Here is a 1,153,433-nt window from a genome sequence, read left to right as displayed (position 1 = left end):
GCCATGGAACTCAGGTCTTTCATGGATTCCACCATAAATCCTGCAGAATCCTGAATGTTACGCAAAAATAACTCAACATCACTTTTATCCAATGTATTTGAATCTTCAAGTAACGTGCCTGACCACTTTACCATAGCCTTAGAAATCCACGCACAGGCAATAGTAGGACGTAATATCGCCCCCGAAGCCGTGTATATGGATTTGAGCATAGTGTCAATTTTGCGATCAGTCGGTTCTTTTAACAAGGTAGATCCTGCACCTTTTTGGACAGTCTGGAGACAGACGTGTCAACAATGGGTGGATTTTCCCATTTTTTCCTATCCTCCTCAGGAAAAGTAAAAGCAAACAGAACCTTTCTAGGGATCTGACATTTTTTCTCTGGGTTTTCCCAGGATTTCTGAAATATAGCTTTTAATTCCTTAGACGCAGGGAAGGTTAGCGAGGTTTTCTTATTGTCAGTGAAGAAAGCCTCCTCAACCTGCTCAGGTGTTGTTTCTGCAATATTCAACACATCTATAATGGTCTCAATCATCAACTGCACCTCTTTTGCAAGAGATGCCGCCCCCCGCAGCACATCCCCAGCACCATCTGCTGTGTCAGAATCTGTATCCGTGTCATCCTGCATAATCTGGGCAAGAGCACGTTTATGAGTGTTCACTGGGGGTCCCTGAGGGAACAGAACCGGACCACACTGCCATAGAGTTCTGTAAGACCTGAGTTGCAGTTTAATTTTGTGCATCCCTAGTAGAAATCTGAGAAATCATACTTTTGATAGAGGCTAACCACTCAGACTCTCTTGTAGGAACCTGCGCTAAAACAGTGCAATCCTGATTACGTGGAATGGGATCATCCTGAGAGGAATTATCCTCCACAGCATATGACACAGAATCTCTGGACATTGTTTTATAGAGACAACAAACACTCTACACACACACACAGGGAAGGGGCAGACAGAGTTTCCCCCCTAAGAATGCCAAGAGAGACACAGATTGGAGCCAACCCACACACAGCGCTTCATGATATAGGGAAACCCTTATCCAGTGCTTACTGTGCACCTTAATAGGTTACACAGTATAGATATACAGCCTCCCCCCCCTTCTACAACCCCCTGGTACCGTACAAGGCAGCAGGATTTGATCTGGAGGGACAGCTCTCCCTCTCAGCGCTTCTGCAGGCAGGAAAATGGTGCTGAACGTTGCTGGGTCCGCTCTAAGGAGAAGCTCCGCCCCCTTTCATGGCACTGTCTTCCCACTCTCTTGAAGATTATTCTGGCCTGAGGAATTGTGCTGGCAGCGATCCTGGGACCCTGACAGGCTTGCTGGACAGTGTAGGGTGTAGGCGCTGGCTCAGGGCGCCCCTCACAGTGCCACACCATGTACTGCTGAGCCCCGGAGCGCAGTTAGTGCCGCGCTCCTTACCCTGTTGCCGCCATCTTCATACCGGCTCCCCGCTTGCCAGAGGGGCCAGTGACTAACTCGTCACTGATCTTTTGACTCTGTAAGGGGCTGGCGGCATGCTGCTGGGGTGAGCGATATCCTGTGGCGGCGAACGTTCGATCCCCTCAGGAGTTCAGTGTCCTGTCAGCGGAGATAGTGGCTCAGACCCCGCAGGGTGGACACTACTCCCCCTCCTTAGTCCCTCGAAGCAGGGAGGCTGTTGCCAGCAGCCTCCATGTGCCTAAACTCTAACAAAAATAATAAAACTAAATTAACTCTTATGGAGCTCCACTAGCTGTGACCGGCTCCTCCGGGCACATTTTCTAAACTGAGTCTGGTAGGAGGGGCATAGAGGGAGGAGCCAGCCCACACTCTCAAACTCCCCAGCATCCGCTAGGACGTAAGAGAAATGGACAAAAACTCGAGGCTTGATTCATAACTACATGTTTTCCGATGTTCACGTCATTCTCTTCTTAAGGGAGCGGATATGCATGTGTGTGTGAGGGAGGGGAGTGCCCCAAACTTTGTCTTTGGCCTGGGTGATAATTCCCTTCATCTCTGCACTTAGAACAAAGGGCCTGATTCAGACTAGAGATGAGCGCCGGAAATTTTTCGGGTTTTGTGTTTTGGTTTTGGGTTCGGTTCCGCGGCCGTGTTTTGGGTTCGACCGCGTTTTGGCAAAACCTCACCGAATTTTTTTTGTCGGATTCGGGTGTGTTTTGGATTCGGGTGTTTTTTTAAAAAAACCCTAAAAAACAGCTTAAATCATAGAATTTGGGGGTAATTTTGATCCCAAAGTATTATTAACCTCAAAAAACATAATTTACACTCATTTTCAGCCTATTCTGAACACATCACACCTCACAATATTATTTTTAGTCCTAAAATTTGCACCGAGGTCGCTGTGTGAGTAAGATAAGCGACCCTAGTGGCCGACACAAACACCGGGCCCATCTAGGAGTGGCACTGCAGTGTCACGCAGGATGGCCCTTCCAAAAAACCCTCCCCAAACAGCACATGACGCAAAGAAAAAAAGAGGCGCAATGAGGTAGCTGACTGTGTGAGTAAGATTAGCGACCCTAGTGGCCGACACAAACACCGGGCACATCTAGGAGTGGCACTGCAGTGTCACGCAGGATGTCCCTTCCAAAAAACCCTCCCCAAACAGCACATGACGCAAAGAAAAAAAGAGGCGCAATGAGGTAGCTGTGTGAGTAAGATTAGCGACCCTAGTGGCCGACACAAACACCGGGCCCATCTAGGAGTGGCACTGCAGTGTCACGCAGGATGTCCCTTCCAAAAAACCCTCCCCAATCAGCACATGATGCAAAGAAAAAGAAAAGAAAAAAGAGGTGCAAGATGGAATTATCCTTGGGCCCTCCCACCCACCCTTATGTTGTATAAACAAAACAGGACATGCACACTTTAACCAACCCATCATTTCAGTGACAGGGTCTGCCACACGACTGTGACTGATATGACGGGTTGGTTTGGACCCCCCCCAAAAAAGAAGCAATTAATCTCTCCTTGCACAAACTGGCTCTACAGAGGCAAGATGTCCACCTCATCTTCACCCTCCGATATATCACCGTGTACATCCCCCTCCTCACAGATTATCAATTCGTCCCCACTGGAATCCACCATCTCAGCTCCCTGTGTACTTTGTGGAGGCAATTGCTGCTGGTCAATGTCTCCGCGGAGGAATTGATTATAATTCATTTTAATGAACATCATCTTCTCCACATTTTCTGGATGTAACCTCGTACGCCGATTGCTGACAAGGTGAGCGGCGGCACTAAACACTCTTTCGGAGTACACACTTGTGGGAGGGCAACTTAGGTAGAATAAAGCCAGTTTGTGCAAGGGCCTCCAAATTGCCTCTTTTTCCTGCCAGTATAAGTACGGACTGTGTGACGTGCCTACTTGGATGCGGTCACTCATATAATCCTCCACCATTCTATCAATGTTGAGAGAATCATATGCAGTGACAGTAGACGACATGTCCGTAATCGTTGTCAGGTCCTTCAGTCCGGACCAGATGTCAGCATCAGCAGTCGCTCCAGACTGCCCTGCATCACCGCCAGCGGGTGGGCTCGGAATTCTGAGCCTTTTCCTCGCACCCCCAGTTGCGGGAGAATGTGAAGGAGGAGATGTTGACAGGTCGCGTTCCGCTTGACTTGACAATTTTGTCACCAGCAGGTCTTTCAACCCCAGCAGACCTGTGTCTGCCGGAAAGAGAGATCCAAGGTAGGCTTTAAATCTAGGATCGAGCACGGTGGCCAAAATGTAGTGCTCTGATTTCAACAGATTGACCACCCGTGAATCCTTGTTAAGCGAATTAAGGGCTGCATCCACAAGTCCCACATGCCTAGCGGAATCGCTCCGTGTTAGCTCCTTCTTCAATGCCTCCAGCTTCTTCTGCAAAAGCCTGATGAGGGGAATGACCTGACTCAGGCTGGCAGTGTCTGAACTGACTTCACGTGTGGCAAGTTCAAAGGGCATCAGAACCTTGCACAACGTTGAAATCATTCTCCACTGCACTTGAGACAGGTGCATTCCACCTACTATATCGTGCTCAATTGTATAGGCTTGAATGGCCTTTTGCTGCTCCTCCAACCTCTGAAGCATATAGAGGGTTGAATTCCACCTCGTTACCACTTCTTGCTTCAGATGATGGCAGGGCAGGTTCAGTAGTTTTTGGTGGTGCTCCAGTTTTCTGTACGTGGTGCCTGTACGCCGAAAGTGTCCCGCAATTCTTCTGGCCACCGACAGCATCTCTTGCACGCCCCTGTCGTTTTTTAAAAAATTCTGCACCACCAAATTCAAGGTATGTGCAAAACATGGGACGTGCTGGAATTGGCCCAGATTTAATGCACACACAATATTGCTGGCGTTGTCCGATGCCACAAATCCACAGGAGAGTCCAATTGGGGTAAGCCATTCCGCGATGATCTTCCTCAGTTGCCGTAAGAGGTTTTCAGCTGTGTGCGTATTCTGGAAAGCGGTGATACAAAGCGTAGCCTGCCTAGGAAAGAGTTGGCGTTTGCGAGATGCTGCTACTGGTGCCGCCGCTGCTGTTCTTGCGGCGGGAGTCCATACATCTACCCAGTGGGCTGTCACAGTCATATAGTCCTTACCCTGCCCTGCTCCACTTGTCCACATGTCCGTGGTTAAGTGGACATTGGGTACAGCTGCATTTTTTAGGACACTGGTGACTCTTTTTCTGAGGTCTGTGTACATTTTCGGTATCGCCTGCCTAGAGAAATGGAACCTAGATGGTATTTGGTACCGGGGACACAGTACCTCCAACAAGTCTCTAGTTGGCTCTGCAGTAATGATGGATACCGGAACCACGTTTCTCACCACCCAGGATGCCAAGGCCTCAGTTATCCGCTTTGCAGTAGGATGACTGCTGTGATATTTCATCTTCCTCGCAAAGGACTGTTGAACAGTCAATTGCTTACTGGAAGTAGTACAAGTGGGCTTACGACTTCCCCTCTGGGATGACCATCGACTCCCAGCGGCAACAACAGCAGCGCCAGCAGCAGTAGGCGTTACACGCAAGGATGCATCGGAGGAATCCCAGGCAGGAGAGGACTCGTCAGACTTGCCAGTGACATGGCCTGCAGGACTATTGGCATTCCTGGGGAAGGAGGAAATTGACACTGAGGGAGTTGGTGGGGTGGTTTGCGTGAGCTTGGTTACAAGAGGAAGGGATTTACTGGTCAGTGGACTGCTTCCGCTGTCACCCAAAGTTTTTGAACTTGTCACTGACTTATTATGAATGCGCTGCAGGTGACGTATAAGGGAGGATGTTCCGAGGTGGTTAACGTCCTTACCCCTACTTATTACAGCTTGACAAAGGGAACACACGGCTTGACACCTGTTGTCCGCATTTCTGGTGAAATACCTCCACACCGAAGAGCTGATTTTTTTGGTATTTTCACCTGGCATGTCAACGGCCATATTCCTCCCACGGACAACAGGTGTCTCCCCGGGTGCCTGACTTAAACAAACCACCTCACCATCAGAATCCTCCTGGTCAATTTCCTCCCCAGCGCCAGCAACACCCATATCCTCCTCATCCTGGTGTACTTCAACACTGACATCTTCAATCTGACTATCAGGAACTGGACTGCGGGTGCTCCTTCCAGCACTTGCAGGGGGCATGCAAATAGTGGAAGGCGCATGCTCTTCACGTCCAGTGTTGGGAAGGTCAGGCATCGCAAACGACACAATTGGACTCTCCTTGTGGATTTGGGATTTCAAAGAACGCACAGTTCTTTGCGGTGCTTTTGCCAGCTTGAGTCTTTTCAGTTTTCTAGCGAGAGGCTGAGTGCTTCCATCCTCATGTGAAGCTGAACCACTAGCCATGAACATAGGCCAGGGCCTCAGCCGTTCCTTGCCACTCCGTGTGGTAAATGGCATATTGGCAAGTTTACGCTTCTCCTCCGACAATTTTATTTTAGGTTTTGGAGTCCTTTTTTTTCTGATATTTGGTGTTTTGGATTTGACATGCTCTGTACTATGACATTGGGCATCGGCCTTGGCAGACGACGTTGCTGGCATTTCATCGTCTCGGCCATGACTAGTGGCAGCAGCTTCAGCACGAGGTGGAAGTGGATCTTGATCTTTCCCTAATTTTGGAACCTCAACTTTTTTGTTCTCCATATTTTATAGGCAGAACTAAAAGGCACCTCAGGTAAACAATGGAGATGGATGGATTGGATACTAGTATACAATTATGGACGGACTGCCACGGTTAGGTGGTATAAAAAAACCACGGTTAGGTGGTATATATTATAATAATAATACAATTATGGATGGACGGACTGCCTGCCGACTGCCGACACAGAGGTAGCCACAGCCGTGAACTACCGCACTGTACACTGGTTGATAAAGAGATAGTAGTATACTCGTAACAACTAGTATGACACTATGACGACGGTATAAAGAATGAAAAAAAAACCACGGTTAGGTGGTATATATTATAATAATAATACAATTATGGATGGACGGACTGCCTGCCGACTGCCGACACAGAGGTAGCCACAGCCGTGAACTACCGCACTGTACACTGGTTGATAAAGAGATAGTAGTATACTCGTAACAACTAGTATGACACTATGACGACGGTATAAAGAATGAAAAAAAAACCACGGTTAGGTGGTATATATTATAATAATAATACAATTATGGATGGACGGACTGCCTGCCGACTGCCGACACAGAGGTAGCCACAGCCGTGAACTACCGCACTGTACACTGGTTGATAAAGAGATAGTAGTATACTCGTAACAACTAGTATGACACTATGACGACGGTATAAAGAATGAAAAAAAAACCACGGTTAGGTGGTATATATTATAATAATAATACAATTATGGATGGACGGACTGCCTGCCGACTGCCGACACAGAGGTAGCCACAGCCGTGAACTACCGCACTGTACACTGGTTGATAAAGAGATAGTAGTATACTCGTAACAACTAGTATGACACTATGACGACGGTATAAAGAATGAAAAAAAAACCACGGTTAGGTGGTATATATTATAATAATAATACAATTATGGATGGACGGACTGCCTGCCGACTGCCGACACAGAGGTAGCCACAGCCGTGAACTACCGCACTGTACACTGGTTGATAAAGAGATAGTAGTATACTCGTAACAACTAGTATGACACTATGACGACGGTATAAAGAATGAAAAAAAAACCACGGTTAGGTGGTATATATTATAATAATAATACAATTATGGATGGACGGACTGCCTGCCGACTGCCGACACAGAGGTAGCCACAGCCGTGAACTACCGCACTGTACACTGGTTGATAAAGAGATAGTAGTATACTCGTAACAACTAGTATGACACTATGACGACGGTATAAAGAATGAAAAAAAAACCACGGTTAGGTGGTATATATTATAATAATAATACAATTATGGATGGACGGACTGCCTGCCGACTGCCGACACAGAGGTAGCCACAGCCGTGAACTACCGCACTGTACACTGGTTGATAAAGAGATAGTAGTATACTCGTAACAACTAGTATGACACTATGACGACGGTATAAAGAATGAAAAAAAAACCACGGTTAGGTGGTATATATTATAATAATAATACAATTATGGATGGACGGACTGCCTGCCGACTGCCGACACAGAGGTAGCCACAGCCGTGAACTACCGCACTGTACACTGGTTGATAAAGAGATAGTAGTATACTCGTAACAATTAGGATGACACTATGACGGTATAAAGAATGAAAAAAAAACCACGGTTAGGTGGTAGGTATATAATAATAAATAATACAATTCTGGTCGGACGGACTGCCTGCCGTGTGCCGACACAGAGGTAGCCACAGCCGTGAACTACCGCACTGTACACTGGTTGATAAAGAGATAGTAGTATACTCGTAACAATTAGGATGACACTATGACGGTATAAAGAATGAAAAAAAAACCACGGTTAGGTGGTAGGTATATAATAATAAATAATACAATTCTGGTCGGACGGACTGCCTGCCGTGTGCCGACACAGAGGTAGCCACAGCCGTGAACTACCGCACTGTACACTGGTTGATAAAGAGATAGTAGTATACTCGTAACAATTAGGATGACACTATGACGGTATAAAGAATGAAAAAAAAAACACGGTTAGGTGGTAGGTATATAATAATAAATAATACAATTCTGGTCGGACGGACTGCCTGCCGTGTGCCGACACAGAGGTAGCCACAGCCGTGAACTACCGCACTGTACTGTGTCTGCTGCTAATATAGACTGGTTGATATTTAAAGAGATATTAGTAGTATACAACAATACTATACTGGTGGTCAGGCACTGGTCACCACTCCTGCAGCAAAAGTGTGCACTGTTAATTAATATAATTGTACTCCTGGCTCCTGCTAACAACCTGCAGTGCTCCCCAGTCTCCCCCACAATTAATTATAAGCTTTTAATTTATACATTGATGACTGTGCAGCACACTGGGCTGAGCTGAGTGCACACAGACTGAGTCACACTGTGTGACTGACTGTGCTGTGTATCGTTTTTTTTTTCAGGCAGAGAACGGATATAGCAGAGAGAAGTGAACGGATATATTATATTAAATAAAAGTTAACTAGCTGCTGCACTGGTCACTGACTGTGGTAAACTAACTCTGTCTGCGACTCTGCACAATCTCTCTCTATCTAATCTATCTATCTCTATTCTAATGGAGAGGACGCCAGACACGTCCTCTCCCTATCAATCTCAATGCACGAGTGAAAATGGCGGCGACGCGCGGCTCCTTATATAGAATCCGAGTCTCGCGATAGAATCCGAGCCTCGCGAGAATCCGACAGCGTCATGATGACGTTCGGGCGCGCTCGGGTTAACCGAGCAAGGCGGGAAGATCCGAGTCGCTCGGACCCGTGGAAAAAAAAGTGAAGTTCGTGCGGGTTCGGATTCAAAGAAACCGAACCCGCTCATCTCTAATTCAGACCTGATCCTTCCTCTGCAAAATTTGCAGAGGTCTGCGATCAGATAGTCGCCACCCATAGAGAGTGAAAACCGCCCCGTGCAAGTGTGCGAATGCAGGCATATGCCATGCGAAAATTTTGCCAGACAGTGGACATCTGCAAATCTGTACGCAACTCACTCACCATCTAATGATTTTTCCAGTCTGTGCGTAGCCCAAGGCTTACTCCTACAGTGCGACTGAAACAGACTGTTCAGGACCAGAGCTGACGTCACACACCCTCCCAGGAAACGCTTGGGAATGCCTGCATTTTTACTGACACTCCCAGAAACACGGCCAGTCACCACCCACAAATGTCCGCTTCCTGTCAATCTCCTTGCGTACGCCTAGCAATCGAAATGTTCGCACCATTACATTATGTCGCTGTTTGGCCTTGCGTCTGCACATTGTGCTGCATATGCATGCGCAGTCATTCAATAATCGCCCGTTGTGCGCTTTCACACAGGTCTGAATTAGGCCCAAAGCTGTAACCATTCTGAATTTGCCACCTCTGCAGTGAATAAAAGAATAAATTAGTGGGGGTAGTACAGCTTCCTCTGGCACTGCACACAGACCAATACCCACGTAACTGACAAGTTTTTTTCCCACAAAACTGCACATAATTTTTTATTTAATTACTTATTAAAGTTTTAAAAGTATTTTAGATAATAATAATAATAATAATAATAATATTTTGTTTAAAATAAATGAATAAATAAAATTATATATAGGGGGTGTTTTGCACCACCTGTATCCATCAAGGACGTGCGGTGAGCTAAAAGGCTAAGGAGGCACTAGCTACCTGCCTCACCCCACCGCACGTCACTGGTATCCATAGACCCCCATGATAAAATAACTACCCTTTCCCCACTGGAAATAGACTCAGCAGTGGTCTTGAATCCTTATAATAGTAACACCCCCACCCCCTTAGTAGAGAAAAAAAATAAATCCATGTTTTATATGGGTGTAGTAGGGTACGCCGGCGGCCGGGCTCCCGGAGCCGGAGTCCCGACCGCCGGCATACCGACAGTTGGGTGAACGCAAATGAGCCCCTTGCAGGCTCGCTGCGCTCACCATGCTGCGGGCACGGTGGCGTGTTATGCTATCTCCAAGAGGGAGAAAAAGTGTCGGTATGCCGGCTGTCGGGATTCCGGCGCCGGCATACTGTGCACCGGGATCCCGACAGCCGGCAAACTGAAGACCACCCATTTTATATACCACCCCTGTAAAACGCCACTTAAAAACACACAAACACACACATGCCCTGTGACCAATGTATTTTTTAAATTGTTACTTCACTTTATATTCCCTGTCCTCCAACCCCAACGGGTTATCGAACACCCCGGGGGTTACCACTCTCCCCCCCCCCCCCCCATAGGCATATACTCTGCATATTCCCCCACATGTAGAGTGCAACCAAATTGTGCTGGGAGAAGAACAAAGTACCCCTCCCTGCAATGTAATCCTCTCCTGAATACCGACCGCATGGCACTCTAGGGCGCAATTCCTGCAGTGATGTTCGCAATCAGAGATCGCCGCATCACTGTCGGGGGGATCTGGAGAGCCAGAGGAGATCTGTTCTAAACTTGTGCAGAAGTATCTTCCAATATAAAAGACGGTAACACAGTGTGGCAGCTCGACTCATGTGACCTGGCCAGGTAACGTACTCCTGGCTCTGGTTGCATCACAACGACGAAGCCAAGCAAATGGTTTAACTCCTCTACGGAGATCGGTGCCAGGACTAGAAACCAGGTGAGTTTTCCAATCTTAGATGTGCAGTAGTGGTGAGCCTGTACCTACTGTATGGTCAGTTTTGCTGGAGAAATATAAGAGGCTTAGTAGATAGTAAGTGCTGCATTTCAGCCAAGGACCACTTCCTCTGTCAGAAGATGCCCATCTGGAATTAGGATATGAGACTGAAAAACCAGTCACAAATACTTGGGGAAAAATTGCAAAACACAAACATGCCTGTTAGATCCCACCAATACCATTATAGCCAGCCTTGTCAAATAGTTCCCTAGACACATGAATCAACACTGTAAAAGCGTTCCCTAGACAAATTACTAGTGGTGTAATTAAAGGCTGAAAGTCCTCATACCTACTGTCTATAGGGCCTAATTCAGACCTGATCGCAGCTGCAAATTTGTTAGCTAATGGGCAAACCACTGGGGTCATTCAGAGTTGATCGCACGTAGCAACTTTTTGCTGCTCGTGCGATCAAGTAGACGCCGCCTATGGGGAGTGTATTTTTGCATAGCAGGGCAGCGATCACTTGTGCAGCCCTGCTATGCTAAAAATGTTTTGTGTAAAAGAAGACTAGCCCTGCAGTTACTTACCCTGTGCGAATGAATCCAGTGATGAAGGTCCCAGAATTGATGTCAGACATCCACCCTCCAAACACCTCGACATGCCTGCGTTCGGATCTCCACACCCGGAAAACGGTGAGTAGACGCCGCGATCCGCCTCCCGCCTGTCAATCTTCTTGCGATCCGCGCTGCGACCACTTTCTTCGTTCCCGACGTCGTTACCCAGCGACTGCCGTTGCTGAGCTACGGCGTGCCTGCGCAATGCGTCCGCCGAGCATGCGCAGAACTGACCCGTTCCCACTGCTGCAATGAACCGCAGCGTGAGAACGGGTCAGAATGACTCCCTATGTGCAGTGCAGGAGAGGCAGCTATAACATGTGCAGAGAGAGTTAGATTTGGGTGGGGTGTGGTCAAACTGAAATCTAAATTGCAGTGTACAAATAAAGCAGCCAGTATTTACTCTGCACAGAAATAATATAACCCACCCAAATCTAACTCTCTCTGCACATGTTATATCTGCCCCACCTGCAGTGCACATGGTTTTGCCCATTAGCTAACAAATTTGCTGCTGCGATCAGGTCTGAATTAGGCCCATAAAGGACTATTACTGCAAGGATTATACAGTATTAACTTCAGGTACTTATATATGTCTAATAAAAACACCAAATAGAAAGCTAGATCAAATGTTGGCAAATAAAAATATGAATACAGAACATTATGAAAGAAAAAAGTTATAGATTACAAACTTCCAGTTTACCAAATAAGTGTCTCCTGAAGATCTTTTTTGAAGGTCACCCAATAATATCACTGCCCCCTTCATGTTAGGACCTCCCAACTGCTGAAGCAACACCAATCTCACCCCCCCCCCCCACCACCACCACCACAATGTACTGACCATAGCAAACCATCCCTCACCAGTTACAAAATAAAAAAATAAGTTGTAATGACAAAAACAAACAAACAAAAAAAAAGAATCTGGCCATCAGCTTAGCAGGGCACTCATGCAAGTGAGCATGCTGTGTGGCGCCCCCGGCAAGTGTCACCCTTAGGCACATGCAGAGCTGTAACTAGACTTTTTGGTGCCCTGTGACAGAAGGAGAATTGCCCCCCCCTTCATACACACATTTTCCAATAGGGACGTAAGGCGCATGACCCTCATGAGGAAGGGGCATGACAAAATGTGGACACAAATCCTCTTTATACCACATTTATACACTTACACTTGAGAGCTCATTATTCAGTTACAATACCCTTTATTAAATAACACATTTCAATATACTGCCATTCAAACCCATAACCTGTCGCATTCCAGTCAAACAACCTACTAATTGAGCTATTTGATCCTACATTAAAAAAAGATGAGATTTCTAGCTATATGAAGCTACTTGCACTTTGTAAAAAACAAAACAAAAAAAAACAGCATTGCAATTGAGCAGATCTATGTAGTGTGCAGCCACACATCCAGTTCCTTGCAGCCACCCACTACATAGATCTGCTCAGCTGCAATGCAGATCATTTTTTCACAAAGTACAAGGTAAGCTTCAAATAGTTAAAATGATGTAGCTTAGAATACTCTAACTTTCTATGTAAGGGCAGACATCTCAGTAAATAGAGTTTCTGACTGCAATGCCACAGGCAATGGGTTCGAATCCTGGGTATGTCAGCATCTTGAAATGTAATGAAGGACAGTGTGACTGAATAACAAAGAGCTCTCAAGTTAAGTTCATGAATGTTGTATAGGTATAAGCGATGGAAGAAATGGGGGAAGGAGACGGGCATTCAGGAGATGCTGGGCTTTGAAAAGGGGGCAAGCCACTGTACAAGTGAAAGTAATTAAAACAGATAATTGACAAGTGCTGCCAACAGTGCCCCCTAGTGGTGAAACACTCCGCACATACCTAGTTACAGCCCCAGGCACGTGCCTCACGTGCCTAGTGGGAAATCCACTACTGATTAAATAGCAACTTCAAACAGCAGCAGGAAGTTACCAGGTTAAGTAATTTGGAAGTTGTTTTTTTTAGCAGAAAACATGATTTAAGTGAGGAATATCGACCTTATCCAAAGCCTTTTATAATGAATGTATTCTTCTGTGGGGAGCCTTGATTGACTTATTGTGGCAACCACTGATTGGTCCAAAGTAAACCCATCTTGGATTCATATAAAGAAAAGTAACTTGACTGTGCATATGTTCACCAGATATCAAAGTCTTAAATGCTCAATAAATTGCAATTTTTAATTCACAGTTCTGAAGTAGTCACATGAAATTCATAATCTATGATACATAGATAAAAAGTCACTGTAACCACTGGCTGAGTATTCCTGAAATGTTGCCTTTATTAATTGAATAGTAATGTTCAGTAATATTTGATGTTTAGTTGCTTACATACAGTGCTGAAATAGCTGCATACTATTATAATAAATAACCCGCCTCATATCAGAATGAAATAGGAGGGTCCAAAAGCTTGATTTAGAAATCAGTAATATGCTTGAACAATGTTTCTCAAACTCTGTGCAGCGGCACCCTGGTTTGGTGCTCCAGGACAAATTCAAATTATTTATGATCAATGTAGTAGGCAAAACCAGTGCTTGTGGCTTCCAATCAGAAAATATGTGGACAAACAGAAGCATACCTCCCAACATGACCCTCTCCAGGAGGGACAAAATGCTCTGCTTCTGGACTTCTCTCTTAATGTATGGATGCCATCACCTGTGCTGAACAAGGGATTTGGATAAGAAAGGTGTTTCAGCACTGGTGATGGCTGTAGATGTGTAGCAACAAAATCAGGACGACACTTGCAGCATCAGTGTAATACAGGTCTTTACTCAGCATGAGCCAGACACCAAGTGGAAGTAACAGGAGACAAACAGGAAGTGAGTCACCTCGGCATGACATCATCTCCCATGATGCACAACGTGCATTTACTTCCCCCCTTTCAAACTGGAAGGATGCAGAACATAGATGAAACAAATGCAACAATGTGACAATGTTAGGCGTGAACAAAAGAGAAGACATTATACAATAAAGTCTTGGAACTTTGGGTTGGGTTTGGACACACAGCCCGATCTGGTAATGGTACCCTGGGAACCTATAGGCATGTCCGCTGTGACACCAGAGGGCTCTATTACTTCAAAAGTGGTCTCTGAGGAAGGACTGTCCATGCAATGCGAATCATCACTGACATTGGTTGCAGCTGTGGTAGAAACTGATGAGTCAGGCTGTGTAGAGCTTTCTTCAGGTACACTTAACAGATGGTGGTGGTTGCGTTCATAGAGGGCATTATCAGGCTGTACCATGTAGCTATTTGGACAACCTGCAGGATGCTGAACCACTGCCATTCTGTAAAATCCTTGCTCGGTTTGCATGCGGACAGGCTGGCCTGGAGACAGTGGTGGCAAGCGGTATGCTGATCTGTCATAAGAAGCTTTGGCAGGCATTCTGTGGTTGCAGATGTTTTCTCATACATGTGGCTCTACTGTTGGTTGCAGGAGCTGCTTTGCCATTGGGATGCCTGTGCGGGTGCGCCGTGCTAATAGGCACTGTGCTGGGCATGGAAGTCCATCTCAGGGCGTGTTTCTCAAGTTTAACAGTGCCAAGTATATGTCCGATCCATCTCGTGCACACTTCTCCATTAGGTGCTTTGCAGAGCGGACTGCACGCTCTGCCAATCCATTTGACTGTGGGTAGAGTGGACTACTAGTGATGTGCTGGAAGTCCCATGTATTCGCAAAGTCTTTGAACTCTCTACTCTTGATTTGCATGGCATTATCAGTGATCATCTGCTGTGGGGTGCCATGTGCTGCAAAGTGTATCTTCAGCTTTGCAATGACCATGTGACTTGTGGTGCTGGGCAAGTAGTTTATCTTGAACCATCCTGAATAGGAGTCAACTAGTACCAGGTACTCCTTCACACTTCATTCGAATAGATCAGCCGCAAGAATTGACCATGGAAGATCAGGAATGTCATGGAGCAGCATGGGCTCCCGTAGCAGGTGTGGACACAAGGTATTGCAGGGTACACAAAACAAGACAGCACGGTCAATGTCACCGTATATGGAGGGCCAGAACAGAATATCAGCAATGTACATTTCTTTGCCTCGCTTATATATGACATCCAGGTTGTACCGCTGAAGCTTGAGCATCATGCCCTGAATACAGGAAGAAGCAGAGTGGATGGGCTTCTTCAGTATGGTGATGAGAGGCTGATGGTTGGTTTCCACTGTGACAGGATGGCCATAGATGAAGTCATGGAAACGGTTGCAGGTGAACACCAGTGCCAACAGTTGTTTCTCAATTTGTGCATACCTGGTTTCAGTGTCAGTGAGAGCACTGGAAGCAAAAGCCACCGGTCTGCGGTGTTGGAGGCACACGGCCCCTAGACCACTCTGTGAAGCGTCGGCAGAGAGGACTACCGGATCATGCATGTTGAAGTATTGCAGGACCGGTGGATTTGTCAGCATGGTCTTCAATCGATCAACAGCAGCCGTGTGTGCGTCCAGCCAGCACCATTCTGAGTCCTGGTGGAGTAGCTGCCGCAAAGGTGCCGTGGTTTCACTGTATTGCGGAACAAATTTAGACAGGTAGTTGGTCATCCCCAGGAAGCACTGCAGTGCCTATTGGTCAGCCGGAAGCGGCATCTGCTGGATGGCAGTGATTTTATTCAGATCCAGTTTGATGCCTTGACTAGTGAGCATGTGGACCACGTACACCACTTCTGTAACTCTAAACTTGCATTTGTCTGGGTTGAGCTTAAGGTTCAAAGCACGGGCCCGTTCAAGTACCTGGTGCAGTCGCTGGTTGTGTTCTTCCTTGGTGCGTCCCCACACCAGGATGTCATCGATGATTTCACAGGGATAGCCTGCAAACAGTTGCTCCATGCAACGCTGGAAGACCTCACTGCCCGTAGTGATTCCATAGGGCATGCGAAGGAAGACATACTGCCCTATCGGGGTCAAGAAAGCGGTGAGCAGGGACGAAGCTCTGTCCAAAGGGATTTGCCAGAATCCGCACTTTGCATCCAGGGTACTGAAAACTGTGGCACCTGGCATGTTGGCAATCACTTGATCGATGGTACGGAGAGGGTGATATGGACACAGCAGTGCTTTGTTCAAATGTACTGGATCATTACAAAGACGTACAGTCCCATCCTGTTTTAATGCGGCCACCATGGTGGACACCCACTGTGTTGCTTCCTCTGTGGAGTCATTCTGTGGATCTCTTTAATGATTCTGTCTTTCATTGCGATAGGAACCCTCCTGGGGGCACAGACAGTAGGTACAATGGAATCATCCAGCCTCATATGGTACACAACAGGAAGCTTGCCAAGTGTACTGCAATCAAATAAATCCTGAAAGTATTTTATCTCTTGGACGGTCATCTGTATTGCGTGTATCTGAGGCCCCAATTTGAGAAGGCCTAGCTTCATACTGTCAGGGAGGCTTAGCAGTGGTTTAACCTTTTGATCCACAATGTGGAATAGCAAATCAGCACGGGTAAACTTTAGCTTTGTGGTACCCAGTGTGGTGATGATCTGGTCACCATAAGCTATCAAGTTGATCTTGTCTCGTGGGTTTATCTGTGCAGTTGGATCTATTTCATGTAGTTGTTTGTAGGATATGACATTGCACTTCGCATTTTTTGACTATGGCCACCTTGTTCGTATGCTTTGTTCTCAGTTTGATAATATTTTGCCCTTTTCATCCAAGTGGTCTACACTATCACAAACTGTTATGCGAACCGATTTACACCCTGGCTCCGTTTCAACCTGGTCAATCCACCAGGTTATAGCGCGACTCAGACTGTCGCTTTATGGAAGTGTGATCTTTGGAGCGGCAGCACCTTGCAAAATTATTCCATTTGCCACATGCGTTACATCGTTTATCATATTCGGGGCAGCTTTGTTTGTCAGGAGGGTGCTATGCCGCGCAGTTCCCACATGTGGAGGATTGGTGCGGAACGGCCGCCATGACACACACCTCAGCGTCCTTTCTTAGTTCCCTTGTGCCCTTTTCAGACTGCTCATTTAACATACAGATATTTATGGCAGTTTCTAATGTGAGGCCCATCTCCCGCAACAGCTGTGCACATACCTTGTAATAAAAAGAAGAAACGGCTGCGCAATAAGTGGAAGAACAACTATCAATAGCTAGTGGGGAATAATTAATAATAAGAGCTGACGTAGAATAAAGGAAAATTTATTATATTAATAACATTGATTAAGACACTTGAAATCTAAATATAAAATTCAATAAAAACATATAGGAAAATTTAAATGTATCAACACCTTGATCATGAAATGTATGAGCTGCAGATCTCAATCTGCTTGTTGAGAATGGGAACCACAGAGTCTGGAATTGATCTAATTAGAAGTGTCCACAGTTCCAGATATACAGCCGATCAGTGTGTAGTTGATAATGAATGTCTTTAGAGATTTTCACAGGCAGGTGGGCGACTGAATAGATATAAATTGGATTACCTTCTCCTAGGGCTGGTCCGTACCGAGCGCCCTCGGTATAGCGGTCCTGCAATGCCCAGTGTCCGTCTGCGCGGCAAGGAGATGACTGTGTGGTAACCAGGCAACCAGCGGTAAATGGTGCAGTTTCAGCCACGTTCTGAGAGAAGATGTCAGCAGCCGTGTACGGGGCCGATGCGTGGGGCTGGAACGCCAGATAGCTCTACGAGCAATTCACTGCCTGATCCGTGGCAGTCTCCACGATGTACTTAGAAAAGTGGCTGGCGGCCGTATAATGAGCCGAGATGTGTAGCCGGTGTGGAGTCGGGATGTCTGTGGCTCAGTGGGCAGCTTGAGCCAAGATGTGAGGCCGGTATGGAACCGGGATGTCTGTAGCTTAGTGGGCAGCTAAGTAAAATGATCAAGGTGTGCAAAGAGGCGGGGTCCTGACGCATTTCGGCACAGATCATGTGACTTTGTCAAAGGTATGCACATACCTTGTCACTGCGTATGCCACATACGATTCTGTCATGGATGAGCTCCTCTGTGAGGATACCAAAATTGCACTTCTTTGCCAGCAGCATTAGCGTGGAGACATAGGACTGTATAGTGTTATCACCCTTTTGGTTTGTGCTGTTGAAAACATGCCTGTCCATAATGACATTCTTTACTGGCATGCAGATCTCTTCAAACTTTGCAATTAAGATGTCAGGATCCTCTCTGTATTCTCCGTCAGCGTATACAAAAGCATCCGATTTGTCCACAGCATTGGTGTCTGTGAGGTTCAGCAGCGTGTATGCCTGGACTTTTTTTTATTTGTCTGAAAGGCCTGCCATGGAGTATACGTGCCATTTCCTTTTAAACCTCAGCCAGTTGTCAGCCACGTTTTCATCAAATATCAGCGGATCGATACTCCTGAGACCTTGTGCCATGGCATCCCAGTTCTGACACCATGTAGATGTGTAACAACAAAATCAGGACAACACTTGCAGCATCAGTGTAATACAGGTCTTTACTCAGCATGAGCCAGACACCAAGTGGAAGTAACAGGAGACAAACAGGAAGTGAGTCACTTCGGCATGACATCATCTCCCATAATGCACAGCATGCATTTACAATGGCAATCATAAATTAAGAGGGAAGTCCAGGAGCAGAGCATTCTGTCCCTCCTGGAGAGGGTCATGTTGGGAGGTATGCAGAAGTGAATCCTATCCCTCACCACATAACTGAGTCTAGGGATAGCATATGTCCACAATTTACTTACATTAATAATTTTTCTGAATTTCTCAATAAGAAACTTCTGGCCTATGGGTGCTGTAGAAAAAATTCTTATGCTCTAGGGCAGGCATTCCTAACCTCTGTCCTCAAGGCACAGTAACAGTGCAGGTTTTAATGATATTCAGGTTTCAGGACAGATTAAGATACTAATGAAGTCACCTGTGCTCCAGCATGGATATCACTAAAACCTGGACTGTTAGTGTGCCTTGAAGACTGAGGTTGGAAATGACTGCTCTAGGATGTCATGACACAAAAAAGTTTGGGAACCACTGTGCTAGAACTTGATCTTAGATCTTAAAGAAGGGTTGATGTGAGCAGGTAGCTGGTCTTATAATGAGATGCCCAGTAGTGCACAGCGCACACAGGGGGAGGGGGGGAGTCTGAGTACCCAGAAACCCCTCCTGACAGACACCATAGAGGGCACCATGTTATTAACTCCACCTCTTCACTGCAAAATTCTGCAACTGTAGAGGGAGTGGCACCAATGTGACCTGATTTCTTTTGAATCTCATCATTATGGCTCCATCCCCATAGACAGAGCCACGAATCATGACATTTTGCTGTAGAGCATGGGATGTAATGACAGGGCTGCAAGGTAAGTGCGTGTGTTTAATGTATGTGTGACATACTATATACACGTACCTCCCAACTTTTACAATGTCCTAGTCGGGTCACCTCTGGCATTAGTAAAAGGGGGTGTGGCTTCATGCCATGCCTCCCATTTTCATCAGTGGGGGGCATGACCAGCGCTCTGTGAGCTGCTGGCATGCCCCCCAGTCCCTCCGCCTCACCGCTGCTCATGCTCTGCACTAAGCAGAGCAGTGAGTGACAGAGAAGTCCCCCCCACCACCACCACCACGGGACACTGCGGCCCGCTGGGGTGTAGTATGGCTGACCGGCGGTCTCCTGACCGCCGGTCAGCTTACCGACGCCGGGATCCCGGCGGGGAGAGGCGAGTGCAGCAAGCCCCTTGCGGGCTCGCTGCGCTCGCCACGCTGCGGGCTCGGTGGCGACCTACGGTCGCCACGGGTTCTATTCCCACTCTATGGGTGTTGTGGACACCCACGAGTGGAAATAGTCCCTGTTGGTCGGCATGCCGACCATCGGGATAGTGGGTGTCGGGAAGCTGCAGGAGGTCATGTGACCGTCGGTCTCCCGACCGTCGGTCACATGAATACCACCCGCCCGCTGGAGGGACAGTGTGACAGTCCCAAAAAAACTAGACTTTCCCGTGAAAATCGGGACATTTGTGAGATATGTATACGTGTGTATGTGTGTGTGTGACTTTGTATATATCTATATTATTATTGTTATACTTTATTTATATGGCGCCACAAGGGATCCGCAGCGCCCAATTACAGAGTACATAAACAAATAATCAAAACAGGAAAATAGTGACTTACAGTTGAAGACAAAATAGGACAAATACAGGGTAAACATAGCTGCATCAGCAGAAGACACTGACATAAGTATAAGGTTGGCAGAAAACCGTGCCGTCAAAGATGGTTTAAGTAAGAGAAGATTTGGTAAGAGAAGTAAGAGAAGAGTTGGTGCCGTCAAAGATGGTTTAAGTTAGAGAAGGATAAGCACATGGGGCCCTGCTCGTGAGAGCTTACATTCTAAAGGGGAGGGGCAGATGCAGGCCCGGCGTTACTCACTCAGCAAAGGGATGCAGTGCAGGGAGGCGCTGGGACAGAGAGGCGCTGTCCCTGCTCTGCATCCCTTCCCCGCAGTAGCAGATCCAGCAGGGGGTGATAAGGGCGATCGCCCCCTGTCCCGTCCTGTAGGTTAGCCTGTTCGGATCTTGTGAGATGGAGCAGGGCGCTGCAGTGTGTCGGGAGCCTCCCCCCGCCTCCCCTCCTGCGTAGCTTGCGTCCCCGCATGGTGACTGGTGAAAGGATCCGCTCCCCATGCCAGGACCACAAGCTGCCCGAGGAGTTGCAGGCTGGAGCCCGGTGAGGATGCAGTGGCTGGTATCTTCACTGGCTGGGGAGGCAATAAGAAGTGCTGCACTGGCTTCCCCAACTGCCGGCTGATCCGACCTCCCTTTCAGCAGGTCCTGACTAGCGGTCCCTCATATGGAGCCACAGCATCAGCCAGAAGGTCAGTGCCTCGCACCTCATCTGGTTGTCATGTGACCAGGACGAGTAGGTTCTGCGGCAGCTGCCCCTCCCTACTGTCTGAAAGGTGTCAGCTGCCTGTAGAGGAAGCTACTACTACTTGGGGGAATTATGTATAAGGATGCTACTATTACTGGGGGGGGGGGGGGGGGGGCATTACGTATAACAATGCTACTACTACTGGGGGGGCATTACGTATGAGGATGCTACTATTACTGGGGGGGGGCATTACGTATAACAATGCTACTACTACTGGGGGGGCATTACGTATGAGGATGCTACTATTACTGAGGGGGGCATTACGTATAACAATGCTACTACTACTGGGGGGGCATTACGTATGAGGATGCTACTACTAGGGGGGAATTACGTATAAGGATGCTTCTACTGCTGGGGGTGCACTACGTATAAGGACGCTACTACTACTGGGGGGTATTACGTATAAGGACGCGTCTACTACTGGGGGTGCACTACGTATAAGGACGCTACTACTACTGGGGGGTATTACGTATAAGGACGCGTCTACTACTGGGGGTGCACTACGTATAAGGACACTACTACTACTAGGGGGGAATTACGTATAAGGATGCTTCTACTACTGGGGGTGCACTACGTATAAGGACGCTACTACTACTGGGGGGTATTACGTATAAGGACGCGTCTACTACTGGGGGTGCACTACGTATAAGGACGCTACTACTACTGGGGGGTATTACGTATAAGGACGCGTCTACTACTGGGGGTGCACTACGTATAAGGACGCTACTACTAATGGGGGGGCATTATGTATAAGGAAGCTACTACTACGGGTGGGGCATTACATATAAGATGAATAAGATTGTGCTACCTTGTGGCGTAATTTTAAATGGGGGTACTATTGTGTGGCCATGCCCCTTACTTGTGAGACCACACCCCTTTACCCGGCGTGCGCCAAAGGAATATGTAAGTCGCAAATTTATAGTTTGCAGGGGGACGCCGAACACCCTAGCACCGGCCCTGGGCAGACGGACAGTGGTGACACAGATGGGGTAGATAGTATATATATATACATATATGTATGTATGTATGTATGGGTGACATATCCCCCCTTCCCCCCCAGATAATTCCCTGGATGCCTGATAATAGGTACAGTATGTTCTCAACTGGTAAAGCAATCAGTTTCTAGGTCATTAGAATCACAGAAAGTACCTCAGGGAAATTGTAGTGTTCCAGCTCAGAGTCCTTTGAGTACTGGATGGTGTAGTTCATCTGAACACATGACCCTGCTGATGGTGTGGAGATTCTGGGTTAAGGGAGCTGCTGTAATGACTGGAGATAGATGGCAGTATCTGCCGGTGGAGATGGGTGCGCCGTGCCACACAATCTAGCTGCTCTGTATAGCAAAGCAGCATGTAAATAAATGACGTGAGTATGTAAACAGTGCAGAAGATAGCCTGAGGGCAGTACAGCAGCTCGGAGAGCACTGAGCACACCACAAGAGTGACAGAAGCTAATGGGCTCAACAAACACTGGCCGATTTTACTGAAAGATATGGACGATCTTGTTCATTAATGAACAAGATATCGTTCATATCTTTCAGTGTGTATGCACCAACGATGAACGCTGTGCGGCCTGCACTCATTCATCGTTGGTGCCAGCTCGCTTATGCCTGCAAGCCAAGATGGACAATATTGTCCATATTAGCATGCAAGGCTATGGGGCCGGGTGCCAGGGGAGTGAAGAAACTTCACTTCCCCAGTCACCCCCCCCCTTCCCTCCCCCCGGCAGCTAATCGGCCAATGTGTAGGGCCCTTACAGCATAACATAAGGTCGGCCCCCTTGACGTGAGGCCACAACCCTTTTGCCGCTTATGCCACAGGATGCCTTTGCAGCCATGACCTCATATTTTTATACAACATAGTCTTTGAGTCTTGGGGGTATATTCAATTAGCAGCGATAACGGAATTTTCGCGTGAAAAGTCCGGTTTTCGCGCGAAACGCAATTACAGCCTATTCAATTTTCCTGGAAAATTTATCGGTGATCATTTTTTCACTAATTTCACTTCACCTACTCTGAAGCAGGTGAAAAGTTAGGAAAAGTCACTATTTTAAGGTAAAAATGGGACACCCCCCTTAATGACTAATTAGGTACGTTGAGGTTTTTAATTATTTTTAATTGCCCAATAATGACATGTCATTTTTGGGGTGAAAAAGTACAAAGTGATGGAAATTGGGGTTCAAGGTATGGGACAGGTATATTGGGGTGCTTTATGAGTGGGACAGGTGTTTTTAGGCTTGCAGATGGGAGTAATCGGTCTGTTTCCACTTTTTTTTTAAAGTATCCTAAAATGACCCAAATATATACTTATACCCATTTTCATGTACCCCAAATTTAATGAGAGCATTTATTTTGCTCAAAAAAACTTGCTTTCTATAATTTTTTTGCATTTTTAAAAAAAATGCATATAACAGCCATTTCACACAATTTAAGTCCCCAAAAACTCTCTAATGTGATCTCTAATACACTTCTCTTCTGTTTTCCTATGTTAGTTTAGCATTTTTTGGGGTACAGGCTGATTTCCCCATTTTCACCTGCACTTTTCACTGCAAGAATTTTCAGGTGAAACCCGTTTGGAATTAAATAGGTCGAAAAACGGAGCGTTTTCGCGGCAATTTTCGCCCGATTGCCGCGAAAAAATTTCGGGTGAAAAATTACCGCGCATTTGCGGATAATTGAATACCCTAGTTTGAGTGAAATTACATTTCTGTAATCTCTGACTTCATGCCTCATAAAAAAATATTAAAATTGTAATCAGAAAATTTTGGGCCACTGCCATCTCCTTTAAGAAGAAATCATCTCTTCAGACTAGGATACTAGTAATGATTTTCAGTAACCTCTCCTGCCCTGCAGTGTGCAGCTGAAATTGGAGCCCTGATCAGAAGATAAGATAAGCAGTAGCATTTGGAAAGGTATTTGACCTGCTTCTTCTACAATAAGAATACATAACATTATGGAGGTTAATGCTCTGCTATGAGTATGTATAACATTTTTCATACCTTGTCACTCACCGTCCCTCTGTGTGCTGGAATCACTCAGATAAGCTCAGTCTGAAAATTGTTTCCCATTATTATGTTGTAATTACAGATACGTAGAATTTTCAAAACTGTTTTGAAAATTATTCACCTTGTAGAGTACATAAGAGAAGCTGCAATTGTGTGCATGCACAAAAGCTGCAACTATTGCTAGATGTGGGCAGGTTGGCATTGCTAGCATTTGCACCAGGTTTTTGTTAGACATATACACTAAAGGACCCCATACACTAGAACGATAATGCCTGATTTCATCCAATTTCGGGCATTTGGGACGATATATCAGGTGAAATCGGACATTTTGGATGTGTTTCCAATCCGATCCGATGCGCGTTCCCGTGAGGGTCAGATCGGCTCCCCTAGATCATTAGTGCTGCACTCGTGATATGTCGGTTCCCGCAGATATGGCTGGGATCGCATACGACATATCGCATGCAAAATGTACCAAATCGTATGGAATCGTATGGAACCACTCCCGGGAAGCTCCCGGTAGAGTTCAAGGGAAATCGCCTCGACTTCAGCCTCAGACATATCGTTGTAGTGTATGGGGCCCTTTACAGTTACACCCATTGTTGTAACTATTTATTTTGCTTGTAAAATACCCGTTGACTATTAGGCTTAAATAAAACGTAATCAGTTAACTAGCGTGGTCATAGAGATGTGCACCGGAAATTTTTCGGGTTTTGTGTTTTGGTTTTGGGTTCGGTTCCGTGGCCGTGTTTTGGGTTCGAACGCGTTTTGGCAAAACCTCACCGAATTTTTTTTGTCGGATTCGGGTGTGTTTTGGATTCGGGTGTTTTTTTCAAAAAACCCTAAAAAACAGCTTAAATCATAGAATTTGGGGGTCATTTTGATCCCAAAGTATTATTAACCTCAATAACCATAATGTCCACTCATTTTCAGTCTATTCTGAACACCTCACACCTCACAATATTATTTTTAGTCCTAAAATTTGCACCGAGGTCGCTGGATGACTAAGCTCAGCGACCCAAGTGGCCGACACAAACACCTGACCCATCTAGGAGTGGCACTGCAGTGTCACGCAGGATGGCCCTTCCAAAAAACACTCCCCAAACAGCACATGACGCAAAGAAAAAAAGAGGCGCAATGAGGTACAGATGTAGCCACCTTTATCTTGACTGTTTCTCCGCCGAGACGGGCGTTTAGTCACGCTAATGCGATAGCTGAGTTTAATCACAGGCAGGCGCGTTGAGGCGATCTAGATACTCATCATGCATTACACATCTCCACCACTGTGTGGCTAATGCTCCACTAATCCAGTACTTTCGATCGTACAGTATAGCGGCGGATTGATCTACAGCTCTGGCAATACTGTAGGCGTAACGGGAGGCGGTGGAAAAAGTATGGAGTACTGTACTGTATGTGTATGGAGACGCAACTACAGTAATTGTGTAAAAGGAAGAATGTACAGTACAATGTATAAACACCGTGCTTTTAAAATATATGAGCGTCTGAGTTCGCTAATGCATAATGGGAATGGAGGACTAGCAGGAGGCGGAGGAAAACACCGTGCTTTACAAATGCGAGCGTCCGAGTCCTCTAAGGCATAAACCAACAGCAATGGGGCGGGGGCCGGCCGCTGTTTGCAGTACTTTCACACATGAAATTGGAAATCTCTCATGAGGCGTCGTGGGCTAGGGGTGAAGGCTCCCACCTCCCTCGCTGGGGGTCCAGGGTTCGAGACCTGATGTGCTTTCTTTCTTTTTTTTTTTTTTTTCTGTAATAATGCACTGTATTATTTTATTTACATTGTAAGACAGTCAATGGAAGGATGCACACAGGTTTCACATAAATCAAAGTACATCTGCAGGAGCGATTCTTTACGCTAAATGCACCTAAACAGCGGGAATGAAATGAGTGTATTCTGACGCTACCAACTGAGCAAAACAGTACTGTAGATCTTCAGCGTTTGTGTATTGCACAGGACCTGAATTTCCTCCCTGTGCAGGCCCCCAGGGGGGAAGGGCGATGGGGGTAGGGGGGAGACGATGGAAAATACTGTGCCTTTGAAATGCAATTACATGAGCGTCCGAGTACACTACGGCATACTGTAAACCAACACCAATGGGAAGGAAGTGCCAACCTTATTTTTAATGTGTTCCCATGACATTCACTGTAACATTTTTTTTTCTCTCCAATACAGTACATCCAATGGAAGGATGCACACAGGTTTCACATAAATCAAAGTACATCTGCAGGAGCGATTCTTTACGCTAAATGCAACCTACAGTACAGTACTGTAAGTGAGCAAAACAGTACTACAGTGGGCGTTTGTGTATTGCACATGACCTGCATTTGCATTCCCTCCCTGTCTACTGCATGATCTGTGCAGGCTCCCATGGGGGAAGGGCAACAGGCTAGCAGGAGGCGGAGGAAAACACCGTGCTTTACAAATGCGAGCGTCCGAGTCCTCTAAGGCATAAACCAACAGCAATGGGGCGGGGGCCGGCCGCTGTTTGCAGTACTTTCACACATGAAATTGGAAATCTCTCATGAGGCGTCGTGGGCTAGGGGTGAAGGCTCCCACCTCCCTCGCTGGGGGTCCAGGGTTCGAGACCTGATGTGCTTTCTTTCTTTCTTTCTTTTTTTTTTTTTTCTGTAATAATGCACTGTATTATTTTATTTACATTGTAAGACAGTCAATGGAAGGATGCACACAGGTTTCACATAAATCAAAGTACATCTGCAGGAGCGATTCTTTACGCTAAATGCACCTAAACAGCGGGAATGAAATGAGTGTATTCTGACGCTACCAACTGAGCAAAACAGTACTGTAGATCTTCAGCGTTTGTGTATTGCACAGGACCTGAATTTCCTCCCTGTGCAGGCCCCCAGGGGGGAAGGGCGATGGGGGTAGGGGGGAGACGATGGAAAATACTGTGCCTTTGAAATGCAATTACATGAGCGTCCGAGTACACTACGGCATACTGTAAACCAACACCAATGGGAAGGAAGTGCCAACCTTATTTTTAATGTGTTCCCGTGACATTCACTGTAACATTTTTTTTTTCTCTCCAATACAGTACATCCAATGGAAGGATGCACACAGGTTTCACATAAATCAAAGTACATCTGCAGGAGCGATTCTTTACGCTAAATGCAACCTACAGTACAGTACTGTAAGTGAGCAAAACAGTACTACAGTGGGCGTTTGTGTATTGCACATGACCTGCATTTGCATTCCCTCCCTGTCTACTGCATGATCTGTGCAGGCTCCCATGGGGGAAGGGCAACAGGCTAGCAGGAGGCGGAGGAAAACACCGTGCTTTACAAATGCGAGCGTCCGAGTCCTCTAAGGCATAAACCAACAGCAATGGGGCGGGGGCCGGCCGCTGTTTGCAGTACTTTCACACATGAAATTGGAAATCTCTCATGAGGCGTCGTGGGCTAGGGGTGAAGGCTCCCACCTCCCTCGCTGGGGGTCCGGGGTTCGAGACCAGATGTGCTATCTTTCTTTCTTTTTTTTTTTTTTTTTCTGTAATAATGCACTGTATTATTTTATTTACATTGTAAGACAGTCAATGGAAGGATGCACACAGGTTTCACATAAATCAAAGTACATCTGCAGGAGCGATTCTTTACGCTAAATGCACCTAAACAGCGGGAATGAAATAAGTGTATTCTGACGCTACCAACTGAGCAAAACAGTACTGTAGATCTTCAGCGTTTGTGTATTGCACAGGACCTGAATTTCCTCCCTGTGCAGGCCCCCAGGGGGGAAGGGCGATGGGGTTAGGGGGGAGACGATGGAAAATACTGTGCCTTTGAAATGCAATTACATGAGCGTCCGAGTACACTACGGCATACTGTAAACCAACACCAATGGGAAGGAAGTGCCAACCTTATTTTTAATGTGTTCCCGTGACATTCACTGTAACATTTTTTTTTTTCTCTCCAATACAGTACATCCAATGGAAGGATGCACACAGGTTTCACATAAATCAAAGTACATCTGCAGGAGCGATTCTTTACGCTAAATGCAACCTACAGTACAGTACTGTAAGTGAGCAAAACAGTACTACAGTGGGCGTTTGTGTATTGCACATGACCTGCATTTGCATTCCCTCCCTGTCTACTGCATGATCTGTGCAGGCTCCCATGGGGGAAGGGCAACAGGCTAGCAGGAGGCGGAGGAAAACACCGTGCTTTACAAATGCGAGCGTCCGAGTCCTCTAAGGCATAAACCAACAGCAATGGGGCGGGGGCCGGCCGCTGTTTGCAGTACTTTCACACATGAAATTGGAAATCTCTCATGAGGCGTCGTGGGCTAGGGGTGAAGGCTCCCACCTCCCTCGCTGGGGGTCCAGGGTTCGAGACCTGATGTGCTTTCTTTCTTTCTTTTTTTTTTTTTTTTTCTGTAATAATGCACTGTATTATTTTATTTACATTGTAAGACAGTCAATGGAAGGATGCACACAGGTTTCACATAAATCAAAGTACATCTGCAGGAGCGATTCTTTACGCTAAATGCACCTAAACAGCGGGAATGAAATGAGTGTATTCTGACGCTACCAACTGAGCAAAACAGTACTGTAGATCTTCAGCGTTTGTGTATTGCACAGGACCTGAATTTCCTCCCTGTGCAGGCCCCCAGGGGGGAAGGGCGATGGGGGTAGGGGGGAGACGATGGAAAATACTGTGCCTTTGAAATGCAATTACATGAGCGTCCGAGTACACTACGGCATACTGTAAACCAACACCAATGGGAAGGAAGTGCCAACCTTATTTTTAATGTGTTCCCGTGACATTCACTGTAACATTTTTTTTTTCTCTCCAATACAGTACATCCAATGGAAGGATGCACACAGGTTTCACATAAATCAAAGTACATCTGCAGGAGCGATTCTTTACGCTAAATGCAACCTACAGTACAGTACTGTAAGTGAGCAAAACAGTACTACAGTGGGCGTTTGTGTATTGCACATGACCTGCATTTGCATTCCCTCCCTGTCTACTGCATGATCTGTGCAGGCTCCCATGGGGGAAGGGCAACAGGCTAGCAGGAGGCGGAGGAAAACACCGTGCTTTACAAATGCGAGCGTCCGAGTCCTCTAAGGCATAAACCAACAGCAATGGGGCGGGGGCCGGCCGCTGTTTGCAGTACTTTCACACATGAAATTGGAAATCTCTCATGAGGCGTCGTGGGCTAGGGGTGAAGGCTCCCACCTCCCTCGCTGGGGGTCCAGGGTTCGAGACCTGATGTGCTTTCTTTCTTTCTTTTTTTTTTTTTTTTTTCTGTAATAATGCACTGTATTATTTTATTTACATTGTAAGACAGTCAATGGAAGGATGCACACAGGTTTCACATAAATCAAAGTACATCTGCAGGAGCGATTCTTTACGCTAAATGCACCTAAACAGCGGGAATGAAATGAGTGTATTCTGACGCTACCAACTGAGCAAAACAGTACTGTAGATCTTCAGCGTTTGTGTATTGCACAGGACCTGAATTTCCTCCCTGTGCAGGCCCCCAGGGGGGAAGGGCGATGGGGGTAGGGGGGAGACGATGGAAAATACTGTGCCTTTGAAATGCAATTACATGAGCGTCCGAGTACACTACGGCATACTGTAAACCAACACCAATGGGAAGGAAGTGCCAACCTTATTTTTAATGTGTTCCCGTGACATTCACTGTAACATTTTTTTTTTCTCTCCAATACAGTACATCCAATGGAAGGATGCACACAGGTTTCACATAAATCAAAGTACATCTGCAGGAGCGATTCTTTACGCTAAATGCAACCTACAGTACAGTACTGTAAGTGAGCAAAACAGTACTACAGTGGGCGTTTGTGTATTGCACATGACCTGCATTTGCATTCCCTCCCTGTCTACTGCATGATCTGTGCAGGCTCCCATAGGGGAAGGGCAACAGGCTAGCAGGAGGCGGAGGAAAACACCGTGCTTTACAAATGCGAGCGTCCGAGTCCTCTAAGGCATAAACCAACAGCAATGGGGCGGGGGCCGGCCGCTGTTTGCAGTACTTTCACACATGAAATTGGAAATCTCTCATGAGGCGTCGTGGGCTAGGGGTGAAGGCTCCCACCTCCCTCGCTGGGGGTCCGGGGTTCGAGACCAGATGTGCTATCTTTCTTTCTTTTTTTTTTTTTTTTTCTGTAATAATGCACTGTATTATTTTATTTACATTGTAAGACAGTCAATGGAAGGATGCACACAGGTTTCACATAAATCAAAGTACATCTGCAGGAGCGATTCTTTACGCTAAATGCACCTAAACAGCGGGAATGAAATAAGTGTATTCTGACGCTACCAACTGAGCAAAACAGTACTGTAGATCTTCAGCGTTTGTGTATTGCACAGGACCTGAATTTCCTCCCTGTGCAGACCCCCAGGGGGGAAGGGCGATGGGGGTAGGGGGGAGACGATGGAAAATACTGTGCCTTTGAAATGCAATTACATGAGCGTCCGAGTACACTACGGCATACTGTAAACCAACACCAATGGGAAGGAAGTGCCAACCTTATTTTTAATGTGTTCCCGTGACATTCACTGTAACATTTTTTTTTTTCTCTCCAATACAGTACATCCAATGGAAGGATGCACACAGGTTTCACATAAATCAAAGTACATCTGCAGGAGCGATTCTTTACGCTAAATGCAACCTACAGTACAGTACTGTAAGTGAGCAAAACAGTACTACAGTGGGCGTTTGTGTATTGCACATGACCTGCATTTGCATTCCCTCCCTGTCTACTGCATGATCTGTGCAGGCTCCCATGGGGGAAGGGCAACAGGCTAGCAGGAGGCGGAGGAAAACACCGTGCTTTACAAATGCGAGCGTCCGAGTCCTCTAAGGCATAAACCAACAGCAATGGGGCGGGGGCCGGCCGCTGTTTGCAGTACTTTCACACATGAAATTGGAAATCTCTCATGAGGCGTCGTGGGCTAGGGGTGAAGGCTCCCACCTCCCTCGCTGGGGGTCCAGGGTTCGAGACCTGATGTGCTTTCTTTCTTTCTTTTTTTTTTTTTTTTTCTGTAATAATGCACTGTATTATTTTATTTACATTGTAAGACAGTCAATGGAAGGATGCACACAGGTTTCACATAAATCAAAGTACATCTGCAGGAGCGATTCTTTACGCTAAATGCACCTAAACAGCGGGAATGAAATGAGTGTATTCTGACGCTACCAACTGAGCAAAACAGTACTGTAGATCTTCAGCGTTTGTGTATTGCACAGGACCTGAATTTCCTCCCTGTGCAGGCCCCCAGGGGGGAAGGGCGATGGGGGTAGGGGGGAGACGATGGAAAATACTGTGCCTTTGAAATGCAATTACATGAGCGTCCGAGTACACTACGGCATACTGTAAACCAACACCAATGGGAAGGAAGTGCCAACCTTATTTTTAATGTGTTCCCGTGACATTCACTGTAACATTTTTTTTTTCTCTCCAATACAGTACATCCAATGGAAGGATGCACACAGGTTTCACATAAATCAAAGTACATCTGCAGGAGCGATTCTTTACGCTAAATGCAACCTACAGTACAGTACTGTAAGTGAGCAAAACAGTACTACAGTGGGCGTTTGTGTATTGCACATGACCTGCATTTGCATTCCCTCCCTGTCTACTGCATGATCTGTGCAGGCTCCCATGGGGGAAGGGCAACAGGCTAGCAGGAGGCGGAGGAAAACACCGTGCTTTACAAATGCGAGCGTCCGAGTCCTCTAAGGCATAAACCAACAGCAATGGGGCGGGGGCCGGCCGCTGTTTGCAGTACTTTCACACATGAAATTGGAAATCTCTCATGAGGCGTCGTGGGCTAGGGGTGAAGGCTCCCACCTCCCTCGCTGGGGGTCCAGGGTTCGAGACCTGATGTGCTTTCTTTCTTTCTTTTTTTTTTTTTTTTTTCTGTAATAATGCACTGTATTATTTTATTTACATTGTAAGACAGTCAATGGAAGGATGCACACAGGTTTCACATAAATCAAAGTACATCTGCAGGAGCGATTCTTTACGCTAAATGCACCTAAACAGCGGGAATGAAATGAGTGTATTCTGACGCTACCAACTGAGCAAAACAGTACTGTAGATCTTCAGCGTTTGTGTATTGCACAGGACCTGAATTTCCTCCCTGTGCAGGCCCCCAGGGGGGAAGGGCGATGGGGGTAGGGGGGAGACGATGGAAAATACTGTGCCTTTGAAATGCAATTACATGAGCGTCCGAGTACACTACGGCATACTGTAAACCAACACCAATGGGAAGGAAGTGCCAACCTTATTTTTAATGTGTTCCCGTGACATTCACTGTAACATTTTTTTTTTCTCTCCAATACAGTACATCCAATGGAAGGATGCACACAGGTTTCACATAAATCAAAGTACATCTGCAGGAGCGATTCTTTACGCTAAATGCAACCTACAGTACAGTACTGTAAGTGAGCAAAACAGTACTACAGTGGGCGTTTGTGTATTGCACATGACCTGCATTTGCATTCCCTCCCTGTCTACTGCATGATCTGTGCAGGCTCCCATGGGGGAAGGGCAACAGGCTAGCAGGAGGCGGAGGAAAACACCGTGCTTTACAAATGCGAGCGTCCGAGTCCTCTAAGGCATAAACCAACAGCAATGGGGCGGGGGCCGGCCGCTGTTTGCAGTACTTTCACACATGAAATTGGAAATCTCTCATGAGGCGTCGTGGGCTAGGGGTGAAGGCTCCCACCTCCCTCGCTGGGGGTCCGGGGTTCGAGACCAGATGTGCTATCTTTCTTTCTTTTTTTTTTTTTTTTCCTGTAATAATGCACTGTATTATTTTATTTACATTGTAAGACAGTCAATGGAAGGATGCACACAGGTTTCACATAAATCAAAGTACATCTGCAGGAGCGATTCTTTACGCTAAATGCACCTAAACAGCGGGAATGAAATGAGTGTATTCTGACGCTACCAACTGAGCAAAACAGTACTGTAGATCTTCAGCGTTTGTGTATTGCACAGGACCTGAATTTCCTCCCTGTGCAGGCCCCCAGGGGGGAAGGGCGATGGGGGTAGGGGGGAGACGATGGAAAATACTGTGCCTTTGAAATGCAATTACATGAGCGTCCGAGTACACTACGGCATACTGTAAACCAACACCAATGGGAAGGAAGTGCCAACCTTATTTTTAATGTGTTCCCGTGACATTCACTGTAACATTTTTTTTTTCTCTCCAATACAGTACATCCAATGGAAGGATGCACACAGGTTTCACATAAATCAAAGTACATCTGCAGGAGCGATTCTTTACGCTAAATGCAACCTACAGTACAGTACTGTAAGTGAGCAAAACAGTACTACAGTGGGCGTTTGTGTATTGCACATGACCTGCATTTGCATTCCCTCCCTGTCTACTGCATGATCTGTGCAGGCTCCCATGGGGGAAGGGCAACAGGCTAGCAGGAGGCGGAGGAAAACACCGTGCTTTACAAATGCGAGCGTCCGAGTCCTCTAAGGCATAAACCAACAGCAATGGGGCGGGGGCCGGCCGCTGTTTGCAGTACTTTCACACATGAAATTGGAAATCTCTCATGAGGCGTCGTGGGCTAGGGGTGAAGGCTCCCACCTCCCTCGCTGGGGGTCCAGGGTTCGAGACCTGATGTGCTTTCTTTCTTTCTTTTTTTTTTTTTTTCTGTAATAATGCACTGTATTATTTTATTTACATTGTAAGACAGTCAATGGAAGGATGCACACAGGTTTCACATAAATCAAAGTACATCTGCAGGAGCGATTCTTTACGCTAAATGCACCTAAACAGCGGGAATGAAATGAGTGTATTCTGACGCTACCAACTGAGCAAAACAGTACTGTAGATCTTCAGCGTTTGTGTATTGCACAGGACCTGAATTTCCTCCCTGTGCAGGCCCCCAGGGGGGAAGGGCGATGGGGGTAGGGGGGAGACGATGGAAAATACTGTGCCTTTGAAATGCAATTACATGAGCGTCCGAGTACACTACGGCATACTGTAAACCAACACCAATGGGAAGGAAGTGCCAACCTTATTTTTAATGTGTTCCCGTGACATTCACTGTAACATTTTTTTTTTCTCTCCAATACAGTACATCCAATGGAAGGATGCACACAGGTTTCACATAAATCAAAGTACATCTGCAGGAGCGATTCTTTACGCTAAATGCAACCTACAGTACAGTACTGTAAGTGAGCAAAACAGTACTACAGTGGGCGTTTGTGTATTGCACATGACCTGCATTTGCATTCCCTCCCTGTCTACTGCATGATCTGTGCAGGCTCCCATGGGGGAAGGGCAACAGGCTAGCAGGAGGCGGAGGAAAACACCGTGCTTTACAAATGCGAGCGTCCGAGTCCTCTAAGGCATAAACCAACAGCAATGGGGCGGGGGCCGGCCGCTGTTTGCAGTACTTTCACACATGAAATTGGAAATCTCTCATGAGGCGTCGTGGGCTAGGGGTGAAGGCTCCCACCTCCCTCGCTGGGGGTCCAGGGTTCGAGACCTGATGTGCTTTCTTTCTTTCTTTTTTTTTTTTTTTTTTCTGTAATAATGCACTGTATTATTTTATTTACATTGTAAGACAGTCAATGGAAGGATGCACACAGGTTTCACATAAATCAAAGTACATCTGCAGGAGCGATTCTTTACGCTAAATGCACCTAAACAGCGGGAATGAAATGAGTGTATTCTGACGCTACCAACTGAGCAAAACAGTACTGTAGATCTTCAGCGTTTGTGTATTGCACAGGACCTGAATTTCCTCCCTGTGCAGGCCCCCAGGGGGGAAGGGCGATGGGGGAAGGGGGAGACGATGGAAAATACTGTGCCTTTGAAATGCAATTACATGAGCGTCCGAGTACACTACGGCATACTGTAAACCAACACCAATGGGAAGGAAGTGCCAACCTTATTTTTAATGTGTTCCCGTGACATTCACTGTAACATTTTTTTTTTCTCTCCAATACAGTACATCCAATGGAAGGATGCACACAGGTTTCACATAAATCAAAGTACATCTGCAGGAGCGATTCTTTACGCTAAATGCAACCTACAGTACAGTACTGTAAGTGAGCAAAACAGTACTACAGTGGGCGTTTGTGTATTGCACATGACCTGCATTTGCATTCCCTCCCTGTCTACTGCATGATCTGTGCAGGCTCCCATGGGGGAAGGGCAACAGGCTAGCAGGAGGCGGAGGAAAACACCGTGCTTTACAAATGCGAGCGTCCGAGTCCTCTAAGGCATAAACCAACAGCAATGGGGCGGGGGCCGGCCGCTGTTTGCAGTACTTTCACACATGAAATTGGAAATCTCTCATGAGGCGTCGTGGGCTAGGGGTGAAGGCTCCCACCTCCCTCGCTGGGGGTCCAGGGTTCGAGACCTGATGTGCTTTCTTTCTTTCTTTTTTTTTTTTTTTTTTTCTGTAATAATGCACTGTATTATTTTATTTACATTGTAAGACAGTCAATGGAAGGATGCACACAGGTTTCACATAAATCAAAGTACATCTGCAGGAGCGATTCTTTACGCTAAATGCACCTAAACAGCGGGAATGAAATGAGTGTATTCTGACGCTACCAACTGAGCAAAACAGTACTGTAGATCTTCAGCGTTTGTGTATTGCACAGGACCTGAATTTCCTCCCTGTGCAGGCCCCCAGGGGGGAAGGGCGATGGGGGTAGGGGGGAGACGATGGAAAATACTGTGCCTTTGAAATGCAATTACATGAGCGTCCGAGTACACTACGGCATACTGTAAACCAACACCAATGGGAAGGAAGTGCCAACCTTATTTTTAATGTGTTCCCGTGACATTCACTGTAACATTTTTTTTTTCTCTCCAATACAGTACATCCAATGGAAGGATGCACACAGGTTTCACATAAATCAAAGTACATCTGCAGGAGCGATTCTTTACGCTAAATGCAACCTACAGTACAGTACTGTAAGTGAGCAAAACAGTACTACAGTGGGCGTTTGTGTATTGCACATGACCTGCATTTGCATTCCCTCCCTGTCTACTGCATGATCTGTGCAGGCTCCCATGGGGGAAGGGCAACAGGCTAGCAGGAGGCGGAGGAAAACACCGTGCTTTACAAATGCGAGCGTCCGAGTCCTCTAAGGCATAAACCAACAGCAATGGGGCGGGGGCCGGCCGCTGTTTGCAGTACTTTCACACATGAAATTGGAAATCTCTCATGAGGCGTCGTGGGCTAGGGGTGAAGGCTCCCACCTCCCTCGCTGGGGGTCCAGGGTTTGAGACCTGATGTGCTTTCTTTCTTTCTTTTTTTTTTTTTTTTTCTGTAATAATGCACTGTATTATTTTATTTACATTGTAAGACAGTCAATGGAAGGATGCACACAGGTTTCACATAAATCAAAGTACATCTGCAGGAGCGATTCTTTACGCTAAATGCACCTAAACAGCGGGAATGAAATGAGTGTATTCTGACGCTACCAACTGAGCAAAACAGTACTGTAGATCTTCAGCGTTTGTGTATTGCACAGGACCTGAATTTCCTCCCTGTGCAGGCCCCCAGGGGGGAAGGGCGATGGGGGTAGGGGGGAGACGATGGAAAATACTGTGCCTTTGAAATGCAATTACATGAGCGTCCGAGTACACTACGGCATACTGTAAACCAACACCAATGGGAAGGAAGTGCCAACCTTATTTTTAATGTGTTCCCGTGACATTCACTGTAACATTTTTTTTTTCTCTCCAATACAGTACATCCAATGGAAGGATGCACACAGGTTTCACATAAATCAAAGTACATCTGCAGGAGCGATTCTTTACGCTAAATGCAACCTACAGTACAGTACTGTAAGTGAGCAAAACAGTACTACAGTGGGCGTTTGTGTATTGCACATGACCTGCATTTGCATTCCCTCCCTGTCTACTGCATGATCTGTGCAGGCTCCCATGGGGGAAGGGCAACAGGCTAGCAGGAGGCGGAGGAAAACACCGTGCTTTACAAATGCGAGCGTCCGAGTCCTCTAAGGCATAAACCAACAGCAATGGGGCGGGGGCCGGCCGCTGTTTGCAGTACTTTCACACATGAAATTGGAAATCTCTCATGAGGCGTCGTGGGCTAGGGGTGAAGGCTCCCACCTCCCTCGCTGGGGGTCCGGGGTTCGAGACCAGATGTGCTATCTTTCTTTCTTTTTTTTTTTTTTTTCTGTAATAATGCACTGTATTATTTTATTTACATTGTAAGACAGTCAATGGAAGGATGCACACAGGTTTCACATAAATCAAAGTACATCTGCAGGAGCGATTCTTTACGCTAAATGCACCTAAACAGCGGGAATGAAATGAGTGTATTCTGACGCTACCAACTGAGCAAAACAGTACTGTAGATCTTCAGCGTTTGTGTATTGCACAGGACCTGAATTTCCTCCCTGTGCAGGCCCCCAGGGGGGAAGGGCGATGGGGGTAGGGGGGAGACGATGGAAAATACTGTGCCTTTGAAATGCAATTACATGAGCGTCCGAGTACACTACGGCATACTGTAAACCAACACCAATGGGAAGGAAGTGCCAACCTTATTTCTAATGTGTTCCCGTGACATTCACTGTAACATTTTTTTTTTCTCTCCAATACAGTACATCCAATGGAAGGATGCACACAGGTTTCACATAAATCAAAGTACATCTGCAGGAGCGATTCTTTACGCTAAATGCAACCTACAGTACAGTACTGTAAGTGAGCAAAACAGTACTACAGTGGGCGTTTGTGTATTGCACATGACCTGCATTTGCATTCCCTCCCTGTCTACTGCATGATCTGTGCAGGCTCCCATGGGGGAAGGGCAACAGGCTAGCAGGAGGCGGAGGAAAACACCGTGCTTTACAAATGCGAGCGTCCGAGTCCTCTAAGGCATAAACCAACAGCAATGGGGCGGGGGCCGGCCGCTGTTTGCAGTACTTTCACACATGAAATTGGAAATCTCTCATGAGGCGTCGTGGGCTAGGGGTGAAGGCTCCCACCTCCCTCGCTGGGGGTCCGGGGTTCGAGACCAGATGTGCTATCTTTCTTTCTTTTTTTTTTTTTTTTTCTGTAATAATGCACTGTATTATTTTATTTACATTGTAAGACAGTCAATGGAAGGATGCACACAGGTTTCACATAAATCAAAGTACATCTGCAGGAGCGATTCTTTACGCTAAATGCACCTAAACAGCGGGAATGAAATGAGTGTATTCTGACGCTACCAACTGAGCAAAACAGTACTGTAGATCTTCAGCGTTTGTGTATTGCACAGGACCTGAATTTCCTCCCTGTGCAGGCCCCCAGGGGGGAAGGGCGATGGGGGTAGGGGGGAGACGATGGAAAATACTGTGCCTTTGAAATGCAATTACATGAGCGTCCGAGTACACTACGGCATACTGTAAACCAACACCAATGGGAAGGAAGTGCCAACCTTATTTCTAATGTGTTCCCGTGACATTCACTGTAACATTTTTTTTTTTCTCTCCAATACAGTACATCCAATGGAAGGATGCACACAGGTTTCACATAAATCAAAGTACATCTGCAGGAGCGATTCTTTACGCTAAATGCAACCTACAGTACAGTACTGTAAGTGAGCAAAACAGTACTACAGTGGGCGTTTGTGTATTGCACATGACCTGCATTTGCATTCCCTCCCTGTCTACTGCATGATCTGTGCAGGCTCCCATGGGGGAAGGGCAACAGGCTAGCAGGAGGCGGAGGAAAACACCGTGCTTTACAAATGCGAGCGTCCGAGTCCTCTAAGGCATAAACCAACAGCAATGGGGCGGGGGCCGGCCGCTGTTTGCAGTACTTTCACACATGAAATTGGAAATCTCTCATGAGGCGTCGTGGGCTAGGGGTGAAGGCTCCCACCTCCCTCGCTGGGGGTCCAGGGTTCGAGACCTGATGTGCTTTCTTTCTTTCTTTTTTTCTTTTTTTTTTTCTGTAATAATGCACTGTATTATTTTATTTACATTGTAAGACAGTCAATGGAAGGATGCACACAGGTTTCACATAAATCAAAGTACATCTGCAGGAGCGATTCTTTACGCTAAATGCACCTAAACAGCGGGAATGAAATGAGTGTATTCTGACGCTACCAACTGAGCAAAACAGTACTGTAGATCTTCAGCGTTTGTGTATTGCACAGGACCTGAATTTCCTCCCTGTGCAGGCCCCCAGGGGGGAAGGGCGATGGGGGTAGGGGGGAGACGATGGAAAATACTGTGCCTTTGAAATGCAATTACATGAGCGTCCGAGTACACTACGGCATACTGTAAACCAACACCAATGGGAAGGAAGTGCCAACCTTATTTTTAATGTGTTCCCGTGACATTCACTGTAACATTTTTTTTTTCTCTCCAATACAGTACATCCAATGGAAGGATGCACACAGGTTTCACATAAATCAAAGTACATCTGCAGGAGCGATTCTTTACGCTAAATGCAACCTACAGTACAGTACTGTAAGTGAGCAAAACAGTACTACAGTGGGCGTTTGTGTATTGCACATGACCTGCATTTGCATTCCCTCCCTGTCTACTGCATGATCTGTGCAGGCTCCCATGGGGGAAGGGCAACAGGCTAGCAGGAGGCGGAGGAAAACACCGTGCTTTACAAATGCGAGCGTCCGAGTCCTCTAAGGCATAAACCAACAGCAATGGGGCGGGGGCCGGCCGCTGTTTGCAGTACTTTCACACATGAAATTGGAAATCTCTCATGAGGCGTCGTGGGCTAGGGGTGAAGGCTCCCACCTCCCTCGCTGGGGGTCCAGGGTTCGAGACCTGATGTGCTTTCTTTCTTTCTTTTTTTTTTTTTTCTGTAATAATGCACTGTATTATTTTATTTACATTGTAAGACAGTCAATGGAAGGATGCACACAGGTTTCACATAAATCAAAGTACATCTGCAGGAGCGATTCTTTACGCTAAATGCACCTAAACAGCGGGAATGAAATGAGTGTATTCTGACGCTACCAACTGAGCAAAACAGTACTGTAGATCTTCAGCGTTTGTGTATTGCACAGGACCTGAATTTCCTCCCTGTGCAGGCCCCCAGGGGGGAAGGGCGATGGGGGTAGGGGGGAGACGATGGAAAATACTGTGCCTTTGAAATGCAATTACATGAGCGTCCGAGTACACTACGGCATACTGTAAACCAACACCAATGGGAAGGAAGTGCCAACCTTATTTTTAATGTGTTCCCGTGACATTCACTGTAACATTTTTTTTTTCTCTCCAATACAGTACATCCAATGGAAGGATGCACACAGGTTTCACATAAATCAAAGTACATCTGCAGGAGCGATTCTTTACGCTAAATGCAACCTACAGTACAGTACTGTAAGTGAGCAAAACAGTACTACAGTGGGCGTTTGTGTATTGCACATGACCTGCATTTGCATTCCCTCCCTGTCTACTGCATGATCTGTGCAGGCTCCCATGGGGGAAGGGCAACAGGCTAGCAGGAGGCGGAGGAAAACACCGTGCTTTACAAATGCGAGCGTCCGAGTCCTCTAAGGCATAAACCAACAGCAATGGGGCGGGGGCCGGCCGCTGTTTGCAGTACTTTCACACATGAAATTGGAAATCTCTCATGAGGCGTCGTGGGCTAGGGGTGAAGGCTCCCACCTCCCTCGCTGGGGGTCCAGGGTTCGAGACCTGATGTGCTTTCTTTCTTTCTTTTTTTTTTTTTTTTTTTTCTGTAATAATGCACTGTATTATTTTATTTACATTGTAAGACAGTCAATGGAAGGATGCACACAGGTTTCACATAAATCAAAGTACATCTGCAGGAGCGATTCTTTACGCTAAATGCACCTAAACAGCGGGAATGAAATGAGTGTATTCTGACGCTACCAACTGAGCAAAACAGTACTGTAGATCTTCAGCGTTTGTGTATTGCACAGGACCTGAATTTCCTCCCTGTGCAGGCCCCCAGGGGGGAAGGGCGATGGGGGTAGGGGGGAGACGATGGAAAATACTGTGCCTTTGAAATGCAATTACATGAGCGTCCGAGTACACTACGGCATACTGTAAACCAACACCAATGGGAAGGAAGTGCCAACCTTATTTTTAATGTGTTCCCGTGACATTCACTGTAACATTTTTTTTTTCTCTCCAATACAGTACATCCAATGGAAGGATGCACACAGGTTTCACATAAATCAAAGTACATCTGCAGGAGCGATTCTTTACGCTAAATGCAACCTACAGTACAGTACTGTAAGTGAGCAAAACAGTACTACAGTGGGCGTTTGTGTATTGCACATGACCTGCATTTGCATTCCCTCCCTGTCTACTGCATGATCTGTGCAGGCTCCCATGGGGGAAGGGCAACAGGCTAGCAGGAGGCGGAGGAAAACACCGTGCTTTACAAATGCGAGCGTCCGAGTCCTCTAAGGCATAAACCAACAGCAATGGGGCGGGGGCCGGCCGCTGTTTGCAGTACTTTCACACATGAAATTGGAAATCTCTCATGAGGCGTCGTGGGCTAGGGGTGAAGGCTCCCACCTCCCTCGCTGGGGGTCCAGGGTTTGAGACCTGATGTGCTTTCTTTCTTTCTTTTTTTTTTTTTTTTTTCTGTAATAATGCACTGTATTATTTTATTTACATTGTAAGACAGTCAATGGAAGGATGCACACAGGTTTCACATAAATCAAAGTACATCTGCAGGAGCGATTCTTTACGCTAAATGCACCTAAACAGCGGGAATGAAATGAGTGTATTCTGACGCTACCAACTGAGCAAAACAGTACTGTAGATCTTCAGCGTTTGTGTATTGCACAGGACCTGAATTTCCTCCCTGTGCAGGCCCCCAGGGGGGAAGGGCGATGGGGGTAGGGGGGAGACGATGGAAAATACTGTGCCTTTGAAATGCAATTACATGAGCGTCCGAGTACACTACGGCATACTGTAAACCAACACCAATGGGAAGGAAGTGCCAACCTTATTTTTAATGTGTTCCCGTGACATTCACTGTAACATTTTTTTTTTTCTCTCCAATACAGTACATCCAATGGAAGGATGCACACAGGTTTCACATAAATCAAAGTACATCTGCAGGAGCGATTCTTTACGCTAAATGCAACCTACAGTACAGTACTGTAAGTGAGCAAAACAGTACTACAGTGGGCGTTTGTGTATTGCACATGACCTGCATTTGCATTCCCTCCCTGTCTACTGCATGATCTGTGCAGGCTCCCATGGGGGAAGGGCAACAGGCTAGCAGGAGGCGGAGGAAAACACCGTGCTTTACAAATGCGAGCGTCCGAGTCCTCTAAGGCATAAACCAACAGCAATGGGGCGGGGGCCGGCCGCTGTTTGCAGTACTTTCACACATGAAATTGGAAATCTCTCATGAGGCGTCGTGGGCTAGGGGTGAAGGCTCCCACCTCCCTCGCTGGGGGTCCAGGGTTCGAGACCTGATGTGCTTTCTTTCTTTTTTTTTTTTTTTTTTTTCTGTAATAATGCACTGTATTATTTTATTTACATTGTAAGACAGTCAATGGAAGGATGCACACACGTTTCACATAAATCAAAGTACATCTGCAGGAGCGATTCTTTACGCTAAATGCACCTAAACAGCGGGAATGAAATGAGTGTATTCTGACGCTACCAACTGAGCAAAACAGTACTGTAGATCTTCAGCGTTTGTGTATTGCACAGGACCTGAATTTCCTCCCTGTGCAGGCCCCCAGGGGGGAAGGGCGATGGGGGTAGGGGGGAGACGATGGAAAATACTGTGCCTTTGAAATGCAATTACATGAGCGTCCGAGTACACTACGGCATACTGTAAACCAACACCAATGGGAAGGAAGTGCCAACCTTATTTTTAATGTGTTCCCGTGACATTCACTGTAACATTTTTTTTTCTCTCCAATACAGTACATCCAATGGAAGGATGCACACAGGTTTCACATAAATCAAAGTACATCTGCAGGAGCGATTCTTTACGCTAAATGCAACCTACAGTACAGTACTGTAAGTGAGCAAAACAGTACTACAGTGGGCGTTTGTGTATTGCACATGACCTGCATTTGCATTCCCTCCCTGTCTACTGCATGATCTGTGCAGGCTCCCATGGGGGAAGGGCAACAGGCTAGCAGGAGGCGGAGGAAAACACCGTGCTTTACAAATGCGAGCGTCCGAGTCCTCTAAGGCATAAACCAACAGCAATGGGGCGGGGGCCGGCCGCTGTTTGCAGTACTTTCACACATGAAATTGGAAATCTCTCATGAGGCGTCGTGGGCTAGGGGTGAAGGCTCCCACCTCCCTCGCTGGGGGTCCAGGGTTCGAGACCTGATGTGCTTTCTTTCTTTCTTTTTTTTTTTTTTTTTTCTGTAATAATGCACTGTATTATTTTATTTACATTGTAAGACAGTCAATGGAAGGATGCACACAGGTTTCACATAAATCAAAGTACATCTGCAGGAGCGATTCTTTACGCTAAATGCACCTAAACAGCGGGAATGAAATGAGTGTATTCTGACGCTACCAACTGAGCAAAACAGTACTGTAGATCTTCAGCGTTTGTGTATTGCACAGGACCTGAATTTCCTCCCTGTGCAGGCCCCCAGGGGGGAAGGGCGATGGGGGTAGGGGGGAGACGATGGAAAATACTGTGCCTTTGAAATGCAATTACATGAGCGTCCGAGTACACTACGGCATACTGTAAACCAACACCAATGGGAAGGAAGTGCCAACCTTATTTTTAATGTGTTCCCGTGACATTCACTGTAACATTTTTTTTTCTCTCCAATACAGTACATCCAATGGAAGGATGCACACAGGTTTCACATAAATCAAAGTACATCTGCAGGAGCGATTCTTTACGCTAAATGCAACCTACAGTACAGTACTGTAAGTGAGCAAAACAGTACTACAGTGGGCGTTTGTGTATTGCACATGACCTGCATTTGCATTCCCTCCCTGTCTACTGCATGATCTGTGCAGGCTCCCATGGGGGAAGGGCAACAGGCTAGCAGGAGGCGGAGGAAAACACCGTGCTTTACAAATGCGAGCGTCCGAGTCCTCTAAGGCATAAACCAACAGCAATGGGGCGGGGGCCGGCCGCTGTTTGCAGTACTTTCACACATGAAATTGGAAATCTCTCATGAGGCGTCGTGGGCTAGGGGTGAAGGCTCCCACCTCCCTCGCTGGGGGTCCAGGGTTCGAGACCTGATGTGCTTTCTTTCTTTCTTTTTTTTTTTTTTTTTCTGTAATAATGCACTGTATTATTTTATTTACATTGTAAGACAGTCAATGGAAGGATGCACACAGGTTTCACATAAATCAAAGTACATCTGCAGGAGCGATTCTTTACGCTAAATGCACCTAAACAGCGGGAATGAAATTAGTGTATTCTGACGCTACCAACTGAGCAAAACAGTACTGTAGATCTTCAGCGTTTGTGTATTGCACAGGACCTGAATTTCCTCCCTGTGCAGGCCCCCAGGGGGGAAGGGCGATGGGGGTAGGGGGGAGACGATGGAAAATACTGTGCCTTTGAAATGCAATTACATGAGCGTCCGAGTACACTACGGCATACTGTAAACCAACACCAATGGGAAGGAAGTGCCAACCTTATTTTTAATGTGTTCCCGTGACATTCACTGTAACATTTTTTTTTTCTCTCCAATACAGTACATCCAATGGAAGGATGCACACAGGTTTCACATAAATCAAAGTACATCTGCAGGAGCGATTCTTTACGCTAAATGCAACCTACAGTACAGTACTGTAAGTGAGCAAAACAGTACTACAGTGGGCGTTTGTGTATTGCACATGACCTGCATTTGCATTCCCTCCCTGTCTACTGCATGATCTGTGCAGGCTCCCATGGGGGAAGGGCAACAGGCTAGCAGGAGGCGGAGGAAAACACCGTGCTTTACAAATGCGAGCGTCCGAGTCCTCTAAGGCATAAACCAACAGCAATGGGGCGGGGGCCGGCCGCTGTTTGCAGTACTTTCACACATGAAATTGGAAATCTCTCATGAGGCGTCGTGGGCTAGGGGTGAAGGCTCCCACCTCCCTCGCTGGGGGTCCAGGGTTCGAGACCTGATGTGCTTTCTTTCTTTCTTTTTTTTTTTTTTCTGTAATAATGCACTGTATTATTTTATTTACATTGTAAGACAGTCAATGGAAGGATGCACACAGGTTTCACATAAATCAAAGTACATCTGCAGGAGCGATTCTTTACGCTAAATGCACCTAAACAGCGGGAATGAAATGAGTGTATTCTGACGCTACCAACTGAGCAAAACAGTACTGTAGATCTTCAGCGTTTGTGTATTGCACAGGACCTGAATTTCCTCCCTGTGCAGGCCCCCAGGGGGGAAGGGCGATGGGGGTAGGGGGGAGACGATGGAAAATACTGTGCCTTTGAAATGCAATTACATGAGCGTCCGAGTACACTACGGCATACTGTAAACCAACACCAATGGGAAGGAAGTGCCAACCTTATTTTTAATGTGTTCCCAGCTCATTGACACAGTTTCGTCATACAGTATTTGACCGGTAATTCTTTCATTTACGGTTTACAATTATTTATATACGTAAATGATGAATGTCCCTGTGCATTGCTCCATGGCCTGTACAACTTATCCCAGTGTATTTTAAAATGCATACCATCTCTCACTCCATATTTGAGCGCTGCCACGTGCTGGGAGTTCACGGTCGGCGGCCATTTTGTCAGGTTGCTAAGCGATCCAGCTCGGTATACCGTAATGTGCATAGACCTCGCTTATCCCAGTGTAATTGAGCTAGGGGATTGTGACGCTCCTTCAGCATTGCCCCCTGGACTGTGAAATGTATGCCATACTGTATCTCACTACATATCCGAGCGCTGCCACGTGCTGGGAGTTCACGGTCGGCGGCCATTTTGTCAGGTTGCTAAGCGATCCAGCTTGGTATACCGTAATGTGCATAGACCTCGCTTATCCCAATGTAATTGAGCTAGGGGATTGTGACGCTCCTTCAGCATTGCCCCCTGGACTGTGAAATGTATGCCATACTGTATCTCACTACATAGCCGAGCGCTGCCACGTGCTGGGGGTTCACGGTCGGTGGCCATTTTTAGTGTGCATAGAACTCGCTTATCCACATAGGCCCCTGTGTTTTTAACTACTACATAGAGATGCACATTTCTAGGCCTACAGTATTTAATATACAGTAAGCAGCATTGTTGTTAGGCAATAATTGAAGAATTTACATACAGTACTGACATGTACTGTATGTAATGCTTGTACATCATGTCAGTCGACCCTTATGCTGTACACTACTGTAAGTCTCACAGGGCCCATGCACTTCCAAGGAGGGTTATTTACTGTACTGTATCTGTTTCATACAGGAAACTAATTGCAGTCCATAACACTGAAGTGGTATTTTCAGTACTGTACAGTATACAATACTTAAATTTGAACATCAGGTACTGGATAGTAAACATGTACAGTATTAACTTCTATCATAAAACTCTTATGCATTTTCAGATGTGTAAATTTTAGACTACAGTATTCACAAATGTTTTCTCTCCATACAGGAATTATAGTTGGACAACATGCCAGTAACTATCAACAAAACGATGAGCAAGATAATCGCCAACATGAAAAAAGAAAATAAAACCATCAAAGAGATCCATGCATGGCTCAAGGAAAGTGGCATTATAGTCACTTTAGAAACGGTGCGCTATCATGCATTCGAGAGAACAACGCCCAGATTTGTATTTCCTACAAAATGCACATGGTACGTACTGTACACTACTGTAATGTTTAAATGACTTGCTTTATACCATAAACAATTTTTTTGAAATAAAATAAAAACTTCATCAATTGTAACTGTGATTGTGCTGTTCATGAATTCATATTTTTCATACTGTATTGTACTGTAGGAGAGTGCAACAAATTGTGGAGGAACTAACTCGTGAGGATGATGAGCGTACTGCTCTGCAAATAAAACAAATTCTCCATTCCAAGTATGACCTGGACATATCGGCCACCAGCATCAGAAGGATGCGACGGAAAATGGGATGGACCTTTGGCGCAACAAGGTAAAATACTGAAAGCAGTATAAACCATACAGTAAATGCACTGTTAATAATCCCTTGATACGTGATATAATAATGCCATAAATCATTATACAGAGTGTGTACTTTATACTATATACAGTATGTGTGTGTGTATATACTGTATATATTCTATCCCAAAAGAGATACCTACTGTATAGGCACTCAGAGACAGCAATGAAGCATTGCCGGCTTATTGTGATGATTACATACTGTATACTGTGTGTGTGTGTTTGTGTGTATGTACAGTATGTATATATATATATTACTCTGTATGTACCTTAATGTACTGTATGTACAGTTTAATGTATACAGTAGGTATATAATACAGTATACTGCACATACAGTCTACTGTATATACAGTAATCTGTAAATCTGTAATTTCATAACTGTATCTGATTTCATTATTTTTGGCTCTTCACAGGATATCTCCAATGATAAGAGATGTGAATAAAGAAAAGAGAGTGGAACAGGCACGGCGATGGATTGAGAGTGGTGAAACATTTGATGATGTCATTTTCACAGATGAATCGTCTGTTGCCCTTGAGCGGTTCTCCAGAATGTCATTCAGGAAACGTAACCATATCTCTTTAAAACCACGCCCAAAGCATCCATTGAAAGTCCATGTATGGGGAGGCATATCACGATTAGGAGCTGGTCCCCTATTATTTTTCGAAGGTACAGTACTATACTTTATTCTGTGCCTGTGTTCTGTAAAAATACATGCTGTACTGTAGAGTACGTGTAACTGCACAATAAAAGGAGTTGCTTATTAATTAACAACATTTTTTGATTTCTGTAGGAATCATGGATAAGAAATTTTTCCAAGAAACAATAGTAGAGGAATGTATGGTACCATTTGTGAATAAATATTACCCAACTCACCATAGGATATTCCAAGACAATGATCCTAAACACTCCGCCTCAGCCAAATTTATGGAAGAGAAAGGTATGAATTGGGAACGCACACCACCAGAGTGAGTATTCTTTCAACAGTGTACAAGTAAAATTTTGGATAGCACTCTAGTACTGTAAAAAAAATTTTTGTTTAATAAACAGTACAATATTGTATGTTTAATTTTCTCTATTTACTGTAATGTAATTAATTTTTTCTATACGCTTTTTTTTATTTTTATATAGATCACCAGACATGAACCCAATCGAATTAGTGTGGGCTCAATTGAAGAGGTACGTTAGGAGTGTTGCAAAGCCAACAACAAAACAGCAACTGGTGGATGGGATAAAGAAATTTTGGCTAGAAGTACTCACACCTGAACATTGTAATAATTATATAAATCACCTGTATAAAGTATTACCTGTTGTAGTCGAAAGAAATGGTCAAGCCACAAATATGTAGTTCTGTACTGTATTTTCTGTTTAAAATTTCAAATTGGTGCATTATTAAAAAAAATTATAAAATTGCCTTTGTCTGATTATTGCATAAACTAATGTAGAATATTATACAGTAGTAATGTTATTGATGTGTATGAACAGTTATTTTCAGTTTTATAAGTCCTGAATAAGAGTACTGTACATTTTGATCAGTGCAGTACATGGAATCGGATGTTGTAATACTTTTTTTTACATTAATATTGATGTTTTTCCAATAAATATTCAATTTTACAGTATGGTACGGTACAGTACATGAGGGTACCTGTACAGTATGATACGTCATTATGGGGGAGAAATACTGTATCCACTAAATGTACAGTAAAATGTTTTTTTCTTATTACAAACACACAAATGCATCTCAGATGGAAATATGCTATACACAGCAGACAGCTTATGGTGACAGAACTTCCTTACTGTATCCCCACCCATAGTCGTGGTATATTTTAGATTGCCTAATGAGACACTCCTGCAGCATTGCCAATGATTCATGTAAAACCTGTGTGCAAACAGTATCTGTATTGAATGCAAAGTACAGTAAGAGTACAGTATACAGTATTATCAGAGCCAAACCTGACCAACATGATGCCCTAGGCTAGATTTTGGCTGATGCCCTCTTGCACAGATGCTACGTAGTTCCGCCTCTAACCCTGCACCCCTTTCCCAGCACCATCACCCATTTTGGCGCTCCTACCCCCTATAATCTAAATAAGAACAATGTGCACATTTAGTGCCAGCCCAAAACAGTGTACAGTATGTTCTTGCTGGGAAGGGGCATGGTAACACAATAATACCCGAAGATGAAATGACACAACACAGTACTGCAACTTTATTCACATTATATCATGCAGTGGTGTCTCTTATTCTCATGACATCATATCATAGTACCACATTACTCCTAACAGTAATGCCCCTTATTCACATTACACCCCACCACATTCATCTTTATTTACATTAGACCACAGGTTCTCAAACTCAGTCCTCAGGACCCCACACAGTGCAGGTTTTGCAGGTCTCACAGAATCACAAGTGAAAAAATTAGCTCCACCTACTGTATGGACCTTCTAAAATGTGTCAGTTAGTAATGAATACATCTGTGCACTTGCTGGTTTACCTGCAAAACATGCACTGTGTGGGGTCCTGAGGACCAAGTTTGAGAACCACTGCATTAGACCATGCAGTAGTGCCCTTTCCTTATGTTACACCAGAAAATATTGTAGTACACCTTATACACATACAGTACAGTAATGCCACACATTAGTAATGCATTTCATATTTAAATTTTCTGATTTAATTTCATAGAGCCGCAGTCACTCACAGAATATAGGCATGTACTGTAGCATCTCATTTTATTCTGCAGAAGCTGATTATTCCCGTTTGGCTAGTTTGCCGCCTCTGTACAGTATATTACAATAGAAAAAAGTTATAGTGTCAGTGAAAAAAGCACCTCATGACAGATACTGTACACAAGCTCATGTCTAAATACTGTATACTGTAAGCAGTGACATTAAGGGGTACAGTACTGTATATGCAATTGCAGTCGAATTCCGGCAGGAATACGGAAAAAATGGACACGGGATCCCCCATCTTTTTAGAACCAGCACCGGGCTCTGCGCCTGGTCCTGGTGCAAAAAATAAGGGGGACAAAAAAGCGTAGGGGTTCCCCATATTTTTTGAATCAGCACTGGGCTCCACTAGCTGGACAGATAATGCACAGCCGGGGGAGACTTTTATACCGGTCCCTGCGGCCATGGAATTAAATACCCAACTAGTCACACCTGGCCGGAGTACCCTGGAGGAGTGGGGGCCCCTTAAATCAAGGGGACCCCCCCTCCAGCCACTCGATTATCTCTATCACCCCTGTGTATTGTAGCTAGGGGATTGTGACGCTCCTTCAGCATTGCCCCGTAGCCTGCAAAATCTGTGCTGTTATTTGCTCCATAGCTGAGTGCCTCCTAGGAGCTAGGAGTCACAGGCGGTAGCCATTTCAATTGAGTCTGCCCTGCTATAGAATTGTATGTGCACATTACCGTACGGTGCATAGAACCTTTACAGTAGAAACTCTCCTGCAGCTTTGGCCTGCTTTACTGTATGTACTGTAAAACTTGTGTTTTGTCAGTTTGCTATGCGACCGAGCCCGGTGTAACGTACTGTAATGTGCATAGACCTCGCTTACAGTATCTCTGTGTATTTTGGCTAGGGGATTGTGACGCTCCTTCAGCATCGCCCCGTAGCCTGCACAGCTTATGCCATTTCTCATTCCATACCCAACTGCTGCCTGCCACGAGGTGGGGGTTCAGGAGGTGGGGGTTCATGGGTAGTGGTCGTTTTGACAGTGTGCTATGCGATTGAGTCCGGTGTACCGTAATACTGTATGCAATCCTACAGTAGCTTATCCCTATCTCCCCTGTGTATTTTGGTTAGGGGATTGTGACGCTCCTTCAGCATTGCCCCATAACCTGCACAAGGGTTCAGGGGCGGCGGCCATTTTGCCAGTGTGCTACAGTATGTGATCGAGTCCGGTGTACCATAATGTGCATACTGTGTATTTTAGCTAGGGGATTGTGACGCTCCTTCAGCATTGCCCCATAGTCTGTACAATCTGGACTATTACTTGCTCCGTAGCCTAGGGCCTCTGTGGGGCAAGGAGTCATAGGTGGTAGCCATTTCTATTCAGTCTGCCCAGCTACAGAATTGTATGTGTACTGTACGGAGCATAGAACCTTAACCTGCATAGAACCTGCACATTATGGTACACCGGACTCGATCGCATAGAACCGCTCATGCAGCTATGCCCTGGTTTACAGTATGTGAATAAAAAAAATAATAAAGTGTCTGAAAAAAACTAACATGCATTCGTACTTAAGGAATCGAACCCTGGACTCTGAGTATAGGAAGCGAAACACTTCACCACTTCGCCGCAGACAAATGTATAAATCCGTTGGTTTTGATTATGCTGTAATGGCTACGGGATTAGGACGATAACATACTGTACAAAATTCCTAATCTTGAGAGGCAATAGTGAACTTGTAACACACATCCATTTGCGACAGTGTACACTACTGGTTTTACAGTACTGTATGTTTTGTCTGCGGGACTTGGACGCTCACATACAGTATTCATAAAGTATTGTAGATGGATCATATACTGTATGCTGTACTATTTGCGTCGGTGTCGTATATACAGTACTGTATTAAATAATGCAGCGTAATGAGTACAGTATTTACTGTATGCAGCGTAATGAGACGCCTTAGTAAAGTAGTCCTTATTATGTATTTCAGTATTGTATTTTACGGGAGACCACACGCACGCACAGTGGTGATTGTAAAAAGCGACATCTGGTGGCTGATCGCAGGTATTACACGTAAAGGTAACGCCAAACGTCAAATGTCTGTCTCCGTGCGATTAGATAGCGTCTCTGTGACTAGGCGCGCCTCGCTACGCCCCAGTACGCTGCGTATGGTCGAACGGGACAAACGCCGCAGCCACTCAAGATAAAGGTGGCTACATCTGTAGCTGTGTGAGTAAGCTAAGCGACCCTAGTGGCCGACACAAACACCTGGCCCATCTAGGAGTGGCACTGCAGTGTCAGGCCGGATCGCCCTTCCAAAAAATACTCCCCAAACAGCACATGACGCAAAGAAGAAAAAAAAGAGGCGCAATGAGGTAGCTGTGTGACTAAGATAAGTGACCCTAGTGGCCGACACAAACACCTGGCCCATCTAGGAGTGGCACTGCAGTGTCACGCAGGATGGCCCTTCCAAAAAACACTCCCCAAACAGCACATGACGCAAAGAAAAAAGAGGCGCAATGAGGTAGCTGTGTGAGTAAGCTAAGCGACCCTAGTGGCCGACACAAACACCTGGCCCATCTAGGAGTGGCACTGCAGTGTCAGGCCGGATGGCCCTTCCAAAAAATACTCCCCAAACAGCACATGACGCAAAGAAGAAAAAAAAGAGGCGCAATGAGGTAGCTGTGTGACTAAGATAAGTGACCCTAGTGGCCGACACAAACACCTGGCCCATCTAGGAGTGGCACTGCAGTGTCACGCAGGATGGCCCTTCCAAAAAACACTCCCCAAACAGCACATGACGCAAAGAAAAAAAGAGGCGCAATGAGGTAGCTGTGTGAGTAAGCTAAGCGACCCTAGTGGCCGACACAAACACCTGGCCCATCTAGGAGTGGCACTGCAGTGTCACGCAGGATGGCCCTTCCAAAAAACACTCCCCAAACAGCACATGACGCAAAGAAAAATGAAAGAAAAAAGAGGTGCAAGATGGAATTGTCCTTGGGCCCTCCCACCCACCCTTATGTTGTATAAACAGGACATGCACACTTTAACCAACCCATCATTTCAGTGACAGGGTCTGCCACACGACTGTGACTGAAATGACGGGTTGGTTTGGACCCCCACCAAAAAAGAAGCAATTAATCTCTCCTTGCACAAACTGGCTCTACAGAGGCAAGATGTCCACCTCATCATAATCCTCTGATTCATCACCGTGTACATCCCCCTCCTCACAGATTATCAATTCGTCCCCACTGGAATCCACCATCACAGCTCCCTGTGTACTTTGTGGAGGCAATTGCTGCTGGTGAATGTCTCTATGGAGGAATTGATTATAATTCATTTTAATGAACATCATCTTCTCCACATTTTCTGGAAGTAACCTCGTACGCCGATTGCTGACAAGGTGAGCGGCGGCACTAAATACTCTTTCGGAGTACACACTTGTGGGAGGGCAACTTAGGTAGAATAAAGCCAGTTTGTGCAAGGGCCTCCAAATTGCCTCTTTTTCCTGCCAGTATACGTACGGACTGTCTGACGTGCCTACTTGGATGCGGTCACTCATATAATCCTCCACCATTCTTTCAATGGTGAGAGAATCATATGCAGTGACAGTAGACGACATGTCCGTAATCGTTGGCAGGTCCTTCAGTCCGGACCAGATGTCAGCATCAGCAGTCGCTCCAGACTGCCCTGCATCACCGCCAGCGGGTGGGCTCGGAATTCTGAGCCTTTTCCTCGCACCCCCAGTTGCGGGAGAATGTGAAGGAGAAGATGTTGACAGGTCGCGTTCCGCTTGACTTGACAATTTTCTCACCAGCAGTTCTTTGAACCCCTGCAGACTTGTGTCTGCCGGAAAGAGAGATCCAAGGAAGGTTTTAAATCTAGGATCGAGCACGGTGGCCAAAATGTAGTGCTCTGATTTCAACAGATTGACCACCCGTGAATCCTTGTTAAGCGAATTAAGGGCTCCATCCACAAGTCCCACATGCCTAGCGGAATCGCTCAGTGTTAGCTCCTCCTTCAATGTCTCCAGCTTCTTCTGCAAAAGCCTGATGAGGGGAATGACCTGACTCAGGCTGGCAGTGTCTGAACTGACTTCACGTGTGGCAAGTTCAAAAGGTTGCAGAACCTTGCACAACGTTGAAATCATTCTCCACTGCGCTTGAGACAGGTGCATTCCACCTCCTATATCGTGGTCAGTTGTATAGGCTTGAATGGCCTTTTGCTGCTCCTCCAACCTCTGAAGCATATGGAGGGTTGAATTCCACCTCGTTACCACTTCTTGCTTCAGATGATGGCAGGGCAGGTTCAGGCGTTTTTGGTGTTGCTCCAGTCTTCTGTACGTGGTGCCTGTACGCCGAAAGTGTCCCGCAATTCTTCTGGCCACCGACAGCATCTCTTGCACGCCCATGTCGTTTTTTAAATAATTCTGCACCACCAAATTCAAGGTATGTGCAAAACATGGGACGTGCTGGAATTTGCCCATATTTAATGCACACACAATATTGCTGGCGTTGTCCGATGCCACAAATCCACAGGAGAGTCCAATTGGGGTAAGCCATTCTGCGATGATCTTCCTCAGTTGCCGTAAGAGGTTTTCAGCTGTGTGCGTATTCTGGAAAGCGGTGATACAAAGCGTAGCCTGCCTAGGAAAGAGTTGGCGTTTGCGAGATGCTGCTACTGGTGCCGCCGCTGCTGTTCTTGCGGCGGGAGTCAATACATCTACCCAGTGGGCTGTCACAGTCATATAGTCCTGAGTCTGCCCTGCTCCACTTGTCCACATGTCCGTGGTTAAGTGGACATTGGGTACAACTGCATTTTTTAGGACACTGGTGAGTCTTTTTCTGAGGTCTGTGTACATTTTCGGTATCGCCTGCCTAGAGAAATGGAACCTAGATGGTATTTGGTACCGGGGACACAGTACCTCAATCAAGTCTATAGTTGGCTCTGCAGTAATGATGGATACCGGAACCACGTTTCTCACCGCCCAGGATGCCAAGGCCTCAGTTATCCGCTTTGCAGCAGGATGACTGCTGTGATATTTCATCTTCCTCGCAAAGGACTGTTGGACAGTCAATTGCTTGGTGGAAGTAGTAAAAGTCGTCTTACGACTTCCCCTCTGGGATGACCATCGACTCCCAGCAGCAACAACAGCAGCGCCAGCAGCAGTAGGCGTTACACGCAAGGATGCATCGGTGGAATCCCAGGCAGGAGAGGACTCGTCAGAATTGCCAGTGACATGGCCTGCAGGACTATTGGCATTCCTGGGGAAGGAGGAAATTGACACTGAGGGAGTTGGTGGGGTGGTTTGCGTGAGCTTGGTTACAAGAGGAAGGGATTTACTGGTCAGTGGACTGCTTCCGCTGTTGCCCAAAGTTTTTGAACTTGTCACTGACTTATGATGAATGCGCTGCAGGTGACGTATAAGGGAGGATGTTCCGAGGTGGTTAACGTCCTTACCCCTACTTATTACAGCTTGACAAAGGCAACACACGGCTTGACAAATGTTGTCCGCATTTCTGTTGAAATACTTCCACACCGAAGAGCTGATTTTTTTGGTATTTTCACCAGGCATGTCAATGGCCATATTCCTCCCACGGACAACAGGTGTCTCCCCGGGTGCCTGACTTAAACAAACCACCTCACCATCAGAATCCTCCTGGTCAATTTCCTCCCCAGCGCCAGCAACACCCATATCCTCCTCATCCTGGTGTACTTCAACACTGACATCTTCAATCTGACTATCAGGAACTGGACTGCGGGTGCTCCTTCCAGCACTTGCAGGGGGCGTGCAAATGGTGGAAGGCGCATGCTCTTCACGTCCAGTGTTGGGAAGGTCAGGCATCGCAACCGACACAATTGGACTCTCCTTGTGGATTTGTGATTTCGAAGAACGCACAGTTCTTTGCTGTGCTTTTGCCAGCTTAAGTCTTTTCATTTTTCTAGCGAGAGGCTGAGTGCTTCCATCCTCATGTGAAGCTGAACCACTAGCCATGAACATAGGCCAGGGCCTCAGCCGTTCCTTGCCACTCCGTGTGGTAAATGGCATATTGGCAAGTTTACGCTTCTCCTCCGACGATTTTATTTTAGATTTTTGAGTCCTTTTTTTACTGATATTTTGTGTTTTGGATTTTACATGCTCTGTACTATGACATTGGGCATCGGCCTTGGCAGACGACGTTGATGGAATTTCATCGTCTCGGCCATGACTAGTGGCAGCAGCTTCAGCACGAGGTGGAAGTGGATCTTGATCTTTCCCTATTTTTGGAACCTCAACATTTTTGTTCTCCATATTTTAATAGGCACAACTAAAAGGCACCTCAGGTAAACAATGGAGATGGATGGATACTAGTATACTTATGGATGACGAGTGACTGACGACACAGAGGTAGCTACAGCCGTGGACTACTGTACTGCGTCTGCTAGTATAGAGATGATAATGATATAAAAAATATATATATATCACTACTGCAGGTATATATAATATAATGACGGACCTGCTGGACACTGTCAGCAGACTCCTAAACTACTAGTATGAAGAAGATAGAAAAAAAAACCCCACCACAGGTAGGTATACAATTATGGACGAGCACTGACGACACAGAGGTAGCTACAGCCGTGGACTACCGTACTGCGTCTGCTAGTATAGAGATGATAATGATATAAAAAATATATATATATCACTACTGCAGGTATATATAATATAATTCAGCTGTGTGAGCAGTGAGCACAGCACAGTCAGATATACATAGATGATATTATCATGCAGCACACTGAGGCTGAGCACAGATATGGTATGTGACTGTGTATCGTTTTTTTTCAGGCAGAGAACGGATTATAAATAAAACTGGTGGTCACTGGTCACTATCAGCAAAACTCTGCACTGTACTGAGTACTCCTAATGCTCCCCAAGTAGTAAATCAAGTGTCTCTCTAATCTATTCTACACGGAGAGGACGCCAGCCAAGTCCTCTCCCTATCAATCTCAATGCACGTGTGAAAATGGCGGCGACGCGCGGCTCCTTATATAGAATCCGAGTCTCGCGATAGAATCCGAGCCTCGCGAGAATCCGACAGCGGGATGATGACGTTCGGGCGCGCTCGGGTTAACCGAGCAAGGCGGGAAGATCCGAGTCTGCCTCGGACCCGTGTAAAAAGGCTGAAGTTCGGGGGGGTTCGGATTCCGAGGAACCGAACCCGCTCATCTCTAGGGGATGCAACCGCAGGCAGCTGAGTTTTTTTTCACAGTTCATTCTGAAAACCATTCTGCACAATTTCCTCCTTTTCCTCTGGCCCCAGATCAGTGAGGTCTGTGGCTGCCAACATGACTGGCGATTTTCTACATCAGTATGCTGTGCAAACAACATTTTGGATTCAATGCACCAGTACAAGAGTGCAAGGAGGGAAACTTCACTTCTATCAGTCACTGGGGGTAATTCAGACCTGATCGCTTGCTAGCTGTTTTTTGCAGTCCTGCGTTCACATAGTCGCCGCCCACCAGGGAGTGTATTTTAGCTGTGCAAGTGTTGATCGCATGTGCAGCCGGGATCCGGTCAAGATGCCGCCGGACGGAATCCCGGCGGTCGAAATACCGACGCCGGAATCCCGACCGCCACAATCCCGACATATTCTCCCTCCGTGGGTGTCCACGACACCCATAGAGGGAGAATATAATAGTGTGCCGAGCGTAGCGAGGCACCGTGCCCGCAGCGTGGCGAGCGAAGCGAGCCCGCAAGGGGCTGCATTCCGCTCGCCACCCCTGTCGGCATTGTGTGGTCGGGATTCCGGCGTCGGTATTTCGACCGCCGGGATTCCGACCAGCGGCATTTAGTACTGATCCCGTGCAGCCGAGCGGTACAAAAAGATTTTGTGCAGTTTCTGAGTAGCCCAGGACTTACTCAGCCGCTGCGATCACTTCAGCCTGTCTGGGACTGGAATTGACGTCAGACACCCGCCCTGCAAACGCCTGGGAACGCCTGCGTTTTTTTCCAACCACCCCCAGAAAACGGTCAGTTGACACCATAAACGCCTTCTTCCTGTCAATCACCTTGCGATCGTCCGTGCGAATGGATTCTTTGCACAAACCCATCGCAGAGCAATGAACCTATGCGACGCGCCTGCGCATTGCGCTGCATACGCATGCGCAGTTCTGACCTGATCGCAGCGCTGCAAAAAATGCTAGCGAGCGATCAGGTCTGAATTACCCCCACTGTTAGGCTGTTTTCTATGTTTGCACAGAACAGCTGCAGCATGAGGGACTGAGCATTTGTCTGCTTTCTGCATGTGGGGGAAGGGGGAGATAGGTGCTACTGGGTGATGGTTACTGACATGAGGGGGTATAAAATGTCACTTTGGGGTTGTAAGGGGGTGGGTAGGGTAATGTCACATAAAGCTAGTGTTTAAAGTGGTCCTACAGTAGCGGTGGAACTCAAACTATTGCAGTATTTTTTTATTTTTATGTTACAGGAAGGCCCATACATTGCTCTACCAAATGCCAAATAACTCAGAAACGGTTTCCAAAAGAAGTGCCAAATATGATAGTATCAGTGTAGTATGAGGTGCTGGCACAATAAATCTGTACAGGCTGACTCAGTTGATATATAACAGTGGGTAGTCCGGCACTCCACCATATAAACAGCTGCCCCAGGTGCCTTCTGAAGCATAATAAGCGTAATATCCCAGTGTGAAATCCCCTGGACAGACAAATCACTGCACGGCACGTCAGGATTTTTAAATGCAGACTTTACTTTCTCAGTGTTTCATTGTCAACTGTGACCCATCGTCAGGATAAATATACAAACCATAATACCTTTGTATATTTATTAGAGATGAGCGGGTTCGGTTCCTCGGGATCTGAACCCCCCCGAACTTCACCCATTTTACACGGTTCCGAGGCAGCCTCGGATCTTCCCGCCTTGCTCGGTTAACCAGAATGCGCCCGAACATCATCATCCCGCTGTCGGATTCTTTGCGAGATTCGTATTCTATATAAGGAGCCGCGCGTCGCCGCCATTTTCACTTGTGCTTTGGAGATTGAACGGAGAGGACGTGGCAGCGTTCTCTCCCTGAAAAGCTCCGTAATCAGTGCTCAGTGTTCTGAAAATATCTGTGCTCAGTGTGCTGCAAATAATCTTTGCTCATTGTGCTGAAATTATCTACGTTCTCTGCCTGAAAACGCTCCATATCTGTGCTCAGTGTGCTACAAATATCTGATCAGTGTGCTGCATTGTGGGGACTGGGGACCACCAGTATATAATATATACTTTTCTATAGCTTCTATACTGCTTGTCAGGACACACATGTGTCACAGTTACACCGCTCTGTACTGATATACAATAATATATATACTTTTCTATAGCCTTTATACTGCTTGTCAGGACACATGGTCACAGTTACACTGCTCTGTACTGATGTATACAGTAATATATATACTTTTCTATAGCTTCTATACTGCTTGTCAGGACACACATGTGTCACAGTTACACTGCTCTGTACTAATACTGATATACAGTAATATATATATACTTTTCTATAGCTTCTATACTGCTTGTCAGGACACACATGTGTCACAGTTACACCGATCTGTACTGATATATACAATAATTTAAAATCATTTTCTATAGCTTCTATACTGCTTGTCAGGACACACATGTGTCACAGTTACACCGCTCTGTACTGATATATACAGTAATATATATATTTTTCTATAGCTTCTATACTGCTTGTCAGGACACACATGTGTCACAGTTATACCGCTCTGTACTGATATATACAATCATTTTAAATCATTTTCTATAGCTTCTATACTGCTTGTCAGGACAGATGGTCACAGTTACACTGCTCTGTACTGATATACAGTAATATATATACTTTTCTATAGCTTCTTTACTGCTTGTCAGGACACACATGTGTCACAGTTACACCACTCTGTACTACTACTGATATACAGTAATACATATACTTTTCTATAGCTTCTATACTGCTGGTCAGGACACAGGGGTCACACTTACACCGCTCTGTCTGTACTGATATATACAATAATATATATACTTTTATATAGCTTCTAGTATTACAGTGCAGCATTTTGGTGACTAACAGTATATAGTTGTACAGTAGGCCATTGCTGTATCTTGCAGCTCTGTGTCACTGCAAGTATCCATCCATTCCATTTTCTTCCAGTGATTTGGACCAATAATACCATTGATTAGAACGAATAATTCCAGTGATTTTGTCATTTTCTTCCAGTGATTTGGACCAATAATACCATTGATTAGAACGAATAATTCCAGTGACTTTATCATTTTCTTCCAGTGATTTGGACGAATAATACCATTGATTAGAAGTTAGAACGAATAATTCCAGTGATTTTGTCATTTTCTTCCAGTGATTTGGACCAATAATACCATTGATTAGAAGTTACAACAAATAATTCCAGTGATTTTGTCATTTTCTTTCAGTGATTTGGACCAATAATACTATTGATTAGAACGAATAATTCCAGTGATTTTGTCATTTTCTTCCAGTGATTTGGATCAATAATACCATTGATTAGAACGAATAATTCCTGTGATATTGAGGTGTTTGTGTCACTTATAAACAGAGCCGAGGACCGCGCTTCTTGTTTCACTTGATATGGTAAGCTGCTAGTGGAGGGGTAAGAGGATTCCACTTTCCTCTCAGTATAGATAGACAAAAGACAAAGATACCTCCCAGCGCTAGTAATCAAGTGTAATGTCAACTCACACCTCCAAATTTTAGATAATTTTTACCAATAATTATACAAATACAGACCGGAAAAGGTAAAGTATATTGTTTATTTATAAAATTATGAATAAAAGATGATCATCTATTCAATAAACCTAATAAAAATAAAAAAATAAAATAAAAAGTGATTCCTAATACCGGTATACTATAACATGGACATAACATACATACATACATACATACATACATATAACATAAATAGGCTGGTGATAGGCCTTTTGGCGATTAACTCACTTTCCTGGCCTTTTGAGTTCTACTCCAAAAGGTGTACAAGTACTATTTCAGCACTATATCCAATAGCTGGAAATTTATATTTAAGAGTCTCCTTAACATGTGAAAAAGTACTTTCATATAAAACTAAAAAGTCCATCCTCCTAATGGGCCACTTGAAATGCAGTCAAAAAGATGGTCTCTATAGACTACAACTTTGTATCCAAAGAGAGACTTACTGTGCTTTTCTTGTAGCTGGAAGCATAAAACATCAGGTGTCTGCCGGCAGACGTTTTTTGCTGGCGCCTCTGCGATCTACTAGTTTCGCCTGTCTAAGCAGGCTTCATCAGGATGCCTGAGCGCACCTCCTGACTCGTTTTTATGCTCCACTAATTAATCGTAGTCATGGTTACCCTGTCTGTATAGGTAACGTAATTTCCGCCCATCTCTTACATCGGCTTTTCTCGTATATTATTCCTTTGTCTCCCTGGTAACGGCCGCGTCATTTCCGCCCTTAGCACTTGGGCTTCTTACGTACTCTGTGCCCGGTTACCCAGGGAGCGGCCGCGTCACTTCCGCCCCTCTTGTAGGTCCTGCTGCTGCTCCCGCTTGGCGTCACTTCCGCCCTCTTCTCCAGCATAGTTGATGTAGTTTCCATAGTGACGTGACGTGACTTCCGTTTTCTCGTCGGACTGCTCTCTTCATATTATCCCTGTATTTGTTCTTAATCATCACACTGTCCCCAGTTAATAATTAAATATGGATATAAGTGATCAACCTTTAATCTCCGTTATGCCCTTCATTCAGACGGTCAATAATCGTCATGTTACCATAGCCATTAGGCTCATCGTCAGGCAGTCGATTACTAGCGCTGGGAGGTATCTTTGTCTTTTGTCTATCTATACTGAGAGGAAAGTGGAATCCTCTTACCCCTCCACTAGCAGCTTACCATATCAAGTGAAGCAAGAAGCGCGGTCCTTGGCTCTGTTTATTTGTAGAATTTTTTTCCACAAACGAGGACAGCAGCTAGTTGCATTATGACACTCAGTAGGGAGGAACGTATGAGTGTCCTAAATGATCTTGTACCAATACCAGCAAGAACCCCACAAGCAAACCTAGAAGTAACAGAAAGTACATTCTGTGAATTGTATATGAGGTTAGAGAAATTGGAAATACAAGAAATAAAACAATGGTGGGAAAGCACCACTCTTGCGAAATATATTGAAAAGCAAATGATCCCAAGAGGATTGAGATTTAATAAAATTCCCTCGTTTACATCAAGAAACGGGGAATTTTTGAAGAAATGGAACGAGACCCTGGACATTTGCTCGTTTACTTTGATGAAATTAATCATTGCAGATAGAGAGGAAACAATAAAAAATACAGAGGAGGAATTAAAAAATATAAGGAAGAGATTTAAGCCAATGGAACAACTAACTGATTTTAAGAATTTGGAAAATCTCACCAATAACAAACTACAAAAGATTGAACAAGAAGTTATTGAACAAAAGAAGAAAAAGTTTGGCAGAGACTATGAGGATTATAAAGGGGACTATAAAAGTTGGAGAATGGAAAGTGGAGCGCAGAATGTGATAGAAGAGAGGAAGAAAACCCCTTTTGGATATCAGAATAATCATCAAGTTACCCAGAGATGGGAAAGAAATCAATACCTCCCCAAACGAGATGATCAGTTTAGAGGAAGGTTTAAACACCCACACACAATAGTGAATAGAGATTTTGATGACTATAGAAATAAGTCAAGGAATAGATATGAAGATTATCGAAGGTACCCGGAGAAGGAAAAAATGCCACCACAAAGAAGAAGATCGGTGAGAGAGGAGGAATATGAACCAAGTATGGTGAGCAATAGATACCATCAGATGGGGAGACAAACAACAAAGAAAGATCTAGAAAAGAAAAACAAGAAATATGAATATCCTACCACAGAAACTCTTATTAGAAGCTATAATAATGGAAGGGAGGACTACCAAGAAACCCTAGATGTATCCGCCAGAACTCTTATGGAACGTCTGAACAACAGGGGTAAAAAAGAAGAGAGGATGGGAGATAAGCATAAATTAATGGAAGATGAAGAAGTAGAGGATACAGAAGCCTTTCAGGATGCTTTTTTAGAACTAGCACAGAGGAACAACTCCGCACAGAATCTTGGAGCAATCCCGAAGAAAACCCCAGAATCGGAAATAAGAAAAAGAAGTAGACGAAAAAGAAGCTCGGTATCCACAAACGAGGGAAGCGGGGAGGGGTTAAGAACCGTCCCAAAGAAAAGATCAAAGAAAACCAGAAAAAAACGCAGGGGATATTCAACATAAGTAGCTATGTACTTGATACTTTTAAAGCTGAAGTTCTGAAAAAGGGACTGAAGTTTGCCCCGACGAATCAGCTCAATAAATTCAACACCATTATCGACCTTCAAAAGTTTATCAGGAAGATCACTCTGAAAAAATTCTTTAAACATAAGGAACAAGATATTCCAAAAGAAAAGGGTAGGAGTCCTGATCCTTTTGAACATACGGACCTGAAGGAAAAATCTACATTCTACCCCACACATCTAAAAGGACATCTCCTCAACACATTCCAAAAGATGGTAGAAGAAGATATAAAAAGAATTCCTGAAAACATAGAACCCAGAGCTAAATACAATCTCACCAAGAGAGAGAAAGAAGTGTTGGAGAGATTGAAACAAAATAAAGAGATTGTTATTAAGCAAGCGGATAAGGGGGGAGGCATCGTCATAATGGACTGAGTGAAATATGATGAAGAATGTTTTAGACTTTTGAGTGATACTAAAACATATCAAGAACTACACAATAACCCGGTGGAGAGATATAAGAAGTACCTGGAAAAAATCCTTAAAAAGGCATGGGAAAAGGGGATTCTGACGAAGGATGAGTACAAGTTCTTATATCCAGAACATCCGAAGATGGCAGTGTTTTACTGTCTGCCAAAGATCCATAAGGATGCAAACTCTCCCCCAGGTAGACCCATAGTGGCGGGGATTCAATCTCTAACAGCACATCTTTCATGCTACATTGACACCTTTCTTAAGAAAATGGTAATTACACAGCGTAGTTACATTAAAGACACCACACAAATTCTGAATATTCTGAGTGGTATCACATGGAAAAAAGAGTTTCTATTGGCAACATGTGACGTAAAGTCACTCTATACCTCAATTCAACATGAACAAGGAGTGGAAAATATTCGAAAAATCATGACAAATGAATCAAAAATGAAAAAAGAACAAATAGACTTCATCCTTGAAGGCATTGAGTTCACGTTGAACCATAATTTCTTCTGGTACGGTGATAAATTTTATATACAGACCCAGGGAACGGCAATGGGCACAAACTTTGCCCCCTCGTATGCAAATTTGTTTCTTGCTCAGTGGGAAAATGAATTTATATGGACTAATAATGAATATTTGTCAAATCTTGTATTATGGGCAAGATATATTGACGATGTGATCATTATATGGAATGGAACGAGAGAAGATTTCGAGCAGTTTATTATAAGGATTAATAATAATAAATTCAATCTGAAATTTACGAAGGAAGTTAGCAACACCAGCATAAACTTCCTGGATTTAACAATTTTTATTGAGAACAATAAGATTGAGACAAAGACCTACAATAAGGAAGTAGACTGCAACAGTTATTTGGACTCTTGGAGTAATCACCATCCGAAATGGCTGTCGAATATTCCTAAAGGGCAGATGAAAAGAATTAGAAGAAACTGTTCGAAGAAAGAAGATTATGAAATACAAACATCAGGCCTGATAAAACAATTTGAAGAAAGAAATTATAATAGGAATACTCTCAAGGACAATAAAGAAGAGGTTGACAAAGTGGATAGAAGAGACCTCCTCCAATATAAAGATAAGAACAAGAATGATAGAGAGGATGTGCTTTTTTTGACTAACTATTCCAGTCAGCGCACATTATTGGAACAAAGTATATATAAACATTGGCATATCCTGACTACAGATGAAGAGCTGAGAGACATCCTACCCCAGAAACCTAAAATAATTTATAGAAGGGCACCCACAATTAAGAGCAATATAGTACGAAGCTACCAGGAAAAGGATAATAAGGAGAAGACGACCTGGTTGAAGGAATTGGAGCCGGGTTTCTACAGATGCAATAATTGTATAGTCTGTAGAAAAACAAAGTTACTAACCACGAAACCTACTCAGAAATATAAGTCCAATACCACTGGCAAGGAATACAAGATAAAGGATAAAATCACATGCAATTCCAAAGGAGTAATTTATTTGCTGACATGTCCATGTGGACTCCAGTATGTGGGGAAGACCTACCGTTGTCTACAAACTAGAATTAATGAACATCTCAATAATATTAGGACAAATAAAGAAAACCACAGTATCCCGGAACACTTCACTAAAATCCACAATAGTGATCCCTCATCTCTGAATTTTATTGGGATCAAATTAATAAAAAAAGCATGGAGAGGAGGAGGCTGGGACAGTGAGTTATTAAAGGAAGAAGCAAGAACCATCTTTGAACTTGGGAAGCTTATACCTAAAGGCCTCAATATAGATTGGGACCTTCATCCCTTCTTGAAAGAAGGATAAGGAAACAAATAGGACCACCATTTTTCCTCCATAAAAGACTTACCACCACCTACTAAATTATAATTAATATCTGGATAAATAATTTACTAGGATAAAAAGTCACACTATTAAGAAATATGAATACAGGCAGATAGCAATACAACTAATTGATTTTAACCTTATTTATTTATTTTTTATTATTTTTATTTTATTATTTTTATGTATATTTTTATTTTATTTTTTTATTTTTGTTTCGTTTAATTTTATATGTATATGTATCACTTTGTTTTATGTGTGTTAAATGTGTATTCAATGAAAACCCAATCAAATAAAGGGTACAACAAGTATGAAAATATAGCAGCGAAACTCCGATCACCTTCATCTATAATGAATGATAATCTGGAGTGATAACCAAGAAGACTGCCTGACGATGAGCCTAATGGCTATGGTAACATGACGATTATTGACAGTCTGAATGAAGGGCATAACGGAGATTAAAGGTTGATCACTTATATCCATATTTAATTATTAACTGGGGACAGTGTGATGATTAAGAACAAATACAGGGATAATATGAAGAGAGCAGTCCGACGAGAAAACGGAAGTCACGTCACTATGGAAACTACATCAACTATGCTGGAGAAGAGGGCGGAAGTGACGCCAAGCGGGAGCAGCAGCAGGACCTACAAGAGGGGCGGAAGTGACGCGGCCGCTTCCTGGGTAACCGGGCACAGAGTACGTAAGAAGCCCAAGTGCTAAGGGCGGAAATGACGCGGCCGTTACCAGGGAGACAAAGGAATAATATACGAGAAAAGCCGATGTAAGAGATGGGCGGAAATGACGTTACCTATACAGACAGGGTAACCATGACTACGATTAATTAGTGGAGCATAAAAACGAGTCAGGAGGTGCGCTCAGGCATCCTGATGAAGCCTGCTTAGACAGGCGAAACTAGTAGATCGCAGAGGCACCAGCAAAACGTATGCCGGCAGACACCTGATGTTTTATGCTTCCAGCTACAAGAAAAGCACAGTAAGTCTCTCTTTGGATACAAAGTTGTAGTCTATAGAGACCATCTTTTTGACTGCATTTCAAGTGGCCCATTAGGAGGATGGACTTTTTAGTTTTATATGAAAGTACTTTTTCACATGTTAAGGAGACTCTTAAATATAAATTTCCAGCTATTGGATATAGTGCTGAAATAGTACTTGTACACCTTTTGGAGTAGAACTCAAAAGGCCAGGAAAGTGAGTTAATCGCCAAAAGGCTTATCACCAGCCTATTTATGTTATATGTATGTATGTATGTATGTTATGTCCATGTTATAGTATACCGGTATTAGGAATCACTTTTTTTTTTTTATTAGGTTTATTGAATAGATGATCATCTTTTATTCATAATTTTATAAATAAACAATATACTTTACTTTTTCCGGTCTGTATTTGTATAATTATTGGTAAAAATTATCTAAAATTTGGAGGTGTGAGTTGACATTACACTTGATTACTAGCGCTGGGAGGTATCTTTGTCTTTTGTTTGTGTCACTTAGCTTAGCCGTCCAGCGACCACAGTGCACCTTTTTTTCTCTTTTCTTTGCATCATGTGCTGTTTGGGGCCAATTTTTTTAAGTGCCATCCTGTCTGACACTTCCGTATATGTCCAGTGGTACTGCCATTTGATATAATTCCCAACATTACTGCCATTTAATTCCAGTGATTTTGTAATTTTCTTCCAGTGATTTGGACCAATAATGCCATTGATTAGAATGAATAATTCCAGTGATTTTGTCATTTTCTTCCAGTGATTTGGACCAATAATACCATTGATTAGAACAAATAATTCCTGTGATATTGAGGTGTTTGTGTCGCTTAGCTTAGCCGTCCAGCGACCACAGTGCACCTCTTTTTTTATTTTCTTTGTATCATGTGCTGTTTGGGGCCAATTTTTTGAAGTGCCATCCTGTCTGACACTGCAATGCCACTCCTAGATGGGCCAGGTGTTTGTGCCACCCTCTTGGGTCGCTTTGCTTAGTCATCCAGCGACCTCAGTGCAAATTTTAGGACTAAAAATAGTATTGTGAGGTGTGAGGTGTTCAGAATAGACTGGAAATGAGTGGAAATTGTGGTTATTGAGGTTAATAATACTATAGGATCAAAATTACCCCCAAATGCTATGATTTAAGCTGTTTTTGAGGGTTTTTTGAAAAAAAACACCAGAATCCGACAAAAAAATTTCAGGGAGGTTTTGCCAAAACGCGTCCGAATCCAAAACACGGCCATGGAACCTAATCCAAAACCAAATATTGATAAAAGATTTCGTATTCCCAAAAGGATTCACATAGCTTACCCTTTCCCGGCTGAGGACAGGACAAAGTGGGAGTCACCCCCTGTGTTAGACAGTGCACTTTCCAGGTTGACAAAGAAGGTAATTCTCCCTGCTCCTGGCACGGCTTCTCTTAAAGAGCCGGCCGACCGCAAAATGGAAACGACATTGAAATCCATTTATGTTACCAATGGTACACTGATTAGGCCCACTATTGCCTGCGCATGGGTGAGTCGCGCTATTGAAAAATGGTCAGAAAGCGTGTCATCAGAAATTGACACGATTGATAAAGTTGAGATACTCCTTAAGTTAGGGAATATCAAGGACGCTGCCGCCTACATGCTGGAAGCAATGAAGGATATTGGACTCTTGAGTTCACAGGCCGCTACCATGGCAGTATCGGCTAGGCGGGCGTTGTGGATTCGCCAGTGGAACGCGGATGCAGATTCCAAAAGAAACATGGAGGCTCTCCCATATAAAGGTGAGGCCTTATTTGGCGATGGCCTGGATGCGTTAGTCTCGGCGGATACCACAGGTAAGTCAACATTTTTGCCCTCTGCGCCTGCACCGGCAAAAAAGACCTATCACCCACAAATGCAGTCCTTTCGGCCCAATAAATACTTTGCAGGTAGGGGTTGGGGTAGGGAAAAGAAGCCCACAGCGGCTCCAGGTCCCCAAGAGCAGAAGTCTACCCCTACTTCTGCCAAATCACCAGCATGACGCTGGAGCTCCCTTGCGGGAGGCCGCTCGTGTGGGGGCACGTCTCAGACTCTTCAGCCAGGATTGGATTCTGTCTGGCCTGGATCCCTGGGTGTTGCAAATAGTATCCCAGGGGTACAAGCTGGAGTTTCAAGACGTTCCCCCATGCCGATTTTTCAAATCGACCTTGCCAGTTTTTCCGTCAGAAAGAGAAGCAGTAACAGCGGCAATCCAAAAATTATGTCAAGACCAGGTCATAGTCCTGGTACCATTGTCACAACAAGGGAGGGGTTTTTATTCAAGCCTCTTACTGGTTCCGAAGCCGGACGGCTCGGTCAGACCGATCCTAAATCTAAAGGATCTGAATTGTTACCTAAAAAGGTTCAAGTTCAAGATGGAATCACTTCGGGCAGTGATTGCCAGTCTGGAGGAGGGGGACTACTTGGTGTCGGTGGACATAAAGGATGCTTACCTGCATGTTCCCATTTATCCTCCTCACCAGATTTATCTGAGAGTCGCGGTTCAGGATTGCCATTACCAATTTCAGACGTTACCTTTCGGTCTCTCCACGGCGCCGAGGGTATTCACCAAGGTGATGGCGGAGATGATGGTTCTCCTTCATCAGAAAGGAGTCAATATAATTCCTTATCTGGACGACCTCCTGATAATGGCGAGATCCAGGGAGCAGTTGTTACAAAACATATCACTCTCTCTGTCAATACTCCAACAACACGGGTGGATCATAAATTACCCAAAGTCACAGTTGGAACCGAGAACAAGGTTGTCTTTCCTCAAGATGATTCTGGACACAGAAGTTCAGAGAGTATTTCTTCCGCTGGAAAAGGCTTTGGAAATCCAGAAAATGGTAAAACAAATATTGAAACCATCAAGTGTGTCGATCCATCATTGCATTCGATTGTTGGGGAAGATGGTGGCGGCCTACGAGGCCATACAGTTTGGCAGATTCCATGCCAGAGTATTCCAGTGGGACCTGTTGGACAAGTGATCGGGGTCACACCTACACATGCACAGAAAGATAATCCTGTCGTCACAAAACAGGATTTCGCTCCTGTGGTGGTTACACAGTTCTCACCTACTAGAGGGATGCAGGTTCGGGATTCAGGACTGGGTCCTGGTAACCACGAACGCAAGTCTCCGAGGCTGGGGAGCAGTCTCTCAGGGAGAAAACTTCTAGGGACATTGGTCACAACAGGAAGCCTGCCTTCACATAAACGTTCTGGAGCTAAGAGCCATTTACAACAGCCTTCACAAGCGGTACATCTTCTTCAAGACCGTCCCGTGCAGATCCAGGCGGACAATGTAACAGCAGTCGCATACATAAACAGGCAGGGTGGAACGAAAAGCAGAGTGGCAATGGCAGAGGCGACAAAAATCCTCCGCTGGGCAGAAAAACATCTACAAGCTCTGTCGGCAATATTCATTCTGGGAGTAGACAACTGGGAAGCAGACTTCCTCAGCAGACACGATCTCCATCCAGGAGAGTGGGGCCTCCACCAAGAAGTCTTCGCAGAGGTGACAAGTCTTTGGGGAGTTCCTCAAATAGACATGATGGCGTGTCGTCTCAACAAGAAGCTTCAGAGATACTGTTCCAGGTCGAGAGACCCTCAAGCAGTAGCAGTGGATGCACTGGTGACCCAGTGGGTGTTTCCGTCAATGTATGTCTTTCCTCCACTTCCGCTGATCCCAAAAGTACTCAGGATCATAAGAAAAACAAGGGTTCGAGCAATCTTCATTGCCCCAGGCTGGCCAAGGAGGGCTTGGTACCCAGATCTTCAGCAGTTACTCATAGGAGATCCTCAGCCTCTTCCTCCTCGGGAGGACCTGCTGCAGCAGGGGCTGTGTGTGTACCAAGACTTACCGCGGCTACGTTTGACGGCATGGCTGTTGAGCGCCGTATCCTAGCCTGGAAGGGTATTCCCGAGGAGGTCATCCCCACCCTTATTCAGGCAAGAAAGGGAGTAACGTCGAAACATTACCACCGTATTTTGAGAAAATATGTATCTTGGTGTGAATCTAAGATAGCTCCTACGGAAGAGTATAATTTAGGACGTTTTTTCCATTTTTTGCAGGATGGTGTGGAGGCGGGCCTCCGATTGGCATCAATCAAGGTCCAGATTTCGGCCTTGTCAGTGTTCTTCCAGAAACAACTGGCCTCTCTTCCAGAGGTTCAGACCATTGTGAAAGGGGTTCTGCACATCCAGCCTCCATTCGTGCCTCCAGTGGCACCATGGGACCTTAACGTGGTATTGCAGTTCCTTCAATCGGATTGGTTTGAGCCTCTACAAAAGATAGAGTTGAATTTTCTCACTTGGAAAGTGGTGGTGCTTTTGGCTTTGGCATCCGCAAGGCGGGTGTCTGAATTGGGGGCCTTGTCTCACAAGAGCCTTTACCTGATCTTCCATGAAGATAGGGTAGAGTTGAGGACTCGTCAACATTTTCTTCCGAAGGTGGTTTCATCTTTCCACATAAACCAACCTATTGTTGTGCCAGTAATTACTGACACATTCACTGATTCAAAATCTTTAGATGTGGTTAGAGCTTTGAAAATTTATGTTGCTAGAACGGCTCGTATACGGAAAACAGAGACTCTATTTGTCCTGTATGATCACAACAAGATTGGCTGTCCTGCTTCCAGGAAGACTATTGCACGTTGGATTAGAAATACGATTCAGCAAGCTCATACTATGGCTGGATTGCCGTTACCGAAATCAGTAAAGGCCCACTCTACTAGGAAAGTGGGCTCATCCTGGGCGGCTGCCCGGGGGGTCTCGGCATTACAACTTTGCCGAGCAGCTACTTGATCAGGGTCAAACACATTTGCTAAGTTCTACAAGTTTGACACCTTGGCCGATGAGGACCTCAAGTTTGGTCAATCGGTGCTGCAGGGTCATCTGCACTCTCCCGCCCATACTGGAGCTTTGGTATAGACCCCATGGTCTTGATGTCGTCCCCAGCATCCTCTAGGACGTATGAGAAAATAGGATTTTGATAACCTACCGGTAAATCCTTTTCTCCTAGTCCGTAGAGGATGCTTGGCGCCCGTCCCAGTGCGTACTTTACCTGCAGTTTAGTTATTAGAGTTACACAAGTTGTGTTTTCTTGATTTCAGCATGTTGCTGCAATTGGTTCATGCCTGTTGGCGTGTGTTATGTTGAATGCCATGTGTGCGGCATGGTTGAGGGTGTGAGTTGGTAGATATTTCACCACTAGTTAAGTAATTCCTTTCCTCGAAATGTCAGTCTCCCTGGGCACAGTTCCTACAATTGGGGTCTGGAGGAGGGGCATTGAGGGAGGAGCCAGTTCACACCCAATAAAAAGTCTTTAGAGTGCCCATTTCTCTTGCGGATTCCGTCTATACCCCATGGTCTTGATGTCGTCCCCAGCATCCTCTATGGACTAGGAGAAAAGGATTTACTGGTAGGTTATCAAAATCCTAATATATATATATATATATATATATATATACATCATACATACATGCATGCAGAGCCGGCGCTACCCGCTTAGCGAAGTCTGCAAAGCAGGGAGGCGCCGAACACAAGAGGCGCTCTCCCCGCTCTGCTACTACAGCTTGGTGATGTGCACTTTCAAGTGTTGCTGCCTGCTACCGCAGCCTATGCCTGTCACTCTGTATGACAGCCAGCAGCATAAGAAGCTCTTCAATTCAGTCTGACTCGTTTCAGCCCAGGGTCCTCCCCTTTTCCCTTTCCTCCTGGCTCCTCCCAGCTAATCCCCACAGGATGACAGACACACTGCAGCGTTGCCCGGCTCCAACCCCTTCCCTTATCACTAAAGACACAGCAATCTTCATCACCCGCCAGATGCCCCATCCCCCATCCCATCAGGGGCGCATTTACATAGGAGCTCTCTGGCATTTTCGGAACCCATTTTCATCTGCAGCCACGTGATACACTGTGCTCATAGCAGATGCAGGGCAGCCAGTCCCCATGCTCTGCTGTCTGCTGAGCCTATAGTACTTCCTGATTAGAAGCAAGAACAGGAAGTCACATGATTGTGCACATGTGACTGCACAGTGCACTGGACTGGAGGAGCCTCAGACAAGAACATGAACAGCCCAGCAGGTACAGGAGCCGGTAATACCATTACCATACAGAGGAGCAGACACTCATGTACAGTGATGTGCTGACACACTAGGGAAAGTGGCATATTAATGTGTGCGTGGGGGTTATAATGTGTGCTGGTGGGGGGGGGGTATATTAATGTGTGCTTGGTGGGGGAGGGGGGTATATTAATGTATGCTGGGGGTAGTATAAATGTGTGCTGAGGGGTATTTTAATGTGTGCCTGGGTGGGAGGGGGGTATATTAATGTATGCTGGGGGTAGTATAAATGTGTGCGGGGGGGGGGGGGTATATTAATGTATTCTGGGGGTAGTATAAATGTATGCTGGGGAGGGGGTATATTAATGTGCACTGGGAAGGGGGTGGTATATTAATGTGCGCTGGGAAGGGGGATAGTATAAATGTATGCTGGGGAGGGGATAGTATATTAATGTGTGCTGGGGAGGGGGTATATTAATGTGCGCTGGGAAGGGGGATAGTATAAATGTATGCTGGGGAGGGGATAGTATATTAATGTGTGCTGGGGAGGGGGTATATTAATGTGCGCTGGGAAGGGGGTGGTATATTAATGTGCGCTGGGAAGGGGGATAGTATAAATGTATGCTGGGGAGGGGATAGTATATTAATGTATGCTGGGGAGGGGGTATATTAATGTGCGCTGGGAAGCGGGTGGTATAGTAATGTGCGCTGGGAAGGGGGTGGTATAGTAATGTGCGCTGGGAAGGGGGTGGTATAGTAATGTGCGCTGGGAAGGGGGTGGTATATTAATGTGCGCTGGGAAGGGGGATAGTATAAATGTATGCTGGGGAGGGGATAGTATATTAATGTGTGCTGGGGAGGGGGTATATTAATGTGCGCTGGGAAGCGGGTGGTATAGTAATGTGCGCTGGGAAGGGGGATAGTATAAATGTATGCTGGGGAGGGGATAGTATATTGTGTGCTGGGGAGGGGGTATATTAATGTGCGCTGGGAAGCGGGTGGTATAGTAATGTGCGCTGGGAAGCGGGTGGTATATTAATGTGCGCTGGGAAGGGGGTGGTATATTAATGTGCGCTGGGAAGGGGGTACTATAAATGTGTGCTGGGGAGGGGGTGTATATTAATGTGTGTGTGTTGGAGGGAGTAGCATATTAATGTGTTGTTTTTTTGTTTTTGTTTTTTAATTGATGCAGTTTCCCACTACCTGTCAGCCCCTGCCTCTCCCTGGCCGTCACCTTTCTCTTATCACCCACTAACTTTTACTGTCTCCCCGTCATCTCTCCCTGTCACTCACTGTCACTCACCCTCTCCCCATAACCTCTTTTTCCTTACACCATCTCCCTGTCACCAACTAACTCTCACCATCTCCCTGTCACTCACTGACACCTTCTCCCCATAACCTCTTTCTCCTGTCACCCACTAACTCTCACCCTCTTCCTGTCACCTCTCTCTCTCTCCTGTCACCCACTGGCTCTCATCCTCTCCCCATCACCTCTCTCCTGTTACACTCTCCCTGTCCCCAACTGATTCTCACCCTTTCCCTGTCACCTCTCTCTCCTGTCACCCAATGACTCACCCTCTCTGTGTCACCCTCTGTTTTCACCCTCTACCTCTCATTTTCATGCACTGGCCAATGCCTCTAATTGTGGCAAAGGAAACTAGTTTACCACAAAAAGTGTGCCCGTGGGTGTGCATGCACCCGCGATCCATAGGATCGCATGGTGTGTGCGCTACTGTGAACGGGATGCAGCTAGCCATGGCTAGTCAAAAGCGTGATGTTGTTGCTTGTGAGTAGGATGAGAGTGGCCACATCTGTATTTGTAGGAGGGCGGAAAATGTATAGTTTGCAGGAGGGCGCCGAACACCCTAGGACCTGCCCTGCATGCATGGAATCCCCCCCCCCCCCCCCACATGAAAAACCTGCATTTGCCACTGCCTATATTTTCCAGCATACAGGAGGACAGTGCCCCTGCACCCTGTACAACACAGTGACAGCCAGGACAGCAACACCCATGTTCAGCTGCAACACATGAAACACCAGTGACAGCCAGTGACAGCCAGCATAGCACCCCTAACACAGCACAGATACACCACAGTGACTGCAGCAGCATCCCTACAGAGCACACACTAATCCCACCCGACGCCACCACCCACAGACAGAGACAGAGGTCTGTCTCCCTCACTCTCCAAGTCCGGAGTGAAAATGGTGGCGACGCGTGTCTGTTTATATGGCATCCAAAACCCACAAGATTCAGACAGCGGGATGATGACGTTTTGCCTCGTTCTGGTTTCCGAGTCTGGCTGGCAGGAAGTCCCGAGTCAGACTCGGATCCGGGCTCGGAGCACGAAGTTCGGGGGGGTTTGGTTCTCAGGGAACCAAACCCGCTCATCTCTACAACCTACTATTACATTTGTCCCTATTATTTATTAAAATGTTTTTCTCACATTATAATCTGCATTTTACCCATAGCCAGATCTATAAAATCCCTTTCTGAAAAATGAAGTAAAAGGGCAGCATTTATGAAACACTTGTCACTAAAAAAAAATTGTTATGGAACACAAAAGTTGGGACTGTTTGATCTGTCGGAGAGTGCTAACCTTTATGCACAAAAAATAATACATCAAGGATAAAAATTAAGTGTGTCTTCGTCATAGCCACTGTACACAAATAAATAATACTACAAACAAAATTCTTTGCATGGAAGCGAGGATTAGAAGGAAATTTCACTGCTGGCAGCATATGGAAAAAGTATTGCACTTCAGGAAAGTATCCCCTTTCAAAATACAGTAGTGAGAGGCTAAATAATGTCTGTGGGGGTTTGCTGACGGTTTCTAATGTTTCATTATAGCGTAAGTGCTGCTTTGATATGGAGAAAAGCATATAAGCATTTCGACATTGTGTAACCATCCCTGTCTACTTAAATGTAAATTATTGAGAACACCAGCATTAGTATAATACTGTAGTGGGTGTAGACTTTATAGATGCCTAGAAAAGTTAGTAATGTAGTACTTTGTACATTGCAATTGCAAAATATAAAAATGATAGCATACAATACAACATACACAAATTAAGAGTTAATCCATAAAACACAATGAGATATTTATGAAAGCATTGTTGTAAGCTGCAGTATAGCAAGGTGCATCATTCTCTCTACACTTACTTTTCTTCTCATCCTCTTAAGTGTATGTTATCTTTCTCATTTTTCTTCTCTCTCTTTTATGAATGCGATTTCTTACACACTTTTCTTCTCTTCCTCTTCAGTCCAGTTGTTATTTTTACTCTCTGTTCTGGCGCACTGTCATTTCAGCTCCTAACTGTCATTTTTCAAAAAACACAGCCTGTGGCATGGCAGTTAGGAGCTGATTGCCTGGTACTTTATCTCCAGCGACTTTATCTCCAGCCAAGGCTTAGTAAATAGACCCCTAAGTGTAGAAAGGACTGGCTTTCTATTGCTGTTTTTTTGCAGTGTTATTTATTTATTTATTAACAGTTTCTTATATAGCGCAGCATATTCCATTGCGCTTTATGAGTAGAACAACAGTAATAGAACAAAACTGGGTAAAACCAGACAGACATAGAGGTAGGAAGGCCCTGCTCACAAGCTTACAATCTATAGAGTGTTATGACCATAAAGGGGGTACACACGGATAGATCCGTGCTTAAATTCTAAGCAAACTGACTAGATTGCTTAGAAGTTAAGCACGGATCTCTCCGTGTGTATGCCCCCCAGCGATAGTGATGCGCGGCCCCGCGCGTTGCTATCACCAGTGCTAGATTGGCACAATCTAGCACATCGCTCATTTTACCCACTCGGTGAAATGAGCTCCCCCCCCCCCCCCTTCCCCGTCCGCCACCTCGCTCAGCACACATTGTACTGTGCTGAGCTGGGGGGAGAGATGTGTGCTGAGCGGTCTGTGATAGATCGCTCAGCACACATCTCTGCCCGTGTGTACTGGCCTTTAGGGTCCTATGTAGCCCCAACTTATTGTGACATAGGTTGGGAGTTACCCAGAGGGTGTGGAGAGAGCAAACTGGGTACCTCATGAAAAAAGGGTCAGTGGCATGGGCAGTTATATTTCCATAGGTAGTTCTCCATCCAATGACATGGGTGACTCTGTCATTGGTGAAGGAATGGGCCAGTGGCATGGACTGCCAGCTCCAGGGATATGAGTCCAACATGAAAACCTGAGTCTAGAGAGAGACAGCTATTTTAGCTGGTGCAGGAGGTCCAGGATATCCTTGTTGCTAAGGGGAGCAGGTGCATTACCCCTGTCACAAAGGTACCGTATTTCTTTAGAGGGGAGTCATCGTATGAGCAAAGGGTCCCTGTGAGAAGTCCCAGGTATAGAGTCGGTCTGGGCATTAAGCAGCACTTGTGAGAAGAGGGTCACCCAAGGCTACAGGTGGAATGAGGGATCGTGCATCACAGAAACCAAGCAGAGGTCAATAGCATAAACTCTGCCATTGTTGAAGGTCAATGGGCTGTGGGTGTCCTCCTGTGGGGATGAAAAGAGAGTCCAGTGGAGAGGCTACCTTCTACTGCCACTATCTACTGCATATAATAATATCCAACATGCACAGTAGGAGCTGGGGCATGCAGCGGAATTTCATTTATTTACTAAAAGTACAAAATAGTGATACCCAGCTGAATGGCAACACTGACTGGCAGCAATAAGAGAACTCTTACCACCTCACCAGCCAGCCTAAAGGCATCTGCATTAAACTCTAAATCAGGCCTTGATTGTCTATGTCTAACTGGTAATTTTCTATACAGTTGCTTAGACATTTTGGGCCTGATTCAGAATTGGTACAAATATTGCATATTTGTGCACATATACAGAGCATTACACATCTTGTCATGTATCTATATCTGCAAGGAGAACATGTGAGCATAGTTTGTGACAAATCATCATCATAGAAAATAAAGAATTTGACGGCAGATAAGAACCACTTGGCCCATCTCAAATATTAATAGTAGTGAGGGCAACATAAGGACCCCATATTGATTTCCTTTGTGGTGGCAGTGAAATTGTGTATTTATCCTGAGTGACTTAAGTGCGCAAACATCACAACCCAGCTGTCTTAGACTGCGGTATCTGAGGGCAGGCTGGAATTGTGACAAATTGATATAGCAGGTGCACGCTATGGCAGGTGCAAAATATACAGTCTCCTGACAGGCATCTATGCCCAGAACTTCTGGCCTGAATATGGTGCAATGGTGGGAATTTTGCCTACATGAGAGTGCCCCTATCCACCTTGTTTTGTCTCTGGTTATAAGGCTCATTGTGTCCCTAATGCTACTTATCTGCTGTCTCGTCTCCACTATCAGCGTGAAACATCCATGTACATATTGCACTGCAAGTGATCTAGTACCTGACACAACATATGTTCTTTTTGTTCACTACTTAGCTGCTCTATGACACAATTGTCTTCGTACCATGGCTTTTGGGGTCTATTCATAAAGAAAACAAAAAATTAATTGATACTTATCACTATACATCGCATCGGTTTGATGTTATAAGGAGCAATTAATGTATACTCACCCTTCGGGCAAAGTGCTGCGGTGTCCAGGACTCCAGCAATGCTCTCTTCTCCAGCGGTCCCCCTACGGGGTCTTGAAGTCAGCTGGTGAGTCCTTCTGTGCATGTGTCACAGGCTGACCTCCTGGAAGACCACAGTGCCTGATGGGAGGTCAGGAGGGCGGAGAGAGCAGGGAAGCAGAACTTTCCGCTCCTTCATGAATCGCACTCACCATACTACAGCATGGTGATGCGATTGAGCCATGGAGCTGGGGTGCCACTGGAGAAGTAAGGGACTTCTCCACGGTAACCTGCTCCATGAATAGCATGAAGCAGAGAAAAGCCTGTTTCCGCAAAACAGGGCTTTTCTTTGCTTTATGAATAGACCACTTTGTCTTCTCCCAAGTTAAGCAGTAATCAGTCTGTGTCCCTGGGGTATTGCTGGGTTAACCCGGGTCGCGGCTCAGTGTGAAAGGGTCCCCTGAAAAATAACCCGTGTCCAGTGACCCGGAAACCAACAGCATTCGGAGAGTCCACAGGCATTAGGATTCCGGGCACATGGAGATGATGTCATCTCCAAACACCGACGGAAGAGTTCCACTGCACCCATGTGTAATGTCAATGGTGCCGACTCGGGAATAACCTGGGTCGGTGTTGCGGTGTGAAAGGGGTCTGTCCCGGTTATGACCCAGGTTAGACTCGGGACGTTTGTGTGAAAGGGATATTAGTGTTGCAGTGTCTGGACCTTGTTAGTATGTCAGTGTATGGATCATAATACACTTTCATTATAATCAAGACACTTCTTTTGTTTTTTTTTCTGTCAAAATATTAGAAAGACCATCCGTGTGGCACAAATGTTTGTGCGCAATGCTCATGATTTAAGAGTGAAATCTGATATGAACATCATTATTTACAGGCTTATAACTTTTGTCCAGTTCTGTAGGAATGCCAGATATCCAATACTTGCAACGTGGAGTTAAATATGAAGTCTATTGTTCTTTAGCCAGTTGATATTGTCTGCAGAATTTCTTGAACACCCTGGGGAAAACATTCAGGCTCCTGTTATTTTCCAGGGCAGGAAACTGCTGCAAGTGAGATTTGAACCTTCCCGTGAACCTCAGCAGCCTGTAGGCATATTCGTCTCTCCCTAAGTTTCTTTCCTGCAGCTCTCTCTCTCCTAGTGCCACTGAATTGCAGAATAAATTATGCAGGTTACCCTTTACGGGTCAAATATATTATTTTAAAATAATACTTTTAATAAAGGAAGCAGATACCACATGCTTAGAATAGATGTCACATGCAGAACACCCTGTAAATTTCCCAACAGATTCATCCACAATGGGGGTCATTCCGAGTTGATCGCTAGCTGCCATTGTTCGCAGCACAGCGATCAGGCTAAAAATCAGCATTTCTGCGCATGTGTATGGGCCACAATGCGCACGCGCATCATACGGGTACAAAGCCCGTTGTGTTTGTGCACAGGCAGAGCCGCAACTAGGGGGGGCTAAGGGGTCACGTGCCCCGGGCGCGGGAGTCGAGGGGGCGCGGCCGGGGAACTCTGCCTGGCTCCCTGACAGCTGCTCCCTCACCCCCCGCGATTGTCACCCGCAGCCGCGAATGGCGCCGTCATGGACCCACCGCGGTTGCGTCTCCAGTGTCCCTCTGCCCGACCACCGAGTGCGCCTCCTGCAAGCCAAGCCCCCGCCCGCATCTTTACCGCCTGGCGGCCGCTGTTTCCGGTGGACGGAGACGCGGCTGTGCGCGCACCGTCACATGCCGCCCCTCTGACCTCCGGCACCTGCTGCAAGCTCCAGACACTGGCCTCACTCACTGCACCGCGGCTAATGATTGATCTACAGCGGTGAGTGGAGAGATTTTATATATATATATATATATATATATATATATATATTGTAGTGATTTATTCTTTTTATATATATATATATATATATATATGTGTCTATGTGTGTGTGTATATGTATATATATATATATATATATACTGTAGTGATTTATTCTTTATATATATATATATATATATATATATATGTAACGAGAGAAGAGTGGAGGGTGCAGGTATAAATAAAAGGGTTTACAATTCCATTTATTAAGAACAAATGCTCACATACATCTCAGTTTAAAATAGTGAACTCAATCCTCCATACGACAGTCAAGCCTCGGAACCGCTCTCTCCCATACTCGATCGTCCGTCTAGTTTCAGGGATCACGGGTACCGCTCGTTCTTTCACCGGGACCAAGACAAAGTTCAGACAGTCTGTCTTTTGCTCCACCCGTGATCCCTGAAACTAGACGGACGATCGAGTATGGGAGAGAGCGGTTCCGAGGCTTGACTGTCGTATGACACTATTTTAAACTGAGATGTATGTGAGCATTTGTTCTTAATAAATGGAATTGTAAACCCTTTTATTTATACCTGCGCCCTCCACTCTCCTCTCGTTACATGTACATTGGAATTAGTGGCTCTAATTCCTAACGGAGGAAGCGGCATCTTACATCATAAGGAACGGGACACAGGACACTAATAATGGACTAATACGTCAAAAGGAAAGTGTGTCTAATGCGCAGCTTTTTATTAACACACATATATATATATATATATATATATATATGCATCTACTCTTCTAGGATGCGGTACTCCTGGCGATTTTAAATAATCATGCATGTTTGAAGTTTCTTATTCGAAGCCGCCCGGAGTGCCGCATCCCAGGAGAGTATGTGTTTACGTTTATGGAGGTACCCGGCTGCATTACTGGGAGAGCCGGGCATTTTGGTCGGTTTTATATAGATATATATATATATATATATATATCTTCAAATAAGTCCAGCACTCTCCTCTTAGCAGTCAACCTCTTGAGTGTCAGTGCAGCTGTGAATATACTCCAGAGGTTCTCAATGATAGAAAACATGCACTACACTGCAGATCTGTTTAGAAAGGAATATTTTACTGCATGCTAATTACGATGTTTCTGGGATTGCACAAATGTATGCTTCCTGAAGACTGGGTGTGCAATCCTAAAACTTCGTAATTATCGTGAAGTAAAATATTCATTTCCAAACAACTCTGCAGTGCATGTTTTTTATCATTGAGAACCTCCATATATAATGTGAATGGAGAGCCGACACTCACTGTTGTAAACTTGAAGTGTGCCCAGTTGCCATCAAGTATAGTGCATATAGGCCCTCATTCCGAGTCGTTCGCTCTGTATTTTTCATCGCATCGCAGTGAAATTCCGCTTAGTACGCATGCGCAATATTCGCACTGCGACTGCGCCAAGTAATTTTACAATGGAGATAGTATTTTTACTCACAGCTTTTTCATCGCTCCGGCGATCGTAGTGTGATTGACAGGAAATGGGTGTTACTGGGCGGAAACAGGCCGTTTTATGGGCGTGCGGGAAAAAACGCTACCGTTTCCGGAAAAAACGCAGGAGTGGCCGGGGAAACGGGGGAGTGTCTGGGCGAACGCTGGGTGTGTTTGTGACGTCAAACCAGGAACGACAAGCACTGAACTGATCGCAGATGCCGAGTAAGTGTGGAGCTACTCTGAAACTGCTAAGTAGTTTGTAATCGCAATATTGCGAATACATCGTTCGCAATTTTAAGATGCTAAGATACACTCCCAGTAGGCGGCGGCTTAGCGTGAGCAACTCTGCTAAAATCGCCTTGCGAGCGATCAACTCGGAATGAGGGCCATAGTCCATCATACAAGGTGCAGCACTTACGGGTTCTAATGCAAGCAGAATACAACAGGTTTTCCTGGCTTGTTAACAGTTCATCTACTCACATAAATTTAGTCAGGATACAACGACATTTATATGAATAAATGAAACGTTGACAAGCCAGGAAAACCTGCTGCATTCTTAAAACCCGTGAGTGCTGCACCTCGTATGATGGACTAGATAGATAGCTAGATAGCTAGATAGATATGTTAATGTGGGATACTATTGTGCAGTGTAAAGTGATTAAGGGTCCACTACCGTTTGGCGTAGTCTGTATTTTTAGTTATTTATTTTATCATAATTTTTATAAATTTTATTTGTTTTTAATCTATCTTTTTTTATTTTATGAGTGGGTGAGGGGGTTGGGGGGGGGGGGCGCGCGCTCGCTAAACTACTGCCTTGCCCCGGGTGCTGAAAATCCTAGTTTGGGCCCTGGCACAGGTTGCAGCAAAGTTTTCAGTCGCACAGTCGCACTGACGGCCTCAAGAAGATTGAAAGGAAGGGGGCGTTTCAGGGTGTCAACTGACTGTTTTCAGGGAGTGTTTGTGTAAGAGGGCGGCGGTGCGTGTGGTGGTGCCTACTGCCGTGCAGGTGTAGTTTCGGTACTCACCAGGCGCCGCTCTCTCTCACCTTCAGGTACCGGAACCTTCAACGGACCTGGCAATCTTCAGTCGGATCCGGACACGGCGATTCCCTCTCGGAGCTGACCGACGACTGAGCTGAGGAGAAAATAGTCTACCTTTAGGGGGATATCAACCCTTCTTCCACCAGAAAAGGGGATACCCCAGGGGTGACGGCGACCTTCACCGGTTGGGTGAAAGGTCATCACTGGCACAAAGCCTCAGCCACCCAGATTTCACACACTCGCATTCTCGCGCATAGTGTGATGAAGGGGATTCTCACGTCCGTGAGCAATCCCTATTCCGGCGCTCGGGGACAGACAAGGGACAAACGTACACAGATGCTACTCACCGTTACAAGTCTTGCACTCCGATCTTCTCCACTTACAGGTCCCTGTAAGGAGGTAAAGAGAAAACAGCCGTGCAGGGCCAAGAACTACCCTAGTGTGCGTCCGCTACACTAGCTACATAAACAGAGCCCTCAAACTAGCTCGTGTGGGTGGTGCAACACAACTATGCACAAACTTAAAACAAACAGACACTTTGCCCTGCACGGTAACAACATACATCACAATATCGGATTACAAGATCCCACGGTGCTGTCCCTTTGAATCCCTACCTACCGCTGGAAGGGGGTGGGCGCCACACAGCCTGCCCACCTAAACACCTCAGGGTGGCCCGGGCCTAGTGCCCAGTGCCACCTTTATTCACCTCGGGGGAACCGCTTATCACCTGGGCCTATTGCCCCCTATTTGCACACAGGCCGTAGGCCTGACTTCACCCACGGGCCTAGCGCCCGCCTAACTCGTCACTCGTTGGGTGACCTGGGCCTAGCACCCAGCGTCACCTTATATCCACCTAATTGGCCAAAATACACTAGGGCCTAATGCCCTCTAATGCCCCACAGGCCTATTGCCTGATATGCCCCTCGGGCCTAATGCCTGCCTAACCGGTGCCACAGGCCGGTGGCCTGACTATCCTTACGGGCCTAGTGCCCGCTATGTGCCCTCGGGCCTAATGCCCGCCTTCTGCGCTGTTGAGGTGGCTTGGGCCTAATGCCCAAACCACCCAACCCCCCAAATTCCTATCTGCGCCACAGGCCTAGTGCCTGAACTGTGCCCCCAGGCATAATGCCCGTCCCTGATGGTCTAGGGAGGAAAAGGGGAGGGGGTGAGAGTAGCCTCACTGAGGCCTCACCTGATCCGGGGGTCTCCGGCACCCTCTTCTGCCGCTGACCCGTCCTGGCCAGCGGCGCCGCTGTCTCTTCTCCGCGTCCAGCCGCCGCTGGACATCTTCTTCCCGGAGCCTGGAGTCTTCTGGCCTCTTCCGCGGCCACCGGAGCTCTTCAGCGCTCTTCCGCACGCCCTCTGTCTTCGGCTCCTGCCCGGCGCCTTCTTTCGCGCTCCTCCGCGCGCCCGACCTCTTCGGCTCCCGCCCGGCGTCTGACCTCAGACGCCGGGGGTGGGACCTGTGACGCGGCGAGCGCCGATTGGCTCGCCGCGCCCGCCTCTGATTGGCCGCCGCTCCGGGAGCCGCGATTGGCTACCGGAGGGCGCCAACATTTGAATGACTCCGCAGCCTCCGGTCCGGTGCAGGGAAAAGGGTAATCCCTGCACCGGACACCCGCCGCTCCTGCACACTGACAGGCGCTAGGGACAGACAAGCTGTCCCAGCGCTGTCAGAGACGCCCTCCCGCAGGGGACACAGATCCCTTGCGTACTGTAGCTGGGATGTGTCCTGGGGAACAGGACACATCTCCACATCCCCCCCCCCTTTTTCCTTTGTAGTCCCTACAAAGGTCTCCACGACGTCCATCGTCCGCGGGTCAGGGAATTCCGAGGCCCCTCCGGCGAGGTTGTGTTCGAGGGCCCAGCCCGGACAGACCGTGACCCCACATCCTTCTTCCTCCAGCTCCGGGTTCCTCTTCTTACCTCCTGACCTCCATCGGCGGATCCTCTGGGGGAGTGGCACCTCCTCACGGTCGCTCGACGTTGGCCACCAAGGGGAATCTTCCTCCACGGGGACAACAGTCACCCACTCTTGACCTCCCATATCGTCTGTGGCATCGTCCCTGTCTTCAGGGTGTGGTACTGACCACCACCCAACAGCGGAATCCTCCGGGGTATCCGTTTCCTCCCGGGCAACAACCACCATCTGTCGCATCTCCTCGTGGGGCATCTCCAAAGGTCCCATTTCTTCCTCTGGAACGGTTCCTCCCACGGCGTTACGATCCTCTCCCCGTATGTCCGTCCATTTCGGCAGGTCTTCTTGCTCCAGGACTATCTCCTCCTCTTCACGGAGGGCATTCAACTGGGAGCACGACTCCACCCGATCCTGCCAGTCACTCTCGTCAGCGCTTCCGATGCCAGAGTCGTCTTCCATCTGTTCTTGGAGGGATTCGTCGGCGGACAGCTCACCGTAGTCAGAGTCCTCCTCCACCGATACCTGGACTAGGGGATTATTTTCCTCCTCAGCGTACTTGGTCCCTTCCGCTGGCATCTTTACTTCCTCAGCGTACTTCTTCACTTCCTCAGCGTACTTCTCTTCCGCTGGCATCTCTAAGTATCCAGGACACACCTGTTCCGCACGTCCTGGTCGTGGACGGTCCCAACGCAGGGAGATTCCGGACATCCTCGTCACTGGGTCTTCACAACGTGGTTTCTTTTCCTCCCAGTCGTCCACCTCCGCCTGATGCGGGAAAGGATCCTTCGTTACTGGGGTCGCTTTCTTGGGACAGAGTAGGTCCGCGGCATCTTCCCAGGGGCACTCACTGGCCGCATGTCCTGGTCGCCGACACTTCCAACAAGGGAGGGCCACTACCACCTTCTCTAAGACGGGTTCCTTGGCCACCTCCTTCCCTGGGGAATCTTCACCCGTTGGTTCCGGCTCAGAGGAAATGGGCACCTGTGAACTAACTTCAAGCAGGGTCTTCCGCTCCATTTCCTTGGTTTCCTCCTCCCATCTCTGGGCATGACCATCCGCAATCATCCGGTCTTCATTCCATGGACAATCGGGAAGCGCATGTCCTCTCGCCTCGCAGAGCGCGCACACACGGGCTCTGCAGCCACCCGGTTCCGAAGTTGCTGACGAGACTCCGTCAGCTGCTTCACTGTGGTCTTGTAGTCCATCCTGTCTTCAGTCCATGGACACTCCGGGAGTCTATGTCGGGGATCTCCACAGCTTTCACACTGGAAATCAACCTCGTCTTGGCTCCACTCTTCATCCCAGGGACAACGGTTATGCTCATGCCCGTAGTTTGCGCAGAGCAAACACCAGGACTCCTTCTTCGCTCGGCCCTTCTGACGTCTTCGGTCCGCTTCCTGGACCACCTTCTTTGGGGACGTCTCTCGCCAAGTACACTCGTCGGCAAAGTGTCCCGTTTGCCGACATTTCTTGCAGGGCGTCACAGCGGCCTTCTTGCGCCCCTTCTCCCGGCACTCTTCCTTTTCACGCTGGACCGACCGCTGCACCATCTTCAGGAGGTCTGCCCCAGACACCGTCACCCAGTCGCTCTGGTCCGCACACGTCTGGGGGTGAGTCTGTTCCGGAGCCGTCCGCAGGGAGGTCTTCTGGGTGGCGTTCCACATCGTGTCCGTGATCGTGTATCCTTGATCCTGCCGACTACGCCAAAATGTAAGAGGGCGGCGGTGCGTGTGGTGGTGCCTACTGCCGTGCAAGTGTAGTTTCGGTACTCACCAGGCGCCGCTCTCTCTCACCTTCAGGTACCGGAACCTTCAACGGACCTGGCAATCTTCAGTCGGATCCGGACACGGCGATTCCCTCTCGGAGCTGACCGACGACCGAGCTGAGGAGAAAATAGTCTACCTTAAGGGGGATATCAACCCTTCCTCCACCGGAAAAGGGGATACCCCAGGGGTGACGGCGACCTTCACCGGTTGGGTGAAAGGTCATCACTGGCACAAAGCCTCAGCCACCCAGATTTCACACACTCGCACTCTCGCGCGTAGTGTGATGAAGGGGATTCTCACGTCCATGAGCAATCCCTATTCCGACGCTCGGGGACAGACAAGGGACAAACGTACACAGATGCTACTCACCGTTACAAGTCTTGCACTCCGATCTTCTCCACTTACAGGTCCCTGTAAGGAGGTAAAGAGAAAACAGCCGTGCAGGGCCAAGAACTACCCTAGTGTGCGCCCGCTACACTAGCTACATAAACGGAGCCCTCAAACTAGCTCGTGTGGGTGGTGCAACACAACTATGCACAAACTTAAAACAAACAGACACTTTGCCCTGCACGTTAACAACATACATCACAATATCGGATTACAAGATCCCACGGTGCTGTCCCTTTGAATCCCTACCTACCGCTGGAAGGGGGTGGACGCCACACAGCCTGCCCACCTAAACACCTCAGGGTGGCCCGGGCCTAGTGCCCAGTGCCACCTTTATTCACCTCGGGGGAACCGCTTATCACCTGGGCCTATTGCCCCCTATTTGCACATAGGCTGTAGGCCTGACTTCACCCACGGGCCTAGCGCCCACCTAACTCGTCACTCGTTGGGTGACCTGGGCCTAGTACCCAGCGTCACCTTATATCCACCTAATTGACCAAAATACACTAGGGCCTAATGCCCTCTAATGCCCCACAGGGCTATTGCCTGATATGCCCCTCTGGCCTAATGCCCGCCTAACCGGTGCCACAGGCCGGTGGCCTGACTATCCTTACGGGCCTAGTGCCCGCTATGTGCCCTCGGGCCTAATGCCCGCCTTCTGCGTCGTTGAGGTGGCTTGGGCCTAATGCCCAAACCACCAAATCTAATGGTGACCCCCCCAAATTCCTATCTGCGCCACAGGCCTAGTGCCTGAACTGTGCCCCCGGGCCTAATGCCCGTCCCTGATGGTCTAGGGAGGACAAGGGGAGGGGGTGAGAGTAGCCTCACTGAGGCCTCACCTGATCCGGGGGTCTCCGGTACCCTCTTCTGCCGCTGACCCGTCCTGGCCAGCGGCGCCGCCGTCTCTTTTCCGCATCCAGCCGCCGCTGGACATCTTCTTCCTGGAGCCTGGAGTCTTCTGGCCTCTTCCGCGGCCACCAGAGCTCTTCAGTGCTCTTCCGCGCGCCCTCCGTCTTCGGCTCCCGCCCGGCGTCTTCTTTCGCGCTCCTCCGCGCGCCCGACCTCTTCGGCTCCCGCCTGGCGTCTGACGTCAGATGCCGGGGGCGGGGCCTGTGACGCGGCGAGCGTTGATTGGCTCGCCGCGTCCGCCTCTGATTGGCCGCCGCTCCGGGAGCCGCGATTGGCTCCCGGAGGGCGCCAACATTTGAACGACTCCGCAGCCTCCGGTCCGGTGCAGGGAAAAGGGTAATCCCTGCACCGGACACCCGCCGCTACTGCACACTGACAGGCGCTAGGGACAGACAAGCTGTCCCAGCGCTGTCAGAGACGCCCTCCCGCAGATGACACAGATCCCCTGCGTACTGTAGCTGGGATGTGTCCTGAGTTACAGGACACATCTCCACATTTGCAGAAACGTAGGCGTGTCTGAAAAAACGCAGGTGTGGCTGGGCGTTGGCTGGGCGGGTTTATGATGTCAAATCCGGACACGAATAGGCTGAAGTGATCGCAAGCGCTGAGTAGGCTCAGAGCTGCTCTGAAACTGCACAAACATTTTTTGCAGAGCTGGGCTACAAATGCGTTTGCACTTCTGCTAAGCACTCCCCAGTGGGTGGTGGCATAGCGTTTGCACAGCTGCTAAAAACTGCTAGTGAGCGATCAACTCGGAATGACCCCCAATGTTTCTCAGAATCCTTCTCTTAGCAAGTGGCTCACATTATGACAACAATAGCAATGGTATATAATATGACTACTAGAGCTGCCGCCACATCATGCAGTTTAATGGGCAGAGCAGTGCTGCTGCACATGCCCAGTGGCAGTGGTAGCAGCTTCTTCTACTAAGTGTGTGGAGCTGAGGACCTCACTCAGTAAGGATTGCAAATTCTGCTTTTTAGCAGAATTTGCAATCCTTGTACTTGCATGCTGGGGGCCGCTCATAGCAGGGCAAGGCCATCCAGCATGTTGTCCGCCATCCACCGACTGCAATCACGCTGAAATTGTGGCGTAATCACAATTTCAGCATGAGAGCAGAAATTATGGAAGCCTCCTGCCGGCGCAGCCTGGCTGTGACAGCAGGAGGCCTGTCGGCATTTTTAAGCCCCCGTTTCCCGCAGCCGCCCCAGCAACGCTCTGTCTCTGCCCTCCTTCCCACCCTGCAAACACCTCTTCCTGTCAATCAGACAGAGGCATCTGTATTTACTGCGGGTCACCCCCAGTAAATGTGAGTGCATGAACAGGGTGGGACCTGCGCATGCGCCTGCAGGGTGAATGCAAAAATTACGGTTGGAATGCAAATTGAGATCCAACCTGAATTAGCCCCTGAGTCCTCAATCAGTGCACTGGACCAGAGAGTAGCTACTAGGAAGAAGAGTCAGGAGCCTTACCACGAGGTGGGAGAATGTGTGCTTAGAAAGTGCAGCACTGGTTCTATTATGTTTGTGTATTTATTTATTTATTTATTATGGTATGTTTAACCTTTTTCTGACCACTTATTTATATTATTTAAATGTTTGATACAGCCTATACCTGAGACCATCTATAGTTAGAGACCATCTATAGTATTAATATTAATACTGTATTACATACAGTATCCAGTGTATAAAAAGATCAATGTTTACATTAATGTCCAGGGTCTCTACTAGGTCCTTCTACCACTCCACCAGATTCCCGCACTTGCGCTAATGACTAGGAGATTGTGGACTTCATTTGGAAACCCCCCTCTAGAAATCCTGATAAGCTCAATATAGCACAAAGCAGGGAGGTGTTAGGGCAGTGGTTCCGAAACTTTTTTGAAACACGGCACCCTAGAGTATCAAAAAAAATATTCACGACACCCTTAGACCTAAAGTTTCTTATTGATTAATTTTTAATTTATTTTTAATTAAGTAAATGATGTTTATATGGTTCAATTGTGTGGTGAGGGACAGGATTTGCTTCTGTTTGTCCACATATTTTATGATTGGCAGCCACCAGCACTGGTTTTGCCTATTACATTGACAATAAATAGTTTGAATTAATCCTGGACCACCAACCTGAGGCACCCCTACAAGTGTCCAGCGGCACCTCAGGGTGCCACGGCACACAGTTTGAGAACCACTGTGTTAGGGGATAAATGCTTGTTGTCCAGTTAAGAGATTTTTGGAGTCTATAGAGTTTTAAAGGAAAACCCTATCAAGATACATTTACTGGTAAGAAAAATGTGTCAGTATCCAATGACCTGTGCTTTATTTTTGAGAATTTGGCAGGGCTGTTTTTAAAATGTATGACTGTCCACTGCTTGCTCCCAACCTATAATAGCTCCTGTGATCAACAACCTGCTCTTCTAATACGAACAGACAAGATATGTTGTCAAAGTCATTCTTCAGAATGTTTACCAGCTTGCTCACATTGTTAGAGATGTGCGGCGGGCACTTTTTGTGTTTTGCGTTTTGGTTTTGGTTCTGGTTCCATGCTCGTGTTTTGGATCTGGATTGGTTTTGCCAAAACCACCCTTTCGTGTTTTGGTTTTGGATCTGGATGATTTTTTTTTTAAAACATAAAAACAGCTAAAATCACAGAATTTGGGGGGTAATTTTGATCCTACGGTATTATTAACCTCAATAACATTAATTTCCACTCATTTTCAGTCTATTCTGAACACCTCACAATATTGTTTTTAGGCCAAAAGGATGCACCGAGGTGGCTGTATGACTAAGCTAAGCGACACAAGTGTGTGGCACAAACACCTGGCCAATCTAGGAGTGGCACTGCAGTGTCAGACAGGATGGCAGATTTAAAAAATAGGCCCCAAACAGCACATCATGCAAAGAAGTAAAAGAGGTGCAATGAGGTAGCTGTATGACTAAGGTAAGCAGCACAAACACCCGGCCCATCTAGGAGTGGCGTTGCAGTTGCAGACAGGATGGCACTTAAAAAAACTAGGCCCCAAACAGCCCATCATGCAAAGAAGTAAAAGAGGTGCAATGAGGTAGCTGTATGACTAAGCTAAGCGACACAAGTGTGCGGCACAAACATCTGGCCCATTTAGGAGTGGCACTGCAGTTGCAAACAGGATGGCACTTAAAAAATAGGCCCCAAACAGCACATCATGAAAAGAAGAAAAAGAGGTGCAATGAGGTAGCTGTATGTCAAAGCTAAGCGACACAAGTATGCGGCACAAACAACATGGGATGTGCTGGAATTTGACTAGATGTAATAAATGCAAAATATTGGTGGCACAGGAGAGCGTACCCCTAAACCATACACACGGCAAAGCCTGTAACATTTATTTGGATAATAATAACCCTTTTATTTGGAGATATTATAATAATATGCAGCACAGGCGAGCGTACCCCTACACCACACAGGGCAAACTGTAAAAATTATTTGGATAATAATATAAGTAATGTATATAACCCTTTTATTTGGAGTAAATAATATACAGCACAGGACACCACCACTGGACTAATGCAGCATAAGACAGCACCACTGAACTGGACTTATACGGCAGTACCCCTGGACTTATACGGCAGTACACCTGGAGTTGTACGGCACTGTCAGACAGTATGGCACTTTAAAAAACTAGTCCCCAAACAGCACTTGATGCAAAGAAGAAAAAGAGGTGCAAGATGGAATTGTCCTTGGGCCCTCCCAAGACATGCACACTTTAACAAACCAATGATTTCAGCAACAGGGTCTGCCACACGACTGTGGCTGAAATTACTGGTTTGTTTGGACCTCCACAAAAAAAGAAGCAATCAATCTCTACTTGCACAAACTGGCTCTACAGAGAAAAGATGTCGACCTCATCCTCATCCTCCGATTCCTCATCCCTTTCAGTGTGTACATCCTCCTCCTCACTGAGTATTAATTCGTCCCCACTGGAATCCACCATCACAGGTCCCTGTGTACTTTCCAGAGGCAATTGCTGGTAAAGGTCTTCCTGGAGGAATTTATAATTCATTTTTGGATTTGTGGAGAAATAATTCCACACCGAAGAGGTGGCTTTTTTGGTATTTTGCCCAGGCATCACAATGGGATATTCATCCCACGGACAACAGTTGTCTCCCCCAGTGCCTGACTTAAACAAACCACATCACCATCAGAATACTCATCGTCAACTTCCTCCTCAGTGCCAGCAACACCCATATCCTCATCCTGGTGTACTTCAACAGTGACATCTTCAATTTGAATATCAGAAACTGGACTGTGGGTGCTACTTCCAGCACTTGCAAAGGGCGTGCAAATGGTGGATAAGCCACCATTTGCAGGTATCACAAATCCTATTTGGACTCTCCTTGGGGTTTTGTGATACCATCTTAGAACTCTTTGCTGTGCTTTTGCCAGCTTAACTCTTATCATTTTTCTAGCGGGAGGATGAGTGCTTCCATCGTCATGTGAAGCTGAACCACTAGTCATGAACATAGGCCAGGGCCTTAGCCATTCCTTGCCACTCTGTGTCGTAAATGGCATATTGGCAAGTTTACGTTTCTCCTCAAACCATTTAAATTTCTTTTTTTTGTGTGTCTTTTTAATGAACTTTGGCTTTTTGGATTTTACATGCCCCTTGCTATCACATTGGGCATCGACCTTGGCAGACGACGTGGATGGTATTTCATCATCTATGTCATGACTAGTGGGAGCAGCTTCAGCACTAGGAGGAAGTGGTTCTTGATATTTCCCTATTTTACCCTCCACATTTTTGTTCTCCATTTTTTAATGTGTGGAATAATATGCCAGTAATATATCAATATCAATGGCCTACTGTACAGTACTATATATGTATACAGTTGGTCACAAAAATGCAGCACAGATATGGAATGGATACTTGCAGTGACACGGAGCTGCAAGATACAGCATGGGCCTACTGTACTGTACAACTATATACTGTTGGGTCACCAAAATGCTGCACTGTAATACTATATATACTGCTCACAAAAATGCTGCACAGATATGGAATGGATACTTGCAGTGACACAGAGCTGCAAGATACAGCAATGGCCTACTGTACACAACTATATAGTGTTGGGTCACCAAAATGCTGCACTGTGATACTATATATACTGCTCACAAAAATATTTCCCTATATTATTCTCCAAATTTTTGTTCTCCATTATTTTTCTGGAGTTATATAACAATATGCGGTACAGGAGAGTGTACCTCTACCCCACACAGGGCAAACCCTGTGAAAATGATTTGGATTAAATATTAATAACCCCTTTATTTGGAGTAAATAATATACAGCATAGGACAGTACCACTGAACTTATATGGCAGCACCACTGGACTGGAGTTATACGGCAATATCACTGGAATTATACGGCAGTACCACTGGACTTATACGGAAGTACCACTGGACTGGATTTATACGGCAGTATCCCTGGATTTATACGCCAATACCACTGGAATTATACGGCAGTATCACTGGAATTATACGGCCGTACCATTGGACTGGATTTATATGGCAGTATCACTGGATTTATACGCCAGTACCACTGGAATTATACAGCAGTATCACTGGAATTATATGGCAGTACCACTGGACTGGATTTATACGGCAGGATCACTGGATTTATATGCCAGTACCAATGGAATTATACGGCAGTATCACTGGAATTATACGACAGTACCACTGGACTTATACGGCAGTACCAATGGACTGGATTTATACAGCAGTATCACTGGAATTATACGCCAGTACCACTGGAATTATATGGCAGTATCACTGGAATTATACGGCAGTATCACTGGACTTATACAGCAGTACCACTGGATTTATACGGCAGTACCACTGGACTTATACGGCAGTACTGCTGGACTGGATTTATATGGCAGTATCACTGGATTTATACGCCAGGACCACTGGAATTATACAGCAGTACCACTGGAATTATACAGCAGGATCACTGTAATTATACGGCAGTACCACTGGACTTATACGGCAGTACTGCTGGACTGGATTCTATGGCAGTATCACTGGATTTATACGCCAGTACCACTGGAATTATATGGCAGTATCACTAGAATTATACGGCAGTATCACTGGAATTATACGGCAGTACCAATGGACTTATATGGCAGTACCATTGGACCGTTTTTTTATACGGCAGTATCACTGGACTTATACGCAAGTACCACTGGAATTTTACGGCAGTATCACTGGAATTATACGGCAGTACCACTGCATTTATACACCAGTACCACTGGATTTATACGGCAGTACTACTGGACATATACGGCAGTATTACTGGAATTATATGGCAGTATCACTGGACATATATGGCAGCATCACTGGAGTTATATGGCAGTACCACTGGACATATACGGCAGTATCACTGGAATTATACGGCAGTACCGCTGGACATATACTGCAGCACAGGGACAACACCACTGGACTGATGCAGGACAATACAGCACCACTGCAATGGACTGGACTTATACAGCAGCACTGGACATATGGCAGCAGAGGACACCACCACTGTGACTGGACTGATGCAGCAAAAGACAGTACCACTGTACTGATGCAGGACAACACAGCACCACTGCAATGGACTGAACTAATACAACAACACTGGACATATGGCAGCAGAGTAAACCACCACCACTGTGACTGGACTGATGCAGCACAATATACCATCTCTGAACTGATGCAGCACAGCACAGCACCACTGGACTGGACTTATACAGCAGCACTGGACATATGGCAGCAGAGGACACCACCACTGTGACTGGACTGATGCAGCACAAGACACTACAACTGATGCAGGACACTGAAGTACACTGAGGATGGAGACACGTCCTCTCGCTACACTCTCTAATGCCTGATTGAAAATGGCGGCGACGCACGGCTTCTTATATGGAAGCCAAACCTCGCGAGAATCCGACAGCGGGATGATGACGTTTTGCCTCGTTCTGGTTTCCGAGTCAGGCGGGAAAACATGAGCCTGACTCAGATCCGGGCTCGGGTAGTGAAGTTCGTCAGGGTTCGGTTCTCAGGGAACTCTAATTGTTATATACATACTGTATATGAATTCCTAATAACCTCCTTAAGCAGAGTGTGTTGAGCTAAGAAAGCTGTAAGTAAATATTCAGCTTTCAGATACAGGGGCTTTTGTATTAATAATCACTGTACAGTAGTGTCACGATTATTATAGATTAGATTTTAGAGCTTCTATTAAAACACAGCCTCTCTACAGTTTGGGAACATCTAACAAGCTGAAATTGATCTGTATTGCTGTATATTGAATCTATGTTTTACTAATAAAGTAACAAAACATAGTTTTACTTAATGCCTTGATGTCCATAGTTGGCTCCTTCCCTGTATGCTTTGTTGGCTGCTGAATGGTCGTATTCTGTAAATGTAATTATCTACTTGCAGTTGGAGGTGATCCTGTATCTATATTAATGGTGTATTATGTTAATGCTGTCAAATGCTATCAAAGGAAGAAAGCCAAGTATAACAACATTGATCGCTTTAAAATAAAACTTTCAATGTTAAGGTTGACCATGTCAACCTTTTCCAGTGTCGACCTTTCATAGGTCGAACTTTTGTCAATGTCAACTTTGTCAGTGTCGACCTAATGCAAATCAACCATATGGGGTCGACCTAATCACTGTCAACCTAGACCAGTGATTTTCAACCTTTTACAATTCGCGGCACACCGCACAAGATCTGAAAATTGCCAAGGCACACCATCTGTACCCCACGGAAAAACAACACACACACGGGGAAATAAAACAAACATTTATTGGTCCCCAAGGGGGAAAAAACACACACATTGTCCCCAACAGTAATTAAAATAATGCACTGGCCCCCACAGTAATTGAACACACTGTGCCACAGTAATCCCACACATTGCCACCCATAATAATGCCACCACACACACACTGTCCGCCTGTAGTAATAATGCCACCACACACACTATCCCCCTGTAGTAATAATGCCACCACACACACAATGTCCCCCTGTAATAATGCCACCACACACACACTGTCCCCCTGTAGTAATAATGCCACCACACACACACTGTCCACCTGTAGTAATAATGCCACAGACACACACACACACACACACACACACACACACACACACACACACACAATGTCCCACTGTAATAATGCTACCACACACAATGTCCCCCTGTAATAATGTCACCACATACACACTGTCCCCCTGTAGTAGTAATAATGCCACCACACACACACTGTCCCCCTGTAATAATGCCACCACACACACACTGTCCCCCATAGTAAAAAAGCACACACACTGTCCCCCATAGTAAAAAAGCACTGGCTCTATAGTAAAAAGAAAAGCATTGGCCCAAACCTTTTAAATTCCTTTTCACCCTCAGCGGTAAGAGAGGGAGGAGCGGAGCAGCACGGGCGGGATGGCGACGTGGTGTTTGTGACCTATGAGTCACACCACGTCATAAGGGTCACAGGCCGGGCCGCAGAAGAGCTGCCTCTGCAACCCGATAGTGATACTATAAGTGTATTGTATCACTATTATGCAGCTCAGGCAGCTCTTCCACAGTCACGTCATGCAGTGAAGACGGCAGCAGCCAGGACCGGAGCAGCAGGTCTCTCTGACTGCGGCGGCACATATGACAACCGCTGGCGGCACACCAGTGTGCCGCGGCACAGCGGTTGAAAAACACTGACCTAGACACTGTAGATCTTCTATACCATGTGACTATCTTCTTGTGGCTATCACCCATCTATGCCGATTATCTGTATGTCTTCATGTGACTATCTATCCATCTATGCCAATTATCTGACTGTCTTCATGTGACTCCCCATCCATCTATGCCGATTATCCCTCTGTCTTCATGTGACTATCTGTCCATCTATGCTGATTATCTGACTTTCTTCATGTGACTATCCATTTAACTATGGATATTATCCATCTGTCTTCATGTGACAATCCACCCATCTATGTTGATTATCCATCTATCTCCATGTGACTATCCACCCATCTATGCTGATTATCCATCTATCTCCATATGTCTATCTGTCCATCTATGCTGATTATTCATCTATCTCCATGTGACAATCCTCCCATCTATGCTGATTATTCATCTATCTCCATGTGACTATACACCCATCTATGCTGATTATCCATCTATCTCCATGTGACTATACACCCATCTATGCTGATTATCCATCTATCTCCATGTGACTATCCACTCATCTATGATGATTATCCATCTATCTCCATGTGACTATCCATCCATCTATGATGATTATCCATCTATCTCCATGTGACTATCTGTCCATCTATGCTGATTATCCATCTATCTCCATGTGACTATACACCCATCTATGCTGATTATCCATCTATCTCCATGTGACTATCCACTCATCTATGATGATTATCCATCTATCTCCATGTGACTATCCATCCATCTATGATGATTATCCATCTATCTCCATGTGACTATCTGTCCATCTATGCTGATTATTCATCTATCTCCATGTGACAATCCTCCCATCTATGCTGATTATTCATCTATCTCCATGTGACTATACACCCATCTATGCTGATTATCCATCTATCTCCATGTGACTATACACCCATCTATGCTGATTATCCATCTATCTCCATGTGACTATCCACTCATCTATGATGATTATCCATCTATCTCCATGTGACTATCCATCCATCTATGATGATTATCCATCTATATCCATGTGTCTATCTGTCCATCTATGCTGATTATTCATCTATCTCCATGTGACAATCCTCCCATCTATGCTGATTATCCATCTATCTCCATGTGACTATCCATCCATCTAAGATGATTATCCATCTATCTCCATGTGACTATCTGTCCATATATGCTGATTATCCATCTGTCTTCATGTGCCTATCTGCCTGTCTATGCCGATTATCTGTCTTTATGCAGAATGCTCCACTATTTTTCCTATCATAGTTGCTGCAGTCATCATTTGTACACACCATTCCCATCTATCTGCACTTTCCAAATGAGCATAGAATTTGGGCTACACACCCATGACACTCCCATGACATTCGCACGTGATGGATCAGGTCTGTGCATCCACATAGTAACCCGCCAGTTGTGCCCAGAAATGGCCATTTTATGCAGAGAGATCCAGCAGTCACCTTCCATGTGTGTATGCAAGGTATAGTGCATGCATAGTCTGTGACTGCTCTCCGTGGCACGTGGCCAGTTTGCAGATATCCATGATATCCATTAACATTTGGATTTATGTCTGTTGAAGTCAAAAATATTACATACACACCACATGCAAACTCCAAACAGATGGGTCTCTGTGCGTGCGCATACATGCAGCGTGCACAGCGATATATTGTAGCATATGCATTCACACAGACAAGCCACAAAGATATATTCGACACATATTTCATACAACACATAAATTACACATAGACAAAAACATGTCAAGCACTAGACATTATGTATATAAGAGAGTTATAACATTATATATATATATATATATATATATATATATGTATTATTGGAATCAGTCTAGCAATAAGGCAGCATTTGACAGACATCCCTTGAGTGATTACCACACACTAATGGGTAAGGTCTTAAACCAAACGGAATGTTGGATGTGCTCACAGGTACCTCTAAGACAAAATAATGCAGGACTAGTGCCATATTCTTTAGAGTTAGCTGAGGTACTTGAATTACACGGAGGGGGAGGATCAGTGGACAAGGAATATAATATAACTAGACCCCCTAGTCTTAAGATCCACCAGTACCATAGATAAATACCTGGTATGTTTAAATCTCACCAATTTCAGGAAATCAGGAAATTGGGAGGTAATCAGGAACAATCAGACAATGGCTCATTCACACATAGCAGATAAAAAGCTCATTAATATATGTGAAAGAAAAGTTTATGAATGGCTCTCCCCAAACTCCGAAGGTTTATGTTATCTAGGAAGGACACTACCTGAAATAATAACACTTGTCCAATGATGAAACAGACCTAGCATATGATCCAGAAATGGAAACAATGTTCAGGGAGTGATAGGAATGTATACCATGAAAATATTATATGTCTCTTTCACGATTTGTTTGTGTTTTCTCCCTCTACCCAGCAAAACCTCTATCGAATGCGAACATCAGTGTACAAAGACGTAGGTGCATGTATGTGTGCAACGTTCATTCAAATCAGACATCATAGGCCATAGCACTGTCCCAGCATACTCTATAGGTTGAATGTCGTCCCACACCCAACCAGTGGTCCCGTGACCACCGAGTGCATATAGAGGATGTCTCGACCTCCTCCCTGTCTTCCCCAAATATAGTCAATGTCTGATATGTTAAATGAATACATACGTGTGTCTAGGTCACCGATTATGTGTTTGAAGTATATTTTTGTAATTATGTTTAGTGTGTCAGTTATGACAGTTATTGTCTACTGACAGGGTGGACTGTCGAAGTAAAAAAATATTACATACACACCACATACAAACTCCAAACAGATGGGTCTCTGTGTGTGCGCATACATGCAGCTTGCACAGCGATATATAGTAGCATACGCATTCACACAGACAAGCCACAAAGATATTTTCAACACATATTTCATACAACATATAAATTACACATAGACAAAACATGTCAAGCACTAGACATTATAATGTATTTATATAAGAGAGTTATAAGATCATATATATATATATATATATATATATATATATGTATTATTGGAATGGAACAAGTTAAACATCATGCTTAATGTCAACATGATCAAGAGAATGTGTGTTAATTTGATAGCTATGAGTAGATTGAAGCACATTGCAACGATTAGTTATGACCAAATGTATGAAAACAAAGGACTTTCTGAGACTTGAAACTGGCCTCACAGCATGACCCGGGGGCAGACACATGTGTTTGCATCATAGGACAAAAGCCCTTGCACTGACCTATGAACCGTCAAGTTCTTGAGAGGTCAGGACCCTTGACCAATGGGAGAAGATGAAACCCACTGTTGTATAAACCCATTATTTTACTGTATAAAGGGACTCAGACTCCAGGCAGCTCTCTCTCTGATACATTCTCACACACACACTTACACACACACACACACACACACACACACACACACACACACACACCATTATCAGAATCTCCTACCCAGTGACGTGCGGTGAGGTCATTGACTGGGGAGGCACTAAGATATATAGTAACCCCATCAGCACCTCCTGTGTATCACTGAAGTAAGCCAGCACCTCCGGTGCATCACTGACCCATATATAACCACGCCAGCACCCCCTGTGCATCTCAGACATCTACATAACAACGCCAGCGTCCTCTGTGCATCACTGCCAGTGGTGTAAGTAGAAAAATGTCTTACAGGTACAAAAACTGGGTGTGTCCAAATGCCACATGGGGCGCGGCCAAGGAAAATAAGGGCATGATACACATATGGGCAAGGGGTAGATACACATATGACCCCAATAGTGCCAGATACACGTTGCCCCACAGTGCCAGATATACATTGCCCCACAGTGCCAGATGTACATTGCCCCACAGTGCTAGATGTACATTGCCCCACAGTGCCAGATACATAAATGCCCCCACTGTGTCAGATATACATTGCCCCACAGTGCCAAATACATAAATGCCCCCCCGTGCCAGATATGCCCCCAGTGACAGATACACATGCCCCCCAGTGCCAGATATGCCCCTAGTGCCAGATATGCCCCTAGTGCCAGATACACATGTCCCTGCAGTGCCAGGTATACATGTCCCCAGTGCCAGGTATACATGCCCCCCCAGTGCCAGATATGCCTCCAGTGCCAGATAGGCTCCCAGTGCCAGGTATACATGCCCCCCTCAGTGCCAGATATGCCCCCATGTGCCAGGTATACATACCCCCCAGTGCCAGATATGCCTCCAGTGCCAGATATGCTCCCAGTGCCAGGTATACATGCCCCCCCAGTGCCAGATATGCCCCCATGTGCCAGGTATACATGCCCCCCCAGTGGCAGATATGCCTCCAGTGCCAGATATGCTCCCAATGCCAGGTATACATGCCCCCCCAGTGCCAGGTATGCTCCCAGTGCCGGGTATACATGCCCCCCAGTGCCAGGTATACATGCCCCCCAGTGCCAGATATGCCCCCAGTGCCAAGTATACATGCCCCCCCCCCGAGTGCCAGATATGCTCCCAGTGCCAGGTATATATGCCCCCAGTGCCAGGTATACATGCCCCCCAGTGCCGGATATGCCCCCAGTGCCAGGTATACTGTACATGTCCCCCCAGTGCCAGGTATTCATGAAGCCGCCACAATGCTAATCCAGGGTGACTGACCTGCAAGTCCGGCCCAGGCCAGTTGAGGCGAAAGGGAATGTCATCACTGAGAGCAGGCAAGGCTCTCCTGCCGTAGCACACCCCGTACGTACAGAACAGCGAGGACCGGGAGGGAAGCGCGCACAGCCGCCAGCTCTCCCCTGTGCATCCCAACTGCCGGGTCCCGCTGGCTCCGAGGCTGAAGCTGCTGTAGTGACAGCTCTACAGTAGCTGGTCCCGGGACCTGCCTCCGCTTCACCGCGCCGCGTGATTGGACCAGCGGATCCAGCACTGGATCCGCTGTCCAATCACATCTGCCTCACTGACAGGGGCGGGTTTCCCCTGTCAACGAGGCACTTGCAGAAGTGCCGCTTTCCCCTTTGGTTTTAATGGGCTTTTTCAGCCCAGCGCTTTGCCCCGGCCCCCACACTTTAACCTGTCCCTATTGTAAATGGGAGGCACTGCTATCAGTGCCTCCCAAACTACTTTTAATCAATGAAATAGATAGGATGATATAAAGAAATTACTTATGACACAGAATATGTGTCATAAGTATTTTCTTTATATTATTTTAATCAGTAAAGACAGGGGAGGCACTGCCTCCCCTGCCTCCCCTGACTGCACGTCCCTGCTCCTACCTTATGACTGGCTGCCTGGGACCAGTGAAACTAAGAGTATGTATATTTGGCTGTAACTGATTCTTTTGTAACTACAACTGCTTCTTGTGTAATTGTAACTCTGTAACCATATTTATATATATTATAACTGAATGATATACTGTACATATGTTATATTGTATGCATACCCTTTTATTATCAAATATATATATCTCTGAGCGTTGGACCTCAGCCTATGTGTGCGACTGCTTGCTTTCTCTTAAGGGATGCGTACAGCGCACTTTTATCGTATATGGTAATAAGATGTGCTTAGAATGTTTATTTAGAAATAATTAGAACTTTACAGTTGGGGGCTCGCAGCCGCGATATCACGTACTTAATGATGCGCAGTACAGACGCTGCTGTGGTCTACCAGCTAAGGATGGATGCAACTAGATGCTGCTGAACCGCATGCCTTTTTTTGTGTTATCAGTAAGGCGCTGATATGACTCAAGGGACAATATATTTCTTTGTTGCGTGAGTGTGACAAAAATGCACACTATTAGAAATGCTACAGCATGTTTTTATTGTTGGTAAATGAGGTTCAATAAGTCATATTGTGTTTGATTCAGATTGGATTTTTTATCTTTTAAGTATATTTAAAGAGCATTTAATAGTTGGTGCATAGGTATGATATAGCTGTGTTAGCATGCTGAGGCCTATTCCCATACTGCTAATGCAGGCCTGAAGTAACAAACTTCCGGTGCTTGTATAAATTGGGATTTATTTGTGACAAAGGATAGTGTTTGTGTTCTGACTGCATGGTGTGATCACCATTTTGTCCATGCACATGGCTTGGGAAGGGAGAGGAGCAGTGGCCATTTTATGTACGTAAGGTCACTCTCTATCCACCTAGCTAACAGCTGACTTTCAGTTTGTTAAATAAACTGTTTCTTTTGTCACAAATAAACAATATATATGTACAACTCCAACACCATTTAAAAAGCTACCAATGAATTTAATTAACCCATGCCATAGTCAATTATAAATAGTGATTCAATTGGGCCTAGTGAGAGTAATAGTAATAGTGAGATAAATACTTGGCTTAATGTGAGAATTACACACAGATATAAAGTTTTTTTTCCAGGATTTGTTAACCCTCTGCTTGCTACAAGATAGGCAATTGAAATGTTAATGAACCTGTTCAACCACTCTGGAACAACAAGCATGTGAACATCTGTTGATATGCAAATTAGGGGCTCTGTAGAAACTACATTCATTCAGTATAATCCTCAGCAGGAAGAGTGGCTTCTTCTAGTCAGCAGTGACTCACTCAGCAGTCAGCAGGAAAAGTGGCTTCTCCTAGTCAGCAGTGACTCACTGCTGACTAGGAGAAGCCACTCTTCCTGCTGAGGATTATCCACGGAAACGAAATTGTGGCTTATACCGAACTCAGCATTATTGTATTATTGTTTGCCTTACTGAGTTGGCATATTCAACACATACCTAGCTGTGGAATCAGTGCACTCTTTTTGACATCTATTATTGCAAAGCCTGTTTTATTGATGTGGGATTAATACGATCATTAATTGGTCATCCATTCCTTTATGTTCTTCTGACTTGTTTTTGATATTGAGCCCCTGATGAAGTCCAGTTGGACGAAACGCATTGGATTTCTGGTTCGTATATAAGAACATCGGATATGTACTAATTAAGAAAACCACATTGGACCAACTAATTATCCACAATATACGGTGTCCATATCTGATGCCTGCATTTTTGATTATGTCAGCCATTTGTTATTCACTGTGATTGTTGAATACTTTTAAATAAATATATAAAAAAATTCTTTTTAAAGTGAATTGTGGTCAAATCCTGGAAGATATCATTGGGTTTAGTTCCCTTAGACACCACACCTTTCTCTGCATTTGTACCTTTGTACTCCATCTAACAGGGAGTATGTCTTGAGGTTGAGCTCTTCATTTAGCGCTATTGTTAGGTCTACCCCATTCTCCATACATACATATATATATATATATATATGTATGTATATATGTTTTATTATTATTGTTATTATATGGGTATTTATATCAGTGTATGTTCCGCAAGATAGCTATCCAAACTGAATCATAGCATTTAAATTATAGTCAATAGCCGTATTATATTGAAGTGTTTTAAAATTGATTGTTACAGTGTTAATGTTAACGAAAATTCACAAAATATTTGCATTTCATAAGTGAAGCTCCGTTCCTGCCTAAAAGTTTAGGTAGCACGTAGCGGAAGCTTTCCGGCAGGGTACTTCCGGTGCTCAAAGGGAACGTGGCAGCATTTATCTAACTAATACAATACAATACAAATAGTGTTTATTTTTTATTTTATTGTATTACTAGAGTTGGGTAACAGAGTGTGGCAAGCTGTGTGCAAAGGTACGCAGCGATACACACTTGCGTACACAAGTATACACGTGTCATAGTACAATAGCACGTGGACGCTTATATAGCGACACACAGGTACACACGTGAACGCACAGAAGGCGGGAAACGTGAGTGCGTATTTACGCAAGCGGAAGTTAGCCGCATAATAGAAATTGATTGTTAAAGTGGGATAAAACACATTTTAACAGGTAACTATCTGATTTTAAAGGCCATTACTATAATACTTTGTTTAAAGTGTAATACCTTTAAGGGGATGTTATCAATCACTGGTAAATGACTTTTTTTTCTGTACAGAAAATCTAAAAGTGTGGGTTGTTGAAAAGAAAGTGTGAGTGCATTGAACCCCAGGACAAATTCGGAAATCCCGTCGAGGAAACACTGAGTAAGCAGAGGCTTGGTGGCGTGAAGGCTAGTGACCTCACATATTGGTGTATAGGCACGTAGTGTGTGTGTTTTGTAAAACGTGTGGAGGAGCGTGATTTGATGTTATGCTCTGGCTGTGGAGCGCAGCTTGTGAATTCGACTCCCGTGATCATAGGGCGTATAGATAACAAGTATCTATAAGCCGTGCGATTGGACCGCACGTGTGTGTGTGATACGCAGCGCGCAAAATGATACCATTTGCGTAATTTTGCACAATTTTGTCTTCATACGCGCTGTGTTAGCATGCGCAGATGTGATTTGTGTAAAGAGAAGGAATTTTCGCTGACTCTCAGGAAATATTCCTAGGTGGACAGTCATTGGATAGGGTGATCGATAAGTTGTTTCTCACCCAAGAATATTCCAGTGGATAGAAATCAAAAAAAGAGCAGGCCTGTAACCTCCACTGAAAAAGGTGGCGTATTGATTTATTGCTGTTAATACGTCATACTTCCAGTGCTGAGGGGTTTGGTAGGGATCCTCACTGGGTACGCGGCAGTCACTACAGAAGTGGACCGTGGTATTTCCAGCGGAGAAGGAGTTGGTGAAAGAACTCTGAGAACTTTCATTGTTTATTTGCATTGTCCATTTAGTGTTGTGAAAAAAAGCCCACAATGGGAGCCAAATACGCAACCGAGAGGCGTTCAGGAGCCAGGGTTCAGGCTGAAGAGCAGATTCCAAGAGGGTCCGCTCGGTATAATATGTGTGGGAAATATGGTCCACACACAGAGGCTTTTTGTAATGATTGAGTACGTATGAATGGTGTAATATCATTTCCAGTGATTGGTGGTTTTGATCCTGAGGTATTGCAGGTAGTATGTTTAACCAAAGTCATAGAAGACAAGAACGAAAACATAATAACTGTTTGAACTCGTAGCAACAATAAATAAGTAAAAAGGGAAAGCAAGTACACCGCCATATGTGGATATGGAAGCAGTTACAGCCAGTATACAAACTATAGAAAATAAAAAAAAATAAAAATGTGAATGTAACCTATATATGTACTAATGAATGCCAAAGTTTTATTTAGGAGGAGAAGGTGACCTGACTGGTTTCAGCCATTTCTCATGCATTTAGAGGAGTTGTATCCAACTGGTAAAAGAGGAGCTGTAGCCTGCAGGGGAAGTGGCTGAGACCAGTGGAACTGGTAAGTATGGAGCCATTCAAGTACATATATATTAAAACCCAAAAAAATTAAATAAAAAAAATCAAGAAAGTAATGTAATAAATGGAGAATATCCTGTCCGTACATTAGTATTTCCCAGTAGGAATGCGGACAGAGATAGGGTAACCCACAGGGTATTTCTTTTTAATTACCACATAAGAAATATTCATTTCTAGGAATTCCCTTGTCTAGATAAGCTCGGAAATGTATGTTGGACCATGTACAGACCCTTAATACGGGATGAGAAGGATTGAATGAATACTTTGCATGACCTAGAAGCTTGTTTTTTTTTTTTGCAGTACTAAAAAATTCTCCATCAGGATAAGATCACTGGTAAACACTAATTCGTCAAATGAGAGGAACGAGAGAAGTGCAACATTACCCTTTGACAAAACCTGCTGAAGTAACGATTGGGCCTCTATGATGCTAAACTCTTTTTCTTTTTCTCCTAGCAGCAGTGGCCCCTGACTAACTTAACTCCTGACACACACACGCACACACACACACACACACACACACACACACACACACACACACACACACACACACACACACACACACATCATTATCAGAAATCTCCTACCTTATGACTGGATACCTGGGACCAGAGAAACTAAGAGTATGTATATTTGGCTGTAACTGATTATTTTTTAACTACAACTGCTTCTTGTGTAATTGTAACTCTGTAACCATATTTACATATATTATAACTGAATGATATACTGTACATATGTTATATTGTATGCATACCCTTTTAATATCAAATATATATATCTCTGAGCGTTGGACCTCAGCCTATGTGTGCGACTGCTTGCTTTCTCTTAAGGGATATAGTGTTTGCGACGTACAGCGCACTTTTATTGTATATGGCAATAATATGCGCCTTGCGTCCGCAGCATATGTTAATGCTGGCATTTAGAATGTTTATTTAGAAATAATTAGAACTTTACATGTCCAAATTACTATATAATCAGGCCGTGAATGACCAGTTTAGACTACATAGATGGGACACATTCACAGATACGATTTTTGGACACTTTGGTGGTCTGAGGACTTTCAAAGAATATTCCACTAAATAAAATTTTTTTAACACAAAAACAATAACTTTGTTGTGGGAGATTCTGGGCTTGTATCATGATGTAACACTCATCAATAGGATTCAATGGTCTAAGGGGATGTGGTTAATATACTGGCTGTCGGGATCCTGGCGTTCAGGATACCGATGCCAGAATCCTGTTAGCTGGGCAAATACTGGAGGTCGGAATCCCGACTGAAGCCCAGTATTCTCACCTCCCTCGTGTCCACACCACTACCTGAGGGAGAATATAACCTGTGGCAAGTGAAGTTCGCCACTGGGCCCGAAGCGTGGCGACCACAGCGAGCTCGCAAGGGGACTCACTGCTTTGCTGCTGGGATTCCGGCTGATGGGATAATCAGAACTGTCCCTAGGCATATGCAAACTAGGCAAATGCCTAAGGCATTTGGAATGCCTAGGGGCACAAGCAGATTCTGCTGATTAAAATGATATGCGGGATGCCTATATTCTGTGTGTGACTGCGGCTGTATCTGCCTATGAAATGCTACGTTGCAGTGTATTCCTGGAAATCACTGTAACATAGCATTTCAAAATGCAGATACAGCCACAGTTGCACACAGAATATAGGCATTGTAATTATCATTTTAATCAGCAGAAGCTGCTTAGGCATCCTAGCCACATAGCAATGAAAATAAAATGCATTTTCTGCAAATAAAGGCGACCAACATTAGCATAGCTAGAAGGAAGCTGCATGGCATATTGAGGCACATCTGTTTCCAGTTCTCAGTGTTGGCTGTGTGAGTGCTGTGTGCGGGTAGATTCGCTGTGCAATAGTGTTCGTCATATGTGTAAGGGCATTAGGTGTGTCTTTTGTATAAATGCATTAATAATGTGCAACATATATGTAAGGGGCATTGGGGGTCATTCCGAGTTGATTGCTCGCTAGCTAGTTTTAGCAGCCATGCAAACGCTATGCCGCCGCCCACTGGGGAGTGTATTTTAGCTTAGCAGAAGTGCGAACGCATGTGCAGCCGAGCTCTGCAAAAACAGTTTGTGCAGTTTCAGAGTAGCTCTGAACCTACACAGCGCTTGCAATCACTTCAGCCTATTCATGTCCGGATTTGACGTCATACACCCACCCAGCCTGTTCATGTCCGGATTTGACGTCATACACCCACCCAGCCTGCGTTTTTTCAGACATGCCTGCGTTTTTGCAAACACTCCCTGAAAACGGTCAGTTGTCACCCAGTAACGCCCCCTTCCTGTCAATCTTCTTGCCACCCCCAGTGCGAAGGAAAACTTCGCTAGAACCTGACCACAACCACAAAGAGCTTTGTACCCGTACGTCGCACATGCGCATTGCAGGGCATACACATGCTCAGAAATGCAGTTTTTTCACTGATCGCTGCGCTGAGAAAATCGGCAGCGAGCAATCAACCCCCCTTATGTGTGTCATTATGTATATAAGGGCATTAATAAATTTTGGCATAATGTGTAAGGTGCATTATGTTTATAAGGACATTAATAATTTGGTCATATGTGTAAGGTGCATTACTGTTTGGAATTATGTGTATAAAGGCATCACTAATGTGTGGCATTATGTGTATAAGGTGCTCTACTGTGTGGCGTAATGTATAGAAAAGGCACTACTGTGTGGTCTAATGTGAATAAAGAGCAATATGGTGTGGTGTAATGTTAATAAGGATCAATTCAATGTGATGTAATGTGAATAAGGAGCACTACTGTGATTAGTAATGTATATAAGTAAAAGTTGTACTACTGTGTGATGTAACGTGAAGAAGGGACACTATTGCATGATGTGAATAAAGTTGCAGTACTGTGTGGCGTAATTTGAATTGGGGGTACTATTGTATGGCCATGCCCCTTCCCAAAAGAACATGGCCCTTATTGGTCTGTGCGCCGAATGTGCGCACTGTTCCTATTTAAAATATAGGAGGTAGGAGCACCAAAATGAGGACTGCTATGACTGAAGGGTGAATGTGATGGGAAAGGTGTGCAGGGTCGGAACTAGCAGCGGTGCTAGGGGGCACCAGCCAAAATCTTGCCTAGGGCATCATATTGATTAGTGCCGGCTCTGGGGATACCGCTGTCGGTATACTGACAGCTAGCATCCCGTGAGCCGGGATTTCATATATATTCCCTAAGTGGTTATCAGGTAAACTGTAACAGGTATTCTTTCTCCTTATTCTTTGGCAGAGAGGTGAAGGGCTTCCAACCCCAGACACAATAATCACATAAAGTAACCCTTTATTATTACATTTATAACAACCCCCTGTACTAAGTGTAGTCACTGTATAACAGAAGTAATTTCTTTAAAGTGCAGCAAAATGCAGGAAAAAAATAAGGAAGATCTAAACTGAGAAACTAAAACTGTTAGGTTTTATGAAACAACTTACACCCCTTTCACACATGCAGCTAAATCTCTGTTTTTTGCACGTGAATGCGCATCAATCCAGGATCTCCGCATGTGTGAATGCTCTTTACCAGGATCGGGCTAAATTCTAGGAATTCGCTGTCTTTTAGACCCAACAAAATTCCCAACAGCATGTCTGAAAGAGACTTCACTCTGCTATTCAGTGCACATAAGGGTATATTCTTATATCAGATCTGATACCTTGGATAACCTAGACAATAAGAAGCTTAAGCAAATAACACATATAGGGGTACATTTACTAAGCAGTGATAAGAGCGGAGAAGTGAGCCAGTGGAGATATTTCCCCATCAACCAATCAGCAGCTCTGTATCATTTTATAGTATGGAAATTATAGATGTTACTTCAGTGCTTATTGGTTGATGGGGCAACTTCTCCACTGGCTCACTTCTCTGCTCTTATCACTGCTTAGTAAATGGACCCCATAAAGCTTAGAAATTAGAGTTGATCAGATTCCCCACTATAAGCTTACCTCCCAATTGTCCCGATTTTCGTGGGACAGTCCCACTGTCCCTTCCGCAGGCTGCAGTGTCCCGCAGTGGGAGGGGGGAAGCAGTTGGGAGGCTCCTTTTACTCGCTGCTCTGCTTAGTGCAGAACAGAGCATCGATGAATAGACGCTGTGCGCATGTGCACAATGTTTATTCCTGGGAGAGGCAGAGGGACTGGACGCATGGGCAGCAGCTCAGAGAGTGCTGGCCATGTCCCCACTGTGACTAAAATGGAAGGTGTGGCCCATGATCGCGGCATCCCTGTGAAGCCACGCCCCCTTTCCCACAGGTCACACCCCCTTTTTGGTGCCTTGTGACTTCACCGTACAGAGGGTCCCAATTTGCCTCCCATGGATGTTGGGAGGTATGCTATAAGTGCTCTCACACACAGCTACTACTAGTTAGGAATATATACAGTTTGTGCAAACACATAACATCAAGCGCTGAGAGAATAAAATAGATTGAAAATCAAACCTTCCCTTATGTGTAGGGATGTTCTTATGGAAGATGGTTCTTCCTATATTCCAACCATTTAATCCTTCTCCCACTCACATTTAGAGCGGTACATGAAAAAATGAAACAACAATACAATGGTGTAGTATATCAAACACAGTTTTACACTTCACCCAAGTGATTTGGGGTTTATAGTATATTAGGGTAGGATTCGTGATGGACCTCCACCGTCTCCTTAGTAAGATAGTAGGTGTAAACAGTGAGTCTGTTATAAAGTGGGGCCCTGCTGTTTCCTCCCTCCTATTAAGCTGGGAATCACAATGTATTCAATTCCGAAATGCAGTACAATGAGCGTACCCCAACTCACAATGACTATGGGTGTTCAGTATGTATAAAGGTTTCTTTGAGAAGTTTCTAGGAATAACAGCGTACCCCAACTCACAGTTCAGAAGGTGTTCTTAATCACATAAAGGAATCTTTCTTTATCCACAAGACCAAACGATATGTAAACTTAGACAGTTTATTCCATATCTAAGTTTACATATTGTTTACTATAACCCCAAATCACTTGGGTGAAGTGTAAAACTGTAAATATAAAATGAATCGTAGCGCTAGGGTTTTAAGAAAAGAAACAATATACTGCGGTTTGAGAAAATAAAAATATATTGATACAATCAATACCATATTAAAAATTCATGCATGTAAAATAGAATAAAGTGCTTTTGAGGAATATATAAGCTCTAAATGGCAATTTATAAAAGATGGAATGCTGACTCCTGACTCTAGAACAATATAGAATATAGAGTCTTGCAATATAGGGAGATCACAGTTAGTATATGATGTATCCGGTAGATTACCCAGTTTAGGATGAGAGGTTTATATTATCCAATCCGCGTTTGTAGTCCTTCTTATCCTCTTATAGAGGAGCTGTTATATGAACGGACAAGTGATGGGCACTGAAGAGTAAAACTGTGTTTGATATACTACACCATTGTATTGTTGTTTCATTTTTTCATGTACCGCCCTAAATGTGAGTGGGAGAAGGATTAAATGGTTGGAATATAGGAAGAACCATCTTCCATAAGAACATCCCTACACATAAGGCAAGGTTTGATTTTCAATCTATTTTATTTTCTCAGTGCTTGATGTTATGTGTTTGCTCTAACTGTATATATTCCTAGATTGTTAGAGAGTGGTGTTCTCTTTGGAGCTACACATTTTTCTACAGCCGGGAGTGCCCAAAATAGATCCACCCCTATCTTTTTCATTTATCAGCTACTACTACTTATATTCTACTCTTTACTAAAGTTAAAGCACAAATTATAACACTACTCAACAATTTTTTACAACCTCTCTGCATCTGGCATGTGTATATGTATTTCCACCTAACTTAGGGATGCTGAATTCAATGGACAAATTAGATTTTCTTTATCGCATGACATTTATTAGATACACATACCATATCAAAAGTGGTAATAGCTTATCTAAAAAAGTAAGATAAGTGAAAATTTCAATTAATCTCTAAAGAATTGAAATTTTCTCATCATATGAATTTATAGAATACTTATAAAACTACAGAAACACATAAAAACTTCAGAAACTAAATTTCAGAAGCTCTTAACAAACCAAATTACATAAAATGTAAAGTACTTTCCGTGTATAGTGTCATCTTCGTCTCTCTAAAAAGGAACTAGCAGTAGCCCCCCAATCATTGCAGGGTCCCAGTGTCCTTGGTACCGATGCTCCATTGTCAGAATGTCTTGGTGAATACGTTCCTCCTGTGCCTCACTTACACTACGGAGGCTGTCAGGGAAAAAAAATAGATGAGATTGAATAAAGTAAATTTTAAGTGACATTCTACAACCTATATTCTCGTAGTTATCCAATAGTTCATTCATGATGGACATGTACAGCAGTTGGTCTCTTTTCTGTTCCCTAAGAATCCACGCACAGTAGCCTTGAAGGAGAGCCAAGCAGCAGACTCTATTTCCATCAATTTAGCATTAAATATTTAATTTGTAAGCAGTTTCCTCATTTGGGGGCCAACAAATATGTCTTCTTTCAGCTTTGCTTCGCTTTGGAAACTTTCTACAGATGACTGAGAGCGTGGCGTTCTTTATCCAGAGATTTCAGAGAATTCTTCATTAGGCCCAACTTGAGGTGAAACAGGGGTAAAATCATTTTATGTGGCTCAACCAATGGACTTTGTGTGGCATTTTTATCTCCAGCAATTTAGGATTCTCTCTCTGGACACATTTTGTGATATAGTGAGTTTAAGTGTCTCTGCTATCCCATAACTGTCCCATAAACACAGATAAAAGGAGGGTTCTACCCCAGGATCAGCACATGGAGCAGAATCAGGTAGATGAGGTGAGGTATTCTTATGACATAGAGGATGAGGGGTCTGGGCAGGATGCGTACCCAATAATGCAGACAGAAGAGAGTCTTGCTGAGCACTTAGTCACTGTGAATATTTTAATTTTCTAATTTACATGTTTCATATAATCTTAAAAAAACTTTTATATCACTATTATATCATATTTCTGATGGTATATTTGCATTCGACGCACACAATTATATGAAATTTGATATAAATATCATGTCAGATGCAAAAAGGCTATTGAGTAATGTAGTCTACCCCCTAGCCATGGCCATTCTTTAGGTGGTACACGTACTTTGTAGGTCAGGGCCCAAGTTTATTAAGGTGATTTTTATGTAATAGACTAGTTAGCTGAGGTTAGGCATGTATAGTCCTTAGTATAGTATACTGTAGTTAGTATAGTACAGTACACAACTGGTAACAGGCATGTGAAACTGAAATCTCTCTACATAAAAGTATTAGTTTCTAGCTCTGAGCAGCTGCAGGTATTTACTTAGCAGAGAACTGCTGCTTAAACATAAATATTAGCAGTCTGCTAGGTTCAAATAGGTTCCGTAATTTCTAAAGTCATTAAAGCTAAGGAGCAGTGATGGTGTCCCTTATACTCCTTAACTATGGATTAACGCTATGCTCTGCTGGTCATACAGTGCATTTTTGTTGTCTCTAAGGCCTATGTAACTCTGCAGCTGATCCTTGCTATGCTGTAAGTGTGTGGTGAAAGTGGGTCGGGGTAATGTGTGGTGAAAGTGGGTCGGGGTGATGTGCTGCGTTTTAGGAAAAGACCAGTCTCTCCAACTGTCAGAAACCTCCTCTTGTTTCACCTTGCACATGATTATTAAGTGCTCACATCCATGGTATAGTAAGTTCAGCACCTCAGATAGCAGCTGCCCAACAGGGGACTGAAGCAGCTGTTGGTTGCACTTTCTCTATCTGACTCATGTCAGCCAATGCCTTTGTCGCTCTATTTCTGCAGGTAACCAGATCCTGTGAGGTAATCTGTGCTGCCAGAGGTGCAGGTACGCGCTCTCTGGCTGCTACCTCAGACTAAGGCCGGATAAACTCTACAATGACGAGGATCATAGCTGAAGAGATGACCGATGTAAAAATACATTCCTGCAGCATGCCGTTGTCAGCGGGATCATCACATCTGATGTGCAGAATTCTGACGACCAGCGGGAGCGTGACTACACGATGTGGGCGATATGTCGCTCCAATCCTCAGGATCGGACAACATGTCACCTAGTGTGTACCCACCCTAACTGCTGCTCGTCACCTGGCTCTCCTCCAACTGCTCAAGCGTTCAGCTCACCTATCACAGGGCCCCTCTCTGCTTGTGCATGCTGCGCTGTCTTAACAGCATTGTAGGCCATGGGCAACAATACACTGGGGCCCCTATCCACCAATTCATGGGAATAAATGAAAAAATATATATAACTTGCCCCTACTGTGGTCCTGTGCTGTTTCTCTGCATGCTTCCATACAGTGGATAGCTGTCAGTTCTCTGGTGGACAGTTTCAGCCATCAACCTATCAGCATGCTGACAGCCATTTACTGCCTGGCTGCAGGTAGAGGAGAATGCTGCCTGACTACTCCCACCCCTGCGGAAAGGTCCCTGCAATCATGGGGCTCTAGGCAGATGCCCAGTGTGCCTAGTAGCGGATCTTGCTATGGGCAAGTAGGATTTTTGCCCGGGGCACCGCCTTCCGGAGGACGCCGCCACCATGGCAAGATCTGCTACTAATGCCGCCCGGTGCTGTGTAGATGCGGTGCTGTGCGGTGCGCTATGAAGTCATCACGCACCGCACTGCATTGTGGGAGTGGCACATAGATGCTAGAGGTCATAATTGACCTCTAGTGTCTATTCGGTGCTATGGGAGAAACGTCATGCCGTCTCTCCCATAGATCCGTGGAACGGCTCCCGCAGCCGGTGCAACTAGAAGGCACAACTCTACAGGGGACACAGTACTAGGGGCACAACTCTACAGGGGGCACAACTCTGCAGGGGGCACAGTACTTGGGGCAATACTACTGTGGGCACATCTACAAGGGGCACAGTACTGGGGACACAATTACTGAGGGCACAGCTACAGGGGGCATAACTGACCACGCCCCTATTTTTTCACCCTGGGCGCCACAAGGTCTGGATCCGGCCATGAATGTACCTATATGTAAAGATGGCCCTGTGTGCATGTGTAGGAAAGCACAATGTAGTATGGCAGTCGTAATACCTCAAATATTGGAGTACTACAATGACATCTGTCTTTTCTTGCTGTAGGAATTAATTTACTGTAGTTTTGAACATGTTATATGCTGGGTCTGTACCCACCCTGCTATACTTACCCTGTGCTGGAGCTAAAGGGTTCTCTTCTCTTGTCTGTCCTGTTGTACACACTGTGGTGGAAGCCATTAGGAACGCAGGTAAACGAATTCGCTTCAACTGTGCACGAAGGAGACAGAACAGGTCATCCTCAATTATTATATAGATCTTGGCCAAAATTATGCAAAGAACTTTATGTTAAATTGCAAAATGTACTGCAATTATTCTGATTAACAATGTTTGGAGAGTCCACCTGCAATCTTTTTGCACTACAAGTCTCAGCATGGTAGCACTTCTCATTATGCTTAGCTATTGTATGCAGTCCAGCTCCTCCTCCCCATAGATGCAGTCCAGCCCCAACTGTGCAGAGCATCTGTCATTGGAAACAATTCTAGCTCCCATATTTCCTGTGTTTTCCACGAAGCTCCAATTTGCTTTTTTTTCTGGCTGTCTATCTGTAATATTGAGTTATATTTCTAGAAATATGACTCGTGATGCCTGTGAGAAGTCAATAGAAATAGATTTCCATCTGTGGGCCTCATTCAGACCTGATCGTAGCCGTGCAAAATTTTGCATGGCTACGATCATTTACTCAGACATGCGGGGGAATGCCCTGCATGTCTGGCCCTACCCCTCGCACAAGTACAAGAGTGTGGCACGGCGGCAATGCTTTTGTACTTGATGAGTAGCTCCCTACCAGCGCAGCTCCTGCTCGCTGGCAGGGTGCTACCCGTCGCTGTCCGGGTCACAGCGGCTGCGTGAAATCACGCAGCCGCCGCGGCCCACCCACCGCACGGTCCGGGCACGCCTGCATTGCCCGGACCATGCCCTCAAAACGGCGGCCAAACACCACCAACCCGCCCCTCCCGCCCAGCGACCGCCTCTGCCTGTCAATCAGGCAGAGGCGATCGCTGGGCTGAGATGGCCATCATCTGTCTGGTATACGCCGGCCCACTGCGGCGCCGGCGCATGCACAGTTCAGACCTGACCGGCTGCTGAGCGAAAATGCACAGCAGCGATCTGGTCTGAATTAGGCCCTGAGTTTGTAGTATTTGGCGACTAGAAGTCAGCAAAGGTAGTCCTTTATCATGTATTTTAATGTTGTCACATGGGGCTCCAAGTTTTCTACGGATTATGGATACCTGGACATGGAGATAGTGCAGTTTTAATAAAACAAGGCTAACAAGTGGGTTGGAAAACTTATGCTACAGAGCATTCTCCATATGGATGGTTCCTCCATGCAGCCATTTTTTGCAGGGCTTGCCATTTGTTTCACAGTCCTGGGTGTAAGCTAGTGGCTATGTGAAGCTGTGGGGTGTTAGGAGCCACTGCAGAGGCTCACAGGCCGGTGAGTCTGGGTCATTGCCTCACGCCAGCCGCAATGGCCGTTGGTCCAGACGATTGCTAGGCAACTGGTACTCTCTGTGGCCACATGGCCTGTTGGTCCTGGCTGTTACGAAGCACCCGGGGTGCTCTTTTGTACCTGCAGCTACTCAATTGCAGTGTAGGAGCCTGTCTCCGTATATGTTGAGCTACTCAGCTGCAGTGTTATGAATTGCTAGGGGCCTGTATGTGTTCTGGGGCTATTATTGGCTCCCTGAATAGTTAAAGCACAGTCAGGGCTTTTGTGCATTGCTGGTAATACAGTAGCTTCTTCCGGTCAGAAGCCACCTGCCCTGCTGTAGTTGTCTGGTGGATACTCTGTCCGTTCTTGCTAGCCTTCTGCCCAGCTACTTGTTATTTGGAATTCTGCTTATTTTCAGCCCTTGCCTGGACCTGTGCTTGTCTTGTTTGCCTTAGTCAGTACTGCTTATTAATTTGTCTTATGACTTACCTACCAGCCTTTGCCTCCTCTGTTTGTTTCCATAAGTCTGCATCTAGTTTATTTCCCGCTTTCCACTTCGGCACGTTCCTGAACTCACCTAGTTGCACACTCCATGTACCTGTTTTATGTCATGGTGGCATCTTAGTACAGGTTGAGTATCCCATATCCAAATATTCTGAAATACGGTCTTTTTTGAGTGAGAGTGAGATAGTGAAACCTTTGTTTTTTGATGGCTCAATGTACACAAACTTGTTTAATACACACAGTTATAAAAAATATTGTATTAAATGACCTTCAGGCTGTGTATATAAAACATAAATGAATTGTGTAAATGTAGACACACTTTGTTTAATGCACAAAGTTATAAAAATATTGGCTAAAATTACCTTCAGGCTGTGTGTATAAGGTGTATATGAAACATAAATGCATCCTGTGCTTAGCTTTAGGTCCCATCACCATGATATCTCATTGTGGTATGCAATTATTCCAAAATACGGAAAAATCCGATATCCAAAATACCTCTGGTCCCAAGCATTTTGGATAAGGGAGACTCAACCTGTACTGGGTGAACTTACATTGCCCAGGAAAAGCGTCTGTTATAGTGAAGTCCACACTAGTTAATGCAGGCGTAGCATGGTTACTAGGTGGGCGTAACTTGGGGATGGGTTAGCAATGCAGACCAATAAAGGGCCCATTTATCACAATATTAGCACACAGGATCGAATTGCAGAATGCGCTCACATTGGGAATGTATTATCTTGCACCTGCAGGGACAAGGGCTCAGAAAGGAGTGCATCCCTGCAATGTGCTGTAAGGGCTGCCGGAGCGTCTGCGCATGCATCCCCCTTACCGCACATGCACAGCTGCGAATTTCAGGGGAACCCTCCAGAACTACGCCGTGATCTATAGCCCATAGGCTACAACGTTCTACCGCCATCTGCAGATGGCTATAGCTGTGGAGGCCAACCTTAGAATGCTATTGGGGATGTGGCTGCCAGCAGGAATGAAGGTACCTCTGTCATGCATTTAAGGGGTCCCCTTAGTCAGAGTGACAGAAATTACATTTTGTATTTGGACGTCTCACACAAATGGCAACTCTCTTACTGACATTGGAAGTACTACTAGTATAGGGCCTGGAGGTGAGCAATCTTGGAAATGTCTGAGCATGTAGTGGGGTGAGCATGCATTGCGGAGCTCCATATGGAGTTTCATTGCGAATGTGCCAGAACCCGTACATCCCCAGAAGAGTTCGGCCCAAAGCATTCACAGTGAAGTGTACAGTTCATAATAGTAGTGTTGAAGTATAACAACAGCTGCCGGGTGAGTATTGCTTGAGAGGCTGTACTGAAGGATAAGTAGTTGGCACAGCACCTTGGTTTTCCTTTTTGTTTTTCCTTTTTGTTATGTTATGAAGCTTTGCATTTGCATGCACTGGCCGCAATAAAGTTTGTCTCACAGTCTTTACTTGTTTTTTTGATGCTTGAACATAGACACAACTCGTTTTGTGCTCAGTGGTGTATCTATAATGAAATACAGAAACATAGAATTTGACGGCAAATAAGAACCTCTTGGCCCATCTAGTCTGCCCCCTTTTTCATCCTTTAGGTAATCTCAACCCTTTTTGATCCTTAGTTCTTTGTAAAGATATTCATATGCCTATCTCAAGCATTTTTAAATTGCTCTACTGTCTTAGCTTCTACCACCTCTGACGGGAGGCTATTCCACTTATCCACTACCCTTTCGGGGAAGTAATTTTTCCTTAAATTTCCCCTAAACCTGCCTCCCTCCATTATAGAAATGAATATAAGCTGTGTTTTGCACACAGGCCCCTGGGAAAATTAGGTTAACGTGTCGCACACCCTGCCTCCATAGCACTGGCGTTTCTATAATGGGTGCAGTGTGTGCGATGCACAGGGATCCCTGAGTCCAGAGGTGGCTCCCACCGCACACACTGCACCCATTTGTAAAATACTTAGCCCTCCGAAGTCCAGCGCCGGCATCCGCAGCGCCGCTAGAACACAGTGAAAATGGCCCAGCGGCCATTTTCACGGTGTTCTGCGCATGCGCAGTAGAGAGATCTCAGGGAAAATGGCCACCGTGCCATTTTCACGGAGATCTGCGCATGCGCAGTAGAGTCTGAGCCCTCTAGTGCTCAGACTCTACGGCGCTCTGGGCAGAGAGGAGGGGGCCCGATGGAGGAGGCTGAACACGGGCCTCCTCCTCTCTTTAAACGCCCCTGCTCCATAGATCTCATTGAATGCTAGCAGTCATCTTTCGGGTGATACTATATATTTAGAAAGATGGCACTGACACAGTAGAGAGCCTTTGTGTTCTTCGGTGCTTGTGCCATCATTATAAAAACATCACAAGGAAGATGGCCACAAACAGACGTTTTTGGGAGGATACCTGTGGCACAGATGGGCCTCCTAAGTGTGAATTCGTCCTTGTCTGTACTCCAGTGATGATGTCTTCTGCCTATCACTCTTCTGTCCAGCCATTCAATTGGTTAGCAATAAAATTTGATAGTGCAACAGTGTTTCTTTATCCTTTACAAAGTGCTACAGTACTTGTGATGCCAATTGGGGTTATAAAACAACAGTAATCTCATCCCCTGCAATTGACTGCAGTTTTATAGGCTGAATAGTATTTATTAAAAAACAGGTTTGGGTGTCTCATCAGCCAATAGTATTTTTGCTTTTGATTTCTAAACTGTTCTAGAAAATTGTCAGAATATGATTGGTTGTAATAATTAATGCAATGTTTTGCAAATTTGCAGATGTCCTTAAAATCTGTATATATAAGATATATTGCCATCCAAGGTTATTGTTCAACATTTTGAAACTAATAATAAAATGCTATTGTTTAATTCTGACAAATGACAAGACTGTCCTACTCCTCAATGCTGACCCGAAACTAATATTAGCATTATGACAGTGACTCTGGACTTTGAAATAGAAATGTTCCCACATGTTTGTACCTGCAGTACTGGCTGATCTCTGAACAATGCAGATATGTCTGCATCAGGTATCTGGCATGTAATAACAAAGCACTGCTGATTTTGGCTGCTGTCAGACACTTGTATCTGAAATTGAAGCCGGAATCAGTACGTAATAAAAAAACCTTTCTGTGACATTTACATTTCAGAAGGAGGTGAATAGAGCACTAAAATGTAAGTGTATTGGAAAATGAAGATCTCACTTCAGGGTTGATGAATGGCTTGCTAAGAACCAACTGACGAATGTGAAAAGCCACAACAATTTGATTATAGGGAGATACACACATTGTCACCTGTGACTGAACATGAATTGTAGACTCATAGCTGTAAATAAGCTACTGCCTACTGCCTATACAATAAAATAGGATTTTAATACCTACCGGTAAATCCTTTTCTCTTAGTCCGTAGAGGATGCTGGGGATGCTTCAAGAACCATGGGGTATAGACGGGATCCGCAGGAGACATGGGTACTTCAAGACTTTAAAAGGGGTGTGAACTGGCTCCTCCCTCTATGCCTCTCCTCCAGACTCCAGTTATAGGAACTGTGCCCAGGGAGACGGACATTTTGAGGAAAAGGATTTATTTAATTTTTTTTTAAACTAAGGTGAGATTCATACCAGCTCACACTTTCAACACGCCGTACAACATGGCATTCAACAACAACGCATGCAACGGCATGACTAACATCAGCCCCAGACTCACTGAACTCAACACAACATGTGTGTAACCATAACCAATAACTGCAGATACAGCCCGCACTGGGACGGGCGCCCAGCATCCTCTACGGACTAAGAGAAAAGGATTTACCGGTAGGTATTAAAATCCTATTTTCTCATACGTCCTAGAGGATGCTTCAAGAACCATGGGGTTTATACCAAAGCTCTAGAATGGGCGGGAGAGTGTGGATGACTCTGCAGCACCGATTGACCAAACAAGAGGTCCTCCTCAGCCAGGGTATCAAACTTGTAAAACTTTGCAAAGGTGTTTGATCCCGACCAAGTAGCAGCTTGTCAAAGCTGTAATGCCGAGACCCCTTGGGCAGCCGCCCAGGATGAGCCCACCTTTCTGGTAGAATGGGCCTTCACCGATTTCGGTAACGGCAAACCTGCCGTAGAATGAGCCTGCTGAATTGTATTACAGATCCAGCGTGCAATAGTCTGCTTGGAAGCAGGAGCCCCAATCTTGTTGGGAGCCCACAGGACAAACAGGGCCTCTGTTTTCCTAATCTGAGCCGTTCTGGCGACATAGATTTTCAAAGCTCTGACCACATCGAGAGACTTCGATTCTGCCAAGGCGTCAGTAGCCAATGGCACCACAATAGGCTGGTTTACGTGAAACGATGAAACCACTTTTGGCAGAAATTGCTGACGAGTTCTCAACTCCGCGCTATCTGCATGGAAGATTAAATAGGGGCTATTGTGAGACAAAGCCGCCAATTCAGACACCCGCCTTGCGGATGCCAAGGCCAACAGCATGAACACTTTCCAAGTAAGGAATTTCAACTCAACCTTACGCAAAGGTTCAAACCAATGAGATCGCAGGAACTGCAACACAACATTAAGATCCCATGGTGCCACTGGAGGCACAAAGGAAGGTTGGATGTGCAGCACGCCCTTCACGAAGGTCTGAACTTCTGGAAGGGAGGCCAATTCTTTCTGAAAGAAAATAGATAAAGCCGAAATTTGTACTTTAATGGAGCCTAACTTTAGGCCCGCATCCACACCTGCTTGCAAAAAATGGAGTAAAAGCCCCAGCTGAAATTCTTCTGTAGGAGCCTTCTTGGATTCACACCAAGACACATATTTTCTCCAAATACGGTGGTAATGCTTCGCCGTTACTTCTTTTCTAGCCTGAAGTAGTGTGGGAATGACTTCACTGGGAATACCCTTTCGGGCTAGGATTTGGCGTTCAACCACCATGCCGTCAAACGCAGCCGCGGTAAGTCTTGATACACGCATGGTCCTTGCTGTAACAGGTCCTCTCGTAGAGGAAGAGGCCAGGGATCTTCTATGAGTAATTCTTGAAGATCTGGATACCAAGCCCTCCTTGGCCAGTCCGCAACAATGAGGATCACCTGAACCTTTGTTCTTCTTATGATCTTTATCACCTTTGGAATGAGTGGAAGCAGAGGGAACACATAGATCAACTGAAACACCCACGGTGTCACCAGGGTGTCCACCGCTATTGCTTGAGGGTCCCTCGACCTTGAACAATATCTCTGAAGTTTCTTGTTGAAACGAGACGCCATCATGTCTATTTGAGGAATTCCCCAACAACTTGTCACTTCTGCAAAGACCTCTTGATGAAGACCCCACTCTCCTGGATGGAGATCATGTCTGCTGAGGAAGTCTGTTTCCCAGTTGTCCACTCCTGGAATGAAGAGTGCTGACAGAGCGCTTGCATGTTTCTCCGCCCAGCGAAGAACTTTTGTGGCCTCCACCATCGCCGCTCTTTGTTCCGCCCTGGCGGTTTATGTACGCCACTGCTGTTACGTTGTCTAACTGAATCAAGACAGGCAGACCGCGAAGAAGATGTTCCGCTTGCCGAAGGCCGTTGTAAATGGCCCTTAATTCCAAAATGTTTATGTGCAGACAAGCTTCCTGGGTTGACCATTTTCCCTGGAAATTTTCCCCCTGTGTGACTGCTCCCTAGCCTCGGAGACTTGCATCCGTGGTCACCAGGATCCAATCCTGGATCTCGAACCTGCGTCCCTCTAGGAGGTGAGAACTGTGCTGCCACCACAGGAGAGAGATTCTGATCCTGGAAGATAGGATTATTTTCCGGTGCATGTGGAGGTGAGACCCGGACCACTTGTCCAACACTGAAACACCCTGGCATGGAACCTGCCAAACTGAATGGCCTCGTAGGCCGCCACCATCTTCCCCAGCAACCGAGTGCATTGATGAATCGACACTCTTGCTGGTTTCAGAATCTGTTTTACCATGTTCTGTATTTCCAGAGCCTTTTCCACTGGAAGAAAAACTCTCTGTAATTCTGTATCCAGAATCATACCCAAGAACGACAGCCGTGTTGTTGGAACCAACTGTGATTTTGGCAAGTTTAGGAGCCAACCATGTTGTTGCAGAATTGTCAGGGAGAGCGTAACGTTGTTCAGTAATTGCTCCTTGGATCTCACCTTTATCAGGAGATCGTCCAAGTACGGGATAATTGTGATTCCCTGCTTGCGCAGGAGAACCATCATTTCTGCCATAACCTTGGTGAAAATCCTCGGAGCCGTGGACAGACCAAACGGCAACATCTGAAATTGGTAATGACAATCCTGGCCAGCAAACCTCAGATAAGCCTGATGTGGAGGATATATGGGGACGTGCAAGTAGGCATCCTTTATGTCGACCGACACCATAAAATCCCCCTCCTCTAGACTAGAGATCACTGCTCAGAGAGGTTCCATCTTGAATTTGAATTTTTTTAGATAGAAGTTGACGGATTTTAGGTTCAGAATCAGTCTGACTGAGCCATCCGGGTTCGGGACCACGAACAGGCTTGAATAAAAGCCTTCCCCTTGTTGTGACGGGGGTACCGTGACAATGACTTGATTTTGACACAGCTTTAGTATTGCAGTGCATACTACCTCCCTTTCTGGAAGAGAAGCTGGCAAGGCCGAATTGAAAAATCGGTGAGTGGGCACGTCTTGAAACTCCAATTTGTACCCTTGGGCTACTATTTCTAATACCCAAGGATCCAGGGTCGAGCGAACCCAGACCTGACTGAAGAGTTGTAGACGTGCCCCCACCGGTGTGGACTCCCACAGAGGAGCCCCAGCGTCATGCAGTGGATTTGGTAGAAGCCGGGGAGGACTTCTGCTCTTGGGAACTTGCCACAGCCTGTGACCTTTTTCCCCTTCCTCTTCCTCTTGTAGCAAGGAAGGAAGACCCTCATCCTTTTTTGTATTTATTGGGCCGAAAGGACTGCATCTGATAGTGGGGCGTTTTCTTTTGTTGTGCAGGAACATAAGGTAGGAATGATGACTTACCTGGGGTATCCGTAGATACTAGGTCAGTGAGGCCGTCACCAAACAAGACACTACCGTTAAACGGCAGAGACTCCATAGTCTTCTTAGAGTCAGCATCAGCATTCCATTGATGAATCCACAATGCCCTCCTAGCCGAGACTGCCATGGCATTGGCCCTTGATCTCAAAAGGCCAATATCCCTCGCAGCTTCCTTTAGATAGGCTGCAGCGTCCCTGATATGGCCCAGTGTCAAAAGCACGCTATCCCTGTCCTGGGAATCCATATCAGATGACAAGTTATCTGCCCACTTTTCAATGGCGCTACTCACCCATGCCGATGCAACGGCAGGCCTGAGCAGCGTACCTGTAGTGACATAAATGGATTTTAGTGTATTTTCCTGCTTACGATCCGCAGGATCCTTTAGGGCTGCCGTGTCAGGAGACGGAAGCGCCACCTTTTTGGACAGCCGTGATAGAGCTTTGTCCACCGTGGGGGTTGACTCCCACCTTTCCCTGTCCCCAGAGGGGAACGGATATGCCACCGGAATTCTCTTGGGAACCTGTGACTTCTTGTCAGGATTTTCCCAAGCTTTTTCAAAAAGAGCGTTCAGTTCATGAGAGGGAGGAAACGTCACCTCAGGTTTCTTTCCCTAAAGCATGCAGACTCTAGTATCAGGAACAGCAGGGTCTTCCGAGATATGTAATATGTCTTTTATCGCCACAATCATGTACTGAATGCTCTTAGCCAGTTTAGGATTCAATCTGGCATCACTATAGTCGACACTGGAATCAGAGTCCGTGTCGGTATCTGTATCCGCTATCTGGGTAAATGAACGCTTCTGTGACCCCAAGGGGGTCTGAACTTGCGACAATGCATCCTCCATGGATTTTCTCCATGTCTGGTTTTGAGACTCAGATTTATTTAATCTCTTATTCAACCGAGCCACATTTGCATTCAAAACACTCAACATATTTACCCAATCAGCCGTCTGCAGTGCCGATACGGTCACTCCCACAGTCTTTTCTGTCCCCACTCCAGCCTCCTCCTGGGAAGAGCACTCAGCTTCAGACATGTCGACACACGCGTACCGACACCCACAACCACACTGGGGCTATAGGGGACAGACCCACAACAAAGCCTGTTAGAGAAACACAGAGGGAGTTTTGCCAGCTCACAACCCAGCGCCTATCCTGGTACTGAAATGATTAAAATAATGCCTCAGCCCTGTTAGCGCTTTTTATATTAATAAACAGCACCAAAATACTGTGCCCCCCTAAAAGACGTGGGGCCCATAGGCCGGTGCCTACTCTGCCTATTTTGTAATCCAGCAGTGCTTGTCAGAGGCGTAACTAAGGGGGGCCGAGCAGGGCACGTGCCCTGGGCGCCTTGGCAGGCCCAGCAGAGGGGGGCGCCGCAGGCGGTCAGGGCATCATGCCCACTCGCCCCCGCTATTGCTCTACACTGAATTTTATATCGCTGCGCACCGCCGCGGGCCGTTACGAACAGGAGGCGGTCCGGCTGGAGGAGCAGGAGGGAGACCACTCCCCTTCCCTCCCCTCCTCCTCTCTGACAGACACGCACCTCCCGGTCAGTAATGCATTTGCTGACCGGGAGGACGTTCCACACGCTGCAGCTCCCAGGCACGTCCCCCCGTATCAACCATTGCAGCATCGCATGACGTCACGTCACCCTCCGCCCTCATCCGCTCGGCCGCCACAGCTCTGAGGCACTGAGGTGGAGCCGTGGACTTGCCTGAATGACGGCCAGCCCACTAGCGAACGCCCGCCAGCCTGCTTAAATATCCACAGCCTGCGTGTCTGACTGCGGTACAGTCTGTTGTGGAAAGTGCCTGAGGCCCTGAGCAGAAAAGTACCGCCCTCTCCCCTTCCCATGCTGTCTGACTACCTGCCAGAGCTATCCTGTCGAACTACAAGTCTCAGTGATGGTGTGCTGAGAGAAGACACAGTGGGGTAGGTGATGGTGTGCTGAGTGACGACGCATGGGAGGTGATGGTGTGCTGAGTGACGACGCAGGGAGAGGTGATGGTGTGCTGAGTGACGACGCAGGCAGAGGTGATGGTGTGCTGAGTGACGACGCAGGGGGAGGTGATGGTGTGCTGAGTGACGACGCATGGGGAGGTGATGGTGTGCTGAGTGACGACGCAGGGGGAGGTAATGGTGTGCTGAGTGAGAGACGACCAGAGGCGTAACTAACTAACTTATTTTCTAATTAGCAGACAGCAGCAGCACATAGGAAGGAGGCCCTGGAGGATTCACGCCTGCACCTGTCACCGGAGCGACCAGAGCCGTCCGCGCTGAGTGGAGAAGATGCCGCAGAAGAGGAGTCCAGCCAGCCGCAGGACCGGGGCAGGACATCCAACCTTCGGTGGACCGGGACACTGCAGCAAGGGAGGAGACTGACCAGCGATGGGAGCACCGGCAGAAGACCATGGCTGGCTTAAAGAAGACGGCACGGAACAGCGGGGAGGACGGCGCAGATCGGGATCCTGCACAGGAGAGAAGATTCCCCTTTGGAGCGCAGCAGACCACACTGAAAAGGGTGCATCCCCGGTGCGGTGCTCTGCATCCCGGGCGTTGCCGAAGACGTGAAGTGTCGGAGGTGGCAGAAGCGCAGCAGCTTGGGGTGAGAAATCGCTGCAACCCTTCTGCTGCTAAACTCTGCAATTAGTCAATTAAGGGGGTAGGCTCCCCTCACCACAGTGCCCCGCAGGCCTTGTTAATTAAGGGGGTAACATCCCCTCACTCTATAATGTGAATTTCGTCTCCTACCGTGTGTTATAATGTGAAAGGGGCACCAGTACTATATAGTATAAGGGGTCCTACTACACTGAAGGCCACGCCCCCTTCTGAGTGGCCACGCCCCCTTTTCCAGAGTGCGTTAATAATTCAAACCTTCACTTTTTCATACCCCCCTTCAAAAATTACACTCCGACCACTGCACCTACATCTATACATACACACCCTGACATCTCTATATACAGTGACACCTATTTGTGCAGGAGATGATGATGGTAAGGTGCATTTGGAATTGAAAAGAATGTTCCCAGTATGACCTGAAACAGCTGGCGTGTCATGTTGGCGTGCGCACATACTTTCCTTTTGTATTTTTTTTTTTAGGGGGGGGGGGGCACCATTATTGATCTTGCCCTGGGCTCCAAAACCCCTAGTTACGCCTCTGCTGCTTGCCTGTAAAGGGGGGTACTCACGGAGCGATATTCTAAGCAATCTGACTAGATTGCTTAGATTATAAGCCTGATCGCTCCGTGTGTACCCCTTACAGCGATAGCGATGTGCAGCCACGCGCATCGCTATCGCTGCAATCTAGCGGGTCGCTCACTTCACCCGCTGGGTGAAGTGAGCGCCCCCCCCCCCCCCCCGTCTCGCCCCGCACGCTCAGCACACATCGCGCTGTGCTGAGCGGCGGGAGAGATGTGTGCTGAGCGGTTCGCTCAGCACACATCTCTCCCCGCATCGGCCCATCTATATGGGCCTTTACACACTATGCCAGCGGTTCACAAATTGTTTTGAATCACAGTGCCCGAGAGTATCACCCCTATGCCAAAAGTATGCTATGGAGAAATTCAGAAAAATATGAACTTGAGTACTTAGAGGTCATCCTTAGGTTCAGTTATGAGGCGTAGGGACAGGATTCACTTCTGTTTGTCCACATATGTTATGCTTGGAAGACACAAGCACTAGTTTTGCCTGTTTCATTGACCATAAATAATAATAATTGGTCCTAAGACCCCCAACCCAGGTCACCCCTGCAAGTGCCCCAAGGCACCCTAGGTTGCCACGCACTGAGTTTGAGAACCACTGCACTATGCCAATCACACAGCAGATCAGAGAAACACTCCAATCCTTGGAGCGATTATCTGATTATCCATACACACTAAGTTTTTTATAGCTCAGATCCTGATTCAGAGATGTACACAAATGCATTTGCAGCTGCAAATTTGTGCACTGCGGCTGTGCAAAAATATGGTAATGTCACAGCATCTTGGAATTGTACAGAGATGCCTACAACCAGTAATCCGCTGTTAGCATACAAAAGGGTGATTCAGTTGTGGTGTGAAATAGCATTGCTGCTGCTACTTACTTAGAAGCAGCAGCGGTACTAACATATGTTAATGCAGCAGGAGCCAGGAGGGGTCTAGTATAAGTATATGCCTCCTGCATGCATGTGTGATCCTCTGCGACCGCTGTCACAAGACCATTGCGGCACATGCGCAGTGCAACTTACATGGATCCTCAGACCACCAATACATGCTCAGCTGCACAAAAATCAGGTTTGCATACATCTCTGAATCAGGTCCTCAGTCTGTACGTTCAACCATTTGTAGAAGCATTTTAAGCCATTTATTGGCTAATGCTCCTGCATACATTCCTATACAATTATCGGGCTAATAAAATGACAGCGGGTGATCTGTCCAATGAATGTATAGGTCAAGCTGATGGGAGGCAGTCAATTTACCGGCTGTCAGGATCCTGGCTGTCAGGATACCGATGCCGGAATCCCAACACCCGGTGACATCCCGGGGGTCGGAATCCCGAACGCCGGCTGGATTCCCAACCGCCGGCTAGAACCCCAAGGGGGAATATAACAACAACAACAACAACTCTGAAACAGGTCCAGATTGGCCTAACTTGTTCAGAATGGAGTGTAGGGATGTTTTAGGGTTTTATATGTCAATAAGGACGTCATTGGTAAGTGCCATCATTTTAATTTCAGTATTACCAATACTAGTATCCCGCAAAGTAGGCCAAGAGCTAATAAATCTAAGCAGAGGGCCCAGAGATAGATTAAACAACAAAGGGGAAAGGGGGCAGAGCTTACAACTTCCGCAAGTCATAATTATAGGATTACTTCTAGTACCATTTATCAAAAGGATAATAGACAGATTTTAGTACAATCCGCCCTCAATATAGTGTTTTTATATACATACCTCCCAACTGTCCTGATTTCAGCAGGACAGTCCCACTAATTGGACACTGTCCCGCTGTCCCTCCCGGGTGTTGCAGTGTCCCGCGGGCGGTGGGGGGGGGGGGGGGGGGGGAGATTGGAGGGGCAGTTATCACCACTGCCACTGCTCTGCTTTGCAAAGCAGCCGGTGATCAGCACAAGGAGGGGAGCTGGGGGCTGTCCAGAAGCTCATGGAGCGCTGGGCACCCCCCCAATATGATGAAAACGGGGGTCGCGGCAATAGGCCACGCACCCTTATCATGAGACCTGCCCCTCTACCTGAAGCTCTGCCCCCTTTTCAGCCTCTGGCGCTGTGTGTCCCTATTCAGAAGGGACAGAAGTTGGGAGGTATGTATACTGTATATAGTAATTGTCTAAAGTTGGAGTGTCTCAATAGTACATTCACTATTTGACCTAACTTATACCCCTTTCACACTGAAAAAAATAACCCGGGATATTGCATGTGAATGCAAAACAACCCGGATGTTTGTGTGTGAAAAGGTTCGGGGGATATAACCCGGGTCAAGCAGCCGGATGTGCGCATGTGCCGGGACCCGGCACTTATCAGCTCGATTGCTCAAATGCCAGTGCATAGGTAGCTGCAGCCCCCTTACCGTAGAAAGGTAGGAGCTGCCACTGCTTTCTGCTGGTGCTATAGTGCATCATCCAAGTTGGTGAGCACACACAACCCTCATTCTGTTACAGGTGGAAGGAGAAGTATAAGATTTTTAAAGAGAAAGGACCAGGAAACTGTATCAAAAGCTTTATAAGCATCTAAACTCAAGATCATATGGGGGACAGCAGGCCTTAGATTCATAGCCACTATAGACGCTACTGCTGTACAAATGACCTTAACTGAGTGTCGTCCACTGACAAATCGTAACTGAGAGAATAGAAAAACAAAGGCTGAAATCTAGTGGCCATGATTATAGAAAGTATTTCAAATCAACATTCAAGAGGGTAATAAGACGTTAAGAGTCCAATAAGGCAGGGTCAGGGACAGGGTTAGGGATCAAAGTTTTAAATGCCTCATTAAAAGTAGGATAAAATGGGCGATATTTATGTATAGTGAAATATAATTCTAATAGAGTTACGGGTAAGATTCGATTGTAAGATTTGAAAATACTCTACAGAGAAACCATCTGGTCCCAGTGTAATTTCCTGTTCCATTATAGTTACGAATCAAGATATTCAATCTGGTCTGGAGTCAAACAAGTTAGTCCAGAATCTCTAATCAAAGTGTCCAGTAAAACTGAGTGCACAGCAGAGTATAAATCACAGTAATATTTGGTAAGGCTGAATAAATGTCTGATGTCCTTGTCAAAGGTAGGTTACCATCATTCGTTTTGATAGATACAATATGATGTTTACAACTATAAGTCTTGGTCAAGGAGGCTAATAAATGGCCAGCACGGATGCCCCACCTACAGTATAGTATCAGTTTTTAGCATAGTCCAGTCATAAATGAGCTTGGGACAGTAGAAAACCATCTAGTAATTGTTTAGCTTGATTGTTAGCAACACATTTTTCTTCAGTAGTATCAGAGACATATGCGGAAAACAAGTTTGCATAGCACTGTGAAGAGATATTGGTTTCTATAAATCTTGCTTCGATTGGCGACATAAGAAATAATGTGGCCACGCATCAGTTTACGAGGCTTCCCAAAAGAGAATAGGATTTCCCCAATGTTTAATATTGTTATCGACATAGACTAACCAATTATGTTTAAGATACTGTCAAAAATTATCAGATTTAAAACAAATGTGAGGGGAATCTAGTATGGAGCAAAGGCCCAATAGCCGGTAATCTAAAAAAAACCTTAACATGTACATGGTCTGAAGTCATTATGTCACCATAGTTAGCTGACCAGACTTGAGTACTGGGGGCATTAACATTAAGTATAGTATACGGAGTGTCGCCAATGCTAACATCAAGTAATACATATCTGCCCTCTGAATCGAAGACTGAATCCAAGCTTGCATAGGAGAGAAGTTTTGCAAAAAGGACTGCGGCCTCCCTTGATTTTGTGACAAAGGGTGCTGAGACACAATCTCCCAGCCATGATGCCCAAAGAGATGAGTCATCCCTAGCTTTCCAATGAGATACCTGCAATAACATTACATCTGGCTTAAATCTTTTGAGATGTGTAATAACCCTTCGGTGCTTGATAGGGAAATTAAGACCCCCTCTATTCCATGAAATAAATTGAATGGAATCAGGAGGGGGGAAATATGGAAGACTACTTGAGCAGCTCACCATGAACCAACACCAGTTCTGGAAACAGATAAACTGTATTAGAAACAAAAACCTCCAGCAAAAAAAGAGAAAAAAAAAAGGACCCCCTATCCCAGCAAGTAGGCAGCAACCCTCTGGACAGATTCAGTAGGAATTACTGGCGGGCGGGATGCTGGCTGTCCATATCTGCAGCGGGGCGAGAGCAATGAGCACTTGCCACAGGTTCTATTCCCACTCTTTGGGTGTCGTGAAGACCCATGAGCGGGAATAGTCCTGGTTTGTCGGGATTCCGGCGTTGGTATCCTGACCGGCGGGATCCCGACAGCCGACAAATTGAATGGATCCCCTCTGGACAAGATTCTGGTTTCACAAATCATTTTAATCAGTACAATAGCAAAACAAGAGAAATCATTTCAGAGTATAACAAGAACTCCAATATTATATAATAACAAAAAATATTGGTGTGTACATGTTTTAACAATTTTCTTTATTAAGACACAAGCTGAAGAGTTATACCTGCTGTAGTAGAAATAAGTTATCAGTATACATTTTTTGCAAACACAACAAATGGTTACAAAATTGTGTATGCGACCTATTATTGACCGCTTGTCTCTTTGATTCATACACCTATACATTAGAGATGAGCGGGTTCGGTTTCTCTGAATCCGAACCCGCCAGAACTTCATGTTTTTTTTCACGGGTCCGAGCGACTCGGATCTTCCCGCCTTGCTCGGTTAACCCGAGCGCGCCCGAACGTCATCATGACGCTGTCGGATTCTCGCGAGGCTCGGATTCTATCGCGAGACTCGGATTCTATATAAGGAGCCGCGCGTCGCCGCCATTTTCACACGTGCATTGAGATTGATAGGGAGAGGACGTGGCTGGCGTCCTCTCCGTTTAGAATTAGAATAGATTAGAGAGACACTTGATTTACTAATTTTGGGGAGCATTAGGAGTACTCAGTAGTGTACAGTGCAGAGTTTTGCTGATAGTGACCAGTGACCACCACTTTTATTTATAATCCGTTCTCTGCCTGAAAAAAGCGATACACAGCACACAGTGACTCAGTCACATACCATATCTGTGTGCACTGCTCAGGCTCAGGCCAGTGTGCTGCATCATCCATATATATTATATATCTGTCTGACTGCTCAGCTCACACAGCTTATAATTGTGGGGGAGACTGGGGAGCACTACTGCAGTGCCAGTTATAGGTTATAGCAGGAGCCAGGAGTACATAATATTATATTAAAATTAAACAGTGCACACTTTTGCTGCAGGAGTGCCACTGCCAGTGTGACTAGTGACCAGTGACCTGACCACCAGTATATAATATTAGTAGTATACTATCTCTTTATCAACCAGTCTATATTAGCAGCAGACACAGTACAGTGCGGTAGTTCACGGCTGTGGCTACCTCTGTGTCGGCACTCGGCAGCCCGTCCATAATTGTATATACCAGTGACCTAACCGTGGTTTTTTTTTCTTTCTTTATACATACATACTAGTTACGAGTATACTATCTCTTTATCAACCAGTCTATATATTAGCAGCAGACACAGTACAGTGCGGTAGTTCACGGCTGTGGCTACCTCTGTGTCGGCACTCGGCAGCCCGTCCATAATTGTATATACCACCTAACCGTGGTTTTTTTTTCTTTCTTTATACATACATACTAGTTACGAGTATACTATCTCTTTATCAACCAGTCTATATATTAGCAGCAGACACAGTACAGTGCGGTAGTTCACGGCTGTGGCTACCTCTGTGTCGGCACTCGGCAGCCCGTCCATAATTGTATATACCACCTAACCGTGGTTTTTTTTTCTTTCTTTATACATACATACTAGTTACGAGTATACTATCTCTTTATCAACCAGTCTATATATTAGCAGCAGACACAGTACAGTGCGGTAGTTCACGGCTGTGGCTACCTCTGTGTCGGCACTCGGCAGCCCGTCCATAATTGTATATACCACCTAACCGTGGTTTTTTTTTCTTTCTTTATACATACATACTAGTTACGAGTATACTATCTCTTTATCAACCAGTCTATATATTAGCAGCAGACACAGTACAGTGCGGTAGTTCACGGCTGTGGCTACCTCTGTGTCGGCACTCGGCAGCCCGTCCATAATTGTATATACCACCTAACCGTGGTTTTTTTTTCTTTCTTTATACATACATACTAGTTACGAGTATACTATCTCTTTATCAACCAGTCTATATATTAGCAGCAGACACAGTACAGTGCGGTAGTTCACGGCTGTGGCTACCTCTGTGTCGGCACTCGGCAGCCCGTCCATAATTGTATATACCACCTAACCGTGGTTTTTTTTTCTTTCTTTATACATACATACTAGTTACGAGTATACTATCTCTTTATCAACCAGTCTATATATTAGCAGCAGACACAGTACAGTGCGGTAGTTCACGGCTGTGGCTACCTCTGTGTCGGCACTCGGCAGCCCGTCCATAATTGTATATACCACCTAACCGTGGTTTTTTTTTCTTTCTTTATACATACATACTAGTTACGAGTATACTATCTCTTTATCAACCAGTCTATATATTAGCAGCAGACACAGTACAGTGCGGTAGTTCACGGCTGTGGCTACCTCTGTGTCGGCACTCGGCAGCCCGTCCATAATTGTATATACCACCTAACCGTGGTTTTTTTTTCTTTCTTTATACATACATACTAGTTACGAGTATACTATCTCTTTATCAACCAGTCTATATATTAGCAGCAGACACAGTACAGTGCGGTAGTTCACGGCTGTGGCTACCTCTGTGTCGGCACTCGGCAGCCCGTCCATAATTGTATATACCACCTAACCGTGGTTTTTTTTTCTTTCTTTATACATACATACTAGTTACGAGTATACTATCTCTTTATCAACCAGTCTATATATTAGCAGCAGACACAGTACAGTGCGGTAGTTCACGGCTGTGGCTACCTCTGTGTCGGCACTCGGCAGCCCGTCCATAATTGTATATACCACCTAACCGTGGTTTTTTTTTCTTTCTTTATACATACATACTAGTTACGAGTATACTATCTCTTTATCAACCAGTCTATATATTAGCAGCAGACACAGTACAGTGCGGTAGTTCACGGCTGTGGCTACCTCTGTGTCGGCACTCGGCAGCCCGTCCATAATTGTATATACCACCTAACCGTGGTTTTTTTTTCTTTCTTTATACATACATACTAGTTACGAGTATACTATCTCTTTATCAACCAGTCTATATATTAGCAGCAGACACAGTACAGTGCGGTAGTTCACGGCTGTGGCTACCTCTGTGTCGGCACTCGGCAGCCCGTCCATAATTGTATATACCACCTAACCGTAGTTTTTTTTTCTTTCTTTATACATACATACTAGTTACGAGTATACTATCTCTTTATCAACCAGTCTATATATTAGCAGCAGACACAGTACAGTGCGGTAGTTCACGGCTGTGGCTACCTCTGTGTCGGCACTCGGCAGCCCGTCCATAATTGTATATACCACCTAACCGTGGTTTTTTTTTCTTTCTTTATACATACATACTAGTTACGAGTATACTATCTCTTTATCAACCAGTCTATATATTAGCAGCAGACACAGTACAGTGCGGTAGTTCACGGCTGTGGCTACCTCTGTGTCGGCACTCGGCAGCCCGTCCATAATTGTATATACCACCTAACCGTGGTTTTTTTTTCTTTCTTTATACATACATACTAGTTACGAGTATACTATCTCTTTATCAACCAGTCTATATATTAGCAGCAGACACAGTACAGTGCGGTAGTTCACGGCTGTGGCTACCTCTGTGTCGGCACTCGGCAGCCCGTCCATAATTGTATATACCACCTAACCGTGGTTTTTTTTTCTTTCTTTATACATACATACTAGTTACGAGTATACTATCTCTTTATCAACCAGTCTATATATTAGCAGCAGACACAGTACAGTGCGGTAGTTCACGGCTGTGGCTACCTCTGTGTCGGCACTCGGCAGCCCGTCCATAATTGTATATACCACCTAACCGTGGTTTTTTTTTCTTTCTTTATACATACATACTAGTTACGAGTATACTATCTCTTTATCAACCAGTCTATATATTAGCAGCAGACACAGTACAGTGCGGTAGTTCACGGCTGTGGCTACCTCTGTGTCGGCACTCGGCAGCCCGTCCATAATTGTATATACCACCTAACCGTGGTTTTTTTTTCTTTCTTTATACATACATACTAGTTACGAGTATACTATCTCTTTATCAACCAGTCTATATATTAGCAGCAGACACAGTACAGTGCGGTAGTTCACGGCTGTGGCTACCTCTGTGTCGGCACTCGGCAGCCCGTCCATAATTGTATATACCACCTAACCGTGGTTTTTTTTTCTTTCTTTATACATACATACTAGTTACGAGTATACTATCTCTTTATCAACCAGTCTATATATTAGCAGCAGACACAGTACAGTGCGGTAGTTCACGGCTGTGGCTACCTCTGTGTCGGCACTCGGCAGCCCGTCCATAATTGTATATACCACCTAACCGTGGTTTTTTTTTCTTTCTTTATACATACATACTAGTTACGAGTATACTATCTCTTTATCAACCAGTCTATATATTAGCAGCAGACACAGTACAGTGCGGTAGTTCACGGCTGTGGCTACCTCTGTGTCGGCACTCGGCAGCCCGTCCATAATTGTATATACCACCTAACCGTGGTTTTTTTTTCTTTCTTTATACATACATACTAGTTACGAGTATACTATCTCTTTATCAACCAGTCTATATATTAGCAGCAGACACAGTACAGTGCGGTAGTTCACGGCTGTGGCTACCTCTGTGTCGGCACTCGGCAGCCCGTCCATAATTGTATATACCACCTAACCGTAGTTTTTTTTTCTTTCTTTATACATACATACTAGTTACGAGTATACTATCTCTTTATCAACCAGTCTATATATTAGCAGCAGACACAGTACAGTGCGGTAGTTCACGGCTGTGGCTACCTCTGTGTCGGCACTCGGCAGCCCGTCCATAATTGTATATACCACCTAACCGTGGTTTTTTTTTCTTTCTTTATACATACATACTAGTTACGAGTATACTATCTCTTTATCAACCAGTCTATATATTAGCAGCAGACACAGTACAGTGCGGTAGTTCACGGCTGTGGCTACCTCTGTGTCGGCACTCGGCAGCCCGTCCATAATTGTATATACCACCTAACCGTGGTTTTTTTTTCTTTCTTTATACATACATACTAGTTACGAGTATACTATCTCTTTATCAACCAGTCTATATATTAGCAGCAGACACAGTACAGTGCGGTAGTTCACGGCTGTGGCTACCTCTGTGTCGGCACTCGGCAGCCCGTCCATAATTGTATACTAGTATCCAATCCATCCATCTCCATTGTTTACCTGAGGTGCCTTTTAGTTGTGCCTATTAAAATATGGAGAACAAAAATGTTGAGGTTCCAAAATTAGGGAAAGATCAAGATCCACTTCCACCTCGTGCTGAAGCTGCTGCCACTAGTCATGGCCGAGACGATGAAATGCCAGCAACGTCGTCTGCCAAGGCCGATGCCCAATGGCATAGTACAGAGCATGTCAAAACCAAAACACCAAATATCAGTAAAAAAAGGACTCCAAAACCTAAAATAAAATTGTCGGAGGAGAAGCGTAAACTTGCCAATATGCCATTTACCACACGGAGTGGCAAGGAACGGCTGAGGCCCTGGCCTATGTTCATGGCTAGTGGTTCAGCTTCACATGAGGATGGAAGCACTCAGCCTCTCGCTAGAAAACTGAAAAGACTCAAGCTGGCAAAAGCACCGCAAAGAACTGTGCGTTCTTTGAAATCCCAAATCCACAAGGAGAGTCCAATTGTGTCGGTTGCGATGCCTGACCTTCCCAACACTGGACGTGAAGAGCATGCGCCTTCCACCATTTGCACGCCCCCTGCAAGTGCTGGAAGGAGCACCCGCAGTCCAGTTCCTGATAGTCAGATTGAAGATGTCAGTGTTGAAGTACACCAGGATGAGGAGGATATGGGTGTTGCTGGCGCTGGGGAGGAAATTGACCAGGAGGATTCTGATGGTGAGGTGGTTTGTTTAAGTCAGGCACCCGGGGAGACACCTGTTGTCCGTGGGAGGAATATGGCCGTTGACATGCCAGGTGAAAATACCAAAAAAATCAGCTCTTCGGTGTGGAGGTATTTCACCAGAAATGCGGACAACAGGTGTCAAGCCGTGTGTTCCCTTTGTCAAGCTGTAATAAGTAGGGGTAAGGACGTTAACCACCTCGGAACATCCTCCCTTATACGTCACCTGCAGCGCATTCATAATAAGTCAGTGACAAGTTCAAAAACTTTGGGTGACAGCGGAAGCAGTCCACTGACCAGTAAATCCCTTCCTCTTGTAACCAAGCTCACGCAAACCACCCCACCAACTCCCTCAGTGTCAATTTCCTCCTTCCCCAGGAATGCCAATAGTCCTGCAGGCCATGTCACTGGCAATTCTGACGAGTCCTCTCCTGCCTGGGATTCCTCCGATGCATCCTTGCGTGTAACGCCTACTGCTGCTGGCGCTGCTGTTGTTGCCGCTGGGAGTCGATGGTCATCCCAGAGGGGAAGTCGTAAGCCCACTTGTACTACTTCCAGTAAGCAATTGACTGTTCAACAGTCCTTTGCGAGGAAGATGAAATATCACAGCAGTCATCCTACTGCAAAGCGGATAACTGAGGCCTTGGCATCCTGGGTGGTGAGAAACGTGGTTCCGGTATCCATCATTACTGCAGAGCCAACTAGGGACTTGTTGGAGGTACTGTGTCCCCGGTACCAAATACCATCTAGGTTCCATTTCTCTAGGCAGGCGATACCGAAAATGTACACAGACCTCAGAAAAAGAGTCACCAGTGTCCTAAAAAATGCAGCTGTACCCAATGTCCACTTAACCACGGACATGTGGACAAGTGGAGCAGGGCAGGGTCAGGACTATATGACTGTGACAGCCCACTGGGTAGATGTATGGACTCCCGCCACAAGAACAGCAGCGGCGGCACCAGTAGCAGCATCTCGCAAACGCCAACTCTTTCCTAGGCAGGCTACGCTTTGTATCACCGCTTTCCAGAATACGCACACAGCTGAAAACCTCTTACGGCAACTGAGGAAGATCATCGCGGAATGGCTTACCCCAATTGGACTCTCCTGTGGATTTGTGGCATCGGACAACGCCAGCAATATTGTGTGTGCATTAAATCTGGGCCAATTCCAGCACGTCCCATGTTTTGCACATACCTTGAATTTGGTGGTGCAGAATTTTTTAAAAAACGACAGGGGCGTGCAAGAGATGCTGTCGGTGGCCAGAAGAATTGCGGGACACTTTCGGCGTACAGGCACCACGTACAGAAAACTGGAGCACCACCAAAAACTACTGAACCTGCCCTGCCATCATCTGAAGCAAGAAGTGGTAACGAGGTGGAATTCAACCCTCTATATGCTTCAGAGGTTGGAGGAGCAGCAAAAGGCCATTCAAGCCTATACAATTGAGCACGATATAGTAGGTGGAATGCACCTGTCTCAAGTGCAGTGGAGAATGATTTCAACGTTGTGCAAGGTTCTGATGCCCTTTGAACTTGCCACACGTGAAGTCAGTTCAGACACTGCCAGCCTGAGTCAGGTCATTCCCCTCATCAGGCTTTTGCAGAAGAAGCTGGAGGCATTGAAGGAGGAGCTAACACGGAGCGATTCCGCTAGGCATGTGGGACTTGTGGATGCAGCCCTTAATTCGCTTAACAAGGATTCACGGGTGGTCAATCTGTTGAAATCAGAGCACTACATTTTGGCCACCGTGCTCGATCCTAGATTTAAAGCCTACCTTGGATCTCTCTTTCCGGCAGACACAGGTCTGCTGGGGTTGAAAGACCTGCTGGTGACAAAATTGTCAAGTCAAGCGGAACGCGACCTGTCAACATCTCCTCCTTCACATTCTCCCGCAACTGGGGGTGCGAGGAAAAGGCTCAGAATTCCGAGCCCACCCGCTGGCGGTGATGCAGGGCAGTCTGGAGCGACTGCTGATGCTGACATCTGGTCCGGACTGAAGGACCTGACAACGATTACGGACATGTCGTCTACTGTCACTGCATATGATTCTCTCAACATTGATAGAATGGTGGAGGATTATATGAGTGACCGCATCCAAGTAGGCACGTCACACAGTCCGTACTTATACTGGCAGGAAAAAGAGGCAATTTGGAGGCCCTTGCACAAACTGGCTTTATTCTACCTAAGTTGCCCTCCCACAAGTGTGTACTCCGAAAGAGTGTTTAGTGCCGCCGCTCACCTTGTCAGCAATCGGCGTACGAGGTTACATCCAGAAAATGTGGAGAAGATGATGTTCATTAAAATGAATTATAATCAATTCCTCCGCGGAGACATTGACCAGCAGCAATTGCCTCCACAAAGTACACAGGGAGCTGAGATGGTGGATTCCAGTGGGGACGAATTGATAATCTGTGAGGAGGGGGATGTACACGGTGATATATCGGAGGGTGAAGATGAGGTGGACATCTTGCCTCTGTAGAGCCAGTTTGTGCAAGGAGAGATTAATTGCTTCTTTTTTGGGGGGGGGTCCAAACCAACCCGTCATATCAGTCACAGTCGTGTGGCAGACCCTGTCACTGAAATGATGGGTTGGTTAAAGTGTGCATGTCCTGTTTTGTTTATACAACATAAGGGTGGGTGGGAGGGCCCAAGGACAATTCCATCTTGCACCTCTTTTTTCTTTTCTTTTTCTTTGCATCATGTGCTGATTGGGGAGGGTTTTTTGGAAGGGACATCCTGCGTGACACTGCAGTGCCACTCCTAGATGGGCCCGGTGTTTGTGTCGGCCACTAGGGTCGCTAATCTTACTCACACAGTCAGCTACCTCATTGCGCCTCTTTTTTTCTTTGCGTCATGTGCTGTTTGGGGAGGGTTTTTTGGAAGGGACATCCTGCGTGACACTGCAGTGCCACTCCTAGATGGGCCCGGTGTTTGTGTCGGCCACTAGGGTCGCTAATCTTACTCACACAGTCAGCTACCTCATTGCGCCTCTTTTTTTCTTTGCGTCATGTGCTGTTTGGGGAGGGTTTTTTGGAAGGGACATCCTGCGTGACACTGCAGTGCCACTCCTAGATGTGCCCGGTGTTTGTGTCGGCCACTTGGGTCGCTAATCTTACTCACACAGCTACCTCATTGCGCCTCTTTTTTTCTTTGCGTCATGTGCTGTTTGGGGAGGGTTTTTTGGAAGGGCCATCCTGCGTGACACTGCAGTGCCACTCCTAGATGGGCCCGGTGTTTGTGTCGGCCACTAGGGTCGCTAATCTTACTCACACAGCTACCTCATTGCGCCTCTTTTTTTCTTTGCGTCATGTGCTGTTTGGGGAGGGTTTTTTGGAAGGGACATCCTGCGTGACACTGCAGTGCCACTCCTAGATGGGCCCGGTGTTTGTGTCGGCCACTAGGGTCGCTAATCTTACTCACACAGTCAGCTACCTCATTGCGCCTCTTTTTTTCTTTGCGTCATGTGCTGTTTGGGGAGGGTTTTTTGGAAGGGCCATCCTGCGTGACACTGCAGTGCCACTCCTAGATGGGCCCGGTGTTTGTGTCGGCCACTAGGGTCGCTAATCTTACTCACACAGCTACCTCATTGCGCCTCTTTTTTTCTTTGCGTCATGTGCTGTTTGGGGAGGGTTTTTTGGAAGGGCCATCCTGCGTGACACTGCAGTGCCACTCCTAGATGGGCCCGGTGTTTGTGTCGGCCACTAGGGTCGCTAATCTTACTCACACAGCTACCTCATTGCGCCTCTTTTTTTCTTTGCGTCATGTGCTGTTTGGGGAGGGTTTTTTGGAAGGGACATCCTGCGTGACACTGCAGTGCCACTCCTAGATGGGCCCGGTGTTTGTGTCGGCCACTAGGGTCGCTTATCTTACTCACACAGCGACCTCGGTGCAAATTTTAGGACTAAAAATAATATTGTGAGGTGTGAGGTATTCAGAATAGACTGAAAATGAGTGTAAATTATGGTTTTTGAGGTTAATAATACTTTGGGATCAAAATGACCCCCAAATTCTATGATTTAAGCTGTTTTTTAGTGTTTTTGGAAAAAAACACCCGAATCCAAAACACACCCGAATCCGACAAAAAAAATTCGGTGAGGTTTTGCCAAAACGCGTTCGAACCCAAAACACGGCCGCGGAACCGAACCCAAAACCAAAACACAAAACCCGAAAAATTTCAGGCGCTCATCTCTACTATACATTAATTCATACTCCTATACATGTAACTTTAATTTCTCTATTTTTAGATATATATTTTTTCCATTTATTTTGCAATGCAAAAAATGACCTGTAATAGTTTTTGTCTTGGCATGTGTCTGAAATCTAGGGAACCTTTTGTAAGAAATTATTCTTTTTGTGAAAAAAGCCCTAATCTCTACTCTTTCTGCCAACAGGCCTGATACTTGGAAGTACCACCCACAGGCTAAACCAAACTAACACACAACCTGTGACTCAGCACAAACAAATGAGACACTATCCCTCATTGTTTAAGTAAAGGTTCAGCAGTTACTCATAGGAAATGCACAAAATACCTCGTCTTGAAGTGAGTCTTTCCAGGAACTACTGTACTCGTGATGCACTACAAATAATATGCTGACAGTGACAATTTATTATGGATGAGTATTGATAATGCTCCTACTATTGGAGGGTTGTTATATCAAAAGTATCAAACAATAACATACATAATAAAATATATAGAAATCAATGGCCAACCAAGCGTACAGACTAAAGGAATTTGCTAACAGAATTCCAATACACTGATCACTATGCATGTGTGTGCACATACTGTACATGGACATCTATGAAACACAAAAGTAAAGGCCAGTACACACGGGCAGAGAGGTTTGCTGAGCGATCTATCACAGACCGCTCAGCACACATCTCTCCCCCCAGCTCAGCACAGTGCAATGTGTACTGAGCAAGGGCGGGGGATCGGGTGGGGGCGCTCACTTCACACAGCAGTAAAATGAGCGATGTGCTAGTTTGTGCCTGCATGCAGGCCAATCTAGTACTGGTGATAGCAACGTACGGGGATGCGCATCGCTATCGCTGTGGGGCATACACACGGAGAGATCCGTGCTTAACTTAACTCTGACTAGATTGCTTAGATTTTAAGCACGGATCTCTCCGTGTGTGTCCCCCCTTAACCACAAAAAAAGAGAGAAAAGATCTTTACTATGACCCCCTGTATCTGTGCCACCATAGTCACGTTCTAGAAATAAAGGGAAATGCAACACTCCATGTAATGCAGAGACCTTTTTAACAGATAATAAGGTTTTATTAGTACAATGCACTTACAAAAAACAGATATGTTTAAAAGCATGAAATGCTTCTCAGTGGCTAAGCAGGAACATACAGATCACCATTCAATGCACCACATAGATGCTGCTCATGGAACAGCTAGATTTCAGTTCAGGATCCGGAGCTGAAATCCTGCTATAAGGGCTAATTCAGGTTGGATCGCAAATCGCAATCCAATCATAATTATTGCGTTCGCCCCGTGGGTGCGGGCGCCCTGCAGAAAATGTGATCGCTCTGCCTGTCAATCAGGCAGAGGAAGTCGCGGGGCGAGATTTGGGATGGCAACGCTTAATTTCCAGGGCAGAGACGGAGCGTTGCAGGGATGGCCAAACGGGGGGCGATGCGGCGTGAACAGGGGCATGTCGGGCTGTGATCGTGGCAGCTGTATGACGTCACATGCAGCCATCGCGATCAAGAACATGTCGGTGGGTTACGCTAAGCTGGAAGCATCCTTAATTTCTGCCAACAAGCAGAATTGCGATGCGTTTGCAATTTTTGCTTGTTGAAGGGGGGGGGGGGAGGCGGTGGTCAGCATGCTGGGCGGTCTTGCCCTGCGATGGGCGGCCCCCAGCATGCTAACAAAATGATTGCAAATTCTGCTAATTAGCAGAATTTGCAATCCTTACTGAATTAGGCCCATAATCTGAGCTGTATAGGCAGCCTGATGCACTTTGGGGGCTGCATTGGGTGGCCCTCTAACCTTCAAAGGGCAGCACTTTATTCATATTGTATTTTCGGGGCTTGATGAATGAAATCTCCAGACTAGTGTATGGGGACGCCGGGCCAGCGCAGGAGAGAAAGGTAAGATATCTGTGACAGCTCCTGCGTTACCTTCATTATGAATGGCCCCAAAACTTAAATTCTACAAAAGTAGGTGAAAATGTTAATTTTCATCTACTGTTATATAATTTAAGTGATGATGAATATGCCCCTAAATCGTAGTTGTCCTGATGTAAAAGCAAATTACTGTTTTACCTTATGAAACACCATAAATGATATCTGAAAATTCACTTCTGTCTCGCAACCCTGAGGTCATCCGCTCAACTCCTGACCAAGGCACTGTGCTTATAGTTTGTACTCTATGTCCTCCCCACGTGTGCATTAGTTTCAGCAGTGTGCTCTGGTTTCCTATCACAATCCAAGAAACACTATAGTAGGATAATTGGCTGCTGATAAAAAAAAATACCCCTATTTTGTGTACAGAGTGTATATGGAAAAGGAAAATAAGATTTTCTCCTAGTCCGTAGAGGATGCTGGGGACTCCGTAAGGACCATGGGGTATAGACGGGCTCCACAGGAGACATGGGCACTATAAAGAACTTTAGATGGGTGTGTACTGGCTCCTCCCTCTATGTCCCTCCTCCAGACCTCAGTTAGAGAAACTGTGCCCAGAGGAGACGGACAGTACGAGGAAAGGATTTTTGTTAATCAAAGATCAAGATTCATACCAGCCCACACCATCCACACAGTATAACCCGGAATATACGCAACCAGTTAACAGCATGAAGAAAACAGTATCAGTCAAAGACTGATCTTAACTGTAACATAACCCTTATGTAAGCAACAACTATATACAAGTCATGCAGAAATATGTCCGCACTGGGACGGGCGCCCAGCATCCTCTACGGACTAGGAGAAAAAGATTTACCGGTAGGTTTAAAATCTTATTTTCTCTTACGTCCTAGAGGATGCTGGGGACTCCGTAAGGACCATGGGGATTATACCAAAGCTCCAAAACGGGCGGGAGAGTGCGGATGACTCTGCAGCACCGATTGAGCAAACATGAGGTCCTCATCAGCCATGGTATCAAACTTGTAGAATTTTGCAAAAGTGTTTGAACCCGACCAAGTAGCCGCTCGGCAAAGCTGTAATGCCGAGACTCCTCGGGCCGCCGCCCAAGAAGAGCCCACCATACTAGTTGAATGGTCCTTTACCGAATTTGGTAATGGCAATCCAGCCGTAGAATGAGCCTGCTGAATCGTGATACAGATCCAGCGAGCAATAGTCTGCTTAGAAGCAGGAGCGCAAACTATGTTGGCTGCATACAGGACAAACAGTGCCTCTGTTTTCCCAATCTGAGCCGTCCTGGCTACGTAAATTTTTAAGGCCCTGATTACATCAAGGGACTTGGAATCCTCCAAGTCTCCCGTAGCCACAGGCACCACAATAGGTTGGTTCATATGAAATGATGAAACCACCTTTGGCAAAAATTGAGGACGAGTCCTCAACTCAGCTCTATCTACATGGAAAATGAGGTAGGGGCTCTTATGAGACAAGGCCCACAATTCGGACACCCGCCTTGCAGATGCCAAGGCCAATAAGATGACCACCTTCCAAGTGAGAAATTTTAATTCAACTGTTTTAAGAGGCTCAAACCAGTGAGATTTTAGGAACTGTAACACCACGTTAAGGTCCCGTGGTGCCACTGGGGGCACAAAAGGAGGCTGGATGTGTAGCACTCCCTTTACAAAAGTCTGGAATTCTGGGAGAGAAGCCAATTCCTTCTGGAAGAATATAGATAGGGCCGAAATCTGTATCTTAATGGAGCCTAACTTCAGGCCCATATCCACTCCTGTCTGTAGAAAGTGGAGAAAATGGCCCAAATGGAAATCTTCCGTAGGAGCATTCTTGGCTTCACACCAAGATACATATTTCCTCCAAATACGGTGATAATGTTTTGCCGTCACCTCCTTCCTAGCCTTTATCAGAGTAGGGATGACTTCCTCCGGAATACCTTTCCCAGTTAGGATTCGGTGTTCAACCGCCATGCCGTCAAACGTAACCGCTGTAAGTCTTGGAACACGCAGGGCCCCTGCTGCAACAGGTCCTCCCTGAAAGGAAGAGGCCATTGATCTTCTGTGAGCATCTCCTGAAGATCTGAGTACCAGGCCCTTCGAGGCCAATCTGGAACAATGAGTATTGTCTGCACTCTTTTTCGTCTTATGATTCTCAATATTTTTGAGATGAGAGGAAGAGGAGGGAACACATAGACCGACTGAAACACCCATGGTGTCACCAGGGCGTCCACCGCTACTGCCTGAGGGTCCCTTGACCTGGCACAATACCTCCGAAGCTTCTTGTTGAGGCGTGACGCCATCATGTCTATTTGAGGAAGTCCCCAAAGACTTGTTATCTCTGCAAAAACTTCTTGATGAAGTCCCCACTCTCCTGGATGGAGATCGTGTCTACTGAGAAAGTCTGCTTCCCAGTTGTCCACTCTCGGAATGAATACCGCTGACAGAGCGCTTACGTGATTTTCTGCCCAGCGCAGAATCCTGGTGGCTTCCGCCATCGCCACTCTGCTCCTTGTCCCGCCTTGGCGGTTTACATGAGCCACAGCCGTGACATTGTCTGATTGAATCAGAACCGGTAGGTCGCGAAGAAGATTTTCCTCTTGTCGAAGGCCGTTGTATATGGCCCTTAATTCCAGTATGTTGATGTGTAGACAAGCCTCTTGGCTTGGCCATAGTCCCTGAAAGTTCCTTCCCTGTGTGACTGCTCCCCATCCTCGGAGGCTCGCGTCCGTGGTCACCAGAACCCAGTCTTGAATGCCGAACCTGCGACCCTCTAGAAGGTGAGCACTCTGCAGCCACCACAGAAGAGACACCCTGGCCGTGGGGGACAGGGTTATTTTCAGATGTATTTGAAGATGGGACCCGGACCACTTGTCCAGAAGGTCCCACTGAAAAGTCCTCGCATGAAACCTGCCGAAGGGGATGGCCTCGTAGGTCGCCACCATTTTCCCCAGTACTCGAGTGCATTGATGTACTGACACTCTTGTCGGTTTTAACAGGTCTCTGACCATGTTCTGGAGTTCCTGGGCTTTTTCCATCGGGAGAAAAACCCTCTTTTGTTCTGTGTCCAGAATCATGCCTAAGAACGACAGTCGAGTCGTAGGAACCAACTGTGACTTTGGTAGATTTAGAATCCAGCTATGTTGTTGCAGCACTCTCAGGGAGAGCGAAACGCTTTTCTGCAACTGTTCCATTGATCTCGCTTTTATCAGGAGATCATCCAAGTACGGGATAATTGTGACTCCTTGCCTGTGCAGGAGCACCATCATTTCCCCCATTACCTTGGTGAAAACCCTCGGGGCCGTGGAAAGCCCAAACGGCAACGTCTGAAACTGGTAATGACAGTCCTGTACAGCGAATCTCAGGTATGCCTGATGAGGAGGATATATGGGGACGTGCAGTATGCATCCTTTATGTCTAGTAACACCATAAAATCCCCCCCTTCCAGGCTTGAGATAACCGCCCTGAGCGATTCCATCTTGAACTTGAACCTTTTTAAGTACAGGTTTAGGGATTTTAAGTTTAGAATGGATCTGATCGAGCCATCCGGTTTCGGGACCACAAACAGGGTTGAATAGGGGAACCTTGACAATCACTTGCTGTTGACACAGCTTTTGAATTGCAGCTAAAACTATCTCCCTCTCTGGGGGAGAAGCTGGTAAAGCCGATTTGAAGAATCGGCGAAGAGGCACGTCTTCGAATTCCAGCTTGTAGCCCTGGGATACAATTTCCATCACCCAAGGATCCACGTCCGACTCAACCCAGACGTGGCTGAAAAGACGAAGACGTGCCCCCACCGGCGTGGACTCCCTCAGTGGAGCCCCAGCGTCATGCGGTGGATTTAGTAGAAGCCGGGGAGAACTTCTGCTCCGGGGAACTGGCCGGCATTCTTTTCCCTTACCTCTGCCAAGGAAGGAAGATCCCCGACCTCTTCTGGACTTATGCGACCGAAAGGACTGCATTTGATACTGTGGTGTTTTCTTTTGCTGTTGGGGAACTTAAGGCAAAAAGGTAGATTTACCTGCGGTAGCTGTGGAAACCAGGTCCGTGAGACCTTCCCCAAATAAAACTTCACCCTTGTAAGGCAAAACTTCCATATGCCTGTTTAAATTGGCATCACCCGTCCATTGGCGGGTCCACAGTGCTCGCCTAGCAGAAATGGCCATGGCGTTGGCTCTCGAACCTAGCAGCCCAACGTCTCTCTGAGCGTCTCTCATATATAAGACTGCGTCTTTAATGTGACCTAAGGTCAATAAAATGGTATCCCTATCTAGGGTATCAATATCAGCTGACAAGGTATCTGTCCAAGCTGCTACAGCGCTACAAACCCAAGCCGATGCTATTGCCGGTCTGAGTAAAGCACCCGTATGTGTATATATTGATTTTAAGGTCGTTTCCTGTCTGCGATCAGCAGGATCCTTGCGGGCTGCCGTGTCTGGAGACGGTAGTGCCACCTTCTTCGATAAGCGTGTTAAAGCCTTGTCCACCCTGAATGAGGACTCCCACCGTACCCTGTCCTGTGCAGGGAAAGGATACGCCATAAGAATTCTTTTGGGAATCTGCAGTTTCTTGTCTGGAGATTCCCAAGCTTTTTCAAATAACGCATTCAGCTCATGAGATGGGGGAAAGGTTACGTCAGGTTTCTTTTCCTTAAACATGTGTACCCTCGTGTCAGGGACCGAGGGGTCATCTGTGATATGCAAAACATCCTTTATTGCAATAATCATATAATGAATGCTTTTGGCCACCCTTGGGTGTAACCTCGTATCATCGTAGTCGACACTGGAGTCAGAATCCGTGTCGGTATCAGTGTCTGCTATCTGGGACAGGGGACGTTTTTGAGATCCTGAAAGGCCCTGTGACACCGTCAAAGCCATTGATTGACTCCCTGTATTATGCCTGGACTCTGCTTTGTCTAATCTCTTATGTAACAAAGTCACATTTGCATTTAAAACATTCCACATGTCCAACCAATCAGGTGTCGGCGTTGCCGATGGAGACACCACAATCATCTGCTCCACCTCCTCCTTAGATGAGCCTTCCGCTTCAGACATGCCGACACACTCGTACCGACACCCCCACATACACAGGGATATTTATCTGGAGATAGTCCCCCAATAAGGCCCTTAGGAGAGACAGAGAGAGAGTATGCCAGCACACACCCAGCGCCAACTGACACTGGAAAACAAATTCCCAGAATATATAGCGCTTTTTTATATAAGTATGTATAATACACTCACTGCGCCTCACAAGTGCCCCCTCTCTTTTTAGCCCTGTGTCACTGTGTTCAGCAGGGGAGAGTCCGGGGAGCCAGCGTCTCTGCAGTGCTTTGTGGAGAAAATGGCGCTGGTTAGTGCTGTGGGACCAAGCTCCGCCCCCTCGAGCGGCGGGCTTCGGTCCCGCTCAATTTTATAATACTGGCGGGGGATTTATATAACTACTGCCTCCGCAGCCTATAATACTCCTATGCCAGCCTTAGAGGTTTACATTACTGCCCAGGACGCCCCCCCCTGCGCCCTGCACCCATCCGTGCCTGCTAGTGTGTGTTGTGTGGGAGCAATGGTGCGCAGCGTTACCGCTGCACGCTTACCTCCTGGAAGATCTGAAGTCTTCTGCCGCCTTGAAGTCTTCTTTTCTTCTTATACTCACCCGGCTTCTATCTTCCGGCTCTGCGAGGAGGACGGCGGCGCGGCTATGGAACGAACAGTGAGGGGAGACCTGCGTTCCGACTCCCTCTGGAGCTAATGGTGTCCAGTAACCTAAGAATCAGAGCCTATCACTTAAGTAGGTCTGCTTCTCTCTCCTCAGTCCCACGATGCAGGGAGCCTTTTGCCAGCAGTGCTCCCTGAAAATAAAAAACCTAACAAAATTATTTTTCAGAGAAACTCAGGAGAGCTCCCCTGTAATGCACCCAGTCTCCTCTGGGCACAGGATCTAACTAAGGTCTGGAGGAGGGGCATAGAGGGAAGGGCCAGTGCACACTAGAGATGAGCGCCTGAAATTTTTCGGGTTTTGTGTTTTGGTTTTGGGTTCGGTTCCGCGGCCGTGTTTTGGGTTCGAACGCGTTTTGGCAAAACCTCACCGAATTATTTTTGTCGGATTCGGGTGTGTTTTGGATTCGGGTGTTTTTTTCCAAAAACACTAAAAAACAGCTTAAATCATAGAATTTGGGGGTCATTTTGATCCCAAAGTATTATTAACCTCAAAAACCATAATTTACACTCATTTTCAGTCTATTCTGAATACCTCACACCTCACAATATTATTTTTAGTCCTAAAATTTGCACCGAGGTCGCTGTGTGAGTAAGATAAGCGACCCTAGTGGCCGACACAAACACCGGGGCCCATCTAGGAGTGGCACTGCAGTGTCACGCAGGATGTCCCTTCCAAAAAACCCTCCCCAAACAGCACATGACGCAAAGAAAAAAAGAGGCGCAATGAGGTAGCTGTGTGAGTAAGATTAGCGACCCTAGTGGCCGACACAAACACCGTGCCCATCTAGGAGTGGCACTGCAGTGTCACGCAGGATGGCCCTTCCAAAAAACCCTCCCCAAACAGCACATGACGCAAAGAAAAAAAGAGGCGCAATGAGGTAGCTGTGTGAGTAAGATTAGCGACCCTAGTGGCCGACACAAACACCGGGCCCATCTAGGAGTGGCACTGCAGTGTCACGCAGGATGGCCCTTCCAAAAAACCCTCCCCAAACAGCACATGACGCAAAGAAAAAAAGAGGCGCAATGAGGTAGCTGACTGTGTGAGTAAGATTAGCGACCCTAGTGGCCGACACAAACACCGGGCCCATCTAGGAGTGGCACTGCAGTGTCACGCAGGATGTCCCTTCCAAAAAACCCTCCCCAATCAGCACATGATGCAAAGAAAAAGAAAAGAAAAAAGAGGTGCAAGATGGAATTATCCTTGGGCCCTCCCACCCACCCTTATGTTGTATAAACAAAACAGGACATGCACACTTTAACCAACCCATCATTTCAGTGACAGGGTCTGCCACACGACTGTGACTGATATGACAGGTTGGTTTGGACCCCCCCCAAAAAAGAAGCAATTAATCTCTCCTTGCACAAACTGGCTCTACAGAGGCAAGATGTCCACCTCATCTTCACCCTCCGATATATCACCGTGTACATCCCCCTCCTCACAGATTATCAATTCGTCCCCACTGGAATCCACCATCTCAGCTCCCTGTGTACTTTGTGGAGGCAATTGCTGCTGGTCAGTGTCTCCGCGGAGGAATTGATTATAATTCATTTTAATGAACATCATCTTCTCCACATTTTCTGGATGTAACCTCGTACGCCGATTGCTGACAAGGTGAGCGGCGGCACTAAACACTCTTTCGGAGTACACACTTGTGGGAGGGCAACTTAGGTAGAATAAAGCCAGTTTGTGCAAGGGCCTCCAAATTGCCTCTTTTTCCTGCCAGTATAAGTACGGACTGTGTGACGTGCCTACTTGGATGCGGTCACTCATATAATCCTCCACCATTCTATCAATGTTGAGAGAATCATATGCAGTGACAGTAGACGACATGTCCGTAATCGTTGGCAGGTCCTTCAGTCCGGACCAGATGTCAGCATCAGCAGTCGCTCCAGACTGCCCTGCATCACCGCCAGCGGGTGGGCTCGGAATTCTGAGCCTTTTCCTCGCACCCCCAGTTGCGGGAGAATGTGAAGGAGGAGATGTTGACAGGTCGCGTTCCGCTTGACTTGACAATTTTGTCACCAGCAGGTCTTTCAACCCCAGCAGACCTGTGTCTGCCGGAAAGAGAGATCCAAGGTAGGCTTTAAATCTAGGATCGAGCACGGTGGCCAAAATGTAGTGCTCTGATTTCAACAGATTGACCACCCGTGAATCCTTGTTAAGCGAATTAAGGGCTGCATCCACAAGTCCCACATGCCTAGCGGAATCGCTCCGTGTTAGCTCCTTCTTCAATGCCTCCAGCTTCTTCTGCAAAAGCCTGATGAGGGGAATGACCTGACTCAGGCTGGCAGTGTCTGAACTGACTTCACGTGTGGCAAGTTCAAAGGGCATCAGAACCTTGCACAACGTTGAAATCATTCTCCACTGCACTTGAGACAGGTGCATTCCATCTCCTATATCGTGCTCAATTGTATAGGCTTGAATGGCCTTTTGCTGCTCCTCCAACCTCTGAAGCATATAGAGGGTTGAATTCCACCTCGTTACCACTTCTTGCTTCAGATGATGGCAGGGCAGGTTCACTAGTTTTTGGTGGTGCTCCAGTCTTCTGTACGTGGTGCCTGTACGCCGAAAGTGTCCCGCAATTTTTCTGGCCACCGACAGCATCTCTTGCACGCCCCTGTCGTTTTTTAAAAAATTCTGCACCACCAAATTCAAGGTATGTGCAAAACATGGGACGTGCTGGAATTTGCCCATATTTAATGCACACACAATATTGCTGGCGTTGTCCGATGCCACAAATCCACAGGAGAGTCCAATTGGGGTAAGCCATTCCGCGATGATCTTCCTCAGTTGCCGTAAGAGGTTTTCAGCTGTGTGCGTATTCTGGAAAGCGGTGATACAAAGCGTAGCCTGCCTAGGAAAGAGTTGGCGTTTGCGAGATGCTGCTACTGGTGCCGCCGCTGCTGTTCTTGCGGCGGGAGTCCATACATCTACCCAGTGGGCTGTCACAGTCATATAGTCCTGACCCTGCCCTGCTCCACTTGTCCACATGTCCGTGGTTAAGTGGACATTGGGTACAACTGCATTTTTTAGGACACTGGTGAGTCTTTTTCTGACGTCCGTGTACATTCTCGGTATCGCCTGCCTAGAGAAGTGGAACCTAGATGGTATTTGGTAACGGGGGCACACTGCCTCAATAAATTGTCTAGTTCCCTGTGAACTAACGGCGGATACCGGACGCACGTCTAACACCAACATAGTTGTCAAGGACTCAGTTATCCGCTTTGCAGTAGGATGACTGCTGTGATATTTCATCTTCCTCGCAAAGGACTGTTGAACAGTCAATTGCTTACTGGAAGTAGTACAAGTGGGCTTACGACTTCCCCTCTGGGATGACCATCGACTCCCAGCGGCAACAACAGCAGCGCCAGCAGCAGTAGGCGTTACACGCAAGGATGCATCGGAGGAATCCCAGGCAGGAGAGGACTCGTCAGACTTGCCAGTGACATGGCCTGCAGGACTATTGGCATTCCTGGGGAAGGAGGAAATTGACACTGAGGGAGTTGGTGGGGTGGTTTGCGTGAGCTTGGTTACAAGAGGAAGGGATTTACTGGTCAGTGGACTGCTTCCGCTGTCACCCAAAGTTTTTGAACTTGTCACTGACTTATTATGAATGCGCTGCAGGTGACGTATAAGGGAGGATGTTCCGAGGTGGTTAACGTCCTTACCCCTACTTATTACAGCTTGACAAAGGGAACACACGGCTTGACACCTGTTGTCCGCATTTCTGGTGAAATACCTCCACACCGAAGAGCTGATTTTTTTGGTATTTTCACCTGGCATGTCAACGGCCATATTCCTCCCACGGACAACAGGTGTCTCCCCGGGTGCCTGACTTAAACAAACCACCTCACCATCAGAATCCTTCTGGTCAATTTCCTCCCCAGCGCCAGCAACACCCATATCCTCCTCATCCTGGTGTACTTCAACACTGACATCTTCAATCTGACTATCAGGAACTGGACTGCGGGTGCTCCTTCCAGCACTTGCAGGGGGCATGCAAATAGTGGAAGGCGCATGCTCTTCACGTCCAGTGTTGGGAAGGTCAGGCATCGCAACCGACACAATTGGACTCTCCTTGTGGATTTGGGATTTCAAAGAACGCACAGTTCTTTGCGGTGCTTTTGCCAGCTTGAGTCTTTTCAGTTTTCTAGCGAGAGGCTGAGTGCTTCCATCCTCATGTGAAGCTGAACCACTAGCCATGAACATAGGCCAGGGCCTCAGCCGTTCCTTGCCACTCCGTGTGGTAAATGGCATATTGGCAAGTTTACGCTTCTCCTCCGACAATTTTATTTTAGGTTTTGGAGTCCTTTTTTTTCTGATATTTGGTGTTTTGGATTTGACATGCTCTGTACTATGACATTGGGCATCGGCCTTGGCAGACGACGTTGCTGGCATTTCATCGTCTCGGCCATGACTAGTGGCAGCAGCTTCAGCACGAGGTGGAAGTGGATCTTGATCTTTCCCTAATTTTGGAACCTCAACTTTTTTGTTCTCCATATTTTATAGGCAGAACTAAAAGGCACCTCAGGTAAACAATGGAGATGGATGGATTGGATACTAGTATACAATTATGGACGGACTGCCACGGTTAGGTGGTATAAAAAAACCACGGTTAGGTGGTATATATTGTAATACAATTATGGATGGACGGACTGCCTGCCGAGTGCCGACACAGAGGTAGCCACAGCCGTGAACTACCGCACTGTACACTGGTTGATAAAGAGATAGTAGTATACTCGTAACAACTAGTATGACTGACTATGACGGTATAAAGAATGAAAAAAAAACCACGGTTAGGTGGTATATATTGTAATACAATTATGGATGGACGGACTGCCTGCCGAGTTCCGACACAGAGGTAGCCACAGCCGTGAACTACCGCACTGTACACTGGTTGATAAAGAGATAGTAGTATACTCGTAACAACTAGTATGACTGACTATGACGGTATAAAGAATGAAAAAAAAACCACGGTTAGGTGGTATATATTATAATACAATTATGGATGGACGGACTGCCTGCCGACTGCCGACACAGAGGTAGCCACAGCCGTGAACTACCGCACTGTACACTGGTTGATAAAGAGATAGTAGTATACTCGTAACAACTAGTATGACACTATGACGGTATAAAGAATGAAAAAAAAACCACGGTTAGGTGGTATATATTATAATAATACAATTATGGATGGACGGACTGCCTGCCGAGTTCCGACACAGAGGTAGCCACAGCCGTGAACTACCGCACTGTACACTGGTTGATAAAGAGATAGTAGTATACTCGCAACAACTAGTATGACTGACTATGACGGTATAAAGAATGAAAAAAAAACCACGGTTAGGTGGTATATATTATAATAATACAATTATGGATGGACGGACTGCCTGCCGAGTTCCGACACAGAGGTAGCCACAGCCGTGAACTACCGCACTGTACACTGGTTGATAAAGAGATAGTAGTATACTCGTAACAACTAGTATGACTGACTATGACGGTATAAAGAATGAAAAAAAAACCACGGTTAGGTGGTATATATTATAATACAATTATGGATGGACGGACTGCCTGCCGACTGCCGACACAGAGGTAGCCACAGCCGTGAACTACCGCACTGTACACTGGTTGATAAAGAGATAGTAGTATACTCGTAACAACTAGTATGACACTATGACGGTATAAAGCATGAAAAAAAAACCACGGTTAGGTGGTATATATTATAATAATACAATTATGGATGGACGGACTGCCTGCCGAGTTCCGACACAGAGGTAGCCACAGCCGTGAACTACCGCACTGTACACTGGTTGATAAAGAGATAGTAGTATACTCGTAACAACTAGTATGACTGACTATGACGGTATAAAGAATGAAAAAAAAACCACGGTTAGGTGGTATATATTGTAATACAATTATGGATGGACGGACTGCCTGCCGAGTTCCGACACAGAGGTAGCCACAGCCGTGAACTACCGCACTGTACACTGGTTGATAAAGAGATAGTAGTATACTCGTAACAACTAGTATGACTGACTATGACGGTATAAAGAATGAAAAAAAAACCACGGTTAGGTGGTATATATTGTAATACAATTATGGATGGACGGACTGCCTGCCGAGTTCCGACACAGAGGTAGCCACAGCCGTGAACTACCGCACTGTACACTGGTTGATAAAGAGATAGTAGTATACTCGTAACAACTAGTATGACTGACTATGACGGTATAAAGAATGAAAAAAAAACCACGGTTAGGTGGTATATATTATAATACAATTATGGATGGACGGACTGCCTGCCGACTGCCGACACAGAGGTAGCCACAGCCGTGAACTACCGCACTGTACACTGGTTGATAAAGAGATAGTAGTATACTCGTAACAACTAGTATGACACTATGACGGTATAAAGAATGAAAAAAAAACCACGGTTAGGTGGTATATATTATAATACAATTATGGATGGACGGACTGCCTGCCGACTGCCGACACAGAGGTAGCCACAGCCGTGAACTACCGCACTGTACACTGGTTGATAAAGAGATAGTAGTATACTCGTAACAACTAGTATGACACTATGACGGTATAAAGAATGAAAAAAAAACCACGGTTAGGTGGTATATATTATAATACAATTATGGATGGACGGACTGCCTGCCGAGTGCCGACACAGAGGTAGCCACAGCCGTGAACTACCGCACTGTACACTGGTTGATAAAGAGATAGTAGTATACTCGTAACAACTAGTATGACTGACTATGACGGTATAAAGAATGAAAAAAAAACCACGGTTAGGTGGTATATATTATAATACAATTATGGATGGACGGACTGCCTGCCGACTGCCGACACAGAGGTAGCCACAGCCGTGAACTACCGCACTGTACACTGGTTGATAAAGAGATAGTAGTATACTCGTAACAACTAGTATGACACTATGACGGTATAAAGAATGAAAAAAAAACCACGGTTAGGTGGTATATATTATAATACAATTATGGATGGACGGACTGCCTGCCGACTGCCGACACAGAGGTAGCCACAGCCGTGAACTACCGCACTGTACACTGGTTGATAAAGAGATAGTAGTATACTCGTAACAACTAGTATGACACTATGACGGTATAAAGAATGAAAAAAAAACCACGGTTAGGTGGTATATATTATAATAATACAATTATGGATGGACGGACTGCCTGCCGACTGCCGACACAGAGGTAGCCACAGCCGTGAACTACCGCACTGTACACTGGTTGATAAAGAGATAGTAGTATACTCGTAACAACTAGTATGACTATGACGACGGTATAAAGAAAGAAAAAAAAATACCACGGTTAGGTGGTATATAATTATACAATTATGGATGGACGGACTGCCTGCCGAGTGCCGACTGCCGACACAGAGGTAGCCACAGCCGTGAACTACCGCACTGTACTGTGTCTGCTGCTAATATAGACTGGTTGATAAAGAGATAGTATACAACAATATACTACTATACTGGTGGTCAGGCACTGGTCACCACTAGTCACACTGGCAGTGGCACTCCTGCAGCAAAAGTGTGCACTGTTTAATTTTAAATTAATATAATATTATGTACTCCTGGCTCCTGCTATAACAACCTGCAGTGCTCCCCAGTCTCCCCCACAATTATTATAAGCTTTTATACATTGATGTGCAGCACACTGGGCTGAGCTGAGTGCACACAGACTGAGTCACACTGTGTGACTGCTGTGTATCGTTTTTTTCAGGCAGAGAACGGATATAGCAGAGAACGGATATATTAAATAAAAGTTAACTTAACAACAACTGCACTGGTCACTGTGGTAAACTCTGTCTGCACAATCTCTCTCTCTCTCTCTCTCTTCTAATCTATTCTAATGGAGAGGACGCCAGCCACGTCCTCTCCCTATCAATCTCAATGCACGTGTGAAAATGGCGGCGACGCGCGGCTCCTTATATAGAATCCGAGTCTCGCGAGAATCCGACAGCGTCATGATGACGTTCGGGCGCGCTCGGGTTAACCGAGCAAGGCGGGAAGATCCGAGTCGCTCGGACCCGTGAAAAAAAAAGTGAAGTTCGTGCGGGTTCGGATTCAAAGAAACCGAACCCGCTCATCTCTAGTGCACACCCATCTAAAGTTCTTTATAGTGCCCATGTCTATACCCCATGGTCCTTACGGAGTCCCCAGCATCCTCTAGGACGTAAGAGAAATAATTGTGACCATTCCCCCCCCCCCCAAATGTCCTACCGCCACCCACAAAACGCCCCTTCACTGCCCCCCGCTGGCACTTAAACTGTGATCGCAATCTAAGACCTCGCACATGCACGCAACATCATGTGCGCATGTGCAGAAGTGTGGAAATCGCCGAATACCCGATTTCCGCCCTTCAGCGATTGATGCCCAATAGCCTGTAACCAAATTTTTCCAGGTTGATCTTTTTTTCATCCAACTATCACATTTCAAATGCATTAAATAGGATTGAGAGTCCTCAAAGGGGATGGCATCCAGGGAAGAGATGTATTGTTTGTTTCTTTAACAGCCTATTTCACTCCCCTTTTTATCATCTAAAAAAGTCCACAAAACAACACTCACTTTTACACTGGGGTGTACCATTATAATTGGTATCTGTTCTCTCATCTGTAAAATTTCTTAGTAGATTGATAATTTTATACAACCGCTTAATGCTTCCCAGAGGAATTATATTCATGAATCAGCACAATTACGTTGGTTGAGAATATAAAATGGATCACCAATTAACTTTTCATGTTCAGGTACTTTACACTAACATCACAAAGGCCGAGAGTCCATGGAATCTCAGGGTATTTTACGTTTCATTTAGTTTATTTTATCTCATAACTATATTCTTTTTTGGTCATGAATACTACTTTTTTTTCTCCAAATGCCATTCACAGATACAACTGTATTACATAATGAACCATTGTTAGAGACTAGACCTAGAAATTATAATAAATTCAATACAGAAAAATCTATGTAATTTATTCCAAGATATAATAATTCCTCTCAGCAAATAAGGAAAAATAATGGCCATAAAAGCAAACTAGATATATTTCTAAAAATGGAATTGAAATTATTAATCTTTTTGCTACCTCTTCAGTTATATTCATGTCTTCAAAACCATTATGCTCATTGCCATTATTGTGGCAAAATGCCTAAAGCTGGGTACAGACCTATGCTGATATCGGCTGATCGGCCTGATAAATGCATAGGTGTGAACAGGGCCAGTGCTAGGGTGTTCAGTGCCAACTGCAAACTTTAAAATTGCACCCTCCATCCCATACTTAATAAAGGGATAGCACATGCCAAAGGCACGTGCTGCAAAAAAGGAGTGTGGTTTCAGAAGGAAGGGACGGGGCTACGCAATAGTATCCCCATATCAAATTAAGCCACACAGTAGCACAAACTTCACATTACACAGCACATAGTGCCGCGGAATCATATTACACCACATAGTAGTGTCCATTATTCACATTACGACACACAGTGGTGCCTTTCATTGATGTTATGTCACACCGTAGTACCCCTTATTCGCATTACCCTACACAGTAAAACTCCTTATACACATTATGCCACACAATGGCGCCCCTTACATTGCCCACAGTAGTGCCCTTTATACACATTGACCACAGTAGTACTCCTTATTCACATATTGTCCACAGTAGTAGTGGCCCTTACACATAATGCCCACAGTAGTAGTGCATACTCTGATGAGTGTGTTTCGCTGGCCCTGGGTGTAAACGCAGGACAACTAGCTGATAAATGTATTAGCTGTAATGGTTGGATCAGGAGAGTGCATCTTTAGCTGATTAGAAGTTGAGATACTCAATCTCTCTATCCCACTGAAGAAAGTACACCCTGAGCTAAATATAACTGTTTGCATGTGGTACATACTGATCAGATAATCGCTCTGAGCATTGGAATGTTTATCTAATCTGCAGGCAGACTGATCTGCAAGAATGTATCCAGCTTTAGGCATCAGTACTTTCAAGAAGAAGTCATATTGTACTGTATACTGTATGTTACTAAAGTGGTTTTCAGTACACTAGGCCACTACCTATATATATATATATATATATATATATAAATGTATGTACATATACAGTATATATATATATATGTGTGTCTATTTTTGGTAGAGATGAGTGGGTTCGGTTCCTCGGAATCCGAACCCGCCCGAACTTCATTTTTTTTTACACGGGGCCGAGCGACTCGGATCTTCCCGCCTTGCTCGGTTAACCCGAGCGCGCCCGAACGTCATCATCCCGCTGTCGGATTCTCGCGAGACTCGGATTCTAAATAAGGAGCCGCGCGTCGCCGCCATTTTCACACGTGCATTGAGATTCATAGGGAGAGGACGTGGCTGGCGTCCTCTCCGTTTATAGAGAAGAGAGTGAGACTAGAGTAGAGAGAGACACAGTAGTAATTTTGGGGAGCATTAGGAGGAGTACTACTACTTGCTGAAGTGATAGATAGATAGTGTGACTGTATAATGTATATCTGACTTGTGGGGGAGACACTGACAGTGGGGAGCAGTTAGAGTCTGAGAGCAGGACTCAGGAGTACATATAACGTACAGTGCACACTTTTGCTGCCAGAGTGCCACACTGCCATTGTGACCACACTGACCACCAGTATAATATATATTGTGATTGTCTGCTTAGGAGTACTACTTGCAAGTTGCTGATAGTGTGACCAGTGACCTGACCACCAGTTTAATAATCACCACCAGTTTAATATATATATATATATATATATATAATTGTATATAATATATATATAATATTGTATACCACCTACCCGTTTTTTTTTTCTTTCTTCTTCTTTATACATACTACTATAGTAGCTTACTGTAGCAGTCTGCGGTGCTGCTGAGCTGACAGTGTCCAGCAGGTCCGTCATCAGTCATTACATAATAAATATATATACCTGTCCGGCTGCAGTACTAGTGATATTATATATATATATATATATTGATTTCATCTCATTATCATTCAGTCTATATTAGCAGCAGACACAGTACTGTAGTCCACGGCTGTAGCTACCTCTGTGTCGGCAGTCGCTCGTCCATCCATAATTGTATACCACCTACCCGTGGTTTTTTTTTTTCTTTCTTCTTTATACATACTACTATAGTAGCTTACTGTAGCAGTCTGCGGTGCTGCTGAGCTGACAGTGTCCAGCAGGTCCGTCATCAGTCATTACATAATAAATATATCTACCTGTCCGGCTGCAGTACTAGTGTGATATTATATATATATATATTGATTTCATCTCATTATCATCCAGTCTATATTAGCAGCAGACACAGTACGGTAGTCCACGGCTGTAGCTACCTCTGTGTCGGCAGTCGCTCGTCCATCCATAATTGTATACCACCTACCCGTGGTTTTTTTTTTTCCTTTCTTCTTTATACATACTACTATAGTAGCTTACTGTAGCAGTCTGCGGTGCTGCTGAGCTGACAGTGTCCAGCAGGTCCGTCATCAGTCATTACATAATAAATATATCTACCTGTCCGGCTGCAGTACTAGTGTGATATTATATATATATATATATATATATATTGATTTCATCTCATTATCATCCAGTCTATATTAGCAGCAGACACAGTACGGTAGTCCACGGCTGTAGCTACCTCTGTGTCGGCAGTCGCTCGTCCATCCATAATTGTATACCACCTACCCGTGGTTTTTTTTTTTTCTTTCTTCTTTATACATACTACTATAGTAGCTTACTGTAGCAGTCTGCGGTGCTGCTGAGCTGACAGTGTCCAGCAGGTCCGTCATCAGTCATTACATAATAAATAAATATACCTGTCCGGCTGCAGTACTAGTGATATTATATATATATATATTGATTTCATCTCATTATCATCCAGTCTATATTAGCAGCAGACACAGTACGGTAGTCCACGGCTGTAGCTACCTCTGTGTCGGCAGTCGCTCGTCCATCCATAAGTATACTAGTATCCATCCATCTCCATTGTTTACCTGAGGTGCCTTTTAGTTGTGCCTATTAAAATATGGAGAACAAAAATGTTGAGGTTCCAAAATTAGGGAAAGATCAAGATCCACTTCCACCTCGTGCTGAAGCTGCTGCCACTAGTCATGGCCGAGACGATGAAATGCCAGCAACGTCGTCTGCCAAGGCCGATGCCCAATGTCATAGTACAGAGCATGTAAAATCCAAAACACCAAATATCAGTAAAAAAAGGACTCCAAAATCTAAAATAAAATTGTCGGAGGAGAAGCGTAAACTTGCCAATATGCCATTTACCACACGGAGTGGCAAGGAACAGCTGAGGCCCTGGCCTATGTTCATGGCTAGTGGTTCAGCTTCACATGAGGATGGAAGCACTCAGCCTCTCGCTAGAAAAATGAAAAGACTCAAGCTGGCAAAAGCACCGCAAAGAACTGTGCGTTCTTCGAAATCCCAAATCCACAAGGAGAGTCCAATTGTGTCGGTTGCGATGCCTGACCTTCCCAACACTGGACGTGAAGAGCATGCGCCTTCCACCATTTGCACGCCCCCTGCAAGTGCTGGAAGGAGCACCCGCAGTCCAGTTCCTGATAGTCAGATTGAAGATGTCAGTGTTGAAGTACACCAGGATGAGGAGGATATGGGTGTTGCTGGTGCTGGGGAGGAAATTGACAAGGAGGATTCTGATGGTGAGGTGGTTTGTTTAAGTCAGGCACCCGGGGAGACACCTGTTGTCCGTGGGAGGAATATGGCCGTTGACATGCCTGGTGAAAATACCAAAAAAATCAGCTCTTCGGTGTGGAAGTATTTCAACAGAAATGCGGACAACATTTGTCAAGCCGTGTGTTGCCTTTGTCAAGCTGTAATAAGTAGGGGTAAGGACGTTAACCACCTCAGAACATCCTCCCTTATACGTCACCTGCAGCGCATTCATAATAAGTCAGTGACAAGTTCAAAAACTTTGGGCGACAGCGGAAGCAGTCCACTGACCAGTAAATCCCTTCCTCTTGTAACCAAGCTCACGCAAACCACCCCACCAACTCCCTCAGTGTCAATTTCCTCCTTCCCCAGGAATGCCAATAGTCCTGCAGGCCATGTCACTGGCAATTCTGACGATTCCTCTCCTGCCTGGGATTCCTCCGATGCATCCTTGCGTGTAACGCCTACTGCTGCTGGCGCTGCTGTTGTTGCTGCTGGGTGTCGATGGTCATCCCAGAGGGGAAATCGTAAGACCACTTTTACTACTTCCACCAAGCAATTGACTGTCCAACAGTCCTTTGCGAGGAAGATGAAATATCACAGCAGTCATCCTGCTGCAAAGCGGATAACTGAGGCCTTGGCATCCTGGGTGGTGAGAAACGTGGTTCCGGTATCCATCATTACTGCAGAGCCAACTAGAGACTTGTTGGAGATACTGTGTCCCCGGTACCAAATACCATCTAGGTTCCATTTCTCTAGGCAGGCGATACCGAAAATGTACACAGACCTCAGAAAAAGAGTCACCAGTGTCCTAAAAAATGCAGCTGTACCCAATGTCCACTTAACCACGGACATGTGGACAAGTGGAGCAGGGCAGGGTCAGGACTATATGACTGTGACAGCCCACTGGGTAGATGTATGGACTCCCGCCGCAAGAACAGCAGCGGCGGCACCAGTAGCAGCATCTCGCAAACGCCAACTCTTTCCTAGGCAGGCTACGCTTTGTATCACCGGTTTCCAGAATACGCACACAGCTGAAAACCTCTTACGGCAACTGAGGAAGATCATCGCGGAATGGCTTACCCCAATTGGACTCTCCTGTGGATTTGTGGCATCGGACAACGCCAGCAATATTGTGTGTGCATTAAATCTGGGCAAATTCCAGCACGTCCCATGTTTTGCACATACCTTGAATTTGGTGGTGCAGAATTTTTTAAAAAACGACAGGGGCGTGCAAGAGATGCTGTCGGTGGCCAGAAGAATTGCGGGACACTTTCGGCGTACAGGCACCACGTACAGAAGACTGGAGCAACACCAAAAACGCCTGAACCTGCCCTGCCATCATGTGAAGCAAGAAGTGGTAACGAGGTGGAATTCAACCCTATATATGCTTCAGAGGTTGGAGGAGCAGCAAAAGGCCATTCAAGCCTATACAATTCAGCACGATATAGGAGGTGGAATGCACCTGTCTCAAGCGCAGTGGAGAATGATTTCAACGTTGTGCAAGGTTCTGCTGCCCTTTGAACTTGCCACACGTGAAGTCAGTTCAGACACTGCCAGCCTGAGTCAGGTCATTCCCCTCATCAGGCTTTTGCAGAAGAAGCTGGAGACATTGAAGGAGGAGCTAACACGGAGCGATTCCGCTAGGCATGTGGGACTTGTGGATGGAGCCCTTAATTCGCTTAACAAGGATTCACGGGTGGTCAATCTGTTGAAATCAGAGCACTACATTTTGGCCACCGTGCTCGATCCTAGATTTAAAACCTACCTTGGATCTCTCTTTCCGGCAGACACAAGTCTGCTGGGGTTCAAAGACCTGCTGGTGAGAAAATTGTCAAGTCAAGCGGAACGCGACCTGTCAACATCTCCTCCTTCACATTCTCCCGCAACTGGGGGTGCGAGGAAAAGGCTCAGAATTCCGAGCCCACCCGCTGGCGGTGATGCAGGGCAGTCTGAAGCGACTGCTGATGCTGACATCTGGTCCGGACTGAAGGACCTGTCAACGATTACGGACATGTCGTCTACTGTCACTGCATATGATTCTCTCCCCATTGAAAGAATGGTGGAGGATTATATGAGTGACCGCATCCAAGTAGGCACGTTACACAGTCCGTACTTATACTGGCAGGAAAAAGAGGCAATTTGGAGGCCCTTGCACAAACTGGCTTTATTCTACCTAAGTTGCCCTCCCACAAGTGTGTACTCCGAAAGAGTGTTTAGTGCCGCCGCTCACCTTGTCAGCAATCGGCGTACGAGGTTACTTCCAGAAAATGTGGAGAAGATGATGTTCATTAAAATGAATTATAATCAATTCCTCCGTGGAGACATTGACCAGCAGCAATTGCCTCCACAAAGTACACAGGGAGCTGAGATGGTGGATTCCAGTGGGGACGAATTGATAATCTGTGAGGAGGGGGATGTACACGGTGATATATCGGAGGATGATGATGAGGTGGACATCTTGCCTCTGTAGAGCCAGTTTGTGCAAGGAGAGATTAATTGCTTCTTTTTCGGTGGGGGTCCAAACCAACCCGTCATTTCAGTCACAGTCGTGTGGCAGACCCTGTCACTGAAATGATGGGTTGGTTAAAGTGTGCATGTCCTGTTTATACAACATAAGGGTGGGTGGGAGGGCCCAAGGACAATTCCATCTTGCACCTCTTTTTTCTTTAATTTTTCTTTGCGTCATGTGCTGTTTGAGGCGTGTTTTTTGGAAGGGCCATCCTGCGTGACACTGCAGTGCCACTCCTAGATGGGCCAGGTGTTTGTGTCGGCCACTAGGGTCGCTTATCTTACTCACACAGCTACCTCATTGCGCCTCTTTTTTTCTTTGCGTCATGTGCTGTTTGGGGAGTGTTTTTTGGAAGGGCCATCCTGCGTGACACTGCAGTGCCACTGCTAGATGGGCCAGGTGTTTGTGTCGGCCACTAGGGTCGCTTAGCTTACTCACACAGCTACCTCATTGCGCCTCTTTTTTTCTTTGCGTCATGTGCTGTTTGGGGAGTGTTTTTTGGAAGGGCCATCCTGCGTGACACTGCAGTGCCACTCCTAGATGGGCCCGGTATTTGTGTCGGCCACTAGGGTTGCTTATCTTACTCACACAGCTACCTCATTGCGCCTCTTTTTTTCTTCTTTGCGTCATGTGCTGTTTGGGGAGTGTTTTTTGGAAGGGCCATCCTGCGTGACACTGCAGTGCCACTCCTAGATGGGCCAGGTGTTTGTGTCGGCCACTAGGGTCGCTTAGCTTACTCACACAGCTACCTCATTGCGCCTCTTTTTTTCTTTGCGTCATGTGCTGTTTGGGGAGTGTTTTTTGGAAGGGCCATCCTGCGTGACACTGCAGTGCCACTCCTAGATGGGCCAGGTGTTTGTGTCGGCCACTAGGGTCGCTTATCTTACTCACACAGCTACCTCATTGCGCCTCTTTTTTTCTTTGCGTCATGTGCTGTTTGGGGAGTGTTTTTTGGAAGGGCCATCCTGCGTGACACTGCAGTGACACTCCTAGATGGGCCCGGTGTTTGTGTCGGCCACTAGGGTCGCTTAGCTTAGTCATCCAGTGACCTCGGTGCAAATTTTAGGACTAAAAATAATATTGTGAGGTGTGAGGTATTCAGAATAGACTGAAAATGAGTGAAAATTATGGTTTTTGAGGTTAATAATACTTTGGGATCAAAATGACCCCCAAATTCTATGATTTAAGCTGTTTTTTAGTGTTTTTTGAAAAAAACACCCGAATCCAAAACACACCCGAATCCGACAAAAAAAATTCGGTGAGGTTTTGCCAAAACGCGGTCGAACCCAAAACACGCCCGCGGAACCGAACCCAAAACCAAAACACAAAACCCGAAAAATTTCAAGTGCACATCTCTAATTTTTGGGCCAGAATGCTCTGGAATGCCGTTCCTGAAGCTCTTTTCTAAAATTACATCACCGGGAATTGGCGTTCCTGAACGTCTGCGGACAAGCCCTGTCTGCCATGCTTCCCCTGTCTGAGCCTGAGGGGAAGAGAGTGCAGTGCGTGTCTCTCCTTCCTCTCTCTGGTGGCTAATTAAAGCTTGCGGATTGGCAAAGGCAGCTCCTGATTGGCTGCCGGCCCGCAAGCCTTGATCGTATCACAAGCCGTTGCCATATTTCAAATGGCCGCCGCCCCGGAGATGGGACACAGCGAGGGGAAGGAGGTAGAAATGCATTCTGGAGCTCATAAAAAGTATTTTAAATTAAAATATTAATGACAGTGTTTCACTTCAGATAAGTCCATAACACTAATCATTCAGATGATAGATCTATAGTTAATCTCTCTGCCCAAAGAGGAGGTGACAGATCCTGTAGGTTATGCATTAGGGAAGCTAACTAGATACATGCCCTTATGAGTTTGCAGCCTTAAGGCTATAATTAAACCATTGAAATTAACTCTGATTATTTTTTTTTTTACATTTATATCTTTATAGTTTTTACTTTCTATTTTAGTTTTTTACTAGAAAATGCAAATTATTAAAACATATACCAGCTCTCATGTGGTTTTAATTAGACACCTTTTAGAAGATGATTGTGTCTACAAAATCTACAGTGCTTTTATTACAATATGGTTTATTTGACTATTTGAGCTACAGTATGTGACACTATTAGATTTACATTCTGACTCTTTAGATAAAGCTTTATAAATCAGACCTTTATTTATGGGAATAGATTTACAGTTTTTTGATTAGCACTTTTTTTTATCTTATTGTTCATTAAATCTATATCTTGCAGAAGGTCTGTCCCGTCTCCTCGATGTGAGGGAGGCAAGACACACCTAGAAAAGGAGGAGGACCTGCTGCAGGGAATAGGGTAGCAATGGGAGTTGGGTCAGTGGGGGGTGGAAAGAACTGCAGGGAAGGATGGCAGTGGAATGGAGCACCTGGGCATCTAGGAGTGGGGGTGGGGTTGTTTGCTGTTCTTTTCCTTAATCCATCCAAGGGTCTTGTTACTATATTTTTTAAGGGGAACTAACTGTACCCATGAATTGTTTCAAAAATATAAAAGGGCAATGGGGGTAATTCAGAGTTGGTCTCAGCAGCAAATTTGTTAGCAGTTGGGCAAAACCATGGGGGTAATTCTGAGTTGATCGCAGCAGGAACTTTGTTAGCAGTTGGGCAAAACCATGTGCACTGAGGGGCGGCAGATATAACATGTGCAGAGAGAGTTAGATTTGGGTGTGGTGTGTTCAATCTGCAATCTAAATTGCAGTGTAAAAACAAAGCAGCCAGTATTTACCTTGCACAGAAACAAAATAACCCACCCAAATTTAACTCTAGTGCACATGTTATATATGCCTCCCCTGCAGTGCACATGGGCCCTCATTCCGAGTTGATCGGTCGCAAGGCGATTTTAGCAGAGTTACACACGCTAAGCCGCCGCCTACTGGGAGTGAATCTTAGCTTCATAAAATTGCGACCGATGTATTCGCAATAATGCGATTACTAACTACTTAGCAGTTTCAGAGTAGCTCCAGACTTACTCTGCCTGTGCGATCATTTCAGTGCTTGTCGTTCCTGGTTGACGTCACAAACACACCCAGCGTTCGCCCAGGCACTCCCACCGTTTCCCCGGCCACTCCTGCGTTTTTTCCGGAAACGGTAGCGTTTTCAGCCACACGCCCCTGAAACGCCGTGTTTCCGCCCAGTAACACCCATTTCCTGTCAATCACATTACGTTCGCCGGAGCGAAGAAAAAGCCGTGAGTAAAAATACTTTCTTCATAGTAAAGTTACTTGGCGCAGTCGCAGTGCGAACATTGCGCATGCGTACTAAGCGGATTTTCACTGCGATGCGATGAAAAATACCGAGCGAACAACTCGGAATGAGGGCCATGGTTTTGCCCAACTGCTAACAAACTTCCTGCTGCGATCAACTCTGAATTACCCCCCATGTGCACTGCAGGTGTGGCAGATATAACATATGCAGAGAGAGTGGGATTTGGGTGGGTTATTTTTTTCTGTGCAGGGTACATGCTGGCTACCCCCCCAAATCTAACTCATTTTGCACATGTTATATCTGCCCCCCTGCAGTGCACATGGTTTTGCCCAACTGCTAACAAATTTGCTGCTGCGATCAACTCTGAATTAGGCCCAATATGCGGAGCTATCAGGTGATTTGTTTATTATGAGACCTCTACAGAAAACGCGCGGACACCCACTAAGGCTTGAGGAGAGGAAATTTTGTACTCAGCGCGGGAAGGGATTCTTCACTGTAAGGGCAATACGAATATGGAATCACTGCCAGAGAAGGTTGTAATGACGGACTCGGTCAATGCGTTTAAAAATGGGTTAGATAAATTTCTACCAGATAAAAATATCCAAGGATATAGCCTTTAAACTGAATAGAATAGGGAGTATAATATATTTCAGGTTGAACTCGATGGACTACCGGTCTTTTTTCAACCTCACCAACTAAGTTACTATGGTTCATAAACGTACTCTTGACAATGTATCGTATCATGTGACTGTTGCTATTTTCTTACTGCACTTCATTTCACTCTTTTACAATTTCCTCTCTGAATTTACCTTGATCTTTAGTTTTTAAAATAGAAGGTATTTCTTATTAACAGTTTACCTTAGGAAATATATCCATTTAGAAAAACCCTAAGGAGCCCATTCTTCAATGAGTTTTATCATACGCAACAAGATTTAAAACTCATTGCTTATTATAAAAGGTGCTCCTTCTACGTGTTAAATGACAATAGGGAGCTGGTTGGCCGGAGCATCATTTATCATATGCAACCCATTTTAAAACTTGTTGCATATGATAATCCATGTTAATAAATGGGCCCCTAAATCCTTTGTGGCTCTTTAAATTATATATATATATATATATATATATATATATATATATATATTTATTTTTTTTTTTTTGCAGTGGCTGAGTATGCTTGGGAGTTATGGTGCCCATACACTTGTGAGATTATCGGTACTAGCCTGCGATTTCGACCACATCTGTCAGAGAAATCGAGGGATTGTATGCACATTTAAGGTACCTTTCGATGCGATGCGCGGGCACACCGGTCGAATCTCGCGTCTTAAGATATTATATGCTGCACTTAATATTTATCGAATCGGGGCGTGATCGCATGCTGTTTTTTACCACTTTCAATTTATCTCATCGTGATGTGTGATATTTGAAGACAAGAGACGACTTCCTGGCCACTCTTCTTCCCCTCACTGCGCACATGACTGGAGAGGAGGCTGGTAGCACGCTGCAGAGCTCCGCACTTATAAACCGCACAAGGTAGGCTATACCACTGGCCACCAATGATTATTCCCCTTTGCCAACACTGGTCACCCTCTATGCTGCTCTACCCACATTTAGATAGGCCCCTGCCCAAAATGCTGCGCCACTGCAAGCCCCAGCCAGCCGCGCCCTAAACACCATTATACTGCACCACTGACCACCAATGACTATTATTGTTATTTAACACCACTGCCCACCGTTTCTGCTGCTCTACCCAGGATTATACAGGCCCCCTGCCCAAAATGATGCACTTCTGCAAACCCCATGTGGCCGCGCCCTAAACGACATTATACTGTACCACTGACCACCAATGCTTATTATTGTTATTTAACACCACTGCCCACCGTTTCTGCTGCTTTACCCAGGATTATACAGGCCCCCTGCCCAAAATGCTGCACTTCTGCAAGCCCCATGTGGCCGTGCCCTAAACGCCATTATACTGCACCACTGCAACCCACATCCCACCGTTATGCTGCTGCACTCTGCACACCAATGTATTCTCACTACATATTTCAGATAACTCACGCCAGTAACTGGAAAACAAACTTTATTTACCAGAATAGTTTACTTTTTTTCATGTTTATTAATTTTCCCTGTTTTGCATTCTGTAGATGTCTTATGAGAACCGTGAGTTCCTCTCTGGCTTCATCAGCCTGTACCGCAAGGAGGAGTGTCTGTGACTGACGTCCTCACCGCACTACAGCAATAAGCAGAAGAGGGAGGTTGCTTACACACGGATGGTGGACTACTCCAAGCCCACCTTCTCTGCTGCCACGGTGGCCTGGGTCCGTAAGAAGATCGCAAATCTACGCACAGTCTTTGTGAAGGAGAATCGCAAAGTGGAGAAGTCCAAGAGATCAGGGGCCGGCGCAGACAACGTGTATGTGCCACAGTTGTGGTACTTTAAGGATCTCAACTTCCTCCTCGAGAAAAGGTCTGCTAAGGAGTCCATGGTGGTGATGGCCGAGTTCGAAGAGGGAAGTCTGGACGAGGCCGAAGGGGTAAGTTGCCTTTTTTTTTCCCTTGCAGTGGCGCGTATAGTTGCATCAGGTGGTCCCAAGGAGGAAATTGACGCTGAAAAAATAATTAGGTAGACTATCCACTAAATATGTTTCTCTTTACCCTACAGACAGGGCCGGTTCAAGGGCGCTCTGCGCCCCGGGCAGGAAATGGGGCGTGGCCTAATACAGGGGGCGTGGTCAATTACGCCCCCTGTACATTAAAAGCGCCGCTTGAATGCTGAGCGGTGCGCGATGACGTCATCGCGCACCGCACAGCAAAAGGTCCTCTCCACGAAGGGAAACTAGACGCTATGAGTCTAGTTCCCTTCGTAGAGAGGACCTTTGCTGTGCGGTGCGCGATGACGTCATCGCGCACCGCTCAGCAAAGTTACTCTCCAGGAAGGGAAACTAGACGCATAGCGTCTAGTTCCCTTCAGGAGGCGGACGGGGACGGGGACGGGGATGGGGACGGGGACGGGGACGGCAGCGGAGGCGGACAGGGACACAGCGGGCAGCAGTGGCGGATCTTGCCACGGTGCGGCGCCCTCCGGATGGCGCCAGCACCCTCCGGAAGGCGGCGCCCCGGGCAAAAGTCCTGCTTGCCCGTGGCAAGATCCGCCACTGCCTACAGACACCTGAAGAAAACCTCAGCCGGACCCCTGCCCTCATCATCTCCCCTGAGGAACCTACCTCTCCGCCGCGACCTACTGGGAAGAGGAAGCCACGTAAAACAAGATTTGTAGAGGACCCTCTCCTAGCGGAGGCACGTTCCCAACTGCTGCGGAAACCTGACGAGTTTGCCGACTTTGCTGCGTATGTCAGCAAAACAATGCGTAAGGTTTCTGCGCAGTAGCAGGTCGAGTGCCAGCGCCTGGTGTCGCAGGTGTTGTACGAAACACTATTAGGGCATCTGACACCGGAGTGGAGAGTCCACTGCCCTGAACCTAAAGCACCTGCTCCTCAATTCCCATTGTCCTTTTGTTCCCCACCACCCACCTACCCTACATCTACTACTCCCCATCCAAGCTATCATTCTGGGTATCCGCAACCACAGGCCCAATCCAACCACCCTTCCTCCACTTTCCATCCTCCTCAAACCCCTCCTCAGCAAATCATCCACCCTTCCCGTTTTCGCCAACCCCCACGCACCCTTCCCACACTTTCCAATCTCCTCCTCAAACCTGCTACCCTTCCCAAGCCAGCCACACACACATCCACCGTCCCCTCCGCAATTATGACCTCCTTGATGTCACAGGGGGACAAGTGGACGAGGAGGAAGAGACAAGTCTCTTTCAAATGTAGGGTGATTCTCAATAACTGGTGCCCTTGTTATACATACCAACAGATGTGGTGCAGTCTATCATACAGCACTTATATATTGCAACAGATGTGCTGCATTTTGATACTACAGCGTTGGGCGGCACTGCAGGCAGGGGCACAATGCACACATGCAACTTGGTGCAGGTTGATGGAACCGGGGACCCATCTTCCTACCCCAAGTTGCATGTGTGCATTGTGCCCCTGCCTGCGGTGCCACTCAACAGTGTAGTATCACAATGGATCACATCTGTTGCTATGGGGGTAATTCTGAGTTGATCGCAGCAGGAAATTTTTTAGCAGTTGGGCAAAACCATCTGCACTGCAGGGGAGGCAGATATAACATGTGCAGAGAGAGTTAGATTTGGGTGGGGTGTGTTCAATCTGCAATCTAATTTGCAGTGTAAAAATAAAGCAGCCAGTATTTACCCTGCACAGAAATAAAATAACCCACCCAAATCTAACTCTCTCTGCACGTGTTACATCTGCCTCCCCTGCAGTGCACATGGTTTTGCCCAACTGCAAAAAAAATTTCCTGCTGCGATCAACTCAGTATTACCCCCTATATATAGCATTTTGTTATCATGTCCGAATGCATAATGCATAATGAAACGTTTATTTTGTTGTTAAAAAGTTCAGCCATGTTGGCTGTATATACAATTATGTCTGGAAATAAAAAGCATATATTTTTCTACGCACACTCAGTTTGCCAAATAAAATATTTTGTTATACGACAAGCAATGTGTGGTGTAATTTTCTTGCAGTTCTTTGATAATAGCCTTGCAGGTTTCAGGCATGATGTGTCCCAAAGCCTGCGCAGAGATATAGGTCCCATAGTTCAGGTCCTCAAAGGTTTATATATTCCCCATATAGGACAGCCCACTATTTAAATTTTCTTAATCTGTCAGATAAATCTGGTGTGCTCTTGGGCAGCATGAGATGCGCTCGAATTCGATCATATGATACCAGTCGATTTCTTGTCGTAAGGGGCATGAGATAAATCTCAGGATTGTACGCGCATCGAATGCAGTAAAAATGCACTTTCAATTAGATTTGTCTCAAGGTGAGCTTCAAGGGAAATCGGGCCCGATCTTGCGTTGAAAGCAATCGCACAAGTGTATGGCCAGCATAACACTAAAGGCTCAAAGCTATTAAAGAAACATTTTTCACCTGCTTCTCTGTGCTGGCTGTCTGAATTAAGTATATAGGCTTTATGTTCTGCTTCTACTAGAAAGCAAACTTCACATATTGTTCAGATTATAAAAAGTCAGACCCAAAAAGAGATTAATGGAATCTAATGTTATGTAGTTGTTTGTTTGACATTTGTGTATCACAGAAACTATTAAGTAAATATATGATATTACATGCTGGCCTACACACTGGAATCTTAATTTATGCTTTCTATCAATTGGATGGCTTGCATTTAAATAGTAAAAGCCTATGAATGGATCTTTCTGAAGAAAGTGCTTATTCATGCGATGCAATGTGTCAACAGTGATTATAAGCTATGAACTTATCTTATAAGTTGTGATTATAAGATGAACTCTGACCACTAATACAAAGTCTGGACCTCTTCTGATGTGAATCAGTTGTCAGTTGCAGCTACACTCATTGAGAACGGAGAGATCTACTGCGTTGGAGAAATACTGAATATGCCTCCATTATTAAGTTTATCTCCCCTCTTAAGAACATGAAAAAAAAAGTGTTAGGATGTGGAAGCAAGGGTGTAACTACCATAGGTGCAGGGAGTGCAGCTGCTATGGGGCCCAGAGTTGAGAGGGGCCACCTGCCCTGGTGCAGTTACATGTGTTATATATGTTTTTCACCACTGGGTGGTACATAGGGACCTTTACAAACTTTTTCCTTGGAGCTTACAATGGCCCTCATTCCGAGTTGTTCGCTCGCAAGCTGCTTTTAGCAGCTTTGCACACGCTAAGCCGCCGCCTACTGGGAGTGAATCTTAGCTTATCAAAATTGCGGAAGAAAGATTCGCAATATTGCGAAAAGACTTCTCTGTGCAGTTTCTGAGTAGCTCGAGACTTACTCTTCCAGTGCGATCAGTTCAGTGCTTGTCGTTCCTGGTTTGACATCACAAACACACCCAGCGTTCGCCCAGAGACACTCCTCCGTTTCTCCAGCCACTCCCGCGTTTTTCCCAGAAACGGTAGCGTTTTTTCACACACTCCCATAAAACGGCCAGTTTCCGCCCAGAAACACCCACTTCCTGTCAATCACATTATGATCACCAGAACGAAGAAAAAACCTTGTAATGCCATGAGTAAAATTCCTAACTGCATAGCAAATTTACTTGGCGCAGTCGCTTTGCAGACATTGCGCATGCGCATTAGCGACTAATCGCTCCGTTGCGAGAAAAAAATAACGAGCGAACAACTCGGAATGACCCCCAATATATCTAGTTATGCCCTTGGAACTGCTCATTGTAATGTGGTATAAAATAAACTGGGGCATTATAATGTTCATACTGTATTATCAACTGGGGCACTATAATGTGGCATAATATGAAGTGGAGGCACCATAGTGTGACATAATATGAACTGGGGGCACTGTAATGTGGCAAAATATTAATTGGGGACACTATGTCATAATGTGAATTGGGGGTACTGTGCTCTAAAATGTGACATAATGTGAACTGGTGCACTACTTCAGTTCATAAAATAAAATAGGGCACTAATATTGTTCAGACAATTAACTATGGCACTATTATGGGTCATACAATTATTAATTGCAGCAGAGAGGTGTCTCTAGAAGCATTGAGATAGTACCCCTTCAAATTGCTGCTATGGGGCCCACAGAGTTCTGGCTATGCCCCTGTGTGAAACCAGGCTGGCCAGCAATGAGTTATACTGATGGAAACTGTGCCCCAGAACATGTGTGCCCTCTTACCCTAGGGAAAATCAGTCCCTTTCTGAATGCAGTGGTAGATGCCAAGTTGATAGAGTATAATGAAAACATTTTTTAAGAACTAAGGATCAGATTTATCAAAGCTTTGAGAAATATAAGGCGGGGAGAGATAAACTTCACCTTTGAATTCTATTTAATAGACCTTGGAGAGAGATAAAGCCGAGCAAGATAAAGTACCAGCCAATCATCTCCTATCTCCGACTATGTTTGATAAATAAAGATTAGGAGCTGGTTGGTACTTTATCTCTCTCCAAGGTTTAGTAAATAGACCCCTTAGTCCAGTATACACATGGATGCCAGTGACTTCCAAGTCATCATGGACTACAAGCACAAGTGTGCCCTATCACAGAGGAGTATATAGTTTCCGGAGAAAGACATAACAGTAAAACAACAGTCGCCACCTGTTTAAAATTTCATGACCATAAATACCACAAATCCATCTTTTGTCAACTTTATCAATAGCTTATATCTTTGGAGAATTATCCTCCTTGTCCTGAAGAAGTCCTCTTAGATTTAAAGTTAAAAAAAAAGACAATGACAAGACTTGTTCTTGCAAATGAATGAATGTAAGTAACCTCAGTACGCGTATAGCAAATCTGTGATTGGTACATTGCTTATTCCCCCCTACATTCATTTGCAAGAAGAAAGTATTTTTTTTTTTGTTTTTGTTTTTTTGTTTTTTTAGTTTAAAAAGCATAAAACTAGAGGGAACTAGGGAGAGTTTCTGAAAGCAGATTGTGCTCTGCTCTTGATGTAGGGGAAAGATTTACCACTATGTCATGATTTAGAGGAAGATCTGTAATTCAGAACTACAACAAAGAATACATCATCCTTTGTCAGGAGGTGGAAGTTCTGTAGTAAAGTGATGTTATGAAAATGTCACTTTTAGCAGTGCTTAATTTTAATGTCAGTATAATAATAGCTGGAGGGAAAGGAATGAATATCTATACCTTCAGCTACTACAAAACACTAACAAGAATTGGAATATGCCAGTTCCCAACTACTGTAGTCGACTACCTGGAGAGGAGAAAAAGCCTTCATTAGATTAACTGGATAGAAGGAAACTCTCAATATATAGCGATTACATTACTCTAACTGCAGAGAAGGAAAATCGCAATCTGCAGATAATGTATACAATAACCGTTGAAAAGGAGTATCTCAATGCTCCTGTACCACAGTAACCAGTGAAAAGGAAGTTCTCAATTCTGATACTATATTCCACTGACGTGTGAGAAGGTAGATTTTAATCTTCAGATGCTGTATTATACTGACTGGGGAGGAGGAAGATCTCAGTTCTCAGGCACTGTATTACCCTAACTGCTGAGAAGGAAGATCTCAGTTCTCAGGCACTGTATTACACTAACCGCTGAGAAGGAAGATCTCAGTTCTCAGGCACTGTATTACCCTAACCGCTGAGAAGGAAGATCTCAGTTCTCAGGCACTGTATTACCCTGACCGCTGAGAAGGAAGATCTCAGTTCTCAGGCACTGTATTACCCTAACCTGTGAGAAGGAATATCTCAGTTCTCAGGCACTGTATTACCCTAACCGCTGAGAAGGAAGATCTCAGTTCTCAGGCACTGTATTACCCTAACCGCTGAGAAGGAAGATCTCAGTTCTCAGGCACTGTATTACCCTAACCTGTGAGAAGGAAGATCTCAGTTCTCAGGCACTGTATTACCCTGACCGCTGAGAAGGAAGATCTCAGTTCTCAGGCACTGTATTACCCTAACCTGTGAGAAGGAATATCTCAGTTCTCAGGCACTGTATTACCCTAACCGCTGAGAAGGAAGATCTCAGTTCTCAGGCACTGTATTACACTAACCGCTGAGAAGGAAGATCTCAGTTCTCAGGCACTGTATTACCCTAACCTGTGAGAAGGAAGATCTCAGTTCTCAGGCACTGTATTACCCCAACCGCTGAGAAGGAAGATCTCAGTTCTCAGGCACTGTATTACACTAACCGCTGAGAAGGAAGATCTCAGTTCTCAGGCACTGTATTACCCTAACCTGTGAGAAGGAATATCTCAGTTCTCAGGCACTGTATTACCCTAACCGCTGAGAAGGAAGATCTCAGTTCTCAGGCACTGTATTACCCTAACCTGTGAGAAGGAATATCTCAGTTCTCAGGCACTGTACTACACTAACCGGTGAGAAGGAAGATCTCAGTTCTCAGGCACTGTACTACACTAACCGGTGAGAAGGAAGATCTCAGTTCTCAGGCACTGTATTACCCTAACTGGTGAGAAGGAAGATCTCAGTGAACGGACGTTGGATTGTAAAGGTGTGTACAGTACACTGTCCCGATACAGGAGGTTCGACCAAAAAACTGCAAACAATGTCCTGCAACGCTAGCATCTCATGTGCTGTTTAAAATTCATCCAACTGGATGGGAGCATATCGGAACAGATGAGTAGTGTGTACACACGTACGATCGATATTATGGCTGTTTTCTCTAACGTCCTTGAGGATGCTGGGACTCCGTAAGGACCATGGGGAATAGACGGGCTCCGCAGGAGATAGGGCACTTTAAGAAAGCTTTGGACTCTGGGTGTGCACTGGCTCCTCCCTCTATGCCCCTCCTCCAGACCTCAGTTTTACACTGTGCCCAGAGCAGGATGGGTGCACTGCAGAGAGCTCTCCTGAGTTCTCTGCCTAAAAGCATTTTTGTTTGGATTTTTTCTCTACTTTTTCTACTTTTTCACAGGGAGCACTGCTGGCAACAGGCTCCCTGCATCGAGGGACTGAGGAGAGAGGAGCAGACCTTTTTGTCTAAGATAGGCTCTGCTTACTCGGCGACTGGACACCATTAGCTCCAGAGGGGGTGAACGCAGGTTCTTACTGGGCGTCCACCCCCGGAGCCGCGCCGCCGTTCTCCTCACAGAGCTAGAAGAACAGAAGACAGAAGTCGTCAGGCGGCAGAAGCCTTCAGCTTCACGGAGGTAACGCACAGCACTGCAGCTGTGCGTCATTGCTCCCATACACCTCACACACTCCGGTCACTGTAAGGGTGCAGGGCGCAGGGGGGCACCCTGGGCAGCAATATAAACACCTCTTATGGCAAAAGACAATATACATGTACAGGTGGGCACTATACATGTATATAAAAGAGCCCCCGACATATTTTTGTAAGTTTGAGCTGGACAGAAGCCCGCCGCTGAGGGGGCGGGGCTTCTCCCTCAGCACTCACCAGCGCCATTTTCTCTCCATAGCACCGCTGATAGGAAGCTCCCCGGACTCTCCCCTTCTTACACACGTTGAAGGGGTGTTTAAAAGAGAGGGGAAGGGGGGGCACATAATTGGCGGATAACATATTATACAGCGCTGCTGGGGGAAAAACATTTTGTGTTGGTCTCCAGGATCATTGCGCTGGGGTGTGTGCTGGCATACTCTCTCTCTGTCTCTCCAAAGGGCCTTGACAGGGATACTGTCTTCAGGAAAGGGGTTCCCTGTGTGTGTGAAGTGTGTCGGTACGCGTGTGTCGACATGTTTGACGAGGAAGGCTCGCTTAAGGTGGAGGGGGAGTGCTTGAATGTCATGTCGCCGTCGGCTACGCCGACACCGGAATGGGTGGATATGCTGAATGTCTTGAATGCAAATGTTAATCTATTGCATAAAAGGTTAGACAAGGCAGTAGCTAGGGATCAGTCAGGTAGCCAGTCCGTGCCTGTCCCTGTGGCGCCAGAAGCGCACCATATCCCAGAACGATGACACAGATACTGACTCTAGTGTCGACTATGAAGATGCAAAATTACAGCCGAAGGTGGCAAAAGGTATTCGGTACATGATTATTGCCATTAAAGAGGTTTTGCATATTACTGAAGAACCCCCGGTCCCTGACACGAGGGTACATATGTATAAGGGGAAAAAGCCTGAAGTCACCTTTCCATCCTCATTTGAACTAAGTGAATTGTGCGAAAAGGCTTGGGAATCTCCGGATAGGAGACCACAAGTTCCCAAAAGGATTCTTATGGCGTATCCTTTTCCACAAACTGATAGGATACGCTGGGAATCTTCGCCTAAAGTAGACAAGGCTTGTCCAAAAGGGTGGCACTGCCTTCTCAGGATACGGCTTCCCTCAAGGAACCTGCTGACCGCAGGCAGGAAATAACCTTGAAGCACATTTGCACTCATTCAGGTACTATTGCTAGACCGGCTATGGCGTCGGCCTGGGTTTGTAGTGCGGTTGTGGCATGGGCAGATTCCTTATCTACGGAGATTGACACCTTAGATAGGGATGCTATTCAAATGACCATAGAGCATATCAGAGATGCTGCCTTGTATATGAGAGATGCTCAGAGAGACATTTGTTTATTAAGCTCCAGAATAAATGCTATGTCTATTTCTGCTAGGCGGCTCTTGTGGACCCGACAGTGGACGGGAGATGCCGATTCAAAGCGGCATATGGAGTCCTTGCCTTACAAAGGGGAGGAGCTGTTTGGAGACGGCCTCTCGGACCTTGTCTCTATGGCTACGGCTGGTAAGTCGAATTTCTTACCTTATGTCCCCCCGCAGCATACAAAAAAGACACCTCATTATCAAATGCAGTCCTTTCGTTCCAATAAAAACAAAAAGGTACGGGGATCGTCCTTTGTTGCCAGAGGGAAAGGTAGGGGAAAGAAGCTGCACACAGCTAGTTCCCAAGAGCAAAAGTCCTCCCCTGCCTCTGCAAAGTCCACCGCATGACGCTGGGGCTTCCCGGGGGGAGGCAGATCTAGTGGGGGCTCGTCTTCGGTTTTTCAGCCATGTCTGGGTTCACTCGCAGGTGGATCCCTGGGCATTAGAGATTGTTTCTCAGGGATACAGGCTGGAATTCGAAGACTTGCCTCCTCGCCGGTTTTTCAAATCGGCTCTGCCGGCTTCCCCATCAGAAAGGGAGCTAGTGTTGGCGGCAATCCAAAATTGTATATTCAACAGGTGATTGTCACAGTTCCTCATCTCCAGCAAGGAGAGGGATATTACTCGACCCTGTTTGTGGTTCCGAAACCGGACGGTTCGGTCAGACCCATTTTAAACCTAAAATCTCTGAACCTGTACTTGAAGAGGTTCAAGTTCAAGATGGAATCACTCAGGGCAGTCATCGCCAGCCTGGAGGGGGGGGATTGGATGGTGTCCCTGGACATAAAGGATGCATACCTTCATGTTCCGATATTCCCCCCTCATCAGGCGTTCCTGAGATTTGCAGTGCAGGACTGTCACTACCAATTTCAGATGTTGCCGTTTGGGCTTTCCACGGCCCTGAGGATTTTCACCAAGGTAATGGCGGAAATGATGGTGCTCCTGCACAGGCAGGGGGTCACAATTATCCCATACTTGGACGATCTCCTCATAAAGGCGAGATCTCGGGAGAAGTTGCTGGACAGTGTGTCTCTGTCCATGAAGACTGTCACGATCCGGGTATCTGGACGCCATTTCTTACCCATCAGATGCCTCCTAAGGCTGGCTCAGCGCTCCAGGACCGGATTCCATCTGTTATCCTGATGTGTACATTCCTGTATCCTCTCCTGTCACTCTGGGACGCTGTCACAGTAAGCGCCATATTACATCTGGCATGGCGTCTCCCGCGGCCTCCGCCGCTGTCCCTGAGCTTCTGCATGCAGAGTGTCAGAGTGGCGATTACGTCAGCCGTGGCCTCCGCTGTGTCCGCGTGGTTGGATGTGCACTTGTCAGCCTGGCGTCTCCTGTCTCCAGTGGCCGGCGCCGCCATTACTGTTTTCATTACCACATGGATTACAAACCAAACTTCCCTCCAAGTGTCTGCATGGGCGCAGCCATCTTGGATTCTGTCAGCTGATCATTTCCTCCAATCTGTTGTCAGTATTGTTAATCTGCATAATTGCCTAGCCAATCCCTTCCTTGCTGCAGGTATAAATACACTGTGCCTGAGCAAGGAAGGCGTCAGTGCTTTGGTTGTCAAACCTAGTTCCTGTTTGTCTCTCTCCTGTGATTGTCTTCCAGGTTCCAGCTCCTGTCTCAAGACTTCCACCATAGAGACCCGCACCAGCATTCCACCTGCGGTGTAGCCTGACTCTCCAATCCATTGTGGATTCATCTGTTTCCAGCTACAACATTACCTGCTCCCAGCTCAGCTTCCAGCAGAGTACAGCTTCCCTTAAAGGGCCGGTGTCCTTTCTACACTTTACCACTCTCCACCGGTATTATTATTTCTCCGCTCTCAAGTTCTACATTTCAGTTCATATTTCATCGCTCCCAAGTTCATTTATTATTTAACTGGTTCCAGCCAGTATCCACTCCGTGCTAACAACAGTCTGGTTCCAGCCAGTATCCACAGCAGCTGTTTTATCTTCAGCAACCCAGCTTTTCCTGGAACACCAGCTGGCACAATCCTGGGTTATCTCCATTGCTACAGTCGGGCCTGGTAAGGACTTTCCATCTAGAAGATCATAAGAACTATCTCACACTACCAGTGCCCTGTGGCTCCTGCCATCCTGTAGTACCCAGGAACTGTATTTATTCTTTGCTGACTTTTACGTTTTCTTTTACTGCTGCTGTGTTGCGGAGTTGTCATAATAAACATCATCGACTTTTATCCAAGTTGTCGTGGTCACGCCTTCGGGCAGTTATTATTCATGTTACTTACATGTCCAGGGGTCTGATACAACCTCCCAGGTTCCGGTACATCTCAGCCCCTACAACTGAGGCTGCCTCCCGTCAGCTCAGGCCCTCAGTTGTGACAGTAAGCACTGACCTAATGAATCCAGCCGGAGACCAGGATCAAGCGGCCAGGCCGATGCAAGAACTGGCAGCCCGACTAGAACATCAGGAGGCTGCACAGGGCCACATCATCCGCTGTCTCCAGGATCTCTCTACTCGGCTGGATGGGATTCAGACAACTCTCCATGGATCAGGCGCGTCTGGTGCGTCAACCACAGTGACTCCAGCTATAACCCCACCCACCTTACCCATTTCTGCTCCACGTCTTCATCTTCCAACGCCAGCAAAATTTGACGGATCTCCAAGATTCTGCAGGGGATTTCTCAACCAGTGTGAGATTCAGTTTGAGCTACAACCTGGCAATTTTCCCAGTGACCGCACAAAAATTGCCTACATTATTTCTCTTCTCAGTGGCTCAGCCCTTGATTGGGCATCACCGTTATGGGAGAGGTCCGACACCCTGCTATCTTCCTACACTGCCTTCGTGTCAACATTCAGGCGCATCTTCGACGAGCCAGGCCGGGTAACCTCAGCTTCATCCGAGATTCTCCGTTTACGCCAGGGGTCACGTACTGTAGGACAATATCTGATACAGTTCCAGATCCTGGCATCCGAACTGGCATGGAACGACGAGGCCCTGTATGCTGCATTCTGGCATGGCTTATCTGAGCGTATTAAAGATGAGTTAGCTACCAGAGACTTACCTTCTAAGTTAGATGAGCTAATCTCACTCTGCACGAAAGTTGATTTACGTTTCAGAGAGAGAGCAACTGAGCGTGGAAGATCATCTGCTCCAAAATCTTCTGCTCCTCCTCCTCGTCAACTGTCACCATCTAAAGATGAGCCCATGCAACTTGGCCGTTCCCGTTTAACTCCTGCTGAGCGCCGAAGACGTCTCTCCGAGTTTCTCTGTCTCTATTGTGCAGCTCCGTCTCACACCATTAATGCCTGTCCCAAACGTCCGGGAAACTCCAAATCCTAGCTCGCTAAGGAGAGGGCCGGCTAGGAGTAATGATCTCCTCTCCATCTCCTCAAGATTGTAATCTCCCAGTCTCGCTTCAAGTTGCTCAACGTTACCGGAACGTCATTGCCCTCCTTGATTCCGGAGCAGCTGGGAACTTTATTACCGAAGCCTATGTTAAACGGTGGTCCCTACCCACCGAGAGACTTCCTTCGTCCATTTCTTTAACTGCCGTGGATGGCAGCAAAATTTTTGATGCAGTTATTTCTTTAAGGACTCTACCAGTTCGTCTGAGAGTGGGAGTTCTTCATTCCGAACTTATTTCTTTTTTAGTGATTCCAAGAGCCACACATCCTGTGGTCCTGGGCCTTCCATGGCTCCGTCTTCACAATCCTACAATTGATTGGACGACTACGCAAATCCTGGCATGGGGTTCCTCCTGTGCTGAGACATGTTTGTTTAAAGTATTGCCTGTCTGTTCTTCCTCCCCCAGGTCGTCTGATGTTCCACCTCCTCCATATCAAGATTTCACGGATGTGTTCAGTAAAGCTTCTGCTGATATCCTTCCTCCTCATAGAGAATGGGACTGTCCGACTGATCTCGTTCCAGGGAAGGTTCCACCTCGAGGCCGAACTTATCCGTTGTCTCTGCCTGAGACGCATTCTATGGAGGAATATATTAAAGAGAACCTAGCAAAGGGGTTCATTCGACCTTCTTCTTCTCCAGCCGGCGCAGGCTTCTTTTTTGTAAAAAAGAAAGATGGTGGTCTGCGGCCGTGCATCGACTACAGAGGTTTGAACGACATTACCATCAAGAACCGTTATCCTTTACCCCTGATTACTGAGCTCTTTGACAGAGTTAGCGGAGCTACCATCTTTACAAAGCTGGACTTGCGAGGTGCATACAATCTCATCCGGATCCGTGAGGGTGACGAGTGGAAGACCGCCTTTAACACCCGTGACGGACATTATGAGTACCTCGTCATGCCCTTCGGATTGAGCAATGCTCCAGCTGTCTTCCAGCATTTTGTCAATGAGATCTTCAGAGACATTCTATACCGTCATGTCGTGGTCTATCTAGACGATATCCTCATTTTTGCCAACGATTTAGAGGAACATCGTTTTTGGGTTAAAGAGGTTCTGTCCCGTCTCCGTGTCAATCATCTCTATTGCAAATTAGAAAAATGCGTCTTTGAAGTCAAGTCCATTCCGTTTCTAGGGTACATTGTGTCCGGTTCCGGACTAGAGATGGATCCTGAGAAACTACAAGCAATCCAAAATTGGCCGGTACCCTTAACCCTCAAAGGGGTCCAGAGGTTCTTAGGGTTCGCCAACTATTACCGAAAGTTTATACGTGACTTTTCCACCATTGTGGCGCCTATTACTGCTTTCACTAAGAAGGGTGCTAACCCGTCCAAGTGGTCTGAAGAAGCCATGCAAGCATTTCATCTTTTAAAACAAAGGTTCATCTCTGCGCCTGTTCTGAAACAGCCTGACATCGACTCTCCTTTCATCTTAGAGGTGGATGCCTCCTCCGTTGGAGTAGGAGCGGTGTTATCTCAGAGGGCTAAAGATGGCCATTTACACCCTTGCAGTTTCTTCTCCCGGAAGTTCTCCCCAGCTGAGCGCAACTATGCCATTGGCGACCAGGAGTTGCTAGCCATCAAGCTCGCTCTAGAAGAGTGGAGGTATCTGTTGGAGGGAGCTTCTCATTCAATCACCATACTTACAGACCACAAGAACCTTTTATACCTGAAGGGCGCACAATGTCTCAACCCTCGTCAGGCCAGATGGGCACTTTTCTTTTCCAGGTTCGACTTTAAACTCCAGTTCTGTCTGGGCTCTCAGAATCGCAAGGCCGATGCCCTTTCCCGCTCATGGGAGCAAGAAAATGAGTCAGAGTCTTCAGACAAGCATCCTATTATAAATCCGTTGGCATTCTCCACGGTAGGGATGGACTCTACGCCCCCATCAGGGAAAAGTTTTGTGAAACCGATGCTAAGGAAGAAGCTCATGCATTGGGCCCATGCTTCCCGTTTTGCCGGACATACAGGTATCCAAAAAACCCTGGAGTTTATCTCTAGGTCCTATTGGTGGCCAACTCTGAAAAAGGACGTCTTGGAGTTTATTGCATCTTGCCCAAAGTGTGCCCAACATAAAGTATCCCGCCAGTCGCCTGCGGGGCAACTGGTTCCACTATCCGTTCCCCGTCGACCATGGACCCACTTGTCGATGGATTTCATTACAGACTTACCCATGTGCAACAAGTTCAATACCATCTGGGTGGTAGTTGACCGGTTCACCAAGATGGCACACTTCATTCCTCTCACCGGTCTTCCGTCAGCTTCCAAGTTGGCTCAAGTATTCATACAAGAGATCTTCCGACTCCACGGTCTTCCTGAAGAAATTATCTCAGATCGAGGAGTTCAATTCACAGCCAAATTCTGGCGAAGTTTATGTCAAGTCCTCCAAGTCAAGCTAAAGTTTTCCACGACTTACCATCCTCAGACCAATGGTCAAACCGAGAGGGTGAATCAGGACTTGGAGGCCTTCCTCCGCATCTATGTGTCCTCCTCTCAAGATGACTGGGTTCAATTACTTCCCTGGGCCGAGTTCTGTCATAACAACCAGTATCATTCTTCATCTGCTTCGACACCATTCTTCACTAACTTTGGATTCCACCCTAAAGTCCCTGAGTTCCAACCGCTTCCAGCAACTTCTGTTCCCGCAGTGGATATCACCTTGCATCAGTTTGCCAATATCTGGAAGAGCGTACGATCAGCTCTGCTCAAGGCATCGTTCAGGTACAAGAAGTTTGCGGATAAGAAGCGTCGAGCAGTTCCTGCTCTCAAGGTGGGTGATCGGGTATGGTTATCCACGAAGAATTTGAGGTTAAGAGTTCCCAGTATGAAGTTTGCACCTCGCTATATCGGTCCTTTCAAGATTGAACAAGTCATCAATCCTGTTGCTTACAGACTCCAGTTGCCTCCCTTCTTAAAAATACCCAGGACATTCCATGTTTCCCTGTTGAAACCGCTGATCTTGAATCGGTTTCATTCCTCACTTCCTCCAACTCCGAAAGTCCAAACTCAACGAGGCGTTGAGTATGAAGTGGCCAAGATCCTGGACTCACGTCACCGTTACGGTCAACTACAATATCTTATTGACTGGAAAGGTTATGGTCCTGAGGAACGTTCGTGGACCAATGCTTCTGATGTCCATGCTCCTGCCTTGGTCCGGAGATTCCATTCCAAGTTTCCTCAAAAGCCAAAGAAGTGTCCTGGGGCCACTCCTAAAGGGGGGGGGTGCTGTCACGATCCGGGTATCTGGACGCCATTTCTTACCCATCAGATGCCTCCTAAGGCTGGCTCAGCGCTCCAGGACCGGATTCCATCTGTTATCCTGATGTGTACATTCCTGTATCCTCTCCTGTCACTCTGGGACGCTGTCACAGTAAGCGCCATATTACATCTGGCATGGCGTCTCCTGCGGCCTCCGCCGCCGTCCCTGAGCTTCTGCATGCAGAGTGTCAGAGTGGCGATTACGTCAGCCGCGGCCTCCGCTGTGTCCGCGTGGTTGGATGTGCACTTGTCAGCCTGGCGTCTCCTGTCTCCAGTGGCCGGCGCCGCCATTACTGTTTTCATTACCACATGGATTACAAACCAAACTTCCCTCCAAGTGTCTGCATGGGCGCAGCCATCTTGGATTCTGTCAGCTGATCATTTCCTCCAATCTGTTGTCAGTATTGTTAATCTGCATAATTGCCTAGCCAATCCCTTCCTTGCTGCAGGTATAAATACACTGTGCCTGAGCAAGGAAGGCGTCAGTGCTTTGGTTGTCAAACCTAGTTCCTGTTTGTCTCTCTCCTGTGATTGTCTTCCAGGTTCCAGCTCCTGTCTCAAGACTTCCACCATAGAGACCCGCACCAGCATTCCACCTGCGGTGTAGCCTGACTCTCCAATCCATTGTGGATTCATCTGTTTCCAGCTACAACATTACCTGCTCCCAGCTCAGCTTCCAGCAGAGTACAGCTTCCCTTAAAGGGCCGGTGTCCTTTCTACACTTTACCACTCTCCACCGGTATTATTATTTCTCCGCTCTCAAGTTCTACATTTCAGTTCATATTTCATCGCTCCCAAGTTCATTTATTATTTAACTGGTTCCAGCCAGTATCCACTCCGTGCTAACAACAGTCTGGTTCCAGCCAGTATCCACAGCAGCTGTTTTATCTTCAGCAACCCAGCTTTTCCTGGAACACCAGCTGGCACAATCCTGGGTTATCTCCATTGCTACAGTCGGGCCTGGTAAGGACTTTCCATCTAGAAGATCATAAGAACTATCTCACACTACCAGTGCCCTGTGGATCCTGCCATCCTGTAGTACCCAGGAACTGTATTTATTCTTTGCTGACTTTTACGTTTTCTTTTACTGCTGCTGTGTTGCGGAGTTGTCATAATAAACATCATTGACTTTTATCCAAGTTGTCGTGGTCACGCCTTCGGGCAGTTATTATTCATGTTACTTACATGTCCAGGGGTCTGATACAACCTCCCAGGTTCCGGTACATCTCAGCCCCTACAACTGAGGCTGCCTCCCGTCAGCTCAGGCCCTCAGTTGTGACAAAGACGTTGCAGATACACGGCTGGATTCTCAATATACCGAAGTCCCAGCTAGTCCCTACAACGCGTCTGACCTTTTTGGGCCTGATTCTAGACACAGACCAGAAAAAGGTTTTTCTACCGATCGAAAAGGTTCAGGAGCTCATAGCCATGGTCAGGAACCTCTTAAAACCAAAAAAGGTTTCAGTGCATCATTGCACGCGGGTCCTGGGGAAGATGGTGGCTTCATACGAGGCCATCCCTTTCGGCAGGTTCCATGCGAGGACCTTTCAATGGGACCGCTTGGACAAGTGGTCCGGGTCCCATTTACGAATGCATCAAAGGATCACCCTGTCTCCCAGGACCAGGGTATTTCTGCTGTGGTGGCTGAACAGTGCTCACCTGCTAGAGGGTCGCAGGTTCGGCATTCAGGACTGGGTCCTGGTGACCATGGACGCAAGCCTCCGAGGCTGGGGAGCAGTAACACTGGGAAGAAATTTCCAAGGTCTCTAGTCAAACCTAGAGACTTGTCTCCACATCAACATCCTGGAGTTGAGGGCCATATACAACGCCCTGTGTCAAGCGGAGGAATTGCTTCGGAGAAAACCGGTTCTGATTCAGTCGGACAACGTCACGGCAGTGGCTCATATAAACCGGCAAGGCGGAACAAGGAGCAGAGTGGCCATGGCAGAAGCGACCAGGATTCTACGCTGGGCGGAAGGCCATGTAAGCGCACTATCAGCAGTGTTCATCCCGGGGGTGGACAACTGGGAGGCGGTTTTCCTCAGCAGGCACGACCTGCATCCGGGAGAGTGGGGACTTCATCAAGAAGTCTTCGCACAGATCACGGATCGATGGGGACTGCCTCAAATCGACATGATGGCATCTCGTCTCAACAAAAAGCTAAAGCAGTATTGCGCCAGGTCAAGGGACCCTCAGGCAGTAGCGGTAGATGCTCTGGTGACACCTTGGGTGTTCAGATCGGTCTATGTGTTTCCTCCTCTTCCTCTCATACCCAAAGTGTTGAGAATAATAAGAATGAGCAGGGTCAGAACAATCCTCATTGTTCCAGATTGGCCACGGAGGACTTGGTATCCGGAGCTGCAAGAGTTGCTCACAGAAGATCTGTGGCCTCTTCCTCTAAGGCAGGACCTGCTGCGGCAGGGGCCCTGTCTGTTCCAAGACTTACCGCGGCTGCGTTTGACGGCATGGCGGTTGAACGTCGGATCCTAGCGGAAAAAGGAATTCCGGAGGAAGTCATTCCTACCCTGATCAAGGCTAGGAAAGACGTGACGTTAAAACATTATCACCGTATATGGCGGAAATATTTTCTTGGTGTGAGGCCAGAGCTGCTCCTACGGAGGAGTTCCATTTGGTCCGTCTGCTTCACTTCCTTCAAACAGGAGTGACTTTGGGCCTAAAATTAGGGTCCATAAAGGTCCAAATTTCGGCCTTATCCATTTTCTTTCAAAGAGAATTAGCCTCTCTTCCTGAAGTACAGACTTTTGTGAAGGGGGTGCTGCATATTCAGCCTCCCTTTGTGCCTCCGGTGGCGCCTTGGGATCTTAACGTGGTGTTACGTTTCCTCAAGTCACCTTGGTTTGAACCACTCAAAACTGTGGAGTTGAAATACCTCACGTGGAAAGTGGTCATGTTGTTGGCATTAGCTTCGGCTAGACGTGTTTCAGAATTGGCGGCTTTATCACATAAGAGCCCATATTTGGTTTTTCACGTGGATAGGGCAGAGTTGAGGACTCGTCCTCAATTTCTGCCAAAGGTGGTCTCATCTTTTCATATGAACCAACCTATTGTCGTGCCCAGTGGTGGAACCAGCGAGCAGTGGGCCCATGTGCGACAAAATGGCTTGGGCCCCCCACCACCCCATCCCATCCAAGTCCACCCCCTCACCCCTGGAGAGGATCTGGTGAGGGGGGACCTGCTCAGGGAAGTGGATACCTAGCAACAGTGCCGTAACTAGACATTTTAGCACTGTGTGCAAGAAACGGCATTGGAGCCCCACCCCTGCATGCAAAACAGGGGCAGTGCGCGCCGTAGGCGCGCGCAAAAATACATAGTGGCGTGGCTTCGTGGGGAAGGGGTGTGGCCACAAAATAATACCAATTCATAAAACGGTGCACAGTAGTCTCCATTATTCAAATTACGCCGCACAGTAGCACCACTACACCAGGTAGAGACCCTTTGACACCTTACGGCGGACAGATTCCTCTTTTTACACATTACAGCAGACAGCGTCCCCTTTTTACACATTACGGCAGACAGCGTCCCCCTTTTTTACACATAACGGCAGACAGCATGCCCTTTTTACACATAACGGCAGACAGCGTGCACTTTTTACACATAACGGCAGACAGCGTCCCCTTTTTACACATAACGGCAGACAGTGTGCCCTTGTTACACATTACGGCAGGCAGATTCCCCCTTTTTACACATTGCGGCAGACAGCGTGTCCTTGTTACACATAGCGGCAGACAGCGTACACTTTTTTCACATAACGGCAGACAGCGTACCCTTGTTACACATTACGGCAGGCAGATTCCCCCTTTTTACACATTGCGGCAGACAGCGTGTCCTTGTTACACATAGCGGCAGGCAGATTCCCCCTTTTTACACATTGCGGCAAGCAGATTCCCCCTTTTTACACATTGCGGCAAGCAGATTCCCCGTTTTTACACATAGCGGCAGGCAGATTCCCCATTTTTACACATTGCGGCAAGCAGATTCCCCCTTTTTACACATTGCGGCAGGCAGATTCCCCGTTTTTACACATAGCGGCAGGCAGATTCCCCATTTTTACACATAGCGGCAGGCAGATTCCCCGTTTTTACACATTGCGGCAGGCAGATTCCCCATTTTTACACATTGCGGAAAGCAGATTCCCCATTTTTACACATAGCGGCAGGCAGATTCACCATTTTTACACATTGCGGCACACAGTCCCCCTTTTTTGTAGGAAAGAAAGAAAAAAAGAAAGAAAAAGAAAGAAAGAAAGAAAGAAAGAAAGAAAGAGAGAAAGACAGAAAGAAAGAAGAATTATACTTACCCTCTCCGCTGGCTCAGGCTCCTCGGTGCAGCTTCTGACGATTCCCGGGCTGGAGAGAATGAGGAGGAGGGAGGTGGAGGAGGGAGCCGCAGCAGCGCTGTGTCATTGGTGGAGGCGCTGCTGCTGCTGCCCCTCTGCTTCACTATAGGCTGTTCTCGGAAGACAGCCTATAGTGAAGCAGAGGGGCAGCAGCAGCAGCGCCTCCACCAGTAACAAAGCGCTGCTGCGGCTCCCTCCTTCACCTCCCTCCTCCTCCTTCCCCCGTCCGTGCCGCTGCTCCTCTCCTCTGTGGGCGGCTGTGCGCTGCGGGCAGCGGTTGCCCGCAGCGCACAGCGGCATGTAATGAGTCAATTTGACTCATTACATGCTTGGGCCCCTGGACAGAGGCGGGCCCCAGTGCAACTCACTGCTTGCACTGGCGGTAGTTCCGCCTCTGGTCGTGCCTGTGGCTACACGGGACTTGGAGGATTCCAAGTCCCTGGATGTGGTCAGGGCTTTGAAGATTTATGTGACCAGAACGGCTAGAATCAGGAAGACTGAAGCTCTGTTTGTTCTGTATGCGGCCAACAAGGTTGGCGCTCCTGCTTCAAAGCAGACTATTGCTCGCTGGATCTGTAACACGATTCAGCAGGCGCATTCTACGGCAGGATTGCTGTTACCGAAATCGGTTAAGGCCCATTCCACTAGGAAAGTGGGCTCTTCTTGGGCGGCTGCCCGAGGGGTCTCTGCATTACAGTTGTGCCGAGCAGCTACTTGGTCGGGGTCTAACACCTTTGCAAAGTTCTATAAGTGTGATACCCTGGCTGAGGAGGACCTCCTGTTTGCTCAATCGGTGCTGCAGAGTCATCCGCACTCTCCCGCCCGTTTGGGAGCTTTGGTATAATCCCCATGGTCCTTACGGAGTCCCAGCATCCTCAAGGACGTTAGAGAAAATAAGATTTTACTTACCGGTAAATCTATTTCTCCTAGTCCGTAGAGGATGCTGGGCGCCCGTCCCAAGTGCGGACTTCTTCTGCAAGACTTGTATATAGTTATTGCTTACATAAGGGTTATGTTATTGTTTATCGGTTGAACCGTGGCTATGATGTTGTTCATACTGTTAACTGGGTAGTTTATCACAAGTTATACGGTGTGATTGGTGTGGCTGGTATGGATCTCGCCCTTAGATTTACAAAAATCCTTCCTCGTACTGTCCATCTCCTCTGGGCACAGTTTCCCTAACTGAGGTCTGGAGGAGGGGCATAGAGGGAGGAGCCAGTGCACACCCAGGGGTATATTTACTAAGGTCCCGATTTTGACCGAGATGCCGTTTTTTCTTCAAAGTGTCATCTCGGTAATTTACTAAACTCAAATCACGGCAGTGATGAGGGCATTCGTATTTTTTGGGTAGTCCATGAAAATAATTACGAATGAATACACCATCGGTCAAAACGCGGCTGTTTAAGTATGAATCTCGGTCATTTACTAAGAAGTGCAAAGCAAAAAATAAAATAAAACACTGCCGTGAAAAATCACAACTCGTAAAAAAGTGCTAAAAAAAAACAGACCTGCTTTTTTAATCCGTGATTGTATAGGCATGCAGGGATCCATGAGATCCGTGTATGTATATCAGTGGGAAGGGGTGGGAAAGTGGTTATTTTCTAAATAAAAATTGCGTGGGGTCCCCCCTCCTAAGCATAACCAGCCTCGGGCTCTTTGAGCCGATCCTGGTTGCAGAAATATGGAGAAAAATTTGACAGGGGTTCCCCCATATTTAAGCAACCAGCATCGGGCTCTGCGCCTGGTCCTGGTTCCAAAAATACGGGGGACAAAAAGAGTAGGGGTCCCCCGTATTTTTAAAACCAGCACCGGGCTCCACTAGCTGGACAGATAATGCCACAGCCGAGGGTCACTTTTATATAGTGCCCTGCGGCCGTGGCATCAAATATCCCGAGGCTGTCCCCCCCATCCAATTGGCTGCGGATGGGGGGCTGATAGCCTTTTGTGAAAATGAAAATATATTGTTTTTAGTAGCAGTACTACAAGGCCCAGCAAGCCTCCCCCGCATGCTGGTACTTGGAGAACCACAAGTACCAGCATGCGGCGGAAAAACGGGCCGCTGGTACCTGTAGTACTACTACTAAAAAAATACCCAAAAAAAGACAAGACACACACACCTTGAAAGTAAAGATTTATTACATACATCCACACAAACATACAAACATACTTACCTATGGCCCCACGCAGGTCGGTCCTCTTCTCCAGTAGAATCCAAGGGGTACCTGTTGATTAAATTATACTCACCAGCTCCAGGGTCCCAGGCTCCTCGTAGCATCCATTTGTAATCCACGTACTTGAATAAAATAAAAAAACGGACACCCGAGCCACGCACTGAAAGGGGACCCATGTTTTCACATGGGACCCCTTTCCCCGACTGCCAGAAACCCACTCTGACTTCTGTCTAAGTGGGTTTCTTCAGCCAATCAGGGAGCGCCACGTTGTAGCACCCTCCTGATCGGCTGTGTGCTCCTGTACTGACTGACAGGCGGCACACGGCAGTGTTACAATGTAGCGCCTATGCGCTCCATTGTAACCAATGGTGGGAACTTTCTGCTCAGCGGTGAGGTCACTTTCGGTCAACCGCAGGGCAGAAAGTTCCCACCATTGGTTACAATGGAGCGCATAGGCGCTACATTGTAACACTGCCGCGTGCTGCCTGTCAGTCAGTACAGGAGCACACAGCCGATCAGGAGGGTGCTACAACGTGGCGCTCCCTGATTGGCTGAAGAAACCCACTTAGACAGAAGTCAGAGTGGGTTTCTGGCAGTCGGGGAAAGGGGACCCATGTGCAAACATGGGTCCCCTTTCAGTGCGTGGCTCGGGTGTCCGTTTTTTTATTTTATTCAAGTACGTGGATTACAAATGGATGCTACGAGGAGCCTGGGACCCTGGAGCTGGTGAGTATAATTTATTCAACAGGTACCCCTTGGATTCTACTGGAGAAGAGGACCGACCTGCGTGTGAACATAAGGTAAGTATGTATGTATGTTTGTGTGGATGGATGTAATAAAACTTTACTTTCAAGGTGTGTGTGTCTTGTCTTTTTTTGGGTATTTTTTTAGTAGTAGTACTACAGGTACCAGCGGGCCCGTTTTTCCGCCGCATGCTGGTACTTGTGGTTCTCCAAGTACCAGCATGCGGGGGAGGCTTGCTGGGCCTTGTAGTACTGCTACTGAAAACAATATCTTTTCATTTTCACAAAAGGCTATCAGCCCCCCATCCGCAGCCAATTGGATGGGGGGGACAGCCTCGGGCTTCACCCCTGGCCCTTGGGTGGCTGGGGGGGGGGACCCCTTGATTGAATGGGTCCCCACTCCCCCAGGGTACCCCGGCCAGGGGTGACTAGTTGGATTTTTGATGCCACGGCCGCAGGGCACTACATAAAAGTGACCCCCGGCTGTGGCATTATCTGTCCAGCTAGTGGAGCCCGGTGCTGGTTTTAAAAATACGGGGGACCCCTACGCTTTTTGTCCCCCGTATTTTTGGAACCAGGACCAGGCGCAGAGCCCGATGCTGGTTGCTTAAATATGGGGGAACCCATGTCATTTTTTTCCCCATATTTCTGCAACCAGGATCGGCTCAAAGAGCCCGAGGCTGGTTATGCTTAGGAGGGGGGACCCCACGCAATTTTTTTTAAAGTTTTACAGTGTTTATTTAAAAAAAAAAAAATGAACCCCAGCACGGATCACACAGATCCGGCCGAGATTAATTTTGAAAAAGTCGGCAGTGTTTTGCTAATCACTTCCGTAAAAAACAGAAAAAAAAAAACGAATGACATCGACATCGGAAAACCCGAAAAGGCAAAATACGGCAGCTTAGTAAATTAGTCGTAATCAATTCAAAAAGTTGCAATTTTACACTGTCGATGTCATTCGTGATTGAACTTTGACCTTTTTCCGAAAATTACGAATGTTAGTAAATATACCCCCCAGAGTCCAAAGCTTTCTTAAAGTGCCCTATCTCCTGCGGAGCCCGTCTATTCCCCATGGTCCTGACAGAGTCCCAGCATCCTCTACGGACTACGAGAAATAGATTTACCGGTAAGTAAAATCTTATTTTTGCAGTTATACTCCTGCAGCGGCACCTCCACTATGGGTGTTTTCTTGCTACGTAGTCTCGTATTCAGCACTACAGTACATGTAAACAATACCTTGTTGTTAAATATTTGCCCTTTTCTTGTTACATACCGACTTTTCGTCCCAAAGTGCTAAATAATTGATTATATGTAATAGTTCCCTCCATATTAACTCTTATAACTTGTATACCTTCATTCCAATAGCATTCCATCAACAAATAAATATAAAGAATATATAGTGAATAATCACTTTGTTCTGGTTTTTATGCTTATGGAATACTAATAATCACATTCTACCTGTTTCTACCATTATGACATATTATTAACCTATTTATTTAAAAAAAAATCATTTCCAAAACTGCTTTATTAAAACAAAATGTTGTCATCCACATACAAACTGTAAAGCAATACAAAATACATTTGAAAATAAAGATTACACTGTAGCATACCCCAATCCACAAAAAAGCCTATATGCACAGTAAAATATGGGATACAGCCTTTTAACATATAGTGGTATATGTCCCTATATATTCCCATGCCAACAATACATCACATGTTAACATCCTGGCCTGTTCCCGTGTAATGTATTACTGGCATGGAACTATGGGCCTAATTTAGACCTGATTGCAGCAGCAAATTTGTTAGCTAATGGGCAAAACAATGGGGGTAATTCCAAGTTGATCGCAGCAGGAATTTTGTTAGCAATTGGGCAAAACCATGGCCCTCATTCCGAGTTGTTCGCTCGTTGCCGAGTTTCGCTATATTGCGATTAGTCGCTTACTGCGCATGCGCAATGTTTGCAGTGCGTCTGCGCCAAGTAAATTTGCTAAAAAGTTAGGTATTTTACTCACGGCATAACGAGGATTTTTCATCGTTCTGGTGATCGGAGTGTGATTGACAGGAAGTGGGTGTTTCTGGGTGGAAACTGGCCGTTTTATGGGTGTGTGCGGAAAAATGCTGCCGTTTCTGGGAAAAACGCGGGAGTGGCTGGAGAAACGGGGGAGTGTCTGAGCGAACGCTGGGTGTGTTTGTGACGTCAAACCAGGAACGAAACTGACTGAACTGATCGCAGTGGCAGAGTAAGTCCCGAGCTACTCAGAAACTGCAAAGAAATTTCTATTCGCAATTATGCGAATCTTTCGTTCGCAATTCTGCAAAGCTAAGATTCACTCCCAGTAGGCTGGGGCTTAGCATGTGCAAAGCTGCTAAAAGCAGCTAGCGAGCGAACAACTCGGAATGAGGGCCCATGTGCACTGCAGGGGAGGCAGATTTAACATGTGCAGAGAGAGTTAGATTTGGGTGTGGTGTGTTCAATCTGCAATCTAATTTGCAGTGTAAAAATAAAGCAGCCAGTATTTACCCTGCACAGAAATAAAATAACCCACCCAAATGTAACTCTCTCTGCAAATGTTATATCTGCCTCCCCTGCAGTGCACATGGTTTTGCCCAACTGCTAAAAAAATTCCTGCTGCGATCAACTTGGAATTACCCCCAATGTGCACTGCAGGGGGCAGATGTAACATGTGCAGAGAGAGTTAGATTTGGATGGGGTGTGTTCAAACTGAAATCTAAATTTCTGTGTAAAAATAAAGCAGCCAGTATTTACCCTGCACAGAAACAATATGACCCACCCAAATCTAACTCTCTCTGCACATGTTATATCTGCCTCACCTGCAGTGCACATGGTTTTGTCCAACTGCTAACAAATTTGCTGCTGCGATCAGGTCTGAATTAGGCCCTATACAGATGGAGCCATGCTAGTCGTGGCTCCGTCTGTGACTAGGTGCGCCCACCTTGGTGCGCCTGACTCTGTGAGCATCACCGTCTGGACGGGCTTGTGTGCCCGGACAGAGAGACGTACCCAATTCAGAGACGCGCCCAGACAGAGATGCTTACAATGGGAAGTGGCTCTGTGCACTCCCAGCGTGACTAGGCGGACAAATCGCCTAGTCACACTGGGAGTGCACGCCTGCGATCAGGCAGGCAAATATAAGGGAGGCTCCATCTGTATGTGAGACATATACCACTATATGTTCACTGCAAAAAGAAAGTGCACAGTAGGGGCGTATTGCCGCGTTGAAAATGTTGATTCTCCCCAAATTACTTTATTTGTTTAGAACTATCCCTTTGATGCTTTCCAAATATCGTTTTACTAAATTCAACTCTATATGTATTAAATATGTCTGGGGGGCAAAAAAACAAGACTCGCGCGTAAAACAATGTCTATGCCTAAAGTGGAGGGAGGCCTTGCCCACCCTGATTTGCACTCCTACCAACCAGCATGTATCCTTGCCCAGACAGGTGCATGGTTTGCTCATGATGATCTGAGATCTTGGGTCCATCTGGAACAAGGTTTAATATCACCTCTTTCCCTTGCCGATGTACTGTGGCTTCCACCTAGTGAGGGGAAAGCGGCCGTCACTAATTCCAGTGTTGTTCTGCATACATGAAAAGCGTGGCTGGAACTAGTGTAAGCGAAGTGATATTTCCCTCCCCTCTGTTGACCTCTCCCTGAAGGGTATGACTATCCTCATCCTAGGTTTGATACCTGGTTGTCCAGAGGGGTTACTTCTCTCAGGGAAGTAACGGTCGCTGGCTCCCTCTTAGCATTTCCCCTCCTCCAATCTCAATTTTCCCTGTCTCATAAGGAATTTTATAAATTCCTTCAATTAAGACACTGGCTGCAGGGATCTACACAGCAGTCCCGCGGAATATCGCCCATTCCTAAATACATACTAGAACTAATCTCTAAATCAATCAGCAGGGGTGGTACAGCAAAATGGTACCACCTCATTGTCGATTCCCAATCCCCTTCAAAATTCATATCCCAAACCAAATGGGAAGTCGATTTGAATTGCACATTCTCGGCAGAGAATTGGAGAGCTGTTTTCCAAACCGGATTTTGCCTCTCTAGATGTATATCCCACACTGAGCTATTCTAGAAACTCCTTTACCGTCTATATATAACCCCGACTTGCTTGCATGTTATGAAATCCACTACGTCTGATTTACTGTATGCTGTCAAAATTGTGGCAATGTGGGGACGCTGCTTCACATTTTCTGGTCCTGTCCTGCTATCTCAGATATCTGGACCTCAGTATCCACACTTATTACAAGGGTCCTCGGTCTCTCTGTGAATCCTCATCTGAAATTAGCCATCCTTCATGTTTATTTTGGCGACCTTTCACAAAATGACCGATATATACTGGGCCACATTCTTATAGCAACCAAAATTCTGATAGCTCGTCAGTGGCGCACCCCGGTGGTTCCCACTATTGCAGATATTGAAAATATGGTTCACTCCCATTTTGTATTTGAAACTGCAGGCACTATTTATTCCTCCTCGACATACTGCCCATGGTTACGTTGGTTTCCCTGGAGCAACTATTGGCTCTTAAAATCCCAAGAGACAACTGTTAGATCTCTCTCTGCTGCCACAAATAAGTAGGGGTTTCACTTTTTTCTTACTATTAATGTCTTTTAATGTTTTGATGTGATCATGTACCTACGGTTCCTCTACCACAAGCCACAGTATCTTGTTGATTTTCTGTATTACATGACTATAATAATTTGTATCGGAACCTTACTCTGGTTTCGTAATCTTTTGTATGACCTTGTATGATATTGAGTGTACTTCCCGATTCTTCTCCTTTTCTTCCATTTCCTTATTTCTGTACCCCCCACCCCCACCCCACCTGTTTGCTAAAATTCAATAACATTCTATATGAGAAAAAAAAAGTGCACAGTAAAATATGGGATACAGCCCAAACATAACAATCTAGACCCACAACAACCCCTTACCATAACAGACTAACAAAACAGGTAAACAGGTTTAATTAAAGTGTTTATGTGCCATGATATTTGTTCATGTAAAAAGTAGGCATGTGTAAAACTATTTTGAATGTTGGTCATTTTTTTTCGCAGTGATTCTTTCACCCAAATCTTTGAGGCAGTGCTTTAAATAAGAGAGTTTTACCTCTACTTTACTCTCCTCACTCGAACTTTCTGGGACTTTGATGTTCCTCTCCCCTTCCACGCTGTCGTTGGTAAGTTCTATTATGTCTATGTGGGAAGAAGACAAAAATATGTTAATTAATACATTTTTTACCCTTGCACCCACACGTGACTAGCCGTATGTGCTCAACATGGACACTGCTGGATATGGATATCACTTGATGTACCTCTGATGTATCCCCAGTGGTGCAAGTGTGTGGGTACGGGTGGGTATGGCGTACCCTTAAGAATTTAGCCATGGGTACGCTGTACCCACACCGACGGGCCGCCGCACCTCGCCGCTCCCTCCCTCCGCTGCTCACCGCCGCTTCCCGACGTTCATCGCCGCTGATGTGAGGGGAGGAGAGCACAGCCTGCGCCTCTCCTGCCCCTCAGTGTCTTCGTTTAATTCAGCGCCGCCCGTGAGCCAATCAGAGCTCGCGGACCGGCAGCCGAGGCTGACGGACCGCAAGCTTTGATTGGCTCACGGATCGGCCCTGAATTGAACAGACACAGCCACACCCGCCGCCCGCCGGACACTGAGGACGCCTCCCCTCACACACAAGACAGCAGCGGTGAGCAGGGGAGCGCATACCTGGCACTGGGGGCATGTATATCTGGCAATGGGGGCATGTATACCTGGCACTGGGGGCATATCTGGCAAAGGGGGGACATGTGTATCTGGTACTGGGGGCATACCTGGCACTGGGGGCATGTATACCTGGCACTGCGGGCATATCTGGCACTGGGGCATATCTGGCAAAGGGGGGACATGTGTATCTGGCACTGGGGGCATATCTGGCACTGGGGGCATATCTGGCAATGGGGGCATGTATACCTGGCACTGAGGGCATATCTGGCACTGGGGGCATATCTGGCAAAGGGGGGACATGTATATCTGGCACTGGGGGGCAAATCTGGCACTGGGGGCATATCTGGCAAAGGGGGGACATGTGTATCTGGCACTGGGGACATGTGGCACTGCGGGGACATATGTATCTGGCACTGGGGGCATATGTGGCACTGCGGAAATATGTGTATCTGGCACTGGGGGGCATGTATATCTAGCACTGGGGGCATATCTGGCAATGGGGGGCATGTATATCTGGCACATTGGGCATATCTGACACTGAGGGCATATCTGGCACTGGGGGGCATATCTGGCAATGGGGGATATCTGGCACTGGGGGCATATCTGGCAATGGGGGGACATGTGTATCTGGCACTGGGGCATATCTGACACTGAGGGCATATCTGGCACTGGGGGGACATGTGTATCTGGCACTGGGGGCATTTCTGTATCTGGCACTGGGGGCATATCTGGCACTGGGGGGACATGTGTATCTGGCACTGGGGGCATTTCTGTATCTGGCACTGGGGGCATATCTGGCACTGGGGGGACATGTGTATCTGGCACTGGGGGCATTTCTGTATCTGGCACTGGGGGCATATCTGGCACTGTGGGTGCATTTCTGTATCTGGCACTGGGGGGCAATGTATATCTGACACAGTGGGGGCATTTTTGTATCTGGCACTGTGGGGCAATGTGTATCTGGCACTGTGAAGCAATGTGTATCTGGCACTCTGGGGGCATTTGTGTATCTGGCACAGTGAAGCAATGTATATCTGGCACTGTGGGGCAATGTATATCTGGAACTGTGGGGCAATGTGTATCTGGCACTGTGAAGCAATGTGTATCTGGCACTCTAGGGGCATTTGTGTATCTGGCACAGTGAAGCAATGTATATCTGGCACTGTGGGGCAATGTATATCTGGCACTGTGTAGCAATGTGTATCTGGCACTGTGGGGCAATGTATATCTGGCAATGTGGGGCAACTTGTATCTGGCACTATTGGGGTCATATGTGTATCTGCCCCTCCCCCCGTATGTGTATCACGCCCCCATTTTCATTGGCCATGCCCCATGTGGCATTTGACAACACCCATTTTTTAACGCGCGCGCCTTCGGCGCGCGCACACAGTACCCATAAGACTTTTTTCTACTTGCACCACTGTGTATCCCTCTTGTGATAAATATCATCTAGAGATGGCAAGATAAGGGGTATATTCACCAAAGGATCCAGGTACAGTATATGAGTGTGTGGTAAAGACTTCTTCATTTTTGTATTTACTTTCTGTGACTTCTTTTATCTTCCCACAGGCACTGACACTGGAATCTTCCACTTGTCTTCTATGACTTTTCATTTCTGCAAAAAATAGGACATTACAGTCAAGTGCATATATCCATCATCAAAGAAAAGTTTATTGACAACAATATCAAAACTTGTTTTACTCACTTTTCTTTATTATTCCGATAATTGTCTTGTGCTGTTCTTTGGGGGTAATTCCAAGTTGATCGCAGCAGGATTTTTGATAGCAATTGGGCAAAACCATGTGCACTGCAGGGGAAGCAGATATAACATGTGCAGAGAGAGTTAGATTTGGGTGGGTTATTTTGTTTCTGTGCAGGGTAAATACTGGCTGCTTTATTTTTACACTGCAAATTAGATTGCAGTTTGAACACACCCCACCCAAATCTAACTCTCTCTGCACATGTTATATCTGCCTCCCCTGCAGTGCTCATGGTTTTGCCCAATTGCTAACTTTCTTGCTGCTGCGATCAACTCAGAATGAGGGCCTTTATGTTTCAAGTCAGACCATCTTTTTTGGAGTTGGTACTTGTTGCGTATTTTACCAAATTTCTCACAAATTTATTTTACTAGGCGAAGCATGACAAGTTCTTTTCTGTAGTTTGATCTTTGATAACTTCTCCATGAACAATCTTAGTCCTGTTGATACATAATTTTGACCATGAGCTCTAACTCAGCAGATGGCTGTGCTTTTTAAATTCTTATCTCTTGTTTTCCTCCATCCCCCATACCGCTATCTGCAACCTTCTTTTGCAATTTATTACAGCTGGTATCCTCCCCCCTTCCATGTTTTCTTGAACCTCTCCCCCCAGCATGGCTTCTCGAGGTCTGTCTTGCTGTTGTGTAGCATCTAGGATGTGCATGGGCCGTTGATTCAATCAGAATGGACCAATCACATTGTTTTGTAGGACATCGTCAATAAAGAATCTTCATTCAGCATTACCAGGATGTTCGTTCCATCCCGTAAAGAATAGATTCATAATATGCATTTTTGCTCTTGGTGAGTATGAGCATACTGTTTTCAACTTTTATAATGATTCCGTCAATGTGCTGACTGATTTATATAGTGTGCTTGACAACATAGATTGCTTTATAACATTGTAGATGGTGTCCATCTAAATATCTATAAATGTTAAAATATATGTGTGTATATTTTGTAAGCAATGAATGCAGAAAACACTTTGTTGCAATTAGAACTGTGTATTGTGTATTCTAAAACATATAGATAAAGCACACTAGTGTATCTAGGTTTTGCTATTAAAAATTGGATCAGTTTGCAGTTTTTAAAAGTCTCCTAAACTGTTTTTGGATATTGGACATATTAGCAACCAATTAAGAATTGTTAAGGACTATACAGCTTTATGTTTTATATAAATTGTTCAGTCATGTGCTTCATGAGTACCTACTGCTTATTTTTAAAGAATACTTTTTACACAGATTTTCATAAAAATGGCAGCGAAAAATGTGAAATGCCTTAGGAATTCAAAATCCAGAGATTAGTCTAATAGACAACAGAGGGCTGTAGTGCTGGAGGAACTGTTGAAGGTCAGCCTGCCATTCTACCCTGTGGCAAATGCTGACTGGGTATGGCAAAAATTGCCAACATGAGGTCAGTGTTCAAGAAGAAGCTAAAAAAAAAGGGAATCATCTATAAAATCAGGGGCAGAAGTTATGGTTCTTTAATCTCCTGGTGTTCACCGTCGACCAGGAGCTGCCTAGGCTGTCCATCGCCAATCTACCTTTGGACTTGGGTGCCTTGGCTTTGGCGTCTACCACCCCTGAACTGGAGGAGTTTACCTTAAGTGATGTAAGTACACAGTAAATAACAAAGGGGGTCATTCCGTGTTGTTCACCCGTTGCTGATTTTCGCTATGCTGCGATTTGTTGCTAAATGCGCATGGTACGCAGCGCGCATGCGCTTAGTTATTTAACTAAAAACTTAGCAGTTTTGCTGTTGTTCGTGTGGCGCTTGTCAGTCGCACTGCTGATCGGTGAGTGATTGACAGGAAAGGGGCATTTCTGGGTAGTAACTAAGCGTTTTCCGGGAGTGTGCTAAAAAACGCAGGTGTGTCAGGGAAAAACGCGGGAGTGGCTGGAGAAACGGGGGAGTGGCTGGCCGAACGCAGGGCGTCAAACCAGGAACTAAACGGACCGAGCTGATCGCAATCTAGGAGTAGGTCTGGAGCTACTCAGAAACTGCAAGAAAATATTTAGTAGCAATTCTGCTACTCTTTCGTTCGCTATTCTGCGAAGCTAAGATACACTCCCAGAGGGTGGCGGCCTAGCATTTGCAATGCTGCTAAAGGCAGCTAGCGAGTGAACAACTCGGAATGAGGAACAAAGAATGCACATTTCAAATGTTTTTTTTTATTTTTATAAAAAACAAACTCAAATATCCCAATATAAATGTAAAGGTAGCACGTGATAAATCCATTAGAGTCTATTATGTCATCCTGCCATGCAACTCTGCCTACACTATTAAAGTACTGCAAGTACTCTTCCCTGGTCATTTTAGCCGGTACACTACAATTTCTAATTAGATTATTCTGCAATGGAGTTAACCCTATTGCCTCCTCAACAGTTTCACAGTTATCCATGGTAGAAACTGTGGGGTGTGCTTTATGTGATTCATGGCATAGATAGTTGTGCAGGACACAACATGCCATAGTCACTTTGTCCATTTTGTCTAATCGCAAATTAATGGCAGTATGAAAAAATGCTAAATTTGTTGCTTAGTATGCCAAAAGCATTCTTTACCACTCTCTAGCTAAGGACAATCTGTAATTGAAAATTCTTTTTTCACTATTATGTGCACTGTGAGGGTTGGGTTTTACGATGTTTTCATGCAATCCAAAAGCATCATCAGCCACAAACACAAAGTTTAGGAGGTGTGTATTCTGTGTACATTTTCGTAAGTTCAGTCCATTGGTTTTCAGTTACTCATGGAACTTGATCTTTTCCAGTGCATCGCCATCAGACATTTTTCCATTTTTTCCAATGTCCACAAAGATAAATTCATATCTAGCATTGGTAATAAAAAAATACTAAAGAAGACTTTATAATTGTAGAAAAAGGAACCACTATTAGCTGGTGGTATAATACGGATGCGTCCACCGTCTATGTCTCCTCCACAATTGGAAAAATTCCATTGTTCCTCAAATTCTTTCACAATAGCCTGCCACACTTCAACACTATTAGGGAACTGAAAGATACAAAGAAAAATGTTGTTACAAAAATTTACATATTTGTTTATTGATCAATAATTTTAGGTTTTTTTTACAGTCTTCTCTGCCCGTAGATGAGGGAAGTTTGCAGACACTAGAGCCATCGCCAGGGCTTCCATCACCTGTCCTCTGATCTACCCCCATCACCAGCACCCAGTAGCCTCACAGCTGCCTGAAGTAGGCCCCAGGAGAGGACGTGAAATGCCACATCAGGGTTGGAATACGTCTAAACCTATGACTCCTCAGTTCCTTGAGTTAGCCAATCGGCTCATGGCAATTGATGAGGATGAATAGGACCATGTGGGGAGCACCGTCACCAAAAAGCTAAGAAGCATGGATACTGCAATGAGGGCAGAAGAAGAGAGGATTATGGGGGATCATTTATACTGGCCAGTGTTGGTACCCTTAACAGACACATCCAGTTAACAAATAACCGCCTATGCCTCACCAGGAAGTCAATCCTATCTGACCTGCACCTATCCCACAACCATGCCATATTATCTTGATCAATATCCCACTATCCCCACTTTGAAATGTGGCCACCATCCCCTTCTGTGCACCCATGCCCCCCACCAATGATAGTAGTGGCTTCTTCATGGGTTTGCTCCCTCCCAACCTGCCCCCTGATAGCATGCACTATCAAAATCTTTAATAGTGCAGTTTTTCTATATAATAATAATAATTATTATAGATGTATATATATATATATATATATATATATGTTTATACTTTAGCTATACAGTATATAGTCTTTTTTAAAGTTATTATGTGAAGTTATATTTAATATTTTAAAACAAGTTGAGATTTATATTACAATTTAATTGAAATTATATATTTGTATATATTTATTTATATTGTAATTCTTGTTTCAAATAATTCATAATTTGTTAAATTAATAAAAGAAAAATAGTTTTAAGTACTGTATAGGTCATTTGTATTTACCTTCATGTATTTGTCCTGCAGAACTTGAGTAATTTCAACTTTAAACTTTTTTAACAGGTAATTTCAACTTTAAACTTGTCATTTATTTTATACTGTCTGGACATGGCTACTAATAACAAATGCACAGACAAAATTCTTAAAGCGATGTGTGCAAATGCTAGGAGCTTAGGAGACAAAAATTCCAGAGCTAACTGCAATAATGACAAGGGATAACCTGGATTTTGTGGCAATTACAGAGTCATGGTGCAATGAGAATCATGACTGGGACATAGCTATACCAGGATACAATTTATTTAGGAAGGATATAATAGGAAGAATAGGAGGAGGGGTAGCAATGTATGTGAAAAAAGCATAAATGCTACTTTAATACAAAATATTGAAGACAAAACTGAGGCCCTTTGGGTCACCATAGAAAGGACATTATTCGCATTGGGGTGATCTATAGACCACCAGGCCAGGGGCAGGATTTGGACAGGAACTTATTGTTGGACATCACTAAAATGGCTTTAAAGGGAGAAGTCATAATCATGGGAGACTTTAATTTACCTGATGTAAATTGGGAGGGGTCTTTTGCAAATTCAGCTACAAGTGGCAAATTTCTATATTCCTTACAGGGAGCATCTCTCAAGCAATTGGTGAGGGAGCCCACTCGCAAAGACTCAATATTAGATTTAATTCTTACAAATGGTGATAAGATATCTGACACATATGTGGGTGAGCACCTGGGATCCAGTGATCATCAAGCAGTATGGTTTAGTATAAAGACAGGATCCAACTCCTGTCACACAAAAACAAAGGTGTTGGATTTTAGAAATGCTGACTTTGCAAAAATGGGGAGATGTTTAAGTGATTCACTGGCGGACTGGAGGAACTTGGAAGGAGTGCAGGAGAGGTGGGAAAAACTGAAAAGTGCAATACTAAGTGCAACAGACCTTTGTATCAAAAGGGTTAGGAAAAGCACCAGGAAAAGGAAACCAGTGTGGTTCACAAAAGAAGTATCAACTAGTGTGAAAGCAAAAAAGATGGTTTTTAGGAAATACAAACAGACTCAAAATAATAACGACAAAGAGGTGTATCTGGACAGACGGAAGGATGCTAAGAAAGTGATAAGACATGCCAAGGCAGATGCTGAGGAGAAAATGGCCCAGTCGGTAGATAAAGCGGGCAAAACTTTTTTTAAGTATATAAGTGAAAGGAGAAAATCAAATGGAGGAATAATAAGACTTAAGACAGAGAGTGTGCATTTGGTGGAGGGAGACAAGGCAATAGCAGATCCCTTAAATAATTATTTTTGCTCAATATTTACTACAGAAGAAGGGATGGGGCCACAGTTAAGTTGCAAGGACATTCATAAAAATATGGTAGCTGAAAGTACATTTACAGAGGAGAAGGTCCTAGCAGAACTTTCAAAACTAAAAGTGGATAAATCAATGGGACCAGATTGGATACACCCAAGGATACTTAAAGAGCTAATAGATGTGCTGGTTACACCTTTAACAGAATTATTTAACCAGTCTCTAAGTACAGGTGCCATTCCAGAGGACTGGAAAAGAGCAAATGTAGTTCCACTGCACAAAAGTGGAAGCAAGGAAGAAGCAAGTAACTACAGACCAGTAAGCCTTACATCAGTAGTAGGGAAAGTAATGGAAAAACTATTAAAAGAAAGAGTTGTGAAATTTCTTAAATAAAACAACTTACATGATCCAAAACAGCATGGATTTACTGATGGGAGATCATGCCAAACAAATCTTATTGACTTTTTTTGACTCTGTGATGAAAATAATAGATCAAGGGGGAGCTGTAGATGTAGCATATCTAGACTTTAGTAAGGCATTTGACACTGTCCCACATTGCAGACTGCTAAATAAACTTGAAAGCATGGGGGTGGATTATAAAACAGTTAAATGGTTAAGTAACTGGTTGCAGGATAGGAAACAGACAGTTGTAGTTAATGGAGTGCAATCTATGGAGGGAAATGTTACCAGTGGAGTACCCCAGGAATCTGTACTTGGTCCAGTTCTCTTTAATATATTTGTTGGTGACATTGCAAATGGTATTGAAGGGAAGGTATGCCTTTTTGCAGATGATACAAAGATATGCAACAGGGTAGACACACCGGGAGGAGTAAAACAAATGATTTATGACCTAGCTAGGCTTGAGAAATGGTCAAGAATGTGGCAACTATAGTTTAATGCTAAAAAATGCAAAATCATGCACTTGGGTCTCAAAAACCCAAAGACTAAATATAGTATCAAGGGTACTATAATGGAAACTACTGAGGAGGAAAGGGATTTAGGAGTCACTATTTTAAGTGACTTGAAGGCAGGAAAGCAATGCAACAAAGCAATGAGAAAGGCAAGTCAGATGCTTGGTTGCATAGGGAGAGAAATGAGTAGCGGGATCAAAGAAGTGATAATGCCACTGTATAGGTCATTGGTATGGCCCCATCTGGAATACTGTGTCCAGTTCTGGAGACCATATCTCCAGAAGGATATAAATACATTAGAGAGTATACAAAGAAGGGCAACTAAAATGGTGCATGGCCTGCATCACAAAACTTACCCGGAAAGGCTAAAAGATCTTAACATGTATGGTTTGGAGGAGAGAAGGGAAAAGGGGGGACATGATAGAAACTTTCAAATATATCAAGGGTCTTAACAAAGTTCAGGAGGGAAACATTCTTCAAAGGAAGAGAAGTATTAGAACTTGAGGACATACACTGAGACTGGAGGGGGGGGGGGGGTTCAGGGGAAATTTAAGGAAAAATTACTTCACAGAAAGGGTAGTGGATAAGTGGAATAGCCTCCCATCAGAGGTGGTAGAGGCTAAGGCTGTAGAGCAATTTAAACATGCTTGGGATAGGCATATGAATATCCTTACAAACAATTAAGGTTCAAAAAGGGTTGAGATTGCCTAAAGGATAAAAAAAGGGGCAGACTAGATGGGCCAAGTGGTTCTTATCTGCCGTCAAATTCTATGTTTCTATGTAATGGCATCACAGGTCTCAGGTATGATCTCTCCCAGGGCTTGTGACGATATAGCCATGCTGTACCTCAGATCTGCCAGTGTCCTCCCAGATAGCATAGTGTAACTACCAGTTTCTGCTCATCTGAAATAGGTTTCCTTAAATAGGCGTCCTCTTTCTCTATGAGTGGGGTGACCTTGTGCAAGGAACTCCTGGAAGGTAGGATCATCCATACGCAGAAAATTCCGAAAGTCCTCAGGGTTGTTCTCTCGGATCCCCTGCACTAATGACATATGTGAGAAGGTGCCTTACCTCAGCAGCCATTCCTTGGTCCAGCAACTATGATTCTTGGTCCTCTTTTTTTTCCTAATAGCTTGTAATGTTGTCACCATAGCACCATAGCACCATAGCATAACTGGTGAGAAGGAAGATCTTAATTGTAAGATACAGTAAGCATGGCCGGTTCTACACCTTGTGTCGCCCAGTGCGAAAGTTTCCACTGGCGCCCCCTCAGTGGTAAAGCAGTTAGTGCGCGCCGAAGGCACACAACAAAAAATAGGGGCGTGGCTTCATAGGGGAGGGGCGTGTCCACAGTTATGCCCCCAGTAGTTGTGTCCCCAGTAGCTGTGCCCCCAGTAGATTTTCCCTAAGTAGTTGTGCCCCCAGTTGATTTGCCCCCAGTAGATTTGCCCCCTGTAGCTGTGCCCCCAGTAGATTTGCCCCCAGTAGATGTGCCCTCTGTAGTTGTGCCTCCTGTCACTGTGCCCCTTAGTAGCCGCTTACCAACACACACACAAAAAAAAACCCAATACTTAGCACTGCCCCGCTCCTCCTTCCCAACCACTGCTGCTCCGTCTGGCCGCCCGCGGCTCCTCTCTATGGGAGAGACGTCATGACGTCTCTCCCATAGCAGCGCCGCTCAGACACTAGAGGTCAATAATGACCTCTAGCGTCTGACAGGTGCGCCAGCTGCAATGAACGTCCACACAGCCTATGGTGTCTGCTTCAGCCGGGGATCGGGGAGCGGTAGGCGGCGGGTGCCTGCGGGGAGACTGCGGCCGTGCCCCCAGGCCACAGCGCCCCAGGCACAGGCACTGCTTGCCCGCACCAAGAACCGCTCCTGGCAGTAAGTACAGATTGAACAACAAATGCAAATGTTCATAATAGAGATGTACGGGTTCAGATTTACCCGTATTTACTCGGATATTAAAATGGCATCTTATTGGCTCTCGGATGTCAGGTGTTTTGGATAGCCAATAAGATAAATCCCGATAAATACGAACTTACGTTAAATTTGGCGTTAAGAACCGAGTAAATCCGAACCCGCACATCTCTAGTTCATAATGGCTATGTGTTCATAGTCAGTGTAATATGTAAAACAAATTAAGCTCTTCTTGACCCCATCAGAAAAGTATGTAAATGGTGACCTTTAAAAAACAGTAGCATGCCATACACTCTTAAAATTTGATGGCCACCATATAGTAGGTCAAGAGAAGAAGTAATGCAACAATAAAAATTAGAAGTAATTATTATACCATTGTTGTACAGTAGATGGCTGACAGACAAAGAAAACCTTTGCCATTCCCATAATGGCCTATCCTGGATGAGAAACATAATGTCACAAAATCATAAACCTCGGAATAATATTCTATTCTTCAAATGTCCGCTCTATGGAATTTTTGACCAAAATTAAACAACAACTAGCTATCAGCCCATCAAAATGATGTAACAACATAAGAATAATCTCAGCGCAGGCGGCTATGCGCGCCTGAACAGAGCAAAACTTGAATTGTTTTGTTGGGCACCAGCTACTGGCCGCCGGTGCGCAAAACAGTTGAATTGCCCCCATAGAGGTGAGGAGCAGTGTTAACCTTTTATAATATAAGAATTATCTCTCCAAAACCTTATATATTAATTTCCATAAGCAAAACTTATTTGTCTGTTAAGGGGGCTCAACTAACTCCATGGGAGAAAATAATTTGCCATTTCCGTGAACAATTGTGGGGTTTAGTAAAACTCATATGCATTTTTGGCATTATGAAAACCAACCTATAAATTATAGTTCTGTTTTTTTTTTTTTTTTTTTTTTTTACTTATTTTGAAATATCTCTTTCATTCTATGTGCAAAATTGTATGAAGAAAAATAACATTATAATTATGAAACAATAACATAAATAAAACAATTATAAATAATTACATAATTGAATGGAAACATATATTGTATGGAACATTTAGAATGACTGCAGTCTGTGATAATTAACTGGTTGAATACATAGCGCAAAAGAAATACTGATTACTGTGTTTATATTGAGTGCTGTGTCCTCGGCTTTAGGCAGATACAGAGATAAACATCACCTTCTGTTTCTGTTAAGTATATAAATAGAATTGATTTCAGAGCTATTGAAATGGTGTACACTTGTATGATCACATTGAATTACATGGTCAGATACTTGTATCACATCCATACAATACGTATTGAAGGATTACTTTGGCTTATACACATGGACGAGCTTATTTTTACAGCTACTTCTATCTAAAGCTCACAGGTCATCAGGTTTCCTACTCATCCAAATGAAATCAGGTTCCTTAAACCTGACACCAGTCTGTACGCCTGGGGAAAACTATCATTTAGTTCAATTTGTATCATGTTGCATAAAGTGAAATATAATTGAACTTATAATTAATACAATGTTTTTGTGTATTTAATATAGACCATATTTTTCTTCTAAGTACTAAAGCAGTTTAGATTAATTGATGTCAATCATATAATAGATTTTTTTAACTTCTATTTATTTTAGTTATTGGTTGTTTACTGGCCCCTGCCATATGGTTCTTGACCCTGCCATAATAAATTATGAAGTGGTTGGGCATCACCTACATGTTCAACATGCCCAACAAGTGTGCTTAGAATTACCAAACCATATAATGCTACAGTTACACATTATTTCCCGTCAAACTTTAATGACTCTCTGACCTGGCACCTCCTCTTAATAGCTACATAGTATTATAGTATTATACAATGTATGTAAAACAGTGTAGGTAGCGGCATTTCTAGAGAGGAGGGGACCCATGTGCAGACTCCGTGTATGGGCCCCTCCTCTCCTGTAGCCGTCACCACCGCTGTTAGTGCTCTCAGCGCTGAGACTCTTGCACAGTGCCAGAGTCTAAAGTGCATGTGCAGGACTCCGAGAAATGGCTGCTGCACCATTTTTTTGAAGTCCTGCACAAGCGCTGTAGATTCTGGCACTGTGCCAGAGTCTCAGCGCTGAGAGCACTAACAGCGGTGGTGACGGCTACAGGAGAGGAGGGGCCCATACACAGTCACCAATGGACGTCAGAAAGGTAAGTATAGAAGAAATGGGTGCAGTGTGTGCGGTGTGGGCCCCCTCTGGACCGCGCACACTGCACCCATTATAGATACGCCAGTGAGTGTAGGCAAGAAAACAAGTAGTAGGGAGGGCACTGCTCAGGAGAGAAGTTTGAAATTAGTGACTCTCATATACAATGACACATACAGTAGGTTGGGGGTACTAAGCAGCAGGGGCTTATGGTCACCTATAGATGGGGGTGATGTACAGGGGCAAATTAAGGGGTCAGGCCACCCCTAGGCACATTACTGGCTGCCGCTCCCCCCCCCCCCCCATCACGTCATAGCTCCCTTCATTTCAGGTGCCAGTTCGGATGCCTCGAGACCACCAAAACAGCTCCAACCTCACCCTACTACCAACTCCTGGACCACAATTTGCTGCCCTTTGTTCCACCCCAGTCATTTGCTAAATAAAATAATGAAAAATAAGTCGTAATGATGAAAAAAAAATTCACATGGCCTTTATTTGCCTGGTGTGCTGCCCCACAGCAAGTGCCGCCCCTAGGCCTCACTTGCCTAAAGGGAAATCCGCCACTGGTGATGTGCCCCTTGAGAGGTGGAAGTTATTGCCACTACAGATCTATTGCTGCTGGGGATCTATAGACACTGGTTAGTGGGAAGTAATTTTAATACAGGGTCCAATATGTTAATAGAGGGTTCTATAAGTAACTCATTTTTTCATTAATACAGTTTTAAATAAAAAAATCTCTACTTATGAACACTATTTTATTCTTTTAATTTACTGAAGCAGGTGTAATAAATCAACTTAAACAGGTGCAGCAGTACATGTAGGCATCAGAGGCACTGAGTAAACTGGATTATATAAAGCAGCTTCACAGCTGCGTAACCCTAGCAAAATTTATATAAAAAGCCACTTTGTTTATCAGATGAAATCTCCCATTGATTTCAGATTTTTCTAATAAGCACAAAGACTGCACCAATTATGTAGCTCAGTGCTATTTATGAAAGAAAACCTCAATTCTCCCATTAAATATATTTCCTTGGTAACTAAAAGTATAAACTGAAAGACATGCCAATAATTCCTGAGTCAAAATATCATCTGCAACCACTATATATATATATATATATATATATATATATATATATATACATATATATACATATTACAAGACCTGCTGCCTGAATTTGTAATAATTAATTTTTTTTTTGTTAGCACACTAAAGAAGGCTCATTATTCTGTCCGTTTATAAAGGATGCTTAGTTATTTTGACATTGATGATATTCCTAAACTATAAAGCTTGAGAGGACAGTTGGGGTTATTTAATAATTGCATACGCTCCTGGGAAATCCCAGAAATCCTGTTATTCCAGGGAATCACCATGGACTCCTGGCACTGCATTCGTTTATCTCACTAGTGGAATGGCTGGGATAATTAGTGAATTACTTCAAAGCCACAAGGACAAAAGCACTAAAGCTGGAAAATTATTAATTGATTCTCCCAGTTCTGGCCACCTGCATCCCCTCTCCAGGATCTCCCTGAGCGCTAGACAAGTAGGTAAGTACTGTAGAGGTTATTTGCTACCAACATTTAAAACATGCAGTACCAGACCCTCCAACATGACCCACCCCACTAGGTACAAAATGCTCTGTTTCTGGACTTCCCTCTTAATTTATGATTTCCATCACCTGTGTTGAACTAGTTAAATGATAAGAAAGCTGTTTCTTCACAAGTGATGGCAATAATAAATTAAGAGGGAAGTCCAGAAACAGAGCATTTTGTACCTAGTGGGGCGGGTCATGTTGGAGGGTATGCAGTACTTATAGCCAGCTCTCAGATTCTGACTTACATGTGTAACTTTCATTTGCACTTGACTGGTATGAGTTACGATGCTAAGGGGCCGATTAAATAACATGTGGAAGCCGTCAAAATGGTTGATTCGTTCCACAGTAATAAAACATATGTCCATTTAATACATTCAATGGGAAGGGGATGGAAGTGTATTGATGTGAATAAAAACTATAATTTTAACTTTACGCAGTATTTCTAGAGAGCTATTTCCAGGCATGCCACCTGAGCAGGCTGGACCACCAAGCAGGTGGTGCAGCTATCACTTTGCTGTTCCTCTGCTGCTGCCTATCCCCTTTAAATACACAGACACTGCTGCTGAGTGTACTATTGTAAGATGCACGGAGCTTTACCTTCATGAGCAGAGCAGTACATACATCCCAATTCATATCTGCCTACTTAGTAGGTCTCCTTTCCAGGAGAAGCCCAGAGAGGAGACTATGCTAACCACTTTGGGAGGCGGGGCTGGGCTGCCACGTCATTATACCCTGCCCCCACCGTGAGTAAAATGCCATGATTTGCAGGTCCGCAATCAGAGGGTGTGGCTTAATTACACAATTTGCATAATAAAGCCCTGCCCCCTCCACCCGGCACAGCAATTACAGTGATTTTCTCAGTCTCCTGTCTGCTTCACTAGGAAGCAGGTGGTGATGCGGGAGAGTCACCTACTCTTCTGGGGGTACAAGGAACTCCCTGAAAAATTGTAAGTCTCTGGCAACCTCCGGGAGGGTAGGCATGTATGTCCCAACTATAGCTGCACTTGGGACAAAGTGTATGTATAGTCAGAAAAATTGGGACTTCCCCACCAGAACTAGAACAGTTGGAAGGCTGTCCTGCACTCTCTTGAAGCGATCAGCACCTCCCACTGCACATATTTTAAAAATAATTGCTGTACGTCTGGCTCCTAGAATGTTGAGGTTCTGTTAGGAAAAAAGGATAGGTACATAAAATCTGGAAAGTCAATCAATGACTGAATCCTGCCATAACCAGCCATTAGTTCTCCTTCCCTGCAATCAAGTTTATAGTATGCACATTTTTTTTCTCCAAATTGTTTTCTTTACTGAATCAAAAATCAAACATTTTGCATCAGTGTCACAATGACCTATATAGATAACAATCAGTGTCATACTGGAAAGTATCACAAAGGGGCTCCTTTGCGCTCGCCACGCTGTCGGTATGCCGGTGGTCGGGCTCCCGGCGCCGGTATGCTGGTCGCCGGAAGCCCGGCCGCCGGCATACCATACTACACCTGTCTAGATCAATTATCAATACATAATTATTATTTTTTTTTTTAAATCACTATTCACTTGATTCCAAGCAAGAGAGGAAGACAGCCATGCAATAGCTCTGCACCAGTACTGAATGCAAACACACACACAAACATAGGCGTGCGCAGGGGGGGTGCCTGGTGCGCACAGGCACCCCCTAATGTCTGGCACCCCGATCTCACATGCCTGATGCAGCGATCGCCGAGCAGGCTGATTACTGTCCCCTCTGCGCTGCACCCTGTCAGGACTGCATTACTGACCGGACGCCTGGGTTAATCAAGGGTGCCACTGCCACCGGCTTTCAAACTCCTGGCTCCACTTCCATGTACTAAAATGGCGTGATGCGACGTGATGACGTCATGCTGCTCGCACGCCCACCTGTGACACCCGCCACACGCCCACCTCTCTCCTTCTATGCTATGCCAACGCCAGCCACTGATGAGGATCAGCATGCAGCCAGCGTTCATTTTAGGAAGACAAATTCAATACTGGCAGGCGGTCGGCAGCACCATTGACACGTCACTTGTTTTTCCAGCAGCGGCAGTACTAGTCTGTGACTGTCAGTGTCAGTGAGTGGCTGACTTGTAAGTAAGCTGCTGCAGCTTGCAAGGGAAAGAGAGGGGGAGCCAGACCAGACTGAGGAGGAGCAGTGTAATTGCAGTGAGTGCCATCAGGGGTGTTTGTTTGGTGCACACCACAACATCTGACAGTGTACCTGCTTTATTAGGATTGGTACAAGGGTGGATATATATATATTGTACAACAGATGGTGCTAGACATACCCAAAAGGCGGCGCTAGACACACCACTCCGACGGTGCACCCCCTAATAAAATGTGCTGCGCACGCCTATGCACACAAAACAATTACAGATGCCAATTGCATTAATTAAAAAAGCTCCAATATGCAAAGTAGCACCTATATTGAGATGTGTGCATTGGCAGCGTTAGCATATGCGCCTGGATTGTATCAGACAAACATTAGTTGCAGTTATGCCTCGCTTACAACCATATTGTAAATCATTTATTGTAAAACAAAAAATTCTTGCTTGAACACCCAAAAAAAAACATAATCTGTGCCCTATCAATGAAGAAACCAACCAGCATCCATAGAGCATTTCTAAACGGCCAATCACAAGTAGTTTGCTTGCATTGTGGACATTCTCATGCACTACCTGCATCAGGCACTGAAATGCATCATTTTGTAACTGCACAAACACTCAGTGAACATAACTCACCCTACACTAGATGCCCCAGTTCTGCCCATCCAAGAGCAGCTATGAACAAAAAGTAGAATCACATCCCCATGCAAATCAACAATCATGCTGTGTGCATACAGTATGTGTGTGGACAGTTTTCTGGGCACGTCCAGAATGATTTCCACAAACGCCAGCTGGTTAAATACTCACTCGACAGCAGCTCGTTTTACGTTTGCAATCTAAAATACTGTCTGTATCTATGTTACATTACAGAAATTATTCTGTAGTATCATCTGTACCATTATACTATGTCATATTTCATTTATTACCAAAATGTTCTAAAGGGAAAGCTTAGCCATGTTATAGAAGCCGACATTTTCATTTAGTTCACAAAAAAAATATTGCTATCAGTAGCAGGAGTTAATTAAAAGTTAACCTGACTTCACTTTCTCTTATTCTCCCGAGTCATGTGTCCCAGACCTATAATCTTTTGTACTCAGTTTCTGGATCAGGCAGAGGCGAAGATTAATACCTTGTGCCTTGGCGCAGAATGTACAAGTGATTCTGGGGGAAATTTACTAAGCAGTGGTTTTATGTTCGCCTGCAAAGTTTCAAAACTTATAGGCATTTGGCAAACCTACCAGAAAACTGGCAGACTTCTTAGGCATGGTTCTGACAAGAAAGAATTGTATTGGCTGTTTCCAATGTTATGTAAATTGTGTACAAACTCCTTCCCTTGTGCAGGGGGAGCTGTTCTGCACCACCTGTTAATTTTCTGTTTTAATCAATCTCCTCTTCTTTAATCCCTGGCATCACCTGTCCGCCTCCATCTTCCTCTTATGTTCCTAAGTACCTTCAGTCTAGCACTCCTTTATTTAGAACACACATTTAAAATTGCTCTCATACTTCCCATACAGGAACAAATAGCTCCATGAGTAAGGTGCCTGACTCTAATATGGAATGTCATAAATTTGATTACCGGGTATGACAGTATTTTGAAATTTGTGCTTTAAATATAGGCGGATGTGACTGAATGTTGTGGGTTTGACTGCTAATAAATGTGTGATTTAAGATAAAGGATAATGCAACAAATGTGTATAAGCGACACTACTATTATGAGCATTATGTGTATACTACTATACTACTGTATACTACTTTACTACTGTGGGCATTATATGTACAAGCTGCACTACTACTAGAGACATTATGTGTATAAGTGAAACTACTACTGTGGGCATTATGTGTATAAGCTGCACTAGTTCGTGCGGTATTATGTTTATAAGTGGCACTACTATGTGCAGTGTAATGTGAATAAGATTGTGCTACTGTGTGGGCATGGTGGTACTATTGTGTGGGCATTCCCCTTCCTTGTAAGACCACATCCTTTTTTTGGGATGTCTCTTTGTAAAGTATGAGAGGGTGCAAATTTATACTTTGCAGGGGGGTGCAAACACCCTAGCACCGGACCTGTGGCTCAGGATAAGGCCCAGTAGTTTGTGGATTGTGTGTGGCTCAGACTCAGGCCGGAGTAGTGTGTGGATTGTATGCGGCTCAGAATCAGGCCCCACAGTGTGTGGATTGCGTGCAGCTCAGACTCAGGCCCACCTGTTAACTGAAATAAGACTGAAATGATAAGAATGCATCTATGAGAAAGGACTGTGAAAACATGACTTCTAAAAAAAAGTTGTCTCCAAGTCAATGGGTAATTTGTGTCTCCTGGGGGTAAATTGTCCAATTTACTTTTTCAAGTTTAAAAATTACCATAATAAAAAAAAAAAAACTCCTTTTCCAAATAATCTTATTTATTTTCTTAAAGGTGACTTTAAACAATATAAAGCCAACCAAATAAAGTGTATTATTCAACAATGAAACAATTTTTTAAACATCAAGTGACCGGGATTTTAACGAACTGTTCAACATTCCACCCATCAACGTTGCAAGGAAATAAGAAGTGTTGCTCCCTCCATATTGTTCCTCCAGCATATTGAGGATAAAATAGCTACTTCAGCAAATCACTTTAGGGCAGAGTTATCAAAACTTGGAGAGAGATAAAGTGGAGAGAGATAACGTAGTAACCAATCAGCTTCTAACTGACATTTGATAGCCTGTGTTTGGAAAATTGCAGAATCAAGTTTTTTTATTTTTTATCTCTTGTCACGTTATCTCTCTCCAAGCTTTGATAAATCTCCCCCTTTGTAGGAAAAGTGGGTTTCTCTTTGCCAGTGATCCCCTGAATTCCTCTGAGAAATCTTGTATTCACTTTGTCAATCCTCGATTTCAAACTAACTCAATTTAACAAATTGGGCTAAAAAAATCTTTATAAACACAAAACAACACCCAACATTTTTTTGTGTGTTGACTTTTTGACCCTGTCGACATTTTGACCCTGTGACTGTTGATATTTTTTACTGTCGACCTAATGACTCTCTATCTTTTTAATGTCTATCTTCTGTATCACACCCGCCCATAGCAACCAATCAGCGTCGAAGTAGCATTTATCAAGTCAATTCTATAAAATTGTACATAGCAACTGACTGGTTGCCATGGGCAACTTCTCCACAAGCTCACTTCTGTACTCTTTTCGCTACTTCATGAAAAGACCTGTAATGCTGATCCGCACCTCTATGGGGGAGAATTCAAGTGTTGCACCGTTCAGGCGCACACAGCCGCTGTTGCTTACATAATTATTGTTATGTTGTTCTGTCATTTTGATGGGCTAGTAAGTAGTATTATGATAAATTACAATAGTGTATGTATTATTCCTAATAATACACAAGCTTTACTGAAGTAATAACATCAGAATTTACTGTAGCAATTGTGAGCAATGACATCAGAGTTCACGGTTTATATAGATTTAACTTATTGGAGTTATACATATATTAATATATCGTATATTATTAAGTCATTAATTATACTCTTCACTGTGAATAGTGAGTGGCATTAATCCATAGCTACCTTTTACCACTTGTTGATCACTAGCTGTACAAAAATATCTTAGCGGACTACAATAAGACAGACTGTTGATGTTAGCAATCATTAGCAATTTGTCACAGCCAACAAATTGCTTGATTATCTTACACATCAGGGAACGTATAAAGCTAAACTTGTTTGGGAGACCAATATACCTGAAAATGAAATGTGCATACATAGTAACCATTTCAGTCAATGCTGTACTTGCTTGGTTTTCATATTATAGCAGGACTTTAGATTTCCCACCTGCAGTCTGACTCTTTCACTCATTGTTAGACCCCAGCTGGGTAGGATATGAGTTTCTGTTCAGTTTGCAAAGTGTATAAACAGGTCTTTGCTGAAACAATGGACAATGGGGGTCATTCCGAGTTGTTCGCTCGCAAGGCGATTTTAGCAGAGTTGCTCACGCTAAGCCGCCGCCTACTGGGAGTGAATCTTAGCATATTAAAATTGCGAACGAAGTAATCGCAATATTGCGATTACACACCTCATAGCAGTTTCTGAGTAGCTTCAGACTTACTCGGCATCTGCGATCAGTTCAGTGCTTGTCGTCCCTGGTTTGACGTCACAAACACACCCAGCGTTCGCCCAGACACTCCTCCGTTTCTCCGGCCACTCCTGCGTTTTTTCCGGAAACGGTAGCGTTTTTTCCCACACGCCCATAAAACGGCCTGTTTCCGCCCAGTAACACCCATTTCCTGTCAATCACATTACGATCGCCAGAGCGATGAAAAAGCCGTGAGTAAAATTACTAAGTGCATAGCAAATTTACTTGGCGCAGTCGCAGTGCGGACATTGCGCATGCGCATTATGCGGAAAATCGCTGCGATGCGAAGATTTTTACCGAGCGAACAACTCGGAATGACCCCCAATGTGAGAAATAATAAAGTCATTCAATTCAGGGGAACAGCCTTTTAAAAACTGAAGTTTGCCTGGCAACTCCAATTGGCCTTTAAAAGAACGACATGCACATGGGATAATAAATAATTCACCTAATGAAAGTTGTAGATAAACAGCTGAAACTCATGGAGTAATGGACAAAGGGATGCTGAGATTATGACCAAAGGGATCCTGAGATTATGCCCAAAAACAATGAGATCCTAAAGCAGTGGTTCTCAAACTCGGTCCTCAGGACCCCACACAGTGCATGTTTTGCAGGTAACCCAGCAGGTGCACAGGTGTATTAATTACTCACTGACACATTTTAAAAGGTTCACAGGTGGAGCTAATTATTTCACTTGAGATTCTGTGAGGAGACCTGCAAAACATGCACTGTGTGGGGTCCTGAGGACCGAGATTGAGAACCTGTGTCCTAAAGTAATCTGGATTCCTGTTGAATGTATTTTCTTTAATGAGTCAAAAACAGTATTAGATTATATTTTATTAATTGTATGTTTGTTTCTTTTACATAGATCACTTATATGTTCAGTGTTCACATTTCCAATTAAAATACAGGTACAAGGAGATCAGTGATTAGTGGTTACATTTATAAATAATCTCTGAAATCTAGTTAAAAATTCAGAATCAGATGATAACAGGGCAATAAGAATGCATTTAAGACGAGCAACACTTATTTTTTCATAACTTATAAAGCATTGTGACAAAGCGGGTACTTTGCCATGTTATGATGCTCAGAATAGCACTCGCTCTCTAGGACAAGGGTCAAGTAGAGTTTAGTATCCTGCTCCTTGATACAGCAAAGGTATTACATACAAATACAGTTGCACTACGTGGGTGTGACTAATTTATTGGGTGAAGGTATAAAGGTTTGTGGGAATCAGTGGGCGGTGTTTCCGATGCCAGATAGTGGCTGGATGACAGAGAGGGTCGGTTTGAGCTTAGCTAGTGATTAGGAAAGCCGTGTTTGCTTAATAAATGTGATGTGACAAAATTTGTGAGGAATAATAAAATTATCTGAGAAAGCAATTTAAGTGAAGAATCGTTCTTGGTGAAGCAAACCTTTTACACCATATTGGTCGCAATATACAGAGGCGTAACTGTGGGAGGCAACGGAGTCGGCTGCCGCCGGGCTTCTGCTCTGTAGAGGGGCACCTCTTCTCCCGTTCCGTAACTTCAGCGACACCATTCAATTAAGGTAATTAATAGCCGCTGCTATCTTTTCCTCCCCGCGCCTTACAAGTCACAGCCACTTTATTATTGATACATGTTTTACAAGTGTCATACCCAGGATTAGTACCCATGGCCTATTACACTGGAAGCAGACACCTTACTGATGAAGCTATTTGCTCCTGTATAGGAAGCATGATAATTCTAACTATATGAAGTTACTTCTTTGACAATTACAAGTAACTTTATATAGTTAAAATTCTAATGCTTCCTATACAGGAGTAAATAGCTCCATCAGTAAGGTGCCTGTTTCCAGTGTAATAGGTAGTGGGTGACACAAAATGTGTCAGAGAAATAATCAGCATTGTGAGTGACTGAGTAGATCTACACACTACATAGATCTGCCTAGTTGCAATGGTTTTGAACTGACAATTCTAAGTAGCTTCTCTGCAGGCTTGCTATGCAGGAGCAAATAGCTCTATTATTCCCCTTTTACACTGCCAGCATATAACATGGGTTGTTGAACATGAACCTGCATAACCCATGTTGCTGGTTGGTGTAAAAGGGTCAAGTTGGCATAATCCAGGTCGAAAGACCCGGTATTCCAACTCGGGTAGTTTGCAGGGTTGAACACGGATTCAACCCGGCAAACTGTGCTGTGCAAACGGGAGCCGGGTCGCATCGACCCGGCTTCCCATTCACAGTTAATGGACAGGCGGCGCTTGGAGATCATGTGATCTCCAAGCGCCACCCCCACTGCGTCACCGGCAACGTCACCAACCTGGCAATATGCCAGGTTGGAGACGGCAGTATGAAAGGGGGCTGAAGTGGGTCGCAGCCGGGTAGCACCCATGTCAGGCTCCCGGCTGCGACCCGCAGTATTTGGTGTAAAAGCAGTACAAGTAAGGTGTCTTCCTTCATTGTAACAGGTCATGGGTTCTAATCCACGGTATGACTGCTAAGAAATGTGTGATTTAAAAGAATGACAATTCTATCTATCTATCTATCTATCTATCTATCTGTCTGTCTGTCTGTCTGTCTGTCTGTCTAGTGTTGTAACTTTTGAACCATAACTGCTATTTCAAATCTGTTTGCAGCAATAAACTTTTTAGCAATTCTAATGTTGTTTGATATTTTACACAACCCCCTTTCCATTTGAAAAAACTGACATAGATTCAAGATGGCTAATTTCAAGTTGGCACCCATGTTCGGTACATAACCTAAACGATAGCCCACCTCACCCATACCTTACTGCAGTATTCAGTTTTCCCATTTCCTGTACAGTTATTGTAACAAAAGGGTGTACTGTGACTTTCGAATCACTGTATATACAGTACTCCCTGTTGGCATCTTTGATGGCTGATCCTGGACAAGAACAGCTTTGATATTTAGGAGTTATGGAAAAATAATAGATAACAATGAATAATGAACAATGATAGAATTTTTTTTTTGTTCTTTAAGTTTTATATTCTGGCCTACCTTGTAGCATAAAATGATAGAGTTACTTAAAACGGCTAGCACTATAATAACAGCAAAATGTTATCTGGTAACATAAATAAGAAAATAAAAGCTGGAACTGAATATTAGGTATAAATACAAAAAAAGCTGATCAAAGTGAAATGTTTGTTCTTAAAGCTGTTTAACGTCAGACCAAGACAATAGATTACTCAATTAAGAGAAAAAAAGATTTCTATTGGGAAATACAAGTGGATAAATAGTAATATTTTACTCAGTAACCCAAGATAACTATCCCCATATGCTGCACTTATGATCCAAAGTGCTGATTTAATACTTCCAATGGTCCAACAAGGAAAATTTTTAGCAAGAGGGGAAATAAGTAGCTTCAGCCCCAAAGGAGATTTAATGTTGAAAACAAAATGTAACAATAGTGTTAATTGCAATTTCATGGTTCACACGTCCCCCTCTAGGGGATACTCTCTATTCTAAATCATTACTTTAGTTGCGGCACAGATATTAAAGCAGACATTTGCAGCCCTCAAACTGTTTCCTGTGGAGCTGCCAGAGATTTCTTTTAATAATCTTGTCTTGATATCTTTAATGGTACACAGAAATAGCCTTGTAGCCCAGTCTTCAGTGGGAAATGAAGGAAAGTGCCAACATAGCTATTTTTTCAGAGGTGTTAATATTTTGCAGGTCTGATCTGCTTGTACAGCTAAAATAAAAGACTATGTAGCTAAGGGCTAGGCAGTATTTTCCTCCTAAGCTCTTTATATTCCAGCAGGAGAATTGGTAGGTCGTGCCCAGGCAGTGAGGCTAAGGCACAGTGCCCCAGGTCATTTGTTTCAATGTAGAGAGGTGTTTTTTTTTTTCAAAACATATTTTTATTGAGGACGGGGCAAGAACAAAACGAGTAGATTTCATTATCAGAAACAGAGAGGTTTTGTTTAACTTATTTTATATATGTAAGTTTTTGTCGCCAAAGCATGTAGAACTATAATAAAGAGAAATGTTCATTTTATTATTGTTACTAGTAACCTGATCTCCTTTTTCACACATACCCCGAGATCCCAATCCCTGCACCTCCCTAGACCAGAAGCCATGGGACAAGACTGAATCTGTCCAGGCGTTTTGATTAGTGCTGAACCAGGATATCCCTAGCAGGAATCAATGACTCTGGACCCCAGGTGATAATGATGAAGGCTTCTTCTGCAAGCAAGTGGATGGGGGCAGTGTGGTCACATAGATGCGTGCCAGTGGCGTAACTACTGCCCCCGCAGCCCTCGCGGTGGCTTGGAGGCGCAGCGCTGCAGGGGGCGCCGCCACTGATTTGGCACAGATTTACATGCGGACGAGCCGTCCGCATGTCAATCTGCTGTCTCCCTCCTTCCCTCCAACCCTCCGCTGGCGCCCGCGGCCCTAGCCGTTGCTGTGAAGGAGGGACACGGAGGGCACAGCGCGCGCCTCTCCTGTGTCCCTCCAGCGTCTCCGGCGGGTCTATTGAATGAAGTGCCTGTTCGTGAGCTCTGATTGGCTCACGAACCAGCACTTCATTTAACACACACGCCGGAGACGCAGGAGGGACACAGGAGAGGCGCGCGCTGTGCCCTCCGTGTCCCTCCTTACAGCAGCAGGGGAGCTGGGGGGGGAGCTGTACCTGGCACTGGGGGAGGGGGAGCATATTTGGCACTTGGGCGGGGCATATGTGGCACTGATGGGGCATATGTGACACCCGGGGGTATATGTGTACCTGGCACTTGAGGGGGAGGGGCATATTTGGCATTGGGGACATGTCTGTACCTGGCACTGTGGGGGAATATCTGGCACTAGGGGCATATGTGGCACTGGGAACACAGCCCTAGCAACAAGCATTGCCCCCTAGCAACGAGCATGACACCCAGTGCATGAAACCCCTGGCAACGAGCAAGACACCCAGTGCATGAAACCCCTGGCAACGAGCAAGACACCCAGTGCTTGAAACCCCTGGCAACGAGCAAGACACCCAGTGCATGAAACCCCTGGCAACGAGCATGACACCCAGTGCATGAAACCCCTGGCAATGAGCATGACACCCTGAGCATGAAAACCCCTGGCACCGTGCATGGAACCAAGAGCATGAAACCCCTAGCAACGAGCAGGTAATTTAAAAGTAATTAGAAGCCTTACTGTAGGACTTAATGTGTAATGGGCATTGCGGTGTGTGTCATAATGTGTCAGGCATTACGGTGTGTGGTATACTATATCACGGGCATTGTGGTATGTGGTATAATGTCTCAGGGTCATTACGGTGTGTGTCATAATGTGTCACAGGAATTGTATGTGCTATAATGTATCAGGGGCATTGCAGTGTGTAGCATAATGTATAACGGATATTGCAATTCCTGTCATAATGTGTCACAGGCATTACGGTGTGTGCATATTGTGTCATGTGCATTATTGTGTGTGGCATAATGTCTAAGGGCCATTGCAGTATGTGGCATAATGTATACTGGGCATTACTATAAGGAGGAAAAATGACAAACAATGTAAGGGGCATGAATCAGGATTATTTTTCTTTCCTGTGGTGGCCAACATCTGGGCGTGCAGGGTGCAAAACTGGGGTATAAGGTAGTCTTTTCCCGCAATGCCACGCCCCTCTTTGCAAAGCCACACCCATTCAACAAAGCCACACCCCTTTACAAAGTGCATCCCTTTACTAGTGCCAATTATGGGGATGGGGGGGGGGGGGGGGGGGCGGGCGCGCCAGAGAATTTTTTGGCTTGGGGGAGAAAAATTTCTAGTTACGCCCCTGATGCGTGCAGTTCAAAATCAGCAGCATTGTGTTTTGTGACAACATTGTAACAATGCAATTCAGTTTTGTGATGTCATGCTAAGTTAACCCTTTAAAACACTCACAATTATTTAGTTCTTTCCTGACCTAAATGACCAAAGCAATATTTATAATTATGTGAAGATTAAAGGAAATAACTTTCTTTTTTCTTTTTTAACTTTATAAAATTACTATTAGTACAGTAAAAATAAATACCTCCCAAATGTCCTGATTTCTGCAGAACAGTACTGATTAAACATTATGGGGTATATGCAATTCACGGCGAATCGCGGCAAATTATCGCCGTTTTTTAATTCGACACAATTCGACAGGTGAATTCCGGCAGGTGGCTGCCGGAATTCACCATATTCAATGAAAAACGGATTCGACAGTCCCGCGGGCGAAAAACGGCCGATTTGCCGGATTTTGCCGCAAATTAAAAAAACGGGGAAAAATGGGAAAAACCCGGAAAAAAATGGCGTGGGGTCCCCCCTCCAAAGCATAACCAGCCTCGGGCTCTTCGAGCTGGTCCTGGTTCTAAAAATGCGGGGTAAAAATTGACAGGGGATCCCCCGTATTTTTAAAACCAGCACCGGGCTCTGCACCTGATGCTGGTGCAAAAAATACGGGGGACAAAAAGAGTAGGGGTCCCCCGTATTTTATACACCAGCATCGGGCTCCACTAGCTGGACAGATAATGCCACAGCCGGGGGTCACTTTTATACAGCGCCCTGCGGCCGTGGCATTAAATATCCAACTAGTCACCCCTGGCTGGGGTACCCTGGGGGAGTGGGGACCCCTTCAATCAAGGGGTCCCCCCCCCCAGCCACCCAAGGGCCAGGGGTGAAGCCCGAGGCTGTCCCCCCCATCCAATGGCTGCGGATGGGAGGCTGATAGCCTTGAGTAAAATGACAAGAATATTGTTTTTTCCAGTAGTACTACAAGTCCCAGCAAGCCTCCCCCGCAAGCTGGTACTTGGAGAACCACAAGTACCAGCATGCGGGAGAAAAACGGGCCCGCTGGTACCTGTAGTACTACTGGGAAAAAAATACCCAAATAAAAACAGGACACACACACCTTGAGAGTAAAACTTTATTACACACTGCCGACACACACATACTTACCTATGTTGACACGCCGACTGCCACAGTCTCCGACGATCCGGGGTACCTGTGAAAAAAATTATACTCACCTCAATCCAGTGTCCGGGAGATAATCCACGTACTTGTTAACAAAAAAAAACGAACACCCGTGCCATGCCGGACTGAAAGGGGTCCCATGCTTACACATCAGACCCCTTTCCCCGAATGCCGGGACACCACGTGACTCCTGTCACTGAGGTCCCTTCAGCCAATCAGGAAGCGCTAGTTCCGTGGCGCTCACCTGATTGGCTGTGCGCTGTCTGAGCTGTCAGACAGCGCATCGCAAAGCCTCTCCATTACTTTCAATGGTGAGAACTTTGCCGTCTGCGGGGGTTACCCGCGGTCAGCCGCTGACCGGCGGGTGACCTCACTGCTAGCCGCTAACTTCCCACCATTGAAAGTAATGGACGGAGCTGTGCGATGCGCTGTCTGAGTTCAGACAGCGCACAGCCAATCAGGTGAGCGCAACGAAGTTGCGCTTCCTGATTGGCTTTAGAGACCTTTCTGTGACAGCTGTCACTCTGAGAGGTCTCTCTGCATTCGGGGATAGGGGTCCCATGTGTAAGCATGGGACCCCTTTCAGTCCGTTGGTCGGGTGTCCGGTTTTTTTTTTTTTTAACAAGTACGTGGATTTATCTCTGGATTATGGCTGAGGTGAGTATATTGATCTTTTCTTTTCAGGTATCCGTGGATTCTACTTGGAGAAGAGGACCGATGTCGGCGTGTGAACATAGGTAAGTATGTGTGTGTCGGCAGTGTGTAATAAAGTTTTACTGTCACGGTGTCTGTGTCCTGTTTTTATTTGGGTATTTTTTTCCCAGTAGAACTACAGGTACCAGCGGGCCCGTTTTTCTCCCGCATGCTGGTACTTGTGGTTCTCCAAGTACCAGCTTGCGGGGGAGGCTTGCTGGGACTTGTAGTTCTTCTGGAAAAAACAATATTCTTGACATTTTACCAAGGCTATCAGCCTCCCATCCGCAGCCCTTGGATGGGGGGACAGCCTCGGGCTTCACCCCTGGCCCTTGGGTGGCTGGGTGGGGGGGACCCCTTGATTGAAGGGGTCCCCACTCCCCCAGGGTACCCCGGCCAGGGGTGACTAGTTGGATATTTAATGCCACGGCCGCAGGGCACTGTATAAAAGTGACCCCCGGCTGTGGCATTATCTGTCCAGCTAGTGGAGCCCGATGCTGGTGTAAAAAATACGGGGGACCCCTACTCGTTTTGTCCCCCGTATTTTTTGCACCAGCACCAGGCGCAGAGCCCGGTGCTGGTTTTAAAAATACGGGGGATCCCCTGTCAATTTTTCCCTCGCATTTTTAGAACCAGGACCAGCTCGAAGAGCCCGAGGCTGATTATGCTTTGGAGGGGGGACCCCACGCCATTTTTTTCAGGGATTTCACCATTCCATCTATAAAAAAAAAAATATATATATATATATTATTTTTAAAAATATACAAATAATACTTGTGCCTCCAAAAAAGACAAACCAAGTACCTAATCCCTTCTAATATAAATAGATCTGATATTCCCACGAAAAAAAAAACACAAAAAAAACATGTTTTAAATTTTTTTTATTGGTTTCACCCTCCAAAGTGTGGCGGATTGAAAATGACGAATTTGCTGTCTAAAAGCACTGCTGTCGAATTTCCAAACTTGAATTGAATATGCTTTTGTCGAATTGCAGCACTTGTATCATTGCAGAAAAGTCGAATTTGCAAAAAGTCGAATTTCAAAAAGTCGAATTTTGAAAGTCCGTTTTTTTGACGGAAAGCACTGAATTGCATTGACGATTTTTTTTTTTGGGCGAAAATGACCCGAAATTCGACAATTTCGGGAATTCGACCGCAATTGCATATACCCCTATGTGATCAGCATTCCTTTTCTTCCTCTGCTTGTGACAATAAAATTTTCTTTTTGCAATAGGGGAGGGGGACCTAGCGCTTCTGAGGGGATAAGCCAGAGGTTCCCAAACTGTGTGCCGTGGCTCCCTGGGGTGCCTCAGGACACTTGCAGGGGTGCCCTGGGTTGGTGGTTCAGGACCAATTCAAATTATTCATGGTCAATATAATAGACAAAACCAGTGCTGGTGGCTGCCAGTCATAAAATATGTGGCCAAACAGAAGCAAATCTTGTCCCTCACCACACAACTGACCATAGGGATGACTTATGAACGCAATCTACTTAATGTAATATTTCTTTCTAAATTTCTAAATTAGAAATTTTTGGCCTAGGGGTGCCGTGAAAAAAATTCTGATATTCTAGGGCGCCGTGATTCAAAAAAGTTTGGAAACCACTGGGATAAGCTTTGACAGGACCACTTTGGACATAACCACACCCACCAGGATGTGGTCACGCCCTAAGGGTGCTGCAGCCACACTACCTGTGTCCCAATTGCACTTCACTAATGTTGAGAGGTGACTCTTTATTGATAGCAATTTTTATTTTAAAGGCATTATATATGGATCATAGTCAATAAATTGTTATTATCATACGGCTAGATAATGATTGCCTGACATTTTATTGCAATTAAATGGATTAGTAATATAGATAATTTTGTTAAAAAAAATATTCAGTAGCCCTTCTTTTTAGAACTTATATAATAAGAATAACCTGGATCTGTGGTGTATAAAACAAGACCTTGAAATTCACAGAGCATTATAGATCAACGAGGGTTGTGGCAGAATTTTATGCAAATGAATGTAGTGGAACAGGATAATTCTGGAGGTGCGATGTTCCAGCAATACAAACTCTGACTTTCCACTGCTTCATTTTGCACTGTATTTGTGAATTTGCATATTTCAAAAGTTATGATCTATGGACCATATTTATCATTAATATTTTTTTACTAACATAATGTGAAAATTGATGTTTTCACACTATTTTCACATTATTTTAGTATCACTTAAATTTATCACAATCCTTTTCGAGGAAACCGTCAAAATCTCCTCAGTGCCCTAAAACTGACATCAGGGGCCGAATGTAATGGCTTGTGAGACGGCCGGAGGTCCGAGACTCCGGTCGAACTAGTACGTTTTTTTTTAAAGCAGCAAACGTTTACTAGGCAAAAATAGGATTTTGGTACCTACCGGTAAATCCTTTTCTCTTAGTCCGTAGAGGATGCTGGGGACTCCAAAAGGACCATGGGGTATAGACGGATCCGGAGGAGCCTGGGCACACTATAAAGACTTAAACTGGGTGTGAACTACCTCCTCCCTTTATGCCCCTCCTCCAGACCTCAGTTAGAAAACTGTGCCCAGGAGAGATGGACATTTCGAGGAAAGAATTTATTGTTATAAACACGGTGAGTGTCCTACCAGATCACACCTCAAACACACCGTAGAACGTGGCATTCAGTAGAATACCAGCCAACGGTATGAACGAAACACAGCCACATGCTGAGAGAATATGCAACACAAACCGTGTGTCCACATAAGCAAAAATAAGACCCCGCATGCCATGGCATGAACAACGGTAGCAACCGCCTGACAGAGAAGACACACCACCAGGCTGTAACCAAAGTAATACTGCAGACACAGTACGCACAGGGACGGGCGCACAGCATCCTCTACGGACTAAGAGAAAAGGATTTACCGGTAGGTACCAAAATCCTATTTTCTCATACGTCCTAGAGGATACTGGGGACTCCAAAAGGACCATGGGGTTTATACCAAAGCTCCAAAATGGGCGGGAGAGTGCGGACGACTCTGCAGCACCGACTGAGCAAACAAAAGGTCCCCAAAAATCAGGGTATCAAACTTGTGGAGCATAGCCAAGCGTTTGATCCTGACCAAGAATCCGCTCGGCAAAGTTGAGCCGCCGAGACTCCTCGGGCATCCGCCCAAGAAAAGCCCATCTTCCCAAAAGAATGGATCTCCACCGACTTCGGTGACGTCAATCCAGCCGTAGAACGAACATGCCAAACCGTATCACAGATTCAGCGTGTAACAGACTGCATAACGCAGTCTCCCAAACCATGCTGGGAACATACCAGACAAACATAGCCTCTGTTTCTCCAAACTGAGCACAAATTGGCGACCTACATACTCAAAACCCTGGCTAGATCGAGGGAATTTGAAACAGCTAATGCCTAAGTAACCACCGGTATCAAACTAGGCCGATTTCTGCGAAACCCAGAAACCACTCTTGGTAGAACCACCAACCTAGTACTCAATTCAAAACCACCACGTCCGACACCCGCCTTGCGGACGTCAAAGCCAATAGCACCACTTTCCAAGAGAAAAATTTTGTAAAGAAACTTATTAGGCTTCCATCCACACCAGCTTGTAAAGTATGGATAGGCACGACCTAGCTGAAAATCTTCCATAGGAGCCTTCCTGGATACACACCGAGACACATAAGTACTCCAACTACGGTGGAACCCTTTGCCGTTAGTCCTTTCCCAGCCTGCAGAATTGAGGAAACGATTTCACTGGGAACACCCATTCAGCTTAGGATATGGCAATCTACCGCTCCGCCGTCAGATGCAGCCGCGGTAAGTCATGATACACGCCCTGATCTTGTTGTAACATTACCTCACTTAGAGGAAGAGGGTAGTAAACTTCTATGAGTAAACCATGAAAAACTGGATAGCCAACCCTCGCCGGCTAGACCGGATTCAAGAGGATCACCAGAACCTTTGATCATCTTACGCTTACCACCGCCAGAAAAGTGTAAATGGAGAGGCCACATAGACCGACTAAAAACACCCATGGTGTCACGAGGATGTCCACTGCTATATCTTGAGTGTCCCTTGACCTGGAACAATCTCCCTGAGGCCTCTAGTTGAGGCGAGACGCCAACCTGTCCAATTACGACACTCCTCAAAGACTTGTCACGTCTGGAAAAGCATCTCGATGATGACTGAATTTTTCCCGGCTGGATATCGCGTCAGCAGAGGAAATCTATTTCTCCATCATTTACCTCCAGAACGAAGACTGCTAATATAGTGTTTACCAGACTTCCCACTGAACTGCAAACTGTGCATCTTCCGCCATTGCCACTTTGCTCCTTGTTCCGCCCTAGCGGCTTACTTACGCCACTGCTGGCAAGTCGTCTGGCAGAACTAACACGGGCAGAACACAAAGAACACGTTCGTCGAAAATAGCTCTTAATTCAAGAAAGCTTATAGCAGACAAGTTTCCCAACTTGACCTTATCCTCTGGAAATACGTCCCTTGCAAAGGACTGCTCCCCAGCTTCAGAGATCTGTATGCACGGACACCAGAATCTAAACCTGGATCCCGAACCTCCATTCCTCTAGAAGGAGAGAACCGAGTAGACACCACAGGAGCGATGTCCTGGCCGTTAGGATTATATTCCGGTGCATACGCAGGTGAGACCCGGACCCCATTTCCAACTGGTCCCTTGAAAACCACTCTGGTATTAGACCTGATCACCGAAAAAGGCCTCTTAGGCCGCACCCATCTGTTTTACTAACGGAACATATTGATGAGGTGTCACAGCAAAGCCGATCCAACTCTGGATCCTCAGACCCCTTTCCACAGGAAACACACCGAACCTTAACCGGTCAGTATCTACTCTGAAACCCACTTTCGACCTCTGCGTCGTTGGGAACAACAGCCAATCCCTATGTCGAAGAACAGTCAGAGAGAAACAACGATTTGCACCTTTATACAGGGACAACCAGACAATGTCCTGAACCTGACGCACCTCTGTATGGCGTCGCGTACTACCTTCCCTTTCCAGAGGGGAACGGCAAGATCTATTAGAAAAAACAGTAAGGGGAAACAACCGTAACTCAGAATGTCCCCCTTTGGATTCTATAAATAAGTCACAGGTCCTAGTCTAATCCTGGACTAACTGAAAATTAGTAGACAAGTGGTCACCGGAGTGGGGACTAGCCAGATAGACTCAGCGACAAGTGGTGGATGAAGTGGAAACAGAAACGACATCCACTTCTGCGAACCTAACAAGGCTGCAGAACACTTACCTTTTCACCTTCCCCTGTCTGCACAGAAAAGGAAACCAGAACGGTATCGAAACAGATAAAACGACTGCATCCCACAAAAGAATGAGTCACCAACCGTTGTGAACGAAGTTAGACTTACCAGTGGTATCCGCCGAGATCGACTGAACAGAGGGCACACCCAACAGGTGTATACCTCCCTCCAGTATCACTCGGAGACATTCTCAGCATTTTTACGGTCACACCTCCTGCCGCCACGTGGTAGCCTGCTGTAATGTTATAAGGTAGAATCAACATCGGCAAGCTTACCCACTGTGGATAGAGTAATTCTATCGGATGCCTACCCGAATACAACCCTCCCTCATGTGCATACAGTGCAAATAAGGTCAAAGTATAGAAATAAAGTTTCACTTAGCTGCCTGTGTATGATCCTTCTCAACCGGGCTCTGCGTCGACCAAGAGTTGACTGTCATAAAGTTCTCTCCGCGTCAGGAGGAGAATAATATTCGGACTCCTTGAGAGGGTCGAAAACCAACTCGTCACGGCCAATCTAGAGCTTAATCAACAGAGCGACCAGCACATGATAAGAATACCACTATTTCAGCATTCATTGATATACATCCTGTAATACACAATAAAACACATATATCCCAACACTGCATATATAAACCTATATCTACATATATAAACATATAGACATAACCTATATGCAAGTGGATTGTCCCAACCTGTTAGGTCCCTAGTGACAGTAATGTGTTGTGAATGTGTATGATCATGTACTGACACGCCCCCGATGTGGATCTACCAGGAACGCTATGGTCGACAGAAACTTAGTAAATGTCGACAGCAAGGAATAATAAGCGGGTAAAAAAATAATAACAATCTTGGAACCCCGAGGGGTCTGAGGGAAGCATACAAATACAATTTTGATAACGCTCTCCCCACATATACCTATAAATATACATATATATACAGGTACAAGGCAATAACCGCCTGATAATTTTTTTACCCAGGAAATACCATTGATGCCGACAGGGCATCCACAAACAACTGTGTTTTCCCTAACGTGTTTACTGTTTTAAGCACACAAACACTAATCTGCTAATACTTAATTTTCCGAATCAAGTATCGCCAAGCGCCAGCGAAGCCGACAGTTATCCCCACAGCAGCTCGTGACAAAGCCCTCACACCTGCCGACATATGTCGACTAACCGATAGTGGGTAAACAAACAGGGAGACAGTGAATTTATGTATTACAACAAGGAATATGCGTCTATGCTCAACATAATGCTATATGACACCCTTATAGCATTAAAACCACTGTGCTCTTGAGGAAAATGGCGCTGACTCCTCTGTGAGGGCTAAGCTCCGCCCCTTCCCGGCGCGCTCCAGCCCCTTATCATAAATATACTATCTGGACCCGTATATAGTGTAGATACACTATATACTATCAAAAAACTGCCGTTCAGGGCGCCCCCCCCTGCGCCCTGCACCCAAGTAAAATGTTGGTGTGTGGGAGCACCGGCGCGGCACGCGACCGCCGTTATGATTGGCGGTATCACACGCGGCGCTGGGAGCTTACTTCAACATATTATATACGCTGCCCAGGGCGCCCCCCCCCTGGCGCCATGCACCCACGGAAGCTGGCGGCGGGGGAGAAAAGGCGCGCAGTGCGCCAACACGCGCTGGCGGGGGACGAGGACACGGAGCCCCGGCAGCGCCCACACAAAACACTTTTGCCCACAAAAATTTAATTTTGTAATTTGCTGCTCAGGGCGCTCCCCCCCCCCAGCGCCCTGCACCCGTGGACGCCGGCGGCGGGGGGTAAATGGCGCATAGCGCGCTCTACCATGCTGGCGGAGGAATGAGACACGGTGCCCAGGCACCGAACACACTTTCAAAGCCAGTCTAAGGAAAACAACAGTAACCTGCCGCCCATGGCGCTCCCCCCCCAGCGCCCTGCACCCTGTGAGTGCTGTTGTGTGGGAGCATGGAGCGCAGCGCGACCGCTGTACCTCCGTTACTGAAGTCTTCTGCCGTCACTGAAGTCTTCGGTTCTTCTCATACTCACCCGGCTTCTGTCTTCTGGCCTCTGTGAGGGGGTTGACGGCGTGGCTCCGGGAACAAGAAGCTAGGCGCACCAAGTGATCGAACCCTCTGGAGTTATGGTGTCCAGTAGCCGAGAAGCAGAGCCCTTGAACTAAGAAGAAGTAGGTCCTGCTTCTCCCCCCTCACTCCCACGCTGCAGGGAGCCTGTAGCCAGCAGGTCTCCCTGAAAATAACAAACCTAACATAAAGTATTTTAGAGAAACTCAGGAGAGCTCCCCTAGTGTGTGACCCATCACTCCTGGGCACAAAGTCTAACTGAGGTCTGGAGGAGGGGCATAGAGGGAGGAGCCAGTTCACACCCAGTTTAAGTCTTTATAGTGTGCCCAGGCTCCTGCGGATCCGTCTATACCCCATGGTCCTTTTGGAGTCCCCAGCATCCTCTAGGACGTATGAGAAACCTGGTTGGTTTTGCCTTGTAAACGTTTGCTGCTTTAAAAAACCGTACATGTTCGACTGGAGTCTCTGAGCTCTGGCTGTCTCGCAAGCCATTACTTCCGGCCCAAGATCTGAAGACTGATTGCATGCCTCTGACGCTAAATGTGATCAGATCATAGTTACCATTTTCCAGTTGTGAGATAAATTCAGACGTAAATTCACTAAACTAACACCTTCTTCAGGTGACGTTAGAAGAAGCTTTCCTCTGTTCTGCAGCTGAAAGATGTACTTTATCTTTGCAGATCCCTCCCCCCTGTTCTCCAACTGTGCTGCTCCAAGCAGGGAGGCTGAGAAAGATCTAAGCACACCTTTCCCTGGTTCTTACGCTCTTCTGTGCCTGGCAGGAATGCTGAGGAGACGGATCTCTTGCAGATTCCTTTCCTTTTCTCCTTCTCTACCAGGCCTCCTTCCAGCACAAGCTGATCCACACTTTCTGTGTTAGTTCCTGGCTCTGTACAGTTGGTGATTAGGAGGTCAGGTCATATTCTTTCATTAACATTGATATACTTAAGTAGGCAACAGGAAAGTTACATAAAAAATTAGCACCTGGTTAACTAAGCAGTAGAGATTAGTGACAATTTAAAAAAAATTCTGTAGGATGTTCACCCCATTCCTTATTTGGGGAGATAATTTAGCATTTTACCTTCATTGTTTTTGTTCTACTCCTAGTGGTTTTCTTCTACCCAAATGCAGCTCACTCATTATATCCCAATCACATGACAGAGGAGAAATAATTTACTCAGTAATAGTTATTTTTTATTCAGACTGTCACAGGAATCACCTTGTATCACACAGTTAATTTATTTTAAAAAAATGTAGTAACATTATAATTTATTGTCACTTACAAATCTCATACCCCCCCCCCCACCACCACCACCACCACCACCACCACCACCACCACCACACACACACCTACACCTATGAGTCTCATGTTTTTCACCAACTATTTATTTCCCACTCAGCCATTTATTTTACAGCTACAGCTAGGTTTCAGGCTTTATGTTTTCCCCTGTGCTGAACGGTATATTTCCTCTTACCAACATCTTGTTCTTTCCAAATCAACTGTTTAGTTAGAAAAAGGAAATGGCTTTGTGTCTGACAGATGTTCCTGAGGGGATAGCAGAGCCTGTGATAACACTGCAGATGCTGATGTAATATAGCACAACAGAAAGGCAGTGTCCGTATATAACCACGTGCACACTGCAGACAGACAACATGTATATAGGGATCGCCGGTATGCTGGGCGACAGGATCCGGATCATCGGTATAACATAGTACATCTGTATATAGGCCCTCATTCCGAGTTGATCGCTCGGTATTTTTCATCGCATCGCAGTGAAATTCCGCTTAGTACGCATGCGCAATATTCGCACTGCGACTGCGCCAAGTAATTTTACAATGGAGATAGTATTTTTACTCACGGCTTTTTCTTCGCTCCGGCGATCGTAATGTGATTGACAGGAAATGGGTGTTACTGGGCGGAAACAGGCCGTTTTATGGGCGTGCGGGAAAAAACGCTACCGTTTCCGGAAAAAACGCAGGAGTGGCCGGGTTAACGGGGGAGTGTCTGGGCGAACGCTGGGTGTGTTTGTGACGTCAAACCAGGAACGACAAGCACTGAACTGATCGCACAGGCAGAGTAAGTCTGAAGCTACTCTGAAACTGCTAAGTAGTTAGTAATCGCAATATTGCGAATACATCGGTCGCAATTTTAAGAAGCTAAGATTCACTCCCAGTAGGCGGCGGCTTAGCGTGTGTAACTCTGCTAAAATCGCCTTGCGAGCGATCAACTCGGAATGAGGGCCATAGATCATACCATAGGCATGCACAAATACTGTATGGTCAGAGACTCCATAATGATGACACTCACCGGATAAATAATTAGTGATGTGCACCGGAAATTTTTCGGGTTATGTGTTTTTGGTTTTGGATTCGGTTCCGCGGCCGTGTTTTGGATTCGGATGCGTTTTAGCAAAACCTCCCTGAAAATTTTTTGTCGGATTCGGGTGTGTTTTGGATTCGGGTGTTTTTTTACAAAAAAACCCTCAAAAACAGCTTAAATCATAGAATTTGGGGGTCATTTTGATCCCATAGTATTATTAACCTCAATAACCATAATTTCCACTAATTTTCAGTCTATTCTGAACACCTCACAATATTATTTTTAGTCTTAAAATTTGCACCGAGGTCGCTGGATGACTAAGCTAAGCTACCCAAGTGGCCGACACAAACACCTGGCCCATCTAGGAGTGGCACTGCAGTGTCAGACAGGATGGCACTTCAAAAAAATAGTCCCCAAACAGTACATGATGCAAAGAAAAAAAGAGGCGCAATGAGGTAGCTGTGTGACTAAGCTAAGCGACCCAAGTGGCCGACACAAACACCTGGCCCATCTAGGAGTGGCACTGCAGTGTCAGACGGGATGGCACTTGAAAAAAAATAGTCCCCAAACAGCACATGATGCAAAGAAAAAAAGAGGCGCAATGAGGTAGCTGTGTGACTAATCTAAGCGACACAAGTGGCCGACACAAACACCTGGCCCATCTAGGAGTGGCACTGCAGAGTCAGACAGGATGGCACTTCCAAAATAGTCCCCAAACAGCACATGATGCAAAGAAAAATGAAAGAAAAAAGAGGTGCAAGATGGAATTGTCCTTGGGCCCTCCCACCCACCCTTATGTTGTATAAACAGGACATGCACACTTTAACAAACCCATCATTTCAGCCACAGGGTCTGCCACACGACTGTGACTGAAATGACTGGTTGGTTTGGGCCCCCACCAAAAATAGAAGCAATCAATCTCTCCTTGCACAAACTGGCTCTACAGAGGCAAGATGTCCACCTCCTCCTCTTCCTCCGATTCCTCACCCCTTTCACTGTGTACATCCCCCTCCTCACAGATTATTAATTATTAATAATTTGTGGTCAGCGGTGAGGTCACTTTCGGTCAACCGCTGACTACAAAGTTCCCACCATTGGTTACAATGGAGCGCATAGGCGCTACATTGTAACACTGCCGTGTGCCGCCTGTCAGACAGTACAGGAGCACACAGCCGATCAGGAGGGTGCTACAACGTGGCGCTCCCTGATTGGCTGAAGAAACCCACTTAGACATCAGTCAGAGTGGGTTTCTGGCATTCGGGGAAAGGGGACCCATGTGAAAACATGGGTCCCCTTTCAGTGCGTGGCTCGGGTCTCCGTTTTTTTTTTTTAATCAAGTACGTGGATTACAAAAGGATTATCCGAGGAGCCTGGTACCCTGGATCTGGTGAGTAGAATTTATTCAACAGGTACCCCATGGATTCTACTGGAGAAGAGGACCGACCCTCGTGTGAACATAAGGTAAGTATGTATGTATGTTTGTGTGGATGCATGTAATAAAACTTTACTTTCAAGGTGTGTGTGTATTGTCTTTTTTGGGGTATTTTTTTAGTAGTAGTACTACAGGTACCAGCGGGCCCGTTTTTCCGCCGCATGCTGGTACTTGTGGTTCTCCAAGTACCAGCATGCGGGGGAGGCTTGCTGGGCCTTGTAGTACTGCTACTAAAAACAATATCTTTTCATTTTCACAAAAGGCTATCAGCCCCCCATCCGCAGCCAATTGGATGGGGGGGACAGCCTCGGGCTTCACCCCTGGCCCTTGGGTGGCTGGGGGGGGGACCCCTTGATTGAAGGGGTCCCCACTCCCCCAGGGTACCCCGGCCAGGGGTGACTAGTTGGATTTTTGATGCCACAGCCGCAGGGCACTATATAAAAGTGACCCCCGGCTGTGGCATTATCTGTCCAGCTAGTGGAGCCCGATGCTGGTTTTAGAAATACGGGGGACCCCTACTCTTTTTGTCCCCCGTATTTTTGGAACCAGGACCAGGCGCAGAGCCCGATGCTGGTTGCTTAAATATGGGGGAACCCCTGTCATTTTTCCCCCCATATTTCTGCAACCAGGGTCGGCTCAAAGAGCCCGAGGCTGGTTATGCTTAGGAGGGGGGACCCCACGCATTTTTTTTCTCTGTTTTACAGTGTTTATTTAAAAAAAAAAAAAATGAACCCCAGCACGGATCACACAGATCCGGCCGAGATTCATTGTGATAAAGTCGGCAGTGTTTTGCTAATCACTGCCGTAAAAAACGGGAAAAAAACACGAATGACATCGACATCGGAACAAATGAAAAATCCGAATACGACAGCTTAGTAAATTAGGCGCAATAAATTCAAAAAGTTGCAGTTTTACACTTTCGATGTCATTCGTGATTGAACTTTGACCTTTTTCCAAAAATTACGAATGTTAGTAAATATTAGAGATGAGCGGGTTCGGTTTCTCTGAAACCGAACCCGCACGAACTTCATGTTTTTTTCACGGGTCCGAGCAGACTCGGATCCTCCCGCCTTGCTCGGTTAACCCGAGCGCGCCCGAACGTCATCATGACGCTGTCGGATTCTCGCGAGACTCGGATTCTATATAAGGAGCCGCGCGTCGCCGCCATTTTCACACGTGCATTGAGATTGATAGGGAGAGGACGTGGCTGGCGTCCTCTCCATTAGAAATTAGATTAGAAGAGAGAGAGAGATTGTGCAGAGTCAGACAGAGTTTACCACAGTGACCAGTGCAGTTGTTGTTAGTTAACTTTTATTTATTTTAATATAATATATCCGTTCTCTGCTATATCCGTTCTCTGCCTGAAAAAAAACGATACACAGCAGCAGCCAGTCACACAGTGTGACTCAGTCTGTGTGCACTCAGCTCAGCCCAGTGTGCTGCACATCAATGTATAAAAGGCAAAGCTTATAATAATTGTGGGGGAGACTGGGGAGCACTGCAGGTTGTTATAGCAGGAGCCCCCAGGAGTACATAATATTATATTAATTTAAAATTAAACAGTGCACACTTTTGCTGCAGGAGTGCCACTGCCAGTGTGACTAGTGGTGACCAGTGCCTGACCACCAGTATAGTAGTATATTGTTGTATGTATTGTATACTATCTCTTTATCAACCAGTCTATATTAGCAGCAGACACAGTACAGTGCGGTAGTTCACGGCTGTGGCTACCTCTGTGTCGGCAGTCGGAACTCGGCAGGCAGTCCGTCCATCCATAATTGTATTACAATATATACCACCTAACCGTGGTATTTTTTTTTCTTTCTTTATACCGTCGTCATAGTGTCATACTAGTTGTTACGAGTATACTACTATCTCTTTATCAACCAGTGTACAGTGCGGTAGTTCACGGCTGTGGCTACCTCTGTGTCGGCAGTCGGCAGGCAGTCCGTCCATCCATAATTGTATTATTATTATAATATATACCACCTAACCGTGGTTTTTTTTTCATTCTTTATACCGTCATAGTGTCATACTAGTTGTTACGAGTATACTACTATCTCTTTATCAACCAGTGTACAGTGCGGTAGTTCACGGCTGTGGCTACCTCTGTGTCGGCAGTCGGCAGGCAGTCCGTCCATCCATAATTGTATTATTATTATAATATATACCACCTAACCGTGTTTTTTTTTTCATTCTTTATACCGTCGTCATAGTGTCATACTAGTTGTTACGAGTATACTACTATCTCTTTATCAACCAGTGTACAGTGCGGTAGTTCACGGCTGTGGCTACCTCTGTGTCGGCAGTCGGCAGGCAGTCCGTCCATCCATAATTGTATTATTATTATAATATATACCACCTAACCGTGGTTTTTTTTTCATTCTTTATACCATCGTCATAGTGTCATACTAGTTGTTACGAGTATACTACTATCTCTTTATCAACCAGTGTACAGTGCGGTAGTTCACGGCTGTGGCTACCTCTGTGTCGGCAGTCGGCAGGCAGTCCGTCCATCCATAATTGTATTATTATTATAATATATACCACCTAACCGTGGTTTTTTTTTCATTCTTTATACCGTCGTCATAGTGTCATACTAGTTGTTACGAGTATACTACTATCTCTTTATCAACCAGTGTACAGTGCGGTAGTTCACGGCTGTGGCTACCTCTGTGTCGGCAGTCGGCAGGCAGTCCGTCCATCCATAATTGTATTATTATTATAATATATACCACCTAACCGTGGTTTTTTTTTCATTCTTTATACCGTCGTCATAGTGTCATACTAGTTGTTACGAGTATACTACTATCTCTTTATCAACCAGTGTACAGTGCGGTAGTTCACGGCTGTGGCTACCTCTGTGTCGGCAGTCGGCAGGCAGTCCGTCCATCCATAATTGTATTATTATTATAATATATACCACCTAACCGTGGTTTTCTTTTCATTCTTTATACCGTCGTCATAGTGTCATACTAGTTGTTACGAGTATACTACTATCTCTTTATCAACCAGTGTACAGTGCGGTAGTTCACGGCTGTGGCTACCTCTGTGTCGGCAGTCGGCAGGCAGTCCGTCCATCCATAATTGTATTATTATTATAATATATACCACCTAACCGTGGTTTTTTTTTCATTCTTTATACCGTCGTCATAGTGTCATACTAGTTGTTACGAGTATACTACTATCTCTTTATCAACCAGTGTACAGTGCGGTAGTTCACGGCTGTGGCTACCTCTGTGTCGGCAGTCGGCAGGCAGTCCGTCCATCCATAATTGTATTATTATTATAATATATACCACCTAACCGTGGTTTTTTTTTCATTCTTTATACCGTCGTCATAGTGTCATACTAGTTGTTACGAGTATACTACTATCTCTTTATCAACCAGTGTACAGTGCGGTAGTTCACGGCTGTGGCTACCTCTGTATCGGCACTCGGCAGCCCGTCCATAATTGTATATACCACCTAACCGTGGTTTTTTTTTCTTTCTTTATACATACATACTAGTTACGAGTATACTATCTCTTTATCAACCAGTCTATATATTAGCAGCAGACACAGTACAGTGCGGTAGTTCACGGCTGTGGCTACCTCTGTGTCGGCACTCGGCAGCCCGTCCATAATTGTATACTAGTATCCAATCCATCCATCTCCATTGTTTACCTGAGGTGCCTTTTAGTTGTGCCTATTAAAATATGGAGAACAAAAATGTTGAGGTTCCAAAATTAGGGAAAGATCAAGATCCACTTCCACCTCGTGCTGAAGCTGCTGCCACTAGTCATGGCCGAGACGATGAAATGCCAGCAACGTCGTCTGCCAAGGCCGATGCCCAATGTCATAGTACAGAGCATGTCAAATCCAAAACACCAAATATCAGTAAAAAGCCTCTTTTTTTCTTTGCGTCATGTGCTGTTTGGGGAGGGTTTTTTGGAAGGGACATCCTGCGTGACACTGCAGTGCCACTCCTAGATGGGCCCGGTGTTTGTGTCGGCCACTAGGGTCGCTAATCTTACTCACACAGCTACCTCATTGCGCCTCTTTTTTTCTTTGCGTCATGTGCTGTTTGGGGAGGGTTTTTTGGAAGGGCCATCCTGCGTGACACTGCAGTGCCACTCCTAGATGGGCCCGGTGTTTGTGTCGGCCACTAGGGTCGCTAATCTTACTCACACAGCTACCTCATTGCGCCTCTTTTTTTCTTTGCGTCATGTGCTGTTTGGGGAGGGTTTTTTGGAAGGGACATCCTGCGTGACACTGCAGTGCCACTCCTAGATGGGCCCGGTGTTTGTGTCGGCCACTAGGGTCGCTAATCTTACTCACACAGCTACCTCATTGCGCCTCTTTTTTTCTTTGCGTCATGTGCTGTTTGGGGAGGGTTTTTTGGAAGGGCCATCCTGCGTGACACTGCAGTGCCACTCCTAGATGGGCCCGGTGTTTGTGTCGGCCACTAGGGTCGCTAATCTTACTCACACAGCTACCTCATTGCGCCTCTTTTTTTCTTTGCGTCATGTGCTGTTTGGGGAGGGTTTTTTGGAAGGGACATCCTGCGTGACACTGCAGTGCCACTCCTAGGTGGGCCCGGTGTTTGTGTCGGCCACTAGGGTCGCTTATCTTACTCACACAGCGACCTCGGTGCAAATTTTAGGACTAAAAATAATATTGTGAGGTGTGAGGTATTCAGAATAGACTGAAAATGAGTGTAAATTATGGTTTTTGAGGTTAATAATACTTTGGGATCAAAATGACCCCCAAATTCTATGATTTAAGCTGTTTTTTAGTGTTTTTGGAAAAAAACACCCGAATCCAAAACACACCCGAATCCGACAAAAAAAATTCGGTGAGGTTTTGCCAAAACGCGTTCGAACCCAAAACACGGCCGCGGAACCGAACCCAAAACCAAAACACAAAACCCGAAAAATTTCAGGCGCTCATCTCTAGTAAATATACCCCTTTTTGTTTTATATTACAGTTACACTGTTTGACTATTTAGGGTCAGATTTAACAACGAGTGATATTCTTGTTATCACTCATTACAAATGATAAATAGTGCTCCAACCAATCAGCTCCAAACGGTCATTTTTGTAAACACATGACAGGAGCTGATTGGCTGGAGCATCATTTATTATTTGTAATGAGTGAGAACAAGAATATCACTCATTGTTAAATCAGCCCCTTACTTTGTTTTGCATTGTTCTCATTGGGTGGAACTCAATTGTTTGAAAAGTCAGTTGGGTGTCTGTTTTTTTCCTATCAACTAAACAGGAAAAGACACCCAACTGACCTTTCAAACATTTGAATTCCCCCCATTGTGTAATCTGCATTTTCATGTCAATTTCTTTAATATATATTTTTCTTATATATTTGTATTTTTTTTAATGACTCTGTCAAGTCTGTGCTATTACATCATCCTATTTACAAATATAATTTTTTTTATTGCTATTCTGATATCTGTACATTGCTACCGTAACATTTTTAAATAAATCTTAGAGAGAAAGAAAATCATCTGTTTAATATTGGGTTCTATATTAAGTAAATATGTCCTTTACCTTTTAGCCTGTTCTGTTTTTGTATGTGATAAAAACTACTCTTTTCTTTTGTTGTAGAGTGCTGTGTAAAAGATTGATACTTTCGATGTACCTTCCAAAAATATTTAAAAACTATCCTCAAAATAATGAATGATCTTGTTTTCATATCGTTCCTGAATTTAAGTAACAATTCTATTTATTATTATTATCCTTTATTTATATGGTGCCACAAGGGTTCCGCAGCGCCCACTTACAGAGTACATAAACAAATAATCAAACAGGAAAACAGCAACTTACAGTTGATGACAGTATAGGACAAGTACAGGGTAAGTAAACATAGCTACATCAGAAGATGACACTGGAATAAGTATCAGGTGGCAGAAGACTGCTGGATTTGGTGCAGTTGAAGATTATTAAAGAAAGGATAAGCACATGAGGGAAGAGGGCCCTGCTTGTGAGAGCTTACATTCTAAAGGGGAGGGGTAGACAGACAGGGGTGACACAGACGGGATACATAGAGAGTGAGGAACAGAGGGTTAGGATGAGATTTGGATGGGTTTGGTGAAGAAGTGGGTCTTGAGAGCCCGTTTGAAGTTTTGTAGAGAGGTGGAGAGTCTGAGGGGGAGAGGTAGGGAATTCCAGAGTAGTGGTGCAGCGCGTGAAAAATCTTGGAGGTAGGAGTGAGAGGAAGTAATCCGTAGGCAGGAGTGTCGGCGTGCATTAGCAGAGCAAAGAGGACAGGTGGGAGTGTAAAGGGAGATAAGGTCAAAGATGTAGATGGGGAGGAGTGTGAGAAGCTTGAAATGGATTCTGAAAGGGGAGCCAGTGAAGGTCTAGTAAGAGAGGAGAGGTGGACGTAGTGCGTTTGGTGAGGAAGATGAGCCGGGCAGCAGCATTGAGGATAGATTGGAGTGGAGAGAGGTATTTGTCAGGAATGCCAGTCAGGAGGAGATTACAGTAGTCCAGTCTGGAGATGACCAGTGAGTGGAGAAGAGTCTTAGTAGCATGCTGGGTCAGAAAGGGTCTTGTCCTGGAAATATTTTTTAGATGAAAACGGCAGGTTTGTGAGAGGTGCTGAATGTGTGGTTTGAAGGAGAGGGAGGAGTCAAGGATTACTCCAAGACAGCGCACTTGGGGGCTTGAGGAGATAGTAGTGCCATCAATAGATAATGAGATTGTAGGAGGTGAGGTTATGCGGGAAGGAGGGAAGATGATCAGCTTGGTCTTAGACATGTTAAGTTTAAGAAAACGCTCGGACATCCAGGAAGAGGTAGCAGAGAGACAGTTGGAGATATGAGTGAGTAGAGCAGGGGAGAGGTCTGGAGAGGAAAGATAGATTTGGGTGTCATCAGCATAGAGATGATATTGGAAACCAAAAGAACTAATGAGCTTACCTAGTGAGGATGTATAGAGAGAGAAGAGAAGAGGACCAAGGACAGAACCTTGGGGTACCCCTACAGTTAGTGGAAGTGAGGGGGAGGTGGAGACAGAGAATGAATGGTCAGAAAGGTAGGAGGACAGCCAAGAGAGTGCAGTGTCACGCAGACCAATGGAGTGAAGGATTTGCAGTAGGAGAGGATGGGACACAGTGTCAAAAGCAGCAGAGAGGTCAAGTAGAATAAGTAGAGAGTAGTGTCCCTTAGATTTAGCAGCATGGAGGTCATTGCATACTTTTGTAAAGGCAGTTTCAGTGGAGTGGAGAGGACGGAAGCCAGACTGGAATGGGTCAAGCAGTGAGTGTGAGGAAAGAAAGGAAGTAAGGTGGTTGTAGACAATACGCTCAAGGAGTTTGGAGGCAAAAGGGAGGAGAGAGATGGGTCGGTAGTTGGAGAGAGTGTTTGGATCAAGGGTAGGTTTTTTAAGAATAGGAGAGATGAGTGCATGCTTGAAGGCAGAGGGGACAGTGCCTGATGAGAGGGAGAGATTGAGAAGGTGGGAAAGATGGGAACAAGCAGAAGGAGAGAGGTAGCGGAGGAGGCTGGAGGACTATAGGGTCAAGTGGAGAGGTGGTGAGGGGACAGGAACGAATGAGGGCCATGACTTCCTCTCCAGATGCATGGGAGAAAGATGTCAGAGTAGGTGCGAGGGATGGGGAGAGTTGGTAAGGGATGGGAGAAGGCTGGTTACTGATGGTCTGGTGTGATGTGATGACCTGACGTATGGAGTCAATTTTGGATGTGAAGTAAGTGGCAAAGTCAAGAGCAGAGAGTGAGGAAGGGAGACGAGGTGGAGGTGGGCAGAGGAGTGAGTTGAGAGTGGCAAAGAGGCGCTGGGGGTTGGAAGACTGGGAGGAGATGAGGTTCTTAAAGTATGACTGTTTAGCAAGAGAAAGGGCAGCACTGAAGGATGAGAGCATAAGTTTGAAATGGAGGAAGTCTGCCTTAGAGCGTGATTTCCTCCAGTGACGCTCAGCAGTACGCAAGCATTTTTGCAGATATCTGGTGCATTTGGTGTGCCAGGGTTGAGGTGTTAATTAGAGATGAGCGGATTCGGTTTTACTCGGTTTTACTCGGTTCTCAAAACCGAATCTTATTGGCTATCCAAAACACGTGACATCCGTGAGCCAATTAGATGCCGTTTTGAGAACCGAGTAAAACCGAGTAAAACCGAACCCGCTCATCTCTAGTGTTAATTTGCAAGGGTGAATAGTGGTTGGTAGAGCAACAGAGTCAAGAGCAGAAGTAAGGGATGCATTGTATGTGGAAGTGGCTTGTTCAGGGCATGAGAGAGAGAGAATAGGAGAGAGAAGTGAGTCAAACAGGGAGGAAAGGAATGTGGTGTCAATAGCTTCAATGTTACGCTTAGTGATGGTAGCCTTAGGAGGTAGAGATGGGGAAGTCGAGAGAGATAGGTTAAAGGTGAGCAGGTGGTGGTCAGAGAGGTGAAATGGGGAATTGGAAAAATCAGAAGTATCACAGCGGTGAGTGAAGACCAGATCCAGTGAGCTCCCATTCACATGGGAGGGTGAGGAGGTCCACTGGGAGAGACCAAGTGAAGAGGTGAAATTAAGGAGTTTAGAGGCAGAGGATTGTGTGGGGATGTCAATAGGGATGTTGAAATCGCCTAGGATAATGGAGGGAATGTCAGAAGAGAGGAAGTGAGGAAGCCAGGAAGCAAAGTTGTCGATGAATTTGGAAGCAGTGCCAGGGGGCGGTAAATGATAGCTACTCTAAGATGGACTGGTTGGAAGAGGCGTATGGCATGGACCTCAAATGCAGAGAATGCAAGGGATGGTTCTGGTGGTATGAGTTGGTAGGAGTAACTAGAAGGTAAAAGGACCCCAACACCACCCCCATGGCGACCCCCAGGTTGGGGTGTGTGTGAATGTGAGGCCCCAAGCAGAGAGAGCAGCAGGAGAAGTAGTGTCAGAGGGTGTAATCCAAGTTTCAGTAATGGCTAGTAGGTGTAGGGAGTTGGAAATGAAAAGGTCATGAGTGGGGACCAGTTTGTTACAAACAGATCTGGCATTCCAGAGGGCACAGGATAGGGGATATGAGTTTGTGGGAGAGATGTGAATGAGATTATCAGGGTTGCTGTAGCGATGAGGTGAGATTAACTTTGAGGGCAGGGATGATGAGAGAGTAGTGATGGTACGGGTGCCTGAGCTAGGAGGGGAAAGTGCAGGAGGTGGGCAGGGAGGGAGGTCAGTGTGATGTGGATGGGGGTGTGGGGAGGTGACAGGGAAGGGAGAGAGGGAGCAGGGCTGAGATGTGGGGTAGCAGGACCATGGGGCAGAGGTGAATGAAAGTGGGGTAAAAGGAAAGGAGGGGGAAGGAAACAGGGGGATGGAGGGGAGACAGAGGAGGAGGTGTAGGAGACTAGGGTGGATGGTTAAAGATACATTATTAGGTAGACAGTGACACTGAGTGATATGGGGAGTATAAGAAAGCCTTGACATAGTGTTAAGTAGGTAAATAGGTTGAGGGAAAGTGGAAGTAGGAGAGGAGACTGTAAGGGAATCAGAGCAGAAGAATTGCAGAAATGCAGGTGAGAAAAGCAGTGTAGGCTCAATGTAAGCTTGCAAGCAGGGCCTTCCTACCTCTATGACTGTTTGTTTATTACCCAGTTTTGTTTTATCATTGTGTCCAATTGTAAAGCGCAAGGGAATTTGCTGCGCTATAAAAGAAACTGTTAATAAATAAATAAATTATGAGCATCAACAAAGACACAAAACGGATCACATCTCTACCATACATGGCTAAGACACAGCTTAAACATTACCAGGCCCTAAGTAAGAGAACACCTGCTTATTAAGTTACTAAATCATGGAAGGTGTCAGCATTTAATGAAGCCACCTGCTGTTTTCCTAAGATTTTCTTCAAAATGCATCTCTTATTATAAACATTCTTCCTGTGCATAGTCTGTCACTACTTAAGCCATAATTATTACTGTATGTGTAAATTGAGATGTGATTCTAAACTGAACAAGTGAATAAACATACATTAGAGGGAAAATCACTTATTGTAAACACATACAATAGCGCTGTGTAACGTCACTAAGGGCAGAGCTAGATTAAGACCTCATGGGGCCCTAGGCAACATACTGATTTGGTGCCCAATCATCCTTCTGATATATTTATGCCACAATGCCTTTCCCATGGCATTCTCAACAGCGTTCCACCATAGTAATCAGTACGTACACGCTGCTAATGTTATTTCCCCTTTTGCTTTATCATATTCATCATTAGGACATATTAACCTATTACACACAGTCATCCAGGCAGCTAGCACTAAGCATGTCATGCACATGAGGCCTAATTCAGGATGCATCGCAGTGTGCGATCCAACCGGAATTATTGAGAAAAATATGCGGGCATCCTGTGCATGCGCCCGCAATTTCTGCGGGGGGGGGGGGGGGGGCTGCAGAAAATGCAATAACTTCTGCATGTCTATCAGGCAGAGACGGTTGCGTGGCGAGCGGGCAGCGCTAAGTTTCCAGGGAGGAGATAAAGCATTGCGGGGGGCGGAGATGGACAATGGGAAGCGGTGCAGCGTGAATGGGGCGTGTTGAGGGTGTGATTGCGGTGGCTGCATGCAGCCGCCATGATCGGGAAGATGACGGCGGGTCTCGTGCGGGCGCAGCTAAGCTGCGCTGGCAGGAGGCTTTCTCTATTTTTGCTAACAGGCAGAAATTGCGATATGATCGCAGTTTCTGCTTGTTGAATAGGGGGAAGCGGCTGGCAGCATGCTGGGCGGCCTTGCCCTGCGATGGGTGGACCACAGCATGCGATCCAAAGTATAGCAAATTCTGCTAATTAGCACAATTTGCTATCCTTACTGAATTAGGCCCATAATCAGAATCCCAGAACTGTGTCCCGCGGTGCCCTTACTGATACCCACAGTTAGTGGAGGAGATTTACTAAATGTCCGTTTATCAAAGTCGCAGATCATTGACGGCTTTGACCGAAGGTTGTAAAGTGGTAAGCTTGGTTTAGCATTAATTCTTATGATCGGAAGGCTTTAATGTACTGACATTTAGTAAATCTATCCCAGTGTCACTAACATAAATGCCATTTTGTACGATTTGAATATTACTATATTCCAAAACAACTCCTTCTCACAAATAGTATGTTTCATTTGACCTGTGCTCACTTTATTATGGGGGGTAATTCCAAGTTGATCGCAGCAGGAATTTTGTCAACAGTTGGGCAAAACCATGTGCACTGCAGAGGAGGCAGATTTAACATGTGCAGAGAGAGTTAGATTTGGGTGTGGTGTGTTCAATCTGCAATCTAATTTGCAGTGTATAAATAAAGCAGCCAGTATTTACCCTGGGGGTCATTCCGAGTTGTTCGCTCGTTATTTTTTTCTCGCAACGGAGCGATTAGTCGCTAATGCGCATGCACAATGTCCGCAGTGCGACTGCGCCAAGTAAATTTGCTATGCAGTTAGGTATTTTACTCACGACATTACGAGGTTTTTTCTTCGTTCTGGTGATCGTAATGTGATTGACAGGAAGTGGGTGTTTCTGGGCGGAAACTGGCCGTTTTATGGGAGTGTGTGAAAAAACGCTACCGTTTCTGGGAAAAACGCGGGAGTGGCTGGAGAAACAGAGGAGTGTCTGGGCGAACGCTGGGTGTGTTTGTGACGTCAAACCAGGAACGACAAGCACTGAACTGATCGCACTGGCAGAGTAAGTCTCGAGCTACTCAGAAACTGCACAGAGAAGTCTTTACGCAATATTGCGAATCTTTCGTTCGCAATTTTGATAAGCTAAGATTCACTCCTAGTAGGCGGCGGCTTAGCGTGTGCAAAGCTGCTAAAAGCAGCTTGCGAGCGAACAACTCGGAATGACCCCCCCTGCACAGAAATAAAATAACCCACCCAAATCTAACTCTTTCTGCACATGTTATATCTGCCTCCCCTGCAGTGCACATGGTTTTGTCCAACTGCTAACAAAATTCCTGCTGCGATCAACTTGGAATTACCCCCATAGTTCCTCCATCCTGCCACTGAAGCCCTTATAATAAGAGTCTAGTGTACAGCAAGCAATAAGTAGGAGGCTAAAGATAAGTGTTTATACCTACATTTTATTGCAGAAGACAGTCATCCCACATGAGCTAGTCTATTCAGTGTGACAATGCTAGATTGCTCCCCTCCAATTGCTTTTAAAAATGTTCTCCCTTAAGGCCAGTACTCACGGCCCGATTTGGGAGAGATGTGTGCTGAGCGAACCGCTCAGCACACATCTCTCCCGGCGCTCAGCACAGCGCGATGTGTGCTGAGCGTGCGGGGGGAGACGGGGGGGGGGGGGCGCTCGTTTCACCCAGCGGGTGAAGTGAGCGACCCGCTAGATTGGCCTGCATGCAGGCCAATCTAGCAGCTGCGATAGCGATGTGCGGGGCCGCGCATCGCTATCGCTGAGGGGGCTACACACGGAGCGATGTTGCTGAAAATCTAAGCAATCTAGTCAGATTGCTTAGATTATCGCTCCGTGTGTACCCCCCTTAACTCTACTCACAGGCAGCTCTCTCTCTTGTTCCTGCAATGGAGTTAATGTTGATCCTGCAGTGGAGTCAAATACCAATGCCAATGCACGCTCAGTGAGGTACTTGTGAGACACTAAGGGGGAGATTCAAATGTTTGAAAAGTTGGTTGGGTGTCTGTTTTTTCCTATCTATTAGACAGGAAAAAAAAGACTCCCAACTGATTTTTCACACATTTGAATCTCCCCCTAAAACTCAGGGGATTATTCATGAAGCGGTGGAAACAGTGGAGAAACAGACCAATGGAGAAGTTGCCCATGACAACCAACCAGCATCTCCCTTACATTTTATAGAATGTACTTGATAAAGGCTTCCTTCAAAGCTGCCATGGGCAACTTCTCTACTGGTCCTTTTATCTACTCTTTTCACTGCTTCATGAATTGACCACTTAGGGGTCTATTTATTAAAACTTGGACGGAGATAAAGTGGATGGAAATAAAGTACCAGCCAATCATCTCCTAACTGCCATTTTTCAAACACAGCCTGTAACATGGCAGTTAGGAGCTGATTGGCTGGTACTTTATCTCCATCCACTTTATCTCCGTCCAAGTCTTAGGAACTAGACACCTTAATCAAAAGGCTCAGAAACAACTGAGTCTCAGTGGCGAGTGTGCTACCCCTGATTTTAGGTCAGCACATAACAACAGAGTTTCCAAGGTGGAGATTCTCATTCATGGTCTGTACAGTATGCAGTGCGTTTGCGTCTTTACTGTTATATGCTAGGTTTTTCTCTTACGTCCCAGAGGATACTGGGGTCAATTTAGTACCATGGGGTATAGACGGGCCCACTAGGGGCCATAGGCACTTTAAGAATTTGATAGTGTGGGCTGGCTCCTCCCTCTATGCCCCTCCTACCAGACTCATTTTAGAAAATGTGCCCGGAGGAACGGATCATGCTTGTGGAAGCTCCTGAAAAGTTTTCTGGATTTATTTTATATGTTTGTTATATTCAGGTAGGGATGGTTGGCACCAGCCTGCCTGCTTCGTGGGACTTGGGGGGGGGGTGGGGGGGGAAGCCCAACCTCTTGAAGGGTTAATGGTCCCATTCCCCGCTGACAGGACACTGAGCTCCTGAGGGAACTTTTCGCAAGCCCCACCACGGTGAGTGTACATTCCCGCAGCACGCCGCCACCCCTAACAGAGCCAGAAAAATGAAGAGTGGTGAGTACTGAGCCGGCGTCCCGGTTAGCGGGGCACCGGCCATTATGGCAGCATGAGGGTACGGAGACGCATGGCTTCTAAACAGGGCGGAATGCGTCTCCAGACACAGTACACAACTGCATTTCATTACACTGTAAACAGTACCCAAACTGGCAAACACAGCCTTAAAATGGTTCTGCTCTATTTTAAGCACAAAAATTACCTCAGCCAGTATAAAAAAAGCGGGAAGACTGCGCGCCATTGAAGGGGCGGGGCTTCACTATGAGAGGATCCAGCAGCTCACCAGTGCCATTTTCCCTCTGCAGTGGACACAGACGCTGACTGGCAGGGACGCGTAGCTCCGCCGGTGTGACTCCAAATTACCTCAGCGGTACCAGGGGGTCATAGCAAGGGGGGAGCGACTATTAGTGTACTAAGTCCCCTATCAGGGTACTTAGTCTGCGACCCGGCTAAGCTTGGCATTAGCGGTAAGGTCGCGGTGGGGGCCGGCTCCAATAACTCTGTGTCTCCCTGAAGGGCTCTTTGTGGGTTACTTGTGCTTAACCTTTTCCTGAGTGTGTGTGTGCGATCACATTTACATTATGTCAGGCAAAGAGTAGAGATGAGCGGGTTCAGTTTCTCGGAAACCGAACCCCCCCGAACTTCAGCCTTTTTACACGGGTCCGAGGCAGACTCGGATCTTCCCGCCTTGCTCGGCTAACCCGAGCGCGCCCGAACGTCATCATCCCGCTGTCGGATTCTCGCGAGGCTCGTATTCTATCGCGAGACTCGGATTCTATATAAGGAGCCGCGCGTCGCCGCCATTTTCACACATGCATTGAGATTGATAGGGAGAGGACGTGGCTGGCGTCCTCTCCGTTTAGAGTAGACTAGAGAGTAGAGAGTAGAGACACTTGATTTACTAATTTTGGGGAGCATATTAGGACGGAGTACTACTTGCTGATAGTGTGACCAGTGACCACCAGTTTAATTAATCTGTTCTCTGCCTGAAAAAAAACGATACACAGTGTGACACAGTCACATACCATATCTGTGCTCAGCCTCAGTGTGCCCTCAGTGTGCTGCATCATCTATGTAATACTGTATATCTGACTGTGCTGAGTGCTCACTGCTCACACAGCTTAATTGTGGGGGAGACTGGGGAGCAGTTACAGCAGGAGTACATATTTTAACAGTGCACACTTTTGCTGCCAGAGTGCCACTGCCAGTGTGACTGACCAGTGACCACACTGACCACCAGTATATTGTGATTGTCTGCCTGAAAAAGTTAAACACTCGTCGTGTGGTGTTTTTATTCTATAAACGCATTCTGCTGACAGTGTCCAGCAGGTCCGTCATTATATAATATATACCTGTCCGGCTGCAGTAGTGATATATATATATATTTTTATATCATTATCATCCAGTCTATATTAGCAGCAGACGCAGTACGGTAGTCCACGGCTGTAGCTACCTCTGTGTCGGCAGTCGCTTGTCCATCCATAATTGTATACCACCTACCCATGGTGTTTTTTTTTTTTTCTATCTTCTTGATACTAGTAGCTTACTTTAGGAGTCTGCAGTGCTGAGCTGACAGTGTCCAGCAGGTCCGTCATTATATAATATATACCTGTCCGGCTGCAGTAGTGATATATATATATATTTTTTATATCATTATCATCCAGTCTATATTAGCCGCAGACGCAGTACGGTAGTCCACGGCTGTAGGTACCTCTGTGTTGGCAGTCGCTAGCCCATCCATAATTGTATACCACCTACCTGTGGTGTTTTTTTTTTCTTTCTATCTTCTTGATACTACTAGTAGCTTACTTTAGGAGTCTGCAGTGCTGAGCTGACAGTGTCCAGCAGGTCCGTCATTATATAATATATACCTGTCCTGCTGCAGTAGTGATATATATATATATTTTTTATATCATTATCATCCAGTCTATATTAGCAGCAGACGCAGTACGGTAGTCCACGGCTGTAGCTACCTCTGTGTCGGCAGTCGCTTGTCCATCCATAATTGTATACCACCTACCTGTGGTGGGTTTTTTTTTTCTATCTTCTTGATACTAGTAGCTTACTTTAGGAGTCTGCAGTGCTGAGCTGACAGTGTCCAGCAGGTCCGTCATTATATAATATATACCTGTCCTGCTGCAGTAGTGATATATATATATATTTTTTATATCATTATCATCCAGTCTATATTAGCAGCAGACGCAGTACGGTAGTCCACGGCTGTAGCTACCTCTGTGTCGGCAGTCGCTAGTCCATCCATAATTGTATACCACCTACCTGTGGTGTTTTTTTTTTTTTCTATCTTCTTGATACTACTAGTAGCTTACTTTAGGAGTCTGCAGTGCTGAGCTGACAGTGTCCAGCAGGTCCGTCATTATATAATATATACCTGTCCGGCTGCAGTAGTGATATATATATATATATATTTTTTATATCATTATCATCCAGTCTATATTAGCAGCAGACGCAGTACAGTAGTCCACGGCTGTAGCTACCTCTGTGTCGGCAGTCGCTCGTCAATCCATAAGTATACTAGTATCCATCCATCTCCATTGTTTACCTGAGGTGCCTTTTAGTTGTGCCTATTAAAATATGGAGAACAAAAATGTTGAGGTTCCAAAAATAGGGAAAGATCAAGATTGACTTCCACCTCGTGCTGAAGCTGCTGCCACTAGTCATGGCCGAGACGATGAAATTCCAGCAACGTCGTCTGCCAAGGCCGATGCCCAATGTCATAGTACAGAGCATGTAAAATCCAAAACACAAAATATCAGTAAAAAAAGGACTCAAAAATCTAAAATAAAATTGTCGGAGGAGAAGCGTAAACTTGCCAATATGCCATTTACCACACGGAGTGGCAAGGAACGGCTGAGGCCCTGGCCTATGTTCATGACTAGTGGTTCAGCTTCACATGAGGATGGAAGCACTCAGCCTCTCGCTAGAAAAATGAAAAGACTCAAGCTGGCAAAAGCACAGCAAAGAACTGTGCGTTCTTCGAAATCACAAATCCACAAGGAGAGTCCAATTGTGTCGTTTGCGATGCCTGACCTTCCCAACACTGGACGTGAAGAGCATGCGCCTTCCACCATTTGCACGCCCCCTGCAAGTGCTGGAAGGAGCACCCGCAGTCCAGTTCCTGATAGTCAGATTGAAGATGTCAGTGTTGAAGTACACCAGGATGAGGAGGATATGGGTGTTGCTAGCGCTGGGGAGGAAATTGACCAGGAGGATTCTGATGGTGAGGTGGTTTGTTTAAGTCAGGCACCCGGGGAGACACCTGTTGTCCGTGGGAGGAATAGGGCCATTGACATGCCTGGCGAAAATACCCAAAAAATCAGCTCTTCGGTGTGGAAGTATTTCAACAGAAATGCGGACAACATTTGTCAAGCCGTGTGTTGCCTTTGTCAAGCTGTAATAAGTAGGGGTAAGGACGTTAACCACCTCGGAACATCCTCCCTTATACGTCACCTGCAGCGCATTCATCATAAGTCAGTGACAAGTTCAAAAACTTTGGGCGACAGCGGAAGCAGTCCACTGACCAGTAAATCCCTTCCTCTTGTAACCAAGCTCACGCAAACCACCCCACCAACTCCCTCAGTGTCAATTTCCTCCTTCCCCAGGAATGCCAATAGTCCTGCAGGCCATGTCACTGGCAATTATGACGAGTCCTCTCCTGCCTGGGATTCCTCCGATGCATCCTTGCGTGTAACGCCTACTGCTGCTGGCGCTGCTGTTGTTGCTGCTGGGAGTCGATGGTCATCCCAGAGGGGAAGTCGTACTCGTAAGACCACTTTTACTACTTCCACCAAGCAATTGACTGTCCAACAGTCCTTTGCGAGGATGATGAAATTTCACAGCAGTCATCCTGCTGCAAAGCGGATAACTGAGGCCTTGGCATCCTGGGCGGTGAGAAACGTGGTTCCGGTATCCATCATTACTGCAGAGGCAACTAGAGACTTGTTGGAGGTACTGTGTCCCCGGTACCAAATACCATCTAGGTTCCATTTCTCTAGGCAGGCGATACCGAAAATGTACACAGACCTCAGAAAAAGACTCACCAGTGTCCTAAAAAATGCAGTTGTACCCAATGTCCACTTAACCACGGACACGTGGACAAGTGGAGCAGGGAAGGCTCAGGACTATATGACTGTGACAGCCCACTGGGTAGATGTATGGACTCCCGCCGCAAGAACAGCAGCGGCGGCACCAGTAGCAGCATCTCGCAAACGCCAACTCTTTCCTAGGCAGGCTACGCTTTGTATCACCGCTTTCCAGAATACGCACACAGCTAAAAACCTCTTACGGCAACTGAGGAAGATCATCGCAGAATGGCTTACCCCAATTGGACTCTCCTGTGGATTTGTGGCATCGGACAACGCCAGCAATATTGTGTGTGCATTAAATATGGGCAAATTCCAGCACGTCCCATGTTTTGCACATACCTTGAATTTGGTGGTGCAGAATTATTTAAAAAACGAGAGGGGCGTGCAAGAGATGCTGTCGGTGGCCAGAAGAATTGCGGGACACTTTCGGCGTACAGGCACCACGTACAGAAGACTGGAGCACCACCAAAAACGCCTGAACCTGCCCTGCCATCATCTGAAGCAAGAAGTGGTAACGAGGTGGAATTCAACCCTCTATATGCTTCAGAGGTTGGAGGAGCAGCAAAAGGCCATTCAAGCCTATACAACTGAGCACGATATAGGAGGTGGAATGCACCTGTCTCAAGCGTAGTGGAGAATGATTTCAACGTTGTGCAAGGTTCTGCAACCTTTTGAACTTGCCACACGTGAAGTCAGTTCAGACACTGCCAGCCTGAGTCAGGTCATTCCCCTCATCAGGCTTTTGCAGAAGAAGCTGGAGACATTGAAGGAGGAGCTAACACAGAGCGATTCCGCTAGGCATGTGGGGCTTGTGGATAGTGATCAGCGGGTTCGGTTCCTCTAAATCCGAAACCCGCCCGAACTTCAGCTTTTTTCCACGGGTCCGAGCAGGCTCGGATCCTCCCGCCTTGCTCGGTTAACCCGAGCACGCCCGAACGTCATCATCCCGCTGTCGGATTCTCGCGAGACTCGGATTCTATATAAGGAGCCGCGCGTCGCCGCCATTTTCACACGTGCATTGAGAGTCATAGGGAGAGGACGTGGCTGGCGTCCTCTCCGTTTAGAGAAGAGAGAGACACAGTATTTTGGGGAGCATTATTAGGAGGAGTACTACTATACTGTATACTACTCTACTACTTGCTGAAGTGATATTTATAGAGTCATAGGGAGAGGACGTGGCTGGCGTCCTCTCCGTTTAGAGAAGAGAGAGACACAGTATTTTGGGGAGCATTATTAGGAGGAGTACTACTATACTGTATACTACTCTACTACTTGCTGAAGTGATATTTATAGAGTCATAGGGAGAGGACGTGGCTGGCGTCCTCTCCGTTTAGAGAAGAGAGAGACACAGTATTTTGGGGAGCATTATTAGGAGGAGTACTACTATACTGTATACTACTCAGACACAGTATTTTGGGGAGCATTATTAGGAGGAGTACTACTATACTGTATACTACTCTACTACTTGCTGAAGTGATATTTATAGAGTCATAGGGAGAGGACGTGGCTGGCGTCCTCTCCGTTTAGAGAAGAGAGAGACACAGTATTTTGGGGAGCATTATTAGGAGGAGTACTACTATACTGTATACTACTCTACTACTTGCTGAAGTGATATTTATAGAGTCATAGGGAGAGGACGTGGCTGGCGTCCTCTCCGTTTAGAGAAGAGAGAGACACAGTATTTTGGGGAGCATTATTAGGAGGAGTACTACTATACTGTATACTACTCTACTACTTGCTGAAGTGATATTTATAGAGTCATAGGGAGAGGACGTGGCTGGCGTCCTCTCCGTTTAGAGAAGAGAGAGACACAGTATTTTGGGGAGCATTATTAGGAGGAGTACTACTATACTGTATACTACTCTACTACTTGCTGAAGTGATATTTATAGAGTCATAGGGAGAGGACGTGGCTGGCGTCCTCTCCGTTTAGAGAAGAGAGAGACACAGTATTTTGGGGAGCATTATTAGGAGGAGTACTACTATACTGTATACTACTCTACTACTTGCTGAAGTGATATTTATAGAGTCATAGGGAGAGGACGTGGCTGGCGTCCTCTCCGTTTAGAGAAGAGAGAGACACAGTATTTTGGGGAGCATTATTAGGAGGAGTACTACTATACTGTATACTACTCTACTACTTGCTGAAGTGATATTTATAGAGTCATAGGGAGAGGACGTGGCTGGCGTCCTCTCCGTTTAGAGAAGAGAGAGACACAGTATTTTGGGGAGCATTATTAGGAGGAGTACTACTATACTGTATACTACTCTACTACTTGCTGAAGTGATATTTATAGAGTCATAGGGAGAGGACGTGGCTGGCGTTCTCTCCGTTTAGAGAAGAGAGAGACACAGTATTTTGGGGAGCATTATTAGGAGGAGTACTACTATACTGTATACTACTCTACTACTTGCTGAAGTGATATTTATAGAGTCATAGGGAGAGGACGTGGCTGGCGTCCTCTCCGTTTAGAGAAGAGAGAGACACAGTATTTTGGGGAGCATTATTAGGAGGAGTACTACTATACTGTATACTACTCAGACACAGTATTTTGGGGAGCATTATTAGGAGGAGTACTACTATACTGTATACTACTCTACTACTTGCTGAAGTGATATTTATAGAGTCATAGGGAGAGGACGTGGCTGGCGTCCTCTCCGTTTAGAGAAGAGAGAGACACAGTATTTTGGGGAGCATTATTAGGAGGAGTACTACTATACTGTATACTACTCTACTACTTGCTGAAGTGATATTTATAGAGTCATAGGGAGAGGACGTGGCTGGCGTCCTCTCCGTTTAGAGAAGAGAGAGACACAGTATTTTGGGGAGCATTATTAGGAGGAGTACTACTATACTGTATACTACTCTACTACTTGCTGAAGTGATATTTATAGAGTCAGAGGGAGAGGACGTGGCTGGCGTCCTCTCCGTTTAGAGAAGAGAGAGACACAGTATTTTGGGGAGCATTATTAGGAGGAGTACTACTATACTGTATACTACTCTACTACTTGCTGAAGTGATATTTATAGAGTCATAGGGAGAGGACGTGGCTGGCGTCCTCTCCGTTTAGAGAAGAGAGAGACACAGTATTTTGGGGAGCATTATTAGGAGGAGTACTACTATACTGTATACTACTCTACTACTTGCTGAAGTGATATTTATAGAGTCATAGGGAGAGGACGTGGCTGGCGTCCTCTCCGTTTAGAGAAGAGAGAGACACAGTATACTATTTTGGGGAGCATTATTAGGAGGAGTACTACTATACTGTATACTACTCTACTACTTGCTGAAGTGATATTTATAGAGTCATAGGGAGAGGACGTGGCTGGCGTCCTCTCCGTTTAGAGAAGAGAGAGACACAGTATTTTGGGGAGCATTATTAGGAGGAGTACTACTATACTGTATACTACTCTACTACTTGCTGAAGTGATATTTATAGAGTCATAGGGAGAGGACGTGGCTGGCGTCCTCTCCGTTTAGAGAAGAGAGAGACACAGTATTTTGGGGAGCATTATTAGGAGGAGTACTACTATACTGTATACTACTCAGACACAGTATTTTGGGGAGCATTATTAGGAGGAGTACTACTATACTGTATACTACTCTACTACTTGCTGAAGTGATATTTATAGAGTCATAGGGAGAGGACGTGGCTGGCGTCCTCTCCGTTTAGAGAAGAGAGAGACACAGTATTTTGGGGAGCATTATTAGGAGGAGTACTACTATACTGTATACTACTCTACTACTTGCTGAAGTGATATTTATAGAGTCATAGGGAGAGGACGTGGCTGGCGTCCTCTCCGTTTAGAGAAGAGAGAGACACAGTATACTATTTTGGGGAGCATTATCAGGAGGAGTACTACTATACTGTATACTACTCTACTACTTGCTGAAGTGATATTTATAGAGTCATAGGGAGAGGACGTGGCTGGCGTCCTCTCCGTTTAGAGAAGAGAGAGACACAGTATTTTGGGGAGCATTATTAGGAGGAGTACTACTATACTGTATACTACTATACTACTTGCTGAAGTGATATTTATAGATTAGATAGTGTGACTGTAAGTGTATTATCTGACTTGTGGGGGAGACACTGACAGTGGGGAGCAGTTAGAGTCTGAGAGCAGGACTCAGGAGTACATATAACGTACAGTGCACACTTTTGCTGCCAGAGTCAGTGCCACACTGCCATTGTTGTGACCACACTGACCACCAGTATAATAATATATTTTGTGATTGTCTGCTTAGGACTCGGAGTACTAGTTGCAAGTTGCAACGTGACCTGACCACCAGTTTAATAATCAATCACCACCAGTTTAATATATATATAATTGTATATAATATATATATATATATATATAATATTGTATACCACCTACCCGTGGTTTTTTTTTTTTCTTTCTTCTTTGTACATACTGCTATAGTATAGTAGCTTACTGTAGCAGTCTGCGGTGCTGCTGACCTGACAGTGTCCAGCAGGTCCGTCATCAGTCATCATTACCAATACCTAATAAATATATTATCTACCTGTCCGGCTGCAGTACTAGTGATATTATATATACATACATATATATATTGATTTCATCTCATTATCAATCATCCAGTCTATATTAGCAGCAGACACAGTACGGTAGTCCACGGCTGTAGCTACCTCTGTGTCGGCACTCGGCAGTCCATCCATAATTGTATACTAGTATCCATCCATCTCCATTGTTTACCTGAGGTGCCTTTTAGTTGTGCCTATTAAAATATGGAGAACAAAAATGTTGAGGTTCCAAAATTAGGGAAAGATCAAGATCCACTTCCACCTCGTGCTGAAGCTGCTGCCACTAGTCATGGCCGAGACGATGAAATGCCAGCAACGTCGTCTGCCAAGGCCGATGCCCAATGGCATAGTACAGAGCATGTCAAATCCAAAACACCAAATATCAGTAAAAAAAGGACTCCAAAACCTAAAATAAAATTGTCGGAGGAGAAGCGTAAACTTGCCAATATGCCATTTACCACACGGAGTGGCAAGGAACGGCTGAGGCCCTGGCCTATGTTCATGGCTAGTGGTTCAGCTTCACAGGAGGATGGAAGCACTCAGCCTCTCGCTAGAAAACTGAAAAGACTCAAGCTGGCAAAAGCACCGCAAAGAACTGTGCGTTCTTCGAAATCCCAAATCCACAAGGAGAGTCCAATTGTGTCGGTTGCGATGCCTGACCTTCCCAACACTGGACGTGAAGAGCATGCGCCTTCCACCATTTGCACGCCCCCAGCAAGTGCTGGAAGGAGCACCCGCAGTCCAGTTCCTGATAGTCAGATTGAAAATGTCAGTGTTGAAGTACACCAGGATGAGGAGGATATGGGTGTTGCTGGCGCTGGGGAGGAAATTGACAAGGAGGATTCTGATGGTGAGGTGGTTTGTTTAAGTCAGGCACCCGGGGAGACACCTGTTGTCCGTGGGAGGAATAGGGCCGTTGACATGCCTGGTGAAAATACCAAAAAAATCAGCTCTTCGGTGTGGAAGTATTTCACCAGAAATGCGGACAACATTTGTCAAGCCGTGTGTTGCCTTTGTCAAGCTGTAATAAGTAGGGGTAAGGACGTTAACCACCTCGGAACATCCTCCCTTATACGTCACCTGCAGCGCATTCATAATAAGTCAGTGACAAGTTCAAAAACTTTGGGTGACAGCGGAAGCAGTCCACTGACCAGTAAATCCCTTCCTCTTGTAACCAAGCTCACGCAAACCACCCCACCACCAACTCCCTCAGTGTCAATTTCCTCCTTCCCCAGGAATGCCAATAGTCCTGCAGGCCATGTCACTGGCAATTCTGACGAGTCCTCTCCTGCCTGGGATTCCTCCGATGCATCCTTGCGTGTAACGCCTACTGCTGCTGGCGCTGCTGTTGTTGCTGCTGGGAGTCGATCGTCATCCCAGAGGGGAGTCGTAAGCCCACTTGTACTACTTCCAGTAAGCAATTGACTGTCCAACAGTCCTTTGCGAGGAAGATGAAATATCACAGCAGTCATCCTGCTGCAAAGCGGATAACTGAGGCCTTGACAACTATGTTGGTGTTAGACGTGCGTCCGGTATCCGCCGTTAGTTCACAGGGAACTAGACAATTTATTGAGGCAGTGTGCCCCCGTTACCAAATACCATCTAGGTTCCATTTCTCTAGGCAGGCGATACCAAGAATGTACACGGACGTCAGAAAAAGACTCACCAGTGTCCTAAAAAATGCAGTTGTACCCAATGTCCACTTAACCACGGACATGTGGACAAGTGGAGCAGGGCAGGGTCAGGACTATATGACTGTGACAGCCCACTGGGTAGATGTATGGACTCCCGCCGCAAGAACAGCAGCGGCGGCACCAGTAGCTGCATCTCGCAAACGCCAACTCTTTCCTAGGCAGGCTACGCTTTGTATCACCGCTTTCCAGAATACGCACACAGCTGAAAACCTCTTACGGCAACTGAGGAAGATCATCGCGGAATGGCTTACCCCAATTGGACTCTCCTGTGGATTTGTGGCATCGGACAACGCCAGCAATATTGTGTGTGCATTAAATATGGGCAAATTCCAGCACGTCCCATGTTTTGCACATACCTTGAATTTGGTGGTGCAGAATTTTTTAAAAAACGACAGGGGCGTGCAAGAGATGCTGTCGGTGGCCAGAAGAATTGCGGGACACTTTCGGCGTACAGGCACCACGTACAGAAGACTGGAGCACCACCAAAAACTACTGAACCTGCCCTGCCATCATCTGAAGCAAGAAGTGGTAACGAGGTGGAATTCAACCCTCTATATGCTTCAGAGGTTGGAGGAGCAGCAAAAGGCCATTCAAGCCTATACAATTGAGCACGATATAGGAGGTGGAATGCACCTGTCTCAAGTGCAGTGGAGAATGATTTCAACGTTGTGCAAGGTTCTGATGCCCTTTGAACTTGCCACACGTGAAGTCAGTTCAGACACTGCCAGCCTGAGTCAGGTCATTCCCCTCATCAGGCTTTTGCAGAAGAAGCTGGAGACATTGAAGGAGGAGCTAACACGGAGCGATTCCGCTAGGCATGTGGGACTTGTGGATGGAGCCCTTAATTCGCTTAACAAGGATTCACGGGTGGTCAATCTGTTGAAATCAGAGCACTACATTTTGGCCACCGTGCTCGATCCTAGATTTAAAGCCTACCTTGGATCTCTCTTTCCGGCAGACACAAGTCTGCTGGGGTTGAAAGACCTGCTGGTGAGAAAATTGTCAAGTCAAGCGGAACGCGACCTGTCAACATCTCCTCCTTCACATTCTCCCGCAACTGGGGGTGCGAGGAAAAGGCTCAGAATTCCGAGCCCACCCGCTGGCGGTGATGCAGGGCAGTCTGGAGCGACTGCTGATGCTGACATCTGGTCCGGACTGAAGGACCTGACAACGATTACGGACATGTCGTCTACTGTCACTGCATATGATTCTCTCAACATTGAAAGAATGGTGGAGGATTATATGAGTGACCGCATCCAAGTAGGCACGTCACACAGTCCGTACTTATACTGGCAGGAAAAAGAGGCAATTTGGAGGCCCTTGCACAAACTGGCTTTATTCTACCTAAGTTGCCCTCCCACAAGTGTGTACTCCGAAAGAGTGTTTAGTGCCGCCGCTCACCTTGTCAGCAATCGGCGTACGAGGTTACATCCAGAAAATGTGGAGAAGATGATGTTCATTAAAATGAATTATAATCAATTCCTCCGTGGAGACATTGACCAGCAGCAATTGCCTCCACAAAGTACACAGGGAGCTGAGATGGTGGATTCCAGTGGGGACGAATTGATAATCTGTGAGGAGGGGGATGTACACGGTGATATATCGGAGGATGATGATGAGGTGGACATCTTGCCTCTGTAGAGCCAGTTTGTGCAAGGAGAGATTGATTGCTTCTTTTTTGGTGGGGGTCCAAACCAACCCGTCATTTCAGTCACAGTCGTGTGGCAGACCCTGTCACTGAAATGATGGGTTGGTTAAAGTGTGCATGTTCTGTTTATACAACATAAGGGTGGGTGGGGGGGCCCAAGGACAATTCCATCTTGCACCTCTTTTTTCTTTAATTTTTCTTTGCGTCATGTGCTGTTTGGGGAGGGTTTTTTGGTAGGGACATCCTGCGTGACACTGCAGTGCCACTCCTAGATGGGCCCGGTGTTTGTGTCGGCCACTAGGGTCGCTTATCTTACTCACACAGCTACCTCATTGCGCCTCTTTTTTTCTTTGCGTCATGTGCTGTTTGGGGAGGGTTTTTTGGAAGGGACATCCTGCGTGACACTGCAGTGCCACTCCTAGATGGGCCCGGTGTTTGTGTCGGCCACTAGGGTCGCTTATCTTACTCACACAGCTACCTCATTGCGCCTCTTTTTTTCTTTGCGTCATGTGCTGTTTGGGGAGGGTTTTTTGGAAGGGACATCCTGCGTGACACTGCAGTGCCACTCCTAGATGGGCCCGGTGTTTGTGTCGGCCACTAGGGTCGCTTATCTTACTCACACAGCTACCTCATTGCGCCTCTTTTTTTCTTTGCGTCATGTGCTGTTTGGGGAGGGTTTTTTGGAAGGGACATCCTGCGTGACACTGCAGTGCCACTCCTAGATGGGCCCGGTGTTTGTGTCGGCCACTAGGGTCGCTTATCTTACTCACACAGCTACCTCATTGCGCCTCTTTTTTTCTTTGCGTCATGTGCTGTTTGGGGAGGGTTTTTTGGAAGGGACATCCTGCGTGACACTGCAGTGACACTCCTAGATGGGCCCGGTGTTTGTGTCGGCCACTAGGGTCGCTTATCTTACTCACACAGCTACCTCATTGCGCCTCTTTTTTCTTTGCGTCATGTGCTGTTTGGGGAGGGTTTTTTGGAAGGGACATCCTGCGTGACACTGCAGTGCCACTCCTAGATGGGCCCGGTGTTTGTGTCGGCCACTAGGGTCGCTTATCTTACTCACACAGCTACCTCATTGCGCCTCTTTTTTTCTTTGCATCATGTGCTGTTTGGGGAGGGTTTTTTGGAAGGGACATCCTGCGTGACACTGCAGTGACACTCCTAGATGGGCCCGGTGTTTGTGTCGGCCACTAGGGTCGCTTATCTTACTCACACAGCTACCTCATTGCGCCTCTTTTTTTCTTTGCGTCATGTGCTGTTTGGGGAGGGTTTTTTGGAAGGGAGATCCTGCGTGACACTGCAGTGACACACCTAGATGGGCCCGGTGTTTGTGTCGGCCACTAGGGTCGCTTATCTTACTCACACAGCTACCTCATTGCGCCTCTTTTTTTCTTTGCGTCATGTGCTGTTTGGGGAGGGTTTTTTGGAAGGGACATCCTGCGTGACACTGCAGTGACACTCCTAAATGGGCCCGGTGTTTGTGTCGGCCACTAGGGTCGCTTATCTTACTCACACAGCTACCTCATTGCGCCTCTTTTTTTCTTTGCGTCATGTGCTGTTTGGGGAGGGTTTTTTGGAAGGGACATCCTGCGTGACACTGCAGTGACACTCCTAGATGGGCCCGGTGTTTGTGTCGGCCACTAGGGTCGCTTATCTTACTCACACATCTACCTCATTGCGCCTCTTTTTTTCTTTGCGTCATGTGCTGTTTGGGGAGTGTTTTTTGGAAGGGCCATCCTGCGTGACACTGCAGTGACACTCCTAGATGGGCCCGGTGTTTGTGTCGGCCACTAGGGTCGCTTAGCTTAGTCATCCAGCGACCTAGGTGCAAATTTTAGGACTAAAAATAATATTGTGAGGTGTGAGGTATTCAGAATAGACTGAAAATGAGTGTAAATTATGGTTTTTGAGGTTAATAATACTTTGGGATCAAAATGACCCCCAAATTCTATGATTTAAGCTGTTTTTTAGTGTTTTTTGAAAAAAACACCCGAATCCAAAACACACCCGAATCCGACAAAAAAAATTCGGTGAGGTTTTGCCAAAACGCGGTCGAACCCAAAACACGGCCGCGGAACCGAACCCAAAACCAAAACACAAAACCCGAAAAATTTCCGGCGCTCATCTCTACTTGTGGATGGAGCCCTTAATTCGCTTAACAAGGATTCACGGGTGGTCAATCTGTTGAAATCAGAGCACTACATTTTGGCCACCGTGCTCGATCCTAGATTTAAAACCTACCTTGGATCTCTCTTTCCGGCAGACACAAGTCTGCTGGGGTTCAAAGAACTGCTGGTGACAAAATTGTCAAGTCAAGCGGAACGCGACCTGTCAACATCTCCTCCTTCACATTCTCCCGCAACTGGGGGTGCGAGGAAAAGGCTCAGAATTCCGAGCCCACCCGCTGGCGGTGATGCAGGGCAGTCTGGAGCGACTGCTGATGCTGACATCTGGTCCGGACTGAAGGACCTGCCAACGATTAAGGACAAGTCGTCTACTGTCACTGCATATGATTCTCTCCCCACTGAAAGAATGGTGGAGGATTATATGAGTGACCGCATCCAAGTAGGCACGTCAGACAGTCCGTACTTATACTGGCAGGAAAAAGAGGCAATTTGGAGGCCCTTGCACAAACTGGCTTTATTCTACCTAAGTTGCCCTCCCACAAGTGTGTACTCCGAAAGAGTGTTTAGTGCCGCCGCTCACCTTGTCAGCAATCGGCGTACGAGGTTACATCCAGAAAATGTGGAGAAGATGATGTTCATTAAAATGAATTATAATCAATTCCTCCGTGGAGACATTGACCAGCAGCAATTGCCTCCACAAAGTACACAGGGAGCTGAGATGGTGGATTCCAGTGGGGACGAATTGATAATCTGTGAGGAGGGGGATGTACACGGTGATATATCGGAGGATGATGATGAGGTGGACATCTTGCCTCTGTAGAGCCAGTTTGTGCAAGGAGAGATTAATTGCTTCTTTTTTGGTGGGGGTCCAAACCAACCCGTCATTTCAGTCACAGTCGTGTGGCAGACCCTGTCACTGAAATGATGGGTTGGTTAAAGTGTGCATGTCCTGTTTATACAACATAAGGGTGGGTCGGAGGGCCCAAGGACAATTCCATCTTGCACCTCTTTTTTCTTTCATTTTTCTTTGCGTCATGTGCTGTTTGGGGGGTGTTTTTTGGAAGGGCCATCCTGCGTGACACTGCAGTGCCACTCCTAGATGGGCCAGGTGTTTGTGTCGGCCACTAGGGTCGCTTAGCTTACTCACACAGCTACCTCATTGCGCCTCTTTTTTTCTTTGCGTCATGTGCTGTTTGGGGAGTGTTTTTTGGAAGGGCCATCCTGCGTGACACTGCAGTGCCACTCCTAGATGGGCCAGGTGTTTGTGTCGGCCACTAGGGTCGCTTAGCTTACTCACACAGCTACCTCATTGTGCCTCTTTTTTTCTTTGCATCATGTGCTGTTTGGGGAGTGTTTTTTGGAAGGGCCATCCTGCGTGACACTGCAGTGCCACTCCTAGATGGGCCAGGTGTTTGTGTCGGCCACTAGGGTCGCTTAGCTTACTCACACAGCTACCTCATTGCACCTCTTTTTTTCTTTGCGTCATGTGCTGTTTGGGGAGTGTTTTTTGGAAGGGCCATCCTGCGTGACACTGCAGTGCCACTCCTAGATGGGCCAGGTGTTTGTGTCGGCCACTAGGGTCGCTTAGCTTACTCACACAGCTACCTCATTGCGCCTCATTTTTTCTTTGCGTCATGTGCTGTTTGGGGAGTGTTTTTTGGAAGGGCCATCCTGCGTGACACTGCAGTGCCACTCCTAGATGGGCCAGGTGTTTGTGTCGGCCACTTGGGTCGCTTAGCTTAGCCATCCAGCGACCTCGGTGCAAATTTTAGGACTAAAAATAATATTGTGAGGTGTGAGGTGTTCAGAATAGACTGAAAATGAGTGGAAATTATGGTTATTGAGGTTAATAATACTTTGGGATCAAAATGACCCCCAAATTCTATGATTTAAGCTGTTTTTTAGGGTTTTTTGAAAAAAAACACCCGAATCCAAAACACACCCGAATCCGACAAAAAAAATTCGGTGAGGTTTTGCCAAAACGCGTTCGAACCCAAAACACGGCCGCGGAACCGAACCCAAAACCAAAACACAAAACCCGAAAAATTTCCGGTGCTCATCACTAGCAAAGAGTGTGTTTCTTGTACAGCGGAGTGTTCCTCTTCACCAGGGGCCTCCCTACTGGGTACTCAGGGTTCACAGTATAGTGGGGCTGAACCGGAGTGGTTAATTCTCTTAAAGGATGATCTCCACTCTTTCTACAAATTGGTCCCGCAATAAGAAAGAGACGCAATACTTAAAACAGACTGTGGATGAGTTTATGAATAAAGACTCAGTCCCCAAACCAATGTCTCCGTCCCCTCCCATTTGTCAGCAAAAGTGATCTCTTGCCCATATCCTGCAGTCTGACTCTGACGCTGACGAGTCAGACATGGAGGAGGGTGAGGTGGTTTTGGAGGGGGGGGGATGCGGCTCTGTCACAGGGAATAGAGGCTCTTATAGAGGCTATCAGAGATGTTCTGCATATTCCTGATAAGGTGTCAGAGGAGTGTGAGGTATCTTATTTTAATGTAAAAACAGAAGTCCTCAGTCACTTTTCCTGCGTCAAAGGAATTGAATACCCTGTTTGAAGAACCATGGGTTAATCTTGATAAGGAATTTCAGCTCCCTAAAAGGTTGCTCTCATATTTTCCTTTTCCTCTGGAGGATAGGAAAAAATGGGAAAATCCACCGATAGTGGACGCATCAGTCTCTAAGCTGTCACGTAAAATTGTATTGCCTGTTCCTGGTGCAGCCTCCCTGAAAGACACGGCTGATCTTAAAATTGAGACTACACTCAAATAATTGTACACAGCTGCTGGGGTGGCCCAAAGACCCACTATTGCAAAATGGTCAGGTAACCTAATTGAGGGGTTATATTCCTTGTCTAGGGGGGGTGTTGTTTTTCTCCTGCAGCATATACAGGACTCTGTGAACTTTATGGTGGAAACCATAAAAGAAATAGGCTTGCTTAATGCACGCTCCACCACTATGGGTGTCGGCAAACAGGGGCTTGTGGCTACGCCAGTGGACTGCTGACGCAGACTGATGACGCGGACTCCAGGAAAGGCGTGGAAGGCCTACCATTCACAGGAGAGGCCTTATTTGGAGATGAACTAGACAAATGGATCTCCACAGCTACTGCGGTTAAGTCTACATATATTCCTTCCGCAGCCCTCCCAACAAAGAAGACTTATTCAGCTCCTGAGTTGCAGTCCTTTCGGATGGCCAAGTTCAAGGGCAAATCCAGAGGTGCTTCTACATCCTCCAGCTGCACAAGAGGTAAACCACGCAAACCAGCAACGGCCAGTGCTCAGGAACAGAACTCAGACTCTGCTTCCTCAACACCTTCAGCATGACGGTGGACCGCAATGCCTGGAAGGCTGTCAGGTGGAAGCCCGACTACAATTCTTCAGTCAGATCTGGTCCAGTTCGTGCTACGTTCCCTGGGTCATAGATCTTATTTCCCAGGGCTACAGTCTGGAGTTCCAAGAGTTTCACAGGAGGCAAGTATAACTTTACAGCATGCCATCCAAAAGCTGGTACAGACTCAAGTCTTTGTTCCAGTTCAACTTCATCTGCAAAACAAGGGGTTTCATTCCAACTTGTTTGTAGTACTGAAACCAGACGGTTCGGTAAGACCAATTTTGAATGTTATTGAACCCGTACTTACGAGTGTTCAAATTCAAGATGGAGTCTCTGAGAGCGGTGATCTCAAGTCTGGAGGAAGGGGAAATCCTAGTGTCTCTGGATATCAAGGATGCGTACCTTCACATTCCGATTTGGCCACCTCATCAGGCTTATCTACGGTTTGCACTGCAAGACTGTCACTACCAGTTCCAGGCCCTGCCAATTCGTCTCTCCATGGCACCGAGGGTGTTCACCAAGGTGATGGCAGAGATGATGTTTCTACTCCGCAAACAGGGAGTGAACATGATTCCGTACCTGGATGATCTCCTGATAAAAGCACCGTCCAGGAAAAGGTTGCTGGACAGCATTGGTCTCTCAACCAAACTCCTCCAGGATCACGGGTGGATTCTGAACCTTTCTGAAATCTCACCTAGAGCCAACACGGAGGCTCCCAGTCCTGGGAATGATACTGGATTGCCTCTTACGAGGCACTTCAATATGGAAGGTTTCACGCAAGACCCTTCCAGCTCAATCTATTGGACAAATGGTCCGGATCGCATCTTCACATGCACCAGAGTATCCGTCTGTCACCAAAAGCCAGGATCTCCCTTCTGTGGTGGCTACAGACTTCTCGCCTCGTCGAGGGTCGGAGATTCGGAATTCAGAACTGGATTCTGTTAACCACAGATGCCTCAGGGGTTTGGGAGCAGTCACTTAGGAGGTGCAGTTTCAAGGAAGATGGTCAAGTCAGGAAGTCATCCTTGAAATCAACATTCTGGAACTCAGGGCTGTATACATTGCCCTTCTGCAGGCCTCACATTTTCTTCAAGATTGGGCCATTCAGGTCCAGTCGGGCAATGTGACGGTGGTAACGTACATAAACCGACAGGGCGGAATGAAAAGCAGAGCAGCAATGTCAGAGGTGTCAAGAATTCTCCTTTGGGCAGAAAGAAGTGCTATGACATTGTCAGTGGTCTTCATTCTGGGAGTAGACAACTGGGAAGCAGACTTCCTCAGCAGACACGACCTTCACCCGGGGGAGTGGGGCCTTCACCTGGAAGTGTTCAGGTGCTTGACATGTTGGTAGGGACATCCACAGATCGACATGATGGCATCTCATCTCAGCAAGAAGCTCAGGCGGTATTGTTCCAGGTTGTTAGACCCACAGGCAGTGGCAGTAGACGCTCTTATGATTCCATGGGTCTATCAGATGGTGTACGTCTTTCCTCCACTTCCTCTGATCCCAAGAATTCTTAAGCAAATCAAGCAATACGCATTGCTCCGAACTGGCCAAGAAGGGCCTGGTACGTGGACCTTCTGGAGATGCTCCTCGAAGTTCCGTGGCCTCTACCTCTTCACAAGGATCTTCTGCAACAGGGCCCGTTCGTCTATCAGGACTTACCGCGGCTACGTTTGATGGCATGGAAGTTGAACGGCTGATTCTAACCAGGAGAGGGCTCCCTTACAAGGTTATCCCGACTATAATCCAAGCCAGGAATGTGGGCCTGCGTCTGGGCTCCATACAAGTCCAGATTTCAACCTTGTCCATTTTCTTTCAGAAACATTTGGCTTCTCTCCTTGAGGTCCAGACGTTCTTGAAAGGAGTTCTGCACATCCAACCTCCCTTTGTGCCTCCAACGGCACCTTGGGATCTCAATTTGGTGCTACAGTTCCTCCAATCGGACTGGTTTGAACCGTTACAGGAGGTGGACACGTGGAAGACCGTCACACTGTTGGCCTTGGCTTCAGCAAGACGTGTGTCATAGCTGGGTGCTTTGTCTCACAAAAGTCCCTATTTCATTTTCCATGAGGACAGAGCTGAACTCAGAACTCGTCAGCAATTTCTTTCTAAAGTGGTGTCTGCGTTTCACATCAACCTATTGTGGTTCCAGTTGTCACTGACACCTCTGCTACTTCAAAGTCTTTGGATGTTGTGAGGGCTTTGAAGGTGTATGTCAAGCGAACAGCGAACAGCTCGTCACAGAATATCGGACTCGCTGTTTGTTCTTTATGATCCCAATAAAATTGGGTGTCCTGCGTCAAAGCAGTCCATTGCACGCTGTATCAGGCTCACTATCAAGCATGCTTTTTCCATGGCAGGTTTGCCATGTTCAATATCTGTACAGGCCCACTCTACTAGGTCGGTGGGTTCTTCCTGGGTGGCTGCCCGGGGTTTCTCGGCTTTACAGCTCTGCCAAGCAGCTACTTGGTCAGGTTCAAACACGTTTGCTAAGTTCTACAAGTTCGATACTTTGGCCTCTGAGGACCTTCAGTTTGGTCAATCAGTCCTGCAGGAACCTCAGCACTCTCCCACCCGGTTTGGGAGCTTTGGTACATCCCCATGGTACTAAATGGACCCCAGTATCCTCTAGGACGTAACAGAAAATAGGATTTTAATTACCTACCGGTAAATCCTTTTCTCGTAGTCCGTAGAGGATACTGAGTGCCCGCCTGGTGCTTCATTCTTCCTGCACTGTTACTTGGTTAAGTAATCTTGGTTCAGCTGTTGCTGTTCCTGTTTCAAGTTTGGTTAGCCTGGCTTTCCTCTTGTGTGTGCTGGTTCGGAATCTCACCACTATCCTTATCTATCCTTCTCTCAAAGTATGTCCGTGTCCTCGGGCACAGTTTCCTAGACTGAGTCTGGTAGGAGGGGCATAGAGGGAGGAGCCAGCCCACACTATCAAATTCTTAAAGTGCCCATGGCTCCTAGTGGACCCGTCTATACCCCATGGTACTAAAATTATCCTCTACGGACTACGAGAAAAGGATTTACCGGTAGGTAATTAAAATCCTATTTTTATGACAAATGTAATAAACATTACATTACATTTTCATTCTTTCAGACCTTACAAAAGCAGCATACTGGATGCCTGTGAACACTATCTTAAAATGTTTTGCAAGCTCTGTCCTTGCATACGATAATTGATACATCCATGCGCTGTAATCCATTATAGCATTGCGGATTGTGCAATTTTATCACATCGCATCCTCAGATGTGGCTGGTGATAACTCTTCTCCTAAATAACAAACACAAATACTAGCTAGTACTCTACAGAATCATGACAGCAATCACAGTGGTAACCCAACAACATAATGACATCAGTACTCACTAGCTTTACATCACCAGGTCCTAAGGACAAAATACTTACACACTGGGTGGAATTCAATTGTTTGAAAAGTCAGTTGGGTGTCTGTTTTTCCTATCTAATAGACAGGGAAAAATAGACACCCAACCGACTTTTCAAACATTTGAATTCCACCCAATGTCTCAACTCTGAAGACACCAGCAAGGAAACTCATGGAAATGAACAGAGCCAGATCATCCATTATTCAGCCAAGGGCCCATTGGTCACTGAGAGGCTCTGATTACTCACATCTGTCTTTAAGACAGAGTAAAAGGGGGCCCAAACCAGTGTCTTTCCTGATGTCCCATGGTGTCTTAATCAGGTTTTGCCTGTGCTGCCCATAAATGGATTATTCATAAGAATCTTTCACACCCCACCAACAGCTGACAGAACAGTAAAGGAAAACCGTCTGCATAAATGAACTAGTGATGAGCGGGTTCGGTTCCTCGGAATCCGAACCCCCCCGAACTTCACCCTTTTTACATGGGTCCGAGGCATACTCGGATTCTCCCGTATGGCTCGGTTAACCCGAGCGCGCCCGAACATCATCATCCCGCTGTCGGATTCTCGCGAGATTCGGATTCTATATAAGGAGCCGCGCGTCGCCGCCATTTTTCACTCGTGCATTGGAAATGATAGTGAGAGGACGTGGCTGGCATCCTCTCACTTTGTTTCAGGGGGCTGCAGTGCAAATATCTTTATTCTGGGGACCAGCAGTATTATAGGAGGAGTACAGTGCAGAGTTTTGCTGACCAGTGACCACCAGTATTATACGTTGTCTGCCTGAAAAACGCTCCATATCTGTGCTCAGTGTGCTGCATATATCTGTGCTCACACTGCTTTATTGTGGGGACTGGGGACCAGCAGTATTATATAGGAGGAGTACAGTGCAGAGTTTTGCTGACCAGTGACCACCAGTATACGTTGTCTGCCTGAAAAACGCTCCATATCTGTGCTCAGTGTGCTGCATATATCTGTGCTCACACTGCTTTATTGTGGGGACTGGGGACCAGCAGTATTTTATAGGAGGAGTACAGTGCAGAGTTTTGCTGACCAGTGACCACCAGTATACGTTGTCTGCCTGAAAAACGCTCCATATCTGTGCTCAGTGTGCTGCATATATCTGTGCTCACACTGCTTTATTGTGGGGACTGGGGACCAGCAGTATTATATAGGAGGAGTACAGTGCAGAGTTTTGCTGACCAGTGACCACCAGTATTATACGTTCTCTGCCTGAAAAATGCTCCATATCTGTGCTCAGTGTGCTGCATATATCTGTGCTCACACTGCTTTATTGTGGGGACTGGGGACCAGCAGTATTATATAGGAGGAGTACAGTGCAGAGTTTTGCTGAGCAGTGACCACCAGTATTATACGTTCTCTGCCTGAAAAACGCTCCATATCTGTGCTGCATTGTAGTATATAGTAGGAGTACAGTGCATAATTTTGCTGACCACCAGTATATAATATATAGGAGTACGGTACAGAAGGCCACTGCTCTACTTACCTCTGTGTCGTCAAGTATACTATCCATCCATACCTGTGGTGCATTTCAGTTTTGCACAGTTTGCTGACCACCAGTATATAATATATAGCAGTACGGTACAGTAGGCCACTGCTCTACCTACCTCTGTGTCATCAAGTATACTATCCATCCATACCTGTGGTGCATTTCAGTTTTGCACAGTTTGCTGACCACCAGTATATAATATATAGCAGTACGGTACAGTAGGCCACTGCTCTACCTACCTCTGTGTCGTCAAGTATACTATCCATCCATACCTGTAATGCATTTTAGTTTTGCACAGTTTGCTGACCACCAGTATATAATATATAGCAGGACGGTACAGTAGGCCACTGCTCTACCTACCACTGTGTCGTCAAGTATACTATCCATCCATACCTGTGGTGCATTTCAGTTTTGCACAGTTTGCTGACCACCAGTATATAATATATAGCAGTACGGTACAGTAGGCCACTGCTCTACCTACCTCTGTGTCGTCAAGTATACTATCCATCCATACCTGTGGTGCATTTCAGTTGTGCGCAGTATATATAGTAGTAGGCCATTGCTATTGATACTGGCATATAATTCCACACATTAAAAAATGGAGAACAAAAATGTGGAGGGTAAAATAGGGAAAGATCAAGATCCACTTCCACCTCGTGCTGAAGCTGCTGCCACTAGTCATGGCCGAGATGATGAAATGCCATCAACGTCGTCTGCCAAGGCCGATGCCCAATGTCATAGTAGAGAGCATGTAAAATCCAAAAAACAAAAGTTCAGTAAAATGACCCAAAAATCAAAATTAAAAGCGTCTGAGGAGAAGCGTAAACTTGCCAATATGCCATTTACGACACGGAGTGGCAAGGAACGGCTGAGGCCCTGGCCTATGTTCATGGCTAGTGGTTTAGCTTCACATGAGGATGGAAGCACTCATCCTCTCGCTAGAAAAATGAAAAGACTTAAGCTGGCAAAAGCCCAGCAAAGAACTGTGCGTTCTTCTAAATCACAAATCCCCAAGGAGAGTCCAATTGTGTCGGCTGCGATGCCTGACCTTCCCAACACTGGACGGGAAGAGGTGGCGCCTTCCACCATTTGCACGCCCCCTGCAAGTGCTGGAAGGAGCACCCGCAGTCCAGTTCCTGATAGTCAAATTGAAGATGTCACTGTTGAAGTACACCAGGATGAGGATATAGGTGTTGCTGGAGCTGAGGAGGAAATTGACAAGGAGGATTCTGATGGTGAGGTGGTTTGTTTAAGTCAGGCACCCGGGGAGACACCTGTTGTCCGTGGGACGAATATCGCCATTGACATGCCTGGTCAAATTACAAAAAAAATCACCTCTTCGGCGTGGAATTATTTTAACACAAATGCGGACAACAGGTGTCAAGCCGTGTGTTGCCTTTGTCAAGCTGTAATAAGTAGGGGTAAGGACGTTAACCACCTCGGAACATTCTCCCTTATACGTCACCTGCAGCGCATTCATCATAAGTCAGTGACAAGTTCAAAAACTTTGGATGACAGCGGAAGCAGTCCACTGACCACTAAATCCTGCAAACCACACCACCAACTCCCTCAGTGTCAATTTCCTCCTTACACAGGAAAGCCAATAGTCCTGCAGGCCATGTCACTGGCAAGTCTGACGAGTCCTCTCCTGCCTGGGATTCCTCTGATGCATCCTTGAGTGTAACGCCTACTGCTGCTGGCGCTGCTGTTGTTGCTGCTGGGAGTCGATCGTCATCCCAGAGGGGAAGTCTGAAGACCACTTGTACTACTTCCAGTAAGCAATTGACTGTCCAACAGTCCTTTGCGAGGAACATGAAATATCACAGCAGTCATCCTCTGCAAAGCGGATAACTCAGGCCTTGGCAGCCTGGACGGTGAGAAACGTGTTTCCGTTATCCACCGTTAATTCACAGGCAACTACAGACTTGATTGAGGTACTGTGTCCCCGGTACCAAATACCATCTAGGTTCCATTTCTCTAGGCAGGCGATACCGAAAATGTACACAGACCTCAAAAAAAGAGTCACCAGTGTCCTAAAAAATGCAGTTGTACCCAATGTCCACTTAACCACGGACATGTGGACAAGTGGAGCAGGGCAGACTCAGGACTATATGACTGTGACAGCCCACTGGGTAGATGTATTGCCTCCCGCAGCAAGAACAGCAGCGGCGGCACCAGTAGCAGCATCTCGCAAACGCCAACCCGTTCCTAGGCAGGCTACGCTTTGTATCACCGCTTTCCATAAGAGGCACACAGCTGACAACCTCTTACGGAAACTGAGGAACATCATCGCAGAATGGCTTACCCCAAATGGACTCTCCTGGGGATTTGTGACATCGGACAATGCCAGCAATATTGTGCGTGCATTACATCTTGGCAAATTCCAGCACGTCCCATGTTTTGCACATACATTGAATTTGGTGGTGCAGAATTATTTAAAAAACGACAGGGGCGTGCAAGAGATGCTGTCGGTGGCCCGAAGAATTGCGGGCCACTTTCGGCATTCAGCCACCTACTGCCGAAGACTGGAGCACCAATAAACAGTCCTGAACCTGCCCTGTCATCATCTGAAGCAAGAGGTGATAACGAGGTGGAATTCAACCCTCTATATACTTCAGAGGATGGAGGAGCAGCAAAAGGCCATTCAAGCCTATACATCTGCCTACGATATAGGCAAAGGAGGGGGAATGCACCTGACTCAAGTGCAGTGGAGAATGATTTCAACGTTGTGCAAGGTTCTGCAATCCTTTGAACTTGCCACACGTGAAGTCAGTTCAGACAGTGCCAGCCTGAGTCAGGTTATTCCCCTCATCAGGCTTTTGCAGAAGAAGCTGGAGACATTGAAGGAGGAGCTAAAACAGAGCGATTCCGCTAGGCATGTGGGACTTGTGGATGGAGCCCTTAATTCGCTTAACCAAGATTCACGGGTGGTCAATCTGTTGAAATCAGAGCACTACATTTTGGCCACCGTGCTCGATCCTAGATTTAAAACCTACGTTGTATCTCTCTTTCCGGCAGACACAAGTCTGCAGAGGTTCAAAGACCTGCTGGTGAGAAAATTGTCAAGTCAAGCGGAACGTGACCCGTCAACAGCTGCTCCTTCACATTCTCCCGCAACTGGGGGTGCGAGGAAAAGGCTAAGAATTTCGAGCCCACCCGCTGGCGGTGATGCAGGGCAGTCTGGAGCGAGTGCTAACATCTGGTCCGGACTGAAGGACCTGCCAAAGATTACTGACATGTCGTCTACTGTCACTGCATATGATTCTCTCACCATTGAAAGAATGTTGGAGGATTATATGAGTGACCGCATCCAAGTAGGCACGTCAGACAGTCCGTACGTATACTGGCAGGAAAAAGAGGCAATTTGGAGGCCCTTGCAGAAACTGGCTTTATTTTACCTAAGTTGCCCCCCCCCCCCTTCCAGTGTATACTCCGAAAGAGTGTTTAGTGCAGCCGCTCACCTTGTCAGCAATCAGCGTATGAGGTTACTTCCAGAAAATGTGGAGAAGATGATGTTCATCAAAATGAATTATAATCAATTCCTCCGTGGAGACATTCACCAGCAATTGCCTCCAGAAAGTACACAGGGACCTGAGATGGTGGATTCCAGTGGGGACGAATTAATAATCTGTGAGGAGGGGGATGTACACAGTGAAAGGGGTGAGGAATCGGACGATGAGGAGGAGGTGGACATCTTGCCTCTGTAGAGCCAGTTTGTGCAAGGAGAGATTGATTGCTTCTTTTTTGGTGGGGGCCCGAACCAAACAGTCATTTCAGTCACAGTTGTGTGGCAGACCCTGTGGCTGAAATGATGGGTTTGTTAAAGTGTGCATGTCCTGTTTATACAACATAAGGGTGGGTGGGAGGGCCCAAGGACAATTCCATCTTGCACCTCTTTTTTCTTTCATTTTTCTTTGCATCATGTGCTGTTTGGGGACTATTTTTTTGAAGTGCCATCCTGCCTGACACTGCGGTGCCACTCCTAGATGGGCCAGGTGTTTGTGTCGGCCACTTGTGTCGCCTAGCTTAGCCATCCAGCGACCACAGTGCACCTCTTTTTTTCTTTGCATCATGTGCTGTTTGGGGCCAATTTTTAAATCGACCATCCTGTCTGACACTGCAGTGCCACTCCTAGATGGGCCAGGTGTTTGTGTCGGCCACTTGGGTCGCTTAGCTTAGTCATCCAACGACCTCGGTGCAAATTTTAGGACTAAAAATAATATTGTGAGGTGTGAGGTGTTCAGAATAGACTGGAAATGAGTGGAAATTATGGTTATTGAGATTAATAATACTATGGGATCAAAATGACCCCCAAATTCTATGATTTAAGCTGTTTTTGAGGGTTTTTTGTAAGAAACACCCGAATCCAAAACACACCCGAATCCGACAAAAAATTTTCAGGGAGGTTTTGCCAAAACGCGTCCGAATCCAAAACACGGCCGCGGAACCGAATCCAAAACCAAAACACAAAACCCGAAAAATGTCCGGTGCACATTACTAAAATGAACTGTCAACAAGTGTGCACAGTGGAAGGGGATTAACAGCTATCTTGTTTCCTCATAGTCCACTGCTGCTGTAATCCCCCCATTTTATTCCAGTATTCTTTCCAGTCAACCCTGTTATTCCATCGTTTCTTCCTGTACTAATAAAAAACTCCATCTAAGCTCCATGCCTTAACACCATCATTCTCCAAGCAGATTCAGCTTTCTTTGCCACTTTGTTCACTAGAAGACAATATACGAGTAAAAGAGTTGGGTATGAAATCCCGGTAATTGGGATTCCGACAGTCAGATGATCGATAGCATGATGCCGATGGGCAGAATCCTTACAGATTGCAGTATTTGTATTCTTCTCCTAATCCTGTATTTTTATTGCAGTATTTTTATTCTCCTCCTAATCCTAGCCCTAACCCTAACCCACCTAACCCTAACATCCCCCTCCAGCAGCCTAACCATAATATCCTCCCTCCAGCACCCCAACCCAGCCCCCCCCCAGAGCATAACCCTACTCCCCCCACCCCCTGCAGCCTAGCCCTCCCCCTCCCCCTAGTGCCTAAACCTAGCCCCCAATCCCTGTACTTCCCTCTGAGACCTGTCAGGAATCTGACATTCTTGGTCCCAACTGCCAGTATTATAACCTCATCCTGCATAAAAACTGACCTGGCCTTTTAACATGTAGTCACTTAATGTGCGTACACACTGGCCGATATATTGGCCATTCTATTGAACGGCCGATAAATCGCAGGTCTGTCTGCCAGTGTGTACTAGTACAGTCATTCACAAGACATATTGCGACATATCGCAACAGCCCTTCAGCACAGCTGACGGTCAATATATCTAACGATATATTGACGCATCGTGCGGTGTGTACGGGCGGTTAGCCGACCGCCCGTACTCTTGCTGCATTGCTGGCGGTGATTGACAGCATAACTGGGTGGGCACATGTAAATGCCCGTCCATTTCATGACATCAGTCCTGATGGCTCAGCCAGTGTGTATGCAGATATATCTACAAATGTGTACCCAGCATTAGTCATTGCTGCAATATATATTGTAAGTGCTTATAGTTGGGGTTATTCTTATTATTGTCACGGCACTAAGGGTTTGTTGATCCATGTCATGCCCCTTAGGCTAGCTGTATGGGCTGGAGTGTGAATATAGCTGGGTGACTTAATAATACTGTTCAACATGCAGATTACGTTTAACAGTAGACAGGAGCAAACACAGGATTTATAATGGTTTGTTTCCAGATACAGTATGTGCTATCTATCTATCTATCTATCTTTCTATCTATCTATCTATCTATCTATACACACACACATACACACACACACGTAGGCATGTATTTCTCACTTACACGGAAGCCTCAACGGGTGATAGTTCCATTAGTGATATGAAACCCTTGTCTAACGCTAATGCCAACAAGCCCCCTTTAGGGACCGTCACACGTGCCAGGGGCGTGCAAGGAAGAGGCACCACAACCAAACGAGATGGGGGAGACCAAGATCTATCCAATTATAACAAGGAACTCTATCGCCAATTGTCTGATCAACAGGTATACCAGAAGTTACCTATGGATCCTACTGATAATTATAAACAAGAGATAGATTAAATCCTTCTAAAGGGTGGTACTGACGAGAGAGATGTGTGCTGAGCGATCTTAAGACGGACGGCTCAGCACACATCTCTCCCCCCGCTCAGCACAGCCGATCACTTCACACAACGGGACCCCAAATATACAGAGACGCCTTGATGCGGCTTTGGTGCTTATTCCCACATTTGCGCAAATATGTGTAACGAAGATCTCTGAATTCTATTATTATGTGGAATTTATATCTGGTTACGGTTATCATTCAGGGTGCTGGGGGAAACAAATGCCTTTTTTTCTTGCTTAGAAATACCCCTCCCTTTCGAGCACCTGAATGATATCACTAAGCTAATTGAGCATCTACCAATATATATGTTTGTTGTGAGAGGCAGAGAGGTTCCTGCATTAGGAGGAGGTGCAGGCCCTGACATGCCACATGGAGCATTATGGGGTTGCTCCAAGGTGGGTAGCTCTTAGCTTAGACATATTGTAGTAAGGAGCCATTATCATGTGGCTCCTTGCTGGTTAATATTAGACCCAGATTGGGGTAATGGAGGTGTGAGGTGTGGTGCCTCTGGACTGGCTGAGCTGGATGGCCTTAGTGTGGCATACCTTTACATTCTACTAACACTTTTCATTTTTTAATTTTTTAACACTATTTCTCTATTTTAATTGCATTTCATTTTTGTATCACTTTCTCTATAGCTTCGGCTTCCTAAATACTAATTTATTAACACTATAGTTTTTTCACTGGTATGCTACGCTGGGCTTTCTGGCTTATGCTGGTGTTCTAGGGTGCCACACCCTGCACCTAGATATAGCGCTAGGGACCCCAAATATACAGAGACGCCTTGATGCGGCTTTGGGGCTTATTCACACATTTGCGCAAATATGTGTAACGAAGATCTCTGAATTCTATTATTATGTGGAATTTATATCTGGTTACGGTTATCATTCAGGGTGCTGGGGGAAACAAATGCCTTTTTTTCTTGCTTAGAAATACCCCTCCCTTTCGAGCACCTGAATGATATCACTAAGCTAATTGAGCATCTACCAATATATACATTTCTGTTTTTGTTTAGCTATCACTATGGTAACCGACGCCACCCCTCCCCACCGCTGGACTGGTGCAGTGTGATGTCATTACGCACTGGAAGGACATGTGCACTCTTTGCCTTGTCTACTGACTTGCTTCCTATTCATAGAGTTACCAGGGTAACTGGCTCCGCCCACTCTGCCATCGCCCGGGAGCTGCGTGATATCACCACGCTCATCTCCAGAAGCATGGGAGGTGTCCGAAGCTTGACTCACTTACCGGTGTTATAAAGGTAAGATTTATTTATCATTTCTGTATCCTGACGAAAGGTGCTAATAAAACGCACCTGACACATTGACACAATGAAGCAGTTGTAGCTGTCGTTTTCTTATTCACAAGTCCGAGGAGTGCCGCCCGTTGAGCATTGTGTGTGTGTATATATATATATATATATATATATATATATATATATATATCCACCAAAGTAAGGGCACTCACCACTTTTTTATTTTTAACACTACAAACATATATAACATCAAACGCGTCAGGGCAGGGGGCGGCGCTGGTTGCAGTGTCAACATGTATACACTAGCACATTCACAAAAGACAGTCGTGGCTGCTATAAAAACAATAAAAAAAGAGAGGAGATACTGTAAGCACTTTTACTACATATTAAAGCATCTCAATGCGGACAGCTTAGTTAATATATGCACCAAAACCACATTATATATATATATATATATATATATATATATATATATATACTGCTCAAAAAAATAAAGGGAACACTAAAATAACACATCCTATATCTGAATGAATGAAATATTCTCATTAAATACTTTGTTCTTTATATAGTTGAATGTGCTGACAACAAAATCGCACAAAAATGGAAATCAAATTTATTAACCCATGGAGTTCTGGATTTGGAGTCACACTCAAAATTAAAGTGGAAAAACACACTACAGGCTGATCCAACTTTGATATAATGTCCTTAAAACAAGTCAAAATGGGGCTAAGTAGTGTGTGTGGCCTCCTCGTGCCTGTATGACCTCCCTACAACCCACACAAGTGGCTCAGGCTGTGCAGCTCATCCAGGATGGCAAATCAATGCGAGCTGTGGCAAGAAGGTTTGCTGTGTCTGTCAGCGTAGTGTCAAGAGCATGGAGGCGCTACCAGGAGACAGGCCAGTACATCAGGAGACGTGGAGGAGGCCGTAGGAGGGCAACAACCCAGCAGCAGGACCTCTACCTCCGCCTTTGTACAAGGAGGAACAGGAGGAGCACTGCCAGAGCCCTGCAAAATGACCTCCAGCAAGCCACAAATGTGCATGTGTCTACTCAAACGATCAGAAACAGACTCCATGAGGGTGGTATGAGGGCCCGACGTCCACAGGTGGGACTCGTGTTTAGAGCCCAACACCATGCAGGACGCATAGTGTGTGTGTATATATATATATATATATATATATATATATAGAAGTCCAATCACAGAACGGCACTCAGAGACAGCAGCAGGTCAAAAAATATATTTCATGTCAAAGCTCCGTCATCAGGACAAGTACAGTAGCAGTATAACTAGTATATATATATATATATATATATATATATATATATACGCCCAATGCATGTGATGCCATCGTGTCTTGGGCCTGCAAGTCAGAGGGACAGCCAGGAGCCAGTACACTGGATGAAATGCTATATACGGAATGTATATTTGTTATCTGTTTTTGTGCGAAAATTGGTAACAAATTAAACATTGGCTATTTTAAAAACCATGTTGGTGTGTTTTCTTAAAATTCGGAGAGGTGGCAACTATCATCTACATTATTGAGATCTATCTATCTATCTATCTATCTATCTATCTATCTATATATATATATATATATATATATATATATACTTAGCACATCATACAAGCAGCGGCACTCGGAGACTCTCAGTAATGAAAAAATGCTGTGAAAATTTATTCCATATCACTATATGTACAGGCCAACGTTTCGGGGCATGTGCGCCCCTTTGTCAAGGTGAACCAAAAGTGCAAATACAAACATAAACAGTACCTTATAGTGCAGAGAAGACCCGCCGGCGGGAAAGTGCGTGACCGGGATTAGACAGTGCTCTTTTCCCGGGCACCGTGTGTGAAGTGATGTCATCAGTGCGCCGCAGAGTCCCCCGTCTCGACGCCGCTGGCCGCCTGCGTTGCACTGGAAACCCGGATGCAGCCGCAGCATATACTTCCGGCATCTGCGTTTCCATGGAGACCCGGCTTCTGCAGGCACCCGGCTCAGAGACTGCCCTCTTACATCGCCGCACTGAAAAACATATGTAAATACCACAAAAACATTATACTGCACTATATCAGACAACTAGTTCTGCTATATAGACCTAGATAAAAAAACACTTACATGTGCCTGAAAAGAGCACATATAATTACATCAAACATTTGAACAAAAATATTGTTGCTAAACCTAGTATTTAGTGCAACTAAAAGCACCCTATATCTGCATAACGTTGTTAACTCATTGTACTATTTTGTATCAATTATATATTATTGTACTCACTGTATTTAGAGACTATAGTCCCCTAAAATACATTCCACTGAATCTTATCGTTTAGACCCTTGGGTCTCATGGTATCCAGCATATACATCCATTTGGTCTCCATACGTAATAGCTGTCCATGACGGTCACCCCCTCTTAGTCTCTTGGGGACATGATCAATGATGGAAAAACATAAATCTTTCAAATCGTGCCCACTTTCGACAAAGTGCTTAGCCACTGGTTGATCTATAGACTTTCCAGAAAGAGCCGCCTTGATCGAAGATTTGTGCATAGCGAAGCGTTCCCTGAAGGTGCGTATAGTCTTGCCCACATACTGCAGTTGGCAAGGGCAGGTAATTACGTATATTACGAACGTGGTCGTACAGGAGAGAATGTGATTAATCTTGAAAGATTTACCTGTGGAACAAGACATAAACGAATTACCCGGACTCATAAACTTACATGTGTCACATCCTAAGCATTTGTAACAACCCGGAGGTTTGGATAAAAACGTGGGCATTATTGCTTTATCAAACCCTGTAATGTCCACGTGTCCCACCATATCTTTGATGTTCCTGCTCCTGGTGTAACAAGCCATGGGTCTTCTTTGCCGGAATGTGGGTAAACTTTTGTCTGTCGAAATTATAGGCCAAAGAGCCTTGAGGGCTCTTGGCACCACAAGACTTGAGACATTATACTTGGTGACGAACGGTAACACCTGAGTGTTCTCCCTGACCCGTTGGTCAAGTAGTTGCTCCCTCGGTATCTTATAGACTGCTTGTTTGCACTCCAATAATTCCTTGCGGTCATTACCTCTGTCTGTGAATCGTGTTGCCACCTTAGATAGAGCTCCCTCTACTTCAAACGGTTCGCTTGTGATCCTGGCTGCCCTGATGAGCTGTGACTTGGGCAGGCCTTTCTTCAGAGCCCTGGGATGATGACTGTTGTGCCTCAACAACGTGTTTTTATCTGTGAGCTTGTAATATACTTCAGTATGAATCTTCTTCTCTTTGATGGATACCAAGACGTCTAAATAGTTCAGGGCCTCATAGCTACTCTGCGCTGTGACCCTGATCGATGAGGATCTGTTGTTAATGAATGCTATCAACTCGTTAAAACGTTCCTGCCCTCCAGCCCATAGGATAAACACATTGTCTATGTACCTACAGTAGTGCAGAATGTACTTGGCAGTCTCCTGATTTTCAAAGAACATGAGTTGTTCTTCCTGCAATATGAACACGTTAGCGAATGATGGCGACACGTTGCTGCCCATGGAGCACCCACTGGTTTGTCGAAAGAACCTTCCATCGAAAAGAAAATAATTTCGCGTGAGTGTTAGCTCCAATAACTTGAGGAATAGGTCCACATCGAACGTATTCATCCTCATCTTAATTAGAAATTCTTCATAGTCGACAAACCCTGGGCTTGAGGTATACACGTGTACAAACTGCAGATGTCAACCGTGCAAATCATAGTACCTTCGGGAACCTCTGTGATTGAATTTAACATGTTTAAAAACATGGTGGTGTCCTTGATAAATCCTCGCTGCTGGACAATTAAAGGCTAGATGATGCTGTCTAAAAACATAGATATAGGTTGGTAAAGTGCTCCTTGTGCGGAAATAATGGGCCTTCCCGGTGGCTTTGACTTGTTTTTATGTATTTTTGGTACTGTAAACAGTACCGGTACTACCGGAAACTCCTGTTTTAAAGCTGCACATAACTTGTTGGTGATGATGTTAGACTGGCACGCCTGATCCAAGATGCCATCTACCTCCTCCTTAAATCTTCCCGTAGGATCCGTAGGTAATTCCTGATAAACTGAAGAATCTGAAAGTTGTCTGTATATTTCAGATTTATAGTCCGTCAGATTCATAATCACGATCCCGCCCCCCTTATCGGCGGGGCGGATCACTATGTCCTTATAGGCGCCCAACTGTTTTAGGGCCCTAAATTCTGCTTTTGACAAGTTGTAATGAATTCCTGTAGTTGCTGCTGTATATTTGGAAACTGACTCATCCATTAACCGGGTAAATGTTTTGATGGAGGAATTATTTGATACAGGGTCGAACTTAGATTTATGCACGGTATTAATGAAGGCTTGATGTGGATCATGGATCGTAGGAGCTTGGTGACCCTGGAAAAATTCTTGTAGTCGAAGCTTGCGAGAAAACTTATGTATCTCCACATGCTAACCAAGGTCGTCAAACTTGTTGGTTGGTATAAATGAGAGGCCATTGTTCAATGCTTTTACTTCAATGTCGCTTAAACGACGATCTGACAAATTATATATCAAATCTTCTTTCTGGGCGGAACACTTCTGGATCCTGGTGTTCTGCCTCCCCCTGCGGGTGGGCGTCCTCTTGTTTTTGCTTTTGCCCCTGCCGACTCCGCAGGAGAGGTCCCTAAAGGGACACTAATACTGTCTGATGGACCCTCTGAATAATTGACCGCAAATTCGCTATCACTGTTAGATGTCACCAACTCCTTACTATGCTCTTCTCTGCGTTTACGCCAACTGTGTTTGGCCCTATAATTGTAGGGCTTGTGGTTGCCAGGTTCACCGCCAGAGACCCATCGATAAACTTTATTGGTCTCATAATCCTCTTTTACTATCAGAAATTTGTTCCGTTTAAATCTGATGAGTTCTTTTTTATGGGTCTCACACTGTTGTTTAATTTTTTGTACCAAGGGCTGATTACTATCCATCTGTAACACTGCTTTGTGTGTTGTCTCCAAATGCTGGATTTTGTCCCTGGTGATCTTAAGCTCGCGAGCTGCTTCCTCCACCACCAGCAGCATTAAATCGAGACTGCTCTTGTTGAGAATACCTATCCATCGATTGCAGAATTCTGCATTGAACCGGCCTATTGTTGGAACATTCCGGACACGGAACCCGCGTGGAATCTTTTTTTCTTTGTGATAGTTGGATAGTGAAATTCCATGCATTAAATAATCACACTCGCGGCGTTTGAGCTTGTTTAATTGATGATAAATATCATTCATAGTGAACTGCTCCTCTGAGTCAGCCAGACCTCCGTGAAGTATAGCCTATCGGCATCTGCCTCTGTAAAGCTATACACATCCGTTGCTGCTGTCACCAAACCTCCAAAACCTGCAGCCACCCTTTTGAGACATACTTGAGTTTACAACTGTTTCTATTGCACAGGTATTTCTACTTAAATGTTCAAAGTGCTGTAAACCTTATATCCTTGTACTTGTTCCAGATAAACGTGAAAATCAAATTAAAGTGTCCAGTGTCATAATAAAGTGCTTGGAGTGAAATAAAGTGCTTGTGCTGTGCAGTGCTACAACCGTGCTTGACTCCTGGGTCTTCTCCTTTCCACAAGGGGACTGCTTGACCACCAATCAATATAAAGATATATTACCATACGATTCGGGGGTGCCTTATCCCAAATGGGTCATACAGGAAAACTCCCAAAAGTCCCGGGCATATACAGTACATAGGACCGGCACTCACCCCTCATTAGGTATTCGCTCCGGTGCCCTCTGGAAACAATCAATACTTAGCACATCATACAAGCAGCGGCACTCGGAGAGTCTCAGTAGTGAAAAAATGCTGTGAAAATTTATTCCATATCACTATATGTACGGGCCAACGTTTCGGGGCATGTGCGCCCCTTTGTCAAGGTGAACCAAAAGTGCAAATACAAACATAAACAGTACCTTATAGTGCAGAGAAGACCCGCCGGCGGGAAAGTGCGTGACCAGGATTAGACAGTGCTCTTTTCCCGGGCACCGTGTGTGAAGTGATGTCATCAGTGCGCCGCAGAGTCCCCCGTCTCGGCGCAGCTGGCCGCCTGCTTTGCCCTGGAAACCCGGCCGCAGCATATACTTCCGGCATCTGCGTTTCCATGGAGACCCGGCTTCTGCAGGCACCCGACTCAGAGACTGCCCTCTTACATCGCCGCACTGAAAAACATATGTAAACACCACAAAAACATTATACTGCACTATATCAGACAACTAGTTCTGCTATATAGACCTAGATAAAAAACACTTACATGTCCCTGAAAAAGCACATATAATTACATCAAACATTTGAACAGAAATATTGTTGCTAAACCTAGTATTTAGTGCAACTAAAAGCACCCTATATCTGCATAACGTTGTTAACTCATTGTACTATTTTGTATCAATTATATATTATTGTACTCGCTGTATTTGTATAAATACAGCGAGTACAATAATATATAATTGATACAAAATAGTACAATGAGTTAACAACGTTATGCAGATATAGGGTGCTTTTAGTTGCACTAAATACTAGGTTTAGCAACAATATTTTTGTTCAAATGTTTGATGTAATTATATGTGCTTTTTCAGGGACATGTAAGTGTTTTTTATCTAGGTCTATATAGCAGAACTAGTTGTCTGATATAGTGCAGTATAATGTTTTTTTGGTGTTTTCATATGTTTTTCAGTGCGACGATGTAAGAGGGCAGTCTCTGAGCCGGGTGCCTGCAGAAGCCGGGTCTCCATGGAAACGCAGATCCCGGAAGTATATGCTGCGGCTGCGTCCGAGTTTCCAGGACAACGCAGGCGGCCGGCGGCGCCGAGACGGGGACTCTGCGGCACACTGATGACATCACTTCACACACGGTGCCCGGGAAAAGAGCACTGTCTAATCCCGGTCACGCACTTTCCCACCGGCGGGTCTTCTCTGCACTATAAGGTACTGTTTATGTTTGTATTTGCACTTTTGGTTCACCTTGACAAAGGGGCGCACATGCCCCGAAACGTTGGCCCGTACATATAGTGATATGGAATAAATTTTCACAGCATTTTTCACTACTGAGACTCTCCGAGTGCCGCTGCTTGTATGATGTGCTAAGTATTGATTGTTTCCAGAGGGCACCGGAGCGAATACCTAATGAGGGGTGAGTGCCGGTTGTATGTACTGTATATGCCCGGGACTTTTGGGAGTTTTCCTGTATGACCCATTTGGGATAAGGCACCACCGGTGCGTATGGTAATATATCTTTATATTGATTGGTGGTCAAGCAGTCCCCTTGTGGAAAGGAGAAGACCCAGGAGTCAAGCACGGTTGTAGCACTGCACAGCACAAGCACTTTATTTCACTCCAAGCACTTTATTATGACACTGGACACTTTAATTTGATTTTCACGTTTATCTGGAACAAGTACAAGGATATAAGGTTTACAGCACTTTGAACATTTAAGTAGAAATACCTGTGCAATAGAAACAGTTGTAAACTCAAGTATGTCTCAAGAGGTGGCTGCGGGTTTTGGAGGTTTGGTGACAGCAGCAATGGATGTGTATAGCTTTACAGAGGCAGATGCCGATAGGCTATACTTCACGGAGAGTCTGGCTGACTCAGAGGAGCAGTTCACTATGAATGATATTTATCATCAACTAAACAAGCTCAAACGCCGCGAGTGTGATTATTTAATGCATGGAATTTCACTATCCAACTATCACAAAGAAAAAAAGATTCCACGCGGGTTCCGTGTCCAGAACGTTCCAACAATAGGCCGGTACAATGCAGAATTCTGCAATAGATGGATAGGCATTCTCAACAAGTGCAGTCTCGATTTAATGTTGCTGATGGTGGAGGAAGCAGCTCGCGAGCTTAAGATCACCAGGGACAAAATCCAGCATTTGGAGACAACACACAAAGCAGTGTTACAGATGGATAGTAATCAGCCCTTGGTACAAAAAAATTAAACAACAGTGTGAGGCCTATAAAAAAGAACTCATCAGATTTAAACGGAACAAATTTCTGATAGTAAAAGAGGATTATGAGACCAATAAAGTTTATCGATGGGTCTCTGGCGGTGAACCTGGCAACCACAAGCCCTACAATTATAGGGCCAAACACAGTTAGCGTAAACGCAGAGAAGAGCATAGTAAGGAGTTGGTGACATCTAACAGTGATAGCGAATTTGCGGTCAATTATTCAGAGGGTCCATCAGACAGTATTAGTGTCCCTTTAGGGACCTCTCCTGCGGAGTCGGCAGGGGCAAAAGCAAAAACAAGAGGACGCCCACCCGCAGGGGGAGGCAGAACACCAGGATCCAGAAGTGTTCCGCCCAGAAAGAAGATTTGATATATAATTTGTCAGATCGTCGTTTAAGCGACATTGAAGTAAAAGCATTGAACAATGGCCTCTCATTTATACCAACCAACAAGTTTGACGACCTTGGTTGGCATGTGGAGCTACATAAGTTTTCTCACAAGCTTCGACTACAAGAATTTTTCCAGGGTCACCAAGCTCCTACGATCCATGATCCACATCAAGCCTTCATTAATACCGTGCATAAATCTATGTTCCACCCTGTATCAAATAATTCCTCCATCAGAACATTTACCCGGTTAATGGATGAGTCAGTTTCCAAATATACAGCAGCAACCACAGGAATTCATTACAACTTGTCAAAAGCAGAATTTAGGGCCCTGAAACAGTTGGGCGCCTATAAGGACATAGTGATCCGCCCCGCCGATAAGGGGGGCGGGATCGTGATTATGAATCTGACGGACTATAAATCTGAAATATACAGACAACTTTCAGATTCTTCAGTTTATCAGGAATTACCTACGGATCCTACGGGAAGATTTAAGGAGGAGGTGGATGGCATCTTGGATCAGGCGTGCCAGTCTAACATCATCACCAACAAGTTATGTGCAGCTTTAAAACAGGAGTTTCCGGTAGTACCGGTACTGTTTACAGTACCAAAAATACATAAAAACAAGTCAAAGCCACCGGGAAGGCCCATTATTTCCACACAAGGAGCACTTTACCAACCTATATCTATGTTTTTAGACAGCATCATCCAGCCTTTAATTGTCCAGCAGCGAGGATTTATCAAGGACACCACCATGTTTTTAAACATGTTAAATTCAATCACAGAGGTTCCCGAAGGTACTATGATTTGCACGGTTGACATCTGCAGTTTGTACACGTGTATACCTCAAGCCCAGGGTTTGTCGACTATGAAAGAATTTCTAATTAAGATGAGGATGAATATGTTCGATGTGGACCTATTCCTCAAGTTATTGGAGCTAACACTCACGCGAAATTATTTTCTTTTCGATGGAAGGTTCTTTCGATAAACCAGTTGGTGCGCCATGGGCAGCAACGTGTCGCCATCGTTCGCTAACGTGTTCATGTTGCAGGAAGAACAACTCATGTTCTTTGAAAATCAGGAGACTGCCAAGTACATTCTGCACTACTGTAGGTACATAGACAATGTATTTATCCTATGGGCTGGAGGGCAGGAACGCTTTAACGAGTTGATAGCATTCATTAACAACAGATCCTCATCGATCAGGGTCACAGCGCAGAGTAGCTATGAGGCCCTGAACTATTTAGACGTCTTGGTATCCATCAAAGAGAAGAAGATTCATACTGAAGTATATTACAAGCTCACAGATAAAAACACGTTGTTGAGGCACAACAGTCATCATCCCAGGGCTCTGAAGAAAGGCCTGCCCAAGTCACAGCTCATCAGGGCAGCCAGGATCACAAGCGAACCGTTTGAAGTAGAGGGAGCTCTATCTAAGGTGGCAACACGATTCACAGACAGAGGTTATGACCGCAAGGAATTATTGGAGTGCAAACAAGCAGTCTCTAAGATACCGAGGGAGCAACTACTTGACCAACGGGTCAGGGAGAACACTCAGGTGTTACTGTTCGTCACCAAGTATAATGTCTCAAGTCCTGTGGTGCCAAGAGCCCTCAAGGCTCTTTGGCCTATAATTTCGACAGACAAAAGTTTACCCACATTCCGGCAAAGAAGACCCATGGCTTGTTACACCAGGAGCAGGAACATCAAAGATATGGTGGGACACGTGGACATTACAGGGTTTGATAAAGCAATAACGCCCACGTTTTTATCCAAACCTCCGGGTTGTTACAAATGCTTAGGATGTGACACATGTAAGTTTATGAGTCTGGGTAATTCGTTTATGTCTTGTTCCACAGGTAAATCTTTCAAGATTAATCACATTCTCTCCTGTACGACCACGTTCGTAATATACGTAATTACCTGCCCTTGCCAACTGCAGTATGTGGGCAAGACTATACGCACCTTCAGGGAACGCTTCGCTATGCACAAATCTTCGATCAAGGCGGCTCTTTCTGGAAAGTCTATAGATCAACCAGTGGCTAAGCACTTTGTCGAAAGTGGGCACGATTTGAAAGATTTACGTTTTTCCATCATTGATCATGTCCCCAAGAGACTAAGAGGGGGTGACCGTCATGGACAGCTATTACGTATGGAGACCAAATGGATGTATATGCTGGATACCATGAGACCCAAGGGTCTAAACGATAAGATTCAGTGGAATGTATTTTAGGGGACTATAGTCTCTAAATACAGCAAGTACAATAATATATAATTGATACAAAATAGTACAATGAGTTAACAACGTTATGCAGATATAGGGTGCTTTTAGTTGCACTAAATACTAGGTTTAGCAACAATATTTTTGTTCAAATGTTTGATGTAATTATATGTGCTTTTTTCAGGGACATGTAAATGTTTTTTATCTAGGTCTATATAGCAGAACTAGTTGTCTGATATAGTGCAGTATAATGTTTTAGTGGTGTTTACATATGTTTTTCAGTGCGGCGATGTAAGAGGGCAGTCTCTGAGTCGGGTGCCTGCAGAAGCCGGGTCTCCATGGAAATGCAGATGCCGGAAGTATATGCTGCGGCTGCGGCCGGGTTTCCAGGGCAAAGCAGGCGGCCAGCGGCGCCGAGACGGGGGACTCTGCGGCGCACTGATGACATCACTTCACACACGGTGCCCGGGAAAAGAGCACTGTCTAATCCCGGTCTCGCACTTTCCCGCCGGCGGGTCTTCTCTGCACTATAAGGTACTGTTTATGTTTGTATTTGCACTTTTGGTTCACCTTGACAAAGGGGCGCACATGCCCCGAAACGTTAGCCTGTACATATAGTGATATGGAATAAAGTTTCACAGCATTTTTTCACTACTGAGAGTCTCCGAGTGCTGCTGCTTGTATGATGTGCTAAGTATTGATTGTTTCCAGAGGGCACCGGAGCGAATACCTAATGAGGGGTGAGTGCCGGTCCTATGTACTGTATATATATATATATATATATATATACAGTGGCAAATGCAGGATTTGCATGGGGGGGTTTCCAGAACTGGGCGGAGCCAATCACGGGGGTGGGGACTGAGGTGACCCAGTATATGCTGGGTCCGTAAAACTAGTGTGTGTGTGTGTGTGTGTGTGTATATATATATATATATACACATATATCTACACACATATATATATATTGTGACAAGAACACTGGGATAGTGTTTGAGGGCAGGTATATTTGTCCCAGGTTCTTGTCTTACATGTTTTAGAAAATGTTAACTTCTAGGAAAAATGCTTTTTGTTTTGTCTGAACCTTTTCAGTTTGCTGTAAAAGCTGGGTAAAGGCTCTGAGAGAGAGATAAGGCGAGTTCTAGACATTGGGCCCAGTTCGGGTCTTTGGCCTCACAGAGGGCTAATCAGGGTTTCAGCTGTGTAAGAGTGATATAGTGCTTCTAACCTGATTAGTATGGGCAGACTGCCTGGGAAGGCTGCAGGATCTGTGTGTGAGAGACATGCTTTCTGATGCAAGTGAGCTGTACAGTATGTACTGAAGAACTCTGTGTTTTGTTTAGTGACAGTTAGGAATATCTTATGTTTAGTTAGTGCCGGACAGGCAAGGTATTTTTATTTTGGGGTTTGTTTTATTTTCTGTTTCATTAAAACTGGCCGGGGTCAGCTGTACCAGAAACTGGACTTGTGTTGTTCCTCAGCTGCTGCATGCTGCCATATTCCCCAGGAAAAGGCGCCTTGCACCCCTACAGTGTTACAACTTGGTGGAGAATGCGAGCACACCGTTCTGCGCATAAGTGAAAGCAGCAGCTTGGTGAGGCCTGCAGAAAACGGTGGTTTATGCAGATACAGCCCAGTGTGAAGTTACTGAGACTCACCCCTGAAGGTTTGATATATGTCCTGGGTGAAAGCAGCTACAAAGCCGCCTGAAAAATCTGTCGACATGGAGGATCTGCTTAAAGCCTTGCTGCAAGCTACAGCGGCTCAGCAGGAGGCCAACCGACAGCAGCAGGTGGCAATGGAGGAAAATAAGAGACAACAGCAGGCAGTTGTTGATGAACTTTACAGGCAACAGCGTCAGGATAGAGAGGCCTTAGCAGAAGTGGTGCAGAGACTTGCAGCTCGGGTTGGAGATGTGGCCGTCAGTGCTCCAACCAGCTCTAGTTCTATACGGGCCAGTCACTTCCTGCAGAAAATGACAGAGGCTGATGATGTGGAGGCCTATCTGACCACGTTTGAAAGGACTGCCGAGCGTGAGAACTGGCCGAAAGCACAGTGGGCCAGTCTGCTGGCACCTTTCCTGTCAGGTGAGCCCCAAAAAGCTTACTTTGATTTAAGCCCTGCTGAGGCTCGGGACTATGATAAACTAAAGACTGAGATCCTGACCCGCCTGGGAGTCACGCTGTCAGTACGAGCACAACGGGTGCACCGTTGGCTGTACGCCATGGAGAAGCCTCCGCGCTCCCAGATGCACGACCTTATTCAGCTAACAAAAAAATGGCTACAGCCAGAGACATTAACTGGTCCCCAGATGGTGGAAAGAGTCGTCATGGACCGCTACTTGAGATCTTTGCCCATGGTCCTGCGCAAGTGGGTGAGCCATGGAAACCCGGGTACTGCTGACCAATTAGTGGACATGGTAGAGAGGTATTTGGCAGCAGAGGAACTACTGATGACCACCCAGCAACCCATAGATCCTCGACAGCGCCCTTCAGTAAAGACTGGTAAGACTGTTCCGTGGGAAAACGTTGCTGGGCGGTTAAGAGAACGCAAGGCTGGAGAGACTGTAAACACTGGCCCTGGAAACAGGCCAATGGGGCTAGAACGGTCTATGCTGCCCAAATGGGTTGATAATCGTGTGGTTAAATGTTTTAGGTGTGGTATGCCAGGTCATGTTATTGCCAATTGCCCAGTCACGCAAGAACCCATGCAATGTGATGCTGCCTTTGAATGTCGCAGAATGTCTTTCTTTGCTAGGTTAGCCTGTACTGTGGTACCTTCACCTGAGCTGGAAAAACAAATGTGCGATGTGTTCTTAGAGGGTAACCGGGTAGAGGCCTTGCTAGATTCAGGAAGTTTAGTTACCCTCGTGAAAGCTGGGTTAGTGAACCCCTTAAAGGTCCAGCAAATACCTATTGGGGTAACTTGCGTACATGGGGATACCCAACATTATGCCACTGCTGAGGTGAATATAGAAACTTGTTGTGGGTCAGCAATGGTTAAAGTGGGACTGGTCCCTACCTTGGTGCATGAGGCCATAATAGGGAGGGATTTTCCTCATTTTTGGAAACTGTGGGAATCACGGTTATCAACAGATGTGAGAAGTAAAAAGCCAGTTGATAATACCGGTGATTTTATGGATGTACGTGGGTCTTCGGAACTTTCTGTCCCTTTGCCTTTTGCTAGTTTGGCTGGGGAAGTGACAGATGGGGAGTCCAGTGAGGACCCTCTTGCCGGGAACAGAGACATAGTAGTTAGAACTGAAAGCGTGCCTGACCTGGAGGTAAAGAAGGATCTGTTTGCGTCTGAACAGTTAAAGGATCCTACCTTAATAAAGGCTAGAGAGAATGTTAAGATTGTTAATGGGGAACCTGTGGTACCAGGTGACAGGGTTACGTATCCCCACATGGCCATCTGTAATGAGCTCTTGTACCACATTGTCAAAAGGGGTGAGGATGTGGTGGAACAGCTGGTAGTTCCCCAGCCTTATCGGAGAACGGTACTAGATTTAGCTCATAGTCACGTTACCGCAGGACATTTAGGGCCAGAAAAAACCACTGAAAGAGTTTTACAAAGGTTCTTTTGGCCAGGGGTTTATAAAGAAGTGTCTGAATATTGTTCTTCCTGTCCTGAATGCCAGTATCATGCCCCTAGACCCCATTTCAGGAGCCCACTAGTTCCCATGCCTATTATAGAGGTCCCGTTTGACAGAATAGCCATGGATCTCGTGGGGCCCTTGTTAAAGTCTGCTCGGGGCCATCAGTATATCCTGGTAATTATGGACTATGCCACTCGATATCCTGAGGCTGTCCCTTTACGCACTATCACAACCAAGGCGATAGCTAGGGAGCTGGTGCAGGTATTTAGTAGAGTGGGAATACCAAAAGAAATTTTGACTGACCAAGGTACTCCATTTATGTCAAGGATCATGAAAGAATTGTGCAAGTTATTTAAGGTCACTCACCTCAGGACGTCCATCTACCATCCCCAAACTGACGGGTTGGTGGAAAGGTTTAATAAAACATTAAAAAGTATGTTAAAAAAGGTTGTTGAGAGAGATGGGAAAAACTGGGATTGTTTGTTGCCCTACTTGTTAATGGCCATCAGAGAAGTCCCTCAGTCCTCTACGGGGTTTTCTCCATTTGATTTGTTGTATGGTAGACACCCCAGAGGGCTGTTGGATATTGCCAAAGAGACGTGGGAAGGACAGCCCACTCCTTATAGAAGCGTTATTGAGCATGTAACACAAATGCAGGATAGGATTGCAGCCGTGGTACCTGTTGTCAGAGAGCACATGGAACAGGCCCAAAGTGCTCAACAGAGGGTCTATAACCGGAGTGCCAAGATACGGGAATTTGCTCCTGGAGATAGAGTTCTTGTTTTGGTACCCACTGTGGAAAGCAAATTCCTAGCTAAATGGCAGGGTCCATTTGAGATTAGGGAAAAAGTGAATGAGGTTAATTACAAAGTATACCAGCCGGGAAAGAGAAAACCCGAACAGATCTACCATGTTAACTTAATCAAACCCTGGAAAGATAGGTTGTCTCTGTCAGCGGAGCCTTGCCCTTCGGTGTCTTCACCCCGGTTGCTTCCCGCAGTGAAGGTGTCAGAGACATTATCAGCTGATCAGAACAATCAGGTTAAAGAATTTCTCATCCAAAATAGGGAGGTATTTTCAGAGCTGCCTGGCCGAACGACCATAATAAAACATGACATTGTCACAGAACCAGGGGTCAGGGTTCATTTAAAGCCATATAGGATTCCTGAAGCTCAGCGAGAAGCTATTTCTAAGGAAGTTAAAACCATGTTAGAACTTGGAGTCATAGAGGAGTCTAACAGTGAGTGGTCCAGTCCCATAGTGCTCATCCCGAAGCCCGACGGTAGCATACGCTTCTGTAATGACTTTCGTAAGTTAAATGAGGTGTCCAAGTTTGACGCATACCCCATGCCCCGTGTGGATGAGCTTGTAGAAAGGCTGGGAACAGCCAGGTTTCTCACTACATTGGACCTGACCAAAGGTTACTGGCAAATACCTTTATCTGATAGCGCCAAAGAAAAAACAGCCTTTTCGGTTCCGGAGGGGCTGTACCAGTATAAGATGTTACCCTTTGGGTTGCATGGGGCTCCAGCAACCTTTCAACGGGCGATGGATAAAATTTTGAGGCCCCATAGAAAATATGCAGCTGCCTATTTGGATGATGTGGTAATTCACAGTACAGACTGGGGGTCCCATTTGGTTAAAGTACAAGCAGTACTGGACTCAATCAGAGAGGCAGGGTTAACTGCTAACCCAAAGAAGTGCTGCCTCGCAATGGAGGAGGTCAAATACTTGGGCTTCACCATAGGCAGAGGTCTGATTAGGCCCCAATTGAATAAAGTTGATGCTATTCAAAACTGGCCTCGTCCAGTGAATAAAAAACAGGTAAGGGCTTTTTTGGGAATTACTGGGTACTATAGACCGTTTATTCCTAATTTTGCGACCACAGCGGTGCCGTTGTCAGACCTTACCAAAGGGAAGCAGTCAAATGTGGTGAAATGGAACCCTGATGCAGAAAAGGCGTTCCAAGCGTTAAAAGTGGCTTTGTGTTCACAACCGGTGTTGATAACACCAGATTTTTCAAAAGAATTTGTGGTACAGACAGATGCCTCAGAGGTAGGGATAGGTGCTGTGCTGTCCCAAACCAGAGATGGGGACGAACACCCTATCATTTATTTGAGTAGGAAACTCAATGAGCATGAAAAAAGGTATGCCATTGTGGAAAAGGAGGCTTTGGCCATTAAGTGGGCACTAGATACCTTGAGATATTACCTCTTGGGTAGACAATTCAGACTAGTGACAGACCATGCCCCTTTAAAATGGATGTATGTAAATAGAGGCAAGAATGCTCATGTAACTAGATGGTTTCTAGCGTTGCAGGACTTTAAGTTTACTGTCGAACATAGACCGGGAACACAATTGGCCAACGCAGATGCATTGTCTCGCATCTTCTGTTTGGGGGCTACAAGTGTTCCGGCCCCTAGGTCGAAACAGGGGAGGGGGATATGTGACAAGAACACTGGGATAGTGTTTGAGGGCAGGTATATTTGTCCCAGGTTCTTGTCTTACATGTTTTAGAAAATGTTAACTTCTAGGAAAAATGCTTTTTGTTTTGTCTGAACCTTTTCAGTTTGCTGTAAAAGCTGGGTAAAGGCTCTGAGAGAGAGATAAGGCGAGTTCTAGACATTGGGCCCAGTTCGGGTCTTTGGCCTCACAGAGGACTAATCAGGGTTTCAGCTGTGTAAGAGTGATATAGTGCTTCTAACCAGATTAGTATGGGCAGACTGCCTGGGAAGGCTGCAGGATCTGTGTGTGAGAGACATGCTTTCTGATGCAAGTGAGCTGTACAGTATGTACTGAAGAACTCTGTGTTTTGTTTAGTGACAGTTAGGAATATCTTATGTTTAGTTAGTGCCGGACAGGCAAGGTATTTTTATTTTGGGGTTTGTTTTATTTTCTGTTTCATTAAAACTGGCCGGGGTCAGCTGTACCAGAAACTGGACTTGTGTTGTTCCTCAGCTGCTGCATGCTGCCATATTCCCCAGGAAAAGGCGCCTTGCACCCCTACAGTGTTACAATATATATACACATACACACACATACATATACACATATACATAGCATATTAAACATGCAGACATATATATATATATATGTACACACACATACAGTACACATATATATATATATACACATGTATATATGTATATATATATATATATATATATATATATATCATGTGTGTGTGTGCGTGCGTGTGTGCGTGTGTGTGTGTGTGTGTGTGTGTGTGTGTGTTTATATGTATGTATGTATGTATGTATATACATGTGTATATATTTATGCACTTGGATATATATGTACTATAATTAAAATAAAGTAAACTTTTATTGCACTTACAAGTGCCACCAGGAAGACAGCAGGCTGCAGAGGACGCTAGACAGCCATTAATAATACTCATGCAGCTAAAAATAAAATAAAATAAAAAATATATAAATATTTTTTTTTTAGTGGAGGGGGGTTTCTGGGTGCTCGGAAACCCCCCTGGGTGCGCCACTGATATATATATATATATATATATATATATATATATATATACATAAATAGATCAGGGACGTGTAGGCAGGGGAGGCAGAGCCTCCCATGTCATACTCCCTGTCAAACGTCTGCGATTTTATATACAATGGTTAGAAAAATACTGTACAAAGATAATATTTATAACATAAACATTTTTTGTTTATTGTAAATCTTTTTATAGCTAACATTCACCAGCTTTGTGGAGATCCCTGGAGCGGCAGGGAGATGAGAGATAAGTCAGCAACAGCTCTGCCTCTGTTCTACAGTCAGACACTGCTTTGCAGAGCTGTGGGTGGGGCAACACCATGGGCAATAACACTGCACAGAAAGCAAGCTAATAGAGGCATTCCTCTGAGTGTGGGGTTGTGCCTTGTGCACTGATGGACACTTCGATTTATCATATGACCAGGAAGTGCACTGTAGGCGATGCTCAGTTAGCAGCAGCAAAAGAAGACAAAGGGATGCAGGTAGGAGACTCAATGGACACTGTAGCTTAGTGTAGTGAGGGGAGAGTATATGGTATTCACTGTGCTCACATGTATAAAAATACATGCCTCTGCCGAGGTCCAGCAGCTTTCTCCACTGACAGTGCCTGCCTCACCCTCCACTGCCGCTGTCCTGTAGCTCCCAACGCTGCCGGTGCCAGCCGCCCCCACCGTTGCCTCCACTGCCAAGATCCTGCAGCTGCCTTTTTTAACAACAATACAAAATATTCTAGCTTTTTAGTTTAACTGTATGAGATACTGACTGCATTGTGCACATGAACACAGGAGACTTTGTTTTTATTTGTGCTGCCCAAAGAACAGATGACAAAATCTGAGCTATCAATCTGCACATTGTAAAAGGTATGTATGGACTGCAATGTGTACAGTGCTAGGGAGACAATACATGTTTCCTTACAAAACATAGGTGTAACTATGCAAATAGTGGCACAGTCAATAGAGGCTTATTAATAGCATCAAAATACATCAGATTGACTACTTCTGTGAACATTAATATTTTGTCAATGCTCTTCTCATATTTAAGGTAATAACCTGTATATATTCAAATTAATTTAGCACCAATGATTCACCGGATTATAGAACCTGGATTTATTCATGAGGATTGGTGGGGCTGTGTAAAATAAACTTGTACTGTATGACAGGGACAATCATTTAGGGGCATATTTACCAGAAACCTCATACAGTATGTGGATGTGGTAAGAAAATTTTGCCTCAACTGTCAATGCCATCATGAAAATTACTACTTCCATATAACAAAATTCGGGCGCTGGGATAGATCTTCTAAAAAGCTGTGTCCTTGTGAATGCCTAGAAACAAAGTGACAGTTTCCGCTATAATTTTCCTTCAGATTTGGCATTGACAATCATACTGCTCAAGGCTGGCACATATGTCAGTGGGGCCGCCAGAGTGGGATCTGGAAGATCCCTATCTGATAAATTTGGTGAAAAAATACTACAACTAATACTACTAACTTTGTGGCAGCTGTTTGGGAAGTCCTTTTCCTGTGTCAGTATAACAAAGTGGGGTCTATCATACATCTTTGGGATGAATTGGAATGTGGACTGTCAGCCAGGCATTGGTGGCAGATCTCTATGTTGTTCTTGTAGCTGAATGACTGTGAATCCCTGCAGCCATGTTTCAAACTCTACTGCAAAACTTTCCCAGAAGGTAGAGGCTGTTATAGAAGCATACTATAGATGTGACCAACAACATGGTTTCGGAATGAGATGTTCACATGACACATATTGGTGTGATATTAGGGAGTCCACATACACTTGGCCACCATGCAGTCTAAATGTATGCGTGCTATACAAAAGAGTGGGCACCCCTCCCGCATTCTGCCCACTTCCTAGTGAATTCAGCAGAACGCGGGGATAAATACAGGTAATCTTACGTTCCGGCAGAGGGGCGGAGCCTAATGACATGATTATATGCTAATTGTGTCATTTTAGCCCCACCCTATGCAAAAAGTGTCCAATGACGGGACGTTTCTAGTGAGGGGGCAGGGCCTAATGATATGATTAGCCCCATCCCACCTCCGTAGCCATCCTCCTGCTTCTTATCTCCGGGCATCTCCCGGAGAGGAAAAATTAAAAGTTGGTAAGTATGCATTATATATATGTTACCTTATACTGCACAGGACAATGGTGTATTTTCTGCAGAGTATTGCCATTATTAGTCTGGTACATTATCATGCTTGCTCTATCAGTATTTACTATATATATATATATATATATATATATATTTATCAAGGGGCTCAGACCGTTCACTTTCTAATGGTTAGCCAAACCTCTGCGGCATCTGACCACACCCCTAAACAAGGCCCCCTACCAGTGCATTCCCCGATGGGAGCCCTTCATGCCCTAATTTGACACTGACTACAGTAGATGCATCTTTTTGGGGGGTATATTTTAAGTAGTGATGAGCGGGTTCGGATCCTCGGGATCCGAACCCGCCCGAACTTCACCTTTTTTTTCACGGGTCCGAGCGACTCGGATCCTCCCGCCTTGCTCAGTTAACCCGAGCGCACCCGAACGTCATCATCCCGCTGTCGGATTCTCGCGAGATTCGGATTCTATATAAGGAGCCGCGCGTCGCCGCCATTTTTAACTCGTGCATTGGAAATGATAGTGAGAGGACGTGGCTGGCGTCCTCTCACTTTGTTTCAGGGGGCTGCAAATATCTTTATTCTGGGGACCAGCAGTATTATAGGAGGAGTACAGTGCAGAGTTTTGCTGACCAGTGACCACCAGTATTATACGTTCTCTGCCTGAAAAACGCTCCATATCTGTGCTCAGTGTGCTGCATATATCTGTGCTCACACTGCTTTATTGTGGGGACTGGGGACCACCAGTATATTATATAGGAGGAGTACAGTGCAGAGTTTTGCTGACCAGTGACCACCAGTATTATACGTTCTCTGCCTGAAAAACGCTCCATATCTGTGCTCAATATTGTGCATATATCTGTGCTCACACTGCTTTATTGTGGGGACTGGGGACCACCAGTATATTATATAGGAGGAGTACAGTGCAGAGTTTTGCTGACCAGTGACCACCAGTATTATACGTTGATCTATTACTGGCATATAATTCCACACATTAAAAAATGGAGAACAAAAATGTGGAGGGTAAAATAGGGAATATCAAGATCCACTTCCCCCTCGTGCTGAAGCTGCTGCCACTAGTCATGGCCAAGACGATGAAATGCCATCAACGTTGTCTGCCAAGGCCGATGCACAATGTCATAGTAGAGAGCATGTAAAATCCAAAAAAATAAAGCTCAGTAAAATGACCCAAAAATCGAAATCAAAATCGTCTGAGGAGAAGCGTAAACTTGCCAATGTGCCATTTACGACACGGAGTGGCAAGGAACGGCTGAGGCCCTGGCCTATGTTCAAGGCTAGTGGTTCAGCTTCACCTGAGGATGGAAGCAGTCATCCTCCTGCTATAAAACTTAAAAGAGTTAAGATGGCAAAAGCACAGCAAAGAACTGTGCGTTCTTCTAAATCACAAATCCCCAAGGAGAGTCCAATTGTGTCGGTTGCGATGCCTGACCTTCCCAACACTGGACTGGAAGAGGTTGCGCCTTCCACCATTTGCACGTCCCCTGCAAGTGCTGGAAGGAGCACCTGCAGTCCAGTTCCTGATAGTCAAATTGAAGATGTCACTGTTAAAGTACACCAGGATGAGGATATGGGTGTTGCTGGCGCTGGGGAGGAAATTGACAAGGAGGATTCTGATGATGAGGTGGTTTGTTTAAGTCAGGCCCCCGGGGAGACACCTGTTGTCTGTGGGACGAATATGGCCATTGACATGCCTGGTCAAAATACAAAAAAAAATCACCTCTTCGGTGTGGAATTATTTCAACAGAAATGCGGACAACTGGTGTCTAGCCGTGTGTTGCCTTTGTCAAGCTGTAATAAGTAGGGGTAAGGATGTTAACCACCTAGGAACATCCTCCCTTATACGTCACCTGGACCGCATTCATCAGAAGTCAGTGACAAGTTCAAAAACTTTGGATGACAGCGGAAGCAGTCCACTGACCACTAAATCCCTTCCTCTTGTAACCAAGCTCCTGCAAACCACACCACCAACTCCCTCAGTGTCAATTTCCTCCTTACACAGGAAAGCCAATAGTCCTGCAGGCCATGTCACTGTCAAGTCTGACGAGGCCTCTCCTGCCTGGGATTCCTCCGATGCATCCTTGAGTGTAACGCCTACTGCTGCTGGCGCTGCTGTTGTTGCTGCTGGGAGTCAATCGTCATCCCAGAGGGGAAGTCGGAAGACCACTTGTACTACTTCCAGTAAGCAATTGACTGTCCAACAGTCCTTTGCGAGGAAGATAAAATATCACAGCAGTCATCCTGCTGCAAAGCGGATAACTCAGGCCTTGGCAGCCTGGGCGGTGAGAAACGTGTGTCCGGTATCCACCGTTAATTCACAGGCAACTAGAGACTTGATTGAGGTACTGTGTCCCCGGTACCAAATACCATCTAGGTTCCATTTCTCTAGGCAGGCGATACCGAAAATGTACACAGACCTCAGAAAAAGAGTCACCAGTGTCCTAAAAAATGCAGTTGTACCCAATGTTCACTTAACCACGGACATGTGGACAAGTGGAGCAGGGCAGACTCAGGACTATATGACTGTGACAGCCCACTGGGTAGATGTATTGCCTTCCGCAGCAAGAACAGCAGCGGCGGCACCAGTAGCAGCATCTCGCAAACGCCAACTCGTTCCTAGGCAGGCTACGCTTTGTATCACCGCTTTCCAGAAGAGGCACACAGCTGACAACCTCTTACGGAAACTGAGGAACATCATTGGACTCTCCTGGGGATTTGTGACATCGGACAACGCCACCAATATTGTGCGTGCATTACATCTTGGCAAATTCCAGCACGTCCCATGTTTTGCACATACATTGAATTTGGTGGTGCAGAATTATTTAAAAATGACAGGGGCGTGCAAGAGATGCTGTCGGTGGCTCGAAGAATTGCGGGCCACTTTCGGCATTCAGCCACCGCGTGCCGAAGACTGGAGCACCAGCAAACAGTCCTGAACCTGCCCTGCCATCATCTGAAGCAAGAAGTGGTAACGAGGTGGAATTCAACCCTCTATATGCTTCAGAGGATGGAGGAGCAGCAAAAGGCCATTCAAGCCTATACATCTGCCTATGATATAGGCAAAGGAGGGGGAATGCACCTGACTCAAGCGCAGTGGAGAATGATTTCAACATTGTGCAAGGTTCTGCAATCCTTTGAACTTGCCACACGTGAAGTCAGTTCAGACACTGCCAGCCTGAGTCAGGTCATTCCCCTCATCAGGCTTTTGCAGAAGAAGCTGGAGACACTGAAGGAGGAGCTAAAACAGAGCGATTCCGCTAGGCATGTGGGACTTGTGGATGGAGCCCTTAATTCGCTTAACCAGGATTCACGGGTGGTCAATCTGTTGAAATCAGAGCACTACATTTTGGCCACCGTGCTCGATCCTAGATTTAAAACTACGTTGTATCTCTCTTTCCGGCAGACACAAGTCTGCAGAGGTGCAAAGACCTGCTGGTGAGAAAATTGTCAAGTCAAGCGGAACGTGACCCGTCAACAGCTCCTCCTTCACATTCTCCCGCAACTGGGGGTGCGAGGAAAAGGCTAAGAATTCCGAGCCCACCCGCTGGCGGTGATGCAGGGCAGTCTGGAGCGAGTGCTGATATCTGGTCCGGACTGAAGAACCTGCCAACGATTACTGACATGTCGTCTACTGTCACTGCATATAATTCTGTCACCATTGAAAGAATGGTGGAGGATTATATGAGTGACCGCATCCAAGTAGGCACGTCAGACAGTCCGTACGTATACTGGCAGGAAAAAGAGGCAATTTGGAGGCCCTTGCAGAAACTGGCTTTATTTTACCTAAGTTGCCCCCCCTCCAGTGTATACTCTGAAAGAGTGTTTAGTGCAGCCGCTCACCTTGTCAGCAATCGGCATATGAGGTTACTTCCAGAAAATGTGGAGAAGATGATGTTCATCAAAATGAATTATAATCAATTCCTGCGTGGAGACATTCACCAGCAATTGCCTCCAGAAAGTACACAGGGACCTGAGATGGTGGATTCCAGTGGGGACGAATTAATAATCTGTGAGGAGGGGGATGTACACAGTGAAAGGGGTGAGGAATCGGACGATGAGGAGGAGGTGGACATCTTGCCTCTGTAGAGCCAGTTTGTGCAAGGAGAGATTGATTGCTTCTTTTTTGGTGGGGGACCAAACCAAACAGTCATTTCAGTCACAGTCGTGTGGCAGACCCTGTGGCTGAAATGATGGGTTTGTTAAAGTGTGCATGTCCTGTTTATACAACATAAGTGTGGGTGGGAGGGCCCAAGGACAATTCCATCTTGCACCTCTTTTTTCTTTAATTTTTCTTTGCATCATGTGCTGTTTGGGGACAATTTTTTTGAAGTGCCATCCTGCCTGACACTGCAGTGCCACTCCTAGATGGGCCAGGTGTTTGTGTCGGCCACTTGTGTCGCTTAGCTTAGTCATCCAGCGACCTCTGTGCAAATTTTAGGACTAAAAATAATATTGTGAGGTGTGAGGTGTTCAGAATAGACTGAAAATGAGTGGAAATTATGGTTATTGAGATTAATAATACTATGGGATCAACATGACCCCCAAATTCTATGATTTAAGCTGTTTTTGAGGGGTTTTTGTAAAAAAAAAACGAATCCAAAACACAACCGAATCCGACGAAAAATTTTCAGGGAGGTTTTGCCAAAACGCGTCCGAATCCAAAACACGGCCGCGGAACCGAATCCAAAACCAAAACGCAAAACCCGAAAAATGTCCGGTGCATATCACTAATTTTAAGTCTACATTTTTGGTGCAAAATGCATCGAACTCTACATGAGCCACAGGGAACCTAGGTAACCCACGGCTGCAGAAAGTGCAGCAAAGAGTGCCAGGGCTCTGTATCGATTGGCAGAAACCACCAGAAAGCTTACTCAGGGCGCTTTGGCAATTTCCATTTATTGTGCATGGTTCTCCACACCTTTTATTTGCAGAAACGTTCAGAATTGCATTGCCTTCATGTTCACACACACTCTTCAGGGACATAAAACTGCAGCACGAAGCAGACACCAGCTGGAAATTCACAGAGCTACGAGTTGTCCGGTATTGGCTGAGACCCATTATACAATCTCTAAGCAAATAGCCAGTGGCTCTCCAAGCTTTCAGCTGTTCCTGGTGATGACTGATTGGGTACTTTCCAAAAAAACTGTATGCACACCATTCAGTAATGTTTGACTTAACTGAGTGCATAGCCTGGCGCGCCTTGCAATTAATATATTTGTGTCAACACTCTTCATACAAGGCTGATTATCACAACCCATAGTTTAAGACAAATACATTCTCTCACAATCACAGTTGATAAGTCCATTTAAGTAGCTGATTTCTGAAACATTCATTACATGCAATCACTGCTAGCAGAGACAATATTAAAAATGCATTATGTGCAGGATGCCAAACAAGCATTGCAAAGCTAGAAATAATACAGTGTATTGCACAAACGCAATGTGTCAGTAGGTTCCAATTGTTTTGGAAGGAGCTATGATTTAAAATATTTCTGTTGACGCAGCGGACTAAATATTCACTGTATATACATTTAGTGTGATTACTTAGAAAGTGATGTCAGGAGTGTTACTCCTCAGTCACACATAGGTCAAGTTCTAGCATTAAGGGGCCGATTTATCAAATCGTCCCAATCTGCCTGTGATAATCGACTATGGGGGTCATTCTGAGTTGATCGCTAGCTGCATTCGTTCGCTCTGCAGCGATGAGGCAAAAAATCGGCACTTCTGTGCATGCGTATGCGGCGCAATGCGCACGCGCGTCGTACTATTGCAATGAACAATTTAGTTTCACACAAGGTCTAGCGAAGCTTTTCAGTCGCACTGATGGGCGCAGAGTGATTGACATGAAGTGGGCGTTTCTGGGTGGCAATTGACCGTTTTCAGGGCGTGTTCGGAAAAACGCAGGCGTGCCAAGAAAAATACAGGCGGTGGCTGGCCGAACGCAGGGCATGTTTATGACGTCAAAACAGGAACTGAACAGTCTGAAGTAATCGCAAGCGCTGAGTAGGTATTGAGCTACTCTAAAACTGCACAGAAAAAGTTTGCCGCCGCTCTGCAATCCTTTCGTTTGCACTTCTGCTAAGCTAAAATACACTCCCAGTGGGAGGCGGCATAGCGTTTGCACGGCTGCCAAAAAACTGCTAGCGACCGAACAACTCGGAATGACCACTCATATACCTTGTTGCAGGAGGAGGGCTGCAGCACCTGTGCTATGTTCAAGTCACAGATACCAGGACCTGGCGCTTGCGCAGTAGCAGCGATGGTACTGCACATGCTCAAAACTGCAGCTTCTATGGAATGCATCGGCTGCAGCCTATAGAAGCCAGCTAGGGCTGACAAAGCAGGGTGCTGGCCTCCTACAATGTTTTAAAGTAGTTATCTTTTGAAAGCTAAAACAAACTTGGTTTTGCCTTTTAAATGAATGCTACTTTAAGACATCTGACAGAGTCACCAGGAACCAGCCAATGCCTGTAGTTTGCCGGCTATTACATTTCCACCAATACATCTTCACACCAGTGGCGGAACTTGTGAGTGGCGGGCTCAGGTGCAAAACTTTAATTTGGGCCCCCATCCACCACCCCAACCCAAGTTCACAATATGCCACATGGCAGTGGGTGACAGGGAGAGGCAGAAGTTGACTGCATACGGCAGGGAGAGGCAGAGGTTTACATAGAAAGGCAGAGAGTGGTAACAGAAGGCAAGGAGAGGCAGAGGATGACAGCAAAATGTAGGGGGAGGCGGAGGGTGACACGGAGAGACAGTGGGTGAAAGGGGTACAAGCACAATGTCCTATGTGGCTGTGATCATGAGCGCTGATAGGTGGCTGTGCTCCTCTTTCAGCCCTGCCTACCTAAGGTAAGGGGCAGATCCCGCAGTCAGTGAGGCCCACCCTCCTCTCTGTACTGGCCTATACATCTGACATAGCTAAAAATGGTCTACAGGGGGGCCTCACTGCTGCTCTGGGCAGCAGTGGGCCCCTTAGTCCTCAGGGGCCCTGGTGCAATGCACCTGCTGCACCAATAGTAGTTCCGCCTCTGCTTCACACAATAAATGATTAATTTGCCATGAGCTTATATGCACCTGCCTATTGCAAAATGACTGGACGATGCACAGTTCAAATCAGTTTTGTTGTTGATGCTCCGGGGCAAAGAGTATGCAACTGCGGACAATAATGATTCATATCAATCGCATCTCCTTTCAGCTGAAGTAACTGGTGCTAAGAGGTGTCCACATAAGTGTTGTGTTTATTAGGAGATAGCACCCTGCACTGTCTATCTGTCTGGGTACTAGGACCCCTGGACTGCATGGCATCTGCTCACAGTACGGGACAGCCCCTGGGGAAGCTCAGCATCTCTGGTAGCACTTGGCTCACCCCCAGAGTGATGAAACAATGGTGTGCCATTAGGACCACACCTTCTTCATCGGAAGCATACGCACAGTCCCGATTCAAAGAAGAAGATAAACAGACCAACTGCATGAGAGCAGAGTGGGTTAAACTACAAGTCTGGGAGCTGTCTTGTGAGGCACCTTGTGATTATTTTGACCATTATATTTAGGGGGGTGTAGTTAGGTGGTATGTGGGGCTTTGCTGGCTGTAACAAAGCCTCTTTCTTCCTGTTGGTTAAGTTGATTAATGTTATGGTTTTTGGTGCGCTCACCTTCGTTGACTTTTTTGGTCGCTGGACCACATTACCGGATACCTTTTGTTGGTAGCTGTTGAGATTTATTGGTTTGTCTGCACCCTTGGTGATATCAGCCGGCATTGCAGGTTGTTCGTGTTTGGTGCACTGTTGGAGTGGGCTGAGTACAGTATAGTCTTCCTCTCTCTGCCACCATACTTTAGTTTTACTAAGCGTATTCAAATATTCTTAATATGTTTATAATAAATAGCAAACACGTTTTATACTGCTAAATCTATGTCTCTGATTCTTTATTTACGTTAATATTATATTTATGAAAGTGTTAATCATATGGTGTATGCACGGGTTACCCCTCAGACGATTGAAGGTTTATAAAGTTGGGAAATATGATATACAGTCACAGGTGTGTGTTTCTGCCTGTCATACACCACCTGTGCTCCCCAAAATGTTCCTGCCTGGATCTGGTATATACATCATATACAGCGTTGTGTACCTGTTATATATACCTGGTACATTAATTATGTGTCATCCTGTAAACCTGTTTTGCCGCTGCCACCTATATCAGCTATAGGGTCTGCTAATAGTGTTGACAGATTTGTGTGCTCTGGAGAGATATGTGCACACAGAGATATGCCGGTTATCACACAGATCTCTTGCCCTAAGGATTGGGTTAGTACAAGTCATGATGATTCTGATACCAAGCTTAGGGATAGGGGCAGTGTAGTCGCATACATGCATAAAACTCTGCATTTATTAAGTTCTGTGCATGTAATATGGGTGTAATTATGGTTGACTTGTGTTCAGTGCAATTGCTGATCACCTGGTGCGGCCACACCTGGAATATTGTGTACAGTTCTGGGCACCTCACTATAAAAAAGATATCTTGGAACTCGAAAAGGTTCAGAGGTGAGCCACTAAACTGGTTATGGGGTTAGAGGCACTGGATTATGAGGAAAGACTTAAAAGGTTAGATTTGTTTACACTGGAAAAGAGGCGACTGAGAGGAGACATTATTAATATTTTTAAATACATTATGGGACAATACAAGGATTTATCAAACGATTTGTTTATCAAAAAACACTACATAGGACACGAGGACATCCCCTGAGGTTAGAAAAAAAAAAATTCCATACACAATGGAGAAAAGGGTTCTTCACAGAAAGAGTAGTAAGGATTTGGAATTCTCTGCCAGAGAAGGTAGTAATGGTGGACTCAATCAATAAGTTTAAAAATGGATTAGATAAATTCCTAGCGGAAAAAAATATCCAAGGATACAGCATTTAATTAATAAAAAAAAATTATAATACAGGTTGAACTCGATGGATATTTGTCTTTTTTCAACCTCAACAACAACAACTATGTAACTATGTAACCTATCTCAGCATGTACTGGTTACCTGCAATTATTCCTGAATTGTCTCTCTTTCTTTTTTTTAATCTCTAAACAGAATAAGACAGTATATGACAGCATATGTACAAGCCAAACTCAGAGTTTCCATATTGCAAGTTTACAAAGGGGACACTTCCGTTGCAAGACTGATATGAACATCCAGGATGTGGTTTTACATCAAAAGCTACCAGGGACTGTAGAGCAGAATCTATGGTGCTTACTGGCAGGAAGTTGGGGGATAAGTGGCAAGCACCATTTCTTGTGACGATTGATCTACCCATAATGAAACATTATGAGAAAACTACAAAATGTGTAAGATCTAAAAAATAAATATATAATGTATCATCCGTGGAGATGAACAAATCAAAACTGTTTCACATAATAGATGTCCCATTCTACATTTGGGAGTTTTGCCAAAAGTGCTCCTGGTACTATCCTCACAGATGAAACTTTTGTTCTGGGAAACTGCATATACAGCTGCAAAATTTGATTCACATGAACTTCGATGGCAACTCTGTGGGGCATATTCTATTGCAGATAGGATTTTGAAAAACACCACGGCGCAGGGTTTTCTCCCGCAGCTGCAAGGAGTTTAATTCAGTTGCCTGCGAGAAAATGAAATGCATAGACAGCCGCACTGACACAAGCGGCTAAGTAGCTAGACTGGGTAGTTAGGCAGCTGTAAATGCGCTAGCAGTGCGGCACCCCAGTTGCCTAGCGATGGATGGATGGGCGCCGCTCTGCTAGCATGTCTCCAGTTGCCTAGCGACGGAGAGTGACCGGCGGCCCTTGCGGCTGGAAGATGCAATGTCCTGATTGCCAGGCAACAACCGGGACTTGCGTCTTGAACAAGCCAGTTGCTGGCTTGTAACAGTGAGTCACATTGCTTCAGCTCACTAGCCTGCTGCTCTGAGCGTGGAGGGTGTGTCACATTGCTTCAGCTAGCCTGCTGCTCTGAGCATGGATGGTGGGTCACATTGCTTCTGTTCCCTAGCCTGCTGCTCTGTGCATCTTAAAGATGCACCAAGTGTCAGAATGGTTCACACACCACTAGGGGAGAAGACAATGATTAGGTCATATTGGGGGAGCAGTGAGCAGAATGTGGGCAGCAGTGGAAGGGTAAGTACGACTATTACCGCCCCAGAGTATCCTGCCCTGTGTGGTGGCACTGGCCGCACATCCCTCCTCATGAGCCTATGCTCGACTACATGATCATTGTCATTGCCTGTGGATTATGTACGACTTAAATTCATGCCCTGTGCGTGTCACAGCCCAAGGATGAATGACCAAGCTACTGAGCAGGGCCATAACTAAGTCTGTGTGGCGTATACACCACACATAGTACTGGAGGGCAGGGGGCGCTGTTGGCAGCACTTGTCAATCATCTGTTGTAATTATTTTCACTTGCAGCTCCCCCCCCCTTTAAAGCCCAGCAACTCCTGACTGCTCCTGTCTCCTACCCCCACCCCTTCTATCACTAACTCCTATACAACATTCATGAACTTAACTTGATAGCTCTTTGTTATTCAGTCACACTGTAATATATTATATTTTCCATACCCAGGATTCAAACTGATTGCTTGTGGTATTGCAGTCAGACCTATCTATTCATTGAGTTATCTGCCCTTACATAGAAAGTAAGATAATTCTAAGCTAGATAATTCTAACTCTTTGAAGCTTACCTTGTACTTTTGAAAAAAATATCAGCATTGCAGCTGAGCAGATCTATGCAGTGTGTGGCTGCACACTACATAGATCTGCTCAACTGCAATGCTGATTATTTCTATACAAAGTACAAGTAGCTTCATATTGTTAGAAATCTCATAAAGTGAAGCTTACTAAGTTCCCGCTTTAATTCAAGTTTGCATTTTCATACGAAAATGCAACTCGGCAATTTACTAAACAACAATCACGGCAGAGTTCTACCAATTAGTATTGAGATTCACTGTCATCCACACAATATGGACCATAAGACCATTGGCCAAACACGGTTGGATTTTCACATGCTGTACACCTAATAGAATACAAGAATTTACTAAGAATTTGTATTCTTAACCACTGCCAGTAACAGCCATACACTGCCAGAAATGGAGGGAATTTGTACACAAATAGAACTTTCAAATAGACCTGCTTCTGGCTGGCGTGTTTGGAGAAGTGAGAGCCGTGCATGCTTTTCTATTTTAAAGTGTAGGTAAAGAGTTAAAAAACAATAAAAAAGTGCGTGGGATCCGCCCTCCAGGACATAACCAGCCTCGGCCTCTTTGAACCAGTCCTGGTTGTTAAAATATCGGGGGGAAATTGTGTAGGGGTTCCCAATATTTTGTAAAAACCTGCACAGGGCTCTTGGGCTATCCCTGCTTCTAAAAACATGGAGGAAAAACGACGTAGGGGTCCCTCGCAGTTTTGAAACCAGCACCGGGCTCCACTAGTCAAGGAGATAATGCCACAGCTTGGGGACACATTTATATAGGTCCCCGTGGAGATGGCATTAAATCCTCAACTAGTCATCCCTGGGGTTCCCTGGTGGGAGATGCACCCCCCCGCCCTCCAGGCAGCCAAGGTCCAGGGATGAAGCCCAGGGCTATGGTCACCACCGCTGGGCTGTGGGTGGCAACTTCATAGCTTTTGTATAAAAAATAGAATTAAATATTGTCTTTTTGCTATGGAACTGCAAGTCCCAGCAAGCCTTCCCACATGCTGGTACTTGGAGTACCACAAGTACCATCATGTTGGGCATTAAAGGACCCACTGATACCAGTAGTTCCACAACAAAAGAAATATTTAAATAAACACACAGACACCGTGATAGTATATTTATTCTTTTTTTCTGCTGCACAATTTACGGCTGTCAGCCTGTCATCCACAGCCCACGGATGGTGGGCACAGCCCTGGAATTCATTATTATAGGGGTCCCCACTCCCCCAGGGAACCCCGGCCAGTGGTGACTAGTTGGGGGGGGGGGTTGTTGCTGTATAAAAATTTCCTCCAGCTGCAGCATTACCTCCCTGGCTAGTGGAGCCCAGTGCTGGTTCTAAAAATTCGGGGGACCCCTACATCTTTTTTCCCCCATATTTTTGGAACCACAACTGGTCCAAGAACCCGGTGCTGGTTGTTAAAATACACATTTTGTTCGCTGTATTTTAGCAACCAGTACTGGTTCAAAGAGCCCCAGGCTGGTTATGCTTGTAGGGGGACCTGCACATCTTTTTATTTTTTTTATTTTAAAACACTTTCTTAACTTTTACAGACAGAAGCATGCATGGTTCTCACTGATCTGTGCATGCGTCTGTCAAACTTGCCATTCCCAAACTGTTCTATTGTTATGGTGATTTTTGGTAATGTTTGGTGTGCGATTTAAACAATCGCACCCTATTATATTTGCGGTTTTGCTTGTTTTCAATGGGAAAACATATGGATACAATTTTGTCCTTGCAATTTTTGGTAGAGGCTGAAAACATGCGATTTTGTGCATTACCACATCCTATTTCATTTGCAAATTGCAAATAGTTTTTCAAAATATTGTTCTATTAAATCTAGCCCCTTGTGTTTTCTGCAGTAGGCTCACTTAATTTGACAGTCACAAAGCAGTAGATACGCTTATAGTGTATGTTGCACTATAGTAATGTCTGTGAGTTTTTATGTACTAGATTCCACTGGACAGTTGCAGGTGTTAATCAATGTTCATAGTATATGCCACACTAAGATCATACCAGAGACAGTGCAAGTTTTAAATAATTAGAGATGAGCGGGTTCGGTTTCTCTGAATCCGAACCCGCCAGAACTTCATGTTTTTTTTCACGGGTCCGAGCGACTCGGATCTTCCCGCCTTGCTCGGTTAACCCGAGCGCGCCCGAACGTCATCATGACGCTGTCGGATTCTCGCGAGGCTCGGATTCTATCGCGAGACTCGGATTCTATATAAGGAGCCGCGCGTCGCCGCCATTTTCACACGTGCATTGAGATTGATAGGGAGAGGACGTGGCTGGCGTCCTCTCCGTTTAGAATAGATTAGAGAGACACTTGATTTACTAATTTTGGGGAGCATTAGGAGTACTCAGTACAGTGCAGAGTTTTGCTGATAGTGACCAGTGACCACCAGTTTTATTTATAATCCGTTCTCTGCCTGAAAAAAGCGATACACAGCACACAGTGACTCAGTCACATACCATATCTGTGTGCACTGCTCAGGCTCAGGCCAGTGTGCTGCATCATCTATTATCTATATATAAATAATATTATATATATCTGTCTGACTGCTCAGCTCACACAGCTTATAATTGTGGGGGAGACTGGGGAGCACTACTGCAGTGCCAGTTATAGGTTATAGCAGGAGCCAGGAGTACATAATATATTATATAGTGAGTGACCACCAGACACACAGTGCAGTTTATTTAATATATCCGTTCTCTGCCTGAAAAAAGCGATACACACAGTGACTCAGTCAGTCACATACCATATCTGTGTGCACTGCTCAGGCTCAGGCCAGTGTGCTGCATCATCTATATATATTATATATCTGTCTGACTGCTCAGCTCACACAGCTTATAATTGTGGGGGAGACTGGGGAGCACTACTGCAGTGCCAGTTATAGGTTATAGCAGGAGCCAGGAGTACATAATATTATATTAAAATTAAACAGTGCACACTTTTGCTGCAGGAGTGCCACTGCCAGTGTGACTAGTGACCAGTGACCTGACCACCAGTATATATAATATTAGTAGTATACTATCTCTTTATCAACCAGTCTATATTAGCAGCAGACACAGTACAGTGCGGTAGTTCACGGCTGTGGCTACCTCTGTGTCGGCACTCGGCAGCCCGTCCATAATTGTATATACCACCTAACCGTGGTTTTTTTTTTCTTTCTTTATACATACATACTAGTTACGAGTATACTATCTCTTTATCAACCAGTCTATATATTAGCAGCAGACACAGTACAGTGCGGTAGTTCACGGCTGTGGCTACCTCTGTGTCGGCACTCGGCAGCCCGTCCATAATTGTATATACCACCTAACCGTGGTTTTTTTTTCTTTCTTTATACATACATACTAGTTACGAGTATACTATCTCTTTATCAACCAGTCTATATATTAGCAGCAGACACAGTACAGTGCGGTAGTTCACGGCTGTGGCTACCTCTGTGTCGGCACTCGGCAGCCCGTCCATAATTGTATATACCACCTAACCGTGGTTTTTTTTTCTTTCTTTATACATACATACTAGTTACGAGTATACTATCTCTTTATCAACCAGTCTATATATTAGCAGCAGACACAGTACAGTGCGGTAGTTCACGGCTGTGGCTACCTCTGTGTCGGCACTCGGCAGCCCGTCCATAATTGTATATACCACCTAACCGTGGTTTTTTTTTCTTTCTTTATACATACATACTAGTTACGAGTATACTATCTCTTTATCAACCAGTCTATATATTAGCAGCAGACACAGTACAGTGCGGTAGTTCACGGCTGTGGCTACCTCTGTGTCGGCACTCGGCAGCCCGTCCATAATTGTATATACCACCTAACCGTGGTTTTTTTTTCTTTCTTTATACATACATACTAGTTACGAGTATACCATCTCTTTATCAACCAGTCTATATATTAGCAGCAGACACAGTACAGTGCGGTAGTTCACGGCTGTGGCTACCTCTGTGTCGGCACTCGGCAGCCCGTCCATAATTGTATATACCACCTAACCGTGGTTTTTTTTTCTTTCTTTATACATACATACTAGTTACGAGTATACTATCTCTTTATCAACCAGTCTATATATTAGCAGCAGACACAGTACAGTGCGGTAGTTCACGGCTGTGGCTACCTCTGTGTCGGCACTCGGCAGCCCGTCCATAATTGTATATACCACCTAACCGTGGTTTTTTTTTCTTTCTTTATACATACATACTAGTTACGAGTATACTATCTCTTTATCAACCAGTCTATATATTAGCAGCAGACACAGTACAGTGCGGTAGTTCACGGCTGTGGCTACCTCTGTGTCGGCACTCGGCAGCCCGTCCATAATTGTATATACCACCTAACCGTGGTTTTTTTTTCTTTCTTTATACATACATACTAGTTACGAGTATACTATCTCTTTATCAACCAGTCTATATATTAGCAGCAGACACAGTACAGTGCGGTAGTTCACGGCTGTGGCTACCTCTGTGTCGGCACTCGGCAGCCCGTCCATAATTGTATATACCACCTAACCGTGGTTTTTTTTTCTTTCTTTATACATACATACTAGTTACGAGTATACTATCTCTTTATCAACCAGTCTATATATTAGCAGCAGACACAGTACAGTGCGGTAGTTCACGGCTGTGGCTACCTCTGTGTCGGCACTCGGCAGCCCGTCCATAATTGTATATACCACCTAACCGTGGTTTTTTTTTCTTTCTTTATACATACATACTAGTTACGAGTATACTATCTCTTTATCAACCAGTCTATATATTAGCAGCAGACACAGTACAGTGCGGTAGTTCACGGCTGTGGCTACCTCTGTGTCGGCACTCGGCAGCCCGTCCATAATTGTATATACCACCTAACCGTGGTTTTTTTTTCTTTCTTTATACATACATACTAGTTACGAGTATACCATCTCTTTATCAACCAGTCTATATATTAGCAGCAGACACAGTACAGTGCGGTAGTTCACGGCTGTGGCTACCTCTGTGTCGGCACTCGGCAGCCCGTCCATAATTGTATATACCACCTAACCGTGGTTTTTTTTTCTTTCTTTATACATACATACTAGTTACGAGTATACTATCTCTTTATCAACCAGTCTATATATTAGCAGCAGACACAGTACAGTGCGGTAGTTCACGGCTGTGGCTACCTCTGTGTCGGCACTCGGCAGCCCGTCCATAATTGTATATACCACCTAACCGTGGTTTTTTTTTCTTTCTTTATACATACATACTAGTTACGAGTATACTATCTCTTTATCAACCAGTCTATATATTAGCAGCAGACACAGTACAGTGCGGTAGTTCACGGCTGTGGCTACCTCTGTGTCGGCACTCGGCAGCCCGTCCATAATTGTATATACCACCTAACCGTGGTTTTTTTTTCTTTCTTTATACATACATACTAGTTACGAGTATACTATCTCTTTATCAACCAGTCTATATATTAGCAGCAGACACAGTACAGTGCGGTAGTTCACGGCTGTGGCTACCTCTGTGTCGGCACTCGGCAGCCCGTCCATAATTGTATATACCACCTAACCGTGGTTTTTTTTTCTTTCTTTATACATACATACTAGTTACGAGTATACTATCTCTTTATCAACCAGTCTATATATTAGCAGCAGACACAGTACAGTGCGGTAGTTCACGGCTGTGGCTACCTCTGTGTCGGCACTCGGCAGCCCGTCCATAATTGTATATACCACCTAACCGTGGTTTTTTTTTCTTTCTTTATACATACATACTAGTTACGAGTATACTATCTCTTTATCAACCAGTCTATATATTAGCAGCAGACACAGTACAGTGCGGTAGTTCACGGCTGTGGCTACCTCTGTGTCGGCACTCGGCAGCCCGTCCATAATTGTATATACCACCTAACCGTGGTTTTTTTTTCTTTCTTTATACATACATACTAGTTACGAGTATACTATCTCTTTATCAACCAGTCTATATATTAGCAGCAGACACAGTACAGTGCGGTAGTTCACGGCTGTGGCTACCTCTGTGTCGGCACTCGGCAGCCCGTCCATAATTGTATACTAGTATCCAATCCATCCATCTCCATTGTTTACCTGAGGTGCCTTTTAGTTGTGCCTATTAAAATATGGAGAACAAAAATGTTGAGGTTCCAAAATTAGGGAAAGATCAAGATCCACTTCCACCTCGTGCTGAAGCTGCTGCCACTAGTCATGGCCGAGACGATGAAATGCCAGCAACGTCGTCTGCCAAGGCCGATGCCCAATGTCATAGTACAGAGCATGTCAAATCCAAAACACCAAATATCAGTAAAAAAAGGACTCCAAAACCTAAAATAAAATTGTCGGAGGAGAAGCGTAAACTTGCCAATATGCCATTTACCACACGGAGTGGCAAGGAACGGCTGAGGCCCTGGCCTATGTTCATGGCTAGTGGTTCAGCTTCACATGAGGATGGAAGCACTCAGCCTCTCGCTAGAAAAATGAAAAGACTCAAGCTGGCAAAAGCAGCACAGCAAAGAACTGTGCATTCTTCGAAATCCCAAATCCACAAGGAGAGTCCAATTGTGTCGGTTGCGATGCCTGACCTTCCCAACACTGGACGTGAAGAGCATGCGCCTTCCACCATTTGCACGCCCCCTGCAAGTGCTGGAAGGAGCACCCGCAGTCCAGTTCCTGATAGTCAGATTGAAGATGTCAGTGTTGAAGTACACCAGGATGAGGAGGATATGGGTGTTGCTGGCGCTGGGGAGGAAATTGACCAGGAGGATTCTGATGGTGAGGTGGTTTGTTTAAGTCAGGCACCCGGGGAGACACCTGTTGTCCGTGGGAGGAATATGGCCGTTGACATGCCAGGTGAAAATACCAAAAAAATCAGCTCTTCGGTGTGGAGGTATTTCACCAGAAATGCGGACAACAGGTGTCAAGCCGTGTGTTCCCTTTGTCAAGCTGTAATAAGTAGGGGTAAGGACGTTAACCACCTCGGAACATCCTCCCTTATACGTCACCTGCAGCGCATTCATAATAAGTCAGTGACAAGTTCAAAAACTTTGGGTGACAGCGGAAGCAGTCCACTGACCAGTAAATCCCTTCCTCTTGTAACCAAGCTCACGCAAACCACCCCACCAACTCCCTCAGTGTCAATTTCCTCCTTCCCCAGGAATGCCAATAGTCCTGCAGGCCATGTCACTGGCAATTCTGACGAGTCCTCTCCTGCCTGGGATTCCTCCGATGCATCCTTGCGTGTAACGCCTACTGCTGCTGGCGCTGCTGTTGTTGCCGCTGGGAGTCGATGGTCATCCCAGAGGGGAAGTCGTAAGCCCACTTGTACTACTTCCAGTAAGCAATTGACTGTTCAACAGTCCTTTGCGAGGAAGATGAAATATCACAGCAGTCATCCTACTGCAAAGCGGATAACTGAGTCCTTGACAACTATGTTGGTGTTAGACGTGCGTCCGGTATCCGCCGTTAGTTCACAGGGAACTAGACAATTTATTGAGGCAGTGTGCCCCCGTTACCAAATACCATCTAGGTTCCACTTCTCTAGGCAGGCGATACCGAGAATGTACACGGACGTCAGAAAAAGACTCACCAGTGTCCTAAAAAATGCAGTTGTACCCAATGTCCACTTAACCACGGACATGTGGACAAGTGGAGCAGGGCAGGGTCAGGACTATATGACTGTGACAGCCCACTGGGTAGATGTATGGACTCCCGCCGCAAGAACAGCAGCGGCGGCACCAGTAGCAGCATCTCGCAAACGCCAACTCTTTCCTAGGCAGGCTACGCTTTGTATCACCGCTTTCCAGAATACGCACACAGCTGAAAACCTCTTACGGCAACTGAGGAAGATCATCGCGGAATGGCTTACCCCAATTGGACTCTCCTGTGGATTTGTGGCATCGGACAACGCCAGCAATATTGTGTGTGCATTAAATATGGGCAAATTCCAGCACGTCCCATGTTTTGCACATACCTTGAATTTGGTGGTGCAGAATTTTTTAAAAAACGACAGGGGCGTGCAAGAGATGCTGTCGGTGGCCAGAAAAATTGCGGGACACTTTCGGCGTACAGGCACCACGTACAGAAGACTGGAGCACCACCAAAAACTACTGAACCTGCCCTGCCATCATCTGAAGCAAGAAGTGGTAACGAGGTGGAATTCAACCCTCTATATGCTTCAGAGGTTGGAGGAGCAGCAAAAGGCCATTCAAGCCTATACAATTGAGCACGATATAGTAGGTGGAATGCACCTGTCTCAAGTGCAGTGGAGAATGATTTCAACGTTGTGCAAGGTTCTGATGCCCTTTGAACTTGCCACACGTGAAGTCAGTTCAGACACTGCCAGCCTGAGTCAGGTCATTCCCCTCATCAGGCTTTTGCAGAAGAAGCTGGAGGCATTGAAGAAGGAGCTAAAAGGGAGCGATTCCGCTAGGCATGTGGGACTTGTGGATGCAGCCCTTAATTCGCTTAACAAGGATTCACGGGTGGTCAATCTGTTGAAATCAGAGCACTACATTTTGGCCACCGTGCTCGATCCTAGATTTAAAGCCTACCTTGGATCTCTCTTTCCGGCAGACACAGGTCTGCTGGGGTTGAAAGACCTGCTGGTGACAAAATTGTCAAGTCAAGCGGAACGCGACCTGTCAACATCTCCTCCTTCACATTCTCCCGCAACTGGGGGTGCGAGGAAAAGGCTCAGAATTCCGAGCCCACCCGCTGGCGGTGATGCAGGGCAGTCTGGAGCGACTGCTGATGCTGACATCTGGTCCGGACTGAAGGACCTGACAACGATTACGGACATGTCGTCTACTGTCACTGCATATGATTCTCTCAACATTGATAGAATGGTGGAGGATTATATGAGTGACCGCATCCAAGTAGGCACGTCACACAGTCCGTACTTATACTGGCAGGAAAAAGAGGCAATTTGGAGGCCCTTGCACAAACTGGCTTTATTCTACCTAAGTTGCCCTCCCACAAGTGTGTACTCCGAAAGAGTGTTTAGTGCTGCCGCTCACCTTGTCAGCAATCGGCGTACGAGGTTACATCCAGAAAATGTGGAGAAGATGATGTTCATTAAAATGAATTATAATCAATTCCTCCGCGGAGACATTGACCAGCAGCAATTGCCTCCACAAAGTACACAGGGAGCTGAGATGGTGGATTCCAGTGGGGACGAATTGATAATCTGTGAGGAGGGGGATGTACACGGTGATATATCGGAGGGTGAAGATGAGGTGGACATCTTGCCTCTGTAGAGCCAGTTTGTGCAAGGAGAGATTAATTGCTTCTTTTTTGGGGGGGGTCCAAACCAACCCGTCATATCAGTCACAGTCGTGTGGCAGACCCTGTCACTGAAATGATGGGTTGGTTAAAGTGTGCATGTCCTGTTTTGTTTATACAACATAAGGGTGGGTGGGAGGGCCCAAGGACAATTCCATCTTGCACCTCTTTTTTCTTTTCTTTTTCTTTGCATCATGTGCTGATTGGGGAGGGTTTTTTGGAAGGGACATCCTGCGTGACACTGCAGTGCCACTCCTAGATGGGCCCGGTGTTTGTGTCGGCCACTAGGGTCGCTAATCTTACTCACACAGTCAGCTACCTCATTGCGCCTCTTTTTTTCTTTGCGTCATGTGCTGTTTGGGGAGGGTTTTTTGGAAGGGACATCCTGCGTGACACTGCAGTGCCACTTCTAGATGGGCCCGGTGTTTGTGTCGGCCACTAGGGTCGCTAATCTTACTCACACAGCTACCTCATTGCGCCTCTTTTTTTCTTTGCGTCATGTGCTGTTTGGGGAGGGTTTTTTGGAAGGGACATCCTGCGTGACACTGCAGTGCCACTCCTAGATGGGCCCGGTGTTTGTGTCGGCCACTAGGGTCGCTAATCTTACTCACACAGCTACCTCATTGCGCCTCTTTTTTTCTTTGCGTCATGTGCTGTTTGGGGAGGGTTTTTTGGAAGGGCCATCCTGCGTGACACTGCAGTGCCACTCCTAGATGGGCCCGGTGTTTGTGTCGGCCACTAGGGTCGCTAATCTTACTCACACAGCTACCTCATTGCGCCTCTTTTTTTCTTTGCATCATGTGCTGTTTGGGGAGGGTTTTTTGGAAGGGACATCCTGCGTGACACTGCAGTGCCACTCCTAGATGGGCCCGGTGTTTGTGTCGGCCACTAGGGTCGCTTATCTTACTCACACAGCGACCTCGGTGCAAATTTTAGGACTAAAAATAATATTGTGAGGTGTGAGGTATTCAGAATAGACTGAAAATGAGTGTAAATTATGGTTTTTGAGGTTAATAATACTTTGGGATCAAAATGACCCCCAAATTCTATGATTTAAGCTGTTTTTTAGTGTTTTTTGAAAAAAACACCCGAATCCAAAACACACCCGAATCCGACAAAAAAAATTCGGTGAGGTTTTTCCAAAACGCGTTCGAACCCAAAACACGGCCGCGGAACCGAACCCAAAACCAAAACACAAAACCCGAAAAATTTCAGGCGCTCATCTCTATAAATAATACGATGCAGGTCCAACAATTCCAGAAAGTGTATCAACTATTTTTAACTTCAGGGTATTTAAAATATAAATCTAGTCTTATTAAATAGTATTTATTATAACACTAGTGAAAATGTGTGAGGTAAAAGGGAAGGGGATATTGGAACTGGGATTTTGGTAATAACATAGTAACATAATTGACGAGGTTGAAAAAGAGTTCAACCTGAATTATATTATATTTCCTATTCTATTCTGGTTAAAGGCTATACAGTATCCTCGTATATCTTTTTCCATTAGAAATATATCTAACCCTAATGCATTGACTGAGTCTGCCATTACAACCTTCTCTGGCAGTGAATTCCATATTCGTATTGCCCTTACAGTGAAGAATCCCTTCCTGTGCGGAGTACAAAATTTCCTCTGCTCAAGTCTTAGCGGGTGTCTGCGCATTCTGTGTAGAGGTCTCTTAATAAACAAATCACCTGATAGCTCTCCCCGTTTATATATTTGTAAATATTAATCATATCTCCACTTAGTCGTCTCATTTCTAGTGTAAACATATCTAACCTAGAAAGCCTTTCCTCATAGTCCAGTGTCTCCAACCCCTTAATCAATTTGGTCGCTCGCCTCTGAACCTTTTCAAGCTCTAATATGTCTCTTTTATAGTGTGATGCCCAGAACTGTACACAACACTCAAGATGTGGCAGTGGCAGGATTATGTTCTTATCCCTTGTCTCAATTCCCCTTTTAATGCAGGCTAACACCTTATTTGCCTTTGTTGCTGCACTTTGACATGGTGTACTGCTGCTAAATCAACTATCAATGAGCATCCCCAAATCCTTTTCTAATACCGTGTCCCCTATATTTTCCCCATTTAGTTGGTAGGTTGCATGTTTATTCTTAGTCCCAAAGTGCATAACTACATTTTTCCACATTAAACCTCATGCTCCATTTTGTTGCCCAAACTTCAAGTTTAATTAAATCACCCCTAAGAGACTCCACATCCACATCTGACTTGATTACCCTACATATTTTAGTATCGTCTGCAAAAATTGACACTGTGCTTTCTAGTCCTTCTTCTAGATTTTTGTTTTCTATTTTAGCTGCTCTGATTTCCTTTTTGCATTTTTTAGTACATTCCTTGTAGTACTGGAATGACTCCGCCTTCCCAATTGATTTAAAAGTTTTGAATGTTTGCCTCTTTTTATCCATTTCTTCCTTTCCCTTTTTGCTTAACCACATTATTTGTACTGCTCATGGGCATGCACTTATGGGTATATTTATCTAGCATCATTTTAAAAACATTCCACTTTTCAGCAGTATTCTTTCCCAGAAACAAGGTTTCCCTATCAATGTCCTTTAGTGTGTATTTCAGCATGTTAAAATTAGCTTTTTTAAAGTTAAGAGTCTTAGTGTACCCTTAGAGTGCTGCTTTTAAAAGCTAATGTCGAATGTGATCATATTATGGTCACTGTTACCCAAGGTCTCGCCTACTGTGATATTCGTTATTATCTCTAATTTGTTAGTACTAGGTCCAGCATAGTCCCTACTCTGGTCGGTTTTTTGACTATTTGTGACAAGTAATTATCTTTTAGCATATTTAAGAATCTTTTACCCCTAGCTCTATCACATTATTCGCTGGCCCAATATATGTCCAGATAATTAAACTCCCCAATGATAAGGACCTCCCCCTGTCCTGTAGCTTTCTCAATTTGCATCAAGAGTTGTGCTTCCTCAGTCACACTAATATCAGTTAATTTATAACATATCTCTATTAAAAGCTTTTTTGTACATTTATTTCCAATAGAAATTTCAACCCATAATGTCTGCACAATATCTCCAGTTCCCTCATAAATAACATCCTTTAAGTATGGTTTTAGAAATGGTTTAACGTAAAGACATATACAGCACCACCCCCTCTTTTAATAGCCCTGTCTTTCCTGAAAAGAGTATAACCCTCCAAGTTAGCTGCCTAATCGGAAGTATAATCTCACCATTCCTCCGTGATACCTATAATGTCATATTGTTCCTTCATTACAAGCATTTCTAATTCCCCCATTTTTGCCTGAAAGGCTTCTTGCATTTGCAGGCATACATTTTAGATTAGTAATGCCCTTATCTATTTGTCTATTTATCGGCATCCTTTCCCTTCTTCATTTAGCATTCCCTGATTTTCAAATTCCAGCTATTCTTCCCCTCCCTCCTTCTCCACCCTGTTATACTTAATACCTCCCCCCTTGCTGCAGTCACTAATGAACCCGTAGCTTCTTTCCAATCCCTCCCCCCAGACCTCAAATCTACTCCAACCTTCTAACCATCCTTCCCACCAGCACTGCTGCATCCTCCTCATTCAGGTGCAATCCATTGCAACAAAAAATATGGGGGCAGATGTATTAACCTGAGAAGGCATGAGGAAGTGATGAACCAGTGATATGTGCAAGGTGATAAACGCACCAGCCAATCGGCTCCGATATGTAAATTAACAGTTAGGAGCCAATTGGCTGGTGCATTTATCACCTTGCACATATCACTGATTTATCACTTCCTTATGCCTTCTCCAGGTTAATACATCTGCCCCATGGTGCCTGACTGAGAAGTTTGCCCAGTGTTCCAGGAACACAAACCCTTCTTTCCTACACCAGTCTCTAAACCACACAATTACTGTACCTCCCTAAACTCCCTTTGCCTCTCTGGGCTAGCGCATGGCACAGGTAATATTTAGGAGTATATTACCTTAGATGTCCTTGCCTTAAGTTTCTGCCTATGTCCCTATAATCTTTTTTAAGGACATCAATTGTGTTATGAACCTCTTAGTGGTATGTGTCTTGTTCTATGACTCTGTACCTTACGATTTCAGAACAAACAATATGCCTTAGAACAACTGATACTTCATTGACAAAAGTAAGGTAAGACACATAAATGAAGAGTAATTATGTGCCAATTAATTAAATCTTGAGATCAAAAACATTATTCTACGGTGGGCGAAATATATACTTATATGGTTCAAAAAATGAAATGAGCCAAATAAAAAGTTAGGAAAGAGTTAGAAATGTTTCTGATATACATATGAAAGTTTTACTTATGTTTACTAACATGCTTTTCTCTTAGATGCAGATAGAGAATAGTATCATATCACCCTCCAACACAATCATGAACAGTGCTATTTCTGGAGGAAGTAGGAAGAACTGCACAGTTGGCACTTGAGAGGCTGGAAAACATCCACAGCATCATGAAAGACCTCCATAGTCCCCCTCCAGGACATGAAGGAGCCGACATGACCAGCTGTATAAGAGGTTGGTGCCACCTTGACAGCCAATCTTAATTGGCTTTTTTCCTGCAGAGTCAGGGCCTTTTCCTACAACTGTCCCATGGACCCTGAGGCAAAATAGGCATCAAGAACCTGCCTCTACTAATACTTGGGACACTTAGAGTCAGTTGCAAATAGACCAATATACCATGAGCCTTGGTGGTAAAAGTCAAATAAACTGATATTTGTTTTCACTGTTAAAAGGATGTTTTTCTTTATTAGAAAACAAAAAAGTGCAAGATATTATATGAGCAGTATGATTTTTAAAAAAAGCATTTGCTAAAAGGGTAACAAAATAAAAGCAATTTTGTTTAAAAACAAACTGGTATTAGAGCATTAATGGTATTTACTGCAGAGATGAAAGGAGTATATATATATATATATATATATATGTATTTTATATATTGGTGTAATTTATATATTAGCTGTTTAATAAAATAATATAAAAAAACTGCAAATATAAACATAAAAACATGATAAGTAGTAAATCAATCAAGTGTAGCCGAATAAAGGAACAATGAAATTGGCTAAGCATTAATGTTTGCATATAATCGCTCATCTTGAAAAACACACACATATGTGTAAAAATGTGTGTAAACAAACAATGGAAAAAAATGTTAGCTTACCGTACCTGTCAGAGAGCTTCCCCAGCTGCTGAAAGTGCCACAAACAAGCATTTACTAAATCATCTAATGTAAGCATGCTCAGTGGAAGCAGTGGTGTCAGCTATCATCCAAGGGCAATGATGGGGACATATTGCCAGTCATCTTGCAGCTGGTGCAAATTGTACACCTACTTTATGCATACGGTATACTGTATCAGCAATGATGCTGGATGACTTGGTAGGTTAATTGGCTTCTAAATAAATTGTCCCCAGCTTATGTTTGTGTGCTTGATGAAGTTAGACTGTAAATTCTACTGGAGCAGGAACTGAAGGTAATGAATATATAGTACATTATCTATACTGCATTTCTTAATGTGTTGGCACAATGTAAGGGGCAGTTTAATTAAGCATTGCTACCCCGTGTGTTAAGCCCCATAGGAAACACTTAACAAGGATTTTTTTCTCTCAGCCTCAGCAACTGCATGAAAAAAAATGCATACAGTGCACCCTCTGGGTCTTAATGTGCGGAGAAGCCCATAGATTCCAAGTACAGAACGTGTAATCAGTAGGTTAACGTGCATTGCCTGTGGGTATTACCGTGCAGGACATTTGACTAATATTTGAATAACTCTGGATGTTAAACATGGAACTTTACCTGCCTGATAAACAGCACGGGTAAGTGATCTGCCCCTGAATAAGTAACAGTAATAAAGCAACATGATGATATTATACATGGAAATAGTTTATCATATAAACAGTAAGTTAGCAATGTGTCTAATTCAGATATGTATATACCCTAAATTTTTATATTTACATATATCTCTAATGGTTGCAAATCTCACTGAACTTGCAACATCGGTCACAGTGCCCCAAAAGCCATAGCTTAATTGACATGCTGATGATGTTTTTGGGTGGTGACGGGTATTTCAGAAAGCTTTTTCATGCAGTTATTTCTGATCCCTCTGCTATTATAATGGTGTGACCCTCAAAACAGTGAACAGTTGTTCTATAGATTTACACATATTTGCAGGTTGTAAACATTACAGACACGGTATTACAGAACACATGGTCTGCCAATGCGCATTTCGCTTAATAAGGAGCTTTTTCAAGGCTTATAGACTATAAGCCAAGAAACACAAGGAATGGACATTAGGCCAGTGGAATTCTGTAGTTTGGTCTGATGAGTCCAAATTTGAGATTTTTGGTTACAACTGCTGTGTTTTTGTGAGACGCAGAGAAGGTGAGCGGATGGTTTCTGCATGTGTGGTTCCCACTGTGAAGCATGGAGGAGGAGGTCTGATGGTGTGGGGGTGCTTTGCTGGTTACACTGTTGGTGATTTATTCAAAATTCAAGGCACACTTAACCAGCATGCCTACCACAGCATTCTGCAGCGCCATGCCATCCCATCTGGTTTGCTCTTACTGGGACCATCATTTGTTTTTCAACAAGACAATGACCCCTAACACACCTTCAGGCTATGTAAGGGCTACTTGATCAAGAAGGAAAGTGATGGAGTGCTGCGTCAGATGACCTGGCCTCCACAATCACCCGACCTAAACCCAATTGAGATGGTTTGGGATGAGTTGGACTGCAGAGTGAAGGAACAGCAGCCAACAAGTGCTCAGCACCTCTGGGAACTCCTTCAAGACTGTTGGAAAACCATTCCAGGAGACTACCTCATGAAGTTGATTGAGAGAATGCCAAGAGTGTGCAAAGCTGTCATCAAAGCAAAAGGGGGCTACTTTGAGGAATCTAAAATATAAAACATATTTAGATTTTTTTTTGTTTACAACATAAGTCCATATGTGTTCTTTCATAGTTTTTATGTCTTCAGTATTAATCTACAATGTCTTCATTATTAATCTGAAGTCCACGGTAGGTACCATCCTCGACCTTCTGCAGTTTGCCTACAGGGCAGAAGATGCGGTGAATCTGGGTCTGCACTTCATTATGCAGCATCTGGATTTTCCAGGTGTCTACACTAGGGTTCTGTTTGTGAACTTCAGCTCTGCAATCAATACTATTATTCCAGGCATTCTATGTCCTAAACTGCACAGCTCAGGGGTACCAGAAACGCTATGTTCCTGGATGGTGAATTTTTTTATCGAACAGGGAGCAATGGTCAAGATGGGGAATTTCACCTCTGGCGTTAGGACGACTAGCACGGTCGCTCCACAGGGATGTGTTCTTTTCCCCTTCCTATTGTCACTGTACACCAACAACTGCATTTCTGAAGACAAATCTGTGAAACTCCTCAAATTCGCGAACGATACCATGCTCATTGGACTCATCAGAGACGGCGAGGAGTCGGCTTATAGGAGGAAGGTTATGCGGTTGGCCACCTGGTGCAAGGCAAACAATCTATAGGTTACATACACTAAAAATAGTTGAAATGTTTGTCGACTTCAGGAAACACCCCCCTCGACTCCCCCCACTCACAATTGCAGACAGTGTGGTAATTGTGGTGGAAACCTTCCGATCCCTGGGCTCCACAATCTCCAATGATCTTAATTGGAAATCTAACATCGAGGGAATTCTGGGGAAAGCCCAGCAGACACTGTACTTCCTACGTCAGCTTAGGAAGTTCAAACTGCCACAAGAATTTCTAATCTGCTTCTACTCAGCAATCATTCAATCCGTCCCCTGCTCCTCGATAATAGTGTGCTCTGCCTCAATCCATGACAAAAATAGGTTACAGCCGGTTGTAAAGTCTGCTGAAAAAATCATAGGGACAAATCTTCCAGCAGTTGAGGATATCTATCGGGCAAGGGTTATGAAGAGGGCGGGGAGGATTATTGACGACCATTCTCACCCTGCTCATGATATGTTCCGACTGCTACCGTCTGACAGACGGTACTGCTCGCAACTAGCGCGAACTGCTAGACACAGTATCAGCTTCTTTCCTCAAGCAATCAAACTGTTCAACTCGACATTCACTTTGCATTACTCTCATATTCAGATCTCTACTTGAGTATTCTAGTCATACGTCACATGTTCTTCCTCCCCTATTTTTTTGTTGTTGTTGTTGTTGCATATTATATGCTGTAGCTATCGGAAACAAATTCCTTGTGTATTTTGTACTGATATACTCGGCAATAAACTGATTCTGATTCTGATGTAGAAATTAATTAAAATAAATAAAAACCACTGAATGAGAAGGTGTGTCCAAACTTTTGACTGGTACTGTAATAGCAGAGGGATCAGAAATAACTGCATGACAAAGCTATCCGAAATAGAGCTCAAATACGTAATTGCTAGTCCTAGGTGGGGACGCCCATCTTTGTTTGTTTAACTAGTAACAATATAAAGACTCAAATAAATCTGATCACTCACTGCATAAACACTTAAATAGATTTAAGGGTGTGACAAACAGAAGAGCTCTGACTGACAAACTATTGTGCTGAGGTATCTGGATGCCGTATTATATATTATTTGAAGATGTAATGGATAAGATTACTGCCTAAACACGAGTCAACCATCATTTAGAAGCATTGGGAATAATAAAATAGAGTGTTTGTTAATCTAAAACCCTAAGCCAAGTGCCTGGGGTATACTATACCTGCATTTAAATGAAAAAGCAAGATAATTATTGCACACTACTATGAAGGATCCAATATAGAAAAGATCATATTTAATAAAAAGGTTTCTGGCTATACATATTTAAGGAATACACTGTGTACCCTAAGAAATTAATGCACACGTACCCTAAGAAATTAATGCACATTATATAACATGAATGGTTAACAGAAATATATTTGTGGCAGATAATGAGTGGTTGAAGCTATCCATTATGTTGTAATAGTGTTGAATATATTCTACACCTGGATACAAACCACTGTACATTACGGGATCCGGTCTGAAGATCGACAGTGTCTAGGTCGACAATGTTTAGGTCGACCACTATAGGTCGACAGTCACTAGGTCGACATGGATGGAAGGTCGACAGGGTTTCTAGGTCGACATGTGCTAGGTCGACAGGTCTAAAGGTCGACATGAGTTTTTCGCATTTATTTTTTTGGGGGATTTTTTCATACTTAACGATCCACGTGGACTACGATTGGAACGGTAAAGTGTGCCGAGCGAAGCGAAGGCACCATGCCCGAAGCATGGTGAGCGAAGCGAGCCATGCGAGGGGACGCGGTGCACTAATTTGGGATCCCGGTCACTTTATGAAGGAAACGACAAAAAAAAAAAAAAAAATCCTCATGTCGACCTTTAGACCTGTCGACCTAGCACATGTCGACCTAGAAACCCTGTCGACCTTCCATCCATGTCGACCTAGTGACTGTCGACCTATAGTGGTCGACCTAAACATTGTCGACCTAGACACTGTCGATAAAACGAACCACACCCGTACATTACATAGCATGAGCAGCCAGTAAAAAAGATACAATTGGCTGACAAGAAATAAATAACTTGTATCCATTATTCTGAAACACTATAACAATAGGAACAGCACTGACAGGCTACTTAGAATCTAGATGGAATTAGAAATCACTGAATATAATTGTCAAAGCTGACAAGCACGATAATAATATTTTATTTGGAGAAAAGTTGTTGGATACATTCTGCATTACCTAGTTGATTAAAAATATACATACGGAAAATATAATGCAGTATTTATATGAAGAAATCAAGACAGGACACATAATAATTTTAACTATTTTATTTTTTTCACAATACACATTTTTTCTTTACATCACGTCACATAATTTTTATTACTACCTTCATATTTCACTCTAGCTAGCCCCATAGTGGGGTAATTGGTAATACAACAATTATATTAGCCTAATGGTGGTCATTCCGAGTTGATCGCTCACTAGCAGTTTGTAGCAGCAAGTGCAAACACTATGCCGCCGCCCACTGGGAGTGTATTTTAGTTTAGCAGAAGTGCGAACGAATGTATCGCAGAGCAGCTACAAATTTTCTTTGTGCAGTTTCAGAGTAGCTCAAAACCTACTCAGCGCTTGCGATCACTTCAGACTGTTCAATTCCTGTTTTGATGTCACAAACCCACCCAGCGTTCGCCCAGCCACGCCTGCATTTTTCCTGGCACGCCTGCGTTTTTCCGAACACTCCCAGAAAACGGTCAGTTGACACCCAGACACGCCCACTTCATGTCAATCACTCTGCAGCCACCAGTGCGACTGAAATGCTTCGATAGACCATGTGCAAAACGACATAGTTCGTTGTGCCCGTACGACGTACGTGCGCATTGCGCCGCATGCGCATGCGTAGAATTGGCTTTTTTTAGCCTGATCGCTGCGCTGCGAACTAATGTAGCTAGCGATCAACCAATAATCAATGATGATGTGAGGTTTGCTGAATAATTTTAAAAATTGTGATATTAAAGGTTATCTTTTAATTGAATTTTGGGAAAATGTGTACCTAATAAGAATCCAATTCTTTCCTCGTTTTCTAAATTTATTTAGTTTGCTTTTAATTGGAGGGTTGCACTTGATCATATCGCTGACATATCAATAACAAGATGTCAATGCAGTGTGTATGATAGATCAATATTTCCCAAAACCTACTATTATCTCGTGTGGAATCTTTTTTATTCTTCTTTGATAATTTAAACGCTGCTTTTTTATTTTGATGTTCAGTTTAAAAATGATTAGCTAATCCCACACAGCATATTATAATACTGTATATTTATTTTCACAGTCTTCTTTCATTTTCATAAGCCTGACTTTTGGACTAAGTTTATTTTTCCTTCATGAACCTTTGAAAAATGACTGATATAACATAACAGTTGTTAGAATAAGCAAAACAAAAATATGCAAGAATGTTGTTACAGCAGTGAATGGAATAAAAACTATTTGTGGCTCCAAAATGTACTTTGTTTATACTTGCATTGTCGTTTCTCCAAGGCTAACATAATGTGCCAATAAAGCTGACGATGCAATAAAAATAGTCCTGGGTGTGTATGAAACAGGAACTTGCACATGTGCTCTCAAAATATACTTGCCTACTATCATAATTAAGTTTTTTTGTTTTTTCCTTGTAATCAAATCACTATAACTTTATTCCTCCTTATGGGCCCGATTTAGAGGTGGATGCAGTAGCAAAAAGTAGCAAAAGTCACAGCTGTTACTGTGTCTGTACAATAATGCCTTTTGGACAGTGATGTGCGGTGAGGTGAGGCAGAGCCTTTCCAGTCATACTAACGGATACGCCAGAGTTTTGACTGCATAAAGTGTATGAAAACTATTTAGAATATATTAGAAATATTTTCTTTGTATTATTCATCATTTTTATAGTTAAAACTCTGGAGTAAAAAGTCTGTGACAGGTGAGGCAGTGCTTATCTTTTCCACACATCTCTGATCAAAACTCAGAAATAAAAAACAGTATATACTGCTGCACCTCTGTATAATGCCCACATGTATATACTGCTGCATCTGTCTATAATGTCCACATGTATATAATGCTGCACCTGTGTATAATGCCCACATGAACTTTTGGGCTCATATATTGTGTGTAAATCTGGCTCTGGTACTAGTCAGTGCCTCCTCATCCATTTACCTCACTGCATGTCCCTGCTTTTGGATGCCCACCATCAGCATCGCAAATCCATCAATGTGAGCATAAAGGCACACCATCGATTTGACAATCACCGTACCATTGTCCAATAGTACATTGCCGCCTGTGCCAGTGGAACTGCACATATTTGACACAGTCCATGATGCCGATGCATCCAACATGCCACCCCCACAGTCACCACCCATGAATGCCCTTTGAAATTGCATGGATCTTCCTGCAATTCTGATCTGAGTTCTGCAGTTGTAGTCATCAGGATGCATGTACAGTGTGACTTGGATGCATGCAAAGAACTAAAACATTGTCCACTTACGCCCAGCAGGTATTAACTGGTGTAAAAGGTCCACAAGAATAGAGACAGCTTCTGTTAGAGAGATAACGCAGCTGACTGAGCAGCCACAGTACAGCTTCACCCCCTTTTTCAGCCACTGCTGAAGGGCTACATGGCGGCACAAGGTAACCACTGGCACAAGTAACAGAGGCAGTCCTTATTCTACTAGTGGGGATTGGGTATGAAATATCAGGCAGTCAGGATCTAAACACTCAGAAGACTGGCAGCAGGATCCTGATGGTCAGAATCCCAAGGATTATGGTAAGTATTTTCACCCTAACTCTACCCCTAATCCTAACCCAACCCCCCTGCAGCCTAATGACATTGCACAGAAATATAAGCTTATTCACCTTTGCACTCAAAGGGTGGAATTCAAATGTTTGAAAAGTCAGTTGGGTGTCTGTGTTTTCCTGTCTATTAGATAGGAAAAAACAGACTCCCAACTGACTTTTCAAACATTTGAATCTCCCCCATACAGTCTATATGAGGGCTATGCTTTTGTAGCAATGGGTAACCCAGCACAATGGAATATTATGCATGAGGAATGATATGAAACTTTATTTCTTCAGAGTGCAACACTCTCACTCTCAATGTAATGGCTGCTGTAGGAGTGATAAGTCCTCCTGAGACAGGACTTTCATCTACAGCAGTAAGGTAAAGAGGTGCGGACACAGTAACAGATGGAATCATTAATTTTTGTACAGTCTTAGAGGTAACACATTTATCTACTGCTCCTGCATCAGTGAGTCTGAATACCTTGATTCACCTAACAGGAAAATTAATATACAATGCACAAATATTGGAAAGCTGCTCAATCAGATGTAATATCAGTCAGGTGCTAAAAATGGGGGAATTCTGTGTAAGAAAAAACTATTTGTGGTCCCTAATGCACACTGAGTGAGTAATAATACTACATAATAATCAGATAATACGGAGATCTTAGTTGCGTATATCTGCAGATATAGGGTTAAGCCCCCAGGCCGATCGACAAGACTTCTCCATCACTGGGGGTCCCTAATACTAGGTATGGGTCCGGGGTGCAGGACCCCATCATGCCGGCACAGGTCGGCTACCCCAGGTCAGCACACAGGTGAAAATTAATAAGGGTTAATAAGAAGCACAGAAGCTATAATTAATATACAATCAAGATGAACATCAACATTCCCAATTACACCTAGACGAGCATCTCCGGATGCAGCTAGGTGCGAGAGTCTTCCAGCTTCTTTGAACAGGATAGAATATCATGCCCTGGATATAGTTTTTCATGAACACGTCTTTGCTGTTCCTCAGATGAAGGCTTGAAGCAATTGAATTGAATAGGCTCATCAGTAGCTGAAGATGATGGTTGGAAGCAGGGGTGGCTCCAGATGTGGGGCTGCAGTACAGTCCAAAATTAAAATAAGGGAACCTCACAAACTGAGAGTGAGTCCCACAAGCGATATTTGGCTGTGTTTGGGGTGGCAGTTGGTGTGGCTCCCTATTTGAATTTTGGACTGCTCTGCAGCCCTATCTTTGGAGCCGCCACTGATTGGAAGTGAGGCATAACACGGTAGTGAGATCTCTAGTGGCTAGTTTATCTAGGTTTTTATCAGAAAGCCCCTGTCCAAATGCAGCAAGCAGGACCTCATTAGTCCACTTTACTTCAGACACTAGGGTAAGGAAATGGCATATTGAACCACGAACCACCATTCCTTGATGAATACACAGCATTTCATTGGAAGCAAAGACCACTCTGCCAGTTATTCAAATACTTTTGTGAAACTTCCATAAGAAAAAGGACAGAATCAGAGTGTTCCCAAAGTGGAGATGCCCATTGTAAGGCTGACCCAGAGAGCACAGATATTATGTAAGCAGCCTTGGTGCAAGCTGACGGGAAATTGTGAGGCTGCAGTGCAAAATTAATCCCACACCGATTAAGGAATCTTCTGCATCACTGTCAAATTTCTCTGGTGTAGGTAGTCTCAACAGTATATGTTACTTGGAGTGTCTGGACAATATACTGGAATGGTTAAGTGTTTGTTGAATAGAATCCATACGAGTAGAAACTTCCTACAGAAACTGCATCACTTGTGTTGATTCATGTTTCTCTAGCCTATTAGCAACACTTTATATTAAATCCCCCAGCTGGGCTTGTTTGCCAGCCGAGTCCGTTTGGCCAGTACAAACTTTCAGGTTCTGAGTTTGTATTGTACCAGGAGCTGGAACCACAGGACTTGCTACGACTAGAATAAATGAAGCAAGGTGGCTGAATGACATGTCTCATAAACAGTAGCGGATCTTGCCACGGGCAAGCAGGACTTTTGCCCGGAGGGCGCTGGCGCCTTCCGGAGGGCACCGCACTGTGGCAAGATCCGCCACTGCTGCCCGCTGTGTCCCCCGTCCGCCTCCGCTGCCGTCCCCGTCCGCCTCCTGTGAAGGGAACTAGACGCTATGCGTCTAGTTTCCCTTCGTGGAGAGTAACTTTGCTGAGCGGTGCGCAATGACGTCATCGCGCACCGCACAGCAAAGGTCCTCTCCACGAATGGAACTAGACGCATAGCGTCTAGTTTCCCTTCGTGGAGAGGACCTTTTGCTGTGCAGTGCGCGATGACGTCATCGCGCACCGCTCAGCATTCAAGCGGCGCTAGCAATGTACAGGGGGCGTAACTGACACGCCCCTTTTCCTGCCCGGGGCGCAGAGCGCCCTTGAACCGGCCCTGCTCATAAAGTAACCAATATGGATTGATGAGAGAAAACAGTAATTCTAGTTTAAAAACAGTATCCTATCTGACAGTGATAGCAATACCTAAAACCTAGTAGTACATATGAGTACTGAGTGAAACAGACTTGTAAACACACTATTTGTATATGTATCTGCAGAAGCAACTGGATAACTTGAACAGTCAGTAGCAGACTCTGGACACTGTTAGTGTGAGTGAGAAGCTTGATAGCAGACAGCACACTGGTGTTAGGATACAGCTTTGATTATAGCAGATGGTGAAGACCAGCTGACAGTGGAGATCACTGATGCAGATTGAACCACAAGGAAGGAGCACTCAAGAACAAATGCAGGCAATGGTGTGTACACACAGTGAGATATTTTGTTACGATTTTGACTATGTAGTCAAAATCATAAGAAAAGTTAGTGCAGATCGCAAGGTGAAAGTCACCTTGCGATGCCGATGCGCAGTCCCACGCGGTCGGCATCACAAGCCTAGATAAACTGTGCAGGCAAGTCAATTTTGACTATCTCGTAAAAAAGATGGTCAAAATTGACACTTAGACAAAATCGCACATAGTCAGTATCGCAAGCACACTCATTATGTCACCTTTAGCTGTGTCAGAGGCTGGAGTTCTGGAACAAAGCAAGGAACTGTATCAGGGTTAGGAGATCAGAGAACTAAAATCACTTCTGTCACAGAGAACCAGGACTGCTAGGAGACTTATTGTACTGGCAAAGTACTTGTGGCCAGGAGCAGTTTATTTAGGCAGCTCTAGCAGTAGAATGGTTGAGTGAATTATATGAGAGCAGGAATGCTGCGAATAGCTGGAATGGCTCCACTCTTGCTGCACTGGAATGCAGCTACAAGTGAATGCTGATATGACACGTGAATTGGCAGCACCATGTAGGCTAAGAAAGTATGAAAAAGGCACCCAAGGCACACAGATCTAAGGCACATAGAGAATATTATTACAGATGCAAGAGCAGCTTAGAGGGACAGTCTTAGCCACATGTAAATGCACAGACAGCTCTAACAGTACAGAGTGAAGAGTGCATAGGGGGACTGATTCAGGTCCCGATGGATATGCGTCTCATGCTGCAAAGTACCTATAATGGGGTTTATTAAACTACTAGGTGCACATAACAATACTTAATGAAAGTTTGCTATGGAAATTCAAGTAAAGTGGGAAAGACTGTAAAAAGTAATATTAGATCCTGGCGACAGCCCTAGCCCAGATGATATAGAGAGCCACGAGCACCATAGGCTTGAGTGTGGAGCAACATGTATACTCCATAATTTATGGGAAAATGCCAGGTCAGGATGGGGATCTCATGAAAGATTGAATTTGAGACATGCAAAGTCACAAGAATGCAGAAGTATAAGTGATAATATAGACAGTGTGATGTCTGTCTTTCAGCAGTTAATGTCTGTTGGTCTGCAAGTAGATGACAAAGAAATAGCAACAGCCATGCTTCACAATCTAACACCAGAGTTTGACTTCTTAGTTGTGGCATTAGAGGCAAATACTGCTATGTTAACAACAGACACAAGCTAAACTGAGTGTGACCATATAACAATCAAAGGAATTTCCGACCAAATGTTGACAGCCACAAAGGAATTAAAGCTCACTAGAGAATAGGATCAAGAACAAAGGTCACAGAAATCCAAATGTATTTTGTGTACTAGAGACGTGAAGAAATCTTATCACCATCAGTGTCCTAGAACAGAGAGGCCACAGAGAAAATTTCATGAAATGAAAGTGCATTGTGAGAAACAGAAGTGGGACAATTATTGCTACAGGCACAAGGAGTTAGCAGTTGTATGTCTTTGATACGGTATCCGTTCAGATGGTCGACCATGTTATGGTCGACAGTCATTAGGTCGACCACCATTGGTCAACATTGACATGGTCGCCATGGACACATGGTCGACACGCGAAAATGGTCGACACATGAAAGGTCGACACATGAAAAGGTCGACATGCGTTTTTTTATATTTTTTTCTTTTGTGGAACTTTTCCATACTTTACGATCCACGTGGACTACGATTGGGAACGGTAATCTGTGCCGAGCGGGGCACCTTGCCCGAAGCATGGCGAGCGAAGCGAGCCATGCGGGGGGACGCGGTGCACTAATTGGGGTTCCCCGTCGCTTTACGCAAAAAATGACACCCAAAAAAGTAAAAAAAAACTCATGTCGACCTTTTCATGTGTCGACCTTTTCATGTGTCGACCATGTGTCCATGTCGACTATGTCAATGTCGACCAATAGTGGTCGACCTAATGACTGTTGACCATAACATGGTCGACCATTCATACCGGAACCCTTTGATGCACAACACAGTTATGCAATGATGACAAGTCACAGTCATTGGAGCTCTGGCATAAAATACTTAGTCATCTTGGATATGACAATGTTCAACAGCTACTGTACATAATGAAATCGTCACAGGAATACCAGTGACTGACATAGATAAGCCTGTATGTGAAAGCTGTATATTTGGGAAAGAAAGTTGTTAGCTATTTCTAAAGTCAACCAAGCAAAGCTACAGCACCGCTTCAGATAGTACACTCATATGTATCTGGCCCAATGAAAGTAAAGTCTGTTAGTGAATACAGATACTTTGTGTCATTTATAGATGACTTCACAAGAATGATGTGTACTTCATAAAAGAAAAATCTGAAGTGAGAAATAAGATTGCAGATTACAAGACAAAATCAGACAGGTTGTAGACTCAAAGTCCTGAGATTTGATAATAGTGGAAAATAACTCAACAGGGAGGTGGAACAAGTCTGTAGAAAATATGTAATATAGCATCAAATGATCATTGCCTATCATCCTAAGTAAAATGGTGTTAGTAAGCGAGCAACCCGTGCATTAGTGAAGAAAGTAAGATGTACTGTATGCTTAAGGATGCAGGTCTGGAGAAACAGTTTTGGGCAGAAGCCATATTCACAGCAGTTTATCTGAAAAAAAAGTTCTCCTACGGTTGCCTTAAAAGACATAACACATATTGAAGCATTGTCAAAGAGAAAACCAAGTATTGCTTATGTCCATAAATAAAAATAAAAAAAGTAGACGCAAGCTGGACTCAATATCAGAGTGTATAATGCTTGGCTATTGCCATGAAAAGTAAAGGCTACATATTGTGGATTCAATTACCAGAAAACTTGTCAAGTCAAGGGATGTTGTATTTAAAGAGACAGCACAAGTTACAAAAAAGCTGGACTTTGACATGCAGAACAAGTATGTATCACTGGATATGCCAGCAGCTGGAGAGACACCTGAACCAGAGACTACCAATGTGGAAGTTCAACCACAGAAAAACTTGTCTGCTAGATCAAATATTAGCAAGCCACCTAAAAGATATGATAGGAGTTTGCAAACACTGCATTTAGTAAACATCAGGATATTTGAGCTATTTAAAAACTGATTGGTGTGAGTGGAAGTCCAAAGTAAGAAATGTAACTACAAGATTTGGGAGTCAAAAGTTCAAAAGAAATCAAGGATCGAGACAGCAACAACAGTCCAAAGACTGTTACCATGACCTTGCTGTTAGTGAGAGAAGTCAAGAATTCCAAACCAAAGTTGCATGATATGTTGATTTTTTTTATATGTTTAACCTCACCTCTTTTACAGTGACATGCAGTGAGGTCAATGGCTGGTGAGGCACTGGCTAGTATCAGAGCCATATTTACATACCACCCCATATACAGTGCATCCCCTCTGCAAGAAGCACAGCAATGGGCAGCAATTACAGCCTTATAGGCAACCAGTCCTGAGATGACATTACATGACTCCTCACAGATCACACTGCCTCCACACAGCCACCCCTCCTCACACATCACTCTACCTCTACAGTGTGCCACAGGGTAATACATTGCACAGGGGGGGATAGAATGAAGGGGGGGGGGGGGGGGGCACAGGGTAACACATGGCACAGTGGGGCACAATGTAACAGATGTAACAGGGGCACGGGGTAACACATGTCACAGGACAATACATCACACAGGGGGACACAAGGTAACAGATGGTACAGGGGACACAGGGTAATGCTTAGCACAGGGTAACACATGGCACAGGGTGCACAGGTTAATACATTGCTCAAGGGGGCACATGGTAACACATTGCACAGGGTAATACATAGTACAGGAGGCACATATGGTAACACATGGCACAGGGGTGTATAGGGTAACACATGGAACAGGGGTCACAAGCTAATAAATAGCACAGGGTAACACATAACAGAGGGAAACACATGACACAGGGTAACACAAGGAAACAGAGCAGCAAAGCACAGGGTAATACATAGCAGAGGGGCACAAGGTAACATATGGCACAGGGTAATGCATAGAACATGGGGGTGCACAAGGTACAGGTGGGCACAGTGTGACAGATGACACAAGGGGCAGAGGGTAATACAGAGTGCAGGGGGGTGCGGGATTACACATGGCTAGGGAGGCCAATCCCAAGCAGTTTTTTCAATCCTGGGATTTGGGATTGAAAAACACTCAATCCCGGGATTCCTGGGATCCCGGGATTACAGTTATGGATAGGGGAGGGGAGGCAGAGTTGGTCACTACCTCTCCCTGGCTTCTCCCTGTCTGCTCTCCCTGCAGAACAGAATATGTGGTGACTCTAATATGGCTCCTCCAGGGTTGCTTTATTCACTAATCAAGATTGCTGCCAGAGTTACTATTGTGCATGCACGTCACCATCTTGTTATTGTGTGGAGTGACATACAGTAGGGGAAGACAGACATCTCCTCCTTAGCTCCAAGAGGCCTCCCTGCATGCAGGGAGTGCAGCTGCTATGGGGCCTAGAGCTGGGAGGGGCCACCTTCCCTGTTACAGCTACATTTGTTATATATAGTTTTCACCATTAGGTGGTCCATAGGGGCCCTTACAAACTTTTGCCTTGGGGTCTGCAATATATCTAGTTATGCACCTGCTCAACGTAATGTGCTATAAAATGAACTGGGTCATTATAATGTTACATAATATGAACTGAGGACACTGTATGTCATCATATGAATAGGGAGTTCTGTGTTGCATAATGTGCGTTAGCAGCCCTACAATAAGACATAATATAAATTAGGGCACTACTATGGGTCATAATTAGGGCACTATTATGGGGCAGAAAATAAAGAACTACTGTGGAGAGGGGTCTCCCTAGAAGCATTGGGACAAGAGTCCCTTCAAAATGTTGCTATGGTGCCCACCAAGTTTTGGCTGCTCCCCTGCCTGTGTTACTGAAGTTCCAGCATCCTGCACCGTTCCTGCATCTAGAGGACAGTCACTGGCTGATGAGCTGTCACAGCCCCGCTCCACTACAAGCTCCGCTTCATGCTTCAACCAGTGTAACCACAGTGAGTACAGTTGTAGCTTTACTTCTCAATAAACCACACTACTGGTTAAGCCACTGGACTTGTGTACCAAGCCACCACATTTTCAACATAGACTACTTGATAGGATTCCCCCAGGCTGCACTAATGGCAACCAGTTTACTTGCACCACCTCTTAGCACAACTCTCCAGCACTGGGCCATATCTCGCACCACTGTTTTGTTATTTGACACTCCATTTTGCATAATTCAAAGAAAGTACAGCGGCTAAGTAATCTTTATACAACATGCACAATCAAGTCAATAATACATGGGATGTGATGTATAAGAAAAATGATCTATCACTAAGTTATACATGTGCAAAATCTAAATTAGATTTGGTGGAGCATCATGATATCAATATAAATAATAAATGTTGTTTTTTTGCCACCCTCAGTTATTCTGCCAAATAGGAAGTTTTTTTCATACTGAAACTGATGTAGGGAGACAAATTTAGGAACGTATGAAAGAATATGATTACACAGTGTTCTAGGTAGGTCACAAAGTGTACCACCCTTTTAATGACTATAATACTTGGAGTTAAGCATTTGACCAGCTATCAATTGTTTTTTCAGCAGTGCAGGCTCCCAAATAAATAGTTACTACTCCATATGCGGCTTTGGCAGTTTCTCTACTCTGGTGCTCAATAGTGTGCACCCACCTCAAACACACAGGTAACAGTATGATGTCTTGAAGAGGAGACTGGGACCTGGAAACTAAGAGCAGTGTGTGTCATAAGGAATAGTTCAGAGGCTCCCATGCCTCAAAGCCTGTGAGACAAATGCAGATGCCAAGAGGGTGCAACACCTCAGCTTAGCACCTAGGGCACAGGAAGAAGAATCTCTAGTAATATTTAATGTTCAGGAATAAGGGAGTCCTCCCTATATGACCCATTGGGGGTATCTGAGGAGCAGAGCTGAGAATTCTATACCATGGTACTGTCCTCATTCGTCTAACACGTACTAAGGTCAAACAACCTGGAAGGCCTGGATGTGACATATATCATTTAATCTATGTGTATATAGGCATTGTGAAGTCATGTGCAGGAATATATATTATATATGAACTAAAATGTGAGTTTTTTCAGAAGACTGATCATATTGCATGGTTAGTGATAAAGCTAGATATTTATCTTATATAAAACCCTTTGTGAGGTCTAAGAACACTGTACGCTATTCACGTATGGAGTACCGTAAGGGTACGCTCGTTGCGTAGCAATCGCTTAGCCGTAGTCGAGACGCTCAAGCGTCACGTTCGCTCACGGCCAAGAGATCACAGGCAGGCACGCTATTGGCTGCCGTCTAACGTAATGATTCGCTATAGCGTAGCGGACGCTCGGGACCACGAGGAGATCACCAGCGGCGCTGACGCTCACAATGTTAAACCTTTATATCTAAACCATAAACAGTATATTATGCAGTAAAACCTTAGTGTAGAAATAGGGTGTAGATGCAACCTAGTGTAACCTTATTAACACAAATGCTGTTCGAGCGTCACCGAAGCTCTGAGAATACTAAACACTATAAGAAATACACAGATACCTGGGCTTAGGGTCCAACGCCTAATAAATATATATTATAAATGATATACTTGCAAAAGAATTAACACAATACAAGTCATACACTACAATATAACATAGACTACCTAACCAGATAACTACACAGGAAATACAATACAATACAATTACGTTTTAAGGGAAAATAAGAGAGAACGAGGAGAAGAGAGAGAGAGAGAGAAATGGCCCACAATAACAGTAAGAACAATATGGTTGCGGAGAAACACTTACGCACAAGGGGAAACGATCGCATGCGCCTCTGGACATCCAGCTCCCGATTTTCAGCAATGATAACCGTTGAAGAGTGAGAGCTGGATGTGATCGGCTTGTCTATTTATGCCCCACACACAATACAATTCAATGGTCCCTACAATCTCATTGTTCATTGGACACAGGAATTCCTCCTCGCATTATAACAAAAGGTCATAGGTTGATTCATACAGGTGGGCCGTGACTATTTCCAACAGCTCAGGTGGGAGGGAAACTGGGTTTCCCGCCGCATGGATAAGTAAGTGCAAATACAGTAAATGTTCATAAACTTCTTATGTCCATAACTATTCGCACGAGCGATTAATCCGCTTCAAACCAACACCGGAATATTGCTAATTAAATACTCTTCCGATGGGTACTAAACACCACTGTATTACTCCTGTCTGTCCCTTCGTATCAAACAAAGAGGGATTTCTCTGCTCATGAACATTCTGTCACAACTGAGGGCCTGAGCTGACGGGAGGCAGCCTCAGTTGTAGGGGCTGAGATGTAACGGAACCTGGGAGGTTGTATCAGACCCCTAGACATGTAAGTAACATGTAGAATAACTGCCCGAAGGCGTGACCACGACAACCAGGATAAAAGTCAATGATGTTTATTATGACAAACTCCGTAACACAGCAGCAGTAAAGGAAACATAAAAGTCAACAGAGGATAAATACAATTCCTGGGTACTACAGGGTGGCAAGGGCCACAGGCACTGGTAGTGTGAGACAGTTCTAATAATCTTCTAGTTGGAAAGTCCTTACCAGGCCTGACTGTAGCAATGGAGAGAACCCAGGATCGTACCAGCTGGTGTTCCAGGAAAGGCTGGGCTGCTGAAGATAAAACGGCTGCTGTGGATACTGGCTGGAACCAGACTGTTGTTGGTACGGAGTGGATACTGTCTGGAACCAGTTAAATAATAAACGAACTTGAGAGCGATGAAATAATAATACCGGTGGAGAGTGGTAAACTGCAGAAAGGACACCGGCCCTTTAAGGGAAGCTGTACACTGCTGGAAGCTGGGCTGGAAGCAGGTGATTGACTTGAGAGCGATGAAATAATAATACCGGTGGAGAGTGGTAAACTGCAGAAAGGACACCGGCCCTTTAAGAGAAGTTGTACACTGCTGGAAGCTCGGCTGGAAGCAGGTGATTGCTGTAGCTGGAAACAGGTGAGTCCAGAATGGATCGGAGAGTCAGGCTACACCGCAGATGGAATGCTGGTGCGGGTCTCTATAGCAGAAGTCTGGAGACAGGAGCTGGAACCTGGAAGACAACCACAGGAGAGAGACAAACTGGAACTAGGTTAGACAACCAAAGCACTGACGCCTTCCTTGTTCAGGCACAGCTTACTTATACCTGCAGCAAGGAAGGGGTTGGCTAGGCAATTATGCAAATCAACAATACAGACAGCAGATTGGTGGAAATGATCAGATGACAAAAACCAAGATGGCTGCGCCCATGCAGACACTTGGAGGGAAGTTTGGTTTGTAATCCATGTGAGAATTGAAACAGTAATGGCGACGCCGGCCACAGGAGACAGGAGACGCCAGACTGACAAGCGCACATTTAACCACGCGGGCACAGCGGAGGCCGCGGCTGATGAACTCACCACTCTGACATTCTGCATGTGGAAACTCAGAAACAGCGGGATCCGGTCCTGGAATGCTGAGCCAGCCTTAGGAGGCATCTGAAGGGTAAGTAATGGCGTCCAGATACCCGGATCGTGACAGCACCCCCCCCTTTAGGAGTGGCCCCAGGACACTTCTTAGGCTTTAAAGGAAACTTTGCGTGGAAATTTCGGACCAAGGCAGGAGCATGGACGTCTGAGGCATTGGTCCAAGAGCGTTCTTCAGGACCATAGCCCTTCCAGTCAATGAGGTATTGTAACTGACCGTAACGGAAACGTGAGTCCAAAATCTTGGCCACCTCGTACTCGACTCCCCGTTGAGTCTGAACTTTGGGAGCTGGAGGAAGTGCGGAATGAAACCGATTCAGGATCAGCGGTTTCAACAAAGAAACATGAAATGTCCTGGGTATTTTCAAGAAGGATGGTAACTGTAACCTGTAGGCAACAGGATTGATGACTTGTTCAATCTTGAAGGGTCCGATGTAGCGAGGTGCAAATTTCATGCTGGGAACTCTCAACCTCAAATTCTTCGTGGACAACCACACACGATCACCCACCTTGAGAGCAGGAACCGCTCTACGCTTCCTATCGGCAAACTTTTTATACCTGAATGAGGCTTTAAGCAGGGCTGCGCGGACGTTCTTCCAGTTATTTGAAAACTGACGCAAGGTGACATCCACTGCTGGAACAGAAGTTGCGGGAAGCGGTTGGAATTCTGGGACTTTAGGGTGGAATCCATAATTAATGAAGAATGGTGTAGAAGAAGATGAGGAATGGTATTGATTGTTGTGGCTGAACTCGGCCCAAGGAAGGAGTTGAACCCAGTCATCTTGAGAGGAAGACACATATATACGGAGGAAGGCCTCCAAGTCCTGATTCACCCTCTCGGTTTGACCATTGGTCTGAGGATGGTAAGCCGTGGAAAACTTTAACTTGACTTGGAGGGCTTGACACAAACTTCGCCAAAATTTGGCTACAAATTGTACTCCACGATCCGAGATGATCTCTTCAGGAAGACCGTGAAGTCGGAAGATCTCTTGTATAAACACTTGAGCCAACTTGGAAGCTGACGGAAGACCGGTGAGAGGGATGAAATGTGCCATCTTGGTGAACCGGTCAACTACCACCCAGATGGTATTAAACTTGTTGCAGATAGGTAGATCGGAAACAAAGTCCATCGACAAATGGGTCCATGGTCGACGGGGAACAGATAATGGAACCAGTTGCCCCGCAGGCGACTGGCGGGAGACTTTGTGTTGGGCACACTTTGGGCAGGAGGCAATAAATTCCATAACGTCCTTCTTCAGAGTTGGCCACCAGTAGGACCTAGAAATAAATTCAAGGGTTTTCTGAATGCCTGTATGTCCAGCAAAACGGGAAGCATGGGCCCAATGCATGAGCTTCTTCCTTAGAACTGGCTTAACAAAACTTTTCCCTGGTGGAGGCGTAGAGTCCATCCCTACCGTGGAGAATGCCAACGGATTAATAATAGGATGCTTGTCTGCAGACTCGGACTCATTTTCTTGCTCCCATGAGCGGGAAAGGGCATCGGCCTTACGATTCTGAGAACCCGGACAGAACTGGAGTTTAAAGTCAAATCTGGAAAAGAAAAGTGCCCATCTGGCCTGACGAGGGTTGAGACATTGTGCGCCTTTGAGATATAAAAGATTTTTGTGGTCGGTAAGTATGGTGATTGAGTGGGAAGCTCCCTCCAACAGGTATCTCCACTCCTCCAGAGCGAGCTTGATGGCTAGCAACTCCTGATCGCCAATGGCATAGTTGCGCTCAGCTGGGGAGAACTTCCGGGAGAAGAAACTGCAAGGATGTAGATGTCCATCTTTGGCCCTCTGGGATAACACTGCTCCTACTCCAACGGAGGAGGCATCTACCTCTAAGATAAAAGGAGAGTCAGTGTCAGGCTGTTTCAGAACTGGTGCAGAGATGAACCGTTGCTTCAGAAGGTGAAAGGCCTGTGTAGCTTCCTCGGACCACTTGGACGGATTAGCACCTTTCTTGGTTAATGCAGTGATAGGCGCCACAATGGTGGAAAAGTCTCGTATAAATTTTCTATAATAATTGGCGAACCCTAAGAACCTCTGGACCCCTTTGAGGCTTAAGGGTATAGGCCAATTCTGGATTGCTTGGAGTTTCTCAGGATCCATCTCTAGTCCGGAACCGGACACAATGTAACCTAGAAACGGAATGGTTTTAACTTCAAACACACACTTCTCCAATTTACAATAGAGGTGATTGACACGGAGACGGGAAAGAACCTCTTTTACCCAGAAACGATGATCTTCGAGATTATTAGCAAAGATGAGGATGTCGTCTAGATAAACCACGACATGGCGGTACAAGATGTCCCTGAAGATCTCATTCACGAAGTGCTGGAAGACTGCTGGAGCGTTGCTCAATCCGAAGGGCATGACGAGGTACTCATAATGTCCGTCACGGGTGTTAAAGGCGGTCTTCCACTCGTCACCCTCACGGATTCGGATGAGATTGTAGGCACCCCTCAAGTCCAGCTTTGTGAAAATGGTTGCACCACTAACTCTATCAAAGAGCTCAGTAATCAGGGGTAAAGGGTATCGGTTCTTGACGGTAATGTCGTTCAGACCCCTGTAGTCGATGCACGGACGCAGACCACCGTCTTTCTTCTTAACGAAGAAGAAGCCTGCGCCGGCTGGAGAAGAAGATGGTCGGATGAAACCCTTCGCCAGGTTCTCTTTGATGTACTCTTCCATGGAGTGTGTCTCGGGCAGAGACAACGGATAAGTTCGGCCTCGCGGTGGAACCTTCCCTGGAATGAGGTCGATTGGGCAGTCCCATTCTCTATGAGGAGGAAGGATATCAGCAGAGGCTTTACTGAACACATCCGTGAAGTCTTGATATGGAGGAGGCGGAACATCAGTTGACCTGGGGAAGGAAGAACAAACAGGAAGAACTTTGGCTAAACAAGTCTCAGCACAGGAGGGACCCCATGCCAGTATTTGTGTAGTCGTCCAGTCAATTGATGGGTTGTGGAGACGGAGCCATGGAAGGCCTAAAACCACTGGATGTGTGGCTCTTGGAATCACTAAAAAAGAAATATACTCAGAATGAAGAACTCCCACTCTCAGACGAACTGGAAGAGTCCTTAAGGAAATGACTGCGTCAAAAATCTTGCTGCCATCCACGGCAGTCAAAGAGATGGACGAGGACAGTCTCTCGGTGGGTAGGGACCACCGTTTAACATAAGCTTCGGTTATGAAATTCCCAGCTGCTCCGGAATCAAGGAGGGCAATGACGTTCCTGTAACGTTGAGCAATTTGGAGCGACACTGGGAGGTTACAGTCATGAGGAGATGGAGAGGAGATCATCACTCCTAGCCGGCCCTCTCCTTGGCGAGCTAGGATCTGGAGTCCCGGACGTTTGGGACAGGCATTGATAGTGTGCGACGGAGCTGCACAGTAGAGACAGAGAGACTCAGAGAGACGTTTTCGGCGCTCAGCAGGAGATAGACGGGAACGACTAATTTGCATAGGCTCATCCTTGGATGGAGATGGTTGACGAGAAGGAGAAGCAGAAGATTTAGGAGTAGATGATCTTCCTCGCTCGGTTGCTCTCTCTCTAAAACGTAGATCAACCTTCGTGCAAAGAGAAATTAGCTCATCCAACTTAGAGGGCAAGTCTCTGGTAGCTAACTCATCCTTGATGCGTTCTGATAAGCCATGCCAGAATGCAGCATACAGGGCCTCGTCGTTCCATGCCAGTTCGGATGCCAGGATTTTAAACTGTATAAGATACTGTCCCACAGTACGTGTTCCCTGGCGTAAACGAAGAATCTCAGATGAAGCAGATGTTATCCGGCCTGGCTCGTCGAAGATGCGCCTGAATGTAGCTACAAAGTCAGTATAGGAGGATAGCAGGGGATCAGACTTCTCCCATAAAGGTGATGCCCAGTCAAGGGCTGAGCCACTGAGAAGGGAGATGATATAGGCAATTTTGGTACGGTCACTGAAGAAATTGCCAGGTAGAAGCTCAAAGTGGATTTCACATTGATTGAGAAATCCCCTGCAGAACCTTGGAGATCCATCAAATTTTGCTGGCGTTGGAAGATGAAGATGTGGACTGGAAATGGGTAAGGTGGGTGGGGTTACAGCTGGTGTCACTGTAGTGGACCCACCGGACGTGCCAGGTCCACGGAGGGTCGTTTGAATCCCATCCAGCCGTGTGGAGAGATCCTGGAGACAGCGGATGATGTGGCCCTGTGCAGCCTCCTGATGTTCAAGTCGGGCTGCCAGTTCTTGCATCGGCCTGGCCGCTTGATCCTGGTCTCCGGCTGGATTCATTAGGTCAGTGCTTACTGTCACAACTGAGGGCCTGAGCTGACGGGAGGCAGCCTCAGTTGTAGGGGCTGAGATGTAACGGAACCTGGGAGGTTGTATCAGACCCCTAGACATGTAAGTAACATGTAGAATAACTGCCCGAAGGCGTGACCACGACAACCAGGATAAAAGTCAATGATGTTTATTATGACAAACTCCGTAACACAGCAGCAGTAAAGGAAACATAAAAGTCAACAGAGGATAAATACAATTCCTGGGTACTACAGGGTGGCAAGGGCCACAGGCACTGGTAGTGTGAGACAGTTCTAATAATCTTCTAGTTGGAAAGTCCTTACCAGGCCTGACTGTAGCAATGGAGAGAACCCAGGATCGTACCAGCTGGTGTTCCAGGAAAGGCTGGGCTGCTGAAGATAAAACGGCTGCTGTGGATACTGGCTGGAACCAGACTGTTGTTGGTACGGAGTGGATACTGTCTGGAACCAGTTAAATAATAAACGAACTTGAGAGCGATGAAATAATAATACCGGTGGAGAGTGGTAAACTGCAGAAAGGACACCGGCCCTTTAAGGGAAGCTGTACACTGCTGGAAGCTGGGCTGGAAGCAGGTGATTGACTTGAGAGCGATGAAATAATAATACCGGTGGAGAGTGGTAAACTGCAGAAAGGACACCGGCCCTTTAAGAGAAGTTGTACACTGCTGGAAGCTCGGCTGGAAGCAGGTGATTGCTGTAGCTGGAAACAGGTGAGTCCAGAATGGATCGGAGAGTCAGGCTACACCGCAGATGGAATGCTGGTGCGGGTCTCTATAGCAGAAGTCTGGAGACAGGAGCTGGAACCTGGAAGACAACCACAGGAGAGAGACAAACTGGAACTAGGTTAGACAACCAAAGCACTGACGCCTTCCTTGTTCAGGCACAGCTTACTTATACCTGCAGCAAGGAAGGGGTTGGCTAGGCAATTATGCAAATCAACAATACAGACAGCAGATTGGTGGAAATGATCAGATGACAAAAACCAAGATGGCTGCGCCCATGCAGACACTTGGAGGGAAGTTTGGTTTGTAATCCATGTGAGAATTGAAACAGTAATGGCGACGCCGGCCACAGGAGACAGGAGACGCCAGACTGACAAGCGCACATTTAACCACGCGGGCACAGCGGAGGCCGCGGCTGATGAACTCACCACTCTGACATTCTGCATGTGGAAACTCAGAAACAGCGGGATCCGGTCCTGGAATGCTGAGCCAGCCTTAGGAGGCATCTGAAGGGTAAGTAATGGCGTCCAGATACCCGGATCGTGACACATTCTACATTAACCAAACTTTCAGAATCTATCAAAGGGACCATGATCTACAAAATACATTATATAGTGAAAATATGTAACGATTGAGTCGCACGCTACGATCACATAAACTCTACCGTAAATACGCATACCATGCGCCTGCGGGTGCCCGCGACTGTGAGTATGCGCACGTACGGGAGAGCGTACGCATGCGCAGCACGGACCTGTGTGAGGTGCAAATATGGTAGTGTGCATAGAGATATTTTTCTGACTTTGACAGTCCACCCTTTGGCAGTCAACAATAACTGCCACCTTCTAAAACATTTCAAAAAGAGAAAAATATATGTCAGGGGTTAATACATTTCCATGGTTGGGTAAGGGAGGAGAGTGGAGAAGGTGTGAAGAGGGTATGACCTAGTGAGATAGTTGAAGCATGTGTGTATGAATCCATGTTTGGGGGGGTCATGTATCATCGTGCCGTACGTGTTGTACATCAAGCTTCGAGGCATTGCGAAGTATACATTTGAATTCCTTCTTATCCCGTGGTACGGGTCTGTGGATGGGCTGTCAAACTTTACCGAGCTCTTTTCGGCTTTGGTTGTAACAAAATGGGGGAGCACATTTTAGTTGATGATACATGAATGGGGGAGATATGTGATTGCTGATATCTGTGCCTGTATTCCCTATCGACTATGTGTGTCATTACCTGAGGGTTGTAGAAATGAAGAAAAGACATAATTACGGTAAATGCGGTGGTATTCTATGTCAGGTAAATGTACATTCGTCGATTGAGGTCTTGTTTGGTGTCTGTTGAATGCAGTCTTCTTTGTGCTTTTGCCCATAAGGTGCGAGCAAAAGCTTTGTCAATGTCCATAGATTTACAAAAGTGTTGGGCTAGCGTAATTTTAAAATTTCTAGGGAAACTGGGGATCTATGGCAAAGTTCATCAAAAATCTGTGTATCAGGTTGTCAAAACTTCTTCTTTAATCCATCTGTTGTCTGTATATCGGCTCATCAAATTCCTCGTCCAAGTGGGTCTTTTTTACCCTGGAGAAAACGGAAAAACAGGTGAAAGAAACGGACCGTAGAAATCGCATTTTCATCACATCATTGTTTCTACATTTGGGTCATAAATCAAATCCATTGGAATTACAGTTTCCTCAGTCCTTAAACTCATCACCCTGGTACTTCGTTTACACTTCGTTAAAGCCTGACCGCATCTAAATATCAAGCCAATCGTTATGATAACACCTAAGATACATAGGAGAAACTTCCCAACATCCATTATGACTCCTTGAGCCCAGTCTCCTAAACCAGAGAACCAATTTCGCGGGTTCAACCATGACACCCAACCAGTCAGCTCATTACCTACAGCAGCGAGAGTGAGATTGTGTCTCCTGCGAAATTCCCACTTCAGTTGGAGAATATCGTCCATCTTTTGGTCTATGACCTCGACCGGATCCTCGGTGCTATTCGTAATATATGTGCAACATTTCACGCCATATTGTGTTGCCAGTGTGACACAATATCCGCCTGTCACTGCTGTGAGGTAATTAAGAACCATTCTATGCTATACCAGTTCTGTTTTATAAGCTTGAAGTTCTCTTCCAGTATACCTAAACGTGTCATCATACATTTCAGTGATATTATCTAACAAATTTGCAAGCGCAGATATGTATTTATAATTCAACACTCCTCTGGTGGTGCGAGTGATGTCTAACGCGATTAGAAACTGAATCCCGGTGGATTCATGGATCATGTCAGAGGCCGGATGCTCTGTTCTTTCTATCAGGTGCCGTTTAACTACGTGCTCGTAATGGGTGTAAGTATAAGGAGTTTGGGCAACACGGTGTATGTCTTTCATTTTGTCATGTGATACAGTCATTACTTCAGGCAGTACTTTTCCAATATAACACAATCCTTCAGAGTTTGGGGCAAGCCACTTATACGCCTTTCTCCCGCATATGAAATATGCATCATCGGGGAGAACATATGGGACGGAGTAGGACATAACCATATTACACACCTTCCATGTGAAATCTCCTAACCCTAATTCTTCCATCTGCTTAGTACACGTATCAGGTTGTACGATATGTGCACAGTATCCTGGTGATACCTCTCCAACTCTCGTAATCCTATTTCCTAAGGTATACCTATACCGGAAAGATTTTCCTCTACTGGCTATGTGGCGTACAAGCTCTGTATCTGTAGGCATTCTATCTGCTTTATGCGAAAAGGTCATGGTTTGATTACTCCATGACACTTCCCAATTTCCCGGCTTTCGGGGATTGGAGATGTTAAAACATAATAGGGACCTATTCACATGGTATTGGTGGAGCTTCAAACTAGGAGGGCTGGAGATATTAAACCTCCTGTCCACCGGTCTCCCACCACTTAACTCAAGTACCTCCCCTAACGTTAAAGGAAATGGTACTAGCCCTGATTTGCTATGACCTTGAGGTACTTGAGAGCATACCCAACAATCTGTTTTATTTAACACACTACCCACTAAGGAGTGATAGTCACTCAATGGATGCCGGTCCATATGGATATTAAAACTGGATTGGCATTTCTTTATGCACCCATCCTCAATGACATTGTTACAGAGCCGACAGATACAGTTTTCTTCAGCTAACAATCCTTCACAATTCCTTCTATGGTCAATGCTATCGGATCGTTTTCTGATACTCGCCTTTACTTGTTGGTTAAGTTGTTCTTGGAAAACTACGCCTCCATCTTTATCATCAGAACCCATTCCAGAACCTCTCTCGACCTCCATGGTACTCTCGCCGGAACAGACGAGAGTACCATGGAGGTCGAGAGAGGTTCTGGAATGTTGACCATGATGTTGACCAGAGCAGGTCAACATCATGGTCAACAGGAAAATCCGGATCACAGTCTCTTGGGGCAAGTCCATCTTGTAGGAGGAAACGGAGAAGAATGAGAAGGGGGAAAAAATAATTTGAGGGAGAGGGGATGGGAAGTTGGAGAAAAACAATAAAAGGGAACAGGGGATCGACAACTGCTTTTGGTCTTGTGATTTTCAATGCTCAGGTGCCGCCTCAATCCTCCTGGAACAGACACTCCAGTGATACAACCTCTACCGTCTGTTCCTTATCACGGGACCTCTCTGGATCAGCAACCTTCTTACAGTGGGACGAATGAACCCAAGTCTCTCTCTCAGCAACCTTCAATGCTGTAGTGCTAGTCAATAAGACTTGGTATGGTCCTTCCCATCTGTCAATAAGGCAACCTGAGCGTAGAAAATTCCGTATCATTACATAATCCCCAGGTTCAATGTCATGGCAATTACTATCTGGTAAATCAGGAATCACTAACTTCAGATTATCATTTTGATTCCTTAACTGTTTACTCATGTTAATCAAGTATTTTACAGTCACTTCATTGTTACACTTCAAATCATCCTGAGGGTTAATCATAACATGCGGTTGTCGACCAAACAAGATTTCAAAGGGAGACAGATTAAGAGGGGACCTGGGAGTGGTTCTGATGCTGTACAGTACAATGGGTAAAGCTTCTGGCCATGTCAATCCTGTCTCTGCCATCACTTTACTCAGTTTATTTTTAATAGTGCTGTTCACTCTTTCCACTTTCGCACTCGCCTGTGGACGGTATGGAGTGTGCAGCTTGCTATTAATTCCCATCAATTTATACATTCCTTGAAAGACATCACCTGTAAAATGGGTACCCCTATCACTTTCGATAATTCTAGGGATACCATATCTACATACAAATTCCTGCACAATTTTCTTAGCAGTAAACATAGCGGTATTTGTGGCCGCCGGAAATGCTTCGACCCAATTTGAGAAAACATCTATACAAACAAGTACATATTTCAAATTTCGACAAGGGGGTAATTGAATAAAGTCAATCTGTATTACCTGGAAAGGGCCGCCGACAGGTGGGATATGAGATGGTTCTGTAGGTATTGCCTTTCCGATGTTCTTTCTCAAACAGGTAAGGCATGACATTGCTCTTTTACTCGCATGAGATGAAAATCCTGGGGCACACCAATATGCTCTTACCAACTTGCACATTCCTTCCTTGCCCAGATGAGTCAGCCCGTGAGCTGCCTCAGCTAAACATGGAAGGTATGCTCTGGGGGCCACTGGTTTACCGTGTCCATCCGTCCAGAGTCCTGAGGACTCCTGGCCATATCCTTTTGCCTTCCAGACTGCCTTTTCCTGTGTGGAACACAAATTTTGCATCTCACACAACTTCTGTGTGTTGATGGTATTAAATACCATCAGTTGTGTGGTGTCTGTCTGTCTGGGGGTAGCAGCTGCTAACTTAGCAGCTTCGTCTGCTCGGCTGTTACCAAGTGATACTGGGTCTTGGCTATATGTGTGTGCTTTACATTTGATAACAGCCACTCTGTCGGGTTCCTGTATCGCTGTTAGAAGCCTTTTTATGTGAGCTGCATGCGCTACCGGTGTACCAGCTGCCGTCATGAAATTTCTGAGGCGCCATAGGGCTCCGAAATCATGGACTACCCCGAATGCGTATCTAGAGTCGGTGTAGATATTGGCTGATTTGCCCTTAGCCAATTCACATGCTCTGGTTAGGGCGATTAGTTCAGCAACCTGGGCTGAGTGAGGTGGGCCTAGCGGTTCCGCTTCTATGGTGCCTTGGTCATCTACGACTGCGTATCCAGTACACAAGTCTCCCGAGTCTGACTGTCTATGACAACTACCGTCCGTGTAGAACGTAAGTTCTACATCTTCCAGTGGGTTGTCACTGATGTCAGGCCTTGCGGTAAAATTTTGGGTCAAATATTCCATACAATCATGTGTGTCTTCCTTTGTATTAAATCCTCCTTCCCCACCACTCTCATCCTCCATCCTTTGTGCCTGTCCAGGCACACCTGGGAGATATGTTGCAGGATTTAATGCACTGCATCTCCTTATGGTGATGTTTACGGGGGCCATTAATGCCAATTCCCATCTTGTAAACCGCGCTGATGAGACGTGCCTGGTTTGGGCAGAATTCAGCAAGGCTGACACTGCATGTGGTGTATGAATTGTGAGGTTGTGACCTAGCACGACATCTTCGCTTTTCGTTACTAGCAATGCTAACGCAGCAACGCTTCGCAAGCATGTGGGGAGGGATCGCGCTACCGTGTCTAGCTGAGCGCTGTAATAGGCTACTGGCCTGCTGGCATCACCGTGCTTTTGGGTTAGTACGCCTGCCGCGCAACCAGCACTTTCTGTTCCGTATAGTTCAAAGGGTTTCCCATAGTCTGGCATACCTAATGCTGGTGCCTGCGTTAGGCACTGTTTAAGTCTCTCAAATGCTGTCTCAGACTCGTCTGTATGCGAAATCCGATCAGGTTTGTTTGAGAAGACCATCTCCTGCAAGGGTAACGCTAGAATGGAAAACCCTGGGATCCAGTTACGGCAATACCCACACATTCCTAAAAACGTTCTGATCTGTTGCTGGGTTTGTGGCAGAGTCATGTCTCTAATTGCTTGAATTCTATCAGCGGTCAGGTGTCTCAGTCCTTGTGTTAGACAGTGTCCCAAATATTTTACCTTAGTTTGGCATAATTGCAACTTGTCTTTGGAAACCTTGTGTCCTGTGTCTGAAAGATGAAACAGGAGCTGTTTCGTATCCTTCAGGGATGCTTCCAATGAATCAGAACACAGTAGTAGATCATCCACGTACTGTATTAATACTGATCCACTCTCTGGTTGGAAAGACTGTAAACAATCATGCAAAGCCTGGGAAAATATACTTGGACTATCTATGAATCCTTGTGGTAATCGAGTCCATGTGTATTGGACTCCTCTGTATGTAAATGCAAACAAATATTGGCTGTCAGGGTGCAGAGGTACCGAAAAGAAAGCGGAGCAGAGGTCAATAACAGTGAAAAATTTCGCAGTGGGAGGGATTTGCATTAGGATGACAGCTGGATTTGGCACTACGGGGAATTGACTCTCAACTATTTTGTTAATCCCCCTTAGATCCTGCACTAGCCGGTAACCCCTCCCCCCACTCTTTTTCACAGGGAAGATGGGACTATTGGCAGTGCTGGACGTTCTTACCAGAATGCCCTGTTGTAGCAAGTGCTCTATTACTGGGTAAACTCCTAACTCCACCTCTGGCTTCAGAGGGTACTGTGGGATTTTTGGAGCTATCCTACCATCTTTTACTTGTACAACTACCGGAGCTACGTTTGCCATTAATCCAGTGTCCTGTCCATCTTTAGTCCAAAGTGACTCTGGTATCTGAGATGTCATTTCTTCTACTTGGGAGGGAGTCCTATTTGTCATAATGGTATGTGACATTAATTTTGATGGGGAGTCTAACATGTCTCGTACTTCCTGAGCGTGATTCTCAGGTATGTCCAAGAATACACCTTCAGGAGTACAATAAATGACGCACCCCATTTTACACAGTAAGTCTCTTCCCAGGAGATTAGTCGGTGCCGATGCAGCCAGCAAAAAGGAATGCTTGGTATGTAAAGGCCCTATTGTAATCTCGGCTGGTTTGCTAACAGGGTAATGCTGGACTACTCCTGTTACTCCCATGGCTGGAATTGTCCTACCAGTGGTTCTCATGCCCACTGTCGAATTTATCACTGATTTGGCCGCCCCCGTATCTACAAGAAAGTTTAATGATTTACCAGCTACATTAATTGCAATTTCGGGTTCACTTCCAAGGCTTGCAATCAATTTTACTGGCTGCAGATTACAGGTATGGCCACACCCCTATTGGGTATGGTGACCTCCCTGAATCCCGCTGGCAGCAACTACTTGTGATGGAGTTAATTGGGAGCTACCAGAGGTTTGCCAGTCTCTGTTCGGGGGATATCTTTTTGTTTCCCCTGCATGTGGCTCATAACTCCGTTTCTGCGGACCCTGATCCCAATGTCGTGTATCGTGTCGTTGTCTAGGGGGTTGATAAGATTTTTGTATATTTCTCGATCTACAGTCTCGTGCAAAGTGTCCCTGTTTGTGACAAAAATAACATGTTACCACATTTGACTTACCCACAGGGTTTGGTGATATTAACACAGGCTGTTTTGTGGTCAAGGCCTGTATACTTACTGCCATTAACTTATCACCTTGTTGTTCCCTGTGTCTGGTGATGTTCCTATCGTGATCAATAGCAGCCTCTCTCAAAGTAGCCACAGACAGACCTCGCCAACATGGTTGTGTGGTCTGTACCCTAGTCTTTAATGACTCTTTTAAACCATCCATCAGTACCGATACTGCTACTTCTCGATGGTTTATGTTTGTTTTAATGTCCTCTATGCCTGTGTATTTTGCCATCTCTAATAATGCTCTGTGAAAATACTCTGTAGCTGTTTCTGACTCCTTTTGTTTAATGGAGAATATCTTGTTCCATTTAACTTCCGCTGGGAAATACTCTTTTAACTGTAAGCTTATTCTTTTTACATTGTCTTTGTTGTACACTTCTGTAAGAGGTACATCCTGATTGGAGGGTAAACATGCTCTCAGCAATATCTGCCAGTCTTTGTTGTTGGGCTCTAACGTGTTACCTAGGTCTCTGATGTATTTTTGGCTGGCAACTAAGTCTTTTCTAGGGTCAGGGAATTCAGACACTATGGTCCTCAATTCCATTCGGGAAAATGGGCTATACATGGCAATGTTCCTAACAGGAGTGACTCCTGAAGTGTCTGTTTTCCCATTTGGAACTACTATTACCTTAACAGGATTAACTCTAACAACCTCATTCTGTGTAGATTCTACAGGCTGTGGTGAAATAGTTTCAGCATAGTGTATGGTGCCGTACTTACCCGTTGATACGACCTCACCTATCCCTCCGCTAGGGGCCTTTGTTACTAATCTCGGGGGTGGAGCTGTGCCTACTGTGGTCTCTGCTATGGTGGCTGCTAGAGAGAGCGCTGAAATTGTTGCCGATTCGTCCTCTTGATCACACTCCTGAGGAAAGTTCAAAACAGGGTACAACTTGCACGGGTTAATACTTGCATTGGTTAATTGGTTAACATTATCTTTAACATTTACACAGTTGCTAAGTGTTTGTTTGTTACACCTTAGTGCGTCATTCTCCGCAACCAATTTCTCTCCTGATATGTATGGTGGCGGTGGGGCCGTGGCTATCAGTTTCCTGATCGAGCCAGATCCCGCCGCCTGAGCCAATCCTCTCTGTATGTCACCCTCCTGTTGCCACAACTGCAAATAATCATAATGCTTGATTCGTCTCTTTGCTGATTTAATGAGACATATCCTTCTCCTTAAATTCGTTAACACTTCTGTGCTGAAGCTACCTACTCTTGGGAATTTCTCCCCGTCATGTACTGTCATTCTCTCCCATTCATCACATAAAGCTTCTGTGTGACTTCCGTACTTTTCACACATTACGTACCTTGCCGACCCGACTGGTCGGTTTATGGAATCAACCCGAACCGAGGTTGATCGCCCCCTTCCTGAACAACTGGCCCCCATAATTTGCAGGTGTTACGGACCCTTACAAAAAACCAAGATATTCACAATAGGTTGACGGTAAGGTTTACCGAGCACCTTACTCACTCTGCCCACGCCGACCAATACGACCTGATCACACCGATATGGTGCTGGCGTACTCGACCCAGGGCACCTATTAACCTTTGTTTACTGGAACATGCGAGGGATATCCGCAGAACACTTACTCTTTCCAGTAAAGGTGAGGTTGTTGGATAATTCCTGAGTGACCAGCGAACTTCCCTTTGTAAAAATAAAAAATTACACAAATCACGTCAGAATGTACAAATAGCGTTTATGACCTTCGTACACAAATAGTACCGGTCAGGTTTACTAATGCACACAATTACGTGCGGTACAATCGTTCAGCACATAAGCAACTAATCTTATGTACGGAGCGACCAGCGGAATCGAAAATTGCGGCTGCGAATTCCTTCAGCAAGAGCTTGTATGGCCTATATGGGTGTTGCACCAACCCTTTTTTGGTGTTGTGCCTGTGGACTGTATAGCGGACTTCCTTGTCTGCTGTACCTAGACCTCCTGGTCTGTTATGACCTCCTGGTCTGCTACAGTATGACCTCCTGGTCTGCTATACTCTAATGCTCAAATTTTATGTTTAACCAAGGATGCCTCCCTAGCCACCGTGCATGTCACTTACACGTATGTACCTCACGAGAACTCGATGATTTCTTTTGGTTCAATCCTCAAAATTGTAAAAACACACTCACTCACCACATATACACTTTTGTTTCTATTTCTATTTCTGCGCAGAAATTTCTCTTTAGACCAGATGTGTTACAAATTAGGAGAAGGATCTGTTAATTTAAATTTCGAATTTAAAATAGATTTGCGCTATTTATCGCCTGTTGCGTTACTTAAAAATCAACACTATCGTGTGACTTGAGTTACGTGGGCGTACCCAGACGCTCCGTTGCGTAATTTACGCTGCGTGCGTCGGCCTTTGCGTACGCGAGTCTCCCTTTGTTAGAGACACGTGTACACCAGTCTTTGTCCACCGTAACACAACTAACACGTTTTATCAATGTAGATGATCCTTGATCATCTACCGCACACCACGCCAATCTCTCCTTTTACCTTTAGGTAGAGCTGTGTGTATTTCTATACCTTAACTGTATTACCTTTACTCTTTAACTATGAAATAGCGGCAAATCTCTCTTAGTACGTTTATCAATTATACAATGGCAAACAGGAGAGTGATATATGAAAATACACGAATGAAAAGAAATGCAGATATGCGTGCGTGTGTACGCAAGACAGAAATAAACAGTTTTAAAAAGACACTATCGTTTTGTTCTTACCTCCGGTCCCGGATTCCTTCAGCACCCTTTACTAAGCGAAGCAGACGCTTATCCAAACAGCACTACGAGGAATATGACCTCCCGCCCTTTGCTGCTGGATAATGTCTGCTGAAATTACCTAGTGCAGATATGTGAAGGACGGGCGAGCCGTCAATTGATAAAGCTAGATATTTATCTTATATAAAACCCTTTGTGAGGTCTAAGAACACTGTACGCTATTCACGTATGGAGTACCGTAAGGGTACGCTCGTTGCGTAGCAATCGCTTAGCCGTAGTCGAGACGCTCAAGCGTCACGTTCGCTCACGGCCAAGAGATCACAGGCAGGCACGCTATTGGCTGCCGTCTAACGTAATGATTCGCTATAGCGTAGCGGACGCTCGGGACCACGAGGAGATCACCAGCGGCGCTGACGCTCACAATGTTAAACCTTTATATCTAAACCATAAACAGTATATTATGCAGTAAAACCTTAGTGTAGAAATAGGGTGTAGATGCAACCTAGTGTAACCTTATTAACACAAATGCTGTTCGAGCGTCACCGACGCTCTGAGAATACTAAACACTATAAGAAATACACAGATACCTGGGCTTAGGGTCCAACGCCTAATAAATATATATTATGAATGATATACTTGCAAAAGAATTAACACAATACAAGTCATACACTACAATATAACATAGACTACCTAACCAGATAACTACACAGGAAATACAATACAATACAATTACGTTTTAAGGGAAAATAAGAGAGAACGAGGAGAAGAGAGAGAGAGAGAGAAATGGCCCACAATAACAGTAAGAACAATATGGTTGCGGAGAAACACTTACGCACAAGGGGAAACGATCGCATGCGCCTCTGGACATCCAGCTCCCGATTTTCAGCAATGATAACCGTTGAAGAGTGAGAGCTGGATGTGATTGGCTTGTCTATTTATGCCCCACACACAATACAATTCAATGGTCCCTACAATCTCATTGTTCATTGGACACAGGAATTCCTCCTCGCATTATAACAAAAGGTCATAGGTTGATTCATACAGGTGGGCCGTGACTATTTCCAACAGCTCAGGTGGGAGGGAAACTGGGTTTCCCGCCGCATGGATAAGTAAGTGCAAATACAGTAAATGTTTATAAACTTCTTATGTCCATAACTATTCGCACGAGCGATTAATCCGCTTCAAACCAACACCGGAATATTGCTAATTAAATACTCTTCCGATGGGTACTAAACACCACTGTATTACTCCTGTCTGTCCCTTCGTATCAAACAAAGAGGGATTTCTCTGCTCATGAACATTCTACATTAACCAAACTTTCAGAATCTATCAAAGGGACCATGATCTACAAAATACATTATATAGTGAAAATATGTAATGATTGAGTCGCACGCTACGATCACATAAACTCTACCGTAAATACGCATACCATGCGCCTGCGGGTGCCCGCGACTGTGAGTATGCGCACGTACGGGAGAGCGTACGCATGCGCAGCACGGACCTGTGTGAGGTGCAAATATGGTAGTGTGCATAGAGATATTTTTCTGACTTTGACATTAGTAATCAATGTGTAACACATGGCTTCACTTAACACACCTGTAACACATAGCAAAGTACATATTTTGCTCTGAGTCTTTTCACCTCTTCCAGCCCAAGGCACCAGGCAAAGCATTATCCCCCTGACAGTGCCTAAGATTAATGACTATTGTTGTAAGTCGTCCTTGATCTTGAGACTCAATCTTCTTAGTAACAATAAGTTGCTCGAGCCCCATGATTAGCTGGTGTCAGTGTTCTCAGTCTAAGGGATTCACCATCCTAATGTCTATACAATGAGAACCCTGCAATGAGCAAACATTATTAAACCATTGCAAATCAAAGGATACTTTATGCTCAGTTGTTCCACTGACAACATATCCCTACACACAGGGAAGTGGCAGAACAGCATGAAGAGGTTGAAAGGTGATGTACATATGGAACAAATTGAAATTCCTGGCTATACCCTAAGGAATTGCTGCTAAGCAACAACACTGGCTTTTGTCACTGTTTAAGTAGCTGATGTATGGATGTTTGGGGTTGATTACATCATTTCCAAAGGACAGAATACCTCACTTGCTGTCAGCAGGGTGTTCTCTTGATGATGCCACAATAAAATACACTAATATTGCACATTAGCTTCTAATAAAATGCAGTCAACATTTATATTGCCTTTATCAACAAAACATACAAATAAAGAATATATGGATTTCTGCTAACACAATACATTTGTACATCAACCTCATTAACCTTAGTGTTTTCTTACCCCTGTGCTAAGCCTACATCTCACCCTTTAAAGATGATCATTATAATGTGGGTGGTAGTTATTAGAGATGAGCGCCTGAAATTTTTCGGGTTTTGTGTTTTGGTTTTGGGTTCGGTTCCGCGGCCGTGTTTTGGGTTCGAACGCGTTTTGGCAAAACCTCACCGAATTATTTTTGTCGGATTCGGGTGTGTTTTGGATTCGGGTGTTTTTTTCAAAAAACCCTAAAAAACAGCTTAAATCATAGAATTTGGGGGTAATTTTGATCCCAAAGTATTATTAACCTCAAAAAACATAATTTACACTCATTTTCAGCCTATTCTGAACACATCACACCTCACAATATTATTTTTAGTCCTAAAATTTGCACCGAGGTCGCTGTGTGAGTAAGATAAGCGACCCTAGTGGCCGACACAAACACCGGGCCCATCTAGGAGTGGCACTGCAGTGTCACGCAGGATGTCCCTTCCAAAAAACCCTCCCCAAACAGCACATGACGCAAAGAAAAAAAGAGGCGCAATGAGGTAGCTGACTGTGTGAGAAAGATAAGCGACCCTAGTGGCCGACACAAACACCGGGCCCATCTAGGAGTGGCACTGCAGTGTCACGCAGGATGTCCCTTCCAAAAAACCCTCCCCAAACAGCACATGACGCAAAGAAAAAAAGAGGCGCAATGAGGTAGCTGTGTGAGAAAGATAAGCGACCCTAGTGGCCGACACAAACACCGGGCCCATCTAGGAGTGGCACTGCAGTGTCACGCAGGATGTCCCTTCCAAAAAACCCTCCCCAAACAGCACATGACGCAAAGAAAAAAAGAGGCGCAATGAGGTAGCTGTGTGAGTAAGATTAGCGACCCTAGTGGCCGACACAAACACCGGGCCCATCTAGGAGTGGCACTGCAGTGTCACGCAGGATGGCCCTTCCAAAAAACCCTCCCCAAACAGCACATGACGCAAAGAAAAAAAGAGGCGCAATGAGGTAGCTGACTGTGTGAGTAAGATTAGCGACCCTAGTGGCCGACACAAACACCGGGCACATCTAGGAGTGGCACTGCAGTGTCACGCAGGATGTCCCTTCCAAAAAACCCTCCCCAAACAGCACATGACGCAAAGAAAAAAAGAGGCGCAATGAGGTAGCTGTGTGAGTAAGATTAGCGACCCTAGTGGCCGACACAAACACCGGGCCCATCTAGGAGTGGCACTGCAGTGTCACGCAGGATGTCCCTTCCAAAAAACCCTCCCCAATCAGCACATGATGCAAAGAAAAAGAAAAGAAAAAAGAGGTGCAAGATGGAATTATCCTTGGGCCCTCCCACCCACCCTTATGTTGTATAAACAAAACAGGACATGCACACTTTAACCAACCCATCATTTCAGTGACAGGGTCTGCCACACGACTGTGACTGATATGACGGGTTGGTTTGGACCCCCCCCAAAAAAGAAGCAATTAATCTCTCCTTGCACAAACTGGCTCTACAGAGGCAAAATGTCCACCTCATCTTCACCCTCCGATATATCACCGTGTACATCCCCCTCCTCACAGATTATCAATTCGTCCCCACTGGAATCCACCATCTCAGCTCCCTGTGTACTTTGTGGAGGCAATTGCTGCTGGTCAATGTCTCCGCGGAGGAATTGATTATAATTCATTTTAATGAACATCATCTTCTCCACATTTTCTGGATGTAACCTCGTACGCCGATTGCTGACAAGGTGAGCGGCGGCACTAAACACTCTTTCGGAGTACACACTTGTGGGAGGGCAACTTAGGTAGAATAAAGCCAGTTTGTGCAAGGGCCTCCAAATTGCCTCTTTTTCCTGCCAGTATAAGTACGGACTGTGTGACGTGCCTACTTGGATGCGGTCACTCATATAATCCTCCACCATTCTATCAATGTTGAGAGAATCATATGCAGTGACAGTAGACGACATGTCCGTAATCGTTGTCAGGTCCTTCAGTCCGGACCAGATGTCAGCATCAGCAGTCGCTCCAGACTGCCCTGCATCACCGCCAGCGGGTGGGCTCGGAATTCTGAGCCTTTTCCTCGCACCCCCAGTTGCGGGAGAATGTGAAGGAGGAGATGTTGACAGGTCGCGTTCCGCTTGACTTGACAATTTTGTCACCAGCAGGTCTTTCAACCCCAGCAGACCTGTGTCTGCCGGAAAGAGAGATCCAAGGTAGGCTTTAAATCTAGGATCGAGCACGGTGGCCAAAATGTAGTGCTCTGATTTCAACAGATTGACCACCCGTGAATCCTTGTTAAGCGAATTAAGGGCTGCATCCACAAGTCCCACATGCCTAGCGGAATCGCTCCGTGTTAGCTCCTTCTTCAATGCCTCCAGCTTCTTCTGCAAAAGCCTGATGAGGGGAATGACCTGACTCAGGCTGGCAGTGTCTGAACTGACTTCACGTGTGGCAAGTTCAAAGGGCATCAGAACCTTGCACAACGTTGAAATCATTCTCCACTGCACTTGAGACAGGTGCATTCCATCTCCTATATCGTGCTCAATTGTATAGGCTTGAATGGCCTTTTGCTGCTCCTCCAACCTCTGAAGCATATAGAGGGTTGAATTCCACCTCGTTACCACTTCTTGCTTCAGATGATGGCAGGGCAGGTTCAGTAGTTTTTGGTGGTGCTCCAGTCTTCTGTACGTGGTGCCTGTACGCCGAAAGTGTCCCGCAATTTTTCTGGCCACCGACAGCATCTCTTGCACGCCCCTGTCGTTTTTTAAAAAATTCTGCACCACCAAATTCAAGGTATGTGCAAAACATGGGACGTGCTGGAATTTGCCCATATTTAATGCACACACAATATTGCTGGCGTTGTCCGATGCCACAAATCCACAGGAGAGTCCAATTGGGGTAAGCCATTCCGCGATGATCTTCCTCAGTTGCCGTAAGAGGTTTTCAGCTGTGTGCGTATTCTGGAAAGCGGTGATACAAAGCGTAGCCTGCCTAGGAAAGAGTTGGCGTTTGCGAGATGCTGCTACTGGTGCCGCCGCTGCTGTTCTTGCGGCGGGAGTCCATACATCTACCCAGTGGGCTGTCACAGTCATATAGTCCTGACCCTGCCCTGCTCCACTTGTCCACATGTCCGTTGTTAAGTGGACATTGGGTACAACTGCATTTTTTAGGACACTGGTGAGTCTTTTTCTGACGTCCGTGTACATTCTCGGTATCGCCTGCCTAGAGAAGTGGAACCTAGATGGTATTTGGTAACGGGGGCACACTGCCTCAATAAATTGTCTAGTTCCCTGTGAACTAACGGCGGATACCGGACGCACGTCTAACACCAACATAGTTGTCAAGGACTCAGTTATCCGCTTTGCAGTAGGATGACTGCTGTGATATTTCATCTTCCTCGCAAAGGACTGTTGAACAGTCAATTGCTTACTGGAAGTAGTACAAGTGGGCTTAAGACTTCCCCTCTGGGATGACCATCGACTCCCAGCGGCAACAACAGCAGCGCCAGCAGCAGTAGGCGTTACACGCAAGGATGCATCGGAGGAATCCCAGGCAGGAGAGGACTCGTCAGACTTGCCAGTGACATGGCCTGCAGGACTATTGGCATTCCTGGGGAAGGAGGAAATTGACACTGAGGGAGTTGGTGGGGTGGTTTGCGTGAGCTTGGTTACAAGAGGAAGGGATTTACTGGTCAGTGGACTGCTTCCGCTGTCACCCAAAGTTTTTGAACTTGTCACTGACTTATTATGAATGCGCTGCAGGTGACGTATAAGGGAGGATGTTCCGAGGTGGTTAACGTCCTTACCCCTACTTATTACAGCTTGACAAAGGGAACACACGGCTTGACACCTGTTGTCCGCATTTCTGGTGAAATACCTCCACACCGAAGAGCTGATTTTTTTGGTATTTTCACCTGGCATGTCAACGGCCATATTCCTCCCACGGACAACAGGTGTCTCCCCGGGTGCCTGACTTAAACAAACCACCTCACCATCAGAATCCTCCTGGTCAATTTCCTCCCCAGCGCCAGCAACACCCATATCCTCCTCATCCTGGTGTACTTCAACACTGACATCTTCAATCTGACTATCAGGAACTGGACTGCGGGTGCTCCTTCCAGCACTTGCAGGGGGCATGCAAATAGTGGAAGGCGCATGCTCTTCACGTCCAGTGTTGGGAAGGTCAGGCATCGCAAACGACACAATTGGACTCTCCTTGTGGATTTGGGATTTCAAAGAACGCACAGTTCTTTGCGGTGCTTTTGCCAGCTTGAGTCTTTTCAGTTTTCTAGCGAGAGGCTGAGTGCTTCCATCCTCATGTGAAGCTGAACCACTAGCCATGAACATAGGCCAGGGCCTCAGCCGTTCCTTGCCACTCCGTGTGGTAAATGGCATATTGGCAAGTTTACGCTTCTCCTCCGACAATTTTATTTTAGGTTTTGGAGTCCTTTTTTTTCTGATATTTGGTGTTTTGGATTTGACATGCTCTGTACTATGACATTGGGCATCGGCCTTGGCAGACGACGTTGCTGGCATTTCATCGTCTCGGCCATGACTAGTGGCAGCAGCTTCAGCACGAGGTGGAAGTGGATCTTGATCTTTCCCTAATTTTGGAACCTCAACTTTTTTGTTCTCCATATTTTATAGGCAGAACTAAAAGGCACCTCAGGTAAACAATGGAGATGGATGGATTGGATACTAGTATACAATTATGGACGGACTGCCACGGTTAGGTGGTATAAAAAAACCACGGTTAGGTGGTATATATTATAATAATAATACAATTATGGATGGACGGACTGCCTGCCGACTGCCGACACAGAGGTAGCCACAGCCGTGAACTACCGCACTGTACACTGGTTGATAAAGAGATAGTAGTATACTCGTAACAACTAGTATGACACTATGACGACGGTATAAAGAATGAAAAAAAAACCACGGTTAGGTGGTATATATTATAATAATAATACAATTATGGATGGACGGACTGCCTGCCGACTGCCGACACAGAGGTAGCCACAGCCGTGAACTACCGCACTGTACACTGGTTGATAAAGAGATAGTAGTATACTCGTAACAACTAGTATGACACTATGACGACGGTATAAAGAATGAAAAAAAAACCACGGTTAGGTGGTATATATTATAATAATAATACAATTATGGATGGACGGACTGCCTGCCGACTGCCGACACAGAGGTAGCCACAGCCGTGAACTACCGCACTGTACACTGGTTGATAAAGAGATAGTAGTATACTCGTAACAACTAGTATGACACTATGACGACGGTATAAAGAATGAAAAAAAAACCACGGTTAGGTGGTATATATTATAATAATAATACAATTATGGATGGACGGACTGCCTGCCGACTGCCGACACAGAGGTAGCCACAGCCATGAACTACCGCACTGTACACTGGTTGATAAAGAGATAGTAGTATACTCGTAACAACTAGTATGACACTATGACGACGGTATAAAGAATGAAAAAAAAACCACGGTTAGGTGGTATATATTATAATAATAATACAATTATGGATGGACGGACTGCCTGCCGACTGCCGACACAGAGGTAGCCACAGCCGTGAACTACCGCACTGTACACTGGTTGATAAAGAGATAGTAGTATACTCGTAACAACTAGTATGACACTATGACGACGGTATAAAGAATGAAAAAAAAACCACGGTTAGGTGGTATATATTATAATAATAATACAATTATGGATGGACGGACTGCCTGCCGACTGCCGACACAGAGGTAGCCACAGCCGTGAACTACCGCACTGTACACTGGTTGATAAAGAGATAGTAGTATACTCGTAACAACTAGTATGACACTATGACGACGGTATAAAGAATGAAAAAAAAACCACGGTTAGGTGGTATATATTATAATAATAATACAATTATGGATGGACGGACTGCCTGCCGACTGCCGACACAGAGGTAGCCACAGCCGTGAACTACCGCACTGTACACTGGTTGATAAAGAGATAGTAGTATACTCGTAACAACTAGTATGACACTATGACGGTATAAAGAATGAAAAAAAAACCACGGTTAGGTGGTATATATTATAATAATAATACAATTATGGATGGACGGACTGCCTGCCGACTGCCGACACAGAGGTAGCCACAGCCGTGAACTACCGCACTGTACACTGGTTGATAAAGAGATAGTAGTATACTCGTAACAACTAGTATGACACTATGACGACGGTATAAAGAAAGAAAAAAAAATACCACGGTTAGGTGGTATATATTGTAATACAATTATGGATGGACGGACTGCCTGCCGAGTTCCGACTGCCGACACAGAGGTAGCCACAGCCGTGAACTACCGCACTGTACTGTGTCTGCTGCTAATATAGACTGGTTGATAAAGAGATAGTATACAATACATACAACAATATACTACTATACTGGTGGTCAGGCACTGGTCACCACTAGTCACACTGGCAGTGGCACTCCTGCAGCAAAAGTGTGCACTGTTTAATTTTAAATTAATATAATATTATGTACTCCTGGGGGCTCCTGCTATAACAACCTGCAGTGCTCCCCAGTCTCCCCCACAATTATTATAAGCTTTGCCTTTTATACATTGATGTGCAGCACACTGGGCTGAGCTGAGTGCACACAGACTGAGTCACACTGTGTGACTGGCTGCTGCTGTGTATCGTTTTTTTTCAGGCAGAGAACGGATATAGCAGAGAACGGATATATTATATTAAAATAAATAAAAGTTAACTAACAACAACTGCACTGGTCACTGTGGTAAACTCTGTCTGACTCTGCACAATCTCTCTCTCTCTTCTAATCTAATTTCTAATGGAGAGGACGCCAGCCACGTCCTCTCCCTATCAATCTCAATGCACGTGTGAAAATGGCGGCGACGCGCGGCTCCTTATATAGAATCCGAGTCTCGCGAGAATCCGACAGCGTCATGATGACGTTCGGGCGCGCTCGGGTTAACCGAGCAAGGCGGGAGGATCCGAGTCTGCTCGGACCCGTGAAAAAAACATGAAGTTCGTGCGGGTTCGGTTTCAGAGAAACCGAACCCGCTCATCTCTAGTAGTTATAATAATAATTATGATCATAAAGTAGTGATATGGGTAGTAGCATATGTAATATTCAGTAAGGTGTCAATTATCAGGGTTGTGAACCCATGAGTAAACATAAACACAGATATGTGCGAAAGATAAGGTAATGAGCAGTTCCAGCTTTGTAGAGCAACTGAAGGTCAGACCTGTAGATAATGCCGGCTGCAGTGCTTATGGGTTAACCCACGTGCAGTGTGTGGCTGGTTACTCCCAGTTTCCCTGCACACTGATCAGTTAGGGAAACCTGGAAAGTTCTTGAAACATTAATGAAAAGTTCTCCAGTGACTGCTGTAAGGTAGCAGTTCCAGCAACAGCAGGCACTTGGAACAAGTCCAATATATTTTTTTAATGGACAGTTATGTTGATATTCATAATGTTGACATGACCATAATATTGATATGTAGAATGTTAATATGCTCATCATGTCGGCACTGATGAGATGGCAATATGATTACAATGTCTACCAAAGCAGTGTGTCCAGGTACATTGCTCACTTAGCCTACCTGGTAGCGGATCTCAGGGGGCTCCAGCAGTGTCTTCTGATCCCGGCAGTCAGCTGATTGTGACTTCGGCTTTCATGGAGTGGTTGCAGCGGTAAGTAACAGTGAGCCCTAACCATAGCCACAACTAGACATTTTGGTGCCTTGTGTCAGCAAGTGCATTGGCGACCCAACCCCCCATATTTGAGATAGGGACAGCCCGCCAAAGGTGTGTGCCCCAAAAAAGGAGTGTGGTCTTAATGGGTAGGGGTGTGACCAAGCAATAGTAGAACCAATTTAAATTACGCCACACAGCAGTGCAACCTTATTCATGTTACATGACACAGTAGTGTGCATTATTCACAATACACCACACAGTAGTGCCCTCTGCAGTGGGGGTACACATTTAGGGGAACAGATAAACATCCATCTATGCTGCAAACTCTGTTATAATCAGGAAGGACACTTGAGCGTGCTGCTATGATTGATTTGAGTGCCAGACAGCTGTATATTATCTTTATTTACATACATACATATCTAAAATTCCATCTTCAATGCATGACTGCACATTTTCCCCTGCTCATGGAACCAATAAGCGGGGATCTGGAAGGGGGGGGGATGGCAAAAGCTCTGCTCTGCAGTGCTCCCCCAGTCCCCCGCCACTCTTCTACTTCCACTTCTATAGAGTAGCATTGCAGCATCTGTTGTGAGGCAGCAACTGGCTGAGCAGCAAGCACACCGGCTGCTTTAATGTGAGTCACATTAAAGTAGCCGGTGTGCTCACTGCTCAGCCAGCCGGTGCCTCACAGATGCTGCAATGCTACTCTGCACTGTGGGGAGCTGTAAGGTGCACCCGCTTCTCCCACCACTCCAACATGTCTGTAAGGCTGCTCCCGCCACTATGTGTGTAGGAGCTGGAAACTGCTTCTCAAAAAACTGACATCCTGACAAGGAGCCAGGCACGCCTCTGATAAAAACATTACAGCGGGTGCCCGGCAGGTGGCCGGTTCCAACACAGGATGACCTGCTCTGTGTGCGGCCCGCATTTGGCCATACTCTAGTTACATGCCTGGCCCTAATAACCTTCCTTACTGTATTTCCTATTACTAAACCTCCCATCCCATAGTACAACCCTTCCATCCCATAGCCTAACCCTAACACTTTTGACATGTTCATGTTGGCAGCTTTCCCTGATATATTGGCAGCTCTTTCCATAAGACTGGCAGTTTTCCCAGTAACGCTGGCAACTGTAACTGACAAAAATTGAGCCTTCTCTGTAAGACAGGGGTCGGGGAACTTTTTTACCCTTTACCCCAAAATATATTTAGATACGCCGACATTACCCCCTTGATTTGAAAGGAAGGAAATTATATATTATTGTGCATATATACTGCTTATCACTGTTTATATGGCATTTCTGATATATATATATATATATATATATATATATATATATATATATTAGAGCTGCACACCGGAAATTTTTCGGGTTTTGGTTTTGGATTCGGTTCCGCGGCCGTGTTTTGGATTCGGACGCGTTTTGGCAAAACCTCCCTGAAAATTTTTTGTCGGATTCGGGTGTGTTTTGGATTCTGGTGTTTTTTTTCAAAAACCCCTCAAAAACAGCTTAAATCATAGACTTTGGGGGTAATTTTGATCCTATAGTATTATTAACCTCAATAACCATAATTTCCACTCATTTTCAGTCTATTCTGAACACCTCACACCTCACAATATTATTTTTAGTCCTAAAATTTGCACAGAGGTCGCTGGATGACTAAGCTAAGTGACCCAAGTGGGTGGCACAAACACCTGGCCCATCTAGGAGTGGCACTGCAGTGTCAGACAGGGTGGCACTTAAAAAAATTGGCCCCAAACAGCACATGATGCAAAGAAAAGAGAAAAAGAGGTGCACTGTGGTCGCTGGATGGCTAAGCTAAGCGACACAAACACCTCAATATCACAGGAATTATTTGTTCTAATCAATGGTATTATTGGTCCAAATCACTGGAAGAAAATGACAAAATCACAGGAATTATTTGTTCTAATCAATGGTATTATTGGTCCAAATCACTGGAAGAAAATGACAAAATCACTGGAATTATTCGTACTAATCAATGGTATTATTGGTCCAAATCACTGGAAGAAAATGACAAAATCACTGGAATTATTTGGCAAAATCACTGTAATTAATAATTATAAAATCACTGATATTAATTGGTAAAATCTCGCTATCGCCTACCTAGTGAAGTGGAATCTAGATGGGATTTTGTAACGGGGACACAATAACTTCATCAATTGTCTAAATCCCAATGCACTAATGGCGGAAAACGGGCGCACGTCTAACAGCACACTGATTATATTGAGAACTGATTATACTGATCGCTGATTATCCTGAGCACTGATTTTACTGAGCACTGATTATACTGAGCACTGATTATACTGAGCACTGATTTTACTGAGCACTGATTTTACTGAGCACTGATTATACTGATCACTAATGTTACTACGGAGAACTGACACTGAGCAGCGAGAACAGCACTGGACTATTGTACTGTAGTATACTGGTCACCACAATGCAGCACTGACACTGAGCACAGATATTAAGCACTGTTCAGGATACTAGAAGTGACACGGTGCAGCAAAATAACGCTATGGCCTACTGTACTGTACAACTATATACTGTTGGTCACCAAAATGCTGCACTATACTACTATATATACTGCTCACAAAAATGCAGCACAGATATGGAATGGATACTTGCAGTGACACGGAGCTGCAAGATACAGCAATGGCCTACTGTACTGTACAACTATATACTGTTGGTCACCAAAATGCTGCTCTGTACTACTATATATACTGCTCACAAAAATGCAGCACAGATATGGAATGGATACTTGCAGTGACACGGAGCTGCAAGATACAGCAATGGCCTACTGTACTGTACAACTATATACTGTTGGTCACCAAAATGCTGCACTGTACTACTATATATACTGCTCACAAAAATGCAGCACAGATATGGAATGGATACTTGCAGTGACACGGAGCTGCAAGATACAGCATGGGCCTACTGTACTGTACAACTATATACTGTTGGTCACCAAAATGCTGCACTGTACTACTATATATACTGCTCACAAAAATGCAGCACAGATATGGAATGGATACTTGCAGTGACATGGAGCTGCAAGATACAGCAATGGCCTACTGTACTGTACAACTATATACTGTTGGTCACCAAAATGCTGCACTGTACTACTATATATACTGCTCACAAAAATGCGGCACAGATATGAAATGGATATTTGCAGTGACACAGAGCTGCAAGATACAGCAATGGCCTACTGTACTGTACAACTATATACTGTTGGTCACCAAAATGCAGCACACTGAGCATAGATATTTGCAGCACACTAAGCACAGATATGGTGCTTTTCAGGCAGAGAACGTAGATATTTGCAGCACACTGAGCACAGATATTTGCAGCACACCGAGCACAGATATGGAGCTTTTCAGGCAGAGAACGTAGATATTTGCAGCACACTGAGCACAGATATTTGCAGCACACTGAGCACAGATATTTGCAGCAGACTGAGCACAGATATGGAGCTTTTCAGGTAGAGAACGTAGCCACGTCCTCTCCATTCAATCTCCAATGCACGAGTGAAAATGGCGGTGACGCGCAGCTCTTTATATAGAATACGAAAATCGCAGGAATCCGACAGCGGGATGATGACGTTCGGCTGCGTTCGGTTTAACCGAGCAAGGCGGGAAGATCCGAGGCTGCCTCGGACCCGTGTAAAATAGGTGAAGTTCGGGGGGTTCGGATCTCAACGAACCGAACCCGCTCATCTCTAATATATATATATATATATATATATATATATATATATATAATTATTTCTTTTTTTTTTCTATCTTTTTTTTCGCCAATTATTTTTTACCAATGAATGGGCTAATTAACACTTTCTCCCCAAGACACCAGAATGAATGTATGAAAGATGGATGAGGGGGGAAGGGGAGGGGGGGGGGGGAAACACGACTAGGAGACAGATGGTCACATCCTCACCTCGGTAATTTCAGTGGGAATTTCCCGCTGTTTTGTGGGCCACTGTCTGATCCTGCGGAACTCTGTCAGCGGTCAGCCACAGAACACTTCAAGTTCTGTGTGTGGGTTGGTGGGCCACGGGCGGGAGGACAGGACAGCGCAGGATGGGCAGGCATGAGGGAGCGCGGTGTGACATCAGCACATCACACCATGGCCAGGAACACGGCACAGGGCGGCCAGGAGTACAGTGCAGGGCAGGCAGGAGGGAGCGCGGTGTGACATCAGCATGTCACATCGCGAGCTGGACGGGGCTGTGTCTTGGCAGCACAACCATCCATTACCCCCAGGAATTTCATTTTTACCACATTTGGGGTAATTTACCCCCATTCCCTGACCAATGCTGTAAGATATAAAAGTACAGTCATTCACATTATCTGAGGGGAGAGTCAAGGCACTGTTTGATGGGCACCCACATAAGAGTCAGGAGACTCAGGACACTGTTTGACAGGCACCCACATGTCTCTAGTTTGTACTGGAAAGAGTGAAGACACTGTTTGACAGGCACCCACATGTCCCTAGTTAGTAGTACTGGCCATTCTAGAGGAATCATGCAGGCAGATAGTAAAACATTATTTTTCATTTTTAATAGTCCAGGAAGGAACATCTCATCTATAATTACTTTTAGCTAAGTGTGTCACACTTGTGCTTTAACATAGTTACAGCACCTTTGTACACAGTCCAGAGGTCCTAATACATACAGGGGCAGCATTAACCCTTGGTGCACACTTGTGGTTTTCTTTTGTCACTGCCCGCATACAGCCCAGAGGTCCTAATACAGGCACAGCATTAACCATTGGTGCCCAGTGCACACTTTTTTTTTCCACTGCCCGGAGTGCAGCATTAACCCATTATTAGTGCACACTGCTACGTGCCGCCATTGCTATAATATATTACTTGTGTGTTCAATAAAGCTCAACATGTGCTGTGCCACACTACATTTATAAATACAGGTTGAGTATCCCATATCCAAATATTCCGAAATACGGAATTTTTTGAGCGAGAGCAAAATAGTGAAACCTTTGTTTTCTGATGGCTCAATGTACACAAACTTTGTTTAATACACAAAGCTATTAAAAATATTGTATTAAATGACCTTCAGGCTGTGTGTATAAGGTGTCTATGAAACATAAATGAATTTTGTGAATGTACACACACTGTTTAATGCACAAAGTTATTAAAAATATTGGCTAAAATTACCTTCAGGCTGTGTGTATAAGGTGTATATGAAACATAAATGCATTCTGTGCTTAGACTTGGGTCCCATCCCCATGATATCTCAATTATTCCAAAATACGGAAAAATCCGATATCCAAAATACTTCCGGTCCCAAGCATTTTGGATAAGGGATACTCAACCTGTATAAGCATTGAGTCGATATGGATCACAGTCAATAGAAGAGCAGGAGCAGCAAACAAGTACTAGTGCTGTTGCTGCTGCCAGTCATGATAATACCACATCATCTACTAAAGGTGATCCAGGGGACAGAAAGTTTAGGAAAGTGCACCTGAAATTTGTCTTTCACAATCTTAAAGAAAGGGGTAGATGTGTCATTTTAAAAACTGAAAAATTAATGCCCAAAAAAGAAAACTAGGGCTGAAGAACAAACTATGCGTTCACTAATCCCTGAGGAGATCCTAGGGGTATCCACATTAGCTATAGCTGTGAGTCTGACAATTCTCACGCTGTACTCATAGAGTAGCCTCTTTCGCATCCTTCCACCATTTTTGCAGTACAAGCAAAGATAGTGATGATGACATAATAGAATTTGAGGATGCTAGTGTGGAATTGGTGCAGGGGATATTTGTGTACTATCAGACACTAATGAGGATGTTGATGATATTGTTTTCGTAAGTCAGCCACTAGTGGCAGCAGTTCTTGCCCATGATAAACAGAAAGCCATTGTGATGTCTGGGCATAAAAAAAAAAAAAAAACACCTCTAGGGTATGGGATTATTTTTACCCAAATCCTGACAATGCTTGTGGAGGCATCTGCTCCATTTGTATAGCCAAAGTTAGTAGAGGTAGGAACGTTAACCATCTAGGCACCTTCTCCATGTTACAGACTTTACGGCGAGTTTATGAAAATGTATTTTACAAAATTATTATAATTTTTAATTAACACTCTCATTTTCAACCTCCTCATTAGTGATCAGAGGTAGTCCTTGAAAAATTGTTTTGTGGCATCCTAAAAAGTGGCAGTCCCTGTTGCTGAAATGCTTGGTTTGTTAAACTGTGTGTGTCCTTTTTAATATTAACATATGGGTAGGTGTCAGGGCCCAAGGACTATTCCATCTTGCACCACTTTTCTTAACTGCCACTGCTGTGTGGAAATGTTTCATAGATTTGCTATAAACTGCCTGCTCTGTGTTATGCAAATAGTTCAACCATAGATTTGTCCTAAAATTATTATTTTTTTTCTTGATTTCCCAAACACAAATTTGACTGTAGAGCTCCTTGGCAGTTAAAAAACATATACTGTCTATAGAGATCTCTTTGTTTAAAATTTAAATTAGGACATGTATGACACACAGCTGCTGCATCTTAATCCTTTTACTACTGCAAATAGCAAGCCTAGCACTGGTCTAAACTTTCATGCATGGGTCACTGGAATACTCTGAAACTTGTGCATGTATATACTCACAAATTGCTGCATAATGCACAGTCAGTGTGACACAATCAGTTGTGCTGTGTTATTTAAATGAAACCAATTTATTTCTCACAATATTTATGTGATTTTCCCTCTTGAGTATACACACAGGGGTGCGAGAGCTGGTACATACACATTTAGCAGGCTTACATATAACACCCACAGTAGTGATCCTTACACATAATTTCCCCAGTATAGTGTCAGATACACATAACGTTCCAGTATAGTGCCAAATACACATAATGTTCCCAGTAGAGTGCCAGATACACATAACATTACAGTAGCATGCCAGATACATATAATGACCCCACCAGAGAGCCAGATACATATATGCCCCCAATAGTGCCATAAGCACATATGCCCCAATAGTGCCAGATGCACATATGCCCCCAATAGTGCCAGATACACATATGCCCCCAATAGTGCCAGATACACATAATGACCCAAGTAGTGCATTGCCAGATAAACATATGCCCCCTATAGTGCAAGATACACATGTGCCCCCGTAGTGCAGTGCAAGATACACATATGCCCACACTAGTGCCAGATACACATATGCCCCAGTAGTTCAGTGCCATATACATATAAGCCACTACAGTGCCAGATACACATATGCCCTCTAAACTGCCAGATACACATATGCCCCCAGCAGTGCCAGATACACTTGTGCTTCCACAGTGCCAAATACACATACAGTATGCCCCCAGCAATGCCAGATACACATATGCCCCACCGCATTGCCAAGTACACATACAGTATGCCCACAGTAGTGAAGATACACATATGCCTCCACAGTGCCAGATACACAGATGCCCCCACAGTGGCAGATACACATATGCCCCCACAGTGACAGATACACATATGCCCCCAGTAGTGCTGCTCACCACTGCCAGCCTCTGCTGCTGCTCTTGCTGCTGTGGTTCCACTGCTGCTGTGTCAGACTTAGATGAGAGGAAAGTGCAGCGCGCGCCTCTCCTGCCCCTCAGTCCAGTCTCCAGCAGCAGTGGGTGTGTGAAATCAGGTTCTGGTTCATAAATCAATCAAAGCTCGCAGCCCGGCAGCCAATCAGGAGCCGCCGCTGTCGGACCATGAGGTCTAATTGGCTGACAAATCAGTTCCTGATTTGAAAGGGCAGAGAGCTGGAGTAGGGAAGGCTATCGATGTGTTCACCATTGATGGTTGACATTGATGTTGAAACTGTGAGTGGCCATCAATGGTCACCAACTACAGTATGCTGTAGGATACCTGCGATGTTTTCACTCATTCATGGTCATCCCCTTATATCAGGATGACCTGCGGGCCAATCACAGCCTGGGGTAGAGCTTCACTGGAGTCAGGGGCGGAGCTATACTCTGAGTCCCGGCACCTTGCAATAAAAAATAATAATTTATGCTGTGCCATCAATGGAGGGAAACCATCTGGTTCTCTCCCATTGATGGCAAAAGCATTCTACATCAGCCATAAACCAAAGATGATTAGATATCATCGGTGGACGATGGCAATCCCAACTTAGGAGTCCGAGGCACAGTGCAGCCACTCCTAAGGAACGTGCCTCAAGCTGCCTGGGCAGCACATCAGTCAGCAAACCCCACCCCCTTGCATCAGAGCAACTGGTGGTCAATTAGGGAGTGAAGCCACCGGCCATTGTACTTCTAAAACTGGTTCCAGCATCTTGAACCCAGAAGACTCTAGACACAGCTGCCTACATTCGCTCACTGTGGCCTGGCCCCCAGCAGGAACCTGATAACCCCAACAACGTCACACATGTGAAGTAACACATTGTGACAATACCTGTCAGTGTGGCCAGCAGTCAGTGTGTCGGACTGGAGACAGAAGTGGAGGAAACCCATTCAGCACAAGGCTGGAGCGTGTGAGGAGGAGCCCAGGAAGCTGGTCAAAGAACAAGACAAACAGAGGCAAGGTAAGTTGACGTACCTACTTGGGGGGACTTATTATACTATATACAATAGGGTGGGGAAGGCTCATTATGTTCTACACTATGGGGAGGGTCAGGCACATTATACTGCATACTATAGGGAATGGGAGGCACATTATTTTCTATGCTATAGAGAAGCATTAAATTCTATACTATGGGGAGGACAACAATTGATTTTATTTACAAAAAATGGGGGGGGGGGGGCTGAATACTTCTAATGGTGCCGCTGACTCGCTATATCAGAGTAAATACTTTATTGGTATTTCTTCTTAGAGTTTATTTTGTGACTTGTGTGTCCACCTTAGCATGAGTCCCCATGGCCAGTACTTTAGCGCTATACTAAATCTAACCTGCACATTAACAGATGGAAAACAAATGTTTCTGTAGATAATAATAACAACTTGGTCCCACTACTAGCAGATGCCTCATTAAAATGTTATTTTATATAAGCTGAAAGGAAATAAAATATTGAAATCAATGGGCTAATTACTTTTTTCATCCCAAATTTTTCTCTTATTTTTATGTACTGAATGCTACAAAAGACATACTGCCGGTCACAATTAGCTGCGCTGTGTGTTTGCTATTTAAATTAAATCAATTCATTTGTCACAAGATTGATATTGTGATTCTCCCCTCAAGGCTGAGTTCAGCTGTAATATTAGCATCACGGCTTGAAAGGTAGTACAACTTCTGGATAATTGTTACAGACATTAGGATTAAATGTGTTGTTATTACAAGTCTATTATAATAAAGACGTCCATAGCTTTAAGTGACATCGTATGTGACATTGTAACTCTGAAACAATGAAAGAAAGCATTAAGGGACAACGTCCCCATTAATATACAAAGCCAATAATAGTAATTTACTAACTGCAAACATGCGAAAGAACAACTCATTTCATTTTGAAAGATGCACCTTTACTTCAACCAATGAATGCCACCATTATTTTTGGAAACTGACCTTAATTTTGTCTTCAGAACCAGATGGAAAATATAATTTTAACTTTCTCCTAAAATATTTTTCAATCAAACCTCATTACGGTATGTCTTAAAAAAATATATAAAAAAATCTTTAATATAGGAGTACGTCGGAACTAGCTCTGTTTAATGTCAACTTGTGTACTTGGATCTTTTTTATTCTTCCATGCGTCACATGTACCAATGAAAGTATATCACAACCCCAGATTAATGGAATAAGACAATAAAGTGCTGATTAAATGCATGGGCACATAAGAAAGTACCATGGCATAGGGTTAATTATTGGGCTTAGTTAAATATACTTGTTGTGGAGTGTTCTCCCTTTTTTTACTGTTTTGAGCTCCTGCAGCTACATCTGACCAGACAAAGTATCTGTGCTTGTGAATTGTGTTTGTACCTTCCTCACTTGTGCTTGGCTGTCCACTCATTTCTATGCTCTCCTTGCTCCCCTTGCCTTCTAATTGCCTTCCACTTGCTTTCTCCTCCGCATACACCTTTAAAGTGCAGACAAGTTTTACTCATCATCTGCAGTGGCGGGTGCCATTTAAAACAAAGAGAGTGTGCCAGTGGCCATGTCCCCAGTTCTAGAACCTCTTCCTCACTTATACAAATCCCCCCATCCTCACCTGAGCATCAGCTGTGGTGCACATTTCTGTTTAACCAAGCCCCCTTACTTCCATTACACTTTCCTCCCAGAATATTCCTCCTTCTCAGTTTTGCTGGTAGGGGTAAGACTTTTTGTTCCATGATCATCCTTCTCTGACAGCCCTTGACCACAGGTTTCAAATACTGGCCTTCCCCTTTTTATCCAGTTCAAAGCACCAATCACCTTTTATACCATCCTCTTTCCCTTTCCTATAGAGGGCTCCCTGCCACATCCAGGTGTCCCACTGCCTGCAGAGTCTTAACTCCCTGCCTAGACACCCACCCATCCCTTAAATACGGTACCTATCGATATTTCCCCTCTACGTGGGTGCTACCAGGCACCTCCTTTTGCATATGCCTCAACCTCCTGTTTTTCATGCTTTTCAACTGGCCCACTTTTCAGCGAAGGTGTCATACTATATTGTCTCTCTTGTCTCCCTCCTCACTTCACACGGTTCTCTAGGAGCCAGCTTTGGACAATACCACTATGTATGTGTTTTTTTTTTCCATACCCTAGTTGTGAATCTCCAGCAGGTGGTCAGGATATCTGATTGCAGACAGTAGATCCTCCAGGTTTCAAAGTGGTCAAGATCAGTCAGCCCACAGACATGGTGATTGCTGGCCCTTCTGATGGTGGAGAGTTTGTGTCTGTTTTGATCTCCTAGGGTTAGGAGATGTCCTATGCTAGGTCACTTCCATTATCTTCTACAGGTCCCAAGAGCTTATGCGCATATTGGTGAAGTATTTTAAAGGTCATCTAATAGGGCTCAGTTTCACTATCATGTTCACCATCATGTAAGGTGCCAAAAAGGTTTTTAAAGATGGTCAAGGTCCCTAGGGGTAATGGCAGGAAGGTGTTTTGTACTTATACTAACTAACTGAGTGGCTTGATGTTTTTGTTAACTGATACTTAAAGACTTGGCCTGTTAAGAATGTGAATGTTTATATATATATATATATATATATATATATATATAGTCATGTGCAGGCTGGCACTCTCTCCAAACAGTGTTATAGTACCTCGGTGCCTCCAGAGTAGGTCTTGCGACCGGATATATTAAGGCAAAGCAGTGGCACTCTCAGGCTTTGTGAAGAAATCAATACAGGACACAGCGGTCTCTGCTATTAAAGTTCAACGTTTCGATAATTTAATATCGTCATCAGGATACCAAATACAGATACATTAAACAATATATGCTTACTCACCCACCACGTGCAAACCCTCACCGCGGGCGCCGGGTCCTCTGACGACACCCCCCTGCGTCGCGCACTTCCTGTGCGCCCGGCAGCTCCCGCGGTAACCTAGCAACCAAAAAATACATTGTGATAAACTGGACACAGAAAACAAACACAGTCTCCCGCACGGAGATATACAGAGAGGCATTGTAGTTGGACAGAATGAAACGGCATAACGAGATTGAGATAGTGAGATGCATGGTTAAACAAGCTCAGACCCTGAATGATCGTACAGATATCCTGTTATAACAATATGCCTGCAAGGAAAGAGTAATAATGATAACAATATGCCAGTAAGGGAAAAGTAACAATATGGCTATAATTATCCAAACATGTGGGTAAATGATATACTCACTACCCTAATCTAATATATGGCATCATACCCCAGTCATGTAACTCCTGATAGTAAACATCAGAATGGTGTATATATTTTTGGGTCATGATTCTGCACCAAAATATGACATTTATAAAAAGCAATTCAGAGGAAGGTATTCATTGAGTCCTTTGGGTGCGATCGTGTTCAGGCGGTGTATCCAGCGTGTTTCTCTCTGAAGGAGGGCTTTCCCTCTGTCACCCCCTCTGAGTCGTTTAGGCTCTGAATCTATAATTTTGTACCTGAGTGTCGCAAGGCCATGGTTCAGAAGTTTAAAGTGTCTGGCCACTGGTTGATTAAGGCCACATTTACCTCCCTCTAAAGCACTGCGAATAGCCGACCTATGTAGTGCCATGCGCTCTTTAAACTGCCTAGTGGTCTTCCCGACATAGAGAAGACCACACGGGCAGCGAATGATGTATATCACGTATGTGCTGCTGCACGTTAATACCTGTTTAATGGCAATTTGTTCCCCCGAATGTGGGTGGGAGAACGAGTTGCCAGGTTCCATGTAGCTACATGTGGTGCACCCAGTGCACCGATAGCACCCCGACTTCCTTGAGAGAAACGTGCTGGGACCGCTACCTTTTCTGCCTGAAATGTCATTCTTGACTAACCAGTCTTTCAGGTTCCGATTTCTGGTCTAACTGGCCATTATTTTGGAATTACTTAACATTCGAAGATCTGGGTCAGAAGTGACCACAGGCCAAAGGTTCTTCGACGCCTTGGCAATGGCAGGACTGGCCGAGTTGAAGCGTTGTACGAACGGAATAATGTCCCGGTGTTGTTTCCTCTTAGTCGCTGATGGAACAAGGGTGTCTGCACGGGGAATGGTTAATACCTTCTTCTTAGCCTTTATCAAGTTGTTGTAGTCATAACCTCTCATGACAAACTGTTTGATCAGGATATCAATTTCTCTGTTGGTCTCGGACAAATCATCAGAGATGCGATGGATTCTTAAAAACTGGGAAAACGGGAGACCATTCTTAGTAGCAGATGGATGTTGACTGCTACCATGTAAGATGGTATTCCTATCTGTGTCCTTTTTATATAGCTTCTCTGATGCAGATGCAGAGTCCATACGCTTTGCAGAACACTTTGATCCATCTGTTAAAAACGAGTCTGCTGAACAACTTTATATCCAGCTACTAAGATTGTCCAAAAAGGAAATTGACTTCCATTTGCACGGAGTCACCTTTTCTGATTACCACAGAAGTGGACAAATCCCCAGGGGATTTAGGATCAGAAATACCCCTACTATAGGGAAATTTAATACAGAATTTTGCCAGAGGTGGGCTGCCATCTTAAACAAGTGCAGTCTGGATCTTATATTATTGGTGATTGCAGAAGCATCAAGAGAATTGAAAGAGATCAAACTTAAGAAAGCGGAATTTAAAACATTACATCTTCCGACTCTACAACAGGACTCCAATACAGATTGGCTAGCCAAGTTGAACACACAAGTCGAGACATATCGCCGAGATTTAATTAAATTTAAATCCAATAAACTTGCAATAGTCCAAAAGGACTACGCAGAAGGCAAGGTATATCCCTGGGCAGCATTCCCTGGACATAAGAGGGATTACAGACCAAGACAACGGCGGTTCCGGAAATTCGCGGGAGATACTGAGACGTCGAGTGGGGGACAGTCATCACAGAGTGAGGGAGAGGCTTCAAACAGACCCAATACTGGCAAGCCCCCTTTAGGGGTAAGTACCCGAGCACAGCGAGAGGCCACAGGAGACCTTTTCCTAGAAGAGGACGACAGTGGCAAAGGCTCCTCAAAACAAAAAAAGAAGAAAACTACAACAAAGAGATGATCTTCAATTTATCCAGTAGGACCCTTACGACTGAAGAAAAAAAAACTGTTGAATAAAGGCCTCACCTTTATACCTACCGCTAAATTTGACGACTTCCAGTGGAAACTGGACTCCTATCGTTTTAATAGAAAACTAAGACTGCGAGAGCACTTTGGGGAGACGGAGGAGACCACATTACACCCAGTGAACCCACTACCAAAGATCAAGAACAGATCGACATTTGATCCCATCAGCATGAACCCCTCACTTCGATGTTTCAACCGGTCCTTGGAGAAGGCAGCCAAGGGAGTAGTCCAGACGCTGAAACCGTCTAGATCCAATATGTCTAAATCAGAATGGGCAACCTTGAAAAACTTAAGCAGTGACGACAGTATTGTCATCCGCCCCGCGGATAAAGGGGGAGGGATTGTCATACAAGACCTCCACATGTACAAGAATGAAATTTAATCGACAACTGGAGGACACCACAGTATATATGGAACTTACAGCTGATCCCACAATAAGATTCAACCAGGAACTGAGATTGGTCCTGCAGCAAGCAGTGTCAGATGGGGTTATCTCTAATTCTCTTATGCAATCACTGATTCAAGAAAACCCTGTGGCCCCAGTTTTATATACTTTGCCGAAAATACACAAAAACCCAGTGACACCGCCCGGCCGCCCTATCATCTCGGCAAGAGACTCCATCTACTACAAGGTTTCCCAATACTTGGACACATTCCTTCAACCCGTGGTTCAAGCACAGAGGACCTACTTAAAGGACACTACCGCGTTAATTACCCGGCTACAGAATTTACCAGTACTTCCTACAGATGCCTTTCTGTGTACTCTGGACATTGTCAGCCTATATACCAATATTCCCCATTCAGGAGGGCTGGAAGCAGTTTTTCGGCTCCTGTCAACTAGTTCCATCTATACGGGTCCAGATGTGACGTTCTTTCTGAAACTGTTAGAATTGACCCTCAAAAGAAATTATTTTCTCTTCGACTCACGTTGGTTTGTCCAACAACAGGGCTGTGCAATGGGATCTTGCGTGGCGCCAGCATTCGCGAACACATACATGTTTGAGATTGAGCAGCAGGCATTCTTTAGCGACAATGATGTGGCGAATAAGATCTTGTTCTTTACGCGCTATATTGATGACCTGCTACTTATTTGGACGGGAACAGAAGTTGAATTCTCTGATCTGATGCTGAGGGTCAATTCCACTGAAGGTACTATTCGATTTACCTACCAGATGAGCTCACAATCGGTGAACTATCTAGACCTTAGGATCTCCCTCTCGAATGGCAAACTATGTACGGGACTATATAAAAAGGACACAGATAGGAATACCATCTTACATGGTAGCAGTCAACATCCATCTGCTACTAAGAATGGTCTCCCGTTTTCCCAGTTTTTAAGAATCCATTGCATCTCTGATGATTTGTCCGAGACCAACAGAGAAATTGATATCCTGATCAAACAGTTTGTCATGAGAGGTTATGACTACAACAACTTGATAAAGGCTAAGAAGAAGGTATTAACCATTCCCCGTGCAGACACCCTTGTTCCATCAGCGACTAAGAGGAAACAACACCGGGACATTATTCCGTTCGTACAACGCTTCAACTCGTCCAGTCCTGCCATTGCCAAGGCGTCGAAGAACCTTTGGCCTGTGGTCACTTCTGACCCAGATCTTCGAATGTTAAGTAATTCCAAAATAATGGCCAGTTAGACCAGAAATCGGAACCTGAAAGACTGGTTAGTCAAGAATGACATTTCAGGCAGAAAAGGTAGCGGTCCCAGCACGTTTCTCTCAAGGAAGTCGGGGTGCTATCGGTGCACTGGGTGCACCACATGTAGCTACATGGAACCTGGCAACTCGTTCTCCCACCCACATTCGGGGGAACGAATTGCCATTAAACAGGTATTAACGTGCAGCAGCACATACGTGATATACATCATTCGCTGCCCGTGTGGTCTTCTCTATGTCGGGAAGACCACTAGGCAGTTTAAAGAGCGCATGGCACTACATAGGTCGGCTATTCGCAGTGCTTTAGAGGGAGGTAAAGGTGGCCTTAATCAACCAGTGGCCAGACACTTTAAACTTCTGAACCATGGCCTTGCGACACTCAGGTACAAAATTATAGATTCAGAGCCTAAACGACTCAGAGGGGGTGACAGAGGGAAAGCCCTCCTTCAGAGAGAAACACGCTGGATACACCGCCTGAACACGATCGCACCCAAAGGACTCAATGAATACCTTCCTCTGAATTGCTTTTTATAAATGTCATATTTTGGTGCAGAATCATGACCCAAAAATATATACACCATTCTGATGTTTACTATCAGGAGTTACATGACTGGGGTATGATGCCATATACTAGATTAGGGTAGTGAGTATATCATTTACCCACATGTTTGGATAATTATAGCCATATTGTTACTTTTCCCTTACTGGCATATTGTTATCATTATTACTCTTTCCTTGCAGGCATATTGTTATAACAGGATATCTGTACGATCATTCAGGGTCTGAGCTTGTTTAACCATGCATCTCACTATCTCAATCTCGTTATGCCGTTTCATTCTGTCCAACTACAATGCCTCTCTGTATATCTCCGTGCGGGAGACTGTGTTTGTTTTCTGTGTCCAGTTTATCACAATGTATTTTTTGGTTGCTAGGTTACCGCGGGAGCTGCCGGGCGCACAGGAAGTGCGCGACGCAGGGGGGTGTTGTCAGAGGACCCGGCGCCCGCGGTGAGGGTTTGCACGTGGTGGGTGAGTAAGCATATATTGTTTAATGTATCTGTATTTGGTATCCTGATGACGATATTAAATTATCGAAACGTTGAACTTTAATAGCAGAGTGTCAAGACTAAGGTTTTTGTGAACCCGGTGTAGTGAAGTCTGTGCGGGCGACTGGAGGATTATGTGAATACTACCACTGACCTGGTTTGGAAATGCTGTGGACTCTGGGTTTCCTCCGGTGACTGGGAAGAGGAACCGCAGCAGAGATGGCCGAATCTAGGTTCTCCTCATGCAGGATTAGGTCGGCAGACAGGAGGCATGCTGAAGGTCTCCTGAAAGACAGAACTGGAAAGGCACTGATGAATCAGTGAAGAATACCAGGTATAATTGTGCTAAAGGGCACGGGGTGCTTGGAGACACTGAGGTGCTTGCGGACACTGAGGTGCTTGCGGACACTGAGGTGCTTGCGGACACTGAGGTGCTTGCGGACACTGAGGTGCTTGGAGACACTGAGGTGCTTGGAGACACTGAGGTGCTTGGAGACACTGAGGTGCGTGGAGGCACTGGGGTGCGTAGAGACACTGGGGTGCGTAGGGGTGCTGAGGCACGGAGGTGCTGGAAGCACGGAGATGCTGTGGCACGGAGGTACGGAGGCACGGAGGTGCTGTGGCACGGAGGTGCTGTGGCACGGAGGTGCTGGAAGCACGGAGGTACTGAGGCACGGAGATGCTGAGGCACTGAGGTGCTGAGGCACGGAGATGCTGAGTCACGGAGGTACTGAGGTGCTGGAAGCACGGAGGTACTGAGGCATGGAGGTACTGAGGCACGGAGGTGCTGAGGCACGGAGGTGCTGTGGCACGGAGATACTGAGGTGCTGGAAGCACGGAGGTGCTGAGGCACGGAGATGCTGAGGCACGGAGATGCTGGAAGCACGGAGATGCTGAGGCACGAGGTACTGAGCCCTGGAGATCCCAACTACAACAGTAGTAAAACTGAAACACGACAGCTGTGGTTTTCAGTGGAGAACACGGAATTCAGTACTGTGCCTTTAAGACGAAACATTGCAGCTGTACCTTTACATTGAGACTCAGGGAAATGGTGAAAGCAACACACAAATAAACCAAACGGTAACAAGGGAACAGAGTTTCCACAGGAACTTAGGTACAAAGGTTACCTTTAGGGAGCTCAGCTTAAGACCCACACAAGGCTGTATGTGACACAAGGAACTGGCCCAGATTCCAACTCAGCCTCCTGATTTATACTTCCTGGTCCTTGATGATTGGTGGGCAGGATTAGGTGATGTCACTGTCATGTGACTACTCTAGCCAAGGCTGTGATGTAGAATGAGGCCTAGCAGGCCAAGAGAACACTGAAGCCTGGACTTCTGCAAAACACAGGATGCTTGCTTTTAGATTACTGAATTCAGCCTCACACAGGAGATCACCACAGGTGGAGCTGATTACCTCTCAGGCAGAGAACTCAGGAAAACTCATAGTGCTGACAAGCTGTTTAACTCCGTGAGTGAAAAGACACAGGATCCAGGACAGATGGCAGGGGTAAGTCACCAAATATAAACCTACAGTCAGGATTGTGACAGTATCCCCCTCTTCAAGGGTGGACTCCGGACACCCATCTTGAATCTTAGAGGAACTTGATGAATAACTTGTACACAAAGCTTCTAAAAAGTGGAAACCAGAGGGTCCAGAACAAAACTTAAGCTGGATTCTTTAGAAGTCTTCCTGATCTTCATCTTCAGAACAGGTAGACCATCCATCATAGACGAGACTGGAATTTCCTTCATCCGAAAGGACTGAGGAATAAACTGTAGAAGGTTCCTCTCCTCGTTTTGTAGTGCGAGAAGATTGTGCTTTCGAAGCTAGCACTCCACTGAGGCTTAAATTAAATCTTGTTCTATAACGAGGACTTTTCATACAGAGACCTGTAGAGCTTTTTGGTGATTCTGGAACCTCTTCATGCATAGAAGCATAACAGGAAGGAACAGCACCTCCCAGGAAAGGAGTAGCATCATAAACTGGATCAAATTCAGAGTCTGAGTCCAAGTCTAACGGAAAATACGAATCTCCTTTAGATACACAGTTTGAAAATGACCTAGAAGTGCACTGTAACTTTAAATTCTTTGGCGGAGAACTTAGTATTGAGCTAGGAGAGACTCCTACATGACCAACCTGAATGGTCGGATTCCTACGGAAGGAGATACTTGGACTATCTTTGGCAGGCTTAGAGGATGAAACTGAAGAAAGCTTTGGCTGGACGAGTAGGACTGGATTGGATCCGAGGATACTTGAATTGGCTGGAGCCAAAGGAGACGGACCAGGCTGGTCCTGGAGTATTGGTGGACCGGCTGTAACCGGGACGGACTGACCAGGCAGGGCCTGGAGTATTGCTGGACCGGCTGGAACCGGGACGGGCTGAGCCCTTTCTTCACAGGGCTGGGCTGAGGCAAGAGCCCCCACTTCACGGGGCTGGGCTGAGGCAAGAGCCCCCACTTCACGGGGCTGGGCTGAGGCAAGAGCCCCCTCTTCACGGGGCTGGGCTGAGGCAAGAGCCCCCTCTTCACGGGGCTGGGCTGAGGCAAGAGCCCCCTCTTCACGGGGCTGGGCAGCACTCTGAAGAATCTCTGGCTGGGCAGCACTCTGTAGAATCTCTGGCTGGGCAGCACTCTGTAGAATCTCTGGCTGGGCAGCACTCTGTAGAATCTCTGGCTGGGCAGCACTCTGTAGAACCTCTGGCTGGGCAGCACTCTGTAGAACCTCTGGCTGGGCAGCACTCTGTAGAACCTCTGGCTGGGCAGCACTCTGTAGAATCTCTGGCTGGGCAGCACTCTGTAGACTCTCTGGCTGGGCAGCACTCTGTAGACTCTCTGGCTGGGCAGCACTCTGTAGACTCTCTGGCTGGGCAGCACTCTGTAGACTCTCTGGCTGGGCAGCACTCTGTAGACTCTCTGGCTGGGCAGCACTCTGTAGACTCTCTGGCTGGGCAGCACTCTGTAGACTCTCTGGCTGGGCAGCACTCTGTAGACTCTCTGGCTGGGCAGCACTCTGTAGACTCTCTGGCTGGGCAGCACTCTGTAGACTCTCTGGCTGGGCAGCACTCTGTAGACTCTCTGGCTGGGCAGCACTCTGTAGACTCTCTGGCTGGGCAGCACTCTGTAGACTCTCTGGCTGGGCAGCACTCTGTAGACTCTCTGGCTGGGCAGCACTCTGTAGACTCTCTGGCTGGGCAGCACTCTGTAGACTCTCTGGCTGGGCAGCACTCTGAAGACTCTCTGGCTGGGCAGCACTCTGAAGACTCACTGGCTGGGCAGCACTCTGAAGACTCACTGGCTGGGCAGCACTCTGAAGACTCACTGGCTGGGCAGCACTCTGAAGACTCTCTGGGGCTGGACGCTCTGAAGACGCCCCTCCTGGGGCTGGACGCTCTGAAAACGCCCCTCCTGGGGCTGGACACTCTGAAGACGCCCCTCCTGGGGCTGGACGCTCTGAAGACGCCCCTCCTGGGGCTGTGGACACGGACTCCTCTGTGACTGTAAATGGCTTGAACATTCTTCTCTGGACACCCAACTTGGGATAAGGTCTTTTAACCACCGGACCCCAGTCATAAATTTGAGTCTCTCTCAGAAGAGTAGCCTTCTTGATACCCCCCGTCAGCAGCAGAAGGATCGGATACTGTGGATGACTTGTAGACATGAGCACTATGATACTGAGATTTGTCACTATTACCTGGCTTGCGAAGAATGCAGTCTTTAACAAAATGACCAGAATTTCCACAGTAAAGACAGAGATGTAGCTCCTTACGCCGCTGACGTTCAGCTTCAGAGAGCTTGGGCCGTGGATGGCTCTGATGAAAAACTTTCCCTTGCGCAGAGGAAGAGACTCTATTAACTGGATGGGACAAAACAGGATCAACAACGTTGGTAGTATTCCTGAGGAGATCAGGCATCACAGAGAGAATACTAGGCAAAAGTTCTTGTAACTGTAGTAACATCTGGTAGAAAATCTGCAGTTGGTCAGGAGTATTAGAGCAGAAGGTCATAGAATCTCTGGAGGACGAATTCCGCTGCAGACACTGTGCCAATCGATGCTGAGTCGACTCCAGACCTTCCAAGCGTCCTGCAATATTGCTTAGGAGGTCATGCGTCAGACAAACACTTTCGGCCGGGTCCTTGTGGCCAGTTCCTACTGTCAAGACTAAGGTTTTTGTGAACCCGGTGTAGTGAAGTCTGTGCGGGCGACTGGAGGATTATGTGAATACTACCACTGACCTGGTTTGGAAATGCTGTGGACTCTGGGTTTCCTCCGGTGACTGGGAAGAGGAACCGCAGCAGAGATGGCCGAATCTAGGTTCTCCTCATGCAGGATTAGGTCGGCAGACAGGAGGCATGCTGAAGGTCTCCTGAAAGACAGAACTGGAAAGGCACTGATGAATCAGTGAAGAATACCAGGTATAATTGTGCTAAAGGGCACGGGGTGCTTGGAGACACTGAGGTGCTTGCGGACACTGAGGTGCTTGCGGACACTGAGGTGCTTGCGGACACTGAGGTGCTTGCGGACACTGAGGTGCTTGCGGACACTGAGGTGCTTGCGGACACGGAGGTGCTTGCGGACACGGAGGTGCTTGCGGACACGGAGGTGCTTGCGGACACGGAGGTGCTTGGAGACACTGAGGTGCTTGGAGACACTGAGGTGCTTGGAGACACTGAGGTACGTGGAGGCACTGAGGTACGTGGAGGCACTGAGGTACGTGGAGGCACTGAGGTGCGTGGAGGCACTGAGGTGCGTGGAGGCACTGAGGTGCGTTGAGGCACTGGGGTGCGTAGAGACACTGGGGTGCGTAGGGGTGCTGAGGCACGGAGGTGCTGGAAGCACGGAGATGCTGTGGCACGGAGGTACTGAGGCACGGAGGTGCTGTGGCACGGAGGTGCTGGAAGCACGGAGGTACTGAGGCACTGAGGCACGGAGATGCTGAGGCACTGAGGTGCTGAGGCACGGAGATGCTGAGTCACGGAGGTACTGAGGTGCTGGAAGCACGGAGGTACTGAGGCACGGAGGTACTGAGGCACGGAGGTGCTGAGGCACGGAGGTGCTGTGGCACGGAGATACTGAGGTGCTGGAAGCACGGAGGTGCTGAGGCACGGAGATGCTGAGGCACGGAGATGCTGGAAGCACGGAGATGCTGAGGCACGAGGTACTGAGCCCTGGAGATCCCAACTACAACAGTAGTAAAACTGAAACACGACAGCTGTGGTTTTCAGTGGAGAACACGGAATTCAGTACTGTGCCTTTAAGACGAAACATTGCAGCTGTACCTTTACATTGAGACTCAGGGAAATGGTGAAAGCAACACACAAATAAACCAAACGGTAACAAGGGAACAGAGTTTCCACAGGAACTTAGGTACAAAGGTTACCTTTAGGGAGCTCAGCTTAAGACCCACACAAGGCTGTATGTGACACAAGGAACTGGCCCAGATTCCAACTCAGCCTCCTGATTTATACTTCCTGGTTCTTGATGATTGGTGGGCAGGATTAGGTGATGTCACTGTCATGTGACTACTCTAGCCAAGGCTGTGATGTAGAATGAGGCCTAGCAGGCCAAGAGAACACTGAAGCCTGGACTTCTGCAAAACACAGGATGCTTGCTTTTAGATTACTGAATTCAGCCTCACACAGGAGATCACCACAGGTGGAGCTGATTACCTCTCAGGCAGAGAACTCAGGAAAACTCATAGTGCTGACAAGCTGTTTAACTCCGTGAGTGAAAAGACACAGGATCCAGGACAGATGGCAGGGGTAAGTCACCAAATATAAACCTACAGTCAGGATTGTGACACAGAGACCGCTGTGTCCTGTATTGATTTCTTCACAAAGCCTGAGAGTGCCACTGCTTTGCCTTAATATATATATATATATATATATATATATATATACTGTGTGTGTATATGTATATATATATATATATATATATATATATATATGCAGAAAATGTAATTCACAACATGTATAGCATGTGAAGTACAAGGGTAATACATGGTGGGTCTATTAAGAAGATTTTTGTCAAAAGCAAGATAGCCACTATCACAACTAGGATTCACCTTAACCTGCGTGACATGTGAGTGTGCAAGGGTTACTCAAATGCACACCACCTGACCCCTCTACATTGGTAAAATCCCCCCTTTAGCATCCTATGCTCACCATTATGTACCTTATTCTACCACCCAAATCCTCAGAATAGGATTTGGTGCAATATCCCCAACCAAAGCATAATCTGTAGTGGGTCTTTGCCCTCCCTCTTGGAACAACTCTCACCAGCTGTGTTCATCACACATTAGGTTTTCAATAAACTAAAGACATTGGAAGAAACCATTGATGGCAAATACTACAAACACACCACTGATGGCAAAACCATCATCAGAAGCAAACCATCATTCTTCCCAGTGTATCATGCCCATCCCTACTCTCCTCAGGATTATGATCAGTTCTCCATTCAGTAGTACTGCCAAGTCCATACTGTGCCTCAACCATACGGTAACAAACAATACTTATGCCACATCTGGATATACATGTTAATTAAATACTTGCATAAGCAACTGGGATGGGGCGCTAGTAATTAGGTCATTTTATGTTACAAAACAACTGTCAAAAGGAGGCACCTAACTGGTTAGAATGGAGCTAGTACAGACTGCCTTATCTGAATGATCTCAGACACCTGTTATATTAAGGTAGTGGCTATTTTTGTTACAAATATAATTCATACAAATGTGATACACTGCAAAAGAATAATATGTCCAACCACCCCACGTGTTGCGCAGAATACATCACAAGGCTGCCTTATAGCTCCCGTGACCAAAAAGGTGATGTCTCCCCAAAACACCACAAAGATAAATCTAAACAGAGGAAAATTATGGCCACATGTGCTCCCGGGCGCCTACACCAAATAAATTGTGTATAATGGTGTCTAAAATTGCTCCACTAGTAATATATGTTTTATTTATATTACTAGTGTAGCAATTTTAGACACCATTATACACGATTTATTTTGTGTAGGCGCCCGGGAGTACCTGTGGCCATAATTTTCCTCTGTTTAGAAATGTCATACACTGTTGCATGTCTCAGCGGAGTTTACCAGGCTGTAGGAAACTGTGTCAAATAAGATACATATGCAACATTGTAATTTTAAAGGAACCAATTTGTAATTTTGGCTATTATTCTCTTGCCTCATGATTTCTCATTTATAAGTACAGGACAATTAGGGAAAGGCATCTTCCACACGTTTACAATTTTGGCTCTATATAAACCGAGTATACTCTATTATGCCTAATTGTGTGTCTACTTTGATTCCCTGTCCTCCATTATGAGCATATCGCTCACTGGACTAGTGTAGTGTTGAGAGCATTTCTTTGCACTGCAAACATTTGGTATCAGGGAAAATCTCAACACTTTCTTGGTGCTTGATATTTCTGCTTCCTTCCTTCCTTCCAGCTGAAGAACGGTACCACCCTCTCTCATTCCCTGCCCAATACCAATTATTTGGCATGACGGGAGAACAGCAGAAGGGTGGGTTCACTACAACGTCAGCATCTACCAGAATCAATGTCAGGATTCAAACTTGCTATGTAGAAAATACTGAGACACTGATGCCTCGTGCCTCTGTTTTGAATTATAGGTTAAACTTTTGCGCTAATTACAAAACATCAATCCAACTGAAAAGTAATCAGATGAAGTAAAACCTCTGTATAAAAAGTGGATAAAAGTGACTTGAGCCCAAACTGCAGCTCGGGCACCGATCCCAAGAGCACCACTCCTTCACACAATCAACACAACCAAAAAAGTGCAACGTCTCCCAAGCGCTGTTATATGTGTACACGGATTTCTTTCTGACAGACTTCAAATGTATATATCCTCAAATGAAAGAAGACAGTTGAACAGCATACAAATTCCTTATTCTATTTCATTGGTTTACTCGTGTAGACAATCCTCAACTGACCTGCATATAAGGCCCTATGTTCATATAATGGTTTCTTTAAATCTTCATCGTCAACGGAATCAAAACACACTCAATCCCTGTCTTATTGGTATATGGCTCACCTTTAGTTAATGCCCTATGTGCAACAAAAGGTATCTTTAATCCTCCTTCACCACGAATGGGATATCCAGATCTAGTCCACTTCACAATGTCACGGAGACCAGCCGAAAATAAGTATACCTCTTGTTGTTACGGGTATCAGAAAAATGTATTTACATAAAAATATAAAAAAATCCACATAAAATAATTAATAAAAATGCAGTATAGATTACAACCACTATAGATCGGCAAGACCAAATTCCCCTCACAACCCTCGGATGGAAAAAAGGGATAGAAGTACTATATTGAAAAAAATCCAGTAAGTGGCTTAGCCTGAGGAGAGAACACCGGTTCCGAAACGAGTCGGTGAGATACAGCAGTTACCCTTAGGTCAGGCTAAGCCACTCACTGGAGTACTTTGGTAACTATTTTTATGCCAATTGGTGGTTGTAGGATTTTTTCCAAATAGAATAAGGAATTTGTATGCTGTTCAACTGTCTTCTTTCATTTGAGGATATATACATTTGAAGTCCATCAGAAAGAAATCCGTCTACACATATAACAGCGTTTGGGAGCCATTCCACTTTTTGGTTTTGATGTAAAACCTCTGCATACCCTGACATTTGGGTCACTCATAGGCAAAATGACAGTCACTTCCATAATGTCTTCATTATGTCTTACCTGTTAAAAAATTGGTTTGTAATACTGTAACAAAGATTCACGGCAAAGTAATTTCCCCTGCAACAGTGGCACTTTGCTTTTGACAGTCTTGACAAACCTACAACCATACCACACTGCATGTGCCCAATCTCGTCCGATCTTAGAAGAAATACAGGGGTTGGACCTTGCCAGTACTTGGTTGGGCGACCATCAGGGAATACCAGGTGTTGTAGGCTCATGACTATATCAATGCAACACAAAGGACCACTCTGCATGGTCTCTGACATTTGATTTTTGCATTAATGCTATTAGGATCTCACTATTTCTTTAATATTTTCATGCCAAGAACTCTTACGTTCATAAAGCTAGCAAAATTAGGCTGACCCTGTGTCTTTATATTCTATAGTATAATTAATAAAAGTTACATTTTAATGAAATAATCTTTACAAATCCTGTCTCTGTGAATGGAGTGCTCCCAAACTAGCATTATTCCATATATACCAAACAGATTTATCTACCTCAGATCACTATGTATTAGGACATATTTTTATTGCTACTAGGGCGGCCATTGTGTAATGTTGGAAATGTCTATCTCTTCCAACCCTCCATAAAATAATTCGTAAAATCCACTGTGCTTTTCAAATGGAAACCTTGAGAGTACCCTACTCCTTTAAAAACTCCTCCCCTCAGACTAAATGGTTTAGTTGGCATGAGTTTACTACAGCTGGGGAAGGTGCCATGTTGCTTCTTAAAACAGAGTAATATCACAGAGGGAGTTGCCCCCTCATTATAATATACTGTATGTATTAACAGCCTTATTATTTGCTGTATATGTGTTATGTGTGTTGCTTTTTTTCTTATTCATCATCTCTATGTATTAATGGGTTTGGTGTCATGGATCCAGACTCCCTTCCTTTTAACCCCCTTTATCTTTCCTGTACCCCTCCCCCCCCCCCTTTTTCCATGGTTAAAACTTTAAAAATAACTGTTGATGGAAAAATAATAAGGTAGAGAGAAGGTTTGGTTTGGGAAACTGCATAAGACAGGGAAGAGGTAGAAAGAGTTTGATATTGTTAGTCTCTGAGATGACTGATGATAAAGAAGAGAGTCTTTTGAATTTTGCACTGTATACCTATTTCATCATGCTTGTAAGGTAAAATTTATGTGATTGTCAGTGGTGCTCCCATAGGTTATTAACATAATGAGATATGCAACCAGAGAGACATAAAGAAGTAACCTTAGTGAGGGTGACTCTTGGAAGCTAATGTGGAGAACTTAGCGGGCTAGATCAGACACCTCTTTCCATAGCTTGCAAATCTTAGAACCATCCCAAAACACATGCAAAATGTCACCTATCTCCATTCAATTCCTCCAACAAAATTGAGAGGGCCAAATTTGATGTAGTTTAGCTATGTAGTTTAGCTGGTGTGAAATAAAGCCTGTGTAACAACTGAATTTTTATTTCTAGATGGTCATAGCATTTAGAGAAGTTATATGCTGTAAGATAGATCGACTCCCATTGCTGAGGTGTAAACTTTAACTGCAAATCAGCCTACCACTGTAATTGTGTGGGTGATTTACTCTCTAACTCAGTCTCAGTACCCCAAAATATAACATACCAAAACCTTATAGAACCTCTGGCATTACCAGACGATAATTTAGAAAAGATATTAGGTGGTGGAAGATGCAATGATCCAGTGATCACTAGAGATCCAGTGGCTTATGCAAGTATATGTAAATAATTCCCTATAGGGAAGACTGTATTGCGATTGCAAGTAAGAGAATGGGGTAATAGAGGAAGCATCTTTTGCGTCAGCATTGGTAATGAGTCTACATGATAGCTATACTGAAATATTCAAATCAGGAATCAGTCGAGAAAGGGCATACAAGGACAGATTGCGAGAAGGTAGAGAGAGGCATTTGGTAGAAACCATTGTTGCATCACACGCTCTGAGGGAGTCAGATATGGCTTGGGGGGTATTTGGCAATAAGATCCGTAATTGATGAGGAGTCCATGCTACAGTAGGTCCAACAAGGGGAAATGGGGAAACAGTAATTTCTCTAAACCAACCCAGGGTTTATTACCAGGATATAGAGACCAGCTGCGCCATTAAACAGGTATATTGGTATGCCTTTAGATCTGGTACCTCTAGACAACCCATAAGTCTGGCCCTGGTCAAGCGGCTATAAGCAATCCGGGGGATTTGTTTTTCCAAATACAGTGTAAAATCACGGTATGAACTGGACTAAGAAACCTCTGGGAATCAAATAGGGGATTGTACGAAATAAATACATCGATTTTGGCAAGATAAAAATTTTGAATGCCGCGTGTCTGCCCAGCCAGGAAACCTCAAAGCCCATCCAACTCCGCAACAGAGCATCCATCTGAGTTAATAGGGGTGTATAGTTAATATCCACTAATTTAGATAAGGAATTGGGAATGTTGATACCTAAATACAGAATGGAGTCCTTCTTCCAGTTATGTTTATAATGAAATTTAAGTCGGCACAAAGCCCCAGGACTCAAATTAAATTGTAAGGCATCAGTTTTGGTGGTTTTTAATTTGTTAAAGGATGCCGCACTATAACGATCTATAATATCATGGAGGGGGAGTAAGGAGGATACATGATCCATAATAAATAGAATCATCTGCAAATAAGCTGAGTTATGCGAAGACAGGCCCTGCATTATCATTTCTTTATCTGAGCATCTTATTTTTTTTTTAAATACTTGTTACTTACATAAGGTTTTGCTGCTGTATTAATTATGCTATATAAAACATGCCGCTTCTGTCGTGCAGAGTTTGAATCCCATTAAATCAATTAATATTGGCTATTTAAATAACCAGCAATTATTATTATTTTTAAAGGGTGTGGTACAAAATGTCAACATTAAGAATGTCTACTTGGAAGTTTTGTTGACATTCACAATGTTGACATGGACAAAACATTGACATTGTGAATGTCAACAGACAGATGACATTTCCAGCATCCCATTGCACCTCCATGTACAGCACTATCCACGCATAATGCCCTCTTACACCTGTTTCCCACTACATGGATGTAGTAGTATATACATTACATACCTGTAGAGTCCAAAATTCATAACATTCCATCATCACCAGAAAGTGAGAGCTCCAACTCAGATTAGTAAAACCCAGAGACTCTGCTACGTTCATCTCTAGTTACCAACACAGTAAATTAAACCTGCTTTATATTTTACACAGATTTATGTACTCTGGAGAGAGGGAGTGATTCAGAGATGGACAAAAAATGCAATGCTGCATGCAAGCAGCATTGTATTTTCAGCCAACCTGAAGGAGCGGCATACAGGAGACATCTCAGTAGAAGACGTACCTGCGTCCCACTCTGAATTAGGCCCTGAGTTCTAAGGCTCATGAGGAAGATATATTTGGACAACATGTACTTCAGAGGATGTGCTCGCCATTTATTAAATACACACACACACATATATATATATATATATATATATATATATATATATATATATACAAAACAGCAGAATGACAGCACTCAGTAAAAATAAAATAAAATTGACATGGTGGTGCAGGGTCCTGGGCATTGATACAGACACTCACTTTTGCAAAAGAAAAGAAAAAGAGACCAGCACTCACATTTTGATGATGAAAAGAAAAAAGGGTTTTATTCCTTACAGAAGAACCATCTGGACATGATCCTAGTACTACAGCCCGACGGCTGTTTCAACTCTCCGTGGTTTTGGTCTGCCCCTGACGAAAACTACGGAGAGTTGAAACGGCCGTCGGGCTGTAGTACTAGGATCATGTCCAGATGGTTCTTCTGTAAGGAATAAAACCCTTTTTTGTTTTCATCATCAAAACGTGAGTGCTGGTCTCTTTTTCTTTTCTTTTGCAAAAGTGAGTGTCTATATATATATATATATATATATATATATGAGATGGAACTACCATTGATGCAGCTGGTGAGGCCCACTGTTGTCCAGACCACCAATGCATTTTCCTCTGGTCCATCACACAAGCATTTTCAGCAAAGTCAGACAACTGGATCATCAAAGTCAGCAGGGTGGGTCCCACTGCCTGAGGAACCTGCCCAGGGAGGTGGGGTTGACCTTGGGTGTGTGCAGTTGCATCCGTCTGTCATATGAGCCGGACTGATAGGGAAGTCCGGCTGCTCATGCCCACAGATACATACTCCTTCTAATTCACTGAGCTGTGATTCTTCCTGAATCACAGCTGTCTTTGAATTACAGGCAGCTCATTGCTGGTGTAATTGGCGCTGTCACAGCCAAGCTGAGGAAAGTACAGGGGGTGGGGTTCCCTCTCACAGACAGGGCAGTGGCTGCTGTGTTCCCACTGTTGGAAATTATTTGTGTTCAGGTATTGATATTGCACAGTTGTATACTACACACCAGTGGATGACGCAAACTATGAACAGCCTAGTTCCTTAACTAGTAGTGTTGGCTTATTGATAGAAAGCCGGTCCAGGCATACCACTGTTACATGTATATGCACATCTATACATGTATATGCACATCTATACACTGGTGATGGAGCAGAGCTGAGGCTGATAGGGGTTTCATACAGCTCACCAAATGGTGAGTGTATACTGCAAACGGGTAGCTGTGCAGAGATGGAACAGCTTTATGGTAGTTGTTAAACAGGTCTATCATAGGAGCTAAGTAAGAGACTTCTGTATCCCACCATGTCACTACACAGTCTTATACAGAAAAGAAAAAGATGGCCCCTGCCAACAGTGATCTTGGTGACCATCTTGGGATAGGGCATGAGGCCTCCCTGGAGGACAGGAAGACTACACCCACCCCCACCAAGGTACATCCTCCTTTCCTGGTCTCCACACAGCACAGGACTGTGTGCGGGACTATGTGATTATACTCCTGTCAACCTCACCTTGTCACCCACTGCCTCTCCCTGTTACCTCTACCTGTCACTTTGTGCCTCTCTCTGCCACCCACTGCTTTTCCCTGTCTCCCCCTGGCATTTTATGAACTTAGGGTGGGTCAGAGGAGGGGGTCCCAAAGTATATTTTTGCACGTGGAACCACCACTCACAGGTTCCGCCACTGAGATATACTGTATATATATATATATATATATATATATATATATGTAGTGGTAAAGTCGAACTCACAAAGTTCAACATGTTCACATCAGCTAGGGTGCATAAATTACAATCACAAAAAATATCTGTGATCCTGACTGCTGTACAACTGGTCTTGAGAAAGGTCCAGATTAGGACCGAAACGTCAACCCCGTATTTGTCGTTGATGTGATGTTTGATAAACACTTTTTTTTATACAAACAAAACTTGTGAGTGCTTTCCTAACTACATCTAAAACGATATATATATATATATATATATATATATATATATAAAACCAAATATCTAGAGTTGCACTCACAAGAATTAGTCTTATTCACAACAGCTGGGGTGCATCATCCAGAGACTTCACCAATACAGGCAGGGTCCCAATAATATCTACCAAAAAGAATGCACTCACCAGTCTTTGTACAAAGTGAAAAAAAGCGGTTTTTAATCCAACCTCATATCAGCTATTGCAGCCTGGAATACTGGTCTTGAAAACGGTCCTGTGAGGGACCAAAACGTTGACCCCGACCCTGTGTACCTGCTGATGTGAGGTTGGACTAAAAACCGCTTTTTTTCACTTTGTACAAAGACTGGTGAGTGCATTCTTTTTGATAGATATATATATATATATATATATATATATATATATCCAAAAAGCAGTGTGTACAGGTGCGCTGGTAGTTAAAAGGTCATAGTTCTCAATCCACAGGTAATCCACCCTGGGCTGTAGCACAGGTGTACATCAACAACGCAGCAACTCTCCTTAGAAGGCTCAGGACTCTTATGAGCATTAAATAGCTAGAATGGAGAATGAAGAGAGTGCGCTCATAGTGCAGATCAATTTTTATTTAAAAACACAAATTAAATAAAAACATCAGGTAATTCTACAGGACTCGTACCCTGAATAATCCACACCATGGGCAGGTTAGCAGATGGTATAATACATTCCACAGTGGCAAAACTGCATACCGCTGACACATGGACTCGGGACCTTACACCGCACCGGCTGAATATTTTCCAGATCATACCCGTCAGGACACAGCGTCACGAACTCAGGGAGCCTGTGCAGTGCAAGTGGAGAAGATCAAACGTCTGGCAAGCACAGCATCAACATGTTTTGTAGATTACTTCATCAGGAGGCTATATATAATAGGTAGGGACCGGCACTCACATAACCTGAGGTAACTTGATCCGGTGCCAGCATAGACAATGTGTAGAAGTTTCACCCAAGGTGCAGCACTCAGGATACGGTCACAGAAAACCTTACTTTCAACGTTTCAGTTTATCAACTGTTTTCAAGAGCATAAAACATCAATCACAATCTTACCTTAATATACCCTTCACCATCACCATGTGAGCTGGAGCAGCTGCCGCTACCTCCAAACAGTCCGTGACCGATGACGTCACCACGCCTCCATCGCGTCAAGTGAAGTCATTACTCCGCACACCACATGAGAGCCACCACCGCATCTGTTGCCAAGCAATAGTATACAACATTAGGTTCAGCAATTGTTCAAGCGAACTAATACATCAATCTAAGTATACTGTACATCATATATGGGGATAGCATATAGGGCATTCTACTCAAAGCCCATATTGATTAAGCATAAATAATCATAGCAGGTACACATGCTCACGAATAGCTGCATCAACACGGTCATATTGGACCTTAAAAGTCCTTTAGCTGGATGATCAATTCAAAAGATATAACAACCTATGGCAGTACACACCCTAACCAATACAAATAGCCCACATATCAGTTCGGACACATATCACTAAAAGATAAAGAAAAAATATACAATGTATCACACCTAGAATGAAACACATCAAGAGGGACCTCATGTCTGTGAACACTCAGATATCATACACTATCATTATAGGAAACAAGTACATGAAATTGATTTATTAAGACCCTGAGGAACAACAGCATCCAACTTGGAGATCCAGTAGGTTTCCCTTCGCAGAAGTGCTTTATTGCCATTACCTCCCCGACTGTTCATGGGGACTTGGTCAATCATCCTGTATCTCAAAGTGGATAATGGATGCTTTTTTTCACAGAAGTGTCTTGCAACAGGTTGGTCACTTGATCCACTTGCCAGCGCTAGTCTGATAGCATGGCGGTGGTTCACCATACTTTCTTTACATTTAGTTTGTGTCTTGCCAATGTATGACAATCCACAGGGACACATAAGTTGATATCTTACATAACAACTATTACATGTGAGATGGTATTTGATTTTAATAGGTTTACCAGTCTGGGGGTGATTAAATGTATCACCAGCAATCATTAATTCACAAGTTACATACCCACATCTGAAGCACCCAGGCTTTTTGTTTATCAGGCAATGGCTTTTATTGGGGGGTATTGGTGAGCTATAATTAGTTTTAATGAGAATAGCTCGTAAATTTCTCCCCCTAGAATAGCAGGTCATCAATGAGGTTTCAGTTAATCCAATGTCAGGATCCGAAGTGATTAGTTGCCATAATTTATTGGAAGTCATACGAACGATTGGTGAAGCCGTTGTGTATTGAGAAACCCATGGTAGCTTTTTTGTTACTCTATCTCTAGCGGTCCATTTGAGAAGGTCATGTCTATCAATGGTTAGTACCCGCTTCTTTGTATCTAAAAGATGTTGTCTATGGTAGCCCCTCATAATAAATTTTTCAATCATTGTATCCAATTGACATATGGTTCTATCAATATTGCTATTAAGTTATCTGTACAACTGAGTACATATAAAAAGGATCTAATTAGATTCTAAAAAGAAAAACTACGGAAAGTAGTACCGCTTTTTTAACATACTTTTAATAGGCTGATTTTTTTGTCATAGTTTAGCTCCACCTACAGTCTGTTAAATTTTATGCTTTTTATATACTTTGTCCTAAATAAAGTGCTCATGTTAATTTTTAATTGAATGTATTCTTTCTTGATTATTAATACTGTAATGACACCATTGGTCGCTGATACCTGCATCATATCTGTTTACATTTTTTCACCCAGCAGTTTACCACTGCTACTTACTTGGAGTTAGCTGACACTATATATCACAGGGAGTGTCTTTTTGTTTTTATCAGACTAATTACATTTTGAATTACAGTAAGGGGTATACCACAAGTGGTGCTGAACCTCATTTATATATATATATATATATATATATATAGATGCGTGCATAAGGTGCGGCACTCCGGTCAGAAAACATTTTCACATATAAACCGGTGGTTTTGCAACGTTTTAATGCCTTTATTATGGCATTTTCATCAGGCTTAATATGAAAATGCCATAATAAAGGCATTGAAACGTTGCAAAACCACCGGTTTATATGTGAAAAATTTTTCTGACTGGAGTGCCGCACCTTATGCACGCATCTATCTTATCCTGTGAGGGCAACCAGCAAAGTAATTATTCCAGCTACAAGAGGAGTGCCGGTAATATAAATCTATATATATATATATATATATATATTTATACATACACATATATCACAAGCTGTGATGTGGCTACACAAATCACTTGAAGAGTGCTACTTTTGTTCATATTGTCCTTCATTTTGGTATAACATAACATGTCAGACACAGCCAGTATGTGGCTTCTAGTGCTGTCTTTCATATATGACAGGATATAACATCCCTCCTGATACCCTTGGTTCTTCATAAATACCCTCCATCAATATAGTACTACCATCACAAATCAATTTGTGCTGGGGGCGGTGTTATTCCTCATTATATATCACTGTATGGTCCCCTCCCTCTACATAATAATACCACAAATCAGTGTGTCCTGGGAGCGGTGTTATTACTTATTATTTATCACTGTACAGTCCCCTTCCCCTATTTAATAATATAACCACAAATCACCTGTGGCCTGACAACCCCCTACCCACAGCCACTGCTTGCTCATTCTCATGATTAAGCGATGCTGCCACACAGGCGACTTACAAGTTGGCCACCTCCAGACTGCCACTGACACTACGGCACTGCGCTGTTCAATATGGAGATCAGTGCCTCACAATGTCCATAGTCTCTCTTGTCCTCTCTCACATTCACATAGCAGTACTACGTAAATTTGATTCTATCCCCTGGCCTCGGGTGGCACTGCGGAGAGTGCCCCTCCTCAGCTGGCATCCCTGGTGAGTGATAATGGCCAAAGGGTAAATACTCCCCTCCATATACGCACAGGATTTACAAGCTGGGGCTGGGGGGAAGCGTGTCCTTATATGCGCTATGCACACACCACACACACACACACATATATATACACACATATATATACACACAACTTCTGAGCTGTCTGTAATAGTGTGATTGGGTGGTCTTCAGTTTGCCGGCGGCCGGGCTCCCGACGACAGGCATACTGGTGGCGGAATCCCAACAGCTTTTCTCCCTCTTGGGGGTCCTTGACCCCCCTGGAGGGAGAATACGCGCGCCACCGTGCCCGCAGCGTGGCAAGTGCATCGTGGCAAGTGCAGCGAGCCCGCAAGGGGCTCATTTGCGCTCGCCCAGCTGTCGGTATGCCGGCAGTTGGGATTCCGGCGCCGGTATGCTGGCCTCCGGGAGCCCGTCCGCCAGCAACACATACTGCACCCGTGTGATTTATCTGCATCTTGTCATTCAGTTACATCCCCCTGTATTTAAAACACACAAATAATTTCCAGTGACGTCATACCCTATACTTGAACCATACTTGCCGACTTCTGGGCTGCTCTCTCCGGGAGAGAGCAGCCGGTCGGCTCATCAGGGCAGGCAGGAAATGAGGTGACGTCCAGAGGGGGGCGGGCCAGAGGTGGAACGGGGCGGGCCAGAGCGGAATGGGGGCGTGGCTGATTGATCGTGCCATGTAAGCCACGCCCCCACTGTGTAATGCCGCTATTCTCGGCATTATACAGCAGGGGGCGTGGCTATGATGACGCGATTCAACAAGAATCGCGTCATCGCCTGCTCGGACCGCCCACTTTACTCGCTAAGTGGGCAGCCGGGCAGGGGGTGACCGCTGAAATCGGGAGACTTGTCTGCCCTTCCGGGGGGCCGGGAGGGTCACCCGATTTTCGGGAGCCTCCCGCCCATTCCGGGAGGGTAGGCAAGTATGACTTGAACTATACTTGAACTATATGACACTAGGTGTAATTATCCAATCCCCTGCATTCACACACTACAACTGACAATTACACCTACAGCAGCTTCATATAGACAGCATTACCTGGCTTCCTAAGCTGTAGGAAATACCGTAGCTGTGTAAGGTGTCTGCAAAGTAAGAGATTGTTAGTTCATATATTTTACACTGACAATCTGTTGCTTATGTCTTTGCCACCTAGGCTCACTGCAGAGATATTTCCATAATGCATGTGTTTCTATTATACGTTTATTACACTTACTGTAGATTATCTGCACTGCTAGCTGGTGCCAGAAAGCCCCTAGGACCTGTTTACATCAATCCATTAAAGTCATAAAGGTTTTTCAATTCTCTGTTATTCTGCTTTTACACAGTAACAGTTACCCTGTGATACTAGGTTTTCATGGGCATGTTTTACAAGTCATTTACTAAATGGGCTCAACAACCCCAGGCACACGTTGATGGCTGTGTAATTTATTACTTGTCATCAGGGTGTCTGGCAGCTTCCAGAACACTTTCATTTGCTCATGTTATTTACAGAAATTAATATTCAGCTGATGCACTTCTCCAATAAAATCAGCTACCCATGTCTATCCAGGTATCTTATCATATAGATATGTAACCCACTGAGCTTAGATATAAAATAAACTAGAGGAAATGGTATACTAGCCAAGGAAAATCAGAGCTCTTGTCTAGACATGCCAGCCAGTACACTGTTAGCATGGAAAACAGTTATCAGGCATTTTGCTGTGTTATCTCCCCACTGCTTTCTGAGGCCCTCTTGGATGATTATTGCTATAGCTTGTTAGGTTGATGGCTTTAGAATTTGGCATATACAGTCAATCTCCCTTTTTTAGTCCCTTTACATTAAGGTACAAGCACCTGCTGCACATATTCTGCGGTGTTTGGGTGTCTTAACTTTTCAATGGAGCATGCAAGCTCTACTATCACAAGGCTCAATTGTAATTATTATTGCTTGTCCTATAGTACCTTGCCCATCACAGAGTATTGCACTGACCACCATACAATACAGAGCGCATACCAGTGATCGTCATGCAATATGTAGAGCATCACAGTGATCACCATACAATACAAAGAGCATCATAGGCGACAGCTACACAATTATGAGAGTATCACACTGACTGCCATATAATGTAGGGTATCAGTGACCGCCGTATAATACAGAAGGCATTGCTGTGACTGCCATGTAATAGAAAGAGCATTACAGTGACCATCATATAATGGACAGTATCACAGTTACTGCCATATAACACAGAGGGCATCACTGGGGCTGGGGCTGGGGGGAGACCGGTGCTAGGGATCCTGTTGGTCAGCATGCCAACCCTGAGATCCCAGCAGCAGAATGCCGGTGGTGGTGGAGGTAGTGGTGGTTGTGGGGAAGTGGGGGGGGGGTGAGCGCAACAAAGCCTCTTGTGGGCTTGGTGGCTCCCCACAGGTTCTGTTCCCACTTTATGGGTGTCGTAGACACTCACGAGTGGGAATAGTCCCTGTAGGTCGGCATTCTGTCTGCCAGCATTTTGATTGCTCGAGATCCTGGCATCTGCAACCCCATAACTGCATATAATTAATTCCTTTCCATTTTCCTGGTACCCCATTATCTTCTAAATTATCACTTTTAGACTATAGCAAGAATACTCACTTTTTATTGCCAGGTTTCTTAGAACAGGCCGGCCCACACAGTAAACTTAGCAGGAGTAGGAGCTTATCTTATTTATATGCAGATGCTCATTATCTTCATGACACTTTATGGCAATTTAAGGGAGATGCAGTGGTCATTTGTTTAACAGCTTAGTGTTGAATAATAATAATAATAATAATTAATTGTACTTACTTCTAAACTTTGCTATCTTTTAGAGAATTTTAAACCAAAATCTATTCATCTTCTCAGACTAAACTGTAAATCTTTACTTTCAATAAAACTAGAGAGGAGTTATTATTAACAAAGCCTAGACTTGCATGGGGAATAAAGTGCTTAAATAAATAATACAGTACAGCACAAACGGAATCTACTTTGTTTAATATTTGGCTACATATTTTTCTTGTTCACTTAACTAATTAATAAGTCATTCAAACAGGAAGGCTGTGTTTTATACAATAAAATTGTTGGGGGAAAAACCTTTTAAGCAGGACTATTTTATGTTTATTATGATTTATAGTACGCTAGTCGAAACGCGTTCAGCTGCAGTATACTGGCTGGTACATGGTAATTGGAATGTTTGGTGTAAATTCACATTTTTGTGAGGATTCAGTGCAGATTACTTAACCATTTAGCTGGTTTCCACTTGTCAGCTGACAAATAGAAGTTAACATTTACGTACATATAAGTATTCTTTGTTTACTTATGTTTCAAATAAATCACACTGAATTACTTAACTATTTTTTATTCATTGATATTCTGCCCTTACAATTACTCCTGGTAAAATATCATAGAGTACTCCTTCTTCATTATACTGCTATAAAGGGATGCGGAAAAAGTAATATAGTACAATGTTAAAAGGTCACTAAATACGCTATGCTGTTTTATTATTAGCGTTATAAAGCTGAAATGTGAAGTTCAATTATAGTTTAAAAATGTTTTCAGTTCTTGCACTTATTTCATAATTTAATCAATCTTCACAGCAAATAAAAATGTCAAACAAATGAAAAACATCCATTAGCTCTATGTGATTATGAGTAGTTGAATTAGCCATTAGTCTTTCTGTGTCACAAGTAAAAAAAAAAATAGGGATGTTTTAAAAAAGATTTGAGCTAAAATTAAGACTTTTCTAAAAGCCAGCATAAGTCTAGGACTGTATGGAAGAAATTAGACTTAAAAAATTGGATGGCTAACAAAAGCTGGAAGCTCAACTTCAAGTTAAATTGATTAATCAAAATTCTAATATTTAAATATCGAAATACAAAAAAAATGTCAAATATTTAAAATAAAGATAATATGTAATGGTCACCATCATGTCATAGAATGGTATATACCGAACAAATGAAATAAGGTACATTGGTACATTGTTAGTTACAAACTACAGTGACTTTTTTCTGGTCCAAAAGAACAAAAAAGTAATGTCTAACTGCACAGATAAGTACACTTAACTACTAACAACATGGGGTAAATTTACTAAGATGGGATTTCTATTTAAGATGGGATGTTGCCCATAGCAACCAATCAGATTCCAGGTATTATCTTCTAGAAGGCACTAGATAAATGAGAAGTTGAATTTGATTGGTTGCTATGGGCAACATCCCATCTTAAATAGAACTCCCATCTTAGTAAATTTACCCCCATGTGTGCCTGGTAGAATGATCAGCTGGATGACCAGAGGTTTGCAGATGAGTGTGGTCTTAGTTATTGTAAAAAAAAAAACCCTCTGTCATATGCAGGGGGTGATATTGTGTAATTATAGTGGCGGGTATGGCGATCAACATCTATATTCAAAAAGTAGGCCTCTTATCCAGATTAGGAGGGAAATTTACTGAAGGTCAATCATGATCAAAATAAATGTTATACTTCCAGGGCCAAAATACAAATGTATTAATATTTAAAAATGTATATAAAAAAATCACCTTAGCAAATGTGTGTTTCAGCCCCTGAAACCCAACATCGATTGAAATCGACTTTAATCAATTGCACCGATTTTAAATTGATTAAAATTGACCTTTAGTAAATATCCCCCGAGAGTATATGTTTGTGAATGTAAGAATTTTTAGTCTATATTATAAACAGCTCCAAAAAAGATTCAGAAAGCGCTGACAGAATAAATTTTAAAATATATTTTTATTTATATTTAACTATTTTTACTTACTATAATAAAAATATATACTCTCATAAAATCGCTCCCTGTGGACCAATTACACTAACAATTAACAGAAAATACTAAAACCAATAATGAACAATATACAATTAATCTCTAGCTCAATGCATCCTTTCCCTCTACAAATCACAAAGAAATTGTTGTTCATAGAAGACCAGCATGCTGTTAGTATACTTTTAATAAAGCAAAATATTTCCTAGCTACGCTGACTTGCGGCATGCATATATTTCCAGCCTAATTATATCCAATCCTTTAATGTAGAAAGTCCGTGCTTGGAAGGTCTTTTGCTAAAGATCCTTTCTCACCAAGTTAGTACTTAGGCCCTCATTCCGAGTTGTTCGCTCTGTAATTTTCTTTGCATCGCAGCGATTTTCCCTTAACTGCGCATGCGCAATGTTCGCACTGCGACTGCGCCAAGTAAATTTTGCTAAGAAGTTTGGTATTTTACTCACGGCATTACGAGGTTTTTTCTTCGTTCTGGTGATCGGAGTGTGATTGACAGGAAGTGGGTGTTTCTGGGCGGAAACTGGCCGTTTTATGGGAGTGTGTGAAAAAACGCTGCCGTTTCTGGGGAAAACGCGGGAGTGGCTGAAGAAACGGGGGAGTGTCTGGGCGAACGCTGGGTGTGTTTGTGACGTCAAACCAGGAACGACAAGCACTGAACTGATCGCACTGGAAGAGTAAGTCTCGAGCTACTCAGAAACTGCACAGAAAAATCTTTTCGCAATATTGTGAATACTTCGTTCGCAATTCTGCTAAGCTAAGATACACTCCCAGAGGGCGGCGGCTTAGCGTGTGTACTGCTGCGAAAAGCGGCTAGCGAGCGAACAACTCGGAATGAGGGCCTTAGTCTGCTGGTTTATTTTGTAGTCTGCCAAGCAGAAACAAAGTTAATGGTTAATTTGCCAAGCATAAAAAATTGTTAGTATGCAGATTAGTTTAAGACGGTTCCTATGTTGGCTTCTACCATAGGCGAATGTAATTTGTGCATGCAAATAGAGATAGTTCTTATGCAAACTTTAAAATGTGCAATTGCAATTAAGCATTGCCATGCTGATTTAAAACAGGTGATTTACCACATCCTCATTGTGGGTATTGGATCTTCATTCTCTCCCGGCTCTGGTGCTGTAAACCTGTATTATGAGCCTTGTCCGGAGGTATGTCCCGTCCCAATCATGTGAGGTAATGCAGCAGATCTTGCCAGTGTGGTCCCACCGAGCGCTCAAATTGAGACGCGTTTCCCCACCTTACAGCAGCTCTCTAATTCAGCGGCTTCTTCAGACAAATTTATTAATATTTAAAAATGTATATAAAAAATCAGCTTAGCAAATGTGTGTTTCAGCCCCTGAAAACCAGTATCGATTGAAATCGATTTTAATCAATTGCACCGATTTTAAATTGATTAAAATCGACCTTTAGTAAATATCCCCCTAGAGTATATGTTTGTGAATGTAATAATTTTTAGTCTATATTATAAACAGGGCTATTTTTTGGCCATAACGCCATTCCTTAAGGTGTTCTGAAAAATGATGTCACCTGGAACGGCATTCCAGAACGTCATAGCCGCCGGCACCAGCAAAGTTTGGGAGGGCAGGTGCGGATGTAAGTAAGCATATAAAATATCCTCTGCAGCCTCCGCAGTGGATTGAGAGCGCCGGGGCTGTGGGGGCGCTTCCACCGGTAGACACCGGTGTTCTTGACCGCTAGAAGAACACGTTTAGCTTTTAAACCCCTGGCTCTACCAGCAGTCTGGGCATGAGCTTTGAACGACACCTTAACTTTGTTCCTGACCTGTTGTTCATTAATTTTTTTTCCACATACTGTACTGTAGCATGCCAAAGGTATGTAAATACTGGTTGTAGAGGAAAGTGTTACTAGTGTTGCATTAAGTTGTCCTGTTTCCTATAGCTTATCCAAACATGCTGTATCAAGGGGATGCAGTCAATTTGCCGGCGGACGGGATACCGGCGTTTAGGATACTGACACCAAAAAATCCCGACAGCCAGAATCCCGGCGCACCAGGGCTATTCCCACTCATGAGTGTCCACGACACCCATAGAGTGGGAATAGATCCTGTGGCGAGTGTAGCGAGCCACCAAGTCCGCAGCGTGGCAAGCGTAGCAAGCCCACAAGGGGACTCTTAGTGCTTGCCCTGCTGCCGGCATTCTGGTGGGTGGGATATGGACAGCCGGCATCCCATCCGTCGGTAACACATACCAAACCCGTATCAAGTAATACAAAGCATAAAAGTTAAGCTACAGTGTGTGATTTAAACTTTATTTTAACGTTACTGTGAACAATCACAGTATTTATGGTTTACACAAACAGAAGTATATGACTAAGGTAATAGTAACCCAGTTTTGGGTGGTCTTTGGTAAATATTCTGTAGAATTACAGATGTTCAGTAAATGTCCTATATGACTTGTATTTGCTCTGCTATCTTGCTGGTCAGATATAATCAGTAAGGCCATATGTCATTAGTTAAATGAATAATAGTAAAGGTTATTATTACATGTAATGTGATATGACTGAAACATTCAAATACAATATGTCAAAATGATAAGAAAGGAGAGTAAAAGTAAGGCGATGAATGAGTTTACATAATGTGTAAAGTTCAATAATGGTTTATGGTATAGAAAGAGGCAGCATGTCTTTAGTCCACTAATTTGATAGGCAGAGCTACAATGGCTGCAGGGAAATACACGGTCATGGTGACTTTATGGGTTGGTGAACCGGTTTATCAGGTGAGATGTTATAATCATCATGTTAATGTGATGGCATCTCCCCCGGCAATGATTGGAAATAGGTATTGTGGTATGATTTGAGTGTTCATCTACTAGCAGGTAGTAAAGTTTCTATTTTTAAGGTGGGATAGAAGCAAATATATAAATAACATAGTGTCAGTGCTGATATAATACAGGAGGGAAGCAATCTGGTGTAACATGAGGTTATGATGGTGTAATATGAAGGTAATGTACTTAAGTACTAGTCAGGTCACTCCGACTGTGGTCACATGAAAGATGGCAGTGCACTGCGCAGGACATCTACAGGGGGTATGTGCACACACATAGTAGCTTGAAATAGCTCTCACATGACCAGGTGATTACTTCACAGAGCATCACACGTAACCCACTCACGCACCAGTAAGGGATGCAACACTATAATGGGATACGGGCAGCTAATCTAGTAGTAATTCAACCTTAATTCTGGTGATTGCTGCACGGTACATTGGCTTGCTTGCTAGGTTGGCAGGTCCCCTAAGCTACTGGGCCCGTAGTAAGTGCACCCCTTGTATTCTTTATAGTTATGCCAGTGATTCAGCTTGTCAGCGGCCCCCCTGGGACCCGCTGTGCCCTTAGCAGACACTTTGCTTGCATATCGGTAGATCCACTACTGCATGGGTATGTAGACAGAGGGGGTCATTCCAACCCGTTCACATGCAGTGGTTCTTCGCTGCGGTGTGAATGGGTCGGAAATGTGCATGTACGGCGGATGCATTGCACATGCGTATCGTTGCCTGGTGACCATCGTCGCCGAGCAACAACGACTCTAGTGACAAATGTGATCGCAGCGGCGATTGCAAGAAGATGGACAAGCGGGAGGCATTCCAGTGTGGATACTCACTGTTTCCAGCCATTTTTGGGGAGTGGTAAGAAGAACGCAGGCATGTCCAGGCGAACGGAAGGTGGATGTCTGGCGTCAGGACCGGGACCTTCATTGCTGGAACCGTCGCACTGGGTGAGTATGTCCAGGGCTAGTCTTGTTTTGAGTGAAACTTTTTTATCATAGCAGGGCTGCACTAGCATTCGCACTCTTGCTATGCTAAAATACACTCCCCCGTAGGTGGAGATTAGTTGATCGCACCAGCAGCAAAAAGTTGCTTGGTGCGATCAACTCGGAATGACCCCCAGAGTTGTTAGCAATTCAGAGGTGGGCCTATGCAGATATCTGTATGGTTTGCAGTCTACATACGGAGTTTCAATTAGGAGTGCTGCTCCATTATTTAGTTTCTCTCTATTATTAACATTTTTCACACAGACTAGCAAAGTTGTTGTTTTTTCAATAAAATTTGCATCAATATATTTATAAGTTGTTTTTGTAAGTTAAAGATTTATATTCATTCAGTTCCTAGAGGTATTTGCCACAAGTGTATCTTAAAGAAATGGTCACTGATCCAATCAGCTTGATTTCATATAGCTGAATGGAAATAGGGAGATATGGTCTGATATCTATTAAAAAGTCTCACACGTGAGACGAAACGCATTGTATGAATCCATCAGCATTTACTTGTAATGACAGATTAACCAGTGAGATTTTGGACATTTGTTCTTTGTCTGGTCCGAATCGCTATACCATGATACTGACTACATTGCCTTTGAACCCTGTCTTGCATGTGAATATTGTTCTTTCCACAGTATCCAGTACATCTTTCAATCCATCACAATTGCTGTGGATTTGGAATTACCACAAACAGTTCTCAGCTCATACTATGTACTGTAGGTAACAACTACAATCTTTGGGATATTTTTGGATATTACTGTATATCCCGCAATAGCAATTTCAATTGGGATCACCTTTCGGGTTTAATTATGACAGGGGATTATGGTAATTATTATGGTAGCATACTACAAACATTTACTGGTCCAACAGAATTTTTTTTATACTTCTCATTCATTTTCTTGATATATTTTAACCACGTGCTATCGGTGTTGTTGATTATATGTGCATTTTTTCTATACAAATAATTAAAAAAAACAACTTCGCTGTCAGAACGTTCTTGTAGAGGGATGTAGTTATGATCCCGATAGTTGGGGTCCTGGCAGTCAGCATACCGACGTCGGGATCCTGGCCGCCAGAATGCCGGCAGGGGCCCAGGATTATTTCATGACACCCATAGAGTGGGAATAGAACCTGTGGCGAGTACACTGAGTCACCGAGCACCCCCTGCCAGCATTCTGGTGGCCGGGATACCAGCGTCGGTATGCTGACCGCCGGGATCCTAACCTCCGGTCACCCGATCCCAACCCCTTGTAGAGACATCAGACTATATATACAGCGGGGCAAAAAAGTATGTGGACAGCCACCGATTGTGCAAGATGACCCACTTAAAAAGATGAGAGAGGTCTGTAATTTCCATCATAGGTACACTTCAACTGTGAGACACAGAATCTGGAGAAAAAAACAAGAAATCACATTGTATGATCCTTAAACAATTTACTTGTATATTCTTGTGGAAAATAAATATTTGGACACCTACCAAGCAGCAAGATTTCTGGCTCTCACAGACAAACTAAGGAGTGGCTCCGGAAGAAGCATTTCAAGTTCCTGGAGTGGCCTAGCCAGTCTCCAGACCTCATCCCAATAGAAAATCTGTGGAGGGAGTTGAAAGTCCGTGTTGCCCAGCGACAGCCCCAAAACATGACAGATCTAGAGAAGACCTGCATGGAAGAATGGGCCAAAATACCTGCTACAGTGTGTGCAAACCTGGTCAAGAACTACAGGAAACGTTTGACCTCTGTAATTGCCAACCGAGGTTATATTACAAAGTGTTGAGTTAAACTTTTTGATTACCCAAATATTTATTTTCTGCAAGAATGTACAAATAAATTGTTTCAAAATTATACAGTGTGATTTCCTTTTTTTTTCAGATTCTGTCTCTCACAGTTGAAGTGTACCTATGATGGAAATTACATACCTCTCTCATCTTTTTAAGTGGATCAACTTGCACAATCGGTGGGTGTCCAAATACTTTTTTGACCTGCAAACTGGGTTTATTCTAGGGAACAGGATTGCCATCTAGCAACAGCAGGTGGGGTTAGACAGCAAGCCTCCCGAAAATGCTGAGGGAGAGGAGAGTGAAAGAATGTTCACCTCCTCTCCCCACACATACAGCGGCTGCAGTCACATGCACATTGCGTCACGTGCACGCGTGCCCCAGCCGCTGGTCAAATATTTTCGGAAGCTCACTGATGGCAAACCTGTCCCTAAGGCATAGAGAAAAGGCAGTATAACCTTAATGTTTAAGTAGCCCTGTATTAGTCACTGTAAAATAAGAGCTACGAGTAGTGCTTTGAAACCAGGGATAGTTTATTCAACAGCAAGAACATTGCCAAAGGAAGAAGGAAGTAACAATTTTTTTTTGTTGTTAAACTTTGCGCTATAATCAATAGCAAAAACAAGAAATTGAAACAGGTAGTATCGGCTGAACTTCAGGCCTTAACATTCAAAATGGAAATAGTCTATTTATATTCTTTATTGGCAGCTGCTTGAGTCTTCTTTGGGTCCCTCGGTGCGCCTAAAGGAACAACGAGAGGGAGGATATCAATATCTTATATAGAGTTCTCTAGCGGAAACAACAGCCCTAGCAACAATGGTGCAAACCAAGGCTGGGAAGGATGGGAGCTGTTGCTAGGTGGCAATCCTGTTCCCTAGAACAAATACAGTTTGCAGGTCATAGATTCCTGCAAACTAGTGTTTTGTTCTTTGGGAGGCTTGCCACCTATCAACAGCAGGTGGGCAGACTACCACATACCTGGTGGTTGCTCTGAGGATCTAAATTTTTTGTGAATCGGTTGGCCTCCAATAATGTTTAGCAAAAGTGCGAGCGGATGACCATCTTGCAGCTAGCATGATTGACTGCAAAGGGATGCCTTTAGCAGCCACTCTTGTTGCAGCTGCTCCTCATAGGGAATGGCTTTGAAGTGGTCAGTAACGATCCCCGCTTCTCTAATAGAAGCTACTACACCCTCTAATAGTTGAGGGTCTAGTGGGGCGTTAAGGTTTTCTACAGGTAATGAAGAGTTGTATGATATTGTCCCTTAATTGTTCTGTCTGGGAAAGGTATGATGATAAACATGAAGCTACGCATAGATTTGGTTCTTGAGGATCTTGAATAATATCAAACTCCATGATCGGGCTATTAAAAGAGGACGTTTTAGAGTATGATATGGTATCCCGTTGGCGTGAGTGATAGCCATGGGTCTGAGTTGTGAATAAGGGTAAGTTCAGCTCCTCTCGCACCTATAGCCAGAGCCAGCTAGGATGCTAGTTTATGAGATAGTAAGCTGATATTAGTGTCTGTGTCCCACGAGGCCAGGAAAGATAGGAATGGTTCTATGTCCCATGTGTTTGAATATTTTGGCAGTATAGGCCTAGAGAGGTGAATGCCTCTAAGCAGACGCAAGTATAATTTGTTATATGTTAAATATGAGATCATGATGGCTAGCACAGAGCCGTATGACTTTATTGTAGCCGACACTAGCCCCACCTGGCATTTGGTGGCTAGAAAATCTAGGGCCAAGTGGAGTAGTGAGATTTGGTTAGCAGCACTTTGTTGAAATCGCCACTAATCAAATTCTTTAATAATAGCACAATATCTAGATCTTATACGAGGCCTAAGAGATGCGATAATTAGAGCTTTCATGGGAGAAGCTAAGGAAAGGTTGGTTAACAGCCTAGTGATATTGCCATCCACATGCACTGGGGAAGAGTCTCCAGTATGTTGAGGTTTCCCTGAAAGCACTCCTCGGATAGTCCTAGGGGAATTTAGGGGCCTATCCATAGTTGGTTGATTAGGGGAAACCATACCCTGGATGGCCACACTGGGTATAATAACACCATGTGGGGTACCTGGTCCTCTCTGATTTTCTGAAGTACTTTTAGGACAAGTGACGGGGGGGGGGGGGAGGCATGGGGGTGAGGTAGATCTGTCCAAGAAAAGGACACCGCATCCATCCTCCATACTCCTTTGGTCCATATTCTGGATACAAAAAGCGGGGTTTGAGCATTTGTGGGACTGGCGAATAGGTCTATTTCCAAGTTCCCAAAGGTCTGGAGTATTATTTGAAATACCTGGCTTTTTAGAGCCACGGAGTCTAGGGAAATTTTTTTGCAGGATAAGAAGTCTGCTAGTTCGTTTAGCTGTCCCGGAACGTAGGACGCAAGAAGGATTATGTCCCTTTGAGTGGCCCAGTCCCATATTTATAACGTTTCTCTGCATAAGGAAATGTAATTGGTGCCCACCATTCTGTTTATGTATGACACTGTGGTCATATTGTCCAAGCATAGTTGAATAGAGGTGTTTTTTACATGAATGGGAACTAAGGCCTTTAGAGCTATTTTTGATGCGTGTAGTTCTAGGATGTTGATAAACAGTTTGGATTCCTCGGCTGACCATATGCCCCTGACTGCTTTGTCCTGAGAGAATCCCCCCCCCCAACCTGTTAAAGATGCATCTGTGGTTAGTGTCATGGAGGGTGTGGAATCTAGGAGAGAGCGAGGAAGAGGGATAGAGAGACTGTTCCAATGAGACAACTCTATCTTTGCCCTTCTGGAAGAAATATTGTATCTTTCCAGGTATAATAAGTATGAATCAGGGTTCTTAGAAGGCCCTGAAGTTCCCTGCATAGTAGGGGTACGTGTCGGAAACTTGGGGACATTGCAATCATTTTCCCAATAATCTTTGCCAAGTCGTGTAGGGATAATTTGCGTTTATTGGTGGTTTTCTGAATGTAATTTTTTGAATCTAGCCATTTTTCTGGTGGAACCGCTAGGGAGAAAGAATGGGTGTCTAGGTTGAACCCCAGAAATGTCAATGCTTTGGTTGGGGTCAGAATGGACTTCTGGGTATTTATAGTGAAGCCCAAGTCAGATAATAAGCAGAGGGCTACTTCTTTGTGTCTCAGAATAGTCTCGAGGTCTGGGTGTACCAGAAGTATGTCGTCTAGATACAGTACATGATGCAGGTGGGAGATAACGACCTTCATGACCCGTGTAAATATATAGGGTGCACAAGACAGGCCAAATACCATGACAGTCCACTGGTACAAGCTGCCTTTCCAAGAGAACCTGAGAAATCGCCTGTGGTTGGGGTGAACTGATATAGAATGGAAAGCTTCTTTCACGTCTATTTTTATACAGAAGCAGTCTCGTGTTAGCAGATAAGGAATGTCTGAGATACTTTCCATGTGAAACTTTTTCACTTTTAAGTATCGGTTCAACCCCATGACATTTAAAACTGGTCTTATTGAGCCATCTTGTTTTAATATTGGGAACAAGTGGCTTACCCAGCCCTTTATTATTGGGTCTGCCGGTTCTATTTTTCCCTGGAGCAGGGCTATTGAAAGTACCTCATCTAGCTGAGGACTGCAATTCCTTGAACAAGGAATCCAACTTATTTGGCATGGGAAACGAGCTAGTGGAAGGTTTAGTCCAAACCGAATTGTCCTTAGCAACCATTTGTCTGTGGTAATCTCTTGCCATTGTTAGAAAGATTCATTTAGTGTTTTATGTGGAACAGTGTGTGTGGGTATGCTTACCGTAGTTGTGACCTCTTTTGGAGTTGTTCCAAGTGTTGGAGGTCAATGCTCTGGAAGTGTTGTTGGTTCTGTTACCGAAACCTCCTGTCTGAGCTCTTCTTGTGCCTTGAAAGTCTCGGGTCAGACCTGCCGCTCTCGAAGTCCGGCCCCCTTGGGGAAAGGGCCTCTTGAACTGTTTTTTAGGTCAGAGAAGGATTTACGAGCCTTATGTTGTATTTTTAGTTCCTCAATAAATTGGGGGCCCAATAGGTCAGCGAGTTCCAAATTGGGAAATTCTAGGGACTTTGGAGCCAGATCTGCTAGTCCTGCACTAGTTAGCCATCTGGGCCTGCAGGTATTAGTGATGTGATTGAATGTCTGGCCTATAATAAGCGTAGCTCTGCTAATGTGCAAAAAAAAAATACAATATTTCAGAGACCGGCGCTAGAATGGGCACTATTCACCAAGATGCTGTGTCGACCATAGGGGAAGTCAATCCCAAAATTATAAACAGTAAGACAAAGAAAGGACACTGCACTTATTTGAGGAAAGAACTTAATTCAAGTGAAGTGAAATTTAATTTTATAAAATGTATTAATATAAATTGATAAGTTTCTTTCTGTATAATTATCTCAATAGATCATCTATTAAAAATTCAGACATATGTTAACTTATAAAATAGGCAGCCAAATAACCTTAAATAAAATAGCATAAACAGTGATAGCTAATAGTCACCCCTTGATAAATATGGATTCCACATCCATATTAAAATTGTATAGTTAAGTTGGTGTGTCCTGTTCCTTGTACAGTATATGACCTTATGATGTAGGTTCAATCATGAACTTTGGATGATGGGTCCTGGCTGTATGTTGCTGTCCAGGCTTGAAGAATGGGGTCCTATAATTAGCAGATGGCACCACTGTGGCAGCAGGAGTCCCCTGTAGCCGGATCTACAGCTGTATTAGAGATGACCCAAATATTAACCATGCGTGTTCAGTCCGATGATGAAGGTCTGGTTCAGGTCACATAAAGAATCCAAAAGAATGAAGATCAAGTGGAAAGTCCAATTATTGTCCTGGGGTGCAGCTGGCCTGACGTGTTTCACTGAGGGGGTTACCAGCATTTTCAAAGCTGTTATACTAGTGCAGGTACTGGGGTATTTATACCTGAAGCAATATGGCTGCTGATTATTGCACCTGTTATTCAATTTCACTTCAGCCTGCATTTACACATTAAAATACACATTTCTAAATAATAAATGGAGGCAAACATATATATATATATATATATATATATATTTATACACTAGAAATCATTAATAGATAAGAGAAATTCCATGTATTTTCATTCATTTTCATTGTTCTTAATCTCATTTCTAACGGTCATGTGACAGTCATAGCGATCATGTGACCCCGATGCTTTGGTCACATCATATATGCATAGTTACTTCAGTAATATATGATTATATATAATCCATTGAAGACAAAAAAATATATAAAACCATTTATGCACAAGAATATACAGTTTAGAACTCAGTGAGACAGGAGTTTTAAACCATCTATTTATATATTTTAAATTGCAATAGCGTTCTAAAAGCAATTAGTCATGTGATCAGATGAGTCACGTGATCAGATGATTACAAGAGTAGATAGGAGAGAGAGGAATCTAGTTCTAATATATAACCTACCCGTATCTCAACCTCTTAGTCACCTTGCATGACAGATGGAAGGGATGACCATAATTATTATACAAACCCCTGATGTTTTTGTGTAATTAAGGATCTCTATGGGTGGAAGGATGGGCGTCTTCCGCTCTAGCTTCCGCCCGTAACTCCATGGCAACTCCATGATTAAATGGCTCCGAAAACGAAAGGGGTCATACCTGTCTAGCTTCCACTTTTGTTATTATGATGATATTCGAGGGCGGAAGTAGCTCCTTTGAAAGCCGCATCCCAGTGGACTTCCGCCCTCATCTCCATGGTAATCTGAGTAACAGAAATTTCTTATCATATAGCCGACCTAGTAATAGAATATCCAGAACGGATAGACAGACAGACAGACAGACAGACAGACAGACAGACAGACAGACAGACAGATAGATAGATAGATAGATAGATAGATAGATAGATAGATAGATAGATAGATAGATAGATAGATAATCGTGATGAGAGTAATGCATATAGGTAATATAACAAGGCATATTTATGTTAAGCAAAAATTAGTTCTGACTTATGGGTAGTAAGTATATTGTGTTTATATTAATCTACATATTATTATTTATGTTTTATTTTTGTTGTATATGTTACATTTCATTTTAAAGAGTTTTTACAACAAAAGTATTTATAAGGGATCCAGTACCGGGAACATGGGAGATTACAGGGACCCAGGGGAGGGGAATGTCCGACACTCCGAGCACAGTAGTCCAAAAAGGGAGAGAAGAGGAGGGAGGAGAACATCCTACATTATTATATTTAGTTCAACTGACTCATTAAAACCATTAGGATATAATGAATCAAGTTTGAACATCCCAAAAATTTTCTGTTTGCAAAGTCTTGTAAAACGATCTCCTCCTCTATTTGTGACTGGAATATGCTCCAGACCTGTCACCCGTAGGCAACTAGGGTCTCCTTTATGGTGTTCACTATAGTGTTTTGAGACACTATGAGTTAGAACATGATTCAGTATATTCCTGCGATGTTCCACAGATATTGCTTTTATTTTACGAGTAGTTCTACCTATATATCTCAGGTTACAACTGCAGGTCAACAGATAAATAGAGTATTCCGTATTACAATTTATAAGGCTATTGGGAACAATATATTGGCTTTTGTTTTGTCCTGGAATTAAGAACATTTTTAATACATGATGGCAAGTAGTGCATCTGGAGCCCCCACATTTTAAGAAACCCTGCAAAGGTTTTAGCCTATTAAGGTGGTCATTAGAATTCTTTTTAATCGATAATTGTTTTAATTGACTACGTGCCAAAATGTTTTTTAAGGACTTATTTTTTCTAAAGATAAAGTTGTGTTTTGTTGGGATATAATCTCGTAATATGTTGTCTTGTTTTAGGATCCCATAGTTTTTAGATATTATATGTCTAATATTATGATATTGATTATATATAATATTATTAAGTGTATATATAAATGAAAGTTGATAATTTTGAGTCCCTCTTTCTTTTTCTTCTCTCTGGGGATCAATAAAGTTTCTCTAGGGGTTTGTCTTACTTCCTCCGGGGCTCCTAAGACTAAATCTTCTGGGTATCCTCTGGTAATCAAAGCATGTACCATGTCCTTTGATTGATTATCAAAAGCCTTGAGATTGGATCAATTTCTCCTAAGGCGAAGTAGTTGTCCTCGTGGAATATTTATTTTCCACATGGAAAGGTGACCACTTTTAAAGTGAAGGTAAGCATTAGACCCCACTTCCTTTATATAATTTGATGTTAGAATATGTTCCCCTTTAACTTCTACAGTCACATCTGTCAAAGTCAGAAAAATGTCTCTATGCACGTTGCCATATTTGCACCGCACAACGTTGCCATATTTGCACGGCACACTGGTCCGCGCTGCGCATGCGTACGCTCTCCCGTGAAGGCGCATACCCGCGATAGCGTGCACTCGCAGGCGCGGTATGCGTATTTACGGTAGAGTTTATGTAGTCGTAGCGTGCGACTCATTCGTTACAAATGTTCACAATTAATGTAGTTTGTAGATCATGGTCACCTTGATAGATTCTGAAAGTCTGGTTAAAATAGAAGGTCCCTGTTTAAAGGAATCCCTCTTTGTATTGTACGAAGGGTCTGACAGGAATCATACAGCAGTGTTTGGTACCCATCGGAAGAGTATTTAATTAGTAATATTCCGGTGTTGGTTTGGAGCGTATTAATCGCTCGTGCGAATAGTTATGGACATAAGAAGTTTATGTCCATTTCTATTATTTACACATACTCAGGTATGCGGCGGGAAACCCAGTTTCCCACCCACCTGAGCTGTTGGAAATCGTCACAGCCCACCTGTATGAATCACCCTATGACCTTTTGTTATGATGCAGGGCCGAATTCCTTCGGCCAATGGACAATGGGATTGTAGGACCAGGAGATTGCATTGTGTGTGGGGCATAAATAGGCAGGCCGACCACATCCAGCTCTCACTCTCTCATCAACGGTTATCTGCTGATAGCCGGGAGCTGGATATCGAGGCGCAGGCGATCATACCCTTTGTGCGTAAGTTTCTCTCCGTAATCATTGTCTTTCTGTGAGCCAATTTCTCTCATCTCTCTCTCTCTCTCTCTCTCTCTCTCTCTCTGTTCTGTTCTCTCATATCTCCCCTAGACTAGGCTAGTATTGTATTGTATTAGATAGTATTGTATTGTATTGCATTTAGGTCAGTGTAGTATTGTCTTTTTGTATTTATTGTTTAGTTCTGTGGTTAGGAAGTCTCTGTTATATTGTAGTGTATCATTTGTACTGTTATCCCCTTTTTCAAATATATTAGATATAATACAGTTAATAGGCTTCGGACCCTAAACCAGTATCTGTGTATTTTCTATAGTATTAAGTGTTCACTTGAGCGTCGGTGACGCTCAAGCAGCTTTGTAGTTAGTCAGGTTACACAAGGTTGCACTTACACCCTGTACTCACATTAAGGTATTCTGTGTATTTCATTGGTATAAGGTTTAAACATTAAGGTATAGCGTTGTGAGCGTCTGCGCCGCTGGTGACCTCCTCGTGGTCTCGAGTGTATGCTACGCCATAGCGAATCATTACTCTAGTCATAACCAATAACGTGTCCTGTGATCACTGGGCCGTGAGCGAACGTGACGCTTGAGCGTCTCGCCTACGGCGGAGCGATCGTTACGCAAATAGCGTACCCTTACGGTACTTCTTAAGCAAACAGCGTACAGTGTTCTTAGACTTCATAAAGGGTTGTTTATACGACAACGGAATTTAGAATTGTCAATTGGGCACTCGTCCTATCCTTCTCATATCTGCACTAGGTAGATCAGCAGACATTATCCCCCAGCAAAGGGTGGGAGGTTATCTCCCAGTGCTGACGGGATAAGCGTCTGCTTCGCTTAGATAAAGAGTGCTGAAGGAATCCGGGAACCGGAAGTAAGAACAAAACGCTTGTGTCTTTTAAAAACTGTTTTATTTCTCTTCTGTCTTGCGTATACACGCACGCATACATTTATCTGCATTTCTTTTTCAATTTCGTATATCACTATTCCTGTTTGCCAATTTTTATAGTTGATAGAAAGTGCTAAAAAGAGATTTGCTGTTATTTCATAATAAAGGTAATAGTTAAAGTATAGAACAACACACGATTTGTCTAGGAGACAAGGCAGTCAGTGTGGATTGCGGTAGATGATCAGGGATCATTTACATTGATAAAAGTATATATTGTGTTACGGTGGATCTTTGCATTGCGTACACGTGTCGCTAACAAAGACTAGCGTACGCAATCCAAAAGGCAGACGCACGCAGCGTACATTACGCAACGTAGCGTCCGGTTACGCTCACGTAGCTCAAGTCACGAAAACGGTGAATTAGCGCAAAGCGAGAATTAGCGCAAAGGCGATAAGTAACGCACAGCGGTAGATAACGCGAAGCGGTAAATAACGCAAATCTATTTTTGGAAAAAAAAAAATCTGAAATTTAGTTTAACAGATCCTGCTCCTAATTGGTAACACTGTTGGACTGAAGACAATTTCTGCGCAGAAATAGATATAGAAACAAAGTGTACATGTGTTGAGTGAGTGTGGTTTTGTATACATAAGTTTATACAACTTTAAGGTGGAACCAAAAGGAAAGCCGGGTACTCGTCAAGGGACATACGTGTAAGTGACATATACGGTGGCTAGGGAGGCATCCCTGGTTAAATAATATTTGAGCATTAGAGTATAGCGGACCATAAGGTAACAAGACCAGGAGGTCATAAGGTAACAAGACCAGGAGGTCATAAGGTAACAAGACCAGGAGGTCGTAAGGTAAAAGGTCCGCTATAAAAGTCCAGTGGCACAACGCCTGGGGTGTTGGTGCAGAACCCATATAGGCCATACAAGCTCTTGCTGAAGGAATCGCGGCCGGAAACATCGATTCCATTGATCTTTCAGTACATAACAAGTAGTGCTTGTGTACTGAACGATTGGACCGCACGTAATTGTGTGCAGTAGTTAGTAATCTGACCTAATACCATTAGAGTAAAGTGGTCACAAACGCTATTTGTACATTCTGACGTGATTTGTGTAATTTTTTTTATTTTTGGAAGGGAAGTTCGCTGGTCACTCAGGAACTATCTAACAACCCCAACTTTACTGGAAAGAGTAAGTGTCCTGCGGGTAACCCTCATATGTTCCAGTAAACTGAAGGTTCCATAGGGGCCCTGTATCGAGTACGCCAGCACCACGTCGGTGTGATCAGGTCGTATTGGTCGAGGTGGGCGAGTGAGTGGGGTACTCGGTAAACCGCCACCGCCGGCCTACTGTGGAGTAATTTGGTTGTCTGTAAAGGCTTGCTGAAAACCTTGATACAGAGATCCAAGGAGGACTAAGCAACACCTGCAGACTATGGGGGCCAGTTGCTCAGGTAGGGGGCGATCAACCTTGGTTCAGGTTGATTCTGTGAACCGACCAGTTGGGTCGGCACGATATGTAATGTGTGAAAAATATGGAAGTCACACCGAATCTTTATGTGATGAATGGGAGAGAATGACTGTACAAGACAGGGACAAATTCCCAAGAATAGGTAGCTTTAGTCCAGAAGTGTTACAAAATTTAAGGAGGAGGATATGTCTCGTAAAATCAGCAAAGAGACGAATTCAACATCATGATTATTTACAGTTATGGCACCAGGAAGGTGAGATACAGAGAGGTTTGGCTCTGGCGGCAGGATCTGGGGCAGTCAGGAAGCTGATAGCCACAGCTCCTCCTCCACCATACATTGCAGGAGAGAGGTTGATTACGGAGAGAAACGCACTGGGTTATAAAACAAAAACTCTTAGTAACCTTGTAAATGTTAATGATGTTAACCAAATAACTCATGCAAGTATTAACCCGTGCAAGATGTACCCTGTTTTGAACCTTCCTCAGGAGTGTGATCAAGAAGACGATTCAGCAACAATTTCAGCTCTCTCTCTTGCAGCCACCATAGCAGAGACCACAGTAGGCACAGCGACACCCACGAGATTAGTGAAAGCCCCTAGCGGAGGGATAGGTGAGGTCGTGTCAACGGGTAAGTACGGCACCATGCACTACACTGAAACAATTGTACCACAACAAGCAGTAGAATCTACACAGGAAGAGGCTGTTAGAATTGCTCCTGTAAGGGTAATAGCAGTTCCCAATGGAAAAACAGATGTGTCTGGAGCCACTCCCATAAGGAACATTGCCATGTACACTCCATTTTCCAGAATGGAATTAAGAACAATAGTGTCCGAATTTCCTGACCCCAGGAAGGATTTAGTTGCTAGCCAAAAATACATCAGGGATCTAGGTAACACTGTAGAACCCAACAACAAGGATTGGCAGATACTGCTAAGAGCTTGTTTACCTTCCAATGTTGACGCAACTCAATTTTTAGCTGACTGTGCATTGGATAAAGATGTACCGCTTACAGACGTGTACAACAAGGATAATGTAAAAAGGATAAATTTACAGCTAAAGGAGTATTTCCCAGCCGTTGTTAAATGGAATAAAATATTTTCCATTAAGCAAAAGGAGTCCGAAACGGCAACAGAATATTTTCACCGGGCACTATTAGAAATGGCAAAGTACACTGGTATAGAAGACATTAAGACCAACCCAAACCATCGAGAAGTAGCAGTATCTGTACTGATGGATGGTTTGAAAGAAACATTAAAAGCTAGGGTACAGACCACGCAGCCATGTTGGCGAGGTCTGTCAGTGTCCACATTGAGAGAGGCTGCTATTGATCACGACAGAAATATCACTAGGCACAGGGAATCGCAAAGTGATAAGTTGATGTCCGTAAGTATACAGGCGCTGACCACAAGGCAACCTGCGTATGTACCACCGAATCCTGTGGGTAAGGCAAGTGTAATAACATGTTTTTCTTGTAACAGACCGGGACACTTTGCACGAGAATGTAGAACAAAGAATGTACAAAGATCTTTTCAACCCCCTAGACAACAACACAACACACGACATTGGGAGCAGGGTCCACAGAGGCGGAGTTTTGAGCCACATACAGGGGAAACAAAAAGATATCCCCCGAACAGAGATTGGCATGCCTCTGGTAGTTCCCAGCTAACCCCCTCACAAGTAGTTGCTGCCAACGGGATTCAGGGAGGTCAGCATACCCAATAGGGGTGTGGCCATACCTGTAATCTGCACCCAGTTAAGTTGATTGCTAGTCTTGGAAGCGAACCAGAAATTGCAATCAATGTAGCTGGTAAAACTTTAAACTTTCTTGTAGACACAGGGGCGGCCAAGTCAGTGATAAATTCGACAGTGGGCATGAGAACCACTGGTAGGACAATTCCAGCCATGGGAGTAACAGGAGTAGTCCAGCACTACCCTGTTAGCAAACCAGCCGAGATTACAATAGGGCCTTTGCATACCAAGCATTCCTTTTTGCTGGCTGCATCGGCACCAACTAATCTCCTGGGTAGAGACTTACTATGTAAAATGGGTTGCGTCATTTATTGTACTCCTGAAGGTGTATTCTTGGACATCCCTGAGAATCACGCTCAGGAAGTACGAGACATGTTAGACTCCCCATCAAAATTAATGTCACATTCCATTATGACAAATAGGAATCCATCCCAAGTAGAAGAGATGACATCTCAGATACCAGAGTCACTTTGGACAAAAGATGGACAGGACACTGGATTAATGGCAAACGTAGCTCCAGTAGTTGTACAAGTAAAAGATGGTAGGATAGCTCCAAAAATCCCACAGTATCCTCTGAAGCCAGAGGTGGAGTTAGGAGTTTTCCCAGTAATAGAGCGCTTGCTACAACAGGGCATTCTAGTAAGAACGTCCAGCACAGCAAATAGTCCCATCTTCCCTGTTAAAAAGAGTGGGGGGAGGGGTTACAGGCTAGTGCAAGATCTAAGGGGGATTAACAAAATAGTTGAGAGTCAGTTCCCCGTAGTGCCTAATCCAGCTGTCATCCTAATGCAAATTCCTCCCACTGCCAAATTTTTCACTGTTATTGACCTCTCTTCCGCATTCTTTTCGGTACCTCTGCACCCTGACAGCCAATATTTGTTTGCATTCACATACAGAGGAGTCCAATACACGTGGACTCGGTTACCCCAAGGTTTCATAGATAGTCCAAGTATATTTTCTCAGGCTTTGCATGATTGTTTACAGTCTTTCCAACCGGAGAGTGGATCAGTGTTGATACAGTACGTGGATGATCCACTACTGTGTTCTGATTCATTGGAAGCTTCCCTGAAGGATACGAAACAGCTCCTGTTTCATCTTTCAGACACAGGTCACAAGGTTTCCAAAGACAAGTTACAATTATGCCAAGCTAAGGTAAAATATTTGGGACACTGTCTAACACAAGGACTGAGACACCTGACCGCTGATAGAATCCAAGCCATTAGAGACATGACACTGCCACAAACCCAACAACAGATCAGGACGTTTCTAGGAATGTGTGGGTATTGCCGTAATTGGATCCCAGGGTTTTCCATATTGGCGCTACCTTTGCAGGAAATGGTCTCCTCAAACAAACCTGATCGGATTTCGCATACAGACGAATCCGAAACAGCATTTGAGAGACTCAAACAGTGTCTAACGCAGGCACCAGCACTAGGTATGCCAGACTATGGGAAACCCTTTGAACTATACGGAACAGAAAGTGCTGGGTGCGCAGCAGGTGTACTAACACAAAAACACGGTGATGCCAGCAGGCCAGTTGCATATTACAGCGCTCAGCTAGATACGGTAGCGCGATCCCTCCCCACATGCTTGCGTAGCGTTGCGGCGATAGCATTGCTAGTGACAAAAAGCGAAGATGTCGTGCTAGGCCACAACCTCACAATCCATACACCGCATGCGGTATCTGCCTTATTGAATTCTGCCCAAACCAGACACGTCTCATCAGCAAGGTTTACAAGATGGGAATTGGCATTAATGGCCCCAGTAAACATCACCATAAGGAGATGCAGTGCATTAAACCCTGCAACATTTCTCCCAGGTGTGCCTGGTCAGACACAAAGGGTGGAAGGTGAGAGTGATGGGGAAGGAGGATTTAATGCAAAGGAAGATACACATGATTGTATGGAATATTTGACCCAAAATTTTACCGCAAGGCCTGACATCAGTGACAATCCACTGGAAGATGCAGAACTCACGTTCTACACGGACGGTAGTTGTCACAGACAGTCAGACTCGGGAGACTTGTGTACTAGATACGCAGTCGTAGATGACCAAGACACCATAGAAGCGGAACCGCTAGGCCCACCTCACTCAGCCCAGGTTGCTGAACTGGTCGCCCTAACCAGAGCATGTGAATTGGCTAAGGGTAAGTCTGCCAATATCTACACCGATTCTAGATACGCCTTCGGGGTAGTCCATGATTTCGGAGCCCTATGGCGGCTCAGAAATTTCATGACGGCAGCTGGCACACCGATAGCGCATGCAGCTCATATAAAAAGGCTTCTAACAGCGATTCAGGAACCCGACAGAGTGGCTGTTATCAAATGTAAAGTACATACATATAGCCAAGACCCAGTATCACTTGGTAACAGCCGAGCAGACGAAGCCGCAAAACTTGCAGCTGCTACCCCCATACGGACAGACACCACACAACTGATGGTATTTAATACCATCAACACACAGAAGTTGTGTGAGATGCAGAATTTGTGTTCCACACAGGAAAGAGCAGTCTGGAAGGCAAAGGGATATGGCCAGGAGTCCTCAGGGCTCTGGACGGATGGACATGGTAAACCAGTGGCCCCCAGGGCATACCTTCCATGTCTGGCTGAAGCAGCTCACGGGCTGACTCATCTAGGCAAGGAGGGGATGTGCAAATTGGTAAGAGCATACTGGTGCGCCCCAGGATTCTCCTCTCATGCGAGTAAAAGAGCAATGTCATGCCTTACCTGTCTGAGAAAGAATATTGGAAAAGCAATACCTACAGAACCATCCCATATCCCACCTGCCGGCGGCCCTTTCCAGGTAATACAAATTGACTTCATTCAATTACCCCCATGTCGAAATTTGAAATATGTACTTGTTTGTATAGATGTTTTCTCGAATTGGGTCGAAGCTTTTCCAGCAGCTACAAATACCGCTATGTTTACAGCTAAGAAAATTGTGCAGGAATTTGTATGTAGATATGGTATCCCTAGAATCATTGAAAGTGATAGGGGTACCCATTTTACAGGTGATGTCTTTCAAGGAATGTGTAAGTTGATGGGAATTGATAGTAAGCTGCACACTCCGTACCGTCCACAGGCGAGTGCGAAGGTCGAAAGAGTGAACAGCACTATTAAAAATAAATTGAGTAAAGTAATGACAGAGACAGGATTGACGTGGCCAGAAGCTTTACCCATTGTTTTGTATAGCATCAGAACCACTCCCAGGTCCCCCCTTAATCTGTCTCCTTTTGAAATCTTGTTTGGTCGACAACCGCATGTCATGATTAACCCTCAGGATGATTTGAAATGTAACAATGAAGTAACTGTAAAGTACTTGATTAACATGAGTAAGCAGTTGAGGAGTCAAAATGATAATCTGAAGTTGGTGATTCCTGATTTACCAGATAGTAATTGTCATGACATTGAACCTGGGAATTATGTAATGATACGAAATTTTCTACGCTCAGGTTGTCTTATTGATAGATGGGAAGGACCATACCAGGTCTTATTGACTAGCACCACAGCATTGAAGGTTGCTGAGAGAGAGACTTGGGTCCATTCATCCCACTGCAAAAAGGTTGCTGATCTAGAGAAGTCCCGTGATAAGGAACAGACGGTAGAGGTTGTATCACTAGAGTGTCTGTTCCAGGAGGACTGAGGCGGCACCTGAGCCTTGAAGACCGAAAGCAGTTGTCGACTCCCTTCTCCCTTTTATTGTTTTTCTCCACTTCCCAGCCCCTCTCCCTTAAAATTTCTTTTTCCCCCTTCTCATTCTTCTCTATTTCCTCCTCAAAGATGGACTTGCCCCAAGAGACTGTGATCCGGATTTTGATGTTAACCATGATGTTGACCAGAGCAGTCTGTTCCGGCGAGAGTACCATAGAGGTCGAAAGAGGTTCTGGAATGGGTTCCGATTATGATGATGGAGGCGTAGTTTTCCAAGATCAACCAAACCAACAAGCAAAGGCGAGTATCAGAAAACGATCCGATAGAAGAAATTGTGATGGATTGTTAGCTGAAGAAAATTGTATCTGTAGGCTCTGTGATAATCTGGTTGAAGATGGATGCATAAAGAAATGCCAATCTAGTTTTAATATCCATATGGACCGGCATCCATTGAGTGACTATCACTCCTTAGTGGGTAACGTGTTAAACCAAACAGATTGTTGGGTATGCTCTCAAGTACCTCAGGGTCACAGCAAATCAGGGCTAGTACCATTTCCTTTAACGTTAGGGGAGGTACTTGAGCTAAGTGGTGGGAGACCGGTGGATCGGAGGTTTAACATCTCCAGCCCTCCTAGTTTGAAGCTCCACCAATACCATGTGGATAGGTCCCTCTTATGTTTCAACATCTCCAATCCCAGAAAACCGGGAAATTGGGAAGTGTCATGGAGCAACCTTACCATGACCTTTTCACACAGAGCAGATAGAATGCCTACAGATACAGAGCTCGTACGCCATATAGCCAGTAGAGGAAAATCTTTTCGGTATCGATATACCTTAGGAAATAGGATTACTAGAGTTGGAGAGGTATCACCAGGATACTGTGCACATATCGTACAAACTGATACGTGCATTAAGCAGATGGAAGAATTAGGGTCAGGAGATTTCACCTGGAAGGTTTGTAACATGGTCATGTCCTTCTCCGTCCCTTATGTTCTCCCCGATGACGCATATTTCATATGCGGGAGAAAGGCGTACAAGTGGCTTGCCCCAAACTCTGAAGGATTGTGTTATATTGGAAAAGTATTGCCTGAAGTGATGACTGTTACACATGACAAAATGAAGGACATACACCGTGGTGCCCAAGCTCCTTATACTCACACTCATTACGAGCACCGAGTTAAAAGACAACTGTCAGAAAGGTTAGAGCATCCGGCCTCTGATCTTATCCATGAATCCACCGGGATTCAGGTTCTGGTAGCGTTAGATTTCACTCGTACCGCTCGAGGTGTGATGAATTATAGATACATTTCCGCACTCGCCAATTTGTTAGATAATATCACTGAAATGTATGATGACACGTTTAGATACACTGGAAGAGAACTTCAAGCTTACAAAACAGAACTAGTTCAGCATAGGATGGTTCTTAATTATCTTACAGCAGTAACAGGCGGATATTGTGTTACATTGGCAACACAGTACGGCATAAAGTGTTGCACGTATATCACAAATAGCACCGAGGACCCGGTAGAGGTCATAGACCAAAAGATGGACGATATTCTCCAATTGAAGTGGGAATTTCGTCGAAAACACAATCTCACCCTTGCTGCTGTAGGTAATGAGCTGACTGGTTGGGTGTCATGGTTGAACCCGCGAAATTGGTTCTCCGGTTTAGGAGACTGGGCTCAAGGAGTCATAATGGATGTTGGAAAGTTTCTACTATGTATCCTGGGTGTCATTATATCGATTGGATTGATATTTAGATGCGGGCAGGCTTTAATGAGGTGCAAACAAAGTACAAAAGTGATGAGCTTGAGGAGCGAGGAAACTGTAATTAACCTGGATTTGATTTATGACCCAATGATAGAAACCAGAATGTGATGAAAATGCGATTATACGGTCCGTTTCTTTCACCTGTTTTTCTGCTTTTCTCCAAGATACAAAGACCCCCTTGGACGAGGAAGTTGACGAGACGCTATACAGACAACAGACAAGCACCAAAGAAGAAGATTTGACAACTTTAAATATGGACACTTGATGAACTTTGCCATGGATCCCCAGTTTCCCTAGTATTTTTAAACTCACGCTAGCCCAACATTTTTGTAAATCTGATGGCTCAGACAAAGCTATTTGCTCATGCCCAAGGAGCAATACAGCGCAAAGAAGACGACTCTCAACAGATACCGAACACAACTTCAACAACAGATGTACATTTCCCTGACATAGAATATCATTGCATTTTTCGTAAGTGTTCTTTATCTTCATCTCTACAACCCACAGGTAACGACACACATAGACGATAGGGAATACAGGCACAGATAGCAGCAACCACATACCTCCCCCATTCATGTATCATCAACTAAAATGTGCATCCCCATTTTGTTACAACCACAGCCGAAATGAGCTCGGTAGAGTTTGACAGCCCATCCACAGACCTGTACCACAGGATAAGAAGGAATTCAAATGTATACTTCGCAATACCTCGAAGCTAGATTTACCACACGTACGGCACGATGATACATGACCCTCCAAACATGGACTCATACACACATGCTTCTACTTTCTCACTAGGTCATACCCTCTTCACACCTACTCCACTCTTCTCCCCTACCCAACCATGGAAATCAATTAACCCCTGACTTACATTTTTCTCCTTAAATATTTTAGAAGGTGGCAGTTATTATTGACTGCCAAAGGGTGGACTGTCAAAGTCAGAAAAATGTCTCTATGCACGTTGCCATATTTGCACCGCACACTGGTCCGCGCTGCGCATGCGTACGCTCTCCCGTGAAGGCGCATACCCGCGATAGCGTGCACTCGCAGGCGCGGTATGCGTATTTACGGTAGAGTTTATGTAGTCGTAGCGTGCGACTCATTCGTTACAAATGTTCACAATTAATGTAGTTTGTAGATCATGGTCACCTTGATAGATTCTGAAAGTCTGGTTAAAATAGAAGGTCCCTGTTTAAAGGAATCCCTCTTTGTATTGTACGAAGGGTCTGACAGGAATCATACAGCAGTGTTTGGTACCCATCGGAAGAGTATTTAATTAGTAATATTCCGGTGTTGGTTTGGAGCGTATTAATCGCTCGTGCGAATAGTTATGGACATAAGAAGTTTATGTCCATTTCTATTATTTACACATACTCAGGTATGCGGCGGGAAACCCAGTTTCCCACCCACCTGAGCTGTTGGAAATCGTCACAGCCCACCTGTATGAATCACCCTATGACCTTTTGTTATGATGCAGGGCCGAATTCCTTCGGCCAATGGACAATGGGATTGTAGGACCAGGAGATTGCATTGTGTGTGGGGCATAAATAGGCAGGCCGACCACATCCAGCTCTCACTCTCTCATCAACGGTTATCTGCTGATAGCCGGGAGCTGGATATCGAGGCGCAGGCGATCATACCCTTTGTGCGTAAGTTTCTCTCCGTAATCATTGTCTTTCTGTGAGCCAATTTCTCTCATCTCTCTCTCTCTCTCTCTCTCTCTCTCTCTGTTCTGTTCTCTCATATCTCCCCTAGACTAGGCTAGTATTGTATTGTATTAGATAGTATTGTATTGTATTGCATTTAGGTCAGTGTAGTATTGTCTTTTTGTATTTATTGTTTAGTTCTGTGGTTAGGAAGTCTCTGTTATATTGTAGTGTATCATTTGTACTGTTATCCCCTTTTTCAAATATATTAGATATAATACAGTTAATAGGCTTCGGACCCTAAACCAGTATCTGTGTATTTTCTATAGTATTAAGTGTTCACTTGAGCGTCGGTGACGCTCAAGCAGCTTTGTAGTTAGTCAGGTTACACAAGGTTGCACTTACACCCTGTACTCACATTAAGGTATTCTGTGTATTTCATTGGTATAAGGTTTAAACATTAAGGTATAGCGTTGTGAGCGTCTGCGCCGCTGGTGACCTCCTCGTGGTCTCGAGCGTATGCTACGCCATAGCGAATCATTACTCTAGTCATAACCAATAACGTGTCCTGTGATCACTGGGCCGTGAGCGAACGTGACGCTTGAGCGTCTCGCCTACGGCGGAGCGATCGTTACGCAAATAGCGTACCCTTACGGTACTTCTTAAGCAAACAGCGTACAGTGTTCTTAGACTTCATAAAGGGTTGTTTATACGACAACGGAATTTAGAATTGTCACATCCGAGAAGTTCATTTGTGTAGGATGGTATGTGTAAATGAAGGACAAATTATAAGTGTTGGAATTTAAAGAAGTGACAAAAGCAATGGCTGATTCTAATCCCCCGAACCAAATGAAAAAAAGGTCATCTATATACCGTCCAAAGAGAACCAGGACCCCGCCAAGCCCGCCACCCCACACATGCTGATCTTCAAAGCAGCCCATGTATAGGTTTGGGATTGGGGGATTAGAATCAGCCATTGTTTTTGTCACTTCTTTAAATTCCAACACTTATAATTTGTCCTTCACTTACACATATTTTAGAAGTTAACATATGTCTGAATTTTTAATAGATGATCTATCAAGATAATTATACAGAAAGAAACTTATCAATTTATATTAATAAATTTTATAAAATTAAATTTCACTTCACTTGTTTTTAAGTCCTTTCCTCAAAGAAGCGCAGTGTACTTTCTTTGTCTTACTGTAGCTCTGCTAATGGCCTTAAGAAGAGCAAGCTTGGATGCCACTAGTGAATCTGGAGACGCTGGATTCTCCTTCTCTTTCGGCTTTATCAAATATATACAAGAGGGGACCAGCTGCATCCGCAATTTTATACTGTATTTTTCCAAGTATGCGGTCAGTTGGGTCGTTATGTCTCTTTTCAGTCACTATAGAAGTTAGGGATGGGTCAATACCAGGTGCAAATAGTGCGGGCACATCTGGTAACCCAGTATAAGAGTGCAACACTAACTCGTCCTCTTTAATGAGTGTTGCTCTAAATACCAGCTGAGCAAATTTTTGAACTTCAGAATCATGTTTCAGTGCCCAGTGTGTGGCGTATAGTTTAGGCGGAGGTGTTTTTCCTGCTAAAGCCACTTTGGCCATTTGAATATCACTAAATTCCCCACGCTAGGAAGAAGCAGAGGATCTTGTCACTTCCTCGGATTCCCAAGCCACTGAGGAAGAATGACCACGTTCCTTATAGGAAGAATGTGGCTGTTTAACAGGTGACCCCAGGTACTGTGTACGGGTACCTTCATGCTGCCTGCTACGGGCAGATATATTTTGCCAGCTACGGGAAGGAGATGTGTGCTTGCTCCGAGCACTATTAGGCTGTCTGCAATGGATAATACCAGGAAATGGGGGAATATTACCTGAACAGGTCCCCTTTTGATAAGATAGAGTGACCATATTATCCCTTTTATGTGGTTTTAATCTGCCGCAGAACCTGTGTAATCCGTGAGTGTCCCAGGTAAAAGGGATAATATGGTCACTCTAGATAAGACTTACTTTTATCAGTCTTTTTCTGTTTTTTCCTGAGTAACAAAGGGCTCCCTGAGTGAGGAGATATCCTTGTGTTCTGCTGAGGGGACTTGCTTACCTCAGAGTCAGAGGAGGCAGAACTAATGAAGTTCCTGACAGAAAATGTTTTCTTCCTTTTAATAGAAATATCCTCTCAAGAGGCAGAGGATGAGGGAGAAGGAGATGCTGTCCTTTCATGGGCTCTTTTCCCTGAATTACTTGCAGCCATGGAGGACAGTGTGAGAGAATGTGTTGCAGAGACACAGTCCTCCATGTCAGCGCTGATAGAAAAAATCTGACCAGCGGCTGGGGCTTGCGCTCACGTGACCACGCGTGTGCACGTGACGCAATGTGCACATGACCGCGGACGCGCACACACCCGCTAGCCGCTGCATGTGTGAGGAGAGGAGGTGAAATTCTTTCACTCTCCTCTCCCTCAGTGTTTTTGGGACGATAGCTGCCTAACCCCATCTGCTGTTGCTAGGTGGCAAGCATTCTGAAAAAAAAAAAAATATATATATATATATATATATATATACATACATTTTATATGTACTGTGTCACATACATATAGTTTATTTGTTTTTTTTATTGAGAATTGGGTACCCCAAAATGAATAGCTGCTACAAAGTCATAACTGTATGATTACAAATACTATTAATTAACTTTTCTGTTTTTGCCTATTAGCGTCTGTTCAAATATTTCTTCTTGTGAATTCTGCCCTAGTAACCTAGTAGTGTCGCTCTGTCCTTGTCCTGTGTTTCTACATTGATTTATTTCCATCTGCACCAAATTTTATTTTAATAGTATTCCAGACAGTTATATTCTTGCATAAAATCATGACTTCATCACTTTTCTAAAACTCTAGCCGATTCCAATAAAGTAACGGAAATGAAACGGTGCACTTTCTCATAGTTTAATCTATGACTGATGTTGAGATCAGTAATAGCTGGACCCTGTGGAATACAGGCAGCATTGGAGTACTTTTTTGTCTTTTCTGTTACTCTGTTTGCCTCAAGATACTTACAGGAATAAAAGAACAAAATATTTGACTAGGTTTCCTTTTCACTCACATCCGTTCATAAACCACATAAACCGTCTCATTTCAGCCTGTGCTATATACATATCTCGGTGATAGTGGAGGAGCATTCATTCATGCATACAGTTAGCAGGATGTTAGTGCCTGCAGATGAAAGGTGACACGAAGATTTAAATACATTCTGAACAGTTTTCACTTTTGTTATCTTGGTCTTGCAATAATACAGTCTGTTTTACATTGACATGCAGGTCATGTTAACGTCATATAGTACATTCATATCTTGTCATCTTGTCCAGTGGTGGCACCAGCTGTTGGGTGGCAGCGCATTGATCTTGTCTGTTCGAGATCACCTACTGTTTAAAGGACAACTATGACATTCTGACATTGCACTTGCTGGTAGTATTATTCCGCTAACTTGGGAAGCGTGTAAGATACCTATAAACTTAGATCAGGAGCGTTCTATCATAGAAGAGAGTCCAAGTGCAATGTCCTCTGCATACATACAAAACAGCTGACAAATAAACTTGCCCATTAACCTGGTTTCATGGCTTTGCACTTCTGTCAGGAGACAGTGAATTGTTCCAGACAATTATCTGACAACTCTTCACTGCATTGTTGAATGGCACCTGAGTAAGCTAATGGTAAAACTGTAAGTTGGCAGCCGTAACGAAACCTGAACCTCTTCTCTCTTCCTAGAAAACTATGCAGACAGAGCATTTTGAGCATGTTTTATTGCAGAGCTACAGTGATCCATGGGATATTCAGGATACTAGGAATGTGTATTGTCTGCAACATATGACACATACACGCATGGTAAACATGTGTGCAAATAAAAAAATATTCTAATTTTCAATTTGTGTAATAAAACACATTTATTTTGTTTGTGGTTGTCACAAGGAGTATAGTCAGCGCCACCTTACTCAAGAAAAAGGACCCACCACTCTTGTCTCTACTGTTACATAATGAGATACAATTTTGACTGCTGTAACCACTTTTTTTCCACAGCAAATTACTTTGATTACTAACATAATGACTCAAGAGAATCATACTAATCATAGACTTCAGGGGGCTGATTCTGAGATAGGGGCAAAGCAGAAAAAATCAGATGACTTTGTATCTGGGACTATCTATGAAGCAATGCAAGAGAAGCAAATACATGTATTATTTTTGCATACAGGGTAAATACTGGCTGCTACTGCATGCAGCTGACAAATGGTGGACAGATTTCTTTTGACACTTTCAGGTTGGACCAGGGCCGGTGCAAGGTTTCTCGGCACCCTAGGCAAAAGTTCTGCCTACTGCCCCTTCCCCCTAACCGGCCTTCAGGTGAAAAGCATATTGCTGCCCTCCCCCAACCCCAGTCTGTTGCATGGCTGCTCTCTTCTCCCCATCTCCATAGTCTGTGTGGATTCCTGCTGCTCTCACCCCCCTTCCCCTACTCTTTTAAATGTCTTCTGTTCTATGCCCTCTACCATCTGTTTGCATGCTGCTGCTCATCCACCCCAGATAGTGTGCATGCCTGCTGCTCATCTCAGTACCTGCCCCCAAAGACTGCTGCTCTCCCCTCTTTCCTCATCAAATGCGGACAGTGCACTGTGTAGCCACCTCACCTGCAGGCTGCGATGCAGAGATGGGACTGAGAAGTCTGTGAAAGAGCCTGGAATGAAGAGCAGTGCTGCATGTCACCCTGCAATACAGGAGCTTGGCAGTCGTGGCTACTGTAGATACGAGTGCTGGGGGGATTGCGGCAGTTGTGAGAGTGAGGACCACGCTACCTTTTTCATGCAGCTGTAACAGGCCGCCCCCTCAGGTCCCGGCGCCCCTAGGCAGCTGCCTAAAACTGCCTAGTGGAAGCTCCGGCCCTGGGTTGGACACACCCCACCCAAATCTAAAGGTGGACATACACTATACAATTATCTGGTAGACCATCTGTCCAATCTGTCTGGTTGGTAATGTATGAGAGTAAAGGACAATCGACCAAACACTGGAAAACTGGTTGAATTTTAGGTATAACCAATTTGTCTGAACAACCGTTTTTGTCCATTTTTTCAGTGTTTGGGAGCAAATAGTCAGTTGTCATTTGCTCCCATAGATTACCAGATTTTAATTCCAACCAACCAGATTGGACAGATGGTCTGCCAGATATTTGTATAGTGTATGGACAGATTTAATCTCTCAGCAGAGTTTATACCTGCCCCACCTGTAGTGTAACATGGTTTTACCAAGATATATAGGGCCTAATTCAGAGTTTATCACAGCAGCAAATTTGTTAGCAGCTGGGCAAAACCATGGGGGTCATTCTGAGTTGATCGCTCACTGACGATTTTCACAGCGCAGCGATCAGGTAAAAAAATGGCAAAACTGCACATGCATATGCACTGCAATGCGCAGGCGCGTCGTACGGGTACAAAGTGGTTTCGTTGCTGAGAGATGGATTTACCGAAGAATCCATTTGCACAGCCGATCGCAAGGTGATTGACAGGGAAGAAGGCGTTTATGGGTGTCAACTGACGGTTTTCTGGGAGTGGTTGGAAAAACACAGGCGTGTCCAAGCATTTGCAGGGCGGGTATGTGACGTCAATTCCGGACACGAACAGACTGAAGTGATCGCAAGGGATGAGTAAGTCCAGACCTACTCTGAAACTGCACAAAATGTTTTTGCAGAGCTTGGCTGCAAAGGCGTTCGCACACTTGCAAAGTGAAAATACACTCCCCCGTGGGCGGCGACTATGCATTTGCATGGTTGCTAAAAGTAGCTAGTGAGAGATCAACTCGGAATGAGAGCCCATGTGCACTGCATAGGGGCAGATATAACATGTGCAGAGAGAGTTAGATTTGGGTGGGGTGTGTTCAAACTGAAATCTAAATTGCAGTGTAAAAATAAAGCAGCCAGTAATTACCCTGCAAAGAAACAATATAACCCACCCAAGTCTAACTCGCTCTGCACATGTTATATCTGCCACACCTGCAGTGCACATGGTTTTGCCCAACTGTTAACAAATTTGCTGCTGCAATCAACTTTGAATTACCCCCATAGTTACTTGTTCTGTTTTGCTTTAGTCCCACCTCAGAATCAGTCCCCAGATATTATGTATGGCCTATTTCTATGTAAACTGGTACTTAATATACACTGACAGCATTTACATGATTTTAGTTATTCAGTTTATAAAATGAATCAGATAAAAAAAAATTGCTGCAGAATGAAGATAAATAAAACTAAGTGTAGATTAGAGGCTAAGATAAACACAGACTAAGAAATACATTTCCCTATATGTGTAATCTTATAATACAATTTCATGCAAATGCAATGCCGCTGTGAGAAGAGCAATCTGTGTGGCGAGTGTCTGCTTTTCTGTGAATTAATGTTACTGGATTGCTTGGCAAAAAATAAACTTTGAAACTAGGTATGAGGACCTAAAACTTCAGCTCAGAGGGCCTGATTCTGAGCCCCACAAAATGGTGGCTGCTTTTTCACAAGGCGCAGCTGCCTACTGACTGCTTTACACTAATTCAAGCATTCATCAATATATGCCAGAGATCTATACAACTGTATGTGGTAGCCTATTCCTCCTACTGTTTTATGTCCGCAGATGCAGTCATCGTCATTAGTGTGTGGAGTTGCACTCACCTGATGCTGGGTGCAATAGATCCATCTAAAATAAGTGTCCAAATTCCGATCGAACTTACATGTCCACAACACTCCTAGATGGAACAGTTCTGTACGATTGCATAGTTGTTGCCCAGAAACTATACTGTACACGCGTGCAGAGGCGTAACTCTGGGAGGCAACGGAGTTGTCTGTCGTCGGGCTCCTGCTATGTAGGGGGGAACCTCTCTTCGCTTTCATTGTGTTCAGCAATACCATTCAATTAAGTTAATTAATAGCCGCTGCTATCTCTTCCTCATTGCACTGTACACCACACCCTTTTTATTATAGATATACATTTACAACTGTCATACCCAGGATTCGTACCCACGGCCTTTTACACTGGAAGCAGACACCTTACTGATGAAGCTATTTGCTCCTGTATAGGAAGCATGAGAATTCTAACTATAAGAAGTTAATTCTCTGACATTTACAAATAACTTCATATAGTTAGAATTCTCATACTTCCTATACAGCAGCAAATAGCTTCATCAGTAAGGTGCCTGCTTCCAGTGTATAGGTTGTAGGTTCTAATCCTGGGTATCACGCTCGTGACTGAGCGGATCTATATAGTGTGTGGCTGCACACTACATGGATCTGCCTAGTTGCAATGGTTTTGAAATGACACTTGTAAGTAGCTTCATATAATTAAAATCTGCAGGCATGCTATGCAGGAGCAAATATCTCTATCAGTAAGGTGTCTGCCTTCAGTGTAACAGATCATGGGTTCTAATCTTGGGTATGACTGTTAAGAAATGTCTGATTTAAAATAAGTGACAATGAAATATGTATACTTTTTCAGAACCCTCTCTCTCTCTCTCTATATATATATATTATATATATATATATATATATATATATATAGGGGGGCACCAATATTTAACTTGCCTTCGGGCAACTGGGACGAACTTACGCCACTGCGTTCATGTGTATTCTTATCTGTCACAGTTCCATCCTCATTACCACTGGAGTCTGACTCAGAATCAGGATCAAAATGAAAGCTAGCACTGATTGCTGTGGCTGGTTTGGAATTATTACTGTGGAATTATTCTAAATAATTACAATGACTGAAAAGTTATAGTTTCCAATTTGTAGCTGTCATCGGGTGCAACATGTACCTCATTATCATAATCATCATCATCATCCTTACAGTATCATCATCAGCAAGGATAATGCTACATTCACAATTAACAGGTTTGAAGTCAACATATGGTTTGGTAGGTCTTGTGTCTACCCCAAAGAAACCTATGATGTATTTTTATATGTTGGATCAGAGCTGACCTTGTGACCTTTGTTCCCTGATGACCTCATCCCATGCACCCGTTCAATGCCCATAATATCCATGTTACTCTAGCAAAAATGGTAGGAGAGAATGTGGGCAGTAGCTGGAGAAAGAGACAGGGTCAAGCAAAACTTTTTGGGGAAGGATGAGATAAAAGTATGATTCAAGTATGAGGGAAAGATGTGAATGGAGTGAGGCAAGTTCAGGAGGCAGCCTGGGTCCACGTGGGCAGTGTGCTATAGTATGTAGAGAAGGTGGTAGAAGATTTGGTCAAATGACAAATAAAGCAAAGGATGGAATAGACACATGTGAACCATGTCCCAGAGGATTGGGGTGTGGTGGTGTTGCATAGTTACATACAAGTAAAGTAGATGGGGACTGGTAGGTGGAGCTATCTTGATGGATTTTTAAACATAAAGATGAAATACAAAGAAGAATGGAGTGGAAGGAGATAACTTAGAGGGAATGGCTTTTAAGGTGTATGAATGCCATTTTTAGATTTCTCACAAATATTTAAAATGCCCGCTCTAATATATATTGCAGACGCCAGGCACATCTTATTACCATATACGATAAAAGTGCACTGTACATCGCAAACGCTGTATCCCTTAAGAGAAAACAATACACCCACACATTATCTGAGGTCCAAAGCTCATTGATGTATATATTTGTTATTAAAAAGGATATGCAGGAATGAAAGCTATACCTTACACACACTTAGATATACTTTAAACCTTCGCAGTAATGCAATGCAATGATATTACACTTTAAACCTTATGCAGCAATGCAGTGTGATGCTATTACACTTTAAACCTTATGCAGCAATGCAGTGTGATGCTATTACACTTTAAACCGTATGCAGCAATGCAGTGTGATGCTATTACACTTTAAAACCTTAGCAGGGAAAAGAGGACACAACACTGATTTGTAGTTAATCACTGGGTTCCGACACCACAGAGTAATATATCTGAAAGGGGGTTAACAATACAAATTATGCACTACAATACAACAGAGTAAATGGCTACAGTCAATGTACATACATGAGTAGATTCGCTTGCGCAACCCATCTCGGTCTTCCGCAATCAGGTTGATTGCGTTGAGAGTCTTGTGTGACCAAGCCTGCTGCAGGCTCTCTTTATTCACTTCATCCAAAACATAACACAATGGATACTGTAATCTCTTTGTCCATTGGACACAGGGATGGTCATTTACAGTACAGGAGAGGTCATAGGTCTGTTTGAATAGGTGGGCGATGTCTATTTTCACTGCTCTTGTAGGTGGTCTCCTCTGGATTCCCGCTGCATACATAATGTACAGTAAATACAGTTTATATCTATATTCTGCTTCTGCACATAACTATCCTCAGGAACATGCGATCTTCTGCAAACCAACACCAGAATGTTTCCCTTAAAATACCCTACAGCTGGATACCAAACACCACCTTGTAACCTTGTTCTGTCCCCTCCTATCCTGTAAAGGTGAATCCCTTTGTTCTGTTACCATTTAAACAGCTATAATTTTCTGATGTGGTGCAAGGGGACTATGTGTACAATGTGCACTATTTGGATTAAATATGTAATGTTTTGATAGCCCTCCATGCGTTCACAAACTCTCCCGTAAATACCCATACCACGCGCAGGACCGCAGGAGCGACCATACGCAAATTGCGGATATGGCCACGCACGGTGGAAGAAGTGCACGCGCAGCGGGCATGTGTGTGTTGTTAGTACGTGCTGTGTGTACTACAATATTTTTCGACTTTGACAGTCCACCCTTTGGCAGTCAACAATAACTGCCACTATCTAAACACTAAACAGAAAAATATACAATACAATATCTACAGATGATTGGAAGGTAGGAGGAGAGGTGTAGGCAGGAAAGGTATGACCTAGTGGGATAGTAAAAGCATGTATGTATGAATCCATGTCTGAGGGGCATGTATCATCGTGCTGTATATGTTCTAGATAAGCTTCGAGTTATTGCGAAGTATACATTAAATCCTTCTTATCCCATATTAAGGGTCTGTAAGTGGGCCAACAAACACTACCAAGCTCTTTTCGGCTTCTTGTTCCAACAAATGGGGTGCACATTTAGTTGATGATACATGGAAGGGGAACATATGTGAGTGCTAGTACATGTGGATATCACCTGTCGACTATGTGTGTCATTACCTGAAGGTTGTAGAGATGAAGATAAGACACATATCTAAAATACATTCACATAACATTTTCATAAACATTCTTGGGTAGGGCCGATGTCTTTTCCGGATGGGTGGATCTGGGCAGAGGGGGAGACAAAGGAAAAACGGGTGAAAGAAACAGGCCATGGAATTCATTTGCAATCCTTATCACAACACTGTCTCTATGGATGGGTCGTAAATTAAATCTGCTGCTGTAACAATGCCCTCGCTCCTTAAACTCATCAATTTTGTGCTGTGCTTGCACCACATCAGAATTCGAACACACCTAAATATCAAACCAAAAATTATGACGACTCCCAGGATACAAAGGAGAAACTTTCCCACACTCATAATAACATTTTGAGCCCACTCTCCTAATCCTGAGAACCAGTTTCGTGGGTTCAACCATGAGATCCAGCCGGTCAGTTCATTACTCACAGCAGTCAAGGTAAGGTTGTGTCTCCTTCGGAACTCCCACTTCAACTGCAAGACATCGTCCATCTTTTGATCGATAATCTCCGTGGGGTCGTCAGTGTTGTTTGTAATATACGTGCAGCACTTCACACCATATTGAGTTGCCAAAGTGACACAATACCCACCCGTCACAGCTGTGATATAATATAGGACCATCCTGTGCTGGATCAGTTCTGTCTTGTAAGCTTGTAACTCCCTACCCGTATACCTGAAGGTGTCGTCATACATCTCAGTGATATTGTCTATCAAGTTCGCTAGCGCATGGATATACCTATAATTTATAATTCTTCTGGCAGTACGGGTGATGTCTAGTACGAGAAGGAATTGAATCCCGGTGGATTCGTGGATCAAATCAGAGGCTACGTGCTCTGTCCTCTCTATGAGGTGTCTCTTGATGATGTGTTCATAGTGAGTATGAGTATAAGGAGCCTGAACACTGCGGTGAACATCTTTCATCTTATCATGGGTTATGGTCATGACCTCTGGCAACACTCTTCCAACATAACACAATCCCTCTGAGTTTGGGGCAAGCCACTTATACGCCTTCCTCCCACATACGAAATAGGCATCATCGGGGAGAACATATGGGACAGAATATGACATTACCATATTACAAACTTTCCAAGTGAAAAACCCAATCCCTAGTTCTCTCATCTGTTCAGTACAAGTATCAGGCTGTATGATATGAGCACAGTACCCTGGTGATACTTCCCCAACCCACATGGTCTTGCTTCCTTGAGTATACCTATACCGAAAATACCATCCACTGTTGGCTATTTGGCGTACAAGTTCAGAGTCTATGGGTATCTTATCAGCTCTATGCGAAAAGGCCATGGTCTGGTTATTCCATGTCACCTCCCAATTTCCTGGTTTTCGGTAATTGGAAATGTTGAAGCATAATAAGGATCTTTCTACATGATACTGGTGGAGCTTCAAACTAGGGGGCCTAGAAATATTAAATTTCTTGTCCACCGGTCTCCCACCCCGTAATTCGAGTACCTCATCTATTGTTAAAGGGTACGGTACTAATTCTGACTTGCTCTGACCTTGAGGTACTTGTGAGCACACCCAGCATTCTGTCTGGTTTAAGACCTTACCCACTAGTGAGTGGTAATCACTCAATGGATGACGGTCCATGTTGATATTAAGGCTGGACTGACATCTCTGGATGCACCCATCCTCAACTATGTTCTCACAATTCCTACAAATGCAATTTTCCTCAGCCAATAACCCTTCACAGTGCCTCCTAGCTCCCTGACTACCAGATCATTTTCTGATACTCGCCTTTGCTCGAGTGATGTGTTGCTCTTGGAATTCTACAAATCCGTCCTCACCATCAGAACCCATTCCAGATCCTTTCTCGACCTCTCTGGGACTTTCACCGAAACAGACTGTTCTGGTCAACAACAGGGTTAACAGGAAAACCCGGAATGCAGTCTCTTGGGGTATGTCCATCTTGTTAAGGGGAGAGAAATTGAACAAGAAGGGGGAGGAAAGGAGGGAGAGAAGGAGGGTAGTGGGATATGGAGAAAATAATAAAAAAAGGAAAAAGAAAACTGGTGCGACAACCGCCTCCGGTCTTGTTGTTCTCCGCGCTCAGGTGCCGTCTCAACAGTACTGCCTCTCAACCTTTCCGGAACAGACACTCCAGTGATACGATGTTCTCTACACTCTGCTCTTTGTCACGGGTTCTCTCTGGGTCAGCGACCTTCTTACAGTGGGACGAGTGGACCCAAGTCTCTCTTTCGGCAACCTTTAATGCTGTCGTGCTGGTTAGTAAGACTTGGTACGGTCCTTCCCACCTGTCAATGAGGCAACCTGAGCGTAGAAAATTTCAAATCATTACATAATCTCCAGGTTCAATGTAATGACAATTACTGTTCGGTAGGTCAGGAATCACCAGCTTTAGATTTCTATTTTGATTCCTCAGCTGCTGGCTCATCTTAACCAAATATTTTACAGTCACTTCGTTATTGCATTTCAAATCATCCTGGGGGTCTATCATTACATGGGGTTGTCGACCAAAAAGAATCTCAAAGGGTGATAGGTTAAGGGGGCACCAGGGAGTGGTTCTGATGCTGTACAATACTAGTGGCAAAGCTTCTGGCCACAACAATCCAGTTTCAGCCATCACTTTGCTCAGCTTGTTCTTAATAGTGCTGTTTACTCTCTCCACCTTCGCACTCGCCTGTGGGCGGTACGGAGTGTGCAGCTTTGCTATTAATTCCCATCAGTTTGCACATAACCTGAAAGACTTCACCTGTAAAATGGGTACCCCTATCGCTTTCAATTATTCTAGGGATACCATATCTATACACAAATTCCTGCACAATTTTCTTTGCAGTGAACGTAGCAGTATTTGTGGCAGCAGGGAACGCTTCTACCCAATTGGAAAACACATCAATACAGACTAACACATATTTTAAATTCCTACAGGGTGGTAACTGTATGAAATCAATCTGTATTACCTGAAAAGGGCCGTCTGTCGGTGGGATATGGGATGGTTCTGTTGGTATTGACTTTCCAATATTCTTCCTCAAGCAAATAAGACATGTCATTGCTCTCTTACCCGCATGAGAAGAGAATCCTGGCGCACACCAGTAGGCTCTCACCAGCTTACACATACCCTCTTTACCCAGATGAGTCAGACCGTGTGCCGCCTCAGCTAAGCTTGGAAGATATGCTCTGGGGGCCACTGGCTTACCCTGTCCATCTGTCCAGAGTCCTGAGGACTCCTGGCCATACCCCTTCGACCTCCAGACCGCCTTTTCCTGTGGTAAATACAAATTTTGCATTTCACTTAATTTTTGTGTGTTGATTGTGTTAAATATCATCAGTGATGTGATATCTGTTTGTATGGGGGTGCTGGCTGCTGATTTAGCAGCTTCGTCTGCCCGGCTGTTACCAAGTGAGATTGGATCTTGGTTGTAAGTGTGTGCTTTGCACTTGATAACAGCCACTCTGTCTGGTTCTTGTATCGCTGTTAGAAGCCTTTTTATGTGAGATGCATGCGCTACAGGTGTGCCAGCTGCCGTCATGAAACTTCTGAGGCGCCATAGGGCCCCGAAATCATGCACTACTCCAAAGGCATACCTAGAATCTGTGTATATATTGGCTGACTTACCCTTGGCCAATTCACACGCTTTGGTTAGGGCGACCAGCTCAGCAACTTGTGCTGAGTGCGGTGGGCCCAGGGGCTCAGCTTCTATGATACCTCTGTCATCTACGACTGCGTATCCAGTACACAGGTCTCCCGAGTCCGTCTGTCTGTGGCTACTACCGTCAGTGTAAAAGGTAAAATCTACGCCTTCCAGTGGGTTGTCACTAATGTCGGGTCTTGCAGTGAAAGTTTGGTTCAGGTATTCCATACACTCATGCGTGTCAGTGTCTGTACTAAATCCTCCTTCATCATCATTCTCATCCTCCACCCTTTGTGCCTGTCCAGGCACACCCGGCAGATAAGTTGCAGGATTTAGTGCGCTGCATCTCTTTATGGTGATGTTTACAGGGGCCATTAGTGCTAATTCCCACCTTGTAAACCGTGCTGATGAGACATGTCTGGTTTGGGCGGAGTTCAGTAAGGCTGACACTGCATGAGGTGTATGGATTGTCAGGTTGTGTCCTAACACTACGTCTTCGCTTTTGCTTACTAACAAGGCTATCGCTGCAACACTTCGCAAGCATGTGGAGAGAGACCGCGCTACGGTGTCCAACTGTGCACTGTAGTAAGCTACCGGCCTGCTGGCATAGCCATGTCTCTGGGTTAGGACACCTGCCGCACACCCAGCACTTTCCGTACCGTACAATTCAAAGGGTTTCCCATAATCTGGCATGCCTAATGCAGGTGCCTGTGATAGTCACTGTTTGAGTCTCTCAAATGCCAGTTCAGACTCATCTGTGTGCGATATCCGATCTGGTTTGTTTGACGAGATCATTTCTTGCAAAGGCAAAGCCAGTATGGAGAACCCTGGGATCCAGTTTCGGCAGTACCCACACATTCCAAGAAAAGTGCGGATCTGTTGCTGGGTTTGTGGCAGAGTCATGTCGCGAATCGCCTGTATTCTATCAGCGGTGAGGTGTCTAAGTCCCTGCGTCAAGCAATGTCCCAAATATTTTACCCTGGTCTGGCACAACTGCAACTTATCCTTTGAAACCTTGTGTCCCGTATTAGAAAGGTGAAACAGAAGCTGTTTCGTGTCTTTCAAGGATGATTCGAGTGAATCAGAACACAGCAGTAAGTCATCTACATACTGTATTAATACTGATCCACTCTCAGGTTGAAAGGATTGTAAACAGTCATGCAAAGCCTGGGAGAAATACTTGGGCTGTCAATGAAACCTTGGGGTAGGCGAGTCCAGGTGTACTGTACTCCCCTGTATGTGAATGCAAACAGGTATTGGCTGTCTGGGTGCAGAGGGACAGAAAAGAAAGCAGAACAGAGGTCAATGACAGTGAAAAATTTTGCAGTAGGGGGAATTTGCATGAGGATGACAGCTGGATTTGGCACTACTGGGAATTGGCTCTCAACTATCTTGTTTATCCCCCTTAGATCCTGCACTAGCCTGTATCCCCTCCCCCCACTCTTTTTCACAGGGAAGATGGGACTATTGGCAGTGCTGGACGTCCTAACTAGGATGCCCTGTTGTAGCAAGCGCTCTATGACTGGGTACACTCCTAATTCCACCTCTGGCTTCAGAGGATACTGAGGGATTTTTGGAGCTATCCTACCATCTTTTACTTGTACTACTACGGGAGCTACATTCGCCATCAATCCAGTGTCTTGTCCATCTTTGGTCCAGAGGGATCCCGGTATTTGTGAGATAATTTCCTCTACCTTGGATGTACACCTGTCTATACCAGCAGAGTGTGACATTAGCCCTTGTGGGGTGTCTAACATATCCTGCACTTCCTGAACATGATTCTCGGGTATATCCAAGAAGACACCCTCAGGAGTACAATATATGACACACCCCATTTTACACAATAAATCTCTCCCAAGTAGATTAGTCGGAGCTGATGCAGCTAGCAAAAAGGAATGCTTGGTTTGCAAGGGCCCTATCGTAATCTCCGCAGGTCTACTCAAAGGGTAGTGTTGCACTACTCCTGTTACTCCCATTGCCTAAATTGTTTTACCTGTGGTTTTCATACCTACCGTTGAATTTAACACTGACCTGGCCGCCCCTGTATCTACAAGAAAAGGTAGTGATCTACCAGCTACATCAACTGTGACCGCAGGTTCACTACCAAGGCTAGCAATCAACTTCACTGGCTGCAGACTACAGGTGTGGCCCAACCCCTATTGTATATTGTGACCCTCCCGCAGCGCACTGGTAGCTACAATATGTGAGGGGGGTAACTGAGAATTTTCGGAGGTCTGCCAGTCCCTCCTAGGTGGGTACCTCCTTGTTTCCCCTGCATGCGGCTCATAACTTCTCCTATGCGATCCCTGATCCCTATCATGTGTATTATAATGTGGTTCATATCCTGGTCTAGGGGGTCGATATACCTTATGTGTGCCTTTATAACTACAGTTCCGTGCAAAATGTCCTTCCTTCCGATAGTTATAGCATACTACTAAACGTGACTTACAATCAGGGGTCTGGGGTTTTGGCTGATGTGGTTTGGTTGTAAGGGCATTTATACTTACTGTCATCAGCTTATCCCCCTGTGACTCCCTGTGCTTAATGACGTTCCGATCGTGCTCGATAGCAGACTCTCTTAATGCAGCCACCGAGATACCTCTCCAGTTAGGTAGAGTGGTTTGTACCCTTGTTCTTAATGTTTCTCTTAACCCGTCCATTAATACTGACACAGCTACCTCCCTGTGATGTACATTTTTCTTAATGTCCTCGACCCCAGTATATCTAGCCATTTCCTGCAGTGCTCGGTGGAAATATTCAGATGCCATTTCACCTTCTTTTTGTCTTATGGAAAAGATTTTATTCCATTTGACTACAGTAGGGAAATATACTCCTAATTGCAGATTGATTTGTCGTACATTCTCCTGAGTGTACTCATCAGTGAGAGGTACTTCTGCGTCTAATTTACAATCAGTAATGAATTTTGCAGGGTCAATATTGGAAGGTAAACAAACTCGTAGCACTGTTCGCCAATCTTTGTTTGTGGGTTCGGTGGCGTTACCTAATTCTTTAATGAACCTCTGGCATGCGACTAGATCCTTTCTGGGATCGGGAAATTCAGACATAATTGTCCTCAATTCTGTCCGGGACCAGGGACAATGCATAGCAATGTTCCTGATGGGAGTGACTTCCTGTGCGTCAGTCTTCCCATTGGGGATTGCGATCACCCTGACAGGATTTAGTTCAATTACATCATTCTGAGTTGACTCCACAATCTGAGGTGCTATTGTCTCTGCATAATGTATGGTACCGTACTTACCTGTGGACACGACCTCACTTATCCCTCCGCTAGGGGGCCTTACAACTGATCTTACTGGTTGGGCCGTGCCCACTTGAGTGTTCTGTATGGTGGCTGCTAGAGAGAGTGCCGATATCGTGCTGGGCTCATCTTCTTGCTCGCAGTTCTGAGGAAAGTTTAAAATGGGATACAACTTGCACGGGTTAGCATTAGTACATTTATCAACTATACTCTTATCAGATACCAATATGCCATTGTCTGTAGCCACTTTCTCCCCTACAATATACGGTGGTGGTGGTGCAGTTGCCATCATTTTCCTGCTAGGTTTGGAACCTGCTGCGTGAGCTAGTTCCCTTTGCATATCGCCCTCTTGCTGCCATAAATTTAAACAGTTTGTGTGTCTGACCCTTTGCTTTCGGGATTTTATCAGACATATCCTAATCCTTAAATTCTGCAATAACTCTGGTTCAAAACTGCCTACCTTAGGGAATGGTTCCCTATCTTCCGCAGTCATACGTTCCCATTCATTGCAAAAAACTTCTGTGTGTGGTCCATGCTTCTCACACATTATGTACCTCGCGGACCCCCTGGGCCGCGGAATTTCAACCTGAACCCTGGTTGCACGTCCCTTACTTGAGCAACTGGCCCCCATAATTTGCAGGTATTACCCTTTCGGCTAATCCCACAAAAAAACAAAATACTCAATATAAGGCAACGGTGAAAGTTCTCCGAGTGCTTTCACCCACTCACGCCCACGTTGGCCAATACTACCATACACTGTTGATAGCGCAGGCAATGTACCCAACCTAGGGCCCCTGTGTAACCTCTATTTACTGGAAGTTTCTGGGAATAATTTACCCTTTCCAGTAAATATAGGCAGTTGGAGATCTCCTGAGAGAGACCAGCGAAAACTCCCTAAACCTTTTTTATACACAAATCACGCTTGCGTATGCTATATACAGCGCTAATAATACCACGATTTTACGCAAAGCTCGTAAAAAGAGTATAACGTTGGGCTAATATTGCACCCACGAACGCGCGGTCCAATCGCACAGCGTATCGGTACTTGTTACTTATCCGCCGTACGACCAATGGAATCGATTTTCAGGCTGCGAAACCTCAGCCGGAGCATATAAAAAAAAGCCTATATGGGTATCTTCGCTGACCCCCTGGGCCGCGGTACTCTAAACCTCGCTGACCTTCTGGTCTGTGGTATTCTAAACCTCGCTGACCTTCTGGTCTGCGGTACTCTGCTACCTTGCTCCTTTGTACTTCAATCTATATTAACATGAGTCAGCTGCCTCACGCCACCGAGTCTCCACTCACTCGGTGTACCACTTCTACGGGATCCAGAATTCCTGGGGTCCACCACGTTCAATGTTACGTTCACTCACTCACGTTCGCTCACTCAAATACACTTTGGTTTTTCTGTACAGAAAATTAACTTTCATTCAGATAAATCAGCTTTATTCCCAGAGGCAATACAGTAAAAAAGGTTTTAAACTAAAATTTGGAAACTGGGCAATCTTGTGTTATTGTAGCGTGGCTACTATCCCACATTTAAACTAAACGACACTATTGTATAATTTGTACTTAGCGGTCGTACCCTTACGCACGCTGCATAAACACGCGACCGTGCGTATGTCTTTACGTTGCGTATGCAGTCCCGTACTTTGTCCGAGACACGTGTACAAAAACCGCACGTCCGCAATAGTACAAATCACACAATTCTATTAATGTGAGCAATATTAACTATAATCGCTCACTTAACACAACACACAGTTTCTTCTGTATAAACCTTTACAACTAGGCCAGGCTGCGTGTGTGTCTTTCATTTACTTCCTTAAATATTTTTTTTAATTTTTTTTAACTATATAGCACCAAATATCTCCGGTTTTCACATAGTTCTAAATTAATCTAGCAATAATCAATAATTCAAATGGTATGATTCAGATTGGATAGCTATCTTGCAGAACATACACTGATATAAATATACACATAATTATAATAATATTATATAAAATATATATTTATATAATATATATCACTTGACTCTCATAGAACCCCCACACAGTACACACCTACTGAAATGAATGCATTTCCTTTAAAGTCTCTAATTTGCATATCAATGCTGTGTGCTTTTGACTGCCTGTTCAAGAGGGTTGTTCACTGCTAAGAAAAAGCAGTTACACAGGTTAATTTGCATTTCAATGGCTATCTTATAGTAAGCAGAGTTAGCTAAATCTTAGAGGTAAAAGGGAAAAAAAACTTTGTTTTTTTTTGTTTTTTGTTTTTTTATCTGTGTGTACTTCCTACATCAAGTATTCATCTTACTATTAACTTTCATTAAGCCCCATCTGAAACTATTTGTAATTGACTATGGCATGGGTTAAATAAATGCATTGGTAACTCATAAATGGTGATTGATTGTGACCAGGGAGAGCTGATTATTCTTGAGCAGACTGAAAATCAGCCATTTAAAAAAAATGACCTTCCCAAAATGGCCGTTGCTCCTCCCCCTTCCACATCCATGAGGGTTACACAAAATGGTGGACAGGCCATGTGATTAGTCCAAAATGGAGGACAGACCATGCGGCTTCCTTTGTCACAAAGAAATCACGCACTATGCAAGCACTTGAAGTTATTTTAGGCCTGAGTTAAAAATAAAAAGTATATCAAAGCTATGCCGCAACTTTTAAATATACTTTTAAACCTACTGAACAGATAAACAATCCAATCTGAATCAAACACACTATGACTTATTTGAACCTTGTTTTGCAACAATAAAAATACATTTTAGCATCTTAAATATTATGAGAAACGCATTGTCCCTTGAAATTTTCATATCAGCGTCTTACTAATAACACAACACAATACACACGGATATGATTTTTTCATCAACTTCTCAATGCGTCCATTGGAGCCGGTCAATTTCAGCCGCATTTGTAATGTGCAGTGCATTATCAAGAACGTGATATCGCGGAACAGAGCCCCCATCTATGAATGCCATTTTTAGATTTCTCACAAATATTTAAAATGCCCGCTCTAATATATATTGCAGACGCCAGGCACATCTTATTACCATATACGATAAAAGTGCGCTGTACATTGCAAACGCTGTATCCCTTAAGAGAAAACAATACACCCACACATTATCTGAGTTCCAAAGCTCATTGATGTATATATTTGTTATTAAAAAGGATATGCAGGAATGAAAGCTATACCTTAAACACACTTAGATACACTTTAAACCTTCGCAGTAATGCAATGCAATGATATTACACTTTAAACCTTATGCAGCAATGCAGTGTGATGCTATTACACTTTAAACCTTATGCAGCAATGCAGTGTGATGCTATTACACTTTAAACCTTATGCAGCAATGCAGTGTGATGCTATTACACTTTAAAACCTTAGCAGGGAAAAGAGGACACAACACCGATTTATAGTTAATCACTGGGTTCCGACTCCACAGAGTAATATATCTGAAAGGGGGTTAACAATACAAATTATGCACTACAATACAACAGAGTAAATGGCTACAGTCAATGTACATACGTGAGTAGATTCGCTTGCGCAACCCGGCCCGGTCCTCCGCAATCAGGTTGATTGCGTTGAGAGTCTTGTGTGACCAAGCCTGCTGCAGGCTCTCTTTGTTCACTTCATCCAAAATATAACACAATGGATACTGTAATCTCTTTGTCCATTGGACACAGGGATGGTCATTTACAGTACAGGAGAGGTCATAGGTCTGTTTGAATAGGTGGGCGATGTCTATTTTCACTGCTCTTGTAGGTGGTCTCCTCTGGATTCCCGCTGCATACATAATGTACAGTAAATACAGTTTATATCTATATTCTGCTTCTGCACATAACTATCCTCAGGAACATGCGATCTTCCGCAAACCAACACCAGAATGTTTCCCTTAAAATACCCTACAGCTGGATACCAAACACCACCTTGCAACCTTGTTCTGTCCCCTCCTATCCTGTAAAGGTGAATCCCTTTGTTCTGTTACCATTTAAACAGCTATAATTTTCTGATGTGGTGCAAGGGGACTATGTGTACAATGTGCACTATTTGGATTAAATATGTAATGTTTTGATAGCCCTCCATGCGTTCACAACCTCTGCCGTAAATACCCATACCACGCGCAGGACCGCGGGAGCGACCATACGCAAATTGCGGATATGGGCACGCACGGCGGAACAAGTGCACGCGCAGCGGGCATGTGTGTGTTGTTAGTATGTGCTGTGTGTACTACAATATTTTTCGCCTTTGACAGGTGCAGGATAGAGAGAGAATGGTATGCAATTGCCCATAAGGAAAGGTGCAATAAGCTGCAATAAGAATGCCAAGGTGGTTAAGGCAGATAAAGATAGATAACTTTTGCATGGCAGTTAGGTCTGGCAGTCCAGAGAGTGCAGAAGAGGTGGAGATGTGAATAAAACTGGCAGGATTCCAGCTAAAGGCAGATGTTCGGACTGGCGCCACCTGAATAATACAAAAAGTCCAACAGGGTTAAGAGATACATTTGTGCGTGTGTTTCTCCGGTGCTGAATATACATTTAGTTTCTTTAAAAATAGTTAGACCAACAATGTGCAACCCTAATTAAAAAACAAAAGTGTTTTGTGGCACTAGTTATGGTCAGAACTATTCCCATATATTGGAGATCTAATCTCTTACTCATATGGTAATGAGAAATTGGGGGTGTAGTTGGGAATCCAGCATTCAGGATCCTGGCACTCAGAAGACTGGCACCGGAATCTTGACAAATGTCAGAATGCCGAATCCAAAATCCAAACAGCCGGAATCTGAACATAGGCATACTAGGGAGGTTAGGGTAGGCTGCGGGGGGAGGAGTTAGGTTTAGGCTGTGGGGTGGGAGGGTTAGGTTGAGGCTGTGGGGAGAGAGGGTTAAGGTTAGGCTGCAGGAAGGTTAGGGTTAGACAATGGGGAGGGGGGGTTAGGAGGAGGGTTAGGATTAGGGAGATTTACCTCCACTGTCACTTTCGAGATTTCAAGCAGTTGGGATGTTGGGGGTCTGTATTCTGACCGGCGGCTTCCTGACTGCATACATACACAAACCGAGAACTTGATATATAGAAAAGATCAGTCAATGGGTTAAAAAAATAAATGTATTTTATTGAATTAAATTATAAAAGGACATATGCCTGGGATGTTCATTCTTTCAGTCCCAGAAACAAATAGTATACAGTGATATCTAGCAGACTGTATTTAGGGTATTAGTCCCACTGGCAATGTGTAAATGAATAAATCATGGGGAATACAAAGCAAGTCTATTAAAAAACAGCTTTTTTTTTTTAAATCTGGTGTTTTTAAAATACTTCTGAACCAATAATATATATAACAGCACAAAAATTCCATATTTTAAAACAACATAGGCCAATAAAAAATATTGATGATAAATTATAAAATAAAAAATGAAAATAATTAAAACCTAGAAATTGATTTCTCACATGACAGAAAGTGCTTGTGTATCTGCAACGTGTTTCTAAGTGCAACGGATCACTTCCCCAGGCAGTGTGACACACCTCCGAGAATATTCCGCTAAATTCCCATATGCACTCATTATGGCTAAGGGGCCTATGTACTTGATTGCATACATTATCTCAAGAACTAAAGACAATTCAGGAAAAAAAACAAACTACTTTTATTTTGTAATTAATCAACCCCAAATTGTCCAAAATTTGTATAAAAATTTCCTTGGCGGCAGAACAATTATTTTTTCTTAGATTGGGCTTTGTAATCTTTATTTAAAAAAATCAAGTGCTGGAGAGAGACAGGAGGAAAGAGAGACAAAAAAAATCCATTTAGAGATGGGGAAACTGCACATCGCTGTTGCGTCTTTGGATGCAGCAATGATGTAAAAAATATGCTAATGCAGCTGGAGGCATCTGAGGGAAAAACATGATGCTGAGGGATAAAAACTCAGCACTGGATTATCTGTGGATCATCACCTACTTAAGTAACCTACAGGTCATTCATATTGGCCTAGCAGCACTGTAGTCGAAGCTAGGAGGTTCGGAAGATGTAGACCCTGGCCTCATCACTCCTAGAAAATGGGGTCTCCACCCACTCCCAGCCGCGATGGTCTTATTACACATGCGCCTTTATGTGCCGACTAATGGTGCTGAGGGCGCATGCGCCCACACAATCAGTGTGTTCCCTTTGGGTCCTTGTAAGCATTGGTTTCCGGTAAGTGGAACACATACCACTTCCGGGATCTGGTGTATGGAATGCACGCCGCTTCCGCCCGCGGCGGTTAGTGGCGGACTGGAGCTGGCTGTCTGTGGTTAGGATTGACTTTCGAATTGTGCTGGTTGATCCGGTTAGCATTGTGTACATTTGGGTACTGGGTTGCTCAGCGGTGCTGTGGACTTTGTGTTTGGGAGCAATTTGGATTAGTAGGTCCCGTTTTGATTGGCGCACTGCGCACTTCTGGTCCCTCCCCCTTATATAGCCGGGTTTCTGTGATTAGTTGTACACAGCTCCAGCATGTGGAACATGGTGCCTCTTCCCTGATGGTGAGTAGCATATGGATTATTACTTACAATTTAGGTCTACAGGTATGTGATGTTGATACATTTGGCACCCTTTGATGTTATGTTATTTGTTTTACGGTGATCTAATGATTGGATCTTATATCTGGAGACTGAACCAGGTCTCATATTGTTATTAAGTAAGTATTGTGCATTATATTTCTTGATGCATTTTGCTTGGTGGACCTTTGTGTGTTTATACCAGGGTTCATGTCTATACCCCTAGTGGGATCTATTGGAGGATGTTGTTTTGTGCCCTGAATTTGGTGCTACATACGGTCTGGAGCTGTTGACACTATACTAGTGAGTATTTTTGTGTTATTGGGCTCATTGTGGTGGTTGGTTTGTGATCCTGGTGGTACTTGATATTATTTTGAGCACGTTACTGTATATATTCGAGTGCTTGAACGTAGGTCCTCCATATACAGTATTTTACACACTATAGTGTGTTAGTAGCGATTACGGTATCTAGAGTGGTGTTGTTTTGTGTATGGGCCCAGGAGATTGATTTTGTGTTTTTATTGCCTCTGTTCCTTGTAGTTATTCTCCGCTGTTACTTGGATGTATCACAGTTGAATAAGAATGAGGCTTGTCTTGATAAAGATTCTTGCTTTTGAATCGAAACATCGACCGAATAAAAGCCATGAATTGTTAAAGAATTATATTTTCTTTGGACTGTTCTTTTGAGGAGAGTGCCCCCCAGACTACTGGAACTTTGTGTATAGATGTGGACCCATGAATCACAGTGGGATCTACTGGGAGCACCTATATATATATATATATATATATATATATGGGTATATATACTGTATATATATATTATATATATATATACCCTTACTAACAGAGGAACCCTCTGTTAGTGAGGGTACAACAATGGGACATACTACAGAAATATCTTAGAGCGCTGTAGAAGCTCTTACACTTCTACCACCTTGAGTACTTAGGCCCTAAATAAGGCTTCCAGAAAACTTAAAAAATTTGAAATACATTTATTCACATTTAAAACATTACACTTGTAAAAGAGAAACCACATTAAAATTTACAAACAAAGTTCCAATAGTAGACAATATAGAACTTGTTTGAGGATTTGAGTCCGCAGATGGAAGCTTATATATAGATAGATACGTGTGTGGATAGTTCACCCTGCACTCCTTGGTGGATTATAATGCTGAACTTGCTCCGGTGCCCTCCGTGGGTCAGAGGTCTGGCCCCATACAAAGAAAGATATCCAGCAGCACTCAAGCGGACTGTCAAAGATTTCTGATGCCATCCTTTACTGAGTCCTGCGGCGTTTCGGGGTTTAACCTTGTCGTTAGGGACAAAGCGTTCACGAACACTTGAGTGGTGCCGGATCTCTCTCTCTCTATCTATATATATATATATATATATATATATATATATATGAAAAAAATGAAGAATAGCGCCTAGGACGATCCTGATATAAACAACGGCGTATATTAAATATATAACTCTAATCATAAAACACCCCCCAGCTGTTAGTGGGTGGCAACTCCTGCCCAGAAGTGGGTTAAATATATACAAAAATGAAGTGCAACAGAGCGCCTACTGGTGTTTAAATTTAAACTAATAAATGTGATAATTCACCCTGTGAGACGTGAGCGAGTGTAGAATTTCAGAGTATGACTTATCTCTTTACACGTCTTCAATTCTGATGACACTTTGGTGCATGTAAATTAAAACAGAAAGAGAAACATAGTGTGTACTGTATAAACCAATTACTCTTAATTAGGAACCTAGCTGGTCCCAATAACCGAATGAGAGCATGGTAACATAAAAAAATATAACAATTTAATAAACAGTCCTGAAGCAAATGTAGGTATCAAACGTACAGGATAAACAAATAAAATCAGCTTATCTGTCCACTCTGGGACAATTCATGGTTTAAGCAGCAAATCCCAGTTTCATAAAATTATGGCGAATAAGTAAATATTCCTGAAGCAAATGCAGGTAGCAAACGTACAGGATAATTGAATAAAAACAGCTTATCTGTCCACTCTGGGAAGTTCAGGGTTAAGCAGCAAGTCCCAGTCCCAACGCGTTTCGTCCTATGGCAACGGACTTCATCAAGGGGATATATATATATATATATATATATATATTATTTATATATTTTATTTTTTTAATATATTATATACACACACACACACACACACACACACACACACACACACACACACACACACACACACACACACACACACATTTTATTATTTCTTTTTTTCTAAAGGTGTGACTTTATGCACAGAAAACATCCAAAAAGGTACTCTTAAAAACTTATAAACATTTCTGACCTGCTCATATCTAGGTAACAATTTTCCCATTAAGTAGTACTGTACAATCTATGTGCCATAAATTCACATTTTTCACTTTTCTTTTGCACTGTGTGATTGTAATTCTTCTTTCAGTGTCATGCTCACCTTCCATATTTTCCTGGTAATACAGTATATTTAACAGTCACAAGTGAATAAAGCCAAGGTTGGAATGTGATGGGTATTCTGAGACTGCTACTGAAATGAAAAGATAAATGTCTCTGTAAATAAAAGCTCAGCATATATCTGATTTGCACTGCAAATGCTATTACAAGGCATGTCTCTGTACATATAAAGGAACACCTACAGAGTTGACCTGTTCAGTGGTACGCCATACACGGGAGAGCACATAGTTCAGTACTGTTCAATTATTTATGTCTTTATTATTGCTCTGCCATTTTGTGAAAGGATCTGTCACGCTGTTTTTTATGCACTGCTTGTAAAATAAATAATGCCTGTATTGTATTGTAATTATTTAGAAAGGTTTATGTCAGTTCAGAGTTGTCCAAATGATTGACATATTGTAGAACTGCATATGTTTTTTCTTCTTAAAGCCTGAATAATGAGCAAAGGCAGGCTTGCTAACCTGAGGTTTCCTCACACACATATCCACAAGACACATTCGACACAAACGCTAAAATGAGGACATCATTTGTGTGCTGCACAAATATGAGAGTATATATTTAGTATGTGCATGTTTATATGGTAAAAAAGTAAGCACTCTGTACATCACAGAATGGGCCTGATTCATGTTTGTAAGCAAAGCCAAAAAAAAAGTACTTTGTGTCTGAAACAATCTGTGTTGCAAGGAGAGCAAATTGATTTATATTTTATTCTGTAAATATTGGCTGCTTTTGCATGATGCCCACAAATGTTACACATCTTTGTTTTTACACTGAACTTTAGATTTCAGTTTGAACACACCCCACTCAAATGTAACTCTCTTGGCACATGTTACATCTGCCCCACACTACATGGTTTTGCCAAGTTGTTTGTTTTTTTTGCTTTACTTACAAACATAAATCAGGCCCTATAAGTACAGATGGGTCCACATTTATCTTGACCTTTAATAGGATTAACTGAAACTGGCCAGTCAGACATAATCCCTTCCTTTAATGACTTAATCCCTTGCTGTATTGTTCTCTGTATTGTATTGCAGCTGAGAACAATAGATGAACGGTTTATGCTAATAAATCATGTTGTGACTAGGCACAGAAAACTAGTCAAGATAACGGTGGACCCATCTGTATAATTAAGTTCAGTATTTAGTTACATGTCTAGATTGCCCCAAATTTTACTACCTTCCCTGGTAACCATTGGTTTGCTCTGATGTTCTTTGTCCTGTTTTAAGTCCTGAAAGCATTAAAGCTCCATATGGAAATCATGAGGGAAAAGGGTGGTCGCTGTATGTCCACGAGCATGCTAAGACCATCTCTAATAGTGGTTTAGAACATAAATCCTTCCTCTGCACTGGTGATATGCAAAGATACTGAAATGGAACCAGGGAACTCCAGGTCACTGGGTGGCCTTTCATTTGATGATCAATGAAAACCAAACAGGTCAGAGACACATTCCAGAAGCAAGAGCCTCCGGAACTCAGAGCAGCATAGTACTGGCAAAATTAAACCAGAGTCCAAGTCAGGAATCGGAGTCTTATGTAACCAGGGAAGATCTTCAGAAAGCTATATCCCCGGTACTGCTCTAACACAAGACCTGGCCCCGGAACCCAATGAGGACTTCGGAACAGGGGAGCAGACCGAGTAAAAACAGTACTGGGCACCTGAGTGCACAGACCACAACCCAACCTTGAGCTCTAATCCTGAAACCTGCACCATATTCTGCCAACCCTAGACAACACACACAGTACTGGGAAACAAATAAGTATCAGCAAAAGGTATGCTGTTTAGCCTGAGTGAACAACAGAGCAATGCTTGTGAGAACAGCCAAAGGAAGTAGTCAGCCAAGATGTAGAATGAAATCAATGCAGATGGTATGCAGTGAATACAGCAGCAGGTGAAATGAACTGCAGGTACACAGGTCGTGCTGACGGTGGGGTGACTGTAAGCAATCCGTGTGCAGCATAGAAGCCGCAGTGCTGGTGGATGGTAGCCCAGTGGAAATGTGAGGTTCACTAAGTGCCGATAGATGGAATAATAGCAGCAGGTGGAATGCAGGTAACGGCAGGAGTACATGGAGGAATAGTTGTCACTGGAAAATGATCACAGGATACACTGGAGCCTAGAACAATCCTAGTGAGGAACATACTGTAGTTGTTTAGGCAATGAGCTGATCCCTGTGGCTCGTTGATAAAAGAAGTGATGTCAACTCATTGGTCCGGCTGATCAGGTGGATAGGTGATCACTGAGTAAGTCTGAAAAGAGGTCTGGGTGCAGAAATGAATGAATGTTTAACCCTCTATGTGTGGTTAAGACCACGATTTTGACAATCACTTGGCAGATATGTTAGGTCACACTACTGAATATAGCTGTAAACGATGTGACACACTGTTGTTGCCAGCAGTTCAATGAGGGCCTAAAACATGAGCTATTCCCTCACATCATTTGCCATTAGAAACTTGTAGCTGATACCATATTAAAACTTGTGATCAAGGCTTTATCTAAAATATAAGTAATATTTTGTTTCTGTTATGTTTTCATTTTTTCAGATTTTGCTGGTTACTGGGTGTTACTACCTATTTACCTAACAGGAAAAACACCTTTATATAATTTTCTCTCCCATTTCTAATTTATGCCATTTTTTTCTAGAACACTTAACAAATGTAACTGCACAGCTTAAATTTGAGTTTGACAAATGCTATTATAAAATGAACATGATTTGTGTACTGTATAAGTATGAAAGTACACAGAATACTATTCTAGCATGTGTGATTGGTTAAAAAAAGTAAAAAGAAAAATTAGTATATTCACCTATATCAATAAGACAATTCCTGTCCTACGTCCTGAAGAAAATATTTAGATGCCAGTTATTAGCAGGAGAGGCTGACTCTTTTACCTCCCACTGACAATACATAGGGGCTAATTCAGGTTGGATCTCAAAGAGCGATCCAACCAGATTTTTTACGATTGCCCCGCAGAAAATGCGAATGCCTCTGCCAGTCAATCAGGCAGAGGCGTTCGCAGAGCAGGGAGGGGGCGGCACGGTTCATTTCTAAAGTGGAGATAGAGCATTGTGGGGGTGTGGCATAAAAACGGGGGTGAGGTGGCATAAACAGAGGGTGGCGTGGGCGTGATCGGGGCTGCTGCGTGATGTCACACATAGCCGCTGCAATCAGAAAAATGGCAGCGGGCCTCCTGCGGGCGCAGCCAGGCTGTGTCGGCAGGAGGCTACCCCATTTTTAGCGATCACACTGAAATTGCATTGCGACAGCAAGTTCAGGGTGGTCGGGGGGGGGGGGCGCGGCTGAACGCATGTTGGACGGTCTTGCCCTTTGATGGTTGGACCCCAGCATGCGATCTAAAGGATTGCAAATTCTGCTATTTAGCAGAATTTGCAATCCTTACTGAATTAGATCCATTGTATCAGTCCCACCATTCCTACTGGTGAGTTCTAGGAGGTCTGTAACAGATGGAAGGCTTCTAAAGGATCTAGGTCAGAGGTTCTCAAACTCGATACTCAGGACCCACACAGGGCAAGTTTTACAGGTCTCCTTCCAGAATCACAAGTGAAATAATTAGCTCCACCTGTGGACCTTTTAAAATGTGTCAGAGAGTAATTAATACACCTGTGCACCTGCTGGGTTACCTGCAAAATATGCACTGTGTGGGGTCCTGAGGACCGAGTTTGAGAACCTGTGATCTAGAGGGTAATTCAGACCTGATTGTAGCAGAAAATTTGTTAGCAGTTGGGCAAAACCATGTGCATTGCAGGGGGGGAGGGGGGGGGCAGATATAACATGTGCAGAGAGAGTTAGATTTGGGTGGGGTGTGTTCAAACTGAAATCTAAATTGCAGTGTAAAAATAAAGCAGCCAGTATTTACTCTGCACAGAAACAAAATAACCCACCCAAATCTAACTCTCTCTGCAAATGTTATATCTGCCCCACCTGCAGTGCACATGGTTTTGCCCAACTACTAACAAATTTGCTGCTGCGATCAGGTCTGAATTACCCCCCTAGTGAATTTATCAAAAGCCGATTATCTCAGCAGACTTGTACTTGCTGCACAACGCCATGATTATGCCCTCCAATTGCCCTCTGTAGTTCACTGTATGGATGTACAGTAAGGAGAGGTAACTCTCTGTGACCTTGCAAGTGGTCTCTCAAGTCTCCTTATTTATTACCAGTTATTACAATAGTGCATACATATTCTGCAGTGCTTTACAGAGAATATTTTGGCCATTCACATCAATCCCCTACCACATGTACACATTCATGCGAGGGTTAAAGTTGTTGGGAGCCATTTACCTACCAGTATATTTTTGGATTATGGGAGGAAACCAGAATACCCGGTGGAGTCTTGTTATCACTCATTACTAATTCAAAATGGTGCTCCAACCAATCGGCACCTAACAGACATTTTTCAAACACATGACTGTTAGGAGCTGATTGGTTGGAGCCAGGGGCGGATTGGCCACAGGGCTCACTAGGAAGATTCCTGTTAGGCTGACGTGTCTGTGGGGCCTGTTTTGTGTGATGTCATGTGCCCCTTCCCCACATGGCAGGCAGCCAACCACACTCATTACTCTGTATTGTCCACATTCATTCTGTTATTCGATATCTGCAGTACAGCAACTCCGCCATCCAGTGATGCTGCCATAGCTACACAGTATGTTATACCTCTTGTGCTGCCCATGTTGGGCCACTTCTCAAAAATTTTATAGGGCCATTTTTAGTTTCAAATCCTCCCCTGATCTCAGACACATCTGCAGCAATAGGCACAAGAAAGTCTACAATTGCGTACAGTCAGGCCCCTCTCAACTGAACCCAATCCGTCATCTGACCACACTCCCATTAGGGCTGCTTCCTAAAAATTCCCACGCTGGGGGTATATTTACTAAGATGGGAGTTCTATTTAAGATGGGCTGTTGCCCATAGCAACCAATCAGATTCTACTTCTCATTTATCTAGCACCTTCTAGAAGATAATACTTGGAATCTGATTGGTTGCTATGGGCAACATCCCATCTTAAATAGAACTTCCGTCTTAGTAAATTTACCCCCTGGTTTTTCATTCCAATCCTCCCCTGGTTTGAAAAAGTAATGTGTGAGAAAAAGAAAATAATTTTTTATTAAATGTGCCCCATATATAGGCACTAATAATGTAATCCTTAATAAGCTTAGAGGCCTATGGGGTAGATGTATTAAGCCTGGAGAAGTGATAAAGTGGCAGGTGATAACGCACCAGCCAGTCAGCTCCTAACTGTCAAGTTACAGTCTGAGTTTGAAAACTGACAATTAGGAGCTGGTTGGTTAGTACTTTATCGCTGTCTACTTTATATCTCTCCAAGGGTTAGCACATAAACTTCTCAAATACTTAGGCAGATTTATTGGACCAGATAGAGTGAAATGTACATAATGTAAAAAAAACAGACAGTGTATCTAGTATTAATGTGAGGGATCAATACGAAATCCCGCCGGACGGGATCCCGACACCGGAATCCCAACTGGTACAATCCCTCGCTGCACTCGCCACGCTGCGGGCACGGTGCCTCGCTTGGCACACTAATTTATTCTCCCTCTATGGGTGTCGTGGACACCCACAGAGGGAGAATATGTCGGGATTGCGCCGTTCGGGATTCCGGTGTCGGTATTCCGACCGCCAGGATTCCGTCCGGCGGGATCTTGACCGCATCCCTAATGTGACTGTATCAGATGAATGATAAGAGAGATCTCCATCTTGTTGCAACTTATTGTGTATAATAGAGCTCCATTCCCACTTGGAGTAATTAGAGGTTACAGCTCTACGATAGGGAAGCCAGCCCAATCTGTATTATATGTGTATAATTTGTGTGTAACATGAAAAAACTTGACTCTTAATTTTTGCTTTAACAAAGCTAATTAAACTCTTTGTTAGAGTCTCTATCACCGTTACTATACCCTGTGGGGGACTGATTACCCTCATAAAAAACACCACATGCACACATATCATCCCAGAGCTGTACTTGCACTAACACTCAGAGCCTGATTAATATTTGGAAGAAACTGGACAGCCGTAAGGAAGTGGCTGTGCAATTTGGTGTAATTAAAATGCAAATGCAGCAGGAGGCATCTGTGGAAGATTGGCGCTTCCTGTTAGCATTAGCGATGATCTGAGTGCTGCCTCTGAGAATGCAGCCTTGGATCATCATAGTTGTGATTCGCGATGGTTTTGGAGAGTGGCCAGCCTGTGTAAGCTGCTCACTGTCGTATCTGGACACCCAGGTGCAGGAAGTCTGCGTCTGACAACAAAGACCTTGGACCCATCACGCCATTAAAATGGAGGCAACGAACCCCCATTTTGAAGAATAGTGCTGGGTGCTGCCTCCCAAATGCCACAGTTTGTCAATAATGCTGCGGCTGAAAGGGGGCTGCGAGTGATATTGCAAGACCTGTTCTGCACATGCGCCCTGTGCTAAGCCATTCCAATCTGAAGAAGAAAAGTCCTCTAGGGTTGTCAAATGACTATCCATCGATTTTGTACCAGCTATACTTTTTATCAATGGTAGCAATCCACTGATAGAAAACCATCAATGGTTTTAGCCATCCATGGACGTCACTAGCAGTGTCACGTGAATCTGGGAGAGCCGTTTGTAGAAGGAAGGCACGGCTTTGAAATGCATGATCTCTGCTATCAGTTGTGAAGAAAAAAATAAAGCCTCTGCCTTCAATGGCAAAACCATTGACAATCGATGTTTGCTAGCTATTGATGGTTGATGCCCAAGCCTAAGCTCCTAGGTCACCATTATCTTGATGCACTATTCCATGTGCAGCTGCTGCATTGCCCGATGCGAGACTCTTAAAAGGTGAGTAATAAAACGGGTGCAGTGTTTGCGGTGTGGGCCTCCCTGGACCAAGGGGCCCATGTGCACCACACACATTGCACCCATTGTAGAAACGCCAGTTCTTGGAGAGAGATAAAGTGGATGGAGATAGTTGGAAGTACCAACCAACCAGTTCCTGTCATTTTGCAAACACAAAAAAGGAAGGAGTGGCCTGTGCTGAGGAGCGAGCATCCGAGAGATGGAATGGGAGAGATATCACTGCATGGCACCAGCAGCCAGACGCACCTTCACCCTGCATCTCAGAAGGGTGTGGTATAGAAGTTAGACAGTTAAAAGATAGACAGTCATTAGGTTGATCCGTTATGGTCGACAGTTAAAAGGTCAACACGGTCAAAAGGTTGACATTAAAAAAAAATTGTTTATGTTATTTTGTGTCTTAAAATATTTTTTAACCAAATTTTTTGAAATGCATCTCCTTGAGAGCTCAATCCGCTCCCCATGTTTCGGGTAAGGTGACCAATGGTAATAGCTTGTGATATGGATCAATGAGGCAAAAGTATGAAAAACCCTAGAAAACATGTGTCGACCCTGTTGACCTTTTGACTGTTGACCTTTTGACCCTGTAGTCCTTTTGACTGTCCACCTTTTGAACCTGTCGACCATATGGTGTCGACTTAATGACTGTCTATCTTTTAACTGTTTATCTATAGATTGGAACCATCTCAGAAGAACCACCGACCATGGGCTCACCAATACAAGGAAGGCATATTAGGGACAGCTAGTTAGTTCCTTCACCAACTGTGGCTCTTCAACCACGTAGCGGACCACTGGATACTCTCCTGTAGTGGCTGGGCAATACACCGCACTCTGCCAGATCACCATTATTAGTCTGTTAAGGGTCATAAACATTTTTTTGCATTGCACTGAAACAGTTCATGTTCATTTGTAAACACACTCAGATTTATAATTTACATTTTTATTTAGCCAGCAATACCACATATCCATCATATATTATTGATGATTTTCTTTATATTTTTCAAACACGTGTATTAAGCCTGGAGAAGTGATAAAGTGGAAGGTGATCACGTACCAGCCAGTCAGCTTCTGTCATTTTTCAAATCCAGCATGTAATTTGACAATTAGGCACTAATTGGCTGGAGCGTTATCACCTTTATCACTTCTCCTGACTTAATACATCTGCCCACAGCCTGTAACATAAAAGTTAGGAGCTGTTTGGCTGGGACTTTAACTCCGTCCACTTTATCTCTTTCCAGGGCTTTGTACATAGACCCTATTGTCTTAAAGAAGGGATTGATTAGAGGTGAATCAAAATCAGTACAGGTTAAGTATCCCTTATCCAAAATTCAAAATCCCACATTCTTGGGTTCGCTACTGAGATAATGGCATATATATTATATATTATGTGTGTATATATAGCTAATATAATGTGTGTCATTATCTTAGTAGGGGAACCAAAAATGTGTGATTTTTGAATTTTGGATAAAGGATACTCAACCTATAATAGTGAAATCATATAAAAGAGATAAGGATACAAATGAGAGGGTGGAGGGTACTGGAAAATAAATCAGTAGAAGCAGGGGTGTCAGAACATTTTTAGGTTGGGGGGCAAGATACTGTATAATATAATTTTGGCTCCCCTAAATCACTAAATGTCGCCCCCTCTGTGTTATACCTCATAATAAAAAGAGAGAGATGTAGAGAGAGAGAGAGACATGAAGAGAGAGAGAGATGGAGAGAGAGAGAGAGACCTGGAGAAAGGCACATGGAGAGAGAGAGAGATACATGGAGAGCAACAGGGTGACAGAGAGATGGAGAAAGAGAGAGAGGGGTATTTCATCAGCAGAATGTGAAGTACCCAGGAGAGCAGTTACATGGAGGTGCAGTTACACTGCATCGTCTCTCTGGCTAGGCAGCAGTTCTGCAGGAGCCCTGGCGAGCTCCCAGGCCATACGCAGTGGTCTGGCAAAAATTTGGTGGCCATTGGGGTGAGGGGGGAGGTAGGGGTGAGGATAGGCAATGACAAGGCAGCTTATGCAGGACAGTGTGAAGCAGGGGCATATGTAGAACTTTGTGGTAGAAAAATCTTGAAAGGGACCTGTGACCCCTGCCATTGTCACTACAATGCCCCTTAGGGGAGCAGGAGAGAGATAGAGACAAAGCGGGTATAAGGGGGAGAGTGAGAGAAAGAGAAATGAGAAAGAGAGAGAGAAAGGAAGGTCAGGGAGAGAGAAAGAGATGAGAGAGTGTCAGGGAAAGAGAGAGCATTTGGGAGACAGAGAGAGTGTCAGGGGGAGAGAGGGATAGACAGTGTCAGAGAGAGAGAGAGAGACAGTGTCAGGGGGAGAGAAAGATGGTATCAGGGGAGGAGAGAAACTCGGGAAGAGAGAGAGACTGTTAGTGGGAGAAAGAGAGGGAGAGACAGTGTCAGGGTATGAGAGAGAGAGAAAGAAAGGGGGAGAGAGACATGCAGTGTCAGAGAGAGAGAGAGAGAGAGAGAGAGAGAGAGACAGTGCCAGGGAGAGAGATATACACAGCATAAGGGAGAGAGGGAGAGACAGTGTCAGAGAGAGAGAGAGAGGGAGAGTGCCAGGAAGAGGGTGATGGAGCAGGGCAGGCAACAGAAATTATAGGGCCTGGTAAATGGATATCTCTGGGTCCCCCATCACCAGTGGCGTCACAAGGGGGGGGGCGGGGGGTGTGGCCCGCTCCCAGGTGTCAACCGCCGAGGGGTGACACCAAAATGCCGGCTCCTGCTCAGTGGCAGGAGCCAAGTGCTGCACTGTTACATTATGTGCAGCACTCCGCTCCTGTCACTGTGTAGGAGCCAGCGCTGCAGGTACAGCACTCCCCGGCAAGCAGCCCGCATCTCCCGAACCCCACCAGTAACTAAAGAAAACGGGTGTCAGTTGTGACACGAAGCCCCGCCCATCAAAGCCACACACCCCCGCCCGCAAAGACACGCCCCTTTTCCGGACCTTCAAATGACAAAAACGGGCGCTGGGCCGCGAAGCCCCGCCCCCTTTTCCTTGCTGCCGCACCGGGTGTCCAGGAGGTAAGGGACGCCTCTGCCCATCACCCCTAGGTTTAAGCACCAGCCGGGGGGACGGGGGGGTTGGGTTTAGGCTGCAGGAGGAAAGGTAAAGTTTAAGATGCATGGAGGGGGAGGTAACAGCTAGGCACCACCAGGGGAGGGGAGAGGTTTGGTTTAGGCACTAAGGGAGGAGGGTTGGACTGTGGGGAGAGGAGGTTTGGATTATGAAAAATGGGGGGAGGTAAGGGTTAGGCTGCGGGAAGGCAGGGTTAGGGGGTAGAGGAGAGGTGCTAGAATACTTACTTAATAAATATGAACCTGTTAGGAAGTCAGCTTTGTCAATGGCAATGTGTAGCATGGGGTTATCAAAGTATATTTGCACATGTTTACGGGGGTTATCCACAAATATTAGAGATCTACTGAATGCATGAAGGAGGGATCGCAGCAGGAATCACTGGTTTCTATGGGGAATGCGATGCTGCCTGATTTACCAGTATCCGGAATGTAAAGCATTCCTGATAATATTCCCCGCAGCTACTGCCATTCAGCCCGTGGTAGCCTGTGCGCTACACATTGCATTGCTGGCCAGCCAGAGGGTTCACCTAGAACCTTCCCCTGAAATAACCTCTGCGCGTGTGCGGTCCCGGCAGACACCAAAGCACATCACAGGGATGGGCTACTTTCAGAGCCCCTGTCCTACTTGAGCTGCATTATACATTCAGGGATGTAAGATCCCTCCCAGATCGCAATCAACATGCGATGCATGATTAATGGGCCCCTAAGATTCAGTCTTCGCTAAGAATTTATGTGAAATACATTTTCCAGCAGGGCAAGCTAAAACTGCAGCTGCACTAAATCTAAATGACACTGGGGGTAATTCCAAGTTGATCGCAGCAGAATTTGTGATAGCAATTGGGCAAAACCATGTGCACTGCAGGGGAGGCAGATATAACATGTGCAGAAAGAGTTAGATTTGGGTGGGTTATTTTATTTCTGTGCAGGGTAAATACTGGCTGCTTTATTTTTACACTGGAAATTAGATTGCAGATTGAACACACCCCACCCAAATCTAACTCTCTCTGCACATGTTGTCAAAGTCGGAAAAATATCATGCTACACGTTGCCATATATCCACCCCATGCGCGTGCCTGCTGCACGTGCACATTCTCTCCTGTGCGTGCGGATACTCGCAGCTGCGTGATGGCGCCTCCTCGGCCATGCGCTCGAGCGCGTGGTATGTGCATTTACGGTACAGTTTGTGTGCGTCTAGCGGGCGACTCAAACGTTAAATAATAAAACCAAATAGTATGTTTTATAGATAATGTTCCCCTTAATAATGACTGTAAGTTTGTTTAATGTAACTGGTCGCTGGACAGAGAAATTCCTCTTTGCATGATATGAAGGGTCAGACAGGGTTTGAGCAGTGGTGTTTGGTACCTAACTAAAGAACATTTTATTAGAAACAATCCGGTGCTGGTTAGGTAAAGATTAATCGCTCCTGCGTATAGTTATGTCTATTAGTAGTTTCTGGACATTTACTATATTTGCGGTTCATTATCCATGCGGCGGGAATTCTGAGATTCCCTCCCACCTGAGCAGTTTGATATAGTCACAGCCCACCTGTTCAAACTAACCTCTGACCTTTTGTTATGATGCGAGGAGACATTCCTGTGTCCAATGAACAATGAGATTGTAGGTCCCTTTGTAGTATACTGTACGCAGTGTATATAAGGACAGCCAGCCTGGCCAGCCCAGTCTTCTCTCCACAAACGGTTTTCATCTTGACTAACTCGGAGCTGGTACCAGGACTAGCGCAGCGATCATTCCCCAGTGTGTGTAAGTTATTCTCTGTAACCATTCTAAATCTCTGACTGTATTTGCCATATTCTCTCTCTCTGTTATTGTATAAGATTGTGACGATATTGTATATTTATGTGTAGTTAGCCTGCTTAGATATTGATGTTATAGAAAACAAATGTACAGATGGCGCTTCAATACAATGGTGCAGCAACCTAACAGACAGGACGGTCACCTCAGTCCCTTGAATAGCTTTAAAATGTTCCTTTGTTTTTGCTGTGGTGCGCTCCCTGGGTTAAGATGGATATTCTTACTTATCGGTCAGTCTCTAGGGTCATATATGTTCATCAGCGCTTAGAAATAAACGGATCAATAAATCACAGTCTCCGCTTTTCCACAACAACGTTTCAACAGTTCCCCAATATAGGGATTTTATCAATCAGTGTGTGGGGTTATATAAGTTCATCAGCCTTAGGAGATGGGCGAAACTAGCAAATCACAGATTCCTCTTCTCCACAGGACACTTCACCAATTCCACCAACATCAGGGTCCCAAAAAAATATAAAGAGAAGGTTCGCATATGGTGAAGTACAGTATTTTATTCGACAGATGTGCAAATATGCTAAAATGCTAAAATTATTCAGTGCAAATATGCTACCAATAATGGGGTTATCTAATGTGCAAAAATATGCTGTGACCAATTCTTCAATCCAAATGTGCTACAGGTAATATGGTTATCCAATGTGCAAATAGGCAAAACATATACTCATATAGCAACATATGAATAAGCAGCATATAAATAATGAGAAGAATCCACCACAAATTATGTGGACCTGCGTACCAGATTGTGTGGGGTGTCAGATAGCCCACCCAGAAGCGCTTGGAAGGTTACTTCCCGGGATTTGCAGCAACCAAAATAACCACTGCGGATTCTCGGCTGGTTCTTGTTCCCCTCTGGTCATGGAAGGTCCCTCCAATCAATCACCAACGCGTTTCAGCTCTTGTAAGTGAGCCTTCCTCAAGGTGTGTGTCCCTATATTGGGGAACTGTTGAAACGTTGTTGTGGAAAAGCGGAGACTGTGATTTATTGATCCGTTTATTTCTAAGCGCTGATGAACATATATGACCCTAGAGACTGACCGATAAGTAAGAATATCCATCTTAACCCAGGGAGCGCACCACAGCAAAAACAAAGGAACATTTTATAGATATTGATGTTAGCCTGTAGTGTATGAACTGTTAACTGTTTTAACTTTTACATAGCTAGATATTGTTAGTAAAGGTGTTGGAACCTTAGCAAGGTATTGTGTGTTTATTACATTGCTGAGAGTATTCAGAGTGTCTCAATCGCTCAAGAGGCTTTCATACAATAGAGGTTAATTAGCATTGCATTGTGCTCACATTACAAAACCAAGGTTTACAGTACAAACTCAATCATTCACTGTGTTGCATACAAGGTTTACTGAGTGTCATCCCGTGAGCGTCTGCGCCGCTCGTGTTCTCCTTGTGGTCACGAGCGTACGCTACGCTAGAAGCGTAGTATTACGGTAGTCGGCTGCCTATAGCGTGCTCGACACCACGCGTTAAGTTGTGAGCGAGCGTGTCGCATGTGCGTCTCGACCACGGCTAAGCGTCTGCTACGCTAAGTGCGTACCCTTACGGTACCCCATACGCCAATTGCATACTGAGTCTCTTACCCATTTTATAGTGAATGTAATAAGATAAATAATTAGCTTTATCAATGTTATATCTGCCTCCCCTGTAGTGCACATGGTTTTGCCCAATTGCTAACAAAAATCCTGCTGCGATCAACTTGGAATTACCCCCACTGTGTATAACAATTAACGTGAGGACTTGGGGGTCATTCCGAGTTGTTTGCTCGCTGCTACTTTTAGCAGAATTGCTAATAGGCTAAAATCCGGCAGTTCTGCGCATGCGTATTCACAGCAGGGCGCACGCGCTAAGCAATTTTACACAAAACTATGCTATTTTACTCACGGGCAAACAAAGCTTTTCAATCGCTCTGCTGATCGATCATAGTGTGGTTGACAGGAAGTGGGTGTTTCTGGGCGGAAACTGGCCGTTTTCAGGGAGTGTGCTAAAAAAGGCAGGAGTGGCTGGAGAAACGGAGGAGTGGCTGGCCGGACGCAGGGCATGTTTGTGACGTCAAACCAGGAACTAAACGTACTGAGGTGATCGCAATCTAGGAGTAGGTCTGGAGCTACTCAGAAACTGCAAGGAAATACTTAATAGCAGAATTGCTAATCTTTCATTAGCAATTCTGCTATTAATAGCAGAATTGCTAATCTTTCGTTAGCAATTCTGCTATGCTAAGATACACTCCCAGAGGGCGGCGACCTAGCGGGTGCAATGCTGCTAAGAGTAGCTAGCGAGCGAACAACTCGGAATGAGGGCCAATACACAGAGAAAAAGGGTGGGGGTATGGGAGGTTGAGAAGACAGGGACAAGTCTTTTAGTGAAGTGGTAGTGGTAGTGGAAGTGGAAGGTCACTGCTGTCAGCTTGCTGCGTGTGGGCTGGATGCTGTCAGTCATGTCTCAGGGAGCGTGACTTTGAGGCTGTACCTTAGTGCAGGAGGATGTATTCCTCCTGTTCTTCTCCCCATCACTGTAATTGTGGCAGGAGGGAGGCTGGGAAAGCAGGCAGATCACTCTTGTGCTCTTGTGCTGTGGATTTAAACTGTCCGGTCTGGGTGAGCTGCAGTGGCCGGCAAGTGTCCTGATGTGATGTGCCCTCTCATGCAGGTAGCATAAACACACACTGCTGTCATATGCCGGCAGGAGGCGATTTTCCTGCTGGGCTCAAGGATGATCTGCTGTGAAGGGCCGGAGCAGGACCAGGTAAGGTGACAGTGTAACGGGGGGGGGGGGGGGGAGAAGTGGATGGTGAGGTGAAACTAATTGTTTTATATTTTTACTTAATAGGCGGGTGGAGCGGAAAATTTAAAAAGTAGTAATAAGCACTCCGGCCTCCGTTTTTTGTGCCCCTGTTCCTCGGGGTCCCTCTGAACTGTGAGGCCCAGTATAGATGTCCCCTTTGTCCCCCCCTGTCGCCGGGCCTGGAGGTAGACAGTGTCAAAGAGAGGAGTGTGAGGAGGGGACAGAGAGACAGCGAGTGTCTGGGAAATAAAGAGAGAGAGAAGACGGGATGTACTAAACAGAAAATGTGGTAAACTCCTGTTTACCGCATTTTCCTAATGTACTAACCCCCGGCCGGCAGGTCTGGAAGGAAGGAAGGAAGGAAAGAAAGAAAGAAAGAAAGAAAGAAAGAAAGAAAGAAAGAAAGAAAGAAAGAAAGAAAGAAAGAAAGAAAGAAAGAAAGAAAGAAAGAAAGAAAGAAAGAAAGAAAGAAAGAAAGGGGAAGCCAGCCGGAGATACACTACCATACTACAGTACAGCACAGGTATTTTATGGGGGCGGCCACTACACAGCATTAGGCTACGCCCCTAAATACCCGTAAATCGCGGCACTGCCACCGGGACCCGTCTAGGGTAAGCAGGGTAGGGGCAGAGCAGGCTGGGCCCGGTTTGGTCTACCCCCCTTTCACTATATCCTCCGTGGCTGCAGGGGGGTTTCCAGGCAAAACCACTGGAAGGAGGAAGTGAAGCCACTGTGGGAGGGAGCGTAGCCATTACGGGGGAGGAGGTGGCACCATGGAGGAGTCCGGGACCACACAGTGAGGTGGTGCGATGAGGAAGCAGGAAGAGCTGCTGCTGCATGTTAGCTGTAAAGTGCGGCAGCAGTTTGGTTTTATATAAAAAAACATGTTAAACGGTATGCGTTTAAAATATCGCCCATCGGGATCCCAGTGGTCGCAAAACCGATGCCAAAATCCAAACAGGGGTACAATTCCACCGCCAGAATACCGGCGAGGTATGTGATTTTCTCTCTATGTCGCTGTCAGTATGGGATCCGATCTTTAGGTCGACAGCACTTAGGTCAACACTAATTAGGTCAACCACTATTGGTCGACACAGCCACCAGGTCGACATGGAAAAAGGTCAACATGAGTTATTCAATTTTAATTTTTTTAAATGTTTTCATACTTTCCTATCCACATGGACTACGATTGGGAATAGTAACCTTGCCCGAAGCATGGTGAGCAAAGCAAGCCATGCGAGGGTATACAGTGCACTAATTCGGGTTCCCGGTCACTTTACAAAGAAAACGACACCAACATTTTTTTTTTCAACTCGTTGACCTTTTTCCATGTCGACCTAATGACCATGTCGACCTATTTCAGGTGTCGATCTAGTCCCTGTCGACCAACAGGTGTCGACCTAGTTACTGTTGACCCTATGATCCACACCCGTCGGTATAGTGACAGCCGGCATCCTGTATGGCGGGATCCTCATCCCATACCAATCCCTGTTAAACCATTGATAATAAACTGCACTTAAAATGAGCTTAAACCTTAAAGTGTGACCTCACTCTTCCTCTAAATGGAAAGTCAGGTCACTAAAATGACATTTCCTAGCTGTATAATCATGAAAATATTGGTGTAGTCATAGCTAAAATACACTTTTGCTTTAAATAATCAGCAACGTAATTTATGTGTCAGCACCACTGACAGATAATATTGCATAACAACCATACTTGAAATGAGAACTGTCCCTTCACAGAAACATGAAGGTGTGACTTTCTGAGATACGATTTGCAGTGGTATCAAGTAATGAAATGAACACTGCCAAGTTTACTAGAATGTGTGAAATACATTTGAAGGTGTGAAGGCTATTACATTATTTCTTCTGACAGTTACACATCAATTGTAGGTTTAGTTGAAATTTTCTTCCTCTCACACTACATTATATAAACATAAAAATTAGAGATGAGCGGGTTCGGTTCCTCGGAATCCGAACCCGCCCGAACTTCATGTTTTTTTTCACGGGTCCGAGCGACTCGGATCTTCCTGCCTTGCTCGGTTAACCCGAGCGCGCCCGAACGTCATCATGACGCTGTCGGATTCTCGCGAGGCTCGGATTCTATCGCGAGACTCGGATTCTATATAAGGAGCCGCGCGTCGCCGCCATTTTCACACGTGCATTGAGATTCATAGGGAGAGGACGTGGCTGGCGTCCTCTCCATTTAGATTAGAAGAGAGAGAGTGAGATTAATTTTAAACAGAGACACTTGATTTACTGGAGTTTAGGAGTACTGTAGAGAGTGCAGAGTTTAGTAGTGACTGACCACAGTGACCACCAGACAGTGCAGTTTTATTTAATATAATCCGTTCTCTGCCTGAAAAAAACGATACACAGTGACTCAGTCACATACCATATCTGTGTGCACTGCTCAGCCCAGTGTGCTGCATCATCTATGTATATATCTGACTGTGCTCACACAGCTTATAATTGTGGGGGAGACTGGGGAGCAGTGCCAGTTATAGGTTATAGCATGAGCCAGGAGTACATATTATTAAAATTAAACAGTGCACACTTTTGCTGCAGGAGTGCCACTGCCAGTGTGACTGACCAGTGACCTGACCACACTGACCACCAGTATAGTTAGTAGTATACTATATTGCGATTGCCTGAAAAAGTTAAACACTCGTCGTGTGACTTGTGTGGTGTTTTTTTTTTTATTCTATAAAAAACTCATTCTTCTGACAGACAGTGTCCAGCAGGTCCGTCATTATATAATATATACCTGTCCGGCTGCAGTAGTGATATATATATATTTTTTATATCATTATTTATCATCCAGTCGCAGCAGACACAGTACGGTAGTTCACGGCTGTAGCTACCTCTGTGTCGGCACTCGGCAGTCCATCCATAATTGTATACCACCTACCCGTGTTTTTTTTTTTCTTTCTTCTTTATACATACATACTACATCTCATTATCAACCAGTCTATATTAGCAGCAGACACAGTACAGTAGTCCACGGCTGTAGCTACCTCTGTGTCGGCACTCGGCAGTCCGTCCATAATTGTATACCACCTACCCGTGGTTTTTTTTTCTTTCTTCTTTATACATACATACTACATCTCTTTATCAACCAGTCTATATTAGCAGCAGACACAGTACAGTAGTCCACGGCTGTAGCTACCTCTGTGTCGGCACTCGGCAGTCCATCCATAATTGTATACCACCTACCCGTGGTTTTTTTTTCTTTCTTCTTTATACATACATACTACATCTCATTATCAACCAGTCTATATTAGCAGCAGACACAGTACAGTACGGTAGTCCACGGCTGTAGCTACCTCTGTGTCGGCACTCGGCAGTCCGTCCATAATTGTATACCACCTACCCGTGGTTTTTCTTTCTTTCTTCTTTATACATACATACTACATCTCTTTATCAACCAGTCTATATTAGCAGCAGACACAGTACAGTAGTCCACGGCTGTAGCTACCTCTGTGTCGGCACTCGGCAGTCCATCCATAATTGTATACCACCTACCCGTGGTTTTTTTTTCTTTCTTCTTTATACATACATACTACATCTCTTTATCAACCAGTCTATATTAGCAGCAGACACAGTACAGTAGTCCACGGCTGTAGCTACCTCTGTGTCGGCACTCGGCAGTCCGTCCATAATTGTATACCACCTACCCGTGGTTTTTTTTTCTTTCTTCTTTATACATACATACTACATCTCTTTATCAACCAGTCTATATTAGCAGCAGACACAGTACAGTAGTCCACGGCTGTAGCTACCTCTGTGTCGGCACTTGGCAGTCCATCCATAATTGTATACCACCTACCCGTGGTTTTTTTTTCTTTCTTCTTTATACATACATACTACATCTCTTTATCAACCAGTCTATATTAGCAGCAGACACAGTACAGTAGTCCACGGCTGTAGCTACCTCTGTGTCGGCACTCGGCAGTCCATCCATAATTGTATACCACCTACCCGTGGTTTTTTTTTCTTTCTTCTTTATACATACATACTACATCTCTTTATCAACCAGTCTATATTAGCAGCAGACACAGTACAGTAGTCCACGGCTGTAGCTACCTCTGTGTCGGCACTCGGCAGTCCGTCCATAATTGTATACCACCTACCCGTGGTTTTTTTTTGTTTCTTCTTTATACATACATACTACATCTCTTTATTAACCAGTCTATATTAGCAGCAGACACAGTACAGTAGTCCACGGCTGTAGCTACCTCTGTGTCGGCACTCGGCAGTCCATCCATAATTGTATACTAGTATCCATCCATCTCCATTGTCTACCTGAGGTGCCTTTTAGTTGTGCCTATTAAAATATGGAGAACAAAAATGTTGAGGTTCCAAAATTAGGGAAAGATCAAGATCCACTTCCACCTCGTGCTGAAGCTGCTGCCACTAGTCATGGCCGAGATGATGAAATGCCAGCAACGTCGTCTGCCAAGGCCGATGCCCAATGTCATAGTACAGAGCATGTCAAATCCAAAACACCAAATATCAGTAAAAAAAGGACTCCAAAACCTAAAATAAAATTGTCGGAGGAGAAGCGTAAACTTGCCAATATGCCATTTACCACACGGAGTGGCAAGGAACGGCTGAGGCCCTGGCCTATGTTCATGGCTAGTGGTTCAGCTTCACATGAGGATGGAAGCACTCAGCCTCTCGCTAGAAAAATGAAAAGACTCAAGCTGGCAAAAGCAGTAGCACCGCAAAGAACTGTGCGTTCTTCGAAATCCCAAATCCACAAGGAGAGTCCGACTCCAATTGTGTCGGTTGCGATGCCTGACCTTCCCAACACTGGACGTGAAGAGCATGCGCCTTCCACCATTTGCACGCCCCCTGCAAGTGATGTAAGGAGCACCCGCAGTCCAGTTCCTGATAGTCAGATTGAAGATGTCAGTGTTGAAGTACACCAGGATGAGGAGGATATGGGTGTTGCTGGCGCTGGGGAGGAAATTGACCAGGAGGATTCTGATGGTGAGGTGGTTTGTTTAAGTCAGGCACCCGGGGAGACACCTGTTGTCCGTGGGAGGAATATGGCCGTTGACATGCCTGGTGAAAATACCAAAAAAATCAGCTCTTCGGTGTGGAAGTATTTCACCAGAAATGCGGACAACAGGTGTCAAGCCGTGTGTTCCCTTTGTCAAGCTGTAATAAGTAGGGGTAAGGACGTTAACCACCTCGGAACATCCTCCCTTATACGTCACCTGCAGCGCATTCATAATAAGTCAGTGACAAGTTCAAAAACTTGGGCCGACAGCGGAAGCAGTCCACTGACCAGTAAATCCCTTCCTCTTGTAACCAAGCTCACGCAAACCACCCCACCAACTCCCTCAGTGTCAATTTCCTCCTTCCCCAGGAATGCCAATAGTCCTGCAGGCCATGTCACTGGCAATTCTGATGATTCCTCTCCTGCCTGGGATTCCTCCGATGCATCCTTGCGTGTAACGCCTACTGCTGCTGGCGCTGCTGTTGTTGCTGCTGGGAGTCGATGGTCATCCCAGAGGGGAAGTCGTAAGACCACTTGTACTACTTCCACCAAGCAATTGACTGTCCAACAGTCCTTTGCGAGGAAGATGAAATATCACAGCAGTCATCCTACTGCAAAGCGGATAACTGAGGCCTTGACATCCTGGGTGGTGAGAAACGTGGTTCCGGTATCCATCATTACTGCAGAGCCAACTAGAGACTTGTTGGAGGTACTGTGTCCCCGGTACCAAATACCATCTAGGTTCCATTTCTCTAGGCAGGCGATACCGAAAATGTACACAGACCTCAGAAAAAGAGTCACCAGTGTCCTAAAAAATGCAGCTGTACCCAATGTCCACTTAACCACGGACATGTGGACAAGTGGAGCAGGGCAGGGTCAGGACTATATGACTGTGACAGCCCACTGGGTAGATGTATGGACTCCCGCCGCAAGAACAGCAGCGGCGGCACCAGTAGCAGCATCTCGCAAACGCCAACTCTTTCCTAGGCAGGCTACGCTTTGTATCACCGCTTTCCAGAATACGCACACAGCTGAAAACCTCTTACGGCAACTGAGGAAGATCATCGCGGAATGGCTTACCCCAATTGGACTCTCCTGTGGATTTGTGGCATCGGACAACGCCAGCAATATTGTGTGTGCATTAAATCTGGGCAAATTCCAGCACGTCCCATGTTTTGCACATACCTTGAATTTGGTGGTGCAGAATTTTTTAAAAAACGACAGGGGCGTGCAAGAGATGCTGTCGGTGGCCAGAAGAATTGCGGGACACTTTCGGCGTACAGGCACCACGTACAGAAAACTGGAGCACCACCAAAAACTACTGAACCTGCCCTGCCATCATCTGAAGCAAGAAGTGGTAACGAGGTGGAATTCAACCCTCTATATGCTTCAGAGGTTGGAGGAGCAGCAAAAGGCCATTCAAGCCTATACAATTGAGCACGATATAGGAGGTGGAATGCACCTGTCTCAAGCGCAGTGGAGAATGATTTCAACGTTGTGCAAGGTTCTGATGCCCTTTGAACTTGCCACACGTGAAGTCAGTTCAGACACTGCCAGCCTGAGTCAGGTCATTCCCCTCATCAGGCTTTTGCAGAAGAAGCTGGAGACATTGAAGGAGGAGCTAACACGGAGCGATTCCGCTAGGCATGTGGGACTTGTGGATGGAGCCCTTAATTCGCTTAACAAGGATTCACGGGTGGTCAATCTGTTGAAATCAGAGCACTACATTTTGGCCACCGTGCTCGATCCTAGATTTAAAGCATACCTTGGATCTCTCTTTCCGGCAGACACAAGTCTGCTGGGGTTGAAAGACCTGCTGGTGAGAAAATTGTCAAGTCAAGCGGAACGCGACCTGTCAACAACATCTCCTCCTTCACATTCTCCCGCAACTGGGGGTGCGAGGAAAAGGCTCAGAATTCCGAGCCCACCCGCTGGCGGTGATGCAGGGCAGTCTGGAGCGACTGCTGATGCTGACATCTGGTCCGGACTGAAGGACCTGACAACGATTACGGACATGTCGTCTACTGTCACTGCATATGATTCTCTCACCATTGAAAGAATGGTGGAGGATTATATGAGTGACCGCATCCAAGTAGGCACGTCACACAGTCCGTACTTATACTGGCAGGAAAAAGAGGAAATTTGGAGGCCCTTGCACAAACTGGCTTTATTCTACCTAAGTTGCCCTCCCACAAGTGTGTACTCCGAAAGAGTGTTTAGTGCCGCCGCTCACCTTGTCAGCAATCGGCGTACGAGGTTACATCCAGAAAATGTGGAGAAGATGATGTTCATTAAAATGAATTATAATCAATTCCTCCGTGGAGACATTCACTAGCAGCAATTGCCTCCACAAAGTACACAGGGTGCTGAGATGGTGGATTCCAGTGGGGACGAATTGATAATCTGTGAGGAGGGGGATGTACACGGTGATATATCGGAGGATGATGATGAGGTGGACATCTTGCCTCTGTAGAGCCAGTTTGTGCAAGGAGAGATTAATTGCTTCTTTTTTGGGGGGGGTCCAAACCAACCCGTCATATCAGTCACAGTCGTGTGGCAGACCCTGTCACTGAAATGATGGGTTGGTTAAAGTGTGCATGTCCTGTTTATACAACATAAGGGTGGGTGGGAGGGCCCAAGGACAATTCCATCTTGCACCTCTTTTTTCTTTTCTTTTTCTTTGCGTCATGTGCTGTTTGGGGAGGGTTTTTTTGGAAGGGCCATCCTGCGTGACACTGCAGTGCCACTCCTAGATGGGCCCGGTGTTTGTGTCGGCCACTAGGGTCGCTTATCTTACTCACACAGTCAGCTACCTCATTGCGCCTCTTTTTTTCTTTGCGTCATGTGCTGTTTGGGGAGGGTTTTTTGGAAGGGACATCCTGCGTGACACTGCAGTGCCACTCCTAGATGGGCCCGGTGTTTGTGTCGGCCACTAGGGTCGCTTATCTTACTCACACAGTCAGCTACCTCATTGCGCCTCTTTTTTTCTTTGCGTCATGTGCTGTTTGGGGAGGGTTTTTTGGAAGGGACATCCTGCGTGACACTGCAGTGCCACTCCTAGATGGGCCCGGTGTTTGTGTCGGCCACTAGGGTCGCTTATCTTACTCACACAGTCAGCTACCTCATTGCGCCTCTTTTTTTCTTTGCGTCATGTGCTGTTTGGGGAGGGTTTTTTGGAAGGGACATCCTGCATGACACTGCAGTGCCACTCCTAGATGGGCCCGGTGTTTGTGTCGGCCACTAGGGTCGCTTATCTTACTCACACAGTCAGCTACCTCATTGCGCCTCTTTTTTTCTTTGCGTCATGTGCTGTTTGGGGAGGGTTTTTTGGAAGGGCCATCCTGCGTGACACTGCAGTGCCACTCCTAGATGGGCACGGTGTTTGTGTCGGCCACTAGGGTCGCTTATCTTACTCACACAGCTACCTCATTGCGCCTCTTTTTTTCTTTGCGTCATGTGCTGTTTGGGGAGGGTTTTTTGGAAGGGCCATCCTGCGTGACACTGCAGTGACACTCCTAGATGGGCACGGTGTTTGTGTCGGCCACTAGGGTCGCTTAGCTTAGTCATCCAGCGACCTAGGTGCAAATTGAAGGACTAAAAATAATATTGTGAGGTGTGAGGTATTCAGAATAGACTGAAAATGAGTGGAAATTATGGTTTTTGAGGTTAATAATACTTTGGGATCAAAATGACCCCCAAATTCTATGATTTAAGCTGTTTTTTAGGGTTTTTTGAAAAAAAACACCCGAATCCAAAACACACCCGAATCCGACAAAAAAAATTCGGTGAGGTTTTGCCAAAACGCGGTCGAACCCAAAACACGGCCGCGGAACCGAACCCAAAACCAAAACACAAAACCCGAAAAATTTCAGGCGCTCATCTCTAATAAAAATGCTGGCAGTGTGTTGACAAATAGGTGTATTCTAGCCACAAATAATCTGATCATCGGCTTTATCACTTCAAGGGCCGCACAGTCACATATGCTATGTAATGAAGCATAATGTAAATCTGCACAGAATTGTTTCTTTTTGTGCCACAAAATAAAATTCTCTGTGTTACCAATTAATTTTATAACACAGAAATCATTTTTTTGGTGGTACAGTTATATGCAATAAATAGATTTATTCTGTGCCACCAATGCATTCTCTGTCAAAGTCTATTGCAGGTTCACAAACGGAGATATTTATAGTTACATAATAGCTTGTGTATCACAAAACAGGTTATGTCTTGACAAGTGTTATGCACATTATTCAATGCTTAATAGTAAAATAGTCCATAAAGATGTCTAACAGTAGCAATAAAATCTAATACAAAGTACAGTAGAAATGCATATCAATAGTAATGATGCCCTATATGCCCACCAGTATTAGCAATGCATCAACTTTTTTTGTTTTTTGAAAATCATTTTTATTGGAAAAATATGTTGCCATACAAACTATGTAGTTACAGGATATAGCATTATGTAGGGACATTGTAATTGTTACAGTTACACTATGTCAAGAACCACAAAGAATATTACAAAGTTAGTCCATCCGGCTGGTATTATAAGGGGTTTTGAAAATTTTCAGAAGTTCAGTGTATACCATTAGAGGCCAACAAACTGTAGGAAAAAAAAAACAGCAATGCAATTTCCTAAATTTTTTGTTATGGAAACTGAAAAGATTATGTAATAGTAAAGAGTACCATATTACATTTGATATTTAAGTTACAAGAAACTTATGTTTAAAGTAACTTGTATGCCTATTTAAGAGATAAAGAAAAAAATAGGAAAACCAGATGAAGATAAAGAGGAAGGGGTAGGGGGTTGGCGATGGACCCAGCAGTGAGATGACCAATGAGTGAGTCTATTTAGAGGAAACCCTGGAAACATTTCTTGACCTGTAAATTAGTTTATGTCGGGAGAGATTCAATATAATTCTCCCATAAATGAAAGAATTTTCTAGAATGTTTTTCTTTATGTATTGAGGTTTCCAACCAATCCATCTTAAACATAAAGAACATTTTATCTGTAAACATATCAATATTAGGGGGAGAGGAGAACAACCATTGTTGTAAGATGCATTTGCGGGCTACCGCAGATATAATAGTAAAAAGTTTCTGTGAGTGAGGAGACTCTCTACTACTTAGATCAAGAATACCCCATATTGTCCATTCAGGAGTAATCGTGTATTCTGGTAATATATCGGATCACACGAATTATTGTACCTGTCTCCAAAAATGCTTAATCGAGTGGCAGGAGAGAAGTCGCATTTGGGGCAGCTAGAAGATTCAGAGATGCCTATAACGTTTGCTCTGGTAGGTGATAGGTAACCCCTATAAAATATTTTATAAATAATTTCCCTATACGATGTAGCATATAGGGTGTTCAAAGAGCATAACAGGGTAGATAAGAATTTCTCTGGTTGTATGTGTGTGAAGTGTTCTTGCCATACAGAGATACCTATGTGATATTCGTGGGAGGTAGTTGGAGAGCGGACCAGTGAATAATAAAAAGAGATTGGTACAGGAGGCGGAAGTAGGAATGTTGCATCCAATTTATTATTCCAGTCGATTGGCGAAAAAATTGTGTATGATCGTGATTTTAGAGGACTAAAATGTCAACAGTCAGGACTGGGATGGAGTTTTCAGGGGACTACAGGGGGATTGGGGTATGGTCTATTGCTTCCTAACTGTATGGTACACCTCCAACATGATATGACTATAGTTTTTAAGGCTGTTCTAAATGAAAATGTAAATGTTGGGGGATAACGTTATAACCGGTGCCTAATTAACAAGATTAACAAAATAACATCTATTATATTATGAGCTATAGCGGTGTCTGACACAAAATCAGCAGAGATCTGCAGAGAGACTGCACTCCTTCCTACTCACTACTACTCACAGGTCCTACTGCCACAGTGTCTCCTCTCATCCGGCAAACTAGTAGCCCCCCCTCCCCCCTCTTCCCAGATGCTAGCAACCAGGGAGACCATGCTGGTGAGAAAGACTTCTACCCACTGTCGCGTATGCCTACAAGCTTATTGGCAGATGCCTACAAGCTGGTAGGTGTATAGGGGATGTGAGCAAGGAGATTAGTCCACAGAGTAGGTTTTATTGAAGAGAACAGAGTAGGTTTTATTGAAGACAACAGGATAGAGGTGGTAGAAGATAAACAGCAGTTAACATGAGGAGGTACCATTATCTCTTGGGCAACACTGTGATGCTCCAATATCACAGTGACATAAGCTTGGGCATATGCAGACCCCATAATAGAGTAAACAACATGCACAGTCTAATCAGCCTGCCTGGCATTGTGTGTTGGGGAAAGCTTATCGGTAAGGGTGGATGGCGGCAGATCCAGAGTGATTAGAACCTGCCCTGATCCCGCCTCTCAGTCAACCTGGTCCCATCCTTGTCTACATATTGAGATTGAGTAAGGAAGTTTGCTGGCATGCCCACAACACATATTTCCTCTGGGACAGGGGCCCCATTTGTACTCATGGACTTCTATTTAATATTACCTTACATGTAAGAAGGTACAATATACTGTAACTTTTTGATGATTTTTTGGATGACAGTGCCTCTTACGAGAGAAATAAAATCCTGTTATTGTGCATGCTAGATGTATACACCACAGTGCTTAATCTGTACATGAGAAAGAAGTGGAACTAAAAAATGTATGACATATGATTATCTTCATTATAAATTATGGGGCCAAAAGAAATGATGGAACCGCGTTCTTGTGTTACCACCACAAATGAAGCCCTGGATTGCATTAGGGAAACAAGGCTGAATAATGACATTAACTTAGTCCTTAATGTATTTCAAATTGGACTGCTGCTATTCATCACTTTCCCTGTTTAGCTAGTCACTACAGGAGGTCAGATTGTACAGCAACCGCAAAGGATGACTCCTCACATTTACACCATTAATAATCAGTAAGCTGATGTTACATGCATGGGAAGCAATAAACGTGAAGAAGTAGCAGAGATCAGCAAATGCCAAAATGCTATTTATTTGTCTGCAGCTGGTGTTTCCTTATGCTATGTAATGGACCATAATATTAATATATAAAATCAATACTATAATTTATAAAATGATGTTGTGTAGTATTCTTTTACACATATAGTAACATAGTAATTAGTAATTGAGGTTGAAAAGAGGCAAAATGCCCATCGTATTCAACCTGTATTCTGTATCAAGTTGAGTTGATTTTACTGTACCTGCTGAGGAATGTTTTATGACTAGTTAACAAGTATAAGTCATGTTACACCCGGATTAACAACGTCAATATTTGAAATGTTGTTACCTTGGATATCCTTTTCAATCAGAAATTCATCCAATCCTTTTTTAAATGCATTTACAGAGTCCACCATTACCACTTTCCCTGGCAAGGAATTCCAAATCCTTATTGCCCTAACAGTAAAGAACCCTTTCCTCTGTTGCATACAGATTTTTTTTTCATCCAGCCTCAACGAGTGCCCACGTGTCCTAAACAGAGTTCTTTTAATAAATAATTCCTCTGATAACTCCTTGTAGTGCCCCTTTACATATTTGAAGATATTAATAATGTCTCCTATTAGACGCCTTTTTTCCAGTCTATACATATTCAACCTAGTAAGCCTTTTCTCGTAATCCAGTCGCTCTAGCCATTTAATCAATGTAGCAGCTCGCCTTTGAACCCTTTCGAGTTCACTGATATCTTATTTATACAGTGGTGCCCAAAACTGAACACAATATTCCAGGTGCGGACATACCAATGATTTATACAGTGGCAGGATTACATCCTCATCCCTTGTCTCAATTCCCCATTTTATGTAGGCTAGCACCTTACTTGCCTTCTTTACTGCGCTTTGGCCTTGTATATGGTTATTAAGCTTATTATCAATGAGTACCCCCAAATCTTTTTCCAAAACTGTTACCCCTATACTTTCCACGTTTAATATGTAGGATGCAAGTTTGTTTTTAGTCCCGAAATGCATAACCTTGCATTTTTCTATATTGAAATCATTCTCCATTTAAATGCCCAGATTTCAAGTTTAGATAAGTCATTCTAGAGAGACTCTACATTTACTGTATTTCTGAATTAATTACCCTACACAGTTTAGTATCATCTGCAAAGATTGAAACTGTGCTTTCCAGGCCTTTTTCTAGGTCATTTATAATTATGTTGAACAGTAGTGGCATGAGTACGGACCCCTGTGGTATTCCGCTGACTACTGGTGTCCAGCTTGAAGACTTTCCGTTGACCACTACTCGCTGTACCCTGTTGTCCAGCCGGTTACTTATCCATGTACAAACAGTTTTTCCTAGGCCAAGCTCCTTGAATTTTTTTTTTTATTGAAGCAATATATGCAATACATACATAAACATTCACTGTAATTCAAACCTTCGGTAGAAGGGTAACATGTGAAAATGAAACAAAGGAGAATGCAGTTGAGTCCTTAGTCAAGAGACATATCCATTATAAGAAAGCAACAGTATCATATCAGCATGAAACAAGTCCCCGGAGACCACAGGCTCCACTGATCCAAAATCTAGCTCAGTCGATTGACCCAGACTTATACATAAGAGGAAAGAAAAGGAAAAAAAAAAAAAAACTGTGTCCGTACTTTAATTCCCCACCCATCCGCCTCCAAAGCCCCGAGTGACACTCAGTTTTAAAGCACAATCGGTGGATCCCCCACAGCCATTATAGATAGAAACCATTTTGTATTAGACAAAGAGTCATGGATCTGTTTCCTAACAGATGTCGACAAGGTCGTTATATAGCTCTCCCAAACTTCAAAAAAAATTTGTACCTTAGTATCTTTTTCCAGCAAGATGCCTATCCACTCCATCCTAAAGAGATAGAATAGTTTGGCTTTAAATAATGATAAAGTAGGTGGATCCCTAGCTATCCACACTTGCAGAATGGCTTTCTTAGGCGCTATACTAACTGCCAGCAGCAGCTTTTTACTGCCCAAAGAGAGGCGCTGATTCGGTGGTAAAATACCGAAAAGCGCCCACTCCGGAGACAACCTCCAATAGTTCACCAGATTTGCCGTCAAGTAGTTTCTTATATGTATCCAAAACTGTCTGATTATAGGGCATGTCCACAGGCAGTGAAAGAGATCTGCCTGGAGAGTGCCACATTTCCAACATGCATGTGTGTCATCAAGTCCTATCAGGTATCGTCTATGCGGCGATAAATAAGTCTTATGTAAAATATTAAGAGACATTTCTTTATACCTAGAAGAGGAAAATAATTTACAGGCCTTAACATGTGCCGCAAGTAAGTCCGTAGTCTCAATGTCTGGGAGACAATCCTTCCAAGACATAATACCTCCCAGTCCCCTCGAGTAATCTAGGACGTTCCGAAAGTACCCATATGCAGTCGAAATCGCCTTACGGACCTTGGGGGTTTGTTTCAGCATTCTATCTATCGGATTGTCCCAATCCCCAGGTGAAAAATATCCGATAGTAGATGAAACATAGTGTTGAGCAAAAGAAAGGCCACAGGATAGGCCAGCAAAACTGGATATTCAGTAGTGGCCTCCTGGAATGTGAGTGGCCTTGAGCCCTGTATATCTACTAGATCACCGATCTTGGAAACACCCCCCAACCGCCATATATTAAACGGATATTGTGCCCGACCATCTTGGAAGTCAGGATTAGCCATGAACGGAAGATGTAATGATTTGTGGGCATTTAGATCAAGTTTCCTAATGCTCCACAATAGTGGGTTTCTCCTCAGCTCCTCGGACACCACCCGAGCGCGCAGATGCAGGAAGGTAATTAGATCCCCCCCTTGTAAAAATTCCCTATCTAAGTCTGTGTTTGTGTACGTGTTGTCATTGTGCACCCAGTCATGGAGGTATCGTAATTGGGCCGCTTGGGAGTACCAGATAATATTAGGGAAATTAATTCTCCCATTTCCTGCAGTCTGCTGGAGCTTGATCAACGCTATGCGCGGTCTCCCTCCCTGCCAAATAAATCTTCTAAAAAGAAAATTGAGACGTTGAACGTCTTTAGGTAAAAGTACATGCGGCATGGCTTGAATAAAGTACATCAAACGGGGGAATGATATCATCTTAATCAAGCTAGCCCTCCCCATATATGATAGAGGCATTGATTTCCAGGTCTCAAGTTCTGTTTCAATTGTTTGGATGGCCGAGGTCAAATTTAGGGTATATAATCGCTCCGGCTTTCTCGATATTCGAATCCCTAGATAAGTTAATTGATCTGAACTCCATTGTAATGGTAAGTTCCCCACCCCATGCTTCAGAAATGAACCATTCCCCAATCTGAGTGCCACCGATTTTGCCCAGTTAATGTTGAAGCCCGAAACTTGTCCATAAGCCTGCAGTAAATTAAATATATGGGTCAATGAAGCTTCCGGGTCTGAGATATAAAGCAGTAGATCATCAGCAAATGCAGTAAGTTTTAGGTCTCTGCGACCAATCTGAATTCCATGAAACTGAGTGTCACTTAACAGCAAACAATGTAGGGGATCTATGGCCAAATTGAAAGCTCCTTTAATTTGATGATTAGTCTCCTGTGAGGCAATGTATCGAAGGCTTTTGCAAAATCTAAGTAGACCACATCAACTGCTTTTCCTTGGTCAAGATTGTGGCTCACTTCCTCGCAGAAGTTAACTAAGTTAGTTTGACAAGATCTGTCCCTCACAAACCCATGCTGGTTCTTGCTAATAATTTTAGTAGTCTGCAGATACTCCTGTATGCTATCCCTTAGAATTCCTTCCAATATTTTCCCACTATAGCTGTCAAACTAACCGGTCTGTAGTTGCCCAGATGATTTTTGGATCCCTTTTTAAATAATGGCACTACCTCTGCTGTACGCCAATCCTTCGGTACCATGCCAGATCTGATTGAACTATTGAAAATCAAGTATAGGGGTCTTGCTAGTTGTGACATAAGAGCCATAAGAACCCTCGGATTAAGTCCGTCCGGGCCAGGTGATTTATTCATCTTTATTTTGCATAATCTCTCCCTGACTACTTCTTCACTTAAACAAGAATTTCTTACTGTCACTATCGCTATGCTCTACTCTCACTGTCAGTTTTTTCTCTGGTAAACACTGATGAAAAAAATGTATTCAGTATTTCTGCTTTTGATTCGTCATCATTTATCAATACTCCAAATTCATCTTTTATTGGACCTATGTTCTCCTCCTTTTTTAATCTTTTACTGCATATGTATTTAAAAATAATTTTAGGATTGGTTTTACTCTCTATAGCAATTTGCTTTTTGTTTTCAATTTTAGCTGCTCTTATTGCTTTTATGCATCTTTTATTGCATTCATTGTAGTACTGGAATGAATCCTCCTTTCCATTAGATTTAAATGCTTTGAAAGCACACTTCTTTTTATTGATTTCTGCCTTAACCTTCTTGTTAAGCTACATCAGTTTGAGTTTGGTACTCCTGCACTTACGGCTCATGGGAATACATTTGTGAATATTGCTATCTAGCAACCCTTTTAAAGAATCCCACATTTCCGAAGTGTTCTTACCATGAAACAAAACTTCCACTCAATGTCGTTTAGTGCACATCTCAGCATACTGAAGTTAGCCTTCCTAAAGTTAAATGTTTTTGTTGACCCTTCATATCTATGTTTCTTAAAACTGATGTCGAATGTGATCATATAGTGATAACTGTTACCCAAAGTCTCCCCAACTTTAGTATTCGATATGATGTCCACATTATTAGTAATTACTAGATCCAGAGTAGTTTTACCCCTAGTTGGGTCCTCGACTAATTGAGACAAGTAGTGATTCTTTAACATACAGATGGGTCCAACTTTATCTTGATGTCTTTGCTGCGCCTAGGCACACCATGGTTTATTAACATAAGCCTTTCATCTATTGTTCTCAGCTACAATACAATACAGAGAACAATTCATCAGGGGATTAAGTAATTACAGCAGGGGATTAAAGGCCCGTACTCACCGCAGATCAGGGAAGAGATGTGTGCTGAGCAAACCGCTCAGCACACATCTCTCCCCCCACTCAGCACAGCGCGATGTGTGCTGAGCGTGCGGGAACACTCATTTCACCCAGCGAGTGAAATGAGTGACCTGTTAGATTGAGCCTGCATGCAGGCCAATCTAGCACCAACAATAGCGATGCGCGGGGCCGCGCATCACTATCGCTGTGTGGGGTACGCATGGAGAGATCTTGCTGAAAATCTAAGCAATCTAGTTAGATTGCTTAGATTATCGCTCCGTGAGTACCCCCCTTAAGTCTGACTGACCTGGCTCAGTTAATCCTATTAAAGGCCAAGATAAACGTGGTCCCATCTGTATTTAAGAACCTGTTTTCCCTAGCTTTAACATATGAATCGTTACTCCAATTAATATCAGGATAGTTAAAATCCCCAATCACTAGGATGTCCCCCAATCCTGCAGCCCTTTCGATTTGCTGCAAGAGTTGTTCTTCCTCATGTATGCTAATATCCGGCTGTTTTTTGCATCAATACCCCCACTTGAGATTTCAACCCATAGTGACTTTACATTATCGCCAGTCCCCTCATAAATAACCTCCTTTAAGTATGGTTTAAGATAAAGACATACACCTCCTCTTTTGCTTGCCCTGTCCCTCCTGAAAAGAGAATACCCCTCCATGTTTGCAACCCAGTCGTGAGAGTCGTCCCACCATGTTTCTGTAATATCTATAAAATCATACTCAGCCTTTGATGCTAACAATTCCAATTCTCCCATTTTACTTGCTAGACTTCTTGCATTTGCAAGCATGCATTTTAGTTTAGTGGTTCCCTTGTCTGTTTGTTTTTTTTAAAGGAATCCTATCATGGTTTACTAGAGCCTCCCTAGAGTTACTCTTACTAACTGTCCTTTTCGCTCCCTTTCCACCCCCACCATACTTAATACTGCCTTAATACTTTGCTCAACCCAGTGTTTCGTCATAAATTCTCCGCCCTGACATAAGTATTTTCCTGACATAAGTATTATGTTCTGTGCGTAACAAAATTACATGATATACCTAGGTCAGTGGTTCTCAAACTGTGTGCCGTGGTACCCTGGGGTGCCTCAGGACACTTGCAGGGGTGCGTTGGATTGGTGGTCAGGACCAATTCAAATTATTTATAGTCAGTGTAATAGGCAAGCCAGTGCTGGTGGCTGTCAATCATAAAATATGTTGACAAACAGAAGCAAATCTAGTCCCTCACCATATAACTGAGCCTAAGGATGACACATAAACACAATTTACTTAATTTTACATTTCTTTCTGAATTTTTCCATAAGAAACCATTGGCCTAGGGGTGCTGTGAAAAGAATTCTGATACTCTAGGGCGCTGAAATTCCCAAAAGTTTTGGAACCACTGACCTAAGTCAAAACCCAACATACCCAAACACTTAACAGAAGACATTTTACACACACACACACACACACACACACACACACACACACACACACACACACTGCACTGAATCCAGACTTTTACTGTAAATATATATATATATATATATATCAAATTCCACCAGGTGGAGGGTGCACTCTCACTTTAAATAACTTCAATTCGAGAGTCCAGTCAACTGTTTATTATAGTCACAAGTAGCCTTATATTCGAGGTTTCGGGTCAGTAGCGAGCCTTTCTCAAGACAGACAATACATCAAATTAATGAACACAAATGTCACTTGGGTATATGGTACTGTACATCTTTCAAGAACAGAATATACAGTCAGGACTTTGCCTCCCAGGCCACAAAGCGAAATATAACCACAAATAGTATAGTAAGAAAAACTGTCAACAAGGCATACAAGCAATGTGCATTAAAGTTAAAACACATACACCGTGTCAGTCGAGCTTCAGAGATGTCATATTCTTATAAATATAAGGTAGAACTCACTTGGCAGCCACCGTTCATACCCACATCATCTTTAGATAGAAGAGAATATGAAGAGTTGAAAACCAATAGCACTACAGGGAACCAGAGCAGAATCGAATAAGTATAAATACCAAAAATCCATCCTATCAAGAATATAATATTACAATATAGCGTTAACAATACAATATTAACACTAGGATAAAATACCTGGTCATCTTAGTTCTTGTGGACTTATGCAGCAACCAGTACTTCCTTTGCATAACACTGGGCTCTAAAATCAATATACATACATACTATAGAAAAATGGAGAGATAGGGTTCGGCGCTCAGTGTTGCTAAAAAATGGTGAGTTTAAAAGCCAAAAAATATATGCATATATAAAATTTATAAAAATAATTTTTAATATGTATGAGAGTAAAAAAAGGTTCTTATTACAAAAAGCATAAAAGGCATAAAAACATACAAAAGTCAGGACCAAATTTTAAAAGGATAAGGAGTTTAACTTAACTCAAGAACAGCAAGGGGTTAGTGCAGGAAACCCAACGCGTTTCGTCTCATCAGACTTCATATATTTTTTGGCTTTTAAACTCACCATTTTTTAGCAACACTGAGCGCCGAACCCTATCTCTCCATTTTTCCATACGCCTAGCAGTGCGATACCGGCACTGCATACTTAGGGCCCGGCAGACACCTTTAATGAGGTTATGTGTGTTTTTATGGTAATGTTTAAACATTTTTAACTTTATTTTAAGTTGTATTTACTGAGATTACACTTCACAAGTGGCGCTATACCTCCACCCCTGCTTCTTTACATACATACTATAAACTATCATTATGTATAAATCACCCAAGATAATTCTCCATAAAGATTCAAAATTACATCCATATACAAAAATTGGGTTAGAATGTATCCAAATAAACTTACATGGTCCACTAAGGCATCAATCAGAATTGGGCTGCATGCGAGTCCAGCACATCGCTCAACTATTTAAAGCACCTGCAGCGGAAGTGCCCTACAAAACCTAAGTGTCCCTGACTTAAATAGAACTTTTTAAATATATGCCAGTAGATATGATCCCCATATAAGTGCAGAGTAGTCACCGTGTCCGCGCCACCAGGGCTACAACTAGACACTACTGAGCTCTCCATCAGTGGCAGTGAACACCGCTGTCCGCATCCTCTGCCGCCGGACCAGAAGTACATGTCTTCCACTGGACCGGAAGTCAATGCGCGTGCGTTCCAAACACAGAAAGCTTTCCACATAACAGAAAACAGGCATCAACCTGCATTCCATGCAAGCCTGTGCTCAACTGACATCATTATATTACAATGGGGAAATATTTAAATCGCTAAAGGCCTGGGAGGAAGGCACCAAAATATACGTTATGGTAAGAACTTACCGTTGATAACGTGATTTCTCTTATGTCCACAGGTATCCACAGGATAACATTGGGATATGCCAGAGCGACAGCGGAAATGGCACCAAACAGTCATGAGCTTTCTGGCCTCCCAGGATGCATCGGGGCTTCTCCATATAATCCCGCCCACTGACTCAGTCAAATCAGTTATTTCCACAGCAATTTAGGCAGGAGCATCAGGTAGAAACCTATTTAGGCGATAAGAACACAGATGCACACCCTTCCATGCAAGAGGGAAGAGGTTTAGTGATTGTAAAGATCCTCAAATAAGGTGCGTCAGGGTGGGACCCCTGTGGATACCTGTGGACATAAGAGAAATCACGTTCTCAATGGTAAGTTCTTACCATAACGTATATTTCTCTGGCTGGTTCCATAGGTTATCCACAGGATAACATTGGGATTCCCAAAGCCAGTTTTAGTGGTGGGGACGCTCCCGATTAGACAGTAGAACCTTTCGGACGAATTCAGCGTCATGAGAGGCAAAAGTATGCATGGCATAATGTCTAATGAAAGTGTTAATGGAAGACCATGTGACTGCCTTACAAAATCTGTTCTGCTGAAGCACCATGTTGTGCTGCCCATGAAGGACCTACCTTACGTGTAGAGTGAGCAGAGACATTAGCCGGAGTAGGGAGAAGGGCACAAGAATAAGCTTCCATTCGGAGCCATCTTGCCAGCGTCTGTTTACTAGCAGGCCATCCTCTTTTATGAAATCCGTTTTTCTGATGGCACTAGTACGATCTACGTAGATTCTTAACGCTCGGACCACGTCCAGCGACGCTTCTCCCGCAGAAAGTCCCGATACCTGAAAAGCTGGGAATACAACTTCTTCGTTAAAGTGAAACTTTGAAACCACCTTCGGAAGATAACCAGATCTAGTTCTGAGAACTGCCTTATCTGGAAAAAAAACTTAGAAAAGGAGACTTACACGACAGTGCTCCTAAATCTGACACTCTTCTAGCTGACGCCATTGCCAGTAGAAAGGGCACTTTAGCCGTTAACCATTTAAGATCTGTTCTCTTAAGTGGTTCAAACGGAGGTCCCTGAAGGATATTAAGAACTAAATTCAAATCCCAGGGAGCTGCAGGAGAAACAAATGGAGGTTGAATGTGTACAACTCCCTGAAAGAAAGTACACACATCCTGTAAGTCAGCAATCTTTCTCTGAAACCATACAGTCAATGCTGATACTTGAATTCTCAAGGAAGCTACTTTCAACCCCTTATCCAATCCTACTTGAAGAAAATCCAAAATCCTGGATACTTTAAAAGATCTTGTATTCAAACTTTTTTCGCTACACCAATGAATATAGGGGGTATTTCCAAGTTGATCGCAGCAGGAATTTTGTTAGCAGTTCGGCAAAACCATGTGCACTGCAGGGGAGGCAGATATAACGTGTAGAGAGAGTTAGATTTGGGTGGGTTATTTTGTTTCTGTGCAGGGTAAATACTGGCTGCTTTATTTTTACACTGCAATTTAGATTGCAGATTGAACACACCACACCCAAATCTAACTCTCTCTGCACATATTAAATCTGCCCCCCCCTGCAGTGCACATGGTTTTGCCCAACTGCTAACAAAATTCCTGCTGCGATCAACTTGGAATTACCCCCATAGGCTTGCCATATTCGATGATAAATATGAGCTGAAGAAGGCTTTCTTGCTCTAAGCATAGTTTGAATTACTTGTTTTGAAAATCCTCTAGCTTCTAGGATAGAGGTTTCAACAGCCACGCCGTCAAAGACAGACGATCCAGATGGCTGTGACAACAAGGACCCTGCATTAGCAGATCTGGACGTTGAGGGAGCAGTACTGCTGTTTCCATGGACATGCTTAGTAGATCTGTGTTCCAATGCCTTTTGGGCCAAGCTGGAGCTATTAGAATTATGGCTCCCTTTGCTTGCTTTATTTTCCTCACTACTCTGGGTAACAGGGAGATTATAGAGAACAGATATGCCAGATGAAATTTCCATTTTATTGACAGTGCATCTACAAGGATCGCTCCGGGATCCTTTGCTCTTGATCTGTACATAGGAACTTTGTTGTTCAAACGAGACGCCATGAGATCTATCTGTTCACTATAGTCTGAAACACTTATGGCTGTAATGCCCATTCGGTTTCCTGAATGGTGTGTCGACTGAGAAAATCCACTTCCCAGTTCAGTACACCTGGAACAAACACTGCTGACAATGCTGGAAGATGGAGCTCTGCCCACCTTAGTATGGGAGTTACTTCCTCCATCAATCTTTTGCTGTGAGTTCCTCCCTGATGATTGAGGTACGCTACCGCTGTTGCATTGTCTGAGTGGATCTGGACTGGTCTTCCTTGCAGACTGTCCTTTGCCTGAACAAGAGCCATATAAATGGCCCTTATTTCCAACAGATTTATTGGCAGGCGACTTTCCCTTATGGTCCATTTTCCCTGGAACCAAAGGCTTTCGAGCATCGCTCCCCAGCCTTGAAGACTGGCATCTGTTGTCAGGACTTGCCATTCTTTTATCCAAAAGGGTCTCCCCTTGTTTAAATGGTCCCTCTGTAGCCACCAAGCTAGAGACCTTTTTACGTTTACCGGAAACTTTATCATCTGTTTTTTTTTGTTGTCAGATGATTTCCGTTCCATTTGGTCAGAATAATGTGCTGTAGTGGTCTGGAGTGGAATTGTGCATATTCCACCATGTCGAAGGTTGACACCATCAGACCCAACAGTCGCATTGTTGCATGGACTGACATTGTCTGAGTGTGCAACGCTTCCTGAGTCATGACCTGCACCTTGGCTATCTTTTTCTCTGGTAAGAAAATTCTCTGTAGACCTGAATACAATATGGCCCCCAAATGAACCATCCGCTGTGATGGATTCAGAGACAACTTTTCCCAGTTTAGGAGCCACCCGTGTCTTTGTAGACAAACTACTGTCTGTTGAAGATGGCTCAAAAGTAAGTCCTTTGAATGTGCTAGGATTAAAAGGTATGGAAATATTCTAATCCCCTGCTTGCGGAGATAAACTGCCATAACCACCATCATTTTGGTAAATACCCTGGGTGCTGTTGCTAGCCCGAAGGGCAAGGCTTGGAATTAAAAATGTTGCTGGAGGATGGCAAACCTGAGGTAACATTGATAAGACCGTGCTATGGGCACGTGTAGGTAAGCATCCTGTATATCCAGAGATACCATGTAATCTCCCAGTTCCATAGCCAACACTATGGAGCGTAACGTCTCCATGTGGAACCTTGGAATCCAAATGTATTTGTTTAACATTTTGAGATTGAGAATTGTTCGGAATGACCCATTTGGTTTCTGAATCAAAAATAGATTGGAGTAAAAACCCTGACCCCGTTGTGATGGGGGTACCGGGACAAATCACACCAGACTGAAGCAATTTCTGAACTGCTTCTTGCAGGGCATTGGCCTTTGACTCTATACGAGACAGGCTGGTGCAAAAAAACCTTTGAGGAGGCCGCCTCCTGAATGGGAACCCATAACTGAGAGATACCACCTTCTGTATCCAAGCATCTGTCATCGACTGTTGCCATATGTGTGCAAAATGAAGGAGTCGGCCCCCAACCCTGGAATCCTCCAGGTGGAGGCCGGTCTCTTCAGGCTGATGGCTTCTGTTCAGGCTTGGAAGCTGGCTTTCTACTAGCCCATTGCTTCCTACCCCTGGCTGATCTATTGAACTGGGGTTGCTTAGACTCCTCTTTAGCTTTTGCTTTGCCTTGCCATCGAAATGGCCGAAATTATGAACCCCTAGTCTTAGGGTTATAACTAGCTAGAAATCTGACTTTTTTGGATTCAGCTTCCGATTCTAGAATATCTGACAATTGTTTCCCAAACAATATATTACCTATGAAAGGCAATGCTTCCAGAGCTTTCTTGGATTCTGCATCTGCTTTCCAAGTCCGTAGCCAAACTGCTCTACGAGCGGCTACTGTCAAGGCTGATGCTTTAGAAGCAATCGTACCCATATCCATTGCTGCTTCTTCCAAATATTGGGCAGCTTGTCTTATACAGCCTAAATGATACTCCTGCTCCTTATTAGGAGGGGAGAGGCCATTTTTTAGTTCCTCCACCCATTCTCCCATTGCCTTTGCCATCCAGGCTGAAGCCATAGCAGGCCTTACCACTGCTCCTGAAATAGAAAATATATTTTTCAAGAAGCTATCTACCCTTCTTTCTGTGACATCATTTAGTGAGGTAGATGACAATGGCAAAGCAGATTTATGCACAAGTCGCAGAACATGTGCATCTACTTTAGGAGGAACTTCTCTTTTTGAACAATCCGCAGCTGGAAATGGATAATAAGAATCCCATTTTTTTACTGGGCGTCGCCCAGGGTTCTTCCATCATTTCAGTCAGATCCTCTGATGCTGGGAATTCCGTTTTAACAGATTTTGTTCGTTTAAACACAGGTGCTTTAGATTTTGACACTGTTTTGGCTGATTCCTCCAAAGAGAGAATAGCCTTCATTGCATCAATAAGTTCAGCTACATCCTCTGAGCTGAAACTCTGCGACTGATCATCATACGGAGTATTTGAATATACTGTATCATCATCTGTTGTATCATCTTGTGTAGTCTGCAACATAGACGTATCTATTTTAGTCTTACCTGTACCCTGGTTAATAGCCTGGTTACTTGTAGAGGCTACTGGAACTAAACCATAGGGAGGGAGCTGCATGTATGGGTTAATAGTGTAACCTATTCCCTGGGGTGGAACTGCAGGAGTTAATCTGTCCACTATTGAAGACAAAGTCTGTGCGAACATACTCCATGGTGGCTCTGCTGATTGTTGAACCAATTCCTGCTTTTTTTCTTTGCTGCAAAGCAAAACAGTTTGCACATAACCCCTCATAAGTGACCAACTGACCTATTCCAATTAACCGTGTTTTACACGATAAACATGTTAAGGATGTAGGAGTGCCTGATAAGTTCTCCTCGTCACTTTTGCCGCTCACAGACATGGTAATAAATATATAGAAGTGAGATCAATCTGACCACAGCCGTGCACCTGAATTGAGGTTCAGAACAGAACATATAAAAGTCAGCACACATACTAGCAGTCAGTCACATGTTAAAATATTAGACATTGTCATATGAGAATACAATTACCATCATAATAACTTACGAGTAAGTGGGAAAATTGTATTTCTGTTTTAAACGAGTTTTTCAGACATATCATGCAGAAAGCAACAGTAATATACAGGCCTGATATGCAATATGTACCAAAAATTAACAATTCATACTAACAAGTAGAGAGCATTTTTAGTACTGTATAACCCATTTCTCCATAGAGTGGAATACAGGGAGACTCACCACACTTCCATATCAATCAATACGCTCGAAAGACGCCGAGTGGATTCAGACTCTACTAGTGTACACTGCCGCTCTTGATGACTGATGAGAGACACAGACGCTCTTTAATGGACACAGACGCTCATTGAATGATAAGTGTATGCAGATGCTCCTGTCTGCGACCGGGTCTAGGTGGAAAGTCTAGTGTACACCATCGCAGCGTCTAAGCTGCGACTAAGTACCCTCGTGGTAGCGTCTGAGCCGGAAGTGAGGTCATTAGTCCATGGACGGGAGACGCACGGAAACTGGTCATGAACTTGGGGGAGGGGCGGCCAGGAGAGCGTCTATCTCCCCCCGTTGACTTAAACTCTAAGGATTGCGGCCTCACCTAGTCCTGGCGCCTTTGATCCCCAAAGCATAGCGCTGTTGCACTTAAGAGTGGCGGAGCATCAACCACTGTTTGTAGTCTCCTCCAATGCAGTGAAGCTGTGTCCGGACCCCTAGTAAGAGGAAACCGATGCCTTACCTTCTCCCCATGCTCCGGCCACAGCCTGGTTACATCTGCTGGACCTGCTAGAATCATCCGACACAGAGGCCCGTCGAGACAGCACTATACCGCGAAGGTAAGCATTGTTGCGACCCGTTGGAGAGTTGTTGGAGCGACTCTTTCAAGCATGCGTTTAAGACGCTGTTAAGAAAAGTCACTCAAGAGAAAAAAAAAACATAGTAAGACTATAAAAATAAAATAATAAAAGCTTCAGGCTGCGTTCAACAGCAGCCCTGTGACCATGGTCCAGGTCCTGCTGCACCAAACAAAAAACTGATTTGACTGAGTCAGTGGGCGGGATTATATGGAGAAGCCCCGATGCATCCTGGGAGGCCATAAAGCTTGTGACTGTTTGGTGCCATTTCCGCTGTCGCTCCGGCATATCCCAATGTTATTCTGTGGATAACCTGTGGACCCAAATATTTGTGGTGACAGTGTACTAATAGCGCTTCACTTGGGTATAAGCAAGCCATTCAATACATGCATGGGGTACCCTACCCCACTTCAGTGAATATAGAAATACGTAGGTTGAGTATTGAATGTGGCGCTACCCAATTGCTGACATAGGATATTGTAGTCAAATATGTAAACAAATACACACTTTAATAACCTAAACACCATACAACTAATAAAATACAACTAATAAAATATCACACCAGGCATAATGTGATAATAGGGAAGGAGTCCTACCGAGGATATACATAGGGGAGCTGCAGGTGATAGTTTATGCAGGGAAGTCCGGACTTGCCCTGCATTTGCTCCCAGATCTTAAAGTCCTCACTCCGGCAGGTATCACTCCTCTGGTCCAGAAGATGGTAAGACCGTCCAACTGGGGGATGTTGCCAACGCATTTCGGAACACACAAGGTTCCTTTCTCAAGGCAGGTAACCCCCTCTGCTCCAGGATCCATTTAAAAAGTCAGTGAAATTGGTACTTCCGGTTTCGTCGTCCCGGAACCGGAAGTGACGTTGACCGGAAGTGCGTCAACCGGAAGTCCCGCTGCCGCCATTTTAAATCCACAATATGCTCCTATTCTTCAAACTGTCATTGATACTGTGGGCAAAAGTGTTGGCAAAGGTGATAATGGTCAAAATCAATGATAATCTTGATCCAGGTGGCAACAAAAGATGTATTAAATGCAGTCTTTAGACAATATGGAGTATCCTTATGTGTTTCTTCATTTTAATAGCTGGAACTTGTATAATTTCCTCAGAGAAGGGAGACATAAGAAAAAATAATAAAAAATAAATAAAAAACAGATATATATTGTTTGATGTTTTACAAAAACCATTTTATTTAAAAATCTTGATTTAAACCAGTTGGTGATAGGGTTTGCAATTTGAATATTGTTTTCATTTCTGTTTTTGCTAGAATCTTCTCTGTATCTCGATTACGCCAAGTTGGTTTAACATGTATAAGTCCTGCAAAAAATTTGATCGAACTAACTGAACAATTATGTTCTAGTCTGCAGTGATCTGAGAGATTGTGCGTTGGCAGACCTTTTCTGATGTTTCTAAGATGATCTGATAGGCGCGTTTTGAGGGATCTTGATGTCCTCCCAATATATGCTTTGTTGCACGAGCATACAATAACATATACAACATTGGTAGTGTTAGTACACTGTCACCCCAAATACTTTGTCCAGTTATTTTTACCCTAAGACAGAGTCCTGAGCAGCATCATGCTACACCATATTACGAGAAGGTCACAAGATGTCAAGGAAGCTTTTAGTATTGATTTTAAAAAAGAAGAAATTGAGATGACAGAGAATTTATCAACTGCCATGTATAAGATGGGAGAGTGGCTATTGAAGGAGAACCGCCTTTGGTGGGAAGTAGCCACACTTGAAAAATATATAGGAGAACAAGTAATACCAAAAGGCTTACGCTTTGATAAACAACCATCATTTTCAGATTCATCAGAAACTTTCATAAAAGAGTGGACAAACTCGTTAGATACATGCTCCTTTGCCCTCATGAATTTAATAGTGAAAGAAAGGAAAAGTAAATTGATAGAAGTCAAGGAAAGAATTGATACACTACAAGTTTTGATGGAACCGTATAAAAATCAACCCTCTTATAACACACTAGAGGAAGAAATCAAAGTAAAGATCGAACAGAACACAAAGGAATTGATAAAGAAAAAGCAGAAAAACTCCAGAGAGATTTTGATTTCTATAAATTTGGGATCATAAAATCTAAACAACCCAAACCAGCTGGCAACATAAAAGATACGATAAGGTTAAAGGAATAGAACTCTAACAGACATCAATCCATCACTAGAGAGAGAGAGGATAGACTAGACATAAGGAAAACAAGAATATACTCTCCATATCGAAGGAACCATAGGGAAAATTCCCATAGATTTTATGATCAAAGAGAACCCGGGTTTAGATCTCATTATCCTTATAGGAGATATAACAACAGGTACCGTTCGGAACCCAGAATTCATCAGGATCGACAATACAGGAGGAGATTCCAAAGAAAAAGGGAACATCAGGAGTCTCATAAAGAAGAATATAATCACAATAAAGACAGGCATTTCAGAGCGGAGAAAAAATGGACCGTGGATAGATGGCCATCAGTAGAAACATCACGACCGAGAAACTATGATAGAAGGAGTGTGGATAAAGAAATAGCAGGAACATCGCATGTTTCTTCTGGAACCCCTTTTCGGGAACAAAGACGGGACAGGAGACAACATTGAAAAAAACTAAAAAGAAGAAAATTAAGAAAAAAAAATTCCAAAAAGAGAAAATATGGGGAACAATTAAAGAAATCAAGAAGAGGAACTAGAGGAGGAAAACGGAAAAAGGAAAAAGTTAACAACATCATTAGAACCAATAATCAATTACTTGAATCCAATATAGAGGTTAAGAAAATGGTCTTTAACTTGAGCTCGAGAACCCTCACCAAAATAGAAGAAAAGGTCCTTGTAAAAGGCTTGAAGTTTGCACCCACGGCACAACCAGATGATTTTTAAAAATTTATTGACGTCCACAAGTTCATTCGGAAAATATCAAAATAAAAGGGAATGAGACACCGACAACAACGCCCAACATGAATACATCAGAGAACAGGTTTAAGAAACAATCTACATTTTATCCTGCTCATATAAAAGGGAATTTCATAAACACTTTTCAACAGTTGGTGATTGAAGACTTCAAAAACCTGAAAACAAGGAGAAAGAATGGAAGAAATTTGAATCTCACTAGGAAAGAAAGGGACGCCATTAGAACATTAAAAGAAGATGAAACCATTACGATAAACCTTGTGATAAAGGTGGAGGCATCGCGATCCTTAATACAGAGGACTATAAAGGTGAAATTTCAAGACAATTATCCGACTCTGAAGTCTACCAAAAACTCAAAAGTGATCCCACCGCAAGAATAAAATCGAATTTTCAGAAGCTATTACTCAAACACAGAGAGACTGGAGGAATAAGCGAAGAGGAACTAGGCTTTACCAACATTGAAGATGCAACAACTCCTACCATATATGTATTACCAAAAATACATAAGAGTATTACTGCTCCACCAGGACGCCCCATCATTGCTGGCACCGGGAGTTTAACTTCAAATCTCTCCACTCTTATTGACCATCTACTTCAACCTTTAGTTGTGAATACTCCAGCCTACCTAAAAGATACGGGAGACACTATTAGGAAACTTCAAGAAATAACATGGGAATCAGAGATGTCAATAATAACTGCAGATGTATCTTCATTATACACTATAATAGACCATGAGAAAGGCATGGAAGCTACAAAACATTTTCTCAACCAAACTTCCCACTCTGAAGAAAGAAAGAACTTCATTATGGAATCAATTAATTTCATATTGCATAACAATTATTTCTTCTTTGATGGTTTCTACTACCTCCAACGCAAAGGAACGGCCATGGGCACTCGGTTTGCACCAGCCTATGCAAACTTGTTCATGTCATACTGGGAATCCAACTACATTCTTTCAAAGCAAGAATGGAATTCAAATATTGTTAAATGGATACGGTACATAGACGATGTCCTATTCGTATGGAATGGCGGAAATGAAAATCTAGAAGAATTTTGCACATATTTAAATCTCAACGATAGGAACATCCAGCTATCTTTCCAAATGAGCGATGTGGAAGTAAATTTCCTAGACCTATCCATCTACATAAAAGATAATAATTTACATACAAAAATATACAAGAAACCCACAGACTGTAATAGCCATATACCAGTAGACAGTGAACACCATCAAAACTGGCTAAATGGCATACCAAAGAGCCAGTTTATTAGAGTAAGGAGAAATTGCAGTGAGGATGCTGTATGTAATATGCAAATACAAGAAATGAAAAAAGTGTTCCTGGAAAAAGGATATAATGGAGAAGATTTAGATCGGACGGCAGCTTCTGTGCTTAATGCGGAGAGATCTACTTTACTACAAAAAAAAGAGAGAGAAAATACTGAGAATAATTCCAAATTTCAGTGGTCCTTTCTCACTGGATATGATTCCAGCCACAAACAGGTGGAGAAAATAATAAAAAAGCATTGGCATGTTTTACAGATGGACAACACCCTGAAAGAGATTATTCCGGATCAACCCACCTTCATTTATAAAAAAGCAAGAAACCTTAAATCTGAACTGGTGAAAAGTACTTTACCATTTAAATCCATTAACCCTATCCGCACGGAGGGTTTCCATCGCTGTGGTCTCTGTGCAGCATGTAGACAAGTGAAAAGTGATATCTCTAAATACACAGAAATCCGAATAAATGACATTCCATTTAAGATTAAAAATTTCATTACCTGAAACACTACCAATGTTGTATATGTTATTGTATGCTCGTGCAACAAAGCATATATTGGGAGGACATCAAGATCCCTCAAAACGCGCCTATCAGAACATCTTAGAAACATCAGAAAAGGTCTGCCAACGCACAATCTCTCAGATCACTGCAGACTAGAACATAATTGTTCAGTTAGTTCGATCAAATTTTTTGCAGGACTTATACATGTTAAACCAACTTGGCGTAATCGAGATACAGAGAAGATTCTAGCAAAAACAGAAATGAAAACAATATTCAAATTGCAAACCCTATCACCAACTGGTTTAAATCAAGATTTTTAAATAAAATGGTTTTTGTAAAACATCAAACAATATATATCTGTTTTTTATTTATTTTTTATTATTTTTTCTTATGTCTCCCTTCTCTGAGGAAATTATACAAGTTCCAGCTATTAAAATGAAGAAACACATAAGGATACTCCATATTGTCTAAAGACTGCATTTAATACATCTTTTGTTGCCACCTGGATCAAGATTATCATTGATTTTGACCATTATCACCTTTGCCAACACTTTTGCCCACAGTATCAATGACAGTTTGAAGAATAGGAGCATATTGTGGATTTAAAATGGCGGCAGCGGGACTTCCGGTTGACGCACTTCCGGTCAACGCCACTTCCGGTTCCGGGACGACGAAACCGGAAGTACCAATTTCACTGACTTTTTAAATGGATCCTGGAGCAGAGGGGGTTACCTGCCTTGAGAAAGGAACCTTGTGTGTTCCGAAATGCGTTGGAAACATCCCCCAGTTGGACGGTCTTACCATCTTCTGGACCAGAGGAGTGATACCTGCCGGAGTGAGGACTTTAAGATCTGGGAGCAAATGCAGGGCAAGTCCGGACTTCCCTGCATAAACTATCACCTGCAGCTCCCCTACGTATATCCTCGGTAGGACTCCTTCCCTATTATCACATTATGCCTGGTGTGATATTTTATTAGTTGTATTTTATTAGTTGTATGGTGTTTAGGTTATTAAAGTGTGTATTTGTTTACATATTTGACTACAATATCCTATGTCAGCAATTGGGTAGCGCCACATTCAATACTCAACCTACGTATTTCTAACCGGTGGACCCAGCCAGAGAAAGGATGTTTGGACTAAACAGAAACATGAATTGTGTTATGTAAAAAATATATACAAGTACATACAAATATGATAAATACATGAAGATGATTATAAGATAAGTATAGTGTGTACATGTCACAAGTCACATCAGAACCAAACAATAGATCAAGTCAGATGTGGTAATATCATAAATATTTCAGTGCGAACAGTGGTGGATTTGACAAACTTACACTTTGTAGGCCTTTCATAAGATAAATTCTTTCTTAATACACCATGGGGTATATTCAATTAGGGTCGGATCCATTCCGACATGCATTTGTCAGTATGGATCCAACAACCCCTATTCAATCTCATCTCAATTCGACTTTAAAAAAGTCGAATTGAGATGAGGGACCAGAGAGGCAGGAGAGGGAGGAGACCAGCGGGGACAGCCGTGGGCAGACGGAGGAGAGCAGCGCTGCAGAAGCATGTCTCACAGCCACCAGATCTCACGGCAGTGTCCACCCGGCTCCAGCAAGCGTGAACTCACTTGCTGGAGCCAGGTGGAGGCTGCCGTGAGCGGTGCGGCTTTGAGACATCCTGCTGCAGCGCTGTGCTGTAGCGCTGCTCTCCCCTGTCTGCCTGCGGCTGTCCCCCATCTCCCCGCGGCTCCCCCCCTCTCCTCCTCTGGGTCCCACATCTCAGTCCGACATTTTTTTATGTCGGACTGAGATGGTCGGAAAAAGGGCCAAATCCTGTCGAATTTGGCCCCGTTTCACTCAAAAGTACATTAATCGACAGCTATACTGCCGATTCACGTACTGTTCGACAAGTTGAATTCCACGACTTGTCGTATAAAAACTGCAGGGATTGAATAGGTTGAATCATGATTCGACCTTAAAATGTCGAAAACTGCCGTCTTTTCGACAGACTGCAGTTTTCGACCCTAATTGAATAGTCCCCCATATCCCCGAATGGTTACATAATCATGCTGATATATGTATACACATCCGATATGCAAAAAATATCCTCATAAAAATATATTAAGTGAATTAGCTTCAATTAACCCCCTAGGTGCCACTGTGTCAAGTTTGTGTATCCAAAAACTTTTACGCTATTTAGGGGCTTGAGTCCGGTCACCCCCTGTATGGCATGGGGGTATCCAGTAAATAAGTTTACATTTGAGACTAGGAGACTAGGTGCTTAGCTAATAAAAAATGTTGGGCAACTGGTTTGTCAGATTGACCTGCCAAAATATTTTCTACTAGTGTGATGCCTTGGGGGGTTCATGGCTGGGCTGATTTGGGGGTGCCCTGCACCCCAATGTGAACCCTAAAGTGTTAGGGACTTGCTCGATAGAGGTGACCTCGATGTGGTGAGCAAGCCCATATCATTGGCCAATTATATGCTAACAACCTCTTATTATATATTATATATTGTAATTTACAGTAATGACTGCATAGTGCATCTGCAGCCATTTCTTCCGCTATATTACTATAAAATCTCAGCAGATAGCACCTTTCATTACAACCACTAGGGTGTGTAGTCTAGACCTATTTCCTCTGTATAGTCTATACTATGGGGTTTATTTACTAAAGTCCCGATTTTGTCCGAAGTTTTTTTTTCTCAAAGTGTCAACACAGGAATTTACTTAACACAAATTTCAGCAGTGTTGAGGCTATTCGTATTGTTTTTCATGGCAGAGGACAGAAATACGAATGAATAGACCATCGGTCAAACGCGGCTGTTTGTTCATACAACACTACAATTTACTATTCAGTCGTATTTTGTTTGTTGTCCGTGAATGATCAATTGCGGTCGTATTTTTTAGCGGCTCGGAAAAAAAGCAGCAAAAAAATAGACATGCTTTTTCCTGGCGTGTTTGGATAGTCATGCACTGATCAGTGAGATCTGTGCATGTTTATCTGTGGGAAAGGGTCTGTTTAGCTTAAAAATGTTTTTGAAAAATTGCGTGGGGTCCCCCCTCCTAAGCATATCCAGCCTTGGGCTCTTTGAGCCGGCCGTGGTTGTAAAAATACAGGGGAAAAAATGCGTAGGGTCCCCCCATATTTATACAACCAGCACCGGGCTCTGCATCCAGTCCTAATTCAAAAAATATGAGGGACAAAAGATGTAGCGGTCCCCCATATTTTTTAAACCAGCACTGGGCTCCACTAGCCAGAGAGATAATGCCACAGCCGAGGGACACTTTTATATAGGTCCCTGTTGCCGTGGCATTACCCCCCCAACTAGTCACCCCTGACTGGGGTTCCCTGGAGGAGTGGGGACCCCTTAAATCAAGGGTTCCCCCCTCCATGCACCCAAGGGCCAGGGGTGAAGCCCGAGGCTGTCCCCCCCATCCGTGGGCGGTGGGTGGGAGGCTGATAGCCTTTGTGTAAAAAAAAGAATATTGTTTTTTTGTTGTAGAACTACAAGTCCCAGCAAGCCTACCACGCAAGCTGGTACTTGGAGAACCACAAGTTTACATTTGAGCAAGGAGACCAGGTGTTTAGCTGATAAAAAATATTGTTGCCAAAAGAGCTGTATGGATGACAGACCTATGATTGGTCATGAGGTCACAGAAAACTTGGGTGATAAAATCCACGTAATACTGAGCGCATGGACACTTAAGTATGTATATAACAAAATCTAATCTGCAATGCAAATTATATTTTATTTTTATTGTCCTCCCTACATGTGGGTGGCTAAATGATGGACCAGTTATCATTGATCTGCATGTGTTGCAGCTTCCACACGAGAAACTCCCAGGCTTTAACTGCATTAATTGAGTGGTAGAAACTTTAGAATCCAGGAATACTGCAGGACGCATGAGTAATTGCTTAAGATTAGCCCCACGGCCATAGGCTATCGTCAGGGTCCCGATTTTGGAAAATGGTATGCTCGAGTCAGTGGCAACAATTGGCCAGTGTTTATGTAAGGCCTTTTTGGTGTTGACAACATTACCATCAAACTGAGCAGAAAAGATCATACGATCCTGTTTCTTATTTTTCTCAAATTTATTGCCCATAAAAATACCGGTGGCCTTGTTGAGGCACCATTTGAGGACCTTCGACGTATATCCTCTTTCCAAAAAATGAAAGGTTACTTCAGCACATTGATCACTTCTACGTACAGATTCTGAATTAATCCTCATGAGTCTTAAATATTGTGATATAGGAAGACTGTCTTTAAGAGTGGGGGGATGATGACTATTAGCCTGTCGCATCATGTTGCGATCAGTGGGCTTACAAAACAGTGTAGTAATCAGATTTGTTCCAGTTTTGATTACAGTAACATCCAAAAAGTTAATTTCGGTGGCATATATGGTATGGGTAAATCATATCGGACAACCGAGAGAGTTCAATTCAGACCATAGCGATAAACTCAGTTTCAGTTCCTTGTCACAGGAGAAAGTCAATGTATCTACAATAAAATCTTATATTGTATCCATAACGGGGAAGGTTTATGTGTGTTCTCATTACATGCCATGTACAAATTGGCATAGGATGGGGCCAAATTTGACCCCATTGCTGTGCCAGATACTTGCAGGAAAAAGTTATCCTTGTACAAAAAGTGATTGCATTTTAACACCAGTTTAAGAAGGAATTCAGTAGGAAAATCCTTACTAGGCAATCCCTGAAGGATATTTCTCATGGTATTCAGGCCATACTGATGTGGGATAATTGTATATAAGGAACAAACATCCATGGTGGCTAAAAAAGTACCATTATTCAAGGTTTGTGAATTATTCAAATGGTTTAAAAAATCACCTGTGTCCCTAAAGTAACTGTTGGTCTTGATAACTATTGGTTGTAAGATACTCTCAATGTACTGTGCCAATGGTTGAAGTAATGAACCTTCAGCTGCTATTATCAGACTTGCAGGTGGGTGTACCAATGTTTTGTGGATTTTTGGTAACGTGTAAGTAATTGGACATTTGGGATAGCCCGCTGTTAGAAAGTTTCTTAAATCCTTGTTAATCCATCCTTGTTCAAAACCACGTTTTAAACAAATGTCTATCTTGCTCTTAATCAATGGTATAGGGTTGGAATCTAATTGAAGATAGGTAGTCTTGTAAGCCAATTGTCACATCACCTCTCGGTCATAATCACTCCAGTTTTGCACCACAACAGCTCCGCCCTTGTCTGCTGGGCATATTACAAGATGTGTCATCTCTTAATTTCTTAAGGACAGTTCGTACTGGGGGCATCAGATTATCATACATTTTACGTGGCAGTGTTTTTCAGAATCCATTTGCACCAACCGGAGAAATGTCTTAAGACTGGAGTTAGATGATGGTGGGTCAAACATAGACTTTGCTTTATGTATAGTACAAAATGAGCGCTTAGATTTTAAATGTGGCACCTGTAAAAAATTAGGTTAATAAAAATAATAAAAAAATGTTTACAGAGTCCTTTGGCGGTGTAGTATACAGATTTGTCCGGATTTTTACACCTAACTGTCCCTACCTTAACGATGGCCATGGGATTCCTCAGCCTGGTGTGCCATTGTTAAGGTAGGAACAGTTAGGTGTAAAATATTATTTTCATTTACCCAATTTTTTACAGGTGCCACATGTAAATCTAAGCGCTCATTTTTTACTATACATTTACTCTTATAATCTGAGCTGCTATATACAGTATCATCAGTGCAGAAAAAAATTCTATATAAATAGACTTTGCTTTAAACATAGCCCTAGTGCCATCGGATGGTGTATCAGAAAAAAAATTCACGTAAGCGCAATGATCTACCAAATTTGTACTGATCAATAGATCATTGAAAAGAATTGGTCGTGCAGGTGGGAACAAATAACAGTCCAAGGGACAGCAATTTCGGCTTCATTCAAGTAGGTTTCAGATAAATTGAATACCGTATTTAATTGCGTCTATGAGTGCCCCTTCGCCTGGTGCCCCCTCCGCCTCGGGTGCGGTCTATGCCGCTTCTTAGTAATCTGCTTTGAATGACAAGGTTGTCGGAACTGGGATCTAAAAAACGTACAGATTCAGACTGTCCCTTATTATATTTCCGTATCAGTGGTGGAAATTGAAGAGCCAAATTCTCGAGGAAAAGGCGGTGCTCTACGTCTCCTCACAGGTTTAATAAATCTTTAATTCAAATTATTCCCTAATAGCCACCGATGCACTGTATGATTCTGATAATCATCTGTGACAGTGGACAATTTCTTTCGTTCATATGTATATTTTAATTCATATTTACTTTTAGCACTGTTTGCTTCAAATTTTTACTATATTGGATAAGAAGTAAATGAATATTTCCCAAAGATGAATGATCTCTGAGGTAGAGTAAAGATAATATACAGCAGAATTTAAAACATTTAATTCATAAAATATGACATACGTAAAATAATAAAAATCCACTTATAAAATTTCACATTAAATCATAAGCATGGAAAATCCTTCTCATGGCTATTAACCTGTTAATTACCTCTTTCTAGGGAATTCAGTTAGACTCCAGTCACTCCAATAAGGATTAATGATAGTCACTCAACACGTTTTGTCAATCACTACTTCTTCAGGGGTTTCTTAAAATAAGAATATATACATATATAAGATATCATAATATGGCTAGTTGGAACAAGAGCTGAACTAAAACACATTTGTAACAGAGAGAGCTTATTGCATAAAGGATATTTAATATATATAATTTTATACATCCTGTGATAACTTTGTGCCTATACACTCATATGTCCATATATTCATTATATTCATTGTACACCCACATATTAATAATAAGTGGTCAACCCAGCCAAATCTCATCCTAACCCTCTGTTCTACGCTCTCTATGTACCCCATCTGTGTCACCCCTGTCTGTCTACCCTTCCCCTTTAGAATGTAAGCTCTCAACGAGCAGGGCCCTCTTCCCTCATGTGCTTATCCTTTCTTACTTTAATATTCTTCAACTGCACCAAATCCAGCAGTCTTCTGCCACCTGATACTTATTCCAGTGTCATCTGCTGATGTAGCTATGTTTATTTACCATGTACTTGTCCTATACTGTCATCAACTGAAAGTTGCTGTTTTCCTGTTTGATTATTTGTTTATGTACTCTATAATTGGGTGCTGCGGAACCCTTGTGGCGCCATATAAATAAAGGATAATAATAATAACTGTACTACCCTTTAGTTACTTACTTTAGATAAAACTGTAGATGGGTAAATGAAGGAGTGTTTCTTCCCTAAGGAGAAATCTCCTGTAGATGCTGCAGTTAATTCTAGATTTGTTATTGAGTTCTCTATTTAAAATGCTTGAGAGTAGATTTAAACAGCTTCTAAGGCCTAATCAAATAAATTGATATTATAATTGTAATTTTATTAAATAAGCAGGATTTGATTCATTGGGAGCTTTATAATTTACAAAGATCACTTTGGCAGTAACCACCCTTTAGTGGTGTACAGACTCCCTTCCAGTTTAATAGCTGATGGGTATAACCTAATTAAATAAATCAATATTAAGGTTATATAAATATATATGGTGATATTAGGTAGAATTTAACTCCTTTAAGTACTTGAGACCGTACTTACAGAACCACCTTGTCGGTGTCCAAACACTCAGCTAGTGCATAAACTTCTCTCCAGTATTGGTCCTGATGGATTTAGGTCCTATTTATTTAAATGTATTATACCAGTGACTTTACAAATGCTTAAAAATAGTGATATCATTAACAGATGGTCTTAAGGACCTATCTGAACAGGAATTATAACTTGGTGTTTGTAAATTCCACTTACATAAGCCCAAAGGGAATCCTCCAGTCCTTATGGTCTCAGTGTGAAGCTGTGAATGAACTGGTGGGCCTTGATTTCCCCTATATACAGTACCTGACCACCATTATATCTCTTCCTGTGTGGTCAATCACCATTTATTTGAATGTTCTCCCTTTTCCCAACACCTATGTGATTTTGTACAAGTGAAGATATATTCCTATTAATTTGCCCTATAGCTAATTATATTTAATATATGTTAGTTGAATACAACTGATTAATTGATCTAATTGTGTTCCACTTAAAGATTTTTCACTTCCTGAGTAAGTTCCACCCCTTTCATTGATTTCCCGGGTTTTTTCTTACTACTAATGAGAAACTGTCCTTGTTACTATAGTGACATTATGCTCCTTAACATAAGACCACGCTGATCTCTCTTTCAAACTGCATGTACAGTATTTCCTATCTATGGAACACACCTTACTTCCTGATGCGTTCCTCACATAGGGACATCGGTTCTCTTTTAAAGTCCCGTGGACTTCTTGTGCATTCCACTTGTGCCCGGCAGCTGGTTTGACCCGTGGCAGGTGCATACGCAGACCGCTCCTGGCCGCACATGCCTCCTCTGTCGTGGAACACATTGAGCTCCATGGATCGTGTCCCCAGCACTTTACTGAGCATGTGCGCTGTCCCACCGCTCCCCACCCATACCTCCACTCGTACAAAGTACTTACAGACATAAGTACTATGTATGTATGTCATTGATTTGAACACATACACAGACCCGAATTTAGAATAGTCTAGAAGTATTTTTAAGTCAATAAGTAAAATTATTTACAATAATACACCAATATCCTTTTGTGAACTGCTTCTCCCCTGTTTGAAGTACTGATGGATTCCCTCGGGACAACGTTAGTCTGTCAAAACAAAAGATAAAGGGGGTGTTCCATAGTGCATAAAAGTTTAATTTTTAAAAAGCATAATAAAGCATGTTATCAAATCCTCAGATTCTCCACACAGTGTATTCCACAACCATGCTGCACTGATGGCCTCCAATGTATAGTTCGCTGCTGCGGGTGTCCCAGTGTATTCAAGAGGGTGTGAGAGTAAAGAAAGACAAAATATGTGAGGTTATGTGTACTGTACAGATGTATTTAGATAGGGAAGAATTGAATATTATGGGGGTGGGTCTGGAATTTGAAAAGCCTTATCTGAAGAGGTGAGTTTTGAGCGAACGTTTGAAGGTTTGGAGACTAGAGGCGAGTCTTATTGTGAGGGCATTCCACAAAGTGGTTGAAGCCCGGATAAAGTTCTGTAATTTTTAGTGGGAACAAGTAATACGTGTGGATGAGAGATGCAGATCTTGTGCAGAGCGGAGAGGTCGGGAGATATTTTGAGATGAGTAAAGAGATGTATGTTTGAGCAATTTGGTTAATAGCCTTGTATGTAACTAAAAGTATTTTATAATTAATACGGTAGAATACTGGTAACCAATGGAGGTACTGACAGAGCTGATTTGCAGACGATGTACGTCTAGCGAGGAAGATTAGCCTCGCAGCTGCATTCAAAATGGATCTTAGTGGTGAGAGTCTACATTTGGGAAGACCAGTCAGGAGACTATTACAATAATCAATGCGGGAGATAATGAAAGCATGGATTAGAGTTTTGCTGTGTCTTTTGTAAGATATGGTCATATCTTGGATATGTTTCTTAGATGTATGTAACATGATTTTGAGACAGATTGAATATGGGGAGCAAAGGACAGTTCACAGTCAAGAATGACACCTAGGCAGCGAGCTTGTGGGGTAGGGATGATTGCTGAGTTATCAACAGTGATAGAGATATCAGGTTGGTAACTACTATTGGTTAGTGGAAATATAATTAATTCTGTTTTGGAAATATTAAGTTTGAGGTGGTGAGATATACAAGATGAAATGTCCGAAAGGCATTCAGTGACACATCCCAATACTGGTGACAAATCTGGGAAAGATAGGTAGATTTGAGTATCATCTGCATACAGATGATACTGAAATCTGAAAGAGCTGATTAGTTTGCCAAGAAATGTGGTATAGATAGAGAAAAGCAGCAGACATAAGACTGAGCCTTGCGGTTCTCCAACTGAGAGAGGTAGTGAAGAGGAGGTGGAGTCAGAGAAACGAACACTGAAGGAGCGATTAAATAAGTAGGATGAGAAACAAGAAAGGGCTGTGTCCTGAAGACCTATGGATTGTAGTGTTTGTATGAAAAGAGAGTGGCCAACAGTGTCAAAAGCAGCAGAGAGATTAAGGAGAATAAGGCCTTGAGATTTAGCAGTGACCAGATTATTAACTACCTTAGTGAGTGTCATGACTGAGGTTTTGTGAACCCGGTGTTAGTGAAGTCTGTGCGGGCGACTGGAGGATTATATGAATACTACCACTGACCTGGTTTGGGAGTGTTGTGGACTCGGGGTTTCTTCTGGTGACTGGGAAGAGGAACCGCAGCAGAGATGGCCGAATCTAGGTTCTCCTCATGCAGGATTAGGTCGGCAGACAGGAGGCACGCTGAAGGTCTCCTGAAAGACAGAACTGGAAAGGCGCTGATGAATCAGTGAAGATACCAGGTACAACTGCGCTAAAGTGCACTGGGTGCTTGGAGACACTGAGATGCTAGGAGGCGCGAAGGCGCTTGGAGACACTGAGGTACAAGGAGGCACGGAAGTGCTTGGACGCACTGAGGTGCTTGGAGGTACTGGGGTGCGTAGAGACACTGGGGTGCGTAGAGACACTGGGGTGCGTAGAGACACTGGGGTGCTGGAAGCACGGAGGTGCTGGAAGCACGGAGGTGCTGAGGCACGGAGGTGCTGGAGGCACAAGATGCTGGAGGCACAGGGGTGTTGGAGGCACAGGGGTGCTGGAGGCACAGAGATGCTGGAGGCACGGAGGTGCTGCAGGGATACGGGAGCTCTGGAGATCACAACTACAACAGCAGTAAAGATGAACCACGGCAGTTGTGGTTTTCAGTTGAGACTATGGAATATAATACTGTGCCTTTAAGATGAACCACTGCAGCTGTGCCTTAACTTTGAGACTCGTGGAAATAGTGATCATCAGTGGCAACACAAAAGTAAACCAAACAGGGTAACCAGGAACAGAGTTTTCACAGGAACTAGAGTATAAAGGTTACCTTTAGGGAGCTCAGCATGAAGACTCACACATAGCTGTGAGTGTGACACAAGGAACTGGCCCAGTTTCCAACTCAGTCTCCCAACTTATACTTCCTGGTCCTTGGTGATTGGTGAGCAGGATTAGGTGATGCAGAGAGTCTCAGGCTGGCAGAGGATTGGACAACTCTGGGTCAGGTGAACAGTCACTGCCATGTGACTACTCTAGCCTAGGCTGTGATGTAGAATGAGGCCTAGCAGGCCGAGAGAACACTGAAGCCTGAACTTCTGCAAAACATAGGATGCTGGCTTTTAGGCCCAAACTTCAGATTACTGAATTCAGCCTCACACAGGAGGAGATCACCACAGGTGGAGCTAATTAACTATTACCTTTCAGGCAGAGAACTCAGGAAAACTCATGGTGCTGACAAGCTGTTTAACTCAGTGAGAAAAAGACACAGGATCCGGGACAGATGGCAGGGGTAAGTCACCAAATATGAAACCTACAGTCAGGATTGTGACAGTATCCCCCTCTTCAAGGGTGGACTCTGGACACCCATCTTGAATCTTAGAGGAACTTGAGAAATTCATACAGAAGAATTTAGGACCTTCGTTGATGCCTCTTCTTCTTACGGGAACATTTGGTTTTGACCAGGGAGAGCGGAATCTCCTGTAAAGATAAAACTTCCTTAGAAAACATGGGACCTCCCCTGAAAGAAGTAGCATCATGAACTGGATCAAATTCAGAGTCTGAGTCCAAGTCTATTGGAAGATACCAGTCTTCTTTGGGAGTAACTACATCCGTTTTGTAAGCTGCATTAACAAGTTCAGAACAACACAAGGAACTTGGAGTGGAATCAATGGAAACATAACCAACACTTAAATCAACAGGCTGTTGTCTTTGTACTGTTTTCCAATTCTTGGCATTCCTGAAATTCCTAATGTATTGGTTCATCAAGGCATTATCTTGCTCAGAAAGTGATGGGTCAGAAAACGGAGCATCGGCTGAATGTTCTGAAGACTGAGTGGAGGATGAAATTGGACTCAAGGAAACAGATGCCACTGAAACAACATTAGACTGAGGTACACATTCAGACATTAGGTCAATAGCCTTGGTATTTTTCTTGACTTTAGATGATAGAGCAGAATTATCCAGACATCGAGGAGAAGAGGTATTAGAATTCCCCGCGGAAGCTGTGGACTCAGTGCTAGAAGACAAGGAAACAGAATCAGAGACAGACTGAAGTCTAATTTTAGAACTAGATGGTGGAAATCCTTTACTGGGACCAACTGACAAAAGTTCTTTACTCGGACCAATGCTTGGAATCTGTTTGAGTCCAGATGAGCTTGAACAGACTGAAACTGGAGAAATCTTTGGCTGGACGAGTAGGACTGGATTGGATCCGAGGATACTTGAATTGGCTGGAACCAAAGGAGACTGACCAGGCTGGTCCTGGAGTATCACTGGACCGGCTGGAACCGGGACGAACTGACCAGGCTGGGCCTGGAGTATTGCTGGACCGGCTGGAACCGGGACGGACTGACCAGGCTGGGCCTGGAGTATTGCTGGACCGGCTGGAACCGGGACGGACTGACCAGGCTGGGCCTGGAGTATTGCTGGACCGGCTGGAACCGGGACGGACTGACCAGGCGGAGCCTGGAGTATTGCTGGACCAGCTGGAACCGGGACGGACTGACCAGGCTGGGCCTGGAGTATTGCTGGACCAGCTGGAACCAGGACGGACTGACCAGGCAGGGCCTGGAGTATCGCTGGACCGGATAGAACCGGGACGGACTGACCAGGTGGAGCCTGGAATATAGCTGGACCGGCAGGAGCCCCCTCTTCACGAGGCTAAACTGAGGCAGGAATCCCCTCTTAACGGGGCTGGACTGAGGCAGGAGCCCCCTCATCACGGGGCTGGGCTGAGGAAAGAGCCCCCTCTTCACGGGGCTGGGCTGAGGCAAGAGCCCCCTCTTCACGGGGCTGGGCAGCACTCTGTAGACTCTCTGGCTGGGCAGCACTCTGTAGACTCTCTGGCTGGGCAGCACTCTGTAGACTCTCTGGCTGGGCAGCACTCTGTAGACTCTCTGGCTGGGCAGCACTCTGAAGACTCTCTGGGGCTGGACCCTCTGAACCCCTCTCTGGGGCTAAAGACACGGACGCCCCTCGTTGGGCTGAAGACACGGACGCCCCTCCTTGGGCTGAAGACACGGAAGCCCTCCTTGGGCTGAAGACACGGATGCCCCTCCTTGGGCTGAAGACACGGATGCCCCTCCTTGGGCTGAAGACACGGATGCCCCTCCTTGGGCTGAAGACACGGATGCCCCTCCTTGGGCTGAAGACACGGATGCCCCTCCTTGGGCTGAAGACACGGACTCCTCTGTGACTCTAAATGGCTTGAATATTCTTCTCTGGACACCCAACTTGGGATAAGGTCTTTTAATCACCGGACCCCAGTCATAAATTTGAGTCTCTTTCAGAGTAGCCATCTTGATACCCCTGTCAGCAGTAGCAGGATCGGCTACTGTGGATGACTTGTAGACATGAGCACTGTGAAACTGAGATTTGACACCATTCTCTGGCTTACGAAGAATGCAATCTTTAACAAAATGACCGGAATTTCCACAGTAAAGACAGAGGTGTAGCTCCCTACGCCGCTGGCGTTCAGCTTCAGAGAGTTTGGGCCGTGGATAGCTCTGATGAACAACTTTTCCTTGCACAGAGGAAGAGACTCTATTAACTGGATGGGACAAAACAGGATCAACAACGTTGGTAGTATTCCTGAAGAGATCAGGCATCACAGAAAGAATACTAGACAAAAGTTCTTGTAACTGTAATAACATCTGGAAGAAAATCTGCAGTTGGTCAGGAGTCTTAGTGCAGAAGGTCAGAGAATCTCTGGTGAAAGAATTCCGCTGCAGACACTGTGCTAATTGATGCTGAGTCGACTCCAAACCCTCCAAGCGTCCTGCAATATTGCTTAGGAGGTCCTGCGTCAGACAAACACTTTCGTCCGGGTCCATGTGGCCAGTTCCTACTGTCATGACTGAGGTTTTGTGAACCCGGTGTTAGTGAAGTCTGTGCGGGCGACTGGAGGATTATATGAATACTACCACTGACCTGGTTTGGGAGTGTTGTGGACTCGGGGTTTCTTCTGGTGACTTGGAAGAGGAACAGCAGCAGAGATGGCCGAATCTAGGTTCTCCTCATGCAGGATTAGGTCGGCAGACAGGAGGCACGCTGAAGGTCTCCTGAAAGACAGAACTGGAAAGGCGCTGATGAATCAGTGAAGATACCAGGTACAACTGCGCAAAAGTGCACTGGGTGCTTGGAGACACTGAGATGCTAGGAGGCGCGGAGGCGCTTGGAGACACTGAGGTACTAGGAGGCACGGAAGTGCTTGGACGCACTGAGGTGCTTGGAGGTACTGGGGTGCGTAGAGACACTGGGGTGCGTAGAGACACTGGGGTGTGTAGAGACACTGGGGTGCTGGAAGCACGGAGGTGCTGAGGCACGGAGGTACTGAGGCACGGAGGTGCTGGAGGCACGAGATGCTGGAGGCACGAGGTGCTGAGGCACAGGGGTGCTGGAGGCACAAGGTGCTGGAGGCACGGAGATGCTGGAGGCACGGAGGTGCTGCAGGGATACGGGAGCTCTGGAGATCACAACTACAACAGCAGTAAAGATGAACCACGGCAGCTGTGGTTTTCAGTTGAGACTATGGAATATAATACTGTGCCTTTAAGATGAACCACTGCAGCTGTGCCTTAACTTTGAGACTCGTGGAAATAGTGATCATCAGTGGCAACACAAAAGTAAACCAAACAGGGTAACCAGGAACAGAGTTTTCACAGGAACTAGAGTATAAAGGTTACCTTTAGGGAGCTCAGCATGAAGACTCACACATAGCTGTGAGTGTGACACAAGGAACTGGCCCAGTTTCCAACTCAGTCTCCCAACTTATACTTCCTGGTCCTTGGTGATTGGTGAGCAGGATTAGGTGATGCAGAGAGTCTCAGGCTGGCAGAGGATTGGACAACTCTGGGTCAGGTGAACAGTCACTGTCATGTGACTACTCTAGCCTAGGCTGTGATGTAGAATGAGGCCTAGCAGGCCGAGAGAACACTGAAGCCTGAACTTCTGCAAAACATAGGATGCTGGCTTTTAGGCCCAAACTTCAGATTACTGAATTCAGCCTCACACAGGAGGAGATCACCACAGGTGGAGCTAATTAACTATTACCTTTCAGGCAGAGAACTCAGGAAAACTCATGGTGCTGACAAGCTCAGTGAGAAAAAGACACAGGATCCGGGACAGATGGCAGGGGTAAGTCACCAAATATGAAACCTACAGTCAGGATTGTGACAGTGAGTGCTGGGCACGAAATCCTGACTGAAGTGGGTCCAGTAAGCTGTGTGAGTTAAGAAAGTGTGTGAGGCAAGTGTAGGCAAGTCTCTCAAGTAGCTTGGAGGGGCATGGGAGCTGAGAGATGGGACGGTAGTTTGAGAGAGAGTTAGGGTCAGAATTTTGTTTTTTCAGAATGGGAGTAATCACTGTATGCTTGTACAGAGAAGGAAAGATACCAGTAGACAGAGAGAGATTACAGATTTTAGTTTAGGTTGGGATGAGCACAGGAGACAGAGCTTTACTAATTTGTGAGTGTATAGAATCAAGAGGAGAGGTAGTAGAGTAGGCATATGAGAAGAGTGCAGATACTTCATCTTCATTTGTGAGATCAATTGAACAGAACGTGTTAGAGGGTTCAGTAAGGGAATTGAGTAGGACACTGGCTGTGGAAGAGCATACCATTTCATTTCGGATCTTATCAATCTTGTCCTTGAAATAGGAAGCAAGATCTTGCACACTGATAGTGGCTGGTGGGTTGGGTGAGGTAGGGACAAGAAGTGATTTAAATGTATTAAAAAGTCGCTTGGGGTTGGAGGCTTGAGCAGAGATGAGAGATTGGAAATATGTTTTGCAGTGTCCAGAGCATTACGATAAGATTGGTACATGGTCTTAAATGTGAGAAAGTCACTTGAACTATGAGAATTACGCCACTGGTGTTCTACTTTACATGAGAGTTTTTGTAGGTGTCTTGTGTATTTAGAGTGCCATGGTTGACATCTAAGTCTACATGGAGTGTGATGGGTAGCCGGAGCCACTTCATCGAGTGCTGTTTCTAGAGTTTGGTTAATGTGTGATACAGCAGTCTCAGGAGAGGTGAATGTAGAAATTGGTGAGAGCAGTGGTTGCAGAGAGGTAGATAGTTGTTGAAAATTAATAGCGTTAATATTTCTGCGGGTTAGAGGAGGCTTGGTAGACTTCATGGACATGGAGTCTGAAGTAATGGAGGAGAGCATGCAGGTGATAAGGTTCTGATCAGAGAGAGGGAAAGGAGTGTTAGTGAGTTCAGAAACAGAGCATAGTCTGGTGAATACAAGATCAAGGCAGTTGCCCTCCTGATGAGTAGGGGAGTCAGTCCATTGGGAGAGGCCAATAGAGGAGGTAAGAGAGAGTAGTTTGGAGGCATGGGGAAATTGTGGACTGTCAACAGAGATATTGAAATCGCCCATAATGATGGTGGAGGTGTCAGAGGATAAAATGTGAGGGAGCCAAGCAGAAAAATCTTCCAGAATCTTTGTGGGTTGCCCAAGTGGGCGATAGACATCTGCAACATGCAGATAGAAAGGGGAGAAAATCCTAATAGAATTTATTTCAAATTATGTAAATGTGAGTGAAGGAACAGGTGGTAAAACTGTGTGTGTGTGTGTGTGTGTGTGTGTGTGTGTGTGTGTGTGTGTGTGTGTGTGTGTGTGTGTGTGTGTGTGTAAGATTTGGACAGTAATATTCAACCCTACCTCCTTTACTGTTACCAGGTGGAGGTGTGTGTGAAGTGGAGGCCACCGTGTGACAGTGCTGCAGGGCAGGCCGTGTCTGATTGTGCGAGCTATGTTTCCTTTATAGCTAGCATAATTCGTTTTTTTTAATGAAAAGGTCATGAATAGATGTTATTTGTTGCAAACAGGGTGTGCATTCTATAAAGCACATTTTAGTGACTTGGAGGGAAATGGGAGACATGTTATGTTTATAAAGTTTGTTGGATTTATATTCTGTTATGAATCAGCTGAATGTGAGCGAGATATGTGGATGGGAGCTGGATTTGGGGATATGTCATCAGCTAGTAAAAGCAGAAGAAGAAAGATATAGGTATAGTTGAGGGAGGTGTGTGTGATAGTTTCTTATTGTGACAGATTGAGGATGTTATAGTTGGTGTACATAGATAGGTTGAAAGCTCATGAGTGTTAATAAGAGGGGAGTGGATTAATGAGGCCGCAATGTGTACAGAGTGATGAATAACAGGAATAGTGAAGGATGATGTCATTTTATAGAGGATACCATAAAGTGCTATTAGGAAAAACAGTTTGTGGTACATGGTGTTTTTTAAGTAAAAGTATATATAGTTAGGCAAGTGCATAAGGAAAATGCAAGTTAAATGGTGAAATTACCTGATTTCCAATGTTTGTTTAACTGTTGGTTTTACTGTTATTTTAATATTTTCCTAACTTTGTAATTTCCTCACTTTGTATATTTCCAACTTCCCCATAACAAAACATATATTAGGTCTAATTAACAAAGGCTTCCGCTAAAGCCAATTGCACATCTAATCAAACGACTTAAATTACCCTGTGTTAAGTAAACACTAGTCTATGTATGCTCAATAAACTCCACTCCACTGAATAACATCTTCAGAAGAGATATCAGCTACAAACAAGTACTAATATTATACAAATACATTTAAATACACTGCTACATTATACATTAGTGTGAATTCAGATTAGAAGTTGTAGTTTGCAGGATGTCAATGAGAAATCACATACATTGTCTACACAGCTGAGGATGTTTGTGGGTTAAAACAGAAATGTAGGTATCAACATACCTGTGAGATGAAAAGATATAGAAAGCTGATCAGTCCATATTCAGTTAGATACATGTAGAATAACTGTTGGTTTATTAAAGATGTAACTACTCTTGGGGGCGTGGCTTAGCTGTGAGAGAAGGTGGTTGTGCTAGAACTGAGCTCCTGCATACGTGATTGTATTTACCACACATAGGCCCCACCAATTGATCATTGAGACCCACCATCAACTTACTACAGCTCCCCTGCACTGGGTGGGTGGGTTTGCGGAGCCGGCGGGTGCCCCCTGCACCCGTGCGGGTTGCGGCCTGCCTACCTAGTTGGAGCTGGGGTCTCAAGCTGAGGGCTGCCCCGGACCGGAAGTGACGCAGCGGGGCCTCGATCACGGCCGTGGACGGCGGCTACCCCTCTCCAGCCCCTCCTGCCGAATCTCACCTTCCTCCTCGCGGACCGCCCTGTGCGACATCCCACCCGCTAGCCGCGGCGCCTGTTGTGCGGCTCCGAGAAGCGGGAACGTGCGCGGCTGTGCTCCCTGACAGGATGCGGCTGGCGCTACATCCCCCGCCTGTTCCCCTGATCTTCGTCCCCTGCTGTGGAGCAGTTAGGGGGGCCCCATGCATGAAGAGACGCTCTCCACTTCCACCAACGTAGCTGCAGGGAGCACTGGTACCGGAGCTGCAGGGACCTAGGATTAGAGGCAGACGGCGCCATCTTGGAAGCTGGTAAGGTGCCCATAATAGGAACTGCTAAGCTGCAGGAAGCTCCAGTCCTGCTCCTAGCGTGTGCCACCTGCACCTCTTTGCCAGCTGGATAAGTGCTGCATAGCAGACACCCCCCTCCATACCTCCACCTTCAGAAGCTGTTGCATTATTATTATTATTACTATAATTTCAGATTTTGTTACCAGAACACCATAGGTGCTTATATCCGCCCTATATCTATATATGATTTTATCATAAGTGCACCTAAGTGGTAGGGGACGCAGGGAGGACCTCCCCCCTATGAACAGTGATGATGTAAACAACATCGCAATGTCCTAACCTCTCCCTTGCTCCTGATCCTGTGATACGAATCCTAGCAATTATCAAACCGGCATATTTCTGTCTGCCCTCCTGTATCCAATTGTATTGCTACCGTCTACTTTAGTGGGACATACCCTCCCGTACTATGCCGCCTAAATGCCAGAAAGACCAGACCCCGGTCCGTCCGGTCGCTTTCTTCAAACAATCTCCCGCATCCCAAGGTCCGAAAGGGTCTCCCATATCAGATTCCCACTCCAAACACTCCCCTGAGTGTGATGACGCATCTGCGATTCCCCGTGTGGATCTGATGAAACTCTCTCAACTGGATGACGATGCACCTCTCACACTCGGCTCTATGCGGCAGCTTCTGGCTACTTTCAAGGATGATATCACGATGGAAGTTAAGACGGTGCTGCAGTGCTGCCAACAAATGGTCAATGCCATAGGCCAGCGCACGGATCATCTCGAGAATAAGTGTGAGGAGGTAGTGAGGTCCCACAATGAGGTGATTACTCAACTAGAAGAGCTACAGTCCGAGGTTGCGGACCTATGATGGAAGACCTCTGACCTTGAGGATAGGTCACGCCGTGACAACATAAAGCTCCGCGGCATCCCAGAAACAGTTTCCAATGCGGACCTCAAACAATTTGCAACGGATCTCTTCATGAACCTCCTTCCTACCAACTCCATCGATGATTTCCTCATTGACCGTATCCACCGTCTCCCGAAGGCAAAAAATGCCCCAAAGGACGCTCCGAGAGACAAATTGATGAGGATGCATTATTTCCACATTAAAGAACAAATTCTGCAGGCAGCTATGCGCCCGGATCTACAAGCCTCTACCTTGGGAGACCAACAAATATACAGAGACCTCTCAGCGGCTACTCTAGCTATGCGACGTTCATTCTATCCGGTGACCGCGGCACTGAGGAGAGCTGATATTCCCTATAGCTGGGGATTCCCGACCAAACTACTCGTCAGAAGGAACGGCGCTACAAATGTAATATCTACGCCGGAGACTGGTTTGAGAATTTTGGACTCTTGGAAATTGGAGGATACACCCGCAAAGGCTCCAAAGGCTCCTAAGACCCTCAAATTGGATCAAGAATGGTCATTTGCAGGCAGCTCCACCTGAGGATCCGCTTCTACAACCAGGTCGTATGTCGTTGCTGGACTTGATTTCTTTACCCATTCCTACATTGATGTAGATCATTATTCTATTCTCTCGGTCACTATCTCTGTTGATTGCTGAGCAAAGTATTCCTGTATATATATGTGAGTTCTAAATTTTGTTAGGGATGTACACACTGTATTAACTTTTCCATGATCTTCCTGCTAGTGTATGCCTTTAACATTCTACTCTCAACCTCCTTCCGGTTGTTCTTGCTATTTTCCATTCTCACGTTCTTTCTCGGTATGTGGTGCATCCTGCCACCGGTGGATGGCTTGCACTCTCGGTTCCCCCCCTTCGGGGGATGGGCCGCGGGTGTGTGTCCTGCCGTTAACACACGACTCTTAAATTTTTATTTTTTATTTGTTCTCTCACTCATGATAGTTCGGTTCGTATATGTTTATCCTCGTCTCTTCTACCATTATTACTGTTGTTGGTCGTGGGCGTTTCTTACTCGCGAACCCAGCCTCCTGGGGGAGCGAGTGGGACTCGCCAACCCATGCGATGACTCCATACCTTGCCTGGGAATTTGCATTTATTTCATGTTTTTCTTACGTTGCTGTAATATATTGCTTGTTATAGGAGTAAGAGAGGGTCTCTCCCCTTACCTCGACCCCATGTGTTGCCTATTTGGGCGACCTTGTTTGGCATCTATGTGGTGCCTACTACCCTATGCATTGCCCGGAACGTTGAATTTGCTTTTGCATTTGTTCTCTGTTTTTCTGATATTGCTATCATATGCTAATTGATAAAGGAGTGAGAGAGGGGTTCCCCCCTCACCTTGACCCCATGTGTTGCCTCTTTAGGCGACCTTGTTTGGTATCCATGTGGTGCCTACTATGTTTTCCACCTTTACTATTTCGCCCCTTCTCCCTGTCTTTCCAAGTTTTAGTACACATGTGTTCTTGTTTAGCTCGTTATACAGTTCATGCCTGTAGATTGTATATAGCACTGTTACCTAAGATGCCGGATGGTTAAAGTTCTCTCACTGAACGTGAAAGGTCTGAATTCACCCAACAAGCGTCGTTTGGCCCTGAACCATTTTGCAAAATGTAGAGCACACATAGTGTCTTCATCACCGCCCTCCATTATGAACAGAAAGTTCCCCACCTGCTATATGTCCAAGGGCCCATCCTGACTGGTAAATTGGAGGACAAACCAGTCACTTTAGCTACGCTGTATGCACCCAACACCAAATACCCTTCTTTAGGAAATTCTTTAAGACCCTCCAGACGCACTGCTCGGGGTGCGCTGTTATTGTTGGGCGATTTTAATGTTGCCCCTGACCCCACGGTAGATAGATCCTCGACCCGCTCTGTCTCCAGTGCAGGACTGCTCCGAGATAACTCACACTCCTTCCGGAATATCTTACACGAGTATGATCTCTACGATGTCTGGAGAGCTAAAAATCCGGCCTGTAGAGACTACTCGTTTTTCTCCCCGGTACATGGTTCTTTCTCTAGGATCGACCTAGTAATATCGGATAAATGGACCCTTCAACAGGTGTCGAAGGCTTCTATCCTGCCAGTGTCATGGTCTGACCATTCTGCCCTCTCTGTCCATTGGAACCTTCTACGTCATGGGACCTCTCCTACCCTATGGCTTCTTGGAGACTATCTCCTCACGAATGCGGAAGCTAAATGATCGATATCCCAAGCCCTCTCCCTATACATCGAGACTAATATCCCAGCTGACACATCTATATTTACACACTGGTGTGCCCTCAAAGCGGTGGTTAGGGGAGCGGCTATACAAGCTGCTGCCTATATTCGTAGAACTTCCCGTGAACAACAGATAGAACTCGAAACCTGTCTTAAGGATGTGGAAAGCCAACTTAAATCGAACCCATCAAATAAGAAAATTTATTGTGATCTAATCCGTATCAGGGATGAGATAAATAAATTGGCCCTAACTGAAGTCCACAAAAACCTTTTCCGATTGCGACAAAAGTTTTATATGCAAGGGGATAGGGCTGGTAGAATGCTTGCCCGCAAGCTGAGGGGGAAGACCGCTAAGGAAAGGGTGAAATCGATTGTCGATTTAAATAACATTAAAATAACAGACCAGTCTGCAATAGCTAACGCCTTTGCAGCGTACTATTCCACCCTTTACAACTTGAAAGAAGACTCATCTATCCCTCAACCCACACCAGCTTCTATTGCGGCCTTTTTGAAAGACATGCGCCTCCCCTCACTTGACCCTGACTCTCTACAAACTCTAAATCAGCCCTGGTCCCGTACGGAAATAGATCAAGTGATTGACTCACTCCCGTTGAATAAAGCGCCAGGCCCTGACGTGTTCATTAATAAATTCTATAAATGCTTCAAAAGCTCCCTCACCCCGATTCTAGACTCAGTCTATAATCATGCTTCCTCCGTCGGGAACTTTCCGGTAGAGATGTTAGAGGCTCGTGTAGTTGCCTTCCCCAAGCCAGGGAAGAATCCCGCTATGATGCCTAACTATCGCCCCATTGCACTACTAAATACTGACCTCAAAATGTATGCAAAACTAGTGGCCAACAGACTCAACCCTCTTCTTCCCTCTCTCGTTCATTGTGATCAGGTGGGATTTGTCCCCGGTAGACAGTCCCCCGATAACACTAGACGAGTAATGAATGTGATGGACGCCTTTTCCGCCTCAGACGATCCCTTACTATTGCTTTCGTTGGACGCGGAGAAGGCGTTTGATCGCCTTCACAGGGGATATCTTCAAGCTGTGCTACGCAAGTTTGGCCTTGATGGCAGAGTTCTCACCTCCATTTTAGCTTTATACTCGAATCCCTCGGCAAGGGTGTGTGTGAATGGACTTCTTTCTCCTTCCTTTTGGATCACAAATAGTACACGCCAAGGGTGCCCCTTATCCCCGCTTGTATGCGCTCTTGCGATAGAGCCTCTAGCTGAAAAAATCAGATCTACAGCCCTAATTAAAGGCGTGGACTATTTGGGACAATCGCATAAGGTATGTCTCTTTGCAGACGATGTCCTTTTAACACTTACTGATCCTACTGACTCTATGCGAGCTTTACACACACTCTTGACTGACTATTCTGCGGTATCCTATTATAAACTCAATAATACCAAAACAGAAGTGCTCCCTATAAACTTCCCACCTCCCCTTTTATCCACGTTGAAAGCTGCTTATACGTATTCCTGGCAGGATAGAAGCCTCAAATATCTGGGGATTCATATCACCCAGAAGATAGATGATCTGATCTCTGCAAACTATCCCCCATTATTGCGTAAATTCACCAATCTGGTCTCCGATTGGATGATGCAACATGTATCATGGTTAGGACGAATAGCCGCACTGAAGATGACGGTTCTTCCCAGGCTTATGTATCTATTTCGGGCCATCCCCATTTTCCTACCTACCTATCTCCTATCCAAATTTAATGCTATATTTAGTTCCTATGTATGGAAAGGTAGGAAACCGAGACTAGCCAGGAAAATGATGATCTGGCCCAAACGAGAGGGGGGCCTGGCCTATCCTGATATACATGCCTATCAATTAGCGTGCCGACCTGCACAAATAGGTGCCTGGTACTCACACTCTGTCCATAAACCGTGGGTTCACCTTGAACAGGGACTTGTTTCCCCTCTCCCCCTGACAGATATATTGCTGCTCCCGAAAAATGAGGGCAAAATATTAACCTCTAGATCCCTTACAGTCCAGTCTACTCGGAAGGCCTGGCTGGAAGTAGCGCTTGGAGGGACAGGTATTGTCTTCCCCTCCTCGACCCTTTCACTGACTGGCATAGCCTCCCTGATTCCCGATCTGAGATTCGATGCCTTGATATCCAGGGGAATTTTGTCTCTCCATGATGTAATGGTAGACAACACCCTGCTTTCTTTTGCTCAGATACAAGAAAAGTTTTCATTGCCGCATAGGGAATTCTATAAATATTTGCAACTTAGGCACTGGCTTTACGGGAATTCCAGCTCCCCCCATGTTATATCACCATTGCCTAAGCTTGTTCAGAATTTCCTTGATACCGGGGAGGGCAGGGGAGGCATCACTAAATGGTATAATTATATTATCAACCCTCAACCGCTAAAGAAAGCCCCGTTTCAACTGAAATGGGAGACGGATCTTAGATGCTCCGTCTCGGAGGAGGAATGTGAGACGATCTTCCAAACGTGCTTTAAAATATCTAAATGTATTTCACATATGGAATTATATTATAAACTCCTCCACCGTTTGTATTTCACCCCTTCCCGCTTGCATGCAATGCAACCTTCCACGTCTAATCTATGTTGGCGCAACTGTGGTAATGTTGGCACTTTATTGCACATTTTCTGGGAGTGCCCAACGATTGTCCAACTTTGGAACTCTGTTTTTCACCTTATAAGCTTGGTGTTGGGCCACCATTTCACTCCACACCCACGACTGGCTCTTCTACACCTCTATTATGGTGACCTATCGCCGGGCAATAAATATATCTTGGGTCACATACTTATCACCACCAAACTTCTAATCGCCCGTCAATGGCGTTCCCCCGGGGTCCCCCATGTAACTGTGATAGAAAAGACTATACAGTCTCATTGTGAATTCGAAACCGCAGGGGTTGCTTATGCCTCCACTACATCTTGTCCTCTTCTTCGCTGGCTTTCATGGACCACCTACTGGCATAACCGCCCGCCAGGTGTGATACGCGACGCAGAGACACTTAGTTTAACCAACTAATTTGCAGTTATTGTTGGATGAATTCAGCTCCATATGGACCTATTGTTAGTGGATTCTCTAAAAAAAAAAATGTATTCTTTATGTGATAATGTGATTGTCGAACTGTTTGTGTACCCCCCCCCAACCCGTCCCTCCCCCCCTTTTTTCTATTCTGTACCCCATTCCCATTTACTTTTGTTCATCTACAAAATAACAAATTAATATTCAAAAAAATAGATGTAACTACTCTCTTCCATACTTACAGCACCCCTATATTTTTACAGCATACAGGACAGGGCCAGCACCCCTGTACTTGAACAACACCCATGTAATTTTATAGTATACAAGACAGGGACCAGTATAATTTTAACAACAGCACCCCTGTATTTGAGTTAGTGTAATTTTATTTTAACAACAGCACCCCTGTATTTGGGCCAGTGCACTTTAATTTTAACAACAGCAACTCTGTATTTTTACAGCATACAGGGCAGGGCCAGTGTACTTTTATTTTAACAACAGCAACTCTGTATTTTTACAGCATACAGGACAGGGCCAGCACCCCTGTATTTGAACAACACCCCTGTAATTTTACAGCATACAAGACAGGGCCAGTGTAATTTTATTTTAACAACTGCATCCCTGTATTTGGGCCAGTGTACTTTTATTTTAACAACAGCACTCCTGTATTTTTACAGCATACAGGACCGGGCCAGCACCCCTGTAATTTTACAGCATACAAGACAGGGACAGTGTACATTTATTTTCACAGCACCAGTGAATTTTTACAGTATACAAGACAGGGCCAGTGTACAATTATTTTCACAGCACCCCTGTATTTTCACAGCATCCAGGAAGACAGTGCCCTTGTACAGCACAGTGACAGCCACGGTGAGTGACAGGACAGCACCCCTAACAGCACCCCTAGAGAGCACACGCTGACCCCACCTGATACCACCACCCACAGAGAGAGACAGAGGTCTGTCTCCCTCACTCTCCAAGTCCAGAGTGAAAATGGCGGCGATGCGTGGCTGTTTATATGGAATCCAAAACCCGCGAGAATCCAACAGTGGGATGATGATGTTTTGCCTCGTTCTTGGATCCAAGTCTGGCGGGAAGTCCCGAGCCGGACTCGGTTCCCAGCTCGGATCGTGAAGTTACGGTGGGGTTCAGATCTCTGAGAACTGAACCCGTTCATCTCTACTTCTAACCCTTATTCAATAGATCACATCTCAAGGAAAAGGTTTATACAGCATATGTATATAGTGCTTTACAGCAAAATAAGAAATGTAATGTATATTAGTATGGTATGAATAGAAGTTCAGAAGCTTTAATTGTATGTGTACTAATTGTGTTGATTCGTATTGTTTATTGATCTTTGTATAAAGTTACTGATATATATTATCAATTTGTTCATTTGGGCAGCACTTTGTTGTAATGGTCAGCATTACTGCCTCACAGCACTCAGGTCATGGGATCAATTCCCACCATGGCCCTAACTGTGTGGAGTTTGTATATTGTCCCTGTGCTTGCGTGGGTTTCCTCTGGGTTCCTCTTACAACCTACAATATACTGATACATGGGGGTTAATTTACTAAGATGGGAGTTCTATTTAAGATTGGATGTGGCCCATAGCAACCAATCAGATTATACTTCTCATTTATCTAGCACATTCTAGAAGATAATACCTGGAATCTGATTGGTTGCTATGGGCAATATCCTATCTTAAATAGATCTCCCATCTTAGTAAATTTACCCCTTAGACTGCACAACTGTACCTGGATCTACCCTATGGACAAATAAGCGCTTACTTTTACGTTTTTTTTGAACATGTGCTACTTACTATTAGGTCTATGGTTCACTGTGGCAATAAATATTGAACTTTAAAAAAAAATTAAATTACATATATCTCCTGGTAGTTATACCATTCTAGGGAATTATATCCCTAATTATGGTTATGTAATTTTAAAGGTTTTTAGTGGTTTTATTTTTTTAGCAATCAGTGCACAATAAATGCAGTGTAGTCAAGTTTAATGTTCTGTTACATACTTACAGATTTGCAGAATGCAATGTGACATTTCAGTCCCACCGGATCTTTTTCATGCATACCATTTTGTGCAAAAAGTACAATATAATGTGCTCAGACAGATATAATCCAGTCCCAGGATGTCTGTTGCATCATTTGCACATACAGCAGTATAGAACTGGTACAAGTACTCTCTGATGATGATGGTGATGATGAAGATGTGGAAATCAGGTGTACCAGGCAAGGCAGTTGCATCTTGCGATCTGTTTATACAGTTGTATTCATGCCTCTTCTGAGTAATGTGCCACCCACTTCATTTCATACTTGTATGTAATATCTGTGTAGCTTTTACTTATTGTGTTTACTGCGTGTAAAGTGCCTTTGTAGATACTGACTAACAATTAGGCGTGCATACAATGTTAAGATTGGAAACTTTAACCTACATATAAATCCAAATGTTGTTAGGATTATAATTGTAGGGATTTATGTAGACTGATAATAAGGATTACATGATTTCCGGATCAAGATTCAAGTTCAAAGAAAATCGAGAAAAGTTTTCCTGGCAATAAATAATTCAAGTTTATACCAGCAATAATATTTGGTTAACTCTTTAATATTTAAAAAAAGTTTATAATATATTTTAAAGTCCAAACTAAATGTTACTCCTAATTTGTCATTTACTGTAAAAAAAAAAAACAGCACACAATGCAGTAGTGGGAAAAACATTGTGTGCTTTAAAAGGGATGTAGTTGAATGAAAGTATGCTGGGAATGTTAGGTTTAGGCTGCGAGTGGGGGAGGGCGGTATCCGGTCTCTAGGTCGACCACACTTAGGTCGACACTGTCTAGATCGACCACTATTGGTCGACAGTAAGTAGGTTGACATGGTTTCTGTCATGTTGACCTAGATTCCCTGTCGACCTAGAAACCATGTCAGCCTACTTACTGTCGACCAATAGTGGTCGACCTAGACAATGTTGACCTAAGTGTGGTCGACCTTGTTTAACAACACATGGAGGGTGTAGGGGTAGAGTTAGGATTAGAGATGAGTGGGTTCAATTCTCAGAGAACCGAACCCTACCGGACATCACCACCCGAGCCCGGATCCAAGTCAGGCTTGGGTTTTCCTGCCTGACTCGGAAACCAGAACGAGGTAAAACGTCATCATCCCGCTGTCAGATTCTCGCGGGGTTTGGATTCCATAAAAGTCACCGCGCGTCACCACCATTTTCACTCTGGCATTGGAGAGTGTAGAGAGAGGACGTGTCTCCGTCCTCATTGTCCAGCATCAGGTCATTGGTAGTGTCTTGTGCTGCATCAGTCCAGTCACAGTGGTGGTGTCCTCTGCTGCCATATGTCCAGTGCTGCTGTATAACTCTAGTCCAGTGGTGCTGTGTTGTGCTTCATCAGTCCAATGGTGGTGTCTTGTGCTGCATCAGTCCAGTCACAGTGGTGGTGTCCTCTGCTGCCATATGTCCAGTGCTGCTGTATAACTCCAGTGCATTGCAGTGGTGCTTTGTTGTCCTGCATTAGTTCACTGGTGGTGTCCCTGTGCTGAGGTATATGTCCAGTGGTACTGCCGTATATGTCCATTGATACTGCCGTATATGTATAGTGGTACTGCTGTATAAATCCAGTGATCCTGCCGTATAATTCCAGTGGTACTGGCGTATAAATCCAGTGATCCTGCCGTATAATTCCAGTGATCCTGCCATATAATTCCAGTGATCCAGCCGTATAATTCCAGTGATCCAGCCGTATAATTCCAGTGATCCAGCCGTATAATTCCAGAGATCCGGCCGTAATATTCCAGTGATCCGGCCATATAATTCCAGTGATCCGGCCGTATAATTCCAGTGATCCTGCCATTTAATACCAGTGGTACGCCCGTGTAAGTCCCATGGTTCTGCCGTATTATTCCAGTGATACTGGCGTATAAATTCAGTGATCCTGCCGTATAATTCCAGTGACCCTGCCGTATAATTCCAGTGATCCTGCCAAATAAATCCAGTGTTCCTGCCGTATAATTCCAGTGATCCTGCCATATAAATCCAGTGATCTGGCTGTATAATTCCAGTGATCCTGCCTTATAATTCCTGTGGTACTGGAGTATAAATCCAGTCCAGTGATACTGCCATATATGTCCATTGATACTGCCATATATGTCCAGCGGTACTGCCGTATAAATCCAGTGATCCTGCCGTATAATTTCAGTGATCCTGCCGTATAATTCCAGTGGTACTGACATATTAATCCAGTGATCCTGCCGTATAATTCCATATAAATCCATATAATTCCATTTAAATCCAGTCCAGTGGTGCTGTCATATAAATTCAGTGGTGCTGTCCTGTGCTGTATATTATTTAGTCCAAATAAAGGGGTTATTAATATTTGGATCCAAATAATTTTCATAGTGTTTGCCCTGTGTGGTGTAGAGGTATGCTCTCCTGTACCGCATATTGGTATATAACTCCAGAAAAATAATGAAGAACAAAAATTTGGAGGATAAAATAGGGAAAGATCAAGAACCACTTCCTCTTAGTGCTGAAGCTGCTGCCACTAGTCATGACATAGACAATGAAATCCCATCAATGTCGTCTGCCAAGGCCGATGTCCAATGCGATAGTAGAGGGCATGTACAATCCAAAAAGCCAAAGTTCAGTAAAAAGACCCAAAAAATTAAATTTAAATGGTCTGAGGAGAAATGTAAATATGCCATTTATGATACGGAGTGGCAAAGAACAGCTAAGGCCCTGACTTTTGTTCATGGCTAGTGGTTCAGCTTCACATTACAATAGAAGTCCTCATTCTCCCGCTAGAAAAATGAAAAAGCACAGCACAGAACTGTGCGTTCTAAGATGGTATCACAAATCCCCAAGGAGAAACCAAGTGTGTCGGCGGTTGCGATGCCTGACCTTCCCAACACTGGACGGGAAGAGGTGGCTCCTTCCACCATTTGCACGCCCTCTGCAAGTGCTGGAAGTAGCACCCACAGTCCATTTTCTGATATTCAAATTAAAGATGTCACTTTTGAAGTACACCAGGATGAGGATATGGGTATTGCTGGCACTGAGGAGGAAGTTAACGATGATGATTCTGATGGTGATGTGGATTCTTTAAGTCAGGCATCGGGGGAGACACCTGTTGTCCGTGGGATGAAGAAGCCACCTCTTCGGTGTGGAATTATTTCTCCACAAATCCGGACAACAGGTGTCAAGCCATGTGTTGCCTCTGTCAATCTGTAATAAGTAGGGGCAAGGATGTTAACCACCTAGGAACATCCTCCCTTATACATTACCTGCAGCGCATTCATCAGAAGTCAGTGTCAAGTTGTGAAACTTTGGGTAAGAGCGTAGGCAGTCCACTGACACCTAAATTCCTTCTTCCTCTTGTACCCAAGCTCCTGCAAGCCACACCAACAACTCCCTCAACTTCTTCCTCAGTCAGGAACATCAGTAGTCCTGCAGGCCATGTCACTGGCAAGACTGAGGAGTCCTCTCCTAATCGGGATTCTTCCAGAGGATCCTTGAGTGGTATGCCTGCTGTTGCTGCCGCAACTGTTGTTGCTGCTGGGAGTCGATCGTCATCACAGAGGGGAAGTCGGAAGACCGTTTGTATTACTTGAATTAAGCAATTGACTGTCCAACAGTCCATTGTGAGAAAGATGAAATATGACAGCAGTCATCCTTTTGCAAAGCGAATAACTGAGGTCTTGACAGCTATGTTGTTGTTAGACGTGCGTCCAGTATCTGCCGTTAGTTCAGTGGGACTTAGAGAATTGTTTGAGGTACTGTGTCCCCGGTATCAAACCCCATTTAGGTTCCACTTCACTAGGCAAGCGATACCGAGAATGTACAGAGACATCAGAAAAAGTGTCCTCAGTGTCCTAAAAAATGCAGTTGTACTCACTGTCCACTTAACCACGGACAAGTGGAACAGGGCAGACTAAGGACTATATGACTGTGACAGTCCACTGGGTAGATGTATGGCCTCCTGCAGCAACAACAGTAGCGGCACCAGTAGCAGCATCTCGCAAACGCCAACTCGTTCCTAGGCAGGCTACGCTATGTATCACCACTTTTCCGTAAGAGGCACACCACTGACAACCTCTTACAGAAACTGAGGGACATCATTGTACAATGGCTTACCCCAATTAGACTCTCATGGGAATTTGTGATATCGGACAACGCCACGAATATTGTGCGTGCATTACATATGGGCAAATTCCAGCATGTCCCATGTTTTGCACATACAATTAATTTGGTGGTGCAGAATTTTTTTTTAAAAATGACAGGGGCGTGCAGGAGATGCTGTCGGTGGCCCGAAATATTGCACGCCACTTTTGACATACAGCCACCGCGTGCCGAAGACTGGAGCGCCATCAAACACTCCTGAACCTGCCCTGCCATCACCTAAAGCAAGAGGTGGTAACGAGGTGGAATTCAACACTCTATATGCTTCTGAGGATGGAGGAGCAGCAAATGGCCATTCAAGCCTATACGTCCACCTACAATATAGGCAAAGGAGGGGGAATGCACCTGACTCAAGCACAGTGAAGAATGATTTCTGTCTTGTGCAAGGTTCTCCAACCCTTCGAACTTGCCACATGTGAAGTCAGTTCAGACACTGTCAGTTTGAGTCAGGTCATTCCCCTCATCAGGTTTTTGCAAAAGCAGCTGGAGAAATTGAAGGAGGAGCTAAGATGGAGCGATTCCGCAAAGTATGTGGGACTTGTGGATGGAGCCCTTCATTTGCTTTGCCAGGATTCTAGGGTGGTCAATCTGTTGAAATCAAAGCACTACATTTTGGCCACCGTGCTCGATCCTAGGTTTAAAGCCTGCTTTTTATCTCTCTTTTCTGGCAGACACAAGTCTGCTGAAGTTCAAAGACCTGCTGGTGAGAAAAATAGGATTTTGGTACTTACCAGGTAAATCCTTTTCTTTGAATCCATAGGGGGCACTGGAGTACTCTTGGGATATGGGCGGCTTCCACAGGAACAAGGCACTGAATAAATTAATTTTGAAACTACTCCTCCCCTCCATATCCCAGAGTACCTCAGTGTTTTTTACTGAGCCGAACAGGAGCTATAGAGAGGTTGACAATGGAGAATTACATATAACATAACGGACAACAATAAAGTTGACCCAACATTACTGACAACTAAACAGTTGACACCATAACCGATTAGAACTTGATAATTTGAACCAGTCGGTGAGAATGTGTTACCATAAGATCTACTGAACTTACCCCAAACCAGGTAAGAAAGCGGGATTCGTCCGAAGTTCCGCTCTGTCATCATGAAACACCAAATACGGTGGCTTGCATGACAAGGTACCCAAATCTGAAACACGCCTTGCCGAAGCGAAGGCTAAGAGAAAATTTTTTTCCAAGTGAGAAATTTAATATCCACTTGTTGTAAGGGTTCAAAATATAAGGACTGTAAGAAATCTAGATTCAAGTCCCATGGCGCTGTAGGTGGAATGAATGGAGGCTGTACTCTGAGAACACCCTGCAGAAAAGTGTAATAGAGCCAATCTTCTTTGAAAGTAAATTGACAACGCAGATATCTGCACTTTTAGTGTGTATAGATGCAGTCCTCCATCTAACCCCATCTGTAGAAATAACAAAAGACGGGATAACTTGAAAGATGATGTCGGCAACTTTCGAGCTTCACACCAACCTATATAGGCACGCCAGATTCTGTAATAATGAGCTGCCGTCACCAGCTTCCTAGCTCGTAACATGGTTGGTATAACCGATTCTGGAATGCCCTCTCTTCTTAAGAGGCAGACTTGAGTTCTTTTATCCATACCATTAGCGCCTTAGTTACCCAAATGCCAACCAACCCAGGTCTCAGCAGCACTCCTGCTGCTATATACATGGACTTTAGCATAGCTTCTATTTTACGATCCGAAGGGTCCTTAAGCGTAGTAGCAGTTGGTACTGGTATGGTTAATTTCTTTGTAAGTTTAGACCCGGACGAATCCACCAATGGCGGATTCTCCCATGTAGCTGTCATGGACTCTGGAAACGGGTAACTTGACTTAAATCTGCGACGTATAGAAAACCGTTTATCCGGATTCTTCCGTGTTTCTAGTAACATCTTATTAAGAGATTCTGAAACAGGAAAACACATCTGTAAACTTAAGAGACTGACGCACCGCTCTGATGAGATTATCAATGCCCCGGATGTCAAAATCGTCACTATCTGACTGCTGGTCTACTTCGCCCTCCTCACCCTCATCCTGCGCAGTGAGGTCTAGCATAGAATTATCAGAAAAAAACCTAGCAGAAACTGGCAAATCATAAGACAAATGAAACTTATCCCTTCCACCCAAAGTGGACTTGGACTTTTGGTAAGATTGAGACCCCTCCGGTAGTTCTAGCGGTCTCACCTTAGACTCATATCTTGCCGCTTCCCGCTCTTGTCGAGTGGTGGCCAATTCTGATTGCAATCCAACCAGGACATTTGCAAGCATAGCCCATGGAGGGTCCGGAGATGAAACTGGTTTTAAAACCGGAGTGGAAATTGTATTTGTAGCTGAATTCACAAAACATACGGTACATGTGGTAGATCCATCAGGCAACACACTTTTACAGACATGGCAGAGAAACTGCTTTTTAGTTTTTGCTGGTGCCTTACTCATTATGCAGCCAGACAATACAAAATACAAACACAGACAATTTGCACGACTCAGTAAATAGCAGTGCACGCCAGCAATATGAAAACCTGATCCCAAATTCCCCCCTAACACCCCCTTTAGTGAAGTAGAGATGTAGTACAGGAACTTTGGAAACAGACAGGGAAAAAAACAAAAAACAGGAAGCATGGTTAAATATGCCAAGTTTCCAGTATAACACAAAATGCAGATTATCCCCCTAAACTGCACATATATGCTGATATAAACAAGGCTTAATAGCCTACTAAAAAAAACCTTGCAGCGCTGCTGCTGCTAAGGGCATACTACTGCCTTCCCTGCTATGTGCCTCCCCCCCCCCGTGCTCCGTGTACCGCTCTCTGTACACGGAGCCGGCCTTACATGCGGGCTGAGAAAGAGGCCGGGAGGTGGTAGCGGGAGCCGGGGAGCGCACTGCATAGAACCGTGTAGCGGCCTATGCATGTAAAACCTCCGAAGGTGGCCGCGCGGCTCAGGGAGCGGTAACTAGGTAACGGCGGCGGGGACTGGAAGCGGCGGCGGGCGGCTCTCCTAACACCCCTGCATCACAGTATCCGCACACAGCGGGGCAGCAGCGTGAGCTGACCGCCCCAACCCAACATACCAGGACTCCTTGTAGTGAGGGCTATGACGGGGCTTCTTCTTTTAAGTTCCGTCCAGCCTTTTACTGCAGGCAGTCCTGCACGTGGTCATGAGGAAGATCTTTTTAGAGAGGCCCGACACCCACAGCTGCTAGTAGCAGCTTCCACTATCCTGGACCCACGCCTATTGGAAGGGGGGAAGGGATGTGGAAATTGTTGAAAAAGAAAAAATTAGAAAAAATTCCAATGAATGTGGATAAGCTCCACAAGCCTTGTATCTACGTCGAGCACAGAAAAAAACACTGAGGTACTCTGGGATATGGAGGGGAGGAGTAGTTTCAAAATTAATTTATTCAGTGCCTTGTTCTGTGGAAGCCATCCATATCCCAAGAGTACTCCAGTGACCCCTAGTGGATGAAAAAGAAATTGTCAACTCAAGCAGAACGTGACCCGTCAACAGCTCCTCCTCCAGCACCACAGCTGCAGCCAGCAACAGCCATCACTGCTCATCTATAGCAATCCTCCTTTTGGTGCCCTTGTCAGCAAGAAAGCATTGGCACCCCCACCCCCACATTTTCAATAGGGACAGTGTGTGCCATAAGCGTGCAGGCCCAAAAGAGACGTGTTTCATGCTGGGAAGGTGCATGGCTACACAATAGTACCCCTAATTCAAATGACACAACACACTAGTGCAACAGTCTAAATTTCAAATGTAGAGGGTGGGGGCACCAATGCTCTTGCTGACAAGGGCAACAAAATGAGAATTGCTATGGGTGAGGGGTTATGGGTGTTGCTGGCTGCTGCTGTGATGCTGGGTGATGGGTGCTATGCTGGGAGAGTTGTGCTGGGTCAGAGGCGGAAACATTGTGCCAGAGTCTACCGTACATGCGCAGTTCTCCATGGTGCCCACACCGCTGCGTTCCTGGGGATATCTGTATTGCGCATTTGCAAATCAGAGGAAAATGGCCACAGCAGCCATTTTCAGAGTGTTATTTGCAGCTCTGCAGCCAGCACCGGGCCGGCGGAGTGGTGAGAATAATTAAATGGGTGTGCATTGTGGGTCTTCCTGGATTCAGGGGCCCATGTGCACCACACACCATGCAGCCATTATAGATATGTCAGTGTGTCTACGTTCCTCTCTTTCTTTGTCTCTCCCCCTCTTCTACATGATCTCCGCGGCCCCGTTTTTTACTCCTTCTTCCCCTATCTCCCGATTCTGTCTTTGCTCCCTTATTCCCCTGTTGATTTTTTTGCCCCCTCTCCTTCCTGTCCCTTACTGTCAATGCCCCTTGCTACCCCTGTATTGCTGCTGTACCTTTTGAGAAAGTGGCAGTGGCTGTTAGACAGTAGATCACTCTGCTGTCTGTCTCCTTTCCCAGTACTAGAGGCAGCTTCCCTGCTCTAGTGTTTTCCCTCCTAGTGTCAGCTCAGTGCAGGAGGAGTTGCTTAGTGCACAGTCTGAGAGAGTTCTTCCTGTGAGAGACAACTGTACTGACGTGCAGCTTCTGCTCTCCTGAGTGTGTGACCTTGTCTACTCCGCAGCCGCATCCTGTGTGTACTAAATTGCTGTGTCACCGCTGTACTGCTTCACATATATACTGTTAGTTCCTGCTGCTGCAGAACATCTTCTATATACTACAAGCTGTTATCTCTGTTATCTGAATAAACCAATCATGCTGGTTAAGTGCCATTGTGTGGACTAACATCCCTATCCGACACCGCAACACTCTGCCAACAGTGGCCACCCAGTCTCCTTAAATCCGACTATCCTAAAAAAAAAATTCAACCTACAGTAAGCCAAACTCCAATCACTACGCTGGCCATGTAACTGCACCACCTCCTTCCTCAACAGCAGCATCACAGCAGGAGTAATGTGCTTTGCTTGCACATCCATGTCTGTCACGTCTATCATGTTCACATATTTATTGTCACTCCTGGTTCACCATTTAATTTCTTTCCTTTTATGGGACCAACTACAGATATAACAAAACAGTTATTAGGGAAAGTGCTAGTTCTATGTTATCTATACTTAGAATAAAGTTGTAATGGTTGTGTCTGTACCTAGGAATGTTTTTGGATAAATGTACTCCTTGGGACTGTGTATGAATTATGAAGGTAAAAAAATAATAATTCTGAATCTTTGTCTGTTTGTCTGTTCCTACCAGCATCACACAAAAACTACCAGAGTAATTTAAATTGTGTTTTCACTATTGGATAGCTTATACCCCTTTTTCACTGTAGAACGGGTCGCAGCCATGTCGCCTGACAGGGCTGCGACCCGTGCTACAGCCCCCTTTCACATAGCGCTCACCAACCCGGCATATTGCTGGGTTGGCGACGCTGCTGCTGACGCGGCAGGGGCGACGCTGGGAGATCACATGATCTCCCAGCGCCGCCCTCCCATACACTGTGAACGGGAGCCGTGTCGCCTCGACACGGCTCCCGTTCACACTACACAGCTTACCGGGTTGAACACATGTTCAACCCAGCAAGCTACCTGGGTAGGATTCCCGGATCACTTGATCTGGGAATTTGCAGGGGGGACCCTTTTCCACTAGGGAAAAACATGGGTAAATGCGTGCCCCGTGCATTTACCCGTGTTTTAAAAGCTAGTGGAAAAGGGGTATTAGTGACCTAGAAACTGAAACTGAGGTATGTATTATCTCAATGTGACATCAGGGAGAGGAGCAATAAAGAAATAAACAGTTGCTTGGCACTCGGGGAGTGCAGTGTGCAGGCTCCTCAAGCCAAAACTTACTATATTTATATAAATATAATTTTTGGGGGGACAAATACACTTCTAGGAGACAATTTTTTTATTATCAGAATTTGCACAGCCTCCTCAAGTCCAAAATTACTATAGCATGCAAACAGTTTTATATACTTTTGGATAAGGGATACTCAACCTGTATATGTATATATGTATGTATGTATGTATATGTATTATATATATATATATATATACACACACACACACACACACACTGCTCAAAAAAATAAAGGGAACACTTAAACAACACAATGGGGGTAATTCCAAGTTGATCGCAGCAGGATTTTTGTTAGCAATTGGGCAAAACCATGTGCACAACAGGGAAGGCAGATATAACATGTGCAGAGAGAGTTAGATTTGGGTGTGGTGTGTTCAGTCTGCAATCTAATTTGTAGTGTAAAAATAAAGCAGCCAGTATTTACCCTGCACAGAAATAAAATAACCCACCCAAATCTATCTCTTTCTGCACATGTTATATCGGCCTCCCCTGCAGTGCACATGGTTTTGCCCAATTGCTATCAAAAATCCTGCTGCGATCAACTTGGAATTACCCCCAATGTAACTCCAAGTCAATCACACTTCTGTGAAATCAAACTTTCCACTTAGGAAGCAACACTGATTGACAATCAATTTCACATGCTGTTGTGCAAATGGAATAGACAACAGGTGGGAATTATAGGCAATAAGCAAGACACCCCCAATAAAGGAGTTGTTCTGCAGGTGGTGACCACAGACCACTTCTCAGCTCCTATGCCTTCTGGCTGATGTTTTGGTCACTTTTGAAAGCTGGCGTTGCTTTCACTCTAGTGGTAGCATGAGACGGAGTCTACAACCCACACAAGTGGCTCAGGTAGTGCAGCTCATCCAGGATGGCACATCAATGCGGGCTGTGGCAAGAAGGTTTGCTGTGTCTGTCAGCGTAGTGTCCAGAGCATGGAGGTGCTACCAGGAGACAGGCCAGTACATCAGAAGACGTGGAGGAGGCCGTAGGAGGGCAACAACCCAGCAGCAGGACCACTACCTCCGCCTTTGTGCAAGGAGGAACAGGTGGAGCACTGCCAGAGCCCTGCAAAATGACCTCCAGCAAGCCACAAATGTGCATGTGTCTACTCAAACGATCAGAAACAGACTCCATGAGGGTGGTATGAGGGCCCGACGTCCACAGGTGGGGGTTGTGCTTACAGCCCAACACCGTGCAGGACGTTTGGCATTTGCCAGAGAACACCAAGATTGGCAAATTCGCCACTGGCACCCTGTGCTCTTCACAGATGAAAGCAGGTTCTCACTGAGCACATGTGACAGACGTGAAAGAGTCTGGAGACGCCAAGGAGAATGTTCTGCTGCCTGCAACATCCTCCAGCATGACCGGTTTGGCAGTGGGTCAGTAATGGTGTGGAGTGGCATTCTTTGGGGGGCCGCACAGCCCTCCATGTGCTCGCCAGAGGTAGCCTGACTGCCATTAGGTACCGAGATGAGATCCTCAGACCCCTTGTGAGACCATATGCTGGTGCAGTTGGCCCTGGGTTCCTCCTAATGCAAGACAATGCTAGACCTCATGTGGCTGGAGTGTGTCAGCAGTTCCTGCAAGACGAAGGAATTGATGCTATGGAGTGGCCCGCCCATTCCCCAGACCTGAATCCAATTGAGCACATCTGGGACATCATGTCTCGCTTCATCCACCAACGCCACGTTGCACCACAGACTGTCCAGGAGTTGGCTGGTGCTTTTGTCCAGGTCTGGGAGGAGATCCCTCAGAAGACCATCCGCCACCTCATCAGGAGCATGCCCAGGTGTTGTAGGGAGGTCATACAGGCACATGGAGGCCACACACACTACTGAGCCTCATTTTGACTTGTTTTAAGGACATTACATCAAAGTTGGATCAGCCTGTAGTGTTTTTTTCCACTTTAAATTTGAGTGTGACTCCAAATCCAGACCTCCATGGGTTAATAAATTTGATTTCCATTGATAATTTTTGTGTGATTTTGTTGTCAGCACATTCAACTATGTGAAGAACAAAGTATTTAATAAGAATATTTCAATCATTCAGATCTAGGATGTTATTTTAGTGTTCCCTTTATTTTTTTGAGCAGTGTATATATATATATATATATATATATATATCTATCAAGCTCTATTTTGCAGGAGAATCCGACTATATATATTAATCACTAATCTGGCAGTTTATCTTGACTCCTGAAGTTGCAGTTTACATGTCAATCCACTAGATGGCAGACCAAGCATCTTTTGTGTTAATCCCTGAAGGGAAAACTGCAAACATTGTTTAAAAAGACATTTTATGATCAATGTGTACAATATAAAATATACAACACAATATTAGATGGCACTACTGTCTTTGTAAAATTAGTTCCACTGAGCAATGACAAACATCAACGCGAACGAAGGCGCAGGCAATTGCTAGTATGTAATAAAGTTGTCATTTTTGTTTGTCTGTTTGTTCCGGCATGACACAAAAACTACTAGAAGAATTTGGATGCCATTTTCACTATTGGATAGCATAGTGATCTAGAAAGAAACTGAGTTATGTATTCTTTCAATGTAATTGCAGGGAGATGAGCACTAAAAGAAAAACCAGATGATTGAAACTCAGCATGCAGAGTGCAGGCTGCTAAACTTCAAAATGACTATATGTACTCTATATAAATATAATTTTTGGGGGAGAAATATACTTCAAAAATTGTTTGTTTGTTTTTTCAGAAGACATCCACGCAAGTGAAGCCACGGGCAAATTCTAGTGTATATAAAAGTTGACATTTTTGTTTGTTCTTTCCGGCATCACACAAAAAAGACTAAATACATTTTTTATTGTGTTTTCACTATTGGATAGCTTAGTGATCTAGAACGAAACTGAGGTATGTATTCTCTCAATGGGGGTAATTCAGACCTGATCGCTAGGCAGCGATTTTTGCTGCCCTGTGATCAGATAGTCGCCGCCTACAGGGTGAGGGAGAATTCGCTATGCAAGTGTGCGATCGCATGTGTAGCAGAGCTCTCTGCTCAGCCCAGGACTTACTATGCCACTGCGATTGTTTGCTGCTGATCGGGGCTGGAGCTGACGTCAGACACCCTCCCTGAAAACGCCTCGTCCCTCCTGCGTTTTTCCAGACACTCCTGTAAAACGGTCAGTTGCCACCCACAAATGGTCACTTCCCATCACCTTACAATCGCCCGTGCGATCACTTTTTTCGCACCATCCCGACGCTAGGCACCGATGCCCATTGCTGCGGTCTGTCGCGCCTGCGCATTGCAGTACATACGCATGCGCAGTACATACGCATGCGCAGTTCAGATCTGATCGCCCGCTGTGCGAAAATGCACAACAGTGATCAGGTCTGAATTACCCCCCATGTGACATCAGGGAGACAAGCAATAAATAAAAAAAGCAGACGCCTGACACTCGGCAGGTGCAGTGTGCAGGCTCTCAAGTCCAAAATGACTATATGTACATAAAATAAGATTTTAAACCTACCGGGAAATCTTTTTCTCCTAGTCCGTAGAGGATGCTGGGGACTCTGTAAGGACCATGGGGTATAGACGGGCTCCGCAGGAGACATGGGCACTATAAAAAACTTTAGAATGGGTGTGCACTGGCTCCTCCCTCTATGCCCCTCCTCCAGACCTCAGTTAGAGAAACTGTGCCCAGAGGAGATGGACAATACGAGGAAAGGATTTTGTTAATCTAAGGGCAAGATTCATACCAGCCCACACCATCCACACCGTATAACCTGGAATATACGCAACCAGTTAACAGTATGAACAAAAACAGTATCAGCTAAAGACTGATCTCAACTGTAACATAACCCTTATGTAAGCAACAACTATATACAAGCCTTGCAGATTTTGTCCGCACTGGGATGGGCGCCCAGCATCCTCTACGGACTAGGAGAAAAAGATTTACCGGTAGGTTTAAAATCTTATTTTCTCTTACGTCCTAGAGGATGCTGGGGACTCCGTAAGGACCATGGGGTTTAAACCAAAGCTCCAGACCGGGCGGGAGAGTGCAAACGCAAGGTCCTCATCAGCCAGGGTATCAAACTTATAGAACTTTGCAAAAGTGTTTGAACCTGACCAGGTAGCTGCTCGGCAAAGCTGTAAAGCCGAGACGCCTCGGGCAGCCGCCCAAGAAGAGGCCACCTTCCTAGTGGAATGGGCTTTACCGAATTTGTTAACGGCAATCCTGTTGTAGAATGAGCCTGCTGAATCGTGTTACAGATCCAGCGAGCAATAGTCTGCTTCGAAGCAGGAGCGCCAACTTTGTTGGCTGCATACAGGACAAACAGTGCCTCTGTTTTCCTAACCCAAGCCGTCCTGGATACATAGATTTTTAAGGCCCTGACTACATCCAGGGATTTGGAATCCTCCAAGTCACTCGTAGCCACAGGCACCACAATAGGTTGGTTCATATGAAATGTAGAAACCACCTTAGGCAAAAATTGAGGACAAGTCCTCAACTCTGCTCTATCCACATGGAAGGTCAAATATGGGCTCTTGTGAGACAAGGCCGCCAATTCGGACACCCGCCTTGCAGATGCCAAGGCCAACAACATGACCACCTTCCAAGTGAGAAATTTCAATTCAACCGTTTGAAGAGGTTCAAACCAGTGAGACTTCAGGAACCGTAACACCACGTTAAGGTCCCAAGGTGCCACTGGGGGCACAAAAGGATGCTGGATGTGCAGCACTCCCTTTACAAAAGTCTGGACTTCTGGGAGAGAAGCCAATTCCTTCTGAAAGAAAATAGACAGGGCCGAAATCTGTACATTAATGGAGCCTAACTTTAGGCCCATATCCACTCCTGTCTGTAGAAAGTGGAGAAAACGGCCCAGATGGAAATCTTCCGTAGGAGCATTCTTGGCTTCACACCAAGAAACATACTTCCTCCAGATACGGTGATAATGTTTTGACGTCACCTCCTTCCTAGCCTTTATCAGAGTAGGGATGACTTCCTCCGGAATACCTTTCCTAGCTAGGATTCGGCGTTCAACCGCCATGCCGTCAAACGTAACCGCGGTAAGTCTTGGAACACGCAGGGCCCCTGTTGTAACAGGTACTCCCTGAGAGGAAGAGGCCATGGATCTTCTGGGAGCATTTCCCGAAGATCTGAATACCAGGCCCTTCGAGGCCAATCTGGAACAATGAGTATTGTTTTCACTCTTTTTTGTCTTATGATTCTCAATATTTTTGAGATGAGAGGAAGAGGGGGGAACACATAGACCGACTGAAACACCTAAGGTGTCACCAGGGCGTCCACCGCTACTGCCTGAGGGTCCCTTGACCGGGCACAATACCTCCGAAGCTTCTTGTTGAGGCGTGACGCCATCATGTCTATGTGAGGAATTCCCCAAAGACTTGTTATCTCTGTAAAAACTTCTTGATGAAGTCCCCACTCTCCTGGATGGAGATCGTGTCTGCTGAGGAAGGCTGCTTCCCAGTTGTCCACTCCCGGAATGAAGACCGCCGACAGAGCGCTTACGGGATTTTCCGCCCAGCGAAGAATCCTGGTGGCTTCCGCCATTGCCTCTCTGCTCCTTGTCCCGCCTTGGCGGTTTACATGAGCCACGGCTGTGACGTTGTCTGATTGAATCAGAACCGGTAGGTCGCGAAGAAGATCCTCCGCTTGTCGTAGGCTGTTGTATATGGCCCTAAATTCCAGTACGTTGATGTGTAGACAAGCCTCCTGGCTTGACCATAGCCCCTGAAAATTTCTTCCCTGTGTGACTGCTCCCCATCCTCGGAGGCTCGCGTCTGTGGTCACCAGAACCCAGTCCAGAATGCCGAACCTGCGACCCTCTAGAAGGTGAGCACTTTGCAGCCACCACAGGAGACACCCTGGCCTGGGGGGACAGGCTTATCTTCTGATGTATTAGTAGATGGGACCCGGACCACTTGTCCAGGAGGTCCCACTGAAACGTCCTTGCATGAAACCTGCCGAAGGGGATGGCCTCGTAGGCTGCCACCATTTTCCCCAGAACTCGAGTGCATTGATGAACAGACACTCTTTTTGGTTTTAGCAAGTCTCTGACCATGTTCTGGAGGTCCTGGGCTTTTTACATCGGGAGAAAAACCCTCTTCTGTTCCGTGTCCAGAATCATGCCTAGGAATGATAGTCGAGTCGTTGGAATCAATTGTGACTTTGGCAGATTGAGAATCCAACCGTGTTGTTGTAGCACTCTCAGGGAGAGCGACACGCTCTTCTGAAATTGATCTCTCGATCTTGCTTTTATCAGGAGATTGTCCAAGTATGGGATAATTGTGACTCCCTGCCTGCGCAGGTGCACCATCATCTCCGCCATCACCTTGGTGAAAATCCTCGGGGCCGTGGAAAGCCCAAACGGCAACGTCTGAAACTGGTAATGACAGTCCTGTACAGCGAATCTCAGGTACGCCTGATGAGGAGGATATATGGGGACATGAAGGTAGGCATCCTTTATGTCGAGTGACACCATAAAATCCCCCCCTTCCAGTCTGGAGATCACAGCCCGGAGCGATTCCATCTTGAATTTGAACTTTCTCAAGTACAGGTTTAGGAATGTTAGATTTAAAATGGGTCTGACCGAACCATCCGGCTTCGGGACCACGAACAGGGTCGAATAGTACCCTTTCCCCTGTTGGACTAGGGGAACCTTGACAATCACTTGCTGTTGATACAGCTTTTGAATTGCAGCGAACACTACTCCCCTCTCTGGGGGAGAAGCTGGCAAGGCCGACTTGAAAAATCGGCGAGGGGGCACCTCTTCGAATTCCAGTTTGTAGCCTTGGGATACAATATCCATCGCCCAAGGATCCACGTCTGACAGAACCCAGACCTGGCTGAAGAGTCGAAGACGTGCCCCCACCGGTGCGGACTCCCTCAGTGGAGCCCCAGCGTCATGTGGTGGATTTAGTAGAAGCCGGGGAGGACTTCTGCTCCTGGGAACTACCCGGAGCAGGTGCTCTCTTTCCTCTACCCTTACCTCTGGCGAGGAAAGATGAGCCCCGACCTCTTCTGGACTTAACGCGACCGAAAAGACTGCATCTGATATTGTGGAGTTTTCTTTTGCTGCGGGGGAACAAAAGGCAAAAAGGTAGATTTACCTGCGGTAGCTGTGGCAACCAGGTCCGCGAGACCTTCCCCACACAGAACTTCACCTTTGTATGGCAAAACCTCCATATGCTTCTTTGAGTCGGCATCACCCGTCCATTGGCGGGTCCACAGGGCTCGCCTAGCAGAAATAGCCATGGCGTTGGCTCTCGAACCCTGCAGCCCAACGTCTCTTTGAGCGTCCCTCATATATAAGACTGCGTCCTTAATGTGGCCTAAGGTCAATAAAATGGTATCCCTATCTAGGGTATCAAGGGCAGCTGACAAGGTATCTGTCCAAGCTGCAACTGCACTACACACCCATGCCGATGCTATTGCCGGTCTGAGCAAAGCACCGGTATGCGCATAAATAGACTTTAAAGTAGTTTCCTGTCTGCGATCCGCAGGATCCTTGAGGGCTGCCGTGTCCGGCGACGGCAGCGCCACTTTCTTGGACAGGCGTGTTAAAGCCTTGTCCACCCTGGGTGAGGATTCCCAACGTACCCTGTCCTGTGCAGGGAAAGGATATGCCATAAGAATCCTCTTGGGAATATGCAGTTTTTTATCTGGAGTTTCCCAAGCTTTTTCAAATAACTCGTTCAGCTCATGGGATGGGGGAAAGGTTACCTCAGGTTTCTTTTCCTTATACATGCGCACCCTCGTGTCAGGGACCGAGGGGTCATCTGTGATATGCAAAACATCTTTTATTGCAATAATCATATAATGAATACTTTTGGCCACCCTTGGGTGTAACCTCGCCTCATCGTAGTTGACACTGGAGTCAGAATCCGTGTCGGTATCAGTGTCTGCTATTTGGGATAGGGGACGCTTCTGAGACCCAGAAGGGCCCGGTGACCCAGCCAAAGCCGTGGATTGACTCCCTGCTTTTTCCCTGGACTCTGCTTTGTCCAATTTCTTATGCAATAAGGTCACATTTGCATTTAAAACATTCCACATGTCCATCCAATCATGAGTCGGCGTTGCTGACGGAGACACCACAATCATCTGCTCCACCTACTCCTTAGCTGAGCCTTCCGCATCAGACCTGCCTACACACTCGTACCGACACCCCCACACACACACAGGGATAAAGTTATAAGGAGACAGTTCCCCAATAAGGCCCTTTGGAGAGACAGAGAGAGAGTATGCCAGCACACACCCAGCGCCAACTGACACTGGAAAATAAACTCCCAGATAATAGCGCTTTTTATATTAATCACTGTGTTAATACACTCACTGCGCCTTACAAGTGCCCCCCCTCCTCTTTTCAGCCCTGTGTCACCGTGTTCAGCAGGGGAGATACCGGGGAGCCAGCTTCTCTGCAGATCTCTGTGGAGAAAATGGCGCTGGTTAGTGCTAAGGGACCAAGCTCCGCCCCCTCCAGCGGCGGGCTTCGGTCCCGCTCAATCTCAAAACTGGCGGGGGATTTAAAGAATAACTGCCTACGCAGTGCCTATTATAATGCCAGATATAGAGGTTATTATTGCTGCCCAGGGCGCCCCCCCCTGCGCCCTGCATCCATCAGTGCCCGCTAGTGTGTGTAGTGTGTGGGAGCAATGGCGCGCAGCATTACCGCTGCGCGCTTACCTCAGTGAAGATCTGAAGTCTTCTGCCGCCTTGAAGTCTTCTTTTCTTCTTATACTCACCCGGCTTCAATCTTCCGGCTCTGTGAGGAGGATGGCGGCGCGGCTCTGGGACGAACGGCGGGGGGAGACCTGCGTTCCGACTCCCTCTGGAGCTAATGGTGTCCAGTAGCCTAAGAAGCAGAGCCTATCACTTAAGTAGGTCTGCTTCTCTCTCCTCAGTCCCACGATGCAGGGAGCCTGTTGCCAGCAGTGCTCCCTGAAAATAAAAAACCTAACAAAATTCTTTTTCAGAGAAACTCAGGAGAGCTCCCCTGCAGTGCACCCAATCTCCTCTGGGCACAGGATCTAACTGAGGTCTGGTGGAGGGGCAAAGAGGGAGGAGCCAGTGCACACCCATTCTAAAGTTCTTTATAGTGCCCATGTCTCCTGCGGAGCCCGTCTATACCCCATGGTCCTTACGGAGTCACCAGCATCCTCTAGGACGTAAGAGAAATATAATTTTGGGGGGAGAAATATACTTCTAAGGACTGTTTATGAACTATGGAGAAACAAAAAATTGGAAGACATTCACGTGAGCGAAGCAGCAGGCAAACTCTAGTTTCCTAATAAAACAACAACAAATAACAGCCCAATAAACAAATAATTATTTTCACTCTTTTTGATTCAATTAATTTTGTCTCCCATAGGAATGAACTGATACTTGCTTTCTCTTAAAATTGCTTAACAGTTATACCAGCACCAGGTAAAAGTTGGCTGCACAATAATTTTCCCCATCTTTGCAAAACTGGAGCTCTGGGTATTTAACAAGCACCATTTATTTTACCGATCTACGTGCTGAAGTGATGACCTTAACCTGGGTCAAGTAAGCCTCTATAGAACTAAATGGATTTGTCATACAAACATGCACTTCTCAATTACAGCTTAAACCGAGAGGTTACATTGTGATCACCATTCCCTATGTTTGCACCTTTTTAATAATGTTTGCATTGCTTGTGATTACTAGACACAGAGGATCTTTTTCAGTCCTGGAATTCAGACCAAGGGAACAAACGTGGAAACAAGTCGTTCTGTTAAATGTGGGACACTTTAATTTTAAAAAGGATGTTTTTTTATTTTAAATAAAATATATTTAAATTGAAAAAGCATTTTAAGTAATATATTGTAAGTTCTGACATTAGTCTATTTGTAAATTTACAAATATACAGAAATAGTCGTCTTTACTTTTCTTGCATTTAAAGTAATAACATTTTAAAGGAGTATGGAGAACAATTGTACTTGAACAATATTTTTAATAAAAAAAAACCCCAAAACTAACTACAGCGGTTATTGATTTTCCTGCAGCTGAGTGCTACTACAAGGCACAAGAGAAGGTTGTTGGAGATAAAACAATCAGTGATACAGGCAAGAATTGCTGTTCTGTAAAATAATGCTTTAAGCCATCTGTAAAGCCAGTGCATTCATCTTCTGCGAATCATTGTCTTGTACTTACCTTCTAGATAAGGTCAAATAGAGGAAAACTCAATCTTTTAGAAAAAAGATAGTCAACATCTGTCTCTGTCTGCGTCTTGTTACTGGAACTAAACATTGTGCATTCATAGTAACACACGTACAGTGAATCATATACTGTGTTTATGCTTAAATTATTGCAAAGTTGTCTTATAATAACTTTACAAAGCACATTCCAAATATATTATGTAAATTATCCATATAGCATAAGATAAATTAGTAAGGAAATATTCAGTATAGTAACTTTGCAGTATATCCATCCAAAATAGCTGTTTTTGGGGGATAACTTCAAGTATTATCACAAGAATGTATGTATGGGGGATTGCAACAGACACTGTATATTCGATACCTGCTGTGGTCCTTCCATTTTCAATCACAAAAGGAGCCTTATAGGTTTCTTTAGGGGCAATTTATACCCATTTTCCAATGCCTTGAAAAACATGGGTATATGCACATGAGCGCACATCAAACAGGGTTTTAATTTAGTGGAAAAAGGGTCCCTCAAAAAAAAAAAAATGCCTGGGTCCAGTTGCCTGTTAATCCAACCAGGGTAGTGAGTGGAGTTGGACACAGGCAGGGGCAGATACAGAACCAAATTACAGGGGAAGAGGGGAGGTTGCTATTTTGCAAACTTCAAAGGCGTATGCTCCTGAAACAGTGGACTCTCTACAAGGGGTGTGGTCTCAAAGGGAATGATGTATCCATATGACGGGAAGAGGGTGATGCTTTAGAGAGGCAAAGGTTGACAGGAGAGAGGGCGATGGAAACATAGTAACCAGGGGAGAAGCAGAGGATGAGGCAGTAAGTGATGGGGAGAAATAGTGGTAGGCAGAGAGGCAGAGGGTGGCAGGAAAAAGCATAGAGTGACAGGAAAGGGCGACAGTGAGAGGCAGTTTGGCAACTCCCTAATCACCAGTACAACGTTGCTTCTCTAGTGTATGCAGCTCTGTGTTGAGCTTCCTGATACTAAGGTGTCAGTCCGGTTCCAGCCCAGTACAATCTGGTTCCAATCCAGTCTCCAATCTGGTTACTATCTGGTTCCATTCCAGTCTCCAGTCTAGTTTCAGTCTGGTTCCAACCTGGTTCCAGTCTAGTCTCCTCTCAAGAGCGTCCAGTCCAGTTTACATTTCTAGTTGTCATTGCTCTAGTTCAGTGCCAGCATTCCAGCTTGTCAGCTTGTTCCTGTATCCAGTCACCACTACCTACATCCAGCCAAGAGTTCAAGCCCAAAAGACATTGCTGTTTAATAAAGTTACTCTCTCACACCTTTGGCCCAGCCATTGCTAAAGCACCAATGGGTCTTGTAAAGTCCACTAACCTACACTCACAATTGTGCACATCACTACATGAGTAGAAGTTGGTTTAAGCCTCCACACTTCCTCCACACCTCAGCTGCTTCAGCTAAAGCCTCTCACGCCAAGCGAAACCATCAGGCGTGAAAGGGGGAACACAGCCAGGATCTGCTAACAGCAGGTAGTGACAGAGACTGGAATAGTGAACTAAGGACTGTGTGCCAGGCCCTAGCATGGTGCAGACAGGGGACCTAATGCCACAGCTGATCACAGGTAACATGGTGCTGCACCGTGACACCAAAGGAGCCATCTAAAATTTGTGAGTCTGTCGAACATTTTGGGAGAATAGGAAAATATTAATTAAACCAAATGAATATTAATTACCTCAATACTTTACATTTCAGCATTCATCATGTAAAAATATAAGGGGTAATTCCAAGTTGATCGCAGCAGGATTTTTTTTAGCAGTTGGGCAAAACAATGTGCACTGCAGGGGAAGCAGATTTAACATGTGCAGAGAGAGTCAGATTTGGGTGCGGCGTGTTCAATCTGCAATCTAATTTGCAGTGTAAAAATAAAGCAGCCAGTATTTACCCTGCACAGAAATAAAATAACCCACCCAAATCTAACTCTTTCTGCACGTTATATCTGCCTCCCCTGCAGTGCACATGGTTTTGCCCAACTGCTAAAAAAAATACTGCTGCGATCAACTTGGAATTACCCCCATAGTTCTTTTAAATGAACATTACATCAAACTAAAGTAGCTTTTAACGTTACTTTACTCCAGTTTTCATGTAATTTATCTGATCGATCAGCCCCCAAATACAGGGAAGGGAGGGGAAGGTTGCTGGATGTTGCCATCAAAGGCCTGGCCACCGAGTCCCAAGTACAGGCCATGGGTGGTTTATTCTATAAATAGCTTTTGCCTAGATTACTATCAGCTTATTAGAAACACTTCAATATTACTGTAGCTATAATAAACATAGTTACATCTTCCATGAGGGTCACTTTATATACAGTACATGTGGTGCAATGACTATGAATGTAGTGAACTTGTGTATGGGGCCGGGACCCAGGTCTTTAAATAAACCCATGTTATGAAGTCACCTGGTTGCGGTGCATGGGCCCACATATCTGCGCAAATGTGTGCTAAGAACTTCACTTATACTCCATGTTAATTGTGAGGGTTTATTTAAAATATTCTTACTAACAGTGTTCTAGGAGTGTGCATCTGCATTTCTCTTCTTCCATCTTTAAATAATCTTGCAAGATCGCTGATAGAAAACATTGAAAAATAGTAAATGAAACATCTCATTGGATTGTACATGGCATTAGAAACAAAACACATCATACATATACTTAAACAGTTCCTGCTAGCTGACACTTTGTTTTTATCTATAATGATTGCAGTGTAATCTGTTTACAGACAGCAACAAGCTCCATGTGAAGGGACTTTTACACCAGCCAGTGTCCTGAGTTGTAATGTGTATGTAATAGCGCTGAGTAGTGATAATTCTCATTGCTTTATTATGTGCCTTCCAGGAAGTCAGGAAGCTATTTATAAAATATCTGCCCATAAACACAGACAAGAGGAGAGATATTCAACGTAGGATCATATCAAAGAAAGGACGCGCCCAGTTACTCACATTCCACAGAAGATTGCAGAAGTGAATATAATATTTACTGTGCCATAGTCATGCATGTATTATTAATAGTCCAGCGCAGTTAATTACAAAGCTACTATTGTTTAGGAGTCTTGAATATTTTTACTACTTGAATACTAAACTGTTTATTAAACTGTTAGCATTTGCCCCCGGGAATATAAATGATATAAAAAATGTTAAACCTTCTATCGCCTGAACATTGTAAAATTTACAACATAATAATAAGAGACAAATCGTGTAAATATTAACTTAGCAGAAACATTGTTAGCTATTAATTTAATATAATATATAGAAACAGGAGAAGGGTATGGTGGTAAAGAAAGGACAACCAGCATCAGCAAAGACAAACAATGCACTACAACTTAAACAAAATGCATTGTAGGCCGGTACCACCCAAGGTGCGCAAACACAGATTAAAACACAGATAAATGTATCCACTCCACTGTCTACCTTGATTACTCAACAGATAGAGTGATGATGCTGTTGCCATTAGGGAGGTCCAGCCAACTAACAGGTCAAGGAAGGTGAGTGCATCCAAAGTTAAACAATTGCACCCTGACTGGAACCTACCTTTTTTTTCCTGCAACAGTAAGGTTCTGACTCCAGAACCACTGCACCACCACCATGGAAAACACATGTCAACTTGGCGAAAGGTGAAAAAGAAAAAACCTGCTGAGGGACTTTAATCATCATTTTATAATTAAATTTCAATTAGTCAAGTTAGATCTGGCAGGTCAGGCAAAAACTAAAAATACTTTAAGACTCCCACTGCCAACAGTTTCGAGTAGTAAGCTACAATTAGGATAGATAAGGAAAACAAGACTTGCAGATGACAAATTGACAACACAAACAGGAAGAGACAAGGCCAACAACAAAACATAAATAGAACAATGATCCTCATAACCACTTGGAACACCAACGAACAGGCATTATATATTGCCTGGCCTATGGCCTTCATCTCAGACACTGCAAGGCCAGAGGCTGCAGCAGAAATAGTAGCACTGGTTCAATACTAACGCATGCTGAAATCACGAGGTGAGAGAACGATGCTGAAAACACAATGTTTCAAAACCCAGCTAAACTACTACTTAGTCATTGGCATACATTAAGTGAATAAGCCAATAACCGGAAATATTTTGACTGATGGCTACATAATGCTTACCATGGGCTACTAGGCAGATTTGACAGTCTCCAGAGGTAACTAATGAAATCCATCTACCCATCTGGTCAGTTTTGGAGTATCACAGTCTACACATCACTGACTACTCACCAAAAAGAACGTCAGAATAAAGAATAGTCACTCGTTTGGAGTAGGCGACCAGCTCTGAAATCTGGAAGGCACCATGAAAAGCCATGAAATAAAACTACCTCGGGGAAAGTGTCACATCTGCAGCAGTCACAAGGATGGAAGGAAGCAGACATATATCAACAGTCAGCTACAACTTGGGAAATATATGCAGAAACTTTCAAAGTCTTCACATTAAGAACATTTTTGGTAAGGCCACGAAGATCCATTACTTTAGAGAAAAATAATCCCAGTAAGGTACTGATCGTCAAAGCCCTGGATCTGCCAGAGACATAGAGACTCCAAACAAAAAAAAGCATCAACCGATGGCCACTCTACTTCCATGTCTGTGGCTATCAGAAAAAGATATCCATTCTTCTCAAGATTGGGAATAAGTCCACAGAGTGCCCGGGGCTAGATTCTGCTGGGCTTAGCTCTCCATGCCAGCTTGATCAGCTGCCAAACATAAGAACGGCAGAGCACACCAACCTCATCAGTATCAGGTGCTAAAGATCTTAATCTAGTGCACTGAAACAGAGACAACACAACAGCTAACTCATTCTCCACACCAGGTGCATGCTGAGCTTTAAATATCACATTCCATTGTAAATGTCAAAACTAGCTGTGTAAGCAATCGAAAAACCAGCATGGACATAGCACGCTGTCAGTTAATAGTTTGTCACACCTCAGCTATGGCCCTTTCCAAGTTCCATCAGGAAGGTGTCATGACCCAGTTCAGGTATTAATCTCAATACCAAAAAATGACAAACAAGGGATTAGTCCATGTCTTTTCACTAGTGATGGGGATCCCAAAATGAATAAACAGGGACAACAAAGGAAATAAAAAGAGAGATGCATCCATCCGTATCAGCAGTACCAACACAGAGTAAGCCACAAAGATAGTGAGCTATCCTGGGACCTCCACACGAAGATTCCATCCACCAATGACAAAGGGACCAAACCCCAACATACTATAGGCAATCACTTGTCTGTACAGTATCTGTTATCAAGATGATATCCCATGAAACTGAAATTTTCAGGATGCAATAAAAGCAAATGGAAGGCCAATTCCACAACAATCATAGCCATGATTATGCTAGGACCTGGTCCGAATAATGTCCAAAGCCTTATAAAAAGACTAGCATCCGACCAAATACATTTTAGTCGGTATAGCATCATTAACGGATGACCCCGAATTATAAGTAAGATGCTGATTAAGATTATATTTGTTGCAGTCTTTTTGGGAACTACACCAACCGGAGAAAGAACAAAATTCCTCAGCGGCAGTTTTGCAAATAGACCACCATACTCCCTAAACAAATGTCCTTCTCAACATTTTCCTGAACAATTACAGGGAACTCCAATACTGATTTGATCTCCTAAAATAGTAAATATAAACCAAAAATGCAGCATATATCCTGTTTGAATAGCAGGACAAGCACTTTGCCATGGCCTCCAAATTGACAGGGGAAAGTGCCTTACTAAGCACCACTAACACCAGACTGCTGCTGACCCACAATCTGAAAAAAACTGGACACAAAGTGAGCTCAACCACAGTGCAGACAAAGAAGTTGAAAACAGTATTTCTATACTTGTGAGCATGGCACATTATTAAAGACAAAACGTTTGTCTTTATTAGATGACTGTGTGGAACTGCATCTGAGGCCAGGGATCTGAAAAAGAGTAACATCAGGAAACGTGAAGGTTGCGCAAGGCACGAATGGGCTCCACTGCTTCAAGGCCTAACCTTTTTTGTGAGGTAGCGTGGCTTTATGAGCAATGATGAGGGGGTGGGAGGGTGGCACTGCTCAGCATGTTCTGGTTGTATCAGAACACAAGAGCACAGCTAGGAGGAGCTGGACCTGTTGGTGAACTGCTTAATTGGCGTCTGGTTCCTACACTGAAGAACCAGCTGCCAGTATCTGAGCTGTGGATGTACTACTACTTCCTACCCTCTCTGCCTGAGACACCGAGTCCTCACCCCCTCCTATCCCCAACTTCATCTGTTTTGCTATTAGACCGACAATTTTGGGGAGAAAGAATCTGTATTGACGGACAAGGAGAACGAAAGTTTGTTTATTAGTAAAATTATGTGTTATTACCAGCATAACATACCATCTAATTAATAATAACACGTGGACACGATTTAAAATCTTTAATCCACTATCTTTATTTATTCTTTATTCAGATGTTTGTCGGTTCTGTAATTTTAACCTCTATGTTTCACTGTAGTCTTGGATTAATATGTGAGCTTTAATCACATTATCTTAATTAAGGTAATAATAAAAGTTATTTCACTTGGTCACTATATATGATGTAATACTCTGTTATGGGGCTGTCAAAATTGTCCATGCCCAATAATACTATTTCTGAACACCCTGGATGTAGTAAATCTATATCCAGATTTATCTTATATAACTTCCGTGTATACAGTGGTGTCACCAAATTGCTACTCGCTAATAAATACCTCAAACGAATGCTCCTTATTCTTTAGAGGCTACGAGCACAAGTTGCTGTGACTTCAGATTATGACTTCGATTAGGAGACCACCACGGATAATTTGCTAGCAGTCCCTCCTGTCCATGCCAGGGATCCTGTCCCCTCCTCTCCTGTAGCCTGTTCTGTATTCCTCCTGTCACACAGCATTGCAGATACAGGACACTCTGGAGCTCTTTTATATATGTATACTATATGTGGATCACTGCAATGCTCTCTGCATTATATGGTGGGCACTGCGATGCTTCCTGCATTATATGGTGGTCACCGCATTGCTCTGCATTATATGGCATCACTGTAACTCTCTCTCTATTGTATGGTGGGCACTATGGTGAACTCTGTATTGTATGGCGGGCACTATGATGCTTTCTGTATTATATGGTGGTTACTGCAATGCTCTCTGTATTATACTGAGGCCACTGCAACACTCTGCATTTATATGGGGGAACTGTGATGCTCTCTGTATTATATGGGGGTCACTGCGATGTACCCTGCATTAAATAGCTGTCACTGCAATTTTCTCTGTATTGTATGGTGGGCACTGCATTGCTCTCTGCATTATCAGTCACTGCAATGTTCACTGCATTATATGGTGGGCACTGCGATGCACCATGCAGTATGTGGCAGTCACTGTGCACTCCCTGTATTATATTTCAGTCACTGCTATTCTCTCTGCATTACATGTTGGTCTCTGTGATGCTCTCTGCATTATATGCAAGATACTGCAGTGCTCAGTACATTATGCAGGGGCATTGCAACACTCTCTGTATAATATGACTGACATTGCAACACTCTGCCACAATCCCTCAATCAGTTGCCCACACCTCTTCAGCTTTGCACTGCCTTCCTTCAGTGGGCCTATACCACTGCATTCCCCCTGTGTGACCTTCATGCCCCAGTTTGACACTTAGGCTGCGTGACCTCAAGCCACACGGGATACGATCAGTAGGTCGACAACACTTAGGTCAACAGTCATTACGTCGACCACTATTGGTCAATATGGTCACTAGGTCGACATGGAAAAAGGTCGATATGAGTTTATCACCTGTGCCGAGCGCAGCGAGGAACCTTGCATGAAGCATGGTCAGCGAAGCGAGCCATGCGAGGGGAGACGGTGGACTAATTGGGGTTCCCTATCACTTTATGAAGAAAACGACACCAAAAAAAGAAAAAAAAACTCATGTCAACCTTTTTGCATGTGACCTAGTACAGGTCGACCTAGTGACCATGTTGACCTAGTGACCATGTCGACCAATAGTGGTCAACCTAATGACAGTCGACCTAAGTGTGGTCAACCTAATGACCCATACCCCAGCCACACCACCATATCCCTGCACCCAATTTAATAACAGACCAACTATCCTGCTTAAATTCTTTGATATAAACCCACCCAGTGGCACCCCACAAGCCCCGCAGCATATTGTGTATCAGAAGAAGATACCAGATAAAATCCAGATATACATCTGGGTGGATCTCTAAAGAACAGGCTGAAAAAAACAAACCATAAAACCCTGTCAGCCAATTCCCCTAGGACCTGAAAACTTCAACTTCTATGGCACCTTCAGCCCTAAACTCCTTTTTTGGCCTGCTTAATAAGAGCAAACACATTTACATAAAATCCCTTACATATCTTACTACAGCTTAGTCTTAAGTAAGAAGATAAACCAACTAGCTTCATCAGAGTCCAGAATTGACCCACCTGACGTCCCACGGTGATCACCCCTTGAACTCCTGATGACTTCCTATCATCAATTTCTACAACCTCCTCTAGTCATTGGTTTCACTGTCTGAAAAAGATGGAATAACAGCCTCAGGGCTGAAGCTATTGATGTTGGCAATACAGATGGGGACAATGCAGTAGAAGCCTGTGCAATGGATCCAGGCAAAATTATCTGCAGACAACTTACCACACAAGTGTGTGGTAAGGGACAAGATTTAAATTTGAATTGGTCCAGGACCACCAATCCAAGTCACCCCTTGCAGGTTTCCTGAGGCACCCCAGGAAGCCTAGGCACACAGTTTGAGAACCACCATACTAGCCAATAAGTATTGTTTATCTATTGATATATAATAATGCCTATTTATTGGACCTTGACACTATGCCATTGTAGCAATTGTCACATTTCCTGGATAAAACCCACAGTTTGTTTAGGGATCATTACAGAGGCTGGTTATTACGTGGATGGCTTAACATATGCGAGGATACCAGGTTTATGATTAGCTCCTTTTGCTGACTCAGCAGAGTTGGTCCATGCAAAGCAGCCTGATGTGCTAGCTGAGGTTACCCGGTACCTTCGAGAGTTTGCAAGGACAACTCCTGAAATACAACTGTATTTTTTTTTATATAATAAAAATTAGTTATCACCTTTAATTGATATTACAGCTCAAGGTTTCCTCAGTGTCATATAAAGGGGTAATGTTCATTGCCGTAGACAGTGTGACTGGGCCTAGGTAATGGGGGAGTGGCCTAATGTAAATACTATTAATTAAAAATAGTATTTATGACACTGTGTTGACCATGTCTACATGATGTATGTTGACATGGTCGACGTTGACATATCATACTCAACCCACCAGTAAGATCTTCTGGTCTCAGAACTATCACCAATATTATCTATGAACTGAAAAACATCCAATTTTTGGATATGAAATGTAGAGGTTGATTTTAAGACCTTTGTTTCACATAGACGTGCACCCCCTCGTCCCCAATAACTCTGTGCTATTGGGGAACTTTGTTTACCCTTCTCTCTATGAAATCTCACTTCCTCATTTCACCTCTCATATGATGTCTTCTGTGAGATACTGTCCATCATGCAACTATCCATCTGCCGACACCAAATTGGAAGAGTAATAAATGGCTTATCTTGTTATCTCCTTCCCTTAAAAATTATCTCATTTTATTACCTCAGCTACTTTCACCTGCCCCTGGCTCCATTTTCCACACAAAACTAGTTTATGTTTCCACTGGCTCTTTCATGTCTCTTCACAGATAGTCTCAATTGTTTACTTCTGTGCTTTCTGCAACTGTTGACTTAGCTAACTCTTCTTAATCAAACCAATGTGCCACTGTAATGCTTTGTAGCTAATTATCACTTATTATCCTTTGTGCCTATATGTCACTGGCCTCAATGTGCCTTTACCCAACTGTTCTGGTCATCCTGCTGAATTGAATCATCTCTCCGAGACTATTGTTCATCTAGTCTGTAAATCACAGATTGCCAAGCTTTACATCACAAGCTTACACTAGTTATAACTGAAATTTGAAATAGTTTTGTGCTTCAATTTCACCACCACTCTGCACCTTCTTATAAGAAAACCATTTTTTATCTTAAGCAAATGTGCCTGCTCTGCTTCCTGTGCTGTCTAGATGAACTGCTCCTCCCCAATCTCTATACTGCACTTTCCTATAGCTTTATCCACAGCGGTCACATCACACCACCATATATCCTACACACTCAAAAACGGCTTTTCTCTAGCATCTTATTTCTCGTTATTGTCCGCTTATTATGCTCTGCTCCCTGCCAACCTCAGTCACTGACTCACACAAGTGAACACTAACATCTCAAGCAATTCTTATTCCTCCATATTTAACTTTACCTTTGCCATATGTCACTGTTCACCTATTGATAGCTCTCTCAGCTATTGTTATCCTTAAGTTTCACTCCTCTATCCATAGCTCCTGCTCTGTCCCATTGGCTTAATATTTTTTTTTGCTGCACACTACTTTGCATGCCTTTACTCTCACTTGCTCCATTCTTTATATCCTTAGTACTGTTCATTGCGTCCCATTTTTACTTTACTACAACTTTTTGTTTATCCTCTGTTCAGCTGCTGGAGACATCTCCTGCTCCATCATCTCCTCATCAGCAATCCCAGCCAGAATTGTCCCCAATGATTGCTGATGTTTTGGCCCCATAACCCTGTCTTCATTAATATAATCACAGTATAGTATGTAAAATCCTAATTGCGCAGTCTCGGTAGAGGCTTCCTGCTGCCTTGCCTTATAGTATGTGTATATAAAGGTAACTTATAGTGGTGTGGGGACGCTGAGAGTTGCTTGGAGTATGATATAAGAGATTTATTTAGTTATTTACATCATGTAATTACAGTTTATTGTTACACTTTAGATATTTTGTTTTATATTTTAAAATCAGCAAACTGTCTAGAATATCTCATACATTGAATTATATATGCACATTTGGAAATACTGTATACCTATTGATGTAATTTATCTAAATACATTTTATGATATTCAATATAACATCCTATACATTTTCAATCTCTTAAATCCCACATCATTCACCTTCGAGCGCTCATGCCAGTTTAAAGTACCGTACATCTGTAAACACATAATCAATAAAACGCATGCTCCTGGTGATAAATCAATGATGGTTGCCTTGTTTTCCTTGATCTAATATACTGATAAGCAGACAAATCTCTTAGACCATTCTTTGTAGTGTGCAAGGTAGGTAATTAGATGTTAACATGACTGAATACAGCCTTCTATCTGGTTCTCCACAATGACTGTGGCTACCGGGTTTTCATGTATCTTTGGTAAATAATCAGTAATTGTTGGTAAGTATTCTCTTAGTCAACCAAATTGCACCTTTGACATATTATCTATTTAGAATACATTTGACATGCATGACAATAGCATTATGTGATTTATAACAATATTAATGGCTTATGTGTATATCAAGAAGCATATGTCAAGGACCATGTGGAAGAGAAGACCTAGGCCTGTGAGTCATGGTCATCCAGAGGGGTTACAATCAATAGGTATTGGGGGATCCAGAGTATAGTTTTGAGTTTCATACCACAGTGTACCTCAGAAACATTTCCAAAATTAGCCTTTAAGTTGTGGAGATAAAGTGACAATATAGCTCTCCCATGTGTCAAAAAGTTTTATAGCTTTTCATGAGCTTAACACTTTATTTGCTTCAAGTTAAACTGCTTATTTGGTTGCCGTTAAAAGACACCAAACTCTGTGTGAGTGTAATGGAGTTGGGTGAGTTAGTAGTTGAGCCATGTTATTATCAGTCAAGGACATGAGTGGTGGAGGTGAGTCACCCATTTTATTCCCTGAATCACTTAGGGATGAAGTGCTAGTGTGACTGAGTCCTTTAGCGGATAAGATGATGGATTGGGTGAGATCATTGCAATTATAAAATTAAAGGTCAGTAGGCCGCTACTCCTCCACTGGGTGAAATTTTAGCCTTTAAAGTTGGCAGATGACAGCAGTCAGACTACCAGCTAGAGTTCTACCAGTGGGTGAGCCCCAAGTTTGCAAAGTATAGAATGTAAATGATAATAAATACATGAGAAAATGTGTGTTTGTATTTTTGCACACACATTATTCATGGGTGTCTTTCTCTACACTCGGGACTGTCTAGAGAAGTCAGGTACTTATCCATCAAGCAATACCATCAGGGAGGCGTTTGATTGGCTCCAAATTTATTCTGCAGCAGGACAACGACCCCAAACATACAGCCAATTTCATTAAGAACTATCTTCAGCGTAAAGAAGAACAAGGAGTCCTGGAAGTAATGATATTGCCCCCACAGAGCCCTGATCTCAACATCATTGAGTCTGACTGGTATACCATGAAGAGACAGAAGTATTTCAGCAAGCATACATCCACAGATGATCTGTGGTTAGTGTCCAAGATGTTTGAAACAACCTTACTGCCGAGTTCCTTCAAAAACTGTGTGCAAGTGTACCTAGAAGAATTGATGCTTTTTTGAAGGCAAACGGTGGTCACACAAAATATTGATTTAATTTACATTTTTTTTATGTTCATTCAGTTTGCCTTTGTTCATTGATAAAAATAAACTATTAACACTTCTATTTACTTTGCAGCAATTTTTCTATACCTACCTAAAACTTTTGCACAGTACTGTATATCAGGGCAGTCGAGAGCCGGGCTGGGCCCAGGTACTTTTCAAGGGGCATGGCCTAATCACAGGACATGTGGTCATGTACCCTTAGAAAAAAAATAGTGAACAAATTAGTATTTTAAGCACCTCCATGGCTACACTGCAGCCCAGTACACAGCAGCTTGTGCTGGGCTGAGGTGAAGAGCTGCAGCTGCTAAGTAAGGGGGAGGGGGGGGGGGTTGGGGCTGGGCCCCTACTGGACCCTCACTGGGCCCCTCCATCAGACCTAGGCCCGGGTAATTTGTACCTCCCCCCCTTCTCTCGGCACCACTGCTGTATACCTACAAATAACTGAAGCAGCCTTTACATAGTCCCTATATCGGAAGCCCTGCTCTCCTTTCCACAGGCAGAAATATAAATCAGGAGGCAGAGGGAGTAGAATGCCAAGCATGGAACGAGGCTGCACTACTGAAATGATAACTAGCTGTGGTTGTGTGTTCTTGTACTCTGCTGCTGCGATTCACTGCTCAGAATACTCAGGGGAATTACAGAACTCCTCCAAGCACCTGATCACAGCAGAGTACAGTTACAAGAAGTGCTGAATATTTACTATGCACTGCAATGTATAACATCATTCTTTGCTGGGCTGCTTGCTGAGCAGGGGCTCAGCAGCAGCTCAGTGCCGGTTGCTCCGGGATCATGGCAGCGTCTCACGCCCTGCGGTGCTGCCAGCGAATGGTGGGCTGGGTGCTCACCCTGGTAGTGTACTGGTCCTACTACGCCTATGTACTGGAGCTGTGTATCTGTAAGTACTGCGCTCCCTGTTAGCTCTATACGGACACCTGCCAGGGGTGGAAAAACTGTGTTATGTCAAAGAATATTGTTAAGTAAGTCCACTAATATGGGGGCCATATGTCCCTGAAGTATCTTATAATATTAGTTGGATAACGCATCAGGGCCTGGCGATTTGTGTAATTTTAAATTAGAAATTGCAAGCGTCACCTCATCTAATGATATGTCCTGTTGAAGAATTTCATTCTGAGAGTTAGACAATGGTGGGAGATCTGCCTCAGACATCATGTGATTGTGTACGGTTTGATCAAATGGGCATGCACCATATAAATTAGAAAAATAGGTTTCAAAGTGTTGAAGAATACGTGGGGTGGTGGTATCAACTGACGTTGAATTTGGATTTTTTATTGCCATGATCAATTTTCTTGGGGCTTGGGATTTTGACATAATGGCCAACAAGCGGTCTGTTTTGTTATCCCATCTAAAGTATTTAGATTTTGAATAGGTCAGGTCACGTTGTGCCTGTGATAATAAAAAATCAAGCTCAGTTTTGTTAACCAGTCCAATGTAGGAGCAGGCAAAAGAGAAGGCAGATGTTAGTCACATTGAACCACATTCTCACGACAGGAAAAGGGACCAGCGGCTAATGCCATACAAACCTATAGAAGCTAGGTGTGTCAGGGTGGGCGCCCTGTGGAACCCAATGTACTTTGCGGAAAGAGATTTAACAATAAGTCTACCATAAATCTCCTTTTCTGCAGCAGGGTACACTGGTTTTCACAGGGAAACATTGGGTGATGTCCTAAAGCAGTTCCTCAAGAGAGGGGATGCGCCTTAGGGGTATGAGAAACCGGCGTCCAAAGGAAGCATCCTGGGAGGCGGAAGTATCAAAGGCATAGAACCTAATGAATGTGTTCACTGAAGATCACGCAGCCGCCTTGCACAATTGTTCAGCGGATGCGCCACGGCGGGCCGCTCGAGAAGGTCCAACAGACAGAGTAGAATGGGCAATAATAGCAGTAGGAACTGGGAGTCCAGACTGTGCATTCACCATTCTAATCCATCTGGCCAGGTATTGCTTATTCGCAGGCCAGCCACGTTTGTGAAAACCAATCCGTACAAAAAGGAATTTGAACTTCAGATAGAGGCAGTCCTCTCCACGTATATACGGAGAGCCCATATCACATCCAAAGACCGCTCTTTGGAGGACAAACCAGAAGAGATGAAGGTAGGAACCACAATCTCTTGGTTTAGGTGAAAAGATGACACCACCTTAGGTAAATAACCAGGGCGAGTTCTAAGAACTGCCCGGTCACGGTAAAATATCAGGAAGGGTGGATGACACATCAAAGCGCCTAGGTCTGACACCCTCCTAGCAGAGGCAATAGCCAGTAGGAACAGGACCTTGACTGTGAGCCATTTAAGGTCCACTGACTCAAGAAGTTCAAATGGAGACTCTTGCAGGGCATTCAGGACAACCGACAGATCCCATGCTGATATTGCTGGCAGACAGCGTTCCGCCCAACAAAGGATTTTTGACACTTCCTTCATTGCCATGCGGCTTCGAATGCCTCCTTGATGGTTTATGTATGTCACTGTGGTGGCGTTGCCTGACAGTACTTGAACAGGCCTGTTCTTTAACAGAGGCAGGGCGAGAGACAAAGCATTGAACACTGCCCGCAATTCCAGAATGTTTATCAGGAGGAGTGATTCCTCCTGGTCCACCGACCCTGGAAAGAGTGTTGCTCCAACACCACACCCCAGCCCCTCAGACTGGTATCCGTAGTCAGTAAGACCCAGTTGAGGATCCAGAAGGACGGCCCCTGTGGAACTGCTGGTCCTGTAGCCACCAGGTTAGCAATAGACGAACCTCCGGAGTCAAGGAGATCATGTGAGACCTGATCCGATGAGGTAGGCCGTCCCACTTGGAAAGGATTAACCTCTGCAGAGGGCGGGAATGAAATTGAGCATACTCTACCATGTCCAAAGCTGACACCATCAGGCCTAGTACTTGCATCGCCAAGTGTATCGACACTCTTGGGTGAGAGAGGAAGTATCTTATCCTGTCCTGAAGCCTCAGGACCTTCTCTGGAGACAGAAACAGCCATTGACTGTGTGTGTCCAGCAGCGCCCCAGGTGCACCATGCTCCGAGCAGGGACCAGCGAGGACTTCTTCCAGTTGATGAGCCATCTGTAGGCTTGTAGTGAGTTTACCGTCAGTTGCAGATGACTGATGAGGACATCGTGGGAGTTTGCCAGGATCAGCAAGTCATCCCGATATACGGCAGGATCGTTACTCCCTGGCGACGGAGATGAGCCGTCATCACGGCCATAACCTTGGTGAATATCCGAGGGGCCGTGGCCAGTGCAAACGGCCTGGATATGATAGTGAAGGATGCCAATAGCAAAGTGCAGATATTGCTGATGCGATATGGCAATAGGTATATGCAGGTAAGCATCTTGTATATCCAGGGATACCATATAATCTCCGGGTTCCATGGCCAGTACAATTGAGTGCAGTGTTTCCATACATAACTTGGATACTCTCACAAACTTGTTCAGTGATTTGAGGTTGAGTATAGGCCGGAAAAACGCATTGGGTTTCGGTACTAGAAACAGGGTCGAGTAGTATCCTCTGCCTCTCTGGGGTAGAGATACCGGCACCACTACTCCTGTATCCAGGAGGGAACTCACAACCATTTGTAGAGCTTGAAACTGTAACGATCCGAAGGGATCACCGTTGTGCAGAACTGGCGAGGGGGATGCCTCTTGAAAGAGACTGCGTACCTGTGAGAGACAACTTCTCACACCCATGCGTCTGAAGTGGTCTTTAACCAGACCTGGGTGAATCGCAGAAGTCGGCCTCCCACCCTGGGATCCCCCAGGGGGAGGCTTGTCCCATTATGCAGCAGGCTTGTCGTGTTTAGAAGCAGGCTGATGGGATGCCCAGGATTGTTTAGCCTTGGGCTTTGTGTTTTTGGAAGCACGAGATTGTCTCGGGTATGTCTGACCTTTTGATTTCCCTTGAGGCAGAACAGAGCGAAAAGTAGTACCTTTTGCCTTTTGTGCAGAAGGAGTAGTGTTAAGGAGAAAGGCAGTCTTAGCAGCAGCCAAGTCTGCCACAATTTTATTGAGGTCTTCCCCAAACAGGATGTCTCCCTTAAAAGGGAGTACCTCCAAGGTCTTTTTGGAGTCCAGGTCCACCTTCCATGACCTCAACCACAGAATACGGCGAGCAAGGATAGACATAGTCGATGCCTTGGCAGCCAACACACCTGCCTCAGAGGACGCCTCCTGAATGTAATAGGCGGCGGTGGTCATGTGAGACAGGTACTGTCTGGTAATGTCAGATATATCCTAAGGCAGCTCTTCCTCTAATGCCTGAACCCATGCTTCAGTTCCTTTTTGAAACCCAAGAGGCTGCTATAGTGGGTCTATGTACAGCACCTGTAAGGGAGTAAATAGACTTCAGGCATCTTTCCACACAAGATGCCTGGTGACAGGCAGAGTAGACGACATCACTAAACAGGTGACATGGGAATCCACCGGTGGTGAATTTTTCCACTTGTTACACAACTCTGTAGGGAGAAGATAGCGAGCTACCATCCTTTTAGACAGGGAGAATTTAATTCCTGAAAAAGACCAGGGTTCTTGTCATATGTCTACTGGATGGTCAGAAGTAATAACGTTTTAGTTAGCTTCTGAAGTTCAAACCCATCAGGTTTCTTCGACACTGTAGTGGAATCCTCGTCATCATCAGTGATTTGTAGGATCTGCTTAATAGCAACCACTAAGTTAGGGACATCTACCTGAGTAGTGGATTCCTCGTCAGAAGCAGCTGTGTCAGTGTCTGACCGGACAGTATACTCCACATCCTCATCAGAAGAATCTTCTGAGAGATTAGTGGATTGTGAGGAATTAACCCGCTTAGATGACCCCGTGACGCGAGAGTGACTTGGGGCAGTTTTATGTCTAACCAAGGAGTGACCCCATTGCTGCAACTGGGTAGACAAACTATTTGCCCAAGGCGGATTTACCATAGGGATAATATGTGGCTGTAATTGCACATGAGGTCCCATAGTAAGGTAAGGCGTGTCACAAGCGGATTGAGCATAGTTGAGAACGCCGGCCAAGGTGACTCCTGAATCGTTACAGGAGCCACGGACTGACCGGGAGATGTATGGCACATAGTACACAGACAGTCATGCAAACTTCCCCCTCAGGCAAATCCTTGGCATGCGCTGCAGGACGCGGTAGCGTCCTCGGATTTCCCACCCTTTGTGTTAGACATTATTAGTGAATGCAACTGCAGAGCGTATTAGTACGATACAGCCAGACAGAGCACAATACCTGCGAAGAAATTCCCTAGTATGTGACAGCAAACACAGTACACAAACACCAGCGAATAAGTCCTGTATAATGCGACTTAGCCCGCAGTACACAATACCAGCGAATAAATTCAGTATTAGGTGACTGAGTAAACCGTAGAGTACACTTTAATCGGTAAATACTGTGAAGTACTGTATATGGACCCTGACGCACCCAGTCCCTTAGGGTACAGAATATAGTGATAGATATAGCTGGGATACACTGAAAGTGAAATCCACACAGCAGATAAAGGTACACACAGTCACAGTGACAATGCAGATAATTATTTTAGTAATACAATAAAACTGCACTGGACTAGTATATGTATATTATATATAACAATGCACAGTCTGAGACCGGATCTATATATCAGAATACTAGTACAATATATTCTGGCACAGGTACACTTGTTCTTAACTAACGCTGTCTTAATATTGTCATGTAGAATACTTAAGTGCTTGTAAAACCACGGTGCTGATGTACAGGCGGGATTACAAAGGAGACCTTGCCTTGCAGTCTCGGAGACCAGTCATATCTATTTTAGAAAATGGCACCCAGCGTCTCAGTCAGGGAGTGAGGGAGAGTGTGAGGCAGCTCCACGGTGGGAACACCAGCAGTAGATGGAGCCCTGGGCCGGGAGAGAGGCTACAGGTCAAGCACCGGTTCCTCTATGCTGGACTTCACCACCTGGTACTATGGAGTCTTATTAAAATGGATATTAGTATATCCGACCTGTACTCCTATGCCCTGGTGGATATAGTAGGGTCCCTGCTCGGTTACAGTGTCCATGCCAGCATTGCAGTCTGTCTCCCTAGACTGCGACAGGAACGCGATTTAGTGGCGGGTCCCGCATGGGGGAACCTATTACCACCTCCCCATTGCAACCACGTGAACCAGGAGAGCATCTGTGAACGTGTGCCTAGAGCCGGAGCGTCTCCGCCGCAGGTACTTGGGAACAGGCTGCGGGAGTATGCGACGCAGCTTTGGAGGTGATGGAGCTGTCACCATGACATACAGCGCTGACAGCCCAGTTTTTAAGAAATTTTCTGTCAGAAAAAGCTTTTTCAGGGCTGCCTGGTGCAGCCCTCTTGTTAGTGACTGCTTCTGCAGGCACCAACTCAAAACTGAGCTCACAGTGCTTGGAGGCGGGGTTATAGAGAAGACCCCACAATTCATCCTGGGACAGCCTAAAGCTTTAGCCTGTTGGTGCCTCCCTGGATCAAGATCCACTTTACACCCGATGTTTCCCTGTGGAAACCAATGTACCCTGCTGCAGAAATATAAGATATGTATATTTAGTGCTACTTGTAACATAATCTCCCAGAACTCGAAAAGTAAGTATATGTCCATCTACTTCACCATTGATAGTCTTGCTGCCACTTCTTTGTCCTCTTCTCCCTATTGTTTATCTTGTCCTTTTTTGACTCCATACCCTCCTCTCCAAGTAGTCTCAGACCTTGACCTCCAGGATAGATGTCTCCAGAGCTGGATTAAGGCATTGTGGGGCCTGGGGCATTTAAGACAGGGGGGCCCTAAAATTAAAATCATAATACAAATATATGACGGCTTCAGACACGTTTATTAAATATTTTCTTCAGAAACTTCAATAAATGCCTGTACAGTAAATACACTTACAGTGCTCACAGCACACAAGGTTCCAGGGTTCACTTAATACAATGAAGCTAATTAGGAATACACTGAAGCTACCACCTTTTGCAGGCCATAAAATATACACCCACAAAATAAGATATGTATATTTAGTGCTACTTGTAACATAATCACCAGTACTCGAAAAGTAAGTATATGTCCATCTACTTCACCATTGATAGTAGAGATGTGCACCGGAAATTTTTCGGGTTTTGTGTTTTGGTTATGGATTCGGTTATGCGGCCGTGTTTTGGATTAGGACGCGTTTTGGCAAAACCTCCCTGAAAATTTTTTGGCGGATTCGGGTGTTTTTCTTTCAAAAACCCCTCAAAAACAGCTTAAATTATAGAATTTGGGGGTAATTTTGATCCTATAGTATTATTAACCTCAATAACCACAATTTCCACTCATTTCCAGTCTATTTTGAACACCTCACAATACTATTTTTAGTCCTAAAATTTGCACCGAGGTCGCTGGATGACTAAGTAAAGCGACCCAAGAGGGCGGCACAAACACCTGACCCATCTAGGAGTGGCACTGCAGTGTCAAATAGGATGGCACTTAAAAAATTGGCCCCAAACAGCACATGATGGAAAGAAAAGAGAAAAAGAGGCACTGTGGTCGTTGGACGGCTAAGCTAAGCGACACAAACACCTCAATATCACTGGAATTATTCGTTCTAATCAATGGTATTATTGGTCCAAATCACTGGAAGAAAATGACAAAATCACTGGAATTATTTGTAAACATTTGTAGAAAGTCGCTGCTTTCTGATTACAGAAATGCTCAGATATTCCTGCAAATCCACAATCCCTTCCCAGAGGAAAAAGAAATTGAGATACCGTTGTTTGAGAACGTTTGTTCTCTTTCCCTTACATGGGATTATGGAGACATGTTTTTGAATATAAATCCTAACGCAGGTGGTGTATTAGAGCAAAAGAGTGCAAGAGACTAGCCATGCAGTTTCTGAAATATTATGACAATGTTACTGTATTTCATAAGCACTCATTCCTAACTCTGCTAAGTACTGTTTGGTATACTGTATCTGGCTTCCATGAGGTAGTTGTCCATTATTTCAGCTTCCATTGACCTTTTTGAAAGCGGTATAAGTTATCGATCCCCCCCCCCCCCCCTCCTATTTTTCATTTTCTCCTGCATAGCCCAGTAAAATGTTGCAATGTTAAGTATTGACTTGTGCCTTCTAGGGGTCCACTTCTTCACCAAATCTCATCCTAACCCTCTGTTCCACATTCTCTATGTACCCCATTCTGTGTCACCCATGTCTGTCTACCCCTCCCCTTTAAAATTGTAAGCTCTCACGAGCAGGGCCCTCTTCCCTCATGTGCTTATCCTCTCTCTTACTTTAATAATCTTCAACTGTACCACATCCAGCAGTCTTCTGCCACCTGATACTTATTCCAGTGTCATCTTCTGATGTAACTATGTTTATTTACCCTGTTTATTTGTCCTATACTGTCATCAACTGTAAGTTGCTGTTTTCCTGTTTGATTATTTATGTACTCTGTAATTGGGCGCTGTGGAACCCTTGTGGCGCCATATAAATAAAGGATAATAATAATAATATAGGGTGTATAATCACCAGGTGTATCTCACACATCGCTCAGTACAGTATACAGGGTGTATAAACCCCAGGTGTATCTCACACATCGCTCAGTACAGATTACAGGATGTATAATCACCAGGTGTATAACACACATCGCACAGTACAGTATATAGGGTGTATAATCCCAAGGTGTATCTTACACATTGCTCAGTACAGATTACAGGATGTATAATAAGTAATCACCAGGTGTATAACACACGTCGCACAGTACAGTATACATACTGGTCACAACAACGCAGCAGATATTGAGCACTGATCAGGATACTAGAAGTGACACAGAACTGCAAGATACAGCAATTGCCTACTGTACTGTACTATATATGTATACTGCTGGTCACCAAAATGCTGCACTGTACTACTATATATACTGCTCACAAAAATGCAGCACAGATATGGAATGGATACTTGCAGTGACGCAGAGCTGCAAGATACAGCAATGGCCTACTGTACTGTACTATAGATGTATACTGCTGGTCACCAAAATGCTGCACTGTCCTACTATATACTGCTCACAATAATGCAGCACAGATATGGAATGGATACTTGCAGTGACACAGCAATGGCCAACTGTACTGTACAACTATATACTGTTGGTCACCAAAATGAAGCACACTGAGCACAGATATGGAGCGTTTTCAGGCAGAGAACGTTGATATTTCCAGTACACTGAGCACAGATATGGAGCTTTTCAGGCAGAGAACGTAGCCACGTCCTCTCCGTTCAATCTCCAATGCATGAGTGAAAATGTCGGCGACGCGCGGCTCTTTATATAGAATACGAATCTCGCGAGAATCCGACAGCGCGATGATGACGTTCGGCCGCGTTCGGGTTAACCGAGCAAGGCGGGAAGATCCGAGGCTGCCTCGGAACCGTGTAAAATAGGTGAAGTTCGGATCTCGGAGAACCGAACCCGCTCATCTCTAATTGATAGTCTTGCTGCCTCTTCTTTGTCCTCTTCTCCCTATTGTTTATCTTGTCCTTTTTTGTCTCCATACCCTCCCCTCCAAGTAGTCTCAGACCTTGACCTCCAGGATGGATGTCTCCAGAGCTGGATTAAGGCATTGGGGGGCCTGGGGCATTTAAGACAGGGGGGCCCTAAAATTAAAATCATAATACAAAGATATATATATACATATATATATACATATATATATATATATATATATATATATTTTTTTTTTTTTGTGGGTGTATATTTTCTGGCCTGCAAAAGATGGTAGCATCAGTGTATTCCTAATTAGCTTCATTGTATAAAGTGAACCCTGGAACCTTGTGTGCTGTGAGCACTGTAAGTGTATTTACTGTACGGCAATTATTGAAGTTTCTGAAGAAAATATTTAATAAACGTGTCTGAAGCCGTCATTTCTTTTGTTTATGGGCTTTAATGTGTGTGTGTGTGTGTGTGTGTATAATGAATGTGAATCACTAGTATTAAGATCATGTTGATATCAATTAATAATACAATGATCAATCTACTTACATGTTTGCATAATGCAGCAAGTAAAAGGTACAATCAGACAACACCTTAAATGTTCTTTGATAGATAGTGCCTAGTATAGGGGGATGAATATGGTAACTATACAGATGTAACAAGCACCAGAATTGGGAAAGACTGCTCTAGTGCTCGAGCTGTCATAAGAACAACAAGGGAGTCTATAAGTGGTTGCTTATTACTCACTACAGCAGCCATGGGTTGATCAGTAGAGGGAGCCTCGGAAAGCCTGAGGTGGTGAGAAGCTGGTTAACATTATGGACATGAAGCTCCTTACAAGTTTTTGCTGTTAGGCTTACAAATATCTAGTTATGCACCTGACCCCAACTAGCCACATACAGCCTGGGATAGTTTCCTCTATGATGGGGAACACTGGGACAAATGTATTAACCTGGAGAAGGCCTAAGGAAGTGATAAACCAGTGATAAGTGCAAGAAGATAAATGTACCAGCCAGTCAGCTCCAATATGTAAATTGACAGAAGCTAACAGGCTGGTGCGTTTATCACCTTGCGCTTATCACTGGTTTATCACTTCCTTATGCCTTCTCCAGGTTAATATATCTGCCCCTTTGCGTCAAAAGTGGCCACTGCAGGAGTTCCAATCGTGTTTATTACCTGACACCCACAGCTCAGAGGTATTCATCCTGTAGCCTATGGAAAGGGCATGCTGGTTTTGTGTCCTTTCCCTCCTCCTAGAGATACCATCAACTGCATTGGTCAGCCTCAGGCTCATTGTTACTGTAATAGGAGGAGCCTATACTCCTCGCAGTTACAGAGTGTGCACTGCCAGGTTGTTGTTTTTATTTATAGTTTTATCTAGGGTGCACCAGCCAGTGAATGAACACTACTGGGGAATGAACAATTTCAGGCTTATTGTTGAAACCTCTCAGTCATAACAAACGTCTCATTTAGTGTTATTAAAGTAAGTCACACTGTTCATTCACCGACCTTGTGTGTTTATTTGCTGGCTGTGTGCATTCAGTGACAGGTCATTTCTGCAGCTCTCTTGTTATTTTGCTGCAAAATTCTATCACTTCAATCTTTAAATGAAAAAATTATTTTAAAAGAAGACATACTGTAGTAATGATGATGGCACATGTCTCAAAATTGTTTTTACACACACTGTCCTCTCAAAAAAAGAGAATTTTCTTAACTATTCATTCAGCGGGCATTTCAGCTTATACAGTGTACTGTGCATTGCAAGTGTTTTGGTTAATAGTATAGGACCAGATCAGATCTCTTCACTAGAGAACAGCACTAGGAAATTTGGTCAACAACTGGCTCAATGGGTGGAATTCAATAGTTTTTACGCTGGCAGTCACTAGATGGCGCCCAAATGGAGCTATTCAATTATCATATATATATTAGCCCAGATCTGTCACTCTGTGACTAACGCTGGGCAGAGTCAACTGCATCTGCAGGGAGCAGCAGCAGAGTCAGGTACAAGATGCCCAGTGACACTACCTACAGTATAGGGAGGTGACCATGGACAGCGGTAGCAACAGCGACAGTTACTGCCAGCATCAGCAGGGAGGGGAACACAGCCGATACGGAGGGTACTTGGAAACAGCTGGTGGGCAGGCGCCGCTCTTCTCCCGGGTAGACACCATGCCTGGCGGCTTACACCCGCACCCCACGCCGGGGGACGCTCCCTCATGCACCCCTATATCACCACCTGCCGCATACAGACAGGGAAGTGCCATGCTGGCCGGCAAGCGGAGCAGAATATGTGCAGCGGGATGGTGCCAGAACGCCACACTTAGCAACCTAAGGTCGACCCATGCTCCTCTCCGGGGGAAACACTATGCCTGCCGGATGACAGCCAGACCGCAGAACAGGGGACGCGATCGCCTGACCCGCAATAAAATCAAATGCCGCAGCCACACAGTGTGGAGGCATGCCACCCTTCACATGAAATGGACCATAACGCAGCCACTCGCGCAACAGCCGCTGCACCTCACAAGGCCATCCACCAACCAAGTTAGCCCCATACTTGCCCCTCCTTCCCCAAATGCCCCACCCCTCCACACAACCGTCCCCATCCGCCTACCCCACTCCCTTGCACACACCACACCTCCCAATACCCTCTACAATCCACCCACCCACCCAGGTGGATCTCTCCCACCCATGGCACCTTCGGACACCCTCCCCCATCCACCTGGCCCCTGCACCCACAAATCCCCCAAACACAATACCTCCAGTCTTCTCCACCATCCCTAGACCACAGCATATACATACACCGGCCACCATCCACTGTCTAGCAGGCACCCAGCCATCCACCACCCATAGCACCTTAGGGACCCTCTTTCCCAATCCACGTAACCCACACAACCACCACTCCACCAACCACAATACCTTTGCCACCCTCCACAATCCACCCTCAACCCCCCCAAAACCTATCAACTAGAACCTCCACCCCTGAACCTCAACCACCTGCACCTCCCCCACAAGCAGCACCTATGAACCCCCTCTGCCATACGATGCACCCCCTCTGAACCCACGTCTCCACCACCCGCCCCTCCCTTACACACAGCACATCCCTACTCCCTCCACCATTTCCATCCCTCCCCACAGCCAACCCTTCACAGCATGTACAGACCCATTTGCAACAGCAATACAACTATTGAACACCTCAAAGTTGTGCAGTGGTTAAGAGGGCGTAGCCCCTTACGACGGTGTGAAGAGCGCCCGTAGGGCTCCATGAATCATCTAGTAACTATACAATGGCTGCTGGCATCTGAATTTCAGCTTGCTACCCCCCAGGGGGTGACTAGCTGAAATGCACATAAAGTAACCTGTTTGGGTGCCGAAACGCCAGTTTTCGCAATCGCGCCCAGCACTTTGGTCTGGGTTAGCTGCTATATGCGGCTAAACCCGACCTCTATGGACCCAATTAATGCAAAAACTTCCTACAATTGAATATCGCCCCCGCGATCTCCCGTCACTTTAGACGGGAGATCGGGCATGGTAATCAACTGAATACTGTCCAATGGGCGATATACAATTGACATATCATGCCCAGTCTACTGTCTAAAGTGACGGTAGATCGCGGGCTTATATTCAATTGTCCCCCATTATTGCCCCTATCGCGTAAAGGAGCTAAACCAGACTACATTCATGGGCGCGATAACGAAAAGTCCCGTATGGGTGCTTAAACGTGTCACTTTTTGCACATTTCAGTTTGCCACCCCTAGGGGTAGCAAGCTAAAATGCTGATATCGCGCCCATCAAGAGAAACAATTGAATAGATGCCGGCGGGTTTGATAGGGGGCGGAAACAATTGAATTCCGCCCAATGTGTTATCATCTTGTATGGGATCATTTGACTGACAAGTTTACATTGGAGCCTTTGCTTTGCTATTGTTCCTCTACATGTTACAATTCCAAAAAACGATAACGGTAAAGCAAATAAAACTGGCACTTTTATTTTCATTGTACTGCATGACACTACTGTACATTACACAAAGAACTATTCTTCATAACAGCTTCCCTTTAAGATATCTACTTGTACCCATCCATGGTTTTGTAGCTGTATGTTGCGCTCAATTCGGCTTAGCAAGAAATATGTATAATCTTCAGTGTTTTTATTGAGTGCTTTATAACACAAGTGTACATCAACGGTTCCACATCCTGCTAACGTAATTTACAAGCAATTTTAAATAGCTCAAAATACCCCTTTTGTTCATTTAGAAAGTCTTTAGTGGGGGAAACAGAGTCTAGTTATGCACAGTGATTCTTGCTTTTAATATTATTTATAAAACAATGTTCCCTGAAGCATGCACCCACCATGAAAGACTTTAGGTACAAAAAAATCAAATATTTAAAAAAAATAATAAAAGAAAATAAAATCTAACACTAAGAAACAGAGATGAGGCAACTGAAAATTAAATTATAGTCCCCCATCTCCATAAAAAAAAAATCAAACACAAATATTGATACAAGGCTTTCAAACAAAGCTCTAACCTATCACATATTCAACAATTCTTACACAAAAACTAAAATCCCCACATATTTTGGGGGGGAATTCAAGTTAACAAAGTCTTAATAAAAAAGGACATACAGTATTTTGTCACAAAATGTAAAAATAAAAAGTCAAGAAAAGAGCTATTGATGCACTTAGTGAATGTGCTTGCTCAGGTCCAGTGTGATAAATCCTATGTGGCATATCTCTTGGTCCACTGTCTGGCCATTCTGTCATGCTCTGCTCTGTTTGTCATGTACTGGGTGGCGATACTTCCGACAAGAGGGTCAGCTGCAAGAGAGACAGAACACATACAGTAGTTGTCATTAGATCAAAAAAAAAATTGACTGTTCGCTCTCTTGTATTCCATACTCTACTATCTTAGACACAGTGAACCTCCCCCTTCCTACCTGAAAGATTTATTATCATGTAAAGCAAGTCATATGAACAAGTGCAATTTTTTTCCAATTTAACATAAATTACTAGGGCAGGCTATATACTATAATTCTCCCTTGGTTTGTCTCTTCAGACAGCTTGTAATGACTTACAATTCTGAACAGTGTCAGTGAATGCTATGACAACCGTAGTCATATGATGTAGTGAGCATATGGAACACCCCTCTGACCCCTGTGCACTGGAACATCTACCACCACTCACACAGAGCTATGTCTCTAACTGGCAGTTACATTGCAGCCTCCAGAGAGATTTTGAAAAAGAGATAATGATTTGTAGAAGGGTAAATAAATAAAAAATAAGAGACGCAAGTTAAGTAAATAGGTACTTAGCGTGCTATTTGAAGAAACAAAAACTGAAAGCTGTGTGGGGTTGCGGATTTAAATGATTAGAAATTATGACTAAACAAATAAAATACATTTTGCGCTAATAAGGTAAATATAGCCTTAGTTATACAATGCTAATATTCAATTAAGAAAATCCTATAATAGTCAACTTGGCCATAATAAAGTCTTTGGGTCTGATTCAAATGTTTTTTCTGTGGGCACCACTCCACCAATTCAATAGTTCTGCCGTTTGGGCGGCCAGCAGCCATGGAAGACACATTTTTTCTCACAGTCTACTGAGGTGCGAGAAAAAATGTGTGGAAACTTGGGAGTTTGGATGCCCAAAGCAGGGAGTTTAGACGGGTTTAACCGATTTAGAGGTATATGCAATTGCGTTTGAACTGCCGCAAATGTCGAAAAACGGGGCATTTTTGACACAAAAAAAAATTCGACAATGCAATACAGTACTTTTCGACAAAAAAAACGGACGTTTCAGATTAAACTTTTTGAAATTCGACAGTTGTCAAATTCGACATGTCTGCAACGGTAAAATGCGGCTTTTCGACAAAAGTATATTCAGTTGAAGAATGTCGATTCGACAACAGTGCTTTTCGACAGTAATTTCGTCAATTTCATTCCGCCTCACTTTGCTGGCGGAATCTAATAAAAAAATTTAAAAACATGTTTTTTTGTGTTTTTTTTTATTGCTAATAGCATATCTATTAATATTCGAAGGGATTATGTACTTGGTTTGTCTATGAGGAGACAAGTATTATTTATATATTTTTTAAAAGAATATTTTTTTTTTTAACCGACTAAAATAATATGGAGAGATCAGAGCACGGTTTTCAGTGGGAAGGGGTGGGAATGGTTTAAAATAAAGAAAAAAAATGCGTGGGGTCCCCCCTCCTAAGCATAACCAGCCTCGGGCTCTTTGAGCCGGTCCTGGTTGTAAAAATACGGGGGGGGGGGGGAAATGACAGGGGATCCCCCGTATTTTCACAACCAGCACCGGGCTCTGCGTCCGGTACTGGTGCCAAAAATACGGGGGACAAAAAGCGTAGGGGTCCCCCGTATTTTTAACACTAGCACCGGGCTCCACTAGTCAGAGAGATAATGCCACAGCCGGGGGACACTTTTATATCGGTCCCTGCGGCTATGGCATTAAATCACTAACTAGTCACCCCTGGCCGGGGTACCCTGGAGGAGTGGGGACCCCTTAAATCAAGGGGTCCCCCCCTCCAGCCACCCAAGGGCCAGGGGTGAAGCCAGAGGCTGTCCCCCCCCATCCAAGGGCTGCGGATGGGGGGCTGATAGCCAAGGGACAAAATAAAGAGTATTGTTTTTTGTAGCAGAACTACAAGTCCCAGCAAGCCTCCCCCGCAAGCTGGTACTTGGAGAACCACAAGTACCAGCATGAGGGGGAAAAACGGGCCCGCTGGTACCTGTAGTTCTACTACAAAAAAATACCCAAATAAAAACAGTACACGCACACCTTGAAAGTAAAACTTTATTACATACATGCCGACACACTTGTGGTTCTCCAAGTACCAGCTTGCGGGGGAGGCTTGCTGGGACTTGTAGTTCTGCTACAAAAAACAATACTCTTTATTTTGTCACTTGGCTATCAGCCCCCCATCCGCAGCCCTTGGATGGGGGGGGGACAGCCTCGGGCTTCACCCCTGGCCCTTGGGTGGCTGAAGGGGGGGGACCCCTTGATTTAAGGGGTCCCCACTCCTCCAGGGTACCCCGGCCAGGGGTGACTAGTTAGTGATTTAATGCCACGGCCGCAGGGACCTATATAAAAGTGTCCCCCGGCTGTGGCATTCTCTCTCTGACTAGTGGAGCCCGGTGCTGGTGTTAAAAATACGGGGGACCCCTACGCTTTTTGTCCCCCGTATTTTTGGCACCAGGACCGGACGCAGAGCCCGGTGCTGGTTGTGAAAATACGGGTGATCCCCTGTCATTTCCCCCCCCCCCGTATTTTTACAATCAGGACTGGCTCAAAGAGCCCGAGGCTGGTTATGCTTAGGAGGGGGGACCCCACGCAATTTTTTTCTGGGTTTTTTAAACATTTTTGTACCGTCCAAAAAGTCGAATCCGTTTTTCGACAGCGGGACTGTCTAATCCATTTTTTATTGAATATGTCGAATTCGGTTCCCGGCGGGAGGGTATGTGACTGTCGAATTGTGTCGAATTTAAAAACGGTCGAATTCCAGCCGGAATTCGACCGCAATTGCATATACCCCTTAGGCGGCTAAACCTGGTCTGTTTGGGCGCGACATGCATGGGTGCCCAAACACAACTAAATTGGTCCCATTAGGCCATATAGCACATCAGGTCCTTACAAATACAGATTATGGTGACAAGATTATTTGGAATATGTGAAGCACTGACAATGAAGAACAAAACAAAAAAAACTTTATTGTATCACCAAGCACAAATTAGCTATGTAGTGCCCAAAGGGTTTCACCAATTTCTTTCATTGTGATTGTTTTACATAGCATAGTGCTTTGCTGTTTCATATAGGAGGGGGGAAACAGGGCATACAAAAACAGGAACATATAAGGGAGAAAAAACAAATGCAGATGTGTAAATAAAGGATGGAGGGCACTGTTCATGGGATAGTTTACTGTATACTGAGAAAACAGTTAATAACATTAAACAGGAACAAAATAGAAAGGGATGAAGCTGCTGGCCTGGTTTTACAGATTTTGTATAACTGTAATGATCTGGTTTTGAAGGTGATGTGGTAAAATTATAAAAGGGATAACTGATCAGTGATTAGGGGAGCAGGGAATCCCAGGGTAAGAACTTACAGAATTTGACAGAATGGGTAGTTTGGGAGATTCCATAGACAGGAAGTATGAATTATAAGCAAAGCAAGACAGATATAGTAACAAAGGGCAGGAGTAAGTCAGATAGGCCAGGATCAGGCTGGGGCCAATACTAGAAGTCAAATGAAAACAAACAGGATATCAATACAATAACGTATAATAGACAAGGCTAGGGTAGGAATAATGCAATAATAATAAGGCTTTGGTCTATTTCGTGTCATTCCCTCTGGCAGACAAATGATTCCCTCTGGCAGACAAATGATGCCAAGAGATGGAATAGTAAAAAGAATACTGGAGCTAGGGCATACTGAGGGTTGCAGGACCAGGATAGAGGAACAAAAAACCAAAGTGAGGGTTGCAGCAAAATCATAACTAGTCAGGGACAGGCAAAACAGAATATAGATGGCACCGACTAAAATATATAGAGTAGCTACCAGGCCACAAGCTAAGACAAAGCCAATAATCAAGACTGAGATAAGTGTACAGCAAGCTGAGATCCAGGGATAAAATACAGAACTGGTCACCAGGACAGACTACAAAGTGCTAAAGCAACTTTGAATATTTTTGTAGGCCTTACAATCTTGTAGGTGCCTGAAATAGAAACACAAAATTTGACGGCAGATAAGAACCACTTGGCCCATCTAGTCTGCTCCTTTTATTTATCCTTTAAGTAATCTCAACCCTTTTTGAACCTTAATTCTTTGTAAGGATATTCATATGCCTATCCCAAGCATGTTTAAATTGCTCTACAGTCTTAGCCTCTACCACCTCTGATGGGAGGTTTTTCCAGTTATCCACTACCCTTTCTGTGAAGTAATTTTTCCTTAAATTTCCCCTGAACCTGCCTCCCTCTAGTTTCAGTGTATGTCCTCATGTTATAATACTTCTATAATAATAAATCTTATTAAGAATGGGGTGTAGTGGCAGATGCAGAATTGAGACAAAACTCAACAGTGGCACAAGATGAGAGATACCACAGTACAAGTTCTACGTGGCCACCAAGCAGATATTAAAGTACAGCAGTCCTGCTGGTGCACAAACTGTACATGGGGTCAGGTCATTTAGCTTGACACCAGACCGTTATATATGGCCACAGGTTGGCTATGTATATGTGTGTGTGTGTGTGATGATAAAAAGGCGGTAAAGCATTCAGCGGCACTCAGGGTCTTAATCAATAAATGATATTATACTAAGTATCCCGCACCAGACTGAAATTATTCAATTACGTTAATAGAAGTACATTAAAAAACAAAAACCAGCTAGTAAATATATTCCTCCTCTGGAGTTATAAGCTTTAGAATGCTGGAGGTGCTCCTACAATCAAAAAAGTCCGAGTCTACTGATCGCAGCCACACGGTCACGGCACCTCACAGCGGGAGGAAGCCGTCAGTGCGGTCCGAGTCTAAGGATCGTAGCTGCACGCCGCCGCACGGTCACGGCACCTCACAGCGGGAGGAAGCCGTCTAATGCAATAGGGAAGGAATCACCACCTCTGACCGCATCCACGGCAAATACAGCCGACTATCCGCAAACTGGTAACACATTTGGTATTTCGGTACCATATCTATCTGTGTAGCTTTAATTTTTTTAATTGCATTATTTGCTTGTAAAAGTCTTGTCATTAATGGTCAATTTAAGTTGTACTGGTATTATACCTCTGAATTGATGAATGGGAGGAGTCCTTTTGGCACTCTGAAATCATATATCTAGCGGCAGTAACTGCAGGTAAGGATTTTATCCTGTTAATGGTAAAATTGCCGATGACCACTATAAGCCGCGCTGGCAATAGAGGCAATTAAACAATACTGAGTAGGAGTGGATTCGGTAATTGTTACATTATACATACGTGTGTGAGATATCCTATTTCAGTCTATAGGCAACGATCATTATGTTACGTGTCTCTAGCGTATAATCACGCCAGTTATGAGAATACTGCCTGAACGTAACTCTGGTACCACAGGAACTGCAGGCAACAAATGTCTTGGTATATGTTTTTGGTAGATAATTACATCAGCCTAGCTACTACTGCTTGAATATTATACGAAATAGATTAATCCAAGGGTCTGGATATATTGTACATCTGTGATCTGCCTTTCCTAGCGTTCACCTGTTCCCTGCTGGCGAATTTGGACCCTGCAATGCCTATGGTAACAGGATCCATCTAACACCAGGCACAGGATGACAAAGTGACGCCGAATCTACTTTTTCCATCAATCCGACAACAACCCTTACTCTCACTTAGTATCCGCTCTACGATGATACTGGGCAGTAGATGAGGGGGACGGCATCTCGGGTTGTACTTCTCCCTATAACTTCTATCATTCATGGGCATAACCATGCCATATATTACGTCATCATAGGAAATATTCTGTGTATGACTCAACCTATTGGTGTTAGAGGTTACAACAATAGTCTGCTATACAGAAATAATTGATGCGATGTACTGTTGTCTGTTTCAATACCATTTCACCCAATATGAGAGCACATAAGAATTTTTGAAAGAATTGACACCTAATATGTTACAGTGCATGTTTTCTATATACTAATTGGTATGGTATCCAGCACTAAATAATACTACAGTCTAATGTCAGGTGTTATACTTTATAAATAGTGTTTATTCTAACAATGCAATTTCAAGCAGATTGGAATAAACCTGACTTACTGGTTTAGAAATTCATGGGTAAATGAAACATGCTGGACATGCAACACTTGTATCTAGGAACTTGGCAGGGAATGATACAGATTAACATATTGATACAGTTTAGAAACAGGTGTTTATGATATTGGTATACATAGCTGTAATAGATTTGAATGGAATTCTGACTGCTATGGATACAGATCTAGAGTAAAAGAAATTATACCGATCTATTTGCGGATGATAGTAATATCAAATGGTTATTACTGGCTGCGATTCACACATGCATTGAGATTTATGAATATTTTTACCACAAATGCGATACTGATCTAATATAAGATGTGTAATTATTTTCTCACCCAGATCTAATATAAGATATGTAATTATTCTTTATAAGGGATACAATTGAATTAATGTTTATATAGAATGACATTTACATAATAGTCAATGTTATTCAGAAAATCCCTGTTTATTTTAGGAGTATGAATTAAAGGTTACGTTTTAAACTATTATAATCATTTCATATGATTTGCAAATTAAATATTGTTATAAAAGAGTGCTCCAAAAAGCAATCTATTCTTCTTGTTGCCTCTTTGCAACAAACACATTGTTTTAATGTTTGATCTTAATCAATAAATATCTGTATTGAAAAATTCACAGCATAAAGCCCAACGTTTCGGGACTAGCACATCCCTTTGTCAAGGTGAGTAACAAGCAAATAAGAAAAGTGACATACCTTTATACCATACAAAGTGGCAGAAATCCCCAGGTGAGCTTGTGTGGCTTTTCATGCAGCCTGTTAGCCATTTAGCCACACCATCAGTGAAGCTATTCATATGTTAATTGTTGCAGTCACCTTCTGGGACATAGTTAGCCCTATGCCAATGCTGCAATTTCACGTTTGAACTTCACAGTTCATCATTTACTGATTATCAATGTATTCCTTGCCCAATTATTTAGGAGCAATCCTAACATGACACCCTACAAGACATTTTTCACGTTTTTTTCGACACTTTTTTTGGTGTTTCATTTTATATATTTTTATACATTTTCACACATATATGTTTTAACAAGCACTCATTCACAGTTTACAATAGGTTTATCACACCCATTCAATATTTAATATGCACAAATAGATGATGCTAACTGCGGTCTGTCAATGGCTAATATGAGCGCTGGTGATCGGGTTCTGTAACTTAGTAGTTTCACTCTTCCTCCGTATAGTACGTCACATGGGGAGCGCCAGCGCCATTGGTTACCATGGTACTGGCGGCCACCTCAGGATGACGTCAGCGGAAGACGCCGGAACCCGCGGCCGGGCGGCGTTTGCCACACGAGCTCACCTGGGGATTTCTGCCACTTTGTATGGTATAAAGGTATATCACTTTTCTTATTTGCTTGTTATTCACCTTGACAAAGGGACGTGCTAGTCCCGAAACGTTGGGCTTTATGCTGTGAATTTTTCAATACAGATATTTATTGATTAAGACCTGAGTGCCGCAGAATGCTTTACCGCCTTTTTATCTATTCAATACCACCTCAGAGGGCACCGGGGCAATTGTTTGGAGCTGTGGGAGTGCCGGTCCGTGTATCAAGAATATATATATATATATATTTATTTATTAACTACATACCTTTCAACTCCTCCCAATTTCAACAGGACAGTCCTGATTTCAGGGCATGGTCCTGTGGTGGCATTAATTGAAAGGTATCTCTAATTCACCACGGTGGTATGGGCGGGTAAGTGACAGTCTAGCACAGCACAATTGCTTCCGCAATTTTATATAAAATATATTAATTTTTATGCACCATTTAAGTTATACTGACGCGCTAAAGAGAAAGGGTAGCACTCTGTTACCCTCAGCAACAAGTCCATTTTTTATGGCTTCACTGCATCTCTGACCAAAGCAGATGTCTTATTTGCATTATGACTGCCTTTCCTTCTTTAACGTTTGCGCAGTATTCGAAAAACAGCCTCCTTAAAGAATCAGTTTAAAATGTAGTTGTTTGCTATATAAAGGTTATTTTACAGCAAAAATTCATTGATATAAAAAAAACAAACAAACAGATGTATGAAATATGTAATTGCAATTATATTCTGAATCAAAAGTAACACATTTAAACCAGATGGAATACGTCTCCAGCCAAGAAATATACACTATATACACTGCGCCAGAATCAGCTTATAACAGCTTATCTCCAATGGAGAAACATGATCTCCATTTAAAGAGAATGGATCTGAAGTATTTTCTTGTTTGCTATAGCTGTCTATTAAATTCTTAAGTAGTCACACTTATTACTAGAGACAATAAGATCCGTAAACACCTGTTTCCTGGCTTCTATCCAAATCCAGTAGTGGTCGGCCTTATCTTGAGAAAGCAAGTGCAGGTGCATGAATATTTATTCGTAAATAGCGCTTTACAATGTGACCCAAGATCTCTGGAGGAGAATTATGACCCAAGATGGTTCTCTAAGCTATTGTGTCCCAACTGCGTACATATGCATAAAATTGAAAGATGCCTGCAAGTTTACATTGTAGCATATACATCCATGTTTTAAACTATTTGTTTTGATAGCACAACTGTAGGTGTAAATAAAAAAAATACAGCCCCTTTTATACAACAGGTTCAACGCTTTGTCTTGTGTACAAATAAAAACAAAAACACTATTAGAATTTATATGGCAATGAGTACAGAAACAGCCAATCAGAACCATGTAGCTACTGCAGTTAGCCGGCATAATTAGTGTTTGAACCCGGCCTCAGGCACCCACAAATGACAACTATTACAGGCCAATATAAGTCTCTGTGACACTCTGTATACATTACACAAACAAGTCCTTACTCTGCTCGTCCTACCTTAGAACGCCCCTTTGCGTGCTGCTGGCTTACTGGGCATGTGCAAAGCTAATTCTCATACTTTACGCTAAGCAAACAGGTGCAAGTCCAATTCAGCATCAGCTCCTAAGAAGTAAGCAATATGCTGTAACACTGCATATATTTGTAGTCACATACTGCAAGTTTCTATATTATAATTAATGATGTTGCTTATGCTAGTGCTTCTTGTAATAAAATCTATTACTGAGTAAGAAAAAACTGGGGGGCAAAAATCAAGTGCTAAAGTGAATTTAAAAAAAAAATACTTTAAACAAAATCAGATATTTTCCTCCAACGAAAAACCATAGGACTTTATTAAGGTGAATGGTAAATTTGCGGAGGTAGCAGTAACTCCAATCCATTAATTCTTTAAGCGCCCCAGGCATGATGGTTTCTCAGTGCGATATTACAAAAAGTTATGAGAGGTGAATATAGAAAAACCACCAGGTCCAACTATATAGTTTCCTTAACCCCACAAGGACCCATCAGATGCTGCTCCCAGTTATTTACTGTACGGTCTGGATTGGAAAATCAGGGATTTTTAAAATGAAGAATTTCTACAATTCCCTGATCAATCGCTGATCATTGGTGGCTGCCGATGAGCGTATTCGGTCAGAAGATCGGTAGTGCCATCGGATCGGGGAAATAAGGCTCTGATGTATGTGGGCCTTTAGATGTCAATACAGCATATTATGACACACTGCCTTACACTGGAAAATCTGATCAATGTGGGAGACTGTTCTTAGGTCTCATTAGCACCGGGCCTCTCTCCCCAGCAGAGTAACACCCGGTGATGACAGATCACATACTTCTACACTGTCACGAATGTGGCCATATCAGAAATTAGGAATCCAATGCGTATCTGTGGCAATGGTCACTCCTAAAGACATGAGCTGTTTTTATAATGTGAAACCACTGAGTGTAAGTAAACAAGGGGTTACTGTATGCCGATATCTACTTCAGAGGTCTGACTTGGGTCACCTTGCTAGGATTGTTTATTTTGAGATGCCTAGAGTGCCAACCACATATATAAGGTCTGTAAATCCTATGGTTTTTGGCAAAACGTTCTCTTGCAGTCCAAGCTACAAGGAGGATAGGTGTATAACCAGTGAAACAGGACTTGTGTCATCATTAGATATCAGCACATACTGTAGTTATTTCGCATTGATACAACAAATTTATACAACAAATTCAAATTTGCCATGTGTATGTGTCTGTGAAACCAGAAGTTGTGTAGGGTCTTAATATTATATCTGTTATGTATCAGAAGCTAGTTATAGAATATATAACTATGAGTTTAGTAGAACAAAGGGGTAATAAACCAGAGGAAGGTTAGCTTACCAACGTATCTCTTGTCTGATATCACAAGTAAAGAGGAATACGAGCCAAGAAATTTTTTTTTAAAGGAAGGAAATTTTATAAATCGTCAGTTCTTGAGTTTACTTTTTCTAACTATTAATTCTTAAAACCTTCTAGCCTTCGATTAGCAGCAGATAATGTGCATTTGCTAGGACCATTTCTGAGTTTATTTCGGTTTTAATTTAAGAAAATAGTTAAGCATTTGTATTTTCTGTTTGTTAATGTATCACTATTTTTATTCAATAAGTATAGGTATTTGTCATTTAAAACAATGTGTCTGTATTCTTAAATAATGTGTCAGTTTGATTTATATAATGCTACTTATAAAGTAGATGAAGTATACATCAGTTGAGATCATTGGTCAACCAAATTTCCTGTTCCAAGTGGCCTAACCAGGACCATCATTTGATTATGAGTTTGATTGAATTGTTTTGCGACAGACACCTTTTACTGACACAGAGTAATAATTAACTGGAAGTGGAAAATTGAGATTCTTCAAATAAGTTAATGTTGTTTTTATTAAATACATCTCAATAAACTTCCATAGAATTAAATACCTAGATAATTTAGAGAGGGCGTGTCAACAAAATTGAGTGCTATGTAGAGATGCATGTATGTGTAAACACACCTGTTTTCAGACTGATCAATCACACCAGTACTGTAACTAGACATTTTAGTGCTGTGTGCAAGAAACCGCATTGGCGCCCCCCCCTATATTTAAAATAGGCCCAGTGCGCGTCATAGGCGCGCGTAAAAAATATAGGGGTGTGGCTTCATGGGGAAGGGGAGTGGTCACAAATAATACCAATTCATATTACACTGCACAGTAGTCCCCATTATTCAAATTACGCTGCACAGTAGCGCCACGCATTACTCAAGTTAGAGCCCCTTTTACACATTACACTAGGTGAAGCCCCTGTCACATATTATGCCAGGTAGAGCCCCATTTTACACATTACCCCATGTAGAGCCCCTATCACACATTACTACAGGTAGAGCCCCTATCACACATTACTACAGGTAGAGCCCCTATCACACATTACACCAGGTAGAGCCACCTTTTACACATTATGCCAGGTAGAGTTCCCTTTTCATACATTACGCCAGACAGAGCTCCCTTTTTCACATTATGTCAGAGAGTCCCCTTTTAGACATTATGCCAAACAAAGTTCCATTTTACACAGTACGACAGGCAGAGACCCCTTTTACACATTACGGCAGGTAGTGTTCCCCTTTTTACACATTACAGCTGGTAGAGTCCCGTTTTACACTCACCTTGGTATTGAGCAGGCGGAAGGGCAGGCACAGGTCATCTACAGGGGTGGAGATCCGAGATTCAGGGCTCAGGCAGCGTGCACTGTGCAGCACGGAGCAATGAGCTCTGGGGAGAGCTGGTGGGGCTTAGAGTCTGGCGCTGGAAAACACTACAGGTGTACTACCAGGCCAAATAGCAGCCGCATCCACTGTTGGGCTGCACTCTAAACTCTGGGATGCTCAGGCTGCATGGTAAGGGCGGGTGGGATCGGGCATTGCTGCCTGCAACGGCTCACACTGTAACCTCCGTGTGGGGGAGGAGGAAGGGGGTGGTCAGGGCCAGGCTGCACTGTAGGTGCCAGCTGCTGGGGTGGGATCGGGCATTGCTGCCCGCGGCTCACTGTAACCTCTGCTTGGGAGGATAGAGGGGGTGGTCGGGTGGTAGAGAGAAGGCGTGGAACACAATGCAGCTCGTAACTACAGGTGTTGCAGGTGGTACTGTGCCCACAGTGCAGATCCGCTGTGTGCCAGGCAACGCTGGCACACACCTAGTTATGACCCTGATTCACACTGTGGACAAGGCTGGTGCAAGGTTGCACTGATAATGATGATGCTATGTGACCATGTGTATGTACAGGGGCAGTCTTGCTGCACAGATGTAATTGGGGAACACCAATCAGTAGTTAGAACATACGCTCTAGTAGGGGGGACACAATTATCATTGATTACAAACTTTTGGGGTATAATACCAATTTTTAATGATATAGTAATTTTAAATTTTGGGGGTTTTCCCGCATGTAGCACATACTCTTGAAATCCCACTAACGGATGGCCTGATAAAAAGCACTGAAAAAGCACTGCACAACTTGTGTACTGAAAGCATTGGTAAATGCATACAGACGTAACTAACTAGTGGTTAAACAAATCTGCTCGGCTTATTCAGTTTGTGATCGCTTGCATTATTTATGTATTCAAAAAAAAAAAATGCAACACTGGTGGGTAATATCCAACACCCCAGTTATACTAAAAAATATTCCCAGTAATTCTGATTTGTGTATGTTTGGGCATATTGTGATACAGAATGTTACATTCCCAATCTCTTTAACCATGACAGTAGTACGCAGAGGTTTAAGACCATTTAGATTCATTGATTAGTAAAACCCATCATATGTTACTGACGAAGCAGAACAAAGTGCATGTTAGTTTTTGCCATAAACCAACTAGACTATTTAGATAATTGATATCTATCTATCTATCTATCTATCTATCTATCTATCTATCTATCTATCTAATTGGAGATGTAGGCACTCACTGGTAGATTTAAACAGGCGTAATTTCATGATAACTCATAGATACATGAAAACGGTGTGTCGACGTTTCGGTCACCTCATGACCTTTTTCCAAGACATCACAGCAGAGCATAACGGTGTGTACACACGGTGAGATATTTTCTTTCGATTTTGACTATATAGTCAAAATCGCAAGAAAAGTTAGTGCAGATCGCAAGGTGAAAGTCACCTTGCGATCCCGATTCGATCCCGATGCGCGGTCCCGGCAGGTCGGCATCGCAAGAAAAGATAGACTGTGCAGGCAAGTCAATCCTTGCTAGATCAGTGTACTATCTAGTTCATCTCACATGTCAATGACATCTCACATAAGCCAAAATCTCACATAAGCCAAAATCGTAAGCACACATAGTCCATATCGCAATAAAAGTTAGTCAAAATCTGTGCTATCTGGGCTCCAGGGAGTTCAAGGGAAATCGCAAGTGAAAATCGGGCATAGCAAGGATCTCACCGTGTGTACACACACTTAGAGAGACAACTGTCCAGTGCATCACCATTCACCAAATGCCCAAACTAGTTTTCCTTTTGTAGCAAAAGCCTGTACAAACCATGCCCACCATAAATATGTCACTTAGAGGGGCGAGTATTAGATGAGTATATAAACAACCTTATGCACCTGGAAATTAGTGTAAAAACAACCAAAAAGCTGCAAACAAGGCCGCGACCGGAAGTAGCATGCGTTCCACCGGCCATGGAACGCACAGAAGCCAGAACCGGAAGTGACATGATACGTGTCTATCGTCATGACAACGGTATTACATGGACGAAAGCACTATAATATATGGGCAAAATATCACAACTGGATATACTATTAGGGCGCTAGTGTCAGGCAACCGCATACAATAAGGAAACTGTAGGACAGACACCACACACATATTGACAATACAAAACAAACAAGTTAGACAGACATAACAAACAGTGGAAATGGTACCCCAGGGGCACCAAATAGAGGTACCCCAAAGGGACCGCCCACAATATGACAATCTAAAAAAACATAAAAATCAGACCAAAAAATTTCATTAATTGGTTAAAAATGGATTCCAGCAATAAATGCCCTTATCGCAAATAAATATTGTAAGGATTATGTTCATCGCCACCTCTGGATCGTGAAAAATTGCTACGGCAGCGAGAATCACACTGGATATATCGATTGGACACGTTGTCCCCTCATGGGTTAAATGAACATAATGAACATAATCCTTACAATATTGTTTTTTTGTGGTGTCTATCCTACAGTTTCCTTATTGTATGCGGTTGCATGACACTAGCGCCCTAATAGTATATCCAGTTGTGATATTTTGCCCATATATTACAGTGCTTCCGTCCATGTAACCAGACTCATTTCCCATACTCAACATGGCGCAGTTTAGCCGGCTTTAGCACTGTACTATTAACACCGTTGTCGTGACGATAGACGCGTATTGCGTCAATTCCGGTTCTGGCTTCCGTGCGTTCCACGGCCGGTGGAATGCATGCTACTTCCGGTCGTGGCCGTGTGTGCAGCTTTTTGGTTGTTTTTACACTAATTTCCAGGTATATAAGGTTGTTTATATACTCATCTAATATTTGCCCCTCTAAGTGACATATTTATGTCTCTATTCTTTTGTACCTGAAGAGTTTTTCATGTTTTGAGGCACTTCCTGTCTTAATTAATTGGTAGGCATGGTTTGTACAGGCTTTTGCTACATAAGGGAAACTAGTTTTGGCATTTGGTGAATGGTGATGCACTGGACAATTGTCTCTCTGTTGCTCTGCTGTGATGTCTTGAAAAAGGTCATGAGGTGACTGAAACGTCGACACACCGTTTTCATGTATCTGTGAGTTATCATTAAATTACGCCTAATCTGTGGAGTAGTATATTAAGGTCGGAATGACGTCTGCAAGCCAGCCTCCTGACGAAGTGTTTACGAAACGCGTTGGGGCGGAGCTTGCCAGACGTCTCATTCACTCGGCTTTGCATCTCCCTGTGATCACTGCGGGTGGCCGGACGGGCTTCTGAGCGCAGCACGGTGCACGGTCCCGGCGTTTGGACACGGCGGTTGGTGCATTAGCCTTGTGGAATTTCTTATATGCATAAACTGGCCCAAAGTGTGGGTCTGAAGAGGTATTATTATATCTATACCTGTGATTTGGTTTTACTGATATGTTTTTATAAATAAATCAGATTTACACTATGGGCGCATTCTCCTGAATCCTTTTTTCCCAGAAATTCATTCAAGGAGTCCTGAATGCTTTGGAGAAGTGCAGCGGTGGTGGTTCATCAGTGCTAACAGCCAAGGTGTGGAATCACCTGTGGACTGCAAACCTTCATTAAGACTAACCAGCGCACCTGTACACCAATCTTTGCCCATTAAATTACGCCTGTTTATATCTAGCAGTGAGTACCTACATCTCCAATTTGCTATGTACAGTACAGGTACTGGCCCATGTGGAGCACCGCCCTGTTGAGTCTGTGAAGTCTGGAGTGTGGACTTTTCCAAGTGCTTATCTATCTATCTATCTATCTATCTATCTATCTATCTATCTATCTATCTATCTATCTATCTATCTATCTATTTTACTCTGAAACCAAATCATAATTTGATTCACAAAGCAACAGGCACATAAGTCACATATTATCTGCTTTAATGTTGCCCTGCAGGGCATCTGCTAAAAACTAACAAATTAATCACTGTTAGAATAGTCTAATCCATCAATCTTTAGATCAATACAGTCATTTTACATTTATTTTATTGCAGTGTAGTAGTTGTTAAATATTTCAATGCATAATGCCAGCCACAGTATGTGGACAGTTTGTTAAAGGCATCAGATGTTAAAATGCAATGAAACAACCTAGACACAAAATATATTTGAATGTTTTGGGTAGATTTATTAATTGTATAAATGATTTCTGTATCCAAAGTAATCATTATAGAACAATTTTCTTAGTGTTGTTCAAAGGTTTAATTTATTTTAGAAGCACAGTGTTGATAGTAGATAAATTCCTGCATACAATGATGAGATAGAATAGCGTATTTGCTGACGGTTCCTAATTTCCAGGGACAGTTCTGGGTTTTAAAGATTTGTCCCTTAAAAGTTTAGGCCCTGAAATGGTCCCTTTTAAGTAATACTGGCTAAATGTACAATACAATTCCTAGAGTTATGCAAGTTAGACACAAATCTATTTAGGATTATTCCCTTGCTTTTGTAAAAATAAGAATTTACTTACCGATAATTCTATTTCTCGTAGTCCGTAGTGGATGCTGGGAACTCCGTAAGGACCATGGGGAATAGCGGCTCCGCATGAGTCTGGGCACATCTAAAGAAAGCTTTAGGATCACCTGGTGTGCACTGGCTCCTCCCCCTATGACCCTCCTCCAAGCCTCAGTTAGGATACTGTGCCCGGACGAGCGTACACAATAAGGAAGGATTTTGAATCCCGGGTAAGACTCATACCAGCCACACCAATCACACTGTACAACTTGTGATCTGAACCCAGTTAACAGCATGATAATAGAGGAGCCTCTAGAAAAGATGGCTCACTACAGCAATAACCCGAATTTTTTTGGTAACAATAATTATGTACCAGTATTGCAGACAATCCGCACTTGGGATGGGCGCCCAGCATCCACTACGGACTACGAGAAATAGAATTATCGGTAAGTAAATTCTTATTTTCTCTGACGTCCTAGTGGATGCTGGGAACTCCGTAAGGACCATGGGGATTATACCAAAGCTCCCAAACGGGCGGGAGAGTGCGGATGACTCTGCAGCACCCAATGAGAGAACTCCCGGTCCTCCTCAGCCAGGGTATCAAATTTGTAGAATTTTACAAACGTATTTGCTCCTGACCAAGTAACTGCTCGGCAAAGTTGTAAAGCCGAGACCCCTCGGGCAGCTGCCCAAGATGAGCCCACCTTCCTTGTGGAGTGGGCATTTACAGATTTTTTGGCTGTGGCAGGCCTGCCACAGAATGTGCAAGCTGAATTGTACTACAAATCCAACGAGCAATAGTCTGCTTAGAAGCAGGAGCACCCAGCTAGTTGGGTGCATACAGGATAAACAGCGAGTCAGATTTCCTGACTCCAGCCGTCCTGGAAACATATATTTTCCGGGTCCTGACAACGTCTAGCAACTTGGAGTCCTCCAAGTCCCTAGTAGCCGCAGGCACCACAATAGGTTTGGTTCAGGTGAACGCTGAAACCACCTTAGGGAGAAACTGAGGACGAGTCCTCAATTCCGCCCTGTCCGAATGGAAAATCAGATAAGGGCTTTTACAGGATAAAGCCACCAATTCTGACACGCGCCTGGCCCAGGCCAGAGCCAACAGCATGACCACTTTTTTTGTGAGATATTTTAACTCCACAGATTTAAGTGGGTCAAACCAATGTGACTTTTGGAACCCAAAAACCACCTTGAGATCCCAAAGTGCCACTGAAGGCACAAAAGGAGGCTGTATATGCAGTACCCCTTTAACAAACGTCTGAACTTCAGGGACTGAAGCTAGTTCTTTTTTGGAAGAAAATCGACAGAGCCGAAATTTGAACCTTAATGGACCCCAATTTCAGGCACATAGATACTCCTGTTTTCAGGAAATGTAGGAATCGACCCAGTTGAATTTCCTCCGTCGAGCCTTACTGGCCTCGCACCACGCAACATATTTTCGCCAAATGCGGTGATAATATTTTGCGGTTACATCCTTCCCGGCCTTGATCAGGATAGGGATGACTTCATCCGGAATGCCTTTTTCCTTCAGGATCCGGCGTTCAACCGCCATGCCGTCAACAGAGCCGCGGCAAGTCTTGGAACAGACAAGGTCCCCGCTGAAGCAGGTCCCTTCTTAGAGGTAGAGGCCACGGATCCTCCGTGAGCATCTCTTGAAGTTCCGGTTACCAAGTCCTTCTTGGCCAATCCGGAGCCACTAATATAGTGCTTACTCCTCTCCATCTTATCAATCTCAGTACCTTGGGTATGAGAGGCAGAAGAGGGAACCCATACACTGATTGGTACACCCACGGTGTTACCAGAGCATCTACAGCTATTGCCTGAGGGTCCCTTGACCTGGCGCAATACCTGTCGAGTTTTTCCCAACGGTTTATAATCATGTGGAAGACTTCTGGGTGAAGTCCCTACTCTCCCGGGTGGAGGTCGTGCTGAGGAAATCTGCTTCCCAGTTGTCCACTCCCGGAATGAAAACTGCTGACAGTGCTATCACATGGTTTTTCGCCCAGCGAAGAATCCTTGCAGCTTCTGCCATTGCCCTCCTGCTTCTTGTGGCACCCTGTCTGTTTACGTGGGTGACTGCCGTAATGTTGTCCGACTGGATCAACACCGGCTGACCTTGAAGCAGAGGTCTTGCTAAGCTTAGAGCATTGTAAATGGCCCTTAGCTTCAGGATATTTATGTGAAGTGATGTCTCCAGGCTTGACCATAAGCCCTGGATATTCCTTCCCTGTGTGACTGCTCCCCAGCCTCGCAGGCTGGCATCCGTGGTCACCAGGACTCAGTCCTGAATGCCGAATCTGCGGCCCTCTAGAAGATGAGCACTCTGCAACCACCACAGGAGGGATACCCTTGTCCCTGGTGACAGGGTTATCCGCTGATGCATCTGAAGATGCGACCCGGACCATTTGTCCAGTAGGTTCCACTGGAAAGTCTTGCGTGGAATCTGCCGAATGGGATTGCTTCGTAGGAAGCCACCATTTTTACCCAGAACCCTTGTGCATTGATGCACTGAGACTTGGTTCGGTTTTAGGAGGTTCCTGACTAGCTCGGATAACTCCCTGGCTTTCTCCTCCGGGAGAAACACCTTCTTTCTGGACTGTGTCCAGGATCATCCCTAGGAACAGAAGACAAGTCGTCGGAACCAGCTGCGATTTTGGAATATTGAGAATCCAATCGTGCTGCCGCAACACTACCTGAGATAGTGCTACACCGATCTCCAACTGTTCCCTGGATCTTACCCTTATCAGGGAATCGTCCAAGTAAAGGATAACTAAAATTCCCTTCCTTCGAAGGAATATCATCATTTCGGTCATTACTTCAGTAAAGACCCGGGGTGCCGAGGACCATCCCTACGGCAGCGTCTGAACTGATAGTGACAGTTCTGTACCATAACCTGAGATACCCTTGGTGAGAAGGGTAAATTTTGACATGAAGGTAAGCATCTTTGATGTCCCGAGACATCATGTAGTCCCCTTCTTCCAGGTTTGCAATCACTGCTCTGAGTGACTCAATTTTGAATTTGAACCTCTGTATGTAAGTGTTCAAAGATTTTAGATTTTAAAATCGGTCTCACCGAGCCGTCTGGCTTCGGTACCACAATAGTGTGGAATAATACCCCGTTCCCTGTTGCAGGAGGGGTACCTTAATTATCACCTGCTGGGAATACAGCTTGTGAATGGCTTCCAAAACTGCCTCCCTGTCAGCGGGAGACGTCGGTAAAACAGACTTTTGGAAACGGCGAGGGGAATACGTCTCGAATTCCAATTTGTACCCCTGAAAATATTACCTGAAGGATCCAGGGGTCTACTTGCGAGTGAGCCCACTGCGCACTGAAATTCATTGAGAACGGGCCCCCACCGTGCCTGAACTTGTAAAGCCCTAGCGTCATACTGAGGGCTTGGCAGAGGCAGAAAAGGGTTTCTGTTCCTGGGAACTGGCTGATCTCTGCAGCCATTTTCCTCTCCCTCTGTCACGTGCAGAAAAGAGGAACCCTTTTGTCCGCTTGCCAACCAGGACTGCGCCTGATAATACGGCGTCTTATTTTGAGAGGCGACCAGGGGTACATCCCCTTTTTTTTTTTTAAGGCAATACTTCCAAATGCCGTTTGGAATCCGCATCACCTGACCACTTTACTGGTAGAATTGGACAACGCACTTATACTTGATGCCAGTCGGCAAATATTCCGCTGTGCATCATGCATATATAGAAATGCATCTTTTAATTGCTCTATAGGCAATAATATACTGTCCTTATCTAGGATATCAATATTTCCAGTCAGGGAATCCGACCACGCCAACCCAGCACTGCACATCCAGGCTGAGGCGATTGCTGGTCGCAGTATAACACCAGTATGTGTGTAAATACATTTTAGGATACCCTCCTGCTTTCTATCAGCAGGATCCTTAAGGGCGGCCATCTCAGGAGAGGATAGAGCCCTTGTTCTTACAAGCGTGTGAGCGCCTTATCCCCCCTAGGGGGTGTTTCCCAACGCACCCTAACCTCTGGCGGGAAAAGGTATACTGCCAATAACTTTTTAGAAATTATCAATTGTTATCGGGGGGAAACCCACGCATCATCACACACCTCATTTTATTTCTCAGATTCAGGGAAAACTACAGGAAGTTTTTCCTCACCAAACATAATACCCTTTTTTTTGGTGGTATTCATATTATCTTTCACAAAGAGCTCAGGAGAGCCCCTAGTGTGCACCCTTCTCGTTCGGGCACAGAGATCTAACTGAGGCTTGGAGGAGGGTCATAGGGGGAGGAGCCAGTGCACACCAGGTGATCCTAAAGCTTTCTTTAGATGTGCCCAGACTCCTGCGGAGCCGCTATTCCCCATGGTCCTTACGGAGTTCCCAGCATCCACTAGGACGTCAGAGAAATAAACATCTGTCAGGACTTGGAAGTCTGTGACTATGTGGACAATGGACTTTGCTGGTCCAGACCATACTCCTACCAGAGATTTACGGTGTGTTAGAATACTTAACCTAGCAGTCTGGGCCAGATAGTAATCGTCAGAAGCAACTAACATACCAGTATGTTTCTGTTTTATGGAAGGAAACAGGTCACCAATGAAAACAGAGGAACACACAAACGCCACAAAAAGGCAATGGTCAGAATCAAATTCAAGACCTGAATGCTTTGAAGAAGCAATGCTAAACCGATGTTCCACTATGCTACAGTATTTATCTGCAAGCCTTGTTCCTGACCTGCAAAACATATAGGGGTTTATTCATGAAGCAGTGAAAAGAGTGGAGAAGTGAGCCAGTGAAGAAGTTGCCCATAGCAACCAACCAGCTGCTCTGTATAATTTTACAGTATGCAAATTAAAAATGTTACTTCAAAGCTGATTGGTTGCCATGGGCAACTTCTCCACTCTTTTCACTGCTTCATGAATAGACCCCTTAACTAGTAGGCTGTCCTATGTGTACAACAATCCTTGCTACCCTTGTGAGTGCTAACTCACAGCCATGCACTCCTGATTCCTGAAATGTGCCACCCATGTGCTCTATGTGCTCTATCCTCTCTAGCCTTAAAGACCTCCACTTTATTTATCCTGAACATACCTCCCAAAAATCCACTTGGGAGGTATGCTGCTCTGGACGAGTACTGTGCACATCTGCTCGTGGCACACATGGTAATGCATTTTTTGACAGGAGAGGAGTGGATTAAGGGTCTGTCTAGCACTTGAGAACTGGTAGGCACATCCACCAGGGTGTGACCAAGCTTCAAATCAAGGCTCCTAATGTAGCATGGCCACACCCTTTTATTTATTTTCCAGATTTGGGAGATATGCTTGTTCGTTTGCAAGTACTGTTCAATAAAAATAGTTTCATTTCACCAATCTCTGATTTATAACATACTTTGTGACAATGTTATAATGGGTATTGTCTATTTAGAAAATAAAGAAGACAATGTGCTCACAGACACAGCACCAAAGTGTCATTGCAAATTACTACAAAGTATAGGTAATTATGCAATACATCTGCTGGAAGTCAGAAGAAAAAGCCTTGAGTTTCCTGCTGGGCAGCCAAGGATGGGGGAATTTACATTTAGAATACGGATTATTATAATAATTAAATTCACATACCAGTGGGAGGGCTACTTTCTGAATTCCCCAGCAATGTGAATGAATGTAATCAATTATATGCAACCATAGTCTTAGCAACACTTTGCTTGGAAAATAGGGATTATAGCATTTATCATACGTAGGCAAGTAAAGCCTCATACCCAAATTTAAGTGCAATGTGTGTAATATTACAGTAGTACAATTCAAGAATACAGATCTGAAAATGGACTCTTCTAGTCAGGTGCTAATGCAGGATTTCTGGGGGGGGGGGGGGGGGGGAGCTTCCAGATGTTTTATTTTAGAGCTATTGTCGTAAGCCCATGAAGGATGCATAATTAACATGTAACAAGCTGTAGTCTTACCCAACAAAGTGCACTTTATGTAATACAGTACTTCAGACATATGCAACCCAATGATAAGCCACATATCAGATTCTCTCTTTGCTGAGATGATATAGCACTTGGATCCACACACACACACACACACACACACACACACACACACACACACACACACACACACACACACACACACACACACACGACTTGGTAGAAAAATCTGACGCCATCTCCATTCCACCCTTTATACTGCTTTTAGTGACTGCTGGTCAGGCTGTTGGGAATAGGGGATTCAGACCAACTGGAAGCCCAACAACAACTATGCTAGTGACATGACCTGCATTTGGGAGTACAGGTTGAGTGTCCCATATTCAAATATTCCGAAATACGGATTTTTTTGAGTAAGACTGAGATAGTGTTTTCTGATGGCTCAATGTACACAAACTTTGTTTACTACACAAAGTTATTAAACATATTGCGTTAAATTACCTTCAGGCTGTGTGTATAAGGTGTATGTGAAACATAAATGAATTGTGTGAATGTACACACACTTTGTTTAATGCAAAAAGTTATTAAAAATATTGGCTAAAATTACCTTCAGGCTGTATGTATAAGGTGTATATGAAACATAAATGCATTCTGTGCTTAGACTTAGGTCCCATCACCATGATATCTCATTATGGTATGCAATTATTCCAAAATACGGAAAAATCCAATATCCAAAATACTTCTGGTCTCAAGCATTTTGGATTTGGGATACTCAACCTGTATTCGGTTTTCACAAAGCATCATAAGAAGATTTTTGAGAGATCACAAGGTTCTGGGTTTTATAGAACCACTTGTGTTTTAATTTGTGTTGTTCAAATGAAGCTGGGTACCTGGCCTAATCGCTGAAAAGGGTTTAGTTAAGAGAAAAAGTGGACAGAGTTTAAGGAGTGACAAATACTATAAAGAGTTATTGAATTGTTAGACAAACAACCATTCCAGGGGAGTATATAAAAGACTTGAAGCATTTTTTCTTGTAGGTCTGACGGGAGTGAAAATCACTTGTTATGCTTTACATACCATTTTACAAATTGGGATTAAGCTGTGCTTGCACAAAGCAAAGTGTAGTAAGCAATCATGCACTTTGTAGTAATTTATCACTAGATAAATATACACGTATTAAGTGTATTTCGCAGACAAATGAAAATCTCCATTGTTTGATTTCAGAGAAAATGAGGTACAGTATGTTTACAATAAGAATTAGACTTTACATTGAAGCCATGTTCAGAATCAGACTGGATTCAGCTTATTAAGCAATTTCTAAAAAGGGATTTGCAAAAAAATTTTTCTGCCTAATAAAGGGCCTGACAAATTTTTATAAAATCTAGGAGCCAGGATGATAGTGTAGGAGTCAGCCATCACTGACTCCCACATTCCTTCACCCCCCAAAAACTGCAATCCTCGGCCAGGCATAAACCCTCTTACCAGAAAGCTGTATGCAGTAGTTTGGAGACAGTAGTCCGGACAGGCTGGGACGGACAGGCACGGCAGTCAGCGCAGGCTGGGACGGACAGGCACGGCAGTCAGCGCAGGCTGGGACGGACAGGCACGGCAGTCAGCGCAGGGTGGGACGGACAGGCACGGCAGTCAGCGCAGGGTGGGACGGACAGGCACGGCAGTCAGCGCAGGCTGGGACGGACAGGCACGGCAGTCAGCGCAGGCTGGGACGGACAGGCACGGCAGTCAGCGCAGGCTGGGACGGACAGGCACGGCAGTCAGCGCAGGCTGGGACGGACAGGCACGGCAGTCAGCGCAGGCTGGGACGGACAGGCACGGCAGTCAGCGCAGGCTGGGACGGACAGGCACGGCAGTCAGCGCAGGCTGGGACGGACAGGCACGGCAGTCAGCGCAGGCTGGGACGGACAGGCACGGCAGTCAGCGCAGGCTGGGACGGACAGGCACGGCAGTCAGCGCAGGGTGGGGTGGACAGGCACGGCAGTCAGCGCAGGGTGGGGCGGACAGGCACGGCAGTCAGCGCAGGCTGGGGCGGACAGGCACGGCAGTCAGCGCAGGCTGGGGTGGACAGGCACGGCAGTCAGCGCAGGCTGGGATGGACAGGAACGGCAGTCAGCGCAGGCTGGGACGGACAGGCACGGCAGTCAGCGCAGGCTGGGACGGACAGGCACGGCAGTCAGCGCAGGGTGGGACGGACAGGCACGGCAGTCAGCGCAGGCTGGGACGGACAGGCACGGCAGTCAGCGCAGGCTGGGACGGACAGGCACGGCAGTCAGCGCAGGCTGGGACGGACAGGCACGGCAGTCAGCGCAGGCTGGGACGGACAGGCACGGCAGTCAGCGCAGGCTGGGACGGACAGGCACGGCAGTCAGCGCAGGCTGGGACGGACAGGCACGGCAGTCAGCGCAGGCTGGGACGGACAGGCACGGCAGTCAGCGCAGGCTGGGACGGACAGGCACGGCAGTCAGCGCAGGGTGGGGTGGACAGGCACGGCAGTCAGCGCAGGGTGGGGCGGACAGGCACGGCAGTCAGCGCAGGCTGGGGCGGACAGGCACGGCAGTCAGCGCAGGCTGGGGTGGACAGGCACGGCAGTCAGCGCAGGCTGGGATGGACAGGAACGGCAGTCAGCGCAGGCTGGGATGAACAGGAACGGCAGTCAGCGCAGCCTGGGACGGACAGTCATGGCAGTCAGCGCAGGCTGGAATGGACAGGCATGGCAGTCAGCGAAGGCTGGAATGGACAGGCATGGCAGTCAGCGCAGGCTGGGAAGGACAGGAATGGCAGTCAGCACAGGCTGGGATGGACAGGCACTCAGCACATGCACTCCTGTGGCTGAAACAATCTCCGTAATACAGGCACAGTCAAGAGTCTCCCCTGGGGCTGACAAGGCCTGCCCCACCCTCCAATCACCTGCACAATCTGGTAGCCAGGCAGCAAAATCTGGGGGCCATGGCGACCTGGCCCCTGGGATTTGTCAAGCTCTGGCCTAATAGATGAGTGGAGGTAAATACAGAATTTGTAATTGTAACTGCTATTCATTCATTCAGTTTAATTCAGTCACTTTGGAATAATACAGTTTTATACTTGTGTTGAGCCAAAACAGGAATTCTCCAAATTGAACAAACAGCAGATGCACTAAAACCGCTTTTCACATTACTTATCAAAAAACAGTTAAGCTATTATAATTCTATTCTGATTGGGATCTCTTCAAGGTGATCAAAGCTATAGATCACCTGACTTCAGTTCCTTTTATAATTATTAATTAATGACATACTTGCATACCTCCCAACTGTCCCAAATACAGCGACACAGTCCAGCTAATTAGACCCTGTCCCGCTGTCTGCGGGGGAAGATTGGGACAGCCAGTGATCACCGCTGCTTTGCCCTGCAAAGCAGACGGTGATCACTTAATAGATGCTGTGTGCTTGCACACAGCATCTATCAGTGCAGGGAGGGTTAGCCTGGGGCTGCCCGGCTGCTCAGGGAGCGCTGGGCATGCCCCCCCAAAATGATTAAAATGGGGGTTACTGTGCTAGGCCCCACCCTGAAACCTGAGGCCCCTCCCAACCCCCTCATTTTGGCTGCGGACGTGCCTCCGTTGCGGCAGGTCCCGGGTCCATGGTTCAACAGTTGGGAGGAATTTACTTGCCTACTTTTGAAAACTAGAATCAGGGAGATTACAGTAGTATGTGCACACCACCGAGAGGTCGTGTTATACTATGCCCAAAGGGCGTGTCTAGTTCCAGAAATGGGTGTTTCTATGCTTAAGTACTTGTTGTTGCAAGATATTTCTATATAACATTAGTAACAATATTTTGGGAAGTTTTGCAAGTATTGATTGCTTGTTTGCAACTATTTATTAACTGTGATATTTCTTTTCACTCAGCACAATATACATGATAAATGTGATGCCTGTGCAAAAAATTGCAAAACTGGAAGTTGACCTTGTGTGAATTAATTCCTAAATATATAAGTAAATTATGAATTTGGTGTATTAGATGTTACTTTATTGTGAACACTGAGCTGTCTGCATCTTGTAGGCACTACCTAGATTTATTGCATGTGCTGTTTTCCATACCATTACAACATTAGCCAAATCATTACACACACCAGATAATCTAATTAAACAAATGTATTTACGTACAGAAAGATTACTAACAACAAGTCATACCCTAACAGTTAACTACAGTAGCATGCTATGTACGAGTGCACACCAGCACAGATAGGAAGACGACCCTGTGTATGATCATGTGCTGCGGTCTCTTTCTCCTGTCAGGGTTCCCACAAGGAGGGAGGGATAATGAGAGTCGTTCAGCAGTGACTCGGAGCAGCTACAGCAAATCACTGTTCTTGTAATGAAACTCCTTATTTCACCCCTGGCAGAATCTGAAGAATCTGGGAGATGTGACCTACAAAGCAGGGCAGCAGGGGATTTATGGCTCAAACGGGAGCAGGAGGGTAGTCAGCTATGATTAATGAGGATAGTCACAAATCGTTTAATAAACAACTTTGTTTAGGTTAACGTCAGAACAAACACTTTACATTTAGAATTGACATTTTAGACTATTTTTATTGCATTTTATGATTTTGGACAACTGTGAGCGATAACATTATCTTTCAAAACTAGACACACTGAAACGTAAGCTTATTTATATGGTTCTATATATAATTCAAATGACAATGACAATTAAAAAGACTATGAAAACCCTGAAAGTATTTACATGATAGATGTGATTACATGAAAATTTTAGAAATTAAAAAAAATAAAGACAGCAATATGTCCATTTTTTAATTATTCACTTCAATTTACCAGTTTTCCACTTCATACAGAAACCAACTGCATGAAATTATTGCTGTTTTATACCTGTAACAAACATAGGGGGTCATTCCGACCCGATCGCTCGCTGCAGTTTATCGCAGCGATTGGGTCAGAACTGCGCATGCGCTGGCGTGCGCCAGCCGGACGGCTGAAGGCTGTCATTCCCTAGCAATCACCTCTTCCTGATTGACAGACAGAGGCGGTCGCTGGGCGGGAGGGGGTGGCACTTGGGGGCGTGGCTGGACCGTGTGGGGGGCGGGCCGCAGCAAACGCAGCCGCTGCGACCAGGGGCAGCGACAAGCAACTCCTGGTCAGCCGCAGGAGCTGCGCTGGCCAGGAGTTACTCAACAAGTACAAAAGCATTGCCGCTGTGCAATGCTTTTGTACTTGTGCAGGGGGGGGGGGGGGAACGACGCGGCCAGACATGCGGGGCAGGCTAGCCCTGTGCTGGGCGTCCCCCCGCATGTCTGGGAACATGATCATAGCAATTTAGCAAAGCTACGATCAACTCGGAATGACCCCCATAGTGCAATTGCCAAATTGTGCAACCAATGTTTATTTATCCAACCCGTTGCAATCTTAAACCAAGTTTGCAGCACATAATTATTTTACTGACAGCATTGAGAAACCCAGTGTGTGATTATACTGTATTTGTTATGTAAATAGACTTAACAGAGTCAGGACTTTTTAACATCGAGTTACTATCCCTGAGCACTTCAAACCCGATTAAATTTGGAACTCAAAATGACTCCAGTAGGCGTTCACATCCTTATGTAACACATCTTTACTATACTGTATATACATATTATGTTTATTTACTGTTTTTGGAGGATGAATTAGATGTTCTAAAGTATCCATCTATGTGGATTTTTTTTTTTTAAATTGAATATTCAATTATGCATACATAATGTAAGATGCTAATATGGTTATTCCAAGTTTCTCTTCTTGTCTCTTGGCAGTGAAAGGCTGCCAGCATTAGCTGCGGCGATGTGAAATCTTTGCCTCCTTGCTCTGTGGCTCCTGCGTGCAGGGCCGTAACTAGGTGTGTGCCAGCGGTACCTGGCACACAGCGCATGTGCACTGTGGGCGCAGTACCGCCGGCAATACCGTAGTTCCATGCCGCGATGTGTGTCCAATGTGTGTATACAGGGTAAACCCGGGCAGCGCTGTACAGCGGGTGCACTCTGTGCTCCTCTGCCCATGCCTTCCCTCTACCGCCTGACCACCCCCTTCTCCCCCGAATGTAGCTTACAGTGAGCCGCAGCATGGGCAACAATGCCCGATACCACCACCCGCCCTTACTATGCAGCCTGAGAATCCTCCCGGAGTTTACAGTGCAGCCCGACAGGGGATGCGGCTGCTATGGGGCCTGAGCTGTTTACAGGTCCCACCGCTCCCCTGCACCCAGACACCTGTAGTGTCTTCCAGCGCCGGACTGTTCCATGCTGCACAGTGCACACATCCCCTGCTGTACAGGGAGGATGAACTCTGGAGCCTCTTTTATTTCATACAGCCGCTGCAATGAGCTCGCTGCCTGAGCCCGGAATCCTGAATCTTCACCCCTGTAGATGACCAGTGCCTGCCCTGTCTCCTGCTCAGGACCGAGGTGAGTGAAAAAAAAGGGAACACTATATGTCATAATGTGTAAAAGGAGGCTCTACCTGCCATAATGTGAAAAAGGGGACTCTACCTACCGTACTGCGTAAAAGGGTACTCTACTCGCCGTACTGCGTAAAAGGGGACTCTACCTGCCGTACTGTGTAAACGGGGACTCTACCTGCCGTACTGTGTAAAATGAGACTCTATCTGCTGTACTGTGTAAACGGGGACTCTACCTGCCGTACTGTGTAAAAGGAGACTCTACCTGGCGTAATGTGTAAATTCTCTTTCTGGCACAGGGCACCAAAATGTCTCCGTGCACTAGCTTTTACCTGTGTGTGACATGCAGCTGCAGAGAGCCGACAGCAGGGGCTGATTCACATACATGTATGGTGTGCAGAGCTCTTACAGCAGACAGACACCATACATGATTATATAACAGATACATTTGTAAACAGAAAACATCTGAGCAGAATAGTTTCAAATAGTCACTTTTTCCCTTTTTCTGCTGTTTTGTACAAATCTTATTCTCTCTTGTACTTGACCTAAAATGCCCTATTTGTCTCCTAATTACATTTTTCTTAGTAATTACAGTATTTTCTATAGATCTGCAAAGCGATAACATTCAAATCTATTGGCCATTTCGGCAAGCCACTGAATGTTTTAACCCAAGATGCACAGAGGTTTGGCTATATCAATTCAATTAATATTTAATCAAGCCAGCTCGTTAATGTGTATTTTACCCTTAGGCACAATTTACTTACAGCAAATACTTAAAAACTATTTAAGAGCTCTGCTTGTCTGCTACATGTTTGCCAGGACTCAGAAAAGTGTCTGAGATTGCATGCTAAAAGCCTCTTATGCTAATTAGAAAATATATTTCCATAATTGTATTAAACTGGATGGGATATTATCTGATAATTACTACATTACGATTTGTTAAGACACACAAACTCATATAGACATTATTACGTTCCGCTATGAAATAAAAAATAAAAAAAAATGTATGACGGAAGAGGGATTAAATATGAGGATTAGGAGAGGGAACTTTTTTTTAAAAATGTGTCAGGTAATTGAAAATCAAACGGCAGGTCTTATTATTGCTTTATGTAAAATATACTAGTGCAGTGGTCCTCAAGGCACCCCATCAGTCAAGGATTTAGGGATTTCCCTGCCTATGCACAGATGCTATAACCAAACTGACTAAGGTACTAATTAAGTCACCTGTACCTAAGCAGGGAAATCCTTAAACCTGGACTGTTGGGGTGCCTTAAGCAGGGCATTTGGGAACCACTGTACTAATTGATGTGTGATTAACAAATGTATAAATAATCTATGTTAACTACAATTAGTGGACCATAATATAAACTAGATACAAGAACATATATAACATATATATATATATAAAATGTTTTACCTTACAGAAATTGAAAAACAGCAAAATAAATAAATAAATAAAAGCAGGACATACTCTCAAACATAAAAATATGAAAGTGGCATATAAATATTTTCCAATAGACTAACATGTCTTTTTGTTGTGTTTTGTTGATACGTGCTAGCGTGGCCAGGTCCACTGAGTGATCAAAATACAGAATCATGTATTCAAAATACAGAATGTGTTATTGTACATGAACAAAAGTCTAGTTATTGAGCATCTTGTATCAAAATTTTTCAATAAAATGTGCAAACTATACATTTTAAGCCTCAAAACAGGTCAGACGAGCTGAGGCAGTAATTATCAAAACTCTTCTCAGTACTACTTCCCATAGAAAAACTAATAACGCTAGGCTGGGCATATAGGGGGCTACGATCATCTTCCCTGACATGCGGGGGGACGCCCAGCACAGGGATAGTCCGCCCCGCATGTCAGTCCGCCCCCCCCCCCCGCACAATACAAAAGCATCGCACAGCGGCAATGCTTTTGTATTTGTAGAGTAACTCCCGGGCAGCGCAGCTCCTGCGGCTGGCCGGGAGTTGATTGTCACTGCCACTGGCCGTAGCGGCTGTGTGAGACATCACGCAGCAGCCGCGGCCCCCCCCCAACGGTCCGTTCACGCTTGCGTTGGTCGGAACGCGCCGCCGTCCAGCCCCCTCATGCCCTGCGTCCGCCTCTGCCTGTCAATCGGACAGAGACGATCACAGGGAAACATGCGCCGGCGCACTACGGCTCCGGCACAATTCCGACCCTATCGCTGCGATAAACTGCAGCAAGCGATCGGGTCGGAATGACCCCCATAGTCCCAAGAAAAAACATTTACAACACATGGTGCTTTATTGATGTGTTTAGCGTGCAGTGATATATATGGAAAAATTATGGTATTATTGCGGAATTTGGCAGGTAGGTCAACCGCTTTTTTGTGTTTTATAATATTAGCCAATGGGAGCCGGTCCTAGCCTATTCCTGGCTGGTCCCATCATTGGATTGCTTTCTGTTAAGGTGCTCTCTCCAGAGGTGGTCTCTCTAGGGACCAGACACCTAGATACATTTGCAGCTTGGCTCAAACAGGGCTAATCTCCCTGCTCCTCAACTCCCTCTTTTCTTCTTCCCCCCAGCACAATATCCTTTGTTTCAGACTTAGCCATATCTTGCTTCACAGCTTCTGCTTTCCTCTGTCATTTTCCAAACCCATCACAGGCCATTACCCCCTCCCACCCAGCATCATCTCTAATGAAGATACAGGCATTGATCCTCTAAACAACATCACAGCAGAATCTACAGTTAGAGTAGGGGTGGGCAACATGCGGCCCGCGGGCCGGATGCGGCCCGCGAACCGATTCTGCCTGGCCCGCTGTCCCATACCACTGTGCAATGACAAGCGGCCCGGCTGAGCCGCTTGTCATTGCGCTACGAAGCTCCGAGACGCAGCGCCGCTGAGGAAATACCCGGTCTGCTGACCGGGATTTCCTCTGTGACATCAGGCGCTGGGCGGCATAGGGGCGGAGCCACGGCAGGAGAGTGCAGCGGGTAGCAGCAGCGGCTCTGCGCAGCGCAGCGGGCAGCGGATCCGGCAGGGAAGGTGGATAATCTGGGCAGCAGATCTGCCACAGTGAAAAAAACACATCTAAGGTAAAGTGGCTATATGGGTACGGGGGGGGGGGGGGGGGGGAGGGGGCGGGGGGAGGAGGAGGAGGGCGGAGGGGAGAGGAGGAGGAGGAGGGAGAGTGGAGAGGAGGGGGGTAGAGACTGCTGTATAGGTTCAGGGGAAGGGGTGAAGGGGGGTATTGACTGCTATGTGGGTTCAGGGGTGGGGGAAGGGGGGTAGAGACTACTATATGGGTTTAAGGGAGAGGGGAGCTGTGAATACGATTGATAACAGCATTACACAGGATGCTGTTTGTTTGTTTGTTTGTTTCAGCAGTTTTTTATTTTTATTTTTTTTATTACTGGATATGTTTTTTAAGCCAAGTACCCACGGGCCGATTTGGGAGAGATGTGTGCTGAGCGAACCGCTCAGCACACATTTCTCCTGCCGCTCAGCACAGCGCGATCTGTGCTGACCGTGCGGGGGGAGACGAGGGGGGGCGATCACTTCACCCAGCGGGTGAAGTGAGCGACCCGCTAGATTGGCCTGCATGCAATCTAGCAGCAGCGATAGCGATGTGCGGGGCCGCGCATCGCTATCGCTGAGGGGGCTACACACATGGTGTGTGTGTTTTTACAGTTATATATATACATATGTATATATATATATATATATATATATATATATATATGTATATAATACTATGTTTTTATAGTTATATATAAATATATATATATATATATAATGGATGGAGACAGGCGGCACTCAAGCAGCCTCAAATAGAGTGAAAAAAGCGGTCCGTTTATTGATCCATATTGGATCAATAAACGGACCGCTTTTTTCACTCTATTTGAGTCTGCTTGAGTGCCGCCTGTCTCCATCCATTATATTGAGGATCAGCATTGTTTCTCTAGGAGGGCACTGCAGCACATTGCCATTTGGAGAGGGAGTGCCGGGATTACTACACTTTGTGTATATATATATATATATATATATATATATAAAAAACTATGGGCCTAATTCAGAACTGATCGCTAGGGTGTGATTTTTGCACTGCTACGATCAGGTAGTCACCGCCTACAGGGGGAGGAGGGTAATCGCATGTGCAGGAGAGCTGCAGAAACAGAAGTTTGTGCAGTCTCTGCGCAGCCCAGGACTTACTCTTCCAGTGGGATGATCGGGGCCGGAGCTGACGTCAGAAACCCTCCCTCCAAACGCCTGGTCTCTCCTGCATTTTTCCGTGCACTCCTCTAAACCGGTCAGTTACCACCCACAAACGGCCTCTTTCTGTCAATCACCTTGCGATCGCCTGTACGATCGCTTTGTTCGCACCATCCCATCACTGCCCGACGCTCCCCAGCGCGGCGTACCGACGTGCCTGCGCACTGCAATGCATGCGCAGTTCAGACCCGATCATCTGCTGTGCGAAAATACACAGCTGCGACCGGGTCAGAATTGGGCCCTATAACGGGTCTTATTTTTCAGCAACTGCTGACTAAGAAGCTGATTCAGACCTGATCACTGTGCTGCAAATTTTGCTGTCCTGCGTTCGGGTAGTCGCCGCCCCCAGGGGGAATGTAAATTCACCCGTGCAAGTGTACGATCGTATGTGTACGCAGAGCTGCAAAAATCTACTTTGTGCAGTCTCTGCGCAGCCCAGGACTTACTCCTACAAATATTTGTCATTCATATTAGTCCCCGCCCATGTGTGTGGCCCTCGAACATTCACTGGAAGTGTTAAGCGGCCCCCCAGCTGAAATAATTGCCCACCCCTGAGTTAGAGGGACACTAGTCTGGACCTAACTACCCTTGGAGATTTTCTAAATATTTGCAAAGAGCTCAGCTCCACCACAACTGTGTTACCTGAGATAAATACCTAATGTACAGTATCTGCCTCAGGAGAAACGCGCAAGGCTGGGCCTAGTTCAGACCTGATCATAGATGTGCGAGAAAAAGCACATCTATGATCAATTATGTTTGACTTGCAGGGACGCCAAGAAAAGGGCATGTCCACCCCCCATTGCCGGATCCTGCCAACCCCCCCCCCCCCCCCTACATGCGAAAGCAGCTTTCGCATGTTTCGAGTAGCCCTGTGCCTGCACAGCCTAGCTGCAAAAGCAGACAGCTACCCGCCCCGCAGACAGTCCGGTCACGCCTGCATTGTCCGGACCGTGCCCCTAACACAGAGCATTGACGCCCAGTAACCGCCCCCCTCCAGGTCTTGGCTGCTGGTGTTAGTACTATCAAACCAAAAGGTACCAGTAAATGCAAAATATTTCCACTGTACTGTACCATATGCCACCCTGAATGTAATGTAAAAGAGTAGGACATGCACATACTCTCATCCTCATCCTAACCCTCTGTTCCACGATCTCTATGTATCCCGTCTCTGTCACCCCTGTCTGTCTACCCCTCCCCTTTAGAATGGAAGCTCTCACGAGTAGGGCCCTCTTCCCTAATGTGCTTATCCTTTTTTTTACTTTAATAATCTTCAGCTGCACTGTGAGGAAATGAGGTCTGTGACAATTAATATAGCTATGCCTCATTTCCTGTGTCAAATATGTACTTTTTATACCCATATTCATATACATCCAGTTTGTCTGTTTGTTCATTCTCCATATCATGTCCATTGCTGCTCACCCAATACTGTGTTTAAATCAACCTTAATATTATTAATATATGCAATTGCGTTATGTTATCTGTTACCCTTTAGATAATGTATTCATGTTAGACCTAGTTTCCTATTGTTTTCATACATAGTGTTCACTCTAGGCTGTTTTAGCAGGGCGCTGCGCCCTGCCCGTTTTTTAGCAGGCAAAACCCGCCCTGCCCCTTTTGCGGCGCCCTGCTAGAACAGCCGCCCGCTTCCTGCCCTCCCGGCGTGTATAGATGCCGTGCGCATGCGCGCGGCATCCATTCACGCATTGGGAGAGAGCTGGGGGAAGCCCAGCACCGACGGAGGTGCTGGGCACGCCCCCCAACAGTGACGTCGCCGGCCACAGACGCTCTCTATAGTAGCGTCTGTGGGCCGCACCGCCCCCTAAAATGACGTAGACGTGGCCACGCCCCCTAATTTGCGTGGTCGCGCCCCCGTTTCGGAGTCCGGCGCCCTGCCCCTTTTCACTCCTAGAGTGAACACTAATACACAACAGTGGACACTGAAAGGGTGAGTCATATAAGGTACCATTGTCCCTTTTTGTGTACTCCCTATTGTCCAAAAGTGAGCTGACCAGACAGGGTGTCTCTCTGGCTGATGTAATCACCTTACTTACAATATGTATTGTATTCCAATGTTGTAAGATCCTAAGACACAGAGGTCACACACACCCCTGCAATATGAAGCTTCTGGAGGTATAAGTAGAGCTACCCAGAGAGCTGTAGGGAGATTCTTTGACCCTAGGCTAAGAAGTAATGTTCTGCCAGGGATCTGCTGTGGAACCCATTATATTGGATTTATCTAGGACTTTGTATTGCTAGAAGAGACTCTCCGCCACCAGACTAAGAGGTAATATTCTGTCAGGAGATTGTGGTGGGAATGGTCATGTGGAATTGGATTGCAGAAGTGTGCTGAGCTATTTAGAACCCATTCTGTTTAATAAACCACTGTTGGTTTTTCATCTACCACTGTGCCCGAGTAATTTGGAACCTGGTATCTTCACATGCACCAAATCCAGCAGTCTTCTGCCACCTGACACTTATTCCAGTGTCATCTGCTGATGTAGCTGTGTTTATTTACCCTGTACTTGTCCTATATTGTCTTCAACTGTAAGTTGCTGTTTTCCTGTTTTGATTATTTGTTCATGTACTCTGTAATTGGGCGCTGCAGAACCCTTGTGGCGCTATATAAAGGATAATAATAATAATAATACTGCCCCTGTAGCTGTCCTACTTAGTAAATATGTATATACAGTGCCTTGCTAAAGTATTCACCCCCCCTTGGCTTTTTACCTATTTTGTTATATTACAACCTGTAAATGAATTTTTTTTTAATCTGAATTTTATGTGATAGATATGCACAAAATAGTCTAATTTGGTGAAGTGTAATGAGAACATTTCATATAAAAAATAATTTTCATAAATAAAAATTTTAAAATTGGCATGTGCATATGTATTCACCCTCATTTGCTATGAAGCCCCTCAAAAGTTCTGGTGCAACCAATTACCTTCAGAAGTTACAATTAGTGAAATGAAGTCCACCTGCATGCAATCTAAGTGTCACATGATCTGTCAGTATAAACACACTTTATCTGAAAGGCCCCAGAGGCTGCAACACCACTAAACAAGAGGCATCACACCATGAAGACCAAGGAGCTCTCCAAACAAGTCAGGGACAAAGTTGTTGAGAAGTACAAGTCAGGGTTGGGTTATAAAAAAATTGCCAAATCTTTGATGATCCCCAGGAGCACCATCAAATCCATCATCTTCAAATGGAAAGAACATGGTACCACAACAAACCTGCCAAGAGAGGGCTGGCCACCAAAACTCAAAGACTGGACAATTAGGGCATTAATCAGAGAGGCAGCACAGAGACCAAAGGTAACCCAGAAGGAGCTGCAGAGTTCCACAGCAGAGACTGGTGTATCTGTGCATGTGACCACAATAAGCCGTACACTCCATAGAGCTGGGCTTTATGGAAGAGTGGCCAGAAAAAAGCCATTACTTAGTGTTAAAAGTAAGAAGGCACCAGGGACGTGCAGTCAGGGGTGGCAGTGCCTTCCCTGTCATTAATGAGTAAAATAATACAAGGAAGATACTTATGACACATATTCTGTCTCATAAGTATCTTCGTTATATTATTCTATTAATTTTAAGACATTTAAATAGTTTAGGAGGCACTAATAACAGTGCCTCCCGTTGACAATGGGAATAAAGTGGGGGGCGGGGCCAAGCACTGGGCTCTAAAAGCCCATTGAAAAAAGAGGAGAAAGCAGCACTAGTATAAGTGCCTCGTTGACAGGGCCAGATTTGATTGGACAGCGGATCCACGGTTGGATTCGCTGGTCCAATCACCCATACGCTGTGGCATCAGTGCTCACCCTCCCTCTCCTCACATTCCGACGTGGTTACCTCCTCCATTACCCCCGCCGGGATGTGAGGCGCCCGCTTCCTGCTCATCCACACCGCATGTTCGGAGCCTTCCGCCTCCCCCTCCTGTGTCGCTCTCTCCCCGCACCGGCCCGATGCTTACAAGAGCCGCTGGCAAGCCATGGACCTGCTCCCTCCGCCGGCAAGACAACGAGCAGCTGGAGGCCGGAAGCTGCACCTTTATCCGAGGTGTCTCGCTCTCTCTTTTTTTCTCTCTCTCTGTTTTTTCTTTTTTCTCTCTCTCCCCTACAGGTACCCCTATTGGATTCTACTGGACAAGTGGACGTGATTCTCGGTGTGGGATGTAGGTAAGTAATCTCTCACTCTCATTTTTACAGGTACCCCTATTGGATTCTACTGGACAAGTGGACGTGATTCTCGGCGTGGGATGTAGGTAAGTATGTGTGAGTGAAGAAGTGTGTTTTAATAAATTTTTACTTTCAAGGTGTGTGTGTTGTGTTTTTATTTGGGTATTTTTGTTGTTGCAGAACTACAGGTACCAGCGGGCCCGTTATTTCCCTGCATGCTGGTACTTGTGGTTCTCAAAGTACCAGGATGCGGGGGAGGCTTGCTGGGCCTTGTAGTTCCACAACAAAAAACAATATCTTTTTTTTACACACTTATGGCTATTAGCCCGGCACCCACCACCCAGGGGTGCTGGGGACAGCCTCGGTCTTCACCCCTGGACCTTGGGTGCCCGGTGCTGGTTGTCTAAATACGGGGAATCACTGTCCAATTTTCCCCCAGTATTTAAAAACCAGGACCTGCTCAAAGAGCCCGAAGCTGGTTATACTTAGGAGGGGGGACCCCACACATTTTTTTATTTTATTTTAACCCATTCACACTCTTTTCCACAGATATGCATGCACAGATCTCACTGATCTGTGCATGACTATCACAACACGACAGCAAAAAGCAGGTCTATTTGAGAGCTCCATTTTTTTACGAATTCCATGCTTTCCCGGCAGTGTTTGGCTATTGTCGGCAGTGATTGAGAATGCAAATTCTTAGTAAATTACCGAGTTCTATTAAATAACAGCCGTGTTTGACCGATGGTCTATTGATTCGTATTTGTGTGGTCAGCAGTGTATCTCAATACGAATAGCCCCAACACTGCCGAGATTTGTGTTTAGTAAAGTCCCGAGTTCACACTTAGAAAGAAAAAGCCAACTTGAATGAAATCGGGACCTTAGTAAATATACCCCAGTGAGTCCAGTCTGACCAGAGGGGGAGAGGGGCCACGATTCCCCGCTTCTCCCCTCTTCGCTCACTCTCTCTCTCCCGACCCCGGATTCCTGTTCAGGCTGCTCTGGTCACCGATGATCCCCGCAGTTCTAGGCCCAGGTCCATGTAAGTAAATACCAATATAATTGTCATTCACTGACTGTTCCCATCACCCTTTACTTCTCTCTTTTACAGTCTCACCCGCTGCTACTGCTGTTACCCTTTTCCTGGCATCACCCGCTCCCTGTCACCCACTACAGCCACCCTTTCCCTGGCATCACCCTCTCCCTGACACCCACTACAGCCACCCTTTCCCCAGCGTCACCCTCTCCCTGGCATCAACCACTGCTGCCACCCTCTACCTGGCATCACCCACTACTGTCACCCCCTCCCTGGCATCACCCACTGCTGTGACCCACCCCGTCACCCTCACCCTGCTGTCACCACCTCCCTGGCATCACCCACTGCTGCCAACCTCTCCCTGGCATCACCCACTGCGGTCACCCTCTCCCTGGCATCACCCTCCCCGTCACCGTCTCCCTGGCATTACCCACTGCTGTCACCCTCTCCCTGGCGTCATGCTCTTCCTGGTATCACGCTTTTCCTGTCACCCTCTCCCTGGTGTCACCCACTGCTGGCTATTTTGTTGTCAAGGACTTCTATTAACTTAATAGCACCGCATCCACGGTACTATTAAGTTAATGGAAGCCCTGGACAACAAAACTGCAATCATATCCTCCTCCCACTCCCTCCCCAGTCCCAAACACATTTTTTTTTCTATAAAAAATAAGAATTTACTTACCGATAATTCTATTTCTCATAGTCTGTAGTGGATGCTGGGAACTCCGAAAGGACCATGGGGAATAGCGGCTCCGCAGGAGACTGGGCACAAAAGTAAAAGCTTTAGGACTACCTGGTGTGCACTGGCTCTTCCCCCTATGACCCTCCTCCAAGCCTCAGTTAGGATACTGTGCCCGGACGAGCGTACACAATAAGGAAGGATTTTGAATCCCGGGTAAGACTCATACCAGCCACACCAATCACACCGTACAACTTGTGATCTGAACCCAGTTAACAGCATGATAACACAGGAGCCTCTGAAAAGATGGCTCACAACAATAATAACCCGATTTTTGTAACAATAACTATGTACAAGTATTGCAGACAATCCGCACTTGGGATGGGCGCCCAGCATCCACTACGGACTATGAGAAATAGAATTATCGGTAAGTAAATTCTTATTTTCTCTGACGTCCTAGTGGATGCTGGGAACTCCGAAAGGACCATGGGGATTATACCAAAGCTCCCAAACGGGCGGGAGAGTGCGGATGACTCTGCAGCACCGAATGAGAGAACTCCAGGTCCTCCTCAGCCAGGGTATCAAATTTGTAGAATTTAGCAAACGTGTTTGCCCCTGACCAAGTAGCTGCTCGGCAAAGTTGTAAAGCCGAGACCCCTCGGGCAGCCGCCCAAGATGAGCCCACTTTCCTTGTGGAATGGGCTTTTACAGATTTTGGCTGTGGCAGGCCTGCCACAGAATGTGCAAGCTGAATTGTACTACAAATCCAACGAGCAATAGTCTGCTTAGAAGCAGGAGCACCCAGCTTGTTGGGTGCATACAGGATAAACAGCGAGTCAGATTTTCGGACTACAGCCGTCCTGGAAACATATATTTTCAGGGCCCTGACTACGTCCAGCAACTTGGAGTCCTCCAAGTCCCTAGTAGCCGCAGGTACCACAATAGGCTGGTTTAAGTGAAACGCTGAAACCACCTTAGGGAGAAATTGAGGACGAGTCCTCAATTCTGCCCTGTCCGTATGAAAAATTAGGTAAGGGCTTTTATAGGATAAAGCCGCCAATTCTGAGACACGCCTGGCTGAAGCCAGGGCTAACAGCATTACCACTTTCCATGTGAGATATTTTAAGTCCACAGTGGTGAGTGGTTCAAACCAATGTGATTTTAGGAACCCCAAAACTACATTGAGATCCCAAGGTGCCACTGGAGGCACAAAAGGAGGCTGTATATGCAGTACCCCCTTGACAAACGTCTGAACTTCAGGAACTGAAGCTAGTTCTTTCTGGAAGAAAATCGACAGGGCCGAAATTTGAACCTTAATGGACCCTAATTTTAGGCCCATAGACAGTCCTGTTTGCAGGAAATGCAGGAAACGACCCAGTTGAAATTCCTCTGTAGGGGCCTTCCTGGCCTCACACCACGCAACATATTTACGCCAAATACGGTGATAATGTTGGACAGTTACATCCTTCCTGGCTTTGATCAGGGTAGGGATGACTTCATCCGGAATGCCTTTTTCCTTCAGGATCCGGCGTTCAACCGCCATGCCGTCAAACGCAGCCGCGGTAAGTCTTGGAACAGACAGGGTCCCTGCTGAAGCAGGTCCTTTCTTAGAGGTAGAGGCCACGGGTCCTCCGTGAGCATCTCTTGAAGTTCCAGGTACCAAGTCCTTCTTGGCCAATCCGGAGCCACGAGTATAGTCCTTACTCCTCTCCTTCTTATGATTCTCAGTACTTTGGGTATGAGAGGCAGAGGAGGGAACACATACACTGACTGGTACACCCACGGTGTTACCAGAGCGTCCACAGCTATTGCCTGAGGGTCCCTTGACCTGGCGCAATATCTGTCTAGTTTTTTGTTGAGGCGGGACGCCATCATGTCCACCTTTGGTTTTTCCCAACGGTTCACAATCATGTGGAAGACTTCTGGGTGAAGTCCCCACTCCCCCGGGTGGAGGTCGTGTCTGCTGAGGAAGTCTGCTTCCCAGTTGTCCACTCCCGGAATGAATACTGCTGACAGTGCTATCACATGATTTTCCGCCCAGCGAAGAATCCTTGCAACTTCTGCCATTGCCCTCCTGCTTCTTGTGCCGCCCTGTCTGTTTACGTGGGCAACTGCCGTGATGTTGTCCGACTGGATCAACACCGGCTGACCCTGAAGCAGAGGCCTTGCTTGACTTAGGGCATTGTAAATGGCCCTTAGTTCCAGGATATTTATGTGAAATGACGTCTCCATGCTTGACCACAAGCCCTGGAAATTTCTTCCCTGTGTGACTGCTCCCCAGCCTCTCAGGCTGGCATCCGTGGTCACCAGGACCCAGTCCTGAATGCCGAATCTGCGGCCCTCTAGAAGATGAGCACTCTGCAACCACCACAGGAGAGACACCCTTGTCCTTGGAGACAGGGTTATCCGCTGATGCATCTGAAGATGCGATCCGGACCATTTGTCCAGCAGATCCCACTGAAAAGTTCTTGCGTGGAATCTGCCGAATGGAATCGCTTCGTAAGAAGCCACCATTTTTCCCAGGACCATTGTGCATTGATGCACTGACACTTGGCCTGGTTTTAGGAGGTTCCTGACTAGCTCGGATAACTCCCTGGCTTTCTCCTCCGGGAGAAACACCTTTTTCTGGACTGTGTCCAGAATCATCCCTAGGAACAGCAGACGTGTCGTCGGAATCAGCTGCGATTTTGGAATATTTAGAATCCACCCGTGCTGTCGTAGTACTACTTGAGATAGTGCTACTCCGACCTCTAACTGTTCCCTGGACCTTGCCCTTATCAGGAGATCGTCCAATTAAGGGATAATTAAGACGCCTTTTCTTCGAAGAAGAATCATCATTTCGGCCATTATCTTGGTAAAGACCCGGGGTGCCGTGGACAATCCAAACGGCAGCGTCTGAAACTGATAGTGACAGTTCTGTACCACAAACCTGAGGTACCCTTGGTGAGAAGGGCAAATTGGGACATGGAGGTAAGCATCCTTGATGTCCAGAGACACCATATAGTCCCCTTCTTTCAGGCTCGCTATCACTGCTCTGAGTGATTCCATCTTGAATTTGAACCTTTGTATGTAAGTGTTCAAGGATTTCAGATTTAAAATAGGTCTCACCGAGCCGTCCGGCTTCGGTACCACAAACAGCGTGGAATAATACCCCTTTCCCTGTTGTAGGAGGGGTACCTTGATTATCACCTGCTGGGAATACAGCTTGTGAATGGCTTCCAATACCGCCTCCCTGTCGGAGGGAGACGTTGGTAAAGCAGACTTCAGGAACCGGCGAGGGGGAGACGTCTCGAATTCCAATTTGTACCCCTGAGATACTACCTGCAGGATCCAGGGGTCAACTTGCGAGTGAGCCCACTGCGCGCTGAAATTCTTGAGACGGGCCCCCACCGTGCCTGAGTCCGCTTGTAAGGCCCCAGCGTCATGCTGAGGACTTAGCAGAAGCGGGGGAGGGCTTCTGTTCCTGGGAAGAGGCTGCCTGCTGCAGTCTTTTTCCCCTTCCTCTGCCCCGGGGCAGATATGAGTGGCCTTTTGCCCGCTTGCCCTTATGGGGACGAAAGGACTGAGCCTGAAAAGACGGTGTCTTTTTCTGCTGAGAGGTGACCTGGGGTAAAAAGGTGGATTTCCCAGCCGTTGCCGTGGCCACCAGGTCTGATAGACCGACCCCAAATAACTCCTCCCCTTTATACGGCAATACTTCCATATGCCGTTTGGAATCCGCATCACCTGACCACTGTCGCGTCCATAACCCTCTTCTGGCAGAAATGGACAGCGCACTTACTCTTGATGCCAGAGTGCAAATATCCCTCTGTGCATCTCGCATATATAGAAATGCATCCTTTAAATGCTCTATAGTCAATAATATACTGTCCCTGTCCAGGGTATCAATATTTTCAGTCAGGGAATCCGACCAAGCCACCCCAGCACTGCACATCCAGGCTGAGGCGATTGCTGGTCGCAGTATAATACCAGTATGTGTGTATATACTTTTTAGGATATTTTCCAGCTTCCTATCAGCTGGTTCCTTGAGGGCGGCCGTATCAGGAGACGGTAACGCCACTTGTTTTGATAAGCGTGTGAACGCCTTATCTACCCTAGGGGGTGTTTCCCAACGCGCCCTAACCTCTGGCGGGAAAGGGTATAATGCCAATAATTTTTTAGAAATTAGCAGTTTTTTATCGGGGGAAACCCACGCTTCATCACACACCTCATTTAATTCATCTGATTCAGGAAAAACTACGGGTAGTTTTTTCACACCCCACATAATACCCTTTTTTGTGGTACTTGTAGTATCAGAAATGTTCAAAACCTCCTTCATTGCCGTGATCATGTAACGTGTGGCCCTACTGGAAAATACGTTTGTTTCCTCACCGTCGACACTGGAGTCAGTGTCCGTGTCTGGGTCTGTGTCGACCATCTGAGGTAACGGGCGCTTTAGAGCCCCTGACGGTGTTTGAGACGCCTGTACAGGTAATAACTGATTTGCCGGCTGTCTCATGTCGCCAACAGTCTTTTGTAAAGTGCTGACGCTATCACGTAATTCCTTCCATAAGACCATCCAGTCAGGTGTCGACTCCCTAGGGGGTGACATCACTATTACAGGCAATTGCTCCGCCTCCATACCATTTTCCTCCTCATACATGTCGACACAACGTACCGACACACAGCACACACACAGGGAATGCTCTGATAGAGGACAGGACCCCACTAGCCCTTTGGGGAGACAGAGGGAGAGTTTGCCAGCACACACCAGAGCGCTATATATATACAGGGATAACCTTATATAAGTGTTTTTCCCTTATATAGCTGCTGTATTGATTTATCTGCCAAATTAGTGCCCCCCCTCTCTTGTTTTACCCTGTTTCTGTAGTGCAGGACTGCAGGGGAGAGTCAGGGAGACGTCCTTCCAGCGGAGCTGTGAGGGAAAATGGCGCTTGTGTGCTGAGGAGATAGGCTCCGCCCCCTTCTCGGCGGCCTTTCTCCCGCTTTTTTAAGGAAAAACTGGCAGGGGTTAAATGCATCCATATAGCCCAGGAGCTATATGTGATGTATTTTTTGCCATCTAAGGTGTTTTTATTGCGTCTCAGGGCGCCCCCCCCCAGCGCCCTGCACCCTCAGTGACCGGAGTGTGAAGTGTGCTGAGAGCAATGGCGCACAGCTGCGGTGCTGTGCGCTACCTTATTGAAGACAGGACGTCTTCTGCCGCCGATTTCCCGGACCTCTTCTGTCTTCTGGCTCTGTAAGAGGGCCGGCGGCGCGGCTCTGGGACCCATCCATGGCTGGGCCTGTGATCGTCCCTCTGGAGCTATTGTCCAGTAGCCTAAGAAGCCCAATCCACTCTGCACGCAGGTGAGTTCGCTTCTTCTCCCCTTAGTCCCTCGGTGCAGTGAACCTGTTGCCAGCAGGATTCACTGAAAATAAAAAACCTATACTTAAACTTTTTCACTAAGCAGCTCAGGAGAGCCACCTAGTGTGCACCCTTCTCGTTCGGGCACAAAAATCTAACTGAGGCTTGGAGGAGGGTCATAGGGGGAGGAGCCAGTGCACACCAGGTAGTCCTAAAGCTTTTACTTTTGTGCCCAGTCTCCTGCGGAGCCGCTATTCCCCATGGTCCTTTCGGAGTTCCCAGCATCCACTAGGACGTCAGAGAAATGTACAATATATCACAAGTATGATGAGCAGGCAGGCAGCGGGCAATGGCGGCATCGGACTGAGATGTAAATTAGTGGCAGAGGGCTGGGTCAGTTGATGGTGGGCGAGTTTGTAAGCCATTGGCGATGGCAGCGGGCATCGGCTCAGGGGCAATAGCGGGCATTGGCTCGGCGGCGGTAGGGGTCATCGGCAGGATGCGGCGGACATTATGGCTGCAGTGCCTCACCAGCCACTGACCTCACCGCACGCCACTGGAAGGCACGTTTTGAGTTTGCCAAAAGGCATGTGGACGACTCCCCAAATGTATGGAGGAGGGGGCTTTGGTCAGATGAGACTAAAATTGAACTTTTCGGCCACTAAGGAAAACACTATGTCTGGCGCAAACCCAACACATCCCCCATCACCCCAAGAACACCATCGCCACAGTGAAACATGGTGGTGGCAGCAGCATCATGCTGTGGGGATGTTTTTCAGCAGCAGGGACTGGGAAACCTTTTTGAGTTGAGGGAAAGATTGATGGTGCTAAATACAGGGATATTCTTGAGCAAAACCTGATTCAGTCTGCCTGTGATTTGAGACTGGGACGGAGGTTCACCTTTCAGCAGGAAAATGACCCAAAGCATACTGCTAAAGCAGGGATGGAGAACCTTCTGTCCTCCAGCTGTTGTTGAACTACACATCCCAGCATGCCCTGCAACAGTTTTAGCATGGCCAAATGGCAAAACTGTAGCAAGGCATGCTGGTATGTGTAGTTCAACAACAGCTGGAGGACCGAAGGTTCCCCATCCCTGTGCTAAAGCAACACTCGAGTGATTTAAGGGGAAACATTTAAATGTGTTGGAATGGCCTAGTCAAAGCCCAGATCTCAATCCAATTGAGACTTTGTGGTCAGACTTGAAGATTGCTGTTCACAAGCGGAAACCATCCAACATGAAGGAGCTGGAGCAGTTTTGCCTTGAGGATAAAAATCCCAGTGGCAAGATATGGCAAGCTCATAGACTTATCCAAAGTGACTTGCAGCTGTAATTGCCACAAAACGTGGCTCTACAAAGTACCGAATTTAGGGGAATGAATAGTTATGCACGCTGAAGTTTTCTGTTATTTTGTCCTACTGTATTTGCGGTTTGCTTAACATAAAAAAAAAAAAAAACATCTTCAAAGTTGTAGCCATGTTCTGTGAATGAAATGATGCAAACCTTCAAACAAACCATTTTAATTCCAGATTGTGAGGCACCCAAAACATGAAAAATGCAAAGAGGGGGGAGGGGGAAGGGGGGGGGGGGGGGGTGTGTGCGTGTGAATACTTTAACAAGGCACTGTATGTATAATAATGAAAAATAAAAAAAGTCATAATTAGTCGATTTCTTTTATTATTCTATTGAATTAGCTTTTATCAAGTGAGCGCTTATAACCATTCAATAAAAAATAAAATTAGTAGCGGGGGGGGGGGGGGTCACCCCCTTCCCTAAATCTGCCGCTGTCTATAGTGCTCAAGTCTCAACTGCACACCTACACAGGACTTCCATTTATTAGAGTTCTCTGCTTATGCTTTCCTGCCTGTGGAGTATTCTCAGAGGTAGATGACTCAGCAGCCATATTTGAAAATTCCAGTATCCCATGGCAACGTATTTACAGGACACTATGTTCCACATCTACACTTGGCCTCTTAGAAGTGCCTCTTGCCAGGGGTGTAATGAGGGTGGCTCCAGTGGAGGGCGGGCTCCAGGCGCCGAAAAAGTTAGAGGGCGTGCTGCTGCCTGCCACTCTCCCTTTTCTGCTTTTTCTGCCCTAGCTGCTACAGCACCTCTTTCTGCCCTAACTTCTGCAGAACCTCTCTCTGCCCCGGCTGCTGTAGCACTTCTCTCTACATTGATGCTGCAGCACCTCACTCTGCCCCAGCTGCTGTTGCAGCACCTCTCTCTGCAGCAGCTGTTGCAGCACCTCTTTCTGTCCCGGCTGCTGCAGCACCTCTCTCCGCTTTGGCTGTTGCAGCACTTATCCTTTCATTTATGCTGCAGCGCCTCTCTCTGCTCCAGCTGCAGCACCTCACTCTCTCTCTCTCAGGCTGCGGTGACACAACTCTCTGCCCCTCAGGCTGCTCTCGCTGCCTCTCAGGCTGCTGTGGTGCAGCTCTCTCTGCCCCTCATGCAGTTCTGGGACATTATTTTCATTGAAGCATAGTGGGATTTATCAAGTCTGGGATGGCAGTTCTAGGGTAATATTTTCATTGGGGGATTATCAAATCGGGGACAATTTTGGTGCTTTATTGTCATTAAAAGTTTGGGGTGTGTTCGGGTCTGTGGGGGGCACATTTGGGACATTATTTTCATTGAGGCATTAGGAGATTATCAGATCGGGGGGGGGGGGGGGGCAGTTTTGGGACATTATTTATATTCAGAGACTGTGGGGGTTATCAGGTCTGTCGGGTGGGGGGGGGGGGGGGGTCACATTTGGGGCTTTATTTCATTGAGGAATTGGGGGGTTGTGAGGTCAGGTCAGTCGGGGCATATGTATATATATATATATACACATATATAGTGTTTTTAATTTGTTTGTATTAAACAAGTAATTTGTTAAATACAGCTACTTCCATAGTGGCTCTACCATGGTGTAATGTGTATAAGGTGCCCAACCATAGTGTAATGTGAATAATGGACACTAATGTGCAGTGTAATAATGTGAATCGGTACTACTCTGTGGCCATGCACCTTCCAAATGAAACCATTAATTATTTATTAATACCACTTATTTATATAGAGCATACATATTCCGCAGCACTTTAAAGAGAATATTTCACCATTCACATCAGTCTCTGCCCCATGGGAGCTTACAATCTATATTCCTTTCCATACACACACACACACACACACACACACACACACACACACACACACACACACACACACACACACTAGGGATAATCTTTTTGGGAATTAATTAACCTACCAGTACAGTATATTTTTGTATTGTGGGAAGAAACCGGAGGAAATCTACGCAAGCATGTATACAAACTCCGAGGTGGGAATCAAACCCATTACCTCACTGCTGTGAAGCAGTAATGCTAACCATTACACTGTCCTTACTGATATGCCCCTATACCGATCCTGCCTGGCCCGCTGTGCCCCACCAGAGTGCAATGACAAGTGGCCCGACATGCCGGTTGTCATTGCACTGCTCTCAGAAGCGGCGCCGCTGAGGAAATCCTGGTTACGTCACAGGGTCAGCTGACCGGGATTTCCTCTGTTATCATGCGCTGGGCGGCACGGGGGGCGGGCACTGCAGTGAGCAGGAGCGGCGGCCGAGAAGCGGCGGCCAGTGAGGAGAGAAAGCGGCGGGCAGCGAGCGGGAGCAGGAGAGGCCACATCAGCAGTGACTCCGGCCGGCAGCAGCGCAGATCATCGGACAGCAGGGATGGTCTGCCACTGTGACAAACAGGTAAACCCCCTGTCCAGCCAGCCCCTGGATCACTGCTTAAGCTGCCATATAGGTTTAGGGGAGGGGAGGGAGGGGAGTTAAAAACTGCAATATGGGTTTAGGGGAGGGGGGGGAGAAGGGGGGTAGGGACTGTCTGCTGTAATGTGTAAAAACGGGGGCCCTGTCTGCCGTAATGTGTAAAAACAGGGGCGCTGTCTGCCGTAATGTGTAAAATCGGGGGCGCTGTCTGCCGTAATGTGTAAAATCGGGGGCGCTGTCTGCCGTAATGTGTAAAAACGGGGGCGCTGTCTGCCGTAATGTGTAAAAACGGGGGCGCTGTCTGCCGTAATGTGTAAAAACGGGGGCGCTGTCTGCCGTAATGTGTAAAAACGGGGGCGCTGTCTGCCGTAATGTATAAAAACGGGGGCGCTGTCTGCCGTAATGTATAAAAACGGGGGCGGTCTGCCGTAATGTATAAAAACGGGGGCGCTGTCTGTCGTAATGTGTAAAAAGGGCACACTGTCTGCCATAATGTGTAAAAAGGGGGACGCTGTCTGCCATAATGTGTAAAAAGGGGGACGCTGTCTGCCGTAATGTGTAAAAAGGGCACGCTGTCTGCCGTAATGTGTAAAAAGGGATCTCTTTTTGAGTATTTTGTGTGTGGCCCTCGAATATTCGCTGGAAGTGTTATGCGGCCCCCAGCTGAAATAATTGCCCACCCCTGCCCTATACTGTTGTTGCAAGCCTTCGGCACGCATTGACCCTACTTTAAACATGAAACTTTCGCCCTGTGCTCCACAAGGACTAGAACTGGCCCTATAACAAATTTAGGATTTTAAATACTGTTTCTTTTCAAATGTAACATGCCACTACATAATGGCTAGGGCCCCTAATTCAGTACGGGGGAGGGGAGCGCAAAAACATACCCTTGCTCTGGGCACCATGGCGCCTACCTATAACTCTGAATCTGGCTACGTTTAGGTCCTTTGTTATTCCCATGAGGCATGGGTAGTGGTATTGCTGTAGTATCTGGGGGTTGATTGTTATAATCTGTGGTGTGTGGTGGACAGGTAATGCTGGAGTGTGGGTTGGTATTTTTTTTGCTGTAGTGTAGATGACTGGTGGTAGTAATGCAGTAGTGTGAGGGGGACGTTGCTGTGGTGATATTGCTATAATGTGTGTGTGTAGGAGTGAAAAGTGTTGGTATTTCTGTAGTGCGAGGGAATTATTTCTATTGCTGTAGTGTATGTGGGTTGAGAGGTACTGATATAATGCGGGGGACGTGCTGTAATGTGGGGGAGGGGTGTTCTTGCTGTGGTGTTGATATTGCATTAATCTGGAGAGTGAATTACTACGGTGTAGGGCAGCCATTTTCAACAGGTGTGCCGCCACCGCTGCCCGCCAGAGATGCCTGCCGCCGCCCGCACACAGAACCGCCGCAGCCGCCAGGCCCCGGCGCTGCCGCCCGCACACAAAACCGCCGCGCAGATCTACCTGTGAACGCCGGTAAGCGCAGCACTTCCACATCAGCCGGCCCGCACCGCACATCGCGTTCTCCCCGCCTGCAGTGCACACACACTCTCTGCTGCCTTGTCCCAGCGCTCCTCACTTTACAATGTGGGTATGTGTGTATGATTACTATGTGGGGGCAGGTGTGTGGAATGACAATGGGGAGAATTATGTATAATTACTATGGGTGGGACAGGTGTAAGGAATTACAATGGGGGCATGTGTGTGGCTTGACTATGGGGGGGGGGCAGGTGTGTGGAATTAGAATGGGGCATGTATGTATAATTACTATGGGGGACAAGTGTGTGGCATTAATATAAATCTGTTCTATTACTGCGGGAACAAAAAAAACGATGGTGTGCCATGGCAATTTAAAAATTTTGTTTAGTGTGCCACGAATTTAAAAAGGTTGAAAATCACTGGTGTAGGGGATAGTGGTAGGATATTCTGGTAACAGAAGGACTGTCTCTCAACTGTCTACCCTGTCCTAGGACTGTATGTAGAGGAAATTGCCTAATACTATCTATAGCAGTGATCGCCAACCCGTCGTTTGCGAGCTGCCGGTAGCTCGCCTAAGTATTTTGAGTAGCTCGCAAGCGGACGGGCTTGGCAAATCACTGGCACTCCTCCCCTCATTTTCACTATGATGCCGTCAGCCAATCAGAGCTCGCGGACCGGCAGCGGTGGCACCTTAGTGGCTGCCGGACCGCGAGCTTTGATTGGCTCACTTACCAGCACCATATTTCAAATGCCCGCAACCGCGCCACCACCGCCGGAGACTCTGCCACCCCGCCTCTCCCCGGAGTCCGGACTGCACAGGAGAGGCGCGCGCTGCGCTGTTCTCCCCTTCCGTCCCTACAGGAGGAGCAGCACCGGCGCCAGCAGTGGTGAGGACTGCGGGGGGCACTGTATCTGGCATTGGGGCACTGTGGGGGCACTATCTGGTACTGTATCTGGCACTGTGGGGGCATTGTATATGGCACTGTGGGGGCACTGTATCTGGCATTGGGGCACTGTATCTGGCACTCTGGGGGCACTATCTGGTACTGTATCTGGTACTGTGGGGGCATTGTATCTGTCACTGGGGCACTGTATCTGGCACTCTGGGGGCACCGTATGTGGCACTGTGGGGGCACCGTATGTGGCACTGTGGGGGCACAGTTTGTGGCACTGTGGGGGCACCGTTTCTGGCACTGTGGGGGGCATTGTATCTGGCACTGTGGGGGGCACTGTATCAGACACTGCTGGGGGCATTATTTGTGTATCAGACACTGCTGGGGGCATTATTTGTGTATCTGGCACTGCTGGGTGGTATTATTTGTGTATCTGGCACTGTTGGGTGGCATTATTTGTATATCTGGCACTGCTGGGTGGCATTATTGTGTGTCTGGCACTGCTGGGTGGCATTATTGTGTGTCTGGCACTGCTGGGGGGCATTATTTGTGTATCTGGCACTGCTGGGTGGCATTATTTGTGTATCTGGCACTGCTGAAGGGCATTATTTGTGTGTCTGGCACTGCTGAGGGGCATTATTTGTTATTTGTGTATCTGGCACTGTGGGGGCATTATTTGTGTATCTGGCACTGCTGGGTGGCATTATTTGTGTATCTGGCACTGCTGGGTGGCATTATTTGTATATCTGGCACTGCTGGGTGGCATTATTTGTGTGTTTTTGCACTAATGAGGGGCATTATTTATGTGTCTGGCACTGCTGGGAGGCATGTGTGTCTGGCACTGCTGGGGGGCATGTGTGTCTGGCACTGCTGAAGGGCATTTATTTGTGTGTCTGGCACTGCTGAGGGGCATTATTTGTGTGTCTGGCACTGCTGGGGGGCATTATTTGTGTATCTGGCACTGATGAAGGGCATTATTTGTGTATCTGGCACTGCTGAAGGGCATTATTTGTGTGTCTGGCACTGCTGAAGGGCATTATTTGTGTGTCTGGCACTGCTGAAGGGCATTATTTGTGTGCCTGGCACTGCTGGGGGGCATTATTTGTGTGTCTGGCACTGCTGAGGGGCATTATTGGTGTATCTGGCACTACGCGGGGGGGGGATACTTGTAATTGTGAGGCCACACCCACTTTCGCAGGATGCGTGCGCATTGGGGGTAGCTCTTTCTGAGGTTTTACTTTCCGAAAGTAGCTCACACCCCAATTAAGGTTGGAGACCACTGATCTATAGCAATAACTTGCGTGTTGTGTGAATTATGGTAGCATGCATTATTTTCAACAGTTCTACTATGGGAGCAGTTTAACACAGATAAACGTAATATCAATTTATATATAACAAAAACGTAATATCAATTTATATATAACAAAAACGTAATATTAATTTATATATAACACCACTTCTTGGGACTAGTTCAACAGCTGAAATCAGTCTAGCACACTGGACAGACATGTGTTTCTCCAATACTGTTCCAAAGTTTTACTGATATAATCCAGCTGTACCCAAACATATTCTATAATCAACATTCATGTTTGCAGTCATTGCAATACACTTTTTAGCATTATTCTATTTTGTCTTACTGGAAACATTGCCAACTTGGCAGATATCACTTATTTGTCTATTCATAATCAGTTTGTAAAATGGAGAGCAACGCATTCTGCATGCAGCAAAACAAAAGCATCAGCTTCATTTGGACGTCCATATAAAAGAGAGAGAAAGCAATTAGATCAGATAAAGCAAGGCAGTATTCATATGATAATAGCACTGTCTGAGTACAATGTTTCACAGCTCCACTATCTGTAAGAGGTCATTGCATGCATGTCATCTATGCTTGGATTTAACGACCAAACCCCATCTGACTGATATTGTGTTCGAACACAAGGGCTTGAGGCAAATAAACATGTCATGAAATACATTTAGGAGAGTACTTCAAATCCTTTGTACAGGTATGAATGAAATTGATAAAATGTATTCTGTCCATGGCCACACTAGAGAGTTTCCAAAGATAACAATAAAAAACATATTTAATACATATCTCCTGAGAGTATTAGATCATATTACTTCAATATAATTATGTATGTTCATATCCAGGGAGACGAGTTATTCAGTGTTCATTCTGTCCAGTTAATCTTCAGCAACATCAGTAACATGGAGCGGTGTTATTTTAATTAATGTTCCTTCTAATTGAAATTATCTGTTTCACAAACAGTTAAACCTTAGCACTCTCCTGCAGCAAAGCGTACAAATACTATACACAATTTTAAGTTTAAAGGTGATCTGTCTGAAATAATTATCTGCTGAATAAATGGATTCCTTTAATTTCTGCAGGGCTCTCCCCCGTCTGCCTGCGGCTCTACCTCGTCTCCCCTCCCGCATCTCTATTCGACTTTGTTAAAAGTCGAATTTAGATGTCATTGAATAGCCCGGGTCAGATCCATTCCAACAAATGAATGTCGGAATGGATCCGAATTCAATTGAATATACCCCTTGGACTGTATACAGTAATTATCTATTAGATAGGAAAAAAACCATCTGACTTTTCAAACAACTGAATATCAGAATGGAGTGGTGTGGTAACAAAATGGCACTACATAGAACACATTTAATCCAGAAATAATATAAAATACATGACATACATTAAAATAGGGATAGGTGTCCCATCAAAATTTTGGTACAAGTTGGTATTTATACAAGCAAGGAGTCCTACCGGAAATATTGAAAGGGAGCTGCAGGTCATGATGGAGTGCAGAGTAGTCCGGAGTTTTCCAAGTACAAACCCTGACTTATGTATTGTACATGACCCTGCCTTATTTTAAAACAGAGATCTCTCACCTTTCCAACCTTGTGCTTGCTGTGTTGTGCCCTGTCAAATCTTTGATGCAGAATTCCCGAGTCTGGGTAACTTATTCAGTTTGGAACTTTAGTATGATGAAAGTATCATCTGAATCATGTGTGAGCTATGCAACTTTGGGTGATCTTTAACCAGCAGATGGTGAGCTACTGTAAGGCTGCAGTAAGTGGTTTTTCATTATACTGGTTTGAAAAGTAACAAACTGGAAAATCCTAAACACATGACATTCTGTGCTGCTAGAGCCGCTGCCCTTCTGACACAACATACAGAGACTTGCTGAAGACACACGATAGCTGAAATTTAAATCAATGGGCTTGATTGGAGTTGAATGCAAATCGGTAGCAATTGCTCCCAATTGTAAACATGGATATAAATGTGTGTATTTGCCCATAAGCAGACATCTATGCACCTTTGCCTGCACTCCAAGTTTGGTACTCATCACCATCAAGGTACGCTCGATATACTTGGCACATATGATACTAGGCCCAGGCGTATTTATGCTTCCATACAACTCTCAATAACCTCGGAATTTTATCTACTCTCTCAGAACTATTCCTATTGTTCTTTAGAATGCCGAGTTAGAGCCCAGTTTCACCCCTTCAGTCAAAAGCGGAGATCTGCAGGAAATGTGTACGCTGTAACATTGCCCACACTTGCACACGTTTGGTTCTGGAGCACGCGCAGTTCATAAACACAAATAGACGCGCATCCAACTTATCATCATCATCATCATCAGGCTCAATGATTTCTGTTTGGATACCACAGTCTCCAACTAAATATCACCAATGCATATAATGCTTACCCACAGCTCTATTACCACCTGGAAAAGTGTTTTTCCTACAGTATATGGCCCCTTGCCATAGCTGGAGCCCTAAGTCTAATGCACTTAGGGGCCCCTACATTTCTCTGACAACCACAGGGAAAAAACAAGCACAGGCAGCAGTTCCCAGACCTTTTGCTAGGGGGAGGATGCACATTAGGAAACACGTTTCATCAATTATAATCTTAAACCTAAGCCTACTCCTGTTTTAAACTAATATTAGGTACGTATATGCAACATATACGATTGGACACGGAACATTTGATGTTTGTCTTATAAAGTTTGTTTTCAGTGAAGCACTTGAGCACCAACATGTACTGCAAATGTATCTTGGTGTGATCCTTACCAGGGTTGCAATCTGTGAGCAGTGAGCAGATGGAGAGGAGTACTTTAGAAATGGTTAGTGCCGGGCTCCAGTTATCTTTCAGGATATCGAGGCAGATCACTCCTTGGCTGTTAATGTTGCAGTGGTAAATCCTTGTTCGAAATGTCACCTAGAAAATATGGAAAGTCTGTTATTTGTTGCCAGTAACATTTATATCAGCTTTCTTTTGCTGAAAGACGACTTGTACAACACTTGAGTTATTAGAAAAATTGTTTTGAAACATATACTGAAACAATATTCCAGGCATTTTACTCAGAGATTACCAGCTTCAGAAATCACTTCAGCTTAATTCATAGCATTTGTTTCTCTTGAATTTTTTTTTTATGTGCATTTAAACATCTAGGGGACTATTTATCAATACCAATTGCGGTATATACCCCAAAACACAAGTTTTCGGTCGATACCTGCAAATATTAAGTATCCTCCAAAAGTACTATTGAGTGACCGCAAAGCATTCTGAAGTTTGGCAGCGGCCACTTTGTAGCCTATGGGCTATATAGCCAAATATTACTGGTTGATGTTCCTTCACTGGCAATGGCTGCTGCACATGCCTGGCCAGCTGACTGCGCATGTGCAGTAGTGCTCAGGAGTCCTCTCAGAGGAGTGAAGAAACCGCTAATGCAGACACTTTATCCCAAACACATACCAGGGATGGGCTTCTTTCGGAGCCCCTGTCCCTGTGGGTGTGCTTTAATGCTTGAGAATTTTGTTTGCTGGTTCGGGGGCAAAATACAGTTACACCAAAAGTAAATAATCTACCGGACAGGGCAATACATATGGGTATATATAATGCAAGGGACGGAAGGCATGAAAACATAGGCTCTTTATCGTTATTCCAGTATCATTTATTGTAAAATGACTTCTGTGGGCAATAACTGTTCTAGATTTTCTTTTCTTATAATGCGGAGGTATTTTATATCACTGCAAACCCTTTACCCTGTAGGTGGCAATAACAAAACAAAATAGCATTTGCATCAAATAAATTAATTCCTTATTTTCACTTTTATTGAAGTTTTAATGAAATCTTGCAGGTGATCTGTGCCTAGGACTTAACCCATTGTACCTAATGTGTACCAGCTGCCTACACACAGCAGAGAGAGCAATTAGTACCAAAAATTATTTGCACGCAGCTTTCTCTAAATACTAGTAATATCAATCAGAGTAAATGGGAAACTATTTATAATCACTGCTTACTGTACTTCCTGTTTATTATTCTGTAATTGCTCAGTAAAATTTAGATGCAGAAATTATTTTTCCTAGAAGATTTATAAGATTGTGAACAAACAGATTTTGCTTAATTAACTTAAAGATAAATGTGAAAAAAATGAATTACAATAGTGCCGCTAGTGGCCAAGCTAAAGTGCATTTAGAATTCTTGCTTGGAATTGCTAAACTAAATGTTATTAAACAAATTAATTATCAGACATCAGCGAAGCTTTGTTTTAGTCAGGAAAATTTGCTCCTTTAAATATACAGAAGAAAATCTAATAAAAAACTAAAGTGCTGTAACCTATAGCAACCAAACCACTTCTGTAATATATATATATATTTATATATTTTAGCAGCATTTACAAAACTAATACTAATTTGTGATTGGTTGTAAGTCATTGCAATTTTTGGAAAAGTAATTAGTGCACTACATTTAAAAATTCCAGGTCCGGATCTAGACCTTGTGGCGCCCAGGGAGAAAGTTTCCTTTGGCGGCTGGCGCCTCCCCGACAGCTAATACAGGGATAGTGCGTGCCATAGGCGCGCATCAAAAAATGAGGGCATAGCTTCATGGGGAAGGGGCGTGGTCACAGTTATGCCCCCTGTAGCTCTGCCCTCAGTAGTTGTGCTCCCAATACTGTGCCCTGTGTAGCTGTGCCCTCAGTAGTTGTGCCCCCAGTACTGTGCCCACTGTAGCTGTGCCATCAGTAGTTGTGCCCCCTGTAGCTGTGCTGTTAGTAGCACCACTTACCAAAATAAATAAGGAGATTTATGGTAGACTTACTATTGTTAAATCTCTTTCTGCGAGGTACACTGGGAATAACATCGGGGTGTAGAGTTGGATCTTGATCCGAGGCACCAACAGGCAAAAGCTTTGACTGTTCCCAGGATGCACTGCACCGCCGCCTCTATAGCCCCGCCTCCAGGCACTGGAGCTCAGTTTCGTTAACCAGTTCAATGCAGTAGCAGGTAAAAGAGCCGGTAGATGTTAGTCACATAGACCCACATTCTCATGACAGGAGAAGGGACTAGCAGCTAATGCCATACAAACCCAAAGAAGCTAAGTGCGTCAGCGTGGGCACCCTGTGGAATCCAGTGTACCTCGCAGAAAGAGATATAACAATGGTAAGTCTACCCATAAATCTCCTTTTCTGCAGCGGGGTACACTGGTATTCCACAGGGAATAACATCTGGGATGTCCTAAAGCAGTTCCTCATGGGAGGGGACGCACTGTAGCGGGCACAAGAACCTGGCGTCCAAAGGAAGCATCCTGGGAGGTGAAAATATCAAAGGCACAGAACCTGATGAAAGTGTTCACTGAGGACCACGTAGCCGCCTTGCACAATTGTTCTGCGGACATGCCACGGTGGGCCACCCAAGAAGGTCCAACAGACCGAGTACAATGGGCTTTGATAGCAGCAGGAGCTGGGAGCTCAGCTTGTGCATAGGCTTGTGCATTCACCATTCTAATCCATCTGGCTAAGGTTTGCTTATTTGCAGGACAGCCACGTTTGTGAAAACCAAAAAGTATAAAAAGGGAATCTGACCTCATGATAGAGGCAGTCCTTTCCACATAAATACGGAGATCCCGTATAACATCCAAAGACCTTTCTTTGGAGGACAAACCAGAAGAGATGAAGGCCGGAACCACAATCTCCTGGTTAAGGTGAAAAGATGATACCACCTTAGGCAAATAACCTGGGTGAGTTCGAAGAACTGCCCTGTCACGGTGAAAAATCAGAAAGGGTGGATGACAGGATAAACAGGATCCACCTTGAAAAAGACCCAGCAGGATTGAAACGGCGTTGGTGCCAAGGACAGCATCCCCTTTTTTTATTACACAGCCCTACAGACTTTCCTTTTTAAGTCGGTAAAGGTATGTTTTGGTTCCGATTCATGATATAGTCCGGACCTGTATTTTGATTCGGATACCTTTTATCATACCTGATCCATATTAACATCGTACAAGGCTTGTGTAAAAGATTACAATGTTTTTAATGTATGTCACTTTGGAATAAACACAGTTTTTTGCAAGTGGAACCTTTGAAAGATACCTTTGTGTGTGGACCCAAGTATGCTGACATGTGAGTGGGGTACGCCATATTTGGTAGAAATGATCAATTCATCTGCACTATAAAGATACCTTTACATGAACATTTAAGAGTGTTTAGAAGTGAGTTTCGATACGCTGCAATATACTCAATTCTCATATGTGGTGGTGAGACTCTATTCTGCCGAACTTCATCTGAAAGAAAGAAAAGTCACCAGGGCTCTATTTCGGGACACACATTAAGAGATTTGTGTGTGAATTACTACACATATTTTTTTAATCTTTTCCTTTATATGACCCTTCTCGAGTGTTGGACTCTGGCATAAAGAATTTGGAAGATATTCCTTCCTATAAAAGGAACAAGTGACATATAATTATTCGTTTTTTCATCATCCTGTGTTTTCATATGTTCATGTCGCCTTTTACCCCTTATTTGTTTCTTGACAGGACAAAGTGCCTAAGTCCGACACTCTCCTAGCAGAGGCAATAGCCAACAGAAACACGACCTTAAGCGTAAGGGATTTAAGGTCCGCAGACTCAAGAGGTTCAAATGGAGACTCTTGCAGGGCATTTAAGATGACAGACAGATCCCATGGAGCCACAGGAGAGACATAGGGAGGCTGAATCCGTAGAACACCCTGGGTGAAAGTGTGAACGTCAGGAAGAGATGCAATTTTTCTCTGAAACCACACTGAAAAGGCAAAGATATGAACCTTGAGGGAGGCCAGACGAAGGCCCAAGTCTAGGTCTTGTTGTCGAAAAGCCAAAAGTCTGGAAGTTTTGAAAGTATATGCATTATAATTCTTAGCAGCAAACCATGTGAAGTAAGAATTCCAGACCCTATAAAAAATCCGAGCTGAAGCTGGTTTACGGGCTTTCAACATAGTCTGAATGACTGTCTCAGAGAATCCTTTTGCGTTCAGGAGTGATGCTTCAAGAGCCAAGCCATCAAAGCTAGTCTGGACAGGTCTGGGTAAACACAAGGGCCCTGAACAAGGAAGTCTGGGCGTTGATGAAGTAGAAGACGACGCTTGATCGATAGACCCTGCAGTTCTGAGAACCAATGCCGTCTGGGCCACGCTGGAGCGACTAAAAGTAGTATTCCTCCTTCTTGCTTGAACTTCCTTATTACCCTGGGCATGAGTGATACTGGAGGGAACAAGTATGGCAGCCGAAAGTTAAATGGAATTGCCAGTGCGTCCACGAACGCTGCTTGATGATCCCTTGTCCTTGCTCCGAAGACCGGAACCTTGTGATTGTGTCGAGACGCCATCAGGTCTACATCTGATAGGCCCCACTTGTCCACTAGGAGTTGAAATACTTAGGGATGAAGACTCCACTCTCCAGCGTGCACGCCCTGACGACTGAGGAAGTCTGCTTCCCAGTTGAGGATTCCCGGAATGAACACTGCCGATATGGCACCATTGCCATGCGGTTTCAAGTGACGCCTTGATAATTTATGTGCGCCACTGTGGTGTCGTTGTCTGAGTGCACTTGAACAGGCCAGTTCTGTACCAGAGCATGACCAGTGTCAACGCATTGAACACTGCCCGCAATTCCAGAATGTATATTGGGAGGAGTGATTCCTCCCTGGTCCACCGACCCTGGAGAAAGTGTTGCTCCAACACCGCACCCCAACCTCGCAGACTGGCATACGTTGTCAGGAGGACCCAGTTGGAGATCCAGAAGGGACAGCCCCTGCTCAACTGTCGGTCCTGTTGCCACCAGCTCAGTGACAGATGAACCTCAAGGAGATCATTTGTGACCTGATTCGATGAGGCAGGCCGTCTCATTTGGAAAGGATTAACCTCTGCAGAGGGTGGGAATGAAATTGAGCATACTCTAGCATGTCAAAAGCCGACACCATGAGGCCTAGTACTTGCATCGCCGAGTGTATCGACAATCTCTGGCGAGAGAGGAAGCATCTGATCTAGTCCTGAAGTTTCAGGACCTTCTCCGAAGACAGAAACAGTCTTTGGCTGTGTGTGCCCAGCAGCGCCCCCAGGTGCACCATGCTCCGAGCAGGGGCCAGCGAGGACTTTTTCCAATTGATGAGCCACTGTGGGCTTGAAGGAATTGGACCAACATCTCCAGTTGACTGAGGAGGATATCTTGGGAGTTCACCAGAATCAGCAAGTAGTCCAGAGACGGCAGGATCCTGATTCCCTGACGACGGAGGAAAGCCGTCCTCATGGCAATTACGTTGGTGAAAATCCAAGGTCAGTCCAAATGGCAGAGCCTGGAATTGAAAATGAAGATTGCCAATAGCAAACCACAGATATTGCTGATGCGAAATGGCAATAGCTATTTGCAGGTAAGCATCCTGTATGTCCAGGGATACCATATAGTCCTTGGATTCCATGGCCAGCACAATAGAGCGCAGGGTTTCCATACAAAACTTGGACACTCTTAAAAACTTGTTCAATGATTTGAGGTAGAGGATAGGCCAGAAAGATCCATTTGGTTTCGGAACTAGAAACAGGGTCGAGTAGTATCCCCTGCCTCTCTGGGACAGAGGTACTGGCACTACAACTTCTGTTTCCAGGATGGATTGTACAACCAGGTGTAGAGCTTGCGCTTTCAACGGATCCGAAGACATAACCGTTGAACAGAACTAGCGAGGGGGACATCTCTTGAAAGAGATTGCATAACCGTAAGAGACAACTTCACGCACCCAGGCATCTGAAGTGGTCTTTAACCAGGACTGGGCGAACTGCAGAAATTGGCCTCCCACCCTGGGGTCCCCCAGGGGGAGGCCCACCCCATCATGTAGCAGGCTTGTCTTTTTTGGAAGCAGGCTGACGGGCGGCCCAGGATTGTTTAGATTTGGTCTTAGTGGTTTTGGAAGTACGAGCCTGTCTCAGGTATGCTTTACTTGGAGGCCGAAAGGAATGTTAAGTTGTACTCTTAGCCTTCTGAGTAGAAGAATTAGTATTTGGGAGAAACGCAGTCTTGGCCGTCGCCAAGTCAGTCGCAATCTTGTTCAGATCCTCCCAAATAGTATGTCTCTTTTGAAAGGAAGCACCTCCAAGGTCTTTTTAGAGTCCAGGTCCACTTTCCAGAACCTCAACCACAGAATCCGGCGAGCCAGGATAGACGTAGTAGAAGCCTTGGCCGCCATAACGCCTGCATCAGAGGCCGCCTCCTGAATATAGTGAGAGGCTGTGGTAATATACAACAGATATTGTCTGGCAGTGTCAGGAAAATCCTCAGTTGCCTGAACCCATGCTTCAATTCCTTTTGCCGCCCAAGAGGCCGCCAGAGTGGGTCTATGTAAAGCACCGGTAAGAGTACAAATAGACTTCAGGCATCCCTCCACACGCTTATCTGTCGGTTCCTTCAGTGAGGTGACAGTGGTGACAGGCAGAGCAGATGACACCACAAGACGGGCGACATGAGAGTCCACCGGCAGTGGAGTTTCCCACTTGTTACTCAGCTCCGCAGGGATTGGAAAACGAGCTAGCATCTTTTTAGACAGGGAAAATTTATTTCCTGGAGATGACCAAGATTCCTGACGTATGTCTATTAAAAGGTCAGAATGTGGTAAAACTACTTTAGCAACCTTCTGACGCTTAAGCTGTAACAGGAGGCTCAATGTCATCATCAATCTTGAGAATCAGCTTGATAGCCTCCACAAGGTCAGGAACATCAACCTGGGTTGTAGATTCCTCATCAGAAGCAACTTTATCAGTGTCTGACGGATCAGTATATTCCCCATCCTCATCGGAAGAATTATCCTAAATATTAGTGGATTGTGAGGAAGAAACGGCCCTTTTAGATGACCTATAGGCCCCAGAGGGGCGTGGGGTGGACTTTTGTCTAACCAAAGTCTGATTTAATTGCTATAACTGGGTAGACATAGTATCCACCCAATATGTGGCTGTAATGGCACGGGAGGCCCCACAGGGGTACGACGTGTTACAAGCTAAGTCAGCATATTTGAAAAAGCTGCCCAAGGTGGGTCCTGATTGGTCACAGGTGCCGCAGAGCTTGAACCAGCAGCTAACACTTCCCCCACTGGTGAATCCGTAATGACAGCACTGCATGGTTCTGAAGCGTCCGCGGATGTCCCGCCCTGTGTAGCGGACATTGGGGGTCCTTCCGACCTGATCGCACGCTAGCTATTTTTTGCAGCACTGCAATCAGGTAAAAACTCAGCAAAACTGTGCATGCGTTTGCACCGCAATGCGCAGGTGCGTCGTATGGGTACAAAGCGGATTGGGGCTGGGCGATAGATTTAGCAAAGATTCCATTCGCGCAGCCGATTGCGAGGAGATTGACAAGAAGAGGGCGTTTATGGGTGTCAACTGACCGTTTTCTGGGAGTGTTTGGGAAAATGCAGGCGTGTCCAGGCGTTTGCAGGGCGGGTATCTGACGTCAATTCCGGGATCTTCGTCGCTGCAATCATTGCACAGAATAAGTAACTACAGTGCTGGTCTTGTATTGCACAAAATGTTTTTTGTACCACTCAGCTGCAGTGTTCGCACACTTCCAAACCGAAAATACACTCCCCCGTGGGCGGCGACTATGCGTTTGCACGGCTGCTAAAAGTAGCTAGCGAGCAATCAACTCTGAATGACCCCCATAGTGACAGCAAAACGTGTGATACACAAGAAAGGAATCCACACAGCTATAGGCACACACAGTCACAGGTACAATGCAGGAATTATTACATATAAACAATAAAACTGCACTGTACTAGTAAATTACATAGAAGTATGTATGTATATAGATATAACAATGCACAGTAAACACTAGATGTATATCACAGAATACTTGTACTAAATATTCAGATAGCAGTACACTTGCTCTTACCTAACATTGTCTAAAATGATATGTAGAATACTTAAGTGTCTGTAAATGCACAGCGCTGATGATACAGGCGGATTTACAGAGGAGACAGTGCCCAGCAGTTCCCGGAGATCAGCCCAGCTATGCAATGGTGCCAAAATCTCAGTCAGAGAGTAAGGGAGAGAGAACTGCAGCTCCAGGACGGGAACACCAGCAGCAGATGGCGTCCGGAGCTGGGGAAGGGGATACAGGTCAGTGCCTTATCCCCTCTGCTGGACTTCACCACTGGGCACTGTGGAGCCTTTTATAAACGGATTTTAGTAAATCCGACTTGTGCTCCTTGCCCTGGTGGATATAGTGGGGTCCCTGTGCGACACATTGCCCACGCCAGCGGCGCGGTCCGTCTCCTGGGATGGTGACCGGATCAAGATTTACCGGTGGGTCCCACCTGGGGGACCCACTTACCTCCTCCCGTTAGTGCAACAACGCGATCCTGGAGAGTGACATCGGTGGTGTGCCTGAAAACCAGTGCGTCTCCGCTGTACCAGGCCACGGGAGTATGCAGCACCGCTGAGGGAGGTGATGGAGCTGCAGCACAGCATGTCATAAAGACATAGAAAGTGCTGCGGCCCTTGAAGTCTTCTAAAAAGCTCTTTTGAGGGCTGCCTAGCGCAGCCCCGCCTGTTGGTGACCTGCACTGCAGGCACCAACTTACAAACTGAGCACCAGTGCCTGGAGGTGGGGCTAGAGAGGAGGCGGTGCAGTGCATCCTGGGAACAGTCCCTGTGGAATATCAGTGTACCCCGCTGCAGAAAAATAAATACTCACCATCCCCGCTCCTGCTTCCCGACCGCTGCTGCTCTCCGTCTATGGCCGCCGGCGCCGATCCTCAGATCTATGGGAGACGCATCATGACGTCTCTCCCATAGCACCGCACAGACACTAGAGGTCAATTATGACCTCTAGCGTCTATGGCTGTTACCACAATGTCATGTGGTGCGCGATGACATCATCGCGCACCGCACAGCACTGGCACCAGTAGCGGATCTTGTCACGGCGGCGGCGCCCTCGGGACAGCGGCGCCCCGGGCAAAAATCTTGCTTGCCTGTGGCAAGATCCACTACTGTATAAATCACTTTCATTACTGTCAAAATTACATTGTTTCACAAATGTTACGTAACATTTCACATGCGTTTCAATACAATGTTTTGCAAGGTAGCTATAAAATTGACATTTAACCATCTAAGAGAAGAAAGAAAAAGGTGCATTTCTCTTTTGCAAAAAAACTCCTTAGTGATATGAAAAGATAGAATAGAAATAAGGCACAAACAGTATTTACAAGTCCTGTTTAAAAGTGTTTTTATATCCGAGTATAGCCAAATACATTAAAAATCCTTCCAGGATGTGACTTCACAGTGTGTTAGGCTGCTTTTTTTTTTATTGGTAAAGGGATCGAAAAAATAGAAAAGGAGAAGGGGACGCTACATAGTGCAATTAGAATACCTTCTTGTAAATCACCCCAAAAGTGAGATTATTCTATTAGATAAAAAGTAGTTTTCAGAGCACAGAGATACAATCACTCAATCTGTGCCAATGTGAGTGTAGAATCGGATGCGAGGCTATGTCCCTACATGCTTTTGCATGGCATCAGACATTCCATGTATATATAGAACTTGATTTGAATTGTGTAAATTACATACAGAATATATAATTAGATGAATAACATCGTTAAAGTCCTATAGACACTCTCTTCACCAAGGTGTTTCTTTACATCTGCTTGACTGATCAGGATTCTGAGAAAATAGGGCACACACACATATTGATAGCCAACTCTTACCAACAATAAATCATTTTTAATACAGTTTTAGAGGCGCAAAAGCAATAAGTGTATGAGGACAAATTTGTATACACTTTTGGCCTGATTCATTAACTCATGAAGTAGCTTCATGTAATGCAAAAGTGATCTAAGATGTGAGCATACAGTATATGATTATTAGGCAAGAAAAAAAGGCATCGTTTCCCCCAGCTCCCTGAATGATAACAGTAACCAGATTTAAATCTCACACAATACTAGAATTCAGAGATCTTGGTTACATATATTTGCGCAAATGTATGAATAAGCCCAAAAGCCGCGTCAAGGCCTATCTGTATATACCCTGTATATAAACAAAATGCCTTTTTTTCTTGCTTAGAAATACCCCTCCCTTTCAAGCACCTGAATGATATCACTAGGCTAATTGAGCATCTGTCACTATATATGTCTGTTGTGAGGGGCAGAGAGGTTCCTGCATTAGGAGGAGGTGCAGGCCCTGAAATGCCATATGGAGCATTATGAGGTTGCTCCAAGGTAGGTAGCTCTTAGCTTAGATATATTTAAGTAAGGAGCCATTATCATGTGGCTCTTTGCTGGTTAATCATAGACCCAGACTGGAGTAATGGAGGTGTGGGATGTGGTGCCCCTGGACTGGCTGAGCTGGATAGCTTTAGTGTGGCATACCTTTACATTCTATTAAAACTTATCACTTACTAATTTATTTAACACTATATCTCCATTTTAATTACATCTCATTTTTGAATCACTTTCTTTATAGCTTTGGCTTCCTAACACTAATTTATAAACACTATAGTTTTTTCACTGGTATGCTGCACTGGGCTTTCTGGCCTATGCTGATTATTTTGGGTGCCACACCCTGCATCTAGATATAGCGCTAGGGACCCCAAATATACAGAGGCCTTGACACGGCTTTGGGGCTTATTCATGCATTTGTGCAAATGAATTTAACCAAGATCTCGGAATTCTAATATTGTGTGGGATTTAAATCTGGTTATTGTTATCATTCAGGGTGCTAGGGGAAACAAAATGCCTTTTTTTCTTTATTAGAAATACCCCTCCCTTTCAAGCACCTGACTGATATCACTAAGTTAATTGAGCATCTGCCACTATATATGTCAGTATATGATTATTACACTGAAGTATTCACATACAGCAGCTTAATAAACTGGCCAGAAAGGGTAAAGTATTTTTTTGTGTCTAGATTAAACAGAGGTTTCTAGAATGCCTTCATAGGATTCCTATTGTATGCTACATTCTCTACTTTTATCTGGTAACAAATATCTGGGTAAGAGACACTAGACTGGTGACTGGTTTCCGTTCTGCTGTTCACCTATCTAAAAAGTAAATGAAGCAGAAATTTTAGACCTGTAAACGTGACAGTAGAAGCATGACTGTATGATGGATTAGTCATGCCTAACCAATATAATACGTTTTAATGAGGAGGTAGAGGTGTATATACAAGGTGCAATGTATTCTTACGATTTTGACTACATAGTCAAAATCATAAGTAAAGTTAGCACATATCACATCATGTGTACACAGCTTGCGATACCGTTGTGTGCTCCCATGGAGTCGGTATCGCAAAAAAAAAAAAAAATAGACTATGCAAGCAAGGCAATTTTGCTATATTGTGCACAATCTAGTTTCTAGTATAGTCAAAATTGTATATAGTCAAAATCTCACATAGTCAAAATCACAAGTAAAGATAGTTAATATCGGTGGTTCTGGGCTCCAGGGAGGTCAAGGGAAATCACAAAAAGTCAAAATCGGTACTTAGTCAATATTTCACTGTGTGTATGCACCTAAAGTTTCAAATTGGATCTTATAGTGTAACGGATGTGATATATTTGGATTTTGTGAAAGTATTTGGGTGTGTACACACAGTGAGATCCTTGCTATCCCCGATTTTTACTTACAATTTTCCTTGAACTCCCCAGAGCCCAGATAGCATAGATTTTGACTAACTTTTCTTGAGATATGGGCTATGTGTGCTTACGATATTGGCTTATGTGAGATGTCATTGACATGTGAGATTTACTAGCTAGTACACCGATCTAGCAAGGATTGACTTGCCTGCACAGTCTATTTTTTCTTGCGATGCCGACCTTGCGGGACCGCGCATCTGGATCGAATCGGTATCGCAAGGTGACTTTCACCTTGCGATCTGCACTAACTTTTCTTGCGATTTGACTATATAGTCAAAATCGAAAGAAAATATCTCACCGTGTGTACACACCTTTATGCTGTTCCACATGATGATTTAGTACATAGGAGGAGAGTACTAGGTCTAGAGGAAAAAGTATTTACATGGATTAGTAATTGGATGAATAATAGATGACAAACGATAGATCAATACTGGGCACTGTCCTTTTCTAATGTATTAATGCCTATGTAGATGGCTTAGAAAGTGAGCGCTCCACATTTGCTGATTAAATATACAACTGAACAAAAACTAGCCAGTGAAATGGGAGATTACATGTAATGTAAATAGATATAGGGTTACACACTTAGGCCATGATAATAATTTTGTTACTTACACATTAAATAGAGGCAAACAGTGCTACAGTAGATACGGCTGCAAGGACAAATAAAATCCCGCGAAGCACATAAAGGGGGATATTTAATTAACCGCGTAATATACCATGGCTAATTGACCCCCCCCTGGGGAAATTCAATTGTCCCCCCCCAATGCTGGCAGTCATCAGGGACATTTTTCAACATGCCTGAGGCAGCCCTGCGTTCTCACGAAAAAACAACAACCACATAGGTCTGAAAACTTATCCCGCATCCTATGTGTTTTCGAAAGAAAATGGGAAAATTTTAAAGCAAAAAAAACCCAGGGGTGTAATTGAAAAGCCCAATGTGAAACATTGGCCAAAAATCAAATTAATACCCTTTTTTGGCTCAAAATGTAGCGGGAATGATTAAATATTCTCTAAAGTGTAATAAATAAAAGACATAAATAATATGGGGTACAGTTTTTGAAGACCTCCCTATGAGAAAAACATGAGAGAATGTAAGGAGGATCAGAGGACAACCTTAAGAGAGCTAAGAAGAGTTATGACCCCCACACATTCGGCGATATGCCGCCGAGCTGCCTGTCGGCGTATACGCCAGACGGGCGACCCGGCGGCGGGGGATGGGGGGAGTCCATATTGGCCTGCATGCATAAGCGACTGGGCACCAACGATGAACGAGTGCGGGACCGCACATAGTTCATCGTTGGTGCCTACACACTAAACGATATGTACGAGTTCTCGTTCACCGTTCATGTCGTTTAGTAAAATCTATTAGTGTGTAGTAGGGTGGCCAATCCCGGTATTTGGGCCAAAAATTGCTTGAAATTGATTTTGGGATTCGGAAACCTCCTTTGTGTTTTCAATGTCGGGCAGCGCTGAGCGTCAGGAGGCTCAGACGGGACGTGGCTCCCCCTGCAGCCGGTTGTGTACAGCAGCTGTCTGCGCAGCATGACCTCTGACTTCACGTCACGCTGTGCAGACAGCCGCCCACTGCCATCCGCCAGGACCTCAGCGCCTACACACCAACGCTGCAGCAGGTGGACCCACCCTCCCTCCCGGTGAGTTGGGGGATGTTTTTTGTGTGGTCTGGATAGGGCGGTACAGCTGCAGATATTGCTAGGGAACCAATCCCGGGTATCCCGAGAATCCCGGGATTGATCATTTTTCAATCCCAATTCTCGGGATTGAAAAAATGGCCCTAAATTGGCCTCACTAGTGTGTAGGGCCCTTTAGGTGTGTTACTCTGGGAAACACGTCAGCTTAAAGGGATAAAATTACTAAATAAATATATCCACCGTCATACAGAAATTTGGTTAGCTAATTGTGTGTTAACAGCAATAAAGAAGAAACAAGGAATGTATCACCATGCCACATTTATGGTTGAGAAGGATTTCCCTCCTGGGAAGCTAAAATGGTAATCATCATACTGGGCCTTGTGTTTTGCTTTCCTTTAAATCAACACAATTAGAATTGAAACCAAGTTGAACATTTGTCCTTTTTTTTTTAATTGCTAGCTACTGTGTTACTGTCTGTTTATAGTGTAAGCTGAAGTCAACCAATTGCTAGGAGTTTACAAATTGAACTTCCATAAGAAAACACACAGTCATTAGGTGTGCGATTAATGGCGATGCAAAATATGCTCAGCTGGAGAAACAGCCCACTTATAGTAATAAGACAAACATGTTCAGTGCTATATCCCTTCTAGCCTCCACTGCTGGGAACGGAACGTGAATGAAGTACTGTATATATGCAAAACCTTTTTTCCTACTCAAATAGAACTGGGCCAATAATGCCTAAAGGTTATATTTTCTAAAGCTACCACAACATTAACTTTAAACATCTGTCACATGTAAGCAGAGACTGAGAAACGCAACCAGAAATATGCGTGACTGTAGGCCAGAGTGATACCAGACTGCTATCAGCTACATAAACAAACCTGGACAGAAATAACAGGTACTTCAAGGCAATATTAATTTACTGAGAGAATTGAAAATAAATATTAGTGGGGATATTTCCTGCTTTCCAATAAAAGCACTCTTGTCGCTTGTATCCACTGCTTTATATCTGTCACTTTTAATGACCCTCATAGACATAATACCATTAGAAGATGGGAACAGTACAGGCCGAACTGTGCACTGTGGCACTACATCACACTTACAGGGATGCCACAGGCAGGTGGTCCAGTCAGGGCCGCCTAAACAGCATTAGAGGCCGTGGGCAAAGCAATGAATTGGGGACCCCTACAAACCATTCATGGCAAACATTTTGAAAAAATCATAACATGCCCCTCCTGCTGTCCTATACAGCGAATGACTATCAGCACTCTGATTTGTGAATAGCTCAAGCCATCCACCAATCAGCATGTTGACAGCCATTTATGGTCTTGCTGCAAGCTGGGAGGCAGGTAGACAGTGCTAAATACCAAACAGTAGGTGGTGCTGTTCAAACAGGGTTACTAAAACACTATAATATATTACAGGTTGAGTATCCCTTATCCAAAATGCTTGGGACCAGAGGTATTTTGGATATCGGATTTTTCCGTATTTTGGAATAATTGCATACCATAATGAGATATTATGGTGATGGGACCTAAATATAAGCACAGAATGCATTTATGTTACATATACACCTTATACACACAGCCTGAAGGTAATTTTAGACAATATTTTTTATAACTTTGTGCATTAAACAAAGTGTGTGTACATTCACACAATTCATTTATGTTTCATATACACCTTATATACACAGCCTAAAGGTCATTTAATACAATATTTTTAATAACTTTGTGTATTAAACAAAGTTTGTGTACATTGAGCCATCAAAAAACAAAGGTTTCACTCTCTCTCTTTCACTCAAAAAAGTCTGTATTTCGGAATATTCCATATTTCGGAATATTTGGATATGGGATACTCAACCTGTATATCAAAGGCACAACTAACTAATAAAACATACAGGAGTTGGATACTAAAAACAACTGATAATAAACATTAAAGTATATATAACTGTATATATAGTCTACTCATAAGTGAAACAAATATGCAACTTGCAGCAAAAGTGATTCCGTCTATTAGTAGGAACTCATGAGTTCCTTAAACCTTAGACAAGGAATGTTCATCAAAAACACAACTACCTGTTGCAATGAACAAGTAAGTTGTTCTGAGGCGTATACGGCATCCTCCAGTATGGAATGCTGGTGAATGGATAAAATACTGTATAATGATAAGATGTACACTAGCATATAAAAGTCTTTGGCCAAGGCTTATATATGTTTACTTATATTACACTATCTTATTGAATATCAACATTTATTATGCCCTAAAATTATCATGATTAGAAACAAGACTTTAGGAATTTACTTAAAATGTACTATACTTAATTTACCATAGTATTTGTAAACACAAGTGTATCTCATTTTCATCACAGTCCCAAGAGTTTATTGATTTAATATTTTTATATAATTTTTTATTAATTGAATATTTTATACCTTACATTTTATATTTAAATTTACTTTATTGTAGTGTTAAAATCAATAATAACTTTTTTAAAATGAAGACAAGACATGACTATTCACTTGAATTGCATGGCAACATTTAAACGCTTCCTGAAAAAAAGCTATATTCATCGATAAATTGCTAAAAAATAAATAAAATAGGATTTTAATTACCTACCAGTAAATCCTTTTTTCGTAGTCCGTAGAGGGTGCTGGGGGTCCACATTAGTACCATGGGGTAGAGATGGGTCCACTAGGAGCCACTGGCACTTTAAGAGATTGAGCGTGTGGGCTGGCTCCTCCCTCTATGCCCCTCCTACCAGACTCAGTCTAGAAACTGTGCCCGAGGAGACGGACAACTTCGAGAGAAGGATTTTACACAGATAGTGGCGAGATTCACACCAGCTCACACACAAGGCAAACCAAGCTAACTAGCTTGAAACATCAGCAATGGCTGAACAATATTACTTACCAAGTAACAAAATAGTAATTAACCAAGAACTAAGCAGTACTGAACTAAGTAACCACTGCAGGATCATGAAGCCCTGGGCGGGCGCCCAGCATCCTCTACGGACTACGAGAAAAGGATTTACCGGTAGGTAATTAAAATCCTATTTTCTCTTACGTCCTAGAGGATGCCAGGGTCCACATTAGTACCATGGGGATGTACCAAAGCTCCCAGAATGGGAGGGAGAGCGCGGAGGCTCCTGCAGAACTGATTGACCAAACTTCAGGTCCTCAGCGGCCAAAGTATCGAACTTGTAGAACTTAGCAAACTTGTTCGACCCAGACCAAGTAGCTGCTCGACAAAGCTGGACAGCCGCCCAGGAAGAACCTACCTTACGAGAAGAGTGGGCTTTAACAGACTTAGGACAAGGCAATCCTGCCATAGAATACGCATGCTGAATAGTGAACCTGATCCAGCAAGAGATCGTCTGATTAGAAGCAAAACACCCAAGTTTCTTGGGATCTTATAGGACAAACAGAGAGTCCGATTTTCTGTGACGAGCAGTCCTCTTCACATAGATTTTCAGAGCCCTTACAACATCCAAGGACTTTGATGAAATTGAGCAGTCAGTAGCTACAGGCACCACAATAGGTTGGTTGATATGAAATGCCGACACATCCTTCAGAAGGAACTGCTGACATGTCAGAAGCTCAGCTCTATCTTCATGGAAGATCAAGCCCCCAGCTCCGACACACGTCTAGCAGAAGCTAAAGCCAACAAAATGACAGCCTTCCAAGTGAGAAATTAGACCTCAACCTCCGGTAGAGGCTCGAACCAATCCGATTGGAGGAACTGTAACACCACGTTAAGATCCCAAGGCGCCGTAGGCGGCACAAAGGGAGGCTGGATGAGCAGAAGCCCTTTCAGAAAAGTCTGAACCTCAGGGAGCCAACTGTTTCAGGAAGAAAATGGATAGGGACGAAATCTGGACCTTTATGGATCCCAACCTCAGGCCCCTATCCACACCTGCTTGAAGGAAGAGGAGAAACCGTCCCAGTTGAAACTCCAGCGTAGGAAACTTCTTGGACTCACACCAAGATACATATTTTTTTTCAAATACGATGGTAATGCTTAGACGTTACTCCATTCCTAGCCTGTATCAGGGTAGGAATAACCTTGTTTGGAATGTCCTTCCGAGCTAATATTTGGCGTTCAACCTCCATGCCGTCAAACGTAGCCGGGGTACAGCAGCAGGTCCTCCCGAAAAGGAAGAGGCCTCGGCTCTTCTAGCAGTAGATCCAGAAGAACTGCGTACCAAGCCCTTCTTGGCCAGTCTGGAGCAATGTGGATTGCCTGAACTTTTGTTCTCCTTATGAGTCTTAGAACTCTTGAGTGGAAGTGGAGGAAATACGTACACAGACTGGAACACCCGCAGAGTAACTAGGGCGTCCACCACCACGGCTTGCGGGTCCCTCGACCAGGAACAATACCGCCAAAGCTTCTTGTTGAGACGAGAGACCATCATGTCTATTTGAGGTACACCCCAAAGATCTGTTACCTCCGTGAACACCAATGGATGGAGTCCCCACTCTCCTGGATGGAGATCGTGTCTGCTGAGGAAGTCCGCTTCCCCGTTGTCTACTCCCGGAATGAAGACTGCTGGCATTGCCAACGCGTGTTTTTCTGCCCAGAGGATGATTCTTGTTACCTCTGACATTGCAGCTCTGCTCTTCGTTCGGCCATGTCGGTTTATGTAAGCCACCGTCGTTACATTGTCTGACTGCACCTGAATGGCTCGATCTTGCAGAAGATGGGCCGCTTGGAGAAGACCATTGTAGATAGCTCTTAGTTCCAGAATGTTTATGGAAGGCTAGATTCCAGGCATGACCACCTTACCCCTTGAGTGACTGCGCCCCAGCCCGGAGACTTGCATCCGAAGTCAGAAAAATCCAGTCCTGATTCCCGAACCTGCGGCCCTCCAGAAGGTGAGGTAGTTGTAGCCACCAGAGGAGAGAAATCCTGGCTTTCGGCGACAGACGCATTCTCTGGCGCATGTGTAGATGAGATCCCGACCACTTGTCCAGGAGATCCAGTTGGAAGGGCCGAACATGAAACCTTCTGTACTGTAGAGCCTCTACAGAGGCCACCATCTTCCCCAGAAGGCGAATGTACTGATGAACCGAAACCCGGGCTGGCTTCAGGACATCCCGAATCATTGTTTGTATCACCAATACTTTCTCCTCCGGGAGAAACACCCTCTGCATTTCCGTGTCAAGGATCATTCCCAGAAAAGACAACCTCCTGATCGGCTCCAAATGTGATTTTGGAAGGTTCAGGATCCAACCGTGTTCTCTGAGATGAGTCCTGAGAACAATGGACTGCAACAACTACTCCCTGGACGATGCCTTTATCAGCAGATCGTCCAGATATGGGATTATGTTCACCTCTTGTCTGCAGAGGAAAATCATTATCTCCGCCATCACCTTGGTGAAACACCCTCGGTGCTGTGGAGAGGCCAAATGGCAGTGCCTGAAATTGATAGTGACTGTCCAACAGTGCAAATCTGAGATAAGCCTGGTGCGTCAGCAAAATCAGAATGTGGAGGTACGCATCCTTGATATCCAGGGTTACCAGAAATTCTCCCTCCTCCAGACCTGAAATCACTGCTCTGAGAGACCCCATTTTGAATTTGAACACCCTCAGGTAAGGGTTCAACGATTTCAAATTCAAAATTGATCTGACCGAACCAGCCGGTTTCAATACCACTAAAAGGTTTGAATAATAACCCTTGTTTCGCATATGAGGTGGAACTGGGACAATGACCTGTGACTTTTCCAATTTTAGGATGGCTTCCTGTAGGATAGCCCTGTCTGTCAGCAAAGCAGGTAAGCCTGATTTGAAAAATCAGTGAGGCGGGAGTTCTTGAAACTCCTGTCTGTCCCCTGGGTCTCGCACCCACCAGCCCGTCCTCCAGGCTTTGAGGTCCACCGTCATGCTGAGGATTTTGAGGAACCAGAAGCAGTTCTCTGGTACTGGGAGCCTGCGGGTGCAGGCTTTTTGGATTTTGCCCGACCACCGCTAAAGAAAGTGATAGGAGGCTTGGACATTTTTACCTTAGCGGTCAGAAAGGACTTTGGCACAGCTGAAGAAAATGGATTCTTCGTAGAAGGTGTAGCAGAGGGAAGGAAAGGTGAATTTCCTGTGGTTGCCGTGGAAATCCATGCATCCAACGCTTCCTCAAATAGAGCCTGACCTGTGTAGGGTAGGTTCTCCACACTTCTCCTGGATTCCGCGTCTGCAGACCATTGGTGTAGCCAGAGTCCCCAACGGGCTGAGATCGACATCGTCCCAGGTCCTTCATGGATTCCACCATGAACCCCGCAGAATCCTGTATGTTACGTAAAAACAATTCAATGTCACTTCTATCCATCGTATCTAAATCCTCTAGTAATGTGCCTGACCACTTTACTATGGCTTTAGAAATCCATGCACAGGCAATAGTGGGTCTTATCGCCACTCCTAAAGTAGTGTAAATGGATTTGAGCATACTGTCAATTTTACGATCAGCCAGTTCTTTTAACGCGGTAGATCCAGGGACAGGTAAAACCACCTTTTTAGATAGATGCGTCTACAATGGGTGGGTTAACCCATTTTTCCTATGTTCCTCAGGGAAGGGAAAAGCAACCAGAACCCTTTTTGGGATCTGGAATTTTTTCTCCGGGTTTTCCCAGGATTTTTCAAATATAGCGTTTAATTCTTTAGACGCAGGAAGGTTAGCGAGGCTTTCTTATTGTCAGTGAAGTAAGCCTCCTCAACCTGCTCAGGTGTGGTGTCATTAATATTTAACACATCTCTAATGGCCTCAATCAGGAGCTGCACCCCCTTAGTAAGGGATGCCGCTCCCTTCAGCACCTCCCCATCACCGTCTGCAGTATCAGAATCAGTATCCGTGTCATCTTGCATGATTTGGGCAAGTGCACGTTTCTGTGGGAACATGCGAGAAGATTTTGCAGGAATAGGGACAGAGCCTGACCAAACTGCCATAGACTTCTTCAACACCTGAGTTTCAGTCTCAGTATTAGCTTCAACAATGGGGATCTGAGACAAAGCATTACAATCCTGTTTACATGGAATGGATACCTCCTGAGAGGAAACATCTTCTGCAGCATATGACACAGAGTCCCTAAACATGGCTATGTGAGATAGTAAACACCTACACACACAGGGAAATGTCAGACACAGTCTCCCCCCCCCCCCCCCCCCCCAAGTATGCCACAGAGATTGGAGCCAAGCCACACACAGCGCTTTTTAAGGTAAAACTATTAACACTACCAGCGCTGTATGTGTATCTTAATAGGCTACACAGACTTTACACAACCACCCCTCCCCCCTTCTACAATCCCCTGGTACCGTACAAGGCAGCTGGAGTTGATCTGGAGGGACAGCTCTCCCGGTCAGCGCTTCTGCAGGCAGGAAAATGGCGCTAAATGCTGCTGGGTCCGCTCTAAGAAGCTCCACCCCCTTTCATGGCGCTGTCTTTCCACTCTTCTGAAAATTATACTGGCCTGAGGAATTGTGCTGGCAGCGATCCTGGGACCTTGACTGGCTTGCTGGACAGTGTAGGGTGTAGGCGCAGGCTCAGGGCGCCCCTCACAGCCCCACACCATGTACCACTGAGCCCCCCGGAGCGCAGTTAATACTGCGCTCCCTACCCTGTTGCCGCCATCTTCACACCGGCTCCCCGCTTGCCAGGGGGGGGGGGCGTTTACTAACTCGCCACTGATCTTCTGGCTCTGTAAGGGGGTGGCGGCATGCTGCTGGGGTGAGTGATCCCCTGTGGCGGCGAACGTTTGATCATCTCAGGAGCTCAGTGTCCTGTCAGCGGAGATAGTGGCTCAGACCCCACAGGGCGGACACTACTCCCCCCTTAGTCCCTCGAAGCAGGGATGCTGTTGCCAGCAGCCTCCCTGTAAAATAATAAGCTCTAAAAAAAACTTTTACTAGAGAAACTCAGGAGAGCTCCCCTAGCTGTGACCGGATCCTGCGGGCACATTTTCTAAACTGAGTCTGGTAGGAGGGGCATAGAGGGAGGAGCCAGCCCACACTCTCAAACTCTTAAAGTGCCAGTGGCTCCTAGTGGACCTGTCTATACCCCATGGTACTAATGTGGATCCCAGCATCCTCTAGGACGTAAGAGAAATAACAAATTCCATGGCCTAGTGTAACGTATAGATTAGCTCGATACAAAGAAACATCTACAAACGTGACTACAAAAATTTCTGGACAACCCAGGTATACATTAAAAAGGGAAGATAAACACGGGTGTGGTTCATTAGGTCGACACACATTGGGTCGACCACGTGTGATCAACCTGAATTAGGTTGACATGATCACTAAGCCGACATGGTCATTAGGTCGACATGAGGTTTTTTACTTTTTTTGGTGTCGTTTTCTTTGAAAAGTGATGGGGAACCCCAATTAGTGCACCCTAACCCTTTGCATAGCTCGCCATGCTTAGGGCACGGTGCCTCGCTGCGCTCGGCACATGTTACCGTTCCCAACTGTAGTCCACGTGGATCATTAAGTATGAAAAAGGTAAAAATAAAATGGAAAAATTGTGAAAAACTCATGTCAATCATTTTCCATGTCGACCTAGTACATGTCGACCTAATGATCACGTCGACCTAATGCATGTTGACCAAACGTGGTCGACACAATGTATGTCGACCTAACCATCTGATAAATACATTATTGTAATAAGTAAGTGAAACCGAAGACTCCCAGCAACTGCAATTAATAAAATTACACAAACTTCAATATCAGTTGATACAGTTAAAAGACGTCTATGTAATGTAGGCCTAAGTGGACGTATAGCTTGCAGAAAACCAGTGTTGTGGTCTATAAATAAAGTAAAACTCCTTCGATGGGCAAAAGAACACCGGTATTAAACACTGGATCAGCATTAAAAAGCATTTTGAACCGACGAGTCCAGATTTAAACTTTTCGGAACCAGAAGACGTCAGTAGGTTCAAAGAATGGTTGGAGAACGTGTGTTAGATAATTGTATAAGTCATACAGTTAAACATGGTGGTGGTCATGTCATGATTTGGGGTGGTTTTTGGTGGAGAAAAGGCTGTAGATTTACTTTAGTACATCAAGCTGTACCAAGTGGAATTCAAAATATTAGAAAGGGGTTCATCATGCTACAAGATAACGACCCTAAGCACACATCTAAACTGTGTATCAATTATTTGAAAAGTAAACAAAAGCAGAAAGTTATACAAATTATGACATGGCTTCCTCAATCATCTATTCTCAATCCCATTGAGAAACTCAGGGATAAGTTAGACAGGAAAAGTTTGCATAATGGCTCAGATAAACATTAAAAACTTATGGTAATGTCTGAACAAGACCTAGAAAGGCATAACTTAACAAAACTTTGGTGTCTCGAATGCCCAAATTATGTGAAGCAGTGATACGCGTCAAAGGAGGACACATTGATGAAAGCCGAATTTAATCTGAAATTTATTTTATACAATTAAATTATAACCAATTTTGCTAATGTTTAGTTACAATATCATGTGAATATTATTATGAATAAATATTTTCATTATTTCACTACATTTTGTCTTTTATCAATTATTTTCCTTGGCCAAAGAATTTTGAACGCTAGTGTATATTATAAAAACATAGATGAAGCAGGTAAGTGAGATATATTAGTAGCACACTGTAAATAGTATCTTGTTTTTAAAATAATTAAGCAGTTAAGCACAAGTGCGGGTAAGGAATGGAGATACTCGGCTCTGTTTTCTCAATACCCACACAGCGACAATGCACACTGTGATTACTCAGATGAGTCCACACTGCCTCTGTGGTCTGCTGGCAACTCCAATTAGCAGGAAAAGTGATGAAATCCTCCAGCAGAGAATAGCAGCCTGGCCTGTACGATCCCGTGGTTTCAAGGCCCGCCCCCTCCGTCGTCATTCTAGGAGGCAGAGCATAACACAGGACCGATGAGCATTACCGTACCTCGGACCACGCTTCAGGTCCTCCTCTTTACCCAATGGCTCTCCATCTCCACCCCCCCACCAGTGTGTTGATCTGCTCTGTCAAGTGCCCCCTTAGTCCTGATGCTCTCTTGACACTCAGTCCTGATTGCCGCACCCTCATTACGCCACTGGGTCCAAGTCAGCCAGCCAAATGAGCAGTTTTTAACTTGCCGGACTGGTCAATAGCCAATAATGAATCTGACAAAGGTGAAAAGACAACAAAGCGGCAGTGTGCAACTATGTTCATATGAAGAAGCTCAGGGTCTTCAACACCTCTCTCAGCACCACAGAGGCTTTTTCAAGAGGCAGAAATGAAAGTGTGCTCTCTGGGTGCTCTGATTGTGTGATCACCATCTATCCCTGCTCGAAGGTCCCTAGAATTGTGAAAAATACTTATCCCCTCCGACGACGGGATCTTCCTTCTTGGTATGCCGTTGTCAGTGATGTGACCGCTGGCATCCTGACAGGCAGTATTTCATACCGAACACATCCATACTTCCCCTTTGTCATCCACTGTCTATTAGGTTTTCTGTCTTCAATTTAATAAAGATATGTCCTCTTACATCTTTGCTCTATAAGTTGCGTTACACATAACACGCAAGTGCCATGTGACTCAGCAGCGCCGACCGTCTTTTTTTTTGCATTTTTTCCAAAATGTATCTTAGACGAATGACAGATTCTGCTGATTGAAATGATATGCAGCAGGCCTATATTCTGTGTGTAACTGTGACTGTATTTGCATAAAAAATATACGTTATGGTAAGAACTTACCATTGATAACGGTATTTCTCCTAAGTTCACAGGTTCCACAGGATAACAATGGGATATGAGGAAGCGACAGCAGATTTGCACCAATCGGTCAAAGCTTTTCGGCCTCCCAGCATGCAACGGGCCCGTCCATATATCACCGCCTCCAGGCTCAGTCAAATCAATCAGTTGTATCCCCAAAGCTCAAGGCAGGAGCATCATAGATAGCCCTAATCAGGCGAGAAGAACACACACACACCCCCTTACATACAAGAAGGAAGAGGTGAGTAAGAAAAAGGATCCTCAAATCAGGTGCGTCAGGGTGGGATCCCTGTGGACTTAGGAGAAATACCGTTATCAACGGTAAGTTCTTACCATAACGTATATTTCTACGGCAGGGTCCACAGGTTATCCACAGGATAACAATGGGATTTCCCAAAGCAATTTAGTGGTGGGAACGCTCCTGATTGGACAGGAGGATCCTTTGCTCGAATTCAGCATCATGAGAGGCAAAGGTATCCATGGCATAATGTCTAATGAATGTGTTAATGGAAGACCATGTGGCTTCCTTACATATCTGTTCTGCTGAAGTACCACGTTGTGCTGCCCATGAAGGACCTACCTTACGAGTAGAATGAGCAGAGACATTAGCCGGAACAGGGAGATCAGCTTCAGGATATGCTTCTGAAATCGTCATCCGAAGCCACCATGCCAGTGTCTGCTTATCAGCAGGGCATCCTCTCTTGTGAAATCCATAGAGAATGAAGAGAGAATCGGTCTTTCTGCTGGCACTGGTACGATCCACGTAGATCCTTAAGGCACGGACCACGTCCAGCGATGCATCTCCAGCAGAAAGGCCCGGTACCTGGAAAGCCGGGACTACTATTTCTTCATTAAGGTGGAATTTAGACACTACCTTGGGAAGATACCCAGATCTAGTTCTGAGAAATGCTTTATGTGGATAAAAAAAAAATCAGAAATGGGGAATGACATGACAATGCCCCTAAATCTGACACTCTTCTAGCTGACGCTATGGCCAGTAGAAAGAGAACTTTATCTGTCAACCATTTAAAATCCACTTTATTAAGTGGTTCAAAAGGGGCAACTTGAATGGCCTTTAGGACTAAATTTAAGTCCCAAGGCACTGCAGGTAGAACAAAAGGAGGTTGAATGCGCAGCATTCCCTGGAAAAAAGTACGCACATCCTGTAAGTTGGCAATTTTCTTTTGGAACCATACAGTCAATGCTGAACACTTGCACTCTCAAGGAAGCCACCTTCATACCTTTATCCATTCCTGCCTAAGAATGCTAAGACCTTGGAGACTCTGAAAGACATAGAGTCCATTTTCCATTCACTGCATCAATGAATATAGGTTTGCAATATCCGGCGATAAATTCGAGCTGATGAAGGTTTCCTTGCTCTGAGCATTGTTTGAATTACCCGTTGTGAGAATCCTCTTGACTTCAGGATAGAGGTTTCAAGAGCCACACCGTCAAAGACAGTCGATCCAGATGTCTGTGATAACAAGGACCCTGCATCAGTAGATGTGGATGTCGAGGGAGCAGAAGTGGAGCATCCATTGACATACTCTGCAGATTTGTGTACCAATGTGTTCTGGGCCAAGCCGGAACTATTAGTATCACGGCACCCTTTCCATACTTTATCTTTCTCACCACCCTGGGTAATAGGGTGATTGGAGGAAACACATAAGCCAGATGAAAGTCCCATCTCACCGACAGAGCATCCACAAAGATCGCTCTGGAATCCTTTGTACTTGACCCATATGCGAGAACTTTGTTGTTGACGGGACGCCATGAGATCTATCTCTGGCAACCCCCACTTGTCTGCTAGAGTCTGGAAGACCTCTGGGTGTAGAGCCCATTCACTTGCCTGAATGGTATGTTGACTGAGAAAATCTGCTTCCCAGTTTAGGACTCTCGGAACGAACACTGCGAACAAGGCTGGATGATGACGTTCTGCCCACTTTAGTATGTGACTTACCTATTTCATCACTTTTCAGTTGCGAGTTCCTCCTTGATGGTTTAGGTACGCTACTGCTGTCGCATTGTCCGAGTGGATCTGAACTGGTTTTCCCTGAAGAATGTCCTTTGCCTGAATCAGTGCCATGTACTATGGCCCGAAGTTCCAATATATTTATTGGCAGGCAACCTTCTTCCTTGGTCCATTTCCCCTGGAAACACAACCTTCCTCCTTCCAGACACTACTCCCCAGCCCTGGAGACTGGCATCCGTTGTCAGAATTTCCCAATCTGATATCCAAAAGGGTCTCCCCTTGTCCAGATGGGATGTAGCCACCAGGCTAATGACCTTCTTACTTATATCGTAAGAACCATGGTCTGCATTTTTATCATCTGATGCAATCCATTCCATTTGGCAAGAATCAGATGCTGCAGAGGCCTCGATTGGAACTGTGCATACTCCACCATGAATGGATACATTCTGACTGTGTAGCAAGTTCTGAATCCTTGACTGAACCTTGGATATCTTGTTCAGAGGTAAAATTACTCTCTGAAGACTTGAATCTAGTACAGACCCCAAGTGAGTCAGCCGTTGTGACGGAACCAGAGACGATTTTGCCCAATTTATGAGCCACCCGTGCCTTTGCAGACAGGTTACTGTCTGTTGCAGATGACATACTGTAGGAGCAATTCCTGCGACTGTGCTAGGATTAAAAGATCGTCGAGGTATGGAAAAATTCTTATCCCCTGCTGGTGGAGATAAGCTGCCATTACCACCATAATCTTGGTAAATACTACCCAAAAGGTAGGGCCTGGAACTGAAAATGCTGATGGAGGATAGCGAACCTGAGATAGCACTGATGGGACAGTGATATAGGAACATGTAGGTAAGCATCCTGTATATCCAGGGATACCATGTAATCCCCTGGCTCCATGGACAAAATGATGGAACGTAAAGTCTCCATATGAAACCGAGGTACCCAAATGTTCTTGTTCATCACTTTGAGATTGAGAATGAGCCGAAATTACCCATTTGGTTTCTGAACTAGAAACAGGTTGGAGTAAAAACCCTGTCCTTATTGCGCAGGAGGAACTGGAATGACTACTCCTGACTGAAGCAATTTCTGAACTGCCTCTTGCAAAGTCCTGGCCTTCGTCTCTACCCGAGACGGGCTGGTACAAAAAAACCTTTAAGGAGGGTGCTTCTTGAAGGCAAAAGCATAACCTAGAGATACCACTTCCTGCACCCAGTCATCTGTTGTAGACTGCTGTCAGATCTGTGCAAACTGAAGTCGGCCCCCCACCCTGGGATTCAGGTGGAGGCCCGCACCGTCAGGCTGATGGCTTATTATCTGTTTTACCGACCGGTCCTCTGTTAGCCCAATGCTTTATAGTCTTCCCAGACTTGTTGTATTGGGACTGCCTGCCATCACTTTCCTTTAGCTCTTCCTTTAGACCGAAAGGGCCGAAAAGCCGGAACTTTAAGTTTGAAATTGTATGTGGAAGGAAACTTTACCTTTTTGGAGTCTGCTTCTGACTCCAAAATATCTGTCAATTCTTTACCCAAAAGAATATCTCCAGAAATAGGCAAAGATTCCAAAACCCTCTTAGATCCTGAATCAGCTTTCCACGTACGCAGAAAAACTGCTCTGCGAGCAGCTATTGTTGAAGCTGATGCCCTGTAGTCAATAGTACCCATATCCAATGCTGCTTCTTCCAAGAACATCGCAGCCTGTTTTATATGTGCTATATGGGATTTTTGCTCTCTAGATGCTATTGAAAAATCCCCCTCCAATTCATCAGCCCAGGCAGCCACTGCCTTTGCCATCCAAGCTGAAGCCATGGCTGGCCTTATGACTGCCCCAGACAGGGAAAAATGTTTTTTAAAAAACCATTCACTCTCCTATCCGTGACATCATTTAATGATGTTGAAGGCAAAGGTAATGTAGATTTTACCACTATTCGAATCACATGCGTATCTACTTGAGGAGCCACCTCCCTTTTTAAACAATCCCCAGCTGGAAGAGGATAATTGGAATTCCATTTCTTAGGAATTCTAAACTTCTTACTGGGCGTAGCCCAAGCCTGTTCCATGATTTCCGTCAGCTGAACTGACCCTGGAAACTCAGTCTTAACTGTTATGGGACATTTAAACACAGGTGCCTTGGATTTTAACACAGGCTCTGCTGAATATTCTAAGGATAGAATGTCTTTCATTGATTTAATTAACTCAGCTATATCCACTGAGCTGAGACCTTCCTCCTCCTCTTTGTATGCCGAAGAAGAATCTATTGAGCTTTCATCTCCGATGAATCCTCATCTGAAACATGTGTAGCCTGTGAGGATGAAGATTTACTTACCACTGGCTTATCAGCCTGCTTTTGAGAGGCTGCTGCTAGAAGTGATAAACCACAGGTGGGAAGCTGCATGTAAGGGTTAATTGTGTAACCTATCCCTGCTACAGGAGTTGGAGGAATTATCCGTTCAGCTATACTGGATGTCTGTGCAAACACAGCCCAAGGTGGATCAACCTGCACCTGAATCTGGCTTGTATTTTAAAAGAGACCCTGGTGAAAGCTAAAACAATTTGCACAAAAACCATCCTGAACCAGATCCTGAGAGGTTAACACAGCTTTGCAAGAGAAACATGATATGAGTGTTAGTGTTGCTGTTAGTGTATCTTCCTCACTTTTGCCGCTCTTAGACCTTAGACATGATAATCAACACGTCCACAGTGTACTACACAATTTGTGACTGTAATCACTTTAAGCTTTTTAAAGTGACCTACAATCCGACCCTACCCATGCACCAGCATTGAGGATCGGAATAGAAAAAAACTGACAGAATATATAGTAAAGTCAGCACTCACACTAGCAGTCAGTCACGTTATACATTAGTATAATAAGCAATATAAGCACATCATCAACTACAACTACATTTCAAGTATGTAGGAGAACATATTACTGAATCATGTTTAAACAGATCTATTGTATTCAGACGCATAGCGAAAGAAACAACAGTAATAGTATACAGACTCATATGCAATAGGCACTTATCTAACTATTCGTACTTAAAAAGGTAGATAGAGACTTAGTGCAGTATTACCCGTACTCAGTAGAGTGGGATACAGATAGACTCACCTCGCTTCCAGGACCGATCAATACATTTGCGAACGCTGATTGGATCCAGACGCTACTAGTGTACACCACCGCTCCATGAACCTATAGTGAACACAGACGCTCAATGAACGCAGATGCACCCATCACACAGCCGTCTATGCTGCGACTGGGTCCCCTTCGTGTACAGCGTCTGAGACGGAAGCGGGAAACAGTTCATGGCGGGAGACTCGGAGGAAACTGCTCATGAATCGGGGGGGGTGGGGCGACCAGGAGAGCGTCTAACTCCACACTGCTGACATCTAACCAAGGGATCGCGGCCTCATACTATTCCTGGAGCCTCTGATCTGTAATGCCTAGCGCTGGTGTACCCGAGGTGGCAGCCGCGTCACCGACTGTTTGGTAATCTCCTCCCAAAACAGTGTGGCTGTGTCCATATTCCCCTTCTAAGCGGAAACCGATGCCTTACCTTCTCGTGGGTAAGCATTGTCGCGGCCCAGTGGAGCGTTGTTGGAGCGACCCTTTCTAAGGTACGCATAAGACGCTTTTTAGAAAGATCACTCAAAAAATTAGTAAGACTATAAAAATAAAATAAGAAAGCTTAGGGCTGCTAAAAACCCAGCAGCCCTCTGACTATGGTCCGGCTCCTGCCGCACTAAACAAAAAACGGATTTGACCAAGGCGGGGAAATATGGTTGGGCCCACTGCATGCTGGGAGGCCGAAAAGCTTTGACCGATCGGTGCAAATCCGCTGTCACTTCATCATATCGCATTGTTATCCTGTGGATAACCTGTGCACCCTGCCGGAGAAATGTTATGCTTCAGTGTTATCCTGAATGTGGCATTTCAGATACAGATGCAATTAAACAAAGAAAATAGGCATGCCGCGTATGATTTTAATAAGCAGAAGATGCTTGTGCATTATTGTCTAAAATGCAAAAAAGACGCTTGGCACTACCGAGTACGGCCACGTCATGGCGTGACTTGAAGGCCTGTTTAGCATTACTGCAGCAAGGATGTAAGATGACACATCTGTATGTCTATTTCTTTCCCCTTACATGTCTCTGTCGACCCTTACTGTATATTAAAGTCGGAATCTTAGTAAGAGTACCTGTCCCTTACTTTCTCCCCCTTTCCGAGTAAGTTTCTCATTGTCCCACCTCCTTTTCTCAAATCTGTTCCCGCAAACCACTGTCACCACACCTAATCCCACTTTGTCTTCCACTTCTCATGCCTCTCCTCCGTGATGTAAAGGGCAAAGCCAGTGCTTGTAGCTTCTGATCAAAAGCAGCATGGACAAACAAAAGTGCAACTTTGTCCAACATCAAATAACTGATTGGAGGTATGGCAGATAAGCACAATTTTCAGATTTTCTTAATTTTTACTGAGTATCTCAGCAGGAAGCTTTATTCAGGGGGGGTTCAATCATGAGGCACAGAGGGTGCCATGAATTGAGGAAGACTGGTAACTTCTGCCTTAACGTCCAGCATTGCCTGTGTGATTGCAGTATAGTTTACAACGGTCTTGAACTATATTTAGCTATACAAAGAATACAAGTCTCAACATGACCTGTCAAACAAAAGCTAACATGGTATGCTGGGTAAGTGTAGTTCTACAACAGTGATCAGGCAATTGATGGCCTAGAACCAGGGGCGTATTAAGAGAGGAGGGAGTGGATGTGCAGTCTCCAACCAGGGTCCTCTCCTCTCTCTTTCTGGCAGACAGGCTGCGTAGTCAGTCACAGTGCCGGGCACTAGTAGACTCTAGCGTTGTGCTACTACTGTGCATGAGTCTTCTGTGCATGTGCAGGACTCAGGAAAAATGGCGCAGCAGTCACTTTCCTCCCTAATGTGCATGCACAAAACTCCAGGAAAATGACTGCCGCACCATTTTCCCAATGTTTTTTCAGGGGAGCCATAGTTCCGCTGGACTCTGGGAAGGTTGTTACTGAATAACTGGTGCAGCATGTGTGGTGTTGGCCTCCCTAGAATCGAGGGGCCTGTGTGCAATGCGTACACTGCAGCTATTATAGATACGCTACTGCCTTGAAGCAGAGGCGTATCTAGAGAGGAGGCTTGTGTGCAGGCTTCGTCGGTACTAGGGTCCCTACAGTCTAGAACACATGCATGTGCATGCATGCACAGATCTCTGGGAAAATGGCGCGGCGGTAATTTTCCCAGTGATTTTACTACTGCACATGCGTGAAAACACTGGGAAAACTGCGCTGCGCCATTTTCACAGTGACTTCTGCAGCGCTGTTGCTTTGCCGCGGGACTCTGGAGAGTATTACAAATAATACTCTCCAGAGTCCGGGGGCCCGTGTGCACCGCACACACTGAACCCATTACAAATACGCCAATGCTTTAAAGTAATTTAGAGCATTGATCACACATTGTTGAAGCATTACAGTCAAAGGAAAATAAAGAAGAGTGGTAGCAGGGCAGGAAAACTATACATTACTTAGCAATATAATCTAAAAATAATTACATTTACATTGTATAGCTACTGAAGCATTTTCAATTAAACACAATTTCATTACAGTGTTTATAATTAAACTGTCTTGGGTAAATCACCAAGTTGATATTTAATAATGAATCCAAATTGCAGCCTGTATTGCAAGTAATACACAAGTTATCCCCTCTAATTTGTGCATATATTTGTCAGAAAATCAGTTGTGATATTCAATTTAAGAGTAGGTTTTATATTTGCTTTACAATAAATGTATATTATCAGGAAAAAGACTGTCTTGTTTTATTATTTTTTGATCCGAAATGTAAAGTGCAATGGGAGATGCTAGAGCTACATAAGAAAATAATAATAATAATAATGCTCACTGTACAGCGTAACTTCATCTCTGTATATTTGCCCTCCTGGGTGTTATGCACACCAGTGCCTGCAGGAAAGTACTGGTGTCAGGACTGTTATGCACTCCAGTGCCTGCAGGAATGTACTGGTGTCTGAACGGATAGGTATGCAAAACAAATGGACTCACAGACAGACTAGGGAATATGACATAACGTACACAGAAGGTGGTAGGGTAACAAAATACACACAACGTGAACAGAGAAGCCCAGAGGCTAAGGAACTGGGTATCTCCCTTGTATTAGAACTGCTCAGATGTGAAAAGCAAGATGTTGTGTTTTAATACATAGAAAACCCGAAATGCTGTTGCTAAGGGCAACAGCAAAACCCTAAAGGGTTACCAACGGGTGTGGCAGTAAACTCCTTGGTCAGAGATGGAATGATAGACACAAGGAGATTCTCCACAATCCTAATTCTCACTTGCAGTGCACAGGTTCGGTTTACTGCCACTAAACTGACCCCTGACACCTAGCACAGTGAGACAGGATTAGACAGACAAGTCTTAGAATACAGCCGCAAACTTGCTAAGTTCACAGAGTAGTAACAGAACCCCAGCAAGCTAAACGACTGACTCCAGTCTTACTGCTAGGTCTGGATTGGCAGAGTGTAATACCAAATCCCCAGGCCTATTTGCAGTAAGCAACAAACAAATACAAAGCTACACAGTACTGGCTAACTTTCAGAAACTGACTAACCAACAAAGATTCAGCAGCATCTGCTTACCCTGAAAAGAGGCCTTATAAAGCAGGTGCTGTCCACGCCCCACTCAGACCTCACAGACTGTGAGCACAAAAACCAGCACCGGATCCCCTGCCATGCACAGAGCCTATAACCACTGCACAGCAAAAGACCCGAACCGGAGTATCAGCTGCGCTCAGGTTACTCCGCTAGCACTTGTCTCCCGGTTGCCATGACGACGTGGCAGCACAGGGCAGGAGACCCTAACAGTACCCCCCCTCTGACGAGGGGTCAAAGAACCCCTACCACCGGGTTTATCGGGGAACTGCGAGAAGAAAGAGCGTATCAGTCTGGGGGCATGAAGATCACAACTGCGCACCCACGACCGCTCCTCCGGGCCATACCCCTTCCAGTGCACCAAAAATGACAGCCGACCCCGAACCACCTTGGAGTCAAGAATCCTTTCAACAACAAACTCCCTCTGGCCACGTATCAGAAGAGGGGAAGGTCTTCCACTGGAAGAAGGATTACTAATCGCCCGTTTTAAAAGGGAACAATGAAATGTTTTATTGATACCCAAAGAACGGGGCAGATCTAACTGAAATGCCACCGGATTGATAACCCTGGTGATCTTATAAGGGCCGATGAACCGGGGGCCTAACTTATGAGATGGCTGTCTCAACTTCAAATTCTTGGTAGACAACCAGACGAAGTCTCCTAATTTGAAGCTGCAGGGTCTTTTCCGCTTATCAAAAACCCTTTTGGTCACTAATGACACAGACACAAGGGCTTTCTTCACTTTCCGCCAAATACCTCTAAGGACCGAAACCACAGAGGAACCACCAGGCGTGGAGTCCAGGGGGTCAAAAGAATTGGCCTTAGGATGATGCCCATACACACAAAGGAAGGGAGAGATCCCTGTAGCAGAGTGAGCCGCGTTGTTATAGGCAAACTCCGCCATGGACAGATGAGCAACCCAGTCAGTCTGACACTTGGAGACATAACACCTGAGGAACTGCTCCAAGGACTGGTTCACCCTTTCAGTCTGCCCATTAGACTGCGGATGGTAGCCCGACGACAAGCTGACAGAAATCTGGAGATCGGAACAAAATGCCCTCCAGAATTTGGCCACAAACTGGGATCCGCGGTCAGAGACCACATCAAGTGGCAACCCGTGGAGACGCACAACATGCAGCATAAATAATTCAGACAGGCGTCTGGCCGATGGCAGCCCAACCAGTGGAACGAAGTGCGCCATCTTCGAAAACCTGTCAACGACAACCCAGATGGCTGTCATCCCCGAGGATTTGGGCAAGTCCACCACAAAATCCATTGAAATGTGGGTCCATGGCTTAGATGGGATAGAGAGTGGATGTAGTGGGCCAACAGGAACCCCTCTAGGAGTCTTATTTCGGGCACAGATGTCACATGCCCGAACCCATTGATCCACATCCTTAGCCACCGAGGGCCACCACACCGCCCTAGATAGCAACTCCCGAGTTCTGGCAATACCCGGGTGACCTGCAGACTTCTTGGCATGGAATTCCAGGAACACTCGCTGTCTTAACCTAGGAGGCACAAACAAAAGACCTACCGGAAGGTCTGGAGGAGCCTGCTCCTGTGCTCTAAGGACTAATGATAAGAGGTCCTGGGTAATGCCCCAATACCCATCTCAGAGGCATCCACCTCCACCACAAAAGGACGCTCTGGATCTGGGTGTCGCAGCACCTTGGCCGAAACAAATGCCCTTTTGAGACGGGCAAAAGCCGCTTTAGCCTCACAAGACCAGTGAGCAACATCCGCCCCTTTCTTAGTGAGTGCCACCAAGGGCGCCACTATAGACGAAAATCCAGCGATAAATCGTCTATAAAAATTCGCAAAGCCCAGGAAACGCTGAAGCGCCTTCAAACTAGTGGGCTGCACCCAATCCAGGACTGCCTGTACCTTGGAACCCTCCATTTGGAAACCTTCTGGGGAGATAATATATCCTAGAAATGCGATTTGCTGAACTTCAAATTCGCACTTCTCCAGCTTCGCCCCAAGCCGGTGGTCTCTGAGTTTCTGGAGGACTAAGCGTACATGCTTCCGATGTTCCTCCAGGGAATGGGAGAAGATTAGGATGTCATCTAAGTATACAACTAAGAATCTATCCAAATATTCCCTGAGCACATCATTCATGAAATCCTGGAAGACTGCCGGGGCATTACAGAGCCCAAAAGGCATCACCAAATATTCATAATGCCCCGAGTGGGTATTAAAGGCAGTCTTCCATTCATCCCCCTCTCTTATTCGGATTAGATTGTACGCACCGCGTAGGTCAATCTTAGAAAAAATGGTGGCAGTACGAAGCTGGTCAAACAAGACCGAAATGAGAGGCAGTGGGTATGAGTTTTTAATCGTGATACGGTTCAATTCCCTGAAGTCGATGCAGGGTCGCAACGAACCGTCCTTTTTACCCACGAAGAAGAACCCCGACCCAACTGGAGACTGTGAAGGTCTGATAAATCCCTTAGCCAAGTTCTCCTGAATGTACTCTGCCATAGCCTGAGTCTCAGGACGTGACAGGGAGTACAACCTGCTCTTGGGAAGCTTAGCATTTGGCAACAAATCAATGGCACAGTCATAGGAGCGATGGGGAGGTAGTACCTCTGCAACTTTTTTGGAGAACACGTCCGCAAAATCTGCATAACACCCTGGCAATCCAGGCAAACTTAGCTGCGAGAACCTGACTGGAAGGCTCAAGCAACTCCTGAAACAATCAGTACTCCAACTAAGAATCTCCCCAGAGACCCAGTCAAATTGAGGATTGTGGGCCCTTAACCAGGGTAACCCCAACACCAATGGGGCAAAAGTACAGACAGTCACATAAAAGGACAATTTTTCAGAGTGTGTGGCTCCAATAAACAAAGAAATCTGGCTAGTGCAAGAGGTAATTTTACCTTGGGATAATGGTTCCCCGTTTAACCCACAAATCTCAATTTCCGATGCCAAGGGTACTAAGGGAACAGAGTGTTTCAGGGCGAATTGGCGGTCCATAAAAACCCCGTCGGCCCCACTGTCCACAAAGGCCTCAGTCTTGACAGTTTGACCGAGGATCTTCAAAGTCACCGGAATGATAAAAGTCTTCTTGGGAAATTCTGACTTCTGGCCTGACAGGATATTTCCCATCACCCTCAGGCCCTGAAGTTTTCCGGCTTTTCTGGGCATGATACTACCACATGACCTTTATTCCCACAGTACAAACACAACCCCTGCTGTCTCCTCCGCATCTTCTCACGCGAGGAGAGGCGGGTAGCCCCAATCTGCGTAGGCTCCTCGGAAAATTCCTCAGAGTCTGAGGTTCCCTTGGGAAGGAAGGAAATCTCAGTCTCCCTTTCAAGCCTACGCTCTCTCAGCCGTCTATCCACCCGGATGGATAACTGCATGAGCTGATCCAAGCTATCAGGCAAGGGATGTTGTACCAGTTGGTCCTTTATCTGGTTAGAAAGACCTCTTCGGTACTGGTGTCTCAGGGCTGGGTCATTCCACTGGGTATCATGGGCCAACCTCCGAAACTCCGTACAGTAAACCTCAACTGGCCTTCGCCCTTGCTTAAGGATCGAAATCTGAGCCTCGGCTGAGGCCGTCTTGTCAGGGTCATCATACAACATGCCCAGTGCCGTAAAAAAAGCATCAACACTTTTAAGCGACGGACAGTCAGGCTGCAACCCATATGCCCAGACCTGTGGGTCTCCTTGTAGCAAGGAAATCACTATGCCCACCCGCTGAATCTCCGACCCAGAAGACTGAGGCCTAAGCCGGAAGTATAGCTTGCAGCTCTCCTTGAAACAAAAGAACTGCGAGCGATCTCCAGAAAAACGATCCGGGAGATTTACTTTCGGCTCCTTAACCCCTGCAGGTGCTGCTGCTGCGGGAGCTCCGCCAGCAGCCTGGGAGGTGTGCATTTTAATGGACAAATCATTAAATTTTTGAGTCAGGACCTGCACCTGATCAACCACCTGTTGCAACGTATTTTGAGGGGTATGCTCCATATTCCCACAAAATTTCAACAGGAGTATTGGGCTGCTGAATATGTTATGCACACCAGTGCCTGCAGGAAAGTACTGGTGTCAGGACTGTTATGCACTCCAGTGCCTGCAGGAATGTACTGGTGTTTGAACTGTTATGCAAAACAAATGGACTCACAGACAGACTAGGGAATATGACATAACGTACACAGAAGGTGGTAGGGTAACAAAATACACACAACGTGAACAGAGAAGCCCAGAGGCTAAGGAACTGGGTATCTCCCTTGTATTAGAACTGCTCAGATGTGAAAAGCAAGATGTTGTGTTTTAATACATAGAAAACCCGAAATGCTGTTGCTAAGGACAACAGCAAAACCCTAAAGGGTTACCAACGGGTGTGGCAGTAAACTCCTTGGTCAGAGATGGAATGATAGACACAAGGAGATTCTCCACAATCCTAATTCTCACTTGCAGTGCACAGGTTCGGTTTACTGCCACTAAACTGACCCCTGACACCTAGCACAGTGAGACAGGATTAGACAGACAAGTCTTAGAATACAGCCGCAAACTTGCTAAGTTCACAGAGTAGTAACAGAACCCCAGCAAGCTAAACGACTGACTCCAGTCTTACTGCTAGGTCTGGATTGGCAGAGTGTAATACCAAATCCCCAGGCCTATTTGCAGTAAGCAACAAACAAATACAAAGCTACACAGTACTGGCTAACTTTCAGAAACTGACTAACCAACAAAGATTCAGCAGCATCTGCTTACCCTGAAAAGAGGCCTTATAAAGCAGGTGCTGTCCACGCCCCACTCAGACCTCACAGACTGTGAGCACAAAAACCAGCACCGGATCCCCTGCCATGCACAGAGCCTATAACCACTGCACAGCAAAAGACCCGAACCGGAGTATCAGCTGCGCTCAGGTTACTCCGCTAGCACTTGTCTCCCGGTTGCCATGACGACGTGGCAGCACAGGGCAGGAGACCCTAACACTGGGACATCTAAGAGGCTGGATATGCATGGGATGGGAGGGGTCTAAATAAACCACAAGCGTGAGGCTGATGAGCCTGATTCTTGTCACCAGGGGATACATTGATTTGCACACTACTAGCGCAGACGTCAAAGAGAATTTGTAGACAGATTTTATGGAAAGAACGATGCAGTTTACTTGCTTATATATTTAAGTTTAATAAGATAAACACAAATGATTAAATGTTATATTTGACATAATGTTTTTTCATATATACAGTACAATTTTTTTGTTAGAAAAATTATGTTCTAATAAATATTCATTTCAGTCCACTCTTTCAAACAAAGGGTCCCATTTATCAACGACTTTTAGCTATTTAAAACTTGGTGTGTATGACAAATGCTGCTCCAGCCAATTAGCTCCCAAGTTTTAAATAGCTAAAACTTGTTGATAAATGGGCCCTAAAATGCCTCCTAAAGCTGACCATACACCTTAAGATTTTGTGTCCAACCAACCAACCAACCAACCAATTCGCTGGCTGGAACAAAAATCTGGTAATGGATGGGAGCAAATGACAATCAACCATTGCTCTGGAAAATGGACAAAAAAGGTTGCTCAGACAAATTGGTTAAATCCGTTTGATTTAACCAAAATTTTTTCCAACCAGCGAATTACCATTGATTACTTAGTTCTCCAATGCTTGGTACACACTGGCTGATATATTGGCCTTTCAATTGAATGACTTACATATTGTGAGCCTGTTGGTGGGTGTGTACCACCGATATGTCTGTGAACGTCGTTTACAGACATATGGCGTCGGTAGCAGTACAAGCGATGACCAATATATCTGCAAGTGTGCGGGCACATGTAAATGCCCGCCCATTTGCGACGCCAGGCCCACAACGGGTAAGTGTGCATGCACTTACCGACTGTCAGATAGGTCAGCAGCCTGGCCAATCCGTCTACCTAGTGTATGCCCAGCCTTAAAGTTGAAAATTGAACAGCAGCAAATGTGATGTAAATTACCAGTGATTACTTTCTCAGTGCTCTTAGGGTTGGAAATTGAACAGCAGCAAATGTGATTCTGGGCAAGTTGCGGATCAGCAAATAGGAATACTTTCAAATAGTTTAACAAGTTGGGTGAAGGCCGCAGGGCACTTGCAGGGGTGCCATGGGTTGGTGGTACAGTACAAAATCAAATCATTTATGGTCAATGTGATAGCCAAAACCAGTGCTGATGGCTGGCAATCATAGTATACAGAAGTGAAACCCAGTCCACCACCACATCACTGAATCTAAGGGTGTGTACACACGGTGAGATAAATCTGTGAGATTTTGACTATATAGTCAAAATCTTATGAAAAGTTAGTGCATATCTCAAGGTGTTGGCAGCTTGCGATACTGATTCGTTCCCGAAGCACGCTCCCGTGGGGTCGGTATCGTAAGGCTAGATAGACTGTGCAGGCAAGTCAATCTGGAGTATCTAGTGTACCATCTAGTACAAAGTATAGTCAAAATTGGCACTTACTCAAAATCGTACATAGACAAAATCTCAAACACAGATAGTCAAAATCTGTACAAACTGTGCTATCTGAGCTATGGGGGAGTTCAAGGGAAATCGCATAGTCAAAATCGAACATAGCAGGGATCTCACCGTGTGTACACACCTTAAGGATGACAGGTAAGCACAACTTACGGTACTTAAGTTAATAATTTTTGCTGAATTTCTCAGAAAGAAACATTTGGCCTTGAGTTGCTGTAAAAATAAAATGCTAGGGTGTCGTGATCTAAGAAAGCTTGGGAACCACTGATTTAACCTGTTAAACAACCCTATTATAAATAGGGTTAAACATTCCCTTTTAACATAATGTGGTTATACTGTATGTTCAGTATTGAGCAATATACAGTAGTTTCATATAATCAAATGTCACAACCTCAGATTCACTGTATCAATGACTTACAGTATTTATAATAAAACAATTTTCTTTGCTGATTACTTGTCTATCATGACTACAGTTTTAGTGAATGATCACTATAGACCGCTTATAATGCACAGGCTGCTCATTTTTATAGCTTACAATACACTGACACTGATGTGAAAAGGGTGATTACAGTATAAGGCTGGGAACAATTGGGTACAGCTGTAGACCAAGGAAGCAGGACTTATTATTAACTTGAGACTTTTCTGTCTCTGTTAGGAGAGCTGAGCTATTATTTAGTTACCAGCGTTACAGAAAGCCTGAATCAGACATTGCTTTTCTAATGATTTTAATGACCTGTGCAGAATGTCAGCAGCAGAACACTCACCTAAATAACATGTTACATGGATGACTACAGTAAAATAAGAAAATGTAAAGCATACTGTATGATAAACAACCAGCACAATAAGGATTGTGTAGACTGTTGCAGCTAAATGAAATGTAAAGCGGTTGCAATTACGACCACTTCCAGCGAGCATCTGCCTGTATTTTTTTTTGAGTAGGCTGCATCTATGCGACCACACTGCCCCCAGCCCTGCTTATCAATGCAGCAATCTTTACTATTATCTGCATTTACTCCAGCCCTTTCCTTGGTGCAAAAGATCCATCTAAAATCAGATACATCTATGCATATGCTCAACTCTGAATAGCCTTCAATTGTGTGTACAAATTGGGATGAAGAGCGACGTTGTCTAGTGTGTATGGACCTTAAGTTACACCAAGCTATTAAAGTGAACCTTCACCACTATTAAATGTCATTTCTCTTACGTCCTAGAGGATGCTGGGGTCCATTTTAGTACCATGGGGTATAGACGGTTCCGCAGGAGCCCTGGGCACTTTAAGACTTTTCAACAGTGTGAACTGGCTCCTCCCTCTATGCCCCTCCTCCAGACCTCAGTTTAGAAAATGTGCCCGGGAGACTGGCTGCACATCAGTGAAGCTCTACTGAGTTTTGCTGTAAAAGACTTTGTTAGGTTTTTTATTTTACAGGAAAGCTGCTGGCAACAGCTTCCCTGCTTCGTGGGACTTAGGGGGGGAGGGGTGGGGAGTAGGAACCAACTTCTCCATTAGTTCAATGGCTCTGCTTCCGCTGACAGGACACCATTAGCTCCTGAAGGGTACTGAACACAGCCCTTGCCTGGCTGCTGCTCACTCCCACAGCACTGCCGCCACCCCCTAACAGAGCCAGAAGTCAGAAGGCTGGTGAGTATTCACCGGAGACCTGCAGAGAGGGGTTGTCCGCGCTCTGAGGAACATATATGAAAATCCTTACTCTCACTGGCAAAATGTACATACATGTGAGCCGCTGATGTACACTACCCCCACCAGTATAAAAAATGTGTTCATTGAGGTAGAATCGCGCCATTACAGGGGGGCAGGCTTTCTCCTCAGACTTGCCAGTAACACTCATGGGCACCATTTTCTTCAACAGAAATGACAGTGTGCTGATCCTGAAGCTGCTTCTCCTCACAGCATCCCTGAGAGTGGTGATCTCCAGCTTGGAGGGAAAGGAATTCCTGGTGTCGGTGGACATCAAGGATGCTTATTTGCATGTTCCCATTTTCCCTCCGCATCAAGCATACCTGTGGTTTGCGGTTCAAGACTCTCACTACCAGTTCCAGACATTACCTTTCGGGCTCTCCACGGCTCAGAGAATATTCACCAAGGTAATGGCGGAGATGATGGTTGTCCTATGCAAGAAAGGAGTCAACATAATTCCTTACTTGGACGATCTCCTTATAAAGGCGAGATCGAGGGAGAAGTTGGTCCAGGACATAACACTATCCCTGACGAAACTGCAAAAGCACAGTTGGATCATCAACTTCCAAAAATCGCAATTGGAACAGACAATGAGGTTATCATTTCTGGGAATGATACTGGACACTGAAGAACAGAGAGTATTTCTACCGGTGAAAAAAGCTCAGGAGATCCAGAGCATGGTCAGACAAATTTTGAGACCAAATCGTGTATCCATTCATCAGTGCATTCGCCTGCTGGGGAAGATGGTAGCGGCTTACGAGGCTCTACAATATGGCCGATTCCAGGGTTTTCCAGTGGGACCTACTGGACAAGTGGTCCGGATCACATCTGCACATGCATCAACGGATAACATTATCTGCGAAAGCCAGAATTTCGCTCCTGTGGTGGCTACAAAGTTCTCACCTCCTAGAGGGACGCAGGTTCGGGATTCAGACTTGGATCCTGGTGACCACAGATGCAAGCCTCCGAGGTTGGGGAGCAGTCACACAAGGGGAAAGCTTCCAAGGAAGATGGTCAAATCAAGAAGTACTCCTTCACATAAACATTCTGGAACTAAGAGCTGTATACAACAGCCTTCATCAAGCGGTGCACCTTCTACAAGGCCGTCCTGTACTGATCCAGTCAGACAATGTAACGGCAGTAGCTTACATAAACCACCAGGGCGGAACAAAAAGCAGAGCGGCAATGGCAGAGGTGACAAAAATTCTCCTCTGGGCAGAGAGACATGCAGAAGCTCTGTCGGCAATCTTCATTTCCGGGAGTGGACAACTGGGAAGCGTACTTCCTCAGCAGACACGATCTCCATCCAGGAGAATGGGGCCTCCACCCATAGGTCTTTGCAGAAGTAGCAAGTTTTTGGGGCGTTCCTCAAGTAGATATGATGGCATCTCGTCTCAACAAGCAGCTTCAGAAATATTGTTCCAGGTCGAGAGACCCACAAGCAATAGCAGTGGATGCTCCGGTAACCCAGTGGGTGTTCCAGTCAGTGTATCTGTTCCCACCACTTCCGCTAATACCAAAAGTTCTCAAGATCATCAGAAGAACAAGGGTTCGAGCAATTCTCATTGCTCCAGACTAGCCAAGGAGGGCTTGGTATCCAGATCTTCAAGAGTTATTACTGGAAGATCCTCAGCCTCTTCGCGAGGACCTGCTTCAGCAGGGGCCGTTAGTTTATCAAGACTTACAGCGGCTGCGTTTGACGGCATGGCTGTTGAGTGCCAGATCCTAGCCCGTAAGGGTATTCCTTCTGAAGTAATTACCACACTTATTCTGACCAGGAAAGGGGTAACGTCCAAATATTACCATCGTATTTGGAGAAAATATGTATCGTGGTGTGAATCCAAGAAGTCTCTTGCGGTGGAGTTTCAATTAGGATGTCTTCTCCTATTTCTACAGGTGGGTGTAGATGCTGGCAAGAGATTAGGGTCTATCAAGGTCCAAATTTCAGCTTTGTCCATTTTCTTTCAGAAACAGTTGACTTCCCTTCCTTAGGTTCAGACGTTCGTGAAGGGGGTTCTGCGCATCAAACCTCCCTTTGTGCCTCCTGCGGTGCCATGGGATCTTAATGTGATGTTGCAGTTCCTTAAATCGGACTGGTTTGAGCCTCTGCAAAAGGTAGAGTTGAAGTTTCTCACTTGGAAAGTGGTCATGCTGTTGGCCTTGGCCTCAGGCAGACGAGTGTCTGAGTTAGGAGCTCTGTCTCACAAGAGTCCTTACTTAATCTTTTATGAAGATAGGGCTGAACTGAGAACGCGTCAGCATTTTCTTCCAAAGGTTGTGTCATCTTTCCATATCAACCAACCTGTTGTGGTGCCAGTGGCTTCTGATACCTTTAGAGTCCTTGGATGTCATCAGAGCATTAAGGATTTATGTTGCTAGAACGGCTCGGATTAGGAAAACAGAAGCTTTGTTTGTCCTCTATGACACCATCAAAATTGGGGGCCCTGCTTCTAAGCAGACTATTGCGCGCTGGATCAGAGGTACCATTCAGCACGCTCATTCCATGGCAGGGTTGCCGTTACCGACTTCGGTAAAAGCCCACTCTACTAGGAAAGGTGGGTTCGTCCTGGGCGGCTGCCCGGGGTGTCTCGGCATTGCAAATCTGCCGAGCTGCTACTTGGTCAGGTGCAAACACGTTTGCTAAGTTTTACAAGTTTGATACCTTGGCTGCTGACGACCTTAAGTTTGGTCAGTCAGTTCTGCAGGAACAGTAGCACTTTCCCGCCGGTACTGGGAGCTTTGGTACATCCCCATGGTACTAAAATGGACCCCAGCATCCTCTAGAACGTAAGAGAAAATAAGAATTTACTCACCGGTAATTCTATTTCTCGTAGTCCGTAGTGGATGCTGGGAACTCCGTAAGGACCATGGGGAATAGCGGGCTCCGAAGGAGGCTGGGCACTCTAGAAAGATCTTAGACTACCTGGTGTGCACTGGCTCCTCCCACTATGACCCTCCTCCAAGCCTCAGTTAGGTACTGTGCCCGGACGAGCGTACACAATAAGGAAGGATTTTGAATCCCGGGTAAGACTCATACCAGCCACACCAATCACACCGTACAACTCGTGATATGAAACACAGTTAACAGTATGAAACAATAGAGCCTCTCAACAGATGGCTCAACAATAACCCGATTTAGTTAACCATAACTATGTACAAGTATTGCAGATAAACCGCACTTGGGATGGGCGCCCAGCATCCACTACGGACTACGAGAAATAGAATTACCGGTGAGTAAATTCTTATTTTCTCTAACGTCCTAGTGGATGCTGGGAACTCCGTAAGGACCATGGGGATTATACCAAAGCTCCCAAACGGGCGGGAGAGTGCGGAGGACTCTGCAGCACTGAATGAGAGAACTCCAGGTCCTCCTCAGCCAGGGTATCAAATTTGTAGAATTTTTGCAAACGTGTTTGCCCCTGACCAAGTAGCTGCTCGGCAAAGTTGTAAAGCCGAGACCTCTCGGGCAGCCGCCCAAGATGAGCCCACCTTCCTTGTGGAATGGGCATTGACAGATTTTGGCTGTGGCAGGCCTGCCACAGTATGTGCAAGCTGAATTGTACTACAAATCCAACGAGCAATAGTCTGCTTAGAAGCAGGAGCACCCAGCTTGTTAGGTGCATATAGGATAAACAGCGAGTCAGATTTTCTGACTCGAGCCGTTCTGGAAACATATATTTTCAGTGCCCTGACAACGTCTAGCAACTTGGAGTCCTCCAAGTCCCTAGTAGCCTAGGCACCACAATAGGCTGGTTCAGGTGAAACGCTGACACCACCTTTGGGAGAAACTGGGGACGAGTCCTCAATTCTGCCCTATCCATATGGAAAATCAAATAAGGGCTTTTACAAGACAAAGCCGCCAACTTTGATGCTCGCCTGGCAGAAGCCAAGGCCAATAACATAACCACCTTCCACGTGAGATATTTCAGATCCACGGTTTTTAGTGGTTCAAACCAATGTGATTTTAAGAAACTCAACACCACGTTGAGATCCCAAGGTGCCACAGGAGGCACAAACGGGGGCTGACTCTGCAGCACTCCTTTTATAAATGTCTGAACTTCAGGTACTGAAGCTAGTTCTTTTTGAAAGAAAATCGACAGAGCCGAGATCTGTACCTTAATGGAACCCAATTTAAGGCCCATAGTCACTCCTGCTTGCAGGAAATGCAGAAATCGACCTAGTTGAAATTCCTCTGTTGGGGCCCTTTCGGCCTCACACCATGCAACATATTTTCGCCATATGCGGTGATAATGAGTTGCTGTAACCTCTTTCCTGGCTTTAGTAAGCGTAGGAATGACTTCCTCCGGAATGCCCTTTTCCTTCAGGATCCGGCGTTCAACCGCCATGCCGACAAACGCAGCTGCGGTAAGTCTTGGAACAGACAGGGCCCCTGCTGCCGCAGGTCCTGTCTGAGTGGCAGAGGCCATGGGTCCTCTGATATAAATTCTTGAAGTTCTGGGTACCAAGCTCTTCTTGGCCATCCACGAGTATCGTTCTTACTCCTCGCCTTCTTATTATTCTCAGTACCTTTGGTATGAGAGGCAGAGGGGAGAACACATAAACCGACTGGTACACCCACGGTGTTACCAGAGCGTCCATAGCTATCGCCTGAGGGTCCCTTGACCCGGTGCAATATCTTTTATAGCTTTTTGTTGAGGCGGGACGCCATCATGTCCACCTGTGGCCTTTCCCAATGGTGTACAATCCTATTGGAAGACTTCTGGAGGAAGTCCCCATTCTCCCGGGTGGAGGTCGTGTCTGTTGAGAAGATCTGCTTCCCAGTTGTCCACTCCGGGAATGAACACTGCTGACAGTGCTAACACATGATTTTCCGCCTATCGGAGAATCCTTGTGGCTTCTGCCATCGCCATCCTGCTTCTTGTGCCGCCCTGTTGGTTTACATGGGCAACTGCCGTGATGTTGTCTGATTGGATCAGTACCGGCTGGTTTTGAAGCAGAGGCCTTGCCGGCCTCAGGGCATTGTAAATGGCCCTCAGGTCCAGAATATTTATGTGTAGGGAAATAACCTGACTTGACCAAAGTCCCTGGAAATTTCTTCCCTGTGTGACTGCCTCCCAGCCTCAAAGGCTGGAATCCATGGTCACTAGGACCTAGTCCTGTATGCCGAACCTGCGGCCCTCTTGAAGATGGGCACTCTGCAGCCACCACAGTAGAGATACCCTGGTCCTTGGAGACAGGGTTATCAGCCTATGCATCGGAAGATGCGATCCGGACCACTTGTCCAACAGGTCCCTCTGAAAAGTTCTTGTATGGAACCTGCCTAATGGGATTGCTTCGTAGGAAGCTACCATTTTTCCCAGGACTCGCGTGCAATGATGCACCGCTACCTATTTTGGCTTCAGGAGGTCTCTGACTAGAGATGACAACTCCTTGGCTTTCTCCTCCGGGAGAAACACTATTTCTGGTTTATGTCCAGAACCATCCCCAGGAACAGTAGACGTGTCATAGGAACCAGCTGTGACTTTGGACTGTTTAGAATCCAACCATGCTGTTGTAGCACTTTCCAAAATAGTGCTACCCCGACTACCAACTGCTCCTTGGACTTCGCCCTTATAACGAGATTGTCCAAGTACGGGATAATTACAACTCCCTTTTTTTGAAGGAGTATCAACATTTCGGCCATTACCTTGATAAAACACCCTCGGTGCCATGTACAGTCCAACTGCAGTGTCTGGACTTGGTAATGGTAATCCTGTACCACAAATCTGAGGTACTCCTGGCGAGGATGGTAAATGGGGACATGCAGGTAAGCATCCTTGATGTCCCAGGATACCATGTAATCCCCCTCGTCCAGGCTTGGAATAACCGCCCTGAGCGATTCCATCTTGAACTTGAATTTTTGTGTTCAAGGATTTTAAATATAAAATGGGTCACACCGAACCATGCGGTTTCGGTACCCCAACCCGTGTGGAATAGTAACCCCGTCCTTGTTGAAGTAGGGGCACCTTGAGTATTACCTGCTGGGAATACCGCTTATTAATTGCCTCTAGCACAGCCTCCCTGCCTGAGGGAGTTGTCAGCAAGGCATATTTTAGGAAACGGCTGGGGGGAGACATCTCGAATTCCAGCTTGTACCCCTGAAATACTACTTGAAAGAAACAGGGAACCACCTGTGAGCGAGCCCACTAATTGCTGAAATTTTTGAGACGGCCCCCCACCGTACCTGGCTACACCTGTGGAGCACCCGCGTCATGGTGTGGCCTCACAGGAGGCGGGGGAAGAATCTTGATTCTGGGAACAGGCTGACTGGTGCAGCTTTTTTCCCTCTACCCTTGTCTCTGTACAGAAAGGAAGCGCCATTTGACCCGCTTGCTTTTCTGAAGCCGAAAGGACTGTACCTTTGTCTGTGAGGAAACCTGAGGTAAAATTATTTATTCCCAGCAGTTGCTGTGGATACGAGGTCCCAGAGACCATCCCCAAATAATTCCTCACCCTTATAAGGCTCTCTATGCGCTTTTTAAGTCAGCATCACCTGTCCAGTGACAGGTCTCTAATACCCTCCTGACAGAATGGACATTACATTTATTTTGGATGCCAGCCGGCAAAATATCCCTCTGTGCATCCCCCATATATAAGACGACGTCTTTAATATGTTTTTATGTTTGCCAACTAGTATCCCTGTTTGACAGGGTCACCGACCACGCTGCAGCAGCACTATCTGCAGGTCTCAGTCTAGTACCTGAGTGTGTAAATACAGACTTCAGGATAGCCTCCTGTTTTTTATCAACAGGTACCTATTAAAGTGGCCGTATCCTAAGACGGCAGTGCCACCTTTTTTGACAAACGTGTGAGCGCCTTATCCACCCTAGGGGATATCTCCCAGCGTAACTTATCCACCTGGCGGGAAAGGGTACGCCATCAGTAACTTTTTATAAATTACCAGTTTCTTAACGGGGGAACCCACGCTTTCACACACTTCATTTATTCATCTGATGGGGGAACAAAACACTGCCTGTTTTTTCTCCCCAAACCTAAAACCCATTTTTAGAGGTGCTTGGGTTAAAGTCAGAAATGTATAACACATTTTTTATTGCCGGGATCACGTCACGGAGGTTCCTAGTGGATTGTGTATATGTCTCCACCTTGTCGACACTGGAGTCAGACTCCGTGTCGACATCTGTGTCTGCCATCTGAGAGAGCGGGCGTTTTTGAGCCCCTGATGGCCTTTGAGACGCCTGGGCAGGCGCGGGCTGCGAAGCCGGCTGTCCCACAGCTGTTACGTCATCCACCCTTTTATGTAAGGAGTTGACACTGTCGGTTAATACCTTTCACCTATCCATCCACTCTGGTGTCGGCCCCACAGGGGGCGACATCACATATATCGGCCTCTGTTCTGTCACCATATAAGCCTCCTCATTCAACATGTCGACACAGCCGTACCGACACACCGCAGACACACAGGGAATGCTCTAAACGAGGACAGGACCTACAAAAGCCCTTTGGGGGGACAGAGTAAGAGTATGCCAGCACACACCAGAGCGCTATATATATACAGGGACTAACTGAGTTATGTCCCTAATAGCTTTTATATAATATACTGTATACAGTGCCAATTTTAATGCCCCCCCTCTCTTTTCCCTCTTACTGTGCAGGGAAGAGCCAGGGAGCTTCCCTCCAGCCGAGCTGTGAGGGAAAAAATGGCGCCAGTGTGCTGAGGAGATAGGCTCCGCCCCTTTTTCGCGGCCTATTCTCCCGTTTTTTATGGAATTCTGGCAGGGGTATTTACCTCATATATAGCCCCTGGGGCCATATATTGAGGTATTTTAGCCAGCCAAGGTGTTTTTATTGCTGCCTCAGGGCGCCCCCCCCCAGCGCCCTGCACCCTCAGTGACCGGAGTGTGAAGTGTGTGAGAGGAGCAATGGCGCACAGCTGCAGTGCTGTGCGCTACCTTGGTGAAGACAGAGTCTTCATGCCGCCGATTTTCCGGACCATCTTCTTGCTTCTGGCTCTGTAAGGGGGACGGCGGCGCGGCTCCGGGACCGAACATCAAGGCTGGGCCTGCGGTCGATCCCTCTGGAGCTAATGGTGTCCAGTAGCCTAAGAAGCCCAATCCGGCTGCAAGCAGGCGAGTTCGCTTCTTCTCCCCTTAGTCCCTCGCTGCAGTGAGCCTGTTGCCAGCAGGTCTCACTGAAAATAACAAAGTCTAAGACTATAACTTTCTAAGAGCTCAGGAGAGCCCCTAGTGTGCATCCAACCTCGGCCGGGCACGAAATCTAACTGGAGGAGGAGGGTCATAGTGGGAGGAGCCAGTGCACACCAGGTAGTCTAAGATCTTTCTAGAGTGCCCAGCCTCCTTCGGAGCCCGCTATTCCCCATGGTCCTTACGGAGTTCCCAGCATCCACTAGGACGTTAGAGAAAATAGGATTTTAATAACCACCCGGTAAATCCTTTTCCCGTAGTCCGTAGAGGATGCTGGGCGCCCGCCCAGTGCTCATTTTTCCTGCAAGTTTACGTTGGTCTTTTTACACAGGTTCTCACGTGATAAGATGTTTTACAGCAGTTGCTGTTACGTTAAGCATGCATGTCAGCATGGGTTATGTTGAAGGCCATGTTTTGCGGCATGTTTGTTGTATGGTGTGAGCTGGTGTGAATCTCACCACTAGTTTAATATAAATTCTTCTCTCAAAGATGTCCGTCTCCTCGGGCACAGTTCCTATACTGAGGTCTGGAGGAGGGGCATAGAGAGAGAAGCCAGTTCACACTGTTGAAAAGTCTTAAAGTGCCCAGGGCTCCTGCGGAACCGTCTTTACCCCATGGTACTAAAATGGACCCCAGCATCCTCTACGGACTACGAGAAAAGGATTTACCCGTAGGTTATTAAAATCCTATTTTCTATTATTTGGCAGTTTCCAACTAATTTAAAATAAAAGGCAACTCAAATAAAAACATTTACATTTGGTCATTGGGACTCTGGGTTAGTACGGGTAGTAAACACATCATGATGAAAGTGTTTTTGCATTACTTTGGGACACCACACACCCACAAGGGTGTATCTAGCTAAGGGCTGTAGCCATAGAAGTCCCGCCACTGAATGAGACTGTTGCAAAAGTTGACTATGCACATCCTGCAGTCCTGATTTTTTTGTATTCTACTGCCTGTTTTGCAATTTTACTCTTTTCCTAAGAGGTTCTTACTGAGGGGGAAATTCAATTGAGGGTGAATCTGTTCACTCATCCAAATATGCGCAGCAGCAGCAATGCTTTACAGCAACAGGATCTTTCTCAAAAGTGTTCGCTACCCCAAAGGGTGGCGCGCACTTTTGTGTGAAGTGAATCAGCCAGGCGAAGGGTGCGAAGGCGGCTGCCATTAACAGCATTTAACACAGTGGGAACAGCAATTTGCACAATTTGCAATTGAATTATCCCCTAATACAATCTTCATTTCTCATTGCGAGCCAACATTGACAACATAGAGTAAGTGTTAACACATTCTACAGTTTCAAAGCCAGCAACATTAGGGGGGGTATTCAATTCTAGTCGGATACCGAAGTTTTGTCGGAAAGAAGGCAGTTTCCGACTTTTTTAGGTTGGATGGGGTTCTGACCTATTCAATCAGGCTGCTTTTTTCTGACAAGTCGGGAATACCGATTTGTCGGAAAACACATGGATCAGCGGAATAGCCGTGGATCCACGTGCTTTGTCGGAAACACGGCCAAAAAGTTGGATTGAGGAGATGAGACGGGGGATCGGGGACATGTCAGAGGGGCGGGGACATGTTTTGAGGGGTGTCAGGACGGGGGAGAATTAGGAAAAAGAGATGGCGGGCGGGTAAGGAGGACGGGAGAGGAGAGGGGCGAGGACACGTCATGAGGGTGGGGACAGGTAGGTGAAGTGGGAACAGATGAGGAAGAGCTGAGAGGAGGAGCGGAAAAACGGGGGCAGCAGCAGCACGGACGGTACACCGCAGCAGCAGCACGGACAGGATACCGCAGCACGGACGGGACACCGTCACTCTGAATTAGAGGACCCGCCCGCCAGAAGGGTCAGAAATAGGTGACAGCACGGAATATGAGCGGCGTCTGCCTCTCCAGGGCGTGCGAAATAGGGGCATGTGATAGTTGTCAGGAATGGCCAAATCGGACAGTCTGACTTGGCCGGTCATTGAATACTGCATTTTTCGGATCCTTTCCATCGGAAAGGATCCGACAAGCACTGAATACACCACTAGACATAGGAAGAACACAAACAAACCCACTGAGGCATATTCCTCTTCCTACATGTAATGCCGCTGGCTTTGATAATGTTTAATGTGCACAGGCTGATATATATATATATATATATATATATATATATATATATATACACACACACACACACACACACAGATGGAGCCTCGCTCATCTAGCCTTCTCTGTTGCGCATAGGTTCACCAAGACCTATTAGCATACGCCTTTCATCTATTGTTCCATCTCTATGTATATGTATGTGTGTATATATATATATATATATATAAAGTAAACAGCTGCTCCGGCACTCCATGTAGTCCAATGCTGGACTGATGCTGCTCTGGTGCCCTCCCCAACCGGGAGCCGGTGGTATGCAGAGAAAGAACCGAGGCGGCACTCAGAGACTTGTAACAGCAATCATATATTTGTGCAAATAGTGCAAATCATATCAACGTTTCGGGGACCTGGTCCCCTTCTTCAGGATAACATAAGTGCCAAAAGTGAGTGTTTAAATAGACAAGACAAACACTTACCCCCTGACCCCATCCAATCTGCAGCTGCAGCATGTCCGTCTGGCCGCCCTTTCATGACTTCCGCCCGGCTGCTCGCGTCTCAGCGGGACCGGAGGTGACGTCGCGAGTGCGAGCCGCGTTACCATGGCTACCACTCGAGGCTTTGCTCGCTACCCGAGTGTCGTGCCAGGGCAGCTGCAGATTGGATGGGGTAAGTGTTTGTCTTGTCTATTTAAACACTCACTTTTGGCACTTATGTTATCCTGAAGAAGGGGACCAGGTCCCCGAAACGTTGATATGATTTGCACTATTTGCACAAATATATGATTGCTGTTACAAGTCTCTGAGTGCCGCCTCGGTTCTTTCTCTCTCTCTCTCTATATATATATATATATATATACACAGCTCTATATATATATATATATATATAGCTGAATGTACATAAACTTTGTTTAATACACAAAGTTGTTGAAAATATTGTATTAAAGGACCATCAGGCTGATTGTATAAGTTGTATATGAAACATAAATGATTTGTATGCACTGTACACACTTTGTTTAATGCACAAATTTATTAAAAATATTGGCTAAAATTACCTTCAGGCTGTGTGTACAAGGTGTATATGAAACATAAATGCATTGTGTGCTTAGACTTGGTTCCCATCGCCATGAAATCTCATTATGGTATGCAACTATTCCAAAATACAGAAAAATCTGATAACCAAAATACTTCTGGTCCCAAGCACTTTGGATATGGGATACTCAACGTGTGTGTGTGTATATATATATATATATATATATATATATATATATATATATGTGTTATTTTTATTGACATTGTCATTTATAAGAAAAAGTCGATGAACACTGCAAAACAACTTGGTTTTGCACTGGGACGTCTGGATAGTCTCTACAGAACACGTAAAGCGACACACCTAAACCTCTGCTTTGGTAAGCTGGTAAAGACCACTGTCAACATTATCATTGATGTATCTCAACATCAGGCCTCTGGTTCCTGCAGAAAACTATGGGCCTGATTCAGACTTGGTCGTTGTTTCGATATTTACACAGTTGAGCGATTAACGAATGTGACTGTGCTTGCAGTGAGGATTAATTCGCAAGTGACTGACAAACTGGGGCCGTTTTGTGGGAGGTATCGGGTAGTGGCGACAAAAAGTTCGGTGTGTCATCACCATTTTCAGGGTGTGTATATGCCGATCCTGTACACAGAAAAATAGGATTTTAATACCTACCGGTAAATCCTTTTCTCTTAGTCCGTAGAGGATGATGGGGTCACATCAAGAACCATGGGGTATAGATGGGATCCGCAGGAGACATGGGCACTTTAAGACTTTCAAAGGGTGTCAACTGGCTCCTCCCTCTATGCCCCTCCTCCAGACTCCAGTTATAGGAACTGTGCCCAGGGAGACGGACATTTAGAGGAAAAGGATTTATTGTTAAACTAAGGTGAGATACATACCAGCTCACACCTCAAGCACGCCGTACAACATGGCTTTCAACATAACGCAAGTCAACGGCATGAACAACGTCAGCAACAGGCTAACTAAAAACGTAACACAACATGTGTTGAAACGTAACAAAAAACTGCAGATACAGTACGCACTGGGACGGGCGCCCAGCACCCTCTAAGTACTAAGAGAAAAGGATTTACCAGTAGGTATTAAAATCCTATTTTCTCAAAAGGTCCTAGAGGATGCTGCGGTCAAATCAAGAACCATGGGGTTATACCAAAGCTCTAGAACGGGCGGGAGAGTGCGGATCACTCTGCAGCACCGATTGACCAAACAGGAGGTCCTCATCAGCCAGGGTATCAAACTTGTAGAACTTCGCAAAGGTGTTTGAACCCGACCAAGTAGCCGCTCGGCAAAGTTGTAATGCCGAGACACCCCGGGCAGCCGCCCAGGACGAGCCCACCTTTCTGGTAGAATGGGCCTTCACCGATTTCGGTAGCGGCAATCCAGCCGTAGAATGAGCATGCTGAATCGTATGACAGATCCAGCGCGCAATAATCTGCTTGGAAGCAGGAGCCCCAATCTTGTTGTGAGCATACAGGACAAATAGAGCCTCCGTTTTCCTAAATTGAGCCGTTCTGGCAACATTAATTTTCAAAACTCTGACTACATCGAGAAACTTTGATTCCAGCAAGGCGTCAGTAGCCACTGGCACCACAATAGGTTGGTTCAAGTGGAACGACGAAACCACTTTCGACAGAAATTGCTGACGAGTCCTCAACTCTGCTCTATCTTCATGGAAGATCAAATAAGGGCTCTTGTGAGACAAGGCCGCTAATTCAGACACCCGCCTTGCGGATGCCAAGGCCAACAGCATGACCACTTTCCAAGTGAGGAATTTCAACTCTACCTTCTGTAAAGGTTCAAACCAATGAGATTGAAGGAATTGCAACACCACGTTAAGATTCCATGGTGCCACTGGGGGCACAAAGGGAGGTTGGATGTGCAACACGACTTTCACGAAAGTCTGAACTTCTGGAAGGGAGGCCAATTGTTTTTGGAAGAAAACCGATAAGGCTGAAATTTGTACTTTAATTGAGCCCAACTTTAGGCCCGCATCCACACCAGCTTGTAGAAAATGGAGAAAACGTCCTAACTGAAATTCTTCGGTAGGAGCCTTCCTGGATTCACACCAAGACATGTATTTTCTCCAAATACGGTGGTAATGTTTAGACGTTACTCCTTTCCTGGCCTGAATAAGAGTGGATATGACTTCCTTGGGAATACCCTTTCAGGCTAGGATCCGGCGTTCAACCGCCAAGCCATCAAACGAAGTCGCGGTAAGTCTTGGAACACGCACGGCCCCTGCTGTAACAGATCCTCCCTCAGAGGAAGAGGCCAGGGATCTCCTATGAGTAATTCCTGAAGATCTGGATACCAAGCCCTCCTTGGCCAGTCTGGAACAATGAGAATCGCTTGAACCTTTGTTCTTCTTATGATCTTTATCACTTTTGGAACGAGTGAAAGTGGAGGAAACACATACACCGACTGAAACACCCACGGTGTCACTAGGGCGTCCACTGCTATTGCTTGAGGGTCTCTCGACCTGGAACAATATCTCTGAAGTTTCTTGTTGAGGCGAGACGCCATCATGTCTATTTGAGGAATTCCCCAAAGACTTGTCACTTCTGCAAAGACCTCTTGATGAAGACCCCACTCTCCTGGATGGAGATCATGTCTGCTGAGGAAGTCTGCTTCCCAGTTGTCCACTCCTGGAATGAAGATCGCTGACAGAGCGCTTGTATGCCTTTCCGCCCAGCGGAGAACCTTTTTGGCCTCTGCCATTGCCGCTCTGCTCTTTGTTCCGCCCTGGCGGTTTATGTACGCTACTGCTGTTATGTTGTCTGACTGAATCAAGACGGGCCGATTGCGAAGATGTTCCGCTTGCAGAAGGCCGTTGTTAATGGCCCTTAACTCCAGAACGTTTATGTGTAGACAAATTTCCTGGCTTGACCATCTTCCCTGGAAGCTTTCCCCCTGTGTGACTGCTTCCCAGCCTCGGATACTCACATCCGTGGTCACATGGATCCAGTCCTGTATCCCGAACCTGCGTCCCTCTAGGAGGTAAGAGCTGTGCAGCAACCACAGGAGTGAGATTCTGGTCTTGGAAGACAGGATTATCCTTCTGTGCATGTGCAGAGGGGACCCGACCACTTGTCCAGCAGGTCCCACTGAAACACTCTGGCATGGAATCTGCCAAACTGAATGGCCTCGTAGGCCGCCACTATCTTCCCCAGCAACCGAGTGCATTGATGGATCGATACTCTTGCTGGTTTCAGAATTTGTTTGACCAGGTTCTGAATTTCCAGAGCCTTTTCCACTGGAAGAAAAACTCTCTGTAATTCTGGGTCCAGAATCATTCCCAAAAACGACAGCCGTCTCGTCGGAACCAACTGTGATTTAGGCAAGTTTAGGAGCCAACCATGTTGCTGCAGAATTGTCAGGGAGAGCGTAATGTTCTGCAGTAATTGGTCCCTGGATCTCGCCTTTATCAGATGATCGTCCAAGTACGGGATAATTGTGACTCCTTGCTTGCGCAGGAGAACCATCATTTCGGCCATTACTTTGGTGAAAACCCTCGGAGCCATGGACAGACCACACGGCAATGTCTGAAATTGGTAATGACAATCCTGAACTGCAGACCTCAGGTAAGCCTGATGTGGAGGATAAAATAAGAATTTACTTACCGATAATTCTATTTCTCGTAGTCCGTAGTGGATGCTGGGCCTCCGTCAGGACCATGGGGAATAGCGGCTCCGCAGGAGACAGGGCACAAAAGTAAAAGCTTTAGGATCAGGTGGTGTGCACTGGCTCCTCCCCCCATGACCCTCCTCCAAGCCTCAGTTAGGATACTGTGCCCGGACGAGCGTACACAATAAGGAAGGATTTTGAATCCCGGGTAAGACTCATACCAGCCACACCAATCACACTGTACAACCTGTGATCTGAACCCAGTTAACAGCATGATAACAGCGGAGCCTCTGAAAAGATGGCTCACAACAATAATAACCCGATTTTTGTAACAATAACTATGTACAAGTATTGCAGACAATCCGCACTTGGGATGGGCGCCCAGCATCCACTACGGACTACGAGAAATAGAATTATCGGTAAGTAAATTCTTATTTTCTCTGACGTCCTAGTGGATGCTGGGACTCCGTCAGGACCATGGGGATTATACCAAAGCTCCCAAACGGGCGGGAGAGTGCGGATGACTCTGCAGCACCGAATGAGAGAACTCCAGGTCCTCCTCAGCCAGGGTATCAAATTTGTAGAATTTTGCAAACGTGTTTGCTCCTGACCAAGTAGCAGCTCGGCAAAGTTGTAAAGCCGAGACCCCTCGGGCAGCCGCCCAAGATGAGCCCACCTTCCTTGTGAAAAGGGCATTTACATATTTTGGCTGTGGCAGGCCTGCCACAGAATGTGCAAGCTGAATTGTACTACACATCCAACTAGCAATCGTCTGCTTAGAAGCAAGAGTACCCAGTTTGTTGGGTGCATACAGGATAACAGCAAGTCAGTTTTCCTGACTCCAGCCGTCCTGGAAACCTATATTTTCAGGGCCCTGACAACATCTAGCAACTTGGAGTCCTCCAAGTCCCTAATAGCCGCAGGTACCACAATAAACTGGTTCAGGTGAAACGCTGACACCACCTTAGGGAGAAACTGGGGACGAGTCCGCAGCTCTGCCCTGTCCGAATGGACAATCAGATATGGGCTTTTGTGAGACAAAGCCACCAATTCTGACACTCGCCTGGCCGAGGCCAGGGCCAACCGCATGGTCACTTTTCATGTGAGATATTTCAAATCCACAGATTTGAGCGGTTTAAAATGTGATTTGAGGAATCCCAGAACTACGTTGAGATCCCACAGTGCCACTGGAGGCACAAAAGGGGGTTGTATATGCAGTACTCCCTTGACAAACTTCTGGACTTCAGGAAGTGAAGCCAATTCTTTTTGGAAGAAAATTGACAGGGCCGAAATTTGAACCTTAATGGACCCCAATTTGAGGCCCATAGACACTCCTGTTTGCAGGAAATGCAGGAATCGACCGAGTTGAAATTTCTTCGTGGGGCCTTCCTGGCCTCACACCACGCAACATATTTTCGCCACATGTGGTGATAATGTTGTGCGGTCACCTCCTTCCTGGCTTTGACCAGGGTAGGAATGACCTCTTCCGGAATGCCTTTTTCCCTTAGGATCCGGCGTTCCACCGCCATGCCGTCAAACGCAGCCGTGGTAAGTCTTGGAACAGACATGGTACTTGCTGAAGCAAGTCCCTTCTTAGCGGCAGAGGCCATGAGTCCTCTGTGAGCATTTCTTGAAGTTCCGGGTACCAAGTCCTTCTTGGCCAATCCGGAGCCACGAGTATAGTTCTTACTCCTCTACGTCTTATAATTCTCAGTACCTTGGGTATGATAAGCAGAGGAGGGAACACATACACCGACTGGTACACCCACTGTGTTACCAGAACGTCCACAGCTATTGCCTGAGGGTCTCTTGTGTTCAGGCGGGACGCCATCATGTCCACCTTTGGTCTTTCCCAACGGTTCACAATCATGTGGAAGACTTCCCGATGAAGTCCCCACTCTCCCGGGTGGAGGTCGTGCCTGCTGAGGAAATCTGCTTCCCAGTTGTCCACTCCCGGAATGAACACTGCTGACAGTGCTATCCCATGATTTTCCGCCCAGCGAAGAATCTTTGCAGTTTCTGCCATTTCCCTCTTGCTTCTTGTGCCGCCCTGTCTGTTTACGTGGGCGACTGCCGTGGTGTTGTCCCACTGGATCAATACCGGCTGACCTTGAAGCAGAGGTCTTGCTAAGCTTAGAGCATTGTTTTATGTGGAGAGAAGTCTCCAGACTTGATCACACTCCCTGGAAATTTTTTCCCTGTGTGACTGCTCCCCAGCCTCTCTGGCTGGCATCCGTGGTCACCAGGACCCAGTCCTGAATGCCGAATCTGCGGCCCTTTAGTAGATGAGCACTCTGCAGCCACCGCAGAAGAAACACCCTTGTCCTTGGAGACAGGGTTATCCGCTGATGCATCTGAAGATGCGATCCGGACCATTTTTCCAGCAGATCCCACTGAAAAGTCTTGCGTGAAATCTGCCGAATGGAATCGCTTCGTAAGAAGCCACCATTTTTCCCAGGACCCTTGTGCAATGATGCACTGACACTTTTCCTGGTTTTAGGAGGTTCCTGACTAGCTCGGATAACTCCCTTGCTTTCTTCTCCGGGAGAAACACCCTTTTCTGGACTGTGTCCAGAATCATCCCTAGGAACAGCAAATTGTCGTCGGAAACAGCTGCGGTTTTGGAATATTTAGAATCCACCCATGCTGTCGTAGAACTACTTGAGATAGTGCTACTCCGACCTCCAACTGTTCTCTGGACCTTGCCCTTATCAGGATATCGTCCATTTTCTTTGAAGAAGAATCATCATTTCGGCCATTACCTTGGTAAAGACCCGGGGTGCCGTGGACAATCCAACCGGCATCGTCTGAAACTGATAGTGACAGTTCTGTACTACGAACCTGAGGTACCCTTAGTGAGAAGGGCAAATTGGGACATGGAGGAAGCATCCCTGATGTCCCGGGACACCATATAGTCCCCTTCTTCCTGGTTCGCTATCACTGCCCTGAGTGACTCCATCTTGATTTGAACCTTTGTATGTAAGTGTTCAAATATTTCAGATTTAGAATAGGTCTCACCGAGCCGTCTGGCTTCAGTACCACAATATAGTGTGGAATAATACCCCTTTCCTTGTTGTAGGAGGAGTACTTTGATTATCACCTGCTGGGAATACAGCTTGGGAATTGTTTCCAATACTGCCTCCCTGTCGGAGGGAGACGTTGGTAAAGCAGACTTCAGGAACCTGCGAGGGGGAGACGTCTCGAATTTCCAATCTTTACCCCTGGGATACTACTTGTAGGATCCAGGGGTCCTGTACGGCCCCAGCGTCATGCTGAGGACTTGGCAGAAGCGGTGGAAGGCTTCTGTTCCTGGGAATGGGCTGCCTGCTGCAGTCTTCTTCCCTTTCCTCTATCCCTGGGCAGATATGACTGGCCTTTTGCCCGCTTGCCCTTATGGGGACGAAAGGACTGAGGCTGAAAAGACGGTGTCTTTTTCTGCTGAGATGTGACTTAGGGTAAAAAAGGTGGATTTTCCAGCTGTTGCCGTGGCCACCAGGTCCGATAGACCGACCCCAAATAACTCCTCCCCTTTATACGGCAATACTTCCATGTGCCGTTTGGAATATGCATCACCTGACCACTGTCGTGTCCATAAACATCTTCTGGCAGATATGGACATCGCACTTACTCTTGATGCCAGAGTGCAAATATCTCTCTGTGCTCTATAGTCAATAAAATACTGTCCCTGTCAAGGGTATCAATATTTTCAGTCAGGGAATCCGACCAAGCCACCCAAGCGCTGCACATCCAGGCTGAGGCGATAGCTGGTCGCAGTATAACACCAGTATGTGTGTATATACTTTTTAGGATATTTTCCAGCCTCCTATCAGCTGGCTCCTTGAGGGCGGCCGTATCTGGAGACGGTAACGCCACTTGTTTTGATAAGCGTGTGAGCGCCTTATCCACCCTAAGGGGTGTTTCCAAACGCGCCCTAACTTCTGGCGGGAAAGGGTATACCGCCAATAATTTTCTATCGGGGGAAACCCACGCATCATCACACACTTCATTTAATTTATCTGATTCAGGAAAACTACATGTAGTTTTTTCACACCCACATAATACCCTTTTTTGTGGTACTTGTAGTATCAGAAATATGTAACACCTCCTTCATTGCCCTTAACATGTAACGTGTGGCCCTAAAGGAAAATACGTTTGTTTCTTCACCGTCGACACTGGAGTCAGTGTCCGTGTCTGTGTCTATGTCGACCGACTGAGGTAAATGGGCGTTTTAAAGCCCCTGACGGTGTTTGAGAGGGTTCACTACGGCTGGCCGGCGGTCGGGCTCCCGGCGACCAGCATCCCGGCGCCGGGAGCCCGACCGCCGGCTTACCGACAGCTTGGCGAGCGCAAATGAGCCCCTTGCGGGCTCGCTGCGCTCGCCACGCTACGGGCACGGTGGCGCGCTACGCGCGCCACACTATTTTATTCTCCCTCTATGGGGGTCGTGGACCCCCATGAGGGAAAATAATTGTCGGTATTCCGGCTGTCGGGCTCCCGGCGCCGGTATACTGAGCGCCGGGAGCCCGACCGCCGGCAAACAGAAGACCACCCGTTTGAGACGCCTGGACAGGTACTAATTTGTTTGCCGGCCGTCTCATGCCGTCAACCGACCTTGAAGCGTGTTGACATTATCACGTAATTCCTTAAATAAGCCATCCATTCCGGTGTCGACTCCCTAGAGAGTGACATCACCATTACAGGCAATTGCTCCGCCTCCTCACCAACATCGTCCTCATACATGTCGACACACACGTACCGACACACAGCACACACACAGGGAATGCTCTGATAGAGGACAGGACCCCACTAGCCCTTTGGGGAGACAGAGGGAGAGTTTGCCAGCACACACCAAAACGCTATAATTATACAGGGACAACCTTTATATAAGTGTTTTCCCTTATAGCATCTTAATATATAATCATATCGCCAAATAAGTGCCCCCCCTCTCTGTTTTAACCCTGTTTCTGTAGTGCAGTGCAGGGAAGAGCCTGGGAGCCTTCCCACCAGCAGTTCTGTGAGGGAAAATGGCGCTGTGTGCTGAGGAGATAGGCCCCGCCCCCTATTCTGGCGGGCTCTTCTCCCGGTTTTTCTGAGACCTGGCAGGGGTGAAATACATCCATATAGCCTCAGGGACTATATGTGATGTATTCTTTTTAGCCAGAAAAGGTATTAACATTGCTGCCCAGGGCGCCCCCCCCCAGCGCCCTGCACCCTCAGTGACCGTTGGTGTGAAGTGTGCTGAGAGCAATGGCGCACAGCTGCAGTGCTGTGCGCTACCTCATGAAGACTGAAAAGCCTTCAGCCGCCGGTTTCTGGACCTCTTCTTACTTCGGCATCTGCAAGGGGGTCGGCGGCGCGGCTCCGGTGACCCATCCAGGCTGTACCTGTGATCGTCCCTCTGGAGCTAGTGTCCAGTAGCCTAAGAAGCAAATCCATCCTGCACGCAGGTGAGTTCACTTCTTCTCCCCTAGGTCCCTCGTTGCAGTGAGCCTGTTGCCAGCAGGACTCACTGAAAATAAGAAACCTATCAAAACTTTTACTCTAAGCAGCTCTTTATGAGAGCCACCTAGATTGCACCCTGCTCGGACGGGCACAAAAACCTAACTGAGGCTTGGAGGAGGGTCATGGGGGGAGGAGCCAGTGCACACCACGTGATCCTAAAGCTTTTATTTTTGTGCCCTGTCTCCTGCGGAGCCGCTATTCCCCATGGTCCTGACGGAGGCCCAGCATCCACTAGGACGTCAGAGAAATGGGAACATGTAAGTAGGCATCCTTTATGTCTACAGACACCATAAAATCCCCCTCCTCCAGACTGGAGATCACTGCCCGGAGAGATTCCATCTTGAATTTGAATTTTCTTAGGTAGAAATTGAGGGATTTGAGGTTCAGGATTGGTCTGACTGAGCCGTCTGGCTTCGGGACCACGAACAGGCTCGAATAAAAGCCTTCTCCCTGTTGCGACGGGGGAACCCTGACAATGACTTGATTGTGACACAATTTTTGTATTGCGGCGCATACCACCTCCCTGTCCAGCAGAGAAGCTGGTAAGGCCGATTTGAAAAATCGGTGAGGGGGAACGTCTTGAAACTCCAGTTTGTACCCCTGGGACACTATTTCTAAAACCCAAGAGTTTGAGACGTGCCCCCAGCGGTGCAGACTCCCGCAGAGGAGCCACAGCGTCATGCTGTGGATTTGGCAGAAGCCGAGGAGGACTTCTGCTCCTGGGAACCGGCCACGGACGGTGATCGTTTACCTTTTCCCTTTCCTCTAGTAGCAAGGAAGGAAGACCCTCGGCCTTTTCTGTATTTATTAGGCCGAAAGGACTGCATCTGATAGTGGTGTGCTTTCTTTTGTGGTGCAGGCACATAAGGTAAAAATTATGACTTACCCGCGGTAGCCGTAGATACCAAATCAGCGAGGCCGTCACCAAACAATACACCACCTTTATACGGTAGAGACTCCATAGCTTTCTTAGAGTCAGCATCAGCATTCCATTGATCAATCCACAATGCTCTCCTAGCTGAGACTGCCATGGCATTTGCCCTTGATCCCAAGAGGCCAATATCCCTCGCAGCTTCCTTTAGGTAGACTGCAGCGTCCCTGATATAACCTAGTGTCAAAAGAATGCTATCCCTATCCAGGGTATCTATTTCAGATGACAAGTTATCTGCCCATTTTTCGATAGCACTACTCACCCACGCAGATGCAATGGCTGGTCTGAGTAGCGTACCCGTGGTGACATAAATGGATTTCATTGTATTTTCCTGCCCACGATGTGCAGGATCCTTTAGGGCTGCCGTGTCAGGGGACGGAAGAGTCACCTTTTTGGACAGCCGTGATAGAGCTTTGTCCACAATGGGGGGTGACTCCCATTTTTCCCTATCCCCAGAGGGAAACGGATACGCCACTGGAATCCTTTTTGGGAATATGAAACTTTTGTCAGGATTTTCCGTGTTCAGTTCATGAGAGGGAGGAAACGTTACCTCAGGTTTCTTTCCTTTATACATACAGACCCTAGTATCAGGAACAGTAGGGTTCTTAGTGATATGTAATACGTCTTTTATTGCCACAATCATGTACTGAATGCTCTTTGCCAGTTTTGGATCCAATCTGGCATCACTATAGTCGACACTTGAGTCAGTGTCCGTATCCATGTCTGCCAGTTGGGCAAATGAACGTTTTTGTGACCCCTGGTTCTGAGACTCAGATGCATCCAATCTCTTATTTATCAGAGCCACATTAGCATTCAAAGCACTCAAAACATTCACCCAATCAGGTGTCGGCAGTGCCGACAGGGTCACTCCCACAGCCGTTTGTGCCCCTAACATAGTCTCCTCCTAGGAAGAGCACTCCGCCTCAGACATGCCGACACACCTGCACCCAACACACACTGGGCCTATAGGGGACAGACCCACAGTAAAGCCTGTCAGAGAGACACAGAGGGAGTTATTGCCAGCTCACACCCCAGCGCTCAATCCCGGTCTGAAACACCACAGAAAATGCCCCAGACCTGCGGTGCTTTTATAATTAACATATAATGCACCAAAATAACTGTGCCCCCCCGATACTTATGCAGCAGTGTGAGGAAGGACCAGCGTCTCTGCAGTCTTGTGTACAGAAAATGGTGCCGGGCTGTGTGCTGTGAGGGCTAAGCTCCGCCCCCGTAATGGCACGCTTCAGACCCGCTCTTTTCAAATACATTTTTATACTGGCACTATGTCCGCTCTTGCCAGTTACTTATAAAGGTCATATATGCTGCCCAGTGTGCACCCCCCCCCCCCCGCGCCGTGCACCCTGTAGTGCCGCTGTGTGTGGGAGCATGGCGCGCAGCGTGCGAGCGTTGCGGTACCTCAGAAGCCGTCACTGAAGTCTTCTTTTCTTCTTCTACTCACCTGTTTTCTGACTTCTGGCTCTGCAAGGGGGGTGACGGCGGGCTCTGGGAACGAGCATCTAGGCGTACCTAGCGATCAGACCCTCAGGAGCTAATGGTGTCCTGTAGCCAAAGAAGCAGAGCCTTTAAACTCACAGAAGTAGGTCTGACTTCTCTCCCCTAAGTCCTACGAAGCAGGGAGACTGTTGCCAGCAGTGCTCCCTGAAAATAAAAAACCTAACATAAGTCTTTTTCAGAGAAACTCAGTAGAGCTTCTCAGAGTGCATCCAGTTTCACTGGGCACAGATTCTAAACTGGAGTCTGGAGGAGGGGCATAGAGGGAGGAGCCAGTTCACACCCTTTGAAAGTCTTAAAATGCCCATGTCTCCTGCGGATCCCGTCTATACCCCATGGTTCTTATGTGACCCCAGCATCCTCTAGGATGTATGAGAAATATGGCACCAGCGTCTCAGCTCCCATGGCCATTCTGCATGACCATATGGTCAGATGGTCATTTATGGCAGGCTCTGTGGCCATCGCTGTGTATTTGTGTGCAGTTGCTTGGATCTGTGGGTTTCTCAATAAATTTCCAGGCGGCTATAGCACTGGCATATTTTTGCACGGTGAAAAAAACAATCACAACTGCATTAGCGACCACATCTGAATCAGGCTCTATGCTTCTAAGAAATCTCCACCTCTCCTCATCAGGGGGCATGCTACACTTAGGTGAACATGCCCTGACTGTATTCTCTCTACTCAGTGCTTCTCCTCTCAATTCTGCCTAACATACACATAAACCTATGGATACATTGGGTTTGTGTTGGAATAATGGCGGCCGGGATCCCGGTGGTCAGAATACCGATCCCGGGATCCTGGCCACCAGAATGCTGGCTGCGGGGCGAGCGTTTGAAAGCCCCTTGTTGGCTCAGTGGCTTGCCGCGCTCGCCACATGTTCTATGTTCACTCTACGAGTGGGAATAGCCCTGGTGTCGCTGCCAGCATTCTTGGTCGTCGGTATCCCAGCAGCATCCCGACCGCCGGGATATTGACTACATCCCGATGCATTATGGCACGCATGTGCAGTGTTGAAATGTGTACACTTCAGCCAAAACTTTGGATGGACTCCCATCTTCAAATCAGGCTTAAATTGTGGTAGTAATATAAAGAATATGCTTGAAACCATATTAAAAAGATTAATGATTTTAGTTAATTTTGTCTTTTAAAACATTTTAGGCTTAATTTACATTTTATTAACCCACGTTAACACTCTATTTTTCCTCAAAGTATATAAAATGAAGATAACTGACCTTTGGTGGTTTGAAAGGATAGTCTGGTGAGAATGTTATATCTAGGAAAAAAACACCTCCTTCATACACAGAACCAGGGGGACCTAGTATAGTCGACCGCCATTCATATATGTTATCTCCTTTGGGTCCAGCACTGCAAGAGAGGCAGATAAGAAAATATTGCATATGTTATTATATACACGTTAAAAATTGATTACATACTGTACACTATGTTTTATGTTTTAGAAAAACCTAGCATGTGTGTTCATTTGTTTAGGTGCCCTTGCGCAGAAGCTTCATGGTTAATACACAAATATGACCACCTATGAGAGAACCAACGGTTCAACGCCCATGCGGACCATAGAGGGCACTGGGAAGGCAGATGGACTATGGGCAATATTCACGGTTGTTAGCAAACCAAAAAAAGCAAGCAGCTGGGCAAAACCATGTTGCACTGCATGTGGGGCAAATGTATCATGTGAAATTAGGCAGCTAATATTTACCATGCACAGAAACAATATAACCCACCCAAATCTAAATCTCTCAGTCTCTGCACATGTTACATCTGCCCCACCTGCAGTGCAACATGATTTTGCCCAATTGCTTACTTTTTTGGTTTGCCAACAACCCTTAATAACCCCCAATGTCAACACAAAATTATCGGATGTGATTATAATCTTACTGGTTGTCCCAGTTTATATGATGATTGGGATTGGTTTAGTCATGCTGTAATTTGGTTACAGTCAGGTCTACACAAATGAACTAGGCCACCCACTTGCTGCATGCATGGGATGCCACAATGCTCTTATAGATGGAGGTACAGTATGATGTAGACATAGGAAGAGTAGTCAGATGAGGCCTGCTAAAGTGAACACTGGTGCATATTGATCCACATCTGGACTCGGTGTGAAGTTTTCTTATCACTTACTCCAACCACCAGCATGTATTCAGTAAAGGCAACCAAGTTTAGCCACACAAGGATTTCATACTTTTTCAGAGGCCTATAATTACCATTAATAATTAGTTATACAGCACAAGCAAATTCCTTAGTGGATTACAATTGGAACAGAGAGAAATGGACCAGGTTAAGCACCACAGATTACATATTGGTCCACCAGATTTGCACTGGTAAACACTGCATATAGGGTTCAATATGTCCCAGTCACACAGCAATGCTGGTTGGGATAAGATGGTGTTTAGTGCATAAAAAGAGAATAAGGGGCTGATTCTGAGTCTGGCAAAGCGGCGCCCCTGTCTGTCTCTTTTGGTGGTCGCCCATCTGTGACTTTACGCAAATGCTGCTACAAAGCCCTTTCCCAATGCACATACTTATGTCCGAATGTACAAGCACTGAGACCACCAACCGCAGTGTCTGCAGATGCCGACATTCTAATTGCTGCACCTTTAGACGCACCATCACTATGGAGGGTTAATACGCCGTCCGGCTATTAACTGTTATGCATGAGGTCAAGCGTCTGTGTGCACAACCACTTTTTAATGACACACTGGGGGGAGAGGGCCTGGATGCACACCCTAGCTGCTTTTAATGGGTTGTGATACCTTGCTAGGACTACTACAACATAGGAACAAGAGAATTGGTGCACCATACAACCATTAGAATTATAATAAATTTCATTACACATATCCGAGTTTCTTGGTATACATTGGCCAATATATGAGCCTGCCCACCAATAGTCACGGTGACCGCAATCGTACAGGTCCCTAACATTATAGGGGTTCGTCTCTAGGGCGCAGGGCTCTCCAAAACCACCTCAGCTAAACCATCCCCAGGGCATCACACAAAGGATTTTTCCTGTAGCTTTTGTGCAGTCAGCATGTGTTAGGTCCCTGAGGCGGTGGGTGGGTGGCCAATCCAGATGAAGGTGTCCCAAGCCTTCAGGTATGTATACACAGCTACTTTCACTTGCCTAACACTGATTTTTCAATGCTATCCTTTATTTGTGTGATGCCCTGGGATGGTTGACTTAGGAAAGAAAATCGTTTCTTTGTGTCCGACATTGGCAGTATGTGCGACTCAGAATCAACTGTGCAAAGGGGTGGTAATAAGGTATTACTATGGTGGTTCGCTAACTTTATCTAGAATCAGGCTTGGGGGACAGGGTAAGGTTCAGAGGCTATGGGAAATTCTTGAAGTACAAGGTAGTGAAGAGTCCTGTGGCTGGCAACATGAGCAGGTAATGATTGTGGATAAGCAAATCTTGGTCAGAGCTGAGGGTTTGAGACAAGAATAATATATACAGAAATAAGGAGGTCGCTGACCTATCAGCTCAATTTTTGAAAGACTGAATTTTAGGAGCTGAAAGTACATTCAAGATGAAATAGCAGACAGACACTCCGTAATATGGGCCAGCCCACAGGGGCTCACGGGAAACCCCAGGTGGTCCCCATTGCCTACGGACCCCTCCTTCTCATCTAGGGATCAGGTTCCAAACTGTGTATTTGAATTAAACATTATTCATATGTTACTTTATACTGCACAGGACTATGGTGTATTTTCTACAGTGCATTGGTGTTATTAAGCTGCTACATTATCATGCATGCACTAGCAGTAATTACTGTATATTTTTCAAGGGGCCCAGCCCATGCACTCTTTAATGGTTCGGCAAACAAATGTGGCGGCTGACCACACCCCCTCTGGAGACTGGACACACCCCTAAAATGGGTCCTTATCACTGCATTCCCCCGATGGGCCCTGCATGCCCAGTCCGGCACGGATGGTGTAGAAAAGGAGAAGATACTGATTTATTTGCAAATACTGCACATTCAATTTAGCCTCTTTAATTAACACAATGTCACAGTCTATTGGTACTGTTAGGCCAATATGCAATTAGCTGTTGTTAATTACCACAGCTAATAGGCTATCCTATTAGCCCCGGGCACTGGAATTTAACTGAGGTTTGGGCCGGCTGCCTCAGGCAAGCGAAGTCGCAATAAGTCATCTCAAAATCTGTGATGTCTGCTGCAGAAACACATACGTTTGTGGCTTTTTTGCGGAACATATGCGTTTCTGTGCGAGACTGGGTAATTTACCGCGCAGTAAAAATAGGCTATATTTGGATAGCCCATCACGGTAAATACCCGTTTTTGCCGTGTGGTAAATTATCGCTGGTAATAGGATACTGGCCCTAGTTGCTCATCACTGTAAAATATACTTCCATGAAAGGCAGAATTTATTGCTAAAATCCTGTTGTATGTATTGGCATCGACACATTTCTCTTACAAGGCTCACTCCTCTGGGAATTTCCTATTTGTACATTCTACTGTCTAGCCTTGTAAATACATGCGTGGGGAAGGACTACGACAAAGTGACTGTTTATTTTTCAATTTTATGAGCCAAAAAAATAAATAAAGGCTGAACTGTCGAAAGATCAGTGACAATGTATACTGTATGTAGAGATAAACCTATTATAAACCACAGTGACTTATTGCTTTTAGCCTTGATAAGAAAATTATACCATGCACAGAACAGCATATTATCATATTAAATATAAAAACGGCAGCATATTATCACTATATATATATATATATATATATATATATATATATATATATACATACACTGCTCAAAAAAATAAAGGGAACACTAAAATAACACATCCTAGATCTGAATGAATGAAATATTCTTATTAAATACTTTGTTCTTTACATAGTTGAATGTGCTGACAACAAAATCACACAAAAATGATTAATGGAAATCAAATTTATTAACCCATGGAGGTCTGGATTTGGAGTCACCCTCAAAATTAAAGTGGAAAAACACACTACAGGCTGATCCAACTTTGATGTAATGTCCTTAAAACAAGTCAAAATGAGGCTCAGTAGTGTGTGTGGCCTCCACGTGCCTGTATGACCTCCCTACAACCCACACAAGTGGCTCAGGTAGTGCAGCTCATCCAGGATGGCACATCAATGCGAGCTGTGGCAAGAAGGTTTGCTGTGTCTGTCAGTGTAGTGTCCAGAGCATGGAGGCGCTACCAGGAGACAGGCCAGTACATCAGGAGACGTGGAGGAGGCCGTAGGAGGGCAACAACCCAGCAGCTGGACCGCTTCCTCCGCCTTTGTGCAAGGAGGAACAGGAGGAGCACTGCCAGAGCCCTGCAAAATGACCTCAAGCAAGCCACAAATGTGCATGTGTCTACTCAAACGATCAGAAACAGACTCCATGAGGGTGGTATGAGGGCCTGACGCCCACAGGTGGGGGTTATGCTTACAGCCCAACACCGTGCAGGACATTTGGCATGTGCCAGAGAACACCAAGATTGGCAAATTCGCCACTGGCGCCCTGTGTTCTTCACAGATGAAAGCAGGTTCTCACTGAGCACATGTGACAGACGTGACAGAGTCTGGAGACGCCAAGGAGAACGTTCTGCTGCCTGCAACATCCTCCAGCATGACCGGTTTGGCAGTGGGTCAGTAATGGTGTGGGGTGGCATTTCTTTGGGGGGTCGCACAGCACTCCATGTGCTCGCCAGAAGTAGCCTGACTGCCGTTAGGTACCGAGATGAGATCCTCAGACCCCTTGTGAGACCATATGCTGGTGCGGTTGGCCCTGGGTTCCTCCTAATGCAAGACAATGCTAGACCTCATGTGGCTGGAATGTGTCAGCAGTTCCTGCAAGACGAAGGCATTGATGCTATGGACTGGCCCGCCCGTTCCCCAGACCTGAATCCAATTGAGCACATCTGGGACATCTTGTCTCGCTCCATCCACCAATGCCACGTTGCACCACAGACTGTCCAGGAGTTGGCGGATGCTTTAGTCCAGGTCTGGGAGGAGATCCCTCAGGAGACCATCCGCCACCTCATCAGGAGCATCCCCAGGCATTGCAGGGAGGTCATACAGGCACGAGGAGGCCACAGACACTACTGAGCCTCATTTTGACTTGTTATAAGGACATTACATCAAAGTTGGATCAGCCTGTAGTGTGTTTTTCCACTTTAATTTTGAGGGTGACTCCAAATCCAGACCTCCATGGGTTAATAAATTTGATTTCCATTGATAAATTTTGTGTGATTTTGTTGTCAGCACATTCAATTATGTAAAGAACAAGGTATTTAATAAGAATATTTCATTCATTCAGATCTAAGATGTGTTGTTTTAGTGTTCCCTTTATTTTTTTGAGCAGTATATATATATATATATAAAATAAAATCACCAGCATATTATCACATTAGGTACAAATTAATGCAGATTTCTGTTCGAGCACGAGGGAGGGGTGCCACGAATGCATTAACCCAGGCATGTCCAAACTGCGGCCCTCCAGCTGTTGAGAAACTACACATCCCAGCATGCCCCGACACAGCTTTAGCATTCTCTGACAGCAAAACTGTGTCAGGGCATGCTGGGATATGTAGTTTTACAACAGCTGGAGGGCCGCAGTTTGGACAGGCCTGCATTAACCCATAGTTCCGGGAACTTACCCTGGAACCTATGAGTTAATGCACATTAGCCACAATTTTACCACACGGTTGTAATTGAACAGCCTTGAGCGTAAAACCAGAGGCTATCACCCTTTCCCTCATGCAGTAAGTTAACAAGGCTAACTGAATCCGACCCTATCCAGCCACAAAATTTCTTCTATACAATGTTACACACCATACACCACATCTCATGAAGTCACTTAGGAAAATGATATTGCAAGAAGGGTTCTTAACAGCCAGAGTGGAGATTGGGGATTTACATTTGAGGATAGAACACTTTGGTGTGCTTACTGTACAGTATATCTGCCAAGCCAGCAGTGCACCGAGGCAAAGTGTTTGGTAGCAGAGGTGTTTTCCAATCACTAATATAACCTGTAATCAGTAGGACACCGTTAAACACTGTATTTATTGACAATGCCAATGTAATCTAATGAAGTAGGACCACTGACAGGCTAGGTTTAAGTACATGCTTCAACAAATTGCTAAATGGGGCATAAACTAGCTAATTGACTGATTATTAATTGAAAAATCCTGATGGGCTATCAAGATAATGGCCCTTGAAGTTGGAGAGACCTTGAAAAATGTTTCATGTAAAATCTTACTCTAAAATAAACATTTCAGTAAACCTGTATCATCCTCCCTCTGTACAATGTACCTACAGTATAACCTACATAACCTGAATTTACACTGGCAACCTAGAGATGAATTGTACTGTTACACAATAAAGAAGAGGGGATGGGGGAAATCACAAAATAGTCCATTATCTTCAAATCACAGAAATACATTTGCTCAAGGTAAATTCAAATAATTAGGAGAAGAAAACTGAGAACTAAAGACAATAGCTTCTTGTCGTTTTATGGAAAAGATGTCTAAAGCCGTCTCCTTTCACAACTTAATTTAAAGATCTGATAAAAAAAAAACAAAACCCACAAAAAACAAAAACAACAGTAATTCATGCTTCTTGGACACTGCTGAGCACAACTTTTTAGGGCAAACTCACAAAGACCGATTCGTTTTGGCACATACTACTTTACAGATTAGGATACAATACATTACTCTTTCTGAATCTTTTACTAGCTTTATTGTAAATAACTAATTTTTTTTTAAACAAAATCCCTGCCCATTTCAGTACCATTTGTAAGATGAGGTTCGGTATGATATCCCGCTGCACGGGATGCCGATTGTCCGTATACCGACAACGGCATCCCAATCGGTGGAATGCCAGCAGGGCGGCAAGCGCAACAAAGCCCCTTGCGAGCTACGCTCGCCACAGGTTCTATTCTCCCTCTTTGGGCGTCGTGGACACCCATAGAGGAGGAATCACCTACCTTGCCAGGAAATTGGTGTCGGTATGGTGCCCCTGTCGGGATCCCGGCGTCGACGACCGTAAGATGCTTGCAAGATGTAGGAACTATAGAATCACGAAGGCCAGAACTATTTTTCTCTCTCTTTAATTTTTTTTTTTAAATGGTTTTGGCAATTGTTTATGAGACATAATAATCCCATAAAAGGGGTGGTTATGCTGCTACTGTACTTTTGTAGGTTATTAGATCCTCCTAAATATGCTTATGGAGAATTACACTTGCATCGGGTGTCTTTTTCACCTCAATCCGCTTCATGAGACTACACTAATTAATTTGATATGCGACACTTGTATATCTGTGTGCGAGTCTAAATCTACATAACAGAACAATAGAACTTAGGGCCGGATTCAGACCTGATCGCTGTTGTGCGTTTTCACAAGGCAGCCGATTATCGATTGACTGCACATGTGTACGGATCATAATGTGCACGCACGAGGTCAAACTCAAAAGAATCCAGCTAATTTTTTGATCGCTTGGCATATGCAAGTTGATTGACAGGAAGCATACATTTGTGGGTGGTAACTGCCTGTTTTCCGGGAGTGTCATGAAAAACGCAGGAGTTCCCAAGCGTTTTCAGGGAGGATGTGTGACGTCAACTCCCGCCCAGAACAGCCTGTTGCTATCGCACTGTAGGAGTAGGTCCTGGGCTACGCCCAGACTGCATAGGCTGGAAAAATCATTTGATGGTGAGTTATGAACGGATTTGCAGCTGACCTGCATATGCGGAGCTTTTCGTAAGGCATACGCAGACTTGAACGGTGTGGGTATTCACTCTGTTTGGGCGGCGACTATGTGATCGCAAACCTCTGCAATTCGTAGAAGAGCACTCTAGTCTGAATGAAACCCTTTTCGTAAAAATAAATAGGATTTTAATTACCTACCGGTAAATCCTTTTCTCGTAGTCCGTAGAGGATACCGGGGGTTGATTTAGTACTATGGGGTATAGACGGGTCCACTAGGAGCCTTGGGCACTTTAAGAAATTTATAGTGTGCGCTGGCACCTCCCTCTATGCCCTTCCTACCAGACTCAGTCTAGGAAACTGTGACTGAGGAGACGGACATACCTTGAGAGAAGGATTTAAAGGACAGTGATGAAATACGAACCAGCACACACAAAACAAGAGGAAAGCCATGCTAACCAAACTCGATGAGGAACAGCAACAGCTGAACCAACAACAGTACTTAACAAGTAACAGTGCAGGAAAACACGAAGCACTTGGTGGACGCCCAGTATCGTCTACAGACTACAAGAAAAGGATTTACCGTAGGTAATTAAAATCCTATTTTCTCTTACATCCTAGAAGATACTGGGGACCATTTAGTACCATAGAGATGTACCAAATCTCCAAAACCGGGTGGGAGAGTGCTGAGGTTCCTGCAGAACTGATTGACCAAACTGAAGGTCCTCAGAGGCCAAAGTATCGAACTTGTAGAACTTAGCAAACGTGTTCGAACCCTGACCAAGTAGCTGCTTGGCAGAGCTGTAAAGCCGTGACACCCTAGGCAGCCGCCCAGGAAGAACCCACCGACCTAGTAGAGTGGACCTGTACAGATTTTGGAAACGGCAAACCTGCCGTAGAATAAGCAAGATGGATAGTAAGTATGATCCAGCGAGCAATAGACTGCTTTGAAGCAGGACACACAATTTTATTGGGATCATAGAGAACAAACAGCAAGTCTGATTTTCTGTGATGAGCTGTCCGCTTCACGTAGATCTTCAAAGCCCTCACAACGTCCAAGGACTTTGAAGTAGCAGAGGTGTCGGTAACCACCGGAACCACAATAGGTTGGTTGATACAAAATGCAGACACCACCTTAGGAAGAAATTGCTGACGAGTTCTGAGTTCAGCTCTATCTTCATGAAAAATCAAATAGGGGCTTTTGTGAGAGAACACCCCCAGTTCCGACACACGCCTTGCTGAAGCTAAGGCCAACAGTGTGACGGTTTTCCACGTAAGAAACTTTGTGTCAACCTCCTGTAAAGGCTCAAACCATTCTGATTGTAGAAACTGCAACACCACGTTGAGATCCCAAGGTGCCGTGGGAGGCACAAAGGGCGGTTGGATGTGCAGAACACCCTTCAAGAATGTCTGGAGGGAAGCCCATTGTTTCTGGAATAAAATGGACAAGGCTGAAATCAGGACTTTTATGGAACCCAAGCGTAGGCCCACGTACACCTCTGACTGAGAAAAAGGAGAAAACGCCCCAGTTGAAATTTCACCGCAGGAAATTTCCTGTTTTCACACCAAGAGACATATTTTTTCCAAATACGGTGGTAATGTTTAGACGTTACCCCCTTTCTGGCTTGGATCAAAGTTGGAATAACTCGGTCCGGGATCCCTTTCCGGGCTAGAATTTGACGCTCAACTTCCATGCCGTCAAATGTAGCCGTGGTATTTCTTGATAGACGAACGGCCCTTTTTGCAGAAGATCCTCGCGAAGAGGTACAGGCCACGGGTCCTCTAAGAGCATCTCCAGTAGATCCGCATACCAGGCCCTTCTTGGCCAGTCCGGAGCAATGAGTATTGCTTGAATCTTTTCTCTTTTTATTCTTTTGAGAATTCTTGGGATCAATGGAGGTGGTGGAAACACGTACACCATCTGGTAAACCCATGGAGTCACCAGGGCGTCCACCGTCACAGCCTGTGGGTCTCTCGACCTTGAACAATACCGCTTGAGCTTCTTGTTGAGACGAGAGGCCATCATGCCGATTTGAGGAACCCCCCACCGACGTGTCAAGCATCCGAACACCTCCAGGTGAAGGCCCCACTCTCCTGGGTGGAGGTCGTGTCTGCTGAGGAAGTCTGCTTCCCAGTTGTCCACTCCCGGAATGAAGATTGCCGACAATGCCACAGCGTGTCTTTCTGTCCAGAGGAGAATCTTTGCTACCTCTGACACTGCTGCTCTGCTCTTCGTTCCGCCCTGCCGGTTTATGTACATTACTGGCGTCACATTGTCCGACTGAACCTGAATGGCTTGATCTTGAAGAAGATGTGATGCCTGTAGAAGGGTGTTGTACATGGCCCTAAGTTCCAGAATGTTGATTGGGAGAATGGTTTCCTGACTTGACCACTTTCCTTGGAATTGTTCCCCTTGGGTGACTGATCCCCTACTTGTGAGGCTTGGGTCTGTGGTTAGCAGAATCGAATTGTGAATCCCAAACCTTCGGCCCTCTGTCAGGTGAGAAATCTGAAGCCACCACAGAAGAGAAATCATGGCTCTTGGCGACAGACGTATCTTCCGGTGCATGTGGAGATGCGATCCGGACCATTTGTCCAACAGATCCAGCTGGAAGGGCCTTGCATGAAACATTCCGTACTGCAGTGCCTTGCCTTGGCTACCATCTTCCCCAGAAGGCGAATACATAGATGCACCAATATCCGGGTTGGTTTCAGAACATCCCGCACCATCGACTGGATTACCAAAGCCTTTTCCAATGGAAGGAATATCTTCTGTGCCTCCGTATCTAGTATCATCCCCAGGAACGGAAGCCTCCGTGTTGGTTCCAGGTAAAATTTTGGTAGGTTCAGAACCCAACCGTGATCCCGGAGTAGACGAGTTGGGAGGGAAATGTTGTCAAACAACCTCTCTCTGGTTGGTGCCTTTATCAGCAGATCGTCCAGGTACGGAATCATGTTCACTCCCTGTTTGCGGAGTAGAAACATAATCTCTGCCATCACCTTGGTAACACCCTCGGTGCTGAGGAGAGGACAAATGGCAGGGCATGGAACTGTTAGTGACAGTCCTGTAATGCAAACCTTAGATAATCCTGATGAGGCGGCCAGATTGGAATATGAAGGTACGCATCCTTGATATCCAGAGACACCAGGAATTCCCCCTCCTCTCAGAGACTCCATCTTGAATTTGAACACCCGTAAGTACGGGTTCAGTGACATGAGGTTTAAAATGGGTCTTACCGAACCGTCTGGCTTTGGTAACACAAAGAGGTTGGAATAAAAACCTTTGTTGCGCAGAGGAGGTGGAACTGGAACAATGACCTGAGTCTGTACCAGTTTTTAATTGCTTCCTGTAAAGTCATACTTGCTTCCTGAGAAGCTGGTAAGCCTGATTTGAAGAATCTGTGAGGTGGGAGTTCCTGAAACTCCAGCCTGTACCCCTGGGAGATAAGATCTTTGACCCAGGGATCCTGGCATGATGTCACCCATATGTGACTGAAATCTCTTAATCGGGCTCCCACCTGCCAGTCTTCCAGGCAGTGGACCGCACTGTCTGGAAGACTGGCAGGTGGGAGCCAGGTGAGGTCTGGATGGCCCGCTGACGGCTTTGAGGAAACCGTGAACCTGTTTCTGTGAACCTGCAGTTGCTGGTATTCTGGATTTACCTCTATTGCCTCTGGAGGCTGTAGAAGAACTTCTGATGTTATTTTTAAATTTGGCTGTCCGAAAGGACTGCAAAGTTGGAGCCGAGTAGGTCTTCCTTACTGGGGGGGGGGGGGGGGGGGGGGGCTGCGAAAGGAATATATGTAGACTTACCCGCCGTAGCATTGGATATCCACGTATCCAGTTCATCTCCTCACCTGTGAATGGTAGGCTTTCCACGCCCTTCCTAGAATCCACATCCGCAGTCCACTGGCGTAGCCACAAGCCCCTGCGTGGTGATTGCGTTGAGCAAGCCTATTTCTTTTATGGCCTCCACCATAAAATGTGCAGAGTCCTGTATATGAGTAAAACTACCTCCCCCCTGGATAAGGAATCTAATCCCTCAATTAGGTTACCTGACCATTTTGCAATGGTCCTAGTGATCCATGCACAAGCAATAGTGGGTCTTTGAGCCACCCCAGCAGCTGTATATACAGATTTGAGAGTAGTCTCCATCTTGCGGTCAGCCGTGTTTGAGGAGGCTGCCTCAGGGACAGGTAAGATAATCTTATGTGATAACCTAGATACCGATGCATGATCCTGAGGAAAAGGGAAGGATGTGAGTAACCTTTTAGAGATCTGAAATTTCTTATCAGGATTAACCCAAGTCTCTTCAAATAGGGAATTCTTTTGATGCAGGAAAAGTAGCAGATTATTTCTTTTTAAGATTCCTCATCCTCTTCTGTCACTTTATCAGGAATGTACAGGACGTCTCTAATAGCTTCTATCAGGGACTGTATTCCTTGTGACAGAGCAGCATCCCCCCTCCTGAGTCCACCTCACCCTTCTCCGCGTCTGATATGTCATCATCAGTGTCAGCCTGCAGGATCTGGGCCAGTGTACGCTTTGTGGACAAATGGTAGGGGTCTGAGACACCGGTATGGGAACTGAATCTCTATTCATCAGGACATCCACAGACTGCCTTAATTATTGCGTCTCTCTTTCATTATGGGATAATTTCAAATATTTGAAATCATCCCTTTCAGCAAATCCAAACATGCTGGTTCGGAACCACTAGCCTGAGAATGTGTACTATCCTGAGTACACTGTAGTGATCTCCCCGAGGAAGAAAGACACTCTGCCGTGCATGAAACACACTGCTTGCCTGACATTGTAAATGTGAAGCGCACACACACACACAGGAAAGGTTAAAACACAGTTAACCCACACAGAGCCCTTCCAGGGAAACACAGAGTATATAGGAGCCAGCCACACCGCGCCCTTAGTGCTAATGCCAAGCTTAGCTGGTTTGCAGACTAAGTACCCTGATAGGGGCTTAGTACTCCAATAACGCCCCCCCCCCCCCCCTTACTATGACCCCCTGGTAACGCTGAGGTAAGCTGGAGTCCTTCTGGAGAAGCTGTGCTTCCCTGCCAGTCTGTCTGTGTAGAACTGCAGAGGGAAAATGGCACTGGTGGGCTGATCATAGTGAAGCCCCGCCCCCTTAATGGCGTGAGGTCTTCCTGGTTTTATTTTAAACTGGCTGAGGTGTTTTAGATGCTTAAACAGTGGGACATAGCCCCTATAATCGTATTTGCCAGTGTGGGTACTGTATAGGATGACTCAGCTCGCCCCTCATAGCGGTGCAGCCTGCGCTGATCTGAGCCTGGAGAGGCAGCCTGCTCCTCAGCGCTGTGCTCCGTACCCTCATGCCGCCATAATAGTCGGGGACCCGCTAACCGGGACGCCGGCATAACACTCACCACTCTTCTTTCTTCTGGCTCTGTTAGGGGTGGCGGCGTGCTGCGGGAGTGTATGCTCGCCGTGGTGGGGCTTGCGAATGGTTCCCTCAGGAGCTCAATGTCCTGTCAGCGGGGAATGGGATCATTAACCCTATAGGAGGTTGGGCCGTTTCCCACCCTAAGTCCCACGAAGCAGGCAAACAGGTGCCAACCAGACCTGCCTGAAAATAACAAACAGAAAATACATGCAGAAAAGCTTCCCTAAGTGTGACCGGCTCCTCCGGGCACATTTTCTAAACTGAGTCTGGTAGGAGGGGCATAGAGGGAGGAGCCAGCGCACACTATCAAATTCTTAACATGCCCTAGAGGACCTATCTATACCCCATGGTACTAAATGGACCCCAGTATCCTCTAGGACGTAAGAGGAATAAAAAAAACAAAACAAAAAAACAGCGCCGCTGCATGCAAGCACTTCACACACAGATTCAGACTCATTCACACATATACTCGTACAAGGGTCACATAGCAAATCAATCAGAAGTGGTTTTATTGCCTCACGTTTCATCTAAAACACAGATTTGGGGAGAAAAAGATGCAAAAGAAGATGTTCATTACAAACAGAGTCTCACAGGACCTGGAGTGCCAAGAAGGGCTGTTTGACTCGAATGCAGTAGAAGACTGAGGACACGTGTATAAGTTCTAGAAGAATAAGCATTAAGGATATGGAAAAAAACCAAAACCAAGTCATTTTGTGAAAAAAATAAAATAAGTGTGGATTCACAAGCGCCTCAGGGGATAGGAACTTTTACACCTTTAAAGATAACACTCTCCCAGAATGTCTCTCCCAGTAAGGGGGTGGGGGCTCGGTGGCACGCCCCTTCTGCGTGATGGAACGAGGCATGAATAGTAGGTAAGAATGACAGATGCGGTCACTGTTTTTGCAGTGTTAATTTTCAACAAATATTTTCCATGAAACAAAAAGCAAAATATCCCTATTACAGGCCAAGTTGACTTCATTTCACAGGAGTGTCACGATTTCCTGTATTAAAAAGAAATGAATAAAATGAGAGGCCTAATCTTGCTAGGAACATAAATGTTTTTCTGACTTACTCCTGAATACTATTCCCTGTACTTATCTCATGTTGGCTCCTAAATTGCCATGAGATGTCATTTAAGCAACACTATAGCAAATATTTGTTTATTTTATTACAGGACTCTCTCTATTTCGGCCATTCTATTGAACAGCGGATATATCGCGGGTCCGTCGGCCAGTGTGTACGGCCGATATGTCCGTGAACTCCGTTGTTCACAGACATATCGCGTCAGCCCCGCAGCACAGCCGACGGGCAATATATCTACCGATATATTGGCGCGTCGCTGTGTGTGTACGGGCGGTCGGCCGACCGTCCATACATATGCTGCGGCGGCCAGCGGTGATTGACAGCTGAACTGTCCCCAATGGATCAGGCAGTGTGTATGCTCAACACACTGCCCGATCCGTTCATAGATATATCTATCAGTGTGTACCCACCTTAAGTGGTGGAAAAATAAATTGTCTACATTTTCAATGTCTACGTCTGTATTGCAACTGCCAGCTTATTTATGTAACTTCTCCCATACATGAAGCCCTGATATTGAGAAAGAAGGATTGACAAAAGGAGACAAATGCTAAATGATCTTTACTATGTTCCACTAAAATAAGTGTATGAAGAACAATTCCACTGGTAGGTTTGGAAGCAATGAAGTGACAGCTAAGATAGCCTATTTCTAACCATGTTAACTTCATGTCATCTGCTTTCCAATATAGTTGACAGTCTGACATTGATATATCGCTAGATATAGAGCGACTCTGAAAGCCCCCTCAGCTTTCTGGCAACCAAGATTTACATGAGATTGCATACCCTTCACTGTGCTTTAATGATACATATGCTGGAATAACAGATACATGATTTTTGATAAAAAAAAGTTTATTGTCATTAAGAATTGGATGTCATAGTACCATCTTTGTGCAGGTTAAAGTGGGATAAGCAACAAAGGGCCTAATTCAGATCTGACTGCAGCAGAAAATTTGTTAGCTAATGGGCAAAACCATGTGCACTGCAGGGCGGGCAGATATAACGTGCTGAGAGAGTTAGATTTGGGTGGGGTGTGTTCAAACTGATATCTAAATAAAGCAGTATTTAAATAAAAAGTATTTACCCTGCACAGAAACAATATAACCCACCCAAATCTAACTCTCTGCACATGTTACATCAGCTCCCCTGCAGTGCACATAGGGGGTCATTCAGACCTGATCGCACGCAGGCTATTTTTTGCACTGCAGCGATCAGGTAGTCGCCGCCTACAGGGGAGGGGGTAATTGCTGTGCAGAGGTAGGAACGCTTGTGCAGAGAGCTTCGTTTGTGCAGTCTCTGCACAGCTCAGGACTTACTCAGCCGCTGCGATGATCCTGGACGGAGCTGAGGTCAAGAACAGTAGCGGCTCTTGCCATGGGCAAGTAGGCTTTTTCGACCGGGGTGCTGCTGTCCCGAAGGCGCAGCCGCCGTGGCAAGAGCCGCATCCTGATCCCCGCTCCCTTTCCCCGGCTGCAGCGGTCGGGAAGCAGGAGCGGGGCTGGTAAGTATTGTGCTGTGGTTTTTTTTGTGTTTGTAAGCAGCACATCTGGGGCACAGCTAGGGGTCATAGCTACAGGGGTCACAACTACTGGGGACACTGCTACAGGGGGCAAATCTACTGAGGGGGGGGGGTGCGCCACAGGAAACTTTCGCCCTGGGCGCCACAAGATCTAAAACCGGCCCTGGTCAGGAACCCTCCCTGGAAACGGCCGGGCACACCTGCTTTTTCCTGGACACTCCCTGAAAACGGTGAGTTGATACCCCCAGACGGCCTCCTCCTGTCAATCTTCTTGCGTTCGCCGGTGTGAACGCTTTCTTCGTACAATCCGTCGCTGCATGGTGACGGCTGTCACCGGCGGACGATGCGCCTGCACATTGCGATCCGCACACATGCGCTGTTCAGACCCGATCGTATGGCTGCGAAAAAAGGCAGTGTGCGATCGGGTCTGAATGACCCACATAGTTTGGCCCATTAGCTAACAAATTTGCTGCTGCGATCAGATCTGAATTACCCCCAATGTGCTGTGGATTGATCAAAAATTGGAATAAAACATGCTATTTCTCTAATACTCTGTTATCAACATCACATTCATGTCAAAGGGGCCTATTTATCAAACCTAAATTCCTCAATAGCCAAACAGTTTCTGCAGGATTACCATTAATTGGAGTACCAAGGCTATTTTATTAAGTCTCTAACATAGGAGGTTTCTTAGAGATCTAAGGGGGACATGTACTAAGCAGTGATAAAAGTGGAGAGGTGAGCAAGTGGAGAAGTTGCCCAGGGCAACCAATCTGCTGCTCTGTATACTTTTGTAGTATACAAATTATAAATGTTACGTCAATGCTGATTGGTTGTCATGGGCAACTTCTCCACTGGCTCACTTCTCCACTTGTATCACTGCTTAGTACATCTCCCCCTAAGGCGCTACCATAACACAGCACACCGCAGTCACCATTCAATCTCCGAAAAGGTTTACAGGCATGACAGCGAGGATGCCTCTGCCTCCTCTGGCTCCCTAAGATCGTGCACAGGCAGTAACAGTGCTTAACTGGAACCTAGAACTGTAAACTTTGGGGCTAATTCAGCATGGATCGCATTTGTGAAGCTACTCACAAGCAGCTTTGCAAATGCGATCCATAGTAACGCTGCATTTGCGAAGCCTCAAGCTCACTCAGGCTGGCTGCCGCAGGACGGCTTGGGAGGCCAAGGAATTTGCATCTGGCAATGCAGTCCTTGCCTCGCCCGCTGTCCCTTTTCCCCAAACACCTCTGCCTGTCAGCATGTCAAACACGCAGAGGCGTTTGTAATACTGCAATGTGATTGCAGGACCCATTCTGCACATGTGCAGTTTACCGATAATTGGGAAACTGCGATGAGATCGCAGGAGTGATCCAAGCTGAATAACCCCCTTTTTCCACTAATATCCATGGTGAAAGTGTACATGTTAGGCTTGGCAGGGACTGCTGCTTTTTGAAAGCGCTGTCCCGACACGTGAGGAATGACAAATTGCACCGGCAAATGCCTCAAATGAATAATTAAAATACCACAACCAAATCACATTTTTGACAAATAGACCCCAAAAAAAAAACATTTTGGGTGGGAAGTAATGCTGCCCGATATATATAGGGGCAATCACTTACAAGGCATGTTTTTGCCATGTGAGTGATTGCCCCTTTAAGAAAAAAGTAAGAGTTTGGCCGGAATCCCGCACGCGGGCGGCAGCACATCCCACCCTTTATGTCTTGTGCCATCAGGTAGTAAACAATGATCAGTCAGTTCTTCGGGACTTGAGTGGCTTTTTGTTTCTAAGGGCTTAGGGACAGTTTTACCTAACCGTTTTTTTATGTTTTATTACAATTATTGAGAAAAAAAAGTATTATTGTACTGACAAGCTTTCATATGTCACATTTGGACTCCTTTTGTTCATTTTTTTACTACCAGAGTTCCTCCTCTCAGACTGCTGTTTAGGAGGCAGATTTATATAACCGCAGGAATTACCATGAGGATATAGCTCTGTGTTTAATGCCCAGGGCTATTCAATTATTAGCCACATTTCCTGCACAGTAAGCCCAAAGCTAATGCATGTTAACCCACAAAGAGTTACAGTATGTGCCGGAAATCTATGGGATACTCTGTGTGGTAAAGTCTCAGAGGGTACATTTAATGTGTTTTTTTCCATGCAATTTCTGAGGCTGCAAGGAAAAATCTGCATTAAGTGCACCCGGTAGGGCATACGGCATGGGTAGTGGCATTAATTGACTAGCTCCAGGTAGCGCTTTAGCCACGTGATAAGTACTGCGGCTAATTAAATCTGCCCCCAGATCTGCTTGGGTCAACTAATCCATTCCATACGGACTTTCAATAGTGTTTCACTCTTTAACAGAACTGTGGTGTTTGTATATGTATATACCTAACTGGGTGTGAGGGGTCCTCACAGCACCCCAAGATCTTAAATTGTAGATAACTCTAAAATGTAGTTGGCAGCCATGTTACGGTTTATTTTTCAATTACAGATTATAGTTGATGTCCTTGTACTCGAAGCCTTTACCAGGTGCTTTAGTTTTTTTCTCTCAGAAAAGTTAAATTGGCAGAGTAGGGTGCTGTGATCACCCCAGGTATGTAGCTGTGTTATCCTTTTTTTGGTACTGCAATTTTCTGATTATTATCTAAATAGGTTGTAATGTGTTGACAATTTTGCTTTACAGCTCCCTTTACAGTAAAGGCCAGTACTCACGGCCCGATGTGGGAGAGATGTGTGCTGAGCGAACCGCTCAGCACACATCTCTCCCGGCGCTCAGCACAGCGCGATGTGTGCTGAGCGTGCGGGGGGAGACGGGGGGGCCACTCACTTCACCCAGCGGGTGAAGTGAGCGACCCGCTAGATTTGCCTGCATGCAGGTCAATCTAGCAGCAGCGATAGCGATGCGCGGGGCTGCGCATCGCTATCGCTGTTAGGGCTACACACGGAGCGATGTTGCTGAAAATCTAAGCAATCTAGTCAGATTGCTTAGAATATCGCTCCGTTTGTACCCCCCTTTAGATGTCATACGAACAAGAACAGATAAAGCTCACAAAGGTCATTCTGAAATTCTGCAAAGAAAATGGTGACATTTATGTAGACTCAACAAATGATGATGAACCAGATGAAGTCTCACAAGATGAAGCTACCCATGGGAGTGAAAACCAGCAGTCTGCTGGATCTGGGGAAAAAAAAATCTAGATTATGGTGAAAGCCATGGAAGGCCATATTCTTCAGAATTTTGGGCATTGCAGATAATAAGAATTTACTCACCGGTAATTCTATTTCTCGTAGTCCGTAGTGGATGCTGGGGACTCCGTCAGGACCATGGGGAATAGCGGCTCCGCAGGAGACAGGGCACAAAATTTAAAAGTTTGACCACTAGGTGGTGTGTACTGGCTCCTCCCCCTATGACCCTCCTCCAAGCCTCAGTTAGGATACTGTGCCCGGACGAGCGTACACAATAAAAAAAGGATTTTGAATCCCGGGTAAGACTCATACCAGCCACACCAATCACACCGTACAACTTGTGATCTGAACCCAGTTAACAGTATGATAACGTAGGAGCCTCTGAAAAGATGGCTCACAACAATAAACAACCCGATTTTTTTGTAACAATAACTATGTACAAGTATTGCAGACAATCCGCACTTGGGATGGGCGCCCAGCATCCACTACGGACTACGAGAAATAGAATTACCGGTGAGTAAATTCTTATTTTCTCTGACGTCCTAGTGGATGCTGGGGACTCCGTCAGGACCATGGGGATTATACCAAAGCTCCCAAACGGGCGGGAGAGTGCGGATGACTCTGCAGCACCGAATGAGAGAACTCCAGGTCCTCCTTAGCCAGGGTATCAAATTTGTAGAATTTTACAAACGTGTTCTCCCCTGACCACGTAGCTGCTCGGCAGAGTTGTAATGCCGAGACCCCTCGGGCAGCCGCCCAAGATGAGCCCACCTTCCTTGTGGAGTGGGCATTGACAGATTTAGGCTGTGGCAGGCCTGCCACAGAATGTGCCAGTTGAATTGTGCTACAAATCCAACGAGCAATCGTCTGCTTAGAAGCAGGAGCACCCAGCTTGTTGGGTGCATACAGTATAAACAGCGAGTCAGATTTTCTGACTCCAGCCGTCCTTGAAATATATATTTTCAATGCTCTGACAACGTCCAGCAACTTGGAATCCTCCAAATCGCTAGTAGCCGCAGGCACCACAATAGGCTGGTTCAGGTGAAACGCTGATACCACCTTAGGCAGAAAATGAGGACGCGTCCTCAATTCTGCCCTGTCCGAATGGAAAATCAGATATGGGCTTTTATACGATAAAGCCGCCAATTCCGACACTCTCCTGGCTGAAGCCAGGGCCAGTAGCATGGTTACTTTCCATGTAAGATATTTCAAATCTACCGATTTGAGTGGCTCAAACCAATGGGATTTGAGAAAATCCAAAACTACATTGAGATCCCACGGTGCCACTGGGGGCACAACCGGGGGCTGTATATGTAGTACTCCTTTTACAAAAGTCTGGACTTCAGGAACTGAAGCCAATTCTTTCTGGAAGAAAATCGACAGGGCCGAAATTTGAACCTTAATGGACCCTAATTTGAGGCCCATAGATAATCCTGTTTGCAGGAAATGTAGGAATCGACCCAGTTGAAATTCCTCTGTCGGGGCCTTCCTGGCCTCACACCATGCAACATATTTTCTCCAAATGCGGTGATAATGTTGTGCAGTCACCTCCTTCCTGGCTTTGACCAGGGTAGGGATGACCTCTTCCGGAATGCCTTTTTCCCTTAGGATCCGGCGTTCAACCGCCATGCCGTCAAACGCAGCCGCGGTAAGTCTTGGAATAGACACGGTCTCTGCTGAAGCAGATCCCTTCTTAGAGGTAGAGGCCACGGATCTTCCGTGAGCATCTCCTGAAGTTCCGGGTACCAAGTCCTTCTTGGCCAGTCCGGAGCCACTAGTATCGTTCTCACTCCCCTTTGCCGTATAATTCTCAGTACCTTGGGTATGAGAGGCAGAAGAGGGAACACATACACAGACTGGTACACCCATGGTGTTACCAGAGCGTCCACAGCTATTGCCTGAGGGTCTCTTGACCTGGCGCAATACCTGTCCAGTTTTTTGTTGAGGCGGGACGCCATCATGTCCACCATTGGTCTTTCCCAATGGACTACAATCATGTGGTGAACACTGCTGACAGTGCTATCACATGATTTTCCGCCCAGCGAAGAATCCTTGCAGCTTCTGCCATTGCCCTCCTGCTTCTTGTGCCGCCCTGTCTGTTTACGTGGGCGACTGCCGTGATGTTGTCCGACTGGATCAACACCGGCTGACCCTGAAGCAGAGGTTTTGCCAGACTTAGAGCATTGTAGATTGCTCTTAGTTCCAGTATATTTATGTGAAGAGACGTTTCCAGGCTTGACCACACGCCCTGGAAGTTTCTTCCTTGTGTGACCGCTCCCCAGCCTCTCAGGCTGGCATCCGTGGTCACTAGGACCCAGTTCTGTATGCCGAATCTGCGGCCCTCTAACAGATGAGCACTCTGCAACCACCATAGCAGAGAGACCCTTGTCCTTGTCGACAATTTTATCCGCTGATGCATCTGCAGATGCGATCCGGACCATTTGTCTAGCAGATCCCACTGAAAAATTTGTGCATGGAATCTGCCGAATGGAATCGCTTCGTAAGAAGCCACCATTTTTCCCAGGACTCTTGTGCATTGATGCACATACACTGTCCCTGGTTTTAGGAGGTTCCTGACGAGTTCGGATAACTCCCTGGCTTTCTCCTCCGGAAGAAATACCTTTTTCTGAACAGTGTCCAGAATCATCCCTAGGAACAGCAGACGTGTCGTCGGGATCAGTTGGGATTTTGAAAAATTCAGAATCCACCCGTGCTGTTGGAGCACTACTTGAGTTAGTGCTACTCCGACCTCCAGCTGTTCTCTGGATCTTGCCCTTATCAGGAGATCGTCCAAGTAAGGGATAATTAATACGCCTTCTCTTCGAAGAAGGATCATCATTTCGGCCATTACCTTGGTAAAGACCCTGGGTGCCGTGGACAATCCAAACGGCAGCGTCTGAAACTGATAATGACAGTTTTGTACCACGAACCTGAGGTACCCTTGGTGTGAAGGGCAAATTGGGACATGAAGGTAAGCATCCTTGATGTCCAAGGACACCATAAAATCCCCTTCTTCCAGATTCGCTATCACTGCTCTGAGTGACTCCATCTTGAACTTGAATTTTTGTATGTACAGGTTCAGAGATTTCAGATTTAGAATAGGTCTCACCGAGCCGTCCGGCTTCGGTACCACAAATAGCGTGGAGTAATACCCCTTTCCCTGTTGTTGAAGGGGTACCTTGATTATCACCTGCTGAGAATACAGCTTGTGAATGGCTTCCAATACCGTCGCCCTGTCTGAGGGAGACGTTGGCAAAGCAGATTTTAGGAACCGGCGAGGGGGAGACTTCTCGAATTCCAACCTGTAACCCTGAGATACTACCTGCAGGATCCAGGGGTCCACCTGCGAGTGAGTCCACTGTGCGCTGAAATTCTTGAGGCGACCCCCCACCGCCCCTGAGTCCGCTTGTAAGGTCCCAGCGTCATGCTGAGGCCTTTGCAGAAGCCGGGGAGGACTTCTGCTCCTGGGAAGGGGCTGCTTGCTGCAGTCTCTTACCCTTTCCTTTGCCTCGGGGCAAATATGAATGTCCTTTTGCTCGCTTGTTCTTATAGGAACGAAAGGACTGCGGCTGAAAAGACTGCGTCTTTTTCTGCTGGGAGGGGACTTGAGGTAAAAAGGTGGACTTCCCGGCTGTTGCCGTGGCTACCAAATCCGATAGACCGACCCCAAATAATTCCTCCCCTTTATACGGCAATACTTCCATATGCCGTTTGGAATCCGCATCGCCTGACCACTGTCGTGTCCATAGACTTCTTCTGGCAGATATGGACATCGCACTTACTCTTGATGCCAGAGTGCAGATATCCCTCTGTGCATCTCGCATATAAAGGAATGCATCCTTTAATTGCTCTATAGTCAATAAAATACTGTCCCTATCCAGGGTATCAATATTTTCAGTCAGGGAATCCGACCAAGCCACCCCAGCACTGCACATCCAGGCTGAGGCGATTGCTGGTCGCAGTATAACACCAGTATGTGTGTATATACTTTTTAGAGTATTTTCCAGCCTCCTATCAGCTGGATCCTTGAGGGCGGCCGTATCAGGAGACGGTAACGCCACTTGTTTGGATAAACGTGTGAGCGCCTTGTCCACCCTAGGGGGTGTTTCCCAGCGCGCCCTAACCTCTGGCGGGAAAGGGTATAACGCCAATAACTTCTTTGAAATTAGCAGTTTTTTATCAGGGGTAACCCACGCTTCATCACACACGTCATTCAATTCCTCTGATTCAGGAAAAACTACAGGTAGTTTTTTCAGACCCCACATAATACCCCTTTTTGTGGTACTTGCAGTATCAGAGATATGCAAAGCCTCCTTCATTGCCGTGATCATATAACGTGTGGCCCTACTGGAAAATACGTTAGTTTCTTCACCGTCGACACTAGATTCGGTGTCCGTGTCTGGGTCTGTGTCGACCGACTGAGGCAAAAGGCGTTTTACAGCCCCTGACGGTGTTTGAGACGCCTGTACAGGTACTAACTGGTTTGCCGGTCGTCTCATGTCGTCAACCGACTTTTGCAGCGTGCTGACATTATCACGTAATTCCATAAACAAAGCCATCCATTCCGGTGTCGACTCCCTAGGGGGTGACATCACCATTACCGGCAATTGCTCCGCCTCCACACCAACATCGTCCTCATACATGTCGACACACACGTACCGACACACAGCAGACACACAGGGAATGCTCTGATAGAAGACAGGACCCCACTAGCCCTTTGGGGAGACAGAGGGAGAGTTTGCCAGCACACACCAAAGCGCTATAATTATATAGGAACAACCTTATATAAGTGTTGTTTCCTTATAGCTGCTTAAATATATATAATATCGCCAAAAAATGCCCCCGCTCTCTGTTTTTTACCCTGTTTCTGTAGTGCAGTGCAGGGGAGAGCCTGGGAGCCTTCCTAGCAGCGGAGCTGTGTAGGAAAATGGCGCTGTGTGCTGAGGAGATAGGCCCCGCCCCCTATTCCGGCGGGCTCTTCTCCCGGTTTTTCTGAGACCTGGCAGGAGTGAAATACATCCATATAGCCTCATGGACTATATGTGATGTATTCTTTTTAGCCAGAAAGGTATTAACATTGCTGCCCAGGGAGCCCCCCCCAGCGCCCTGCACCCTCAGTGACCGCCGGTGTGAAGTGTGCCTGAGCGCAATGGCGCACAGCTGCAGTGCTGTGCGCTACCTCATGAAGACTGAAAAGCCTTCAGCCGCCGGTTTCTGGACCTCTTCTTACTTCGGCATCTGCAAGGGGGTCGGCGGCGCGGCTCCGGTGACCCATCCAGGCTGTACCTGTGATCGTCCCTCTGGAGCTAGTGTCCAGTAGCCTAAGAAGCAAATCCATCCTGCACGCAGGTGAGTTCACTTCTTCTCCCCTAGGTCCCTCGTTGCAGTGAGCCTGTTGCCAGCAGGACTCACTGAAAATAATAAAACTATCAAAACTTTTACTCTAAGCAGCTCTTTATGAGAGCCCCTTAGATTGCACCCTGTTTGGACGGGCACAAAAACCTAACTGAGGCTTGGAGGAGGGTCATAGGGGGAGGAGCCAGTACACACCACCTAGTGGTCAAACTTTTAAATTTTGTGCCCTGTCTCCTGCGGAGCCGCTATTCCCCATGGTCCTGACGGAGTCCCCAGCATCCACTAGGACGTCAGAGAAATCAAAGCTCAAGTTATTATAGTTTGGCAAACAATCCCGATAGAAAAGTGAATAAGAAAAAAAAATTCTCAAAGGATTGGGACTAGAACTTTTGAAACCTCAAGTGAGGAAAAGGGCTTCAATGACAAATATTCCCAGAATGCTGAAGGAGAAAACAACCAAGTATGCCAAAGCCTCATAGACGGAAAGACAACCAGCCCCAAGAACTACAATTTCTCATCAAGCTCGCTATTCAAGACGATGCATCGTTTGTTTGAGAGGGTAAGAAATTTTTTTTAGTAATTTTTGGTTGCAAATGTGAACAATTCATGTGCATTTCTCACATGAAACAAATGAGCTAAATAACCTCCATCATTTCACTTTTCCCTGCTTATTTGTCAAACAGTTCACACATTACTTCAGAAAGCAAAGTTTCATGTATAATCAGTTATTCTGCACCATTACAGTATGCTGCACTGTCTGTCAATCTGTAGTTTCCTGCCTATCTACATTCCCCTCCACACATCATGACACTGCCCCTTACATACAGATGTATCCTGTCTAGCGCAATCAGTGATGGACAGGTCACTATACCTATCCAGCGGCTCAAAGGGAAGGCATCACTTGAAATCAGTTTGGTTTTGACCTATGTTGTCCTAATTTACTGCAGCAACAGAAAACAGATTCCCTTAAAATTATGGCTCATGGTACAGATGCTGCTTTCCTAAAGAATAAAATAATTATAAATCCTGCTGTGAGCAGTCTCATGATCCGATTGGATCTATGTTGTTCCATCATTGCCCACCTCATAGCTGAAGACATGAGGCTCGATTTGAAGTTCTAATACAATACAGTCATCCAGCTCTTACAAAAACGCCTCTAAGAAAAAATAAAAATAATATATTAATAATATCCATTACTTTCATTCTGATCACTGCCCATGCCAGAGTATGAATAAATCTAAAGTAATGACTGTGCATTTCTATTACTTAGAATGTAGATAATCGACAAGTGGCATATAAATCATATTGGATAAAAGCATACTGGATATGACAGCTGAATAGCCCTATAGTGATGTGATAAATAAACACATAGCCCACCTATAAATATAGGCAGGTAATTAAAGTGTTAGCTATTACTAAGTGAGCACACAGATAACTACTGCTAGAACAGTAAAGCTGATGATAACCTCATTATATTAGTGCATGTAATTATCAGTATCCTTTCTTATCCTGTATTTATAGCAATTACAGCATATTGCTTCTCTGGTTCTGCATTCTGAGTGTTATTAGCAGTTATCTACAGTCTATGTATGGACAGCTGCTTAGATACAAGCATGTTAGCGTCTATCTTTTCCTGATTACAGGTCTGCTTTCCCAACACGTGACAGTAACGGATAAACTCTACTATGTGAAAAAGCTTCTTAGGGCCATGGCTACTGCTTTAGATGTGCGTTACCCTTAAGGTGCCAGCAAATTTTATTTGGGTGAAACTACGATAAGTCTTTGAAACAAACCACACCTGCTACCTTGAAAAGCCTTGCCCACTATTTAATGTAAGCACAGTCCCTGAGCAGTCCTTTTCTGTTAGAGTGCAATTTTAGTTTTGCCTTGGGAGCTAATTTACCTAGTAACAGCCCTGAATATGTACACGTTTTATTTAATGCTGCAAAGACAAACCTGGTTTAAACTGCAAAGATTGCTGATGTAAGATGTCTCACTGGAGATGTGCATCATACATTGTAACTTGAGTAACATTACATCCTATTACAGTAATAGAACAATCAAGTGCCAAAGCCAGCTATTAAAGCTGAATCTCCCCCAATGTGCTTTTTAGATAAACCCCACTGGCATAAAATGAAATTTTCTTACTAGAGTTTTAATTCTACTGAAAAACATAGAACTTGAACTCCAAGTGGGCAGCTGGCCCTAAAGCATTACCATGATCAGGCTAAGCTACTGTACACTGAAGATTTTTTTTTTTTTTTTTTATAAAACTATTTTTTTTTTCTGCTCACATATACTGTATACATTAAAAAACAACAACCATGAACTACCAACAGCAGAGGATATGAATTAGCATGTGTACTTGGCATCAGAGCCGGCCCAAAGTGCCTTAGCAAAAATGTTAGCTGGTGCCCCTTAAATTGCAACTAATATATTGGGATGTAGTCAGGATTCCAATGGTCACAATGCTGACAGATGCCCAAGGTGACCATAAGGGTTAGGATAAGCACTAGGGGGAGGGTTACAGTCAACTTCGGCGGGGCACAACAGACTATTAAAGATAGGCTGTGGAAGGGGATGGTTAGTGTTAGGCTGCGGGAGGGGTGGGTTAGGGTTAAAATACCGTGATATAGAAGGCTAGTCAGATGATTGGTTGCATAGGAAGAGGAATCAGTGGAAGAATAATGTCACTGTATAGGTCATTGGTACATAATCTTCTATAATACTGTGTACAGTTCTGGAGGCCACACCTAAAGAAGGTTATTAACACATTAGAGACTGTACAAAGAAGGGAAACTTACATGCTGCATGGTGTACACCACAAAACGTACCCAGAAAGACTAATCGATCTTAAGATGTATAGTTTGGAGCAGAGAAGGGAAAGAGGGGACATGACAGAAACTTTCACATATATCAAGGGTTTTAACAAGGTACAGGAAGAAGACATTTTTGAAAGGAAGAGAAGTATTAGAACACGAGGGCATGCACTGACACTGGAGGGAGGCAGGTTCAGGGGAAATTTGAGATACCAAAAAGTGATATAAATCTTACTGCGCAATTAACATACATCCAAGCAGCCTTTCCACATTACGAATGGTAAGAAACACAAACTCCCCAAAGCATATACATTCAAAAAAAAATTCCAATGTGAAAAATGGTGCTAGGACTATGATGAGTTTTCACAATATCATCCACCTTGTGATAATGAAAGTGGGGACAAGTGACAGATAACATGCAGTTTTATTGTATCAATCACATACATACGGCTAAGAATGAGCATGATATCTGCTCCTGAAGAAGGTAGACACCTACCGAAATGCGTTGCATGGACTCCATGCTTGGATTCATCTTTAATCTAGTTTAAAGCTATCTGCGGTAGTGCCAAGCTGTTCCGTCCCAGACCCATCCGCTTAAATCTAACACAGCCCACCGCAGCCTGGACCGCACCTCGCCACCCACCGCCTGCAGGAAGTGAACCTGCCTGCACTCCCAGAGGATGCTGAGTAGTTCTGTGGACTGGGTGGGTCTGGGAAGAGGGAAGGGGGGGGTGCACAGATTTTAATTTTAAAATCTTCATCCCAATCCCGGGATTTATCTTTTTTTTTGTTGGGATTCTGACCATCGGGGTCCCGACCGCTGGTATTTCAATACCAACCCAATGAATCAACCACTGGGCCAGCTGGGCACCTCACTGGCGAGTGCAACCTAGGGTTTCACATATATGGCCTATGTGTTGTATGTGGGCTAGACTTTTTGTTAATAAAAAGGAGAGAGAGAGAGAGTGTGTGTGTGTGTGTGTGTGTGTAGACGAGTGGGGATATGAGGGAGCAGGGTTTTTTAAATGGGTGGTCTTCAGTATACCACCCTGGAGGGAGAATAAATAGCGCAAGGGGTTCATTAGCGCTCGCCCAGCTGTCGGTATGCCGGCGGTCAGGATCCCGGCACCGGTATGCTGGCCCCGGCCACTCATACTTCATCCATTCCAATGTAGATATTCTCTTTAAATTTGTACAGAAGTATACCCTCCCTCGTCAAACAAAAGACAAGTAAATTAAAAGTGATAAAAAAGAAAAATGTACCTGCATGAGCCATTGCACACATAGACAATGGGGTGCTTCTGATTTTCCCACCTTTCTATAGTGCAGTGGTTCCAAAAAATGTTTAACTCACAGCTCCGTAGAGTCTCAATTTTTTTCACGGCACCCCTAGTCCAAAAATTCTTATTCAAAAGAAAATATTAAATGAAGTCAACTGTGTTTATATGTTCAGTGGTGAGGGGTAGGATTCACTTCTGTTTGTACACGTTTTATGAATGGAAGCCACCGGCACTGGTTTTGTCTATTACATTGACCAAAGATAATTAGAATTTTTCCTGGACCACCTATCCAGGGCACCCCTGCAAGTACCCTGAGGCACCCCAGGGTGCCACGGCACACAGTTTGAGAAGCACTGATATGGTGTTTAACATCAATCATTCACCTCAGCCCAAGTTATTACAATTGGAAGGCAGAAATGGCTTGTTGTCTCGTGGTAAAATGGCTCATGCTGGTAGACATGCAATGTGCCAGGCAATGAAAATGGTTATTACCTTTGAGTTTTGCTGAGCACTGTTTATCAGGCTTTCCTGGACTGCAAGTGTTAACCTGTCTCACTTTGCATTAACCTTTGAATAATAAAGCACAGCTGGGAACGCTATAAAGAACAAACCGAGTAATGAATAATTAAAACCACCTACACAGCTTTGTATGGCTCAGTCTACAGCGTGGATATTAGCAAACACATTACTGGAAGAGGACTGGATAGTAAATCCTTTCATTGCTGGAGAGGTGAAGGGATAATCATCATTTTCACAAAAACATGAACAATTAATATTCATGACATTTAAATGCTAGGTAGTGTGAATGCAATCAAAATGGAAAGCTATGTATCCGATTGAATGGAACCGCATGAATAGATCATACTTGGTCCCTTTTATAATTCCTAATACATTAGGTCAAAGGAAACCAGGTTTTAAATAAAAGAACGTTCTTTGTTCCTTAAATAATGCCATTTGCTCTCATGTGTCTTTCTCTATTCCCTGCAGTGTTCCAGGACACCGCTGAAACTATGCTATCAATAAAAGTGGTAAAATAGCCTAGAATTATGTAGCACAGTTCTTGCCCGCTTACTGAGCGCCGTGGAACAGAACAGTCTAGATCAGCTGCAGTCTGGTTGATTTTACACTTGGAGGAGGAAAAAAAAACACCCATTAGACAATTTCTGGTCTCTGTGCTGAGCCAGGTTACATAAGTTCAAGCACCATGACGCCACTCCTCACTTGCACTGCAGCTCTGCGTAGTTAGGGCATGGAGCTCAAACATACAGCTAGGAAAGCACATTATTAGTTGGAAGAAAACGTCAGACAGAATGTTGGTAATATCCTTATACAGAGAAGGGACTCACCAAGGCTCACCTTTCAATCTGTGTGCCATTACTAATCACACTACTGCATAGCAATCCTAGAATATCAATACCCATATTATGCAAATCTAATCTAATTGTTATCAGGGGATCCAGTCGTGATCCCGGCAGTCAAAATACCAGCGCCAGAATCCCTAAAGTACTCAGAATGCCGTTGCCGGGATCCAGACGTTCATCACAATCCCAGCGCAGGGATACTGAATGATCCTTGCACCGGCTGCCGCAGGAGTTAAGCCGCGGGGTATGTGTGTGTGGGTGTGTGTGCTAGGTTTAGGCTGAGCGGCAGGATGGGTTAGGTTTAGGCTGAGCGGCAGGGTGGGTTAGGTTTAGGCTGTGGGGAGTGTGGGTTAGGTTTAGGCTGTGGGGAGGGTGGGTTAGGTTTAGGCTGTGGGGAGGGTGGGTTAGGTTTAGGCTGCAGGGAGGGAGGGTTAGGGATCAGGATTAGCTTTAAAATACAGCTATGGCTAATTTAGAATAATCGGAATGCCACTGTCGGTATTTTGGCAGCCAGGATCCCGATGATAACACGTTATCACTAGGTAAGTTCTTTAGCCACATCTTCTAAAAGGAAGACCACAATAGAGAAACGGTTTCTCCTATGAAATAAGGATTGCATTGGTACATGTAATGCCACAATTATGTTATCAATATATTGGATGGTGATAGCAGCAGATGATAGGATAAAAAATGCTTTATTTATATTAAGTATTTTTCTAAAACAGCTTTCTGAACATTTTTTTCTACGTATTTTTTTTTTTTAATGCTAGCATTTATTTTAAAGTGGACCTGGAAGCACAGGCTACTGCACATGTGACGCAGGCAGGACTGGTTGGCAAAGCAGTAATTCTCTGCTCACAGTACCGTTACCAGTCAGGACTGCCAGGGAGTGGAGTATCACAGCTGCTCTGACAATATTTTATCAGTAGATTGGGGCGATATCATTTTTTTTTATTATTGTGATAAGCAATATCTTACAATGCCTCAGCTCATTCAGAGGTTAAGGACATATGTATTTTAGGATGATAAGGAGATTAATGGTAAGACTTACCATTGTTAAATCTCTTTCAGTGAGGTACACTGATTTCCATAGGGAAGAACAATGGGGTGTAGAGTTGGATATTGATCCGAGGCACCAACAGGCTAGAGCTTTGACTGTTCCCAGGATGCACTGCACCGCCTCCTCTATAGCCCGCCTCCAGGCACTGGAGCTCAGTTTTGTTAACCAGTCCAATGCAGTAGCAGGTAAGAGAGACGGTAGATGTTAGTCACATAGACCCACATTGTCACGATAGGAGAAGGGATCAGCGGCTAATGCCATAAAAGCCCAAAGAAGCTAAGTGCATCAGGGTGGGCTCCCTGTGGAAACCAGCGTACCTCGCAGAAAGAGATTTAACAATGGTAAGTCTTACTATAAATCTCCTTTTCTGCAGCGGGGTACACTGGTATTCCACAGGGAATAACATCGGGATGTCCTGAAGCAATTCCTCAAGGGAGGGGACGCACTGTAGCGGGCACAATAACCCGACGTCAAAAAAAAACCTCCTGGGAGGCGGAAGTATCAAAGGCATAGAACCTGATGAACGTGTTCACTGAGGACCACGCAGCTGCCTAGCACAATTGTTAAGCGGACGCGCCACGGCGGGCCGCCCAAGAAGGTGCAACAGACCGAGCAAAATGGGCCTTGATAGCTGGGAGTCCAGCCTGCGCATAAGCTTGTGCACTCACCATTCTAATCCATCTGGCCAAGGTCTGCTTATTCGCAGGCCAGCCACGTTTGTGAAAACCAAAAAGTACAAAAAGAGAATCTGATCTCCTGATAGAGGCAGTACTTTCTACATATATACGGAGAGCCCGTACTACATCCAAAGACCACTCTTTGGAGGACAAACCAGGGGAGATAAAGGCCGGAACCACAATCTCTTGGTTAAGGTGGAAAGATGACACCACCTTAGGTAGATAACCAGGGCGAGTTCTAAGAACTGCCCGGTCACGGTGAAAAATCAGAAAGGGTGGAAGACAGGACAAAGCGCCTAATTCTGACACCCTCCTAGCAGAGGCAATAACCAACAGAAAAATGACCTTAAGCGTAAGGCATTTAAGGTCCACAGACTCAAGAGGTTCAAATGGAGACTCTTGAAGGGCATTAAGAACAACAGACAGATCCCATGGAGCCATAGGAGGGACATAGGGAGGCTGAATCCGTAGTACGCCCTGAGTAAAATGTATGAACGTCAGGAATAGATACAATTTTTCCGCTGAAACCACACCGACAAGGCACAAATGTGAACTTTGAGGGAGGCCAGGCGAAGTCCTAAATCCAGGCCTTGTTGTAAAAAAGCCAGAAGTCTGGAAGTATTAACTTGTATGCATCGTACTTCTTAGCAGCACACCAGGTAAAGTAAGAATTCCAGAACCTATAATAAATGCGTGCAGAAGCCGGATTGCGGGCCTTCAACATAGTTTGAATAACCGCCTCAGAAAATCCTTTGGCCCTCACAAGTGAAGCTTCAAGAGCCACGCCGTCAAAGCCAGTCTTGCCAGGTCCTGGTAAACACAAGGGCCCTGAACGAGTAGGTCTGGGCATTGAGGAATTAGAAGAGGACGCTCAATCAAGAGACCCTGCAGGTCTGAGAATCCCAATGGCGTCTGGGTGACTAGAAGCAGTATTCCTCCTTCTTGCTTGAACTTCTGTAGTACCCTGGGCAGGAGTGACACTGGAGGGAACACGTATGGCAGCCGAAAGTTCCATGGAATTGTCAGTGTGTCCACAAAAGCTGCTTGAGGATCCCTTTTCCTTGCTCTGAAGACCAGAACCTTGTGATTGTGACCAGAACGCCATCAGGTCTACATCTGGTAGACCCCACTTGTCCACAAGGAGTTGGAAGACCTCCGGATGAAGACTCCACTTCCCAGCGTGTACGTCCTGATGACTGAGGAAGTCCGCTTCCCAGTTGAGGACCCCCGGAATGAACACTGCCGATATTGTTGTCAGATGGCGTTCCACCCATCAAAGAATTTTTGACACTTCAATCATTGCCATGTGGCTTCGAGTGCCGCCTTGATAATTTATGTAGCTTAAAAATAATCAATTTGATTCAAAACAGCAATATTACATTGAGCAGAAGTGTGGCTAGTTATCATGACCTATACAAATATATACTTTACTGCCTCTGCATGAAATATGAAATTATTTTCACAGTATCGTCTTAAAAATAGCAATAAATATATATGTGTGTGTGTGTGTGTGTGTGTGTGTGTGTGTGTGTGTGTATGTATGGGAGCGAGTTAATTGACAGCCTGTCGGGATTCCGGCCGTCAGGATACCGACACCAGCTGAAATACTGGCGGTCGGAGTCCTGACCGCCGGCTGGTTACCCTGCTTGGGTGCTGGTCCACACCACCACCCGGAGGGAAATAGAAACCTATGGGCTGAAGCATGCTGAGCGCAGCAAGCCCACGAGGGAACATGCTGCGCTCGCCGCCGGGATTCCCATATATACATACATACAGAAATCCACCGCACTCGCCATTCCCAGGAATGAGGTGCACAAATGCACTCTCCAACCCCATGCTGGGGTGCAGTGGGCTGTGACCACATGCTCACATATACAGAGAACCTAGCACTCTCCTCAGTAACCTCATTTACTAGTTTTGAAGTGAATGAGGTTACTGAGGAGAGTGCTAGGTTCTCTCTCTCATATATATACACACATATATATATACACACACAATGGCGTTTCTACCATGGGTGCAATGTGTGCGGTGCACATGGGCTCCTGGGTCCAGGGGGGCCCACACCGCACCCATGCTGTGTTATAACTTACCTGAGTCCCGCTACGGGAGCTGAAGCCGCAGCAGTCGCGACGAAAATACTCCCCAAAATGGCACATGCGCAGTAGCAAATTAGTCTACGGAACATGGCGGGCGCCATGTTTCCGGAGACTTGCGCATGCGTAGTGGACTCCGGCACATTGCTCATACAATGCGTGTGTGTGTGTGTGTGTGTGTGTGTGTGTGTGTGTGTGTGTGTGTATGTATATATATATATATATATATATATATATATATATATATATATATATATAGTGTAGAATTAAATACAATTAAACACCAGGCAATGGACATGAAAAATCAGGTGGAGGACACGTTTTAGAAACATGGCTGGAGAAGAACAGGTGTTTCCATACCTTTATACTTAACACATGATATTCCTCTGAGCTTAAACTGACTGACTACACACAGTGGCAAGGCATACTTGCCTACTGTCCTGGAATGTCTGGTAGAATAACACATTTGGGGGAGTTCTCCCAGGTTCCTAACAGAGTGGGCAATACTCCTAGTTGCGGACAACTTCTCCAGTGAAGTCGGAAGGGTGTAATTCACTGTAAAACATGTCATTGTTTGTGACCTGGTGAAACGCTGCATTATGCCGTAGGAGGTGGGGTTGTGATTCATGTCATTACATCCCCAGCCCCTCTCACTCAGACCTCCTCATCTACAGATTTCCCACAGGTCATCTTAATAGCGAAGGTAAGTATGCAGCATTGTACATATTGTATAAGGGAGCAGTAATTGATAGCTGTATATAAAGCTAATAGATCAGCTTGCTACTTGTGTGTTGTACATAATATCTGTGCATTGGGTGTCCATATGCAGTGTTTTAGCATTGTTCTACTTGGTGAGACAGCCTGTTGTGAATTAGACCTCCTCACTATTATTTTTACAACAGAAGTACACCATGAAGGATTAACAGAATAGATATGTTTAATCAAAAAAACATAAATTTTTCTCTCCATTTTAAAATAGTGAGTGTACTACAATATCCTAGGATTGTGTAAACTATGAGAAGAAAACTTTTTTTTAATGTGATCCATCTGTCAAGTCAGTGTGTTTTTTAGAAGCAAAAGGACACACAAATTTGATGTTTGAAATCCATTTATGCTTCAAGCTACAAAAACACTGATCTGGGTACACACTGGAGCGACCGGAAATTGGCAATTTAAGGGACAATTTCCCTTGAGATTAATTGCCAGAGCACACTACATGATTTAATGAATGACAGAACGATATATTGTTTCATCCTTCATTAGCACACACCAGGTCGCATGCCAAATCATCCAGCACGGCCAACCGGATGACGTTACGCGTGATCACGAAAGCACGCAAATCATTTGTACACACTGGTGATATCGCTCCGGTGTGTACCCGATTGAACCGTACATGGAGGTAAAAATTCACCAACTGGTTTCTTTCACATCATGTTTCAATGTTCCAAATCAGTGCTGTCTCTATGCAGAAGAGAGCCTCTAAAATGTTACAAATATGAGCTCACAAGCACTACATCACTAAAGAAGGAAAGTAATTCAGTAATACAATAGAATCTTTGCAGGTTGTCATTTGTTTTGGAGGGCCACTAGTTAAGAGTAGAAGAAAAATTATATTTATGAAGGTATTGGCGTTGCACTTTTAAAATAGCACCATATAAACTTTTTTCTAAAAAAATGTTTCATTTTCCATAAGTACAATACAGATGGGTATCAGTAGCGGGGAAGTTTGATATTTCTAAATTTTTATGTAAGTGGTAGGTACCAATTCTTATTGAAATTTACTGGACTTTACCAAACAAAAACGAAAATAAATAAATAAAAGATTGCTCAGAGACGGAGTAACCAAGCTGTTACACACCAATAACACTGCAAACAATCTATTTCTATTAAAATTATTTCCTGAAAAAATATTAGTATGATACAGCGTGCTGCTTTCCTAGCCGCCAACTTTCCTTTATTTCCACTTTTGTCCATGTTTTAAAATATCTCTGAAAGTTTCCATTCCTGAGATGCATTTTAGCATTGACTAACTGCAAAGTACCTGGTATATTTATAATCTGCAGTGTAATTAAACAAGTATCCGAAGTAAGAATTTACAGCTGCACTACCATATATTAGATACAGTTAACCAGCTCTCTCATTAACCAAGTTGGAGCTCTGGGGGTTATTTAATATGTTTGGAGAGGATGGAACCTATTACATAACCCCCCTAGGGCCTGTTCAACGCAGCCATTTTTCCCAGACTCCTCTGGTCTTTCTCATAGCCTTATATTAAACCCGGGTTTGCGTGAGAAGGAAAAATTAATCACAGGGCACAATCAATAGATTTGCCGATACTACATTATAGAACTGGAAGAGCTGTGGAGAAACCAGGAGGGTAGAGTAGAAGGTTCAGATTAAAGAACACAAGAAATTAATTCTGGTCATGTCTACTTGCCATGGTTGGGTGGCTATACCATATGTCTGTACATGTACACATGCATATGTACTTATCCAGCCACAAGGTACTGTATATTTTAAATTTTTAACTGTTTTACTTCGATATATATATATTTGTTTGATATTGATTTTCCTGGAACACTTGCAGGTGTGTCATGGGTTAATGGTCAAAAACTAAATCAAATTATGCTAGCTGTTCTACTCGTTCTTCGCACAGCAGTTTCCGATTTTCACCGTTGTAAATATAAATGAGTGTTAAAAATTTGGTTTACAGATGCAAATTTGAGACCTCTTAATGTAAGTAAATATTAATCCATGGTTCTTGGCGTTACCTGAGGAGCACTCATAGCAGATACGGTCAAAAGTGACCGGACCATTTTTGGCGTTTATTAAATTCTACACACTGGAGGTGTAATCCAAATTTGTATACAATTGTCCGTATCGTTCATGCAACACAAGCCACACATCAGTAATTATGTCATTATGTCAGCCCCCTCTTCATCCCCTTATGGGAGTTTTTTTGAAATTCTAATTATGTAGTTTTCCTATTTCCAACCTGAAGAAAACCTATGTTAAATTTTAACTTTCTAACTTATCGGGAAGTAAGAGAATTAGTGATGAGTGAGTGAGGGCTTTCGCATTTATATATATGTAGATGTGATTGGCAAAACCAGAGCAGGTGGCTGCCAGCCATAAAATATGTGGACAAACAGAATTACAACATATCTGAACCTAAAGGATTACATATAAGGTCATATTACTTAATGCAGTGGTTCTGAAACTGTTTGCCGTGGCACCCTGAGGTGCCACAGGACACTTACAGGGGTGTCTCTGGTTGGTGGTCCAGTGCCGTGGCACCCTGAGGTGCCACAGGACACTTGTAGGGGTGCCTCTGGTTGGTGGTCCAGGACCAATTCAAATTATTGTCAATATAATAGACAAAACTAGTGCTTGTGGTTGCCAATCATAAAATAAGTGGCCAAACAGAAGCAAATCCTGTCCCTCACCAAATAATTGAACATAAGGATGACATATAAAAATAATTAACTTAATCTGACATTTTTTTCTAAATTTCTCAATAAAAAACATTTGCCCTAGGGGCGCCGTGATTCGAATAAGTTTGGGAACCACTGACTTAATGTATTCATTTTTGCTGAATTGGTCAATAAGAAACTTTTGGCCTGGAGGTTCCATGAAAACAAAAGCTAATACAGTAGTGAAGCGTGCCGTGATTCAAAAAGGTTTGGGAACCACGGGACAAATGCATTGGAATTCAAAAGCTCCAGCACTGCAGGTAGAATATGAAAAAATAAGAATTTACTTACCGATAATTCTATTTCTCGGAGTCCGTAGTGGATGCTGGGGTTCCTGAAAGGACCATGGGGAATAGCGGCTCCGCAGGAGACAGGGCACAAAAAGTAAAGCTTTAAAATCAGGTGGTGTGCACTGGCTCCTCCCCCAAGCCAGTTAGGTACTGTGCCCGGACGAGCGTACACAATAAGGGAGGAATTATGAATCCCGGGTAAGACTCATACCAGCCACACCAATCACACCGTACAACTTGTGATCTAAACCCAGTTAACAGTATGATAACAGCGGAGCCTCTGAAAAGATGGCTCACAACAATAATAACCCGATTTTTGTAACTATGTACAAGTATTGCAGATAATCCGCACTTGGGATGGGCGCCCAGCATCCACTACGGACTCCGAGAAATAGAATTATCGGTAAGTAAATTCTTATTTTCTCTATCGTCCTAGTGGATGCTGGGGTTCCTGAAAGGACCATGGGGATTATACCAAAGCTCCCAAACGGGCGGGAGAGTGCGGATGACTCTGCAGCACCGAATGAGAGAACTCCAGGTCCTCTTTTGCCAGGATATCAAATTTGTAGAATTTTACAAACGTGTTCTCCCCTGACCACGTAGCTGCTCGGCAGAGTTGTAATGCCGAGACCTCTCGGGCAGCCGCCCAAGATGAGCCCACCTTCCTTGTGGAATGGGCCTTAACCGATTTAGACTGTGGCAGGCCTGCCTCAGAATGTGCAAGTTGAATTGTGTTACAAATCCAACGAGCAATCGCCTGCTTAGAAGCAGGCGCACCCAACTTGTTGGGTGCATACAGTATAAACAGCGAGTCAGATTTTCTGACTCCAGCTGTCCTGGAACATATTTTCAGGGCCCTGACAACTCCTAGCAACTTGGAGTCCTCCAAGTCCCTAGTAGGTGCAAGGCACCACAATAAGCTGGTTCAGGTGAAACACTGACACCACCTTAGGGAGAGAACTGGGGACGAGTCCGCAGCTCTGCCCTGTCCGAATGGACAAACAGATATGGGCTTTTTTGAGAAAAAACCACCAATTTGACACTCGCCTGGTCCAGGCCAGGGCCAAGAGCATGGTCACTTTTTATGTGAGATGCTTCAAATCCACATATTTGACTGGTTTTAAACCAATGTGATTTGAGGAATCCCAGAACTACGTTGAGATCCCACAGTGCCACTGGAGGCACAAAAAAGGGGTTTGTATATGCAATACTCCCTTGACAAACTTCTGGACTTCAGGAACTGAAGCCAATTCTTTCTGGAAGAAAATTTACAGGGCCGAATTTGAACCTTAATGGACCCCAATTTGAGGCCCATAGACACTCCTGTTTGCAGGAAATGCAGGAAACGACCGAGTTGAAATTTCTTTGTGGGGCCTTCCTGGCCTCACACCACGCAACATATTTTCGCCACACGTGGTGATAATGTTGTGCGGTCACCTCCTTTCTGGCTTTGACCAGGGTAGGAATGACCTCTTCCGGAATGCCTTTTTTCCCTTAGGATCCGGCTTTCCATCGCCATGCCGACAAACGCAGCTGCGGTAAGTCTTGGAACAGACATGGTACTTGCTGAAGCAAGTCCCTTCTTAGCGGCAGAGGCCATAAGACCTCTGTAAGCATCTCTTGAAGTTCCGGGTACCAAGTCCTTCTTGGCCAATCCGGAGCCATGAGTATAGTTCTTACTCCTCTACGTCTTATAATTCTCAGCACCTTAGGTATGAGAAGCAGAGGAGGGAACACATACACCGACTGGTACACCCACGGTGTTACCAGAACGTCCACATCTATTGCCTGAGGGTCTCTTGACCTGGCGCAATACCTGTCCCGTTTTTTGTTCAGACGGGACGCCATCATGTCCACCTTTGGTATTTCCCAACGGTTTACAATCATGTGGAAAAAACTTCTCAATGAAGTTTCCACTCTCCCGGGTGGAGGTCGTGCTGAGGAAGTCTGCTTCCCAGTTTCCATTCCCGGGATGAAAAACTGCTGACAGTGTTATCACATGATTTTCCGCCCAGCGAAAAGTCCTTGCAGTTTCTGCCATTGCCCTCCTGCTTCTTGTGTCGCCCTGTCTGTTTACGTGGGCGACTGCCGTGATGTTTTTCCCACTGGATCAATACCGGCTGACCTTGAAGCAGAGGTCTTGCTAAGCTTAGAGCATTATAAATTTACCCTTAGCTCCAGTATATTTATGTGGAGAAAAGTCTCCATACTTGATCACACTCCCTGGAAATTTTTTCCTTGTGTGACTGCTCCCCAGCCTCTCAGGCTGGGCTCCGTGGTTACCAGCATCCAATCCTGAATGCCGAATCTGCTGCCCTCTAGAAGATGAGCACTCTATAACCACCACAGGAGAGACACCCTTGTCCTTGGATATTGGGTTATCCGCTGATGCATCTGAAGATGCGATCCGGACCATTTGTCCAGCAGATCCCACTGAAAAGTTCTTACGTGAAATCTGCCGAATGGAATTGCTTCGTAGGAAGCCACCATTTTTACCAGGACCCTTGTGCAATGATGCACTGTTTTTAGGAGGTTCCTGACTTGCTCGGATAACTCCCTGGCTTTCTCTTCCGGGAGAAACACCTTTTTCTGGACTGTGTCCAGAATCATCCCTAGGCACAGCAGACGTGTCGTCGGGATCAGCTGCGATTTTGGAATATTTAGAATCCACCCGTGCTGATTGTAGCAGTATCCGAGATAGTGCTACTCCGACCTCCAACTGTTCCCTGGACTATGCCCCTATCAGGAGATCGTCCAAGTAAGGGATAATTAAGACGCCTTTTCTTCGAAGAAGAATCATCAATTCGGCCATTACCTTGGTAAAGACCCCAGGGTGCCGTGGACAATCCAAACGGCAGCGTCTGAAACTGATAGTGACAGTTCTGCACCACGAACCTGAGGTACCCTTAGTGAGAAGGGCAAATTTGGGACATAGAGGTAAGCATCCCTGATGTCCCGGGACACTATATAGTCCCCTTATTCCTGGTTCGTTATCACTGCTCTGAGTGACTTCATCTTAATTTGAACCTTTGTAAGTGTTCAAAAACAAATTTTTAGAATAAGTCTCACCTAGCCTTCTGGCTTCAGTACCACAATATAGTGTGGAATAATACCCCTTTTCTGTAGTAGGAGGGGTAATTTAATTATCACCTGCTGGGAATACAGCTTGTGAATTTTTTCCCATACTACCTCCTTGTCGGAGGGAGACTTGGTAAAGCAGACTTCAGGAGCCTGCGAAGGGGAAACGTCTCGACATTCCCATCTGTACCCCCGGGATACTACTTGTAGGATCCAGGGGTCCTGTACGGTCTCAGCGCCATGCTGAGAACTTGTCAGACGCGGTGGAACGCTTCTGTTCCTGGGAATGGGCTGCCTGCTGCAGTCTTCTTCCCTTTCCTCTATCCCTGGGCAGATATGATCTTATAGGGACGAGAGGACTGAGGCTGAAAAGACGGTGTCTTTTTCTGCAGAGATGTGACTTAGGGTAAAAAACGGTGGATTTTCCAGCAGTTGCCGTGACCACCAGGTCCGATGGACCGACCCCAAACAAGTCCTCTTCCTGTATACGGCCATACTGTGCCGTTTGGAATCTGCATCACCTGACCACTGTCGTGTCCATAACATCTTCTGGCAGTTATGGACATCGCGTTTATTCATGATGCCAGAGTGCAAATATCCCTCTGTGCATCTCGCATATATAGAAATGCTCTATAGTCAATAAAATACTGTCCCTGTCAAGGGTATCAATATTTTTAGTCAGGGAATCCGACCAAGCCACCCTAGCTCTGCACATCCAGGCTGAGGCGATCGCTGGCCGCAGTATAACACCAGTATGTGTGTATATACTTTTTATTATATTTTCCAGCCTTGTCAGCTGGTCCTTGAGGACGGCCCTATCTATAGACGGTACCGCCACTTGTTTTGATAAGCGTGTGAGCGCCTTATCCACCTTAAAGGGTGTTTCCCAACGCGCCCTAACTTCTGGCGGGAAAGGGTATACCGCCCATAATTTTCTATCGGGGGGAACCCACGCATCATCACACACTTTATTTAATTTATCTGATTCAGGAAAAACTATGGTAGTTTTTTCACATCCCACATAATACCCTCTTTTGTGGTACTTGTAGTATCAGAAATACGTAACACCTCCTTCATTGCCTTTAACGTGTGGCCCTAATAAGGAATACGTTTGTTTATTCACCGTCGACACTGGATTCAGTGTCCCTGTCTGTGTCTGTGTCGACCGACTAAAGTAAACGGGCGTTTTAAAACCCTTGACGGTGTTTTTGAGACGTCTGGACCGTACTAATTGTTTGTCGGCCGTCTCATGTCGTCAACCGACCTTGCAGCGTGTTGACATTATCACGTAATTTCCTAAATAAGCCATCCATTCCGGTGTCGACTCCCTAGAGAGTGACATCACCATTACAGGCAATTGCTCCGCCTCCTCACCAACATCGTCCTCCTACCTGTCGACACACACGTACCGACACACAGCACACACACAGGGAATGCTCTGATAGAGGACAGGACCCACTAGCCCTTTGGAGAGACAGAGGGAGAGTTTGCCAGCACACACCAAAAACGCTATAATTATATAGGGACAACCTTATATAAGTGTTTTCCCTTATAGCATCTTAATATATATATAAGCATATCGCCAAATTAGTGCCCCCCCTCTCTGTTTTAACCCTGTTTCTGTAGTGCAGTGCAGGGGAGAGCCTGGGAGCCTTCCCTCCAGCCTTTCTGTGAGGGAAAATGGCGCTGTGTGCTGAGGAGATAGGCCCCGCCCCTTTTTCGGCGGCCTCGTCTCCCGCTCTTAACGGATTCTGGCAGGGGTTAAATATCTCCATATAGCCTCCGGAGGCTATATGTGAGGTATTTTTAGCTAAAATAGGTATTCATTTGCCTCCCAGGGCGCCCCCCTCCCAGCGCCCTGCACCCTCAGTGACTGCCGTGTGAAGTGTGCTGAGAGGAAAATGGCGCACAGCTGCAGTGCTGTGCGCTACCTTTAGAAGACTGAGGAGTCTTCTGCCGCCGATTCTGGACCTCTTCTTACTTCAGCATCTGCAAGGGGGCCGGCGGCAAGGCTCCGGTGACCATCCAGGCTGTACCTGTGATCGTCCCTCTGGAGCTGATGTCCAGTAGCCAAGAAGCCAATCCATCCTGCACGCAGGTGAGTTCACTTCTTCTCCCCTAAGTCCCTCGTTGCAGTGATCCTGTTGCCAGCAGGACTCACTGTAAAATAAAAAACCTAAGCTAAACTTTCCTAAGCAGCTCTTTAGGAGAGCCACCTAGATTGCACCCTTCTCGGCCGGGCACAAAAATCTAACTGGCTTGGAGGAGGGTCATAGGGGGAGGAGCCAGTGCACACCACCTGATCCTAAAGCTTTACTTTTTGTGCCCTGTCTCCTGCGGAGCCGCTATTCCCCATGGTCCTTTCAGGAACCCCAGCATCCACTAGGACGATAGAGAAAAGGCAGTAAGGGAATGTTTACACTAAATCTGTCTGTTCCCGCAGTCTATGCGATAGACAGAAGCTGTTACAGTTAAATGACCAGATGAAGCAGTGGTACAAGGTTTTAGATCTACAGTAGATATCCATTTAGACAGTGATCCTCTTTTCAATTGGGATATCCAGGTCAATGCACTATCCGGCTATTTTAATTAATTGGGAGGAAATAATGCCAGACTTATTAGAAATGTTAATTTATTCTAAAAAGAGATGAGTTGTGATTTTCTACATGCAGAGGACATTGTGTGATTTGCATGTGATAATATTACAGACTCTAAACGATCTTTAACCTGAGTAAGATATTGGGTTGAATGACCTTCAAACAGGAACTAAAACAATATGGATTCATTTTATAATGTGTGCAGTTAACCAGCCATCAACATCTGAAGGTCATATGTGATTAACCGCTTCAGGGGTGACATTTCACTTACTTATTTGCTCTGCAAGTCCCTAATTCTCAACGGGAAATTGACGTCTGCCTGACTTTTGTAGGTCTGAATTTCCTATTACTGTAAAAAGGGCAGAAAGAGGAGTTGCTGTTCCCTCTAAATCATACCACAATGTGTTCACATTTTATCAATTTATAAACTGATATAACACACACACACACACACACACACACACACACACACACACACACACACACACACACACACACATATATTAGCATTTCTTCTTAATGACATCAATGAAAGTGATTCCTGCACACTGAGAAGGCGGCAACGCATCTCTAGGTGTAATTCCAGCATAAATTGTAAAGATATAAATAAACAAAATAATATTAGTAGGGTGGCCAGTGTTTTGGCTGCTATTCATTATTAAATGAGATGTATCAAAATTCCTGTATTTTTGAAAAAAATATTATTTATTAACAGCTATTTATATAGCGCAAGCATATTCAACAGCACTTCAGACAAATAATTCAGTCATTCACATCAGTCCCTGCCCCAGAGGAGCTTACAATCTATATTCCCTGTCACATGCACACAAACACTAGGGTTATTTCTTTTTGCCAGTAGCCCACCTGGAAGTTTTTGGATTGTGTAAGGAAACCAGAGTAACCAAAGAAAACAAAACAAGGGGGGAGGGGAGAGAAGACATACAAACTCCACACATATAAGGCAAGCTAATCATTGCTCTAACATAATAAACAAAGTACAATTGTACACAACATAAAACTAGCTATAAGTGATCATATTTTAAAATTATATATATGGATATCATAGTCTAAGTATCTTACAGTAAAAGAAAAAACACTTTCTGTACTAATGATAAAACAGATCTGCGTCTAGTCAGAGTGGATTTGGTCATCTACACTAGTGATGTGCGATGAGGCAGAGCCTTTCCTGTCATACTAACGTGTAAGCCAGAGTTTTGACTACAGTGAATGAAAAATACAAAGAATATATTACAAATATCTTCTTTGTATTATTCTAATCATTTTTATAGTCAAAACTCTGTAAAAATCTATGACAGGTGAGGCAGTGCCTATCTTTTCCACAAATCTTTGATCAAAACTCACCAAATTGTCAGCAGTATATACTGCAAAACCTGTGTATAATGCCCACATGAACCCGTGGGCTCATATAATTGGTGGGATGTAATGCAGTCCGCGATCGCCGGAGGTGGGCGTTGCCGACCGATCTCAGACTTTTTTTTTAAAGGGACAGTCACTTACAATGCAAAACCATTAGGGCGGCTAATCCCGGGCTGTTTTATCAATCCTGGGATTCGGGATTGAACTGTACTTCAATTAACCCCCGTTTCAAGTTCATAATTAAAAAAACAAAACATACGCACTATGGCGTAGAGGTGTCACCGAGGTCCAGAGGCAGGCAGCAGCACAGCGTGACACTGACACACTGTCAACTAGTCGTGTGTCACTCACAGTCCACCTGCTTTGGGCTCTGAATATAGAATCCACCTCTGTTTAAAAACATGGCAGGCGGACGCGGCTGAAGGAGCGGGCCTGGCTGACAAGGGGCTCCGGAGCGTGACCTCGTTGAAGTCCCGCTGCACACAGCAGGAAGGTCGGGGCTGGGCAGCGTATAAGTCTGGGCCAAGCGCTAGTGCTCAGCGGCACTGCCCGGACAAGAATCAATAGTGTGCATGCGCAATTTAATCCGGTCAATCCCGGGATTGGCCACCCTAAAAACCATGCCTTGTAAGTAACTGCCCCTTTAAGAAAACATTCCAGATCGTCCGGCAGCACGCACCTCCGGCGATCTCGGACTGCATTACATCCCGCCAAATTGTGTGCAAATCTAGCTGTGGTATTTTATTAGTATTATTAGACAGTGCCTCCTGAGCCATTTACCTCATCGCAAGTACCTGGACTGCAGTTAGGAGTTAGAAAAGCTTGTCATTTATATATTTGTACTGATATTAGATATATTTATGCATGTTATTAGTTCACCTCCATGGTAACTTTTTCCCATAACAAGCAAATAAAACTTGTCAAACTTTTCACTTTCATTTAACCTCTAGCCGCATTATGATGTTTGCTTTTTATCTCAATGAGGACTTGCTCCTGATAAGCAAATTGAGTTTTGCTTGGATTAGATCATTTAGCCATCCCACGAAAGACATTACTTGTAAACTGTCATTTCATTACAGATAGAAACTGAAGAGCCTCTAAAGGAAATTTTAATTTTTCAGTTTCTTATTAGACTGCGTTATGCACACAAATTAGGTGACCAAATACTCTGGGGAAAACTTGACAATTACACATACAGTGGCAAAATGTTCAGGAATGTCTCCAGTTACATAGCAGTAACTATGGGAAAACAACAAAAAAAGTACAATTTCTGTATTAATGTAATGTCCATGCATCCTATATAATAAAAGGCTAACGCTGCTCCTCTCCTATACAGGGAGAATTCAAGTGTCTTGCGTGTTGGTGGCCACTAGATGGCTTCTGATGGACCAATTCAAGTGTTGCTCCATTCAGCCACTCACAGCCGCCAGCGCTGACATTACTGTTATGTTACGTCATTTTTCCTTCTCTTACTCAGACTACTTTTATTCCATACTCTCTATAAAGGCACCTGGGTGGTCTTCAGGTTGCCGGCTGTCGGGATCCCGGCGCACAGTATACCGGCCTCATTTGCGCTCACCACACTGTCGGTATGCCGGCGGTCGGATTTCCGGCGACGGTATGCTGGACGCCGGGAGCCTGGCCGCCGGCATACCATACTAAACCCAGACACCTAACCTTCAGTTTCTGCCACCCTGATTATGTTAGTGTCATGTTGGCAGACACAGAAATGTTTAGCTTATTTATGTACTTTCTTAGGCGCTATTGAACCCTTGTGGTGCCATATAAATAAAGGCTAATAATAATAGTTATTGTGCAGTTTCCTTAAAGTCGCACCTTGCTATGTGACAGTTTTAGAGGCTCAAAACACGTGATTACATCAAAAGGAACATCAAATAAAAACTGTTCCCTACAGTCTTGATATATATATTTTTTTTTAATCTTGTATTTATTTTTAAGAAAAACCTTTTTAGGCAGTGTGTCCCACAGGCCTGCTACAAGTTAGCATGTTAATTATGAGGACTGACACATCCGTGCAGTAGATTAATCTGCATGTTATAGATTAAAAAAAGAAAAAGAAACCCTCCCCGGGGTGCCTGAACCTAAGCCCCCCTCCCCACAGCCTAAACCTATCCCCCTCCCCCTGAGGCTTACACCTCCGGTGGGAGGGCAGTGTATCGATCGGGACCCAGGGTGATGGGATTCTGGCACAAGCATTCCGATCAGTGTCGGGATTCCAGCATCTGTATGTTTACAGTGATGATCCCAACCACCGGGATCATGACCGGATCCCGGGTCTGGTATGTGTAATGGGCCCTACACATTAGGCGATATGCCGCCGAGGTGCCCGACGGCCGACCCGGAGGCGGGGGGTGACGTTTCTTCACTCCCCCCGTCACCCAGCCCCATGGCAATGCATGCTAATATGGACGAGATTGTCCATATTGGCCTACATGTATAAGCGACCCGGCACCAACGATGAACCAGCGCGGGGCCGCGCATCGTTGGTGCCTACACACTGAAAGATATGAACGATATCTCGTTCATTAATGAACGAGATCGTTCATATCTTTCAGTGAAATTGCCTAATGTGTAGGGCCTATAAAATTTGTAAATTAAACCTTACATTCCTCCTATTAATAGGGTAACCAATTTACAGTCAAGGTCACGCACTCACACATTAGAGTGCAGACGCTGTCCACTGCCCGTCAATATTGTGTGAGACAAACCTGGGTACCATCTTTGTACACATATTGTTAGGGTAAGGACCGTTTCTTTTTATATCAATAAATTCGATTTTATACAGAGAAACTACATACACGTTTCTTTTCATTTATTTTGAGACAACTATGAGGAATTGATGACTGTTCCCATATATTAAGGGGACATACAAAGAAACCTTTATGTGCAAGTGCCCACCTCACTCATGTAAGCATACATGTGAGCATATAGTTCATTCTATCCAGACACTTTGGGTGTTGAATATATACTGAGGGACCCTTCTGACGCATGCTGGGGAGAGGACTTACCACCTTCCTATTCTCCTGCACGATTGGGAGTGTTTAGTGGACTCTAACATACAGTTTTCACACATTGTTGTTTTTATGATTGTTTTTTTTTTATATTTATGATGACACACTGAGGATTACACTCATCCGCTTTGAAGAAATTGAGAGCATTGGAGAGCGCAATGTGAGACGTAAACCTTTTGTATATCTATTTGCAAACACACATTATGTTTTCTACTAATGTTCACTCCATGGTGATCAAAGGACAGAGCGTATGCCTAAAAAGAGTGTGTGGCCACAAAGGGATGGGCATGTCACCCCTGTTAGTCAGTCTTGTGCATGTGCGTGGCCAGCCCTTATGGAGATGCTGGGCTCTCCCCATATAATTAATAGATGCCGTGCTCATCTTCTCACCAGTGGTGTTCGCTAAACTGCAACTTCTCCCTCCCGCGGAACATTGCAGTCTGCAGGTGGTGATAGCCGTCTGCTTCAGCAGGGAGTCATGATAAGGGCAGGGCACATTTTGTCATTTTAAAATTGGGCAGGACGCCGGGGCCACAGAAACAGCCTAGTGGAAACAATATTTCTACATCTGCACTCAAGACCATAGATCATATTCAAGATGTGGTTCATCTAGTCCTGAGATAGAATTATGTTTCCTATTCATGTAACTATTCTATTTTTAATGTATGCATACCTGGATTAATTTACTCTTAAAGCAGCTGTTGGGCTATGAGTAATCAGCTAACTATCTAATATTATTACCAAATTAAGATAATAAAAAACACTGTATTACACTGCTGTGTTTACTGACAGCAAAGAATATAGGGTAATTGCGTAATTAGGAATAATCTGTACAATTATTACATACAAGCAAGGCAGTGTATTTATCAATCCAAGTTTATAACAATTGTGGTATGCATTCTATGGAAATATGAATGATGCTCTGATTAACTAGCGTGAGTACAGATACTGAGGGTATGGCAAGAGCATACAGATAGTCCGTGGTCATCTTACCTGTGAACAAGTCACGCAGGCATACGCATCGCAATTGTGGCTCTGCACTACTCGTATGTGACTCGTTTGCGGTAGAGTGTGCACAATGCAACCCTATGGGTCGCAGGTATCTACGCAGTGCACATTTGGGAACATGCTAGCTGTGGCAAGTGACCCACGATTGCCGTGGCTAGCGGGTAAGATGACCACGGACACATTTGTATGAACTTGATCTTTTAGGGATGTATCCTTTTTAAAAAGAACATTGTTTCTTCATATTTTTAAAGGGGTTATATTTGCTGTCCATTCGAACAAACAGATGGCCTTGTACTGTAGATCCATTGGCATTTCTATAATGGGTGCAATGTGTGCGGAGCACATGGGCCCCTGGGTCCAGGGGGGCCCACATTGCACCCATTTTAATACTTACCTTTCCGGAGTCCATCGTCTGGCACTGTGGTCGCGCCAGAAATCGCCACCAAAATGGCCACAGCGCATGCGCAGTAGCCAAATTGGTCTTCAGATCATGGTGGGCGCCATGTTTCCGGAGACCTGTGCATGCGCATTAGACTCCTGCACAATGCCGGAGTCTACAGCACCGTACAGAGGAGGGAGCCCACCCGGTGGGTCACACAGGGAAAATACTGAAATCTATGCTTTATGGATAATACTGTACATCGTACTTGTTTGGTTTCTTTGCTATGGCCTTATGTTGGTGTTGTAACACTATATACAAAAAGCAAAAGCTTAATAACAGAATTCATTGGCTACTTCAGCTTTATTTGGCAAAACAAATCAACCCCAAATGAATCCTTTAGACTTCATAGGGCCATTTTAACTGTTTCGTAGGCACCCAAATGTATTGGGCACCCACCAGAGTTATTCAATTGTTGCCCCCATTGGGCGCAAAGCAGCTAAACCAGTATAAAGTACAGGTTAGGGCTTACGCACATTTCAGCTCACACCTCAGGAGGCTACAAACACAAACGAAGCAACAATTGAATTGCTCAGTGGGGCGCCACCTACTGGTGGTCGGGGAAACCAACAATTGAATCCGCCCCCTTGTGTGGATTACACCTATACTTAGTTGAGGAAAAAACTATTACAAGTGCTAGGCATCCTCATTTCCCATTCATCATCAATAGGGTCTCTATACTGTATGCAGCACACAACCTCATTTACATGAAATACATGGACCATTAAAACTAATTAAACAGCATAAAATGTTTTAAACACTTTTGTTATACCCTAGTAGTTGTGAACACAAAATGCTACCAAAGAGATTAATACACATTTTAAAGCGTATTGGCATGCTTCTAAGTACACTGAACTGGAACAAGAGTGTCCAAATAATATGCTGAAATTCACATGCAGAGAGTCTAGTATGCATATGGACACAAAGAATTGCAGCCCTGAAGAAACCAAGCCACATTTTATTCAGTCATGGGTGGGTGATTCAATTGTTTTTTTTTTTTTGGTTTTTTTAAAGGGGCTGACGACAGCTATTCAAGTGTTCTGCCGTGCTATCACCACCACTATCTGGTGAGCAGAAATGTGCAAAAAGTGTCCCATTTGAGAGCGTTCTGCTGGTTACTTTAAACGGGACTAGCTGCTATTTGGGGATAAACCCAGTCTATTTGGGCATTTAAAAATTAATGGGTGCTCAATCAGTAGTAACAAACAAAAACAACAGAATCGCCCCTATGTTGTTTAGAAAAATTGCTTAACTTCTGAAAAGAAATCAAGTTGTTGTACTAATATAATGCTCTTATTATACATATAAAAAAAAACGAGCACATACTTTTAACATGCTCATTAGGATATGAAATAAATATTAAATATGGATATTGTCCGTATCTTATGAGATGCCTACAGGCAACTCAGCACTCCACTCCATCTTGCCTAGGGCACCAAACTGGTCAGTTCTGGCCTTGGTCAAACCACTTAATTATGTAATGTTTTGGTGGCAATTCCCCCAGGCAGGATGCACAGTTACCGCTCACTTCACCTGGTTAACATTTCAACTCCTCAGTTATGATTAGACTAGCTGTTCTACCTGCTCTTCGCACAGGAGATTCTGATTTTCACGGTTCTAAATATAAATGAGTGTTAAAAATTTGGTAAATCTATAGAGATGTAAATTTGAGACATCTTAATGTATGTAAAAATTAATCCATGGGTCTTGGCGTTACCTGGGGAGCACCCGTAGCAGATACGGTAAAAAGTGACAGGACCATTTTTGTAGTTTATTAAATTCTACAAACTGGACGTGCACTCCAAATTGTGATTCGATTGTCTGTTTGGGCGTTATCATTTACGCAACGCAAGCCATGCATCGGTAATGATGTCATTATGTCAACACCCTTATTATCCCCTTAGGGGATGTACTGTATATTAAAATTCTAAGTACATTGTTTTCCAATTTCCCACCTGAAGAATACCTATGTTGATTTTCAACTTCCTAAAATATCGGGAAATAATAAGAATTTACTTACCGATAATTCTATTTCTCGGAGTCCGTAGAGGATGCTGGGGTTCCTGAAAGGACCATGGGGAATAGCGGCTCCGCAGGAGACAGGGCACAAAAAGTAAAGCTTTCCGATCAGGTGGTGTGCACTGGCTCCTCCCCCTATGACCCTCCTCCAAGCCTCAGTTAGGTACTGTGCCCGGACGAGCGTACACAATAAGGGAGGAATTTTGAATCCCGGGTAAGACTCATACCAGCCACACCAATCACACCGTACAACTTGTGATCTAAACCCAGTTAACAGTATGATAACAGAGGAGCCTCTGAAAGATGGCTCCCTACAACAATAACCCGAATTAGTTAACAATAACTATGTACAATTATTGCAGATAATCCGCACTTGGGATGGGCGCCCAGCATCCACTACGGACTCCGAGAAATAGAATTATCGGTAAGTAAATTCTTATTTTCTCTATCGTCCTAGTGGATGCTGGGGTTCCTGAAAGGACCATGGGGATTATACCAAAGCTCCCAAACGGGCGGGAGAGTGCGGATGACTCTGCAGCACCGAATGAGAGAACTCCAGGTCCTCCTTAGCCAGAGTATCAAATTTGTAAAATTTTACAAACGTGTTCTCCCCTGACCACGTAGCTGCTCGGCAAAGTTGTAATGCCGAGACCCCTCGGGCAGCCGCCCAAGATGAGCCCACCTTCCTTGTGGAGTGGGCCTTTACAGATTTAGGCTGTGGCAGGCCTGCCACAGAATGTGCAAGTTGGATTGTGCTACAGATCCAACGAGCAATCGTCTGCTTAGACGCAGGAGCACCCATCTTGTTGGGTGCATACAATATAAACAACGAGTCAGATTTTCTGACTCCAGCTGTCCTTGCAATATATATTTTCAATGCTCTGACAACGTCCAGTAACTTGGAGTCCTCCAAGTCACTTGTAGCCGCAGGCACTACAATAGGCTGGTTCAGATGAAATGCTGACACCACCTTAGGGAGAAAATGCGGACGAGTCCGCAGTTCCGCCCTGTCCGAATGGAAAATCAGATATGGGCTTTTGTAAGATAAAGCTGCCAGTTCTGACACTCTCCTGGCTGAAGCCAGGGCTAGTAGCATGGTCACTTTCCATGTGAGATATTTCAAATCCACATTTTTTAGTGGTTCAAACCAATGAGATTTTAGAAAGTCCAAAACCACATTGAGATCCCACGGTGCCACTGGAGGCACCACAGGAGGCTGTATATGCAGCACTCCCTTAACGAAAGTCTGGACTTCAGGGACTGAAGCCAATTCTTTCTGGAAGAAAATCGACAGGGCCGAAATTTGAACCTTAATAGATCCCAATTTGAGACCCATAGACAATCCTGATTGCAGGAAATGTAGGAATCGACCCAGATGAAATTCCTCCGTCGGAGCACTCCGATCCTCGCACCACGCAACATATTTTCGCCAAATGCGGTGATAATGTTGCACGGTTACTTCCTTCCTTGCTTTAATCAAAGTAGGAATGACTTCTTCCGGCATGCCTTTTTCCTTTAGGATCCGGCGTTCAACCGCCATGCCGTCAAACGCAGCCGCGGTAAGTCTTGAAACAGACAGGGACCCTGCTGAAGCAAGTCCCTCCTTAGAGGTAGAGGCCACGGATCTTCCGTGATCATCTCTTGAAGTTCCGGGTACCAAGTCCTTCTTGGCCAATCCGGAACCACTAGTATTGTTCTTACGCCTCTTTGCCGTATAATTCTCAATACTTTTGGTATGAGAGGCAGAGGAGGAAACACATACACCGACTGGTACACCCAAGGCGTTACCAGCGCGTCCACAGCTATTGCCTGCGGATCTCTTGACCTGGCGCAATACCTGTCCAGTTTTTTGTTGAGGCGAGACGCCATCATGTCCACCATTGGTCTTTCCCAACGGGTTACCAGCATGTGGAAGACTTCTGGATGAAGTCCCCACTCTCCCGGGTGAAGGTCGTGTCTGCTGAGGAAGTCTGCTTCCCAGTTGTCCACTCCCGGGATGAACACTGCTGACAGTGCTATCACATGATTCTCTGCCCAGCGAAGAATCCTTGCAGCTTCTGCCATTGCACTCCTGCTTCTTGTGCCGCCCTGTCTGTTCACATGGGCGACTGCCGTGATGTTGTCCGACTGGATCAACACCGGTTTTCCCTGAAGCAGAGGTTCTGCCTGGCTTAGAGCATTGTAGATTGCTCTTAGTTCCAGAATGTTTATGTGAAGAGACGTTTCCAGGCTCGTCCACACTCCCTGGAAGTTTCTTCCTTGTGTGACTGCTCCCCAGCCTCTCAGGCTGGCGTCCGTGGTCACCAGGATCCAATCCTGTATGCCGAATCTGCGGCCCTCCAATAGATGAGCACTCTGCAACCACCACAGAAGAGATACCCTTGTCCTTGGAGACAGGGTTATCCGCTGGTGCATCTGAAGATGCGACCCTGACCATTTGTCCAACAGATCCCTCTGGAAAATTCTTGCGTGGAATCTGCCGAATGGAATTGCTTCGTAAGAAGCCACCATTTTTCCCAGGACTCTTGTGCATTGATGTACAGACACCTTTCCTGGTTTTAGGAGGTTCCTGACAAGCTCGGATAACTCCTTGGCTTTTTCCTCCGGGAGAAAAACCTTTTTCTGAACCGTGTCCAGAATCATCCCTAGGAACAGCAGACGAGTTGTTGGCATTAACTGGGATTTTGGAATATTCAGAATCCACCCGTGCTGTTTTAGCACTTCTTGAGACAGTGCTAATCCCATCTCTAGCTGTTCTCTGGACCTTGCCCTTATCAGGAGATCGTCCAAGTATGGGATAATTAATACGCCTTTTCTTCGAAGAAGAATCATCATCTCGGCCATTACCTTTGTAAAGACCCGAGGTGCCGTGGACAATCCGAACGGCAGCGTCTGAAACTGATAGTGACAGTTTTGTACGACGAACCTGAGGTACCCCTGGTGTGAGGGGTAAATTGGAACGTGGAGGTACGCATCCTTGATGTCCAAGGATACCATAAAGTCCCCTTCTTCCAGGTTCGCTATCACTGCTCTGAGTGACTCCATCTTGAACTTGAACTTCTTTATGTACAGGTTCAATGACTTCAGATTTAGAATAGGTCTTACCGAGCCATCCGGCTTCGGTACCACAAATAGAGTGGAATAATACCCCTTTCCTTGTTGTAGAAGAGGTACCTTGACTATCACCTGCTGAGAGTACAGCTTGTGAATGGCTTCCAAGACCGTCTCCCTTTCGGAGGGGGACGTTGGTAAAGCAGACTTCAGGAAACGGCGAGGTGGATCTGTCTCTAGTTCCAACCTGTATCCCTGAGATATTATCTGCAGGATCCAGGGATCTACCTGCGAGTGAGCCCACTGCGCGCTGAAATTTTTGAGACGACCGCCCACCGCCCCCGAGTCCGCTTGAGAAGCCCCAGCGTCATGCTGAGGCTTTTGTAGAAGCGGGGGAGGGCTTCTGTTCCTGGGAAGGAGCTGCCTGTTGCTGTCTCTTCCCCCTTCCTCTGCCTCGTGGCAGATATGAATATCCCTTTGTTCTCTTGTTTTTAAAGGAACGAAAGGGCTGCGGTTGAAAAGTCGGTGTCTTTTTCTGTTGGGGAGTAACTTGAGGTAAAAAGGTGGATTTCCCGGCTGTAGCCGTGGCCACCAAATCTGATAGACCGACTCCAAATAACTCCTCCCCTTTATACGGCAAAACTTCCATATGCCGTTTTGAGTCCGCATCGCCTGACCACTGTCGCGTCCATAAACTTCTTCTGGCCGAAATGGACATAGCACTTACCCGTGATGCCAGTGTGCAGATATCCCTCTGTGCATCACGCATATAAAGAAATGCATCCTTTATTTGCTCTAAAGACAGTAAAACATTGTCCCTATCCAGGGTATCAATATTTTCAATCAGGGACTCTGACCAAGCTACTCCAGCACTGCACATCCAGGCTGTCGCTATAGCTGGTCTTAGTATAACACCTGTATGTGTGTATATACTTTTTTGGATATTTTCCATCCTCCTATCTACTGGATCTTTAAGTGCGGCCGTCTCAGGAGAGGGTAACGCCACTTGTTTAGATAAGCGTGTGAGCGCCTTGTCCACCCTAGGAGGTGTTTCCCAGCGCGCCCTAACCTCTGGCGGGAAAGGGTATAAAGCCAATAACTTCTTTGAAATTAGCATCTTTTTATCGGGGGCAACCCACGCTTCATCACACACCTCATTTAGTTCTTCTGATTCAGGAAAAACTATAGGTAGTTTTTTCACACCCCACATAATACCCTGTTTAGTGGTACCTGTAGTATCAGCTAAATGTAACGCCTCCTTCATTGCCAAAATCATATAACGTGTGGCCCTACTGGAAAATACGGTTGATTCGTCACCGTCGCCACTGGAATCAGTGCCTGTGTCTGGGTCTGTGTCGACCGACTGAGGCAAAGGGCGTTTTACAGCCCCTGACGGTGTTTGAGGCGCCTGGACAGGCACTAATTGATTGTCCGGCCGTCTCATGTCGTCAAACGACTGCTTTAGCGTGTTGACACTATCCCGTAATTCCATAAATAAAGGCATCCATTCTGGTGTCGACCCCCTAGGAGGTGACATCCCCATATTTGGCAATTGCTCCGCCTCCACACCAATATCGTCCTCATACATGTCGACACACACGTACCGACACACAGCAGACACACAGGGAATGCTCTTAACGAAGACAGGACCCGACTAGCCCTTTGGGGAGACAGAGGGAGAGTCTGCCAGCACACACCAAAGCGCTATATATATGACAGGGATAGCCTTATAATAAGTGCTCCCTGTATAGCTGCTTTTATAATATAATTTTTGCCACTATTTTGCCCCCCCTCTCTTGTTTTACCCTGTTTCTGTAGTGCAGTGCAGGGGAGAGACCTGGGAGCCGTCCTGACCAGCGGAGCTGTGTAAGGAAAATGGCGCTGTGTGCTGAGGAGATAGGCCCCGCCCCTTTTACGGCGGGCTCGTCTCCCGCTCTTTAGTGGATTCTGGCAGGGGTTAAATATCTCCATATAGCCCCCGGAGGCTATATGTGAGGTATTTTTTAGCCAAATAGGTTTTCATTTGCCTCCCAGGGCGCTCCCCTCCCAGCGCCCTGCACCCTCAGTGACTGCCGTGTGAAGTGTGCTGAGAGGAAAATGGCGCACAGCTGCAGTGCTGTGCGCTACCTTTAGAAGACTGAGGAGTCTTCTGCCGCCGATTCTGGACCTCTTCTTGTTTCAGCATCTGCAAGGGGGCCGGCGGCGAGGCTCCGGTGACCATCCAGGCTGTACCTGTGATCGTCCCTCTGGAGCTGATGTCCAGTAGCCAAGAAGCCAATCCATCCTGCACGCAGGTGAGTTCACTTCTTCTCCCCTAAGTCCCTCGTTGCAGTGATCCTGTTGCCAGCAGGACTCACTGTAAAATAAAAAACCTAAGCTAAACTTTTCTAAGCAGCTCTTTAGGAGAGCCACCTAGATTGCACCCTTCTCGGCCGGGCACAAAAATCTAACTGAGGCTTGGAGGAGGGTCATAGGGGGAGGAGCCAGTGCACACCACCTGATCGGAAAGCTTTACTTTTTGTGCCCTGTCTCCTGCGGAGCCGCTATTCCCCATGGTCCTTTCAGGAACCCCAGCATCCACTAGGACGATAGAGAAAAGAGAATTATGCCGCTTTCACATCGCAATGTCGAGTCACATTGGGGAATTGGAAACAGGTTCTTCCAGGGTGCGACCCGGCTTTGGACCCTTTCACACTGGCTTCCCGACCCGGCACACTGCCATTGCGGGAGGGGGCAGAGCCGGTATTGGGGGCGGAGGCGGCGCTGGGAGATGAGATCATCACCACACCGCATCTGCCTATGCTGAGAACGGGTCCCGGGTCGCATCGATCCAGCAATCTGTTCACATTGCACATGACCCGGTAATAACCCTGCTTTATTTCCGAGTTGAATTACAGGGTCAGTCGACCTGGGAATTCGTCAGTGACCCCTTTCACACCGCACAGCGACCCGCGTCGACCCGACAATATACCGGGTCGATACCGGGTTATTTGTGCAGTGTGAAAGGGGCATTAGTGTGATGAGTCAGACAGTGAGTGAAGGCTTGTGTGTGTGTGTGTGTGTGTGTATATATATTTTAGGTCATTTACAATTGCTCGGGGAAAGGAAAAAAGTGTTAAATAACACAAAATGTGTTTAAAATTCAAACTGTGGACTATTTAAACAGACAGTAACATTTAAATAGTGAAAATGATTTAGCAAAGCAAGGCAAGAAAAACCTGTGTATGAAAAAAAAATTTGTATTCATAAAACATAAGCAGGTTTTTCCTCTTTGTTTTCTCCATGTGTTATTCGTACATGATTACAAACGGTTAAATTAGTAAAAACCACCTGAAGCAGATAAACATGACGGCATTTTAAATAACTGCATTCACTACAAACATCTGATAATCCAGTCATAAAACTGTCACACTATTTATTTTGATGAATATATAAACTGTAAAATGCTTATGCCTAGAACTGGTAGTACCTACTATCAAAGTTTATGTTCTACAGCAGAGGTTCCCAAACTGTGCGCCGTGGTTCCCTGGGATGCTTCGGGACACTTGCAGGGGTGCCCTGGGTTGGTGGTCCAGGACCAATTCAAATAATTCATGGTCAATATAATAGGCAAAACCAGTGCTGGTGGCCGCCAGTCATAAAATATGTGGCCAAACAGAAGCAAATCTTGTCCCTCACCACACAACTGACCCTAAGGATGACATATAAACGCGATCTACTTAATGTAATCTTTATTTCTAAATTTCTCAATAAGAAATTTTTGGCCTAGGGGTGCCGTGAAAAAAATTATGATATTCTAGGGCGCCGTGATTCAAAAAAGTTTAGAAACCACTGTACTACAGCATTGTATGTGTATCTCTTACTATCTGTCTCCATTGACAACTGTTCCTTAAGGCTCTTTTCTATATCTTTTAAAGCAATTAAGGGGAGCCCAATAGTATTAAATGGACACTAAAACATATGTGTAAATGGCTGTAATAAAGAATGACTTTAGAAAATTTGGAGTTGGGCCACAAAAGCAATTTTGGAAAGCAAATGATAAAACATGCTTACTTTGTCAAGTACATAATGATTTATGTAACATTAAATAATCTGTAGTTTGTAAAAAAATAAATATATATATATATATCGGGCGGTATGTACTAAAGGAAAAAATTAATTCCCCATATGTACTACGGGTTCAGCATTACCCTACAGGCTTCTTTACGCATTTCTTCCTGAGAGGGATCCTATCGGATTAGTACAGTATGTCTGCGGTAAGTGGCGGGATGTACTGCAACGTGAATGCGATGCTTAATATATTCCCCAATACACACAATTCAAAGAGTCCAAAAAGAAGTTGATTGTGAGGTGCTGAACAGTGGAAAACAAAATCAGTATTAATCAGTACTTTAGGTCATGCATCATTACAATGTTTCGCTAACCAAATTATTCATGATTTTTACGCTATGAATTTAATTTACAGAATATCCCACAAAATTAATTTGATGATAAGGAAATTTCAATTAATTAAAAATCCCAATCAAAAGTTGCATTCAGTTGATTGTAATTTAGAAAGTATGAAGCTTGTATGTCTCTCCGTCAGTTTCTGCAATCTGCACCTTCTGTCACTCAACTACTGTACTTCTCCAGTCTCTGTGACACCAATCATGCCGCAACTCCCTGCTGTATTGCAGACTCCTTGTATGAACTGGAAGTACCACATGAAAAAGATAAGAACTAAAATAATAATAATAATAAAAATATCATTTTATAAATACATTTTATAGTCCTTTTTGTTTTTGTTTTATATGCATGAAAAGGACCTGCAGATTTTTCTTACAATTAAGATTGCCAGATCAGCCACTTAAAACACTATACAAAATACACATGCTGCATGGCTACACTGATACTACTTTGTAGTCATGCTGTAAACCTACTTCAAAGCAACCAAACTATGCCACTCGCTTTATTCCTCACATTCTGGCTCCTCCACCATCATTAGATTACTAGAGAACACCCTCTTCATACTCAAGAAGCACCCAAAACTCTTATCTCCCAACTCGACTACTACAACTTTCTCCTATGTTGCATTCTACTCACCTATCCTCCTCTACTTCAATCTGTAATAATAATAACTGATAAAGGAAGATCTCTCTGTCTCTGCTCCCCATCCTCACACTCTTACAATAGCTCCCCATGTCCTGCATAATCCAATGCAAATGACTAATTACCCCGATGTGCAAAGCCTTCAACAACACTATCCTTTCATACTTCTCAAACATATGAGTTTGACTTTCTCACTAATAACCACCAGTCAGTCCCACACAGCTATATCCAGCTATGGAATTCCCTACCACCAGTGGTGAATTTCCCATTAGGCACGCCTAGGGGCGGCACTTGGACGAATGTTTCATTACCATCGGCCCAGTAACTACAAAATATTTCCACTTTAACATACTGTACACAATCTTGAGTGGAGTGTGAACAGGTGGGAAGTGGGCAAGCTGCCCCATAAGCTGTCCTACTTAGTAAATATGAATAGATAATTAAAAATAAATGCAATGTCATAGCACATGGCTTGTTTTTTTTATTAGGTTATATTATACTATACTAAACTAACAATTTGCTAAAATGATGACAAACAATGAAAATAATAAAATTGGGAGGTAAGGGTGGCCCATACTTTTGTGCCTAGGGGTGCACTAATCCCTAAAATCACCCCTGCCTTCAACACTGGTCATGTTTTCACCAGCTTTCAAATCTTTAAATGCTATTTGAAAACCACATTTCCTTAGTAGAACTTACACTAGTGCACCCTCCTTATTACATCAATATTTGCTTTGGGTCAAACATGCTCCTCTTCTCTCAGCACTGCACTTGTCCCACTAGAATGCTAGCTGTACTACAAGCATTTACTTTGTCCACCTGGTCTATCCCTGTTTTATGTATGTTCTGCTCTCCCTGCTATCCGATGCTCTGGAGCATCGGATAGCAGTTCCAATGAACTAATGTTAATGCCTCCTGCATACCTGCAGTAGTGGAAAAGGGGTATAACATGGATAATATATCACACATATAAAACATTTACAGATTAACTATACAGGATTTAAAACAAAAATAAAATGAACGTGAGCTGTCATATCAATAACGGGTTTGTATTAAATATTAAAACATATAATGCATTGCTACTGTACATAGAAAATAATTGTTTAACAAAAATGTGTATTTAATTTTATAGTATGACTTAATCAACTATCTAAAGATATTTAGCAAATATAAATATCCTTTACATCAGTTTCTCAAATGTGGTCCTTAAAGCACCCCAACGGTCCAGGTTCTAAGTATATCCATGCTTACGAAAAGCTGACTTAATTAGTACCTCAGTCAATTTGATTTAACTATCTGTGCTAAGCCATGGATATACTTAAACCCTGGACCGTTGGGGTGCCTTGAGGATCGTGCGTTAAAACCTGTGACTTACACATTGTCACAACTGAGGGCCTGAGCTGACCGGAGGAAGCCTCAGTTGTAGGGGCTGGGGTGAAGCTAAACTTCGGAGGTTTTATCAGACCCCTGGACATACGAGTAGGATGTAGAAAGGTTGCCCGAAGGCGTGACCATGACAACCAGGATTAAAAGTCAATAAGTATTTATTAACAGAACTCCATGTAATCACAGTAGTAATAAGTCAACGAAGATATACAGCAGATTTGGTAACAACAGTTCCTGGAGAACTACGGGTTGGCAACGGCCACAGGGTACTGGTAGCAGTAGGTACAGTTCTTAATGTCCCAGAGATGGAATGTCCTTACCAGACCCGTCCGTAGTATGAGGTTTAGCCAAGGAACACACCAGCAGATGTTTCACTGGAAGCTGGTAGCACTGTAGTTGAGGTAGCTGCTGAGGACGCTGGATGGAACCAGCCAGGTGTTAAGACATGGAGTAGATGCTGGATGGAACCAGCCAGATAGTAGAATGAAGCTAGGGAGCGAAGATGTAGAAATCGATGGTATGCAGGTAACCGCTGGAAAAGCACCGGCTCTTTAAGAAAGCTGATCACTGCTGGAAGCTGACCGCTGGAAGCAGATGAGACTGTAGCCGGAGACTGGAGCAAACACAGGAGACTATAGAGTCAGGCTGCACCGCAAGGTGGTAGGCTGGTGCGGGTCTCTTAGTGGAATCTGGAAACAGGAGCTGGAAACCTGGAATGGAAACAACCACAGGAGAGAGAGACTGGAAACAAGGTTTGACAACCAAAGCACTGACGATTTCCTGGTTCAGGCTCAATCCCTGTATACCCTTAGGCATGCAGGGATTGGATGAGCAATTAGGCAGACTTCAGCGGAGCTATGGATTGGAGGACAGGATCATGTGACTAGAACTAAGATGGCTGCGCCCATACCGGCCAGTGGAGGGAAACCTTGTTTGTAACACCACATGGAGATTCCTCTGTAATGGTGGCAGTGAACACAGAGAACGCCGACTTGCGTCTCAGACCTCCAGCGCGGACGGCCGCGGCCGCAGTAGATGAGGAGTGCCACATAACCTGTAATGCATTGAGAATACAAAGACGATGCCCGAGGCCCCGCCGGCAGGTGACGCCATGCCAGTCGCCCGGGCACTGGAAGGACAATATCCACGGACCAGCAGAGATGAGACGTGACATATGAATGCTAGCAACACAGCTGGGAACCGGGCCTAGGACGCTGAGCCAGCCTCAGGAGACACCTGAAAGGTAAATAATGGCGTCCAGATACCCGGATCGTGACAGCACCCCCCACCTTTAGGAGTGGCCCCAGGACACTTCTTAGGCTTCTGAGGAAATCTGGAGTGGAAATTCCGGACCAAGGTAGGAGCATGGACATCTGAAGCATTGGTCCAAGAGCGTTCCTCAGGGCCATAGCCCTTAGAATCAATAAGATATTGTAACTGACCATAACGGAAACGTGAATCCAGAATCTTGGCAACTTCATACTCAACTCCCCGTTGAGTCTGGACTTTAGGAGCCGAAGGTAGTGCAGAATGGAATCGCTTCAGGATCAGCGGTTTCAGAAAAGAAACATGGAATGTCCTAGGAATTTTCAAGAATGGGGGTAACTGGAGTTTGTAAGCAACAGGATTGACAACTTGTTCAATTTGAAAAGGACCGATGTAACGGGGAGCAAACTTCATGCTTGGAACTCTCAACCTCAAATTCTTTGTAGACAGCCAAACACGATCACCCACTTTGAGGGCAGGAATTGCCCTACGCTTCTTATCTGCAAACTTCTTGTATCTAAACGATGCTTTGAGCAGAGCCGCTCGAACATTATTCCAGTTGTTTGAAAACTGGCGCAAAGTGATATCAACTGCTGGTACAGAAGTCGCTGGAAGCGGTTGGAATTCTGGAACTTTAGGGTGGAATCCGTAGTTGGTGAAGAATGGTGTTGAAGAAGATGAGGAATGATATTGGTTGTTATGGCTGAACTCGGCCCAGGGAAGGAGTTGAACCCAGTCATCTTGAGAGGAAGACACATAAATGCGGAGGAAGGCTTCCAAGTCCTGATTCACCCTCTCAGTTTGACCATTGGTCTGAGGATGGTAAGCTGTAGAAAATTTTAATTTGACTTGGAGGGCTTGACACAAACTTCGCCAAAATTTGTCTACGAATTGTACTCCTCTGTCAGAGATGATCTCCTCGGGAAGACCGTGTAGTCGGAAGATCTCCTGAATAAATACTTGGGCCAACTTGGAAGCTGACGGAAGACCGGTGAGGGGAATGAAATGTGCTATCTTGGTGAAATGGTCAACCACTACCCAGATGGTATTAAACTTGTTGCACATAGGCAGGTCTGTAACGAAGTCCATCGACAAATGGGTCCACGGTCGACGGGGAACAGATAATGGAACCAGTTGCCCCGCAGGCGACTGGCGGGATACTTTGTGTTGGGCACACTTCGGGCAAGAAGCAATAAACTCCATGACGTCCTTTTTCAGCGTTGGCCACCAATAAGTCCTAGAGATGAACTCAAGGGTTTTCTGAATGCCTGTATGTCCGGCAAAACGGGAAGCATGTGCCCAATGCATGAGCTTCTTCCTTAGCACCGATTTCACAAAACTTTTCCCTGGTGGGGGCGTAGAGTCCATCCTTACCGTGGAGAATGCCATCGATTGATAATAGGATGCTTGTCAGAAGACTCAGACTCCTTTTCTTGCTCCCAAGAGCGGGAAAGGGCATCGGCCTTGCGATTCTGAGAGCCCGGACAGAACTGGAGTTTAAAGTCGAACCTAGAAAAGAAAAGTGCCCATCTGGCCTGACGAGGATTGAGACATTGGCCCTCATTCCGAGTTGTTCGCTCGATAATTTTCTTCACATCGCAGCGATGTTCCGCTAATTGCGCATGCGCAATGTTCGCACTGCGACTGCGCCAAGTAAATTTGCTAAGAAGTTTGGTATTTTACTCACGGTATTACGAGGTTTTTTTCTTCGTTCTGGTGATCGGAGTGTGATTGACAGGAAGTGGGTGTTTCTGGGTGGAAACTGGCCGTTTTATGGGAGTGTGTGAAAAAACGCTGCCGTTTCTGGGAAAAACACGGGAGTGTCTGAAGAAACGGGGGAGTGTCTGGGCGAACGCTGGGTGTGTTTGTGACGTCAAACCAGGAACGACAAGCACTGAACAGATCGCACTGGAAGAGTAAGTCTCGAGCTACTCAGAAACTGAACAGAAAAATCTTTTCGCAATATTGCGAATACTTCGTTCACAATTCTGCTAAGCTAAGATACACTCCCAGAGGGCGGCGGCTTAGCGTGTGTACTGCTGCGAAAAGCGGCTAGCGAGCGAACAACTCGGAATGAGGGCCATTGTGCGCCTTTCAAATACAAAAGATTCTTGTGATCGGTAAGTATGGTAACAGAATGAGAAGCTCCCTCCAGCAGGTATCTCCACTCCTCAAGAGCGAGTTTGATTGCCAGCAACTCCTGATCGCCAATGGCATAGTTGTGCTCAGCTGGGGAAAACTTCCGGGAGAAGAAACTGCAGATGACCATCTTTTGCTCTCTGGGATAGCACCGCGCCTACTCCAATGGAAGAGGCATCCACCTCAAGGATGAAAGGAGAGTTGATGTCGGGCTGTTTCAATACCGGAGCAGAGATGAATCGTTACTTTAATAAATGAAAGGCTTGCATAGCTTCTTCAGACCACTTGGACGGATTAGCACGCTTCTTAGTTAACGCAGTGATAGGCGCCACAATGGTGGAAAAGTCTCGTATAAACTTTCTGTAATAATTGGCGAATCCTAAAAATCTCTGGACCCCTTTGAGGGTTAAAGGTATCGGCCAATTCTGAATAGCTTGTAGTTTCTCAGGATCCATCTCTAGTCCAGAACCGGACACAATGTAGCCTACAAACGGAATGGATTTGACGTCAAAAACGCACTTCTCCAATTTACAATAGAGATGATTGACACGGAGACGGGTCAGAACTTCCTTTACTCAGAAACGATGTTCCTCCAGATTGTTGGCAAAGATGAGGATATCATCGAGATAAACCACGACATGACGATATAAGATGTCTCTGAAGATCTCATTCACGAAATGCTGGAAGACAGCTGGAGCATTACTTAATCCGAAAGGCATGACGAGGTACTCATAATGTCCATCACGGGTGTTAAATGCGGTCTTCCACTCGTCACCCTCTCGGATCCGGATGAGGTTGTAGGCACCCCTCAAATCTAATTTCGTGAAGATGGTTGCTCCGCTAACTCGATCAAAGAGTTCTGTAATCAGAGGTGAAGGATATCAGTTCTTGACAGTGATGTTGTTCAAGCCTGTGTAGTCGATGCATGGCCGCAGGCCACCGTCTTTCTTCTTGACGAAGAAGAAACCTGCGCCAGCTGGGGAGGAAGAAGGTCGAATGAAGCCCTTCGCCAAATTCTCCTTAATGTATTCTTCCATAGAATGCGTTTCTGGTAAAGACAGCGGATAGGTTCGGCCTCGAGGTGGGACCTTCCCCGGGATGAGATCGATTGGACAGTCCCATTCCCTATGAGGAGGAAGGATATCGTCAGAAGTTTTACTCAACATGTCCGTGTAATCTTGATACGGAGGAGGTGGAACATCAGACGACTTGGAGGAGGAAGAACATACGGTAAGCACTTTGGACAAACAGGTCTCAGTACAGGAAGGACCCGTGCCAGGATTTGGGTAGTCGTCCAGTCAATCGAAGGGTTATGGAGACGAAGCCATGGAAGGCCCAAAACTACTGGATGTGTGGCTCTTGGAATTAGTAGGAAGAAAATTAATTCTGAATGAAGAACTCCTACTTTCAGACGAACTGGTAGAGTTCTTGAGGAAATAACTGCATCAAAAATCTTACTGCCATCCACAGCAGTCAAAGATATGGACGAGGAAAGTCTCTCAGTGGGTAGGGACCACCATTTAACATATGCTTCAGTTATAAAATTCCCAGCTGCTCCGGAATCTAGGAGGGCAATGACGTTCCTATAACGTTGAGCATTACTCCTAGCCGGCCCTCTCCTTGGCGGGCTAGGACTTGAAGTTTCCCGGACGTTTGGGACAGGCATTGATTACATGAGACGAAGCTGCACTTTTGGGATAGACGACCTTCCCCGCTCGGTTGCCCTTTCTCTGAACCGTAGATTAACTTTTGTACACAGGGATATTAGCTCATCCAACTTAGAGGGCAAGTCTCTGGTAGCTAATTCGTCCTTGATGCGTTCAGATAAGCCATGCCAGAATGCAGCATACAGGGCTTCGTCGTTTCATGCCAGTTCAGATGCCAGGATCTTGAATTGTATTAAGTACTGTCCCACAGTACTCGTTCCTTGGCGTAAACGAAGAATATCAGAGGAAGCAGAAGTTACACGGCCTGGCTCGTCGAAGATGCGCCTGAATGTCGTTACAAAGTCAGTATATGAGGACAACAGGGTGTCGGATTTCTCCCATAAAGGTGATGCCCAATCAAGGGCGGAGCCACTGAGGAGGGAAATAATGTAAGCAATTTTAGTGCGATCACTAGGGAAACTGCCAGGTTGTAGCTCGAAATGAATTTCACATTGGTTGAGAAATCCCCTGTGAGATCTTGGAGATCCATCAAATTTTGCTGGCGTTGGAAGATGAAGACGTGGAGTAGAAATGGGTAAGGTGGGTGGGGTTACAACTGGTGTCACTGTGGTGGACGCACCGGACGCCCATGAACCACGGAGGGTCGTTTGGATCCCATCCAGCCGAGTAGAGAGATCCTGGAGACAGCGGATGATGTGGCCTTGTGCAGCCTCCTGATGTTCGAGTCTGGCTGCCAGTTCTTGCATTGGCCTGGCCGCTTGATCCTGGTCTCCGGCTGGATTCATCAGGTCAGTGCTTACTGTCACAACTGAGGGCCTGAGCTGACCGGAGGAAGCCTCAGTTGTAGGGGCTGGGGTGAAGCTAAACTTCGGAGGTTTTTATCAGACCCCTGGACATACGAGTAGGATGTAGAAAGGTTGCCCGAAGGCGTGACCATGACATCAAGGATTAAAAGTCAATAAGTATTTATTAACAGAACTCCATGTAATCACAGCAGTAATAAGTCAACGAAGATATACAGCAGATTTGGTAACAACAGTTCCTGGAGAACTACGGGTTGGCAACGGCCACAGGGTACTGGTAGCAGTAGGTACAGTTCTTAATGTCCCAGAGATGGAATGTCCTTACCAGACCCGTCCGTAGTATGAGGTATAGCCAAGGAACACACCAGCAGATGTTTCACTGGAAGCTGGTAGCACTGTAGTTGAGGTAGCTGCTGAGGACGCTGGATGGAACCAGCCAGGTGTTAAGACATGGAGTAGATGCTGGATGGAACCATCCAGATAGTAGAATGAAGCTAGGGAGCGAAGATGTAGAAATCGATGGTTTGCAGGTACCGATGGTATGCAGGTAACCGATGGTATGCAGGTAACCGCTGGAAAAGCACCGGCTCTTTAAGAAAGCTGATCACTGCTGGAAGCTGACCGCTGGAAGCAGATTAGACTGTAGCCGGAAGCTGGAGCAAACACAGGAGACTATAGAGTCAGGCTGCACCGCAAGGTGGTAGGCTGGTGCCGGTCTCTTAGTGGAATCTGGAAACAGGAGCTGGAAATCTGAAATGGAAACAACCACAGGAGAGAGAGACTGGAAACAAGGTTTGACAACCAAAGCACTGACGATTTCTTGGTTCAGGCTCAATCCCTTTATACCCTTAGGTATGCAGGGATTGGATGAGCAATTAGGCAGACTTCAGCGGAGCTATGGATTGGAGGACAGGATCATGTGACTAGAACTAAGATGGCTGCGCCCATACCGACCAGTGGAGGGAAACCTGGTTTGTAACACCACATGGAGATTCCTCTGTAATGGCGGCGGTGAACACAGAGAACGCCGACTTGCGTCTCAGACCTCCAGGACGGACGGCCGCAGTAGATAAGGAGTGCCACATAACCTGTAATGCATTGAGAATACAAAGACGATGCCCGAGGCCCCGCCGGCAGGTGACGCCATGCCAGTCGCCCGGGCACTGGAAGGACAATATCCACGGACCAGCAGAGATGAGACGTGACATATGAATGCTAGCAACACAGCTGGGAACCGGGCCTAGGACGCTGAGCCAGCCTCAGGAGACACCTGAAAGGTAAATAATGGTGTCCAGATTCTCGGATCGTGACACACATTACGCAGTGCTGTACAGAGAATATATAAGCTTAAGACATCAGTCCCTGTCCCAGTGGAGCTTACCTATATATCCCTATCCCTAATTTACACCGCACTCTCGTGTTAATTTTGTCAGAAGCTAATTAATCTACCAGTATATCTTTGGTAGTGTGGAGTACCTGGAAGAATCCCAAACAGATACACAAATGCTACACCGTTGGGGTCCTGGGTCGGAGTCAAACTCATGGCCCAGAGCTGTGAGGTAGCAATGATTGCCACTTTGCCACCAAGCCAACTAAAATCAATCTAATATAATATAATCGTAATTTGATTTTGTTGCACAAAATGTAATGTATGTCAGCAAAAGATGGATTTTATGTATTTGGAGTGATTTTGTGAATACATTTGTAAGGTTTAAGCTTAGTTATTAGACAAAATGACTGACAAATTGAATCCCACAGAGTAGCCGGAATGAAACAGCTTTAAAACATATGTTCCAAATAACTATATTTTGAGAAAACCTGTGTGAGAAAATTAGTCTAAGCTTAAGGATTCCCTTTCATGACCAGAAGATTCAAGTTCCATTACCAAACGTGGTGTAGAATGGACCCAGGTGCGCAGAACTCACTGTGCTAACAGCACACAAAATAATAATGCTTAATAAAACAAACAGTTTGGAAAGAACCTTGCACAAACAAACAAAAAAAAAAGATGTTTCCTTTGGTTTTCTTTATCTTACAATGTAGGGCACACAGCTTCCATTATTGCCTCCCACCCTGAGGGAAATACCCAGCTCAGTGAGTGTAACTGCTACTTCAGTATTGGACCACAGCCAGCAATATACGGAAGCACAACCCGCCAGTGTATTAAAACATTATCTTTTGATAATTGACTGTTAACATATGATAGAACACTAAAATAAACCTTTAATTATGTTTTATTTCATGAATACATTACAATATACAATGATGCTGCATTGATTATTTCACTTCATTACTATTCATCTGTGCTAGACAGAGAGCTACTGTATACTGTAGAATTTCTAACCTTGGTGATATGTACTACTGTTGTTTCTACACAGTCTTGTTTAATTGTGTATAAGGTAACAAGAAGATACACACTGTATTTATTTAATAACACCGGCTGGTGAGGTGTCAGGGTCATACATATGACTGGTGTACTAAGAGGATCACAACTAAAGTGGTGCAATGTGAGATCACACAGGAGGCTTGTGCAGTGTAATGGTCACACAGGACGGTGGTGCAGTGCAGGAGGCTGGTGCAGTGCGAGGGTCACACAGGGAGCTGGTGTAGTGTGAGGGTCACACAGGAAGCTGGTGGAGTGTGAGGGTCACACAGTGGTACACAAGAAAAAGGAAAACCGTGAATGCTGATTAATTCCGATGGTGAACAGACTATATTTCCCAGCTTACATGGTGAACAAAGCTTATGTTAGACAAACTAGTTTTCCGTGTGTATCTATTATTTTATTTTTTTACCAAAAAGTAAGGTAGTTTGATGGTATAAACATGTTTTTCTTCACGATACATATATTCCTACCTTTGTAATTGAATGCTAAAGATGTAGAGGCCGAGTGCTTTGGGTCATTAGTACCCACTCTGTTTGCAGCATAATGCCTCTGGTCTGAATGATACAAATATCAGTACCTCATATGGTCCCTGTCCCTTCCCCGTAAGGGCATTACTGTATTGTAAGTAATAATGCTCTGGTGTTAAGTAGTGGTGCAAAATGTTATCATGAATGGTTAATTTCAACATTAGGTGGGGATGTTTATATAGCAAGGTTCTTCCAATTCCCTCTCTCACACTGTAGAGGTTTCTGCTAATATATACAACAGGCTAAAGGTCACAGCAAAGTCCTGACACATTCCATGGCAATGCTTACACATAAGTGCTAAGAGAATAGGTACAAATGCATGAAAACAGATCAGTGTATAACATCATCTGTGTCATATTTTTCCATGCATTCCACATTAACCAAAAAAATATACAGTACTGATAGAGTATAGTAACGCATGAGGGGTTTGGTATGAATCACCGGAGCATGGGATGCCGAATGACAGTATATCAAAATCGGCATCCCGAGCAATGGACTGCCGGCAGGGGTGCGAGCGCAAATAAGTTCTTTGCGGGCTTGGTGGCAAGCTTCGTTTACCACAGGTTCTATGCTCCCTCTATGGGTGTTGTGAACACCCATAGATGGAGAGTCATCTACCTCGCCAGTATACCGGCGGCGGTATGGAGCCCCGTCGGGATCCCGGCGTCTGTATTGTGACCGCCGGAATTCCGATGATTGGTATGCTAACCACATACCAGCATGTGAATTAAATTATGTCACTTATTGGACATATTGTTAGCGCACTTTCATCAGTTAATTAACATGTGAAAAGTACATAAAGTACAAATACAAAAAGTCTAACACATTTTCTTTTGACTTTTACATTTCTGTGACTTTCCATTACCAAGTAACTCAAGGATATGTCAATACTGAGAGAAATGTACAAATACCTGCAGCTACTCAAAATAAAACAGATGTGTCAGTATTTACATTAAAGATGGTTTACACTACTCAGCACTTGAAAGTTGACAGGCTTGATCTGCAATTCCATACTTAGCACAAGTGTAAAGTAGCCTTCAGAAATCACCTTAGTCCTTTACCATGTCTCCTAATAAACAGGCCTGTCAGATGTTACAGCATTCTTCAGTGTTTCACCAAAGAGAAATACACTGTAGCTTCCAAGCTAATAAATCATTAAAAATATGGGAAATAAGATTTTATATATTCTATATTCAACAAATATTTTGGCATATACACTCAGTGGACATTTTATTAGACACACTTTATTGTTTAGTTTTGGGTAAGACCCCTCTTTGCCCCCAGAACAGCCCTGATTCTTTATGAAATAAATTCAACAAGGCACTGGAAACACTATTTCCAGATTCTTGGGGGTATATGCAATTGCAGTCGAATTGCCGCAAATGTCGAAAAACGGGGCATTTTCGACACAAAAAATATATTCGACAATGCAATACAGTACTTTTCGACAAAAAAACGGACTTTTCAAATTCGACTTTTTGAAATTCGACAGTTGACAAATTCAACATGTCTGCAATGGTAAAAATGCGGCTTTTCGACAAAAGTATATTCAATTGAAAAATGTCGATTCGACAACAGTGCTTTTCGACAGTAAATTCGTCAATTTCATTCCGCCTCACTTTGCTGGCGGAATGTAATAAAAAAAAATTAAAACATGTTTTTTTTGTGTGTTTTTTTATTGCTAATAGCATATCTATTTATATTAGAAGGGATTAGGTACTTGGTTTGTCTATTAGGATTTACAACTATTATTTATATATTTTTTAAAATAATATTTTTTTTTTTAACTGACTAAAATTGAGAGATCATGGTTTTCAATGGGAAGGGGTGGCAATGGGTTAAAATTCTGAAAAAAAAATGCGCTGGGTCCCCCCTCCTAAGCATAACCAGCCTCGGGCTCTTTGAGCCGGTCCTGGTTGTAAAAATACGGGGGGGGAAATTGACAGGGGATCCCCCGTATTTTTAGAACCAGCACCGGGCTCTGCGTCCGGTCCTGGTGCAAAAAATACGGGGGACAAAAAGCGTAGGGGTCCCCCGTATTTTTTGAACCAGCACCGGGCTCCACTAGCTGGAGAGATAATGCCACAGCTGGGGGACACTTTTATACCGGTCCCTGCGGCCGTGGCATTAAATCTCCAACTAGTCACCCCTGGCCGGGGCACCCTGGAGGAGTGGGGACCCCTTAAATCAAGGGGTCCCCCCTCCAGCCACCCATGGGCCAGGGGTGAAGCCCGAGGCTGTCCCCCCCATCCATGGGCTGCGGATGGGGGGCTGATAGCCTTGTGTAAAATCAAAGAATATTGTTTTTTGCAGAAGAACTACAAGTCCCAGCAAGCTTCCCCCGCAAGCTGGTACTTAGAGAACCACAAGTACCAGCATGCGGGGGTAAAACGGGCCCGCTGGTACCTGTAATTTTTCTGCAAAAAAAATACCCAAATAAAAAAAGGAGACGCACACCTTGAAAGTAAAACTTTATTACATACATGCCGACACACACATACTTACCTATGTCGACACGCCGACTCTGGCCACGTCGCCAAGTAGAATCCGGGGTACCTGAAAATAAAATTATACTATATTCAGCGTGTAACAGACAGCATACTGCAGTCGCCCCAAGCATGTTGGGAGCATACCGGAGAAACAGAGCCTCTATTTCTCCCAACTGAGCCAAATTGGCAACCTAAATATTCAAATCCCCGGTAACACCGAAAGACTTTGAATCACCTAATGCCGAAGGAACCACCGGCATCAAAAATAGACTGTTTTCTGCGAAACCCAGAAACCACTCTTTGGTAGAACTACAATCCGAGTTCACAAGTCCTCTCTGTCTACCTGGAAGATCAAACAAGGCTCTTGTGAGACAAACCCACGTCCGATACCCACCTTACGGACGCCAAAGCCAATAGCATTACCACTTTCCAAGAGAGAATTTTTTTTTTTTGAAAATAATAAGGCCATACTGCCCCGAAATGGAGCCTAACTGTAGGCCTGCATCCACAATGGCTTGTAAGTATGGATAAGAACGACCTAGCAGAAAGTCTTCCGTAGAAACCATCCTGGATTCACACCAAGACACAGAAATACGACAACCACGGCGAAAAGGCTTTGCCGTTACTTCTGTCCTAGCCTGAAACATTGAGGAAACGGCTTCACTGAGAACATCCTTCCGGCTTAGAATATGGCATTCAACCACCACGCCGCCGCGGCAAGTCTCGATACACGCCCTGATCTAGTTGTAACAGTTCCTCACGTAAAGGAAGAGGGCAGGAAACTCCCATGAACAAATCATGAAAAAACTGGATAGCAAAACCTCCTTGGCTAAATCAGATCCGAGAGGATCGCCTGAACTGATGTTCTTCTTACGTTTATCACCTTCCGAAAAAATGAAATAGGAGAGGCCACATTGACCGACTAAAAACACCCACGGTGTCACGAGGGTGTCCCTTGCCTGAGGCCTCTCGTTGAAGCGAGACACCACCATGACCAATTGCGACCCTCCACAAAAGTTATCACGTCTGTGAAAACTTCTCGACGATGACTGAATTTTTCCCCGGATGGAGATCGCGTCAGCAGAGGAAATCTATTTCTCCTTCGCCAACCACCGGAACAAATACTACCAGACTTTTTGCCCCACGGCAAAACTGTGCATCTTCTGCCATTGCCGCTTTTCTCCTTGTTCCGTCATAGCGGCTTACTCACACCATTGCTGATAAGTGGTCTGACAGAACTAACATGGGCCGAACACGAAGAATACGTTCTTCGAAAATATCTTTTAAATCAAGAAAGCTTATTGCAGACAAGCTTTCCAACTTAACCTTAACCTCTGGAAATACGTCCCTTGTTAAGGCCTGCTCCCCAGCCTCGGAGATCGTTATGCACGGATACCAGGATCTAACCTTGGATCCCGAACCTTCATCCCTCTAGAAGGAGAGAACCGAGCAGACACCACAGGAGTGATGTCCTGGCCTTTAGGATTATATTCCGGTGCATGTGCAGGTGAAACGCGGACCACAATTTCAACTGGCTCCTTGAAAGCCACTCTGGCAGTAGACGTGCTCACCAAAACAGGCCTCGTAGGCCGCACCCATCTGTTTTAGTAACAGAACATATTGATGAAGTGTCCCAGCAAAGCTGATCCAACTATGTATCCTCAGACCTCTTTCCACAGGAAAAAACCCCGAACATTAACCGGGCAGTATCTACTCTGAAACCCACCTCCGACAACTGTGTCGGTGGGAACAACAGAAAATCCCTGTGTCGAAGAACAGTCAGAGAGAAACAGCGATTTGCACCTTTATACAGGGACAACCGGACAATGTCCTGAACCTGACGCACCTCTGTATGACGTAGCGTACTACCTCCCCAACCAGAGGGGAACGGCAAGATCCATTAGAAAAAACAGTAAGGGGAACAACCGTAACTCAGAATGCTCCCCCTTTTGATTCTATAAATAACTCACAAGTCTTAGTCCATTCCTGGACTAACTGAAATTTTTAGACTAGCGCTCACCGGAGTGGGAACTAGCCAGATAGACTCAGCGACAAGTGGTGGATGTGTTGGAAACAGAAAACGACATCCACTTCTGCGAACCTACGAAGGCTGCAGAACTCTTACCTTCCAACCTTCCACTGTCTGCACAGAAAGGAAAAAAGCACGGTATCGAACCGGTTAAAACGACTGCATCCCACAAAAGAATGCGTTACCAACCGTTGTGAAGGAGGCTAACTCACGAAGGTAGACTTACCAGGTGTATCCGCCGAGAGTGACTGAACAGAGGGCTCACCAAACAGCTGTATACCTCCCCCGAGTATCTCTCGGAGACAACCTCAGCATTTTCCCGGCTACACCTCCTGCTGTCACGCGGCAGCCTGCTGCAATGTTATAAGTAGAAACAACATAAGCAAGTTTACCCGCTCTGGGTAGGGTAATTCTATCGGATGCCTACCCGAATACAACCCTCCCTCATGTGCATGCAATGCAAATAAGGCCAAAGTATAGAAATAAAATATCACTTAGCTTCCTGTGTATGATCCTTTGCGACCGGCTCTGCGTCGACCAGGAGTTGACTGTCGTAATGTTCTCTCCGCGTCGGGAAGAGAATAATATTCGGACTCCTTGAGAGGATCGAAAACCAACTCGTCACGGCCAATCTATAGCTTAATCAACAGAGCGATCAGCACATGAGAAGAATACCATTATCTTAGCATTCATGGATATACATAATGTAATACACAATAAAACACACATATCCTAACCATGCATATATAAATATATATCTACACATATATATACATATAGATATAACCTATACGCAAGTGGATTGTCCAAACCCGTCAGGTCCCAGCAATGTGTTGTGAATGTGTATGACCATGTACTGACGTGCTACCGATGTGGATCTACCAGGAACGTTATGGTCGACAGAAACTGAGTAAATGTCGACAGCAAGGAGTAGTAAGCGGTCAAAAAATAATAATAATCTTAGAACCCCGAGGGGTCTGAGGGAAGTATACATATACAATTTCAATAACACTCCCCCCACATATACCTATAAATATATACATATATATATATATATATATATATACACACCAATACAGGTACAAGGCAATAACCGCCTGTTAATTTTTCTACCCCGGAAATACCGTTGATGCCGACAGGGCATCCACCAACAACTGTGTCTCCCCTAGCGCGTTGACTTGTTTTCAAGCACACAAAACCATCCTGCTAATACTTAATTTTTTTGAATCAAGTACCGCCAAGCGTCGGCGAAGCCGACAGTTATCCCCACAGCAGCTTGTGACAAAGCCCTAACACCTGTCGACATATGTCGACTAACGGATGGTGGGTAACACACAAGGAAATAGTGAGTTTATGTATCACAACAAGGATTATGCGTCCATTATTAAACATAATGCTATATGACACCCATATAGCATTAAACACTCTGTGCCCCCCCCCCCTCCTACTTACTATACAGTAAATCCTGGTGGGGACCTGAGGAAAATGGCACTGACTCCTCTGTGAGGGCTAAGCTCCGCCCCCTTCTGGCGCGCTTAAGCCCGCTCAATTAAATATAAATATATAACCCCCTAAAACTAGCTGGGGACCCTATATACAGGGGGTAACCCCCTGTATAACTTACGTTTTGTCCCAACGCAGCCCAGGGCGCCCCTCCTGCGCCCTGCACCCATGGAAGCTGTTGGTGTGTGGGAGCTATGGTCTCCCGGCGGGGCGAAGACACCCGGTGTCCGGTTATGTTCCCCCGCCCGGGATCCTTTTATCAATGCCGGACAGGGCGCTCCCCCCCCAGCGCCCTGCACCCTGGAGGCCGACGGGGAGCGGGAACAGAGAGCGCAGCGCTACCGCTGTCTCTCCCCCTTGCGACGCGGGGTGAACATACGCTGTGCCCAGGCACCGTAATATGTCCCCCGCCAGCCTTATAGACTGTCAGTAACATGCTCCCAGGGCGCTCCCCCCCAGCGCCCTGCACCCTGCCAGAGACGTTGGTGTGTGGGAGCATGGAGCGCAGCCCTACTGCTGCTGTTACCTCAGTTACTGAAGTCTTCTGCCGTCACTGAAGTCTTCTTTTCTTCCAATACTCACCCGGCTTCTTTCTTCTGGCTTTTGTGGGGGGATTGACGGCGTGGCTCCGGGAACAAGCAGCTAGGCGCACCAAGTGATCGAACCCTCTGGAGCTAATGGTGTCCAGTAGCCGAGAAGCAGAGCCTTTAAACTAAGAAGAAGTGGGTCCTGCTTCTCTCCCCTCACTCCCACGATGCAGGGAACCTGTAGCCAGCAGGTCTGCCTGAAAATAAAAAACCTAACAATAATGTCTTTAGAGAAACTCAGGAGAGCTCCCCTAGTGTGTGACCCATCACTCCTGGGCACAAAGTCTAACTGAGGTCTGGAGGAGGGGCATAGAGGGAGGAGCCAGTTCACATCCAATTTAAGTCTTTATAGTGTGCCCAGGCTCCTGCGGATCCGTCTATACCCCATGGTCCTTTTGGAGTCCCCAGCATCCTCTAGGACGTATGAGAAAGCCGCAATTCGCCCGGAATTGCATATACCCCTTGGACATGTAAACATGATATCATCATTCAGTTGCTGCAGATTGGTCAGCTGTATATTAATGCTGCAAACTGCCCATCATGCCACAACCCAAAGAACTGAGATCTGGTGACTGTGGAGGCCATTTTAGAACTCTGAACTCATTGTCATGTTTGTGGAACCAGCTAGAGATGACATGTTTTTTTTTAATAGCATTATCATGGTGGAAGGCGGCCTCTCAAACTGTGATCGACCCGGGACCCGTTCACAGAATAGGCAGAGGTGGCGTGGAGATTATCTCATCTCCCAGCGCCGCCTCTGCACCTGCCCCCGATGCCATCTCTGTCACCGCCCCTGATGGCAGCCTTAGTCGACATATTGCCAGGTCGGGAAGGGTCTAATGCTGGGTCGCATCCAGAAAGGACTCATTTCCAATTCCTGGGTGCGACCCGGCATTGCGCTGTGAAAGTGGTATTAGTTAATTCTGGGTTGAACTGTGTGTTTCAAGGCTGCTTATAACCCGCAGAAGCGCTATTAAGGTATCACTACTTTACAGTTTATGCCTGTCATGGTCAGATCTCGAGGGCACGAAAATTAAGAAATCAGTGAAAATATATCCATAACAATGGGGTAAATTTACTAAGATGAGAGTTCTATTTAAGATGGGATGTTGCCCATAGCAACCAATCAGATTCTACTTCTCATTTATCTAGCACCTTCTGGAAGATAATACCTGGAATCTGATTGGTTGCTATGAGCAACATCCCATCTTAAATAGAACTTCCGTCTTAGTAAATTTATCTTAATGACTTAAAAGCATTAAGGAACACCAGATATCAAAACTGATGCACAGCACCTTAAACTGTACAGATTAAGCTAAAAATCTTCAGTACACATTTAATTCAAAATAATTAATATTATGCAATTTCAAGCTAGTACAAGAAACAGTTAAAGTGTAATAGAGTATTTCTAATAAGCATAATCAAAAAAGGCTGCTGAAATAGAAAAAGAAATCTAAAACAAGTGTGTCAGTTATTACACTGTGTGAGCGGATGGGGGTAATGATGCTGTCTCCTTGGGTAGATGGATGCACTTTCTTACAGCAGCCCAAATAGTGACACGTCAGCCCAGGGTGTTTGGTATAAATAGCCTTGGCTATTTTTATTTGCAGCAAAAGTGAAACAAAACAAACATAAATCCTAGCCTGTCTGGGCACTAACTATACAACATGTTTTCCTCTCTATGGGTGGTATCTGGAAGTTTTTCGCAGTTTCTCACAATGGGGCAGATGTATTAACCTGGAGAAGGCATAAGGAAGTGATAAATGCAAGGTGATAAATGCTCCAACCAATCAGCTCCAATATGTAAAGTAACAGTAAGGAGCTGATTGGCTGGTGCATTTATCACCTTGCACTTATCACTGGTTTATCCCTTCTCCAGGTTAATACATCTGCCCCAATGTTTCACAGAATTTTTTTTGAGGGCATCCAATTATACCTCCTGTAAAAAAAAAAAAAAAAAAAAAAACCTTTTTCAGACGAAAGCACACAGGTTCAGTGAAACCTATGTGTTTTTGCCGCCACAGCCCTTCAAGCAACACGTGTCTCTCTCTGCGAACCAGTAGCTTGCTGCCTAGGCAATGGGCAACTTCCTGCCCAGCCTGCCAGGTTTTTATTACACCCATGCATGTGTTGGCACTAATTCTCCTCTCTAACTCTGCTTTGCAGAAACAGACCCTTTTCTGGCATTTTAAACTCATAAGACAGAAATCTTGGACCTACATACCTGCCCCAAACACAATTCCACTGATTTTATCACAACTTGAAATGTGCTATGACATCAATCGCAACAGACCATTACTATTACCTAAGGTATACGAGTCAGTCACTGAGCATCTGCACTGCCCTAAAGCTTCATTCCTATTACAGTGATGTAAGATGCCCAAATTCTGGCTGATGACAGAAACTGTCAGCAACTGTATTAAGACAGATAGTAAGACAAACAGAATGTTACGTCTACACCTTATTTACAGTAGCTCACAATCACACAGCATTTGATATATAATGTATACACTAGTAAAACATGTTTGAACATTTAAGATTTAGTGGTTGTCTTGGAATAATGTGACCTAAATTATGATAGGATCAACCTTTAAATTATATATATAACAGCTAACACATTTTACTTTTAATGTCACATTGAATACACTGATCCAATCTAGATTGGAAAAGCAAGTGATCCTCTAGGATAGAGTTTCCTTCTTCCTGTCTTGCTTAATCATGCACAAGTGACTGAAACGATTTCCCTGATCAGTAGCCTTCCTACAGAAGCAAATCATTAAAATGGGACAGAATATACCTTATAGGGGTGTCTTGGGGGTCCGAGTGAAGAAACTCAGGCTATAGTACAGTGGGTCTCAAATCTTTCCTTAGGCCTCACCAACAGCGCATGTTTTTAGCTCCCACCACAAAGACATTGCTAAGATTGTGTCGACATTAATTATTCCACTAGTTTGCCTATGAGAATAGATATAAAATAGGTTTTCTCATTGAAAATGGAGGACAGATTTCAGACAAACTGAGGATCATTTCTGTCAACTGTTTGAGTAAATGAGAATAAAATCAGGTGTGAGATTGAGATGGCCGTTCCTATAGATAACACAATACATAGTCACCATCTGAGTCTGCTCCTAACGGACGCAGGCTTGCAGAAGTTGTGATATTGTTAAGTTATTACTGGGCACTATTAATTTGATTAAACTTTTGCTGAAAACGTTGGTCTTGATATATCTATGTTCAGGCAGACACTGTGCTGACGAAGTACTCTACCGTTCTTTGGAGTGGTGATTGAAAGAAAAAAAAAATTCCATAAAGTTCATACACAAAACAAAACAAAAGAATCCAACATACAGTAGCAGCTGAGGATGCAAAGGCACTGCCTGTATTTTACAATGGCACTGGGTGTAACACGATGAGGGTCATTATGTTACCCCCAGTGTACAGGAGACTTGAGTAGGAAGACACTGATCTCCAAATAATAATTATTTCCAATATTTATTTGTTGTGAGCTTTGCCAAAGACCACAGTCTCTTACAATTTTATTATTGTTACATTGTGGGTTTACAAAAAAGATAGTGGTAAGAAAATAAGGGGCAGATTTAATATTCTTCTTATCACTCATTATGAATTATAAATTGTGCTCCAGCTAACCAGCTCCTAACTGTCATGTGGTTGAAAAATGACAGGAGCTGATTGGCTGGAGCACAATTTATCATTCATAATGAGTGATAAGAAGAATATTACTCATTCTTAAATCTGCCACCATAACTGTAAAAGTGAATACACGCTGTACTAAAGCAGACAGTGGGGCAGATGTATTAACCTAGTGAAGGGATAAAGAAGTGATAAAGCAGTGATAAATAGAAGGTGATAACGCACCATCCAATCATTACGGATTTGAAAAATGACAGCTAGGAGCTGATTGGCTGGTGCCTTATCACTGCTTTATCCCTTCTCCAGGCTTAATACATCTGCCCCAGTGAGTTTAAGCGCAGTGAAGGCAGTGTTTTTGTTATTCCGCAGCTCATCAACTGCCACTCCATCTGTAACAGGACAGTACTAATATGCAGTTACTACAGAACTCACTGCGGATGGTGTGTTTGCAAACAACATCAAACAAACAGAAATAATATATGTCTATTTTAAGCAGTTTGTTACACAGTTACAACTGATGTATCTAGTAAACACATCATTTGCAGGTGACTCTGAAAGAAGACAGTGGGAAATGACAAAAAACAGTCACTTTTCTCTTGCTATCAGTCAGCTTTGTTACAATCCATGGAACACATTTGATCATTTTATGTTATATTACATTTGTTTAAACATGCAGTAAATCCATTTTTGACATTAATAAAAAGTGGTAGAAATTTTGAAAACTTGAAACAAAACATGAACAAAACTCCTAGTTCGGCTTAGTTTTTTTTTTTTTTTTGTTTTTCAATAAACCTTGAATAAATTTAACTACTTGCTACTTTACCAGCTCTGTCCAAGGCTAGCACCATTATTTTCTATGTAATAATGTTTGTACAGCAGTAGTGTTTCCTACATGACGGAAATAGTTGCTACAGTATATAACTACAGTTATAATGGGGCCAATTTAACATGTTCTCTTAAAATTCACTTGTATTCTGCCCCTAAATACTATAACTATGTTTTGCCTGTGAGCAATTGCAATGAATTAAGCTGAGAGAGGAGTCTGCTTATCAACAGCAGTTCAGCCATTTCACAGTGGACAGGAGCCTGAAGAATCAGACTGTTCACCAAAAAATGGGAAGTGAATCTGTGAGTAGTGATACACAGTATATTAACCACTTAACTGACGATTTATTTCGCCGAAAACCACTCCGAAATTGTTGGGTTTATTTTATGAGTGAATTAAGTGAAGAACATGACTTTAACCCTAACCCAAATGATTTTCGTTAAAAAAGGAAAAAAGTTATTTTTAAAAAAGTATTTTTCAAACATCGAAACATTGAGCGGGAGCATCGCGACTATTGCAGCTTTCAATTTGAAAGCCGGGACAGCCTGCAGGTTAGCAGGGGGGGGGGGGGGGGGGGGGGTCAGGTGGTGGCCTGGGAGGGTTCAATTACTCTCCCCAGCGGCTGCCATTGTCTGCAGCCGCTGGAGAGGGGGGGGGGGGGGAACCTGCAGTGCAGACTGATCAGTAGTGAGCGGAAGCACGGCAAACACAGGGGGAGAGTGCAGGGAGGCAGAGGGACCTTTCGGTACCTCTGACAGCAGCAGCGGAGGGAAGTTTATTTTCCCTGCCGCTGCTAACACTCTCTATCTGACTGGTCGCATCCTGTGCGACCAGGTCAGATAGAGCACTTGCAGGCATGGTCGCATCTGATGCGACCATGCCAGGCAAGTGGTTAAACTAATGCTGGGCATACCCAGTGCAACAGAGCGCCAGACATTTTTATCTGACAGCCTGACACCGGCAGATATCATGGGCATACACTATGAGAAATCCCATGTCTGCGTTCCTCTGCTGGGGAGGAGACATTTCCCCATTTGTCCCCTGTAAAGGAACAAGACAAATTGTTGGTCATTCGCCGATGTGGCTAGGTTGCAGCATAAAAACGATTGCATCAGATGGACATGCTGGACGAATTGGTATGTCTGGCAGATTTATATTTTATTCGCCGAAATAAGGTGGATCACCCAGATTATTGATAAAGCAGACAATCTCAAAATAACATGTTCACCAAACAGATTATGCATGATTATGCACGCTGTATATATTTTAAGATTATTCAGCTCTATTACTGTACACTGCAGTTACATTCCCTTCAAAGTACACTTCACTAGCTACAGTGATTTTAACATCCATCCAGTAGAGCAAAAAATTGCTGATAGGGAGAATATGACAATGTGCAAATTTACTTTTTATTTTTTTTTATGTGCTGCGTTATCATTAGTGTAACACAATAAAGTTAATAATTTATTCAGTTTTAGTCTTGTTATTCATTTGTCTCCATTTGTACAGTGTCATATTGGCGACCTTTTCAGCTAGAATTGTCCTAATTGGTCTCCATGCCAAATCTGGTGACATTCTGATTGATAAGGGGGGTACTCACGGAGCGATCGCTGCTTAAAATCTAAGCAATCTGACTAGATTGCTTAGATTTTAAGCACGATCGCTCCGTGTGTAGCCCCCTTAGCGATAGCGATGCGCAGCCCCGCGCATCGCTATCGCTGCTGCTAGATTGGCCTGCATGCAGGCCAATCTAGCGGGTCGCTCACTTCACCCGCTGGGTGAAGTGAGCGGCCCCCCCGTCTCCCCCCGCCCGCTCAGCACAGATCTCTCTGCCATCGGCCAGTGAGTACTGGCCTTTAGATCAAGCTATAGACCAATCTGCACCCCTGTATCTATGTATTTATATGAAGCATTTGCTCCAGCTTGATGCCTTTGTATGCTCTGAGATTTGTCTGCTCTACATAAACTGTAAAAAGGTACAATTAGCAAAAGACAAAAAGGACCCGTTTTTATAATAGCTCATGATATATTATACATTTGTGCCCATTATAACCTATTTTGGACAAGTCAATAAGCTATTAAAAAGACTTGCTGTCCAGAGCACAAAGATTGCTTGCCACATGCAGAGATGAAGGAAGTAGTAGCCACAGTCAGCAATTACAGCAGAAAAGCCAGTTTTGCTTTCATACCTGAAGAGAAGATAATAGATTTATGCTGCAGGGTCCATCTTCTCTAGCATCGTTGCTGCTTCGTCACGTTCCGGGCAAATGTAAGCCAAGATCACTATCTTTTAACATTTATGTATTATGTTCCACAGTCATTCACAATTTCCAAGAAAAGGCTTTCAAAATTGCTGTTTTAAACATCTAAATACTTGTTATTTGTCTATCCAGTTCTGTCTAATTCATAGCCTCTAATTTAGCATAATACAATTAAAAAAATTTCTGCTACTGTATCACATTTAATTCATATGGTATTTCATGCAGCACCAATGTCTTGATAACATCTCTGTCAGATGTTAATGCGATTGTGGAATAACAGAGCAGTTGCTTATGCTATGTATTGTACATAAGCTTGCAAGCAGAACCCTCTAATCGCTTAGCTTATTACCCAGTCTGATTTTATTACTGTTATGTTCCAAACTGAAAAGCGCAACCGAATATGCTGGCGCTATATTAGTTAATGGTGATCATAGCCGCTCACCCATTGGAATGTTTGTTACAGGAAAACAGCATGTAATATAGCCAACACGTAGGACTTTAACCATATCTGCCTACTTTTATACTTTGCAAAATAATGAAAAAAGAGGTGAGCATTACTTGATGGTGTATTAGTACTAAACCATTACTTCAGCAGGCGCATTATAATTACCTATAATTATGTTCCTGATACGTTTAATATAACTGTATCCTTCATGGAACGGATAATAATATAAAAAATTGCGCTCGTGCGTTCCACCTGGAACGCACGCACACCCCTTCCATTTTTTTAATGCATTTTTATTTACATATCTTGTGGCAGATGCCTTATTTTTGTTTTTTCACAGCTCCCAGTTACACGCATGTGAGCATACCTGTGTGTCTTGTTTATTTTATTCATATTAAGTTATTGAGCCCCTGCCCTAGTGGAGCTTACCACTCTACAGTCCAAACTCATTTCATACTATAAGTAGGACTGTGGGAGGAAGCAATGCAAACCTCCGTGCCCACAGCATGCCTCAGCCTGGCAAGTCAGACATCTTCCTGGCTGTAAGCCACCATGAGACTCCATACTTGGCCTTATTCAGTAACTGTTTGTGCCTCACAGGAGCTCCTGGCCCATCTAGTGCTGCAAGTGCAATGGAAAGTTGATGCAATGCAAGATCGCTGAAACTCTGTTCTTCTAATATTGCGAGGTATTGTGAAAACCCTACACATCCCTTCGGAAAAGTCTCTCCTTGCACAAACTGGCTCTACAGTGGCAAGATGTCGTCCTCATCCTCAGATTTTACTCCCCCCCTTCAGTGTTTACATCCTCATCCTCACAGAGAAATAATATTCAAACAAACAAAACCACATCATTTAGGTGTCAGTGGACTGCTTACACTATTAACCAAAGTTTCTGAACTTGACAATGACTTATGATGAATGCGCTGCAGGTGACATATAAGGGAGGATGTTCCAAGGTGGTTAACCTCCTTACCCCTACTTATTACGGATTGACAACAGATGGCTTGACACCTGTTGTCCGGATTTGTGTAGAAATAATTCCACACCGAAGAGATGGCTTTTTTTGTATTTTTTTTGTATCCTCCTCATCCTGGTGTACTTCTACAGTGACATCCTTAATCTCAATATCAGCAACTGGACTGGCAGTCCTCCTCACAGCACTTGCAGGGGACGTGCAAATGGTGGCAGGTGCCTCCTCTTCCCATACAGTGTTGTGAAGGTCAGGACTAGACATCGCAACCGCAGACAGTGCCAGCACCCCTGTTTTTTCACACCACCCCTGTAATTTTACAGCATACAAGACAAGGCCAGTGTACATTTATTTTCACTGCACCCTAGAATAATTACAGCATATATAACACAGGGTCAGTGTACATTGATTTTCACTGCACCCTAGAATTATTACATTATTAATTATTAGAGACAGACAAGCAGATTTCAAATATTTTATTCCAGTATTCTAATTATACTTAAATATAAATTGTAGCTATAATTACACGACAAAATCTATAAATAGAGGAAGAAGAGACATAACAGCGATGCTGTCTTGTATGCTGAGTGACACAGAGAGCAGTCTGCGTGGAGTTACAGCGATGCCATCAGTCACTGATTAAGAGCTATAATTGGTTGTTTGACTTTACCTCAAAGGTGACTGGATATGTGTTTTCATTTGAGATAATGAATGTTATTTAAGTGCTGTGGGAAGTAAGCTGGGTATTGAGGTAATGGCACTTGTCAGAATGATCTCATTGTCTTTCTGCTGCTGCACTGCTTGTCTGGGCACTTCCATCAGCATATTTAATTCTTACTTGAAAAGCATTACATAAGTAGGCATTCCAGACCGCAGAGTGCACTAACTTATTTGCCAGCAGGTATTTTTTTGTCTTTTTATAGTCACTTAAACAGACTTGTGTCAAGAATATTTAAAAAAAAAATAATTGGTTGTTTCCACTTTATTATCAAGGGTTGTAATTAGAAACGTAGGCTGTGGTGATTTGTGCATGAATGTTCCTAAGAGTAGGGACAGGACTAGCACAGCGTAGAACTGCAAGAGTAGCCGACATTCATACAATTGATCTTGATATGTTGTACCAGAATTAATATTCCTAATAATGGTTTTTCATCTTTTGCCCACTAGCTAGTAACACAAACACCTATTGATCAATGGGAGAATTTATGTTTGGCGATTGTCTTTAGTCAGTTGAGCATGCAAAGACAGAATAGCTGCAGAGTACTGCAGCTGAAATTCCTGTAATCAGACCCTGATTTGGTGTATCATGATTAATATTACTACTGCTCATTTTTTACCTTGGACTACAGAATAATAATAGCCAACGTAGCCACATTGACTACTGTGTGAAAATAACTGTGGTTTTCCAACTCATAGTTATGGTTTACATGCTTTTAAGTGGTTTATGTGGTCTGTCATATTTGAATCCCTTTTCTACTGACTACAAAATGCCAGGTTACTGCACACGAGCGCACATGAACCCGGGATTCTTGGCAGTGAAAACAGCTCTGCCCGGGTCCAGTCACCCGGGAATCCTTCAGCTACTGAGCAGAATTTTACATGGGACGGACCCGAGTGAGCTGCAGTGGAAATGGGTAATCCGGGTCGTCCAAATGGTACCCATTCACAGGTGCTTGCTTTCTTGCTTCCTTTCCCGATGCAAGTAGATGATGTCATATCCAAATGCAAGCAATAACCCGGATCAGCGCCGCAGTGGAAAGGCATCTGTCCCGGGCCTAAGCTGGTTTGGAAAGGGATCAAACCCAGGACTTTAGCAACCTATACCGCTATTCCACTAGTCAGGCCCAGCATTTCTCACGGTCCTTCTCTTGGACTAATTGAGCAATCTATACTGGAAATTATTACTGCTACCAATTCAAAGCTGAAATTTATATGCTAGAGGAATCCTTGTAGCTAAAACCACTATTGATCACTTTTACAATTGCTATGTTCTATGACAATTCATAAATATCACTTTTTTTGTCAATATTGGATAATCCCAGTTACTTTTTACTGCTCTACCCCGATACAGCCTTTTGTTTTCTCTGTTCATAATTACATTAATTAGACATAACACAAAATAAAAATATTGTGCTAAAGTTGCAGACCTGACATATCTGATGAAAGATAAATAACTGACCAGAAAGAATATTATATATTAACCACTTAAATGACTATTTTTTTTTAATGTAATAAAGTTTACAAAGCATTTTTAAAAATGTTTTTCTTTTTAAACTATGCCATTAGCCCTAAATATACAATTACTTTCCATCCCCCAGTTTTTGCATCCCCCTCCTCCTGTGGCCAGTGTATTTTTTTTTGTATTATAATTCTACTCCACCACCCGCCATCATATTACAATTTTACACCCTCCCCCTCCATATGCAGAGCACAGTGGAGCATGCCTGGGGAGACCGATGATCAGTGTCCCGTGCTTGAGGCAGGCACAGCTCCCCAGAAAGCGTTTCTGACTGGTCACATCAGACGCGACCATACCAGGGAAAACCCAGCCTGGTGTGGTTGCGTCTGATGCGACCTTGCCAGTTCAGTAGTTAAGCTGTTGTAGCAGACCTCCATCTTACTTTGAAAAGGTTAACAGGAAAGAAAACAGTCCTGCTGAAATGGGCTACACAAGTTCCACAGCAAGCTGACTTTTGTTTGCAGCATTACAACATTAAAGAGCAACTCCTCTGCTCCCTTATTAGTAGCATCACCTGCCAATTAGAAGGATATAATGCCCTTATAAAGTATGTTATGTTATACCCCTTGACAAACTCAGAGGCAGCAACAGCAAGACACTTACTAGTATTGCAGGTATAGCCAAATCACCTGTCAAATATTAAAAACTGTTTAAAGCTCTTGCAGCTAAAATGGTTCAATGACCCAATGCTGAGAAGGAAATGCAGTGTTCTGATCCTGAAGATCATTATAATGATGATACTGAGAGGGAAGCAAGGCTAAAGGACCAAATACCATTTAGTTAGATTTGGCTTAAGAGCAAATACAGATGTTAACTGTGGGAGGGAGTGATGATGATAATGGATCAGCTAGTTCACACATTTCTTCCTAGTCCTTTTCCCCAAGGCTGACATACTTCCTCATTGCTTGGTGTGATGATAATTATATTATTACTGCTGCTGCACTGCCTGCGAGTGACACCACCGATGACTCAACAAGCCTGAAAATTGATAATTGTATTCATGGTTGTGGAGAAAAGTCAGGCTCATTCAAGTCAAGGAATAATGATGATACAGTGATGACTGATGAAATCTTGATTGATAGACACAGAGAGGATGAGATAAGCAGAGGAACAATTCTGTTGTAGTTGCAAGAAATATTCCTGTGTATATGCAGTCTTTCAAAATAATCAATTAAGAATGTGATTAGCAAAGTAAGGCAAGTACTTCACTACATGCGATTCACCAGAAGTGCACAGTTTACAAAGAAATGTATATTTTTTACACAATCATTGGTACACATTTTCTATACTTTGAAAAATTTACTGGTAAAGACCACCTAAGAATTCATTAGGAAAATGGTTTTATGTAGGTTATTTGTAATGAGGGTACATTTTCACATTATTATTTTTTTTTTATTGCACTAAACAGTACCTAGAAAAAGTATATGGCGCGGGAGGTGGTGCCTTCAAATATCCAACTAAATTACTATGATAATAGTTAGAAATCGGCACATCAAAGAATAATGTATAATACAATTGACATCATAAAATACTGGTTTAAAACAATTACTTATAACATGAAAGTGGATATAAAAAACTCAAACCACTAATTAATGGCACAATAATAGGTTGCAGTTTATTACTGTGCTATAAATAGTACCAGTACCATAAATAGTCCTGATAACTGTTGATATAAAGTTAGACTAGTGAGCCATATCTGTTTAATTGAACAGTAGCAGCACACTTAAATGGGTCAGATCAAGACAATTAATAGTCCTCCAGCATATACAATACTGAGAAACTCTGGGAATTGCCTCTTCTATTGTGGATGCAGCTTACACCCTATTTGAAACACTGACACATTAACAATCATTTTCTGTGTTTTTTTCTTGAAAAAGTATTTCCCTATTTTCTCTGTGCATGTTTTGTGCTATCAAGTTATGAAATTGGATTTATTTGGAGAGTCTCACTACCGAACAAGATACGATGGTTAACAAAATAATAAATAAAATGTGGGGCTGGTGATTATGACAATATACAGTATACAGTTAATTTCCTAGACTTAAGACAAATACATTACAGCTTTTACAGATAGTGGCAGCATCCTACTGTATTCACATGAAAGCAACAGAACCAATCCATTAAAATAGAATATTGTCAACCTACTATTACTGGACTCTTGTCTATTGATGTTATAAATCTGTTTAAAATCAATAAATACATATTGCAAAAATTACAAAAATTTGTTCAACACACTTCGGCAGAATCATAGTAACACTACTCAGTGTTTTCTGCATCCGGCATGTGAATATGTGTTTTTGTCTAATTTAGTGATGCTGAATTCTGTGTTAAAATCAGATTTTCTCTATCATGTTACATTTATTAAATACACACAACTAACTAAATTAATAATTGCTATATATGAAAAAATTAGTATAATTAGAAATCTCGATTAATCTCTACAGAACTGAAATCTTCTAATTGTATTAATTAATAAAATACTAATAAAACTGTATTCATTTATAAAATACTAATAAAACTGTATTAATTTATAAAATACTAATAAAACTACCGAAACACTTAAAACTGCAGAACAGCTTAATCCAAATTAGCTGTAATGTAATTGTTAATAAAAAAATACAATGTAAAGTCACTCTGCTTTATGGAAACAGGTCTTGATGGGAATGTAAAAACTGAATTTTAAGTGGCTTTCTACAGCCCATATTCTTGTAGTTGTCCAATAGTTCATTCAAGATGGAAACGCAGTTGTCCTCTTTTCTGTTCCCTAGAATCCACGCACAGCGGCCTTAAAAGAAAGCCAAGCAGCAGACTCTGTTTTCATCAATTTAGCTTTCAATATTTCATCCATAAGCAGTTTCTGTATTTGGGGCCAACAACTATGCCTACTTTTTAGCTTTGCTTCGGAGACTTTTCTTACAGATAATGGAGACAGGCCTCTTTATACAGAGCTTTCACAAAAGTCTCCATTAGAACAAAGTCAGTGGCAGTGTTCGCAAAAACGCGCTATAGCGCGTTTTTTACCCGGTATTGATGTTCAGGGACTCACATTTCCAACATGCGTGAGTCCTCTGGGACGCGCTCCGCTGCAGCCAATCCCTAGCCTGGCAGATTGATTGGCGCGGCGGCCCGGCGCCAGGCTTTAAAAAGAGGAGGTGGAGCCTTGCCAGTCAGGACATGACAGCGCAGCTCCGTGGCAGCGATCTTCTGTGACAGTGGGTAACCTGCGGCTGGGGAGGGGGTTTGGCTTCTGAGTGCTGCCAGTGGTCCGTGGCCGGGGAGAAGGGAGTCGGGTGCTCCGCGATCTCACGGTAGATATTTGCTTTAAGCTGTTTAAGTGGCGTGTGGAGAGGGGGGCTGTCTGTTCCCGCGGTGGGGGCTGGTTCAGGGACGGCACTACTACAACGAGTCTCTTTGACTCATTAAATGTCGCGAACAGCGCTGCGCCTGTTCGCCCGCCCACCACCAGTGCCCCAGAGCCCGTGTGTTAAGACCAGCACTGCACAGCCAGTCACTCGTGTCCTGTCTCCCGACCAGTAAAAGGTCCGCTCTCCTTCTCCTCCGTACCTATTTTACTAATCTAAACTCCACTCTATTGCTGCTGACACAGACACCGGGCTGGAAGGGGAGGACAGGGGCCGCTCTCTCAGCCCTTGCCTACTTCTATTACAGCCCTGCATACCTCCCAACTTTCAAAATTGTCAAAAGGGACTTCCGCGCCGAAAAGGGGCGTGTCTACATAAAATGGGCGTGGCTTTGCATAAAGGGGCGTGGCCTCACGGCAATTCCGCGATCGCGAGCCACGGCCCCATTCTTGTTACTAGGGGGGCATGGCCAGCGCTCAGTGAGCTGCTGGCATGCCCCCAGTACCTCCATGAATAGACGCTGTGTGCGCATGCGCACAGCGTCTATTCACTCGGCTCTGCTGTGAGTGCAAAAGCCTCCCAAATGTCCCCCCCACCACCTCGGGACACTGCTGGCCACGGGTGGGACAGCAGGACTGTCCCGCAAAAATTGGGACAGTTGTGAGGTATGCCCCTGTCCTGACCGTCCCCGGCTCCAAAAGTCCGTCGGAGGAATGTGCAGAGGCACTGGCAGTCGTGTCCATACACCACTGACTTCAAGCAATGTGACAGTAGTACAAGCCCCTCTCTCAAACACTCCCTTTCCTCTGCCTCCATCTATCCCCTCTCTCGATCTCCACCCTTTCTCTCTCGCTCTGTCCGTCTCGTTCCCTCTATCTCTCCATCAAGTTCTCTCTCTCTCTCATTCTCTCTCTCTCTCATTCTCTCTCTCTCTCTCTCCGTCTCGTTCTCTCTCTCTCTCTCGGTCTGTCTCGTTCCCTCTCCCTCCCACTCTCTCTCTCGTTCCCTCTCTCTCTCTGTCCGTCTCGTTCCCTCTCCCTCCCGCTCTCTCTCTCTGTCCGTCTCGTTCCCTCTCCCTCCCGCTCTCTCTCTCGTTCCCTCTCTCTCTGGCCGTCTCGTTCCCCCTCTCTCTCTCTCATTCCCTCTCTCTGTCAGTCTCATTCCCTCCCTCTCTCTCTCTCTGTCCGTCTCCTCGTTCCCTCTCTCTCTGTCCGTCTCCTCGTTCCCTCTCTCTCTGTCCGTCTCCTCGTTCCCTCTCTCTCTGTCCGTCTCCTCGTTCCCTCTCTCTCTGTCCGTCTCCTCGCTCTCTCTCTCTCTCTGTCCGTCTCCTCGTTCCCTCTCTCTCTGTCCGTCTCCTCGTTCCCTCTCTCTCTCTGTCCGTCTCCTCGCTCTCTCTCTCTCTGTCCGTCTCCTCGCTCTCTCTCTCTGTCCGTCTCCTCGCTCTCTCTCTCTCTCTCTCTGTCCGTCTCTTCGCTCTCTCTCTCTGTCCGTCTCCTCGTTCCCTCTCTCTCTCTGTCCGTCTCCTCGTTCCCTCTCTCTCTGTCCGTCTCCTCGTTCCCTCTCTCTCTCTGTCCGTCTCCTCCTCGTTCCCTCTCTCTCTGTCCGTCTCCTCGTTCCCTCTCTCTCTCTCTGTCCGTCTCCTCGTTCCCTCTCTCTCTCTCTGTCCGTCTCCTCATTCCCTCTCTCTCTCTGTCCGTCCGTCTCCTCGTTCCCTCTCTCTCTCTCTCTGTCCGTCTCCTCGTTCCCCCTCTCTCTCTGTCCGTCTCCTCGTTCCCTCTCTCTCTCTGTCCGTCTCCTCGTTCCCCCTCTCTCTCTGTCCGTCTCCTCGTTCCCTCTCTCTCTCTGTCCGTCTCCTCGTTCCCCCTCTCTCTCTGTCCGTCTCCTCGTTCCCTCTCTCTCTCTGTCCGTCTCCTCGTTCCCTCTCTCTCTCTGTCCGTCTCCTCGTTCCCTCTCTCTCTCTGTCCGTCTCCTCGTTCCCTCTCTCTCTCTGTCCGTCTCCTCGTTCCCTCTCTCTCTCTCTGTCCGTCTCCTCGTTCCCTCTCTCTCTCTGTCCGTCTCCTCGTTCCCCCTCTCTCTCTGTCCGTCTCCTCGTTCCCCCTCTCTCTCTGTCCGTCTCCTCGTTCCCCCTCTCTCTCTGTCCGTCTCCTCGTTCCCCCTCTCTCTCTGTCCGTCTCCTCGTTCCCCCTCTCTCTCTGTCCGTCTCCTCGTTCCCCCTCTCTCTCTGTCCGTCTCCTCGTTCCCCCTCTCTCTCTGTCCGTCTCCTCGTTCCCCCTCTCTCTCTGTCCGTCTCCTCGTTCCCCCTCTCTCTCTGTCCGTCTCCTCGTTCCCCCTCTCTCTCTGTCCGTCTCCTCGTTCCCCCTCTCTCTCTGTCCGTCTCCTCGTTCCCCCTCTCTCTCTGTCCGTCTCCTCGTTCCCCCTCTCTCTCTGTCCGTCTCCTCGTTCCCCCTCTCTCTCTGTCCGTCTCCTCGTTCCCCCTCTCTCTCTGTCCGTCTCCTCGTTCCCCCTCTCTCTCTGTCCGTCTCCTCGTTCCCCCTCTCTCTCTGTCCGTCTCCTCGTTCCCCCTCTCTCTCTGTCCGTCTCCTCGTTCCCTCCCTCTCTCTCTGTCCGTCTCCTCGTTCCCTCTGTCTCCCCACCTCTCTCTCTCTGTCCGTCCCGCCCCCTCTGTCTCCCCACCTCTCTCTCTCTGTCCGTCCCGCCCCCTCTCTGTCCGTCTCTCTTCTTCTCTGTCTCCCCCCTCAGTCAGTTTCTCTATTCCCCCTACAGCCCCCCTCTCTCTTCCCCCTACACCCACCTCACTCTCTTCCCACTATAGTCACTGATTGCAAAATATGCGCTATATCGCGTTTTACGCACTACAAGCAGAGAGGTCTCTGAGTGACCAGTGTGTCTCTGCTAATAATACTGTTTCAGTGCCTCTCTTGCCATCAAATCACCACTGGTAGCTTCTCCCCATTCAATCGCGCTGCCCGCAGCTTCTCCCCGTTTAAAATGTATAACGTGATCTGCCTGGCTCAGTGGTTGTATAGGTGGTTCTACCTGGTGCAATGTATATAACGTACTCTGACTGGCGCAATGTATATAACGTGCTCTGCCTGGCACAATGTATATAACGTGCTCTGCCTGGCGCAATGTATATAACGTGCTCTGTCTGTCGCAAAGTGTATAACGTGCTCTGTCTGGCGCAATGTATATAATGTACTCTGGCGCAATGTATATAACGTGCTCTGCCAGGCGCAATGTGTATAACGTGCTCTGCCAGGCGCAATGTGTATAGCTGGTTATACCTGGCGCAAAGTGTATAGCGTGCTCTGCCTGGCGCAAAGTGTATAACGTGCTCTGCCTGGCACAATGTGTATAGGTGGTTCTGCTTGGTGCAATGTCTATAATGTGCTCTACCTGGTGCAATGCGTATAATGTGCTCTGCCTGGCGCAGTGTGTATAGGAGGTTCTACCTGGTGCAATGTGTATAAGCGGCACTACTGTGTGGTGTAATGTGAATTGCCACTATTATGTGGCCAAGCCCCTTCCCCACAAAGCCAGACGCCTAAGTTTTTGTTTTGTTGTTGTGTTTTTATATTTGAATAATTAATAAGAACCTTCATTCCGATGGGACCCACAAAAGGACAGTTAGGACCCCAATTTTTAAAAGTGAGGGGTCCCTGGGACCCACTTTTTTTTCGTCTCAGCGCAATCACTGCAGTGGTGCAAGTATGCGGGTACGCTCGGGTACAGAGTACCCTTAAGAATTTGGCAGTGGGTAAGCAGTACCACCTGCCGCACACTTTGCACCCCTGACCGCCATTACCACAATTATAATGCACCACAAAGCATCCTGGAGGCATTACTATATGTTATCAAATTGGGGGCATAACTATATGTAGTTATTATACTGGAGGCATTACTATATATTTCTAGCCTTGCCCCCAGAGTCCAAAGAAAAGGGTCTGTGTTGTGTGGCCACGCCGCTAGTGTCATGTAGCCACTCCCACTAGTGACATGTGGCCATACCCCCTCACAACACATGACTACGTCCATTTTTCGGCACTCAGTACCACTAAGAAAATATTTCTACTTGCACCACTGAACAAAGTAAAGCTGGTGCCTGCTGTCAGGATTGGCATCAAGTTACAGTTGTCCTGATGTATTAGCGCAGGAGTTGTGCTAAATGTCCCTCCCAATGAGAGTATGCAAAACACACAAAAAAACAAACAAACAGGAAAGTACAGTCTTGGCTGGGGCACTGACCAACCAATATGCAAATAGAAAATCTAAATTTTATTACCTATTAAACATGTACAAGGAAACAGTAGGACATACATATGCAACAAACGTACATAAAGAAGCAAGTTGAGATCGGTAATGCACTGAGATGGTCACTGACTAACTGCAAGGAGATAAATACAAAAAACTCCTTAATATAGTGTGCCAATCACCATAGTAATACAAATCCTGGTATCAATCAAAGCCATATATTTGTCTACTGCTATATTACAGCGCTGCGAGGATGTATAATTCAAACTGAAATTTAAATTAGTGAATAACGGATTACAACTCTCATACATTGGGGAACTGTAGGTCAGAAAAGTGAGGCAACACTTGGTTAGATTTCAGTTGATATCAAATGGATTTCCATAAAAAGTCAGACAACCTCCACAATTTTACATGTGATATTTTCCCCTGGTAAAAACACACTGCTCAAAAAAAATAAAGGGAACACTTAAACAACACATCCTAGATCTGAATGAATGAAATATTCTTATTAAATACTTTGTTCTTTACATAGTTGAATGTGCTGACAACAAAATCACACAAAAATTATCAATGGAAATCAAATTTATTAACCCATGGAGGTCTGGATTTGGAGTAACACTCAAAATTAAAGTGGAAAAACACACTACAGGCTGATCCAACTTTGATGTAATGTCCTTAAAACAAGTCAAAATGAGGCTCAGTAGTGTGTGTGGCCTCCACGTGCCTGTATGACATCCCTACAATGCCTGGGCATGCTCCTGATGAGGTGGCGGATGGTCTCCTGAGGGATCTCCTCCCAGACCTGGACTAAAGCATCAGCCAACTCCTGGACAGTCTGTGGATGGAGCGAGACATGATGTCCCAGATGTGCTCAATTGGATTCAGGTCTGGGGAACGGGCGGGCCAGTCCATAGCATCAATGCCTTCGTCTTGCAGGAACTGCTGACACACTCCAGCCACATGAGGTCTAGCATTGTCTTGCATTTGGAGGAACCCAGGGCCAACCGCACCAGCATATGGTCTCACAAGGGGTCTGAGGATCTCATCTCGGTACCTAATGGCAGTCAGGCTACCTCTGGCAAGCACATGGAGGGCTGTGCGGCCCCCCAAAGAAATGCCTCCCCACACCATTACTGACCCACTGCCAAACCGGTCATGCTGGAGGATGTTGCAGGCAGCAGAACGTTCTCCTTGGCGTCTCCAGACTCTGTCACCTCTGTCACATGTGCTCAGTGAGAACCTGCTTTCATCTGTGAAGAGCACAGAGTGCCAGTGGCGAATTTGCCAATCTTGGTGTTCTCTGGCAAATGCCAAACGTCCTGCACGGTGTTGGGCTGTAAGCACAACCCCCACCTAGGACGTCGGGCCCTCATACCACCCTCATGGAGTCTGTTTCTGATCATTAGAGTAGACACATGCACATTTGTGGCTTGCTGAAGGTCATTTTGCAGGGCTCTGGCAGTGCTCCTCCTGTTCCTCCTTACACAAAGGCGGAGGTAGTGGTCCTGCTGGGTTGTTGGCCTCCTCCATGTCTCCTGATGTACTGGCCTGTCTCCTGGTAGCGTCTCCATGCTCTGGACACTACGCTGACAGACACAGCAAACCTTCTTGCCACAGCTCGCATTGATGTGCCATCTTGGATGAGCTGCACTACCTGAGCCACTTGTGTGGGTTGTAGACTCCGTCTCATGCTACCACTAGAGTGAAAGCACCACCAGCTTTCAAAAGTGACCAAAACATCAGCCAGAAAGCATAGGAGCTGAGAAGTGGTCTGTGGTCACCACCTGCAGAACAACTCCTTTATTGGGGGTGTCTTGCAAATTGCCTATAATTTCCACCTGTTGTCTATTCCATTTGCACAACAGCATGTGAAATTGATTGTCAATCAGTGTTGCTTCCTAAGTGGACAGTTTGATTTCACAGAAGTGTGATTGACTTGGAGTTACATTGTGTTGTTTAAGTGTTCCCTTTTTTTTTTTGAGCAGTGTATATTTCAAATAATTTCAAGAATTCAACTAGTAAATCCAGAAATACAAAAATCGTCAGGATTTCATTCTTCCTCCCAATGAGAGTAACGCGATAAGTAAAGGTAGAGAGGATGTACCTGCGTCTACAAGGTAGAAGCAGCTGTGTTGCTAGACTGGTGTAGAAGGAGTGCTGCTTGTGCACAATTGTCACCCCACATGGACAGACAAGCATTTCAACTAAGCTTGATCCCTGTCAACTGAATTCTGCAGAGTGAGAGATGGGACTTTATCACTGGAATTGCCCAATGAGAGGCAGGTAATTTGTGTAATAACTACAGGAGCCAATCATATTAATGGAGGCAGGTCTCAAATGCATATTACTGGAGAGACATGATGTTTGTTAGTAATACCCAACTGAGGAGAAAACCAAGGAGATAATAGACATATGTCTAATGTCATTCTTATGCGCAGAGATGAGGGGAGGATGATGGGCATGCGTAAGGTCCAATGGGAATACATACTGTGGAGGCGTATGGTGCCGATCTCATATGTGTATGAGTATATGTACCCTTGGCACTGTATAAGGGGTATGTCCCATGGTTATCAGTGTTTCTATAGAAGCAAGTACAATAACAAATCAGGAAGAAATGTTCCATAAGGAGCTATGAATATATATTGTAGCAATGTTTTTATGATGACAAACATTAAAAAGTGGACAAATTGTTAATGTGATCAAAGCACATCATCTGTACACTGTACTGTATGTGCATGTGGCATTATTATTTGCAAATGTGTCCTCATACATCTTTGCTGCAGTCACACCAAACAGCCCCTCTTGGCATGCCAGGTCATGAAAAACTCTACATTATGGGCCTAATTCAGACCTGGTCACACACAGGCTGTTTTTTTGCACTGCTGCGACCAGGTAATCGCCACCTACAGGGGAGGGGGTTAGGGCTTTGCAGGGTTGCATTCGGCTGTGCAGTCAGCAGTTTCTGCACAGCCCAGGACTTACTCACCTGCTGCGATGATCCAGGAAGAAGCGGACGTCAGGATACCTCCCGCCGGGCACAGCTGCGTTTTATCGACCACTCCAGGAAAACGGTGAGTTGCCGCCCACGAATGCCTTCTGTCTGTCAATCTTCTTGCTATCGCCGGTGGGATCGCTTTCTTCGTTCCTTTCGTCGCTGCCCGGTGACGGCTGTCGCCGGCCTGCGACACGTCTGCGCATTGCGGCCCGCACACATGCGCTGTTCAGACCAGGTCGCACGGCTGCAAAAACTGCAGCGTGCTATCAGGTCCGAATGACCCCCTATGTACACAGGCCTTGCAGCTTGCACAAGAAAAGGAGCACTTACTGTAAGTTTGCTTTCTCTGCAAGGTACTCCCCCAAAGTGAGCTTTAAATTTCTTTTTGAGGGTGTCATGTAAAAATGGGAATGGACCAGTGCTTCTGTATAATGATATGTAAAAGACTCTCCATTTTTTACTGAAGTAACCAATGAAGCATATTTTACTTGGTCCTGTTACAATGCAGCAATCGCAACCAGGGTGGGGCAGGTCATGCAAAACAATTGAATGACTCCTGGGTATTATTGCCACAAACCATTTAAACAGCCCCAAGGTGTCTATTTCATTCTTGGATACTTGGGTTAGACACCACCGGGGAGGTAAAGGCTGCGGGGGTGGGCAGTATAGGTTTAGGCTGTGGGGAGGGGGGGTTAGGTTTAGGCACCATTGGGGAGGGTTAGACTGCAGGAAGGGTGAAAGTAGTTAAAATAGGAGGAGGGGGGGGGGGGGGGGGGGGTTAGCCTACTTACCTTCTAGGTGTCAGGATCCTGCTGTTGGTATACTGACAATCGGCATCCCAAGCACCAGGATCCTGATACCATCCCAAAACCAACGCCTCTTACTTTGAAGTATGGATATAGCAAGTGTGTAAATACTAATCCGAAAACTTTTTTTCAGTTTATTTGTTCCACAATAATTTTAAGAACTGGTTGGATAAAATGGGAGGCATTTGATATGACAGCTGTCGGGATCCTGGCTGTCGTTGGTCCACGACACCCCTGGAGGGAGAATAAATATGCGCCACTGTACCTGCACCATGGTGAGCGCAGCAAGCTTGCAAGGAGCTCTTTTGCGCTCACTCTGCTGCCGGCATGCCAGCGGTCAGGATCCCGACACCGGGATCGCAAGCACTGGCATAACGTAGTAGACCCGGATACAAAAAATTTTACTGAAAATGTCAGCTTGAAGTTGATGCTCACAAAGCTATATTCTTAGAATAAACGTCTCCTATTTGCAAAGATGCCAGACAACTTACAAAAAATAAACAATTTCTACTTGTGATCCCAACCACTAATTTCACCTCTCTATTAGACTGCCCAGCTTGTTCAGCATTGATCACTCTGCCACACAGGAAAATAGCACCTTTGGGCAATTCCACCGGTAACGAAATCACATTTTTACGGTGATAAACTCTATTCATAACAAAACTGCCACCACTAAAGTGAATAAATCATCATAACCCAACAGCCCACATAAAATACCATCAAAACAGGTTCAGTGCTATTTTGTGTAAGTTACAGTTGTTCTCATAAATTTACATTCCCTAGCAGAATTTGTGATTTTCTGGCCATTTGTCAGAGAATATGAATGATAACTCACAAACTTTTCTTTCACTCGTGGTCAGTGGTTGGGTGAAGCCATTTATTGTCAAACAACTGTGTTTACTCTTTTTAAATCATAATGACAACAGAAACTACCCAAATGACCCTGATCAAAAGTTTACATACCCCAGTTCTTAATACCGTGTATTGCCCCCTTTAACATCAAATGACAGCTTGAAGTCTTTTGTGGTAGTTGTGGATGAGGCTCTTTATTTTCTCAGATGGTAAAGCTGCCCATTCTTCTTGGCAAAAAGCGTCCAGTTCCTGTAAATTCTTGGGCTGTCTTGCGTGAACTGCACGTTTGAGATCTCCCCAGAGTGGCTCAATGATATTGAGGTCAGGAGACTGAGATGGCCACTCCAGAACCTTCACTTTATTCTGCTGTAGCCAGTGACAGGTCGACTTGGCCTTGTGTTTTGGATCATTGTCATGTTAGAATGTCCAGGTACGTCCCATGCGCAGCTTCCGGGCTGATGAGTGCAAATTTTCCTCCAGTATTTTATGATAAAATGCTACATTCATCTTGCCATCAATTTTGACCAAGTTTCCAGTGCCTTTGTAGCTCACACATCCCCAAAACATCAGCGATCCACCTCTGTGTTTCACAGTAGGAATGGTGTACCTTTCATCATAGGCCTTGTTGACTCCTCTCCAAATGTAACGTTTATGGTTGTGGCCAAAAAGTTAAATTTTGGTCTCATCGCTCAAAATAACTTTGTTCCAGAAGTTTTGAGGCTTGTCTCTGTGCTGTTTGGAGTATTGTAAGCGGGATGCTTTGTGGCATTTGCGTAGTAATGGCTTTCTTCTGGCGACTCGACCATGCAGCCCATTTTTCTTCAAATGCCTCCTTATTGTGCATCTTGAAACAACCACAACACTTTTTTTCAGAGAGTCCTGTATGTCAGCTGAAGTTATTTGTGGATTTTTCTTTGCATCCCGAATAATTTTCCTGGCAGTTGTGGCTAAAATTTTTGTTGGTCTACCTGACCGTGATTTGGTTTCCACAGAATCCCTAATTTTTCACTTCTTAATTAGTTTGAACACTGCCGATTGGCATTCTCAATTGCTTGGATATCTTTTTATATCCCTTTCCTGTTTTATACAGTTCAATTACCTTTTCCCGCAGATCCTTTGACAATTCTTTTGCTTTCCCCATGACTCAGAATCCAGACACGTCAGTGCAGCACTGGATGAAAGATGCAAGGGTCTTTCAGGAGTCCAGAAACTCACTGACCTTTTATACACACACTGATTACAAGCAAACAGATCACAGGTGAGGATGGTTAACTTTAGTAGCCATTCAAACCTGTTTGTGTCAACTTGTGTGCATGTTATCAGGCCAAAATCTCCAGGGTATGTAAACTTTTGATCAGGGTCATTTGGGTAGTTTCTGTTGTCATTATGATTTAAAAAGAGTAAACACAGTTGTTTGACAATAAATGGCTTCACCCAACCACTAACCATGAGTGAAAGAAAAGTTTGTGAGTTATCATTCATATTCTCTGACAAATGGCCAGAAAATCACAAATTCTGCTAGGGTATATAAACTTATGAGCACAACTGTATGCTTGATAAATCAGCCTACTTTCAAAGTCGGTAATGGAATCACCATTCATGAGACATGTTACTTTGTGTATATACACAAAATTGATAAATTCAGCTTCCAGATTTAACTTCATAGTTTCACAATTTTATTGCAAGATGGGGACATCCTGGGGATACATCTACCTGTATATAAATATGTTAAAAGTAAAAACTAGTGTAACCAGGGCATTTTGTAATAAAGAATCATAACCTCCATGCTGTGGTAACGGTAAATTACTGCGGCTAATTGAATTCCCTCCAATATCTTAAAATCTGACTAAATAGTCAAACTTTTTTTGATAACGGAATCAACTTTACTGTTGTACATTTACATTTAACTATATCATGGAGAGATAATTATTTATGACTTATAATAGTCTTATTTCCATTACATTAACCAGATATTGAGATCTGATAATTTAATCAAACGCGTATTTTCATTGCTTTATATGCAAATGAAATTGTGTCCATAATATTGCTTCACTAAGTGAACAATGATAGTTTATAGAGCCCTAATATGTAGTACTAGACCACAAATCAAAAATAGTTTACTCTATTAGCAAAATATTTTAAGTATTAGCAAAAGAGCATTTCAACAGATTAATAATGCCAACATCTTGTACTTGTGTAGACTTCTGTGTTTTAGGCTCTATGTCCATCTTTTTATGGAATTGCCCCTTTACAAACCCTATACTTAACCACATCTCTTTTCTAACTGGTCAGATTCATGTTCTCTCTTTCAAACACACATGGCAAATCCACCCCCCCAAGAAAAAAATAATAATAAAAAATAATAATAATAATATATATATATATATATATATATACACACACATACACACACAACCACAACCAGGCGGCACTCACGGCGAAGAAAAGAAGCAGATGCCTTGCTGACAGCTCTGCAAGGCGTCTGCTTCTTTTCTTCGCCATGAGTGCCGCCTGATTGTGGTTGTGCATTTGGAAGGGGACTTGTCCTTCTTCCCTATGGAGGGCACCGGCATCATTGGTCAATCATATTAAGTACACAGAGTGCCGCATGACATGCTGGACTATATATATTTATATATATTGCAATCTATATTCCCTGACACATGTACACACAAACACACTAAGACTAATTCTGTTGGGACCCAAGTATATTTTAGAGTGTGGGACCTGGAGGAAACCCACACAATAGTGGGGAGAATGTACAAACTCCACAGTTAGGGAAGTGGAAGTAATTGAACAAAAGAACATAAGTACTGTGAGGTAGTAACGTTAACCATTACGCCATCCATTAATTACAAGCTACTGTAAGGCTCTTTACATACAATCCCATTCTGAAAAATGTCTCATGGTCTCTTTAATGGTGTGCAGACCAGAAAATAAAACACGAAAATGAAACCCAACTCAATGAAAGCCTGCTAAAAGCTTTTGTAGCTGAGCAGAATAGCTATAAAAGGAGGAAGGCTGAGCTGAATTGTATGTTTTGTCATTAAACTCTAATCCCACACTTTCTGGCCAACTCTGAAATACTGAAGCCATCTGACCTAAAATTGTTGTGTCAGTAGGAGACCAACCAGCATCAAATGGAAACTAACTGCTATTACCAAGATGCCAAGAAGATTACTTACAAGGCTTTCATGTTCTTAACTGTTTGAATACAGATCTTGCACACACTCTTGATCACCATCATAAAAGGTTAAAACGTGTCAGTTTTAAAATTAACTACCCACTGTAACACATTAATGTGCCGAAATCTTGTGTTATAAACAGCACAAATAACAAAGAAATACTAATATGACATTTTGTTTTACATTTTCATCTGATATATCTTTATAAATGGACTTTACAGAATTTGTATTTTACTGCTCTAATTTTATGTCTCTAAAGACTTATTTCAGCAATCAGAATACTACATTTATAAGATTTTGTGATTTTTTTTAAATACACACTTTTTTTTAATTTTTTTTAAAGTGGTCATTTATTTAAATAGCGGCAGATTACTATGTTGCGATTTACAACTGGAAACACAGTAATAAAACAAGACTGGTTAGAAACAAACCAGAAGAAAGGTAAGGGTGTGTACACACGGTGAGATTCGGACTTAACCGATTCTCACTGTGCGACAGGGGCCGGGTCGGCACTTAGCCAGTATCGCAAGCACATAATGAGTGTGCTTGCGATCCTGGTTCTGTGCGATTTTGGCTAAGTGTCAATCTTGACTATCTCTTCTATAGAGATAGTCAAGATTGACTTGCTTGCACTGTCTATTTTTTCTGCCGATGCCGGCCGCGCGGGGCCGCGCATCGGCATCGAATCGAGATCGCAAGGTGACTGTCACCTTGCGATCTGCACTATCTTTTCTTCCGATTCTGACTATATAGTCAGAAACGGAAGAAAAGATCTCACCGTGTGTACACACCTTAAGAGGCCTCTGTTGGCAACCCTGGAATCTACAGTATAAACATCCATTATTTACATAATTAAATATTGTCTGAAGGCTATGATCTATAACTGCATAGCTCACATTTGTTTATTAGAAGTATTTTTTGGTTTGAAACTTAAAAGGTTTTTCAATTGTAAAAAGTTGGTGGGGGTTGCATGTAAGGTGGGGGTCAAAGGGGAGATGGGGATGCTAACAAAGCTTGGACACCATGAGAGGAGGGCAATAATGCCAGAAAACTGAAGAGAAGCAAGTTGATAAGGGAGCAGTGACACTGATAAGAGCAGCTAGTATATAGACAGGCACAAGAGTGCCAAGTGACAGAATTCTTTTCCTCTGCTGGAAAAAAAACATGGATGCAACCAAGGGACCTGATAAATTTTGGGAAACACTGACGCAAAAGATAAAATGAGCAATGATATTGATTGTTATGGTAGCACATTACTCTAAATTGAATTACCACCAATGGATTTACAAAGGAAGTGGTGTTAGGAAAATAGTGGAATAACAATTATAGCCAATGGTGGAAAAAGTTTCAGTGGCTTTTGTAAAGGCCAGTACACAGTAGAGAGATGTGTGCTGAGCGATATGTCACAGACTGCTCAGCACACATCTCTCCTCCCGCTCAGCACAGCGTGATGTGTGCGGAGAGGAAGGGGAGGGATGGGGGGCCAATCTGGCACCGGCGATCGCGCCGCACAGGACCGTGCATCTCTCCATGTGTACCCCCCTTAAGACAGAAGCATTACTAGCCACTAGCAGTTTATTGTAGCCTTCCACTGGTATGAAATACTGGAAGAAAGTAAAACATGGAGCCATGTAACAAATTTGTCGCAATAACTATATTTAGCCATAACATTAGAACCATTGACAGGTGAAGTGAATAACAATGATTACCTTATTACTTCGTAACAATGGCACCTGCATTGGGAAGCAAGCGAACAGTCAGTTCTTGAAGTTGATAGCAGCAAAAGTGGGCAAACTTAAGTATCTGAGCAACTTTGACAAGGGCTAAATTTTGATGGCTAGACAATTACTGTAGGTCAGAACATCTCCAAAACGGCAGGTCATGTGGGGTTTTTCTGGTATACAGCAAATATCTCCTACCAAAAGTGGTCAAAGTAAGTATAGTGAACCAGCGACAGGGTCATGACCGCCCAAGGCTAATTGCTGCGCATGGGGAGCGAAGGCTAACCCACCTGGTTTGATCCAACAGAAGAGCTACTGTAGCATAAATTGCTGAAAAAAAATGAATGCAGACAATGATAGCAAAGTGCCAGAACACACAGTCTATTTCAGCTTGTTGTGCATCTGCCTGCTTAGCCGAACAGAGGTCAGAGTGTCCACGATGACCCCTGTTTATTGCTGAAAGTGCATATAATAGTCACATTTTCTTTTACTAAATGTGGACGTTCAAGAGCCTGAGCACCATTTACCCAGGCAAGAGATGGCACTGGTCCGCACTATGTGGAGAAGACAAGTTGGAGGAGGCAGTGTGATGCTCTAGGCAAAGTTCTGCTGGGAAACTTTCGGATACTGGCATTCATGTGGAGGTTTCTTTGATATGTACAATCTACCTAAACATTGTTGCAGACCAAGTACACCCCTTCATGGCACTGGCATTTTTCATTAGGATAATACACCCTGCTACACTACAAAAACTGTTCAGTAATGGTTTGAGGTACAAGACAAAGAGTTCAGAGTGTTGACCTGGCCTCCAAATTACCACAGATGCCCCAATCGAGCATCTGTGGTTTGTGCTACAAAAACAAGTCTGAGCTATGGAGAACCCACTTTGCAATTTACAGGACTCAAAAGATCTGCTGCTAATGTCTTGGTGCAAGATACCACAGGAAACCATCAGAGGGCATGTGGCGATCATTTTTGCAGCCCAAGGGGGACCTTCCAGAAATGTCAAATCTGTTCCATTTCACTGTATAGCAGATATAATTGGTCATTTGTGTTGGAGAGTACTAGAAACCGGTGAAGTTCAGTGTGATAACACAAAACCAATAAAGTATTGAAAATAATTTATTTTAATACAGCTCCTTCAGCTCACTTTTATTAATTAATAAATGTGGTTTGCTTTGTTAATGATCCTTGTATGAAGCCAGCATATTGTAAGATGGTGACAGCAGCATGACGTGTACTTTCAAGGCTCACATGGGGTTCCTTTCAATGTGTAGAGCAGTGGTTCTCAACCTGAACCATCAAGTTTCCAAAGAGGTCATGTTTTGAGGATTTTCATCCGTGGAAGTAGGTGGGATAGTTACTGATGTAGCATAATAGATTAACTCATGTGTGCATGATTAAAGAAATCCACATGACCTGTTGGTGGTACTTGATGGCTGGCGTTGACAACCACTGATGTAGAATAAAATTTTAACAGCACAGGATCCATTTTTGGTAATCAGGTTCAGGCATTTATGAAAGCAGAGTATTGAGTCTAAAGCAAATACCGCCAATTAATTAACTTGAAGAAACACTGTGTTGATAAGTATCGCCAATTTATTACTGGTGATGTGAAGAAACAATGCTGTTTAAGCATTTCTGTATGACACTTTAACTGAGACCATGTCTTAAGGGGGGTACTCACGGAGTGATAATCTAAGCAATCTGACTAGATTGCTAAGGTTTTAAGCATGATCGCTCCGTGTGTGCCCCCCACAGCGATAGCGATGCGCAGCCCCACGCATCGCTATCGCTGGTGCTATTTCGGCCTGCATGCTGGCCAATCTAGCTGGTCGCTCATTTCACCCGCTGGCTGAAATGAGCGCCGTCCACCCCCGCACGCTCAGCACACATCGCGCTGTGCTGAGCGGAGGGAGAGATTTGTGCTAAGCGGTTTACTCAGCACACATCTCTCCCACATCTGCCCGTGAATACGGACGGGCCTTTAGTATATGAAAGCCATTTTACCTAGGTAGTCACCAAGTTACGCAGCATTATTATTATCCTTTATTTATATGGCGCCACAAGGGTTCCGCAGCGTCCAATTACAGAGTACATAAACAAATAATCAAACAGGAAAACAGCAACTTACAGTTGATGACAGTATAGGACAAGTATAGGGTAGATAAACATAGTTACATCAGCATATGACACTGGAATAAGTATCAAGTGGCAGAAGACTGCTGGATTTGGTGCAGTTGAAGATTATTAAAGTAAGAAAGGATAAGCACATGAGGAAAGAGGGCCCTGCTCGTTGAGAGCTTACATTCTAAAGGGGAGGGGTAAACAGACAGGGGTGACGGAGATGGGGTACATAGACAGCGTAGAACAGAGGGTTAGGATGAGATTTGGCTGAGTTTGATGAATAAGTGGGTCTTGGGAGCCTATTTGAAGTTTTGTAGAGAGGTGGAGAGTCTGAGGGGGAGAGGTAGGGAATTTCAGAGAAGTGGTGCAGCACGTGAAAAATCTTGGAGGTACGAGTGGGAGGAAGTAATCCGTAGGCAGGAGAGTCAGCATGCATTAGCAGAGCAAACAGGACGGGTGGAAGTGTAAAGGGAGATAAGGCCAGAGATGTAGATGGGAGAGGAGTGGGTGAGGGCTTTGTAAGCGAGTGTGAGAAACTTGAAATGGATTCTGAAAGGGAAGGGGAGCCAGTGAAGGTCTAGTAAGAGAGGAGAGGTGGACATAGTGCGTTTGGTGAGGAAGATGAGACGGGCAGCAGCATTGAGGATAGATTGGAGTGGAGAGAGGTGTTTGTCAGGAATGCCAATCAGGAGGAGATTACAGTAGTCCAGTCTGGAGATGACCAGTGAGTGGATAAGAGTCTTAGTAGCATCCTGGGTCAGAAAGGGTCTGACCATGGAAATATTTTTTAGATGAAAACGGCAGGTTTGTGAGAGGTGCTGCAAACTAGACAGAGATATGGTTGGACTAAAACCCAATGCCATGGTGCTGGTAGGTTGCAATGCCAACTACTGTGTCACCATGTATTCCCAGAAAAGGGCACAACTAGCTTTTTCATAGAAAAATAAAGTGGAAGAATGCATCCGAGTATGAACACTATGGAGGTTATTTATTTAAAAGCAAATAAAAAATAGGCTTTCAGTACAAGCTCATGGAAGTTAGACAATCAGCAAAAGTGTGACTAGTTGCTATGACGCATTTGCCCTCTTTTTCATCAAATAGACAACAATCCTTGGTTTCTCTAAATGTGAGTCTAAGGGAGATTTTGCAGTGAAATGTGCTTTGATATTACATGGCATTTAATAGGTAGCCAACAGTAATTTTTCCAATTACAGTGTCACAGACACGGGCACTGAGATGTATGTATCTGAGCACACTATGTATTATAGAGCTGTAATTCTGTTATCAGGTGATGACTACAGTGTGTTATGGCTTAGAGGAACGATCTACCATGTCTTACAAGGAGTGCATTTGAATACGCATACAATGGCAGTATGCTTTTAATTTAATGGTATTATCACCCAGTAATAAATATATTGGTGTATTACAGCTGTATAGTTTATTTTGTTTAACCTCTCTCATAACTCCCCAACATTGAAACATCTAGGATTTCAAATAAATCAGATTTTTCTGAAGACCTTTTTAGCTCCCACATGCAATGCTGGGTATATATGAGATACAGTACACAACCTCATTTCAACACCACTGACAACTTCAGGAGGTCTTTGAACTTAACAGTATTTTTCACTCAATAACTCACTTTAGAAAATATGTAGGTTGACAGACTGAGAACTCCTGTTGTAATTTCAAGTCAATGGAAAAAGCATTTCCTCTCCTCTACCCCCAACCTTTCACCTCTGAAACTGATCAAATCTTTCTTTAAAGTTGAACTCATAACTATAATAAAAATAACTTTCATGGTATATAGATTAATAACCTTTTTTCATAATATAGTAATTATAATACATATGTACAGTATGTATTCATTTTACATTAAAGCAGTACTATCACCTAAATAAAATCTTTAACAAAGGTGCCACTCTCCAAAGCAGAACCCTTGTGGCTACTATATGCAGCCACATTTCTGGGGATCTACTGGTTCTCTAATACAGACGTGACAAATAACTTGAACTAATAGAAGCCCATCATCGCTGGGAGTGCTGTGCTGGGCATTTCCCCACAGTGATGGAAACAGTGGTATGATGTGAGGCCTCATCCTTTTTCGGGATCTATTGGTGCACTGAATTACACCAACCCCAGTGACACCACTGAGGGTGTTTTAACAATTAAAACCCACATTATCAAAGCTGCAGCCTCTGACTGGTTCAATCCCTCACGCCAGTTCTTATAGTTTTTGGCCAGGGCTTTAAGAGGAATAGTAGTGTTATCTGCTGATTATCCTGAGTGCTGGTTCTTCATTCTTCTCTGAAGAGGGGGTGAGTGTGATACACTACTTGTTTATGGACTCTGCACTGTACCCTGCAGAGTGTGTGTTGTAAGTGTGGTTTACTTATGTTCACATTAGACAGTGGGGGGAATTCAAATGTTTGAAAAGTCAGTTGGGTGTCTGTTTTTTCCTGTCTATTAGATAGGAAAAAACAGATACCCAACGACTTCTCAAACAATTGAATCTCCCCCAGTATGTTTTATTTACATGATTCAATATACAGCTCACATACTGTACAATTCAAGTCCAGTCTTCTTCTCCAATATCACTGTAGTGGAGATAGGCACTGAATCCTTGGTTCCTATAAAACCTGCTCTCCCAAAGCAGCAAGTTACATGATTTAGGTCCAATTAAGGCACATGTTCTCAAACTCGGTCCTCAGGACCCCAGACGGTTCATGTTTTGCAGGTCCCCTGTAGATTTTTAAAATGTGACAGTTGGTGATACACAGAGCACCTCCTGGTGACCTGGAAAACGTGCACCGCGTGGGGTCCTGAGGACCGAGTTTGAGAACCACTGAATTAAGGTAATGCTATAAAGTAAATAGAAATCAGTGAAATACAGTTCTTTTATTCTTTTTAAAAATAGATCTATGTTACAATACCAAAAAAAATTTCAACACAAATAGAAATATACTTTAACTTAAGGACTTAACTTGAAGCGGATGCTGGGGTTTTAAACCTGTTCTGCTTAACCTTAATACTATGCAACATAATGACAAAAATGATGGTGTGGGTGTAGCTGCATTCGTTATAATCCCCCTTTATAATTGATGCCAGCCACACGCACCACCAGGTATTTCCTTATACATCTCACAGCAAACTTAACCGAAACAATGCCAGTAAAAAACCCACACATGTACATACATACACAGATTTATCTCTATTGCATTATAAATGATAGCATCAGACACCAGAAGGAATATTTACAAAGTAACACTTACGAAGAGCCCAGAAACGGATGCACACTGACAGAATAATAGCTATAATAGATCAAGTAATCAATAACTATTCTTGCAATCTGACTGAATCACTAGAATTGATGGACAAACACACAATAGATTAAAGATAAATATATGATGCTAAATAGTGCATTCTGCTAGCAAATACAGTAATGTGACAAAATCAAGTAAACACAAAACATGTGCACACAGTAAAAATAAACAATAAAAACCCTGTAAGTATGTAATGTATCACTAGCAAATTTAGTGAGTGTGTTCAAAGTAAATATACAGTATATGGCAAGCTAATTCAATTAAAGTTAAAGAAATAGATAGCCAATATTTACCCAGTTTCATTGAGGGGAGAATAAGGTCTCCTCCCAATATATTTGTCATCGTACCCAGTTTGGTAATACAGTCGTCTGTTATCATGTGATAGAGTATGGCCAGATTTCAACCTTACAGCAAGTAGAAATTTCTTACCTGTCTCTTATAGTGTTAGGGACCTGCCTGATGAGGTTACCTTGACGACTGGTGGGCAGGCTCATAATATTGGCCAATTTTATGGCAAAAACCTCAGATATGATTTATAATAAGAATTTACTTACCGATAATTCTATTTCTCGGAGTCCGTAGTGGATGCTGGGGTTCCTGAAAGGACCATGGGGAATAGCGGCTCCGCAGGAGACAGGGCACAAAAAAGTAAAGCTTTTACCAGATCAGGTGGTGTGCACTGGCTCCTCCCCCTATGACCCTCCTCCAGACTCCAGTTAGGTACTGTGCCCGGACGAGCGTACACAATAAGGGAGGCAATTTGAATCCCGGGTAAGACTCATACCAGCCACACCAATCACACCGTACAACTTGTGATCTAAACCCAGTTAACAGTATGATAACAGAAAGAGCCTCTTAAAGATGGCTCCTTAACAATATAACCCGAATTTGTTAACAATAACTATGTACAGTATTGCAGATAATCCGCACTTGGGATGGGCGCCCAGCATCCACTACGGACTCCGAGAAATAGAATTATCGGTAAGTAAATTCTTATTTTCTCTATCGTCCTAAGTGGATGCTGGGGTTCCTGAAAGGACCATGGGGATTATACCAAAGCTCCCAAACGGGCGGGAGAGTGCGGATGACTCTGCAGCACCGAATGAGAGAATTCCAAGTCCTCTTTTGCCAGGGTATCAAATTTGTAGAATTTTACAAACGTGTTTTCCCCCGACCACGTAGCTGCTCGGCAGAATTGTAATGCCGAGACCCCTCGGGCAGCCGCCCAAGATGAGCCCACCTTCCTTGTGGAATGGGCCTTAACAGATTTAGGCTGTGGCAGGCCTGCCACAGAATGAGCAAGTTGAATTGTGTTACAAATCCAACGAGCAATCGTCTGCTTAGAAGCAGGGGCACCCAACTTGTTGGGTGCATATAGTATCAACAGCGAGTCAGATTTTCTGACTTCAGCCGTCCTTGAAATGTATATTTTTAAGGCTCTGACAACGTCCAACAACTTGGAGTCCTCCAAGTCGCCAGTGGCCGCAGGCACCACAATAGGTTGGTTCAGGTGAAACGCTGATACCACCTTAGGGAGAAAATGCGGACGAGTCCTCAGTTCTGCCCTATCCGAATGGAAGATTAGATAAGGGCTTTTATAAGATAAAGCCGCCAATTCAGATACTTTCCTGGCGGAAGCCAGGGCCAGTAACATAGTCACTTTCCATGTGAGATATTTAAAATCCACCTTATTCAATGGTTCAAACCAATGGGATTTGAGGAAATCTAAAACTACATTTAGATCCCACGGTGCCACCGGAGGCACCACAGGAGGCTGTATATGCAGTACTCCTTTAACAAAAGTCTGTACCTCAGGAACTGAGGCCAATTCTTTTTTGGAAGAATATTGACAGGGCCGAAATTTGAACCTTAATAGATCTCAATTTGAGACCCATAGACAATCCTGATTGTAGGAAATGTAGGAAACGACCCAGTTGAAATTCCTCCGTCGGAACACTCCGATCCTCGCACCACGCGACATATTTTCGCCAAATGCGGTGATAATGTTTCGCGGTGACTTCCTTCCTTGCCTTAATCAAGGTAGGAATGACTTCTTCTGGAATGCCTTTCCCTTTTAGGATCTGGCGTTCAACCGCCATGCCGTCAAACGCAGCCGCGGTAAGTCTTGAAAGAGACAGGGACCCTGTTGTAGCAGGTCCCTTCTCAGAAGTAGAGGGCACGGGTCGTCCGTGACCAACTCTTGAAGTTCCGGGTACCAAGTCCTTCTTGGCCAATCCGGAGCCACTAGTATTGTTCTTACTCCTCTTCACCGTATAATCTTCAATACCGTTGGTATGAGAGGCAGAGGAGGAAACACATATACTGATTTGTACACCCAAGGTGTTACCAGTGCGTCCACAGCTATTGCCTGTGGATCTCTTGACCTGGCGCAATACTTGTCCAGTTTCTTGTTGAGGCGAGACGCCATCATGTCTACCATTGGTCTTTCCCAACAGTTTATTAGCATGTGGAAGACTTCTGGATGAAGACCCCCCTCTCCCGGGTGAATATCGTGTCTGCTGAGGAAGTCTGCTTCCCAGTTGTCCACGCCCGGGAAGAACACTGCTGACAGTGCTATTACGTGATTCTCCGCCCAGCGAAGAATCTTGGCAGCTTCTGCCATTGCACTCCTGCTTCTTGTGCCGCCCTGTCTGTTTACATGGGCGACCGCCGTGATGTTGTCCGACTGAATCAACACCGGTTTTCCTTGCAGGAGTGGTTCCGCCTGGCTTAGAGCATTTTAGATTGCTCTTAGTACCAGAATGTTTATGTGAAGAGACTTTTCCAGGTTCGTCCATACCCCCTGGAAGTTTCTTCCTTGTGTGACTGCTCCCCAACCTCTCAGGCTGGCGTCCGTGGTCACCAGGATCAAATCCTGTATGCCGAATCTGCGGCCCTCCAATAGATGAGCCTTTTGCAACCACCACAGAAGATATACCCTTGTCCTTGGCGACAGGGTTATTCGCAGGTGCATCTGAGGATGCGACCCTGACCATTTGTCCAACAGATCCCTTTGGAAAATTCTTGCATGGAATCTGCCGAATGGAATTGCTTCGTAAAAAGCCACCATTTTTCCCAGGACTCTTGTGCATTGATGTACAGACACCTTTCCTGGTTTTAGGAGGTTCCTGACAGGTCGGATAACTCCTTGGCTTTTTCCTCGGGAAGAAAAACCTTTTTCTGAACCGTGTCCAGAATCATCCCTAGGAACAGCAGACGTATCGTCGGAAAACAGCTGCGATTCTTGGAATATTTAGAATCCAGTCGTGCCGTCGAAGAACTACTTTAGATAGTGCTCTTCCGACCTCCAACTGTTCTCTGGAACTTGCCCTTTTTAGGTCGTGCAAGTAAGGGATAATTTAGATGCCTTTTTTCTTTGAAGAAACATCTTTTCGGCCATTACCTTGGTAAAAAGGCCCGGGGTGCCGTGGATAATTCAAACGGCATCGTCTGAAACTGATATTGACAGTTCTGTACCACGAACCAGAGGTACCCTTGATGAGAAGGACAAAATTTGGACATGGAGGTAATCCTTGATGTCCAGGGACACCATATAGTCCCCTTTTTTCCGGTTCGCTATCACTGCTCTGAGTGACTTTATCTCGATTTGAACCTTTTATGTAAGTGTTCAAAACATTTTAGATTTAGACTATGTGTCACCAAGCCGTCTGGCTTCAGTACCACAATATAGTGTGGAAAAATAATACCCTTTTCCTTGTCGTAGGAGGGGTACTTTGATTATCACCTGCTGGATATACAGCTTGTGAATTGTTTCCAATGCTGCCTCCCTGTCGGAGGGAGCCGTTGGTAAAGCAGACTTCAGGAACCTGCGAGGAGAAGATGTCTCGACTCTCCAATCTTTACCCCTGGGATAATACTCGTACGATCTAGGGGTCAACTTGCGAATGATCCCACTGCGCCCTGAGACTCTTGAGACTACCCCCCCACCTTGAGTCCGCTTGCACGGCCCCAGCGTCATGCTGAGGACTTGGCAGACGCGGTGGAGGGCTTCTTTTCCTGGGAAAGGGCTGCCTGCTGCAGTCTACTTCCCTTACCTCTATGTCTGGGCAGATATGACTGGCCTTTTGCCTGCATGCCCTCATGGGAAAGGAAAGATTGAGGCTGAAAAGACGGTGTCTTTTTTAGCTGAGATGTAACTTGGGGTAAAAAAGGTTGGATTTCCCAGCTGTTGCTGTGGTCCCCAGGTCCGATGGACCGACCCCCAAATAACTCCTTCCCTTTATACAGCAATACTTCCATCTGCCGTATGAGATCTGTATCACCTGACCACTGTCGTGTCCCTGACATCTTCTGGGAGATATGGACAACGCACTTATCTTGATGCCAGAGAGCAAATATCCCTCTGTGCATCTCACATACATATATATAGAATGCATCCTATTAAATGCTCTACATGAATAAAATATTTTCAGTCAGGGAATCCGACCAAGCCAACCCAGCACTGCATCTCCAGGCTGATGGCGATCGCTGGTCGCAGTATAACCACCGTATGTGTGTATATACTTTTTAGGATATTTTTCCAGCTTCCTATCAGCTGGCTCCTTGAGGGCGGCCGTATCTGGAGACGGTAACGCCACTTGATAAGCGTGTGAGCGCCTTATCACCCTAAGGGGTGTTTCCCAACGTACCCTAATTTCTGGCGGGAAAGGGTATAACGCCAATATTTGCTATCGGGGTAACCCTACGCATCATCACACACTTCATTTTATTTTATCTGATTCAGGAAAAACTACAGGTAGTTTTTTCACTCCCACATAATACCCTTTCTTGTGGTACTTGTAGTATCAGAAACACGTAACACCTCCTTCATTGCCCTTAACGTGTGGCCCTAATGAGAAATACGTTTGTTTATTCACCGTCGACACTGTATTCAGTGTCCGTGTCTGTGTCTGTGTCGACCGACTGAGGTAAATGGGCGTTTTTAAAACCCCTGACGGTGTTTCTGAGACGCCTGGACCGGTCCTAATAGATTGTCGGCCGTCTCATGTCGTCAACCGACCTTGCAGCGTGTTGACATTCTCACGTAATTCTCTAAATAAGCCATCCATTCCGGTGTCGACTCCCTAGAGAGTGACATCACCATTACAGGCAATTTCTCCGCCTCCTCACCAACATCGTCCTCATACATGTCGACACACACGTACCGACACAGCACACACACCGGGAATGCTCTGACAGAGGACAGGACCCACTAGCCCTTTGGGGAGACAGAGGGAGAGTCTGCCAGCACACACCAAAAACGCTATAATTATATAGGGACAACCTTATATAAGTGTTTCTCCCTTATAGCATCTTTTATATATATACACAATATCGCCAAAATCAGTGCCCCCCCTCTCTGTTTTAACCCTGTTTCTGTAGTGCAGTGCAGGGGAGAGCCTGGGAGCCTTCTCTCCAGCTTTTCTGTGAGAGAAAATGGCGCTGTGTGCTGAGGAGATAGGCCCCGCCCCTTTTTCGGCGGGCTCGTCTCCAGCTATTTTTGAAGTTAGGCAGGGGTTAAATATCTCCATATAGCCTCTGTGGGCTATATGTGAGGTATTTTTTGCCTCTAATAAGGTTTTTATTTGCCTCTCAGAGCGCCCCCCCCAGCGCTCTGCACCCTCAGTGACTGTTGTGTGAAGTGTGCTGAGAGGAAAATGGCGCACAGCTGCAGTGCTGTGCGCTACCTTTAGAAGACTGCAGGAGTCTTCAGCCGCCGATTCTGGACCTCTTCTGTCTTCAGCATCTGCAAGGGGGCCGGCGGCGCGGCTCCGGTGACCATCCAGGCTGTACCTGTGATCGTCCCTCTGGAGCTTGATGTCCAGTAGCCAAGAAGCCAATCCATCCTGCACGCAGGTGAGTTGACTCCTTCTCCCCTCAGTCCCTCGCTGCAGTGATCCTGTTGCCAGCAGGAATCACTGTAACATAAAAAACCTAGCTAAACTTTCTCTAAGCAGCTCTTTAGGAGAGCCACCTAGATTGCACCCTTCTCGGCCGGGCACAAAAATCTAACTGGAGTCTGGAGGAGGGTCATAGGGGGAGGAGCCAGTGCACACCACCTGATCTGGTAAAAGCTTTACTTTTTTGTGCCCTGTCTCCTGCGGAGCCGCTATTCCCCATGGTCCTTTCAGGAACCCCAGCATCCACTTAGGACGATAGAGAAAAATAAATGTATTATAATTCTAATGGTTGTATGGTTCACCTGCTCTCTTGTTTCTATGCATCAGTATAAGGGGGCAGTCACCACCATCACAGTGGGAGCCCCTACCTGGATTAGCAGCACTACAGCAACACCTTCAGGAATGCTGGGAGAGCACACAAATGCCTTGGTAGGTTATACACCTATTTATCACCTGCAAAATCATATCTCTTCGGTTTAATGGCAGTTATCATGCAGCTAGCACCCTGCATTATGCTAAAACACAGCAATGCTAATTGCAGATAGACTGTTATATCATCCTAAACAAATAATCAGTGCTACTATGTGAACAAAAGTGATTATAGACACTGAGAGCAAATAGATCAGCTGCTCGACCATAATATCCAGCTGCATGGGCCTCCCTACGAAGTGTTCTTGTCGAAACAGACACATAAATGGGCATTTGAAAATCATGTGCAATTGTATGCATGGGACAACCCCTGTTCTTTCGCAGCTCCCGGTTAGCACTCTCTGGTCCCTAAGTTGCAGCTGAGGGGGGTGGTCTTTCATGGAACGGTACATTCCTGCAATGACCGTTCTTCCACACATTAATGACAAAAGACGCAGTAGGTTTAGATACCTTCCTAACATCCCCACAATGCTTCTCACACTCATACCTCCGATCGAGCAGTCTACGATGATCCCCTTTTCAAACTGTTAGCTCCTTCCAGAAAGCCATTTCATTATCAAATGATCTAATCTGTGCCCCTCTAACAGTTTTATACCTTCCTGAACACGTGTCTACTGCAGGAGCACACCGCTTTGCTTGCGAAGGGAAGGAATTTGGGGGGAGGGGAGCGAATTTGGGGGGAGAAGGGGGGGGGGGGGGGACAGGAGATTCTTTTATCCTCTAGAAGCAGCTAGATAAATGTTAAGTATAATCTGATTGGTTGCTATGGGCAATATCACCAGTTCTAAAAAACAAAAAAAACCTCCTACCTTAGTAAATGTATCCCCATCTATCCTCTAAAATTTACTTGGCTTAATAAAAAGCAGTGGTGGCTCCACAGATAAGTAATTTCTATTGATACTGAAGCAATATGTGCAGTTGCAAGAAAAGTATGTGAACCCTTTGGAATTTCCTGGATTTGTGCATAAATTGGTCATAAAATGTGTTTTGATCTTCATCTAAGTCACAACAAAATAGATAAACACAGTCTTCTGAAACTAATACCACACAAACAATTATATGTTCTCATGTTTTATTGAACACACCATGTAAACATTCACAGTGCAGGGTGGACAAAGTTTGTGAACCCCTAGGCTAATGACTTCTCCAAGAGCTAATTTGAGTCAGGAGTCAGCCAACCTGGAATCCAATCAATGAGACAAGATTGGAGGTGTTGGTTAAAGCTGCCCCTCCCTATAAAAAACACACACCAGTTTTGAGTTTGCAATTCTCAAGAAGCATTGCCTGATGTGAACCATGCCTCGCAGAAAAGAGCTCTCAGAAGACCTACGATTAAGAATTGTTGACTTGCATAAAGATGCAAAGGATTACAAAAGTATCTCTAAAAGCCTTGTTGTTCATCAGTCCACAGTAAGACAAATGGTCTATAAATGGAGAAAGTTCAGCTCTGTTGCTACTCTCCCTAGGATGGGCGTCCTGTAAATATGACTGCAAGAGCACAGCGCAGAATGCTCAATGAGGTGAAGAAGAATCCTAGAGTGTCAGCTAAAGACTTACAGAAATATCTGGCACATGCTAACATCTCTGTTGACGAATCTACCATACGTAAAGCACTGAACAAGAATGGAGTTCATGGGAGGATACCACGAATGAAGCCACTACTGTCCAAAAAAAACATTGCTGCACATTTGAAGTTTGCAAAAGAGCACCTGAATGTTCCACAGCACTACTGGCAAAATATTCTGTGGACAGATGAAACCAAAGTTGAGTTGTTTGGAAGGAACACACAACACTATGTGTGGAGAAAAAAAAACACAGCACCCCAACATCAAAACTTCATCCCAACTGTGAAGTATGGTGGAGGGGGCATCATGGTTTGGGACTGATTTGCTGCCTCAGGGCCTAGACAGATTGCTATCATCAACAGAAAAATGAATTCCAAAGTTTATAAAGACATTTTGCAGGAGAACTTAAGGCCATCTGTCCACCAATTCAAGCTCAACAGAAGATGGGTGATGCAACAGGACAACGACCCAAAGCACAGAAGTAGATCAACAGCAGAATGGCTTCAACAGAAGAAAATACGCCTACTGGAGTGGTCCAGTCAGAGTCCTGACCTCAACCCGATTGAGATGCTGTGGCATGACCTCAAGAGAGCGAATCACACCAGACAACCCAAGAATATTGCTCAACTGAAACAGTTTTGTAAAGAGGAATGGTCCAAAATTCCCTCTGACCGTTGTGCAGGTCTGATATGCAACTATTGGAAACATTTGGTTGAGGTTACTGCTGCCAAAGGAGGGTCAACCAGATATTAAATCCAAGGGTTCACATACTTTGTCCACCCTGCACTGTGAATGTTTACAAGGTGTGTTCAATAAAAACATAAGAACATATAATTGTTTGTGTGGTATTAGTTTCAGCAGACTGTGTTTGTCTATTGTTGTGACTTATAGGCCCTACACACTGGCCGATTTTCTGAAAGATATGAACGATCTCGTTCATAAATGAACGAGAACTCGTTCATATCTTTCAGTGTGGAGACTCCAGCAATGAACGATGCGCGGCCCCGCGCTCGTTCATCGCTGGTCTCCCGTCGGCTGTGCATGCAGGCCAATATGGACGATCTCGTCCATATTTGCCTGCACTTCAATGCAGCCGCGTGACGGGGGGAGTGAAGAAACTTCACTCCCCCCGTCACTGCCCCCCCGCCGCCGGGTCGCTCGTCGGCCGTTTCGGCCGTCGGGCACCTCGGCGGCGCATCGTCAAATGAGTAGGGCCCTTTAGATGAAGATCAGAACACATTTTATGACCAATTTATGCACAAATCCAGGAAAATCCAAAGGGTTCACATACTTTTTCTTGCAAATGTAAAAACTAAAAATGGTGTGACCTTCTGAGGTACCAATGTGGCCCTGATTCCTTGCTGTGAAATGGGTAAGAGATAAAAGTCACTGAAAATGTATAGGTATTTGTACCTTAAACAGAAGGCATATTTTGCAGTTTTGTACACTACTGAATCAGAACGTTTATTTAAGGTAAAGGTAGAAATATTAACACATATCTGTGATTGCTTAAAATGTCCTAGTATAATGGCAGGTTACAGAATTTCCTTGTATTAAAGAGAAAAACAATTCACAAGGTCATGATGCTGAAACATAGAAAATGCTCAATGTGTTTATCCGACAGGCTGTCCAGTCAAGCAGACAGTAGTGATCCTTCTGCCAGGAAACACAGGCGTTATGAGGGAATAATGGCTGACACTATTCTAATTGCCATATCTTGTCAGGGAAGGAATAACAAAGAGGAAAATGTCACAAAGGTCTGCTTGGAATAACGAGGCTACAGTTCGTCTGCTCACAGCTAAATGTGCTGTTTATCTTTTTTTTTTAACCACATGACTGTAGACAGTTTGTAGATACAATAAACGCGGTGCAGCACATTTCTGCAGGAAAAAGCAATTATGCCTGTACCACTGCTCACACACTCTTCCTCTAACAATACAACAGAGATTAAGTGACAGCATTTGAAACCTTCATAACTACAGAAGATGTTAGTGAGTGCTTGGCATCAGTCACGGTTACTAGAGCATTATGTGCCAGCAGATTATCAGCCAGTTTCAGGTATGCAATTCATTTTTATGCATAATGCTCTTTAATGAACTTGCTCGCTGAGCACCAGCACGACCAGTTGAACCTTTAATGTCAGATTACACTGTCAACTAGTATGACAGCGGTTTTGCAAGGGATAAACCCTTCTCTTTTAGTTTATCCGTTAATCAAGAAATATTTTGTTATGCAGTTATTCAATTATATATACACAAGTGTGGGGAAGTCGTGGCTTTAAGAGCATTGCACTTGCCGTTAGTGAGCAACAGCTAAAGGCTCAGGGGTGACTGCACAATGCATCTATTCACTCTATTAAAAGCAGGAGGGGAAAACCTCAGTGTAAACAAGAAAATGTCTCACAGCACATTATTCCCAATTTCAGTGGAATCATATGCAGTGTGTACAAATAGACTTTAAAACTCGAGTATGCATATGAAAGTGATTGCTACATATTTTTTACTGACTTGCATCAGTTCAGCAACATCAGCTTTTCCTGACAGCTGTTGCCACGGAGATCTCTCTTAATATAGGTGCTACTGTGCTGCAGGATTGTGATGAAAGAACATCATGAGACAATGGAAGTGCGGAAGTGGTGCTATCACTAGCTGTATAGTATTCAGAGTGTGATTTGGAAAAATTAAGCTACAATAATTTATATAATATCTCAACACACATACACATATATGTATCTATATTATATACTGTATGCAATAAATAGGAAAAAAAAAGAGGTACACTCACCAAGCTTGATAACAATGTTGCATCAAGGTTGTTGTCCTAACATACTAATACTCCATGATATTATCGAATCTTCTTTGTGACATAATATCATTGTAATGAAAAAAGTGCGAGTTTATTACTTCTTCAAGCCTGATGAGTGCACCTCTTTTTTCTTCTCTGTATACAAATCCATAACCGAAACTCACAATAACAATATTAAAAACTGCTCAGGTGCAGTCTCAAAATAAAATCCACATTATCAAAAAACTATCACAAATACATATTAGTGTAATGGAGCAGGCATATGCTGGGTCATCTCACTTCTCATCCCCTGCTCTTCCATCCCTGCACCCACGGCTTTTCATCCTTTCCACAGTGGCTGGTACTCTTTTCCGAAGTCTGTCCTATCTGCCTGGCAGTGGAAGCAATTGGGTGAAGTACCCAGGCTTCCACTGCACATGTTGAGACGGGACATAACTTCTACAATTATTATGTATATATAATAAAAAATACCCTGGAGTGTCAGGATCGGTGCAATAAACCATTTGTAACATTAGGAGTCCTAGATTAAGGGCCCTACACACTGGACGTCATTTTAGAAAGATATGAAAGATATTGTTACAAAATTAACGCTATATCGTTCATATTGTTCAGTGTAGAGGCACAGACGATGAACGATGCGCGTCCCCGCAGCCATTCATCGTTGGTCTATCATCATTTATCATTGTAAGCCAATTTGGACGATATAGATGTTTGCAATGTCACATCGTTCATACAAATCGTTCAGTGTGTATGCAAAAAATAGTTACTGAAAAATGTTCAATGTTTATATCGTCAATCGTTCAAATCGCTCAGTGTGTTTGCCCTTTAAACACTCCTTGCTGGGTGACACACACAGATCTCTAAAGTAACCTCCAATAAGAGTAACTTAAACACAGTGATGCACTGTAAAAGGATAAAGCAACGGATCTTTGGGAGTAATCATGAACATATTCATATAATAGTCTCCTCCTTTCTGAATGGGCCAGAATGATGGCAATAGGGTGAAATGAGCAAAGTCCTATCATCAGCAAAAAACCCTTCCTTCGCCGTTCAACACAGGACTACTAATTCTTGCTATCACTAGGGTTTTGAAGTATTGGAAGATATTTAATAACTTCCTCTTAGAAACCTGTTCACAAAGGCTACAGAGTATGGAAGTACAAAATTAAGGTTAACATTGAGTGACTGTTAATGAAAATTATTTGTGGTTTGTGTTATTTAAGAAAATGCATATGCAGTCCCCGAGCTCGGTATATAATATGAGCTAAGCATTTTGCCTGTGGTGGAGATCGTCACAGCGACCCTGCGAGTTTGGAAATACAAATAGCACTTGGAGAAGGCACCTCTTTACTCGTTACTAGAAAGCATAAACAAGGAGCCTCCTCTGTAGCGCTTTTATAGGCAGAGCGGCTTCTGACCTAAGGGTCCACAAACACCCTACAGAACACTATAGAACTAGAATTTGCAGCACCTAATAATAGAACAGTTGTGTACTGTATATTAAATACATAAAATGAATATGAACTCCTATCCGCAGTGGTAAAATGACGTAGTTCATCTAACATCAAAATGTTCAAAACCTGCATCAACATAAATAAAAAATAACTGGCAGATCATCACATATGAACTACACTAGCATAAAGATTAATAAGTATCACAAATGTGTTATAATAAAATAGATAATAAGAAACAGCTTCAATTAGCTGCAGGATTTATTTGTGGATAATTGCTCTGCCATAAGCAATTCAATTACTTGCCAATACTCTGTACATTACGCTGATATTTCGGCATTACATGCACCCTCTGGGGCTTAACCCGCAGGGAAACTCATAGCTTCCTGCACTTAATGTGATATAGGGGAACATGCGTTGGAAAAATTTAGAAAAAAAAATGAATAGCTCTGGGCATTCAACCCAGAGCTTTACCCACACAGTAAACACTGCTGGTAATTGAATCTGTCCCTAATTGTCTAAATATATTCCAGAGTGCTAACTAGTGGGTTTCCTCCAGGTACTCCAGTATCCTACCACAATCCAAAAATATACTGGTAAGTTAATTGTATCCAACAAAATAAACCCTAGTGCAGTGGTTTCCAAACTTTTTTGAATCACGGCGCCCTAGAATATCAGAATTTTTTTCACGGCACCCCTAGGCCAAAAATGTCTTTTTGAGAAATTTAGAAAGAAATATTACATTAAGTAGATTGCGTTTATATGTCATCCTTAGGTTCAGTTATGTGGTGAGGGACAAGATTTGCTTCTGTTTGGCCACATATTTTATGACTGGCAGCCACCAACACTGGTTTTGCCTATTATATTGACCATGAATAATTTGAATTGGTCCTGGACCACCAACCCAGGGCACCCCTGCAAGTGTCCCGAGGCACCCCAGGGAGCCACGGCACACAGTTTGGGAACCTCTGCCCTAGTGTGTGAGTGTGTGAGAATGTGAGTGTGCATGCATGTAGTAGGGAATATAGACTGTAAGCTCCACTGGGGCAGGGACTAATGTGAATGTCCAAAAATATTCTCTGTAAAGCGCTGCGGAATATGTGTGCGCTATATAAATAACTGGTAATAAATAAATACTAGACTTAAATAAGTCTCAGTGAGCTCATTATCTAAGCGAGACATTCTTATAGAGAAGATATTGTAACAGTGAAGGAACAGATTGTCAGATGATGCAGTGGAAATATCCGTCATAAATGACAAATGTTAAATTCAACACAGTCAAACAGTGGAATCACTCAACGCTGCTAGAGTGAGTCAATAGTATATATTACATATATTGTTAAGATGCTGACAGGCAATGTGTCAACATTGTTGGAATGTCAGCATTGTGGCTAAAGCTGTGGGTAGGAGGGTAAGGGTTATGTACTAGGGGGAGATCATGTTTAGGCTGCAGGGGAGGGGGGAAGGTATAGAGGTAGGGATTAGGGAAGAAATACACACTGGAATGCAGGAGGATCTCAACTCTGACCTGGATGTGACGGTTTCATGATCGCCTGTACAAGGAAAACACAACTTAGCCATCAGGCGCAGGTAAGTCACCACTGGACTACCAGGGATGATAGGCTGACATTCTAACATGTCGATATTTAATCACTGTGTACACAATGAATGTACCTGGTTGGCTATTCGTACAGGTGTACCCAGTCACAACAAAACCTCTAGAAAACAACTACTTTACAGCTCAATGCCCATTACAGCGGCTTCAGGCCAAACAGGTGCACCCGCCGGCTGCTGTGCAACATTAATCCAAAACCGCAGCCAGTTGCCTGTGCTAGGACGGCACATGAGGTTGGTTATTAACAGTTCATTTGGTCACTAATATATATTATTGACTTACTCTAGAAGCATTGAGTGATTCCACTATTTGCTCAGCAATACCTCAGTTGGTTATATTGAATTTAACATGATTTGTCACTTATAATGGATATTACTACTGCATCATCTGGCATTTCCTTCCTTCTGAAGCACGTTTACAAAATCTTCTCTAGAGGAATGTCTCTCAGATAATGAGCTGCCTGAGACAGTGTTATTTCAGCTTCTACTATTGTGGAACTCATACACATTCACCACAGTGCCTCTGGAACTTGCCTGGAAACATTTTTAGACAATCAGTTTCTATGCTTTTCAAACAATAGTGTGATACATATTAATGCTAGAGTAACTGATGTGTTCCAATCTGCCAGTTATTTTTTATGTTGGTAAAGGTTTTACATTTTCATGTCTAATAAATGATGTATTTTTACCACTGAGGATTGGAGTTCTCATATTTATTATGTTATTTTAATATACACTAATGTCCTTTTATTAGGAGGTTTGGCCCTGCCACTTCTTTTCTGTACCTCTTTACTTCATGCTCTTTTCCGGCATGTGCTCACTGGCTATCACCAACCATCAGAAATGACGACGACGTGGGAAACGCATGCACATTTCCGAAAATAACATTTTAGCAATTCAAGCTAAAAAGTACAGGTTAAATTTCCAAGAAGTAAACAGACGTGAATTGACTGCAAGTCTTAATAATGAAGAGAACATTTTCTTTTGCTATTTTCCCTTTAACTACAACACCTGGCTGATTATCCAACTCCGTATTTACAGCCATGAGCCACCATGCGGGAGTCTCTGTTATTGTGCTGTAATATCTAGGGATAATTTGGGGAAGCAGGGCCTTGCCAAATCTCTGTACTACTAGAATGTGTTTCCAAAGATATTATTCATTACTATAGTAGGGAAATTTATTTTAAAAATGTTAATCTATTCACAGCGATTTCTTTCTATGGCCCTATTACAGCTGCACTGGAAGGTACTGAAGAAAATGAACCTGCCCCAGGCAAAAGCCATTATAGGTTGCTATGATGCTAGAGAGGGATCTTATTTGATGTTCCTCTTACAAACCACTCCACAGCTACATATATTAATAGAAATAATTCCCAGGGCTATCTGGGAGTGCAGCACAAAATATTCACTGGCTGGGTCTTATTGGCTACTTACATAATCTTTTCAATCCAGCACCTTACTATATGGGGTCTCCTTTCATCACGTACACCCATGTAATATAACAAAGTGGGACTTATTTATAGATATATTTCAATGTGGGGGGAAATTTAAAGACAATATTGCATACCCGAGGAACAATTTATGCCCTCTGCTTTCAATACTTTTCATGCTGTATTCTTGAGATATTGCTCATACTTACAGCAGCTTCACCTTGTGCTAGGTCACTTTTGATCCTGACAGAATATAAGGGCCTAAAGTTGACCAAATTAGAATTTTTCACTGATTGTTCTGAGATCAGTGAGACACCAGATATGAATCATGGAGACTTGCATGCATAGAGTGCTATAATGATTTGCACAATTGGCAACCATTCTTCAGTAAAGGGAAAATCCGCGGAAGTCAACAAAATATATAATTTGCTTATTTTGGGGTCAGAATGTCCATTTTCTACACATATTACTACAAAATAGTCCGCTAAGGAAATTCATTGATGTTAATTACCTATATAAAAATGAGCTATGATCTGGGATGATACGGAATTTGATGGGGCACAACTCTGTAGCTGCGATGGACTATTGGACAGACCATGGCGGTTTACAAAGGATAAGTAACAGTAGCTGAGAGGTGAACATAGGTGTAAAAAAAAAAAAAAAAACTGTACTAGTAAATATTATACACCAGGAAGGTCCGAATTTTTTCCATTGAGTGCTGTATTAAATTACATTGGAAGGGGACCATTAAATATGTTCTCGCAGTTTGCCTCCCAGCAATTAGGCAATAATTCTTTACTGAGTAAATCACATTCTAATACACAATACAACAAAAATATATTGAAATAAACATATTTTCATTTTAGATTACAATTTTGCGTACTGTGATAAGATGCATAATATATCAAACAGTAAGGCCCCAACTGATAATTATATTCTACACTGTAATACCCTCACACAGATACATCATTATGACCCCAGCTGTGGAAGAGTAGCTCCCAGCCAGCACAGCTCCTGTGCGCTGGCAGGGAGCTACTCGTCGCTGCCTGGCTGGCAGCAGCCGCGTGTAACGTCACGCAGCCGCCGCAGCCAAACGCCCCTTAAACGCTGGCCAAACGTCGCCGCCCCGCCCCCTCCTGTCATTCAAGCAGAGGCGATCGCAGGCTTAAGTCAGCCATCGGCTGTCTAGCATGCGCCGGCGCACGTGCATTTCAGACCTGATCGCTGCTGTGCGATGAACTGCAGAAGTGATTTAGTTCTTATTCCCACCTTCTGAACCTGCTTCCCTTCCATTTTGATTTCATTTAAAATTAATAGTCACTGCTAACTTTATTTTTGGGGAAATGATTTGTAAAAAATAAATAAAAATCCCAATGGCAGACGACCTTTGGCTGGAGTTCAATTACTTTAAATTTTCTGTAGCTTTTGTAGTTAGTGACCTGACTTGCTTGGTAGCCTTTGGTGGAGAAGCTGCGGGAGACGCTTGGAGACGCTGAGGCTGGGATGCTGACGGAAACCGGAAGTGAAGCGGCGGCGGAAGTGGGGGCAGGCGCTGGGCTGAGCGCAGTGGAGCGTGCAGCAAGAGGATCGCTGCTGCTGCTGCCGGTGTGTGTGTTTGAGTGAGTGAGTGAGTGAGAGTGGTGGCCCCACTGCCGGGCAACCACTGCTGCTGCCGCAGCAAGTGGGGGGAGTGAGGGAGTAGGTGTGTGAGGCACAGCACTGTGTGTGAAAGAGGGCCACGTTTCCATGTGTGTGAAATAGGTGTGTGAGGACTGCTGCTGCTGCTGGGTGAGAGAGAAGCTGCTGGGGGAAAGAAAAGTTGTGAGGGCTGCTGCTGCTGGGTGAGTGTGTGCGCGCTGCTGGGGGAGAGAAAGAGTGTGTGGGCTGCTGCTGCATGGTGAGTGTGTGCGCGCTGCTGGGGGAGAGAAAGAGTGTGTGGGCTGTTGCTGCTGGGTGAGAGAGAAGCTGCTGGGGGAGAGAAAGAGTGTGTGGGCTGTTGCTGCTGGGTGAGTGAGAGTGTGCTGCTGCTGCAGCCACAGCCTGCATGAGAAGGGACTGCGAACGGTGGACGAAGTAGGTGCTGGAAGCCGGGTGCACAGCAGCAAGTGACAAGGAGGTGAAGAGAGCTGGAGAAACTGCAAGGAGGAGGAGCGGTGATGAAGGAGAGGGCCAACTCAGATAAGTATTGATTATCTACTTCAATGTGTATGAAATTGAATTAGCTATTTCTGTTGTGTTGTGAATATTGATTCTGTTCACAGCTAGGTCATAGTCAATATCGTATTGCATAGTTTGTATTGTTTTGCATTGCTCTTCGGAAGGTAATAGGGAGTTGAGTTGTCAAGAAATGGGAGGGGCCCTTATTGAGAATCACACTCAGTGCGTGTCGTGCAAGATCTATGCACACCTGGAGCAGCCGACCAATGTGTGAATACACCTGCACAAGATGTGTGTGAACGGTTGCCCTGGAAGCCCAGGTAACTGATCTAGAGCAAACCGTTACGCGACTTAGGGATATTCACAATCTCAAGCAAAGTTTAGATAAAATGGTGGACGAGTTGCGAGGAAGGGGTGAGGGTGGGGGGGGACACCGGTAGATGAGGATAATCAGGTAGCTAGCTGGGTCACTGTTAGAAGGCAGAAACAGAGGTGGAGGCACGACATCTCTTAACTATCAAACCCGAACAAATTTGCCCAATTGGACGAAGATTCAGAGGATAATAGCGAGGAAATGACGGAGACGGAGGAGACTGTTCCCTATAGCAACTGGAGGAGTGGTCCCTCCGGCACAGATGAGATGAAAGAGAGAGAGAGAGAGAGAGAGGTACCCAGGCAGATTGTGGTGGTAGGGGACTCTATCATCAGGAAGACTGATAGGGCAATCTGCTACCGGGACCGTGATCGCAGTACGGTCTGTTGTCTCCAGGGTGCTCGGGTACGGCACATCGCGGACCGAGTAGATAGATTGTTGGGAGGGGCTGGGAATGACCTGGCAGTCTTGGTGCACTTTGGCACCAACGACAAAGTTAGTGGTAGGTGGGATGTCCTTAAGAAAGATTATAGGGACTTAGGCCATAAACTTAAGGAAAGGACATCTAAGGTAATATTCTCAGAAATATTACTAATGCCATGAGCTAGCCCAGGGAGGCAGAGGGAGATCAGGGAGGTAAATATGTGGCTTAGAGACTGGTGTAGGAAGGTAGGAAGGAGGGGTCTGTGTTCCTGGAACACTGGGCGGACATCTCGGTCAGACGCCATCTTTTTTGTCGCGATGGATTGCACCTGAGTGAGGAGGGGGCTGCGGTGCTGGGGCTAAGGATGGTTAGAAGGTTGGAGGAGCTTTTAAACTAAGTGCCTGGGGGGAGGGTATAGTTAGAAACTACGGGTCATGCAGTGAGAATAGCAAGGATGGTGGTAGTGAACTAAATGGGGGTTGAGAAGGGGGGAGGGAAAGAACAGATGGCACATATACTTACAAGGGTACTAAAAAAGGGTATTACCAAAGGTATTGCCAAAACATTAGCTAACAACAACTGCGGGTCTTCATTACAGCACATAGAAAATGATGTAAGTAGCATAAGGGAAAATATTTATGTCGGGGCGGAGAGTTTAGAAGGGCCAAACGAGTTGATCAGAGAGAATGGTAAGTATGAGGGGGTGAAGAGGGAGGGAGCAGAAGAACTGTCAGTAAGACTAACTCTAGGGAGACACTTGTAAACAATGATAGGACAAGGGAAACACTAAACTAAAATGTATGATTGCGAACGCAAGAAGCCTAGCAGGTAAAATGGGGGAATTGGAATTGATAGCATCAAAGGCTGAGTATGATACTATAGGTATTACGGAAACATGGTGGGACGACTCACTACTGGGTAGCAAACTTGGAGGGGTATTCTCTTTTCAGGAGAGACAGGGCTAACAAAAGAGGAGGAGGTGTATGTCTGTGTTAAGCCATCTCTTAAACCATACTTAAAGGAGGTTATCTACGAGGGGATTGGAGATAATGTGGAGTCAATATGGGTAGAAATCCCAAATGGGAATATTGATGCAAAGAAACTAGTCATAGGCACGTGCTACAAGCAGCCGGATATTAGCATACATGAGGAAGAACAACTCTTGCAGCAAACTGAAAAAGCTACGGGATTGGGCGACATCCTGGCGATTGGGGATTTTAATTATCCTGATATAAACTGGAGTAACGATTCATATGGTAAGGCTAGGGGCAACAGGAACTTAAATACGTTAAAGGATCACTACAGGTCTCAACTAGTTGAGGAACCAACTAGAGGTAAAACTACTCTGGATCTAGTAATTACTAATAATGTGGACATTATATCAAACACTAAAGTTGGGAAAACTTAGGGGAACAGTGATCACTATATGATCACATTCGAAATCAGTTTCAAGAAACACAGCTATAAGGGAACAACCAAAACATATAACTTTAGGAAGGCAAACTTCAGTATGCTGAGTAGTGCACTAAATTATATTGACTGGGAAGATTTGTTTCATGGCAAGAACACTACGGAAATGTGGGATACATTAAAAGGGTTGCTAGATAGCAATATTCACAAATTTATTCCCATGGGCAGCAAACGCAGGAGTACAAAACTCAAACCGATGTGGCTTAATAAGGTGGTCAAGGAAGAAATGGATAATAAGAAGCGTGCTTTCAAAGCATTTAAATCTAATGGAACTGAGGAGTCATTTCAGTACTACAAGGAATGCAATAAAAGATGCAAAAAAGCAATAAGAGCAGCTAAAACTGAAAACGAAAAGCAAATCACTATAGAGAGCAAAACCTATCCTAAAAAGTTTTCTAAATACATAAACAGTAAAAGGTTAAGAAAAGAGAACATAGGTCCAATAAACGATGAATTTGGAGTATTGATAAATTATGACGAAACAAAAGCGGAAACACTAAACACATTTTTTCCATCGGTGTTCACCAGAGAAGAACTGACGGTGGGAGAAGTGTATAACGATAGTGAAAGCAATGATTTGTGGCTAGATACTTGTTTAAGTGAAGAAATAGTCCGGGAGAGACTGAGCAAAATTAGGATTAATAAATCACCTGGCCCAGATGTACTTCACGTGAGGGTTCTTATGGAGCTTAGGTCACAACTAGCAAGACCCTATACTTGAATTTCAATAGTTCAATTAGATCAGGTATGGTACCAATGGATTGGCGTATAGCTGAGGTAGTGCTATTATTTAAAAGGGGATCTAAAAATCATCCGGGTAACTACAGACCAGTTAGTTTGACATCTGTAGTGGGGAAAATATTGGAAGGAATTTCAAGGGATAGCATACAGGAGTATCTGCATGCCGCTAAGTTTATTAGCAAGAACCAGCATGGGTTTGTGAGGGACAGATCTTGTCAAACTAACTTAGCTTCTATGAGGAAGTGAGCAACAATCTTGACCAGGGAAAAGCAGTGGATGTAGTATACTTAGATTTTGCAAAAGCCTTCGATACAGTGCCTCACAGGAGACTGATCATTAAATTAAATGAGCTTGGCCTAGGAAAAACTATTTGTACATGGATAAAAAATTGGCTGGATAACAGGGTACAGCGAGTAGTGGTCAATGGGATGTCCTGCAGCTGGGCACTAGTAGTCAGCGGAATACCACAAGGGTCCTTACTCGGGCCATTACTGTTCAACATATTTATCAATGACCTGGAAATAGGTCTGGAAAGCACAGTATCAATCTTTGCAGATGATACTAAACTGTGCAAGGTAATTCAATCGAAAATAGATGAGGAGTCTCTATAGAATGACTTATCTAAACTTGAAATCTGGGCATCTAAATGGAAAATGGGATTCAATATAGAAAAATGCAAAGTTATGCACTTCGGGACTAAAAACAAACTTGCAACCTACATTTTAAATGGGGAAAATCTAGGGGTAACAGTATTGGAAAAAGATTTGGGGGTACTCATTGATAATAGGCTTAATAACCGTATACAGGGGGTCATTCAGAGTTGATCACTCACTACCTAGTTTTAGCAGCCATGCAAACGCTATTCTGTTGCCCACTGGGGAGTGTATTTTAGCTTAGCAGAAGTGCGAACGCTTGTGCAGCTGAGCTCTGCAAAAACAGTTTGTGCAGTTTCAGAGTAGCTCTGAACCTACTCAGCGCTTATGATCACTTCAGCCTTTTATTGTCCGGATTTAATGTCATAAAAACCCGCCCAGACACGCCTGCGTTTTTGCAAACAATCCCTGAAAACGGTCAGTTGACACCCAAAAACGCCCCCTTCCTGTCAATCTTCTTGCGGCCGTCAGTGCGAAGAAAAACTTCACTAGAACCTGAGCACGACCACAAAGGGCTTTGAACCCGCACGGCACACCTGCGCATTGCGGGCCATACGCATGCGCATAAATGCAGTTTTTCCACCTGATCGCTGCGCTGCGAAAATCGGCAGCGAGCGATCAACTCGGAATGACCCCCACAATGTCAAAGTGCAGCAAGGAAGGCAAGGAAGGTGCTAGCGTGCATAAAATTGGGAATTGAGACAAATCATTGGTACATCCGAACCTGGAATATTGTGTTCAGTTTTGGGCACCACATTATAAAAAAGAGATCTGTGAACTCGAAAGGTTTCAAAGGCGTGCTACTAAATTGATTAAAGGGCTAGAGGGACTGGAGTACGAGGAAAGGCTTACTAGGTTGAATTTGTATACACTAGAAAACAGGCGCCTAAGAGGAGACATTATTATTATTATCTTCAAATATATAAAGGGACATTACAAAGAGTTATCAGAGAAATTGTTTATTAAAAGAACTCTGTATAAGACACGAGGTCACTCGCTGAGGCTAGATTAGAGGAAATTCCATACGCAACATAGGAAAGGGTTGTTCACTGTTAGGGCATTAAGGATCTGGAATTCCCTGCCAGAGAAGGTGGTAATGGTGGACTCTATATATGCATTTAAAAACGGATTGGATAAATTTCTGACTGAAAAAGATATCCAAGGTTAAAGCATTTAAAATATTGACATTGTCAATCTGGGAGGAACATGATTTACAGTTGATAATTAAACATAAAACATTATTTCAATTGGGACATTATAATGAACTCGGCTTAAGACAGATTACAGGTTGGACCCGATGGGCATTTGGCCTCTTTTCAACCTCATTAACTATGTTACTATATTACTATGAATTAGTCCCCATGTGCACTGCAGGTAGGGCAGATATAACATTTGCAGAGAGAGTTAGATTTGGGTGGGTTATTTTGTTTCTGTGCAGGGTAAATACTGGCTGCTTTATTTTTACACTGCAATTTAAATTTCAGTTTGAACACACCTCACAGTGCACATGGTTTTGCCCAACTGCTAACAAATTTGCTGCTGCGATCAACTCTGAATTAGGCCCACAGTCCTCGGAGGGGTGTGGTACAAAAGACCTACATTCATTAGGTCTACAGTCATTAGGCTGACCCCTGTCCAAAGCCTGTCCTTCTGCTGATTCACTGCGTACCACTGCAGTCTGCACTCCATCCGGTCACGTGCAACGTACTTCTAAGCTACTTCCAGAGTCTGGACAGAGCTGTCCAGAGTTCAAAAGGAATCCAAGGCACGGGTCGGACTCCAGCAGGGAGTGAGTTGCGTACAGCTGCTCCTGTTATAAACATTCAATGCTCAGTATACACTTAATGGAACAGAGATAAGGTTTTATTTACTTTTAACACATAGCAAAGCTTCTATTTCTTTTGGAAAAATATTTAGCAAGACACGTGTAGGTATAGGTTATCCTACACATTGGACCTTATTTCCAGTTATATCAGTGGTATTGATTACTTTCCAAACAAACTAATGCTACCTTCACATATTATAATAGGTCCACCAAGTGGTCAAATTACCTGGAGATGGAAGCTTGCCAGTAATTATTAACTGGCCACAGCCAGAAACTAGCAATTACCAAGTAGATGGAGCTAGAACATGGAACAGTTGTCAGGAATCATTTCTTTACCTGTGGGATCTCCACAAACAGCTACAATTGTTATCCGCTACCTCACAGTATGTATTAATGTTTAATGCTTACCCCATCTCTAAGGGGGGTATCAAATTACCCACAGTCGTTGTATCGCTGGGGGCTATCCAATTAGCCCTGATGCGTCGTGCTCCTTCCCCCGATGACAGCACCTTTTGGGTATTATGCTTCAGGTGACTCAGGCACCCAAAGCATAATCCGCAATAAGTGTCCTTCCATAGCCGCGATAACACATGGGATCAGGGACTTATCCCCGTTCCCATGTGTTATTGCACGATTGCGGGTCCAATTTCGGCGGATAAAATAATGACCATTGGTCATCAATCGTGATAACCGGATGTTTTTATCGGCCGAAACAGCATCGGGGCTAATTGGATACCCTCCTAAGACTGTAAGCTCATTTGGGCAGGATTAACTTTTGTGTTATGTCACAATATGTAATTTGTATCATGAGCCCTTCAATTTACAGAGACAAGTACTATGTTAGCACTTTATAAATGTAAGAGACAATAATCGTAGTTTTGACAACACTTAACTATTTAAAGGAGAACTATCTTATTTTATCTCCAAAGTTTCTCCCAGAGGGTGGTGTTCCCAACCAACATAAAGCAGGTTAGCAATTACAGAGCTTTAATATAAACAGAATAATACGCAATGCTTACAGAAAAGGAAAAAGTGTTGCAGGGCGATTAAATGGGATTCACCAAGGAGCTTAGTTTGATTACAGCAGAGCGATACAGGATTGTAATTGGCTTAACACATTAGTTTCTGCCCAAATGCACAATAATAGTTTATGAAACAGAATTACCAGGTGAAAATGATCATGAGTCCCAGATGATCAAACCAGTGTTTGCTTATAGAATAATAGCATTTCAGCTTAATTGTAATAGTGCTATCAGTTTGTGGGTCATAAAATACACTTTAATTGTTTTGCTGCAATAATTTAAGTATAATGTACGCTGCTACACAAAATACATATGAATAATTACCAACATGATCACTTTAATCTAAAGCACATAAATAAGATCAGATCGGTGCCAAGATGATGCAGCTCTATTGTACCTGAGAATACACAATAACATAAAAGAAAATATAGCATTAAATGGAACGGTACATTACTCTAATATATATTATACAAAAACAGTAAGTGCTTTACAGAGCTGTTCGCATGTCAGGAAAATGTTTTGTCACATTATTGTATGGAAACTGCAAGTAATTTGTCTACTTAATTTTCCATAATAATTTAGCCCCATTACTGTCTCAATTGTGTTTATAGTTGATATTTAATTTTCAGTCATCCTTTCCCATACAAAATGCATGGAATTAAGTTTCTCTGTGCACGGTGTCTTCTGCTTATGATTTACATCCATGAGGTAACTGGAGATTTAAAAAATGTTTTGGGGCTAATCCCATCCTGGATAGGGTGTTCATACTCCCGTTTGAGTGCCTAAACCACGGACTTTGCATACATTAATTCTCGCACCTCAGCAAGCTGTGAGAAAAAATGTCACCCCCGCAGCTAACGAGCGTCTAAACAAAGCAACAATTGAATTCCTCAGTTTTGCGCACCCTAGTGGTAACCACATAGGAAAACAATTGAAGTGCCCTTCTAAAGTAGATTTAGCCTACACTGAATCAGCTAGGTCAGTATAAATTATTTACATGAGAATATATCCTGATGAATAAATTCCTAAATAAACCAGTGTTCAAAAAAATGAAAGTGTATGTCACTCTACTTTGTTTTAAGGATAGTTTAAGTATTTTTGAACAACCCCATAATTCATAGTCCCTTCATTGGTCAAATTCCACACAATAAATCCCACCCTATTATTTTACTCACTTGACCCATCTAACGAACCTAAATTATACTTCCCTTTGCGCCATTTGTCCCTGTGATGTCATAGCTAAGTGTTTTTTTTTTTTTTTAAATAAGAATATTTAAGTATATTATTTAGCTAATAATAAGGTTGTCCATTGAAGATTCTATAATCAATGGTTTCTAACCATTGCAAGGAATCCAAGTAACTGTAATGAACTCACTGCATGAGTAAGTGTGGCTGTATGCAGCGCTTAGGGTATCACTGAACTTGTGGATTTTTGGGATTCAGGACTGTGAGGAAAATGTGTGAGTACGGCACAAGAAGGGGTAAATTCGGGTGCTGATGCCAGTGTTTACATGCCACAGCAGGGTCAATTCGCACCCCCCTGCCCCACAAGCTGTTTGCCGTATTTGTATCCCCCCACCATCGTTAGAAAACCATTCATGATCTGTGACCATAGAGGTACAAATCAAACAATGACCCCAAATGGACCTCTGCCACCATCAAGTGCACCACCCCGTCAATGGTAAAACAATAGACCATTGCCAGAAAAACAATGATAGTTGGTAAAGATTGACCCGACATTATAGCACTGAGTGCTAGATGCATTAGGGCAGTGGTTCTCAAACTCGGTCCTCAGGACCCCACACAGTGCATGTTTTGCAGGTAACCCAGCAAGTGCACAGGTGTATTAATTACTCACTGACACATTTTAAAAGATCCACAGGTGGAGCTAATTATTTCACTTGTGATCTGTGAGGAGACCTGCGGACCGAGTTTGAGAACCTGTGCATTAGGGCATTAGTGCATTTTCCAGTCTTCCCACGTCTGAGGCCAAACCGGTCACCGGTTAATTTAGAGATGGAAGAAAAGCAAGCAAAAGTGTATACCTGGACAAATCACATGGCAGTGTAAAGCATACAGAGCAATTTGCAGGGAATGCAGAGCTTACTTTTACACATGATACAGTTTTTGTGTAAGCTTTATTTTTACATTGCGTTTTAGAGTTGACCTAGAACTTCATTTGTCAACACATTTTAAAGTACTAAGGCAATATCTGTCTAATTCGAAAGTAAACAGTGAAACCCGATGTTTGATAGGTTGCTATGGTTTTCCTGTCGATTTGAACCTTTGAGTAATACTCAGAAATAACTGGCATCTATTATATGAGACCCCTTGAAGGACAAAACAATACGAAGCATATTACTCAGTATTAACTGGGAGAGTTCTTAAAACCCAATGATAAACTGAAATGATATAATCCCTTACTGAGTATTTAGATGATATAAGCATCTGTGCGAGTACAAATGGTACAGCATTATTTTACATATCTCACATACAATTCACAGGCATTTTAGGTGGTAAGACCTCTGACCTGCAGCAACGCACTGCCATATCATAGCACTGAAAGAACCTTCAAGAACTGTGAGAATTTGGAGCATAAATTTGTGTAGTGTAGTAAAATGTCAACCAATTCACCTAACAGTTTTATTTCTAATTATTTTTGCAAACGTATCCAAAAATATTCAGGATAACAGTTATAAAATCTCATGTAATAAAATAATTCTCTTAGCACATGGCCCTGTTATCGCTGCTACTTACATGGAAGCAGCAACAGCTCTAATATGGTAATGCAACCGGATGAGCCATGCCTCCAGCATGTACAACTGATCCGAACTGCAACCATGGGGTCGTGCAGGCCGGCCACCGCAGCTGCTATCTGGAGGCCAGGAAATCTCTGCACTCTGACGGAGATCCTGGCCTCATCCCTCCCCCGCAATGCTGGCGACACTGCTCCATTTGGAGAAAGGAGGCCATTCTGCCCCCTCCCTGCTTTGTGTCTGTGGTCACAGGACCCATTCGCGCATGCCTAGAACAGGTCCTACACAAAGTACCGATAATCGGGTACTTTGCTGCATGCAACACTCCTCCAACTGAATTACCCCCATAGTGTGCAGCCATTATATTGGCTGTGTCAATTTACCAAGGAAAGCTATCACCATGATCATATAATGCAGTGGTTCTCAAACTCGGTCCTCAGGACCCCACACAGTGCATGTTTTGCAGGTAACCCAGCAAGTGCACAGGTGTATTAATTACTCACTGACACATTTGAAAAGGTCCGCAGGTGGAGCTAATTATGTCACTTGTGATTCTGTGAGGAGACCTGCAAAACATGCACCGTGTGGGGTCCTGAGGACCGAGTTTGAGAACCTGTGATATAATGGCTTCCTGTTTGTAGAAAGCAGGTGAACTAAACTAAAAAACCCTCTCTGTTATATATCACATTCTGAGGACATGCCACACTTTCATTTTGGAATAACATGTCAAGTGATTTAATACTACTGCTACTGTTTTCTAAAATAGCATTACAGAAAAAAAAGACTTAAATCACTATCATTCTTCATCTGTTTGCCAATTGTTGCATTTTTCTGCATTCCAGTTGTGAATTTTAGTTCTGTATTTACATCATTTTCATAGCCAGTTATCTCTTCTCCTCTCCTTTTATATGGCAGAACTAGCAAATTACAATGGAATTTAATTTGATTTTGCCATAAAAAATTCTTTAGTTAAGCAAAACTGTCCAAATTTTCTGGTGTGTAATACATCACGCTGTATAAAAACACTTGAACCTCACAGGTCTAACAAAAGTAACAAGCTTACTAATATTGCTTTCCTCTCTATGTACATAATTCTACTGCAAATAATCTCAATTAGGACTAAACAAAAGCAAACCAATAATTACCAGAATAAATGTAAAACAAAGATTTACTACAGTCTGCTAAAGACAAGGAGCAACTCGTAGCTCAATGAATGAGATGAATAGCACCCTCTGGCCTAGTACAGTATTTCTCAGGAAATTGCACTCAAACACATTGTCCTCCACTAGAGTACAATCAATCCATAACAGGAACAACTAAAGCATAATTGCTTCATTCTCTAATGAAATACTATATACACGGCTGTCATAGATTGGAAAACATTGATACACAGCTGTTTCAAAAGATGATCTTTTTGGTTTACATTTTTATTTTTATTATTGCGCAGTCTATATACATTTTAAAGTTTTTAGTTTATGTTTACCTCTTTTCTACTATGACCTTTCCATTCACTAGACCATGACATCACTGTTTCCATTTCCAGGACCATTCCAGACTCCCATGAGAATAGACCAACCTCCACGTTCTGGAGTCTTGATGACATATTTGGAGAATAGTAATTGGGTATAAATCAAGAAGTATGAATCACTAAGGTACAACGCTAATGCCTAGCCAGTGATGAGGCTACACTTTGTTATCCAATGAAAACAGGTTTAGTCCACAATGTGACTCCCTTTACTCTGTGTAAACAACACTTCAGAAGAAGCCTGTTACAATGTGCCTTTCATAACAAAATTAAGAAATGTGGCATAGACAATTCAGATCTGTGTGTGAAAGAAGGTGCTCTTGGATTTATTGCTACAAGTGATGATGTCTCAGATGGTAGGCAGTCTCCATGACTTTGTTCACTACATGTACAAGGTTAAAATTTTAGTGACTGCAAAATGTTGACATTGACAGAATTTCCAAGAGGGTTGATGTTAGCAATTCCATTAAGAACAAAATGACAAGAAAATGGAATGTCAACATAACATCAGTGTCGACATGCAGAACGTCAATACTCAGTTCTCATGTCGACATTGTGAATGTCTAACATGTATACTAAGCACCTCAAAATTGTTTGATGCTATATTATTAGCATATACTCTCTCGCGTGCAGGGCCCTCCTTCCTCATGATCATCCCTAACACTACCCTTGCTTCCAGTGCTCATAGTCTCCTAGTCCCATTCAGCGACTGACACATTTCTTCACACTTAAGGTGATATTCTGTTGGTTCAATTCTTTTTCTCCGCTAGAATTTTACCAACACCACAATACATTGGATTGCTCAAAGCACTTAATAAATGCGAGACACATCACAGCTTATATTTGTTTTGTGCTATCTTACAATAGTATGTATTTTACTGTTTTTATTATGTGACTTAATCAAATGCTAGGGCTGCTTCAAAGTTTAGATTGACAATAAGACCAAGATAAAAAAAAACAGCCACGGGTAATGGGATGAGGAGGTAAAAAGTATACATATCATTTTAGGCTTGAGCATTGCAAGATAAGATTACATTTACTGCTGAAGCCATTCGCTAGGGGCTGTGTAACAAAAAGGAAAACATAGACCTGTATATTGTAAACTATCTAATACATTAGCAAGTAAGCTAATACTGTGCATGTGGTGGCCCAGCTATACTGTAGGGGAAATGTATCAAGCTTTTTTTTTTGGGGGGGGGAGGGGGGTGAATTCAATTAGCTGTGGTAATTTACCTTGGGCTAATTGATTCGCCGGAGTTATTTAATTAGCCCCTGCCAAAAGCACCTGTTAACCCATGTTAATGTCCAGTAACACATTAATTTAACGGACATTAAACAGGGTATCGGGTGAAAAAAGGAGTGCAACTGAATAGCCACAGGCATTAAAGTCAGAGGCTACCTCTTTTTTTCACCTACGGGAACTTAATGTGGGTAACTGTACCCCCCCCCGCCCCCCAAGGAGGGAGATAAAGTGGCTGCCCAAAGCAACTGATCAGCATCTGTCGTTTCAAAGACTGTCCACAGGGGAAGATGTACTAGTAGCTCTGAAGAGAGATAAAGTGGAGAGGGATAAAGTAGCAACCAATCAGGTCCTGTTATTTTTCAAATACAGCCAGTGACATGGCAGGTACTATCTGTTTGGCTGGTACTTTATCACTCTCCGAGGCTTAGTACATCTCCCAATCTATTAGATAAATTAAAGAAGGAAGCTGATTGGTTGCTTTGTGCAAAGTCTCCATTTTATCTCTCTCTAAGGCTTGATACATCTCCCTCTCTGAGTATGGTCGGCTATACACATTGCAAGTTAGTCGCTTCCCCAGTCACTGGATTACTGGAAAGTGCTTGCACATGTGGCTGGCCAGATTTGTTGCAGTGAACGATTAGATCACAATCTCCATGAAGTCCACATAGGCCGATAACCTCATAAGCGCCAACTGATTGGTCATCTTGACTGGATCAGAATTAGTTGAGGCACAAGTTGTGCACAGCTGATCTCTACTAAATTCCTAAATGTACTCTTTTCCCTTCTGAAAATACTGCCTAATCCAGGTGGCAACAGGATGTAAAATAATGTAAGGACAATGAAGAGGCATTTCGTATAGTACAATAAGAAAAATGTTCCGGCCTCAGTGCTTTAACCACTTGTCTGGCATGGTCGTATCAGATACGACCATGCCTGCAAGTGCTCTATCTGACCTGGTTGCACAGGATGCAACCAATCAGATAGAGAGTATTAGCAGCGGCAGGGAAGATAAACTTCCCTCCGCTGCTGCTGTCAGAGGGATAGCCGTGCTGCCGATCACTGCCGATTGGTCAGCACGGCAGGATCTCCCCCATCCAGCGGCTGCAGACAATGGCAGCCGCTGGGGAGAGTAAACAAACCCTACCAAGCCACCCCCAGACCCTCCCCCCCCCCCCCCCCTGCATACCTGCAGGCTGTCCCAGCTTTCAAAATGAAAGCCGCGATAGTCGCGATGCTCCCGGTGTTCGGATGGTCGCGATGTTCCCGAACGATGTTTCGATGTTTGGAAAAATGTTTTTTAAAAATCAGAAATCAAAAAAATATTATTTTTTTTTTTTTCATTTTTTTTTTTTTAACTAAAATAATTTGGGATAGGGTTAAAGTCATGTTCTTCACTTAATTCACTCATAAAAAAGACTGTCAATTTCGGAGCGGTTTTCGGCGAAATAAATCGCCAGTTAAGTGGTTAAGGAGATATTTACATAGTATATTATATATTTCCTAATTTGGGGTTTTTACAGACAAGATTGTATTTAGTTATGTGAGAATTGGCCGCGGAACATTAAAGGTAAAGTCCACTTGATTCTCTAACAAGAAGAAAATATGACACGTTGGTGGTGGAAGATCACGCCCAGCAGATGGAGATGAGGTAGGTGCAATATGAAACACTCTATTAGAAACTGTATCTAGCAAATCTAGCAAATGATCCTTTGAAACTGTTCTGTCCATTAAAACCATAAAATAAATAAAATGAAATCCACAAAAATGAATGTGTTGGGTACCAACCCTCTTTACAGTGCAAAGTTAATTAAAAGAAAGCGATGTGCTATCACTTTATCAATGTAAAAGATAAGATTGGCGCATATCCCCCCCGAACACATACACACTTACCACTGGAGGCTGGTGTGAGAGAAAACCATTACAGTGTACAAAATGGTGTATCATAGGCTTTATTCCTCCTATACCAGTTATACAGCCATTTAAAGGTGGCAGACAAAAATGTGAACCTGTTATGGTAATAGGGCAGCTTTAATACAATGGTATATTTAAACTAATGCATTCAGGAAAATGTGTCCATTTTTTTTATTACATTTTTAATTAAATTATTAAACATTTAGTAACATAGTACAAGTGAAAAACTCAAAAGCTGAAAAGTATAAAAACTAGTTGATGGACTACTTTGCCATAACCTGTACATTTTAGAAGTTGATCCTGGACCCTGCAACACAATTTTTATGCCTATGTATGCTGAGCCTTCTACGGGCTGAAGGATCCTAGAATTGCCTGTCCTGGTTGTACTGCTACTCCAGCAATGTCACCAAATGAATAGTTCCTTTACTATTATTCACTATATAATCTTCACTAGTCCTCACAAGTCTGTGACAGAATGCCAATTTAGGGGTTGAGCTCGATACACAGCAGTACTTACTGGAACCCAGCAATTATCATTTCTTACATCACCTGACAAAAGTCAGCAATATACACGGGGATGCGTTTAATTTGCTGGCTGTCGGGATCCCGGCAGTCAGGATACAGACGCCGGAATCCCGGAGCACCAGGGGTATTCCCACTCGTGGGTGTCCACAACACCCAAAGAGTGGGTATAGTGCAGCTAGCTCGCAAGGGAACTCTTAGCGCTTACCCCCATGTCCCAATGTCAGGATACTGACAGCCGGCATCACACCCGCCGGAAAAACATACTGAGTCCCTACATACAAGTACGTTAAAAAACAATGCACAAAGGCTACAAATCAAAACGTTTGCTCCTCACTCCTTGTTGTAATAGGACTGAGTTACAATACAATCCGGATTACTGTTATACTGTAACAAGCTACTTTCCTTATTTGCGTTTGTCAGATTAAATCACACTAGAAAAAAAAAAAAAAGACTGCAAAAATGACAGGCAATACATTTCAGCTAAGCAAATACAAGGTGACTAACATGAACATAAATTCCACTTCTTGTTTCTTTTTTTGCAACTTTGTGAGTTTATTTAAGCAAATAAAAATATCCAGTTTTCGTAGAAGGCTAAATAAGACGGCTCCTGAATTGTAGCACACTTAAGGGATATTTTATATTCTTTAGAAGTGCACTTTCAGCAACTTCAAGTAAAATCAATCCCGTTTTTCAGTCAGAGGATTTGTGACCAAGGCTGTTAAATCGGCAGATTATGTCACTAGGAGACAGAACGAGCTTGTGCTTCAACAATTGTGCTACAATTACACATTAGGGATTCCCAGTATAAAGTAGAGATTCTCTTTCAGAGATGTTGTGATTCTTTTATAAACACAGAGCGTGAATTGCCAACCTTCCATTGTTATGTACTGTATATGCTGGTCATTAAATATTAATAAAGTGGAGCAGAGTAAATATTTTACCCCTATTCCCATATGTTTCAGTCTGTATTTTTTTAAAATCCTACAGATAAAGACATTTATGAAAACAGATCTGAATTATAATTCAGTAATGGAAATACATAGGAGTTGAAATAAAAGGAGAATACAAATATGTCTAGACCTTAAGGGGAGAATCCTATTGCGGGAGAAGGAAATTCAAAAATCCCAGCGGCTGCGTGATTTTGGTTTTCAATTGAGGGACAGAAAACGGGATGTGGTGCCGCTCCTCCAGAGCAAGTGTGATTTATTTTTTTCTGAAAATCGTTATTTTTAGGAAAAAGTCACTGGGACTCACTCTGGGACCCTGCCACATCCATACCCCCCTCCCACCCGACTAATTAACCAATTGGAAGTTTCCAATTAGCTTAAGTATTCAGCAATTACTTTCCAAAGCGGCAACAACTTCTTCCAACTTCGGGAGCCGGGTCCCCTGCAGCAGCTGCGAGTATGCAGCATACTTGCCTACCTGACCCTCTCCATGAGGGAGAAAATGCTCTGTTCCTGGACTTTCCTGGTAATGTATGATTGCCATCACCTGTGGTGAAACACCTTTCTTATCAATTAACTAGCTCACCACAGGTGATGGCAATCACACATTACCAGGAAAGTCCAGGAACAGAGCATTTTCTCCCTCATGGAGAGGGTCAGGTAGGCAAGTATGGTATGCAGTGTTTGTTTGCAAATGTGTGTAAGTGTGCATGTGACTGACCCCTGGTGTGTGAGATCCCCCCTCCCATGGAGGCGGCCTCTGTGAGAACTACATCTTCCAGCAGTCCTTGTGCCTACCAGCACTCCCCAAGCGTACCAGCAGCCCCCTCCCAGTGGCAAGATGGAGGGGAGACCACCGGGCAGATAAGTAACTTTTTTTTTTTTTTTTTTTACTAGTGTTGCAAGTTTTTCAGTGTTTAAAACTTCACGGCCATTTGTCTAAAATTATTATTGAATACCGCAGGTATCGGGAGAGCACATACCTGCAGTAATCTAAAATTGGGAGCAAGGTTTTTTACCTCACACCCAATTAAATTCCCCCTAAATGTTTACTTTTTTTCCTTGGCGTTTGAATTAAAAAATAAAAATACCACCACCTTTAGTGACATTTTTGCATAACTAAATATTCCTCCCATATACAACAAATGGGGAACAATTCATCCACAACAAATGTGTGCTTGTTTTCATTGCTGCTTTAAACACATTGTTTTATATTGTTTTATATTGTGTTTTCTTTCAATTTTTTATTGTTTAAATAAGGCAGACCTGGCTATAAGTGCACACTCAGAGTGGCCTTTTAGTACAGTAAGACGATGAGAGCACATATCTTGTGGCAGCACTAAGCTGTGGCAATGTCTGATCACGATCGGAAACCCTCCCATACTATTTTCTTATATCAGTGGCAATACTGGTTGACATTTCTGGTGTGCAAATGTACTATCACCTAGAGCCTGACTACAAATCAGTATGTGGTTTTAAAAAAAAAAAAGGTGGCTTTGTAGAGAATTGTATTTACTGCACAACAGGTTATTGCTGAAGATCCTCTTTAAAAAAAATAAAATGATCATATGTATTGCTATTGTAAGGTTACATAGCACAAATCACACATTAATATTAGATGTTTATAAGTGTTCTAGCCTTGACCTATAATGTTGGTATCAATCACCAAGGAAATCCAAAAGCTATAGGGGTTGATGTGTCAAGCAGTGACGGAGAAGTGGACCAGTGGAGAAGTTGCCCATAGCAACCAATTAGCATCTCCCATCATTTTATAGGGTGTACTTGATTTATGCTTTCTCAAAGCTGCCTGGTTGCTATGGACAACTTCTCCACTTTTTTCTATGCTTGATACATCAATCCCATAGTTAGTTGTAAATACTGATGTCACTCTTCATGCAATGGGAGGATTCAATTTGCATTGTGGGACTATAGTTGCCAGGTTAAGTGCCAAAGAGAAGCGGTTACAATACCACTAGTCAAGATCCCAATGCCGGCAACCCGACTAGCAGTGAAATGCCACCACCGAAGGCTATTTATTCTCCCTCTGTGGGTGTCCACGACACCCACAGAGGGAGAATATAACCTACGGCGAGCACAGCTAGCCACCATGCCCACAGGTGGCTCGTTCCGCTGCCGGCATGCCGCTGCCTGTATACTGACGGCCGTCATACAGTCCCGCCATTTCATACTGAACCCGTGCCAGAAACGATTGAATTGCCCAATGTTTTGCAGATATTTTATTTTACAGGCTATCCAATTAGATCTCCCGCCAAGCCCACCGCAACCTGCCAGTGGTACACAGGGACCACTCTGAAAAGCATGACTGTCCTGCCTAAAGTGGGCTAGTGAGGGGGTATTAACATGGTGACTGCATTATGGGCCCGATTCAGAACTGATCGCTGTTGTGCGAAATCTCACAGCGAGCGATTATTGTATGACTGGGCATGGACCGCAATGCGCAGGCGCGATGCCACACAGCGGCAGGGTGGTGCGAAAATATAGATAGCAGATGTTCGCAAGGTGATTGACAGGAAGAGGATGTTTGTGGGTGGTAACTGTCCGCTTTCTGGGAGTGTCAGGGAAAACGCAGGCATTCCCAAGCGTTTTCAGGGAGGGTGTGTATCGCACTGTAGGAGTAAGTCCTGGGCTAGCACACACTGGAAAAATCATTCGATGGTGAATGAGTTGCAAACAGATTTGCAGATATCCGCTGTCTGGCAACGTTTTTGCACGGCGTACACATGCATTCGCACACTTGCATAGGGTGAGATTTCACTCTCTATGGGTGGCGGATATCTGATCGCAGACCACTGCAAAAATGCACAGAAGCGATCAGGTCTGAATCGGGCCCTATGGTTCTACATCCTCACAATGAACAAACAAACATGTTGGGCAAAGGCTATAAAAATGTAATGGAGTCAAGCTTGTACATCCTGTTTAAGGCTATATAATAGGTTGCAGAACGTCCACTTGTCATGTAATCATATGTTGTTGGACTTCTGTGCTATGCAATGCATTTAATTTGTCTAGCAAAAAATAAGATTTTAAACCTACCGGTAAATCTTTTTCTCCTAGTCCGTAGAGGATGCTGGGGACTCCGTAAGGACCATGGGGTATAGACGGGCTCCGCAGGAGACATGGGCACTCGAAAGACTTTAGATGGGTGTGCACTGGCTCCTCCCTCTATGCCCCTCCTCCAGACCTCAGTTAAAGAACTGTGCCCAGAGGAGACGGACAGTACGAGGAAAGGATTTTTGTTAATCCAAGGGCAAGATACATACCAGCCCACACCATCCACACCGTATAACATGGAATATATGAAACCAGTTAACAGTATGAACAAAACAGCATCAGCCAAAGACTGATCTAAACTGTAAGATAACCCTTATGTAAGCAACAACTATATACAAGCCTTGCAGAAATTAGTCCGCACTGGGACGGGCATCCTCTACGGACTAGGAGAAAAAGATTTAACGGTAGGTTTAAAATCTTATTTTCTCTTACGTCCTAGAGGATGCTGGGGACTCCGTAAGGACCATGGGGATTATACCAAAGCTCCAGACCGGGCGGGAAAGTGCGGATGACTCTGCAGCACGATTGAGCAAACATGAGGTCCTCCTCAGCCAGGGTGTCAAACTTGTAAAATTTTGCAAAAGTGTTTGAACCCGACCAAGTAGCTGCTCGGCAAAGCTGAAAAGCCGAGACGCCTCGGGCAGCCGCCTAAGAAGAGCCCGCCTTCCTAGTGGAATGGGCCTTTACCGAATTAGGTAACGGCAATCCAGCCGTAGAATGAGCCTGCTGAATCGTGTTACAGATCCAGCGAGCAATAGTCTGCTTAGAAGCAGGAGCGCCAACTTTGTTGGCCGCATACAGGACAAACAGTGCCTCTGTTTTCCGAACTCGAGCCGTCCTGGCTACATACATTTTTAAGGCCCTGACTACATCAAGGGACTTGGAATCCTCCAAGTCACTCGTAGCCACAGGCACCACAATAGGTTGGTTCATATGAAACAACGAGACCACCTTAGGTAAAAATTGAGGACGAGTTCTCAACTCTGCTCGATCCACATGGAAAATCAGATAAGGGCTCTTGTGAGACAAAGCCGCCAATTCGGACACCCACCTTGCAGATGCCAAGGCCAGCAACATGACCACTTTCCAAGTGAGAAATTTTAATCCAACCGTTTGAAGAGGTTCAAACCAGTGTGATATAAGGAACTGTAAAACCACGTTAAGGTCCCATGGTGCCACTGGGGGCACAAAAGGAGGCTGGATGTGCAGCACTCCCTTTACAAAAGTCTGGACTTCTGGGAGAGAAACCAATTCCTTCTGAAAGAATATTGATAGGGCCGAAATCTGCACCTTAATGGAGCCTAACTTTAGGCCCATATCCACTCCTGTCTGTAGAAAGTGGAGAAAACGGCCCAGGTGAAAAACTTCCGTAGGAGCATTCTTGGCTTCACACCAAGATACATATTTCCTCCAGATACGGTGATAATGTTTCGCCGTCACCTCCTTCCTAGCTTTTATCAGAGTAGGGATGACTTCCCCCGGAATACCTTTCATAGCTAGGATTTGGTGTTCAACCGCCATGCCGTCAAACGTAACCGCGGTAAGTCTTGGAACACGCAGGGCCCCTGCTGCAACAGGTCTTCCCTGGGAGGAAGAGGCCATGGATCTTCTGTGAGCATTTCCTGAAGATTTGAATACCAGGCCCTTCGAGGCTAATCCGGAACAATGAGTATTGTCGGCACTCTTTTTCGTCTTAGGATTCTCAATATTTTTGAGATGAGCGGCAAAGGAGGGAACACATAGACCGACTGAAACACCCATGGTGTCACCAGGGCGTCCACCGCTACTGCCTGAGGGTCCCTCGACCTGGAACAATACATCCGAAGCTTCTTGTTGAGGCGTGATGCCATCATGTCTATTTGAGGAAGTCCCCAACGACTTGTTATCTCTGCAAAAACTTCTTGATGAAGACCACACTCTCCCGGATGGAGATTGTGTCTGCTGAGGAAGTCTGCTTCCCAGTTGTCCACTCCCAGAATAAAGACTGCTGACAGAGTGCTTACGTGATTTTCCGCCCAGCGAAGAATCCTGGTGGCTTCCGCCCTTGCCACTCTGCTCCTTGTCCTGCACTGGCGGTTTACATGAGCCACGGCTGTGACGTTGTCTGACTGAATCAGAACGGGTAGGTCGCGAAGAAGATTCTCCGCTTGTCGTAGTCCGTTGTATATGGCCCTTAATTCCAGCACGTTGATGTGTAGACAAGCCTCCTGGCTTGACCATAGTCCCTGAAAATTTCTTCTTTGTGTGACTGCCCCCCATCCTCGGGGGCTCGCGTCCGTGGTCACTAGAAACCAGTCTTGAATGCCGAACCTGCAACCCTCTAGAAGGTGAGCACTCTGAAGCCACCACAGGAGAGACACCCTGGCCCTGGGGGACAGACTTATTTTCTGATGTATTTGTAGATGGGACCCCGACCACTTGTCCAGAAGGTCCCACTGAAACGTCCTCGCATGGAACCTGCCGAAGGGGATGGCCTCGTAAGCCGCCACCATTTTTCCCAGTACTCGAGTGCATTTAAGAACTGACACTCTTTTTGGTTTTAGCAGGTCTCTGACCATGTTCTGGAGTTCCTGGGCTTTTTCCGTTGGGAGAAAAACCTTCTTTTTTTTTCCCGTGTCCAGAATCATGCCTAAAAATGATAGCCGAGTCGATGGAATCAACTGCGACTTTGGTAGATTTAGGATCCAGCCGTGTTGCTGCAGCACTTTCAGGGAGAGCGACACGCTTTTCAGCAATTGATCTCTCGATCTCGCTTTATCAGGAGATCGTCCAAGTATGGGATAACTGTGACTCCTTGCCTGCGCATGAGCACCATCATTTCCGCCATTACCTTGGTGAAAATCCTCGGGCCGTGGAAAGCCCAAACGGCATCGTCTGAAACTGGTAATGACAGTCCTGTACAGCGAATCTCAGGTACGCCTGATGAGGGGGATAAATGGGGACATGAAGGTATGCATCCTTTATGTCTAGTGACACTATAAAATCCCCCCCTTCCAGGCTGGAGATCACTGCCCGGAGAGATTCCATCTTGAATTTGAACTTTTTCAAATACAGGTTCAGGGATTTTAGATTCAGAATGGGTCTGACCGAGCCATCTGGCTTCGGGACCACAAATAGGGTTGAATAGTACCCTTTCCCCTGTTGCATTAGGGTAACTTTGATAATCACTTGCTGTTGACACAGCTTTTGTATGGCAGCTGAAACTATTTCCCTCTCTGGGGGAGAAGCTGGCAAAGCCGATTTGAAAAATCGGCGAGGAGGCACTTCTTCGAATTCCAGTTTGTATCCTTGGGATACAATTTCGATCGCCCAAGGATCCAAATCCGACTGAACCTAGACCTGGTTGAAGAGTCGAAGACGTGCCCCCACCGGCGCGGACTCCCTCAGTGGAGCCCCAGCGTCATGCGGTGGATTTTGTAGAAGCCGGGGAGGACTTCTGCTCCTGGGAACTAGCCGTGGCAGGCGTCCTTTTCCCTATACCCTTACCTCTGGTGAGCAAGGAAGAGCCCCGACCCCTTCTGGACTTATGCAACCGAAAGGACTGCATCTGATATTGAGGTGTTTTCTTTTGCTGTGGGGGAACATAAGGCAAAAAAGAAGACTCACCCGCGGTAGCTGTGGAAACCAGGTCCGCGAGGCCCTCCCCAAATAAAACCTCATCCTTGTAAGGTAAAGTTTCCATATGTCTCTTTGAATCGCCATCACCCGTCCATTGGTGGGTCCACAGGGACCGCCTAGCAGAAATTGCCATGGCATTGGCTCTTGACCCCAAAAGCCCAATGTCTCTCGCAGCCTCTCTCATATACAACGCTGCGTCTTTAATGTGACTCAAGGTCAATAAAATGCTATCCTTATCTAGGGTGTCAATGTCAGATGACAAGTTATCTGCCCATGCTGCAATTGCGATACCCACCCATGCCGACGCTACTGCCGGTCTGAGCAAGGCACCCGTATGTGTATAGATCGATTTTAAGGTAGTTTCCTGTCTGCGATCAGCAGGATCCTTGAGGGCTGCCGTGTCTGGAGACGGTAGTGCCACCTTTTTAGACAAGCGCGTCAAAGCCTTGTCCACTGTGGGCGAGGATTCCCACAGTAACTTGTCCTGGGAGGGGAAAGGATACGCCATAATAATTCTCTTGGGAATCTGCAGTTTCTTGTCTGGAGTTTCCCAAGCTTTTTCAAATAAGGCGTTCAGCTCATGAGATGGGGGAAACGTTACCTCAGGTTTCTTTTCCTTAAACATGCAGACCCTCGTGTCAGGGACAGAGAGGTCTTCTGTGATATGTAAAACATCCTTTATTGCAATAATCATATAATGGATACTCTTGGCCACCCGTGGGTGTAACCTCGCATCATCATAGTCGACAATGGAGTCAGAATCTGTGTCGGTATCAGTGTCTGCTACCTGGGAAAGGGGACGTTTATGAGACCCCGAAGGGCCTTGTGCCACAGTCAAAGCATGGATTGACTCCCTGCTTTTTCCCTGGACTCTGCTTTGTCCAATCTTTTATGTAATAAAGTCACATTTGCATTTAAAACATTCCACATATCCAACCAATCAGGTGTCGGCGGTACAGACGGAGACACCGCAATCATCTGCTCTGCCTCCTCCCTAAACGAGCCTTCCGCTTCAGACATGCCGACACACACGTACTGACACCCCCACACACACTGGGATATACAAATATGGGGACAGCCCCCCAATAAGGCCCTTTGGAGAGACAGAGAGAGAGTATCTCAGCACACACCCAGCGCCACTGGAACAAAATCCCAGTCTGTACAGCGCTTTTATAGATAAATAATACACTTACTGCGCCAATTAAATGTGCCCCCCCCCCTCGTTTTTGCCCTCTGTACTTGATCAGCAGGGGAGAGTCCGGGGAGCAGCTTCTCTGCAGCGTGCTGTGGAGAAAATGGCGCTGGTTAGTGCTGGAGGATCAAGCTCCGCCCCCTCGATGGCGGGCTTGGGTCCCGCTTAAATTCTTTATACTGGCGGGGGTTTTCTAATATACTGCCTCCGCAGTATCTAACATGCTAGTCAGTGTCCCTTGAGGTTATTATCGCTGCCCAGGGCGCCCCCCCTGCGCCCTTACAGTGCCTTCTGTGTGTGTGAGTATGGGAGCAATGGCGCGCAGCGTTACCGCTGCGCGGTACCTCAGTGAATATCTGAAGTCTTCTGCCGCCTGTGAAGTCTTCTTTCTTCTTATACTCACCCGGCTTCTATCTTCCGGCTCTGTGAGGAGGACGGCGGCGCGGCTCCGGGACGAATAGCGAGGACGACACCTGTGTTCCGACCCTCTGGAGCTAATGGTGTCCAGTAGCCTAAGAAGCAGAGCCTATCAGTTAAGTAGGTCTGCTTCTCTCCCCTCAGTCCCACGATGCAGGGAGCCTGTTGCCAGCAGTGCTCCCTGAAAATAAAAAACCTAACAAAAGTCTTTTCAGGGAAACTCAGTAGAGCTCCCCTGCAGTGCATCCAGTCTCCTCTGGGAACAGGATCTAACTGAGGTCTGGAGGAGGGGCATAGAGGGAGGAGCCAGTGCACACCCATCTAAAGTCTTTAGAGTGCCCATGTCTCCTGCGGAGCCCGTCTATACCCCATGGTCCTTACGGAGTCCCCAGCATCCTCTAGGACGTAAGAGAAATGTTTTTTGATGTAGCGCTTGACTGGAAAAAGACATCAACAAATCTAAATTAAAATGCTGAATTCCATTTTAATTTCTACCAGCAAGCGTTCAATGTAAGAAAGCAGAATTTGCATAGGTCATTTCACTTCCAAGTAAAATTAATAACTAATTTGGGTATTGCTTGATAATATGAACAACAACTATTTAATTGATATTTATTGAATCAAACTTGTTTAAGCCCTCTAAAGACGTTATAGGAACTTGGAAAATAAACAGTATTGCTTACAAGTAGGCTATTACCTTTACGTTCCCCTCCTTGTTGTACATACTCAATTTAAAACAATAGCCCATTTAAATGCTTTCCTTCTCAAATGTGCAGTAGCTGCGAGATGCAATAAAAAGATCACAGCTAAAAACTGAAGAGGAAGCGCGGTCATTCCAGGAAACATGAATGGAGAACTACACTTCAATTATTCTGCAATATTTTTACTACAGCTATTACTTAAAACAGTCAATTTAACAGAAATAGAGCAGCTTTTAGACTACAATGAATTCTGTATAACAGAAGCTATACCAATTGTAAAACCAGTGTGTTTGAAGGAAAGATAATTCAGTTAATAAAAGCCACATAAAATAATTACCAGATTTTTATTTGCCTATTCTAGTACATGCATCTGCTTGTATTCTTTGAATCTGATTAAGGCCCCCATACTGAGTTAATCAATCTGATAATGTCAGACATTATTAAGGAAACATGCTTGATACGGTCAAAGTATTAATGCAGGGTTGTCAGCCGCGTGTCTTTGTTTGCAGCCTAGCCAAGGACTCCGTCATTTGCAGGAAGGATTCAGCTTAATCAAACAAATTCTAAACTGACTTTTCCATAGACTTTTTTTTTTAAATAGTTCAAATGTAATGACTAAATGTCATCCTGATAGCCACTGCTGTGTTTGTCAAATGATCAGAGTTAGATAAAATGTAACCAGATGGACAACTGTCTATCAAGCGTGATATTGCAGATCTTAAGCCACAGGACAAATTTGCATGGCATGCTTCTTAAGCAAGCCACTAAAACACCAAAACAGTTGTTCGGTCTAATATATTAATATATATTATATAACAAATTGGCTAAAAGCCCATACACAAGAGAGCCATATTTTGAATTGGCTAAATAATAGGTAAGGAAACCAATCAATTTGGTGATTGCATTCACATGCTTCGGGAGATCAAATGCTGACCTGATTTTGACCCATTCGGGGAAGGGGGAGCTACCAGCACTGGGATAATACTTATTTAACAGTCTTAAATTCAAGGATAGAAATGGAAACCTATTCAATATCTGATCTAAGAGAACTTCCCAGACATCTGGTTTTCAATATTCTGAAATAATTTAATAAATGCATACGTTTTGGGTTGTGCATGCTATGTACCAATATGCAGTATACATAAGGAAAGGAGTACATTTTGAAGAGGCATTCTGTTAATATGAAAATTACATCCATGCATCTCAGGGTCGAGACATGTAGCCACATTAATGTAGGGTCATATGTTCTAGTGTTCACTCTAGGTGCTGGGCGCTAACTTAGCTGTAACAATACATCAGATCCAGAATTTTACCTCCAAAATGTAAGCATGCCCTCCTCACTGACCAGAACCCTGCACCTAGAGTGAACACTATTTTGGGTATTACACAATTTAGAAAACTACAGTTGGATATGCCCAGACTGCAGGTGGGTTTCAGTACAATTTGGTTTGGAGATACCTTTATTGGTGTACCTATCGTGAATCTTAATAACACAAACTAATTGTTAAACTGCATGACTATACATTTTTATTTCAGGGCAACTACATCTGAATATTAGAAGAATACAGACAAAACAGGGTTAACCCTTTACAGTGTGAACTCCAGACACTATGTAACAGCACCCCGCAGCATCCGGGAAAGCATTGTAAGTGGTACAAAAAGAAGCCAACATACAGGTTTCTCTGTACGCCAATATATTTCAGGACTCATCTGTGCCAGTAACACTTAAGATATGTTTCAAAAATGGGTGTTAGGTTTAGGAACAACCCAGGGGGGTTAGGCTGTGGATGGGGGAGAGGATAGGGTTAGGCAGCAGAAAGGGAGAATTAGATTTAGGCACCTAGGGGGGAGGTTTAGGGTTAGGCTGCGTTAAGGGAGGGTTAGGGTTGGGGGAGATAAAATACTTATCTCACCTCTGTCGTGATCATCACCATCGGGATGCCGGCATCAAATACCAATCCCATTTAAAACATATCGCCCATAGTGAGCTACATTTGTATAGTTCAGCCATGTGTCATAGTATTGACCGTGATCGAAAAATGGCTTATGTAAGTAAGCCATTTAGTATACTAAACTTATAAATGAAAAGTGAGTAGTTGTAAATTAGCCCTAGCTGTCACTAGTGAGCACATGACAGAGCAATTCAATTGCTTCTCCGTTGAGGTGCAAAAAGCATTACAGAGGATTAAACAGAGTTGCTTTAAAAGCAAAGACTATTGGGCCCGATGGTGTGTGAGTACTACTCCAGTTAGGGTAGTGTATATTGCATGAAATCACTTCAGAGAAGTGGACGCACTGAAATGTGCCTATGTACAGTTCTGTGATTCTGGCACACATCAGGAGACGCAAGATGGATGATGGAAGAGGAATTCTGATGTTCTTGGAGTGTAGTAAAGACTTGTGCTCGCGCATACACACACACAGATCAAGATACATATGCATATACACCCGAGAGTGCGGTATTCTGCAGGTCGTCATTGACAGGTGCAAATGGAGGCTAATAATGATGATGACCATCAGCAAAAGCCAACCCTCTGATTGGTTGTTTGCAAATGCACCATTGACACTGGTTGACCAATCCTCTGACATATTATTCTTGTGTGTACTTGTTTAAGCAAACTTTTCTTGGAACAGTCAGAGTATTAAAGAGGTATCTGTAGGGGTTGAGTACGAAATACTGATGGTCAGGAAGCCGACAGTGACATCACGGAGGTCAAAATCCTGACAGATCCCGTTGAGTATTTTAACCCAGCCGCTATCCCAAGCCCTCCCGCAGCCTAACTCAAACTATCCCATCCCAAATCTTACGCTAACCTCCCAACCCATGCAGCCTATCCCTAACCTTCCCCCTACTGCCTTACCCTAAGCCCACTTCTTACCATTGGAGTTTACTGTCTGTATCTTGACAGCCGGGCTCCTGGCCACATCCCATCTAAAGTTTTACTAATGCCTAATAGCTAATGCTTATTTTGCAAAACAAATGTTTAAAACCTATTGGCTAACTCCCTGAAAATTTTTTGTCGGATTCAGGTTTTTTTTTTTCAAAAAACCATCAAAAACAGCTTAAATCATAGAATTTGGGGGTAATTTTGATCCTACAGTATTATTAACCTCAATAATAAGATTTTACTTACCGATAAATCTATTTCTCGTAGTCCGTAGTGGATGCTGGGACTCCGTAAGGACCATGGGGAATAGCGGCTCCGCAGGAGACAGGGCACAAAATAAAAGCTTAAGGATCAGGTGGTGTGCACTGGCTCCTCCCCCTATGACCCTCCTCCAAGCCTCAGTTAGGATACTGTGCCCGGACGAGCGTACATAATAAGGAAGGATATTGAATCCCGGGTAAGACTCATACCAGCCACACCAATCACACCGTACAACTTGTGATCTGAACCCAGTTAACAGTATGATAAACGTAGGAGCCTCTGAACAGACGGCTCACAACAATAACAACCCGATTTTTTTGTAACAATAACTATGTACAAGTATTGCAGACAATCCGCACTAGGGATGGGCGCCCAGCATCCACTACGGACTACGAGAAATAGATTTAACGGTAAGTAAAATCTTATTTTCTCTGACGTCCTAGTGGATGCTGGGACTCCGTAAGGACCATGGGGATTATACCAAAGCTCCCAAACGGGCGGGAGAGTGCGGATGACTCTGCAGCACCGAATGAGAGAACTCCAGGTCCTCCTCAGCCAGGGTATCAAATTTGTAGAATTTAGCAAACGTGTTTGCCCCTGACCAAGTAGCTGCTCGGCAAAGTTGTAAAGGAGAGACCCCTCGGGCAGCCGCCCAAGATGAGCCCACTTTCCTTGTGGAATGGGCTTTTACTGATTTGGGCTGTGGCAATCCTGCCACAGAATGTGCAAGCTGAATTGTACTACAAATCCAACGAGCAATCGTCTGCTTAGAAGCAGGAGCACCCAGCTTGTTGGGTGCATACAGGATAAACAGCGAGTCAGATTTTCTGACTCCAGCCGTCCTGGAAACATATATTTTCAAGGCCCTGACAACGTCAAGCAACTTAGAGTCCTCTAAGTCCCTGGTAGCCGCAGGTACCACAATAGGTTGGTTCATGTGAAATGCAGAAACCACCTTAGGTAGAAATTGAGGACGAGTCCTCAATTCCGCCCTGTCAGAATGAAAAATTAAGTAAGGGCTTTTATATGATAAAGCCGCCAATTCTGACACACGCCTCGCTGAAGCCAAGGCTAACAGCATCGACACCTTCCATGTGAGATATTTTAAGTCCACAGTGGAAAGTGGTTCAAACCAATGTGACTTTAGAAAACTCAACACCACATTGAGATCCCAAGGTGCCACTGGAGGCACAAAAGGAGGCTGTATGTGCAGCACCCCTTTTACAAATGTCTGAACTTCAGGTACTGAAGCCAGTTCCTTCTGGAAGAAAATCGACAGGGCCGAAATTTGAACCTTAATGGACCCTAATTTTAGGCCCATAGACAGTCCTGTTTGCAGGAAATGAAGGAAACGACCCAGTTGAAATTCCTCTGTAGGGGCCTTCTTGGCCTCACACCACGCAACATATTTACGCCAAATGCGGTGATAATGTTTTGCGGTTACGTCCTTCCTGGCTTTGACCAGAGTAGGGATGACTTCTTCTGGAATGCCTTTTTTCCTCAGGATCCGGCGTTCAACCGCCATGCCGTCAAACGCAGCCGCGGTAAGTCCTGGAACAGACAAGGCCCCTGCAGTAGCAGGTCCTTTCTTAGAGGTAGAGGCCACGGTTCGTCCGTGAGCATCTCTTGAAGTTCCGGGTACCAAGTCCGTCTTGGCCAATCCGGAACCACGAGTATAGTTCTTACTCCTCTCCTTCTTATGATTCTCAGTACTTTTGGTATGAGAGGCAGAGGAGGGAACACATACACTGACTGGTACACCCACGGCGTTACCAGAGCGTCCACTGCTATTGCCTGAGGGTCCCTTGACCTGGCGCAATATCTGTCCAGTTTTTTGTTTAGACGTGACGCCATCATGTCCACCTTTGGTTTTTCCCAACGGTTTACAATCAGGTGGAAGACTTCTGGGTGAAGTCCCCACTCTCCCGGGTGAAGGTCGTGTCTGCTGAGGAAGTCTGCTTCCCAGTTGTCCACTCCCGGAATGAATACTGCTGACAGTGCTATCACATGATTTTCCGCCCAGCGAAGAATCCTTGCAGCTTCTGCCATTGCCCTCCTGCTTCTCGTGCCGCCCTGTCTGTTTACGTGGGCGACTGACGTGATGTTGTCCGATTGGATCAACACCGCCTGACCCTGAAGCAGAGGTTTTGCTTGACTTAGGGCATTGTAAATGGCCCTTAGTTCCAGAATGTTTATATGAAGAGACGTTTCCAAGCTTGACCACAGGCCCTGGAAATTCCTTCCCTGTGTGACTGCTCCCCAGCCTCTCAGGCTGGCATCCGTGGTTACCAGGATCCAATCCTGAATGCCAAATCTGCGGCCCTCTAGTAGATGAGCACTCTGCAGCCACCACAGGAGAGACACCCTTGTCCTTGGCGACAGGGTTATCCGCTGATGCATCTGCAGATGCGATCCGGACCATTTGTCCAGTAGATCCCACTGAAATGTTCTTGCATGGAATCTTCCGAATGGAATCGCTTCGTAAGAAGCCACCATTTTCCCCAGGACCCTCGTGCACTGATGCACTGAGACCTGTCCTGGTTTTAGGAGGTTCCTGACTAGCTCGGATAACTCCCTGGCCTTCTCCTCCGGGAGAAACACCTTCTTCTGGACTGTGTCCAGAATCATTCCTAGGAACAGTAGACGTGTCGTTGGAATCAGCTGCGATTTTGGAATATTTAGAAACCACCCGTGCTGACGTAACACTACCTGAGATAGTGCTACTCCGACTTCTAACTGTTCCCTGGATCTTGCCCTTATCAGGAGATCGTCCAAGTAAGGGATAATTAAAATGCCTTTTCTTCGTAGAAGAATCATCATTTCGGCCATTACCTTGGTAAAGACCCGAGGTGCCGTGGACAATCCAAACGGCAGCGTCTGAAACTGATAATGACAGTTTTGTACTACAAACCTGAGGTACCCTTGGTGAGAAGGGTATATCGGGACGTGGAGATAAGCATCTTTGATGTCCAGAGACACCATATAGTCCCCTTCTTCCAGGTTTGCTATCACTGCTCTGAGTGACTCCATCTTGAATTTGAACCTTTTTATGTAAGTGTTCAAGGATTTCAGATTTAAAATTGGTCTCACCGAGCCGTCCGGCTTCGGTACCACAAACAGCGTGGAATAATACCCCTTTCCTTGTTGCAGGAGGGGTACCTTGATTATCACCTGCTGGGAATACAGCTTGTGAATGGCTTCCAAAACTGCCTCCCTGTCGGGGGGAGACTTTGGTAAAGCAGACTTCAGGAAACGACGAGGGGGAAACGCCTCGAATTCCAGTTTGTACCCCTGCGATACTACCTGTAGAATCCAGGGATCCACTTGCGAGTGAGCCCACTGCACGTTGAAATTCTTGAGACGGGCCCCCACCATATCTGAGTCTGCTTGTAAAGCCCCAGCGTCATGCTGAAGACTTGGCAGAAGCAGGGGAGGGCTTCTGCTCCGGTGAAGCGGCTGCATGGTGCAGTCTTTTTCCTCTTCCTCTGCCCCGGGGCAGAAAAGAGTGGCCTTTTGCTCGCTTGTACTTATGGGAACGAAAGGACTGAGTTTGAAAAGACGGTGTCTTTTTCTGCTGATGTGGAGTGACCTGGGGTAAAAAGGTGGATTTTCCAGCCGTTGCCGTGGCCACCAGGTCCGATAGACCAGCCCCAAATAACTCCTCCCCTTTATACGGCAATACTTCCATGTGCCGTTTGGAATCCGCATCCCCTGACCACTGTCGCGTCCATAACGCTCTTCTGGCAGAGATGGACATAGCACTTACTCTTGATGCCAGGGTGCAAATATCCCTCTGTGCATCACGCATATATAGTAATGCATCCTTTAAATGTTCTATAGTTAACAAAATATTGTCCCTATCCAGGGTATCAATATTCTCGGTCAGGGAATCCGACCATGCGACTCCAGCACTGCACATCCAGGCTGAGGCGATTGCTGGTCGCAGTATAACACCAGTATGTGTGTATATACTTTTTAGGATATTTTCCAGCCTTCTATCAGCTGGTTCTTTGAGGGTAGCTGTATCAGGAGACGGTAACGCTACTTGTTTTGATAAACGTGTGAGCGCCTTATCTACCCTAGGGGGTGTTTCCCAGCGCGCCCTAACCTCTGGCGGGAAAGGATATAATGCTAATAATTTTTTAGAAATTAGCTGTTTTTTATCGGGGGAAACCCACGCTTTTTCACACACCTCATTTATTTCCTCTGACTCAGGAAAAAATATTGGTAGATTTTTCTCACCCCACATAATACCCTTCTTTGTGGTACTTGTAGTGTCAGAAAGGTTCAATGCCTCTTTCATTGCCGTGATCATGTAACGTGTGGCCCTACTGGACATTACGTTTGTCTCGTCACCGTCGACACTAGACTCAGTATCTGTGTCAGGGTCTGTGTCGACCCACTGAGGTAACGGGCGTTTTAGCGCCCCTGACGGTGTCTGAGACGCCTGGACAGGCACTAATTGATTTGCCGGCTGTCTCATGTCGTCAACAGTTTTTTGCAAATTGCTGACATTATCACTTAATTGTTTAAATACAATCATCCAGTCAGGTGTCGACTCCCTAGGGGGTGACATCACCAACACAGGCAACTGCTCCGCCTCCACATAATTTTCCTCCTCATACATGTCGACACACGCGTACCGACACACAGCACACACACCGGGAATGCTCTGATAGAGGACAGGACCCCACTTAGCCCTTTGGAGAGACAGAGGGAGAGTCTGCCAGCACACACCCAGCGCTATATATATATATATACAGGGATAACCTTATATAAGTGTTATTCCCTTATAGCTGCTGTTATTATCGTTATTTGCTGCCAAAAATGCCCCCCCTTCTCTTTTTTACCCTGATTCTGAAGCAGGACTGCAGGGGAGAGTCAGGGAGCCGTCCTTCCAGCGGAGCTGTGAGGGAAAATGGCGCTTGTGTGCTGAGGAGATAGGCTCCGCCCCTTCACGACGTCCTTATCTCCCGCTTTTTTGTGTAAAATGGCAGGGGATTAAAATACATCCATATAGCCCAGGAGCTATATGTGATGTATTCTGTTTTGCCACCTAAGGTATTCTGTTATATTGCGTCTCAGGGCGCTCCCCCCAGCGCCCTGCACCCTCAGTGACCGGAGTGTGAAGTGTGCTGAGAGCAATGGCGCACAGCTGCGGTGCTGTGCGCTACCTTAGTCTGAAGACAGGATGTCTTCTGCCGCCGATTTCACCGGACCTCTTCGTCTCTTCTGGCTCTGTAAGGGGGACGGCGGCGCGGCTCCGGTGACCCATCCAGGCTGAACCTGTGATCGTCCCTCTGTAGCTAGTGTCCAGTAGCCTAAGAAACCCGATCCACTCTGCACTCAGGTGAGTCCGTTTCTTCTCCCCTTAGTCCCACGATGCAGTGAGCCTGTTGCCAGCAGGACTCACTGAAAATAAAAAAACCTAACTAAACTTTTATTCTAAGCAGCTCAGGAGAGCCACCTAGATTGCACCCTTCTCGGCCGGGCACAAAAATCTAACTGAGGCTTGGAGGAGGGTCATAGGGGGAGGAGCCAGTGCACACCACCTGATCCTTAAGCTTTTATTTTGTGCCCTGTCTCCTGCGGAGCCGCTATTCCCCATGGTCCTTACGGAGTCCCAGCATCCACTAGGACGTCAGAGAAAACCACAATTACCACTCATTTCCAGTCTATTCTGAACACCTCACAATACTATTTTTAGTCCTAAAATTTGCACAGAGGTCGCTGGATGACTAAGCAAAGCGACCCAAGAGGGCGGCACAAACACCTGGCCCATCTAGGAGTGGCACTGCAGTGTCAGACAGGATGGCACTTAAAAAAATTGCCCCCAAACAGCACATGATGCAAAGAAAAGAGAAAAAGAGGTGCACTGTGGTCGCTGGACGGCTAAGCTAAGCGACACGAACACCTCAATATCACAGGAATTATTCGTTCTAATCAATGGTATTATTGGTCCAAATCACTGGAAGAAAATGACAAAATGACTGGAATTATTCGTTCTAATCAATGGTATTATTGGTCCAAATCACTGGAAGAAAATGACAAAATCACTGGAATTATTCGTAAACATTTGTAGAAAGTCGCTGCTTTCTGATTACAGAAATGCTCAGATATTCCTGCGAATCCACAATCCCTTCCCAGAGGAAAAAGAAATTGAGAAACCATTGTTTGAGAACGTTTGTTCTCTTTCCCTTACAAAGGAACAAACCACTTTCCAAGAAGACTGACGTTTTTGGGATTATAGATATAAATCCTGTTTTGTTTTTGAATATAAATCCTAAAGCAGGTGGTGCATTACAGCAAAAGAATGCAAGAGACCAGCCATGCAGTTTCTGAAATATTATGACAAAATGTTACTGTATTTCATAAGCACTCATTCCTAACTTTGCTAAGTACTGTTTGGTATATTGTATCTGGCTTCCATGAGGTAGTTGTCCATTATTTCAGCTTCCATTGACCCTTTTTGAAAGTGGTAGAAGTTATTGATTCTTTTTTTTTTTTTTTTTTTCCCCTATTTTTAATTTTCTCCTGCATAGCCCAGTAAAATGTTGCAATGTTAAGTATTGACTTGTGCCTTCTGGGGGTCCACTTCTTCACCAAACCCAGCCAAATCTTATCCTAACCCTCTGTTCCACGTTCTCTATGTACCCCATCTGTGTCACCCATGTCTGTCTACCCCTCCCCTTTAGATTGTAAACTCTCACGAGCAGGGCCCTCTTCCCTCATGTGCTTATCCTTTGTCTTACTTTAATAATCTTCAACTGTACCACATCCAGCAGTCTTCTGCCACCTGATACTTATTCCAGTGTCATCTGCTGGTGTAACAATGTTTATTTACCCTGTACTTGTCCTATACTGTTATCAACTATAAATTGCTGTTTTCCTGTTTGATTATTTATGTTTATTTATGTACTCTGTAATAGGGCGCTGCGGAACCCTTGTGGCGCCATATAAATAAAGGATAATAATAATAAAAATATAGGTGTATAATCCCCAGGTGTATCTCACACATCACTCAGTACAGATTACAGGATGTATAATCACCAGGTGTATAACACACATTGCATAGTACAGTATATAGGGTGTATAATCCCCAGGTATATCTCACACATCGCTCAGTACAGTATATAGGGTGTACAATCCCCAGGTGTATCTCACACATCACACAGTACAGTATATAGGGTGTACAATCCCCAGGTGTATCTCACACATCATTCAGTACAGATTAGAGGATGTATAATCACCAGGTGTATAACACACATTGCACAGTACAGTATATAGGGTGTATAATCCCCAGGTGTATCTCACACATCACACAGTACAGTATATAGGGTGTATAATCCCCAGGTGTATCTCGCACATCGCTCAGTACAGATTACAGGATGTATAATCACCAGGTGTATAACACACATCGCACAGTACAGTATAAAGGGTGTACAATCCCCAGGTGTATCTCACACATCACACAGTACAGTATATAGGGTGTACAATCCCCAGGTGTATCTCACACATCACACAGTACAGTATATAGGGTGTACAATCCCCAGGTGTATCTCACACATCACACAGTACAGTATAAAGGGTGTACAATCCCCAGGTGTATCTCACACATCACACAGTACAGTATATAGGGTGTATAATCCCCAGGTGTATCTCACACATCGCTCAGTACAGATTACAGGATGTATAATCACCAGGTGTATAACACACATCGCACAGCACAGTATAAAAGGGTGTACAATCCCCAGGTGTATCTCACACATCACACAGTACAGTATATAGGGTGTACAATCCCCAGGTGTATCTCACACAGTACAGTATATAGGGTGTACAATCCCCAGGTGTATCTCACACATCACACAGTACAGTATATAGGGTGTACAATCCCCAGGTGTATCTCACACATCACACAGTACAGTATAAAGGGTGTACAATCCCCAGGTGTATCTCACACATCACACAGTACAGTATATAGGGTGTACAATCCCCAGGTGTATCTCACACATCATACAGTACAGTATATAGGGTGTGCAATCCCCAGGTGTATCTCACACATCGCTCAGTACAGATTACAGGATGTATTATCACCAGGTGTATAACACACACCGCACAGTACAGTATATAGGGTGTATAATCCCCAAGTGTATCTCACACATCGCTCAGTACAGTATACAGGGTGTATAATCACCAGGTGTATCACAAACGTTGCACAGTACAGTATACAGGGTGTATAATCCCCAGGTGTATCTCACACATCGCTCAGTACAGATTACAGGATGTATAAAATCACCAGGTGTATAACACACGTCGCACAGTACAGTATACATACTGGTCACAACAATGCAGCAGATATTGAGCACTGATCAGGATACTAGAAGTGACACAGAGCTACAAGATACAGCAATGGCCTACTGTACTGTACTATATGTATACTGCTGGTCACCAAAATGCTGCACTGTCCTACTATATACTGCTCACAATAATGCAGCACAGAGATAGTATACTTGACACAGAGCTGCAAGATACAGCAATGGCCTACTGTACTGTACTACTATAATTATATAGTGGTGGTCCCCAGTCCCCACAATGCAGCACACTGAGCACAGATATTTGCAGCACACTGAGCACAGATATGGAGCGTTTTAAGGCAGAGAACGTAGATATTTTCAGCACACTGAGCACAGATTACGGAGCTTTTCAGGGAGAGAACGCAGCCACGTCCTCTCCGTCCAATCTCTAATACACGAGTGAAAATGGTGGCGATGCACGGCTCTTTATATAGAATACGAATCTTGCGAGAATCCGACAGCGGGATGATGATGTTCGGGTTAACCGAGCAAGGCGGGAAGATCCGAGGATGCCTCGGAACCGTGTAAAATAGGTGAAGTTCGGGGGGGGGGGGTTCGGATCTCGGAGAACCGAACCCGCTCATCTCTATTAAAAACATGTGCATAAGTGAGGTATTACTGTCATAAATCAGGTGCATACTGTATACTAGTGGTGTTTTCCTCTACATATCTTGCCACAGTCGTAGCTTTGCAAATACAATTGTGGCTTTTTTTTAGAGACTGCAAATTTGGAGTGTTTTGGGAAGCATCCGCCCCTATGTGCTTGGTTACTGTAACATAGCCATACTGTAAAGGGCCCTACACATTGGTCGATCTGCCTGCCGAGCTGCCCGACGGCCAATACGGCAGACGGGCGACCCGGCAACGGGGGGGGGGAGTGAAGTTTCTTCACTACCCCCGTCACCCGACTCCATAGCAGTGCATGCAAATATGGACAAGATCGTCCATATTGGCCTGCATGCACAAGCGACGGGGCACCAACGATGAACGAGCACGGGGCCGCGCATCGTTCATCGTTGGTGCCTCCGCTCTGAGTTCATTAATGAACGAGAATGTTCATATCGTTTAGTGCTATCGGCCAGTGTGTAGGGCCCTTTAGAGTCATATTTGTATTATAGATAGCAGATATTATATGTATATAGTTAATATAAGTCACTGCACTATGCACAATAAAGCTAATCATTTATTTTATTTACAGTCCTTTGTATAACTGCCAGGCACCTTATTCACTGAAAAAACAATGTGGCAGATGTATGAAAAATGTCCTACCGGACATTATGTGTCTGCTCCATCATCACCGCATTATAGTGGTGATGCGCCCAGTCCCTCCTCCGGAATGTAATATGCTGGCCACCGCCGATATGGGAGGGCATTGCGTCTCCTGTCCGATGATATGCGCCCTCCCCATCGGCCAGACTGCGTGCATGTGCAGATAGACTGGGAGTACGCCGTGCGGAGCCGGTCATAGAGGTGGTACAATAAAATTTTATTGAGGACAATAAAAAAGAAAAGAAAAAAACAGTATAGATGAATAAGGGTAAGGCCGCAACGCCAGTCCGGGGGAGGCGATGCAGTTCAACCGAGTAAGGAGGCAAACACTGTCTACAGAAGGCAATACTACATTGCTTCCCTCTCATCATCTGTCATCAGGACAACGGGGATGCGGTAAACGGCAGGGGCGCACGACACGGCGAGCACTACATACGGCAATCATATAATAAAGTGAACCACTAATTGCAGGCTTTCCATGTGCTGTGGACCAGAGAAACCACAGTGAACTTCCATACAGCTGCCACAGAATACCTTCATAGTCAAGTATCATGAAACTATGATATCCAACCGAAGAAATCCAATTTACTGGAGAGTTCTTCAATATTACAATATTAAACAATGTTTTACTCATTGTCTTTCCAACAATTTTGGATTACAAACATTGCAGAAAGGGGTGTGGTTATATCAACATGAGAACATGGTTAGCGCCTGTAAGGTAACATCTAACCAAAGCCCCTCCCCTGAAAACACCTGGGCACCGCCACACATCGTCTCACTGCTGATCACCTCCCAACATTCTTATTTTACCTTAATAGATATCATTCTACTTTAGTATAAAGTCAGTCTGAAGGCACAGAAAATGGATAATTGAAATTAGTTCACTTATGTCCATAATTTCACACTATTTCAATATGTATTTCTGGGGCTGACTTAATGAAAAATATTTCCTATAAATAATTTGATTTAAATAATTTCAAACTTACAAGATGATCATTAGAGGAGAATGTACTCTTGTCTGTAGTCTTGGTTATGAAATACAAGCTGTGCTCAGCTGTGATTCCAGTAGCATTATCTGGTGTGAAATCTATAGACTTGTAATTAGCAATAAACAAACTAAGGTCACTCCATGAAGATGCTGAGCTTCCGTATGCCTTCTGTAATTGTCCTTTAGGAGAATCGTTTAGCAGTGGTCTCAGCTGCAGAGACACAGATGTGTCTATGGTGACAGAAACAAGCAATGTACGGCACAACAGGAAAAAAAAATGATCAGTGTAATTAATTCTAAGAAGATGTGTTTGTAATTCACAAATACGGGTGGATTTAGGGCTAGGAGCAGAGCCAGTTACTAGGTGAAAGATATTCACATGGCAAAAAACATTTTGTGCTACATGGAGAAAAATGGACAATCTGATTGACAGTTGTTGTTTTTTTGTTTGTTTTTGTTGTTGTTTTTTTTGGGAGGGGGGGGGGTTACAGCTCAGACAAACCTTCTGCTGTGTAAAATATAACTGGCCAATACAGATGTGTCCTCATACACTTATTTTCTATCTGTCATATGGCGTGAGATGAGCGGAGTGCCTGAGACGCTCTGAGAGGACTAGTGTACTGAACTTTTCTTAGCACGTTGTGTCTTATTTGCATCGCAGATGTTGCAAAACACAGCGTAATAAAGATACAAGGCTGCAAGAATAATCGTACAGGGACTCGTTTTGTACAAAGTCACAGATGAAGCATAATGGCACCCAGCGTGAGGAAAGCCGCAGCTACGGCATCAAAGCCCTTCTTACACAGATTCGGACTCAGTCACACACAGGTATACAAATGTCACACATCAAATCGATCAACGTAATCTAGCAATGTCGTTTTCTCTTACGTCCTAGAGCAGGCATGTCCAAACTGCGGCCCTCCAGCTGTTGAGAAACTACACATCCCAGCATGCCCTAACACAGCTTTAGCATTGTCTGACAGCAAAACTGTGTCAGGGCATGCTGGGATATGTAGTTTCTCAACAGCTGGAGGGCCGCAGTTTGGACATGCCTGTCCTAGAGGATGCTGGGGACTCCGTAAGGACCATGGTGTTTAATTTGTTTTTCTACATAAGGGTAATGTTACAGTTTTGATCAGTCTCGGGCTGATGCTGTTTTGTTTCATACTGTTAACTGGTTCGTATGTTCCAAGTTGTACGGTGTGGATGGTGTGGGCTGGTATGTATCTTGCCCTTAGATTAACAAAAATCCTTTCCTCGTACTGTCCGTCTCCTCTGGGCACAGTTCTCTAACTGAGGTCTGGAGGAGGGGCATAGAGGGAGGAGCCAGTGCACACCCATCTAAAGTCTTTTGAGTGCCCATGTCTCCTGCGGAGCCCGTCTATACCCCATGGTCCTTACGGAGTCCCCAGCATCCTCTACGGACTAGGAGAAAAAGATTTACCGGTAGGTTTAAAATCTTATTTTCTAGGTCCCAGTTGTCTTATACCCCTTTCACACTGCCAATGCCGGATCCCACTCGGGAATTGGAAGCGGGACCTTCCTGGGTGGGATCCGGCATTGGCAGCTGCTGCAGGCTTCCCTGACCCGGCAATAAGACGGGTGCTATTGCCATAGCATTCGGCGGGGGAGGGGGGGGGGGGGGGGGGCCAGCCGTCGGAGGTGGACCTGGGAGATGAGCTCATTTCCGCACCGCCTCTCCCTATCTAGTAAACGGGTCCCGGGTCGCAGCCACTGACCCGGTATTCAACCCGGGTATAATACTGCTTTATACCCGGGTTGAATTGCCGGGTCAGGCGACCCGCGATTTCGGCAATGCCCCTTTCACACCGAACGCCGAACCGGCAATATGCCGGGTCGATACCGGGTTATTTGTGCGGTGTGAAAGGGGTATTATTTATGCAAATAAGATCCACATTTTCAATAAAACAGACTCTGAACTGCCCAATCGCCCAGGACCTATATTGCAGTGCACTAGAGCACCTTTTTTTAAGTCTTAATGCAGGATTAGAGTATATGAATACATTCTGATATAAATGCATTTAACAACACAGTAATGACCACTAATGAACATGCTACTATATTTTCAGTATTTTATATGTAGTGCACTCTACTGTCTGTTACCATGACCTTCTTTATTGATGGAGTTTGTCTGAATTTCTTTGAAGGTGGGGACGATGAGCGTTTCCAAGTCATGGATGCTTGCTTAGTCTCAGATGTCACACAATGCACCCATGTTTCATTTCCTGTAACAATACGTTGCAGGAACTGCACTTTCTTCTCATGGTACCGCGTCAAGTGCGTGAGAGACAAAACCATCCTATTGGTTTTCTGAGTACTCCGTGTCAACAATTTTTCCTGTACCCTAGTTGCTCAAAAATAACATTGTTCACTGCACTCACTGAGATGTTCAGTTCGTCAACAATATAACTTAAGCTGGGTACACACTTGAGCAATGTCGCAACAAAATGCCGTTTTGGTGCGACATATGACTTACATTGTGCAGTGTGTACCCAGGACTGCACGCTCCCGCTAGCGTCCTGTGTTATGTTAATGAAGAACGGAACATGGTTATTCCGTCCTTCATTAAAGTCACCCCAGTGTGAAGGGGCAATTCGGGCTGACGGGGATTCGTTCCTATGTCGGAATGAATCCCTGTCACTCTAGTGTGTACCCAGCCTACTTAAATACGTATGACCTGAATCAGACCTTCAATGCAGCACAAATTGTCATTTGTAGTGGACTTGCTTGACTGGATGGATGGATCACCATCTTACAACTGATGGTGAGACAGTACGACTGATATGAGGTGCAATCTAGGCAGTGAGGGGAGTAGTAGTTTACTTGCTCTAGCTGGCAGGAAATTACAATGAAATAGAGAACAGCACCCATATGAGAACACACACACACACACACTGACTGTGTTGCTGTAGCATTTGCTATAGGGACAGTGCAGCATCTTTTAGCTTTATCTGTGAGGTCAGCCAAGGAAATATTTGGATCTTCAGAGGCCATTTGCAACAATGAACCTATGGTGAAATAAACACACCTTCTGGATTCTAAGGGGTATATTTACTGAAGTGTGGGTTTATGGAAGTGGAGATGTTGCCCATAGCAACCAATCAGATTCTACTTATTTATCTAGCACCTTCTAGAATTTGATTGGTTGTTGTGGCCAATATCTCCACTTCTATAAACTCACACTTTAGGAAATATACAACTACATTTTAATTATAAGTTAGGATTTATCAAATTTATGGATTGTAAGAAATTAAGTAATGTTAAAAGTTTAACTAAAAATGCTTTCTCTGACGTCCTAGTGGATGCTGGGAACTCCGTAAGGACCATGGGAATAGCGGCTCCGCAGGAGACTGGGCACAAAAGAAAAGCTTTAGGACTACCTGGTGTGCACTGGCTCCTCCCCCTATGACCCTCCTCCAAGCCTCAGTTAGATTTTTGTGCCCGACCAAGCTGGGTGCAATCTAGGGGGCTCTCCTGAGCTTCTTAGGAAAAGTTAGTTTTAGGTTTTTTATTTTCAGTGAGACCTGCTGGCAACAGGCTCATTGCATCGAGGGACTAATGGGAGAAAAAGCGAACCTGCCTGCTTGCAGCCAGCTTGGGCTTCTTAGGCTACTGGACACCATTAGCTCCAGAGGGACCGAACACAGGCCCAGTCTCGGAGTCCGGTCCAAGAGCCGCGCCGCCGGCCCCCTTACAGAGCCAGAAGAAGTCCGGAAAATCGGCGGCAGAAAACTTCAGTCTTCACCAAGGTAGCGCACAGCACTGCAGCTGTGCGCCATTGCTCCTCACGCACACCACACGCTCCGGTCACTGATGGGTGCAGGGCGCTGGGGGGGGGGGGGGGCCCTGAGCAGCAATATGAACACCTTGGCTGGCTAAAATACATCACATATAACCCCCAGGGCTATATGGATGTATATTAACCCCTGCCAGATTCCTGAAAAAAGCGGGAGAAAAGTCAGCCGAGAAGGGGGCGGAGCCTATCTCCTCAGCACACTGGCGCCATTTTCCCTCACAGCTCCGCTGGAAAGACGTCTCCCTGACTCTCCCCTGCAGTCCTGCACTACAGAAAAGGGTAAAACAAGAGGGGGGGGGGCACTAATTAGGCGCAGTATAATATAAACAGCAGCTATAAGGGGAAAAATACTCTGTATAGTGTTATCCCAACATATATATAGCGCTCTGGTGTGTGCTGGCATACTCTCCCTCTGTCTCCCCAAAGGGCTAGTGGGGTCCTGTCCTCTATCAGAGCATTACCTGTGTGTGTGCTGTGTGTCGGTACAACTGTGTCGACATGTATGAGGAGGACAATGATGTGGAGGCGGAGCAATTGCCTATAATGGAGATGTCACCCCCTAGGGAGTCGACACCTGAGTGGATGGGCTTATGGAAGGAATTACGTGAAAGTGTCAGCTCTTTACAAAAGACGGTTGATGACATGAGACAGCCGGCTACTCAGCTTGTGCCTGTCCAGGCGTCTCAAAGACCATCAGGGGCTCTAAAACGCCCGCTACCTCAGATGGCAGATACAGACGCCGACACGGATACTGACTCCAGTGTCGACGATGAAGAGACGAATGTGACTTCCAGTAGGGCCACACGTTACATGATTGAGGCAATAAAAAATGTTTTACACATTTCTGATAGTACAAGTACCACTAAAAAGGGTATTATGTTTGGTGAGAAAAAACTACCTGTAGTTTTTCCTGCATCTGAGGAATTAAATGAAGTGTGTGATGAAGCGTGGGTTTCTCCCGATAAAAAACTGATAATTCCTAAAAGGTTATTGGCATCATACCCCTTCCCGCCAGAGGATAGGGCACGTTGGGAAACACCCCCTAGGGTGGATAAAGCGCTCACACGCTTGTCTAAACAGGTGGCACAACCGTCTCCTGATACGGCCGCCCTTAAGGAACCTGCTGACAGAAAGCAGGAGAATATCCTAAAATGTATATACACTCACACGGGTGTTATACTGCGACCAGCAATCGCCTCAGCCTGGATGTGCAGTGCTGGGGTGGCTTGGTCGGATTCCCTGACTGAAAATATTGATACCCTGGATGGGGACAGTATATTACTGACTATAGAGCATTTAAAAGATGCATTTTTATATATGCGTGATGCACAGAGGGATATTTGCCGACTGGCATCAAGAGTAAGTGCGCTGTCCATATCTGCCAGAAGAGGGTTATGGACGCGGCAGTGGTCAGGTGATGCTGATTCCAAAAGGCATATGGAAGTATTGCCTTATAAAGGGGAGGAGTTATTTGGGGTAGGTCTATCGGACCTAGTGTCCACGGCAACTGCTGGGAAATCCACATTTTTACCCCAGGTAGCCTCTCAACATAAGAAGACGCCGTATTATCAGGCGCAGTCATTTCTGCCCCGTGGCAGAGGGAGAGGAAAAAGGCTGCAGCAAACAGCCAGTTCCCAGGAACAGAAGCCCTCTCCCGCTTCTGCCAAGTCCTCAGCATGACGCTGGGGCTCTACAAGCGGACTCAGGCACGGTGGGGGCCCGTCTCAAGAATTTCAGCGCGCAGTGGGCTCACTCACTAGTGGACCCCTGGATCCTTCAGGTGGTATCTCAGGGGTACAAATTGGAATTCGAGACGTCTCCCCCCCGCCGTTTCCTAAAGTCTGCCTTACCGACGTCTCCTTCCGACAGGGATGCGGTATTGGAAGCCATTCACAAGCTGTATTCTCAGCAGGTGATAATCAAGGTACCCCTCCTGCAACAGGGAAAGGGGTATTATTCCACGCTATTTGTGGTACCGAAGCCGGATGGCTCGGTGAGACCTATTTTAAATCTAAAATCTTTGAACACTTACATACAGAGGTTCAAATTCAAGATGGAGTCACTCAGAGCGGTGATCGCGAACCTGGAAGAAGGGGATTATATGGTGTCTCTGGACATCAAGGATGCTTACCTCCATGTCCCAATTTACCCTTCTCACCAAGGGTACCTCAGGTTTGTGGTACAGAACTGCCACTATCAGTTTCAGACGCTGCCGTTTGGATTGTCCTCGGCGCCCCGGGTCTTTACCAAAGTAATGGCCGAAATGATGATACTCCTTCGAAGGAAAGGAGTTTTAATTATCCCTTACTTGGACGATCTCCTGATAAGGGCAAGATCCGAGGAACAGTTGGTAGTCGGAGTAGCACTATCTTAAGTAGTGCTGCGGCAGCACGGTTGGATTCTCAATATCCCAAAATCGCAGCTGATCCCGACGACACGTCTTCTATTCCTAGGGATGATCCTGGACACAGTCCAGAAAAAGGTGTTTCTCCCGGAAGAGAAAGCCAGAGAGTTATCCGAGATAGTCAGAAACCTCCTAAAACCAGGCCAAGTATCAGTGCATCAATGCACAGGGTCCTGGGAAAAATGGTGGCTTCCTACGAAGCAATCCCATTCGGCAGATTCCACGCAAGAACATTCCAGTGGGACCTGCTGGACAAATGGTCCGGATCGCATCTTCTGATGCATCGGCGGATAACCCTGTCCCCAAGGACAAGGGTGTCTCTCCTGTGGTGGTTGCAGAGTGCTCATCTTCTAGAGGGCCGCAGATTCGGCATTCAGGACTGGGTCCTGGTGACCACAGATGCCAGCCTGCGAGGCTGGGGAGCAGTCACACAGGGAAGAAACTTCCAGGGCTTGTGGTCAAGCCTGGAGACATCACTTCACATAAATATCCTGGAGTTAAGAGCCATTTACAATGCTCTGAGCCAAGCAAGACCTCTGCTTCAAGGTCAGCCGGTGCTGATCCAGTCGGACAACATCACGGCAGTCGCCCACGTAAAAGGACTTGGTACCCGGAACTTCAAGAAATGCTCACAGAGGACCCGTGGCCTCTACCTCTGAGAAGGGACCTGCTCCAGCAGGGACCCTGTCTGTTCCAAGACTTACCGCGGCTGCGTTTGACGGCACGGCGGTTGAACGCCGGATCCTAAAGGAAAAAGGCATTCCAGACGAAGTCATCCCTACTTTGATAAAAGCCAGAAAGGATGTAACCGCAAAGCATTATCACCGCATCTGGCGGAAATATGTTGCGTGGTGCGAGGCCAAAAAGGCCCCGACGGAGGAATTTCAACTGGGTCGATTCCTGCATTTCCTGCAAGCAGGAGTGTCTATGGGCCTAAAATTAGGATCCATTAAGGTCCAGATTTCGGCCCTGTCGATTTTCTTTCAGAGAGAACTGGCTTCAGTGCCTGAAGTCCAGACGTTTGTTAAGGGAGTGCTACATATACAGCCTCCTTTTGTGCCTCCAGTGGCACCCTGGGATCTGAATGTTGTTTTGGGTTTCCTAAAATCACATTGGTTTGAACCACTCAACACTGTGAACTTAAAATATCTCACATGGAAAGTGGTCATGCTGTTGGCCCTGGCTTCAGCAAGGCGTGTGTCAGAATTGGCGGCTTTATCCTGTAAAAGCCCTTACCTGATTTTTCATACGGACAGGGCAGAATTGAGGACTCGTCCTCAATTTCTCCCAAAGGTGGTTTCAGCGTTTCATCTGAACCAGCCTATTGTGGTACCTGCGGCTACTAAGGACTTGGAGGACTCCAAGTTGCTGGACGTTGTCAGGGCCCTGAAAATATATGTTTCCAGGACGGCTGGAGTCAGAAAATCTGACTCGCTATTTATCCTGTACGCACCCAACAAGCTGGGTGCTCCTGCTTCTAAGCAGACTATTGCTCGCTGGATCTGTAGTACAAATCAGCTTGCGCATTCTGTGGCAGGCCTGCCACAGCCAAAATCTGTAAAAGCCCACTCCACAAGGAAGGTGGGCTCATCTTGGGCGGCTGCCCGAGGGGTCTCAGCTTTACAACTTTGCCGAGCTGCTACTTGGTCAGGGGCAAATACTTTTGTGAAATTTTACAAATTTGACACTCTGGCTGAGGAGGACCTGGAGTTTTCTCACTCGGTGCTGCAGAGTCATCTGCACTCTCCCGCCCGTTTGGGAGCTTTGGTATAATCCCCATGGTCCTTACGGAGTTCCCAGCATCCACTAGGACGTCAGAGAAAATAAGAATTTACTTACCGATAATTCTATTTCTCGTAGTCCGTAGTGGATGCTGGGCGCCCATCCCAAGTGCGGATTATCTGCAATACTTGTACATAGTTATTGTTAACAAATCGGGTTATTGTTGTTGTGAGCCATCTATCCAGAGGCTCCTCTGTTATCATGCTGTTAACTGGGTTCATATCACAAGTAGTACGGTGTGATTGGTGTGGCTGGTATGAGTCTTACCCGGGATTCAAAATCCTTCCTTATTGTGTACGCTCGTCCGGGCACAGTATCCTAACTGAGGCTTGGAGGAGGGTCATAGGGGGAGGAGCCAGTGCACACCAGGTAGTCCTAAAGCTTTTCTTTTGTGCCCAGTCTCCTGCGGAGCCGCTATTCCCATGGTCCTTACGGAGTTCCCAGCATCCACTACGGACTACGAGAAATAGAATTATCGGTAAGTAAATTCTTATTTTAGAGATTGATGTTTCACCTTGCATTAATGTATGTAAAGGCTCTGGAACATCTTCCAAATTTTTCAGTGAATCATTTTCTACATGTCCAGCAACCCACTTTTTTGGTGCATAGTGCAAACAAATAATAGACATACTTCCTATATCTATTAGAGCACAGGTACTCAAACTCGGTGATCAGAACCCCAAACAGTACATATTTTTCAGGGCTCCTCACAGAATCACTAGTGAACTAATGAGCTCCACCTATGGATGCTTTAAAATGTGTCAGGGAGTAATGAATACACCTGTGCACCTTCTAGGTGGCCTGCAAAACATGAACTGTGTGTGGTCCCGAGTTTGAGAACCACTGTTTTAGAGGAATGGATTCATAGCTTATCACAGGCATGTACCCAAAACCGGGATGGAGACGGTATCCCAGCTATCAGGAGTCCATTCCACCACCCAAGGGAGAACAGAAGCATGGCGAGCACACTTGCTGCCGGTATTATGGCTGGCGGGATGCCACTGTCGGCATGACCGCCGGCATTTTACAGACTGTCGGGATTCTGAAATCCGGGATCACAACAGCCGGTATATTAACTATATCCTAACAAAACCTTCCCATATTTTTGTTTTTGTTGTTCTCTATATTTAGCATTGTCCTTAGATTATCATTTTAACTTTCATCTTTGCTAATGTACTCTTTCAGCTGCCCTAACTCTTTTTATACTACAGTGTATTTATTTTCTGTATGTGACCTTTGCATCACAATGTACATTTTTCCTCTCTTCTACACGGTTATACATTTTTGGTTGTGGATAATGTTGTGGTATTGTCAGTGGTTGATGTTTAGGAGTATCTCTGATTTAATCACAAGGTGATATTTGATAATACTTAGTGTATCCAAATATGGCATACATGTGGACCTTCTTCCTTTCTTCTATACCAGAAGTATGCCCTGCCAGTTTAGCATGCCATAATAGCAAAACTGTGGCACAGCATATGAGGATCTGTAGGTACACAACAGCTGGAACGTTGTATATTGAATTCCCCTGTTATTGTTTTTTTTGGCTAGTGATGCAATGTTGGCATTGCTTTATTTTCAGGAGTATGTTCATTTTCATCATGTTCGATGAATAAATATGGGGAATTACAAAAGTGCAGCCTCATTTGTAAATGGTTATAAATGTGTATGCTTGGATCTTGGTTACTGAATTTAAGAAATAGCAAATATGCCACAATCTACTGTAATAGCTTGTGCTGGACCTGCTTCACAATAATCTGTGTGTGTTGTGAGGGAAAAGTCTGGCCAAAGGTGGTCATTCCGAGTTGTTTACTCGTCGCCGTTTTTCGCAACGCAGCGATTAGGTGGAAAATGCACATGCGCATGGTACGCAGCGCGCATGCGCTAAGATATTTAACACAAAACTTAGTAGATTTGCTGGTGTTCGTGCAGCACTTTTCAGTCGCACTGCAGATCGGTGAGTGATTGACAGGAAAGGGGCGTTTCTGGGAGGTAACTGAGCGTTTTCTGGGAGTGTGCTAAAAAACGCAGGCGTGCCAGGGAAAACGCAGGAGTGGCTGGGGAAACGCAAGAGTGGCTGGGGAAACGGGGGAGTGGCTGGCCGAACGCAGGGCGTGTTTGTGACGTCAAACCAGGAACTAAACGGACTGAGGTGATCGCAATCTAGGAGTAGATCTGGAGCTACTCAGAAACTGCAGGGAATTATTTAGTAGCAGTTCTGCTAATCTGTCGTCCACTATTCTGCTAAACTAAGATACACTCCCAGAGGGCAGCGGCCTAGCATTTGCAATGCTGCTAAAAGCAGCTAGCGAGCAAACAACTCGGAGTGAGGGCCAAAATCTCCGCTTGATTGTGAGACAGACGATGTTGGTTTGGACCCATCATATATAGATTACACACAAACTGTATACACAGTGTGTTATACATTGAGCATGTATAGTCTGTACAGTACAACAGGTGAATATGAGTGTGTGGTGACGAGTTGAAGACATTCTAAGACACAAAGTAAATAAACATTTTGCATCCTAAAATTTGTCCAATATTATCTGGATGCCAGTATTTAGCACGGAATGCTGATCATCACCTTACTTTACAAGGGAATGACTGCACCCAAACCGCAACATTATGGATCTACCAGAACCCTGCACTGTTGAAAATTTGCACTGAGCGTTGTCGAGTATTTCAGAGAGGCAACACAAATGACGATGTCACTTTGTTGATATGATCAAATTAATCCTTTTTCATAATCTCACACTTCTCCACTGCTTGGTAGTCCACAACCTGTGCACCACTGAACATGCAATGCCAATGACTTGGATGTAACTGTCAACATTTTAAAAACAATTAGCAGCTCTTACAGCACACCTAGGAGGTGGCTGCCCAGTTTTTTTTTGGGGGGGTGAAATCGCCAGTAGCCCTAATCCTCTGCTTTCCTTTCTGCGAGATGGGTTTAAAGTTTTCCTTCTGTTATCAATGTTGCTATTCCAAGGCTTTTGGATACACAATATTTATTGTCTTCCCACCTCCATTTTTGTCAGTTATTTCAGGTCACTGAATTATGGACATTTCTTTCAGTTATTACAGTTCATTCAAGTTTTCATCCTAATATATCCAGTGGAAGGCCCAGAACATCCTGTGTCAAAGTTCTGTTTGGTGTCTACCAACGGAAGGTTCGACCAGGATCATAACCCTCTAGTACTGTATGTCTTCTGGGATACAATATTACCACTCTGTGAAGTTTTTGTCCAAATCCATTAAATGGAAGCCTCAAAACAGGCTTTTCGGGTCAAAGTTCTGCCCAGCGTAAACCAATGGGAGGTCGAACCAGGACCCTAATCCCCATAAATCCTTGCCGTTGTCCAACTGGACAACCTCGCATTGGTTTCATCCCAAATAGTGCAGAGGTGTCCAAATGCATAATCGGACAAACAGACTAATGAATTTTATATATAAGATTATAAACTACGATAGCAGTCCAGCATATCTATACATGACACTGACAATACTGGATGATATCTGCTAAGAAGAGCTTTCTAATATTGCACACATAGCAGCCAGAATATGTATTTGTGACCGGACGGTCCCGTACGAAAGCCCTTACCGCTTTCGCGTCCCGTCCCCAATACACAGAATGGTTGTTTAGGTCACACAAGACCTGGCCAAATAGGAGATCCCCGCTTACCGTCAGTAACCGCCTGTTACTGACTCCACCCACTGCGCGGTGGATTTATGCTGCCACCACCAGACTCCTAACCTGCCGTGGCGTTTGGAACCATGGTTCTGCTCTGTATGTTCCAACACGCTGCCTTACCACACCTGTGTGGTGTTGACGAATCCCCACTAGTCGCTTGACTAGGCCTCTACCGGTAGCTGGCGGAAGGCGGAACTTGGAGACGTTGGGTGCTCCCTGGACAGCCGGAGAACGGGGCTATGTTTGGCATAGCCCTGCAGGTCACAAGATGAAGAGGTCGTCTTTAGGCAGATCTTTATTTGTCAAAATACAGCCTTCAAAAAGGCTCAGCAATACAGCAGATGTTACAGCAGAATGAAACCGGTATAATACCCTTGGAGCTCACAAGCTACCTCTTTTTATACAATAAAACCACACAGCACCACAGTGGGTCATGTCCCCCCTGAGCCCTTTCCATCCAATCAGGATATCTTACAAAATACAAATAAATAAATTACATTTCAAAAGGATATAAGTGCATGAAACAATTTCCTCCTTCCTGTCACACAGACAACGTTTGGTATCAGTTTAACATTCACTATTGATAAATTTATCACATAGCTTCAAATACGGTTTGTATTTGATTTACCAAACAAATGTTCTTCCTTACTGCATCTACCATTCAGGATTCGTATATCAATTAAATCAGCTACATGAAACAGGTTCCAACCCCATCCCCCGTGAGTAACATCTTTCTCTAAGGAACTTACACATCAAAAGATATTGTCATTCACACCTCTGCTAGGACAGGGCCATTAGCATGGCACTTCCTATTCACAGAAAACAGAGCCTGGTCATCCAGACAAACATAGGAAATGCATCCTTCCAGTTAAAATGCAGGTCTAAAATATCTTAAATATAAATACATTTAAACATGCAATCCTACAATTGTGCACAGAGCACTACATATGACATGTTGACAAACATATTTTTAAACAGTCCGCGCCCGGCGCCGTAAGTACATTTCAAATATGGTGCCTAGCACCAGTTGCATTCAAAAAGTGGCGTCAAGCGCCCATTGTCTCTCAAAATGCCGCCGGGCACTGTGTGTTAACCCCTTCAGTGCCACGGCCGCCATTAACCATGTGGCTGGTGGGTCTCTCCGGGCACACTATTCAATTAGGTGCTGGAAAAATCCTGGTCCTTGTTGACAAGACAGTATCACACAGTTGCTACATATGTTGGCTGCACATTCATACTGCAAACCTCTCCTACATTCCAAAGCTTCTCTTCTTGATTGGGTTCTGTGATTATTAAAGCCATTGGTGTACACGATATGGCAGATGGTTAGACCTATGCTTTCCAAATCCAGTATCTGTGACACACTAACTGTGCATGTTTTCTATATCTCCTTGCTGGAACACAGCTGTACTTGTTGCTGACTGACAAATTTGAAAAGATAAACAGATGGTTATAATTATTTCATTTGTGATTCTGGGAGGTGACCTACCTAAAGATTTATCTTCCAATCTGGCTGGATGGAACAAAAATCTGGTCATTTGCTCCCATCCATTACCAGATTTTTGTTCCAACCAGCCAGATTGCAAGATAAAACTTAAGGTGTGTGGGCACCTTTAGTGTGCCCCGTGGACCGGATATGAGAAGTAATGGGGTAGACTGTGGTCATAAAGTGATTCACATTATCAGCAACAGGGTGTGGTATAATAGGTCGACAATGAAAAGGTCGACCCCAAATGGTTGACATAAGCAAAAAGGTCAACATGGAAATGGTAGACACAAGGTTTTGTTTTTTTTTTGGGGGGGAGGGTTTTGGATGTCAATTTGTAGGTTTCAGCACATGAAGCCCAATTAGTGTACCGCTTTGCTCGCCATGTTTCAGGCAAGGAAACGGTTTCCAATTGTAGTCTACGTGAAGAAAAATTAAGAAAAAGTAGAAAAAATGCAAACAATTCCCAAAAAAACTTGTATTGATCATATGTTGTATCTACCATTTGAACCGGTCAACCTTTTGACCATAGCATGCATGGCAACCATATGGTGTTGACCGGAACGGTCAGCAACAATACTCAGGTTGCATTTAAAGTATACTAAATAGGTATTAAACGGCCTAATGTGTTAAGAAAACATTACCACACCACCATATCCAGCCTGAACATTTAACACAAGAAAAATCGGTAGAGATTAATGTTGCTTACGTCAAATTCACACCTTACCACCTACACATCACAGCACAAACGGAGATTCATCAGACCAGGTAAGTTTTTACCTTTCTTCAACTATATAGATTAGGTTAACCAGGCCCACTGTAGCCTCAGATTCCTGTTCTTAGCTGACAGGAGTGGAACGCAATGTAGTCTCTGCTGCTATAACAAATCTACTTTAAAGGTCCAACGTGTTGTGCATTCAGAGATGCTGCTCTGCATACCTCAGTAGAAAAGCATGATTAACTGAGTTACTGTTGCCTTCCCGCCTGCTTGACCCAGTCTGGTCATACTATACCAAGTCTCTTATTAACTCTACAGATTGTTGTGTGTTAATTTCTGATATAATCAAACCATCCTGCCTGGCACCAACAATCATTCTATGATTCTAGTCACTTAGATCACATTTCTTCTCAACTCCAAAGTTTGAACCGGAGGTGGAACTACCGTTGGTGCAGAAGGTGCCTTGCACTTGGGTACCTGGGCCACTGCTGCCCAGACTAGCAATTCGGTTTTTCCTGGGCCATCACACAACTATTTTAAGCAAAGTCAGATGACAAGCTTGGGAGTAGGGTGGATCCCACTGCCCGAGGAACCTACCCCTTACCTCCGGGAGACGGGGTTGGCCTTGTGTGCAGCCGCATCAGTCTGCCATATGAGCTGGAGTGATAGGGGAATCCTGCTGCCTGCCAGCACTGATGATCATAGATGTGCACTGCCTGAATCACAACTGCCTGTGAATTAAAGGCAGCTCGCCGCCGGTGTAAGTAACGCTGCCAGAGCCTGCTTGACCGAGTGACAAACTGAGGAAACCACAAGGGCTGGGGCCTCCGCTCACAGACAGGGCAGTGGTCGCTGTGCTCCCACTGTTGGAAATTATTTGTGTGCAGGTGTTGATATTGCAGAGTTAATATGGGCACACACCACTGGATGACTCTAACCATGAACAGCCCAGTTACTTATCCAGTGGTGTTGGCTTATTGATCAATAGCAGGTACACTGGTGATGGAGTGGAGCTGGAGCAGATCAGCGTTTCATACGGCTCACCAGATGGTGAGTGTATACTGCAAACAGGTAGCTGTGCAGGACTGGAACAGCTTTATGGCAGGTGTTGACCAGGTCTTTCATAGGAGCTACTAGGAAACTTCTGCCACTACAAAGTCCTATACAATAAAGAAATAAGACGGCTCCTGCACACTCTATAGTGATTTTGGTGTCAATCTTGGGATAGGGCATGAGGCCTCCCTGGAGAACGGGAAGACTAGAGTCTGTGCAGTAGCACACTCTCCTTTCAACATACACACCAAGGTACATTCTTCCCCCCCCCCCCCCCCCCTGTTCTCCATACAGCACAGGACTGTGTAATTGTACTCCTGTCACTATCTCCCACTGCCTCTCCCTGTCACTGTGTGCCTCTCTCTCTCTCTCTCTCTCTCTGCCACCCACTGCTTCTGCCTGTCACTCTGTGCCTCTTTCACATTATAAACTTGGGGTGGGGCAGTGAGTACATTTCTGCACCTGAGCCCACCACTCACAAGTTCTGCCACTAGTTTGAGCTGAACAACAACTAGATCTCTAGACCATGTCTGCACACTTTTAAGCTGTAAAATGCTGCTACAAGCAAATTAATTCTACCCCCTGATAAAGTTACATAATTTACTGCTGTTAAAAAGAAATGTGCCGGGAACTTCTTTTTTGTTAGTCTAACCTGGCAGCAGGGTTAAACAAATTGTTTAGTATGACCCAGAATCTTCACTTAGTAACAATTTGCTGCATATGGACACAAGTTGGCTGCACATGGAGCTACTTTATCCTATGTGAGATCAACATTTTATCAAGTAAGCTGAATTTTATCTTATTGTTCTATACGTGCATTACTTAATTTTAGAATTCAATTGTTTATCAATATACTACACTATGATGTCCTTTGTCTATGGGATTAAATCTGAAGCTGTTATTTCCAGTCATCGTTGAGGGGACTTCCAGCTACAGTATTATCAGAATAACTTGAAATCTTTTTGCACATTGGCACAAGGCCAATTCATTTTATGAGCACAGATGTTTTCTGATTTATTGCCAAAGAAGGTGCCTTCTGTTTTATTTTAAATAAATAAATACATACATTTATTATGTATATTAAATTACCAAAGGGGGGAGGTTTGGTCCGCACACCCTAATTTCCAAATAGATTAGTGAGTGCTACACTGCCGAGACTGAATGCTGAAAATGTCCCATAAATATATCAGCTTCATTTCTTTATTGTGACGTGTTTTTCCCTGTACAAATGTTAAATATATGCACTGCATGGCAGATTTATAAGCTAGTACAAAGTAAGCTGCCTCCTGCTTTAAAAAAAAAAAGCAAATTGACAGTGAGTTTCTAATTTTTAATATGCTTTTCAATATAAAGATCAGTGATGTAGATCTAGCAGGTACTCAAATACTTGCTGTGTTTCCAGGGCGGACTGTGAAAAACCTTCTGAACAGACAGCTTACTGACCACAAACCACAACCTCTCTGTAGAGAAACACATGTCATACATATGCCTATATTAAACCAAATTAGGTGCATGTACACTGTAAAACAAGATGAAATTTTTACTTTGTGGTTGAAAAAAAAAAAAAAAAAAGCAAATATGCATAAAACCAAAAACGTGGCGAAAGCAGTTTGGTATAAAAATTTACACTGTATGGAACAATGGTGCCCCAATTCAAACCGTGATCGGTATGATGTGACGGCTGTCGGGATCCCAAGATCCCAGAATCCCGACAGCCGGAATGCCGGCAGCGAGCGCAGCTTACTACCACACATTAGGCCCGGTGGTGAGCTTCGCTCGTGACACTATTAGATTCTCTCTCGGGTGGTGGCATGGACCATCACCCGAGTGGGAATTCTGGGCATTGGTCGGAATCATGCCAGCATGTCACTGGAAGCCGGGATTCAGGTATCGGTATACTGAACGTCGGGATCTCGACAGCCGGTAATTTAACCGCATCGCTTCAAACTATGTGTGGCTGTTAAATAACAAGGCTCTGATTGCAAAATATAAACCATACTTCATGAGTGAAGTGTGTGTGTGTGTGTGTGGGGGGGGTTAGGGGGAGACGAGACACTGACCTTATAATATCCGAAAATGTTTTTGCAAGTTTCACCCCCTCGCACAGATAGTTTGCTTGAAGAAGTTGTGCTTTTCCCGCGCATCGTAAGAATGCTTAGTTCAAAAGTAGAGCAATGTGTTAACTTACAATTTTTTGTTAAATTAAACAAATTGGCCACTGAATCTTTCCATATGCTAACCAGGATTACAGGGCAGATTATATGTCACATGCATGTGTTTGAGTGGCACAAAAGATTTATTGATGGTCGTGAGGATGTCGAAGGTAATGAACATCCCGGAAGGCCTTGCACATCAAAAACAAATGAAAACGTGGGGAAATTTAGATAATTGTTTGAATTGACCGCCAACTCAGCATCCAAATGATAGCAGAAGTGCTAAACATAGACAAAGAAATGTTTTAGATAAAGTTTAGAGATGAGCGCCTGAAATTTTTCGGGTTTTGTGTTTTGGTTTTGGGTTCGGTTCCGCGCCCGTGTTTTGGGTTCGACCGCGTTTTGGCAAAACCTCACCGAATTTTTTTTGTCGGATTCGGGTGTGTTTTGGATTCGGGTGTTTTTTTCAAAAAACCCTAAAAAACAGCTTAAATCATAGAATTTGGGGGTAATTTTGATCCCAAAGTATTATTAACCTCAAAAAACATAATTTACACTCATTTTCAGCCTATTCTGAACACATCACACCTCACAATATTATTTTTAGTCCTAAAATTTGCACCGAGGTCGCTGTGTGAGTAAGATAAGCGACCCTAGTGGCCGACACAAACACCGGGCCCATCTAGGAGTGGCACTGCAGTGTCACGCAGGATGTCCCTTCCAAAAAACCCTCCCCAAACAGCACATGACGCAAAGAAAAAAAGAGGCGCAATGAGGTAGCTGACTGTGTGAGAAAGATAAGCGACCCTAGTGGCCGACACAAACACCGGGCCCATCTAGGAGTGGCACTGCAGTGTCACGCAGGATGTCCCTTCCAAAAAACCCTCCCCAATCAGCACATGACGCAAAGAAAAAGAAAAGAAAAAAGAGGTGCAAGATGGAATTATCCTTGGGCCCTCCCACCCACCCTTATGTTGTATAAACAAAACAGGACATGCACACTTTAACCAACCCATCATTTCAGTGACAGGGTCTGCCACACGACTGTGACTGATATGACGGGTTGGTTTGGACCAGCCCCAAAAAAGAAGCAATTAATCTCTCCTTGCACAAACTGGCTCTACAGAGGCAAGATGTCCACCTCATCTTCACCCTCCGATATATCACCGTGTACATCCCCCTCCTCACAGATTATCAATTCGTCCCCACTGGAATCCACCATCTCAGCTCCCTGTGTACTTTGTGGAGGCAATTGCTGCTGGTCAATGTCTCCGCGGAGGAATTGATTATAATTCATTTTAATGAACATCATCTTCTCCACATTTTCTGGATGTAACCTCGTACGCCGATTGCTGACAAGGTGAGCGGCGGCACTAAACACTCTTTCGGAGTACACACTTGTGGGAGGTCAACTTAGGTAGAATAAAGCCAGTTTGTGCAAGGGCCTCCAAATTGCCTCTTTTTCCTGCCAGTATAAGTACGGACTGTGTGACGTGCCTACTTGGATGCGGTCACTCATATAATCCTCCACCATTCTATCAATGTTGAGAGAATCATATGCAGTGACAGTAGACGACATGTCCGTAATCGTTGTCAGGTCCTTCAGTCCGGACCAGATGTCAGCATCAGCAGTCGCTCCAGACTGCCCTGCATCACCGCCAGCGGGTGGGCTCGGAATTCTGAGCCTTTTCCTCGCACCCCCAGTTGCGGGAGAATGTGAAGGAGGAGATGTTGACAGGTCGCGTTCCGCTTGACTTGACAATTTTGTCACCAGCAGGTCTTTCAACCCCAGCAGACCTGTGTCTGCCGGAAAGAGAGATCCAAGGTAGGCTTTAAATCTAGGATCGAGCACGGTGGCCAAAATGTAGTGCTCTGATTTCAACAGATTGACCACCCGTGAATCCTTGTTAAGCGAATTAAGGGCTGCATCCACAAGTCCCACATGCCTAGCGGAATCGCTCCGTGTTAGCTCCTTCTTCAATGCCTCCAGCTTCTTCTGCAAAAGCCTGATGAGGGGAATGACCTGACTCAGGCTGGCAGTGTCTGAACTGACTTCACGTGTGGCAAGTTCAAAGGGCATCAGAACCTTGCACAACGTTGAAATCATTCTCCACTGCACTTGAGACAGGTGCATTCCATCTCCTATATCGTGCTCAATTGTATAGGCTTGAATGGCCTTTTGCTGCTCCTCCAACCTCTGAAGCATATAGAGGGTTGAATTCCACCTCGTTACCACTTCTTGCTTCAGATGATGGCAGGGCAGGTTCAGTAGTTTTTGGTGGTGCTCCAGTCTTCTGTACGTGGTGCCTGTACGCCGAAAGTGTCCCGCAATTTTTCTGGCCACCGACAGCATCTCTTGCACGCCCCTGTCGTTTTTTAAAAAATTCTGCACCACCAAATTCAAGGTATGTGCAAAACATGGGACGTGCTGGAATTTGCCCATATTTAATGCACACACAATATTGCTGGCGTTGTCCGATGCCACAAATCCACAGGAGAGTCCAATTGGGGTAAGCCATTCCGCGATGATCTTCCTCAGTTGCCGTAAGAGGTTTTCAGCTGTGTGCGTATTCTGGAAAGCGGTGATACAAAGCGTAGCCTGCCTAGGAAAGAGTTGGCGTTTGCGAGATGCTGCTACTGGTGCCGCCGCTGCTGTTCTTGCGGCGGGAGTCCATACATCTACCCAGTGGGCTGTCACAGTCATATAGTCCTGACCCTGCCCTGCTCCACTTGTCCACATGTCCGTGGTTAAGTGGACATTGGGTACAACTGCATTTTTTAGGACACTGGTGAGTCTTTTTCTGACGTCCGTGTACATTCTCGGTATCGCCTGCCTAGAGAAGTGGAACCTAGATGGTATTTGGTAACGGGGGCACACTGCCTCAATAAATTGTCTAGTTCCCTGTGAACTAACGGCGGATACCGGACGCACGTCTAACACCAACATAGTTGTCAAGGACTCAGTTATCCGCTTTGCAGTAGGATGACTGCTGTGATATTTCATCTTCCTCGCAAAGGACTGTTGAACAGTCAATTGCTTACTGGAAGTAGTACAAGTGGGCTTACGACTTCCCCTCTGGGATGACCATCGACTCCCAGCGGCAACAACAGCAGCGCCAGCAGCAGTAGGCGTTACACGCAAGGATGCATCGGAGGAATCCCAGGCAGGAGAGGACTCGTCAGACTTGCCAGTGACATGGCCTGCAGGACTATTGGCATTCCTGGGGAAGGAGGAAATTGACACTGAGGGAGTTGGTGGGGTGGTTTGCGTGAGCTTGGTTACAAGAGGAAGGGATTTACTGGTCAGTGGACTGCTTCCGCTGTCACCCAAAGTTTTTGAACTTGTCACTGACTTATTATGAATGCGCTGCAGGTGACGTATAAGGGAGGATGTTCCGAGGTGGTTAACGTCCTTACCCCTACTTATTACAGCTTGACAAAGGGAACACACGGCTTGACACCTGTTGTCCGCATTTCTGGTGAAATACCTCCACACCGAAGAGCTGATTTTTTTGGTATTTTCACCTGGCATGTCAACGGCCATATTCCTCCCACGGACAACAGGTGTCTCCCCGGGTGCCTGACTTAAACAAACCACCTCACCATCAGAATCCTCCTGGTCAATTTCCTCCCCAGCGCCAGCAACACCCATATCCTCCTCATCCTGGTGTACTTCAACACTGACATCTTCAATCTGACTATCAGGAACTGGACTGCGGGTGCTCCTTCCAGCACTTGCAGGGGGCATGCAAATAGTGGAAGGCGCATGCTCTTCACGTCCAGTGTTGGGAAGGTCAGGCATCGCAAACGACACAATTGGACTCTCCTTGTGGATTTGGGATTTCAAAGAACGCACAGTTCTTTGCGGTGCTTTTGCCAGCTTGAGTCTTTTCAGTTTTCTAGCGAGAGGCTGAGTGCTTCCATCCTCATGTGAAGCTGAACCACTAGCCATGAACATAGGCCAGGGCCTCAGCCGTTCCTTGCCACTCCGTGTGGTAAATGGCATATTGGCAAGTTTACGCTTCTCCTCCGACAATTTTATTTTAGGTTTTGGAGTCCTTTTTTTTCTGATATTTGGTGTTTTGGATTTGACATGCTCTGTACTATGACATTGGGCATCGGCCTTGGCAGACGACGTTGCTGGCATTTCATCGTCTCGGCCATGACTAGTGGCAGCAGCTTCAGCACGAGGTGGAAGTGGATCTTGATCTTTCCCTAATTTTGGAACCTCAACTTTTTTGTTCTCCATATTTTATAGGCAGAACTAAAAGGCACCTCAGGTAAACAATGGAGATGGATGGATTGGATACTAGTATACAATTATGGACGGACTGCCACGGTTAGGTGGTATAAAAAAACCACGGTTAGGTGGTATATATTATAATAATAATACAATTATGGATGGACGGACTGCCTGCCGACTGCCGACACAGAGGTAGCCACAGCCGTGAACTACCGCACTGTACACTGGTTGATAAAGAGATAGTAGTATACTCGTAACAACTAGTATGACACTATGACGACGGTATAAAGAATGAAAAAAAAACCACGGTTAGGTGGTATATATTATAATAATAATACAATTATGGATGGACGGACTGCCTGCCGAGTGCCGACACAGAGGTAGCCACAGCCGTGAACTACCGCACTGTACACTGGTTGATAAAGAGATAGTAGTATACTCGTAACAACTAGTATGACACTATGACGGTATAAAGAATGAAAAAAAAACCATGGTTAGGTGGTATATATTATAATAATAATACAATTATGGATGGACGGACTGCCTGCCGACTGCCGACACAGAGGTAGCCACAGCCGTGAACTACCGCACTGTACACTGGTTGATAAAGAGATAGTAGTATACTCGTAACAACTAGTATGACACTATGACGACGGTATAAAGAAAGAAAAAAAAATACCACAGTTAGGTGGTATATATTATAATAATAATACAATTATGGATGGACGGACTGCCTGCCGACTGCCGACACAGAGGTAGCCACAGCCGTGAACTACCGCACTGTACACTGGTTGATAAAGAGATAGTAGTATACTCGTAACAACTAGTATGACACTATGACGACGGTATAAAGAATGAAAAAAAAACCACGGTTAGGTGGTATATATTATAATAATAATACAATTATGGATGGACGGACTGCCTGCCGAGTGCCGACACAGAGGTAGCCACAGCCGTGAACTACCGCACTGTACACTGGTTGATAAAGAGATAGTAGTATACTCGTAACAACTAGTATGACACTATGACGGTATAAAGAATGAAAAAAAAACCACGGTTAGGTGGTATATATTATAATAATAATACAATTATGGATGGACGGACTGCCTGCCGACTGCCGACACAGAGGTAGCCACAGCCGTGAACTACCGCACTGTACACTGGTTGATAAAGAGATAGTAGTATACTCGTAACAACTAGTATGACACTATGACGACGGTATAAAGAAAGAAAAAAAAATACCACAGTTAGGTGGTATATATTATAATAATAATACAATTATGGATGGACGGACTGCCTGCCGACTGCCGACACAGAGGTAGCCACAGCCGTGAACTACCGCACTGTACACTGGTTGATAAAGAGATAGTAGTATACTCGTAACAACTAGTATGACACTATGACGACGGTATAAAGAATGAAAAAAAAACCACGGTTAGGTGGTATATATTATAATAATAATACAATTATGGATGGACGGACTGCCTGCCGACTGCCGACACAGAGGTAGCCACAGCCGTGAACTACCGCACTGTACACTGGTTGATAAAGAGATAGTAGTATACTCGTAACAACTAGTATGACACTATGACGGTATAAAGAATGAAAAAAAAACCACGGTTAGGTGGTATATATTATAATAATAATACAATTATGGATGGACGGACTGCCTGCCGACTGCCGACACAGAGGTAGCCACAGCCGTGAACTACCGCACTGTACACTGGTTGATAAAGAGATAGTAGTATACTCGTAACAACTAGTATGACACTATGACGACGGTATAAAGAAAGAAAAAAAAATACCACGGTTAGGTGGTATATATTGTAATACAATTATGGATGGACGGACTGCCTGCCGAGTTCCGACTGCCGACACAGAGGTAGCCACAGCCGTGAACTACCGCACTGTACTGTGTCTGCTGCTAATATAGACTGGTTGATAAAGAGATAGTATACAATACATACAACAATATACTACTATACTGGTGGTCAGGCACTGGTCACCACTAGTCACACTGGCAGTGGCACTCCTGCAGCAAAAGTGTGCACTGTTTAATTTTAAATTAATATAATATTATGTACTCCTGGGGGCTCCTGCTATAACAACCTGCAGTGCTCCCCAGTCTCCCCCACAATTATTATAAGCTTTGCCTTTTATACATTGATGTGCAGCACACTGGGCTGAGCTGAGTGCACACAGACTGAGTCACACTGTGTGACTGGCTGCTGCTGTGTATCGTTTTTTTTCAGGCAGAGAACGGATATAGCAGAGAACGGATATATTATATTAAAATAAATAAAAGTTAACTAACAACAACTGCACTGGTCACTGTGGTAAACTCTGTCTGACTCTGCACAATCTCTCTCTCTCTTCTAATCTAATTTCTAATGGAGAGGACGCCAGCCACGTCCTCTCCCTATCAATCTCAATGCACGTGTGAAAATGGCGGCGACGCGCGGCTCCTTATATAGAATCCGAGTCTCGCGAGAATCCGACAGCGTCATGATGACGTTCGGGCGCGCTCGGGTTAACCGAGCAAGGCGGGAGGATCCGAGTCTGCTCGGACCCGTAAAAAAAACATGAAGTTCGTGCGGGTTCGGTTTCAGAGAAACCGAACCCGCTCATCTCTAATAAAGTTATCACCTGCGATAAAACATGGATCTTCCAGCATGATCCAAAGAGACAACACACCAATCCATGCACTGGAGAACACCATCATCACCAAGAATGAAGAAAGCATGTAAAAACAAATACAAATTCAAAGCCACTGTTTTCTTTGATATCAACAGTACTATGGGGCCGATTCAGACCTGATCACTAGGCTGTGTTTTCTCACAGCCTGCGATCAGATCTGAACTGTGCATGCATATGCACCACAATGCACAGGCGCGATGGACCACAGCAATGGGGATCACCGGTCAGCGACGGGTTTGTGCGAAGGATCCAATCGCATCGGCGTTCGCAAGGAGATTGACAGGAAGAGGGAGTTTGTGGGTGTCAACTGACCGTTTTCTGGGAGTGTCCAGAAAAACACAGGCGTGTCCAAGCGTTGGAAGGGAGACTGTTTGACGTCAAATCTGGTCCCGGACAGGCTGAAGTGATCGCAGCGGATGAGTAAGTCCTGGGCTGCGCAGAGACTGCACAAAATCAGTTTGTGCAGCTCTGCTACACATGCGATCGCACACTTGCACACCTAAAATACACTCCCAATGTATGCGGCGACTATCCGAATGCAGGGCTGCAAAAATCGCTGCCCAGCATTCAGGTCTGAATTACCCCATATGTTGGCAAACTGGATGTCAGAAGGCACAACAGTGAATATACATTACTACATCAAATTTCTTGCAACTTTGCGGGAAAGAATCAGAAGAAAGAGGTCAGCGTTGTGGAAAAATGGTTTCATCCTCCATGAGGACAATGCATCGGCCCACACAGCTCTCTCTGTGAATCAGTTTTTGGCTGAGAAACAGCTTGCAGTCCTAGAACACGCTCCAATGCCTAGAAAACCCTCCATGCCTAGCACCGTGCGACTTCTTTCATTTCCCCAAAGAGAGCACTATTTGCATCAGTTACTGAAGTAAAGAAGAAAACGACAGAGCTGTTGATAAAGCAGACAGATAATGAGCTACAGCACGCAGGGGCGGATTTAGGGGTGAGGGCGCCCCTAGGCAACAGTAACGGCTACCCGCCACCTACCTAATTTTATTATTTTTATTGATTGGCTATAAGCACTCATTTTATGATAGCCAATTTAATAGAATAATAAAAAAATGCCACTATGATGTTTTCTTTATTACGTATACATATTTACTAAGTAGGATAGCTTGCAGGGGCAGTAGGTGCATGTCCTACCTGTTTACACTCCATTCAAGATGGCATATGCTACAGCAGTGGAAATATTGTACAGTAAAGGTGTGTACACACGGCGAGATAGATCTGGAAGATTTTGACTATATAGTCAAAATCATAAGGAAAGTTAGTGCACATCATCTCAAGGTGCTATAGGCAGCTTGTGATACCGATTCCATCCCAATGCACACTCCCGTGGGGTCGATATCGCAAGGCTAGATAGACTGTGCAGGCAAGTCAATCTTGACTATCTAGTGTACTATCTAGTATAAAGTATAGTCAAAATTGCCAATTAGTCAAAATCGTACATAGACAAAATCTAAAAGTACAGATAGTCAAAATATGTACTATCTGTGCTCTGGGGGAGTTCTAGGAAAATCGCAGAGTCAAAAATCAGGCATAGCAAGGATCTCACCGTGTGTACACACCTTTACTGGTACTTTTTGGGCTGACAGTACCAACACAAGCATCCAAGTGACGCCCCCAAATAAGTGCCTAATGGAAAATTTGCAACTGAGAGCATGGCTCTGACAAATGGAAAAAAAGAATGCAGCAGTGTTTGGATGTAGAAGGGAAGTACATAGAAGGGGAACGGAGTTAAATTGTACTTAATACAGGTTGAGTATCCCATATTCAAATATTCCGAAATACAGAATATTCCGAAATACGGACTTTTTTGAGTGAGTGTGAGATAGTGAAACTTTTGTTTTTTGATGGCTCAATGTACACAAACTTTGTTTAATACACAAAATTATTAAAAATATTGTATTAAGTGACCCTCAGGCTGTGTGTATAAGGTGTATATGAAACATAAATGAATTGTGTGAATGTAGACACACTTTGTTTAATGCACAAAGTTATAAAAAATATTGGCTAAAATGACCTTCAGGCTGTGTGTATAAGGTGTATATGTAACATAAATGCAATCTGTGCTTAGATTTAGGTCCCATCACCATGATATCTCATCATGGTATGCAATTATTCCAAAATACGGAAAAATCAGATATCCAAAATACCTCTGGTCCCAAGCATTTTGGATAAGGGATACTCAACCTGTATAATTAAACATAAATTATAGCCTCAGTCTCTTTATTTAATAGCTACACCTTGGAAGCCTGTATGGGAATTGTCACCTCATAAAAACAGATGCAGTCGGTATTTGAAGAGCACTAGGAACATACTTTGAAACTGTTTAGCCAACAACACAGCTTCTACAAAAATCTGAGTAAGCTTATACAGGTACAGTTGAAGGACATGTCTCTCACTAGGTGAACTTAGCCGACGAGGGTGCGATGGTGTAGGTGTAGCAGATAACACTAAATGAGTGACTGTGGAGTAGGGAGGATGGAAAATATAAACTGTTTGGAGTCCTTGAGAACTGGATTGCTACCCCAGCTGTACAGTATATAACAGGATCTCAGACTGCTCCATTCCCTCTCACACTGGCTGTCACCTCCATGGCACGATTCAAGCACATGTAGGAATGTTCCACTCTCATACAGGGGTGCTACTAGCTACCTCTCTCATACGGTTCCGGTATAAATGGTCGACTACTACTTGTCGACATTGACATGGTCGACATGGACACATGTCGACACACGGAAATGGTCGACACATGAAAGGTCGACACATTAAAAGGTCGACATGAGGTTGTTGTTTTTACTTTTTTGGTGTTGTTTTTTGCGTAAAGTGACGGGGAGCCCCAATTAGTGCACCGCGTTCGCTCGGCATGCTTCGGGCAAGGTGCCTCGCTCCGCTACCGCTGCGCTCGGCACAGATTACCGTTCCCAATCGTAGTCCACGTGGATCGTAAAGTATGGAAAAGTTCCACAAAAGCAAAAAAATATGAAACACTCATGTCGACCTTTTCATGTGTCGACCATTTTCATGTGTCGACCATGTGTCCATGTTGACCATGTCAATGTCGACCAATAGTGGTCGACCTAATGACTGTCAACCATAACATGGTCGACCATCTGAACAGATACCCTCTCATACACCATTGCATCCATTCTGTCCTTTGCCCTGGGTCAACATGGTATAGTCCAAATCATTCCACCTACCTGCCAGCACTACCTAACCTGAACCATCCACTGGTCAATACAGGGGGACAGGGAAAACAGAAAGGTACCAGAGAACCCTTCCTTCACAGCCTAGAGGTACAGTTAGCATGGGCTGGGCTTTTTTTTCGAAAAAAATATTAGTCTTATATAATAGGATTTTGAATACCTACCGGTAAATCCTTTTCTATGAGTCCGTAGAGGATGTTGGGCCGCTCAAAGAACCATGGGGTATAGACGGGATCCGCAGGAGACATGGGCACTTTAAGACTTTCAAAGGGGCGTGACCTGGCTCCTCCCTCTATATCCCCCACCAGACTCAGTTTGGAACTGTGCCCGGCGAGACGGACATTTCGAGGAAAGGATTTTACAACAAAGGTGAGCACAACACCAGCTCACGCCATAAGCATGCCGTACAACATGGCAGATAACTGAACACGTCAACGGACATGAACAAAATTCAGCAAGAAGCTGAAAAAACCATAACACCAACTGTGTTTAACCAGAACTACACTGCAGATATAGTATGCACTGGGACGGGCGCCCAACATCCTCTACGGACTCATAGAAAAGGATTTACCGGTAGGTATTCAAAATCCTATTTTCTATTTCGTCCTAGAGGATGTTGGGCCGCTCAAAGAACCATGGGGATTATACCAAAGCTCTAAAAACGGGCGGGAGAGTGCGGATGAGAGTGCGGATGACTCTGCAGCACCGATAGACCAAAACTAAGGTCTTCATCGGCCAAGGTATCAAACTTGTAAAACTTAGCAAACGTGTTTGACCCCGACCAAGTAGCAGCCCGGCAAAGTTGCAATGCCGAGACACCCCGGGCAGCCGCCCAGGAGGAGCCCACCTTCCTAGTGGAATGGGCATTCACTGATTTCGGTAACGGCAAGCCTGCTTTGGAATGAGCCTGCTGAATTATTTGACAAATCCAGCGGGCAATGGTCTGCTTGGAAGCAGGACATCCAATCTTATTGGGAGCGTATAAAATAAACAGAGACTCTGTTTTCCGCAATGGAGCCGTTCTGGCTACATAGATTTTCAAAGCTCTGACCACATCCAGAGACTTATCCTCAACCAAAGCGCCAGTAGCCACTGGCACCACAATAGGTTGGTTAATATGAAAAGAGGAAACCACCTTTGGCAGAAATTGTTGCCGAGTTCTTAACTATGCACGATCCTCATGGAAGATCAAATAAGGGATCTTGTGAGACAAGGCCGCCAACTCTGACACCTGCCTAGCGGATGCCAATGCCAATAAAATTACAACATTCCAAGTGAGGAATTTCAACTCCACTTTACGTAAAGGTTCAAACCAATGTGACTGAAGGAACGATAACACCACGTTAAGGTCCCAAGGTGCCACAGGGGGCGCAAAAGGAGGTTGGATATGCAACACCCCTTTCATAAAGGTCTGCACCTCAGGAAGTGAGGCCAATTGTTTCTGAAAGAAAATGGACAAAGCAGAAGTCTGCACTTTAATGGAGCCCAATTTAAGGCCCGCATCCACACTATTTTGTAGAAAATGGAGAAAACGTCCAAGGTCAAATTTCTCCACAGGAGCTTTCTTGGACTCGCACCAGGAAATATATTTCCTCCAAATACGGTGAAAGTGCTTCGACGTCACACCCTTCCTGGCAAGGATAAGAGTAGGTATGACTTCACTGGGAATACCCTTTTGGGCTAAAATCTTGCGTTCAACCGCCAGTGATCGTGATCGTCGAGGCCAGTGATCGTCGACCAGTAACGTCAGAAGATCCGGGTACCAAGTTCTCCTTGGCCAGTCCGGGACCACAAGGATCGCCGGTATGCTTGTTCTTTTTAGAAGCCTCAGCACCTTTGGGATGAGAGGAACTGGAGGGAACACATACACTGAGGGGAACACCCAGGGTGTTGTCAGTGCATCCACCGCGTCCGCCTGAGGGTCCCTGGACCAGGAACAATACCTCGGAAGTTTCTTGTTGAGGCGAGACGCCATCATGTCTATATGGGGAACCCCCCATCGATTTGTTAGCAGCGTGCAGACCTCCTGATGGAGGCTCCACTCTCCTGGATTCAGGTCGTGTCTGCTGAGGAAGTCTGCTTCCCAGTTGTCCACTCCCGGAATGAATATTGCCGACAGAGCGCTTGTATGCCTCTCTGCCCAGCGAAGAATCTTTGTGGCTTTCGCCATTGCCGCTCTGCTTCTTGTGCCGCCTTGGCTGTTTAAGTAAGCTACTGCCATGACATTGTCCGATTGGATCAGAACCGGCAGGTTTCGAAGAAGATGTTCCGCTTGTAGAAGGCCGTTATAAATGGCCCTCAGTTCCAGAACGTTGATGTGAAGATGAGTTTCTGGACTTGACCATCTTCCCTGGAAGGTCACCCCCAGAGTGACGGCCCCCCAACCTCGGAAACTTGCATCCGTGGTCACTAAGATCCAGTCCTGGATCCCGAACAGACGTCCTGCAAGGAGGTGAGAGCTGTTGAGCCACCACAGGAGGGAGATCCTGGTGTTGGGAGATAGAATTATCTTCCGGTGCATATGCAGGTGGGATCCGGACCACTTGTCCAACAGATCCCACTGAAACACTCTGGCATGGAACCTCCCGAATTGGAGGGCCTCGTATGCCGCCACCATCTTTCCCAGTAATTGAATGCATTGATGAATGGAAACCGTTTTCGGTTTCAATAAGAGTTTTACCAAACTCTGAATTTCCAGAGCTTTCTCCACAGGGAGAAAAACCTTCAGCTGGACCGTGTCCAGAATCATGCCCAAAAACGCCAATCGGGTTGTCGGGATCAACTGTGATTTTGGCAAGTTCAGGAGCCAGCCGTGCTGTTGCAGAACTGAAATGGACAGTGCAATGTCCTGTAACAACTTGTCTTTGGACTTCGCCTTTATCAGGAGATCGTCCAAGTATGGGATAATTGTAACACCCTGCCTGCGCAGGAGAACCATCATTTCTACCATTACTTTGGTAAAAATCCTTGGAGCCATGGACAGACCAAACGGCAACGTCTGAAATTGGTAGTGCGTATCCTGGATAGCAAACCTCAGGAAACTTTGGTGAGGAGGATAAATGGGGACATGAAGGTAAGCGTCCTTTATGTCCAAGGAAACCATGAATTCTCCTTCCTCCAGACTGGAGATCACCGCTCTGAGAGACTCCATCTTGAATTTGAATTTCTCTAGGAATAAGTTGAGAGATTTCAGGTTGAGAATAGGTCTCACCGAGCCGTCCGGCTTCGGCACCACGAACAGGCTTGAATAAAAGCCCTGCCCCTGCTGATCTAGGGGTACCGGGACCACAACCTGATTTAGACACAATTTTTGTACTGCACCGCAGATTAGTTCCCTTTCCTGCAGTGAAGCTGGCAAGGCTGATCTGAAAAACCGGCGAGGGGGCACGTCTTGAAACTCCAGTGTGTACCCCTGGGATACAATCTTCAACACCCAAGGGTCTAGACCCGAGCGAACCCAGACCTGACTGAAAAGCCTGAGACGTGCCCCCACCGCAGCGGGTCCCTGTAAGGGGGACCCGGCGTCATGCGGTGGGTTTAGCAGGAGCCGGGGAGGACCTCTGCTCCTGGACACCCGAGGAGGCGGGTGCCCTTTTTCCTCTACCTCTAGTAGCCAGAAAGAAGTTGCCTCTGCCCCTTCTATACTTGTTGGGCCGAAAGGAATGCATTTGATAATTTGGCTGTTTCTTTTGCTGCGTAGGAACCGAAGGCAAGAAGGTAGATTTACCCGCGGTAGCCGCTGATACTAAATCAGTAAGGCCTTCACCGAAAAGTTCTCCTCCCTTAAAGGGAAGGGATTCCATATTCCTTTTGGAATCAGCGTCAGCATTCCACTGATGAGTCCAAAGCGCACGTCTAGCCGCAATGGACATAGCATTAGCCTTAGCACTAAGGAGGCCAGCGTCACGTACAGCCTCTTTCAAGTATGCAGCTGCATCTCTAATATAACCCAGCGTCACCTGGATGGAATCTCTATCTAGATACTCCCAATCAGAAGACAAAGTGTCTGCCCACTTTTCAATAGCACTACTGACCCATGCGGACGCAATAAGAGGCCTGAGCAACGTCCCTGTAGTAGTGAAAATAGCCTTCAGGGTAGCCTCCTGCTTACGGTCCGCCGGCTCCTTAAGGGCCGTCGACTGAGCTGCAGGGAGGGCTACCTGTTTAGACAAACGCGCCAGGGCTTTGTCTACAGTGGGAGGATTCTCCCACGGGTCCCTATCCGACTCGGGAAAAGGGTATGCCACGTTGATTCTTTTAGGAATCTGAAACCTTTTATCAGGGTTATTTCTAATGCTATCAAAGAGAGCGTTCAGTTCAAAACAAGGAGGAAAAGTAACCGAGCGCTTTTTCTCCTTGTAAATCAGGACCCTGGTTTCAGGTGTAATAGGGTCCTCATTAATATTCAAGATATCTTTAACAGCTACAATCATATACTGAATACTCTTAGCCAATCTTGGATCTAATCTGGAATCAGCATAATCGACATCAGCATCAGAGTCCGTGTCGGTACCTGTGTCAACTAATTGGTCAAAACTACGTTTGTGTGACCCTGCAGGGTCTTGCAACTGTAATAAAGCGTCCTCTACTGTTCTCTTCCACACCTGGGATTGAGACGCAGACTCATCAAACTTTTGATTTAATGATGTGACGCTAGCATGCAAAGCATTCAAAGTAGTTAACCAATCTGCAGTCGGCGGTGCCGACAGGGCCACTCCCAAAACATTTGGTGTCCCCAACAAATTGTCCCCCGGAGAGGAATAATCAGCCTCCGACATGTCGACACCTGAGAGAGAGCACACACACCAAGCAGTGAGGGAACACAAAGGGAAATAGCCAGCTCACACCCCAGCGCCAAATAAGCAGGTCTGTGAACACCAAAAATGTCCCAGAGCTGTCTGCGCTTGTTTTACATAAATAAATATGCCCCCCCCTCTGTCTTTTTAGCCCCCTGGTACTTGCTGCGGAGAGAAAGGACCAGCAACTTCAGCTTGTGGAGGAGGAAATGGCGCCAGTGAGCAAGAAGCTCCACTCACAACATGGCGTGCTTCTTCCCGCTTTTATTATTTAATTATATGCCGGCGGGGGTTAGCGGGCAGTGCCAGGGCACTGTAGGATTATGCCAGCCTTATATATAAGGTAATATATATGCTCCCCAGCGCGCCCCCCCCAAGCGCTGCACCCAGCGGTGTGTACTCAGCGGGAGCCTGGCGCGCACTGTGCATAGCCGCTGTGCGGTACCTCTACAATGCCGTCTTGAAAGATGAAGAGAAGTCTTCTTTCTTCTTATACTCACCTGTATTCTGACTTCTGGCTTGAAGAGGGGGGACGGCAAGCTGTGGGAGGGAGCATCCAGGAGAGCCCGGCGTTCGTCTCCCCTCAGGAGCTGAAGGCATCCTGTCAGCAGCAGCAGAGCCCTGGAACTCATCAAAAGTGGGTCTAGACTGCTCTCCCCTCTTGCCCACGAAGCAGCGAGTCTGTAGCCAGCAGATCTCCCCAAAATAAAAAACCTAACATTAAGTCTTTCAGAAAAACTCTAGGAGCTCCCCCTAGTGCCCTGTGTCTCGGCCGGGCACATTTCTAAAACTGAGTCTGGTGGGGGATATAGAGGGAGGAGCCAGGTCACACCCCTTTGAAAGTCTTAAAGTGCCCATGTCTCCTGCGGATCCCGTCTATACCCCATGGTTCTTTGAGCGGCCCAACATCCTCTAGGACGAAATAGAAAAAAATAAAATCACAGCTGCAGCAAATTTCTACAGAGCTAAATAGAGGAAGTAAATCCCAGGATAAATTTTCATTATTTCACCAGTTAATCCCTTCCTAAAATAGATAATTTTACAGTCTGCTATAGAGAATGCTGTTCTTCAAATGTAAGCTATTGCGGACCACAATGGAGGACACAATGACAAATTACAGCATTCAAGTGATTTGTATCACCAAATCGCCACCTGGTGACAAACGTGTGATGGCTGGAGCATCCTCTGAAGCACCAGGTGTCTAAATTTCTCTTCATTATGAGCTTTAGCACTGGCTCCAAAAAAAGCATGATAACTTAAAAATGATTTATAATTAAATAGCAAAGACTCACGGCCACCGGTTTCACCAACCTTAAAAAGTTGAGTTACCTAAATTACGTCTAGCTGAATTCGGGCCATACTTATCATGCAGAGGTCTTTAAGATACTTAATAAAGATGTGTTTAAAAAAAAAAATGTCTGTTAAAGACTGAAATTAAACTTTGCAGACATCCCATCATTGCTTATCTTAGAGCTGCAGTGACTGGGGATATCCTTACCTCCTAGTAAAAGGCCATCTGAGTTGGCATCATCTCTTATGTGCTTCTAATGCATTGCTTAAACTGTAAGCATTTTTGTAAGAAATAGATTAAACCCATATTTTACTTTGTGAAAATCCATATATACATTTCAAAATAGAGATGTTATATTGGTAAGGTTATTAACAGAAAACAAAGGATGTGATACACATAATGGCTACATTATGTAATACCAATGAGAACACTGGGTTTTCCGATTTCTATTTATAAAACTTTCACAGTAGGTTTTCTAATTGAATGCCGCTTTATCACTAGGTAAATATTCTGCTTCACATGCAAAGGGAACTTGGCAGCCTGCCATTTTAGGCATGAGACGCAGCATGCATTGCACAGCTAACATCATTTAACAATACACTTCCTGTAATAATACAGTACAGCACCAATGTCTGTTAACAGTCTCACCAACTGTATATTTAGTTTACGACACATAATATGTAAAACTATCACATCAAAACACATCCGATTTTTATTGGTAACCAGATGGATTTTGTCAAATATTAAATCAAGCAATAATAAAGCAAACTAAACCTGTATATTATCGCTCTGTTAAGAATAATAATAAAAAAAAACATGCTTTAAATGATCATGTATCTTATTATAGATTTAGGCATTACGCTTGTGAGCTGGGTTATATTCTCTGTGACAGGGCTTGCAGCAATTGCTTAATGAAACATTTATTTCTCTTTCTTACTTCAGGCAATTTACACAGCCTACAAAAGAATAAATATATTTCAAAAATTCCCATCCCTGAATTCGGTCCCATCTTAAGCCTAAAGCAGCAGGAGAGGAACTCTATCCGATACTGTTTTCACTTTAATGTTGTCAATTATTATTACTTTATAATAAATATTTAACCATGGAATAAACTATGGCATAATTATTCCCATATACTGTGTTTTGTTGGTACAGATAGGATGCTGTAGCACTGTGGGGCAGATGTATTAGGCCTGGAGAAGTGATAAAGCGGAGATAAGTGGAAAGTGATAATGCACCAGACAATCAACTCCTGTGATTTTTCAAACCCGTAATGATTGGCTGGCGCACTATCACCTTCCACTTATCACTGCTTTATCACTTCTCCAGGCTTAATACATCTGCCCCAGTGAGTAGTACAGAGCTACATCCATAAATCAGTACGGGGCAAGTTTAGGTGTGAAGGCCTACAACTTAATACAATAAAACATATAATGGCAAATCAAGCTTCTAGGGTATGGTATATATAAATAAAAGGGAGCCCTCACTCACTCACCGACTCATCACTAAGTGGGACATGTACTAAGCAGTGATAAAAGTGCAGAAGTGAGCCAGCGGAGAAGTTACCCATGGCAACCAATCAGCATTGATGTGACATTTATAATTTGCATACTATAAAAGTATACAGAGCAGCAGATTGGTTGCCGTGGGCAACTTCTCCACTGGCTCACTTCTCCACTTTTTTTTACTGCTTAGTACATGTCCCCCTAATTCTCTTACTTCCCGATATGTTAGGAAACTGAAATTTAACATAGGTATTCGTCAGGTGGGAAATAGGAAAACTACGTATTTAGAATCTTAATAAACCTCCCCTAAGGGGATGAAAAGGGGGTTGACAGAATGATGTCACTGCTGATGCATGGATTGCATTGTGTGAACGATAACGCCCAAACGGACAATCGGATCAAAATGTGGATTGCACCTCTAGTGTGTAGAGGGTGCTCCTCGAGTAACGGTAAGAACCATGGACTAATATTTACTTACATTAAGACGTCTCAAATTTACAGCACTACATATTTACATTTACAACTGTGAAAATCAAACTCATGTGTGAAGAATGCATTTTTATATATATATATATATATATATATATATATATAAAAGTGTGTGTGTGTGTGTGTGTGTGTGTGTGTGTGTGTGAAGGAAAGGGATGGGGGATAGCGACCAATGGTGTCTATAGATGATTACAAAATATTTAAATAATTATAAACATTTATTTAAAATTTTAAGAAAACTTTTGACCTCTGACTCAGATAAGCACTTTAATACCTTTGCACTTTATTATTTTTATATGAATGTGTAATTGCTTTTTATCCCATTTTTCGAAAAACTTATGTTAAAATTTTAAATAAATGTTTTTAATTATTAAAATATTTTGTAATCATTTATAGACACCATTAGTCGCTATCGCCCATCCCTTTCCTTCACAAACTTAATTAATTCAGGGATTTACCATTGCGGTTATATTTGGGGGACTAGCCGACACCCTACACATTGGGTGTGTCAATTTAGCCTAGCCATACATGTTGGGTTGAAAAGGTTTTATTTTTACCCGTGGCGCAGTATTTCCCATTTTTTCACTCTCTCTCTCTATATATATATATATATATATATATATATATATATAGCACACCTTCAACTCTTTACTGTGACATGCGGGTGGACACCCAGCACAGGGCAAGTCCACCCCGTATGCCGGATCCTGACCCCCCCCCCCCCCCCCCTGCAATCATGCAAATGCATCGCAAGGCGGCGAAGCTCTGACGTTTAGGGTTGCCCTCTGCCTACGCAGCCTAGCTGCTAAGGCAGATGGCAACCCGCTTTAAGGCCTGACCCAGAAACGGTCCGGACACACCTGCATTGTCCGGACCGATACCCTAAATGCCCTCGCAACGCCCCCTACCACCCCGCAAATGCCAGGCAGAGGCGTTCGCACATGTGAGATGGCGTCACATCTCACTGTGTTCGCACGCCTAGTGTGGCTTCTGCGCATGCACACACTGCAGAGGGCTTAAGCATGCGAACGCTGTCATAACAGCGCTCAATCCATGATGAATTAGGCCCTCAGTACAATACAAGATGTAATAAGCAACAAGTGTCAGCTAAGGAACACAGGGGCAGATGTATTAAGCCTGTAGAAGTGATAAAGCAGTGATAAAGAAGTGATAAGTGGAATGTGATAACGCACCAGCCATTCAGCTCATGTCATTTTTCAAACCTGTAATGATTGGATGGTGTGTTATTACCTTCCACTTATCACTGCTTTAGGCTTAATACATCTGCCCCATAGTACTTAGCCACAATCAATCATTATAGGGTATGTTGGAAGATGACTGCTATCGGTCTATGTAAGTGACTAATATGGCCAGGGCTTTGTGAGTCCAGCGTCATACAAACAGATATCAGTGTGGTTGCTTTTACTAAAGGAGGATCATAACTTTCACACATGGAAAATTCACTGAACTTTTATCTCTATCAGCTGAGCATGGTACTGTAAGTCAACTATGTAAAAGCTAATAAACCAAAAGGATCAGGGAGTCTGTTCAAAACTGGTCATGATGGTGACCCAAATACAATTTGTAGGTCTGGAATATATCAGCAATCACATGACTAGAGACAGGTGACAGATTATTTAAAAAAAAAGGAAATAGAAGAAAATTAATTACATGAAGGATTTATGATAACTGTATTGCTTGAATGATTACATTGTTATCTGCTTTTGTGGTTTTATAGAAGAAAACATTTTAGAGATAATTACGGTTTATGAAAGCATAAGATATAAGAATAATGATAAATTATAACTCCTAGATTTTGTATATTACATGTAATTATTGCTTGGCTACAAACTACAAATACATGTGCATGATTTCAGGAAATACTAATATAAAGCAGATGAATAAAAATATTGCTTCTTATCAACTGCTATCCTGTCTAGAGGGGGAAATCAATTGATTCAGGTTCCCATCTAAAGTTACCTGAAGCTATTCAGTGGTTCTGGGCGCCCATCACTTATCACAGATTTCTTCTCACACCCTCCTGAGGTGTGAAAAGAAATCTGCCAAAGTAACGCTTTTGGGCGCCTTACATGCAGCTTAGCATGAGAGAAGCCACTTTACATAGTATTTGGGTGCGACTCTGGTCACCAAAACAACTGAATAGTTCCAGTTACTTTAGATGAGAGCTGCAGCCTCCCAAAACAATTGAATTGCCCCTTAGGTGTCCAATCCTAAGCTACTTTCATATGTTCACCCCTTAATAAATTTGTGCTCTGCCACATTAATTATCATTTAAATCTGTACCACAAAGACGCATGCAGCTAATGGGCCCTACACAATGCCCGACAGCGGATACGGCCGATGGGCAACTCGGCGGTGGGGGTGGGGGTGGGGGGGGGAGGTGACGGGGGTAAGTTAAGTTTCTTCACTCTCCCCGTCCCCAACTCCATAGCAGTGCATGCTAATATGGACGAGACTGTCCATATTGGCCTGCATGCATAAGCGACCCGGCACCAACGATGAACAAACATGGGGCCGCGCATCGTTCATCATTGGTGCCTACACACTGACCGATACGAACGAGTTCTCGTTCATTAATGAACGAGAATGTTCATATCGTTCAGTGAAATCACCTAATGTGTAGGGTCTATTAGACACAGATAACCAGTAGCGGCTCTTGCCACGGGCAAGCAGGCTTTTTGCCCGGGGCGCCGCTGTCATGAGGGCGCCGCCGCCGTGGCAAAAGCCGCTACTGCCGGTGCCGTGCAGTCATTGCGCACCGAACTGCATTGTCGGAGCAGACGCTAGAGATAATAATTGACCTCTAGTGTCTGTGCAGTATGCGGCGCTATGGGAGAGACGTCATGGCGTCTCACCCATAAATCCGAGGAGCGGCGGCCGGAGATGGAGGACAGCAGCAGCGGTTGGGAAGCAGGAGCGGGGCTGGTATTTTTTTTTTCAAGCGCCGCTACTAGGGGCACAGCAACAGGGGGCAAAACTACAGGGGCATACAACTACTGAGGGCACAGCAACAGGGGCACAACTATAGGGGCACAACTACTGAGGGCACAGCAACAGGGCGCAAAACTACAGGGGCACAACTACTGAGGGCACAGCAACAGGGGGCAAAACTACTGAGGGCACAGCAACAGGGGGCACAACTACTGAGGGCACAGCAACAGGGGGCACAACTACTGAGGGCACAGCAACAGGGGGCACAACTACTGAGGGCACAGCAACAGGGGGCACAACTACATGGGCACAACTACTTAGGGCACAGCAACCGGGGGCAAAACTACAGGGGCACAACTACTGAGGGCACAGCAACAGGGGGCACAGCAATAGGGGGCAAATCTACTGGGGGCGCGCCAAAGGAAACTTTCGCTGTGGGCGCCACAGGGTCTACAACCGGCCCTGGTCATAACTTCACCGAGAGCAGAGGGGAAGTTTTTCATTATGTAGAAGAGTATAAAACATTATCATTTCAAAGCATAATACAGGAGTGTGCTAGTCTTATAACAACTAAACGGAGTAACTACTTGTATAAAGATGTGAAAATTGCAGGAAAAAATATGGGTTAATGTACCTCCACAGGGGTGTAGTATGAAAAGTCAATTTTGTAAAAAGTCACAATGTCGACACCGGAATGTTGACATAGATGTTAGGTTGAGAGAGAAAAGTCGGTATCCACTTTTTTTGCTTATTTTAACCTAACACTAAAATTTACACAAAACTGTACTGTCCACACGTGGCATCAACATGTTAAATTTCAACATTATAAACGTGTCAACATTTTGACATTTGTGAATGTTGACATTATACATGTCTTCCTAACATCCATGTTGACATTCTAACCGGATAACCCTCCAGATACACAATCATAAGGATATTAAAAGTGGCAAGTCATCCTGTGACCATTTAAACAGGTCAATGAACTCCAAGATGACTACTCCTATCCCTGTATTTTGTAGTAGGTGGTGCATGATTCCTTGTGATTCACACACACTGAACGGAGAGGGGGATACTAAAGCCCCTTTCAGATTTCCAATGCGAAATTGGAAACGGGTCCTTCTCAGGTGGGATCCGGCGATGGACCCCAACAGCAGGCTTCCTAACCCAGCAAAATGCCGCGTCGGTTGCCATAGTGGCAGGGGGCGGAGACGGCAGTGGGGGCTGCGCTGGCAGATGAGCTAATTTCAGCGCCGCCTCTCCCTATGTAGTGAATGGGTCCCGGGTGCCCCGGGAATTCTCCATGGCCCCTTTCACATCGCAGAGTAACCCGTGTCGAACCGGCACTATGCCGGGTCGATACCGGGTTATTTTTGCGATGTGAAAGGCGTATAACAGAAACATGGGCCCAAACTAATTGGCATTAACTAGTCAGTCCATCCATCTTGTGCTTTCCACTGATGTATAGAGACTGAAAGAGACGACCAGCTGATCTGCAAACATAAAATCACTATCATGTAAACAGCTTGGGGGCTATTCAAATGTTTGTTCTTTATCGATAACTAAAGGGCGCCCATTGTTGCTATTCAATTGTTCTGGGCACCCTTTAATTATTGCGCTTGCAGCACACAGTTAGACAGGGTTTAGCCGCATAAAGCGGCAAAACCCGTCTAAACTAATGGGCGCGACGGGGAAAAGTCCTGTTTGGTCGCCCGAGCAGCAGACTTTTCACACATTTCAGCTCGCAGCCTCCGGCTAATGAGCGTCTGATCGGAGCAACATTTGAATAGGTCCAATAGACGCCGATTAGTTAAAGTAATCTCTCCAACAATTGAATAGCCTCCTTTGTCTTCCTCTGCACCTATCTAATTTTAGATGGCATTGGAAAAGTAAAAACAGTAGAAGTGCAGATGGAGCATTGCCTCTGGTGCATGAAAGTTATGATAAACAGTAATCAGCAACATATTATTATATTTTACATTAGGGGTGCATAGTCATGTATTTTTGATGACTAGAGATGACAAAGTACCAATGATAACAATATATTTCACTGTGGTGCTTATTTTAGGATATACCTCAGTACTGCTAGAGCATGACAAAAAATGTAAATGCCATTTCCTCCTTAGCCATCTCATCCTGAAATAATGACGTATTTAACTAAAACTACAACTAATGCATTATATGGAAGAAAGCATTCCCTATTTTCAAATATACGATTATTAAAACGGAGTTCTGTGCCCTGTGTAAAGCCAATCAGCCTATGGCCTCAGGCTTCTGTATGGTCACAGAACTCCTCTGTTATTTTTACTATCCTTCAATTTCACAGGAGGGGGTATATTATCCCTTTATTTTCTACCACACAGTATTACTTTTCATCTTACTGCAGTTCATGCAGAATTTAAGAGCGAGACAGACAAATGTGGGAACAAGCTGGGATGTTTCAGAAGTCAGGAAAGTGGTTAATACAGAGATATATAGAAAATACCAAACCATTTAGACATCAGTATATTTTTAAATGTGGCTCCTGGGACTTGTGCAGCTTTGTCTGCTGCTCCTATTCAGTGAGAACTCTCACAACAGACTGTAATGGGAGGGGGATGGTGCAGTGCATATTGCTTCAGAGTAAGTAAAATACTCATTGCTTACATTCCACGCCTATTAGTGTTAAAAGAGGCATGGAGCGCACAGTATTTCTATGGGAATAATTCACTGCAAGAATTTTCATATAAGAATGACCACATGTACGACCGTATCAGTAATATACATGTAAATACAAATGTAGCAATTATAGAATGTTTATTGGCTATAACAATCTTGTCCTGAAAGAGTTTATCATGGTTACCATTTACAGCTGGGACCGAAACCAAGCTATGGGACATGTTTATCATGAGGCATACAGCACTATGGCAGGCCAATGCGGGTATATTTTACTGGTGTTCGACACATGATTCTCTAGCAGTACAGCTTTCCATATTAAACAAGCACTGTGGTTGTACATACACAAGGTTTGGTATTGCCATCTCATTTTGGCGATGAGAGGAAAATTAATGGAACAAAGCTTTGTTATACTGTATAAACATGTTTTCAGTTGATAATTCTAAATATAATGTATGTATCATTATTTATCATAATTTATGTTTTAGAGAGATTTCTTGCTATCTGACTCAAACACAGATGTTGTTCCAAAACCCATACTCTGTCTGCAATGACTGCTCAATTCCTTCAACGGCACATTCCAAACTAAGGATACACTTTGTGCACAAAATGGATACAAGTAATGGCTGGCACATCTCCATAATTGGCTGGACTTCATGTGCTCATGTCTGTGACCCCTATGGAAATGTACCTGCTCTTGTATGTTAGCGGATTAGTAACAATCTTATTATAAATAGGGTTCGGTATGTTATCCAGGTCTCCCTATGTCTATCCCACGCATATTTAAATTTCTCTACTGTCTTAGCCTCTACCACCTATGATGGGAGGTCATTCCACTTGTCCACTACCCTTTCTGTGAAGTATTTTTCCCTCAAATTTTCACTGAACCTCTCCCCTCCAGTCTCAGTGCATGTCCTCGTGTCCTATTGCTGCTCTTCATTTGGAGAATGTTTCCCTCCTGGACTTTGTTAAAACCCTTGATATATTTGAAAGTTTCTATCATGTCCCCCCTTTCCCTTCTCTGCTCCAAACTATACATACTGAGATTTCTTAGTCTTTCTGAGTATGTTTTGTGATGTAGGCCATGCACCATTTTAGTTGCCCTTCTTTGTACAGTCTCTAATGTATTAATATCCTTTTGAAGATATGGCCTCCAGAACTGAACACAGTATACTAGATGAGGCCGTAACAATGACCTATTCAGTGGCATTATTACTTCTTTCTTTCTGCTGCTGATTCCTCTCCCAATGCAGCCAAGCATCTGACTAGCCTTTCTCATTGCTTTGCTACATTGCTTACCTGCTTTTAAGTCATCTGAAAGAGTGACTCCTAGATCCCTTTCCTCCTCAGTAGTTTCCAGTATAGTGCGATTAATACTATATTTAGCCTTTGTATTTTTGAGACCCAAGTGAATGATTTTGCATTTTTTGGCATTAAACTGTTATTGCCACACTCTTGACCATTCGCTAGTCAACCTAGATCCTCAATCATTTGTTTTACCCCTCCTGGTATGTCTACCCTGTTGTATACCTTTGTGTCATCTGTAAAAAAGCATACTTTCCCTCTAATGCCATTTGCAACGTCACCAATAAAGATACTAAAAAGCACTGGTCCAAGTACCTGGGGTACTCCACTGGTAACATTTCCCTCCTGTAAATGCACTCCATTTACTAAAACTCTCTGTTTTCTATCCTGCAACCAAGATCTTATCCAGTCAACAATCTTAGTATCCAATCCCAAGCTTTCAAGTTTATTTAGCAGTCTGTGATGTGGAACAGTGTCAAAAGCCTTACTAAAGTCTATATAAGCTATATCCACGCCTCCACCATTATCTATCACTTTAGTCACACAGTCAAAAAAGTCAATAAGGTTTGTTTGACATGATCTCCCCTCAGTGAATCCATACTGTTTGGGATCCTGTAAATTGCTGGATTTGAGATAATCTACAACTCTTTCTTTTACGAATGTTTCCATCAATTTCCATACTACTGATATAAGACTCACTTGTCTGTAGTTGTTTGCCTCTTCCTTACTTCCACTATTGTCCAGTAGGACTACGGTCGCTCTTTTCCAGTCCTCTGGAATTACTCCTGTAGCTAATGACTGATGGAATAATTCTGTTAATGGTGCTACCAGCACCTCTTTAAGCTCTTTTAGTATCCTTGGATGTATTCCATCTGGCTCCATAGATTTGTCCACATTCAGCTTTGAGAGTTCTGTTAGGACCTTCTCCTCTGTAAATGTACTTATTTTATTTTCCTGAATATCCCTGCAACTTAACTGTGGCCCCTTCCCCTCTTTTTTTGAATACTGAGCAAAAATAATTATTAAGATGATCTGCTATTACATTGTCTCCCTCAACAAGACTCACAGTCTCTGTCTTTAGATTTATTATTCCACCTTTTGTTTTTCTCCTTTCACTAAAAAAGCTTTTGCTTCCTTTACCCACTGACTCGGCCATTTTCTCCTCAGCTTGTGCCTTTGCACATCTAATTACCTTCTAAGGGGTATATTCAATTAAAGTCGGATCCATTCCGACATGTATTTGTCGGAATGGATCCAACAACCCCTATTCAATCCCATCTAAAATTCGACTTTTTCAAGTCGAATTTAGATGGGACACAGAGGAGGAGAGGGGGGGCGAGCCATGGGGGGACAGCCGGCGGGCATACAGGGAGATCAGCGCTACGGAGTAGCGCTGCAGCAGGATGTCACTCAGCCACCCGACCTCACGGCAGCTTCCACCCGGCTCCAGCAGCGTGCTGGACCCGGGTGGAAGCTGCCATGAGGTCGGGTGGGTGAGTGACATCCAGCTGCAGCGCTACTGTAGCGCTGATCTCACTGTATGCCCGCCGGCTGTCCCCCCGTCTCCCTGCGGATCCCCCCACCCTCGCCTCCTCTGGGTCCGCATCTCAGTCCGACATCATTTTGATGTCGGACTGAGATGGTCGAAAAGGGGGCCAAAACCTGTCGGATTTGGCCCCGTTTTCGACATCAACACGTGGATCGGTAGCTATTCCGCCGATCCGCGTGCTTTTCGACAAGTCGAATTTATCAACTTGTCAAGAAATTTAGCAAAATACTGAATAGGTCGAATCAGGATTCGACCTTAAAAAGTCGAAAACTGACGTCTTTTCGACAGACACCAGTTTTCGACTTCAATTGAATATACCTTTATGTCTCCTTCTGTCTAACAAGATATATCTTTGTCATTATTTTGTATCTGCTTATATTTCCTAAAAGCCATCTTTTTTGCTTTCACAATACTTGCTACTTCTTTCATAAACCACACTGGCTTCCTTTTCCTTGTGTTTTTCCTAACGCTTTTGATACAAAAGGTCTGTTGCCTTTAATATTGCACTTTTTAATGTTTCCCACCTCTCCTGCACTGCTTCCAAGTTCCTCCACTCTGCCAAAGAATCGCTTACACATTTTTCCCATCCCCACTAATTCTAACACCATTGTTTTTGTATGGGTGAGTCAGTCTCTGTCTTTATGCTGAACCATACTGCTTGAATGTAGTTATGTGACCGCCGATCACAACACCTCCCCATATATCCCGCCCCCTGAGAATCCCGACAGTCAGCATGCCGACTAGCAGAGACTAGCGGGAATAGAATGAAAGGGGCTTGTTGCGCTCAAGCCCCACCCCTCCTGCCGGCATTCCGCTGCTGGGATACCGGCGGAGGTATGTAACCCCATTGAAGGGGTATCTTCACTCAGCATAGTCACTTATGGATAATATAGTAGCTGTATCATTTTATGCCTTTAACTATTTAATTGTCTCCGACCTCTAAAGCAATCACAATCATAGCAAATTCCTATAACGCTAAGATCATGTAAGCGTAAAACAAGTCCTTGGCAGTATTGCATAGTAGAAGTAGACTGTGTTAATGATCGTACTATACAAGAGATACAGATTCTCACATTTGGGAATACAACCATGAAACGTAAATTATAAAACTGTTTCAAAGGCAAATTATTAAGAAAAGAAGCTATTTTTCCATAACAAGCATCAATACATATATACGAGCAGACAAGTATTAAACACACAAACACGACAAGAGGGAAAGTAGAGGCATTTGCAGATTACTCTATCCTTTACTCCTGCTGATAGGGCTTCAGGAAAGCAAACAGATGTGTCATTTCAGATGATCTAAAGAAACAGCAAGGAGTTTAACAAACACACAAAGCAAATGCAATGCTGCTAAATGCTTAATAATCATACACACTGAACTCACCCCATAAACCATTATCATGTGCATTATGCTACATTAACCAAGAAGATGCTACATAATGTGAATTCATGTTACAGCCTCCAAAAGATGAAATCTACAGCAGCTTCCTCTCGTTACCAACTGCTCTCCCTAACAGAAGAAGGCTGAACTATATGACGATTGCAGTAGTTTAAAATGTATCTCTGTGTGAATTTTAATGGTATACAGATATTTAACATACAGAAAGACCTTCTTATTAATAAATGAACAATTACAAAAAAAAACCATGTTAAAGTCTGGATAATTGTGAAAATGAACATGACCGAGGCAGAGTTGAAGGCAGCGGACTGGATAGCTGCCATTGTTCTGCAGTCTACAAGAATGTGGTGCTTAGTTAAATGTAAAAACAAGTTAACAAGTGAAGTTTTTAAATATGCCACAATAAATCTTGCTGAGTGTAGTGTAATTACAAAATATTCTGTTTAAAATCGTATTTATTTTGGACAGACAGTTCTTACTGGAGACATCTAAACTGTGAGAGAACAATAAAGAAAGGATTGCCCAAACCCATGAGCAATCACTAATCTAGTATTTTGGTAGGATGATTTATCGTATGTTTCACTCTAGTGAATGGACCCAGATGTCACCGAATTTGGTTTCTGAAAATCAGCACCACTGCTACATGTAAGGGCTTTACAGCAGTTTCTTAAGCAGACATTAGACAACCAGCTTAATGTTCTTTGACACATGATATATTATTTAGTAATCAAGCACTGAACCTTGTTCCCGCCTGTGTGTCCAGCATATGTACCACAGCTGACACTTTATTAATTACCATATTGAGCTATTCTATGAAAGCACATCTTATTTTAATATAGGCTTCAACTGTCTAAGAATGTTTCTGCTCATTTGTGCTCCCAGAATTTTTAATAAAGATGTTTCCAAATTGCACTAATAATGAAGGGCCTGCTTAATACTGTATTTACAGGAAAAAATGGCCTCCGATATACAGTACTATGTAAAGGGACTGTTTTGTGTGGATTTCTTTACTACTGTCTATATACATACACATACTGAGATAGAAAAGAGCTTGTAGCAGTTGAGAAAGGACCATGGTCTAAGCGTTGCTGACTTGTGCTTAAAAAAACAACATGTGTATGCAACATATCCTTGTAATTAACCAATTATACAATTTTTTCCTTAATGACTGTTTATTGGCTTTGGATGCCCTGTGAAAATGTACATCAACCTTTTTTAGTGTAATCCTAAATTTGTCAACTAGAAAATAGCTTGGTAAAATACTGTTTAGTCTGCACATCCTGCAGTACTGCCTAATGTGGAGGGCTCACACTCTAAAAAATAATGTTCACATAACACATACAAACATGCATTCTGTAGCATTATAAAATGACACACATTTTATATTAAAGCTGCGCTATCATGCAGGAAAATCTTTTCATGCGGTACCACCTTCATGCTAGCCAAAGTCCCAGAGTCTGCCACTTGGGAGAAAATGGGAGAGAAAATGAGGATGCCAGGAAGAGAGTGGCTGCATGAGGCAAACCTGGTGCGTGGGTGTATTTTACTAAGTGCCAGAAGCCATTTGTTGGTGTAATACTGTACATACAAGTATAGCTTTTAACATGTATATTATCTAGTCAAACTGTGGAATACTATTCGCCCAATTCTTCTAATTAATAGAAATATCGAAGAATAATCATAGTTTTAGGAAAAATAGATCATGCTATGAAAAATGACATGCATTTAACTTTTTGTAATTATTATAAGCTTGATCGTTGTTCACAAATTTGAGTTAACAACTACTCAGCTGCACTGTCACTGTTAAGAGTTTTGGGGTGTCCCATCTAGATTTCAGATTATTATTTGGGTCTCAGTGATTTTGAAATCCAGACATTCCAAAGTATAATTATTATGGTACCTTCAAGTTTGTTTAATCTCTTATGCCCTGCCCTGACTGCTGGCCCGACTGACCCCCATTCCTGTCTCATCATTGAGTTTGATGTACCCAATCTTAGTTCTGGTGCTATACTTCTATAGGGTTCCTGCCTTATGAACAAAAGAACCATGTGGGTAAATTCAGTGTACCTGACCAGGTCTCCATACTAAGCAGGTATGTGACAGCAAGTAAAACCAAGGTGACATCACTGATTGTTCATTGCTAATTGAATACAAGACTTTGCACAATCCTCTGCATTCAATGCTCAGTCCCCTTTCATACAGTATGGCACCGTAGATTGTGTTGCTTTATATATAAAGGATTATAAATAATATCCATCTGATTCAAGATTAGGTTAAGAACGCATCATAAAAATGCTTATGGTTTGTATGCAACAGACAAGGTACATCAATATTTTGGGTGTGGTATGGAAGGTAGATAGTAACTAGGTCGACCTCTATTGGTCGACAGTAACTAGGTCGACAGGGTCTTCAGGTCGACAGGTCAAAAGGTCGACATGAGTTTTTTTATTTTTGTGTTGTTTTCTTCGTAGAGTGACTGGGAACCCCAATGACGAGTGAGCGTCGGGCAAGGAGCCTCGCTCCGCTACCGCTTGGCACAGATTACCATTCCAATCGTAGTCCACGTATGAAAAGGTTCAAAAAAAGAAAAAAAATTGAGAAAAACTCATGTCGATCTTTTGACCTGTCGACCTAGTGACCCTGTCAACCTAGAAACCCTGTCAACCTAGTTACTGTCGACCAATAGTGGTAGACCTAGATAGCGTCGACCTAGAGACCGGATCCCCAATATTCTGTGGGTTCAAATCACAGAAGTTCACATTTATGACTTGCAAAGAAAACACAATTAAAATGATAAAAATAATTAGAAATGTGTGTAAATCTTGTATGAAATGATGTATGATTTTGCAGATTTGATCAGATTGCACTTCAGACATTCTGTTTATTTAGGCCAAATATTTTATGCAGTACGCTCAATAGTTTTTCAGTTCTCTATATCACTAATTAATCTGATTACATATTCAAATTTGCATGCATCTATATTTCTTTTACTAATTTTAAAATAAAACTATCCACTTGCTTTATAATCAGTGTACTTTAATTACAATTTTAATTTGTATAATTAATTATCTGCAGACAGTTATTGAATTAGTGATTGTACACAAGGCTAAAGAGCCCATTGTAGCAAATAATACTTTTTTTATTTTTTCAATAAATTAATTCTGCAATAAGAAAAATGCAACCACATACTTAATAGAGGTACACCACTGATTATCCACTACCTGATGGTCCAGCACCTCTTCTAATCCAGTCACATAAACCTGCCGGGGGGAAATAGACTGCAGAGGGTTTGAGTTAGGCTTCGGGAGGGCTGGGCTAGGCTGTAGGAAGTCCAGACACATCAGCAGCAGGGGACAGTTAGGCCGCGGGAGGGGTAGAGGTAGACTGCAGGGGGGAGTCAGGCTGCGGGAGGTTTAAATTTAGGCGGAGGTTAGCAGTGAAGGGGAGGGTTAGCCGCTGGGATGCCGCTGTCACTGTACCACCGATAGTCCAACAAAACGGCGTTACAGCCTACCCATTACAGATATACATCTATATTTATAAAAGATTAACGATACACACACACTCAGTATAACAGAACCCTGGTTCCCAGCAGCAGGACTTTCTTAAACCCGGCAGCCCGTGTGACAGTAGTGCCCGCCCTCCTAATATAATCTGGCCCTGGTGTCCGTCATTTTGACGGGCTCTTAACTAGTCAACATAATAAAAGCACAGATCAATTTCCAATACAGTATACATGTATTCACTGTGTATAAAGCATAGACCAGTCTTAAAAATGTAGTGACCACAGAGTACAAAAGACCAATACTATCAGTAGTTCTGTGTGTGTGTTCCTTAATCTATATCATCAATAATCGCTTATTCCTGCTCGTCAGATATGACATCTTTCAGTAAAGGTTATGTGTACCTGACACCTAACCAAAATAATTCCTTAAAGTGGCCCCAGTGAGGGAGGGTCACGTGATTTCATTTGATTATAATATGCAAATCATGTCAACCTCTTCCAGGAGCTTTCTGGAACAATTCCACAAATCATTAGCTTATGTGCATCACACAAAGAGGTGCAAAGTACCATGACACATTGATTGCTAACTGTGCAGGCAAGATAAGCTTCTCTTTGTAGCCATATAATAGCACAGAATGCCTCGGAACAAACCTTTACTTTGGCAATGCAGGACGCCATACAGAGAAATGTTCCATACAATGCATGGAATATACTGTATGACACTTGGCCTAATTCATCATGGATCATGGTTACTTACAGTATGTTCTTCACTGCTACAATCCATTTCCACTAATGGAATAAACTAGACGTAAAAGCAAACAAATAAAAAAAATAAACTAAACCACTGAACCACATATTCTACAACAATAATCAAGTCTATCAAAAGAATCTCTTGATAGAAAACATACAGCTGGAAACAACAGTTCTTAGTTGTCTTGTATATGGAGGACTTTTTATCATGTAATCTTTTAAATGACATTATGGGGGGACTTCAATTGTTTTTGCAGTGTCTGTGCTGGAAATTGTTGCTTAATTTGGGTGTGAATAGCTGCCATTTCAGCTCGCAACCCCTGGAAGTGGCGAGCTTAAATGTGTGAAAAATGCATGAAAATAAAACATGGGTCTTGTATCAATACTAAGCTTCAGCCACTGCACTGACTGAGATAGTATTTTGAGTAGCATCTCTCTAATCATTATGGGGCTAATTCAGGTTGGATCGCCAATCGCGATCCAACTGGAATTTTTACGACGGCCCCGCGGGTGCATGCGCCCGTCCTGTACACGCGCCCACACTTTCTGGGGGAAGGGGGGGGGGCCCAAAAAAAGCGATCGCCTCTGCCTGTCAAACAGGCAGAGGCGGGCGCGGGGCGCCAACGCTCCATTTCCAGGGAGGAGACGGAGCATTGGGGGAGCAGGGCGATGCGAATGGTGGGCGGGGCGTCACGAACGAGGATGTGTCGTGGGCGTGATTAGCAGAACTTGCTATCCTTACTGACTTATTCCCTATATCCAGATCCAGTACAGCAGACGTCCTGATTTGGAGACTGCCTGAGAGCGCAGCAAACGTTGCCATTGTGAAAACTAAAATACTTATGTCCCAGCATGGCTGTGTACAGTGAACCATCAGATAACAAAGGCCACTATCACAATCGAGCTTAAAACATTATTTCTGAATGTTGGATATAGGAGGCTCCACCTGTAATCAGTTCTTAGCTGTAATAGCTTCCATCCTGCTGGTACTGGATATCCAGACTGGAGGGTTGAGAGGCTAATGGTTATCAATGCTGACACTCACATAGGAACTGCACGGGAACAAGAAAGCCCCGGTCAAATGCTGCCAGTGGGTACCAGTGTTAAAACCCGCCATCTGCCTGGTAATCTGTGTTTGAGTCAGGGAATCTTTACCTTTTAACTGGGTACAGTGAAAAAGCAAGCAACTGATCAAAACCATGCTGCACTGTAATTTCATGAAAAACGCGGATCCTTTTTCTGTGTGACAGGGTCTACCCGGAATTCGACATAGGAATTTACCATACCTCTGATGAAACCGCCGTCCCAGCAGGCGGAGAAACATAACAGGTGACCGGAATTACAACCGTGGATCACAGGTGGAATGCACCGAAAGATCCGAACCCGGGAAGTCGCGGAACGCGACCACTATCAGCGTCCCCTGCTCCATTGGACTTTGCTACACAGTCCCTAGTCGCGGCACGCGGCCGCTATCAGCGTCCTCTGCCTTACCGGACTCTGCTACACAGCTCCATGGTATTGTTGGGCCATCCAAGCCATCGCGTTGCGGGCAGTCAAACAGCACTGACACAAATGTATGGACTGTGCATTATACATATTATTATTATCCTTTATTTATATGGCGCCACAAGGGTTCCGCAGCACCCAATTACAGAGTACATAAACAAAAAGGAAAGGAAAACAGCACCTTACAGTTGAAGACAATATAGGACAAGTACAGGGTAAATAAACATAATTACTGCACACGGTTGCAAAAGCCACGTTGGGACTGAATACTTTTAAGAAAAGATATGCATTAATGTATCTACAGCAGACACCTTAACATCTGCACTTCAAAGCCCGGTGAAGTATTATCTCCATTGATTTACTAAGTAGAGATTACTTTATCATTACTAACAAACTGTGCTTCTGCTTTATTCACACGTATTGCTACTAACAGCCAGCTATGCACTATTAAACATCTTTTGCTTTAAAACTAGCAAATCCGGGTGTATTCTGAAAAAGCAGTACTGTCTAGCATTATAATGTTCCTATGTCATCTTTTATGTATTGATCTTAAAGTGATATCAAACTTATCTTAAAAAAATTTCCTAAAGAATAAATTGTATATTTGTCAAACCAGCAGCTGTATCAACATTCTATTTTTGAGCGCCCACATTACCTTTTCACATTTACCAGGGTTGGAGTATCGGGAATTTTGAGCCGGGGTGACCCTTTCACACAGACGAAATATCCGTTTTGATCCGCAAGTTACTGGGTCGAAATTCTTGAACCAGTAATTTGCTTCTCTGTGTGAAAGGGGTGGTCAGACAGAGGCCGGCAAAAGGACCCAGCACTGAAGTAATTGCCTGGATTTCTGTCTGAAAGGGGTATAAATTGCTGTGTAAAAATAAAGCCATCTAACATTGGTGCGCTACATGCAAAAGCAGCCAGTATTTACCCTGCACAGAATACATATAAATGTATTTTCTCCCCTTGCATGGCAACATGGTTTGCTCTAGACACAAAGTTACATCTGTTTTGCTTTACTTACAAATCTGAATCAGGCCCTATGACATGGGGTGATTTCAGTTGTAGACACAGCTCTCATAAGAGAGAAGGTGACAGCCTTGCTTGATCATTATTTTCATAAGGCTGGAGATACAGAAAACTGGTCTGAGCTCCTCTTTGTGATTAGATAAATTTTTTAACTGGTACTCTAAGATGCTATGGCGTTAACGGCGAGACATTCCTTAGAGAGAGGACGCTGTATAGTGGCAGGAAAACATTATCATACCTATTGTTGGACTACATATAATTAACCTGATTTAAACATCACATACTTTGCCAGTCTGTGCCCATCCCCCGGCATTACTCTTAGCTGGCATGTGTTCACATTACTTTACCTGTTAACAACTCCTTGACTGTTTATCCACCTTTGCTATATACCTTCCAAGAACAATTACCAGCTATAATAGCTCCAAAGAAAAAGTAATAAGACATGCTTGCACAGCTATTGCTGCCAGAGATGTGTTACAGTGACATCATGCTACAGTGACACAGCTACCAACAGTGCTCTAAAGAAGTTGTAGAGATTATAGAGACATGTTCTGGTTAAGAAGGTGCATTTATAAATCACCATGGCAACGTGGATTTGTATACTCCTGCATTATGCGTGCACCAGATAATAAGACCATAGGGTGTGCGCTTTTTATGATAGCTCCTTGTTTTTCAGATACTTTTTTTTACAAGATTTACCAATATGTAGCCATTACAAACGGTAATAATCAAGATCAAGTACTTTGACACTATCCATCCATAAGAAAAGGCCTATTCAGAGTTGCATGCTACTGCCTTATCAACTTTTGCTTTAGTTGCATCTGTGACTATATGCTGAGTCTAGTAAAAGCCCTTCCGCTGGTGTATAAGTATGAGTCTGAATGTGCAATAGACTAAGATGCCCACTACTATGAGTCGCATCAGCCCTATGGTTGGGGCAGATTTTCCATCTGAGTATGGCAACCATTATCAGCGTAACTCAGAAAAGCCACATCCGAGTCCAAGGAACGCGCAGCACATCTACACACTGTGCATCTGAACAGCAACTGCGGCTGTGTGTCCACTCAGTGTAACACACGCACAGCACAAGTCTCTAGTGATTTAAGTACACACACGTAGCAAATCGCTGAATTCGGCGAACACTGGCATCGCTTTCCATTCTGAAACAGGCACAGTGTCTCTCATAAATAAAGACCCCACCACAATCACTTGAGCCTATAAATGAATCCTTATCTGGAACAACAGAGACTTTATACCACCCCGCTAAGTATCTGATCATCTCATCCTTGCAAACATCTCTCCACCGATTGCGAACAGATTTTCCTACTGAGCCACCTATGCCGTCCTGCTTGTTTTCTTAGTCAGCTCTTATATAAGCCAATAGCCATGGCACAATGCCAAACAGTGGCACAACGCAGCCTTGTATTTTACACTTCCCAATGAACACAGAAATTGACACTAATGGCAGAATGTAAACAGCGCTTTTAAAATAATCCTAACACACATTAACTTCCTCTAGACCACTATCTCAATATATAAACAGTAATGGCTCACTTGTCATTTGCAATCAAAATAAGTACAGATGTCACTACAATGTATTCACGAGAGACAGCAAATCACGAGAGACAGCAAGCTCTGAATGATTTATCTGCAGCTTGTAGTTCTTCTCAAACTCTACTGTAAAGAGGTTATTGCCCATTTTCGGGAAAGATAAATGAAATAAGCAATTTTACTAAACAATTTAAGAAGCAGAGAGATTGCAGAAATTACAGTCTAATAAACCGCTAGCCATAAATTCATATGTATACTACATCTTATAGCGAACGGCATAAAGCCCATTTCCGAGCCATCATTCTTTTAGGTGCCGTTTCCAGTAGTGTGATAAAGGAGTTACTTAGACATAAACACCACAAAACTGCACTTCATATTCTTTTATATATATATATATATATATATATATAGTTGGGGGGGGAGGGGGTTTAGCGACCAATGGTGTCTAAAAAAGTCACACTTCAGGTGAATAATTTAAGAATAAAATACAATTTATTAATGTGTATAATTTAAAATGACAATAACTTTTTCTAAAAAATGGGATAAAAACTATACATACAGAAATATAAAATACCAGTTAAAAGTGAATAAATAGTAAAAAGATTCCTTAACTTGGTATGTAGTCACTGCCAGATTGGGCTATCTGGCAGTGACTACATACCAAGTTAAGGAATCTTTTTACTATTTATTCACTTTTAACTGGTATTTTATATTTCTGTATGTATAGTTTTTATCCCATTTTTTAGAAAAAGTTATTGTCATTTTAAATTATACACATTAATAAATTGTATTTTATTCTTAAATTATTCACCTAAAGTGTGACTTTTTTAGACACCATTGGTCGCTAAACCCCCTCCCCCCCCCAACTATATTGAATTCTCTTATACAGGGAACCGCCATCCCTGTTAGGGGGTAAGCAGACGCCCTTTTAAATTTCTAGGGAGTGTCAGATCAATATTGTTTACATTTATATTCAGGTCTATTTAACGTTGGTGAACACAAGTGGCGCAGTAATTTTTCTATTTCTATATATATATATATATATATATATATATCACACATACAGGCATACACACATACTGAGCAGTACAGCAATTGTGTTGCATACATTTGTACTTGCATTTGACAATGCAATGCTTTATATGCGATTTGCAAAATACAAAAAACACAGTTATTGTGCTTGACTGATCTATTTGTCTTCTGTACGAGCTCAGAGATGTGATGGATGCTAGGAGCAGATACCAAAAAGGCACTGAATAAAGCAAGGGCGGGGGGAGGGATTCAATTGTTTTTTTTGTGCAGTGCTAACTGATGGGTGCTGGATGGAGCAATTCAAATGAACAGGCTCAAATGCTGCAAGCGCACACATTTCTGCTTGCATCCTCCTGAGTTACCGAGCATAAATGTGCAAAAATTCCATGGTTTGTGCTAACCAAGACAAGACAAGTTTAGCCGCTTTACCCAGCTAAACCCGGTCCATTTGGGTGCAACAACCGCAATAATTAATCTGCTTCCCAAAAACAACTGAATTGCTCTGTCGGGAGCCCAGTAACTATCGGGAATGCAAAGCAATAGAAACCACCCTTCCCCAAAGTGTATAATGAAATTATAACAAAAGTGAGAACTTAAAATAGTGCTATATATGTAAGACATGCGTCGGGCACTTAGGCAGTTCCCTGGCCTCTTGGTCTTGTATCCTTCTGACTTGGATACGAGTTGGCTTTTACTCACAATAGGATGAAAGATCACCGCGGCGAGTAGAAAAAAGGATATCCTAATCCTACTGATGGCATTTCTCAATGGTCTGACCAACCACTTCAGATAAGTTCCCCAAAGCATCTCCGCATTTCAGTAAACAAACTTTATTTACATTTTCCACAAAGAACAGATCATCAAGTGTTCCCCTTTGAGCCTCACAAAACAGTTAAGTTTCCAGACAGAGAAGATCTTCAAGAGCAGGTGACTCACTCAGCATAAAATAAATGTATCTCCCCAGGTAGTGAAACCGTCTAAAACAAACTGTTTAATGAGCAGATAAAAGCAAAGACCTTAACTCCAGAGAAAATCTGTAGAACGATTTTAAAAATTGTTGCTCACCAACAGTCCCTATGGAGCCAGCTATATTGCAAATTAAAATGGTTTTAAATCGCAATGTGAAGAAGTCAGGACTTGCATATACAGTATATGCCCACATCTGTAATAGCAGGCACAGGTGCTTCTAGCATCAATCCTGATCAGTCTTTTTTGTAAAAAAAAAAAATAATAATAATTAAAAATTAAGAAAAACAAAGTAAAAAAATGTGTATTTTTTATTTCACATTATAAAGAATTTGATGTTAGTAGAAATGATGAAATCCATTTTGCTGCCATGATTTAACAATATAAAGAAGTAAATGTCAAAGTAGTGGTTAGTTTTTGTAGCCATTATACACATATTGATCCACACTGCAAGCACAATTCACCTACACTAAAGGGGGGTACTCACGGAGCGATCGCTGCTTAAAATCTAAGCAATCTGACTAGATTGCTTAGATTTTAAGCATGATTGCTCCGTGTGTACCCCCCACAGTGATAGCGATGTGCTGCCCCGCGCATTGCTATCGCTGGTGCTAGATTGGCCTGCATGCAGGCCAATCTAGCAGGTCGCTTATTTCACCCGCTCAGCACACATCGGCCAGTGAGTACTGGCCTTTACACTGGTGTCCAATTTCAGTATAAGGCAATGACATATGTCACACACAAACAATTTTACATGTGCTCAATTAGCTTTACAATACTTATGTACCAGTATATGGAGGGATACTCACACTTACATTTTATAAAAAATAGAAAATTCTACTTTATAATGAATCCAGTTGTATTTTAGGGACCCCAGACTGCAGAATAAGTGCCGGTACTCCACAGACCTGATTAGCGCTTCTGCGCTCAAAGTAATCAAGTTATTATGTGTTGTGAAAAGTGCTGCTTATCTCAGGAATCATGGAATACAGGACTGTACTGTGCTCTAATGGAATCCTAGCTGTGTGCTGTAAGACCGAGCCTTGGATAGAAGCCACGGTTATTATCAAAAACTTGGCACCAGAAGAGCTCTAACATGAAAATATGTCCCATGCATGCATTCATAACACAATGGTGTGGAATTTCCAGATTAATCATTTTACCAAAACAATGCATTGTGTGCCTATAGTCTATCATTATCCTGTATAACCTTCCCAAGGCCAAGCCGTATACTCATTATACTGTAAGTGCTATTTATTATTAAAGCATTGCTGCGTAGTTTCATGGTGTATTTGTATGGCATGATCAATGTATTTCTGGCTTCCAGCCAGACATGCCTGATAATGACTGTCATCTATTTTATCTGCCTTCCTAACACACCCATATACAGACACTGCTTAAACAAACACAGTACTTCAGGCCTATCAGTTTGCTTTTACATCAAAATAAAATACCTGTTTGTTGTAAGGTAGAATAGGGAGAGTCAGGTGTAGTTCTGACGCAAAATGATGACACAGACGTGTAACCAATTACGCAGGGCCCTGGCCTTGTGTGTGAAATGTGATTGTGTTATACTGTGTAATAAGAAGTGTGTGTATAGTATAGTAGCAGTAGTAGTTTTGAATGTTATATTAGCGGACTCATCTGTTTCCAAGAGAAAATGCAGAGCTAGATTTAGTTTGATGACTAATAAGCAGAGGTATACCTGGTGCCAAGACAAAATGTGAAGAGCCACATCGGGGGCCAATACAAATGTGCAGGGCCATATTTGGGGCCAACGCAAATGTGCAGGGCCATATCAGGGGCCAACGCAAATGTGCAGAGCCAAATCAGGGGCCAAGGAAAATGTGCAGAGCCAAATCAGGGGCCAAGGCAAATATGCACAGCTATATCTGGGCCAAGGCAAATGTGCAGAGCCATATCTGGGGCCAAAGCAAATGTGCACAGGTATATTGGGGACAGGGCAAATGTGCAGAGCCATATCTGGTGGCAGGGAAAATGCGCAGAGCCACATCTGGTGCCAAGGCAAATGTTTAGAGTCATAGATGATGCCAAAGCAAACAAGCAGAGCCATATCTGATGGCAAGACTAAACTGCAGAGCCATAAAAGGTGTCTTACCTAAGGCCACTTATTGTGCTAACCTCTTATTTTCTTTCACTAGAATTGAGCAGACTGCTTCAGGTACCCACTCAATTAAACTGTAGGCGCTGACAAGCAATCAGACATCAGTGCAGAACAAGAACAGGTATCAAGCAATGTTGATAGCTGCTAAACAGGGAGCAGGGAGTGTAAGGTATTTACAATTTTCACATTCCAGGTCTCTGGTTCAACAGTACATACAGATGTGTCCATATACATCTTTGCTATATCCCGCCATCATCCACTCGCTACTCGTGAAAAACAGCTTAGCCGTGTTTTGCATGTTGTGCCAAATTGGTGAAAAAGCAAAGATGTAAGTGGACACATCTGTATATTATTAAAATTGCAATAGAAACATTTCACGACAGGTCCTATCCAATGATTCCAATTAGCTGCACTAGAAGGGCACTAATTATGAGGGAATACATACGATTTACTGGTGGGCGGGATGCCAGCTGTCCATATCCGGACAGTGGCATCTAGCCCGCCAGAATGCCGGCAGTGGGGCCAGCGTAAAGGATCTATTCACACTCTATGGGTGTCGTGGACACCTACGAGTAGGAACAGTCCTGTTTTGCCGGGATTCCAGCTGGCGGGATTCTGGCGTCGGTATCCTGCCCGCCGGGATCTCGACAGCCGGCAAATTGAACGGATCCCAATACGAGGTACCACTGCAAAACATTTAAACAATATTTAGCCAACTTACATATTACACAATTATATCACAGTACAATAAATTATCATACTGTTTATAGCTTCCGGCCTAGAGCTTTAGCACTGTACGTGTAAGTATGAATGGACAAAGTGCCTTTCATCTTTTGCTAACTATAATCTGGTGATGCTGCCCATTTAAACTGAGCTGTATTCTTTATCTGACATTTGATAGAATCATAACATTTCTTTAGCAAAATTAAATGATGAATGATGGTCCAGCTCCAAGAAAAAATAACTGAACAGTAGCAAACAATCATTAGATAATTATAGTAATATTTTCTGAAATGTGTAACATTAACATTGCAAAAGTTGTTTTTTGTTTTTTAACTATGTGTCGAATGTCACCTAGTAACAAACTAGGGGCCTGGTGATTATTATTTTTTCTTGGCGTTTTTGTAGGTTGCCTGAGCTGGAAAGTTGCTGAAGCTTAAAAATGAGAGCAATTTTCTCACTGCTTAACAATCGCAGCGTGAAAGAACCTGGCTTATACAGAAAGAGTGATTTCAGCAGTTTAATCACTCAGTGTGACATCTCTTAGGGGTTTACAGTGGCTAGAAAAACTTCACTCATTTGGCATTTTTACATTTGATTTTCTTACATTATGGGATGAATACAGATTTATTTTGTTATTCTTAGTACTGAGAAACACAAATTCAAAGTTATTTTTCTTAAATACATATAAAAACAGACAATACTTAATTTCATAAGTATTCAGCTGACTCCCCTTTCTTTTAATACTTGGCAGACACATCTTTAGCTGCATCTTTAGCTGCAATTCTGGGCAGTATTCAATTGATATATCATGCCCGATTTCCCGTCTAGATCGGGCACGGGACAAACTTCAATTGTCCTTTTTTAATCACACTGATTGCGCTCATTAGTGCTCGGTTTAGCTTCGTAAAGCTAAAGACTAAAGTAATGGGTGCGACACGAAAAGTCCGGTTTGAGTGCTCAAAGGGGTCACTTTTCGCTCATTACCCCAGGGATAGTGAGCTGAAATCATGTTAGCAACCTGTTGGCAGAAGCAATTGAATAGCTGCCGGCGGGTGCGGAGAGGGAGGCGAACAATTAGGTCTATTCCAGGATGTCTATACAAGCTTGGCAAATCTAGACAATGCAGTTTTTGCCTAATCTAACTATTAAAATGGATGAGAGACTTTGGTGAACTGCAACTTTCACATCATTAAACATTCAGAATGGGACTGAGATCTTGCGTTTAATTGGGCCACTCCAGATTTCTTTTTATTTAAGCCACTACAATGAGGCTTTTGCTCTATGCTTTGGGTTCATTACGCTGCTGAAATATGAACCGTTTACCAAATTCTAGGTCTGAAGAATGGAACAAAATGTCTGCAAATATTTGTCCATATCTTTATTCCTTCATGTACTACTTTGGACAAGTTCCAAGCCAGAGATAGACATACATTATGTCCCCACCACTATGTTACACTGTTGGCACAGTGTTCATAGGAAGATGTACAGTGTTAAGATGGGTACACACTTTGCCAATCACAGGGCTGATCGAATGAATGCTCCCAATCAGTCAAGTAGTGTGTACCCACAGCCTGACCCCCGTACACACTAAACTAGAATTAGCTCAGCATGTTAGTTCTGCTATGGGATCGGGAGGCAGGCTGTGCTGCACATAAGATGCAACCTTCAACAGTTTCAGGAGCATTTTAAGCAGTTTATCAACTAACGCTCCAGCACACCTATACGATCGTTGGGCCAATCAACCGATATCGGGTGACCACACCGAAGACTATATAGGTGAGTACAATGCATTAATCTTGCAAAAAACATAACACCTAATGAGCCCAGAAAAGTTCATCCTGGTCTCATCAGACCAGTAACATTCCTGACCTGAGGATCTCCCACATGCTGGCCGGCTGTAAGCAGTGTATTTTTCTTCACTATACCCACTGCCCCCGACCCCCCCGCCTTTCCCATACAGGTTCAGGAATTGTCCAAGCTGTTATTGCTTATTGACAGTATTCTACTGAATACTGTAACTTGGCCATAGTTCCTAAATGATTTTAGAGGACTCCCTATAAATGTCCCTTCAAGTATGTATTATACGTTTTGGAGAACAGCCTGTTCTAGATGAAGTAGTGGAAGTTGTGAGTTATTCTCTCCACTTCTTTATGATAGACTTGATAAAGCTCTGGGGGATATTACAAATCCTTGAAATCTTTATATATCATTCAAATTTCCAATAGCTTTTCTTGGATTTCCTTTGAATATTCTTTATTAATAAAAGAATAACAATGTTGAAATATGGAACAATTCAAAGATTTGAACTAATAATTCAATTGAAACACATAAGACAAGATCCATGATACAGAAAATAAAATGTGAACAATGCCAGAGGGGGCTCTTTACTGACATTATACAATGTCTTCTACTGTGCAGCATTTTCTCACTCCATTAAAATGCTGTTCACATGGTTTTCCTAGTGACATGAACTATAAAATCTCTAGTGTGACAGCTAGGTATATGAAACCACTCATTAGTATGTGACAGTATTTGCCCAGAAAATCGCTGTGATTTAATTGCTATGAGAAAAAGCTCTTTATTATGGATGTTATAAAGACAGATTTCCCAAAATATTATAGGAAGCAAATGTATCATAAAAAGAAAATACAATAAATAACGACTAAATAGTAGAAATGTGCCCTGAGTAGCTACCGGACAGGTTAGAATATGAAAACGAACATCTTATTTGTTGCTAAGATTTGCAAAGCCCTGTATTATCAACTAGGCCCCAAGCATTGCTTTCTAGTGAAGTTACAAAATGCAAATATACTCAGTCCTGCATGATATAATAAGTGGACGTTATGGATGCAGGAACATGTTATCATCACTTTCTCCATTACGAGCATAATTCTACATTGTTAATCAGAGAAAAGCGGCTGACATGAGCTGACTTTCCAGCTAGAGGTGATGCTGCTCCCAGTGACAGCTCCCTGATGCGATGTCAGTTTTCACAAGGCATGTAAGGTAACATTACATTTAAATATAGTTTAAAATATAATTTAACTACACAGCATTCTGTGTATTAGATATCTAAGATCCAATGTATAATATATTATTTACATAATAACAAAACTATGATACCAAGGTATTTGTAATAATGCAGCAATGACAGCAGGAAAATCATGTACTACTTTACACAAGTGTCCAAGCCGACGATAACTGCGGGCGGGAGCTATCATCGGCGGGACTCCGCCGACGAGAACACAGATAATCCGGCACAGTGTCGGAACCAAGCATGCCGGATTATCGTGTTGTACCTGGGAGAGAGAGAGAGAGAGAGAGAGAGAGAGAGAGAGTGAGAGAGAGAGAGTGAGTGAGTGAGTGAGTGAGTGAGTGAGAGAGAGAGAGAGAGAGTGAGAGTGAGAGTGTGTGTGTGTGTGTGTGTGTGTGTGTGTGTGTGTGTGTGTGTGTGTGTGTGTGTGTGTGTATATATATCATTTAATAATAATTAAGCAATACAAGTTTAACACTGATACACAGTTATTTTACAGGAAATTACATTGGAAAGAGGACTGCAGTGGGTATGATATGTGCCCATTTATTTCTGATGGTTGCACGCCATACGCTGCAGCAGACACAGGAAACCTAGAGCTGCACATCCTGGTGATTGTACTGTATTTACGCTAGAGCACACAGACAACCATTTGGTATACACGCAGATCGGCGTCCATCTACTCACATGCTGGGGGCCGCCAACCACAGGCCATACCACAATGCATTCACAATTAAAATGCGAAAGCATAGATTAAAGGACAACCACGGTCTAGCACCACCTCTGGTCTCAGAGTGACTACGTGTAATGACACGCAACGCCCCGAAAATGGTACGGACACGCCTGCATTGTCCGGACCATGACCACCAGATCCCCCCCCCCCCCCCCCCCCGCGCCTCTCCAGAGCTGTCAACCATGACAGCCTGAGCATGCGCCTGTGGCCAGTGTGCACGCACAGACCCTCTGGATGTGTCCGTGTCGGAATATGGCCCATTGTCTATTGAAATCAGTTGTGCTTATTCAGCTTTAATAAAACTTTATTTGCAGCCTTACAGAGAGCAAATACCACTATGAATCCTCTTTAATAGCAGTGGTAATGTTACAACATGAGCACAACATCCCGATTACATTGTGGAGTTTTGGAACATATTAACCAGCTATTTGAGGACCATAATATATGTTAAACATAGCCTGTTGCTACATGCCAATAAAATAACACAGAGCTAGTTAGCATTTACTGTTTCACTTTAATCAACAACTGTGAATGAAACAGTGACAAGTGTTACAGACAGCTTTAAAAACCTGATCTTTTAGTGAAATTCTTGAATGCATCTTACATAGGCCCATTTGTCTTATATCTCGTTCCTAAACAATGGCTATCCATGTCTGAACCTTGTACATTGGTCATTTAAACTTCCCCTTTATACACTGAAGCTCCATATTTCACACATCCATATAAACTGAACTTCTATACTTTGCCTTTAGTCTGCCTGCCATATTTCACATTTATCTACCGGTCTTCTATATTCCACCCATACACTACAGAGTCAAATGCAGGATTTCCAGAATGGAGCTTCTAAGCGCTTGCATGGGGATTCCTATTTACCTAGCATTGCAGATGTAGCACTACTGCTGCAATTCCTGTTCTGTTATTGCCATATCAGGATGGTAATAACATATTAATATAACTTACTTGACTTGTCATTAGTGTTGGTAGGATAGACTTGCTGGTACTATGACAGCCACAGACAGCGTATCTCAAATATTCGCACGCCACTGGGATCGGTTCAGGGCAGCTGCTAGTCATCACCAATGGGAAAATGCATTGGTTAAAGGTCTTGGGCAATATGCTTAAACCATGTTTTCTTTGGCGCACCATGTGCTATTTCCCATCCATTTGGACGTGCATTATTTAGGCACAGTTATGGTGTTCTTTTAAGATCCATTCTGTGTACATGTCCAAACCACTTTAAACATTGTCTTTTAATATTGGATTCAAGTCTGGATTACTCTTGAAATGACCAGACTATACAAATCACTATATTTGAAATTGTGCTTTTTTTTCTTTGAATAAAGAATTTTTTAATCAATGAGATATTTTAAGCATCTTTTAATTAATTTACTAATTTTAATCTGCACACAGTGGGATTTCTGAACCACTAGAAACCCTTCAATAGGTCTGGGTTCCAATGTATAGGTTGACAATCAATAGGTCGACATAGTTAAAATGTCGACACAATGGGGTCAATTCTATTCAGGGACAGTTGAATAGCGCCAGGAATTAGCTCCCGACGCTATCCAATTCAGCTCCAGTTAAGTCGGTGATGGCCCGTTCTTGCCGACTAAACAGGTTGTTTTGTCGGGTGAACGGGCATTCTCCGACTTAACTCCCCGGCGCGAGGCTGATTTTCGACAGTAGCTCCCGGCTAGCATGCAAAAGCTGCACTGGCCGGGAGTTACTCCTCAAGTGCAAAAGCATTGCCGCTGTGCGATGCGTTTGTACTTCTGCGGGGGAGCCCGACATGTGGGGCGGACTAACCCTGTCCCCCCCGCATGTCAGTGTGCCTGATTGAAGCCCTGCAAAATTTTGCAGGGCTACGATCAGGTCTGAATTAGGCCCAATGACATTGTAACATGCACTCTGACTTTGCATTCTGTATACAAGGGGGTCATTTATGGTCCTGCAGGGTGCACTGAAAAAGGGCAGGGTGCTTTTACACATTTAAAAAATGGGCAGGGTGCAGCACCCTGCTGAAACAGCCTAGAAGGAACACTGTTAAGTTTTACTAAAGATGGATATGTTAAAATTTGTACAAATGTACAGTACTGGAATGACCCTATACAGTCTCTAACACGCAATCTTATATGTTTTTGGACTCTTAGAGGAACTTCATGCAAACATGGAAGGAAACATACTGAACTTCCATAATTAACCAGTAAACACTAAAATGTGCTTATTTCACCAACATACATGCTCTTCTAGGCAGCACCCATTCACTGAAGCTCCACATTCAGGATTCAACACAAGATTCAGCAACAAATAAACTACATAAAATGACAAGGTTCACATAGATTCCACTTAATCTGTCCCTTGTGGTTGTGCATAGTGGAGACAGCTATTCTACAGGCTGAGATAATATTCCTGAGAATAATTCACTAGTAACATTAATGAAGCATGAAGTGCTGCTGGTTCACTGTGAACTAATAAGATTGCTTCCTCATAAATATTAGTTCAGCTCACAATATGACAATCTTCTCTGTCAAGAGGCCACGGGAGAACATTAAAGCACGTTAGACGTGCGGAGAAGTGTAGGATTTTACCAAAAGGTAGCATTTTGCTACAACTTTACATGTACATTTGTGCATAACATACATACAATCACCAATGAACTCAGTCTTTAAATACGCAGCCCTGCCTCATCATCTTTGAGCCACCTTTCCTTGGTGATCCAGCCAGTACTAAGCAGCTGTTTGCACATTACTGTACTTTAACTAGAGATGTGCGTACACCAGTGTTTTCGTTTTAAATCATCATGTTGTGGTTTTGGCAAAACCACCCCCAATAGTTTTGGTTTCCTTTAAAAATTTATAAAAGCAGCTAAAATTATGTAACTTGTTCCAGTATAAACATCAATAATATTCATTTACAGTCACGGACAGTCAATTTTGAACACCTCACAACATTGTTTTCACCAATATTAGCCAAACGCAGCAGCGAGCTGGCTGCCTAAACTAAGCAACAGGGCAGTGGCACAAACATATAGAAGTTTATAAGAATATCATACATATAAGAATATAGTACACATATGAACAATAATTGCACAGCCGTGAGAGATAGGATCTCGGTTCAATAAACAACTCTATAGAATGTACAAAATATTTATTATCAACACAATTCTCCAACCAGCAAATCCCAGGCCTCAGGACAATAGAAAAATGAAATAAATATATTTACAAAGTTCATAAAAATACACTGGAATTGATCATTAAGAATGAGACAAACAAACTACTCCAAACAGGAAATCACAGGCCTCTGGCCAATACAAGTAATTACTAACATCTGGTGGGGATCAAGGATGGTTGCAAGCTCACAGAGCTCGCATCCTCGGCACCCCAATAACCATTGCTGTGTATTGCCTACGCCCTGCATACAGAGGAATTTCACCAAAGGAAGGAGCGGAGACCTCTGTACACACAACTCGTCAGGGGCTGCAGCAGGGCCCAGGGACCAAACTGATCAGCGCATCAGAGGGACTCCGAACAGTGCTGCATCTACCGCCACCTCCTTAACCTCCTTCCACCCGATGGGGGGCTTGCCTGGTGTATGGAACCACCACCCCCCCCCCCACCCCTCTTCGCCTGGAGCCTGTGGCATTGCCTCTCCAGTCTTCTCTGAAGCAGCTGATCATGGTGCTCCGTGGATCTCCATTGACATAGTTGGAAGACTGTCATTCGTCATCCTCACCGTCATGATTGTTAATATCACCCCCACTAGAAGAATGCACCATTACACGTCTGGTTTTTTTTGTTTGTTTTTTTTATTGTAATTGGCGGCACAGACCTTCCTCATTTTATTTACAGCTCATTTTGATGAAAATCAGTTTTTGAAATTTTTTGGATGCAGCCTGCTACGCCAATCACTCACAAGGTCCTGGCTGTTCTAAATACTCTTTCCGAGTACACAACTGTGAAACGAGGAAATAACTAGTCTACGCAATCCAAAAACGCAATATCCGAGATTTCCAGGAAAGTTACATTTTGCCTCAGTTTGAGATATGAAATTGGTGGGAAGACCCGAGTCAGGGCTCAGATCCACTTGGAAACCCCAAGTTTGTGTGTATTCAGATTTCAGCAAAACTGAACAGCTCATATCTAAATTCCATGCAGTGTTAATTTATTCATAGTGCAACCTTATTGTGCTTTGCAATTGGGAACAAAACAGTAATAAAACAAAACTGGGTAATAACAGCTCAACAAAAGAGGTAATATCACTTACAGAGCACTACTCATATAACTATTTATCTCAGCAATGAATTGCGAGCATAAGAGATGTGCATCTATTGTATATGATACCCAAAACAAACATGCTACATTAGTAGTCATTATTTGAATACTCCCACAGATATGCAGAATGTATTCAGGACTCGGTATTTATCTCTCCGACAACAAAGAAGCAGAAGATAACATGTTTCTCTTTATTCAGCAAGATGTATGAATCTCTCAACATGACCTTTCAGCACAACACTAAAGATGTCATTGTTTTAGCAAAAACATTTCCGCTTCTCCAGCAGCTGATTCTTGTGTATATCTGTTAGTGTCTTTAGGATATTATTGTGTAAATTAGCAGCCTCCTAAAAAACTGATATTGAAGGAACTAGGTCTGGCAAGCCTATGAGGTTCTATCTAAAAAAGCAAGTGTTTATTCCCTCAAACTAAAATATGCATCAAAGCCAATTACTAAAAGGTCACTTCCCATATAAAACTTGTCTATTTAGGGATTAAAGTGTTAGTGTTATTTGCAGACCAAACCAAATCAGCTTAAAAACATTAAAGCATGCTGCTCAGTAAGTATCTATGCCAGTTTCCATAGACAAGGGAGGTGGTGACACAAAATAAAATGGTCTTTATCTTCATAAATACACATCAAAGCATAAGGTTCATTGCACAACAAAGTCCAAAGTAAATCATTATAAAAATAAAGATATGAATAAATTGTCTTTCAATCAAAAATATTAAGGGGTTGATCCTATTAGATGCACAGGGAGAGATTTGCTGTTACAATGGAGTAGAAACACCACCAACAACACTTGCCTATTCCCCACCTCATGGCCCAATCTCACACAAGACTCTGGGGCAGATGTATTAAGCCTGGAGATGTGAAAAAGCAGTAATAAAACAGTGATAAATGCAAGGTGATAACGCACCAGCCAATCAGCTCCAATATGTAAATTGACAGGTAGGAGATGATTGGCTGGTGCATTATCACCTTCCACTTATCACTGCTTTATTACTGCTTTATTACCGCTTTATCACTACTCCAGCCTTAATACATCTGTCCCATTATTTGAATGCTGCTCTATGGGGCTGCCAAAAATCCAGCGAGTCTAAAGGTACTGTAAGTGTGGCATATAGCAGCACAGACACGCAGAATCAAGCCCTAAACGAAGAGAATTAGCATTACTGCTAATAGACATGTGACATAACATCACTGCTAAATTAAACCACTTCACCTTCATATTTGGTATAAAAATATTCCTTATGTGTGACAGTCTTAACATAAAAGAAGAAGTGACAGTATAACAATATATTATAAACACCTCCAGAAAAACAGCTTAATAAACTGATATATTGTATGACTCAAATTAAGGTCTTAGATCTTTCAACAAAGACGGAAAAACAAACTATATATAATTTCTACAGTTTAACAAAACGTGATAAAAGTTTCTCATTCATACTCTAGGATGAACCTTTAGATTCAGGAGAATCCTATTCACTAGGAATCAGTTACTTTCCTCAGGCAGTTTGTATTTTTGCAATTACCTGTAGAAGACCGCTAGGTTCCTTGTGAATTGATAAGGCTGCATTCATATGAATATAGGATGAATTTGCTGTGTTTAACCAAGATGTGCACTTTATAAATGATGGTATGAAATCACTTAGGATGCATCTTTAGCATCTTGTAAACAAAGACAGAGCCCAAAATACAACCACTGATAACAGCTGAGATTGTACAGAATATGCAGATTTAAATGAGCCAGCTCTGTTTTAAGTCTTTGTCAATCAACATAATTATGTATCACACAACCAAATCGAAAACGAGAACTGAAACTCATGAACCACAAAGCACCTATCCACCAAGCAAAAACAATTTGAAAATAAATCTTCATTAAATTCTCACTTACCTGCAGTTTGGAGGCGGATCCAGTGTTATCTCTGCAAGTTCTTTTTGAATTCTGGAAAGGAAAGAAAATATAACAACCCATTAATTATATTTATTTAGATTAATATACTAGTCCTAAAAAAAAAAAAAAGTAGAATGCTGTTTATTTGATCTCCAATTATCCAAAGTGCCAATATACAAGATAAAAAAAAAATCCATTTTATATATATATATATATATATATATATATATATATATATATATATATATATATTTGCAGAAGAAGCCGGCACTCAATAATCGTAAGTGTTATTTGCCTTGGTGCCCTCCTCAGACGCCTTGCAGCGAGTGGTGTATAGCATATAAACGGCGGCTCTCCAAGGACTTATTAGTTGCAATAAATGTAGGTGACTAACACCATGCGTTGCTGTTAACGTTTCAGTTTATTAACTGACGAAAGTTTAGTTAATAAACTGAAACGTTAACAGCAACGCATGGTGTTTGTCACCTACATTTATTGCAACTAATAAGTCCTTGGAGTGCCGCCATTTCTATGCTATATATATATATATATATATATATATATATACACACACCTGAGGTAGTCTGGAGAAAGGGACATATTTCCACCTGGCTGAAACGTGATGAGTACTGGTTGTATGCTGATTCTCAGATAAGCTGTCTTTTACTTTCTCTAATGTACGGGCATTTACCCGTTTTATGAGGCTCTGAGATTGTAAACTGGTTCACACTATGTATGTTTTTATATTTAAATTTTTATGTACTCTGGGAAATAAATGTTGGAAAAAAAACCCATTGGTGTCAGCGAACTTGTGAGGATCATTCCAAAAGACATGAGATAAGCTGTCATTTTATCATGTGTATGTGCCACTTATAGCCCTTTTCTCACACACATTTTTATTGCTCCCATTGCACTAGGAGGAGCCCTTGTCCTTATTGTGTTTCATACATACACATATATATATATATATATATATATATATATATATATATAAAAATTACTGTTTTTTTATGGTATTTTGGCCCATAAACACTAAATTGTACAGTAGAATTATGGGAAAAAACCTACACTCATATACAGATGTCCAATCATCTGAAAAACTGATTGTCACTCGATCTCGTTAGGTTCAGATAATCTTGGTTCTACTGTATATTTAACAATAGCAAAAATAAACACAAACAGGGTGAACATATTAAGCATCAAATATCCTAAAAACAACATAACAAAGCAAGTTGGGTACAGCAATGTGAAACAGAATACAGACTATAATGTCACTATTTATAGAACATGAGCAATGGGAATTCCCAGCTCAGTGATGAGCTGTGATCTGACTTTCAAACGCAAAATGTTTGACAAGCCAACAAAGATTTTATAAATTTGTGTTTTTTGACTTGGGAAAATCTTTGTGCTGTATCTGGAACATAAAATATTGGCATAAGTAATACCAACATAGAAAACAACAACCACTACCCTTCATTAGGATGGAATACAGTATTTAGTAGCTGGAAGAATGCAGTCCACAAAAATGACCATAAACAAGAACTTTACAAATCCTTTTTTGCAAATCAACTTTCTATTGCCACATATTATTTCACAAAGTCCATGTTAGATTTCCTGCATTATGTACCAACATGTTAATGTTTTTTCCAATAGCTAAAATAAATGGAATGTTACCTTTAAAATGTATCCTTTCTAAAACTGGGAATACAATATGCAATAATCTGGCAGCTCATCTGCAAAACCTGGCTGGTTGGAATGAAAATGTGGTAATGCTTGAGAGCAAACAACAATCGACCATTTGCTCCCAAACACTGGAAAATGGACAAAACTGTTGTTCACACATATTGGTTAAATCCCAAATTTAACCAGTTCATCTGAATAACAAGTTTTGTCCATGTCCTCTTCTCCAGACTTCTTCAGGTAGTGTTTGGGAACAACTGGTCGATTGTCCTTTGCTCTCAATACCAGCTTTTTATTTTTCCAACCAGCCAGATCTGGGCAGATATTTGTACAGTGTGTGCCTATCATTAGTCATAAAAATTATAATTTTTTTCTTTCAATTTTCCCCGGAAACATTTTTCACAAATATCTTAATGCTCACTAGTTTCAGACTGTAATAAAGAAAACAAAACTATACTGTAGATCAGATAATGTCTTTCGGGTTTTTTTCCTTCTGCATTCAATATGCATCTCTTCCTTCCATTTAGCATATAGAGAATAGGTAATACACATGATATACATAAAAATCATTACAGAATGTGTATGATAACTGACGGATGTCATCCATTCACTATTGTGAGACTGGGCAGCTTCTTCATAAAGAGAGCAGAGAATAGCTCAGAGTAAAGGTGTACACACGGTGAGATCCTTGATCCTTGCTATGCCCGATTTTGACTATGCGATTTCCCTTGAACTCCCCCAGAGCCCAGATAGCACAGATTTTGACTAGAACATGGGTGTGGTATAGCTCATAGACAGTTAAAAGATAGACAGTCATTAGTTAGACACTATATGGTCGACAGTCAAAAGTCAGACAGAGTCAAAAGAAAAGTCAGACAGTCAAAAGTCAGACAGGGTCATAAGTCAGACACTAAAGAAAAAAATATATATTTTTTGTGTTTTTAAACATTTTTTAACCCAAATTTGGTGAAATTCGTCCCCTTGCGGGCTCGCTATGCTCGCCACACTTCGAGCTCGGTGTCTCGCTCCGCCACAACTTTACTAAACGTTAATCGTTTGTGACATGGATAGTAAATGAGGCAACAGTTGTAGAAAAAATAAGAATTTACTCACCGGTAATTCTATTTCTCGTAGTCCGTAGTGGATGCTGGGGACTCCGTAAGGACCATGGGGAATAGACGGCTCCGCAGGAGACTGGGCACATCTAAAGAAAGATTTAGGACTATCTGGTGTGCACTGGCTCCTCCCCCTATGACCCTCCTCCAAGCCTCAGTTAGGAACTGTGCCCGGAAGAGCTGACACAATAAGGAAGGATTTTTGAATCCCGGGTAAGACTCATACCAGCCACACCAATCACACCATATAACACGTGATAGGAACCCCGGTTAACAGTATGATAACAAATGGAGCCTCTGAAGAGATGGCTCACAACAAAACCCTATTTTTGTAACAATAACTATGTACAGGTATCGCAGACAATCCGCACTTGGGATGGGCGCCCAGCATCCACTACGGACTACGAGAAATAGAATTACCGGTGAGTAAATTCTTATTTTCTCTGACGTCCTAGTGGATGCTGGGGACTCCGTAAGGACCATGGGGATTATACCAAAGCTCCCAAACGGGCGGGAGAGTGCGGATGACTCTGCAGCACCGAATGAGAGAATTCCAGGTCCTCCTCAGCCAGGGTATCAAATTTGTAGAATTTTGCAAACGTGTTTGCCCCCGACCAAGTAGCTGCTCGGCAAAGTTGTAAAGCCGAGACCCCTTGGCAGCCGCCCAAGATGAGCCCACCTTCCGTGTGGAATGGGTTTTTACAGATTTAGGCTGCGGTAAGCCCACCGCAGAATGCGCCAGCTGAATAGTGCTACAAATCCAGCGCGCAATAGACTGCTTAGAAGCAGGAGCACCCAGCTTGGTGGGTGCATACAGGATAAACAGCGAGTCAGTCTTTCTGACTCCAGCCGTCCTGGAAATATAAATTTTAAGGGCCCTGACTACGTCCAGCAACTTGGAATCCTCCAAGTCCCCAGTAGCCGCAGGCACCACAATAGGTTGGTTCAAGTGAAAAGCTGAGACCACCTTTGGGAGAAACTGAGGACGAGTCCTCAATTCTGCCCTATCCATATGGAAAATCAGATAAGGGCTTTTACAAGACAAAGCCGCCAATTCTGAAACCCTCCTGGCCGACGCCAGGGCCAACAGCATGACCACTTTCCACGTGAGATATTTTAAATCCACAGTCTTAAGTGGTTCGAACCAATGTGATTTCAGGGATGCCAAAACCACATTGAGATCCCAAGGTGCCACTGGGGGCACAAAAGGAGGCTGAATATGCAGTACTCCTTTGACAAAAGTCTGAACTTCAGGCAGTGAAGCCAGTTCTTTTTGGAAGAAAATCGACAGAGCCGAAATCTGGACCTTTATGGAACCCAATTTGAGGCCCAACGTCACCCCTGCTTGCAGGAAGTGCAGGAATCGACCCAGTTGAAATTCCTCCGTCAGGGCCTTCATGGCCTCACACCAAGCAACATATTTTCGCCAAATGCGGCGATAATGTCTTGCGGTGACATCCTTCCTGGCTTTGATCAGGGTAGGGATGACTTCCTCCGGAATACCCTTTTCCTTCAGGATCCGGTGTTCAACCGCCATGCCGTCAAACGCAACCGCGGTAAGTCTTGGAACAGACAGGGTCCCTGCTGCAGCAGGTCTTGTCTGAGCGGCAGAGGCCAAGGGTCCTCTGTAAGCATCTCTTGAAGTTCCGGGTACCAAGTTCTTCTGGGCCAATCAGGAACCACGAGTATGGTTTTCACTCCTCGCCATCTTATTATTCTCAGTACCTTGGGTATGAGAGGTAGAGGAGGAAACACATAAACCGACTGATACACCCATGGTGTCACTAGAGCGTCCACCGCTATCGCCTGAGGGTCTCTTGACCGGACGCAATATCTTGTCAACTTCTTGTTGAGGCGGGACGCCATCATGTCTACCTGTCGTTTTTCCCACCGGTTGACCAGCATTTGGAAGACTTCTGGATGAAGTCCCCATTCTCCCGGGTGGAGGTCGTGCCTGCTCTTGCCTGGCTTAGGGCATTGTAAATGGCCCTTAGCTCCAGGATATTTATGTGAAGAGAAATCTCCTGATCTGACCACAGTCCTTGGAAATTTCTTCCCTTTGTGACTGCCCCCCAGCCCCGAAGGCTGGCATCCGTGGTCACCAGGACCCAGTCCTGTATTCCGAATCTGCGGCCCTCTAGTAGATGAGCCCTCTGCAGCCACCACAGCAGCGACACCCTGGTTCTGGCCGATAGGGTTATCCGCTGTTGCATCTGGAGATGGGACCCGGGCCATTTGTCCAACAGGTCCCACTGGAACGTCCTTGCGTGGAACCTTCCGAATGGAATTGCTTCGTACGAAGCTACCATTTTTCCCAGGACTCGTGTGCATTGATGTACCGACACTTTTCCTGGTTTTAGGATGTCTCTGACCAGAGATGACAATTCCTCGGCTTTTTCCAGTGGAAGAAACACTTTTTTCTGGTCTGTGTCCAGAATCATTCCCAGGAACAGAAGACGTGTCGTCGGGACCAGCTGTGACTTTGGAATGTTTAGAATCCAGCCGTGCTGTTGTAGCACTTCCTGAGAAAGTGCCAACCCCACTATCAACTGTTCTTTGGACCTCGCCTTTATCAGGAGATCGTCCAAGTACGGGATAATTAAAACTCCCTTCTTGCGAAGGAGTATCATCATTTCGGCCATTACCTTGGTAAAGACCCTCGGTGCCGTGGATAACCCAAACAGCAGCGTCTGGAACTGATAGTGACAGTCCTGTACCACAAATCTGAGGTACTCCTGGTGCGGAGGGTAAATGGGGACATGCAGGTACGCATCCTTGATGTCCAGGGATACCATGTAATCCCCCTCCTCCAGGCTCGCAATAACCGCCCTGAGCGATTCCATCTTGAACTTGAACCTTTTGATATAAGTGTTCAAGGCTTTTAAATTTAAGATGGGTCTCACCGAACCGTCCGGTTTCGGTACCACAAACATTGTGGAGTAGTAACCCTTTCCTTGCTGAAGGAGGGGTACCTTGACAATCACTTTCTGTGAATACAGTTTTTGAATAGCCACCAACACTGCCTCCCTGGCAGAGGGAGTTGCCGGCAAGGCAGATTTTAGGAAACGGCGGGGGGGAGACGTCTCGAATTCCAGCCTGTACCCCTGAGATACCACTTGAAGGACCCAGGGATCCACCTGTGAGAGAGCCCACTGTGTGCTGAAAAACCTGAGACGTGCCCCCACCGTTCCCGATTCCGCCTGAACAGCCCCAGCGTCATGCTGTGGACTTACCGGACGCAGGGGAGGACTTCTGCTCCTGGGAACTAGCTGTGTGCTGCAGCTTTTTCCCCCTTCCTCTGCCCCTCGGCAGAAAGGATGAGCCTCTAGCCCGCTTATTTTTCTGGGGCCGAAAGGACTGTACCTGATAATACGGTGCTTTCTTTTGCTGTGGGGTAGCCTGTGGCAAAAAAGTCGATTTCCCAGCAGTAGCTGTGGAAACGAGGTCTGAAAGACCTTCCCCAAAAAGTTCCACCCCTTTATAGGGTAAAACTTCCATGTGCCGCTTGGAGTCGGCATCACCTGACCATTGCCTAGTCCATAACCCCCGTCTGGCGGCAATGGACATAGCGCTTATTTTTTTATGCCAGCCGGCAAATATCCCTCTGTGCATCACGCATGTATAAGACCGCGTCTTTTATGTGGTCAATCGTTAGCAAAATATTGTCCCTATCCATGGTATCAATGTTTTCCGACAGGGAGTCTGACCACGCAGCAGCAGCACTGCACATCCAAGCTGATGCAATAGCGGGTCTCAATATAATGCCAGTGTGTGTGTATATAGCTTTTAGGGTACTTTCCTGCTTTCTATCAGCAGGTTCTTTTAGGGCGGACGTATCCGGAGACGGTAGTGCCACCTTCTTTGATAAGCGTGTCAGCGCTTTATCTACCCTAGGGGGTGTTTCCCAGCGTGACCTATCCTCTGGCGGGAAAGGGTACGCAGCCATTAACCGTTCAGAAATGATCAATTTCTTATCTGGGGAAGTCCACGCTTCCTCACACACCTCATACACCTCATTTAATTTGTCAGATGCAGGAAAAACTACTGGTAGTTTTTTCTCACCAAACATAATAATACCCTTTTTTGTGGTACCTGGGGTATCATCAGAAATGTGTAATACATTTTTCATAGCCTCAATCATATAACGGGTGGATCTATTGGAGGGTACACTCGTCTCATCATCGTCGACACTGGAGTCGGTATCCGTGTCGACATCTGTATCTGTCATCTGAGGTAGCGGGCGTTTTATAGCCCCTGATGACATTTGAGACGCTTGGACAGGCACAAGCTGAGTAGCCGGCTGTCCTATGTCGTCAAACCTTTTATGTAAGGAGCTGACACTGTCACGTAATTCCTTCCATAAGTCCATCCACACTGGTGTCGACCCCGCAGGGGGTGACATCACATTCACAGGCATTTGCTCCGCCTCCACATCATTATCCTCATCATACATGTCGACACAGCAGTACCGACACACAGCAGACACACAGGGAATGCTCTTACAGAGGACAGGACCCCACAAAGCCCTTTGGGGAGACAGAGGGAGAGTATGCCAGCACACACCAGGGCACTATATAACACAGGGATATCACTATACAGAGTGTTTTCACCTATAGCTGCCTATAATATATATATACTGCGCCTAAATTGTGCCCCCCCCTCTCTTTTTTACCCTTTCTGTAGTGCAGGACTGCAGGGGAGAGCCAGGGAGCTTCCTTCCAGCGAAGCTTTGAGGGAATAATGGCGCCAGTGTGCGGAGGGAGTTGGCTCCGCCCCTTTTTCGGCGGGCTTTCTCCCGCTATTTTATCGTTTCTGGCAGGGGTTAATATACACCTATATAGCCTCTGGGGCTATATATGGTGTTAGTTTTGCCAGCCAAGGTGTTACTATTGCTGCTCAGGGCGCCCCCCCCCCCAGCGCCCTGCACCCATCAGTGACCGCAGTGTGTGGTGTGCATAAGGAGCAATGGCGCACAGCTGCAGTACTGTGCGCTACCTTGGAGAAGACAGAAATCTTCAGCCGCCGATTTTCCGGACCACCTTCTTGTTTCTGGCTCTGTAAGAGGGACGGCGGCGCGGCTCCGGGAACGGACGACGAGGTCGGGTCCTGTGTTCGATCCCTCTGGAGCTAATGGTGTCCAGTAGCCTAAGAAGCCCAAGCTACCACCACTTAGGTAGGTTCGCTTCTTCTCCCCTTAGTCCCTCGTTGCAGTGAGCCTGTTGCCAGCAGGTCTCACTGAAAATAAAAATAAGAATTTACTTACCGATAATTCTATTTCTCGTAGTCCGTAGTGGATGCTGGGGACTCCGTAAAGACCATGGGGAATAGCGGCTCCGCAGGAGACTGGGCACAAAAGTAAAGCTTTAGAACTACCTTGTGTGAACTGGCTCCTCCCCAATGACCCTCCTCCAAGCCTCAGTTAGGATACTGTGCCCGGACGAGCGTACACAATAAGGAAGGATTTTGAATCCTGGGTAAGACTCATACCAGCCACACCAATCACACCATATAACTTGTGATCTAAACCCAGTTAACAGCATGATAACAGAGGAGCCTCTAGAAAAGATGGCTCACTACAGCAATAACCCGATTTTTTTGGTAACAATAACTATGTACCAGTATTGCAGACAATCCGCACTTGGGATGGGCGCCCAGCATCCACTACGGACTACGAGAAATAGAATTATCGGTAAGTAAATTCTTATTTTCTCTGACGTCCTAGTGGATGCTGGGGACTCCGTAAGGACCATGGGGATTATACCAAAGCTCCCAAATGGGCGGGAGAGTGCGGATGACTCTGCAGCACCAAATGAGAGAACTCCAGGTCCTCCTCAGCCAGGGTATCAAATTTGTAGAATTTTACAAACGTATTTGCTCCTCTGGACGCTGGAAGGTGAGTATAATTTTTTCACAGGTACCCTCGGATCGTCGGAGACCGTGGCAGTCGGCGTGTCAACATAGGTAAGTATGTGTGTGTCGACGTATGAAATAAAGTTTTACTGTCACGGTGTGTGTGTCCTGTTTTTATTTGGGTATTTTTTTCCCAGTAGTACTACAGGTACCAGCGGGCCCGTTTTTCTCCCGCATGCTGGTACTTGTGGTTCTCCAAGTACCAGCTTGCGGGGGAGGCTTGCTGGGACTTGTAGTACTGCTGGAAAAAACAATATTCTTTTCATTATCACAAAAGGCTATCAGCCCCCCCATCCGCAGCCCATTGGATGGGGGGGACAGCCTCGGGCTTCACCCCTGGCCCTTGGGTGGCTGGGGGGGGGGGACCCCTTGATTGTAGGGGTCCCCACTCCCCCAGGGTACCCCGGCCAGGGGTGACTAGTTGGATATTTAATGCCACGGCCGCAGGGCACGGCATAAAAGTGACCCCCGGCTGTGGCATTATCTGTCCAGCTAGTGGAGCCCGATGCTGGTGTGAAAAATACGGGGGACCCCTGCTCGTTTTGTCCCCCGTATTTTTTGCACCAGCACCAGGCGCAGAGCCCGGTGCTGGTTTTAAAAATACGGGGGATCCCCTGTCAATTTTTCCCCCGCATTTTTAGAACCAGGACCAGCTCGAAGAGCCCGAGGCTGGTTATGCTTTGAAGGGGGGACCCCACGCCATTTTTTTAAAGGATTTTACCGTTCCAGCAATAAAAAAAAAAATAATAATAATAATATTTTAAAAAATATATAAATAATATTTGTGCCTCCAAAAAAAAAAAAAAAAGTACCTAATCCCTTCTAATATAAATAGATATGCTATTCCTAAAAATAAAAAAACCAAAAAAAACATGTTTAAAATTTTTTTTATTGTTTTCACCCTCCAAAGTGTGGCGGATTGAAAATGACGAATTTGCTGTCTAAAAGCACTGCTGTCGAATTTCCAAACTTGAATTGAATATGCTTTGGTCGAATTGCAGCACTTGTATCATTGCAGAAAAGTCGAATTTGCAAAAATTTGAATTTCAAAAAGTCGAATTTTGAATGTCCGTTTTTTGGTCGGAAAGCACTGAATTGCATAGGCGAATTTTTTTTTGGGGCGAAAATGACCCGAAATTCGACAATTTCGGGAATTCGACCGCAATTGCATATACCCCTATATCTTTCCTGGCTTTGATCAGGATAGGAATGACTTCATCCGGAATGCCTTTCTCCTTCAGGATCCGACGTTCAACCGCCATGCCGTCAAACGCAGCCGCGGTAAGTCTTGGAACAGACAGGGTCCTTGCTGGAGCAGGTCCCTTCTTAGAGGTAGAGGCCACGGATCCTCCGTGAGCATCTCTTGAAGTTCCGGTTACCAAGTCCTTCTTGGCCAATCCGGAGCCACGAATATAGTGCTTACTCCTCTCCATCTTATAATTCTCAGTACCTTGGGTATGAGAGGCAGAGGAGGGAACACATACACTGACTGGTACAACCACTGTGTTACCAGAGCGTCTACAGCTATTGCCTGAGGGTCCCTTGACCTGGCGCAATACTTGTCGAGTTTTATAAACATGTGGAAGACTTCTGGGTGAAGTCCCCACTCTCCCGGGTGGAGGTCGTGTCTGCTGAGGAAGTCTGCTTCCCAGTTGTCCACTCCCGGAATGAATACTGCTGACAGTGCTATCACATGATTTTCCGCCCAGCGAAGAATCCTTGCAGCTTCTGCCATTGCCCTCCTGCTTCTTGTGTCACCCTGTCTGTTTACGTGGGTGACTGCCGTGATGTTGTCCGAATGGATCAACTCCGGGTGACCTTGAAGCAGAGGTCTTGCTGAGCTTAGAGCATTGTAAATGGCCCTTAGCTTCAGGATATTTATGTGAAGTGATGTCTCCAGGCTTGACCATAAGCTCTGGAAATTCCTTCCCTGTGTGACTGCTCCCCAGCCTCGCAGGCTGGCATCCGTGGTCACCAGGACCCAGTCCTGAATGTGCGGCCTTCTAGAAGATGAGCACTCTGCAACCACCACAGGAGAGACACCCTTGTGCTTGGTGACAGGGTTATCCGCTGATGCATCTGAAGATGCGCCCCGGACCATTTGTCCAGCAGGTCCCACTGGAAAGTTCTTGCGTGGAATCTGCCGAATGGGATTGCTTCGTAGGAAGCCACCATTTTTCCCAGAACCATTTCATTGATGTACTGAGACTTGGCTCGGTTATAGGAGGTTCCCGACTAGCTCGGATAACTCCCTGACTTTCTCCTCCGGGAGAAACACCTTTTTCTGGACTGTGTCCAGGATCATCCCTAGGAACAGAAGACGAGTCGTCGGAATCAGCTGCGATTTTGGAATATTGAGAATCCAATCGTGCTGCCGCAACACTACCTGAGATAGTGCTACACCGACCTCCAACTGTTCCCTGGATCTTACCCTTATCAGGGAATCGTCCAAGTAAGGGATAACTAAAATTCCCTTCCTTCGAAGGAGTATCATCATTTCGGCCATTACCTTGGTAAAGACCCAGGGTGCCGTGGACCATCCATACGGCAGCGTCTGAAACTGATAGTGACAGTTCTGTACCATAAACCTGAGGTACCCTTGGTGAGAAGGGTAAATTGGGACATGAAGGTAAGCATCCTTGATGTCCCGAGACATCATGTAGTCCCCTTCTTCCAGGTTCGCAATCACTGCTCTGAGTGACTCAATCTTGAATTTGAACCTCTGTATGTAAGTGTTCAAGATTTTAGATTTAGAATCGGTCTCACCGAGCCGTCCGGCTTCGGTACCACAACAGTGTGGAATAATACCCCGTTCCCTGTTGCAGGAGGGGTACCTTGATTATCACCTGCTGGGAATACAGCTTGTGAATGGCTTCCAAAACTGCCTCCATGTCAGAAGGAGACATCGGTAAAGCCGACTTCAGGAAACGGCGAGGGGGAGACGTCTCGAATTCCAATTTGTACCCCTGAGATATCACCTGAAGGATCCAGGGGTCTACTTGCGAGTGAGCCCACTGCGCGTTGAAATTCATTGAGACGGGCCCCCACCGTGCCTGATTCTCCTTGTAAAGCCCCAGCGTCATACTGAGGGCTTGGCAGAGGCGGGAGAGGGCTTCTGTTCCTGGGAACTGGCTGATTTCTGCAGCCTTTTTCCTCTCCCTCTTTGGAATCCGCATCACCTGACCACTGTCGTGTCCATAACCCTCTACTGGCAGAAATGGACAACGCACTTAGACTTGATGTCAGTCGGCAAATATTCCGCTGTGCATCACGCATATATAGAAATGCATCTTTTAAATGCTCTATAGGCAATAATATACTGTCCCTATCTAGGGTATCAATATTTTCAGTCAGGGAATCCGACCACGCAAACCCAGCACTGCACATCCAGGCTGAGGCGATTGCTGGTCGCAGTATAACACCAGTATGTGTGTAAATACATTTTAGGATACCCTCCTGCTTTCTATCAGCAGGATCCTTAAGGGCGGCCATCTCAGGAGAGGGTAGAGCCCTTGTTCTTACAAGCGTGTGAGCGCTTTATCCACCCTAGGGGGTGTTTCCCAACGCACCCTAACCTCTGGCGGGAAAGGATATAATGCCAATAACATTTTAGAAATTATCAGTTGTTATCGGGGGAAACCCACGCATCATCACACACCTCATTTAAATTCTCAGATTCAGGAAAACTACAGTTAGTTTTTCCTCACCGAACATAATACCCCTTTTTGGTGGTACTCGTATTATCAGAAATGTGTAAAACATTTTTCATTGCCTCAATCATGTAACGTGTGGCCCTACTGGAAGTCACATTTGTCTCTTCACCGTCGACACTGGAGTCAGTATCCGTGTCGGCGTCTATATCTGCCATCTGAGGTAACGGGCGCTTTAGAGCCCCTGACGGCCTATGAGACGTCTGGACAGGCACAAGCTGAGTAGCCGGCTGTCTCATGTCAACCACTGTCTTTTATACAGAGCTGACACTGTCACGTAATTCCTTCCAACAGTTCATCCACTCAGGTGTCGACCCCCTAGGGGGTGACATCACTATTACAGGCAATCTGCTCCGTCTCCACATCATTTTTCTCCTCATACATGTCGACACAAACGTACCGACACACAGCACACACACAGGGAATGCTCTGATAGAGGATAGGACCCCACTAGCCCTTTGGGGAGACAGAGGGAGAGTTTGCCAGCACACACCAGAGCGCTATATATATATACAGGGATAACCTTATATAAGTGTTTTTCCCCTTATAGCTGCTGTATTTTTAATACTGCGCGTAATTAGTGCCCCCCTCTCTTTTTTAACCCTTTCTGTAGTGTAGTGACTGCAGGGGAGAGCCAGGGAGCTTCCCTCCAACGGAGCTGTGAGGGAAAATGGCGCCAGTGTGCTGAGGAGATAGGCTCCGCCCCCTTCTCGGCGGCCTTATCTCCCGTTTTTCTGTGTATTCTGGCAGGGGTTAAATTCATCCATATAGCCCAGGAGCTATATGTGATGCATTTTTTGCCATCCAAGGTGTTTTTATTGCGTCTCGGGGCGCCCCCCCAGCGCCCTGCACCCTCAGTGACCGGAGTGTGAAGTGTGCTGAGAGCAATGGCGCACAGCTGCAGTGCTGTGCGCTACCTTGTTGAAGACAGGACGTCTTCTGCCGCCGATTTTCCGGACCTCTTCTGTCTTCTGGCTCTGTAAGGGGGCCGGCGGCGCGGCTCTGGGACCTATCCATGGCTGGGCCTGTGATCGGTCCCTCTGGAGCTAATGTCCAGTAGCCTAAGAAGCCCAATCCACTCTGCACGCAGGTGAGTTCGCTTCTTCTCCCCTTAGTCCCTCGATGCAGTGAGCCTGTTGCCAGCAGGTCTCACTGAACATAAAAAACCTAAAACTAAACTTTTCACTAAGCAGCTCAGGAGAGCCACCTAGTGTGCACCCTTCTCGTTCGGGCACAAAAATCTAACTGGGGCTTGGAGGAGGGTCATAGGGGGAGGAGCCAGTGCACACCAGGTAGTTCTAAAGCTTTACTTTTGTGCCCAGTCTCATGCGGAGCCGCTATTCCCCATGGTCCTTACGGAGTCCCCAGCATCCACTAGGACGTCAGAGAAAAACCTAAACTATACTTTCTTCTAGGAGCTCAGGAGAGCCCCTAGTGTGCATCCAGCTCAGCCGGGCACAGAAATCTAACTGAGGCTTGGAGGAGGGTCATAGGGGGAGGAGCCAGTGCACACCAGATAGTCCTAAATCTTTCTTTAGATGTGCCCAGTCTCCTGCGGAGCCGTCTATTCCCCATGGTCCTTACGGAGTCCCCAGCATCCACTAGGACGTCAGAGAAACACAGAAAGAGAAAAAAAACATTTTTTTTGTGTCTGACTTTTGCCCCTCTCTGACTTTTGACTGTTGACCATACTAATGACTGTCTATCTTTTAACTGTCTGTCTATAGACTGGCACCCATAATACACAATATAGTCAAGATTGACTTGCCCGCACAGTCTATCTAGCCTTGCGATACCAACCCCACGGGAGTGTGCATTGGGATCGAATCAGTATCGCAAGCTGCCTGACACCATGAGATGTGCGCTAACTTTCCTTAAGAAAATCTTACAGATTTATCTCACAGTGAGTACACCCCTTTAGACTCAATGGCTAGGCACTTCACTCTGTGCAGCAAACTATAGGTACAGTAGCTACATTATAAATAGTTGAGGGTGAAGTCTTTAGGCTACATAAATTAAAAGATTAATGTTTTGAGTAGAACTTTCTTGTAAAAGGCTCATAAAGAGACATACTGTAGCAAACCAGCACTCACAGTATTTCCAAATCAAAAACATCTTCATAGTCCCATTGCGAATTTCACGGTTATACAATGTAGTGTAGCTCAAAACCTAGAGCAAATAAAAACATTCTGAAGTAATTTTTTTTTCTTGGCCCTAAATTAGTAAAGCATGACTATTTTTAAAAAGGGAAACAAATAAAAAATATTTGTTTTACATTAGTTGCAACACTGACACGACAGCTGTTACAACACACACAGCGATTTCTACAGCTAGCCCAGTACTTTACTATTAACGCACACAGTTAGTTGATATTTTAGTATACTAAAATGTTGAGTTGTTTTTGAATAAATAAATATACCACAATAGCTGTGTGTATTACAACTGAACCATATACACTGATCCGTTAAAACAGTAAAACCACCTGTCTGTGCTGGCAAAACAGTTATGACCCATTGATATATAGAGTCCACAAGACTGCTGAAGGTATCCTTTGGTATCTGGTACCAATATATCTGCAGTAAATGCTTTAAGTCCTGCAAGTTTTGTAGTGGGGCCTCCAAGGCTTGGACTTGTTTTCCAGCACATCCCATTCGGATTGGAATATGAGAAATTTGGATGCAAAGTCAACACCTTGAACACTGTTCCTCTATCCATTCCTGAACAATTTTTGTAGTGTAGCAGGACGCATTTACTGCTGATAGAGGCCACTGCCATCAGGGTACACCACTGCCATGAAAATGAGTACATGGCCTGCAACAATCTTTAGGTAGGTGGCACGTGTCAAAGTAATATTTGAATGAATGCAAGTAACCCATGTTTCCAAGCAGAACATTGCCCAGAGCATCACACTGCCTCTGCCAGATTGCCTTCTTCCCATAGTGGATCCTGGTGTAATCTTTTCACAGGTAAGCAACACACAAGCACCCAAGCTGTACAAATTATGTAAAAGAAAACATGATTAAATCAGACCAGACCAGTTCTTTCATGGCTTCATTGTCCAGTTCTGACATTCACATGCCCATTGTAGGCACTTTTGGGAGTCAAGAAGGGGTTACCATGGCCACTTTTACCAGTCTGTAGCTATACAGCAAGCTGGGATGCACTGTGTGATCGGACATCTTTCTATCACAGCCGGCATTTACATTTTTCAGCAACTTTTGTTAGTCTGTGGGATCAGACCAGATGCTTTGGTAGGTACTAACTATTGCATACCAGGAAGCCCCTACCAGGCCTGGCATTTTCGAAAATGTTGTGACCAACTGTCTAACTATCACAATTTGGTCCTGGTCAAAGTTGTTCAGATTCTTACGCTTAGGGGTGGGGAGGAGAACTGAATCAGCCCTATTAAGTTAACGGGGAAGGGGGGGGGGGGGGGGGGGGGAAGAAAGGTAGTTTCAGGCTTTATAGACTGGGGATATTTAATTCCATATCCTTTTTCAAACAATCCCCTTTTTAACATCCATTAACTTAATGTGTTAACGAGCGTTAACAAACAGAATCCATGAAAAGTTCACGGACCTGTGCATTAACAGGGTCATGGCACCAGTTATCACGGACTTTTTTTTCCACGTGTTTAGTTGTGTAACAATCCCTGATAAGTCAAGTGCTGCCAACTGACTTCAGGGCTAATTGAATCGCTTCACGGCTTATTGAATTCCCCCCACTGAGTGTCCACTTGCTGCCTAATATATCCCTCCCATTGACAGGTGCCATTATAACGAGAAAGTAAGAGTTATGGTAGACTTACCATTGTTAACTCTTTCTGCGAAGTGCATTGGGTTCCACAGGGAAAACATTGGGATGTAGAGTGGTTCTGGATCCAGAGGCACCAACAGGCAAAGCTTAGCTGTCCCAGGATGCACAGGGGCCCCCTCTACAACCCTGCATCCAGGTACTGTGAGCTCAGTTTTGTTAACCAGTCCAATGCAGGAAGCAGGCAAGAGAGAAGGAAGATGTTAGTCACATAAGAACACATTCTCACAACAGTAGAAGGTACCAGTGGCTAATGCCATACAAACCCAAAGAAGCTAGGTGGATCAGGGTGGGCACCCTGTGGAACCCAATGTACTTCGTAAAAAGAGAGTTAACAATGGTAAGTCTACCATAACTCTTACTTTCTGCAGCAGAGTACATTGGTTTCCATAGGAAAAATATTGGGAATGTCCTAAAGCAGTTCAAGGGAGGGGACGCGCCTTAGCGGATATGAGAATAAGGCGTCTAAAGGAAGCATCCTGGGAGGTGAATGTATCAAAAGCATAGAACCTAAGAAACGTGTTCATTGACCACCTTGCACAATTGTTCTGGGGATGCACCACGTTGGGCCGCCCAAGAAGGTCCAACAGACCGAGTAGAATGGGCCTTAATTGCAGCAGGAGCTGGAAGTCCAGTCTGCGTCTAAGCATGTGCAATCACCATTCTAAACCATTTGGCCAAGGTTTGCCTATTCACAGGCCAGCCACGTTTGTGAAATCCAAACAGGACAAAGAGGGCATCAGACCATCTAAAAGAGGCATCCTGTCCACATAGACATGGAGAGCCATAACCACATCTAAAGAACAATCTTTAGCAGACAAGTCCGAAGGGATAAAGGCCGGGATCACAATCTCTTGGCTAAGGTGAAATGATACCACCTTAGGTAGGTAACCGGGCCGAGTTCGGAGAACCACCCTGTCATGGTGGAAAATCAGAAAAGGCGGACAACAGGACAAAGCGCCTAAGTCCAAGACCCTTCTTGCAGAGGCAATAGCCAGCAAGAACAGGACCTTGGCTGTGAGCCATTTAAGGTCCACCAATTCAAGAGGCTCGAAGGAACACTCTTGAAGTGCTTTAAGAACAATAGACAGATTCCATGGAGCCACTGGTTGGACATAGGGAGGCTGAAAACACACTGAATGAACTTGTGAACATCAGTTATAGAGGCAATCTTGCGTTGAAATACACCGACAAGGCAGAAATGTGAACCTTGAGGGCCACACTGGGGCGATCAGAATCAGCATTCCTCCTTCTTGCTTGAACTTCCAAAGTACCCTGGGCAGGAGTGACACCGGAGGGAATATGTAAGGCAGCTGAAAGTTCCATGGAACTGCCAATGCATTCACGAACACTGCCTGAGGATCCCTGGTTCGTGATCCGAAGACTGGAACCTTATGATTTTGTCGAGATGCCAAGAGGTCCCTGTCTGGTAGACCCCATCTGTCCACCATGAGTTGGAAAACTTCGGATGAAAACCCCACTCTCCAGAGTGAACGTCCTTGCGACTGAGGAAGTCCGCTTCACGGTTTAGGATGCCTGGAAAGAACACTGTCGATATGGACACTTCCAACACTGCCATGCGGCTTCAAGTGTCACCTTGATGGTATATGATATATGGGGTGCAAGATGTTCCACCAGAGTATCCAGCTTTGCAGTAAATGCTTCCCATGGTGGCATCTGACTAGGTACAGGACCTGTGGACTGACTGAGAGGTGTATGACAAACAATGCAGAGACCATCATATAATGCTTCCTCCTCTGTCAAACCCGCGGAGCACATTCTGCATGCTGCAGGGGCTTCCGCTGATTTGCTGCCCTTTTTGTTAGACACTGCACAATGTAAACAAGTGGACTTATACAGTACGATAATATAGCCAGACAAATACAGTAATCTGTGGAATAAACAGAAAAGGTATAGTGTGACTGTAACACAGAAGTAATATACTTATATTTGGATATAAACTTTGTGTACAACTAAAATTCTTAACCCAAACGCACCTAGCCCAGGGTATAGAATACAGTGATAGTTATATCTGGGAAACACTTAAAGTGAAACCACACAACAGTATAGGCACACACAGTCCCATGCAATGCAGAGAATTCTATCACAATAATGCTGCACTGGACTTGTATATCACCACGCGGTCCGGAGACTGGAGGATATAGCAGAACACTCGTACAATATAATCTGCAAGGTACACATTTCTCACTAACGCTGTCTCAGAGACAGGTAGGATACTTGAGTGTAATGTAAAAACACAGCTCTGTATACAGGCGGTATTACATGTGAGACAGTGCCTAGCAATCCATGAGACCTGCAGTAGCATGCTGTTAAGGGTATCCGGTCTCTAGGTCGACCACTATAGGTCGACAGTAAGTAGGTCAACATGACAAAAAGGTCAATATGAGATTTTCACTTTTTTATAGTTTACGATCCACGTGGATTACAATTGAGAACAGTAACCTGTGCCGAGCGCAGCAGCAGCGGAGCGAGGCACCTTGCCCAAAGCATGGCGAGCGAAGTTTACACGGTGCACTAATTGGGGTTCCCGGTCACTGTACAAAGAAAACGACACCAAAGTGATAAAAGGCATGTCGACCTCGAGTCCCTGTCGACCTAGAAACCACGTGAACCTACTTACTGTCAACCTAGACACCGTTGACAGAAGTGTGGTCGACCACCCGAGCAGTCCGCGACTGTGACTATGTCCATGGATGTCCCCGCCGCATGTACTCGGGAACCAGGCCAGCGGGAGTATGCGGCGCCGATTGGGAGGTGATGGAGCTGCAGCACTGAAGTCACCCTGACTTATAGTGCTGCTAGCCCAGAAGAAAAAAGTCTGATTCCTTGTCAAAACAGTAAAAGCTTTCAGGGCTGCCAGTGCAGCACTCCTGTTCAGTGACCTGCTGTGCAGGCACCAACTTTAAAACTGAGAGAGGGCCCCTATGCATCCTGTGACAGCTAAAGCTTTGCCTGTTGGTGCCTCTAGACCCACATCCACTCTACAACCCCAATGTTTTTTTTACTTCATTTCTCTGTGGTTTTAATGTTGTATCTGATCGGAGTACATTTCATGTTGTATAATCTACATGTATACATACTGAGAATGAAAAAAATAAGAATTTACTCACCGGTAATTCTATTTCTCGTAGTCCGTAGTGGATGCTGGGTACTCCGTAAGGACCAGGGGGAATAGACGGGCTCCACAGGAGACTGGGCACTCTTAAAAGAAAGATTAGGTACTACATCTGGTGTGCACTGGCTCCTCCCTCTATGCCCCTCCTCCAAACCTCAGTTAGGGAAACTGTGCCCGGAAGAGCTGACATTACTAGGAAAGGATTTGGAATCCAGGGTAAGACTCATACCAGCCACACTGTACAACTTGTGATAACTATACCCAGTTAACAGTATGAACAACAACTGAGCCTCATTTAACAGATGGCTCATAACAAAACCCTATAGTTGAGCAATAACTATATACATGTATTGCAGAAAGTCCGCACTTGGGACGGGCTCCCAGCATCCACTACGGACTACGAGAAATAGAATTACCGGTGAGTAAATTCTTATTTTCTCTGACGTCCTAGTGGATGCTGGGTACTCCGTAAGGACCATGGGGATTATACCAAAGCTCCCAAACGGGCGGGAGAGTGCGGATGACTCTGCAGCACCGAATGAGCAAACTCAAGGTCCCCCTCAGCCAGGGTATCAAACTTGTAGAATTTTGCAAAAGTGTTTGATCCCGACCAAGTAGCAGCTCGGCAAAGTTGTAAAGCCGAGACCCCTCGGGCAGCCGCCCAAGAAGAGCCCACCTTCCTCGTGGAATGGGCTTTTACTGATTTAGGATGCGGCAGTCCAGCCGCAGAATGAGCCTGCTGAATCGTGCTACAGATCCAGCGAGCAATAGTCTGCTTAGAAGCAGGAGCACCCAGCTTGTTGGGTGCATGCAGGATAAACAGCGAGTCGGTTTTCCTGACTCTAGCCGTCCTGGAAACATATATTTTCAGGGCCCGGACTACGTCCAGCAACTTGGAATCCTCCAAGTCCCGAGTAGCCGCAGGCACCACAATAGGTTGGTTCAAATTAAACGCTGATACCACCTTTGGGAGAAATTGGGGACGAGTCCTCAATTCTGCCCTGTCCATATGGAAAATCAGATATGGGCTTTTACAGGACAAAGCCGCCAATTCTGACACACGCCTAGCTAAGGCCAAGGCCAACAGCATGACTACCTTCCACGTGAGATACTTCAACTCCACGGTCTGAAGTGGCTCAAACCAATGTGATTTTAGGAAATCCAACACAACGTTGAGATCCCAAGGTGCCACTGGAGGCACAAAAGGGGGCTGAATATGCAGCACTCCCTTAACAAACGTCTGAACTTCAGGCAGTGAAGCCAGTTCTTTTTGAAAGAAAATAGACAGGGCCGAAATCTGGACTTTAATGGATCCCAATTTTAGGCCCATAGTCACCCCTGACTGTAGGAAGTGCAGAAATCGACCCAGCTGAAATTCCTCTGTTGGGGCCTTCCTGGCCTCACACCAAGCAACATATTTTCGCCATATACGGTGATAATGTTTTGCTGTCACATCCTTCCTAGCTGTAATCAGCGTAGGAATGACTTCATCTGGAATGCCCTTTTCCATTAGGATCCGGCGTTCAACCGCCATGCCGTCAAACGCAGCCGCGGTAAGTCTTGGAACAGACAGAGCCCCTGCTGTAGTGTCGGAGCGGCAGAGGCCAAGGGTCCTCTGAGATCATTTCTTGTAGTTCCGGGTACCAAGTTCTTCTTGGCCACTCCGGAACGATGAGTATAGTTCTTACTCCTCTCTTTCTTATAATCCTCAGTACCTTTGGTATGAGAGGAAGAGGAGGGAACACATAAACCGACTGGTACACCCACGGTGTCACTAGAGCGTCCACAGCTATCGCCTGAGGGTCCCTTGACCTGGCGCAATATCTTTTTTGACAGTGCTAGCACGTGATTCTCCGCCCATCGAAGAATCCTTGTGGCTTCTGCCATCGCCATCCTGCTTCTTGTGCCGCCCTGTCGGTTTACATGGGCGACCGCCGTGATGTTGTCTGACTGAATCAGCAGCGGTTGGTTTTGAAGCAGGGGTTCTGCTTGACTCAGGGCATTGTAAATGGCCCTTAGTTCCAGAATATTTATGTGTAGGGAAGTCTCCTGACTCGACCACTGTCCTTGGAAGTTTCTTCCCTGAGTGACCGTCCCCCAACCTCGGAGGCTTGCATCCGTGGTCACCAGGACCCAGTCCTGAATGCCGAATCTGCGGCCCTCGTGAAGATGAGCACTCTGCAGACACCACAGCAGAGACACCCTGGCCCTCGGGGACAGGGTGATCAACCGATGCATCTGAAGATGCGATCCGGACCACTTGTCTAACAGATCCCACTGAAAGATCCTTGCATGGAACCTGCCGAAGGGAATTGCTTCGTAAGAAGCTCCCATCTTTTCCAGGACTCGCGTGCAGTGATGCACCGACACCTGTTTTGGTTTCAGGAGGTCCCTGACCAGAGATGACAATTCCTGGGCCTTCTCCTCCGGGAGAAACACCTTCTTCTGTTCTGTGTCCAGAATCATGCCCAAGAACAGCAGACGCGTCGTAGGAATCAGCTGCGACTTTGGGATATTCAGAATCCAGCCGTGCTCTTGTAGCACTTCCCGAGATAGTGCTACTCCGACTAACAACTGCTCCTTGGACCTTGCCTTTATAAGGAGATCGTCCAAGTATGAGATAATTATAACTCTTTCGAAGGAGTATCATCATTTTGGCCATTACCTTGGTAAATACCCTCGGTGCCGTGGACAGACCAAACAGCAACGTCTGGAATTGGTAATGACAGTCCTGTACCACAAACCTGAGGTACTCCTGGTGAGGTGGGTAAATGGGGACATGTAGGTAAGCATCCTAGATGTCCAGTGACACCATAAAATCCCCCTCTTCCAGGCTTGCAATAACCGCCCTGAGCGATTCCATTTTGAACTTGAACTTCCTTATATAAGTGTTCAAGGATTTCAAATTTAGAATGGGTCTCACCGAACCGTCTGGTTTCGGTACCACAAACATTGTGGAATAGTAACCCCGTCCCTGTTGAAGGAGGGGAACTTTGATTATCATCTGCTGAAGGTACAGCTTGTGAATTGCCGCCAGTACTACCTCCCTTTCCTTGGGAGCAGCTGGCAAGGCTGATTTGAGGTAACGGCGAGGGGGAGACGCCTCGAACTCCAGCTTGTATCCCTGAGATACCACCTGTAGAACCCAGAGATCCACCTGTGAGCGAACCCACTGGCCGCTGAAGTTCCGGAGATGCGCCCCCACCACACCTGGATCCACCTGTGGAGCCCCAGCGTCATGCGGTGGACTTAGTGGAAGCAGGGGATGATTTTTGTTCCTGGGAACTGGCTGTCTGGTGCAGCTTTTTCCCTCTACCCCTGCCTCTGGGCAGAAAGGATGCGCCTCTGACCCGCTTGCCTTTCTGAGGCCGAAAGGACTGTACTTGATAATACGGTGCTTTCTTAGGTTGTGAGGGAACCTGAGGTAAAAAAGTCGACTTCCCTGCTGTTGCTGTGGATACAAGGTCCGAGAGACCATCCCCAAACAATTCCTCACCCAAATAAGGCAAAACCTCCATGTGCCTTTTAGAATCAGCATCACCTGTCCACTGCCGAGTCCATAATACTCTCCTGGCAGAAATGGACATTGCATTAATTCTAGATGCCAGCCGGCAAATGTCCCTCTGTGCATCCCTCATATATAAGACGACGTCTTTAATATGCTCTATGGTTAGCAAAATAGTATCCCTGTCAAGGGAATCAATGTTATCTGACAGGGTATCAGACCAAGCAGCTGCAGCACTACACATCCATGCTGAAACAATTGCAGGTCTCAGTTTAGTACCTGAGTGTGTATACACAGACTTCAGGATAGCCTCCTGCTTTCTACCTGCAGGCTCCTTTAAGGCGGCCGTGTCCTGAGACGGCAGTGCCACCTTTTTTGATAAGCGTGTGAGCACCTTGTCCACCCTAGGGGATGTTTCCCAACGTAACCTGTCCGTTGGCGGGAAAGGGTACGCCATTAGTAACCTCTTAGAAATCACTAATTTCTTATCTGGGGAACACCACGCTTCTTCACACAATTCATTTAACTCATCAGATGGGGGAAAAGTCACTGGCTGCTTTTTCTCCCCAAACATAATACCCTTTTTAGTGGTAACCGGGTTAATGTCAGAAATGTGCAACACATTTTTCATTGCCGTAATCATGCATCGGATGGCCCTTGTGGACTGTACATTTGTCTCATCCTCGTCTACACTGGAGTCAGACTCCGTGTCGACATCTGTGTCTGCCATCTGAGGTAGCGGGCGTTTTTGAGCCCCTGATGGCCTCTGAGATGCCTGGGCAGGCGCGGGCTGAGATGCCGGCTGTCCCAAAGCTGCGTCAACTAAACTTTTATGCAAGGAGTTGACACTGTCGGTTAATACCTTCCACATATCCATCCACTCTGGTGTCGGCCCCGCAGGGGGCGACATCACACTTATCGGCACCTGCTCCGCCTCCACGTAAGCGTCCTCCTCAAACATGTCGACACAGCCGTACCGACACACCGCACACACACACAGGGAATGCTCTGACTGAGGACAGGACCCCACAAAGTCCTTTGGGGAGACAGAGAGGGAGTATGCCAGCACACACCAGAGCGCTATATAACAGAGGGATTTACACTAACAGAAAGTGAATTTTCCCCCAATAGCTGCTTATATCACCTTTGGCGCCTAAATTTATGTGCCCCCCCTCTCTTTTTTACAATTCTTGTAGTGTATACTGCAGGGGAGAGCCTGGGGAGCGTCCTTCCAGCGGAGATGTGAAGAAAAAATGTCGCCGGTGTGCTCAGGGAGATAGCCCCGCCCCCTCCGCGGCAGGCTTCTCCCGCTTTTTTAATAATGTGTATGGCGGGGGATTAGGCACATATACAGTTTAAAACTGTATTATGTGCACATTTGCCAAAAGGTATACATATTGCAGCCCAGGGCGCCCCCCCCAGCGCCCTGCACCCACCAGTGACCGGAGCGTGTGGTGTGCTGTGGGAGCAATGGCGCACAGCTGCAGTGCTGTGCGCTACCTTATTGAAGACCGGAGTCTTCAGCCGCCGATTTTCTCCTGGTTCTTCCGTCTTCTGGCTCTGCAAGGGGGACGGCGGCGCGGCTCCGGGAACGGACGATCGAGGTCGGGCCCTGTGTTCGATCCCTCTGGAGTTAATGGTGTCCAGTAGCCTTAGAAGCACAAGCTAGCTGCAAGCAGGTAGGTTTGCTTCTCTCCCCTCAGTCCCTCGTAGCAGTGAGTCGGTTGCCAGCAGATCTCACTGAAAATAAAAAACCTAACAAATACTTTCTTTTCTAGTAAGCTCAGGAGAGCCCACTAGGTGCATCCAGCTCTGGCCGGGCACAGATTCTAACTGAGGTCTGGAGGAGAGGCATAGAGGGAGGAGCCAGTGCACACCAGATGTAGTACCTAATCTTTGTTTTAAGAGTGCCCAGTCTCCTGCGGAGCCCGTCTATTCCCCCTGGTCCTTACGGAGTACCCAGCATCCACTAGGACGTCAGAGAAATAGTCTAAAGCATTAAAGAGAAATGCTGAAATGAGTAATTTGGGCAGAACGCAATAATTACATCCAAAGCAGGTACAAATGGAGCCTCGCTCATCTATACCGTCTATGGTGTTTGTCCTGATCACGGAGTTGCAGTGTGCCTGGTCGCAGGGTGGCGCATATTATTACCATTACCAGGTATTTATATAGCGCACACATATTCCGCAGTGCTTTACAGAGAATATTTGGCCATTCGCATCAGTCCTTGCCCTAGCACATTTATACGCACACACAGTCATACTAGGGTTAATTTTGTCAGAAGCCAATTAACCTACCAGTATATTTTTGGATTGTGGGAGGAAACCGGAGTACCCGGAGGAAGCCCACGCAAGTACGGGTAGAATATACAAACTACACACAGTAAGGGCCATGGTGGGAATTGAACCCATGACCTTAGTGCTGTGAGGCAGTAATGCTAACGATTACACCATCCGTATTTCCATCCAGAGCTTAGTGTGGCGTATGGAGTTACCAGTAAGTGTAATACCAGCGATCTTCCACCAGATGACGCTTTTGAAAATCAACATTACGAATGCGTGGTGTCCAATAAAATACTATAGTGCAAGAATCACCATTGTGCACAAGTGATATCTCCATTGAAATACACTATAGCGCAAGAACTACTTTACTGTACATATCTGTGCCGATGTTTACCATGCTCATCACCATTCTGTGTGTAATAGCAACTCTATCTGCTTTTGAAATGAAACGTTACAGTGTTTTCCAGGAAAACACTGTAGCAGAGCATTTGGTATGCAAATAGTCGCAGTCACACACGGAATATAGGCATGCTGCATATAATTTTAATCAGCATAAGCTGCTTGTGCGTCCCATTACATTTACTTTGCATCTAAGACGCATTATCACAGAAAAAACGCTAACGAAGACGATTGTTGCTACTGAGTCCCACCGCGGTATGGTGTGACTTCAAGGGCTGTTTAGAGTGACTGCAGCAAGGATGTAAGAGGACACACCTGTAGACTGGCTCAGTGTCTCCAATGCACACAAAAAATAAAACACAGTTCGGAGTTCTACACAGCTTGGCATAGTGGTATCAACGATGATTGCCATGTCCGTGAGCTAGGGTTCGATTAACGCAAAGGACACATTTGTATTGTATATCTGAGTAAAGATTAGCATCCACAGTTGCCAAAACAAGTCCCGTCATACTTTGTATACAGTCTCAGACATGCACACAGATATACAGTCAAAATTAGAAAAAAAGAACTGTGAGTGCTACTTATTACACAAATATACAAGTTTGACTTTTCAAATTAGAGTCTTATGAGACTGAGCAATGGACCATTGCTTTAACACATAATTTTCATCTGTGTACATTATTTTTATTTATTGATTTCTTTTTTTTGTGGTCCCGACAGAGAATGAATATTTTCAACAGCATACCATTATTTACAGTACGCCATACACTTCAAGTTTCTGATTGACACTCTCTGTCTAACCTTGGTCTGTGTTTATAACATTACAGTTGTCACTGGCCATTTGCCAGAGCTTGCTAAGAGAACACTATTACAGTACTGTACTGTATATCCATCGGCTGCTATTCGCTCTACAGCACTGATTTAGTGGAGAATTAGCCACACCGGGGATGAAGATGTGTATTTCATGCTGTGTATGTTGTCGCACCTTAACGAGCCTCTTCATGCAACACCTCAACAACCTGAGATACAGTTAAGGCGAGACAAATACTCTGTTTAGGCTAGGGGTGGGCAAAATACGGCCCGCGGGCCGGATGCGGCCCGCACACCGATCCTGGCCGGCCCACTGCCTCCCACCAGCGAGCAATGACAAGCGGCCCGACCAGCTGAGCTGCTTGTCATTGCTCTGCACTGCAGTACCTCCAAGCTGCCAGCGGCGCCTCTCTCCCCTGCTGCTGCGTTGTAGCAGCCTCCTCCAAAGTCTCCAGTGACAACGGCTGTGTTCAGCCGAGAAGGGGGCGGGGCTACGTGTCGGTGAGGGGGCGGAGCTACACGGGACCTCAGGGGGCGGAGCTACACGGGACAAGAGCCAGACTGCTACAGATCCATCCTTCCTGCCACTGCCAGCCAGATCAGTAAGTTAATGGGAAAAATGAGAGAAAGGGGTGTGTGTGATAGTGTGTGATAGTGTGCGTGTGTGTGTGTGATAGTGTGCATATATTTGTGTGTGCGGGCAGTGGCGTCAGACTGTTTTTAGGTTTGGGGGAGAGATCTTTAGCTCTCGCTGTACCAACCCCTCCCGTGTTCTGTCACCATGTCACCCCCGTGTTCTGTCACTGTGTCACCCCCCTGTGTTCTGTCACTGTCACCCCCCCCCCGTGTTCTGTCACCCCCCCCATGTTCTGTCACCCCCACCGTGTTCTGTCACTGTGTCACACCCCCCGTGTTCTGTCACTGTGTCACACCCCCAGTGTTCTGTCACCCCCACCGTGTTCTGTCACCGTGTCTCACCCCCACCTTGTTCTGTCACCGTGTCACACCTTTCCCCAGGGGCCATAACACACTGGATAATTTGCTTGCTGCACAATAATTATCCTAAATAAAATGTTAATGTGTAAAAAGGCTCTCTACCTGCCGTGATGTGTGTAAAAGGGGCTCTACCTGGTGTAATGTGTGTAAGTGGCGCTGTGTGGCGCAATTTGAATAATGGAGACTATTGTGCATCCTAATATGAATCTGTATTATTTTTTGCCCACACCCCTTCCACATGAAGCCACGTCCCTATATTTTTGGCAAGTGGGGCGAGCTGCTATTTTGTATGTGGCCCTCGGATACTGACAGGAAATGTCAAGTGGCCCCTCAGCAGAAATAATTGCCCACCCCTGGTTTAGGCAGAGATACTGCAATGATAAGAAAGGCTCCATCTATAGTATTTGCTCAATGGAATTCATGATTTTATTTTCCATTAAAATAGTAATGTAATGAAGAAAAAAATAACACACCAAAAACGTGTAGTAAGTAACAAAATATTGAATTTTAGCTGTATTTTGTTAGGGCAGGTGTGTTTCAGCAAATACTGTTCACTACAATTGTATAAGTATATTAAAGTACCAATTTAAAAAATAAAAAAATAAAAAATAAATATTATATATATATATATATATATATATATATATATATATATATATATATATATATATATATACAGGTTGAGTATCCCATATCCAAATATTCCGAAATACGGAATATTCCGAAATACGGACTTTTTTGAGTGAGAGTGGGATAGTGAAACCTTTGTCTTTTGATGGCTCAATGTACACAAACTTTGTTTAATACACAAAGTTATTAAAAATATTGTATTAAATGACCTTCAGGCTATGTGTATAAGCTGTATATGAAACTTAAATGAATTGTGTGAATGTAGACACACTTTGTTTAATGCACAAAGTTATAAAAAATATTGGCTAAAATGACCTTCAGGCTGTGTGTATAAGGTGTATATGTAACATAAATGCATTCTGTGCTTAAACTTCTGTCCCATCGCCATGATATCTCATTATGGTATGCAATTATTCCAAAATACGGAAAAATCCCATATCCAAAATACCTCTGGTCCCAAGCATTTTGGATAAGGGATACTCAACCTGTATATAACATTGAAAAAAGACAATTTGTCTATCGAGTTCACCCTATTTGTGGTCTCCTATGCAGGATTATTTTGGTCTAAAATTTTGTCTAATGCTGATGTCAGCCGTTGCGGTTTATCCCTCTTTTTATAGTAACTATAACGCGTGCCTACGCACCATAACCCTGTATATCCTTATCCATTAGGAATTTATCTAACCCATTCTTAAAGGTGTTGATTAAGGCCGCCATTACAACTCCCTCAGGCAGGGAATTCCAAACACGTATTGTCCTTACCGTGAAAAAGCCTTTACGCCGCATTGTGCGGAATCTCCTCTCCGCTAACCTAAGCGAGTGACCACTTGTCCTCTGTGCTGATAGTACCAAAACAGGTCCCGCGCAAGCTCTGTATATTTTCCCCTTATATATTTGTAGATGTTGATCATGTTCCCTATATATATATATATATATATATATATATATACACATACATACACACTCACGCTGTATATAAATATTTTGAGTTATAGTACATTTTGTAAAATTATAGAAAAGTGAACAGTTAAAGCTCTTGATCTGAATAAACATAATATTAAATATAATGACATCTGTAAAGAAACAAAGAAAATCGACAGTAATATGAAGGCGGTGTATGTTAAAATGTCATTAAATAGAATGAACAACAAACATACTGTACAAAACCCATCATAATACAACACTGAAAAGAGATATAAACAGAAGTGCAGTAGATATATGAAGATTCTGTTTACTAGACACTTGTACGGGTAGACACAGTAACTTCTGTTCCACTTGCACAGGCTAAAAAGCTATCTCCTGCAAAAGATGGCTAATTGAAACAATGGGTCAAATGTTTCCTTAGTCAAATCTTAAGGGGAGTACATATGGGAGATTTCTCCCGGAGATGTGTGCTGAGCGATCTAGCAGACCGCTCAGCACACATATCTCCCCCACTCAGCACGATGTGTGCTGAGTGAGGAGGGGACGGAGGGGGGTGGGACAGAACGCTCATTTCACCCAGCGGTGAAATGAGCGATCTACTAGATTGGGCATGCATGCATGGCAAATCTAGAGCAGACAATAGCGACGCGTGGGGCAGCGCATCGCCGTCACCGACACCCCTACACACAGAGCGATGTGTTCTTAATTTCTAAGCAATCTAGTCAGATTGCTTAAAAATTAAGTGAACATTGCTATGTGTATACCCCCTTTAGAGGAGCATAATGAATTACAGCAATTGTCTACTGAAACTGCCAATATCGGGATACAGGCTATTGTATAATGTCATACTTGGAAGGGTTAAACATACAAAAATGGCAACCAATAAAGCAAAATATTATAAACTGTGGCCCTATATTAGACTTTTTTTTATCAACCACACAGTGTAAAACACTGAGTGGGTTATGTAATAGGGTCCGAGTTTTTCAGAAGCAGCATGATTGCAGGAATCACCCTGCTTCTGAAAAAGCTTGGATCCTATTGCATAACCCACTTGGCTGCAGATATAAAGCAGCAATAATTAAAATTGCCATATTAGCCATAACTTGAAGAACTCAACTTTCAAAGTAAGTGTCTACAAAATATAAAGCCTAGTGACTCATAAATGTGTATGTGGAGGACCAAGCAGCTGTTCCACATTTGTCCTTTACTGATGTATGAGTCTTCCTAGTACAGGGGTGTCAAACTCATGGCCCTCCAGCTGTTGTGGAACTACACATTCCAGCATGCCTTGCCACAGTTGCAGCCATCCCTAATACAAAATAGATGGCAAGGCATGCTGGGATGTGTAGTTCCACAACAGCTGGAGGGCCGCGAGTTTGACACCCCTGTCCTAGTACATGAGTTCAACACTGCCCTGGTCGAGTGTACCCAAGAACTTCAGGTAACTTACTGTGCATCAATTCTTAATCCATTTTGCAATTATTTGTTTGGTTGGTCTGCAACCTTTCTTGATCTCTACTGGAAGAACCAACAGGTGCTTCATCATTAGAAAATTCCTAGTTCAACTGGAATGAGGAAGTCACATTTGGCAGAAAGGCTGGATTTGTTCTCTGTCTGGCATGATATTTAAAAAGGGCTCTTCTGGCCATAGGGCTTGTAATTCACTCATTCTCCTGGCTGGTGTGACTGAAATTAAGAATTATACCATCCATGTCAAGTATGTCAGAGGAGCTTCCTCAAGCAAGGTATTTCATATTACATTTAGATCCCGCAGGGCTGTTAATGAGCTAATCTGACAACAAATTCTTTTAATTAAGTTTTCTACCTCTAATCTCCTGTGCAGAAGGATACTAAAGCCCCATTCACTCGGGGAGAGATGTGTGCTGAGCGATCTATCAGTGACCGCTCAGCACAGCGCGATGTGTGCTGAGCGAGGGGCGGTGTGGATGCTCATTTCACCGGTTCCGGTATGAATAGTCGACAATCTTAAGGTCGACACGGACATGGTCGACATGGACTAATGGTCGACACATGAAAATTGACGACAAGTGAAAGGTCGACATGAGTTTTTTTACTTTTTTTGTGTCGTTTTCGGTGTTAAGTGACGGGGAACCCCAATTAGTGCACCACGTCCGCTCGCCATGCTTCGGGCAAGGTTACCGTTCCCGATCGTAGTCCACATGGATTGTAAAGTATGAAAAAGTTCCAAAAAAAGAAAAAATAAGAATTTACTCACCGGTAATTCTATTTCTCGTAGTCCGTAGTGGATGCTGGGTACTCCGTAAGGACCATGGGGTATAGACGGGCTCCGCAGGAGACTGGGCACTCTTAAAAGAAAGATTAGGTACTATATCTGGTGTGCACTGGCTCCTCCCTTTATGCCTCTCCTCCAGACCTCAGTTAGGGAAACTGTGCCCGGAAGAGCTGACATTACTAGGAAAGGATTTGGAATCCAGGGTAAGACTCATACCAGCCACACGAATCACACCGTACAACTCGTGATAACTATACCCAGTTAACAGTATGAACAATAACTGAGCCTCTCTCAACAGATGGCTCATACAATAACCCTTTAGTTAAGCAATAACTATATACATGTATTGCAGAGAGTCCGCACTTGGGACGGGCTCCCAGCATCCACTACGGACTACGAGAAATAGAATTACCGGTGAGTAAATTCTTATTTTCCCTGACGTCCTAGTGGATGCTGGGTACTCCGTAAGGACCATGGGGATTATACCAAAGCTCCCAAACGGGCGGGAGAGTGCGGATGACTCTGCAGCACTGAATGAGCAAACTCAAGGTCCTCCTCAGCCAGAGTATCAAACTTGTAGAATTTTGCAAAAGTGTTTGAACCCGACCAAGTAGCAGCTCGGCAAAGTTGTAAAGCCGAGACCCCTCGGGCAGCCGCCCAAGAAGAGCCCACCTTCCTCGTGGAATGTGCTTTTACTAATTTAGGATGCGGCAGTCCAGCCGCAGAATGTGCAAGCTGAATCGTGCTACAGATCCAGCGAGCAATAGTCTGCTTTGAAGCAGGAGCACCCAGCTTGTTGGGTGCATGCAGGATAAATAGCGAGTCAGTTTTTCTGACTCTAGCCGTCCTGGAAACAAAGTTTCAGGGCCCGGACTACGTCCAGCAACTTGGAATCCTCCAAGTCCCTAGTAGCCGCAGGCACCACAGTAGGTTGGTTCAAATTAAACGACGATACCACCTTAGGGAGAAATTGGGGACGAGTCCTCCATTCTGCCCTTTCCATATGGAAGATCAGATATGGGCTTTTACATGACAAAGCCGCCAATTCTGACACACGCCTAGTCCAAGCTAAGGCCAAAAGCATGACCACTTTCCACGTGAGATATTTTAGCTCCACGGTCTTAAGTGGCTCAAACCAGTGGGATTTTAGGAATCCAACACACGTTAAGATCCCAAGGTGCCACTGGAGGCACAAAAGGGGCTGAATATGCAGCACCCCTGTAACAACGTCCGAACTTCAGGCAGTGAAGCCAGTTCTTTTTGAGAGAAAAAGGGATAGGGCCGAAATCTTGGCCTTTATGGATCCTAATTTTAGGCCCATAGTCACTCCTGACTGTAGGAAGTGCAGGAATCGACCCCCCTGGAATTCCTCTGTAGGGCCTTCCCGGCCACACACCAAGCAACCTATTTTCGCCATATACAGTGAAAAAGTCTTGCTGTCACGTCTTTCCTAGCCTTTATCAGCGTAGGAATAACTGCATCCGGAATGCCCTTTTCTGCTAGGATCCGGCGTTCAACCGCCATGCCGTCCAACGCAGCCGCGGTAAGTCTTGGATCAGACAGGGTCCCTGTTGCAACATGTCCTTCTTGGCCAATCCGGAGCAAAGAATATTGTTCACACTCCTCCGTTTATTACAATTCTCAGCCCTTGGGTCTGAGAGGAAGAGGAGGGAATATATAGACCGACTGGAACACCCACGGTTTACTAGTGCGACCACAGCTATCGCCTGAGAGTCCCTTGACCCAGCGTAAAACCTTTTTTATCTTTTTATTGAGGTGGGACGCCATGTAGTCCACCTGAGGCAGTTTCCATCAATTTGCAAAACTGCGTGAAGACTTCCTGATGAAGTCACCACTTTCCCAGGTAGAGGTCGTGTCCACTCCCAGAATGAACACTGCTGACAGTGCGCTTACTTGATTCTCCGCCCAGCGAAGAATTCTGGTGGCTTCTACCCTCGCCACCCTGCTCCTTGTGCCGCCCTGGCGGTTTACATGAGCCCCTGCGGTCTGACTGGATCAGAACCGGTTGGTCGCGAAGCAGGAACTCCGCTTGACTTAGGGCGTTGTATATGGCCCTTAGTTCCAGGATATTGATGTGAAGGCAAGTCTGTTGGCTTGACCACAAACCTTAGAATTTTCTTCCCTGTGTAACTGCCCCCCACCCTCGGAGGCTTACATCCGTGGTCACCAGGACCCAGTCCTGAATGCCGAATCTGCGGCCCTCGAGCAGGTGAGCACTCCGCAGCAACCACAGGAGAGACACCCTGGCCCTGGGGGATAGGGTGATTAACCGATGCATCTGAAGATGTGATCCGGACCACTTGTCCAGTAAGTTCCATTGTCCTTGCATGGAACCAGCCGAAAGGGATGGCCTCGTATGATGCCATCATCCTTCCCAGGACTCGAGTGCAGTGATGCACTGACACCTGTTTTGGTTTTCAATGGATTCCTGACCAGTGTCATGAGCTCCTGAGCTCTCTCTATCGGGAGATAAACCCTCTTCTGGTCTGTGTCTAGGATCATGCCTAGGCGAGGCAGATGAGCTGTAGGAACCAACTGCGACTTCGGAATATATAGAATCCAGTCGTGTTGCCGTTTCACTTCCAGAGAAGGTGATACGCTGGCCAGCAACTGCTCTCTTGATCTCGCTTTTATGAGATCATCCAAGTATGTGATAATAGTGACACCTTGCTTCCGCAGGAGCACCATCATATCCGCCATTACCTTGGTGAAATTGGTAATGACAATCCCGTACCGCAATTCTGAGGTACGCCTGATATGGTGGATAAATGGGGACACGAAGGTATGCATCCCTTACGTCCCGATTCATTTCAGGCTTGCAATGACCGCTCTTAGCGATTCCATCTTGAACCTGAACCTTTTCAGGTATATGTTCAGGGATTTTAATACAATATGGGTCTAACCAAACCGTCTGGTTTCGGGATTATAACATGGTCGAATAATAACACCCTCTTGTTGAAGGAGGGGACCCTTGACCACCACCTGTTGAAGAAACAATTTACGAATTGCAGTTAACACTGGCTCCGTCTCTTGGGGGGAAGCCCGCCGGGTCCTCGGTGAGGGGGCATCTTCTCACAGTCCAGCCTGTATCCCTGCAATACAATTTCTATTGCCCAGGGATCTAACAGGGAGTGAACCCACTTGTGGCTGAACTTACGAAGGCGTGTCCCCACCGGGCCTAGCTCCGCCTGTAGAGCCCCAGCGACATGCGGTGGATTTTTGTAGAGGCCGGGGAGGATTCTGTTCCTAGGGACTAGCTGTGTTGTACAGCTTCTTTCCTCTGCCCCCGGCTCTGACAAGAAAGGACGCACCTCAGACTTTCTTGTTTCTTTATTCGAAAAGCTGCATTTAATAATGTCGTGCTTTCCTAGGCTGTGCAGGAATATAAGGCAAAATATCAGAATTACCAGCTATAGCTGTGGAGACCAGGCCCGAGAACCTTTCTCCACACAATCCTCAGCCTTCCATATATGCCTCTTAAGTCGGCATCATCTGTCCAATGTATATTCTACAGGACACGTCAAGCAGAAATCGACATAGCTTTTGTCTCTAGGACCCAGTATACTCATGTCCCTTTGGGCATGCTTTATAATTATATATCTATCACTTAAGACAGCATCTTAAAATATTTATATGCATACTAGGGTCTCAATCTCTGCTGATAAGGTACCTGTCCACGTTGCCACAGCGCTATAAACCCATGCCGACACAATCGCCGGTCTGGGTAGTATACTAGAATGTGCATACTATCTGCAGGATCCCTGAGAATAGCTAGTGCAAACAGGACACCCAAGGGGAAGATTCTCAACACATCCTGGCCCTAGTGGGGAAAGGATACAGCCTGAGAATTCTCTTGTGGGAAGCTGCCGTCTCTTGTCTGGAGATTCCCGCTCTTTTTCCTCATGAGAGGAGGGAAATTTACCTCAGCATTCTTCCCCTTAACATGTGTACTCTCGTGTCAGGGACAGATGAGTCATCAGTGATATGCAAATCATCTTTTATTCCAATAATCATATATTGAATATCTTTTAGCCCTCTTGGCTGTAACTTTGCATTATCGTAGTCGACAGTGGAGTTAAACTCCGTGTCGATACTTTGTTATTTTGGATAGTTAACATAGAGAGACTCTGAAGGACTCTGTGACATAGGGACAGACCAGGGTAGATTTCCTTTCTGTTCCCTAACCTTTTGTGCAATAATTTTACCTCAGCACTTACACATATCCAAACAGGTGTCGGCGTTGTCGACGGAGACACCCTCCCACACACATATCCGCTCTATCACCTCCTTAGAGGAGCCTTTTACCTCAGACATGTCGACACACGCGTACCGACACACCACATACACAGGGGATGCTCTATTTGAAGACAGTTCCCCCACCAGGCCCTTTGGAGAGACAGAGAGAGAGTATGCCAGCACACACCACAGCGCTATATAATACAGGGATGTACACTATACTGAGTGATTTTTCCCCTATAGCAGCTTATATACACAGTTTTGCGCCTAAATTTATGTGCCCCCCCTCTCTTTTTTACCCTTTGTGTACCAGGATACTGCAGGGGAGAGCCTGGGGAGCTTCCTTCCAGCTGAGCTGTGAAGAGAAAATGGCGCCGGTGTGCTGAGGAAGAAGGCCCGGCCCCCTCAGCGGCGGGCTTCTGTCCTTTTATGTACTTTAATGGCGGGGGTTAATGCACATATACAGTTTATCAGACTGTATTATGCGCTTTTCGCAAAGTAAGGTAATCCAATTGCTGCCCAGGGCCCCCCCCCCAGCGCCCTGCACCCATCAGTGACCGGAGTGTGTGGTGTGCTAAGGGAGCAATGGCGCACAGCTGCAGTGCTGTGCGCTACCTTAATGAAGACCGGAGTCTTCAGCCGCCGATTTTCAACTTCTCTTCGTTCTTCTGGCTCTGCAAGGGGGACGGCGGCGCGGCTCCGGGACCGGACGACCGAGGACTGGGCCTGTGTTCGATCCCTCTGGAGCTAATGGTGTCCAGTAGCCTTAGAAGCCCAAGCTAGCTGCAAGCAGGTAGGTTCGCTTCTCTCCCCTCAGTCCCACGTAGCAGTGAGTCTGTTGCCAGCAGATCTCACTGAAAATAAAAAACCTAACAAATACTTTCTTTTCTAGGAAGCTCAGGAGAGCCCCTAGGGTGCATCCAGCTCTGGCCGGGCACAGATACTAACTGAGGTCTGGAGGAGGGGCATAGAGGGAGGAGCCAGTGCACACCAGATATAGTACCTAATCTTTCTTTTAAGAGTGCCCAGTCTCCTGCGGAGCCCGTCTATACCCCCATGGTCCTTACGGAGTACCCAGCATCCACTAGGACGTCAGAGAAAATATGTGAAAAACTCATGTCGACCGTATGTGTCGACCATTAGTCCATGTCGACCATGTCTATGTCGACCAAAAGTGGTCGACCTTAACATTGTCGACCATCTGACCGTATACCCATTTCACCCGTAGTCAGATTGATTAGAATTTAAGCACTGGTTTCTCCGTGTATACCCCCCTTTAAGCAGATATTTGAATCTTTATCGTTCATCTCCAAACTAGTCAGTTCAGAATACAATTATGTGAGAACTGCAGGCCCTGTGAAGTGTCTACTTTCCTAGTGTCAAACTTAGTTCATGTCCAGGAAATAAGTTTTCCAGATTCCATACAATGCTTGTAAGAATTTTTTTTCTTGCCTGCTAGATTCTGATAAATCAGGGGTCCCTGAATCAATAGTTCCAACCTGATTGGTAACAACCAAGGTTTTTTATTGCCATTTCCAGAGCAGTAGACAGCCCTGTTCTTCTCGGCCAGTAAAGCAGTATTCCTACTTCTACCCCTTTCACATCGCACAAATAACCTGGTGACACGGGTCAGTGTGCGGTGTGAAAGCGCCATGTCTGAATTCCCGGGTCGCCTGACCCGGTAATTCAACCCAGGTTATAAGAAGGGTTATTCAGCGGCATTGTAAACGGATTCTAAGGTCGAGGCGACCCGGGACCCGTTTACTAGATAGGGAGAGGTGGCGCGGAGATGAGCTAAACTCCCAGCGCCACCTCCGCTGCCGGCTCTGTTCCCCACTACTATGGCAACAGACTCGCCAATTTGCCAGATCGAGAAGCCAGCACATAGTCTCTAATGCCGGATCTCACCGGGGAAGGGCCCGTTTCCAATTCCAGGGTGGGATCCGGCATTGGAGATGTGAAAATAGGATTTTAATTACCTACCGGTAAATCCTTTTCTCGTAGCCCGTAGAGGATTCTGGGGTCCACATTAGTACCATGGGGTATAGACGGGTCCACAAGGAGCCATTGGCACTAAGAGTTTGAGAGTGTAGGCTGGCTCCTCCCTCTATGCCTCTCCTATCAGACCCAGTCTAGAAACTGTGCCCGAGGAGACAGACATCTTCAAGAGAAGGATTACACAGATAGTGGCGAGATTCATACCAGCTCACACACAAGGCAACCCAAACTAACTAGCTTGAAACAACAGCAACGGCTGAACAGGATTACTTACCAAGTAACAAGACAGTACTGAACTAAATAACCACAGCAGGATAACGAAGCACTGGGCGAGCACCCAGCATCCTCTAAGGACTATGAGAAAATGATTTACCGGTAGGTAATTAAAATCCTATTTTCTCTTACGTCCTAGAGTATGCTGGGATCCAGATTAGTACTATGGGGATGTACCAAATCTCCCAGAACGGGAGGGAGAGCGCGGAGGCTCCTGCAGAACCAACTGACCAAACTTAAGGTCCTCAGAAGCCAAAGTATCGAACTTGTAGAACTTTGCGAACCTGTTCGACCCTGACCAAGTAGCTGCTCAGCAGAGTTGTAATGCCGAGACACCCCGGGCAGCCGCCCAGGCAGAACCCACCTTACGAGTAGAGTGGGCCTTAAAAGACGTAGGACACGGCAAACCTGCTGTAGAATATGCATGCTGGATAGTGAACCTGATCCTGCGAGAGATCGTCTGCTTAGAAGCAGGACACCCAATTTTCTTGGGATCATACAGGACAAACAGGGAGTCCGATTAATCTGTGACGAGCAGTCCTCCTTACATAGTTTTTAGAGCCCTTACAACATCTAAGGACTTTGATGAAATTGAGGAGTCATTAGCAACTGGCTCCACAATAGGTTGGTTGATATGAAATGCCGACACAACCTTTGGAAGAAACTGCTGACATGTTCGAAGCTCAGCTCTATCTTCATGGAAGATCAAGCATTTACATGACAAAGCCCCCAACTCCGACACACGTCTAGCAGAAGCTAAGGCCAACAAAGTTACAGCTTTCCACGTGAGAAACTTGACCTCAACATCCCGTAGAGGTTCAAACCAGTCCAACTGGGGGAACTGCAACACCACTTTAAGATCCCAGGGCGCCGTAGGTGATACAAAGGGAGGTGGATGTGCAGAACTCCCTTCAAAAAAGTCTGAACCTCAGGGAGGGCAGCCAACTGTTTCTGGAAGAAAATGGATAGGGCCGAAATCTGGACCTTTATGGATCCCAACCTCAGGCCCATATCCACACCTGCTTGCAGGAAGAGGAGAAACCATCCCAGTTGAAACTCCACCGTAGGAAATTTCTTGGCTCACACCAAGACACATTTTTTCCAAATACAACGGTAATGTTTAGACGTTACTCCATTCCTAGCCTGTATCAGGGTAAGAATAACTTTGCTCGGAATGCCCTTCCGAGCTAGTATCTGGCGTTTAACCTCCATGCCGACTAACGTAGCCGTGGTAAGTCTTGATAGGCGAACGGCCCCTGCTGCAGCAGGTTCTTACAAAGAGGAAGAGGCCTCGGCTCTTCTAACAGTAGATCCAGAAGATTCGCATACCAAGCACTTCTTGGCCAGTCCGGAGCAATGAGGATTGCCTGAATTCCTGTTCTCCTTATGAGTTTGAGAACTCCTGGAATGAGTGGAAGTGGAGGAAACACGTACACCGACTGGAACACCCACGGAGTCACTAGGGCGTCCATCGCCACTGCTTGCTGGTCCCTCCACCTGGAACAATATCGGCAAAGCTTCTTGTGGAGATGAGAGGCCATCATGTCGATTTGGGGTACGCCCAAAAGATCTGTTACCTCCTTGAACACCTCCGGATGGAGGCCCCACTCCCCTGGAAGGAGATCGTGTCTGCTGAGGAAGTCCGCTTCCCAGTTGTCTACTCCCGGAATGAAGATTGCTGACAGCACCAACGCACATTTTTCTGCCCAGAGGATGATTCTGGTTACCTCTGACATTGCAGCTCTGCTCTTCGTTCCGCCTTGTCGGTTTATGTTAGCAACTGTCGTTACGTTGTCCGACTGTACGTGAACGGCCTGATTTCTCAGAAGATGGGCTGCTTGGAGAAGACCGTTGTATACGGCTCTTAGTTCCAGAATGTTTAATGGCAGGCCGGCTTCCAGACTTGACCACCTTCCTTGGAAGGTTTCCCCTTGAGTGACTGCGCCCCAGCCCCTTAGACTTGCATCCATGGTTAGAAGGATCCAGTCCTGAATCTCGAACCTCCAGCCCTCCAGAAGGTGAGGTAATTGCAGCCACCAGAGGAGTGAAATCCTGGTCTTCAGCGACAGACGTATTCTCTGGTGCATGTGTAATGGGATCCTGACCACTTGTCCAGGAGATTCAGTTGGAAGGACCGAGCGTGAAACCTCCCATATTGCAGAGCCTCTTAAGAGGCCACCATCTTCCCCAAAAGGTGAATGCACTGATAAACCGACACCCGGGCTGGCGTCAGGACACCCTGGACCATTGTTTGCATCACCAACGCTTTTTCCTCTGGAAGAAACACCCTCTGCACCTCCGTGTCGAGGATCATTCCAAGAAAGGACAACCTCCTGGTTGGTTCCAAAAGAGATTTTGGGATATTCAGGATCCAACCATGTTCCCTTAGAAGCTGGGTCATGAGAGCTATTGACTGAAACGGCTTCTCCTTAGACGATGCCGTTATCAGCAGATCCTCCAGAAACAGAATTATGTTCACCCCCTGCTTGCGGAGGAGAACCATCATTTACGCCATCACCTTGGTGAAAACCCTTGGTGCTGTGGAGAGGCCGAATGGTAGGGCCTGGAACTGAAAATGACAGTCCAACAGAGCGAATCGGAGATAAGCTTCATGCGGCAGCCAAATCGGAAAGGGATACCAGGAATTCCCCCTCTTCCAGACCTGATATCACTGCCCTTAGAGACTCCATTTTGTACTTGAACTCCCTCAGAAAGGGGTTTAGTGATTTTAAATTCAGAATGGGCCCAGTTTCGGTACCATGAAAATGTTCGAATAGTAACCTGTCTTCTGCATTTGAGGAGGGACTGGTACAATGACCTGTGCCTCCACCAACTTCTGGATAGCGCCCTGTAGGGTAGCCCTGTCTGCCGGTGAAGCTGCCAAGCCCGATGTGAAGAACCGATGAGGAGGGAGTTCTTGAAATTCCAGCCGGTACCCCTGGGACACAATATCTAGTACCCAGGGGTCCAGGCCAGACGACACCCAGACGTGAGTGAAATGTCTGAGTCTCGCCCCCCACTGGCCTTACCTCCAAGCTGCACTGTACACCGTCATGCGGAAGACTTTGGCGCACCTGAAGCAGGCTTCTGTTCTTGGGAACCTGCCGCAGCAGGTTTCTTGGATTTTGGTCGGCCCCCTCTAAAGAAGGTGTTGGCCGATTTGGTCTTTCTTGGTTTAGAAACACGAAAGGACTGAGATGCTGGTGAAGAAAAAGGTTTCTTCGTAGCCGGAGCTGCTGAGGGAAGAACAGGGGACTTACCTGCTGTAGCCATGGAGATCCACGCATCCAATGCTTCCCCAAAGACAGCCTGACCTGTGTAGGGTAGGGTCTCCACACTTCTCCTGGATTCCGCGTCAGCAGACCACTAGTGCAGCCACAGTCCTCGACGAGCTGAGACGGACATGGAAGAAATTCCTGCAGCCATTGAACCCAGGTCTTTCATGGATTCCACCATAAAACCTGCAGAATCCTGAATGTTACGGAGAAACAATTCAATGTCACTCTTATCTAACGTATCCAAATCCTCAAGTAACGTGCCTGACCACTTTACTATAGTTTTGGAAATCCATGCACAAGCAATAGTAGGATGGAGTATCACCCCTGAAGCCGTGTATATGGATTTGAGTGTAGTATTAATTTTGCGATCAGCCGGCTCCTTCAAGGCGGTTGATCCTGGGACAGGTAAAACCACCTTTTTTGAGAGTCTGGATACAGACGCGTCTACTATGGGTGGGTTTTCCCATTTCTTTCTATCCTCCTCAGGGAAGGGGAAAGCAACCAGAACCCTCCTAGTGATCTGAAATTTTTTCTCTGGATTTTGTCATGCTTTTTCAAAAATAGCATTTAATTCTTTGGACGCAGGGAAGGTTAGCGAGGCTTCCTTATTGTCAGTGAAGTAAGCCTCCTCAACCTGTTCAGGTGTTGTGTAATATTCAACACATCTCTAATAGCCTCTATCATCAACTGAATCCCTTTTGAAAGAGATGCGGCCCCCCTGAGCACGTCCCCACCCATCACAGTCTGCCGAGTCGGTATCCGTGTCGTCTTGCATGATCTGGGCAAGAACACGTTTGTGTGAAACTACAGAGGGGGGTCCTGAGGTAACAGAACCGGACCAAACTGCCATAGAACTCTCTAAATCCTGAGTTGCAGATTCATTCTGAGTAACCCTAGCAGAAATCTGAGAAATCATAGTTTTGATAGAGGATAACCACTCCGGCTCCCTTGCTGGTATCTGCGCTACAACAGTGCAATCCTGATTACATGGAATGAGGTCATCCTGAGAGGACATGTCCTCAGCTGCATATGACAGAGTCCCTGGACATAGCTAACTGGAGACCCCAAACACTCCACACACACACACAGAGTAGGTTAGACAGAGTTTCCCCCCTGAGAATGGCAAGAGAGACACAGAGATCAGAGCCAACCCACTCACAGCGCTGTTATATATATATATATAGGACACCCCTTATCAGCGGACACTGTGTACTGTAATAGTTGCACAGGTCTAATTCACCGTCTCCCCCCATTTCTACAACCCCCTGGTACCGCACAGGATAGCTGGAGTTGCTTGGAGGGACAGCTCTGTCAGCGTCTGTGTACAGGAACTGCAGGCAGGAAAATGGCGCTGAACGCTGCTGGGACCGCTCTGAGAAGCTCCGCCCCTTGAAAATGGTGCGTGTCCCGGCACAAATTCTTTATACTGGCCTGAGGTCTCCATCGCAAGGCGGGGGATTCCGTCCCCTGTTGAGCATCTGAGTACGGAGGATTGTGACGCTAGCCTGGGGATTCAGTCACCAGTTAGCGTCTGTGACCAGTGTAGGGTATTAAGTCGCTGGTTTAGGACGCCCTCAAAGCGCCAACACTGTGTGCCGTTGAGCCTTCCCGCCTCTTCTGATCTGCTGGCTCTGTAAGAGGGTGGCGGCATGCTGCCGGGGTGAGCGATCCCTTGTGGCGGGGACACTACCCCCCCCCCCACCCCCCCCACCCCCCCCCCCTAGTTCCTTGAAGCAGGGAGGCTGTTGCCAGCAGCCTCCCTGTAAAATAATAAACTCTAAATTAAACTTTTTCTAAAGAAGCTCTGTAGAGCTCCCCTAGCTTTGACCGGCTCCTCCGGGAACATTTTCTAAACTGGCTCTGGTAGGAGGGGCATAGAGGGAGGAGCCAGACCACACTCTCAAACTATTAAAGTGCCAATGGCTCCTAGTGGACCCATCTATAACCCATGGTACTAATGTGGACCTCAGAATCCTCCAGGACGTAAGAGAAAGGGGTATACTACAGCTACATGTTCTTCCCTGCATGTTATCAGAGGGAAAGGAGAGAACACAGCGGGTTATTCAGGTTGTTAGCAAACCAAAATAAGTTAGCAATTGGGCAAAACCATGTTGCACTGCAGTTGGGGCAGATGTAACATGTACAGAGATATTTAGTTTTGGGTGGGTTATATTGTTTCTGTGCATGGTAAATACTGGTTGCTTAATTTCAACACTGCAATTTAGATTTCAATTTGAATACACTCCACCCAAATCTAACTCTCTCTGCACATTTTACATCTGCCCCACCTGCAGTGCCACATGGTTTTGCCCAACTGCTAACAAATCTGAATAAGGCCCACAGTATCTAGGAGGAAACGCCTATCTTCGTGAGAAAGCGTATATGCCCAGTGTCCCGAGAAGCCAATACCTGCAGAAGCAGCAAGGCATCTTTTTGTATACATTTGTTACCATCAGGTCTATATCTGGGAAACCAAACCTCTTCACTATGGCCTGGAATATCTGTGTATTCAGCTCCCATTCTTCTGGGAAAACCTATTGTTTGCCGAGAAAGTATGCTGTTAAGGAGGGTACACACGGAGTGATGTTCACCTAATTTCTAAGCAATCCGACTAGATTGCTTAGAAGTTAGAAGCACATCGCTCCGTGTGTGCGGTCCCGCGCGACGCTATCGCCGGTGCTAGATTGTCCTGCATGCAGGCACAATCTAGCAGGTCGCTCACTTCACCACTGGGTGAAATGAGCATCCCATCCGTCCCCGCTCGCTCAGCAGACTTGCGCTGTGCTGAGCGGGGGGGGGGGGGGGGGGGGGGAAGAGATGTGTGCTGAGCGGTCACTGATAGATCGCTCAGCACACATCTCCCTCCACATCTCCCAGTATGTACGGCCAAACAATTTTTCCACCAGTTCTATATTGAAAGCACTCGTATCCTCACAAATTTAATCTAATTATTCACTGGAAAAAACATAAAAATCTTTTTCGATACTACAAAAACCAAGGTTTGTCTGGGACCTGGAAATCTTATAACGCTGTAGAACACTGAATTCCTGCTTAAAAACAAATTACTTTTGAATCTACTCCATAAGTTCCAAAAGCTGGCAAGACTGTTGACTAGGAACAGGTCCAGGCTCTTGTTCAAGATTATCACAGAGGAACAAATATTTATCACAGGCTACTTGTAAATTTTTTTAAGGTTTTTTTTGTTTTTGTTTTTTTTACAATTTCTTTTTAGGACCCACTGTTGCTGCAAGCACACTGCAGATTTAAGATATGCCAATATTTAACATTGCTCAGAAATATAAATAGACATATTCAAGCATCCATCTAATATCAACTTACCTCACTTTGAGGCTGACCAGCAGTTGGGGGAAAGTTCACTGTCCATCATGACGAACATTTGACAGAAGTCACATGAATATCCAGCATAAAACAGAGGGCCCAGGACAGTTCCTTTCCAGTGTGTGGCGCGATTACGAAGGCCCACTGACTTTTGATAGTCCAGACGAATGAGCAGACCGTCCTACAAGGCAATCTGCCCAGTCAGCATCAGAGGCCCCACACTACCCTTTGCCATGCTCCTAAACATGATTGAGGGACCTTTCCTGGCTCCGTTGAGTCAAAACAAGGCCAAGCGACTCAACTATGCACAAAAACATAGGAGCTGGGGTGCAGAAAAATGGCAGCAGGTGCTCTGGACTGATTAGTCAAAATGCAAAATATTTGGTTGTAACAGATGGCAGTTTGTTCGCCGAATGGCCGGAGAGTGGAACAATAATGAAAAAACTAGACGATCTGGCCAAGTCGTCGTTCTGATGTGGCTAGAAACAACATCTCGTGCAGATATCGTCTCAGAGTGTACCCAGCTTTAGTTGGACAGACAAGCAGGTCAGAAGAATGATTGGGGTAAAGTTGGTCTGGTGTGTGGCCTGCTTAAAAATCTTTATCTAACTAGACATGTATAAGCATGACATACTTAGCATATACTGGCAAAAGCAGTGATTCTCAATCCAGTGCCTGAACTTAAGTATTGTTTTTAAACGTTGACTAGATGTGTGGATTTATGAACAAGAATTATGAATAAAGGCTTAAAGTAAGTTTAAAACGTGCGATATGGTTTTTATGTGATCCATATATTAACAGTAAATTAAACAAGTTAGTCATAACTTCCTACGTTTTTCAAATATACTTGTTTTAATGACTCTGACTTTATTTATTGTAATATTTTAACAGTGATGTGTCATAAAAAGTGTCACTTGTGTCACATCATGAAAAAGGATGGGAAGCACTAAGCCAGAGTCATTATTCAAAGCAACGGTTCTATTATAATAGACTTTGGCAGAGGTCAGAATATTACACTCTCGCCAAATGTATTCAATATCTCTAACAGCGCAAAAGTATTGTAATAGCGGCGATACTACGTATTATAATTACAAGGAACACTAGAGATGTGTCCCAAGTGCACAATTTAGGACAGAGATTATATTTCAAGCCATAAAAAGTGCTGTACTTTAGTAAACATCTTGCTATTAAAAAAACATGCATATTCAGGGCAGAGTGGAAAGCACTGTGGATCATAAAATAATGCACTGTGGAAAATTGCAATTACCTACATGGATAAAGTTTACTATGCCTCTAAATCTTTTATAGCAGCTAGGTTTTAATTAATAATATAAAAAGCTCTATTAAAATAGATGTAAATCTAAAATTAATACTGACTTAAGTAAAATAGTTACTGAGAACACTTACAAATATGATTCAAAATACTGGGATCATGTGTTAGACTCCAATTAGCACCGTACAGTTGTGTCCTCATACATCTATCCTCAATACGCCATGCAGCGTCAAATGCTTGGTGTGTGGGGATATAGTTGGGATCCCGGCGTTCGGGGTTCCCAGCACTCAGCATGCCAGGACCAGAATCCAGAAACCTGTCAAAATACCAACGCTGGCATCCTGATTGCCGAAATCCCGAATGTAAGTATCCCGGGGACAGTTAAGGTTAGGATGCGGGGAGGAAGGGTTAGAATTAACGGCCCATGTCTCCTGTACCCTTGTCTGAATTCCAGTCGTGATGCCGGGGTCAGTATTCAGACTGCCAGCCTCCCATACCCAACCTGGTGTGTTAGCCGCCTGGTCCAGTGCATCTCTACTAGTATTGGGGTGTCTTTTTCTGCTTTAGTGATGCAGCTAGCATGCATCAGGAGACTATGCATACAGATAAACAAGTATTACATATCCAATTGAATGAACACAGTCTCTTGCTTAGTCCTAGTCGTATTACATTGCGACTATAGATATATATTTTGGCAAAAAAAAAAAATGCAAAAGACAACTAGCGCTAGTAGAGTCTCAATGGACCTGGGAGATTTGGCACGAATGTAGCAATGATGTATAAGGACATATAAATATACAACAGTAAGATATAAAACAGCGCTAAATTTAGCGCTGTTCTATATTTTTATTTCTTGGGGAGACTGACTACCTCCCTTTTACAGCTGCTAGGAGAAACCGCTCATATATGTGCCTGTCTATATCTATCTTGATATATACTCCAAACATGTATGAGGACATATCTGTATCTGTGTGAAGTTTCTATGTTCTCACTGTGTTTGCACGTGTTTTCAACCACAATCCCAAAAATATACTGGTATGATAACGGACTTCTAACTAAAAAAAAAAAAAAAGTGTGAACCCTAATGTGTGTGCTTGAGCAGGTTTCCTTTTGGTACTCAGGTTTGCTCCAACAATCAAAAAAATATAATGATAGGTTATCTGGCTAAACCCCAAGGTACGAAATATAGATTATATGTTCCCTTAGGCAGGGACTTGGAATAAATAAATATATGGAAGTTTCAGAATATTATAAAACTACAATATATACGCTGTACCAAGGGGGGGGGGGATGAATCTTACTTACATCTACCCAACTGCTCTATTAACTGAAGTTATGCATTTGTGAAAGGAAATCTGTCACACTTTAGTGGCCACATTGGACATCTGAAAGTTTGTCTCACATTACTCTTAATAAATCTCATTAGTAAGTTAATATAGTTAATCAAGGAAAGACACACCTATCTTTAATAAGATACCGGCAGGTCTTTTAAACAAGCATTAGAAGTTACAACAAACTGTGGTGAAAAGACAGCCCCAGCAGTTACTCATATAGCGCACCCATACTATACAGTGCTTTAGAGTGAAGTCATTCACATCCGTTCCTTTCCCAGTGGAGCTTACAATCTATATAGACAAAAACTGGGCTAATTTTTTGTCAGAAGCCAAATAAACTACAAGAATGTTTCTGGATTGTGGAAGTAAACTGCAGTACCTGGGAGAAGGCCATGCAAATGGGGAGAAAAGATACAAACACCACATACAGTATAGGGTCCTGGCTAATATCGATTTTATGACCTCGGTGCTGTGCGGTAGCAATGCTAACTTCTACACTACTCTGCCAACCTAAGCAACAGACGGGATACCAGCGGTGAGCGCAGTGTGTCCCCTTCGGTCGCCACAGTTATATTCCCCCTCAGGTGGTGGCGAGGACCACCATCTGAGAGGGGATTTCAGACGGTGGTTGGGATTCCGACCTCTGGTATTTCACCAGATGTCGGGATTACGGCATTGGTATCCTGACTGCTGGGATCCCGACAGCTGGCAAATTGAATGCCTCCCGTTGAATGGTACGTGCACATGCACCTTAACAAAGTGTCTGTGTAAAACATTTTTTTTATTGTTTTGAGAATGAGTATTGGTTTTCAGCCGGGATGAATTTGCGGGTGCGAATCATCACGGCAGCGGACGCACTTTACGGCAGCCCAAATTAGCCCCATAGGGTTCCGAACACTTTGGTATGAATTCAGGCCGCGAAGGGTGCGAAATCGGGTGCCGTTGCCGGGTAATAGGATCAAACACACAGTTTGCTGATTCAGTGTTTTTAGACCCTTTTGTCAGATGTTACTATAGTATACTGTAGTAAAAATTGCAAGCATTTCATAAGTGTGAAAGGCTTTTATTGACAATCACATTAAGTTTATTTAAAGAGTCAATATTTGCAGTGTTGACCCTTCTTTTTCAAGACCTCTGCAATTTGCCCTGGCATGCTGTCAATTAACTTAAAGGCCACATACTGACTGATGGCCGCCCATTCTTGCCTAATCAATTCTTGGAGTTTCTCAGAATTTCTGGGGTTTTGTTTGTCTACCCACCTCTTGAAGATTGACCACAAGTTCTCAATGGGATTAAGGTCTGGGCAGTTTCCTGGCCATGGACCCAAAATGTAGATGTTTTGTTCTCTGAGCCACTTAGTTATCACTTTTTCCTTATGGCAAGGTGCTCCATAATGCTGGAAAAGGCATTGTTTGTCACCAAACTGTTCTTGAATGGTTGGGAAAAGTTGCTCTTGGTGGGTGTTTTGGTGCCATTCTTTATTCATGGCTGTGTTCTTAAGCAAAATAGTGAGTGAGACCACTCCCTTGGCTGAGAAGCAACCCCACACATGAATGGTCTCAGGATGCTTTGCTTTTGGCATGACACAGTACGGATGGTAGCGCTCAACTTTCCTTCTCCGGACAAGCTTTTTTCCAGATGCCCCAAACAACCTGAAAGGGGATTCATGAGAGAAAAAATAAGATTTTACTTACCTGTAAATCTATTTCTCGCAGTCCGTAGTGGATGCTGGGGACTCCATAAGGACCATGGGGAATAGACGGGCTCCGCAGGAGACATGGGCACTTTAAGAAAGAATTTAGATTCTGGTGTGCTCTGGCTCCTCCCTCTATGTCCCTCCTCCAGACCTCAGTTAGAGAAACTGTGCCCGGAAGAGCTGACAGTACAAGGAAAGGATTTTGGTAATCCAGGGCAAGATACATACCAGCCACACCAATCACACCGTATAACTTGTGATAAACTTACCCACTCAACAGTATGAACAACAACAGAGCATCAGATAACCCTGATGCAACTATAACATAACCCTTATTGCAGCAATAACTATATACAAGTATTGCAGAAGAAGTCCGCACTTGGGACGGGCGCCCAGCATCCACTACGGACTACGAGAAATAGATTTACCGGTAAGTAAAATCTTATTTTCTCTAACGTCCTAGTGGATGCTGGGGACTCCGTAAGGACCATGGGGATTATACCAAAGCTCCCAAACGGGCGGGAGAGTGCAGATGACTCTGCAGCACCGATTGAGCAAACACAAGGTCCTCCTCAGCCAGGGTATCAAACTAATAGAACTTTGCAAAAGTGTTTGAACCTGACCAAGCAGCCGCTCGGCACAGCTGTAATGCCGAGACCCCTCGGGCAGCCGCCCAAGAAGAGCCCACCTTCCTAGTGGAATGGGCCTTAACTGATTTTGGCAGCGGCAATCCAGCCGCAGAATGAGCCTGCTGAATCGTGTTACAGATCCAGCGAGCAATAGTTTGCTTTGAAGCAGGAGCACCAAGCTTGTTGGAAGCATACAGGATAAACAAAGACTCTGTTTTCCTGACCCTAGCCGTTCTGGCTACATAAACCTTCAAAGCCCTGACCACATCAAGCAACTCGGAATCCTCCAAGTAAGTGGTAGCCACAGGCACCACAATAGGTTGGTTTATATGAAAAGATGAAACCACTTTTGGCAGGAATTGTGGAAGGGTCCTCATATTCTGCTCTATCCGCATGGAAAACCAGATAGGGGCTTTTATGTGACAAAGCCGCCAATTCTGACACACGCCTAGCCGAAGCCAAGGCTAGTAGCATGACCACCTTCCACGTGAGATATTTCAATTCCATCGTTTTGAGTGGTTCAAACCAGTGGGATTTCAGGAAACTCAACACCACGTTAAGATCCCAAGGAGCCACTGGAGGCACAAAAGGGGGCTGAATATGCAGCACTCCCTTTACAAACGTCTGAACTTCAGGTAGAGAAGCCAGCTCTTTTTGAAAGAAAATGGATAGGGCCGAAATCTGGACCTTAATGGAACCCAATTTTAGGCCCAAAGTCACTCCTGACTGTAGGAAGTGAAGGAAACGGCCCAGCTGGAATTCCTCCGTAGGGGCATTCCTGGCCTCACACCAAGCAACATATTTTCGCCATATACGGTGATAATGTTGAGCTGTCACGTCCTTCCTAGCCATTATCAGCGTAGGAATAACCTCATCCGGAATGCCTTTCTCTGCTAGGATCCGGCGTTCAACCGCTATGCCGTCAAACGCAGCCGCGTTAAGTCTTGGAACAGACAGGGACCCTGTTGCAACAAGTACTGTCTTAGAGGAAGAGGCCACGGGTCCTCTGTGAGCATTTCTTGCAGATCTGGATACCAAGTCCTTCTTGGCCAATCCTTATTCTTATGATTCTCAGCACCTTGGGTATGAGAGGAAGAGGAGGAAATACATAGACCGACTGGAACACCCACGGTGTCACAAGTGCGTCCACAGCTATCGCCTGAGGGTCTCTTGACCTGGCGCAATACCTCTGTAGCTTTTTGTTGAGGCGGGACGCCATCATGTCCACCTGTGGCAGTTCCCACCGACTTGCAATCTGCGTGAAGACTTCTTGATGAAGTCCCCACTCTCCCGGGTGGAGGTCGTTCCTGCTGAGGAAGTCTGCTTCCCAGTTGTCCACTCCCGGGATGAACACTGCTGACAGTGCGCTTACGTGATTCTCCGCCCAGCGAAGAATTCTGGTGGCTTCCGCCATTGCCACCCTGCTCCTTGTGCCGCCTTGTCGGTTTACATGAGCCACAGCGGTGATGTAGTCTGACTGAATCAGAACCGGTTGGTCGCGAAGCAGGGTCTCCGCTTGACGTAGGGCGTTGTATATGGCCCTTAGTTCCAGGATGTTGATGTGAAGGCAAGCCTCCTGACTTGACCACAGACCTTGGAAATTTCTTCCCTGTGTGACTGCTCCCCACCCTCGGAGGCTTGCATCCGTGGTCACCAGGACCCAGTCCTGAATGCCGAATCTGCGGCCCTCGAGAAGGTGAGCATTCTGCAGCCACCACAGGAGAGACACCCTGGCCCTGGGGGATAGGGTGATTAACCGATGCATCTGAAGATGTGATCCGGACCATTTGTCCAGTAAGTCCCATTGAAAGGTCCTCGCATGGAACCTGCCGAAGGGAATGGCCTCGTATGATGCCACCATCTTTCCCAGGACTCGAGTGCAGTGATGCACTGACACCTGTTTTGGTTTTAATAGGTTTCTGACCAGTGTCATGAGTTCCTGAGCTTTCTCTATCAGGAGATAAACCCTTTTCTGGTCTGTGTCCAGAATCATGCCCAGGAAAGGCAGACGAGTCGTAGGAATCAACTGCGACTTTGGAATATTTAGAATCCAGCCGTGTTGCCGTAACACTTCCAGAGAACGTGCTACGCTGATCAGCAACTGCTCTCTTGACTTCGCTTTTATGAGGAGATCGTCCAAGTATGGGATAATTGTGACCCCTTGCTTCCGCAGGAGTACCATCATTTCCGCTATTACCTTGGTAAATATTCTCGGAGCCGTGGAGAGACCAAACGGCAATGTCTGAAATTGGTAATGACAATCCTGTACCACAAATCTGAGGTACGCCTGATAAGGTGGATAAATGGGGACATGAAGGTATGCATCCTTTATGTCCAGAGACACCATAAAATCCCCCCCTTCCAGGCTTGCGATGACCGCTCTCAGCGATTCCATCTTGAACCGGAACCTTTTCAGGTACATGTTCAGGGATTTTAAATTCAATATGGGTCTGACCGAACCGTCCGGTTTCGGTACTACAAACATGGTCGAATAATAACCCCTTCCTTGTTGAAGGAGGGGAACCTTGACCACCACCTGTTGAAGATACAATTTGTGAATTGCAGTTAACACTATTTCCCTCTCGAGGGGGGAAGCTGGCAGGGCCGATTTGAGGTATCGGTGAGGGGGCATCTCTTCGAATTCCAGCTTGTATCCCTGAGACACAATATCTATTGCCCAGGGATCCAACTGGGAGTGAACCCACTTGTGGCTGAAATTTCGGAGACGCGCCCCCACCAGGCCTCGCTCCGCCTGTGGAGCCCCAGCGTCATGCGGTGGATTTTGTGGAAGCCGGGGAGGACTTCTGTTCCTGGGAACTAGCTGTGTTGTGCAGCTTCTTTCCTCTGCCCCTGCCCCTGGCAAGAAAGGACGCACCTCGGACTTTCTTGCTTTTCTGTGATCGAAAGGACTGCATTTGGTAATACGGTGGTTTCTTAGGCTGTGAGGAAACATATGGCAAAAAATTTGACTTTCCAGCAGTAGCTGTGGAGACCAGGTCCGAGAGACCCTCCCCAAACAATTCCTCACTCTTGTAAGGTAAAACCTCCATGTGCCTTTTTGAGTCGGCATCACCTGTCCATTGCCGAGTCCACAGGACCCTTCTGGCAGAAGTCGACATAGCATTTATTCTAGAACCCAGTAGACTAACGTCTCTTTGAGCATCTCTCATATATAGGACAGCGTCTTTTATATGCCCCAGGGTCAATAATATAGTATCCTTGTCTAAGGTATCAAGTTCCTCAGACAGGGTGTCCGTCCATGCTGCTACAGCACTACACACCCAGGCCGACGCGATCGCCGGCCTCAGTAAGGTACCTGAATGTGTATAAATGGACTTCAGGGTACCCTCCTGCTTTATATTCGCAGCATCTTTGAGGGTAGCCGTATCCTGTGACGGCAGGGCTACCTTCTTGGATAAGCGTGTTAAAGCTTTGTCCACCCTAGGGGAGGATTCCCACCGTGACCTGTCCGATGGCGGGAAAGGATACGACATAAGAATCCGTTTGGAAATCTGCAGTTTTTTATCTGGAGATTCCCAAGCCTTTTCACATAACTCATTTAGCTAGTGTGAAGGGGGAAAGGTCACCACCTGCCTCTTTTCCCCATACATATGAACCCTCTTGTCAGGGACTGGGGTTTCCTCTGTGATGTGCAACACATCCTTAATTGCTATAATCATATAACGGATGGATTTAGCCAATTTTGGCTGTAACTTTGCATCATCGTAATCGACACTGGAATCAGAATCCATGTCGGTATCTGTGTCAACAATTTGGGATAGTGGGCGCTTCTGAGACCCTGACGGCGTCTGCGACATTGGATCAGGCACGGGCTGAGACCCTGACTGTCCTGAGGCTTCAGCTTTTTCCAACCTTTTATGCAAGGAATTAACATTATCATTTAAAACCTTCCACATATCCATCCAATCAGGTGTCGGGGCCGTTGGGGGAGACACCACATTCATTTGCTCCCGCACTGCTTCCACATAGCCTTCCTCGTCAAACATGTCGACACAAGCGTACCGACACACCACACACACAGGGAATGCCCTTTTTGAAGACAGTTCCCCCACAAGGCCCTTTGGAGAGACAGAGAGAGAGTATGCCAGCACACACCCCAGCGCTATAAACCCAGGAATAACACAGTAACTTAATATTAACCCAGTAGCTGCTGTTATATTGATTTTTGCGCCTAATTATGTGCCCCCCCCCCCCCCCCCTCTCTTTTTACCCTCTTCTACCGTGTATCTGCAGGGGAGAGCCTGGGGAGCTTCCTCTCAGCGGAGCTGTGGAGAAAAAATGGCGCTGGTGAGTGCTGAGGAAGAAGCCCCGCCCCCTCGACGGCGGGCTTCTGTCCCGCTTAAATATGTATTTTCTTGGCGGGGGCTCATACATATATACAGTGCCCAACTGTATATATGTTCACTTTTGCCAAAAAGAGGTCCAAATGCTGCCCAGGGCGCCCCCCCTGCGCCCTGCACCCTTACAGTGACCGGAGTATGTGAGGTGTGTGGGAGCAATGGCGCACAGCTGCAGTGCTGTGCGTTACCTCAGTGAAGACCGGGGTCTTCTGCAGCCGATTTCGAAGTCTTCTTGCTTCTCATACTCACCCGGCTTCTGTCTTCCGGCTCTGCGAGGGGGGCGGCGGCGCGGCTCTGGGATCGGACAACGAGGGTGAGATCCTGTGTACGATCCCTCTGGAGCTAATGGTGTCCAGTAGCCTAAGAAGCAGGACCTAGCTTCAGAGAGTAGGGCTGCTTCTCTCCCCTCTGTCCCACGATGCAGGGAGTCTGTTGCCAGCAGAGCTCCCTGAAAATAAAAAAACCTAACAAAATACTTTCTCACAGCAAGCTCAGGAGAGCTCACTGAAAAGCACCCAGCTCGTCCGGGCACAGATTCAAACTGAGGTCTGGAGGAGGGACATAGAGGGAGGAGCCAGAGCACACCAGAATCTAAATTCTTTCTTAAAGTGCCCATGTCTCCTGCGGAGCCCGTCTATTCCCCATGGTCATTACGGAGTCCCCAGCATCCACTAGGACGTTAGAGAAATAACTTTACCCCAGTCCTCAGCAGTTCAATTCCTGTACCTTCTGCAGAATATCAGTCTGTCCCTGATATGGCTTCTTTGCTGCTCTTCTTGACACCAGGACATCCTTCAAAAGTCTTCGCCTCACTGTACGTGCAGATGCAATCACATCTGCCTGCTGTCATTCCTGAGCAAGCTCTGCACTGGTGGTGCACCGATTCCGCAGCTGAATCAGCTTTAGGAGATGGTCCTGGCGCTTGCTAGACCTTCTTGGGTGCTCTGAAGCCTTCTTCACAACTATTGAACCTCTTTCCTTGGTAGTTCTGATGATCCGATAAATGGATGATTAAGTGCAATCTTACTAGTAGCAATATCCTTGCCTGTGAAGTCTTTTTTGTGCACAGCAATGATGACTTCCAATGTTTCTTTGCAGGCAACCCCATGGTTAAAAGAGGAAGAACAATGATTTTGAGCACCACCCTCCTTTTAAATCTTCCTGTTTGTTATTCTAACTCAATCAGAATGGCATAGTGATCTCCAGAGCCCTGACGAAACTGTTCTATGAAACGTGTGTCGGCAGTTCACAGTTTGTTATGTTTGTGTGAATGTTATAGACTGCTATAAAATGTTAAACTGTCAGTTCCATTAGCCGACCATCAGAGTGTTTGGGAAAGTGGGACGCAGGGTAAGCACTCCTATCCTTGGGCTGCTCACAGCTATCAGATATCACAGCTAAACCAGTGCTGTGTCTGCAGCTAATACATGCGGCTACTTAATATATTGTGATATATACAATACAGATAAAACAGTGTGGTGAACGCTTGCAGGTAACATATCATAGACCCTGTGAGCTGTGATCAGGAATCGGTTCTTAGTGATTACATATGCAGCTGAATAAATCACAGCTAGAGCATACTACCAATTAATGCTCTATATATCTATATTGGAACGATGCTGTAGTCTATTTAAGATGTGCATGCAGCCCACACAGACAGTAAATAGAACACACTGTGACTCAGAGTGATACATTGTATTTAATTGAAAAGATACACTGAGAGATACAGTGCTGGTATAAACAAGCACCTGAAATCAATTCTACTAATACAAAGTTGCGTGTTCTCAGAATAGAGGAGCACATTATAATCATCTCCAATAATACAGTACAATATTATCATTTATTACATCAAGCACCTATATTTCCCAATAACCTCAAATGTGTATTTGAGTGCTATAAATAGAATAGTGAATATTTATGTAACACAGGCTACTAAATAGGAGCCATATACTATAATAAAATCCTCACTTCACTAATAAAGGAATCTCCCTGATTAACAATACAAAATTTGGAATTTTGGATCAAAAGTTGCAAAAGAATACCAAAACATATATAATTATCTCTCATACTAAAATGTGTCAATTTACTTGAATATTATTTCTAGTCTAAAACAATAGGTGTACCATCAATAAAATAAATATATATCTTGCTTTTTAACTAAAGCACCACTAGGTAATTTTCTGATTATGTGCAATTACAGCTCGATAAGGAAATTATAACCACACTGTGGTAAGCTGCATATAGAATTCAGTAAGGATAGCAAATTCTGCTAATCAGCAGAATTTGTAATCCTTTGGATCGCATGCTGGGGGCTGCCCATCGCTGGCACCTCCCCCCTCGCAATTTCTGCTTCATCGTAAACATTCTTGATGCCTCCTGCCGGTGCAGCTCAGCTGCGGCCGCAGGAGACCCGGCGCCATCTTACCCATCGCGGTGGCTGCATGTGACGTCATGCAGCTGCCGCAATCACGCCAACACGCCTGCTTTTACTCTACACCCCCCCCCCCCGTTCGTATAGCTCCGCCCCCACAACGCTCCGTCTTCTCCCTGGAAACGGACCGTTGCCCCCCTCCCTCCCCCCTGTGACCGCCTCTGCCTGATTGACAGGCAGAGGCGAATGCATTTTCTGCAGGCGCATGCGCAGGACGGGCGCACGCATCTTTTCAGCAAAAAATCCGGTTGGATCGCACACTGCGATCCAACCTGAATTAGCACCATAGTCCGGGGTCATCTATTAATTACCAAGCCAGGATACTCCTGGCACACTGTACACCATAGGACTAAAAATGTAACAAGGAACGAACTGTACTTATAAATAAAACACCAGAGACTTGATACAACTATATACAATAGTTACCTTGCCAATAAGCTCACATCAAGATAAGTAAATTCCTTAATATCTTGAGGTTTATAAGCTGCTCCTTGTATATATACACATTAGATTACCCTAGCCAGCAGCCATTTATTGTGGTATATTTTGAAAAACATTGTGGAGATACATCGTTGTGATACATAGAGTGCAGTATATCTGCCAGCAACTGATAACACACTACTATTTTCTTTCTGCTACATCATTTATAATTGCCATTTGTGCCAGTAGCTACAATTACAAGTCCATAACACGGCATTATGTTTTTATAACAATAGTAGTCCATATATTGATTCAGAATCAGAAATAAGACCCTCCATTTATACTGGATGTTACATAACACACGGGAGACACTTGGTTCTGTCGAACTGAGACATTTTAATAATTTAAAAATCATAACAACAAATATTATACAACCCGATGAAGGTTATGAACCCTTGAATTAAATAACAATATAAAACAGATACTACACACACACATTAATAGACTCTTTTTCTTATGTTTTTAATTCACCAGTTTTACGTTTTTCTCATTCACATTATTGTCTAATGTTCTTCTTTTAAATATTTCACAGTAGGCTTTTCAATAAAACTGGAGTTAAAGTGAAATTTTACATTTTTCACTTACAAATGATCTCTCCTTATAGTGCACCACTGTAATAGGCCCTACACACTGGCCGATTTTTTGAAAGATATGAACGATCTCGTTCATAAATGAACGAGAACTCGTTCATATCTTTCAGTGTGGAGACTCCAGCGATGAACGATGCGCGGCCCCGCGCTCGTTCATCGCTGGTCTCCCGTCGGCTGTGCATGCAGGCCAATATGGACGATCTCGTCCATATTTGCCTGCACTTCAATGCAGCCGCGGTGACGGGGGGAGTGAAGAAACTTCACTCCCCCGTCACTGCCCCCCCGCCGCCGGGTCGCTGGTCGGCCGTATCCGCCGTCGGGCAGCTCGGCGGCGGGTCGGCCAGTGAGTAGGGCCCTTTAGACCAATCTTTCTCTTTCTCGAACAGAGTGATCTCCAGCCTTGTCCTCGTCAACACTCTCACCTATGTTAACGAGATAATCACTGACATTATGTCAGCTAGTCCTTTTGTGGCAAGGCTGAAATGTAGTGGAAATGTTTTTGAGATGAAATTTATTGTCATGGCAAAGAGAGACTTTGCAATTAATTGCAATTCATCTTTATGACATTCTGGAGTATGTGCAAATTGCCATCATAAAAACTGAAGCAGCAGACTTTGTGAAAATTAATATTTGCGTCCTTCTAAAAACTTTTGGTCATGACTGTACATTATTTAAGGTCCCATGGTACCCACTAGTACTAGTAATAAATACATTTTACTAGAGTTTTTAATGCAAGTAAGCTGTATTTAAACTAGAAAGACAATAGATAACGCTGTTTCAAGTTTTATTATCATTACATTTATTTATAAAAGGAGCCACAAGTATTTTGCAGTGCCGTACATTAGAACAATATAGGGTACACAGAACATAACATTACAGTAACTGAAAACCTAAAACAGAGCACAGGTAACATTTAGCACCACAGTTCCCAGTACACAATACAGCTAAGATGTAAGGGAGCAAAGGAATAATCAGTGTACTACTAGGGGCAGGCAGCCGTTAGAGGGGATGAATGGTTACGAGGGAGTCGAGGAAAGACAGTCGCTGAGTAGGACAAAGCTGTAATTGAAGTGCAACAGAAGAGGGATGTGAGAACAGGAGCTTACAATCTACAAGCAGCTTACAATCTAGGGGGAGGGAGAAACAGACAGGTGACATGAGACATGAGCCAGCGGAAAGGGCGTGATGGCAAAAAGTACAGTAAGCGAGACAGAGATGGTCAAGGCATGACGCAATGGGTATACTACAGTATACCCCCATTGCCTCTTCTACTGGCATTACCATAGTGCTCCCATTTCTGTTCAGGTTTTTTCAAACATATCTTATTCTACCCAATTACTGCAATTAGAAAATAGAACACATTGGGAAGCTAAAAGATGCCTCCAAACTCCAAAGTAAAAAGCTAGTACCAAATACATGTCAATCACATTTGTGTTTGATACTGTATATCATTTTAGTTGAAAAAAGAAAAAAAAGTAACACATGGTCTATTATGTCAGCTTTTTTCCCCAATTAATACTAACTAAAATAATAATAACAATAATAGGATTTTAATACCTACCGGTAAATCCTTTTCTCTTAGTCCGTAGAGGATGCTGGGGTCACATCAAGAACCATGGGGTATAGACGGGATCCGCAGGAGACATGGGCACTTTAAGACTTTCAAAGGGTGTGAACTGGCTCCTCCCTCTATGCCCCTCCTCCAGACTCCAGTTATAGGAACTGTGCCCAGGGAGACGGACATTTAGAGGAAAAGTATTTATTGTTAAACTAAGATGAGATACATACCAGCTCACACCTCAAGCACGCCGTACAACATGGCATTCAACATAACGCAATTCAACGTCATGAACAACGTCAGCAACAGGCTGACTAAAAACGTAACACAACATCTGTTGAAACGTAACAAAAACTGCAGATACAGTACGCACTGGGACGGGGGCCCAGCATCCTCTACGGACTAAGAGAAAAGGATTTACCGGTAGGTATTAAAATCATATTTTCTCATACGTCCTAGAGGATGCTGGGGTCACATCAAGAACTATGGGGTTATACCAAAGCTCTAGAACGGGCGGGAGAGTGCGGATGACTCTGCAGCACCGATTGACCAAACATGAGGTCCTCATGAGCCAGGGTATCAAACTTGTAGAACTTTGCAAAGGTGTTTGAACCCGACCAAGAAGCCGCTCGGCAAAGTTGTAATGCCGAAACCCTCTGGGCAGCCACCCAGGACGAGCCCACCTTTCTGGTAGAATGGGCCTTCACCGATTTCGGTAACGGCAATCTAGCCGTAGAATGAGCATGCTGAATCGTATGACAGATCCAGCGCGCAATAGTCTGTTTGGAAGCAGGAGCCCCAATCTTGTTGTGAGCATACAGGACAAACAGAGCCTCCGTTTTCCTAAACTGAGCCGTTCTGGCGACATATATTTTCAAAGCTCTGACTACATCGAGAAACTTCGATTCCAGCAAGGCGTCAGTAGCCACTGGCACCACAATAGGTTGGTTCAAGTTGAACGACGAAACCACTTTCGGCAGAAATTGCTGACGAGTCCTCAGCTCTGCTCTGTCTTCATGGAAGATCAAATAAGGGCTCTTGTGAGACAAGGCCGCTAATTCAGACACCCGCCTTGCGGATGCCAAGGCCAACAGCATGACCACTTTCCAAGTGAGGAATTTCAACTCTACCTTCTGTAAAGATTCAAACCAATGAGATTGAAGGAATTGCAACACCACGTTAAGATCCGACGGTGCCACTGGGGGCACAAAGGGAGGTTGGATGTGCAACACGCCTTTCACAAAAGTCTGAACTTCTGGAAGGGAGGCCAATTGTTTTTGGAAGAAAACCGATAAGGGTGAAATTTGTACTTTAATTGAGCCCAACTTTAGGCCCGAATCCACACCAGCTTGTAGAAAATGGAGAAAACGTTGTAACTGAAATTCTTCCGTAGGAGCCTTCCTGGATTCACACCAAGACACATATTTTCTCCAAATACGGTGGTAATGTTTAGACGTTACTCCTTTCCTGGCCTGAATAAGAGTGAGGATGACTTCCTTGGGAATACCCTTTCGGGCTAGGATCCGGTGTTCAACCGCCAAGCCGTCAAACGAAGTCGCGGTAAGTCTTGGAACACGCACGGCCCCTGCTGTAACAGATCCTCCCTCAGAGGAAGAGGCCAGGGATCTCCCATAAGTAATTCCTGAAGATCTGGATACCAAGCCCTCCTTGGACAGTCTGGAACAATGAGGATCGCTTGAACCTTTGTTCTTCTTATGATCTTTATTACTTTTGGAATGAGTGGAAGCGGAGGAAACACATACACCGACTGAAACGCCCACGGTGTCACTAGGGCATCCACTGCTATAGCTTGAGGGTCTCTCGACCTGGAACAACATCTCTGAAGTTTCTTGTTGAGGCGAGACGCCATCATGTCTATTTGAGGAATTCCCCAAAGACTTGTCACTTCTGCAAAGACCTCTTGATGAAGACCCCACTCTCCTGGATGGAGATCATGTCTGCTGAGGAAGTCTGCTTCCCAGTTGTCCACTCCTGGAATGAAGATCTCTGAATGAGCGCTTGTATGCCTTTCCGCCCAGCGGAGAATCTTTGTGGCCTCTGCCATTGCCGCTCTGCTCTTTGTTCCGCCCTGGCAGTTTATGTACGCTACTGCTGTTATGTTGTCCGACTGAATGAAGATGAGCCGATTGCGAAGAAGATGAGCCGATTGCGAAGATGATGTTCCGCTTGCAAAAGGCCGTTGTAAATGGCCCTTAACTCCAGAACGTTTATGTGTAGACAAATTTCCTGGCTTGACCATCTTCCCTGGAAGCTTTCCCCCTGTGTGACTGCCCCCCAGCCTCGGAGACTCGCATCCGTGGTCACTAAGATCCAGTCCTGGATCCCGAACCTACGTCCCTCTAGGAGGTGAGAGCTGTGCAGCCACCACAGGAGTGAGATTCTGGTCTTGGAAGAAAGGATTATCCTTCGGTGCATGTGCAGATGGGACCCGAACCACTTGTCCAACAGGTCCCACTGAAACACTCTGGTATGGAATCTGCCAAACTGAATGGCCTCGTAGGCCGCCACCATCTTCCCCAGCAACCGAGTGCATTGATGGATCGATACTTTTGCTGGTTTCAGAATTTGTTTGACCAGGTTCTGAATTTCCAGAGCCTTTTCCACTGGAAGAAAAACTCTCTGTAATTCTGTGTCCAGAATCATTTCCAAAAATGACAGCCGTGTCGTCGAAACCAACTGTGATTTTGGCAAGTTTAGGAGCCAACCATGTTGCTGCAGAATTGTCAGGGAGAGCGTAATGTTCTGCAGTAATTGGTCCCTGGATCTCGCCAGGAGATCGTCCAAGTACGGGATAATTGTGACTCCTTGCTTGCGCAGGAGAACCATCATTTCGGCCATTACTTTGGTGAAAATCCTCGGAGCCGTGGACAGACCAAACAGCAACGTCTGAAATTGGTAATGACAATCCTGAACTGCAAACCTCAGGTAAGCCTGATGTGGAGGATAAATGGGAACATGTAAGTAAGCATCCTTTATGTCTACTGACACCATAAAATAACCCTCCTCCAGACTGGAGATTACTGCCCGGAGAGATTCCATCTTGAATTTAAATTTTCTTAGGTAGAAATTTAGGGGTTTGAGGTTCAGGACTGGTCTGACTGAGCAGTCTGGCTTCGGTACCACGAACAGGCTCGAATAAAAGCCTTCTCCCTTTTGCGACGGGGGAACCCTGACAATGACTTGATTGTGACACAATATTTGTATTGCGGCGCATACCACCTCCCTGTCCGGAAGAGAAGCTGGTAAGGCCGATTTGAAAAGAAAAATCGTTGAGGGGGAACGTCTTGAAACTCCAGTTTGTACCCCTGGGACACTATTTCTAAAACCCATGGGTCCAGGTCCGAACGAACCCAGAACGGACTGAAGAGTTTGAGACGTGCCCATGTGGTGGATTTGGTAGAAGCCGGGGAGGACTTCTGCTCCTGGAAACCTGTCAAGGCCGGTGATCTTTTACCCCTTCCCCTTCCTCTAGTAGAAAGGAAGGAAGACCCTCTGCATTTTCTGTATTTATTGGGCCGAAAGGACTGCATCTGATAGTGGTGTGCTTTCTTTTGTGGTGCAGGCACATAAGGTAAAAACGATGACTTACCCGCGGTAGCCGTAAATACCAAATCAGCGAGGCCGTCACCAAACAATACATCACCTTTATACGGTAGAGACTCCATAACTTTCTTAGAGTCCGCATCAGTATTCCATTGATGAATACACAATGCTCTCCTAGCTGAGACTGCCATGGCATTGGCCCTTGATCCCAAGAGGCCAATATCCCTCGCAGCTTCCTTTAGGTAGACTGCAGCGTCCCTGATATAACCTAGTGCCAAAAGAGTGCTATCCCTATCCAGGGTATCTATTTCAAATGACAAGTTATCTGCCCATTTTTCGATAGCGCTACTCACCCACGCAGATGCAATGGCTGGTCTGAGTAGCGTACCCGTGGTGACATAAATGGATTTCAATGTATTTTCCTGCCTACGATCCGCAGGATCCTTTAGGGCTGCAGTGTCAGGGGACGGAAAAGACACCGTTTTGGACAGCCGTGATAGAGCTTTGTCCACAATGGGGGGGGTGACTCCCATTTTTCCCCATCTCCAGAGGGAAACGGATACGCCACTGGAATCCTTTTGGGAATCCTAAACTTTTTGTCAGGATTTTCCCAAACCTTTTCACAAAGCGTGTTCAGTTCATGAGAGGGAGGAAACGTTACCTCAGGTTTCTTTCTTTTATACATACAGACCCTAGTATCAGGAACAGTAGGGTCCTCAGAGATATGTACTACGTCTTTTATTGCCACAATCGTACTGAATGCTCTTTGCCAGTTTTGGATCTAATCTGGCATCACTATAGTCGACACTTGAGTCAGTGTCCGTGTCGGTATCCGTGTCTGCCAGCTGGGCAAATTAACGTTTTTGTGACCCCGAGGGGGTCTGGACTCGTAACAACACATCCTCTACGGATTTCTTCCATGCCTGGTTCTGAGACTCAGATTTATCCAATCTCTTATTTATCAGAGCCACATTAGCATTCAAAGCACCCAAAACATTCACCCAATCAGGTGTCGGCAGTGCCGACAGGGTCACTCCCCCAGCCGTTTGTGTCCCTAACATAGTCTCCTCCTGGGAAGAGCACTGCGCCTCAGACATGCCGACACACGTGCACCCAACACACACACAGACACACTGGGCCTATAGGGGACAGACCCACAGTAAAGCCTGTCAGAGGGACACAAAGGGAGTTATTGCCAGCTCACACCCCAGCGCTCAATACCGGTCTGAAACACCACTGAAAATGCCCCAGACCTGCAGCGCTTTTATAATTAACATATAATGCACCAAAATAACTGTGCCCCCCGTTTTTCACCCTGATACTTATGCAGCAGTGTGAGGAAGGACCAGCGTCTCTGCAGCCTTGTGGAGAGAAAATGGCGCCGGGCTGTGTGCTGTGAGGGCTCAGCTCCGCCCCCGTAATGGCGCGCTTCAGACCCGCTCTTTTCAAATAAATTTTTATACTGGCGGGGGTCCGGACAGTGCCCTAGCACTATGTCCGCTCTTGCCAGTTACTTATTGAGGTCATATATGCTGCCCAGGGCGCCCTGCACCCTGTAGTGCTGCTGTGTGTGGAAGCATGGCGCGCAGCGTGCGAGCGCTGCGGTACCTCAGAAGCCGTCACTGAAGTCTTCTTTTCTTCTTCTACTCACCTGTCTTTTGGCTCTGCAAGGGGGGTGACGGCGGGCTCTGGGAACGAGCATCTAGGCGTACCTAGCGATCAGACCCTCAGGAGCTAATGGTGTCCTGTAGCCAAAGAAGCAGAGCCTTGAAACTCACATTAGTAGGTCTGACTTCTCTCCCCCAAGTCCCACGAAGCAGGGAGACTGTTGCCAGCAGTACTCCCTGAAAATAAAAAACCTAACATAAGTCTTTTTCAGAGAAACTCAGTAGAGCTCCTCAGAGTGCATCCAGTCTCACTGGGCACAGATTCTAAACTGGAGTCTGGAGGAGGGGCATAGAGGGAGGAGCCAGTTCACACCCTTTGAAAGTCTTAAAGTGCCCATGTCTCCTGCGGATCCCGTCTATACCCCATGGTTCTTGATGTGACCCCAACATCCTCTAGGACGTATGAGAAAATAATAATTATAATAAATAAATAAAACATTTTGGAGTATCTTTTCGTCATCATTTCAGGAATAATTCTATTTTTACTTACATTATATTTATCTTGCAGAGCCACAGAAAAATTAGGTTGGCATTGCAACTGCTTTTGAAGAACTCTCCTACAAAATCTAAAGTTCAATAAATTCTAGCTGAATATTAACAGTAATCAGTAGATTCATTTGAATATTTCCTCCCACCATGAGATCCATTTATCTTGCCGTAAGATGCAAAACATACTCCTTTCAAAATAATAGTTTGTTGGGCATGGACAGAAATTAAATAGTTTTAGAAAATGCAGGTGCTTAAAGGTTTAGAACCGGAAAAAACATGCATTTTCTCAAACACTATCCACAGGCTCAATCAAACCTGATATGAAGATATTAAGGGAGATTACACTGACGTACAAATCTCTATAGTGGAGGAATCATGTCCACAACACAATGTCATCACTCCTGCTTTGATATTGTATTTTATGTTCATCTTTTCATTTTACCATTTACTGGCTGTGAGAAAAGATTTGTTTTAAACCTTGAATCATGCATTGTAAAATAATGTGGAATAAACATACATGGCCACACAACAAAATGTAACACACAGTGAAACGGGTGGTCTTCAGTATGCTGCCGGCCGGGATCCCGGCGACCAGCATACCGGCGCCGGGATCCCGACCGCAGGCATGCCGACACATTCTTCCTCTTGGGGGTCCACGACCCCCCTGGAGGGAGAATAAATAGAGCGCGCCACCATGCCCGCAAGGGGCTCATTAGCGCTCGCCCAGCTGTCGGTATGCCGGCGGTCGGAATCCCGGCGCCGGTATGCTGGCCCCCGTGATCCCAGCCGCCGGCCAGTCATACTACACCCACTGAAATAGCTCAGAGATCTGGTCATCACATAATCTAAAGCTAAAGGAACATTATCCAGGAGAAGATGCACTACATGGCAAAATGTACGTGTGTTTACCCCTTCTAATAGTGTGCTTGACTGTTTTTGCCACGCTTATTGCTAACAGATGTATTAACTCATTTGCTCATAGTCAAACAGCAATAGAAGGAGTCATATTGAAGAGCTCAGTGATTTTCAATGTGGTTGTGTCATAGGACACCACATTACCAGCAAGTCAATTCATCAAATGCATGGTCTACTAGAGCTGCCCCAGTCAACTGATGTTATTCTGATGTAGAAAACCCTAGACGTTGCAACAGCTCAGGTGGAAAGCGGCAGCCACAGAATCAGACGACAAAGTGGTAAAGCAAGTAGCCCGTTAAAATCCTATGCCCGCTGTATGAACACTCACTATAGAGTTTCAACCTGCCTCTGAAAAAAAAAAAACAGCACAAGATCTGATCATTGGGAGCTCCACAGATTGGGTTGTAATATCCTAGCAGTAACACACAAGCATCAGAGCACCATGCAAAATACCAAACGTTGGCTGGAGCAATGGAAAAATGTTCTCTGAAGTGACCAGTCACAATATGAAACAGATCTGGCTTTGGTGGATGCCAAGAAAATGAATCCTGCAGAAAGTACATATTGACAAATGAAATTTGGTAGAAGAGCAATAATGGTCTGGAGCTGCTTTTCATGGTTTGACCTGGGCTCCTTCATTCCAGAGAAGGAAAGACTTAATTCTTCATAATACATGGATATTCTAGGAATTGTGCGCTTCCAAATTTGTGGTAAAAGTTTGGGGAAGGCCATTTCCTATTTCAGCATATTAATGTGACTGTGCACAGAGCAAGGTTCAACTACAAATAGTTTACCAAGTTAGATGTGGAAGAACCTGACTGACCTGCACAAATCCCTGACCTCAATCTCCAATACCTTTGGGAAAAATTGGTACGCAGATTATAGAGTCAATTCAGTTAGGAGCGAGTTGGGTCCTGCAAGCCGTTTTAACAGCAAATTGCAGTTGCAATACAATTCGAAACTTGTATTACATTTTCCCGGGCAATTCATGTTTTTCTTGTGCGCATACCCTTGGACCAAATGAAAAGGTAAGGAAAAATCTTGTTACGTATAAATGTCGGGGATAGTGCACAACTTCTGAGGCACACCTCCCAATCAGTGATTATGCACTTGGAGGTATTTAAATACAGTAGTATACTTTGGCTAATAAAGACGTCAGTTTTCAGGTGAATTCCTATAAAAATCTCTTTATTGGGTTAAAATGATGTGGAACATGCATAATGGAAAGGGATTTTAGATGGTAGTTAAGTTTTTCCCCCAAGTTTTTAAAACTTTTATAAAAACACTGAAAAAAAGAGAAATACATTTTTCTGTTCCGCAAAATATTGTAAACTTTTGATTTTGATGAAAAACACTTGGGTGGCATATTTACTAAAGTGTGGAACTGCGGGTTTATAGAACTAGAGATGTTGCCCATAGCAACCAATCAGATTCTACTCCTCATTTATCTAGAAAATACTAGCTAGAATCTGATTGGTCACTATGGGCAACATCGCCATTTCCATAAACACGCACTTTAGTAAATATACCCCCTGATGTCTATAATTTTCCACTAGTAACAGAAAAAGAACAAATAAGTCATTTTACACCTTTTAAGAACCGCCAGTACTTTCCTATTGGTCGTTAACATCCTTCTATATGGTTCTGCTATCTTTGTTGCCACTTTTTGGGGTCCAGGATGATTTGTCCACTTTTCCATGACCTTCTGCCAAGTAACTCTTTGTAGAAAAGACATGCAACTTTGCTGTGAGTACAGTACGTCGCCATTTCTAATTAAAGCTCACATTTTGCAGGTGAGTGCATTGCCGCAGTGTATGTCAGTTTCATGATGTGAGTCTGCTTTTGCAACTCGTATCTAATTCATTTACCCCCAATATAAATGGATACAAACCCCATATGCCATGTTCCAAAAGAATACTGAGGTTATTATAGTGATCAAAGTGGGGACCAACTCCATAATAATATACTTGGGTCTAGATAGAGGATGCTGGGGTCCACATTAGTACCATGGGGATGTACCAAAGCTCCCAGAACGGGAGGGAGAGCGCGGAGGCTCCTGCAGAACTTATTGACTGAACTTCAGATCATCAGAGGCCAAAGTATCGAACTTGTAGAATTTAGCAAACGTGTTCGACCCAGACCAAGTTGCCGCTCGGCAAAGTTGTAACGCCGAGACACCCCGGGCAGCCGCCCAGGAAGACCCCACCTTACGAGTAGAGTTGGCCTTAACAGATTTTGGACACGGCAATCCTGCCGTAGAATAAGCATGATGGATAGTGAACCTAATCCAGCAAGATATAGTCTGCTTTGAAGCAGGACACCCAATTTTCTTGGGATCATACAGGACAAACAAAGAGTCCGATTTGCTGTGACGAGCAGTCCTCTTCACATAGATTTTCAAAGCCCTCACAACATCCAAGGACTTTGACAAAATTGAGGCGTCAGTAGCAACTGGCACCACAATAGGTTGGATGATATGAAATGCCGACACAACATTTGGAAGAAACTGCTGACGTGTCCGGAGCTCAGCTCTATCTTCGTGGAATATCAAGTAAGGGCTTTTACAGGACAAAGCCGCCAATTCTGACACACGTCTAGCAGAAGCTAAGGCCAACAACGTGACAGCCTTCCATGTAAGAAATTTGACCTCAACCTCCTGTAGAGGCTCAAACCAGTACGACTGGAGAAACTGCAACACCGCGTTAAGGTCCCAAGGCGTCGTAGGCGATACAAAGGGAGGTTGGATGTGCAGAACTCCCTTCAAAAAGGTCTGAACCTCAGGGAAGGCAGCCAATTGTTTCTGGAAGAAAATGGATAGGGCTGAAATCTGGACCTTCACCGATCCCAACCTCAGGTCCATATCCACACCTGCTTGCAGGAAGAGGAGAAAACGTCCCAGTTGAAACTCCACCGCAGGACACTTCTTGGACTCACACCAAGAGACATATTTCTTCCAAATACGATGGTAATATTTAGACGTTACCCCTTTCCTAGCCTGTATCAGGGTAGGAATGACCTTCTTCGGAATGCCCTTCCGAGCTAGTATCAGGCGTTCAACCTCCATACTGTCAAACGTAGCCGCGGTAAGTCTTGATAGGCGAACGGCCCCTCCAGCAGCAGCAGATCCTTCCAAAGAGGAAGAGGCCTCGGCTCTTCCTGCAAGAGATTCAGAAGGTCCGCGTACCAAGCCCGCCTTGGCCAGTCTGGAGCAATGAGGATCGCTTGAACTCTTGTTCTCCTTACGAGCTTTAGAACTCTTGGAATGAGTGGAAGTGGTGGAAACACGTACACCGACTGGAACACCCACGGAGACACCAGGGCGACCACTGCCACTGCTTGTGGGTCCCTCGACCTGGAACAATAGCGTTGAAGCTTCTTGTTGAGACGAGGCACCATCATGTCTTTTTGGGGGTAACCCCCAAAGGTCTGTTATTTCCTTGAACACCTCCGGATGGAGACCCCACTCCCCCGGATGGAGATCGTGTCTGCTGAGGAAGTCTGCTTCCCAGTTGTCCACTCCCGTAATGAAGATTGCAGAGAGCACCAACGCTGGTTTTTCTGCCCAGAGGATGATTATTGTCACCTCTGACATCGCAGCTCTGCTCTACGTTCCGCCCTGTCGGTTTATGTAAGCCACCGTCGTTACATTGTCCTTGACTGTACTTGAATGGCCTGATTTCTCAGAAGATGGGCCGCTTGAAGAAGACCGTTGTAGACGGCTCTTAGATCCAGGATGTTGATCGGCAGCCCGGCTTCCAGACTTGACCACCTTCCTTGGAAGGTTTCCCCTTGAGTGAATGCGCCCCAGCCCCGGAGGCTCGCTTCTGTGGTTAAAAGGACCCAGTCCTGAATCACGAACCTGTGGCCCTCCAGAAGGTGAGACAATTGGAGCCACCAGAGGAGTGAAATCCTGGCCTTTGGCGACAGACGAATTCTCTGGTACATGTGTAGATGAGATCCCGACCACTTGTCCAGGAGATCCAGTTGGAAGGCCCGAGCATGGAACCTCCCGTACTGGAGAACCTCGTAAGAAGCCACCATTTTCCCCAAAAGGTGAATGCATTGTGGAACAGACACCCGGGGCTGGCTTCAGGACATCCTGGACCATTGTTTGTATCACCAACGCCTTTTCCTGCGGAAGAAACACCCTCTGCACTTCCATGTCAAGGATCATCCCCAGAAAATACAACCTCTGGGTTGTTTCCAAATTACATTTTTGAAGGTGCAGAATCCAACCGTGGACTCTGAGTAGGCGGGTTGTTAGTACAATGGACTACAACAGCTCCTCCTTGGACGATGCCTTTATCAGTAGATCGTCCAGATACGGAATGATGTTTACCCCCTGTTTTCAGAGTAGACCCATCATCTCCGCCATCACTTTGGTGAACACCCTTGGTGCTGTAGAGAGGCCGAATGGCAGGGCCTGGAACTGGAAATGACAGACTAGTAATGCAAAACGGAGATAAGCCTGATGCGGCAGCCAAATCGGAATGTGGAGGTACGCGTCCTTGATATCCAGGGATACTAGGAATTCCCTCTCTTCCAGACCTGATATCACCGCCCTGAGAGACTCCATTTTGAACTTGAACTCCTTCATAAAAGGGTTCAGTGATTTTAGGTTCAGAATGGGCCTGACCGAACCATCCAGTTTCGGTACCACGAAAAGGTTCGAATAGTAACCCGTGGCTTGCAAATGAGAAGGTACTGGCACAATGACCTGTGCCTCCACCAACTTCTGGACCGCTGCTTGTAGGACAGTCCTGTCCGCCAGCAGAACTGGAAAGCCTGATTTAAAAAAATCGGTGAGGAGAGAGATTTTGAAATTCCAACCTGTATCTCTGGGACACAATATCTATCACCCAGGAATCCAGGCCGGACGATACCCAGACGTGACTAAACTGTCTGAGCCTCGCTCCCACTGGCCCCACATCCAGGCCGCGCGGTCCACCGTCATGAGGAGGACTTCGGCGTACTGGAAGCAGGCTTAGTTTCCTGGGAACCTGCAGCAGCAGGTTTCTTGGATTTAGCTCGACCTCCCCTAAAGAAGGTATTGTATGGTTTGGCTTTTCAAGGCTTGTTAGACCGAAAGGACTGTGATGCTGATAAAGAGAAGGATTTCTTCGGAGCAGGTGCAGCTGAGGGAAGGAACGGAGACTTACTCGCTGCAGCCGTGGATATCCACGCATCCAAAGCTTCCCCAAAGAGAGCCTGACCTGTGTAGGGTAGGGACTCCACACTTTTCATGGATTCCACGTCGGCCGACCACTGGCACAGCCACAGTCCCCGACGAGCTGAAACAGACATGGAAGAGATCCCCGCAGCCATGGAACCAAGGTCTTTCATGGATTCTACCATAAAAGCTGCTGAATCGTGAATGTTACGCAAAAACAATTCAACATCACCCTTATCCATGGTATCCAAATCCTCAAGTAAGGTGCATGACCATTTTACTATAGCTTTTGCAATCCATGCACTAGCAATAGTGGGACGTAATATGGCCCCCAAAGCGGTGTACATTGATTTAAGTGTGTTATCAATTTTTCGATCAGCCGGCTCCTTTAAGGCGGTAGTTTCCTGAACAGGTAAAACCACCTTTTTTGAGAGTCTGGATACAAATGCGTCAACAATTGACGGGCTTTCACATTTTTTCCTATCCTCCTCAGGGAAAGTAAACGCCACCTGGACCCTTTTTAGGGATCTAGAATTTTTTCTCAGGGTTTTCCCATGCTTTCTCAAATATAGCATTTAATTCCTTTGACGCAGGAAAGGTTAGCGAGGCATTCTTATTTTCAGTGAAAAAAGCCTCCTCAACCTGCTCAGGTGTTGTATCATTAATATTCAATACATCCCTGACAGCCTCTATAATCAATTGCACCCCCCTTTGCAAGAGAGGCAGACCCCCGCAACACATCCCCAGTACCGTCTGTGGTATCACAATCGGTATCCGTGTCATCTTGCATGACATGAACAAGCGCACGTTTGTGGGGGTATATAGCGGAGCGTCCTGAGGTACCAGAATCGGGCCATACTGCCATAGAGCTCTGTAATACCTGGGTTGCGGATTCATTACTTGCAACCTTATCTGAAATCTGACAAATCCAAGATTTGATAGAGGAAAACCACTCAGGTTCCCTTGCTGGAATCTGTGCTAAACCAGTGCTATCCTGATTACATGGAATGGGATCATCCTGGGAAGACATATCCCCCACAGCATATGACACAGTGTCCCTGGACATAGTTAAAAGAGACCACAAAACACCCCACACACACACAGGGGAGGGCAGACAGAGTTTCCCCCCCAAGAATGGCAAGAGAGACACAGAGATTGGAGCTAACCCACACACAGCGCTTTTAACCAAAGGTAGACCCCTTGTCAGCACTGACTGTGCACCTTAATAGGATACACAGTCGTATTGCCTCCCCCCCTACCCTTCTACAACCCCCTGTTATCGTGAGAGATAGCTGGAGTTGCTGTGGAGGGACCTTCTTTCTCCTGATCAGCGCTGTGCAGGCAGGAAAATGGCGCTGAACGCTGCTGGGTCCGCTCTGAGAAGCTCCGCCCCCAAAATGGCACTGTCTTCCCGCTCTTCATCTGATTATACTGGCCGGAGGATTGATGCTGGCTGAGATCCTGGGACCCCGACAGGCTTTGTAACCAGTGTAAGGTGTAAGCGTTGGCCCAGGGCGCCCCTCAACGCGCCGCTCTATGTACCGCTGAGCCATCCCAGAGCGCAGTTAATACTGCGCTCCTACCCTGCTGCCGCCATCTTCACACCGGCCCCCCGCTTCCAAGGAGGGTCGGTGTCTTACTCGCCACAATCTTCAGCTCTGTAAGGGGATGGCGGCATGCTGCTGGGGTGAGCGATCCCCTGTGGCGGGGAGCGATCTATCCCCTCAGGAGCTCAGTGTCCTGTCAGCGGAGTAAGTGGCTCAGACCCCGCAGGGCGGACACTACTGGTCCCAACGCTGCAGGGAGGCTGTTGCCAGCAGCCTCCCTGTAAAATAAAAAAACTCTAAAATAACTTTTTACTAGAAAAGCTCTGGAGAGCTCCCTTAGCTGTGAACGGCTCCTCGGGCACATTTTCTAAACTGAGTCTGGTAGGAGGGGCATAGAGGGAGAAGCCAGCCCACACTCTCAAACTCTTAAAGTGCCAATGGCTCCTGGTGGACCAGTCTATACCCCATGGTAGTAATGTGGACCCCAGCATCCTCTAGGATGTAAGAGAAAGAACTTAATTTCTAACATTATTTTTCCACAATAAAATTAAATAAACTGAAATACTTATTTATTGTTATTGCTATTTCACCTAATACGATCACATTTTAATTAGGATGGATGGATGGATGGACGGACGGACATGTTGAGTCCATACACATGACAAAGTCAGGGATAAAGACAAGGTTAGTAAATCCTCCTTTAGCAGATAGTGCAAGTAAAGGTTAATGATTCCTATAAAATAAAAGCAAAATCTGCCATTCAAATATAATCAACACAATGCAATTCTGTTCTTTCAACGATTTAACATGCAGCTTTTTCTGCATGGGAACAAAACATGACATTTTAAAGTGGGAAATATGGAAAAATTCCAGTTTGTCAAAACGAAAAGCCTTGGCCTAGTTAAAACAAAAACCTAAATGTGCCAAGCGACCTAAGGAGTTTCAGCAACACTTGTATTTGCTAACACTTCTGAACAGTGCGGGCAACACAGAAATTGACGCATAGCAAACTGTTAACAGAGAGTCCGAGCGAGTACTTGCCTAATTTCTAGACCACAGCATCAAAGCACATTAGTTGTTTAAAAAAGGCCTAATGTTCTTTTCATGCTTTAACTAGTGTTAACACCATGTGTACAAGCCCTAAACTATAAACAGTGGAACCAAAACATCCCTCTGTATAAGAAGCGGACACTATTTGTATTAACGCCATCCAAGGAGTTTTACTTTACAGAGTGCAGTTTGGACATTTCCAGTGGGAATGTTGTTAAGCCATAAAACGCTTGCCAATAGTAATAAGTGGAAAGTATATAAACTGACTCAGCCCCACTGAAAATTCAATATCTACTGAATAAAGTCTGCTTCACAGATTTTGAACCAAAGCCATCATAGTTGTCCCTCTTTCTTAGCACCACACTATACCAGGGAAAAGCACATGACTCATCTAGATGTCTCTGAGCTCCATGCACCAAGCACCTTTGAAAGACTGGATAGTGTGGGCGATGACATCTCAGCTTCACTGGTGTCCTTTACCTACTAACGGGAGCTGCAAAGTCTTACCATATCGGCATACATTACCAATTTATGGGAAAGTCAATTAAGCGCAAAGCTCTAATGTGCTTCTGCACAGATCACAGCAGAGAAAGCATTATCTTTGCTTGCGCCTAATAAGCAATATTCTGCATCAGTAACATCCTACGGAGACATCACGCAAGCCTTTCCAGAACCTCACTCTTATGCGAATCACCCACATGGTTTCCAAAATTTTTGTCAAAAAGTCTTCTGAGAATAAAGCAGGGTAGCTTTAATCAGTGTAAAGGATTCAGTATGATTTACCAGCAGACGGGATGCCGGCTGTCAATATCAGAATGCCGGCAACGGGGCGAGCGCAAAGAGTCCCCTTGCGGGCTAGGTGGCTGCTACACTCACCACAGGATCTATTTCTATTCTATAGGTTTCGTGGACACTCATGAGTGGGAATAGTCCTGTTGCCGTCGGGATTCCGGCGTCGGTATCCTGACCACCGGGATCCCGACAGCCAGCAAATTAAACGTATCACATTGTAAGGCTACTAAAGTACAACAGTTACATAAAATCTACAGAATCAGGACAACAAAATAAAAGTGTCTTGGTGTTGTACTGTCTTACGTGTACACTACCATAATACATCTTGCACAGAAGATTAATATACATGTTAATTAAAATTGGAAATTAAAGACTGCATGTTGTAAAATACTCTAAGAATATGGAAGTCTGAAACAATTTGCCAGTGATACATGAATGATAAATGAGGAGACATGCCATTGCAGACATCAGTTTATGCTTCTAGCTGCTTAGTGCAGTGTTGTCCTCTGCATTTCCCAATCAATCATCGGGGAGACAGAGCCAAACAATGTGCATAGATTAGCATGAACATATCAGAGAGTCTGTTATACACTGGGGGAAAAAGTGGAATAATGGAGATAAATATTCAGTGAAAACTACGTTTTGTTACCTCAGAGATGCACCGTGATTCTAGGATAAATATGTTTCTCCTAGCAACTTGTGGAAACACTGACACCATTCTAAGTAAGTTGCTGGATTCTCAGGGTCACTTTTACACTATATCAGTGGTTCTCAAACTTCACGGCACCCTAGAGTATCAGAAATTTTTTCATGGCACCCCTAGGCCAAAAGTTTCTTAGGGGGATATTTACAAAGCAGTGATAAAAGCAGAGAAGTGAGCCAGTGGAGAAGTGGCCCTATCAACCAATCAGCAGCTCTGTATCATTTTATACAACTTCTCCACTGGCTCACTTCTCTGCTCTTATCACTGCTTAGTAAATGTCCCCCTTAATGAGAAATTTAGAAAGAAATATTAAATTAAGTACATTGTATTAATATGTCATCCTCAGGCTCAATAATGTGGTAAGGGACAGAATATGCTTCTTTTTGTCCAGTATATGTGTCCAAATACATTTTCTTGCAGTGTGCGTGTGCGTGAGTGTGTGGGAAGTGGCATCATAGCATGGCCTGTCCTGGGGTCAATTTTGTCATGCGCCTTGTGTCCCTATTGGAAAAATGGTGGTGGTGAGCGGGTGCCAATTCTCTCTCTGGCACTGGGCATCAGCAAGTCTCGTTATGGCTCTGGCCCTCTTTATATAATGTTTTGAACACATCTAGTTGAAACCCAAGCTGAGGGATTTGTCAAGGAGTGCAGCTAATACTTCCAAATTTTTAACAACTTTAAAATAAGATTTTACTCACCGGTAAATCTATTTCTCGTAGTCCGTAGTGGATGCTGTGACTCCGTAAGGACCATGGGGAATAGCGGCTCCGCAGGAGACTGGGCACAACTAAAGAAAGCTTTAGGACTACCTGGTGTGCACTGGCTCCTCCCACTATGACCCTCCTCCAGACCTCAGTTAGGATACTGTGCCCGGAAGAGCTGACACAATAAGGAAGGATTTTGAATCCCGGGTAAGACTCATACCAGCCACACCAATCACACCGTATAACTCGTGATACTATACCCAGTTAACAGTATGAAATATAACTGAGCCTCTCAACAGATGGCTCAACAATAACCCTTTAGTTAGGCAATAACTATAAACAAGTATTGCAGACAATCCGCACTTGGGATGGGCGCCCAGCATCCACTACGGACTACGAGAAATAGATTTACCGGTGAGTAAAATCTTATTTTCTCTGACGTCCTAAGTGGATGCTGGGACTCCGTAAGGACCATGGGGATTATACCAAAGCTCCCAAACGGGCGGGAGAGTGCGGATGACTCTGCAGCACCGAATGAGCAAACTCTAGGTACTCCTCAGCCAGGGTATCAAACTTGTAGACTCTTACAAAAATGTTTTAACCCGACCAAGTAACAGCTCGGCAAAGTTGTAAAGCCGAGACCCCTCGGGCAGCCGCCCAAGAAGAGCCCACTTTCCTCGTGGAATGGGCTTTTACAGATTTAGGGTGCGGCAGTCCAGCCGCAGAACGTGCAAGTTGAATCGTGCTACAGATCCAGCGAGCAATAGTCTGCTTAGAAGCAGGAGCACCCAGCTTGTTGGGTGCATACAGGATAAATAGCGAGTCAGTTTTCCTGACTCCAGCCGTCCTGGAACATATACTTTTCAGGGCCCTGACTACGTCCAGTAACTTGGGAATCCTCCAAGTCCCAAGTAGCCGCAGGCACCACAATAGGTTGGTTCACATGAAAAACTGATACCACCTTAGGAAGGAATTGGGAACGAGTCCTCAATTCCACCTTATCCATATAAAATACAGATAAGGGCTTTTGTATGACAAAGCCGCCAATTCTGATACACGCCTGGCCGACGCCAAGGCCCACAGCATGACCACTTTCCACGTGAGGTATTATAGCTCCACGGATTTAAGTGGCTCAACCCAATGCGACTTCAGGAAATCCAACACCACGTTGAAATCCCACGGTGCCACTGGAGGCACAAACGGGGGCTGACTATGCAGCACTCCCTTAACAAAAGTCTGAACTTCAGGCAGTGAAGCCAGTTCTATTTTGGAAGAAAATCGATAGAGCCGAAATCTGGACCTTAATGGAACCCAATTTTAGGCCCATAGTCACCTCTGACTGTAGGAAATGCAGAAATCGAAATAGCTGAAATTTCTCCTTTGGGGCCTTCCTGGCCTCACAGCACGCAACATATTTCCGCCATATGCGGTGATAATGGTTTGCGTTCACTTCTTTCCTAGCTTTAAATAGCGTAGGGATAACTTCCTCCGGAATGCCCTTTTCCTTCAGGATCCGGCGTTCAACCGCCATGCCGTCAAACGCAGCCGCGGTACGTCTTGGAACAGACAGGCCCCCTGCTGCAGCAGGTCCTGTCTGAGCGGCAGAGGCCATGGGTCCTCTGAGATCATTTCTTGGAGTTCTGGTTACCAAGCTCTTCTTGGCCAACCCGGAACAATGAGTATAGTTCTTACTCCTCTCCTGCTTATTATTCTCATTACCCTGGGTAAGAGAGGCAGAGAAGGGAACACATACACCGACTGGTACACCCACGGTATTACCAGAGCGTCCACAGCTATCGCCTGAGGGTCCCTTGACCTGGCGCAATATCTTTGTAGCTTTTTGTTGAGGCGGGACGCCATCACGTCCACCTGTGGCCTTTCCCAACGGTGTACAATCATTTGGAAGACTTCTGGATGAAGTCCCCACTCTCCCGGGTGGAGGTCGTGTCTTCTGAGAAAGTCTGCTTCTCAGTTGTCCACTCCGGGAATGAACACTGCTGACAGTGCTAACACATGATTTTCCGCCCAACGGAGAATCCTTGTGGCTTCTGCCATCGCCATCCTGCTTCTTGTGCCGCCCTGTCGGTTTACATGAGCGACCGCCGCGATGTTGTCTGACTGGATCAGCACCGGCCGGTGTTGAAGCAGGGGTCTAGCCTGACTTAGAGCATTGTAAATGGCCCTTAGTTCCAGAATATTTATGTGTAGGGAAGTCTCCTGACTTTTCCATAGCCTTGGAAGTTTCTTCCCTGTGTGACTGCCCCCCAGCCTCGAAGGCTGGCATCCGTGGTCACCAGGACCCAGTCCTGTATGTCGAATCTGCGGCCCCCTAGAAGATGAGCACTCTGCAGCCACCACAACAGCGACACCCTGGCCCTTGGAGACAGGATTATCAGCCGATGCATCTGAAGATGCGACCCGGACCACTTGTCCAACAGATCCCACTGGAAAATCCTTGCATGGGACCTGGCGAATGGAATTTCTTCGTAAGAAGCTACCATCTTTCCCAGGGCTCGCGTGCATTGATGCACCGACACCTGTATTTGTATTAGGAGGTCTCTGTCTAGAGACGACAACTCCTTGGACTTCTCCTCTGGGAGAAACCCTTTTTATCCTGTTCTGTGTCCAGAACCATACCCAGGAACAGTAGACGCGTCGTAGGAACCAGCTGCGACTTTGGAATATTCAGAATCCAGCCGTGCTGTTGTAGCACTTCCCGAGATAGTGCTACTCCGACGAACAACTGCTCCCTGGACCTCGCCTTTATAAGGAGATCGTCCAAGTACGGGATAATTATTTCGGCCATTACCTTGGTAAATACCTCGGTGCCGGGGACAGACCAACGGCAACGTCTGGAATTGGTAATGACAATCCTGTACCACAATTTTGAGGTACTCCTGGTGAAGAGGGTAAATAGGGACATGCAGGTAAGCATCCTTGATGTCCAGTGATACCATGAAATTCTCCAGGCTTGCAATAATCGCCCTGAGCGATTCCATTTTGAACTTGAACCTTCGTATATAAGTGCTCAAGGCTTTCAATTTTAGAATGGGTCCCACCGAACCGTCTGGTTTTGGTACCACAACATTTTGGAATAGTAACCCCGGCCTTGTTGAAGGAGGGGTACCTTGATTTCACCTGCTGGAAGTACAGCTTGTGAATTGCCGCCAGTACTACCTTTCTCCGAGGGCAGCAGGCAAGGCTGATGTGAGGTAACGGCGAGGGGGAGTCGCCTCGAACTCCAGCCTGTATCCCTGTGATACTATTTGCAGAACCTAGGGATCCACCTGTGGGCAAGCCCACTGGTCCCTGAAGTTCCCGAGACGCGCCCCCACCGCACCTGTCTCGACCTGTGGAGCCCCAGCGTCATGCGGTGGACTCAGAGGAAGCGGGGGAAGATTTTTGATCCTGGGAACTGGCTGTCTGGTGCAGCTTTTTCCTTCTTCCCTTGTCTCTGTGCAGAAAGGAAGCGCCTTTGACCCACTTGCTTTTCTGAAGCCGAAAGGACTGTACCTGAAAATACGGTGCTTTCTTAGGCTGTGAGGAAACCTGAGGTAAAAAATTTTCTTCCCAGCTGTTGCTGTGGATACGAGGTCCCAGAGACCATCCCCAAACAATTCCTCACCCTTATAAGGCAGAATCTCCATGTGCCTTTTAAAGGCAGCATCACCTGTCCACTGCCGGGTTTCTAATACCCTCCTGGCAGAATGGACATTGCATTAATTCTGGATGCCAGCCGGCAAATATCCCTCTGTGCATCCTTCATATATAAGACGACGTCTTTAATATGCTCTATGTTAGCAAAATATTATCCCTGTCTAGGGTATTAATATTATCTGACAGGGTATCAGACCACGCTGCAGCAGCACTATTTATGCTGAGGCAATTGCAGGTCTCAGTATAGAACCTGAGTGTGTATATACAGACTTCAGGATAGCCTCCTGCTTTTTATCAGCAGGCTCCTTCAAGGTGGCCGTATCCTAAGACGGCAGTGCCACCTTTTTTGACAAACGTGTGAGCGCCTTATCCACCCTAGGGGATATCTCCCAACGTGACCTATCCTCCGGCGGGAAAGGGTACGCCATCAGTGACTTTTTAGAAATTACCAGTTTCTTATCGGGGGAACCCACGCTCCTTTACACACTTCATTCAGTCATCTGATGGGGGAACAAAACACTGGCTGCTTTTTCTCCCCAAAAATAAAACCCCTTTTATGTGGTACTTGGGTTCATGTCAGAAATGTGTAACACATTTTTTTTATTGCCGAGATCATGTAACGGATGTTCCTAGTGGATCGTGTATATATCTCAACCTCGTCGACACTGGAGTCAGACTCCGTGTCGACATCTGTGTCTGCCATCTGAGGTAACGGGCGTTTTTTTGAGCCCCTGATGGCCTTTGAGACGCCTGGGCAGGCGCGTGCTGAGAAGCCGGCTGTCCCACAGCTGTTACGTCATCCAGCCTTTTATGTAAGGAGTTGACATTGTCGGTTAATACCTTCCACCTATCCATCCACTCTGGTGTCGGCCCCACAGGGGGCGACATCCCATTTATCGGCCTCTGCTCCGCCTCCACGTAACCTTCCTCATCCAACATGTCGACACAGCCGTACCGACACACCGCACACACACAGGGAATGCTCTGACTGAGGACAGGACCTCACAAAGTCCTTTGGGGAGACAGAGAGAGAGAGTATGCCAGCACACACCAGAGCGCTATATAATGCAGGGATTAACACTATAACGGAGTGATTTTTCCCCCAATAGCTGCTTGTATACATATATTGCGCCTAAATTTAGTGCCCCCCCTCTCTTTTTAACCCTTTGAGCCTGAAAACTACAGGGGAGAGCCTGGGGAGCTGTCTTCCAGCAGCACTGTGAAAAAAAAATGGCGCCAGTGTGCTGAGGGAGATAGCCCCGCCCCTTTTTCGGCTGACTTTCCTCCTGCTTTTTTATGGATTCTGGCAGGGGTAATTTATCACATATATAGCCCTGGGACTATATATTGTGATGATTTGCCAGCCAAGGTGTCTTATATTGCCCTCAGGGCGCCCCCCCCCCAGCGCCCTGCACCCATCAGTGACCGGAGTGTGAGGTGTGCATGAGGAGCAATGGCGCACAGCTGCAGTGCTGTGCGCTACCTTGTTGAAGACTGAAGTCTTCTGCCGCCGATTTTCCGGAACACTTCTTGCTTCTGGCTCTGTAAGGGGGCCGGCGGCGCGGCTCCGGGAACGAACACCAAGGTCGGGTCCTGCGGTCGATCCCTCTGGAGCTAATGGTGTCCAGTAGCCTAAGAAGCCCAAACTACCACCTGTTAGGTAGGTTCGCTTCTTCTCCCCTTAGTCCCTCGCTGCAGTGAGTCTGTTGCCAGCAGATCTCACTGTAAAATAAAAAACCTAAATATACTTTCTTTCTAGGAGCTCAGGAGAGCCCCTAGTGTGCATCCAGCTCAGCCGGGCACAAGAATCTAACTGAGGTCTGGAGGAGGGTCATAGTGGGAGGAGCCAGTGCACACCAGGTAGTCCTAAAGCTTTCTTTAGTTGTGCCCAGTCTCCTGCGGAGCCGCTATTCCCCATGGTCCTTACGGAGTCCCAGCATCCACTTAGGACGTCAGAGAAAATATATTATTGGAACAACTAGAAGAGCAAGTAAAGGGAATCTCTGCTATATATATGTATATATATATGCAGCGTAGTGGTGCAGCACTACATCCTTATCTAAGTGAGGTCACCGGCACAATTCTACAGTGTGCCGGGCCGATGGACCTACCTATATATATATATATATATATATATATATATATATATATATATATATATATATATATATATATACACACACACACACACACACACACACACAGGTTGAGTATCCCATATCCAAATATTCCGAAATACGGAATATTCCGAAATACGGACTATTTTGAGTGAGAGAGAGATAGTGAAACCTTTGTTTTTTGATGGCTCAATGTACACAAACTTTGTTTAATACACAAAGTTATTAAAAATATTGTATTAAATGACCTTTAGGCTGTGTATATAAGGTGTATATGAAACAAATGAATTGTGTGAAAGTACACACACTTTGTTTAATGCACAAAGTTATAAAAAATATTATCTAAAATTACCTTCAGGCTGTGTGTATAAGGTGTATATGTAACATAAATGCATTCTGTGCTTACATTTAGGTCCCATCGCCATGATATCTCATTATGGTATGCAATTATTCCAAAATACGGAAAAATCCTATATCCAAAATACCTCTGGTCCCAAGCATTTTGGATAAGGGATACTCAACCTGTATATATATATATATATATATATATATATAAAGAAAATGTTTTTATAGATCAGTGCGCTTATCCAACAATCGGGGTTCCCCTCTAAGGGTCAGTCATTAACAGTTTAAAAAGTCTTAGAAATGTCACTGTCCTCAGTAAAATAATAGGGCATACTCCAGAATTCCTGGCGGCAGCCTGATGGGCGAAACGCGTTGAGATTGAGAGACCTGACTGAACGACCTACCTACCTGTATCATTAAGCTAAGCCTTTTTTGTTTATTTCAATGTATTCAAAATTATTTTTTACTTTTATACAAGGTAGTCTGCCATTGCTTTATACGGACCAGCGTGGGTCTATCAGACAGAGGTTTATCTGACACGTGTTGTTTAAAGAATTTATTTGGTACGCGTGATTTATAGGGGTGGGAATCCCAGTCTATATATTTGAGATGCTACACTATATGGCGATGCTTTATGTTTCCTGATATATAGATGGTGAGCACCTACGGGATAAGGAATCGATAGGTCCTAACATAAGTGTTATCTGGTGGAGAATACCTACTGGATAAGGTATCGAAAGGCCCTAACACAAGTTATTATCTGGTACGGACCTTTTCAATTGTTGTATTTGCAATACACTATTAACAAAATTACTGCACCATAAGGCGCTTGTTCTTCTCTCCTAGTACTATATATATATATACCAACAAATTTTTGTTTCTATATCTATATATATCTATATATATATATCTATCTATACAAACACACACATACAAACACACACACATATAAACATACATATAATCGTAAAATCTGACACCCCAGTGACAGGCTGCCATTGGAAGGGCACCCTGCTAATCATAGCTGGAAAGGCAGTCCCAGGAGGTTGTGTTTTCTCCCCCCTCAGACTGCCAGTCCAGACTGCCAATTAGCACAGATGACACTTCCAACAGGAAGTCACTCCAGCGCTATAATGGCAGTCCCATCAGGCTTCTAGGGGCTGGAGCTCAGGATGCGTTTTCATTTGTGCACATGCGTGGGATCACAATCCCTCACAAGCTGCACACTCGGCATATTCCAGCCTGGTCAAAATTGCTCCATGAGCCATTGCTGGGGGGGATGGGGGAAAGTGGGTCTAAAAATTCATACTATGGATTGTCAACTCATTTTAACATGTAATTCACGTACATAAAATTAATTAATAAAGGGCAAAAAAAAGTGTAATAGTTTAAAAAATGCAGCATCATTTAAATACAAAAGCTGCAGTTTGTTTCTGTTTTTTTACAAAACATTAAAAAAAAAAAAAAACATTTACCCGGAGACTGTTAATGGTAAAACTATAAATGTGTGCACATAAATATCTATTATGCAAGGCACAAAACAAATTACAGTTTGACATGCATTTTTGCTTATATTTGTGCTTGTATTTTAATGCAAAACAAACATCAGCGAGCATGGGGCCTAAAGCATAAGAAACACATTCATATATTGTTATAAATTGTATGGACAGCAAATAAAATATACGTTATGGTAAGAACTTACCATTGATAACGGTATTTCTCCTAAGTCCACAGGTTCCACAGGATAACAATGGGATATGATGGTGCGACAGCGGATTGGCACCAAACGATCAAAAGCTTTCAGTCCTCCCGGGATGCAACGGGCCCGTCCATATATCCCCGCCCTCTGGCTCAGGCAAATCAGTTGTATTCCAAAGCACTAGGCAGGAGCATTATGTAGAGGCCCTAATCAGGCGAGAACACCACAAATGCACACCCTTCCATACAAGAAGGAAGAGGTTAGTGAGTAGAAGGATCCTCAAATCAGGTGTGTCAGGGTGGGATCCCTGTGGAACCTGTGGACTTAGGAGAAATACCGTTATCAACGTTAAGTTCTTACCATAATGTATATTTCTCTGGCAGGGTCCACAGGTTATCCACAGGATAACAATGGGATTTCCCAAAGCAATTTAATGATGGGGACGCTCCTGACTGGACAGGAGAACCTTACGCCCGAATTCAGCGTCATGAGAGGCAAAAGTATCCAAGGCATAATGTCTAATGAATGTGTTAATGGAAGACCATGTGGCTGCCTTACATATCTGTTCTGCTGAAGCACCATGTTGTGCTGCCCATGAAGGACCTACCTTACGTGTAGAGTGAGCAGAGACATTAGTCGGAACAGGGAGATTAGCTTGAGAATATGCTTCTGAGATCGTCTTTCGAAGCCATCTTGCTAGCGTCTGTTTAGTAGCATGCCGTCCCCTCTTGTGAAATCCGTAGAGAATGAAGAGAGAATCTGTCTTTCTGATGGCACTGGTACGATCCACGTAGATCCTTAATGCCCGGACTATGTCCAGTGACGCTTCTTCCGCAGAAAGTCCCGATACCTGAAAAGCCGGGACTACAATTTCTTTGTTAAGGTGAAATTTAGATAACACTTTAGGAAGATAACCAGACCTAGTTCTGAGAACTGCTTTATCTGGATAAAAAAAATCAGAAAAGGAGATTTACATGACAGCGCTCCTAAATCTGACACTCTTCTAGCTGATGCCATAGTCAGTAGAAAGAGAACTTTAGCTGTCAACCATTTAAGATCCATTTTATTAAGTGGTTCAAACGGAGCAACTTGAAGGGCTTTGAGGACTAGACTTAAGTCCCAAGGCACTGCAGGAGGAACAAAAGGCGGTTGAATGCGCAGCATTCCCTGGAAAAAAAGTACATTGGCAATTTTCTTTTGAAACCATACAGTCAATGCTGATACTTGCACTCTCAAGGAAGCCACCTTCAAACCCTTATCCATCTAAGACCCTGGATACTCTGAAAGATTTTGGGTCCATACTTCACTGCACCAATGAATATAGACTTGCCATATTCGGTGATAAATACGAGCTGAGGAGGGTTTCCTTGCTCTGAGTATAGTTTGAATTACCTGTTGAGAGAATCCTCTTGACTTCAGGATAGAGGTTTCAATAGCCACGCCGTCAAAGACAGTCTATCCAGATGCCTGTGATAACAAGGACCCTGCATTAGTAGATCTGGTGTCACAACTGAGGGCCTGAGCTGACGGAAGGCAGCCTCAGTTGTAGGGGCTGAGATGTACCGGAACCTGGGAGGTTGTATCAGACCCCTGGACATGTAAGTAACATGAAGAAAAACCGCCCGAAGGCGTGACCACGACAACTTGAGTAAAAGTCAATGATATTTATTTATGACAAACTCCATGCATCACAGTAGCAGTAAAAAGTAACATAAAAATCAGCAGAGAAATAATAATACAGTTCCTGGGTACTACAGGGTGGCAGGGGCCACAGAGCTCTGGTGGTATGAGACAGTTCTTATTATCTGCAAGTTGGAAAGTCCTTACCAGGCTCAACTGTAGCAATGAGGAAAGCCCAGGGTCGTACCAGCTGGTGTTCCAGGGAAAGCTGGACTGCTGTAGATAAAATGCTGCTGTGGGTACTGGTTAGAACCAGACAGGTGTTGGCACGGAGTGGATACTGGCTGGAACCAGTTAAATAATAAATAAAGCTTGAGAGCGATGCAATGTAGATGAAATGTAGAATTTGAGAGCGGAGAAATAATAATACCGGTGGAGAGTGGTAAACTGCAGAAAGGACACCGGCCCTTTAAGAGAAGCTGTACACTGCTGGAAGCTGAGCTGGAAGCAGGTGATGTTGTAGCTGGAAACAGGTGAGTCCAGAATGGATCGGAGAGTCAGGCTACACTGCAGATGGAATGCTGGTGCGGGTCTCTATAGCAGAAGTCTGGAGACAGGAGCTGGAACCTGGAAGACATTCACAGAAGAGACACAAACTGGAACTAGGTTTGACAACCAAAGCACTGACGCCTTCCTTGCTCAGACACAACCTATTTATACCTGCAGCAAGGAAGGCATTGGCTAGGCAATTATGCAAATTAATAATACTGACAACGGATTGGTAGGAATGATCAGCTGACAGAATCCAAGATGGCTGCGCCCATGCAGACACTTGGAGGGAAGTTTGGATTGTAATCCATGTGGTCTGGAAAACAGTAATGGCGGCGCCGGCCACAGGAGACAGGAGACGCCAGGCTGACAGATGCACATCCGACCACGCGGACACAGCGGAGGCCGCGGCTGACGTAATCGCCACTCTGAATGCAGAAGCTCAGGGACGGCGGCGGAGGCCGCGGGAGACGCCATGCCAGATGTATAAGGCGTTACTGTGACTGCGTCCAGAGAGACAGGAGAGGATGCGGGAATGTGCACATCAGGATAACAGATGGGATCCGGTCCTGGAGCGCTGAGCCAGCCTTAGGAGGCATCTGATAGGTAAGAAATGGCGTCCAGATACCCGGATCGTGACATCTGGACGTTGAGGGAGCAGAACTAGAGCATCCATCAACATCCTCTGCAGATCTATGTACCAATGCATTCTGGGCCAAGCCAGAGCTATTAGAATCAAGGCACCCTTTGCTTGTTTTATTTTCCTCACCACCCTGGGTAGCAGGATGATCGGAGGAAACAGATATGCCAGATGAAAGTCCCATTTCACTGACCGTGCATCCACAAGGATCGCTCCGGGATCTTTTGTTCTTGACCCGTATGCTGGTACTTTGTTGTTCAGTCGGGATGCCATGAGATCTATCTCTGGCAAACCCCACTTGTCTACCAGAGTCTGAAATACTTCCAGGTGCAGAGCCCATTTGCTTGCTTGAATGGTGTGTCGACTGAGAAAATCCGCTTCCCAGTTTAGGACTCCTGGAACGAACACTGCGGACAATGCTGGAAGATGGAGTTCTGCCCACTTTAGTATGTGACTTACCTCCTTCATTGCTTTTCGGCTGTGAGTTCCTCCCTGATGGTTGAGGTACGCTACTGCCGTTGCATTGTCCAAGCGGATCTGGACTGGTTTTCCTTGCAGAGTGTCCTTTGCCTGAATCAGTGCCATGAATATGGCCCAAAGTTCCAACAGGTTTATTGGCAAGCAACTTTCTTCTTTGGTCCATTGTCCCTGGAACCATAATTTTCCGGACACTGCTCCCCAGCCCTGAAGACTGGCATCTGTTGTCAGGACATACCAATCTGATATCCAAAAGGGTCTCCCCTTGTCTAGATGGGATGTCTGTAGCCACCAGGCTAATGACCTTTTTACCTTTTCTGAAAGTACTATGGTCTGTTTCTTTATTGCCTGATGTACTCCATTCCATCTGGCCAGAATCAGATGCTGCAGAGGTCTTAAGTGGAATTGTGCATACTCCACCATGTCGAATGTTGACACCATCAAAGCCATAATTTGCAATGCTGCATGAATTGATATTGTCTGACTGTGTAACAACTCCTGAGTCCTTAACTGCACCTTGGATATCTTGATTTCCGAGGTAAAAATATTCTCTGCAGACTTGAATCCAATACAGCCCCCAAGTGAATTATCCGTTGTGACGGAATCAGAGATGACTTTGCCCAATTTATGAGCCATCCGTGCTTCTGTAGACAAGTTATTGTCTGTTGAAGATGGACCAAGAGCAATTCCTGGGATTGTGCCAGGATTAAAAGATCGTCGAGGTATGGAAAAATTCTTATCCCCTGCTTGCGGAGATAAGCTGCCATAACCACCATAATCTTGGTAAATACTCTGGGGGCTGTGGCTAACACAAAGGATAAGGCCTGGAACTGAAAATGTTGCTGGAGGATGGCGAACCTGAGGTAACACCGATGAGACAATGCTATAGGAACATGCAGGTAAGCATCCTGTATATCCAGAGATACCATGCAATCCCCCTAGTTCCATGGCCAAAACTATGGAGCGTAACGTCTCCATGTGGAACCGTGGTACCCAAATTTATTTGTTTAACATTTTGAGATTGAGAATGGTCCGAAACGACCCATTTGGCTTCTGAACCAAAAACAGGTTGGAGTAAAAACCCTGTCCCCGTTGTGCAGGGGGTACTGGAATAATTACTCCTGACTGAAGCAATTTCTGAACTGCTTCTTGCAGGGCTCTGGCCTTCGCCTCTATTCGAGACGGACTGGTGCAGAAGAACCTTTGAGGAGGCTGCTTCTTGAAAGGGAAACCATAACCCAGAGATACCGCTTCTTGCACCCAAGCATCTGTTGTCGACTGCTGCCATATGTGTGCAAACTGAAGAAGTCGGCCCCCTACCCTGGGGTCCCCCAGGTGGAGGGCCGCACCATCAAGCTAATGACTTTTCTTCTGGTTTGGAAGCTGGCCCTCTGGTGGCCCATTGCTTCTTTGCCTTACCAAACTTTTTGTATTGGGGCTGCTTACGATCACTTTCTCCTTTTGTTTTTCCTTGCGACCGAAATGGCCGAAAAACCGAAACCTTTGGCCTGGGGTTATAATTGGCAGGAAACCTTACCTTCTTGGATTCTGCTTCTGACTCCAGAATATCTGTCAATTCCTTACCAAACAGAATATTCCCAACAAAAGGCAAAGATTCTTAGATTCTGAATCAGCTTCCCATGTACGTAGTCAGATTGCTCTGCGAGCAGCTACCGTTAAGGCTGATGCTTTGGAAGCAATAGTACCCACATATCTATTGCCGCGTCTTCTAAGAATACCGCAGCCTGCTTCATGTGGGCTATATGGGATTCCTGCTCCCTAGTAGGTGCTGAAAACCCGTTTTCCAGTACCTCAGCCCATTCAGCTACCTTTGCCATCCAAGCTGAAGCCATAGCTAGCCTTATGACTGCCCCTGACAGAGAAAATATGGTTTTCAAAAACCCATCCACTCTTGTCTGTGACATCATTTAATGATGTTGACAGTAAAGGCAATATAGATTTTCGCACTAATCGAATGACGTGCATATCTACCTTAGGAGGCACTTTTTAAAAAGTCCCCAGTTGGAAAAGGGTAATAGGAATCCCATTTTTTTTTTAATTCTGTATTTTTTATTGGGTGTAGCCCAAGCTTCCTCCATGATTTCCGTCAGTTGATCTGACCATGGAAACTTGACCCTAACTGTTTTGGGACATTTAAACACAGGTGCCTTAGTTTTTAACATCGGCTCTGTTGAATCCTCTAAGTACAGAATAGCCTTCATTGCTCCAATTAATTCAGCTATATCCTCTGAGCTGATACCTTCTAACTGTTCTTCATATGTTGAAGCAGAGTAAATACAGCTATCATCATCTGATGTATCATCTTGTGTAGTCTGTGAATTTGATGATATATTAACACTCGGTTTATCAGCTTGTTTCCTTGGAGAAGCTGTTGGGGATATACCGTAAGAAGGGAGCTGCATGTATGGGTTAATAATGTACCCTACTCCTGGGATTGAAGCTGTATGGACTATCCATTCAGCTATACTGGACAAGGTCTGTGCAAACATAGCCCAAGGTGGATCTACCTGCCGTTGAACAGGGATCTGCCTTGAAATCTGGTGAAACGCAAAACAATTTGTACATAAACCATCATGTGCCAGATCCTGAGAGGATAATCCCACTTTGCAGGACAAACATGTTATGAGTGTTGGTGTTACTGTTAATGTAACTTCGTCACCTTTGCCGCTCTTAGACATGATAAATAAAATAGGATTTTGGTACTTACCGGTAAATCCTTTTCTCCTAGTCCGTAGAGGATGCTGGGAACTCCAAAAGGACCATGGGGTATAGACGGGATCCGCAGGAGCTTGGGCACACTGAAAAGACTTAAGACTGGGTGTGAAGTGGCTCCTCCCCCTATGCCCCTCCTCCAGACCTCAGTTATAGGAACTGTGCCCAGGAGAGATGGACATTTCGAGGAAAGGATTTTTGTGTAAACTAAGGGCTACAAACATACCAGCCCACACCACAACCATACCGTACAACCGGAGTAACAGGAAACCAGATAACAGTATGAAAAAACTACAGCAACAAGCGGAAAACAGAAATACACAACCCGTGTATAAACTAAGCGAACCCACAAGAGAACACTGCAAGAAACAGTCCGCACTGGGACGGGCGCCTAGCATCCTCTACGGACTAGGAGAAAAGGATTTACCGGTAAGTACCAAAATCCTATTTTCTCTTACGTCCTAGAGGATGCTGGGGACTCCAAAAGGACCATGGGGTTTATACCAAAGCTCCAGACCGGGCGGGAGAGTGCGGACCACTCTGCAGCACCGACTGAGCAAATGCAAGGTCCTCATCAGCCAGGGTATCAAACTTGGCAAAAGTGTTTGAACCCGACCAGGTAGCCGCTCGGCAGAGCTGTAAAGCCGAGACGCCCCCGGGCAGCCGCCCAAGACGAGCCCACCTTCCTGGTAGAATGGGCTTTCACCGACTTCGGCACCGGTAATCCGGCCGAAGAATGAGCCTGCTGAATCGTACTACAAATCCAGCGTGCAATAGTCTGTTTTGAAGCAGGATGCCCAATCTTGTTGGAAGCGTACAGGACAAACTGCGCCTCAGTTTTCCTGGCAACAGCCGTACGGGCGACGTAGATCTTCAAAGCCCTCACTACATCCAGAGACCTTGGAACTGCCACTGCATCCCTAGCCACCGGTACCACAATAGGTTGGTTAATGTGAAACGAGGAGACCACCTTTGGTAAAAATTGTTGACGAGTCCTCAATTCTGCCCTATCCGAATGAAAGATCAAGTGCGGGCTCTTATGAGATAAGGCAGCCAACTCAGACACCCGCCTGGCAGAAGCCAGCGCCAACAACATGACTACCTTCCAGGTGAGAAACTTCAACTCAACCTTATGCAAAGGCTCAAACCAGGAAGACATGAGAAACTGTAAGACCCTGTCCAGATCACATGGGGCCACGGGAGGCACAAACGGAGGATTGATATGCAAAACTCATATCACAAACGTCTGAACCTCTGGGAGGGCAGCCAATTCTCTTTGAAAGAAAATAGACAATGCCGAAATCTGCACCTTGATGGAGCCCAACTTCAGGCCTGCATCCACACCAGCCTGCAAAAAGTGGAGAAAACGCCCCAAATTAAATTCTTCCGCAGGAGCCCTCTTAAACTCACACCAGGAAACATACTTCTTCCAAATACGGTGATAATGCTTTGCCGTAACCTCCTTCCTAGCCTTGAGGAGAGTAGGTATGACCTCTCCTGGAATACCTTTACGAGCTAAGATCTGGCGCTCAACTTCCATGCCGTCAAACGCAGCCGCGGTAAGTCTGGAAACACGCATGGACCCTGCAACAACAGGTCCTCTCTCAGAGGAAGCGGCCAAGGATCTTCCACTAGTAATTCCTGAAGATCCGGATACCAAGCCCTTCTTGGCCAATCTGGAACTACGAGAATCGCCTGAACCTTTGCTCGCCGAATGATCCCCAGTACCTTTGGAATGAGAGGAAGTGGAGGGAACACATACACCAACTTGAACACCCACGGAGACATCAGGGCATCCACCGCACTGGCTTGGGGGTCCCTTGACCTGGAACAATACCTCGGAAGCTTCTTGTTGAGACGAGACGCCATCATGTCTATCAGAGGGAGTCCCCAACGCTTTGTCACTTCTGCAAACACCTCTTGATGAAGATCCCACTCTCCCGGATGGAGATCGTGTCTGCTGAGGAAGTCTGCTTCCCAGTTGTCTACTCCCGGAAGGAAGACTGCTGACAGGGCGCTCAGGTGTTGTTCCGCCCAGCGAAAGATTCTTGTGGCCTCCGCCATTGCCGCTCTGCTCCTTGTGCCGCCTTGACGGTTTATGTGCCACCGCTGTGATGTTGTCTGACTGTACCAGGACAGGTCGACCCTGAAGAAGGCTTCTTGCCTGTAGCAGGCCGTTGTAAATGGATTTTAACTCGAGAACATTTATGTGGAGACCCGCTTCCTGGAACGACAATCTCCCCTGGAAGATCCTGCCTTGGGTGACTGCACCCCAGCCCCGGAAACTCGCATCTGTCGTCAGAAGTACCCAATCCAGGATACCGAACCGGCATCCCTCTAGGAGGTGAGACCCCTGTAGCCACCACAGGAGGGAAATTCTGGCTCTGGGAGATAGACTTATCTTCCGGTGCATGTGCAGGTGAGACCCGGACCATTTGCTCAGCAAGTCCCACTGAAACACCCGGGCATGAAACCTGCCGAACGGAATGGCTTCGTACGCCGCCACCATCTTCCCCAGAACGCGTGTACATTGATGGATGGACACAGTCTTCGGCCTCAGAAGTTCCCTGACCAACAACTGCAGTACTAGAGCCTTTTCTTGTGGAAGAAAAACTCTGTAACTCCGTGTCCAGAATCATGCCAGAAAAGACAGCCGGGTGGTCGGAATCAACTGAGATTTTGGTAAATTTAGCACCCAACCGTGCTGTCGAAGCACCGACAGCACCAAATCTACACTCCTTAGCAACCTTTCCTTGGACCTCGCCTTTATCAGGCGATCGTCCAAGTACGGGATAATTGAAACCCCTTGCTTGCGAAGGAGAACCATCATTTCTGCCATGACCTTGGTGAAAACCCTCGGGGCCGTGGAAAGGCCAAACGGCAACGTCTGAAATTGGTAATGAGAGTCCTGTATCGCAAACCTGAGGAAGGCCTGATGCGGAGGAAATATCGGGACGTGTAAGTAGGCATCCTTTATGTCGACTGACGCCATACAATTCCCCCCTTCTAGGCTGGAAATCACAGCTCGAAGAGATTCCATCTTGAACTTGAAAACTTTCAAGTATGGATTGAGGGATTTTAGATTCAGAATCGGTCTGACCGAACTGTCCGGTTTCGGCACCACAAATAGGCTGGAGTAGAACCCCTCCCCCCGTTGTGACAGGGGAACTGGAACAATGACCTTCTGTTGACACAATTTTTGTATCGCTGCCAACACCAGCTCCATGTCCGGAAGAGACGCTGGTAAGGGCGAAACGAAAAACCGGTGAGGGGGCACCTCCCGAAACTCCAGCTTGTATCCCTGAGATACAATCTCTAGGACCCAAGGATCGAGGCCTGAATGAATCCAGACCTGACTGAAGACTCGGAGACGGCCCCCCACCGGTCCGGACTCCCCCAGGGAAGCCCCAACGTCATGCGGTGGACTTGGTAGAGGCAGGGGAGGACTTTTGGTCCTGGGCGCCCGACACGGCAGGCGACTTCCTAACCCTTCCTTTACCCTTTGAAGCGAGGAAGGACGAACCCTTTCCACGCCTGTATTTATTAGGACGAAAGGACTGCATCTGCTGATGTGGTGCCTTTTTGTGCTGTGTGGGAACATAGGGAAGAAAAGAGGAATTACCCGCCGTCGCGGTAGAGACCAGGTCCGCCAAGCCGTCCCCGAACAAGACATTACCTTTGAAGGGTAAAGCTTCCATAGCTCTCTTGGAGTCGGCATCAGCATTCCATTGATGGATCCACAACGCCTTCCTTGCCGATATTGACATGGCATTAGCTCTTGATCCCAAGAGACAAACATCCCTCGCCGCATCCTTCAGGTAATCTGCAGCGTCCTTAATATAACCAAGAGTCAAAAGAACATTATCCTTATCAAGGGTATCCATATCAGCAGCTAAATTCTCAGCCCATTTAGCAATAGCACTACTCACCCACACCGACGCCACTGCAGGTCTGAGCAATGCGCCTGTATTAGCGAAAATGGACTTCAGAGACGTCTCCAGCTTGCGATCCGCTGGATCCTTGAGAGCTGCCGTGTCCCGAGACGGAAGCGCCACCTTCTTAGACAAACGAGATAGAGCTTTGTCAACATTTGGAGACGACTCCCATTTTTCCCTGTCATCAGAGGGGAAAGGATACGCCATGTAATTCCTCTTGGGAATCTGCCACCTCTTATCCGGCGACTCCCAAGCTTTTTCACAAAGAGTATTCATTTCATGAGAGGGGGGAAACTTCACTTCAGGCTTTTTCCCTTTGAACAAACAAATCCTTGTTTCCTGCACCGCAGGTTCATCAGAAATGTGCAAAACATCCTTTATAGCCACAATCATGGGGGTAATTCCAAGTTGATTGCAGCAGGAAATTTTTTAGCAGTTGGGCAAAACCATCTGCACTGCAGGGGGGGGGGGGGGGGGGGGGCAGATATAACATGTGCAGAGAGAGAGAGATTTGGGTGTGGTGAGTTCAATCTGCAATCTAAATTGCAGTGTAAAAATAAAGCAGCCAGTATTTACCCTGCACAGAAATAAAATAACCCACCCAAATCTAACTCTCTCTGCAAATGTTATATCTGCCCCCCCTGCAGTGCACATGGTTTTGCCCAATTGCTAACAAACTTGCTGCTGCGATCAACTCAGAATTACCCTCCATATACTGAATACTCTTCACTAAACGCGGATGCAAAGCCGCCTCAGAAAAATCGACCTCAGAATCAGAGTCCGTGTCGGTATCAGCAGTGTTCGCAAATACGCGCTATAGCGCGTATTTTACCCGGATCTGAAGGCGGGGACTCACTTTTCAAAAATGTGAGGGTCCCCGGGGACGCGCTCCGCTGCAGCCAACTCCTTGTAAATTAACGGCAACGGCGCTTCTTGCCCGTACAGAGCGGAGGTGGAGCCTTACCACTGGCAGTCTGCCGGTGCCCCCTCCTGGTCACGTGCAGTGGCTTCACACGGGGGCCGGACAGAGAGAGAAGACGGCTCTGCGGCTGCTGTACGCTGTGCTGCGGGCGGGCGGTGACTCGCCAAGACCGTGAACTGCAGCTCCCTCCCAACCCGATATCTGCCTCCCTCTCGGCTGCCTCCAGTGTGTTCTCCCGCGATCTGTGTGAAGGAGAGCAGCGGTGACCGGCCAGGAACCTCACCTCCAGCCCCTGCCGTGCTCTGCCACCATACTGCTGCCGTGAGAAGAGCGGGCTGCACCATTACCATCAGGTGTCCCCAGCATCCCTACGGACGCCCAGCTAGCGGGCCTGTGACAGGGGAGCCTGTTCCCGAGGTGCCCCCCCCCCCCCCCCCCCTCAAACTTCTCACTTCTTTTACCTGACGGAAACAGCGGTGACAGCACAGGGCCCTGGTGGTGCGGAAGGTACGTGCTCTACCTGGCGCAATGTGTATAACGGCGTGCTCTACCTGACGCAGTGTGTATAACGGCGTGCTCTACCTGACGCAGTGTGTATAACGGCGTGCTCTACCTGACGCAGTGTGTATAACGGCGTGCTCTACCTGACGCAGTGTGTATAACGGCGTGCTCTACCTGGCGCAGTGTGTATAACGGCGTGCTCTACCTGGCGCAGTGTGTATAACGGCGTGCTCTACCTGGCGCAGTGTGTATAACGGCGTGCTCTACCTGGCGCAGTGTGTATAACGGCGTGCTCTACCTGGCGCAGTGTGTATAACGGCGTGCTCTACCTGGCGCAGTGTGTATAACGGCGTGCTCTACCTGGCGCAGTGTGTATAACGGCGTGCTCTACCTGGCGCAGTGTGTATAACGGCGTGCTCTACCTGGCGCAGTGTGTATAACGGCGTGCTCTACCTGGCGCAGTGTGTATAACGGCGTGCTCTACCTGGCGCAGTGTGTATAACGGCGTGCTCTACCTGGCGCAGTGTGTATAACGGCGTGCTCTACCTGGCGCAGTGTGTATAACGGCGTGCTCTACCTGGCGCAGTGTGTATAACGGCGTGCTCTACCTGGCGCAGTGTGTATAACGGCGTGCTCTACCTGGCGCAGTGTGTATAACGGCGTGCTCTACCTGGCGCAGTGTGTATAACGTGCTCTACCTGGCGCAGTGTGTATAACGTGCTCTACCTGGCGCAGTGTGTATAACGTGCTCTACCTGGCGCAGTGTGTATAACGTGCTCTACCTGGCGCAGTGTGTATAACGTGCTCTACCTGGCGCAGTGTGTATAACGTGCTCTACCTGGCGCAGTGTGTATAACGTGCGCTACCTGGCGCAGTGTGTATAACGTGCTCTACCTGGCGCAGTGTGTATAACGTGCTCTACCTGGCGCAGTGTGTATAACGTGCTCTACCTGGCGCAGTGTGTATAACGTGCTCTACCTGGCGCAGTGTGTATAACGTGCTCTACCTGGCGCAGTGTGTATAACGTGCTCTACCTGGCGCAGTGTGTATAACGTGCTCTACCTGGCGCAGTGTGTATAACGTGCTCTACCTGGCGCAGTGTGTATAACGTGCTCTACCTGGCGCAGTGTGTATAACGTGCGCTACCTGGCGCAGTGTGTATAACGTGCTCTACCTGGCGCAGTGTGTATAACGTGCTCTACCTGGCGCAGTGTGTATAACGTGCTCTACCTGGCGCAGTGTGTATAACGTGCTCTACCTGGCGCAGTGTGTATAACGTGCTCTACCTGGCGCAGTGTGTATAACGTGCTCTACCTGGCGAAGTGTGTATAACGTGCTCTACCTGGTGCAGTGTGTATAACGTGCTCTACCTGGCGCAGTGTGTATAACGTGCTCTACCTGGCGCAGTGTGTATAACGTGCTCTACCTGGCGCAGTGTGTATAACGTGCTCTACCTGGCGCAGTGTGTATAACGTGCTCTACCTGGCGCAGTGTGTATAATGTGCTCTACCTGGCGCAGTGTGTATAACGTGCTCTACCTGGCGCAGTGTGTATAACATGCTCTACCTGGCGCAGTGTATATAGGAGATTCTACCTGGTGCAATGTGTATAAGCGGCGCTACAGTGTGGTGTAATGTGAATTGGCACTATTATGTGGTCACGCCCCTTCCCCATGAAGCCATGCCCGTATATTTTTGCGCGCGCCTGCGGCGCGCACCGCCTGTAGTTTCGATTCTGGCAGGTGGAGCTCCAATTCACTTTCTGCCAAAGGGCACCAAAATATCTAGTTAAAGCTCTGGGGCAGAGTGTACTGCATGTTACACAGCCCAGCAGCACTGTCACCCCATTCCCCCACCTTGCAACACTTCTGTAGTGTCCAAATAAGATTAATATTAATAAAAACCTTAATTCCGATGGGACCCAGAACAGAACCGGTAGGACCCCAATTTTTAAAAGTGAGGGGTCCCTGGGACCCACTTTTTTTTGGGCTCAGCGCGATCACTGATCAGTATCAACCACTTGAGTAAACGGCCGCTTTTGCGAGCCCGATGGGGTCTGTACCTGAGATAAAGCCTCCTCTATGGACTTCTTCCACACCTGCGTCTGTGACTCAGACTTATCTAACCTTTTTGATAAAGAAGCTACATTCGTATTGATTGTAACGTGAGTAAATCAGGTGTCGGCTGCGCCGACAGACCTAAATCCAGACCCACAACCGCACCCCCCAACAACCTCCTCCGGTGAATCACATTCAGCCTCAGATATGTCGACACGTTTAACCGACACAACGACACACACACAGAATGTCACAGCTAGGGGACAGGCCTACAGTGAAGCCCAGAGAGAGACCCAGAGGGAGTATGCCAGCTCACACTCCAGCGCCTATATATCCCTATAGGGGATATATATGACCAGCGCTGCTTTAAAACCAAATAATGCACCACACTGCGCCCCTCCCCCCCCCCCCCCCCCCCTGAGAAATCTCCCCGTTACTTGCGAGGAGTGATCGGAGGTCCGGCCCAGCGTCTCCTTCAGCCGCGCGGAGGAGAGAAAAGATGGCGCTGTGAGCCGCGCGCTAAGCTCCGCCCCTTCCCGGCGGGCTTCAGCGCGCCCAATTTGAAAATGCCGGCGGGGGCTGAGGAACGGTGCAGAGGCACCGAAAATGCTGCTGCCGGCTTCCCGGACCCCAGTGACCTGCTGCCCAGGGCGCCCCCCCCCCCCCCCCAGCGCCCTGCACCCTGTGAGTGCCGTCAGTGATGTGTGTGGGAGCATGGAGCGCAGCGTTACCGCTGCGCTGTACCTGGTCACCGAAGTCTTCTGATCTTCTCATACTCACCTGACTTCCTTCTTCTGGCTTCTGTGAGGGGGTGACGGCGTGACTCCGGGAACAAGCAGCTAGGCGCACCAAGTGATCGAACCCTCTGGAGCTAATGGTGTCCAGTAGCCGAGAAGCAGAGCGCTTAAGCTAAGAAGAAGTATGTCTGCTTCTCTCCCCTCACTCTCACGTTGCAGGGAGCCTGTAGCCAGCAGGTCTCCCTGAAAATAAAAAACCTAACAAAAGTCTTTTCCAGAGAAACTCAGTAGAGCTCCCCTAGTGAGTGTCCAGTCAGTCCTGGGCACAAAGTCTAACTGAGGTCTGGAGGAGGGGCATAGGGGGAGGAGCCAGTTCACACCCAGTCTTAAGTCTTTTCAGTGTGCCCAAGCTCCAGCAGATCCCGTCTATACCCCATGGTCCTTTTGGAGTCCCCAGCATCCTCTAGGACGTAAGAGAAATAATCAGCAAATAATCTGTGTACTACACAATATGTGACTGTAATCACTTTACTATATTAAAGTGATATCAATCTGACCCCATCCGATGCACCAGCATTGAGGCTCAGAAGAAACCACTGACAAACATATATAAAGTCAGCAATCACACTAGCAGTCAGTCACATGTTATATATTAGTCATATGAGCATATTATCAACTACAAACACATTTCAAAGTATGTAGGAGTACATATTACTGAATTCTGTTTTATACAGATCTTAACGTATTCAGACGCATTGCGAAGAAAACCACAGTAATGTACACAGACTCATATGCAATAGGCACTAAACTTAACTATTCATACTGACAAGATGTAGATAGAAACTTAGTGCTGTATAACGCGTACTCAGTAGAGTGAGATACAGGGAGACTCACCTCACTTCCAAGATCGATCAAGACGTTAGCGAACGCTGAGTGGATCCAGACGCTACTAGTGTACACTGCCACTCCGGGAACTTTTAGTGAACACAGACGCACTGTGCATGCAGACGCACCGGTCATACAGACACCTGTACTGCGACCGGGTCTCCTCGCGGTAGCGCTTAGTGTACACAGACGCAGAGGCTACGCTGCGACAGAGACCCCTTGCGGTAGCGTCTGAGACGAAAGTGAGGCAATCAGTTCATGGCGGGAGACCGACGGAAACTGGTCATAAACTGGGGGGAGGGGCGGCCAGGAGAGCGTCTGACTCCCCACCGCTGACATCAACCCTAGGGATCGCAGCCTCATTCTACTCCTGGTGCCTTATGATCCCTAAGGCCTAGCGCTGGAGCACCCGTGGTGGCGGCGCGCCAGCTACTGTTTGGTAGTCTCCTCCCAATACAGTGCAGCTGTGTCCGTTATTCCCCTTCTAAGTGGAACCGATGCCTTACCTTCTCCCCGTGCTCCGGCCACAGCCTGGTAACGTCTGCTGGACTTGCTAGTATATCTGACACAGACGCCCGTCGAGACAGCACTTGTACCGTGGGTAAGCGTTGTTGCGACCCGACGGAGAGTTGTTGGAGCGACTCTTTCCAATATGCGTGTAAGACGCTCTTAAGAAAGATCACTCAGAAAACGTAGTAAGACTATAAAAATAAATTAAGAAAGCTTAGGGCTGCCAAAAACAGCAGCCCTGTGACCATGGTCCGGCTCCTGCCGCACCAACGCACCAAACAAAAACTAATTTGCCTGAGCCAGTGGACGGGGATATATGGTACGGGCCCGTTGCATCCTGGGAGGACTGAAAGCTTGTGATCGTTTGGTGCCAATCCGCTATCGCTTCATCATATCCCATTGTTATCCTGTGAATAACCTATGGCAGGCCTGGCCAACCTGTGGCTCTCCAGATGTTGTGAAACTACACATCCCAGCATGCCCTGACACAGTTTTAGCATTCCCCAATAGCAAAACTGTGGAAAAGCATGATGGGACTTGTAGTTTTACAACAGCTGGAGAGCCACAGGTTGGCCAGGCCTGACCTATGGACCCTGCCGGAGAAAGCATGAAGGATTAAAATGGGTGAGCAGGTCAGCAGGAGACCTAACTAGCTTGGGCTTTCAATAACACTTTGGTAGCGGATTCAATTAGCTGTATAAATTATTCTGTCTTTCATACTAAATCATATTCATGTTATTGCTAAACTGCTGTAAAAACCAGTAGAACATGATTGGCTGTGTACAAAAATAACATCTGAAGAATCCTGCATTCAGACAAGGCACACTAGTTTTACTAAACAGGAAGAACCAGACACAAATCTAAATAATAGGTAGTTTATTCAACTCAACATCTCTTCTGTGTTTTTAAACTGCAAAATGGGTAACATATACAAAAATAGGTCTGTTCTGCAATATCAATCTACCGAGATGTGCATACAATAAAAGCCTGCCGTGTCATATATCACTGCTAGTAAGGCAATTTATATGTTTGTCCCTGGAGACTTGCAGAAATATGGTCAGAGCTAGTAAGTAAATAAATTATTACCTGAGTAAACATAGCTGTTCTGACAAGCTAGGATAGGCAAGACATAGCAACCCATCCTCTACAATATAGTTATAGCTAAAATACTTGAAAGAGCTACTAATAAAATTCCAAAAGTTTTTAAATAAATAAAAACTATGATTCGTATACTAGTCATTCCTTATATCACACATCACAAAGACAGAATCTTTCTGAGCTCTAAATCGTTACTGAGGACAGCAGATTATAGCACAGTAGAGAACAGAATACATATATTATCACACACCTTGTAGCTTTGTACATGTTACCGAATTCTCTTTCATATTGGATTATCTCTATTTTACATTTAAGGGCCCTACACACTTTAATCTGTCCAATATGGCTGATTGGACAGAAAATCTGGCAATGTCTGAGAGCAAATGACAATCAACCATTTGCTCCCAAAATCCAGAAAATTAACAAAAATGGTTGTTCAGATAATAAGAATTTACTTACCGATAATTCTATTTCTCGGAGTCCGTAGTGGATGCTGGGGTTCCTGAAAGGACCATGGGGAATAGCGGCTCCGCAGGAGACAGGGCACAAAAAGTAAAGCTTTAGGATCAGGTGGTGTGCACTGGCTCCTCCCCCTATGACCCTCCTCCAAGCCAGTTAGGTACTGTGCCCGGACGAGCGTACACAATAAGGGAGGAATTTTGAATCCCGGGTAAGACTCATACCAGCCACACCAATCACACTGTACAACCTGTGATCTGAACCCAGTTAACAGTATGATAACAGCGGAGCCTCTGAAAAGATGGCTCACAACAACAATAACCCGATTTAGTTAGCAATAACTATGTACAAGTATTGCAGATAATCCGCACTTGGGATGGGCGCCCAGCATCCACTACGGACTCCGAGAAATAGAATTATCGGTAAGTAAATTCTTATTTTCTCTATCGTCCTTGTGGATGCTGGGGTTCCTGAAAGGACCATGGGGATTATACCAAAGCTCCCAAACGGGCGGGAGAGTGCGGATGACTCTGCAGCACCGAATGAGAGAACTCCAGGTCCTCTTTAGCCAGAGTATCAAATTTGTAAAATTTTACAAACGTGTTCTCCCCTGACCACGTAGCTGCTCGGCAGAGTTGTAATGCCGAGACCCCTCGGGCAGCCGCCCAGGATGAGCCCACCTTCCTTGTGGAATGGGCCTTAACAGAATTAGGCTGTGGTAGGCCTGCCACAGAATGTGCAAGTTGAATCGTGTTACAAATCCAACGAGCAATCGACTGCTTAGAAGCAGGTGCACCCAACTTGTTGGGTGCATACAGTATAAACAGCGAGTCAGATTTTCTGACTCCAGCCGTCCTTGAAATGTATATCTTTAAGCTCTGACAACGTCCAACAACTTGGAGTCTTCCAAGTCGTTTGTAGCCGCAGGCACTACAATAGGCTGGTTCAGGTGAAACGCTGACACCACCTTCGGGAGAAAATGCGGACGCGTCCGCAGCTCTGCCCTATCTGAATGGAAAATTAAATAAGGACTTTTATAAGATAAAGCCGCCAGTTCTGATACTCTCCTGGCCGAAGCCAGGGCCAGTAACATAGTCACTTTCCATGTGAGATATTTCAAATCCACCTTCTTAAGTGGTTCAAACCAATGGGATTTGAGGAAATCTAAAACTACATTTAGATCCCACGGTGCCACCGGAGGCACCACAGGAGGCTGTATATGCAGTACTCCTTTGACAAAAGTCTGGACCTCAGGAACTGAGGCCAATTCTTTTTGGAAGAATATAGACAGGGCCGAAATTTGAACCTTAATAGATCCCAATTTGAGACCCATAGACAATCCTGATTGCAGGAAATGTAGGAAACGACCCAGTTGAAATTCCTCCGTCGGAGCATTCCGACCCTCGCACCATGCCACATATTTCCGCCAAATGCGGTGATAATGCTTTTCGGTGACTTCTTTCCTTGCCTTAATCAAGGTAGGAATGACTTCTTCAGGAATGCCTTTTTCTTTTAGAATCTGGCGTTCAACCGCCATGCCGTCAAACGCAGCCGCGGTAAGTCTTGAAAAAGACAAGGACCCTGCTGAGGCAGGTCCCTTCTCAGAGGTAGAGGCCACGGATCGTCCGTGACCATCTCTTGAAGTTCCGGGTACCAAGTCCTTCTTGGCCAATCCGGAGCCACTAGTATCGTTCTTACTCCTCTTTGCCGTATAATCCTCAATACCTTTGGTATGAGAGGCAGAGGAGGAAACACATATACCGACTGGTACACCCAAGGTGTTACCAGCGCATCCACAGCTATTGCCTGCGGATCTCTTGACCTGGCGCAATACCTGTCCAGTTTTTTGTTGAGGCGAGACGCCATCATGTCCACCATTGGTTTTTCCCAACGGTTTATTATCATGAGGAAAACTTCTGAATGAAGTCCCCACTCTCCCGGGTGAAGATCGTGTCTGCTGAGGAAGTCTGCTTCCCAGTTGTCCACGTCCGGGATGAATACTGCTGACAATGCTATCACGTGATTCTCCGCCCAGCGAAGGATCCTGGCAGCTTCTGCCATTGCACTCCTGCTTCTTGTGCCGCCCTGTCTGTTTACATGGGCGACTGCCGTGATGTTGTCCGACTGGATCAACACCGGTCTTCCTTGAAGCAGAGGTTCCGCCTGGTTTAGAGCATTGTAGATTGCTCTTAGTTCCAGAATGTTTATGTGAAGAGACTTTTCCAGGCTCGTCCACACTCCCTGGAAGTTTCTTCCCTGTGTGACTGCTCCCCAGCCTCTCAGGCTGGCGTCCGTGGTCACCAGGATCCAATCCTGTATGCCGAATCTGCGGCCCTCCAGTAGATGAGCCTCCTGCAACCACCACAGAAGAGATACCCTTGTCCTTGGAGACAGGGTTATCCGCTGATGCATCTGAAGATGCGATCCGGACCATTCGTCCAGCAAATCTCCCTGAAAATGTTTTGCGTGAGATCTGCCGAATGGAATCGCTTCGTAAGAAGCCACCATTTTTCCCAGGCCTCCTGTGCATTAATGCACTGATACTTGGCCTGGTTTTAGGAGGTTTCTGACTAGGTCGGATAACTCCCTGGCTTTCCCCTCCAGGAGAAATACCTTTTTCTGGACTATGCCCAGAATCATTCCTGGGAACAGCAGACGTATCATCGGAAAACACAGCTGCGATTTTTGGAATATTTAGAATCCACTCGTGCTATCGTAGAACTACTTTAGATAGTTCTTTTCCGACCTCCAACTGTTCTCTGGAACTTGCCCCTTTCAGGATATCGTCCAAGTAAGGGATAATTAAGATGCCCTTTTCTTTGAAGAGAGTCATCTTTTCGGCCATTACCTTGGTAAAGGCCCGGGGTGCCGTGGATAATTCAACGGCAACTTTTGAAACTGATATTGACAGTTCTGTATCACGAACCCGATGTACCCTTGTTGAGAAGGGCAAATTTGGACATGGAGGTAATCCTTGATGTCCAGGGACACCATATAGTCCCCTTCTTTCCGGTTCGCTATCACTGCTCTGAGTGACTCCATCTTGATTTGAACCTTTATGTAAGTGTTCAAAGATTTCAGATTTAGACTATGTCTCACCAAGCCGTCTGGCTTCAGTACCACCATATAGTGTGGAAGACTAATACCCTTTTCCTTGTTGTAGGAGGGGTACTTTGATTATCACCTGCTGGAAATACAGCTTGTGAATTTTTCCCAATACTGCCTCCCTGTTGGAGGGAGCCGTTGGTAACGCAGACTTCAGGAACCTGCGAGGAAAAGATGTCTCGACTCTCCAATCTGTACCCCTGGGATAATACTAGTACGATCCAGGGGTCAACTTGCGAGTGATCCCACTGCGCGTTGAGACTCTTGAGACTACACCCCCACCTAACCTGAGTCCGCTTACACGGCCCCAGCGTCATGCTGGGGACTTGGCAGACGCGGTGGAAGGCTTCCTTTCCTGGGAAGGAGCTGTCTGCTGCAGTCTACTTCCCTTTCCTCTATGTCTGGGCAGATATGACTGGCCTTTTGCCCGCTTGCCCTCATGGGAACGGAAGGATTGAGGCTGAAAAGACGGTGTCTGTTTCTGCTGAGATGTAACTTGGGGTAAAAAGGTTGGATTTCCAGCTGTTGCCGAGACCCCCAGGTCCGTTGGACCGACCCCAAATAACTCTTTCCCTTTATACGGCCATACTTCCATGTGTCGTATGGGATATGTATCACCTGACCACTGTCGTGTCCATGACATCTTCTGGGAGATATGGATCACGCACTTATTTTGATGCCAGAGTGCACATATCCCTCTGTGCATCTCGCATACATAAATATATAATGCATCCTATTAAATGCTCTATATCAATCAAATATTTTCAGTCAGGGAAACCGACCAAGCCAACCCAGCACTGCATCTCCAGGCTGATGGCGATCGCTGGTCGCAGTATAACCACCTTATGTGTGTATATACTTTTTAGGATATTTTTCCAGCTGCCTATCAGCTGGCTCCTTGAGGGCGGCCGTATCTGGCGACGGTAACGCCACTTGATAAGCGTGTGAGCGCCTTATTCATTCCCAACGCGCCCTAACTTCTGGCGGGAAAGGGTATAACGCCAATATTTGCTATCGGGGTACACCCACGCATCATCACACACTTTATTTTATTTTATCTGATTCAGGAAAAACTACAGGTAGTTTTTTCACTCCCACATAATACCCTTTTTTGTGGTACTTGTAGTATCAGAAATATGTAACACCTCCTTCATTGCCCTTAACGTGTGGCCCTAATAAGGAATACGTTTGTTTATTCACCGTCGACACTGGATTCAGTGTCGGTGTCTGTGTCTGTGTCGACCGACTGAGGTAAATGGGCGTTATTAAAAACCCCTGACGGTGTTTCTGAGACGCCTGGACCGGTACTAATTGTTTGTCGGCCGTCTCATGTCGTCAACCGACCTTGCAGCGTGTTGACATTCTCACGTAATTCCCTAAATAAGCCATCCATACCGGTGTCGACTCCCTAGAGAGTGACATCACCATCATAGGCAATTGCTCCGCCTCCTCCAACATCGTCCTCATACATGTCGACACACACGTACCGACACACAGCACACACACCGGGAATGCTCTGACAGAGGACAGGACCCCACTAGCCCTTTGGAGAGACAGAGGGAGAGTTTGCCAGCACACACCAAAAAAACGCTATAATTACATAGGGACAACCTTATATAAGTGTTTCTCCCTTATAGCATCTTTAATATATTTATGTCGCCAATTTAGTGCCCCCCCTCTCTGTTTAAACCCTGTTTCTGTAGTGCAGTGCAGGGGAGAGCCTGGGAGCCTTCTCTCCAGCCTTTCTGTGAGAGAAAATGGCGCTGTGTGCTGAGGAGATAGGCCCCGCCCCTTTTTCGGCGGGCTCGTCTCCCGCTATTTATTGTATTTAGGCAGGGGTTAAATATCTCCATATAGCCTCTGGGGGCTATATGTGAGGTATTTTTAGCCTTATATAGGTTTACATTTGCCTCCCAGGGCGCCCCCCCCCAGCGCCCTGCACCCTCAGTGACTGCCGTGTGAAGTGTGCTGAGAGGAAAATGGCGCACAGCTGCAGTGCTGTGCGCTACCTTTAGAAGACTGCAGGAGTCTTCAGCCGCCGATTCTGGACCTCTTCTTGCTTCAGCATCTGCGAGGGGGCCGGCGGCGAGGCTCCGGTGACCATCCAGGCTGTACCTGTGATCGTCCCTCTGGAGCTTCATGTCCAGTAGCCAAGAAGCCAATCCATCCTGCACGCAGGTGAGTTCACTTCTTCTCCCCTCTGTCCCTCGTTGCAGTGATCCTGTTGCCAGCAGGAATCACTGTAAAATAAAAAACCTAAGCTAAACTTCTCTAAGCAGCTCTTTATGAGAGCCACCTAGAATTGCACCCTTCTCGGCCGGGCACAAAAATCTAACTGGCTTGGAGGAGGGTCATAGGGGGAGGAGCCAGTGCACACCACCTGATCCTAAAGCTTTACTTTTTGTGCCCTGTCTCCTGCGGAGCCGCTATTCCCCATGGTCCTTTCAGGAACCCCAGCATCCACAAGGACGATAGAGAAAAATTGGTTTAATGAAACAAACTAAACCAATTTGTCTGAAAGTCCATTTTTGTCTGTTTTCCAGTGTTTGAGAGCAAATGGTCAAATGTCATTTGATCCCATACATTACCATATTTTTGTTACAACCAGAAAGATTGCACAGATAATCTTTAAGTGTGTAGGGCCCTTTTGTAGGTCTTTTAAAGGGCACAAGTTTGTGTTGTATTGATTACTCCATAAACCTGGTAGTGGCACCATTGACCCATACATGCACTGACAATGCAGATTTACTGCCCGTGTCACTTTCTTACTGTTCCTTTAGAGACCCTTAGTCCTATACACAATGGGGGGCAGCTATTGTGTGGAATGAACCAATAATGTGTAGAATGCAACCAGCACATTCATTAGGAATTAGTGCCTTGTTGCAGTCACTGCATCCCATATATGTAAAGGCTGTATTTTCTGAAACATTGGTTCAGCCTCCAAAATACTGAAGCTATCTCCACCATGCAGTTGATGAGTGCAAACTGTACAAGTACTGATAGAAACACAAATAACTGAGAAATGAGAAAGGTACCTTTTGGCACTAGTTGACAGTTTGGCAGCAGTTTTGCTGGATATCTTCCCTTCTTTCTTCTTCGGCTGGACTTTCTCCCGCTCTTGCTCGTTTTGTACCCCTTCCCGCTGGTCTCCATCAGAGCTACCTCCACTAGTACTTGGACTGTCATCTACCCTTTGACCTTCAGTTGACATTTTGAAGTTCTACAAGGTAAAGTGTATAAATGTTACCAACTTTCAGTTCCTAAATTCTGAACATTGATCAAGACAGAAACGCTATAAATTTATTACGATTATTCAGTCCATTTATAATTGTCAATAATGATTGAAGACCTTACTGTTACTTAACTCAGAAAATGTTTTAAATTAAGCAAAACATACAATTAAAATAATCAAAACCACATACACGATATAGAGCAATTACAATGTAAATTATCTAATAACTATTGATATCATCTCCGGCATGGTATTGTGTATTGACCGCTTATAGTCATGATTACAAGCCTGTCATGAACAGCTATAGTCCCAATAACATCTGTAGGAAGAAAATAACTAACAAGAATGTCCAAGAGGCGGTTCATCAGGAAAGTAATTTTAGCAACACTAATTATTTTCTTAAAATACACGAGATGTTAATTAATATATATATATATATTATGAGATTATATATACACATATTATATATATATATATATATATATATATATATATACATACATACACACACACACACATATATATATATATATATATATATATATACATACACATATACATACATACACACACACACGAGATGCATACTGGAAAGACAAAAAAAAAGGCACACAAGCTCATAACATCAAGCGCTGAAAATAAAATGATCTGGAACTAAACCTTCCCTTTTGTATGGGGAGAATCCTAAAGAGATCATTCTTCCTCCACACTCTTTCCAACTGTATTTCTTGTTTGGTTCCACTCATGTGCCAAATTTTATGCAAGATAAAAACAAATACAACGGTGTAATATGTCAATCAAATTCCAAATTCCAAAATAAGAGTCTACCCCGGTGTTTAAGAGGTAATCATTTTTGTATATGATATAGTGGAAATTCTGACAGACCCTCCACCGTTCCTGCTAGTAGTAAACGGATGGCATACCAGAAACTCACAAAGAGTGAAGTAATTTCATGCACATAAAGGTTTCTTTCTCTTTAATCGTTCTAGAGTTTGTACTGAAACTTATACCCCTTTCACACCGCAGCTTTAACCCGGTAAATTGCAGATTTTTCAGCCTTCCTAAACGGTTCTAGCTGCGGTGTGAAAGGGCCACCTTGAATTTACCGTTTTCAAAATACTGGTATTTTGAAACTGTTAAAAAGCAGGGTCCTACCCAGTTCAGAACCGTTTCACTGTGCAGTGTGAAAGGCTCAGAAACGGTCTTTCCAAGCCACAGAAGGTGATAGGCTGTCTCCATGTGTGATATCACCAGGCAGAAGCAAGAAGCTGGAGGAAAAACACATGAGACACATGAGAGTGGGTTTAGAAGCGTTTTCTTACTGCAAATATATTATACAATGGCAACTTGGAGTGATGAAGAGGTGAGGGAGCTGCTAAAAATCAGAGGGGATGAGGAAATCTCCAGACAAATAACTGGGACAGTCAAGGATGCACTCATATATAAAAACATGGTTAAAATGCTTCAAGCTGCTGGGTTCCATCGTACGACTATCCAAATTATTAATAATTAATAATTATTATTAATGTGTGGGCCAGAAAAGTCCATTTATAATGACAACCACTGTTTTCTATGGGTGAAACGGGTTCAGTGTGAAAGGTACCAAAACGGTAATGAAATGGTAATATACTGGTTACAACATGCGATGTGAAGGGGGTTTAACTGCTCAGACCCATTTTAAGAACCGTTTAAAGAACCGTTTCAAAAGCAGGTTTTGCGATGTGAAAGCAGCATCAGTGTATCAGATGTGGCAATGCACATAAAGGCATCTTTACCACTCCAAGTGATTAGAATGGCATACCCCAACTCACAATCACGTAGGTGAAGTCAAACATATCAAGGTATCTTTCAACATCCAGGGTGCCATCAGATTAGAAAAGGGGTATTTATTTCACAATGCCACATAAAAATCTGATATTTTGTGTCCAATAATGGATACAAAGTTCTCCAAAATACAAAAACATATAAAAGCACATAAGAATATATAAAAATACATGGGAGCCTTTTACAAAATCTCACCAAGGGTAGTTGGTGTATGTGACCTGACGAGCAGTGGTCCAGACAATCCTTCTCTGTCAGGGTCCCAATGGTCCAAAATCTCAAGGTTGAGAAGATGTACGATAGAAAAAAATGCTCCTCTCTGCTCCAACGCGTTTCAATCTTAAATAGGTCTTTTTCAAGGCCTTGAGAAGGATTACCTGGACCACCGCTCGTCAGGTCACATACACCAACTACCCGTGCGCCCCCTCCCCCTTGGTGAGATTGTGTAAAAAGCACCCATGTATTTTTATATATTCTTATGTGCGTTTATATGTTTTGTATTTTGTTCAGCTTTGTATCCATTTTGGGACACGAAATCTCAGATTTTTATGTGGCATTGTGCAATAAATACTCCTTTTTTCTAACCCGCTGGCTTCCTGCCATCTGTTTACCACTAGGAGGAACGGTGTAGGGCCTGTTAGAATTTCCACTATATCATATACAGAAAAAGATTACCTCTTAAACACAGGGGTGGAATCTTATTTTGGAATTTGACATACTACACTACTGTATTATTTCTTTTTATCTTGCATCAAATTTGGCACGAGTGGAACCAAACAAGAAATACAACTGGAAGGAGAGTGTAGAAAGAATTCTCTCTCTAGGATTTTCTCCATACATAAGGGAAGGTTTGGTTCCAGATCATTTTATTTTCAGCGCTTGATGTTATGAACTTGCCGGCCTTTTTGGTGTATTTAAGCATTGCAGATGTTTGTGAAATCTTCTTTAGGGTTAGTACATACACAGCAGCTGTAAGCGCCTGAGAGAGACTTAAGGGGGAAACACACGTAGGGACCAGGTTCAGCGCGATGGCACACATCACAGCTAGTGTCTGTACACACACTGTGATGTGTGCTAGCCCGATCTTAAGTAGACCGCAAGGCTTAACGAGAGCCTGGCGACATAGCCAGATTGTGCCTGCATGCAGGCCAATGTAGAGCCGGCGATAGCGATGCACAGGACCGTGCATCGCTATGAGGTATACACACGGAGCAATGTGTGCTTAATTTCCAAGCAATGTAGTCAGATTGCTTGGAAATTAAGTAAAAATCTCCCAGTGTGTACTCTACTTAACTCTATTTTTTGTACACATAGGGGTCTATTCAATTAGTGTCGGTATTTCCGAGTCAGAGATACCGCCACTTTTCAACAGGAATAGGTCAAATGTGCATTTAACCTATTCAATGCAAGTACCATTTTTCTGACGGTCGGAAAAAAACGGCACTTGTCGACAACCACATGGATCAGCAAATTAACTGCGGATCAACCGGTTTTGTGAGAATTTGCAGCCAATTCCGACAGTATTTTGGCCCATTTTCGCCAATGCTGATCAGACTTCAAAAAAAGTCGGATCAGCATTGTCGAGAAACGGGCAAAACCTGTAGGAATTGCCCGAGAATTGAATACTGCACTGTTGGATACTCTGGTGGAGAGGATCCGACATGCTTTGAATATATTCGTTATGGTAGACTTACAGTTGATAACTCTATTTCTCCTAAGTCCACAGGATAACATTGGGATACGAGGTAGCGACAGCGAATAGGCACCAAACGATCAAAGCTTTCGGCCTCCCAGAATGCAACGGGCGCGTTCCTACATCCCCGCCTCCTGACTTAGGCAAATCAGTTATTTTCCAAAGCTCAAGGCCGGAGCATCATAGAGAGTCCTAATCAGGCGAGAAGAACACACATGCACACCCTTCCGTACAAGAAGGAAGAGGTTAGTAAGTGAAAGGATCCTCAAATCAGGTGCGTCAGGGTGGGATCCCTGTGGATCCTGTGGACTTGGGAGAAAATAAGAATTTACTTACCGATAATTCTATTTCTCGGAGTCCGTAGTGGATGCTGGGGTTCCTGAAAGGACCATGGGGAATAGCGGCTCCGCAGGAGACAGGGCACAAAAAAGTAAAGCTTTACTAGGTCAGGTGGTGTGCACTGGCTCCTCCCCCTATGACCCTCCTCCAGACTCCAGTTAGGTACTGTGCCCGGACGAGCATACACAATAAGGGAGGCATTTTGAATCCCGGGTAAGACTCATACCAGCCACACCAATCACACCGTACAACTTGTGATCTAAACCCAGTTAACAGTATGACAACAGAAAGGGCCTCTTAAAGATGGCTCCTTAACAATAACCCGAATTAGTTAACAATAACTATGTACAAGTATTGCAGATAATCCGCACTTGGGATGGGCGCCCAGCATCCACTACGGACTCCGAGAAATAGAATTATCGGTAAGTAAATTCTTATTTTCTCTATCGTCCTAAGTGGATGCTGGGGTTCCTGAAAGGACCATGGGGATTATACCAAAGCTCCCAAACGGGCGGGAGAGTGCGGATGACTCTGCAGCACCGAATGAGAGAACTCCAGGTCCTCCTTTGCCAGGGTATCAAATTTGTAAAATTTTACAAACGTGTTCTCCCCCGACCACGTAGCTGCTCGGCAGAGTTGTAATGCCGAGACCCCTCGGGCAGCCGCCCAAGATGAGCCCACCTTCCTTGTGGAGTGGGCTTTTACAGTTTTAGGCTGTGGCAGGCCTGCCACAGAATGTGCAAGTTGAATTGTGTTACAAATCCAACGAGCAATCGACTGCTTAGAAGCAGGTGCGCCCAACTTGTTGGGTGCATACAATATAAACAGCGAGTCAGATTTTCTGACTCCAGCCGTCCTTGCAATGTATTTTTAAGGCTCTGACAACGTCCAACAACTTGGAGTCCTCCAAGTCGCTAGTGGCCGCAGGCACCACAATAGGTTGGTTCAGATGAAATGCTGATACCACTTTAGGGAGAAAATGCGGACGAGTCCGCAGTTCTGCCCTATCCGAATGGAAGATTAGATAAGGACTTTTATAAGATAAAGCCGCCAATTCAGATACTCTCCTGGCAGAGGCCAGGGCTAGTAACATAGTCACTTTCAATGTGAGATATTTCAAATCCACCTTTTTCAATGGTTCAAACCAATGGGATTTGAGGAAATCTAAAACTACATTTAGATCCCACGGTGCCACCGGAGGCACCACAGGAGGCTGTATATGCAGTACTCCCTTGACAAAAGTCTGGACCTCAGGGACAGAGGCCAATTCTTTTTGGAAGAATATTGACAGGGCCGAAATTTGAACCTTAATGGATCCCAATTTGAGACCCATAGATAATCCTGATTGCAGGAAATGAAGGAAACGACCCAGTTGGAATTCCTCCGTCGGAACCCTCCGATCCTCGCACCACGCTACATATTTTCGCCAAATGCGGTGATAATGTTTCACGGTGACTTCCTTCCGTGCCTTAATCAAGGTAGGAATGACTTCTTCTGGAATGCCTTTCCCTTTTAGGATCTGGCGTTCAACCGCCATGCCGTCAAACGCAGCCGCGGTAAGTCTTGAAAAAGACAGGGACCCTGCTGTAGCAGGTCCCTTCTCAGAGGTAGAGGCCACGGTTCGTCCGTGAGCATCTCTTGAAGTTCCGGATACCAAGTCCTTCTCGGCCAATCCGGAACCACTAGTATTGTTCTTACTCTTCTTTGCCGTATGATCTTCAATACCTTTGGTATGAGCGGCAGAGGAGGAAACACATACACTGACTGGTACACCCAAGGAGTTACCAGTGCGTCCACAGCTATTGCCTGTGGATCTCTTGACCTGGCGCAATATTTGTCCAGTTTCTTGTTGAGGCGAGACGCCATCATGTCTACAATTGGTCTTTCCCAACGGTCTATTAACATGTTGAAGACTTCTGGATGTAGACCCCACTCTCCCGGATGAAGATCGTGTCTGCTGAGGAAGTCTGCTTCCCAGTTGTCCACGCCCGGGATGAACACTGCTGACAGTGCTATCACGTGATTCTCCGCCCAGCGAAGAATCTTGGCAGCTTCTGCCATTGCACTCCTGCTTCTTGTGCCGCCCTGCCTGTTTACATGGGCGACCGCCGTGATGTTGTCCGACTGAATCAACACCGGCTTTCCTTGCAGGAGAAGTTCCGCCTGGCTTAGAGCATTGTAGATTGCTCTTAGTTCCAGAATGTTTATGTGAAGAGACTTTTCCAGACTCGTCCATACTCCCTGGAAGTTTCTTCCTTGTGTGACTGCTCCCCAGCCTCTCAGGCTGGCGTCCGTGGTCACCAGGATCCAATCCTGAATGCCGAATCTGCGGCCTTCTAATAGGTGAGCCTTCTGCAACCACCACAGAAGTGACACCCTTGTCTTTGGTGACAGGGTTATTCGCAGGTGCATCTGCAGATGCGACCCTGACCATTTGTCCAACAGATCCCTTTGGAATATTCTTGCATGGAATCTGCCGAATGGAATTGCTTCGTAAGAAGCCACCATTTTTCCCAGGACTCTTGTGCATTGATGTACTGACACTTTTCCTGGTTTTAGGAGGTTCCTGACCAGATCGGATAACTCCTTGGCTTTTTCCTCTGGAAGGAAAACCTTTTTCTGAACCGTGTCCAGAATCATTCCTAGGAACAGCAGACGAGTTGTCGGGATTAAATGGGATTTTGGAATATTCAGAATCCACCCGTGTTGTCTTAGCACCTCTTGAGATAGTGCTAAAGCTGTCTCCAGCTGTTCTCTGGACCTTGCCCTTATTAGGAGATCGTCCAAGTATGGGATAACTAATACGCCTTTTCTTCGAAGAAGAATCATCATCTCGGCCATTACCTTGGTAAAGACCCGAGGCGCCGTGGACAATCCGAACGGCAGCGTCTGAAACTGATAGTGACAGTTTTGAACAATGAACCTGAGGTACCCCTGGTGTGCGGGGTAAATCGGAACGTGTAGATACGCATCCTTGATGTCCAAGGATACCATAAAGTCCCCTTCTTCCAGGTTCGCTATCACTGCTCTGAGTGACTCCATCTTGAACTTGAACTTTTTTATGTAGAGGTTCAAGGACTTCAGATTTAGAATAGGCCTTACCGAGCCATCCGGCTTCGGTACCACAAATAGAGTGGAATAATACCCCTTTCCTTGTTGTAATAGGGGTACTTTGACTATCACCTGCTGAGCGTACAGCTTGTGAATGGCTTCCAACACCCTCTCCCTTTCGGAAGAGACGGTTGGTAAGGCAGACTTCAGGAAACGATGAGGAGGATCCGTCTCTAATTCCAACCTGTACCCCTGAGATATTATCTGCAGGATCCAGGGGTCTACCTGCGAGTGAGCCCACTGCGCGCTGTAATTTTTGAGACGGCCCCCCACTGTCCCCGAGTCCGCTTGAGAGGCCCCAGCGTCATGCTGAGGTTTTTGCAGGAGCCGGGGAGGGCTTCTGTTCCTGGGAAGGAGCTGCCTGTTGGTGTCTCTTCCCTCTTCCTCTGCCTCGTGGCAGGTACGACAAGCCCTTTGCTCTCTTATTTTTGTAGGAGCGAAAAGGCTGCGGTTGAAAAGTCGGTGCCTTTCTCTGTTGGGGAGTGACTTGAGGTAAAAAAGTGGATTTCCCGGCAGTAGCCGTGGCCACCAAGTCTGATAGACCAACTCCAAATAACTCCTCCCCTTTATACGGCAAAACCTCCATGTGACGTTTTGAATCCGCATCGCCTGTCCACTGTCGTGTCCATAAGGCTCTTCTGGCTGAAATGGACATAGCACTCACCCGAGATGCCAGTGTGCAAATATCCCTCTGTGCATCACGCATATAGATAAATGCATCCTTTATTTGTTCTAACGACAGTAAAACATTGTCCCTATCTAGGGTATCAATATTTTCAATCAGGGATTCTGACCAAACTACTCCAGCACTGCACATCCAGGCAGTTGCTATAGCTGGTCGTAGTATAACACCTGCATGTGTGTATATATTCTTTTGAATAACTTCCATCTTTCTATCTGATGGATCCTTAAGTGCGGCCGTCTCAGGAGAGGGTAACGCCACTTGTTTGGATAAGCGTGTGAGCGCCTTGTCCACCTTAGGGGGTGTTTCCCAGCGCGCCCTAACCTCTGGCGGGAAAGGGTATAATGCCAATAACTTTTTTGAAATTATCAACTTTTTATCAGGAGCAACCCACGCTTCATCACACACGTCATTTAATTCTTCTGATTCAGGAAAAACTGTTTGTAGTTTTTTCACACCATACATAATACCCTGTTTTACGGTATCTGTAGTATCAGCTAAATGTAACGTCTCCTTCATTGCCAAAATCATATAACGTGTGGCCCTACTGGAAAATACGTTTGAATTTCTACCGTCGTCACTGGAATCAGTGCCCGTGTCTGGGTCTGTGTCGACCGACTGAGGCAAAGGGCGTTTTACAGCCCCTGACGGTGTTTGAGGCGCCTGGACAGGCATTAATTGATTGTCCGGCCGCCTCATGTCCTCAACTGACTGTTTAAGGGAAGATAAACCATCACGTAATTCCACAAATAAAGGCATCCATTCTGGTGTCGACCCCCTGGGGGGTGACATCTGCATATTTGGCAATTGCTCCGCCTCCACACCAATATCGTCCTCATACATGTCGACACCACGTACCGACACACACCGCAAACTCACAGGGAATGCTCTAATGAAGACAGGACCCACTAGCCCTTTTGGGGAGACAGAGGGAGAGTCTGCCAGCACACACCACAAAGCGCTATATATACAAGGGATATCCTTATATTAAGTGCTCCCTTATAGCTGCTTTAATATATATATATATATAGCCATTAATGTGCCCCCCCTCTCTGTTTTACCCTGTTTCTGTAGTGCAGTGCAGGGGAGAGACCTGGGAGCCGTTCTGACCAGCGGAGCTGTGACAGAAAATGGCGCCGTGTGCTGAGGAGATAGGCCCCGCCCCTTTTTCGGCGGGTTCTTCTCCCGCTATTTTTCCAGTCAGGCAGGGGTTAAATATCTCCATATAGCCCCTATGGGCTATATGTGAGGTATTTTTAGCCTTGTATAAGGTTTATATTTGCCTCTCAGAGCGCCCCCCCCCAGCGCTCTGCACCCTCAGTGACTGCCCAGTGAAGTGTGCTGAGAGGAAAATGGCGCACAGCTGCAGTGCTGTGCGCTACCTTATGAAGACTGAGGAGTCTTCAGCCGCCGGTTTCCGGACCTCTTCACGCTTCAGCATCTGCAAGGGGGTCGGCGGCGCGGCTCCGGGACCGGACTCCACGGCTGGGCCTGTGTTCGATCCCTCTGGAGCTAATGGTGTCCAGTAGCCAAGCAGCAAATCCACTCTGCATGCAGGTGAGTTTACTACTTTCCCCCTAAGTCCCACGTTGCAGTGATCCTGTTGCCAGCAGGACTCACTGTAAAGAAAAAAACCTAAACTAAACTTTCTCTAAGCAGCTCTTTAGGAGAGCCACCTAGATTGCACCCTTCTCGTTCGGGCACAAAATCTAACTGGAGTCTGGAGGAGGGTCATAGGGGGAGGAGCCAGTGCACACCACCTGACCTAGTAAAGCTTTACTTTTTTGTGCCCTGTCTCCTGCGGAGCCGCTATTCCCCATGGTCCTTTCAGGAACCCCAGCATCCACTTAGGACGATAGAGAAACAGAGTCATCAACAGTAAGTCTGCCATAACGATTATTTCTCGTACAGGGTCTACAGGTTATCCACAGGATAACATTGGGATGTCCCAAAGCAATTTAGTGGTGGGGACGCTCCTGACTGGACAGGAGAATCCTTTGCCCTAATTCTGCGTCCTGAGAGGAAAAGGTATCAAAGGCATAATGTCTAACGAATGTGTTAATGGAAGACCATGTGGCTGCCTTACATATCTGTTCTGCTGAAGCACCACGTTGTGCTGCCCATAACGGACCTACCATACGAATAGAGTGAGCAGACATTAGCCGGAATCGGGGGATAAGCTTGGAATATGCTTCTGAAATCCTAATTCTAAGCCACTTCGCCAGTGTCTGCTTATCAGCAGGCCATCCTCTCTTGTGAAATCCGTAGAAAACAAAAGAGAGTGTCTTTTTCTGATGGCACTGGTACGATCCACGTAGATCCATAAAGCACGAACTACGTCCAATGATGCATCTCCAGCAGAAAGGTCCGGCCCTTTGAAGGCCGGGACTACAATTTCTTCGTTAAGGTGAAATTTAGACACCACCTTAGGAAGTTACCCAGATTTGGTTCTGAGAACCGCTCTATCTGGATAAAAAATCAGAAAAGGAGGGCGACAATAGCAATTCCCCTAAAACTGAAACTCTTCTAGCTGAAGCAATAGCCAGTAGAAAGAGAACTTTAGCTGTCAACCATTTAAGATCCACTCATTTTAGTAGTTCAAATTGGGCAACTTGAAGGTCCTTTAGGACTAAACTTAACTCCCAAGGCACTGTAGGAGGAACAAAAGGAGGTTGAATGTGCATAATTCCCTGGAAAAAAGTGCGCACTACCTGTAGGTTAGCAATTTTTTTTTGAACCATACAGAGGTGTATCTAGGGGTCCAAGCGCCCCTGGCAAAGTTAGGGACTGGCGCCCCCCGCTACAGAAAAATCATTGCAGTCCATTGGCGGTTACTATGTTGGAGCCACAGCAACTGACCCCCCCTCCCCCACACGCTGCCCTACATCACCGGCTGGGACTCACTGTCAGTGTGAAGCCACTGGGAACATTATGGTAGCTTTAGCAGCAGTCTGTGTCATAGATAGGGAAAGCAGGAGGTTAGCTAGCTAATAAAAGTCTATTGGCAGCAGAGGCTGGGCGGTGGGCTGATAATGAGCCAATGCTGATCAGTATCCAGTCTGCTCAGACAAAAGTATTTTGTGATCAGGGCTGGTTCTAGACCAAAGGAGCCAATGGCAAAAATTTCCTTTGGCGATTTTAAACCTACCGGTAAATCTATTTCTCGTAGTCCGTAGAGGATGCTGGGGACTCCGTAAGGACCATGGGGATAGACGGGCTCCGCAGGAGACATGGGCACTTTAAGAAAGACTTTAGTTCTGGGTGTGCACTGGCTCCTCCCTCCATGCCCCTCCTCCAGACCTCAGTTAGAGAAACTGTACCCAGAGGAGACGGACAGTACGAGGAAAAGATTTTGTTAATCCAGGGCAAGATTCATACCAGCCCACACCAATCACACCGTATAACTTGTGATAAACTACCCAGTTAACAGTATGAAAAAACAACATAGCATCAGTGCAGGACCGATGGCGCACAGCATCCTCTACGGACTATGAGAAAAAGATTTACCGGTAGGTTTAAAATCTTATTTTCTCTAACGTCCTAGAGGATGCTGGGACTCCGTAAGGACCATGGGGATTATAGCAAAGCTCCCAAACGGGCGGGAGAGTGCGGATGACTCTGCAGCACCGATTGAGCAAACATGAGGTCCTCCTCAGCCAGGGTATCAAACTTATAGTATTTTGCAAAGGTGTTTGAACCCGACCAAGTAGCAGCTCGACACAGCTGTAGTGCCGAGACCCCTCGGGCAGCCGCCCAAGAAGAGCCCACTTTCCTCGTGGAATGGGCCTTGACCGATTTCGGTAACGGCAATCCAGCCGTAGAATGCGCTTGCTGAATCATGTTACAAATACAGCAAGCAATAGTCTGCTTTGAAGCAGGAGCACCAATCTTGTTGGTTGCATACAGGACAAACAGCGCTTCAGTTTTCCTGACTCTAGCCATCCTGGCCACGTAAATTTTCAAAGCCCTGACCACATCAAGTAACTCGGAATCCTCCAAGTCACGCGTAGCCACAAGCACCCCAATAGGTTGGTTCATATGAAAGGATGAGACCACCTTAGGTAGGAATTGAGGACGGGTCCGCAACTCCGCTCTATCCATATGGAAAACCAGATATGGGCTTTTATGTGATAAAGCCGCCAATTCCGAAACTCTCCTAGCCGAAGCCAAGGCTAACAACATGACCACCTTCCACGTGAGATATTTCAACTCCACCGTTTTAAGTGGTTCAAACCAGTGTGATTTTAGAAAACTTAACACCACGTTAAGGTCTCAAGGTGCCACAGGAGGCACAAAAGGAGGTCGAATATGCAGCACTCCTTTTACAACAGTCTGAACTTCTGGAAGAGAAGCCAATTCTTTTTGAAAGAAAATGGATAAGGCCGAAATCTGGACCTTAATAGAGCCTAATTTTAGGCCCAAATTCACTCCAGTTTGTAAGAAGTGAAGGAAACGGCCCAGATGGAATTCTTCCGTAGGAGCATTCGTGGCCTCACACCAAGAAACGTATTTTCGCCATATACGGTGATAATGTTTTGACGTTACATCCTTCCTAGCCTTTATCAGCGTAGGGATGACCTCAACCGGAATGCCTTTCTCTGCTAGGATCCGGCGTTCAAACGCCATGCCGTCAAACGCAGCCGCGGTAAGTCTTGGAACAGACAGGGCCCCTGCTGCAACAGGTCCTGTCTTAGAGGAAGAGGCCACGGATCTTCTGTGAGCATTTCCTGCAGATCCGGATAACAGGTCCTCCGTGGCCAATCTGGAACAATGAGGATTGTTCTCACTCCTCTTTGTCTTATTATCCTCAACACCTTGGGTATGAGAGGAAGAGGAGGAAATACATAGACCGACCGGAACACCTCACTAGGGCGTCTACAGCTACTGCCTGAGGGTCTCGACATTGCGCAATACCTCTGTAGCTTTTTGTTGAGGCGGGACGCCATCATGTCTATCTGTGGCAGTTCCCACTGACTTGTAATCTGTGCGAAGACTTCCTGATGAAGTCCCCACTCTCCCGGATGTAGGTCATGTCTGCTGAGGAAGTCTGCTTCCCAGTTGTCCACTCCCGGAATGAACACTGTTGACAGTGCGCTTACGTTATTCTCCGCCCAGCGAAGAATTCTGGTGGCTTCTGCCATCGCCACTTTGCTCCTTGTGCCGCCTTGGCGGTTTACATGAGCCTCTGCGGTGACGTTGTCTGACTGGATCAGAACCGGTTGGTCGCGAAGTAAGGTCTCCGCTTCACGTAGGGTGTTGTATATGGCCCTTAGTTCCGGGATGTTGATGTGAAGACAAGTCTCTTGACTTGACCAAAGATCTTGGAAATTTCTTCCCTGTGTGACTGCTCCCCAACCTCGGAGGCTTGTGTCTGTGGTCACCAGGATCGAGCCCTGAATGCCGAATCTGCGGTCCTCTAGAAGGTGAGCACTCTGCAGCCACCACAGGAGTGATACCCTGGCCCTGGGGGACAGGGTGATCAACCGATGCATCTGTGAATGTGACCCGGACCACTTGTCCAGTAGGTCCCATTGGAAAGTCCTCGCATGGAACCTGCCGAAGGGAATGGCCTTGTATGATGCCACCATCTTTCCCAGGACTCGAGTGCAGTGATGCACTGACACCTGTTTCGGTTTTAATAGGTTCCTGACGAGAGTCATGAGTTCCTGGGCCTTTTCTATCGGGAGATAAACCCTCTTCTGGTCCGTGTCCAGAATCATGCCCAAGAAAGACAGACGAGTCGTAGGAACCAACTGCGACTTCGGGATATGGAGAATCCAGCCGTGTTGCTGTAACACTTTCAGTGAAAGTGATACACTGTTCAGCAACTGCTCTCTTGATCTCGCTTTTATGAGGAGATCGTCCAAGTACGGGATAATTGTGACACCTTGCTTGCACAGGAGCACCATCATTTCTGCCATTACCTTGGTGAAAATTCTCGGGGCCGTGGAGAGACCAAACGGCAACGTCTGAAATTGGTAATGACAGTCCTGTTCCGCAAATCTGAGGTACGCCTGATGAGGTGGATAAATGGGGACATGAAGGTATGCATCCTTTATGTCCAGGGACACCATAAAATCCCCCTCTTCCAGGCTTGCGATGACCGCTCTTAGCGATTCCATCTTGAACTTGAACCTTTTCAAGTAAAGGTTCAGGGATTTCAAATTTAATATGGGTCTGACCGAACCGTCCGGTTTCGGGACTACAAACATGGTCGAGTAATATCCCTTTCCTTGTTGGAGGAGGGGAACCTTGACCACCACCTGTTGAAGATACAATTTTTGTATTGCATATTACACTATCTCCCTTTCCTGGGGAGAAGTTGGTAGGGCTGATTTGAAAAATCGGCGAGGAGGCGCTTCTTCGAATTCCAGCTTGTAACCCTGAGAAACAATTTCTATTGCCCAGGGATCCACGTGGGAGTGAACCCAGATGTGGCTGAAACTCCGAAGACGTGCCCCCACTGGGCCGGACTCCGCCAGTGGAGCCCCAGCGTCATGCGGTAGATTTTGTAGAGGCCGGGGAGGACTTTTGTTCCTGGGAACTAGCTGTGTTGTGCAGCTTTTTTCCTCTGCCCCTATCTCTGGCAAGAAAGGACGCACCTCGCACTTTCTTGTTTCTTTGTGACCGAAAGGACTGCATTTGATAATGCAGAGCTTTCTTATGCTGTGAGGAAACATAAGGTAAAAAAATTTATTTTCCAGCTGTAGCTGTGGAGACTAGGTCCGAGAGACCTTCCCCAAACAATTCCTCACCCCTGTAAGGTAAAACCTCCATATGCCTTTTTGAGTCAGCATCACCTGTCCATTGCCGTGTCCATAGGACTCTTCTGGCAGAAATCGACATAGCGTTTATTCTAGAACCCAGTAGACTAATGTCTCTTTGAGCATCTCTCATATATAGGACAGCATCTCTTATATGCCCCAGGGTCAATAAAATAGTATCCTTATCTAGGGTATCCATCCCCTCAGATAAGGTATCCGTCCATGCCGCTACAGCACTACACACCCAGGCCGACGCAATTGCCGGTCTGAGTAAGGTACCTGAATGTGTATAAATGGACTTCAGGGTAATCTCCTGTTTGCGGTCAGCAGAATCTTTGAGGGTAGCCGTATCCTGGGACGGGAGGGCTACCTTCTTGGATAAGCGTGTTAATGCTTTGTCCACCCTAGGGGACGATTCCCATCGTAACCTATCCGTTGACGGGAAAGGATACGCCAAAACAATCCTTTTGGAAATCTGCAGTCTTTTATCTGGAGATTCCCAAGCTTTTTCACATAACTCGTTCAGCTCGTGTGAGGGGGGAACGGTTACCTCAGGCTTCTTTCCCTTGTACATATGTACCCTCTTGTCAGGGACAGGGGGTTCCTCTGTGATGTGCAAAACATCTTTTATTGCCATAATCATATATCGAATGGATTTTGCCAATTTTGGCTGTAACTTTGCATCATCGTAATCGACACTGGAGTCAGAATCCGTGTCGGTATCTGTGTCAACAATCTGGGATAGTGGGCGCTTATGAGACCCTGATGGTCCCTGCGACATAGGATCAGGCATGGGTTGAGACCCTGACTGTCCCAAAGCTTCAGCCTTGTCTAATCTTTTGTGCAATGAGTTTACACTAGCATTTAAAACATTCCACATATTCATCCAGTCAGGTGTCGGCGCTGTCGGCGGAGACACCACATTCATTTGCTCCCGCTCCTCTCTAACATAGCCTTCTTCCTCAGACATGTCGACACACGCGTACCGACACACCACACAAACAGGGAATGCTCTTTCTGAAGACAGTTCCCCCCACAAGGCCCTTTGGAGAGACAGAGAGAGAGTATGCCAGCACACACCCCAGCGCTATATAACCCAGGAATAACACAGTAACTTAATGTTTACCCAGTAGCGCTGCTGTATGTAATTTGCGCCGAATTATGTGCCCCCCCTCTCTTTTCAACCCTCTTGTCTACCGTGGTATAAGCAGGGGAGAGTCCGGGGAGCTTCATCTCAGCGGTGCTGTGGAGAAAAAATGGCGCTGGTGAGTGCTGAGGGAGAAGCCCGGCCCCCTCGGCGGCGGACTTCTGTCCCGCTTAAGCTGTAAAATTGGTGGGGGCTCATACATATATACAGTGCCCAGCTGTATATATGTTATATTTTTGCCAAAAAGAGGTTTATATTGCTACCCAGGGCGCCCTGCACCCTTACAGTGACCGGAGTATGTGAGGTGTATGGGAGCAATGGCGCATAGCTGCAGTGCTGTGCGTTACCTCAGTCAAGATCATGAAGTCTTCTGCCGCCTCTGAAGTCTTCTTTTCTTCTCAAACTCACCCGGGTTCTATCTTCCGGCTCTGCGAGGGGGACGGCGGCGCGGCTCTGGGACGGACGTCGAGGGTGAGATCCTGCGTACCAATCCCTCTGGAGCTAATGGTGTCCAGTAGCCTAAGAAGCAGGACCTATCTGCAAAGAGTAGGGCTGCTTCTCTCCCCTCAGTCCCTCGATGCAGGGAGTCTGTTGCCAGCAGTGCTCCCTGAAAATAAAAAACCTAACAAAATACTTTGTCAGAAAGCTCAGTAGAGCTCCTGAAAAGCACCCAGTCTCCACTTGGCACAGTATCAAACTGAGGTCTGGAGGAGGGGCATAGAGGGAGGAGCCAGTGCACACCCAGAACTAAAGTCTTTCCTAAAGTGCCCATGTCTCCTGCGGAGCCCGTCTATCCCCATGGTCCTTACGGAGTCCCCAGCATCCTCTAGGACGTTAGAGAAAATAAGGATAAAGAGGACTACAGAAACTGATGCTCTAGACCAGGCATTCCCAACCGCGGTCCTCAAGGCACACCAACAGTGCAGGTTTTAGTGATATCCAGGCTTCAGCACAGATGGTTAAATCAAAATAACTAAGGTACTAATTAAGTCACCTGTGTTCAAGCCTGGATATCACTAAAACCAGGACTGTTAGTGTGCCTTGAGGACCGAGGTTGGGAAACACTGCTCTAGACAAAGGAGAGAGAGAGTAAAGCACAAGGGAAAGTGGTCAATCGGAACACCATAGAGAGAGGAGAGATAGATATGCTTGAACTAGTAAAGGGGGTTGGGTATGGCATCAGGCGGTCGGGATACCAGCAGTCACATGACCGACCACGGCATCCAGACATTAAAAATCCCGACTTCTGAAGGGGTAAGTATTTTTACCCTCCTCCATCCCCAATCCTAATACTAACCCTCTGGGGGTAGCGGGTAGCGGATAGGGCTAACCCCCCCCCCCCCCCCCAGTGCCTTCCCTAACACCCCCTCCCCCAGTCCTAACCCTCCCTCCATTACTCGCCTTTGGGATGTTGGCTGTCGGTGTGCCGGCACCAGTCTCCCAAGTGGTGTCAGGATTCCGGCGTCAGTCAAATGACCGCCGGTATACCGTCTGCCGGGATGGTAAACGTATCCTGAGGACAGGTAGTGAGTGTGGAGGGATAGGTGGTTCAGTAAAACGTAACAGCTCAAACTATGATCATTCACTGATAAAATGATTTATAGCTTTCCCTTTTTAACCATTCCTGTCATAAAAGCAATGTTTTTAAAACTTTTAAATAAAGCTTGTTAGCATCCCCAGCACACTGTATATGCTGGGAGATGTAGTTCTCCATATCAAAACACTTAATTACTGTATGAACTCTAATCCCCCAACTGAAACCTCTCACAAACACACACTCCTAACATTAGGAACACACACACACACACATTTCCCCTGTACTGACAACTCTCATCACTTCCACACACTGACAACTCCCTCCTGCTCTACTCCCCACTGACACTGACAGCTCCCTCACAGTCACACACATCCTTCCCCCTCCACACACACACACTGATAGAACACATACACAAATCCCCCCTCCTCCACACTAACTGTCACGGACTGCTTGGGCTCACCACGATGTCAGCAGGGGGCAGGCTCTGACTCGAAGCGCTGAAATTCAACAGCTCTCTCGAACTTGCAAGGTATGGCTTGTGCAGCTGTCTCCAGCCATCTCTTTTGCCCACTGTGTAATTCGTGGCGGGCACCTCCTCTGATGTTCCCCGCGCTGCCTCTACAACGGGCACATAATGTACAGCAGTGGCCTGGAGAACTTCGCCTACCGGGGGCAGGGATTAATCATTTCAAAGGGGCAGACCTAGGAGGGACGCGGTAGAGCAGCAGTTGAGGGGCGTTTTATACTGTAACAGTGTTGGGACTCGGGAGTGCACAATTTCAGTATCCTTCCCTCGCCGTCTAATTGGTCAGTCCCACGCTGATTGCCACAGCGCCTTTCGAGACTGCAGAGCTCTATCCCTTGGCCACGGGTGGCACAGCTGGATGGCACCCCCCCATCTGCGGTTGCCCCTGGCAAGTGCCATCCTGGCCAAGGGGTATATACGCCCCTGGAACCATACAGTCAATCCTGTCACTTGCACTCTCAGGGAAGCAACCCTTAGACCTTTGTCCATTCCTGCCTGAAGGAATGCTAGGACTCTGAAAGACCTAGGGTCAATTTTCCGGTCACTGCACCACTGAATATAGGCTTGCCATATTCGTTGAAAATGCGTGCTGAGGAAGGTTTCCTTGCTCTGAGCATTGTTTCAAAAACCTGTTGTGAGAATCCTCTTGCTTTCAGGATGGAATTCTCAAGAGCCAAGCCATCAAAGATAGTCGATCCAGGTGCTTGTGACAGCAAGGACACTGAGACAGTAGATCTGGACGTTGAGGGAGTAGGAATGGAGCATCCATTGAAAGCCTCTGCAGATCTGTGTACCAATGTCTTCTAGGCCAAGCCGGAGCTATTAGTATCACAGCGCCCATTCCTTATTTTGCCTTTCACATTACCCTTGCTAACATGGCCATTGATAGAAACACATAGGCCAGACGAAAGTCCCATCTCACTGATAGAGCATCCACAAAGATCGTTTTGGGATCCAATGTTCAGGACCCGTATGCGGGAACTTTGTTGTTCTGACGTGACGCCATGAGATCTATCTCTGGTAACCCCCACTTGTCTACCAGAATTTGGAAGACCTCGGGGTGTAAAGCCCATTTGTTTGCATGAATGGCGTGTCGACTGAGAAAATCCACTTCCCAGTTTAGGACTCCCGGAATGAATACTGCAGACAAGGCTGGATGATGAAGTTCTGCACACATTAACGTGTGACTTACCTCCTTCATTGCGTTGTGGCTGCGAATTCCTCCCTTTTGGTCGAGGTACGCTACTGCCGTCGCATTGTCCGAGCGGATTTGGAATGGTTTCCCCTGGAGGATGTCCATTGTCTGAATAAGTGCCATATATATGGCCCAAAGTTCCAATGTATTTATTGACAGCCAACTTTCTTCCGTGGTCCACTGCCCCCTGGAAGCAACTCCTTCCTGACACCGCTCCCCAGCCCTGAAGGCTGGCATCCGTTGTCAGAATTTCCCAATCTGATATCCAAAAGGGTCTCCCTTTGTCCAGATGGGATGTCTATAGCCACCAGGCTAATGACCTCTTTACTTCCAGAGGAAGGACTATAGTCTGCGTTTTTATTGTCTGATGAAAACCATTCCATTTGGAAAGAATCAGATGTTGCAGGGGCCTCGAGTGGAACTGAGCATACTCCACCATGTAGAATATCGACATGGTCAACCCCATCACATGCATTGCTCAGTGAATGGATACCCTTTGACAGTGTAGCAGCTCCGGAATCATTGACTGAATTTTGGATATTTTGTTCAGAGGTAAAATTACTCTCTGAAGACCTGAATCCAACAAAGCCCCCAAGTGAGTCATCCGTTGCGACAGAACCAGGGACGACTTTGCCCAATTTATGAGGCAACTGTGCCTCTGTAAACAAGCAATTGTTTGTTGCAGATGACACTGAAGTAATTCCTGAGATTGTGCCAGGATTAATAAATTGTCGAGTTATGTAAAAATCCTTATCCCCTGTTGGCGGAGATAAGATGCCATTACCACCATCATTTTGGTGAACACTCTGGGAGCTATGGCCAGTTCAAATGGTAGGGCCTGAAACTGAAAATGTTGCTTGAGGAAAGCATACCTGAGATAGTGCTGATGGGACAGTGCTATAGGAACATGTAGGGAAGCATCCTGGATACCTAGGGATACCATAAAATCCTCTGGCTCCATGGCCAAAATAATGGAATGTAAAGTCTCCATATGAAACCGAGGCACCCAAATGTACTTGTTCAGCACTTTGAGATTGAGGATGGGCCAGAACGACCCATCTGGCTTCTGGACTAGAAACAGGTTGGAATAAAAACCTTGTCCTCGTTGCACAGTAGGAACTGGAGTTATCACTCCTGACTGAAGCATCTTGCAAAGCCTTGGCCTTCGTTTCCACTGAAGACGAGCTGGTACAAAAAAAATCTTTGAGGAGGGTGTTTCTTGAAAGCAAACGCATAATCGTGAGCTACCGCTTGTTGCACCCAGGCATCTGTGGTAGACTGCTGCCAGATCTGTGCAAACTGTAGAAGTCAGCCTCCCACTATGGGGGCCCCCAGGTGGAGGCCCGCACCATCAGGCTGATGGCTTATCTTCTGATTTGGAAGCAGGCCCTCTGGTAACCCAATGCTTTTTCGTCTTACCAGACTTGTCAGATTGAGACTGTTTGCCATAACCCTTTCATTTTGCTTTTCCTTGAGTCCGAAAGGGCCAAAAAGCTGGAAATCTAGGCATAGATTTGTGTGGAAGGAAACTTCACTTTCTTGGAGTCTGCTTCTGACTCCAAAATACTGTTTAATTCTTTACCATAAAGAATATCTCCAGTAAAAGGCAAAGACTCCAGAACCTTTTTAGATTCTGAGTCAGCTATCCACGTACGTGGCCAAACCGCTCTGCGAGCTGCTATTGCTGAGGCTGAGCCTGAGAGACAATTGTACTATATCCAAGGCTGCTTCTTCCATAAAAATAGCAGCCTGTTTGATATGTACAATATGGGATTTTTGCTCTCTAGATGTCAATGAAAGATCATCCTCCAATGCATCAGCCCAGGCTGCCATTGCTTTTGCCATCTAGGCTGAAGCCATGGCTGGTCTTATGATTGCCCCTGACAAGGAAAAAATGGTTTTTAAAAAAACATCTATTTTCCTATCCGTGACATCATTTAATGATGTTGAAGGCAGAGGTAAAGTAGATTTTTGCACCAATCGAATGACATGCGCATCTACTTTAGGAGCCCCTCCCTTTCTAAACAGTCCCCAGCCGGAAGAGGATAGCGGGAATTCCATTTTATTTGGAATTCTAAACTTTTTACTGGGTGTAACCCAAGCCTCTTGCATAATTTCCATCAGCTGTTCTGACCCAGAAAACTCAGTCCTAACTGTTTTGGGACGTTTAAAAACAGGTGTCTTAGTTTTTAACAAAGGCTCTGCTGCCTCCTCTAAGGATAGAATGGCTTTTATAGCAATAATTAGCTCAGGTATGTCAACTGAGCTGAGGCCTTCATCCTCGTCTCCGTATGCAACCCAGAGTGCGATGAGTCCTCATCCTCCGACGAGTCCTCATCTGAAATGTGTAGACTGTGAAGATGTTGTTTCATGTCTATAAAATTTACTTACTACCGGCCTTTCAGCCTGTTTTTGTTGAGAGGCTGCAGTTTCCTGTAGTGGATGTGATAAACACCAGGTGGAATGCTGCATGTAAGGGTTAATAGGGTAACCTATTCCTGGTGTAAGAGCTGGTATTATCCGCTCAACTATACTGTCTGTGCAAAAGTAGCCAATGGTGGTTCAACTTGAAAGCTAAAACAATTTGCACATAATACATTTTGAACCAGATCATGAAAGGTTAACCCAGCTTTGCAAGACAAACATGAAATGAGTGTAGGTGCTGCTGTGCAGCGTGTATCCTCCTCACCCTTACCATTTGTTAAAGTGACATACAATCCAATTCCTCCCTTGCACCAGTATTGAGGATCGGATACACACAAACTGACAGAATTATAGTGAATTCAGCAAACACACTAGCAATCAGTCACAGGTTATTCATTAGTATAATAAGCAATATGAGCACATAATCAACTACAGATATATTTCAAGTATGTAGGAGAAAATAGGATTTTAAATACCTACCGGTAAATCCTTTTCTCATAGTTCATAACGGATATTGTGGACAGATTAGTACGATGGGGTATAGACGGGTCCAAAGGAGCCAGTGCACTTTAAACTTCTTTAACTGAGTGTGCTGTCTCCTCCCCTCTATGCCTCCTCCTACAGGTCAGTTATAGGTAAAACAGTGCCCAAAGGAGAATGACATACTTGAGAGAAGGAACATAAGAAGTGTGGAGAGATTTACACACCAGCACACCAAAATATAACCGGCCCAGCAACGGCTGGCAACATTAACAGCAACAGCTAAACAGGTAACACCTAACAGAGAACCTGCAGAAACTCACCGCACAGAGGCGGGCGCCCAATATCCCTTATGGACTACGAGAAAAGGATTTACCGATAGGTATTTAAAATCCTATTTTCTCTAGCATCCATAAGGGATACTGGTGACAGATTAGTATGATGGGAATGTTCCAAAGCTTCCAGAACGGGTGGGTACGTGCGGAGACGTCTGCAGTACTGCCTGCCCAAACTAGGTATCCTCTTTGGCCAGGGTATCAAATTTCACAAAGGTATTCTACCCCGACCAGGTAGCAGCTCGGCACAGATGGAGGGTCGAGACACCACGGGCAGCTGCCCAGAAAGTTCCCACCGATCTCGTAGAGTGGGCCTTCAGAGACTGTGGAACAGGTAAGGCTGTCGACACATAGGCATGTTGGATAGTAAGCCGAATCCAATGAGCAATAGACTGCTTTGAAGAACAACAACCCTTCTTCTGCGCATCATACAGCACGAACAAGGAATCCGTCTTTCTGATCAGAGTCGTCCTCTTGACTTTGATTTTCAAGGCTCGCACTGCATCCAATGCCTCTGGAGGGGCAGAAGTGCCAGAACTGGACGGAATCACAATAGGTTGATTCAAGTGAAACGCGGAGACTATCTTCGGCAGGAACTGTTGTCTAGTCCTGAGCTTCGCTCAGTTCTCGTAAAAGACCAAGTAGGGACTTTTACACGATAAGGCCCCTAATTCTGAGACACGTCTAGCAGAAGCCAGGGCCAGTAACATTACCGTCTTCCACGTAAGGTACTTGTCTTCTACCGTCATCAGAGGTTCAAACCAGGAGGACTGTAGAAAGTGTAACACCACATCCAAATCCCAAGGTGCCGTAGGCGGCACAAACGGAGGTTGTATGTGAAGCACCCCTTGCAAGAAGGTCTGAACTTCTGGCAGGAGAGCCGATTTCTTCTGGAAGACGGAAAGAGCTGAAATCTGGACGTTAATGGATCCAAGACGTAAACCTTTATCCACTCCCGTCTGCAGGAAATGAAGGAATCTCCCCAAGTGGAATACCGCAGATGGATATGTGCATTCCTCGCACCAAGAGACATATATCCGCCAGATATGATGATACTGTTTTGACGTTACAGGTTTTCTGGCTTGCACCATAGTGGCAATGACCTTTTTGGAAAGCCCTTTGTGAGCTAGGATGTTCCGCTCAACTTCCATGCCGTCAAACGAAGCCGCCGTAAGTCCGGGTAGACGAACGGTTCTTGCTGAAGATCTCTTCATAGCGACAGAGGCCAAGGGTCCTCTACGGACATGTCCAGAAGAGCCGCGTACCACGCTCTTCGGGGCAATCAAGATTGCCTGTACTCCTTGAGTACCCTGGGGATCAATGGAACCGGAAGAAATAGGTAGACCAGCTGGTAAGGCCAAGGCGTTGTCAGCGCATCCACTGCGCTCGCCTGAGGGTCTGTGGTTCGCGAGCAATAGCAACAAAGCTTCTTGTTGAGGCGAGAGGCCATCATGTCGATCTGTGCACAGCCCCACTTGTCGATAATCTGTTGAAACACCTGAGGGTGTAGTACCCACTCCCCTGGGTGGAGATCATGGCGACTGAGGAAATCCGCTTCCCAGTTGTCCACCCCCAGAATTAAGATTGCGGATAGTGCTCTTGCATTTCTTTCTGCCCAGAAGAGTATTCTTGACACTTCTCGCTTTATTTTTTGTCCCTTCTTGTCGATTGATGTACGCCACAGTCGTGGCGTTGTACGAATGGACCTGGATCGCCCAATCCCTGAGTAGAGGGGAGGCCTGAATCAGAGCATTGTAGATGGCCCGAAGTTCCAGGATGTTGATCGGAAGGAGGGCCTCTTGGACAGACCACATGCCCTGGAACTGCGCCCCCTGGGTGACAGTTCCCCATCCTCTCAGACTCGCATCCATCGTGAGGAGGATCCAATCCTGAATTCCAAAGGGTCGACCTTCCTGCAGGTTGGAAGACTGTAGCCACCACAGGAGAGGAGAAAAATCCTGGCCTGAGGTGACAGCCGAATCATCCGGTGCATCTGAAGATGGGAGCTGGACCATTTGTTCAGGATATCCAATTGGAACGGTCTGGCATGAAACCTTCCGAACTGTATTGCCTCGTACGAGGCCACCATCTTTCCCAACAATTTTATGCAAAGATGAATGGATACTTGAGCAGGTCGGAGCACCATGCGAACAATTTCTTGATGTGTTCTCACTTTTTCCTCTGGGAGTAACACTTTCTGTGTTACCGTATCCAGGAACATCCCCAGAAACAGAAGCCGCTGAGATGGTTCCAGGTGGGACTTCTGCAGATTGAGGATCTACCCTGTGGTGAGACAGAAGTTGGATAGTGCGATCTATATGGAGCAACAGAAGCTCCCTGGAACTCACTTTTATCAGAAGATCATCCAGGTCTTTAATTACGTTGACCCCCTGGACCCTGAGCTGAAACATCATTTCCGCCATCACCTTCGTGAACATCCCCGGAGCTGTAGACAGGCCGAAGGGTAACACCTGAAACTGGTAGTGATCGTTCAGTAGGGCGAACCGCAGATAGGCCTGATGAGGCCAAATTGGGATATGGAGGTGAGCGTCCTTGATATCCAGGGACACTAGGAATTCCTGTTGGTCCAGGCCTGCGATCACTGCTCTCAAAGATTCCATCTTGAATTTGAAAACCTTCAGGTAAGGATTCCAGGACCTCAGATTCAGAATGGGTCTCACAGACTCGTCTGGTTTTGGTACTACGAACAGACTGGAGTAGTAACCCTGTCCTCGTTGTTATAGGGGTACTGGAACAATGATCTGGGACTGGACCAACTTGTTCATGGCCAGTAGTAGCGTACTGTACCACGCATATTTTCCAAAGCTAGTAAGCCTGATTTGAAAAATCGTTGGGGAGGAGCACCATCAAACTCCAGCTTGTAACCATGAGAGAAAAGGTCCCTTACCCAAGCATCTTGGCAGGAACCAACCCAGATGTGGCTGTAGTGACGTAACCGAGCTCCCACCACGAGATCCCCTCGGGGTGGGTGGGCACCGTCATGCTGAAGTCTTTGCAGAAGTAGAACTGGTGCTCTGGTCCTGAGATCCGGCAATGGCTGATTTTCCTCTGGAGTCTCTAGCTGTGTTGGAGGCACCCCTTGCCCTAGATTGAAATCTGGAGGACCAAAAGGACTGAGTAGACGGTCCCGGGTATGTACGTCTAGCAGGCGGAGCCCCCAAAAGGGAGAAACGTGGATTTTCCAGCAGTAGCTTTGGAAATCCATGCGTCCAATTCACCTCCAAAAAGCCATTCACCTATGAAGGGAAGAGATTTCACATTACGTTTGGAGTCAGCAATCCACTGACGCAACCATATGGCTGTGCGCGCAGACACAGCCATAGCTGTGGTACTAGCATTAATATTGCCAATCTCTTTAAGGAAGTCACAGAGTACTCTTGCAGTGTCCTGAATGTGTTTTAGGAAAGTTACAGTAGTAACTAAGGTCATATCACCCGAGAAACCTTCTGAATTTGAGTAGCCCAGGAATTAATTGCATGTGTCATCCAGCAACCTGAAATGACCGGCGTTTGAGCTACACCTGAAGCAGTGTAGATAGAGTTCAGAGTGGTCTCAATTTTCCTATCTGCCGAGTCCTTTAACCGCAAAGGAGCCCGGAGCAGGAAGTACCGCCATTTAAGAAAGGCGGGAGACCGAGACGTCTACTGCTGGAGATTCTTCCAGGAATTTCCTCCTTCAGGGGCAAAGGGGAAGGTATGCAAAAACCGCTTGGACATCTGATATTTTTTCTCTGGATTTTTCCAGGCTATTTTAAATAAATCATCCAATTCCTTGGAGTCAGGAAATGTGGCTGTCATTTTGTCTTGTGGGAAGAAAAAATAAGATTTTACTCACCGGTAAATCTATTTCTCGTAGTCCGTAGTGAATGCTGGGAACTCCGAAAGGACCATGGGGAATAGCGGCTCCGCAGGAGACTGGGCACAACTAAAGAAAGCTTTTAGGTCACCTGGTGTGCACTGGCTCCTCCCACTATGACCCTCCTCCAAGCCTCAGTTAGGACACTGTGCCCGGACGAAGGAAGGATTTTGAATCCCGGGTAAGACTCCTACCAGCCACACCAATCACACCGTATAACTCGTGATACTATACCCAGTTTAACAGTATGAAAACAACTGAGCCTCTCAACAGATGGCTCAACAATAACCCTTTAGTTAACAATAACTATGTACAAGTATTGCAGACAATCCGCACTTGGGATGGGCGCCCAGCATCCACTACGGACTACGAGAAATAGATTTACCGGTGAGTAAAATCTTATTTTCTCTGACGTCCTAGTGGATGCTGGGAACTCCGAAAGGACCATGGGGATTATACCAAAGCTCCCCAACGGGCGGGAGAGTGCGGATGACTCTGCAGCACCGAATGAGAGAACTCAAGTTCCTCCTCAGCCAGGGTATCAAATTTGTAGAATTTTGCAAACGTGTTTGCCCCTGACCAAGTAGCAGCTCGGCAAAGTTGTAAAGCCGAGACCCCTCGGGCAGCCGCCCAAGATGAGCCCACCTTCCTTGTGGAATGGGCTTTTACTGATTTAGGATGCGGCAGTCCAGCCGCAGAATGCGCCAGCTGAATTGTGCTACAAATCCAGCGAGCAATAGTCTGCTTAGAAGCAGGAGCACCCAGTTTGTTGGGTGCATACAGGATAAATAGCGAGTCAGTTTTCCTGACTCTAGCCGTCCTGGAAACATAAATTTTCAAGGCCCTGACTACGTCCAGTAACTTGGAATCCTCCAAGTCCCTAGTAGCCGCAGGCACCACAATAGGTTGGTTCAAGTGAAAAGCTGATACCACCTTAGGGAGAAACTGGGGACGAGTCCTCAATTCCGCCCTATCCATATGGAAAATCAGATAAGGGCTTTTACATGACAAAGCTGCCAATTCTGACACACGCCTGGCTGAAGCCAAGGCCAATAACATGACCACTTTCCACGTGAGATATTTTAGATCCACGGTTTTAAGTGGCTCAAACCAATGTGATTTTAAGAAACTCAACACCACGTTGAGATCCCAAGGTGCCACTGGAGGCACAAACGGGGGCTGAATATGCAGCACTCCTTTCACAAACGTCTGAACTTCAGGTAGTGAAGCTAGTTCTTTCTGGAAGAAAAATCGACAGAGCCGAGATCTGTACCTTAATAGAGCCTAATTTCAGGCCCATAGTCACTCCTGCTTGTAGGAAATGCAGAAATCGACCTAGTTGAAATTCCTCTGTTGGGGCCTTTTTGGCCTCACACCAAGCAACATATTTCCGCCATATGCGGTGATAATGCTTTGCAGTTACATCTTTCCTGGCTTTAATCAGCGTAGGAATGACTTCCTCCGGAATGCCCTTTTCCTTCAGGATCCGGCGTTCAACCGCCATGCCGTCAAACGCAGCCGCGGTAAGTCTTGGAACAGACAGGGCCCCTGCTGCAGCAGGTCCTGTCTGAGCGGCAGAGGCCATGGGTCCTCTGAGATCATCTCTTGAAGTTCCAGGGTACCACGCTCGTCTTGGCCAATCCGGAACCACGAGTATTGTTCTTACTCCTCGTTTTCTTATTATTCTCAGTACCCTTGGTATGAGAGGCAGAGGAGGGAACACATAAACTGACTGGTACACCCACGGTGTCACTAGAGTGTCCACAGCTATCGCCTGAGGGTCCCTTGACCTGGCGCAATATCTCTCTAGTTTTTTGTTTAGGCGGGACGCCATCATGTCCACCTGTGGCCGTTCCCATCGATTTACAATCAGCGTGAAGACTTTTGGATGAAGTCCCCACTCTCCCGGGTGGAGGTCGTGCCTGCTGAGAAAGTCTGCTTCCCAGTTGTCCACTCCCGGAATGAACACTACTGACAGTGCTAGTACGTGATTTTCCGCCCATCGGAGAATCCTTGTGGCTTCTGCCATTGCCATCCTGCTTCTTGTGCCGCCCTGTCGATTTACATGGGCGACTGCCGTGATGTTGTCTGACTGGATCAGTACCGGCTTATGTAGAAGCAGGGATTTTGCCTGACTTAGGGCATTGTAAATGGCCCTTAGTTCCAGAATATTTATGTGTAGGGAAGTCTCCTGACTCGACCATAGTCCTTGGAAGTTTCTTCCCTGTGTGACTGCCCCCCAGCCTCGAAGGCTGGCATCCGTGGTCACCAGGACCCAGTCCTGTATGCCGAATCTGCGGCCCTCTAGAAGATGAGCACTCTGCAGCCACCACAGCAGAGACACCCTGGTTCTTGGAGACAGGGTTAATAGGCGATGCATCTGAAGATGCGATCCGGACCATTGGTCCAACAGGTCCCACTGAAAGATTCTGGCATGGAACCTGCCGAAAGGAATTGCTTCGTAAGAAGCCACCATCTTTCCCAGGACCCGCGTGCAGTGATGCACCGATACCTGTTTTGGTTTCAGGAGGTCTCTGACTAGAGATGACAGCTCCTTGGCTTTCTCCTCCGGGAGAAACACTTTTTTCTGGACTGTATCCAGAATCATACCCAGGAACAGTAGACGTGTTCCTGGGAACCAGCTGTGATTTTGGAATATTCAGAATCCAACCGTGCTGGTGTAGCACCTCCTGAGATAGTGCTACTCCCACCAACAACTGCTCCTTGGACCTCGCCTTTATTAGGAGATCGTCCAAGTACGGGATAATTAAAACTCCCTTTCTTCGAAGGAGTATCATCATTTCCGCCATTACCTTGGTAAACACCCTCGGTGCCGTGGAGAGTCCAAACGGCAGCGTCTGGAATTGGTAATGGCAATCCTGTACCACAAATCTGAGGTACTCCTGGTGAGGATAGTAAATGGGGACATGCAGGTAAGCATCCTTGATGTCCAGGGATACCATGTAATCCCCCTCGTCCAGGCTTGCAATAACCGCCCTGAGCGATTCCATCTTGAACTTGGATTTTTTTATGTATGTGTTCAAGGATTTCAAATTTAAAATGGGTCTCACCGAACTGTCCGGTTTCGGTACCACAAACAGTGTGGAATAGTAACCCCGTCCTTGTTGAAGTAGGGGCACCTTGATTATCACCTGCTGGGAATACAGCTTGTGAATTGCCGCTAGCACAGCCTCCCTGTCTGAAGGAGTAATCGGCAAGGCAGATTTTAGGAACCGGTGGGGTGGAGACGCCTCGAATTCCAGTTTGTACCCTTGAGATACTATTTGCAGGATCCAGGGATCCACCTGTGAGCGAGCCCACTGATCGCTGACATTTTTGAGGCGGCCCCCCACCGTACCTGGCTCTGCCTGTGGAGCCCCACCGTCATGCGGCGGACTTGGAAGAAGCGGGGGAGGACTTTTGCTCCTGGGAACCTGCTGTTTGTTGCAGCCTTTTTTCCCTACCTCTGCCTCTGGACAGAAAGGACCCGCCTTTTCCACGCCTGTTTTTTTTTTTTTTTTTTTTTTAATCTGCATCCCCTGTCCACTGGCGAGTCCATAAGCCTCTCCTAGCAGAAATGGACAATGCACTTATTTTAGATGCCAGCCGGCAGATCTCCCTCCGTGCATCTCTCATGTATAAGACTGAGTCTTTTATATGCTCTATGGTTAGCAGAATAGTGTCCCTGTCTAGGGTGTCAATATTTTCTGACAGGGAATCTGACCACGCAGCGGCAGCACTGCACATCCATGCTGACGCAATAGCTGGTCTAAGTATAATGCCTGAGTGTGTATATACAGACTTCAGGATCGCCTCCTGCTTTCTATCAGCAGGTTCCTTGAGGGCGGCCGTATCCGGAGACGGTAGTGCCACCTTTTTAGACAAACGTGTGAGCGCTTTATCCACCCTAGGGGGTGTCTCCCAACGTGACCTATCCTCTGGCGGGAAAGGGAACGCCATTAGTAACTTCTTAGAGATTACCAATCTTTTATCAGGGAAAGCCCACGCTTCTTCACACACTTCATTTAATTCTTCTGATGGGGGAAAAACTACGGGTAGTTTTATCTCCCCAAACATAATACCCTTTTTAGTGGTACCTGGGTTTATATCAGAAATTTGTAACACCTCTTTCATTGCTTCAATCATGCAACGAATGGCCTTAGTGGACATTAGACTAGACTCATCGTCGTCGACACTGGTGTCAGTATCCGTGTCGACATCCGCGTCTGCCATCTGAGGTAGCGGGCGTTTTAGAGCCCCCGATGGCCTTTGAGACGCCTGGACAGGCACGAGCTGAGAAGCCGGCTGTCCCGCATTTGGCATGTCGTCAAATTTTTTGTGTAAGGAGTCGACACGTGCACGCAATTCCTTCCATAAGTCCATCCACTCAGGTGTCTGCCCCGCAGGGGGTGACATCCCTTCTATAGGCATCTGCTCCGCCTCCACATCATTATCCTCATCAAACATGTCGACGCAGCCGTACCGACACACCGCACACACACAGGGAATGCTCTAACAGAGGACAGGACCCACAAAAGCCCTTTGGGGAGACAGAGTGAGAGTATGCCAGCACACACCAGAGCGCTATATAATGCAGGGACTAACTGAATTATGTCCCCTATAGCTGCTGTTATATATACTGCGCCTAAATTTAGTGCCCCCCCCCCCCCCCCCCCTCTATTTTTTACCCTTTTCTGTAGTGTAGACTGCAGGGGAGAGCCAGGGAGCTTCCTTCCAGCGGAGCTGTGAGGGAGAAATGGCGCCAGTGTGCTGAAGGAGATAGCTCCGCCCCTTTTTCACGGACTATTCTCCAGCTTTTTTATGGATTCTGGCAGGGGTAATTATCACATATATAGCCTCTGGGGCTATATATTGTGGTATTTTTGCCAGCCAAGGTGTTTTTATTGCTGCTCAGGGCGCCCCCCCCTAGCGCCCTGCACCCTCAGTGACCGGAGTGTGAAGTGTGTATGAGGAGCAATGGCGCACAGCTGCAGTGCTGTGCACTACCTTGGTGAAGACTGATGTCTAATGCCGCCGATTTTCCGGACCTCTTCTTGCTTCTGGCTCTGTAAGGGGGGCGGCGGCGCGGCTCCGGGACCGAACACCAAGGCCAGTTCCATGCGGTCGATCCCTCTGGAGCTAATGGTGTCCAGTAGCCTAAGAAGCCCAAGCTAGCTGCAAGCAGGTAGGTTCGCTTCTTCTCCCCTTAGTCCCTCGCTGCAGTGAGCCTGTTGCCAGCAGGTCTCACTGTAAAATAAAAAACCTAATTATATACTTTCTTTTTAGAAGCTCAGGAGAGCCCCTAGTGTGCATCCAACCTCGGCCGGGCACAAATCTAACTGAGGCTTGGAGGAGGGTCATAGTGGGAGGAGCCAGTGCACACCAGGTGACCTAAAAGCTTTCTTTAGTTGTGCCCAGTCTCCTGCGGAGCCGCTATTCCCCATGGTCCTTTCGGAGTTCCCAGCATCCACTAGGACGTCAGAGAAATTACTGCTGATTATTAGCATCCTCCAGGGGAAGCTTTAACACAACCCGAATAGCCAATATGAGGGGTTAAATACCCTGTGTAGGTGTGGCGTCCCCACTTATGGGATCCACATCATCCTGTATATCATCAGTATCTGACAATAGTGCAGGTAGAGCACGTTTGTGTACACCTGCAGTAGACAGGGGGGATGTTTAGCAGCTAGATTTGCACTTCTTGTTGCAGTTCCTGAGTTTTATTGGCATTTGCAGAGTTGAGAAGACATATCAGACATCATAGTTCTGATAGCCCTCAGCCAGGTGAGCTCTTGACTACACCACATCGTTATCAGCATTTTGTAATTACTGACTACACTGCTCACATGATATTGAGCCAGATGAGATATGGGAGAATCTAGCATTACATACACTGCATAACTTCTGTTTTACCATTGTGAAGAAGAAAAACAGGTACAATACACATACAACACAGCCTGAAACACAATACAAGCCTGCCCTATTGCATGTGAGAGGAGACACAGGAGAGAAGACACCAGCGCTGCACAGCCCCAGTGAGGCTGTAAGCATTTTACATATACATAACCAACAGTGAGACTATCTTATGAAAAATCCCTCAGAGGAATATTTGTGCACAATATATCGGCTCTCCCCTCTACACCCGGTATATGGAGGAGCTATATGAGGCTGCTGCTGCTTATGCAGAGGAAGGCGCCAAAATGCAGCTGAGCCCGCTCTGATGTAGCTCCGCCCCTCGTAATGGCACCAGCTCTACTGTGTAATATTTATACTGGCTATGTCTCTCTATGTGTTTTTAACCTCACAAATGCTTGGTACATGAATATTTAGCCAGTCTCACACAGGGGAAAACAGCCCCTCAGGACAGTGATCCTGCAGCGGGGAAGTGGCTCTGCACCTCAAGAGGACGGTTACCGGCCCGCCTCCCACCTAACTCCCACAGTGCAGGTATGCTGTTGCCCGAACAGCATACCGAAAGAAATAAAAGCTTAAAAGAATTTGAAGAAAAAACTCTGGAGCTTGCAGAGTGTGCATCCTCTCCTTAGGGCACTTTTTTCTAAACTGACCTGTAGAAGAAGGCATAGAGGGGAGGAGTCAGCACACCCAGCTGAAGAAATTTAAAGTGCACTGGCTCCTTTGGACCCGCCTATACCCCATCGTACTAATCTGTCCCCAATATCCCTTATGGATGATAGAGAAACATATCACTGCATTACAGCAGCAATAGTTTACAGACTCATATGCATCAGGCACTTATCCAACTATTCGTACTCGGAGGTAGATAGAGACTTAGTGCTGTGTCACCCGCCTGAGGAAAGTGGGATACAGGGAGACTTCACCCCGCTTCCAGGATAGATCAATACGTTCATGAACGCTGAGTGGATCCAGACGCTATTAGTGTACACAACCGCCCAGTGAACCAACAATGAACACAGACGCCCAATTGAACACTGACACACCAGTCATACAGCAGCCTATGCTGCAACTGGGTCCTTTTAGATACACAGTGTCTCAGACGGAAGCGGAAACTCAGCTCATGGCGGAAAACTCGGAGGAAACTGTTCATTAACCAGGGGGAGGGGCGACCAAGGGAATGTCTTACTCCCCACTGCTGTCATCAACCCTAGGGATTGCGGACTCATACTATCCCTGGAGCCTATGATCCCTGAGGCCTAGCACTGGAGTACCCGAGGTGGCAGCCGCGTCAGCGACTGTTCGGTAGTCTCCATCCGAAAACAGTGCAGCAGTGTCTTGTGTTTCCCCTACTAAGCGGAACCGATGCCTAACCTTCTCCCCGTGCTCCGGTCACAGCCTGGTAACGTCTGCTGGACTTGCTAGTACATCCTACACAGACGCCCGCTGAAACAGCATTGTACACGTGGGTAAGCGTTGTCGCGACCCGGCGGGGAGTTGTGCGACTCTAAGGTACGTATGAGATACTTTTTTGAAAGATTGCTCAAAAAAACTAGTAAGACTATAAAAATAATATAAAAGCTAAAGGCTGCTAAAAACGAGCAGCCCATTGACCATGGTCTGGCTCCTGCCGTACCAAACTAAAAAAACTGATTTGCCTAAGCCAGGAGGTGGGGATATAGGGACGGGCCCGTTGCATTCTGGGAGGCCGAAATCTTTGATCATTTGGTGCCAATCCGCTGTCGCTACCTCATATCCCAATGTTATCCTGTGGACCCTGCAGAAGAAACCCCCCCATAATGGAAAGAATATATGCACAGTGCTTTATTCCTTATAAGTGATTTATGATATCATCAAATTGGTGTTAATCAGAAAAATGTGTCTATAATGCGCAGTTTACTGCAAATAATTAGGGATATTGGGTGTCACCGCTATAAAAGCACTTAGCCTAAAGCTTTACAATTTTACATAACCACAGCACTACACACTTGACTTATATTATCACATTTACAATGGAGAGTGCATTATTCCCATAAAAAATAAGCTCCCTTTTAACATCCATTCTGGAGCTCAGTGAAATGTTATTACAGTTTTCCTTATGATAAACAAAATCCAATGACAATTCTATTCTGCGCAATGTGGGCAGTCATGTGCGGTGCACACATTACCGTGTAAAAGGCAGCTCAACACAGCACTCCTCCAACGGTGTGAGGCAAAATCAGCGATGGTGGTGGTCGCAATGTGCCATTCTGGAACATACATCACGGGCATCAAGCAGAACTGAATTGCCCTCTAAACATATTTATTCCTGGTAAAAATACTTTATAAATTAAGGGAGTGATTGAGAGTTGTACCCTATTGTGCAATACCATACAGGTAATATCCGAATTCAATAGGTGGTGTCTGGTGTGACTGTGAATAGACGCACCCTCGGATCACTCTGCATGACTATTGGTCATCTGAGTAACCTTCAGGTTATTCCGATTTCCATCTCCGTCCGCAGCAGAGGTCAGAAAATCTGCATTGCCAGACGCAGACACTGACTGCAGCACTCCCACAAAACAGAGGCAACACATCTCCGTTTTGAGGAATGGACTTGGTCGCTGCCCCTTCACAGGATCCATTCTGCTCATGCAGTGTACCCAACATCGAACTTTTACGCAAACCATCGGGTTAGCGTACAAGTGTAAATTAGCCTCAATTTATAACATACTTCAAACATTTTCATGCTTGTTACAGCAAGGACTTCCATAAGCCAGTACTATAGTAACTTAAAGTAAAGCCAAACATTCTGGTATTCTGCAGCAGTCAAACTTGTGGATTGGCATTCATCATTAAAAAGGTTAGCGCTGCATGCATACATATCATGAGTGTCGTGGAAACCATGACCTTGCTTAATGTATAACAATCTGATTGTTCAGATTATTTTTGGCCAACATTATGCCAGTGATACCACAAGTCAGACATGATGAAAGGAGAACACTTCGCTGAATGCCTTGTGGTCTCTCTTCAATGAACAGGAGTAAATGGAACATGCAGCGTACAAAAGACGGAAAAGTGTATGGGGTCACTGTAACCAATAGGTTCCACTTCAGCTGCATGTTTTCATGCTTTTATTCATGTTAAGCACTAATTAAAGGATACACTTTACACATTTGTGTAAAATGTGCTTGAATATGACAGTTTTGAAACTAATAGAGATTTATTTATAAAACGGACAATTTTTTTGGCATGACAATGCGACCACTTTCTCCCATTGTTCAATTAGCATATGCGGATGATATATAAATTATTAATCTTGCTAATAGCAGAGTTTCGGGGGAGGGAGTCTTGCTCATCTACAATTTATGGAGGAAGAGAAAGATTGTAAAATAGCCTTTTGTGTGGCCATCTGAATTTGGATAGGATTTATTTTCTCAAATAAGAAAATACAAATTTTGGACATGCAGGAAACAATTCTCCCAGAAGTGCCGATTACCCAGCTTGGTCTTATGGGTGCAGGTTTCAGGTTTTTAGCGTCTCTCCTACATACATTTAGTTTATTAAGTCTACAAGACACACTTATTTTTTATAGCACAAGTTTTATCTAAATTTTACAGTTCTCCGCAACTTCTTAGGCAAAATGTCTATAGGTGGCATGAGAACATAAGAATGCAATTTAAAAAAGTTTTAAAGCTTTTTAAATATTTTCTGAAATGATAATCATGCAAGAACAAAATTCTTAATTCAATAAATGGGCCAATAATGCATTGTGGGACTGATGCAAAGTTAAACACAAGTTAGCCATAATTGCTCACGGAATGCGTACATTTGGGGTCATTCAGAGTTGATCGCTAGCTGCCGTTCGCAGCGATCAGGCTAAAAATCGGCATTTCTGCACATGCGTATGGACCGCAATGCGCACGCGCGACGTACGGGTACAAAGGCCTTTGTGGTTTTGCACAGGTTCTAGTGACGTTTTCATTCACACTGGCGGCCACAAGATTGACAGGAAGGGGGTGAACTGACCGTTTTCAGGGAGTGCTTAGAAAAACACAGGCGTGCCAGGGAAAACGCAGGCGTGGCTGGCCGAACGCTGGGCAGGTGTGTAACTTCAAAAGCCAACCCACCAACGTTAGAATCAACGCACACGAAGAGTAACTACAGGGATGGTCTTGTTCTGCACAAAATGTTTTTGCAGGCGGTCTGCTGCACAGGCGTTCGCACTTCTGCAAAGCGAAAATACACTCCTCGGTGGGCGGCGACAATGCGTTTGCACGGCTGCTAAAAACTGCTAGCGAGTGATCAACTCGGAATGACCACTATAGAACGCGCAGGGTCGGACTGGCCCACAGGGGTACAGGGGAGCCCACCTCCTCCTCTGGGGATCAGGTTCCAGACTGTCACTTGAATTATACATATATGACATTATACTGCACTTGACTAAGGTGTATATTCTACAGTGCATATTAATCTGGCATATTATCGGTTATGGACTACCAGTTTTTACTATATATATTTATCAAGGGGTCCAGACCATACACTCTCTAATTGCTAGCCATGCCTTTATGGTGGCTGGTCACAACCCTAAGCATGAGCCTCAACCACTGCATTCCCCCAGTGGGCCCTTCATGCCCCAGTCCAGCACTGTGAACATGCATAAACCGATGTTTTTTCTCAGTGAAAAGGGTCCCAAACAAAAAAACAGGTTAAGAAGTAGTGTAAATGGGTAGCCTGGCCCAGGACCCGTTTACAGCATGGTGACTGGTGAGAAATCGGAATGTTGTCTGTTACAGCTGTCACCAGGAAGTGATAGAGTAAAGCATCCCGATATGGTTCGGACCATTACGGTTTATACCCCATCCCTGCTTCATATGGAGATGCTGTAAACTCTGCCTACCTATCTCCCTGGTGACAGCTTGCGACTGCAGACACCCTCCCGGACAGGACAACCCACCACCACCACACACATACACTGGTCAGCTACAGTCCCGGCGTTTAAGGCAGATATGGCATTTCCAGTGCTGGGAGATGACATCAGTGTGAAAAGCAACACAATGGGAACAGGTTAAGTCCCAGGTCTGACCGGGCTTGGAGCCATGTTCCAAATCCTCGGGTCAGACTCTGTTCTTTAGTGGAAAAGGGGTATAAGTGTGATACCCATTATCATCAGGTCACATGTGCACAATGCTTACCCTTGATGTAAAATATGCATCTGAAAACGTGAGTATTTATGCTTCTAATCAATTCTGCTAAGCTCACAATTCCATCAACACGCCATGGACTTTGCCTCTGCACCACTAGTACTTTTGTACACTTAAAGGCAGATTCAATCAGCCATGAGTTGTGTCGCATGGTCTCTTCTTCTGGTTAAAGTGCTCACAGCTATTTCATAATAGTCTCACATCCAAACATGAAGCAGCAGTTAATATAATGGGCGGTAATCAATTCTTGTCACCCCCTTCCACGCCCGTTCTGTTTCTGCTGACGGGTGTGGTATTATGGTTTCAGCTCACTACCCTCGGGGTAGTGAGACGGCCAACCCTTTATGCAACTAAACCTGATTACTATGGGCGCAATATGCGCGATAACAGGGATCACTTTAGAAAGGATATTGGGCGTGATATATCATTTGAATAACACCCTATGGGGGAGATTCAAATGTTTGAAAAGTCGGTTGGGTGTCTGTTTTTTCTTGTCTATTAGATAGGAAAAAACAGACTCCCAACTGACTTTTCAAACATTTGACTCTCCTTCTATGAGTCTATAATGATTAGCTCTAGTAATGTTACCCAGGTGAAGAGCCCCACGATACAGCCCATGGCTAATTGAATCTGCCTTGTTTTCGGAATATGACAAGTGTGAAAACTTGAAAGATACACTACACAAACAGGTATATGTTCAGGTTTGCCTCGGACACTATATGCTTTTGTGAAATGCTTAGAGTATTTGTATGGTCATAGATACAAGAATCGTTTCTTGCATAAAATAGATGACACTGTTACAAGCTCATTGCAAGGGGTAGCAGCTGATTTACTGAAGGACACAATAACGACAGTCATAATCCCGACAGCCACTGACAGTCAAAATACCTACACAGTCAAAATACAGACATTCATTATGCCGAGTCAGAATACCGATATTTGAAATGCCGACATGCGTTTTTAAGGAATATTTGCCCCAAAACAGACCTGTTCATACTTTACTATCCCAGTGGACCTGGAGGGGGAATATAATAGTGTGCCGAGCGCAGCAAGGCACTGTGCCTGAAGCATGGAGAGCACAGCAAGCCAACGCTGTACACTTAGACGGTGTCCATATTGATCTATGTCGACATTGACACCAAAAACCCAGAGAAATTCATGTTGGTACTTTGACATGTAGGCATTTTGAACATGTCGGCATAATGAATGTCGGTATTTTGACTGTCGGTCAATGGCTGTCGGGATTTTGACTGTCGGTATTGTGTCCGTCGGTATATCATACTGAACCCAATTGCAAGTAGATACACGTGGAACATATCAAAATATTTGTCCCTTTTCTATCCACAAAGGAGCATACAGACTGTGCGATATTTTAGTCAATGTCACTCATCTTCCCCATTCCGAGCGACATTGACTAATATATTACAGTGTGTAATGACCCCCTCTATCGGCCATACACGTAGCTCAATCTGATAATATCAAAAGCTGCACGTACGGACCGATCACAGAGAAGTCAGAATGCCGGCGGGCGAGGTCCCGGCGTTCCGTGACAAACATAACATTATCAAGAAAAACTGAAGATGAGAAATTTTAAGTAATTGTATAAAAAAAAAAAAAAGTAGTGATTGGAAGAATGTAAAAACAACCTAGAACACAGAACGTATTTCTGTAACAAAAATAACACTAATGTCTTGTAAAGAATAGGCTTGCTACTTTCTATTGTTTACATAAAGCACAACATTCTTTGAGGCACACATCACTAGGTCTGTAATAGCACCAGTACGACTCATTTTATTTCTTATATTTAAAGTTTACAACAGGCTCATTCTTTCGCATCCCTAAAGGACTTTATTGTATTTTTCTCTGGGCAATATAACTTTAAAAGAACTTGCTGATCGCTATGGAAATCAATTTATGGAATTTTGTGACAAATTTAGAGACTGGGTATAATGTTTAACAGTTTGGAAAAACTATTATGGATACCGTCTGACATTATGTTATCCTAACTAAAGAGAACCAAGCATTTCTCTACAGCCATCAGAAGCAGTCAGTTTAATACAAGAGGTTAGATCTTAGCACAATAGGGTCGATTCAGTTCAACGCAAATTGAATAGCGCCGGGAAGAAGGTCCCGGATCTACTCAATTTAGCTCACTGCTATGTCAGAGAATGACAGTACTTGCGTCTTAAAGGGGGCATTCTCTGACTTAAGTGCCCCCGCCGCGATGTAGTTTGCACCGCACTAGGGAACAAAAAAGCATTGCAGACCTAGTTTTGTCGGATCCTCCTGGTGTGCACGAAGAAATCCAGTAGTCGGACTTAACAGCACGCTGAATTGAATAGCTCCGGGACCTCCTTCCCGATGCTATTCAATTTGCATTGAATTGAATCAACCCCAGCCACTATCTTGCATTCTTCACAGTCGCTGAAAGCTAAGGACCTGGAAAATTAGAAACAACTCTAAAATAGAAAAAGAATAAATAAGCAATAATATTTGTCAACATCCTACATTGTACCACAATATGCCATATTAAAAAATCGAAATAATATGCAGGTGGATAAAAAATGACCTTGTGGCCATTGACATTTGTCTTTCTCAGTACAGTATAGCCACTATACTATAGCGTGATATAGAATGCTGACTCTGTCACAAAGTCAACATAGCATTATTACAGTATTTAAGAACTAACGCCACATAACACTAACATGTAAGGGTGGCATTATTACTGTTGACATCTCAATGTTAATATAATCACCATGTCAACATTTTTACTGTCAACTTTTCAATCAGCAGGACATTCTAAATGATGACATAACGACTACATGCCGTACGGTAGTACTGTATTCTACTGAAAGGGACCTTACTTTTTTTTGTGTGTGTTTAAAGTGGAAATGAAAGTGTTAATTATAAAAACACTGGGCCTGATTCAGCTTTGTAAGCAAAGCAAAAAGCAAGCAACTGGGAAACACCATGTTGAACTGCAATTGGAGCAGATGTATTATGTACAGAGAGAGTTAGATTTGGGTGGGGTGTGTTAAACGTACATTGCAGGGTAAAAAAATAAGAATTTACTTACCGATAATTCTATTTCTCGGAGTCCGTAGTGGATGCTGGGGTTCCTGAAAGGACCATGGGGAATAGCGGCTCCGCAGGAGACAGGGCACAAAAGTAAAGCTTTCCGATCAGGTGGTGTGCACTGGCTCCTCCCCCTATGACCCTCCTCCAAGCCAGTTAGGTACTGTGCCCGGACGAGCGTACACAATAAGGGAGGAATTTTGAATCCCGGGTAAGACTCATACCAGCCACACCAATCACACCGTACAACTTGTGATCAAAACCAGTTAACAGTATGATAACAGAGGAGCCTCTGAAAGATGGCTTCTTAACAATAACCCGAATTAGTTAACAATAACTATGTACAATTATTGCAGATAATCCGCACTTGGGATGGGCGCCCAGCATCCACTACGGACTCCGAGAAATAGAATTATCGGTAAGTAAATTCTTATTTTCTCTATCGTCCTAGTGGATGCTGGGGTTCCTGAAAGGACCATGGGGATTATACCAAAGCTCCCAAACGGGCGGGAGAGTGCGGATGACTCTGCAGCACCGAATGAGAGAACTCCAGGTCCTCCTTAGCCAGAGTATCAAATTTGTAAAATTTTACAAACGTGTTCTCCCCTGACCACGTAGCTGCTCGGCAAAGTTGTAATGCCGAGACCCCTCGGGCAGCCGCCCAAGATGAGCCCACCGTCCTTGTGGAGTGGGCCTTTACAGATTTAGGCTGTGGCAGGCCTGCCACAGAATGTGCAAGTTGGATTGTGCTACAGATCCAACGAGCAATCGTCTGCTTAGACGCAGGAGCACCCATCTTGTTGGGTGCATACAATATAAACAACGAGTCAGATTTTCTGACTCCAGCTGTCCTTGCAATATATATTTTTAATGCTCTGACAACGTCCAGTAACTTGGAGTCCTCCAAGTCACTTGTAGCCGCAGGCACTACAATAGGCTGGTTCAGATGAAATGCTGACACCACCTTAGGGAGAAAATGCGGACGAGTCCGCAGTTCTGCCCTGTCCGAATGGAAAATCAGATATGGGCTTTTGTAAGATAAAGCTGCCAGTTCTGACACTCTCCTGGCCGAAGCCAGGGCTAGTAACATGGTCACTTTCCATGTGAGATATTTTAAATCCACCTTTTTTAGTGGTTCAAACCAATGAGATTTTAGAAATTCCAAAACCACATTGAGATCCCACGGTGCCACTGGAGGCACCACAGGAGGCTGTATATGCAGCACTCCCTTAACAAAAGTCTGGACTTCAGGAACTGAAGCCAATTCTTTTTGAAAGAAAATCGACAGGGCCGAAATTTGAACCTTAATAGATCCCAATTTGAGACCCATAGACAATCCTGATTGCAGGAAATGTAGGAATCGACCCAGTTGAAATTCCTCCGTCGGAGCACTCCGATCCTCGCACCACGCAACATATCTTCGCCAAATGCGGTGATAGTGTTGCACGGTTACTTCCTTCCTTGCTTTAATCAAAGTAGGAATGACTTCTTCCGGCATGCCTTTTTCCTTTAGGATCCGGCGTTCAACCGCCATGCCGTCAAACGCAGCCGCGGTAAGTCTTGAAACAGACAGGGACCCTGCTGAAGCAAGTCCCTCCTTAGAGGTAGAGGCCACGGATCTTCCGTGATCATCTCTTGAAGTTCCGGGTACCAAGTCCTTCTTGGCCAATCCGGAACCACTAGTATCGTTCTTACGCCTCTTTGCCGTATAATTCTCAATACTTTTGGTATGAGAGGCAGAGGAGGAAACACATACACCGACTGGTACACCCAAGGCGTTACCAGCGCGTCCACAGCTATTGCCTGCGGATCTCTTGACCTGGCGCAATACCTGTCCAGTTTTTTGTTGAGGCGAGACGCCATCATGTCCACCATTGGTCTTTCCCAACGGGTTACCAGCATGTGGAAGACTTCCGGATGAAGTCCCCACTCTCCCGGGTGAAGGTCGTGTCTGCTGAGGAAGTCTGCTTCCCAGTTGTCCACTCCCGGGATGAACACTGCTGACAGTGCTATCACATGATTCTCTGCCCAGCGAAGAATCCTTGCAGCTTCTGCCATTGCACTCCTGCTTCTTGTGCCGCCCTGTCTGTTCACATGGGCGACTGCCGTGATGTTGTCCGACTGGATCAACACCGGTTTTCCTTGAAGCAGAGGTTCTGCCTGGCTTAGAGCATTGTAGATTGCTCTTAGTTCCAGAATGTTTATGTGAAGAGACGTTTCCAGGCTCGTCCACACTCCCTGGAAGTTTCTTCCTTGTGTGACTGCTCCCCAGCCTCTCAGGCTGGCGTCCGTGGTCACCAGGATCCAATCCTGTATGCCGAATCTGCGGCCCTCCAATAGATGAGCACTCTGCAACCACCACAGAAGAGATACCCTTGTCCTTGGAGACAGGGTTATCCGCTGGTGCATCTGAAGATGCGACCCTGACCATTTGTCTAACAGATCCCTCTGGAAAATTCGTGCATGGAATCTGCCGAATGGAATTGCTTCGTAAGAAGCCACCATTTTTCCCAGGACTCTTGTGCATTGATGTACAGACACCTTTCCTGGTTTTAGGAGGTTCCTGACAAGCTCGGACAACTCCTTGGCTTTTTCCCCCGGGAGAAAAACCTTTTTCTGAACCGTGTCCAGAATCATCCCTAGGAACAGCAGACGAGTTGTCGGCATTAACTGGGATTTTGGAATATTCAGAATCCAGCCGTGCTGTTTTAGCACTTCTTGAGACAGTGCTAATCCCCTCTCTAGCTGTTCTCTGGACCTTGCCCTTATTAGGAGATCGTCCAAGTATGGGATAATTAATACGCCTTTTCTTCGAAGAAGAATCATCATCTCGGCCATTACCTTTGTAAAGACCCGAGGTGCCGTGGACAATCCGAACGGCAGCGTCTGAAACTGATAGTGACAGTTTTGTACAACGAACCTGAGGTACCCCTGGTGTGAGGGGTAAATTGGAACGTGGAGGTACGCATCCTTGATGTCCAAGGACACCATAAAGTCCCCTTCTTCCAGGTTCGCTATCACTGCTCTGAGTGACTCCATTTTGAACTTGAACTTCTTTATGTACAGGTTCAAGGACTTCAGATTTAGAATAGGTCTTACCGAGCCGTCCGGCTTCGGTACCACAAATAGAGTGGAATAATACCCCTTTCCCTGTTGTAGAAGAGGTACCTTGACTATCACCTGCTGAGAGTACAGCTTGTGAATGGCTTCCAAAACCGTCTCCCTTTCGGAGGGGGACGTTGGTAAAGCAGACTTCAGGAAACGGCGAGGCGGATCTGTCTCTAGTTCCAACCTGTACCCCTGAGATATTATCTGCAGGATCCAGGGATCTACCTGCGAGTGAGCCCACTGCGCGCTGAAATGCTTGAGACGACCGCCCACCGCCCCCGAGTCCGCTTGAGAAGCCCCAGCGTCATGCTGAGGCTTTTGTAGAAGCGGGGGAGGGCTTCTGTTCCTGGGAAGGAGCTGCCTGTTGGTGTCTCTTCCCCCTTCCTCTGCCTCGTGGCAGATATGAATATCCCTTTGCTCTCCTGTTTTTAAAGGAACGAAAGGACTGCGGTTGAAAAGTCGGTGTCTTTTTCTGTTGGGGAGTAGCTTGAGGTAAAAAGGTGGATTTCCCGGCTGTAGCCGTGGCCACCAAATCTGATAGACCGACTCCAAATAACTCCTCCCCTTTATACGGCAAAACTTCCATATGCCGTTTTGAGTCCGCATCGCCTGACCACTGTCGCGTCCATAAACTTCTTCTGGCCGAAATGGACATAGCACTTACCCGTGATGCCAGTGTGCAGATATCCCTCTGTGCATCACGCATATAAAGAAATGCATCCTTTATTTGCTCTAAAGACAGTAAAACATTGTCCCTATCCAGGGTATCAATATTTTCAATCAGGGACTCTGACCAAACTACTCCAGCACTGCACATCCAGGCTGACGCTATAGCTGGTCGTAGTATAACACCTGTATGTGTGTATATACTTTTTTGGATATTTTCCATCCTCCTATCTGTTGGATCTTTAAGTGCGGCCGTCTCAGGAGAGGGTAACGCCACTTGTTTAGATAAGCGTGTGAGCGCCTTATCCACCCTAGGAGGTGTTTCCCAGCGCGCCCTAACCTCTGACGGGAAAGGGTATAAAGCTAATAACTTCTTTGAAATTAGCATCTTTTTATCGGGGGCAACCCACGCTTCATCACATACATCATTTAGTTCTTCTGATTCAGGAAAAACTATAGGTAGTTTTTTCACACCCCACATAATACCCTGTTTAGTGGTACCAGTAGTATCAGCTAAATGTAACGCCTCCTTCATTGCCAAAATCATATAACGTGTGGCCCTACTGGAAAATACGGTTGATTCGTCACCGTCGCCACTGGAATCAGTGCCTGTGTCTGGGTCTGTGTCGACCGACTGAGGCAAAGGGCGTTTTACAGCCCCTGACGGTGTTTGAGGCGCCTGGACAGGCACTAACTGATTGTCCGGCCGTCTCATGTCGACAAACGACTGCTTTAGCGTGTTGACACTATCCCGTAATTCCATAAATAAAGGCATCCATTCTGGTGTCGACCCCCTAGGAGGTGACATCCCCATATTTGGCAATTTGCTCCGCCTCCACACCAATATCGTCCTCATACATGTCGACACACACGTACCGACACACAGCAGACACACAGGGAATGCTCTTAACGAAGACAGGACCCCACTAGCCCTTTGGGGAGACAGAGGGAGAGTTTGCCAGCACACACCAAAAGCGCTATATATGACAGGGATAGCCTTATAATAAGTGCTCCCTGTATAGCTGCTTTTATAATATAATTTTTGCCACTATTTTGCCCCCCCTCTCTTGTTTTACCCTGTTTCTGTAGTGCAGTGCAGGGGAGAGACCTGGGAGCCGTCCTGACCAGCGGAGCTGTGTAAGGAAAATGGCGCTGTGTGCTGAGGAGATAGGCCCCGCCCCTTTTCCGGCGGGCTCGTCTCCCGCTCTTTAGTGTATTCTGGCAGGGGTTAAATATCTCCATATAGCCCCGGAGGCTATATGTGAGGTATTTTTTAGCCAAATAGGTTTTCATTTGCCTCCCAGGACGCTCCCCTCCCAGCGCCCTGCACCCTCAGTGACTGCCGTGTGAAGTGTGCTGAGAGGAAAATGGCGCACAGCTGCAGTGCTGTGCGCTACCTTTAGAAGACCGAGGAGTCTTCTGCCGCCGATTCTGGACCTTTTCATGTTTCAGCATCTGCAAGGGGGCCGGCGGCGAGGCTCCGGTGACCATCCAGGCTGTACCTGTGATCGTCCCTCTGGAGCTGATGTCCAGTAGCCAAGAAGCCAATCCATCCTGCACGCAGGTGAGTTCACTTCTTCTCCCCTAAGTCCCTCGTTGCAGTGATCCTGTTGCCAGCAGGACTCACTGTAAAATAAAAAACCTAAGCTAAACTTTCTCTAAGCAGCTCTTTAGGAGAGCCACCTAGATTGCACCCTTCTCGGCCGGGCACAAAAATCTAACTGGCTTGGAGGAGGGTCATAGGGGGAGGAGCCAGTGCACACCACCTGATCGGAAAGCTTTACTTTTGTGCCCTGTCTCCTGCGGAGCCGCTATTCCCCATGGTCCTTTCAGGAACCCCAGCATCCACTAGGACGATAGAGAAATAAAGCTGTCTAACATTTGTGGGCTACATGCAAAAGCAGCCAATATTTACCCTGCACAGAAACAATAAAAACCCACCAAAATATAAATCTCTCTACACGTTACATCTGCCCCATCTGCAGTGCAACATGGTGTTGCCAATTTGTGTGCTTTTCTTGCTTTGCTTACAAACTTGAAATAGGTCCAATGTACACTCTAGTAGTCTATGGTGAACATAGGGCAGGGTGCCACCTGGGGAAATAGGAGACCTCTGCATGAAACGAAGGTGCTCGCTCACAAGAAATGAGGAGTTGACACTCAAGGTCACAAGGCTGCAGCCCGTTAGTCATTATTGGGGGCGTTCCAGGCACTTATGGAGATGCTACTCCCAAGCTACCCGCACCATCAGCAAACGCTATAATGCAAATTATCTCACTCACGTGACACTGCGGCTTGTGGATGAGAGCAAGCTGTTTCATCGGGGCGTCTCCATAAGTGCAGGGCACATTTTGTCATTTTAAAATCATGGAAACACTAAACTTTATAGATACATGTATTTATAAATTTGTAATTTTACACTGATATAAACTGTACAACCTCAGCCTCTTCATATTAACATTTATATAGCAACAGGATATTACGTTGCACTTTATAATTGGGAGCCGTCATGTGAATAGTACTGCATGTATTTATTGAAAGAAATAACTGTACTATGGCAATGGTTACAGGTCAATGTACCGGAATATCTCTGCACCCTTTTTACAAGCAAGTGTCATCCCATATAATAGCAGCTTATCTCCTATATTTACTCTCTCTTCTCCTTTGTCCAGAACATCTGCTGGGAACCATTACAATTATTTCTCTATATCCAGAGCTTCCAGGCATTGCATTATAAAATGCTGTGCTATTACTGCAGCCAGATCAGCACTATTATAAAGGGGACCCAAGGGTGAAGCAGATGTGACAGTATGAATCTCTAAATGTAGGAAACCGATTATAACGATTCCCGGCAGATGCAGAGAGAACAGTTTCGGGTGTGGGGAAGACAACCAGCAGCTGTTCAACATTTCATTTGCTCTTAGGCTAAGACCTTGGAACTGTTCAAGTCACTGCCCAGCAACTACCTGTTAAATACTTGCTAGAAGATCTGCATTGGAATGTGAACTGGAACTTCTTTAAACAAATCCAATATAATAGTTACGAGCAGGGAGTTCTAAAATACACCCAAATGATACATGCAGGATTTCAATTACATTTTAGTAACTGTTCTTAAGGAGTGTCCCATATGTTTCTCTTAAAGCAATGAAATGATTCCACTTGCAGTGAAGTGAGGCACTAATGATGTATTATTAAAGATAGTCATCAATCTCCATACAAGAGGATAATCTAAGTGACAGACACTGTTTATGCAGTGCAAACCATGATGTACTTTTGAAGTCCCTCACAGATTTAGTGAGAAACAAGTGATTCCTTGGCTCATTAATGTAAGTAGAGACACATTAACGCAACACCTTAAAGAAACTACCATCATGATTTGGTAATTGGCTGTAGAACAAGTTTTCAAAGTGTAGAGTAGATATTTTGGATTACCAAACACAGGTAAAGGAAACTTTTAAGAGGCTCTACTGTAGCTAAGAACATTTTATTGACATTTAAATTATTCATTTGAACATTATCCAAATCAGGGTTGGAAAAAAAAACTAAGATTTTTTTTTTTTTAATTTAAAAAAAATAATAATAATAATGTTTGGGGTTAAAAAAAAAATTTGACATTACTATTTTAATGAGAAAAAAATGAATCCTGCTTATTAATGCTATAAAAGCAGTCAACGCAGCATTTTGGGGGAGTGATTCAGACAACGCAGGTGTGTACGGATCATTTTCAGGACATGGCGGCATTGTGCTTGCGTGTATGCAGGGGGTCTACCTTAATTTCCCATTCTCTGATGTAATTGCAATTGATTTGCGATCACATCGCTGAGCGGCAGTTTGCATGTTGGGCCGTCATGCCCTGTGCTGGGTGGCCCCCAACATGTGATTGAAAGCAGTAGTAGATTCTGCTATTTAAAACCTTAATGAGGTCCTTAGTACCTCGCTAATCTGGGTCACCCTTCCACCATATCTATAGCTCTGCTGTGTGTGACCACAAGAGACCACAAGCAACAAGAATGTGGACTAATAACAGTGGGATTCCCTTGTAATAGCTTTTTTTTCTTCACGATGACGTGCCTGAAGTCACAGCATAATAAATAAGCCAGAGTGTGTTTTTATTAAAAAAATAAATAAAATAAAAATTGGTATTAAACCAACCTATAGTAGCATTAAGTGCCAAATCATGGATGCTGTGGTTGCCCACTGGTCTCCCTGCTGACATACCCCTTCCACAGCCATTTTAAAGTGCCAAATAAAAATGTTCATCTAGATGCTAATGGAGCTTTAAATTATGTTTTATGCATGAAACGACAGCACATGGTTTGTTTTTAATGACTTATGTGCTTCTACTTCATATTACCTAATTTAGACATAAATAGTAAAAACTTTTTCTATATACCAGTGGTTTTCAACTCTAGTCCTCAAGTACGCCCTGTTTTGGGACGTTCTTTAATCATGCACTCACCTGTTTCTTGCAGTTTGCAGTCAGTAATTATTCTAGATAGAAGTCCTCAAAACAGGACTTGCAGGAAATCTTGAGACCCACAGTTATGTTATTTACTGTTCCTAGACGTTTACGAAGCTGATTATACAGAAACTACAACATATTTTTTAGTTTTGTTTTTTTAGCTTCGTTATCCTATCAATCTTCATGTCAACAATGAGTTTTTAAGCACAATGGGCTCGATTCAATTCAGCATGGATTTAATAGCGCCAGGAGGGAGCTCTCGGAGCTATTTAATGCGGCGCGTTGTCATCCCCGGCCAAAGGATTTCTTCTCTCACCCCTCCAGGAGTCCTAACAGAAATCCGACAAAACTTGCGCAATGCTGTTTTGTGCCGCAGCGCGGACAATACATCGCGGCGGGCACTTCAGATGGAGAAGGCCCGTTCTAGCGCCTAAACACCCTGTTTAGCCCGCAAGAACCGGCCTTCCTCTACATGACGCACAGAATTGAATAGCACCAGGAGCTACTTTCCGGGGCTATTCAATCCGTGCAAAATTGAATCGAACCCTTTGAATCTAAGGGGGAAAAAAGGGTTTTGTTTTTGCTAAATTAGAATTAAACTTTTTTTTAAATATTAAATCAGAAAATGAAAAAGTTTATTTCCAAAATATCAGCTTCCAAACTGAATAATATTTGTGTTCCCCTTGAATAATGTTCCTGGTCATGGGAGGTTTGGAACTTTCTTACATTTATGTAACACTCCAACTACAGCAGAAAACATTTTAGTTTTTCCTCATCTCAGTAGGAATATGATTATTACACAGAATTAAAGGGTTTCCAATGTCATAAAAGCTAAACTATTGAAATGCATATCTTATGGGGGTACACACGGAGCAATTTTTTCCTATATTCTAAGCAATCTCACTAGATCGCTTAGAAATTAAGCACAAATCGCTCAGTGCATGCCCTGCAGCGATGTGCGGCCCCGCACGTCGTTATCGTCGGCTCAGATCATTCAAGCATGCAGTATAAATCTAGTCAGATCGCTTAGCAAGTGAGTTCAAGTCGCCCGTGTATACAGAAATAAGCGATAGTGATCTACGTCACCCAAATCACTCCCTGTATCTCCCTGAGCCCTCCTCGTTATTCACACTGCACACCACGCTAAGAAGGAGCCTAAAATGTGAAGAAGGGGAGTTCTATATAGTTTGGTAAGTACACTTTACCACCAACGGCTTTTTTGCTTAGCACAAATCGCCTTACACTAACTCACTTAGCACACATCGCTACGTGTGTATGCCCCATTAGACTAACTACCAAAATAACTGACTATCGCTAACAACGGATCATCTATTTCAGCACACTAAACAAAATAGCATTTACAAACACTGATGCTGATTTAAAGCCACAAAACCTGCAGATGATGTGTAGCAAATTTAGTGTTGAATAAACCTATTTATCAGTCCATACGCACATGACAAAGTTTGTGCCAACTCTACATCCTGACTACTAACGTTAACGTACAACATTTATTAAACATTTACATTTTTCTCCTAAAATATTGATGGAGCCCTATCTATGTATTAATTTAATCATGAAATTTAAGTAATCTGGGAGTACTTTCCTTAATGTACCCTCTGTACTATAGACCCTAAAGCTTATTTAAGAGTCTCATTATATAACACGCACACAGGGTGAGTGCACACAAGGGGGAATTAAACTGTTTCTCCCCACGGTCGCCACTAGATGGCACCCAACAGAGCAATTTAATTGTTGGTCCGTTTACGTGCCTTGAGCCGAAGGGAGACATTTCTGCTCACAGGACCCCATGTCAGTGAGCTGAAATGTGTGAAAAGTGACCCATTTTGGCACCCAAACCGTTTTTTCGCGTTGCGCCACCTCTTTAGGCGGGAGATCCAAGCGTGATAAACAATTTAAATAACTGAATCTCCCCCATATACCATATTCAACAAAGTGTTGTGATTTTCCCAGCTTCTTTCAATACAAAATGCCATAATTTGTATCCCGCAGTCTCAGCCACCCTAAAGGCCCATACACACTGGGCAATTTTGAGCTGAAAGCAGGTCACTTTTGCTGTTTTGAGTTGCTTTCAGCTCAAAGCCGCCCAGTGTGTATGAGCAAGCGGTGAGCACTGATACGCGCTCCCGCTTCATCGCTGGCAGCCGCCGTTCATCTACTAGTATTACCAGTAGATGAACGGCGGGGTGAGCGGCTTTCCATAGCGTCCTGCTATGGAAAGCTGCTCACCCCCGCTCACATCGCTGCGTGGAAAAGCGCTCAGTGTGTATGCACCGAGCGCTTTTCTGCCCAGCGATGTCAGCGATCATCGCTATGCATACACGCTGGGCAAAAACACTCAGTGTGTATGAACCTTAACTCACTATCCATGGAAGAATCTCTATAAACTGACTCATTTGTGCACAAATAAACGAACTACTATACAAAACATTATTTATGCAGAGTTGCATCTTCATACATTTATAAATTAAATTTAGTTATTTAAATCTGTTGCTTGTACAATGAGACAGTGCAGACAACCCATACATTGCAGTTTCTTGCAGATTTACAAATCTCATCTGCAAATAATTGACATTCATAAGTAATTTAAACTGTCCAACAACACTGTATGACTATCTGGCAGGTAAAAAAATCCAAAGTAACAATCATAGCTATAGTATGTGACTGCTCATTTATTACTGTAATACAAAATGTCATGGGACAGAGTTAACTAGTCCTAACTCTGAACAGATCCCAGCACAGGTATTTAGCATAACAGAATAGTTGTGCCTTTAGGGCAGGGGTGGGGAACCTTCGGCCCTCCAGGTGTTAAACTACACATCCCAGCATGCCCTGCAACAGTTTTAGCATGGCCAAATAGCAAAACTGTAGCAAGGCATGCTGGTATGTGTAGTTCAACAACAGCTGGAGGGACAAAGGTTCCCCATCCCTGCTTTAGGGAATGCTCTTCCATACCAAGTTTCACAGCAATGGAACCAACTGGATTTCTTCTCACAGTATGAATTTAGTGTACACATTATGCAAACAAATACCAATATTTAACATGTATTCTTTTATTAAAGTTATAGTATATGGGCATAAAGGTTGGGTTAATGTCCCCAGTTGGAAAACTATAGTTATCAAGCTACTTATCTAATTGCAGTAATCGCCATTAACTATGAGAAAGGTATCAGTATATTAATTGTAAATTGGAAAGTTTTATTCAATACACTGTGGACAAGTATGGGTTTTGCTGTTGCAATGGCTTTCTAGGGTTTGTTAAAACATAACAATTTATAATGCTATGCACGCTCACAATACAGCTAAAACGGCACTATCTTTGCATACACGAGAAACATCGATCCTCCTGATGGTAGGAGGAAGTGAACCACATGGGAGCTATAAAAGAAAAGAAAAATGGAAGCAAGGACACAAAATGCACAATTTAGTTCCATCCATTCTCTGTTTTTAATTGTATATCCTTATAGAGGTCAACTTCTGCGTCCAAGTTTTTTTAAAGGACGGTATGGGAACTACTCAGAACAAAATGGATGACAATTAAACCAAGCAACACTTCTGTTATGACTTTCTGAAACAGGTTAAGAAACAGTGGAAGAGATGAACTTTTTTTTTTAAAAACCTAAACAAATGCACCATTTAATGTACACGACATGGAACACACAACAAGCTATGTAAAGGTTGACCAAGACAATAACGGAGCATTCCATGACTTCAGAAAACAGCTCATATCAGTGCCTAGATCATCAAATGAATACAATTATTAGAGTTTTGCTAAACTGTTCTGTGTAGATGGAAATGCACCGTTGAGAGGTGGAAATGTAAATTGCCATTTCCCCAGTAAATGTAGCATGCTGCTCACTCCTGCATAGCAGGGGAGTGGATCAAAGAACGAAAGACTAATAATAAATTGGTACACAATGGATCTGACAAGAGACTGCATTTTACAGTCCACAGCATTAGAAGAAATGGGGGACGCCGCACCAAATCAATCCTATTATATATTAATTAGGTCTTGTTTCAGTAACCCCTTATAGGGAAAATTGCTAATGGATTTTAAGTAAAATCCTAGCATTATTTTTACACAAGAGTACGGATTTATGTAGGACTCGCCAGGTCTAGCACTGGGCACATAATGACAACCTATAGATAGAGGGGTGGGCTCAGTCCCTAAACCAGAACAAAATCATCATACAATATTCCCTGCATCTCCCATAGTGAGAGCCAACCAGCAACTACTGGAATAGGAAAAACTACTGTAAATGTGGAATAGTAAAAGTACTTAGAGGAGGGGGCATGAGAGCAGCTGCAGAGGCAGACACTAGGGATGTGGATGGATACAGAATATGCAGGGGCTGCTGTGGCTATGGGGGCTCGCAGTAACACACAGACAGTGACCCGCACAGAGGAGCCTCTCATTAGGCACCCTGCCGTGCAGCCATAAACTCGGGCTCATCCCCAACAGCGCCCAGTCCTGCGTGACACTGATGGATCAGACACCAATCCCAACACATTCAGCATGATGGGGTCTACGGGGGTCTGTGAGACGCCTACAACTGTCCTCTTGCACCGTACACGCAGCGGGACCGGGTCCCGGCACCTCTCGGGAACTCACCGTGCTCACCGACACCACCGTTCGCTGCTGGGGACGCGAGACTTCCCGGCGCATCCCAGCAGCGAACGGCGCATGCGCGGGCAAGTCTCGCCTCAACAGGGGCTGCGGGCGGCGCGAGACTTCCCCCAGCGCATGCGCGGCGGCCGGGACCAGGCGGGGGTGGGGGGGGTTTGTCCGTGGATTTGCGGGTGCACCTTGTAGCGACGTATTGTCAGCGAGGAAAACATAAGGGCGGAGAGAAGGAGAAACAAACGCATGAGTTACCATAGGAGAGAAATGATAGACATAGGAATAGCAATCATAGGAATATAAACAGATTAGCAGAAGTGGGTGTCAGATAGGAGAGTCCCCAGGGTTTAGAGCCGGCCCTAACCAATATGATGCCCTAGGCAAGATTTTGGCTGGTGCCCCCTAGCACCACAGCTGGTTCCGCCTCTGACCTTACACCTCTTTCCCAGCACCATCACCCCTCGCCCATAGCAGTCCTTATTTTGGTGTTTGTACCCCCTATATTTTAAAAAGGAACATTTCGCACATTTGGAGCACAGCCCAAATAGGGGTGTGTTTTTGCTGGCAAGGTGGGGCATGGCCAGATAATAGTATCCCCAATTCCAATTACACCACACAGTACTGCAACTTTATTCACATTTGATCATGTGATAGTGTCCATCATTCATATTACATCCCACAGTAGTATCACTTTACCTTATAAACATTACTCCTAACAGTAGAGCCCCTTATTCACATTACATCACACTGAATTGCTCCTTATTCACATTACACCACACCTTATTGCTCTTTATTCACATTAGACGACACAGTAGTGCCCTTTCTATATGCAATGCTACATAGTAGAGCACCTTATATACATAATGCCACACATTAGTAATTCATTTATACACATAATTCCACACAGTAATGCCCCTTACACATATGAGACACATTATTAATGTCCTTATAAACATAATGTGCCTTACACATTATGACAACCTTTATTAATGCCCTTTTACACATAATGTCCCTTACACATATGCCGCACATTATTTATGCCCTTATACACATAATGACACACATAGTGCCCCTTACACATATGTTGCACATTATTAGTACATTTTTGCATGACACACATAATGCTCCTTACACATATTCTGAACACTACTGCACAACCAACCCACTCACATGCACACAGCACTCACACAGCCACTAACACTGTGACCTCTGCCTCTGTTTGGATACAGATGTGTCCTCATAAATCTTGCCTCAAAGCTAACGCTGGGCACTTTTTTTTTAATGAAAATGCATCTTATTTGCATTGCTATGTGGCTAGGATGCACAAGCAGCTTCTGCCGATTAAAATGATATGCTGCATGCCTATATACTGTGTGAAACTGTGGCTGTATCTGCATATGAAATGCTACACACAGAATATAGGCATGCCGCATATCATTTTAAACAGCAGAAGCTGCTGATGCCCCTAGGCATATCAAATGCCCTAGGCAATTGCCTAGTTTGCCTATGCCTATGACCGGCTCTGCCAGGGTTAATTGGTTAACATCAAACCCTGATTATTTTTGAATGGCCATTGCCAAGTTGGTGTCATGGTTCGCCTGACTGGTACCACAAAAGTTAAGGTTTTGTGTAGGTGTGACACCAGCCTTGCATATCATATACCGTGCATCCTATTGATGGTCTGTTACCAGAGGCGGATTGGCCATAGGGTTCACAGGCAAGATTCCCGGTGGGCCGACGCACCCGCGGGGCCTGTTTTGTTTGAGGACATGTGGTCCTTTTTATAGACATAATGAATAAGATGCAAAATAATTTGCATTTATGGAAATGACTTTGCCACTTAGCCTGTGATTGCAGATGATCTAGTGCAGGGCTGGCCAAACCGGTCCTCGAGATCTACCAACAGTTCACATTTTCCAGACCACCTATCTGGTGCACAGGTGTAGTCATTACTAATTAAGATGTGCTGCATTCATTCCTAACTGACAATTCTACAGATCTCCAGGAGGCCTGGAAAACATGAACTGTTGCATAGCCTCCAACATGACCCGCCCCACTAGGTACAAAATGCTCTGTTTCTGGACTTCCCTCTTAATTTATTATTGCCATCACCTGTGAAGAAACATCTTTCTTATCATTTAACTAGTTCAACACAGGTGATGGAAATCATAAATTAAGAGGGAAGTCCAGAAACAGAGCATTTTGTACCTAGTGGGGCGGGTCATGTTGGAGGGTCTGCTGTTGGTAGATCTCGAGGACCGGTTTGGCCAGCCCTGATCTAGTGTATGCTCTGTCTGCCTGCTTGGCTGATATATAAGATTGAGTGAATAGTGATTGGGATACAGTTGGTATAAGCAAGAAAATATCTTTCTAAAGAATGATATAGTTTCCTAAATTCTGAAGGTGTATCATATAATGTGCTCATAACATTTAAATTTATTTATTTTTAACTTCCCCCTTGATTCTGGACATGCCCACTATCTGGAAAGTCTTGGGGGGAGGGTGCTGCTGCCATGGCCAGACCTTACACCTCTGGTGCTGCCCATGTGGGTCCACTAGTACAAATTTTTCCAGGGCCGCTTTTTGTTCCCAATCCGCCCCTGTCTGTTACCATTGTTCTGGAACCATTTGATGGTTGCAGTGTTCCATGTGTGCAGAAAAGACGGGTTCAGTATGATTTACAGACAGCCACAATACAGACGGTCATAATCCCTACAGCCATTGACCGACAGTCAAAATACAGACACTGTAAAAATACCGACATTCATTATGAGTTCAAAATGCCAACAGTCAGAATACCAACATTTGAAATGTTGACATGTCAAAATACAGACATGAGTTTTTCTGGGGGGTATGTGTCAATGTCGACATGTCACATGGCTCTCTGCATTCACCATGCTTCGGGCATGGTTCCTTGCTGCGCTTGCCACACTATTATATTCCTCCTCCAAGTCCACTGGGATGGTAAAGTATGAACAGGTCTGTTTTTTTTTGGCAAAAATTCCTTAATAACGCATGTCAGCATTTTGACATGTCGGCATTTCAAATGTCGGTATTCTGACTTGGTATTTGGAACATGTCGGCATAATAAATGTCGGTATTTTGGTCGTGCCGCTATTTTGACTGTCGGTCAATGGCTGTCGGAATTATGACCATCGGTATTGTGTCCGTCGGTAAATCAACTGCTATCCGAAGAGACACCCCTTCAGAGTAGAGATGTGCAGGTACGGATTTACTCAGTTCTTAACACTTAACTTCCATAAGCTCAGATCATTGGCTATCCAATAAGAAAAATTCAGACAAATCTGAGCTTATGGATGGGGTCAATTCATTTAGGAGCAAATTGGGTCCTATGAGTTGTTTTCATTGCAAATTTGCACATCAAATTTAATTTGCCATTCAATTCCAAACTCACATTGCGTTTTCCCAGCAATTTCACTTTTGTTTTTGCGCACTCACTTATGCAAATATATGGAAAAATGTCAGGACTTAGGGCCTGATTCATGCTTGTAAGTAAAGCAAAAAGCAAGCAACTGGGCAAAACCATGTGCACTGCAGGTAGGGCAGACATAACGTACAGAGATTTACATTTGGGTGGGGTGTGTTCAAACAAATATAATTGCAGTGTAAAAATAAAACTGCCTAACATTTGTGAGCTACATGCAAAAGCATATCTACCCTGCACAGAATAAAATCTAAATGTATTAGACGTTCAATAGAGAATTGCATTTGCGTACAAACGCGAATTGGGCCAGGGTCATTCCATGTCAGTTCAACCAGGCGTGTCCACCACCCATCCCAGATATCTACAAAAAAATTTAGTTAAGAGAGGATTTCAAAACAACTATTCTGTCAAATGTCTCGACTGTCTGACAATTAGTTGATTAAATATTGATTTCTCTTACGTCCTAGAGGATGCTGGGGACTCCGTAAGGACCATGGGGTATAGACCGGCTCCGCAGGAGACATGGGTACTCTAAAGAACTTTAGATGGGTGTGCACTGGCTCCTCCCTCTATGCCCCTCCTCCAGACCTCAGTTAGATCCTGTGCATAGAGGAGACTGGGTGCACTGCATGGGAGCTCTACTGAGTTTCTCTGAAAAAAGACGTTTTGTTAGGTTTTTTATTTTCAGGGAGCACTGCTGGCAACAGGCTCCCTGCATCGTGGGACTGAGGGGAGAGAAGCAGACCTACTTAAATGATAGGCTCTGCTTTTTAGGCTACTGGACACCATTAGCTCCAGAGGGTCGGAACGCAGGTCTCACCCTCGCCGTTCGTCCCGGAGCCGCGCCGCTGTCCTCACAGAGCCGGAAGATAGAAGCCGGGTGAGTATGAGAAGATAGAAGACTTCAAAGGCGGCAGAAGACTTCTGATCTTCTATGAGGTAACGCGCAGCGGTAACGCTGCGCGCCATTGCTCCCAACACACACACACTGGCGGCACTGTATGGGTGCAGGGCGCAAGTGGGGCGCCCGGGGCAGCAATTATTAACCCTCTGGGGACACTGGCATAGATCTATACTGCGGAGGCAGTATATTGCAAAAACCCCCGCCAGTATAAAGATTTGAGTGGGATCGAAGCCCGCCGGTAAGGGGGCGGATCTTGATTCCTCAGCACTAACCAGCGCCATTTTCTCCACAGCACGCTGCAGAGAAGCTGGCTCCCTGGACTCTCCCCTGCTGAACACATGTACAGAGGGCAAAAAAGAGGGGGAGGCACATTTAATTGGCGCAGTGAGTATATTTATAAAAGCGCTGTACTGACTGGGATATATTCCAGTGTCCGGTGGCGCTGGGTGTGTGCTGGCATATTCTCTCTCCGTCTCTCCAAAGGGCCTTATTGGGGGACTGTCTCCATATATATATATATATCTATATATATATATATATATATCCCTGAGTGTGTGGGGGTGTCGGTACGTGTGTGTCGGCATGTCTGAAGCGGAAGGCTCATCTAAGGAGGAGGTGGAGCAGATGATTGTGGTGTCTCCGTCGGCGACGGTGACACCTGATTGGCTGGATATGTGGAATGTTTTAAATGCAAATGTGTCTTTATTACATAAGAGAATGGACAAAGCAGAGTCCAGAGAAAAGACAGGGAGTCAATCCATGGCTTTGGCTGTGTCACAGGGCCCTCTAGGGTCTCAGAAACGTCCCCTGTCCCAAGTAGCAGACACTGATACCGACACAGATTCTGACTGCAGCGTCGACCACGATGATGCGAGGTTACACCCAAGGGTGGTCAAAAGTATTCATTATATGATTATTGCAATAAAAGATGTTTTGCATCTCACAGATGACCCCTCGGTCCCTGACACGAGGGTATGCATGTTTAAGGAAAAGAAACCTGAGGTAACCTTTCCCCCTCTCATGAGCTAAACGAGTTATTTGAAAAGGCTTGGGAAACTCCAGACAAGAAACTGCAGATTCCCAAGAGAATTCTTATGGCGTATCCTTTCCCTGCACAGGACAGGTTAGGGTGGAAATCCTCGCCCAGGGTGGACAAGGCTTTAATGTGCTTGTCCAAAAAGGTGGCGTTACCGTCTCCAGACATGGCAGCCCTCAAGGATCCTGCTGATCGCAGACAGGAAACTACCTTAAAATCAATTTATGCACATACGGTTGCCTGCTCAGACCGGCAATAGCGTCGGCTTGGGTTTGTAGCGCTGTAGCAGCTTGGGCAGATACTTTGTCATCTGACATTGATACCCTAAATAGGGATAGCATTTTATTGACCTTAGGTCACATTAAAGACGCAGTCTTATATATGAGAGACGCTTCGAGAAACGTTGGGCTGTTAGGATCGAGAGCCAACGCCATGGCGATTTCTGCTAGGCGAGCCCTGTGGACCCGCCAATTGACGGGTGATGCCGACTCAAAGAGACATATGGAAGTTTTGCCTTACAAGGGTGAGGTTTTATTTGGGGAAGGTCTCGCGGACCTGGTTTCCACAGCTACCGCGGGTATATCTACTTTTTTACCTTATGTTCCCCCACAGCAAAAGAAAATACCACAATATCAGATGCAGTCCTTTCGGTCGCATAAGTCCAGAAGAGGTCGAGCTCTTCCTTCCTCGCCAGAGGTAAGGGTAGAGGGAAAAGAATGCCTGCTACGGCTAGTTCCCAGGAGCAGAAGTCCTCCCCGGCTTCTACTAAATCCACCGCATGACGCTGGGGCTCCTCTGAGGGAGTCTGCGCCGGTGGGGGCACGTCTTCGACTCTTCAGCCACATCTGGGTTCAGTCAGAAGTGGATCCTTGGGCGATGGAAATTGTATCCCAAGGCTACAAGCTGGAATTCGAAGACGTGCCTCCTCGCCGATTTTTCAAATCGGCTTTACCAGCTTCTCCCCCAGAAAGGGAGATAGTTTTAGCTGCAATTCAGAAACTGTGTCAACAACAAGTGATTGTCAAGGTTCCCCTAGTGCAATAGGGGAAGGGGTACTATTCAACCCTGTTTGTGGTCCCGAAACCGGATGGCTCGGTCAGACCCATTCTAAATCTAAAATCCCTAAACCTGTACTTGAAGTTCAATTTCAAGATGGAATCGCTCCGGGCAGTTATTTCCAGCCTGGAAGGGGGGGATTTTATGGTGTCACTAGACATAAAGGATGCATACCTTCATGTCCCCATATATCCCCCTCATCAGGCATACCTGAGATTCGCTGTACAGGACTGTCATTACCAGTTTCAGACGTTGCCGTTTGGGCTTTTCACGGCCCCGAGGATTTTCACCAAGGTAATGGCGGAAATGATGGTGCTCCTGCGCAGGCAGGGAGTCACAATTATCCTGTACTTGGACGATCTCCTGATAAAAGCGAGATCGAGAGATTGTCATGACTAAGGTTTTGTGAACCCGGTGTTAGTGAAGTCTGTGCAGGCGACTGGAGGATTATATGAATACTACCACTGACCTGGTTTGGGACTGTTGTGGACTCTGGGTTTCTTCCGGTGGCTGGGAAGAGGAACCGCAGCAGAGATGGCCGAATCTAGGTTCTCCTCATGCAGGATTAGGTCGGCAGACAGGAGGCATGCTGAAGGTCTCCTGAAAGACAGAACTGGAAAGGCACTGATGAATCAGTGAAGAATACCAGGTATAATTGTGCTAAAGGGCACGGGGTGCTTGGAGACACTGAGGTGCTTGCGGACACTGAGGTGCTTGCGGACACTGAGGTGCTTGCGGACACTGAGGTGCTTGCGGACACTGAGGTGCTTGCGGACACTGGGGTGCTTGGAGACACTGGGGTGCTTGGAGGCACTGGGGTGCTTGGAGGCACTGGGGTGCGTGGAGGCACTGGGGTGCGTGGAGGCACTGGGGTGCGTAGAGGCACTGGGGTGCGTGGAGGCACTGGGGTGCGTAGAGACACTGGGGTGCGTAGAGACACTGGGGTGCTGAGGCACGGAGGTGCTGGAAGCACGGAGATGCTGAGGCACGGAGGTACTGAGGCACGGAGGTACTGAGGCACGGAGGTACTGAGGCACGGAGGTGCCGGAAGCACGGAGGTACTGAGGCACGGAGGTGCTGAGGCACGGAGGTACGGAGGTACGGAGATGCTGAGTCACGGAGGTACTGAGGCACTGAGGGGCTGAGGCACGGAGATGCTGAGTCACGGAGGTACTGAGGCACGGAGGTACTGAGGCACGGAGGTAATGAGGCACGGAGGTGCTGTGGCACGGAGGTGCTGTGGCACGGAGGTGCTGGAAGCACGGAGGTACTGAGGCACGGAGGTGCTGAGGCACGGAGGTACTGAGGCACAGAGATGCTGGAAGCACGGAGGTGCTGAGGCACGGAGATGCTGAGGCACGGAGATGCTGGAAGCACGGAGATGCTGAGGCACGAGGTACTGAGCCCTGGAGATCCCAACTACAACAGTAGTAAAACTGAAACACGACAGCTGTGGTTTTCAGTGGAGAACACGGAATTCAGTACTGTGCCTTTAAGACGAAACATTGCAGCTGTACCTTTACATTGAGACTCAGGGAAATGGTGAAATCAAATGGCAACACACAAGTAAACCAAACGGTAACAAGGGAACAGAGTTTCCACAGGAACTTAGGTACAAAGGTTACCTTTAGGGAGCTCAGCTTAAGACCCACACAAGGCTGTATGTGACACAAGGAACTGGCCCAGATTCCAACTCAGCCTCCTGATTTATACTTCCTGGTCCTTGATGATTGGTGGGCAGGATTAGGTGATGTCACTGTCATGTGACTACTCTAGCCAAGGCTGTGATGTAGAATGAGGCCTAGCAGGCCAAGAGAACACTGAAGCCTGGACTTCTGCAAAACACAGGATGCTTGCTTTTAGATTACTGAATTCAGCCTCACACAGGAGATCACCACAGGTGGAGCTGATTACCTCTCAGGCAGAGAACTCAGGAAAACTCATAGTGCTGACAAGCTGTTTAACTCCGTGAGTGAAAAGACACAGGATCCAGGACAGATGGCAGGGGTAAGTCACCAAATATAAACCTACAGTCAGGATTGTGACAGTATCCCCCTCTTCAAGGGTGGATTTCGGACACCCATCTTGAATCTTAGAGGAACTTGAGAAATTCATACAGAAGAATTTAGGACCTTCGTTGATGCAGATTCCAAAGGTTTAGGACTAAATTCTTTAACTACAGCGTTACTGAAAGTCTGTAAGTCATGGAACACAGGATCATTACTCTCAAAGAGCATGTTGGCCCACTCCAAAGCTCTTCCTCTGAATGCCAGGAACAGATATCGAGTAACGTTGGAAGGAGTTACTGCACCTGAAGGATCAGACTCCATCCGAGAGAGAAATTGTTCAACCAGAGCGGCATATTGCAATAAATCTCCATCAAAGTAAATAGGTGGAAAACCATCAGACGAAAGCTTAGAGGATGAAACTGAAGAAAGCTTTGGCTGGACGAGTAGGACTGGATTGGATCCGAGGATACTTGAATTGGCTGGAGCCAAAGGAGACGGACCAGGCTTGTCCTGGAGTATTGCTGGACCGGCTGGAACCGGGACGGACTGACCAGGTGGAGCCTGGAGTATTGCTGGACCGGCTGGAACCGGGACGGACTGACCAGGTGGAGCCTGGAGTATTGCTGGACCGGCTGGAACCGGGACGGACTGACCAGGCGGAGCCTGGAGTATTGATGGACCGGCTGGAACCGGGACGGACTGACCAGGCGGAGCCTGGAGTATTGATGGACCGGCTGGAACCGGGACGGACTGACCAGGCGGAGCCTGGAGTATTGATGGACCGGCTGGAACCGGGACGGACTGACCAGGCTGGGCCTGGAGTATTGCTGGACCGGCTGGAACCGGGACGGACTGACCAGGCAGGGCCTGGAGTATTGCTGGACCGGCTGGAACCGGGACGGACTGACCAGGCAGGGCCTGGAGTATTGCTGGACCGGCTGGAACCGGGACGGGCTGAGCCCTTTCTTCACAGGGCTGGGCTGAGGCAAGAGCCCCCACTTCACGGGGCTGGGCTGAGGCAAGAGCCCCCACTTCACGGGGCTGGGCTGAGGCAAGAGCCCCCTCTTCACGGGGCTGGGCAGCACTCTGTAGACTCTCTGGCTGGGCAGCACTCTGTAGACTCTCTGGCTGGGCAGCACTCTGTAGACTCTCTGGCTGGGCAGCACTCTGTAGACTCTCTGGCTGGGCAGCACTCTGTAGACTCTCTGGCTGGGCAGCACTCTGTAGACTCTCTGGCTGGGCAGCACTCTGTAGAATCTCTGGCTGGGCAGCACTCTGTAGAATCTCTGGCTGGGCAGCACTCTGTAGAATCTCTGGCTGGGCAGCACTCTGTAGAATCTCTGGCTGGGCAGCACTCTGTAGAATCTCTGGCTGGGCAGCACTCTGTAGAATCTCTGGCTGGGCAGCACTCTGTAGAATCTCTGGCTGGGCAGCACTCTGTAGAATCTCTGGCTGGGCAGCACTCTGAAGACTCTCTGGGGCTGGACGCTCTGAAGACGCCCCTCCTGGGGCTGGACGCTCTGAAGACGCCCCTCCTGGGGCTGGACGCTCTGAAGACGCCCCTCCTGGGGCTGGACGCTCTGAAGACGCCCCTCCTGGGGCTGGACGCTCTGAAGACGCCCCTCCTGGGGCTGTGGACACTTACTCCTCTGTGACTGTAAATGGCTTGAACATTCTTCTCTGGACACCCAACTTGGGATAAGGTCTTTTAACCACCGGACCCCAGTCATAAATTTGAGTCTCTCTCAGAAGAGTAGCCTTCTTGATACCCCCGTCAGCAGCAGAAGGATCGGATACTGTGGATGACTTGTAGACATGAGCACTATGATACTGAGATTTGTCACTATTACCTGGCTTGCGAAGAATGCAGTCTTTAACAAAATGACCAGAATTTCCACAGTAAAGACAGAGATGTAGCTCCTTACGCCGCTGACGTTCAGCTTCAGAGAGCTTGGGCCGTGGATAGCTCTGATGAAAAACTTTCCCTTGCGCAGAGGAAGAGACTCTATTAACTGGATGGGACAAAACAGGATCAACAACGTTGGTAGTATTCCTGAGGAGATCAGGCATCACAGAGAGAATACTAGGCAAAAGTTCTTGTAACTGTAGTAACATCTGGTAGAAAATCTGCAGTTGGTCAGGAGTCTTAGAGCAGAAGGTCATAGAATCTCTGGAGGACGAATTCCGCTGCAGACACTGTGCCAATCGATGCTGAGTCGACTCCAGACCTTCCAAGCGTCCTGCAATATTGCTTAGGAGGTCATGCGTCAGACAAACACTTTCGGCCGGGTCCATGTGGCCAGTTCCTACTGTCATGACTAAGGTTTTGTGAACCCGGTGTTAGTGAAGTCTGTGCAGGCGACTGGAGGATTATATGAATACTACCACTGACCTGGTTTGGGACTGTTGTGGACTCTGGGTTTCTTCCGGTGGCTGGGAAGAGGAACCGCAGCAGAGATGGCCGAATCTAGGTTCTCCTCATGCAGGATTAGGTCGGCAGACAGGAGGCATGCTGAAGGTCTCCTGAAAGACAGAACTGGAAAGGCACTGATGAATCAGTGAAGAATACCAGGTATAATTGTGCTAAAGGGTACGGGGTGCTTGGAGACACTGAGGTGCTTGCGGACACTGAGGTGCTTGCGGACACTGAGGTGCTTGGGGACACTGAGGTGCTTGGGGACACTGAGGTGCTTGGAGACACTGAGGTGCTTGGAGACACTGAGGTGCTTGGAGACACTGAGGTACGTGGAGGCACTGAGGTACGTGGAGGCACTGAGGTACGTGGAGGCACTGGGGTGCGTGGAGGCACTGGGGTGCGTAGAGGCACTGGGGTGCGTAGAGGCACTGGGGTGCGTAGAGACACTGGGGTGCTGAGGCACGGAGGTGCTGGAAGCACGGAGATGCTGAGGCACGGAGGTACTGAGGCACGGAGGTACTGAGGCACGGAGGTACTGAGGCACGGAGATGCTGTGGCACGGAGGTGCCGGAAGCACGGAGGTACTGAGGCACAGAGGTGCTGAGGCACGGAGGTACTGAGGCACGGAGGTACTGAGGCACGGAGGTACGGAGATGCTGAGTCACGGAGGTACTGAGGCACTGAGGGGCTGAGGCACGGAGATGCTGAGTCACGGAGGTACTGAGGCACGGAGGTACTGAGGCATGGAGGTACTGTGGCACGGAGGTGCTGTGGCACGGAGGTGCTGGAAGCACGGAGGTACTGAGGCACGGAGGTGCTGAGGCACGGAGGTACTGAGGCACAGAGATGCTGGAAGCACGGAGGTGCTGAGGCACGGAGATGCTGAGGCACGGAGATGCTGGAAGCACGGAGATGCTGAGGCACGAGGTACTGAGCCCTGGAGATCCCAACTACAACAGTAGTAAAACTGAAACACGACAGCTGTGGTTTTCAGTGGAGAACACGGAATTCAGTACTGTGCCTTTAAGACGAAACATTGCAGCTGTACCTTTACATTGAGACTCAGGGAAATGGTGAAATCAAATGGCAACACACAAGTAAACCAAACGGTAACAAGGGAACAGAGTTTCCACAGGAACTTAGGTACAAAGGTTACCTTTAGGGAGCTCAGCTTAAGACCCACACAAGGCTGTATGTGACACAAGGAACTGGCCCAGATTCCAACTCAGCCTCCTGATTTATACTTCCTGGTCCTTGATGATTGGTGGGCAGGATTAGGTGATGTCACTGTCATGTGACTACTCTAGCCAAGGCTGTGATGTAGAATGAGGCCTAGCAGGCCAAGAGAACACTGAAGCCTGGACTTCTGCAAAACACAGGATGCTTGCTTTTAGATTACTGAATTCAGCCTCACACAGGAGATCACCACAGGTGGAGCTGATTACCTCTCAGGCAGAGAACTCAGGAAAACTCATAGTGCTGACAAGCTGTTTAACTCCGTGAGTGAAAAGACACAGGATCCAGGATAGATGGCAGGGGTAAGTCACCAAATATAAACCTACAGTCAGGATTGTGACAGAGATCAGTTGCAGAAAAGCGTGTCGCTCTCCCTGAGAGTGCTGCAGCACAATGGCTGGATTCTAAATCTACCAAAGTCACAGTTGATTCCAACGACTCGGCTAACTTTCTAAGGCATGATTCTGGACACGGAACAAAAGAGGGTTTTTCTCCCGATGGAAAAAGCCCAGGAACTCCAGAACATGGTCAGAGACCTGTTAAAACCGAAAAAAGTGTCAGTTCATCAATGCACTCGAGTACTGGGAAAAATGGTGGCGACCTACGAGGCCATCCCCTTCGGCTGGTTCCATGCGATAATGTTTCAGTGGGACATTCTGGACAAGTGGTTGGGGTCCCATCTACAAATACATCAGAAAATAAGCCTGTCCCCCAGGGCCAGGGTGTCTCTCCTGTGGTGGCTGCAGAGTGCTCACCTTCTCGAAGGTCGCAGGTTCGGCATTCAAGACTGGGTTCTGGTGACCACGGACGGGAGCAGTCACACAAGGAAGAAATTTTCAGGGACTATGGTCAATCCAGGAGGCTTGTCTACACATAAACGTACTGTAATTGAGGGCCATATACAATGGCCTACGACAAGCGGAGAATCTTCTTCGCAACCTACCGGTTCTGATTCAATCAGACAACGTCACAGCTGTGGCTCATGTAAACCGCCAAGGCGGGACAAGGAGCAGAGTGGCAATGGCGGAAGCCACCAGGATTCTTCGCTGGGCGGAAAATCACGCAAGCGCTCTGTCAGCAGTCTTCATTCCGGGAGTGGACAACTGGGAAGCAGACTTCCTCAGCAGACACGATCTCCATCCAGGAGAGTGGGGACTTCATCAAGAAGTTTTTGCAGAGATAACAAGTCAGTGGGGACTTCGACTTCCACAAATAGACATGATGGCGTCACGCCTCAACAAGAAGCTTCGGAGGTATTGTGCCAGGTCAAGGGACCCTCAGGCAGTAGCGGTGGACGCCCTGGTGACACCATGGGTGTTTCAGTCGGTCTATGTGTTCCCTCCTCTTCTGCTCATCTCAAAAATACTGAGAATCATAAGACGAAAAAGAGTGCAGACAATACTCATTGTTCCGGATTGGCCTCGAAGGGCCTGGTATTCAGATCTTCAGGAAATGCTCACAGAAGATCCGTGGCCTCTTCCTATCAGGGAAGACCTATGGCAGCAGGGGCCCTGCGTGTTCCAAGACTTACCGCGGTTACGTTTAATGGCATGGCGGTTGAACACCAAATCCTAGCGGGGAAAGGTATTCCAGAGGAAGTCATCCCTACTCTGATTAAGGCTAGGAAGGAGGTGACGGCGAAACATTATCACCGCATCTGGAGGAAGTATGTATCTTGGTGTGAAGCCAAGAATGCTCCTACAGAAGATTTCCATCTGGGCCGTTTTCTCCACTTTCTACAGACAGGAGTGGATATGGGCCTAAAGTTAGGCTCCATTAAGGTACAGATTTCGGCCCTATCAATTTTCTTTCAGAAGGAATTGGCTTCTCTCCCAGAAGTCCAGACTTTTGTAAAGGGAGGGCTGCACATCCAGCCTCCTTTTGTGCCCCCAGTGGCACCATGGGACCATAACGTGGTGTTACAGGTCCTAAAATCTCACTGGTTTGAGCCTCTTCAAACGGTGGATTTAAAATTTCTCACTTGGAAGGTGGTCATGTTGTTGGCCTTGGCATCTGCAAGGCCGGTGTCCGAATTGGCGGCTTTGTCTCACAAGAGCCCCTATCTGATTTTCCATGTGGATAGAGCAGAATTAAGGACTCGTCCTCAATTTTTGCCTAAGGTGGTTTCATCTTTTCATATGAACCAACCTATCGTGGTGCCTGTGGCTACGGGTGACTTGGAGGATTCCAAGTGTCTTGATGTAGTCAGGGCCATAAAAATTTATGTAGCCAGGACGGCTCGGGTTAGGAAAACAGAGGCACTGTTTGTCCTGTATGCAGCCAACAAGCTTGGCGCTCCTGCTTCTAAGCAAACTATTGCTCGCTGGATCTGTAACACGATTCAGCAGGCTCATTCTACGGCTGGATTGCCGTTACCAAATTCGGTAAAGGCCCATTCCACTAGGAAGGTGGGCTCTTCTTGGGCGGCTGCCTGAGGCATCTCTGCATTACAGCTTTACCGAGCTGCGACTTGGTCAGGTTCAAACACTTTTGCTAAATTCTATAAGTTTGGTACCTTGGCTGAGGAGGACCTCATGTTTGCTCAATCGGTGCTGCAGAGTCATCCGCACTTTCCCGCCCGGTCTGGAGCTTTGGTATAATCCCAATAGTCCTTACGGAGTCCCCAGCATCCTCTAGGACGTAAGAGAAAATAAGATTTTAAACCTACCGGTAAACCTTTTTCTCCTAGTCCGTAGAGGATGCTGGGCGCCCGTCCCAGTGCGGACTAAATTCTGCAAGACTTGTACATAGTTATTGCTTACATAAGGGTTATGTTACAGTTTTGATCAGTCTCGGGCTGATGCTGTTTTGTTTCATACTGTTAACTGGTTCGTATGTTCCAAGTTGTACGGTGTGGATGGTGTGGGCTGGTATGTATCTTGCCCTTAGATTAACAAAAATCCTTTCCTCGTACTGTCCGTCTCCTCTGGGCACAGTTCTCTAACTGAGGTCTGGAGGAGGGGCATAGAGGGAGGAGCCAGTGCACACCCATCTAAAGTCTTTAGAGTGCCCATGTCTCCTGCGGAGCCCGTCTATACCCCACGGAGTCCCCAGCATCCTCTACGGACTAGGAGAAAAAGATATGCCGGTAGGTTTAAAATCTTATTTTTTCAATTTATTAAATTATTTACTAATCGTGGCTTCTTTATCCAGCTTATTTGAAGTATCACGGGTGTTTATTAAGGAATCACTAAGAAATTTGGACCCCCTAAGGTAACTTTTCCCCCCGAATCCAAAAATCTAAACCAAATTACTATATCTGCCTCATGTTTTACGTTACAGCAAAAAAGCAATTTTTTCGAATAGAATTAAAAATGCTAGGTTCAATCGACATTATGGATCCCATTTTTGGGGTGTGTTTAAAAAAGGTATACATTACTACCACACAAAAAAATCAGCATGGTGCTCTGTTTAAGAGTGGAGAAAAAAAAATAATGAAGTTTATGTTCGATTAACTGTTGTACCACATACATAATGAAACCATGAAATTTAAAACCTTTAACATAGCTTGAGTCCAGAACTGAAGTTGAGTCAACAATCTCATTATTTTTCCCTTGTTTGGAACCTGTTGTAACGATCTGTAATTTTCCCTAAAGTGTATACTGCCTTCCAGTACTTCCTTGGATAGTAGGCACTGCCGTTACACAGAGGACATGAATAAAAGGAACTAAACACTTATCTCTTGAAGACCAGGGGGTAAATTTACTAAGATGGGAGTTCTGTTTAAGATCGGATGTTGCCCATAGCAACCAATCAGATTCCAGGTAATATCTTCTAGAAGGTGCTAGATAAATGAGAAGTAGAATCTGATTGGTTGCTATGGGCAACATCCCATCTTAAATAGAACTCCCATCTTAGTAAATTTACCCCCAGGACAGCACATTTGTTGATTGGTTTTGTTTCATGAAGTGTTCCAGCACATCTTGTTCCTCCTCATTACATTGAATGATATACACTGCTGCTATGTATGTTCCAGGTTGCAGATCACTTTTGTCTACATTTTTTGTGACTGTGGTCATATACCCCTTTCATATCGCAAATGCCGGGTCACACCCGGTAACTGGAAACGGGTCCTTACAGGGTAGGACCCGGCATTTGATCCTACACGCTTCCATCCCGACCCGGCATATTGCCTGGTCAGGTTGCTATACAGGGGCGGGGACTGTGGCATCATCGGGGGCAGGGCGGTGGCAGCGCTGGAGATGAGCCCATCTCCGCGCCGCCTCTCCCTATGTAGTGAACGGGTCCCGTGTCTCATCGACCCGGCAACCCATTCACACTGCTACTGACCCAGTATTCAACCCGGGAATAACACTGCTTTAGTGACTTGTTGAATTACCGGGTCAGGTGACTCGGGAATTTGCCATGGGACCTTTCACACTGCACAGCAACCCGTGTCGACCCAGCAATATGCCAGGTCAATACCGGGTTATTTGTGCGGTGGTGTGAAAGGGGTAATAGTGACTCTAACTCTGGTTCCTGCTGTCTTCGTGTCGTCTGATAACTGTCGATATATGCATTGCTTAAAGTGGTCCTAGAGAGGTGGTGGAACTCATCCCCGCTCCCCCCCCCCCCACGCCAGGGCGTGGTATCAAAAAGAAAGGAGAGTGGTCACCCAATGGTATCTCCAATTCAAATTACACCACACAGTAGCACAATCGTAATCGCATTACACCACATAGTAGTGTCCAATATTCATGTTATGACACACATTAGTGCCCCTTGTACACAAAGCCCACAGTAGTAGCACTCCAAATACACATCATGCCCACAGCAGTAGTGCCCCTTGTGCAATGCCCACTGTAGTAGTAGTGCCCACAGTTGTAGTGCCCCTTATGTAGAGCCCATAGTATTGGTGCATCTGATTCATTGCCCCCAGTAGTAGTGCCCCTTATGTCCCCAGGAGTGATGCCCCTTATTAAGTGCCACCCTATGCAATGCCCTTATTAGTAGTGCCCCCAGTAGTTATGCTCCCAGTAGTTATGCCCCCTGTAGATATGCCACCAGCGGAAATGCCCCCTGTAGTTATACTCCCAGTAGATATGCCCCCTGTAGTTATACCTCAAGTAAAGATGCCCCCAGTAGATATGCCCCCTGTAGTTATGCCCCAGTAGATATGCCCCCTGGTAGCACTTACACACAGGGGAAAAAAAACAATATTCACCTTCCCCGCTCCTGCTTCTGGACTGCTGCCCTCCGCCTGGCCGCCCGCTCCTCGGATCTATGGGAGATATATCATGCCGTCTCTCTCCCATAGCGCACAGCCACACACTGACAGAGCCGGAGCTCAGGAGTGAGCTCCTGCCTCCAGCTGCTGCTGCGGGGAAGGAGCCGGTGCCCGCTGGTAACGCAATCTCACCGGGCGCCCGGCATCCCTATGCGGCTCCCAGCATCTCCCTGGGTTAGGTGAGCCGGAGAAGGGGGAACTGCGTTCCATCTCTCAGTGGAAGAGACAGAACTCAGTCCTGCACCGTTCCGGCTCACTTTAATCTCTGGATATATGTGTAACTCATCATTACTAATATCTTTGCTGTTTCTAGATGGCTATGCAGCTTGGTTTTGCAGTATTTCGTTTTGTGACATGTACATTTTCATTTGCTCAGCTACTGTATACAGGATGCGATGGGTTTCCACTGCTTGCAGACTGGTGCGTATGGCTAGATGTTTAACTGCCCCTCCAATGCCATCACACAGACTCTTACCATGAGATGTGGCAAAAAAATTACATTCTGCCTGAATGTTGAAGTCATCCTTATGTAAGCATAAATTCAGAAAGTTTTTGCAGTTCTTGTATTGTGCACTAGCACCATCACTAAAGTAGTTTGTTTAATCTACTAGTTTAAACTACTAGTTTTTTTAAAGTAATGTCTGTTTGTTCTTTACAGTGTGACAGTTGAATTCAGAATTTTGGCCAAAGTTTCTGTCCTGGCTTAATAACAGCATGAAGCTGACAGTCACCATGTTCTTTGACCGGGTGGTCTTCAGTTTGCCGGCGGCCGGGCTCCTGATGACCATCATACTGACGCCGGAATCCCGATCGCCAGCATACCGACAGATTTTCTCCCTCTTGGGGGTCCACGACCCCCCTGGAGGGAGAATAGATGGCGTGCCACCGTGCCCACAGCGTGGCGAGCGCAGCGAGCCTGCAAGGGGCTCATTTGCGCTCGCCCAGCTGTCGGTATGCTGGCGGGCGTGATTCCGGCGCCGGTATGCTGGTCGCTGGGAGCCCGACCGCCGGCATAACATACTACACCCCTTTGGCCCACTTCAGTGACATAACTTTTAAGCTTTTTCTGGCTCCTTTTTTGTGAGACAAGAAAGGATTGCAGCATGTTTTCTGAAATTCTTCATATCTTAGCAGCAGAAGCTTTTCATGATGGTAGCAAAGGTTCCAGGATCATTGGTTACTGCATTTGAAACTTCAGTTCTCAGAATCAAAAGTTCTTTTTCCTTATCTGTAAAGTGGTCCCAGCTATGTAATCCAATGGTTTTCAAATAGATAGTAATATGGCAGTCCGTATTAAAAGACTACCAAATGCGTACTTTGCATGAGCAGCTGCCATGATTGACTAGCTTTCTGTGTCTCCCTCTCTCTTTCTCTGGAAAGTTTCTCTAAAGGGAATACCCCTCCCATCAATTTCTGTTAAGTTTCATTTTCTTTATGGGAGTGTTATCCCATTGCCTCAGCTAAGTTCACTCTTGATATGGTTTTTAACAGTGTGTAAATTATGTATGCGATACAACAGTAATCTAGCATCAACTTGATGATTTTTTTTCTCCACTATGAAACAGAGTACCAGGCTGATTTTGTTGTGGTAGTAATGTGTACCTTTTTTAAGCACCCCAAAAAAAATGGGATCTTTAATGTCGATTGAAACTAGCGTTTTTAATTCTATTCGAAAAATGTGCGTTTTTGCCGTAACGCAAAACATGAGACAGATAAAGTAATTTGGTTTGTATTCGGGAGGAAAAGTTACCTTAGGGGTCCAAATTTTGTGGTGATTCCTTAATAAACACCCGTAATACTTCAAATAAATTGGATAAAGAAGCCGTGATTAGTAAATAATTTAATAAATTGAAAAATCAATATTTAATCAACTAATTGTCAGACAGTCTAGACTCTAGATATTTGGCAGAAATAGTTGTTTTGACATCTTCTCTTAACTAAAAAAAATTTCGTCAAAATCTGAGATGGGTGGTGGACATTTCATTTTTTGGGGGGGTGATATGATGTGGAATGACCCCCCAAAGAGTAGGGTTTCAAGTAATTTTATACCTTTTAAAACCTCCAGGTTTTCCTTATAGTCACAAATAGCCATCTTAGTTGCCACATTTTTGGGGATTCTCGGATGAGTTCCTCACTTTTTCATGTATTTCTGACGCAGTGCCCATTAAGCCGCAGCTGATTGACAGGCTGCAGGCATTTGGGGGTGGCGACGGATAGCGTTGTTGAAAACGGGGTGTGTTGAAGTCAGTGTCTGTATCTTCCAATGCAGCTTCACTACCTCTGGAAGCGTGAAACCACCAGCCACCCTGAGTAACCTGAGGCTTACTCAGATGACTGATGTTCATGGAGATAATCCAATGCTGCATCCTTGGACACAGAAGCAGCCAGGGCACATCTATTAACACAAGACGCCTCCTGCTGCAATGGCATCATTTAGTACAGTAGCTGCATATAAAGACACAGCTACTGTGCTACAGCACGCGTCTATGAATCAGGCCCCATAACTGATACATCAACAAGTGTAGCTTCAGTCCCAAGACAGTCAAAAAAATACATCACACCTACTGTCATCAGCAAAGACAATAAAGTTAAGTATACTGTAAACATGTTCATTTTCATTTTAGAAGTACTGTATTATCATATTTGTTTCTTCCAAAGGACTGTAAAATGACTTACTACACTACATGTTGAATATGGGCTAATGTGCAAAGTTTTTTTCCTTAGCAGCTAATACCTCCAGTGCAGTGACGTGCGGTGGGGTGAGGCTGCTCCAGTGCTGTGAATGTGTATGCAGCAGATGTGCAAAAATATGTAAATGTTGCAGATGGCAGGAGACACCTACTGAAGACTTCATGATCCAAGTAACTGCATACAAAGACCCAGCACCCGTTGCAGATCCTTCGGCCTTCTGAGTAACCTTACTTGTCAATCACGCTGTCATTAAAGTGTTGCAGCGTGCGACTATGGTACTGTACCTGAACGCATGCACAGTGCAATTTAGATGCATGTTCTGATTACCAATAACACTACGCAGCAGCCATTTTGCATCTGACAGGATATATATCAATTTCCATGTAATTTTTTGTGCAGAATCCAAATATATCATCAGACATTTTATATAATGTAAGGTTTTTGAGATATTTAAACAAAATAAAAATGAAAACATTTAATCACAGTAAGTGCTCGGCAATCTCTTCTGCCTGCTCTATGGGGTACACATCTTGCCCAGACTCCTCATCCTCTATGTCACCAGAATCACCATCCTCATCTATCTCATTCTGCTCCTTTTGCTGGTCATGGGGCAGAACCCACCTTTTAGAGCTTGATGCCATGCTGTTTGCTAGCTGTTTTCTGTGTTTATGGGGCAGCATGATACTAAAAATCACTATATCACAAAGAAGTGGTGTAAAGTCTGATTTAATTACAAGGAAAAGCAGTACCTTGTTACACTAGAGTTATAGCCGCTGCGGGCGCTAAACATAAGTTAATAACCGCTAGGATATTTATGTACGTTGTGTATACACGCCGGCACGCTGTTCGCACAATGCAGCGACACGTGTGGCTGAATACACCTTATTCCCCAAACAAGAATGGAATGTGACACCAGTAGTTAAATGTTATGTTGTGGTCCAAAGCATCAACAATATTTACTCAAAAGATACAAGTAAAAGGTACAACAATATTACACAGAAGAGCTACAACCAATAGTACATACGTTTGTTTGCGAGCGCTCCCAGATCCAGACCTCAGGCAGTCTTAGCAAGGTGCCCTTCAGAGAATAGACTGGTGCCTAGTTAGGAAGCCTTCTTTTTATACAATGGGTCCAAATACAATACAATACAATAGGAAATGTAAACTCTTCTTCCATAGGTTAAGGGGCAGGTCATTTACAGTACATGAGGGGTCATAGGTTGGTTTGAATGAGTGGGCGATGCTTGGTCCAGGTGTGCTTGCAGGTCTTCGCCACTGGGTTCCCGCTGAATATCAAGAGTACAATATTTGTGACTATTACTATAATATTAATATTATCTATGCACAGAAACATGTAATTAACTGCACATAACAACCGGAACATAGATCTCAAAATACTGCACATCTGGATACCAAACACTAAGTCCTAACCTTGCTCTGTCCCCTCACATCCTGTAAAGTTGGATAACTCTATTGTTCTACCCTTTGAGTAAATGTAACTTGCTGGCAATGTGTGTGGAGGCTATGTATAAATTGTGCACTATATGAATTGAATATGGAATATGTCTTTGTAGCTTTTCTGTGCGAATGCGTTTGCTACCGTATATACTCATACCACGCGCCAACACGCAAGGCTTGTGAACCAGTGTACGTAGCGTGCATGTATGCGTACGCACGGCGACAACGCGCACGCACAGAGGCCACTCTGTGTGGTGTTTGCACGTGGAGTGTGTGTGTAATATTTTTGACTTCGACAGTGGCCAGAAAGAGAAACCTATGTTGCTGGAGGAAACGTCAAGTACACTCCATTGGTTGAGCCACATAAAATCATTTTACATCCTCTCAACATTAAGTTGGGCCTAATGAAGAATTTTGTGAAAGGTCTAGATAAATAAAGCCAAGCTTTTAGTTATCTGAAGCAAAAGTTTCCATAGTTAAGCGAAGCAAAGCTTAAAGAAGGCATATTTGTTGGCCCCCATATATGGAAACTGCTTATGAATGAAATATTAATCCTAAATTTATGGAAATTGAGTCTGCTGCTTGGTCCTATTTCAAGGCTGCTGTGTGTTATTTATAGGGAACAAAAAAGATGCTAACTACTGTACGTGCCCATTCTGAATGAACTATTGGATAATTACTAGGGGTTGTTGAATATCACTTAAAATTCCCTTTTTACGTATTCCTCTAGACCTTTTCCCTGACAACCTGGGTAGTGTAAGTGATGAACAGCGGGAACTGTTTTACCAAGATATTCTGACAATGGAGCATCACTTCCAAGGACGCTGGGATGCTGCAATGATGGAGGACCACTGCTGGTTCCCTTTTAGAGAGACCAGTGAGACACTGTACAAACAGAAAGAGTCACCATCCTATTGCCCTAAGGTGGTCATTTTGAGTTGACCGCACGTAGCAACTTTTTGCTGCTCGTGCGATCAACCTGACACCGCCTATGGGGGAGTGTATTTTAACATAGCAGGGCTGCGATCGATTGTGCAGCCCTGCTATGCTAAAAAAGTTTTGTGCAGAACAAGACCAGCCCTGCACCTACTTACCCAGTGCGACGGATCCAGCGATGAAGGTCCCGTCTGTGACGTCAGACATCCGCCCTCAAAACACCTGGACACGCCTTACCACGCCTGGTAAACGGTGAGTAGATGCCCCGATCCTCCTTCCCGCTGTCAATCTTATTGCGATCGGGCCTGCGATCGCTTTCTTCGGTCCTGGCGTCGTTGCCCGGCGACTGCCGTCACTGGGCAATGACGCGCGTGCGCAATGCGGGCGCTGCGCAACTGCAGTTCTGACCCGTTTGCAACGCAACGAAGACCCGCTGCGTGCGAACGGGTCAGAATGACCCCCAAAAGCAGAGTGACTTTACATTTTATCCTTTATTAACAATTACATTACACCTAATTTGGATGGTTCAGAGTTTCTGAAGTTTAGTTTCACCAGTATTTAAGCATTTCTGCAGTTTTATTACTATTTTATAAATGAATTCAATGACATTATTTAAATTCTATCATTACAATGTTCACTTCCTTTTATAAGATATAGCTACAAGTCCTTTTGTTATTTCTGTGTACCTAATAAATGTGACATAATAGAGAAAATCGTATTTGTCCACTGAATTCAGCATCCCTAAATTAGGCACATTCACTAAATTATATATATTCACATGCCAGATGCAGAGCATGTTTAAAAATGTGTTGAGTAGTGTAATCTCTCATTATAAAAACATCAGCATAGTATACAACTGGCACTGTTGTTTAGTTTTCTACATAATTGAATTAAAAACTTTCTTAGAATTTGTTGTAGGTGATTGAAGCCGTTGCAGCTCTATGACCTACAGTACTTTCTCTGACGTCCTAGTGGATGCTGGGAACTCCGTAAGGACCATGGGGAATAGACGGGCTCCGCAGGAGACTGGGCACTCTAAAAGAAAGATTAGGTACTATCTGGTGTGCACTGGCTCCTCCCACTATGACCCTCCTCCAGACCTCAGTTAGATTTCTGTGCCCGGCCGAGCTGGATGCACACTAGGGGCTCTCCTGAGCTCCTAGAAAGAAAGTTTATTTTAGGTTTTTTATTTTACAGTGAGACCTGCTGGCAACAGGCTCACTGCATCGAGGGACTAAGGGGAGAAGAAGCGAACCTACCTGCTTGCAGCTAGCTTGGGCTTCTTAGGCTACTGGACACCGTTAGCTCCAGAGGAATCGACCGCATGGAACTGGCCTTGGTGTTCGTTCCCGAAGCCGCGCCGCCGTCCCCCTTACAGAGCCATAAGCAAGAAGAGGTCCAGAAAATCGGCGGCAGAAGACATCAGTCTTCACCAAGGTAGCGCACAGCACTGTAGCTGTGCGCCATTGCTCCTCATACACACTTCACACTCCGGTCACTAAGGGTGCAGGGAGCTGGGGGGGGGCGCCCTGAGCAGCAATAAAAACACCTTGGCTGGCAAATACATACCTCCCAACTGTCCCGATTTTCGCGGGACAGTCCCGTTTTTTGGGGACTGTCCCGCTGTCCCACCCGCGGGCCGCAGTGTCCCGCGGTGGGGGGGGCAGTTGGGACCACGCCCCCTTTTCGGGAGCGTCCCGCTTCCCCGAAGAAGAAAGTTGGGAGGTATGCAAATATATCACAATATATAGCCCCAGAGGCTATATATGTGATAAATACCCCTGCCAGAATCCATAAAAAAGCAGGAGAAAAGTCAGCGAAAAAGGGGCGGAGCTATCTCCCTCAGCACACTGGCGCCATTTTCTCATCACAGTGCAGCTGGAAGACAGCTCCCCAGGCTCTCCCCTGTAGTTTGCAGGCTCAAAGGGTTAAAAAGAGAGGGGGGGCACTAAATTTAGGCGCAATATTGTATAAGCAGCTATTGGGAAAAATTCACTCAATATAGTATTAATCCCTAAATTATTATATAGCGCTCTGGTGTATGCTGGCATACTCTCTCTCTGTCTCCCCAAAGGGCTGTGTGGGGTCCTGTCCTCAGTCAGAGCATTCCCTGTGTGTGTGCGGTGTGTCGGTACGGCTGTGTCGACACGTTTGATGAGGAGGCTTATGTGGTGGCAGAGCAGATGCCAATAAATGTGATGTCGCCCCCTGTGGGGCCGACACCAGAGTGGATGGATAGGTGGAAGGTATAAACCGACAGTGTCAACTCCTTACAAAAAGGCTGGATGACGTAACAGCTGTGGGACAGCCAGCTTCTCAGCCCGCGCCTGCCCAGGCGTCTCAAAGGCCATCAGGGGCTCAAAAACGCCCGCTCCCTCAGATGGCAGACACAGATGTCGACACGGAGTCTGACTCCAGTGTCGACAAGGTTGAGACATATACACAATCCACTAGGAACATCCGTTACATGATCCCGGCAATAAAAAAATGTGTTACACATTTCTGACATTAACCCAAGTACCACTAAAAAAGGGTTTTATGTTTGGGGAGAAAAAGCAGGCAGTGTTTTGTTCCCCCATCAAATGAGTGAATGAAGTGTGAAAAGGCGTGGGTTCCCCCGATAAGAAACTGGTAATTTCTAAAGAGTTACTGTTGGCGTACCCTTTCCCGCCAGAGGATAAGTTACGCTGGGAGATATCCCCTAGGGTGGATAAGGCGCTCACACGTTTGTCAAAAAAGGTGGCACTGCCATCTTAGGATACGGCCACTTTGAAGGTACCTGCTGATAAAAAGCAGGAGGCTATCCTGAAGTCTGTATTTACACACTCAGGTACTAGACTGAGACCTGCAGATAGTGCTGCTGCAGCGTGGTCTGTGACCCTGTCAAACAGGGATACTATTTTGCGAACATAAGAGCATATTAAAGACGTCGTCTTATATATGAGGGATGCACAGAGGGATATTTTGCCGGCTGGCATCCAGAATTAATGCAATGTCCATTCTGTCAGGAGGGTATTAGAGACCCGACACTGGACAGGTGATGCTGACTTTAAAAGGCACATAGAGCCTTATAAGGGTGATGAATTGTTTGGGGATGGTCTCTGGGACCTCGTATCCACAGCAACAGCTGGGAAGAAAAAAATTTACCTCAGGTTTCCTCACAGCCTAAGAAAGCACTGTATTATCAGGTACAGTCCTTTCAGCTTTAGAAAAGCAAGCGGGTCAAAAACGCTTCCTTTCTGCACAGAGACGAGGGAAGAGGGAAAAAGCTGCACCAGTCAGCCAGTTCCCAGAATCAAAATTCTTCCCCCGCTTCCTCTGAGTCCACCGCATGACGCGGGGGCTCCACAGGCGTAGCCAGGTACGGTGGGGGGCCGCCTCAAAAATTTCAGCGATCAGTGGGCTCGCTCACAGGTGGATCCCTGGATCCTTCAAGTAGTATCTCAGGGGTACAAGCTGGAATTCGAGGCGTCTCCCCCCCGCCGTTTTCCTCAAATCTGCCTTGCCGACAACTCCCTCAGGCAGGGAGGCTGTGCTAGAGGCAATTCACAAGCTGTATTCCCAGCAGGTGATAGTCAAGGTGCCCCTACTTCAACAAGGACGGGGTTACTATTCCACACTGTTTGTGGTACCGAAACCGGACGGTTCGGTGAGACCCATTTTAAATTTGAAATCCTTGAACACATACATAAAAAAATTCAAGTTCAAGATGGAATCGCTCAGGGCGGTTATTGCAAGCCTGGAGGGGGGGGATTACAAGGATGCTTACCTACATGTCCCCATTTACCATCCTCACCAGGAGTACCTCAGATTTGTGGTACAGGATTGCCATTACCAATTCCAAACACTGCCGTTTGGACTGTCCACGGCACCGAGGGTCTTTACCAAGGTAATGGCAGAAATGATGATACTCCTTCGAAAAAAGGGAGTTTTAATTATCCCGTACTTGGACGATCCCCTTATAAAGGCGAGGTCCAAGGAGCAGTTGTTGGTCGGAGTAGCACTATCTCGGGAAGTGCTACAACAGCACGGATGGATTCTATACATTCCAAAGTCACAGCTGGTTCCTACCACACGCCTACTGTTCCTGGGGATGGTTCTGGACACAGAACAGAAAAAAGTGTTTCTCCCGCAGGAGAAAGCCAAGGAGCTGTCATCTCTAGTCAGAGACCTCCTGAAACCAAAACAGGTATCGGTGCATCACAGCACACGAGTCCTGGGAAAAATGGTAGCTTCTTACGAAGCAAAATTCCATTCGGCAGGTTCCATGCAAGAACCTTTTCAGTGGGACCTCTTGGACAAGTGGTCGGGATCGCATCTTCAGATGCATCGGCTGATAACCCTGTCTCCAAGGACCAGGGTATCTCTACTGTGGTGGCTGCAGAGTGCTCATCTTCAAGAGGGCCGCAGATTCGGCATACAGGACTGGGTCCTGATAACCACGGATGCCAGCCTTCGAGGCTGGGGGGCAGTCACACAGGGAAGAAATTTCCAAGGACTTTGGTCAAGTCAGGAGTCGTCCCCACACATAAATATTCTGGAACTGAGGGCCATTTACAATGCCCTAAGTCTGGCAAGGCCTCTGCTTCAAAACCAGCCGGTACTGATCCAATCAGACAACATCACGGCAGTCACCCATGTAAACCGACAGGGCGGCACAAGAAGCAGGATAGCGATGGCAGAAGCCACAACGATTCTCCGATGGGCGGAAAATCACGTCTTAGCACTGTCAGCAGTGTTCATTCCGGGAGTGGACAACTGGGAAGCAGACTTCCTCAGCAGACACGACCTACACCCGGGAGAGTGGGGACTTCATTCAGAAGTCTTCCAACTGTTGGTAAACCGTTGGGAAAGGCCACAGGTGGACATGATGGCGTCCCGCCTAAACAAAAAACTAGATATTGCGCCAGGTCAAGGGACCCTCAGGCAATAGCTGTGGACGCTCTAGTGACACCGTGGGTGTACCAGTCGGTTTATGTATTCCCTCCTCTGCCTCTCATACCAAAGGTACTGAGAATAATAAGAAAACGAGGAGTAAGAACGATACTCGTGGTTCCGGATGGGCCAAGAAGAGCTTGGTACCCAGAACTTCAAGAAATGATATCAGAGGACCCATGGCCTCTACCGCTCAGACAGGATCTGCTACAGCAGGGGCCCTGTCTGTTCCAAGACTTACCGCGGCTGCGTTTGACGGCATGGTGGTTGAATTCCGGATCCTAAAGGAAAAGGACATTCCGGAGGAAGTCATTCCTACGCTGATAAAAGCCAGGAATGAAGTAACCGCAAACCATTATCACCGTATTTGGCGAAAATATGTTGCGTTGTGTGAGGCCAGGAAGGCCCCAACAGAGGAATTTCAGCTGGGTCGTTTTCTGCACTTACTACAGTCAGGAGTGACTATGGGCCTAAACTTGGGTTCCATTAAGGTCCAGATTTTGGCTCTGTCGATTTTCTTCCAGAAAGAACTGGCTTCACTGCCTGGAGTTCAGACATTTGTAAAGGGAGTGCTACATATTCAGCCCCCTTTTGTTCCTCCTGTGGCACCTTGGGATCTCAACGTGGTGTTGAGTTTCTTAAAATCACATTGGTTTGAGCCACTTAAAACTGTGGATTTGAAATATCTCACGTGGAAAGTGGTCATGTTATTGGCCTTGGCTTCGGCCAGGCGTGTGTCAGAATTGGTGGCTTTGTCATGTAAAAGCCCTTATCTGATTTTCCATATGGATAGGGCAGAATTGAGGACTCGTCCCCAGTTTCTCCCTAAGGTGGTATCAGCTTTTCACTTGAACCAACCTATTCTAGTGCCTGAGGCTACTAGGGACTTGGAAGATTCCAAGTTACTGGACGTAGTCAGGGCTTTAAAAATTTATATTTCCAGGACGGCTGGAGTCAGGAAAACTGACTCGCTTTTTATCCTGTAGGCACCCAACAAAATAGGTGCTCCTGCTTCTAAGCAGACTATTGCTCGCTGAATTTGTAGCACAATTCAGCTGGAGCATTCTGCGGGCTGGATTGCCGCATCCTAAATCAGTAAAAGCCCATTCCACGAGGAAAGTGGGCTCATCTTGGGCGGCTGCCCGAGGGGTCTCGGCTTTACAACTTTGCCGAGCTGCAACTTGGTCAGGGGCAAACACGTTTGCTAAATTCTACAAATTTGATACCCTGGCTGAGGAGGACCTTGAGTTCTCTCATTCGGTGCTGCAGAGTCATCCGCACTCTCCCGTCCGTTTGGGAGCTTTGGTATAATCCCCATGGTCCTTACGGAGTTCCCAGCATCCACTAGGACGTCAGAGAAAATAAGATTTTACTCACCGGTAAATCTATTTCTCGTAGTCCGTAGTGGATGCTGGGCGCCCATCCCAAGTGCGGATTGTCTGCAATACTTGTATGTAGTTATTGCCTAACTAAGGGTTATTGTTGAGCCATCTGTTGAGAGGCTCAGATACATTTCATACTGTTAACTGGGTATAGTATCACGAGTTATACGGTGTGATTGGTGTGGCTGGTATGAGTCTTACCCGGGATTCAAAATCCTTCCTTATTGTGTCAGCTCTTCCGGGCACAGTATCCTAACTGAGGTCTGGAGGAGGGTCATAGTGGGAGGAGCCAGTGCACACCAGATAGTACCTAATCTTTCTTTTAGAGCGCCCAGTCTCCTGTGGAGCCCGTCTATTCCCCATGGTCCTTACGGAGTTCCCAGCATCCACTACGGACTACGAGAAATAGATTTACCGGTGAGTAAAATCTTATTTTCCACATAAATATCCTCCACAGAGTTGAAACAACTGAAAAGAGTATCCTCAGACCATGGGGTAAATTTTCTAAGATGGGAATTCTATTTAAGATGGAATGTTGTCTATAGCAACCAATCAGATTCTACTTCTCATTTATCTAGCACCTTCTAGAAGATAATACCTGGGATCTGATTGGTTGCTACGGGCAACATCCCATCTTAAATAGAACTCTCATCTTAGTAAATTTGCCCCCATGTATGAGGTTGTGTAGAAGATCTACTTATTACTATTCACTTGAGCTCCAGATAACCAGTGTGTTTAACTGTCTTTGCTGTCCTGTGTAGGATCAGAATAACTTTCTGTTGCTCTGATTATTCAGAGTGGAGCCGTTCATTTTAATAGAAATGACAGGCACTAAGCCAGTTACTCACAACAAGGGCTCTTGTGTAATCCAAAGTGGTATTCATTTTACCAACCATACATCTGGGTTGCCTACAGGCAGTGGCGGAACTAACAAGTGGTGGTCCCAGGTGCAAACATATGCTTTGGACCTCGCCACGCTAAAGAAAAATGAGGCAGGAAGTACACTGGCAAAATGAGTGTATGTACCCTCTCCATAACAGTTTTTCTCTAACGTCCTAGAGGATGCTGGGACTCCATAAGGACCATGGGGATAGACAGGCTCCGCAGAAGACATGGGCACTTTAAGAAAGACTTTAGGCTCTGGGTGTGCACTGGCTCCTCCCTCTTTGCCCCTCCTCCAGACCTCAGTTTGATACTGTGCCCAGAGGAGATGGGTGCACTGCAGGGAGCTCTCCTGAGTTTCCTGTAAGAAAGTATTTTGGTTAGGTTTTTTATTTTCAGGGAGCCTGCTGGCAACAGACTCCCTGCATCGAGGGACTGAGGAGAGAGAAACAGCCCTACTTCTCTGAGTTTCCTCAGTTTCCTGTTTCTTAGGCTACTGGACACCATTAGCTCCAGAGGGATTGGTACGCAGGTTTCATCCTCGCCGTTCATCCCAGAGCCGCGCCGCCGTCCTCCTCGCAGAGCCAGAAGATAGAAGCCGGGTGAGTATGAGAAGAAAGAAGACTTCAGAGGCGGCAGAAGACGTCTGATCTTCATAGAGGTAACGCACAGCGGTGAAGCTGTGCGCAATTGCTCCCGTTCACCTCACACACTCCGGTCACTGTAAGGGTGCAGGGCGCAGGGGGGGCGCCCTGGCAGCAGTATAAACCTCTCCTATGGCAAAAGCATATATATACATGTACAGCTGGGCACTGTACATGTATATAAAGAGCCCCCGCCATGTTTTGATAGATTTTTAGTGGGACAGAAGCCCGCCGCCGAGGGGGCGGGGTTTCTTCCTCAGCACTCACCAGCGCCATTTTCTCCACAGCACAGCGCTGAGAGGAAGCTCCCCGGACTCTCCCCTGCTTACTGACGGTGACAGTGGGTTTTTCAAGAGGTGGGTGCACATAATTGGCGTGCATAAAGTTATAACAGCGCTACTGGGTAAAACATTCTGTGTTTTTTCCTGGGTCATATAGCGCTGGGGTGTGTGCTGGCATACTCTCTCTCTGTCTCTCCAAAGGGCCTGGTGGGGAACCTGTCTTCAGAAAAGAGCTTCCCTGTGTGGGGTGTGTCGGTACGCGTGTGTCGACATGTATGAGGTTGAAGGCTCACCTAAGGAGGAGGGGGAGTGTATGAATGCAAGGTCTCCGTCGGCAGCGCAGACACCTGACTGGATGGATATGTGGAATGTCTTAAGTGCTAATGTGAATTTATTGCACAAAAGATTAGACAAAGCTGAGGCTAGGGAACAGTCAGGAAGTCAAACCATGCCTGTCCCAATGTCGACGAGTCCTTCGGGGTCTCAGAAGCGCACACTATCCGAAATGGTGGACACAGATACCGACACGGATGCAGACTCCAGTGTCGACTATGATGATGCAAAATTACAGCCAAAAGTGGCTAAGGGTATTCGATATATGATTATTGCAATAAAAGAGGTTTTGCATATCACAGAGGAACCCCCTGTCCCTGACACAAGGGTACACATGTATAAAGAGAAAAAGCCTGAGGTCACCTTTCCATCCTCGTATGAACTGAACGAATTATGCGAAAAGGCTTGGGAAACCCCAGACAAGAGACTGCAGGTTCCCAAAAGGATTCTTATGGCGAATCCTTTCCCGCAAAAGGATAGGATACGATGGGAATCCTCTTCTAAGGTGGACAAGGCATTGACACGCTTATCAAAAAAGATAGCTCTGCCATCTCAAGATACGGCTACCCTCAAGGATGCTGCTGATCGCAAGCAGGAGGTTACCATGAAGTCCATTTACACACATTCTGGTACAATACTTAGACCGGCAATGGCGTCGGCCTGGGTTTGTAGTGCTGCGGCTGCATGGACTGATTCCTTATCAGCAGAGATTGAGACCCTAGATAAGGATACAATTTTAATGACCCTAGGGCACATAAAAGATGCTGTATTGTATATGAGGGATGCTCAAAGAGATGTTTGTTTACTAAGTTCCAGAATAAACGCTATGTCTGTTTCCGCTAGGCGAGTCTTATGGACCCGACAGTGGACGGGGGATGCCGACTCGAAGAGGCATATGGAGTTTTTGCCTTACAAAGGTGAGGAGTTATTTGGAGAAGGCCTCTCAGACCTCGTCTCCACAGCTGCGGCAGGTAAATCGAATTTCTTATGCAAAGAACAACAATAGGTATCACTTATCCGGCGCTGTGATCTGTGGATCCGCCGGGGTAATACTGGTCAGGCTCACTTTCGGAGTATTATTGGTTATATTCGGATAATATGCAGGCAAAGAAAAAGGGTTTATATAGTGAAGTACAGTAAAAACACCTTTTTGCAACCAATAATACTCCGGAAGTGAGCCTGACCAGTATTACCCCGGCGGATCCACAGATCACAGCACCGGATAAGTGATACCTATTGTTGTTCTTTGCATATTGTGGTGGAGGTTGGAGGAATCCTCCTAATTTGGTATTCACATATTTTGGCTGCATAGTGATAATTTTAGCGCACCATACCATAGTGTCACACCTTTTTCTGTATACAAATCGAATTTCTTGCCTTATGTTCCCTCACAGCCTAAGAAAGCGCCTCATTATCAAATGCAGTCCTTTCGTTCGAATAAAAGCAAAAAAGTATGTGGATCGTCCTTTCTTGCCAGAGGTAAGGGCAGAGGAAAGAAGCTGCACACAGCTAGTTTCCAGGAACAGAAGTCCTCCCCGGCCTCTGCAAAATCCACCGCATGACGCTGGGGCTCCCCTGAGGGAGTCCGCTCCAGTGGGGGCACGTCTTCGACTTTTCAGCCACATCTGGGTTCTCTCACAGGTGGATCCCTGGGCAATAGAAATTGTTTCTCAGGGATACAAGCTGGAATTCGAAGAGGTCCCCCCTCGCCGGTTTTTCAAATCGGCTCTGCCAGTTTATCCCTCAGAGAGGGAGTCAGTGTTAAATGCAATTCAAAAATTGTATCTTCAACAGGTGGTGGTCAAGGTTCCCCTACTGCAACAGGGTAGGGGATATTACTCAACCCTGTTTGTGGTCCCGAAACCGGACGGTTCAGTCAGACCCATTTTGAATTTAAAATCCCTGAACCTATACTTGAAAAAGTTCAAGTTCAAGATGGAGTCGCTCAGAGCGGTCATCGCCAGCCTGGAAGGGGGGGATTTTATGGTTTCCCTAGACATAAAGGATGCGTGCCTTCATGTTCCAATATTTCCACCTCATCAGGCGTTCCTGAGATTTGCTGTACAGGATTGTCATTACCAATTTCAGACGTTGCCGTTTGGGCTTTCAACGGCCCCGAGGATTTTCACCAAGGTACTGGCGGAAATTATGGTGCTCCTGCGCAAGCGAGGTGTCACAATTAGCCCATACTTGGACGATCTCCTCATAAAAGCGAGATCTCGGGAGAAGTTACTGGGCAGCGTGTCACTTTCATTGAAGGTGTTATAGCAACACGGCTGGATTCTCAATATCCCGAAGTCGCAGCTGGTTCCTACGACGCGTCTGACCTTCTTGGGCTTGATTCTGGACACAGACCAAAAAAGGGTTTTTCTTCCGACTGAAAAAGCTCAGGAACTCATGACTCTTGTCAGGAACCTATTGAAGCCAAAACAAGTGTCAGTGCATCACTGCACTCGAGTCCTGGGGAAAATGGTGGCATCATACGAAGTCATTCCCTTCGGCAGGTTCCATGCGAGAACCTTCCAATGGGACCTGCTGGACAAGTGGTCCGGGTCACATCTACATATGCATCGGTGGATCACCTTGTCCCCCAGAGCCAGGGTATCTCTCCTGTGTTGGCTGCAGAGTGCTCACCTCCTAGAGGGCCGCAGGTTCGGCATTCAGGACTGGATCCTGGTGACCACGGACGCAAGCCTCCGATGTTGGGGAGCAGTCACACAGGGAAGAAATTTCCAAGGTCTTTGGTCAAGTCTAGAGACTTGTCTCCACATCAACGTCCTGGAGTTGAGGGCCATATACAATGCCCTACGTCAAGCGGAGGCATTACTTCGCGACAAACCAGTTCTGTTTCAGTCAGACAATGTCACCGCAGTGGCTCATGTAAACCGTCAAGGCGGCACAAGGAGCAGGTTGGCAATGGCGGAAGCCACCAGAATTCTTCGCTGGGCGGAGAATCATGTCAGCGCACTGTCAGCAGTGTTCATTCCGGGAGTGGACAATTGGGAAGCAGACTTCCTCAGCAGACACGATCTGCATCCGGGAGAGTGGGGGCTTCATCAAGAAGTCTTTGAGCAGATCGCAAGTCGGTGGGGACTGCCTCAAATAGACATGATGGCGTCCCGTCTCAACAAAAAGCTAAAAAGGTATTGCGCCAGGTCAAGAGATCCTCAGGCGGTAGCTGTGGACGCTCTGGTGACATCGTGTGTGTACCGGTCGGTCTATGTATTTCCTCCTCTTCCTCTCATACCGAAGGTGTTGAGAATAATAAGACAAAGAGGAGTGAGAACAATCCTCATTGTTCCAGATTGGCCACGAAGGACCTGGTATCCGGAGCTGCAGGAGTGGCTCACAGAAGATCCGTGGCCTCTTCCTCTAAGACAGGACCTGCTGCAACAAGGGCCCTGTCTGTTCCAGGACTTACCGCGGCTGCGTTTGACGGCATGGCGGTTGAACGCCGGATCCTAGCGAAAAAAGGTATTCCGGATGAGGTCATTCCTACACTAATAAAGGCTAGGAAGGAGGTGACATCAAAACATTATCACCGAATATGGCGAAAATATGTTTCTTGGTGTGAGGCCAGGAATGCTCCTACAGAAGAATTCCAGCTGGGCCTTCTCCTTCAATTCCTACAAACTGGAGTGAATTTGGGCCTAAAATTAGGCTCCATTAAGGTTCAGATTTCGGCCCTATCCATTTTCTTTCAGAAGGAATTGGCCTCTCCTTAAGTACAGACGTTTGTGAAGGGAGTACTGCATATTCAACCTCCTTTTGTACCTCCGGTGGCGCCTTGGGACCTTAACGTGGTGTTAAGTTTCCTTAAGTCACATTGGTTTGAACCACTCAAAGCGGTGGAGTTAAAATATCTCATGGAAGGTGGTCATGTTGTTAGCCTTAGCTTCAGCTAGGCGAGTTTCAGAATTAGCGGCTTTATCACATAAAAGCCCATATCTGGTTTTTCATATGGATAGGGCGGAATTGCGGACTCGTCCTCAATTCCTACCTAAAGTGGTCTCATCCTTTCATATGAACCAGCCTATTGTCGTGCCTGTGGCTACACGTGACTTGGAGGATTCCGAGTCCCTTGATGTGGTCAGGGCTTTGAAGATTTACGTAGCGAGAACGGCTAGGATCAGAAAAATAGAGGCACTGTTTGTCCTGTATGCAGCCAACAAGGTTGACGGCCCTGCTTCAAAGCAGACTATTGCTCGCTGGATCTGTAACACGATTCAGCAGGCGCATTCTACGGCAGGATTGCCGTTACCAAAATCGGTTAAGGCCCATTCCACTAGGAAGGTGGGCTCTTCTTGGGCGGCTGCCCGAGGGGTCTCGGCACTACAGCTGTGCCGAGCTGCTACTTGGTCGGGGTCAAACACCTTTGCAAAGTTCTATAAGTTTGATACCCTGGCTGAGGAAGACCTTCTGTTTGCTCAATCGGTGCTGCAGAGTCATCCGCACTCTCCCGCCCGTTTGGGAGCTTTGGTATAATCCCCATGGTCCTTACGGAGTCCCAGCATCCTCTAGGACGTTAGAGAAAATAAGATTTTAAACCTACCGGTAAATCTTTTTCTCGTAGTCCGTAGAGGATGCTGGGTGCCCGTCCCAAGTGCGGACTACTTCTGCAAGGCTTGTATATAGTTATTGCGTACATAAGGGTTATGTTATAGTTTTATCGGTGCTGGACCGAGGCTATGTTGGTTTTTTCATACTGTTAACTAGATAGTATATCACAAGTTATACGGTGTGATTGGTGTGGCTGGTATGAATCTTGCCCTTGGATTACCTAAAATCTTTTCCTTGTACTGTCCGTCTCCTCTGGGCACAGTTTCTCTAACTGAGGTCTGGAGGAGGGGCATAGAGGGAGGAGCCAGTGCACACCCAGAGCCTAAAGTCTTTCTTAAAGTGCCCATGTCTCCTGCGGAGCCCATCTATCCCCATGGTCCTTACGGAGTCCCAGCATCCTCTACGGACTACGAGAAAAAGATTTACCAGTAGGTTTAAAATCTTATTTTCCCCCACATGCCCCAGGTGTCTCCCTGACATGCCCCCTCCACAGCAACGTGTTCCCACTACACTACATCCCCATACTTAATCCACTGAAAACCTGCACCACAGCATTGCTGCAGTACATCCCCCTATACGCCATACCACATTGCTGACCTATATCCTCCTATACGCTGCACTACATCCTCCTATGTGTTACACTACATCACTACACTACATCCCTCTATGCACTGCACTATGGTGGTCATTCCGAGTTGTTCGCTCGGTAATTTTCTTCGCATCGCATCGATTTTCCGCTAATTGCGCATGCGCAATGTTCGCACTGCGACTGCGCCAAGTAAATTTGCTATGAAGTTTGGTATTTTACTCACGGCATTACGAGGTTTTTTCTTCGTTCTGGTGATCGTAATGTGATTGACAGGAAGTGGGTGTTTCTGGGCGGAATCTGGCCGTTTTATGGGAGTGTGTGAAAAAACGCTACCGTTTCTGGGAAAAACGCGTGAGTGGCTGGAGAAACGGAGGAGTGTCTGGGCGAACGCTGGGTGTGTTTGTGCCGTCAAACCAGGAACGACAAGCACTAGACTGATCGCACTGGAAGAGTAAGTCTCCAGCTACTCAGAAACTGCACAGCGAAGTCTTTTCGCAATATTGCGAATCTTTTGTTCGCAATTTTGCTAAGCTAAGATTCACTCCCAGAGGGCGGCGGCTTAGCGTGTGCAATGCTGCTAAAAGCAGCTTGCGAGCGAACAACTCGGAATGAGGGCCTATATCAGTACAAAACATCCCCCTGATGCACTACATGCACTGCCCCCCAATATATGCTGCATTACATCTCCCCATGCGCTGCACTACCCACTACAGTACATGCCCCCTTTATGCTACACTACATCCCCCTATGCACATCACTACATCACCCCTATGTGTTACATTACATCACTACACTACATCCCCCTTATGCAATGCACTACATCAGTACAAAACATCCCCCTGATGCACTGAATGCACTGCCCCCAATATATGCTGCATTGCATCTCCCTATGCGCTGCACTACATCACTACATTACATGCCCCCTTTATGCTACGCTGCGTCCCCTTTTGCGCTGCACTACATCACTCCTATGTGTTACACTACATCACTACACTACATCCCCCTTATGCACTGCACTACAACCCCCCCCCGATGCACTACATTATATCCCGTTTATATGCTGCATTACATCACTACATCCCCCTATGTGCTGCGCTACATTACTGCATTACTTCACTATACTACATCTCCCTTATGTGCAGTGCTACATTACTACACTACATCCCTTCTATGCACTACACTATGGGGGTAATTCAAACCTGATCGTAGCAGCAAATTTGTTAGCAGTTGGGTAAACCATGGTGGTCATTCCGAGTTGTTCGCTCGGTAATTTTCTTCGCATCACAGCGATTTTCCGCTAATTGCGCATGCGCAATGTTCGCACTGCGACTGCGCCAAGTAAATTTGCTATGAAGTTTGGTATTTTACTCACGGCATTACGAGGTTTTTTCTTCGTTCTGGTGATCGTAATGTGATTGACAGGAAGTGGGTGTTTCTGGGCGGAAACTGCCCGTTTATGGGAGTGTGTGAAAAAACGCTACAGTTTCTGGGAAAAACGCGGGAGTCTTTTCACAATATTGCGAATCTTTCGTTCGCAATTTTGCTAAACTAAGATTCACTCCCAGTAGGCGGCGGCTTAGCGTGTGGAATGCTGCTAAAAGCAGCTTGCGAGCGAACAACTCAGAATGAGGGCCCATGTGCACTGCAGGGTGGGCAGATATAACGTGCAGAGAGAGTTAGATTTGGGTGTGGTGTGTTCAAACTTAAATCTAAATTGTAGTGTGAAAATAAAGCAGCCAGTATTTACGCTGCACAGAAACAAAATAACCCACCCAAATCTAACTCTCTTTGCACATGTTATATCTGCCCCCCATGCAGTGCACATGGTTTTGCCCAACTGCTAACAAATTTGCTGCTACGATCAGGTCTGAATTACCCCCTATATCACTAACCTACTTTACATCCCCCTTATGCGATACATTACATCCCTATAGTACAGATGTATACACTGTCATTTGCGGCAAGCCAGATGCGGCAAGTGTGCCCGCGACTAGGATGCGCACGTGTGTAAGTTGCATGCCCATAGGAATACATGGGCGTGGTACTTAGCCGCATCTTGGTGTACTAAGGCACACCCGTGCCTCAGCATGGCGAGCATGCCTGTGTGGCCATGTCACAGGATGGATGAGCGTAGATGCATCTGTACATCCCCTCTACACGCTGCACTACATCATTACACTATATCCCCCTTATGAAGAGCTATATTGCTACATTACATTCACCATATGTGCTGCACTACATCCCTTTTTTAGTGCACTACATCACTACATCCCCCTATGCACTGCACTACATCACTACACTATATCCCTCAATATATGCTGTACTACATCTCCCTATGCACTGCACTACATCACTACACTACATGCCCCCTTTATGCTACACTGCATTCCCTTATGCACTGCACTACATCACCCCTATATGTTACACTACATCACTACACTACATCCCACATATGCACTGCACTACTTCAGTACAAAACATCCCCGATACACTGCATTATGGGGGTCATTCTGACCCGGTCGCATGCTGCAGTTTATCGCAGCGGTGCGATCGGGTCAGAACTGTGCATGCGCCGGCACATGCCAGATGGCCGAAGGCCATCGCTGCGGTAAGATCGCCTCTGCCTGATTGACAGGCAGAGGCGGTCGCTGGGTGGGACAAAACGGTGGCGTGCGGGGGGTGGGCCGCAGCGGCTGCGTGACGGCACACGCAGCCGCTGCAGGCCGGGGAGCGACGAGTAGCTCCCGGCCAGCACGCTAAAGCTGCGTTGGCCGGGAGCTACTCCTAAAGTGCAAAAGCATCGTCGCTGTTCGATGCTTTTGCACTTCTGCGGGGGGATGGGGGGCAGCACTTACATACGGGGCAGGATAGCCCTGTGCTGGGCATCCCCCCGCATGTCTAGGGACATAATCGTAGCCCTGCAAAATTTTGCAGGGCTACGATCAACTCGGAATGACCCCCTATATCCTCACTATATGCTGCATTACAAAACTACATCCCTCTATGTGCTGCGCTATATTTCTACACTACATCACTATACTACATCTCCATTATGCGCAGTGCTACATTACTACACTACATCCCTTCTAACCTACTGTACATCCCCCTTCTGCGATATACTACATCACTATACTACAGATGTATACACTCTCGTATTTACGGCAAACCAGGCACAGTAAGTGTGTCCGCGACTAGGATGCGCACGTGTCTAAGTTTGTGCGCCCATAGGAATACATGGACATAGTACTTAGCTACATCTTGGCTTACTAAGGCGCACTCATACGAGTGTGCCCGTGTGGCCATGTCACAGTATGAATGAGCGTAGATGCATCTGAACATCCCCCCTGCACACTGCAAACAATCACTACATCTCCCCTACGCTCTGCACTATATCACTACACTATGGGGGTCATTCCGAGTTGTTCGCTCGTTGCCGATTTTCGCAATGGAGCATTGAGGCAAAAATGCGCATGCGCATGGTACGCAGTGCGCATGCGCTAAGTATTTTAGCACAAAACTTTTTCATCGTTGAAGTGATCGGAGTGTGATTGACAGGAAGTGGGTGTTTCTGGGTGAAAACTGACCGTTTTCTGGGAGTGTGCGGAAAAACGCAGGTGTGCCAGGATAAAACGCAGGAGTATCTGGAGAAACGGGGGAGTGGCTGGCCGAACGCTGGGTGTGTTTGTGACGTCAAACCAGGAATGAAACTGACTGAACTGATCGCAGTGTAGGAGTAAGTCTCGAGCTATTCAGAAACTGCTAAGAATTTTCTATTCGCAATTCTGCTAATCTTTTGTTCGCAATTCTGCTATGCTAAGATACACTCCCAGAGGGCGGCGGCCTAGCGTGTGCAATGCTGCTAAAATCTGCTAGCGAGCGAACAACTCGGAATGAGGGCCTATATTCCCCCCATACGCAGAGCTACATTACTACATAACATTCCCCATATGTGCTGCTCTACATTACTGCACTATACTACATTCCCCATAATAACAGAACATCCCCAGTGCCTCACTCCACATGTACTTACCATCTCCTCTCTGCTATGGAGCTGCAGACAGATTCAAGTGAGGACAGGTCACGGATGGTAGAGGGGATAGGCAAGGTCTCTGGATGGCAAGGAGCTGAATAGAAGGTCCCAGGGTAGATGGAAAGAATGTGTGTGCCAGGTCTCTGGACAGGGAGGAGCTGAATAGAAGGTGGCCGGGAAGAAGGGGGCGGGCCAGGTCTTTGGACGGGAATGACCAGAATATAAGGTGGCTGGGTAGAGAGAAGAAGCGAGTGAGCCAGGTCTCTGGACGGAGAGGAGCTGAACCAAAGGTGGCCAGGTAGAAGGGACGAAGGGGGTGGGCTATCTTCTCTGTATGGGAGGTTGCAGATTTGAATAGAAGGCAGCAGGGTCGAGAGGAAAGTGGGTGGTGCAGTGACTGTACAGAGGAAGGGAGTGGTCCTAGTCCTACAGAAGCTATCTTGTAAGGGGAGGGGAGGGACTTCCCTCTTCCTCTACTCCGGCTGGACCATCACCTCTTTAATTACGTGCACACAATAGGGATGGCCATCGGTGGGCTGTCCATCGATGGTGTCCATCGATGATAACCATTGATGGTAGTGGTACACAAACCATCTATGGTGATCCATCGATGGTTTGCATCACTCGATGGCCACCACTGAAAGGTGCTGGCTGGTCTGGGGACCAATAAAAAATACAGGGGCGGAGCTTAGCGGGGGTTGTGGGTTGGAGCTATGCTCCATGTACTGGCACCACATAAAAAAGTATTTGGTTATACCTTTCCATCGATGGAGGTAAACCATCTGGTGCTCCCCCATCAATGGCAATGGCAAAAGTATTCTACATCGGCCATAAACCATCGATGGTTTTGAATAATCGATGGTCGATGGCCATCCCTAGCGCACAATGACTGACTGGATGGCATACCATAAAGAATAATTTTGTTAACATCAACGGCTGTGGGCTTTTCATTGCCATGGGCTGCATAGCAATGCACCAGCTGCACCACCAGTACTGTACTTCCGCTACTGCCTACAGAGATCTTAGGAGTATAAATCAGTCAACCAAAAAGGGTTTTGCAGGGGACTAGCAATTTACAAAACTTTCTCAGCATCTGTTTTTTTATGTGTTTGTTTTACAGGTGAAATGCAGTTACCAGTGGGTTCTGGATATATATGTTTGCTTTCTGATTCTCCAAGTGCAGACGTAGTCATTTAATTTGTACATTACAGTTCTTGCTGAGACTAATACCCTACAATCTGTGTAGATATGTGTCTCCATTGTTTGTGGAAGTTAAATCATACTATCCACTCCAAAGTTCAGAAAGTGACATCAGTGGTCACTTAGTTTGTATGTTCATGGATTAACGATATGTTTTACAGCACACTGGCATCATGTTATGTGTTCCACACACTCCAATCTACATGTCAGAAGATTGTCTGTCATGACTCAGGGTCTGTAACGTATAGAATTGTGCGGCTACAAAGCCCATTTCATATTGGAATGGGCATAATTAATAATGGAATTGGTAACAGTATGTGATATGATCCCCTGTATATATGTTTCAAAATTTTATTAGCTAACTAAATGATTTCTACGTCAGCTACAGAAAATTCCTAGCAGGCCAGAATGTTTGCATTTATGAAAGAACTAATTGAGTTTCAGAGGATAAGGCTGATGCCATGTGTGCAATTTTCATGCCAAAGAAATGTGCCAATGTATTGTATAAGTGGTGTGACTAGCAGGTGACTGAATGGGACATAGACATTCACACTTGTAGGTGTTCTGAAATTTATGCCTGTTTCCTCAGTATGCTAGAGCAGGCAGGGGAGGGTGAGATCCTGTGACCATACCAAATTTCACCATGAAACAGGGAGCATGACAGAAGGGGTATATTATTAACCAGGCAAACTGTACAGCCAAGGTCATTCGCTTAAGGTAACCAGATGGTTTGGATGCCCAACTGCTCTTAGAGGAAACCTTATCCTAAGCATTGCTTAATTCCAAGGTGATATAAAAACTATCCTTTTTATGTTCTGAAATTGTCTGTAACCTGTGTGTATCTTTAAGTAATGATATACTCTTTGTAATTATTTTTTGTAACTGTAAGCTTTGATGTTATTCTTGAAATTAAAACTTAATTTCTAGTTCTGATATTAAGGGCTCATGAGGCAAGTCTTCCGTTTAAAACACAGTGTCTTTACTGGTATCAGACACTGTAGAACAGCATACACAGATGTAGACCTGGGTCACACATGTACATAACTGAAAATAGCAAACAAACACAAAAAGTCCTTGCACCCAATGCTCAATAGTTAGTGGCTTGCAGCCCCGCATGCCATGCTCTCCTGGCACGGCCAATGTCCACAATCCCTGGCACTACAAAGTGTTCCCTACTCACTGCCCACTAACAGGCATCAGCGCACTGTGTAGTGGGTGAATGAGACTTTTAAACTCTCATGCTTCTGACTTCCTGCTGTCTCTGGGTGACCTGGAAATCCAGAACCTCTGTTTCTCCACCTGTAGCTGTGCAATCCAGAAAGCATGGAGATATAAATCTCCACTTCAGGTGCAGAATGTGTAGGTCTGGAATTCTTCTTCCTTGGAGGGAGCTGATCCCACCAGAATGTGGGCAGTTGTGGTGAGACACAAGCCCTCTCACCACAGTAAGTAGAAGCAAACAGCTACCTAGTAGTACCGTGTCTGATAAACTGCATGTGCTGAAGCAACCATAAGTCACTGGCGTCAATTTTCTGATTGACGTATCTGGAGAATATGCCGGCCAGTTATTACAAATTGCTTTGATGACAAATATTGAGGATGCTTGGATTAAGTTCTGGAAAGAATAACAGGTGTATTGCTTTGCACGGCTGTCTGACAATCCAAGAAATTTACAGACTTACGCTTTATTAAACCTACATGGTGCTGAAGCAGATGATAAGGCAGATTACCAGTTACCAGTTACTTATATAGCGCACACATATACTTTTGTCTATTCTAAAAGGGGAGAATAATGAGGATTGTGAAATGCTAATAAGAAAGTTTGATGATATATGCTTACTGCATAAGAATGTTATGGAGAGGCATGCTTTCAATACAGCTGTACAAAGCCCCACTGAGAATATCCAGTCATATGCTGCCAAGCTTAAACTGCTTGCTATGAAAACTGAGAATAGAATCATCACAAATGAGGTCATTAGGGACATGATTGTTTGTGGCATTTTCAATGACACAGCAAGCTTGCAACTGTGTAAAAAAATGTTAAAGGCTGATATAAATGTATGTACATACTACATTAACAGATTAATAAAAGCACCCATGAGTTTAAGTGATAAACTAACGTATGTGATCTCCACAATCACTCTTAGCAACTTGAACACTGTATAATTTGTGATAATTGCCATTCCTGTGTGCTTCCTATTTGTCATGAATTTACCAAACACTCTAAAGCTAGATAAACACTATAATATTATCTGTCCAATCTTTCTGGTTGGAACGAAAATGTTATAATGCATGGGCGAAAATGACATGTGACCATTTGTTCCCAAGCACTGGAAAACAGACAAAAATAATCATTCAGACAAATTGGTTAAATCCGTTTGATTTAACCACTTTCTCCGATCAACTATTTTTTTTTTGGGGGGGGGGGGGGATTTTGGGAGCCAATGGCTGATTGTCATTTGCTAACAAACATTACCAGACTTTCGTTCAAACCAGCCAGATTGCACAGAAAATCTTATAGTGTGTATAATTTAAGAGGCACATCCAATTAGGTGCAAGGCTTAAGGCATGGGGAAAAGATTTGGGTTTCACGCATGGAGCTATTCAATTATTTTGCATTTTCGCAGCAAGGTAAGTGCTGGGGTATCACACGGTAACCCATACATTCCCCAGAATGTATGAGTTTTCCCACTTGTTAAGTCCAAGGTGGTGCATTTTATCCCTCTGACCTTTACATGCAAGGTAACTCGGTTGATTGAATCAGTCAACTCAGATAATTAGCCATGGGCATGTTGAACCTTAACCACAGCTCAAGATGGTGCAAGCCTAAGAATGAGGTTAGGCAGATGCACACAACATTGTCAAGCAGTGTACTGTACAATGTCAATGCTGGAGAGAACCCAAACACTGCTCCTGTTATTGGGTTCCACTATGAATGGATTGACTTTCGAACAGAGGACAATATTTCCACCACTCTCACAAAGACACCCACAACAACATCAAGACAAAAGACAAAGCTATCACAAAATGCAATGTTATTTTAAGAGACCTCCACCGCACCAGTCCACAAGAGCACAGTGATCACTGTCACATGGTTAATTTAATAGCTTATGGCAGTCATGTGATAAGATGATAGGCATACCACATTTAACTCCACAATTATACCAATGCAGTTTCACATCATTAACAGTGACATTAACATTTCTATGAAGGATAGCCTTTGAATTATTGTGGATGATACCATGATCTGGGGTAGCACCATGGGATGTAGTTATGTGACCGGTGGTCACAATATCGACCACTACATCCCGCCCGCTCAAAATCTCGCCGGTCGGCATGCAGACCAACAGAGACTATTCCCACTCGTGGGTTTTCACGACACCCATAGAGTGGGAATAGCACCTGTGGCTAGTGCTTCATTGCGCTCGCCCCCCTTCCCCGCCAGCCATCTTACAGCCAGGATCCTGCCATCAGTATTGTGACCAGCGGTATCCTGACCGCCGGTCACACATATCCAACCCAGCACCATTTGTCAGAAAGGTCTTACAGACGATTTGCACTATCAACATAAGGTGAATCCTGGCAAATGTCTATTCCAACCCATGTAAAACAACAAGGTAAAGTGTAAAGTGAAAGTAACATTTGGTGTACAGATGTGTTCCGCTACAGTCTTGCTGCGTATAGCAGCATTCTATAGCGGAATTGCGATGCGCATGCATTGAGGCATGTTGTCACCCATTGTAATGACTACAGAATGCACGTCACCCACTATGGCACGATTTTGCAGCTATGGGATCAATGTGATTTACAGATGGATGGGATGCCAGCGATCAGAATACCAACAGCGGCATCCACCAGAATTCCGACAGCATCCTCCCCTGCCCCTTACCCTAAGCCTCCCTTGTGGGTGCCTAAACCTCATGGGTGGTGCCTACCCCAACCCTTCCTTTCCCGCTGCCTAAACCTAACCCTCCCCATTTGATGCTTAACCCTAACCTCCCCTTCTATGAAGCTATCCCTCCTTCCCCGGTCCCTAACCTTCCTGGCCCTGCACGTCTCGCTGAATGGATGTTCAAGATTCCGGCTGACGGTATATTAATGCTGGTATCCTGATCGGCATTTAGGTGCTGGGCTTGTGGCATTCTTCGGGATCCCGGCGTCGGTATAATGACCGCTGGGATCCCATCCTTCAGGAATATAACTGCATCTCACAGCCACAATGTACAAGAACACATATTTAGTTCCTTTCCTTGCTAAAGCACAGACAACATACTGTATGTAGAAGTGACAATTATACATTGATGTAAAATAAAATATTCCACCCTTATAGGATGGTTCATTTCCAAGAAAATTTCCAGCATATGCAGACATAAACATCTAAACACTGGTTATTCAGTAAATGTCCAACCCCCATGGACAGGCTCAGCCTTTTCAGTATATGACTGAGTACTTATCTAAGTTCCTATCCCATTACAGTGATGTTTCTGCTCCATTCTGACAGCTGCTACACATGAACACTGAATGGCGTTGGACTGGTTTTGCAGCCACGTGTCTGATATGTATGTTGACAATCAGTCCCGTGCTCCAATATTTTTATATTGTTACTCCTTCCAGTCCTTAATCCTGCAGATGCCTCCCAACATGATGTAACTGGTGTCTGCAGACAGCGCAACATCCCTAAAATGTGACTAAAACATGATATGCTCTTATTGAAAAGGAACTGTAAAACTTGTTTTTCATAAAATTCCATGAATTCACCTATGGGTGGTATGTGATTGTTGAAACTGGCCATAATCTTCTGATAACCATGTTGCGTGAGTCACTGCATGCATACAACACTTCATACTAAAGCTCTGACATTGTCACGTTGATATGGTCTCCAAGTTTGCCAAGGAACTCCATGTGGTTGATGCAGTGTCCCATGCTCATTTGGCCCAATTCTTCAGATGGCAATGACGATCATGATGTCACGGAAATGATGTCCTACGTTCCATACACCTGGGAGATATTTGTGAGGCCACATTAAGGGATGATTTGTGTATACATTTAGCTCACTTTGTTCTCCATGGTTGGCTTGTTTCTGTAGTATTAATTCCTTTACTGTTGTGTATGACAAATCATATTGATGGTATCCCTCTGTTTGGTCAGTGGTTCATGAGCCCTCATGCCCAGCAGACTTCTACAAGCAGTAAACCCTGAAGCTGTAAAGTGCAGTATGCTCTGTTCTGGCCCTCTATGTCCAGTGACATTGAGCGTGTTGTTGTTTTTGCTTGTCCTCCCTACAATGCCCTCCAGGCCCACCATGCCAAAGAACATTTGACTCTGCATGATGTACCCAACCTTCCATTGTCCATTGTTGCTTCTATCTTTGATAGAAGAAAGAAAGAGCACCTGGAAATAGTTTATTTGTATTCTGGATATTATGAGATGGACTACCTGCCCTGCCTTACCAGTTTGACAGTCATCAATACGAGGCTTGATATACCACAGCAACTGCTTACAGATAACATCATGCAGTTCATTAATAATGAGTTATAGAGTTTAACAAAACAGTAGAACATTAAACATTCAACCAGTTAACCACAATAAAAAGGGTTGGCTAAAAGAGCAGTTTCCTTCTTAAACACCTATTGGAACAATGTTTCAGAAACAACACTTATGTATTTTTGGCAATACTCTGAGAAATACAATAAGAGATGTATTGCCTTCAAATGTACAATATCTATTTTCAAGACATTCCTGTCATTCCTGTAGTAAAACATAAACTTAAGCCATGTGTCAATATAGAATAATATACACAGAATGCACTCACTAGATCAAGAACTGGCTCAAGGCCAAGTCTTCTCACCGTCTCAGCCGCTTACATCTTGGGCAATCAGTTCACATACAAACCTCTGTGGCATTCAACAATGTAGGCCTTATTTATGAGTGTTCCAACAGACGAAATACCATGGTGGTACACTCTGTGAGTGAAACTGGTGACACTTACTAGGAGTATCCAAACTCAATCTTTCTGCTGATCACTTCCCGTATAGAAGTTTCTTTGTGTCCTGTGATTAATGGAACTGCATTGATAGTGTTTATTACTGTCTATCACCGGATACCTGTTCTCAGTATAGCATAGAGCGAAGATTCAGGGAATGGCAGGACAATGAAAGTGATAGCAAATTAGAATTTTGCTGGGAACCATTGTCACACAACGTGCATGTTTGAAGAGTTGTGCACCTGCTTGCTTGTGTGGATTGAGTGATGGTGGCAGGCAAAAGTTTTAAGTGTGTATGTGTGGGTGGGTGTGTGGCTAAACTGTGTTTCTGTGGTGTAAGAGGTATGGGCACACACTCCGTTTTTCGGACTGTCCCACCGCAGACACTACGGAAGGTTGGAAGATCCCTGTTCATCAGCTGCTCTGCTTAGCAAAGCAAGCAGTGTATAGTTGCTGAGCGCATGTGTGTGGCATCTAGTCCATAGCAAGAGGAAGTGGAGGCATGGCCAGCAGGTCCCGGAGCGCTGGGCATGCTCTCAGTGTGATTAAAACAGGGGGCGTGGCTCACGGGGAATGACATTTCTTGTGAAGCCATGCCTCCTATCATGAGGTGACGGCCTCATTGCAGCCACACGGGCCTTTGTGTCTCACCAGGGTCCTGATTCACATTTACAAGAAGATGGACAGACTGTGCTTTGTTGAAACTCTTCAGCAGGCTAGTGCCGTGCATGTTAGGCCCGACATGCATAGAGACGCCATATACATGATTCCTAAATATTCTCAGAAAACCATTAGACAATGCAATTGCAATTTAGATTTGAAGGGCAGGATTCAAATGCTCCGTCCCCCCTCCCGACCGCGATCACGCACGTTGGGCATATTCCAATGTTACTGCCAACAGGTGTAACAACTTAATTTCAGCTTGCTACCCCCGGAGGTAGTGAGCTAAAATGCATGTAAAGAGACCCATTTGGGTCACCGAACGGGTCTCTTCATGATTGCGCCCATTGCTTTGGTTGGGTTTAGGAGCTTGTCGCGCCTAAACCAGACTGTAATGAGTGCTATCAGCACGATAACAGGGTACATATGAATATTTTACTTTAGACTGGAGATAGCAGGTGCAATATCATTTGAATCCTGCCCTAAGTGTCAATATATTAAGAGACGATTATCAGTTTGTGTTCACCTTTTGTTGTAAAATATTACACTTTGAAGCTTGTGGCTGCCGCTTGCAGGCTTTACATTTACCCGTTTATCACACTGACTACTGTGTGTGTGTGTGTGTGTGTGTGTGTGTGTGTGTGTGTGTGTGTGTGTGTGTGTGTCTCTGGGCCGCAACAATCTGGTTACTAACAAATTCATCATATATTTAAAAGAACCATAGTGTTCATAGTCTGCTGCTCTCACAGTAAATCATAGTAAAGAATTACATTTCACTGGTAAATATACTCTTCATCATAAGTTTTTATTTTGTCAAAAGCAGTAAAATCAATTTGCTTTGAAATCATAATTCAAATGAGATTCACTGCATAGAAATATTGCAAAAACTAAAGTGTAAAGATTGAATGCAATGGGAAATATATGCATGTGAGATTAGCCAGCCCAGCATAATATTTATAGACACAAAAATGATGCTTTTACTGACTGAAGTATAATGTGTGAGTAAATGTTATTACATTTGCAAAAAATCGGATTGTTCTGAACATTTTCTGAGTCAATGTTGGATTGTATGCTCATTAGACACAAAACTCAGTTCCTTAATAATGAAAACGTTCTACAAAGGAAAAATCCCCAAATAAATTGAAAAGACAATTTTTCATGTCCGTATTTGTCAAAACAGTCAACATTATCAGATCAAAAGAAATTCAGGCATTTTCACAATCTCATTTTGTAAATTAAACTGACATGGATGGAATAAGACATGAAAAATTGTTATTTACTGCCTCAAGTGCAGCCCCGAGTGGAACGCAAGGTGCTGGAACAGCAGTGAATAATCTTCAGTAAGCCTAGAAGAAGCCATAAACATGTTATTCCTCAGAGATTTCTCTAGAAAATTTCACGTTCAGCTTAATACACTACAGGATGTAAAAAATACATTACAATACGGGAGGCATTCTAAACAGCAGTTTGTGTGTTAACTGGCTGCGAGGGACAATTTATATATGCTTTGCTCTTGGAGTGCAGCCATTGTACACATCTTTGTTGGATAACATTTCATAGAAATATCCCTGAGGGTGGGAGGGGAGAAAAGAGTTCTCAGAAAAAAATGAAAAAAATAACTTTCATCTGGAAACACAGACACAGAAAATAAAGTCATTTAATGGTGATTGTATGTCAGGAAGGTACTTAAGCATAGATAAACTGTGCAGAAAAATAAAGACAATAAATTGAACTAATTGCATTTGGAGAGAAAAGCAAAAGCTATTTATCCATTTGCTGCTTAGTGTCAATCAAACAATTTACAATTCATTGTGGACTGTGGGAGTCATTCAGACCCGATCGCACGCTGCCTTTTTTCGCAGCCATGCGATCGGGTCTGAACAGCTCATGCGTACGGTCCGCAATGCACAGGCGTGTCGCTGGCCGGTGAAGGGGGTCACCGGACAGCGACGGATTCTACTAAAAAAGCGATCGCATTGGCGATCGCAAGAAGATTGACAGGAAGAAGGCGTTTGTCGGCGGCAACTCACTGTTTTCAGGTAGTGTCCAGGAAAATGCAGGTGTGCCCGGCCGTTTCCAGGGAGGGTTCCAGATGTCAGCTTGGTCCAGTATCATCGTAGCGGCTGAGTAAGTCCTGAGCTGTGCAGAGACTGCACAAACTTTTAGTTTGCGCAGCTCTCTGCACAAGCATTCGTAACAATGCACAGCGATTACCCCCTCCCCTGTAGGCGGCGACTACCTGATTGCTGCAGTGCAAAAAACAGCCTGCTAGCGATCAGGTCTGAATCACTCCCTGTGTGAGAATACTGCTTAGTAATCCTCAAACCACAAAATGTTTCAACAGGAAAAATAAAAATGTATTTTAAGAAAGTGAAAAGTGTGCATTCTCGAAAACACTGCCAATCACACCTACACAACAAATTCCCCTGATCTGTCACTGTGACAGTGCTGTGTAATGATAATCATTTGTTTGAGTCATTTTCATGACCCACTGAGAACAGTCCAACCTATTCCTTTCTTGCAGTGCTCATGCCAGTTCTCCTTGCTTGTGTTGTCTTTTTCACTGTGACAAGCTGAGGAGAATGAGATCATGCTTTCTGTTCTTGCACTAATCTCCTAACTGCAATACAGACACTAAGATAATTGCAGTGGATGCAATGAAATCCCAAACATTATGGGAGTAATTCAGACCTGATAGCTCGCTAGCTGTTTTTTGCAGTCCTGCGTTTGCATAGTCGCCGCCCACCGTGGAGTGTATTTTAGCTGTGCGATCGCATGTGTAGCAGAGCGGTACAAAAAGATATTTTGCAGTTTCAGAGTAGCCCAGGACTTACTCAGCCACTGCGATCACTTCAGCCTGTAGAGGACCGGAATTGACGTCAGACACCCAGACTGCAAATACTTGGACACACCTGCGTTTTTCCAACCATTCCCAGAAAACGGTCAGTTGCCACCCACAAACGCCTTCTTCCTGTCAGTCTCCTTGTGATCGCCTGTGTGAATGGATTCTTTGCACAAACCCATCGTAGAGCAACAAACCGCTTTGTAACCGTGCGACGTGCCTGCGCATTGTGGTGCATATGCATGGGCAGTTCTGACCTGATCGCAGCGGTACGGAAAACACTATCGAGCGATCAGGTCTGAATTACCCCCTATGTACAGCAAAGCAGAATGTCACTTTTGAGGAGAATGCCAGATAGATTATTGGCTCAATCCAAGTAATTTGCCCCCGCGCACAAGGTGGGTAGGGGAAAATTGCCATTGCACTAGCGTGTCCTGGCAGCAGCGTTGGAATTTGTCCCCTCGTAGCCTCATCTCACCCCAGATTTGTGAATTTTTGTACACTTTTGAGGCTACAAACAAAAATCCACGAATCTAGCAGTACTTACTCGCACCCGCAATTAAATTGTATTGACTCCTATGTCTACATAAATGTCCCGATGCAGAGTAGGATGTAAATTGAACATACAATGGGCCAAATGTAATAGAGTGAGAGTTTCAAAAAGTGAGAGATTTGGTAAGGTTTTGAAGTTGTTTTTTTTAAAGTGGCAATCATTTACATTGCAAGATCAACCTGGTTTTGCAGTGTAAATGATTACCACTTAAAAAAAACCCCTGAAAAACCTTACCAAATCTCTCACTTTCTGAAACTCTCACTCTATTACATTTGGCCCAATGTGTTGCTCCAAAGAAGTATTCATGGGAACAGAGTCACCGACAGGGAAGCTGCAGTTACTAATTACCTGGGCCCGGGCTTGTAGGAGGGACCCAGGCCCGGGTCGGCTAGCATGGGTGACATTGTCCCCATTTATAGTGCTGATGAAGGTGACAAGTGTCCCCCAGTTCAGCCTCTAACACCTCCTGTACAGCGTGGTGGTGCAGCGCATATCGCTTTTGAAAAATCATGTTGGAGTTATTGTGAAAGCAACACCAATGTGCACGGTGCTGAAGTGGGCATGTACTGATCTGTCTGGGAGGTGTATCAAAATGAGCCCCAAAGCAGTTACAGATTTCTGCACATAGAAACTATATATATATATATATACTGCTCAAAAAAATAAAGGGAACACTTAAGCAACACAATGTAACTCCAAGTCAATCAGACTTCTGTGAAATCAAACTGTCCACTTAGGAAGCAACACTGATTGACAATCAATTTCACATGCTGTTGTGCACATGGAATAGACAACAGGTGGAAATTATAGGCAATTAGCAAGACACCCCCAATAAAGGAGTTGTTCTGCAGGTGGTGACCACAGACCACTTCTCAGCTCCTATGCTTTCTGGCTGATGTTTTGGTCACTTTTGAAAGCTGGCGGTGCTTTCACTTTAGTGGTAGCATGAGACAGAGTCTACAACCCACACAAGTGGCTCAGGTAGTGCAGCTCATCCTGGATGGCACATCAATGCGAGCTGTGGCAAGAAGGTTTGCTGTGTCTGTCAGCGTAGTGTCCAGAGCATGGAGGCGCTACCAGGAGACAGGCCAGTACATAAGGAGATATGGAGGAGGCCGTAGGAGGGCAACAACCCAGCAGTAGGACCGCTACCTCTGCCTTTGTGCAAGGAGCACTGCCAGAGCCCTGCAAAATGACCTCCAGCAAGCCACAAATGTGCATGTGTCTACTCAAACAATCAGAAACAGACTCCATGAGGGTGGTATGAGGGCCCGACGTCCACAGGTGGGGGTTGTGCTTACAGCCCAACACCGTGCAGGACGTTTGGCATTTGCCAGAGAACACCAAGATTGGCAAATTCGCCACTGGCGCCCTGTGCTCTTCACAGATGAAAGCAGGTTCTCACTGAGCACATGTGACAGACGTGATAGAGTCTGGAGACGCCAAGGAGAACGTTCTGCTGCCTGCAACATCCTCCAGCATGACCGGTTTGGTAGTGGGTCAGTAATGGTGTTGGGTGGCATTTCTTTGGGGGGCCGCACAGCCCTCCATGTGCTCGCCAGAGGTAACCTGACTGCCATTAGGTACCGAGATGAGATCCTCAGACCCCTTGTGAGACCATATGCTGGTGTGGTTGGCCCTGGGTTCCTCCTAATGCAAGACAATGCTAGACCTCATGTGGCTGGAGTGTGTCAGCAGTTCCTGCAAGACGAAGGCATTGATGCTATTGACTGGCCCGCCCGTTCCACAGACCTGAATCCAATTGAGCACATCTGGGACATCATGTCTCTCTCAATCCACCAATGCCACGTTGCACCACAGACTGTCCAGGAGTTGGCGGATGCTTTAGTCCAGGTCTGGGAGGAGATCCCTCAGGAGACCATCCGCCACCTCATCAGGAGCATGCCCAGGCGTTGTAGGGAGGTCATACAGGCACGTGGAGGCCACACACACTACTGAGCCTTATTTATACTTGTTTTAAGGACATTACATCAAAGTTGGATCAGCCTGTAGTGTATTTTTCCACTTTAATTTTGAGTGTGACTCCAAATCCAGACCTCCATGGGTTAATAAATTTGATTTCCATTGATAATTTTTGTGTGATTTAGTTGTCAGCACATTCAACTTTGTAAAGAACAAAGTATTTAATACAAATATTTCATTCATTCAGATCTAGGATGTGTTGTTTAAGTGTTCCCTTTATTTTTTTGAGCAGTGTATATATATATATATATATATATATATATATATATACATACACACAGTATATAGTGAAAACAAGTATGAGTGCATAAACAGCTCTTAAAAGAATGTCCTTTGTGGAACTACAAGTCCAGTGTTAGAATAATCGTTACTATTAACCATTGACATCCAAATCTTTATGAATGATCTTTTGTCAGTCTGGAAACCGGAGATGCCATCTGTCGTCTTCCCCATGAATCTGATTCCGATCGGGCAATAATTGTCTACAAAAATACGAAAGGGGGTGCCACTAGGGCATTAAAAGTGTAACAAATGTATTAAAATTTCACATGAAGCATAACAGATAAAATCCGTACTAAAGGTGGCGGTAAAACTACCACTTGTATAACAGTTTAGAAGTTACCCGAAGGCACAAACACTGCGACCTCCGACTGGGATTAGTTTCCTGGTGTCAATCCACGCCTATGCGCGTTTTGTCACCGGACTTCGTCAGTGGGCCTGGCTTCACGCTAGCAGACAGGCTTTTATATACAGAATGGCACCTGAAATATCCAAAGAGGTTCTTCACAAAGAAACCACATAACTACATGTATAAACTCAGTTATATCCACAGGAGAAACGTGACCATTATCCATACCATTATAACAATAATTTATTTTAAACACATACACGTAACCAACTCATGTTATATTTATATCACACAGAAATATCTGCATTTTTAAAGAAAGGAACAATGCAAATATTATAGAAGATAAACATGAAGATGCAACAGAGAGATCTTTTAACAGTTGAATCAAATGCAATTTTGTGTATGTATATATATATATATATATATATATATAAAAACACAGTAGTATCTTTATCTCGCGCCAACCTAGAAGCGGCACCACGGGAGAGATCTTTGTTGGGAGACCTCAAAAGCAAACAAGAATAAACACAAATTCCCAAGTGCGCTAAAGTGGAATGTAATAACACAGTTCTTCCAGCGTTATTTTCCTCGGAATGTAGACTGGAGGGTATTTAAATCTGGGGACCTTTTGCAAGGTGCGAGCTCGACAGGGAGTATCTTTACAGACTAGGTTGTGATTATCTGACTGACAAACCCAACGCGTTTCGTCTTATCGACTTCATCAGGGGAAACGAATATAGGAAAAGGCTAATTTGCTCATGATGAATTAATATAAAGGATCATAACCTAAAGTGTGGTGTCCAATTTTAAATTCAAGACTATTTCTGATTCGGATGTTGACCAACGCACAACGAAATTCAAGAATTATATAGCTGGTTTAACAATCTCAAAAGTATAAGTGGTGTGGCTTCCTCAATAGGTCTCACAGAATAGATCCTGGGAGAGATTTGGCTGCATGTGGATATGTTCTTTTCAGCCATGTAGCACACAAGCAGCGGCAATATATCCTGAAGACGAGACTAGGTCTTGAAACGAGCCGTTGAGAATTTGCCATGCTGCATATTTAACTATTGCTTGACCATGGAATTTGTCATGGACCATTAAAACCCTTTTTCCAGTAACCTGGAGTGACGTGCCATTTGCTTATTCAGCAATAGAGGGACTATACAAACACAGCACGGGCACCCAGGTCACTGCTTTTCCTCATATCAGGAGTGCCGGATAATTTAAAGATACATATATATATATATATATATATATATAGTGGCAGGAACAGCATAGTTCCCCATGAAGTTAATGTGGAGTATCAGGATTTCCCAGGTTTAGAGGACTTACGGCCATTAGGTTGACAAGACTTAGGTCGACAATCATTAGGTCGACCACTATTGGTCGACATGCACTAGGTCAACATGGTCATTAGGTCAACATGGTCGACCTTTTTCCATGTCAACCTTGTTCATGTCGCCCTAATGACTATGTCGACCTAATGACCATGTCGACCTAATGCATGTTGACCAATAGTGGTCGACCTAATGACTGTCGACCTAAATCTTGTCGACCTAATGACCCATACCCGGTTTAGAGCAGCAGCAGGACTGAAGGGTCCAGTCCAGGTTTTGCTTCAATCAGTTGTCCGCCAGAAGCTAGGATAATTAACAGCACCTGTAATCTGCCTTTAAATATGTGTTCAGTGAACAGAGATATTGTTTTTGATGGTGACTAGCATCCAGAAGGGGGTGTGTGGATGTCAGGGCCATTGAATCTGTACTGATGTGACCTTGCACTACTGTGAATTTATGCTGATGTAATCCTACACTGCTATGCTGACAGACTCCTATCCTCCCCTGCCTACCAAAGACATAAAAGAAACCGGTGAAGGTTATCCAGTTTACATGTTTCTTGTCACTATATATATATATAAATATATATATACACATACATATACAGTATTTATAGATAAATACAAAAAAAGCCCTTATCTTGCGCCACTGGTGAAATAAGCAGCACCCCTTCAGCATCATTGTGTAAGACCCAGTGCTATTTTTGAAGGAAAATAGGTTCAGGAACTGGGGGTAGAGTAGAGGTGGGCGGTGATGTGGGGGGAGTTACCAAAGGGGCAGGGCGTCAATTGGTGCATAAACTTTTTTTTTTAAAACACATATTGCACCTGGCAGTGCCAGATAAACAGAATGCCCCTGACAGTGCCAGATACACAATGCCCCCAGCAGCACCAGATACACAATGCCCACACAGCGCCAGATACACAATGCCCCCAGCAGTGCCACTTATAAAATGCCCCCAGTAGCCCAAAAGACACAATTCCCCCAGTAGTGCCAGATGCACAATGCTGCCAGTATAGTACTGCTCACCTTCGGCTCTGCTGCACCCAGTCGCTGCTCCCGCCGAATCCTGTGACTGAGGGGAGGGGTGGAGAGCACAGCGCGCGTCTCTCATGCCACTCACTGTGTCCCGTCTCTGGCAACCATTTGAAATATGGTGCCAGCTTGTGAGCCAATCAAGCTTGTGTGCCGGCAGCCAATCAGGAGACGCTGCTGCCAGACTATGATCTCTGGCTGAAGGCCAAGCAACATTTTATATGGCCACCTGATATGGGGACACAATAAGGGGTAGAAGAGATGCACTCTCCTCTCCTCAGACACAGAAGTGGTGGCAGCAGCAGTGACAGCAGGGAAGGGCGCAAACTTTCCGGAATGCCGTTCCTGATGATATCATTTTATAAATGACCTTCAGGAACGGTGTTCCAGTCCAAAAATAGCCCTGTTAAGATCTATCTAGTGTTCAGCCTTACTGCATTTCACAAGTTTGTCTCTTGTAGGTTTCCAATAGTAGCAATACAAGTGCATTCTTGGACCTAGTGTTCTCCCCATGTTTTATTTTTGGACAGTACATCTGACAAAATTACTCTGCAGTCCAGCACTTTGATGCGGCCAAAAGTTGTGCTTTAATGACATTTCAGCCGCTGCTGCTGCTAACTTTCAGAAATGCGGGCCTGTTTAAATTTGGTGATGTTTATGAGCCAATCATGGCATGGGAGCAGGCAACCACTCAGAAGCAGCCATGGCAAACCAATCAAGGCTCACGGCATCAGTTCAGGGATGGCAGTGATCAGGTGCAGACATCTCCTTAAGAGCTCCGGCCGCGGTGAGAAGATGTTGCCGCTGGCCAAAATCGGCCAACAGCAGAAGAAAGAAGATGAGCACCAGATAGTGCTGCCGCTGGTGGGAAGCAAAGAGCTGAATAAAGCTCCACACTGCAGCCTCTCCCAACATGCCGGTAGGCGGCCTTGGCCACCGGTAACATACCACCTCTTCCTAAACCACCAGGTGTTGTGCATTAGACCTGTGGGTGCAATCAGACCTTAGGCCTGTGAGGCATGTTAGGCAGGCAGAGGGCCCATGAAACAAATAAAAATGACTCTGGGCATTAGACCCAGGTCACTTTATGCGATCTAAGGTAGGCATGCAATAGCCTGAGCCCCTGTTGAGTGGCTGGGTATTAGGCTCAGTCCACACTTTAGTATCAGATAGGTATAAGGGGCCTCTACTGTGTGGCATAATAGATTTAAGGGGCACTACTATGTGGTGGTGTATAAGGGACACTACTGTGTGGGCATAATTTGCAATAAGGGGCCATAGTATGTGGGCATAATGTGCAATAAGGGTCCCTACTGTGTAGGCATAATGTGCAATAAGGGGCCATACTGTGTGGGCATAATGTGCAATAAGGGGCCATATTGTGTGGGCATAATGTGCAATTTGGGGCCATACTATGTGGGCATAATGTGCAATTTTGGGCCTTACTGTGTGGGCATCATGTGCAATAAGGGGCCATACTTTGTGGGCATCATGTACAATTAGGGGCCATACTGTATAGGCATAATGTGCAATTAGGGGCCATACTGTGTGGGCATAATGTGCAATAAGGGGCCATACTGTGTGGGCATAATGGCCCTCATTCCGAGTTGTTCGCTCGCTAGCTGCTTTTAGCAGCATTGCACACGCTAAGCCTCCGCCTACTGGGAGTGAATCTTAGCTTTGCAGAATTGCGAACGAAAGATTAGCAGAATTGCGAATAGAAATTTCTTTGCAGTTTCTGAGTAGCTCGGGACTTACTCTGCCACTGCGATCAGTTCAGTCAGTTTCGTTCCTGGTTTGACTTCACAAACACACCCAGCGTTCGCCCAGACACTCCCCCGTTTCTCCAGCCACTCCCGCGTTTTTCCCAGAAACGGCAGCGTTTTTCCGCACACACCCATAAAACGGCCAGTTTCCGCCCAGAAACACCCACTTCCTGTCAATCACACTCCGATCACCAGAACGATGAAAAATCCTCGTTATGCCGTGAGTAAAATACCAAACTTTTGTGTAAAATAACGAAGCGCATGCGCTCTGCGAACCTTGCGCATGCGCAGTAAGCGACTAATCGCAATATAGCGAAACTCGGCAACGAGCGAACAACCCGGAATGAGGGCCAATGTGCAGTAAGGGGCCATAGTGTGTGCTCACAATGAGAATCATTACTTTTGTGACACCCCACCCAGCTACTTAATGATGCCACCTGGCTGGCAAAATTTTCTGGAGAGAACACTGGGACCAGAAGATTATCCATTTCACAAAGTATACTTTGATGACACTGCAATTTGTATATTCTCCCTGTGGTAGCAGCATTGGTAAGATTATAGATTTATATCTGTTACTATTACATGTGTTTGCAATTGGAGGGCTCAGAAATTCTGTATAGGTGTATATGAAATCAGTTGCATTATTCTCTCTACTACAGCAGTTGTATCCCCATGAGCTCGTCTGTGTTTGTTTGCATGAATACCTCCGAACCTTCTTACTGTTTATGGTACAGTCAAGATTTCGATGGATTGTATCGCAATCAAAATATTCTTTCCGACTTTTTACTGGGTTAGGGTTTTTGCCCTGCAGGTCTCTCCACAGCATGCACCATTAAAACTTGCATCTAAAAAAAGCCAACAGGTACATGGCCATGTTTCCATTTCACGGCGGAATGTTTGGCTTTATGCTTGTGCTTTGCATACATCTTGCATATATTGTTTGTTGCATTGCATGATGTATTCATAATTGTACATTTTCTTGCTTGTTTGTTGTATACCATACACATTACTCACACTATTACTTCGATAAATACATTCTTCATATCATATTATCACATCTGTTTGGCTTATTGCAAAGCAGGAAAAGTTCAATCTGTCTGTCAGACACCCCGAGAATAACATGTGGAAAGAACAGAACACTTGCTACATAAAAGTACATAACTAAACCCAATCAAAATGAAAAGCTCACAAAAACCAGCTGCATTACATGAATACACAGTCCTGTGTATGTCAGTGATGTAAATGATCAGAATGTCAGTGTATGTCAGTGATGTCTATTGTATGTCAGTGATGTAAATTGTCAGTGATGTAAATTACTTTATGTCAGTGATGTAAATTATCAGAAAACTGTATAATTATAAAGAATAGAGATTTAATATATAAGCCAGGAACACTCACTGGAACAGAGGTCCTCAAGGCACCCCAACGGTCCAGGTTTTAAGTATATTCATGCTTGGCCACAGGTGATTTAATTAGTACGTCAATCAATTTGATTTAACCATCTGTATAGAGCCATGGATATACTTAAAACCTGGACTGGTGGGGTGCCTTGAGGCGTACGGTAACCTCTGCGATGGTGTATAACATAATAAAGATCTGCACTCTACAAGATTAGAAAAAAAAAAGAAAAAAAAAAGATAAAATGCAACAAAGGAAATAATATTATGGAAATAAATATATGAATGTGAAGAAAAGAAAATAATAAAAAGGGAAAGGGAACAGAAAAAAGACCCTGGTACATCAAAGAAAACCTCATCCAAGCAAAATTATAGATTTGATTAACTCTGCTACTAAGTATCACATCATACTACAGAAGTTCCAATCCACCTCCACCCAAGTGACCTCATTTTGGTCTGTCTAAATGTGTTCCCTTCAGTACTTTGCACATGTGCAGGATTCGTTCTGCACATGCGCAAATGGATCCTACAACACAGGATGCAGGGATGGCATTAGACTGTCAGTGATTGACAGTCTGATGCTGTTTGGGGGTGGGGAGGGGGCAGCGCTGGCCTCCGTTTGTGAAAACGGAGGCGTGTTGCCGCCGTTTAGGGGGAGGGAAGAGGCCAGGCATCCTAATTGTTGCACAGAGATTTCCTGGCCTCTGCGATGGATGGCTTGCGCGTTCCCATGAGTACCGCAAGCCGCCCGATGATGTGTATTGTAGCAGGAGGCGTCTGCTTGTAGACACATCTGCTTGTAGACACCTCCTGCTGATTACCATAAAGAGCTATCACTACTGCTTCCAAGGAAGCTGCAGCGATAGCTACTCCAACCACGTCTGAATGATGCTCAAGTAGCATAGACAGCATTATATCTATACCCCGTCAAAGATTACAATGAAAGTACTGGTCGGTTGTTTCAAATAACCTAGGAATATGGGACTGAGTTTGGGGGTTAAGAGATTCATTGTATATCTCCCATTTAGCATAAAAAAGGCTATACTCTTTTCAAGGTCAGGCACTGACCTTGAAAAGAGTCTTTGCAATAAAAGAGTCTTTACAGGCCCGTCCAATTTCTAAGTACATATATAAAATTTTTTTTTGGGCTACAGTAATTATCACTGTAAGCAAAGGACTGATAGATTGCTTATCTTCACGAAGCTTCCAGTGTTTAACCTAGCACAGTGATGGCTAACCTTGACACTCCAGCTGTTGTTGAACTATACATCCCAGCATGCCCTGCATCAGTTTTGCTATTTGGCCATGCTAAAACTGATGCAGGACGTGCTGGGATGTGTAGTTCAACAACAGCTGGAGTGTCAAGGTTAGCCATCACTGACCTAGCACATAACATAGCCAGAGGTTCAGGCGTGGCATCTTTTATAGATTCCTTCTGCCTTCAGTGATAATGATGTGATCTATTCTGACAGTTTTAGGTGTTATAGATTACTCGAATGATGTAAGAAAATATGTTTTATAACTCTATTTGCTCAAATCTTATTTAAGATGTGTTTGTAAAGTTCACGGAATGAAACCTTCAGAGAACATATGGTACACCCTTTATATTAGAGGTTACAACTACACTTTAACAGGTACTGTATTCTGTATAGTGTGACTTGAACACCAGTTAATTAATTGTTTGATCTTAATCGAACCTTTAGCAAGATTTCATCTAAATTCAGTTGCTTTGAAGTTTATTCAATTAAGAGCGAGTTTCTGTCAACACCTTGAGCATCGTGTGGCTGTCGAACATCCTGTGTTGTATTAGCTCCATTAATTGAATCTCCCTATTTATGTGACATGAACTAACATGTTGTACAAGACGCTATCCAATAATGAAAACTCTCCAACTATTGTAGAGTGACCATGAAAAATGAAATATGATATTAAGCCAATATAATTGAAAAAAAACATGGGCACCAATATGTTTTTTTTAATTATTGACTTTAAAATATGATCGAAGTATAAACAGTGGAAATTAGTTGACTGTTTAATTTCAAAATAGATAAATGTTTCTGAACAATTTGCTTCTAATTTAAGATCTACAGTATTTAGGTTGACATTCAATTGGTCAACAAACACCAAATGATCGACATGCATTAAGTAGATTTACAAAAGGTCGTGATAATGTCAATTATTACCTTAAAACATAAAGCTATACCGCTAGACTCGCTATTACCGTGGAGCCGCTACGGCCGCTAGACTTATTACACACACTACGTATTAAGTACGCTATTTGCGTACTGAGTACCGTATGGATACGCACTTAGCGTATCAGATGCTGTGCCGTGGGCGCGACGCACGAGCGGCACGTACGCACACGGATTCACGCTTCGTACTAAGCATGCTATTGGCGTACTGAGTACCGTATTGATATGCTCTTAGCGTATCAGATGCCGTGCCGTGGGTACAACGTACACGCGGCGCGGACGCACACAGAGTGATATACAGTAAACCTTAAGTAATGAAACAGTGTAAGGATGTGCTTATACTTTAAACCTTAGCAGCCTAGTACTGCAACGATGTGATACCTTAAAACCTTAATAATGCTTATACACCTTATAGCGATTAAGACGCTAAGAAAGCCCTTTGCAGGAAAGTGAAAACACAACACCGGTTTGTGGTAAACCATTGGGCTCTAACACCGCAGTGGATTATTCAGAGAAAAGGGGTAATCAGATACAAGTTATACACTACAGGCTTCCAAGGAAATCTAAACAGAATAATAGAGAATAATGGCTACAGAGAATATACATACGTGGGGAATCGTTCGCAAGCGCGTCCTGGACCAGTCCACAGCTATCAGGGAGAAAGCCTTCAGAGTCTTGCGTCCGGCCAGGCAACAGTGGTCTTTTTATACACAACATGCATACACAATACAATGGTCACTGTAACCTCATTGTTCATTGGACACAGGGATGTGTCCCTACATTACAGCAAAGGTCATAGGTGGATTTGAACAGGTAGGCGATGTCCTTTCCCAACTGCTCCGGTGGGAGGTATCCTCTGGATTCCCGCCGCATGTGTAATTTACAGCAAATACAGTTAATGTTCATAATCTACTTCTGTACATAACTATATGCAGGAGCAAGCAATCTTTTCCTAACTAACACCGGAATGTTACCCTTAAAATACCCTACAGCTGGATACTAGACATCACCTACCAACCTTTATCTGACCCTTCCTATCATGCAAAGACGAATCTCTCTGTCCAAGAACTGTTTAAACTAACATTACTCGCTGACATGATCTAAGGGAACTATATCTACAAAATGCACTATTTGGGTTAAATATGCTATGTTCGAGTCGCACGCTACACGCTCACAAACTCCGCCGTAAATACACATATCATGCGCACGAGTCGCCGGAGCGTCTCTTACGCAACTTGCGGATATGTGTACGCACGGGGGACCAGGTGCACGAGCAGCGTGCATGTGCATGAGGGGTTAGTACAATGGATATGTATAACAATATTTTTCGACTTTGACAGTCGACAAGTACAAAAGGTTGACAGGGTCAAAAGGTCGACATAACAATGATCAACACAAGTTTTTCAGTTTTTGGGTCAAATCTTGCGCTTGCCACAGGTCACTATTCCAACTAGTAGTCCACGTGGATAGTAAATCAAGAAAATGGTGGGAAAACATGTAACCCCTCCCCCCCAAATACGTTTTGACCATTTGAGTGTTGATCGTTGTCTTGTCAACTGTTTGAACCTGTCAACCTTAGCACTATGGACCTTTTATCTGTATACCTTTTGTACCTGTCGACCTAATGCATGTCGACCATATGGTGTCGACCCTTTGACTGTCGACCTAGACACTGCCTATCTATCATCCGGGTACCTGAAAATAAATCTGGAAACAGATCTGTTATAAACCCATACTTAGTTTTAGTAGGGGGGCTGCCACTACACCCATGCCTGGAGAGTAGACAGACAGCCCCGGGTCCCGTCACCTTTGCAATGGATCTGCCAGGTGCCGGGACTAGCACATGCGTAAACACAGCAGTGCGACTGCTTATGCACAACCCTCCAGCTTCTATGGACTGCATTGGCTTCAGGACATAGAAGTTGGATTGGATTGTGCGAAAGGCAGGTAGTGGCTTCCTACAGGAATCCAGCTCTATGCTTAATTCAGCCCCATCTGACAGTCCTAGAGGCAGGAAACACCTCCCTATGCGATCCAGGGACGTGCAGTGAGCTAAATGGCTCAGGAGGCACTGGCTAACCCCAGAGCCAGATTTACATGCAATATATGAGCCAAAGGGTACATCTGGGCATTATACACAGGTGCCGTATTATAAACTCCTGGAAATTTGGTTAGCACTGCCTCACCTGCCATAGACTTTTTACTCCAGAGTTTGGGCTATAAAAATTATTAGAATAATGCAAAGAAGATATTTCAAACAAATTATTAGTATTTTTCATATACTTTATTCAGTCAAAACTCTGGTTTAAACGTAAGTATGACAAGAAAGGCTCTGCCTCACCTGCCTCACCCCTCCGCACGTCACTGGTGCGATCGCATGTGCAGCCGAGCGACATGAACACATTTTGTGCAAAACAAGACCAGCCCTGTAGTTACTTATCCTGTGCGATGATTCTAGCGAAGGAGGTCCCGGAATTGACGTCTGATACCCGCCCTGCAAACGCCTGGACACGCCTGCGTTTTCCCAAACACTCCCAGAAAACGGTCAGTTGCCACCCACAAATGCCCTGTTCCTGTCAATCTCCCTGCGATCGGCTGTGCGAATGGATTCGTTGCTGAAAGCATTGCACAACAACGATGCTCTTTGTACCCGTACGACGCGCATGCGCATTGCGGCACATACGCATGCGCAGTTTTGCCATTTTGTTTTCACCTGATCACAGCGCTGCGAAAATCGGCAGCGAGTGATCAACTCGGAATGACGTCCCTTTATGCATATGCTGCTACAATACCCTTCCCTGATGCACATTTGTACGTCTGAATATAGGATTGATATGCCCACTTTCAGTGTCTACTGACACTGCAGTCATACCTTTAATCTACTTCTAAGTTTATTGATTTTAAATTTTACAAGTCCCTTTTTTTAACCTTATATGTTTCAAAGTACAGGGAGGAGGAGCACACACTACATACAGCACAGTACAGGGAGGGAGGACACACAAGTAGTGAAACACAGACACAGGGGACCAGCGCAGCAATCTGTCCCAGTGGCCAATCCGCCCCGATTACATACATAGCCACCATATAATTACATACATAGCCACCACATTATTACATGAATAGCACCACATTATACAAATAGCACTGCATTACACGTATAGCACCACATTACACGTATAGCACCGCATTACATGTATAGCACTACACGTATAGCACTGCATTACACAAATAGCGCCACATAACACGAATAGCACAAGATTACAGATATAGCACCGCACTACACGTATAGCACCGCATTATACGACTAGCACCACATTACATACATAGCCACCGCATTACATATGTAACCACCGCATTACATACGTAGAAACCTCA

The 1,153,433-nt window shown here is 45.0% G+C and overlaps 1 protein-coding gene and 2 long non-coding RNA genes across 4 annotated transcripts; 1 reads left to right on the top strand and 2 right to left on the bottom strand.

Moving 5' to 3' along the window:
- The first annotated feature begins 72,529 nt into the window (after positions 1-72,529).
- On the top strand, positions 72,530-203,036 carry LOC134928963 (uncharacterized). 2 transcript variants are annotated; one of them, XR_010178165.1, is made up of 6 exons: positions 72,530-72,579; positions 105,843-106,006; positions 196,970-197,091; positions 199,955-200,188; positions 200,626-200,995; positions 202,471-203,036. It is a non-coding gene; the product is annotated as an uncharacterized LOC134928963 (long non-coding RNA). The 2 variants fall into 2 exon arrangements; XR_010178166.1 differs by lacking the exon at positions 200,626-200,995.
- On the bottom strand, positions 111,295-197,101 carry LOC134928964 (uncharacterized). Its single transcript, XR_010178167.1, has 3 exons — positions 197,022-197,101; positions 114,538-114,634; positions 111,295-111,620 (listed from the first exon to the last, which is right to left on the bottom strand). It is a non-coding gene; the product is annotated as an uncharacterized LOC134928964 (long non-coding RNA).
- Positions 203,037-576,514: 373,478 nt separating the features above from the next.
- Positions 576,515-1,088,509, bottom strand: UBE2E2 (ubiquitin conjugating enzyme E2 E2). Its single transcript, XM_063922208.1, has 6 exons — positions 1,088,421-1,088,509; positions 1,035,257-1,035,441; positions 928,912-928,962; positions 696,490-696,622; positions 631,361-631,508; positions 576,515-577,362 (listed from the first exon to the last, which is right to left on the bottom strand). Exons 1-6 carry the CDS (start codon positions 1,088,472-1,088,474, stop codon positions 577,265-577,267), a joined length of 669 nt encoding a protein of 222 aa, XP_063778278.1. The 5' UTR covers positions 1,088,475-1,088,509; the 3' UTR covers positions 576,515-577,264.
- Between the last annotated feature and the right edge of the window lie 64,924 nt (positions 1,088,510-1,153,433).

Source organism: Pseudophryne corroboree, chromosome 5, assembly GCF_028390025.1.
Source record: "Pseudophryne corroboree isolate aPseCor3 chromosome 5, aPseCor3.hap2, whole genome shotgun sequence".
In the NCBI taxonomy this organism is placed as follows: Eukaryota; Metazoa; Chordata; class Amphibia; order Anura; family Myobatrachidae; genus Pseudophryne; species Pseudophryne corroboree.
The sequence above is the reverse complement of the archived record's forward strand: the minus strand, read 5'-3'. Positions and strand labels throughout refer to the sequence as shown.

Bases quoted from the DNA above. Each gene is read 5' to 3' on its own strand.
- UBE2E2 (XM_063922208.1), bottom strand. From the start codon at position 1,088,474: ATGCGCCGGGAAGTCTCGCGTCCCCAGCAGCGAACGGTGGTGTCGGTG. The intron at 696,623-928,911 runs GTAAGTGAGAAT...CCTCTCTTGCAG, and splicing joins GATCCGCCTCCAAACTGCAG to TGCTGGACCCAAAGGAGATA. The intron at 631,509-696,489 runs GTCAGTTATCTT...CATATTTTCTAG, and splicing joins ATCCTTTCAAACCACCAAAG to GTGACATTTCGAACAAGGAT.